Source organism: Diorhabda sublineata, chromosome 9, assembly GCF_026230105.1.
Source record: "Diorhabda sublineata isolate icDioSubl1.1 chromosome 9, icDioSubl1.1, whole genome shotgun sequence".
NCBI lineage: Eukaryota > Metazoa > Arthropoda > Insecta > Coleoptera > Chrysomelidae > Diorhabda > Diorhabda sublineata.
In genome coordinates this window covers 23320114-24450668 of record NC_079482.1, presented here as the reverse complement: position 1 = coordinate 24450668, position 1130555 = coordinate 23320114, and the positions used below count along the sequence as shown (strand labels likewise).

Genomic DNA, 1130555 nt, shown 5'->3' with positions numbered 1-1130555 from the left:
TATTTTTAATGGTATATACGAAAATATTTATCATATTAGGTTTATTATTCAAGGTACTGTTATTTTTATTTAACTTTGTAAACGTGCGGTTATGCGGCTACTTTTCACTTCGTTAATTCCCTTGAAAAATATTTTTTTGTAAGGTCAGTAACATCGAATGTGCCTTTTATAGATAAGCAATGGGATTATATTTTGTTGATGGAATATTACGATTTTATTTTTAACAAAAATTCACGTACTATTGACTGTTTTATTAATATTTACAATTTTTTATTTACGCAAGGTTATTAAACGCTTTCAATTGAATAATTTTCACTGTTTCTTAAAACTTTAATATTCAAAGATAAAATATTCAATTCAAATTATCTCAGCACACAATATCTGTTGCGGTGTTAACAAAAAAAAAGGATAATTTAATAGAAAATTCATTTATAGAAGAAAAAAAAGATGAATTAAGTAACAGGACACGAATTTTATCGATGGGGATCTGAAATTTACGTAATTGAAAAGATTATAGTTCGGAAAAAATGGGACAACCCCGAACAATATTGTTTAAACCGAAATAATTTAAACAATTGCAAGGAATTATTATATATTATATATAAAAGGTCCTATGACTTGGCGCGATAAGGTTAATATTTTTTATTTAATTCAATTCATACAATAGTTAATAATGTAGTAAAAAGTACACTAAACCTCCATAATTCAAACAGACACACAACAAGACTTTCCGCCTGGATCGACCCCTCTTTGAAGCAGGTTCTGGTAATTTCAACACTGATTTTTCATATTCGGGTTATTCAGATAAATGCAAGAATCCTTCTACAGGACAAATAGCTATTTACATACATCTACTGTCGTTAATTCGTCTGGCAATATTCGATAAGTTTTATATGGCGAAGGTTTTGGTAGGTTGCTTCCCTTGTAACCTCAATATTCCACACAGTTGGACCACCTAAGGAAAAATCAATAAACCACGTAGCTCATCTAAGAAGGGAGAAGGGAGTTCAAGAAAAAAATGTTTTCATTTGGCACTCAAAACATTGTTAATTGTTAATAGATGGTATTTTATGGATGATTTATCACTTATTACTAAATATATATCAAGTAGTACAGTTAAAAAATTGTTGATTAATAAAAATGTGATAGAAAACGTAACATATTGTGAAACACAACCACGTAGCTTCGGGAGGACGAGAAAACACTACGTGCAGAGAGGTAAGGGTTCCAAAAGAACTACAATATGATCACGTGGCTTAAGCTTAAGCGCGAACGAACTTCAAGCGACCACTATTAAAACCCTTAAACCAACGCTATGACGTTTCTTCATTAATTGTGTCTTCCTCAACAGTTTCATCAGCTGCGTTAAATATTAAACAACACTCCAATAAAGAAAAAAAGAAATTGAAGCATTTGTACTTTTGATACAATTAGAGACTAGTTTTAACAAGTTACGACGTGTTTAACTCGAGTCCTTGCAATTATTGTATACGAAAATCGAAATTATTTATTACCATGTTCGGTTTTACCAATAAGTAAATTGGTTCTATTTTAGACGACCTATTTTTAGATGATGGTTTGGTTTGATGGAAAATGATAGTTTTTTGAGTTTTTATTTATTCAATTTTTAGTTAAATCCATACTTTAACTTAAGCCGATAACACAGGAAAACGTGAATGCGTGTAAATCTTGCATCCAGTTTAAAAAACCAAAACCTAAACCTTGATCATGATTAATTATAGATAAAAAACATATAATGTCCGACTCGAATAGCTCTGCAAATGCAAAGCTCATTCTGAGATGTTATAAAGACACTCAATAAGCATCTCTTGTTACCTAACCATAGAGAATTTCTCGACAACTTGGTCAAGCTTACAGCAATATGTCTGCAATCATTTCAAAACAACCAAGAAACTGCAGCTAATTTAATATATATTTAAAGTACTACAGGAGTTTAATGCTCATGATTTATTTTTCTTTTTCTACGATTCTACTCATGCTGCGATACTGTACTTGGTCTAATTCTTGTATCTCTTTCCTCTTCTTCAATGGTTCTTTTTGCAAATCTTTTTCACGGCATTCTGTTAGTATCTAACAACTATCTTACTATTTGGGCTTTAATGTATCTTGTTATCGATGGGTATTCATCTAAACCTTCAGTTCTGGTTGGTTCTCCGTCTCCATAGTTCTTCACTTGTTTTTATTCAAATTTTCCTCAACACCTTCCTTTCCCATATAACCTGATTTGTTTCGTCAACATTCGTTAAAAACCAGAATTTACTTCTGTATATACTTTTAGTCTTGGTATCCTATACTTTGTTTTCTTTTGGTTTATTCCGGAGGATCTTCTAAGTTAAAGTAATAGGAGGAAAATATTCTGATATGTGTTAAGGGTCCGATGATATTTGACGACTGGGTCTATGGTGTATAAAAAAAATTTGATATTTATGAAGTTAAACTTTAAACACTTTTTATACACACCCTGTATAAAATAAAAAATTTTTCAACGTAAATTCAAATAGGTGTGATTTTACTAAAAGCAACCAAACAGAAACCATTTTCAAATTTTTAATGGTATTCTCGTAAAAAAATAATTTATAAGGGTCTGCAACTGTCAAATTTTTTACAAAAAAATTAATAACTCGAAAAGTATGGATATTTTGAAAAAAGTTGTTAGACAAAAGTATACTTAAATTTTACGTAGATTTCAAAAATGTATTAATATACAGGGTGTTCTATTTAAAATACCAAAGTTATAGTCGACCCCCTATAGAACCGGAAGTCGGCCATCTTTGAAAATATTTCAGTTAAAAAGATCGTATTCGAAAACCCAAACGTAGAAATTTTCATGATTTTACTAAAAGTATTTTGCCATATACAAATAGTTTTAACTCGTCGTGGGACACCCTGTATAGATAGATATATTTTGTTTAAACTGTTTCAGTTTTTGGATACCTCTGTATATGATAAAAGTTATGAAACAAAATGTTTAACCATTTATTTTAATTGGAATAGATATTAACGTAATGGGAAATAAATTAGGGTCTAAAAGCAGGGCCGGATTAAGTTAGAGGCCCCAGGTCCAAGAGGGCCCCATCATTTGAAAATCATATTTTTTGATGTGTTGATACCACAAATCTAACGTATTGATATTATTTTGTGAATTTTTCCGGGTTTCCGAATTCCTTAAGTGGGCCCCGTCATTATTTTAGCCCCGGGCCTTATAAATCTTAATCCGGCCCTGTCTAAAAGTATATAATCTCTAACTAAACAACTTTCATTAGCTATTGTGTAGAATTTGCAGGTAATCGATGTTCAATTACTATTATTTCAAATCCGTCTAGTTGATGCTCTTAACTTCCCAATTGCAACGTACAACAAGACCCTTAATAAATATATAAATAATAGCTTGATGCTTCGTCGAACTCCCTCTCCGTTATAAAACCCTTTTTTCCAATCCCCTTTGTAATTTCTTCTCATAAATTCATTTTGACGTCGTATTTTTTTCTCTTAATGCAAATTTGTTGCTCGGTATGAATATTTGACGTTGTTTTAAATGCAGTATAAAATTACTATTATTTTCTATCGCGAAATCTGGCAACATCGCTACGTTTCACTTACTCTGACCCTGGTAACGTCAGCGAATAAACACCGACGACGCAACGACGTCATCCTCGTTAACTGCCGCCTTGATTACACGTGCCACCTTCGAACAATATTAATTGAGCAATTGTAATTTAAACTACTTTTAAAATATCCAAGGTAGCGTGCTGTTTCCTTGTTAAACCATCTGCACAATTTTTACAGTTTTATTTTTTGGTTAATGGTCTATTACTGAATATATTTCAATGTAATTGGTTTTACAGTTGTAAGGTCTTAAGATAAATATGAATATTCAAGAATTGACGGCTTATAAGGACAAACAAATACGGAAATTTATTGAATCTAATTTCGAATAATGAACGTTAAAATTGAATATTACTACATAAACATGATAAAGAAATCCAGATTTAAATTCACTATTTTTTTATAAAGAATAATTCATGATTTAGAGAAAATAAACTTTGAGTTATGACGGAGTCGATATATTTGATTTAAACGACTCAAATTAATTACAAAATTCGTCTTTAACATTATGTAGCATAGGTTAGGTTAGGTACAGCGATCTGCATATTCTCTTTAATCCAACTTTTAGATTAACGTGATTTGTTCAGGTGCGGCTTCAGCTAATGTGCCAAGAATTTCTTGAACCAATTTCCAATAATAAACGTATATAAAGAAACATAAATTCATTGTTAACTAAATGAATAATATAATGAAAGGAATCCAAATTATAATTTACTATTTTTTATAAAGAATAATTCATGATTTAGAGAAAATAAACTTTGAGTTATGACGGAGTCGATATATTTGATTTAAACGACTCAAATTAATTACAAAATTCGTCTTTAACATTATGTAGCATAGGTTAGGTTAGGTACAGCGATCTGCATATTCTCTTTAATCCAACTTTTAGATTAACGTGATTTGTTCAGGTGCGGCTTCAGCTAATGTGCCAAGAATTTCTTGATACAATTTCCAATAATAAACGTATATAAAGAAACATAAATTCAATGTTAACTAAATGAATAGTATAATGAAAGGAATCCAAATTATAATTTACTATTTTTTCATAAACAATAATTCATAATTTAGAGAAAATAACTTTGAGTTATGACGGAGTCGATATATTTGATTTAAACGACTCAAATTAATTACAAAATTCGTCTTTAACATTATGTAGCATAGGTTAGGTTAGGTACTGCGATCTGCATATTCTCTTTAATCCAACTTTTAGATTAACGTGATTTGTTCAGGTGCGGCTTCAGCCAATGTGCCAAGAATTTCTTGATACAATTTCCAATAATAAACGTATAGAAAGAAATATAAATTCATTGTTAACTAAATGAATAGTATAATGAAAGGAATCCAAATTATAATTTACTATTTTTTCATAAACAATAATTCATAATTTAGAGAAAATAAACTTTGAGTTATGACGGAGTCGATATATTTGATTTAAACGACTCAAATTAATTACAAAATTCGTCTTTAACATTATGTAGCATAGGTTAGGTTAGGTACTGCGATCTGCATATTCTCTTTAATCCAACTTTTAGATTAACGTGATTTGTTCAGGTGCGGCTTCAGCTAATGTGCCAAGAATTTCTTGATACAATTTCCAATAATAAACGTATAGAAAGAAATATAAATTCATTGTTAACTAAATGAATAGTATAATGAAAGGAATCCAAATTATAATTTACTATTTTTTCATAAACAATAATTCATAATTTAGAGAAAATAAACTTTGAGTTATGACGGAGTCGATATATTTGATTTAAACGACTCAAATTAATTACAACTTCGTCTTTAACATTATGTAGCATAGGTTAGGTTAGGTACTGCGATCTGCATATTCTCTTTAATCCAACTTTTAGATTAACGTGATTTGTTCAGGTGCGGCTTCAGCTAATGTGCCAAGAATTTCTTGATACAATTTCCAATAATAAACGTATAGAAAGAAATATAAATTCATTGTTAACTAAATGAATAGTATAATGAAAGGAATCCAAATTATAATTTACTATTTTTTCATAAACAATAATTCATAATTTAGAGAAAATAAACTTTGAGTTATGACGGAGTCGATATATTTGATTTAAACGACTCAAATTAATTACAAAATTCGTCTTTAACATTATGTAGCATAGGTTAGGTTAGGTACAGCGATCTGCATATTCTCTTTAATCCAACTTTTAGATTAACGTGATTTGTTCAGGTGCGGCTTCAGCTAATGTGCCAAGAATTTCTTGATACAATTTCCAATAATAAACGTATAGAAAGAAACATAAATTCATTGTTAACTAAATGAATAGTATAATGAAAGGAATCCAAATTATAATTTACTATTTTTTCATAAACAATAATTCATAATTTAGAGAAAATAAACTTTGAGTTATGACGGAGTCGATATATTTGATTTAAACGACTCAAATTAATTACAAAATTCGTCTTTAACATTATGTAGCATAGGTTAGGTTAGGTACTGCGATCTGCATATTCTCTTTAATCCAACTTTTAGATTAACGTGATTTGTTCAGGTGCGGCTTCAGCTAATGTGCCAAGAATTTCTTGATACAATTTCCAATAATAAACGTATAGAAAGAAACATAAATTCATTGTTAACTAAATGAATAATATAATGAAAAGAATCCATAATTTACTATTATTTCATGATAACCTTTAACTGATGAAATCAGCAAGAAATTTTTATCAAAAAACGCCTTGTTTTATAATAAATTTGTTTTTAATATTTATCTATATTATTAGATATGTTAAGGGTTATATTTAGATAAAGAGGCGCAGGAATCTACCCCTGCTTAAGCAGGGAACCCCAAGTGTTTAGGAAGGGGTCATGTCTGGACCAATACTGGTCAGCCTAGAGTCGGCGTAGTGCTCTAGGGAGATGAATTTTTGAGATTTGATAACACTGAAAGTAAGTAAACACCATTCCGCTATTGAGCTTGAGTAAAATACACTTTAGAACCCTGTCAAAGGCGTTAAAGAAGTAAATTATTTTTATAGTAAATGAACCACTGTTATTATTACTTAATCAGTTCGCGAATACTTCCAAGTTGGTATCAGATAAAAATTTTATTCTATAGCAAATTTTCTTTGTTGCACTATCTTATTCGATTATTATCTCTGACGATTTACTTCAATTAACGCTGTCTCCAAGCGTTATAGAGACGTGGATATGATTTACAGGCAATAATTCACTTAACAACAATTCAATAAAATTCAAAAATATACTGAGTACCCAAAGTAAAACTATACATTTACGTAGACACAAATTGGGAGGTAACTGTAACTGTAACTACTTCAGAAAACGTTAAATTGGTGAAAGAAATTGTTCGAAGTGACCAAGGCCTAAAAAGAAAAGAAATTACATCAAATGACAATGCTCCAGTTTTCATTCCTCCGTTTTCCAAGACTGTCCACGAATGTCGCTCCACAGAGATTCGACACCCACCAAATAGCCCTTATCTGGCCCCATTCGACTATTTTTTGTTTGCAACTACAACAGAAATTGCACTGCAACAAAATATTAGTCGATTGTAGAACAGTTTTTAACGCACCCGTTGAGGCATTGTGATGAAAAGCCAAGTGTAATATTTTTCTCGGGAAAATCCCCACTAGATTTGAAAAAAACACTCCCAGCGGTCTAAAAAAAAATTAAAGTTTGAGTCCTGCTGTGGTCCTTATTTCTTTCGTGGAAATTTAACAGCCGAACGCTTCTGTACTTAATCGCGGCTTTTCCGGATCCAATTATTAGGGAAAACTGTGATCCCATTATTTACTTGGTGCACCAACATCTTATGGACTCAATCTTCGAAGTTTTCCGGATAACCAATTTGGAGAAAGGTGAATTGGAAGACGCGGATCAATCAAGTGGCCACCTAGATCATCTGATCTTAATTTTCTCTGTATAATAAATATTAGAATGGTAAATGCACACTGTATAACAACTACAACTTTTGCGCTTTTTTGCTTGACATGCGTTCATGAAAAAATATGTAAAAGTAGAAATTCTACAAAATTAACATCGACAAATGTCATAATAAATTTTTCCGAATGTCTCATTACAAGCGTGCCCCAATTTCTCAATTTTAAAGTAGAATCAACTTAGCAACAATGTAATAAACAGCAGCAATTAATAAAAGATAGTTACGTAAACGTTAACGTTGAAAATTGCTGTAATTTTTAACACTGCAGATGATTGAAGATGAAAGTTTTGAATTACATTCACTTCTCGAGAATAGAGATGGCAGCCCATGTAACTGTTGGTTGATTCATGCAATTAGAAAAATTGGGCTTCGGGGAAAACCACTCGACAATATATTAAGTACAAAGGATAACCGATGTCATAGGAACATTACTAGAAGAGAAGAAGGTCTGCTCTTCTGTTTTCTTAGACGTAGTTTAGCAGTTTGGCATGAAGAGGTTCTTGTTAGAGTCGTACATTAAAGATCGAGCCTTCATTGTAAACGCTGGTGTACCACAAGGTAGTGTTCTTACCTCTTGCGCACAATTGATATAAGATAATGGATAATAAGCTTGAACAAAAAATGTAGAGTAGAGGAAGAAAAACAAAACAGAGTTTAAAGAGAACAAATTTAACGGCTTGAACTACTTTGGAATTTGGACAATTTTCAACGTTTTGGCTCCCACTTAGAAGCCATTATCAAAAGCGGATAAGAAGTCTTAATCTGTCTACTCCACGCAACGAATCACCTCTTTTTTTGATTGATTCCGAGGCCCCAATTTGCCTACTCTTTGGAATTCCAACCTGAAAATGGAAAGCATCAAGAATACTGTTGACAGTAAAACACTCACTGCTGGTCTTGAGCTAACTGGAGAACTTGTCGCCTGGATCTGGGTTTTGCCTTTCTGGCGTGTGTGGGAAGTATATTTTTGACGAGAGGGGTAATGAATAAGTGGAGTTCGACTTCTCTGGAGGTTTTAGAAGAGTTGTTATTGTTGGCACTAGATCCGGCCGATGTGGCATCGGAAACAAGTGGATGAACAAGTTGAATGTAATCTCTGGCTATCATCAACCGTGATTGTAAAATTGAACTTGAAGAATCCCAGTTTCAGAACTATTGGGGAAAATATCGGAATTATGTTAGTTTATCTACCCAACGTTTTGATTTCATTCCATGCACGTTGTTTATTGGATATTTTATCTTTGACTGATCTGATTAGGTTTGTGATTGGGTTTGAGTTTGCGGAAACTTTAAGCCCACAGGTATTCGCACAAAATTTTGTCTGATCCCAATGTTTGCACCTTCTAAAACCGAGAATTTTTACCCAAGAAACAGTAGACTGGTAAGAAAGGCAAAAGACGTAATATAATTAACACGCATACAAAGATGCTGTGGTCAGAGTCATGGACGATGAAAACTACTTCACACTTGCCAATTCGGGAATCAAAGTTTTTATACGAACGATATAGAAGGTGCCCTGATATATTTTCAGATAAAGTTCTGGTCTGGTATGCGATTTCGACAAGAGAGATATTCAGAGCTTATGTGGATCGAGTAAGGAGGAAAACTGTAGATTCTGGGAGGTATATTAACACTGAAGTAATTGATTTTGTTAGTCAACATCACGTTGGAGACGTTAAAATGTTTTATCCTGCCATTATGAGAGGGCTACATGAAAAAAACAAATTTTATAGGTTATATTAGTCCCTTCTCTGTTAGTTCCATATTTCATCATCTCTAGAGTTCCGCTAAAGAGCGAGATGGTAATAAAAAGAGAGAGTTACATTACAGGACCTTGCGAATTATGCTTGGAATTTCATAAGTGTGTCAGTATGAAGTTTTAGTTTCTAATTTATAAAGAGGTACAACTAGTATTCTGCATTCTTAATTATTACAAGACTTTGAAGTATTTCACTTCGAAAGACCTTCGATTCAAGCGAGTGAAAGCATTTATAAATTATGGTATTACGAATTGGATTTGTTATAGAGTTTTTTATGGCGTCAAAAATTTGATTTTTAGGTATCTGATTCGTTATTTACATTCTTTGATTCACGTTGCTTCGTTGGTAATGGATCATAAATTTCGCGACACAATTTGAACACCTCAAATCTATTACAAACTCGAAACATTTTCTCAAATACAATTTTCGTACCTAATGTTCTATTGGTACCCAAAAATCCAAATTTAGCCACAATAATTAATTAAGAGAAGCACGTGGGAAGTTCTAAAGTTTTCCACTACCTAATTTCAGTGCAAAATTCATCGTATGGTTCCGTTCGCTTTTTAGGATATTCCAAATGGAAGTTTGACACTGCTTTCTGACATTCTTGCCTAATTTGTCCCACAAAAACTCAATCGGGTTGATGTCGGGCGATTATGACGACCAAATCATTACTTTCAGTACATTATTCTTCTTTAATTCATTCAAATACTCTTTGCATATCTTCGAGGAATGCTTGGTATGGCCAGAACATACTAGTAGATACTCTAGGCTGGTTCTGGAACGGAAGTGACGCTCCCTCTATTTTTAATATTAGTTTTATGTTAATGTTTCAAATTGTGTAATTGCAAACTCGGATTTTTTCGAGTACAAGCTAATTAACTTGTACTTGTAAAGTTTTGATTTTGATAACCAAATAAACAAGTTTAATCATCCTTTAAGATATCTAAAAATTCTGCAAATATTATTTTTATCACCTATTTTTCACATCAACATCACCGTTGCATTCCTATTTTATGAATAAAAACGATATTATTTAAACTGACATGAATTTACGGAATATTTCGTGACTTTCAATTTCGAAACTAATTCATTGCGCATTTTTTATTACTTAATACATAAGCGTTAGAATGATATAAATTTTTAAACTGATTCAACGATTATAACAACAAAAAAAATTAAGAAAACACAATAAAACGGTGAACGAATAAATTGTTAAACTATTAAATGATATACAGAAAAAATTATACAAGTGGCAACGTCCTAATACCTACCTAACAATTTGACCTCTATCCCCACGCTCTCGCCAATAGCTCTAACTAGGTCATTCGTTCCTACCAATTGCTTAGCTGCGATTCCGTCACGTGCATTTGTTGTTATCATCAGCTGGGTCCGGGCTTGTTCGAGTATATACAGCGACTTACTGTTCATTTACCGTCTCGCTCTAAATCTCAATGTAGAGGGAGACGAATGCGAAAGTTAACTCGCTTTAATCAGCTGTTGTTAGTCCGCTCACTGTAGCCGGCCGGCTGGTGTAGTTAGTTGTTCTATAACTGTTTGTGGTAGCGCAAGGCTCAGCGTGTCAATTTTATTCTCTAATAAGTATGTGCATTACTGATTATAACAAAATATCAGTTATAGATGGATATGTAAAGTGTTTTAAATATCATCAACAATCGGTGCACAAATTGTTAGTTAGGAGACAGTATTTTACTGATGACGTTGTATTGTGAAAAATTTTAAAAGGACTTGTAGTTAAAGTTTTTTTAATTGTATCGTCGTTTTTGTTAAAATTCGTGAAAATGTCGACGGGAAAGCGTTTAGCAAAGCGTTCTATTATCGGAACTCGCGTTTGTGCTCCAGGAGAAGACGGAAAATATTATTCGGGAGTAATTCAAGCCGTCAAAACACCGGCAAATTTTTTAGAAAACAACAATTGCATTAATTTAACACCGAACACGCGTTATACGGTCCGTTTCGATTCACGACAAGGCAATTTGGGTAGAACAAGTTGCGAATTCCACGAAAGCGAACTTATCGGACCCGGCTTCCAATCGGTACTCGGGTTAGAATTGGTACCGGGACAAAAATGTTTCGTCACTTATAACGGCAGAGAAAATTCTGGTGAAGTGCTTCAACATCATGCCGAAACTGATGATGTTATTATTAGAATTCAACCACCAGGCACAGAGGTAAGATTAAACTAGTGAATATTCTGACGTCACCGATTTAACCACGGCTATTTCGTTTAACCGGCTAATTAATACTTGTCGGAATTGAAATATTCAATTTTTTTTTTAATTATTAAATAATGTTATAAAACTTTGTTTATATTCGTACTAATAAGAACAAATGAATATAAAAAGTTTACGATCCTTCTTAGTTTTACACAATATTATTTTTTTACTAAATCGCCTACAGTTTGGCTGGCGTTATCGAGATATCCAATGTTGCCGGTGCTGAAACGTCCGATAAAATCCTTAGATATTTCAAAATATCGAACCTTCTTGCATTAAATACAAATCTTGGTAAATATTTTTAAAATAAAATAAAAAGAATAAGAAGAAATGTTTTCAAGTATAAATTTTATTTTTAAATCTGATAGTCAAGCACTTTTTTGTTACTATTATATTTCGTACGAATCCAATTACTAAAAATATAAATTTGAATATTAGAAACGATGTTAAACGTTTAATTTAATATAAATATATAAGTATAAATTGAATTGATTTCAAACAAAGGAATTCGCGTATGGAGTGATATGATTATCGATCTGGCAACACGGCTACAGATTTGTGTTGTGTAGGTCTGATCGTGCGCAGATACGGAACCTCTACCTTCCTAATTGGTAATTGCATCCTTGTGACGTCATTCGTATAAACAAAACAGAATACCGTTCAGGGTCGATTTTTTGGTGTTACCTACTTTTGTTTGGTTATATGAATATGTAGATGTGATATTGATTAAAATATTACCTACTATTTGTATTTAGTTAATTTTCGTTAGTGCAAATTGGGTTTTAGTTTTTGTCTTATCGTTTTGACTTTCTTTAATTACCGACGCAACGATTGTAGATTTACAAACAAAAGTTTTCGATTATCAGTAATTTATGCTGTATTGATCAATTGCCTACTTACCCAATAAACGGTTTCTACTGGTTTAAGGTCAAATAGCATCGCGTGCGGGTGCACACTATTTTGAAATCAGTATTTGGAAATTTCCAAGAATATTTTCTTAATGACAATAAATATAAATATTATTTGATTTAGTTTTATGAAAAATATATACCGGGTGATATTATGTTCAAAAATACGTAATAATTGACGTCGGTTTTTATCAAAATATGACTTTACATATATAGAGGTGGAAACGTTAATTTTTACACGTTATTTGGAACTAATTTCCATAGACCAAAATCCAGACAAATTATCACGAAAAAAATAAACAATAATATTAGAAATTCTCGAAATAGATAATTTTTTTTAATTTAAGTTCATCGATAGAACAATAGAAAAATTTGGTTATGAAATTTTTGACTATAAAAGGATTAACGTCAACTAAAATCAAATACAAAATGGACGGTGTTTACGGCAGCGTTGTGAGTGATTTTTATGGCGGTTACACGAGTGCTCTCGTCCAAGAGGCTCATCCACGAGCTCCACGTTACCATTAGAGAGTCCTTCTGTACATCCACAGGGAATTCAATATCCAACTATTCGGCTACCTCGCTAGACATGTGGCTAGACATATTTTGGGACTTGGAAGGTCCATACTTTACTCATCTTCACATAGTTTCATTTATACGATTAAGAAAATGGCTGCTGCATAAATATATTTCCCAACTTTATTAATATGTGCGGATATCTTCAGGTCGAAGTCGGAAACTTTTCAAACAACCATCGTATGTACTGTTGACACATTGTACAAATTTAATACAAATCAAAATTAATTTACATCGTCGAAATTCAAAGGCAAAATCAATAAAATTTATCTTGTCGTTTGTGTTGGTTGCCAGAAGACGAAAAACAACGTTTGTATATATATCTAAACTGTTACAACAAATTAATTTCTTGACTTGATATCGCGGTCATCAAAACACGATTTGACACAAATTCCTGTTAAATATGTTGACCCGACGTAACGACAACGCCGCGCCTGCTCAACGCCTACTCCATCAATAAACATTCGAAAATATTTTATGTAAACGTTCTTCCTGATAACAGTCTCATCTAATTGGTAATTGAAATTGAAAGTTATAAATTAAATACATTGTATCTTAATAGTAGGAAGTCGAGTTTATATTAATCGTACGTCTTGTTGATGGATATAAATTGAGTATTTTCTTGGTTCCATTTTCGATATCTTGATATATTTCACGTTGAATAAAGGCCGTGCATTATTCGGTATCGTAAATGACTGAACCCTCTAAGACCTGTCGACCAGTGTTGCCACAATTTAAAAGCTGAATGTAAAAATTGAACTAGAAAATGTACTAGATTGTACCAACTTCAAACAAATTTAATAAAATTATAGAAAGATGTATAAACATAAGTTTAAATTAATTTTTTTTTCCAAAAATGTTATAGATTGTGTATAAAATACACAAATGTACTAAAATGTACTAAAATTGTACAATTGTACTAGCTCTGGCAACACTGCCTGTCGACCTGTGTGAAGTTCGTATATATTTGAACAGGTCCGTATTTTGATTTAAGTTTAGTGTGCACAGCTTTAAAAATGATATTTTTTTTTAATAGCACTACATAATTTTATAGTTTCTACAGTTATAAAATGGCAACGTTGTAATACAAGAAAATCGGAAGAAAAACGTTGATACTATCATTGAAAAAATACAACAGCTTCTTCGTGATCAAACAGAGCGAGTTATATAACGTGAAGTTTATTCTAAACATAAAAAAATTTCTATAGAAAGGCGAAAAATTAAGGAAAATTCATGAAAATACATCATATGCTATGATTTTTTGGATATTTTCAACTATTATGTGAAAAAATTCGAAAATTTAAAAAAAAAAATTTGACGTGCTTGTATAAAAAATTCTATATTTCCGAAGCCATTTGAGTTATCCATTTATTTTTCACATGAATCAATTGAGAAAACGAGTGTCTAAGTATCTTCTTTTATTAAATATTTTAATTCCATATTTATGTGAAATATACAGGGTTGAACTTGGAGTACATTGGTTGTTGAAAAATAGGCCTATATATATATATATATTCATAGTTTCTACAGTTGTGAAATGGCAACGTTGTAATACAAGAAAATCGAAAGAAAAGCGTTGATACTATCATTGAAAAAATACAACAGCTTTTCCGTGATTATACAAAGTGAGTTACATAAAATAATATTCAGAAGTTTTGAAATAAAATTTCAGATTTCAAAGGGGACTTCTTTGTTCTAAATACAAAAAAAAAATTGTATCAAATTCTGCTACATTTCTGTAGAAAGGTTTTTTTTGATACGAGTAGTTCGAAGAAGGTATCAGATGTTCGGAGAGAAAATTATAATAGGCGGAAAATTAAGGAAAATTTACGAAAATTGGTTTTCTGGAAAACTATATGTGTGATCCTAAAACTAACAAGATTTTTAGATTTTTTGGACAAAAATACATAATATCCTACGATTTTTTGCTTATTTTCGCAATAAAGGTATATTTTCAACTATTTTCAAAAATTCAAAAAAAATTTGACATGCTTGTATAAACAATTTTATATTTCCGAAACCATTTGAGATATCGATTTATTTTTCACATGAATCAATTGAGAAAACGAGTGTCTAAGTATCTTCTTTTATTAAATATTTTAATTCCATATTTATGTGAAATATACAGGGTTGAACTTGGAGTACATTGGTTGTTGAAAAATAGGCCTATATATATATATTCATAGTTTCTACAGTTGTGAAATGGCAACGTTGTAATACAAGAAAATCGAAAGAAAAGCGTTGATACTATCATTGAAAAAATACAACAGCTTTTCCGTGATTATACAAAGTGAGTTACATAAAATAATATTCAGAAGTTTTGAAATAAAATTTCAGATTTCAAAGGGGACTTCTTTGTTCTAAATACAAAAAAAAATTGTATCAAATTCTGCTACATTTCTGTAGAAAGGGTTTTTTTGATACGAGTAGTTCGAAGAAGGTATCAGATGTTCGGAGAGAAAATTATAATAGGCGGAAAATTAAGGAAAATTCACGAAATTTGGTTTTCTGGAAAACTATATGTGTGATCCTAAAACTAACAAGATTTTTAGATTTTTTGGACAAAAATACATAATATCCTACGATTTTTTGCTTATTTTCGCAATAAAGGTATATTTTCAACTATTTTCAAAAATTCAAAAAAAATTTGACATGCTTGTATAAACAATTTTATATTTCCGAAACCATTTGAGATATCGATTTATTTTTCACATGAATCAATTGAGAAAACGAGTATCTAAGTGACTCCTTTTTTTAAATTCCTTCATTTCATATTTATGTGAAATATACAGGGTTGAACTTGGAGTAAGTTGGTTTTTGAAAAATATCACTATACAAATTTGTAGTACGGATAAAAATTATTATAGACGGAAAATTCGTGAAAATAGGATTTTTTGGAAAACTTAACATTTGATGCGGAAACTAACAAATTCTTCTTTTTTAAAATAAGCGAGCTATATAAGTTATAGTTAGAAGTTATGATTTCACTGGTGCCATCTGTTTGATATGAAAAAATAGCAGCTGTACTCTTCTGAGCATAACGGGCACGATCGTAGAATATTCAGCATCATTTTTTTTACATAATCTATCCTCTGAAACAAAAAAAAACCATAAAGGAGCTCAAATGGGAGATGACTAAACTAGGGAAAGCACTACGGAAAATTTGAACACTATCCATGACACCTGGACTAAAAATTATAAAATTCTACCATCAGTGAAGGACATAGCTTTTCAATATTTCCAGAATTTGATACGGAAAAGCACGAGCTGCAGCAATAAGTTTTTTTTTTATATAATCGAGGTGCTAAATTATCTTAAGTTAGACCTGCGTGAATTGCAAAGTTGATATATAACTGGACAGGTGTCTAATTTGATTTTTGTAGTAGTTTTTTGAACTCAAAAAGTAAAAAAAAATATTTAATTATTACAACAAAAAATTGTCATGTAAATATTTTTTACAACGTAGAAAAATACGCGTGTAGATATAGATTTGAAAAAATGTTTCAGACACCCACGGACTTAAGCGCATTGTTTGGACTTTGAAAAAAAAATTTCACGAGAATTTTTTGTTAATAGGTTCCTCATTAAGTATCCTTCGCAATAGTGAAAGAAAATTCGAAAAAATATCGGGGTTTCGATGTCAAAACGAACGATGCGTGTCAGCGTTCACACGTTAAAATTTATTTTTTGGATCTTGGGTTCAGAACCGTGTATCACTTTTTATTGAATCGTAATATTAAAGAAGATTAAAAAGTAGGTAAAGTTAATAGTAAGAATTAACCGTTTACGTATTCGTTTATATAAGAGAGGTACTCAGGACACTTTTAAGACATTAGATACTTGAAAATGCAAGTAAATCGAGATTAATTCGCTCGTCCCACTTAAATATAGGTTATGTATCCGTAGCGTATAGTGAACGTTGTGATAACATTGTGAAACAAACGTACTTATACTTAAATATACACACTCAACCTGCTCTGAGGTCGATTGTATCTGTACATTGCCTTTCTCTCGACGCCATTAGTGAAGCCGAAGCTGTATAATAATCAGTGACATGCACGTAGGGGCTTCAAGTTTGTTGCTTAAATAAATAAACAAATTAAACGATTGGGGGATATTAGAAAGTAGTTTATTTATTATGGAGACGTTACAGCTTGTATTTGTTTATCGATGGCATACAGGGTGCTAATTATTTTCTAAATAACGATAAACTTTGACCTCTAACTGTCCTCTAACATTTTGAACAACTTCTTCACATGCGGGTGTTATTTTGTTTATTTCGAGGTTATATCACAATCGATTTTAGTTGGGAATTCGCTGCTAGTGTACGATTTTACCACGTTAAAAAATAATCGATACTCATCGATATTTTGTAAGAATAATTAAAATTTATGAAGCCTCCTGGTGCACAGACGGTTCTAGGATGGATAGCTTGGTCATAGCAGACTTCTGCGAATGACACTTCACAATAAGCGGATTTTTCTTGTTTAGGAAACATACTATAGTCTCTAAAGCAAAGACAAAACGGCTGAAATAATATACATTGGGCTTGTGCTAAAATCTGTAACGAGTCCTACAAGAATTGGTGAGTTTGGGTGCCAGGTCACTCGGACAACAACGATAACAACGAAGTGGACGCGCTCGCCAGATTGGGATTAGTAAATCCACAAATATCCCCTTGATTTAGTCTTAAGTGTGGCTATTACATCTCTCAAAGATCTGATTGAGAGGGAGGTTCTGCGGAGATAAGACAGACTCGGTTATCAAACAACTGTCCTATATAATTCGATTGGTGACAGACCTTTTAACCGGTTAGGGTCATCTTAGACGCCATCTCGACACTATGGACGTCACGGAAGACTCAGAATGTCGCTGGAGCTGCAGACCACGTCATCTGTAAGAGGTTCAAACACTTGGGCAAGTCTCACAGTTTGCCATGTGACATCAAAAGGTTCAAGCCTGATCAGTTTTCGAAAGGACATTGTAATTGTCCTTTCAATCTGTTTTGCTTTGTTAGGCTACTGCAACTCCTTTGGAAAACGTTATTTTTGGTGGCGTTTATGACTATTTTGGTGTTTTGTTCCCATTTAGGGGCAAAGCTCCATGCTTCTAACAGTTTCTTCCTCAAATCATATTCAAAAAGGTAAATTCTGAATGCTTATCAAAAAGGAGAAGTCATTGGGAGCCGAAGGGTGAGAAGGTGCGGTGTTCTCATGGACATATGACTAAATTTTCATCCGAAATGCGTAATTCTTCAAAAACTGTGGTTGTCCTAATGCGACTCAATCCCATGACTCTCCTGAAAAACTATCATCACTTTTCCAACCTACGAAACCTTTTTCAGAGCTAATTTGCCTTTAGTAATCTACTAACTTGGTGTATTTCCGTTTCAGAAGTGTGATAGTGAACCTAGGTTTCATCTAAATGAATCGACTTGAAAAATCCGATTGACTCCTTAAGTTTTTCACTAAACTTCACTAAATTCAATGTAAATGTATATAATTGATCAGCTCGTCAATACTGTTGAAGCCTTTTATGAAAACGGGCGTTGAAATCAAATAATTCTGCATAAAACATTGCTAGATATTGCTTCCGATAGTGAGGTAGAACAGCCGCCAACCTTCACCCAATAACACTGAGAAGAATTTTGAATAAAGACGCTTAGAAGGTTAATAAACTGACATTTACCGACCTTTATTTGGTTAAACCTTACGGAGAAAATCATCTGCAGTGATATCGTATTAGATAATTAGCAGAATTGCACCATGGACATCCACGAATGATTGAAAAGCTACCAGCAGCAACTGATTGATGCCAGGTGACATAACTTATTCAAAGATGAGGTCGATCAAGCATATGGGATTGATGATAACTATTTTTTGTGGCAAGAAATTGAGGATATACAGCTGGAAACTATTTGGTTCGAACAGGACGATGTCACTTGTCACACAGCCAAAGAAAAAAATTATTTTGCGGGAAATTTGATAGCCTTGATATATCGTGTCATAGTGATATAAATTGGCAGCCATAATCACGTGATTTGATACAGTTTGACTTATTTTTTGGGGGGATATTCAAAAGAAAAAGTTTACTTCAGGAACCCTGGAACTGTACAAGATCTAAAAGATTGTTTCATTAACATTATATACCTTAGCGGTAAGCATTTTGTTTCAATTTCAATTCATAAATTTTATTCTTATATAAGGTAATAAACTAACTGTACTACAACGTTTACACATTTTGGTTTATTAAACAACGAGAGGTGGGCCGCATTTTTTTCGAGATTTTTCGAATAAATCTAACGATTTTCTAATTTATATATGTACGTATAAACAGTCAATCAAAATACGTGGCTGTAACATTACTAGCGTTGAATTGGCTGTATTAAGTATTTGTTTCCGACTGCGTCTTTATAGTACTATGGGTGTGTTAAATTACATTCTTCTGCGTAAGTGCGCAAGGCTAAATCGAGTATTAAGGTCAAAAGTTGATAGTTATACAGGAAATTGAAAATTTTATCTTGCGAGCCACGATAGAATAATAAGGTCACTAATAGCGGTTGAGCCCATTTTTAAATTTGAATTAGCGATTGCGTGAACAGCATAAATATTCAACGTTCTTTGTTAAAAGAACAGTTTAGGAAAATTTAATTATATACTTGGTGCAAAAATATCAAAAGTCTTGTATCTCCCTCAGTATTGTTAAATAAATTTTAAAAATACTACAAAAAGGGATTTTATTTATGAAAAAAAGGCTTAGGAGATTAATTAAATGCTGAAATTCAATATGTTATGTTTAATAAAATACTTTTTTTATAATAACTTCACCAATCAAATCGGACAGATGGCAGGGGGTGAGTCAAGAGGAGAAAATAGAATTTTCACGAAAACCATTGCTCAAACTCAAAAACTGACGTGATTTTCGGAATCTCCATGAGAAAATACATGATACTACGCGTTTTTCTCGATACTTTCCTATTTTTCCTATTAAGTGGCATCACCTCCCAGCCAAGCTCCAATAGTTTTCCACGAGTGTTCCCCAAATATGTGTGAGGCTTTGCATTTCCGATTCGACAATTCTGACCGTTTTTCTTTGTTTACTTCATCCAATTTTATTAATTATTGATCAGAATTGATCGTTTGCTTCCTTGGAAGCAGCTCAAAATACGAAACACGTTTGTAATCCGGATAGGACCAGCTCTATATAAAAATTTGAAATTACAAAAACTTTATCATTAAATATCTCCGGAAATATTGATTTAACCGACTTGGTGTTGAGGACTTTTTTCGTAGAAAATTGAATATTCTACAAGTTTGTTGTTCACTTTTTTTTTGTAGTTCTTGTCATTCAAGAAATAAACGCGACAAAACGTAAATTTGATGAAAAAATCAAATGTAGAGCCCTATACTACCTCGCCAGTTCGAGTGCAGCATTGAATTGTGAAAAAAAACCGTCCATGGTCGCTAATGAGATATAGACATTTAAAACTGAACGATCAGAGCTGCTCTGTTTTTTTTTTAAGAATTTGTTTTCGGTACTTGCAACAAAATTTAACGATGAAACGGAAAAAACGAACCATATGATCTGTACAATTAAAATATCTGGGAACCGTTTGTTTTACCATCTTCAGCTCTAAAGAATGAAATACCGAAGGGACTGAACTTCCCATCTACGAGGTCTGGCTATTAAATAACGAGACTGCGCGCCAAGAGGGCGTTGGGTATCTAGATATCTTGTCCACGCACGTCCCAAAACACGTTTCCGTCACTATTATAATATTTGAGCAGTAGCTGTTTGAAACGAACGTGTTTTTTCTCGTGCCATTTATAACGAAAATCATTAGCAACGTATCAATCTCAAGTTTCTCGTTAAATTGAAAAAAACTCCGCCAGAGTGCTATAAATTCTTGCCAGAAGCCTATGGGGACAATTTTATCTCTCGTGCGCGTGTTTTTGAGTCTGTGAAGCTCGAACACCCACCGTACTCACCAGATTTGGGACCGTGCGACTTTTTCTTGTTTCCGAAGATAAAATCTGCTTTGAATGGACTCGATTTGAGTCGATGGAAGCGGTAAACCCGAGCTCCTAAAGGCACTCGCCAAAGAAGACTTCCAGAAGTGCTTCGAGCAATGGAAAAAACGTATGGAAAGGTGTATGGCGAAGGTAGGGGATTATATTGAAAGGGAGCATTCGAATGTAGAATAATTTTTATAATAAAACCATTTTTCGTAACCAGTCTCGTTATTTATTACCCAGACCTCGTATACAACTTATTTTGTTGTTGTTATCAGAGAAGTGTCGAAAATTCAGTAAATATTTCAGTAAAATTTGAAATTTTACTGATGGAAACAAAAAAAATTCACTTCAAAATGTATAAAAACAAACGTTTGTATTTCGTAATTTGTGTTTAAATGATGTTATAGGGTCAAGTTGACGTGAATCGTTATTTTTAAATTGCCAGTTTCATTTTATTTAGCAAGAAATCTCTCAACCGACCTCACGATTCTTGTCGCACCAACTGACATTTTGCAAATAGAATTAAAAGCCATTTAAATATTATTAACATGTCGTCTCTAAAGCGTACATCAAATCCGGACGAATGATGCTGCAATCACTTATTCTAGGTTGGCGTTTAGAAAATAAAATTTATGTAACTGAAATACATTACACAATCTAGAAGGTTAGCGATGTTATGGCGTAGGTGAGGACGAGTAAACAATAAGCGAGAGTGAATCGCTTTTTCCATCGAATAGGTATTTAACTAATTAAACTTAATTAGTTTTAATCAAATAAGAACGACGACATGCTATAAGTGAAATTCGGTGAGATTGAGGTTAAGTTTATTCGGAAATTAGCATAAAATTGAAATTATACGAATTGTAAAACGCAGTAACATGTGAATATTATACGAGGATGGTCTCAGAAGTACCTGGCCCAACAGAAAAAAACCCAAAAAGTTTTTTCCCAACGATGTTCAATATGGCCGACGATAGGGAATAATGCAGCTGCACCTTATTTAAATTAAAAATAAACGAAAAAACAAATAAAAGCACAAAAAAAATTCAAAATATATCCCCAAACCGAGAAGAACCGTTTTTACTTAACTCGTCCTCTTCTGGCCTTTGGTTGATGGCTTTTCGTCCTTTTCAGCTAGAATAGTACAACTCCAGCCATCCAGAGGAGCAATTCCTATATCGGGGCTAACTGCAACACATCTTTCTCAAAAAAAAAGTCTCTTATCCTACCTATAAATCATCCAACGATTTATTTGCCGACATCACCTCTTCATTATTGAAAAATCTTTGACCAAAGGGTCTATTTTTTCAAGTCTGCGAACAGAAAATAATCCGATGGTGCTAAATATGGCGAATAGGGTGTATTCGAACTTAAATTTCTTAATTTTGGCCATTGCATTAACTGATGTGTAAGCTGGTGCAACGATTTGATGAAACAAAACCGGTTTTGTTTGATTTTTTCGCTCAAACATTGCAATAAGTTCGCATAATACTCGTCGTTGATAGTTTTTACTTTTTCAAGATGGTCAAAATGAAAATTATCTCGCGCGCATCCCAAAAAACCGACGTTATGACCTTGCCTTCAGATGAAACGGTCTCTGCCTTATAAAATGGTTAGGAGAATAGAAAAAAAGGCTAAAAAATATGAAAGAAACTCGTAAATGTTTCATTAATTTACGAACTTGTCAAATTAATGTCAACAATTCTCCATTTTGTGTCGAAACTACGCTATTTATTACAACTTTGAACGAATTAATGACGTTTCTACATATTGAATTTTTGACAACTCCCATCAAATATTTTTCACAATAAATCAAATTGTCTCAGTGCGCACATTAGCGGAATTTCGATTTTACGTTGGATTTACGTTAGGGAAAAACGACGCATCTTTGAAATGGGTCGCCCTAGAAACCCGGGGCGAAGCGTGTGCGACCTCATTTTCGATATCGATCAGTGACCTACTTTTTTGGGCAACACGTGCTCTTGGAACTGCATCGCACATCGGCCGTTTCGGAGTTTCCAACTAATGGAAACGACTAGGGAGTTCATTTAAACAGTTCCTACATGATTTGATTTATTGCATGCGATAGTTCGGGTCCATAGCCGGTTTGTAAAGATTTTTCAGTGAAATAGTTTTAATTATCATCTTATATATTCGGTAAGACGAAAATATTTTTTCTCTATCATTTTATTTGTTGACGCGAAAACTTTTGGTGTTTAAAGCGAGTTTAAAATGGAAAATTTAAATAATCTGCTGGTTCTTCTATCATATAATTAGTGCTGTAATATTCAATTCTATTATCGCTTTTTCAGGATTAAATTTTTCCTAATTGATTGTATTAAAAATTTTTATGCATCTAAATGTTTTTGATTTCAGGTCTCTTCTGTTTTAAAATTAGTTTTTGTTGATAGTTTTTAAAAGGAACATAAATTTTGACGTTTCAAATTTTCTTTAAGTCTATCAAAATTCATGCGAACCACAAATTAGTAAACATTTAAATATAGTACTCAACTTGAACGATAGTCAGCACATATAGAAGCTCTAATTTATCACATTCAAATTAAAAATATTCATACTGAACACACTGTTTACACCAACACTCAAAATTACAGTGTCTGTCGTGCGTTTCGATAACCAAGTTATCGTCTTCAGAGACTGAAGGTAAACTCCAAAGTCTCTGAAGACGATAACTTGGTTATCAAAACGCGCGTTAGACACTATATTCTTGAATGTTGGTGTAAACAGTGTGTTCAGTATGAATATTACCAGAAATTCCAACTTGGTAAAAATATGCAGATTTTTTTATATTCTGAAACTTTCATTAATCAGAATCACTATGATAAATTTTCAAATTAACAGTTTCCTAAGATATACCACAGTGAAAAATCACATTCTATAGATACACTGTGATGTGTTATCTTCATTTTCCTTAATTTTAATTAAATCTAAGTGTTGAAAACATGTTTATTTACTTTGTTATATAAAGTATTTCGTACCGACATTTTGGTTCCCTCAGATCCATCTTATGTTTTTAGTTTTAATCGAGATGTCCGGGTGGATTATTTCCGTTCATTTTTTCAACGCAACATACCGTTTTTACAGATTTTTCCAGCACATTTGCTACTCTCTAATATAAAATAAAAATGCCCTCAAATAGATGTGATGTTTTCCATCTCCAAATTTTTAAAAAAAATTAATAACAAACTCTTGTGATCGTAAAAACGAGCGAAAAAGCGTGGAAAAACCTATATTATATCGTAACAAAGTTAATCAATCAAAAACTGGAAGATTTAATTGATAGACCGATGGAATACCACCAATCGTATTAAAAAAATGCGCAGTTAAACTGACAAGTCCGCTATTCAAACTCTTTTTCCTATCATATAAAAGAAGTCTCTTTCTTCTAGACTGGAAACTTGCTGGGATTCAACCCATACCAAAAAAAAAAAAGGAAAAAAGACGGTTCCCAAAAACTACCATCTGACTGTTTTAGTCCTAGCTATTGCCAAGGTTATGAAGAAAGGCGTTAACCAACAAATTTTGAGTCTGCTAATATGATCAGCGACCATGAATATGGTTTTCGTAAACTTAGATCAACCGAGGATCTCTTGAACTACATCTCCGGTTTATGCATGAACCTATAGAAAAATATGGTAAACTTAACTGGACATTTCGAAGGCTTTTAACATAGTTTGGCATGCCAACCTTCCAAATAAATTAAGATCATACGGCTCGTGTTCCTTAAGGAAGCGTCTTGAAACCTACTGTCTTTTTACTGTATACCAAGGATCTACTCGAGAGCTTCTAATCTTCTACAAGGCCCAGATTCGCCCATATTTCGAGTATTATTAGCACATTTGGAGTTCGGCTCCCAAGCGTACCCTGAAGATGCTTGATTCCAAGCAGACGAGAGCAATTATAAGCGATCCAGAGTTTACCAGAAACTTGAACAGCTTAGAAGAAAGGTAGATGCTCTTCCGAGCTGATGAACTTACCACCTATGTGGTGATGTATTTGCAAGACTTACTCGACAAGCAGATGTGGCTCATGAGCACGCGTGCAGGCCCGAAAACGTCAACCTTCTTTGGAGAAGTGCAAGCTTGTGGAATCAGCTACCAAGACACGTCTTTCCCGAGCGTTACAACCTACAGAAGTTCAAGATTAATATCCACAGGAACCTCCACGTGGCTAGGTACCACTCGAACTACTAATATATTATAGGGTTTACCTTCTTATGCTTGCTTTTTACATAAAGAACGACCACAACAAGTCCAATTAGTCTAATGAAGTAGTACATTTTGGTGCAAAGGGGGTTTAGTGGGTATAAATAGAAATATGCAATTCCAGCAGCCTTTTACCCCTTCACAAGTTAAATTATTAGAGGGTAACAGTTCCTAAACAACTTTCATTGACATTCCTGTATTTATATGTTTTATCATCATTAGTATCTTTAGAATGTTCGATTTAAATCATTCTAAATCTTCAAAAATAAACATTAGCTAACAGTATACGTCATATATTTCAAATTCTCCTCGTATATTTTTTACGGTCAGTAAAATCTAATCTTCGTCGTTGGTATTCCTTCCTTTTAATGGAATGAGTTCCTCTATTTGACCCACTAACACGATTTCATTAATTAGATAATCGAAAATGACATTTTCTTTAACGAATTATTGAATTTTAGTCACGTGGGTGGACTTGTATATTATTTAGACCAACACGTTCTGATTCCGTTAAAATAAGGTCGGTATTTATAATAGTTTCCAAAAATTCCTTTCAACGAAAACAAATAACAATTTCGTAATTGTCCTATTAAAAATGATTAAATCGAACGAAAATTTCTTACGAATAAATAATTATATTGTTTTAGGACCCAAAATTTGTCGAGATAACTTGTAAATCATTCTCTTAGATCGTCTTACATCTCTGAACTGTTGAACCTCGTCCTGAAGATGTCACAACTTAACAGTATATTAGCCACTTTCCAATATCATTATCAAATTAGTTCTATCAAAATTTCATTCTTATTAAACAAGAAAAGCTTCTCTCGCCTGAAGAATTTGTCGCTTGTGTAGTCCATTGGTTCCCAAACTTTATTGTTTCTTAGATCACACAATTTTGCTGAAACCTGTGGATCCCAGCAGCTACATTACTACCAATTTCCAAATCTCTGAGTTTTAATGACGAATTAATAGTTTTCGAAAAAAAGTTGAGTTAACATTTTAGTTCTTCACTATCGAAACTAAATAAATTTTCATGGACCCCCGCTTATGATTGTGGACCCCCATTTTCTGCCAGACTACCGTAGATTCTCACGTGGAACTCTGGTGTACCGCCTAGATAACTTAAGAAGTCAAGTCCTGGGTGGATAATTTTTGAAATAAAAAAAAAATCGAGTAGGATGAAACTCGTTGCAAAATAAGGAGCCTGCTGCTGGTAAAACACTGGGTAAAATAATAAACATCGTTTCTTGATAACGTTAATAACAATTACAATAAAATAAAAATTTCGGTAATTGTTACTCAATAACCCACCGTAGTCAACAGATCTCGCTCCCAGTAACTTTTTTCTGTTTCCAAATCTCAAATATTCACTTACAGAAAAAGGATTTTTATCAGACGCAAACTCCTAATTTGAGGTATTGATGAGCAAATGTAAGACCAAGACCGGCTTTTCTTTTCTTTCAAGCTCGATCCTGGTCTTTCAGGCTCGATCTTGGTCTTGGTCTTTCAGGCTCGGACTTGGTCTTGGTCTTTCAGGCTCGGTTTGATCTTTCAGACTCGATCTTGGTCTTGGTCTTTCAGACTCGATCCTGGTCTTGGTTTTTCAGGCTCGGAGTTGGTCTTTCAGGCTCGGTATTGATCTTTCAGACTCGATCTTGGTCTCTCAGGCTCGGTATTGATCTCTCAGGCTCGATCTTGGTCTTGGTCTTTCAGGCTCGATCTTGAATTTGGTCTTTCAGGCTCGATCTTGGTCTTGGTCTTTCAGACTCGATCTTGGTCTTGGTCTTTCAGGCTCGGTTTGATCTTTCAGGCTCGATCTTGGTCTTGGTCTTTCAGGCTCGATCTTGGTCTTGGTCTTTCAGACTCGATCTTGGTCTTGGTCTTTCAGACTCGATCTTGGTCTTGGTCTTTCAGGCTTGGACTTGGTCTTTCAAGCTCGGTATTGATCTTTCAGGCTCGATCTTAGTCTTGGTCTTTCATACTTGATCTTGGTCTGGGTCTGGCAAAAAATGCCAGACCAAAACCACTATCGTTCATCACTAATTTGAGGAGAAAGACAACAATTATTAGTTTTTAAAAATTATCAGTTTTGTCACAACATGATATAATCTGGAGTCGAAACTAAATCATTTGTTAGAGTCTGTTCGATTACAAATTTTTGAAAATATTTTTCTCACTTGTTTCAGGTAAATATCAACCGAAATAAACATGATAAGTAACAACAGTAAAAGGTACGTAACCTCATAAAAAATTATGATTATCCACTATCTTCGAGTTGGTGACTGGTATAATTTTATTCTGGATAATCTGCAGTATTACTTGTAATGTCACAATTATTGTCCTACGTATAAAATCTTTAGTAGCTTCATCAACTTATTTCAGTTTTTTTTTACATGTTTTTCGCTTCTGTAAATGATCCAAAGTAACCCCAAATGGAAAATTTATTAATTCAGCAAAAACTTGCTGTGTTTGTATATCTAAATCTTTATAATTAAATTCATACCTGTCATTATTCTCACTACACTGTGCAATTTCATTGTCTTGCCATTCGCTCATGATCTAAAGAACGTCATATTTCTATTTATTTAAAGAAATTTATTAAATAAATCTAACCTGGCCACGCCACTGCTTATCGCAGACTGACTAGCAAGAATCTTTCAAATAAATTGTGTACACATGCCTTCCGACAGCTTCGGCCAATGGAAAAGTATTTATGTTTACGATTCGATGTTTTCATTGGTAAACAGTGAAGATGATGAGTCCACGTGGACTGACGGCTTGTTAGATGTTTACCGAATTTTATACAGGGAGTAAACATTCTGCAAGAACTATAACGACATTTTTTTACGACGAACAGCTCGTGCAATAATAAAAATGTATATAGTTAGATAACCGTTACAGTTGTAACTCTCCACCTCTATACAATCACTTTTTTAATCAATAGACTGATTTTATCCGTGAAAGTGAGAGGGAAAGTGTACGTGAAAGTCTTGTTGTTGCATACATGTTGTTTTCTAACAGGTGAACATAATTCGTGGTTAACCTCATTCAGTAATTGTTAGTAAAAGTAAACAATCGTAGAAATTAATAATAAAGCCACCATCTTGGTTACCGTCCATTCGTCCATTGTTTAGTTAGTCGGTAATTAGGATGTTAGAAACGATTTCTACATTCCTACATGCCATAACTAATAATTCTAATGATTTACAGTGTTTCTCATTAATTTGGACCACAACGCAACTCAGTCATTATTATTTTTTAGTATTTTTTTATTAAAAAAAAAAAAAAAATAGTACGGTGCTTGTTCTAATTCCTATAGTCTATTTGTATGAATGAGACAGTATTAAAATAATAAAGCATTCGTAATCTATAGGATCTCGAATATTAACAATTCAAGTACGGAGATGAGAAACGGCTCAAAAAACTAACTTTTCTCTGCGATATCACTCCAAAACTTAACGACTTGAACCAAAATTGAAGAAAATAATGTTAACAGACTTTATGAGCGCGATTTTAACTTTCAAAGAAACGATGAAAAAGTATGCGTTTCAATTAAGAAAACAAGCATTGAGAAACTTCAAAAACAAGGTTTTCTAAAGCAATTTTTTTGGATCTCCCAAGTTCAATTTGATCGAAAAGGATTTTCCTACACCAATTTTGCCAAAAAAAAACGAATTTTTCTACTTAACTTCAGTGAAAAGAATGAGTTTTCCAAATCATATTCTGACAAGAAATGATTTTCTCGTCAAAATCCCACTCTTAATTTAATTTGATCAAAAAAAGGCTTTTCAAAGTCTAATGTTACCAAAAAAGGAATTTCTGAATCCATTTTAGCCAAAAAACAAATTTTCCTAGTTAAATTTAGTAGGAAAAATGAATTTTCAAAATCCTATTTTGACGTGAAATTTTTTTTCCAGTACAAGTATTTTTTTGTCACGGAAATCATTTTCCTATTATTGATTTGATTAAAAAAAAGCTTTTCCAAGCCGAATTTGAACAAAAAAGGAACCTCCAAGTTCATTTTAGTCAAGAAACAAATTTTCCTACTTGAATTTGACAAGAAAAATGAGTTTTCCAATTTCGACGTAAAACCCTTTCCTCGATCCAACTATTTTTGTGTCACGAAAGTCACTTTTTAATTCTGAATTTGAGGGAAAATGGATTTTTCCAACTCATATACTAGTAAATTAAACTTTTTCAAGTCCAAGTTTGTCCAAAACTGTCTTCTAAATGATTAATTTTATCAAAAGATGGAGTGCATCCGTAATCCAAACCGAGACTACGAAGATTTCATCGAAGACTTGAATGTTTTGTTTGAAGAATTCGAAATAAGATTCGATGACTTAATTAGACTCAATTTTATATTTCCATCTAATGAAAATGTCAACATTGATGAAGTATTTGTAAAAATAGTCAATTTTTGATATATGAATGAAGAAATTATAATTTGAATCGACCATAAACGTCTTAAAAACCAAACATCGGTCGCGTTTGACAAATGAAAATTTCATTTCGTGTGTACGTCGTACCATCCTCGCAATATTGTCCAATTTCTAAATTTTCTCTTCTTCAATCGTATCAGTTTTTGAGTTTCATATCATTTACAGCCTCCAAAAACAATTAGTTTGATAAAAATTTTTTAAACTCTGCTATTTATCTCTGCCCTAACCCAGTTTATTCGGATGTATATCTCTTTATGTCCACTTGCTTGTGTGCAATTTTTAAAGACATCAACATTCGTCTGAATAAACCAACTTAAACCCACAGTCGTTCACTATCATTTTGTGAACTTTTTCCATGATGTCAATACAGTTTTTGGTCGCCCCAAACGATCGTTGTTATTCAACCAGAAGCTTAAATGAAGATGCAGATTGCACTGTATTCAGACAACCCTCCTTTGTACTTTCAGGTTGTCCACAAAGTATATTAGTGTTGAATTTTTCCTTCATTCCTACTTTTGTTGCCTTTTTTCCTCCTTAGATAGTTTAGACCAGAAATAACACACACGTAGCAGTCAAATTCTAAATGTCGATACTTCAAATAAACTTCTGAATAAACACAACATAAAGATTGATTTTGATCCAATTAGATTTTATAAAATTAAAGTTTTTCGAACTCCTCCGAAACGGCTTGAGCGATTGTCATGAAATTTTGTGTCCATATATAATAATTATATTACGAAAAATTCTTATTTATAATTTCAATCTCCTTTTTGTATCCATCTAAGCAGTGACTGTTATACGTATCTTTTTAATTTTTCCGTGCAATTTTCATGTTAATTTTACTCTCATCGTAAATTTATCATTAAGTTCCAGTGCAATAATTATCTATTAATAACTAAAAAGACAATTTTTACTCTCATGTAAATAAACACGTGTTGTGAACTCCCGCTAACAACGGCCATTACCGTACCTGTACATATTGTACTTAACATTTTTTGTAAATAGTTTTAAATTAAAACAGAAACGTGTTTAATAAATATAAGAATACAATATTGAGTCACATTTTCTCACAACAGAGACGATTAGAACAAAGAGAAACGCACAGATTCCTAGTAAACAGCGTAGAAGGATTGACCAACAATGTCAACAAGTCCAGTATGAGTCTGATGTAGAACATTTCAAAGTGGTTATTGGATAACTATGAAATATGAATAAATATTTTTGATGTCTAGACAGCTATCAAGAATTTTAATTCGAAATATATTCGTTACTTTAATAAAGTAAAAGTCCATCCCTATACACTTGTAGTAAGTTAGTTATTTTAGAAAAATATTTTGTAAATATATAGTTTATATGGCAGAACAACGTTTGCCGGGTCAGCTAGTATGATATTAAATAAAGATCAGAACAGTAAAAAAAAGTTTTTGGTATTTAATCCCGTTATTTTTGCATGCCTCACCCTAATCCTTTGTTTATCCTCGGTCAACGCTGACCTAGTTCTATATGACCTAATTCCGAAAATCCAGGCACTCTTTTCTAGTCCAATCTATCGGCGGAACGCGCTTTTCATCGCTTTCATTACATACTATATAATGTCTTATGTCAACACTATATAAAATTTATATTTGGAACGATTTTCCATGTTTATATTTAATTTCCGTAATAATAAATGAATCTGTTACTTTTTATCGTCTATAAATGTCACCAATTAATTAAAAAATTGTATCTTTTGAAAGTTCAAATCAAAGAAGCGTCAATTCTCTTTTAGTTTGTTCATAGTCCCCAATTTTCCTTAAGACCCACTTTGTATACGAAGCTATTTTGGTCTATGGATCGGTGACTAGCTAGTCAATTCAAAATTCAAACAAATATAAAAGAATACGTCTGTAAAGTTAGAAAGATTAAGTCGCTTATTTTATAGATCAAAATTTACTGCTATTTGGTGCTATGATAGGTAGACCTTATCAGGTTTTCCAATATTTTCTTAATTCAGAATTCATGAAACCAGTTATGGTTGAAGATAAACAAATAAATACGCTGCTCAATTAATAAATATCCTTGGTAGTTCGTCTGGACACACCGACGAGTGAGATTGAAGGTCTTATTGGGTACATGGCTCTGGACCAGAAGCCTTCTCCATCGATATTGAAATAAAGATTCATTATGCAGAAATTACATAGTCCCAGATACTGTGTCCTCCAGTTGATAGACATGAAATTTCCAAATTCAGGTCGAACAATTATCACTAATAACTGTAACTTCAGTTGATGTAGCAAATTGATTATTAGATAGGAAAACTCATCTTCTGGGTACGCTCCGCTCCAACAGAAAAGTTAATCCCGAAAAGGATACAACGAAAAAATTGAAGATTGGTGAAAGTTTGGCCAGATAAATGGATAGAGGAATTGAGGTATTGAAATGGAAAGACAAACGAGATGTGCTAATGATTCCAACAAAATATAGTACAAAATCTGCGAATGTGCAACTCAAAAACGACCAAAAACCTCAAAGGTCGTAGTATTCATATAGTTTGTTGAAAAATGTACTTAGCTCAATCTAGAGAGGAACTATCGCAATCAGAAGATCATCATCCTGTCCAATCAATTAGAGCTCTAAGCTCCAATATCATATAATGAAAATTCGTTTGGAATTGCTTAGAAACATCAAACGGCTAAGCAAGAAAAATAAAATTGGATTCCGGGAGACACCGGAGAGGAGTGAAATAAAATAGCTAATAAGCTTGCTAAAGCTTGGAACCCAAATCCTTCTATGGTATCAGCTACAGAAGAATAGAAAAAGCACTGGACAACCTACAGAAGTTGATACAAGCAAAGATTCTTCTGGGAAACTATAACCAGAAAAATCCACGAATACTAACACGAGTTTTATCGCCTCAACACACACCTGAAGACGCTAGGACTAGCAGATAATGCGGCGTGCAGGTTTTGTTGAAACCTCTATCCGTATTATCTGGAAACGTGACACTTTGGAGTGGATGAAATAGAAGACGAAGATCTCTGGCATCCTAGCCGTTTTAGAAGGAGTGGGATTGATGGATCTGCTGTAAACACTTGCTGTATCATAGCAAGAAAGGGGTAGATCCTTTGGGTCACAGTGTATACGAGACCCCAAATCTATATAAGAACCGTAGCTCTCGTTATAATTTGATTTTACAACGAAGTATGACTGAATTAATTGTGCACTAGCAGGCTCATACGGTTGTTAAAGTGTTAAAAGAGACCTAAAATAAAAACAATTTATGAATTAGTTAAACTCAAGATTGACGAGTAAGAAAATAACGAAAAATATCGTAAATATATTGGAGTTTGGAGAAAACAAGCGTAAAATATTGCACTAACCTTAACGCGATGTTTACAGGAAACAATGTAATATATAGAAAATTTTTTATATCGAAAGGTATTCTTATCAAAACTTATTAAAATATCTAGAAACTAATTTATTTATAATCAACATAAATAATATCTTTCTTAATTACGTATACATCTCTTATCACTTGTATGGTTTCCGTTCGGTTTGGAAATTTGCGAAGGCAAACCGTGTGTTTATGATTCATAAAAAAATAAACGAGAATGAACAGTTAGAGTCAAGTTACAGGTGCCGTTACACAGAAGTCACTTCATAATTGGGTCGCAACGGTAAGCGTTAAGACGTAAAAGCCAAGGCAAGTAAATAATAGTCAAGGTACGTGATTCAAAAAACAAATGTAAACCGGACTATTACAAATTTACTTAACACAAAAATTGTTCAAAATAAATATTGATTAGTCCAGCTATTTTTTTTTATTTCATCTAAGATAAACGCTTTTGTCGTTCAATCAACGATAATCTAAATCTGGATGCCTCTTGAGAAGTTTCGACACTCAATCTATAGAAAAAGATTATGTGGGACTAGTTGGATCCAGATGTGATTTATTGATTGTTAGATAAAGTATCATCTTTTGAACTGAAGAGTGCCAAAAGGATGCGTGTAGATCGTAAGAAAGCACAATTTTCATCTAACGTAATATATCTTAATGTTCAACAATTTCACTCTAAAACTGGACACTTCTTGAGACTTTAGGTCTCAAGAAACATATTTTCAACTAATCGATCAATAGAAAATTTAATTTAATTTACGCACAGATCGTAACTACAATTTTCCTCCAACGTAACATACTTTGATATACAATAATGTCACTCTGAACCTGGATGTCTCTTGAGACTTTTGGACTCAAGAACCAGATTTTTAAGACCTCAAAATGATCGAATGACACATGTCGGATGCAGATGTGATCTTTAGACCGCTAGATATCGTATAAACAAAGTCAATTTGAATTTGGATCTCTCTGGACGCTTTTGGACACAAGAAATATGATTTTAGAAACTCAATCAATAGAAAATGATCGGATGAGACTTGTTGGATCCAGAAGATTATCTTTTTTTGCTCGATAAAGTTCCTGAGCTGCCTTCGTATCATAGTTTTAATTTACGCAGAGATCGTAACTACAATTTTCCTCCAACGTAACATACTTTGATATACAATAATGTCACTCTGGACCTGGATGTCTCTTGAGACTTTTGGACTCAAGAACCAGATTTTTAAGACCTCAAAATGATCGAATGACACATGTCGGATGCAGATGTGATCTTTAGATCGCTAGATATCGTATAAACAAAGTCAATTTGAATTTGGATCTCTCTGGACGCTTTTGGACACAAGAAATATGATTTTAGAAACTCAATCAATAGAAAATGATCGGATGAGACTTGTTGGATCCAGAAGATTATCTTTTTTTGCTCGATAAAGTTCCTGAGCTGCCTTCGTATCATAGTTTTAATTTACGCAGAGATCGTAACTACAATTTTCCTCCAACGTAACATACTTTGATATACAATAATGTCACTCTGGACCTGGATGTCTCTTGAGACTTTTGGACTCAAGAACCAGATTTTTAAGACCTCAAAATGATCGAATGACACATGTCGGATGCAGATGTGATCTTTAGATCGCTAGATATCGTATAAACAAAGTCAATTTGAATTTGGATCTCTCTGGACGCTTTTGGACACAAGAAATATGATTTTAGAAACTCAATCAATAGAAAATGATCGGATGAGACTTGTTGGATCCAGAAGATTATCTTTTTTTGCTCGATAAAGTTCCTGAGCTGCCTTCGTATCATAGTTTTAATTTACGCAGAGATCGTAACTACAATTTTCCTCCAACGTAACATACTTTGATATACAATAATGTCACTCTGAACCTGGATGTCTCTTGAGACTTTTGGACTCAAGAACCAGATTTTTAAGACCTCAAAATGATCGAATGACACATGTCGGATGCAGATGTGATCTTTAGATCGCTAGATATCGTATAAACAAAGTCAATTTGAATTTGGATCTCTCTGGACGCTTTTGGACACAAGAAATATGATTTTAGAAACTCAATCAATAGAAAATGATCGGATGAGACTTGTTGGATCCAGAAGATTATCTTTTTTTTGCTCGATAAAGTTCCTGAGCTGCCTTCGTATCATAGTTTTAATTTACGCAGAGATCGTAACTACAATTTTCCTCCAACGTAACATACTTTGATATACAATAATGTCACTCTGGACCTGGATGTCTCTTGAGACTTTTGGACTCAAGAACCAGATTTTTAAGACCTCAAAATGATCGAATGACACATGTCGGATGCAGATGTGATCTTTAGATCGCTAGATATCGTATAAACAAAGTCAATTTGAATTTGGATCTCTCTGGACGCTTTTGGACACAAGAAATATGATTTTAGAAACTCAATCAATAGAAAATGATCGGATGAGACTTGTTGGATCCAGAAGATTATCTTTTTTTGCTCGATAAAGTTCCTGAGCTGCCTTCGTATCATAGTTTTAATTTACGCAGAGATCGTAACTACAATTTTCCTCCAACGTAACATACTTTGATATACAATAATGTCACTCTGGACCTGGATGTCTCTTGAGACTTTTGGACTCAAGAACCAGATTTTTAAGACCTCAAAATGATCGAATGACACATGTCGGATGCAGATGTGATCTTTAGATCGCTAGATATCGTCAATTTGAATTTGGATCACTCTGGACACTTTTGGACACAAGTTTTAAGAACTCAAGCAGTAGGAAATGATCGGATGATACTTGTTGGATCCAGAAGATTATCTTTTTTTGCTCGATAAAGTTCCTGAGCTGCCTTCGTATCATAGTTTTAATTTACGCAGAGATCGTAACTACAATTTTCCTCCAACGTAACATACTTTGATATACAATAATGTCACTCTGAACCTGGATGTCTCTTGAGACTTTTGGACTCAAGAACCAGATTTTTAAGACCTCAAAATGATCGAATGACACATGTCGGATGCAGATGTGATCTTTAGATCGCTAGATATCGTATAAACAAAGTCAATTTGAATTTGGATCTCTCTGGACGCTTTTGGACACAAGAAATATGATTTTAGAAACTCAATCAATAGAAAATGATCGGATGAGACTTGTTGGATCCAGAAGATTATCTTTTTTTGCTCGATAAAGTTCCTGAGCTGCCTTCGTATCATAGTTTTAATTTACGCAGAGATCGTAACTACAATTTTCCTCCAACGTAACATACTTTGATATACAATAATGTCACTCTGGACCTGGATGTCTCTTGAGACTTTTGGACTCAAGAACCAGATTTTTAAGACCTCAAAATGATCGAATGACACATGTCGGATGCAGATGTGATCTTTAGATCGCTAGATATCGTCAATTTGAATTTGGATCACTCTGGACACTTTTGGACACAAGTTTTAAGAACTCAAGCAGTAGGAAATGATCGGATGATACTTGTTGGATCCAGAAGATTATCTTTTTATTGCTAGATGAAGTCATGAGCTGGCGTTTGAACTTGAGCATAGATCGTACCCACAATTTTTCACTTATGTAACATACTTTGATGTTCAACAATGTCACTCTGAACCTGGACGTCTCTCGAGATGATGAGACGTGTTGGACGTAGATTTGATATTTTGATCGTCAGTTAAAGTCTCATGGACTGTGTTCGTATCATCGTTTGAACTTAAGAGTGTCAATCTACAATTTTTATCTAACCTAAACGCATGGTAATGTTCAATCAACGTTCTATAAACAAGAACAATACTTTGAAGACTTCAATCAATAGTAAAAGATTGGAAGAGAGGTATTGGATCCAGATGTGATGGGTTGATCGCTAGATCGTTTGATCACGGGATGCGTGGAGATCGTGGAAAACCACAATGCAACAATAGGGCGAAATTTGTTATGGTTTGAATTATTGGGTAGATATAATTACCAGATTTGATTTGCCTCGTTTTAAGATATTTTTTCCTGGTCTATAAATGCTAGAGAGATGAAATGAACGAAAGAGAAGGCATGGTTGTAACGTCATTTATTGCAATGACCGAATTTCGGAGTAATTGAAGGAAAACGTACAATTGCTTATTGACGGAATGTGTAATTGCTAGTCATTTAAGAAGATAAAAAAAATTTCATTGCTTAGTGGTTTTGGATTTCGTAACAAAATCAAATTAAGAAGTCGAAGGAAAAAATTAATTGAAAATTATATTCTTACTTATGATATGAAATGGAATTTCTCAAATTGCCTTTTATCTACAACCCAATATTTATATTTTAGTTATGCAATTGATTGTCACAAAAATTGCGATGACTAAAAAAACCCACCAAATGGTATTGGACGACTAGCAAGTTGAAGAAATAGATTTGGTTCTAGTTACAGTGACGATATAGATAAAAAAATATGATCCCACGATAATAAAGTGCGTTGTATATTTGCCAACATCGAATTAACAAACTTGGTGGTCGGTTTGAGTCCCAAACCTAGTAGATCTATAGCACCAAATTTTGCAATAGAAATTAAAAAAATTAACGATGAAAAACGTTTAGCGAAAACTTGACAAGACATGATGTTAGACAACGTGTAAGAAAATGCTTGCAATTTCTTGCGAGAGCAAAATAGTCACTGGTGGATTGTAGAACTCTGCTACAGAATAAAAAAATCGTTCAAGCAAAGGTAGCTGATTGAATAATCTTCTGGCACAGAAGATAATAGCATTTTTTACAAGAACAGACATGGGTATATTTAAGTAAATGTCCAAATTATTTTTTCTAGTAGGCTAGTAGCTATGAATGATTCTCTCAGTTGAGTTGTGAATTGCGAACCAAACAAACGGATTCTAAAATGGAAAGCGCCTAAACAAAAAACGAATAATTTAAAGATAGATTCGAAAAGGTGCAAACTACAAGACTCAATTCAAACAACGAGTAGTAAGTTGCTAAAACATTTAATAGCAAAATAAGCAGGGGATAATTGTGTCTCTTGCCATTGCATCATGGTTGCCACTTCCATAAATAGAAGTTTGCATCACTAGCTATAATTATATCTCCTGTTGGCTTGCTTTTGGAGCCTGGTGGACAGAAAAGAGCACCCAGACGATGTAAGGCTAGATAGGACAAAGGGAAACATGAGTTGAGCTGATAAAACATACAAAAATGAAATTCCCAAGGAAAATAAAACATAAGATAACTTATAAATCCTTGACGAGGGACGTAATATCAGCAAATCAGCTGCGGATGCTTTTGATCAAGAAATATGTTGTCTTAAAGAATTGAAATAGTGGATATCAATTTGGAAAAAATAATTGAGGAAAAACATTTAAAGGAAATTAACACGGAATGCGGTTAGCTTTAAACAAAATGGCAGTTTGGAGTTGCGACGTTTCCTATTTAGATTTTTAAATTGTGACGGATTTTTTTGAGCCTTTACGAGTTTTTGATATTAATTTTGATTACGTGGTTTGCTAATTAAGCCGCTGATTCTAATACTTCACGAAAACGAAGCTCAGTTTATGAATAAAACGCAACAAACTATGCGGAAAAGAAAATTTTACCGAGGAAGAGAATGATGAAGAATGGAACAGGCGTAGAAATACCAAAATTTGTGCGTGGTATTACGAACAAAAAGGTTGTAATAGTTAAACAATTGATTAAACGTATAACTTGAAGAATATTATTAGGAAAGAAGAAACAAATGAAAGAAGTAATATTGAAAGATGTCAAAACACATATCAGGAACTTAAAAAGTCTAGCAAAGAATATAGAAAAATTGATCTGCGAACTGCTTTTACGTATTTAATTAATTACTTTCTGAAAAATATAATTTTTTTGATGAATGTGATATTAATTTTCCATATTCAATTTCCAATCACAGCTACGAGTTATTCGATATTAAAGTTATTTATTTCGTGAAAATTATGTACAGCCAAACAAAATTTCAATTAAATTATCGTAAAAAATATGAAATAATATGGGTAAAGGTGAAACTCTTTTTGATTCTGGTCATAAAAATGATTCCAAGGAATCGTAATAAACTTAATAGGTCAGCATGACCTCAAAACAAAGTTAACAAGGTGCTATAATTGTCAAAACAAACAAATAAAACTTCTTTTTTCATAATTTTGTCGGATGGAACTTTTATTGTTATAATAAACAACAAAATCATTGAAAATACATTTTTCTTACAAAGAAACAATGCAAAACTATGTAGTTTGCACATTTATTCAAAACGAATAATTAATTTTTTCACAGTTTATATATGTATTTATTTATTGAATAAATTTGGACGAAATCTCAATTTATTCACATATTTTTATTCAGTTATTTATTTAAAACAATCAAAATTTCAATTCAATTTAGACCACTCGGTCATATTTAAAGCTTCGTCATAAACCCCGATATTAGAAAAACTATTTGGTTTATTTGTTTTTTCTATCAATTAAATGCAGCTACATACCAACTTCTATTTTAAATAGTTTTTTATTCTTACAATTATTCAAATTAAGTGCTTTCATAATTTAGCCCCCATAATTGCCCCTCAGCCTCCTTCGAATTTTACTGAATATCTCCTAAAATATTGACTTCAAAGAAAAAATTTCTAGCACAAAATGAAGCTCATAAAAAGCTCAACAAAAAAGTCCCAAACGAATAGGTTTACGTAAAAAATGCATACAAACATTTTTGTGTTTTATTATAATTTTTGTTGGAAACTTTTTTTTTATAAAATCAATATTTTTGGAAGTATTCAGTGAAATTGCTGTAACTTGGAAAGCGGCTAGGGGGGCAAACGAAACTTGTAGTTAATTATCACACAATTATTTGGTTTTAATTTGTACAATTAGATAATTTATTTTCATTTTATTTAAACATTTATTCAAACCCCCAGATCAACATTCAATTGATCTATACATTAATTTAAACTATATGAATTCGAAGTTTCGGTTTATTTGGACATTTTTTGAAATCTTCAGAACCTCATTTTAGTTAAATTCAATTATTTTTTAGATGTTTTCAAATTACTCTTTATCTACATATTTATTTAAACCAAATACACTAATTTACATATTTATTTAAAACGATCGTAATTAATTTTTGTTTAATTTATAATTTTCGAAAGTTTTTTACCTAAAAATTCTAAGCACTTGGTGGAACTATCAATTCATTTGAAACAGAGGAAATTATTTTCTTAAAAAAATGGAGAAATGCGCCAAGGGTGACGTATAGGTATCTACCCTAAACATCCACTTCTTTAAAAATTATAAATTACAGGGAGAATGATGGAATGATACTTTTTTTGAAACATCTGTGTTAATATGGCTACTTTTAAAAGCAGAAAACTATGTACAAATCATTATATGGGAATGGGAAATATTTACTTTACTTTTCCTCGGTTTCTTTAATTATTTTTTATTCTTTTTGTTCAGTCTGCACGTAACTAGTAGAATTGAATGTTTTTCAAACTTGTGAATAACATATTTGCGCCAACTAAGGTCAGTAATGATAATTATAATTTTTTTTAAATATTTATATTTTTTATAATGGAATTTCTATTATATCTATTACGTTAGGTATTTTCTTCGTAAAACCACTTGCATTTAAAAACGTTGTTTGCTTATTTATGCATAAAGTAGATTGTTGTATCGACCTACCTACATTTTCGAGGTCAAGGTCAAGCTGCTGTTCAATATTATACATTACCTGACGTTTTACAAACATTATTACATCACATACAGGAAGAGTTTTGTTAAGACTGTACAAATCGTAATATTTCTCATTGTAATTTTATTCTTTCCCAGTTCCCTCGTTTTTTGGCTCTAGAAAATCGGAAAATCATACGATTTTTTTGAAAAATCTTCGTTTTCACGACGAATTTACGTGAAAAAATATGGGAAATATCTTACTCAAAGATTTTATATGGTTTTATGACTTTAAACGCTCAAGAAAGTCGGAAAATCACACGATTTTCATGATTTTTTTGAAAAATCTTCGTTTTCACGACGCATTTATGTGGGAAACTGCAGAAAATATCTCCTTTGAAGATTTTGTATGGTTCGTGACTTTAAATTTGATCATAAACACGAAAATTTATGAAAAAAAAATTGGAAAATGTTTGTTTATTCATATATGATCTCTATCAATCAACCTTAGTAATATACCATTTTTTAAATGGTGAAAATTTTCAATTTTCCAAAGTTAACTTTTACTCGTAACACACACACACACAAAATGAACGTTGCCTTTGCGACCTTGTACAAGATTGCTTAAAGTGGGCGTCATTTAAGGGTAATTTCATTTTCGCGTCGAATCGAACAATGAATTTTCCACCTACACAGACAAACTCCTTTCGTAATATGATTTCAGTCAGACGTATATGAGTGCGACAGTTTTGTATTATTTTAGTTGACGAAAAATCAATAAACAACCTACGAGATAACTTACGGGTCAAAATTATTATCAGGTTTGTTAGCGCGATCGACGAGGGTTGTATGAAAAGTTTCCGACATCAAACTTGTAGATGACAGCACTTATCAAGTTAGTTATTGCACGGAATTGCACTTCGAATTGGTTAATTACCCACCGTATTAACTTGATCTGACCCTTACAGAATTTTTCCTATTTCCTAACCTTCAAAAGTCACAATTGCAGTAAAGATATTTTTCTAAGTCAAGGACGTTATCGCATAATTTTTAAAAATTGTTTTCATATTATAATTAGTTCATAATTACCAAATAACTATCCAGGGATTAGTACATTTTGAAAATTGTATTTTGTTTTTGAATTTTTGATACTATAGACAAGCTACAAAGTAAATTGAATATTTTCAACATTTTTAATTCATTGTACGTATCATAATATTCAACTTTGAAATTGTTATACAACAATATTGATCATTTTACATTGACGTCATACAAACACCCACTTAAAGTGCGTCTTCTTCTACATCTAAGGCCGGCCACACACGTTGAAGTTAAAACTGATCGATCGAAATCACTGTTAAGTACAAATCCTTCATTTTTTTCAATGGAATCGAAAGACTAATATGATTTCACACATCTAGATATTAGAGAAACCCTTTTTTTGTCTTGATCTTGTATGAAATCAAATCAAATGCTATCTGTTATGCTCTAGACTTTTTTCACTTACTTGGCATATGCACCATCCGTCTAAGTATAGTCTAACCAAACCATTCTTATGCAAAGAACAAAATTGATGATTTGTTTAGATCGCGAATCTAGGTACGATTAAGACTTAATAGATAATCACACAACTTCCATCGACTCAATCGATGGGCGTCCACGATTACAGCTCGACTCAACTTTTAAGTTGTGTAGGATGCGCATAAAAACATAGTCGATATTAGTCCTCATTCCTTATTAATAGTACAGAATGATTAATCGAAGAGCTCTGGCCAGTGCCCAGATTACTAAATGGGACATTCCTCGTGATACTTGTAAGAATTGACCTGAAAAAAATTTCTCAGCGTTTGCAGAAGTTTCAATGAAACAATTTCGACATCATCTATGAAGGCTCTTCGAGAACACCCAAGAATGTTAAAACACAACTTAAATTGCGCCCGCAATACAAATTGAGAGCTTGATCGATCATTAATAATTGTCCCAACTTTTAATTCAAAAGCGAATCGATAAAGTTTTTTAACTTTTTTGTCCAGCAACTATCGAGTTGACGCTTTAAAATATTCTTTTGAACAGATGGTACACAACAAAACAGTTGTTCAACTAAAAGCTTTATGTATGCGTAAGTTGGTAACATTTCGCGATGTTGTCAAATTTACGTTATAGACATACTTGTCATTGTCAAAAAATTGTTACAACTTGCAGACGAAAGTTTGTAATGTCTGTATAAATTTATCTATTGACGTTTATTTCGTTAAATCGTTTAATTATTATTTGGTGGTTTGTATATTTTATTCAATTTTTATTTCTAACCATGAGACTTGATTGGTCACCATTTCCTTTTGGAAGATGAACGAGGTATGACAGTTTTCGACTTTTAACTGTTGTCAAAAATTCATGGACTAAATTTGCCCTGTTTGACGATGCTTCAAGTCATCAACCATCGGAAATATATAAAGCTGACAAGCTGGATAAAAAATATAGACATAAAATACTTCAGCTTATCGCCTTTTCAATCCTTCGGAGTCTTATTGAAAAGTATTATAAATAAACACAGAGCAATACTCGCGCTTGTTGAAAAAATGGTTGCCAAACTTCTCGGAAAGTACAAAATCTACGATATCTATGATTCGATGAAAGATCAACCTTAAAGATTTCAGATTTGCCAGCACACGAACTAAAATTGAAAAAACGTTTTTTCCCGTTAGATTTGCCATGACTGTCCACAAATCTCATGGGAACACTTTCGAATACGTTGGAGTTGACTTTAAGTCAAGCCAATGTTATTTTGGGGCATTTTCTACTTGAAAAGTTTATCTTCCAAATGAAAATCCTCGACATAAACGCAATATAGTATACACGACAACCAAATTTACTGATTTTTGTCACTAATTCTACTCAGAATTGTACACGCACAATAATTAGTTAAACTACGAAACTCAAATTTCATTCATTGATTTGAATGTTTGGAATTGAACGCGTGTGGTCGGCCTAACGCGAACTACCCCAATCACATCCATCAAAGTCGAAAATTTAGAAGGTATTGAATATTTCATATCGAGCACTTACCAGCTATAGTTTGCACAAGGTGATGGTGGTTTCTTTGGTGAGTTTATATCAGATTAAAATATTTTTCTATTCGCATCAATACTTTGTCAGTCGGACGAATTAGATATACCGGTAAATTAAATAACTGAGAAACGTGAATAGTGATTTGTTTCAAATTAACTTTATCCATAATAAAAAAGAGATTTCTAATAAAAAAAAAGGTACGTTTAGAATTCTAATAAGTCAACTGTAACATTCAACTTTTAGTCGATTTATTTTTTCCATTTATAGAAATTTCAACGACTTCTTCGTGAAGTGTTTTTCATATTCTGATAATTTTGCTGTGTGTAAATTAACTATGGAATGGAAATAATGTTTTGGTGAAAAAATGCAAGGGAAAATATTAGTTTTATGAACAATGATCGATCTAAATAAGAGGACGCTTAGACTAATGAACCAAAATACAGATAGGAACAAAATGAGACGTAATGAAGCAAGAAAATAGTTAAAAACAGAATGTCGAATAAGAAATTGAAGAACTTGGAGCAATAATAGAAAACTGTGTGAATAAATAAATCAAAATGACTAGAACACAAAGTAGTAGCGATCAACTAATTAAAAATATGGATCAAAGTGTTGGTCATGGTAATAAGTACCAATTTATAACCAGAAATTGTGTGAAGATTTAGGTCTTCAAAACCTGAGTTTCTTTCGAGATAAACAATAAAACAAAAGATCAAATCCCACGGATTACAGACTTGGAACAAGGCAAAAATTCGGCAGGTCTACGGTAACGTGATTTTTCAGTGGTTTAAGAGAGATCAAGAAAAGATTTTGAGATGCTGTGCGTCACTTTAAGATAATAATATACAGTAGTTTCAATAAACAAGTTTTTTTCTTGTGATACTAATTATATGGCTTTTGTACGATCCGAGTCCTTGTGTTTTTTTCTTGTTCTCGAAAATAAAACATAACCTGTTACTAGAAATGGAAAAATCTTCTTCAGGGTTTTTTGGTTTCCTGGTAACGTTATTTTCAAGGAAACTAGATGATTAACTGAAGGTTATTTCACAATCGGATATCCAGTACTGATATTAGAAATGAAAAAATCGTCTTTAGAACTAATTGCTTTTATGAAAAACTTATTTTGGGTGGGACTATTAAATGTGACTGACTTTAACCTCATAATAAATGCTTAAATTATGATTCTTCTTCCCTAATTTGGATGATAATTTTACTGTTTCAAAAATTATATTAATGACGAGTGTATTTGATGTTTAAAATTTTTAATATCTGTGTTATTTGTTGTGGCATCATAAATGATACTAAAACCATTTCGCAATTTTCTAAATTGATAAGAGGCCACGTGCATTAGGAAGTTAAGCAGACACAACAACAGCTTGTAGATTATTCGGTCGTTTTTATCAGAAATATGTTCAAAATGTAAATGTGTTTCATAAAAACGTAATCTAACAAAAAAAACATGAAATTATTTTTAAATAAAATTCTCATTCCAGAACAATGTAGTAATAACCCATGACGTTATTGACACAGAGTTGTAAATGGAATTTTTCTCTTTTCGCCATTCAAATCAAAATTTGTTAATTTTTCTCCTTTGTCGTTTCCACCTTTCGAAACTTCGACGTCAAGCAGATCCAATCACAATAGAGCAAAGAAAGATAGAGAGTGGTAAACCGATGTTATTTCTCTCTCTACCAGCAGTTCAGGCCGAAGCCCTCATACGTCGCCCTCTAACTTCTATGGTTATGGTTTGGGTATTTCCGAATAATTTGACTTGGAATGAAAAGTATATATTTGCGCAAAAAATATTATACCTTACACCCATAATTACACCGTCTGACTCGATTTTAGTTGTGTTGGTGTCGTGGTAATGTAAATAAAATGTTCATTATGAATATCACCAACGGTTCCACAAATTCCAACACAGTCGTGCTTAATTCAATTAATTATTGTGGCGAAAGACATTCTTTCTTGATAGAATATCACGAAGAAGTTTCAAAAAGTGTTCAAGTTTGAAAAGGAGAACAAACAACGAAAGAAAATGAAGAAAACACTAAAAATATTAGTTTTTTAGCTATTTTTAATAAAGTAATTAATGACGAGGTACTTATTTACCAGAAGGAAGTTTGTAAAGCAACGATTCAAAACGTTTTGCGTCTCTTTTTCTGGAAATTAAAGCATTTCTCCTTGAGAATTCTCATTTTTTTTAAACTTAGTTTTTTCTATATTAAAAGAAGTGATAAAATTCAAATCCAAATTATCTATTTTAGCCCAGGAACATTTTTTTATAAACACCATTCGAAAATGAGTTGAAATTTTGTAATTGACACGGCTGCTTCGAAATACAATTGCTGGATTTAAAAAACAAGGAGATATGGCGAAATTGGAAAGTCTTTGTGTTGAATTGAAAATATTGGAGAAGAAGAAATATGATTTTAGTTCACAACACAAGTGGTTTGCTTTCAAAGGAAGACATTTTCAACGGTTGACTCTTGCGATTAGCTGAGAAAGTTTGCGTTTGTTGTTCTTTCCGATTTCTGTTATATGGAACATTCTTTTTCAAGTATAATATTCATATTTGGCTATTTGGCTAAAAAGTTTGCCCAACACTGCATTAACTAATGTCTGTGCTGTCTACGTTTAAAATTATAAAACTGAAAACGAATTATCTCGAAGAAAACTACTACAAAAAAACCAGTCTCCTTGTATTTATAAACCAAAAACGAGATAAAAAAAAGACAATAAAATAACATTTGATTACCAATATTAATATAAATTCACGTAACATGTCGTACTAGTCTGCTTGGCGACAGTCTCTATTCGACCTTTGCCCAAACATAATAATGCTAGTAAAAATTATGGTTGAATGCATTTTGTGATAACGTACTCGATTGCACAATTATTCATTAATAAATAAAAATCACTCCTAGGATTTTTTTTCAACTATATAACGAAGCACGTTTAGTCTATGTACATTAATTAATCCTCGATTTCTATTGTTGAATTTAATCCACTAAAGTTATTTATAAAGTTAATATACTAGATTCAGATTATCGAAATGAATTTTCTCAAATGGATTCTATTGGTTGGTAAGTTGTTGATTTTCGCTCTACGCTCTTTAATTGTCCCAGCAAGCCACTCCTATCGATTGAGCCACAACGACAACACCATGATATACATGTGAAGTTTGGCAGGCAGCTCGACCACAAGCAGGCATAAGCTAGAATCAAGGATCAATACACCAAAAGAGTAAAGTTACTTATGAAAACCGAATCAAATGCAGGCAACTTTAGTCCTGGCATTCAACGCCTATGCCACAACGTTTTAACCCCGAAAAGAGAGTGGAAGATGCTTGATTGACCTTCTTAACCTGCACTCTCTACAGTTAATGAAACTACGTGAATTCTTTCATACTAAATCGGAAATCTCAACTCTGCACCGAAGCTGGAACAGTGGTCACGAAAGGTACTACACGGTAGACATCATCTCGACCTTAACCAACCGCATTTTGACAAGGAAGCTTCAAACAGATGGCTTACTAGCGACAATCTCTTTCCAGAGACCGAAGGCTTCATGATGGCTATCCAGGATCAAGTTATTAACACGAATAACTACAAGAAAAATATTATGGATCCGGACACTCAATCTGATAAAGTGTCAACAAACATCAGAGACCATCCAACATATAACATCTGCTTGTAGTGTGTTAGCTAGTACCGAATATCTACACCGGAATAACCAAGTGTGCAACATCATTCACCAGAAACTGGCCAACAAGTTCGGCCGTACTACTCCATTATCACCGATAGACTGGTGATGAATAACGGACCTGACTTCGTGGTAGTTGATAGAAGAGTAAATTCAGTATTTCTTGTCGATGTAGCTATACCGAACACTCATAACGTTCTCAACTAACACCAGGATAATTGAGATTAAACAGATGTTGTACAGCGAAAATCTGTCAATAATCCCAGTTATTATGTCAGTAAGTGGCGTCGTGCCCAAGACCCTGCACGATAGGTGAATGATACCATCTCCAAGCTGAATAGTGCATAAGTCTTTCACATAATAATCTATTATAATGTATCTGTCTTCGTACCTTAAACATAAACTAATTTTTTGTGTTCAATCAGACGTGATACCTGCTCAAAACATGAGCTGTGTTAGAATTAGATACGAAGATGACTATAGAAGTACCTAATTTGACCTAGAGATAGCGGTAGTTGCTTGAAAAATATCACTGTATTAGAAAGTACACAGTATACGTTTCGCGAAAGAATTAGGTTTTATTTTTATTACCAAACACTCGATGGAAACGTCTTTACGACGCTGTTTTTGTTCCATTGTGAGCGAACGCAGCACCCATCTTGCGCACAGCTAACTCATGTCCAAATTTCCAATTAATAGGCGATGTACTGCACTTTTTTAAATGCCTACTATGTCTGCTAGCTGGTGCTGGTGTAGAGTCTCGTTTAAACTGTGATACCCAATATTTTCCTATTTATAACGCAGTATCACCCAGAGTAGAATCTTGGTCAGCTAATATATTGTTTGGGCTAAGACCATTTGGCTGTCAAACAAATACCAAACAACTTGAAACATATGCTGTGTGCTTTCTAATACAGTCTAGATCAGGTCAGGTACTTCTGGAACCATCCTCGTACAATGCATCATCATGTAGTCAATATCCATTTTGCGAAGTTGCTCTGCGTTGGCGTAAAAAATAAAATCGTATGTGATAGTGTTTTGCGCAATGTTAATTAAATCAAGTACCAGTTGATAAAATGTTAGTTTAATTGTAGATTCAGTAGCAAATTGTTGATTATTATTTTAAACGAAAACCGCGCAATTATTATTTATCCTGTGGCAGTGAACTATTAAAACTATTCGATAGACAGTGAGTAAATTTTTTCGAAGTCTGTGACGTTATTAACGTAACATTAACTGGGTATTTTTGAGATATTGTTTTGAATTTGCATACAATATGTTATTGACAACACGAAAATTATATCTACCATTTAATGAATCGCATTAACCATCAAAGTTGTGACGCGGGAAAAAAACCGGTACGAAAAACAAGTAAACATATTAACATTTACTTAAACCCGATCATACGACGAGACTGGAAATTAAGCGTGAATTTAATGGAGGAATATGTTGGATGAGACAACGACGCATGTCTCACTCATCTTTCCAACAAATACTATGACTTATGCCACCACATGTTGACCGTTGTCTTCCAGATGCATCATACAAATTTCCCGAATTATTGTCTTATAAAATTGATTCTTATTCGGACAGAATGAAAAGGTTGTTATTCTCTTTATTTAGATTCGATTCATTTTAAAAAAATGATATTTGTTCTAGTCGAAATTGGCTTCGGAGACTGCTATTGTTGAGGTATAAATCAGAAAGAGCCAAATCTAGCCATAGTGTGAGTAATCATGATGAAAATTTATGTCAGTCTCTGAATTTGTGGGCTGGCATCGGATTCCAACATGATGTTTTGGCCAAACACAAACGAGAGTCTTCGCTTATCTACCGTGTGACATTTTCCTCTTTACGAAACTCAAAAAATATCTACGAGCAACGCGCTATGAGTCTATTGAAGCCATTCGTTTGAGGTATTGAAAATTGAGTTTATTTCGGACGTAATAAGAAAGATTTACATAAATATGTTGTACCTTTTGGACATTACACGTGAAATTTGATCACACGGTATAACCGCTAATGATCGAATTGTTTTTTTAGAAGGAAAAATTCCTTTTTGGTCTTGTTTGCCGTTAACGGTTGATGCAGAAACATACAACACACATTTCTTTGTTTCCCAAGTGTATTTTGATAACTAACTGTTGGTGTCAAAGTGGACCTTAAGAGGTAAAACCACTACCCACGCATCACAATAACGCACTCCTTCGGTAAAGAATATCGTAAATTTGTTTGTTAATCGTTTGTTTTGTTAAATTTACCGTTAGTTTCGGAACATCCACCCACCGTTGTTTATATCAAATCCAAGAAAAAGTACTGTTAATTATTTTTATTTAAAAATATATAAATCTTCAAAAATCAATACCTAGAATAGATGTGCAAGCAAAAATTACTGAGTTTCGATTGTTTACTCCTTTTATTTCTCCAGGACGTCTCGCTGAAACTTCTATTCAATTATAGAAATACGATTTATTTTTAGAGTCAAATTTTTCGTACCGGGGCTAGATCAGGGCTATTTGGTGGATGTTCAATCTCTTTAAGGCCACATTCGTGTACAGTAGCATTGGAAGGAAAAAAAGTGTGGACTGTAGCATTGTAATTAAGCAAGTAGATAATCACGCATCTTTTTCGATAATTTTTTGATGCACTGCAATAGTAATAAGCTACGTTCACTGTTGTATTCGATTCCTTGAAGTTTATCACTGTTTTGGTGCTTTTCGAGACATTTTCTTTTTTTTAGCACGGGCTCTCCTTTCCGATGGAATCTCTTTTGGACGTCGGATCATAGTAAACCACCATAGTTTCATCGCCCGTTACAGTTTATCGGTTTACACTTTCTTGGTCCTGGCGACAAAGCTCAAAATATCGCTCAAAATATTCTGTTCGATGGATCCTTCATGTAGAATACTTAGAACGCTTGATGCTGCTCTGCGTTGCAATTCCTTTTGATTTTAGGCGTCGATCACTTAAACCAATTTCTTCTACTAATTTAATATTTTCTGGAGATGGACAGAAATCACCATAAACAGCATTCTGTTCTTGATTTTGTTGTTGTGTATCTTTCTTGAATAAAAAATGTTGTAATTTAATTAATTTGAAACATTTACCAAAACAACTCGACTGAATCTACTCTACATACAAATGGATCGAAGCAGCAAGTTCAAACTTGTCACTGACGCGTGCGTGAGGATTTTTGTCTACTCATTACATAACCATGGAACGCACTACGTATTTTGTTAAAGATACAAGTTGATAAATTCTGGATATTTCGAGCAATTTCTTCAAGGTCTGATATCATCTGGTTCTTTCTGTAATATTTCTGAAACTATTTGGTATATTTGGATACTTACAATTACAAATAAGATGAAAGCTACTATTTAATTAACTTTGTTTCAGCTGTCTTTTGAAGTCCATAAGCGTTTAGAAGAGGTTCGCCTCTTGGAATCCCGAAAATCGGCCAGATTAGCTGATCAAGATACTGATTTCGCCCGACTCGCTGATATGGCTGGCGATAGAAAAAGAACTGCCTCACATACCATAGATGTTCCTGCTCCTTCGTACCATCAAGGGTAAGCCTAATAAATGTTTTATTTACTATTTGGTGTATTGAAGCTCAAATTATTCTGTTATAAACTCTCATGATTCATTAACAAATCTTCTGGAACTCGTAAATTCAATGTTGATTTAGAGGACCACCAAAGAAAAAAAATATCGCACGTAATAGCATCAGAAATTTTGATAATCCAGTGAATAATGGTAAAAATATGGTATCGCCTCAGAATTCCATCAAGACGCAGGGATTTGCTTGAAATTATGGAATTAAGTTCTACTAACCCTCCACTCCAAAATGTACCTCATGTCGATATGTGCAAATTATTATAAGGGGTAAAACTGCCCGTTATTGTCAAAATTCGATAAAATAAAAGTTGAAGAATGCGGAAAGTGGAAAAAAACATTTGTAGGATTAAAATAAAAATCGCGTGGTGTTTCAGGATATTATTTATGTTTTTGAACCCTTCAATTTTGATTAAGAATATGTAGAGGCAGTATTTTGTGGAAACCTATGTGAAGAGACGACATAATTCGTTCAATATATTTACATCCAACTCTTATTAGAAATTTGCCACTAATATTATCATAGGTTTTGTTTACAGTGCTCTATTTGCAACTGTAATCTGTAGAAACACTTTCGGTCGATATTTAACGGCCTAGATTTAGTCGGGGAAGACTGCAAACAGATATTTGAGGTTTAGCGACAAGAAAAATCGTATTTTAAATTAAATATTTGACTATAATTTGTTCATGATTGACCTCTCACTTCTACCTGTCGTGTCCTCTCCATTCAGCACAAATAGAAAGGACCCTTTGGTTTAACGACGAATCCGAACGTCTAGTTCCTATTAATTAAAATAAACTGGCCTTGTTAAAGAAACTAATGGTATACATTTCAGAAATTGTATTACATAAAACTAGGAAGTTTTAACAATAATTTTTCCATTGCGACAAAGAGAACCTTGATACGTGGGTGGTAATTTATACGAGATTGAAAGGCAAATCAAATCACTTTGTAACCTTTCTCCAACGCTACTTTCACTCGCATTGAAATTACAAGGGATGAATGAAAAGTTTTTGACCCGACAAAGAAATTTATTATCATAATCATTTCTAATTTTCAACTACCCCTTCAAGCCCCTTTTAGCGAAACCTCTAACTTCCTGTAAGTGCATTTTTAAAGTTTGGAAACAGGGAAAAGTCGCTGGGGGTGAGATCTGATAAATATGGTGGATGGTCAACCTATTCAAAGTGTAATTCGTGGATTTTAGCGATGATTTATAAACCAGTGTTATGGATCTCTAAGTAAAATTGTAATGTAATGATTCCTATCATTTTTTTAGATAAGTTTGCCTAGTCTTTTAGTTTGGAGTCATCTATAAATTACGTCACACGAATTTCATGATTTTTTGCACCTCCTCTCGTCCTAGTCATGGTCCAAGATATTTAAAGATATAATCGTAAATCCGTAGATTTTGAATCCACTCCTTTAAATTATGTATAATTGGCATAGCAGCCATTTTGTTCTCGTTTGGGTTATTGTCCGGTGTGTTCAGGAAAGAAGAAGCAAATGTAAAGGTTCACTGAAAACAACTGCCTCATCAGTGTATTCCAGATGTACCTGATCTAACCTAACCTTCACTTCGGTAGATCGAATTTTCTTATGTGCCTGTACACGAAAAAGTATTTCGCCGTTTTACAAAGGGGAAAACAACTACTTTCCTGGCTAATGCCTCGACGAATATTGAATTACAACTCCTCTGAAAAGCGTGATGTAAATCGACCTTTTTGTCGATATTAACATCCCCAATGGTTCGCAATTGCAAGGAGAGGGTGTAATTACTGTAATTACAGCCAAATTTGTAAAATTTTCTTATGAAAATAAAGCTTCTATATCTCATTGTTAAATTATAACACTGACACTGTTTTATTTGCAATTTATAAATATCAGAAAATAGTTTCGGTTTGCAGATAATAAATCAAAATGTTCTGGAGTTGATGAATTTGATTTATCTTAATGAATAAAATTTTTATCGTGTACACAGTACGTTTTAGCCGAATCCTCTCGATGTACCTACAATTTATTTTGTTTATTTATATTGTGACCGATTCTGGTTTTGCAAAAACGTGAATGAATCATACAATTTGGCTCGACGGTTCAAAATTTTCGCCTACGACTCTGATTATTTTAACTGTTTCGTTACATAACCCAATTTTAATACAGTTGCAATGTAAATAAATATCTAGAAACAGATGGTTCAACTCGTTTTATCTTTAGTCAAAAATAAATTATCAAAATATCGTTGGTTATAAATTAATGTTCAATATAAATTATGATTATAATTTCCATGTAATTACCACTGAAAATGATGTCTTTTGCTTCTAATTTTCTACAAAATATACGAGGATAAACTGAAGAGTTTCCAACAGTGACATAAGACGTAATCATTCGACTTTTCAAATAATAGTCTTCCTCCTTAAAAAAATGTGTTTACGTCGCATGAATTTTAGAAAGAAAAGTATCAAACAAAAAAAATAAGCTCATTAAAAGCTTTACAAAAAAAGTTATATACGCATTTTCACGTACCTAGCTCTGTTATGACGTTAAATATCTCAGCAGAAGTCAAATTGACTAACCTAACTTGACCTAACCGAATCTCCTCCAAGTCTGTAACCTGTCGAGATATTTTGCTTACGTAGAGCTTTTCATGATTTCCAATTTTCAATTTGAAACGTTTTTCTCTAAAATAGAACCTCAAGCACAACTACTATCTACTAAAAGGGGATGTCCACAAGGGGTAGTCGCACCCCCACTTATGTGGAGCTTATTAGTAAACCAGCTAGATCTTTGAGAACACATTCTGTGACATAGTTGACGACTCAACTATACAAAAAGATCAACCCGAATTAGATCTATCTAATTTCCTTCAGCCTGACGCCTTTCAAACTAAACGGGTGAATAATTGAGTGGAAAACAGAAGGAACTATCTGGGATTCACATTAAACATTCACAATAATGGCTAGAGCCGCAAAAATCCTGATGGTGTACAGAAACTTCGCAGGTGGGAATTGGGTTTACAACCCAAAGATTCTGAATACAACGAAGAAACTTATGTGCAACCGGAGACACGAAAACATGTCCAATCATGCCTCACTATGCCAAATTTTCCACATCTTCACATAGTATTGGAAAGCGTGGCAGAAAAAACATCATTTAGAATGTTTAGAGACGGAACCACCCAAGAAAAACCGTTCGTAAATAATGACCAAACCTGGGACATGCTTCGGGATGATGCATGAAGAAAGTTCAGCTTCAATTATAACTAGATAAGATCTGCTGAAGGTATCAGCCTAAGTAAGAACAATCTGCGATTACTCACAGGAGTCCTATCGGGATCCCTGAAGACGCTAGACTTGGCGGCGTGCAGATTTTGTTTCACAAAGGGAGAAATATCTATCCACATTTTCTGGAAGTGTGATATCTCCAGAGTACTACACCTGCGTTTGAAATAGAAGACGAAGATCTCTGGTAATTGAAGCTATCCAACATTCTAGACGTTTTAGAAGGAGTGGGATTGATGGATCAGCTGTAAGCACTGGGTTCTCCAGTATCACAACAAGAGGACACAATCGATCTTTTGGGTCGCAGTGTATATGATACCCTAATATTTACATTTCCAAAATTTGTATTATTATTTCTACGCATTATTAAAATTTCCACAAACAATTATTGATGATTTAAAAATATAAATATTGATAATACGTTGACCTCAGTTGAGTATTTTAAAAAGTTCGAGGAACCGATTTTTTTCTTTCCAAATCAAACAATATCCGTCTACTTGACTGTGTTTTCAAAATTACCTGCCGGGTCAATATTCTAGATTAATATGAAATTCCAGACTTGTTTAAAAATACATTAACGATAAGTATTTTATGATATTGGGTTTTAATCTCTATTCTGTTATCGAGAATTACAACTAAACCTAAACACGACAATTCCATTTCAAAATAGTTTTTAAAATGAGTTTACAATGATATTTTATAGTCCGCCATTAAATACTATTCAGCGTGCATTTTAAATCTTCTCCTTCAATCCGAAAACGGTTCGGTTCTAACAATCTGAACAACTATAGGTTTGCTCCAACCTGCTAATCTGGAACGGTTTCTAGATGCGTTTAAATGATATTTTCTGCGCAATCTCCGACTGTGCACGGTTCTTCTTATGATTATTAAAACAAAATTAGATAACATTGCAAAAGATTTAGGTGCAAATAATGTCGCCGAGATTAAAAGAAAGATTGAAACTCTTCTGGTGCAATATAGACGAGAGAAAAAGTTGTTAGCAAGAAATTGTAAGACCGGGATTGGGCCCGCAGAAAAAAGAAGTCTTATTTTAATTTTTTGGTTGATAAATCAACACCCCGGTAAACGTTTTCCGGCGTTGTATCAGTCCAATTGGAAAATAGAGACAGTCAAGTGGGATCGCAATCCACACTATACTGTGTTGACCTTTGTAGTTAAAAAACTTTGACCCGCTGTTTTCTGGTGATTGCAATACAATATACTTACCATACATTAATCGAACTGCCATATGTTTTTGTAGCCCGCAGCAACTAACTCCCATTCTTTGGGTGTTGAAGGTGTCTTTACGAACTCTTTCAAAAAGTTGCGGTGCAAACATCCGGAACAATTTTTAAAATGGTTTATTTTGGATACTTTAAATAAATGATAGGAATCACCAGAAGTCAAAAACCTGAGTGTTATAGCCAGACGCTGATTGCTTGGCGAAAATTTAAAATTTCATTTCGGAAATCATCACCACTATATTCGTAACGCCGTAAAAACAATTGTTTCTGCCACCATCGACGATAACGAAGTTCTTCCATTAAAATATAAGCTGCTGCAATGCAGGCCAGACGACGGCGGCGGTTCAAATCACCCATTCTTCGACAAAACCTAACTGACTAATTTTTCATGTCGAATCGCAATTGTTTGGTGAAAATGTTTGTCAAAGAATTGTTTTTTGAAATGAGAAATGTTTGTGAAAACTGCACTTTAATCAACGTGTTTGACAAACTTGTTTTTGTTTCCCCATTGTTTGTTCAATGGAGACGCACCTTTACAGTATTCGATACCAAATATCCAAAAGACCGTCACGGTTCACAAATGTCGGTTGGAACACTTTATCTATTCCTTTCTATTGGGAAGAATCACCATCGTACCAAAGATGTTTTTTTTGATGAAACGGAACGAACCTTATATATATTTAGAAGAAAGATTCGTTGGGTATGTTTTGGGTGGGATAAGGACATTTTTGTATAGTCAGGATTCATTGGAATTGGAATTAATGTGGGTGTTGCTCCTTTGCAGGGCTGAGGGTCGTGGTTTTTGGTTGTGATTGCACTGTCTTAGGTTGAACAAAAGGAAAATGAAGCTGGGCTTAGTTAGACCTACTGATTTGGAGGAAAATTGGTGAAAAGGTAACTTAGAACCAGGAGATCGGATACTTTTTATTTTATTTCAATGCTACACGTAATGTTATGATTGATATTTCCTAATCGTTCAAAGTGGCTAAATTGGATAAAGATTTTGTTGTATTTTAAATATTGCAGTGGTACGAAAATTTTATGTTTTGAAGTTGGGGAAATCGACCTCAACTTATAACCCGTCTTGTTTTCGGAAGGTGAAGTGATATTAGTCTTCATTTTTAGTGAAAGCTTGTTCACCTACGACCTTTCAACTAATGTACCATCATCATTTTTATTATTTCTTTAACGACCTTCTAAAATTTAATTATATATTAAAAATTAATATAGTAAATGACCGTGGTTTTGAAACCATTAACAAAACTTTTACTTAATAATTCCAACATTGTAAAAAACTATTTAATTTTAAATTTCCATTTTTAAATGTCATTGTAATATTTATTTCAGATCTCGTAAACGCCGACCAGGATACCAGGACGATTGTCCAAAAGACAGTCAGATGGACGAATGCAGCGCTGCTTTAGTACTAATGAGTTTGTCTTGTTCACCACATTCGCCTAATTTAAATGGTGAGTATGTTAAAAAAATTACCCAAGCCGTACAAGTCTTTGTTTTTCTCGATTTCCGAATAGCCTTTGACAGTTTTGACGCTCTTAATATCTCATTATCTAACACCTAACACACGTGAACCAATAGACTATTTTAAGAAGATACCACCTAGTAGACTAATATAAAATCCTTTCCATTAAAAACCTCCTGTTCCATGGAAATTCTTGACGTTGACAATCATAGTCGGATCGTCACACGGTGCAAATAGGAATTGAACAATCCTTGTCCATCAAGGGATTATAGGAGATATTAATCCATCATTCTATGTTATCGTTAGACCCAGTTACGGACTCCCTCATTAAATCCAACGCCTGGTTTTTGGTATTAAGAAATATTTAGTTGCAGTCCCGTGTTATATCTTATTTTCAACTAAAGTGCTCAAAGTATAATTTTCGCAAATATCATTTTTTCTCCTTGTTGTCTGAAAATTCATACAAGAACATTTTTGGTTTGAAATATAGTTCAAGCATTCATTTTATCACAAAATGTAGTACATTTATTAGAAGGGTTACTTAAAGCAGCAATCTCAATAGCTTCTGCTTGGAACTAATCAAAACGTTCAGTTTTATCGTTCAACTGGGTCTACTATTCACAAAATTTGATTTCAGACTATCCTTTAAAGATTTTTTTTTGTTTTTATGAAGCATTATGCTCACTGTTGTGCATTTGGAACACAAATCTTGTTCTTAAACAAACCACCATGTGCACTTTTGCACACTTTTCCAAAATATTCTCCGATAAGACCAAATTTTCACCAGTCCGATTGAGGTACCTTCACAAGAAATGATTTGAACGCTTCAACAACTTCTTTGGGTGTAGAAAAACGTTTACCTCGCAATTTCTTTTTCAACTGCGAAAACTAATGACCAAGTATGTCTTTTTCTCTCAGAATGTCACATGACGATCTTGCAATATCAGTTTATGCACAGCTTCGATGTTTTCTGGTATAACAGCCGATTTTGGAAGACCTCCTGTAGCGAAGTGCGACCAAAACCAGCATATACGATGACTCTAAATGGTGCTGGTTCACCAAAATTCGAAGCTAGTTAATCGGCAAACTATTGTTGGTTCCATCTACGTCGAAAGTCTTGAGTACGTTCTCTAATAAGAATGTCAAACTTCATGCTAATGTCAGATTTGACATATTCACATCAGTGTTGCCATATCTCAAAACTAAAGTAGCAACCCTCGTAGTACTCAAAGATGTATTTTTTGTTGTGGTTTTTCGTTGTCATTCAATCGTGTTTGGCATGCTATCAAGTCATCGTTTATGTACTAGAGAATCAAACGGTTTCGGATCTAATTGAAATAAGGGTGGATATGCAAAAAAAAACTCGTTGTCGGGGTAGGTAATCGAATTAACCTTTTAGAAATCTGCGATATTTCAAGATATGAAAAATGAAGAAAATATGATGAACGTTAATCACCAATAATCGTGATTACAGCGTGGTGAAGTCTTTTAGTTAAATTAGGGTGATTTATTCGAAAGGTTCTTTTTAAGAAAAAAAACTATCAACATGAATTAGTTCATAATAAAATGGTTCGCTGAGAATTATTGTTATGAAGGACGAAATTTCCTAACTAACTTTACACCATTGTAGATATTGCGAAAGTGTAATTTTTGATGATGAAATGGTCAAGAAAAAAAAAACAATAAGGTAGTAAAACTTGTCAATGTACCTTAATCTCAATAGAAAAATCGACTTTTCCTCTCGACGTTCATTGTTGGCGAAATAAAATCTCGCCGATTGCAATCTTAAAATGAAAGTGAAAAAAGTGACGTTAACCTAGACACACTTTTGAGATCTAGTTTTCTCCAAGTGCTAACTCGCTACTCAAGAAGTTACGATATACAATTTTTTCATCACTCGTTATCTAACTTGATATTTTGATGATGATATTTTGGTTTTTGTTTTCTGGGAAGTACAAAAAGTCGGGTTCTTCCTTTTCAGTCCATTGTTTTGACTGTTCTTTTGTTTCGGGTGTAAAATGATGGACTCATCTTCACAATGTTCCATTTTGAACAAACGCACAGCTTTCTCATATCCAAATTTTCAATTAATATGAGATGTACCGCATTTTTTGAGTCTTCTAACACGCGCACTTTCAGTCGACGATCATCCAGTGGATTTTCTTCAACAATTCTGGAGTCGTCACCTCATTTGGTCGATCACTGCGATGCTGATCCTACAGACCTCGTTTAAACTGCTACCCAATATTTTACTGTTGAAAATGAAGGTGCAGTCTAATCCAGAGTAGAATCTAGTTCAGCTTTTATATTGGCTGGGATAAGGCCTTCCAAATAAAAGTATTGTATCACATAACCAAATTTTTCTATGTTTACAAATTCACTGAAAACGTTCATTACTGACTAGCTTTTACCCGCGGCTTCGCTCGCATCGAATCCACTAAATAAGTATCTGAAATCATGATAATAAAAAAGAACGAACTCTGTAGCTATATTAGAACCTGAGATATAAATCTTTGAATGTAGAAAAATTGCCAAAAACCTACAAAAATCCATAACTCCACATTGAATGACCGCGCCTAGCTCCTCTTCAACTCAACCGATTTAAGTGTTCAAAAACTCAAAAGAAAGAGGATATTTCAGCGAGTGTTCTTAAGCTAAAACGAACTCTGTAGCTATATTAGAACCTGAGATATAGATCTTTGAATGTAGAAAAATTGCCAAAAACCTACAAAAATCCATAACTCCACATTGAATGACCGCGCCTAGCTCCTCTTCAACTCAACCGATTTAAGTGTTCAAAAACTCAAAAGAAAGAGGATATTTTAGCGAGTGTTCTTAAGCTAAAACGAACTCTGTAGCTATATTAGAACCTGAGATATAGATCTTTGAATGTAGAAAAATTGCCAAAAACCTACAAAAATCCATAACTCCACATTGAATGACCGCGCCTAGCTCCTCTTCAACTCAACCGATTCAAGTGTTCAAAAACTCAAAAGAAAGAGGATATTTCAGCGAGTGTTCTTAAGCTAAAACGAACTCTGTAGCTATATTAGAACCTGAGATATAAATCTTTGAATGTAGAAAAATTGCCAAAAACCTACAAAAATCCATAACTCCACATTGAATGACCGCGCCTAGCTCCTCTTCAACTCAATCGATTTAAGTGTTCAAACACTCAAAAGAAAGAAGGTGTGTCAGCGAGTGTTCTTAAACCAAAACGAAATTTCTATCTTGGATAGAACCTGAGATATTGAGGATAGAAAGTGTGTATGTGAAAAACTCCCATAAGTAATGTGCAGGGGGAAATCGCATTTGAGTATAACTTGAGAATGGTGAAAAGTAGATGAATTCCGATGGTTGATGGCTGATCTGTGCATCAATACCTTTCATTGAAAAAAAAATTAAGCAAATCGGTTGGGTAGAACGCCTGAACGGACTTGGAATGGAAATCATCAATTTTTTTAATATATAAGATGGTTGTTAAACAAATACTAAACTACGTGGCGTCTTCAAATTTGAATTATATTCTTATAGATTGTATCAGTGGTATTTCTCAAGCAATTTTTGCCATATTTAGGTCAGGCCAAGTACTTTTGAAATCATCTTCATCAGTTTTCTTCTTCATTTAGTTTTCGTATAACAAAATCAAAATCAACCTAAACAAAAGGGGTCGATTTTAGACTTGATATGAATAATATACAGTGTGGGCAAACCATATATCAGGAACGGATTATATTGCAGCTGGAGGGAGAAAGAAAATTATAACAAAAGTGTCTTCGAGTGCTTATTTAAAAGTATGAAATTCAAAAAGCAAATCCACCCAATTAAGTGGCACTTTATATAGAGTCAAATTCTTTAACAAATTCTGCCTATTATCCATTTCAAAATGTTTAATCTATCCCTTCAAATAACAGTGTAAACCTTGAACAAATCAACAACATATAATCCCATTGATTATCTATAAAAGGCACATTAAATGTAGCAGCATATTTGGCTGCGAGACTATTGGTGTAATAAAATAAGAACAAAAGTTAGGTCTGGAGATCTAGGAGGCCAAATAAATAAACCTCCACGTCCTATCCACCTGTCAGGATATGTTTGATCTGAAAAGTGGTGATCATAATAGAAAACCTCTTTGCTCTGAGTACCGTAACATCCAAAAAAAATCTAGCCTGAAATAATTCATATTAAGGGGCATAACTTTGATTCAACGGGGATATAATTTCCTTAGCCATATTGTTCCACAAAATTCATGAATAGCAAAAAGTTCGTATGACAATTTGAAAAACATTTAGCATTGTTTTGAATGCCATTACTCGATACCAAACTTTTTGCGTAAGTCCCAGACAGATTACTAAGATACGTAATTGCATTCAAAAAATGATAATTTATGTTTTATTGTTTCAATAGAGGTTATTGTAATGAACTTGACTGTCGGTGAGTTAACGCAAATACTCAAATAATTTGTCAATGTCAATGATTCACATAATATAATAATCCATCGTTAAAATTATATATAGATCTGTATATAATACGTAAAGTGATTAATTGAGCTGAATTATTTAGAGAAATATTGAATCTTTGATAACCGACTACATGATAAAGTCTACCAGAATTTTTGACTCTCTACTTAGCTGCAGTATTTTCGCCTCCAAACTTCACCTAAGAAGACTTTGGCTTGTCTGGTTGTCTTCATACGAACGGATCCAAGTTCCTTTGTTTTAACCTGTAGGTTCGGAGCTCAAGCTTTGTCATGTTCTCGGCAATTTCTTAGCGACTTCTCACCAGGTATGCGACGAACTTAACCAGTTTCTAGGTCTTCTTGTTTGTTGAAAACTGAGTTTGATCAGTGCAGAATTGTCCTTTTTCAAGTGATGTACTGATGTAGCTTGTTATGACAGAACTGGACCATATTCTTGTAGACCTGTATTATCAATTACATTATTTAGATTGAGCAAAATTTTTCACAAATATATTTTATATTTAAATCGGTTTATGTAATGTTTGGCCTTGGGTTTGAATTTATTTTTCTTTGAGGTTGTTTATACTTCGCAAATGTTTGCCAAGTCATCTTATTATTAATATTTTCGTTTTAGTTCATAAATTGTTATTGTTAGTATTAAATAAACAAGTTATTATATAAAAACATGAAAAAATCTAGAGTCCGTCCTTTATACTATTTTTAATTAAATTAATCTCTTTTATTATTTAGTTAGGAGGCACTATTTTCATTTTAATACTATTATAGAAGCCGGAATTCAGAAAAGGGGATGAAAATTTTCACGAATTTTTCAGGAAAATCATGATAAATTTGATTCCTTAAACTAAAGAACAAATTTACAAAAAAAGTATTGAAAAGCTTAGAATAAAATGTTTGGGAAATTGGATGAAAAATTCTTGAGATTGAGATAAAAGGTTTTTTCGAAAAATTAATCAAATAATTGAAAAAGTGCAGATTAGAGAAGAATTTTTGAAAATTAATTCTTAGATTATAGAAGAAATTTCCGAAAAAAAAAGTAACAAAACATCGAGGACGTTTCTAGACAAAATAATGATGATATAGAAAAAGACAATAAAAGGTTTTTTCGAAAAATTAATCAAATAATTGAAAAAGTGCAGATTAGAGGAGAATTTTTGGAAATTAATTCTTAGATTATAGAAGAAATTTCCAAAACAAAGGAACAAAACATCGAGGACGTTTGTAGACAAAAGAATGATGATATAGAAAAAGATAATAAAAGGTTTTTTCGAAAAATTAATCAAATAATTGAAAAAGTGCAGATTAGAGGAGAATTTTTGAAAATTAATTTTTAGATTATAGAAGAAATTTCCAAAAAAAAAGTTACAAAACATCGAGGACGTTACTAGATAAAATAATGATGATATAGAAAAAGACAATAAAAGGCTTTTACGAAAAATTAATCAAAAATTGATCTTCTAAACAACTTTCTTTAAATAATTTTTGTGCCAAGTTTCAAAAAAATTTGCCTAAACCAATTCCCTTCCTTCCAGGACACCCTCGAATACTTCAGGGGTACTTCTAAGGGGTTTGGGAGGTTTTGGCGTTTCGAGCCCAAGGAGATCATCGTACTTCAAGCTATTATTTTGCCAAATTTCAGAAAAACTGCCAGAAATCCCTTCTCTTATAGTACTCTTCAATTCTTCAGTGGTTTTTTGGGTAGATTGGGAGGCTTATGGAGCTTAGTACCCATTGAGGCTTTTAATCAGCTTGCCTTGAGCTAACATTAGGTCAAGGTTCCGAACAATTAACCACAATCAGTTCTTAGATCATAGAAAACATTTTAATAGTGAGAATTTATTTAAAAAATGGATTTTTTCGACTAATAAAAGATTTGAATATGTGCAGACTATGGAGGAATTCCCATAAAAAGTACAAAGAAATTGTCCGAAACTATCTACAAACTCCTAAAAACGATGTTTGTTGAAAAATTTTATTTCACACGTTTTATCGACTTGTTAATTTTGTTGAAACACATATTTTTTCAAAACGCCTCATTTGCAGAAAGTGTAATAATTAAAAAAAATTAACGTCACACATTGCGGTAAATTATATCACACTATGCAGGCACAAGAACGATAAATAATAATTCTATTTAAAAAAAAGCATACAACGTAACTAATTGCATGCTAAAACTACCACCTGGTCATTTGAGTTTTAACTATTAAATTACTATTATTATACCTTGCGCCTTGACAAGTGTTGGCTGGTAGGTTTTTCTGTTGCACGTGTGTGTATGTATCTCTTATGACATTGGTAGGTCGCACACGATATTTCGGTTTATTAATATGATAAAAATAGTGTTCAAATAGACTGTTTCTAACTGCTACAAACATTTAACACGACGCGGCGTCCTACTCGTGTTTGTCATTAACAAATTTTTTATTGCATATTCAGCACATTTAAAAAAAATATTTCCCCTATACTTGAGTGATGAAAATAAATAAACTTTGTTTTGCTGTATATTTCTTTAGTATCTCAGCAAATTAGGTGGACAAAAAAAAGGCATAACATACCAAAGTAGATTAGTAGAATAAATTATATAAGACGGCTCCAATTATAATCAAAACTCGAAACTGTTTGAGACATTTTTAGGTATAGATGCAAAAAATTGTTCCACAACATCTGTGGATTCAAAATCTTTCCCGCGCAAAAATTTCTGGATCTGAATAAATAGTAATCAAACGATGCAAGGTCCGTACCAAATGCTGCATGTGGTAGGTGTTCAATACCACCAAGTTCCGCAGTACGAGGTTCAACATTGTCTCAACCCACATTCGGTTAACCAAACCTGGATATACTACGATAAAACCTCAAACATTCGCAACAGATAACCTTCATATACTTAGTATTGATGGATCAACCATCTGGAATGATTTCTAGTTACATTAAACTCATAATTCCACTCGAAAAATTCTTTCTTTGCGACGTGTTCTGGTAATTATCCTTTGTTTTTGATTTTCCATGTTCCAGTTCTTAATCCACATTTAATGAAGACTTATTCTTTGTCTTTATACCACTTATTTCGAGTTTATCCAACCATGAGGTAGTTTTTACCAAATTCATACCAAATCTATACGTCTTCTTAAAAAACCCTCTAAGATGGTTAACAAAATCATGGTAAATGTCTTTTTGTTGGCTCTTGCGCAGTTGGAAAACGTGTTGCGAGGTGGTTTACCAAATTTGCAGTACTACCGTAGCCTGAAGCATTTTGGAAAAAATTACTTTGTAATCTGACTTCCTATTAAAGACAGAGTTTCGTTGGGTTTCTCGTGGATGAGATCAGGACATTATTCATGTGAGAGAAGGGATTTATTAGGCCCTGGGCTTGGTTGTGATGGATGGTAGAGCGAGGCGAAAGAAAAACAACAAAAAAAACGTTACATATCACCACAAATTTACTAAAATTCACTTTGATTTAAACACATGAGTGTAGATAGAGAGAGGACGATTTAGCATACATTCCGAGGTTTTATTGCATTTATCGGATAGGGTGGTCGGTCTATAACAAACTCGAATGTTGGAATTAAAATAGAAATGACACAATAAATGAACCAAAAAATTAGTTTTACTTTAATTAAACAGAAATATTTTATATTTAAATAACTAGATCACCTCGTATTCTAGCTATAAAATAACAAAACTACTTTGTTCTACTTACGCATCAATTTCCGTGTAATAAACAATGACAAATAAATAGTGTCGTTCTAAATAAGGCGAAGCGATTTCAACAGTGGACAAAGACTTATCTCGTTTTATCTAATTTGGGTTAGGTTATTTATGTTTTACCCATGACTCAGGTTAGTCTTTCAAAGAAAACAAAGGAAGTATTGGGGGAATGTCATTTTTTTAACTATAACTGCATTTGTAATAATTGAAAAATTGAAAAAACACTTTTACTTTGCCATCTAAGTGTTCCTTCAGCTTGCGTTAGAAGTAATAATCGCTGTCCAGGCTGTACGAGGGATGTGGCATGTGAGTCCGCTCAAATTTCTTCAAAAGCTCCATGTTTGACAAGCGATGTGGGGTCGAGCTTTGTAGTATCCAATCCAACAGTCGTCCTCTTCAGCATTTTGCAATGAAATGAAACAACCCTTCACATTGTTGAAGGAACTTTCATCTGGACAACACAACCCTTGCGATAACCCAACATTTCTGTTATAAGCTTCAGGAATGCAGTCACTTCCCGATTTGAGCAGCTCATTGGTGATCTTTTGGACAAACGCACAATGTGAATTTGCGTGTGACCCTCAGAAAAGCCTTGAATCATTTAGACGTGCTGAACGATACTTCACCATAATAGTCAGTCGCCGATGAATTATCGTAATTAATTTCCACAAAAATCTTCACAACTGGTCACTTATACGATTGTCAAACTGAAACTTAGCGTCCAAAATGGCAAAAAATCCATCAACGCATGCATATTTTCCATATTGATATTGGTTATAATTTCAGTTCGAGGTCGAAAACTTTTAAGACAACCCTCGTACTAGCACAGTTTAAATAATTGGTAATTTTCGAGTCTTTTGGTTTAAATAGAAATACTTAATCGAACATTTCCATATTTTCTTTTAAAAGCTTTTTCTATCATGGAATTGAAAAATATTTAATACCTTTATGTTATGGAAATGTAAGTAACGTTTTCACGAATAAATATTCATACGTCACAAATTGTTTTCGTGACGTAATCCTTTTGTTATCTATTATTTCATTTAATGACTATCAGAAAGTAAAGTAAAACATGTGTTATATGGCGTTCTTCGCAATTGAAAGTAATCTATTTGACCTAGTATTCGTCATAAATTTCGTTGCCATAAAAGACATGCATTGTTCAATTCAACGTTCATTCATTCACAAAAAAGGTGACTCGGAATGTTTCGTTTACACAAAGAGAAGAATTAATTCTTGAACTCTTACAGTGTGTCATAACTTTCACTATTTCTATCAATATTATTTTTTAAGTTGAACAATTCAAAGTTATTTATTTTTTGAAATATAGAAAGTAGGTTTATTTTTAAAATTACCACTCTGTAACTTTTTCAGCGTTTTCATACCCAGGCACATCTCCGTGTAGTAGCAGCAGCAGCTCCGCGTCTTATAGATCTACCCCTTCACCACCACCGATCGTTTATTCACCGCATGGTACGCCATTATCAACGAGCTCCATTTCCGATGAAGGAATTGTCTTGGATTATTTCCCCGATGAATTACCGAGAAAGAAAAAGGTAAGAACTGAAAAATACCGGCATGAACACACTACACCAACACTCACAATTACACTGTCTGACGCAAGTTTCTATAACCAAATTATCGTCTTCAGAAATTAAAGGTAAACTTTACCTTCTATAACCAAGTTATCGTCTTCAGAGACTGAATGTATACAGTTAACACCAACACTCACAATTACACTGTCTGACGCATGTTTCTATAACCAAGTTATCGTCTTCAGAAATTGAAGGTAAACTTTACCTTCTATAACCAAGTTATCGTCTTCGGAGACTGAAGGTAAACAGTTAACACCAACACTCACAATTACACTGTCTGACGCATGTTTCTATAACCAAGTTATCGTCTTCAGAAATTGAATGTAAACAGTTAACACCAACACTCACAATTACACTGTCTGACGCAAGTTTCTATAACCAGGTTATCGTCTTCAGAAATTGAAGGTAAACTTTACCTTCTATAACCAAGTTATCGTCTTCAGAGGCTGAATGTAAATAGTTAACACCAACACTCACAATTACACTGTCCGACGCAAGTTTCTATAACCAAGTTATCGTCTTCAGAAATTGAAGGTAAACAGTTAACACCAACACTCACAATTACACTGTCTGACGCAAGTTTCTATAACCAAGTTATCGTCTTCAGAAATTGAAGGTAAACTTTACCTTCTATAACCAAGTTATCGTCTTCAGAGGCTGAATGTAAATAGTTAACACCAACACTCACAATTACACTGTCCGACGCAAGTTTCTATAACCAAGTTATCGTCTTCAGAAATTGAAGGTAAACAGTTAACACCAACACTCACAATTACACTGTCTGACGCAAGTTTCTATAACCAAGTTATCGTCTTCAGAAATTGAAGGTAAACTTTACCTTCTATAACCAAGTTATCGTCTTCAGAGGCTGAATGTAAATAGTTAACACCAACACTCACAATTACACTGTCCGACGCAAGTTTCTATAACCAAGTTATCGTCTTCAGAAATTGAAGGTAAACAGTTAACACCAACACTCACAATTACACTGTCTGACGCAAGTTTCTATAACCAAGTTATCGTCTTCAGAAATTGAAGGTAAACTTTACCTTCTATAACCAAGTTATCGTCTTCGGAGACTGAATGTAAACAGTTAACACCAACACTCACAATTACACTGTCCGACGCAAGTTTCTATAACCAAGTTATCGTCTTCAGAAATTAAAGGTAAACTTTACCTTCTATAACCAAGTTATCGTCTTCGGAGACTGAAGGTAAACAGTTAACACCAACACTCACAATTACACTGTCTGACGCAAGTTTCTATAACCAAGGTATCGTCTTCAGAAATTGAAGGTAAACTTTACCTTCTATAACCACGTTATCGTCTTCAGAGGCTGAATGTAAATAGTTAACACCAACACTCACAATTACACTGTCCGACGCAAGTTTCTATAACCAAGTTGTCGTCTTCAGAAATTAAAGGTAAACTTTACCTTCTATAACCAAGTTATCGTCTTCGGAGACTGAAGGTAAACAGTTAACACCAACACTCACAATTACACTGTCTGACGCAAATTTCTATAACCAAGTTATCGTCTTCAGAAATTGAAGGTAAACTTTACCTTCTATAACCAAGTTATCGTCTTCGGAGACTGAAGGTAAACAGTTAACACCAACACTCACAATTACACTGTCTGACGCATGTTCTTCGGAGACTGAAGGTAAATAGTTTTCCCTCAGTCTCTGAAGAGTGTCCTCCCTCAACTACTTTGAAATATCCTGGAGAACAAGTGGAACTAAATAGGCGACGATTATTTGTGAAAATTGTTGGAGAATTCACAAAATTTTGCACCGTAATAATAAAAAAAGTAAGAGGGGGTTACATCAATGAATCAAAACTTTAACTCGATCGTATTGTTTTTATTTGTTGTGTATTACGTGAACTATAGGATGGGTAAAAACTCCTGACCGGTAGTGGATGTTGTAACCAGGAAACTAAAGTCACTGATGTCAATTCTAAAATGAGAAAATTGTAGACGAATTGTAGTCGACATCGTACTCGAATGAGTGGATACGGATTTCTGCTAAAATATGTAGATAATATTATTAAAAAAACCACAAAAAATTTTTAATAGAAATCATTTGCTCACAAAAAATATGGGTATACCTCGCCTTACGAAAGTTTTGAGTAAATACAATCGTCCGCTGTCGAAAGTATTTGTAAAATAATTAGAGCCCTTCTAGGTGTTAAGTCTTCCTTTTTATTAACACTCACGTGTATTTAACTATATAAAAAAGTCTAATTATAACGATCTGACCACATTTAGTTAGTGCTTATTGACCCGAAAGCGACCGCAGAAATCTTTTTACTTTTGAATATACCTATAAACCAATTTTTATTATTATAAACTTCGATTTCAACTAGTCATTTTGAAACCGTAATTTTATTCTCATTAAAATTTTGAAATTAGTTACTCGCAGTAACGTCTCGCATGTTTTATAATAAGGGAAACTATTAGAATAATCATTTACATCACCAAAGTTTTAATACCCGCCGTAAATTTTTTTGTGTTGGGCTCATACTTCTTGAACCGTCCTCGTAACTAATTTGGAATTTTTAAATAACATTTACATTTTACTGAAGTTTAAATTGCGCGTTAGTGAAACTCGAGATTCCCTGTGTGTTCTCATCATTATATCAATAATGAGGTTTGAGTTAATTTATCGAAATTGCCATGTTCCGTGGTGTACGCCTATGAAGAAAAAAAAAACGCAAATTGAACCGAGATTATAAGTATGTATATATAATAGATCCAAAACTAGGTTACATTGTACCTGGTCTTTATAATCAACTTCAATCAACTTGTTATTTTCTCGCTGAAAAAAATGCACTTCTTCACTTTTAATTATGGGATTGAACATGGACTCGATTTCCTGTTACATATTAGAAAAAACATAAATTGTGATTGCTTTTCATTACGTATTAATTGCAATCTGGTAGAAAAATACTAACAAAGTAAATAAACAATCTGTTAATGCACTTAAATGTTCTTGATTTTAGTTCTCTTTTGTTTTAAAATTAGTTTTTTTGACAATTTTTGGAAGATGTTTCGAATTTTCTAAAATATATGCACAAGCCTGACATTCCCCCTCGACCGATTATTTCAAATATTCAAACTCCTCTTACCCCATTATCTAATTATTTGAAAAATATTTTGAAAAAAATTTTATACCAAAACAAATACTATATCAGAAACACATGGGATTTCAAATAAAAATATAAAAATTCCTAACGAATATGTATTTATTTCGTTAGATGTGGTTTCTTTTATAAACAAATATTCCAATTACCTTTGTGAAAAATATATTTTAATGAAAAAATGGGACAAAATTAAAGAATATACAGAAATACTTCGAAACGAATTTATAAAAGCTATAGAGATCATATTTTGATAAAGTCGAAACATCAAATTTTATCGTTCTTTCAACAATTATTAAAAAAACTAAGTTTAAAATAGAACAGATCTAAAATTTAGAAACATAAACATATTAAAAGGTCTAAAAAAAATAAGAAATTTATATAATCTGTTTGAGTATTGAGGAAAATCTAAGTAAAAATGGAAAATCCCAGTTACCAAACTGCATTTTCCATTCAACCCCATCCTTAGGGGCGCGCTACAACTCGTAACGATTTTTAATCCGTTGATATAAAGATGCGCGGTGATATTCCAGGTAAACGAAAAGGTAGTCCGAGGACATAAAACGATTTGAGACGGATTCATTAAGTTTTTTTTTCAATTTTTCTCAATAAATTTGGAAAGGAAACGAAAAAAATCCCGAAAATATATTATTTTTTATGTTTTAAAGTCATTTTTTTGTAGAAAACTATAAAAGATTGTGAAAGTCATCATATATTATTTTCGGTTGAACCTTAACTGAGTTGACTTAGCGAAAAATTATTACAGACGTTTTTTGTAGGCCGTTTAATTTCCTTCAAAAATATCTGTTTGTTTTTACTACACAATAATCCGTTGAAATATATTAAAATTTCAAAATTCCGTGTAATTTTAATCGGAAATCAAAAATCACGACAGTAAAAACATCAATTCTCAAAATGAAACACTGTACCGAACAGAAACTGATAAGAAACAAAACAAAAATTAAAATAATGGATATTTTTGTTCCACTAACGCTGATTTTGTAAGCAATGTTGCCATTTTTATAAGTGATGCGAAACTTTTTTGGCGAAGTGCATAGGTTCGTTCCAACCCATCAAAAACCCGTCGTTGGTACGGTGACGATTCTGCGCAATAGAGATTACGTATTCCAACTTTTATACGAACGATTCTGTTTTGTATTCCAACCGATTTAGATACCGTTTGTGAACCGTTCCCGGGACGGTACTTGGTTGATAGAAAGAACCTGGAATAGTCGGAGATTGCGCAGAAAATATCATTTAAACGCTTCCAATAACCGTTCCAAGAACGGTCCAAACTAGCAAGTTGTAACAAACCTTATATTATATGGATTAAACTGAACCCGATGTAACATATGAGTTACAGTGTTGCAAGGCAATCTAATAACCATGTCGACATTTTTTCATGCACAATCACTAACACACTTTTGATTAAAAGATGTCAGTGAAAGTTTATATGATTTTTCGGCTCGCTGCCTTGAATCGAAGATTTTTGTTATTATCTTGCATTATACTGCTAAATTATTGAAGCGTTTAATAGAAAATTTTCGATGTAATCATTCGAATTAAGAAACTAGAGCAAAATAATAAAAACTGGCTATGTTGCCGTTTATTATAATAATACTACCATCTCCTTTTAGCTCCATACACTTCTCCAAAAGTTTTTGTAATAAGAATCGCCAAGCTCCTCAAAATCTAATCGAAAATAACGAAAATTTTGAAAATATTATCGGTTCGAACAATAGCAGTAAATCTGGAAATAATTAAAGGCATATGATTTCCAAAGAGTCAAATTTTGATTACATATAAGTAATCATGTAAAAGTGTTGTGGATTCAACACCAAAAGTTGCTCCAATCCCTTAAAGTCATATATGGAGGGTAGAGATAAGAATTTATAAAAAAAGTGTCAGTTGAAATGTGATAGACACCGAATTAGCATCAGTTATCATTTAAAAAAAAAAAAAACGCCAAATATTTAAACAATTCTTCACATTTTCGTACAACAAGTTGTTGAAATTTCCAATTATAAACTATGTTATTAAAGCCATTCTGGAACGTTTTTGAACTGGGCACATTTTTAACTTTAAAGGTTCAGGTCTCCAATTGAAACTCTCCTACGATTCCATGGATTTTTCTGTCAGAAAACGGTTTCCAACTACTATAATTTGTTCCGAGAACGCCTGACTATTTATCATCAGTGAGAAATTTTAGTTCTGAGAACGTCAAAAGACAGAAACAAAACTATGGCCAGATCTAACCTCTATATTTTAATTAATCCATTAATCACATGAATTATGAACACGATTAATGTAATTAATCTAAAAAATTACCTTATTGGCTTATTTTTCAACAGAAATACATTCTCAGTATGACAGGTTATTAAACGAAAATATACAGGACAGTTTTCTAATGGTATCGATTACGAGATTACGTCACTATATAGGAAGGTTAATTATCTATCACTGTTTGTCTAATTTTCATTGTCTTTTATAGATTAACTAAGTGTTAATAGAAATATTCTTCGTATTTATTATCGTTTTTAATGTTTCTTGCTGTTTACTTCCTGTTATATCGAACTAGCTTCTAAATTATCTCTCTCGTCGCGTCGCTTTTTTTTGATAAGCGTACCCAGACATACACAGCATTCCATTTGTTTCAAATTTATTATTTTTACTTTGTTTCTTTTCGTAATGTTAATATTTTCTTTAATTTAGTTTTATTTTTGTTCATTATCTGTGATGTAACTTTATATTCATTTCGGCTCGTTTCCCGATGTTGTCAAAAGTACTAAATCATCCGCGAGCATCACTAATTGAGTCCTTTCTCTTCAATATATTTCCCTACCCTCGCCACGCACCTTCCCATACGTTTTTTCCGTTAATCGAAGCAGTGCTGGAAGTCTTCTTTGGTGAGCGCCTTTAGGAGCTCTGGTTTATCGCTTCCATCGACTCAAATCGGGTCCTTTTCAAAGCAGATCTTTTTCTAACCTTTCAAGTAAATCTGAGGCAAGAGCTTTTGGTCAGGAGTCAGATTTTTTGGCACCAGCTTCGCACAGACTTTTGTTATATGCCTCGGCAATCATCCGGATGCTCATTGGACGATCTGCACGTCCAATTTGGCTAATTTTGGTCACTGTTTTCAGAGTTGAAACAGCCACGGGGCGACCTGGGCGCTGGTCATCTTCAGTGCTCTCTCGGCCCTCACTTAATCGTTCACACCACTCAAAAACACACCCGCGAGATAGAGAATTGTCCGCATAAACTTCTTGCAATAATTTATAGTAGTCAGTCGGAGTTTTTTTCAATTTAACGACAAATTTGAGATTTGAGACACGTTCGTTTTGAAAAGCTACTGCACAAATACTATAATAGTGACTAAAACGTGTTTTAGGACGTGAATAGACATGTTATCTAGATACCCAACGCACTATTCGTTTTCTACCCCACTCGTCTAGGGCGCCCTCTAGGCGCGCAGTCTCGTTATTTAATAGCCAGACCTCGTATGTTTAGTTTGACTATATTAATTCAAAATTATCTTTAAACGATTTTATACATACTAATTTTAAAATTAACTCGGAATTAGTTAAGATTTACGGATTTCTCATTTGGTAACAGTAGTTCATAGTAGATATATCTATGTTTTATAAGAACCTTAAAATCGATGTAATAAATTTCGTGTTTCAAAATTTTATGTCTTTGGGGAAAGCTGTACGTGAATAATTCAAAAATTTGCATGCTCGTTTAATGAAGTTTGGTAACAGAGAAAGGCTGACGTGTAGAAATCGACATTTTAAAAATGTTACATAAAAGCCAGTGGACCGAGACAGAAACGTGAAATTTTAATAAATTTCATCAGTTGTGTATTTCGTATAATTCACCACTTTCACTACGTTGCAGAAAGAGTTGATATTTGATTATAAACAAATTATTAAAATCACGACCAGAGATTTTTTCTATAAAGTCATTAATTGATTAAACAAATAGTTATCAATAGTTTTTGGCAAGCAATTCTTTCGTACAGCAAAGACAATCATGAAATTATAAATCTTATCTTCACAAAAAGAGACGTCCCACTGCGAACTAACCAGAAAGAATCAGTGAATCGTTTGAAAGTATAGATAAACAACGTTACACGATTACACAGATTAATCCCTTGGAATCCCCAGATAAAACCGGTTACTTAAATCCAATAATACTGAGCAAATAATGAACGTAAATATTTTTTCTATAATCATCAGGTAAGTACATCTAGTAGGGTCTATTCGAAGTTAAATTATTCTTAAATAAAAGTTTGGTGAATATTAAAGTATATGGCAACCGCGTTTTCATGATCAGTGATTTTAATTTTTTTTAAAAGAGATTTTAGTCGAGAAATATCCAGAAGAAACAACTTTTTGACAATTCTTCTCAGACTAAAATCTCTAAAATTCCAAAGCAAGGCGTGACAATGGTACGGAATATTTCAGAAAATATTTTAAAAATCAAACCCGATGGGTTAACTCCAATATTCAAAACAATGATCAAGGGGAAATTGGAGGTACATTTGAAAGTGATCTTACACAGGGATGACAATAATATTTCGAAAATTTTTCGGTTTTATGCCAAAATTATGAAAATATATGGTGAAAGTACGTAAAAAATAATCAGATATCTTGTATTCGTCGCCGAAGATTTTGAAAATCATATCAGTTTTTGATTCGGACAAGTGGTTTACCCGAAAATCCAATTTTTTTTATGAAAACTGTCAACTGTTATGGAATCCTCATATCATTTGGCCCCCATATGCAAAATTTGGTGAAAATCGTAGACAAAATCTTTTTCTTCCATTTTCATTCCACAGGGGCCTTTGGAATGTGGAATTTTGTTCCAAAAGCTCAAATTCAAAGCCAAAAATTTGTCTCAACTTTCACCCTGTATAATACGCGTATGTATGGATTTGAAGAAATGCAATGAGACTTTTTAATAAGTTGGAGGCTTTATTAATTGATTGAGGCCATGATGGCAACGATATCTTTCTTAGTATTGGATTTATTCAATTTTATACACAAGGATGACAATAACTTTTTGAAAATTTTTCGGTTTTGTGCCAAAATATTGAAAAGTACGTAAAAAATAATCAGATATCGTGTATTCGTCGCCGAAGATTTTGAAAATCATATCAGTTTTTGAATCGGACATGTGGTTTGTTTAAAATCGGAGACAAAAGTTTTTTCGTCCATTTGCACACCACAGGGGCCTTTGAAATGTTGAATCTTGTCCCAAAAACTCAAATTCAAAGCTTCATATAATGTGATCTTGCTCAAAGTGAAACATTTTCGCTTCTTCACTTTTGCTTCCTTGCTTCTTTTGATAGATAGTTAATTTCGTATGAAATAACATCCCTTTAATTAAAATTGCAGATTTCCCAACATCAAACTACTACTACTAACTGTTTCATCCACACTGTTATATAAATATTTGTCTGTAAATGATATAAAACAATTAACTGTTGTAAAGAACCGCTTTTTAGGCATAATTTAGCCTTTCCAAATTATCCACAATCACATTAGAATTCACAATAGACCCCACACTGCACTTGCACATGCAAGTTGCATCTAGACTAACCTATACACAAATTGTACCTCTTTACTTTATGGAAAACCCTATAATCATATTTTCATTGAAATTTATTGAAAAGAGATTCTTGAAATTGAAATAAAACAAAATTTGTAACCTATAAAGGCAAATAGTTATGCAATCTTTTGGTCTGTCCAAACCTTTTTTTTTTTTGATTTTGTACCAAGTTTTGAATTAGAAATTATTACTTTATCGTACATAAAAAAACTACGGTTGTGGACTGAGAATTTTCTCGAAACTATTGTTGTCCGCAACTGTACTATTTTTGATATATATCCGGAGGCATACCGATTTGGTTATCCGATACCAACGAAACTAGGTATAAGCAAATCTATTGATTCGATACGGTATCCTAGTATTGGAATCGATTGCATCGAGGCACGGCTTGTAATTTGCATTTGCCTCTCAAAGTTCACATTGGCACGTGTAAACGTGCGTCAAGGTCGTCACTATGTCTAAGGTTTATTCAATAACTCGAATAGAAAACAAGCAAACAATTAAATATCTATTTAATAACGAAAATGTATATCGTTTCTTTGATTAATATTACCGCTACGTAGTGAATTTTCCAAGGATTTCTCAGATAATTATTGTGTAAATTCCGAGAGAGGATATTTGTTTACATCGTTGTGTAGAAACTGGTTTTGATGTAATTATAGGTGCCTAACTCGTTTCTTGATACGTCGGTATTCGAGATTATCCTAGAAAGTACGTTTCTCTTTGGAAACCGGAATTTTTGCACAATTTCGTAATAATATACAAGGATAACTCGCCATTTAAATAATCTAGAACGATTTTCTCATAATATTGTTGAAAAATCAAGACAATTCTTATCAGAAATAGTTTCGCAGACACAATCGATAAATCCGACTTATTTAACCATAAGAAATATTTAAAATTTAATATGGCTTTATTGTTATTCAAAATATTCACCATCAAAACACTTTTGCATGCTTTAGAACCAATTGTCGAAGCTTTTTTCCATTCCGATTGATATACTTCCAAATCATGTCAATCGAACGTATCAACCACTTCTTCAGATGTAGAGAAACGTCGATTTCACAATTTATTTTCGATCTACGATAATAAGAAGAAATCATTGGATGCCATTCGATCACTTCCGGCAAACAATTGTTGGTGTCTCATACAAAATTGACGACCACGATTGAATTCGGAAAACCAGCTAACCACGGTGGTGTTTCATCGCCCAAAGTCGAAGGGAGTTGATCCACACATTCCACAAACCACTTTTTTAACAAGATGCATGTTTCAAGTATCTGTTGTATAACCACTCAAATACCACTCGTATGACAACACGTTCAATGTACGTTCACCATTAAAAGTAAAGTTGATTAAGAACTTTGCTTTTCGTTGCGTAATATCATTGTTGATTTGCTATTAACGAAAGATCGGTTTCAATATAAAAACCCGTTGATAAATTTACCTTTAGGGGTTGAATGACGGCGACAAATGTTTCTTATCTATACAAATATCAAATTAATTTTTACAGCGAAGAATCAAGTTCACTACTTAAAAATATTGTAAAGGATCAAAGAAAAATGTGGAATAGTTACTTACTACGAACTTTAGATCCCCAAAAAAATATAGAAATATAGAAAAAAAAGTCTAAAATTTCTTTAAACTGTTCACATAAAGAGGTAGAATAATTATACGTTCTTCATCTGATAATAACACAGAAGTTTCCCACCGGTTATGTCTTCTAATAGCTGTACGTACCGAAAATAAATATTTACACGCGAGGCGTTAGGTGAATAAATTTGTTTCCAAAGGTGATCGAGAATCAAGAAATTTCGAGAGTTTCGAAATCTAGACCAGAAAACTGTCGAAGAAATTATCAAAACAAGACCACATCTCAATTTGAATTTCAAGAGTACGAAAAAATCTCGGACAGATCTATAAACGAAGATATGTGTCCTTTAAATACGAAGTATGTTTATTAAATAACGAAAATGGTTTTATTATGAAAATTATTCTACATTCGAATGCTCTCATTCAATATAATCCCTTCCCTTCGCCACATACCTTTCCATACGTTTTTTCCATTGATCTGGAAGTCTTCTTTGGTTAGTGCCTTCAAGAGCTCTGGTTTACCGCTTCCATCGACTCAAATCGGGTCCTTTTCGAAGCAAATATTTTTCTAATCTTTCAAGAAAACCTGAGCAGACACGTCAGGAGTCAGATTTTTTGGCACCAGCTTCGCACAGACTTTGGTCATGATTTACAGCTTCGGCAATCATACGGATGCTCAATCGAAGATCTGCACGTCCAATTCGGTTGATTTTGGTCACGGTTTCCGGAGTTGAAACATTCACAGGGCGTTGGTGATCTTCAGTGCTCTCTCAGCCTTCACTAAAGCGCTGACAACATTCTAAGGCGCCCTATAGGGCTAGACCTCGCGTATATTCCATAAATTTATGTCAAAACCCAACGGTCCACTTTGTTGAACTGGGAAATTCAAGGAAATTTGTATTAAGAAACCAATACGAATGTAGATGAAAATAATAAGACGACAAAAGAGATTAAAAGAGTCAAGTCAAGGGATATGGGATATTTTGATTATCTAGGAAGTAGATTAATTTAAAGAACAATGAATAATAAACTTTGTTAGAACTAGAGGAAAATCACAATCAAAAAAATTAAATAAGAAATGAAGGAAATAATCATATGAGACCAGTTAGATCACTATTTAGTTCTTTGATAAAAGACAATGAGATGAAAGTACGTATATATAAATATCCAACTTGGAATGGGAGAAAAGATGCAGAGAACCTGGAAGAAATTATCGTATGATCAAAAGTACGAAGAATTGAAAGAGAAAATAAATTCAATGTTATAGAGATAAAGATAAAAAGGAAAATTATGAATGGGTGTGTTTCTAGTTCGTATCAATACATGAATTATAATACAAAGAAAATAATTTCAAAAGATAATACTAATAATAATTAGTTGTATGTTAAACGTCAGTCATTTATACGAATTCGTTTAAAATCGATGAGAGAAAAAATTTAAAAAAAATTGACGAGTTTCAGGATTTTCTATAATTATTGTAAATAATAAATTAATTTGATTCGGTCTTCCCACACTGTACGATTTGTAATATTTATAATTTGTAAATTATGTTATTAAAATATTAATAAAATAAAGTTTGCTATAATTTTTTTTTGTTTTTATAAGAGATAATCCCTCATGTTAAATCTTAATTTTTCTATGCTTAAGAGAGTTTGAAACATTTTTGATAGATGGCAGTAGCTACGCCGTATGCATTAATGCTTGAGCATCACATACTGATAATATTAATTATAACACATCATTCTTGTATCCTAAAACTCAGAGCAAATTTATGGAATTTTATTCATTCTATTAATAAATACCGAAAATAGGCAATCTTCATTAAAGCCAAGGACATTGGTTAACTTAATGTCATAGATACATAACGTCCTATTAATATTAATAGATTATTTGCAAAATCCTTGTAAATTTCACTTAAGCCTAATGCAACTTTATTTTATATTCATTCGTTGAAAATATTTAGAACTTCTGTTATAATGATTAATAATAATAATCAAATTCTGCCGGCCGGCGTAGTAGATATCAGGCTAACGCTCCATAGATTCCAGAAACGAGCTAGAGGTGGAACATGGCGGTAATAATTATTTTTTTAGATGACGCCATCTGAAAGTTGTTCGTTCTGTATTCATTTACATACCGAAAGTTGCGTTTTGAGTGTTCCATGTAGTGAAAGTGACAGCAAAACACTTTCGGGACGCTCTGGAGTGACTCTAGCCACTTCGATGTTGACAGTTGACAGTTTCACTTGGATGATTTTGCATAACCTTAAATTTTTAATTTCTGAAATTGTTTAATTTATCTGAAGTTTTGTCTAAATCAATGAATAACAATGAATGATGATGAAAAAGAAAACATTAGCGATGAAGAGTTACTCGGCCGCAATATTATTTATTTTCTTTCCTCAGTGTAATTGAAAAAGTTTTGGATCTTATGTGTCGTTTAAAAAATGTTGGAAAGTAGCACTTTCAGCCCTTGCCATACAAATAACTATCGTATGATGATTAATTTTTGTTAAAATGTTTTTGTTCATTTACGGTTTCGCTACAATTATTAAAGTGTTAGTTTCCGCCATTTCTTTGATGTTATAGAGAATATTCATTTTCAAAGTTGTAGCCATTTTACAAATACATCTAAGCAAATTTGAGTTCCCTAATAAATACCAGCTCAAACTTTTATTTCCTTTGAAAAAGTTTCCCCATCGTATGAAGCTGCGACTGCACTGAATACGTGAAAGATCAACAAGGTTGTGGAAAATAATTTTCTTCGTGAAATTCTCGAAGTATTCGGAATCAAATCGATTTTTTTGAAATTGTTTATTTAAATTTACTATCGTTGATTAAAAAATGATTTGGTGTTGCTTTCTCTTTGATTTTGTGGATTTGTGACCAGCAGTCTCAACTATATATTATATTTATATTATTTATAACACAACAACACAAACAGTTGTTGCAAAGTTCTGGAAATCCCAAAGTAACAGATGCCATTAAATATTTTTACTTGGCTCGTTAATATCCTGGAGAATCCTAGAAGAAAGAAGTATCCGCAATGCCAAGTGCCAAACTAATGACGAGGGTCCATATTCTTTCAGCAACACCAAGACATCATTACAAGATGTTTGAGACTATTATAGGCGATATTGTGATCTATTAACAAAGTCAGCTCCCAGAAATTGTCTCAAACGTCTTTTAATTTGAAAAAAAAATGACTTAGTGTCGGTGAATGAAGTTGAAACCGCTCTATTATCTAAGTGAACAGTAAATTCGAATTTTTCGCGAAGGTACAATTACGGTTTGGGCAGAAATTTCTTTAATGACCTTAATAAGTTGATTAGATTGGATCAGAATGTAATAGAAGAGGTATATAGGGATCAAGTGGTGGCCAACACACGAGGACGAACTTCTTCCGTGTTCAAATGGTTTTTTTAGGGACATTGTGGGGATAGTTACATCCTTTGCCATAACTTTTTGTAGTAGAATGTAGTGTGAGTGGAAATGATCCTTTAAAACATTAAATTTGTTGATTATTATATTGTTCTGGGCTGAGTAAGCTTCCCGTTGTAAATAACAATTTTTGCCATCGAGCTGCGGTGGTTAATCCCATGAGATCCATTACAAACAGCCATTGATGATCACAATCTAGTAAATTACTTGGTTAAAAACATACAATTTTACTGTGATACTTGCAAATGTGGGCACACAGAATATTAGTTGTTGTTTAAACATTCTTTTTTATTGAATTCGTTTTTGGCATTCAACAGTTAACTCTCTTAAGAAATCCCATTTAATTTGTTCTAGATTTTACAATTGAAACAAATCAATATCAATTTTTAAACAGCTGTTTCTCCAAAAAAAAAACATTGTTTTGAGTCCATTTAAATAAATTTTGCTTTCCACATTTTTTTTCACTTGAATTTATAAAAGCTTCCATAACTTTATCTCACTTTATATCACCGGAAGTGTTATTTAAAGCTTTTTGTTGAAAAGCACTTTGATTTGAAACGTATTCAATTTATATCTCAATCCACTTCAATATCTTTACGTAATGGGTGTCCCAAAATTAACGAAAGATTTGAATTAAATACAAAACACAGGTTATAGTTTCATGAGTATATTATTTTTACTAAATCATAAAGTACATATGCTTATTTATGGAATAACACATCGGACAAACGCCCTCCAAGGTTTTGCATAAGTTTGTGGAAATTTTCCAATCTGCATAAATGTGGTCTTCAATGCACGCGTGGTTGTGGACTTGTCGACGTAAACCTGTGATTCCAAATAACCTCATAAACATAAATCTAATGGTGTTAAATCACACGATGTAGGAGGCCAAATCTAATCAAGAGATAGTACACTATGTAAAATGTCTCATGCAGTAATTGGACTGTATGGCATTTAGCACCGTCTTGTTGAAACTACATATTATATCATCAAATATCATCCAATTTCAGCCCGTTTTCGGGATTCCATCTTTGAATATTTATTCATCAAATACGTGCTCCTTTTTTATTGTTTATAAAAAAGTTAATTGTATATTAAAAAGAAAATTAAAACAGTAATTGGGAACTTTCGCGGACCTCTCGTTTTTTGGCTCTTGAAAATCGAAAAATCATCCAATTTCGATGAATTTTTTTTAAGGTAATAAAAAAATGGAAATTTATATTGGTTTCACGGCTTTAAATGTTTATGAAAATTCATTTATTCACGTATAATTGTGTATATCTATTTTCCAAATAATCAAATGAGGTTGTTATATTTTTTTCATAATCTACACAAAAAAACGAACTAATTGAGAAGAAATTTATACAAAAATGTTGATTTTTTCGAAGAGATCATGAGTAATTGATTTTTTTTAATATAATACCCAGTTAATTTCCTTCATTTTTGTCATTTTAAAATCATTCATTGAAAATTTTATCTATCATCAGTTGTACATTAATTTTTTTTGTAAATACTCATTTTTTTTTGTGTAGACCAAAGAAATAAGTATAATTTGACTTTGTACATAAATTTTATGTACTATTATTAACGATAAAAGTTGATATTATAGAAAATTAATAAATAAATATTATTATGTGATTTTTATTTTTCAAGTGAACGTTTTTTTTTAGATTAACAAAAAAAATATATGACCACATTTAAACTTATAAAAATATATAAAATCTTTAAGTGAAACATTTCCTGCAGATTTTCACATAGATTCGCTGTAAAAACGAAGATTTTTCAAAAAAATCATGAAAATTGTATGATTTTTCCATTTTCTTGAGCGTTTATAACATTTAAAGTCATAAAACCATATAAAATATTCGAATGAGATATTTCCTGCAGATTTTCACATAGATTCGCTGTAAAAACGAAGATTTTTCAAAAAAATCATGAAAATTGTATGATTTTTCCATTTTCTTGAGCGTTTATAACATTTAAAGTCATAAAACCATATAAAATATTCGAATGAGATATTTCCTGCAGATTTTCACATAGATTCGCTGTAAAAACGAAGATTTTTCAAAAAAATCATGAAAATTGTATGATTTTTCCATTTTCTTGAGCGTTTATAACATTTAAAGTCATAAAACCATATAAAATATTCGAATGAGATATTTCCTGCAGATTTTCACATAGATTCGCTGTAAAAACGAAGATTTTTCAAAAAAATCATGAAAATTGTATGATTTTTCCATTTTCTTGAGCGTTTATAACATTTAAAGTCATAAAACCATATGAAATCTTCAAGTGAGATATTTCCTGCAGTTTTCCACATAAATTCGCTGTAAAAACGAAGATTTTCCAAAAAAATCATGAAAATCGAATGATTTTTCGATTTTCTTGAGCGTTTATTACATTTAAAGTCATAAAACCATATGAAATCTTCAAGTGAGATATTTCCTGCAGTTTTCCACATAAATTCGTTGTAAAAACGAAGATTTTTAGAAAAAATCATGAAAATCGAATGATTTTTCGATTTTCTTGAGCGTTTATTACATTTAAAGTCATAAAACCATATGAAATCTTCAAGTGAGATATTTCCTGCAGTTTTCCACATAAATTCGTTGTAAAAACGAAGATTTTAAAAAAAAATCATGAAAATCGAATGATTTTTCGATTTTTATGAGCGTTTATAACATTTAAAGTCATAAAACTATGTAAAATCTTCAAGGGAGATATTTCCTGCAGTTTTCCACATAAATTCGTTGTAAAAACGAAGATTTTAAAAAAAAATCATGAAAATCAAATGATTTTTCGATTTTTATGAGCGTTTATAACATTTAAAGTCATAAAACTATGTAAAATCTTCAAGGGAGATATTTCCTGCAGTTTTCCACATAAATTCGTTGTAAAAACGAAGATTTTAAAAAAAAATCATGAAAATCGAATGATTTTTCGATTTTTATGAGCGTTTATAACATTTAAAGTCATAAAACCATATAAAATATTCGAATGAGATATTTCCTGCAGATTTTCACATAGACTCGCTGTAAAAACGAAGATTTTTCAAAAAAATCATGAAAATTGTATGATTTTTCCATTTTCTTGAGCGTTTATTACATTTAAAGTCATAAAACCATATGAAATCTTCAAGTGAGATATTTCCTGCAGTTTTCCACATAAATTCGTTGTAAAAACGAAGATTTTTAGAAAAAATCATGAAAATCGAATGATTTTTCGATTTTCTTGAGCGTTTATTACATTTAAAGTCATAAAACCATATGAAATCTTCAAGTGAGATATTTCCTGCAGTTTTCCACATAAATTCGCTGTAAAAACGAAGATTTTCCAAAAAAATCATGAAAATCGTATGATTTTTCCATTTTCTTGAGCGTTTATAACATTTAAAGTCATAAAACCATATGAAATCTTCAAGTGAGATATTTCCTGCAGTTTTCCACATAAATTCGCTGTAAAAACGAAGATTTTCCAAAAAAAATCATGAAAATCGAATGATTTTTCGATTTTCTTGAGCGTTTATTACATTTAAAGTCATAAAACCATATGAAATCTTCAAGTGAGATATTTCCTGCAGTTTTCCACATAAATTCGCTGTAAAAACGAAGATTTTCCAAAAAAATCATGAAAATCGAATGATTTTTCGATTTTCTTGAGCGTTTATTACATTTAAAGTCATAAAACCATATGAAATCTTCAAGTGAGATATTCCCTGCAGTTTTCCACATAAATTCGCTGTAAAAACGAAGATTTTCCAAAAAAATCATGAAAATCGAATGATTTTTCGATTTTCTTGAGCGTTTATTACATTTAAAGTCATAAAACCATATGAAATCTTCAAGTGAGATATTTCCTGCAGTTTTCCACATAAATTCGCTGTAAAAACGAAGATTTTCCAAAAAAATCATGAAAATCGAATGATTTTTCGATTTTCTTGAGCGTTTATTACATTTAAAGTCATAAAACCATATGAAATCTTCAAGTGAGATATTTCCTGCAGTTTTCCACATAAATTCGCTGTAAAAACGAAGATTTTCCAAAAAAATCATGAAAATCGAATGATTTTTCGATTTTCTTGAGCGTTTATTACATTTAAAGTCATAAAACCATATGAAATCCTCAAGTGAGATATTTCCTGCAGTTTTCCACATAAATTCGCTGTAAAAACGAAGATTTTCCAAAAAAATCATGAAAATCGAATGATTTTTCGATTTTCTTGAGCGTTTATTACATTTAAAGTCATAAAACCATATGAAATCTTCAAGTGAGATATTCCCTGCAGTTTTCCACATAAATTCGCTGTAAAAACGAAGATTTTCCAAAAAAATCATGAAAATCGAATGATTTTTCGATTTTCTTGAGCGTTTATTACATTTAAAGTCATAAAACCATATGAAATCTTCAAGTGAGATATTTCCTGCAGTTTTCCACATAAATTCGCTGTAAAAACGAAGATTTTCCAAAAAAATCATGAAAATCGAATGATTTTTCGATTTTCTTGAGCGTTTATTACATTTAAAGTCATAAAACCATATGAAATCTTCAAGTGAGATATTTCCTGCAGTTTTCCACATAAATTCGCTGTAAAAACGAAGATTTTCCAAAAAAATCATGAAAATCGAATGATTTTTCGATTTTCTTGAGCGTTTATTACATTTAAAGTCATAAAACCATATGAAATCCTCAAGTGAGATATTTCCTGCAGTTTTCCACATAAATTCGCTGTAAAAACGAAGATTTTCCAAAAAAATCATGAAAATCGTATGATTTTTCCATTTTCTTGAGCGTTTATAACATTTAAAGTCAGAAAACCATATGAACTCTTAAAGTGAGATAAAAAAATGACACTTTTTTTCCAAAATGTTAGATTTTCGTGTATGAACTTCGTTTGACGCTTGACACAAAAGTTATGAACGATTATATCTCAAGAAGTGCGTTTGGGAACACATTTAAAGTCATAAAACTATACGAAATCTCGAGGTGAGATATTTCCCATATTTTTTCCATAAATCCGTCGTAAAAACGAAGATTTCAAAAAAAAATTCATCGAAATCGGATGTTTTTTTTCAATTTCCTATAACCAAAAAACGAGGGGACCGCGAAAAGTATAAAATTACCCATTAAATTTATATTTATTTAGGACCTAAACTTGAAAAAGTAAAAAAAAACGTTTCAATGACCTTCCACGTCTTATATCTTTTGTTAAATTTAAAAACGCCGGTAAGTCATTAGCATTGTCCTCGATTACGTTTTGATGTTTACAGCGCCACACTCGACTTGTTACCGGTTTAAATTTAACGGTAACATCATCATTCGATTTAATCCATCTCTATGGTTGTGACGAGATCTCGTTTAAACGTAACGTACACACCAACGAACGAAGTAAACAACTGAGCAAGGTCACACACGCTATTTACGTTTTCATTATCCAAGGATTTTTTTGTGATAGCTGGGGAATACGCTGATTTTTTCCTCCATAACTTATATATCAATATCGCGTTTTTTTTTATCTTAGTTTTAATTTAATTAAACTCATTTTTTTTTTAAATTATCTTTCGCGTGAAGAATTCGACTCGATTTAGAATATTTAGACTTTAGAAAATGATTTAATTGAACCTTTAAGTATCTTGCAATTTTTAATAATTCGGTTTACGTCATATTTCTACTTGGTAAACATAATTTAGACACGTGTCGAAACAAAACAATAAAATTTCACTTTTTATCATCAATTTACCGATATTTAAATAATACAAAGAACAAATAAACAATTTTGTTTAAACTTGTAGCTTAAAATATCTTAATTATTCATTTTGTACCACACTTACAATGTTTATTTGTTTAAATGGAATTTTCTAATCAAATTTACACTAAATTTTAATTAACGTATTGACTTTGAATTTCGCACACTTTCTCGCTACAAATTAATAAAATATTTAATAATATCACGCGACGTAATTTACTTAATTTTTTATGTAATAAAAAGAAAATTTAAGAACTTTTAAATTAAACTTTCACTAATAGATAGCGCCACAAAAAGCTAAGAAGATTCATCATTTCCACCAATAGATGGTTAGATAAATTTGATCGCACTCATAATACATAATTATTTTCTGCATAAACAGGGCCCTGACTGATCGATCCATGACCCAGAGAATTTCAAGTTACCTCCTCTTGAAAATTTCTTTAATAACCTTCTTAATGTCCTAATAGCATGCGATTAAGTTGATCTCGTATATACACGTTTTAGGAAAAACCACCACATTTACACGAACCCTCGAATGTCTAAATCTAACCTAACCCAACTACGAAGCTCCTAGAGTTTCGGCACGCGCGGCTAAGGTGGTTTTCCGTTTTGTATGTATTGTTTTGTTAATGTATATACGGTGGGTTTGGGTGGTTATCGAACTTTGTTTATTGTGCTGCATCTTCACCATCCTCGGCTCTAATTTTGATTAGTTATTGCAAAATCCAAAATACAATTTTTTCGACAGTTTAAGAATTTCTTATTTCATAGCAAAATTCGTGGCAAAGGTAGCAATAGCAAGATTTTTTTGACCTGTTTATTCAACTTCCAGTAGTTCAAGACTGGTTTCTATTTTGCTAATCTTGATCAGGCGATTTCCTCGGTAAATGAATGCTATCTCTACTAGTTTCATAACATATCTAATGATAATCGTATAAATGAATTAAGTTCCAGGAGGTGGAAAGTACTGTGGAAAACAGCCAACTAAAATATTTGACGTTTTGGTCAAAATATCTCATTTCCTGTTTTCCAAATTTTGTTTTGGTGTCAAGATAATTTTGGGCTTGTCTCTATCTGTGGCTTCAGGCTGTAAATTGAAAATTTTCCAAGGAAGGCTTACAAATTTGATCATCATCTATGTCAAAATCCGAATTCTCCGAAAAAATCGACAACTTTGTTTTCCAGAAAGCCAGAAAAGTTAGTTTGTATTTTTCCATTATTATAACCTGGTTGTCTAAAAAATAGGCCTTTGGTTTTCAAATTTCAATTGCAATTGTATCAATTTTTAATGTTTTCGAGTCGAATATCAGTCTAAATGAAAATGGTAGTAGCATCAGTTTTGTTCTAGTCGTACTCCACATTCAAAACCACATCGCGGGCCGAATTGACTAGCCCGAAGATCCGCACTTAGCCCGCGGGTCGTAATTTCCCCATGACTGATCTAAATGATCATTATTGAGTTCCATATTTTTGAAAATTACTATGGCACTCCTCCAAATTTTAGAGAATGGTTTCTTTACATTGTGGTCGCTGAGTAAATTTGATATTTTAAAACTGCCAATGAAGATTTTTTTCTAACTGTAATATCGCGCTGGAAATGCCAAGTTTTTAAGACAAGTGGTAACATTCTTTCAATACGTCTGGTTCACTTTCAAGGTCAAACGACGCAACCAAATTTTCTTTTCGAAACGATTTATGTGACAATTCGCCTTTGCGTATATTCTCTTCTGTAATATCGTTAGTCACGTTAATTAATAATCACAACCAGGGCCGGATTAAGATTTATAAGGCCCGGGGCTAAAATAATGACGGGGCCCCCTTAAGGAATTCGAAAACCCGGAAAAATTCACAAAATAATATCAATTCGTTAGATTTGTGGTATCAACACATCAAAAAATACAGAATGACCTGGGGCCCGGGACTATAGCCCCCCAAAGCCCCTAGCTTAATCCGGCCCTGATCACAACACAACAACAAAGGAATCAAAGTTTTGGAACGGAAAAAAAATTAACGAAACATCGAGTTTATCACATTTTTAATATAGGATTGTAAAAATTTTGATTTTATGTATAAATTTTGAAGGTAGACTCAGGATTTTTTAATTTTCGCTATCATTTTTATCAATTTTCATATTATTGTCATTTTATTAAATAATTTAGCAGATTTTTGAAAGGATAAAGCACTCGACCTACCCTTTTGAATAGATGTTTTTTCCTTATTAAAAAAGACTCTGATCAAACAACTGAGTACATAAATTTGAGCTACCTCGTATATATTTATCACGTTGTAATTTCCTACGCTATCAACCGATTTCTTTTTCTGACTGAGAAAAAGTTCGTCCGGCGCTTATACATAGAAATTCTCTTCTTATTCTGTATTGATGTCGTCTAAAGCTAAAGCTCGGCGGTCGGTGACTCCGCGTGGATTCATCCCATCGAGTCTGCCCGTGGGTTGATGACCTGGAATAGTAGGCTGTGGTGGCCAAGGGTAACTTTGTTTTGTTCTGTTTTAGATAAATTCATCGCAGAATGTATATAAACACGTACGCCAGTATAATTGTTGTAGATGTATAAATACTAAGTAGAGGTTAATAAAATCGACTGCATTCGACCTTCACTTTATTTAAGTGCATAAATGATAAACCAGCTGATTTGCGCGATATACGTAGGAAGGTGGGAAAGTCTGTTGTCGTCCTAACGAAACGAAAGTATTTTGTATTAATTTTAACTTTTCCTGTGGGCAGTTAGGTCGAAAAATACCTAAAAACAAAAAAAAAGTGAAGGTTGGTTTTGAAATCATCATTTTTGTTTAGTTACTCTATCTGGGGTATCGGTGTCGAATCTTTTTTCGTTATTTACCACAAATATACACAGTGACTCATATTTTCAACGTAGACCTTTTAAAATCCAAGCGAGAACCTAACCAAAAACAAAATAAAATTTGAACAACTTCACATTCTTCCTAATCTATGACATTCATTCATTGAAATGGATATTTCTATTAGAAAGCCAATCTGCGATCTATTGAATTGGTTGTCGGGGGTATTTGGGGTCGCTGATTACGAAATAGGCAATAGTTTTCCGAACAACAAAATGACGGATCCAATATGGCGACCATAATTACGAAACTGTTCTTCGTTTGCAACGAAAATTGTTTATATGGGGTTCTCGAAGTCGCTGACTACGACTCTTATCTCTAGTGGCGAAGAAACATCCCTATGGGTAAAATGGATTTATCCAAACAACTCCAACATGGAAAAACTCGTCTATTCGAACGGAAGGTCCGAGGAATGGTTTTTCCAAGGTCTCAAAGAACTTGCTGAACTATTTATTGAAAATAACTTTATCCCTCTGTATTATTATTTGCGTCAAAAATGGATTTTTTGTACTAGATTGAAAATGACATAAAGAATAAAGTCTACGTTATTGCGAAAATGTTGTTATTATAAGATGACGTGGATACTTATTTATTCATTCGTATTCGTATCAAGATTTGCACATTTTAATTAACACACAATGACATATGTAAATCTTGAGTATTATGATATAAATGGCTAGTGGTTGATTTATTATTGATAAACAAGTCTTTGTTCATTCGGTTATTATATGTTTCAAATGTTATTATTGTACTTTTCCAACTAAAAAAATGATATACGAGGTGTGATTAACAACAACGTTTTATTTCAAAGCGGAAAGTATCAAAAAAGCTCATCGATTATTAAAATTTGTCTATAGTGATAATGTAGTAACTGTCCACATGTGGTATGAGCAATTTTAAACTTAATACTTACCCAAAAAACGTTCGTGACTTCCTTTGTCTTCAAATACAAATGAAATAACTAATTCATTCAAATAAATAACTATTCGAGATCTTACTGAAAAACTTGTAATTTCTAATGGGTTAAAAAGAGATCTAAAAATTTGTGTTCGCGATTTTTTGGACACTGATTGTCTTCTTACATCCTTATTATTCACCAGATTTAGTACAATGAAGTTTCTAGCTATCCGAAAAAATACCTTTGCAATTTTCTTATAGAAAATTTTTGTATCTACTTTATCGTATTTTAGTTCTTAGAAACAGCCACTTTTCTTGACGAATTTCTGTACCATGTTTTATTTAGACTATTCTGAACTTTTACTTAGACTTTTTGATTGATTTCTGTATCCCTCTTCACTTTTGACGGCAAATTTTCGGATGATCCAAACAGTTTTATCCACATCCAAATTATTTTCCTAATAAGTCATCATAGCTGGTCTCTATCGGAGAATCACGAAGCTAACCAACCATTTACGATTGCACAAAATAAACAGAGCAAGTATTTGTGTGTACCATAAATAAATTCGTCCGATTCATCACTTGAAACGAAAGTTACATAACCATTTTTGCATGTCTTCATCACTGGAGACTAAAAATTGGCAGTAGCTCTTGTTAAATTAAGTACTGCGAAGCAAATGTGTTCAAACTTGAACAAACTATTGATGCAGATCTTTATTGTGAATAATTTGATCGAAAGGATTCCGGAGATTGTCCTTTTCTGACACAGGTCTGAGCATAACGCAACTAGCAGTTTCCACGCCATATCCATACAGATTTTTGAGAAGTAATAATGTCTTGTTATGTAAGTGGAAATGTCGGTACCAAAGACTCTTCCATTAGGAACAGAACGGTCTACTTCCTTTAACCTAACACAATTCAATTATGTGACGTCGCAAATTATAGCAAATCTGTAGTCATCGTCTTGGTGACATCGTCAAGAAGCTTGTCTGTCATTTGGTTCTCCAACCTTTCTGTTTCCTTGTGCATAAGAGTGTATTCATCATGTTTTTTGAGTCTAATCCAGTTATAATTATACATCGTATTATAGGTTTCAACCTAACAATCAGCAAGCTCTTTGAGACCTTGTTAAAACCATTTTTAGAGCTTCGATGCAATAAATTGTCCATAGTTTCAACCCAACGTTCAACAAGCTCTTTGAGACCTTGGTAAAACTATTCTTAGAGTTTCGATGCAATAAATTGTCTACAGTTTCAACCCAACGTTCAACAAGCTCTTTGAGACCTTTGTAAAACTACTCTTAGAACTTCGATGCAATAAATTGTCCATAGTTTCAACCCAACGTTCAACAAGCTCTTTGAGACCTTGGTAAAACTACTCTTAGAGCTTTGATGCAATAAATTTTCTATGGTGTCAAACCAACGTTCAACAAGCTCTTTGACACCTTGGTAAAACCATTTTTAGAGCTTCGATGCAATAAATTGTCCATAGTTTCAACCCAACGTTCAACAAGCTCTACGAGACCTTGGTAAAACTATTCTTAGAGCTTTGATGCTATAAATTGTCTATGGTGTCAATCCAACCTTCAACAAGCTCTTTGAGACCTTTGTAAAACCATTTTTAGAGCTTCGATGCAATAAATTGTCCATAGTTTCAACCCAACGTCCAGCAAGCTCTTTGAGATCTTGGTAAAACCATTTTTAGAGCTTCGATGCAATAAATTGTCCATAGTTTCAACCCAACGTCCAGCAAGCTCTTTGAGATCTTGGTAAAACCATTTTTAGAGCTTCGATGCAATAAATTGTCCATAGTTTCAACCCAACGTCCAGCAAGCTCTTTGAGACCTTGTTAAAACCATTTTTAGAGCTTCGATGCAATAAATTTTCTATGGTGTCAAACCAACGTTCAACAAGCTCTTTGAGACCTTGGTAAAACCATTTTTAGAGCTTCGATGCAATAAATTGTCCATAGTTTCAACCCAACGTTCAACAAGCTCTACGAGACCTTGGTAAAACTATTCTTAGAGCTTTGATGCTATAAATTGTCTATGGTGTCAATCCAACCTTCAACAAGCTCTTTGAGACCTTTGTAAAACCATTTTTAGAGCTTCGATGCAATAAATTGTCCATAGTTTCAACCCAACGTCCAGCAAGCTCTTTGAGATCTTGGTAAAACCATTTTTAGAGCTTCGATGCAATAAATTGTCCATAGTTTCAACCCAACGTTCAACAAGCTCTACGAGACCTTGGTAAAACTATTCTTAGAGCTTTGATGCTATAAATTGTCTATGGTGTCAATCCAACCTTCAACAAGCTCTTTGAGACCTTTGTAAAACCATTTTTAGAGCTTCGATGCAATAAATTGTCCATAGTTTCAACCCAACGTCCAGCAAGCTCTTTGAGATCTTGGTAAAACCATTTTTAGAGCTTCGATGCAATAAATTGTCCATAGTTTCAACCCAACGTCCAGCAAGCTCTTTGAGATCTTGGTAAAACCATTTTTAGAGCTTCGATGCAATAAATTGTCCATAGTTTCAACCCAACGTCCAGCAAGCTCTTTGAGATCTTGGTAAAACCATTTTTAGAGCTTCGATGCAATAAATTGTCCATAGTTTCAACCCAACGTCCAGCAAGCTCTTTGAGATCTTGGTAAAACCATTTTTAGAGCTTCGATGCAATAAATTGTCCATAGTTTCAACCCAACGTCCAGCAAGCTCTTTGAGATCTTGGTAAAACCATTTTTAGAGCTTCGATGCAATAAATTGTCCATAGTTTCAACTCAACGTCCAGCAACCTCTTTGAGACCTTGTTAAAACCATGCGTGCTGCGTGTGCAGCTTTAAGAGATAGTGGTAGAAGAAAGAGAGATGATTTCTCAGGATAATGTAGTTGACCTCAACAAAATATTATATGGAAGCAATCATTTGAGCTAGATTGAGAATCTCCAAATAAAATCATTACACAAAAACATTAATATTGTTGATAAAACAAATTTAGCAGTTGAAAAAAGCATTGAATCTGTTTTAGAATTGTATACAGCACGGGTTTTATAGAGACCTTGGTAAAAATTTCGCCATGGATCGGAATAAACAATAATCTGACGGTACAAGGTCCAGACTAAATGCTGGATATGATGAGGAGTTCAATACCAGTTCTTCGATCACTTTATGTGGTTGAACATTGTCTTTAGTTAACTTTTCAAATCCAAAATGACACTGCAAAACTTGTATTCTCCAATTTATTATTAAAAACTTCATTTTGGTTTTTACTCTAAGTACGAATCGCCCAACCTTTATTTTTAATGCCAGAGACATCAATTTTTCATAATAAAAAATAGAAGTTTTTATCATGTTGTGCAAAATTACTCAAAAGTTTTGCTTTGATAGTCTTCAATATTATTTATTTGTCGTATTTGTAAAGTACGTCAATGGGTTTAAATGATATGGGTACCATAGATGTGAATAATAGTTTGGAGTGTAAACACATTCTTTTGTCTGATCTATTTTTGCCCCGATCTTTTTACCGAATAAAAACCGTGCATTAATTCGGTTCGTTCGTTGACTCTGGTTTATATTCAGTATTCCACGACACTCCTTTCGGTTTATTGTCAAATGGAAATTTGAATGACATAATATTATCAGAATACAATTATTTAATAAACCATAGCAATAAAACATAATTAAATAGAAAAAAAAATGTTAATGAAAGTACAATAATCATAATCATGCGTACGTTTATAGTTTTATTTCTGATAACAGAATATGAAGTACATTTTCGTGAGATAAAATTATTGAAAATAACGCAAATTTTCATATATTGTCACATAAACAATGCGTGATATAAAGATTCGCGTGTGAATTTTTTTAGATAACTACGTAATCATCTTTCATTGATAGTGACGGATATTTGTAGATAGGAATATCAGTGGCGGCTCGTAGTAAAATATTTTATCTTCGGCCTAACTCGCCATGTATTACGCATTGGGCCGGACTGAAGGTAGCATACTCTCAAGTTAAATCGTCGAAAGAGCGCGCAGAACACGCTCTATTTCCCAGATAAATAAATTCCGATTTTCGGTTAAATTCGTTACAATTATAGCCATTAATTCAAACAATATCGTGATGGTCTTGAACGAAAATTTATTTATAGCGATGATGAAGAATATAAATTTGACGGAGCATACCAAAAAACGCAGATTTTGGGGATATTTTGGTTAAAAAACAAGATCTATAAAAGGTGAATATCGTTTATCTCATATGTTGGACAAGATAATTTTTAAAGGCTGCATTGATGAGAAAAATAATCAGCGACACGCATCCTACGATACAAAGAATATACAGGGTGCCTTACGACTAAAATATTTTAAAAAATTGCCGATTTCCTGTTCCACCGCACTATAAATTTGCTATTTTAAATAGAACACTCTGTATATTAATATATTTTTGAAATCGATGTAAAATTTTAGTATATTTTTGTCTAAAAGTTTTGTTCGTAAAATGCATACTTTTCGAGTTAATAATTTTTTTGTAAAAAATTTGACTGTTGTAGACCCTTATAAATTATTTTTTTACGACGATACCCTAAAAGATATGAAAATGGTTTCTATTTGGTTGCTTTTAACAAGTTCAGACGTATTTGAATCTATGTTGAAAAATTTTTCATTTTATACAGGGTGTGTATAAAAAGTGTTCAATATATAACTTCATAAATATCAAATTTCTTTATTTTGTTAAATAGAACCACCTGGTTTTTTCTATTTTAATGCATTCAGGGGTAAAAAATAAGGCAAATTCATGTATACAAATTGTTGAGGATTCTTCTAACAGTATTTTGCCATATACAGATAGTTTTAACTCGTCGTGGGACATTCTTTATAACATAATCGATATTATTCTCTAAATTATATACCATCATCATTTTTCCTTTTGAAAGCACTTTACCAGTATAAATTATCTAATGTAACCGTCCTAGGCGGTGTTTCAATCTTGAATCTTCTCTAATTTTTTACAAAACGTTATGTGTAGACATAGCTGACACCTCTTTTTTCGTTTCTTGTTCTTTACCTCTTATTATTGTGGAATCGGCATACTGTCGGGTTTCTTTTTATATGTGGGAAAAAGAAAAAGGCACACGGGACCAGATCAGGCAAGTAAAGTGCGTGGAGCGGCGTAACCAAGGCAGCTCTAGCCCAAAATGATTAAAAGGAGGCTTTATATAGTTTGATATAACATGAGGACATCCTTCGGTGCTCCTTCATACTTTTTTCATTTGTGGGAATTAGAAAAAGTCGCACGAAGCCAGATCAGGCAAGTAAAGTACGTAGAGCCAAGTTGGCACATTGCTGATGTGGCGCAATTTGATTAAAACTTTCATATAAAAGGTTCCATTGAAGCCCTGAGTTGGGGTAACAAGCCTGCATAAATCAGCATTATTTTCAAGTTTGATTTGATATGACAACATTCTTTTGAACGGGCTGACGATGGCGTCTTACATCGACCATGATTTATTATCAGTTATGACAGAAAATCTGGATCAATATTGATCTTTCAAAGCATATTTGATTGTTAGTAACAATTGCAGCAACATTTCTCATCCCCAAATCGTTTCAATTTTCTTAACAGAGCTCATAGGTAACCCACTACTCAATTTCAATCGATAAATTCTCATTCGACGGTCTGTGACTACATGATTTCGAATTTTTCTAAAAAATTTTTGTCGATTTTGACAGTTAATGAGCATCCAGGTTTGTCTTCATCATTTTTGCCGAGTAGACCACAAAATTTTACAACTGGACATCACTGTGATCAAGCCTTTATCTTTATTAAGCATTATATTTGTATTGAAGAAATAATTACTTCATTCATATCAATTAAATGTATGTAAATATATGTAACAATAATCATTACAGCATAATTGGAATTATAGTGAATTAATTTATAAATATTTTGATATTTATATTGCACAATTTTCCACTGCGTTTCACAATTTTCCGATTTTTTATGAATTAAATGTTAAAAGTTATTTATTATATGTAAATGTGGGCCTCGGTTATTTATGTACATAATGCAATTATCAGTGGAAATCATTGAAGTGTAAATTTTCATGACGAATTCATATTCACATTCCGAATGTATCATAGAAATGAGGTCAATGAAAGTAAGTTTTTTTTTTCGATATTTTTAATAAACTTACTGGTATTACATTGTGCGGAAACCCAGGATTTATATGTTCCTATACAGAGTGTTGCAATGTATTTACTATTAAGGTTGTTTGACATGATGCAATACAACGTGCAATGCAATTCAAGACGCAATATTTCTTGATCAAAAGCAAACGCTGATGAAGTTCATCTGATTTTTTCGTGCAAGATCTTGACATTATTGGTTTTTGCCGTTTTTTATTGCGTGCAAGTTGTAATCTAGTTACTTCCGGCATAACAGATCATCTGACTTTCGTAAAACTAGGCCGCGCGAGCTAAGTCTCTAGAAACGGCGTATCTTCTCGCCCCTCGAGATCCTAATCGCTACGTGGTCTCGAGACCGATGAATTACTCCACGCCTCGATTGGGTTCGTTTGGAATATTTCGGGGGATTAATTTAATTGTATGGGTCAGTTAGATGTGGACGGATTATCGTTTTTATTGAGGGAATTTGATCGGAAAAATCTCCACTTGTATTGAGTATTTTCAAATCATCATACAAACTCAAACTTGCACCTTGGTTTTATGTCAATTTGGGCGAGCGGTATTTGATAAATTGCTTAACGGTTGCCCGGTTCTAAATTTGGGATATTTGTTCATCCAGAAGGTCGCTGAGGTCGAATAGTACTAATCGAGATTCAAGCGAAATCAGTGGTTAGATAAAAGAAAATTCGTCGCAAAGAGAGATCGATTCGAGCGAAAAGACACACGGATGTGTATCGTGTGGAATTATGAAGGTTTTATCGGAGAAATACCCAGGTTTAGTCAACCAAAAGCGGGATGTCTTACAACAAGACAATGATAAACGACATACTGCTAAAATTCCGTGGAAAAACGACTCGAAGAATAGGTATTGACCTTCCACCAAGTCCAGCGCAAGTTGAGACGCAGTCAACACGTGCAGGACAGCACTGCGCCGGACGTCGAGCAGTGAATGTTACACAGAAACTGCGTCACACTTGCCCAATTGAACTGGTGCGAAACCACCCAGCGTTATATAACACAAGTCACGCGAACTATATGAAAATTAAATTGGAACAAGATAATTGGATAATTTTCATTCGAGAATTCTTTCGTCAGCGCAAATTCCCCGCGAGTATTTTTTTCATAAATTCACTTCTGGATCGCTTCGTACTTGACTTCTGGTAAAGTAGAAGTATTGTTAAGAATTCGTTGTCAGAATTCGACTCAGGGCTCAAATTTAAGTGATCCATGTCGGGAAAAATTTAAAGAAGAGAAAACTGTGCGAAGGCAAATGCGCCACACAGTTTTCTTCCTTGCGCTGCACGTTTTCACTGCGTCTCAACTTGAGCCCGTCCTTAATCCGGACCTTGCACCGTTTGACAACTATCCTGTGTTTAGTTGCTCATGTTTTTACACTTGAGTGCCACGTATTTAACGGACGTAGTATTTTATTTGAATACACAATGGTAAAAACAAAAATTTAACTTTGATTTTTAATATAGATTTAAAAAATAATTGGATACATAAATCTCCCAGGATCCCATTCGAGATTGCACGTGCTTCTCTCTTCGAGGCCAGTGATCTTAAAACCAACTGCGTAGTTTTTCCGCCATCTTTATAATATTCGACTTTTCCCTTTCGTATTATTAACGTGAAATCCCTACAGCGATTTGTCTTAAACGGCATTTCAATTTTGATAAATGTAACGCATCATCATAACAGTCTAACAAGTGAGAAAGCAACCGACAACGCACAAAATGTGACGTCGTCATATCCACAAAGAATATCTGTATGTTCCTCGTAAGGGGAACGGTCTCGGGGTATACCGGCTACATCTACAGGTCGTTGACCCTAATGTTTACATCGCGCCAAACAGGAGGACCGATCGTAGTCGTTTTTCCTTCTCTCTCTAAGCGTGAGTCAAACGAGGAGATTCGAAAAAACACAAACAATGAATGCAGTTGCACCGAATTCATTTCGCAGGTAGTAAGTTTCGAAATAGTATATGGGGAGTTATTTTCAGCTGTAATATCCTGGTTTAAAGCACCGGCAGGCACTATTTAGAACGATTCATTTATTGTTTATTGTAATACTCACGAAATTTATAGCTTTCCTTCCAAAGAAATGTAAATAAATACGGGATTAAGTATAATACCAAGAAAACATTTAATCAATTCCGTTTTAACATTGTATTGCACACGAGTTTCACAAGTTGTATTACTCAAAATTATTTCAAAATTGCAATTTTATTAAAGATAAATATGCAGGCTGATTGATTAGTGTGATCAAGTTCAGCGCCTCCTCCTCCAAAATTTTAAGGATTATAACAATCGTTAGTCTTCACATTTTAAAAGTATTTACGATCTTATTACCATATCAAAGTTACATTTTTTTAAATGACTCACGACCAAAGCGTTCGAATAGTGGTAAAAATTATGAAAAACTATTTAATTCGTTTAATATTCAGGTTGAATCAAATTGCTAATATATTATTTTCTCGGTTTATTCAAATAAATCACTCTGTATTATGAGCTGAAGAACTGCGGGCTGAATATTGGTACACATACGACTTCAGGAGGAAGAAGATTCAGTTCTTCTGGGTACCCGGTAACTAGGGCAACGATGAGGCGGAATCACTCGCTAGTCTGGGATCGATGAACTCACCGATGGTCTCAGAACCCATCATGGTGTAGCTAAAAGTGTTGCTATCGCGTCTTTCCAAGTAGAGTTCGATAGAGATGGATAGAGACACCTGGCATGAGACAAGCAAATAAACATATCTATAAATGGACTTTGTGCGTTTCATACCAAACAAATGCTCCAACTAAACAAGCGCGACTAGTCACCAGACTTTTAACATGACGCCATCTTCAAACCATGAATATCATGGACGATCCGGAGTGCCGTTGGTGCATGGAGGAGAACGAAACTGCAGACGACGTCTTTGAATTCAAACCAAAGCGGCTTATCGGGTCGGAAACCCTTATTCGTGTCTATTGCACTTTTCGCCAGTCTTTTTGCTGTTTCTCGGGTAAAAATTCTCGGTTTTCCACTATTTGGGTGGTTCAGACATGGTATTCCTTCTTCACATTCGATTACTAGTACGGTGAATGTTTTTGCGTGAAATATTTTGGTTTTGAAAAATGTGAATTATGTCTTAGGCTTAGGGAACCTTCCAACCAAATTATATATAATCTTTCTCTTATTCCCAACATTTTTTTTAATTGACTTAAAAAAGGATTTTTCTAACTAATCTAAAGAAAATAAACAAAAAAATAAAATGAATAAATTTTCTGCTAAAAGTATTGCGACATCGTTTTTAGAAAATTTGGGAAAATTATTGGAGTCTATATATTTTGATAAGGACTGAAAGAAGAGACCCAAAATAAAGAACATTTAGATGCATTAATATATTTTCAACTAGGGACCAAAAAAATTCAGTTTTCGATCTTACTTTCCCGGACTATATATATTAAAAACAAGTAAGTCTAGACCTCTGCATGCTAGAAATTAGATTTGTTATCTGGTCTAGCACCCGCAGAGTAGATAGTATAAAAAATATCTGTATCACCACAAATTTATTTGAACCTTTTCATTATTTTTCCCCCGGAATGTGGTAAAAAGAAAACGACTCAAATAGAATCGAACTGAAGTGAGTGACTTGATTTATTAAGATATTGTTAGTGGCTACTCAACCTACTGTCAATATATTTCTTTCCTATAGTTTCTTACCGATTTTGTTTGTTTTCCAATCTAGTTAACAAATTTTTTGAAAAAGCGACATGTTAATATTAAGTTACATAGTTTTCTATGTGTTGTTGACTTAACAAAGCGGTAATTATGAAATGTTTTTAGGTTAGTTTACTTTCTCGAAACTTTTTGATGTTTCAATACAAATATTTTCTCATGCTAAACATAAACAACACTGAACTTTCTTTCAATAACCAAAATTTTTGTGAAAATGGAGTGTTTGAAATACTATAAAATGATAAATCAAATAAAAGTGAAAATATAACAACATACAGTGTCAGGAAAAACGTGCAGTAAACACACAAAGTTGTAGTTTCATTATAAATTTTGTGAAAGTTCGCCACAAATAACTTTTTTTTTATATACTATCTAATGATGTTTGTAGATTCTCTAATTTTATCTAAATATTTTTGATGAATCACCTTGTCGATAGTTTGTATCAAATCACATTTACCTCCAGTTTGCTCCAAATGGTTGAATTGGTCTTTTTTTCTCGTATCCACGATAGATTTTTGCCACCTATCCATCTTCTGTTATGAATCTTTCCCTGAACGATTCCCGAAGGATTTGGTGTCTATTCAGTTGTCTGAGTATTTTATCCTTACTGTTATGTGTAGTCCACAAGAGCTTGAGGATTCTACGATAGTACCACATCTCAAATACTACTATTTAATTCATGATATTAACTTTAAACGTCCATACGCATCCGTACAAAAAACTCCATCGTGGTCCCACTTCGCTACAGGATGAATTTAGTGAAGACCGTCCAAAATCAGCTGATATTCCATAAAATAGCGATGCTATGCGTAAAATGATATTGCAAAATCATCATTTGACGTACCGTGAGATTGAGGCATTAGTACCACTCGCATACTTTCAATATTGCATCAACATTTGGTTGTCAAAAAGATTTATTCGCGTTTGGTGCGAAGAAATGCTGGATCGTGGCGCTTCAAAAGGCATTTATAAGATCGTGATAGGCGACGAATCATGTATCCTATGGATATGAACCCAAAAAACAAACTCAATCCAACAAAAGTTGTTCGCGCAAAGCAAATGATTGTCTGTTTTTATTTGACTAGATAAGAGTAATGTAGAACGGTCAATTCTGAATTACTGTTTGCCAGAAGAAACCATTCTCCACCACGTTACTGCGGGCTCTCATACACCAATTCAAACAAAAATGATTTTGAACAATTAAAACATCGTATTGATAGGTCATCCGCAGTCATTTTCTCATTTCCGCAGATCAACAGCTAAACAAGCGGTTAATGCGTTCGAATCACATGTTTTGGAGGTACTTCAATCTCAAAATTTAAAAGTAGCAACCCTCGTAATAGATCAAAATATCTTATGTTTACATCGACATGTTACAGTCTGGAAGAAATGAAGATTTTCGAAACCAAAAAAAAAATTAGAGAAGCAGGTGTTCTTTATACGAATAAAAACATCATTCTCTCCCTATTTGAAACTTTTCTGAGTACACTGAACCCCTCTGAGTTTCAACAGGTAGTCTTCCACTATGCAGTACTCTGTGTTTAATAGAAACTTTATTTGTTACTGTCTGCGTCGTAGTCACCGCGACAAGAATCAAAAGAATCAAGAACAAAAGAGAAAAGTTTTTATTTGTCGTGTTTATTTAATCCCAGGTATTTGTTATTTCTTCTACACAACGAATATGTTAACAAAATATTCTTCATTGTGTTTTGGTACGAATAAATACAAGATAAAGACCAATGAAAGGTAGATCAAGAATGAGATGGGAAGACGTTAAGAAATTGATTATTCAAGAGGTTAGTCATAAGATGAAACATTGGAGATAATGGACCACAGTAACAGAAGAATCTAGAGGCCCTAAAAAGTTACCAATACAACCTCGAGATCGACACGTGCTTAGTAGTAATAGTGACGACGATCTTCAAACAGTACGAAACGTTGTTTGTAATTATTGAAGACGAAAGGACTGCGGCGTTGGGACTTAGTGATAAATCTTAAAACCTTCACACCTAGTATATGTCTGATGTCTCAATTATCACACCAATTCTCTTTTTTTGTTATCAACCTAATTAGTACAAGTTTTGTTGGATGAAGACAACTTATAAGATTTGGCAACGTTTTTTCAAACAACGCTTCAGTCCGATTTGGAATTCGTACATTTCCGTTATTGTTCACAGTCTTAGGATCGCGAAGAGACACAAAAATCAACGCTCGAGAGGAATCGTTCGAAATGCATCCGGTACAATGGTCGGCGGACAATTTAATCGTCAACCTTTTGGGTACGTGTAAGAAATAAAAGGAAGTCTCGTCAAACAGTATGAGAGGTAGAGGTTTGTCCTGAAACGTACTACCAGGTATACCACAGAGGATTAGGTTAATTGAATTTCGTTAGGCAGTTAAGAAGGTTGTAAAATAAAGATAATTTGGAATTTCCAACAAAAAGCAACTTGAAATTTTATAAATCAGGCGGATAAACTTTGATAACGTTGTACGATTCGCTCTGAACGCCGAAGCTCTTGTTGCTTTTGATGAGGTTGTGTTGCAGAGAAATCCACGAATGTGCTGTTCACTTCGTTAGTAGATAGTTTTCTTTTCCGAGGACTACGATGAAAGTTTTTCATGCTTCGGTCAGATCTTGAAAGACCATCGATATATATGTGCCATGTCGCTGGATGTGTGTTGATCGTAGGAGGTTGAAATGTGAATAAAAGTGTCCTGTATTGTGTGTTTTTAAATACGTCCACGTCATAATAGTATTTGTAGTGTAAAAGTTGCAAATCTTGTGATTATACGTATTATAGTATGTGAAAAACCACAAGGAAAAAGATTTTTTTATTGTTTCAACTGTTAAAATTTAAACTATTGATAAAAAATCAGAATTTATTATAAACAAACGTGATCTTGAGACAGAAAAACGTATACTGTGCCCCAGAAAAGGTAAAATTATAAATTTTCAATTTGAATTTCCACTTTTTAGAGTCAAATCGTCGCAATTTTAAAAAAATCGATTTTTCTCCTACAGTAAATGTCGTTTTCTATGTTGTTTTGAACTGATTTTCTAGATCTAAAATCGATACAACTTTTAAAAAGCAAAACTACTTTATTAGATTTACACTGTTTTTAAATACACTGTTGAAAATAGAGGAGAATTTATATAAATCAGTGTTATGAAACCCGCTACAAACAAATCGATATGTTTATTGCTTTGTTCAGTGAAAGATATCCAAAAACTGCTTGGTGTTCAATCAAGAGATTTCTTAAAATAACAAGCCATCATTATAAGAGAAAAGATTCGAAATCCTATACAGATATTTTAGTTGCTTTAAAATCAGCAGCTACATATTCTAAAATGTAAAATATTCGAAGATGTAAAAATTTTTCACTTTAGAAGGTGACAAAATTAAATGAGTTCAAAGATGTTTTTAAAAAATTCTTTTGGTGGCTTTACTCTTCATATGTCTCGATAAAATTGGTTTTCAAAATCATGCATTGTTAGGTTTTTGCCGCAATTTGGAATCCCCATCAACCTAGTTCTATCAGAGGAATCCATTTAATTTATCCGAATGAGAATAATCAAATGTTGGATTTTATTTATTAGTAAGTTTTACCCCCTCAAACTTGAGGTTGGCTCTAACTTTTCACCTATGTTGCTGTGTATAGCTCCAAGTATAATCCTGAAAGAAGAGTTTTTGATTGTTACTGCTCGGTTGATGATGGTTTTGTTTACTGAGTCATACGCTGTAGAACTACAATCAAATATTGATCTGATAAGAGATTTATATATCAAAATTACAGGTGGTGATTCAGCCCCCAATTCTGGTGAGCTACCATTTTCAAAACACCCAATCTCTTTCGACATTCCACAGCTAGATTTTTCATGTGTGTGTCTCCAAGTTAATTTAATGCATTTATTTCATTTTTCTTGCAAAATTGAATGTCAGATTTTGTAATAATTTTGATTTGTACTTTGTATTACAACAAAGGTCGTCAGCTGATATTTTTGTTTTGAAAGGTGCACGTAAAATCCTTATTTATTTTTATAGACCTACATAACATCGCATCGCATCGCATCGATATTGTGTGTTGGTATCTGAGTTGTTCTAACTGTTCTTAAAAAATTTTTCTTCTCATTTTTTAAATCCATCATCTCAGTGAAAATCCTGCATACTTTTTTTATTCATAATTTACCAAAATATGAATAGTTTCATCTACATTTTGTCATCTACTGTACACAGAGTACGAAAGAGGGTACTGAACCAGACATGCACCGAAGATACCGAGGGGTTGGTTCGCTATAAAAACAAGCTGAATGGTTCGATGGAATTTATGTGACAAGTCTTCGTTGATGTAAATAAAAGGGGGTGTTTTTCTATGCGTGTGGTGGGGTTGTTCAATCAAAGGATGAGACGTTTTAGCTTTTATTTAGTCAGAAAAAAAATTATGGGTAATATATTGCGGTATGGCAACGGTGTTTTTCTTTGTTATTGTATATTTTTTTTTATATTTGTACGAATACACAATGCTTTTTGATAAATATTATATAAAACTGCTTTCGCTAAATTAGATTTCCCGATATGTCCGGGCCTATGGGCACATGCTTCCGAGGTTTGCATAGGTTTTAAAAGCATTCGGTACTTTTCTGAGCCCCATTTTAATACCACAATTCTCTCTTCAGGCCTGAGGATCGGTATGATTGGCCCTTAATATATTGCTTTGCGAATATAATCTAGATGCAGTATCAAATACTGTACTGAATTCATTTTGGTGGACCTAAAATTTGAAATCGCTGCCACAGCAACGATCCCACGTATATCAGCTCACTATTTAAGACATTGAATTGCTAAAAGTGTTTTAAGACGACATTTTATTAAGCCCAGAACGGAGTAAAATGCTCAAAAAACTTGTAATAATACAATTGCATCGTGGAGTGGTGTTTAGCAATTAACATATAGGCCTGATATGATTTTTTGAGAAAGGTTTTTAGGAAAGTAATTGCAATCAGATTAGGGAATGGAAAAAAATTTGATGCTAGGACGCCAAAATGTTAAATCCGGCCCTGATTATCGAGGAAGTAGTTTTGGTTTCCTAGTTGCTCTGCAAAATACGTAGATTTTTCTAAGAGAAGATATTTTGTATCATTTTTTACGTCTATCCGTATAGTTTGTTCGTAAAATCAGCAGTTGTCATCTTCTGCATCTTAAAGTTGTATTTGACCTTCTGGACTGATATGGTTATGAATCTTTTCGATTGTTTCTACATCTAATCGTTTAGATACAAACTATGGAATCTTTGTAATGCTGTCTGCTTTCCGATTACCTACCTGGTATACTCTGGTATTAGCTAATGGTTTTAGAGTTGGTTTACATTCACACGCAAGATTGGACGTGCAATCAATAGCCTTCGAAGCAGCTTGACTATCGGAGACAATGTAAATGTGCCTTCTAACTAATCAATTCTGCTAACAAATAATTGGTGCATTTCCTAGTGGTATGGTTTGATCCAAAAATGCCTGATCCAGCTCTTTACGCTAGCCTCAAATCATCTGTATTCCAAAGATTGACAAACATCTTTATTCACCCATAATTGCCTCTTATTAATAACAAAAATATAATATTTCCTTCAGCACATAAAGGCTGTAACAGCAGAAATTTTCAAGGATGAGATTTATTACTCTAGAGAAGAAGCACCCAAATTTGTTGTCTTTACGATATAACTGATTTCAGTAGACCTCCAGCTTCTAAATTTTGCCATATTTTCAAAATTCGTTGGGTAATCTTTAACCAAGGAAATTTATGTCGAGTCCACTGTATACCCCCGGGGCTCACCTGGACCTTCTTTGGGAATCACTGCTCTAGAGGCTTGTTTCATTGTTTAACCTTACGATTGACCATTTTAATTGTTTGAAGGTTTGGAATATACTTTCATCAAAAAATATACGATATACGATACGAGGATTGTTTAAAAATATCCGTCACTTTTTCTTAAAATGTTTTCACCTTTTTTTGAGGTTAAGTATGACATTTTTTCATTCTTCGACTATATCTGCTCCCTACGGGGAACCACATTTGGAGAATATTGTGAGATTAGTAAATCCAAAGTACTTTCCGACAATTTTCCAATTAGATTGTTATTTGGAAATTCTATATTTAGTTTATTAATTTTATTAATAATTCAATTAAATTAATTTCTCCAAATTTATTTAAAAAGTTTCGCCTCTTCAATGTTAAGCTCGTAAAAGATGAAAACAATGTCCTTAATTAGATTAGAATATATTTAAAACACGATCGGGAATATATTGATTCTTTATCAGCACCTTGTATATATATTTCTGTTATCTCACTTAATATTCTTTTGTTTTTTCAACTTGATGTAAACATTAGTCACCTAGTTGTATCGGCATTACACACATCATATTATATTCCCTGGAATAATTTAATAATTCAGGCGAACATTTCAAACAAAGGAATCAGTTCTGCAACAGACAAGAGAGAAATGGAAGCTCATTGTGTTGGTGTTGTCTCACTTATAGATTAAATCGAGTGACGTTATCATCATGGCGCATAGGTCGATACGCTTATAGACAGCGAAGCGGTGTTGTCAAGTGTAAACGTATTTTCCGAAGTATACCTGATATTTATTCACTATAGATTTTAATATTGTTTTCCTTGAAAAGAAATCAATTGATTTAGAAAATAATTTTGGATTTAAAAAAAGCTATTAGGATTCGTTAAATTACTTGAAATAACCATAAACAAATCCAATCCACGATTGCACACAGTCGAAAAGTTAAAATGCCACAAAGGATACCTGATTGGATGCAATGATACGGCAACTATTGAACAAAACTCGAAAATTCAGACTGCAAAGTTTTGAAATGGACGAAATCAACGAACCATCAATTGGAACGGCCGAAAAAATCAATGATTCTGATGTCTTTGCTAACTTCTACAGTAAAAAGGAGATTGAGAAAAACTGGATGGGAATGCAGACGTCAAAATAAAATTATGGATGTTAGATCCATGTGTAATCCTGACTGTAAAAGACGACAGACTGTCGTTGATGGTTTGGTGATGTTTTGGAGGAAGGACAACTGGAGACTTGGTGAAAATTGAAGGTATTTTGAAGGAGGCTATAAAAATATTATATGTTCTGGCCAGCGCCTGATGAAAATTTATCTTCCAGCATGACAACGACCCCAAGTATTCCTCGAGGCCTGTGCAAAGGGTATTTAAAATAATTGGAAAAGAAGAATGTACTGAACGTAATGATTTAGTCTTCACAGTGGTCCGACCTCAACCCACTCAATGTGGTGAGGTTGTGGGACAAATTACACAGGGAAGTCAGAAAACAGTGTCGTATTTCCACTCCAAATCCTGAAAAACGGAATCGAACTAAATAGTCGACGATTATATATCGTAATTGTTGGAGATTACAAACAATTTTGACGGTGGTGAATGTATGAATGAAGAAAGCGGTTTAGAGAAGGTCTTCAATCGATAAAAGATGATGAGTAGCTTGAACCACCAACAGTTTTTTGCAGTAACCTAGATCTGATTCTCGTGGATTTCTGTTATTAGACGACGGTGGTCTTGTAGAGACGCAATGGGGCTCTTCGGGGTAGTGAAAATGGAGGAATGACAGCTAAAAACGTACCCCTTCCTGTAAATACAACATTTTTGACCAAATTTTTGATATTTATTTGGCAGGAAATATGTAATAGATCAATTTTATTTTTAATTTGTTAGATCATAGCATGTTTCGGTAATTCCTTTAGGTCCATGAAAGCTTTTCAGACTTGAGAAATCCTCCAGGCGTTGCTGGAGTTGAAGCAACTGAAACTGAAGTAGTTCAGCCGTCCACTATTAGAGGCTTGTCTCACCTTTGAAGGCTTTGGCTTCTATAGCCATGTTTTGTTTTCCTTCCTTTTAGCTTGAGGTGTATTAAGGTTTACAGCATTTGTTGACTACTTATTGACAATACCTTCTTCTTCGGCAGTCTTTGATCCCTTTTTTGCCCAGAATGTAGGACATTTTTATACCCCAGTCTGAATGGGAAACCTATGCAAAATTACTGGTGTCCAATCTTTGAACACGGTACTTTAAATTATCTCCTTGCACACGATCATAATGGATTTCTACGAGATCGTAACTTTGAGTTAACAACTGGGCGATCTTCCTTTTACTTCCGGTTAATGCACATTTGTTACCAATTAGTTGTTGTTGTTGTTGTTAGTAATAAACTAAAGTCGTAATTTAATTGTTCCTTACGTCCAAGGATTCAGATCATTTTTGATTGTTAGTTTACCGAATTAAAAGGCAGTTTTTTTACCCTGGAAAAGCTTTACCAAGCGAAAGACGTTGCGTATTGACTTGAACAGTGTAAATCACATTGTTTATGTATTATTGTATATTCTTTTAGAATGTAATTACTCATAAATTTTATTCCATTTAATTGGAATGAACTGAAACTTTTTATCGAACATGCCCTTTACATCCAACTCCTTTCTGTTTGGAGGAAAATCCTTATGGCATGAAAATTTTCTCGATCGACATTGACCTAGTTGGCAACACTGCAAAGTTCAAGCCACGTGCTGCCAGGCTAAATGTAACAAAGGACTGTAAACGAAGGACGAGAATGGAACAAATCCTTTGTCCTTTACGACACGATATTTTTACAGAATGTGTCCTGTATACCAATGCATTTTTTATAACTCGATTGTAAAACTATTAGAATATAGGAGAAAAGAAATTTACCGCTGAATTATGGTTTAGGGTTTTATGTTTTATGTGTTTATGCATTCAATTGATTACGAGTGTGAAATATGCGAATTTGTTTTGCAATATGAAATTTATAGATCTTTCTGTTCAAATCATATTATATACAAGGTCAGATTTTGCAATTATCTACAATATTGAAACGCCTCAATTCATTTCGAGATCTTACACTTGGAGGAATAAATTGTACGAGGGTTTTTTGAAAAGGTCCACAGTTAACAAAGAAACAAGACACTTTTCACACAATATTTTTTCAAAAATTTACGAAGGAGAGTTAACGGAAATGTTTCGTTTTACAGTAAATCATTCAAACAAGGAAAATGTGGCAATTTTTAGTTTAAATTGAGCCTAATTTTAATATTATTCGAGTTTTGTTAGATGAAATATGAAATACTTTGTCAATGACTTTGTTTATGACGTTTGTTTTCATTTGTTACAGAATTTGACGCGAATTGTGTTCCAATGTACCTGGCCAAGTTGCTTAAAAATAACAAGTACCTGCGAAGCAATAGAAGCTCATGTACGCAATGAACATTTAAAGTAAGTAATCATGTTGAACCTTATTAACATCTCATAAACAAAACCCTCGATCTCTAGTCCAGATTTCGCTTTTTTCATCCAATGCAACCTTTCTGTGGTAGATGGAATACTTGGAAGTCTTCTGACGTGTAAATTCACTTCATGTAATGTCTTCTCACAGTTTGGACACATATTGAAATGTTAGGAGCATAGCAGTTGAAGAAGCACCACTCTGTATCATTCTTTAACATCATCAGCATCAGGATTTACATTTTCGAAACCTTTGAGATGAATTTGAGACTTTACTAATGTTTATTTTAAAGATTATGTAGAAATCCTGTTATTGTTAGGAAAAAATACCGTTGACCATTAATGTCTAGTCTAGTTTACGTCTTTTTTATCCCAATACAATCTTTTTGTGTCAAGTTATAGATGTGGAAGTCTTTTGACATGTAAATTGCAAACGTCTACTCACAGTTTGGACACCTATTGAAATGTTAGGCTGGGAAATCAGAAATCAAAAATCTCTGTCAGAATCTGGGTCATTAAAGCAAATATTTGTGCACTAACACGATTTCTGAGAATAATTTGATACTTCAAACCTCGAAAAACAATACAAAATAGAAAGCTACTGAGGGTGGTAAGCGCCCAAAGACTCAGGTCGGTAGTTAAGGATTAAATGTTTTCATTCCGTGGTTAATTAAAGTTTATTACACAATAAAATTTGCTAAATCATGCGATTTTTTCACTATTTCAGCTTTTTATTAAAAATTTCATCGACTGGTACAGTATTCTGTCTAATTTACTATATACAAAATAAAACCAGAGATATCGATAAACAAATAAATTGTATAATATTTATTGAAATATCACTGTTGATTTGGATGATTGAGATGTGTTGTTCAGTTCCCAAATTTGGAATATTTGTTGTTGTCATTACTGTAAATTAATACTAAATTTTTGTAGTATTTGAAAAATAAATATTGGAATATACAGTAGATTGTACATTCGAGTCAAAACAGAAATCGAACCCAAATAAACGAATTTCCTTGGCAAGTAAAGTCGAGCTGGATTTCATTAATAAATCACGAAATGTTCAGTACACAAAATTTTACATTTACTGCCAATGTTGCTTCGTATAAATATATTTAAACCTACACGTGCGATGACGTTTTAATTTAACTACCATTAGATCGAAATAATAGTACAGGCAAATTAGACATTTTTGAGATAAAACTCAAATTAAATTGGGCGGTTTTCGTTTTCTAGATTCTGGGAGGTTTTGGGTTACTGCAAAAGTCTAGCAACTGTTGACAAAATTACGGGCAAGGTTTTTAGGGATTTGAAAAAAATTTTGAAACGCAAATAACTCGAAAACTATGGGAAATTCGATAAAAACTGCTGTAACATAAAATGTAGAGTACAAAATTCTCTACAAAAAAGTATTCCAGGTATTTGTTCGTAACCTCAAGAGTTTCACCTTTATATACTCAAAAATATTTTGAATCGCGAAAACTACGAGGAATTCGAGCCGGAGCTTCAAGTTTATTTTTTTAACCTTAAAATTTTCATCGTAAAATGGGTTCATGTACACAAAAACATTTTGAATTGCGGAGGATTTCGACACAAAATGCCGGGACAAAATTGTGGAGCACAATATTCTATACAAAAATAGTTTCAATTTTTTCCTACTCCTACACTTCTAAACACGTCGTGTGCGTATGCGCGTGGTTGTCGGCTGAAGATGGAAAGATTATTCATAAGAAATATTTCGTTTTCTAAAATCAAATAACTGAATACAATGTCACGACTCGCAATCGATTCTGTATAACGCGCTTTCACAAATAAAACTTTTCGAATAAACTTAATCTTGGATATTTAAGGACATATTTACGGAAAACGGGACATTTTGAACTTGCATATTCAAAATTGTAAGAATAAGGATACATCGTCCCGAGAATGTTTTTGTATAAACTTGAGATTCTAAGCTTCAAAATGAGTAACATTTTTGTGAAAGAAAATCTGTTAAGAAGTCTGCGATTATTGAAATAAAAATCAATCGAGAACGAATATAGTGTCCATCATCGCGTTTTTTAAAAGTTAGTTCATTTTTGTTATATACATGAACGTATTGATGATAACTCGAACGACAAATCTCGTTGGAATTGCTTGTTTATATATAATATAATCTAGCAAATACTTTCGTTGGTTTGCGGTTGACTTTTTGCGATTCAGTTGGTTTTAGTTTGTGCCTTAAAATTCTTGGTTTTCCCGTAACAACTAACGTAGCTATACCTGTGACAGTCATGTTTTCATTAAAAGGAATAATTTTGACACGTTTAGCACATGAATTTGTCCCAGGAACAAAAATCCAGCAGAAACCATTATCTTCAAAAAAACTTGGTAAAGTACGACCGCATTTATTAAAAGAGTTTAGTTCCATGATGACAATTGTTGCAGAAAATACGTTGGACTGATTGTGTAGATTCAAAAGGAGATTATGTTGAAAAACTAGCCTTGATTCGAAAAACGTTGTTAGATTCCTCTTGTTTGAATGATTTACTGCGTATCGAAATTCAACTAATGATCCGACGTTGTGTGCGAGCGACGCTATCGGTCTTGACATTTTTTCTGTTTGACCCAGTTTTCTTGGATCGATATCTATTTTTGGTTGCGTTTGTAACCTCCAAATGTGTATATCCTCTCCCACTAGTTATAGACGACTAGACATGGCATAAAATCAACTTTTATCACTCAATTATTTATAACTATTAATTATAATGAGTTCAGTTAAATATTTGAATTTTCTGTAAATTATGTTAAACAAATGATATTTTTTTAATGGTGATTGTAATTACACATCAATACAATGGATAAAGGTTCGAGATATATACTACTAAAAAAATCTATGATGAACAATAATATAAGTGAAAGAAATAGAAAAAATAATGATTAGATTTTGAAATCCAATAGAGAAACGTGAAAAAATATGTTTATGTTTTGCCAAAAAAAGGGCCCCATCATTTGGAAAACATTCTGTATTTTTGATGTTTCGATACCACAAATCTAACGTATTGATATTATTTTTAAAATATTATATTATTGAAAGTGCCTATTACTTTTATTACTCTTGTTTTTCCGAGCTTCCGAATTCCTTAAGGGGGCCCCGTCACTATTTTAGCCCCGGGCCTCAAAAATCTTAATCCGGCCCTGTTTTTGTTAGTAGAACCACATCATTATTTCGAAAATTCCGCTGAAGCTTGTGAAGCAGCTTGTAAACACTGCTTAAGGCACTTTCACCCTCATATCTCTTTCATTTTTGTTCGTACAAAAAAAATTGTAGACATTACATTCCTAGCAAATATTTTTTTGGAGCCTCTACAATTTTAGAAAGTTGGTTGCATTGCTATTCGCTTAGGAACGCGAATCGCCACTTCACGTTCAGAATTAGTTAACGGCTCAATGTTTTACAACACAAAAAAAATGCACAATCACTTGCCAACTGAAATCAAATCCGTGTCTTCTATTCTGTAAACAACTCTAACAATAATATTTGATACCGGACATGCTGTATACTTGTTTAATTTTTGCTATGGACTAATATACTAATTATTACGTATAATTTTTCTACTCATTGTGGTTTTCTTCTGTATATTGAAATTTTTTTTTATTTGCATCTTTTTTTTCGTTTGTTTCGAAGTTTTTTTGACTTATAACTTCTAAAACTTAGAAATTTGTTTATTTTTGTGGTAAGTATAGCAAAAATAATAAAATCAGACTGATATTATATGGAAATACTAGCAGATATAAAAAGGATGTATAGTGTGTAGTCTAAGAAAATTCATCACATTAAAGTGTGGCGCCATCTATGAGGTGTAAAGGACAAAATTTCACAGTTCTTTGTAAAGAAATTCGCTTAAGGCGCCATCTGTTCCAGACTTATGGGAACTACGATTAATAACAACAATCAACGTTGATGATCAGTTTATTATTAATTATTGAGACCATTAATTTAAATAATAACTTTCTTGTTGGACTAAATTATATATTGTATATGCCAACTTTCATGAATATCAGTTGATTCCTATTTGAGTTTATTCGGAACATACACACGGACACTGAATTTTTATATATTAATATGGAGAAAATGTTTCTAAAAAAGTTGATTTTTTCAAATTTTGTTAATTCAAATTGGTGCCCATGTAAATTGAATTTGAAAATACTCGATTTTAATGGTCTATTAGTGGTCTATGTAGTTATTAAACTATTTTTTGGTGAAGAAAAAACATCAACCGAAAAGAAAGCTTAAACAGTTAAGAAAATACATACAACTCAAATTTACTTGAAATAAACCTTATAATATTTAATGTTCTCGCTTACAATCGCTTTTTAATTGATCAAATTTTTTTCCTCGATCTTGTTTTATGCTCTATTACTTTCTCGCTCTATGTAAGCGCCATTTTGAGATCCGACTTCGTCGGGCATTGTCCTATATTAGGATAAAATTTCCCATGGGGTTAAAAAGGGAAATATATTTGCCTATAACATTTTAAGGGGCCATTTCCTGTCAAAAACTCGGGCTCTAAAAATATCTGTATCACTAAATCGAATAAAATGATTGTTTCTTTGTAAATTTTTCAAAAAACCCTCGTATGCAGCTGGTAGTTAAACTTGATTTAATTGAACGAACCTTTCCTAATTCAAACCGCAAGTTTTATTAGTTTTGCATATTAATTGATTAAACGAAATAACAAATAAATATATCGGAATTAGGACAAACATTACCAAATTAATACCAATTTATAAAGAGCATCGTGTGAAATCCAAGGTAAAATGACGTATGTTTGGCAGTGGTATACATATGTAACCTTCATATTAGATTGAATACATAAATAGCACGTGTACCGCATGCTGTACATAAAAAAAATATTTTTCTGCATAGATGAGATGAGAACGAGATAGAAAATAGCATTCAAATCGAATGTACGGTAGCAAATTTCAAGGTTGCGATTATCTAATGTAACGTAGGCGTGCATGCATTCATCCTTGTACTAATGTATCTATGACATAACCTACTGATGTACCTATTGAAAATTAGACAACGCATTTGATTGTCGAAACGATTTCAAGGTACTCGGAGATGCGTTTAAAATCTTTTGTTGCATACATAATCCAATAAAATGTTGATCCAAATTGCCATCCGAATAATAAGCCGCCATTTTTAAATATAACCTGCAATTTCATTCATCTGATTAAAGCTTCCATGCCAATAAAAATGCATCTTTAGAGTAGTTGAAATGTTTAATTTCATCGCCGAACTTCACTATTGCGATTAAAAAATAGTCGAACGGTGCCAGATCGGTGTTATTTGATGGAGGTTCATTATCTGTGTAGCCACTTTCGAATAGCCTTGGAAAGGGAAGCCGCTTGGACTGGAGTAATGTCATTAAGTGATACGCCTATGGATTACGAATGCTTAATCATTTTATTACTCTCTCATACATAAAAATACACTATAAATTATGATAAATCGTTCGTTTTTATATGTACTTTGACAAAAATTTAAAGGACAGTTTTTGGAGACAATGGTAATTATTTAGTTTAGGTTGCATACGCCCGATTTCCTTGAAATTTTAGTATGTTGTGGAGAAAATAATGCTGATTAATTTAATGTATATTTATAGGGCGCGGAAATTATTCCTTCATATACTTTTTCGAGGTTGAAAATTTAAATAGGTTAGGTTAGGTCAGGTTAGGTTAAGTTAGGTTAGGATAGGTTAGGCTAAGTTTTATTTATTTACAATTTTAGAGTAGGATAAGTTTAGGTTAGGCAATTATTTTAGAGCATTATGTGTGCATTGTGTTGTTCATTTTATCTATATTGTTTCGTCCGGTATGTGGTTTATGCTTGTACATTTATTTATTTATATATATAATTTATAGTTTTAGAGTTTATTTTTAAGGAAAAGAAGAAAGAAAACGGAGTAAGGAGCAAAGCCGGCTAAAGTTCGCTAAAAATGGTTTCACATGCGTCGGTGGAGAAGAGGGTGGGTTTTTAGCTGGTAGGAGTCCGGTTAGCGGACGAATCCAGCACACCTGGGACACCTTCCCAGGCGTCTTTCAAAGATTTTCCCACCCACACCAAAAAAAAAGGTTAGGTTAGGTCAGGTTAGGTCAGGTTAGGTTAGGTTAGGTTAGGTTAGGTTAGGCTCATACTCAAAATATTGGCGAGATATTCATGATAACATATCTCATTATGGAAGAATTTGATCTCATTATCGTGAGTATTTTGGGGAATTTCTCTTTAAAAGACATTATTCATATTCAAAAAGAATTGAAGCATTTATTGAAGAAATGCCACGAATGTATCTATTAGAAATTGATGATTATTTGTACGTGTGAATAAATGATTATTGTTAGAAATTGATTTGTGTCATTACATTAATCGTAACTAACTTTAATTAATGTTGGAGAGGATGTTCAATAGACCCCCCCTGCCAATAATCCTCTCCAACATCAAGTATATGAAAAATATCAACTATTCAAGATAATGTACATTTTCCAATGTACATAACCTTAAAAACTATATGAAGGAATGTTTTCCGCACTCAACATATACATGTATTCTTTTTCAGTATAAAAAATTGTACAACATACTAAAATTTCAAGGAAATCGTGTGTACGCAACCTAAACTAAATAATTACCGAGACAATTTATGATTTTTGAATTTTTTATTGACCAAAAAGTGTTTAAAATTTTGGTTTGTATTGACATGAACGGTGTTGCTCGACCTCCTGGACGACCACGTATAAGGTGGTATGAAAGCTGGTCCTCAACATCCCAACTACTCCTGGCAAACTCTTGATGAAAATACAGGACCTAGTCCTAACGTAAGAAGAAGAATAAGAAGAAGAAGGTGTTGCTAGGGCTGAATCTACACTTGTATTGGTAGTACCTGAGAATGGACGCTCGCTGGTCAGGAGATATTCGGCTTAAGTGCCGAAGACTTTTGCTCTATATTCGATAATGGGGCGTTTGACCCGTTTCCGTACTCTGTTCAGAGTGTCCAAATAAAATCATAAATAAATGCATTTAAAATATTATCAGATGACGTCGTATCTTAAAAAACGGGACATAAACAGAAAACATTAACCATTACGTAAGATACGAAATGTACTACAAGCAATAATTTTACCCGACCGTGTATAATTACCACTGTAATATCTATTATATTTGTTCTAAAAACTAATTCAAACTAGTATTACATAAACTTTAATATCCACTATAAAAAAAATTCTAATTTTTATGATTACAAATATTTTATGTATACAGTGAGTATAAATATTCGTCGATATCAAAAGGATAGATGTAAAGTAGAGGCTTGAAACGGTGACCTTGGACAGTTACCGAATCCGTTTACATCGTTTTCTTTAGCAACACGAACGTACATACCTTCATTAATGTACGTAAACACGAAATTGATCTTCCGTTAGCTTTGGTTGAAATTTAGTATATAGGCGTGTCGAAGACTCTTATAACGGTTTGTTGGGTTTGTTGCGGCTTATTTCGAAATAGTTTTGTGGTAGAATTGATATTTTATTTACCTTTTTTGGAGAAAGTACTTTGCTCGAATTGAGTACAGTCGTTATCCACGGGATTGGTTTCATAATTTGTCTTAATAATAATAAATAGCAAATGAATAACAGGTGATCTGACACTTTTTTATGATATAAATTTGATTTAATTCCCTTCGAAAGCGATACAACAATAAATGAGGTTATAAAATGTTTCAGTACCATTTTTATAGTACAATTTGTCTTTTGTCCTTAAATTTTGGCGATAATCTCTTCATCGGACGACAATTTCTAGACAACCAGCATCCTATTGAGGTCTGAGAACAGGAAAAAATCGTTGGGAACTAAATCTGGAAAATACGGCGGAAACAAACACCTGATTTAGCACAACTCAGATGAAGTCGAATAGACGTTCTTCGTGTGTAACCCCTTGACGGATTTGAGAGAGGAACTGCTGGAAACTTAATTCCTGATAATGTCGTCTGGGTGTTACTGCAGATCGTTGGGAACTAGATCTGGAAAATACAACGGAACCAGAAGCAATTCATCAAATTTTTCCAATCTTATCCATTGATTTGTGACATTGTCTTAATGAAACTTGTAAAGTACAAACACCTGATTTAGCACAACTCAGATGAAGTCGAATAGACGTTCTTCGTGTGTAACCCCTTGACGGATTTGAGAGAGGAACTGTTGAAAACTTAATTCCTGATAATGTCGTCTAGGTGTTACTGCAGATCGTTGGGAACTAGATCTGGAAAATACAACGGAAGCAGAAGCAATTCATCAAATTTTTCCAATCTTATCCATTGATTTGTGACATTGTCTTAATGAAACTTGTAAAGTACAAACACCTGATTTAGCACAACTCAGATGAAGTCGAATAGACGTTCTTCGTGTGTAACCCCTTGACGGATTTGAGAGAGGAACTGCTGGAAACTTAATTCCTGATAATGTCGTCTAGGTGTTACTGCAGATCGTTTGGAACTAGATCTGGAAAATACAACGGTAGCAGAAGCAATTCATCAAATTTTTCCAATCTTATCCATTGATTTGTGACATTGTCTTAATGAAACTTGTAAAGTACAAACACCTGATTTAGCACAACTCAGATGAAGTCGAATAGACGTTCTTCGTGTGTAACCCCTTGACGGATTTGAGAGAGGAACTGCTGGAAACTTAATTCCTGATAATGTCGTCTAGGTGTTACTGCAGATCGTTGGGAACTAGATCTGGAAAATACAACGGAAGCAGAAGCAATTCATCAAATTTTTCCAATCTTATCCATTGATTTGTGACATTGTCTTAATGAAACTTGTAAAGTACAAACACCTGATTTAGCACAACTCAGATGAAGTCGAATAGACGTTCTTCGTGTGTAACCCCTTGACGGATTTGAGAGAGGAACTGCTGGAAACTTAATTCCTGATAATATCGTCTGGGTGTTACTGCAGATCGTTGGGAACTAGATCTGGAAAATACAACGGAACCAGAAGCAATTCATCAAATTTTTCCAATCTTATCCATTGATTTGTGACATTGTCTTAATGAAACTTGTAAAGTACAAACACCTGATTTAGCACAACCCAGATGAAGTCGAATAGACGTTCTTCGTGTGTAACCCCTTGACGGATTTGAGAGAGGAACTGCTGGAAACTTAATTCCTGATAATGTCGTCTAGGTGTTACTGCAGATCGTTTGGAACTAGATCTGGAAAATACAACGGTAGCAGAAGCAATTCATCAAATTTTTCCAATCTTATCCATTGATTTGTGACATTGTCTTAATGAAACTTGTAAAGTACAAACACCTGATTTAGCACAACTCAGATGAAGTCGAATAGACGTTCTTCGTGTGTAACCCCTTGACGGATTTGAGAGAGGAACTGCTGGAAACTTAATTCCTGATAATGTCGTCTGGGTGTTACTGCAGATCGTTGGGAACTAGATCTGGAAAATACAACGGTAGCAGAAGCAATTCATCAAATTTTTCCAATCTTATCCATTGATTTGTGACATTGTCTTAATGAAACTTGTAAAGTACAAACACCTGATTTAGCACAACTCAGATGAAGTCGAATAGACGTTCTTCGTGTGTAACCCCTATAACTGCTGGAAACCTAACTCCTGATAATGCCGTCTAGGAGTTACTGCAGACAGTAACAATTCTTAGACGAAAGAATGTAGACGGCTTGTTGAAATGATGACAATGACAACGACAACGACAACGACAGATTTCCCAACTAGAAGTAATATCGCGGGTAAGCACATATCCATGAGCTCTCTTAGTGGAATGTTGGATTCTGTATCTTCTCAACGGAAAAATAAATGCTGAATACATAAGATCGGGATCTTAATAATAAAATTTAAAACGCAAACAGATTAAATGACGCTTTCTTCTCATTTCTCTATCTTTTTCATTTTTCCTTTAATCAGAATCCCAATTTTTATATGTAGAGTTATCTCTAGATTGAAATTTTGCATAAATTTACCTCAACTTAGGTGTAACTTACACTTATATTCGTGTCTTACGTTTACTGCTCTAATTTTTATGTTTTGGTTCTGCATATTCGCGAAATCGTATCAATTTTTATTAATTCCGATATTTACTTTTCAGAGATAAAATATGTGAGGATTCCGAAGAAGAATTTTATTACACGGAAGTAGAAATGGGTCTTACAAGTCCTCCGCCGACTCTGTCTCATCGTGACATGGCCAGACCCTTCCACGAAGATCCAGATTACCAAAGACTTCTAGTTGGCAATATGCGCCAATCTATTTTGAATCAACAGCATCAGGTCCCTCCATCTCCTCACAAACTTCTCAAATTGTCACCGCGTCCTCATAGTCCCAAAATTCCAGTATCTCCAAGGAGAATTCGTGGCGAAAATAAAAAATGCCGAAAAGTCTACGGAATGGAACATCGAGAACAATGGTGCACGCAATGCAAATGGAAAAAAGCTTGCTCTAGATTCGGGGACTGATACGCGCCATCAAAACGTTAGAGACGCTTCTCGGAAGTGCCCCGAAATGTGTTCTACTATGGACAGAAAGGGTGCGGACTACCCTGATCTCAACACTTGATGGAAGTACAACTAATAAGATATTTCTTTAGTGATGATCAAAGATCAATCAAATCAAGCTGTATCTGTGTTCTTTATAAAATATTTACTCAATATACTGCTGGTATATACTTCCTTGGAGGCTACGCTACAGATCTAACTTTTCTAAGGAATTTATGAAAGTTTCGTTACAAACCTATTTATATATTACCTATTTTCTACAAAAAAACCGTCCCTTTGGTAATAATTCGGATATTTTATTCCTAACTACATCCCTATTGATATTCTAACCTCAAAAATTAGTTTTAAGTTGTATAATTGATGTTTTTCCCATGGATTCCCAAGGGTAAAATACTTTCTGTCTTCTTGTCTTGTCTGTCAAAATACCTAATAACCTATTAAGGTTAAAACAGAGTCGTTAGAATTTAGAAAAAATTCGTGCCGTTTCGAGATGGCATAATCCTTTAGATTGCGACATATTCAAAGTCCTGTACCAATTTTAGAGGTTATGTAACCTTTTAAATTTATACACGAATTCCCATCAAGTGTTTTTCCAACCCAAAGCAAAATCAGTTCCAAAATTCAATCATCAAAAGCAAATTTCGAAGACCCAAATACCCAAGAAAACAACAATATATCATATTTTGGCAAAATAAGATTTTCTGAGTTTATAAAATGGTTTTGACGAATCAAAAGGTCGTTTTGAGAAGGAATAACTCGTCTAGATACGAGACACAATGAAAAACATGTTTATTGGCGTTGAATAATAAATATTTGGAAAACTTAGACTTCTCTATATTATCGATATAATCGTCGTTTAGATCAATGCATTCTTGCATCCTCATCATTCTGCTTCTCTTCGGTAGTGAAATGCGACCCACCAAGTTTTTCCTTAATTCAGGGAATACACTTTCAGTTGCGAATGTATGTCCACCAGAAAAAACGAATCACAGAACTTAATTCGCACCTGGAGTGGAAATCAAATAGAAGTTTAATTTTTCACGACGACCAAAATAAGAATTAACGTTGTAGACAGCTCGACGGGGCGGGAACTGGGAAAAACGGATCCAAACTACACGTCAGTATCGCCAAAACTGGTGTAACGGCGTTCCTAGCGTCCGCAGATCGTTGGAAACCTTATTTTATGGATGACCCTCGTATTTTAGGTACTGTACCAATTTTATTGGGTACGTACTGGAATTAGAATTTCTGGTTAGTTTTATTTGATACTACACGTTCAAAAATGGTAGTTTATTCATGTTAACAACTTTTTCCAACCCAAAGCAAAATCAATTCAAAAATTCAATCACCAAAAACAAATTTTGACGACTCAATTACCCAAGGAAAGATCAATAAATTATACAAGACACGTATTTCAATCAAACAATATTTTTATTCATTTACTTATTTTGTTTTATGTGTCGTTTATTTATGTAATCAAGTTTATTTTAATATTCTAATTAATTTTGAGTTTAAAACATATTCATTTAGCCCCCTTCTAATGACAGTTAAAACCACAAATTTCCCATTCAATCGTCATATATCACAAGTTTATACTTTTCACAATCAAAAAAGTTGGGGGTTGTACCTATCTTATGAAAGTTGAAGATAGGATTGTACAATAAACAAATTTTTGTTTTTTCCACACTGTATATAATCAATGATATTTTTTTTGGACGGCACTCTCATCTATTCTGAAGTTAATTTAGATCTGTAAGTTTATAAGACTGCACATTTAGAGTAGTCAGCCCACAATTTCGAGACATCTTTACAGTTATCGTTTTAAAGGTAACTAGACTGATAAAAGTGGGTTAAATTGCTCTTCATACCGACTATTTTTAATTGAGCCTCCCAGTATTACCGATATTTAGAGTCTAGTGATGTAGGGACAGATTCACACTTTATATCTCGTGGTGTTAATCCGGACTGCATTTTTTTATTCAGCATCGTATTTAATTTACATAATGATTGTTTTATTACCACTATCGTCACTATTAAATTGAAATTATTAATAGTGAAAAATGTACATTAGTTTCGGGACATTACAAAAAAAAAAACACTAACTACAGTGGTTATTTTCCTTAAGCATTATTTTAATATTTTTTAACGGCTTCTTTCAAAGTTCTACTTAAAAATTCATATTAATTTAATTTTTAAATGAAAATAAACTAAATTTAACTTTTTCTATGAAGGTCAATACAATTATCTATTTTTTAATAATATTTGAAATGATGATAAGGTTACTTTATACATAACACTAAAGAAAAATGTGGAAAATTAATTTTTTTCATCATAAATAGCAACATTTTGAAATAGATCACGTTTTTTCAAAATCAGTTTTGAAGCAATAAGGAAACGCCACTGATTATAATGAAAATGCTATAAAATAATATAACAAAATCAACTTTGGAACGTCAATGATACGCCACTGAGTGTATCATGAAAATGCTATAAAAGAATATAACAAGTGAATTGAATAAAAATTTTGAAGTAATTATCATTATAATAATGATAAAATACTGTTGGATTTCCCATTCACTTTAACTAATTGAGAATAAAGAAAAATTTAACAAGACATTGAAAGACATTTTCCAAATTTTTCATTAGTGAACGATGGAATTTTTGCATTATAACCTCAAATAAAATTCGCAATGGGAACATTGATGCCTGTCGTAAAGCGTGGAGGCGGTCATTTTTTAACAAAATTAGGTTATGTGGATATTTTATATGAAAATATTTACATGACTGTAAATTCTAATTTTAGTAAATATTGTCTAGTTCACGATCCAATTCGACATACTTAAACTAAAATTATTTGGATTAGCTCATTATATCCCGAATTTTATCTAGAATATTGTTCATAAAAAGTTAATTAGCCTATAAAAACTTACAGTTATGAACAATTAAACACCTTCAAAAATTGTTTTCTAGAATTATTAAAGAATAAATATTTTCGAATTTTTCAAGAAAGATACTCAAAGAAGAGGAAATTTCGGCAACTGCACATTCATTATTTATAATTTTCATTTCAATTTTCATATTTTCCGAAATATTGGAAAATGGCAGATGCTGTCAGAAACGTCAAGCAGTAAAAGTTTTAGGAAGAATGTGTCACTTGTCATATTATCAGAAGTATGTGATAATGACAGATGATGTAGGAACCGTCAAATCATAAACATTTTAGGAAGAATCCATTTGTCATATTTCCCAAAGTATTGGATAATGACAGTTGATGTGAGAAACGTCAAACAATAAGGTTTTTAAGAAGAATTTGTCATCTGTAACATTTCCTCAAGTATTTAATAACAACAGATGATGTAAGAAGCATAAAACAAACGTTTTATCATATTTTCTAGAGTTTGATATTGACAGATGACAGGTTGACAGAATAATATACCTTTCAGGAAGAATCTGTCATTTGTCAAATTTTCAAAAGTATTGAGCAAACAATTGATATACCCGCATGTACCCTTGTTAGCTTTTTTTCGTTTTTCCCGTATCGTGGGTTATTTTGTTTCAAGGTGCTAAGAGGACTCCATAAATACAAATACAATACAAATTTTTAGGAAGAATGTGTCATCTGTCACATATTCTAAAATGATAGATGATGTGGGAAACGTCAAATAATAAAGAATGCATTTGTCATCTGTCATATATTCTGAAGTATTTGATAACGACAGTTTTAGAAAAAATGCCTTCGTCATCTGTCTTCTACCATATTTTCTGAAGTATTTTATAATGATAGATGACATTTTAAGAAGAATCCATCTGTCATATGTCTTCTGTCTAATTTTTTGAAGTATTCGATAATGACAAACAATATTTTGAATAGAATCTTGAAACTTTCTAGTGATATCAAATTATCTATAACTTATTTTATATCGAAATAGAATATATTTCAAAGAGAAGTCGATAAAAAATTAGAGCAGAGCTTCATTAAGTAACTATGAACTCAATTGAACAAACAAAAATATTGAATGAGTTAACAGCCAATTCCTCAATGTTAATGTAACTACTACAGTCCTCTAAATTATTGTAAATTGTTTTTGTTCTATTTTGTATAATATCTAGATAATAATATTGGATAATTGTTAAGTCCATGACAATATATCACTAGATGATTACATGAGCTTACATTCCTAACAAATATATCTATAAACACACACACACACACACATACAAATATATCTAAATTTACTTTATGAATATATTTTAAGCGAAAAAGTAAATGTAAGGACTGTAAAGTTAAAAAAAAAGTAAGTATATAACCAACGCTTGTTTATTGAGTAAAAAAATTGGATGGACAAATCCAAACTGAAGCAATCATCTGTTTTTTTTTTATATATAATATACGTATATTATTCGCGTAGAACGGGCAGTTGAATATTTTTAAATTTAAGATAATATCATTACAGATTTATGGTAAATACTTTTTTAACGCAAAGATTTCGTAACATTGATAATTGGTGAAGTGGAAAAATGTTTGTTGAAACTTTTCCTATTCAATTAAACGCAGTAAAATATATTAATAATGAAATAACAATTGCGATACATTTAATTAACCTGTACATTAATATTTTTCGACCCCGTACTTGAATATCGGTAAAAACAAGTAGTCGATGTCTGATTCTTTACTGTTGAATAATCTATGAAGCAATTTCTTCTAGGAATCAAACCGGCAAAACATTAACATCAGTTCAATTTCTTTTTGCAACTTAAGTTTAGACAAACATCCTCTGACCAACAGTTTGCAAAAAAATCGTTTGTTAGTAGATATTAAAATAATTGATTTGGTCAAAACATTCTTTTACTGTTACTTCAACATGATTCATCATAAACTTAACTACAATTTTTTAAAACCATCAATTCTCAATTTGTAACTCCTTATAAGCTTCGAATATAATCGATTCTGTTATGAATAAAGAGACGTAATCAGTTCTAATATCACAAGAACTTTCAAATTAATCGATTCGTCTACGGCTAACGGTAATCAGTTATGATATCAAAAGCGCTTCAAAAATAATCGATACTTTTACAGTTTTATTATGAGAGCTTCGAAAATAATCGATTATATTGCGAATAAAGGGACGTAATCGGCTTTAATATCAAAGATTTTCGAAAGTAATCGATTTTTCTACGGCTTACGGTAATCAGTTATGATATCAAAAGCGCCTCAAAAATAATCGATACTTTTACAGTTTTATTATGAGAGCTTCGAAAATAATCGATTATTTTGCGAATAAAGGGACGTAATCGGCTTTAATATCAAAGAATTTCGAAAGTAATCGATTTTTCACGGCTTACGGTAATCAGTTATGATACCAAAAGATACTTTTACAGTTTTATTATAAGAGCTTGGCAAATAATCGATTATTTTGCGAATAAAGAGACGTAATCGGTTTTAATATCAAAGATTTTCGAAAGTAATCGATTTTTCTACGGCTAACGGTAATCAGTTATGATATCAAAAGCGCCTCAAAAATAATCGATACTTTTACAGTTTTATTATGAGAGCTTCGAAAATAATCGATTATTTTGCGAATAAAGGGACGTAATCGGCTTTAATATCAAAGAATTTCGAAAGTAATCGATTTTTCACGGCTTACGGTAATCAGTTATGATACCAAAAGATACTTTTACAGTTTTATTATAAGAGCTTGGCAAATAATCGATTATTTTGCGAATAAAGAGACGTAATCGGTTTTAATATCAAAGATTTTCGAAAGTAATCGATTTTTCTACGGCTAACGGTAATCAGTTATGATATCAAAAGCGCCTCAAAAATAATCGATACTTTTACAGTTTTATTATGAGAGCTTCGAAAATAATCGATTATTTTGCGAATAAAGAGACGTAATCGGTTTTAATATCGAAATATTTTCGAAAGTAATCGATTTTTCACGGCTTACGGTAATCAGTTATGATATCAAAAGATACTTTTACAGTTTTATTATAAGAGCTTGGCAAATAATCGATTATTTTGCCAATAAAGAGACGTAATCGGTTTTAATATCAAAGATTTTCGAAAGTAATCGATTTTTCTACGGCTAACGGTAATCAGTTATGATATCAAAAGCGCCTCAAAAATAATCGATACTTTTACAGTTTTATTATGAGAGCTTCGAAAATAATCGATTATATTGCGAATAAAGGGACGTAATCGGTTTTAATATCAAAGATTTTCGAAAGTAATCGATTTTTCTACGGCTAACGGTAATCAGTTATGATATCAAAAGCGCCTCAAAAATAATCGATACTTTTACAGTTTTATTATGAGAGCTTCGAAAATAATCGATTATTTTGCGAATAAAGGGACGTAATCGGCTTTAATATCAAAGAATTTCGAAAGTAATCGATTTTTCACGGCTTACGGTAATCAGTTATGATACCAAAAGATACTTTTACAGTTTTATTATAAGAGCTTGGCAAATAATCGATTATTTTGCGAATAAAGAGACGTAATCGGTTTTAATATCAAAGATTTTCGAAAGTAATCGATTTTTCTACGGCTAACGGTAATCAGTTATGATATCAAAAGCGCCTCAAAAATAATCGATACTTTTACAGTTTTATTATGAGAGCTTCGAAAATAATCGATTATTTTGCGAATAAAGAGACGTAATCGGTTTTAATATCGAAATATTTTCGAAAGTAATCGATTTTTCACGGCTTACGGTAATCAGTTATGATATCAAAAGATACTTTTACAGTTTTATTATAAGAGCTTGGCAAATAATCGATTATTTTGCGAATAAAGAGACGTAATCGGTTTTAATATCAAAGATTTTCGAAAGTAATCGATTTTTTTCTACGGCTAACGGTAATCAGTTATGATATCAAAAGCACCTCAAAAATAATCGATACTTTTACAGTTTTACTATGAGAGCTTCGAAAATAATCGATTATATTACGAATAAAGGGACGTAATCGGTTTTAATATCAAAGATTTTCGAAAGTAATCGATTCTATAAGGAGTAACGAGATGTAATCGGTTCTTATATATAAAGAGCTTTTAAAATAATCGTTTATTTAACGACTAACAAAACGTAATTTGCAAAAAACGTGTTTCTAGTGGATTTTAAAGAATTACATCGAGTCTTGAATGAGAAATAAGAATTGATTATTTTCGTTTGATGTAAATATTTTGATTTGCTTGTCAAATTAATTTTGATGCAAACTTTTTCTGCTTCACCATTAGAATGACAAAATCTAGTGCAGATTATTAAAAAAGTATTTTCTGTTTAATATATACTTATATAGATGGCGTATTTGTTCGTTAGTCCAAGCGTTTAATGTAACTGTTGCCTAAGATGAGATTAGTTTTACAAAATATATAAGAGTATATAGAGTGAGTAAATTTCGGGGAAATGGTTCTTCAAATTTAATCTCAATGTTACTATTTTTAAAACTAATAAAGAAAAATAAAGGATCTCGAAGCCAAAGTGCAGAAAAAATTGTAGTTTAACGCGCTACCTTACCTTGAATAACGTAACTGAATTTTTTTAGTTGCGTATTTTTTCAGCCATATTGTAGTTTTTCTATATATTTTTTCTTCGATCGTTAAAGATTTTTCTTTGTTGCTTCTTTCACCTCTTGTCTGGGCAATCTAGGATAGTAGGAGAATAAGAAAACGTTCTTCTGCCATATTTGATGTTATGTAGTTCGATTTTGGCATAGTTTTTTTGAGAAACAACAACAGTCTTAAGTGTACAACTATTGTTTCCATGTTCACTATTTTCGAAGTTTTATTTCATAACACTTGAGAATTGCTAGTTGTTTATAACAAATAATTAAAATCGTACAAATTTGGAACATGAAAACAATTTCCTAATCACTCATTACAACATAACCTCAATATTTTTCCAAATTTTGTTATTTTCTTTATTCTATCATATGAAACATTCTCTTCTTATAATGTTATTTTAAATACAATCATAAAAAACACATTTAATAGTACCTTTCTTATTTATTCAAGAAATTCAACGTTTTTCGAAAATTTATTTTGAATTATTTAATCATTACGTAACAATATTGGTGATATCCCATCGCTATTTTTATCAAAATCATAATTCATCTAGAAAAATTGAAAATTGTTTTTGAATTCCTCTCCATTTTCGAATCATAAAAACAGGAATCGTGCAAAATCAAAAATAAAGTAAAAATACGCCGAAATTTTTTTTACGCAGTTCATAGGATTTCCCGCAATTGTTGATAATATTATTCTCAAAGTGAGAAGCATCAAATCGAGTGTTTTCATTAGGAATTCGTATCATCTTAAGATGCCAGGCATCATCCAATCATTAGTTGCTACTTAATCACTGTTTCTATCACATGTAGTAACAGTTAAAAATCACATCTAGTTTCAAAAAAATCACAGATGTATTTCTGTTGTGCAAATGTTGATTTGATGTGATTCAACAGTTTCTAGGCTCGTTTTTATTAAATTTGGCAAAAATACAATTGGCAAAATGTTCAAAGTCTTAAAGAAATTATGGAATCAGAAAAGACAACTTTCATTGATCTAGTCACCTATTTTGAAAATAAGTATTAGTCAGCATTGGATTGTAGAGTTTGCTGCTTCACTCAAGGTTCAAGATATGAATCTGGTCAGCTGGAAAAACCTGTAGATAAACTTTTGCTAGGTCTAATCAAAACAATAGCTAAAGCCATCAACCTTTTTTTATCTGTTGGTAGCAGCTTTGTTTCAATCAGTGGAATCAAGGCAAATTTTAAATGTAAATCATTGTTTTAATCATTCAAAATATACTTTTTTGAAGGTTAATTAGTATATCGAATCAATATAATAATTTTGAGGTTAAGTTGTTTTGGTTTTGAAGGTTTTCAACTTAATATAAATGTGTATGGAAAAATTCTGTATTTTTTATTTGATTACCTCAAACTAGATAATTAAATAAAATGTTAACTGCAATCTTGTATACTTCATATTAAAACTGATTTGGTATCCGAACCCATTAACATTTAGTGAAGTACCCAACTGCACTCAAGGTGTTAAGATTTAAAATTTTATATGTAAATTATTATTTTTTAACCAAATTTTTATTTAAATTTTATTTACTTACCAATATAAATTAGATTTGTTAGGTTTACAAATAGCAAGCTATTCATTTTATACAGTGTGACAAAATTTTAAATGTGTTTTCATGCTTAATGCATAACACTGTATATGTTAAAGGAACTGTCTGTTCTGAACAGGTTCTTCTAATTTCACAACTCGTTATTTTATCAATATTCACACAATATTTGTAAACAGATCCTGAAGTATGTCCTATAATTGAACTGCCATCTCATATCAAAAATATTTTTAAAAAAGTATCTGTTTACCAAATTGTTTTGAATCAATGTAAATATATTTTATTGGTTTTATTTATGTAAAAAACTATATTTTGTTAATCTATTAGGTACAATACAGTAATAGAATTTTTTTCACTGCGGACTGTATCGAAGACTACTCTAAAAACTTCTGCTTATAATTCATTGTCGAGTCAATAATTTCAAATGAAAGTGTGTATATATGTATAAGATGCAATGTTTTGTTTTATTTTCAACAATAATTGCAATTTTTGAATGTGCTAAGATTATAATTGAGATAATCAAAATGTTAAATTAACCAAATTCATTATCCATTGACAAAATGTTAATTATATAATTGCAAATTATTTTTTTATTGAACATAACCTATAATTAAACATTTGCAAGTTAAGCGGTGAACAGAATGAACGCGAACATGACGCTGGTTCGCTAGTAAACATAACCTTAAAAGTGCATGTATATTAAGAAATTTGAACGGTGATCAACGATTTTGAATTATTTTTAATGTATTATATACTTATATTTGACACGGCATTAGTGTATGAGAACCCTCAATTTGAATAGAAATATTTTAAAATCATTGAAATAGATCCAGACGAAATTTAAGCAGAGACTTAACAAAATATTCAATAAGAAAACCTGATTGTCGATTAGATCAGGAAGTTAATCACCAGTTCTTATCAAAAATAAAATTACATTTTGTATATTGTCATATTGGGTTGTGCATATATGTTATACTCTTATATGAACAGTTGGTATAAGAAAAAACGTTACGGTGCCGACGATATTCATTTTCTCTCTAGTTCGAGACACATTATCTATACTGCGCATGCTACATGCGCGTAAAAGATGCGCAGAACTAACTGAAGCGCTCGGAGGAGAGAGACAACGATACACCATTTGTTTCACTTAGTCGGAACACCTTCCACTTATAGGAACTGTCTATATAGAAGTATTACATATGTGGGGTTGTGATTATTATATAATTTTTTCATTCGACTATGTCATAAAATGACGTATCTTGGTATTATTGAATTATAAGGAAAAAAAAGGGTATTTAACATTTTGATGTTGTTCTGATTACCAAAAATTTGAAAAGATTGAAATTTCATCAGATATATCATTCTTAATCGTCCAGCAGATTTGAAGGTATAAGAAATATGAATGACTTTAGGTGAAAATGAACTCAAAAAGAATATGTTAAAAAGTTTAATGGTGTAAAAAAATCATTTTTTTTTCAACCCTATTGTAAATATTGTAAAAAATTTCACTTGACTATCATGTATTCTAATGGACGTATCAAAATGGAATATTCGAGTTGAATATTTATGTTTATACTGAATTGAATCTGTTATTGTTCATTCTCTTAACTGACGAAGCAAATAACTCGACAGAAAGCAAACTTCCACATGTTTTTTATAGCTTTCTACCAATTTCTTTGGTAATTATCCTAATAAAGTATTTTTTTTATTGTGACAAGCTAGAAATCCTTTCATATCACATGATTGATACCGATGTACAGTAAATCGAAGTCCTTTGGCAATCACATCAATAGTACTGCTTCGTTGAATGAATGGATTATAAATTTTTACATTTCTCCGATTATAAATAACAAATATATGTGATTACAAACTTTTTTGTAATAATAGGCCAGTAATAAATTAACACTTATCTTTTGACCTTACTTCAACTTACCAAAATGAATATTTTATTTTTCTAACTTAAGTACTATTCGTTATTATTATACATTTTTGTAGGTATAACTCTAAACATGAATATTTTAATTTAAAGCTACAGTTTATTGTTTTTGGCATAGACATGGATTTCTCTTAAAGTTAAAAAACTTTGTTTGATAGTTTTTTGATAAGTTTTTTGTTTCTCTGGATTGTTTAAAATTGTTATGGACAAAATAACAAGTTCCCAAAGGTCTGACAAGCTGCATCGTGTCCGGTGTGTATCTGTACTTTTGAAAGAATAAGAAGAAGACTTTTGATTTTTGACTAAAACGAAAAGAAATTTAAGATGTAGTTGATTGGGTTATAAACAAAAGAAAAGGAGGATCATTTAGTAAGATACAAATAAATATCATTATTAATTATTATCAAATTCTCATTTTAACACACTGTAGCTTAAAATCTACATTTTGAAACGTCTTGTCTACTCATTTTCATTACCTCTAAGTCTTTCATGTGAGTTTTTATTTACTATTTAGATACATTATGTTATATATATTATAGATATAAATATATATTATATTTTTCAGAGTATTCATATACATTTCTGTATTTTCAATTTTTAAGTTTACAATTTAGTATCATGGCATATGTAGTTTTAAGATATATATTTTAGGATGAAATATTAAAGACGTACATAGTATAAATATATATATATATATATATATATATATATATATATATATATATATATATATATATATAATGTGATAATTGAAAGTTTCTTTCCATACTACTATGTTAATATTGTTATACATAAACTTGTAAAATTTTCAAAAACCGAATATTAGTAGTTATAACCTTATTTTATAATTTTGATGTATGACAAGTTTATGTATAACCATTCTAAAGATATTAGAGTGGAAATGACTTTTGAATAACACTGTATATGCAGGCTCTCTGAAATTGTAATCGTTAACATTGATATGTGAGATAGTCTTAAAGAAACCACTTTGATAAAAATAGAACTCATATTTTAGACCAAATTTGTGTGATTATCTACTTTGCTAATTATAAAGTTACTTTACGAAAATATTCTTTAAAAATCGAAAAGTAACGATTTTTTATATAAATACAAACTATATAATACCGAAAACATGAACATCAGCCTACCAGTTTGAGACAGCCTGTATAATAAATTTTATATATAAGAATATGTATATAGCAAGAGATTCAAAATATTTTCATTTCAAATTACAATGTCGGATGCAAATATCATATTAATAAATACCTAAATTATTATCAAAATATCTTTTTCATTTCACACCATACTTATAAAAAAAATTCCAAATTGGTGGACGTTTCACTATTAATTTAAAAATAAACTCTCCAAGTCTTGATGAGCAATCTGATCCTAATACAAAGAATGAACCCTTTCTGTTATTGTTTATAACTGATTTAAAAGCTTGATAACAACATTTGTTTTCATAATAGAAATTTTGAGTTAAAAAAATTAAATCACTTAACCCTTAACAACTGGTTTGGAAGAAAATTAAAGTTAATAAATGTTTACCAACTAAAAAAATCGACCAATATACAAAAAGTTTTAATTGATATACAGAAAAAAAAAATATGTTGTATAACTTATTCTGAAGCGTAAGACCATACAAGAACTAAAATGAATGCAGTTTACTATAGTACTGGTAATACCATTCAATAAACTTTTTATTAACCCTACTCTATAGGCAGCACGTATTACGAATTTTATTTGAAACTATTGAGAAATAAAACGGAGCCACTTTAAAATCAAAATTAACTATGAACTATGAACTGATTTTGTTCTTGCTTTATAATATTATAGATCAATGGGGTTACTAAGGTTTTAGTGGAAATGTGTATGAAAGTAATGAATAATGGTTGTTGCTATTCATACGATTATCGTGTGAATAATACTACTCATTTGAATAGTCATTGATTAAAAAAATTGATTTTGCACAATTGGAAAATGAAGTCACAATAATGAAAATTGATTGTCATGATTAAATTATTTACTTTTATTCAAATATACAAAAAGGAACAGAAACTTTCAATTGATTTTCGATTTTTTTTTTATTAAATACTAGATATACTTAATAAAATGTCGAGAACAATGATTGTTGTATCATTTTTTTGATAGTTTATTTACTTTACGATATCTATCTATAGTTTTTAATTAAAAATTCAACATATCAAAAAAGGATTAAAATGCACCGATTGATTTTCTTTATACTATGATTTATTAAAATTTCGGTCCAAATCAACGTGTAAAATATTATTCTACATTGAAATATGACCTAAAATTAGTTATTTGTAATAACTTTAAATCTTACTATAAGAGACTGTCTCAAAATAAAATGGTCTTTTCATCTGATTACTTTTGAAGTTTAAGAAAACAAATGACAGCTGGTTATTTAAGTAATACTAAATTTCAGAAAAAAATTTAAATATGTTTTTGATAATTCATAGACTAAAAAATGCATTTTACGAATAAAAAATTATTCATTTATTAAAATAATTGACAGTAACTTCGTATGAATAGACACAACCATAAATAATTCATTCATAAATAGTGACATTGACGTTTGATATTTGACATTGACGTATATAACGTATATCGTGAAAATAATTTTTAAAACTTGGCATGTTTATATAGTATCGATTTAAAATTTAGTTTTTATATGAAAATAGAGATCGCTGTTAAAATGTTAGATGTTATATTTTGGAAATAGTTTCTATTTTCTATTATGTCGATAAATGTTCACGTTTCTGGAAATCCTATTAGTATAAAAAGAGGCAAAATGGTAACAGCAGATTTAGATCACAGCAAAAAAGAATTTGAAAAACGTCGTCTTATGCGATTAGAACAAGTAAGACAACAATCGAAGCATATAGCTGAGGATGTAAGAAATAAAGTTAAACGAGAAAAAATAATACAAATGAAACAAATAGAAGAAGAAGGTAAATAAATTATCTTCTTGAATGTAGTCGTCCTATGATTCAAAGGTTTTTATATTATTTTTTAAGGTAAACAGAAACTGAAAAACTGGCAGAATAGGAAGTTATTAGAGCTTCAAACACAGTACAAACAAGCCCTAAAAGAATTGGGAACAGGTCATAAAGAAGCCAAAATTTCGGAAGATGAAGAAACTTTAAGACAAGAACAGATGATTCTAAATCAAGAACTTTCAGCTAAAAGGGGTCACAAAGCTGCATGTAAACTACATTCCCAAATGAAAAAAACAGAAAGTGACAAGAACGCTATTAAGAATCGTAAAAAAATTGTTCGCGAAATAGAAGATACAAGAGCTGCAATGTTGACAGGTTTCACACAACCCGCGCACAGTGAACCTCGTGTGAAGAAAAAGAAACATAGGGAAGAGAATAATGAACTGAGAATCAGTATACCAGACTCTGATTCTGATTTCCAAGGAAGTTCTAACTCATTATCAGATATTATAGAAGGTGATGAGGAATCGACTAGTTGCACATGCGATCTAGAAGATTCCGGTCCTTCAGATAACAAAATTGAAGGTAAATTTTTATAAATATATGATAAATAAATTAGATTTATGAAATATAGAAAAACCTCGCATATATACTAGTCAACCGCCTTTTTACAATTCAATTCAAGTTAAGATAAGCGGGTCAATTTTACTTTTATCTCAATATAAAATTAAACTAAAAATGAGTTTTCAAGTGTTTACAGCTGATCTGTTTATTCCACTTCTTTTAAAAATTTCCTAAGAGAGAGAGACCTAAGAGACTAAGAGAGAGGAATTCAGGACTAGAAAATGGAAGCAAAATAAACATAGAAAAGAATGTTCATAGTTAATTGTGGATGGCCAAGGAACCGTTGAGTACATAGGCCATGAGATAGGTCTGCCATGCTTCACTTGACCTTACCAAAGGCCGATGTAATGTAATGAAATCCATAATAAAGGACATTGAAAATGCTGTAAAATGTCACCATTGTCGGGTCTATATCTCAAATAGAGTTTCTACATCAATTTAAATGAATGGGGTTAAATTAAAAGTATAAATAATAGAGGAAAAATTTTAGAGTTTGTAATTTTTTTCCCTGCTCAAAGGCATATACATTTTTGTAGATACCATTCAGGATTGGATGAGCTATCGCACTTATTTTTAAGACTCTATTGTTCTCTATTTTAGAAGCCTATCCAAGTTTATATCCTTTTGTTTGCTGGCATATATCAATGATAAATCAATTTTTTAGGTACAAAATCCGATTCTATGAATATAGAAACTTTGGAAGTTCCTACAAACCCAGCGATGATATCTACTCAGAATTTTTCAGAAAATACAAAACCTAAAGTAAATTTACCATCACGTTATACACAAACAGTACCTCTTATTGATTCAGCTTCTCAGCAACATATTTCTTCAATTACTGAACAACAAGCACTCTCAGTTGATGAACCACATGCCTCAAGTTCTTTATTCAAATGTATTCCTTGTGATACTAGAATCTCTGATAGGATAAAACGTAGGGAACTGTTTTCCCATGAACAGAAATCAGCAATGCCCAAAGAACAAAGTAGCACTGCCATTAGGGACTATATACAGTCAAGAACTTGTTGTATAAACTGCACGTGTGGTTGTTCAATGAAAGAGGTGCAATTGAAAGATGTTGATGCAGAAGAAAGGACAAATAGGTACAAGGATTTTGAAAAATTCGGTGGTACAGAGAAGAAATCTGAATATTTAGATGAAATAGAAGATAATAATATTCACAGTAAATCTGATCAATTAACTAAAGATGATGAAATTCCTCCAAAACCATTTATTAAAGTGAAAACATCATCAACTGCGCCTCCTTCTTCTGCACCAACTAAGTCATCCGGAAGTAAGGTTAAATCAAACAAATTTCCTTCTAAAACTACTTCGAAAAGTGTAACACATCCAGAGAATTTATCAACAAAAACTACAAGTTTTGAAGAACTAATGAAAACCGGTAGTGGTAGACACCATCCTGTTCAAATGTATGATCATCCAAACAGATTTGGTTATGAAAAAAGTATACCTTCTTCATCTTATGTCGAAAAAATACCAATAGAAAGCTTAGAAGTAATCCCAGATCCAGATATGCAAGAAGATTGGAAAGAGGTACAAAGAAAAAGGCAAAAAGATGCACAAATTAGAGGAAAACAAGCTTTGGAAAAAGAGAAATTGAAAAAAGATTATGAGGAAATGATGAGGCGATTACCTCTCCTTCAGAAAAAGGAGAGAGTACTGGAAATTTTTAATGACAAACCGGAATATCATATGACAGAGGAACGGTTGAAAGAAAAAGAGAGATTAAAACAAAATAAATTAGAAAACGTTTACAATAAAGCATTTCCTAACCTCAAACCAGCTCTTGTAACACTTCCTAAGATTAATCAAGCCGAGACTCCTGATACTGATACTAATTATGCAAATTGGGACGTCGATTACCCAGTATCGCAAATGTTTACACCAAAAGAAGTGCGAGATATTCTCAAAAGTTTCACTAGACAAAATCCGGAAAACAGACGAACAAAATTGAAAGAATTATTAAAAAAATTGAAATTACAAAAAGAAGAATTGCTTAAGGAAATTTCTGCATTACCCAAAGACGACAGTGTAGATGAAATTATAAATGATTTAAGATCATTTGATACCGACGAGGTGGAAGATCGTACTAAATCGAAACATAAAAAGAAAACTCCGAGGAAACGATGTAGAAAGGAAAATGAAACCGATAGTAGTATTGATGGTTCTTCTTCGGAGCAGTATAACAGTGGAAATAAAGAAGGTATGTATTGTACTGGGTGTTTGATTTGTAACATTGACATTACAGCTCGGTGTGATTCTCTCACATTCATTGTTTTTAAGTCTGATAAAGTGTATGCTTCTTTTTCTACTTCTGTATTTTTTGGCATTCGTAATTCTAATTTTTTATCAATATAATAATCCTGAGTTTGATTAAATCGATAGCATATTCTACAGTTATGATAGGAGCTTAATTACTTGAGATATTAACCAAAAAGTTAACAAAAAAAATTTTTTTTCATTACCTAAATACCTAAAAAAGTATGAAATGCAAAAATTAACTCTACGTTCACGGTTTGTGACATTTTTTTCTAAATTTATATGCCCTTTCAAATAAATTGTTGAAAAATATAGTACCACATTTAAAAACTAAAAAAAAAAAAATAACAATAATGCACACAACTCCTCCTATTGATTGTTACAAACAATTGAAATGATTTGATTCAGCATTAATTTTCTCTTCAAATGATCTAAGTTTGTAGGACTCCTCACAAAAAGTGTTATTTTATTGAATCAAATTTCCCACTTACTCCTACTAATTCCTTTACTAAACAGAGGACAATAGTACGGTAGCACACTTACTTAAAACGATCAAAAGATTTTGATGCATTTTGTGGTAACATCATTATACATATCCAACAGAAAAATTAGGTTTTCGTTTGTCTTTTTTTTAATACAATATTTGATTCAGCATTAATTTTCATTCAAATGATACTAAGTTTGGAGGAATCCATACATCCTCACAAAAAGTGTTAATATTTTATTGAATCAAATTTCCCACTTACTCCTACTAATTCCTTCACTAAACAGAGGACAATAGTACGGGAGAAAACTTACTCAAAACGATCAAATGATTTTGATGCATTTTGTGGTAACATCATTATACATTTCCAATAGAAAAATTAGGTTTTCGTTTGTCTTTCTTCTGATACAATATTTGATTCATCATTAATTTTCGGTTCAAATGATACTAAGTTTGTAGGAATCCATACATCCTCACAAAAAGTGTTAATATTTTATTGAATTAAATTTCCCACTTACTCCTACTAATTCCTTTACTAAACAGAGGACATAGTACGGGAGAAAACTTACTTAAAACGATCAAAATATTTTGTTGCATTTTGTGGTAACATCATTATACATATCCAACAGAAAAATTAGGTTTTCGTTTGTCTTTCTTCTGATACAATATTTGATTCATCATTAATTTTCGGTTCAAATGATACTAAGTATGTAGGAATCCATACATCCTCACAAAAAGTGTTAATATTTTATTGAATCAAATTTCCCACTTACTCCTACTAATTCCTTTACTAAACTGAGGACAATAGTACGGGAGCAAACTTACCTAGAACGATAAGAATATTTAAATGCATTTTGTGGTACCATAACTAAACTAGTGATGGAGTAGAACATTTCAGCAGTTTAAATTTATTCTAAAAATTGCAATAGATTGTTTCTGAGAAACAGATGATCAAAATATTTGAAAATGTTTTTCTTTCCTATTAACTCTTAAACTATAAGACTGTTAAAAAATTGTGTATAATATAAAATTGGAAGGTTGTTTTCTTCTCTATTCTCACGTGTTTTTGTGAATCCAATCAAAGAGCTTATTTTCGAGTTATTGCAAATTTTGTATTCCAAAAATAAGTTGAATAAGTTCAGTAACTATGTATTCAAATTGACTTGACTCAAGCATGGGTGATAAATGCACTAAAATATATCTGTCACCTTTTGATCATGTTACATAAGTTTGCTCCATTACTAATTTTTGTATTTACGTTGTAATTTAATTTGTAGGGGCGAGTGGGAAAGCTTAATCTTTTGTACCAATACATGGATTTCCTTAATCTCCTAAAATAGGCCCTCCAAAAGGACCTTTCGTTTAATTAACGATCCTAGTTTAAAAAGCCGGAAATCAACGAATTCTAATATTGGTAGAACCGGAAATTTTCGACATTTGGGAGTTCTATAAATGGATTCTGCGATAAGAAAACGCCAAATTAGAGCGTGTTTTTTATAATTCTAAACCGGTCAGATACGGAAGTGTTTTAGACATTGAGAAAATTTTCGTTTTTCAAAAATCTATTCATTAATTTCGATTTTATGTAAAATTAAGTGGCATCTTTTCATTTTTTAAGTTTAAATTTTCCCTTATCCCAAATTTATTAACAAAAAATGTCTCCATTGTCTCCATCATTTGTCGATCCCAACGGCTTTTGTATCGATCCTTTACTCAAACCTCGTAGTTTTTCGTCAGTACTTTGAATTATTGTGATTAAAACTTTTCCAAATTGTTCATATTTCATAATTTTTTCAGTTGTTGGTAAATCACCGAGAAAAAGAGCGAAGATTAAACAAAAAATTATAATATTACAAAACACTAGTACTCAAACTACTCCCAAATTATCTCCAACACAAGATACATCAGTTCAAGTAAGCACTACTGGATCTCCTTTAGAAAAACCATCAGTTCCCGTTCAAACAACTCAAACATCCCCGGTATTTTGCAAAAAAATCCACGTACCTTGTGATTGCGATAAAGAAAATGAAGCACCAAAAGATAATATGTGCCACATTTTCATCAAACTGAAGGACGATGAAGAACCAGACGTAGTTGTTAAATCCACAGATGAACCTCTCAAACCAGTCGAAGTTAAAAACGTTCGTGTACAGATACCAAACAAAAAATCTGTCAAAACTCAATCGATTTCAGTCGATACCACATGGAAAGAACAATTCAGTAAAAATTCAACGTCGACCACGAGTACTTCCTATCTAAGTCCACCGGATTTTAAAAAAAAATCCCGTCAGGATTATTTCAAAAAACCGCAACAAAAAGAATTGTCTTCGATTTATTCGGAATACCAAGAAACGTCCGGCGATCCGAAAATACCAACTTACGTTAAAAAACTTTTGAGCATGACCAGAGTGAGCGTGGAAAATTTGAGCGTGTCATCAAGTACCGTGGAAACTCCCAGTCAAAGTGTCATAGAAATCGACAGCAACAACCGGAACCCCTCGCAGTACGTTCAAGTACCATTAAATACGAGCTGCAGTTGTTCGGATACAGTACCGGAAAAAGACTATTCCGGATGTAGTACGAAATCGAGGGAGAACATATTAGCGCAATATACCGAAATTACGGACAATTGCAGTAAAAGAATCGAAGCTTTAGCCGCGATGATACGAAAATTAAGAGAAGATAAAATCAAAATGTTGTCTACGAATATTTCAAAAAGTCCAGATAAAGATTTATCCACTACGTATATGGATTTGCCTGATAATAAAATCGAATCTAAGGAAAGTAGCAAACGATCGAGTTCCAGTTTAGACGAAGAAGAAATTTACAAGAAGTTGATGGAAATCAATCACGAATTCGATGGAGAAGTGAAAAAATTGAAGGAATCAACTAAGGGCGCGCGGATAATTGCATCTGAAGCGCCCAATGATGATACTTCAATCAACGGTAAGTTATTATAATACTTGTTTGTGTTCATATTATTTATATAAGCCAAAGATGGATATAGGTGATCCGGCTCGAAGGACCAAGTTCCACTCCTTAGCTTCTTTCCAAACTTGTGAAATAGCCAGTTACTTTAATATATTTAGGATTATACTACAGGGATCCAATAATAACCTGAATAGCATTGAGGATCTTGTTTCGGTTTTTATGATGCCAACAGGCATTGAAATTTCGTTCTTTACTCGATAAAAATGCTCCACTGGTACTGTTTTAACACTCACATTATTGTACGGCTTAAAAACGGAGATATGTCAATTGATGGCAAACTTCGATCGAATCCGAATCGAAGAAAATGTTGAAGAAAGCCTTTTATTTGAAATTGTAATGAAGATTGTCCAAAGCTCAATTAAAAAAGACCAGATTTGTGGTAGACAAAGGACAAAGGTGCTTTCATCATGATTATGCCTATACAGCCATTTTTGCTCAACTGTTTATAGTTTTAAAATGGCGTGGTTATGTTGCCCCAAGCACTTTACTCGCCTGACCTGGTTCTGTGAGACTTTTTCTTATTTCCACGCATGGAAAGAGGCATAGAAAGACAGCAATTCTGAAATATTGAAGAAGGGAAGGAAAAAAATGAGGAAGGAGCAGCTATTTCTACAAATGAGAACAAACAATGGAAGTACCAGTGGGGCAGACGAGTATTTTGAAAGTGAATATATATTTTCCGTTTATTTTATATAACGTATTCTGTTAAAATTTTTCTTAATGTTTGTTCCAGCACCATTGGGTAGCGAAGACGTATCTTCATCAAATAACACAAATCAAGAATTCCTCGATAGAATTCATCGACTCCAAGAACGACCAAATAATCAGAATCAACAATTTGAACCGTTCTTATCAGACATTCCCAGATTACCTAAATTCGAACCGCAGGAAAACAATACGAGTTCGAATCACAAACGTCCTCCATTGTCGAAAGGTTTGACGTCCATTAAAAAAATTAATGGAAACGTGACTTTAGTGCCTCACGAATTATCCACGATAGTCGAAGCCGATAGTCAAATTTCCACGAAGTTACCGAGTCCGGAAACTTCAAGAGATTCTTTTAACTTCAATGCCAACCAACATCTTTTACCAATCCAAGAAGTGGTTTCTTCGACGTCAAAGTCTAACGAGAGCCTATCTAAAAAGTCTTCAGGAGATGTAACAAAAGAAAGTATCAGTACTAATGTTAATAAATCAGAAGATCTTCCAAATTGTAGTAAATACAAAGAATCTTGTAATGACAAAACTTGTCCGGATGGTAGTCAAAAAATGTTATCGTCATCGTCGAGCGACGATATGGAGAGCATCGAGAATATGTTGAGAAGCATCGGTATGGAGTGGGCGATTCCAACTTTACATAAAACTCAAGAGGCGTTAGCTCTAACTTCCAGCTCGAGTTCTTTGGATTTAAGTAGAAAGAAACCGAAGACATCTCCTATCGATATCAGTGGTAGTGAAATAAGTTTGAGGGAATTTTTGAAGAAGCAAATTTTAAAAATTTCGTCGAGTACAATGCTCAGCGAGGAGTCCATTGGTAGTTTCCTAGGAGAAAGTTCCGAGTTATCGGGAATACAGAAAAATACGAATTCTACTCGGGATAAAAGTAGACAGAGGACTTCAACTCCGCTCGGTAGCAGTAAATTTATGAGTTCTAGTAAATCGAACGTTGGATTTTCAGATTCGGAATTGTCGTCCATAAAGCAGGAATATACGAAATCAAAAAAAGACGAAAAAAAGTGAAAATGGAACAACAACGCAATAGATGGATTTGTTGATGTTTAATTTATTGACTTGTTCTGCTATTTTATTATGTGTAATTTAATTAAATTGATTATTTTTATTTATTTTTCTGTTTTATTTTGAAGTTTTTCTAATCCCTCTTTTTACAGCCGATCCTTTTCTCCATGGTTTATTTTTAAAACACAGTCAGAACAATCTAGAACATTCGCTAGACTAACAGTATAACGTTGACATTGTTAACACGTGGCACAAACTTTTATATTATTTATGAGCAAAACAAAACTTTCTACTTCACTTTTTGACGTTTTTCTAAAATCACGTTTGTCAATTTCTTCTCTTTTTTCTCCCAAATAATCTCGTACGTTATTCAATTGTGACCAGTCCAGTCTACGACACTCCAGAATGATCGGTTACTCGAGAAAGAAGAATAACCTAAATTGAAATTTTGACATCTGTCTAAAATTACGTTTGTCAATTTCTTCTCTTTTTGTAGCCGAACAGTTATTCTCCCAAATATTCTCGTACGTTATTCAATTGTGACCAGAACAGTCTACGACACTCCAGAATGTTCGATAATAACGTAATAGTATAAGTAAAGGCCAAGTTACACGAGAAAGAAGAATAATCTAATTTAAAATTTTGACTTCTGTCTAAAATTTCGTCTGTCAATTTATTCTCTTTCTGTAGAACGGTTCTCTTTCAAATATTGTTGTACATTTTTCAATTGGTACCAGAATAGTCTATTGACACTCCAAAATGTTCGATAATATCGTAATCGTATAGATAAAGGCCAAGTTACTCGAAAAAGAAGAATAACCTAAATTGAAATTTTGACATCTGTCTAAAATTACGTTTGTCAATTTCTTCCCTTTTTGTAGACGAACAGTTTTCCTCCCAAATATTCTCGTACGTTATTCAATTGTGACCAGAACAGTCTACGACACTCCAGAATGTTCGATAATAACGTAATCGTATAAGTAAAGGCCAAATTACACGAGAAAGAAGAATAATCTTACTTCAAATTTTGACATCTGTCTAAAATTTCGTCTGTCAATTTCTTCTCTTTCTGTAGAGCGGTTTCTCTTTCAAATATTGTACGTTCGCCAATTGGTACCAGAATAGTCTATTGACACTCCAGAATGTTCGATAATAACGTAATCGTATAAGTAAAAGCCAAATTACACGAGAAAGAAGAATAATCTTACTTCAAATTTTGACATCTGTCTAAAATTTCGTCTGTCAATTTCTTCTCTTTCTGTAGAACGGTTTCTCTTTCAAATATTTTTGTACGTTCGTCAATTGGGAGCAGAATAGTCTATTGACACTCCAGAATGTTCGATAATATCGTAATCGTATAGATAAAGGCCAAGTTACGCGAGAAAGAAGAATAATCTAAATTGAAATTTTGACATCTGTCTAAAATTACGTTTGTCAATTTCTTCTCTTTATGTAGAACGGTTTCTCTTTCAAATATTTTTGTACGTTCGTCAATTGGGACCAGAATAGTCTATTGACACTCCAGAATGTTCGATAATATCGTAATCGTTGAGATAAAAGCCAAATTACACGAGAAAGAAGAATAACCTAACTTGAAATTTAGACGATAGTTTAACATGTTTATTAAAAAAAACACTGAATTAGTTTTTAACAATAAAAACTTTTTGCCACGTTTCGATTTCATCGGATGGTGTGCTGTATCAAAGTTTGCACAAATGTTTTCAAAAATATGTTCTCACAGGAACAAAGATAAATTTTTTTAAAGATCTAGAACTTGATTTTATCAAAATTGTTTCAGATGAAAAATAGCTTTGATTGTATGTGCATTCCTGAACTGATTCTTTTCCCAAATCACTTCTTGTTTTTTTTTTATTAGAACCGATGCTAACAACTCACTCAATTTTTGAACAGAACTTGCAGCACCTTGAAATTTGCCTCCCAACACTACAGCCTACTGAGCCTGTTGGTAAATCCAACACTGGGCTCTTTTCTATTCTTTTTAACATGAACTTCCCATCTAAGTTTGGTATCTAAGGTAATGCCCGAGTTTGAGTGTGGGAAAATTTAATTCTATAACTCTTTTTCATGATCCGCTTTAATTGCGACATTTTATGCTTTTATTATTAATTGGAATTTCAAAACCTTTTGTTTTTCTTTGTAAAGTACTGTGAAAGAATTAACCAGAAATTTTTTACGGCAATTAAATGATTGTTTTATTCCTAGTACAAATATTTATCCTTCATTTGAAATAACCGTTTTCCTTTGAAAATTAACGTGTAATCAAATATTTGCTCTAATATTTAATTTATTTCCTCAAAGGGCGCAAGCCCAAGACAACCAGTCGATATCATTTTCTTTTAACCTTCAATTTCGTGTTGTTTATTCCGGTGAAAATTCTGTAATCAAATTTTTGTTTGAATTCATCATTTGTTGATTTTTTTGTTCAGTTGGTGAGTATCCACAAACATTTTTTCGAAAATCGGCATGCCAACGATTGTTCATATAAAAAGTTAAATCAACAACACGTGACAGTTTCCATTTAATGATTTTATATACATTGTTACGACTTTTTTTATAACAACTTTTGATATTCCTCGGTTCCAGAATACAAGGTGACTAAAAATTCGAAAGTTTTCAACCGCGTCATTAAATTTGATAACGAATACATCAATTTTTTTATAGATAACCTCTCCATCTCGAGGTATTCGCAAATGAAGAAATCCATTATCTAACCTAAAAAAACGGACAACATTCACACTGGATTCATAAAATCTTTTCGAAAACTACAACTTGGGTTAAGATAGATCACTTATCAGCTGATTCCGGATCTACCCCAGACCGAGATTTAAAGCCGATTCATAAACTTGATTTTCCGTTTGCAGCGGGTGACGTTTGCCTTTTTGACGTGTGTACTGCTTTTTGTTGATGTTATTTTTAATTTTGTAACATCAAACGAAAAGTCAAATTTATGAATCGGCCATTAGATCACAGTTTCCCAACGTTGCGTTCAATTTTCGGTGGAAATTTCAGATTTAAAACATAATCATCAAAAACTTTTGATTCTTATTCTTTTTTTGCGTTAATTCTTCCATGATATTAATGATTATACAACCAAAATTGAAAATTACAATTGAATTAACAAACTAAATTACTAAAACATTATAAAATTTGCGTTAATATGAATATTACAATCACTGTCTATCTGATCTGTCTTCGTACCTTTTGTTGATTTTAGTAAAAAGCTTAACAATGTTATGTTATTAGAATTGCCCCGTAATTATTTTTTCTCCCTTCTTCATGTACCTATAGGTACGGATATGTCCCAACTTCCATTCGTACTGTACCATCTAAGGTATCTTTAGTTTTTCTTCTCCATATTTGCTAAATTCCCAACTGTTTCTATTTTTTAGCACTTTCTTTTTGTAACATTTTATCTCTTGAGGTATGTCTTTGGAAAACTACAATAAGAAATATTCAGAAATAGAGTCATTGAAAGGGGAATGGCAGCAAAGAGCAGAAGAGGAATTAAATGAAAATCCAGAAGTTTTTCAAAGAGAATTAGCTGCTCTTAGACGAATGGTAGGAAGTAAGTAAAAACAGAAAAATTGAAAGCAATAAAATGAGTCGCGAGGTTTATTAGATTGAACTAAATAATATATTTTTGTATCTCATTCTTATAATATTAAATAACAGGATACAAAATTGAAGAAAATAATGAAATTAATATATTTCACTATTTGCTTAAACATTTCTTTGAACTTAAAAATAATAATACTAAACTTCCACGTTTGGGAGTTGATACTAACACGAATTTTGAAAGTTTTATTTATTAATTTAGAAAAAAAAATATATTTCATACAACAGAAGTATACCCCAGCTAGGGAGACTTGTTTCCACTTCCGTGTTGTCTTTGATATTTATTTTTGAAAGCTAATAAAACTCATGACCCCATTTCAATTACTGCTAACAAGGGATGTCCACAAGGATGGTCACTTTCCCAATTATGTGGAACTTAGGGTGCAAGAGGATGCTTTCAGAATACACTCTTCACTAGGAAGATAAAACTAAATCTCAAGCCCATCAAACTAGACGGGCATGTCAGCTGTGTCTAAATACCAAGAGGAACAATCTGTCGAAGATACTGCTTGCGTCCATGTAACCAGAACCATGAAATAATGTCCAAAAGTTGCACTAGGAGTGATTCTAAATCTCCCACCTCTCCAGATAGTTCTGGAAAGCGTGACAGATGAAATATCACTTAAAATGACCAAACCTACATGCCTCGTAATCGTGCATCGGAAAAGTTTAGCTTTGAAAAAAAAATTACGAATTTATCTCGTCAACTACGAAGTATATATATTTTTCGATGCTAAATTCAACCAGTACGAAGTTTTTAATTTTGATTTCAAAAAAAAAACCATCCCTCTTTCTACGAGATTTGTTTGAAAACTTTAGGTCTTTAATCTAAAAATATCACCACTCAATGTAAGCTGGAAAATATATTTACGCCTGAATATGTCGCCCATTTTGGACGCTCAGTTCTTATTTAACAATTGTATGAGTGGAATTGGGCAAAAAAAGATTCATTTCTGAAAGGCAATAAGCTTACGCAAGAGGATTTAATCTCTGGGTACGGAAATTCTGCATTATCCTTTACAACCGTGAAAATTTGGGAGTTGAACGTGAACGTATAACTTCGGAACGGCCAAAAACTGCGAAAATCAGCGAAACCATGAAAAAAATTCACCAATTGGTAAAGGATGACCGTCGGATTAAGCATTCACAAGCTATCCGTGCGTTTGTTCTTTTTGGACCAACAAAGCGTTCGAAAGAACATTTTTCAGTTCTTATTGACACGATTTAAGCAAAATAAAATGTTTTTGCGATTCTTAATTGTAGATGCAACGTAGATCCACCACTACAATCCTAAAACAAGTGAAATTGATAAAGTGAAGGGAAAAATTGCATGTGAATAAAAAGACAAATTTACGAATTACATATTGAATTGGTTCATCACCAATCATATTTACCAAATCTAGTTTCTAGAGACATTTTTTTGTTACCTAACCTTAAAATTTCACTTGCAGTAGAAAGATTTCAATCAAAATTAAACGTTATCGTCTACATAAACCCAAGAAACTATTATAATTATAAGTGGAAATGATTATTGAAACAAAAATAAATAAACCAACAGTGAAGGAAAATATGTGTGATCAAGTATTTGTAAATAACAAAATGTTTTCAAATAAGTGATAAAAAAACACGTAATCGCCGTTTTATTTCCGAAAAATTGTTAGGATAAAAGGTACCGTAATGAATCTTCTAGAAATACAAATAATCAAAAATGCTATTCACCTGTAACATCCCCAAATGTTAGTTTCAAATGGAGTCATAGTCTTTCTGATTTGGGATCAAGTCTCCCTAGACATCAAATCATCAGCCTCTACCCTAAATGAGAAACTGTAAAAGTTGTTTTCAGATGATTCCAATTTAGCAGTACCGAACACAGATGAGTTCTTGGTGAGATTCCTTAGAGCAAGAAAATTTGATAGTACTAAAGCTTTCCATATGGTAAGAGGAAATTTTTATTTTCCATTATGTCACAGTGGTTGTTTAAATATCAAAATATAATTCGAAATTGCTATTTTTTATAATTATATTATTCAATAGAATCGAAAACTATTTTCAACCACTCTAAATGATTTTCTATTTCAAGTTATTACATCTTAGCAATAAATAGCAACATTCAATTGAATTGTTCATAGTTACATTGAAATTTATAAAATATAAATATTTAATTAAATTGTTTGGGAATTTTTTATCATTGACAGCTTTCTCGTTCCTAGAATTTTTATAATATAATTTATGTTTGTTGTATTGTTAATGCACTTTTATTTCATTTATTGTATTGGTGACTTTTTAATCCATTTTCCAAACATTGATATGTTTGTCCTATGTAAATAGCATCACAGTCATTACAAAATACGGCTCGTGGAACTTAAAATTGAGATCAAGAATGATTAAATGTTATATTCGATCTGAGCTGTTATAAGGAGCTGAAGTCTAGACAATGGAGGCTACCACAAACAACCGTGGTTGCTAATAATACAAGAAGGAAAAAAACATTAACAAATCAAACTTGTTTCAGCTTCAGAGGTATTTCTTAATGAAAATAAAGTGCCCTGAGCTATTCCAGTGTCCTTTGCCATCAGAATGTGGTTCGATGTTTGAACTTCAAGCTCAAACTATGCTTACGCAAAGAGACCAACTAGGTAGAAGAGTTTATATTATAAGAGTCGGTGCGTTACGATTTATTTAGAATTGAATATTTAATTTGTTCTATAATTTCAGATAATTTTGATTCGACAAAAGTAACTATCGACGATGTTTTCCGGACAAACGTTTTAGCATTAGAACAAATAGTACGAGAACCAGAAACTCAAGTAGCTGGTATTGTGGTAATTTTAGATATGGCAGGGCTCAGTCTACAACACGCAAAATTTTTCACGCCGTATTATGCTAAAAAAATGGTCGAACTGGTCCAAGAGACGTTTCCTTTGAGATTTAAAGGATTCCATATTATTAACGAGCCTTTCTATTTTGACGCTGTGGTAGCTGTACTCAAGCCTTTTCTAAAAGAAAAAATAAGAAAACGTGTAAGTTAACTAGTCATCATCATCTGATAGGTTTAAATGAGAAAATGATCCTTTATATTGGTAGGGAGGGTGAGAATGTTTGAAACATGGAATGGTTTGGGAAAACCTGATGTTATTGAACAACCTAGCCTTTATTTGAAGATTTTTAGCAAGCCCAAAAGCCCAAAAATCTGGTACACATATGGTTCAAATACTGAACCAAAACTATTTTCCAGGCAGTTACTAGCAATAAATGTATTTGTTCAGGTGTGCTTGGATAGAAACCTCGCTACAAAGTATATTTACATTGTCTCCGATATCCCAGAGGACCTTATATGACCTGAAAGCTATCAAGTGCACGTCTGAGCTAGCTGAGAGTGTGAACAAACTTTAAAAGCATTATATATTACAAATTAAGTAACATTATTATAGCCACCAGGATATACAAGGCAATGAGAATGCATACAACTTCAAATTTTGACCAGAACCTCAGTTGAACAGTTGAACAGTTGGCTGTGTTAATAGATGGAATAAGCAATCCAGGCATAAAACTATCAAAAAGAATCTTAACCATAACAGCTAAGTCGGAGCAACTATTTAGAAACGATATTAAACTCATGGTTGATGTTCTGATAGGTCACTGCTCAGTCAAATACCAACTTACGTCGATAGACATGGCCGATACTGCGAGTAAACTATTAAGACAGATGCCCTGCAAAAGGCTTTGGTACTTTGAAGGAGGAATGTCAATACCTTGGGAAGTGGAACAAGAAATTTCTGAAGAATCATTCTCCTTTGTGGGATGTCTACGTATTTTTGGGTTGTAGAGGATGAATTGTATCACTTAGTATACACTTGTTTAGAATTTTCAAATCTTCCCGTCTATTTTTGCTTTTTATTTGTTCCGTTCTCTTCCAATAACTTAGTGTGTTGTACAGCGTAATTCTTTTTGTACCGTAAACAGTACACTCAGTATTTATAGAGAAAAGAAATATTAAATTTGATTTCATAGAACAAAGTTTCTTTCGTTTTCAGATTATTTTACATGGTAGTGATTTATCTTCTCTACATGCCTTCATTTCCACTGAAATTCTTCCTACTGAATATGGTGGAAATGCAGGTAACTTCGACAACAGAACTTGGTATTTGGAATTGTTGGCGGATGAAGAATATTTCATGAATATAAGAACATTTGGTTATAAGGTTGATGATGTCGATGATTCAAATGACGAAAACGACGATCAAAACGATCAGTGAAAAACAAAGTAAAGTCTTGACTATTTGACTTTACTTATTAGTTTGAGTTTTGATAGCTTTTATTTTGGACCATAAATACCAAAAAAATTAGGAATAAGAGGTCACATGTATGTATATGGCTTCCTTTTCTGTTTACTGTCATACACATATTCATCATATTCATGGAAAAGTCTTGTGATGAATTATTAGCACAAAAGGAAATGTTACATACCAAATTTGATTCGAAGACATTTATATTTAACAACGATAGCAAATGCTGCCAATGTTTGAAACTGTTATGCATAAAGCATTTATTAAAAATATGTCATAGAAAATTTTTGCAAATCTTGCATATTGAAGTGATTAATTTCCTACAATATCTTTGGAAGCACACTGTACTTAATATTCTATCCAATTTTGACTTTCTCTCAACTTTCAATTAGACCATTTAACTCTTGAGCTTCTTTGATCGATCCAGTAGGAAGATATCCTTTTCAAATCGTCCGTCGGCTGTCGTTTCCTGTTTCTTTATGCTTCATTCCTGGGACGCCATTCTAGTATTCTCTTCGTCGATCTGACTGCTCAGTTTCATTTTGAACGTGCATCCTTATGTTTTCTACGCAGTTTAGTTTGGATTTTATCTCGTATTCTCATTTTATTTACAGTTTTTGTTGTGTCAATTTTAATGTTACTCAGTCATAAGTCAATACTGGGACGACGCATTCGTCAAACACCTTTCGTTTCGATGCAGGCTCCTATCAAACATGTAGATACAATTCATGGTTGAAAATTTGATTGAAGACACCTATCCTATTCCAATTTTTCGAAAAAATTTACGGGTTGCGATTGATAAGAATTTCTAACGTTGGTTTTGGTTGATTCAGCATGGCCCTGATATAGGATTCGTCTCCTCTGCAGATATTTGAGTTGGGACGTTTTTTAGTAGAGGTGTTTCGCTTATCAAGTTTCGTGGTGATCTTGTTGAGTTTGGTCACAATGACTCGCTGGAACGATCATATTTAGAATAGATTGAAGCAGTTATGCATCATCATCAGTCAGTAATTGTGGTTTTTGTGTTGCTTTTATCATTTTGATGCTTTCTCTCAATATCGTCGGACCATCTCGTTGGTGGACGTCTCCTACTACGTTGTGCGTCTTTACGAGGTTTTCACTCCAGACTGATGACTTGATTAAAGGAAAACCGCAGAAAATTTTTGAAACAAAGAACCAGGAGATATGCAGTATAAATTGGATTTTTTTTTCCATTGGAACCAACAAGTAGATAAAAAAAGAACGCAGTGGGTAAGATTTGCATTAATTTGCAATATATTCATATAATTTTGAAATATGTAATGTTCATTTATTTGCAGATATAAATAAATAAATATTGTTGAGCCTCTTTTTTAATTTTTACCCTTTCCTCCTCAAGTAGATTGGTTCTATTAAAAACGAAAATGTTTTTGAAACCAGAAATTACCAATATTTCCTTAATTTTATAAATTGAAAGTACAATTATATGTTTATGTTCAAGGATGTATTCGAACATCAAATGCGGATACATTGTATTCTATCTAAAATAGATATAGCATCAAATGTAATGAGTGCCATATTTCCGTTTTTCAAATCACGAACAAATCTTCAGAAATGACAAATTTCCACTAAAACGACATTTCGCTATCCTATTGACCGCGCCAATTTTATTTTAGTGTCTAGTTCAATTCACGTATAAACGTTCAAATACGACGGGTTTTAACTGGAAACGTTAAATTGGTTGTATGATAAGATTAAACTCTATTTGTGCGAGACCAAGCACTTAATTCTCTTCATAAAATTTGAGTCGGAATTCAAATGTCTTCTTATTCATCTTCTGGCATTAGATTAACGAGAGTAGCTTTGTTTATTCATTAAAATTCGTTATTCTTTTCATCTAAAAGAAGAACTGTATTGAAAAGTCTATGGTTTCACCTAAAACCCACAGGAACGTCTTTCAAACGTCATCTGTCAAAGTTTTGGTTTCTAGAAAGCATTAAAACTTTTTTACGATTATTATTGGAAAACAACTACTACCGCATGTGATATATTCATCAGATGTGGCAAAAGATTCATTCTCCAATCACAGAGGGTGTTTCATAATTTTACTTTACTATCTTTTAATCATTCTCTCTTTGTTTATCAAGGAAGCAGTTATATATAGTATGTAGGGCGATAAATATGAGATTCCTGTACTGTTAAGACATTTCAACTTGTTAGCAGCTATCGACGATTATTGGACCTTCTAAAGATGTCTTAAATAGTTATTTAGAATTATTTCCACTACACCAACATTCGCAATTACCCTGTCTGACGCGCGTTTCTGAAGGTAAACTTCAGTCTCCGAAGATGATAACTTGGTTATCATATTTTATCAAAAAGAAGAGGAAGTTGGTTGACGATACCTTTTCGTGGTTGCTCTTCAGTATATATTTGTCCTTCTGGTAATTCTATAACTGCCAAAATTTATAAAAAAGAGTGTGTTAAAGCATTTTGAAGGAAATTTTGTGCTTTGGTCAGATATCACAACTACTCATTATGGATAGGACGTTGGGGAAGTTGTTGCAGAGTTGATTATATCGTTTATTGAAAAATCTGGAAATGTCTTTTTCTTGTTTTAAGACAGAATAGTGCGTGGATATTAATTTACCAGTTTTTTGTAATTTCTTCTCCGATGTTGAGGATTTGTCTTCTCTAAACCGTTCAGACTACTAAAAAATTCACACTATTCCTTCAGACTTCATCTAACCATGAATAAGTTTCTGCGACAGATACTCTTGTTAAATTAAAATTCCAATAAGATTAATTAATAATGAACATTTTTTAAATCTTTAACAACATTCATGATTTTTGTTTTTTTTTTTGTATTTGTATGAGTTTTCTTTTCGATTGAGCTAAAATAATTTATCATCTTAATCTAAATGTTTAAACCGCTGCTTTTGATGCTTGTAATAAATCCAATAATATGTCCCGTAACTGAAAGCCTCTTTTCTAGTTTTAAAGCAAACCCTCCACCATGGCGCAGACGTGGAATTGCTCCCGCTCAATTTCAACGGAATGCTCCGGGATAGACTCTAAACTCCGGGTAGCAGTAGAGCTTTCTCCGGTCGTCGAAAACATCGGGCGCTATACAAAAAATTGATTTTAATCGATATGTGTCCGAGTGCTAGGTTATGTGCCGTTATTTCACGTGAGGATCAGTGATGTGACTTTTTACTTTTTGTTTTCAGAGGTATTATCAAAAAAATTGTTATAAACGATTCTAAACAGAGTTTTCATTTTTTCATAATGAAAAAATTATAATGAAAATTGAAAAATATGAAATTATTTTGTTATTGTTTTGAAGTATATTGATAGAAACATCGAAAAAATATTTACGCTTTTTTTGGTTTCTATTATTCATATTTTTGAAAGTACGTTACAAATTTGATTGAATCGATTACTAATTATTTAAAATTATATTAGGGTTCTGATATTTATCTACTTTTAACTCAACACTACCCAGCATTATACTCCGGTTCTTTCTTTCACTTTCACTTATACTAACTCAAAAGGCTTCTCGCTTTTCAGTCTTCTTGCTAAATCATTGTTGTCCAAGAGCTGGATAGCCTCAACGTTCACGTGTTGATAAAGTCTTTTAAATCTATTCAGCAGTGTCCATTTTTGAATTCTAATGATTGTTACCATTTCTGTAGTACCAATATCTTCATCAATACTGTATTCGAAAGTCTCCACATTATAAGAAAGTTACCTTGGTCTAGGAATGGCCCTGATATAGAAAAACTTTTTCTCTACAGCGCTGAGATTATTGTGGTTTATCTGAAGGTTTTTTTAAGCGTGTGTTTCCCGTGATGGATAGAAAAAGTAAACAGTAAAAAATTAAGGCTTACTCTGTTAAGAGTATCATTCATATTAACCCTCCAATAGATATTTTCCCCAAAGTCTTGATTAAAAATTTCGTGGTATAAGTCTCTTGTTCATGGTTTGGGTTTTCTGAGAGTCATTTCTACCCTAATCTGAGAGATGTTGAGATCAGGCGTTAAAAGCGTGTGTCCGCATATAATTGGACCGTTCTTAAGTGGTGTCGAGGACTATCATCATACATATAAATGATGTATAGTCGGAAGGGAGTTAGTTTGGGGCTTTGAGGAACCCCAGACAAGGAAGTGAATTATTAAGATAAAACAGTAACCGATATAAACACTCGATGAAATTGTCAGTGATATATAAATATATGAGTTTATCATCGGACAATGCAGTTGGATACTAAGAAGCTTCGAGTGTGTCATACTTAATCGAAAGCTTCCTAGATATCCATGAAATCAGCGGCAGCGCAGTTTCTTCGGATAATTAAAGTTATGATAGTATAAATATTGATTGGGGAAATTTTTTTTAAGAGTTTTCAACTGGTGATTATAAAAGTTTCTGTTTATTTACTGCTGCGTGGAATAATTGAGTTGCGTTCTGGGGGTATTTTCTCGTTAATTAAAATATATAGGTATTCGATTTTCTGGTTTATTTTCATATTAATATTTTTTTTAGTCGAATAAATCACCTTAATGGAAAAATATTACTGCAACTTTTGAGCTTTGGATATATGAAAATTTTGTGACTAATACTACTAATTCAATGTTATAAATCATGTACGCTCGATGTGTTGATACATTTGATTGATTTTCGTGGTTGATTATGCATGTAATTGTGGATAATTATAATATATACATATTATCCGCAAATCTAATGAATAATGGATTCCGATTTAGTGTGATGTTCCACAAATTTGCACGCAATTTCTAACGTAATGTGACAATATTTGAATATTTGATGCTAACAACGTGATTCATTAATTATTCCTTAAAATGTCCATTGTACCGATTATTTTCTAAATAGCAATAAGTATATTGTAAACAACGTATTTTGAAAGACGTCAGGAACAATTACCAAAAATGTATTGGTTGCCTTACACGTGTACCTTATTTACGTAAAATTACGTATTTTTTATTTGATCAATGATATCAAACAATAATTTATAAAAATTGAGTAATATTGGGAGTGGGAACCTTGTTTTGTAGAAATTTCTTTATCTGAGGTTTCAATTTCTTCAATTTCTTACTTAACACAGAAATCTTTTTCTTAAATTTTCTCTCACACCAGTTTTCAAATTCTAAATCGCTTAATTTATGTGTTATTTTTTTGTAAAGTTCGTATGTTTTTATTCCAAGAATACTTCGTTTTTTGTAGAGATATTTGATTACTAGATCCAGCCATTTCTTTCTGGCACACTCACGAAATCTATTAGAAACTATATTCTTGATTGTAACAACTTTGATAAAACCTGGAAGAAAATACTTAACCTACGAAATGATTTGAGAAACTAAATCATTGAAATAATATTTTCAATTTTCCTTTATACAAAATATGCTTTTTTTTTAATCAAAATTTCAAATTTAGTATTTTATTCTAGAGTTAAAAAATCTAAATTACAATTTTATCACATTATTCGAGTTTTGTATATACAATTTCTATCCATTCTTTTTAACTGTCTACCATCTGCTTTTTAACTACTTTCGAGGTGTGTTTATTATGTTTCTCGAAACTTTTTATATTTCTTTTCCGACTAAAGTTTATGCGGGTGTCTCACTGACTATATCCATTAAAAGGCAAAGGTGATAGCAACCTTTTTTCGAAATTGTTTTCTACCATACGATCTTTTCCCACGGGAAAACATTGTTTACAAATGACACAAACCGTCAAGTACGAAAAACTCAATTATTTATTGACGTACTTACAAAAAATGATTTCTTTTACTACGTTACTAGGAAACGAAAAATTATCATTTTTCTACCGCGAGGGAAAAATTTTTCTTCATATTTCGGTCGAGTATTTTCGGTTAAATAGCAGAGGCTGAAGTTGAACTCTCACTCCTTGTAAAGTAATATACTAAAGGGTTTTCCAATAAGAGGTGTTATTTTGATATTCAAAGAAAAATGCCATTTTTTGAGATAAATGTTTATTTCATTATAAAGAGGAAGGTATGCCGTTAATAATGGAACACAACATCAGCCAAATGGCCGCCACGACTGCGCTTACAGGACCATATCCTTTTCATGAAATTTTCCGTAACCAAATTGCAAAGCGACTGCCCTATGTCCTCGATAGCCTCACAAATTCCATCTTCGAGGTCTTGAATCGATGCTGGACTGTTGGCGTAGACCTTATCTTTCACGTGGCCCCAAAGGAAAAAGTCGCAAGGTGTTAAATCACAAGATCTCGGTGGCCAATTGAGATAACACGGTCCGGAAATTTTTCCCGTAAAAGATCGAGATGGTTTCGTTGCTTGTGTGGCACGTAGATTGTTGTACCATCAAATTCCGGCCATAAAAAATCATCCGTAACTGTTGCTCCAGCCTCATTTTCGAAAAAGAAAGGTCCAATGATACCGCCAGACCATAAACCGCACCAAACAGTCACGCGTTGAGGATGGAGAGGATTGTCAACAATAACTCTTGGGTTTTCCGAGCCCCAGATTCGACAATTTTGTTTATTGACGTAACCACCAAGGTGGAAATGGGCCTCATCAGTTAAGATGATTTTTCGATGAAATTCCGGATCATTTTCATGCATTTCAAGGACCCAATCAGCAAAGACACGACGTTGTTGATGATCGGCCGGCTTGAGTTCTTGTGTTAACTGAACTTTATAGGCCTAGAGACCCTAGTTTTTATGCAAAATACGGTGTAATGACGTTTGTGGAATGGCCAATTCCAAAGAACGACGAGGAATGGACAAACCTGGGCTTTTTTCAACACTTTGGGCTACAGCAGCGATATTCTCAGTTGTTCTTGAGCGACGTGCACGGGTTTTATTCTTCACATCACTAACTTGTCTCAACAGTCAAATTTTTCCACCAATTTCTGTACTGCGGTCCGAGAAGGTGCTTCACGTCGACCCAAAAATGTTTTGGTTTTACGAACCGTCTCTACCAAACTTTCACCATTTTTATAGTGAATTTTAATAATTTCAATGCGTCGTTGAAGCGTGTATCGTTCCATTTTCATTAATGGCGTAGTTTCTACTTGTCAAATGTCAAAAAATGACAGCTTCAAAAGTGACATTTACCGAAATAGCGGGCTGTTCAAAATAACACCTCTTATTGGAAAACCCTTTATTTCACCCCTCCTTATTAAAATCATGTTTGAAAAACATCACATTTGATTTTTTAGGAAGAATATTCAATGCCACAAACTTACTCTTTTCAGTTAGATCTTTTGATATGTCATCTTTGGCTTCGATTGAACTAATATCATTATACCAAGCTTAACCTTACATAACATATTTTTTTTAGTTTCTTATTTCCTATACCCTTTTATAAGTTTTGATTTAAAGTCTCTTTTGATTCAAATTTAGTTCTCAATACAGGTAAAAAGTAGAAGTTCAGATATATTTAGACCAATATCAAAATATGACATTAAATATCCACTTGGGGCTTCATAAGTTTCACAACATTCTTATTAAGATGTAGTAAAAAAATCTAAACTTGCGTGCATAGAAATAGTCCCACTTTGGGCTCATTGAAAGACAATTTAATATGAGTATAAATTTGAACCGACTCAAGTTATTCCTTTAATAGATTTGGTCAGAGAGCTATTACTAAACAATCGGTTATGACCCGCGTAGTGATTTCGAAGAGTTTACCAGCGTTATAAGCAGATTGGATCCTTTCCTAGACGACCTGGAAACGATCGTTAATACCTTGATGCCTTTCAAGTGCAACCAAACCTCCAGCTCATCGGCAAGCACGCTGCGTTTTGCACAGGATCATCTGAATTGAACGCTGGAACAATGGGGATCTGTTCTGTTCTCAGATGAGACCAGAATATGCCTTCATGGTGTCGAATCTGGTGTGAAATTTCTCACGGAAGAAGAGGTTGATATATCGAGAAAATCTTAGCAATTCATGTGGCAATTGGGCGTTGGACAATGTCGTAGGACATTTCAAACACGAATTAATATACATATATTTCTATACTAACTGAGAGATCTGAATATTTCGAGTCGAATCGTTTGAAATATATTTGTACTCGAGAGCTACTGTTTCGAATTCCGTTTTCGATTGAATAATGTATAATACCAATAACGATGTTTTCCTCTTAATTTAATCCGGCAATATTTGCACTGTGAACATTTTGAATAACATTTTATAACGAAAGAACTGTGAGTGAAGTCGCTGGTATGCGGCAATATAAATAAATCATGAGATATTATTTACAATAAAAGATCGAAGAAACAAAAAATAGACAGTTAGATTTTAGTAGATACGATAGCTTTCCTTAAAAACTGGAAAAATAATAAATGAAACTGAGAAGAGACACAATGAACTAAATCATTTAGCTTTCGAAACGAATACGCTATTTATTGATTATATTCGATATAGTCTAATCGGGATAATGGATATATAGATAATAATTGGGAAATTGGAAAATTTCTGTTAATACGTCTCTATCATCATCATCATCATCATTATCTTTAGTAGTAATAGCGTCGTCGTAAGTCGTTTCTTTCCAAAGAAACAGTAATTTGAAATTGGCATCATCAAATATTACTTTCTAATTTGTATTTATTCCTAACCTGGAACTTCTGGAACCGTTATTGATATTAACCAAATTATCGTCTTCAGATAGTGGAGGTAAAATAGTAAACCTTCAGTCTCAGTATCGAAAACACGTAAGACAGTGTAATTGTGAGTGTTTACTTTGTATTTGTTTGAAATATACAAAAAATTTCGTCCATTTGTTTATGAAATATATAGAGGCACGCAAACAGGGTGTTTCGGCTCATGGTTTCAGTATTTTCTTTATATTGTTATCTCAATGTTCTTTACTAAATTCCCCATTTTGAACTTTTCCTGTACCTCTTCTTCTTATCTGTCTATAACAGACTTTCTTAAATCTGCCTCCAACTCGTCTGTCGATGTAATCTTTGGTCTTTCTTTTTTCTTTTTCCGTCTTCTCTGCTCTTAGTAACTTCTTCGGTATTTTTTAATTTTTATTCAGGACACGTGCCTCATCTATAATCTATTCTCTGCCAACGAGAGAGTAATAAAACCTACTAACTAATCCCAAATTTAGTACGATAAAAAAGCCAAATACAATAAAAGTTGTTCATGGTAACCAATCGCAGAAGACGGATCATTCCCCACTACGACAACTCGAGATCTTAAATACCAGTTGAAACATCGAATCGCAAGATCAAAAATAAATTGCGAGGTCGAAATTTTTCTAAACCTTCTTGTTACGATTCGGGATAATGAGGATTATCCTGAACTGAGTCTAAGTATACTAAGGAAAGTTTTAAAAGGAATTGGTTTTCGATAAAAGAAGCATTCCAGAGAATCTATTTTAATAGAAAAAGAAATGAGAAACCAAAGAAGAAATATATTTTATTAAGATGAAACATGGATCAACGAGGAACATACATCAAATAAATTTTGCCAAAATGGAACAGTATCAATTCAAGATATGATAGAAGCGCAAACTTGGTATTTCAAACAATTTTTTCGTTTTTTAACTTTTGAATTTATTCGTTGCGCTGACTACCATGAGGACAAGAATGCAAATTTTTTTAAATATTGATTCGAACAAATGATAAATTATCTCTCTCAGAACTGTAGCCTTTTCCAGTAGCGTTTTCGTAGTGGGATTGTGGCAAAATTAAACACCAAAGAGTACTGACTATAATATATTTCCCAGCTTGAAATTATCGTTAGATGTAATATAAAAATATGTTTAAAAGTATAAGAATAATAAAAATTACTCACATTAACGTTTGAAAACCTAAAAAATTTAATGTCATGTATAATAACAAGGAATAATATAAGAAATCACTCAAAACGCCGTCCTTAATATGTATCCGACATCTGATTTAAAGGATATGTACGGTAATGTGCATAATATCTTGTTAAAAGCTATGGAATGGCAATTTGGTATATTTTAGAAGGGGAAATAATGCTTCAGGAGTGAATTTGAAGATCTCTCATTTGATATATTGCGAAGGTATGACTATCACGTGGAGAAAGGACACGCAAAGTTCTAAACTTTTGTTATAGCACGCTATAATCATATCGATAATCCGTCCGTCTTATAATCTCAAAATAGAAAAGTCAATATTTCATTGAATGTTTGTATTTTTATTATTAACTCATTTTGATTCCATCATACGTTGAAATGTGATCATTTCTAATCTTAGATGAAAAGTTCATTTCATTGATTGAAGTTCAACAGATTTATGTCTTTGAAGTATTTTACAATAGAAGGAAAATCTTCTATCCAGTCGGGAGATAACAGGAAAGGAATTGGTACTAATTGAATGGTTTTTTTATTACGTTTTCTAAAAGAGCCGACAATTGTCTTTTCAATTTTCTTGCGAGAAATTTAGAAAGAACGATCCGGATTCTCTATGAATCGTTTGATTTCGTTCTTTTTTTAGTATCTGCGCAGTAATTACTTCATCGTGAGATAAAGTTGTGAGAAGATAGCAAGTTTTTCAATTACTTTTCCATTATTTCAACGACCATCATTCCGCAACAAAAATTATATCAATATAATACTGCAAATATGAAGTATTTTGATATCAGAATTATTTGTTGTTGTTGATGTTCAAATCATTTTATATTTCTTCAATAACTACTTCTTCCAATCACTCATGGAAAACTTATTGAGGATGATCATCTATCCAAGACACTACAAAAATTCAATGGGATCATCTTTTGTATGTGTTATGTCGATGGTAAATTCTACAAGTTTAATCTAGACTTTCAAAATTGCAAGAAAATTCTTCATTCAAACTTTATACTTTGAAACGGTTACTTTATGATTAAAATTGTAGTAGTTGTATCTAAATATGTAAATCTTCACAAAATAAGCATTTTTTTGTGATATTGTCATATAATACTGATACTGGGCTTCTTCTGATTCTTTTTTGAATTTATTTTGTATGTCAAACCCAGATATTGGTCATTCTTATGCATAAATGTTTGATCTTCATTATTCTAGAAACTTCTTGGCTTACTAAAATTAAACTTTCATTCAACAAGGGATGAAATATTTCCGCAGACGTTTTCGATCTTACACCTAAAGTTTCTAGAGCTCATAAAGGTATCATTGACTCTATTTTATCATAAATTGTATCCTTTGTTTTGTACATTGTTAAATACCTTATTAGTTCTTGAGCAAAAGACTGGTACAAGCAAACTTGTATTTCTAATTCTAGTTTTCATATTTTCAGTTACTTTAGGATAATTTTCTTTCGTGGAAAGATAAATTTCTACTATTGGGTTGCTTGTATCAACTTTATCGTTATCTAATTTTGTATCATCACGAATTTTACTTCAGTCTCTTGAGTCTCCTCGAAATTTTTAAGCTTCTGTAGTTCGCGGCTTAACTCTACTTTTTGTAGTATCTATTGAGCTGTTGCTATTTCGAGGTCCTACCAGATTTCGTCAATCATGATCGCACTTCGCTACAACTCGCTCAAAACTTAAATAGCAATCCTAGTATAGATTAATGTGCAGAGCTGGAGTTGTAGTGGATGGTAGAGTGGTATGCACTGCAATAGACTGAAAGGGAAAAGAGAAAAAGAAGAAGAAAAGAAAAAGAAAAAAATTAGATCAGATCTAGATTAGAGCAGCTGCAAATTGAGCTCGATGTTACACTGCAACGTACCCTATTTTTCATTTATATATCCCAAATAAGCTCAACTGGATTAACATATGGAAACTATGGTGGAAAATCCATAATATTTTCTATACTCTTATTTATATGGAGGAAAGTCTTTTCCAACAAAACGATCTAGCAGCATACATACGCAATCAAGGCATCATCGATCATAAATGATTGGAAAATTGAGCTAATTTTCAAGAAAAGCCAACGACAAACTTGATTTTTTGTAAACTTATATATTCTTTAATCAGTTTGTGGTTGCCAATTTCATTATTTATAGGTCGAAACGTTGAATTTTTACCTATTATTTCGAACTGATTTTTTATCAAAACAAACCTTAAATCCAGAAGAATCATTACGCAAAATAAGATCTAAGAAGTAAAAGTTATAAATAACTTTATCTAAATAAGGGTTTGTGAAATTCCTTAAAAGAACTGTTTGTAGTCTGTTTTAACGAATCGTTGTTATATAAATATGAAATATACTAGTGGTGGAATGGAGATTTCATCCGCCTACGTAGAATAACGTAGAACAAATATTAATAAATGGGAATTCAAATAATGATTCTGCAGTGTTTTTAATTCTACTTAACGTCAAAAAAGAACAAAATATTCAGTACTCTCATTTAATAATTTCGAATCGAGAAATAACGGAATGAAAATTGGAAAGTTTCCATCAAAATTCCACCATTTACGTTTTATACAATGGACGGGGATTAGAGAGGCATTGCTTTCTGCATTTCAGCTAAAAGTGTTTAATACAACTTATATTTTATTAAACTCAGAGCTCCACAAGCTTTTATGTAAAGTTGAAATGCAAATTTTCAACTTTATAAAATTTAATGTACTGTCTGTGTTCAGATATTTTTTTGTTGATACAAATTCAGACCATAAAAGCGAATGAAATGAGATAAATTTGAATAAATTGTGAATTGTTTATTCAGTGATTGAAATGCGGAATCATATAAATTACTAACGCGTTAGGTCAATTCGGGATTATATTTGGAATTTGAATTATGCAACACCGAAAGACATAACTGTAAATCAAAATCGTGAAAACGATTGCCGTGTTTGTCATTGTCAAATACGAAAATGAGCTAGTCTTGACAACGCCGCTTTAAATTTTAGAATCCGATAAACTACGATAATTTTTTATTTTATTGAATAAATACTTTGTGTTTACCAATCTCTATGTAACTAAATTTACATTTTACTTCGAAACTTGGATCAATATGAAATTTTTACGATCATTAGGATAATAAGATGATAATACAATAATTTCATAAATTCGTACAAATTACCTTGTCAGGTTCATCAAGACTCGAAAATTATTCAATTTAATAACTTTGTTCCTTGTTCCTTGTTCCTTGTTCCTTGTTCCTTATTCCTAGTTCCTTGTTCCTTATTCCTAGTTCCTTGTTCCTTGTTCCTTGTTCCTTGTTCCTAGTTCCTTGTTCCTTGTTCCTAGTTCCTTGTTCCTTGTTCCTTGTTCCTTGTTCCTAGTTCCTTGTTCCTAGTTCCTTGTTCCTTATTCCTAGTTCCTTGTTCCTTGTTCCTTGTTCCTTGTTCCTAGTTCCTTGTTCCTTGTTCCTAGTTCCTTGTTCCTTGTTCCTTGTTCCTTGTTCCTAGTTCCTTGTTCCTTGTTCCTTGTTCCTTGTTCCTTGTTCCTTGTTCCTTGTTCCTAGTTCCTTGTTCCTTGTTCCTTGTTCCTTGTTCCTTGTTCCTTGTTCCTTGTTCCTTGTTCCTTGTTCCTTGTTCCTTGTTCCTTGTTCCTTGTTCCTTGTTCCTTGTTCCTTGTTCCTTGTTCCTTGTTCCTTGTTCCTTGTTCCTTGTTCCTTGTTCCTTGTTCCTTGTTCCTTGTTCCTTGTTCCTTGTTCCTTGTTCCTTGTTCCTTGTTCCTTGTTCCTTGTTCCTTGTTCCTTGTTCCTTGTTCCTTGTTCCTTGTTCCTTGTTCCTTGTTCCTTGTTCCTTGTTCCTTGTTCCTTGTTCCTTGTTTCTTGTTTCTTGTTTCTTGTTCCTTGTTCCTTGTTCCTTGTTCCTTGTTCCTTGTTCCTTGTTCCTTGTTCCTTGTTCCTTGTTCCTTGTTCCTTGTTCCTTGTTCCTTGGTAATTTTATATTTTGGCGGACCTCTCGTTTTTTGGCTCTGGAAAATCGAAAAATCATCCGATTTCGATTAATTATTTTTAAAATCTTCGTTTTTACGGCGGATTTATGAGAAAAATATCGCACCTGAAGATTTCATACAGTTTTATGACTTAACAAACGCACTTCTTCGTATATAATCGTTCATAACTTTTTTACAAAGCATCAAACGCAGTTTTTGTTAATCTATACAAAAAATGAACATTTTGGAAATAAAAATTGAAAAATTTTCCAAAGTTAACTTTTAATATTGCACACTCGATTATAATAAGTGATTTTAAGAATGTTTTTATACACATAACTTTAATGATAAATTGATAAAAAAGATATAAACGATTATATGTGAGAAAATATCAATTTTTAGAGAAATTGTTATTATTTTCAATTGTAAAAACATTATAAATCAATATTTTTGTATGAATTTTTTCTCAATTTGTTCGTTTTTTTGTGTAGTTTTTGAAAACAAATATCGCAACTTCATTTGATTATTTGGAAAAAAGTTATAAACAATTATACGTGAATGAGTGGATTTTCATGAACATTTAAAGCTTTAAAACCAATATGAGTTTTCATTTTTTTATTCCCATAATTTTTTTCGTAAATCCGCCGTAAAAACGAAGATTTTAAAAGAAAATTCATCGAAATCGGAGAATTTTTCGATTTTCTAGAGTCAAAAAACGAGGGGACCGCGAAAAAATATAATTACCCAGATATTTCTTTATAATAAGATTGTTTTTTGTTCTGTTTTTTTTAATTCAAATTATAATTTATTAATTCCATTGATTATATTTTGCAATACGGGGGCTTCTATTTAAGTTTCGAGATTTGGCAACACTGATGTGAATATGTCAAATTTGACATTGCCTTCATAAAGTTTGACATTCTTAATGGCGAACATACTCAAAACATGTTGTCGTACTATTTGAGTTAGACTTTTGGTGATGATTTCGTAAAATTAGTCCAAAATCGTCTATTGAGCCGGAAAACATCGACGCAGTTCTAAAACTGATATTGCAGGATCGTCGTGAAATTGAGGCATCCATTAGAGCAATGTAGAACGGTCAATTCGAAATGGTAATCAAGGTAACCAGTCGCAGAAGACGAATCATTATCTACCACGACAATGCGCCACCCTATAACCATAGACCGAAGTTAAGTAGAGATATTGCAAACTTATTTGTATTCAGTTACAATTATTTATTATTATTCATGATGATCTGATTATCAAATCTATTTAGTAGAGAAATATAAACTTTACGTTTCCGTTTTAATGTCTTTTGATTCGTTTAGTCGAATGTCGTTAAAATTGAATGTAATTTTCCTCTTACTGTTCATACAAATTTATGATCATGCTACAAGACGATGATTAATAAAGTTACTATTCCATCCTTTCACCATAAACTGCCAAGAACTGGAAGATTGCATGCCACAACACATTGCGTGTTCTATTACCACAAAATTTTCTGTAAATATAAAGAAATCATCAGGGACGTACAGTAAATTTGTATTCCATTCGAAAATGAAAGGAATGAATTGTGTTCTCACTGTTTCATTATATCAAATGAAAAGATGGTAATATAGATATTTGAAGTTGAAGGCGTTTAAAGTATCAGTAAAAAAAGGATGTAGAAGCAGAAGCAACTAAGAGAAGCTAGAAATGGGAAGAAATAAAAAGGTTAGGTTAGGATAACGAGAAATAAATAATAATAATTACTAGAACGCCCCTTTTATTCACCAAGATTTGGCTCCGTACGACTATCATCTCTTTCCTCAACTGAAAAAGTTTAAAAAGTCGTAAATTTTCTTCCAACAAGGAGGTAATAAAAGCTGTGGAGGTCTAGAGACGTTGCAGGTTCGCTGTAATAAATGTATCGAATTAAGAGGAAAATATGTTGAGTAATAAAATATTTTGACTTCAAAATTTTGTTTGGTTCTATAGTAGGCTAAGAATTTTTCAATATATCCTCGTAATATGTGTTGGATAAACCGTAGATTGAATCTCCATCGTTACTACTAGAGACATTTTAGTTTATTTAAAAGTTATTTTCAAAATTAATTCAGTATTTTTATCAATTTTTCCATTTTTGTTTCTAAATCTTCTTTATTTTAGGTTTTTTCTGTTTCAAAATTAGTTTTTTTAAAACAATTTTCGAGTTTTTTTTTCAGTCTTTATCATACTTTGATGAAGACTTAAAGAAAAGTTGAAACATCAATTTTAACTATTTTAAGTATCAATTTTGATACAGTAGAGACTTGGTATTAAGAAGATTTGCATATCAAAACGTTTAAAAAATAAGAAATTAAAGAAATTTTCTCGTTTTTAGTGTGTATTTCTTAATAATGCAGAAGAGAAAAATTTCTCAAATAATGTCAGAAAAAGTTAACGTCCTATTTAAAGAAAATATTGATGGTGTCATAACTTTCACAAATTTGATTTATAATTTTTTTGATTAATGTCAAAGACGCGGATAAGAATAAATTGTTTGAAGTGTTATTACTTTTTTTTCAAATGAGAATTTTATGTTTTATGAATTCAATACATTATACATAATCATATTTTCCTATTTTTGCTAAATCCCTTTTCCTATGTTCATAATTTTTTTCCATATGAATATGTTTTCACAATTGAAATAATTGAATTGGATGAAAATTCGACTAACGATAATCAATCAATAAAAATTTTTACACATTCTAATTGAATTGTATTTATCTTTAGGGTTGATACAAATATTGTTCAACGAAACCAAAAAATAGCGTTAATATTTTCGTCAACAAATCCATATAAAATCTGTTAGTTTCAATTAATAACAAATTTTTTGGTACAGACTCAGCTGGAAGTCGAAAAAAAATGTGTGTCAAAAATTTAACGGTTTTAAGTGAAAAATTGCTACGGAGCTGTCGGTTTTATATGATATAATAGGTAGGAGATTATAATGATGGAGGAGCAGAAATCATCTGGCAAAATGAAAGAAACTTGTTATGTGTTTAACACATTTACGGATCCATCCTTGGAAAAACTTTATCAGAGTTTCAGCATCAAGCAAAAACGAGCGGGACTCGAATGTTTCTTGTTAACAGCCATTCTATTCGATTTGTACATGCTAGTGGTAAGTAAAATGTTTGTTTTAACATAAAATTTATGTAAATATCAACATTCAACCGTTAAAAATACGATAAATTCCTTTAAAAAATAAACATGATAGTTACTTTCTAGTTGTGAATAGCTGACATATTTTGATTTATCGGAATGAGAAGTATTAGCTAGGATTTGAGTCCTATCTCCATACCTTTCGATTTCAAGCAATCCACTCCACTCTCCTAACTCCCTTATTAGGTTAGGTTCAGCAGGGAAAGCCTACTACAAAAATAAACTTAATTGGACATTATATTATGAATCCTCAACCTCGCTTTCAACTGAAACCCTCAACATTACCAACTTACGTTACTCAATACAATAAAAATTTAAACAGAAAAATATACTCTAAAATTGAATTGAAATCCTCTATAATCCCCGATTCTCTTGCATTCTTTCCTTGCCTGGCTCACACTCTCATTCATACCTGTAGATCTCACATCTTTCTATATCCATTCCACAGTACTTTTCGTTTTCTTCCAAAACCAATACGATGTTAGTTAGTAACCGATAAAATTGCTATATCCTGTTGCATGGTGCATATCCTGTTTGGATAGGTGAATCTTCCCAACTCCACCCTCCTAAACACTCCATATCGCGTCCTACCTTTTGTAGATTCATCCCGACCCTTCTGCCATTTCATCTGTACTTCTCCTATCGCGTTTCGTATCTTCTTACACCTAGCTCTCGACTCAAGATGAGCCTATATGTTTCCAATCTCATCACCCCATCATATTGATCTATGATTAATTGAACCATATCACATAGCGACTTCCGAAGGGACAGCGGAGGCTGTAGTACCAATAACTGGGTTGTTTACTGACAGGCTGATCTAACGACATTAATAGGATTGTTCTCAATTACTACCGAGCCCAGTAGCAAAGATTAAAACAGCTGTGGATACGACTAGCCGTCTGATTATGATGATCTTATTCCTCGTTTTTCTTTTGCCAGCTTTATCCTTTCCTACTACACCTCATTTATATTTTTCTCCTTTTTCTAAGTTCGTGCAGCTTCTGTGTTAATCGTTCTCTTTTGACAGGACCAAATCATTTCAATTGTCTATCCTCGTTTCGGTTCAAAGTCCAAATTTACTTATATAATGTTATTCCTTATTGTGTCGTATCTCATTTTTTTACTGTATGTTTTTGTTGTTTTATGTTTATGTTTCTTTTTCATTGTATTTAATAATCTTCTAGCCTCATTTTTGTCTTATTCCATGCACCTACCTTGTGTTTACTTTGATCCTGCTCTATCTTTATTTCTTCTGGTTCTATTTTATGTGTCTTCTCCTTCCGGTTTATTATCATCGATTCAGTCTTGTATATTTTCATATTCATTATTTGTTGACTATCATTGCTCTTTTCAATAATGATATTATATTATCCATCATCTATGATTTCCTGAGTGTCCCACTCAACTCACTGTCCATCAATATTTTCCTTGTCTTTATCTAGAAATTTTCTCATCTTCACCTTGTCTGATATTGTTTCATCGGTGTACGTCATTATCGGCGTTATTATATTCATTGTTTCATTTTGGTTGTTTGTTCTGCTATTCTACTGGTTTTGTTTGTATCTTCTCTCTCCATATTCTATTATAATACAGTTTTTAGATGTTGATATTTTCATATTGAGTTGCTTCTCAAGAGCCTCTCTATTGGTTCACTTTGTTGAACCATTCTGGGTAATATTGAGATAAGATTAATTGCATCGAATTAAAAATCAAAATAATTTTTACTAGAATATCACGCATTGCATATTGGTTACTCTATTTTAATTAAAATCTATGCTTTTATAAAAAAATGTATATACGTGATATCAATTTTTCCTTTTCCCATTTGAAAAAGTGAAAGGAATGAAATAATGTGAGATGTTTTAAGCGGCTTATCGTATTTGAAACCTTGTTAACGGGATAATTAAAAATCTCCGCTTTGTTCATTAAAAATTTAAGTTGATGGATTCTTCGTCCATCTGTTTTATCGAACGAGTTTTGTGTACCATAAGAATTTTTAAATATTAATTTATAATTCTAGCTTTTAACCATGATTAAATAGATTATTTACTCTCGCCTTTTGAAATTTTATTTGATCATTTCACTCACTCTGTTGACTGCTTTCTTTTCTTCCCGGACTTGATTTACTGTTAATTCTCGAGTTGGCACAAAATATTTGCTGTTCAATCTCTTGGATTATGGTTAGCGCTTTGTGGGCCCTCAAAGTTCTTTATTAGGGTGTTTTTTTGTCACAGTTCTTTGTTGATCCTGCATTTTGCCTTCCAGTCTAGTATTTCAAGGATTCTGGTATCTTCTTCAATTTGTTCCCACCAGGTATTTCTTGCTTTGCCTCTGCCTCTTGGCCATAGAGGTCTATTCGTCCAAACGGAAATTGAAAATCGTATCCTGGATGGAAATTTCTTTTATTGGCCTAGCTGCAGTAATTTTGTGCTGGGAAATCATCATGTTGTAAAAATATGTGCTAGATGCCGTTATCCACATGAAACGCTAGATTTACCAGCACCAAACAGCAGTTCCAATTTCTGCCATTGAAATATTGCCTGTCGTAATTGTCGTGGGTCTACAGGTGTGAATGCAAAGCAAGTTAAGCCTTGAAATCTGGGTGACCAAATAAATAAACTTCCATGTCCAATCCACCTAATAGGATTCGGTTGATCGAAAATTTATGAAATTTTGTGCTGGAAAATCATCATGTTGTAAAAACCTGTGTAGACGAATGGCTAAGAATATATCTTCATTAGTCCACTAGATTTTTGAAAAAAAAACTTCTATTCTATATAAAAGCAATCGAGTAGGACTAACTTTTCCATCATTCTTTGCTTTTCCACTTTTCTTAATAAGTTCAAAATGACTCTCGATGAACGATGATGTTTCTCGGTGGTTTTCTCATATAGAATTAATAATGTTGTACGTATCTCTAGATCTGGGTATTTTATAGTTGTTTCAAACTATGATTTCTTATCTACATGATATTTACAAAGGTTATTATTTAGTTTAAACTTACAACTACAGGTTTCATATAAACTCCAGATTTTCAAAGATCGTCGTTTTTCCATGAAGTATAAAATAGCACATGGAAAAACTACGTTTTCCGCTTTAGTTTCTGGAAATTCAATTTCTAACAATCTAAAAAGAAAAATATTTAACAAACACTCTAGATTTCTGGTTGTGTCAAAGATATTCCTCGAAAAATATTCATCAAATTCAATAGTTGAAAAGAAAAATCTCTACAAAGTACATTCCATGACTAAAAGATATGATTAAAATTTGAAATGAATCGAAGATATTCTTTTGATTGAATTTTCTAGTTTTCAACTGTTTATTTGTGACAATTCGTTATATATAAACGATAACAGTGTAAATAAGAACTTACGAAACGATCAATAAACTTCCAGATCTACAAAAAGCGGTCGTGATATTCTCCGTTATAATTTTCACATTGCAAATAGTCATACCGTAAAATTTATCACTTATGAGAGCTCAAGCTGTTTACCAAGCTCACATACCTCAAAAATATAACGTCGAATATTTTAAAGTGGTTAATAATACAAAATATTGACTGCATTGCACCTTTGGAATTGGAATAGTTTCGAAAACGGGACAATACGTTCTACTTTATCGATTTTCTACGTTATAACTCAGACGAGAGAATTTCATCGTCGACAAAAAATAGAGAACATCAAATATCTGATCACAATGGGCTTTGAAAAACTTTCCGTCTGATTATTTCGACAACCCGATAAGAGACTGTATCATAAAACGATTGGAGTTTCCAGTCATTGTCAGATTTCTATTATGGTTATTCACTATCGTCTTTTTTCTCCACCGAAAGGATCCCATTAATGAATTTCTTATTTATCAACTTTCATAATCAAACTTTTACTCGTTTATTTTTGTCCACATTAAAAAGAAACGTGAAGAGGTTGATATTAAATATAAAACGTTCTACAATACACCCTGTGTACAATTACTAGAAACTAGAAGATATTTTCTCATTTTATTTTATTATTTTTCGACATTTTGTCGATTTAGAGCAACAGATACAGAAGTATTTTGTGGTGATAAAAGAGAAAAAGAAATCGTTAACAACATTTTTACTGACTTTTGTCTATTTCATAAATAAGCACGACACTCGTACTAAATTAAGAAATAAAATATAATGTTTACTCCCCGTATAAAATTCGGTAAACATCTAACAAACCATCAGTCCACGTGGACTCATCTCCACAGATTGTCTTATGAATACTGTAAGCACAAAATTCTTTCTGCTGGTTTGAATTTAATGAGAAAGTCAAGTTTTTTGACAGGGAACAACAGCAATCAAAAGATATATCAACTATAGAAATACCAAACAATTTCCGGACAATCTTCTTTATGGCTATACATTCATATTACTGTTTATATTGATTTAGTTCGGTGTAGCCTACATTTACTACCGAAGAATGTGATGTATTGTCAATATGGCAACAGCAAATCAAATATTTACCTCATTTTGATTAATATATATATAAGAGTTTGTTGATTACAGAATGTCTTTATACATTGAGAGCTCCGATAATACTGAAAAGAGTAAAATTAATATCACCCCCGAACTTTGAGGGCTGAATTTTTATTGTAAGATATGATTGTATATAATTTTTCATTCGCATTCTATACACTTTTTTAGCGTTTATCAATTAAGACAGAAATTGATTCCATTCTTTATAATTGAAGCATTGTTTCGAATATTTACACGCGCTATTCACTTTTTGAGGACTTTTCATGATAGCATTCAATATTCTACAGCGGCAGACGGCATTTTATATTATTTTTTAACCTCAACTCAAACTTCTTCACAGTTTTTATAGCGTTCATCATTTTTCATGCATTATTTCATATATTTGCAAATGCCAGATAGTTTTCTGTATACTTTTCACAATATTTATCAACGTTCCAAATTGTTTTAAAAGGGTAAAACATAATTTTTGACGTTTCGGCTACCTCTTTGGTGCTATTTTCAAGAGAAATCTGTCTACTTCACGGCATGAAGTATTTAGTTGATTCCAAGGCCTTAATCTGGCTATTCTTTGCAAAGAGATTACAATATAAATTATTATTATAGAGAATACCGTGGACACTACAAGTGCTGGTCTTGACCCAACTGGTGAGCTAACCGCTTAGCCTTGTAAGAAACCTATTGGCGGGTTTTGTCTTTTTGATATACTATATGTGAAGTTTGAGTATTTTGGATGAGATTGAGTAGAATGGAACCTAAATGATCTCTTCCATGGGACCAGATAACGAAAGTGTCCTCATAATTTCGTAAGCAACAGCTTGGTCGTAGATGAAAGGATAGTTTTACACATAAATCGAGCCTTGTATATTAGTAACGACCACTGATGCGATGAAAATAAATAAAAAGGGAATTTTTCTTATTTATATTTATTAAAATCGGACGGTTTGAAATCCCAATAAGTTAGATTGAGTTGTGCTTGTTTTTTGCCATCCTTATCACCTCTAAGTCCTTGCAAAAATGCCAATGGAGTCGGAGTATTTGTATAATTTTCCTTATTGGTAACGATTTCTTTATCTCTCTCTTCGTAAGTTTGTGTATTCATACTGTTCTTGAAGAATGTTTTGTCCGTCATGGTACTTACGGTTTTAGTTTTGGAAAGTGATGCCTAAAATTAATTTGAAGTTAGTATCAAATGAAGGATTTTTAATATTCTGAAAAACTAAGAAAAGTAAGTCGAAGCAACTGAAAGAATTTAATGATTAGGTGATTAAGAAGAACCACTGAAGGTATTCAAACAAACAAGATTTGGGGAATGGAAAAATAATAGAATGTTATCTGCGTGTTAGGGGATGGCTACAAGACGGATAAAAAATCCATCACGAAGTTTGAATATGAAGAGGTTATTAGAAATAAAAACTATTTATTTGAAATAGTAAGTGGCTCAACGAAAATGCTTCAATCTTTCTCAACTGTAAGCTTTAGTGGTTTTTGAAATTTGGAAAGATAACTATTATTTTATTAACAGACAAGTACTAGAACCACTTTGAAAGGTTTTCAAGACCGTTATCTTTAATCTTCAACATTCATCTCCACTTCCTTCAGTCTTTGAGATGCTTTTCTCTTCTTCCAAAACTATACTCACGATACTCTACTATGGGATTCCTGCAATGTATCTGAACCATCTTACCCTTCATGCTTTTACTTTTTGGATTAGTTTCAGCTTCATTATTTGTCGATAAGTCTTCCCCAGATATACATGCTGCTTAACTGATTCCCATCATACGTTTTTCCTTCTACTCTACTGCGGGATTCTTGCAATGTGTCTTAATCATCTTGTCCTTCATGATTTTACTTTTGGTGTTAGTTTCAGCTTCATTATTTGTCGATAAGTCTTCCACAGATATAGATTCTGTCTGTCTAGCACCCGTCATACATTTTTCTTTCTCATGTTACCATATTATTCTTATCTTCCTTTGTCATTGCTCATATTTCTGATGCATATAGATCTGCTGGTCTTACAATTGTTCCATTAGCTTGTATTTAAATGATTTTTTGCTCTACGTATTTCTAATAGTGATCCCACTGCTCCGTTACCTTTCTGAATTATCTTTTGTATATCGTTTTCTTCTAGAGTTGTAGATCTTACAGATACTTCTAGATAATCCAATTGATTAAGAATCCGGTTGATGTAACCTCAACTAGTAGCATGGGAGGTTTATGTATTGTGGAGAGGACCACGAGACTAGCTGGTGCTGCAGCTACAGGAATGGTTCTATGATGTTATAGATCTTTTTATACGACTCAGCATTCTACCGTAAAGATATAATTGCTTACCTGTCTGTATTACTCTGACTGGAGCCTTTTTGTTGATATGGATTTAGCTAAACACTAAGCAACAGTTGATTTAAGCTTGCATTACAATATGGTACTTCAAGAACATACAAGAGAAGCTGATTGTAACAAAATGTGGCAGTACAAAATATTAATAATAATTCTATTCGATTTGTGTTGGTTTATTATACTTTTATACACAAATAAATCTGTTTTTAAAGCAAAATTTTGTTTATATGATCCTAATAATACAATTTTATAAATAAAAAAATAATAACAATGTCCCTAACCGATATAATTTGACTACCTACTGTAAATTATTCAACTTAACCGAGTTACAATGAAAAGCAGCAAATAGTTTTATTTTTCATAATTATAGAATTAAATTTATTTACCATACGTAAAGCGTCATTTTTATATTCCCATAAACTGGAGTGATATTTGCGATCAATCCAACTTTCTCCTTGCCATTCGACTTGACATGCAACTTCTGCGTTGATTACTCCAGAATCTCCTGCATCAGTCTCTACCAAACTAAAAATTGTTACTTTTCACACAAGGTTGGAAAAAAGGATTATCTGCTTTTTATATACGCATCCTGAATAATAGGAAAAACCATCAAAGTCGCACTAATATTTTAGAACCTTTATTATATTCATATGCAGTTATATTTTTTTTTACATAATTCTCTTCACTTTGCTTTGTTGTTTGTGAAGAAGCGGGTGATTACAAAAATGAAAATTTGAATCAAGAGCTTTTGAAGCTTCTACAAGATATGTTCCACCCAACCTCTTGGCCTCAATCCTTAGGTATGCTTCAGTGACAAGTCTCAACAAGTTTCAACTTTGATAAATATCAAGTTGTTTTGAAAAATTCAATTTCGGAACGGAAGCTGTTAGAAACTGATCTAAATTGTACTGTTGGTTATGAGAATCACGAGAAGATGATCTGTGATGAAACCAAGACAGTTGCGTTAAAAAATTAGTTCAAGTGTGCTCCAATCCGAACTGTTCAGCTTTTCGCTATTGTACACGAATGTGGCTTTTAAATTGAAGACCCACCATGTAGCCCTGATCTACCTCCTTAAGACTATTTTTTATGCGTCAAGCTAAAGATCGAGTTGAGGGGTGAAATATTTAACAACGACGATGAAATTCAACAGGCGTAGAAGCTTTATTCAGACGTTTTGAAAATTCTGTGTGGAAATAAAAGGAAATTATATTGAAAAATGATAACAGCTTGTTTTATATACGACCTTCTTTCTATATTAGGCTTAAAAATCATGGAACGCACCACGTATATGTCATATGTTTGAGAATTATTTACGTTGAGGCGAATTTAACTGACTGACTTACAGAAATTTATTAATTGTGGTGTTATTTAACATCCGTTTGTATCTTTAACATCTTCTGGAATTATTGACAGTTTAATAAAATTAAAATAGATAAAAAAATTATATTCAAACCTTGTTCTATGTTGAACATAGGTCAAATCTTCGTTTAATTTGAAAAAGTGAATAAAACCGGGTCTAGTTCGTGCCATTTGAAGTACATGATCGATGAAACTGCAAAAAAAAGGATTTTTTTGTGAAAATTATAGTTAACACGAAACGACCTAAAAAACAATAGTATTGAGTAAATAATGAGGGAAAGTTTTTATCACAAATATTGTTAAAAAATATTGAAAAAATTACTGCATTATAGGGCAGATTTAAAACCGTAGAAGCACTGCACAAAAAGCGGAACATTTATCTTCAAAGCGAGGCTACTTGCGAATAGAATAATAAGTAGTATTTCTCGGAGTAGTTCCTTGTTCTAATTTGTTATTTATGTTGTCGTCGACTCGTGCCTATATGATTTCGATTAGAGGCAGTTCTCAGTGTTAATGCCGATGTATATTACCTAGACAGCACCCAAGAAGTAACTGTATTCAAGCAACAAGATCTTCATTTTCTACCAGACTGTGATAGACGAGAGACTTCATATGCTCCCAAAGAAAAAATCAAGGGGAGTAAGATCCGGATACCTAGGCGGCCAACCAATTTGCCCACCTCGACCTATTCAGTTCTATCCATGAATGACATTTAAATGGAGTCGTAAATTTACTGAAAAATGTACAGAAGCTCCATCATGCTTACATATCATATTTTGTCGGGTATAAAGAGGAACTTCTTCTAGAAGTTCTGGTAATATGTTCCTTAAATTTCTCCGTTTAAGATTTGAGGAAAACTTGTAGTTTAACAAACAAATATTTTTCAGGACAACATTAACCATCGATATAAGTTGATTCGGAAGAAAATGTTTTGTATTTTTCTAAATAATAACAAGAGGGGTCACAAAATAATGTTTTTCTCGGAAACTTCTAATTTCAGCGTAGTCAAATGTTATCACATTTTATCAAATGGTGGAGAATTCAGAGGTGAAAACGGGGTTCTTGATTCCTACTGCACTCCTTTGAAAAAAACTAGAAAATATCATCTATTCATGTTTATCAACCTGATAATCGACAAAGAATCGTTTTATTTTTAAAACTTCATCAGCCAGTATCTTGGAAAGGATGCGATTGTAAACATAAGTTCCATGTCCCGAAAGGCACAATTTCTATGACTGAATTAAGTCCAGTATTTTATAGAAACATCGGCATTTATTACGTAAACTTTGACATAAATTCAAGCCTATCACCATATACAAAACTTCCCATTAAGATTATTTTATGACAAAAAACGATATAAGTAATTTTTGGAAAAACAAATTGCTATCAAAAATTTGTACAGGAGACTTAAAAAATTTTATCGGAAATATTGAACTATCTTACTATGTTGGATTGCAGGTGAAACATTTCAATGCTAAAGTTGATGAAAATAAATAGTATCTTCCATTGAATCTCACAACACCATATTTTGGATCCCCTTTAACCAACAGTCCATGAGTCATTACCAACGTCCAGCTGCAGTGTTCTTCATACTTAAAAATATAAAAAATATAAAATATTGAAATTTTACAGATACAGGCTACAGGTATTTAATAGTATTAACCTCTTTCCCAACTGAATATTACCTACTTCGGTCTTCAACAGTATATTTTGATCGAAGTAAATCGAAACGTCATATTTTCACCCGTTTTTAAGAAAAAAATTTTTAATCAGAAGAGAACTAAAATCAAGACGATTTACGAACAGGAGGAAAAAGTTTGAGAAGTAAAAAATTAAAGAGAAAACCCAAAAATACCTTACCTAATCAAAAAAACATTGATTTGTAATAATATTAATTTATACGTGCAAGTTGACAGCAATTCCTTTAGTAAAAAAACAACCTTTATGCACATACATAATTTTTTTCAACAGCCCTATACAAGAAAAATTGATTTAAATGGAAATTCGGGATATTTTAATTAAGCTCTTTCGATAAATTACTTCACAATGTGAATATCCAAAACGCGTTGTTGGTTTGACTTATATGAATTTTCGATCCAGTCATCCAGTATTTGTTTTTTTACCAGATAAAGCTTCATTTAAACGGTGAATGTTTGTGGCAGTCTCTTGATTCTCATGTAATATGGAAGGTTTGTTCAAAAAACTGCTGGTATTAGTTCCTTGTAAAATTCGTAAGGGCACAATTTATTTTTGTGTTGAAAAAATTGGTCACATAGCCTTCGGCAACAGCAGTGGATTTCCATCCTCCTTGTTGTTTCAATTGAAGAATCTTTCCGATCGAATCAATTAGAAGCGATGCCGGAGAACGTCAAAACGTACGACCTGTATATTCAACTGAATGCGGTAAACTTAAATATTGCGCAACAACGAGTGGTTATTGATAAAAATGTATTAAATTCATGTTTGAACTGGTTTATCCAATAACTATAAAACGCCGAGTTGTATGCGTTTTTGAATCTGGAATCGTGATGAGTAGTATTTTCAAAGTCATCAATTTTAATTTTATACAATTCTTCTCGTCGACAACCTCCAACAGTTCGCTAAATAAATTTCAACATCTGTTACAATGTGCCAACTCGTGATCGTGGTTCTCATGAAGATTAGACAACTCGATTAGAGTCAGCTCGGAATTCTAATTATGAATTGAAAACTAACCTAAACTAAACTAACCAATCGCAAGTGTTCATTATTATATAAGGAATCTTATATATTTCGGATTACACAAATTCATTTTTCTATTGAATATTGTTTAGTATTTATCTAATGTTGAAATGCAATTTAAAACAATTAGAAATTCTTATTTCTAGACTTTTCATCTTTACAAAGTGGATGAGGCACTAAGTTCTAGGTAATATTCTTAATGAATCTGCCACGTTGTAGTATTATGTACTCGAACTACCTTTTCGTTTACCTGAAATATCCCCATCCCAAGATGGCGCTTCCGTATCTAATCGGATTAAAAATCGTCACGAATTCTAGCGTGTCCTCGAGAGAATGTATCAGATTTTTTAGGTTTGTACCCAACCGATTTTCAGTATGTTAAATTCTTTTAGTTTTCTTTGGATTCTACTAGCAACAAATTTACTGTGGCCACATTTGCTTTTTCTATGATTTAATCAAGAGGACGAGTTTCAAACTCGGAATGTTCACTTTTCATCTTAACAATAATAATAATAATAATAATGAAATCCGTAACTTAATAAAGAAAATTACTGATTAAAATCAAATCAGTTCATGTGCTGTTATGTCACAATCAAAGGATATTTTTTTCCAATAAAGGTGTAGACGCTAATCAACTATGTAAGCTTATAGAAAGCTTGAAATTAAGTTCACATTTTGAAATTTTTTTACGCTTTTTTTGCACTCTTACCATAAACAATCCCTTGAAGTGTTAATAACCTATGAAATACAATGTACTTTAAAGAAAAAGCGTTGAAAAATAAAATTATAAGGAATCTATTTAACACAAATGAAAATAAATCTTTAGTCTAGGAAAATACTCATAATTTATACCTGAAATACAATTTTTGTCGATTTTGTTTTCAGATCTTCTAGTTTATATACTTCACATCTCGAATCTGGATCGTCTAATATCCTTTGCAAACCCAAGTCTTCTTCATGGTACGTTTCTCTTCGTGGGAACACATTGAAGTAATATCTGACTAGATTATTGTAGAATTTCAATGATTTCACCATTTTGTCAATATTTTGTACAACCTGCCTAATTACGTTCACCAGAAATATCATATCTTGATAATTTGTCCAAATATCGCTAAGTTTTTGGAAGCAGGGCTATGAAAGTTATTATGAATTCGAGTTATTTAATGTCTCGATTTATTTGCAATAAATTTTTAATAAAACTACTCACAAAAACCAAGCTGACATGAACGTGAAAATTCGGGACTACTGTGGCCTGTAGGTGTTCTATAGTTTCTTGGAAATCATTTTCAGCTTTCTTGAAAATTCGTTCCAAAGAAATGACTTCTTCAATCAGGAATCTAAAAGTATTATAATTATATAGAACAATCCAATTTCCAGAAATCCTTAAATTAAATATTTCTGAATGGGAATGGAAATCGAACCAAATAATTTAACCATCTCTAGCGCTCATTAATGTTGGAGGTAACTAAAAGAGGCCATCGTTCGGCCCTTTTTACAATCACAACAGAAAACACTTTAAGCTCCTGCCATAAATATTTGAAACCAATTTGATAAAAGCCAAAGAATGCTGCAGCAACGTTCTTACATCAATGTAATGATGTTCAAATCTGTATTAAGTAAAAAGTCATTATTATTTTCTATTTCTCGCAATTATAATAAACAAAAAGTCTTAAGAAGTGACAAGAGATGATTATTTAAGAATCATAATAGAGATTAATTCATGTTTTGTCAATATAGACACCTAACAGAAGCAAATAGAGATGGTTATGAATTTTTTCTAGGCAAAACACAGAAATTCTTATTTTTTCAATAAAGACTTGAAAAACCATAAGCCAAGAATACTACAACTATTTCCATTACTACACTACTTCACTGATTTGCCGTTTCTAATGATGATAATGGACAGAAATCCATGTTTTTAAAAAAAAAACACATCGAAAACAATCTTAAGTGCGCCAGAGAACGTAGCAATCATCCTAAGTGTCCTGCAACAACTTTAACATCCATCTAATGTGATTCTAAACCATTTTAAATAAAGACAGTTGATTATTTCGCATTTCTAATGATGTAGCAAACAAAATCTCACGTTTTTTCTTAATATAAAATTTTGGAACAAATCTGAACAAGCCAAAACATGCTGTTATCATCGTCAGTGTCCATCTAATGTAAATCAAAGTCATATTGACCAAAGAGTTTTTATATTTTTCCAATAAAGAAACAAAAAACTAATCTAATAGAATCATCCAAAATGTAGAGAGCTAATAATTTGCCATTTCTAATCGTGATAATATATAGGAATTCATGTTTCCAATAAAGAGACTAAAAAAAAAAATGAAACAAAAGGAAGAGAATGCTGAATATTCATGTTTTCACAATATAGAATCTAAAAAACAAACTTATAGGAGCCAAAGAATGATGCAACTATCGTCAGTACTCAATTGGTGAAGTTCAAAGAAATATAAAAACTGCTGCAATTGGCTTCAATGTAGTCACAAACCATTTGAAGTGGAGAGAGCAAATTTTCTGTCATTTTAGACAAAAATTCAAATCTCTGTGGTATAGAGACTAGGAACTAATCATGTAGTAGCATTTCTATATACAGTGCTTTTCAGATAAAAGTATCCACCTTTAATAACTTTTGTAATACTGGTATTTAGAAAAAATCCAAAAACACGTCAATTTATGTTGGAAGGGGCAAGCATTATGGCTTATTTAAACTTACTGGAAAAGCCACCCCCTCACCCCTAGCAGCATCCCCTTTACTTTTTTAAATTACTTTTCATATTTTTTATGTAAAATTTGGATACTCCTCTTTGAGCTGATTTCAAAAATGTATAATACTTGTAGGTTAAAGTGGTTAGTTTATGAGATAAACAATTTTTCTTTTAAGAGCACAAATTTTACTTATTATTTACTTTCACCTTATATGCCTGTACTAAAATGGGTTGTACAACAGTTCAAACTCTTTAATCTTTTAAACCGTGCAATTTATTCTACTTAAAAAATCCAAACAACAAAAAACTCTACTTTTTATTAAAGTTTGACATTGTCAACTAGAATTTGTAGTCACTATTGATAGTGTAATTTGATGATACATTATTTATTTTGTTTCTCTGAAATGGTTTACTCTTTGCAAGAAAGAATTGAAATTGTAGGTTTATACTACCAAAATAATAATTGTGCAAGAGCTGCTGCTAGAATATTTAACGAATTACATGACGGAAGACATGCAACTCATAAGTATGTAATTCAACTGATGGAGAAATTTACCACAACAGGGTCTGTTTGCAATAAAGTGCATAAGCGAGAGGGACTCGTAAATAACGAAGCAATCCATGTGGCAATTTTAGGGCAAGTCAGCTTAGAGGCTCAACAACCCCAATCGTTGTCAACAATAAGTAGAGCGATCGGTGTTTCATCTTCTACAGTTTTCCGAGTTCTACATAAATTCAAGTACCACCCATACAAAGTTAAGTTGGTGCACGAGTTGAATGAAGATAATTTTGATCGTCGTCTAGAGTTTTGCGAATCAATGACGCAAATTATCAATAACAATCCACAATTGTTAAACAATATTTGCTTTTCTGATGAATGCTCATGGTCATTAAATGGCTTAGTAAGTAGGCATAATTGTAGATATTGGGCTGAAAGTGATCCACATATTATGCACGAATTCCATACACAACATCCCCAAAAGTTAAACGTTTGGTGTGGTATCCTAGGTGACCACATTGTCGGACCTGTCTTCATCAACGGAAATTTAAATGGTGAATCATATCTTGGGTTACTCAGGGAAGGGGTTGACCCAAGTATTACAACAATAATAGAAAATGATGATAACCTTTCCGAAGATTTACTGGTATTTCAACAAGACGGAGCTCCCCCACACTATGCTATGCCTGTCCGACAATTTTTAAACGAAACATTCCCCGCTCGTTGGATAGGTAGAAGGGGGCAGATGATGGAGTGGCCACCTAGGTCACCGGATTTAACACCCCTAGACTTCTTTTTGTGGGGGTATTTAAAAACAAAAGTTTATGCTACCCAACCAGAATCTCTGGATGATTTACGAGAGAGGATAGAAAATGAATGTCGACAATTAAATCCAGCCGTATTAAGCAATGTCAGAGAGGCATTTCAAAATAGATTATACCATTGTATGGAAGTGAATGGTACTCATTTTGAACACTTATTGTAACTTCATAATAAATAGCACAGTTAAAAAGATTAAAGAGTTTGAACTGTTGTACAACCCATTTTAGTACAGGCAAATAAGGTGAAAGTAAATAATAAGTAAAATTTGTGCTCTTAAAAGAAAAATTGTTTATCTCATAAACTAACCACTTTAACCTACAAGTATTATACATTTTTGAAATCAGCTCAAAGAGGAGTATCCAAATTTTACATAAAAAATATGAAAAGTAATTTAAAAAAATAAAGGGGATGCTGCTGGGGGTGACGGGGTGGCTTTTCCAGTAAGTTTAAATAAGCCATAATGCTTACCCCTTCCAACATAAATTGACGTGTTTTTGGATTTTTTCTAAATACCAGTATTACAAAAATTATTAAAGGTGGATACTTTTATCTGAAAAGCACTGTATATATATTAAAACGTTCTTCGCCGTCTTCCGATTCCCAGTTTCCATTTTTCTCGATCTTCCCAAAGATCTTCTTTCAATCCTCTCTCTCGAATATCCTTCTCGATACCTTCTCTCCAACTTAATCTTGGTCTTCCTCTCTTTCTTCTTCCTTGTGATGCCCAATTTAAAATTTGTTTGGGTATGCGGTCTTCAGGCATTCTTTGGACATGTCCGTACCATCTTAACTGATTCACTCTAATGTCTTCCGTAATCGTGTGTTGCACCTTTATGATCTCCCTGATTCTGTCGTTTCTTATTTTTTCCTGTCTTGATATTCCTGCCGTGCGTCTCCAATAATCCATTTCTGTGGCTTCAAGCATTTTGACTGTTTTTTCTTTTAGAGGCCAGACTTCGCTACTATATGTTGTTATACTTTTTATTATGCTATTGTATATTCGATGTTTGTTTTCCTTGGATATTTGTTTGTCCCACAATACACTATTTAGTTGTCTTATTGCTTGTCTTCCTTGGTTATTTCTTTGTGCTATTGCTTCATCTAATCTTCCATCATTAGTGATGATCATGCCTAGGTATTTGTATTTTGTACAATGACTTATTTTTTGTTGTGTTTCTTCAAGTATTAAATTTTGTTGTTCTCCTCCAATGCACATATATTCCGTTTTACTAAAATTTACTTCTAGACCCTATTTCCTGTATTCCTCTACTAGCTTTCTTGTCATATATTCTAAGTCTTCGTAGTCCTGTGCCAAGATTATTTGGTCATCTGCAAAACACAGGGTATATAGTGTGGAATCGATTAGTGGAATGCCCATGTTCTTACATTTCCTTTTCCAGTGTGCTAGTGCATTTCTACCAAACTAAAATGGAATACCACGGTAGTCAAATAATGTTGCAACTATCTTTGGCATCTAGTTTAATAATAGAGCTGGTTACATACTATTTCCAACAATAATAACAACCAGAAATCTATGTTGTTTCAATATATGAACTAGAAACAAATCCTATAGAAGCAAAGAAGGATCAACCATCCTCAGAAGTCATTTAATGTTGGTCAAAACTACTGAAGTGTGAATGGAGATGATCTTTCACACCATTTTTAACAATTATAACAGAAGAAATCCATATTGTCCAATGTATAAACTAAAAAACCACGTGATAGAAGCCGAATATGATTATCAAAAATTGGAATGTATGTTTAATGGAAAGAGAAAATTGGTAGCCAGGACTCACTTAATATTGTAGATTGATGCAACTTCATCTAAAATCATCTCTAATATGTAGAAATCAACCAGATTATAAGGATACAGTTTATCAGCAATGCCGATGCTAAATGTTTTCGCAATTTCTACTATCAGATATTTCGCAGTTATTTAAATCACTTACCGAATAGTTACGAATAAAAAATTTGAAAAAAAATGAAGAGAAAATTGTATAGAACATAAGAAAAATCCAAGTGAATAATTGATAAGTTGAAATGGAAAAATGCCTGAACAGGACGCCCGGAAAAGTTGGCGAATTAATGAGATTTTTTTCGTTATTAATGTAAAAAGTTCTCTCTCCCAGATATCTCTAATCGTATACGAGTTTTTTGGGAAATAGAAAATCTGTCACAAAAATGAAGCGCTCGTTTTATGATAGGTTAGGTTAGTAAGGGCAATTTCGATTTAGATTTGTCGTGGTTCACTCGGAGGTCTATATTTTCCAAAATTTGTAATAATATCAAGAAATTTTATTATTTAGAAATAGAAAAACAACGTTTTTAGTATACTATTACGACGAGGTTTTTCAGATATACTATATTCAGTTCCAAATTGATACTTACTGAATCACTTCTTGGAATTGTTTATAAACCAACATGAGATGTTGGCTGTATTCTATGTCTTCATCGAAAAGACATTCGTTTTCTGGCAGATTCAATTTGAGGTAAACTTGGTGTTTCCACACCAGTGGTATATAACAATTAGTTAACGCATCGGTCAGAATTTCTATTTTTTCATTGGTTTCGTAAAATAAATATAACAAGAAATCATTCAATCCATCTAGTGAAGTGGAAAGTAGCCTTGGCACTGAAACACAAGCAGAAACAATTTGATAAGGATATGAAACAAGAAATAGGATGTAATTGATGTTTTTAGTTAATAGTTAATTACTAAAAAATTACTAGATTTTAGTTTGAGGTTGTATTGCAGCTTTATTGCAGTATTTTCAATATTATAAAGTGAAAAATGTCTTATTTCGAACTTTATTTAACTCCACCGGAATTAGAAGAAGTAGCCAAAGTAGCGTCATAAAAAGTATTGCCAGTTAAATCGAGGGAAATTTACGAAACCGCGTATTCAAGATTCATGAAATGGAAGATGAAAGAAACACGCAGCTCTTTCTCGGAGACGGTATTATTGACTTATTTTTCGAAATTTCCTTTCCACTGTAGTTTTATATTTTATTATGACGCAGATTACTAGAATAAATATTAAGCAAAATGGAAAATTGTTGAAAGAACCTTTATGGTGGCTTGTGATATGAATAGATAAATAACATAAAATACATTACAGTCAGGTACTCCTTCGCCACCTTTTTCACAATATTTATTATATATTCTGATTCCCATATAAACTTTTAGCATCGTATCAAATTCATAAAGTCGGATAACGTACGGCAAATTGAGAAATTCTCGAAGTTCATCCATATTTAAGATACTTTTTAAAACTAAACTGCTTTGCTTATACACCTACAAATAATGATTAGAAAAAAATCTAATTTTTTCCAATAGATTTACCTCGGGCTCTAATGGATTTCCCATACCACTCAACAATATAAAATATACAGCAATTCTATGGAAAACGTTAGTGAGTTCCCCGGTTGTGGTGTCTTGCTCTAAAATAGCCAGTTTCAATGGAACCAATTTTTTCACTGTATTTTGCTTTCTGCTTTCCAATATTTCATATCTTCGTTGGAAAGTATTGAATAGACAATTTTGAATGTTTATTGTAATCATATCCGGTTGTTTTCGATTACGGAAATCATTCACTACACGATTTATAAGTTTCTGAATCTTTTCTCGGACGAGCAGAACGTGACCATCAATATGCCATTTTGGATCATATAATAGAAGCTTCACCTGCAAGGAATATCTAGTGTTTCATTCAAATATATGAAAATCCCAAAAGGAAAAGAAAAGAGGAGGAAATCAGAGTAAGACCCCAGCGTATTTCATCAACTGGACTCAAAAGAACTCTTATCAAGCAAATACGAATCGAGGAGAGTTATTGGTTTGATTACTGGCCATTTTCTTGAGAACTATCACTTGAAGAATACCAGAGAAACCTCTGATAGCACCTCCTCTGTAAGGGCTAGGATAACCATCATCGAATGCTACTGCACTTATGGTAATTGTAATGATATATAGGAATACGGATAATTCTTACAAAAGTAAAGAAAAATAGAGATGATAGAATGAGAAAAGCCCACCAGGAGGTAGACGGAGATTATACCCGACACCACTAGGACCATCTGTGCAGAGATAGTCTGGTAGAAGCTAGTGATTCTCAGCGCAGCTTTTTTCTGTACCATCGTCATCGCCTTGCAGTATTTCTTTATTCTCAGAGCGTCTGATAATACAGATTTCCGTACCATACACGATAATTGAGTCGTCGTTATCAGCAGCCATCGTTTTCCCGGAAGTGGGCCGTTAATATTTGCCATTAAGCGGCTCAAAGATGCTGTTTTCTCGGCCGCCGTTTGAACTGTCTTCTGTATGCTAGATCAAAAAGACATCTTCGTATCTAAGGTCACTCCCAAAGACTTTACATCGCATCTAGAGTCGATTTTGTCTGTCAAAATGTCAATGGGCAGTCTTGTCTGTATTCGTATCCAGCGAGTTAAAGTCCTAGATTTTGCAAGCCTGGGACTGCGCGCTAACTTACGTTAGCTCTATCTTCTTTATTATTATTTATTGCATCATCGTCAGTGTTTTACAAGTTCGCTCAAAGTAGACCAAAAAGTTATTTACAAACATATAAACATGCTCAACCTTTATATGTGAATTGATCTTTCTGTAATCAATTATTTGACTTTTTTTATTGTATACTTTGTTTCTCCTAGTTTTAGTGGATCATTTTGGAATACTTTTTCCCAATACGTTAAGAAAACATTGCTGCAACATAACCGATCTGCTGGATATACATTTACCCCTAATTGATAAATTATTGCAGTATATTGCAGATCAGAATCGATGTAATATGTCAAAGATAAGTTCTACTGAATATTTACTTAAATACTTTGATATAATACATGGAGAAATCGATATTAATCCCACGTTTATATACTTACATAAAATGTAATTAGAGTATCATCTGCTTGTTCAAGATGAAGTCTTTTGAATTCTCTTCTGATTTCCCTCACGATATTTTTTATAGTTTGACTTAGTTCTGAATCTTCCTTCGCTACAGACATATTACGATACCTGGTTTTATTCATTGTTAGAAGTTTTTTCTTTCCTTTAATTTACCAAACAAAAAAATTATCAATATGCCTAATGTTATTCAGTTTGACACTCTTAATTAGAAAGTCACATTGAAGTTTGGAATATTTATAATTTCAGTGGTAGCTGTGTTTCAATGGAATTTATTATACCTCAACAACTTACTCAATAGTGGAAATATTGAATGATCAAAACATTTAGCTCTAGTTTTTTTGGATTGAATCTACTTTTCTAGAAATTCACAAAAAGAATTTTAAAGGTAAACCAAATTATACCGAACCTCGAAGCGTCTCCCATCCCAAGTACATGTCAACGTCAACCCAAGAGTACTAACACCAGAGTGTTATCAATGAGGTATCATGAGAACTGGTTGTCTTAATAATTACATTCATCTAATTTATAAGATGTTTTAATGATATAGTCAAGAAAAAATTGAAAATATACATAATATCCATAAACAAAACTGATTGAAATATACTATAGGTCAAAAGTTTATGTGATATACAAGAAATAAAAATATTACGATCGATTTTGATATTTGAATATTGAAGACCTAATTCCCTGTCCAATTTGTCTCACAACAGCTCGATTGGGTTGAGGTCGGACGACTGTGTCGAACAAATTATTACCTCCAGTACATTCTTTTTTTCCCATTCTTCCAAATACTCTTTGCACAGCTTCGAGGAATGCTTTGGATGGAAATTATGCTTGAAGATAAATTTCTTACCGATCAGGAGCTGCAAAAACTATTTTTTCTAGCTTTCTTTCTTCATTTCTTTCAATTTTTATCAGGTCTACAGTCGATCATCACCGAGTCAAAACATTGCTGTTATCTAAAAGAACAGCTTCAAGACCTTCTTTTGAAGAGACGATAAAAAGTTACCAGTCAGAAGGTGCGCACTCCGGAGCTACAAGACGATTAACTAGATCAGCAGTTACTTGAGAAATTACAAGTAGTCCGCTCGTGCGAAATATTTCACAAATGAACCTCAGGAAATTTATACCAAGGAAAGGTAGTGATTTGCTTAAACTTAGACGTCAGTAATTAAAAAAAGGTCGTTAGGAAATCCCAAATCTCTTGCTGACTCATTCAGTCCGGCTTGTGAAGATAATTGTGGCTGGTTCAGACCCGAAGTTGATGGTTCCTAATCACTATCCATTACATGTAGGGAACCAGAAGCTGAACAGCTTTCAGTATCTTCTTTTAGTAATTTCCTTTCATCGAGCTGAATATGAATGAGTGTCCGCAGCGCAAGCAAAAACATTGCTGTTATCTAAAAGAACATCTTCAAAGTTACCAGTCAGAAGGTGCCTACTCCGGAGCTACAAGGCGATTAACTACCAAGGAAAGGAAGTTTTTTAATTGCAGGGAACCGAAAGTTGAGCAGCTGTGAGGAACTTATATGAATTGATATTGTTTGGGTACAACATACGTTTTAAAGTTTTTCTGTTATGTGCTTTAATATCATCCGAACAAAAGTAACGGATTTCTCCAGACCAGTCGTACTCCAAAGGGAAGGTTTTTTCTATTCCCTTTGGCCCAATGTCTTACAACCTCTTCACGTACCTTGCAGACAACGTGTGGTGCCCAATATTTATCTTGATCTCTTAATTTGACTTTTAAATAAACATAATATGCATTTATTTTGTTGTCCTATTAAATTTCGTGCAATCATGCGTCATTTTTGTTCAATAATATTTAACTTCGTAGCTCCTTCCATGAAATGATTTGTAGGAAATTCTAGATCAAGAACTCAGCTTACTATGTAATCTAGTGGAGTTTTGTTTCAATATAAAAGTCATATTTCAAAATTTATCATTATAACAATAAGTTGCGTCTTGGAACTTATAGTACAGTGAATGAAGGACAAAACTTTGCATGAAATTTCTTAGAGGGCGCATTTAAGTTTTAATCAGTACATTCTGACTATAACTTTAAAAATTGAGCATATTTTGTTGAAAATAGAGCGGGTAGGGGCCTGAAAAATGACCCATTGTTAAGATAATTCGTTTTCCCTCAATATCTTCAGCTATTATATATTTTATTTCGAGTCTAATTTTGATAGATTATCATTATTTATTTATTTCCAGATTCCGAGCGGCCAAGATATATGGATTTTCGGTTTCATGAGTCTCTTCCTCACGATTAACAGCTGCATCTTAGTCTGGTGTAAAAGATCATATGAAAATAAATTTATTTGGGCTGGTATACCGCATCTCTGTTGGCACGTCGCTAATGCACAGATACTGGTAGCACTTTTTCTTAAAAAAAATGAAGTAACTTCCAGAGATAGTCTAGGATGGGTATTACTATTGGACTATCTCATTTACGTCACTTTACCAATGAGGTTACGATACATTGTTATTTTGAGTTTGGGAACTTGCGCATCGTACATCGCTGCTCTTATAGGACTCTCAAAATCAGATTTGCATTTCTATCAACAGGTGAGTCGCGAAGTTGATTATTTTTGTACCAAATTTTTGTTATAACATCTCTTAACTTATTAATTACTCATTTCTGATATTTTTGTTGGTAAATCTCATTCATTATAGGTAGAAATTGTGTCGAAACCAGAGATTATCTTTCAAAAAACGAATTACAATTAAAGAAAATTGAAAATCAAAACCATTTATCAACACAACCATACTACAACTTTCAATATAATCAGATAAATTCTAAAGATAGATTTTAGAGGGAAAGTTACGCTAATTTTCAGTATATCAGTTACTGAAGAAATTTCAGCAACCATTAAATAAAATTCATCGGGAGCATTATTTAAAAAATCACTAATTTGTGTCTCGCAACAGTTCCATAACTCCAAACTTTTCCTCTGTATAATAAATACTATAAATATTTTTTATTTTATTAAAACATTGATTTGAATTAATTGAAAACTGAGGAAATAGTATGAAAATAAAAAACTTTTCCATAATTAATTGATTAATTATTCATTATTTTCATAAGTAATCTGTCTCTTGATTTGATCCTCCGATTGCGTATCTGTGACAAATAATAATGAAAATTTTTTTTGCTATTTTTAATCTGCCGACTTTAATAAATCCCAAAATTCCCGCTTGATGTGAATTTTAGATAAAAATACCAAAAAGTTTCTAAATCTAAAGATATAATGTTAGTTTGGTTATAAAAAATCTAATAAACATATATTTCCCGTTATTAAACATGAATTTAGAAGTGGCCGAAGGCTTGTAAATCTGTTTACCAAGATTGATGAAAATGTAAATCCAATTTCAAATCCGATACGACCTCTAGCTGCAGGAACCCACGTGTACATATATCAACAACACAAATATTTAGAATATTTTAAATAGAATTTGTGGAATCGACAGATTGAAATAAATTCGATAATTCTTTAATTGTACAATTGATATTGCATTTTTTGTAGTAATAGTTGATGCTCAAATATACTAGAAACACCTATTGACTTTTATTTAGTGTATCCGCGTCCAGATTATGGTTCATTTGAAATATAAGCTTGTATAGAGAGTCTCTTTTAATTAAAGTCGATTTCAAATGCTTCAATTGTATAAAACACAAAAAGAAAATCTTAATATTCGAAGTATAGTCTATTATATATTCAACCCAACGTTCAGCAAGCACTTTGGTAAAACTATTCATTGGGGTTAGTTGCACGTAAAATTTCACCGTTAATTTGAATAAATAGTTATTTAACGTAGCAAGGTCTGGACTGAATGCTGGATGTGGTAGCTGTTCAATACCACCAAGTGCTTCGTTGTTATTCCCAGCTTTCGGTTAACTACATTTGGATATTTTTCAAATAAAACTGCATATAAAAGCATCAGCTGTCCACTATATACTTCGGCATTGGTAGATCAACCATCTAGAATGATTTTGAAGTACACTGAACTTTCACAATTCGACTAGACACTAAACAAGACTTCTCTCTCGAATCGATACCTCTTTGCAACGGATTCTAGTAATTTTCCTTTGTCTAACCACTTATCTTTCGGTAGGTCAAGTAGAGATGAGTAAACGGCTTGTTTACTCATCCCTACTCGACATTTCGTTCGAATCTTGGTTAGTTTGTGTGACTTTCTATTCAATTTTATATATTTTCCTTGCTACTAGGGTTGCTTTAGATTTCAAACTGAACAAAATCGCGTCAATTGGACCCCCCATTTCCCACTTGATCATAAAAATTTGATTTAATTATTTTTTTCATAAGTGGTTACCATGAATAGATGAATAGTTAGTCCCCTGAACGATTTCGCAAAATTTGAATTTTAACAATTCTTTTACAATGAAAATTTTGAGTATTTTTCATTGAAAAATGAATGGAAAATTCGTTAACTGTAAATTAACGAAATTATTAGGATTTATTGTTCAATACCTGTATTTTAATGAAACATTAATGTCTTAGAATTATTTGTTTATTTCCATATTGTCAATTAACTTTTATTTAAAATATTATTATTATTCAATATATTTTATTGTTATTATTATCAAATAAATGTATTTAAAGTATATTTCTTACATATTTCAATCTTTTAAACAATGTTATGAATGACTCAAGCAATAAAATATTATATTTATTATAATCCTAAATAATAAAAATTCATAACTTTTCAATTATAAATTTTATGAAAAAAATAAAAAATTTTCGTCAATTTCATTACTATAACCCATCGGATGACCTATTACTGAAATATAAGCTCGTTTTAGATAATGAGAAAGTTTTTATTAACAAAGTTTTTGAAAAAAAATAAGGACAATTAGTGTCTATAAAATATTATTTTTAATTATTAGTTCGTTTGCCTGTTTTTACTCACTAATAAAAAAAATAATGTATTAATCATAAGATTTAAATATATTTGATTATAATAATCAAAAAATATATAATAAATAATAATATTTTTGTATGTAAATATGTAAAATTAACATTCGTTTCGTTAATTAATCAAAAATACTCAAATTTTTGATTGTAAAAAAATTATTGTTAAAATCAAAATTTTACAAAATCGTTAGGGGGATTAACTATTCATGGCAACTACTTAAAAATGGGGGGGTTCATAAAACAATTCTTCATAGATTTAAATTAGAAAATGGTTCCTAACAAGTTACATGTTTAATTTGAATCGTAGGACTTTTCATATATGAAAACCAACCCTCTGTATTTACTTTTAAAATTAAAAAAAGCAGATACTGACGAATTGAGCGTTAGTTCGTGTAATTTTTCACGCCAACTGTAATTTTCAGACTATTCGGAATCGCATAAATTTGAACGGAAACTTCCGTTATTCCTTTTTTAACATTGCAGATTTTATAATGAAAGCTTTCCACAGACCTTTATCGATTTTCCCGTTCTGCAAAAGTATGTACTCAGGATGACACTATATTGAATTTTATTTTTAGTCAAGGTCGAGGTGAAACTTAGATCTTTATATTGATTCTCATTGTTTATCCCAGAACTCTTGTGGCTTTTGATTCGATGTTTCTAATTACGTAATTTGTTAAGAAAACATAATATCGTCCAAGATTGGATAAGAAGTTGATGCATCATTTCAATTATAAAATGGACGTCCAGTTATACAAATTTTTCACAAATTGAAATCTTGTTATGTAATAAGAAGAAAACGCTTAGATCAAAGTCTGCGAGAACACATTACAGTCAAAAGGTAGTTAATAGTATACCAAGCTGAATAGAAGTAGTAATCAGCCGAAGAGGCGATAAACAGAAAACTTTTATGACTGCCAATCTTGCCTTTCATCTGTTTCATCTTCATCATCACTCTGGTGTATTAACTCGATGATAAAAACGATACCAAAAAGTGTATCAAGTCAGTTAAAACATTTTTACATCCGAAATAAAACTTTTGCATAAAATAATTGACTTGCCCAACGTTCTAGATAGACAAAGCTCTTCACAGAACTCTCAAACTAGAGAAACGTGTGTTACGTAAGGAAAAAATTCATGAAGTACACATAACTTTCAAAAAGAATAACTGTCATAAGATATAGTAACAAACCTAGATGATCCCTTAATTATAAAAGACTCTAAAGAAGGTCGAAAGTTCACGAAATATTGATTAAAGTGCCAGTTGGGACACTAAATCTTTCTCAAAGATATTTACGAGTATCTACGAGGGTAGGTGACTTTATGGTCGGGTTTTCGTCTATAAAATATCAATTCAGCAATACTCAGAATCATATATGTAAATAATAATGATTCAATACATCAGGTATCCATCAATGTCAATGTTGAGTCGATATTATTATATTAAAATTGAAAACACACATGCCAAATTTAAATTTCTTAGATTTGTTGATGTTTCGACCTATTTCTGTCTTTAGAATTTTAGAAATTATCTTTTTCATTTTTTTATTCATCACAACTACATTTTGAATTTTCATAATTAAATTTTGTTTATATTTTATGATTTGTTAATACAGTTTTATTTTTCATCGTATTGATGATATTTTAATCTATTTTCTGAATATTTAGATGTTTATCCTATGTAAGCAGGTAAACATAATCATTGGTATATCAAAACACACTGAAAATTAATCCTGGATCCACAATACGTTTTATATTTGTTTAAAGGCAAATATATTGTTTATTCACAAACTAAATAACCATTTTAGATACGTACTTTGAATTGGCACTAAGCAGAACAAGGTTATATTCTTTTTTCTACTCACGCCATTTATCCATTCAAATTTCCCGCGTTTATTAATATTGAAAGCATGATTTAATGATAATTTAACCACATCGAGCGCTGTGATCGATTCAGTTGTCCCTACTATACAGAGTATTCCGGGACTTGGATGCAAAAAATTCGAGAGTTAGTAGATGAAGTGGAAATAATGCTGTGACATGAAAAAATTTCCTCATACTCCTCCTTTCTGAGTTATAGGATGTTGATGTTACGAAATCAGAATTTATATTCAAGTATATTTTCTAAATTATACATTCGAACATTATGAATTGTTAATTAATAATTAATTAAGTACATGTAATGTTTTTGATAGAATACTTAATTCTAAACTACTATCTGAAGGCCAGGGGCGGTTCACGCCCAATGGTTAACGATATGTAACTTATATAAGAACCAATTTATTCAATCTAAAAATGACAAAAAGTGTTTTACATGCCAAGAAAACCGTTCGCGATAAATATAACTATTATAAACGGTTTTTCATTCAATTTTCACACATATTAATATTAAAAGCACGATTTGACGATAATTTAACCACATCGAGCGCTGTGATCGATTCAGTACTATATACTCCGCTTCCTGGAGACAGATAAAATCTTGACGTTTTGACCCATTGCGGTTTTTAGCATACAACATACAATTTCTGTAGATAAAAACCGCAATAGGCTGAAAGGTCAAGATTTTATCTGTTTTTAAACGAAGTTTCAATTAAAGGAGACCTGAAATAAACACGATCCCTCAACAAAACCATATAAACAAGATCTAAGAAGTATTTAACGAAAGATATCATTAGGAGTAGATAAGAGGTTTTAAATAATTTCATATTCTATAATCAGATTTTTTTATTTGTAAATTATGAATATTTCCCAACTTTTTTATCAAGAATTAAGCTAAAATTGGAATTATGATAAACATCTTGGTGAAGTTCAGAATACCCTGAGAGTTTTTTCTAACGTTTTCCTTCCAATGGAATTAATATTAGTAAAGGATCAATGTACACATTCCAAAATTTCAATGTTTGTTTTCCATCATTCAGTTTAATATTAATTCGACAGAGAAATGGGAGGATTAGTTGAGGAAGATGGGGAAACAAATAGAAATGAAAAGCTTGCTTTTGTACATCTCTCACTGAAAGTACCATTCAGAATAATTCAATAGGATCATCGCTTTATGGTTATTATAAATTTCCATAGCGGATTCATTAGAAATTATATAATAATAATTGTCCATATGTCTGAAATTTTGCGTTAATAATATGTGCAGAATTTGATTTTGTTTCCGGATGGAATTATTATACTCTAATATACATAACCTCACTTTTCCGACTGGAGATTCTTCCTCAGTAAGTGGTTTTCGGCTTTAGTTAAAGTATATAATTACTATTAAATCGGACGCTTTTTAACGAATGAAACAATTTTTGAATTAAATTGATAAAAATTAAACAAAGAAGGCACGAGTAGGTAGAACAGATTTGAATAAAAAGGAGCTTATGCCCTAACATATAAAATAACATATAACTGAATCCATATTTTTTTAAAATATAACCAAACAGGAATCCGTTCTACTTTATTAGTTCTGTTCCCTAAATAAATAGAAAATTTACATGAAAATTATTTTACAAAATTTGCTTAAAGCTAATGGAGGCAATATATAAAAAGCAGCGTTAAACAATATGAGGAAAACTTAGATTGAAGATAGCTAGAGGACGATTTAGCAACGAAACTTATTGAGTTTTTCGAATGGAGTGGGAGGTCGATAACAAATTTCTTAATAGCTAGAATTAAAAAAGAAGTGACTATTTGAGAGGTCTAAACTTATTATCGTAAGGGGGTGGAGAGATAATACGTTTATTTCTATTTTTGTTACATGCCCGATTTCTAAACAAAAAAGTGTCGCGTGACATTATTTTTTGGCAGTTATTAATAGACTGCAACCTTGATGTATATATGGACGTTTTTATCACTATGCTCAATTTTTCTCAAATATTCTGTAGTAAAAAAATCAACGTGATGAATGAGTAGAGGGAGGGTTAGTCTGAAACTTCACCAACACCAATAGTATCAGTTCCAATGTTACTATTTTCTGAAGTTAATTTTATAACTTGTTCTGAGTAAACAAAAAGGATAATTTCCAATCCTAATATTAGTTGACTGGTTGTAATAGAGGTGGTGTATTATTCGGATAAGCTAAAGTTAATAAATCAGAGTTATAAATCACGGCATCGCTGAAACAAGAGCTGGATTGCAAATAAGGTTATATTATATTTGCGTTATATAACCTATAAATTTATAAATCATTGTTACTTATTCAAATATTTTTTTGCAGCACCTCTGTAATTGCATCCTACTGGCGACAGCAAATTTATTGGGACTTTCATCCTTTCTCGTTGAGGATAAGCAACAACGAAGAGCTTTTCTTGAAACAAGACAATCTCTGGAGGTGAAACTAGTTATTGAGGAACAAAGTGCTGAGCAGGTACCTATCTATACCAATATCTATACCATTCAATTTTGAATGGTATAGATATTCAGTTTGCTGGTTGAAAACCAGTCATACACCATATTAATTGTACTAAGTCAACTCAGAAGTGAACTCATAGGAATTTGAACGATCTAAACTGATAATTAAATGATACTCAAGAAATCGGAACCAGTACGAACAGTACAACAGTCAACATTAAAAAATAAGACGAAAATATGGTGAAATGAAGATGGATGCATGAAAATGGCAACACTGCGTAGAAACTGAATTTTTTAATCATAAAGTCATAAATTCAGAATAAGTCAAAAGTCTTTGTTGGTGTGGATATTAAGGATGATGGCGATGAAATAGAGAATGTAAGTGGGCTGGAGTTCAAACAAAAATGGCAAGATTATTGAACAAGTAGGAAGATTAGGTGAAATCAAATAAAGTATAGTATACAAAAGTGTTGTAAAATAAAGGCAAAATATAAAAAAGAGTCGAAGAAAATCATTATGAATCCCTCCATTGGTAGATAAATTTGATACTATGACTCTCAACAAGTATCTTGGTTCACCATAAACGCTCAAATGGATCCAGACGAGAAAATCAAGATCAGAATTGAAATGGCAATGTTTACAAACAGAAATCTAAACCTCCACGTCAAAATAGGATTCATGGAATGTTATGTGTGGTCAGTACTGATGTACGGAGTGGAAACTTGGACCTTGATAGCTCAAATGATCAAAAAACTTGAGGATGTGGCTCTATGGACTGACTAAATCACCAACGACGAAGTACTAAGACGCTTTGGTCGCAAAAGAAAGCTGGTGACAATTATTAAGATAAGAAAAACATCTTACATAGGAGACATCTTACGCAACGACCAATACCTACTGCTACAAACCATAGTTCACAGCAGAGTAGAGGGAGAGAAAGGCATCGGCAAGAAGAAGAAATCCTGGCACGAGAAGAAGAAGAAGATCACTCTCAAGCCTCATTTTGGCTACAAATGAATTTCCGTTAAACCAGATGTCTACGCATTCAAAGTGATCCGCTCTTTTGCTTGGAATTATGATCTAATGGATACATTGTCGTGAAAGCTGCTCACTGGAATAGCATCAAGAAACAACTGTACAGCAGAAAAAAACAAAAGGAAAAAGGAAAACTAATAAGAGAGTGTTGTAAACTCTGCTAGGATGGCCTTTTATACCGTTCACTTTTCAAAGCTTCACTGGGCTCAAGACGCGTTTCATGAAGCGGATTTTTGAGTTTTGAAAATTCACAAGAAGCCAAATCTAGCTAATACGGTGATTGAGCGATTACGTTCGTAGCTGACGCGCGTTTCGACAACCAAGTTATCGTCTTCAGAGACTGAAGACCTACAGTCTTTGAAGACGACAACAGAAAATGCAATTGTGAGTGTTGGTGCACTGGTAGTGTAAACAGTGTGTATCATCAACAGTTAAAAAACTCCAACTTATAATTTGAGCACACTATGTAAAAGAAACAATAGTAGAAGTGAGACTATCTAAGATAAATGACGACAAGAAAGAACTTGATTACAGGAAAGACAAAAAAATGAAATGAGGACAGTAGCTTGGAAAATGAACGAGAAAATGCTTATGGAAAGGAAGTAGATTACAAAAAAATATCAGTGGCGTTGCATAGAAAGATAGTGGAGCGAATGTACAATGATACACCACAACCTAGGCACATCAAGACCGTTATGCGGATCCCTGGATAGATAACTGGAAGCCGCTAAAAAATTAGCACACAGTGTTGTTCTTTCAAACTCTAAAATTCATGAGTCAAATTGCTAATATTGATAAAGCAAATAGACAGTACGATAATTATGGGAAAGTTAAAATGAATTTTCAGAGTTCAAACATTAAGTTTCCACTTTATCAGTGTGTATAATCAACGAACAGTGAATTAAACTAACTCATAGTTTTCTTCGAGCTAATGACCTAATATTAGTGTATTCGTTAGATATAATGTGCCGTAATGAACGTATTTTTGAAAATTATGATTTTCTGGCCAATTTAACAGGAAAGTAAGTCCCATCTAACATCTTTAAGTATAAAGGAACTGAAATCTGACGATAACAGAGAATCAAATTAGTAGTTAAGAGACCCTTCCAATTTAGGCTAAAATGGAATCCACAATTCCACTTAACATCATTATTAGGAAATCATTTTATATAGTCCAGTGAGAGATAAAAAAATTCTAAAACGATTTCACTTCCTTCGAAAATTTGTGAATATTTTCAGAACTAGTTTATAACTTACCAGAGAATATAAAGGCACTTTTAGGAGGTTGGGTAAAAATATTTCTGACTATCTATACAGTACTTCCAAATTAATGAAATTCTGTCTTTTCATTTCATTAGTATATTCTCCAAACAGTGTAAAAATTACCGTTTTTTCATATCGTTAAACTGGAAATTATTCTGTATGAAATTTCCAGGCCCCACACTGTTGAATTAACACAGGAATTGTGATAGCCCGGATTTGGTATATATTGACTTTTTCCTAGTTCCGAGATCGAAGAGCAGAAACCCGAAAATGAATTGAAAGAATCCTTAAATAGACATGGTGGTTAAGTAAAAAAACACGATCTAATTTTCTTTCGTATATTTTTGTTGATAAATCGTTATCATCTTAGGTTTCTTCTGATTGACAAATAATTTTTCGAAGCAGGAAATATTGAGCTTTCCACCTATTTTGGTCTCCTCCAATTAAAGCGATTTATCAACAAAAACATACTGAGAGGTCTAAGAAATGAAAGAAGTTGAAGAAATTTATTTCCTTATTGCGTATTACGTAGCTGTATTTCTGTTTTTTTTTACAGGAGCGCTTGTTACTTTCGGTTCTGCCTGAGCACGTTGCAGTTCAAATGAGACAGGATTTAGATTCGGCAGACAGTCAATTCAAAAAAATATACATGAGCCGACACGAAAATGTAAGGTAATGATCCTTAAACTTGATTTCATTGTATCAATTCAATACGGTCTAAATTAATTCATCCCATCCATAAATCATCTATTTTATAAACGGTTTACGGAAGTGGTTTCAGGTAAAGATAGTTCTTTATTTTCAATTTAGTGCGTTAGATGGATCTGCCACCATAAATAGACATTAATTTGATAGAAATGAATAGTTGATAGATTGTTGTTGATTCTTCTTTTGGTTGTTACTTCAGTACATAGGCTTCTGAACCTAGGAGTCTTCCTCCCAATCGACCTTTATTCTACAATTTTTCCCTAAATTATGAGCTGTAGGATCTATTTATTTTGAACTTCTTCTGATGTGGCCAAGATATTTGGGTTTTCTTTACACATTCTTCCAAATAATACGTATACTATGGAAAGGCCATATTTCGAAGGCTTCTAGTCTTTTCCGTAATATGGGTTGAGGGCCCAAGCTTCTACATCTTACTAGACTGGGAATATATAGCCTTGGGTATCCGTGTTTTCAGCTCCGAGCTTAGGTGGTTACTGAGAAGCTTCGTGATCTTTTTCAATTCGTCGAATAGCCATCAATAAAGAAATAATTCGTAAAGTGCCAAATTTCATTTCAATCAGGTTTTTAAACCTTTCTAAATTCCAGCAAAATTAAGGATATATTTTGCTATATCCATATACACATGGGAAATTTGTAGGGTGTTTAAAATCTTTTTATTGGTAGAATATTTTGTATCAGTTCAATTCAAGATTTTATAACAATTACGTATATTTAGATGCCTTTCAAGAGCCCTGTTAAATTCATCCAATTTCCTGAAACTATTGCTCTTTATTAAAACACAATAGTCTGCGGGCCAACGTTATGTAATTCTTTTTCATTATTTCCTGTCAAGAAACTTTCCTGATTGTTTTTGAAATTAGCGGCATTTCGTGAAATATTCTTGCTCATATTTTAATATTTTCTTTACAAATCTTATTTTTCAAGCGATTTTTCTGCCTCTAGTTCCCGTTGTAGTACAACCAGAAGCCTGGGCGAGATTTTGAAGTTATACTAGAAAAGGTGAAGGTTTTAATGGAATAACCGTTCATTAAAAAATTAACAGGTTTGATCAAATTTGACGCGAACTGATGAGTTGCATGGTGAATTGAATCGCAGACAAAATACGGAATCTTTTGCAATAAAAACACCGAGTAGAGTTCGGGAAAAAGCATTTATCAAACGTAACATTACTGGTGACAAAATGTGGGCTCATTGGAATAATCATCGTTTTATTCGTGGTGTGATCAAACATGGATTTGTTCCAATGGTTCAAAAGGTCAATAAGGAACACTATTTGGCTATTTTGAAACCCCTTTTTGAAGCTATTCTTCGTGTGATTGATTTTTTGGCCAAACATGAAACTAGAATTGTCGTTAAGCCAGTATCTGAGCTAGATTTTGCTCCCTGTAACTTTTCCTCTGTACAAACCTTAAACTTTTGGCTACTTACCATGATTTGATTGGAACGTTTTGTATGGAAAATTGTATTGATCGGAAATAGCTTATTTTGCAGGCGATTATAAATATTTGTTTGAATTCTATTCTCGATTGACAAAGACACAAGTTTCGGATTACTCATTCCATTGAAATATTGAATGAATAATTAAAATTTTTGAAAGTTGGTCATTTATCTTGTCACTAGAATTTTCAAAATTAACGTAACAAACAAAAAGGTTTGGACACAACGTTGCCAGATCGCTGTTACTGTCGTGAATCTTATCACTTTTCACACGCACCTAGAATGAGCTAAAATATGTGTTTATGGTTTTCATCACATAAAAGTGGTTTTATATGGTTTCAATTGATTAAAATCCTGTATAATATTATATTTTTACAGTATTTTGTATGCAGACATCGTTGGTTTCACCGCCATTTCTTCAACGTATTCAGCTCAAGAATTGGTTAAAATGCTCAACGAGCTTTTCGCAAGATTTGACAAATTATCTGAAGTAAGTAGATTTCCAAAGTTAATTAAAGAACTATAATTCGTAGCACGTGTGTTCAAATTGATGTTGTAATTTGTATATTTTCAATATTAGAACGTTATAAATGTTATGAATCACGTAATTAGACACGTGTATTCTTGAAGTATAGTATTTTTAAATTCAATATATTCCGATCCATAACATGTTCATTGTATGAATAATTTGCTCAATTCCACTTCTATTTATTGTGGTAGACGATAATTTATTGAAAAATTACGAAGATTTGAGGTCAATATCAACAAAAAAATCGTTCCAGGGAGCAGTCAATCATAAACTAAAAATTAAGTGAGATAATTTTTGCACTTTAGAAAATGAAACAGATACTGATGATAACAGAGTTGTTAAATTATATTATGAGCATATATAGGTACAGAAATGTAGTGGAAAGTTGATCAAATAGGATCTATTAGTTTTAAGTATTTAATTCATCCTTGAAGGCCAGATAATCACGGAAAATGTGCACATTCATGAAAGATGTCCGATTCAATGTCAAGACATCGTTGAAGAATGGAGTTTAAGTCCAACAAGAGCTCATAGAAACGCAAGGAGTGGCTATGAGTAGCTAGACAGTCAGAAGAAAACTCAAGGCAAGTTAGCCTTTGGCCGAAAGTCCAGTTACTGGCCCGAATTGAGCGACAACCCATCTAAGATTTACCAAAGATCACGGTAATTATATTGAACAATGGGAATCCGTTTTCTTCTCAGATAGAAGAATATAAACCTACCGAAGACCTGGAGAAAGATTTTTGGAGACTTTTGGAGAAGATTCCCGAAAGGTTTGAGTGGGAATTTCAATGTATACATAAACCGAGTTAGTTTTTATTGAAACTGGCGGAGAAATTAAAGGCGAATCGATACTTAGAAGACATTTTAGGGGATTACGTCGTTTCGTCCCGTCCACATACTGCTGGTTCGTTCGACAGTATTTAAATTGTCACTATGGACTTGAATCTTATCAAGCATTCATAGGATGAACATAAGAGAATAGTTTGGGTTATAAATCTTGTACTAGCCACGAAATTGGACCTCAAAACGGCGCTTAACTAAAAATGGGATAGCATCGAAAAAGATCGAGTAAAGAAACTTATTCAAAGCACTAAATATTGATTGATTGAGTTTTTTACCGTGAGCGTTCGATTTGAGTCGATTTTTTTTGCTCACGAGTGTATTATTTTGCTAAGTGCTGCTATGCTAAGTGTGTAGATTCAAAAAGAGACAATATTTAAAAATCTAAATTATTATGGAAAACAAATAACTTCCCTTGTCAGATCTTCCAAGACAATCCTCGTATCTTTTTCAATCTTGTGGAAGTCTTTTAATGATTTAGATACCAGAAACAAGTAAATTTGAAAACTTCTCTTGTTCAAAGTTCAAATTACTAGTATTCAAAGCGTTTCAAAGAAAAAATCTTCGATCAGTTCGGGTTAAATCGTAAAATCATCTAAAATTTTGAATGTTTCAGAAATATCAACAGATAAGGATAAAAATTCTTGGAGACTGTTATTATTGTATAAGTGGAGCACCGAAAGAAAGCCCTGATCATGCCGTTTTATCCGTTCATATGGGTTTATCCATGGTTAAAGCGATCAAGTAAGTATTCTAACCACGTACTTTTTAAAGAAATTGCTATTTGAATTATTTAGTTACCGGCGACGCCTACAAGCTCAGCTCGGGTCTATTTTAGAAAAACCAAATGAGAAAAAAAACTTAAAAGTTTATGTTTGAATAGTTTTTGAACTCAATATAAAGACAAAATGAAAGAAAGCTGCTAGATATACCAGGTGAGAATATTAAGTACTAAGACTAACGTAGCGTTAGAAAAAACAGTCGCGGAAATATGACCCCCGGGAACAATTGAATCCAAGTCACATCACCGTTCATTATATTTTAACCAATAAATTGTAGTTAAGACACATCTGGTTGGAAATAGATCCTTCAAACCTTTCACAGCAATAAAAGAACATCAATAATCGATGAAAAATGATTCAGTGTTTCGAAAAATATCATAATTGGTTTGTAGACAACCTGGACACAAAACACCATGGCATGAATTAGCTCAAATGTTAGTTTGAATGCATGTTGATATATTCTTCGATCATCGGGGAATCATCCCACAAAGTACGTGCGGTTTAAAGTCAAATGACAAATCAACAATTTTACCGCGAAGTTTTTGAAAGAGCAAAATAATTGAGCCTCACATCATTTCCTCACAAAGACATTTCAATATAGAAATTTTTAAGTTCATCAAAATATTCCCTTGCTTCTTAACTTCGTTACTTATTTGACATGAGTCATCTGAAATTCACAACTCATATGAAGGGAAACCATTTTTGGTCATTAGAAACCGTTCAAACTGATCAGATAAAGGCTATTCCAGTAAACGTGCTCTGACGCTACTAGTGAAAGAGCTGTCACTAATGCTGCGTGGCTTTCCAAGGGATTACTGTGAAGAAGGCAACATTTAATTCCCACTCCCTGTATGACATTTTAAGTCATCTAACCACGTAGTTTCTGATTGGAAATAAAGACGAAGATCGTAGATGTCTTTTCAGAAATTTGTGTATGTTTCGCATAACTGGTTCGTGTTAAGTCAAATAATTTAACCCCTTTGATGGGCAGATCGGTTTAGAGAAAGTCGTGAGGCGATGAAAGATGGCGAGAGGCGTTGTGTCCAAATGTTACAGTGACTAGTGCCTTCTACGACAGAGCTACGAGAACGTGAACCTAACCAAATATGCCAGATTTGGCTTCGAAGGATTAAGTACGAGTAGATTGGTTCCAATCACCAGCAGAATCCCTTCGGTAGACTTCCAGGGCTGCTACCAGTAGTGGATGGTACAATGGATTGAGTTTGTTGCACTCCTTGGGTACTATGAAGAGGTGACTGCCAAAAATTTACTACTTTTTGTACATACAACCTTTATAACCAAATTCTAATTGATGCATACAAGTTTTGATATCCAGCTTATCTATTGGTGATGAGTATTTAAGTTTCTGGAATTGTTTATGCTAAAAAACTTGAAATTTTTGTTGGAATAGATTGGGAGAGATATGTTATTGAAGTTTTTCATTCTCTGCCGTAACGAATTTTCGTTTGTCCATTAAGATCATTTGAAATTCCAGTTGTGGAATATATAAATTATATAAATGAATATTGAACTGCATAAAATCTACTATCTATTCATTATTAACACATCCAGGATTGATTTTACTTGAGTGGAAAATATTTTTAAAAGCTCTGCAAGTTTTTAATTGTCGGTGTAGTTCATTGAATGTCGCAGAGAGGTAAAAAAAGAACCTGCACAAAACATAATGCAAACAACTTCACTAATTAACGCCGTTGGCTATAAAAACTGCAGTTTTGTTCGTATTTTCTCATAAAATTTTCATCTAGATATTTTATTTAAATCTTACTACATACGACTACATCCTGTGGAAAATTAGAGAAAGAATTCAACAATTAAAAGAAATATAGAAAGAGAAATAAAAATGCACATGATAATAATCGGAACAGTGATACAGAGAATACACAGAAATAAATAAATAGAAGCTACTGAAATGAAATAAAGAAAGGAAAAGACATTTGATGAAGAACGTAAAAAAATTCAAGACAGAATAAACACACACGAAGACGTACATGAGAAAGAAAGTCGGTTTAAGAAATATGATTAAAATGGTAAAATAATACAAGAAAGGAAAAGAAAGTCAATATTAATACCGACTGTAATTAATGTGGAAAATATTGAATTGCAAGGCCACAAAACACGAATCAATCAAGTGAAATTAACTAGATTGCGGACAGAAATGGAAAAACAAAAAGAGATCAAAAGAAAACGTATAGGAAGCGATAGGAAGAAATATACAAGGAACAAAAACAGTGTGAATAATTTATTCAAATAATATTGGAAATATTGAGTTCCATAGCCACAAAACTCGAAGTAATGGAGAAAGATAAACCAGATTGGTAAGAGGAAAAATGGAGGTGAACTTATTGGGAAAAGGAAACCAATATAAATAACAAAAATGAATAATATTAACTTCCAAGGTCACGAAATACAAATAAAATAAGCGAGATTAACCAAGATGCGGACAGAAACAGAGAAAAACAAAAAGAGATCAGACAGGAAGCAAAAAAGGAGCGTAAAGACAAAGTCACCCAAAACAGGCGAATATATACGGTGAAATATAGAAAAAAACAAAGAAAGATCAAAATGGCAGCGAATTGAAAGTGATGGGGAGAGAATAAATAATAATATAGAAAATATTAAACTTCGAAGCTATAAAACACTAATAAATGAAGGGAATTTAACTAGATTGGAGATAAAAACAAAAAAAAACATAAGGAGATCAGGAAAAAACCGTACAAGTAAAAAAACAAGTGTCAATAACGAATACAAAGAAAAGAGAAAAATTTGAGTTACATAATCACAAAACCCGAACAAGTGGAGAAAGATGAACCTAATTGGGGAGGGAAATAAAGAAAAAGTGATGAGGGATCAAAATGAGAGAAAGCTGCAAGTGATAATACATAAGTAGAAAGGAAAAAGCTTACGGGGAAATAAAGCCAGCGTAAATAATAAATGTAGTCAATATGAAAAATCTTATATTCCAATTCCAAAAAAAAAAACACGCAGAAATGACGTTGGATTGCTACATTGGGGACACAAATGAAAAAATTCAAAAAGATACGTTAAGGAACTAGAAAGAGATTGATGAAAAAGCTAAGTAAGAGAGAAAAGAAAAAAGAGAAAAGAGAAGCTTGTCTAAGGAAAAAAATTGTGATGGAAATGAATAAAAAGTGAGAAGAAGACGTAGAAGGAAAAGGAAGAAAATTATTGAGACTAATTTCAGATCCTCACGATCTATACAATGAATCTGCAATAAAGAAAATAATCCAATCATATTGAAGTAATTGAGATATTCATAGAATAGAACAAAAACACAGTGTGAAAAATGAAGAAAAAAATAGAAGGATATTTTTCGAAATATGTTGAAATTCTTCTTACCAGAATTATTTTCCGAGTTTGCAATGCATTAAATTAATTTCCACACTAATTGGTTTTATATGAACCATTATTTTCTAATAATTACCTCAGAAATTTGATTAAAGTTAGAATTGATTATCACGGATAGTAACGTGAAGTAATGAAGTTGAAAGAATCAATGAATGTAGTAGTGAAAAAAATGAAGTGTCATTTCACTTTTTTGCTACTCTCAAGGTTCTACAAAGGTAATGCAATTACAAAAATTAGAATAAGTAGAAAAACCTTGGTTAAATGAGATATAAAACGACTAATTAATTTCAAGATTTATAAACAACTAATTTAGAAATCAAGCTTTATTTATCGTAAACAACACACGAAATAAATTAGTATTTCCGAGTGAAATAAATCCTATCGAGTTGATTTTATTAAAAAGGATGTTTACCTTTGCAGTGCTTAATTCATTTTCTAACGAAGGATTTATTTAATCGCGTAGATTCGAACATTTCATTCACAACATCTAAACAAACGTAAATAAAGATTTTATCATTGGAATTATTATTCCATTCCACTGATGAGATTCTAAAGCGAATTCAACAAATAATAATAAAATTTATTACCACCTGATAATTTATTGGAATAGTAAAGAATGAAACTCACTCTGACAATTATTAGTAATACATTCTGAAAAATAATTTATCCACATTGATTTTTATAGTTACGTAAAAACGAAATAATATTTTCAGAGACTGTTCACTACTAAAACATTGATGAATGTTTGTCGGTTTCATAAACTGTATAAAACTCTATGCCTATATTGATGGGAGATATTGATCAATATCTTCTTGTGGTACTTTGATCCCAGTAACTTCGACGTCATGGATTAACTGTACCAGCATCTGTGGAGGGAGTCAAAACTTGTATAGTTTTTCTCTATAAAATCTCGCCCATTGTAGATGGGATTGCAATATTGTGAGAAAGGATGCTTTATGAAAAAAGTTCAAAGATCCACGTGCAGTTTCAATTAGTATTCAATTTTAATAACTAGCTGAAAAATGTTAGTTTTAGTAATTTAAAAAAAATATTTTACAAATTTCAATATTTTTAAAGACTTTAGACTTTTGAAAACCTTTTTTGAACACACAGGACATTGAAATGCCTTTTTTGTTCACATTAAACGTCGAAAAGTTTTTTTTGATCACATTAGATGTTGAAAACCCATTAGAAAAACACTTTTTTTGAACAAAACAAAAGGTTTACGAAATTAAAGTATCTTAGTTCAATCATTACTGGATGATGTGGATTGAAGATTTTCTCAAATCTCCCAGTACTGGGAAATATCATTGAAATAATCGCAAATATCATTTGAATACTGACAAATTTCATTTAGATGTTGGCAAAAGCCGTTTTTTACCAAATTCAGCTTAGAAAAACCATCTTGTGATAGAATTAGCCATTAAGAAGACAGTATTTGACAAACTTGGATTTTTTGCTAGCAATAGAGTTGGAAAAACCCTCCTTCCATCATATTCAGAATTGAAAAGTGACTTTTGTGAGAAAATAGTTGGACTAGGAAAAGGATTTCACGTTGAAATTGGAAAACTCAATTTTCTTACCAAATTCAAGTAGGAAAATTTGTTTTTTGACTACAATGAGCTTAGAAATTCCTTTTTTGTTCAAATTCGACTTAGGAAAGCTTTTTTCAATCAAATGAAGCAAAGGAAAATGATTTCTGTGACAAAAAAATAGTTGGACTAGAAAAAAGTCAAAATAGGATTTGGAAAACTCATTTTTTGTACTAAATTCTATTAAGAAAAATTGTTTTTTGACAAAAATGGATTCAGAAATTCCTTTTTTGGTAACATTAGACTTTAAAAAAACTTTTTTTGATCAAATTAAAAGTGGGAGTTTGACGAGAAGGTCATTTTTTGTCAGAATATGATTCGAAAAACTCATTCTTCTCCCTGAAGTTTAGTAGAAAATTCGTTTTTTTGGCAAAATTGGTGTAGGAAAAGCCTTTTTGATCTAATTGAACTTGAAATTTTGGCAAATTTGAATCTAAAAATCTTTCTTTTGCATCAAAAATTTCAATGGATTTCCAACAAAATTAAACCTCAAAGATATTTGGCAAAATTAATCTCTTAAGCTTATTTTTAGACAAAATTAACTCCTTTTCGATCAAATTTAGAAACCCATTTCTGTTGACGGATGAGACTTGACTTGGACTTTTTCTTTTGACGAAATTTGATTCGAAAAAACGTATTTTGGCGACAATAAATATTGATTAGCCTTGTATGAGAACATTGGACTTGTAAAACTTATTCAAATAACTTAATTGGGCTTAAGAAAACTAAAATTACCTTTGGACTTATAAAAAATCATTTTTTAACGAATTGAATTGAATATTACATTTTTTCTTTGATAAAATTAGACATGGAGAAGCCTATGTTAACCAAGTTTGTGTCAGAAAATTAATTTCATCCACCAATTTATACTTTTTTAATTGCATTAGCTGTAAAAAATTAATTTTTTTGACAAATTGACCTCTGAAAAAACCTTTTTTTCGTTAAATTTGATTCTAAAAAATTTTCGACTAAATCAGACCAAAAAGACATTTGAAAGGAGTGTGACATAGAAAATCTTCGATGGTACAGTAAGTTTACATTTAGCAATATAGATAAACCATAATTTTATTATATTCAAGTCTAATAAATGATGAAACAATCCAACCAGCCATTTTGTGGTATTCCATAATGCTTAGTAAGGTCTAGGTTACCCATCTGCAACAATTTTTAAACGATGAATTATTATAGAAAAACCTAAAATCCTACTTTTGTTGAAATGTGTTGCGAAGAGAATCTTGGAAATGAGATAGAACAAAACTTTCACCATTATTTGCAAAAAATATTGAAAACAAAATTATGTGACGTACGTAATCTTCAATATACAGGGCTTTTGACTTGTCCAACCTTTTTTTTATTGTTTAATTATACAAATTATAGGAAATATTTCGATTATTCTGTAATAATATTCAAACTTCAATAACACTAAAACTCTTAATTTAGATGTAGAGTTATGATATAACAGGTATATAATTATACAATTATTCACGTAAAATAAAAATTGGAATATTGTTTTTAATCGTATTAACTGGAACTAATTTATCCCATATGAAATATAAAATTCCATATAGAGTGCCTGGCAACAAGTTTTCGAAACTACATTGTGATATTACCGATGACAATAATTGTATAAATTTGCTTGGTATTGAATTCATTTTGAATTTGGCACGAACATTCCTATCGATTCCAATATTTCTCTTGGACCCTAGAATACAAATTATTTTGATTTCAATTTGCACTTAATATCGGTAAATTAACGATAAAATATATATAGCTATGCAATTATTTATTGCCTTACACCAGTTGGCAGTATTGACAATGTTAATAGAGGTACGAAAATTGTTTAATCGACGAAGTATATTTTAGATATTTGAAAAAAATAGTTTATTTTCAAATGTGATATATCAAAAATGCAAGCAACTTGATTCGATGAATTGAATCAAGCATCGGGTTCGTAGAAGGCTCGGAATTGGAGTTATTGACATAAACGTTGTTGCTGGTGCTAAATAGGAATTTGTATCGATACTACCTAGGAATTAACTGTTCGGAAGACAAGAGTCTTTTTAGAAGTTAGTTAAATAGGGTGCGGTAAGCGTTTGCTCTATATTCGATTGGAGAACGGATCCATTCCAAATAAACGGATCTTGAGACGTTCTCCCAAACGAATCACGTGGTTGAAGTCTTCAATTCAATCTTCAACTAACAGAGAATCACTTAATTGAGCGACCTCCTCCTGATTTCCAGTATGATACGTGTTTTACCTAAAATATATTATATAGAATATTAAGTTATATACCAATAGATCAAATTTGTTTGGTTGAGGATTATCCCAGGTCTGACCAAAAGATAGGGGTAGTTATGCGAAAACTGGAACAAAAATAGCGTCGTAGACATGTTTCCTTCGAGTGTTTGGCATTGTTTCACAAAAATAAAAGATGAAACATTCAAAAGAATGGGAGAGCCGGCTTCAAAGAAGGTAAAGACCGTTTCTCCTGCAGACAAGGTCATAAAGTTTGTTTTTTTCCATAATTTCCGAATTGACTATGTTGTAAAACGGAAAAACTATCAACGGCGGGTATTATACGAACTTATCGCAACGTTTGAGCGAAGAAATCAAGTAAAAGGGCGCATCTGGTTAAGAAGAAAGTATTGTTTCATTAAGACAATGCACCAGCTCACACATCCTTAATTGCGATGGTCAAAATGAATGAATTAAAGTTTGAATTCCTACCTCATGTACACTATTCACCAGATTGAGCCCCCTCGTATTATCTTCTGTTCCCAGACTTGGTGGTCCAAGAGATTACGTTGAAACATAAATATACTCTTCTCCAAAAGTTTTATTTGCTCCACAATCAGTTGTCCAGTTTTGAAAACAGAAATAACATTTTTTTTTGTTATTCAATTGATTTTATTCTGTTGAAAATTCATTTTGTTTGGATATTCTCTCTTTTTAATACAAAATAAAAGGATAATCGAAGCTAAAAAGCTCGGCTCGAAACTAATTTTTCGCTTGAGAAAGCTCATATTGTTTTGGCGTTGCGAAATGTTTGTTTTTCGTAATTTTTTTTCTTATTAAACGTTGCATGAAACGACGTTTTAATAAATAATTTTACGGCACGCTTATGGAATTAAAAAATTTATTGCCGTATTTAAAGGAAAACACTAATTCTAATATACTAACGATAAATTGTATATTATCTGTTTGTTTCTATTTCCACTAATTATCAAACGATAATTACAAGTGAATAGAGCGTTTCCTATATTGTAACAATGATTTTCTTATCTCTCTCTCTTGAATTTATAATACCCAAGGAGAAAGAGGACTGGGAAATCATTGTAGTGTTAAGTAATTTATCCTAAAGGAAAGTTATAACTCTCTTGTGAAGCACGTGTGATAGATTAATAGTCTAATTGGATATATATACAAGCTATTTTCACAGTTAATGTAGAATAAAGTTGAAGATACATAGAAGAGCCTTTCTACTATGTTAGTTTCAAGATTTCCACATTTTCTATCATCTGACTACAATGACAAAGAGCCAAATTGAAAAAATTGATTTCCTTCCAGAAGTTTACCAGATATCAAACTGATAAATTACATACCTACATTAAAAAAATCAATGCGAATGTAGTTTTGAGTGGAAAATCTCAAAACATTCTGGTCATCATCAATATCAATATCGAATTTCATGTTCACTTGAAACGAAACCAAAAAATCATAATCTTTGAGCGAGATTTAAGCCAACGTCGTATTTGGTTTTGATCAGTTTCTAATGAACTTGATATTAACGTGAAACAAACTGACCAACTCGAGCTATTGATCAGCATTGAGCACTCACCTTGAATGTAACTCTAAGTACAAGGACACGTACTCCAGGATCTTCTACGTGAACAGTGGAGTACCACAGGGATCAGTACTGGGCCCATCTCTCTGGAACATCTTGCTTTTTAGCATAGAGATCACAAGGAGTTACCGTAGATGGTTAGACACGAAACTCAGCTTGAAAAAACACGTAGAAAAGTCAATAGAAAAATCAGAGAAAACTCTTTCAGATCTAGCGAGTGTAATCCCAAGCATTGGCGGTTCTAGTGCATCGTTCCAAGCGTGGTCCATAGCTACATGGTACAGCGCACCAATATGGCATACTTTAGATGAAAGAAAAAAATTTTTGTCGCAAAGCTGACACAACTACAGAGGTAGATGAAAAGACAGGTACAATGGACTGTGGAAGGTTAGGTCCTAGAACAAATCTTCCTATTATCAAAATCTGGGTGAACAGGAGGCACTGACTACTTCTTGACACAAGCACTCACAGCCCATGGATGCTTTCGCGGGTACATATCTACCAGGCGGAGCTCAGACACTCCTAAATGCACCTTCTGCAGTGAGGAAGACGATGTCGCGAATACACTCTTCCATTGCTTCAGATGGGAAAAAGTGAGATACGTGGACGAAGTTTATAGTATAATAGAAACCAAAGAGATAGATGGTAGGAGCTAGATATTACGAAAGACAGCTTTTGCGAGAGCAGATACCATTGAATAATGCGGGAGCTCAATGGTGGTTCTAGTCCGATACTACTCGACGATGACGGCGGGGGTCTAAGAGGGCTTCCCCTCCTACAGGAAGTATAAAGGCATATATTTTATTGACTATTTTTGAAGAAGTTACAGTAAAGGATGGTCCTGGACGCTGATGACTCTACGTGTTGGTATGGGCACTTGTGAAAGCAGAGAATTATCTACAAATCATTTCTTAAGACCGACTACTATCTTGCTAATAGTTACGTGACTTTTTAACGATTTATTTCATTATCCATTCAAGTGAAAAATAATTTTTAGTTGGTTAACATCGGAACCATGGCGAAACTCAATCTTTCGTCATACTGCTATTGTATAGTGTTGCCTTTACTGATTCTTAGTAATCCATCAATTTCACAGTGAGGTTTATGAGATAAATCATCAAAATGCTTGTAAAATCCTGGTCTACTCGGACCTTTTTACAGATTATCTATAATCAGGTATTTTGAATTTCGTTCTCGAAGCTTTTAAAACAAAGAAACGTCAAAAGCACAAAAATTTATCACTTCGTTAGCGTTGTGGGTTAGATAGGAGAACGGAGATAGATCGTCCTATTATTTGTTCATTCTCCACTCGCGTAAAGGAAAGTTGAGGTCAAAAATATCATGAAAAAACTTATTTCTTAGAAAAATAATTGTTAAGTAGGGAAATACTGACATACAATAGAAGCTCCCAAACTTTTTTCCGCGTAAACAACTTTCAAAATACTTATTACTAGTTTTACATCTACACCCTAGTACTAATTAACCAGAAAATCAGATCAGATGGAAATTCAAGTACACTCTTGTTGTAGAGCTTGTCGTAGACATCTGGGGGTGCACCTGGTGCACTTTGCGAATCACTGACGTCGAGAATATTTGGAAGGTTTGCTTGGGAATGGTTTTTATCTGCTGTGTAACGGCTTTCAATACGTATGGTGTTAAATCTAGAGAATAAAGTGAATGTGGATAGTATATTAACGACAAGAAACTCACAAATCAAAAAAGTGCCTCGTTGTAATGATGACAAAGAAAGCTAAGATGGAATTTCTGGAATCGCTGTCGATATTTATACTGAACACACTGTATTTACATCAACCTAACCTAACCTAACCTTCAGTCTCTGTAGACGATAACTTGGTAATCTTTAGTTTACCTCCAGTGTCTGAAGACGATAAATTGGTTATCGAAACACGCGTCAGACAGTGTAATTGTAAGTTTTGATGTAGTAGTTGTTTAAACAGTGTAATCACAAAGATTTCCAATCGTTTTTTTTTTAATAAATTTGAATGACCTCAATTCTATTTTAGATCGAACTATTTGTCAATCTTTCACACATTCTTCTCTAATTGATATCGAAGGATATCCCGAGTGCTCCTCATCCTTAACCTACATTCTGAGTTACATTTGTTCCAACTTATAAAAATTGTATTAGTTCGTCATAGCTATTTCGCTTTGATTCTAAGCTACCTTTGTAACAACAAAGCCTCCATATATTTACATATTCAATTGAATTTTCACTGAAAATAGTCTCGCCAAAATCCCAAATATCTGTCTACATCTGCTACCGAGTGAATTCAAAATAGAGCAACAACTAAAGCCAAATACGAACGTGGTGAATTCATTTTCTGGCTTGAGCTCAACAAATCCTTTATTAAATCGAAATTCTATTTCAGATACGTCCAACAAACGGCAAATTCTCCGGTAGACATGAGGGTTGGCATTCATACGGGGGCTGTGCTTGCGGGTGTGTTGGGACAACGGCAATGGCAATTCGATGTTTACTCTAAGGATGTGGAATTAGCAAATAAAATGGAGAGTAGCGGATTAGCGGGGTAAGAATTCTCTAATTATTTTTAGGATATGGAATATATACTTGCTATAGGGTTGATTTTATACAGATAAGCACGTAAATGGAAACCGAAAACATTGTTCTTTTCTTTAGCAATGATTCTATGTTTAAAAATTAATCTTAATTATTCCAAGTTAACGTTTTAATTTATTATTAAACTTAAACATTATTATCAACAGTTCTTTGGTTGGTTCAATTGGTTATTTTTGCATAAACTTTTGTAGCGTTTTCTAAACCAGATTGTTTTTATTTCCATTGTTGTGGTAGTCTGATATAAGTAATTGATTTTATCATATCAAAATATACCTAAAAACGGGTATATGCACTTTTAGAAAACTTTTAATTGATTGTTGCAGAAATTTTAAATACTTATGGTTTGTCCAACACGCCAATTTTTGTTATTGAACTGACGAGAATGTGTAAAGTGTCCACCGCTCAAGTTGAGCGAAAGTTAGTCATCACAAATGTGCAGACGCAATTATAAGAAATATAAAAAGCCTGGATCAGTTTTTTCCTTTCTTCTTGACCTTATTTAGTATGATGGCACGTTTCTGTGCTGGCATAGATTCTTTGTAATTGCTGTTGTTTGTGCTAATGGTAGGGCAAATTAATCAAACTTAACAGATTTTCTAAATCTGTGCTTGACATTCTTAAGAAGTCTTAAAACTTGATCGAAGTTCGCCTCCGATACTTATATCATCTTCTTCGAGATCTTGTAATAGTTTAAAAGCCACATATCTTATTTTTTGTCGTAAAAAACCGAAGTTCACTTTTGTTCTTCTCCATCATGAGAAATGTAATTCCTACTAAAATAATTTCTCTTTGTCTTTTATTGATTTCTGTTTATGATTGGTGCGAAAATTTTGGAACCCCTACTGTATTGAAACACTTTCAAAACAAAACTGTTCGAAATTTCTGATCAAATAGACAATTCGTTTTTGTCCTGTTCGTTTTCTCGGACTTCATCACATACAATATCCAATATTTGTGCCAGGATTCAATTAACGTTCCCAAATAATTCTATTTCAGTTAAACAGTTATAAATAAATTCCTCATACTCATATTTTATGAAGTTATGTAGTTATATAAGTTATATAAGTTGAGAGAAACATTCAACATTCTTAACACCGTATTTAATTTTCGTTTGGGAATTCATTAACGAACTTTTCCCATTATAATGGTTCCACGATTTTCCGATCGGTTTTATTTTTTGATAACAATGAAGGTCTGTGTTCCACAAACAACATTCCATTGTTGTTTTACTATTAATAAATCGATACATGTATAAACAAATATTTGCTTCAATTTCTAATGTATTCGTTGTACAAATCGTATATTTCTACTTTAATATTCCATATAAATGGAAATGTCGATTTGAAAAATTAGGGAAAGTGATCAACAACATTCAAATTGGGAAGAATTGAATAGTTATTACAAAATAAATCGATAAGGAATTAGACAATGTAACGGAAAAATTAGTGTACAAGATGAATGATGATTTTTTCTTCAAAATTGTATGTTTAACAATTACTAATCCGTTAATTATGTTTCATTAAAGATATTTATGAACCAAATTTATGGTTGCATATACGTTAAAGCCGATACAAATTTCAATCACATCTCTAAATGTCCCCGTTGAATTTTGCATAAAAACTGGGCTTGTGTGTCTGATTTTTTCATACCTACCTCCATTGAACCATGAAATTTTCACGTCTTGGAGATTTATATAAATTTGTTTCATTATTTAAATTAATCTCTTATAAAAATAACTTTTTACGAGATCAAATTGAAGTTTTATCAACAATATATTGTGCATTCTGTTTCAAGAGACAATCTATATGAGAAATAGAACGGAAAGCAGAATTAACCGTGCGAGAAAAACTAAATGTGGTGGATGCGGTTAGAAAACTGGGTCGTATTTGTTAAAATGAGTATTTCAAGAGTGGAAAATTACTAACAGGCGAGAACATCGGTGTGAATTGTACGACTTTCGTTCCCTAGCATCAGTCGAGTGGCTACGATATATTCTAATAATAAAAAAAGAACAGCCAGTGGCAAATCAAAAAATTAATCATTATTTATCTAGTGTTTTATATAAAAAAATTGAGGGTGAAATATTCAATGAATGAGAGATAAATAACCTAATAACAGATATAAAGAACCTGTATGAAAAAAAAACATAAAGACAATTAATGACTCGAGGAATAGATTATATTTGCGAAGCGAAAAAATCTTTTTTTGATTACAAATTTTTCACATTTATACTCATGGAATATTTTCCAATCCCACGAAAACTGTATTATAAATTTAGCTATTTAATATTTTGAAAATTATCCTTTTTTTCAGGAGAGTACATATATCTGATAAAACTCTGTCGTTTCTTAATGGAGAATTTGAAGTTGAACCTGGCTATGGGGAAAAACGAGATGAATCGTTAAGGGCGGCTGGACTGAAAACATATTTTATAGTGAAAGTAAATAAACCTGTAAGTCAATGAACAACTACATCCTATATACAGTAAAAGCTCATTATACCCGCTTCGGATTCCGTACATATTAATAAAAAGTATTCCACTAGGTATACAACCCAATATATTTTATAAATGCGTCTTCAAATGGACTAATATAAAAGCTAAAATCGATTGACTGCATACATAAACCAAATTTGGATTAGAATAGGACGATATGGTTTGATTTGACTGAAACCCATTGAGGAAGAGGCTTCAAAAAGCACTTTAAGCGTGACATTTCATTTGGAAAATCTTAGAGAAGGTTTCTTCATAGAAATTTATCTATCTATGGAACGAGGTCTTTTTTTTAGAGGCAAATTGCTAATGCGATTGCTGCGTATCTGTCTGAATTGAAAGAGCTGTCTGAAGATAATATGTAATTAATCAATGGGGTCATATCCCTATATAAATTCGCGGAAAATTGAAGGAAAATATACCCCTCGAGTAAAGAGCTTTCACTGTATCATATTCATCTCCATTTGTGATTTTGTTATTTGTAATCAGATATTGAGTCAAAAAAACTGATATTCAACTATTGCTAGTCATAGAAGTCATGTTCTTATTAACCACTAGTCAATAATGCACACATTCGCAATTTATTTGATTTTTAACACCCTAATAAGCATCAAGCATTACGAATCATGCTCGTTTTGAGGTTAGGTTAGTTAGATTACAACGTAGTTAGCCTAAGAAGATACGTCATCCTAGTTACTATTTTTTTCAAAATGTTCATCAGAATTTTGTGGAATCTTCTGTAGTGATATTCGTGTGCAGAAATCTCGTCAAAAAAATCCCCTTTTGGTCTCTTCCAATTTAAAATTATGTTTTTTTAATAATTTTTTAAACACATATAATAATTTGACGTTTCTACCTGTTGCGGTCTTTATCAAAACCTTGAATAATTGGAGTTCTTAACTAATTAATTCCCAGACGATGAATATATATTCGAAAGCTCGGAAATATATTAGAGTTAGTACACTTTGGTGTTTAATTTTATCACAATCCCACTACGAATACTTTCATAATCTAGCTGGCAAAGACTAATTGATAATTATTTATTATAATATATAATTTATTGAAAAATATATAAATTGTTGCGTTTATTTTTTTCTCTGCTGCTATTGGTTTTGGAAAAAAGCATTAAGTATAAAAAATATTCCCAAATTTCACCCTCGTATAATGTAACAGGATTATTGAAAAAATATCCGTGGTTAGTCCTTTGCGGAAAAAAAATGAAAGCTCAATTTGAATCACCACCTGGTCTGAGGAAATTTTGTTATAGTAAAGATCCAACTTAATTTCATACGAACGGATGTATAACGGATTTGGACGGGGCTTCGAAAGACGACGTATAAACTAGCCGTCCCGGTCTCCAGGTAGCTCGTAGGTAATGGTCGCCGCGATAGAACTTAGGTTTTTGCCTTTTTTGTGCTTTATTTCATCGATTAACTAAGTAAAACTAATTTTGTGTTAACCTCGCCATCTTCACGTCTTCATAAAATAAAACAAAGCTAGTTTTTTGATAAAACGCGCTACTAGGAATATCGGGATAAAGATTAGCAACTCAGTATTCTATAAGTAGTAACTTATTTTTACAGTTTCAATCAAAAACTCAAGAAGTACAAAATGGCGGTAGTATTCTTCCAGAAGAAGATAGCTGTGTCATATCAGAAGCTGCCCTAGATACAAAAGAAGAAGAAGCGAACGTAAGTCATCATAATTATGTAAATCCATGATTATTTTACATTCTCCATTTTTTCTGTTATCATCCTTTCTCTTCAATTTTGATACCTTAAGTCAAATTGGTTACAAATTTGATTACGAAACCATATTTGAGAAGGAGGACATACTTTCTTTTCTACCTGATATATTCCACATAAGTTGGGAATAAAAATACGGGGGTATCAAAGACCTACGACCTCAACATCTTTTATTTGAATATACCGCACATAGGACAAAATAATCATCATCAATACAAATCCAAATCTTATTCTACTTCTCGTGAAGCTCTCTTTTGGTTCCAGGACCACTAAGCAATCCAATCATCATTATAATAATTGAATGTTCAAACTTTTTATTTCAATCAGTAGCTGTCGAAGTATTTGATACGAAAACCAAAGAATTTCCGGGACTATTATCTTGCTGAAAATATGCGAAATTTCAAATCAATAAGTATAATAAGTTCTAACTAAGCAGATGAAGCCAATTATCTTCACGCTGGAAGGAGTTACCCCAGCTTCCACAAATATTATTGAATAACTAAGAATCTTAGGGGACTAAGCTTCAGAAAACATATCGAGTATATGGCACACGAGGCAGAGGAGAAGATGTCGAAACTAATAAGAATCCACCGAACGTTGGTGGACCAAACATCTTCAAAATAGTTGTCATTTGCAGCGCCCTCCACAACACGAAAAATGCTGTCGTCACCATAAGAACTGAGATAATACTGATTCGATTCCGAATCTACTTTTGCGAGTAGCGTCAGCCTTCAGAACAGCCTCGGGAATGGCGTGTAATTATAGGCATAACACCATGGACCTAGTGATTTCCGAAAGAAGATAATACATGCGAGCAACAAATAAAACATAAGAAAAAGCAAAACCAAAGAAAAAACTCTAAGAACGTGGCAAAAAAAAGAGAAAGAACTCTATGAACGTGGCAAGAAAGATAGGTAAACAAATGGACAAAATGTCTGGAAGGTAGTATCCGTGAATGGGTAGACTAGGAACACCGCACAACTGACTACTTCCTAAGTTTTGTCAGGACATGGGGTGTTACCAGTTGATTCAAAAAGATCTGGAAAAAGCGACGAAGAGAAAATTAAATGTATTGGCGGGAACCAAATTGCGATTTAACACCTGATAACCTTATAGAAACAATGGTTGAAGGCAACAACGATGGGATGTAGATGATAAAAAACATCATGTCTAAGAAGAAGAAAGATTATTGATTGAAAAGTGCCACTTGACTAATACTACTTACTAACACGTCGTTAAACTACTACTTTATTAAGAGTTAACAATATTTTGAATTCTGTAGAGTTATTAGATTATTTTGAATTTTCAGGAAACTAGTTTAGGTAGGCCAAGTCAAGATTCCGCCGATTTCAAAGTAAGGTTACGTAAAGAGCTGGTTAACAGAGACGGTCACAGGTGAATGATATTTTTATGTTATGTCTAAAGAAATCATAATTTTTTCTTGCAGGGAACTGTCTAAAAATACAAAATTGTTCAATTTAGCATTTATAGATCCACAAAAAGAGAAATCGTACAATTTACACATAGAAGCGTCTCCCAATTTAACATTGCTCATGTTTTTGATAGTGCGAACTGCATTAGTTTTAACCACAGCTACAATTCTACCAAGGTGAGTACAATTTTTACAAATAAGTTATCAAGACAATATTTTTACGATTCTTCTAGCGCAGTGGTCGGCAAAATTATTAGTCATTACATTACAAGAATTTTAAAAAAATGGGGGCAAAATTTGCTTGTTTAGTCAAATTCATTACACTAAATAAAACTAAATTTAAGTTTGAGTAAGTGGCATGATTGCAAGTTCTCATCAATAACACCATTTTTCAGTCTACTCTTGGTAATGTTTATGATTGAAAAATATTGTTCGCATATTTATATAAAATCGAGAGTCGGATATATGATTTCAAGCGATGAAAATGATCATGTCTTCCTTTTTAAGCAGACCACTTGTGTTGTGAACTAAGATCACATTTTTCCTTCTCCAATATTTCCACTTCAACTCAAAGATATACGTATTTAGATTGCAATATTTCCTAAAATCCACCAATTTCGAAATAAGAAAATTTCAACTTGGTTGTTGTAGCATTTAGAGTATTTTTGACAAATACTAAAGTTGCTTTGCCGTTTTCAAATTCCTAGAACCTGTTGGGAAATGCTTCCCACATATTTTAAAATTATTGTTTTAAAATTGTGTTTAACAATAGAGAAATTATTTTCTTGGGGATGAAAATCCTGAGCAAACCTGGGTAATTTCTTCTCGAATGTCATTACTTCTTCTAGCATCGAAAAAATTAAGTTTGCTTTTCCAACCTATCTTTTATCTTGAATTTATAGGAATTTCAATTTATCAAAATAAGATGTGATTTTGTTCTCAGTAATTTTTTTTCAATGAAAGTATTATTGCACCTTACGTAGATATTTGTGCCAGAGCCAAAGATCCACGTGCGGCTCTGGAGCCGCACTTTGCCGACCACTGTTCTAGCGTGTCATGATGCCTTTTATATACTATTTGATTGTAAATTATTCCCACTACCTATTAATTATTGTGAATACTACTTACCTCATGATAGAATCATTTTTGAACTTAGTTTCAAGCATTTCTTGTACTAATATACTAACTCGATTAATTATTAACACAAATAAAAACTTTTTAACGTGATTTTCGTTTTTTCAGTTACCTGTCTTTAAGTATCAGTTACAATATAGAAAATGTTTTGATTGGGGTGTTGGTATTATTAGCGTTAACTGAAGATCTTCTTAATTTGGTAAGTTCATTCGTGTACTCAATTTCTGACATGAAATTCGTCACTACACAACCAAATCCACAAATTTTCCAACAAGCTGCAGTGAAATATTCTCCAGTCGTGTACTTTGTAGAGGAAACGATAAAATGAAATAGTTTTACATAATAGTAAGAAGGTTGACCAATGGTTTGGAGTGTAAGGTAGACTTGATGATCTGTCGATTAACTAGGACCTAAATGTTAAGCTCCTTCCTTCCCGATCTTTTGATACATCTATCCAGTATAATTCCATCTGTCGAACCTACAGAACCCACAGGCGGATTTTTGCTCATTCGTCAGCTATCTCACTTTCTTTTATTCCAGTATGATCTGGTATTTAGAATGGAGTTTCTAGGTAGTAGTAGTAGTATTCACAAATCATTTTGGATTTGACTACAGAAGATTTTATTTTATGGCGTTCTGTTTTCTATTGATAATCCTGTTTGAAATATGCTTGGAGTTTTCCTAAGCTTTCAGATTGTTTTACTACAGACCCATATGTATCTATTCTACTTAATTTCCTATCTATCAATAATATTTTAATTCCATATTTTTTCATCACTGTATTCTGTACAAGCCTCAATTTCCCCCATTTAATCCTGTAACATATTTCAGGATTTGAGAGTTTTTCGTACAAAATTCCCTAGTTATTATTTTTCAATGCATTTTTGAAATTAAGCAAGTAATCGTTCCAAAATGATGATAAACTATCCGCACATCTTATCATCAGATTCGTGTTTAGAAACTAATGTAAATGGCCATCCAAAATCCCCTTTCAGCATATTCGCATACGCTACTCAAGTTTTGAGATATGGCAACATTGATATGAATATGTCAAATTTGTCATTGCCATCTTGAAGTTTGACATTTTTAAAGATGAACATACTTGTGCCAAAAAATCAGGAAAAGGAATCGTTCTCCATTACGACAATGCGTAGTCTCACTCATCAGTTCAAACAAAAACTTTCTGGACAGCCAAAACATCAAATTGATGGGTCATCCGCCATACAGTCCTTGTTTAGCATCCAATGATTCGTTGTTATTTTCGCGGCATGTTTTGGAAGTACCTAGCATTAATAATTGGCCATGTCACAATCAATATTTTCCATTTTCATTTCAATTGATCACTTCATCTTACTTGTAATTTAATTGTAGACGAAGTGCTGGAATTTCTTCAAGGAAACTATATTCATAAGAAGACTGCTATCAACGACGTGCATACTATTAATGGGCACTGTCAATATAGTGGATTCGGTAAGTAATTTACATAATCATCTAGAAGGAGTTAGTGGGAAGATCACTCGGATAAACTATCATCGATGGGCTGATTCCTCTGTATCAGTTCCTGGGAGGTGGACTTCCAGCTGTCCATCCATCTCTTAGGTGGTCGTCTGGGTTCTCTTTTCCCTATTGGTTTCTCTTCATGAAGATGCGTGGCAGTCTACTCTCTTCCATTTTCCTCACGTGGGCGTATCAGTATCTTTTTATTTGTCTCTCCCATCCCACGATGTCTTGCAACCCACGTTGTTCCCTGATGTCAGTGTTCCTGATTCGATTTACTCTTGTTTTACTCACTACAATCCTGAGCGTTTTCATTTCGTTGCCTTATTTTCGTTTTGTTGGTTTCCTCTCTGGTTTCTATTCCGTATGTCATGATTGGCCTGATACAAGTCTTATAGATTGTTGTTCTGGCTTCTCAGGTCCTTCACTGGGTCGTGATAACTCTACAGGTCCATACCCAGGTATTTAAATTGTGAAACTTGTTCGATGATTTTGTCCTGAACTACCAGCTTTAGCAAAGGTTATGCTTTTCGTTTTTTCTCTGGATATTCATCGCTTGGCTGACCTGGCAGAATTTGTGTAGTTGTCTTCGTAGTAAGTAATATAAGTCAAATAATTTCACATTAATGTACATTAGACTTGTACAAAAAACAAACCATCAACAGTACTGTGAAACTTTTAATCACGATGAATATTAAACTTCGATATTCAAATTGAAATAACTGACGGTTTTTCCCATCAATATCATCTTTTATGTAAAGGTCGTAAATGATTTGAAAAATTTCCTGCTCGTGCTAGAGTACCAAAAAGTGCTATATGAACTGTTGAGTGCTGGTTCATGATTCGCTCGGCAGAGTAGGATTAGTGCGTGCACCAGTGAGTCCAAAACCTATTTTGGTTATAGCTTTCCGAGAAATATCACACGTAGATTAACTTTCTGCTTATATTATCAATCAACTACTCCTAACCGTATATCTTCCTGCTATATCCATCTCGGACGATCTAGGATGCCGTTAGCCAACGAATTATACATCATGAAAGCATCCATTGGTCTCTGGATTATTTGTACCTTATGCGTATTTAAACCACGATCACTTTACCAGCTCTGAACTGTTAACTTCGAAGACTATACCCTTGGTAATTAAACCCAAAGCATAGGCGAACTAGGATTCTTCTTAACGACTATGATTGATAAACACAAAGAAGCTTTGAGATCAAGGTGTGTAACGTGATGTTTCTTACATGTGATAGCCATGGATCTAATAAATCCGTCAAGCTTCGGAGGTTTCCTTGTAAATTTCTCTCCGACGAATGTACCTTGTGTAACCATTTTCTTGTAGATTTACCAGATTTTAAATTTTAAGCATTTGGGCGTCGGCTTGTCCTCTAACTTTTGGAATTGGTACATCCTATCCACCATCTCTTTTATTTTATCATATCTTTATTTCAGATTGTTCATTTCAGATATTTTTCAGTTGTTTCTCTTTCATTTCCACGTTCTTTATTGAATCTCTTTGCTTTTATACCGTGAAGACTATGAGTCACTTGTGATCTCTCCTTTGGCTTTCTAGTCTCCTTTGTTTTTTTTCTTTCAATAGTCGTTTTTACATTAGATTTTAGTAAAGTTTAGTGCGTGTAAATTTTGATGTATTGAAATGAAAGGTATTGATGAATTTTCCAACTATGAAACAGTTTGATACTCATTAAATTGAATCTAGTATTAGTTTTTATTAATGTTCCAGGTGTCTTGCGTTCAAATAAAGCCGGCAGAGAATTGTTCGACTATCTTGGACTTGGACACCACTTGCCTTTATCCATCTTACTTCAGTTATTACACTGTCCTCAATTTAATAGCCACGTCGTTGCCAGCGTGCTTGTCTTATTTATGGAAGAGTTTCTTCATGTTACTCATCGCTATAGCGCAATGTTCGGTTAATATTTTAATACTTGGTTCGGCAATTGATTGTGAAGAAAGGATGAAACACTGGATGAGGTATATGAATCTTTCATTATTTATAACTCAAGCGCAATCATTATATTCGTAATTTGCCACGCGTTCACTTTCTAAAAAAGCATATATTTTGTATTCTTTTCTTTTGTATCAAATCATAGGATTTGTAGGATTCTGGATGAGGGTAATTTTGGATAAAACGCATTTTGATTCAAATAATATTTTGAAGATTCAATCCTTAGAGTTTGGTGAAGTTTGGTGGAAGTTTATGCGGAACTGATGGCGGTTGTATGTTTGGGTGAAAAATTTGTTCGAAAATTCATCCCCCCTCCAATAAAATGTCACATATTTTCATTATAATTATGAACAATAGAGAAAATTGCAGATAAAACGTTTTAGTGCATGAATTTTGGTTCAATTCATATTTGAAAGTGTAAGAAAATGTGTATCGTTGTATGGAGGTCAGCGTAGGTCATTTCGAGAAGTCATTTTTCTGAATTTTATCAATTTTTTTTGGAGATTTTGAGGTTTATTCGGAGCTGCACAGGTTTTCAACTTTTGACTGATGATTAATCCTACTTTCAATAAAACTTATTTTATATTCATTTGTATAAAAATTGGGTTTCGGCAATGGAAATCTTTGGTAACAAAAAGTTATTCTGGTTCGAATGGTCATGACTAGTCACAAACATTGAAACGCGCAACAACATCAACAGAAATTCTTCTATGGCTTCATACAATCATTTATAATCACATTCAAAGCGGAAATAGTCATTTTATTTGAAATCGTAAGATAACAACTGACGAAATGTTTCGAAATCAAAACTTTAATCACGCTGGAGGAAAGACTTGCGGTCTGAATGGTGATTTAGTGATACAATCGTTTCCAAAGAGTCGAGATTTCATAAATTAAGCAAACGATCAATTCTCAGTAGTCCGGTCAAATTAGACCAAAAAATAAGAGTGAAGCTAAATAAATTCTCAACAAGCTGAAAATCAGTAATAGTGTTTAACCAATTGAATATTCCGTATATGGAAAAGGTTAAAGGTAAAAAAATGAGTTTTTCTTGATTATCAGCAAAATGGTGAATTTTATCATAAAAATACTTCAGACAAAAATTGTAGATCGTAAAATTATCTACAAAAAATGTATTGATACTTTTTTTTCTACGACTTACCGCTTCTGAGATATAACGATTCAAAAAGTTATAATGTTTCAGATTTACTGTCGTATTTAATGGCTATAATGATTGCATCTCCGTCAATTGATGACCTTATGACAGTTTCCATCGGTCAAAAGAAATTTCTTACAAGTCTCGGTTCATTTCAATGTTGTAAGAAAAGTTTACTGTTGAAAATGGTGAAACCATTAAATACGACAGCTTTTACAACTTTTTGAATCATAATATCTCAGAAACGGTAGGTCGTAGAAAAAAAGTACTCATACGTTTTTTGTAGATAATTTTATGATCTACAATTTTTGTCTGAGGTATTTTTATGATAAAACTCACCGTTTTGGTGAAAATTGCGAAAAACTCATTTTTTCGATCTTTGACCTTGAATACAATTTTTTCCATACACGGAAATGATGGGGAACATTCAAATTCTATGTTCAATTATATTCTACTGATTTTGAGCTTGATGGGAATTTATGTAACTTCGAATGTCTAAATTGACCGGATTACAGACTGTTTAGTAAGAAACACAAAACGAGCACAGTCGATATCAAAAAGAAAGTAGTCGATTTTCAGAAAAGAGGCATGGATTTCCTACAAAACAACATATAGGAGACAAGTTGAAAAAGTAAACAACAGTTTGAAAACCTTCCAAAATGGCAGACGAAGGGTATGGTATGAATGTTGAAAAGTTTTTTATTAGAAATTTCAACAACTTGATAGTGAAAAATTCTCCAAAGCGTCAGCGCTAATTGACACATTTCGACGGTCATTTTTCATATACACAGATTGTCCATCTTTCTGTCTTCCATATATATAATGTCAGTCAGCGTCAAGGCCAAAGAGACGATCTCAACACGCAATAGTATGGAAACCGTGATTCGGGATAGATACGGGATCTTGTTAGTCCAATTTACGCAGCAACCCTCGTAGACTTTTGAAGCAACTATTTGGAATCATTAAAGTTATCTTTACCAACTAGCTCTTCGTCTGATTGAACGCATCTCTCAATTTTGTTTAGCTTATCGTCTGATTTCAGTGATTCCAATTTCGAGACGTAACACAAAAAGCTGTTTATTCATTTCCAATTAATTACCCTCGAATTTTGCATATATATATTTGAAAAGATCAAAAAAATTAATCGTGCATCGTGACAAAAATCAAAATAGTGGCTATAGAAAACTTTAAATGGTAAGTAAAATTTATGTTGATTGTTTCAGTCTAATTCAGGGAAAGTATACATTATCCGGCCTTCTTTTAACATCCGCTATAGCTCTAGCTTTCCTAGCTAGGCACGTAAGTATTCTAACATTAATTTTTGATTATTATTCCGTTATAGATAGATTTTCTTCGAGAATTCAGCATTTCATAAAAGCTTTTGGATTTTTCTGGGGTCATTAACCATTCCCACTTTCTCGGCTAACGTAGCATTCGATTTAACTGTTTGGTCTAAGGTAAACCGCGATTTATCACTATCAGACTTTCATCTTTTCGGAAACTGTCACTGACAGGTTCAATTGATTGATTTACAACTTCTTTGGTGTGAAGTTGATTATAGTTTATAATACAATTTATGTTAATAACAAAATTTTCGTTTACTTCTATATAAGAACGATTTTATATTCAATTGTTCTCAACTTTGATTCCAAATTTTTCACGATTTAAGTTTCTAGATGAAAACAAGAATTCCACGAAAATATATCCAATAATATAAAAGTCGAAGGGAGTTTATTTATCGGTAAAGGGAAAAGTTTATACTCTGTTATATTAGATCGGACCGAATATACAAATGACAATGATTTAATTAAACTTTTAGATGGAGAAGGTATCTAGAGTTCTCTTTTTATGGAGAAGTGAGGTAGAAGAGCAAAGAGACTGTGCGGAAGATATGAGAAGACGTAATGAAGCGTTAGTTTATAATATTTTACCACCGCATGTTGCTGCTCATTTTATGGGAAACAGGAAAAGACAACACGATGAATTATATTCACAAAGTTATGCCGAAGTTGGAGTTTTGTTTGCTTCGATGCCAAATTTTTCAGGTAGTTATATCTATCATGTTTATTGTATACGTAATTAATCCTTAAGCAATGACTTTTTTTCATATTTTCGTACAGATATCCGCAGCAAAAGTATTAAAATGAAAAAATCCACGTATGCTTACAACAAAAATTTGGAAAGACATTGCTGTTTGTGTTTTAGTTATCTTTATAGTCTTCGGCTACATTATGGGGGACCCAAACTACTGCTCTGCTTATTTATCTAATCCGCTAATTATATTCTTGAATGGTAGACCAAGGTTGGTCGAGGATGTTTGAATTATCTGATATGGATTTGCTTCCAATTTATAGAATTGTCTAATCTTCTTCTTCTTGTAGTAGGACGAGGTCCTGTCAGGTCTGTCATCTGCCCTCTTGTGACGCCGATTTCCAGCTATCGTACCAGCGTTTTGGGGGCCTACCGATTGGGCGTCTTGTGTCTGGTTTCTGTGTTTTGGCCCATTTGGCAATCCGTTCTGGAGCCATTCGTTCTACATGGTCTCTCCATTGTCGGCGTCTTGCTCTTACCCATCTAACGACATCTTTTACTCCCAGTACTCTTAAGGTATCTGTGTTGGGTATTCTATCGTGGAGTGTGGTACCCTTTATTGTCTAATGTTGGTATATAGGAAAATCAGTTACCAAATTTAAACTTGCAAAATCTTCTTTAGCATTTAAGATATCATTTGATGACAACTACATTAGGAAACTCAATCGCCCAAGCTATACATGGAATGTGGAAAATATAAAGCGCTGGAAGTATTTCCCTGTCGTAACTTCGAATTGATCAGTCACTGTATCATGAATGTTTTCATTAGTTGCAAAATAACGTCCTTTTAAGACTTGGTAGTTGGACCTTACTTTGAGGATATACCTTGTTTGCAGTCGCTGGTCTGACATGTGCAAGATTCCTTTATTGTTAAAATAGAATCAGCGTTTTCTGAATCTTTGATTTGCTTGTTCAATCTTTTTTCGGACAAATATATGATGAAATGTGTCATTATGTTTCAGAATAATATTTAAATATACCGGATTCTTTCGTCCTTTTTATAATGGATTGATTCATTTTATTATAATGCTAAAATTCAGTAAAGTATAAAAAGATTGAATGGAAATCAACACCATATATAATTTTTTATTTCAGATTTTTATTCTGAGGAGACTGTGAATAATCAAGGACTTGAATGTCTTAGATTTTTGAATGAGGTGATATCAGATTTTGACGCGGTAAGTTTTTAACTTGCTTAATAATAAAATTTGCTTATATTTAAATTTCTGTGAAGTTTACACGGAAATGTTAACTCATACATCGCATCAGATAATGCAGGTCATCCACATGAGACGATTCGAAATATACAGGATGTATTATAACTCCAAAATAATCTTGGAAAGAAAAACTATCGGCTTAACAAAGAAACAAAATATTCTTCTTCACTAAAAAATAAAAATACAGAGCTGATAGATAGAATAGTTGCATCGGAGACGATGTAACTGAGGAAAATAGTAGAAAAAACGGTGATGGATAGGATAAAAAATCTAAAAAAGCCCATCAGGAACCAATAGAAAAAAAATAGCTGGAAGATGTTTAAACTGATACGGGAAAAAAAGAAAGGAAGGCCCAGAAATGGCTAAAACAAGTAAAACGAAGAGGGAAAACAATGGAAAACGATGAAAAACAATATAAACAATATAAACAAAGTAGCAAAAGATGGAAAGAGTGGAAGAATGGATGGAATGATGAAATATATAATCTAGGAGGGAAAATATAGATAGAATAGTTACAAGATGTTTAAAATGGAACCGTAAGAAGGGGAGGAGGACCCAAAGAAACTTGGCTACGACTATTAGGACATAAAGGGCGAAGACAAAAGAAAACAACCCAGAAGATGAATGAAGTAACAAATGATGGAGTCTAAGAATCCCAATACTCTGAGGCTCCAAAGGGCATAAAGAGTTCTAAAGAAGAAGAAGATAATTTCTTGATTATGTTGTTTTCATAGTCATTTTCTTTGCTATAGGCAGTAAATTCTTTTTGTATAATAAGAATAGAATTTTTCCGTAACTATTTTAATTTGTATTGTTTAATAGTTGATTTTTTTTATTTACTTTTTAAAGATATTATCCAATTTCCTCTATTTAAGTGTTATATTGATACATTAAATCACTTTTCTCGGGTTTATTGGCTATTATTATCGAAAATATTGCCAATAATTCCAACGTTAATATTTGTACAATATTTAGACCATTTATGCTATTAGCTATTTTCAAAATTGCTCCTTATTGACTTAATAACTTTTCGCATTATTTGATACAATTTTCAGCTTCAGAATTGAGATTTTCCATACTATATCAAACTAAATATATTTTGTTTTTTTTTAAATAACCGTTTTGCCTGCTTGAAAACATCCGAATTGTAATAGAATTTAGTATTTTAACGTTTTATTATGAAAAATGGGAGAATTTACCTTACTATAACATGTATTAAACGAAAACTCGACCAAGCAAAAATCCGGTATGGATCTTGTTGTTAAGGAATAACACGATGATAGAAGAAATGAAAATTTCAAATACAAATTAACAGAAATGCATTACATGGAAGCCACTCTTCCATGGAGCAATTTGTTTCTCATAAAAGTCATTAAAAATAATTTTATTATGTCTTTTTGACTGGTTATTTCTATCCTGTACTATTGTAGATACAGAGGCCGAGGAAGGCGATTCTGATCTTACTTTTACTTAGAGATTATTTGTACCCAAAGCAAAATTGTTTAATTCATTCTACACAATGACTGAAGAAAGAAACCTGTATACTAATTTCTTTCGTGAAATATTTCCTGTGAAATGAATAATTATTCAAAGAAACTTGTCTACTAACTGGACAGATTAGACCTTCAAGCTTCGTTCATTCACTTTTTTAAATATCGTAGCAAATGAAAAGAAAAACTGACTGTCAGTGGTTGCTTGGTCGAGGGACCTTAGCGACAGAATTATTTTCTTTCTATAATTCCTAATCGAATCATTTATTCATTGTAGCTTTTAGAGTTGCCTCATTTCCAAGATGTTATTAAAATTAAAACTATAGGATCGACGTACATGGCTGCTAGTGGTCTCAACCCCTCTAGGCAAATGAAGGTAAGAGCAAACATTTTGGTCAACGTAACGTTTATGATATACGTTTAAAAAAGCTCGAACGACAATGAGTCAAGTTGTTTTGAAAAATGTCTCAAATTTATTTCTGCGTTCTTGTAAAAATTTTTACTACAAATCAAAACAGAATGGTGGCTAAATACCATGATTTGTGTCCATCAATAATTAAAAATCGATATAAACATTTGAATGTGACAAAAATTAGTGCAAAGGTACAAGGAGTTGCATAAAGTTGGATCGGAAAGGAATGGACGTACCAAAATTAAAATCATCAGGAAAATTAACAAAATAGTGATGGCTATATTAATTTGAGACTGCGAGTGTATCCTTTTGATTGATTACAGGACATCAGATACAACCGTGAAATTAGTATATTACTCTGACTTACTAGGATGGTTGCATGAAAAAATTATTGAAAAAAAGTGCGGCAAAATCAGCTAAGGTGTGCGTTTGCTTCACGAAAATGTTCCAGTCCACACTTTTTCGATTTCCAAAAGGTACAAGAATGTAGCTGGACAGAGATTAAACACCCACCGCATAGCCCTGATCTGGCATCGTCTGACCATTCTGCTGGACGAGCTAAATATTGAAATATTTAACAGCGACGATGAAATTAAATAGAAGGTGTACGATCATTTTGACTCATATTTTTATAGTGGCATAAAAGATTACGAAGTGTGTTAGGCTATGAATTTATGGACCGCACTACGTATATGGTTCATTATACATAATTTCAGAATATGTGACATAACCTATAAAGTTAAATATACCTAATTTGCTTCAAACTTATCTTATCTTCCCGTGGAAATTGTTTTTAAGTAGATTGCACTAATTTAGAAGCAATATGGTTGAAACTTATCTTTCTATGAACATTATTTCAAGCAACTTATACTAACAAATTCATGAGATTTATCAGCAACAAACGTAACAAAATTTTATCTATAGCAATGTTGCCAGTAGTTTCTGCAAAATCGTAAAAAATGTGTATATGTTTTTCAACGCTTTTTCTCTTGAATGCGGATAGAGATATGAAGATTTAGTAAGCAAACCCCAATCTTTTTTTAGTTCTTCACCTATGCTAAAGACCTTTTTTGGTGACCCCGAATACCAAGTACGCAATTCTACACAATCATCATGAAACATTTTTTCAGTGGAACATTTTTATACCGTTTTTTCTGATAATATTCCGTATAATGTCTTTCCAATCGTGCACATTTTTAATATTTTCATATTTTTTAGCCTGAAGATCCTACTTCAGTTAGATGGGCACATTTAGCAATCTTAGTAGAGTTTGCTTTGGAACTGAAAAAAGCCCTACAGAGCATTAACGAACAATCATTCAATCATTTTGTATTGAAGTTAGGAATCAATCATGGACCTATAACAGCTGGTGTGATTGGGGCGAGAAAGCCCCATTATGACATTTGGGGTAATACCGTTAACGTAGCATCTAGGATGGAAAGTACTGGAAAAGCTGGATGTATTCAGGTAAACTGAATTCTAAAAAAATAACTCAATGTTTATACTACCACTATACCAACTTTCACAATTACACTGGGACTATGATTTGACCGTCGAAAAAGGTGGGTGGTCTAATATTGAGATCTTTTACTTGGCTCTTGATGGAAAATGCGGAATGAAGCACCAGTTTTGTACACACTTTTAGTATTTTTATGCAAAATTTGTCGCACACATTCTTCTAGGCCATTTTGAAAACGGTTGAACCTTCAAAAGCACGTGGACGCGATAAAAGAAGGTTACGGCTATACTGGTTTGCCAACAGACTACTTTTTCTGCAGCAGCGTTAGTCTCGTATTTTGCAATAAGCATTTATTGATAGCTATTGAGATATGATGTATGGAAATTACTACAAGACGAGTGTTTTGATAGCCATCAAATACGAGTTGCATATACTATTTTTTCTACGATCCATTATAATAATGGGAAACAATCATTTTGTTTTCAAAGCTTATTAAACTTATAATTGAATGGTGAATTGAAATTGAAAAATTATTTATGTAAACTATGGAAGCTACAAAATAAAAATTTTGGTAAAATTAGTTTCTTCTTGTGCAATTATGCCTTCTACAAACTCCTATAATATTAAAAATACATGCCACCAACGAAAATGATTCTATTTTATTTATAATATTTACATTTCCAATAAATTTCCGTGTTTCATTTGAGGAAAAAGTTTTTTTTTGCTTTTTTGGGCTCATATCCATAAGATATCTTTTTAAGGTAAGGCTTGTAATTTGGGATATTTGAATATATCCATTTTATGTTTAATAGTATAGATTTTGGAATTGAATAATGTGCTCGTAGACTTGAGGGTTCGAATTTATCAGAAAACTCGTCAAAATAATCCATTTCTTGTCCATTCAATCCATAAATTGTGAGTGAAATTTGTCAATTTGTCGTATACTTTTACTGATTTTACTGACAATAAATTATTTGTGGCTCTTGTGGTTTGATCTATAATATGTAGTGGAATTATATTCTTTATATCATTTTCACCATCGAACATTTTCACAGATTGATATATCAATATCTGTCGACATATATCAAGCAATTTAATTTGTTGGTGATGTTTTTCAGGTAACGGAAGAGACCTGCGAAATTCTTCAACATTTCGGTTACCAGTTCGAACAGCGCGGTCTCGTGGCTGTTAAAGGAAAGGGCCAGCTTATGACGTACTATCTTCTTGGGAAAACTGGAAAAACTACACCGCCAACAGCGCCAGTATCTCCAGTGATCGGTGTAGGAACCATGGAAACGGTCAACGAAGAAGATGAGTCTCACGATAGCCCCACATCAAAATCCGAAGAAAAAACTGTTATCGAATGTTCTGAAAAAATAGATGATGATGTTTTCATATCAGATTCAGGTTGTGAGGAGTCCAGAGAGTCGACAGAAGCTTCATTGTTATTAAGTTAAAACTATTGTGATAAAACTATATTGTTTCCAATTTTGTTTATATGTAAGATTTTGCTGTTTTGTTGTTACGTTTTTAATAAGAGAAATTCGTACGGAATCGTTTACATGTGGGAAATTATTTTGAATTTGGTTCAAATACAATCGAAAATTGGTGTGTTTCGAGAAATAAGATTTTGATACAAACCAAAGTGGAACAGAAGAAATCATATAGCTCAAGTCACTTCCTCAATTCAAACTCTGCTTATCTAAAATTATTGTTTGATATCTCTTGAAAAGGAAACTTGTATATAAATCAGAGAAAAATAATAAATATTAAATAAGCGTATATTCTAGTTGTACAAATGTGAGAAGAATTATTGTAAATAAAAAATTAGATGGTGATTATTACAATGATAATGATCGTATCTAAATTTAATATTAAATAATAAAGAATATTTAATAATTTTTGAACCCCTAATAGAAAAATCTTTTGGAATCTCAGCTTCACTACAAGTGCAATCGATGTGCAGCCTTAAGTGAACTCTTTGAAAAATATTATTCTCAATCAAATTATCTGTACTAGAAGAAACATAATTTGTAGAATGGATCTTAATCTACGATTCACACAAATATTTATGCCCGGTGGTTAGTAATTCGTAAATTCAACATAGACAATCTGTACAATGCCTGAAAAAATAAATTATGCTGGAAACTATCGAGGAATATCCAGTATAAATATTATTTTTACGGAAGAATCGTGCTTAGGAAGACAAAGTCAAATAAGAAACGGAAACGGAGAGCACATACGAGGTGGTCCTCGGAGTACCTGGTCAAACAAAAAATATATTTATTTATCTACATCAAGCTCTTCAAAATAGCCATTAGCTGTCGACATCATCTATTTATTCTTGGAAAAGCTTTGACCAGCAATTTTTCCAAATCTGGGAATAGAAAATAATCCAAGGGGGCTAAATCTGGCCGATTCAATAACGGATGCGTGAGCTATTGCATTGTCTCGATGAAACAACACTTTCTACTTAGTCAAACGCGACCGTTTCTACTTGATTTCTTTGTTCAAACGATGCAATAAGTTGACATAATATTCGCTGTTGATAGTTTTTTCTTTTTCAAGATATTCAATAGAAATTACCACACGTGCATCCCGAAAAACCGACACCACGACCTTGTCTGCAGATGGAACGGTCTTTGCTTTCTTTGGAGCTGTTTATCACTTTCAGTTCATTATTTCGATTGTTCTTTTATTTCGGGTGTGAAGGGATGCTTTGTTCAATATATTGAACATCTCTATTCTATATTACGACGAAATTTGGTAGGGCCTAAATATGACACAATAATTAATAAATGGCAATCTTAGACCAAAAACTTACATGGACCGTCACTTCTCCTATTCTCCTTAGCAAAAGAAAATTTATTAGGACTAATTGGAAATTTTTAATACGCTGTCTGGAAAGATCATTATGCGGTAGCCATTTTAGATGTTTTGCAATTTCAGTCAGTCCATGTAAATATAGTCTAAGATGGCGATGTTAAAATTAGTAAAAATGTAGAAGTACGAATCTTTTTCTTTTATAATTGAATATTATCTAACTTGGGGCAGCTTTGAGTGAAATGAATCAAAAATCATTTTCAGATTTACAACTTTTACAAGCTGACCCTGAAATGCATTTCTTACAACTCAGATGTTGCTCTCCCCATCAACAAAGCTTTGATTTGCCTTAGACATGGATGTGGTGCGAAAGTTTCCTAATCCACAAGGAAACCATATGGAAGCTTGTGGCTGGCAGGACCAAGTGCATTGCTAAAAATGGAGATTATATCAAAATATAGTGTTTTTGTTGCACTACAATTTATTTAGTCTTGTATATAACTTTAGCTAAAGGAATAAGACAAGATATTATATGGACTGCAACGAACTACCAAAGGGAGGCTGTAAACTCAAATAGTCCACTCATTAAGGTCAAAATTAATGATCGGAATGCGGGTTAATAAGCTGGGAACACACTTAGACCTTCATTGTCGTTAGTATAATAGGCAACATTGACTCAATCAGAGCGATATCGAGAAGGAGAAGGATACAAGATCTTAAAAGATTTGGAAACTAATATCCTCGACGAAAATAATGATAATTAATCGCAAATTTCGGAAGAACTGAAATTATTTGTAGCTCTGCTAATCATAATCTCACACCACTGGGGAATAGTCAATAGTGGGAATAGTGATAAGAAAAAGTCTGCTAATTGATTGATGAGACTGACATTTAGGCCTCACTTATTACTCTGAATGAACGAAACTACAGCTACCACAAGTTTGTTAGATCTATCGCTCTACGACTTCTTTTCTATTTCCAAAAATCAAACACGTCGGCAGTGGAACGCTTTTTGAATCGATGGAGGACATCCAAACAACTATGGCGAAGGTACTAGAGGAGATTTTAGTCAAAGACTTCTAGCTTTAATACAGCGTCTAGAAAATTCGCCACACTTGGTGGTATGAGTGCGGAAAGCAATTATTTTGAAGGTAATTATTTTATAATTAATACTTTTTACAGTATCATTATATTTTGGAGAGGAAAGAACGATTTGGCTTTTGGGTCTCGTATAAACCAAAGGATCTATTCTTGCTGCGATACTGGAGGACTCAGTGCTTACAGCTGATCCATCAATCCCACTCCTTTTAAAAACTCTAGAATGTGGGATGTCTTCAATTACCAGAGATCTTAGTAATTTATTTCAAGCGCTCCCAGGTGTAGTGCTCTGAAGTTTATTAGTGTTTCACACTTCGAGAGAATATGGACAGAGGTTTCATTCCCTAGCGTTTGATTAGGTTGATCTACTTTGGTTATAGTTTCCCAGAAGATTCTTTGCCTGTCTCAGTGCCTGTAGTTTGTCCCATTAATTGGTTTGATTTCTATCTACCTTCATCTCCAGTGCTTTTTCCATTGTTCTGCAGCTGATACCACAGAAGGTTTCGGGTTCCAGGAAGGGCTTGTCTGTTCCTACTTTAGCGAGCTTATCAGCTCTCTATAAGCTAAATGTTGCGCTTTATCTGCTCTTTATCAAAAAACCAATTAATTTAGATAGACACAGGAAGATATTTACAAAAAATCGTTTGCTGTAACTATTGATATTGAATATCCTTTACTAGAAGGTTGAAATGAAGATTTATTCACATTTTCAGCTTAGTAACTCTAATTCCGAGGTTAAATAATAGAGTTTTGATTTATTCAAACTCAAAAAATAAATCCCAAGTTAGGTAATTCTTCTGAGACTATGATATGTTCAATTCGCATCTATAATTAAGTGTTAGATATCTGTAGATTCTATTGACGAATAAATATGATGAAAATAAAGCAAAAAATCATTTTTTTTGTATTTCTTTCATATCTAAGGTACCTCTCCTTTTTCTAGTGAAATATTATAATCAAAGATCGGATATATATCCGAATTTATATCCTTTTGAAGAAATGTGCTCAAAATAAGCACAGAAATTTTGAAAAAAAATCGCACATTTGGTATATTTACATTATGATAAAAAGTCTGTTGAGGTTCCGAGACTGATCGACAAACGAGAAGAAATTGTGGCCAAGTTCATCTCAAAATCAAAATCATTCTGGAAGGATCTGAATAGCAAAACCAGGCTACTATCTACCTCCTTGGATTCACCTATTGAATTTGGAATTACAAATACAAGATTTTCCAATTTCGAAAAGTCCACATTGGATTCGGAAATCTCTAGTATATAGACAAACAGTTTGCGCCGATTAACCACAACAACTTCGTTATACATGGTCTAGCAGAAGAGAAGAATCAGGATATAAATCAGAAAATGTTGTTAAAACAAAAAGTGAATGTTGACAAGGTGAGAAACGATTATTATTTTAATCTTAAAATATTTTGGGCTAATTAAGAAGCTTGATATTTGAGTACCTCACAAATTGAAAGAAATTCATTTAACATAAAGAATCAAGAAATAAAACTTGAAAAGAATCATCACTGGTGATGAAAAATAGGTCCTGTGTAGTAACATAGTTCATGGAGCAAACACAATGAACTAGCACAAACCACATCGAAAACTGAAAAACAACAAAAAAGCCCATGCTGTCATTTTGGTGGATTGCAAATATATTGTGATTTTCAAACTGCTTCCAAGGAACCAGAAGATCAATTCTGATGTTCACTGTCCACAATTAATGAAACTGGATGAAGTGATCAAAGAAAAATGACCAGAATTGTCAAATTGGGAAGGTTTGGGAAACTATTTGAGCTTGGCTGAGAAGTGATACCACATTCACCAAAGAGTCCTGATCTGGCACCATCTGATTACTATTTATTTTAAAGTTTGCAGAATTCTCTGATTGGTGAAATATCCACAAATGACGATGACCTTCAATCGCACCTGGTTTTTTGCTGATAAGGACCAGAAATTTTATGAGTACGGCATCATTAAGCTGAAAGAAAGATGCCGAAAGGTGATTGAGCAAAATGGAAAATATATAGTTAGAATGGTTTCATTTTATACAACAATCCCGAAATTACTCAGTCTACAACCATAATATAATAATTGCATATTTGGATTTATCCAATTTCTAATAATTATCTGCTGCCTACATTATGTGAGTTGTTTGTTTTTCCATTTTTTTTGGGAGAACTACTTATACTATGGTATGTACAAATCATATGTTTAAATAGTGAAGCCTCCCATATCTTAATTCGTATGTTTTTCAGTTTCTTTGTTGTCGTTAACGTTTTTAAATTTTGCGATTAATTACAACTATTTTTTTATCAGAATGAAATTTTGATGATGCTACGAGTTTTGCATTCATTGAATTACGTGACTTTCACAAGAAACTCTGAAAATAGAAAAAGAAAAACGAGAAAAAACTAACTTAAAATGTACGATTTCAAGTTAGTTGTTTGTTCCAATTCATTTGATCACAAACATTAATGTCTTAATGTTAGCTGCACTAGAATCCCCAGAACTATCATAACTAGAAGAAACCGGAAGTGCAATAATGGATGGTGACGTTCCATATTCTGAGTTGTTAGAGGTTGGGACAATTATTTGTTATGCAAGGAAGGTAATTAAAGCAATTGAAGTATTTGTGTTAATCGACTTTATTGTTAACAATAAATACTTAGAAATAGTATATTTATAACAATATTGATGAGATATTTTATAAATTAATTTTTGCCACTGTCAGTCAAAAACAGATCAAGGCAGCAGCTTTGGTTCTTTTATTATATAAAGTTAGATATATCAATGCGAAAGTTACCGCATATTATGTAAAAAAGTATCGAACACTTCATTAAAATATAATTTATTATCGGAAATATATCGAAACATAAAATTCTCATCCATAGTCTGTAATTTGACATAAATCAATAATTCTAATTTGTCAATTGATACTTCCAATGCTGATTGTGATATATACAGGATGTTTCAATTTAGAGATAAATCGCCATTTTCGTGTGTATGTGAAGTAATATTATAAAAAACAAGTAATCATATCATTGGATCTAGCACAGCATCAATATACAATCACGAAATTGACTGAGAATTATTTTTATTGAAATTAGATGTCTTTATGCGTAGCTCAAACATATACAAGGTGGGAAATAAATTATCGTACTCATTCTATTTGAAAAACTTCCAAATATTGTACTTCATCAAAGAGTTTTAAACCTTTTATTTGATTTTCAACAATTTCTAGTAGAATATTCATTTTTCTTGAGAGTTGAAAAGGTCTTCATTTATTCAGCGTGGATTCTGATTTATCCTTTATATTTAATATAGTAGATCAATCAGGAAACAGGATGTTTTCTATAAGAATGTTTTTTGGATTCTAACTACTCACCTAATCCTTAAGATTATGATTTCAGGTGTAAATCATGCTGAAGTTGAGTCATTATATGAGCTCCCTTTCCCATTATTTTCATTCCTTTTTTGTCGTGTCTTGATTTATTCTAAATTTCCAGTAATTTTCAGAAGAGTGTGTAAGAATGAGAAAAATGGTATTTGAATTATTGAATTCATTTCAAATTACAGATTAGCTTTAAAAACTTTTTAGTAATCAAGTTTAGAAGTTGATAGTAGTATTCACAATACTGGTACGAAATTACATACTTGTGTTGGCCTGGAAGCCGCCCATCGCTGATAAAACATTTAGAAGGTTGAAACTTTGGTATATTTTCCAACCAACATAATCATATAATGATCAATTTGGTACAAATAGAAACCAAATATTCTTAATTAGTTTATCTTCAAAAAACAGAAGACAGCAGATATTCGATAAAATCCCAAAGGGATTTATATTAATATATACATTATAAACATTTTCTGTACCCGAACCTAGCAACCGCAAAAATTCCTCAATAATATATATTATTTAGTCCTATTCCGACAAATATGGTAACGTTTCATATCGTTCTTTATTTAAAAGTAATGATTCGAAATTTTATGTGATTTCCGGAAAATTTTTCAATGAGTCACTGGAATTTCTTAAGGTGAAGCTGCCTTGTCTAGCCCCCCCAGGAGCTAGAAGCAATCCTCACGTCCTCACAAATTTATAAACGACAGCAAACACTAACACACTCACTAAAACCAATACCATAGCTGTCACTAACTTCGCAAATGTGTTTAATCCGCTTTCATCCGGATTTAAAGGTCTCCTCGAGTGATTCTGTTGAGATCGTCTTCTTTTACCGGCTAAACCTCGTGCCAAAGCTGGAAAAGCAAGACTTTGAGTAAAGGTTAGCTTATGTAAACTTTCACTGAGCGAATAAGGTCCTACACTTCCTCTCGCAGCTGCTCTAAGTAGAGCATATTCGAGATCTAACGCGTCAAAAATTGAGTATCTAGCTGTCATTATGGAAGATCTTCTTCTACTGTCTGAACTATCACTTGCTCTTGATGTGTTATTAGCTGCAACGGCAGCTGCTATCGATGTTAACGACGAAGTAGTTGAAGACGAAGGTGATACAACGGGATTGCTACAATTCGTATTAACATCTGACAGATCTTCTACCGAGCTTTGGGGTGGAGATATGATTGGATACAACCTTAATAGCCTAGCATGATCCGGATGAAGTAAAGAACTACTCGGACGTCTCAAACTTGGAGTTGGGGATTGCAAAGGAGTGGTGGAGGTTCCAGCTGTTGATGGTAGAGGTGAAACCTGCAAAAATATTATCAAAAAATTATGGAAAATATGATAATTTATTACGACAAACAATATAAGTCATCATCTATTAAAAATTAAATATTTGCGTATAAATTAGAAACGAGGGGTCGTACGAGAAACTTTTTTCAATGTCACAGCATTATTTTCACGTTATCTGAATTTTTGCATCAATTCTCGGAACATCCTGTATAATACAAGTCTAGTTATTCAATAGACCCAAACTTTGTATCATTTTATAGTTTTTAGTTTTTCGATTATAGCTCGTCAAGTACGAGTATCTGAAGTTTTACTTTTACTAAAACTAAGTTTGGATTTCTGGGTCCGTACCTTCGTTATTAATTATTTTAATTTAACTCTGAAAATAGCGCTACGTTCCAATTTTATATACGGAGCAAATTATCGGCAACGTATTTTAAATTATTATGGAGTTATAACCTGATTGGAATCAATTCCAGAATCGTTGTGTATTGCGTTGTCGATACAAGTTGAATTGTGTGACGACGCGTCTTCCGCGCAAACCGGAAAAACGAAACTTTGTCCATCCGCTTCGCCTCTTGGGGAATCTGAACTTGGCCATACCTAAAAAAGTTACATTTGAAAATGAATACAGAAGATTTCATCGAGAAAATATATGAATTGATGCCATAAAATTTAGAAGGTATGAAATTAATTCCTATAACAAAATTCTCTCAGCCAACCCCTTTCCAAGATATCAATCTTAAAAGGTGGTGATTAAAATGAAGTTAGGTAATGCTAGAAAATCTATAATTTCCGTGCTCTAGCAAACGACTAATTAATGGTATTTTTTTCAATTTTCGTGTTACATTATATAAGGGTGAAATTAGCAGTCCTTACTACATCAAAACTTTTTTTCAAGATAAGGTCTTGTAATAAAATCATAACTTAGCATCCTTCTCTTATTTAAAAATTATTTTTTATTCTTAAATTGTACCAAAAAAGCAAAAAATAAACACCATAATTTATAAGTTTTTCAATAAATTGAATGGAAAACAGTGAAGATGTGAAATATAATATGATTCACCCCTGTATAATGTAAAAGAAATATTGAAAAAATTAGTCTTGCATGAAAATTCCAGACATTCAAGTTTGTAGTTTTACTAAAATTTTAGAAGAAAAAAAAATAAAAACTCAATTTCAGTAATTTTTTGAGGGTAATACCTCGGAAAGAGGTGGGCTGAAGAAATTGTTGTCGGAAAGGCCCATCTTAATTTCACACTGCTTTAATTTTGTCACACACTGTAAATCCAAACTTAACCTCCTTAATAATTATAAATAAATGAGAAATCTAGCGATTTAGATTTAAATTTTTTCGGTTATTGTACATAAAAAGGTTGTCTGGAAAGCTTTTTACTTAATAAAGCAATAAATAATTTTTATTCTCAATAATATTCTTGTTCTGAATCTATACAGTTTTCTATGCGATGGTCTAAGCTTTCAAAACACAAATTCTTCGAATTCCTTCTCAAAATAGGCGTTTGCGTTTACATCTGATGGAAATTTCTCTCCTGCGAGTGAAACTTCAAGGTTAGGTAATGGAAAAGTCATAAGGACCCAAATCTTGTGAGAACGGTGGGTAATTAACAAATTTGTAATTCAATTCATCAATTTCAGTCATAGAAATCATCTGTTGTCCTCATGGAAGTTGTAAAGCCTCTACACAGTTTCTCAAATCTCATTAATTTCCATTGGCGTATTGCCTCAAATGTTTAATGATGGTTCGATACTCATTTTTTTCCTTCTTCATAAAAATCTTCACAACGACTCAGGTACGTAATCAAACAAATCAAAATTAGTTTTGATATCTTCGTATTAAGATTGAAAACAAATTGGACTAACAAAATGTTAATTTGAGAATTTTTCTACACAAGTAAGTTATAGTCAAGGTAAGTTGTAATACCCAATTCTTTCAATAATAGTAAGTAGTAAGAATATGAAATTATATCTGAAAATGTGAAATACCTACCTGAAGTAACGGCAATGAACAATGTGGTGGTTTAGTTTCTTCATTGGGGGAATCTTCGGGTCCAACGTCGCATTGAGACCCTGAGCTGCTATTGGAAGATTTTACAGCAGACCAGAAGCGCTTCAAGCCTAACTCTCGTCGTTGTTTCTGTAATGAATGGGGAACATCATCAAAACAATCAAAGTTTTATTTTAACCTGCTGAATAGTGAATTTTAAGACCCAATTTTTGATATGAAAACTTTGCGTAGTGATTTGTTTAGATTCAAATTGAACGAATCTGATAATAGTTCAGTAGTTAAGAGGCTGGCAGTTGGAAAACCAAATGAATGAAGATAAAGGAAACTGTATATTATTGAAGAAGATACCAGAAACAAAAAAAATTCAGTAACAATACGAAGAAGTTAAGCGAAAGGTGAAAAAAATTATCAGGAAAATGGAAAGAGCATGGAACGTGGATTTCCAATGGAAGATTATCTCGTAAAGTTGAATATGAAATAAAAAAAAAGCCTAAGGATACATGAGAATAAAATCTCATTATAGTAACAGTAGTAATACATAGTATAAATAATAAAGTGAAATCAACCAAAGTTTTTAGGTAACAATTAGTGCCCTTAACTATCAAGAATTGATGATCTTTTGGCATTGCTTTAACCCTTGACACCCAGTTTGTCTATTTTTGGGAGAAAAGATATTGAGTATTTCTATAGGTGCAATTTGACAACTGAAAAGTCTCTTAAAATTGAGCAGAAAATAACAGAAGCTATGAAGGAAGAATACTGCATCAAATCACAAGCATTATCATTACTTTGAGAAAAACTTGATCTCAATTCTAAGCTGGAGAAGTAAGTGATGAAAACACCATACAATAAATGAACAGAAATGTCATTAAATGGTATACGGACGGATCTGATTCAGCAGACAGAACTGGAATAGGAATGTACGGGCATAGAACCAAACACTCTGAAAGCACCAAGCATTTTTCAAGCAAAAGTTTATGCAATCGAAAAATGTTTCTAGTTCAATCTATAAAGGAATTATCGCAAACAGAAGATCATCATTCTGGCTTATAGCTAAGTAGATATTAGAGCTTAAACTCGAATTTGCTTGAGATCTCCTATAAAAATTAAACTAACTAGGCAAAAAAAAAAATAAAATTACCCTACAATGGATTCCGAGACACATCGGAGGAAAGGGAAAAAAAATAGTTAAGCTCGCAAAAGCGAGGACAGACAAGCCCTTCATGGGACCTAAACCCATCTGTGGTATCTGCTACAAAACAATAGGAAAAACATTAGAAAAGAAAGTGGATAGCAGCAAAACCAATTATCGGGACAACCTTCAGGGGTTGAGACAGGCAAAGATTCTTCTGGTAAAGTACGAAATTCCAGAGAACTACACTTGGGAACGTATGAAATAGAAGACGAAGTGAAACAGGATCGAAAGGTATCATATATGCCCTACATATACACATATAACCATTTTGATTTTAATCTGCTCGTATTTTTTGGTAATTAAATTCTCGATTGGTTTGGGAAACATTCAAATAGATTAATCTATGCATCAACCCGACCAAATAAGTTCTTAAGACGTTATTATGCTTTATCCAGATTACGATATTCAATGAAACAAATTGTTAAAACAGTTGGGATGCAAAATGATGAACAAGATGCAGAGACGCATCCATTTCTGACAGTGATGCTACTTCTAGAAAAGAAAATTACCTCAATTAAGAAGAAGATGTTGAATATTGGTATAATATATTAACCATATTTCTAGTTATGGACATAAAATACTTTAACAATCAATTTTAGATGTAGCTACCAACTAGGGGTTGAAATAAAATTATAGGGACAATATAAACAAACGCATATTGATGCAAATTCAATTATAATAGTGCTTGGGGAGGTAATTTCCTTTGTTTATCTTCAAGAGCAGCGACGGACTCGATTCTGGGAAACATATTTTCTTGTCCGATTATCAACTTATTGATTCTTTCTATTTCATTTTTGTAAGTGATTTTTCTCTTTATTCAATTTCCCGTAAACACCGTAAACATTTCTCATTCTTTTTCTAAATTAGCGTGCTGGTTTTATGTATTGTTTTTCAACTGCTTACTACTCTTTTTCTGTTTGTGTCATATCCGTAATCGGATGTAGAGTGCAATGTCATTGCTACCCATATATTGGTCTCCATTTACCACAGATACAAAAACTACAGTTCAATGATTGATCCTAGCTTCATCTTGGTGTTTCGGTGTTTTTTTAATATCTTCGGATAGATGGCACGGCAAATAATAATTTTTTTATATTGCCTAATCGCGTTTGATCGCAAGAAGACTTGGTTAGAAGACACAGTAACTTTCCACTATAATATGAAGATCAAAACAGACAATTTCATCACATAAAGCAGATATTAATATCATAGTTTCCATCTTCTGGAAATAAATTTACTTTTGGTATCTCGGAGGAACTAAAATGAAAGAAAAGGTTTAACGGGAGACAGGAAAGATTAAAGCATTGGGTTAATGAGAAATCAGAATCGTTCTTTACCATTTAAAAAGGTTGAAAGAGAAAAGAAGTGATTTTTTCCCGAATATTTTGATATATGAACCACTTTTAACTGTTAATTCTGAAGATTCTGATGATTTTATCATTTCTTTTTCCATATTTCATTATCTTTGTTCTATTACCGACATTTATAAATTTGAAGGTTGAAAACAAAATAAATAAAAGATGTGATTAAGATTTTAGTTTATTCCTGCGCTGCGCTGTAGTTGAAATCTTCGGCTAACATTAAAATTCAATAAGGATAATAATCTATGAAGACAGATGAATTCAAAGGGCATTGTGTGAGGATTTTATATAATAAGGAAAAACGACAATAACCCCATTATACTACAGATTTGAGATAGACTATATACAACAAGAACAAAGGAAAACATCGTCTTCGAATCTCCTCATTCATGCAAATTATGGCGTAGAGAAAAGATAAATGATTACAATCAACTAGATAGCAATGAATATTCATTTATAAACTGTCATTATCAACAAATAACGAACTTATAAAATATAATTGTCACGTTTCTACTAGAAAACTTGAAATGTCTATGCAGTGAGTTGCTTGTGGTGACAAATCAATTATTTTCAAGGTCACAACTTGAATTGCCGAATCTTCATTAACTTATTTCGATGTAGAAGAGAAGCGAATTCGTTAACGAGTATTATAAAATAGGGCTGGTAGGCGAAAGAGCAGCAACGGACATAATAAAGTCAAAGATATAAAATTGAGGAAGGGCTGAACAAGCATGGAGCTGGAACGGTCCGAGGATCTAATGAGAATCATCAAAGACAATGAGGCATGACTCCAATCATATGTGAGACAAACCTTTAGGAAATAAGTGATAGGAATACCGAGTAATTGTGGAGGTCTGGAGGAAAAAACATCGTAAGCTTCGACCTGGAGGAAGAATCTTGGTTCAAAGCGGCCTTCAGAAAATTTTAAGCTAGGACGAGGGCGCTCAACTTTTATAAAGACTAGGCACACAACTAGGACTGACGTTCTTAGTATTAGTACTAGAAAATAGCACTAGTTCAGTTTTTATATTTACCAATGCATAATTTTTGTAGTGTAACTTTCGTTAAGCATACAAATATTTTTACGAAAAGTAAATCAAATTTAATAATACGTCGATAATACGTCGCTTGATTAATACACTGCGTTTAACCTTTAGATTTATGATTTTAATTCGTTGAATAAGAAAGATTGTGCAATTTTTCCTAAGGTGATTTTTAATTGCTTCTGTAATTGTAAATTCGATGATTGAAGGAACATAAAAATATTATTTGAACCTTAAATTTCTATAGATATCTACTTGATGATGCCTCAACAAAAAATCAATATTTGTTTGGTTCATATCAGAGTTGAGATCCGAATAATCACAATATGGAGAAAAATACTTTCTGGAATAGGAATGATTCATATCCAAACAACTGAACGGAAAACAAAAAGCGATAATAGCCTATATAAACACATCTTATGGTATTGGTAGCATATGAACTTTCTTAAGAAGGTTTTTTCTTTGTTATCCCTAAGACTGAGGCTTATTTTCCAATTTTTATGAAAGAAACCGTATCTATTTGGTATTTTTTCAGTATACTTACACTAGGTTATTATATTTTTAATACACATTTCGAAGGACCAATGGCTTTCTGAGTACAATTAAGTTTTTTCTAGTATTAACGATACCACATGACATAAATAATTTGCAATTATTTTTTTGTCTTTCATTTGCATTCATATGGAATGTCATTTCTGAATCAGTCAAAAGCGTGAGAAATGTACAGTATCGCTTCATTTTTTCACGATTTTTCGTTAAATAAATAAATAAACTTCTATTTCTTGATATTCGTTCAAAAAAATCCGTTTTGTGTCTGATTAAAAGGAGTGTAGTATTATTATTAGTGATGGAGAGTCATAGTGAAGAAAGTTCTAGCTGCACATCAGAAGATGTTGTTGAATAGGCAACTGCAACGACTATGAATCTTCTCCCTGAGAAATCCAGGGAACAGAATTTAATAGAATACAATTCTTTTACGGAGTGGCGTACTAAAAAACGCATAAACACCTTACTTTGAAAGTAAATCCATAATGTGGAAGTCCTCGACACTTTGGTCGACTTATTCGAATCTGAAAGGCACCCTAATGGTAAATAACGATGTAGACATCATTTGGCTACAGACCCTTAAAATCTGAAACATTTGCCCGTGAAGAAATTAATAAGTTTCTGTTGCAAGCTCCAGAGGATCATTATCTCATGCATAAGGTATGACAGCAAAAAAATTTAATGTGAGCTTAGATATCATTTGTAACAGGCTGCTTTAATATTAGGAATTGCAGGAGCTCTGCGGAGGGAGGAATTATATAAAATGAAGTCTAACGATATTAATAATACCGGAAATGTTTTAATTATCACAATACCTGATACAAAAAGTCATGTTCGACGTCGATTTACTGCTAAACTTAGTAAACGTTTATAAAAAATATAAAAACCAACGAGCCACAAATGTCTTTTTGCAGTATAGAAATGGAAAATGCAAAACCCAAGCTGTAGGTATCAATACCTTTTCAAAAATTCCCCCGCTTATCGCAACATTGAATTTACCTAATCCAAAAACTACACTGGGCATACATTTCGGCGCTTTTCAGCGTTTCTATTAGTGGAATCCGGTGGTGATATAATTCAAATAAAGAAGCACGGTGGGTGGAAATCCAACACAGTTGCGGAGGGTTACTTAGACGACTCAATAAAAAAAATTGATTTCTCTGTGAAAATTTTAACGGGAACAACTAGTTCGACTTCAAGCAATATTATAAATGTTCACGATCCTACCAGCAATCCAATAAGTACTACTACAACTATAGACGATGTTATTTCTTTGAACTCGTTAAATGTTTCCAATTCAAATATCAATACTAATGCAACTTAGTCTTCTCTTCAACTTAATAATACTCACAGTTGTACTTTAGTTTTGTCGATTTTCTTTAAGTCTACGGACGTAGAAAAAAGTTTATATCAAACTCGCGAATAAAGTAGGTTAGTCCTACTCACTTGTTGCATAAATAACTTTTATTTCATCAAGATTAGTAAAGATTGAATATCGCGATGTGTCACATGGTTACGAAAAACTTGGCAGTTATAGTGTGCGAGGAAACAAGTTTCCGCGAATATTTACTAGTGTAAGCATTTTTATATCTTAATTTGAATTTCGCGCTCTAGAAAGGGAGTTGAGAGGTTAGGTTGGTAATACCGATCGAGACTTGCGTCAGATGGATGTAAACACAATAAAAACAAAGATCATTTAGAAAAGTTTTTTTTGAATTTATTCTGGCCACCCAAGAAAGAAGTTTCCACTAGTTGCACTCATTCTAGACTTTTCTGGAAAGTTCAGCGCCTGAGTTGAAAGATTGTTAGTGAAACATCAGACATTTGTGTATATTTTTATGGATATGGAAGCATTGCGCATCCAATACCTCCATATCCATGAAAATCTGTAGCTGTAGGTAATATATGCACCATCGATATTAGAAACTGTATCAGGAAATCACGAAAAACAAAGTGACGCTTTGGAATTTGTTTCTCTATTCATTCCCCTGAATATAAGTATATCTAGAACGATATTGTGAAAATTAATACTCTGTAATGTAACCTTGAATTTTCAATTTTCCGACCCTTTTAGGAGCCTTGACTTGATATATTATTTAATACAGTTTCGTATAGAATTCCCCATGTAATAAATTTTGTTTATCAATCGAAGTATATTGAATAAACAAAATTTACAGTCTTTACTTTCTCTTGAATTTCGCAAATATAAATTTGGTTGACATATTGTGTATCAAATTTTCTAGATAAACCGCATTGGCACCAACAAATTGATTTACTTAATAGTTAACAATTTTTTCTATTCTATCTATGAGGATTCCTTTCAATAACCTTATACTCAGTTTCTAGACTCTGCTTAGTATATTGACTATAATTTACGACAATACGAATAGCAATAGCAAAGAAAATCGAAAAGAGAAACAAGCAGAAGGGGCATTACAACTAAAATGTGCACCAAAAACAAAAGTGCAAACAAAAGCAACAACAATCAATATCAACAGACGAGAATATAATTATGAATAAAGAAGACAAAATCAGACACTGGAAAGCATACTTTGAAAAACTATTTGAAGAATAAAGACATAACTTTGATATAGGGGAAGCAATTGAAGAACCAGAAATCTTACAGTAAGAAGTCAAAACAGCAGTAATGCAATCAAAACAAGGCAAGGTAGTTTGCCCTGATAACGTCCAAATCACGAAACTGCTTGATACCAAAATGATAGCCCTAATAATGAAGATGTTCAATAGCATATTTACAAAGTTATCTGCAAGAGAATTCACAAATTATGTGAGAACCAAATATCCTCCAGCTACTTCAGGTTTATATATGCTTGTAAGAGGAAAACATTGTTCTAAGTATAGATCCTGATGCTAAGATACAGAGATGTAAAAATACAGCATGGAAAAATGAGTGAGATTCTTAGAAAAACAGGAATTAACAACAAGAACCTGACAATAATCGGGAACCTTTAAGGGAGCCCAGCAATAAACCTTAGAATTGGAGGAAAACACAAAGAAAAAGTGAAAAAATTGAGGATTCTTCAAAGCCGCATATTATTTCCTTTCATCTCTAACTTGTACTCACAGTGGATATGAGAAAGGAATAGGTATTCTGCTACATATATACAGGCGAAACAATATCAGATATGGAGATGACACCATTGCATTTGGTGATAATATAGAATATTTACCAAAGCCTGATAGATACTATTACTTGTCAAAATCAGCCGTACGGTCTGAATATCAATTTCAAAGAGACAAAACTCATCATTATAAAGAAAAATGAGATCAAAAGAAGTCATATCTATATCGAGTATTTGACCAACAACCAGGAAAAATACCAGATATATATTGCTTCAAGCCATCTTGTAAGGCAAACTATTTGGAGAAAGAATTCCAGGAAGCATTGCTGATGCTGATGGACTAAAGATTTCCTTGATGATAGCCAGCATGCGTCATTGATAGGCAGCACAAGAAGAAACATATTGACTGTGTGTAATAATTTTTTTGGGGCGAATTGGAGCAATGGGTTCACCTTAAATTTTGTGTTTCTAATGTGATTAAGTCCTTCAAAATGTAGCAAAAGCAAATGTTGGGAAGTATTTGTGGCATAATGTAGTAACCTATTCGCCTATTAACGATGGTAACATTAAAAAATATGGAGAAGTGGTGCTTGAAAATCATTTTGTCGGAGCCCAAGAGATAACAGTTACTCAAAAATCTCTTACAGTTCGCCTTAACATGTCTTCAAACGTATCTTTATTGGTGAAGAGACGTGGATTTATGAATATGATGTAGAAATTATCTAACAATCTAACGAAAGGTGCTCAAAAAATGAGCCGAATTTGAAATAACCACGTCAATGTAAATACTCAACCTACGCTTTGATTTCCATGATGTAGTTCACCATAAAGTCGTTCCAGGGGGTTGAACGGTCTATTAGTAGTATGGATGACAATGTATGACTAAATAATTGAACTGAGAGATCATTTATAGCAATTTTAAGACCGATTTAGGACACTTTTTCAAATAGATGGTATTAAAACATTCCATTCATAGCATAGTGTCCAATGAGTATAATTAGACCCCTAGCTATCAAAACCCACGATTGAAACTGTATTTGGAGATCGTAAAGAGACAAAATTCATTTTCAAAATAGGCCTGTGTTTCACTATCCAAAATAGATTAATCTCCTAATCTGTTTCATTTTGACTCTAAATTTTTAATCGATAAACTTTTTGTTCTATTCTATCTCATAATTTTGATATGAAATTTTCGTTTTTTAAAAGGTATTATTGGGGTTACTACATGAAGGTAAACGAATGCGGTAACAGCTTGTATTAATAAATGAAATAGAGAATGCGGAGAATGCAGTGGTCAAAAAAAAAATCGTTTCCGTTATGAAATATTGCGTGATATTGCAGCGGATTAATTTATACATTATTATAGAATATTTTTGAAATATGGAAGCATATAGACCATGAGAGACATGTACGACAAGGCGAATGAGAGAATTGGAAAGTACTCTCAGATAAATAAAATAATCGTGAGATATGAACGTGCTTTCTACGAAAGTGTACTGATCTGACATCACTTTAGAAAGCGTTATAACTTTTGGTGAAATATCTTGATTTATATTCGTATTCATTACTCTTATTCTGTGGTTCTTATCTCTGTCTACTTTTTGATATTGTGGACATCCTCGTTCTGTCCCTTCATCAATCTATATTTCCTTCTATCAACAGTTGAAGCCAATGGTACATCTCGCTCCGTATCACACGTTCCAGGTATGCTGTTTTCCTACGGTTTATCGTGCCCAACCATACATATATTTCCTCTGGTAGTAGCAGTTCTGAACCAGTACTTGTACTGCAGCTAGTACCGAGACCCCCTTCTAAATCCAAATTGAGACGAACCAAATCTGCTCACTTGTCGTCGTCATAGTCCATGTCTCGAATTGTAAGCTTTGACCTTTTAGAAAGCCCTCTCTGGGCTGCCCAGAAGCATCTGTTTCCAGCAGCAACTTTTGTCTATCACGTCATTACCTTCAGTTATCAAACCCCCGGGATATTTGAATTTGAAACGTGGTTTGAGAGGACGGGGTTAACCTTGAGGTTCTCATGTACACATGTTTTCTGTTCATTAATTTTGAGTCCTCTTGTTTCGGCTGCTCGCTCCTGAAAAAGCCGAAGTGGTTTGTGCCATAATATCAACATCATTCGAATAGGCGAGGTGCTGTGTGAGCTTATTGCAAATAGTTCCTCCGGGATTCGTTCCAGTGAGAAATTAAACAGTGGGTCTCCCTAACGCAAGCCTGTGTTCCTAATAAAAACTGTGCCTAGAGACCTTGATACTTTAACTCTGTCAGAGGCGTTCATCATCGTCATTCTAACCGTACGCACCAGCTTCTTTAGGACCCCACCAGATCCTCATACAGCTGGTCTCTGAGGATACTGTCTTTAGCCTGGCGAAAGTCAATGGCAATTTGATCAATTTCATACATCAATTTTCACCAAAAACTTTTTTCTAATAGAATTGAAATGGAACTGAATATTCTTTGAATTCTGTAAATGTTTTTTAAGTACATAATAACAATTACCTATAATTAATTAAGTTGTTTCATTTGAACAGGAACCTTATAGAATTTACATAGGTTTACAGCAGATTATCCAGTTGATGTAAGACTTTAATCTTTAACCAGATAATCTGCAGAATATCTTGTTAATCTGCAAACTAATTGGTTTACACAAACTACTGGTAACATATTCATTATTATGCCACGGCAATTTTTACACAAGGCTTTGTAGTTTATCTTTTTTTTTTGTAGTTCGTGAGTCCTAATAATAAACCGAACTAAAGCGAAGGCGGTTTAGGTATACGGTACACAAGAACGCGTGTGCCGGGCCTAAGTTAAATAGAAATTCACAATAAACCTCTTGAATAATTCAACTGGCATTCAGTATAGTGTTCACAGATTGTTTTCACAGTTGTTTAAACAACGATTATAATCAGTAATTATAATGAGTGAATATTCATCAAAGACAAAAGTAAATCAATAATTTGTCCACAAGAACATTAGCCACACTAATAAAATATGTAGCGTGTGCGACAGTAAATGCAGCGTAAGGGAAAATATCAAGGCCATAGATACGCTCGACCTAAACTGCCCTTGACTTTCCAAGGTAAAATTATCAGGTCAATGCTGAAGTTTCGTGGTTACATAGCGATAATAGATAGATAACGTTATTTCACTAGAGTTGGACCAAGAGTTATTATCCTTTAATATACCGGAAGGTCCCTACTATCATAAAAAATAAAGAAATTCCATGAAATCAATAATGATTTAGATTACCGGCATTAAAAGAAGTCGCCTACTAAAATAAATGAGAAAAATGGATATTCCAAAAAAAAAATATTCAAACTAACAAAATGACAATGGCAAATTCAACAATCGGAGGAAATCGGCTTATAGATACACTTCAGAGGTATCTGCTTATACTTCAAAACTGCAAACCCGATATATAGCATTGCAGTCGCCACTGGTGTCAGCTACTCCTATAAACTTAGCTGTTTGTATAATAAAAGCTGGCACTAGAGCTCAGGATTTGGTCCTGTCTGGACATAAAATATCACTATCACCGCAAATTGGCTAGTTGGTTATTGAGTTTGGAAGACGTATGTCCTAATATACCCACGTGGCTGAATTAGCTAAGGCACCTTCACAAAACCTCCTCTCTTTCAAGAACAGAAAGCTTTAAACTCCGCAATAGCTTCTAATCTTTTACAGGGGGCAGATTCGTCTATCCTTAGACGACCTAGAGCTGTCCACCTAGAGGGTACTTGCACAATCTACTCGACAGACAGACATTGCTCATGAAGACTGGGTTTGCGTGCAAACGCCCATAAACTTATAGAGAATTCTTTTTTTGGAAAAGTGCAAGCCTGAGTAATCAGCTATCAAGGCACCTCTGTCCCGAACACCTCAACCTACAGAAGTTCAAGATTAATATCTACAGAACCTCCACATAGCAAACACGCTCGAACTATTCGAATGTAGTGTCCACTAATTAATAATTACAGATTTATTCTTTGTTTCTTCCAGGAAACTTCAGGAAGTTGTTGAGTGAGAGTGTTGAGAGAAAAGGGATTCGACAATCATAAATACCAAGTCTTATAGAAAGTTACAAAAATATACGTTCACAATATATAAGCAGCATTAGGTTGTTCATAATTTAATATGTGTGATTATTTCGAAAATTTCAATCTAATTTAATTATAAAATGGTATTTTAATTATACTTATTTTCATGCACATTCTGTAGTTTTTCTCCAAACCGTTTGAAATGTTATTTTTCTCCATCAAAATGATGTATTAGGTTTGTATTCTGGAATGAAAGCGATGTCATCCGGCATATCCATAATTCACAAATATCTACCCGTTTTTTTGTTTGAGCATCCGAGGGAAAATAATGTGTACCTTACACGTTAAAACGATAAAAACCAAACAGCGTTTATACGGCACAAAATTTACCCCAGCATCAATACAAACAACCTCTCGTTCAGTCAATTGAAAACATAAATTGTATTGAAAAATTCAGTTATTCATATCTGAAACGTTACATAAAAAACCGATTCGGCAAAAAACGTGGAAATTACTAAATCGACTTAGATATATCATATAGAAATAAAGAGGAAATAGAAGACATCCAACATAATTAGTAATAGTAAGAGCAGTTGTTTTTTGGGAAAATCATAAACAAGATCAAAAATGCAAAGACTTTTCCGAGCTGTCTAGTATACAGTTTTTGCAAGACATACTCGACTGGTAGACGTAAAAATTAAGTCCAGCATTCCGCGCCAAAGATTCATTTCCATGCGAAAAATTTCTTCATTGTTGTTTCTTATCAATCGATTTAAATGAAGTGTATAGTGCAAAATTTAGACCGAGCTTCGAGAATATCATTTTCTTCGTTTCATAAATGTTGAAGAATGTCAATTTTTATTTCATCATCGCAATGTAGAACTTATTGATAAATGCTTTGATTTATTTGAAAAAATTACTCCAAAAATATAATGGATAACGACATTATCACTATAACTGATTGAATTATAATTACATCATGAATTTTTCTCTTGTACTTACATTTGAAATAGTTTTCTTAATGACTAAATACATAGTACGGATATAAATAATTTTGAAATATGTTGAGTAACAATTCCCAAATGAATGCAACTGTTGTAGAAATAATTCACTTGATCTTGTGATAGATTTTTAAATATTTTAATCAAGTCGAAAACCCCTAAATAAATCCAAATATGTACGAATAACGAATAGCTACATGTATATTCATTCTTTTAGAATGTATCCATGTTTTTCACATTCAAACATTGTCTCCACTTCCTCAGTTTAAATTGATATATTCCATTGAAAACCTTCCATATCATTTGGCAAAACACAACGCTTCAATTTATCAGTTTTGAAGTGGAATTCAACTGAATTATAGCGTAGCAAGTGGTAATACAAAACACTAGTGTTTGAATAAAGTTACGGTTTCCAAGAATTATTTGGATGTGAAAATTAGATTGAACTGAACTACAAAACTTCACCTTTAAAGTATTTTAGAAACAATTTGTTTCGACAGCATTTCCTATATTTTTATTCAATAAAATTTTTAGGAATTGGAACGACGTAACCAATATTTTAACTGGTCATTGTGACGAAGAAATTTCTTTCAATGAGTCCATTCTATAAGATGATGCTGATGGTTCCAATCAAAACTCGAAGAAAGTTATATGTAACGATGTTTTTTTAGAAACATAAAATAATCAGAGGGGGCTAAATCTGGCGAATAGGATGCATTAGGTAGCAAATCAAATATTATTTCATTAATTTTGGCTTTGACGCTTGAAGATCATTCGCGTTCAGGTCTTCCGCCTGCTTGGGATATTGACGTTATAATTGACAAAGAATGGTCTCAAAGAATTTGCTAACATTGGGTTGAAAACCGTAGAATGGATTTTTGAATGATTATTTTATAAGCAAAGTGAATATTGGAAACCGACATTATTTACCAGACACCCTTTATATATATCACGGATATTCCAGAAATTATCTATTTCTCTCTAGAGTTTCATGCAATTTATTTGTAAATCAGCCTTTAAACTGTATTCTTTCATTTCTGTATATTCTTCATAAGTGAAATTATAGAAAGTTCCACGTCTTTAAATATTGACATCTTGTATAAACTTCATGTATACTACAAAATAATACGTGATTCCATATAAGTTGGATGCGTTAGCAGGTAAGACCTTGGAAGATTTTGGAAATATAATCTCCTCAATAATTAATTAGCAAGAGACTTATTACAACAATGATACGACCTTAAATACGTGATTGTCTGTTACATTGTTGAACAGCCTCAGTTTCAACCCACATCCACCGTTATTATTAACAAACCAGAAGAAAATGAATAACAAATAAATTATTTCATGTTGATGAGATGTGATTTCAATTTTGATATACTAGAAACCGAATTTGAATACGGAATACAAATTATATCAAACGATAAAGGGTTTTTAGGGCATTACAGACATTACATTACTCATATTATACAGAGCAGCCTATTAAAAACCTGGTAGTACATCTAATCATGAAGAAGGAAAAATTTCCGGTAGATAAATGTGTCTAAAGACGACAAAAATCATCTTAAGCTTGTCAGAAGTCAGGAAACAAATATCGAAGATGCTGATCCAAATAAAAATTCTTTTGACTGTCTGTTTCTGATTTTCTTAAAATAATACTTTATAGTCAAAAAATTGTTGTAATTTGTTGACAAAAGCTTGTAATGACTAAAAAAACATATAAATTTCGAGTTATAGAAGGAAATCACAATGAATAACAAAATTATAGGTAATAATTAGAATATAAATTCATAGCAAAACTAAACCAGTATGCCCTGAATTGAATATTATTTTTAGAATAGAAGTCGTCTGCAAATTGGAAGGCATTTTCCAGAAAGTATACCTTGAAATTATTGCGAAATTCGCGAAAAGAGAATATCGATTTGATTTCAAATGATTGTGCATTTTTTGCATTGTAAAATATTGAGTCTTAACTAATTCTGAACGTGGAGTAGCTAGGTAGGGGTCGTAGATAGCTGTTCTTGAAGTAATCTAATCATTTTACGTTTCCCCTTTGTTCTTAAATACAAGTAAAATTTCCTATTTAATCATTTTTATTTTCAATCTACTCCTACAAAATATCCATATTAATTGTTTATTTTAATATTGATCGTTCCTGCTTTATCACTTTGCAGAACACCAAATTAAAAATTTAATTTGATCCTTATAGGTTTATTAGATTTACTAAAAAATTCAACCACTAAATCCTTATAATTATTAGTATTGGATCCATTATCAGTTTACCTAGGAGCTGCTAATTCTAAAGACACCCAAGTTCTAATCCATTCAGTTAACCTCAATTTATAAAAGAAGACAGTTTATAGGCTGATTTTCAATTAAATTGCATGGAACTGCTTCTCATAATCTCTTCCGTATTTTATCAAAAAAAAATTTCAAAGATTCTAGCACCGCTGTCTAACAACTGGGATATTCTCTTTGGTGGTGTCCACTTTGAATCTTCTAGATTTATAAGAACACTACGTAGTCTAGCGTTCAATTTTTTTCCACTATAACCACAAATTCTCGGGCTGTGTCTTCTTCCAAAATTATAAGATTATAAAAGTAAAGAAAGTAAAGAAATCAGCCTGTACTTCACATTAAATCATCATACCACGTTAATAAACATTTCGTTTTTCAAAAACCACATTTCCAAATTGTCTTAAGACAGAATAATGATACCTTTGCATAAATAAGGTAAGGATCCAGCATCAAACTATGACCCAATCGCATTCCTTCCCACGTTATCTGAGATCATTGAAAGATTGGTCGAAAAAAGATTATGAACTTCTCTAACAGTTTATTATGCCCTTTTTGAGACGCATCTCGGATGTGCTCTTCCTTCTGGGGTTCATGTTGTGCAACTCAATTTGAGCGGAACCGCAAGAAAAGAGAGTGGGTCTTTCTGCATGGACTCTTTTATAAGATACCTCAAAAAAAATTCCACTGGATAAATTAAGGAGAAAGGAAGTTATCGATTATTTAAGATTTCTTTGAACCACTTTATTTTGTGAATCAAATATTGTTGTGTCTCTTTTCAAAATCGAATTTGAATTATGATTAATAAGTAACTGATGACTTATTATTTGAATGTGAATGTACTTGAACTATAAGTTTAATTAAAAATAACATCGACTCCAGTTTTTGTATCGTGAAACCTTAATTCTCGATAAGTGACCTAGATAAATGCCTCCAATGTGCCAAAAATAAAATTTATATTACTGGATTAGAGACTGGATTGTTGCCAAATTTAAATTATCGATTTTGAGCTTTTTCACATAATTTTACCATAAACGGTCAATTTGTCCGACTTTTTGTTGTATTGAATTGGCTTCGCAACGACCACGAATCATTCATATTTCAGTTTGAATGTTTTTAAAGGAAAACCAATGAGTCGACTCTTATAAAAGAATTGTCTGACATTGTTCGTATTTCAACAAAATCTTTGTATTCATATTGTTGTCAATAATACTTTCTACATGAATAGATTACGCAAAAGGGTTTCAAAAAAAGTGACCTTGTGTAACATTATATTCGGTTTGGTCGGTTTTCCTTCAAATATTTCCTCTATTCCGTTGTTTTCTTAATTTTTAGTATAGTTTCCTTGATATAATTTCACCCAAATTATTTTGAACAAATTTTGTATGATCATTTCCCTATAAATTCATAATTTCTAAATTTGGGAATAGAATATAGACTTAGCTCTTGTATAAGCTCCTTTTTATTCCAATCTGTTCTACCTACTTGTTCCTTCTTTAATAGTTTCCAACTATATTTCCGTTTCCTCCATAAATTTTCTCTTTTCTGCAGTTCTAGAGCTGCCAGGTTGGAGTTAAGCTGCAATCAAGGACCCAACCGGTGAACCACTACAAAATAATCATGTCCAATCATTTGAGGGCTGCAATCATCTCGCCTTTCCGTAGATGAGTCTCGATTATTAACTTTGATATATTTGAAAGACTTATGGTAGGTGTAAACTTAATAAAAAGATAGAATATTAAAAACTTCTAGTTAGGTCCTAAAATTCCAGATATTGGTTCGAGTGATAGATTTAATGATGATCTTTCTGCATTAAAAGATGGATACTCTAGGATTATGCGTTTTATAGTCAATTTGCAAACTGTAGTTTCAGGTTTAGCATGAAATAAGTATGTCGTCAATGGCCTAGATGGAAAAGCGCTAAAAGCACATCTCTAAAAATTTCACGGAAACTTCCACTTCACGAAGCTTTGTCGTGTGAATTTTTGAAGAGCTTGGGTTGAGCTAAGGGAGTTTGTGAGTATGAGGTGATTAGGTATGTCTGATGAAGCGATGTGTGTTGCTAGAGATATTGCATATAATTTAACAGAGAAAGTGGATGGATATTTCGAAGGGCCCGAAGTTTCTTTTGATTAGCACATGGTTGGTGTCATGTTTGTCGATGCTTTTTGTTGTCAAAAGATTGGAGAATTTCTTGTAGAGGCAATTGTGGAGGGTAGGATTGGATTTTACTTTGGCATACTTTTTTAAATACACTCGTTTAAGTAGAATGTTTTCGTTGCACTGTTATTTAATGAATTTTTTCATGGAATAACACATTCGTTTTCGTTTAGTAAATTGTTTTCTTTGCTACAAGTGCTGAGTTTCTATTCGAAAATATTACGATCACCATTAATCTTAAAAAATTGTTTCGAACGACACACGATTAATGTGTCTGGATGCTAGTTGTATAAAGCAATCTTTAAAATAACTTGGTGTAGGGTATATGTCACTACTATGTTTTAAATTTATGAGAATTAACACAAAAAATAGTTTTTTTGTCAGTATTCAACGCTGTACATACAGATTGGATTCGATAAGATCAAATCTTTAATCATACAAATCTCACATCAAAATCATTTTTTGCGATGTATACCTTAACTAGCTTATCCGGGGTCTCTTCCTGTAGCTCGAAGGATCTACATTTGACAATTGCTGCTAGATATTTACAATTAGATTCTTCCTGTAAGAAATCCAACAAAATATGTGATATATGTTTGATAACATCCAGATATTTCTTCCCATAGTTTCATCCATGAATTGAAAACTCTATTTTGACAAGATTAATAGCCTCCGAATAACCTTGACATTTATTATTATCCGAAATAATGGGGGCAACAATTTATGGTATTTAAACGGAAGTCACGTCTTTACAATGTCCACATTTTTAACAATTTCAATGCCATTGAGTACTGAAAACCTGGCTATTATATTATTGTATTATACTATATTATTATAGAAATCGCTTACTGCAACAATTTTTTAACAGATGTTTCAAAAATTACGACTAGAGCTGATACTGCACTACCGCTTGGTGTACTGTACGTACACCTATCAGGAAGAGATACTTTTCATTGAGATTTATGAAATCTAAACAAAAATTACGATAATCAGGTGCTAACAAAGCATTGAACAACATTCAACTCGATGATTTTTACTAGAAGACCAGATCAGCTTCGAATCGATAACTATCAGAATGCGACATTTCTTTTCAGATTCATCACTATTTACGTCTTAATGACAAGTGTTTTTACTTGCAATGCCCTCGTATAGGAGTTCAGCGGTAGTGAATATCTGGTGCTAGCTCCTAATACTGCAGCGTCAGCTTTTATTGTGGTTTTTGAACCATTTGTTTGAAGTTTGTTGTACTTTACGTGGTGAAAGTCTTTTCCGTTCCTCACACGATCCAATTGCATTCATACGACGCTGCATTATCGTGTATAACCGTCTTTAAGGTATTTTTATATATACATACATATTGCACAGACATTCCTTTCTTATTTAGGATGAAGCTGTAACACAGTTACTTCCAAGTTAATATTACAATGAAAAGCTTTTAATATATTTTCAAGGTGAAAACTTTATATCCCTTTTTTCTTCATTTAATATAGTAAATGAACTTGGGAGAGCAAACATTCCTAGACCCATTCAGGGTCCAACAAAAAAGAGTCGTTTTATACCGCAACGGATGTAGCATAATTGATTACAAACAGTGCCGTTCTAATAAAATATAAACGTCGTAGAGACTTTTGTACATTATTAACGAATTTCCGACTCATTCCATTCCAATAATTTCTATGTTCAAAATCTTCAATATTTGTCGTTGGTCGTAAACTGTTTTGTTTGTAACTATTATTTCTATTTTAGTAAGGAGCCTGTCATAGGACTCCAGCTACTTTCAAGACATCGTCGACTACGTCTTTGTGTGTATAAATTAAGGGATTGCGCAATGGAATTTTCACGGATCGCTTGATGGTCGGGAGCGAGTTTGGAGACAATTTCAGAACGCGTATGATGGTGTAGGCGGGAATTTTTAAGGAAGGCCAAGATTTATTCTTTGTTTGAAATAGCTCCTCTAATGGCCATTTATATATAGAAGATATTCTCTAGAAAGTCGTTGTTTCCATAAAAGATAACTTCATATTAATGCACGATAATTCGTAATCGCACGAGGCACGATCATTTCATCAGTCCTTATGAAAATCAACCTCATTTCTTATTATTTGTAGTTATTATTGTATACGATAAGATTTAGTATTTAAGGCAGTCTGTAGATTGATAGTGAGTAATTAGTAGTTTGATATTCTTTGAGTACTGTAGTCACATTATTGAAACCAACTTTATTCATTCAATAATTCAATAAATTTTCGTCATTTAATTCGTATGTTTAAACGGATTTTTGGTTGAGTTTGCATTCCTAATCTAGCAATAGCTTTCTGGTCACCTCTAGATCGCCTATAAGTCGAACTACACTCCTCTATATTGAGTAGGAAGAGCATCTTCAGGGTGTGCTTGAGAGCTGAACTTCAAATGAGCGAGTAATATTTTGAAAATAGACGAATCTGGGTCTTGTTGAGTATTAGAAGTAGTTGCGGGGTATATAGCTTTTTGGTGTTGACGAGGATTCCATGTTTTTGTGAAGCCACTTTGGCTAAATCGGCAACGTCACTATTTTTCCAGCCTCAACACTCAACCAGTGAATTTGCACTGATGGTAATATTTTATGTCCAGAACAGACCAAATGATGTACAGGTGAAAGAGAGTGTGAAAAGGGGGTGAAAAGATCCATCCCCGGGAAACACCTGACCTTGACCTCAAACCTTTCTGAGGTGTGTCCATTGATAGCGACCTAGATGGATCTGTTTTTGGGAATTCTACTAAACTAGCCGATAAGTTATTTAGAAGGTTGTCAACAGCCTTCGATACGTCAATTGCGATTGATCTGACTTCCCCATATTTCTTTATACTTTCCTTTATAGGCGAGGAGGTTAAGATTTGATGTTTATGGAATCCGTATTGATGGTCGCTGAAGATGTTAGCAGACTCAAGACACCTCAAGATTTGCTGGTTAACGTGTTTCTCCATGACCTTTGCAGCAATAACTGGAACTAAAGAAATCGGACGATTTTTATTGAAGAACTATAGGCAGGTTGGGTGGTGGTTTTCCCCTCGAATCAAGAGTTGAATTTGAAAACTGTTTTTAAAGGAATAAAATACTACAAATATTCTGTTGAAATCACAAGGTGACCCTAATTTTATGCTTGATAGTGTATGTCCCATGGGTTAAAAATATCAAACTAGAAAAAAACATTCTTCGAGGATAAGAATTAATAATGCCCTACTCTTGAATTATTGAAGAGGTTGGGTCAATGTTAAAACTTATTTTTTGTATATTAAATCCATTCTCCTATTATTAATCTTGGAAAAAATTCACCGGGGTAGAGAAAAACGGGTTTTTTTTCTATTGTTCGAACCATAAATTCGTTCAATCAATCTTCTGACAGAATACTTTTTAGAAAACTTTAATGCGTTGATATTTTTTTACGACGAATTTTTAGATTTTCATTGCATTGTGTCCTTCGTTCAACATAGACGTAATAGTGAATAAATATAATGGAAATGTGGAAATTTTCTTTTTATAACGGTTCGGCTACCATTTGTCTTACTAACACTAAAATAGGAATAAGAAAATTGTATCCCTAGTCCACCGGAGAATGGCATGTGGCAAATGTAATCGAAATTGAACTGTTGGAATATAATTTTGATCTATGTATCCAGTTATAACTTCACATTATCCTAATATATTTTTTATTTATTAATCATTTCGAAGATTTAGTTGACTCATCTTGGAGTTAAGGCTACACATATACGATTCAGGTTTTCCGTTTTCCTACAGTTTAACTTTCTCTGGGTATAGATTAAATTTAAATTGAAAATTCTTTGAAGTACAGATGATTCTGTTTGCAAAAACAAGAAGCATCACTTCAAAGAAATATCTTTGCTCCTTTGTAAACCCGATTTATCATTGCAACAGAAACGAGCTCGGGAAATTATATTATCATTTGATTTTCGTTTTCCATCTATTTTCTAAAACTGAAAAAGCTATTTGTGTTTACCTGATATTAGTCATGAGAAATTGTGATTAATCAGAAGTATTCAATTTCAAATTAGTTATCTCAGGAATATTCACCTTTAATCTCTGAAGGTGATAACTATATTTCCGAAACATGCGATGTAAATGATAGTGTTGATAATATTTTTTGCAATTTTCCAATATAAAATGAATTAGAGTTTGATAAAAATACGCTTTTGGAAATAACCAAACTAAAAATTACAAATTATTGCCATAAAAATAAAAATATTAATGTCATTATTATAAGCGAGGGGTGTTTCCTATGACAGTTTGCAGCTAATTTTTTGTTTTCTAATATACTTGGTCCAGTAAAACCAATCGCAGCAGACGAATCATTCTCCACCATGACAATGCGAGCTTCCACACATTAATTCAAACAGTCCAAACATCGAAATGATGAGTCATCTGCCATACAGTCCTTGTTTGGCACCTAATTATTCCTTCTTATTTTCGCAGATTAAAAATAAATTGCGAGGTCAACGTTTTTCTACTCCTCAAGAAGCGGTTGAAGCATTCAAATCACACATTTTGGATGTACCTCAATTGGAATTGAAAAAACAATAAACCCTTATCCAATTTTGGATATTTGTCGATCTCAAAACTTAGTATCAACCCTCGTATTAAAGCAGAACTCAATTTGTGATACTTGAACAGTATTTTTATTTCGAAATTCGAAAATGGCTGAGTTTCTCATCAATCCAATCGAACAAATTTCATGCTCTAATTATTTTCAGAATTAGATGTACCTATAATATCAAACCAACTTACCTGCATGACAATTTGAAAGCATTCCTCAACTTGTTTCTGATTCCTGTTACGTAATTTCACACTTTTGATGTATTGGGAATTCCTCACGTTTTTAATAACGATCCAAGGATTCGAAGAAAGATATTTAAGGACCTGAAAAAAATTTATTAATTTCAGTTAATTGTGTATATCAAAAAGCGATGATGTATACAAGCGAGAAATATTATTGGAATACTACATTATTTTTACAGAGTGTCTCGAAAGTTTTCCTCTATAAATTCTAACAGTAACGTAGTTCTTGTGTCCCTAAGGGTTCTCTGTCTCATCGTAAATTGTTACTAATAGAGCAAAGGGCAGTTGTAGATGTTTCAGTAAAATTATGGTAGTTTTTCATTTTGAATGTAGCCTATTTCCATTTTAAGTTTATCTCTCGCAATTTTTTGTATACTTCTGCCTGTTTTTCTTTTGTGTGTTGGGCCGAAAAAATTCGCAGATAACTCGTAGTCATCTGCTGAGAAACATTTGAATTACGGTCCCGTATACATGAGCAGAATTTTAATTGGTCTGAAATAGTTTTAATTTTTCTCGAGATACTTGTTGAAGACTATATTTTATACAGTAAATTCAAAGCATTTTGCACCAGGCCTATTGTTTTTTCTTTGTCATTCCCATAAATACATTTCTGGATCTGTTTTTCTATGTCGTAATATCTTTTTTTGCTGCTTATATCCAACTGATTCTGAGTTATTTTGAACTCTGTTAGTTTTTACATATATATCCGCGAATTGAAGATCCTCAAATAGGTTACAGTTACTTCCTGAACTTTTATTCTCTATTTTCGTCATTATACAATGTAAAACAGGGCTATTGGTTCATTATTTTTTCAGGGAATCTCCACAGAAAACGAATTTACAAAGTCTTTATACTTTCAGAAAAGGAGCTGAATAACATCGTTATCCACTTTGTAACTATCAAAACATTTTGCCATTCCAAAACATTTAACTAGTAACATGTTTACGTCGATCTCTGAAGAAGATAACTTGGTTATAGAAACGCGCAAAAGTTATACAAAAATATATAGCAGGAGAACTATCATAAATTTGTAATAGAGTATATGGACACCTTTTTATAATTTAACATTTAAAAGAACGTTCATATAAATAACGATCACCTCAATGCACTTAAATATTTCACCAACTACCCTTAATTTCATTACATATTTAAAACGATATCGATTTTCTTTCATACGCTAGTACTTGAGATATTTTCAAGGGGAACGCGATTTTTATTTCCCTTCAGGTTAACTACACACTTTGCTCAGGAAACGCTAGGAGATATTTTACTTGGCAACTTTCCTACGCGAACATGAGACTGAGCAACAAGTGGAAAGGGGTTTCGTTTAGAAACAGGTATAACGTTCTTTATAAGGAGTATATTTTTCATAAATATCATGTATACTGTAGAAGATTCATCGTATTTTTATTTCCACACTTTAGCAAATGATACACTACGATCATTAATTCAAAAAAATACAGCATAGATTGAATTTGAGTCTAAATAAGTTGAATTAAGGTATGAGGATGATCCCAGAATTAATAAAACAAAAATTTTTGAAAAAAATATATTTATTTTTCAATGTAATCTTCTCTTAGCTCTATAAACTTTTCCCAGCAATGTTTAATGAGTTTGATACCTTGAGCTAACAATTCAAATCTCAATTCATTAATTTTGGTCATAGTTATAACGGATGTGCGAACTGGTGCATTCTTTTGGTGAATCAACATTTCTTAGCCGTTTTTGCTTGATTTCTTCGCTTAAACGTTGCAATAAGTTCATGTAATACTCGCCGTTGATAGAGTTTTACTTTTTGAAGATACTCAATGGAAATTATCCCATGCCGACGCCATGACCTTGCCAGCAGATGGAACGGTTTTTGTCTTCTTTGAAGTTTCTCCTTTTCAGTCCATTGTTTTGATTGTTCTTTTGATTTGGGTGTGAAGTGATGGATCCGCATTTTATCTACGATTATTTCTGTGAAACATTATCAAAAACTCGATGCAAACATCTTTACGACGCTACTTTTGTTTTATTGTAAGCAAACCCGGCACCTATCTTGCACACTTTTTGGAAATACCTACTATATCTACTTTCTCGCACACTTTTAGTTGAAGATCATCCAGATGTAGTAAATTTTCTTCAATATTTCTGGAGCCTTCACCTCATTTGATCCACCACTGCGATTCTGATCTTCGCAGGTCGTTTAAACTCTGCTACTCAATATTTTACTGATGATAACGAAGAAACAGTCTCACCCACAGTAGAATCTAGTTCAGTTTCTCATGCAAAATACTCTTCTTTTGTAGATCTGGCATTCAAAGCGGAATAAACGCTTCAATCATTGCTACATCGCAATTACTAAATTAATAAATATTTTGAATCAAGAAGGGAGGAAGGCTTGTATGATATGTGTGTTCAATTATACCAATCCCATGGCGGTTTGCTTTCAAGGGGCACAATTGGTTCGGATTCGGATCAGAAGTATGTATGATATATGTGACCCAACTTAAGTGAAGATAAATTGTGAACAAAGTAACCAAATTCTATATTGCAATCAAGCTTAAACTGATGCGGTGTCATTGAGACATTTATAAATGGAAATGTACGATTCCATAAGTTGATTGTTTACATAGCATCACAAGTTTGTTATTTCTATTTTAGAAAATTTTGATATTCGATAATTTCTTTTCTATTCCTTCTATCTAAACGTTGAAAACATCGTAGCTAATGCTTTGCCTCGTTGTTACAATTTTGAGAGACTTAATTACCTCAAATCATCTTCAAACTTAGTCAAAATCGAAATCTTTTGTTCAATTTTGATTATAAAAACTCCCTTCAATCAGAATTATCAAATAATCACTGTATTTTCCACGTGAAAATAAATACTTTTTGCTCAAATATATATCTATGTACTGAAAAGTGGGATTTTCAAAAATTTATTTTAATATGGTTCTAGTTTCTCTAGTTAGGAAAATAGTTTCTAATGTGAAATGTGGAGCTCGATACACCTGGTACAATGATAGTCTTATCAACAAATCTAATGCTACTATTCGCGTGGTCCAAAACAATTATATGAAAAAAAATTACCCATCGACTCATGGAAAAATATACAAAATTCATTATTGAACAAAGAGTCATTAATATAATTCAATCAACCTTGACCTACAAGTAAGGACAAATCAAGAGGCCAAATTAACTCTAAACTAATGAGAGTTACATTATTTAGATTCGATTCTGATGTAGTGAGTAATAATAATTTGTTTTATGTATGATATTTGTTGAAATAGCAGTTGTGGTTATTCCGTATTCCGTAATTCCGTTTCCTCAATCCATTTTGCAGACTCAATGAATATTTTACTGAGTCTAATCTTCTTTCAGCTACATACACAGATCGAGAATTGCAATCTACAGTTTCAAGTGAACCTCAATTCCCTACATTGTACTGCTTCGACCTTCCAAAGATTTTTCTTAGTATTCTGCCAGGTGCACTAGTCCATCAAAGTCACCATCAACAATTTGGGACGCAATAGATAAATTCTGGTTCTTATCTTACAATTGCTTTTATCCGTTCGTGCTTTCTTGTCATAAAAGAAACTTCATTGTAGATTTTTTGAAACTTTCCAAAGGATAAATTTTTCAAAACTAGAATTAGTTTAGAATCTAGTCTTCAACCAAGCAGACTAGACTCAAAAAAGTGAAAATTTGAATCGAGAATCATTTACGGGGAAAATATAAATGAGACGTTCGAAATAAGTTTCTGTTTCTTCCTAAACTTGTAGTTACAACCCTCAAGTTGATTTACTTTATATTTACTTTACTTTATAAACGTTTGCGCCCGCGCTAACGCTCTTGTTTGATTTACGTTCGAGCTAGAACTCGTTGGAAAGTAAAATTTTTCTTTGGCTCCATTTGCACCAAAACCGCAAAATATTTCAACACATTTCATTTGCATGGTAAAAGGAAAAGTATCAACAATTTTTAGACATGTTAATGCTGTCTCTATTCTATAGTCCGGTCAAATTAGAAGAAAAAATATGAATGAAGCTACCATAAATCAATTTATAACAACTTTTTGAATCAATACATTTCATAAACAGTGGCTCATGAGAAAAAAACTATTGATACGGTTTTTGTAGATAATTTTATGATCTACAATTTTCGTCTTGAGTAGTTTTTTGATAAAACTTACCGTTTTGCTGAAAATCGCGAAAAACTCATTTTTTTGACATTTGACCTTGAATAAAATGAGGGGAAAACACACGGGAATGATGAGGAATTTTCTAAATTTTATATTTAATTATATTTCAGACAATTCTACTAATTTTCAGTTTTGTGGGAATGAGTCATAGCGAAATTACTGGAAAAAATCTTGATACCGGCTTTAGAAGAGATGTGACGAACTATTATTTAAACTAATGGGACTATTTAAAATAAAATGTCAATCTTTATTTCGGCAAATATATGCAAAGCCACGTTTCCCTTATTTTTTAGCCTAGTTTTCAACTAAATTACATCAACCCTAGCGGAGGCGGACTCAATCCCTGAAATATTAAGAAAAAACGGGATTGACTGAAATCTCATTCTAGAAGCCGCTTAATTATATTTCCGAAAATACCGGGCTAAAAATCTTGTGGAAACTATAAACCAGTTTTATATATTAAAAAAGTTTTGTGGTATTTTAATATAATAGAAACATATTCTGATAAACTAATTACGTTACTTTTTGGAAATTTTCCTGTGTACAATACAATTACAAAATGACTTCTTATTGTCTTCAAAATCGTATTCCACTGCAAGATTTTTTTACTAATTTCATCAATTTAATCATGAAATGATCTCAATCTGATTGTGAATCTTTTTGAACTGACTAAAGGCAAATCCAAAAAGATTAAACGGGGCTGATCTTAGTGATGGTCAAAACTAAAAGTAGTTTTTTAGCGTTATAGATACAGCCTCTCATCTATCTTCTTGCTCGTTGGACATCGTCCATCCATCAAGAACAAATTTCTCAATTTGAAATTTTTAATTAATTACCACTCATGTTTTATCATTGGAAGTTATTAAGCGTGCAAAATTTCAAGTTGATTGGTTAAAGGGAAGTGAATTAAATATTGATTACAAAATTTGTATTATACAAACATTGTGACTTGATTGAGTGTGGTTAAAATAAGCTTTGAATGATCGAAACGTTGCACAAGCAATTTTATATAATCGAAAACTGCTGCAGAAGGTACAGCTATATTTTTTTTTTGGTTAGAATCTATTTGTAAATTCGTGAGTATCATAGTAACCAAATCCAAAATACGTATTATAAGTATTATAAATCAATTTCAAACTTCCTCTATTAAATCTTGCGTTGATTACGAGTAGATTACGATAATTCAAATAATTACAATTCAAAATATTCTATGACAAAAACTATAATAATCGATGTCTACTTATATTTTTTGAGTTGAATCCTCATTTCTACCAATTAAAACTACGTCCTAACTATTTATATATACCCTGTATTCACAAAGCTGGATTATTATAAAGAAGTTTCAACTATAGAGATATTATCTATTCCAATGAAATCATTTTACTATTCGAGCAATGTGCAATGGCATTTAAAGTTTCGGTGAGAGTTTATACAAATTCCATTTGTTCATTTTTTGTATTATTGTTTGCAGCTACGTTATTTTCAGAAAATCAAGTGAAACCGTGGTATTTTTGAAACTAGAATTCGATTTTGGTTTTGAATAATTTTCAGCAAAACCTCAAGCAACTTTATTATTAATCTGGTAAGCTAGAAGATTAATAGTTTCTTGTGACATTCCACTAAATCATCTTCAAATCGTCTAACTATTCATTTATAACCAGCCGGGTTTAGGTAAAACAATAATATCTATTTCACTATTCTATCGTTCATTAAGAAGTTATTTTCGAAAATTTATATTAATAACTGATGAAAAATGAAAGCCGCAAATGACGATTGAGGAACTCAATTATGAAGATACGAAAAATTTTACTCTAGAGGAAGCTGTGCACCAAAAAGACTTCGAAGACGTTAACTGCAGTTGACAAAAAGGTAAAAATTTACGCTTCAATTCAAAATTCAATTCAAAAATAGATATAAAACTAATTTTTTCTCTCGAAAGTATATAAAATACGACTAAAAATTTCATTCAAAGCATTTCTTAAAAGATGCAAAGAAATTGGAAAATAATAATGCCATACCCCTAAAATATATGGTGAACCAAGATAGTGAAAGCCTGAAATATGTCCACAATCAATTATTCAACTCCTCTTGTCCCATACTATAGTTATTTGAACAATATTTTGAAAACAAATCATATATTACTTTGAACGATAGGATGAATTTAACACAGTGTTTCTTACTCACTTATTTATTACTTTACACTAACACTAAATATATTCAACTACTCACTATTCACTAAATCACTAAGAACTATTCACTAACTTTACTGACTACTACGCCTGGCTTGTTTCTATACATTATAATTGTATTTAGAGTATTCGAATTATCTTATTCGCCGTTAACAAATGAAAAGGCTTTTTTAGAAGTAATTTCTATACAACAATATAAATAATTGCCGCTGCCATAGATAATGTAAATAGTTCTATAGGGAATTGTACCCGGCACATTCGCCAAAGTTTAGATTCTATTAACGCAATTAAACAGGATCGACTTCACGTTCTATGTTAGTAGACGAGTTCGTAAGACATAAAAGACATAATACATTATCAAAATATTTCAGTATATTAACATCTGGAACACCCAATAACGAAAGAAGTAATATAGAAATAATATAGATTAAAATCGTTAATACGATAAAGAAACTGCGTTAATAAGCCATGAAATTATTGAAAAAACATACATTAATGATGTCTGAAAGAATAAAAAAGGAAATTTTTAGACATGGTTACGTAGATAGGAAGGAATTATCAATAATATGAAAGATATAAAAAACTCAAACAATTTGAGTCAAATTTAGAATTGTATTAATGTAAAATATTAATGAAATTATAGAATCAAACATTCCAAAAAATATAGTTTACAGTAAATAAAAATGTAAGGAAAGTATTTATGAACTTTCGCTATGATAGCAAGTATGGAAATTGAACAGCTGAATTTGATTTTAAAGGATTGGTCTGTGAAAATGAGAAGAAAAGACGGTACAGAGTTTGTAAAAACTACGATCAAATCCATGTGGAACCCAAATTGTTGCTTATTTGATTGCTTTTTTCGTATAGAATCAAATTTCATCAATCGAGTTGAACATAACCTTCAAGAATTTGTACTAAAAGTAAATTTTTAATAGAAAACAGAACAGAAAAGAATAAAGAATCAGATGAAAAAAGTCAATACAGAGCAACATATATAACGAAATTTCTTGATTTTAATTTCGTTTGAAAATACTCAAATCTTAATTAAGTTTCAATTTATTTTTAAACGTAATTTGATGTGGAAAAGACCTAAAATCAAGACTAATCATCACGAAAATGATAAGTTGAAGAAAGCTATAAATATCTATGGGCAATAATAGAATGCTGAAAAGAGCGGGAAATAAATGAAAATATAGAAAAAGTGGGTAAACTATTGAATTCGATACAATGAAAGTGTAATACAAAATACGTACCAAAAACCATAACGTTGAAATTCTAAAAAAAAGTAGTGAAGTCTACCATGCTGAATAATTTTAGGACATTAAATCAAAATCAAATGGACTGCAATGGAAATTAGATTCCTCGGAAAAATAGAAAATCGAACCAAAAAAATTGAATCAAAAATTAAACACATAGACAAGTACTGAAGATGAAACCAAAGTACAATTGAGATCTCCCGAATAGAGAATACCAAAAAAAAACATTTGAATCCAAAATTGCAAGTAAAAATTATGACAAAGAAAAACATGTATTGAAAATATGAAAGAAACTGCTGAGGTAAAAGGGATGAAATTGGAATGAGGAAACGAAATATATTGAGAAAAAAAGTATATGTCCTGACCCCGGAGTAGAATTAAATAAAAGAAGAAATAACTAATGAATTATTTTTTTATCGTTAAAACAGATTTCTATTTCTATATTTACGTTGTGGGTGATCTATTAATTTATATAATTATACAATTCGAAAATGTCACGTCATATTTTGGGACAGACCAAAATAAGCGAAACGTCAGTTATTACCTGTGTTTTAAAACTAATTTTTAATCAAACGAGACCTAAAATCTAGATGATGTATTGAGAAAAAGTTGAAGAAATATAAACAATATTTGTATTATAGTTATACGGAATTAGGATCGGGAAAAATATAAAAAAATACTGAAAGTGGTCGAAACGTCAAAATTTAAAAAAAAAATCGAGGCGATTTAAAAACAAAGACATATATAAAAGGTCTAAGAACTGAGAAATTGAAAAAAAAATATTTAAAGTGATTTGATTTACGAAAATATTAATATTTATCAATATTGTTAAATCCTGTACAAACTTTTGAATAAACACGTACATTCACAATTTAACGTGAAATTATGGAATCAATACAAAAACAACACTCACGCGTTAAAACAAACTCAACCACCCTACTAAATACTGAAAATAATATTCTAATGAAAAATATAATTAGTTCGAAACTCGCGAACGAGTGAATTCGCGCCCTGCGTGTACTTGAGAGCCCTTCGCGATTTTAAGGTTGCCCTCTAAACAAGAAAGCAACAGTTGCACTATCCCTACAATGCGGCGCTGATGATGTTGAACGTCGCGACTTCGGGTTTAGAAGATGTGCGCATATGGTTTGACCCTCTCTGAATAGGTCAAGGTCCAATGGTAATGTCGTCACATGACCACCAAGGATGCATTTTGCATGGGTTTATTTATTTATTGTTCAATAGAGTCCGCAGTTGAATTGATGTTTTTACCGTATAGGGGCCATAATTCAATTTAATCCAATTTTATTTTTGTTCAAAGTTTTTTTTTTTACAAATACTAATAATATTTCTATACACTACAAAAATTGTACACTGTAATAATAATATGAATAATATCATAAGAGGAAATATAGAAATAGATGAAAAATTGTATGAAAGCAAACAGAATTTGGTTAGGTTAGGTTAGGTTAGGTTAGGTTAGGTTAGATTAGGTTAGGTTAGATTAGGTTAGGTTAGGTTAGGTTAGATTAGGTTAGGTTAGATTAGGTGATATAATATACCTACTTTTATGAAGGTTTCTAATACAATTTTTGGTTTTTGACGCATTTAGTCACCCCTTAGTTTCGAAAGTCGGTTATAAAATATTTCATATTTATATAATAAATTTTTGAGAATGAAATGGTGAAAAATGTTAACAAAGGATGTGAGAAATAGTTGTAATTGCTAGAACAGATTATAAAAACATTTAAAAACTACACCAAGTGATATATTAATATCTGATATTTCTCACTGCAAGGAAAATTTTCAGTTTTCATCGTATGGAAGCGATGAGAAAAAAAAACGTCGGAAGCATTGAAAGATGGTGTTTACTAAGGAATATAGTCCTATCAGAAAAATTTTGAAATCGTACTTATGGTAAATGTTGTCGAAATTATATGGAAATAAATGAAAAAACGTGTACGAAACTGTGGGCAAAGTGAAAATCCTAAACCTACGGGAAGGGGGCTAGGAAATTTAAAATCTACGTCGAATTATGATTGTGAGGTTATATTTTTGGAATATAGAAAAAAGTTTAAAGTATGTTTCAAAAGTAGGTTATATGATGTTTCAATTTCAATAGAAATGGTAAGAGAAGACAAAAATTTTAAATTATTCTGGTTCAAATAAAAAAATCTTAATTTTTTTGTGTGTGTTATCATTAATTATATTTTACTAAGTAGTTTCAGATGTTCAACAGGAATATTTCATAGTAATGATAAGAAAATTCAAATCTAGTTTGAACTTTCCATCAAAAAACCGAAAATTTTCATTTGGTCTTATAATTTTTATTAATATTATCAATTTATATTAAGAATTGGTTAATTTATTGGTTATTTCAACCAAATCTGCCAAAAATGAATAATTTTTATTGATTTTTTACCGAAAAAATACAAAATAAAGAAAAAATTATGAATTAACTCATTTAAAAAAACGTTATTCTTTATTTTTATCACGTTTTCTAACAATTTTTGTGCCATTCTTCTCGAAGAGCAATCTGCAGCTGATTTAAGTCACTACAAGGACACGACACTTCCCTAAATTATCCCACAAATTCTCTATGGGATTCATATCGGAAGATCATGCAGGCCAGTCCAAAACTGTGATTACCACTTGCTCCTAGTATTCAATAACATTTCTGGCGGTATGTGGACGAGCCTTATCCTGCATGAAAATGAATTGCTCATCAATAAATGAAGCAAATGGGAGGACTTCCTCGATGTACCTCCGAGCAGTCAGAGCTCCATTATTCATGAAAGTCAGTTAAGTGCAGCCGTGAAAATTACTTCCACCCCAAATGATGATTGATCTCCTTTCCAAAGGCCGTCACACTCTGTCTCGATCGTCTGAGTGGTATGGACCAAATCGAGACCCATCCGTGAAATTCCTTTTCTCTTCGATGTTTTTCCAGTAGTTGTGGCCCTGTCGCGGATCTCCTTGATCTTTCAATACCGACAGCGTAATAAATAGATCGTTTATTGCCGTTGTTGCCCTTGGTCGCCCACTATCGGCCCTCCTATCGTAGCTACCAGTCTCCCGGAGACGCCGGAGTGGATCGTGATTGGAAGACTTCGCTACCCAAAGCGTTTCGGCAATGTACCGGCCTTCTCTGGCTAAGGCATCATCTCCGGGTATATCAATATTTGAAAGAACTATTTTCTAGACCAAAATAAAAAGAAATATGTCTATCAATCACAGAAAAGGCTTGGTTAATGAATTAAAGATGTTCAAATGTGCGTAAAACTACTCACAATTTAGAATAGGTCTGACAGGTAAATCAATTTCAAGACAAATAAATCAAATCTGAGTTTTATCTAATTGTTTACTGATCCTGAAGGGATTAGTTCAATGCATTTAGATCCTACATTCTATATAATAACTAGAATACCCACAAAAACAAACAAATTGCTGAAAATTAGCTTCTAATAAGAAAAATATGAAGTTTCCGGGTTTTTTTTGCTGTTGAGTGTATATATAACGTCTCGTAGTATTAACGAGAAACTTTGAAGCGTGAAAGTCTATTTTAATGTCTTATTGAAACTGGTTATGATAGAACAATGCATTTATTAGTTTTGGCCATTCATCATCCTTAATTGTACCTAATTACCTACGGTGTTCCAACAAACACTGAGAATGAACATGAACTTCACCTAATTACTGTTTTGTATATATCTCTAATGTAGATTAATAGATGTAGTTAGTTATCAACAATTGATTGATGATTTAGCATACTTTATTTCAACGGAAAGTGTGGTTAAACAATTCCTGAAAATATTGTGTTCGATTTACCGTACTATAATAGAATTTGACATAAACGTAGTGCGGTCCATAAATTATTTGCCTCATATAGTGAATAGAGAAATATGGACAAGTTTCAATATACAATTTATACTATTAACAGCATCGACATCATAAAAGTAAATCAAAAATTAATCGCCTCACCTATTCCGAATCACGTGTCCCGAAATTCAATAATGGAACCTAAGTTCCTTGAATTCCTTCAATTATCTCAGAAAATTTAATCCACTTGCACCTGGTTTTTTAATTAAACGTTTATAGGTTCAATTTAATTTAACTTAACTACCTGTCTATTGATCTTGGTAACTGCTCAAGCTCAAATTAGATCCTTTGCGTTTTATTGTGAGAATTGTTTGTATTCTGAATTTTTTTTTTATTCCATTTCTTGTTGGTAGAATTTTTATGGAAAAAAGCAGCAATCAGTTATGTGAACAAGAATAGCAATTGCATAGAAAATTTTTGAATGAAATTAAGATGGGTTTTTCCTATAAGAAAATTTTCTAAGCCCGCCCCTTTCATAGATATCACCCTTAAAATGTGGTGGCTAAATTAAAGTGCTTATTTTTCTTATAAAATTCAAGTAATTTTAGAAAATAATACAGGAGTGAAATTATTCCTACAGTGCAAGAAAACTAGAGAATATCAAGTTCCTAACATTACTTGAATTTTAGAAAAACAAAACTCAATTCAAGTCACTTTCTTTTAAGGGTGATAGATATCTAGAAAAAGGGTGGTCTGAGAAAATTTTGTTATAGAAAAGACCCACCTTAATTTCATATTAATTAATTTGTTTGGGTGTTTATAAACACTCTGTATATCGTAGTATTTATATCTATGAATTAAATGAAAAGTTCAATAATGAAATGTTTTCTTAATTTATTTAAACTGTTTTCTAACGGTGGAGTGAATTTCACTCTGACTTGGAATTATCTCGTGACTCAAATCAAAACAAACTATTATTTATACCCAAAAAGAATTTCTCAATAATTCAAGAAAATAAACAAACAAATATAAAGAAATTCCTTGAAACTGGTTGAAAAAAAAACATAAACAAATCGCCGATATGTTAAAAATATGTACAAAAACAAACGAGTTTTGCAATTGGACGTATTTGCCAAATTTCACATTATTACCGAACAGGACTGACTTCACGACCCATATCGGGGACGAATTCGTAATAACAAGAAGGGTTTTTTGTGCTGGTTAATTGAAAAATGAGTTGCAAGAGACAAATTATTAATTTTAATAATGTCAATACAGTAATTGCTACTAATTTTGTTTTTGGGAGCTGCAAACTTCAAAATAGCTCTCGAGAGGAACCTTTTTATCTTACAATGGTTTAAGGGCCCTTAAATAAGTGAATCTTTCAATTATTCCCTCAGCAAGACATTTACATACATATTTTATTCACTTAAACATCAGAAACAGTGGTCGATATACACGCAGACTGAGTAGGCTGTATCCTGGAGCAATAGGTTTCTATGTACTGGTAATTTTGTTCAGAAATTTCTTATTTCGATATACCAAATTTATTTCTTCCTTAAGAAAGCTGATAACATTCTGAATTAAAGAAGATACGTGACTCCCTTTTTCTTCCAATGGGTTAATGTTTCTAAAAGATAGATAATATGCAATAAAAAACTAGGATGAGTGTTTATGTTGAGGACGTCAAGTTACATCATCAGGAAGTTTCTACTATCATTTACCAGTTGTCCTAGGAATTAATTAATCTGCCGGTGTGTTTAGCGCTTCAATGAATGAATATTTTACTAAAACAACAAGTCTTCCTCAACGTTACAACCACAAGTAATTCCCTTAGATCTAAGAGCTTGTCTTCCTCCAAGTTATTTCATACTTACATCACGATAATTGCAACTTGTGGGTTATTTTTGACGTCTGCAGATTCATGCTGTAAAGTCATTAACACCAAGGAATATTATTTCAAAGTAATAAGCAATGTTGGACTTATAGCTGAACAGTTATTCAGTTTTTATTATAAATCATTTTTTATTGCATTTCTATGACCAAGAATTTGTTCAACAATTTAAAGCAGCTTAAAATAGGATTTGTACATTTATCAATTTCTGATATATATCTAAGTACAAATTATTATCCTAATCTCAGAGAAATCATTATATTAACGTTACTCGATGGTGTCATCATTGACCACATATTTTTCAGTGCATCCGCCATAATATTTGTTGATGCATCCACCACATTCAAAATTTCTCACAAAACCTTTTATCCTGCAATTTGCGCAAACTAACTCATAAACTTCAACTTGTTCTAAACGATTACCATCGAAAATACAAAATTTGGAAGTTATTCGTAGGTTCAAAAACATACTTTTTTACCTTTAGTCTAAAACTTTAAAATCTTCATTGTTTCTATGCCGAATTTCATAAGAATCACTTATTTGTTTATATCAGTTAGAAGAATTTATGGATGGTGTCAGTGTGGTTGAAGCTGAAGCTGAAATTGTTTGGAAATATGACGGTATTCAAAATACTTTCGTCCCGGGCTTTGTCACAATGCGGATTTTCGTTGACAGTGCCATCGATGGTACATGGCAGAACTAAAATATTTTCGCGGTTCGTTTGAATTTACAACACACAGTATCTACTTTATTCTATGTTATTCATTTCAACTCAGTTCTGATTTCGCAGTTGAATGTCCTTGGCTTATTATACAGTCATGAACGTTGGCATAACTGATCTTCATGAATGGAAGTAAAATAATTTTCCAGAAAATTGTCACACAAGCTATAATTTAATGTTGAAAATTGAGTTTTTCAAACAAAGCGTTTGGTAAATTGGAAGGATGTTTATTTTGACAAATGACATTAACAGTAATGTCACATTTTTATTACACTAGCGCCACTATTGGTAATTGGCACAACTGAATTTGTGTCGTCGAAATTTACATGCAAGTTGACCTTCTTATTGGGTATTTTTCGTTTTGTTCATCGGTATGGCTGAACAGCAAACGACATTCACTTGGACATGAAACGTGTATACCCAAGTGGTGGTGCGAAAAAACACAAAACATAGGAAAAGCAAATCGAAATTCCTTCTATCGTAGCCACATTTTTTTTGTTTTGTGTTATGTAGTGAGCTTGTCAAATGCAAGTTTTTACATAAAGATTTTAATGCAACAAGTCAATAGTTACAAACAGTTGCGAAAGCAAAAGGGGACTCAAACTCAAGATCTCTATGTATGCTAGATACTGTCAGAGAACCAGAGTGGCAACCTGTTAAAACGAGGATCTTTCTTGATCACGGAGAAGCTACAGACAACGAAAAGTACACATTTTTCATAAACAGTCATTGTAATTGCAGGATGAGATTGTAAAATTCCTTTCCTATTCATCAAGTGATCACTTTCGTCCTAAAAAACATTCCTTATTGTTTCACAAAGATATTTTCAAGGATATTCCACAGAAAAATATGTCATATATTTATTATTTTCCACTAAACGATACACCAATTTCGGATCTTTTCCAGAACAACAATAATTCCTTTCCTCGTTTCTCTGTTACCCACAAAAGCTTCGTTCTGATTGATATTTATCGTGTTTTTGACCTAGATAAAATCACTGGACTAACGTGTGTTCTTGGAAACTTGATGGAAATCAAATTGAGTTCGGAATACATGGACAAAAATTGGAAATTGATCAATGATATTGAAACGCAACGAATAATAGTGTCCTCGAGTTATTTTGGTTTATATCGATACTACAGGAATTATAGAAAAATTCTGACATAACTTGGAAGACAGAATTTTTGTCTATTTTAGTTTTTTCGTTTAATTAATTTCAATATAGAGCCACAAATATCCACAATATATTTCCCACCTACCTCTATTTAAAGTATACATTTCCAGGTCTCATTTTATGGAGCAAAGTCCCACATTCCCTCCCTAGAAAGGGGAAAATCCTCTCCTGCAAAACAGATCAGACACTATCATATGTCTGCAATACAGCAGGAAAATTTATCAACCAAATGGTTGGAAAAAATACTATTGCCGAGATTCCTAAAAGAATTTTTAAAACTGCCTCATGCCATACATTATACAAGGCATAATTGCAGGTTACTTGCAAATTCTGGAGAAGACATTCTTGCTTTAAGGCAACTCATACGATTATCGCTGAAAGATACGTGCATCAATCTCTGCGAAAAATTATGAGCCACTAAAGTTAATGAAATTGATCAACCAAGTACGAGAATTTCCAGGGGATAAGTACTAGCTAGTTTTGTTAATGAAAATATTAGGAAAACTGCGTTGGCTCCAGCTCTCACTTCTACTGGTGTATGAATAATTACTCTGCCACAAATTGAAAATATGTGGCAATCGAAATATTCAGTTCTAAATCCCTGGGACTTTGAAATATAGTTCATCACATTCTATGGCTTCAACCCAATGTTCACCAACCTCTTTGAGCCTTTGGTGAAATCATTCATTGGGGTTGGATGCAAAAAAGTGTCTCAAGAGCTCCGTCATGGATCTGAATAAATGAAAATCTGATAGTCCGGAGTAAATCCACAATGTATTCGCAACAGTTGTCAACTATATACCTTGGCATTGAGAGCTCGACCATCTGAAATGATTTTGAAATACACTGAACCTTCAAAAAGACTTTCCGGTCTAATCTAACTCTCTTTGCTACAGGTCCTGGTCCTGGTACTTTGTCTGACCACATCACTGAGATACCTTTTGTAATTTACTCTAAATGGTCTGATCTTTTTTGTTATTTATTGCTTTCTCTGCATTTTCATGTTACAGAAAGAATCACTTCGACCGAGTGCATGCAATTTTTCGAGTCCTACATACCCCGCAGTGAGAGGACTTAAGTTTCTCAATAGAAAAGGTACTTCACATGTGTCTCTGCCATTTCCTCTCCATTTAAGTTTGGGAACAGCAGACGCATAGTCGTAACCTCAGAAAACCCTTTTCTCCAACAAATAAGGCCAGTTTTGTAGCAAAATATGTCACCAAATCAGCATAATATTCGTCAGTATCGTTTTTAATTTTCCTAAATAAACAATGGATAATATTCATGTAACTTCTCGTCGATTTTTTCTATTATTTTGCCACGTAACTCTTCCTTATATGGGTATTAAAACTGATTTCACTGTCAGATTCACTTAAAATTTAACTGTGACTTCAGAAATATTATGAAAAACTAACAATATTTTCAACGTAGCTGAATTTTTGTCAAGTTTTCACAATTGTATCGAGCTGCCCTCGTAGCAGTTTTTCATTCATGTAATAACCTCAGTTAAGCAGAGATAATATGGAAAAAACTTGATATTTACATGGTACAAATACAATTTTGAAAATTTATTGAGCCATTTCCAAGCAATTTCCAAGAAAGAACAAATAGAATTTTGTAATATTCGCAATATGTTTCTTTAAAACCTCACGGAATTCTGACGATAAGGTTATCTTTACATCAAAATCATGCTGTTAAGACATGCAACTAGGCGGTTGGAGAATGGACTTACTGTAAAGTTGAATATAATTAAATTTAGTTCTGTTTGTTCAGGAAAATGACCATTTTAACATACGAAGGACAATTTTCAATTTGTTTCGCATATTGTAGGGAATATAGTGATTTTTATCATATGTATGAACAAATATTCAAATATATCTTAATCCTGCGAATTACCATATCGGTGATAAATAACAAAATCCTTCTTCTGAATTCGATACAGTAAAGTAAGCCTCTGCTGTACACTATAATACGGAAGAAAATAGACTTGGAATCAGAGCCAGACATCAGGATATATGGTCAAACAGAAATAATCACATGATATCCAGAGCGATCAAAAAGAGAAAAAAATTTGATAAGATTCACAGAATATCCAACCTAGAAGACTTTTCAGATATTCACTGTATATTATACTGTCGGTACAAGACACAATAAATGATGTTGTATCTTCTGGATCCAACGGGAATTTGTTTCTGGTCAGTTGAGGATATTATGGAGATTTACTCTACCATCTGTCCAGTATTTTTAGAATCGCCGTGTATTATATTTGATAGCCCAGCTGCAATAAACTAGCCTGACATTAAAATTTTGAAATTTGAGACTCTGTAATAGGGTGACCAGTATAGTATAAATAGTAACGGCAAGAAGTCCTTCGTTGACGTGTTCGAAGGACAATTCCCGTCCTTCACACATATCACCTATAATATTAATCTATTATAATATGGCAACGGCCGTTTTTAGTTGCCCACCCCGTACATATAGGCCAAACATCACAATTTCATTCCTCAACAATTACTATACAAATGTCGGTATAACTCAGGCAACGCTTTGTAAAAATCGACATATGTCTTGCAACGCTGTCGAAAAAGATTAAACCAAATCATGTTCCTGCTTCAGACAGTATCTGCATATGAACTCGGATTACAAAACTATGTTTACCGAATTATAACAACAATTTCCAAATAGTCAACAGTGTGGAAAACGTCCTAGAAATTATTAAAAAGAGGCTCTGTTGTCGACGCGCAGCTTTCTGTAGGCCAGGTATCTGAATAGCTGAACCAAGTGCGACTCTAGGAAGAAACACATGCACTATCAAGTTTACTGTCAACGCACTTTAAAAGGATGATTTCGATCGCAGATTGGAGTGATACCTCGGACGCAGTCAGGATTATCCGCAATTCCAATGTTCCATTTTGTGGTCAATCATGCACTGGAACGACCAGAATGTCCCCTTCTTCATTAAGAGGAATTAAACCTCGTGTGCCCTTTTTGAGGGTCACGTGACGGGTTAAAGTTATTTGGAAATGCTTTACACGGGGAAATGTACAACTCGCAAAAACATCGATCATTTAATGTAGGATGGAGCTTCGTATCATTAAGCGTTTTGTGTACCACGATGTTCATTTTGGAGAATGGAGAAGCTGACGAAATTCGTTGAGTGGCTTTCTCCAGTATCGCGTTTTTACAAGATTACAACGCACCTAATCGAATTGAGTTTGAAGAAGAATTCGAAAGTCTCCGCGGACAGCTTGACTTGCTTCGAAGGACCTGCCTTTTCGTTGAGAAACGATGATCAAGATGGGCATCAATATTAATCCTTTTTCGAATGCCTTCTGTAATTTCTTTTAATGAAATTATTTTGACGTTGCATTGAAAACTACAGTAGCTCAAAAAACTATTTAAACTCAGAATTATCAAAATAATTTTGAAGTTTTTGCTAATTTAAATAATTAATTCATCAACATACATCAACAAAAATAAAATAGAATAACACTTAAGATATCTTACATATCGTGATGTGTACAAAATAAGAAAATTTTCACACGTCCTTATGAATCTCTGGTGCGCCAGTATATAGCGTAAAATACAGAAAAAGGAGAACTGAATAAAAGGAAAAAAAACGCTTTCATAAATTCAGAAGATTTATTTTTCTGAGACAGTTTTCTGGTCCGTTCCATAGTTTCCGCTAGAGGAAAATTTATGAAGAGCTGCGATTTGCGTCTAACTCCATTTATAAAATTATTGAATATGATGGATGATACATTACGTTGAAGTGTTTTTCATCAAAAAGCAGAAATTTGTTGAAAACTCGAATATTATAGTGGATTATCTCATTCTTTTAAAGCAATTTTGCACTCATCTATTTCTATATATTCTCCATTACTTGAATCTTTTATTCTTAATCGTCTCATATCGCAAATATCAAATGTGTGCTTTTCAATGTATCCTCAATTTGTTATACTTTCAATAGATTTTTTATATTCCTAATATACAGTGCACTTTAGTTGTTATTGTCACTGTTTTCTCTCATTTTCTATTTATATTTTTCCAATCTATTTAAATATATATATTGTGCTACAGCTCTCGAGACTTTCTCAAATTAGTGAAGGCCTACACCAAAAAATAGGAATTAAAAAAATTAATTACTACACAACTTACATCCCTCTTACATTGTCACAGTATTATTCTTGTTAATTTGGGATACACAAACGTGTTCTACGAGCTCTTTCCATGATTTAAGATATCCACGTTATAGTCCCGACAGTTTAAAATAGTTTCATGTTCAAAGCGCAGAAGTATTCAATCCAACGCTACGATGAATAAGATGAGTAGTTTTTTGCGACTTTCTGGACTGTCTCGTTTTTGAGAACGTTTGTGTGTATGATTTTTTACAGTGTGAAAGTTAATTGTGCAGTACAACAGTACCATATACAGTTAAGTCAACAATTAGATTTATGGGCATCATATTGTTGTACCTGTTTACTTATTGGTAGCGATAAAGCTTGTAGGATGGGAAATATGCTAGTGGAGATATTAATAGCCAGATTCTACTTAAGCTTGGAGGATAATATCCAATTACATGGAAGGAGTAACCAATATTATAACAAATTTGAAGTTTGCTATTTCGTTAAATATACAGATACATTAATTATTAATTATATTGAGTTTTGTGGAGAATTTGATTTGGTTTCCAGCGGAGATGATGAAAGCAAAAAACCATTGTTTAGTGACCATCTCCCAACATGGTTAAGCTATTGAAGATATGGATTTGTTTTTAAGTTGTTTGGGATATTTTTGGACAATGGAACGTTGCGAATTTTCTTTAAAGACATTGAAAGTAAACTATACAGAAGACCTCAGTAAATACGTAAGGTATTGCGTGGATAAAATCACAAAGATGATAAAACTTTTTCAATGTACGTTTTCTTTTGAGGATTCTTACACAAAACCTAAAAATTTTTACCGTTATCCGCCACTACGTATTTCAAATTTAAATAAAATGGAATTATTAGAATTCCTATTATCAAAAAATATCGATGTAAAACGTACGCATGTTCAAAAAATCATATCTACCAAAATAATTGTAGCTTTGAGTTGAAATTATAGAAAAGTCTTAATAAAGATATGATGTAACTGGAAAAAATTCAAAATGTCCGTAAGTCATCCATAATCGAAATTACGTATCAACAAATATCGATGTAAAACATACGCATGTTCAAAAAATCATATCTACCAAAATAATTGTAGGTTATAGTTGAAATTATAGAAAAGTCTTAATAAAGATATGATGTAACTGGAAAAAATTCAAAATGTCCGTAAGTCATCCATAATCGAAAATACGTAACAACAAATATCGATGTAAAACATACGCATGTTCAAAAAATCATGTCTACCAAAATAATTGTAGCTTTGAGTTGAAATTATAGAAAAGTCTTAATAAAGATATGATGTAACTGGAGAAAATTCAAAATGTCCGTAAGTCATCCATAATCGAAATTACGTATCAACAAATATCGATGTAAAACATACGCATGTTCAAAAAATCATATCTACCAAAATAATTGTAGGTTATAGTTGAAATTATAGAGAAGTCTTAATAAAGATATGATGTAACTGGAAAAAATTCAAAATGTCCGTAAGTCATCCATAATCGAAATTACGTATCAACAAATATCGATGTAAAACATACGCATGTTCAAAAAATCATATCTACCAAAATAATTGTAGGTTATAGTTGAAATTATAGAGAAGTCTTAATAAAGATATGATGTAACTGGAAAAAATTCAAAATGTCCGTAAGTCATCCATAATCGAAATTACGTATCAACAAATATCGATGTAAAACATACGCATGTTCAAAAAATCATATCTACCAAAATAATTGTAGGTTATAGTTGAAATTATAGAGAAGTCTTAATAAAGATATGATGTAACTGGGAAAAATTCAGGATGTCGCTTTATCAACCATAATAGATAATATTCAATAATCATCATTCCCTGTGATAAAAGTTTATGTTATAAGATTTATTTGGGGCTAATAACACTAGCTTGACGACAAAGTTTTAGTGGAAATTGACTGTCAAAGACATGTTCATTCCTTTGTTCGACTTTTATAAATGTAAATTGAAACAGTGCAAAAATTCGGCTTTACGTTGCCAAACAATCGATGGAAACATCTTCACGTCATTGTTTTTGTTCCATTGTGAGCAAACACAGCACCCATCTGGCGCACAGCTATCTCATAACCAAATTTTTAGTTAATATACGATGTTTGAAATGCCTAGTATGTCTGCTAGCTCGCACTATCACCTAGTACCGATTTGTGGATCTTCTTAAAGTTGTGCTAACTGAAAACGTTCTCTATTGATAGCTGCTAAAATACTAAACAACGTGGTGTCTTCAAACTTGGAACTTATGCTGTATAGATTGTGTACTTTCTAATACAACTACCACCATCTCTAGGTCGGGCTAGGTACTTCTAGTACCATCCTCGTATTTTCAATAATGATATAAGATAGAGAATAATTCATCGTTCTGTTATAGTATTTTTGGTTGCATACCATATAGTACCTTAATCGCTTGTATTATTTTATTTGCTTACAAATTTAATATATAATGGATACGTCGTTACAAATTGCTTCCTATTAGTTATTTACTGTCTAGATATAATGAAGAGAAAGTTTCATACAATTGCTTGCGATTAAACATCCACGATTGTCTCCTAATGACAATTTTGGACTATAAAGATATTTGAATCAATCAGATAATGCTGAATTAGTATTAATGGTTATGAACAAAACACAACTACTTTTGTTTCTAAAATTAGTTTGGGGAAAGATGCTAGATATAGGAAATATTAATAGCCAGACTTTAATTAAGGCCTTAAAATAAATCAATGTCCGACGACTTCAATATAAAGAGAAAAAATACAAACTAATCATTTACATTCATTTAGACATTTAATATTCATAATTTATAATCAGTAATTTTCGTTTTAGTAACAATATATAAAACGCGTTAGAAAAATCCGTATCTAGTGATTATGGAATGAATTTTTCTCCTGAACTTCCATTCCGTCTATTCTCCTTTGATGTCGATTCACGGGACCAATTGGATCAGATTTTGGTTAATTTAATTAACTTTTGCCTAATAATGCCCAAAATTTCTTTCGCTTCGGTACATGTACAGCTTTACAGAAATGAAATGTAAAAAAATTGAACTCGCTACATGATTTCTCGCTACTACAGACTGTTATTGATATACTTGAATTCGAATGTTGTGATGAATTAAACCGTCAGTGGATTTTGACGAAGAAAGTTCGGAGTCGAAACCAGGGAAATATATATTTTTTTATTCTTATAGGATTTCTATTTTTATAACATTATTTGTTCTTCGTTTTCTTTTTTAATAATGCACCCACTAAAAATTAAAGTAAACCATAATAGGATGAAACGACTGACATTTAAAAACATGTCCAGTTATTGTTTTACTGCAGATTAATTGAGGAAAAAAAATTGAGGAAATATTGTTTTCAAAATCACTGGAAACAACCACCAAGGCTATTGATATATTGTCTATACAATTTTTTAGTGGTGAATAAACTTCCATAGGAGAAAGTTATTGGGATATGCACTGATGGGGCTCAAGCTCAAGGATGCCGATCAGGATTTACTGAGTTAGCCAAGAAAAAAAAAATCCCAATATTATAGGCTCTCATTGTATCATACACAGACAAGCTTTGACTCTTCCAGAAGCATTGAATTCTACCGATTAAAGTTGTAAACCAGGTAAAATCCAGTGCTTTGAATACCAGACTTTATTTCAAGAATTGAATCGTGACCAAGAAACTCAACTGTTTCACACTGAGGTTCCGTGGCTGTCAAATAATTGTACTCCAAGTTTATAAATGAAAATTTGTTTTTTTGGCATACTTATCAAATTTCTTTGTTTTCCTTAACTTTTAAACCAAAAGCTCCAAGATCAGAAAAACATTCTTAAGACGTATGATGCAGTCAAGGCCTTCAGTGAAAAGATTTCTCTTTGGCAACGTCGACTTCAGGGTACAGAGTCAATTATATTAATACGAGAGTGGTTGATAGAATTTTTACCTACCAACTACTTAATATCAATTTATATGTACCATGTATGGATATTTTATTTTTAAAAGTTTTATTTTATTTCATTTATATTCAATAAACAAAATATTCAAAATGAAGTTCCATGTTTTTTTTCTATTCCAACACGTTTCTTACTTAGCTGATGTATGAGCTTAATATGGTGGGTGGATGTCGGCTGGGGGTCGTGAGAAAAATTCAGAATTCTAAGGGAAGGGGGGCGTGGAGCAAAAAAGGTTGAGAACCCCTGTATCAAAAGACAATTTTTCTTCATGAATTGTCATTTCCATATCTCCATAATAGATTTTTTTACACATTTCATAAAATTTTGGGAACTTACTACCAATTTTCCTCAATGATTAGTTCATTCTATTGAAAACCTAATCAAGAAAAACTAGAGATGGAAAACAAATGTTACTAATATTGATTTTTTAGTAGTAATCATTACAGATATGTGGTGTAGCAAAATTAGCTGCACTGGATGCTAGACTTGTCTGTTACGAAGCGTAAAAAAACAACCCGGACTCCATAACTTCACTTTTTAATGTGCCTACAGTTACAATACATCATTATTCTTCTAAGAGGTTAGGAATTGGTAGCAAACTTGCCACGCAATACTGCAAAATTTTATCCAGATATACTACACCAAAATTTTGAGCAGAAATTCACCCGCTGGAAAGTTTGCACGCGTCCTTTGCAGCAGTATGAAGAGGAAGGATATAATTTATTACACCGAAAAAAGAGAATTGAGTTACGAAACGCTGGAACGCCCTTCTTATAGCCCCGATTTGTCACCAAGCGATTCAATTATTCATTTAGTCCATTGATAATAGTATTTGGAGGGTTGCATTTCGAAACTAATGCGGAGAAAGTGCTTGAATGTATACGTGATTACCGAGAGATTTTATTTAGCAAAATTCCGGTTTATATTTGAACCAACCTGGTACAAACTCGCTGTATTTGTGTAACCGCCATCGTACATTAGAAAATTGTGAGCTATTGAAACGTACGCAATATAAGATGTTATTACTATTTTGCGGAAAACCTCCAAAAATTTTTTCACGACCATCCTCTATTAGCGAATCTTGCAGGTGAAGTGACGTACGTCAGGGGGGGCTCCAAGTAGGCCGAGTATAAAAGCAAGAAATCAGTGGTGTGGATCGACTGTAAATAGTGGTCCTGTGCGTCCGGTACTTTCAGTTGTTAAAGTGTCATGGCGTACTTCGTCACGTCGATTTTCTTGGTTGCGCTGCTAGCCTCAAGCGGTAAGTGCGGTATATAGGGTGATTCCCGAATTTAAAAAAAATATATATAATTGCTCCATGTTTTTGAATTGATATTGCGAGTCATGGAATTGAATTATTTGATTTGTGTTTATCATATTTTATCATTTTATTTTATCATTATTATCAAAATAGTGTTTCGTGAACGGAAAGTGTCTATTAGAATGTTTTAATGCTAAATGTGAAAGTATGTTAATTGGTGTAAATGGATATTCATTCTACAAAATTATCATCATGAATTAATTGGATTTTTTGTTGTTAATAATGTTAAGCACCTCTACAATATAATTAATTAGTTATTGTTATGTAATGAGTAATTTTTGGAACTCAATCTCATGTCAAGAGATATTTCTCAATATAAAATGATCTATAAACACGTTTTCCAGTCATTGATTATATATTCTCTTAACCACGGCTTCTAGCTTTTTTTTTAAATAAGAATTATATCGCATTTTATTTCAATATAATGAGCTGATTTATCGTTATCGTTTTTTCCATATAAATCTCTGATAATTTGTCGTCAAGAACTATGTATATTGAATTGAACCAACTCTTCCAATATCGTACACAAACTATTAATAATTATTGTTATAACAATCGTAATATCATACAATATCAAATTTCTACAATGCTTAAAACAAAAAAAATATGATTTCAATGAAAGGTATGTACTTGAGGGACAGTAATTATCGATTCTTGGCTCCCCGTTCAGTGATATTCCTTTTCTTGATAAGTTTGGAACGGTACTAAAACTTTTTTCAACAAGATAGGATAAGGAAAACTCGATCAGAAGCTTTTGGACAGTTCCACATAGTCCAAAATTTCTGATACCCTCTCTTAAACGTCACTTTAAGCTCTCGCATATCATCGAATGGATTTATGATTCACGGTGATATTTCAAACAAGTTTATGCAAAATTTCAAGCACAGGTCGTAATAATTTGAGCGTCTGAACAAGCGTTGCGGACGGGACGACGGCCGGCGCGGCAACGGCAAGTTTCGACGCGTTGTATTGAATAAGAAATGCTAATTTTTAGTTACTAACAGTCGCTGAGTTTCTGTCTATATTGATAGGAGGAGTTGAACCAACATTTTAGTTATTCACTATCGAAACCAAATAAATTTTCATGGACGCTTACGATCCAATTTATAATCTTGTTTCAAGGTATGATTTAAATTCTTAAGGAAACTCGTTGAATTCATGTACCTCTCAAGTTTTTTTAAGTATTGGTCTTATATTTTGATATTTCGTTCTTTTCAATGCCTTAAGAAATCTCAAAACAATATTTCAGTAATTTTTATCTCTTGATTTCTTTCACTTCCTTCTTCAAGATTTTCCTTTGAAGTTAATTCCAAAAAAGCGGAAACTCGGGAGCAAAAAGTTTCTATGATAATATTAGAGATAAAATGAGGAATATTTATTGTTACAAGGACAACAGATTCATTATAGATCATTCTTTGTTTCCTAAATAGTTTCTGAGTTACTTATTTATAGGAAAATATTCCACATTATTGATTGGTAAATCTTGTATATTAAAAGTGAATTCAAAATCAATTAAATAATGATAGATATTGAATAGAATTCATTGAAAATCCATAATTGCAAACAAATTTGGAAGAAATACCGGGGTCAGAAACAAAACCACAATAATGAAAAGATAATTTGCCAGTACCAATCCACAAGAGAAGAGAACAAATACCTTTAACTATCTAGGAATAACATTGAGATAAACAACTAGAGACAGGATAAAGGAAAGGGTTCAAAAAGGCTATCAAAATTATGGAAAAAACCTATTAAAAAAACATAAGCAAACAAAGCAGTTATCACGATAATCAATAAAAAGGAAGAAGAGCTTAAAAGAACAAAGAGAAAGATAATGAGAGATATTACGGAAGGGAGAAAGGAAAGCAAAGAAGAATTAAGAAATAGAGAAAGAAAATATAGTGAGATGCATAAAAGCACAAAGACTGAAACTGAAATGATTAATATAATAATAACGCAATGGATGCCATTGTGGCCAAGGAGAAGAGGCAAGCCGAGAAAGACTTGGAAAAACGAAATTGAGGTAGACATAAGAGCACTTAATATAGAGAACTGGATGGCGAAATTCCGGAACCGAAAGGAATAAAAATTAATAACAAAATCAGTCAATACAAACGATAAACTATAAAGAATAACAAAAATGGAAAACGAGGAGTAATCCACGCCAAAAAAGAATAACAACGAGCTAAATGCGATAGCCATAATCCAAAGGATTGAAAGGCTTGATAATGATGATGAATAAGGAAAACTAAGTAGATAAGAAACTGTAAGAAAAATAAGCAGCATTCGGAAAATAGTAGGAATATTATAAAAAGATGTGAGGAAAAAGGAAAATCACTACACTCAATGTTCATACATCTGAGAGCAGCATTTGACTCAATCCAAAGAAATAACATGTGGAAGATTTGACACAAATTGGAAATACTGAAAAAAATGATAACTATCACGTATATAAAAGAGTGAAAGAGAATGTACAACTGAATGGACAAACTTCAGAAGACTTAATGATGGAAAAAAGGATAAAACAAGGCTACTATTGGTCATATTTACAATTGATTAAATACTAAAAAATATATAGAGACATATGGACCATCTAGAAAGAACCATGATCTCAATAAACCTAGAAGACTTGCTATAAGCAGATGACATCGTAATTATGGTAGAAAATGACAGTAAATTGGAAGCACCAATAATTGATATAATAGATATAGATAAATGGATAATAAATATATTTTCGACGCCCTAGAGAGGACAAAAGGAAAATTGAGAGGAAAAATACGAATATACAGAGTGGCCACTTCGTATGAAGAACTTTTAACTTTCCATTGAAAGATATAATATCATTTTGATTCACAATTGTATCCCATCAATCAACATCCTTAAATTAATTAAATAAGTTAATCAAAATGTGTCACGTAATTGTATGAAGAACAAAGAAGAGGTCAAATTTCTAGTTCTGCCAGAAAGGGTGGAAGTTGTTGGAAGGGATCGTACGGAATTTAGAGGGAAATCAAAGTATGAGCTATGGAAAAAATCAATTATTGAGCCACTAAAGACATAGATAAGGAAATGATTGAGGGAAAAAACCATGACTGTTTTACTAATAGAAAATTACTAAGTATTATATAAATTTACAGAATAAGTATCGGTTTCAGCTGAAAGCAATCAACATCTTGACATAATAAATGATAATGCAAGTTTCTTGACCACATTTCCCAAATTCTTATCACCCGAAAATAGATCGAGGCATTCTATCGATCAAAATATTTGAATTATTGGTGGGTGTTTGTATTCATATTTATTTTAATGGATGAAATTTGTCAAGTTAATGATATTCGTGGCTTGAATCACCTTGTACAAGAATGAGTAGCAATATGTGTTTGAATGTGAATGTGAAAGTTGATTACCTTGCAGTTTTCTCTAAGTTTATACAAGAGACGCGTTCGTATTGTTAAAAATTCCAGGAATTTTTAATCTCTGTGATTAAATTATCATTTATATTCATATTAATTTTACGTAAAATGTTTTAGTTAATTAGAAATATACGATGTCCGTCTAATTGAATAGAGACTTTGCCTTGAACAATTTATGTCTTATTTATTCCAAAATATTTCAAAATATCTTGAGAAGTTCATAATGCCATTTAGACCGACTTCCAGAATAATATTTATGTTACTCCTCTTCAGTTTCTGAATTTGTTTGTTCAATTCAAAAATGATACGACGAAGCTCTTTATTCTTTTTCCTCATATTTATCCAATAATGGCAGCGGTTCTCATTATGTGAGATTTAGATCTGATGATGATTTCAGATATTAGAAACATGGCAATAACTTTGATCGCGTGATTTTCATTCGCGATTAGCTTTGTTCAAAATGTTCAGTAATAAAAGGGTGGTTCAGAATTTCATTATTAGATTTTTGTAGTCTTGTCAGACCCGCGTATTCAAGGAGAAACAACTATATCAATCACATAATCAAAATAGTTAATAAATCCTTCATGATATGATTTGTATTAACTAACATCCTTTGTATTAGCCTGAACTATCACCATTTGGTTATATTCGGAGAGATTTATTACGTTTCTAAGAAGTTATAACCACTGACTCGAGTATCTAATGTAGTCACGTGGTAGGAATTAGACTAAAGCTGAGAACTTTTTCATTATTAACGGATGTTCGTGCTAGTTTAAGCCGTGCTGTAGTCGAAATTGTCTTTGACAACTTTTTTCTACATAATTGATAACCGATCGATCAAAATTCTTCAAAATGAATTACATAGCTGTTTCAGATGGTGTTATGAACCAATTGGTCCACATGATCGCTTTCAATCGACAATTTTAAATAAATCATTTTGATTCAGATCGATTTCTTTTAAATAACCAGATGTTCCATACACTTTCTTCCACTTTTTCACAATTCAAAGATAATTTGATGTTTGGACTCTCCCTGTAAATCAAGTTTCCCACAACGACATTACTAACAATCCTTAACAACATGTTTTATTAATATTCTACACACCCAAATTACTCAAATAACCTCAACTATCTCGCCTATATAGTCAATAACAAATTCAAATCTCAACCTTGATTACAACGTCAGTACGAGTGAAATCTTCGGAATCAATAAAATTAACGATTAATTTAATTATTATAACAGCAGGTTTTTTTATGCTTCAGCGGTAATAAGCGAGGTTAATAGGGTCGTTTTTACTTACCTCGGTTCAAATATCTTAGTTGAGATATGAAATAAATGATTATTGATAAGATCTTGATGGTTCTGTATAATGTTTTGAAGAATTCCAATCCAACATCATCTCTAGTTTCAATAATAGAATTGTTAAGAAAAAGACGTTTCTCAAAAACTGAAAATATGCCAGTTAGTTCTGAAAAACATTGCTTTCCAAATGAAGTTTCAAAAGGAAACACTAATTCAACTTCAAAATTTCAATCCACGTTAATTTTTTTATCAAGATTATTCCACAAATCCGTGATTACATCAATTTTATTAAATCTCTTTGAGAAATTTGAAATTTTCCGCTTTCTATTTCTCTTTCTAAACCACTTAGGGGTAGGTTGTGATTCTATCTAAAATTATAGCAGTTGAGAAATCAGGATAATGTCTACTGAACTAATAATCAAAATTACCTTAACTGACGCACGTTTCGATAACCAAGTTATCGTCTTTAGAGACCGAAGATAAACTTACTTGACCCATTTATTCATACAAAATTGTCCCAACAATGAACTTCATCCCACTATAAAAAACCATCCCAACAAGTAAACCAATCTTCTTACATTCTTCAATCTCAATGCTTCTAAATGCATCCAACGGTTTTTTTAACAAGCTTTCATTATTTATATTTGTTTAATGATCATGACTGACTGCGTGCTAGGCAATACGTTAATTTTTTTTGAACTGAAGTGCTCTTTAATCTGCTCATCAATAAATTTCTTAATTTGTCCAATGTACTCCTCGTCACAATCTTCACAACTTCTTATAAAACTCCAATCAAAATATGTTTAATTAGCATTCCCAGTTTGGATTCTCAGTCTGGGAAATAACTAAATCCCTCAAAATATTCCTAGTTCTTTCCGTCTGATTTGCTGCAGCTTTTGGACTTTAGTAATCGCTTACAATCAGGGATGTACGTTGAAATCGCTCTCTGGTGGTACTCGTTAATACCATGAATCTCATGATATACTAAAATTGTTTATAGATTGGGGAAATAGACAAACATCTTCTCTATGAATTTAAGGCTGCGGTATTAGCTAGCCTTGCAATACATCATTAGATCAAATTGTTAGTTGATTCTCGTGCTTTACTCCCTAGCTAATCTAATCTAATCTAAAATATTACTTAGACTGATCAATCGCTAGTTGTCTCTAGATACTTTTTGACTCTTGTAAATAATCATTTGTTTTCTTTTTACTTCTCATGTGTAATTGAAACTTTTTTTAAACAGTAAATCTTCCAAATAAATCCAGATATTGTTGATAAATTTGCAATTAGATGAATTTTTCGATTGTCTCGACGTAATCCTACATCCATTTATGGTTTTAACTAAATTGTAGCCTATCCCAATCTTACGAATTTGAATAGGAAAATTGTTTCGTGTAGAAACGAAATGATGCAATAGATCCACAGCATTAAGCTGTTTTTTTTTGTCACTTATGCAATCCGTACAATTATTTATCAATTGAATGAGGATATTCTGATTCCAAAGATTATATTGAAAAAGAGAAAGTTTCTTAGTTGTTTTGAGCAAAACTACTTAAATTATTATTATTATACAATATAAATTTAATAAAAAAACAATATTTGTATATTATATTTGGATAATAGTTATATATTTATTAGAAAACTTGTTTTTCGTGTAATCTTCTTCATTCTATTATGGAAATTCATTCCACGTGCAGTGAGTGAATTGTATAAGAAAATCTTTCTTTGAAAACACCACATTCACAGTCCTACAGAGTCACCATTCCAGAAAGGAATTATATAAATTATACCCTAAAAAAAATTCTCCCAAACTCTCCCAAATAACAATATCCCATCAAGTATCTCTCACTTCAGGTTCCAGGTTTCTGAAGATGTCAACTTCTCGAGTTAAGAAACGGATAATTGTCGAATAGCCCAAATACTATTGAAATAATCATGAAAGACTAAGGCTTCGGTCTTCTATTAAATGATATATACAGGGTGAACGCTTTGATCGACTTCTTGACGCCAGGCGCAAAGTCAACGGTCAATACATCTCATACGTGAACGACGACGTCTCGTTCACAACAGTAGTCGACAAACAGTGATATAAATTCGACACTTTTGGCAGCACTTGTGTTACTTGAAGAGAAGACACAAGATGATTGCATTCGAAGAAAAATCTGAGAACTTGTGCAGGAATATATAATAAAACTGCCATCAAAAAGAAATCTCAATTACCCAAAGAAAAAGTTGCTTGACACTTTGATTGTATAGTGCACAATAACGTTGGATTAATTCAATAATTTGACTTTTTCTTCATCGAATTTCGATATTTTCTGTTGACGCTAGATACGATGTTTACGCTGCAATGGTTCGAAATAACTAGAGACGCGGCGTAAAGCGTTTGATTGGCACCTACGGCGTGACGCTGTACGCGGCCGACGGCGTGTATAGGAAATCATAGTCTAATTTTTCCTGGTTTTTGAATTTTTTAACTTTACTCTTCAATCCTAGACAGAATTACATTTTCTTGTATTTTGAGATTAAAATTTCACGATTCTTTACAACTCTGTCAATATTAGGTTTTTCCACATATTGTAGAGTTTCACTAATATTAATGTATCCCCTAAGCAATAAAAATCGTTCCACGGGCATACTAAACAATCAGTCTGGAGTGTTATTTTATATTAAATCTAAAAATCTTTCGTAATTTATTCAATTTCATCATTAGTGATACACCTTAAAATTGTTTCTGATAAATTTGCCTGTATCTTGCAAAAGATAATTGAACTTTTCTATTAACCTTTTGTGTTATTGGCAAACTAACCTTTACTATTATTAAACATATTTTTATTATTGTATAAACTTATATTTCAACAAAATATTCATAAATAACGCTGCAAATAACCTCTAAAAATCGTATAATTGCTTCGATGGCACATTTGATTCATCTTCTTTATATTACTTTCCTCACCTTCGATTAGAAAACTTTCTCTTAAGTTCTAATCAATTCTCAGTTTCTGTTTATTTTTCATTAAGCTGTGCTTCACTTTAATAAAAAATATTCAAATTTTCTATAGATGCTGATGTAACATACCATGAGGAATTTGATGTAGCTCTCAACACTTTTTTGAAATCGCTGCAGTATTTCTAGGTTGGAATTGCTTGCAGTACCCCTGAATGCCGTACGTCCAAATTGGTCTAAATATAGCCTTGTACAACAACAGTTTGTTGTTGTACAACAGATTTACGGCCAATCGTCCAATACTTTTGTTTAAATTTAAGGCCAAGTTGTCTCCTTTTCATAAATATATTTTTTTGCCAAATTAAACGTCAATTTTAAAATCATAATTGAGGTTGAATACTGGTGGTCTTATATATGGAAATTATTAGTTTCAAGGGTATAATTATTGAGTGCCAAACCAGGACTGTATAGTGGATCAATCGATGTTTTGAATTTTCAAATGTGAGAGCTCGCATTGTCGTGGTGGAGAATGATTCGTCTTCTGCAAATAGTTTCCCTGATTCTGTCAAACATTTTTGACAAATAAATGGGTGGTTCTAGCGCGAACAAGCTTCGTTGGATTTGGTTCGTCTTGAAAAACTCATACAGTCGATTGTTATTTCGGTTTAGATGTATAGATCCATGATTCGTTGGCTGGACGACGATCTTATAGACGTGACTGCACCGCATATCTTTGTACCAACCGCCACGAGCTTTTTTTGAGGGATTGTTAAATTACGCGAATCAAATCTTCTTGACAGCCAAGTGTTCATGCAATATCGAATGTATACAACTGGAACTCATCCCCAACTATGCCCAAATCTTTGATTTGATTCCATTTTGTGATCAAGATGGACGTTTCAAGTGTCTGTAACAAGTCTTAAAGCACTCGTACGACTGTATGTTTATCATTAAAAATGTTAAACTTTATGAAGGCATTATCAGATTTGACGTATCCTCATCAACGTTGCCATATTTCGAAACTTTAGTAACAACTCTCGTAGAAGGTTCCTCGTATCTATGTATCTATCTTACATAGACCAGGTATCACAAGATTTTAAAAATAGATTAATAAGTCATCAATGTGATAAAAAACTGCATTATCTATGATCTAGGAAAAAACATGAAATCCTTGGAATAGACTTGAATAAAAAAGGAAGGAAATTTGTAGAAACAGTTCATTTACATAAAAATGTAAATTTAGATAGAGTTTATGATTATCCTTGAAGGCAATGCAAGTATATATAATTTATATTAATAGTCACAATTTTTTTGGAGTTAGGGATAAAAAATCTTTGTATAGTTAATCATAATAGAAGTTTCAATAAAAGGTTAAATTTCAATGAAGACCAAAATGAGATAATAAGAAACCTTAAATTTTATTTATTGAATAAGACTTATAATCAAGGTTACGTATTATCGAAAATAATAGAATCCTAGTTATATTAGCAATAATTTCTCAATATTTGACACGTTCCAAAGGTGGTTTTCTATAGAAATACCATACAAAACAATTCAGTAGAAACTACTTGACTCTTTGACATTATTCTCAAATGTCAAGGCTTTTATATTATTCTCAACACCAATTGAATAAAATTATTACGAGTTTCTTCCTTACGATTTATTCAGTTAATAAATTCACATTATTCGAATTGTAGTAATTCTCACATTTTTCGGAAATAAATTTTTGTAAATAATATGAGGAATACAAATATGGGAATTTGTAATAGCTCAACAATAAATATTAATGATTTTGTCAATAGTGTGCCTGTCAAATGAAAAAAATTAAAAATCAAATTATTCATATTCACATAACTAATTACACCTTATAAATAATAAACTTTAGATTATAACTTAATTGCTTCAAATCCACCTTGAAGGCGATCATTAAGCTATTGAACAGAAAAGAAAAAATTCAGTTTTACATACTATTTTCTCAAAAGAAACGAGCATTCGTAAAAGTTTCAAAAAAGTCTTGAATTAATGAACTTTTTTAGGCTCTTACTAAGAAATTCTTCCAAACAAAACAAACCAAATATGGATTGAAAAAATTAGAAATCGTGTTGATTGTTTTGTATTAATAGAGATTCATTACTGGAGAAAATAAGAAAATAAAAAATTCCTGGAATCTTCGTTAGATATTAAAAAAAATTATGAGTTATTCAGGATTACCAAAGCAATACGTTAATAGTAAGATATTTCGTATGCAGTACAATCTTTTCCAACTTTCAACCTTGTTCAAATGACGTAAATTTTCCTTTTATGGCTGAACGCCAAAATACAAGGAATTTATTTTTGTGCTAAATAATTCCACCAACCTAACCTAACCAAACCTTTCTCATCTGCTTGGACTATTCCTGAATCCACAGTTCCAATATTTCAAAAGCATACAACAATTCCTGATTACTTAATACAATTTTATACTTATTGTTTGATTAATAGTTTTTTCAATGATCTAAGTGTCCTTTAAACCGGACATCAACATTATCTCTTTGTTTGTCCAATATACTTTCTGTCATAATCATAACAATTGCAGTGTAACTTCCTTAAAACTTACGTAATAAGTGGAAAGGGATAAGATTTATTGTACCTTACCAATATCCGTTTTATGCGTCTAAGCTTGACGACAAGAATATCAAAAAGGTTCAAAACCAGAGATTTTATCAAGAGAAATGAAATAGTGCGTTTTCTGAAATAGAATTTCGAAGAATGGAATGAAGCCTAATGGATATTTTACTTCTCGAACTTTTTTCTTCCTCCTCTTCTATTTTTTTAACTTCCTCTTTCACAATTTGCCTTCTCCCCTTTTCCTGTTTTTTTATGATGAGTTTTTCCATTCCATTCCCACTAGTGGGAATAAATGAATGTCCAGCGAGGCAGTACGTCCTTACCTTGTTAAGTCATAATACTCTGGGAGGTCATCAGGAATCCCAGAGATACCGTTTGAGGCTGACTAACGCGCTGTCATTCATCCCTAAGCCACGGTTGTTAAGAACTTATGATTATGGATTCTTTTATCGACATTTACTTCTTCTTTGTTATCTTTGTTATCTGCAGGCGATTATTGGGAAGCACATTTTTTCCTTATACATCACCTATCTGATTGGTTCGTCGGTTGTGTTTCCTCTTAAAAACTGGAGAGAACCAAGAACGAACACTGCTTCCGAAAAAATCCTATCAGTCATTGGGATGCGCTGTGTCGGGTAGATCAATTCCCCAGAGACTCGCTTCGAGGATTTGGGATGAATCACTTCCGTCTTCTATCTGACCCTCTTGGGCGCTATTTAGAAACTAAAAACGCATTCGAATGAGCATCTTCCAGACTCTATTTACCATGTTCAGGATTTGTATCCACCAATACACTCCTTGAACGAAAAAATAGTCCAGAAAGGGCGAACCTACTTTAAAAAAGTCAAGACGGTTTCATCGGTGGGAAAAATGATGTCAAAAAATCGACCGAATTTGCAGAAAGATGAAAGTGATTTTCTATCAGGACAATGCACCTTCTTAAACTCCGGTTATCATGAAAGCTAGAATGGATAAGCTGCATCGTGTATATGTAGATCTAGCGTACAAGTTTTTCTTTATTCCTAATCTTAAAGTTTGATACAAGCCTAAATAAGATTAAGCTTCTGGTGGTTAAAGAAGCCATTTGGTTTTAGTGAACTATATGTTCTAATATTTTGTTATAACTGACATCAAAAGTTTATGAAGAGGTCAACGTTCCATTTTCTTGTTCAGTGATTTTACTCTGTATATTTAACAATATAAAGAATGAAAATTGTTGAAGAATGTATGGAATTATCTATATATTCAAAAAAAGGTGCAATTCTATTGTTTATACTATTACAAAATGCTTATAATTCAAATTCTAATTAACAGTCACGACTCGCAGTATCCAATCTACAAAATATTCAATAAATATTGCGAAATATTAATTTTCTTTTGTCTTTTGTTAAGGTTTGGCACAGCAAACAAGTGAAGAGCCGAAAAAAGAGGAGAGTTTCGAGTCTGAAATTTGTAAAGATAAAGACGCCGGTGAATGGTTCCGTTTAGTAAGCGGAGAAGGTGATACTTGTCGAGATGTTATACAGTGTACGTCATCGGTAAGTATCTATAAACTTCTTTCGAAAAAATTATACAGTAAAATACGATTAAAGAAATAATGTTGTCAATTTTATATATATATATATATATATATAAATATATATATATATATATATACGTTTGTAAAGAAGTTTTCATTACAAAGAGTGTTCCTGAGAAGTTGTATGACCTCATAGTGGGGAGGAAACTTCACGAGATTCAGTAGTAAAAAAATGTAGCGAGTAATATATTTTATTGAACCTAAACTTTCTTTTCTCGTAAACCACTTTCAAAATACTAGTTTTTGATACATTTACCATATTACCAAATTCGAGTACACTCCTGCTGTAGAGCTTCGCATGAGCTCCTGGGGGCGCATTTGAACTACTTTGGGAATCATTGCCTTAGACAATGATAGATGGAAAAACGAGTAGTTAAATAAATAAAAGATCGAATTGAAGGATCGCACTTTATACAAAATTATTCGTACTAAAACTCGCTGATCAAAAATAATTTCAAGCTTAACTATCATCTTTTGACTTTAAAAAATTGAGGAATGATTAAAGCATGTATACACAAGTGTGTGGACACTTTAAATATTAACACAAGTACTTCTTTATACGTTTATTTCATTTCTACTTCATCATAGTCGTCGTTTATATCATACATTCTCTCAAATAAATAGACGAGACGAACTGGAAGCGAAGTGAGTGAACTAGTCTCTTATATTCAATGAATATCTCTGTAATGACGAAACTATTCACTTGTTGCCCTACATTCTTGTTCATGCAGCTTCCAAGATTGCGGACATTGTTATCCTGAACGATTTTCGCATTACGTAACTGTAGACAGTTTCATGAAAAGAGTTCACAATGAAAATTGTTGAAAATCATGTCTTCATATGTTGCTCGTGCACGTGTTAAATTGAAAACAAAAAAATATTAAATTGCAACTATTCGTTAGTTACAATTTTATTAGGTGTAGTTTCATAGATTCAAAATATTGCTCAAGATTTAGGCAATTATTCTATTGTCATTAGTCTTTAGTGAGGATACAAAATTTCAAATGAATCCAACTTTTCTCAACAAATAAAATCATATCCAAAGATACCACTACATCGATAAATAGTACAAACATTTAAGAAAATCAACGAAGATAATACTGATCAGACTATACTATTCACAGATTTTAAACAAGTTTTCGATAATATAAAACGAGAAAGGAAGGAAATTTGTAAAGTATTGGCGAACCTAATCAAATGAGATGGATAATTCATATAATGATGGAGTAATATACAGTAAAAAAAGAGAATTGATCGATTACAAACTTTCTTGGGTACAACCCACACCAAAAAAACGAAAAAATACGGTTTCCAATAACTACAACTACAAATTTCCTTGCTGGGCGTTGAGGATGTGAACAATATATCCTGTCAAATTCACGTGGTCCAATTAGTTAAAGCAACTCCAGAAAAACTAGAAGCTTCTACAATGCCCAGATTCGTCCATCTTTGGAGCATGTCTCGCAACAATTCAACGTAAAGGCGATCCAGCGTTAACCAGAAACTTGGATAGCTTAGAACATAGAAGGAAGGTCGCTGAGCTGACACTGTTTTACCCATACTACCAAGGTTGATGCTGCTCCGATCTGTTTAATACAATCTCACCTAGAACAGAATTTGCTTGACCTACTGGAATTAGTAACGTCTATCCCGAACACTGCAGCCTACATAAGTTGAATATCAATATCCACGGGCATCCTACGCGGTAGGAATCACTCGAACTACTCAAGTGTAACAGAGTTCACCCCCTTGTACTTGCTTCCTACATACAAAAAATCAACTATAATATTAAAGTAGACAAGAATTTCACCTTATGAAAACGATATAGCCTTAGTATTAAGATGTGTGAAAAAGCTAAAAGATTGGAATGAGGAAAAAATAAAGCAATGTTCACATCCAGAAACTCAGTTCAACCAATCCAAATTAAGGGAAAAAAATACAAGAGTAGTGACAACTTTTGAGTACTTAAGTGTCTTTGTGAAAGAAGATGACGATAAAACATTAAAAACTGATTAGAGAAAGCATTTAGGGCACACACACGAACACAAAAATGGAAATGTATGAAGCAGCGATAAAAATAACTGAAGAATGTTCGTGGACAGACTTTTCAGAATAATTTGGTGTCCAGGAGACAAAGGAATGGGAGAAAACAATGTAGAAGAATCAAAGCCCAAAAACTAGGATTGTGCGGATACATTCACAGAACAAGTGGAAAGGATACAATGAGGATAATGGAATGGAAATCAGATCTAAACAAAACAATATAAAAGCTAAAAATAAGATGGTTGTTCGAATTCAAAGGATGAATATCATGGAGAAAGAAGAAGAAAGTACAAGGCAAACAATTTAGAAGGAAAATAGTAGAAAGAAATGAAACACTAGGCAGCTTTTAGATGAGAATACAATAAACTGATTTCTTGCATATGACTATCATTTCCATTGGAATGTATCCAGCTAAAATAACTTGTATACAAAGTACTTCTAAAATTGATTCAAAAGTATTGGGAAGATTTGTTACTCACAGCATGTCCTTCACCATTATTGCTTCCAAACCATTGTTATAGACTCCTCGAAACCTTGGTGGTACCATTTTTTGAGCATAGATCTGAATGAGTTCAATACCAATAGGTTCTTAGATCACTGTATTTGGTTTAGCATTGTTTTGTTGTAAGAGAACCGGATTTTGATTAACTAAACCTATGTAACCTCATACATTCACATCGACCATATGGAAAGATTTCGAAGAAGACTAAACCTTCATAATTTCACAAAACATACAACAGGACTTGAAGTGACTCCTCTGACCGCTTATTTTCAATTTTCTTTCGGCATGGTACTCTACTTGACTTTCGTTTGAATCTCGGTTAATTCGTATAGCATTATTGGACAACTTTTATGTAGTTATTTTTAATGGAGATTTATGGTATCTTTAGAAGATTCAACGGAATTCGATAAAAGAGGCGAGCTGGTTTTCTACAACTTCCTTTGAACTTCAATAAAGTAGATGATTTTCAAGCGTCAAATCTCTACAATTAAAACGATTAAACCAACGCTGTGCCGTTCGAGAATTCACTGTGTCTTCACCTCCAATTCCACATTGCCTCTGCTACGGCTGCTTCAAGCTTTTCTTTCCAATAATTCTTATTAATCTACAAACTCTACTATTTATTGCACTTCATACTATTTATCATAAAAACGTACTGGGTCATCAATAGAAAAAGAGATTGATTGAAAAAAAGAAATTTTCATATATGAAACTTATAAAAAACTTTCCAGCCGATAATTGGAGAAAATTTTTGAAAATTTTGGTTAAAGCGTACTTTAAACCTTACATATAATACTTTCTTTATTTACCTATATTGATAACTAGTTTTCGTGCTCCAAGAAACCACTTAAACGAACATTTTATAGCTTCGAGCCTAAGGGTTAACCTTGTCCTATATATTCCGACTTTGCTCACCGTAATACCGGGAGAAAATAAAGGATCTGCACGGTACTTGTTTATTATTTCATTTCGTTTCAACCCAAGTCTATTTTGAACTCAGTTGTACGTTTTCCCTTCTGATAAATTGATAATGAACAAGGTTTGTAAATGTAACACCCAAATAATTTGTGAGAAGTTAATTTTTAAACGTTAACTTTATCATCCTGTCGTTTCGATCGCTGAAATTATTAATTCGTGCATCCCTGATGGATAAACAATTCGGTTACAGGGTCTACAAGCTATTCGTTGTCCTGCCGGTCTTTACTTCGACATTGAAAAGCAGACTTGCGATTGGAAGGATTCCGTTAAAAATTGTAAGCTGAAGAACAAAGAGAGGCGTGTGAAACCTATGCTTTTCACTGAAAAACCTGTTTGTAATGAGGGTGAGCTCGCCTGCGGAGACGGTCAATGTATCGAAAGGGGTCTTTTCTGTAACGGTGAAAAGGATTGTCAAGATGGATCCGATGAGACTACTTGTGGTAAGTACAATTATATTTATTTGGAATTCTCTTCTTAAAATATTTATATAAAAGCTATTTACTTCATATATATTATATAACGTATGTTTGAATACGACGAGTGTTTATACTATTGACGACGTTATATAATCCTCAAGTGTTCAATATGTAATACTTGTTTTAGCGAATTCTCGGAAACAAAAATTTCTGCCTTTCATTTCGATTGACTGAGATCCCTCTTTATGTTCGTTCCAATAAATTCAATGGAGTCTAAACTCACAATTGCAATTGTATTCAGCTATATCTCTTTCGGTTGCATCTTCAATGTCAACTCTTGAATATCAATACGGTTCTGTACACGATTTGAAGTTTCTCAAAACACCGTAAAGGCAGGAAATATTAGAGCTTCCGCTGCCGTTAATAATCTGAACGTTACAACCCACTCAACGTACTTCAAATGCACCAATTTTGTATTCGAATGCAAAATATTAACTTTTTCACTTCTTAGGATTCAATATAAAACCTCCAAAAACACGACAAAGTTTGAATTTGAGTCAAAAATTATGAAATAACTTGATGATTCCATTTGTTGTTACTCACAAACTACTAATACTTCTCTACCTTTACAGATGTTTCTAATCTTTTAAATCCTGCATTCCTTGTTTTTCGATGCTACCCTTATTTGTTCTGCTCGGGGCCTTCTCCGTCTTCCTTTCTTGCTGCACACATTTTCCGTATTAGTCTTTCTTCTCCTATCCTCATGAAGTTATCCATCCATCTTGTTGTCTTTTCTTAATTTGTTTTGATTTAGTTCTAAGCTCGAATTTTCTCTGATATTGTTATTCTTTGCTATGTCGTATCTTGTTTTATTCTTCATTTTTCTTCGACATCTCGGTTCTTTATTTTTGCTATTTCTGTTTCTGTATACGAGTACATGTTTCTGATCCAAAAGTCAATATGGATATGGCTAATTTTTCAATGATTTCTGCTTTCATTAGTTTTGGTGTTTCCTCTTTGTTTCGAAACTGTCTCTTTAAGCTTAATCCAATCTATCATCTTCTGACTTTGCAGAATCCTTTGCCAATATTAATGAAACACAGTTGTATCTCTTCTTCTGCTCTTATTGCATTTTCAGCTTTACGAAGATGGTACCAGGAGTACCTGGCCCAACAAAAAACATCGTCAAGCTTCCTAAAATAGCCATTAACTGCCGACATCCGCAGCCATTTTTAAAGTTTGGGAACAGAAAATAATAATCCGAGGAGGCTAAATCTGGCGAATAGGGTGCATGAGATAGTGATTCAAACATTAATTCATTTATTTTGGTCATTTCAATAACGATTGTTTGAGCTGGTGAATTGTCTTAATAAAACAACAATTTCTTTTTAGCCAAATGCGGCTGTTATTACTCGATTTCTTCGCTCATAATTCGTATAATATTTGCCGTTGATAATTACTCCTTTTTCATGATATTTAATGAAAATTAATCTACGCGCACCATGACTTTGCTTGCAGATGGAACAGTCTTCGTCTTCTTTAGAGCCGGTTTTCGCTTTTCAGTCCATTGTTTTAATTGTTTTTTTGGGTGTAAAGTGACATTTCATCCATGGTTATGGAACGGCGCGAAGATTCGACCAAACATTTGATGGAAACGTTTTTGTTCAGCAAACGCGGCACCCATTTTGCGTACAGTTTTGTCGTCTTAAAATTTGCGATGTAACACACTTTTTGAAATGTCTATTATGTCTGCTAGCTCGCGCACTTTCAGTCGACGATCATCCAGTAGCGCTTTGTGGATTGTCTTCAACATTTCTAGAGACGTCACCTCATTTGGTCGACCACTGCGATGCCAATCTTTGTGGGTCGTACAGTCTCGTTTAAACTCTTCTTTACTGTCTCACCCAGAGTAGCATTATTTGTTCGGAAAAACAGTCTCCTTTGGGAGAAAATCTTGTAGAAAATATCTAGGTGCAAAAATCCCAAGCGATCTACATTCAATTCCAATTTTTACTACACGTTCTGCGTAAGATCTACAGTTTAAACATTTATATCGTTCCAAACGCCTATTGCGTTAAAATATCTATACAAGAACGTTATTTTTGTTATCACAGCTTCAAAATATAATTTCATCGAAACATACACGTAATGAGTGTCTTGGTTTTAAAATGTATTCTTGTCAATCATCTAGAATTTATGGCTGATATTTCGCTCACACTTGTTTTGGCTTACATAATACACAATGATGTTTCTTATTTTCAATAAAAAAAATCTAGTTGCAACTTAACGCACGACATGTTACTTATTTTAATAGCTTCTGGTACGTAACGCATTAGCAATATACACTCGAAAATTTCATCTCTTGAATAAGTGATTTGTCTAAAATTATTCCGCATTCTAAACGACAGGCGAAAGCGAAAGTAAACTTGCAAGTCATCGTTCTTACATGATTATTATACGTGCAACATATACAACAACCAGCATATATACAACTGATTATGACATTCTCCATCTGATATCTCCTAGTAATTACTAGTTACCACCTATTATAAATTTGAGATGAGCAGTCGTATGATTAATAACTCGTCTAGCTGATTTTCTAATTTCTCTTGATTACGTTTTTATTAACGGCGAGGTATATAACGTTATTATTGTTGTATGAAACTTATTCTTCATAAGTAAAAGTTTAGTAACTCATACTTCACCTTTATGTGGGTTTGTTTGTTTGCGAGCTTGTTTGTTTTTAACTCTCCTTTGAACTAAAACCGGGTCCACATCTCACATAACTTCTTGTATTGCGTAGCTTTCGGCAAAAATTTTTGCGACGCACATGATTTATACCAAGTGTAGACGTAGTGAATTTCATTTCATCATTTGTTTCCCGCTAGCTTTTCAGCTCTATTTTTGTCAACACCTTCATCAGCTGTATCCGTGTAACAAACAAACATACACATTTATTACTCAATTTAAGTTTTTTGGGACAATCTGTATATGTATCAACTTAATAGATATTTCTGGTTTCTTATCATGGGCAAAAAAATGTGGAATCAAAAATGCTCGGGTAAAACATTTCTGTTTTGGAGAATGCAAATTGTGTTGTGGTGAATGGCACGATCAGGTTAATTTTTGGTCAAACTGAAAGCTTTGGTGGTGACTCTATCATGGTTTGGGAAGGGTCGCACAGAGTTGGTACCAGTGAATGATGGAAGACTAAATGTTGACAGGTACATAACCAATATCCTAGAACCCCATGTAGTGCCCTATATGCCTCATTTCGGTGACAAATCTGTGCTAATGCACGATAATGCTCGTCCACACGCTGCTAGTACAGAAGAGGTCGAGATACCCACCCTGAATTGGTCTGCACGTAGCCCGGACCTTAACCCGATAGAGCATGTCTGAGACCATCTAGGATGGCAAATTAAGCAACATCCGGCACCAATAAGAACACTAGATGATCTTCAAAATGTTTTGTTTAACTTCCGGGAAAATATGCCGCAAGGATACGTTCAGAATCTGTTTAAAAGTCTTCCAAGACGAATGGAAGCTGTTAAACTAAAACGATAGTAATAGATAATAATAATGAAATTCGAAAAACAGGCAACACATTTAAAATATTTAAAAAATAATGAGTGAAGCGATAATTTTTGTGGGATGTTTATAAACAATCTCACTTCAGTACGATGATACGATCCCGTCCCTGTACTACACCTGATCTAGCGGCTTCTGCGGCGATGCGGCGCTCGAACTCCCACGCAGCTTTTTATTTGTACTGTATAATGGTGCCGTTGATTTAGACAAATAACGATTGTTTCTGCGATAAACAGACTCTAGATGTAGTACTTTGCCTTAACATTAATATAAATTATATAAAACTACAATATATATTTCCTACGAAGTACCAATTTTAAAATTGAACAATGTTTTCTATTCATAATATATCAAATTAGAAACGACATCAACTGAAATTTAATATTGGCGAAAATATTTTGATTCGATAAATATCGTGTATCTCCTTGTACGAAAGGCCACGTAACTCGATTAGTTACACAAAAATAAACGAAAGTCGTACCAACCGGCTCCTGATCCGACCGACGACGACATACCTTCAGGTGTAAAAGTAAGAGTGGTTCTTTCTGTTTGTTGGTATCTGTATCGCGTGACGTATTTATGTTTACGCGGTACCAGAAGATTTGATTTGCATAAATATATACAAAGGCGAGATCCAAAAAAGTGAAACTTATCCGAGGAGAGATATTTGGAGGGTAGTACAAACTACCAAACTATCAGTAGCGTACCATCTACTTCTGTAATGATTCTATCAAGGGTACATTGTGGTTTTATCGCTAATTTAAATACGTATTGTGGCACATTAGTCACTTCGGATCTATTTATTCTAACGAGCTTTCGAAAAATTAATTTGTTATCGACCTTCCACTCCATTCGAAGAATTTAATGAAATTTCAGCGCCGATTCCAAAACCTCCCCTATCTATAATGCTCACTTAAGATTGAAATCAAAGTAAATAGTTAACAGGTTGGAGTTTAGCCCAAATAGCGTGAGAACGCGTTTCCGAGCATCTAATTTTCACAAAGTTTCTGGGAAAGGAACCCCAGGCCCCCACTGAGGGCATTCCATACCGCTACATCCCACGGTAGAGGTTTTAGTAGCCCCAAATGGTCCCAATCTGACCTTGATAATAATTGTATTAAATATTGGATGGAGCCAGGGTTTCAGCTCGGTTTGTTTTTGTTAGCAAACAGAATACCATTTCCCTACCATAACTACCACTTCACTAATTTATTATAAAAGGTTAGCTAACAAACGACTGGTATTCAAAAAATTAATTTGTAATAAGAGGACAAGAAGATAATAATAAATCTCAATGAATGATATTAATGAAACAATTTCCTATTAAAAAAGGGATGGTCCATGTGTCGCCACTGCTGGTTTTTGACATATTTCATAAGAAGCGGCTAAGTAGTTTTATATTTGATAGTTAAATGAGGCGAGCTACATTCCTAAGATGGAAAGTGGACCGGCGTGCCACGGCCGCTACACTTCTGATCATTGTTGTAATCCAAGGACGATGGAAACGATTATTCGTTACTTTTTGTTATTTTCAAACTTATCACTTTCTTCTCTTATAAATAATAATTGATGAATACGAGGGTTGCTACCTAAATTTTCAGATAGGCAAAAATAAAAACATTTATTTATAATTTGATAGTTCTTCATTAATTTTTAAGCATGTGTTTGAACCAATTATCAACTGCTTCTTCAGGTGTAGGAAAACGCAATTTATTTTTGAGTTCCGAATTGTCAAATTTGACAGCCAAATATTCATGCATTATCGTATGTATGCGAGTGCAACTGAGTATGCCAGAAACTCACAGATCTTGCAATATCAGTTTACGCACAACCGATTTTGAACGACCTTCACGAAATTCATTCTGTAGCAAAGTTCGACTACGATTGAATTCAGAAAAACATCGGAATAGGGTGGCTCTCGATGGTGCTCACCACCGAAAGTCGAAGCGAGTCGATCAGCACATTACTGTTGGTTTAATCAACATCGAAAGTCTTAAAAAATCATCGCAAGCGATTAAATTCCATTTTTTGATCCAGATGGTTGTTTCAACTATCTGTAAACGCCTCAAATAGCACTAGTACTCGTATGACAACACGTTCTGAGTGTGTTCCGATTTGACATATCATATCTTGAGTAGCAGACCCCGTATAATAAAGTTCTTGTAATTTTCTTAGTTCAAATGTATTATTCATAAACTAGACAACAATTTCAATATTATTTCTGTATATATCATGTTCATTCGTTCGTTATTAAACTTTTAATATAATATTACACAATTGTTGTGTTGAAATATAGTGTGTAATTGAAATGAGTACACTAATTCTTATTGGTAAGATTTCGAATTTACAGTCTCGCCATTTAACGCTTTCAAATTCACATGCTTGGAGAAATAATTAATATTTTTACTAAAAACAAAGAAGTATCAAGCGAGTTATCACACAAAGTTAATTTTTTTAACTGTGAATCGTGCCAAAATCAACTGTATTGTAATTAAAAGATCTCAATCCCAAAAGTGTTAGTTTAATTCATACTACACCACAAAAAGCCTCCAAAATTATTGCTTCAAATGTAAACGGACTTGGTCAGGTAGCTGTTGCTAGCTAATTGGATATGACCCACGTACATTCCAAAAAGTTTGCCAGCGTTATGAGGAGACTGTACCCTTTCATAGGCGACCTGGAACAGAACAACATTAAGAAATCGTCACCTTAATAATGTTCAAATGCAACTACAGCTCCATCAGTCAATAAATAGTAAAACGAAGACTGCAGGAAAATAACTTACTCCAGCTAATCGGCAAGAACGTCTAGGTTTTGTACAAGATCATCTGGGATCTATTCTGTTCTCATATGAGACCAGAATATGCCTCCATGGTAGCTATCGTAGAAGGAAGCATAAGAGTGATTTGCAGATTGCTGCATCGAAGAGCGGAGTGCTTATAGAAGAGATCCAGGGTGCAATGTCTATAGGAGCACGAACCAAAACTGTGTTCCTTCGTAGGGGCGACCGTGTTCACGTAAGAAGAGGTTCAACGGTTGATAGATATATCGAGGAGATTTTAGGAATTCATGTGGTACCTGAGGACGAATTTAGTGCTCACCCCGCCTAAATAGTGCAAGATTATATTGCAGAAGTCGTTTTTCGGGTTATGGAATGGTCTGCATGCAGTCCAGACCTAAATTCGTTAGAACATTCATGAGATGAGCTTATTAGAAGAATTTAAGTTAGATTTTCTACTTCAAACTCGATCCCAGAGCTTATTGTTGCAGAAAGAACAAGAAACAATAGCTAACGTGATTAAATCTATGCCTAATCGTATGATAGATGTTATTAGGGCAAGAGGAGGTCATACCCATTATTAAGAAATCAAATGCTGCGTTTTAAATTGTTTATAAACCTATTTATGTTAATAATAAAAAAGCTTAATTTGCTTAATTAATTTCACCAATGTCATTTGTAGTTCGACATCAAAGATCCGCAATCTTTAAACATGCATTCTTACTGATATTCCTGATACGTACTTCACTGAAAGAAACACGATAATAAAATTCTTGGAACTGTTTTTACGGATACGTTTGAGAACACGAACAAGTTATATTTTAGCAGAGACACGCGAAATTCATGATTTTGTAGTAACATTTCTTATACTGAATATTGTGCAAATATTAAAATAACTATTGCCTCGAATATCGTGCGTAATGAGAATGCACAGTTGCTTCATTACTAATATTATATAAGAACAAAAAAAAAATGTGGTCTGACCATATCGTAACCGGCACGTGCGAAAAATATTAACCGCAGCATGAACCTCGACGATGTTTTCAACATTTTGTCGATTTCCAAAAAAATATGCGTTCAAAAATGAGAAATTTATTAATTTATCTAAATATTACCAACCACACTTAACTAATTTATAATAATTCACTTATCACTATCACTTAACTAACTCGAATCATTTATTTTAATTCTCGATTACTTCGCTAATTCGTTTTGTTAACTGCGACTATTTATTATAAACCGCGCTACATAAACTCCGTATATATATAAAAATAATTCTCCAAAGATCTAGAAACAAAATAAATAAATAAATAGACCTTGCTAGCATTATTCAAATGTAAATAAACCGCTTGCTATAAAGAGTTATATAAAAAAAGATCAAACGAATTCCGGGTATTTAATCAAAAACGGCGCCTTCGTCGAATTTTAGAATCATACTATATCCAAGCAGGACCGGCTCCAGGACGGATATCTGTTGGTATAAAAGTTGTTCTCAATAACGAGATTTTTAAATTATTACCGAATATAACAGAAATACCAAAAGCTTCAATGTTTTGTTTTGTGCAGATTATTATTTCGAATTTTTTACGTACAATAAGGGCTCAGAAAAAATTGAGAAAAAAAAATGAGATCTGGGGATCTTATAAGTCGATTATACGTTTCATTTCACCCACTAAAATATCTCATTTCGATACAGATATCAAATACAGAGTTTTATCTATTAAAAACAACAATAATTGTTCGAAAATTCGAAACATCCAGTGTAGCGACACTAAATTCCGGTTTATATTTGAATCACCGTTGTATAAATACTACCCAGCAGTATTTTTTCATGAAGCAGGACTTCACAAAATTTATTGGAAGTTGTAAGAGCGTCTGGTAGATGACACTGCCATTTTGACTTGTTTCCAGATCGTTGACAGTATTTACAAACATACCCTGAACTTGAGAAAGTTGGAATTGATCAATACAAAGGAGACAAATAGCTTACTGACTACCCGAAAGAAATTGAATTAATTTCAGTAGACATAATCAGATTCTCACCATATTATCCTTATTAAGTAGCAAACTAAAATAATTACTGAATACTTTTAACTTGTTTTATACTGTTTATGTAATTCTCTGTTAAAAATTTGAATTAACACACTTTTCCACAACCAATCGGACACTTCTATCCCTGAAAAAACTACACAGGTTGTCAACTCAGTTTTTTCTCTAACCGAAAAAGGAAAAGTCACGGTCGTACTAAATACCTCTTTCTCACTATTAAACTAACCCAACTTCTGGCTAAACATTTTGCTGAAACTCTCCAGCCAATTTTAAATAATTACTACGAAATTCTCGCAAAGTCTTAAGACAGTAGATTAGAATTCATAGGTCTTAAGAGCCTATAAAAATTGTTGTATGTTGAAAATCATGTAGCACGGAAAAACACACAAATAACGGGTACCATAAATGAAGTTTGAGATGGATAAGTACCTTGAAATGCTTTTGCTCTTAACCCGTTTCGTTCAACAACGATTTTAGAAAAAATACTAAGGGACTTATAAAATTCCCAACTTATGTATATCAGATGGCATCTTAACTATTCCTTCTTGACCAAATTGTGACATATTTATGTAAAAATGTTTGTCTTAGGACTAGAAATATTCAACATTAACACGAAATGCTTCTTATTAGTTAGTTTCAATAAATAATCTTCACAATTATTATTTAGAATTCAATAACAAACATTGTTTTTTGTTGCAGATATCGACAGTGATCCCAACAGTGCACCGTCATGTGATCCAGCTGTTTGCGTTCTTCCTGACTGTTTCTGTTCGGAAGATGGTACCGCGATACCTAACGACTTACCGGCCAAAGACGTACCTCAAATGATCACAGTTACTTTCGACGACGCTATCAATAATAACAACATCGGATTGTATAAAAATATTTTCAACGGCGAGCGGAAAAATCCGAACGGTTGTCACATCAAGGCCACATTCTTTGTATCCCACAAGTATACTAACTACTCGGCTGTTCAAGAAATGCACAGAAAAGGTCACGAAATAGCTGTACACTCAATATCGTGAGTACATTATAACATTAACTCTTTATTTAAATATTAATCGATTACTTTTTTGTTGCATTATCATTTTACCGGAATTTTCATAACAAAAATGAAATTCTTACTGCAAGATTTTGATTAGAGATTGTGTATCATGTGATACTTATATATACGAGGTCGATTTGATGGAAGATTAACTTTTCAGTGAATACTTTGCTGTGAAAAGAAAGTTTTTCATACTTCTAGATCTATACACTTAGTATAGTTTTGACGTATTCATCCATCTTTTGATAGTTATGTTTGCAATCACCTCTTCATTCATTTCGAAGTCGGTTTCCATCGAGCTATAGTACAAAAAGTAATTGGAAGGAGCCGAAGAAGGTGGATATGGTAATAAATCGTGAAGCAGGCTAATTTACCTAGAAAAAATTGCAAACAAATATGCAGGCATATAGTCATTATGGTACAAAACTTCATTCTTCAACAAATGCAGTCGTTTGAGCATCTACATGTATCAAAAAATCAGCTTGATATTAACCTGTCATTGGTTTTCATTTCTCGAAATAATCAATGAAAACTAATAAACGTTTTCTGCAGTTTTCCTGCAAGCGGTTATCACCCAAATGACCATTTTTATACGATGGTTGTTGATAAAGATTCCGATCTCAACAAGTTAAGAAGATATCTGCGCTTAAGTTAATATATTCTCACTAACTTTACAGCTGTTTTGGAAGCCAAATTGCTGTTTGGAAATCATAAAAACTTGTCGTTTGTAGAAATGGAAAATGAATGTTTTTTCAAATGCAATTAACCTACAAAAATGAAGAAGCTGAACACTGTGTACTACAAACAAAACAGATGATTGCAAAGAGGAAACCTGCTACGATAATGCAAAAAAAGTTTCATCCATCGGAAAAGATTTATTCGCGCTTCTTTCTTGAAGTACTTAGTCGAGTTTTTATTCGCACTACGCGTAAAATTCGCGACCGCACGAATCCCACTGACTGCGCCAATTATATATTTAACTTTTGAAAATTTATTATTAAAAAACACAAATTAAAATTATTAATTTTACAAATATAGAATGAATCTAATCAATCTCAATGATTGAATTAACTAAAATTCATTGGAAAGTGCTTACAACGATCCTATTTTATTTTTAGAATATTCTAGATTTTTCTTTTTTTATTTTACAGTCACAATGATGACGAAAGATTCTGGTCTAACGCAAGCGTGAACGATTGGGTAAAGGAAATGGGAGGTATGAGAATAATCACTGAGAAATATGCAAATATTACTGATAACAGCGTGGTAGGAGTAAGAGCTCCTTACCTTAGAGTAGGTGGTAATAACCAATTTACGATGATGGAAGAAGAAGCGTTTTTGTACGATTCTACTATCACTGCACCATTGAACAATCCACCTCTATGGCCGTATACCATGTACTTCAGAATGCCTCATAGATGTCACGGTAACTTACAAAGTTGCCCAACTAGATCTCACGCTGTTTGGGAAATGGTCTTGAACGAATTGGATAGAAGAGAAGATCCTGAAAATGACGAGTACCTACCAGGATGTGCTATGGTTGATTCCTGTTCGAATATACTAACGGGAGATCAATTCTATAATTTCCTAAATCATAATTTCGACAGGCATTATAATGAGAACAGAGCACCGTTGGGTCTTTATTTCCACGCTGCATGGTTGAAGAACAATCCGGAATTTTTAGATGCTTTCCTTTACTGGATCGATGAAATTTTAGCTAATCACAATGACGTCTATTTTGTAACGATGACTCAAGTTATCCAGTGGATTCAGAATCCAAGAACTATCTCAGAAGCCAAAAATTTCGAACCATGGAGGGAAAAGTGTGTAGTTGAAGGCAATCCCGCTTGTTGGGTACCTCACAGCTGCAAGCTCACCTCCTCTGAAGTTCCCGGGGAAACTATCAACCTCCAAACTTGTGTAAGGTGTCCAAATAATTACCCATGGCTCAACGACCCGACAGGTGATGGTATCTTCTAAGTCAGCTCTAGTTAAATTTGTAGGGTAGTATTGAAACAGTGGTGTCCATGGAAGATGGGCAACTAGTGATCAAACGTTCTCGTATTTATTATCTTAGCAATGACTGGTATGCGTGATTTTTGTTGTTATAATGGAAACTAGGAATTAGACTGTTTAACAAATGCTGAAAGCATGGTGAATCTCACAATTTATGTAATATACACTCCTACTAGGTACTTTTGTAAAAAACATGTTTTTTATAAGTTTTATAGGAACGAAATAAAAATTTTTTCAACAGTTGTATTATTGTTTTATTATGAAATCCCATTTTCTACCACATTGACTTGTATTAGCTGTGGAATAATGAGGTAAGTATCTCTAATATTATAAAAAAGTTGTAATGAATTCGATTCGAAAAAATAGATAAATTTAAGAATATTCTAAATATTTTTTTTGGATTAGAAAAGGAAATGTGTGGATATTAAAATGACATTGAATAAGAATTAGAATTTACATATTATATCTTTGAAAATAGTGTTGAAAACAAAATATTAATTTTTTGTACATTATTCATAGAAATATTAACATAAAAGCTAACATTTCAAAAGAAATTAATCGTATAACGTTTATTTTAAGCAAAACCACTTTAGAATTAATGGAAAACGAAATTTACTTGAATTTGAATTTATGAAAAAACCAACATGATAAAAAAAATTGATATCCACAAATACCGAGAATGAACATCTGTTTTCATAAAACAACTCTTTTTCTGTATCAATCTTACGGTTTGCGACCAATTCTCATGGTTTCGGTGATGGCCTTCGAAATCCTGAAGAATTATGTGCTTAGTTCAACGAAACGTGGTTTGGAAAACCTCCAATTACCTCTAATTAATGGCTCCTTCAACCAAAAAACCAATCAGCAATCTCATGATGGCAGGATATTGTGATGGCCTTCGAAATCCTGATGAAGTATGTACTTCATTCAACGAAACGCAGTTTGGAAAACTTTCAATTACCTCTAATTAATGGCTCCTTCAACCAAAAAACCAATCAGCAATCTCATGATGGCAGGATATTGTAATGGCCTTCGAAATCCTGATGAAGTATGTACTTCATTCAACGAAACGCAGTTTGGAAAACCTTCAATTACCTCTAATTAATGGCTCCTTCAACCAAAAAACCAATCAGCAATCTCATGATGGCAGGATATTGTGATGGCCTTCGAAATCCTGATGAAGTATGTACTTCATTCAACGAAACGCAGTTTGGAAAACCTTCAATTACCTCTAATTAATGGCTCCTTCAACCAAAAAACCAATCAGCAATCTCATGATGGCAGGATATTGTGATGGCCTTCGAAATCCTGATGAAGTATGTACTTCATTCAACGAAACGCAGTTTGGAAAACCTTCAATTACCTCTAATTAATGGCTCCTTCAACCAAAAAACCAATCAGCAATCTCATGATGGCAGGATATTGTAATGGCCTTCGAAATCCTGATGAAGTATGTACTTCATTCAACGAAACGCAGTTTGGAAAACCTTCAATTACCTCTAATTAATGGCTCCTTCAACCAAAAAACCAATCAGCAATCTCATGATGGCAGGATATTGTAATGGCCTTCGAAATCCTGATGAAGTATGTACTTCATTCAACGAAACGCAGTTTGGAAAACCTTCAATTACCTCTAATTAATGGCTCCTTCAACCAAAAAACCAATCAGCAATCTCATGATGGCAGGATATTGTGATGGCCTTCGAAATCCTGATGAAGTATGTACTTCATTCAACGAAACGCAGTTTGGAAAACTTTCAATTACCTCTAATTAATGGCTCCTTCAACCAAAAAACCAATCAGCAATCTCATGATGGCAGGATATTGTAATGGCCTTCGAAATCCTGATGAAGTATGTACTTCATTCAACGAAACGCAGTTTGGAAAACCTTCAATTACCTCTAATTAATGGCTCCTTCAACCAAAAAACCAATCAGCAATCTCATGATGGCAGGATATTGTGATGGCCTTCGAAATCCTGATGAAGTATGTACTTCATTCAACGAAACGCAGTTTGGAAAACCTTCAATTACCTCTAATTAATGGCTCCTTCAACCAAAAAACCAATCAGCAATCTCATGATGGCAGGATATTGTGATGGCCTTCGAAATCCTGATGAAGTATGTACTTCATTCAACGAAACGCAGTTTGGAAAACCTTCAATTACCTCTAATTAATGGCTCCTTCAACCAAAAAACCAATCAGCAATCTCATGATGGCAGGATATTGTAATGGCCTTCGAAATCCTGATGAAGTATGTACTTCATTCAACGAAACGCAGTTTGGAAAACCTTCAATTACCTCTAATTAATGGCTCCTTCAACCAAAAAACCAATCAGCAATCTCATGATGGCAGGATATTGTAATGGCCTTCGAAATCCTGATGAAGTATGTACTTCATTCAACGAAACGCAGTTTGGAAAACCTTCAATTACCTCTAATTAATGGCTCCTTCAACCAAAAAACCAATCAGCAATCTCATGATGGCAGGATATTGTAATGGCCTTCGAAATCCTGATGAAGTATGTACTTCATTCAACGAAACGTAGTTTGGAAAACCTTCAATTACCTTTAATTAATGGCTCTTTCAACCAAAAAAAACAAAAAAAGAAAAGATGAAGATCTCAGGATGGTAGGATATTGTGATAGTATTCGAGGTCATGGAAAATCATCTTTATTTATCGGAACACGCTTTGAACGACCTTCAACTACCTCCAATTCATGACGCCTTCAACTAAAAAGAAAAGATAGGACTTCTCATGATGTTAGATTACGTTGATAGCCTTCTAAGTGATGAATAAGCGTGTGCTTTTTTCATCGAAACTCAGTTTAAAAGTCTTTACTGGAAGTAAAAAAAAAATGATGATTTGGAAGTCTGAGGGGTCCTTCAAAATCTGGGAGGCCAGGAATAAGAGATGATGGAAACTAAGATGTTTTGCTGTCATTAGATAGCAGCCCTTGCGTAATTACAACAGAAATTCCCTCAAAAAAAATGTTAATCAGTCGTTTGTAGTGTGAAGTTTTTGAGAAAAGAAAAATTGCACCCTTACAAAGTTCAACATGTTTTTAAACTCTCAGGAGATTGTGAAATATTTATGAGACAATGTAATGAAAAATCAAATTTTATTAATAGTGTATTATTTTCGGTTGAGGCAACGTTTTGTGCAATAAATCGACACAATTATTGATACTGGGCTCGGAAAAATCCTAACTGGATTCAGACAAAACACACTTAGTGCCCTTAAAGAAGTTTTGTTTGTATGAGAATCATCAGGGAAAGACCTATTAGTTCTTATTTATTTCGCAGGAGTTTAATAGCTGTGCAATATTTGGAACATCGTCGTATGGCAGTGAATCCGGACTGATCCAAATAATAGAGAGAGCTTAGATCTAGTACTTAGATCCAAAGTGATATTCAAAGTTTCCTGTATAACCAGTTTTAAAGGAAAGTGCATTGAAATCGCTACTTAGACATTTAAAAAGTCGGGTCCACGCTAACCGACCAAACAATTTAAAAGACTTGATAGATGAACAGTGTGAAACAATATCCTAAGGTAATAAAGGCCCACTTTTTCTAAACAACACGAAAGTCTATTAAGCAGATATAGTCTCAGAATTCTGAGTTGATCAGTTGTAATTATATAACGAAGTTTAATTGTTTTTCTTTAATGGTGAAGATTCGTGAATTTTACAAAGCTATGTCGTACCACGTAAAGAAATTAATTTATGAAGAAGAGTAGGAAACGAAACTGTGAAGTCTTTATCCAAAAATAACTACCAGAAACTTGTACACAACTATCCTAATGTTCAACAAGTCAAAGTATAGCCGGTTCCTAAGAATCTTGTAGGTGTGATCAAAGGCAGTACTCCAGTGTGACTTTTCCTTTGAGGTCTGTCTGACATGGTTGACTGTAGAGCAGAAGCTCAAGCTCCTTCCACTTGGAGTCGACACTTTGTATGTTATCGTGAAGCAGGCAGTTTTCTTATTGATGAACTTATTTAGTCATTGTTTTTTTGCCATCCAAGAATTGGATTAGTTGAAAAAGACGGTGAGCGTCACTTTGTCTGCAGAAGAAAGTGTTGACGTATTCAATTGATACATTTTTAGGCTTTGGAATGTTTTGTAGTATACATCACAGTTAATGGTTTTTCCACAATCAAAGAATTCGATGGGATTGCAGCTTTCCCGCTTTTTCTACGGTTTCAAGTGATCTCAACAGCTATCGTTATGACATCTAGTGAAGCTTCTCGGCTTTGCCCCATTTTAGTAGGTCTAGACGAATGTTCTGTGCTTAAATCGAGGCAGATTTTCAGCTGCAACTGATTAAAATAATACCATAAACGCATTCTAATGGAATTTAGAAATTATCCATAAAGTAATACTAGCAGTAAAAAGGTTGAAAGTAAAATTAATCCAGTGAAACACTCAAGTTTATTATAATTTATAGCGACGTTTTACTATTACTATGTTTCACACCTAATATACGTTAGTTATGTTTACTTTTGTATGAAATTAATATTTCATTAGATTTCGTCGTTTGGAATTTGTTTCGTAGATAAAAACACGATCAGTAACAAGTCTTTCTGGTATTATCTTCTTTATTTTCCAGCAACGAATTGCATAAATGTATCGCTAAATATGGGAATGAGTTTCTTTAGAATATCAAGGTTATTCAGTTTTTTCATAAACAAGTATTTATTTCAAAAAACCGGTTCGACATTATACATAATGTGAAATCAATTCGATTCGGTATTTTTTTCTTACAATATTTGATCTTGAGAAAAATTGTATTGACTAATTTCACTAGAATACAATGAATCGGTCTACAAAATCGAAGTAATCAACTAAATCAGAATAAAATCAAGGTTTTTGCCGGGTATAATATTTTCCAAGAAAATCGTAGTAACAAGCTTAAACATTGAAACTTTGTACATACGAAGTGAGTTGAAAAAATGGTACTTTTCAGATTTCTATTCGATTAAGGTTATCCGCATTAGATGATTAGAAGCTAGCAAAATTCTACAAATTATTTTTTTATCAACAAAGTGAGTACTACAGTGCTTTCAGGAGAAGGTATTTCAATATATTAATATTGTGGACACCTACAGGCAAACTCACTGTACGTGAGCCACGACTATCTGTCGATTAGGTCTTGACAATCGTGATCTATGTGAGATTATATTGGACAGATCGTATGAGCATCCGTCATGGTAGTATCGATAAAATCAGCGACCTTTCATCTATAATCTACGCTATCAGTTTCTGGTAAATTTTGAATCACTCGAGTCGAATTGCTCCGTTTTTTCGCGGCAATATGCTTGAGAGCAACGCTCTAGATGTGTGAGCAATACACCTAGTATCGACGAATCTGAATCTTGTAGAGGATTCGAAGCTGTTGCGGAATATACAGCTTTTAGGTCTTAATTAGAACTTCAAGATTCTGCGCGGTTACCTCGGCTATTTCAGCCACACGACTAACCGAACCTCAACCCCGTCCAGACCAATTGTTTCCATATCATTCCAGAATATTTTCATGACAGTATCATCTATTGTTGTCTACCAGTTCAAAATTACAGTTATTGAAAAAATTTTTATGCCAAAATCGTTTCTTTTGATGAGAGGTTATGGTGACCGTGAAAGAAGTTGTGTTAGCTCATGTCTTTGATCAGTCTTGCAATCAAATTACCAAAACTACAATATAGAGGATTGTGAAATTTATTCAAAACTGGTCGAATAATGATGGAAATTCCTTATGAAAAGTTTTGTAGGAAATTCGTCAATTTGCACACCTGCGCACATATACCTAATATTCGATTATTTGATCGTGAACAAGTCAAAATAGCTTGAAGATATCTTTGAATCGACTTCCAAGGACACAATGGGCTGACAAAGGATGATTAAATGTCGACTGGTCCCCATAATATAACGAAGGTAGTTTAGTTAAACAGTAGGATTGGAAGAAGAGGCCTTCAGATTATGTCTGAGAGACTAAAACTATTAATACTAATAATTACGTAATCATTTATTGGGAAAAAAAGAAAGAGTCACCGAAGAGCTGGAAAACCCCGCAAGAAATGAAGCAAAGCATGTCATTATAAAGTTTTACAAAAAATGGATTCAGTTGGATTGACATTTTATTATCTTTAAGTTTAGAATCGATCGAAATTTTTGTTGAGTTTGTGAATTGATTTTTTGAATATTGTCATTTTAGATCTGATTCGTTTACTCAAGTTTTATAATTCCAAATAGCTTAATTCATAAATAACCAACCAATTTTTAAACGTGAATCACTTTCCGCCTTGTTTTGCTTTAATCCTAGAATATTTTTAAACCTTTAAATCATCCTTCAAGTTTGTCCTTCTTTCTTGATAATTATGGTACCGTTAATTTTTTTGTTATAACATTCTTGGTATAGTTTCTAGATCCTTTCGTGCACATTCTACAATAATATTTTTGTAATATAAATTTTTCACAATTAAAACGAGATTTTCCCCAATTATTCAATTAAAAATTATCCTTATCCATTAATAACATAATTTCCCCGATAAAATTGTACAAAAACAAGCACTAAAATTATTATTCCACCTTCGTATCGAGTATAATCAAATGTGGAAATCTATAAATGTCGATTAATGGGATTCGGCGAGGAAGGAACAACATTGAAGTTGAATTTTTACACGTTACAAAAAAGCAAGTAGGTTTTATTTTTCAGACCCACCCAAGGTTCGAATGCCGTTACCCTTGTCAACCTTTGGAATGAAATTCTAAATACTAACCACACCTAAAATTATTGTTGTTGAGAATCTTATACCTACATATAAATATCGCCAACGGAAAATATGAATTGTGGATACATTTAGAGTCTTATTAAAATTTAGAGAAAGTATTTGTGATTTACGGAACAATACAAAAAAAAACACAAAAATTCTGGAAAGAAATATGTTTATTTTTCAGATATAACAATCGACAAATGACACTAAACATATGACAGCTGACAGATAACTTTTAACGTTAATTTTGACATTCGATACGGCGCATACCCGCCACTCCTTATTACGTACTTCCGTTTGAAAACCGGCATCGATGATCTACTAGGTTTCAATAGACAGTTTCATACTTCATTATATGAGAATATTTCGAAAATTCAAGTTTTGTATGGTCTAGACACAATTCATTTAATTTCATTATTATTCTGGCGAAAAGTGAAAATGTAAATATAATAAAATGTCTTGTTTACATAAAGTGAAAGGCTCACACAGAAGAATCAACCAGTTTTTACAATCTAACATTTTGATAATGGCTCACTCTATAGCATTTAAATAAGGTACAGCTCATGACATGGCATTGAACTTTCATTGCTATGCACATTCAAAAGACACGAAGACTTTCGTTTTCCTAAAAGAGATTCATTCGTCAGTCGTGATTCAATAATTTTTATTCTTAATTCGATTTTTATCACGCTAGTTTCTAGTCAATATTTCGTATTAACATATTTTTATCGCTTCAGACAGTCAAATTGTCAACTAATAGCTAAAGGGTTTATTTATATTAACTTTCACGCTAGCCAATATTTTTAGCAAATGAAAAAAGAAAAATTGAATTTCTATTTAATACACTCCGTCAAAAAAGTATCAATTTTTAGACAGTAATAAACGAGAAAACTTTGGATGTTATTAAGTTCAGTTTTTTAAAAAAATCAAGTATTTTGATGATTTTTTTGACCAGGTATTTTGTTGTATATATAAATTGAAGCACAAGAACTAATAACTCGGATATTTGGTGAATATATAATTGACCATGGGAAAATTCAGACTAGATTCAGACCAAAAACTTGTTATTTGTTAATGGTCATGGTTAATGCAAGTGGTTTAAACTCAAACAGCAAATTCTTTGGGATCCTCGCAATGAGAACTTTCTCAACTTCGAAATTTCATCACTTTACTTACCACCAAACGCATTCCATCGTACAGTTTCGGTTGGTTTATGCTCCGGAACATGATTCCTACAGAGCCAGCCTTCCATCTTAAATTATGCGCTGTTAATCCTTGAATGTCGCATGAATTTCTCTTCCTTCAATTAGCTAATTTAGAAACAACCATTGTATTTTTGAGAGTTTGCTAGAAAATTTGTTCATCAGATTGTTTCGCCACGAAGCGAAACCAAGCGGAAAACACAATAAACGCTGCTCGATACAAATCAGTACTTCGAAAATTATCTAGTTGTTTATCTCTAAGACTGGCTCGACCATTTTGCATTACCAACCGAGACGTTTCGTGGGCTGCTTGGGTTTGCTCTTGTGATCGATAACCACGAAGTCTAACCATTCTAACGCCGCGCTCTTCACTTGCAATTTCTTGTTCTTCTGCAGTCCTTTCATTCGCAATATTTCGAATCTTAATTGCATTACGTCTTCGTCGGGAAAGTCTTGGTCACGGCCTTGTTGAAGATAATGGTATTATATACTGTACGTTATGATTTATTCCAGATGTTTCTGCAATTGCAAATACAGTTGACATATTTGAGGATATTAAATATTGGATACTTGAATGCTCCATGTATGGACAAAAAATCGATTCGGTTCACTCTAGGTGGTGATGTTTTCTAAGAAACTAAAGCACGTACAAATCTTCAGCTTGTATCAATTTAGATCGGAGCTAGGTCTCATTTTTAATAGAAAGGATTAGTTATTATATAACATTGATTACCAAATTGAATGAAGAATGTTGTATTTGCTTCTAATTTCCTGAACTCAGAAGGGATCACAATCATCCAAGCAGTTATGTGTAATTTAGACCTATGCTGGATATATAATGCCGACAAGTTCTCGAATCAAACGGGGTAGTCTCTAGACGTTCTAGTGTCTTCAACGTCCTGATGTCTTATCAAAAGTTTGATGGACAGACAGGGTCTTGTGACTGATAAATGAATTGTATGTAACGTAACGAAAAAGAAGGAAGAAAAACAGCCGAAAATAAAAATTGGAAGAACAAATAAGGAAATAGGATAAATACGTAGGCAGAATTATTAATAATCAACAAAATTCATTGATTGAATTCGATAATTGATAATCAAAAACTAACTAATTCAGTTTTTCGATTTAAAATTCTAAAGTACAGGAGTAAATTTTACGACATTCTGTAGGTATTGGGAGAGATTCTGAGTGGGTTAAGTGGGTATCAAATACTCAAAAGCCTCAATATAAAAAATCTGCCGGGCGGTTTGAGTATATGAAAGAATATATTCAGAACAGATCTGTCAATATCGAAACGAAAAACGAAAAACTTCTGTATATATTACCCTTAAGTTTATTACATTTTCAATCCTACTTTAAATCATTTTTATAAGCATGGATTTTTGGAATTTCCATACTCAAAAATAATCCTTTCGCAATGGTTATAGTCACGTTCTCTCTTTTGGATTATAATCAGCAGATCGACCCAACTGTGACACTTTGAAAATCCAATTTAAATATTCACAAAAGCATGAAACATAATTCTTGGGTTTTGAGGATTACAAAATGGAAATGTTTTTGCTTGTACATAATAAATAAATGTTTAGTTTGGTACATCAAATTGCGACGATGGTTAACAAAAAAATATTTTTCTATTATACTTTTTAATATACGAGGACGGGAGATTAACTTTTCAATGGAAAAAAAACATTTTATTTATTGAACAATATAATGTACTTAATTATATTTGCAATATCAATTTATATATGTATATATGTATACCTATACTAGATGTTGATGTGTTTGTGTCGTCGAAGTGAAACTGTCAACTGTCAACATTGAAGTTGTCTACTCCAGTGCGCCCCGAAAGTGTTTTGCTGTCACTTTCACTACATGGAACACTCAAAACGCAACTTTCGGTATATAAATGAATACGGAACGAACAACTCTAAGATGGCGTCGTCTAAAAAAAATTATTTACAACAATATATTCGCTGTCTACTAAATCTCCAAGTGAATATGGAGGCTGCGGCAATTAATTAATTATAAACGAATGGGAAAGCGCGTTGCAGTTATAGAACGGCAACCAAACTGGTGAGTATCCATGCGTTTTCCAATCAACCCGAAAAAGCTGGAAGATCCACGTTGAAGAATTGAACATTTCAAAGATAAGTACTTTGAGGTGGTACGATAAGCTATTTTCAATAATCCGTTTTAAATAGATTTTGAAATAATACTTTTTTTGTGATGGATTGTATGAACGTAAATGTATGAAGCCTCCTAAATTGAGAAAGGAGTGGTACAACTGATTTACGTGACTGCTGCTTTCGTCGGCTCTGGAGAGGCTTTGATCAGTCTTTCTTCTCGACGTACACGCTCTTATCGAAAGATAGATAGATAACTTTTTTTCCAACAACTCCCTCCACTATTCTAAACAAAGTGCCAAGTGTTATTTACACAAAACAGATGCTACGTTATATATCCCCAACATATATATCAACACTCCCCTGTTTCCCCTACGATTGGCCAGTTATTGTGTCCCCCCTTTTCTACATAATCATCAAAAATTATACTTTTGGAATCAGAAAATTAAGATCAGAAGATGATTCCAGAAGTACCTAGTCCAGCAAAGAAAATAGCCTTTAACTGCCGATATCACCTCTTCTTTATTGGAAAATCTTTGACCACGGAGCCATTTCTTCAAGTCTGCGAACAGAAAATAATCCGAGGGAGCTAAATCGAGCAAATAGGGTGCGTGAGGTAGCAATTCATACTATAAATCATCAAGTTTGACCATATTTGTGAGCTGGTGCATGGTCTTGATGAAACAGCACTTTCTTATTAGTCCAATGTGGCCGATTTTGTTTGATTTTTTAGCTTAAACGTTGCAATAAGTTCGCATAATACTCGACGATGATAGTTTTTCGTTTTTCAAGATGTTCCGTAAAAATTATCTTGAATTAAGTTGCAATCTGGAGCGATTCTGAAAAATATACAGTTAATGAAAATATACCCGACGTCCATAAGACTATTTTTGAAAGCACAGTATCATTTAAAATACAGTCCGTGCCACGGATTACTTTAGGATAATATTTACTAAATTTTTCCTTGTTTTTGTTAGTATAAAAATCGCCAGATTGATTTATAATAAATGACATAAGAAACAAGTAAAAAATGAAACATCTTTTTCTTCGAACCACCCTCGTATTTTCTCATAACTCCCATTGGAATGTTTGGATTAAGTGGGAGATAATCTTTTAGAATACATCATCGCGACAGCTCATCATTATGAAATATCTCTTGGAAGAAAGGTGATATTTTGAAAGCGGAATTTTTGCGAAATATTGTGTAATGAATTACTAATGTTTTAGCAAAATTAGCATCGTGAAATTTTTATTCATTTCAAACATTCTGTGAAATAAAAAAATCAATATCATATATCAAATAAAGATTTTCCTCGCTCAAACCACAAAATATGCCATTTAACTGTTAAATTTAAACAACAAAATCCACGTTATTAGATTGATAAATAAACCTGTTGTAGATTTTCACTAGGATATAGTTTGTTCCAAAATTTTATTCCTGAATCGTCGGGGAACTGTTTGGATCGATTTTATGCTTATACTTTAACAATGTACGCTGCCAGTGCCCTACAAAAACCAGAAGAAGTTGGAATGGATTTTGAACCCGTTAAATTTCTTATCTTATACATAACAATAAATTTGGTAAGTGCAAAGATACAAAAATTCGCACCCAATTTAAAACAGTTACTAGTGGATCAAAGGTCACAAAAACGGGACATTTAGAACTACATCCCTTTCTACAGCTGCAAACAAAAACAATTTTCCGGTGCAGGTCGGAGTAAAATCTGCATTGGTTCTAATGTATTGTTTGAACCGAAAATTAAAAGAAATGTTAGTTGGATTTTGGTTCTTCATGTTTTGTTCGGCATAGATCGAGAAGATGCAGACGATTTGAATTTAATAAAGGTGCAAATTGTTAGAATTATTGATGTTATTGAAGACAGGTGTAGTCAGAAGTTGCCAATATACTGGAAATTTCAACTATGTCCCGAATAATTGGAAGATATAGAACGCCATTGCAAGGTCGGCGACTACATCTGCAGACAGAAAGCTTTACGAAGAAGAGGAGTAACGGCAAGACAGTTTAAACAAGAGTTATCTGAAGCTCGAAATATAAGAGTAACTTCACAAATCTAGAAAAATGTTTTAGTAAATTCTGGAATTAGAGCCAAAGTAGTTTGCACTGCTCCTCAACTGACCTGGGAACATCATGCACTAGAACATGCGAGCTGTAATGCAAAGATTGCGATAATGCACTTTTTACGAACGAGTCCAGATTCTGCTTAAAACCTAGATCCACAGATTTGCTACCAGCTAACCATCAATAACTGATTGAGTGAGAAAATTTGAAACAAAATTACTTGGAGAACTCGATCAGAAGTATGCCAAGTCATTAACGTGTATACAATTGTTTTAAACTAAAAAAACATTTGAAACTATCTTAAAACATTCATATATATGTTAATAGTTCTCATTTATGTCGTGAAGATGATTTACATGATGCCCTTTTAGGAAGAAATGAGTAACATAATAATGAATCGACAACGGACGATCTAGTCCTTCCTATGAACCAACGTTACGAAAAGAATTCTTTGTAAAGTAAACTAAAATATTATTGAGAAAAAATAAAAATTACAAATTTATTATAAGTAATTTAATAAAAGAAATTGGTGTTTGTCAAAATTAGATCCAATTTACATCATTTTTTAATGCTTTTAAAAGTAATATTAACGTGATTAATTTTAATGGAGAAAGGAACCTTCCTTATTGAAAACTATTTGTTATTCATCAATCAAATATTCGTTGAAATGGATTTTTAATTAACTCACATTTTTTAAAATTCATTTCACTATTATTCCAATCGTTAATTTCATTGTTTTTGTCATTTTAACAATTTTTGTTCAGTGCTTTTTCATATTAAGTATTGGAAAGTTTTTATAAGAAACAGTTTTCTCAGCTTTGCCGTTGGAAAAAGTTTTCTCACTATTTGGGTTTTCATATACACTGCGACCCAATGGATCTTTTGAGTCCCCTTTTCTTGCTGCGATCCTGGAGGACTTGGTGCTTGCAGATGATCCATCAATCCAACTCCTTTTAAAAGGCATGTCCCTTGGTTAGTAATTATTTAGGAACGGGTTTTCTTTGATCATTCTGTCTTAGAACATTTTATATCTTCATTTTTTTCACTTCGTTTTCAACCGACAGTTTATCTAGCCCAAAGACAGAGATAGCCAATTCTATAAATCTTTTCTTACCACTTAGTTGCCTGTTCCATGTTTCATCTAGTCCAAAGTTTGGTTCTGTACAACTTATGGTTATGAATCACCAAAATGGATTATGTTTAGTACGAAAATTGGTGAATCAGACCATCAAACCTTTTGAATGAGGAAAAAGTTCACAAAATTCCAAAACTAAATAAACAGTGGCATAAATAATACAGTTGTATTCAAGAATGTTATTTAAAATGTAGAAATATTCAAATCAACCATTAATATTTCCATAACGTATATTTAAATAACTTCCTCGTAACTTGGATTGACTCTTGGATTACCTTGTATCTACAAATTATTTATTATGAATTGTAAATTCAAATCATTTAAGTAATATGAAAAAAAAATCATTATTTGAACGATAAATAACGGATTATGTTAAAAAATTAGTCAAGTTGTTTGTCAAAGAATTCAAAATACACAAGATTTATTAGTCCCATAACGATATGTCGTAAGGAACCATAATTCACAGTTTTTAACGAGACACGTTGTTACAAATAACTATCGATCGCCTTTTTTTTCACTTCAATTTTCTTTAATTCAAAATAAGAAATATATAATGGGCAATTCATAGGTAAAAACGACCATCTAAAGCTGTAGTCCATTCTGTATTAATAATTTTATTTATACGTCAAGGCTGTTATTAAATGAACTAAAAATGTAAGAATTTCATTTTAATTACAACCTGGAATTTCATCAATAGGTGCGTAAAGGCCAATATAAACAAATAATCTCACCGTGTCCTTAATCAGTCGTAGTTTCATATCAATGATTTTCGAATTTATTACATAAAGGGAGTGAAATTGCTGGATTGGCGAATCTTAAGTCAATAAACGTTAATTTATGTCTAACAAACTAAAAATGAAATTAGTCGACTCCATTATTGATGTGAACAATATCATAAATTCATCCCAACAACTTCGAATGAAACAGAGGGTGACAAAATCCACTATACATCATTTATACAAGGGTTGTTGATTAAGTTTTGACATATGGCAACATTGATGTGAATATGTCAAATTTGATATATGCATCATAAAGTTTGACATGTTTAATAGGGAGCGCGGATGATACTGGACTAATCGCTTCCGCATCAGACCTAGACTCTCTCAATATCCGATCCCAAAACTTCCTAACTCAATTCTTGGATTGGTATAGGATATGGAGGGTAGCTCTCAATTTTCAAACAACCGTCGTCGTCGTCATCAGTCAACCGGGAGCGTATGACTTCCACTACGTGATTCCCACTTAATGCTGAGAGGATAGCGTGTCTCAGTCCTCGTTTTTCTTAGTACATCCTCGTTCCTCATTCTATCTGTCCACGGTATACGCAACATTCTTCGAAGGGTCCCCATTTCGGAAGCTCTAGTTTATTGATGGACAGCATGTCCGGCGTGTTCAATGCGGCATTTAATTTCCTGCTGAGGATCCCATTTCTCATTTATAGTTATCCTTAGATATTTAAACGTCTTCACTTGCTTGGTTCTCAGTTCCTGGAAAATCACTTTTTTTCAAAGAAGGTAGAACCTAAGGAGATCTTCCGGAAAGTAACTTTGACAATAAATCTGCATATTTGCTTCCAGATACAAATATTTTCGGAACTTACTCCTTGATAATGCAGTTTCACATTGAAGCCCACTATACTAAGAAATCCAACGTAATACGTTTTTATAATTAATCGTTGTAATGACAACATTAATTATTCAATATTTGAAATACAAGCATAATATATTTATGAATTTTAATGAAGCATTGCTAAAATTCTTGAAAACAAAATGCAATCCTACATAATCTTAGTCATTCACATCTCCCATGTAAGATTGCTACATTCATTGAGAAACAAAATCATTTCAATTTGACTCATTCTATATATCAATTGACAAATAACTTTTATTATATGAGGGTTGTTTGAAAAGTGACGAGACATTTTTTAAGCTGGTATCGGGTTAATTAACATCTAAAACCTCCTACATACCAACACTCAAAGTTCGTCAAGATAACTTCCCAATTACATAGATATAATCTCAAGAAGAAGTTTATTTCATCCAGTTCAGTTCTTTCATACCAACACTCTGAAGCTCTACACACTATTATTCTAATTCTTCTTTCTCAAGTCAAGTAAATGAGGCACGTGCTCCATGCACCAACAGAATTCCATATCCTCTGTTATATCTACAGTATCAAATCTCGTGCCAAGTGTTTCCATCTACCTCAGTAGATGTCTGTCTCACGACTACTCAGACCTATTCTTTTGGTAACAACCAGAATGGATTCTGAGCTCACTAGTAGTTTAGCTGATCCCACTCAATTAAGTAAATCAACTTCGGTATTGTCAAATATCACAAAGTTAAATTATCTTCATCGTTGTTGACATTATCTTCTACCAGTTTTATGTTTCAGTATTTTTAGCCTTTAATGACATTACGTAATCACCAAATGCATTCGAAGTTTATAGAATTACAATTTTGTGCATCTTTTCAACTATTTTTTCTTTGTTAGCTTCATACTTTTATAAATTATTAAGTATTGAGAGCAACAGTTGTGCTGATTAAATTTTTTTCCTACGTTTAGCTGAATAAAAAATGTTCCGTTCATAATGAATTTGAGGTTATTTTCATCCTAATTAGCTAGTGTTATTGACATTAAGCAGTTAATTTCAAATGTGAAGATATTCAATTTCAAACTAGTAATGTTCTTGTATAATTAAAATTCTATCAAGCAGAATTAGAAGTAAAAGTCGTAGATGCATGTGAGTTCAGTGAAATCTCAACTGTAATTTTCGTATACACCGAGTGTCATCAACATCGTTCACACCTTGACACACTTTTATCACTTTCTTCCTCGCGTGATCATTATATTGAATCGATTTTTGATAATAAAAGAAAAGGTAGATCCTGAATTTGATTAATTCGTTTGTTTACATGAAATTCATTGGATGGGCCGGTAATTATTTCAAATAGAGATGGATAGAGATCCCCAACAATAACTTATTTTTTTCTTTAGTTCAAACGACACCTGCCAAGTTTTGATTTCATTTGCTGGAACTTACTGGCTTATGTCACCAAGCTATAGAACAATATGGGGATTACGGAGCAATCGCTTTCGACATATTGAAGGTTTTTGACGGGGTTTGGCATGACAACCTTCTAAATAAACTTAGATCGTACGGTTTGTCGTCCTCACTTATAACTATCTTAGTAGCTACTTCAAAGATCGATCCATCCAGGTTGCTGTTGATGGACACACCTAAGAAAGGTTTGAGGGCAACTCAGGTGCTCCCCAAGCTCCTCATCAACGATCTACTTGATAAAACTGCAAACCTGCTCTATAGCTTTAGTTATGTAACTAATAAATAACGTATGGTGCGTAATTGAGCAAAATTTTGAAATACGTATAGCTTTGGCAGGTATTTAAAGACAAAAACAATTTTATAAATCTGCTACTCTGAAGCGATTACCAAGATATAAGTAGTCCCAGTCCCTGAGCTCTTTGGACGGACTGCATAGGGTGTAGATCAATTTGTGTCGGGTCTCATTTATTTTGGGCTGATAAAAATGATTTGTACTTTGTATTGTTTTATCAATTTTTGTTAGTATAATGACTAAACTTATTTCTACGTCAGTATGAATTGAAGCCATACAAAAAATTACGTGTGGAGTGTACTCTTCTGCATGCGTTAAAATCGTGAGAGTAAATTTTTTGATCATTTTGTTAGATGCAACACCGTACATAAAAGAGGCGGGGGAAAATTGGAGAGAGCACGTGACTTATCTTGCCCTTGCTCTAAATAGGGTTGCTGAAGAGATTAGGAAACATTTTCGTTATGTAAATAACTTCTTTTTACCGTCTATAAGGATTTCGTTCTATGGAGAAAAATTATCGAATACTCCACCTCCATCTATTATTATTACACGGAGCATTTGGCTGGAAGCAGTTTTTTAATACCAGAATCTTTATTAACCTAAAGATTCAATGTCAGAATTATCTGACAATTTTTTAATCCGTTATTGATGGAAATCAATTATAGCTTAGAACAATAACCCAAATCCCATCAATCCGAAGTGTGAAACGAATAAAACAATCTAAGGAAGCTTTTCAAAATGTCACAGGTAAAACAGAAGGCATAGTTTTTTCAAAAATTCAGAAATTTTATTACAAACATTTGTGGATTTCAACTTTTGATACAAGTAGCTAGCATTTTAGAAAGAAAATTTTCTAAACACCTTGATTTGGATACTGCAATAATCATCAATTATGAAAACGCCCCTATTACATCATTTGAAGTGGTAAGAAGTTTTACCATTTATAAATTTATAAATTTTTATAAATGTTCAACTAAGAAAAACTCTACTACTTTTATAACTAAAGACAATTTGCTTTTCAAACCATTTGGTCTTATTTTAATGGAAAGATTTTCATTTATTTTCAACGATAATTTTCTCATTTGATTGACACACATGTGATACACTCACAAGCTCTATTTTGGGCTGAAATTACTAAAGTAAAAGGACTTGATTCTCTCATGTATTTTTTCTAATCCAGTATTGTCAAGGAGTTGAATGGCCTCGTGTCTTTCTTCATGACTTTTGGTTGATTTCTTGATGCTCTGGTCACTAGTGTTGATTCCCAGGTCCCTATTCAGATCACTATTGTAAATGTAGCAAAAGAATATTTACTATGTTCATTATTTCTTTCTTTTGGAATCTTTGGATGATTACTGAGTTGTTTTCTTGGGTGTAACCCCAAAAAAATTCGTAAAAAAGCGAATAAATTCGTTGTTCAACAAACAATATGTTAATCGTACATTTTGAAAAAGATTCACAATAAAATTTTGTTCTTTTATTTCCGTTTCGATTCTGTGAAGTTGATTGCAACTGAAATTTCATAAATAGTCCAGTCAATGGATATTATGTAGGGGGGGCTAGAAACGCTTAAGTTCAAATTGCCAGAGAGATCGTAATTATTGTCGAAAATAAAAAATAAAAAAACGAATTTGAAGCTCTTAATACGCTCTACAAGTTTCATACAGGATATTTTTCGATATCTTTCACGAGAAAAAAGGAAATAGCGAAAAACAATTTTTTCTCCCCAAATTTATGGTTTTTTTATCGATATCTCGATAACGATGATCGGTACGTGAAAAATGTATAGGAGCTTAATTGTACATCGTACAAAAAACAACAAAAAAGTTAGTATAAAAATTTTCGTATCTCAACGGGAAACCGAGTTATAATGAAAAAACTGAATTCAACCCTTTTTTCACGATAGCGGTAAACCCATATCAAAAATTTGGTTTCCTCGGTTCAGTTGCATTTCTAACCCAATTTTTCCGACGTAATGACTGGACAAAATAATTGAACAAACTTAATTTCAATGACAAATTTTTTCAACAATACTATCCCAGAAATATAAATAATGGAATATGTTTAAAATGTTACGATGTACTTGTACGTAAATTTCAAATAGGCACACCCGCAGACTGATAGCAGGAAATATTAGTTTGTATTCAATGGGTAATTCATTACTTCGAAGTTAAGAGTCGCTGAAGGTGAACCTGTTGCTATTTAATTATCAAGAATTTCTTTTATTATTGTTTGGATCATTGTTTCTTTCAGAAAATATGTACCTGGTACGTACGTACCTAGCGGAATATAGTGACTCATATTTTATTATACAAAAATCAACTCTCACAAGCAATAGAAATAATTTGATAAAAGGTCGATAGATAAAACGACGCATTTTTTCTAATCAAAAGGTACTAACTAAATACTAAAATTCATTCTAGAGTAATTTGGTAAAAGTAGCTTCCGACATCACTTTTGACTTGACTATGAAACTCGAATCGAATTTATCATTTACTAACAGCATTTCCAACATCTATTTGCAGTAAATTTTGTTTTAATTGAAGGAAAAAATCTTCAAAAGACTTCTCAGTTGCTGGAATTGCGAAGATATATAAAATCACCCTTATATTACATATTCTCTTACGTATTTGTTGATTTTTTGTATATTGTCAGTTTTTCTGAATTGAATTTACTATCCCAGTCAGCCTTAGGTCAATATTTCAACGTCCACAAATTACATTTTTTCCCATATGTTTGATGTATTCCATTTCGGTCTTCTTCCACAATTTCTACCTAATGATGTCTTGGTAAATCCCTCTCTGACGTAGAACATTTCTCAATATCTCTTATTTTATCCAATAAACTTCACATGCCAGAATATTTTTGTTATCCCGTCAATATTTCTGAAATTCAACTAAAGATCATTCTACTTTGTTTTTTTTTTCTTGAGATATTATTGCAATAAAAATTAATGGTGAATGTTATGAATAAAGCTCGGTTTCAAATGCTAAGAAATTAGTTGAAATATTATCTCGAAATAAACAACAATATAAGCAAAACTTGTTTCAATTTATTCACATGATATATATTTAGATAGACGTTATTTTTGGTACTACTAAATACAATTTCGCTACTGCTTTCAACTACATGTTTCTCCAAATTTTCGACAGTAAAAAATTGATTCATTCCATTGAGTATAAATTTGACGATGACCGAACTAACCACCACATATTTTTAGGCTGACGGACACAGAGGTTCAATATTTATGTCTGCTAGAATTTCTTCGCCAGCTCTGGCTTTGAGGATACTCAGTATCTATGAATCTCACTTCTTTTAACAATTTTTAAATGCTGGATGGCTCCCAAACAATTTTACTACATGATCAGTTACTACATGTTTGATTGTTTATAAATATACTATTTAGAAATTATTATTTAGAGCTTGAAAAATATTTTTGAGAATGAGCAATTCTTAAGCAAATAGTTAAGTGTACTTCAGTGTACAATATCTTACTTACAATTTTTCCCAGTGTTTTATGAATTATTGGGGCCTCAAACATTTGAATTATAATAAAGGGTGTCATGATTGAACAATATTTTAAAATTAATGAAAACTTGGCGAACGCAAGTCGAAAATTTCGGAATAGCGTTTCAACTACATCAACTGAAATCTGAAATAAACATTTGATTACAAATCTTTCTCTATGACCCAAAATGTTTGGTTCTGGGCCTGTACACTATCTACCATTTTGGATCTATCCTTGTACCATTTGATGGCATTTCTTTTGATCCCTTCCATTTCTAGTTTTGGTATACATTTTTCTCAAATCCACGATCATTTCGCTGTGATTATTTGATTTAACAAAAAAAATACTCAGTCGTTTTAAATCATATGTTGATCTAAAATGTTTAATTGATAAATTTACTTTATTATTCAAGCTCGGATGAATTGATTAAGGGTGTTGTTCTACAGGTTTTAAATATGCAATATCTATATATTATATAATCAGTAATTACATTCAACACTGAGTGTCAGTTTTCTAATGTCTTTTGTTAGTTGATTCGTAATTACATACATCACGAGATAAAAGTTCATCATTCACAATCTTTCGATAAGTTATCAATTACGGATTACGTAGTTTTATTTATTATTATTCAATAGACAGCTCTCACTTTTCTTCTAATAATAAATAATTTTATTCATTAGAAATATAATACTGAAGACCTTTTCTTAAATATCACTTGTTCTTATTACATGAAAGTCTTCATTCTTCGATCGGTAGTCAGAAAATCTTCACTTTTATAATTCCTATCTCGGTTGAAATATGTGATTACAAAATTAGTGAAATTATTAGTATACAGGGTCTGTTAGCGATACTACAAATTGCTTGAACAATTTTCAATAAGAAGATGATAAGAATCATCAATCTCCTCAAAATGCAATGACGACATCAGATTTTCACTGTTGGAGAATCGCCCTTTGCAGTTTCTTTGATCACCTTCACCTTAGTCTTTGGAGGATCTGCGAAAGAAGAGAATCCTCCAGGCATCCCTGACTTCATAGCCAGGCTCGTCCTCTTGGCCAAATCTTCCGTACTTTTCCAGTCTAATAGATCTGTTTCACATAGAAGTTTGAGTATTTTCCTGTACGTTCAACTTCTGTCAATGTTTGAGTGGCTCCTAGCTGGGCCAATTCGTCGGCAGTCTAATTACCAAGAATTTAGAGCTGCTTTAAGTATCTTTCACAAGCAACATTCTAGAATCGGCTTGGATTCATACTTCACAAATATACTAGTACAGTTGCAGTTTCTGAGCATATTTGACAATAATATTTGAAGCGAAAAGTATAACTAAAATATTACAAAGTAAAATAGAAACCAAATAATCCAATTTACGTATTTCTATCTCAGAAACAAAGCCATTTCTCATTTAAGTGGTTCAGCTTCAAATATTTATATATCTAATTTTTTCATTTCAAAATTACGATTATTATTATTCATATTAAGTATAATTTGGTTGGACAAATACTTTCAATTCAGCTGTATAACCACGATTGCAGTGTTAGATTTAATGACAATCGATAAAAACCTCTTCATTTCTTGTTAATAAGTGGGTAATCACATATCCGGTTCAATGACTTTATCAATCTTCATTAGTATGTTCGACTGTGTTTCTTAGACGCACACAGAACGGAAAAAGTAAAAGGTACTTCAAGAATACAGTCCTTTTTCACATATTTTTTTGAGAATTTCAGTACTACTCTGATTACTGTCATATTATACAGGGCTAGAAAATTATATACATCACGATTTGTGTCAGTATATCTCGATCAACTTTGATGCAATTACGAGTGACGGTGTTAGAACAAAAATCATAAAGAAAAATTATAAAGAACTTAACAATTAAATTTGCGTTGAATGCGATTGTTTTTTATTGTTTCTCGTAATTTGGCAGTTGTCAAATATGCCATTACGTCCCTGATAGGAATTTGGTTTCAAATATGGAAAAACTAAGTAGAAATCCAATGAAACCAATTAATTTGAAGTCATCTGATTGAAGACAACCAATCAGTATACATACATTGTACTAGAAACAGATCCCATGGGCTGTTTTCCTTTTAATACTTTGATTTATTTCGAATATTTATTGTCACGATTTAGTTGTAATACTGACGAAAATATTAATGAAATTATAAAACCAAACAGTAAAAAATTTGTATCTAAATAATTAACTGAATCTTGCAATGATGGAAAGTACCAATTAGATGAAGATGGAACTGCGTTGATTTTAAAGAATTCTGTAACCGATCTAGAAAAACGTCCTGAACTAAATTTTGTTTTTGATGAAATATGACAACTGCTCATTATGCAAAGGACGAATTGGATATTCAGTTTATTGAGAAGTCAAAGAATGTTCTACTGTGCCTCAACCAATTAAACAGGTTGAACAGGTTGAGGGACAACACATGAAGAATTAAAAAAGAGCAAATTTCGACAAACTCCAGATTCAGTATTCATAATTAAATTTAAAACATTTAAAAATAAAAATTAGGAAAGCTAACCAAGTGGGTGCTGATTCAGTATGTGATTATAATGTATTAACCATTGTTTTATAGAGTAAAGTGAAAATAATTAAATTAAAACAATCAGTTCATTCGGATTTTTTTACTCTACACCCACATATACATATCGATAAAATCTCATGTTTGTTTCTCGAATCCTTTTGTCGATTTCATCATTTTCTTTCCTAAACTGTCGAATGATTTTTCGGAAATATAATTAATCAAATGCTGGCGCCTAATACTTCGTTTCTTATTATATAAGGAAACGAAAATAATGGAAAGAAACATTTTGTGAAGTGAATCTTTGAGAGATGAGACACTTTCGTTTCCACCTCTTTCATTAGCTTTATAAATAGCTCCGGACTCAGTATTCTCTTCTGTCTTAATCTTTCATTTATATTGAAATCCTTAGATTTATTATTTGTCTCAGCCTGATGTCTCATTGTTTAAAAATAATATTCTGTGAAGTGAATCTTTGAGAAACAAGAATCTTCATGAATCCACAAATGTTGTTCCATCTTTTCTAGACGTTTCCATTTAATATTCATTTAGTTTTGCCATGTCGAAAGCCTATGAACTTATCCATATTTATTGTGAGAATTTTTTCTTGTTTACTTGTGAATATGAATTTTGTGATTGCAGATCTATAATAAATATAAAATTTTATAAAACTACTATTTAATTGGCAATTTAAAACTTTCAAATTCAATAAATAAACTATAGATGGTTACGAAAACTAATAGGCAAACATTTTTCACTCTCATACAAAACATTGGAAACAGGATGTGATGCATGAAAGTACATATCATTTGAGATGATTTTGTATAAAATAAATAGTCTTAATAGACATTATTTCGATAAAAAAGGTAAGAATGAAAAGCAGATAAACTCTAAACAAGGAATACCGTAAAGGGGAGCTGCTGGCTAGATATTTTTAGACGAGGTTCAAAAATTATATTCGCAAAACTAGTGTCCAATCGCTGTAATGCATGCAGTTCATCTTAACAAGCATGTCATAATATAGTGGAACACATTATTTATCTCTTTTCAACATAAATTTTTGAAAAAAGATACGGGAATCCGCGAATACAGAAAAACACAAGATTTTTTCAAAAAAATTGATGAATTTTGGGAATTGGTAGAAATACTGTGCAAATTAGAGCTTTTAAAATCGCAAATTTCCCATTTCTATGACATGGAAACAACGTGGTTTTGGAATTTTGAATTCTATAACTCGGGCACAAGATTTTTGAAATGACCGAGGAGTATTTTTGTAAAAAAAAATAACGTTCTACAATTATTCGTGAATTATTGAATTTGGATTCGTATTAAAATTCAATTTTTTGGCAACTTTGTCACCGAAGGAAACGCTTAAAAAGTCAAATTTTATTATTTTCCTTTAAATAAATGGTTAAAAAAACCACTATATCCTTTACCTTTTTTCGTATAAATTTGAATAGCAATTTTTAAGGGCGTCGTATAAATTCCCCCCATGGCGTTGGTGATGCTAAAGCCGGTACTGTACAACCCTGTAATATTCCTTTTCGGTTAGTAAACATCCTCCAGCAAGATTCAGAAGCCACAATCTTACGTTTTATATTCATTCGTCTCATACATATAGAGTCACCTATCGACAGGTCTTCCAGTTGTGCTAAGAAGGTGAAAGTTAACATAAGCGAAGAGTAGTACTGTACGACAGAGCAAGCGCAGTGCAAAAAAAAGCACTCGTATAAATAAAACGAAAGTCCGCGATCACTTCTTGGCTAGTGCTTGAAATTTCAGCATGGTTGACAAAAGATTATGGCTGTGTTGTTTGTTGATACTTTCAATTGGTAAGTACAGATATTTTTATTTAGAAATAATCTCAAATTAAAATGAATAATTTTATATTTCATTTCGAATTATCAATTCTACTTTCTCTTTGAATATATTTATTATACAGGGTGACCTATACAATATAATTAAGAAGTTGCTGTATAAAAAAAAAGTCTAATCGAAAATTTATTGGATTGAAATTATTTTAAAAGTATTTTTTATAATGTTTCTATTGATTTCTGATAAACCAGCTTTTGAACCTCGTTAAAGTTCACCAGATCCTAACTATTTATACTATTTTTCAATTAATTTATAGAAGGGATTTCAGAATTGAGCTTGCGCATTTTCGATAGCTAATTTCATCAATTCTATTATGAATATCGTTCAAATTTCCAAAACATTAAGGTCCAGACAAAAGTGAAATGCAATAATATCAAAGATTAAACCAAAATTCAATTCAATAATGGATATAATAAACATTAATTGTGAAAAAATACAAATTTTGTACCAAATAATGATTTACTTTCACTAATTACCTTTCTCCGTTTCCATTTCTAAATAAGTATCAATTAATTGTCAATTCAATACCTTATTTTGTCAACAGAAAGTTCCTAGGATCAATTTTCACCTAATATAAAAATTTGGGCTAGATTCTTTTAGATTATTTGTTATATTTCAATCTTTTTCGAATATTCAGTGGTGTGGAGATAATTTAATTCATTGAACAATCCTACAGATGTTTGTAAAAGCGAATTCAACTAATTGAACGTCTCGTTAACTCACCTCAATACGTCATATTCAACAACTTACTCAATAAAAGAGAAATTTCTCCTCTCTCGTGTCTTTTTTCTTGCATTACAGTTATGGAAGACCGTTACTTTATGATCACAAACCGATAAATATAATTCAAGGTTTGATCGTTGATTTTGCAAAACGCAATTCTCGTTCTACATTTGATATTTATTAAAATAAGTGAATTGAAATAGTCATGGGATTGTTGTGTCATTAAAGTAAACATCAACAGGAGAGTATTTGCTTGATAAGGCATTTTAACAAAAGTGCTTTTCTATAAGAACAACTTTTTGGTGATAGTCATGACTAATTTTCACGAATTACGCTGCAAATTGGTTGACCTCCCACGGTATTCTCCAGATAAAAATAAAAAATATCATAAATTTTTCTAATAAAATGAAATTTAGTTTTTATAAACAAATTTGTATCAAACATCGCCATCTAGCAGTGACTAGCTTTAGCCAATTATTTCTGCTTGGCCTTTTAAATAAAATTCTTCATCTAATCGGTGTTGACGAAACAAGAATCAAGGGTCAAGGTAGGTTATATTAAAAATTCCAGTCCACTTCTTAAATATAGCTTCTGATACCATACAACTTCCAAATTATTTCACGTTCTAAATAAACAACTAGTTGAGGATCCTTCTCGATCACCTATTGACATTTAAACGCATCAGTCTTACATTTCCTACTTAAAACCAGTAGAATAAGTTTCAAGTTTAAAATTAACATAGATAAAACCATAGTAACAGAAACAAATATACGTGACATCAAAATAAAAAAATAGACAAGTAGGAGACTCCGAATACCTCGGCTCAATTACAACAGGAATTTGAAAATTAGACAAAGAAATAACATAAAGAATAGCAAAGCCAGGAAAATTATTCAACGCTACAAAAGGAATTGAAACAATGAAAAATACAAGGAAATCAGCAGATAAGGTACAACCAATGGAAAATAGAAAACAAGTTTCGATTAAGCGACATCGGAAACGAAATCAAATAAGATTGTTCGGATATGTTATTCGGAACCAGAAGAACAGAAGAAGACCTGGATGGACGAAACCAACAAAGAAACTACACGAGGTACTTTCACAGAAAAGAAGGGTTGAGATTTCAAAGATACACTCGACTTAACTCTTACATAACTAAGGGTAGATAGACATAAAGATTAATTAAATAAATTATATTCTTACTTGCAGAAGCAGAATAAACTGTAAGCCTTAAAAATATCAAACTTTTCCACCGTATTCAGTGTAATTAAATTGTATCATAATAAACAATGTTGAAATAGACTTTTTATATGGAAATTATATGTATTCTCAAAAATTACTGTACGAATTCGTCCACTGATAGTTACCGTGAAGCAGATCCTGTTAATCGATGCTTAAGTTTGGTGAATGCGCCGGTAACACAACGGCAATCTCTTTATATTGTTCTTATAACATGTTTACATTATTTTGTGGACATTCTATGTAGAAAAAGCCTTTTCATTTGCTTAAAGTAATGATATCGAACAATCCTACGACTTGTCACTGCCAGCGGTCGCAACCAAACTAAATATTCCATTTAATGTAACAAATTTTTGAAGAAATCAGCTGGCTTTTTGATCAATGGTTCAAGGGACACGTGTTTTTACCAACACTTTGATTTCTTACAAGGGTTGGTAATAATAAAAACTAGTGAAATTCACTACTTCTGTGTCACTAAATAAGTCGTGTGATTGACACACAGATGGCGCTGTCATTGTCAAATTCATGTGACGTTTATATGAAGTACCAACTTTAAAAAGACTATTTCGTTTAGTCAGAGAAAAATGACAAGCATTTTAGTGAAGCTATTTTTGTTATTTTCAAAAAAATTGATTTAAAAAACTTTCGTGTGTTAACTTATCTTTGCTTCTTGATGAAAACAAATACTGCACAAGGCCAGCAATGGCTTCAAAAGTGTTAAACGCACCGTGCTCCATCGAAAAGAATCATTTGTTATGGGTTTGCTGAATGTGAACGAGGTCCAATACCTCAAAACGATCATCATCCGAGTGTATTGCAGCCGGAGAACCACGTCCGAAGCCTCTAAAGGCAGTCAGTTTATGGCTTCAGTATTGGTTGCAAAATAATTACCTTGTGAAAACACCGGAAAACAGTGTTCTAGTAATAGACGAAAACACCTTCAGATCGAACGAATGAAAGAAATATCTAATGAGCCGTTGTTTGAACAAACGTAAAAATTATTTTCAATTTGATTCGTTAGAAAATTGTAACATTTCGCTCTTACTGAATTAAAAATTTCATAATCCCTTAATATATCTACTATGTTTAGTAACTGACTACTAAAAATGATCATTATGATATTAAAAAATAATTCCGAAGATTATTAAATAATTTATAAGGTATATAAATTATATAATATATTCGAATTTTGTCATATTCAAATAATAATAATCTTTTTAATAATTGAAAAGACGATTGCGTGCTGTATAAAGTTAATGGAGACCTCTCCCTGTATAACCTTGCCAAGCCTCTGAATATCTTAGTAACATTTCTCTTTCTCTCTCAGTCTTAAGTATATCTCAACACAGATCCGCATAATAATGCTCGAAAGGTCAAGCCTATCTGAAAATTACAACACTTGGAGTATCCCATTTTATAATTGAATTTTAAATTAAATGGCATGTTAAGGATGTGAAAAAGATTCGTTAACAAGCATAAAAAATGTGATGAAAACAATGATTTAGTTTATTGAAAACAAAGTAAGAGAATAACATGAAATTTGAATTAATCGGTACTTAATTAGCATACCCAGGAGACGCTATTTATTTAAAGATTAGGATGTCGTCCTAGGCGATGAACTTCCAGTTTATCTGCTGTCATTTTACATAAAGAAACTCCCGTTCTCAAGAGATTGAGAGAGTGGCACGGTGAAAAAGGCATCTCATATCCCGCCATCAGCCTTCTTTAAGTCAAGTACATACAGGCGTCCCCATAGGTTAACCCATTCAATACGGCAGTCATTTTGACAGATTATCTCTGAGTACGGGAAAGGTTTTGATACAAATTATTTGATCTAACAATAATTTTAAATAAAAAAATGATTAGAAAAATCCCAAGGTCCTATTTCCGATAATTAAGCGGGTGCGTCTCGGCACGCCCTCCGTCAGTCGTGAAGGGATCAGTTCACCAGTGTAGCGGGTAGCCTAACTTAGTGACTTACCTTGTAACTAATTCGTTGTTGGTTCCAACATCGAGAAATGAAACTAACAATAAAAAAATCAAAAACGACATTTTCAAAAATGTAATTAGGTATATTATGAGACGGTGGGTCTTTGATGCGACGGAGATGGGGCAGTGGAACATAAGAGGCTTATTCGGGGAGCCAAGTGCCGAAGTGCTGGATGTTGGACATACATCATATATTTCTAAGGTATAGATTCCAGGGTGCAGAAAAGTCTAGATACAAGATCTGTCACAATGGATGTCAAGGAAACGACGACGACCCCCCACTGTGTCTCTGGTCATTTTACATAAAAATCTTTCTTTCTCGAGCCATTGAGGAAGGAGTATTAAGAGAAAGACACGCCATTTCCTCTTATTTAGGTTCAGGTTATGTGGAATACATGATGCTCTCCAGGTTAGGAGACAGTAGGTCTTTGATGCGACGAGGACGGGGCAGTGGAACATAGAAAGCTTTTTCGGTAAACCAAAAGCTGGGCTATGCATGACAGATTTCCTATTATCCCGCTATTTCGTCTCCTCAGTAGCAGTAGATCTTTGATCGGATTAATTTGTGCTACACTGGAACAACTGAGAAGCAACAACCGACGTTGTAATTCGATGAATGGCCAATGTGATACCGGTTAGCTTTCGTAATATGCAACAACAACAATATATGAAATGCTTGGAGAACTTTCTGGCTTATTAATCATTGTTGTAGACATTGAGAAAGATGAGAGTTAGTACTGCTTCTAGGGCAGACCGTTTTGTTGCTTCCGCCACGCATTATAACATTAAACCAAGGTAAGGAATTCTGGAAATGGCTTTCATGGGGTCATAAATCGCGTGTTTCAAAATCAAAGCGATTATTGATAGAATCTCGAATCACAGGCTTCAAAGCTTTATTCATAGTATGTTTCAATCACACCTCGTATGTTTTCATATTCTGAGAATATAATTTTTATGTATTTTATACAAGTAACCTTGAAAAATGATTAAGGAATGAGTAATGTCTTTCACAAAGTGTTTGTTAGATCGAGAAGCTCAATTTAAAAGAAATTAATAATTAGATACTAGCTGTTCTTTAATTGATTATAAATAATGCAATTATGAGTTTATAATTAACCTTATACCTTTATTTCTTATTAAGTTTTATATCATAAAGAGCGAGAAGGGGTGGAAACATTATTTGATGACAATGAAAGAGGCATTAAAAATACAAATACAAATACAAAAGTAGGATAATAAATTTATTTGCCACCATAATAAATATTTGTCATCTAGAGATTATGAAATTTAACATCCCAGAAAGTAATTTTTATCTTATATTCATATAATTATCTCAAATATTCATCATAAACGCAACTTAATTCCTATCATTGTCTTAATTCTATCCAGAGTTATCTGATGTACAGCTTTCCTTGGTAGCTGATAGGCTTGCGCTTCTCCAAAGAAATGAATCCCGATAAATCAAAGTTCTGGGTGTCTACAAGGAAATGACAGTTGCATGTTATGCATTTGAATGGTGGAACAGGCAGAAGGCTGAGTGCTTTATCTTATCTTATACCAGATGCTTCTATATATCTTTCTAGTTTGTTCAGCGAGCAGACTACTGAGAAATGTAATAGCAGCTGGAACCATTGGGGAATTTGGTGACCCCAATCGAGGCAACCCTCTGTAGTGCCCCCGTTGTTAACGTTAATAGCATATATCTGTGAAAAAAAATAAACTACCTCAACCACTGCAGGTTTGCTTAGAATTTTTATATTCTATATAAAGTGTTTAGTTTTTATCCTGATAAATATTTGTGTTTGAATACCTATTATAATTCAAAACGCATTTTTCTCGACTTGCTGGCCTAAACACGTGACCCAAATTAAAAAAAAAATAATACCGTTATCTCGATTACTACTTGTGGATACTAAATATTATCAACTAACTGCATATCTTATGTAACTGTTCAATGCTGGCCGACCTAAACTTTAATTATAAGAATGTAATAAATTTTTATATAAACAAAAATATTAAGTAGTTCAACATTTTGTCTATTTATAATAGTTAGATATATTCATATAGTAATTAAATTCTCAATCTATTTCTTCAAATATTCTAATTATCATTTTGCAAACCATATACATACAAATATAACCTAACTTTCAGCAAGAAGTATGAAGTACGCTTGGTAAATGCATGCCTATTACTAGAAAATATTTTTTGAAATTAGCTTTAGACTCGAAAAGTAAATTAGCATGGCCCAAAAAGTGCTAATGAGGAATTTTTCTTTAAAAATACAAGAGTTGGAAGTTATTAAGTAGTTGTTTCCTTGATCAATTTAGGAAAGAAAATTGCAAAAAAACGCTACTACTAAACATTGCAGGCTACTCCATTTTTGAACAGTATTTTCAGAAAATTCACTTTCAGTACAACACCTGCCACTCATGTTCAGTTCTAACTGTTTAAATAAGTAGTACACAAAGTTTTTATAATTGATTCAAGGAAAGAGGGTAACTTCGTCGATTTGAAATTGAGGTCCTTAAATTATTTATCTCATTCATCACAGACTCGTTTATAACATTTTTTTTGTGGAGGGGAAAACCTTCGCAAGACATTTCGGCATGCTTCTCAAGATACAGTATAACGGAAACACCAGAAGGTATTACTTCATCATACTGCTTGGACTTATTTTGATCAATTTACTAAATCTTTCTTTAATTTGGATTTATTATTTTTGTCACCAAATAAGATAGGGTTTTCCAAACACCCGCTAGCTGTCATTTTATTAATAATAGCTTCCGATTTTTTGTATTTTCAGTTTAAGTTCCTCCTGCCATCTTTAACATGGTTTGCAGTATCTTCCCTTTCAGAATAATAAGGACAAATTGGTGATTCTCTAAATTTAAAACGGTAAAAATAAAATATGACACATCCATATCCTGTGAGTAGTTGTACCAGGTGATAATTTACACACTTGTGGGCAAGGTACATTTTGCGAGGCTCTCTGATGGTTCAAGAAGAAAGGAAGATAAGATAAAAAAATCACTTATTCACGGAAAAATCAAACATTCAATTTAATATATTGATACACACCTCAAAAATAAAATGTTCATTTGAACTGTCAGATAAAACTGAACGTGTGTCAACAAAGCTGGAAATTACCACCACATTCCATTAACACTAACGAACATATCTTATGTAAACCGCATCTACTAGCTACTAGAAACCTGTTATAGTCACTTTCGTTTCGACCTAGTTTTCTCATTTACAACAAATAATGTTTTTTTATTCAGCTTGCTATCGCCGACAATTGAATAGGTAAAAAAAGTTAATAATCTATAATAAAATAATTAAACTAGAATTAAACGGCGATTGAATGAAGAAATATCAGTTAACGTACAAAGGATATGATAATGTGCAATTGATTTGTAATAATTTTATCAGTTCTTTGTACACTTATTGTGAAAAACTACTTATAAACAATCAGTTATTCTTCTTCTTTTAAAGGTTAGAAAGGCCTCAGCTGCTTGAGTTATTCGGCCTTAAATTCACACGTAGTTTTTATCTTTTTTTGATTCATAACTAATCAAATATCAAGGAAAATATTATATTTCCAATAATGTATTAATGTATATTCACATCAATGTTGCCATATCTCAAAACTTAAGTAGCAACTTTCGTATTATTATTTGCTTTGTTATGATTTTAAATACATATATTCTACGAATTCCACCACACATTATACGTTACTGAAATAATAATTGCATATACTCTCGAATTAGAAACCTTGAATTTAAAATTTAAGATATTTCAAAACATTCGTGAATAGATTTTTATATCAGCAATTATTTACACTGGATTACTTTCAACTTGTATTTCTTATACCCTCATGTACGAGGTGTGGTAATGAAGTTTCGTATCGATAAAAAACAAGTGCACAAAGTTTCACACAAAATTTTATCATCGACTCATATTTGTAACAGTTTTTTGCCGAACCTCGTCATATGAAGTGTCAAGTGGAGCTCCTTTAAGTGAACCGTTCTTCTTTAAAACATTTAGTCTATACAATTTTTGACATAACCTGACTTGGCATAGCGTTAACTCAAAATAGAGAAGTAGAACAAGAAATAAACGACTGGAGAAATATTCTACGCAATTAAGACATAATTTCTAGCGAAAATAGGAAAGTAGACATGATCATATTGTTGTAAGAAATAACATTTGCACTTGAGACAAATTCGGAACAAAATAGATTGAGGACAACTAATATGGTTTGTCCGTAACATAACAAAGAGAGAACAACTATAGAACAACAATACTTACACCTGAATAGATAGAAATGCTTCAGGATTAAGTGTCTGCATGCCAACCAAATAACAGTAAACAGTGCAGTCCCCGCATCAATTTTCAATTCGGTTCTGTCTGTCTATCTAGATGATTTGAGCTCACGAACTTTTAAAATTTGTTTTTGGTAATTATAATATAGCTTTGAAGACTTTATCTCGATAGTATGAGCTTTTGAAGAGTGGAATTGAGTCAATTACGGACGACGAACGGTTAGAATTCCGAGTTGTACATTTGCGAAAATATATACGAAGAAATTGCTCTGCAACACGTGTCAAGCTTTCTTCTTTATCGTGACAACAGATCAAGTGACAAATTTTGGTCACAAAAATGCTTCTTATATACTTCCACTCGCTTTAATCATCATATTTAACACTATATGTCTTCTGACTATTGTCAAAAATTAAAAATGTGTCTAAAAGGAAAATAATCCTGAACTATTAGTGTTTATTAAGAAAACATTATGTAAAGATCTATTTTGCTTTCAGCTTATGCACAAGATGATGAAGAAGACGAAGGAAATGAACCATCAATAGAAAAACTTTGTGAAAATAGACCAGCTGACGAATATTTTCGAAGAAGTACTGACGGAGACTGCAGAGAAGTTGTAAGGTACATATGCATATTGTGATATTTGAATATTTTGTTTTTCTAATAAATTTTATTAAAAAAAACGATTGTTTCAAAGAATTTCGTGATTTATTGCTATTTCAATTAACAAATATTATATTTCCAGATAAATATCAAATTATTTTTTATTATAAGTTCTAAAACACCTGTAAAACATAAATAGATCAAGGAAAATTTGTTTTTTTCTCGACATTTTCGTATTTATTAATTTATCATTAATATTGTTTTTGAAATAATTTAGGTGTGATTTCAATTCAGACATTAGGGGTCGTACTAGACTAGCAGCTGTAAAATGTCCGATCGGACTAGCTTTCGATCTTGATCGACAGACTTGTGACTGGAAAGTCAATGTCAAAAATTGTGATAATCTAGAAAGTAAGTCGTAACAGAAGGAATGGTGACTTTTATCAACTCTGAATAATAATCAAATAAATTCATGAACCTTTTTAAAAACACGGGTTTTATTAGAAATATTCGTCTCAATAAAAAATATTTTCCAACTTTACTAAATAATTCCTGTTAATAGAATGTTGAAATGTAATTAAACATGCGATATATTCACACAAGGACAAAAATGTTATGTTGGTTTCCAATTTCCATTTCATTTATTATATGATCCTAGAAAAAGAAAGCCTCAGTTTGTTACAATAAGATCTTTGAGACTTTGGGAAAACTAGTCATTGGGTTTCGATGTAAAAAATTGTCGTACTGTATTTTCAACATCTCCTTTTGATATAAATGTTTTCCACGCAAAAATTCTACTATATATCGGAATAAATAGTAATATGACGGTGCAAGATTTGTATTAAACACTGGATATGGTAGTACTTCAATTCTACCAAGTTCTTCGATTGTAACTTTCGTAGTATGTGGTTTAGTTAGTAGTTTTGTTGTAAGAGAATCTGGTTTCGGTTATTTAAACCTATATTCCAAATAAAAAGAATTGAAACGTGCCGAATAGGTTATAAGTTGACATATCAGACAGGTACGCTCATCGATAAAGTGTTTTTAATTAAATTAGTGCCATCTGTTGATAAAAGAAGGCATCGGCTTTGACATTGAAATCGCATTGATGGTTCTTCTTTTTTTTTAATTGATGGTTAGCTACTTATATGATCACAGTGTTTTCAGAAATGAATACAAAAGAATATTTCAGATTTTGAAAGAATGACTTTTTCTTGAATGAATATTAATATTGACATTTTACAACTAAAAAAATGTGTGGAAGTAAATTTATATTATAAAAAACTGGAGAAACTGGGTCTTTTCTTATACATGATTGTGTAATTTTTATATAAAATTTCATAATAAAAGATCGGGGTTTTAAATGAAACTATGCGTGTGCGTGTCAAGTATTTTGAGAATTATTAAATTAAATTCGTTAGTATGGAAACTAATAAAATAATAGAAACAAAACTTTTCTACTCAGTTTTGCTGAAAAAACTGATATATTGCTTATCGTAAAGTTGGAAACGATCTTTTTATAATTAACTTCAAGTGAATTTCACGCAGCTTAAGAGAACCATTTTCAAAGATATAAATAAAAACAAAAAAATATTGAGAATAGTTACATATTTTTGTAAATAAAAAATGACAAAAAATATTCATAAGTAAATTAAATAAGTTCAAAAATATAACTGAATTTTTTTTGTTTCTGTAGAATTTTTAAATAATTATTTATAATAAACAATTAGTTTTTGAATTGATTCGGTAACAGAATTAAATTGTCAAAATCCCAATCGTAGGATTTTCGGGACATTGTCATCAATAAGCCTAAAATTAAAAAGTTCATAAATAAACCGATAAACAGTCCATGAGTTTTTAACCCAACATATTGAGAAAGAACATAAATAAAAAAAACTGATCATTTTTCTATATATTCTCCCTTTTTTTCCACACATTTTGCAGAATGTCTGATTAAAGCTTTCCAGTCAAAATATCTCACCCCTTAGCCTTAACCTGGAGCTAAATCAGACCAAAATGGTGGCTGCTCAATCTCTGTACATTCGTGTACAGTAGCTTTGGAAAGCGAAGTAGTTTGGAGTGGAACACCTCGGTTGGTTTTGAGGCACCTTTTTTCGATAATTTTTCCACACAACTGAATTAGTGATATGACACGTTCGTGGTAGTATTTGATTCTTTAAACTCAATCACAGTTCCAAAATATTATAGCCATCACTTTTTAATTATTAAAAATTATGAACACACTCCACCTCTATTCTGTTTTTGATGTGTATTGGGATTAATCCTTCTTTAGTCAACAGCTCTAAACTCCATTTTGAAAACAACTTGATTAGTTGGTCGATCGAAGCAGCAAATTGAAACTTTTGTTGATATTTTTCACTTATGCATGATTTTTGCGAGCGCACTTATTTTCACGTGCATATTTTGTTATGTTACAAAATATGCGTTAATTCGGTGAAATTCTGAATATGAATATAAAATTCTAGTGCTTCTACGTAATATTGGAAGTACAGTAGCAATCGCATTACATCGTGTGACTATTACAAAATAATAAATTTGATAAACGCTTATATCAAAGAAAATAAATTTTTGAATCAAGATTGGGTTAAAGGTCACTATTTCTTGAAAACTATTTTTGTATTAAAATTCATTTTGACGTACAGGTGTACAAAATCTGGTCTAAAACAAATCACTTGTCCCAGTGGATTGGCGTTTGACATCGATAAACAGACTTGTGACTGGAAAGGAAAGGTCACAACTTGCGATAAACTTGAGAGTAAGCCAATGACAGAAATATAAAAAGCTAAAAGGAAGCTGAGTATTTGGGTGCCAGTTTGATGAGGTTTTCAATATATTTTATATAATCATTAGTCAGTCGATAGATACAACAAAATATTAAGCATTATATAATGAAATATATATATATAAATTGATGTATTATTGGAAAAACGATTCGAAAATGATATTTTATACCAATTTTCTATCAAAATAACTTCTGTATATCATTGTTTGTCTTTTTTACCACTTACTTTTCAATTAGCAATCCCATCTCACCCAATTTAACGTTGTGTTTTTCCGTTATGATTTTCTGGTATAATTCTACCTCTTTTAAACATTTTGGACATTCACTATCATCGCGGTATGTTCAATACGACGATTGCCTTTCAAGTTTTTACAAAAGATAAAACAAAAACAACAAACAAGTTCGAATATTCGCCCTTTATATGTTCAAACAAATATTTTTCTAGCTATGAAGCTGATACCGAATTATATGGTTTTGAAAGTCTTCAACAGCTTTTTGAAATGATGAAAATCGCTGTTCGCGTATCTTTTGTTTGATAGTGAGACATTAATTCGATTTTTGTTCCCTTTCAAACATTCAGTTATTTATTTTTGCGGAATTCATCTGGAACATATCTTTCCCACCATCAAATCTGCATGTAAAATCGATTGTTTGGCAGTCTGCGATTCCTAAGAGACGCGCCTATCTGTCTTAACATCGATGTTTCTCGAAATGACAATCGATTTTGACCGACCTTCTCGATATTCCTCATTGACATACCCACGATCATAACGAAATTCTGCAAATCAGTTTTCTCTGATGGTGCTTCTTAACCAAAGGCTGCATTATTTATTAAAATTATAAAAAACCATCCAACGTAAACTTAACGAAATTTCCATTTTTTCAAAAACTTTCCATCCTTTAATTATTGACTATCAAAAACGTATTCAGTCAGTTTCTAAATTGCCGTTGGCTTCGCAATAACAAAAGGCAATTCTCGTACAAATAATTGTTCGTGAACACTTTCCATAAAGATTTTTTGTAACCAATAAAACGTAGATAAACAAATAATATGAAAATTGTCTATTTGAAACGACTGACTAATGACTAACCTATGTAAAATTTATTTTGAAAGCCTCTAATGAGAACCAGGCATTTAGTAGTGCTATAAAAAAGATTTTGCTGGTTTGGGTGACACAAAAATCAATGAAAATATTAAAAGGATACAAATATACAGCGTCCGTCTATGAATAGAAAATAGTTAATTTTCTTATTTATCAGACATTCTGTATATTTAAGAAAGTAGTCGCAATAATGGTTTCAACGCTTTCACGTAATAACATTTCTTTTCTATTACACGAGCTTAACTTTACACTGCCTATTATTAACACTTTTTGTTCAATTATACATATTTTGTGTTTGCATGCTTCAAATAACCCACTTGAATAGCACCGATCTTTTTAACAGTAACACTGCAAGAAATTAGAATAAATAAAAACGATCAAAATAAAGTTCTATATTTAATATATTACACAATATTTTCAAAAAAACAAATAAAAAGTAAATGATTCTAATCGAAGAAATAAACTCTTCATAAATTTTATGTTTGTGCGTTCATCTTTTTCGGTAAATCACTCCGCTTCGAGTTTTATTTGTTTATTCTCCAGCCTGTTCCATACTTGTTGTTCCAGGCGTGCTTTGGTTCGACCTCTTGGCCGTTCTATGTTTTGCTTTCAGATCTCTTCTTCTTAATATATCCAAACCATTCAAACCTTTGGATCCTTATCACTGTCGGTATCCTCTTGCACCTCGTTCTCGATCTCGTGATTATTTAACTTTCTTATGTATCCTCCATCGATCTTGACAGGTACCAGTATCTTCCTTAAGATCTTTCTCTTCGAAATTTGAAGATCTTTTTCGTCCTTCTTCGATGGACACATGGTTTCTTCTCCATATGTAATGAATGGTATAATTGCTCTGTAAATTTTCAACTTTGTGTTCGTGTGTAGCTTTTCACTTGTCAGAAACTTCACATACCTCCAATACACTATGTTTACCGTTTTTTGGAACTTACATCCTCCCAGAATTATCTCCCTCTCTTCATTTGTCGTCTTGGCATACGTCGATCGGAGTCATTTAAGAAACTATCCAACTATGGGTGTTTGGTATGGTAGTGCGTACAGCTGAGTTCGTCAAATAAAATCCACGACAAAAACATTGTTCGAGTGATAGTTCAGATCATGTCTTCAAATGTACAACTGCTTTTCTTAGTACATGTCATTACATGTCTTCTATAGGTTTCGTAGGGTTTTATTGATTAATGCTTATTCTAGAAACTGTCAATGGAATTCATAGTTGCCTTTGTCAATAACCCTCTTTGGTTCCTTGAATATTTTGAGGGTTCTAATGTTTTTTAAACATTAATTTATACGAAAAAATCTCTTTGTTCATGTCGGGGATCCTCATTCTTAGCTACCGATATTAACATAGCTGTTCAACGCTGTATATACAGATAATGTTTACAGCCTGGTGTCCTACAGTTATTTAGGGTTAGTACGTTTAATTATTATAATCAACTTATTCTAATTTCTTGCTAAAAATTATAATATATTTATAATTTTAAAAACTGTATTTATTTGTAATATTATCGTAGGCATGTTCATAACTATCCACCATTTTATGTTATCTTTATCTGAGTGTTAACTTTTATTTTCTATTCATTTGTTTCTAAAGTTTCTGTATGTTAATTATGTCTTGTCTAATTCTTTAGTTCTTGCATAAAAAAGCATGTTGATTCTCTTCTTTATGTTTAGAAATTTAGATAGAACGTTCTGTTGGTAATTATTATTGGACAAAATCACTTTCTCAAATTTATTAAAATATAAATTTGAATGTAGTGGTTTGATGAGAATGTGAAACGTTTTTACTAAACTGACCTAGAGACTGGTGAAGTCATTTTTTACTGAAAGCCATCTAATAAATATATTTAAATAAAAGTGGCGGCGATGATTCAATTTTTCAGTAGTTGTAAATTTGAACAACATAACTTATCATACGGTTATGTATCCTTCAATACACAGAATTTTTGGCCTGTCCAAACCTTTTTCCATTGTTCAGGACGGTCATAAGAGACCGAAAACTTGTATTAGTTCAGGTGCAATTATGAAAATTTAAATCATAGCTGAAGCCCGTCGGAAGTAGTCTCTAGATGCACATAATATCGGATTAAATTGATCGCACTTCGTAACTGTCCGTTAACTCAATTTTGCATCATACAAGTCGAGCGAAATTAGGTTAGAAAGCACACAACTAGTAGTTAGTAACAATTTACTTCGGCTCGATCCATACAACTGATTGCATTTGTTTACGGGACCTGTATACAGCATTTTCTTTAGTATTATATTACAAGTATAAGATTTTTTCACAACAAAAAACTATTAATATATAAATATTGCCAACGGAACTTAAAGCCCAGTTCACTTTTTCCCAATACAGCGCTGGAATGCAACTAAAATAATGGGAACCAGCACTGGAAAGTACCATTCTAGTGATGAATCTATGGAGTATTCCATTACAAATTACAAACAGTGAACACGTATTTCGTTTTTTTTTTGTACAATTCTTTAGGTGATTCCCAACAATAAAATTACCTGAAAACCAAATTCTTCATTTTGTTTCTTTTACAGAAAACATGTATCACATAGAAGTTTTATAAATACAAAGACATGCGCCGTTTTGAGCCTCTTTATTCTATTCTTTCGCTTATCCAACTTCTCCCAAATCCGCTACCACTACATCATTCACTGTTAACTATTTCAAAATAATTACTAAACTTCTTTTTTGAAAGTATTTTCACTATAATTTTACCGATACAGCCTTTGAATGTGGACGATTGAGTCCAGCACTTGAATTACTGGACTGGAAAAATGTGAACCGGGCTTAAAGCTAAAAATAGCTACTAGAATGTTTCCTATAATTTTTTTTAAGAGAACGTTATATGCCTACTTTCTGTTTATGATCTTGTGTTGTAATTAAAAACGACTGTATATATTGTACAAAACAAAAAACGCCAATCAACAAACAACCTGTACAGATAAAAATTAACAATACCGTTTATTTATAAAAGGGCCACATAATTTTGATTATAAACAATTTTAGAACCAAGAAAAGTTCTTCCGATTTTTAAAACAGACGAACCACGATGCCCCGAAGGAAAACTTATGTGTGGTAATGAAGAATGTATTGATAAAGAGCTTTTCTGCAATGGAAAAGCTGAATGTAAAGATGAGTCTGACGAGAACGCATGTGGTAAGTTTTTATTTTCTACAAATCTTGAAAATCTGTAATAAATATACACAAATAAACAAAAATTCAATCTACTTATATTATTTGATATCATTTTCTTCTGATTGTTTAGTACAAGTCTGTAGTTTGAAATAAATGTAGGATAAGTATGTGACAAATAACTTTAAGCAAGATATTTATTCGGAATTGGCTATTTTAAAAGACGTATTTCGAGACTTTTTGAGACCTAAATCGCTAAACTTAATTCTACGGTAAATATAATCACGAGACTTGTCCCAGGAAGCAGAGAAGAGAGAGAAAAAGAAAATTTTGGAAAAAAATATATTTATTTTTTAACGTAATTCAACTCTAAGCTCCATACACTTTTCCCAGCGATATTCAATAAGTTTGATACCTTTTTTATAATTAGAATCGTCAAGCTCCTCAAAATTGCCATCAACTGCCGACATCTCCTCTTCATTTTTGGAAAATCTTTGACCTCCGAGCCATTTATTGAAGATTGGAACAGAAGATAATCCGATGAGACTAAATCTAACGATTAGGGTGGATGAACTGGCAATTCAAACTTTAACTCATTCATTTTGGCTATTGTATTAACAGGGGTGTGATCTGGATCATGGTCTTGACGAAACAACATTTTCTTCTTAGTCATTGCGCTTGATATCTTTTCTCAAACGTTGCAATAAGTTCGTATAATGATCGCCGTTGATAGTTTTTCATTTTTTAAGATAATCAATGAGAATTATCCCACGCACATCCAAACAATCCGATGCCATATCCTTGCCTGCAGTTGGAACGATCTTTGCCTCCCTTGGAGTCGGTTCTCCCTTTTCAATCAATTTTTTTATTGTTCTTTTGTTTCGGTTGTGAAGTGATAGACCCACGTTTCATCCATGGCTATGAAACGGCGCAAAAATTCAGCTTCATTTTTGTGGAACATTACCAAACACTCGATGGAAGCATCTTCATGGCGTTGTTTTTGTCCCATTGTCAGCAAACGCGGCACCCATCTGGCGCACAACTTCCTCATGACCAAAAGTTCAGTTAATATGCGATGTACCGCACTTTTTGAAATGTCTTCTATGTCTCTCATTTTCAGTCGACGATCATCCAGTACCGCTTTGTGGGTTTTCTTCAACTTTTCTAGAGTCGTCACCCCATTTGGTCGACCACTGGTCTTCGCAGGTCGTACGGCGTCGTTTAAACTCTGCTACACAATATTTTACTGTTGATAACGAAGGAGCAATCTCATTCAGAGTAGAATCTAGTATAGCTTCAATATTGATTGGGCCAAGACTTTTTAAATAAAAGAATTGTATCACATAACGATGACTATCTTTTTCCCTGTTTACAAATTTAACGAAAACGTTCAATATTTATAGCTGTCATCAAAGAAATACTTAAACATCGTGGCGTTTTCAAACTTGGAATATATTCTGTATAGATTGTAAACTTTCCAATACAGTGTTAATATTGATTATTCTCTAATAACTGTTAATATTTTTCAGATGTTGATACTGATCCGAATCGTGCACCAGATTGCGATCCAACCCAATGTGCTCTACCGGATTGTTTCTGTTCAGCTGACGGTACAAGAATTCCAGGTGCATTAGAACCTTCCAACGTACCACAAATGATTACGTTATCATTCAACGGTGCAGTTAACGTAGATAATATTGATCTTTACGAAGAAATCTTCTCCGGTACCAGACTCAATCCAAACGGTTGCCAAATTAAAGGAAACTTCTTCGTTTCTCACAAATATACTAACTACTCAGCAGTACAGGATCTTCACAGACGCGGTCACGAGATCGCAGTCTTTTCTTTAACACATAAAGAAGACCCAAACTACTGGTCGCAAGGTTCTTACGATGATTGGCTTGCTGAAATGGCAGGAGCTAGATTAATCATTGAAAGATTCGCTAACATCACCGATGGATCAATAATTGGTGTTCGCGCTCCTTATCTAAGAGTAGGAGGAAATAAACAATTCGAAATGATGACAGATCAATTTTTCATCTACGATGCCTCAATTACAGCTTCACTCGGACGCGTACCAATATGGCCTTACACTCTCTACTTCAGAATGCCACATAAATGTAATGGTAACGCTCATAACTGTCCTAGTAGAAGTCATCCAGTTTGGGAAATAGTCATGAACGAACTGGATAGACGTGATGACCCTACCTTCGACGAATCACTCCCAGGTTGTCACATGGTCGACTCTTGTTCTAACATCCAAACCGGAGATCAATTCGCTAGACTCTTGAGACACAACTTCAACAGACATTTCAATTCAAACAGAGCTCCTTTGGGACTGAACTTCCACGCTTCGTGGTTGAAAAGCAAAAAGGAATTCAGGGAAGAATTGATCAAGTTCATTGAAGAAATGTTGGCACGTAATGATGTTTACTTTGTAACAAACAGTCAAATCATCCAATGGATACAGAATCCAACTGAAATCAACTCATTAAGAGATTTCTCCGAATGGAAGGAGAAGTGCGACATCAAGGGTCAACCATACTGCTCCTTACCCAATTCATGTCCCTTGACTACCAGAGAATTGCCAGGGGAAACACTGCGACTTTTCACTTGTATGGAATGCCCAAATAATTATCCTTGGATATTAGATCCTACCGGAGACGGTTTCTCAGTTTAGTAAACTATTTATTTAGTCATTTTAAAAATTAAACCGTCTACTTTTATTACAAAAAGACAACAATAAGTTCAATGAACTAATTCACTTTAAAAGACTTTTGTATATAGCTGTAGTCTATTTTCTATTTCAAGTAGGTACTTACCTTGCCAACATCTTTTCCTGTATTTATATTTCGACATAAATTTGGACAATGTTATGATAAGTAATATTTGTTGAATAAAAATATATTAAAACCTCGATTTTTTGTGTTTTTTTTATTTTGTTTGGAAAGTCTAATACTATATTGCGTGGAAATGGAATAAGTAAATGAATGATGGCGCTTTGGGGAAAACGCGGAAAAAAAAATCATACAGTAACCAATACCAACTTTTTGACCTGAACTGCAAAATTTTTATTGTTATAACCAAAGAACAAAGTTCCAGCAGGACAAAACAACTTTACACACGTCCAATACTAATTTTTTTTGAGCAAATTTATCTCCAGGAGAGGGTTATGTTAACAAACTGACTTTCCTGGAACAATTGAAAGGAAATATACGTCACGAAATATCCGCCATCACAGATAATACCCGCCTAGTTGTAATCGAGACTTCTTGTATATTGTGAATGATGGAGCCTACAAGAATTCGAAACGTAGGATGTCACTGAACAATATTAGCCAGTTATTGCTACCTTTGTTTGGGAATTGGGCACTTTGGAGTTCCTTTAAGGTTGACAATGAGGACAAAGGTGTAGTTGTAGAGTATGGAACTTTATTTGAAATCCACTCGTTTTAGTGTCTTTGTCGATAAATTGAGGATGGTAAGGTTCGAAAAAGAAACATTTATAAATTTGACATATTGGTTTATTAACTCTACTATACTCAAGAAAATGAGAGGCTTGAAACCTCTTTGTATGATCTACTGATCATCATCACATCATTAGTTTATTCTTATATTTAATTAATAAACAATAATATATCAATCGACTTCATTATGTCCATGAGACATAACGTGAACATTACAACTTGACAAAATGTTTGACTATTTTAATACACAGTGGAGAAAAAAAATTTTGAACGATAATTAAATATAAAGAGTACTGGAATGAGACACATCATTCGATAGTGTATGGCACAAGTTAAAAATTATCAAAACACAACTCATTGGTGAAAAAAATAGTATCAAAAAGGCAAGGATAATCGGCGAAATCCTTAAAACTAATCACACACTTTATCAAATTTGTTCACTCAAACCGAACGACAGGCATGTAGAATGTATCCCAAACAAACCCTTAAATTTTTATACAATATTACAAGAATAAACAACTTTCAATATCAACGCTTTACTTTAACAAATAAATGAAATGTGATATTTCCTCCAAGATGGCCCCCGAAGACAAAATAAATCCCCTTTGTCCTATATGCCTGTCGTAAATTCAACAATAAGGAGAAAATTTGTCCAATATCATATGTATTTGTCCAAAATATCATGCATACACTCTTAATATTTTACATTTAATGATCATTACATAAATATCAATATTATACATTATATTTATATTTTTCAAAAAATAATCTGTCAATTTTTATGCCACGTGTTCTTCTCCTTACTTCTGAATAACCTCGCCCTCTTACAGGATTATTGTGAGTAAATTCCTAATAGTAACACCGACTTACCCGACATTTCGATTTTCCTTCTAGTTTCATCATCTCGAAACATAATACGAAAAAATCACTTCCTAATTCCGAAGTGAATAATTTAAAAAAAAAAAAAGAAAAGAAAATTAGAAATGTTAGGCAATCGGTATATTTAACCTAACCATAAGAGCGCAGTAACCGCAACACGGACGCTTACTTGAACCCCCAGGTTACCGTTTTTAGAGAACTGCAAGAAAACAACTGCCTCAGCAAATATAAAGAGCTGAGCTTTTGTCTTCCCTCAGAGCTACTGCAAACAACTAACGTTTGCTTATCTGTGATGTGACTTTTAAATAACAATCATTACTAAAAATATCACAAAATTGTTGTTGATAAACGAAAAGAAAAAAAAATAATCATGAGCCACCGTAAATATATACAAAGTAATCGTTAAAAGTAACGTCATGGTAAATTTTTTATTATACACTATATAGATTTTATCGAGAAAAATAATTTTAAAAAATCGATGAAAAGTATTGTAAATATTAATCATTAAATTCTCCATAGTGTAAAATTTAACTTTCGCCATCACTACTGGAAAATTTTAAAAGTTCATTTAATCCGTGGCTCACTTTACCGACAATCACACTTCAATTACATTAATTTCAGGTAATTTTATCGGTAGACCTTCAAAAATACAGGATTAACAACTATTCGGATCTAAAGGACAGACACTTTTTCACGCTTACTATCAATATCTTATACAGGATTATTTTATAACAATATTCGACAAAAAAATGATTCATTATCATACCACATATACACCTGAGAACTATTAATTGTCGATACATTGAGAGATTTCTATATTTTCATGGGAAATAATGTGGTAAATAATTTTATATTGTATTGCCTTCTATGCGGGACATTTTTCTCACTTACCAATATTACAAATTTTCTATTCTTTCTCATCTATACACTAATTATTGGATAGGTACTTTATATTATTCATATATGCCAGGAAAAATGTACATAAAAAGTACATAATACATTTTCCAAATATTTCACTAAATTAAAATCCAAAACATCAAAAAACGAAAGAAGTAATATTATATATTAAGAGGCTTATACTAATTATCACGCTGTGTACATAGGGCAGACATCTCAGTATTTAGAAAATAGACTAACGAACCATGAAATATCAAAAAAAAACATAAATTCAGTAATAAAGATTCAAAAATTCTCTAAACGGAATCTAATACACGAAAAAAAGAATTTTTAGAAATGGTTCACATTCATAAGAACGAAAAAGCAATACATGGTAAACAAGATTTAAATAATTCAAGTTTATAGCTCTATTTTGTAAATTTGTCTGTATAATATTTTTCTATCCTCTCTTCCACCTCTGTTTTTTCTTTCAGATATTTTCTGCATCTTAAAACGATTTTCTTTTTATGAATAAAGGCATTATTCCTTTTTGATTCCTGAAATTAATCGAAGTACGAGATAGAATACGTCTTGACACGTCTTAACAAAAAAAGTTTTCTTGTATGGTTATGTTTGTATAAAATATTTTTTTTTAAATTGTCCTATGATGAAACATTGAAAACCATTTTCTCCAAAATATTGAAAGTGTAATTATTTCTTTTGAATTTGTCTTCTTTTTCATCATCGTACGTCAAGTCTTAGTTCTATGTTTGCATCAATGGTTGCCTAACTGCAGATGGGATAATGAAGACCAGCTTTCATACCATCTTGTACGTTGTCATTCTGGTGGTCGGGATGTATTCGGTTTTTCTTCCTTTGCAATATTTGCCAACTTATCATTCTTTCCACGTGGTCTCTCCATTCCCTTCGCCGATTTCTCGTCCATATCACTACATCCTGGATGTCACATACCTCCATAATTTCTCTTGTGGTCGAATAATGTGTGTGCTTATTTATCTTAGTCTCTGCTCTGGTCTCTATTGCATATCTCCCATGGGTCTTGTACATTCTGACTTTGCTCCTGGTAGTCTGCCTTTGATTGCCCTATTTGGACTGAGTATCCCAATGCTTTCATAGCCGGTCTCAAGACCGGATAAAAGAGGAGGGTTCCAAGTGAAACCAGCGACTTGCTTGCGTAAAAATTGAACAATTGCTAGAAAAAACTGTTTTTAAAATAATATCTACCACGATATTCCCAATTTTCTTAAATTTGAATTTATACAAAGTCATCTATTATATAAGATTGAGTTAGTAAGCAAAAAAAGTTATCTTCCCATAAACCTAAATCTAGGTCACTGATTAAAGAGTAAGAAAAACCACACAATGTAACTATTATTGTCAGTTACCCAACAACAAACAAAACTTTAACAAAAAAAATACATAAATATATAAAAAAATATAGTGAATTTTTTTTTTCGAAAAAAAAAAACTATGAATAAAAGAAACAATAAGGCAACTGACGGGCCTTAGAAATACTTATACAACAATAACTAAGCAAAAGATTGTTAGTTCTGAAATTTATGTCAGCGGAGGCTAAGGCATTTATGCAATAGCTGGCGAAGCTGAGCAATATATTCTTTTGGAAAGCTGCAATGGTGCTTTTAACGGGTCACTGTCATTTCATCAAAAACAAAACTACAGTATACCAAAACAAAAGTATATACCAAGAACAGTAAGAAAAAATTGAAAGAAATCATAAATAATTTTATATATGATTATTTCGTTAGATAATATTTCAGTCATCAATTCCTGAAACCATTATCACTAACCAGAATGTGATGTAAATTCCACAGTATAACCAATAACTTGCTTCCGTTTGAAGAAAACAACAAATTCATTTTGTCACTTGGGAAAAAAATGAAAAAAATCATTTATCAATGGAATTTCTTGAGTGAAAAAATGTTTTAAAGCAAAATGTGTTCCAGTTCAGGATTGTATCTTTATCTAAAGTCTAGAAAAATAAAAATTAAATCAATCATAATCGTGATAGGTTGTGAAATGTTTGGTTAATTCATCCTAAAACCATAGAAGGTTCGTAATTGAAATAAGAGGACGATTAATAAATTATTATTGTACGGATGTTGTCTTTACATCCCATTCAGCTATTTATTTTGAAATTAGTAAAATTTTATAACTTTACATGTCTCAATAATAGTATAAACTTTATTGTATGTAATCTTAAAACTTGTCCTGCTCCTAACCTACTATTTCTAATGGGGTAATAAACACGTGAGTTCGAATGACTCATTTATTTTGTCTAGTTGTACTCAACAGTGCATTTTATTATTTGCTTTGGAACTGAATAAAATTTTTCTGAGAAGTCTTTCCACTATTAGTTATTTGGAAGCTTCCACTCATGCAGGGCCTTTCAATTACCTATATTTGCTTCTTGTTTTTCTTCTTATTTTTGTGTTATTCTATCTATGACTTCAGAAATGTGTTTATTATCCATTTACTCATTTCTTGCATCATTTCCTCTCCTGTGCCAGTATAATCATTTGATTTACTGTGTGTTGTCTTTGTTCTCCAATATCTGCTGTCTATATTACTACATGTATATATGGTTTTGTATAAATTCAAACAACTAATTGTACAATTACCAATCATAACCTAAGAAATAGTCCCTTGGGAAAGTTTTCTATCAATCCAATACAAATTTTTCCACATTTGTCCACATGGCTCATCTGCATCTTATCCACACTATTTTGAGTGCGGTTTCCTATGGAAGGTAAATTAAAAAAATATATTTGAACGTATATGCCGAATGAAAAATATCTACCATTCTCTATTACTTTTCAGATTCTTCTTCTTTTTTGATTGTTCACCAATATTTATATTTTTGTATAATCATCTGTTTTCAATTTCATGATCAATACTAAACTCGGTACAGTTCTTTTTGAGTCATCAACTTTTGTTGAGCGATTGTCCTCAATTTACCTTACAAAGTAGAAATGGTTCTACAGTCGACGTAATTATTAATTTTAATCTGTGTAACGGAACTCATTTTAATGTACTAGTTAACAGTATTGTGTGTTGCCTGGCTATAAAGTTCGGTTATACGTTTCATTCTGTAAGGACTCGTCCACAAAAAATAAAAGTATCTACCTCCACCCTACATGAATTCTGACGTCACAAATTACACAACATTACCTCACTTTATAGTAAAATATAATAATAAATATATCAACTAGACTTAATATGACCATTGTTCTTGTCAATGTCCTAGTTGTCCTATTCCTTGTGATAGAGTCCTTGTTTGTACTCCACATGAAGCCAAATAGTAGAAGAATTAGAATTGGCTGTTAAAAGGAACAGATTTTTCGAAAAAAATGATTCCTTCCCAAAATTTCGCAGTTGATATGGTTAATATATCAAAAATTTGTTTAATTGAGTTACATTATAATTTAAAAAACAAACTTCAATTTGTTTTTGATGAATTCACAGTGACTATTAACAGTGTGTTGCAAAGCTGGCCGTCTTAATATTGTGACTAAAGCCTGTCTCCCACTAGAAACGGAAAACTGTCGGAATGAATTCGTAAGGCGATTTAAAAACGTCACTCGATTGGAGACTATGTTGTTACTTTCCGTTTTCGATCGAACAGAAACAAATTCATATGTAAAATAAGTGAAATGGTAACCATAATCGATTTGAAAATGATACCACCGATAAAAATCACGTGATTTGTTTCGTTTCTCATATATTTTTCATCTTTTTGATATTGCTATTGACGTGGATTAATCGTAATCGGCGAATACGTAGGCATTCGTACGATTTTGTACGAATGGCGTTCGGCTGAATTGGTCGATTCGTATCTTTCCGCTCCAAGTGGATATAGAGAAAATAGAGATCTTGAAGAAACTTATGTCACAATCGTTAGATGACGGTAGCAGATAAAAAAGCCATAGTTTTGATAAAATATAGTAAAATTACCGAAAGTTGTAAATAAAACGTTATATATGTTTATATATATATATATCAACAACAACCGTAAAACGAAACTAAACAACGCAAAGGCAATCAGAGGAAAACAGTTTTTTTTATTAGATAAAAAATGGAAGCCAAAATATTCTTTTACATATCTTCCTCTTCCATTCCCTTTATTCAATTTACCTAACAAAAAATCTTATAAACAAAAAATCAAGCAAAAGCAAATAATTAGGTATAAAAAAGCATGATGAGGGTCTTTGAAAATAAAAAAAATGCTAAGAAACAGCTAAACTACATCTATGTTAAGTATAGAGTAAGTGAACGTTCATCCTAGGGACATGCAATAATAATATTATATGTTAGGAAAAATTATTCTAAGTTAAGCTATTTATGGACTAATAATAATATAGCAGTGGGTATATTAACATGAACCACCTTCTAACTTGTATTTCTTACAGATCGTCCAGCCGCCATTGTACCTTAAAACTTACAACAGGAAACAAAAATCCAGTTTAACAATAAATTTAACAACTTCTAAACCCATTTATACCATTAGAGAAAGAGCAAACTATGTTTACGTTTGATCGTACAAGACATTACAAAAAAACTTTAGGAAATTCTGAAAATGACACATTGAAAAACTAGACTTTTTCCATGAGGTACTCACTGTACGTTCTGCAAGTAATGCAAGTTCAGTATAAACTGCAAGAGGGTACGCGATTTCACAGGTATCCAAAGAAAAGTGGAAACTTCCAAATGGATGCCGTTCACAATCCATTTTCTTCTTCTGTGAATACCAATGAACGATTTGTACAACCCAACAGAAGAGCTAATCTAGCAACCGATGCAAATGCACTATAAGCAAAGCAGAGACCCTTGCTCTGATAATGTGGAAGCTCTCACTCTATTTCTTGGTATTAAAGGGAAAGACTCTAGGGAAACATTGGTCCAAGCCATTCATACAATACATCTAAAAAAAAAAAAACTTTTAGATATCCTTGTTTTCCGACGAAATAATCCAAATCACTAGCATTAGGAATTAGATAGAAAGTTTGCGTTGTACATCATAGGGCGAAATGTCAAATATTTCGCGTATATCGTGCATTATATCGTTACATTTGTTAATTTAGAATAATACATTTCATATTTCAAGCTAGGAAGTATTTAGTTTCTTATATTGGATCTCAAAACTGGGCATCTTCTACGTAAATTAGACAACTGGTTAATAATTTTGACATTTGAAATGACAATTGTAGCCACTGAACGAAATCTAAGTATCCAATGTAAAGATAAAGTAATTGCCTATGCTTTTGGAGAAATTATATTTCAAACGTTGGCAACCATATGGTATTGATACGTTGTGGAATTTATTGTTGACAAAATCAGGTGATCGAGTCAGAATCTTATTATTTTTATATTTTCATAATATATAATTAGTTATTATGATTATTATATATTAGACAAGAATTATTCAAAATGTGTGCCAATGAAAGAAAACAATATACAACGTGACAACAATGTCAAATATATATTATAAGTATTTGCCCAATTATCGTATTACCCTTATAGCAATAATCATCAAAAACTTTTATAAATGACCCTGTATATTGATTTCAGTATTAATTCAGTTATATAATTGTAGAAAAAAGATTATAAATTAACTGGTAAATATCAACTGCATTCACAAAATACTTTAAAATGAGATCGTTGTTATATCTTTGAATATTATTTGTAAATACCAGATTTTGTTGATTTTCTTGGAGTTGATCAATTTTTGTTTAAAATCATCCATTTTAAACGGTATATTTGGTAATAGTAACGTTTTGTAAATAAATAAATAGATAAATAATATTTCTAGTTGAATATATGTCAATATTAGTAATCTGTTGACATTTGAAGTTGACGTGAACGACTTTATTATTAAAAAGAAGAAAAAGTATGAAAGATAAAGTTTTAAAAAATTAGTATAAATTTACTTTCACTATATATCAAAAGGGAAATAAAACTAAAAAGATGAAATCGATGACTAAAAAAACGGAAAAATGGTATCCGTAAAGCCGGTTTCACACATATACGTTCAATTGTATCAATTAATTAGAACAATCGAAAAGTATTCCATTATATAGTTCGAATCGATTTCTGTGAATCGTAATGATAAGATGAAACGTGTAAGTCATTTATTTGCTGAGATTTGACTGATTTTGTAAGGACGTTCACTAGGAGGGTATCAAACTAGATAGCAGATTCCGTTTTAGGTTATACCCAACCCATGTAATCATTTTACAATATTATTCGAGTAAATTCTTCAAAAAGCACCGGTAGTTCCAATCCTCATTTTTTCTAACTCTCTTAATCTCAAGATTTTCAATTTAATGTAATGATAAATTGTACAAATCACATCGTCACGATTTATCGTCGCGTGTAAATCGAGCTTAATAACCCTTCTCTTGAACTAATATATTGTATCTTTTACAATCAATTAAGTAATTGAATACTACCAAAATAGATTACGAAATGTGTTTAAAAGTGAAATTTTATAAAATCATATTGTTTGAATTACTTGGACCAATGCTCAATATTATATTATTAACAAATTCTTTTTTAAAGTTTATACCTAATAATTTTTGAACGCTATCAATAAGACGAATAAATTTAACTCTGTATGCGAGTTTGTTTTTTGTTTATAACCTAAAAACTATTTACAATATATAATATTACATAACACCATTCTATACACAAATTAATTCTAAATGTCAATTCGATTTAAATTAAATATTTATATTGATACCTGAATCAATACAAATAGTTAAGCCAGGTTCCCACCCGTTGTGTAGAATTCCTTATGCGCATTTCACACGTTTCCCTTTATCAGAATTGTCTTTTACAGTGATTCTAATTAATTATGAATGAGAAAAGAATAGTGATTTGGAATTACGGACAAATTTGGAGAAAAAATTAATCAAATTGACATCAGAGTTTTTTTTATCGTACCACCCGATCTCACAATCGGTACAACATCTCGCCCTTTAATACCAGACCGTATCGCATGTAAGTTTACAATATTAAATGCTTTTTATTTTGTCCAAGGAACATTATCTTGTTAGTTTTAATATTTTTTTTTTTTTAGTTATAACCGTTGTGATAGTGGCACTTGATTGGGAGATATCGAGTTAATCGTTCAGACTCACACAACGATTTTTGACTAGACCAATCTATATCATTAGCCCATGGTTCACGATGTCATTGCTCCTGTCAAAAAACCATGTAGGCAGAGCTGAACACGTTCTTATAACTCCAGATATATTTTTATATCAACAAACGGATTTGAAATATTACATTTTTGTATATTAGCTTGACATTTTTTTATAGTTATTTGTTAAAATTACATTTTACGACATTAATATCCACAATACTGACAAAATCTCGAAACTGTACATTTTTGAAGTTTTTGATACATTATAACTAAAAGTTTCATATTCATATTAAATTTTGATAAGTACAATAAAAATAAATTACTTAACATTCTGGATTAAACGTTTCAAATTTACCGCGTTCCAATTTGTTCAATACGGATATAGGAAAACAAAATGGTTTGCTAGCCGTTGTCAAATAAATGTCATGTCAATGTCAACATGTCAATACTGTCACATGACAAATTTTTTGCTTGTAAAAAGAATCTACAGCATCCATTGGTATTTGAAGGTTATATTATGGTTAATTTCGGTAAATAATAACTTTTATTTGTTTTATATTAATTTGAGCGATTTATAGTACTAGAAAGCAGTACTAATAAATTTTATCTATCTGTTCTATATCCTATGATCCTCTAAACTGTCAATTGTCATCTATTATGGTACGTTTTCAAAACAGGATATAGGTTTTTATTTCTAAATTTTCAATGGTTCCAAACAATAAAATATAATCCTATTACTTGTTCAGTACCAGTAAATATACAGTGTAAATACAACGAATTTATATAATTCATGAATATGGGCTTTCTAATTTCAACAAGAAGAAGAAAATTTGACAAGTAGTGATATGAAACTATCGATAGTCGGTACTATCGATATTTATCGATAGTACAAATATTTGTTACCTAATTTTTTTCTGTTGCTTCACTAAATATTTAAATCTCATCTGCATTCAATGGAGGAGATGCATTTTTAAGTTTAGACAGTTTTATTGTGGACAAAACATGGTATATGCCTTTTTTATAACAAGATGTATTATTTGACACTATGAAGGATACCTTTCTTTCGCTTCTTCCTTGAACTGCTGGAAGTAATGTTTAGGAATTTGTTCATGGCATTTGTAACAAAGAAAGATCTTGATGCCTGATGATTTGTCTATTATCTAAGACCTAAAAGTGACGAAAATTCTTAAATAGATTGAGAGTCACTTGGTCATTAGTACCATACGTACCACTATGATGTGGTGGTGACGCAAATAACACAAAAATTGTTTTACCATGGTAATAGCTAAACGTAGTATTTGTATTTATTTTAGTTTCGTTTTTTTGAACAAGAATTTGATATAAGTAGGTTTAAGTTGTTCCTTCTTATTCGATTTAGAAGGCGAATTCTGATATTTGTGTGAAGAAAAAGTAGCTTCAATTAAAAATGTGGGCCAATGTTCTTAACATTAGCATCTGGTTTACTTGTATTAATCCATAACTTATTTCCAAAAATATAACTGATATATGATATTAATATTTTTTTATCATTTAGTATTAGCAATATTATATTATTTTGATAACATTAATGTAGCAATCCGTTTTGTTTCTCTACATCCCCATATCAGAAACATCAGAAAATATTTTCAACAAGACAAGTTTATTAATATTTGATATTTCATGTTTAAGAAAATTACTTATATCTTTTCTCATTTATAAGAACGCATTCAGAAATAAAGTGCGATTCAATATAATTAAATATACTAGTTGCAGCAGCACATTTTTCCAAAACGAGTTTTCCAAAGCTTTAATTCCATATAAATTGGAGTGTTTTAATGTTTAGTTTAAATATTAAAATATTCTGAATGCATTTACTGGTAAAATATAGTTTTAAATTAAACTGAGTTTATACCACTAATTGTAGAGGAAATTATGCTGATTTTTAGTAGAAACAAATTTGTAAAACTCCTACAATGTAAGTCTAATTTAACTCTGAGTATTTAACCATATTGAAGGGCACTTAAATTACTTAGAATACTAGAGCCCTTATGTATTAAACCAACCATATATAAAACACTTTTCAAGTATCAGTCTTCATTGAATATTGAAGAAATATATTTTTTGTGTCATATGGACATTTCGTTGTGAACAATGTTGAACTTTGGATGATAAATTACGATTCGATATACAGGATGGGGTAATTATTGTGCTTATTAAGGTGTGATTTAATAACCATAAGGGAGTTTTACCCATAATATAAATTGTTAATATTTTAGAATATATATCATCCAACACCATTAAAAATCACAGCAAATATACAAAAAATTAAACAAAGTTTACTTAATAACACAGTGATAACAATCACATTGGAATAAATGAAGATACTCCGCATATCTCCCTGTTCGACAATATTTTCCACTACCCTAGAGTATATTCTACTTACTGGTTCCTAAATTATTTTCTACAAATATTTTTGGTATATTTCAACCAGACTACTGTACTAGAAACACACTTTTTCAAAATCCATTTGATATACTCGGCAATTTCTATGCATTCAATATATAAATTACTTAAAGTGGTTTCTAAACGGTATTTATTATGTCAACTTTCAACGAGATTGTCTTTTTTTAAACATCGTATCAAACCAATCTATAAAAAAATTGATCTTTAACATTTTATGTAATATATACATACATTCTTTCATGAAATAATACGAGGTATATTCGTAAAGTAGGCATCTATTATCCTTTGTGACAGAAGTCACTCTGCATCAAGCTCGATGTTGGATGAGTTGATACAGAATCTCACCTCTTGTGCAATTCAATCTGTTTTTGTGTATGGAAAAACTGTTAAAAGATGAATTTGACATTTCCAAGAAGGACTTAATGCAATTCGCAATTCCACAAGTTTCACTGTAATTTGTGGTATCTTAATTCTTATCTGAAAATCTTAAACATTTCCAAAAAAGAACTTAATAAAACGATGAAGGAATTTCCACATATATAGAGTGTCTCAACTTTTTTCTGATCAGCACAAAACATAACAGATGGGTTGAATCGTTTGAACATGGCACGAGCTTCTGCTAGGACATTTAGAACCTTCCTTCGTACTGTCTCGACCTCAATCCTAGGAACTATTATTTTTTTTTTTGGTATCTGAAGTCTATGTCTAGCAAGTGTTTAAGAAAGGTGGATAATAAATTTCTGGTGTATCTGTACGAACATCCCTCGTATATTAAACAAGAGTTTTATTTTTATGAAATGGACATTCTTTTATCTCACAGAAATTTCGAAATGTTTGGTTTTAAAAAAATATTTTACACATAGCAAAACTTAACAGCAATAGTGTACTCTTAGAAGTTAGTAATCGATAACAATCCGTTTGTTTATTAAAAAAAAAATTAATACATATGTGTATTCGAGGAAAAAACTCTTTTACTATAACCTATAAGTTATAATGATAAAAACATTTATAATGCCTCTTGTAGGCCAGTGAGTCTGGTCGAGATAAACGTCCAACAGAGAAAAATCAGAATTATAAAATATCACTCACTCACTCATCCATGTATAATTTCATTGAATTTTTTTTTGTATTACTATTCTAAAGTTTTGAAAACCAAAAAATAAAAACGAAACAATAACATAAAAATTATTTTTTTGTCATTACATGACTTTGTTTTAGATATATAATATTGGTAATAAAAAGTTTCTATATAAACATTGTGATAAATAAGGAATCGTTTCGTCGTTGTTAGTGCTGCAGATAAGAGGCCAGGGCGGCCATGACAGGTGCAGGTGGCAGCGCTATAGGGATGTGGTAGTATTTACAGGCGGACCGACAGCACTGTCCCTTTGCAGCGTCACGGCATACAGCCACTCGCTGATCTATGACTTCCACACCCTCTCCTGTTGAAATCAAAAACATTATTGTCAAAATATTAAAACGAAACTCATCTTTATTAAGTTCATTGTCACTTCAAACATTGAATTGAGAATCTGTAATGAAATTACAGTTTGGTAAATACAGCAGTGAATGTCGAGAAACGTACGAGAAGCACGAAGTTAAAATGAGAATGTGCTCTTCTAACAGACACAATAGAACTGACAATAGTAGTCAAGTATATCTGCTTGAGGGATCGTACTAATCCCTACTACCATCATCTAGGATCGTCAAAGTGTACTTATATCATAGGATCAAAATCTTTTTATTTATGATTTTTTTATTGTACTAAAAATGTACTGTGAATAATTTTTAAATATACTTATACATAATTATATATATATATATATATATATATATATATATATATATATATATATATATATATATATATATGATATACTTTTTATAATTTTATATTTATAGTCCCAAAGATGGCGCCAACGTATGAATAATATTTAACAACAAAAACTTGGTGTGTGACAATGTTAGAAATTAAACTTTCCATCACATAAATAAAGTAAAAGAAGAAGAATTCGTTATACGCTTGAAGTTAGGTTGTAACGAATTAGACAATCTAATAGAACAGCTGATCTACGTTAAAATGACGGCCGTGGGATAAACAATCGACTTTTTCTTATGTATGCGTGCTAGCATTTCTTGATTTTTTCGGGTAGATCGGTTGCTCTTTTATTGTTTTTTTGTTTTATTATGTTAAGAAATAAATATAGAGGATAAGCAATTCACAAAATTTAGAATACTTAGTGTTTCGGAAATTAATTTCCGCTGTTGCGTTCAAGTTTAGCAAACATTCGTAAGTCCATATTTACCGTTTACCTACGCTGCATAGTCGAAAAACAAAGGAAATTTCACTTTTTTTAGTAAGAACTCTTCAAGAAGCTATTTTCCAATAAATCTGGAAGTAATAAAGTCTAAAATCCAACACCTTACTTCACAAACCATACAAAAACTTACAGCGATAGCACTTGTTTAACCTCGGCGGTCATTTTAAATTGGGTATAATTTGATTTTGACAAATCGTTAGATTGTTCAATTGTACAATGCCCATGTAGAACAAATACACTCTCGTGAGCAAAAAAATCGACTCAAGTAGCACGCTCGCGGTCAAAAATTTCTAGCAAAAAATCTGTAGCTTCCGTTATATTCAGCATTCCAAAGCGATTAGTCTTAGCTTTATAATGAGTGGTCTATGTTGATATTGAGTAAGGAAAAATTATCAAACGAAAAGGAATCTTGAACAATAAAACAATAACCTGTTCTACTTCAGGTCGATAGAATTCAAGTCTGGACTATGCGCTGGCCAATTCACAGCGGCAATTTCGACATGTACCTGTAGTATGTAGACGGGCATTTGTCCTGCATTAGGACAAAGTTTTCGCGGATGAAATTGACGTAGGAAGAAACAACGTGATCCGTTAGAATTTATTGGTTTGTAACCGAAAAAACATAGGAGGATATGAAGTACAAAAATTTGCACATAATGAAGTTGATACTTTTATTCATGGAACTACAAAGTTTGCTAAGAATTTATAAATTTCAGAAATCCAATGAAAAATTCTACGTATTAGCACGTTTTCGTAATATCTAAGTTATCATTATTGTATCATTATATTTTTCTGCTTTTTTGATTGATTTTTTTTGTTATATCCAAAGCTTTGTAAAATATAGTTTTTATTCTATTTTTGTCTAAACTGGATTGTGGATTGAATAAATGGGAAATAATACAGTAAATATCGGAGAAAAATAGTTTATATTAAATTATATTCGTACCTTCCTGAAGATGTACAAATTTGCAGGCAGGCCGGTTGCAAAAACCACGATTAAAATCTTGGCACACCGGGAGGGTGTCCAGTAACTGAAAAATTTTAAATATCATCAATAACATCATCATAACAACCGAGATATTATTAAATGTTTTAATACATCAATGTGAATATTAATAAGAAATCGATTTGTGTGCATATGTATGCACAAGAATATAGGAATAAGAAAATGTTTCTATAAAAGCGGGCATACATAGGCACTACTAATTAAACCATAACATTGTTTCGAAAATTTAGATTGATGCACATGCCAATTAATAAAGGTAATTTGTTATGGTCAGTTAAATCGTTAAGAATGTAGATACTTCAATCATTCTGCACAAAAATAAACAAATATGTTCTCGAACTAACTTTAGAAACAGAACTACTTCAATTGTGGTTTCATATAAACTTACAAATACAATTTTCTTTTATATAAATAGACAGTAGTAAATGTAGTAATTACTCCATACATTAAATTGTACAATAGAACCGGAATTGTTTTGTTGAGAAGTTTCTATAAATTTAACATATTTTTGTTACAGCTTTGTAAGTAGAAAGCAACAAGTTTTATATTTTCATAACTGATCGTATTAGTTGTGCTTTAAGCATAAATCGGTTAGATGATTCGCACTGTAGTTCTCAAGATATCGTAGACCACAATTAGAAGAATAAAATAGGCCCTGTAAAATCAATCCGTGAACATTATTCAAGACTACACAATCTTTAATCACAAACTATATTTGCCAATAGCCAATTCGATTAGTATAAATAAATAAATTAATTAATTACGAATTACCAAATGTTTATAAGCTGTGGCGGCGAAGGCCTAAACCAAAAAAGCAAATAATGTTAGGCACGATCATAAAGTCAACATGCAGAATGTTTGAAAATCTTCATTTCAGTAAAAGCAAATAACATGTCACCGAAAGGGCGACACACAGCACAGAAACTACTAGGGGTTTTATTTCTACTTATATATTTAGTTGCAGTCATGTTGTGGTCTATTAGTTATTAGTTGAAAAAACTCACAATATGCTTGCAAACATTCATGATGACGAGTTACAGTGTTTTCATAGTGTAGTATCAAACAAAAATTAAGATCTAAGAACAAAGCTGCATTGGTGAAATTGCAAAATTCACAACAATAAGCAAAACTCAAAAATTAGGTTACATAAGTTATTGATTAACAATGAGCTCCTTAAACACCATTTATAACTAAAAAAAAATATCTATGCGAAAACTTTAAACATATCGTGCAATTGCAGCACCATCAATACCGATCTTAGAAACATGTCGGAAGCAATATGATTGAATCTAATGCAGCAAACACCAGGTTGTTATTTTGATATAGAAGGTTGGCACTGCAGCTCAGGATTTGGTCCTGAAAGCAATTTGTCCTGGAATCCTCTTAAAACCCAAAAAGCTATATACTCTGCAAGAGTTTTTAGTCCTCTACAAGGTCCAGATTCATTCATCTTTAGAATATTTCTCGCACATTTGGAGCTTGGTTCCCAAGCATACCTTAAAGATGTTCGACTTCATGGAGAAGAAAGCAGATCGAGTCATAGGCGATCCAGATTTGACCAAAAACATGGACAGCTTAGAACATAGAAGGAATACCTGTTTTACTTAATACTTAACAAGGGAATGTAAAAATATGTGGGTTCAAACACAGTGCGATTCTTTATTAATAATAAAATGGCAAAAAGAAGATAAAAATAACTGTGACAAAGTGAAAATAAAAAACCATGGAATGAAAAATAGATGAAATTGGCATGAAAATTTATGGAGTAAATATCAGAGTAAACAAAAATAATTAATATTAACTAATAAGAAGAAAAAGTTGGAGGATGAGTACAACATATAAATAAAATGAAGACTATCAATGGAAGAAGTTGAAGACAGAAACTGATTAATTCAGTTACAAAGGCATGATAGTCAGGAATAGCTACTAAAAACAAAAAAAAAAAAAGATTAACTGGCAAACATAGAGTAATAAGACAAAATGTAACGAATTGAGAAGATGTTAGACTAGTGGAAGTTTGCAGTATAGAATTTTCTTGGACCATATAATCAATTGCAACTATACAAAACCTGAAATTATAGAAGAATCAGTAGCGATCGTTTTGAATAATCAATTAATGCCCATCTATTTTTTTCTTGTTGTGTCATTGTATAAATCAAAATTTAGGCGAGGAAATAGAGCACAATAAACTGAAGTCTCAGAAAATCTAACTTCCACTTTCTAAGATTATTTAAAACAAATTTATTGTATCATGTTTTCTAACAAAATTGATTTCACGTAATGCAAAATGCTTTGGAAAGAATATAATACTATTCTTCAGGTATCCAGGGAGTGGTCGCTAATGCCAGATTAATAGAAAAGCACCGAAAAATTCGTCTACTTCGATTTTCGGTTTAAGTTTACTCTTGGAGTTGGAGGGTTCTAGTACAACAAATACCTGGGGGTGGTAGTCCCTAGATTTCGAAGTCCCGATTGGAAAATCTTTTATTTGAGTTTCAAGAAGATTTTCGTCAGAAATTCTAAGATACAGGTAAACAAATTATAGTCTTAAAGTTTATATTCATAAATAGCGACCACTTCAAATCTAATTTGAGTCTATTGTAGCTAATACAAAGTGGATGTTTCAAGTAATTAAAAAAATTGTGAATATGTTTATTAAAAGTAGTCGATCCAAGTAGTAGTAGAAACAATAATCAAAAATTTATTACCAAATTGTGATTCAAAACATTTTTATTCCATCAAATAACTTTCCATTGTAAAGCTGCAAATGGAAATGTCTTCTTAATTGAGCTCAAGACGTAGAATGTACATAGTCTTGGTATTATTTGAGAAAATGAGTTTGTCTGGAAAAAGCCATAATTCAACATCTATTTATGGTTTGAGAAGTAAACTATATTTAATTTCTTAACGGAACAATTACGAAATTGTAATCATAATTCGAAAATAAACTGTAATAATAATAATTGTTCAATAAAATCCACATATTTGCAAATATTTTATATTTTGTTTTTGAATAAAATTAAAGGGATCGGCTTCTAAGAAATAAAAATGAAGCTCTTCATGTGTGAGACTGTAATATGGAAATTTTTCTAATAATCATATCAATCGAAATTTTTATGAAGTAATTTTGAATCAATTTTCAATTTCAAATAGCTTTGGATCCAAGCTTCAAGATCGAATTGACATTTTCTTGGTTCTACATACTATAAAAATGTTTTTTGTGCAACTTAGAAAAACATGAGAACCAATAATTAGTTTAGTTTAGATAGGATTCAAAGAAAACGTGAAAAAACTGAATACAATAATTGGAAACGAGCTTATAAAGCCTATTGTATACCGACGATGAATATAATTCGAAAGCTAATCTACAAAGGAGAAGACCAAGAACTAAAGTAATACGAGGATAGTGCCAGAAGTACCTGACAATAAGACTGTATTAGAAAGTAAACAATCTCCACAGCATATGTTTCCAGTTTGAAGACGCCACGTTCTTTAGTGTTTGTTTGGCAGTCATCAATAGTGGACGCAGACTTAGTAGGAATTTCAAAAAGTGCATCTTAACTGAAAATTTGGACATCGTAAAGCTGTGCGCAAGATGGGTGCCGCGTTTGCTCACAATGGAACAAAAACAGCGACGTGGATCCATCACTTCACGCCCCAAACAAAATAAGAATCAAAACAATGGACTGAAAAGGGAGAAACGGCTCCAAAGAAGGCAAAATCAGTTCCACCTGCAGGCAAGGACATGGCGTTGGTTTTTTGAAATGCGAGTAGGATAATTTTCGAACTACTTGCAACGTTTGAGCGAAGAAATCAAGCAGGATGTGTGGATACCGAGAAAAAGAAGTTTAGTGAAAAATTGAAGAAAAATTAAGACAGTGAAAAGGGACTAGACCCCTTATTTGATATCTGAAAATAAAGAATATGGAAAAAGAAAAGATTCGGTAGTTATTTTTAGACAACTACTAATTTTTATAGCTTGAATAATCTGGTTAAAAACAAAGCGACAAAAATCAAAAATATATGTTGAATTATAGCTGTGACATTAATTTTTATTTCGTAACTTCTCTACAAGGACAGACTTCTTTAAAAACAAATTTAAGGTTAAGTGAGGTTCCATGGACCTAGTTTAAGACAAAAAAAAAATGTTTTTTTATTTTGTAAAACCTTTTCTTTCATTCAAATTGGCAGTGGTTCTAAATGGTATTTGAAGAGATGTATTATTAAGCAATTGATACTACCATTAAACACCGTAACCGGTCAATGTTTATTAATTCATGAAAGCTGTGCCACAACAATTAAAGATTGTATAAATATTATTAATATAAAGTGAGTGTACCAAACATATCTGGTCTAGCAAAACTGCAGTACAGCTAACATGACGTAAACAAGTTGAATACCTGTCCTTGATCATCAGTGTAGATCACAAAAGGGGCATTGGAAGGCGCACCATTGTCTATGGCGATCATGCAGTATATTTGTGCAGCAGAAAAGCCAAAAAAGTCATCGCAGCCAAAAAAATTGAGCAATGCGACAACAGATTACAGCCATTACGTGTATACCCACCAGACACCGAATATGTGAAAAGTTACGCAACGTTTGTTTGAGGTTAAATGTTTTTTCGTCGAAGTGTTGAGTGTTGACGAGACACAAATATAGCGAATGGAAATATATGTGTGGCGTGTGTGTGTGTTTGTGTTAAACAGAGGTGGGTGTTGGTGGGCGGAGGGTCCCAAAAAACCGTCGGTAAATAACAACACAGTCCATTTCAGCAAGTCGGGATTTGGGTTGCAAAATAAAATTAATAGAAATAAAAATTTTTGACACAACATAATTAGATGGTCGGCAGTGAAAAACCATAAGAATGGATGCATGAAACAGAAAGCAAAAGAAAGTAAATTAGATATTTGTTAAAAATAGTAAAATAAATCAGTAAACACTTCCGGAAAATATTAATATAATTAAGCAACGTTTACTTTATAAATTCACATAAGTTTGAAAAATTTTTGAAATATATTTTAAGAGCAATATTTACTTATTCTTATCTTTTATTATCATTTTGAATTGTAGTGAAAAGGTATTGAAAAAATATTAAAATGACCAAGTAACCAAACATAACAAAAGTATATTCCTCATCAGCTTATTGTACTGTAAAAAATGACTCATGAAACTTTTTTAATTGCCAGTACTCTGTATTTTAGTAAATCCGACTTTACTTGTTTTTTTCTTATAATAAAGTCGAGTTTAAAATTGAAGTTTTCGGATTATTATCGCATTCTAACCTCAAATTTTGTCTTTTTTATAAAATGGTGATAGTTAATTTTTTTATTACTCGATATATCAAAATAGATTACCTACCAAAAGATCATTGTTCCCAATAGACAAATCTAACGTATTTTTTTTTTATAAAATACCCTATTATTGTAAAGTAACAATTATTCAAATATCCAAATTGTTTTAGATTACCTACCAATCATAAGGGCTTGACTGTAGATTTATTAGACACGATATTATTTTGTATTTTTTGTACTTTTACAAACTTATGAGTCATATAGGCAATTAGCCATCGATTGAAAGAAAAGAACCATAAAGCCGATTTCAATAAAGTTAATGTCTTTCTTTATTAACTTGTGCGCGTGCGTGCCTGTCAGATATGTCACATATAAAGTCGATTTTATCAAAATTGTCGTTCCGATCATTCCCTAATATCTACCCGATAATTCTATTTAAAATTGTTGTTAACTGAATTTGATCAAAACATTTTTAACAATATTAATTCGTAAGATGACTTCATAGATGGCGCTGATTTGACAGATGTCGTAGAAAGACTCAAAAGGTTATGGCACCATATTGGTAGTCATATAGAATTTTTTATGTAATGATCTACACCACGACTCAAAGAATCTATTTTGTCACCTTTTTTTTTTAGAAAGTTTAGGTGGTGGAATGTTTTTAGCTGCTAAAAATCTTCTTTCTTACACTCCCAGGTGTTATATTCCTTAATATCTCCCACTTCGAGAGTATGTAGATGAGGTTTTATCCTCTACGTAACAAAATCTGTTTAACCCAGAGTCTTCAGATGTCCATCAAGACTGTAAATACTTGAGTTGATTTTTAACTTTATTCTTTGTTAGTTCAGTCATTACCAAATTAGACATTACCGTTTGGAGCTCTAATAGCTGCTTGGTTATCGGATAAGATGTTAATCTGTTGTTTGATATGATTCCTTTCCAAATTGATCTGGACGTATTGACAGTATTGACATCTAAAAAAATCGAAGATGATCTCATATTTCAAATTGGGACACCCTATTTATATTATTATATGTAAAAAATCGCGATTAGACGTGATAATCCACGGTATCGAGAATTTATTTCAGCCGATGAATTTATTATTAGATGTCATCTTAAAAACGCAAATATAATGAAAAAAAAAAAATAAGTAATTATTGCTATTTTTTATTATATTTACACTTTAAATTGTTTTTTTGTGGATTCGAAACTATTAGAAATCGAGAGACTAAAAGATTTTCATTCAATATTAACCAGTGAAAAAAAAAATGTTGTTATTATTGATATTCATATTTCCGGATGTGATTTCACATATTCCTTGGTAAATACGAAAAAAAAACTACCTAGAAGCTTAAAAAAATACTATAAGAATCAAATTATTGTGCTGGATCGACTTTAGTGGCATTTTTTTTTATCTTTAATGTAGTAAAATAATAAACTAAAATAATGCAAAAAAAAGAATGTTACTTACAAGTAAGTAGGTAGTATGAAGCAAATAAGCATAGTAGTACACTAGTTAGGATGATATAGTTGTCCAATCTGTTAGTATTTTGTTAAAAACTATGATATATACTTAAATATAAGTTATCAAAACTTACAAACTCTTTATAACTTAAATTGGATAAATTTGTTATAAGGAAAAAGTCAGTCCAAAATATCTTCTTAATGTATCCTCGTCAACTTTTTTAGGAATTAATTTGTGAATAATAAAATACTGTAGGGTAGAATGTATATTGGTTATTCAACAAAATTATTAACAGAAAGGTTTCCAGCATCACCCCAATAAATAATAAGGTATGAATTAAAAAAGCTGTTACGTGTAGAACAAATCGATGCTACAATTAGTCTATGCGGCTGGATTCTGCAAACATAACATATTAAATATGGCGTTGTAAATCATAATAAAATATTAAAATTCATATAAATAAATGTTAAGAAATTTCATTGTAAAAAATATGATTCAAATTACCTACGTATCACATTTTTACTTACTACAAAGCTACAAAGATTTTAGCAAAATGAGAAAATGTGGAAATCATTCGTAATAATTATACAAAGCTTCTCTAAATTTCACTCATGGCAAACACTACGATAGTATAGTTGGAACACTGCGCTTGCGTAAATATCACTTGTTAGTCATTTGGTTGTTGTCCAAAGCTTGTTCGAAGGTACCCACATCTTAATGATTATGTGCAAATATTTGACACGCGACAATTAGAAATAAAAATAATCGAACGTGTTCAATACTCATAAAAAATTCGTTTTCAAATACAAATTCTTACGTTAGTTAATTTTTAATACGTTCAAAGTAATCCCAAATAGAGAATTTTTTGGAATCATCCTGCAGGGTAGAGGTGAGAACCTTTAGAAAAATTGTTTAGCTTTGGAATTATGGAGAAAGGATCGAAGGAAATAAACACGTAATCAATGTTTTAATTTTACACTAAAATAGTCCTCTGTCACTAGAAGATGATAAAGACAGATTTAAAAAAAAAATAAAACGCGATAAAAAATTGTAATTTTAACAAAAAATGTTGATAGCATACTGAGATTTATAATATTTACACTTCAACCAATACAAAACAACAGTTACGAACAAAATGTGAAACTATATGAAGCACTCGAAAAAGTAAAAATCTCGAAAAATTCATTAAAATGACACTATCCGATACAACCAGTAGAATTTCTATGGAAAACCAAATTCTCTCTATACGAATCTATTAATCATTTTATTAGAAGTAGTAATAAACAAACAACAGATCCCATATTACACCATAAAGTGCTTTGCATACACCAAACACATAATGTTACCAACATCGAAAAAAGAAATGGAAAAGGTTTTCAATACATTTGTGGTTGAAGCAAAGAAGTTTGGCTCACAGATAAATGAAAAAGAAACGAAAATACATGGAGACGTGCTCTGAAGTCACAGATGAAAGCAAAAATACGAAATGGGTAACAACTCGAAAAGATTAGAGAAAGCTAATCAATTAGATTATCTAGGAGTTTTATCAAGAATATTGGGAGTAAAAAACTTCCAGAGCAGTTGATTAACCAATTGCAAGACCAGCAGAAACATCGCGTTGTCGCGTGATCGATTTTAGAACATTAGCGGTCTCAATCATTCATTGAAATAGAATGATATTTTGAATTACCATAACTGAAAGATCATAAAAAAGCTCTTGTATTTGAGCAAAAAATTACATGAAGAATTTAGTTACTTTGTAAAATTTGCAAGGTTTAATTTGAAATAGTGAATATAGAGATTCGACTGGTGAGAAATGTGCTCAAAGAAAATTTAGATCGCAATATACGATATGAAACATTTTATATATAACATTATTTGGCGAAGAATGAATTGAAATACAAATAGTTGTTTCCTCCAACTCAACTCGAATTGTACAAATTTATCAAGAAGATGTTCAAATCAACACTATAAAGCAGCCAGCGCGAAGTCCAGATATTAATCCTATTGAGCATATTTGTAACATGTTTGGTAGACGACGAAGGAATCTCCCACATCAATCTAATGATGAGAATATAGGAAGAAATGAATCAGAATGATATGAGATGAGTCGAGAGCTCATTCTATGAGTAGCTAAAAGTTTGGCTATCACATATCTGAGAAGTGTGCTTGCAAGACAGTCTCTATAAATGGAAACATTTGGTAATTAACAATCTAAGACACACGAAGATGTTGTCTACCTTACCAATCAACTTCTACGCTTAAACAGACTCGAAATACGATTGGTGGAAGGTTTTTCACCTGGACATGGTCATTAAAGACGTCATTATAGTACTATAGGTATCGGAATGCTGCTGGTTTGTCAAGAAGAAGGAAACAGATGGGAAAGCCTAATGATATTTTAAATATTTTTATATATTTGCTATTGGTGCATTGATTATTTGGAGCTGTGTATTTAAGTTCCTAGGAATTTCAAGTTGTTCCGCCAGACCATTTGACCTCTAGCGAGCTTAGTATGTGGAAGCGACCATCGGGAATTGTTAGGTTTGAAATGTATGTGCTAGGAGGAGCATTCATTCAATTATTCAACATCCACAATTCGGATGTTGGGGAACAATTTAATCCCGGTGAAAATTAATGAGGATAAGAATATTATTATGCCAAGAAAACTGATCAAACCAATTATTTGATTTCCACAATTGAATATATTTAACAACTGATATTTATAATCAAATATGATTTTTAATTTGCATCACAATTCTATAACTAAAACAATCGTAATATCATCTATTCAATTAACAAATTTAATGTAGAAATTCTGTTTCTATTTTAATTATCAAATAAAAACAATATCAAATATACTAATTAATTAAAAATTGAATTGAACCAACATGTCGAATATTTCACATAATGTTACTCATCCAAAAAGAGACGTATGTGGGCCCTTTTCCGCTATTTTTTCCAATAACTTTGTGCAATGTGCATGTTTATATAATTGGAAGAGAAAGTGCACTATTATAAAGATTTGAAGACAGTAAATGAAGTCAAAACACCATGATAGACGTATATATCTCAGCTGTCAGCACATTACACAAGCATATAAATCTGCTAGATGATTTTTTTAACGACAAATCAAGCTTTAATCTTCTATACTTTGTTTATTGTTCCATTTTTGAATGTACAGGAGGTAGAAGGAAACTTGCCCATTTTATTTTTTGTGTTTTATAGATATATAATAAAATTAGTCAAAAATAAAAAAAAAATATTTGTAGTTACTTTAAATCACTTTCATCGCATCTGATTTAATCAATTATATTTCGTAGGACTAATAAAGTTTATTATTCTATGTCAAAAATGTTCTGAACAAGGTTAAGTCAGAAAACCACCCATCAAATCCTCCAGATCCAGCACATCTTGATCATTATTCGTTTATACATAATGTTTACATAATACAAATAAAGTTTCAGCTGAAAAGAAGTTGTCAGACAACCTTATAAGAAGAAATATGACTAGAAAGCATAAAATTTTGGTTAGGTTTCTTTAACAATTTGATTCATATTGACGTTCAAATGATTTTTAATGACCAAAACCTTCAACTAACCCAGTCTTTTAACCTTTTTTTCCAGTTAAAATACAACCAAATTTCTCGAACTGTTGCCTCCAAACTTTGAGATTTCGTTCAATAATGAAAACGCAGCTGCAAGCTTAGGACTTTTAAAATAAAAGAAAAATAAAAAACACAGAAGTGGATGAATGAAAAAGAAGCGCAATTAGATGAACATGAATGACTTAGGTCTTTGATACGAGGGTTGTTTGTGAGTCTGTAAAGATATAAAAGAGGCTATCGTCCATTTGAAAGAACGCATTGGTCGTATACTGGATTCAACAGTCAAAATGGTAGATCGCAAATGGTGAACCTACATCAAAAAAGGCAAAGACTGTTTCATCGGCCAAAAAAATGAAAAAAAAAACCGTTTTTTGAGATAGTAATTGGATTGTATTGTTAAAAAATAACAGAAGAATGCTTCTCCATCACGGCAAAGCCCCCATTGACTTTTTTTCCAACCCTAAAGTTTCATCAAACGACGATATTATCGCATGTTTTTGAGGAAAAAAACAATAACTATTATTTGAAAGGGTGAAAGTGTATAGACTTGAAAGGAAACTATGTTGAAATAAAGACACCCCTCGTAGAAACATAAAATGGAGTTGATTGTGAATAGAAACAGATATTTCTGCCTAAATAGAACAAGAAGAAGAACCTTCTCCTCATTTTATGAGACCAGAAGTACCACTATATTAGACACAAAGTTGTTTGGCAGCCATAAATAGTGAACGTTTTCAGTGAATTTGTAAACATGGTAATCGTTTTTTGAAATTTTGGACGTGAGAAAGCTGTGCAGAAGATGGGTGCCGCGTTCGCTACCCATGGAACAAATACATCGTCTTGAAGATGTTTCCATCGAGTGTATGGCAATGTTTCATAGAATTCTTGAGCAGTTTCATAACCATGGTTGGAACGTGGGTCCATGACTACACACCCGAAACAAAAGAGCAATCAAAAAATGGACTGACAAGGGAAAACCGGCTCCAAAGAAAGAAAGTCGAGCTAAAACGGTCGCATTTAGCTAAGAATCAAGTGTTGTTTTATCAAGAAAATACACCAGCGCATACGTCAGATACTGCAATGGCCAAAATTAATTAATTAAAGTTTGAATTACTACCTCATGCACCCTCGGATTATTTTCTGTTCCCAGTCATGAAAAAATGTCTCGGTGGTCAAAGATTTTCCAATAATGAAGAGATGACATCAGCAGTTAATGACTATTTTTAGCACCTTGACGATTCTTATTATAAAAAAGGAACCATCGCTGGAAAAAGTGAGTGGAGCTAAAAGGAGAGTAAGTTTTTGTTTTCTTTGTTACGACGAACCTCGTATACTCATACAAGTTCAGCACATTTATTTCCAAAGTCAATATAGAATTTACAATCTGTTTATATTGTGTAATAGTGACTAATTAATTTCATAATATAAACTAGTCATACGAAATGTTTATTATCCAGCTTTATCTAAAGTTAAATACTAAGTTAATGACATGTCCTATTTCATTTGAAGTATTCGTACACCTCATCAAGGGCCTCTAGAAACCCAATATTAGATCATAATAACAACAGGTCAGGAGTCACAGGATATTCCCAGTAAGAATTTCTGATGAGCCTGATAGGATAAATCAATTTAAACTAGAAAATATAAAAAGCAAAAGAAACGGTACTGTTCATAATGAAAGATTGTCAAATAATTATTCCTCTTTTTTTTTCATAAAACTCGTACATGTAAGTGGAAAGTTTGTCATTAATTGTGCCTTTATTCAGATTAAAGTATTTATCGGTTCCGTACGAGTTCTGCGAACCAGAGTTTATTAATTTATCGCCATTATTCATTAAGTTCTTAAAGAGGACTCAAAATTTCATTAGGATTCGACGAAATACTTTAGTCAATCCCATTAAAACGGCGAATTGTTATCAAAGATCTCCACCAACAACTTTACAAGCCTTTTCGACACGACGCGACAAAAATGCTGTCCACGGTTTCTTTTGATCGACATTTCAACAGCAAAGTTTTAACAACGCTTGTTGAGGGGCAGGTTTGCGGGAAGACGTTGAAAATAAAAAAATATTTGAGACAGAGGTATTTATAAATGAAATTTAAACACGACCCCCACTTTGAATTATCCTCTATGGTTTGATTTAAAGTAGGAAAACGCTTAAACCTATGATGGCGTATTATGATTCGTAACCTGGTCGTACACCATTCAACTGAGAGGTCAAGTACATTTATTTTTATTTTAACCGAAATGGAAAGGATGAAAATTCTAACGACGGTGGACTGAAGCATTTGCTTCATTTAACGAAACGAAACACGTTCAGTAACCAGAATTATTGTAGGTGAGGGATGTTCAAGAATCTGGAAGACCAGAACTTAGCGACGATGCAAACTTAGATGTTTTGCTGTCATTAGAAGACGACCTTCACGCAACTACGAGGATGGTCCTGACCTAGAGACGACGGTACGACTTGCCAAGACCAGTACTGCAGTCGTCGACTAATTGAGGTGACGATTCCAGGAATGTTGAAGTAAATCCACAAAGGGTACTGGCCAAAATTAATGGATTGAAGCTTAAATTGCTACCTCATGCACTCTTTAGAACAACTGCACCCACACATAGTTTAACTTTTATGAAAGAAATAGTATTTTTAGACGAGTCAACGTTTTGTTTAACACATTGAGCCCCAAACAAATTTGTTGTGTTTCTACACTCTATAAGGGATGTGGATCTAAGGAAACTCGAAGTAAAATTCGAAATAAAAAGTTTACCACTAATACTTTCCCCGGGGTCCAGAGCCGTCCTATGGACCGTATACAAAAAACATCATATTTTGCACTTTTCACTCGAAATAGATATTTTTTTGAATTTAGGTTAGGTATGCAGTATGGAGAAACAAAATTTTATTTGCTTTTTTATCCTTTGAAAGATGTTTTTATGTAAAATGCACCAAAATGTGCGATGTGTTTTAAGAAATATTATATGAGATCAAGGTATTAACGTAAAGGTGGCACAAAAGAAAAATTTCACTCAAATATTATTCGAATTATGTTGAAGAAAACCCAAGACGGTAAAACTGTAAAACACATTTAAATATGGTGCCTTGAGCTATGGTGGTTTGAAATGAGATAGTCGGGCAATCCATAGGACCGCTTTGGGCTGTGGACTGCACCGGGACTCAATGTATAGTAAATCGACACAATTTTCATAACTGGGCTTGGGCAAACCGAAAAAAAATATATTTTGGTAGGAGTTGTCAGGGGATAATTTATTGGTCCTTATTCCTTTCGTGCGCGATATTTGAAACATCTTCATATAGCAATGCTTCTAATTGCGGCATTGCCCTATTCACATAACATGGTAAACTTTATCTAATCATCTACAAAAGATTGTACCATATCGTGGACAGGTACCAATTTTTCTTTTTTTCTTTTCTGGTGTAAATGTTATCAAATCACAAGAAATTCGTTTCTCCAATAGTTGATAACGAGATGAAACCGTTTCACTCCATACCCGTTTCAATTTCTTCAAGGATTGTCGATCACTTCTTAGTATCTTGTAAAGTAACATCTCTAACTCAAAGGGATCAGTTGAGAAGGTAGCCGGAGGCTGCACTCACTCTCTATTGAAACTTGGTAGTCCAAAACATATTCTACTTATCTCATGGATTAAATGCGCCTGACGGATGGTTAAGCGTGGCCAAGTGTAAAGAACTCACAACACACGCAAGTGTACAAAAGTGATTTAAAAGCTACAGTGTGAGAATTAATTTACCTTATATTAAATCTAGAGACTATTCCTAACTTTAGATGGTGTTAATTTCGAAACTATTATTGCGTTGTTGCCATTACAACGAATAGTTTATCTTTGTTGAATATTTTTTGAGTTAATCAAGTTTGATGATAATTTGCGTGAGAATATCTTGTTGATACTGACCAATTATTATGTTTCGATGCTATAATAATATAACTGCGTTTATATTCATGTAATATTAAGCAATTAGTGTTAGTTTTTTTGATGAAAAGCAACAATGTAAGGATGAATATTTCACATACAAAAACACAAAAAATAACGTGATTGGCAAGCGTCGAGGGAATATGTTTTATTGCCTGTACAGTCTTTCATGTTGATCAAAAAAAAAGCCAAGAGGCACTCAATGAAAGGGTCACGGGTATTTGAAAATAAAAATTTTGGATAATTTTGGAAAAAATAAAAAAATAATAAGCAATGATTAATAAAACAAATATCATGCATTTTCAAGCATTATTATTACAAATAGTAGCGGTGATATTACATACACCTCGGGATTAGAACAGTACAGTACACAGTAAATCATATAAATTATATGGAGAAAAAAAAGGATCTTTAACACTAAAAAAAAGGCTATTGTGACCCACACCTTCAGCAAAGCGTGATCAGCAGCCTAAAGGCACTACGTTATTGTAAAATCTATAGCCTAGCCAAGCCGCTAACTCCTTTTTATAATATTCATGATTCGATCATTTCTTGGCTAGACCATCGTATGTAAATTATGATCAAAGATTGCTGGCAGCTGATTACGCGCAGTAACCTAGCACCAACCAGACACTGCCAGTCAGTACCGGGAAACTAGGCCTGTTACCAAAACTACTGTAGCAAATACAGCGCAAGTACCAAACTTAATAACGTCATCTTCAAACATTTTTCACAATAACTCCAAACTTTTGCTTCTAAATATTTCAATTATACAAACAAGTTTTCTAATACGACAATTTTTCTTTCGGTTCTCATGCTAAATATTAATCTACATATAGAAAAAAAAGTCTCACCAAGTTTGAGCTCTTAATATCAATTTGAAGTTTTACTATTTAAAATGCATGTAAAAAATATATTTTTTTTAAATTTCTAATATTTACTCACTTTTTACAATAATTCAAATCGTTTTATTGGTCCTTGTTGGGAATTTTATGGTCTTCGAAATCGCTTTAGAATTTTTGCTTCACCAATAGGAGTCGTTTAAGCAAGGTTTTTGAAAAAAATTGTTCCTTCTATTGTTGAGTGTGAGTTCTTGAAAAAACTCCCCACGAGGTCCATCAAACTGGTTTACATTATTGTAAAAAGTATTAGAAATTTGAAAAAAAAACATTTTACGTGCAATTTAACAAACTTGAGAATTTATTTTTCTATATGTAGATTAATACATTGCCTGAGCACCGGAAAAAAAAATTATTTTTTTCGGAAATGAATCACGCTAAACAACTATTGCTTGTTGTGTATTTACCTTTAATTTTCAACAGATATACACAATTATATTCAAATTTGTTCTCAATGAAAACAGTGTCAGATCCCAACTATAACCTGCGGTCAAAGTAGATAAAGACGCAACGGCACCGTATCCATACCGCAAGTCGTTCATTTGTCGGTGAGAGTGATGGGAAACCACACTTGTTCGCATTAGATCTATCTGAAGGCAGTGCAACTTGTAAACACGCTATTCACTTTGATGTAGAATTTCGCGTGGGGTGACAAGATACAAAGTTTACCGAACGGGACTTTAATTAGATAGAAAGGAATTGAGAGGGACTTTCATAGTTTTGGACAAGCGATATAAAATAATTGGGTGGTACAATATATGTCAAAACGGAATTGAAAACAAAATGGTAGTTGTTTAAATTGAATGATAAATCATTTTCGTAAAAAATGGTATTAGCAAAATAAATAAAATGAAGTAACTTAATCTAGGTGAACAAACCTTCCATTCATAGAAATTCCAGATATAAATGCAAAACTTTGAGTTAACAGAGGAAACATTTGATGGAATCATAGGCATGGAACATAATCATATAAAGTTATATATGATATTATATAACCAACATTTGGTGAATGGTCGCTGGCGAAGTTGGAGGGAGATCCACTTTTTTATCGAAAAATTGTGTTCAGCGACGAAGGCAAAATTGCCGCATCTGGAGTGAAAACCAGTCATAAGCAATGCAAGAGCTACCAATGCATCCTTAAAAAGTCACTGTTTGGTGTGGATTATGGGCCGATGGGCATAATCTTCAAAAGCGACGATATCCGGAACGTTACTGTGAATGACGAGCGCTACCTTGTGATGATTGACGATTTTTTTTACCCAAAATTGAAGAATTGGACATACCAGATACGTGGTTTTAACAAGACGGTGCCACATGCCACACGGCACGCAAAACAATAAGGAAATTGAGAGCCGTCTTCGGTGAACGTTTGGGGCCCAACAATTGGCCTCCTAGATCGTGTGATTTAACGTCTTTGGACCATTTCTTCTGGGGCCATGTTAATGCTAATGTCTACAGAGATAAACCAGCAATGATTGACGCCAATATTGGAGCGTTCATTCGTGAAATACCGGCCAATATGTTGGAGGGAGTGTGTCGGAATTAAATCTTGCGAATGGGCTATCTAAAGCGGAGTCGCGGCAAACATTGCATGAAATCATCTTCAAACATTAAATTATACTGATCTTACTATCGATTCCAATAAAAATTTCATCAATTTTTTCAAATTTTTTGTGTTTTTTTTTTAAATCAAATCCTATACCTCTTAAAAATCACTGATTAGATAACTTTTTGCATCTTTTATTGTATTTGCTGGTCTTGGTTGTAAAATAAGAGCAACAAAAATGAAAAGTTGATAAAATTGAAGATATGGATATTGAAATTTGAAAATAAAAAGATTAATACTGAAAAGAATTAAAACAAAACGAAGAAATAATATAACAAAACTGAATTGGAAAAGAGATCAAGGACTAAATAAAAAAATGGATATGGAATAGTGGAATCTTCGTATAAATATGTGTTATAGTATTTCATATTTAGTTTGATGGAAAAAATTATGGTAGACAATTAAGACCTCTATAAAAATGGTATCATTTAAAAGTTAAAGCCAGAAATTTTTCGACAAAATTTTTGCTTATAAATTTAATACATTATCAGCTAATGAAAATTATGAAATAGACAATACAAATTTTCGTAAAATGAAAATTATTTTTTCGATCAAATTAAAAGCATTTCAAAGATATCATCATCAAACTTTGATTGATGAATGATTCATAAAATTTTAATTTTTTCTATATATTTCGGAGAAATTCGTGCAGATTTCACTTTTTGTCACTTGATCTTGAATGTACTTTAACCAGTGATGTTATTCATTCCCTCTCTAAAGTGAAAAACTGGAAAACTGGAAAATTCTCTGCGCGATATGAAATTCGCGAGCAAAAATAATTATGTAAACATTTAAATGGTTAGATATACCAAAAAAAAAATGTAAAGGACTTTTTTGGTAAAGCGCTAAATTACCTAAAAAACATTAATAATGCGAAGGATCTTTCTACCTACATAAAAGCACATATTTGGTAAACATTTTCTTTTTAAATCTGCCAAGCAAACGATTTTTTTTTGACCCCACGTATATTGAAATAAAAATTGATTTCGAAAACGCATCAAAATGAATGCGAAATAAAAAATATATTTACTTTATCCTTGCAAAGCCCGTTTTAAATTGTTAAAATTTGACAGGATTTGTATTGGAAAGAAAAGTTATTAAGTTTGACACGTGCGGTGAGTCCTAAATAGAGCCTCTTCGTTTTAATTCTGCTCTTCAACCTTCAGTTACACATTAATCCTACTTAAAAATGCAAATTCTTTATAAATGGTATATATATATATATATAGTACTAGTTCAAATAAACAGTTACTTATTTCGTTAATTTTACATGCATCATAATAACGTGTACGTACTCTTTTTAAAAGTACAAAGTGAAAACTTCTCATTTTTAAATGCTACGTATAATAAGACACATTTTCTGCAAATATAGGTATCAATAAGGACTATCACTAATAATACATCACAATACTAAATCTAACCCTATATCTTACAATAAATTCATATATCCTCCTTGAAAACAGGACAAATATTTAGCTTCTGGAAACTATTTCGTTGATATTAGTAGAATTCCACTAGAAAATTGCAAACTTCGAAGTTTGACTAGAAAGATATCCTAAAGAATATGCATTTTTTTTTTAAATTAAATTTAAAAATAAATAATAATAAGATAATATCAGGTGAAGCACTGTATTTTTGAATATCACTTAACTTTATATTTACCAACAAAACGTATAAAGAAATGAAACTATTCACATTAACTACAAACTTAAATTTTTATAGTCCATTCGTTAAATTCGTTGAAGGTCTTGGTAAAATATGCAGAGTAGTACACATGTTTAACAAGAAAGAGCTGGTGGTAGCGCATCGAGGGCTACGGGATCAGTCAGTTGATAGATATTGTTCGAAATGGAAGAAATTCTTGATAGAGCAGCGCGATTTCTTGAAAATACTCGGTTCCCGAGGGAAAAATACGATAGAATATCCAATTAAATTAGTAGAAGCTCTTAGGAATAATGCCTTATCATACTTAACACGGTAAATAGGAAAGTTTCAGCAATGACGTCCGTCAAGAAGTGATGTTCGGAACGAAGAACCGACAGGGCGTATGCCATCATCGAGCAAGGGTGAAGACAAACTCTAACGAGAGGACATTACTAAAGCTGTGCTCCAATTAACAAACCGATTCACACATGCTGCAGCAAATGCTTAGGTATTGAGCGTTCCCACATCGTTGGAAGCGAACTTTGACAATCTTTAGTTCGAGGTTTGTCCTTTTAACATATCCTGTATACTAATATAATAAATTAATATCCACACATGTAGTTAACACCATATTAGGTATCAGGATACCAGTATAAAATATTTCCTATAATTACTGGTAAAGTTTACGTGAATTCGATCAGAATTGTTGAAAAGAAACGCAAACGAAATGACAATCTTCTATATAGATAAAAAAATTTTTGGCGGGATTATTTTAAAAGGTTTATTAATGATATTGAAGAATCTAATTGAAAGGAAATCAACTAAAACTGGATGATAGTGATGAATACGGTTACGGAATCATATTTCTTGTTTGGTCAGCAAAAAAAACCCGATTCAACGGTTTTTCAAAAAAGAGAAACTCGATTTCGATACAAATATAAAAATTAATGCTATCATAGCAAAATTTTGGACGTAGAATTTGAAAATACGTTAGAAAATTTGGAAACAACAATGGACGTCCTTGATGATTAAGTCATTTAGAGTTAGCATGTTTCATTACAGAAAATGGACACTACATGTATATTGAATTCACCCAGTTACTATTTCTTTATTCGCCACAGACAAAATGCTCAAGATTTTATTTGAAAAACTGAAAAACCATGTACATTCAAAATTTATTTGATACTAATGGAACTACCGAACTTTTAAAAAAAGTTTCGCACTCTCAGAAGTGTTTATTAACTTTACATAATTTAAAAAAGATAGAAAAAATGTATGTTCGTGATGTTTATATGCTGCTATAACGATAACAAATTCATCTTCAGGAGCTTACGCGGTAAGATGATAAATATGGACAAGCGAAGATTGATGATGTATCTGATAATGATTAGAAAGTATAGAAACTAGAGAAAATAATACAAGATACTGAAGAAACTCAATCAAATAGAAATGAGAATCGTGAATTATACAAGAAAGTCGAAAATTAATTTCTTTAACTACCAATATTCAGTGTGCTAACTTGAGTCGTACCCAGATACCTCGCGGAAATATTATTAGCATTATTTGGGAATATTAAAGTTTGATACTGATTAAAGAAAGGTTTTTATTTTAACTTCGTGAACTGAGGTTTAACGACAGAAGGACTCGAAATGAAATTAGTATGATAAACTTGAATATTTCGATATGTTTAATCAAAACTGTATCAGAATTTGACCCCATAGGGTTCTGTTACTTTGGCAGATACGTGTATGTTACGAAGCATCTGCAGAGTAATAGCCATTACGACTGCTTTTAGAAGCTTTCTCAAAGACCGATCCATCCAGGTCGCTATGGATGGACACTCCTCAGAGAGGTTTGAGCTAGTGTTCATCAGTCATCTACCCTCTTTCCCCCAATTCCGATCCTGAAAATATTCTGAAGTGGGGTGGAAGCAATATGATTGAATTCAATGCAGGAAAGACCCACGCAGCTATTTTAACTGGATTTTTGAATTTGGACGAACTTAGTTTACCAATTTATATAAGAATAAACAAGGTTTTTTTAGGGTTTTCTAGTATGCATCAAGACATCATCTCCAAAGGTACAAATGAGCCAGAAATTATATTAGTATCAAAGTCGTGGTAGGCACCGTGGACGAAGTAGATATATAATATGAAGAAATAATAGAAGATGGTCAATGGTGCTTTTCTAATCATCTCTCAACGCAGTTATAATAAATGCTTTCGTTGTATTTAATGCAAACAACAAAGAGTAAAGACGCAAAGGCGGGAACTTTGAAAAAAAAAATGAGAATTGATTTAATGGAACCCCATATTACAAAACGCGCTATGTCACAAATATCATTAGAGCTATAAAGATGAGGATCAAAAAAATTTAAGGACCTAACGAGGAAGACAAAATTTGGGATTTGAAATATATTTCTATTACAAAAAAAACCTTGAAAAACATGTTCAAAGTCGTTTAGACAGTTACCTCTAAAAATTTGGCAGGTTAAAACCTTTGTTTGTTGGTTTGTAGTTATTTGATTAACGGTAAAATAAACTAGCAATAACCAAAATGTATTTCGAAAGGTTTCTTAGTTCAGAAAGTTTAAGTGTTTGTTTTAATTGGATTCATTCCTCATTTAAGAAACGATTTGTTCAAGTATAAATGCATTAGTTCGATTAAAAATTAGTGATTCGATTTTGCATTTGGAATCGCTATAAAACTACCTATTTTTCTTTAAGAATGTTTTGTATGCGATAAGAAATATTAAAGTGATTAAACTATGTACAGTGTTTCACCTGATATGGGGAAGTCTACTAAAATTGCACTATATAAACAAGCCTAAATATTTGTTCTACATCAAGATGACTACAATGATTGAGAGAAAAAGAAATGAGACACGCAGTATACAGGGCAAGGCAAATTTAGGTAAAATAAAGATAATCTTTCAATTCCTTATTATGTTTAATTCACACTGTTTTTATTATCAAAAAAAAAACGGATATAACTTGGAACTTTATTTTGATGTTTGAATCAATCTCAAGACATTATATTTATAATAGAATTTGACCCGCCCTGTACACGTATAAAACTACATTTGTGCTTCGAGATCAAAATACAGGAAGACAAAAATAACTGCCTTTGAGGCAACTGCATGTCTTTATCAAATTACAAGAATATATGTATGTTTATTTGAAGGAACAAAGTTTCGTAAATGTATACAAAAATGTGTGAGTTCAGTTCACCTAAGACATTATGATGTGGCAAGAAAAGGAAATACATAGAATATGTACGTGGTTTGACAAAGAAAGACTCCAACCCAAAAAGAAAGCCAAGGATAGTTTTTTTTTTTTTGAAAAAATAAACGGACATGCAACATTTTTAATTTCTATATAACGAAACCCATGCACTGGTATTCGGTAAAATATTTAATAACTTACTTATTCTCCAATATATATAACGTATTTTCAATTTTAATTTTAATTAAGAATGAAATAAAATTTAATATCAGTAGACCATCAGAAATGAAATAGAAGAAGATTCGAATGAATTGGACCCAAAAAAGAAAGGAGAAATCATGTAAAAAACACCAGGAGAAGATTCAACAACTAAAACGCTCTCCCCATAATCCAGTTGAGAGACTATACACCAAAGAGGACTAATCTCGATTAGAAGGTAGTTGGATTATCCATTAGAGAGCCTGCTAATCCGAGAAGATTGCAGGATCTGTAGTATGGACAGAAAAATGAAGTACAGCTCAACACTTTCATGGAAGAAAAGATAAAAGTTAGCAGCCAGCAAAAATGACAATCCCATGAGATTGAATTGAGGAAGGATATTAGTAAAGTCTTCTGGGAATAAAACGTCTTTTGAAGATTGCATCATAACATCCAGAAAAACCTAACAACGTTTTCTGAAAGTTCAATAAATATGGACAAGTATTAGATCGAAATAATTGAAAAAGAAGACACGTAGTGTAAAGAAAAGTACAAAAAGGCTTAAAAGCAACTCTCTATCGATCTAGAAATTGTAGGTACTTCACCGCTAGATTGTGTAAGAAACCTGCGGGAATTATAAAAAAACAAGCTTTCATAAAAAATGTTTTTATGGAGAAACTTACCCCACAACAATTGAATTTTAAGAATTCATGAGATTTTTTTCACAATAATATATTCAAATACCTACTTGAGATGGGAATAGTATCAGTAAAAAAGGGTAGAAATGTGAGAGATTGGATTAGTTTAAGTTTACAGAATTGCACTCAGTAACTTGCATAATTTATGGTCAAATTTCTCTAGGAAGAAGACAAGAAATTAAACCGATGGGGTTAGTAAATTTGCAGCTTGAACGTAGTTGAAGTTAAACAGAAGTGCAATCATTCTAATTTTTTGATTTCGATCATTGAATGTATTTTCTACATCTAATTAGATCTAGAAAAGAGGAAGCAAAGATTTTTTTTTACTAAATCAGTTGATACTGGTATAACTTTCGACAGGTTTTAGAAACAGGAATCAACATCTAACCCAAGCTATGTTGGAACTTCAACGTTTTAAACATTGTATGGTACAGGGAAAATTTGTATACTTAAAGAGACGTTAAGCCCCAATTACTTGAATGATCTCGAGAAACAATCAAGTAAAATAACTTGGAAGGAATTTGGTATCAATTTACACCGATTTAATCAAATGGTTAATTGTACTGACATATTATTATCAATTGGATGGTATACCACACATTCTGCCAAAAAATAATTTATCTTATATGTATATATTACTGAATTTCAGTACATTGATTTCATTGCATAATCAAAACGTTTTATTTATAGCAACAGTTAATAGATAAAAACCAGTTTCAACAAGTCATAGGCCAAGCAAATGAGTAGACATGCCATTTGTGTTTAAAATTCTAATAGAAAGCCAGTGGCATCATTTAAAAGTCCGATATATTTTGGATACGCAAATATTATTCGATAATTTTGTATCAAATTCAAAGCGAAAACGTTATAGTTTGAAATCACGTCAAGTTACTAAGATCAAAATGCATTGGTGATTTTTTGCAAGTATCTGGATGCTTCATATATTGTCCGATTCAAAATTTTAAAGCAATTTTTAAAGTTATGGATATATAGCAACAAAACGTATATTTTAGATTTGTAATAAAATGATGCCGAGTCGATCAAAACGACAAAAACATTGCCGAAAATGAATTGAAGTAGCGTCAACATAAAGGAGATCCGTACTATGTACAAAAGAGGACGTATGTACAAGTTCATTATGTCAAATAATCAAATTCTGCAGCTGTTCTCTTGTGTACAAGACAATTATCGATTCACCTCGAGGTTTCTCGCACCCGTGTCGTGGATTTCGCCATATTATGCGAGGAATGTCACGCAAAAGCAAGAAAATAAATGAGAGCACTAATGATAAATCTCGAAATACCTTAAGGTGCCTCCGTACAATTTTTTGCTTGGCGTAGCGGTACTTTGAACTTTTTTCAAGAAACAAAATGTATATTTTCAATTAGTTGGCCAAAGATGGCAGGGCTCAAGACTTCAACTTGTGCTGCATTATTTAAACAGGCATACAATAAAGTGGAAAGTGATTTATCTGGCAGAGGATCCAAATGGAAATCCTAATCTGAAGCTGGTTGTAGTTTCTCAAGTAAGTACTCTCGTGGAGTCTTGACGAACGGTCGTGCTGAAAAGGCCTATCCACGACGCTACCATGTACATTTTAGTCTTTTCATTTGCTTTTGTGCGGTTAGATATGACTGATTCCGAAACATAAACCGATATGGAAGCAAGACACCTCGAGATATCTCCAGATGAGTCTCACACAAATATTACAGCCGCTAAACATTTTCCTTGACTTGAAAACGTTTTATAACAAATATGTTTTGTTGCTCTACATTTAATTTTTAAAACAGTCTCAAAATTTGAGATAAGAAAGGGAATAAAGCATTCAGGCATATTGCAAAATACCACTCCTGGTAGGTACAATGTCTGCTCTTTCTAACTAAGGATAAAACAAAGATTTCTTTTGTACGGAGATTAAAAATGGTGTTTTCAAAAATGTAACTCATTTTCTGGGTTTTCCGAACTAATTCGAATGATTCGACCACTTTGTTTGACCTCTTATTTTGTGTGTACTCTCAAATCAAAGATATATTAATTGTTCTATTAATGAATCAGTCATTTGAGAAGCATCTAATGTCTATTTTTGATCAAAATTGAGTTAGACATATTAAATTTTTCACTTATTGAATCTTTTGATATGTTTTTTTGATAAATTGTATTGATTTTGATAGAAATTCGGTACCCATAAAACAACTCCATAGTATGTTGCTACTAAGGACAGTTTCCTGGTGGAAATAGTGGAAAATGGAAAAGTTAAGTATTTGAAATTATGCCCAAGCAAGGAGCATTCCAAACGAAAACGAAATAAAATTCAATATTTCAACTTTCAACACGTAGGACAAGTTAAAGTATAAAAATTTATTGGTTGGCTCAAAGAAAAAACTTTTTACTTTAAAAATCCGGTAATTAATTTACTAGAGCTCCCAAAAATCAGTTTTTACCTCTAAAATCAATGAGACCCAAGAAAATCGGAGTCTATATACAAGGTGTTTAAATTTAAAATTGCTCGTATTAAATTAAGACAAATCTTTCCTATAATGAAAATTCCTTAAAAGCTTGTGACTAAAATTGATTTTTTATTTTTTTTCCTGAAAGCTGTAAACTTGAAATTCTGTAATTTTCGTGCACTCGCTAAAAACCAACCACGAGTTTATTTTCAATTTTCCTGTTACATTATACGGGGGTGAAATTAACAACCCTTACTTTAGTTCATATCAGAACTTTAATCAAAGAAGTTTTAAGAAATGAAATGAGTTTTTTTTCCAATAGTTTATAATTTTTTTAATAAGTGGAAAATAGTAAATTCATAAAATGTAATTGAGAAAATACACGTGGCGAGTGCACGAAACTTACAGAATTTTAAGTTTCTAGTTTTACTGAAATTTCAAAAAAAAAAAATTTCAATTTCAGTCACCACCTTTCAAATGTGATATATCGAAATGGAGTGCGCAAATTTTCTTATAGGAAAGACCCATATTAATTTGATATAAGCAATCACCTACTGAATTTTGTCGCATGAATTTAGAAACACCCTGTAACTGCAGATATTGTCGATGAATTCCACGATTGGTCAATTATCGATAATTGCTTCACCCTTCATACTTCATAGCAAATCATTTAATCAATAATTTCATCCCTAACGTTCACAATTATTTTTAAGTATCTAAATAATAATAAAATTTTATTTCGGTGGAAGTAACTAACTAAATAAACGTATAAAAAAATTGACTTAAATGACCGATGTCTTTTATAGGGTGATATAATTTTCCCTACAATATCTACCCTTTGCCTGACCTATGATTGATTTGAAAAACGTTCGAACAATAAAACTTTTGGATATTTGACGTTTGTTCTAAGCTCTAGACGTGAAAGTATTCAACTACAACCGAAGACATTTATTTTGACCTGTTGTGAAACAGTTCAATTAAGAAACTAGTCATTATGAACGTCTGGCACAGATAAATATCCACAACAACCATAATTTTCAAAACCAAGATGATATTTGAAAAAATGCGTGACTAGATTTTGAAGTTTATTAGAATGAAAGCAATTAAGGACTTAGAGAGAAAATTTATATGTACAAACCTGGCGTCTTTTTGGGTCAGTAACATACTACTTCTGAATGGCACTTTCTATCAAATACAACGCATATGTCTACCATGCGATACAATTAGGCTTTTAAAAATTATCGAGTATATCGAAATAATTATGTCATGCAGAATTTTCTATATATAAACATCTCCAACTTTTAGGAAATGGCAAAATAGTGTATCTAGTCTTTACCACCAAAAATATTAATTAATTCCTAATTTACAATTAGAGCGATACTGGGGGTAGGTAATTAGGGCATGGGGAAGGATGTTAATATAGCGGTGCAATCAGCAGGTGTGAGAGGTATCACAGTAATGAGGCACTCGCTTGGTCCGGGTAGCTTAGAGCATTGCCCAGTTTTTTTTTTTGTCTTTCGATAACATTTACCTTTATCTGACTAGACGAAATTTGAAAACAAAAATGCTTTTGAGAATAACGAAAATAATATACAAAAGTTAGTATTAATATTTACCAAACACACGAACACCTATATCCTAAACACGACCGTGTTTTTTCGAGGTGTAATAATTCTTGTAAATAACAACAAACACGTAAGTGTCAAAAATGGTGCGTTCTATCACATTGTTTCATTGAATAAAACGTTTGGAAATGCTTATACCCGCATTTCGAGTAACTACAAATGCAACTATTAAAATTAAAAGAAACGGTAAGAAATACAGCAATAACAAATATTTGTATTTCAATAAGGAACTACTACTACTACTCCTACATCAATAATTCCATTGTCTGATGTTCGTTTCTATAACCAAGTCATCGTCACCATAGAGGTAAACATTTAACTTCACTCTCTGAAGACGATAACTTGGTTATCGAAACGACCATCAGACAGTTTAATGATAGACCAAATATTCCAACTTGGACGAATGGAAAATGTGTATAGCGAAGATGATGGAAATTATAACAGCAATAATGAAAATAAAAAATAATCCTCCACGATAATTTAGTAATTTCTTATTATAAAGACAAGTTTTGTTGTAAAGATTGAGAAACGGATTGAATAAGATTGAAAAAAGTGTTCAAATTAGATGAACACGTTGTTTTAGAAGAATCTTGTACAAAACTAGGAGTGGATTTAACTGGTTAAGACAATCGATGATGAGAATTTGAATGGACAAAAGTCTCAATCATATTCTAGACAAAGAAGATGAATTATATGAAAAACAGGATAAAAATATGGATTGACGGATCTTGGCAGAATAACGAATAATGAGATACCTAGAAAGATGAATATGAGTCAGAGTTCTGATGAATATATTGAGCAAAAGCTAAGGTTATGGTAAGGCCAAGTAAGAACATCAAAAAATACGGGATGGATTAAAACAGCTATCAACTAGAGTCCCTTGGAAAGCCCCAGAAAATCGCTAGAGTTCTCCATTCGACTCTAACCATGTAGGTTACAGTCCTAACAGCAGATCGATACGAAAAATCAGCAGATTTCCTTTACGCATGAGCAGTGAATATCTCCATTTGATTTGCACGAGAATTTTCTTGATATAAGTCGGTTGGTTAACCATGACATTGCCATCACTTTGAGTGATATCAAGCTCAAGAAAGAAAGAAACATATATACAAGCAAATATCCTCTTGTTTTGTTGGAATCCCTTACCGGTCTTCAAAAGTCTTACTCCATTAGAGTGGAGTCTGCTTTAGACCATATAAACTTCATTTAAGAGAGAAAACACGTTCTGTTCCATCCGCATACTCTTCGGGTTGTTTCATCAAGATTTTTTCTTCAACATAACCGTATCAGAATGTAGTCGAGACATCAAACTACCGCAGAACCATCTCCTCAACGTTTGCTATTGACATTGATTACTCTCTTTTTCGAAAAAATTCGGAAAATTTCCATTCATCGTTTTGTGCATAGATTTGATTTCAGTATCTATTGTGGTTTCTAATTCGCTACTATCCTCATACTGAATAGCTTCATTGAAAGTCTTCAGCAAAGAGGGAAGTCATACGGCAGAAGCTTTCTTTTCCCGAAGCGACGATCTCGGTAACTTGTACGAGCTTTCAGAGTCAGTAAATCAGTTTTATGATTAAATGATGTTAATATAAGTAAGTACATTAAATATTAACATCTGGCCTATTTTATAATAAGAAATTAAGGAATTATTGTGGAGTCTATTGTGGTGTGATAGCAGAAACAGAGATAAAATTGGAGATGAAAAAATCAAAAAAAGAAAACATAACAAAGGTAATGTCTAACGTACATTTCCAGTGGGGTATAAAACATTGTTCGTTCCTGTACCATTAGTTCACTTACAGTAATAACTATATTACGATACTAAAGGAACAAAAAAATTACACGAGAAATTAACGCAACATCAATTTTCAAATTAAAATCAAACAAAAACACTAACCATTAAAATACAATTGATAAAAGTTGATTTTATTTTCGAAAATGTGATCAGGTATCATAAAATATTACACAGAACTAACAAAAAGTGAATTAACAACAAATTAAAATATATCCTATTAGTTCGTTTTCAGTTTCTTGTACGGTTGGAGCGGTACGTTATTGTTGTTATTTTGTGCCGCCGCTACAGCCATATTCGTCTGAGGAGCGGTGTTATTTATGATCGGAGCTGCTGAGACTGTCACTGGATATTGTGCACTTAGAAAATTATTAGCGTAAAGCGGATTCGCAGCAGCACCCGCAGCCGCCGCAGTATACGGTTGTCTAATAAACGAATAAGGATTGAATTGCACTGGTGGTGGACGGCTCAAATTAAGCAAATTCTGTTGCGCGATTGCCTGGTAAGGATTAGCCAGACCTAAATTAACTGTCGTTGCGTTGAATTGGAACGGCAAGGCAGTCGAGTATCGCGGAATCGAAGCTGCGGCAGCCGCGGCGGCGGCAGCAGCGGCGGCGGCTGAAGGTTGCGGCACTGCCGTCAACGCCTGCTTATTCAAAGAAACTCCGGTGTAATTTAACGGATTCAAAGTTGTGAATTGAGAAGCTGCTATACTTTGATTGACAGCAGCTAATTTGATAGCTTTAGCATAGTTTTGCTGGGCAACCTCTTTAGCAAGCGTTGCGGGATCTGTGATATGGGGTTGGGGAGGCAAGGCGACTGGCATTGTAGCAGTGGTTGTTATAAGGGTAACATCGGATTCTTTAGATTGCGGTAATGGTGGTTGTGGTGGTGGTGGTTGTGGAGGTGGTTGTTGTTGTTGTTGTTGATGATGAAGCGGCATTTGAGAAGCTTGAGATATAGGAGAGGAAGCTATCGGTTGGGACGACATATCGGGAATTGAGGGCGAAGCACAAGAAGTAGTAGGAGGAGCCGGGGAGATGGAATACTCACATGACACGGGCACGAAAGGCTGCTGCAACTGCATAAGTTGTTGGTACGTAGTTGCGTTTGGTTGGTACACAGGTACGCCGGATTTATCTGCCGCTGGTCGCTTGTAAGGTACCATTCCTGCTGGAAAGGCCTGTGGGTACATAAAGTAAATTAGTCAAAGAACAAAAACTTGAAATTTCGAACTGCTTGTTACAAAAGAAGTAAAACATTTGTTACCTCTAGGTTTAGATCAAAAGATACTAAAATATCCACGGGTTACAAATCTTAAATTAAACATACAATAAAGCTTATTCAAGTCTAAATAATTCGAGCATTTATGAATGTTGACATTTCGGAAAAAGACTTACAATTTGTAAGTCAATTGTCAAAGAATATAGTTTTAACTAATAATCCAATATATTCATAGTACTTACGAAATTTTCGTAGTAAAACGATCCAACAGATTTCATGTCCATCTGGAATAAAGAACAAACGAACCAGTCAATATTATATCCATGAAATTTTTTCAAAGTTTCAAAACATTTTAGAAAAAACATATTAGATCTCGTATTGTACCTGCCTAATTAAAGTTAAACCATATATTTAAACCATTTTTAGCAAGTAAAATTTGATAATAAAATATTTGCAATAAGCTTGCTCAAAAATGGACCTTATAAAAGCAAGCAAAATACGAATATTCGGTTTACAAACGTTAATTAAAGGAAAAAAAATCGCTGTAATTGAGTTGCTAGAATGTTGCGAGTTCAAAATTGTTTTTAATACTCACATATACTAAATTTCAAAGCAATTTTCAACATGCATTCGCCGTATAAAAAGCGCGTGAAGCCAAGAAATGCGAAGCATATACAAAATATTTCGCTGCAGATATATTCCTCATTTAAAGACGCAGTAGTGGTGTGATTTCGAACTTGGTTTTCTTAATTTCTGAATATTGGATTAAACTGAACGAATTAATTTACATACGAGACTTGCTTTCCAAGTTTTTACAATCGACCAATAGATGGCGTTAATGAGTTTTGGCATAACTGTATTTGTTAACATTAACGAATATTGCATTAGATCTTCTCCGAAGAGAATGATGTCAATCGACTTTTTTATCGATATTGGCTAGCAATTGCAAGGAAAAGTTTGTAACCACTGACTAGTTTCGACGTTATTACGTCTCATCAGAGCGGTATAACAACTCTCGTTCGGGCCTGAGGAACTGAAGATAACGTCAAAGAGCGTCGCTATTTGGTTCATGTAGTCAAACATTTCACAGCGAACGCTAACTGGCGCATTCCTCACTTCCATCTCCGAACCTTGGGTCAGGTAGAAATCTAGCGTAGTTGCCGATAATTTTGATCAATTTAATATTACCTTAAACCGTCTCTGTTCGAAGAATATACGATTGTTTGGTTGTTTGATTAGAATAAATTCAATAAGGAGAGTCCAGTGCTGTTTAGAAGAGATTGCTGGCCATTTTGAACACGTAATTGATTATAAATCAAATTAAATGTTGCGTTCTCATGAAATATTCAGAACAATTACATTTTGTGACGTTAAACATAGTTACGGTGTGAAACAGAGGCGGTTTCAGGAGATAGATATATGAATAAATGTGCGAACTTCATTTAGCATTTCACGAATGTTCATACATGGTTCAATAACTGTGATTCTACCGATAGATGATACTGATGACCACAAAGCAACACGGATCATGTAGAGCAACTATTAAAGAATTATCGATCATTAAGTACGAAGAAATTCAAGGTTATATCCTCTATTCTGACCCCAGCATACATATGTCACGAATCCCAAAGTCTAATACTCCAGAAGAATTGTATATTATTGTTTGAATTAAAGGGCATATTGTACCTATTCAAATTATACAGAAAAAGGAATAGCTTCACGCAAGAGTTTTTTGAAAAAATGTTTATTATCTTGTGAAATAAACGTACTTATTTATCTGTATTCGATTGACTTACAACTCACGACACATACCAAACTTTTAACTTTGGACTCGGAAAAATTTTTGGCAAAGGTTTTGATTAAGATACGTTTTCAAAGGATAAGCATCGTCTACAAGCATCTACTACGATTCCTTCTATGGGTGATCTTGGCAGTGAATTGATGATGTACCTACTCTAAGGCACAAAAAATTTTTTTTGACTTTATTTACGAATATAGCACAATTTTGGTAATAAAAACCCACAAGAAGACACCCCCCTACTCTTCATAAGTGAGTGCCGCGTTATACATCGGGGAAAGCTCTAAAAAAGGCGAAGGACCTCTCGGACGAGACCTTATCTCACTGAAAGAGATAGGAAAGGGTTTACTCGAAGTAGTGAAAACTCACACACATTAAGACTTCCAGACAACCAAGAAGACAAGAGATTATAGCCAAGAGGCTAACTCTTAATGAAACTGAAGACCTCCAGAATCTCCCATAGAGCTCAGGAGAAAGGAGGGAGTCTAAGCGTGAAACTGCGACGCGGAAGACGATAAGGACCTTCCGAAATGGCAGGGGGTGGTGGAATGTCCTTATTCGGATCCATCCCGGGTGTGGATATTTAGAGAGACGAGTTTTCTAACGTACGCGCGCTCGTGTTTGTGTGGGTAATAAAACACTGGTTCCTGTTTTCGGAATCAGAAGATTTATTCAGCAGATGCTTCACTTCGTACAGTGGAAACATCCCCAGAGTTTTGTTCCTTGTAACCTTTTTTTATCGTCCTCGTAATTATTCTGAAATATTATGTTGAACTTTTTAGACATTCTTATTTTGATTCAGTTAAAGTTTGGTATTGGAATATTCTAATTAACTAGTTTTGCCAATTACAACGAAATTTCTTATGTAAAAATGCAGTTAGTAATAATTGAATGTTGCACTTCATTGTAAATTAGTACGTTCAACTTGAAACAGTGATTTTCCTAATATTTTGTCATAAATATTAAAACGTTACCTTACGATATCAATTCGAAAACTTTACATGCTTGATATCGATTTTTCAGTAAATAATATTAGAAACATAAAAAACGGGTCATTGTTATTTACAAAAAGGGATGATTATTCGTAGTATTTCCTAGCCTCTTACCTCTTTAAGATTTTACAAATATTCAGAAGTAGCCTCATTGAAAATAAATTTATATAAATGTATTGAGGGTGTGATTTCTTACATTTCGTATACACATCGGTTATAACGAAAATCTAGTACAATATAGAAAAATTGAAGGATATTATATTAGAAAACCAACTTCGCACATTCCAATATGCCGTTAAAACAAATCTTTTATTAAAAAAATCTGGTTTAGTCGCAAAGCGGTATAGATACAGCCCTCACAACATGCTAACAACTGAAAAACAGGTAGCAGTTCGCTCTATCAAACACGCAGCATTTTTTATTAAAAAACTTCCCTGAAAAGTTCAAGTTTAATGTGCGGTGATTATTGTAGACCAGCATTCTGAACACCGCAAATTTCACTATATAAAATGTTACACAGAGCGGAATTGTACCGGTAGGTCACATTTTATATTTCTATTTTGAAAGTGAAAGTCTCTCTAATTCTCTCTTCAATTATCATAAAGTTTATTGATTTAGTTTCATTTTGAAGCTTATAATGTATATTATTTAATTACTTAAAAAAATCTTTGGATAAAATACTCAATAGATGCGAGAATACAACCAGATCACAGAAAGAAGTATGGAATTTGTTTGATGCAAGATATCTAGAAAGACACATAACTGTCAATGAAATTTAATTAGCATATTGAACAGATTTCAAATGTTGAACGTCCCGAAACTGATGAAACAATAATGCTCCTTAGGGCTGTGTTGCAATAGAAAAATTTTTTCCACTAATTTAATGTCTTCTGGAGCAGTCACCAGGACCTCCCGCACGTGGGTTATCTTCTAATGATTATCGTCCCCTGCGAAGCAATTTCCAATTATTGAAAGTTAGGGACATAAGTCATCGTAAACAGCTTCCATCCAGTTTTAAATCCATGTTGGTATTAATCATACTTTAGCCAAAATTACATTTCTCAAAACAACTTGATTGAGTGGTCGTTCGAGCTCTACTATAATAAAATGGACCGAAGCTTTGTGTTAACCTTGTTGAGACTTGTCACTGACTCATGCAAATCGCACTCTATTTACTATATGAGACCAAGAACTCATAGACCGCACTATTTATCTCGAAATAGCGAATACTGAAGTCTGGATTTGCAAAGGTCGAATGCAATTAACTGAGAAGTGAATTGATTCATATTTTTCTTGGAAGAAAATCTAATAGAAAGCGTTATTTAGCTTTGGAAATTGACTAATAATCAAATTAACTCAATGACTTTGTAGTTCGGATTCGGCAAATCGTTTGCGTGATGGTGAATCAATATACGAAGTTATACAATAATGATTTGTTTTTGGTTAAGGAAGAATGAAACAAATAGTTCATCAAGAACATATTTTGAATAATATTGAGATTTAAGAAAATTTAATAACTCGTACAATTCGATCGATTTATAGAAAGTATAGGCAGCTCCTAAAAAGATTTTGATTAATTACTTATGAGCCAAGTATGCAATTCCTTATTATAATAAACAATCTTTTCCCAATTTCATATTTTACTCTTTAAGAGAATAGATTTTTTTTGAAAATTCCGAAGCAAACTTGATTTTTCCAAACTTGAATCCAGTTACGAGATTTGTTTCACCCATCTGGGGACACATTATATACAGGATGTAGTGCTAAACTAAATCATGTTTATTTACAGTAATGGTGCACTTCGAATACTTCAAATCGACTAATGTAAGTACGGAGAAGGATTAAAAGTTTATTCTATCGTAATTGAGACACGTTTCACATTATAGTTACTTTTCCATAATTCAAAATAGAAAAATTCCTCTCCCTTGGTTTATATAACCAAACATTTAACACAATAAAAATTGTGGTGATTGGAGGAGACCAATTCTCCAATTAATTAAATTAAGTACTTCAGCACAATAAATATGTTCCCGTTTTAGAAGAAGTAATGTGCAATTTACTAAAACAAAAAGCCACGATCACAAAAATACGTCAAAAGCTTTAGTACCTTTGAAATGGTATAGAAGCCTAATGCCAATAAGCGATGAAAGAAATTTCGTTTTTAGGCCTTAATGTGTCTAAATTAAAAAGCAATATTTACAAAAGTTTCCTGAAAATATATCTCCTAAAAATTTCCGTTCAGGATGTATATTTTCAGGATGTATAACTTTTACATAGGAAATTTTTGAATAAATATATGCTACGGGGTGTGAAAGCAATGCGAAAAAGTAACAGAAGCACTATCTTCTGGATTATGTGTGACCGCTTGATTTTCCAAATTGTTTTTTTTTTCTGAAAAAAAAAATAAATAAAATATAGATGCAAACCACTACCGGATGTGTGTTTTATGGTGAAACGTGATTAGTGTAACTGTACATTGGTAAATTATACAAACTGAACATTAACGGATTCTGATTCAATGTTAATCAAGCAAATTAAAATTAATCTTTTACCAAGGATGATATCATCCTTGCAGAAATAATTTCTAAAACAAACGTTAACCAACATAAAATTCCCCTATCCACTGCAACAAACTTCTCTCTTTAAAGACAGTTTCCATACATTTTCTTCATCGATGTACTAAGACTCGAAATATTGTTCAACCTCTGGAAACCACTGATTGATGATCAATAAATTCGAAGTCGGCCTGAATTACTGCATTCTTCCTGTGAATCATCACCCTAATGCTAGAGGACACCTCCCCCGGCATTTTTCTTTTGTCGCCTCGCGTAATTTTCGTATTCAATTGATATAAGAAGCGACCAAAATATGATTGGGAAGATTCAACATTCTGAAGATTGTATTTTGAATTATTTTTAGTAGTGGTCAATCTCAATGTTTCCAGTCACATAATTTACATCTTAGTAATTTATCCTATTGCTACCAATGTTGCAAGAGTAATTTCTTTGTCTTATCAATACTGCATCAACGTGGTAGCGTTTGTGCTCCACAGCTGATTCCCCCCGATGTATCCATCGAATCTTGTGAATTCACGTTAAAAGCGACTCTTTCAAATACTGAGATGTGAATCAATCAAATTGGGACTTTAACTGTAGGGACGATCTGACAATTTCAGGGTGAGTTAAATTGACCACAAGCTTGAACAGTTTATATATATTAGTAATGAGCTATGTCCATGTGGTTTGTTGAAGAATATCTGGCAACATCTGGTCTTACATGATATAACACCGAGCTGTTGTCTAATCTTACTTATCAATTAGCACCCCAAAATGGGGTGTACATAGCATTTATAAACAAATTGAGGATATAGTCACCTTCTTACTCCAACGTGTATTCTCGATTTTCTTTCTACACCAATGCAGATGGTTACAAGCAGACTCAACAGTGAGAGACATCACCCAGACCAAAACTTTGCATTCGACAATATTCTAAATGCAAATCAATCATCGTACCAAGCTTTTTAAACCACTGGTTTGTACCAGAATGTTGCTTAAACGGTCTCTAAGAACCAAAATCTCGATGGTTGGTTCTATTAGAATCTCTTTCAAAATAACTTAACTCGCGAATTCTAAGCACTCAAGGTAATTCGATTCATTCTAACAGAGCTTTGTAATAAAATTTAGAAAAATTAGAATGTTAGTGATGCCCTAATAGTTATTTATACTGAAAGGGATGTGAGTAACATGACAATATACGACACGATATTTAAAAATGTTCAGTGTGCACAATATGAGAGGATAAAAATTATAGTGTCATGCAAAGCAAGCGGATTGGTACCAGTAATAGATCTGTGTCGGCGGTGCTAGGCTCGCGGGGTCTCTTCTTGCCTATCTCGAGAACGGCGGCAGCCGATGTGGGGGCCTGGGGGGCCAGCAAAGGCGAAATGGCAGCGGGCTATTAGTAGAGCAGCGAATTTTCAAGGCCAAGCACATCCGCACCAATGGGAAAAATAAAACAAACCAGCACTAAATTATTTTCTGTTTTTTGCATAAATATACGCGTATTTATATATATAATGAAAAAAAAAACTATGAAATTTAGCTTTTTTAGATCTATACAGCGAAACTATTCAATGTAAGTATATTACAGAATTATATGCGTAGATTATTTCAAAATACAATTTTTCAATCAATTTGATTCACGTACCACTTAATTATATTTATTTTTTCAATTTTTTAGTAGTTTTAGTAGCGTAAGATTCAAAAAACATTTGCTTTGTGGAATGTCTTCAGGGTTTTACTTGATTTTTCTAAAAGTACTACAAGAAAAATCAAGTGATCGGTATTTTTCAGAAAGATAAAGTTCTTTGATTCAATGTAACGATGAAACAACTTTCCTAAAAGATTTTAAGGATTATGAATTTTGAAAATTTAATAAGCGTGTTGTCGCTTTCCATAATTTTTCATTTTCTCTAAGGACCAAAATAAAATAGGTAGTACGTCTTCAAATTGAAACCGTTTATTTATACAGTTTGTCTTGTAATTAGAGTTATCATTACCGGCACTAGCAGATTTATATACATGTGAAATAATACAACCTATACTATATAGAGCTGCAGCTTTTTTTCCCGTTGAACGAGATCAAGTGTGAAAATGAAGTCAAAGAAAAGAAAATGTAAAATATTTATCCGAGATTCAATAGGGATACCATTTACCTAACTAAACCACGATTCTACACAATCAAAGGTATAAAAACATAATAAAAGGACGCATTAAAAAATTCGAGAAGTACTTTTAAGTGTACTTACAACTATGAAGGAGAAAGATGTACCAGTGGCTGTTGCGCAACGTAACATTATTTGTTTTCTGTAAAGGATCATATAAAATGCGCGACAATTTATAGAAAACTGCTCAAAAATATTCGAGGATGGGTACCTCTTCAAGACCAGGTAAATGAATAGTGTTCTGCTTTCCGAAAAGGCTAAGAAATTACCGATGAAAACGTCAGCACTGTAGAAAAACTCATTTTGGGAAATTGACGCAGTCTGTAACCGATTTGGCTAAATCGCAATCGCATCAGCGTAGGTATTATTGAGTATATAATTTATGAACGGCTAGATAAATAAAAGATCCAGTATTAAACTTTTGGTACGTTTAGTCATATCTGACCGGCGTCCAATGATTCGTTTTTATTTACCTTAAACAAAAACTAAAGCGAAAAGAATTATTTGTGCCTCATTCATCAACAGTACGTATTTACTAGAGATCAAACCCAGATATATAAGTGTGACCTCGAGCACTTAAAACAAAATCATAAATAAATAGAAAGGTGGAGACAACGTGAAGAGTTACTAAGACGTGTTGACAAATTAGAGAAATGTTTACAATTATTAAAAAAAGGAAAACGGCAACTGAGAGCAAGATCAAAGGCTGGAGAGGAATCGGAAGAAGGAAAATGTCTTGGCTCACATGATATAGAATCGTTAAAACACCTCGAAAGGAATAAGGAAATAATAGAAAATATTATCGCACACATCTATGATTGGATTATCTGTGAAAATTAACTAAATACTTTATTTTCGCTTTCAAAGTAAATAGATTAATAATTAATTCTGACAAAAAAAATCTCGGAATTTGTGGAATGTTGATTTCAGTTTAATATTCCGATTGAATGTAAGATATAAGAGATATTAGAAATTCCACGTTTCGAAGTGTATAAGATTTAAATCAAAAATATTATCAAGAGACGGATTACAAAAGATGTAACTTCATGTGTGAGCTGCATACCGAATGCCTTAAGCTAAATTGGATTGCGTCCCATACAACAAAGTGAATTCTAAATGTAAACGGGTCTTAAAGTACATGTTTTGTGTACTGCGATCAAAGCATCGGTAATAGTACCGGGATTTTCAACATTTTCAACTTTGCTACAGAAACAGATAAATGGAAATGTTTTATATCCACTCAACTGCATCTTGTTCCGCAATGTTTTCGTATGAAACTTTTAAATGCGCTCACATACAAAACCTCATAATTTTTTTTTTTCGGTTCTCTTGTATTGTTCTTCATAAAAAATGAAAGTACAGAGGATGTTTTATAAGTTATATCGGTTTTAATATGTTTTATGAAAAGTACAACAAACCTAGCACCAGCATTTACCGATTATTGGACTTCCTTGGACCTTCTAAAGATACCATACATCGCTATTTGGAATCTTTAGTTAGTTTATGAAATTTATCGAATATTGCCACATTTATTAACCGAGATTCAAGCGAAACGTCGACTGAATGTCTTTGTCCTGTCGAATGATAACCGAACTTGGAAAATCAGTGATTAGACCAAGGACAAGTCGCAAAAAGAAGTCGATTCGAGGCTTAGAATACTTAGGAATCATTCCAGCTGGTCGAAGAAGATTGAAGAGCTTGGTGGTAGCAGTAATTTTTGTTAATATTAATCAAATTCAGTTCTTACAGGTTGAATTATTTCACGATGCCAGTGGGTATATACATTCACAGCATCATACACATTTTGTATTTGAATATATGTTGAAGGAAGTGAATGATACGGTATTGAATCTGATTTATCGTTATCTATAGATAGATATTATACTGAATCCAGTGAAAGTAGCTGTAAATACTAAAAAAAAGCATTTTTCTTTATAATAACGAACATTGTATAAAATCCTACAACAGATCAAGCATGCAATGCCACACCAAATCAACACCGAAAGCTGTTGAAAATAAATATAATGGAATACGGAGACATGAGATCAATTCAATTACAGCTGAAATAAAAAAATTTTTAGTAGTAGCTGTTTGGGTAACTGCACCTGAAAAATCTACAAAAATCTTCCTGAACGCAATGAAATACGAATAACTCTGCTAACAAGCCCATTTGAAACAATTCTTATATTTATTATATCGTTAGTAATAACACTAATTTCATCTGAATGTTGTGTGTACGTGTTTAAGGTGTGACGTAAATTGTGTGTAGAACTAAAAACTTGGTGTGCAAATTAGCTATATACAACAGCACCATCACCAATAATGGTATTAAGTGTATTTAACTAATAAGGAGTGGGTGGAACTAGTTGAAGCAAACGCTATGCTATAATCTTATTAATTCTTATCTATCACTTCATAGGCAATCAACTTCAAAAGAAGCAATTACAATATGTTCGGCATAATAGTGGAAAAACTCGATCATGTAAACTCCCCTTTCAGACATTGTTAGGGGTTGTTTGTTTGGATATAACAGCAAATATACCTCAATAAAATTACTAAATAAGAAGAGCTGTAGCTTATAATATGATACACTCCCTACAACATAGTGAGTAGAATTGAGTTTTCGTTTATCCTTTCTCATAGAGCTAGGAGCTTATCTATAATCACCTACGATTAAATAAAAACCTGGTTTGGTCTGGTCAAAAAAAGGATTTCTAAAACTTAATTTTAAAGATCTTGAAAAATTCAGCTGCAATCTGATAATCCAAAGTTTTTTCGTATCAGAAGAATAAATGAAAATAAGTCTTGGCATTTCGGTCATTATTTCTGTAACGATAGCGAACGAATCAAAACGTTTACATTTTTGAAATGTCCAAAACCGTGACCTTGAGTGCCGAAAAACGGTTTTTTAGATTTATTAGATGTAGTATTTTACTCATATTTCATATACTGTATCATATCGACGGAAAAATTCACTTGGATTATGTTAGATATCCAAACAATGGTTTGAACTTTGAATTCGAGCGATCTTTTCATCAGCAATAAGTAATTTTGGCACGTAGTTTCCGGAATAGTTACAGTAAACGGTTCTGGACCTTCATCATCATCACTGTTCAAATGGCCACTATTTTCCACGTAAAGAATATTTAATTAACACTTGACAATCACTCAGGCTTCTTATGAAAAAGACTAAATAAGTAAGATTATTATACAAAGTGTTTATTTTCTATACATTATATTCTTTCATATTCCATTTCCATGTGTATATCATTTATATTAATTACCAATAAAGTAGCCCTCACAACAAACATCGATAGCTGTAGATAGCGATAAGCTGGAAGTTTAAATAATTGAAATAAATATATAATTAGATGTAGGACGTATTGGCAGGGCTTGTTTATACAGAGGGCAGCTATACATGCTGCTCAATAAAAAATTTACCGACATCCTCTATAGAAGGTTTTGTACAGATAGTGCTTTTACAATTACAAGGTGTGTTCTAATGAATATTAGGATTAAAATACTAAAATTGGTTTTAATTTAAGAAGAAAGTTAATTTAATAATTACTAATTTCATAAAATGAACCACTAAAAACGCTTTCTTACGAATAAAATAAGACAAAATGTACTGTATAGTCTTAGTTTTCATAGTTCTCGTCTCTTGTTTATCAGTAAGCGAAGTAAAGTTCGAAATTGTAGGTTACATCTAAAATCGCTGTTTTCGAGTAACTAAAGCCGGATTTTCATTCAGCTTATCTTAACGCGCTGTCCACTGTGAAATTAAAAAAATTTATTACAGAGAAATATTAAGAGTCGACTGCTACCCTGTCGTAGACTGTATCGTAGAATCGATCGTTGAAACCAAACATAATATTTAGAAAGTGGACGTTGATTCGAATATCAATAAAAGTTTATTTTATTCAATAACGAATATTTCAAAATCTTGTTGATAAAGTAAAAAGAGGTCTCTAATAAAAATAGATTTATTTCGAAAAACATGTAGAAAAGCTTTAGAAGACACAGGGATTTCCAGAAATTTGAGTTTAAGAGACGAATGGACTACTAAAGGAAGTTTCTTGTCCAATATAATATAGATTCAAACGACAAGCCTGAATTTTTGATAATTTGAACATATATTCGAAGAATGTACATTGAATGTTCTCTAGCGTAGAAAATTTTGGAAATTACCTCTAAAATCGCTTTCTTGGTGTTAGTGAATCTTCGTAAATCCACACACGGTTCTCCTGGAGGATAGGAATATCATAAAATGACCTTGACGTTTCATCCCCTGTAACTATTCCCGCTATAAAACGATGTTCACCACTATCTAACATTTCGAACGTTTCCCTCGCGTTTATTAGCACCAATTTTTTGTGTAAAACATATTTTACTATTGCGGATGCGACACCAAGAGTTATCTGACAGAAACGGACCAATAGATGCATCAACATCAAGCGATATACTTTCTCATTCAGTTCATAATGAAGGGCTTTTTGGGCATTGCAGTCGTTTAGGACTGTTCCTATTTACTTTGTGATAGCAGCGTCTCAAATCTCAAATATACACAGTGGCCGTCGTATCTTCGAATTTAATACTGTATCATCCAACTATCGATAACTTTTTTTACTTAGAAAAGTGTAGATATTAATATCGTTACTTTATAAATAAAAAAATAACCTCGAAATTGTATTTTTCTTATAAAATATAAACCTTGAAGCTAATTTCGTAGCTTCGAAATGATATAAAATATTGTGATGTTCCTTGTTCTCATAGTCCAACAATATGTTATGATTGGTAACCACCCTTTTTATGCTCGTTAAAAATAGTACTAATTAGGGGTAACTGAACCTTATCAAAAGTTATCTACCAAACCAATCACTATCAGTTAGCCATGAAACGTCAACCGATACACATCTCCGTTAACATTAAACAAGAATTATACTTGAAAATGGACACAACAAGTGATGAGCTGGCCCTCCAACAAGAGAAACGCGAGGAATCAGAAGAAGAATTAAGGCAGCTAACCTGGTGCCAAAAAGGCCAGCTACTGACTCCAAATTAACCCCAGCCCAACTAGCATCCCGTCTACGATTTACCAGAAAACACATTAATCGGACTGACGAACAATGAAGTTCCGTTCCCTTTTCAGACGAAAGCAGAGGGTACCTGCATGGTAGCGAAAAAAGATGACGAGTCTACAAATGACCTGGAGATTTCCATTGGTTGGTTTTTATTGAAATTGCCGGTGGAGCGAGGGATTACGTCGTTCGCGAAAACTCCATCCCAATACCCGTCCACATACTGCAGGTTCCGAACGGCAGTATGTACAGAATGTGGAAATTGGGGCTATGGATTGGCCAGCGCGTAAGGGGATGAGCTGAAGAGAAAAATACAGGTTAGAAATACTGCACAAGCCACGACATACTTATGCCATTCATGAAAAAGCGATGGGAAACCGTTATAAAGACCAGGGAAGGGGACATTAAATATTGATAGTTGTAGAGCTTGTATTTTCTATACTGTTATAACCCTTTTTAACTGTTTAAGATTCGTTTTCGTTTCATATTTTTTCTTTGCCAAATAAATAAATCAATTAGAACATACACCACTCATTATAAAGCCAAGAATAAAGGCGTGTAGATGCTAAAATCAAAAAAAGAATGGCAGCTTAAAATTTTTTGCTAGAGACTTTTGACTGCGAGTGTGTGATTTTTTTGCTCACGAATGTACATACCTGGCTATAATACTCTAGAATCTAAACTACTATAGTTTTTATAATAAACAATATTTCGTCAGTATCCAAATCAATTGAAAATCAATTTTACCAGTACTTTCCATCTTATTTTTCCATGTTGAATTAAAAGTACTCATCCGAATTTGATTGATAGTTCAGTTAAAATTTGCTATATTTTCAAAATTTGTGATATTTAGTTTTATGAGTTGTTCTTATTGTACATTTATATAAATTTTCGAAAATTAATACCAATTTTAGCAAGTTCTAATAAGAATTTTAACTAGTATCTATTCGTAGGTGTAGGTGAGGGATTGATCTAATCTACTATATATTTTTTTTGTAATTTTTCTCGCCTATACACTAGATAATTTATCAAGAATAGTAGTACTATAGGGGGATGTATTCTAGCACCATTTAGCGAAGAGTATAGCTGCTTTCATTCATTGCATTAGGAGCCAAACCACAACTAATAGCTTAACATAGTACAATAAACTTGTCCGAAAGAGCATCACGTGATATTTGATATAGTGAAGCGCTTAGGGACAAGTTCTAATAAAAAAAAATCAAAACCACAAAAATATCCATCGGCTACTAAAAAATTGGTAGACGTAGAAATGGACAAAAAATTATTAGTTACAGGAACACAAGAACAATACAACACAGGTTAGCTTTTAGCTTGCAAAATAAAAGAAAATAAATTGATAGTTTTCAAGTACCAGGTAGAAAGTTTCACTTTATATCAGACTAAAATCATTCTTGTATCAAATTTCTAGAAACTAATTCAATTTGTTAATAATTTTTGAAACCAATTTCAGCTTTATTATTAAATTTATAGCAGATTTTAATCGAAAAAATTTGACTATAAGTGCTAGTAACTTCGCTAACCTCACAATGCTAGGAAGCTAGTATATTAGCAATGAAAATTGTGCAATCGTTATAATCAAAATGATAGTTGTTCAAGTATTTTTCCTTTTTGAAAAACAATCAATTCAAATTGAATGATTCGAGGATCAAATAGGGTGTATATTTCGAATGCCAGTTTTAGTGCTTCATCATCATTCTTCATGAATCTAACTTTAGTCCGATGCGTTTCATTCCCAACTATTTCATCTTCTTCTAGCAGTGTTTCTAACCTCATTCTTTCATTCTACAAATAAACTTTCGCTCTGTTTCTGAAGCGAACTCAGGTGCAGGCCAAAACGCTCAATTTGTAGACATAATAATCTGTAAACTGGAGTATTACCCCTTAGTGATGTATCAAATTAGAGCCACAAACCACTAATAAGTGGAAAAACTTTTTTACATAAATTTTAATTCAATATACGTACATGGGAAGTGTTTGATATCAAAAGCAGTAAATTTTGAATCGTTTTCTTAATTTTTTCAATTTAGATCGAATTTCAACTAAAGTTTTTTTATTTTTTTTAAGACCAAACGTCATTTTTAATCGAAACTAGCTTCTCATTATATCGATACAAGTTAGCAGAAAGCACTTCTTCAAGAACATAAAGTATTTTTTCATAATATATTGAAAGCTGTTGAAGTTATTAATAACAAATTAAAGTAATCAGAGCATTGTATTTGTTCGTTCAAAATATCTTCTACCTAGATACTGGGTTCCAAAAACTAAATAAACCAACGGTCAAATAAGGTTTGGAAACGAAAAACACGATTTTTCCAAAAACAAAAAAGGAAAAAAAAATAGCTGGCGTGCGCAGCACTAAGATTGCGTAGCATACCGCGCTAGCCCGGGACTGTGCGGCCTTGATTTGGGCTTGGAGGTGCAGAGGGGGATGGAAATAGCGGCAGGGGTCGCGATTACAGCGGCCCTTGACTGCATCCATGCAGACAGTGACAGTACCGTCCTCGTTAGCAGTCACAGAGTCGGCGGGATGCGCAAAGCGACATTCCGACTCGGCGCGCTTGCACGCCCCGCGCTGGAACTCACGGCACACCTACAGCAGATTTACCCCGGCATAAAATTCAGCGCAAGCTGCCGCTGCGAGTTTTATTTTTATTGGATAACAGCGTCCGATATCCAAAAACACAAAAGAATCATTGTATTCGTTCCTAAATCGAGACCTAGTAACACATTAGTAAATAAAAAATATGGTTACATATTGGACGATTTAAGAACGAATTCTTTTGAGTTTTTGAACCCCATCACAAATTTTAAGAAGAGTTCATATCATTATATGCATTAAATTTAATTTTTAAGATCCACATGGTTATCAATATCTTCATAAACATAATTTGTGTTATTAATCTCCGATATAGAAATCAAATAAGTTAAAAGTAAAATGAAAGCATCCTCCTAGTCCTTGTCAATTGAACCAGACCTCGATGGAGGCTTCCACGTCACTGTCTGAAATCCATAAGTATGACATCTTCATTCAATATATAGTGTGGATAACTTCTACTGGGTGCCGAACCGCCGAATCAATTATTGCGTTTCCTCATGCAGGAAAATAACACCTGCTGGATAAATTCGATTTCGAAAACAGTCACTGGAGGTTCAATATGGTAACTTTACACTTCCTTCAGCAGTGGGATAATAATCAAGATTCCAGATTACGATTTCCACAACTTTATAAACAGAAAGTGTCGTTGGTGGTTGTAGGTGTTTCCACTCGCTAGTTGTTTTTTCGATTGTAATAAGTTTCATCACCATAAACTATAAATGGCAGTTGCTGCCACCAAAAATTTTCTACGCGTCTTGTAATTTCATTAGTCCTGAATTATTTGGAAAGATTCAGTATACAGTTCCACACACCAGTTGTCAATTTTAACAAACTTTCCCGGTTTCTACATATACTTCTTCAGCTTTCATGAAAAGTTTGAGTATGTTTCCATCCAACAGGATTTTTTATTTGCCGTTTGAAAGGTAACTTTTATTCATTAATTTGAAGTTTGAAACTAGTGTAGAGATGGAGATTTTTACTAACATCTTCCCCACTTTTGGAAAAATAAATCCTTGAAGCCAAATTTTGATAAAAAATCTAACGAATAAATTGTGTTTTTTTATTAAACAATTGATAAATTACATTGAATACTTTAAATTGGATAAATGGGACGTGGATTTTAACGATATGTACTCATCTTAAAACGTCGTTCATCTCCATCCAACCGAATACGCAGAATTTATTAAATTATTTACAAAGTATCAATCATTTGGTAATTCAGGATTGAATCTATGAAGATTATATTTCAAAATCTTTTCGTGAATTATTTTTGTCACGCACGCAACACTTGATTGATTGTCATTCCTAATGGATCAAGATTTTGTCAAATATACCTCTAGTTCTTCGTGATCTAAGAACGTATTATATAGGGTGATTCGTAACTATTCGTAACTTGAAATAATTGCGGGTTATTTAGATCCTAACATCAAATGTACCTGGATACAATTGTACGTTAGAATTAGATATATACATGAAATTTTATATTTTTTCATGTGATTCATTCTTATTGACTAAATTGAGCGATGGCTTCTTCTAATGAAACTTTTTAGTAATTTTCCAGCCCCAAAAAATGTTTCTAAAATATAAATGAAGAAGAGAAAATACGTACAACTACTACCAAACGAAAACTACGAAAACCTGCAAAAAATATATAAATAACTACAAAAGATAAACTCAACAGCGGAAGAAGCTTCAGAAATAGCTAAAAACAGAAGAAAATTGAAAGCTCTCGTCAACAAAATTGGATGGAATCCACAAAACTACGTGTCTTCAATGTAGTCGACGTAAGCTACCACATGAATCTCTTCGATATATCAGCCGGTAAACGTCAACTTCCGTGAACCTCGTCGCCTTTACAAATGTACAGAAGATCGGTACGTGCTCCTATAGAAATTGCATCCTAGATCATGCAGGCAACACCTCCATAACCACTCCTCTTTTTAAAGCACCAATCTGCAAAACGTAGGTGTACTTGCCGATGAGATGGAGTATGTTTTGGACCAATTCCAGATGTCTTAGGGGTCAGGTTATGTTTTTGAAGTCTTTGTCTTACTGTCCACTGACTAATAATCACTTTTCGCACCTCACGGAGCTGCCCCTGCACTTGAACGACATTGAGGAGACGTTTTTTTAAGGTTGTTGACAAAATAAAACGATCTAGCTGATCAAGTCCATTTTCCATTAAAGCAATAACTTTTTGTGGTGAAGTATGCATTAAACTAACACATTTGAACATTTGACAAATACCTTTCTTCTTTCTTTCTTTCTCATTATTATTGTATTGAATATAGTTTGATCCTAGCGCAGAATGTTTGTCCAAATAAACCTGCATTTAGTCCATGTTATGAATAGTCTCGAATTACCATGTTTGAGTGAGACATCTACGTAAAATAAAGAGAATTTTTCCAAAAGTTTAAAATATTCTGTTATTAAAAGATGGAAATTTACCGTTTTAGCATTTTAGAAACGTCTAAATTAGATTTGTAGGATGGTAGAGTTAAGACCAATGTCTAGACGATATAGTACAGTCAAATTATTCCAAGATTAATGTCTAGTCATTTAGTAAAGTACTCATTTTATTAAAAGGAGAGTTTACTAAGAAACTCGCAGTAAGTTTCAAAATAATAGATACGTACAGTGTCTTTGGGTACTAAAATATTAACTTAAAACCAGAAATAGCAATATATGTATGATATTAATATTGCCAAGTGATAAATTTGATTTTTTACGTTGTTTAAAAATAGGAGTAATAATTATCAAGTGACAAATGTTTAAATAAAACGTCGAATTAGACCCGAAGCTACAACATGAAACAATATATTATAACCGATATGAATTTGATAGGTAAATATATTCGTAAAATAGAAAGCTTTGGAAAACTTTTTCCTTTAAAAGAGAAAAATGGACGGTATAATATATTCCTTCATAAATAATTCAACGAAATTCTTCTGAACGTATTCTTTTAGCTTGGGATGGTCAACAATGTGAGACGCTGCGTTAACAAACCTAAGGATAAGAGCCTATGCTATTGAATGATCATTTAATTTTTGTTTGTATTATTGAACTCGGCCATTTTTGATAACAACAAACAAGATTAAGTTTTTATAGCAAACTATGTGAATTTTCCCGAAAAAATTAGAAATAAAACCTTTCATATGAAGAGAGATGTTAATATCTATAAAATATAAAAAAATAATTCATTTACTTCGATATCAAGAGGGGTTATTATCATCCTATATTTACAGGGTGTTGCAAAAAAGGTGACCCCGTCTTTAGAATAGGTAGAGAGTTGAAAATTAATTTCTTGACAAAAAAACGCCGCGAAGAAATTTATACAGATTTTTGCCAAAACTACTGGCAACCTTGTAAAGAAATTTCATAAGAATGCTTTTGAATGAATTTTTTTTATATTCAACTCCCATAGAGGTGATTACACGAACTAAGTAGTACTAAACTTTTTTGAGATTAGATTTATTAATCAAAATTTCGAGTGAACTTGAGGAAATACACCAAATCGCAAATTCTAATATGTTTACGACGATTCTACGAAGTGCTATAAATTTTTCACTACTAATTTGATTTGCTGAGATACTGAGAGTGGCGGTAGAGACAAAAACAGCAGCGTCTACACAACCAATTACAGTAGAAAAAGTTGGTAGTTGGTAGTGTCTATTTAACCAGATACACTAATGGCATTTATGACATATTATAAATTTCATATCACATACATTTTTTTATTATAAATAATAAGAACTAACATCTTCCCTCATCAATTGTTAATCTGTTTTTAATCTTTAAACTTCTAAATTTAAATTGATCCTTTTCACTTTCGTTGAAAATAGAAATAAAGAAAAATGTTTTGTTGTACAGATTGACAACTTAATTTTATTTGAATCTGATACATGTATTAACTAAAAAATCAACCCTCAATGATGAAACTAGCTTAAGAGAAGGGTCAGTGCCACAAGTCAGTCTTCAGAAATCTCAGGTATCACTTAAGAGAGCCTCAAAACATTACTAAGGTCTTATGGAAACTGCCATAAGGCCACGTGGTGACTATACAAGCTAATGAGTTCTATTTAGTAATTTAATGATGTTCCATTGATGAATTGAGCTCATCTAACAGATTTTGTCTTTAGTAAGAATATCTATTTATTTATACCCTCTCAAAGCACAAGGGTCAATTAAATGGTGTCGAGTGTTTGGTAATGTTTTAAAGAATTTTTACACCGTTTCATAACCAAGAGAGAACTGGTTCGAAGGATGCAAAGACCATTCCATGAGCGGAAAAGGTCATGGAGTGGGTTTTTTGGGATAATTTTCATTTTGAGAAAAGAAATCAAGCACGAAACGGTCACATTTGGCTAAGAAGAAAGTGTTGTTTCATCAAAACAATGCAACAACTCACATATCCGTTATTGAAATGGCCAAAATTGATTAATTAAAATTTGAATTGCTATCTTATGTACCTTATTAGCCAGATTTAGGCCCTCGGGTTATTTTCTGTTCCCAGACTTGAAAAAATGGATCGATGGTCAAAGAAGAGATGATGTTGACGATTATTATAATAATAATAAAGGTATCGAATTTATTGAACATCGCTGGGAAAAGTATATGAAGCTAAAAGTTGATGACGTTCATAAATAAATATATTTTTTTACATAATTTTTTTGTTTTCTTTGTCGGGCCAAATACTTCTAAAACTATCCTCATATAATGTCCTTGCAGCTCTTTTGTTTTTATTGTTTTTCACGGAATTTCTTAGCTTCTGCGTTAATAATTTGAAACTCTTAAAAATGAAATTGAATTTCAAAAATAAGAGGGGCATCCAATTATTCAATATAACAGCTGTAATGATGGCAAACTAGTTGAAGCAAATATTGATTCTCTATAAAAATATATTAATAAATTAGAATCATCTTAGTTGATCTAGAATTTATAAAAATACTTTCAAGTTTGGTATAATATCGTCGGACAATCCATAATTTTCCGGAATTTAAGGATACAAATCTTTGAAAGATTTTCTTTATAACTAACAAGTTTATTTGTTACAAGTGACATGGAAACTGTTCAAAATTTATAAAAATGTCACAGATTATCTTTATAAATGTAATGGATATTTGAAACTTTTAATGAAATATCAGCTCCCCCAATTATATTTGTTAATTGAGCCATCATGTCAGGGTGGATGTCGTTTCAATATCAAAATTGCAATATGAATAGCATATATGTAATTTTTTCAAAATGAAAAACTCAAACCAAGATTTCTAACAGGTACATTCAAGAGTTGTATTTATTATATCTCTTATAAATATTAATTAATTGAAATATCAATTTCTTTTGTATGCCATCGGAGAAATAGCCACTACCATAATTTGAGGGTAAGTTTAGGAAGAGTGACAGGTAAAAGGGGAAGTGAATAATGATGAATGGCCAAGAAGGGTGCGTAACAGCAAGTTAGGGAAGCGCGGAAAAAATAAAATAAAAACTAAATGATCATCCAACAAATCAATGATAACCTTCTATCGAAAAAAAGCGAGAGACACAAGATTACTTGCGACTGTAAAAAATATAAAAAAAGGGACTAATTCTACACAGAATTTGATAGGTAGGTAAAAAAGAGCACACCGTGCAGTCAAAGTCAGTCGATAGAAAGTTACAAGTGCTCAAAAAAGTAATAATAATAATAATAATAATAATAATAATAATAATAATAATAATAATAAAAACGAAACTAATATTTTATCAACTGTATATACAGCTTGAAATATTACAGGAGAATAAAAACTAATATATTTTGTAATGGCATTTCATTGACAGCTTTACAAAAGTAGTACGAAGTTCAGAATTTTTCGAATTTTGAGTAAAAACACAACAAATTTTTAATTGAATAAATCTGTGTACACAATTTGTTTTGTTGCTAATTTCGGATTTCTATTGTTGTTTAGATTAACGCAACATGAGATATTTTACGTGCTAGTGCAATAATACTGAATTTAAGAAGACCTGGACGAGGAAGCCGCAAATAAAATTACCGAAATATTAGTGGATCAATGTACTGTTTAGTGATTAAACCAGGGCTAAATAAAGTCTTTGGAAAATTAAGAAAAATCTACAAAAATAGAAAAAAAAATATTTATGGGCAATCTGATAAAACTATGAGACTTAAGATAAAAAGTTAAATGGTCAAGTTGTAGGTGATTAAACATTCTACAGTTCAAAATTTATGTGAACAATTCCAATAATTAAGTTTTTCGGTTTTTTCATTATTTTCTACGAAATTCCATGGAAATTTACCTTCTTATATGCCAAACACGCTGCAGTTTTTTTATTCAAAATATTTATTTTTTTACTTCATTTCGACTTAATATTAAAAAATATTTTTTAATTGATTTTTACGAATCAAAATACTATTATCGCATTCAAGAAGAAGTTGCCTGGTTTTTTAGGAGTTTAGGAGAAACTTGCGCTTTATATACGTGTGGTACCGAAAATATCTACTTCGTATATTATGAGATGTAGTCGTTTGTAGAAGCTGTCAAATTTTTCTAAAATATGTAATAGTTTTAATTCTCCTATATTGTGTAAACAAAGGTATACCTATGGGAACAACAAAAACTTATGTACACAAGGGACATATTGAACTACATCTATATTTGCTAGGTGGATTCGAACATGTGTAAGAGTGTTAGTGTTTTTGTGTTATTTACCTTAGAACTATACAGTTCCAAGCTATATTAAATCCAATAACCTGCGAAAATAAGAATAAAAACAAATAAAAGAAAAATAAAAATGAAATGAAAAAACTATAATGCAAATAAAAAGAAAAAAAAAACAATATATTGAAATCAAATAATAATAGTAGAGTTAGTATTGAAGTAGATACAATTTTAAATATTAACGATGAAATACATGATACTACAACTAAAAATAAAAACGAACTAAAAGTGATATAAGAAGCAAATAAAAATAAGAAATTTTTCGATACAGTTCCCATTTTGTTGATGTGGTAAATTGCTCTTTCAGACATAACTACAAAAATTACAAAAAAAATTTAGTGTTTTCCAAAATTCTGATAGAGCAAACAAAAATAGAGATACCTGTCAAAAATTAACAATTCATTTAAAATAGATCAATGAAATATGTCACAGGTATATTAACCAAAATAGGATTCCATACCTCTAATCTATCAGAACGGGGCATCTTCTGTTGTGTCACCACAGTTTGGGGTACCACTCCTAAAGGAGACCCAACGCCCGTTGGATCCGGACCCATTATCGTCGGCATAATGGGACCTGGTGCGAAATACGGACTGTACGTACTTCCGACTTGGGGCATACCGGTGAGGTAAGGATTAGCAGCCTAAAAAAAGTCAAAAATCAAACATTTCTACTCAAGTATGTAATTTATTTTAAGACGAACTTACAATTAAATACAGTGAGATTATGCGGCTTTGTTCAAAACAAACACAGTCTGATTATATATTTTTCAATTTGTTTCAAAAATATTAGGATTAGATTCATTTATACCAGGTGATCAGAAACTTATTGCCAATACAGAACAATTACTATGAAAAATTACTATTTTCGTTCTACAACTGGTACGTTGACACGTCTATGGTTACGTACGGGGAATTGAATCAAGATTATGACAGCTAGAACACAAAAAGCGAGGTACAGTGCATTAGCCAACAAATTGGAAGCCAGCGATACCAAACAACGCTGTGGTTCACCCTCAAAGAATATTTTGTTGATGCTCTTCCTAATTTACGTCAAGCCCTTCCAATTGAAGATATTTGGGCACTTTTACCTCGAAAAGTATATAATGAAGAAAAAATTACTGCGCACAATTTATAGAAAAATACGCGAAAAAGACGTTCAATTTTTGGTTTAAGCTTGCCGTAAACTTCCATTGCACCGTCGCGATAATCCAAATGTTGGGCTTTGAAACCATGGAACGTCCTTCCTACAACACAGATCTGGCTCCCTTATACTTTTATTTTTTTTGGAACACTTTGAGAGCTCGTTGATTCCCTTAGATATGGATGTTCGAGATGGATTAGTTTACTCCTTATAAATCAGATCTTGCTCGAGAACACTTTGAAAGATTGTTGAATTGCCTCAGACATAGATGTTCAGAATGGGGTAGCTTCCTCTTTACAACTCAGATCTCTCTCTCCAGGTCAATATATCTTTGGAATGTTCGAATAAGTTTTTAGACGTGTCGATTAGTCTAGAACATGGACGTCCGGGGTCCGATGCCTTGATCAATCAAAAACCTTCTACCAGAAAAGTATATAGAAGCTTGTGCCGAACTATTTTTTTCTCCTCATAAAGAAGTAGTGGGTCACAAGCTAAGCATGTATTAAGGTCTTTCCATAATTCTTAAATTTTAATCTCTGATTTTTTTATTTGATTAGACCAGTAGTCACTTAATGAACCTTTCAAATGTCAACTATTACTTAAAACATAGTTTAAATATCAAAAAAAAAAATGAAACATTCTATTGAGGATGTTTTGACAGGAATACCAATTTCTAAAGCTGCCAAAACAAGTGACGAACTCCGAACCAAACTTTTATACAAAACAAAAAGAAAACAATCTTAGTCCACCGGATTAAAAGATTGACCGAAGCTTGAGAATAGAAACTTTGTAATACTGTTCAATTCAGTAATTAATTTAATTGAATTGTGCCATTGAAAGATCAGGAAAAACCTGGCATAAGAGTTTTTGAAAAGCAATCCTCACTAATAGATTAAAAAAATAAAAAAGTGTAAGAAATAAAGAGGGAAAGAAAGAACTGGAAAATGAAAAAAGCAGTTTTATGTGAATTGTTCTATTTCAAATGCTATTCGAGAAGGTATTATATCTAAACTGTTTTTTCGAGGAAAAAATTATATGCGTTGCTTCCAGAAATTACAGGTTCAAAATTTGGTAATCAGCACAACCTTAAGGACAATAATGTAAGTATTTTAAAATAAATATTTTGGTTAGTAGAGAAGCACTAGATTATGAATTTAAGAGTCTCCTAGAAAATTTTTTCGTTAATAACAACAACTTGAAACAATTTTTTACGTCATAATCGTCAGTGCGTATAAGTATAAATTACTTTCAACTAGAAAGATGAAGAATCCAGCAACTGAAAATTGAATAATTTAGTAAATTTAGAGTTAATTACAAAAAAAAAAGAAAAACGAGTGAATATAATCAGTCTCAGTTACAAAACTGTGTTTATTTTGCAAGTTACATACGTTAATGACAAAATAAGCGTATTTGTTTAATTCATACTAAAAAATTCTATACTCTACCTCAACTAGTATTGTTTAATTGATAAATATCAAGTGAGTGAATTGGTGGATAAATCTAATATATACGATGTGTGCAATGCAAATGACCTTTTATTTAAAAAAAAAACAGTCTCCGAATGGGAAATGGCTTAAATTAATTATGAATATACTAATTTGATTTGTTCTTTTTGACTAACATTTTTTTTTTAATAATATCCCGACAATTCGGTGTTTATGACGAAATTGGAGAAATATATATATATATATATATATATATATATATATATATATATATATATATATATAAAGGGTTGTTAAAGAAGTTATTGAGCTGTAAAAAAAGTAATGTCGTTTTTTTATGTTTTTCTAACCGAATTTATTGAGAAAAAATCCAAATCCTAATGAATTATTCCAAGAGAATGGATCCTCAAATACTAATTAAGGGTAGGTTCCTGAATTTTTTATATAGATTACTTTGATGTGGCCGAAATATATATTTTAAGAATTCTTTTAAATCATTAGGGTGAAAAACATTATAATAAACTGTTTTTACTCAATTTTGGAAAATGGTGAAATTTTGAAAAAAAACTCTAGATTAGAGATGAAGATTTTCAATTTCAGACAAAAAAGTCCTTTGGAGTTTTATTGATATTATTGATAGTTACAAAGTTATGGTGGCTAGAGTTTAAGCGATGATAATTTGATTTATTGATTTATCTTATGGGAAATGTTTTTAATGCTGATTGTATAATTCATAAAAATTATTTTATATTGGGTAAAAAAGTGAAAATTTCATTTGGTGAATATCTTCAATACAAAAAATTCATAATTGTTGAAACATGTTTGAAAATCGAAATCTTTAGGGTAGTTAAGATTTGTTCAAACTCTTACACACTAGCCACCCCAACATTCTAAACATCAGTAATAGAAAAATACCTCAAACGTCCACGTTTGTATGAAATTTGAGGATCTACAGCTTTGATTTAAAGTTTTTTTTTCACTAACTTTTACCGTTTTGTCAAAATTCAATAAACACTTTTCATTATTTTTTTTTACATCTACCAGAGGATGATTTCATTTTCTTGGACTATAGTGATATAGATGCCTTACTGATTGAAGACTTCTTTTTTTTTGTAAATCGTCAATAACGTCGCTATAGATCTTCTGAAATTTTTCTACGAAAAACTGAAACAATTAATTTTCACAATCATCTTTTAGAACCTGATTTACAATATTGGGAAAATATTTCTAAAGAATAAAATCCAATTTCTCTCAATTTTTGACTAGTTACTGAAGATACGAGTAGAGCTTCCGATACTTTGATAATGAGCAACAGGCCCAAACGTCAAATTTTTACCCGTCTTTAAAAATAAAAAAAAACTAATTTTTAATCATAAGACACCAAAAATCAAGACGATTTAGAAACATGAACTTATCAAAAGGTCTAATAATTAAGAAAATATTTTACAAATTAAATCAAGAAGGAAAACTACTATTTTTTCTTTATCAGGCTGGTCAAATTGGACTAAAAAATAGTGGTTAAATAACAAAAATTCCACAGAGCTGAATTATGGTGGACACTTTGAGTTTATCATTAGAAATAAGTTCCCAGAAGAGCCCATTGATAACATGTTGGGTAAAAAATTTACTCAAAGTAAAATCATAGATCATAAAATCTTCACCTATACACCTATGGTAGAAAAGCTAGCGGATAAGTAAACTAAATTTATCTACAAAGTCTTATCATCGTTAAGAATTACCATTTTGTAGATATCGCGATGATAAAGTTATAACACGAACATGGTATATATTATCTACAATTTTTCATAGTAAGTAAGTTCATAAAACTTACTGTTTTAAGATCTTGGATAATTTTTTTAAGCACAAAAAATGACTTCAGGAAAATTGTTTCTAACGGTAAAAATTAAAGTTTCCTCAAAAATTCAGCTCAAGAGAAGTTTTTATTTGGGATATCTAATTTGACCAGACTATTATTTTTTGTAATAACTTCTAGTTGAGGTTAGACTATGATACTAAGCGAATTTCACCAATATTAAACAATGGAGATATGTAATGCGGCCAACTACAGATCAAAATGATAAAAATGTCGAAATACATATTGGTAAAACACACTGTATATTAAAAAGCGACAAAGCAAGGATTCAAGGGTTATTTTTACCATAAGTGCATACTGCTCTTCAATTGTCATTGACAACTGGGGGAAGAAGGTCAGGGGAAGGCAGTCTAGTGGCGCATCCACCTCAAATAACAAAACCAAAATTAGTACCAACACCAAAATTATAAAAAAAAATTGTAAACAAGGCCGACAATGGCAAAATAGCGAACATGCAGCTCAAATACTTAGAATTATATCATTTATTAATATAAAAACTACCAAACGACCGTGCTTACGTGCATAATGGATAAATGAGAAAATTGGTTGGTTGTTACGGAAAATAAATAACATATTATTGTAATATCAATATGAAGTGTACAGATAAATGTTCGTGCTTCAGAAAGTTGCTTCTGTTAAATTTTGTGAGTGGTATTCAACCTTAAAGCTGAACGGTTCGATCAATCGGCAGAAATGTTTGTAATGGAACGACCAGAATCTTCCCTTCTTCATTGATTAAACTTGCCTGGGGTCTCGTGGATCCGTACTTTTTCGAAGGTCAAGTGGCGGGCCAAAGTTATCTGGCAATGCTCGAAGATGTACGTGGGCAAATAGACATCAATCCAATGTGACCTGACATCCTGTGATTTTTTCCTGTAGATTCTTTCCATGGACTGCATTTTTGCACCCTTTCTGACCTCCGAACTGGGGCTAGGAGCATCCCAATTTTCTCTCTTTCAGTGATAATCTTGTATACCCAGATACCAAGACGGAGTTTCAATATTGTCTAACACTACCCGACAAGGTCGCTAGGTTTTCATGAAGATTTCCCCTCCCGCAGAAAAAAATCTTCTAGAGAATGGTTTTTTAATATTTGATCCACTTATTTCTTGGACCTGGTATATAAAATTGAGCAACAAAATCCATTATGTCGATAAGAACATTTTCTTAAAAGAATTTCCATTAGTACATTGAAAGATTTCGTGACCAAATTTGAAACAATAGACTTTTTTGGGTATATTGATTGTCCTATATTAATTTAGAGTGATATTTGTCGTCAGCAAATGAAACAATATAAATTTTTTTTAGTTGATAATAGTATGGAAAAATAAATTTTGACACCTTAGAAGAATTGGTGATCGAAACTTTTTGCTCCAATCTTAGATGATTTTTTCCACGACCTTAATAATACCCATTAATCACGGCAGTCACATGCTTCGTTGATTCATAATTTTGTATTGAACAAAAATATATGGTTTTCAAAATGCGTAAACCACTTATTATTCTCAATTCAGTTCTGTACACATAAAAAAATTTGAAAAGTGGATTTTCCTAGACCAGAATCAAACCTGGGACCCGTAATTAGGAGGCTCAAATCAACGATTTGCAATGTGCATATCGTATTTGAAACAATTTCTAAATCTAAGTAGCTTTTAAAACGTAATAAGTTTGATTCAAATCTAACAATCTAAAAATCTGTTGAAAAATCAACTAAAAACGAATTTAGAAACTGAAAATAGCTTTTCTTTAACACTACCAAAAATTAGAGAATCTGTTGAAGGCTTCTTATTAAATTTATTGCCGGAAAAGTCGAGGAAAGTATATATCAATCTTTTTTGAACTAGTAAAAGGAAAAGGTAATCGACTTTGTTAGTATATTTTACTGAATTATCCTCAAAATATAAAACTTCACCTCTACGGACGTATTAGTCAATACAATCATCCTAAATCAAGGTATAAAATCGGAAAATTATAAAAAATTACTGTTTTCAGCACAAATAAGCAATAACCTTTCAACTAAAGCAGTACCTAGCAACAAAAATTAATTACTTTAATAAAGAGGTAAATGCGTGCATTTAGAAGTTTCAATAGAAATATTTGGTAGTCGTGGATAAAGTAAAGTATTATCCTCGCGTATAATGAGTTATTATTCAACACAATTTTCTCATTTCTCGTAATGATTAGATTAATAACAATACAAATGTAAAAAAGAACAAGCACATTAATACAAATTTTGTACTTACTACTGCTTGAACTTGACCAGGAACTAAGGCTTGACCAGGAGTCAGACCCATTTGTTGCATAAGGGCGTTCTTAAGAGCTAAATGATTCCTTCCATTTATTAACAATTGATCCTTGAGGTGTTGTGGAGGATGAAAATATTTGCATGGAGGTTTCTCTCTATTACATCGACCCTGCAACGAAAAAATATACACATAAGTATTTATGATACATGAAGTTGTAGATATTAGAAGTTTCAAAGTTTAATGTGAACAATAAAATCGATTCATACTAATAAAATTGGAAAATTAAGCAAAACAGTTTAAATCTCAACTGAAATCAAGTTTCAATTTTGGTTTTGCTGCATATTGTAAAAAAAGAGCTTGTGACTTAGAATGAATTCAATAGTTCAAACAAATTTTCTTTTTTTGAAAATTCGATCAATATTTCCAATCGCCATATAATCACAATGTATACAGAGTGTCCCAATTTGAGATATGAGGTCATCTCGAATGTTTTATTCAATTGCGACACATTTTGATGGCCACTTTTATATGGTGTATAAAGTTGTACGTAACATAATAAAAATGCAAAAACAAATATGAGAGTGTATAGAAAAATTCTCAGGTTAGTGTAATTTTGACATATTTTAGTGAATTTAGCACTAATTATGAAGCATCGTCTCTGTGGAATTTCAACTCCGTGCTAATAAAGAACACTCAACATAAATAATGGATCGACTAAGTTTATTCTTCACTCTCTAACTAATAACTTGTAACTAAAAATGCAAAAACTTTTACGCTAGAATAATTTTATAAGCGAGGCGACAAAGGTAGTGGATTTTACAACAATTTAATCGTTTTCCTCATATACAAAGCATTGTTTTTGCTACTCGTTGGGGACTTTATCAGTAGATGCAGAAGGAGGTATAACAGCACTGAATGGAGATCAACTATTATGGCTGAGGGATACATATATGATTACAAAAAAATAGGACTTTGGCATCAATAAAAGATAAATCATTTCCGTAAACAAGGCCAAATTAAGAGCTAGATTGCGGTCAGTACCAGGGTCGATCTAGTAGTGCTGTATCTACAACTGATGATGTCAACGAGCAGTCTAAAACTTTCATTCTTGTCTTGTTATTCGTGACAGATGAAACTTGCGAATTACGTTTTTTGTTAACAAAAAACGTTCTTTCAGTGGACATTCATTCCCAATTGACTGAGGAGTATGGGGAAAAGTGTATGATATTGCAACATGTTCGGAGCTGGTGCAACAAATTTAAAAACGGGCGTACAGACGTTTTCAGATGAGGTGACTGCTAAAGCTGAAGAAGCAATACTATAAAACGGTTTGAAACCTCAGCGAGATCAGCAATTTCAGCATTCACAACATTGTGAGAAATCGCTTAGGTTATACTAAGGTTCGTGCAAAGTAGTTCCCGAAAATGCTACCGGATGATAACAAATGGCAACGTGTGAAAGCGACCCCCAGTGATAACAATCTCTTCCTTGAAGTAAAGAAATTTTTTGAAGGGATGCAGTTCAGAACCGACACAGACCTGAAAGAAGAGGTATTAAGCTATCTTCACATGCAAAATACATTGATCTCAACCACGATTATGTCGAAAACTAGAGGAAATTCGAAGCTTTCCAAACATGTATTATTTAATACCAATAACATGTTTTTAATAGTGAAAATTCGTTGGGAAGCTTATTTTATGGACAAGCCTCGTACCTAGGGATTATGATAACGGTTTTTACCTCGAAATTTAGATTGATAATGACACTGAAATAACAAATCTTTTATCGTATTTTCCATAATAATTATATCCGGACATTTTCGTTCGTTACATATTTGCTTTAACGTGTTTTTATTTTCTTTTGAACGAGTAAAAAATCCAGCCACTCTGTTATCTCCCGCTTTATATTTTTATCCCGTTGTATAGCAAAGCTGTGCGGATTAGCCTTTCCATCCACTTTATACACTGAACAGCGAATTCATCGAATGCATACACCACCCTTTCGATAACAACGAAACCAAAATGGCGCAATCTAATGTGCTCTAACAAAACTTTCAAAAGCTATCATCGGCATCCCGTTGCTCGCTTGTCCGGTCTCGTATTCTACATCATTTCTTATTTTGCGAAGGGTAGAACGGTTCGGAAAAGTTATCGGCCGCTGGAATTTGGTCTTTATGGCTCCGGGTTTTCTTTATAAGCGAGAACTTTGGCTGTCATCTTCGCGAATTCGAGATTCGTTATCCGCTAGGGATACCGGGAACATGTATCGGATTTATGTTGTACAGACTGACAAATGATGCTCGAGTTAACTCTGGGGAAGTTTCGACTGAGCACACATTTAGTGTGATGATATTAAGAAAGTTTTAGAGCGGTCGGAGTCAGCTTGAAATAAAAGTAATGGCACTTTACGGAAAATAAGAATTACTTCTGGAAATCATCGTCGACGCTCTACTCTATACTCCTCGACGAATACTTAAAATAAAAAAAAACGATCGCTTCTCTAGAATAGATAGAAACCTACATAATAATTGTTTTTCACTACGCTATAATAGAGGACGCTAGTTACACGGTTCGTACCAAGTAATACTGAACATTCAATGTACCAGATGGACAATTAAAAGAAAATTATAACAGAAGTAGGTTCGGGAAAAACGTAGAAATTATTTTCAGAATCCTATGTCGAAGACTAGAGGGCGTATTTGTAAATATATATAATTTAAAAAGCAAAATTTTTGAAAATTTACCCAATTATGTGTCATTTTATATATGATAGTCGAATTATTTAAGAAATTTTGATCTATATAATTATTCAAATGAAATAATACCTGTAAGTGCGGTACTGCTAAGTCGTTTTTTATAAACTTGATGTTATTTCAAAAGAGATTTTGTCCAGCAATACAAAATATATATAAATTCTAAGTGAACAATATTATAAACAAGATTATAAAACAAATAGTGAAATATTAGAGAGTTCCAGACAGGTAAAGAAGAATTAGGAAATCCCAGAAGGAAACTTATATCCAAAAAGCCATGAATCAGTTAAAAACTTGAAGCTAACAATTTCTACAAAATTATAAATAATTAATTCATAAAATTATACATTGATTCTAATCAGGATCATTGAAAAAAGCTTGAGAGTAAGGAATTTCAAGACTCTATGTTTAAACGCACTTCCAGATATAGAATATGAACGTTTTTCACATTCTGAATAACCCTCGTATTTTAAAAATGACTAAAAAACAAAGTCGCGTTCGGTACATCGCAATTTGATAAAAAAAATCTAGTAAAAAATCCCATTTAATTCTGTCGAATTTATTAAGAATCATGCGACACTTAGTTTCGTAAGTGCGCTGCTCACATGATGTACGAGCCCGCATCAATCCTGTTTCTCGTGCCGCCCTAACGACCCAAAACATCTCGAGACTTCGAGAAAACTTATTTAACTCACGCCTGGAAGACTTCCGTTGATGGATGGCGCCACCAAATCATAAACACAGGTGAAATTGTTAAAGTCGCTTCACGCATTGTTTTCATCGGGAGACCAATTATGGGATTACTTATATATTAACAAGATGAAAATAGAATATTTATGACAATGAAAGCTACAATAACAGAAGATAATTATAAATAATTCTCAGAGGTTGAGAATTGCAAGAACTCTACTCGATCTTAATATAGAAAAATTGAAATAAGCCGAAAAGCAACAAGTAAAGAAATTAATAACATTAGAATATAGAGGTTTACCTCTTTGTCTAACGGTTAAAGACACTGGATTTGAAGGTATTAGGTAGAAGATACGCTTCCTATAAATTCTGGTGGGATGTGTGTAGTGGACAAAGCAGAGTCGGCAGATTATATTATTGAATATAAAGGAAAAGGTTGCTAATCGATTCACATTGACAATATAGAAAATGGTAATGTTGAGAACAAAGATATAAATTTAAAAGAATATTTGAAAAAAAATTGTGTGTGTCAGCTCCGACGCACGACTGGAGTTTACTCCTTAAGTTCGATAGTCTAACCAGACGCAAAAAGATTTATACTGTATAAAAGGGTAAATTTGTTAATTAATGAAAATAATATACATATATAAATATATATTTATTCAATTTATTCATTTCATATACATTTATTATAACTAATCGACGAAATATTTTACATTAAACTTTTTACAATAGTCAATTTCAGATGTGCATAAATATATCATTAGGAATGTTGATAAATTATGTAATTATTATTATCAGACAACCAGTAACGAGGTCATTCATCGATAGATTTTACTCCTCACATTTTTCTCATACCGGGCCCTTTATATATGCAAATAGATCCTTAAGGAGTAAACTCCAAAAACCTAGATATTTACTTCCTTTAAGTAACATAGCAAATAATATATTGGAGATATTGCTGCTTCAATTGAAAAAATAGCCAAAACTGTTTATAAAGATATGGAGTTAGATATTGGAAAAAATAAATTGGATTTCGAAATTCCATAATATCAGTTTGAACATCCGAACTTCAATGTCGATGAATTCATTTCACAATCACATTTGTTTATATAATTAACAGCTCTGTCAACTTCCAAAATATCATAGTACTGTACTGTAGTCTGCCTCTTGTAAACCATATGCCAAAAAAGGGATGATATTACTAATTTTTATTTATTTTTCCAAAATTTCAGATTATTTCTTCAGACTATTGGATAATAGTGACAAAACGCTCCTAACTTTGACTGTTTTGGTAGTCGTTTTCAACATTTTCGAAATATCTATCCATCGTGAAAGTTAACAGCGCTGTTAGAGATAAAATTTTTGTACAGAATAAGTGCATTAATTCCAAATTGGAGTGACAAAACTTGATATAACTAAAAAAGATTTTTCATCTGAAATTTTTGACTGTTTTGGTAGTCATTTTGAACATTTTCGAAATATCTATCCATCGTGAAAGTTAACAGCGCTGTTAGAGATAAAATTTTTGTACAGAATAAGTGCATTAATTCGAAATTGGAGTCACAAAACTTGATATAACTAAAAAATATTTTTCATGTGGAATTTTTGACTGTTTTGGTAGTCATTTTGAACATTTTCGAAATATCTATCCATCGTGAAAGTTAACAGCGCTGTTAGAGATAAAATTTTTGTACAGAATAAGTGCATTAATTCCAAATTGGAGTGACAAAACTTGATATAACTAAAAAAGATTTTTCATCTGAAATTTTTGACTGTTTTGGTAGTCATTTTGAACATTTTCGAAATATCTATCCATCGTGAAAGTTAACAGCGCTGTTAGAGATAAAATTTTTGTACAGAATAAGTGCATTAATTCGAAATTGGAGTCACAAAACTTGATATAACTAAAAAATATTTTTCATGTGGAATTTTTGACTGTTTTGGTAGTCATTTTGAACATTTTCGAAATATCTATCCATCGTGAAAGTTAACAGCGCTGTTAGAGATAAAATTTTTGTACAGAATAAGTGCATTAATTCCAAATTGGAGTGACAAAACTTGATATAACTAAAAAAGATTTTTCATCTGAAATTTTTGACTGTTTTGGTAGTCATTTTGAACATTTTCGAAATATCTATCCATCGTGAAAGTTAACAGCGCTGTTAGAGATAAAATTTTTGTACAGAATAAGTGCATTAATTCGAAATTGGAGTCACAAGACTTGATATAACTAAAAAATATTTTTCATGTGGAATTTTTTCCTTACTAAGCTTGTACGAGTATTATTTAATAGTTGTAGCGTAAAAAATCTTATTCCGAAGGGTTTATATTTTCAATAAACACTTGAAAGAAATTGGAAAAATTGATGGACGCCCGAGAAACGAAAGGGTTATATCGAAACATACACAACGTCAATCAGTTAAAGCGTAATAACCTTTTGCAACAAAATAAAAGAGTCGAAAGTGTCCTTCCGCGTGTTGTGCGATAATACCAATAACTTAGGCTTTATCGAAAATTGCTTTCCCTTTGGTTTTCAATCCATTCCGACAGTGGAATTTTCGTAAGCATGGCCGAATCGGAATTTATTTAGGTCTTTCCATGAGTAGGATCATCATTTTTTGTGTGATACATCGACCTACGATCCGTGGATTGGCATTCTATAAAAACAGGGATATAGGTAGTGTGAAAAATCTGCACCTATCTACTGAAACCATTCACATCACGGCGATATCAATCTCTCGGAGCTTTCAGCTTTTTGTAACGGCATTGATTCTTTTTGAATAATCTCCGTGTTGTACCTTCGGAAAAATCTTTTAAGCTACCACAAATCACTTAGAACGTTATCCTTCTAGAGCGCTTTGTCTAAACCGGTTTCTCGCAATTTTCTCTTCGACTGTTTCCGAATTTTTCTATTACCGAAAATGCTATTAAAGAAAACGATAATACGTCGAATCCTATTTGCAAATTGATTTGCGAAATTTATTATTACCAAATAAACCTTTTATTTCATTACATCAAATATTAGTTCACGTCGTAGCTCTATCGCGAAACTGAGGGTATTTCAATTCAGTTCGGAGTTTATAGAATTGCAAAATAAACAGTAATATTCCAGCACGTTTAAAGGGATTATGCAGTTAATTATTTTAGGACAAATTGAAAGGGTCACCATGCCTCGTTCGACGTAACATGAAATGTATTGTGATCATTATACCCGGACACTCAACTAACATGATGAATATCCTCTGTTTCACTGATTGCTTTTGTAATTTTTTTCTACATAGGCGTATGCGAATGACACAAATCGATTCTCATATTATTCTTTTGTATCAACAATGTTTTCAATCTAATTTCAAATAACAATCACTCAATAAAGTTTGAAAAAATATCGTCGATAATTGTTAAAACCAAAAAATAGTGGTACCAGAAAAAACATTTCCTCCTCAGCATCTTCAAATGTCAGACACTTTTCGACGTCGGCTATTCGTGAACTGCCATTAAAATCCAAACCCGTGTTACTCGTGTCACGCTATCTCACACGTGCTAAACGTGTCCTAATTTCACGACACACAGAAATCATGGTTCGCTTTATATAGAGCGGCTAGAGGTAAAAAGCTAGTCCCCTCCATGTGGCTGCAATGTCGCACGACTCTACAGCTAATCTAGAGATCAATTCTCCTTAATACGCCATCGATACAACGTATGTAGAGTTCAAATTCTACTACTCGTACTTTCTTCTTCGCAATCTTTCTCGTATGCTCAACGAGCTGGTCGTGCCGATTTAACCTTCGTCAATGTGCGCACAGGACACTTTTCAAGCACATGACTAAGTGATTAGTTACTATCCCATCCGATATTTTCTTTCGTGTAGCGGATTAGATGGGAAGTTCCACCATTATCAATAGAGCGGAGTGTTGTTGACCCAGCTGTCACTTTCCTTTACCTTCCAGGTTATCCACCTTTTGACCATCTGTTGACAACGCTGTCTTCTGTCCACATCAATAGTTTTTCATTTAATCTGACGCTGTAAGGCAAGCGATTGTCAAATTATCCAAATAAATAACAGCCAAATATTCATGCAATATTTAACGAGTAGAACTAATGCCCAAGTACGCCTCAATCTTTCAATGTTTTCTGGCACGGCGGCAGATTTCCAACGATATTCGAGATATTCATTCTGTAAAGGTGGCTCTAGTTGGTGCTCCATCACCAAAATGTTGATCGACGCACTGCTCTCGGTTTGAACCACGTGGAAAGTGATAGAAAATCTAAACAAGAAAATTTTTTGACCAAGATGAATGTTTCAAGTATCTATAAACAACTCAAACAGCACTCGTATTACAACACGTTTTGAGTACGTTCATTATTGTACTGTATGTGCTCAGTTTTATTCAATATTTGCAAGCATTGCTTTGAATTTTTCTGTGCTAATTTCTTCTGTCAGTTTTTCTATCTCTTGTATGCAAATTTTTTTTAGCAGACGAGAGATTTAGACAACCTAATTTAAATAATGAATGTATTTCAGAATTTGGAAAAATATTTAATAATTAAGACAGCAATCCTGACAAGAATCTAGTCACTAGATTAAAACCTTGAATTCGTTCTAGTTGTACTTTAGCTTTTTGTTGGAAAGTTGTATCGCTTAATTATGTTAACGATTTAATTATAATTCATCTTTCTCAAGTTTCGTTTAATATAAAATCGAATCCTTAATATTTTAACTCGTAATAGTTAGTTGTGCTAACCAGGATTGCCGAAACGATTATTTTTTTCATTTTTAATTTTGTTTAAGTTAACACTCCCATAACTAACCAAATTTCTTTTCACTTTCGGTTTGATTTAGGTGGCAGAAGCAACAAGCAACGTATTTTTTAATGTTAGTTGAAAAGTAAAGTCGAGTTTTATAGAAGAACGTTCTTCAAAAGTTTTCCCAGTCATTCAGAAGACGCTAATATTTTTTTTGCTTCCGTCCGCTAACTCAAGTTATTAAGTCGAACGTTGAAGCGAAAGAAATTAAGAAGTTAACCGCTACTTCCCGTTTTCGGATTAAAAATATCTTCCAGAATATCTTTCTTGATTCAAAACGACTGAAAGAGAGTTTAGTTTTATAGCTGAAGAGGATTAAAAATGAGATTAATTATATCTAATGGGGAATTTAAAATAAGATAAAGAAAATTTATTTTCTTAACGAAAGCAATCATATTCTATCCTTGGTCGAGAGGGAAGTAATCGAATCGAATTCTGTTCATGAATGACTTCAATCGAAAAAAAAAATCCTTGAATTGTTGAAACTGCGTCCTGTTTTCAGCAATATAGGAGGAATATAGCTATAACAAATTTTTTAATTGGCAACATTTTCGTCAGTTATCACTATTATTGAGTATTTATAAAAGACTGGATTGAATCACTGGTAGGAATCACTCCTAGGCATCTTTTTTGTTTCTTCTTTTGCTTTTCAACTAACTTTAAACAAGTTTTACCTGCTATTAATGCTGAAGCCTACTTTTTTGGTCTTAAACATCACGAAGGCAGTAGAGCTAAAACGACATGCAAGAGAATCTCAAAGTACCGCCGGAATAACCTGATAACAGACCGATGGTTGTGATGAAGAGATAATTTTAAGAAAGATCTGAGTAATTAGGAGTAATTAGTGATTTTTTACGAATATACATTCTATCTCTTTATTCAAATAGTACTGAACATTCAAGAATTCTCATTATCGCGATAAACAAAACAATTTAACATTGAATTATTATTCTACGATGATTTAATCGTGTTTCAGTGAGTTTGTGTCGTCAAGATCGATACTAACGTGGAAATAATTTATTAGTGGGGTAAGCTCGATATCCACCATATGCCAAAATGTAAATATACATTCGAAATCGATGCAATATCGCCGATTCAGCTAGCTTTGCTTTCCAAGAATGATGCCATTCAGTTCACGACCCTATTATGAATTGATAAAGTCAGAAATTGGTGATTTAACCAGTGGTGTATCATCCCCTGCTCATTTGTCACTTTATAGCTTATAAGATATCATTTTCGCGTTTTGCTTTCATTCAGTTTCCCTTCAAATAACGAACATCATTCAAGATTACACTCTCTCGAAAATTTTGTAATGTATTTTCGACCTCATTTGTGATAAACTCATTTATACGGTTTGTTCATAAAGTAACAAACCTTGCTAATATTTCGATTTTTCTTAGATTTCCAACACATTATTTTTTAGATTTTTCTAGTAAAAACAGTTTTAAGGCGGTAAATTCTGGCTGCAACCCTTCTTATAATCTATTTGTCTTGTAAAAGTTCATAATCAAACAGCAACATCTTCCCAATAAAATCCATATAATAGAAATGCAGCAACTATTTGATTTATTTCTTCTTCTTCCTCTTCATCATCTTCTTTTTCTTATTCTTGTTCTTGGTTCGTTTAAATGGTCTGAGTTTGTTTTCACCAACGGTAATGAAAGACGAGTTTCAATAAAAGCGAAATCAAAACTGATTATATGGGAAAATGGGATATTACGGAAAATCTATCGAGGAAAAAACAAATGGAAGGGTTTGGAGAAGAATAGCTAACGAAGAACTGAAGAATCTAAAACAGGCATCAGTAAAAAGATTCATAAAAGAGTGAAATGGTTAAGGCATACCGAAAGGTTGCAGGAAAATAGATTTGAACAACAGGCTACTGAAGAAAACGAATGAGGTAAAAAAAGAATAAAAAATCATATCAAAAATTGGAAGCGGCTTTAGAAGGTGTAAGAAAGTTAGAGCCGAAATGGAGTGCAGAAATCCAGAATAACAACTTGTGGAGAAGAATAAAAGCAGTTAATGACCGATGAGAAATTTCTTCAATTTTGTACTTCTTAGACCTTTTTTTATGTATTTCTGTTGATAAATCGTCTTGATATTTTGATAAAGACTCAAATAAGTCGAAAATTTCTATTTGTTTAAAAACCATTTTTCATTTATGTCAATAATTTCAGTCCGCGATGATGAATATAAAATTGCCACAATCCCACAACAATAAAGTACTTTATAAACACACTTTATACATTCCCAATCTGCTACAGACTATTGTTAATTTTTTGTTTGATATCTATAAATATTAGATTAATCGTATTTTGTGAAATACACGGTTCAGTTTAAAATTATCCAATCATTTTTCAGGAACTTGTACTTCACTAAATTTTTTTCATTCAGTGTGAAATAGATTGCGTGGATAATATGAAAATATATAGAGTCCATTTTATTAAGAGAACTAAAAATAAATCGCGTGTCAACTATCTACACGACGAAATAATTAGAATTTATATGGGCAGGTGCGGTATCGTTAATGTTTTTATTTTTGATGCCAAATTGATAATGACTGAAGTTACTTAGTTTATTTCAATTCAAACACTACTTTTCTGTGTTCAAGTCATCCGAGCAGCCAATTTAACAGATTTCTTCATCATTTAAAAACGAAAAGTTTCATAGTCAAGAAATATATGAAGCGTAAGATCTTTTTGAGGTTATTCTGATAAGTTGAGAATGAAAAATAGAAGAGGTTCATTTAAATAAACTGTGAAATGAAAGGTGAAACACAAAATTGTATTAGGCAATGTAAACAGAAGACTAGAAAAGAAATCGGGCTGAATTCAAATAGCGGACAGACTAAATATATGAAGATGCAATAGCAAAGAGAGATTTAGAAGAAAAACTAGAAAAGAATTTGACGAAATAACTAAAAAATCGGCAATAACCAAAGCAACAAGGATATGATTTTAGAAAACGATAATTAGACCTACTGAATCATGGGTTCTAATCCCGAAGATTGCTCAAAAAATAGAAATGTGAGAATGAAGATTGCTCCCAAGAATACTGGAGGTGGAAAGGTGAAGTCAAGAGAGTAGAGAATAAAAGAAAATTCGTATATACTTGAAATATATTTTGAAATTTACATTTGTAAAAATCTAGCCATGGCCCTTTAAGACCTGACGTGCTGAAATAAATTTCGTTATACAAAATATTGCTGAGAGTTAAATTATTAAGTGAAAGTATTTATTAATTTAACTTTTTCCAGAATGTAACTATTCATGATAAAAATATTTTTTTGTTTGTTATAATTACAAAAACCGAAATATTTGACGAAAATGCATCAATTTATGGAAAGCACTTCATTTGAAATCCCGAAAAATCAAGTACACATTTTTTTTAATCTACCAGTTATAAACAATTTTCAACAACGTATTATGAATATAAAATGGAATTACATTCGTTATTCATAGTTTTGGAATAAGCTACCATATGATACCAAAAGAGATTATGAAACTAATAAAAATAACACTGGAACCGAAAAAAATAAAAATTTAACAAATCTGAGACAGAATGATACACTTACTAATAGTAGTTTTTTGTGAAGTGATGGAGTAAATAGTAAAAAACAGTGTAATATTGGCAACAAGGACTTTATCTAATTATAATCCATATTTCTAATATTAGCATATGACTATTTATAACAATAAGAAACAGTAATAAAGATTTTTTTATGCTCGTACATTAATTACTTTTTTATTTATATTTCATTTTAACATTTCCCTTATCTTCTTCTTCTCCTATCCATTAATGGATGTTTGCGATCACTTCTGACCATTTCATCCCGTCTCTGGTCGTATGAATTAATTCTCCTGTGGTTCCGATCCCAGTCTAAAATTTACTAATGTGAAGCCACGACATCATCTTTCTACTCAATCCCCTTATTTCCTATATCCTTTTTTCTATCAAAAGTTGATCCGTATCATGTTGTTTTTTTTGCCGTCCATTAAATCCTTAAAATTCTTCGGTAGATCCACACCTCAAACGCTTCCAATATGTTCATGGTGTTAACTTTCAGTCTCCAGCCTTCCAAACAGTAAAATAGACCGGATCATTTTGTGAATCTGATTTTGAGGTTGAGGTCAACGTAAAAGCATCACTTCTAGTAAACCTGGAACAATAAAACTCCCAGCATATAATGTGGTAACCCCGTTCTATCTATACATAGTTTTTCCAGTAACTTGCGATTATTAGTTCCCTTTCAGAGGCCATCAAATGTACAAAATTAGGCGAAAGTTGCGGTGAAGTATTAAAGAGTATTTAGTGTTACGATACTGTGAGCAGTTTACAAGTATTTTGTTGGCATAAAATGTTAAATAAGTGCCGTGAAACTGTGGAAAGTAGAAGGAAACCAGTCGAAACGCAAACTGACACGAAAACTTCAGCGGGTACGTGCCCTAATTCAAAATCGTCCGTTAACCGTTCCGTGAGGTAGAGTTTAACTCAAGGTCGCGCAATGATGTTGCTCTATACAAGAAAAGCAAAAACATCATCGAATGGAGGCTGTTTGGGAGTTGTAGAAAGCGTTACTACGGGTGAAACAAGATTTTTTCAGTAAGACCCCGACATGAAGCACCCTGGCTATCACCAAACCATCTAATACTTCTTTGACTACCGTTAATGATTCATCGCGGGTTGAATATTTTTTCGCCACGTAGTTTTTAGAAAAAAGTTAACAAAGTTCGCTCAGACTTCGCGAGATAGACGCTAGACATTGTGCTACACAGATAATCAAAGAAAGTTAAGGTACAAATGGCAAACCAAAACGGGAGAATGAACTACAAGGCCTGTTTCAAAAACGGTAATTTACGTAAAGTTGAATCAAAGCATATCCCAGCAAAAATAACGTATTAATTCTAGTACGCCAATGTACATAACAACGTCCGGATTACTACAGTAACCTACAGACTCGAAGTTTGGCCAGACCGGAAATTATGAACAGTTTCATACAATATACTGAGTCATGAATACAAGTTTACCAGCCAATCAAACCCTGCCTTTCCAAAGTTTATCTATTAACTTCAATAACGATATTAGATTGTTATTTAATAGCTGATAAAAGTCAACTTGATTAAATGAATCAATTATTTGTTTTGAATTGAATTTGTGTTGTATTAATTAGTAGTATGGTGTTTGGTCATGGTGTTTTTCCACCTATCAAATCTTGAATTAAGTGAATTAACTTATGAAGACTTATTAGACTAAAAAGGTGAAGGTCAAGAAGTTTAAAGAGGAAGACCTGAAGAGGATCTAGATCAAAGTGTCGAGGAGGACTTGAGGAGAATTGAAATCAATCCATAGAAAAAAAGATTGAAGACAGTACCGCATGAAAAATCGTTAGAGACAAAGTGGAATAAATGGACAATGGGGACAAGGGTGTAAAGCAATTAGAAATTTGTTTCCCTACCTTATATAAACTAACGTCCTGAATAGAAATATCTAGTTCCAATAAAATAGTGCTGTTTATAAGCAAAGTTAAGAATTTTCGCCTTGAGTCAGTGTATATATTGTTCTATCCATAACCCCGAGCAAATTTTTGGATTAATAAACATCGGATTGTTGAATATACTGAAAAGTCGAAAATTCAAACTATATAAATAAGTCTCTATTCTGGTTTTCGCATACAATGGCAAAAACAAAAACAGGTTCTCCGTGTTTATTTTAATCCGGTAATGGAGTCCAACACATTCAACCTTCGGGTGTATCGTAATGTAATGGAACTCCTAAATGACTTGAGCGATTTAACAATGAACGCACTGCTTCCATTTTCTGATAAATTTCATCGATAGTCTCCCAATTTGAATATCCGTAAAAGCATCGATACAAAAATGTATCTACACAATGAATACTGCATTTATTTACTTTCGATATCGAATTTATGGAAGCTGTTGCTTTTATTTTCTCACTTTGTACAGAAGTATCCGAGAAAAATAAAGACGAGAAAAGATCTTTAATGGATTATATTGTAAAACACACCAAAGAAATTATGTATGTGATTCAAAAGACGGTAATATCATTATCTAACGGAGACTTTAGATTTTTCCCGCACTGAATCGATCTTTTACTCAACTTTGCAGAAAGTAATATATTTAAACAAAAAAAGAGTCAACGAAGAGTCAAAATCAAAAAAAAAATATGTTAAGTAACCACAATACTTTTCTTTTTCGTACATTTCCATTTCTTTCTACGTCTACAACGTGATCTGTTTTCCCAACTCTATTTTATCTATTCATCTCTCCTACGTACATACAACTACGGAGCTTTTGGCGATTTAATAATAAAAAATGTACAAGTATTCGAAATTTTTTGCTAAAGAACCTACGAGGGTTGTCCATAAAATAATATTCCAAAGTTGTGGTCGCTAGGATCGCTGTTAAGCAGCTTGGCTCCCTTCCTCCCTGTTTCCGGCCCGGCGAATTATCTACAACGTTAATTCTTGTCTTCATAGCTTTGAAAGATGAAGCTTTCATTTCATTCCCACGCCCAGATGCCCAGAATTCAAAGACGGGCCTATAAATTTGGATAGAATACTATCTCGCACCCCTCTTGCAGCTCAGACTTGGCATCCAGTGATTACCATCTGTACCCTGAAGTAAAGAAACACTTGGGAGGGACAAAGAGGTACTAAACTAATTTTTCACCGCGGTGGCGGACTTCTAAGACTCAGGCATTAAGAATATGTTACACAGCATTTATTTCAACATCGATTATGTCGAAAAATAGAAAGAAGTCCAAATTTTTCAAATATGTATGCCAATAAACATGTTTTTATTGTGAAAACTCGTTGGAAACAAGCAGCAAAATGCTCATTGCTAACAACCTTTATATCAAAATGAATATCTCTTTGTCCTTTCCTATATTGCAACAAAATATTTGTCAATTATTACTTCTAATACCAATTTTATATCTCTATTCTGAATCCGTTCAGATAGATTTTGTTTAATAAATGAAATTGGTGATTCCAGTTGAATCGAGAGTCGACAGTCATACCGAGGATTTGATTTACAACAAGTAAATGACAGTTATTATAGTTAATAAAGCCATCATCAACGTTTCCCCATAAGGAATATTATGTCTCTTATCGAAAATATATGGACCCACGATCATTTTCCTAAATTCTCTAAAACATTCCGCTAGAGTTTACGCTAGGGAATGTCGTTGAGTCTTTTAAGTTGATAACTCCCTCATTTTTAGTCGTAGACATCTAAAATTTATGCACTATGACATTATGTCTGTAGATTTCCAAAAAATGACAAAAATTTTTGAGGTGAAGAATTATCTTTCAGCAGATTTCTACCAGTTTGTATTTTTATTAAGAAACCTAATCTAAAACTACAGAATGATCTAAATATTTCCTGAAATTCGTCCTGATCTAAGCTAATACGAATTTTCGGGCTTTTGTGACCACATACTGTACAGAACAGTAGAAAAAGTGCGGATTTTAGTAAAAAATTTGTTTTATTTTGATCCCAAAAAACTCTTTTCAACAAATTTCAACGAAAATACGATTTTAGGTTTTTCCATATAGTAAAGGGGTCCACGTTGTGTATTCTAAATAGTTTAGTTTAGTTGAAAGGTACAGGGCGCTATTTCTTATGAATTCTGGTGTGATTTTGAAAAATTTGAAAGTGGTAAAAATCGATCTTTGAACAGTCGATAAATAAACATTAATATTCAATTGTTTTTTATCATTTACAGACATACATTTATGTAAAAGTGTAAATCGCAGAATTATTAAAGAAGAGGAATTCAAACAGCACGTGAATTTCCTGGAAAACCAAAATTTCTGATAGAAAATCCTTTTTAAGATAATAATTTCCGGCTGTAGACAAAGTTCTTGTCACGGATTGAGATGATAAGAACTAGATTTTCACTGAAAAAAGCTTTCCAGAAAGTCTATTTTAACAGAAAGAAACGATATTATAGTGTCGAAGAAATTTAGATGAAATATGGATTAATGTAGTACGTACATAAAATATACATTTCGATAATTAATTCTGAGATTGATAAAGCGGTATTGAAAGAGGAGTCGATTAATATTTTTTTCAGTATCAAACTACCATATAATATGATCATTTTCGAAAACCATTCCTATTACCCTTAATCCTCGAAAATATAATGCCGAACGAACTCAAAGTTTTAATAGGGGATTATTTGCTTTCGGGATGAATTATTATACTGCTGTTATAATTGAATCGCATCAGATTTTCAACATATGTTCGAAATTCGATTCATAATTAATATATACGATATAACAAATTAATCCGCTCTACTATACTAAAACAAACCAAATTCAAATCGTTAATAATAAAAAAAGTGTGTGAACTAATCAACTAATTGCTGTGAACTAATCGAATAGGGTGACAGCTGAATAACTAATTTGATCGACAACGTTTAAACCTTTCGACAAAATCCATTGTTATGTTAAATGGATTTAGAAATTTATCAGATTGTGATTTTTTCACCTGTCGAAATCATTTCCAACACTACAGATTCTATATCTCGATAGCTTATTGTAGAAAGTAATTTCTTCACGCTGTTCTATCTTCTACAATAAAACAAATTGAAATCATGATTAAATATAATCATATATAGAGAAAGCCATAAAGTATAATAATGCTTTGTTTACCTAACCAAAGCTTTCAACAGGGTAAAATTAAAGTTGTTATATGCAATTTAAAGAAAGAACGAGTCAACTGAAGAGTGATACCAATAGTCAAGGAGCTTAACTCACTAAACCGTACAAGGGTCTAAATCCAATGCTTTTAAACATTGTCCAGGATAACAGAGTCAAAATTGAGGATACACGATAGGAAGTAGCTAGTTCCGAAAAATATACTACGCAGATTTCCCCATTTCAATAACGATTGCTTTTTAGTTTAAACGAAATGATAGAATAGTTCAATATGAAGATATCTATCCCCAAAGCAAAGTCTATGACAATGAATATAGATCCAGTACGCTGTAAATTAGCGATACTGGATGAAACAACAACAATTATCGAACAACTATAACATCAAGCAACCAGTTTTGATAAAAAAGTTGTGTTTTTATTGTTCAGTTGATGAAGATTCACAAATTACAACTAAATCATCTCATTCATACGTATTTGATAATTGTAGACGTTGTTAATTACAAATTGAATGTTAAAGTCATCTACAAACTACTTAAATGCTAGATGAGAGTTTCGAGCTTTGAAGCTCGTAAACAAGAGGCATTAATTCACAACAGTATCGAATAATTCGTCACTCAAGCTTATTAAGTAAATGAAATTATGAAGCGGGAAAGTAAACAGGGTCACGTATATACGCACCTTAATTATTAAAGTGGTTTAGAATTACCTCGCAAACGAATAAGGATTAAATTGCCAGAAGCGTGTATAGATAAAGGACGATAAATTTCTGGTGTGATAAAACATTTCGTTGATGGTTATTGCTTTGCAATTGGTTTCATATTTGGTATGGTTGTTTCTCAAAAACAGAGGGGAAATATCTAGGACTCGCACTAAATAGTAAACTTCTCTGGAACAAATATCAAAAAGAGATAGTCACCAAAGCCACAAAAGCTCTGATGGTGTGCAGAAACTTTGCAGGGAGGAATTGGGGTTGTAACCCAAAGATCCTAAAGTAGATGTACATGGCAATTGTGATACCAATCATCACATATGGGGCAGTGGTTTGTAGTACTAGAAATAGTCTGAATATTACGAAGAACAATCTCTCAAAGGTACAAAGACTGGCTTGTTTACGTGCATGGAAAATCTCCCACATCTCTACGTAGTACTGGAAAACGTGGCAGAGAAAACATCGCTTGTTTAAAGACGGAATCACCAAAGAAAAACCGTCTCTAAATAATTGTCAAACTTGGGACATGCCTTAGGATGATGCAGCGAGCTCTGAGATAAGATTTATCTCAATTCGAAGTTGTAAAAGTGGAATCAAAACATCATACAAGAAATGAACAGAATTACAATTAAGCAGACGGAATTAGAATACGAGTTACAGGCCCAAAACCAAACACTCTGAAAGCCTGTGCAGCGCACTTTTTGCATTTTCAAGCAGAAACTATCGCAAATAAGAGATCATCATCCTGTCCGACAATCAAGCAGCCATTAGCTCATCATAAAATCCAAACTCATTTGGGATTGCCTTTTACTTGAGCTGCGTGTTCAATTTTTGATGTGTTCTGATATTTTCAGATCAAATGAAATCTAAATTTGTCAAAGTTTGAAAGACAATCAACAAAAAACTATAAAATCAGATATTAAATAGAATCTACTGAGCAAATACATAAAGAAAGAATATTAATTTCACTATGATAAAAGCGTGGGACTTTCTATATAAATTATTTTTTGTTTCATTCCTCAACTTCGTTGAGTTCGAGTGATGAAGGGCGTTTGCAGTATAACTAATTTCATTCTTACATCAAGAATTATTTTTGACTTTTGAGTCGAATCAACTTCTTTTTTATTTACTTTTTCCAAATTAAATTTTTGTATCCGTCTCAAATACTTCTTTGATATTCTTGTTTTTCGTAGTCAGTTTTCGATCATATAGGAGCAACAGCAACACAAATAAGTGTTGTACAAATTCTTGGCTACAATTTATGTAATAACGGTATGAAATATGTTCATTAACATTAATTATACAGTTAACAATCTCAACAGTATAGTGATATTAATCAGATTTTTATCAAGTTCTCTCATTCTATCATATTTTCTGAACCGAGCTACTTTCCGACTTAATTTTAATGGAATATAGTGTTCCTCGGTTGTCCATTAAACATTTGTTCTCCTACTGCTTTTAATTGGCCACTCCGGCTCACAGCTTGAAACTCCCTGGTCATTTTTATTCTTAACGGTATTAGGTATTAGTACATTTATGGTAGGAGCTTGCTTCTAATGTGCAATATAAGAACCATTAAGTCTCAGACGACAATCTGGACGGTGTACGTGACGCCATTTTGGTAAAGCTCCCGCAACGCGGTTTCGAGAGTCTTCTAATTTTCTTCTTAAATGTAATGCCGAAAGTACTTTCCGACTATATTTTCTCTTAAATAAAGAGCCAAGCTAGAGACAAGATATGACTACTAATGCCCAAAGTGTTGCAGTTTCTAAATTCAAATCATACAAGCAAATGACTTTTCAGAGTTTGACCACACTTGAATTATGGATGAGGGGACACAAAATTCTTACAAACTATTTGTTTCAATTTAATATGTTATCAGTATCAATCAGTAACCAGTAGTTTCGCTTTTATAATTGTTCTTTTCAAATGTTTTTTTCTTTTTCAATTCTTCATCTGTAGTTGCTTTCGAACGTTCGGAATATACGTTTCGTTTCAAATTTCGCCAAAAACGTTCAATTGGCCTCATCTCCCTCAACGTTCTTTGCGTAATGAGCCGTTGTTGTCATATCTGGCAAAACACAAAATTTCCTTCAGCATGCCTTTTCTCTATGAACCGCATCAATTCAAATCTAACACTCTTTTTTATATATTTTGGTTGTTACAGAATTTCTAGAAGGACAAATGTGTGCTGAAAAACGACCATAACCAAAACAGCACTTTCGAAATACACTTCTGAATTTAGTTCTTCGCCTTTCTGACAATAATAAGTCTTATCATTTGCCAAAAGTAAAAGATGACTCGTAGTAGCCACTTTTAGTGGAAGAAATCTCGTTGTCACCAAGTTTTGATGTTTGTTCTATTTGTTGCTTCTCAGAATATTTGGAATATTTTAATAACAGTCCGTTCTTTCAAAATTTCTCACCCATTTTGAATTTGAAGCCCTATTTTCGCAAACTGACTCCCACTTTTCCGTAAACCGCTTTAACCAAAGCTTCTCTCTTTTTTTGGCATATTTTGCTTTTCTGCCTAATCCCAAGTTTCTTTCAAGCAAAATATCTGTTTCTACTCGCCGACAGATGTCGTAAATTGTTTCCATTCCTATGGATTTTCAACACCAAGCCAATCAAGAATCGATGGATGAAAGTCTGTGTGCCAAAAATTTCCAGATAGTCTTGATAGAGTAAGGTGCTGACCTAGAGAACAAATTTCTGATTTTCTATACGAATGAACTATTTAGGAGTGATTGAAAAATGTTCTAGATTTTTTTAAGGCACATGCAAAGCTTATTGCTATTTCTATGATTGTAGAATTCTATCTGGAAAACTTTATTCGAATAACTTGATACAGTTTACGCTACTCATAAGGGGATACCCTCATTTTTATGTACGATAATTTGTGAGGATTTTTCAAATAAAATCATCATGCGGATCGTAGAAAGGTTACCAAACAACTCTAGCATATATTATATCAATATAGCACCTTCGAGACGTTCTAAAAAGAAAATATGAATATACCGTATCTGCATCATTATAAAAATTTACTAACTTGGAATTTACAAGTTCCAGGTGCTCAAAATCAATACTTACGGAATTACCATTTATATGAATTCGTTAATTTCCAGTTTGGTTTTTTGAACTGGAACCTAACGTAACAAAAAAATGAATCCGTTCTTCGGTTTGCTTAATAACATCAAGGAGACAGTTTCCAATTAAAATTGAATAAATGAAAACTTAAACAACAATTTTATTCGACTTTTTTGTCTTCTATTTATGAATCCAGTTCAAATAACTGAACCGAAAGCCAACCAATTGCAGTTATTCGTTTAACCGGGAACACTAGGAGTTCGATAAATGGATTCAACGACATCGAAAACGCTAAACTATCAAGTCAAATTCATATTTCACGTTATTGTAGATAATTAACAGGAGGAACAAATTGAACTGTATAATATACAATCAGTTTTTCAATCCGGAAACTTGATGTTGGTTGTAGATGTATCAAATTGTAGTTTTGAGTTTTAGTTTTGATACCAAATGGTAGCAAACGTTTTAAGCAGATGTCGACGATTCGATTTATTTGATTTCGATATAAATTTTTTGATCCACTGATAAGTTGATCAATCTTATCCCTTTTGAGAAGGCACGTCAAATATCGTTATTATGATTACAAATTATTACACAAATCGATTACAAATTCTCTGAAGTGTTACTAATTAAAATCAAACAAGATATTAGAGCGAAATATTCACGACCAGATCGTAATCTTCTTTATTACCCATTTCTAATCGCTCTATATAGGCTGCAATTTGAACGTCTATTTTGGGAAATGTACAGCAGTTAATTCTGTGACAGGAAGCATCGTTGCTGCGCATATATAGGGGTAGATATGTGACAATGCCATAACAGGAGGATATTTCTGGCATGGAATGTTGATAATCTCTGTGTATGTTACCCTCTATTCCACCTGCACGACATTCCGGGATGACCTAGAAGCCATCTTGACCCCTCATATAGTCGACCTTTTCCACTTTTCCGTACGCTTTATTGCGTAACGCACATCTAGACTCCATTTCGACGCTTCACTCATTTAATTTTATTCACGCAGATTGACCGCAGAATGTTAGAAGTTTTCTGGCCTTTGTACGACGGGAAATCTAATTTTCTTCGATGCCGCCTCAACTCTCTCTACTAATGACCGAGGGAGAATCAAAAATCGATCATATTACTCGAGTTATCTTGAAATAATTTTCTATGGAAAGGGAGAAAATGAAAATAATGAAAAGACGGAAATATTATGTGTTTTTTATCGGTTTTGGTTTTTTTTATTCATATATTCTTACAGGCGCCTTAGAAATTGAAAAAATAAAAAGATTAAAGAAAAAAACAAAACTATCCAGCTCAATATCTTATGTCATTACCCAATGAAGAGTTAGTTTCAATTTTTACTAGGTGCTTCAGGATTAAACTGGATCGAATTATTTGAGAAAAAGCCAGATCAAAAAAGCGACTGCCATATGGGGCTGCTTAAGGCAGACAATATGGGCGAACGAATACGTGCGAAAGGATAGCAAGGTTAGGATCTAGAAGACTTGTATCAGGCCAATCATGACATACGGAATAGAAACCAGAGAGGAAACCAACAAAACGAAAAGAATGCAACGAAATGACTGTAGTGGGAAAAACAAGAGTAGATCGAATCAGGAACAATGACATCAGGGGATGTGGGATGTGAGATGCAAGACATCGTAAGATGGGGGAGACAAAGAAAAAGATACTGATACGCCCAAAAATGGAAGAAAGTAGACTACCACGCATCGTACTTGAAGGGAAACCAATAGGGGAATAGAGCCCGGACGACCACCTAAGAGATGGATGGACAGCTGGCAGTCCACCTCCCAGAAACTGATACAGAGGAACCTGCAAAACTAACAGATCATGAGATCTTAAAAATGAATAAGAAGAAGAAGAATTATTTTGGGTGTTTTTTAGGATTTGCATACGTTCTGTACCTATACGTGAAAAGATATTTTGTGTATATCTCCCAAAGAAGACCCACTTTCCAAGGTATTGCCACTAGGGTTTGTTTGACCATTAGTTTGTGTTTCTGCACATTTCGAGAAGTACCGCAGACTCCTCAGTTGATTGTTATGATGCTTTCGAATTGTCTTAGACCTGGAATATTTTTCCAATATGACTCTATCTGATCCTCAAGCAATCCATTCAGTTGAAAACATTGTTTATACTACCACTACACCAAAACTCACAATTACCCTGTGTGACGAGCGTTCCTATAACGAAGTTACCGTCTTCAGAGACTGAAGGTAAACTGCTTACGTTAGTGTAGTGCTAGTGTAAACAGTATGTTCAGTATGAATATTACCAACGGTTCGCAACATTTCAACTTAATCCGTTCTTTGTTGTCGCTTTTTTTGGCGAAGCTGTCTGCTTCTTTGTTGTTTGATATACCCTAGTGGAGTTATGGTATTCAGTTTCTATTAACTAATGCATTTAGAGTTTCTTTATTTCCCACGTTAGCTTCTACAGCATCATTATCTACATTTATTTCTTGAGCTCATCGTAAGTACATTATTTTTTTAAGATTGCATAATAACGGAAATACAACTGTCTAAAGGCTCGAATTGGTTAGGTCCTCGATATAAATTCAATTTCACGTTGATTCTGTGAAGTTTCTTCATAACTATTGGGACTATTTTTTCTGCCAATCTTGAAGATCTAGCCAAACATAAGAATATACGGTCAAACAGAAGTGATGGCACAATATTGCCATAGATTAATGAAGGGAAGACAAAAAAGATAATGGAATTCACGAAAAATTCCACGTTCAAGTATTTGCATGCACGACCATAACAACAGACAATACACCAATACACAAGAAAGGAAAATATTGAGGAAATGAGTAAATTGAAAAAAATGCAACGCACATGTAATCCTCAAAAGCCCTCCTGTATTTATATTGAATATCTTATAAATTCCATAATATAAATTTCGCACTCAGAACAGTTTGGAGAATATTTGAAAAAATCACATCTTTCAACAGTTGTTGGTGTAAATTACCTATATACAAATTATTTTGATCTCTCTGTGGAAATAATTAATAATCTTAAGATGTAATCGTGTTATTGAAATCTATTAATTCTCTTGTGTAGTTTGTAATTTTGATGCTTTTTGGCTCAATGGGGGAAAGTAGGATTAATAAAGTGTATTCTGAATAATTACCATGACTCCTCGATATTTTGTAAATATTTTAGACACTTATTCAAGTATAAACACCGAAATTATTAACATTATTTGCATGCCACAATCACACCTCAATATTTTGCGTACATTTTCAACTTAAATCAAACGAGGTTCCAATTTACTTTCGTACCTTTTTTTGTAGTTCATCATACCATTTATAGTAAGTCGTAAAAAAATTTGTGTAATACTTAAATAAGATTTTATCATACCAGTGTGTAAATCTATAGTATTTCTTCACTTAATAGAACAATTTATTTTCGAAGGTTTTGTTGTTTATTACATTGGTTCATTGACCGTTCTGTGTAGCAAAAAAAAAGATACTCATGGAATGGAAGACAAATCTAGCAGAGAAATTAATTCTCATACATTCAGCGAGCCTCATATCTATCCATGAAAATTGCCGGTATGACCATTTTTGCGCAAAACAAGCTGCAATGCAATTTGCACTAGAGCCAGATAAAATTAGTTAAAGTTTAATTGGCGCCTAGGGATCTATATATAATGAACAAAAGCGTCCCGGCTCGATGAACTGAAGGGCCAAATCCTCGATTGAACCGTTGGGAATTTATTAAATATCATGACACATTTTATACTCTAAAACCGTCGTCAGATATTTTTAATGAACCACTTTTTTCTTTATTGGCATGCGAATATATAAATAGATAAAAATTATATTTTAAAAAGCCTAATTCGGAAGTATAATTTGAGAAGGTTGTAGAAAATCGTTTATTACATAGTAGAAAATCCGATATTAAATCGACCTTCACTTGATAATGAGACGAAAAAAATTTTATACTGTACAAAGTATAAAACATAGAATGTGAATTATATACCTGGACGAACTTTTGAGTTGCCAGGTATAAACAGGTAGGTAGATATCAGTTACTTTCACTTAACGGCATAATAAAAAATTGTTTATCAGCATAAGCGCTGTTTTATTGGGATATAGGGTTGTCCGCAAATAATTCAGTGCTAACAGCAAAAAAAGTTCAAGTTATTAATATTTTCAATATCGTTAATTTATACAATTTATTTATATATGAATTTCTTTAATTTCTTAAACCTTTTGATACATTTATGCTTCTAAATATTCTTCATTCTAGGTCGCGTCTGATTTGAAATTAGTTTCTTTTATAATTTTTTAAAGAAAGATGGAAATGTTTCGTTTCTTTTAGTCTTTTCAAAATATGATAAAGGGAAGGAAAATTGCAAAACATCTTTCAAGAATAAAGTCAATCATTGAGGATTTTCTAATCGCTTTTTTAAAGTAATACATTTTCCCAAAAATTGTTCCCCATTCTTTTTGGTTTTAAGTTATATTAAAAGAGAACCGAAACTTTTCTTTTTTGTAAGGACTAAGTAACAATCGATCTCGTTGCATTGGAAGAAATAAAATGATTATTCCAAAATAAATCAATTTTTGTGAAAGAATTCGAATCATAAAGCACTTTTTGATTCATTTTTGTTCCGCCAAGGATATATATAAAATTGTGCAACATTTTATACCAAGAAAATTAACTTAATATGGAGAATTTCCGTCAAAAAAAACGATTTGGAACCCATTGAACTTCTTTAGTTCTCCTTATTTCCCATCAACATACAACCTCCGTAATGCGATGCACTTTTCAGAAATTATTATCGTGTTAAGTCGATCATTATCTGAAAGTTCAGAAGCACGTTCACTGTTGTTCAGAAACTGACCAGTGGATAAATGTAATCAGCTGATGGGTTCTTTACTTTGTCTCTGGTTTATTGAACTTGAAAAATTATTTATTCCTCTTCCTCCTCTGTTCTCATGAACAGCCTAATTGATAGACGGCATTTAAGCATAAAAATCTGCTAGGAGAGTGACGGCTGTTGTAGGAAGATCGGCTGTTTAAAAAATTCCTAATTCGCTGCTTTGGTACAATACCAGCCGTTTGATCTGTTAACAAGACAATCCTTGTTAATTAAATGTTTGTAACGATTTAACAAAATAGACAATAGAAAATAACATGAACAAAGAACGCACAAGATAAAACATTCGACTTACAGGTAAAATCTTCTCCGGTGGCTTAAGACAGCTTTTGTCGAATCTTTTCTTAATTTTCCGGCTAGCTGGAGCATGCAGTATATATCTAGCGGTCACATCAGAAATTGCGAGCTATTTCTACAACGTCGTCGTTCTTCCGAACTATCTCTCCGAATAAAATGTAAATATCTGTTCAGCAGATCGTTCCCGATAAAATTGTATATCGAATATTGAGTTAGCAAAAAGTTTAAATATGTATTGTCCGGAAAGTAATGGAGTTTATTATACAGGGTATGTGGTAGAGAGTTGAACACAAACCAAAAATTAAAGGCAGGTATTTCCAATTTCATTTTTTTGTATACAGTTTTCGTGGAAAATATTTTTAATTAAATGTGAATCAATTTTTGGAATGTTTCATTTTGAAATATGTCATAAAAAGGATGCTTCGAATAAAAAAAAGAGTAGAAACTTTGAAATGCGTTCGAAAACAAGAGATTTTCTAGTTTAAATGGTATTAAATAATCGAAATGCTGAACTTAATATGAAATACGAGGTATAATCAATAAAAGTCCAACAGCAATGTTATGGTCATTGTTTTCTTCCATTCATTATAAAGAAGTTACTTTTAATTCAAGAATTTGTGGCTTCTAAAAATCTTCCAGTTTCCCCACATCAATAATAAATTGTACCATTTCCATCGAAATATTGTACTTGGCAAAAGAATAATTCATATTTTTGATCAGATCTAGTATTTATAAATAAAGTTCACAACGAATTTCCACAAATAGAAACAAGCTTATTGGCATTAAATACTACATCTATGGAAAGCTTAGACTATTTTTTGACAAAATCGTCGCTTAGATGAATGCATATTCCATCCAAAACTGTACATCCGTCTTTAAATTCTTAAAATATGTTAATCCCACGTACACCTCACACAGTTGGGGTTGAATGTCCACCGGAGTACAAAAAACTAATTACAAATGGACGCTGCATCATTCAAGGCTACCAAGACGAGAATGAACATTGTAGAAATTCGCCGGGGTGGAAACTGAGAGAAAGGGAGACACATACATCAGTCTCGTCAAATTCGGCCTAACAGCGTTCTTAGCTGCTTGGGAACCTTATTTTATGGACAACACTCGTATGTCGAGAGTGCTACAAAATGTGCGTTTCAGTTGGGTCACTTTGCATGCTAGAATATGGTGTATTTTCTGCAGTATCAGCCATATTAAATATACGGCCTTCAAATCATAGGTTTTGGATTTACTAAAATGAAAATTCGACGTTATCTTAATGGAGATTATTTTGAAAAACAATATATCCAATTATAAACATTTGTTTTTATTTGTCAATCTCAAAACTTAAGTAACAACCCTCGTACGATCATTTTTTGTTAATTTTATGAAAATTCTTGGTTTCTATAGCATATTTTGATACAGGATCCGTCTGATGCTACAAGCTACTTTATTTAATGATAAAACAAACGAGTTTCAATGATATAGGATGTTGCAAAATTTAACTATAATTCCTAGAATAAAAGAAATTTCTGACGAAATTTTAAAAGTTATAATGAAAATGTTCAAAACTGATTTGGCTAGTAAAAAACCCACCGATATTTACTTTCAATACAATCTTGACGTCAAGGATGATCTTGATACAGAGCGTTAACAGTTCAAAGTAAAGATTTTTCTCGTGGAAACACGATGTTATTCCGATTGAAAGGGTTCTTAGCGGGCGTTAAGATTCGAGCTCCCTCTTCACAGGAAGACGTTTAGGCGTCACAGCCTTAATCCGGACTTGATGGTATCGCCGAAGCATGCATAGATCAATCCGCATGGGAACTCTATGGCTCTGAATACAGACAAGTTTAAATGAGATTGAAGGTTAGATCCGAATGCCGGCACCGGAAAAAGGAGATAAATGACGATACTATGTGGAAATATTCAGTAGAACATTCCTAAAAAGGGATCTCCGCGTAAAGATGGAGTTTTTCCATCTCATTATGTTCGGAATAACGCTAGACAAGAATCGCTTTTCGATATTGGACGATTTTTCTACATATCAAATTCTCTTGGCGAACATTAACGGTGAATTCTGTTATTTTGGAATTTTACGAAAGGGGACTTTATTCATGTTTATTAAAGAGGCTGTTACGGGTTTTAAATATTTTCAAGGCTACTACAATACGAGGTGTATGAAAAAAGTAATGGGATATGTGAGAGGCCGGTTTCTTTTATCTTTCACTTCCACAGTCCTAATTTCTCAATTAGGAAAGTTTCTTATTAACAGCTCACGTTTCCCGTTAACACAAATCAGTTTTGAAACGCGTTAAAAAGAAACTCACAGAACGGAAGAATCAACACTTTCAAATTTTGACGGGAGATTTGTTTGAAAATGCTGTTGGAAATTCCCACAACCGAACCGAAGAAATAATGTAGAAACTTGTCTCAAAAGGAACTCGAGGTGACTACTTTGAATGGGATAAAAATATTTGAGCTTTGAAACAATCCTTCTCGAAATTTTCTTTATACACCTCGTATGATAAACTCAACGCAATTTATCATAATTTGGACAGCAATACAGTCAAGTAAATGTAATAAAGAAAATAATAAAAATAATAGGAACATCTTATTATTTGGTTTCAAATTATGTACTTGAAAAATTGATCGAATAGCAAATGTAATTCAAATAATATAGAATTCAAGGGTTGATACTCAAGTTTTGAGATAGAGAAATAAAGAAAAATATTTATAATTGGATATGACTTCATTCAACATTAAGATCAATAAACTTTTGCATGCGTTTCAACCAATTTTCGAAGCATTTTTTCTATTCCCAAAACACGTAATTTGAACCCATCAACCGCTTCCTCATGTGTGGGGAAACTTTGATCTGGTAATTTAATTTTGATCTGCGGGAATAAGAATAATAAGAATATATCATTGGGTGCCAAAAAAAACTGTATGACCTATCAATATCAATGTTTTGATTATTCAAAAAGTTTTTGTTTGAATTGATATGTGAAAGCTCGGTGGAGAATGATGGTTCGTCTTCTGCGATTAGTTTCCTGGTTTTTTCGAACACTAGTAGCAAAAAAATGATGGTTTATCATTGAGAATTTAATCTCACGATCTGACACATGACGATCTTGCAATATCAGAACACAGCGTCGATGTTTTTTGGCACCACAATCGATTTTAGACGATAATCACTAAATTTATCCTGTAGTGAAGTACGACGTCGAAAGTCTTGGAAAATTACTGCACTATTTTGACCAAGTATATGTAAACCTCACTCAAATAGCATTGAATATGTCAAATGTCAGATTTAATATGAGATGGGCCTTTTTTGCTCTTTTAAAGTTGCCTTTAGAAAAAATAATAAAACAAATATTATTTGAAATATAGTATATAACATGGTGTGACCGCCATATCACCACCAGCATTCTATAAACCTTGCCCTTTCAAAAACTTTTCTACACAGTTCCTGGTATGTTACTCCTTTTTTGACTAATGTCCTTTTTTAATAGATAAAATTATTATTCTTTATTTATATTCCCGAGAAATCTATTGGATAAGGTCTGAACTCCTCTGCGGAACATCAATTTCGTTTGAGAACGTTTTCTTAAACAAGGGTAAACTTTCGTTGTATGTTGCGCCATCTTGCTGCGTCAATGCTCTACTATATTACCTCGAAAATTATTCAATTATGGTTGGAGATGATCTTGTAACATTTAAATTATTCTGGAGCATGATCAGTTACTGCATCACTACGTGCGTGTTCAAAAAAAACTCCTTTGAAGTGTCAATTTTAAGGAATGTAAAGATCTTTGTTATTTAGATCTACGGTTTCCTTTACAACTTTATTCAATGGCGTCCGTTTAAGTGGACTTAGTCCGAGTAGAACAAGTTATTGAAGTTGCCCAAACGCTCTAACATCGTCTCTGTTCAATCTGTCAATTATCGCACTAGCTCTATATTAAGGAAAGCAATTTTCAGTCTAATTTCAATATTCGACTCAAAGTTGTTCAGGATATCGTCAAAAAATTTGAATAATTCCGCATAAACAACATTGAATCGTCCATCACTGAGTCGTTTACTTGCGCCACAGTTTCTTCGCTTTTCCATCTTTTTTTCTTATTAACAGTCATGCCTATTACTTTGTAGGTTTGAAGGTTTCAACTCATGATTTAATTAAATTCACACGAGTTCACTGTAATTGTGTAATTGGTAATAGACGGTGAGTAATGATGTAAGAATCATTACTTTTGTACGCGCGTTGCTCTTCCGTGAAATACAATTAAGACCAAATATCAATAAGCGTGATACCAACCCTCACCTAGCTTCCCACGCGCTTCCTACGATCACAAAAGTGCAAAAATACATGGTCCACCCTGTATTCACTCATATAAAGAAAATGGTGGATTATGTCCTCGTACTTTATTCAATAAAACCTTATTTATATATTTTTAAAAACTTATATAATATAAATCAATTACAATCCTCATACAGGGCGTTTCAAATAAGGCGTCCGTGTCGAAACAAATAGCCTTTTGCACAATCGATGTAAGGGGCATTAGATATGGTGATCTTTGAGGCTGTTATATCTTTCAAACACAACAAACAAGATATTTGTGATTTTATATATCAATATTATGGAATAGGTTTGTAATAAAGTTTAATTTGAAACCAAAAAACTAGTGCGCTTCATCGAGTAGTGATGTCATTAAAAATAATTCGTGTAATGAAATGCCTAGTTGCGGTCGATCGTCCATAGTGCTTTCAATTTCGTACGTGTTCTGAGCTCTCTATATAAAATAACCCTCGAGGTGACGGAATCGTCTCCGAAGAGGTTTCGAAATCCCATCGATGTCGAATTGTCCATTCGTTTCCCGTCTTCAATCCCCGCGGACTATACGCCGTTACGGAATGAGCTTTTCCGAGTTAATTAACGTGGAGCACCACGGCCGGGATCATATCCACGACCAGCTGCGTCAATTTGATATCATTGCAGAGATAACATTTTAGTAGACAAAGAGTGTTTCGGCCATATCAATGGAGTTGCTATCAAGATAACTTTTTATGGGTTTTCATTATTTAAAACGAGCGTGATAACTATATTATGATAGTGATGTAGTGTAGTGTGTAGTTTACTATTAGGTGACATTTTTCATCTACTTACATCTCGAAAAATGAAATGAAATATATAATTAAAGAAAGACTAGTAAACAGTAGCGAGAATTTCATATAATCCGTTCACAAAAAGGACAAATTCATCATTTCCGCCGCAGAATTTTCCTCCCCAACGATACATTTCTCGTAGTCCGGGCACGCAGTTGTCGACATTAAAGAGAATAGTTAAATGCATGCGAAAAGCCCTGGGACTTCGTCTTTTTATAAAGCTTCTGAAAAGCCTCATAGTACGCTACATAATGAAGAGTGATGCCACAAAATGGGACAAGATGTTCTCACATTATCCGAGAAATCTTTGCTTTTCCGCAAAGAAAAACGGAATTTTATTTTTGAATATCGTGTACGGATTCAAAATTTTCACTTGACATTTTTTCAAACAAAATATATTTTTTCGTTATATATGTTAATAAAATTTTTGCACGATACAATACTGGCAGAACTAAAAAGTCAATACTCCAAATAAATATCAGGAAAAGTAAGAAGAAGAACTAAAAATTATATAAAGGACCATTGTCAGTGAAAAGGTTGGGTACAAAAATACTTTTGAAAATATTAACAAATATTTGTTTGAAGATGAAACTACTGAAAATGTTTTCAACTGTTTTTAAATTAAAATTTCCAAAAAATCACAAAGAACTTTTTAACAGCCTTATGTTTAATATTTCTAAGCGAATCCTAGCAACTTCTGGTACTATCTACGAAACCTGAATAAGATTTAAAAAATTACTAGCTTGGTCTATAAGTACGAACCTCTAATTTTGACAATAGCGATTCAAATATAAGAATCAGGTTTCAGTTTGCTCCCAGTCTCTGAAGAAGATAGCATGATTATCGAAACACGTGTATTACGATTGTTGGTTTAGTGGTAGTATGTTCAGTATGTCGTTTATACAGATTTTTGAAGGTATAATCGCTTGTATCGTGGTATTATTCTCATTAAGCTATCCAACATTGACTCGGCTTATTCATTTACTAATTTTTTTATGTCATCCATGAAGGATACATTTTCCCGAGAACGTTAATCGCTTGGATTATGGTATTCTTCTCATTATTTTTTGCCACGCTTAAAAGATAATATTCAAAATTACTCATCATGGTTTTAGCTCTATAGGGTTCAATTATCATTTTTGATTATCATGAGTGACATTGTCAAGATATTTTGTTCTTCCTCTTAATACTTCAGAATAAAAAACTCTTGACCCTTGACAGCAAATTGTTAAGTGTATTTTTATTAGCCTTGGTGGAGCATTTACAACACTCAGTTTCGTAATGAGAAACTCTGGACAGTTCATCGAAGCTGAAACCGCATCTTTACTTTTTAATAAATCTAATAATTCAAATAAAAATATCAGTGGAATGACTAGACATTTTTGATATATGTAATATATCATTATCAATATTTTCCAGTCTAATAAAATCGCTAAACCTGATACCCAATTTTATATTGCTATCTTATCATATGTAATTATTTTTTGTATGGTAACATTTAAAAATAAATTCCTTAAAGATCACAATCCTATTTGGGTATCAAATCGAGTTCCTTGAAGGTCATAATCCTATTTGGGTGTCAAATTAGGTTCCTCGAAGGCTATAATTCTATTTGGGTATCAAATCAAGTTTCTTGAAGGTCATAATCCTATTTGAGTGTCAAATTAGGTTCCTCGAAGGCTATAATTCTATTTGGGTATCAAATCAAGTTCCTTGAAGGTCATAATCCTATTTAAGTGTCAAATCAAGTTCCTTGAAGGTCATAATCCTATTTGGGTGTCAAATTAGGTTCCTTGTAGGCTATAATTCTATTTGGGTATCAAATCAAGTTCCTTGAAGGTCATAATCCTATTTGAGTGTCAAATCAAGTTCCTTGAAGGTCATAATCCTATTTGGGTGTCAAATTACGTTCCTTGTAGGCTATAATTCTATTTGAGTATCAAATCAAGTTCCTTGAAGGTCATAATCCTATTTGAGTGTCAAATCAAGTTCCTTGAAGGTCATAATCCTATTTGGGTGTCAAATTACGTTCCTTGTAGGCTATAATTCTATTTGAGTATCAAATCAAGTTCCTTGAAGGTCATAATCCTATTTGAGTGTCAAATCAAGTTCCTTGAAGGTCATAATCCTATTTGGGTGTCAAATCAAGTTCCTTGAAGGTCATAATCCTATTTGGGTGTCAAATTACGTTCCTTGTAGGCTATAATTCTATTTGAGTATCAAATCAAGTTCCTTGAAGGTCATAATCCTATTTGAGTGTCAAATCAAGTTCCTTGAAGGTCATAATCCTATTTGGGTGTCAAATTACGTTCCTTGTAGGCTATAATTCTATTTGAGTATCAAATCAAGTTCCTTGAAGGTCATAATCCTATTTGAGTATCAAATCCAGTTCCTTGAAGGTCATAATCCTATTTGGGTGTCAAATTACGTTCCTTGTAGGCTATAATTCTATTTGAGTATCAAATCAAGTTCCTTGAAGGTCATAATCCTATTTGAGTGTCAAATCAAGTTCCTTGAAGGTCATAATCCTATTTGGGTGTCAAATTACGTTCCTTGTAGGCTATAATTCTATTTGAGTATCAAATCAAGTTCCTTGAAGGTCATAATCCTATTTGGGTGTCAAATTAGGTTCCTTGTAGGCTATAATTCTATTTGGGTATCAAATCAAGTTCCTTGAACGTCATAATCCTATTTGGGTGTCAAATTAGGTTCCTTGAAGGCTATAATTCTATTTGAGTATCAAATCAAGTTCCTTGGAGGTCATAATTCTATTTGAGTATCAAATCAAGTCCGTTCTTGAAACTTTTTTAGGCAAATTCGAATATATAAATGTAGAATTTGAATGAGCCCGTGCCGGATCTGTCTTTTAAAGTTTTACTTTTACTGCTTGCGTGTTTTACTGTTTTTGCTCTTTTACTTGGAAAACATAACTCGATTCGCCAGTTTCAAAGGAACTGTCGGGAAATTGTGTCTCTTCAATTTGGTTTTTTAATGTTAATGATGAAAATAAAAATGGAAGAAAAATATCAAGAATTCTAGTAGAAAGTAGGTATATCTAATATAAAAGATTTCTGACATGGGTAATGTATATGACGCATAAAATATATATTAAGGTGTAAAAAACAGAAAAAACAGAATTTGTTTTTTTGTAATATATAGAAATCCAAATCAAAAGAAGAACTTCACGTAAAGAACGAAATTGAAGTTATAACATGATTCGATAATTGTTTAGAGAGGGGAATAGAAAAGAATATGAAAGCTTTATCTATATGTTCGATCTTAATCATCAGTTATTAATCCCGAAACTAGGTACAAGGAAACTACCAACAGACATGTTTATATATTTTTCTATTTAGGTAGCAGAATTTAATTTCAAATTATCATGTTACTCCTGCAATTCCCGTGGTTTTATTTTATTACATTCGCTGCTCAACAACTGCTAGTCCATACCACTGATCATCGCTAGATCAGAACTGAACGCTGCAAAGTTTAAAGATTTCAGTCCTGTAATCTGCAGATTTCTCTCGATAAATTCCCGTACCTCATAAATATATTCTGCTAAATTTTTTCAGTAATTCGTATGAATTTGGAGGAACGTATTAGGGGGCAGTTTGAGATAACGTTAGTTCTTAAGATGTATCATGCTTTCCCATGTTTTTCTTACTTTCTAATTTTTGTCTTCTTGTGTCGTTTTATTTCATTTTAAGTATCCAATCCTACTGTCTATGAGTATATTCCAATTAAAACGTAATACCACTTTCTGAAAAAGAATCTGCAGACAGATAAGGTTGACATAGCTTTTACAGTAGTTGATCTTTTAACACAAACTGGATTGTGCATATTCACACGTTTGGTTAGATTATATGAATTAGCTTGAATGTAATTAGCGTAGCCTTTGTCTATGAACATCTTCGGACTCGCAGAGGAAGTGTTCGGCGGTTTTCTTTGGTTCCAATTAGAAACGAGAAGATCCCGCAGATTTATAAGCAGTTGATAGACTACTGAATACCATAATAGTTGCAATAAACAACCACCTTTTGGGCATCTGTTTTGCAATTATTGCTTTATCCTCCAGAATGATATTGATAATGCGACTATCCATGGTTGCCATAATTTAAGCCACGATGCTCGGTTCCACTCCTCTTCTTAACAGTGGTTGTTACATTTTGATATATTTCATACAAAATAACCAGTTCGTTGATTTGACCTTCTTCATTATATTTCCTTTAAATACATATAACTAATTATTATATAATAAGAAGTTATAATTTTGGGATTTGAGACTATTTGAGCATCAAAATGAAGTTGAGTACTTTGACATGAAACTAGAAAAACTATGCAGCGTGTCCAAGTGAAGATTTGATAACCTTCTAGTACCTCTTCAGAGAAATAAATCTGCAATGCATGATACTCTTCACAAAAAAGTCTGAAATAATTTTTTTATCCACCAAAAAGTTGATGAAATAAATATATTTTCATGTAAATTTCGTTGATGAAGTTGTTACTTAGATATCGAAAGACATCTACAAATTACAACGTAATCAAAATGCATTCAAGATCTTTTTCATTAATTCTTTTGGTGACTTCAACCATTTTTACTAAGAAATATAAAAGTGGCGCAGTCAGTAGGATCCGCGCGAGTTATAACGAACTATCCATTTGTGTTGTGAGTTTTCTGTAGATCAACTTTTGGTCGTTTCAAGAATTTAAGTTCAGAATCGAATATTTTTTCCATTCAAACAGCTATAAAACCCTTTCCTTGGTGTACCAGAAGCAGCTTAAGAATCAATTTTGGGAGCAGCCGTTTCGTGAATGCCAAATTCTTCATTTTTTAGCCTCAAAAGAATATCAAATAAATTATGTAGAAAATAAAAATTAAGAGAGAAGAGTAGTGTTTACGGTAGGCCATATAAAAGGAATGAATAGTTGGAATGAAATAAAAGAAACACGATTCAAGATACAGTTAGACCTCATCCACACTCCAAGATCTTAAACCGAATCAAAACAAAAAAAAATTTAATAAAAAAAAAATATAAAAGTGACGTTATGTTATTAGGGTTTTTTTACATTGTTTCGTGATAAAGTATCGATCAATTGACAAATGTATGAATTATATTAAGCAGAAATTGTTGAATTTTCGATTATAATAAATTAAGTGATTAAGCTAATGAATGTAAAAGAAGACAAATAAGCAATTAAATAGAAATTGTATAAGGAAAGTTCCAAAAGAATTTCGCAAATTATACTGACAATAAGAATCTTAAAGTTTAACGTCGAAGATGATATGAAGTATATAAAAAAAACTGAAGAATATGTAACAGATATCAAACAAACTTCAATAAAAATTAGTACATTTGGTAGGATAAAGTACCTCAAACATTAACAATTAATAAAAAAACAAGATTTTTTTCCCAATCACGATAAATTAAGCCATTACATTGATAAACGAATGAATATAACAACAAAGTAACGACAACAAAAAAAGGAGCCTACTCTCAAAAGCGTCAAGTTGCGATCCGAAGAGACCAATTAAATTCCGAATCGGAAAAACAAACGACAAACGAAGGGTCGTCCATTATGCCGGTCAATTATCGTTCACATCAAGGTCGAAAGAAGGACAGAGAAGGGTAGAGGACACACGGTACGTAAGGTCTTATGTGACACACCGCGCAAAACGAAATAAACAACGTCGACAAGATACTATTTTAAATGGGTTTCATGCTGTCCGGACATATCGGACTGGATTCCATTACGAGGATGCCTTATCCATTGAAATGTATCGGAGAAACGTTGGGGCATAAATCACTAGATACATTTACAAGCAGCCAAAGAATATTGCTGCATGCCACATAGAGAAAAATGTCCCGGATTGTTACAAGAAAATTGTGAGATTTATACCAGGAGATGGAATATTCCCTTCTTGGGATATAATAATAAAAATCCGTAAAATCAATAAACCACTGTAGTATTTACACAGGGTGTTATAAAGGTACACAGACATGAATTTGAATTTTGTTACTTTGTAGAAATATGCTTCTCGTATGAATAAGTAGCTCGAAATATAGGGAGGACGATAGTGCCCTCGCCAACTGGAACCATCCTTTTCTCGACGCAGTTCAGGCCATTTTCGACCCCCTATAACTTTGCGGATTAAATTACTATTAACCTAGCAAGCATTGTATAAATACTGTATATATCAAATTTCATTCAATTTGAATCAGTAGTTTAATTATGACTAGTCAAAGTTCTTTTTTCACTCACGGACTGACCGACCATCAAAACTCTAAAGGCCGCTTGATATGATGCAATACAACGTGCAATGCAATGCAACACGCAGATGAAGTATAATTGATTGTTCTATGCAAGATCTCGCAAAATTTCTCGCAATTTCAATCCAGTTATTTCTAGATACACCAACTGATCATAAACTTGTACAAGTTACAAGTCTAGACGGGTTACAGATAATTAATGTCGACTTTGGAAGTACAATAGACTGAGAAGCATTCACCGTCCAGACTTGTCAAAAATCAAAGCAGAAAAACCCGTAGAAACAGGGAGTGGGCTTTGAGAAAAACTGAAGCTGAAGCTCAAAAAGTAGTACCGGAACAGACCACCTACAAAAATAAGAGAAGCTCGTAAGACTGAGAGTCAGGATTCAGTGCTGGTATTTAAGAAGTAGAGAGTATTGGGAAGGAAAAAAGGAGATCTATCTTCAATAAAAATGGGACGCAATCAAAGAAACAAACTCTCGCATCTCGGCAGTGCGATTTCGCAATTGCAATAAACAATCTTATTTACTATAATATTTATTGCTTGTTATTTCATGTTTTTTATTTAAATATAAAGGATTTTTAATATTAATGAGGTCACTATAAGATGTTGTTAGATTAACCAATCGCATAATAACTTAAGAAGAACTGAGTTGCGATACTTTTTTTTTCTTCACAAGTTTTGTTATTGATGGCATTTATATATATACACCTTACTCTTGAAATGATACAAAATATTTTCACATATACATTATTATGATCGGGAAATCGTATTTAACTACCATTCATTTTGATATTCATTATCTACTCGACTGAAAAAAAAACCATTAAACCTTGCATAATGTAACTTGAAATGGAAAACAAAGTTTAAATTAGTAGCACACTGTCTGGATGAAATATTTGAATGAAAGTTGAACACTGCATGCCAGAGATTGCCTCTATCTAACCGTAAGGATTTAGTTTATTAATTAAATGCCGCGGCGAGATTATTTTGACTAGTGGAGATACTTTCTGAAAGGTAATCAGAAAAAATACTTATTAGACTTCGAGTGATGAACATATTGAAAATCTATCACGTTTATTGATCATAAGTTTGTTCCTGATTCAAATTTAGGAGTCGCGAGTTATTGAGAATCCGCATAAATCCAAGCATTAGCACTTTCTCTGTAAGAAAACAATGTAATTATATAAGCCTCGACTTATATTACTAGTTAATTACGTTTAATCTCAATTACTTGATGTTACATCCAGTTTCATGAATAATAAATGGTTAGCATCACATAATCCACTATAGAGAAAGGTTCAAAGTCTGAACTTTGTTGTTTTGGGTTTGATAAAACAATTTACTAGGACAATGTTTGTGTAAGGTTACATTGGAATTTTACCAAGAATCGAGTTACCTTTTTCAATAATAGGTAGGACAAGCTTTCAAATAATTTATTTTCGTTTCTCTGTACCTAATTTAAGATGAGTTCTTGTAAATTGTTTTTAGTCCGAGGAACATAGGAAAACCAAATTTTTTCCGGTTGTACCGCAAGTGTGGCCAACCGGTCGATTGCTGCTGTTAGTCCAGTCGATCGTGGCAAAATAAAAAAATCATTTTTCAATGGCCGTTCCTTCGCGTTCTTTTTCTTCTCTTTAACGTGGTATAGCTCCTAAGCAGGGAGTGTGTGAGTCGCAAGTGCGTGGAGGGTGTCACGGTTTGCGGCTGTCTCAAAATACTGTGATATGCGCGATAATTAAAAACAAACGAACAGGTACAAAAAGGTATCGTCCGTGAATCGCTTTTTCGCTACAACTTTCGCTACTACGACGTGTCAACATATATAACTGGCTATATAACGGCTTGTTACGTTTTTCTGCAAACATTTTTAATATTCCTCTGTTCACGTATTGTAGCAGAGTAGTCACTTCAGATTTATTTAGAAAAGAACCTCGGAATGTACTCGAAATCGTCCTCTATCTATTTACGTTCCAGTTTCGAATTCGAAGTAAATTTGTGGTGATATTGTGATATTTTGCTTTTTTATTGTAGCGCTAACAAAAATTCCAGTTATCTTTATCAATTTTCTTTTGTTTTAAACAAATTTTGTATAATAGTTTCCGTGTAAAATCGTATTTTCCATTTATCTGGAGAACATAATAGATTTTTGTTTGGTTATATTTTGAAAAGGTATAAAATCAGTTATTTCATAGCATAAGCTCCTTTTTATTCAAATCTATTCATCCTACTCGTTCCTCCTTTAGTAATTTCCATCTCTGTTTACTTCCTCATTCTTTTTTTCGCAGTTCTACAGCTGCCAGGTTGGGAGTCCAACAAATGATTCAACCGGTACACCATAACAAACTCCATCATCGGGGAATCCAGTTGAGGGCTCCAACCATAGATAAATCCCAGTCTTTTCTTTTATATATATGAATCTGAGTTGTTTTTAATTTAGTACTGTTTTTTTATTAGTTTTACTCGTGTTTCGTGTTTCAATTCTACATATTCGTAATACAAACATGATTATGCCAATCTAGAGGAAGAAGTTCAGACTTAATGCTCAAACTAGTATAAATAAGTAGTTACTAAGAATAATTTTCAGTTTTATATTCTCCCCATTCTCCCTTAACAATGTTTCAAGAGGTATGAAATTGGTAGATCGAATAGGGTTACGTCAGTAAAGGGTAGATGTTTGGTTTAATTAAATAAGCCACCCCAGTTATAAAGTATAAAATTTTCTGCAATTTTATTGCCTACATTTTTTTTGTAAGAGCAAAAATGGGAGAGATAACGTAAAAAACTATAACATCAAATGCCATAAGCTGTGCTTGCACGTTGGGTCGTAAACTTCAGTGCAATTTATTAGAAAATGATTGAAGGATGATAGAGTTTCAATTAATAATATTCCGTCTTCGTAAAAATTTATGTGAAATCATGTTTCGACATAATTTTCTCATACTACTTCGTATTTTTCTCATATCTATGTACATGGAGGAAGCGGGGGGTAATCCGGGGAAGTAAAGTCAAAAAATCAACTTTTTCCCATAGGAAGTCAATTTTCTAATGGAATATTTGACAAAATGGAAGTTTGGTTTGGTTAGGTTAGGTTAGAAACTGGAACTGGAAGTTTGGGGGTTAAAAAATATGTGAATAAAAATTTCAAAAATTATAGTACAACTTTCATTTTGTCAATTGTAGCAAACTGCATGTCAAAACTGTTAATGTTCATGAAAAGCGATTTGAAAAAAAAAATATATAAAGTCAGTTTACGGAATTTATAAGAAAATTTACGAAAATGACCGTGATTTCATAATATTTTTGATTAGGGGCATAATATTTCTTATGGTGAAAAGTTGAAGATGGTTCTCTGGTTTTCCCGGACTGTTTGGAGGGCTTCATTATTAAAAAAATATATGAAAACGTTTGTCAAACTTTACTTTACAAGAAGCGTTTTCACACTTTGTAGATTTAAAGCGTAAAGTACGTAAAGGAAAATAGTATAAACAATTTTTGCGATTATATGAATAAAAATAAACTTTTCTGCAGTCCTATAAATATAATGTTTCATATTTTACTATTTAAATTAGTTGAAATATATTTTACAACGAAAAAACCAAATAATCCAGTTAATTTCTTTCTATAAACAGACTTATTTGTGATTTTAGTTTAAACACTCCGTTACTAGTGGGAAGCTACTGTTTTTTTGATGTGACGAGGACATTTTGTGCCTTATCGCGTCAGTTATCCGGATCTGAAGGAGTGTAAGTGATAAGGAAGTGACTGGCGTGCTAAAACCGGATTTACTTGGTCACGAAAAGGGAAATGACGCTCTTTGGACATCCAACTGGAAGACGCTGTGCGCCGATACTATCATTTATACAGTGACGTATCTATTAATAATAAAAGTACCTAAATTTAATATAATATGAAGTATGGAACAAGACATGCACTGAATAAATAGAAATTTCTATGGTTTAGAATCATCAAACTATTCCAAACAAAACATTTGAAATCAATGTTACGGTGAAAATATAAGACAACCAAAAGAAGTAGTTTTTTATCGGGAACGCGGCGAGGAAACACCAAAGTGTTTCGAAATTGGAAATCGGTGCTCTGTGAAGTGTCGAACGGGCGTTTTGGCTAAATTACTGAGAGTGCGGCTCAACCAGATTCCATTTCTAAGAATCGAGAAAAAAATAATGGTCCAAATAAACGAAATTGGAATGAAGCTTTTATGATATAAAAGCATTAATGGAGATATACGGAGAACGATAAAGAAAAAACCAAAGATAAGACAAATACGGAATAGAATAGAATAGAAAAGTAGCGAAATAAAAAAAACGAAAAGAGAAATATTCGAAATAAATTGTAATAGGTAGAGTATGAATTGAAAGTTGCTACTTATCTATCTATTTTTTTATTTATAAGATGAATCTTTAGTTACATGATACTTGGATCCAATTTCCTTTTCAGATCATATCTGAACATCTTACTGGCCAGCACCTATTTTTGGGAGCTTCCTGTGTTGGTATAATTCATTCATCGACCGTTATTCTGACAATAAGTTAATGTTAGTCCAATTAAAGTGTTTTGATCAAGTATGGAGTTTTTTCAGTCCTTTACGCTATCATATTATGGTATTGAATATCTGGTCTTTTGTGAATATATCTACCATTTAGAGAAGAGCTACTTAAAGTTACTGATATGACACAAGCAAATAAGTAGATCCAGTTATCTACCAAATGCTGCCCATTTTCCTATTTTTCTCTGGATCTTGCGCAACTTTAAAGCGTTACTACATACTGATCATCAGCATCATCAGCGTCTCAGTACCATATAACTCCCAGTGGAACAGAGGGCATTTGTCGGTGTAGTGAAACGATGAGGTAAAAATGGGTTCCGTCCAATTTTTTTGCCGAGGACTCTGCATTTCTGCAAAGCAGCCACTGGAATATAGAATGGTGCATAGTCGTGCTAGATCGTTTAGATCTTAGTCCTTTTGCCACTTTCTTGATCAAAGTACCAGTATGGTCCAAGCAAGCAACAAGTTGTCGTAACCAATAGTTACTTCAAGCTCCAGATACTATAGATTTCCATCAGACATTAGACCTTTCAAAGAGTTTATAATATGCTCGTAAAAAAGCTTCCAAGTTACGTTTTGCATTTTTATATTGATATGAATGTCAACTGAGATTTTGAATATTTTAAAAATCCAAAATTTATCGATATCGAATAGCTCCAAACAGTTGACGCATGATTTGAATTGAATACATACATTAAAATCCACGTCCTACGACGCTGTTTAATCCAGAAGTGACCCTTATATTACGTTATAATCTGGAGAGGGCAATTTGTGGTTGATGGAACTTTGTAGAGTGTGGATACTAATGCCGACCAGAATTTACATGAAAGTTAACTAACTTTTGGATGCGACTAATAGGATTTCTAACAACACTGGACATTTTGGACAACTACACTTCACTCTAGCCCCTTGTATTTCAAAACTGTTGTTCTATCACCATTAAAATAATTATATCGTAACCTAAACTTCTCAAAATTGTAATCCGTTCGAAATGTTTCGTTTAACGTAATTTAAGACTTTTTAATAGTCACAAAGAATAAATAGTTTAGATCCCAACTAGAACGAAATACTGGTCAAGGTATAGATATTTCAATTTTGCAACAATAATTAACTTACTTCGTTTTATTCATTACACCATGATCGGACAACATACCTGAAACAAAAAAATATCTATTAGTTAAAAATTTATAGAAATTAGAGCAAGCGAGGTTTTTGTGATACTTGCGAAATATTTTGCGAAATCTGTAACCAACTGATATTGGAAATTTCTCAAAATTTTCACATTGTATATTGAAACCTGAACAGTTACTTTGGTGTAGCTCAGTGTAGGTCAGTAACTACAAGATACTTCAACATTTGTTTTGATTAATCACGCACTTTTCCCTAGATGTCGTTCCCTATATACTACGAGGTATATCCATAAAGTGAATCAACAGTTATTGTACAAAAATCTACAACTAATTCTTCCACACAGCTTCCTTAATTTTACAGGAACAAATTTTTGTATGCTCCGTTCATAGAAGGTTGTCGCCTGTATTTTCAATCATGTTTTTTCAGCTCGTCATCATCGTTGATATGTTGACAACGAAGGAAGTTTCTGTTTATCAGTCTCTGATCCCTCTTGGTTCAACTTCCTTTGCATGTATTACAGATCTGATTACGCAAGCGGCGGTTTTTCAATTGAGGCATCATAAAGAAACACCACAAAGGACATTTCGGCGGCAAATATCTGAAAATGACGAACATTTCTTCTGCTTGATCGCAGCGTTCTCTTACAAACTTACATTGTGGATTTACAAGATGGTTTCTTCTACATCATCTTGTATAACTGAGCAATGCGTGTCGAACTAGTACATAGATGTAATAAATGTCGACAGTATGAAAGAAAATATGCAAATCCAATCGAATTTCGAAAAAAGCTACTGTCAATAATACTACTTCAAGTAAAACTGAACAGTTTCAAGCACAGCAAAAACAATTCAGAACATATTGAGCAAAGCAAGGAATAATCTAATCAAATAGAAAAAATGGCGATTGGATTAGTTATAATCTTGATTTCGTAGAAATTATATGGGCAAAAATTATAATAGTCTTGATAGCAGAAAAAAACAGAACCTTTTATACCTGGTTGTACAAATTTATTACACTACAAGAATCAAAAGTTGGTTTAGGTGACGCGCAGGACCAAGATTTCAAATTTTGCCCCGAATAGTATAAATGACTTTTATCAAAACCAGTCGAAAGTACCTACCTTCGATCGAGGTATGAAGAAAACATCTTTTCCCAAGCATAAAAGCTTTAAAATGATGTTGTGTATCCCATATCTTGTTTCACGAGATGATATATCAGTTCATAAGAAAGATTATAACGGTCATAACACATTTTGCATCGTGAAAAACGGATGTTAACACCTTAATTCCTTAATTACTAATCTAAATAACTATCGGAAAATACTTGGGGGATTGCCAAAGCTGTTAGAAGGATTGATTTTGTACTGTTCCCATTTCGTCTGCTGTTTTGGAGCCATGTTTTGCTTCCATTCACTTCTACAGATTTTATTTGAGGTGAAATTTTATCTTGAAGCTAAACTTTTTTGGTATTTCGTCATTAAGCGTCATTAAGATTGATCCCAAAGTTGAATATTTCCAATAGAAAATGAAGTTTAAGTATCAACTAAAAAAACTATCGATCTTTGCATCAAATATTATTTTCAGTTTTTAATTATTTCATAATTATTGTTAACTGATATGAAAATCGGTTAATGTCCACCGACTGAACCAATAATAATTGAGTAAAAATAGAAACAACAAACAACGATCACGATCCCTCATTCCCCAATCAATAGAGTGAAACTATTAGAAACGGGCGCATTTCATTACATCCATTATAAGAAGAAAAATTTCAAATGTTTAGCCGAAATTTCAAAAGTATGTCTCTATCTACAATGATGACGGTACAATTGATGTCATTTTTCCTGGACAACCTGTTGCCGATGTTTCCCAGAATTTATAACTCTCCGTTAGATAAACACAAAACAAGCGTTTTTCACCACTTTAGTTTCTCACAGTCAGTAAATGTATTTCCGTGAAAACTCTGTTATTTCCTCGTATGACGGCCGGGAAAATGCCAGGACGCAACAAAAAGCATGGCTTGACGGATTTCAAACTGAATCCCGCCTGAAAATGTAATGAAAATGAAAAAAAAAATGATTATTTCGCAGTATCATGGGTACCCAGATGAACTAGATTTATTCTGTAGATATTAAGCATTAGATGAACGTACAATGGACGGATATATAAGAATTGGAAACGTTTGTCATCAATTTTTTTTATATTTATTGTGAATTTGATTTTGAAAAAACTAATTTTAAAATCATATAGTTGGATTAAACGACATTAAATACACACATCAACATAGAAATATATTTAAAAACAAATTATGAGAGGACAATTTTTGGTTAGATTTTTTTTATTTGATCCACTATTAAAACGTCCTTCCTCTAGAATTATTACGAACTCCACATCTTCTCCCCATACTTAAATCAATTTGATCAAGAGCTTCCCATTCTCCCCAAAGACTGTAAATAAGCTGATCCAGGTTATAAAACATTTTAATACGAAATTTTTGTTGGTAGCAAGTTTGGGCAAGAAAATCCAGTGCTTAAATTCTAAAAAATGTGGCAACATGGAGAAGCATTGCATCGAAACAAAACTGACCGACATGAGATGTTCAAGTGAAACTCTCAGCATCTCTTGTAAATAAATGACTTCAGTTCGTTCATCTGTACTGATTCCTCTCCGTCCACTTCCTGAGCAGTTTGCAGACCTGGCTGGATACCTCAAAAAACATAATAATCAAATTTCCTTTATTTTTCGAGGGAGCTCAGTGAATCACAATATTTTTTAATCACTTTTGAAAACGTCCTTGATATGTTTTGTACTCTGATTAAATTTTGATCAAGTTCTCTTGGTATCATACTTACCATATGTACAAGGACGTCATCAACAAGGAAATTTCGATAAATTTGATATTTTATGTATATATGTAGTTGTGTGTATATATATAGCGATACCTAAAGGATCTATTTTATTTCTCGATGATGGAATCCTAGTGTTTACAGCTCATCTATTAGTCCCACTCCTCTAAGAGAATGTGGGATGGCTGGAACTGCCGGAGATGTTCGTTCGTCATCTATTTTCATTGCACGGGAATTCCGTAGTGCCCCAAAAGTCGAGAAAATGTGGATAGAGATCTAGCATCTTTAGGTGTTCATTAGAGCGACAGTACCCAGACAGGACTCCATGCTTTTACTTATGCTGATAGTTCAGCTGGTTAAAGTTTTCCAGAAAAGTCTTTGCCTGTTCCAACCCTTGTAAATTATCCTAGTAACTGGTTTTATCACTATCTAAAGGTTCTCTAATGTTCTCTAACAGATACCACAGAAGGGTTTGTCCGCCCCTACTTTAGCAAGTATTTTGTTGCTTAGCTCCTTTAACTCGAGCACGCTAAATTTGGTATTAGAATAAGTCATAAAGGAAATGATCCACATTATCACACTATTTCATTAAACTAGAATTTGAAACACCAAAAAATAAAAGCTGTTTACATAGGACAAATATCTCAATATTTCGAAAATAGATTCGAAGATCATAAAAAAATAAAACTCTTGACAAACCATGATATATAATACATTTGATTGTAGAAATTCAAAAATACTTGCAACCTAATGAAATCTAAATTCAACTTTTGTTCAAACAATTTCTATTTATCTTTATTAAGTTGAAGGGAGGAAAATTTATAGTGGTATACAATGATTAGAATATAATATGATATTCTAAATCTGAATTTATTTTTTTTTTGTTTAATCTTCAACTTTACAAATCCAAAATTATTCTAATTTTCTCGCAAGAAAATCCATTCATAAAACCGAGACATTCGCAGTTAAAAGCGTTTAATGGGGTGTGGTGTCTTTTTGATTACTTTGAGGAAAAATATATCTCCTCATCTCTCTAATCGGTCGTTTTTCTCGGCGTGAAATGACGTTTACTGAACTTCATTGTTGATGGCGAGTTTCGGTGAACTTGTTTAACATTTTTATCTGTATTCATTGACGTTTTTCTCTACATTTTATTCAAATCAATTAGCTTTTCTCGGTGATGAATTATATTCTGATTTTTGAGAGTTTTTCAGCTATATGGAATTCTAGTGATTTAGTTTATTTCATGTCAAACGAACTTATCGCTTCTGTTTTCGTAAAAAAATTACATAAGACCCTTTTTTCCAATGTTTTCTTTTCTACTATCAAAAAAATATCTTTTGAAACTTGCTATCTCTGGTATAATCTCTAAAGACGTTGTCGTATCGTATTTTCTATGGTTCTTTATCAAAATTTGTTACCAAATAATCAGAATATCAGCCAGTTATCCAAATAATCGATGAAGAATATACTTTTCATTGCCGAAACACTGTGGACATGATTGAAAAACCGGAGTTTCAGTTACTGTCACAAATAACGGAGAAATTCATTTGGATTAGGTCCCTGAGACCGAATAATGTTTACGTAACTTTTATTCCGTTTCTTTATTTGTATTTTCGCGAATAATTTGTTTCATTAACACATTTCTCCTTATCTACCCACAACAATGATAAAGAGTTTTCTACATACACGTATATCTGATAGATGTATGGAAAATTGTGAAAAATGACATAGCAAATCCACATTTTTTTTCTATCTCTTCTTTACTTATTCAAAGTTCCAGTCGTTTCATCTTCTGTAAAAATAGAAATAACACGAATCAACAAAAATCTGTTAATGTTTCCACGCGCATAGGTGTCATATAATGGACGGGTTGTTACCTTGACAACGGGTGCCTTATACTTTATTAGAAAATGGTGGTTTTATCAGGGAAAAGGGTCTGTATTCTTAAGCGTTCGACGATTCATAATAACCAACACTCCAGTCACTTTATTCCCACACGTGAGTGCACTCTGAGTGAGGCGAAAAGATTATTGGGGGGTTGGGGCTAATAGCGTTACATTCATGCGTGAAAACTTTTGTATTGTGTACGTATGCCTAAAAGAATATTTTAACGAAATAAGTGTGAAATGAGACATGAACGATTTGATATTACAACAAACTTTCCACATTAATTCGTCTTAAGAATGTTTTAAAAAAGTATCGATAACTTTTTCAATAGAATCAATTAAATCAAGGGACTACTAAAAATGCCTAAATCAGTATGATGCGGATCAATCGTTTATAGTTTAACTCTTTCACCAAGTAACGGGTGTGACAATAATAGTACAATCAAGTATCTACAGTAGTTTGTTTTCACAATTTTATAATTTAGATAACAAGAATGATAAAATTACTGAATCTACTGTGATTCTATCGATCGGAGCAATTTCAGAAGAAGTCCAGGAAAGAGCGTCAAAGTGGAAATATTTCAAAAGATAATTCAGTTGTTGATTTCATCAGATCACTTGTTGAACTCAATGGTAGAAGCAAAAATGTCTCGAGTCCATAATTTTTTTCTGGAATCGATAAGATTGTTGGGAACCCTTCGACGCCAAGCGCAAAAAGTTTATTTAATTTTGAAGATTAGTTTGTATATTTTTCTAAAAATAATTATATACGTGTTTTTGAAAATTTCTTTTTATTTCATGGCATTCTAAAACCCATATTTATTATATCTTGCTTTTTCTCAAAATGCATCTTTTTAAAAAAAAAAAAACAATTTTCAGCGTTTTACACACATCTATTTATTTCGTTGCAATTTAATATATTTAAGAATAATTTAGAAATGCTAATAAGTCAAAAATTCTAAGTAGATATTGAATGAATTGTTTAGAATTTCTTGAAACGATGTAAATCGTAGGTGTAAGTTGGTCGGTGGCCAGTTTTAAATTTGGAACAGATTGTGTGTGGCGAACTGACAAACAGCTACAGGATTTTTTTTATTTTATATTTATTGGACATGAGTTTCGCATTACGACATTCATTAGCGCGTGTTTTCGCACTCTTCGTGACAGGTGTAATTTATATATTAGAGCTTTTAATTTTCTTAAGAAATATAGATTTTTTTACTCATAATTTCAGCAGTTTAATACAAAATTGGAAGCAAAAAATATGATGCTCATTTACTGTTTTTCAACATCTTATATAAACACAAAATTCACTTCCTTATTCTGAAATTATTAAAAGATACAACATGAACTATGAGATACTGATTATGATTCAACTTAATAGCTTTGGAAACTTCCCTTTCAATTGCGATTTTTCTTATTTAATTTTCGCTAAAAGAAAGATAAAATTTCTAGAGAGAATGCTACTTAAGTTTTGAGATATGGCAGCACTGATGTGGATATGTCAAATCTGACATTGTCATCATAAAGTTTGACATTTATTAATTGTGAATGTATTCAGAACGCGTTGTCATACGAATGCTTTTTGACATTTTACAAAAACTTGGGACATCATCGTCTATGTTTTCCGACATGGATATCAGGGCCAGGCGATTCCAGTAAATTAGACATTTCAATTTATTTAATCAATGCAATAATCATTCAGATAACCGAACTGAAAATTTGCCACTCAACCACTCAAGAATTATTTCTATTTGCTAGATTATCTCGAATAATATAGAATTAAAATTAAATCTGTGCGTAAATACTGTTTATTATTATGTAGATATAGATTGGGGCTTATTTTTGACACCGGGTGGATTTTAATATGAAATATCAGAATTATTAACTTTCAAGTAAAAGACAATGTACTGGAATTATGTAAGAACGTGTAATGTATAATCTAGAACCATATTATAATGAAATAATCTCTGTTGAGAGTAAAAAAATCAAGAATATCGAAGTGCTCATACGAGGTTTACTATATCTGACATTGCCATCAGAAAGATTGGCATTTTTAATAGTGAATGTATTCAGAACTTCTTGGTGAAAAAAAGAAATTCAATCGCGAACATTTTCAAGTGTATGACTTTCCACGTGGATTAAACCAACAGCAATGTGCCGATCGACTTTTGGACTTTTGGAGATGAAGCATAAACTTGAACCACCGTGTTTCATTTGTTTTCCGAATTCAATCTTAGTCGTACTTCGCTACAGGGTGAATTTCGTAAATATCGTCCACACTCAGCTGTTGTACCAGAAAACATCGATTGCAAGATATTCATGTGACATACTCTCAGATTGAGGTATAAATTTCATACGTTAAATATTCCATGAACATGAACAAATATTTGTTCGCGTTGGATACCGCACAATTTGAGAATCGCTCAAAACGAAGCTGGCGCAAAAAATTCATTCAAAGAAATTCAATCGCGCTGCTTCAAAGACGTCTATCAGATCGTTATAAGCGAAGAATCATAGACCTATGCATATGAGACTGAAACTCAACTACAATTGACTGTATAGGAGTCAAAACGAACCAAATCCAACAAAAGTTGTTCGCGCTCGGAGCACTTCGAGGCAAATTGCAAGATTAACGTTTTGCTGCACCTGAAGAAGCGCTTGATGCGTCAAATCACATGGTAAGGAAGTACCTCAATCGGAATGAAATTGATTCAATCACATGCAAAAGTGTTTTTATCTTAATGGAGAATATTTTGAAAAACAACATGTCCAATTATAAATTTTTGTTTTCATTTGTCTATTTCAAAACTTAAGTAGCAACTTTCGTACAATTTTTATAGTTATTATCAAATAGAGAACGATGATGAATATAGCGTCGTATTTCTAAAAATCAAATTTTGTATATTTAATAGAATTTCAACCCAAAACAAATTTCTATCAATCTATAACTGATGTGAGTTTGTAGTGACGATTTAAATTTAGAGACGAAAACTACGAGACAGGAAACCTCCGACAATTAAAATCCAGTGAGAGAAATCTAGTAATTTAAGCCAATAGATATTAATATAACAGTTGAATTAATGAGGAAATTAAAATTTAGCGCTTTTACACGACTTTGGACATTATTTAAAAAATAACAGCTCGACAATTATTCAGTAAAACGCTCGAGTGGCTGACGATGGCCTCTTGACAAATGGCACTTCATTAAGCCAACCCTTCATCCGCGAATAAACTTTTTTCCAGTGGAAATATTCTCAGGAGGCGTACACAAACTCGGGACAGGTGAAACGGTTCAAAAAGTTGATAAAAATTACGACGACAATGACGACAGTCATAATTTTCACGAATAAGATAATTCGAAAGTTTGATTTAGTCATTTTGATGCAAAAAAATTGACTAAAAAAGTGCGAGTCGGATTCGCCCAACGTGGATTTCGTACAAATTTGTACATACATACTATTCACTTTCGGATACCCATAATTACTTACGGGAAATTGTGTCCAAATGCTGTTTTTCCATATTTTTGGAAAAATAAGTATTCGTAAATTTACAATAAAGTACTTTTTATTTGGAAATGTCTGAAAGTTATTGAGATGAGTTTTTTGGAATCAACATTCAGATCCTTCAAAATTTTCAATTTTTTATGGTTCTATCACAAATCAAAAACTAATATTTGTAATTAAGAAAAACAAAGTTATATATAAATAATATTATTATGTCGCAACGAGAAAGTTCAAGTAGTTCGGTATTATGGAATCAGCACCAACAATATTGACATAAATAATTACTATTCTGTCATAAACAAACTTTATTCAAAATTAATTAATGATGATAAGCAAAAAATTAAAAAGTTCTAGATTGTACGCGCCCAATTTATTGATCGGTCGTAATGGTTTTTAACTGTCCGGCAAAATTCGTAATTACTAATTATTTTTGTAACGATTAATCGATTTCCAATTTAATATAATCCACATTATGTTGTACAATATAAAATTTATACGGAGTGTCCCAAATCAATATTTGTAGCTTCGTATTTGTTAGCCGTGTGATTTCTAAATTATCATTTCGACTATTTGGTGATATTATTGATACTAAAGGAACATAAAAAGTTGATTTCGAACGTATTTGATTCAACAATTCGGGTGATGTAAGAAAGCGCGTTCACATTTTCAAAAATTTAATAAGAGCATATGGAAATGTTGAAGATTATGTAGATGAAGATAATTTGGTAATTCTGTCGTGATCATCATAAAAAAGTACATCAAACTGCCGTTGGAGTGACAGATAAGAGCTCTAAAAGATATCCGGATCAAGAAACTTCCGTGAGGAAAGTAGACAATTTTGGAGAATATCAGATTGTTATTCAGACGTTTCAAGATGTTATCGCAGTCATGCTATTCCAAAATATGACGTTTATTTGAAGGAATTATCTGAATCTACTATTTAAAATAGTTTAATCGTCACTATTTTTTTTTATTTCCAATACAAATTGCTCTAACATCCCGCACTTATTGACGAGTGTATCAATATTAAACTTTCCAACCAACAGAATTGAATTATACAATAATTTAAAAATGTTTTTCAAAAACAGAAGACGAGTCATGGGAAGAACACTGAACCATAATCCTCCCTATACCTTTAATCTTGAGGAAGACAAGTCGTATCCAGAAACTGGACAATTTATCGATGTTTCAGTGAAAAGTACATTCTGAGCGTCAATTAGGATATTTTTTGACGGTGATGAAATGTCCACGAAGTACCTAAATGTTTGTTAAATAAGGACCTCATCCTAATCTTTATTCCTGCTGTCCCATTCAGAGAAAAATTTAGATATTTTAGATATTCTCGCACTGAAATTTATCCAAAAGGAAAACCATGCTTCCAAAAGTTAATTGCATATGTGGAGATAGTAGATGGATGAATATTAACAATGTGTAGCAGTACTGCTTTTGAACAAATCTCACTTAGGTTCATCGAAGTCCTTGCATATATCTATAATGCTGTAGTATTTAATTCGGTTCTTGATATAAGAAATAGGTAAGATCAGTATCTAAAACCAACAAGATTATATACTGATGCTTAAAAGAGTTGACACTACAATAAATCTGCAGTATCATATGACATGGAGAAAAGGTGATGTTATGGTCATGGTACTAGTACAAAAAATCCTGCAAAAGTATACCAAATTACGTGATGCAATTGAAGAAAAACACTAGAGAAAATTACGCAAAATCTATTGTTGATAACGCACCAGGTCACGCATCGGCTACCACAACGACCCAGATTTGGTACCCAGCGATTACCTATTGTTCATCATATCATAATTACCTTGCATCGATATTTTGTTAAAGTAGCGTAATATATTTATGAGAAAGACAGTCTCAATTTATTGAAAACTATCTAAAGTACTTATTTATTTTTGATTTCTAGGTTGATTTCTATTCCGGAGAGTTCGCCGAGAAAAGTTTACCCTGTTGTCTTTCTCTCTGAACATTTTAAACGGAACTTATTGCTCGAGAAAGTCAGAAACAGTAAGACTTTATGCTGCCACCCGTCCATGAATAACAATACCGTCAGGTCTAACTGGATCACGAAACGTGCCCTTGCAAAATATCATTTTCGTATCGTATAGATTTCGAAACGATTCTTAGGTACAATAAATTTATACTCTTGCTGCTTTTGCCGTATCCTGCTGCGAGTTATTATGCTGGAAACATATATCGTACGCCTATCTGAGATCTTTTTTTACGAGATGTGAAATTATAATGTAATTTTCGGTTATAGGTAATTTTTTTTCTCTTGATATGTTCATAAATTTTGTGTTTGTGAAACAACGAAACATGCGTTTCGATTGTCGGGTCGCGGATTTTATTGTCAGTCGTTGCAGAATTATTTATCGTAAAACACGGACGAGGAATTTTTAAATGATAAATGAAACGTACACAGTAGTAGATCGAAAAGATACACGAACTGAAATAATAAAGTCCATCTACTATTCTCTTAAGAAAAAGGAAAATCGCAAACATATTTTAGACCTTATGCGAACCAGAAGGGATAATCGATTTAAGAATCGATTCCAATTTCTAGATTCCTATTCTAAAGAATTCGATTTTTTTAGAGCTATTAGAAACAACCAAAGGAATACAGAGTCTTCCAAATTTTCGGCAAAACAGCAAGATATTTATTGTATGGTCTAAATTTTAAGCTGAAGGAAAGTTTAAATAAGATCTGCAAATCAAAATAAACTAATTTTCATAGAATCATCAGTTCGGAATATAAACGAACACTGTCCACTTCTTGTTTCTGTAGTAAATGTATTCTATTGCAAAATTTACTATTTTTTTTTATATTGGAAACAATCTAGTTTTTAGTTGTGACATCCATGATTTCATCAACTCTTCCGAGCTTAGTTAGCTTAGAAGATTTTTGCAAAAATCAATCAATTGCTGAATTTATTGTGAAAAATTTGTGGAGATGTAAAGGTAATTCAATTGAGTACACTTTTACTTCAAGTGAACTCAAGTTAATTATTCAATTATCTGTCACTGACAAGGACAGTGACATTCGGTAGGAGCTTTGATTTACGCAGGCAAAATGTAACTGTAATCTTTTTCAGTGAACAGAAGTATACAAGAGAAAAATTATCTGTAATTTTCTATTTCTGAATGTGTACTTTTGGTATATTTTCAACAGTTATCGAACACTATCGACCTAATAGATGTAAGGTACTATCAGTATAAAATTTGAATTATTTCTACCATTGTGACGTCTGAGGAACCTGGCCAGACCTAGAGGTAGTTGCATGAAAAATACCACTGCACTACACACTCTATACAGCATTAATTTCAAGTTTTAAGTCAACCATAAATAATGAACGTTTTCCGTGAATTTGTAAACATGGAAAAAATTAGGCATCGTTATATGATACTTTATTTGAAAGGCATTTTCCCAACCAATATCAAAGGTTAACTAGATTTTGAGTAGGAGTTTAAACGAAGCCGTACGATCATCGTAGTGGTCGACCAAATGAAGTGATGATTCCAGAAATGTTGAAAAAATCCACAAAGCGGTATTGCATTATCGTCAACTTATTTCCAAAAGTGCGCTACATCGCATATAAATTGAAAATTTGGACATGAGAAAGCTGTGCGCAAGATGGGTGCAACGTTTGCACACAAACAACAGAAATAAAGCCGAATTTTTACACCCTTTCATAACCATCGATGAAACCTTAAGCGAAAGAGTTATCAAAACAATAGACTGAAAATGGAGAACCAGCTTCAGAGAACTGTCCATCTGTAGGCAAGGAGAAAGGAAAAATTATTAACGGCAAGTATTTTGCGAAATTTTTCAACGTTTGAGCGAAGAAACAAATAAAAAAAGGTTGCATTTGGCTAATAAGAAAGTGTTGTTTCATCAAGATAATGCACCAGCTCAAATATCCGTTATTACAACGGCCAAAATTGATGAATTAAAGTTTGAATTGCTTCTTCATGTACCCTATTCACCAGATTTAACCCCCACGGATTATTTTCAATTTCCAGACTTGAAAAAATGATCAAAGATTCCCAACAATGAAGAAGGGATGTCGGCAGTTAATGGCTAGGAGATCACATTGAATAATAAGAAAGATTTTAAAAATTTCCTTGTTGGGCCAGTTACTTCTTATATATGTACTAAAAATACCAATAAATGTAATGAAAAAAAAAAAAAATAAAATAAAATTTCGTTTTTTACGCATCTAGCTACCACATAGTAGCTTTGTATTTCAAAGAAGTACATTTTTATTGGAGTCCTAAATGGGAATTATATATATATTTGATTTTTCCAATTTTATTCATTCAATAAAAACGGGAAGTTTATATAACGTGAGTGCATTACCACTAAAAGTAATTTCCAAAACGTGATTCCGTATAGCGCCTTGGGGCACTACACAACCTCTCTTTTTTAGGATATAAACATGCAAGTAACCTTTAGTTCATGGATATGGCCCCGACGATAAAACGTAATGGCTGTTTGTAAGTATCGAGAAAGAAAAATTTAATCTGGATATTGGCTCATGACATTAACCTAAAATTTCGGATCAGTTTTATAATTCAACACGTATGTTGAACTTGTTCTGCACGTATAAAAATAATATCTATAATAATCATTTACCTAACAATAAAATAGAATGAATAAACTTATATTTTTTGACCACGTTTCCTATAATTGATCTTCAGCAGTAACTGTTCAGTTGTGAGTTTTATATAAAATACAGATTGTTTTTAGAGTACTAGGAAATAGACGATTACGAATCCTTTTCCAAAAAGAAAAAAGAGATAAACCACCACCATTCTTCTAGAGAACCCAGATCTTTTCTATATTTTGGTGTAGGACTTCAACTGTATTACCCAAAACATCATCCAGAGTATACCTGGTTATTTTCGAACAAAAGTATTCCTTACTAGATTGAACGTTTTTTTTTTAATTCTAATAAAAATAAAAACAAAAACATTGACTCCTGGGCGATATACAGAGGTCGAAACGTTCTCGAAAAATCGGCATAGGTCCGTCAACGCACATAAGTCTGGCAACGCTGGACGTTCAGAAATTCCTAAGAACGGCCCCGTAGTTTACCGTCCGCATCCTTTTCACGCACTTGGCGATTATTTCGATCGCAGATTTGAGTGATACCTCGGATGCAGTGATGATGATCCGCAGTTCCAGCATTCCATTTTGTGATCGGATGGAGCAACCTTCAATCTAAACGGTACAATTAATCGGCAGAACTGCATGTACTAGAACGATCAGGATCCTCACGTCTTCACTGAAGAAGAATTAAACCTGCCTGGGTTGTGTGTATGAGCAGGTATCCATGTGGTAGGTCTTGTGGGTCCGTACTTTTTTGAGAGTCACTTGACGAGGACAAGTTATCTGGAATTGCTCGAGGATTTATGTGGGCAAATAGCTAACGATCCAACATTCGCGAACAACTGTCAATTTTTGCGGGATGGAGCTTCATTGCCTTACGTTTCTGGGAGTACCTTAATTGTTGATTTTGGAGGATGACCATGACTTCATCATCAATCTTCACAGGTGGCGATTCTGGATATTTGTACTCAAATTAATTTCTCTCTTTCCACACTATATCTAACTTTTTTTAGGTCTACCTCTTTTTCTTTTACCTTCTCCTCTTTCATCAATGATCCTCTCTCCATACCTATTATCCTACATCCTTTTAGTATGCTCCAACCAGGCTTAAGTATATGCTTATTATGTAGAGACAGAAAATGTCACAAAATTCGATAATTAATCAACATTTAATGTAATATTCATATTTTTCGAATATATTTTGAGAAAAACTTTATTTAAATTAAGTTGTATACTGTTCTGCTCGTAATTCTGATTTTTTTAAAGATAAATAGAAGTGAACTTCTCTATTTATTTACCTTTATCCGCCTGGTTTGTGAACCGAATCCCAGTTCTGAATGTATATGTTATGGTAGTGCGTAAAGTCGTTAGCTGGCCTTGTGTAAATCCAGCCGAAACTGTGGCGTCACCGCCGCGCGTCGACCTCCTGAATTTATCGTTATATCCGTCGACGATAGTTTCGTCTAGAGACCCAAGGGACGAGTCAGTTAGGTACGTGTGTGTCCCGGCATTATCCCCAGAGACCCGTTTACCTGCCCGCCGACTGATTGGAAGCCACCGACGTCCATACGTCCAGCTGACGTCGGCGTTCCGACGTCTGTCCGTGTTGCGATACTTGGCCTACACGAGTGCCCTCGGGCATCCACTTTGATCGAACGAGTACATCTATAACCCAGTTGGCAACCCATTATCAGGAAATGCAGAGGCATGCTAATGGATATCGACACTCGCAAACCTCACGAATTTTTATTTGGGTTAAACTACACTTCGAGAACTGGAAAGGGCATAAGTTTCGAAGTAATTTAACTTCAGGACTCCAGAATGTTTTCACCACCGATTAAAATCTACATAACTTTCGATATGTTTAGTGTAAATTATTCAATTTTCGAACTAAACGAGCTAAACTTTATTTCAAATTTTATCTGTTCGTGTTATACCAAGCATTATACATTGTAGATGAAAGAAATACTTCTTACAGTTTTTGTACTGACCACTATTCTAATCTAATTTTCATTACATTATCACTATTTCGTGTATTTTTGTTATCTGCAGAAAATTTTTATTATATGACATCTTTTCTTTTGGAAATTGGACAAAACTTTGGAACATATGGAGAAGGAGAAAATCATTATTTTGTAAGTATTCAACGAGCTAAGAAACGCAGAATATCTTCTAAAAACCATACATTTCAGTGTTCACTTCATAAGTTGCAAATTAAAGGGACTTGATTGAAAATACAGCAAAGTAAGTGACCCGTTCAATTAAAACCTAAGGGCCCTGTTACACTACGTTGACAAACCATAGCTTGCGACTGACACGTCGCTGGCTACGTCGCCGATCACCTAGCTTCATACGTGGATGTTTTCAGTTTGCTAATTTTAAAAATGCCATAGAACAATGTGAAACAGTACACTTCCACAACGCCGGGCACCCACAGCATTGTTGAGAACTGCCTCCGTGTCCAACCCGAGCAAGGAAAAAAGGTCCTCGGCAAAACCCTACTGGTGGAGCCTAGAAATAGAGAATGCCCGTGAAGATCCAAGAGCTAACATCAAAAATATTAGAAGCCAAGAAAACCAGCTGGAAAAACCTTATAACTGATCTGAAGAATGACATCTGGGGCTTGGGGTATAATATTGCAACTGGCAAAATAGCTAAAACCAGACAACGGCCAAACCACAACTACGAGGACATGGATAATAAAGAACGAGTTTCACCGTGGACCACAGAAGTCCACAGTGAAACTAAACCTGCAGAAATCCTGGAATATCTGATTACACTTTTAGCAGAGGGAAGGTTCCCAGAAGAATGGAAAAAGGCGAGGGTGGTGCTTATACCTGATAGAAGGCAAGGACATTAACGAAAACTCGAGCATCAGACCAATATACTTAATTTACACGTTTGGTAAGTTATTGGAACGTTTGATTGCGAAGCGCTTGGTACAAGAATTGGAAGACAATCATCTTATATCGCCCACCACCATGGACCCCACACTAATTATTCTACGATCAGTGCAATTAGCGATCTCCAGGGAAAAGTAAAGGACTGCAATAATAAATGGGGGATAGCCGTCAACAAAATTATTAACTACATGCTTCAAAAGAGTTAGATTTAGTAATCTCTGTCTGCAGTTTATAGTAAATAGCGATACAGAGGATTTGCCATCGAAATTTAAATATGTTCAGAAAAAAAGTGCAAGCTATGATGCACCATGAATCTACGATGAAAGTTCTTCAAGAGAAGATGACAGATATTTCTTTCAAATTACTGTTGAAAATATTTAGCGAATGTCTAATCGAACAAGATCCAAGAAGCATCAAAAAACGATTGGTATTGGATACACTTCATTTGAAAAAAATTGTTACTTGCTGGGTGTCACATAAGCTTGAGACGATTTCCAAAAGACAAAGCTGGTGTGGAGACTTTTTTAAAGCACTGGAAAAAATGATTGGCTTTGAGCTATTAATAATACGATCATTGTCCTACAAGACTTGTAGTTTATAACATCGACTATATATTAACAGATAATTTTGTTAGTTATTTAAAAATTTTATCTTGATGTATACGAAAATCAAATTCGTTTTGAAAACAAATTAAATTGTCTGCAATGCAATTTATGAATGTCGGAGAGCTGGTTAAAAACCACTATTGGAGGGACGTTCTTTACAATATGACCGAGGATTTACAAATGAATCGATTCGATAAAACCCAATTATATTAGGGGAAATGCGTGAACATAATCTGTATAATATTCACAAATTCATCGGTTCGTTTTTATACGAATAACATATCGATTTATCCAACACAATCTTTTACTAAAAGCTTTTCAATCAGGTACGATATCAATTCAGCTTTTCAAACTAAATGGAGAGCACCCAAACATTGATCTAAAAATAACAGAGCCATTCTGGACTCAGAATAGAAGTAACTGAACGAATCCACCTGTAATAAATAGTCTCTTGAAATCTGTAAGTTGAACGAATCCTTTCACGGATCGTTAGGGAGATAAGTTCTCGTTTTTTGTTTCAAGCTTGAATTGTGTTGTTCAAAAACGCTACAAGACTCGAAATAACCTCGGCGCTTGGCAAATATCTCAAATATATACATTACATCTCTGTTAAAAATTTAGTTTCCAGTATGGAAAATCTAAAAGAAGAAGGACGAAGTAAAATAATTGCCAATTCTATCAAGATCTGAGGAAATCATTTCCAACACGACCAGTTGCTTTGATCCTCCAGTTTCTCAATAGAAGCCCTGGACAAATCAAATGATCCTGACGTGCTCATGATCAATTATCACATAGTTACAAAAGGTAGCTCCAACACATCACAGAAACTGACCAAGGAAAGGATGAAAATTCTTACGAGATCATAAAGGATAATGGAATCTGAATCTGCACTGATGGCTCTTACAAACTGAAAACTGGATAAAATACCCTTCAAGTGGAAAACTACGCAACACGGACTGTTGGTGGAATATTAAGGGAAAGTGGTGGCAATAAGCTACCAAGCGGCAATCTCCTGGATTCAAGAAACTATGTTGGGTACCTGGAGGGATCTCTTTGAGCAAATAGGTTTGCTAAAAGTGGAATTACAGAAGAGGATGCCGAAGAGACAGTTTACTGATGAAATTGTCTGAAAAGATGCTATTAATACAGGAATCAGAATCAAACATCAGTATATATGGTCGAACAGAAGTGATTGCACGATAACCGGAGCTATTTAGCCAAGGATCAATGAAAATATAATAGAAGATAATAAGATTCAATCTAGAATACGTATGGAGTGATCACTGGACTTGTAGTATCGGCAAAAGACTCCAGTAATGGGGAGTGACAACGAACATATATTATTACATAGATAAAGACGGAGGAGGAAAAAATATTGAAACAAAAGATTGTGTAAAATAAAGGGTTACACAATGGGCCGAGGCTTCCTAGCGAACGACGACGAGTTTAGGTCGAGGTTAATCACTTTGTAAGAATGGGAATAGCCAGACAAATAATTTATGATATCTGCCAACGTATCGAGACAGGTATTATTCAGTATTTATTCAACTATCTGCGGTATTTACTCTGAAAAATCACGCCATTATCACAAAATTTAAGTAACAAATAACCTCATGTAACCAGAAATATTCATTCATCACTACATAATAGATGGAAACTGTAATGTAGCTAAGCATACAATAGAAATTTGCGAAACTTTGTAGAGATCAGCTATTTGAGTAAATTAGTTCTGGAATATGGGAGAAATAGCTTCAACGTTTTACGTATTGATGGAGAAACTTTAACGATAGGACAATATTAAACTATACAATATAACATTGAACTTATAATGTGAAAATGTGGGGTTCCAGAACTTTTAGGTTGAGTTAAGCTTGTATGATAATTGTTAGAGTAACACTGAAGTCGGGAACTTCAATTCCATTTCCGGAATCTACTTACAGTATATGCAAAAACTGATGGATGTAGAAAAAAATCCAAAAACAAATTTAACAGGTTAACGGAGTTTGTATGCTTCTTATTTACAATTCAATTCGAAGTTAAAGAAATGTCACTCCATCTGATAATAATGAAGTTGGAAGAGTCCAACGTCAAAGTTTCGGTAGATAATAAAAATACAAATGACGTCAAAAATTATATAACGCCAAGTTTTTATTTTCCTCCAATTAAATAGAAACTTTATTTGGTATGTTAAACGTACTACGTTTTTTAAAATTTTGGAAATAAAGATCTTTTCTAAGGTATAAGGTAAAGGTATAAGTTAGCGCAGGTAAATACGACACAAAAGGCAGAAAAATAAATTTACACCCGCGGCAATGATTATTATCAAAGTTTAATACGAAATAAATACCAGGTATACCGGATTATACAGTGTGTCCACGGAAATTGGCGACATATGGGAAACTTTTTTATTATTAATTTTACGAAAAAAAGTTATTCTTTATAAAAAGTTCTGCATGTTCCAAAACCTAAAATTCAATCATCAGATATTAAGTTTTTTCAGTCGTATACGATGTTTGTCAAAAAATGTGATTTTTGCTCTAGAGTTAAGTATATTTCTTTTCGACAATATCGAAAATTGTTATAAAGAAAAAATGTTTAGAATTAAAAATAGCCTTCAAATATTCAAGATTGTTTATTTACATTAAAAAAATAGAATGTTACAAACTAGTGATTAAGCAACTTAAAGGTTTTCAGTGTTCGATAAAAATTAAGAGATAATTGTTTTTAAAAGTTTATTTAGAATTATTCAATCAAATTTATAATTAATAAATGCAATGCATTAATGTGCAAACTTAAATTTTCAACGTAATCGTAGAGAAAATTTAGAATTTTTTTTACTGTAAATAAACAATTTGAAAGCTATTTTTAATTCTAAGCATCTTTTCTTTATAACAATTTTCGATATAGTCAAAAAGAAAGGTAGCTACTTTAATCTAGAGCAAAAATTACATTTTTTGACAAACCTCTTATACGACTGAAAATCTGATGATTGAATTTTAGGTTTTGGATCATGCAGAACTTTTTATAAAGAATAACTTTTTTTCGTAAAATTAATAATAAAAAAGTTTCCCATATGCCGTCAACTTACGTGGACAAACTGTATATGTTGCTAATAAAATTGCTTAGAATCTAGATATTTTGTATTCCCACTCTTCTACATCTCTTATTTGAAGAAATAGACTAAACCTTGTAAAATGTAAAATGCACAAAATTCTATTGTCGCATATGAAGTGCCCCTTAAGTGTGTTTATCTTATAAAATTATCACGTGTCTCTCAAAAATTGGTCATCGTTATTTGAAAGGCTTTAGCCCAACAAATATACAAGCTGAACTAGATCCTACTCTGAGTTACACTGGTCTTTCGTTATCAACAGTAAAATATTAGGGAGAGGAGTTTAAACGATGCCGTATGGGCTTCAGAGACCAGCATTGCAGTGGTCGACCAACTGAGATGACGACTCCAGAAATGTTTAAGAAAATCCACAAAGCGGTACTGGATGTTCGTTAACTGAAAGTGCGCAAGCTTTCTGACAAAATTTGGACATGAAAAAGCTGTGCGCAAGATGGGTGAAGATGTTTCCATCGAGTGTTTGGCGAAGTTTTACAGAAATGAAACTGAATTTTTGCTTCATACCCAAAAGAACAATCAAAACAATGGACTCAAAAAGATGAACCAGTTTCAGAGAAGGCAAAGATCCATCTGAAAGTCAAGGAGTCGGTTTTTTCAGATACGCGTGGGATAATTACTACTATTAACACCGACTAATATTGCAACGTTTGAGCGAAGAAATCAAGCAAAAACGACTGCATTTGACCAAGAAGACATCCATTATTCCAATGGCCAAAATTAATGAATTAAAATTTCAATTGCTACCTCATACCTCAAGTTAATGGAGCTAAAGGAGTATTGAACTTATTGAATATCGCTAAAAAGAGATTACGTTGAAATATAAACATATTTTTTCCCAAAATGTTTGTGTTTTCCTTGGTGAGCCACGTATTTCTGAGACTATCCAAATTACTTTCTTGCTTCTAAGCATTGAATCTCTCTCGAAAAACGGTTAAAACTCAATCAAAATGTAATTTTTAAAACAAACTGTCAATAAATCTCCAGCATCTCACTCAAAATTGTTTCAATAACTTTTGAGATGAATAGCCATCTAGTTAGACGAAGTAGATTCGGCGTTGTTAATTCAACAACAGATTGGACGAGGGATGAAGCTTAGAATTATATTGTTATATCAGCAACGTTGTTTCGTTACCTGTTGGGAAAGATATGACTCTTTTTATGACCTGCCTTATTTTACGCTGGGTTTTCTTCTCTTTTTATTATACCCGTTTTGCGATCTCTCAACCTTAATAACGTCAAGCAGAGCTTCTCAAATTGCTCTACAAACACATTCGACCAAGGAACGGCGGTCAAATTCCTCGGATATACGCTATGGAGTAATTGAAATATAAAACTTACCGTATTTTGATGCGTACTCGACTCAAGGTGAGCTTACCTGCAAATAAAAACGATGTTGTTAATAAAATTTCGACGTCAAATGCGTTTTATGGAGTATTAATAATAAAAAAAAAAACGGTGGGTTACAACGGAACTGGTCATAGATGCATTTTTTGAGATTTCAAGAGATTATACGACCCGGATATAAAATTTCGCCATCCCATCCGCCGGATACTATTATTCAATATTCTTTAGAATATACTCGGATATATTTTACGAGAAAAGCATTCTATAACTTTCAATTCTTACAATATTTCAAGTCGAATCGAAACGGTTTTGTAAATCTTAACATTTTTTTGTCAAAAAAAAAAATAGTTTTTACATTTTACATTCAATGTTAAAAGTGGCCAACGAACATTTTAACTTTAGAGCACTATAACTATCACATATACTCTATGAATATTGACACTCTTGTCAATTGAATGTATAATTAAATGAAATAATTTTCGATCGTCATACCAAAAGATATTGGAAAATCTAATCAATAATTATTAAACGCATAATAATTTTATAATAATCAATAGTTTGATTTACTAACAGAAGCAACCGACGATAAAACCAAACTAAACAAATCAAAGGAACCTCATTTTTGTCAAATTTGTCTTTCACTTGCTCTATACTCTATAATATTAATCATTTTCGCTCCTTTCGGTGTTTAAATTTGTATCAGGATCAATATTTGAATTTAAAATAAACTCTTCATCAATCATTGATTTACTTTTCATTAATTTCTCCTCCAGACATTCCACGCGATCACATCGCTTTTTCCACTTCTCAACAGTGAATTGAGTGAAAAATTCATCGTTCTTTGCTGCCCTTACTAATTTAATTGTTTTCACATCGAGATGGTAAAAGCATCAATTTCATCAGCCTTGTACTTTCTGGTTAACATATTTCTTCGTCAAATGTTTTCGGGACCTTAACCGTTCCTGCAAAATGGTTTTTCCCATTGCAGGTTGTGATAGGACACATTATCAATAACAGCGACACTTCCGGTAGGAAATCAGGTATTAATTTTTTCAGTCATCCTTCGTTTGTAAATATCAGTAAGGTGTGCTGGAAAATTAGTTGGCAGACACGTAGATGGCGCTACCACTATCAAATCTGTTCTGTTAATTTATGAGTTAGAATATTTTGATTAAAGCTCCTTATGTTAGTTTGAATTTCGTGTATAGTGACAAAATATTATTGAAGTCAAGGCTTGGTTTGATAAACATTATAACGACGAAGTGGTTTGCTAAGTTTGCACTAGAGGACATGAGCACTGAGGACGATGCACGCACTGGACATGTCACCGACGAAAACATGGAAAAATTCGGAAAATATATCCAGATATCGGTAACCTGGGCAGATTGAGATATCTGATGGCAAAATTGCATGAATTAGGCTTCGCATCGCTGCCAAGTGGTAGTCTCCATATTTGGCGACGTTTTTTGTTCTTAGACCTCTTTGGATGGATAGAAGTTTGCACTCATGAAGAGGTTATTCAATTTCTATGCTTTTCAGATCGCCTGTTGTATGAAGAAATTTAAAACAAGACAGCGAAGCAGCAGTGCTTGAAATTGAACATCAAAAAACATTTCGGACATTATTTTTGAAAATGGTAGCCAATGGCAGAATTTTTAGCTCTTGTAGAAGATGTGAATTATGTTACTCCAAATTCGAGAGTCGACTGTTTCCGACAATGATGGTATTAGTCTTGTAAATTTAAAATTACAAACTGAAGTACACTAATCAAGTGTTTATTCTCATCAACACTTTAAAATAACTTATTGCATTGAAGGTGTGTTTTTTTTTTGTTTGAAAAAAAAAGATTCAGCTTCAATTCATTTAGTAGCTTTTGAAAGTCGACGGCGCATATTGTCGAAGTTCGACTCGATTTCGCCGCTTTTATGCCATTCAAACGACAATAAAGCCTTACGAATCGCTGGTGACAAATGGTTTTGGGGCTGACTAACAACCATGTTCTGCCAAAACGTTTTGCAATCGACACACGAATTGTACATATCGATAAAGATAGAGATGCGAATTACTCAGTACAGTTACATTTACAAAGATATCATACAGTGTATTCCATTAAACATAACATTGTTATTAAGAAAGTTTCTTACGACAGTTATTTGTAAACATCTTAAAAGCAAACGCGTAGTTATTTTTTTATTATATAAAAAATTGCATTCTATAAATGAAGAGTTGTTCTATATAAAATAAATATTTGTTTATTTGTACCTATTGAAACAAAAATAAATTCAATAATTTATACAAGAATTTTTAATTTATTCTATAGTAGATGCTCTAGGCTGATTCTGGAGCGGAAGTGAGGTTTACGGACTACTTAGTAGTATTCTTATCGCCATGTCGAACCGCAGATTGCGATAACTACAAAATTCACGGTGTTATAACGGCCGACGTACGTACGTTGAGTTGAAAGCAAATTATCAACGTTTGCTTTGAGTTTTGTAAGGAATAATATTCAATCTGCTCATTTTTTTTAATAATAAGTTTGTAACGGAACTAAAGCTATTTTCGACAAGATTTGACGAGAGAAATGCGATCAGAAACGTCACTATCGAAACCAAATGAGTTTTCATGGACCCCCCGTTTACAACTTTTGGCACGCTCAACGCAGACCTCCGTCGAGTCTCCCGTGGAACCCTGGTGGTCTTTGGGAATCACGGATCTAAGTGATGCGAAGAAAAATTAATAGATGAATGCTATTTAATATAAGAGAAGATGTGAAACATTAGCTAGTTTTGTTACGAATACTTTATCTGTACGAATATGGTGATATTTCTATTATTCAGTTTAACCCCTTCCGAAACAACCCTTTTATTTGTTGACGAAATTCATTTTAGCAAAGTACTCTTTGTTTAGATACTTATGCTGATAGGAATATTCAAGAAAATTGCGAGAGTCGCTCTGATAATATCGCGAATCTCAGTATAACGTAGCGTCTCTAGCTTCCACTGTTTACATGATACTTCAAAGGGTGTGCAGAATTCACACTTCATACATCTGAGTTATGCAAACACTAAGGAAACTTGATCTTGGGGATATATTGATTCAAGTTGTTTCAAGTCAATGATTTTGAAATTGTTCAACTCGACTCAATTGATTTTTATATAATTTTCATTCAATAATTTTTCAAATATTCCAAGTTTACGCACTGAAATAAAACAAAGTTTGTTCTCGTGAATTATAATCGAATTTACTTATTCTAGAATCACTATAAGGGGTAGAACACGCGATTAATAACGTATAGATAGATTGAGAAGAAATATTAATATACCGTAATAAATAATAAATAAGATCCTAGTGTAAAGATACGGACAAGATTGACCAAGTTTTGTGAGAATATTTATACGTCATCATCTCACTATAAACTTCACTTCACCTCACTACACTTCACTTCCCTTCACTTCACTTCACTACTACAATACTGGCTAGGAAAAGCATAACATCGTGGTTAAATCTTCGTTAATAGTTCGGAAAATCAACATCAGCATTGAATAAAGCAATGATAGTCAATATGATACTCAACAAGGATCTTTACGGTCACGGCGCGAAGAAGAAGAGACGAAATTGAAACTCATTATGGTTGAATGATGAGCTTTACTGTATGATTTATCTGATTAATCATCTTCATACATATTTTCCACTTCTTTTTTCTAGCAAAAGAGATATAATGAATCCCAAACTCTTATTGCATTGATTGAAATGATTTTATAGATGTATGAAGATGAATTGGAAGAGGTTGAAGACGCGATGGTCCATGAAAAATCATCAGCGTTTTCAGAACAACGTATCGAACAAGGAAAAGATGTCCAGACCGGAACATTATAGTTAAATGAAATTAAATTCTTGATAGATATGTTTTTTCAAGTATTTCTTGCTTTTTCTTTCTCTTTTTCGTTTTTTCCATTATTTCTTTTCCGCTCAGTATTACTCACTATTTTCTTCCACTTCTTGGTTTCATCCTTTCATTTTCTGCTCATTTTGGAATTTTTTCGTATTTTCTTCTACTCCTAGTCTTCGTTATTCATTATGTGATCTCTGTTCGGCCTTTCTTGGTAGTTTCTATCTCTTCTTGGTCTTCTTTTTACGTTTTTTACTGAGTTCAGAATTTTTTCGTATTTTCTCTCAAGTATTCTTCATTAATTATGTTATATCTTTTCATTTTCTCCTATGTTCAGCATTTCTTGGTATTTTTTTCCTGTTCTTGTATTTATCTCCATAATATAAATTTTGTTTGTCCATTACTTGAATTTCAAACTGTTACGGTGCCAATTTGGTACCATATTTTTGCGGCAACGTACTGCATTCGATACTTATCATCTTCATTAATCTATTGTACCAATAATTTTTGTGACACGAATCTTAATGACATATTTTTAACTTTTATTCTCAACAGTATAATAAATCTTGATTTATATATTTATGAAATGGATTTCTAGAACTAGCTCCAAAGAATATCGACAGTTTGAGAATTTAACTGACGTTTGTATCGCTAAAAAAAAATAATAAAGGAAATACGTTTCGGGTAACATATGGAGTTTGCAGCAGTTATCCTCCCTGTAATATCCGTGTTTTCGTGACGATAAGAGGCGTGAAAGAAGCGAAAAGCACGATCCGGGGGGATTTGGTATCGTGAAAAGCTTACATTCACCGTTCCGCTGATTAGCGACTCTACTGGAGATTAGTCGCTCAATTTTCATCCCACGAATATTGTATTACAGATATTTCAAAATACGAAATACATCAGATGAGTTTGAAGTAAATTCAGATCATTGAAAATAGTTTTAAAACTTGAATGTTTCTGAATAATCTACTTCTTATACCATCATACAATTTGAAAGAAAAGTAACGTCCGTAATTTCCTACATATTGGGTGCTCTGTATTTTTTTCCCTCCTCCAATTTATCGTCTTCAGGAACCGAACATTCTACAGTGAGTGTTGGTGCAATAATAGTAAGCATTGAGATAAAAAGTTATTGGGAATATCAGATATTAAAAAATATACAGACGCTTCAGTTGCATAGTTTGAAACAGGAACTCAAAGACGGATTTTCACGCAATTTGCACCAATCAATAAGTGAATCGAGAGGAATATTTTGGTGTAGGATAAGTCGAAGTTTTGTGGAGATTAGTGGAAATAATTACATATCGTAAAGCAAAGATCTATGCTGCTTTTGTGGTTTTGTATATTCGTGCTCAACTAAAAAACTACTGAGCGGATTTTCACGCAATTTGCACCAATTGATACAGTGATTCAAGAGGAATATTTTGGTGTAGGATAAGTCGAAGTTTTGTGGAGATTAGTGGAAATAATTACATATCGTAAAGCAAAGATCTATGCTGCTTTTGTGGTTTTGAATATTCGTGCTCAACTAAAAAACTACTGAGCGGATTTTCACGCAATTTGCACCAATTGATACAGTGATTCAAGAGGAATATTTTGGTGTAGGATAAGTCGAAGTTTTGTGGAAATTAGTGGAAATAATTACAAATCGTAAAGCAAAGATCTATGCTGCTTCTGTGGTTTTGAATATTCGTGCTCAACTAAAAAACTACTGAGCGGATTTTCACGCAATTTGCACCAATTGATACAGTGATTCAAGAGGAATATTTTGGTGTAGGATAAGTCGAAGTTTTGTGGAGATTAGTGGAAATAATTACATATCGTAAAGCAAAGATCTATGCTGCTTTTGTGGTTTTGTATATTCGTGCTCAACTAAAAAACTACTGAGCGGATTTTCACGCAATTTGCACCAATTGATACAGTGATTCAAGAGGAATATTTTGGTGTAGGATAAGTCGAAGTTTTGTGGAGATTAGTGGAAATAATTACATATCGTAAAGCAAAGATCTATGCTGCTTTTGTGGTTTTGTATATTCGTGCTCAACTAAAAAACTACTGAGCGGATTTTCACGCAATTTGCACCAATTGATACAGTGATTCAAGAGGAATATTTTGGTGTAGGATAAGTCGAAGTTTTGTGGAGATTAGTGGAAATAATTACATATCGTAAAGCAAAGATCTATGCTGCTTCTGTGGTTTTGAATATTCGTGCTAAACTATAAAACTACTGAGCGGATTTTCACGCAATTTGCGCCAATTGATACAGTGATTCAAGAGGAATATTTTGGTGTAGGATAAGTCGAAAATTTGTGGAGATTAGTGGAAATAATTACATATCGTAAAGCAAAGATCTATGCTGCTTTTGTGGTTTTGTATATTCGTGCTCAACTAAAAATCTACTGAGCGGATTTTCACGCAATTTGCACCAATTGATACAGTGATTCAAGAGGAATATTTTGGTGTAGGATAAGTCGAAGTTTTGTGGAAATTAGTGGAAATAATTACAAATCGTAAAGCAAAGATCTATGCTGCTTTTGTGGTTTTGTATATTCGTGCTCAACTAAAAAACTACTGAGCGGATTTTCACGCAATTTGCACCAATTGATACAGTGATTCAAGAGGAATATTTTGGTGTAGGATAAGTCGAAGTTTTGTGGAGATTAGTGGAAATAATTACATATCGTAAAGCAAAGATCTATGCTGCTTCTGTGGTTTTGAATATTCGTGCTAAACTATAAAACTACTGAGCGGATTTTCACGCAATTTGCACCAATTGATACAGTGATTCAAGAGGAATATTTTGGTGTAGGATAAGTCGAAGTTTTGTGGAGATTAGTGGAAATAATTACATATCGTAAAGCAAAGATCTATGCTGCTTTTGTGGTTTTGTATATTCGTTCTCAACTCAAAAACTGCTGAACGGATTTTCGCGCAATTTGGACCAATCAATAAGTGATACGAGAGGATTATTTTGGTGTATCGTTGAGGTTTCGCAAAATTTAGTGGAAGTAACCACATAGTATGGAACAAAGATCTATTGGTAAATTGGTACAACCTTGTTTGATGTTCGTATAAAGTTTGAGCGCCATAAACCAATTATTGTGTATTTTTTTGGACGAAATCATTGAAAACGTTACAGATGTGTTTTTGGAAGTCTACTTCATTCCGAACGCAAGTTTTTGAGTAGCGTAAAACATTTATTGAAAGTCGTGATGCCGTCGAAAATTGCCTTATGTGAGTCGTCCGTTCACGTTTGTTGACGACGATAACATCAAACAAATCATCGTGCCAAAAACAACAGAGGCTCTTAACAACTTTTATGGATCGACGCAAAATGTTTTGCTCAATATTTTGTGTATGAAACGTGTCTATAATAGAATCAAAGTCATGTAATTTTCATCGTTTTCTTCTATTACCGTGGTGTGGTTAAGCACTACTACTTGTCCGTTTTGATACGTCTACGTAAAATAATTCTTCGTGGATTTTCCACCACGATAAAACTTTTCTACATTCCAATGAGGTTATGACTGATTTTCTGGCTAAATACGAAACGAGAGTCATCGCCGAGCCACCGTATTCGGCAGATTTGGCTACTTGTGTTTTTTTTAACAGGATATGCACCACGAGTTCATTAATGTCATAACATAACAAGTGAATCACTTGAGACACTGAAAGCCATCCCAGACGAAGATTAATACAGTACAATGGAATCAAATCAGGACCTATCTGAGGCCAATGAAACTTTGTTACTGCGTTTTACAATGGTTGCTATATTCTGTAATAGCATCTCTTGTAATGATCCGGATTATTCTAGCTGCATTGGAGTGCTTCATATCAAGTTAGATAATTGATTATTTATTGTAAATTTTTCTAAAATCACAATCAACTTAAAAGTGAATATTTTATACAAAGTACTATGATAAATTTTTATATTAATATACTTCCTTTTTATAAAAGGTTCGTCCCTAATTTAAATCTTGAAATTCGTTCTAACAAGATACCGTTTAATTTGCATTTCATTAAGGGCTGTTTATTTGCATTTCTTCTTCTCCTTCTAGCTCATCAGTATTACCTTATTTTTTTCTGTTTAATAGGAACTCCTTGATAAATTGAAAGGATTCAAAATTAACTTTAAAGCTTTCCGTGTTGATACGGTTAGTTACAGCCAAAAAGATGAGTTGCCAGATGTTTGGCTGTTACTTGTAAAGTTGCTGGATATTATCATCAAAAAGGAATTTTGAAGGTAAACTCTACCAAGCTGTAGAGTAATCACCTTTAAAGGGAGGGCAATCGTAATTTTTGCTATAAATGAATTTTTTTAATCGATTTTATTAAAATTGTTTTCATAATTGAAATTATTTTATGTTAATAAAATATGAGTATGAGTATGAACAAAATAATTATTCATGTTAATTAATAATTTACTGATTTTCAAATAATTTTAGATGCAGTAATTATTGATATTTATCCATTACACGTGAGAATTGATAAACACTTATTGAAATTAGTCGAGTTACAGCACTACATTGTGATTTTAGCATTTTTCTACGGTTGGCACAATAAATTTTTGACGAAAGAAAATAAATTCTTATTTGTGTAGCATACAAATATATTCACGTTATTATCACGCAAGAAATTAATTTGTCGTCGATATTCCATTCTATTCGAAAAGTTTGATAAAACTACAGTGTTGATTCTGAAACGTCCTCTACGTATAACGCTTACAAAAGGTTAAAGTCAAAGTTTTTCTAATATATTCTCAACATTGCTTTTCATATTTTTCCATAGAAGAGTCGCAATCCTTATCTGTAATATATATTTGACTGATTTGTATTTTTTATCCTCTTTGATACGCAGTTAATGCGAATTTTATCACTTTTTGAATAAATTTAGTGTCGTCAAATAGCTGGTGGCGTCTAATTCAATATTAATTGTTGACACCATCTGAGTATCAGTTATTTATTTTCTTTAGATGAGGCCGAATACAACTTTCTGAGGTTTTTACCAGCCGGTAAAATTAAGGCTACATTTGAAAAAAAAATCCAGTAATTGAAACAAAGACTTCAGTTGAGGGTGGCACCCATCCCTGATAAGTCTGACTTATTATCTTTAATATATAGATATCTAAGTTGTTTTTACTTTATAACAGCTTTTTATTCGTTGTGCCCTTTTGGATTAGCACTTGATGCGAATTCGTTATTTGCTTAATTTTTTTTTATTATTCTAAGCGATAATATTGATTTGGAGAATTTCGTCCGGGGATAGTTTTTATTAATTTCATTCATAAGATTTTCCAGCTTTTTGTATTCACTTTTGACTTAGTTTGAGCTGAATGTTCATCTCGAGAGTTTCGAGCCGGTGAAGTAAAGGCTACATTTGAAAAAGAAAATGTCCAGTTATTGAGGTAAAGTTTTTGGTCATATTCATTCATAGGAACAAAATGAAAAATTAGAAATTTTCTGTATTTCCAATTACTCTTTAAATATTCAACGGCTTAGCTACTTAATAATAGACGTCTGACATGCGAGTACGAAACTAATAGGGCGATAATTTGTGATGAACGATCCGACGTCGACTATAAACCAGTTGTAACGTAATAATCGATATCATATACGCTTTGTTCCAAATTGTATATAAATTTGGATTTATTAGAAATTTTGATTGGCTGAAATATGATGCGAAATGACGTGGAAACATTTTAAACATGTACGAAGAGTTGTTTTATTTGTTTTTCACATTATATGTGACTATAGGTATGTTTACAATTCGTATTTTATTGCCGCATGTTACGCTATTGAATTCTTTGGTTATTTGCAAACAGTTTATGATTTCGGTTTTCCTGTTAATGGAATTTGTTATTGATATACTAAATATTTTATTATATTTTCAGCGGTTAGGTTATTTTGTGATAAATTATCGATTCAAATTGAAAATTACACAAATTAGGAGGAGATTGAAACATTTGTCGTACCTGTGGACAAGCTTTTTAACACCCTCTTCAAAGAAAGTTGCCGCAAATTTAGCCTAACCGTTCAGTATCAATAGAGTACAACACAGTCCTTGAAATTTCTAGATATTCCCTAGACAGAGCAGTAATGGTAAATCCGCGGTTTTATTTAACCTTTCTGTCAACTCGCTGAACCAGGTCATCTAAAACGACAGATTTGCGTCTTTGGCCCCCTTCATCATCAGTACTGCCAACTTTAAACTTTCGACACCATTCACGCACAACACCATCACAAGTTTTCCCCACGACTCATTCTCCGATAGATTTCTGCAGCACTATGACATTCAGCCTGTACAAAACGAATCACACTTCCGTGGTCCCCTTCATCATGGACACTTCGCAATTCACACTTGGCGGAAGCATTAATAATGTTTACGTGGCTGTAGCACAACGCCGACTGACGCCTGAATTTCACAATGGCGGAGTGTGTAGTGCGAGAGCTAAGCAGTCGCTTAAAGCTACTATTATATTAGTTTGACCTAAGAAATTAGAGATTATGATCACAGGGGGGTTCATAGTGGATTTAAAAGGTAGTTTGCGCTATTATAGAGGTAATATACATACCACATGATCTAGTAACATTGCCAATATTGAACAGAAGATGAAAAAAAATTTATTATTTCATTAGATGAATGCATCAATGTTTTGAAACCATATGGTACTGGAATATGGGATGTGGAGGTGAACGACTGGCAAACGGCTACTCTTATGTAGTCCGAAGCCACCAGGGTACTGGCATTTCGTATTAAATCCAAGTAAAAGATTTATTTTGTGAAGAATATTGAAACGTAACGTTATAATTCGTGGAGAGCAAGCTCATGGTTCCAATTTTGGGAGGTAGAAGGTAATCAATAATTAAGTTCCAGTGCTATCGGTAATCGGAACGTAGCAGAATGTAAGAAAACTTGATAACGCTTCTGCACTTTTAAAATGTCATTTTGGAAAGAGTTAGCAATGTTTAGAGATTCTGCAATATAATGTTTATATATATTAATCGGGTTAGAACGTTCTTCGCCGCCTTCCGATTCCTAGTTTCCATCTTTCTCGATCTTCCCAAAGAAGAAATATCCTTCTCGATACCTCACCTCCAACTTAATCTTTCTTCTTCCTCGTGGTGTCCAATTTAAAATTTGTTTGGTCTTGCGGTCTTCAGGCATTCTTTGAACATGTCCGAACCATCTTAGCTGATTCACCCTAACGTCTTCTGTAATCGTATTATGCTATTGTATATTCGCTGTTTGTTTTCCTTGGATATTTATTTGTCCATTAATACATTATTTAGTTGTCTTATTCCTTGATTATTTCTTTGTGCGATTGCTTCATCTAATCTTTCATCATGCCTGGGTATTTGTATTTTGTACAACGACTTAGTCTTTGTTGTGTTTCTTCAAGTATTAAATTTTGTTGTTCTCCTCCAATACACATTTACTCCGTTTTACTCAAATTTACTTCTAGATCCCATTTCCTGTATTCCTCTACTAGCTTTCTTATCATATATTCTAAGTCTTCGTAGTCCTATGCCAAGATAATTTGGTCTTCTGCAAAACACAGGGTATCTAGTGTGAAATCAATTAGTGGAATGCCCATGTTCTTACATTTTCTTTTCCAGTGTCCTAGTGCGTGTTCTAAGTATATTTTGAAAAGTGTGGGCGACAAACAGCATCCTTATTTTAACCCCTTATTGATGGAAAATCCTTGTGAGACCTTGTTTCCTATTTTTACTTGGTACCTATTGTTTTCAATAGAATGTTTAGGACCCAAAAATACAGAGGAAGAATTGGTATGTGGAAGAGTTGAAGTAAAAGAAAATGTAGGTCAGATTTTTACTTTATAGTTGCTTTTTTTATAACGTTTGTATGAAGAAATAAAGCAAAAAAGGGCGCATTTGGCTAAGAAGAAGGTGTTGTTTCATCAAGACAATGCACCAACTCACATATCCGTTATTGCGATTGCCAAAATTAGTGAATTAAAATTAGAATCGCTACTTCATGCACCCTATTTGCCAGATTCAGCACTCTCAGATTATTTTTTGTTGCCAGATTTGAAAAAATGGCTCAGTGGTCGAAGATTTGCCAATAATGAAGAGGTGATGTCAGCAGTCGATTGCTAAATTGAAGAGGGTATTGAACATTGCTGGGAAAAGTGTATGGAGCTAAAAGGAGATTACGTTTCAAAATTTTTATGTTTTCTTTGTGAGGTCAGGTACTTCTATTTAAGTAAAAATCATCATTTCAAGTTTTTAATGAGCAATTCCCGAAAACTTTCCGTTAAAACGTTCATTCATACAATATGTTCATGACATGTGTCTTATCATTAGATCCAATCCAATCAAAATACCAAAGAGGATATGTTTTGATGTCGCCAAAAACGATAATTACGAAATAATCGATTCTGACTTTTGCTTTCGCCATAAAAAAACTACAAGGTTAATAATTGGAAGTCGTCCAGTCTTCTACGGATAGACAAATATTCTTTTATACTACATACAATGTTGCAATAACTTTATACATATAATCTTTAGAAGCGACATATTTCTGCTTGTTGACGATAGTTTTTTAATTAAATTTGAAGCGAGCGCAAGTGGAGCCTTAGAAAAATATTAACAGAGAACAAGAATTGTCAAAGAAAATCCAAGTTCGCCACAAACAATTTTAATATAACCGCAGTGAAAACTTATTTATGCGTAACGTTCCTTTTCTCCTTTTCGAAATGTGAATTTTCTGGAAAAACTTTTGAAGTCTGAAAGAAATGTCAAGTTATTATGATATCATTGATGTGAACTGTTTATAAATAAAAAAGTTTTAAACTTAAACTGCTTCGGAAGTAAATATAATAAAACGGTGTGATAAAAACCGAGAACAAACACTGGAATTTAAATTGGAAAACATTCCGAACAATATTCCGTGAATAAGGCTAAGTGGAACACTGAAATTAATTAGAATAATAAAAATGTGAAAACCATGGAGAATATATCTTAAAATTATGCAACATGCGATACTTTTATCTATTATATTAACCTTGTGTATGAAGGGAATAAACATTAATGGTGGAATACGAGATTATCAATACTTTTCGGCATTACCCCGTATAATTTGGACACGGTTTACACCTTTATAACCGAGTAGACATTTCTAATGTTATAAAAATGAAAAATAATCGTTAAATATATAATTAATACACTTGTAATTGAAAAATTTACGGAATTTGAATCAAAAACTTTTTTCCTCGTAATTATTTCGGTCAAAGTACTTTTTTGTTGTCAAAACACTTAACGTCCTTTGGATATACTTCAAATCAGGTCTTCTCTAGTTCAATATTATGTAAAACAATTAGAGAAATTAAGGAAAAGTTACGTAATTATTATCCTGAGAATAATCCAACATCCATCCCTAATCTGAGGAAAAATACTATTTGGTTATAAAATTATTGCCACAAAATTTTGAGATTTCAAAAGTTGATTGATTATTGAAAAAAAAAAACAATAACTGGCGAATAGTATGCTAATTCACGTTTTGCTGCCGAGACCTAACCTAACCTAACCAGAATTTTGTTCCTTCCCTGTATCCATTGTTGCAGAAATAACTTCCTCATCCACCATATGCAACTGATTCAGGTATATTTGATTAGTATGCATTTTAGAAACATTTAATTCTTCTCAAGTATTAAAAACTGTAATGATTTCACATAATATACGTACTTTTCTTTAATACAATATTGCATGATCCGATAAAAGTAACACCCTCAAGAAATTTCGTCGTTGTCGAAAAAAAAATGTTCGCGTAAAAAATTATGACATTGCCATAAAAGACCTGTTAAAAGCATCAGTACCGATATTACTTATTCTTTCTAGAAAAAAATCTAAAAGCAAAACTTTCCGCAACTTGATTTGCTTCATCAATTTAAACGTCTTGCGGTTAGTTACGTTTAAGTTCGAAAATGGTTACGATGAAAAATTGTTCGGGCAATAAGTTGCGCCATTAACGTTTTGGAGTTCGTCCAATGATGTAGGAAATTCGCCAATTATAGGATTTTACCAGTTCACTTAACCTTTTATGCGATAGAATTTTTTTAAAATACTCCATATGAAACACGTTATATTCATAATCATGAAATTTCAAATGAATATAAGTGTAGTGATATAAAAATAAATAAAATACTGAAATAAATAAGCTCTAGTTTTGAAATTAGTCAATTTAACGTTTATTGGAATTGGATTTAGACCCATACCGAGGTGCTCAGTAACTCAACTATTGTGCCCGAACAATAAGAGTTGGACTAACCAAAGAATCAATGCGTTTTCCCGAGCTTCGTTCCAGAATGTTTTCTCAAACACGTCGGTTGAACAATATCTAGTTTTTATCTTGAACATCGTGATGTTCATCGTCTTTAGATGCTTAACCGTATACCAGTGACCAGTAATCAACCAGATGATTGGACTTAGTTGATTTCTCTCGAACTGGATGATGTTCTGAAGAGAGTTTTGGTATATCGCATGTCGGTGCTTTTCGGTCACTTCTGTTTACATCTCTTTCCTCCATTATATTTTGATAAAACCATCGGATAGGAGAATTACGAAGAAAGGTAGCGTTCTTGTGACAGCAGTTTTGTTTTTGCTAACCCATCATTTCCTCGGACACCAGAATATTGAGGAACCCACACAGTTTATAGTTGTGTCTTTGACCCATCTGCATCTAATTACCAATATTGGAATAAATCTCCCGAATTCAACAAATTTAAGTAACTGTTCAACTGAAACCAGTTTATTTCTTCATAATTTTAATCCAGAAAACCAAATATTTCACGTTTAAGAAGTATATATGTCTCGGATTGTTTTTGCCTAAGTAAATAGCTACATACTTATCTGCATTAAGAGGCAACATCCAGTCTGAGCACCACTTAGAGATCGAATCCAAGTCTTCTTGAATATTTATATGAAGAGATGAATCAGCGAATATTTTCGAACCGTCGGCATAGAAAACTTTATTGCATTAAATATGAAATTGGAGGTCTCTTGCGTATATTATAAATAAGAGAGGACCCAGACCGATCCCTGCGGAACACCGCTTAATACGGGTTTTAATTTCTTAAAAAAACTCAGTTTAATCAGGTTAAAATGATTTTAGAAAGAAAAACTTATTTCTCTCTCATAATTGCTGAGTACTTGGTTGAGGATTTATTGAGGAATAGAAATATGATCTGTATAAAAGTTCAGTGACTTCTTCGTATTCTATTTTGACATACTAAACAAGCAGCAGGACGTGAATCATTTTTTTTGTGCGAATTAATCATATTCACTTTCTTTGATATTCGAATTATCGCGAATTTAATTAAAAAAAAGTGACTTTAACCAAAAAATATGTAACAATTGAAAAAATTTAATTGTGTATGTATGTTAAATGAAAGCAAGGTCGTTTGACGACCGACCGACTGGCGCCTCGAACGACGTCGGCGTCGAATCGATAGACGCCGTCGTTATAGCAATGACGCTAGGACGCCACGCGGTCTTCATCTAGCAAGTGGCGCCATCTCCGACAATTATTAGCAGTCGTAGAATTTTAAAATTATGGTTATTTGTCGATTTCATGTCGTACAGTTGTTAACTTCGGTTATAGTTTCGCGAAACTCATAATAATAATTTTTAATATCCAAGCACGTACCTTTATGTACTATGGACAAATTTCGTAAAATTTTATTACGATATAAAGAAATATGACATTAATGTTGTTTTGGAAACAACTAAATAGTTTGTCTTATTTTTGCCAACGAAATTGATGAGGATGTGAATAAAATCTTCTGAAGAAATTAATTTTTTTAACAAACACACCAACCAAGAAAGAAAAATATTGCGGAGAATGGTTGGACCAGAAGATTTCATAAGCTACAAATAAGCACCCACATGTAGGATGCGAACGTTTAAACACATAAACTAAGATAATACACATACACAAAAAGAAAATTCTTGTCAAAAACTAGTAACGAATTGAGAGGTAATCTAACTATTTTATAAGAGACGCAGAAAGTAAGAAGAAACCAGAAAAAAGTTGTATCTACCATCATAGAGAAGAGCTCAACAAGAGGAATCGATAATTCTTCCAAAATTCAACTGTGTAAGTCAAAACTTATCTACATGTGTCGTTCTACAACTATGTTAAACTAAAATAAGTGTACAACATTAATTTTAAGTATATTAACACCTTTAGAAATGCACATAGTCCAGCAAGGTACAATCTTTATTGTAGAAGGTTTTCTAAGATGAGTCGACGACGTCCCAAAGCTTTTTTGAGCGGCCCAAAGGAAACAAAATCTGAAGGAGCGAGATCCGTACTGTAGACAGGGTCTCAAACTACAACTTATTGATGGTTTAAATTTTATGATTGGTCTTGTAAGGCCTGGCAACGTTGTGTAACAACAAAATCTTCTTCGAGAATAGACCACGAGGTTTGTTACGAATCATTTGCTAAAAAATTAATATTTACATTAGATTAAGGTTCAAATTGTCGTCTAGTATGGGATATTTTTGTCCCAAACCAACCACGATGAGAAGGAATCCTCAATTATTCCATAATGTTGTTTGGGTTGGTTTCCATGAGCATTATCTGCATCTTTACTGAAGTGATCAAATGAACGTCGTAATCACCGCACATACACTTTACTGAGCTCGCCTAGATACCGTAACTATCTGTTGAACTAGTCGACGTCAACGGACGCCCATCTTCCTCTTTTCAGGTTATGTCTATTCGAAAATCGATTGTATGGTTCTTTCAATATGAGCCAAATCCAACAAAAGTTATTCGCGGACGAAGTAAATGTTTTTCAAAAATCAAAAATAAATTGGACGTCATCGTTTTTCTATACCTGAAGAAGCAGTTGATGCATTCAAATTACATGTTTTGGAGGTACTTCAATTGGAATTGAAAAAACTCAAAACTTAAATAGCAATTCTCGTACTATAGTAAAATCAGTTAATCTTATTTATAAACATCCAGTTTTTTGTTACTTAAATGTCGACCTCTTTTTATTGTTTTATAGTTTAGAAAAATAAAAGTTTCCAAAGTAAATTGCGTGAGTGCAAAATTATCGACTGATAAGAGCCTTGTTAAATAACAAAATCTGGTATTGTATATAAAAATTGTAAAACAAACCCAATGAAACCCAATTTGACGGGCAACTCAATAACGTATAGCCATAGGAAGTGTACGAAATGATATTAATTTGAATTGAAGCTGATTTATTTAAAGCTAACGGGCAAATTAAAAAATATAATGTAGGAGGTATTGAAGTATATAATTTTCAGGTTTGAAATTTCCAATTGATTCCACTTGAAAAACGGTTCATTTATAGTTGATGTATTGGTATAAAAAAATGCACAAAAAAGTGTATTTGAAATTTAATTAAATAAATAAATTTTTTAAATTACTTCACTTACCCACGTTTATTATAAATATTAGAACCATTTGGTTCAAATACTGCACAAACTGGTTCAAAGTACAGCATTTACTCGAATGTTGTTTGAAACGTCGCCTTACAAGAATCAACAGATGTTCATTATGACTAGAGGTATTTTCCGGATAATAAAATGATTTACTTTTTCTCGAAATACTACAAAATGTATCTACATCGGTCACATTCATATTTTCTTCTACAAACACATTCCTTTCATGGGATAGTAATTTATAGTAAATTACTCACAATTCACAAAATGTAAAGATGGATAAGTTCTTTCAAAACATCGGTTTAAAAATATTTACGCTGAAAAATATATTTTTCTACGTATGCTATGGAATTTTCCACTTTTCTTATCGTTTCCAAATGTTTAAAACGGAGAATTTCTCACGCGTTTTCCACAACAACACCACCAAAACATTGCGCAATTATTATTTTACTTTTGTTTTTATACTAAAAGAGTTTAGTCTTGTTGAATATTGATCATAATAGAATACTTCAGATTTTGAAAATAAACCTTCAAATATTGTTGTAAGACAAAAATATTAAATCGCTTATATATATCGTCAGAGCATGGTGGATTATTTTTTTTTTTTAATTTTGAAAATTATGGAGAAAATTGAAACCATTAACATTACCGTTCCACTGTTCCATGCTGAGGAGTACCATTATTAGACAAAACTGTATTGATACATCAACCTTCGGTTTTGAAACGAAAAAAAAAAACCTCAACAATAAAAATGGCATGGTCCTTCCAATAAAATTATCTGAAACCAAAGTTTTTAGACATTTCCCAGTCACAGAAGAATTCCACCAAAGCTTTGACCATGCACGGACGAGACACTGTTTTCGAAGGTACTTTGCGACTATTTTAGTTAATGCAGAAGCAGATATTTTTAACTCTAAAGCTCAGTGTAGATTGGAAATCTAGCATTGTTGCATAAACTAATAACTCCATGGCTAAGAAAATTGAAATGTCATTAAATGTAGTGGAACAATTCAGCCTCCAATGCCATTAGAAGCTGAATACAACAAAGTTGTGGAAGCTCAGAACGCTTTCCCATTAAATTCGACCTTCCAATTACTTTTTTTACTTTTATCTAATTTCTTAGATCCTTTTATATGTTTTTGTTGGTAAATAGTTTTTTTATTGCATAATTGTTTAATACAGTCGAATGTTTTATCGTATTAATGACCTTGTAATCTATTTTCTAAATACTGGGATGTATGTCCTATATACTGCTTCTTTTGTTTTTAGGTGTTTAAGGTTTAGAGATCTATTTCGATAAAGTATAATCCTTAATGACTTGCACAAATATCAAATTTATTGAAATAACTAGGATAATTATTTTTTCTTAGACAGTTTTTGTTAAATATCTAAATCAAAATCTTGTAGTTGGATAGTACAGAGTAAACTGTACGGGCTAGAAAATATTTTTCTCTTTATTTGCAATCTAAGAATATAAAATTTTTCTCACACTTTGTACACTACAGCATTTTCTTCAACAAATTCCGAATTCATAAGAGAATCGAGTATGAAATATGAAATGCGAAAACTATGTGACACTTTGACAAAATATTTATACTTCGAAGCTGCATAAATGCATTAAAAATATTTCCGGTAACTGATAAAACGTCAAAATTTTTACTACATCCATGGAATGAACGTTAATTGACATATTTGTGATAGATCACGTTTCACCATTTTCAAAATATTAGTACACACCGATCGATGTGTTATTTCGTATAGGAATAGTCATTATAAAAAGTAGGATGGGATTAAAAGAATTAGAAGACGTGAAACAATGATAAATATATAATTAACATACATCTAGACACATTTTACCAAAATGGCAGTACGGAATACCTTATATAACATGTATGAACAAAGTATATAAAATACCATCTCATGTTTTTAACTTTTCGTTTAGTCATATTAGACTTTAAATAAAATTAAGGAAAATTAGGATTACACATTATCGATACAATGTGATTTTTCAGCAATTGCTTATAATGTCGTATCTGAATTTCCCAGCAAACTGATAATAAGTAATGTAAGTAATAATTCATGTCTAAACTGACAAAAAAAATCGAATATATTCGAAAATATAATATATTTAGTTGTACAGATTATGTACCAGGTTGAAATTTCTGGAACCGTTGGTCATATTCATACTGAATAAACTGTGTACACCACCACTACACCAACGCTCAAAATTACACTGTCTGACGCGCGTTTCTATAACCAAGTTATCATCTTGGAAGACTGAAGATAAACTGAACCTAATAACTTGACTTATAGCCCTCTCTAGGGCTTGACTAGTTTAGTAGTCAAGGAATAAATATGAAGATTCCCGTGACTGGAATTAATTTTCACGGGAGAAGGTTCATTGGTAAGAAAATTTAGTAAAAATCGGGTAAGTCAAGTTAATTTAGTTTACCTTCAAACTCTGAAGACGATAACTTGGTCAGGAAATGTTGCTGTAATACGTATTAAGTAGATAAAACCTTTTCCTATTTTAAGGAAACATATCACTGTTAAAACCATAAATGACAAAATGAAAAATAAGAAAATTCTTTCTAATGGTAATACTTTATCAGTGTTATTGAAACAGACGGAATGATCTTTGGTATGTTAAAAGAGGCACTGGAAAATTGTAGTGCAAATGAGATAATTATGATCGAGAACGAAATTTGGTGAATATAGATTGATAATTATTACAGGTGAAGACAAATCTATAGGAATATTTTCAGCTGTAATTCCACAGTCTCAGTCAAATATCCTGTTATCAAGGATAGACGAATGTGAATCTACTAACGATCCTTATATAAATCCTTTGAGTAATTTTAATTTTAATCAAGAGGACATCCGGTTTGTAGACTAAATATTAAGTCACTTTTGTGAACCACATAAATATTAATTTTAAATTTTCCAACTTATTTACCCAGTAAATCGATTATTTCATCAAACTAAATGAAGTAGTAGAGTACAAAAATTTTGATTTGATATGTTTGAAAATTAGGATTAGATGAAAAAATCGTCAGCTCACGATTTAACTGAAAATAACGTTATAAATCATCGGAATCCGATTGATTTTAAATTCAATAGTTGATAAAATTCAAAACCTGATCGTGCTTTTGCACCTTACACGGAAAAATAATCAAATTGTAACATTTTTTGTTGTGAAATAATTGCCATTTCATTACATTTTTATTGCGCCATGTTCATAACGCATATTGAAAACGTTAGCGACTGATTGCATGCACAGGTGGACAAATTTTTAATGAAATATAGTGTCATAAACAGATATCCGCAGGTCAAAGGTCGTAATTGATTTACTAAACAATAGCTTTGTCATTTGCCTTACATAAAGTCTAACAAACTAAAAATGAAATTGATCGGTTACGTTATCGGTTGATAATAAGTTTCCGACGTAACAAGATTGTTCCATAATCATTTTTATTTCTAGTCCAGCAATGTTTCAGCCCTTCCAACCTCTGCAAATAATAGATGCAGTCATTATCCTCAAAATAAGCATTTACGTATGTGTGCAAGTAATAATTTAAGGTTAGGAAACAAGAAATAGTCGCTGGGATGCAGATCTGGTGAATATTGTGTGTAATCCACCAATACGAAGTGCAATACGCGATGGAAAAGCACTTTCTTTATCTTCAAATGTGATTTCAACTTGGTACCCCAAAATTGGTGTATGATTAGGGTACCATATGATTGTTACCCCAAAAAATCGGGACAAGAGACAAAAAATAATCTACTAGCGCTACAAAGAATTGAATTAATAATTATAAGTTTGTTTACAAACTACGATAAACCACTGACTATATTTAATTGAAATTTTGAATAATTCGGATATCGATTTGCTTGCTAGTATATACCGGAAACGTAAATTTCCTTCCTCTTTAGTATAAGAAGTTTCGTAGGTGGAGCAAAACATGAGGACGCTAATAGAGCGATAAATAGCTGAATAAGGTGCAACACAGGGGGTGGAACGGTAGCAGTAAATTAGTAGCTGTCTAAAGAGATTACTGTCTTCTGTGTAATTTAGTGACAAAGCAAGGGTACAATGTTGGAATCTTAACACGTATTATATAAGTGAAATGCGCGCACCGTTTTCTACAAACATAAATTTACATAGTCATTCTATGTGAAAATCGATAGTCAATATCCAAATAGTGCGTATTTATATTTTGACGTCTTCAGTTTTAGTAGCAAAATGAAATCTTTTACTTGGTACCTACTCATGGAAAAATCTGCGAAGTTACCAGATTTAAGAAATTTAAACAAAAAACGCAGTTTTGTATAAGATCAATGTTGATATTTAACAGAGCTAAAATATTGAAAAAAGTTTTATCTACGCCCGTTATGATATTCACATTTTTCTTCATTCATTTCCATTTACAAAGAAAGTAATTTCTGAAATGATCAAAAAGAGTGAAAAAACGTATCGTACCGTCATTTTTTAACGTCATTATAAAATTGTTTTTTCTTGATATTCGTTCAAGAAAATCCGTTTTGTGTCTAATTAAAACGAGTGTAGTAATTATTATTAGTGATGGAGAATAATAGTGAAGTAAGTTTAAACTGTCCACAAGAAGATGTTGTTGAATCGGCAACTGCAGCGACTGTGAAACTATGGGGATGTACGTTAGAAAAATTGTAGAAAATCCGTTACATATATTTAACTTTCCCACTTCAAGCACAATAGTTTACTTACAACTTTTGTTACATAATATACTATAACGGATATATATGCATCATAACATAATTTAATCTATATGATGATAATAAAAAAAAATTTTATACTTCTTTTCTTATAGAAACCGAAAAAAAAAAAATAATTGGTACCATCGAACACCGGCTACATAAATATAGTGCCACTGATAACGAGCCATCAGCTCGACCAGATTACATGCGTTGATAAAAGCTCATAAATAAAAAATTCCAATCCCCTTTTGATCATCACGAATCGGATAAAAATTCTGCTTCAGAGAACATAATGCCCCAGATTTGCGTTCATACTATTATCCAATAATATTGCATTCTCGATTAATCGTTTTTACAACAGCGAGCCCTAAAATTTCTACGAATGATTTTTAATCGAAACACCAACAACATAGATGGGAAAACAGTCGTTCAATACCATCGTCATATTATTCGGAAAATTGTTTAAAACGGAAACAATAAACTTTTTAATACAGTTTGTTATTACGGAATACAAAAAATAAATACGATACCGTATGACATCTGATAGTCGCTTTTACATTACTGAACATATTTCTTGGTTCTGTTAAGAACTCTTCCACGACATGGACCGTGAAGCCGGTCTAAATTTTTGTAATGGTTGTTGTCTACATGTTTTTATCACAACGGTGATTTGTTTATATTGTTTTTTGGTACCAATTTCCAGGTAGGCCTTGTTATTTACTTACTTGTTTGTTTTGGGAACTTCTTATGGATATAAATACTTGCTTATTTATCAGCGTTAAGTCAGTAAATAATTCAAAGTCATATTTTAATTATGTATCACAATATATTATAATATTTCTTGTTAATTGAAAGTTTAACAAACCGCAGCTTGCAATTTCTGTTCTTGTCCACATCATCAGCGAGTGAAAAGTTTAAGTTCGGTTTAGAATTGTTCCTCTTCGACTAGATTGAAATTTTTCTCGTTGCGTGTTAAAAAGACATACAAAAAGATTCAAAAAAACATAAACATACACTTTTCGCGGGTATTGCAAATCAAGAGCTTTTTATATGGGTTGGTTATAAAAAGTTTTGTTCGACCGGACGTTACTCAACCGGAACTTACTGCTGAAAAATTTGCGTTGACTGCACTGAGAGTTCAGTTTTAACCAATGAAATTCGAGTAAATTGACAGTGTGTCAGTCAAAGGTCGAAGCCTAATTTTGTTTGAAGTTTCCACGCATAATTTCAATATTATATAAACTTAAAAAAGAGTTAATTTAGTCAGATATTAGTTACAAGGATATTGTAGAGTACAAAAAAAACTGATGCATCACTTGGAAGCAAATTTTAATTTACTTTCATATAATCATTACTACTAGCTTCTTAAAGTGGCCTGTTTCTTAAAATTTTTGGGAGAAGATGACGGTGACATCGTTCAAATGCTCGATTAATTTAAAATAATATAAATAAACAAAAATTGAGATTAGAAAGTACCTTTCAACTCTCGGTTGTGACTTCAAACTGAATTTTCGTGACCCATCCGTTCGATCCTTGTTTATAATAGGTAAACTAGGCATCAACCAACGGTTGAATTTCAACTTTCGGTCAACCGGACTTTATAATACCGGCCCTAAGTGGTAGATATTGATTACCAGACTTGTATTTCGATGAACAACCTAAGGGTATTTTGTGCATCGTCCAAACGTAATATCTTTATTGATACAATACTAAATTGAATAGCTATGTAACAATATTGAACAAGCTTTTGTTACAACATCTACCTCAAAAATGTTCGTGGAAATTGAGAAATTAATACCAAAATTATTTTTAATATTCGATAACTAAAGATAAATGGAAAAAGTACTTAGCTTCATTAATCGATAACTCAGGAATTTTGGCTATAAATAATGATTTCTAAAAACTACTCTACATGTAATAGTCGCCGTTGTCAATGAAATAATAAGATCAAAATATCTGATAATCTCGATTAGATACATATCCTGCGTATGCTTTGCATAAGAGTAAGAAAACTACGTAAGCACGCAATCTCAGACTTACAAAATAGAGATGCAAACATCAACACATCTGCACGTATTAAAAACTGGTTTAAAATAGAAAATTGGCTAAAAATACAATTTCAAAACATTAAAATATACGGTAATAATAAAAAATTTAAAAAAAATAGTAAAATAATCTAATTGAAAAGCAAAAAGTTACTAACAGGAAAGTTTATGTCACTAATATGAAAGCGTGCTTTCTATGACATTTGTAACGTTAGGTAAATGAGGAAGACCTCGGTGAAGTCTTCTTCTTCTTTCACGTGCTCTCTCCAGTCTCCCTGACATAGGCCAACATCACGGGAAAAGTTTTACGGTCCTCTGGGTGCACCAGCCGTTTTCATGCCGGCCCAGGCGAAGATGTCTTAGCCACGGATGTTACTTTCTATCAACTTCACGGCTCCCCTGAATTTATTTTTGACTCAGATAATCCCCGACTATGACTAAGACGCATTGGTTACAAAACTCCAAGTTAGTTACTTTTTAGTTTGATTATCGCTAAAAGCGTATTTTTTTAACTATAACTTATATATCGTATTACTTCTTTCGATAGATTGATTTTCCAAATTTCCATTTTACTTTGGACTTAATAAACTTGTTCCTGATAAATATCATAGCAAAGAAAATAAATTGCCTTTCGGCTCGCGTATCGCAATAAGAAATCTGACACCGTCACGCTGTAGGTATCTTGGGGACAAAAGTTATTGTGAACATAGTAGAAATGAGACTAGAGAATAAGTTATGAACGCTACATAATATTATAAGTAAGCTCACATACACCGGTTCCCTACACTTTATCAACAAGAACTTTGAATCACCTGAACAGGACAGGATTTTGAATAATTTGTCAACTTTAAAAGCAACATCGGAAACCAAAACTTCAAACTACACTATGGGAACTGTAAATGCCGTAGATGCCAGTGCCACAATAGTTGACACTATCGGATAATTTCTTTAGATGAGATAAAGATCGAATGTTCTTTGCAGATATACGTAACCCTTTAGTGGACCAGGGAAAAAAGAAGTAAATGCCATACTAGTTAGTGTTTTTATGAATCTAGTCTACATCACCAGAGTGAATGAATATCCCAGTCAGTTGTTTGGCAACGGTGCTTGGAGTTTTGAAAACTTTTTTCCTAAAAGAATTTTGTTAACTCTGCTTCATGATAGGAGAAATCTGATTAAAGACAGTACAGTCGGTGGATACTGAATCATACGATGACCCGAAATAGACTATAGTACTAGAATTGGTCTTAGTTATTCTGGTTCAATCAAAATTTGATTGGAGCCATTCTTGACCAGCACACACACTGGAATAATCAATATTGAGATCGCCACATACAATTAGTTTGCTTTTTAGAGGTAAGGATTCCAGTAAGGTCATTAGTTTGTGGCAGAAAGTATGCACGTCAGCGTCAGGTGTTCTGTACATAGATATATTTCATTTCCAAGTCTATTGCATAATATTCAAGATATTCATATAAATATAAAGATAATAAACATATTTTAGTATTCCATAGAAACTTTTTTAATTTTAGTTGATAGCTTCAAGAAGAGACGGCTAAAGGAAAAATCTAGCGGCTAGTATCCTCGGGGTTTCATCTGAGGTTTTCAATAATCAAAGAAGCCATTTGTGGATTATTTACACCAATAAACGTGAGGACGAGCTTCTCAAAGGCGATGTTTCAGATAAACCAACCGAACGGATATTGCGATATTTTTCTCGCGTTTCATGGCCCATCTGATTTTCGGACTTTCGTGTACAATCGAAAAGGAAAGAAAAGGACGGGTATACCGAAGCAGCCAATTACTCTTGAGTGCAAAGTTTCATCTGATTCCTTTCCTCCAAAACACGTAAGCCTCCAACGACATCGACTTGATATAACGACAAATAGTAATGCGGCTTCTCGATCAAAATAAAATTTCGAAATCGAATATCTAGTCTTTAAAACAATCAAATTTAAAATATTCTTGTTCTCATAGAGAATATATAACTGACTAGAGGAAGATTAATGGAAAACAGAATGGAGGCTGTTTACGGTGACTGTCCATCATTTCCAATAATTAACAATTGGTTCAAGTTATCAGGCTGTGGACGAGAATCATTAGAAGTTCGGGAGGTGACTACTCTAGAAAATATTACATAAATTAGTGAAAGAAATTGTTCTGGTCGGCGCCTAAAAACAAAAGAAACTGCAACACAGACAGGCATTTCCAAAATAAAGTGTTCTATAGATCCTAATCGAGGATTTAAATATTAGTGCAAGAAGGATAACTTGAATTTTCAGCGCAGTGCAAAAGCAAAGTCAAGTAGAATGTTGTACAACTTTTTGGGACTGCAAGAGTATCCTATCGATTGACTTTGAAGAAACAAATAAAACCGTAAACGCAGCAAAATCAACTGAGGTGTGCGCTTGCGTCATGGCAATATTCTAAGTGCATACTGTTGAGCTTTTCAAAGTTACTTTACACGAATGTGGCTTCAAAGAGATTGAACACCCACCATATAACCCTGATTTGGACCTGCTCGACGTTTTTTGTTAGCAAAACCTAACGCTGTGTTGAAAGATAACAGATTTAACGGCGACGATGGAATGAAATAAGCGGTGTACCGAAATTTTGCATGCACCTTTTCTAATGGGATAGAAGCTTTAGTCAGACGTTTCCAAAAGTATGTGGAAATAAATGGAGAATGCTTTGGTAGTAATATTTAACAAAGCACCAAACGTCACCGGCCTCTGTATGGGCTCGTTTATCGTATATCAACAATGACACTCAAAGGACACCAAATCTAAGACTAATAGAAACGTGAAAACACCGCGACTACATTGAAAAGATCGACGGAGATAATTTTGGAACAAATAAGTTTACATCATGATCTATATTTATACTCAGTGAAACAATCCGCTCGACTATCAAACCTGTATCCTTGTCGACTGATAAAATTTCCTTTTCCACTGATTCGTTGACGTTACTTCCAGCCATTACAATCAATAAACTGGCAACTTGTCAGTGTAACGTATTATATAGAGTTAGTTTATCGGATAATAATGCAAAGAACGTTTGAAGGTCATAGATTTCCATAAAAAATAATCAATATAATGTAATCAGAAACTGGATTAACAAAATTTATTTTAATGATATAATATTTTTATTCAATTATAATTTGTCGAAAACTTGTTTGTATCTGCTAATTGATTTCTGATAGAATGTAACGAACAATCTAGAACATTCGAGAAACTTCTGAAAGTTAACGAATATGGTATGAATTGGATATAATCGAAAAGTCTCATTTAAAACGTCGAATTTCAACCAAAATCGATTCAAGACCGTTTTTTCAATATGAGGTAGATTTCAAAGAAAAATGCGATACGTTTTTTGTATCCGGTCTATAAGTCACCTACGGGTCCGGAGGATAGAGAAGCGATTAGGAGTGATTGTGGAGCCTCAAGACTTGATCGACGCTAATAAAAGTAGATCGAAAAATAAATCGTCCGCAGTTGTTTGAGATCAAATGGTAAATTATAAAAAAAAGGTTTAAGAAAGTTACCATAGAGTTGTTGCAACTATGCACGCATAACCTAAGAGATATAACAAAAATTACTAATTTCAAATAACTTTTACAAAAGATGCACCAAAAATATGTTGTAAAAATAAGTTCATGTTTAACGATCGGGTAGGTCTCGATCTCAGAAACTTAGTTGAGCCTGCTTTCTACTTTTATAGTAAAAAAATAGGTACAAGGGTTAAACATCCAGAGTCAAGAATCGCACTAACTGACTAAATGATACGTCTCCAGAGTTTGTGGAAGGAATCCACAAGGCAGATTTGGAAAAATTTTAAACTGTGGTCAAGATCTACTCAAGTTGAAACAGTGTTGATGTTTCAGTTGCAGAATTTTAGATGAAAAATATCTTACGAAACAGTAGACGGAAAAAGTAGACCCGGCTCCACAGAAAGCGAAGACTTTTGTATCTGCAGACAAATCAAGCCGTTAGTTTTTTTGGGGGATTCGGTTTTGACGAATTTATTCTAAAGTTTCAACGAAGGAATCAAGGAAAAATTATGCAATTTGGCTATAAAGAAAACGTTATAAGCGCTCGCAAATTCGTTATTTCAATGGTCGGAATGCAAATTATCCGCCAGGATTATTTCATGTTCCCATCTGGAAAACATTGCTCGATAGTCAAAAATGAAGATATCGGTAAATAATGGCTATTTAAGGAAGCAATATTGTTCTTATTAAAAAAAAAAAGAAAATTGTATATGTTTGAAGGTTGCAAAATATATGTTAATGTTTTTTTCGCTACATCTAGGATCCCAAGACCACGGTTTTTGAGCCTTTTGCACTAATTTTTCCAAATATTGCTTGAAAGTTTCTGGGCTGTTATTTTGTCGTCCAAAAAAACTATTTGTACTTGACATTTCGCCAAATTATGCGGATAGCATCTTCAGAAGTTACCTGTTGCTCTATTTGATTTCAGATGAGCTTTCCGCGAGAGAGAGGCATGTTGGTGGAGTTGTTTGTGATTTGAATTGGGACATTATTCATGTGGGGTGAGGGATATATTAGGTTTGGTCCTGATATAGGAAAGATTCCTCTGCAGCAGGGCTGGAGTTGTGGTGGATTTAGGATGATAGATTGATGTGGATTGTAATAGATTTAAAAAAGCAAAAGAAAGAAAGAACAGATTTTTGCATCACGTAAAATCGCTATCCAAGAAAAAGTTGTTTTTGTGTTTTTAAATTCCAATAGTGCGATAAGTTGGTGAGCCTCGATTGTTAATTTATTCACTTGTCCCAGACGGCAATTGGCTTTGTGTTCTTCAATTCTTGTATTTATGAACCGTTTTGTAGTGCCGACGTAAACCTTCCCATATGATTACGGAATGCAGTAGACTCCAGTGTTAGAAAGAGGATCCCGTTTGTTTTTGTTGTCTAAGGATAAAATATAAATAGAGCTTAAGGTTGCTTATTTTTTTTCATTTGCATTTTTCTTGCCTTACCCTTTTACGCAATTAATCGTTTCATTGTCGTTTTTTTTTAATCATAGACATCTAGATAAAAATATTTACAATTAAACACCATAATGAGATGTTTAAAAAATCATTAAGCCATTTTAAAATTTCTTGTTTCACGTAAAATAAACAGAAAGACATCCAATCTGGCGTACATTATAGTCAGTACGGTCGTTCTTAATAAGGTTATACATGTTGTGTCAGTGTTTGTCTTCTTAATGAGAATCTCGTCGGTAATTGCATATTCAGTCGTATAATAAAGATGATCGTTAAAACGACAATGCCGAAGAGAAGGGCGCCCTCTTTGGGAATTATTTTGAAAATTTATGTTGTTCGCGCCTGAAAACAAAGGCCCAATTAAAGGAAGTAAAAGTCGAAAATGTTATTGCACGGTATGTATGAACGCGTTTTGATTCGTTTTATAGCAGTGTTTCATCTTTAACGATAATGGTTAATGCCTTGAATAGCACTTAAGCAGCAGTTCATTGTAATTGACTCTAACGCTCTGTGTGCATTGTTATGATGAGCGCTACGAGGGATTCTCGTCATTTCAATAGGGGAGTTGATATTACATGTCAAACAACACTTGATTGGTATAAAAAAAACACACTTTAATTCTTTTAAACATATATCATTAAATCGTTAATTTACACACTTAATTTCTGCATGTTCAATAATACAGATGTCATTAAAATATAAAAAGATATCATTCAAAAATGGAGTATTGAATCAGTTCTAGTTTGTATAATCTTTAACTCCATCGCTATCTTCTGTAATTTCATGATTTCACTACATTTTGCGATCACGTTTAAAGCCAAAGCAAGATGTTTTAAACGCTTTTGCCGATTGAGCGAAACACTTATCAAGCTATTGATCCGCTAACATATTATATTTTCTCTCAAAAAAATAAATACCTATACACAAAATATTAAAAACTGGATTTTAAATTAACATTTTCGTCAGATATAATAAAGTCATTGATAACATAACACACTGTAAATTCATGTTGAATAAATTGAATTTTCCATCAACATTTACGAAAACGGAATATTTTTATCAAATCCCAACCATGACGGTCTAGCCAACGCAACGCTGGCAATCGTAAATCTAAAAATAAATTTATGTATTTGAGGCACTAAATAGGTCAAGAGAAAACAATTTCTTTTCGCGTCGCGATGTACTAAAGTTCTCTGTCGACATATCTGGTTTGTAGCAATGTTGCATATAGTCGATTTTGTCGCCAGAGCGTCAGAAACTCAACAGCACTGTGATTGGCGTGATAACGTCTCATGGCGCCGTCAACTGATATCATCGATGTCGTTGTCTGTACCCGAACATTCTATAAACACAATCATTGGGATTTTTATGGGTTTTTAATGGACACACCCCTTATGTTGTGGAAATCTACTTTATACGATATATATATATATCAACAAATTAGAGTAATTTACGTAATGAGAAAAATACATACAATCGAAAGATTATAAATTTCTTCGATTAAAACGTTGCTTGTAGTACGTTCCAAGATATACAAAAATTCGTTTCAATTTTTAATAGGTCTTTTTGATCAACATTAAACAAGCGCGGCAATTATCTTGCAAATAGCTTTTTCATATTTAACCTTCGGTAGAAGTATTTACTTCTTTAGTACAATGTTTAGTTCAATAACAATTTCTAGAGTAATATTCTTATGGCCACTTTTAAAAGTGAAGGAACATTTATAAATTGGAACGAGGCACTTATTATATTATATAATATTTATATAACTTTCCTCAATTTCTAGTTTCTTAGAACTTTAAACCCATAATCAGATATCAGAAACTAGACATTAATTATGTTAAAAACAAAGTAAAATCACATACTACTTGGCTATAGACAAGACTATAGATATATTTCAACATTTCCTGCTCATTTTTCAACTCAAAATCAACAGATGAGGATGTGAGTCATAATAGTTGAAATAGATGTAGATAAGCAATTGCTTCTAGCAAAACTTCATCATTCCTTCTGTATTTACTCTTTACATCCCTTGTATTTACTGGTTTTTGACGTTTGCATGTGTACTGATCTCGTTTTTGTACTCTCGATGGAAGGTATTTACACACTACTTTTTTTAGGAATAGTATATTCAAATTTGAATATTATTGTAACTAAAAAAAGTGTGACCAATTCCTATTTACTCATATAGTTTTAGTTCAATACAACGATTCACAGGAACGTGCTTTTTCACGAAGAGTAACTTAGTGAATAAGCCTGTAATTCCGCAGATACTCTCTTTGTTAGTAATACCATATTGTCCACTTCAATTCAAATATTGGTCTCGTTAAAATTATCCAGTATTCAGTTAACTACTTTCCAAAGGACTCTTCATTTACCGTCAATAGTTTATTCGCTCAAACCCTCGCTCTAATTGTTTCCAAACAGTTTGCAGTTATCTGAAATGGAATTGTGGGTCGATTCGGTTTGGACCGTTCGGAGAACCTTTGACAAAAATATTTAGTATGTACATAGGGTGTTCCATGGAAATATAGCTGAAATAATTATTCAGACAGTGGCGTATATTTTGATTGTTTAAAAGGAAGTATCCATCCCTACAGGACGCGTTTGATATTAGAGAAAAACTTTCTAGAGTATCCTAAAATGAACTATTACATTACTCAGTAAGTCGTGTGACTGACACACAGATGGCGCTGCCATTGTCACATCCATATGAAGTTTATGAAGTACCAACTTTCAAAATACTGTATGTAAAATTTCATGACAATTCGATTAGTCAGAAAAAAGTAATAACCATTTAAGTGGAGACACTTGTGTTATTTTCAAAACAATGGATCTAAAACAATTTCGTTTGTTAATTTATCATTGCTTCTTGATTTAACACCTATGAGCTGGTCGACCATTTGAGGTTGTTTGGTCATGTTTATACGTAATAAATCAGATTTTTTGCATCGATATGTGACAAGGGATGAAACGTGGATCCATATCACTTCACTTTGGATTCAAAACAATCATCATCTGAATGAACTTCAGCCGGTCAGTCAGCTGGCAAGGTTATGGCTTCAGTATTTTGGGAATATTTTTCATCAACTATCTCCAAAAGGGAGAGACAATCAATAGCGAATACTACATAGAGTTGTTGGATTGTTTAAATGCAAAAATCAATGAAAAACGGCATTATATGTCGAAGAAAAAATCACTGTTATACCAAGACAATGCTCCGATGTTAAATTGAACGAATTACAACTCTAATTGTTCCCTCATCCATCATATAATTCAGATTTGACCCCCAGTGACTACTGGCTATTCGCTGATGATCAAAAAATGCTCGTCGGTTAGAAATCCAGCTCAAATGAACAAGAAATTATTGAAACTGAATCTTGTTTACATTACATTGATGAATAAAAACGATTTTTTGAAAAAATGTGATTTTATTAGTTAATCACACTACAAATAAGAAAGGAAGAATATTTAATTTAATCAAATTATTATGTTTCTCTAATATGGACATTTCTTAATTAACGATCCTGTGTATAGAACAAAAAATGTCGTTGAAATGACTCAAATATCTTTCGGATGAATCAATTACATCGTTTTTCATTTCTTTCAACTAAAGTGGACAAAACACGAAATGATCTTTTTCTAATTACCGTTTCTAGGATTAGAAAAACTTTATTGTGAGAAGTATTAATCAGCACAATCAATTTTATACCAACTCTCAACTATACAATCTGTCTTTTTTCTTATCTACGGAAGACAATATATCGATTGATATTTTTATATTCAAATATAAAAAGTTATTTAATTAGTGTCGGTGAAGGTACTTGTGCGATCGATCCAACTAGGTGGCATTCGAGGTTATTAAGTTCTGTAGAAAGTTTGAAAATGATTGAAATTTCTGAAGCAATCCGCTATGTGATGGATTTTACTATTGAAAAAACATCACAAACATACAGGGTAACTTGTCCTGTTTACGGTAAAGATGCTGTAACCAATTCTACCATGGATTATTGGTTTGAAGTTTCCGTGGTAAAAATTTGGTTTACGTCGCTTCCGCTGGTCTGACAAATTTTTTGCTGATGCACTGGACACTACAAGTCATCTTAGACTTGTCCTTTCTTAACGGGTTTATAAGAAGTGGAAATTGACAATAAAATAATACATAGAACATCGAATAAATTAGGCATATCATCCTTCTAAGTGGACAGGTCTGAAATAAAAGACCCTTCCATTGAGAGAAGAAGAGATAAGAAGAGCTAATGTTTACTGGAATTTGTCCAGTGATATACCAGCAGATGAACATGGGAAAGACAAATGGGTTCTCTTGTCGTTTCTGCAAAAAACAAAAGAAAACAGCCGCGTACCTTCTCTGTGAATACGAGGCTGTCCATCGACAAAGGCTACGCTTCTTAGAAGTAAACTGCAGAGCCTCTAGACAGATAATGTACGATATGGAAAGTCGCTGGTACGTGATTGGTTCACAATAGAGTTAAAGTGAGGTCAATTCACCGCCTTCATTCATTAGTTTAAAAGATGGCGATGAAATACGATAACGTTAAAGTGACAGAGAGTATTTGAAAGCCTATAAGGCTTGAAAATTTTTTGTAGAAAGAGCGTTGTTATTCACTACGATGACTCCTGTCCACACACACCTTTGAAGATTCGTATAAAATGGACAGAACTTGGTTGGGAAGTTTGATTAAGGTGGGCCCTAATATTGTACCATCAGACTCTCATTTGGTTCGTCCTTCAGAAAACATTTTTAGTGAGAAAAAAATCTTCCAAAAACATTTTTTTTCCAAAGAAAATTTATGTAAACGACCCTATATTGGAAAAATTCTAGTTATACAAAATTTCGTATTAAATGAATTTCGAAATAAACGTTATTTCTTGAAAGCAGAGTATATTTGCCACAATCGAGCAAAGTTGCGTATCTTCGTTTCAAAGAAGGATTAAAGAAGCTTTGGAAATCCTTTGACTGACGAAAAAATATGAAAAAAGACCAGGTGGAGGATAATATATTTTATTCCATTTTCGTAATCACCCAAATAATAACGACCGAATTATTGTCGAATTTTTTCTTCTCATTTCCAGTTTAAAGGTGAAGGACATAATGGAAGAAAGTCTCAATTAAAATAACCGGAAATTAATATAAAAAATCTTTGCATTTATACGATGTGTTTTAAAATTAAATTGTATTCTGCTATTCAACAAAATCCAAATTGACAGAAGAGGAATTTTCTTTCTTGGATGTTATTGCCTAAGCTATCTCATAAGCGCGCTGCTAGGGAATTTCATGAAGCAGATAAAGTAATTATTTGTAATATTGGAAAGCACTTTTACGTTTACTTTTTACGGCTTGTGAGTAATTTAGTCTCAATAAAATTTGGTGACATTCAATAAATGAGAGTGGAAACGCACTATTCGAAAAGCAGGGATGGGTTGAAGGGCCTTCGAATCAGGAAAAAAATATATTAATTTCTGAAATGACTTTCCCTGGAATTAGCTCTGAAAATATCTGGAAGTCGAACAATGCTTGGAAAGATTGAAGATTAAAAGTTAAAAAATAAACAATCATTGTTTGTAGAAGATTTAAAAGCCTCATCTGGAAACGCTTTATTATTAAAATTTCATTCAACTGTAAACTACGTTAAAAAATCTCGTTGGCTCGAACCATCTAATGTCATCGGCCAAACTATGAGGCTTGTGTTTGTACTTCGCACATATGCACGATCCGGAAGAGTTTGGCGAATGCAGCAATAATTGTTTTGGAAAAAAACTGAAGAAAGTTTGAGATGCTTGACACACGATTAGTACTGAACTACCTAAATTACCAGAAAAACACGAAATCGCCTATAGTTTTTGAAGATATGCATTCACGTTATTGAGATTACAAACTGAGCTGTTACATGTCGGTAAGGAGGAAGTTATGGTTGAATTTCTGAAAAATTTATCGCAGAAAGAACAATTCAAGTTAATTAACAACATCAATCAAGTCTCAACCGTAATTGGTGGCAGTTTTTTAGAAAGGTCTAGAGTAAGAAAGACTATATACATCCACCTACCTGTTACATTTCCATGTAGTAGGAGGTTGATAGCTACACTTGAAAAATACACATAAGACGCCAATTTTTGCTCTCTTGGGTACCGTTTCTTCAGATCATTTGGAAATAATATCCCAATATTTGTTTCTATTTTCCATTTCATTTGATAGAATGATTAGTTTTCCACTTTTTCGCCACTAACGCAAATTGGTGTTGAACTAGCACTTTATTTATTCAGCTTTTGTAGTCTTTATAGGTTAGAAGTCCAATCATTAGTCGTATTTCGCCAAAGCCCATCTATATACGTCTCAGCTTTTGTCTTGCGCTAGATGAATTCATCCATTCATACAGGTCATAAATCAAAAAAAAAGAAAAGGTATTGAAATTATGTTACTGAGTATAATTGTGTTGGTTGACCTATGTGGATCTTGTATTAAACTTTTTTGTGGTGGCCTTCAACTTAACAACTGCAGAGCATCCCAAAGGGAGGGAAAAAGTTTTCACAAAAAAAAAGAAAAGCACAGATATTAAAGAATATAAAAACATCGATCTAGTATTATCACTTAAAATAAATGCTCTCCAAAGCTGTTCTAGCCTTTTTTAAGAGATGTTTGGCCTCTATAAACGAATAGGTACAAATTCAAAAGCATAGAGGTCCTTAGATAAGTTTTAATTTGAAATAACTCTTTCCAACTGTTGTGGCTGTAACTGGAAGATTCAGAAATAGAAAACTTGCTGTTATATTTCTGAAAAACTTGATGTAAGGCTATTGAGTATAATCCCGTGGGTTCCTTAATAAAATAATTTTTTTTAATTTCGTATATTTTCGCTTTCTTTGATTGGTTTATAATAAATATCATTAATATCAATTTAAAAGTCTCTCTCCGCCTAATTCCCGATTCATCAAGAAAATATCTTTGTAAGGCGCTTGCTTCATGAACTTTGGTTGCTTCCTAATTTTTTTTAGATGGGTTACTGCCAGATACGCATGGCCAACTATAGGTTAAATTAGTTTTTAGATTTATTTCTAAACCGTTTTGGTAAGATAGGTTTAATTTGTTTGACAAATGTACAAAATTGACTTTTCATCTCATTTTAACAGTGTAAACTGATAAAAGGTTGATATATTTATTGAGATTGGCGTTATTAAAACCGAGGCGCTACCTTCACTTTTCTATCCGATCGCAACACAGTCAAAATTGGTTACTTCCGCTCTATTATCTATGCTTCATAAATTCGATTCGAAGGGTATTGCTAATCATTTTTAATGAAGTCAGAGAAGCGTAAGTGCCGCTCCACTTTCATTTCGTTCGGAGTAAAACGTTTCCGAAGAAAAAAGAAATAATTCAAAGTGAACGAAGATCGATGGCCGTTTTAAATATTAAATATTTTGGCTAATTTGAAATGACAATTCGTTATGTAAAAAAAGAAACAAAAAGATTGAAGTAATTTGGGAAATTTCATAAAACTTTGAAATTAAAAAGCAAAATATTCGCTATCTTATAGATAGCTCCTTCTATAGGAACCGGTCAAATTTCTGAAAGAAGAGATATGTGTCACTCAATATTTATTCTTCTTGATTGAAGGTATGATAACCTTTTTTTGCTTTTAGGTGCCTCCAGGCTTGAATGAATGGGCTTAGCCTCGCCCAACGCCGGGAAACCAGCCCTTGGCAAACCAATAATGACCCAAGCCTGGCTGAACTCTGGGTAACTCGATCTCGGCCATCCTCTAGTCAGCCAGGCTTGGCAGATTTCTGAATAACTATATAAAGTTTTGTTCTAATATTTTATCCATAATAGATCTCTTAACATTGAAAGTAATAATTTTTTATGAATATAATTCTTTTATGCATAAAAGACAATAAAAAATAGAATTATAAAAATCTCTTCTTTACATGTTTAATTATTTAACTAACTAGATCTGGTCCAGGCTTGCAAACATTGTTATCATCCCAGATTCCCACCAAGTTTGGGCCAATAACGGCTTGCAAGTTAGGGTCAGAGTTGCACATACTTGGCCCAAGTCTAGGCGTATACTGAGCCCATCGTAAAATCCTATATGGGTGTATATTTACCGCAGATATAACAAGGCAGGATTAAAGCATTTTTTAACGATTCAGTTGTAAAATAACTACCAAATATGGAAACGATTTTAGACAATTGAAATTATCTCAGTACATCGTCGTAAACAACTTTTGTTTTAGTCGTAGCATTTGCAGAATATTAAATTAATTGCATAATGTCACGTCAATATTAATCCCAGCGTTCTTATCCAAACGCAAACGGTTAAGTTTACCATACCTGCTCTAATCTCGAACTTTATTCAACTCTAAAGTTTAATATAACAACGGAACCGGAGTTGTTTATAGTCGTGAGTAAAACAAATTTTCGCTAACTTTCCCGGGAACCGAAGAAGTTCAAATAAAAAGGTGTCGATCTGATTATACTCGAAGGGAAACTGCCTGAGTATATTATAATAACTGGATTATGTTTTTTAGCTGCGGGCAGTTCAGTTTGTCGAAACTCAGTCACCCTTTCTCTTTCGTATTCGCTTTCATCTGTTTGCTTTTTTATATTCATTTTTTCTTTCTACGGAACAATTCTGAATTTATCAAGTCAAGTTTGCCGTGTGTTCTTTAACTTTGTAAACGTAATGTGATTTATAAGTTTAACTTTTTATTCAGTTGACAGCAGACAATTTCATATTCACTATTAAGAAGTTCCCCAACAACAAAGAGCGTCTACCTCAAATACTGTTCATACTTGAATAAATATATTCACTAACCAACTCGTCGTCTAATGGTTTTCATGTTTATTAATAAAGTTTGCATATTTGCTATTCATCTAAGAACTTAATTAATTACTTACTTAATGTTCACATATGGTAGCGCTCATTTGAGTAAGAAGTTTCTAATAATCAGATATGTTTAAAAAAAAAACAGAACATTTGTTTACAAACAAGTGTATAGTAGTTTTGGTAAACCATCCGAATACTCCGTTGGGACAACTGGATCTACAGTTCATCCTAAATTCTTCATTCTATAATCGCTTCATGCGATACTTGAACTAGGTACTACAAAGAGAAACTTTTCGTTCCATTTTGATTGATGTTTGGGGGTTGATAACGACTAGTAGTGCTTACAGAATCTATACAAAGTGATATATGAGGTAGAACAAACTAAAATGAATGATAAAGGTGAGAAAAGAACGAGAACGTCAAGGAAAAATAGATCAAAAATAAATTTCGAAGTAACCAGATTTGGCTGCAGCTTATATTATCTTCTATCTATTAATCTTCGAAGTGATGCAATTGATTCTTAGATCTCTATAGGTTTAAACTGGGAAATAATGCACGTTTCCTGAGGAATCTTTATTTGAATGAATAAAATTCTATCCAAATTACGAAAAAATTAGAGAATCTAGGAGATTTAATTGAGGATTAATCGATGAATACTTATTTTGACGGAGAAGATTCAAAGTAATACATAAAAAGAAAGCCAGTTCGCTTCGGATATCCAAGTTTCTAGCGTATATTGCGGTATAAAGAAAAAGAAGGAATTGAAGAAATTAACGACAATAATAAATGTCACGTTGGAAGGTCTACTGCATGAAACTTGCGATTTCCTTTATACAATGAGCGTGAATCTAACTTAAAAGTTAAAAGATATGAATGACACTGTTAGACGAAGAGATAGAAAAGGAGAGAGCTTACTAACTAACATAAGATGAAAGAATAACGCATCAAGAAGGTTCGATGTTATTCAATAGTAAAAAATATAGTGAAGCAATTAAAAAATAACAGACAACAGTCAACACAATGAATAACTGGACTAAAAACGGAATATGAGACTAAATGAAACGAAATCTATGGATGTCAATGTTACCAATCCAATATGTCAATATCTACCAGCAAATATTGATAATACCGTAGTACCATATCCAAATATTAGGCTTTATGGGAAGCTAATGTTAGAAAGAAAAGAATGAACTTGGAATTGGATATAGAAAATGTATTCCCTCAATCTGTCTCTACATAATGAGTTTCTGCTATAGAAGCCAATATTGAATATGAACATATCGATCCCAAAATAATGTATCCTGGTGCTTTCGGAAGTGATCTTCATAGGGACCTAGAGATGGTAACTGTTGTAGAAGCTATTATCAATTTAGCTAAAACACGCGAGAAAAGGCTTCATCACCTTGAGAAAGTTTGAGCAACTAAGCTGCTAGACAATACAGGAAAAGAAAAAAGAATCAAAAGGACCATTATTTGATTTAGTAGAGTGAAAATGTTTAGCGTTGTGCATAGTGCATTTTTATAAGTTAAGTTAAGTGGAATTCCAGTAATTCAGAGTATACCTGAGCTTACAATTTAACATCGAATAAATTTTTTAAAATAAAAATGATCATTGGTATATTTCCAAAGTTATAGATACCCCAAAATAAACTTGAAATCAGGTTTTATTTGAAATAAAAATGCCAAATGGGTTTTGAATATAGATAAGACCGGAAATGATTAGAAATTTCCTCAGCCCCAAAGTTTTCTTAAGCAATTACTTCTAATTTTAATATAAGGAAGATGTCGACATTAAAATCCGCTCTAGCAAATGAATTTTGAGTCAAGAAAACTTCATAATACGTGAAGAACTGTCAAATGTGTGCATCATCATATGGCGACGAATATTATAAATGATACAGATACAGTTTGTTATAATGTAATAAAGTATGAAATTTTTAAATGAAAATATTAAAATAGAGATTATATAATCGAACAAAGGCCGTGCCACATCATCCGTAAACCGATAACATCACTATACCTACTTCAATTGGGAACTAATCACCGAGATTAATTGGCCAAGACGATCGTTGTTCTAATAGAGATAACTATCCGTTGTCTATTAACAAGAGCTGTCTGTGATAGACATAGAGCTATTATCTCTTTACCCTATTTGGTTATGCACGTTCTCTCTACCTACCACACAACGTGTTATCTAAAAAGAAATGATTATTAGCGGGTATGTTAGTGTTCTTAACAACGCTAGATTGATATTGGCGAACTGAACATACCAGTTTTATGTTTATAAGGAACAATAGACGAAGTTACTTTTTTTGACGAGGTTGGTATGAATTAGACAGAATCGTTTTGGTATGATTGATTAGAGGCAATTTTTTAAAATTTAAATTAACACCTGATTAATGTGTATTCCCTTCAATTTCATTTATATGCAAAAGGTTTTTTTTCCGGTAGACTGTGAAGGTAGAATATACGGGGTGTTTCATAAAAAGGTGATGACGGCATCATATAGAAGCCAATTTGAATATGGATATATCGATCCTAAAATAATGTATTGACAATGTATTCTGTTGTTTTCGGAAGTGATCTTCATAGGGACCTAGAGATGGTAACTGTTGTAGAAGCTATTAACAATTTAGCTAAGAAAAGGCTTCATCACCTTGAGAAGGTTTGAGCAACTAAGCTGCTAGACAATACAGGAAAAGAAAAAAGAATCAAAAGAACCATTATTTGAGTTATTGGAGTGAAAATGTTTAGCGTAGTGCATAGTGCATTTTAATGAGTTAAGTTAAGTGTTAAGGTTTTTTTTCCGGTAGACTGTGAAGGTAGAATATACGGGGTGTTTCATAAAAAGGTGATGCCGTTTCTAGAATAGATTTGGGGTTGAAGAAAAAACAATTATACACATTTTTTACGGTTTTGCCGCAACTACTGATAAGATTCTATTGAAATTCTATACGAATATGTTTTGGAAATTACGTGATAGTCTTGTTTCAAGGTAATCGATGAATATTATACCATGCGCAAACCAAAATACTGATGCCACAACCTTTCCAGACGATTTTTGGGTCTTTCCCTGTTTCAGAATTGGTTCATCACGTGCAGTCCACTCGCCTGACTATTCATTGGATTCCGGTGTAAAATAATACAGCCAAGTTCCATCCATTGTCACGTATCGAAGTAAAACTTTGGTTTTATCACGAATTTGAGACGTCCACTGTCTGTACCGTCCTCAGTGATCATTTTGCTTTATTTGAACTTCTCGGCCGTTGATTTTCCTCGAGCAAAGTTCGAATAATGTTTATCAAGTCAAGCCTTGGTTTCAATAGTAGTTTTACCAAAAAGCAATGTTTATTAACATTCTTACACGTGTGTTTTGATTAGTAGCGCCTTATTGTACCCTTAATACGTTTATTTCGACGACTATGACTATAGTACATATTTGGTAAATAATTTAACGATATCTTTGTAAATTTCGTGAGAGAAATTTCGAGTAAATTCAATAAACTTCTGACCCGAAGCCAATCAACGCTACCGACCAACAGATAATATACACTAGAAAAAAAAACGAATAAAAACAAACCCAGTATTGTGTAAATTCGATGGAATTGAATTTCAAGATGGTCGTAGCGGTTGACTTAAATCAGTTAACGAAATCTGAACGCAACTGTCGCCATTGTTCCTCTCTAACAGAATTCCAGGATTGATTTATCAAATACAAAAGTTCTTTATTAGTTTCGTGATTGTGTTTCGAGTTTATCAGGGGAGTTTTCGGTCGACGACATGTGGCGATCTTCTGCCGGTAATCAAGGACCAGATAGATACGGAGAAGGTCGTAGCTTTTTCATAAGGGAAAACGAAAACCGAAACTGCTTTTGGAAATATGACCGGCCGCTTAGTTTCGAAATGAGAACGTTAGAAAGTTTTGCGGCACTACGGCAACAACACATGTCGGGGGAGAAACATATTAACTGCACCGGCACTGGCACGTTGCGAAACTTTCACGAACCGAATTATAACAGCCATAGATTGAGCTATATCGGGAGAAACATAAGCTTTATAAGAGGCAATTGGTAAATAGTTGCCGGCAACTGAAACGGGCTATAAACTTTCCAATAGGATAACGGGATGAAAACAAGCAAGACACACATGCCGATGACGATTAATGTGGATGATACATAATGGAGTATGGACAATAGAGGTTGTTTATTTTGTTAATAAATTTCATCGTGATTGACAGATACTCACTAATTTCCGCTTTAAACTATTATTAGAATGCGAATATAGAAATAAAGGTCGCTTGCATCTTCATTTGCAATCAAGTAAAATCAGTACACGAAAAATATAATGTATTATTATAATATAATATATTTATATTATAATGGTTTCAGTCTGTACACGAATTTACGAGGATGGTCCCAGATGTACCTGGCCTGACCTAGAGATAGGGGTAGTTCCTTGAAAAGTACAAATGTATTAGAAAGTACACGGATTATCACGTAGCCAATTGTCTCTTCCAAAGGATTAAGCAAATAATAGTCGCATGGTGACAAATCGGGAATATAAGGAGGGTATTCGAGTGTTTCCCAGCCTAATGTTTTTAACAAAAAGCAAGAGATAAGATACAAGCAGCGAATGGAGCATTTTAGAGATGGATTCGAAAAATGGGGGTGAGAAATTGGAAAAATAACAGATATAGGTGCAAGAAGATAGAGACTGAACCTCCCTCTAAAAAGCTCTGTAAAGCTAGAAAGACCGTCAAAGCTTTAAGTTGTGTAAATTACATATAAAATATCCATCAATAATCGTTTTTCTTTTTTCTAAATAATTTGAGAACAACTTTCATATTATTAGGATAGTATTATTCTCAGATTTTGTATAGTTTGCAAGAGATTTGCTGCCGAATCAAATCGCTTTCTGTGCAATACAATTTCGTCCGTCTGGAATAGTCTCTGAACAAACCTTTCGATTCTTGGAGTTTTCTTTGTCAAAATTTTTTTGTAAATCCAAATTTGCGTTAGGGGTCTATTAAATTTATATTTATTTAGGCTAATATCAAATAATACAGGAAATTATTTAAAATGTGAGAAAGTAAAAATCTAGTGACTATTGTTACTTTGTCGTGTGCGAGAACTACCCTGTTTCGTGGCTTATTCAGCTGGAAAATGTACTAAAATAATTCTGTTTACTATTTGAGGTTGATTTACGTTAATACAGTAGCTGACGCCAGTCTCATTTGACACCGGTGCTGGATCAGCACGCCTTTATCTAAAACTGTACGTTCGGTTTGATTCTAAATGTCGGCAAGTAAAATATTATGTTTTTAATAAAAATTCTACTGTTCTGAACATGTTATTTCCGCATATCCGGAACATATCCATAGAAACTTCTAGCGCTTATGAAAGTCCAATATAGAAATAGTAGAGTTTTGCATAAAGTTTCTAGATACATTGTATCTTTCAGTACATCTCTAAACTCGGTTAAATTTGTTGCAATGAAAGTAACAAAAGTTGTCCGCTAAGCACTTTTGTTTTCTTTTGTGTCTCAAATGCGACGTCTTCGTCGTCGTCGTCGTCGTCGTCGTCGTCGTCGAGAATTTTCAAGAGACGCAACAACGAAACTACGAAATACGGTTTCGATCGTTCGAACAAAAATGTGGCAGGCACATCCATAGCAATGCAATAACTCCATTACTTTAGAATCGACGTGCAGAAAGTGCATTCAAAGAGTTCGTTGAGTATTCGAAGGTTGTCGCTTTCGTCCTGCTCGGAATCACTGGCCAATTTTGGACGTGTACGAAATTTTTGATCTTTTCGTTGTAATTTAACGACAAATATTGGACATCACGTTTTAACCGTTTACGGGGAAGGGAAAAGGAAATGGTGCAACGGCAATAACGGAGATATAAAATTTTAATTTTGTCATATCGCGTATTAACGATTAAATTTGAAAAACTGTAGCAGAATTTGTATAAAGCAGTTTTTTTTAGCTAATTCGTCATCAGAAAAACAAGTAAATGTTTGAAAGTGGGGTCCAATTCACCGATTTGTTTCTGAAAATTGTACTTAAAAATCTTTTCATAAAAATGTCTTTTTTTTTTGTTTTCGAAAATCACGTACAAAAACAAATAATTTGAAAACAATACGATTGAGTATTATAATTGAAACAATTTATTATATATTTTGCTTATTACTTTTGTTAACAGGAAACAAATAATACATTAGCTAACTAAGGTTAGGTTAGGATTCTTTTTCTTTCTGCTACATGTTTTTTATATCACGGTTAGAACGAAAAATTTCGAAAAAAACCTAATTTCGACTGACATATATAACAAATAGTAGGATAAAAACATTTCAATATGATTTTAATATTAGTAAATGAAACATAAACAGTGTCGTGATACGGGGCTCGTCTATCGGCGCTAAAAACACGGTTAGTATTCATCGATTCATGACTCCTTGATGTCGAGTTGTGACACGGCCATTAAAATAAACAAGCTTTCTATAAAGAGAGCTTTAGCTCGGATAACGGCTGAAGATCGTTCATTACCATATTTATCGACAACGGTATGTCGAAAAGTTGTGTAAAAACTTTCCAAACGGCGTGATCCGTCCAATCTAGTAAATTCCCGTTAATGTACATCGAAAATCCCGGAGTACGGAACTTTTGGAACAGCTCAATCTACGGCCTTATGCGGTACGTGAAACTTTGATGGAGATATTGGTAGTTAAAGAACGCTTAGCGAAAAAGTATACGACTTTACCGGAGCATATATATCGCATGTGACCCAAAAGTTTATTTATTGCCTTGTCAAAATCAGCATTACTAAATTGGAACACTCTACAGTGATGTTTCATGGGAAAATAGAAAAACTAATTTCATTTCAGTAACAATTCAACGATAGATTGGAATATTTTAAATCCTCAAATTTTATTTTTGTCTGTTAATTTATGAGATACAGGCTGATGTAAGGTTTACTACTAATATTTGAAAATTTATATACCATTAAGAACATTTTCTCAAAGTCCACTCACAACTACACATCAAATGGGATTGATTTAAAATTTGGCACACTTGTCAAAAACCCAATATATCATCATTTCATAAATTTGTATCATTATCCTTGCCGGGAAATCTAGGAGAGCGTGTTACGAAATCTTTGTAATCTATTTTTGCTCAAATAAATAATCATTTAATAATATTTTTCTTAGCCTTTATCGAGATTATCAGCTTTAAAAATTGATTCAGAAGGCATGAGAAAAACAGTCTACTAGATATAGAGCTGGACAAGCTTATGTAGTAGCATACAGTCCTTTTAATTAACAAAGTAAGCTCCAAATAACAGATTGCTGTTATGAAACATGTTGGCATTGTCGTTTTGGTCGTAAGCTCACAATTCCTCACAATTCCAGAGAAATAAGTACTTCTGAAAATTAGTTTTGGAAGGATTTGCTACAGTACAAATACTAAGCAACGTAGCGTCTTCAAACTTGAAACATATGCTATATAGATTGTGTACTTCTAGTTCAATCCTCGTAAAATAAATACGAGGGCCCTTTTTCCCAACCCCCGATCGCTACACATATTGTTGATATTCAAGCGTCAGTCGGCGTTATGCTACAGCCACGTAAACATTATTGATGCTTCCGCCAAGTGTGAATTGCGAAGTGTCCATGATGAAGGGGACCATGGACGAAAATTTGTCGTTTAAGATGACCTGGTTCAACGAGTTGACAAAAGAATTAAAGAAAACCGCAGATTCATCATTACTGCTTTGTGGAATGGAATGTCTAGAAGTTCCTAGGTCTGTGTTGTACTACTTGGATTCATTGGCGGCAACTTTCTTTGAAGGGGATATTGAAAAGCTTCTCCACAGATATGAAAAATTTAATTAGTGTATCAATTTTGGTAATAAAATTGTTGTTTTATATGAGCTTGTCTTTTATTTATAGGTTATCGAATTAAGAAAACAAACCGCCCACGTATTATGAACGACTGACATTATAATTAAAAAGCCGAGTGAATAATTGAAATAAATTGAATGAAGAAAATAAGGATTGAGACTAGTGCTACCTTGTTTGTTTGTTAGATATTTACAATCTAATAAAGGACTTGAAAAGATAAAATGTAGCTCATACAAACCAGGAATTTTTAAAACGAAACATATTACGCTATAGCGTTCCGTTATGAAAAGTTCCCATAGAAGCTCACCAGCATTTTCTGAAGTTGCATTGTCGGATTATGTAAATTCTAAAGAATAAATTAAAATGCAATACTTCAATATTAGCTTTTTATATTTCCGAGCTTAAAATATTATATTACTGAATTTATGGAATTTTCCGTGTTCTTGGTGGTTGTTTTACGGATTAAAATCAAGAGTGTAATTTCACAAAATTGAAATGAAACAAGTAAAAACTCAATAATTCGCTATATTGAATATTTCAAACGAAAATTAGGGTCAATCGTTATGTCAAGTTAATTGTATCATTCAGGAAGTGTGTTTACAAATTTTACACTACATTAAAGAATTGTTCAAGGTTGCAGTAAGATATTAAGACCATGAATCAGTACTCATAATTACCACACTCAACATTAAAACAAAAAATCTTTGTTTAACTAATATGACAATTTCTTTATTTTTCTTGTACCATCAACGGCATCAATTTTGATCAAGAGTCGATACCATTATAATGGAAGATTGGAAAACCCGAATAGGCAAAGACGAAAGATTGGGTCTAAGATACATCAGACCAAAATGAGAAGAAATAATAAACAGGAATGGTAGCAGTGTGATTGAATTTTGTATTAACAATGAAATGATAATAGGAAATTCATACGAAAAGCAAAAGCTATAAATAATTTATATTCATAGCAGAAGGAAAAGGAACAGAAATTATAATAGATTATATAACTTACAGAAAGAAGATAAAGGTAAAGATAATTGGGAAGATAGTAATAATACCAGAAGCAGAAATATGCTCGAACCACAGACTGGTGATAGAGGGAGATAAAGGGAGAAGAAAGGAAACAAGAGAACAAAGAAGTTCTAAACAAAAGTTGCGACCAAAAGAAGTTAGAGAAGAAAATACCGAACAGCAACGAATAGAAAATTCGGTGATCTAGAACAAAAGGGAACATTAGAGGAAGCATGGAAGTTATTCAAAGAAATAACGTTTGGAAAAGCGGAGATAATTTGTGGTGAAATGATGAAGAAAAGAATGGAAATAAGGAAAACAGTTGAGCTGAAATAGACAATATAAGAAATAAAAGTGGAGAAAATAAAGAAGTAGAGAGAAGTAAACAAAACATGGAAACAATAGACGAAATCACGAAAGAGAAATTGGAAGAAGCGATAAGGAGAATCTAAATAGAAAAAGCGAGTGAAGGTGAATATTTTACAGCGTATTAGCATTCAGATTTTTTCGAATTTTAGTGTTACTATGAGAAATTAACAAATAAAATTCAGTTTTGAAGATGACTTACCGGTAAAGACATAATAGTATACAGCAGGATCTTACCTGAAATAAAATATTTACAATTAACATATGCGATCACTTATTAATTAATCATTTTTTTATTGTGAATAAGATAAAACTACTTCACACCGAAATCGTCTTACCTAAAGACAATTTGAAATTCAAAATAATTCACGAATGTGCGACTATAACAGAAGACAACTTCCGTATATATATAACATATATAGTTTGTTAAATCGTGAAGAGATGATCGGATTTTCTACTGCTAACACCACGTACCACGTGAAAATCTTTCTACATCTAAGTAGTCAAGTGTTCCATTCTCAAAGAGGATTTCCAGTAGCGAGATCGGTTTGAACATCGTCATGTTCTCTTTTCTGGGAAACTACTTTGAAATTTAAAACAAACAAGCACTAAGTTACTTTGAAAGTAATGAAGGATGGTATTACCGCGTGGAATAATCATTTTCCATACACATGTTAGAACATAATTTTTCATCATATTCAAATATTGTTACAAAGTCACATACTTGTACAAGTCCTTAAAGCCGCCTCTGTCTAATGGAATTTGTGGCGAATGCAAATAAAATAAATTAGTGGTTAAAATATGAATTAGTTACGTGTAGTAAATTGGGATAAAGTAAAACACCATCTTTCTGAATATAATAGAAAACACTACACATTTTTTTAATCCTTGTTGGGACATGATCTAACTCTTGGCGTGCGAATTTATGTCTATAAAGTAATACAGGAAAATAATTCCAATCACTGTACTGTAATGGTTTGACTTTAAAAAGAAGTGCTCTGTACTTTTCAAGCAGAGTCCCGCTCTATAAGGGTTCAATTTCGAGGCATCAGCGTAGGAAGTAGAAAATCGTGTTTTATGATGAAAGTCCGAGAATGATAGTTCTGAAGACTGCGCCAATTAGTGACCAATTCTGGTGTGCTGAGCTAGATTAGGTTAAGTTAGTCGATGAGTTTTTTGAGTGAGACTTTCGACGGCAATCTGGCAGAACACCAGAAATTAATCACGGAGCTCCCAGTTCCCGAATGAAGTCATACTTAACTTAGCAATGCACCTAGAAAAAACGATAAAATCAATATCGTGACACTGCGATGATTTTTTGAAGCGATACTGATAGCATTCGATGGCACTCTACATCACATAATAATTGATTACTACCAGACACAGTTTTAAAAACTATTCACCATGAAATGCGATTTTCCACTTCAATGCCTCAAAAATAAGCCCTTATAGTGAAGCACTCTGCTTAAAAAGTACTTACTACTTCTTTTTAAGGCCATAACTTTATAGCAGGTTGCTGTCAACTATTTTCTCGTGATCCTAGAATTCAAATCCTTAAAAAAATTATGAGAATGCGGATAGTTTTCTTTGATTATGAAGGTGTCATGCACTGGGAATATGTTCAGATGTTGGAAAGATTGCACCAAATCCTACAACTTAATTAACTTCCGATATTGCTCCTTTCTGGAATAAAACCTACGAACATCGTTTCAATGCCAAAGAAACGGTTCAAACTAACTTCCAGAACTGCTTTAGGTAATGTAAACATGAATGTGAACGCGTAGTTCAAAAGGAAGGGAAACTAGTTGAAACATTATCACTTGCTTGATGTTAAAAATTTGGAATGTACTTCGTATGTATGTAATTTTGAGGAAAAATTCCGTATAAATGTTGGCCGAATGTTGTCTGATTCATTAGAGGTTGATTAAAACTTTATTTTACTTTTTGACGGTTTCGGCGCGTTTCTCATCGGCACGTACGAACTTGGCAACAATCACGTAGCCGAGTCGTAAAGTTCATCACGCTCTTGTCTTTATATTTTATAGTGTTAATATGTTTGTCATTTCGAGTAGTAGATGTGGAATGAAAGAATAAAACGATAGCAGCGTTGGAAACTTTATATTATTATTTTAACTTACGTGACGCGTATGAAAAAGTATCTGTAGATTAATAAAAAAATATTTTAAATAAACAAATCCCACTAAAAATTATACATTTGGTTGTGAAATAATCTTAAATTGCCAGCAGAAGGTTTCGAAACGGAATATTCAATACAAAGAAAAAGGTAAATTATCAAATGATTCCCAATGAGTAAAAATGTTTCATTGACTCCTTTCGTCTCATTAACGTCGGCTTTAAGGTAAGTTAAGAAATGGATGTCGCAGAATAAGAAGAAAAATGAAGATATCGAAGAAGGTTTATCACTTACCATATAGGTATATCAATCAATACTGGAAATCAGTACATTGAAAATTGAAATCTCAATTTTACAACAAAAAAAAACTGCCTGTTCTTGGTTCTTCTGTAGAGATTACTTCTTCACACTGCTGCTAGTTTTGGAGATGGTAGATGCTTTGATTTCCTGCTGATACTAAACTGAATATGAAACTATTTTCGTGAAAAACGGAGCGTATTGGAAATTTGCAAAAGCTGCCAATAAAATCAATATAATTTCAATTCAGACAAACATTATTTGATCTGAAAGCTTTTCAGTTGCAGAAATATATTTGAATGTATTTCGATAAACCATCTTTCAAAGTCTCGCTTGCGATTAATCCCAATAGCAAGATTACTGATAATTGCCTTCCATTCAGTTCTGATATCGAATTAAGATTACTAACATCACGTACTAAGAGAGTAGGTTAGTTAGGTCCTTTGTTGGTAGTAGCTAATTTCCAGTGAACAAAGAATGTTTTGATATGTGTGAAATTTCGGATTCGATGCATCAAATAAAATCATAAAATCAAATAATGCTTCATGAACTTTGTAGGTAAATTACTTTCGATAGTTAGATTTTAATCGATTTTCCACTGGCTCTCTCTGCTTTTCTTTTCTTGAATTTTCATTTCTTCTTTTGTTTTATCATTATTTATATAAATCTCACATTCTCTTATATTTCTCGATCACTTTTTCTCCTCATTTTCCAAATTTTATTAAAATCCAACTCCACAGTCTGAATGAATCTTAGCGTTTGTTTCTAAATTTTGTTTTATGAAACTTGTGATCCTTTTTTTGAATGTATCTGGATCGTTTTTGTTCATAGGTAATCCCTGTAGAATAATGTTGTTAGTTTCGTTTTCTTTTTTTAGTTATTCTATTCTAATCTTTTTTCAGATTTTGCACCATGCTTATCATCAATTTATATTACATCTTCAGTTTCTCTTCCGCGCTTCTTGTTGATATCATCCGAGGTGTCCACACTATACTGTTGAGTGTCAAAGAATAAACGCTTGTTTGATATTTCTTCCAACTCAGATTTATCGTCATCAACGGCCCACGATTCGCTCTAAGTGGAGGATAATTAATTGTCAATCTGATTAGTCGCAGTTCTCAAATATTTGAAGCAAAGCTCCACCACAGCAACATATCAAAAGAAATCTAACGTCAATCAAATTAAAACTACCGCAGAAACAATATTATCTAAAGGAATTCGTGGGGCATGACTAGTGTTGACCAGTGTAACCATTTCCATAGAATTATACAATCATTTTTATCATTTATGTCTATGATTTCTATAAAGTTTGCTAAAAATATCTTGTGAATAATATAAAAATATGTTTGATATAAAATTACGGAAATTAAAACAGATTTTAATTGTGTTTACATTAATTTTAGATAAATATTTATTTGTATAAACGCATTTTGAATAAATGATTAAAAACAATTCTTATTTTTATCAAATTATAACAAAAACGATACTTTATACTCTATTCTTTCCCTTGTATTTCTTCCAAATTTGTGTCACTTATGGTTGTTAACTTTCATTACTGAATCTCGACCTTCCCTACCTTCGAGTCGTCTTTTTTGAAACGTTCCACGTGTTCTATCTATCTTCATCTTTGCAAAATACGTTATATTCCTCAAACCGTCCATATATTCCAGTTGCTTACTGATTCTTTTCTTCATCAATCTTCTGTGTACACCATGTCATATATTTTTCTCAGAATTTTCTTTACCCATCTGCTGTTTTCTTTCCAATTCTGAATCACCCACTTCAGATGTTCTTTTTTTGATCTTTTTTGTTTGCTCAACGCATTTACAACATAAACATTAAACGTTTTATATCAATATATTTCCTAAAATAAGTTTCTAAACTAGTTGTAGAAGATTTTCATTTCCTTGAACGAGATAAATACAAAAAAAATCTGTTCCATTTTCTCGTTTACCTACAGATCCACAACGACAAAACAAGAGTTCGATGGGACTGCAATTTGGCCAAATACTAAGCAGAATTTCAGAAAGCAAATAACACAGAGCTGAAAAGCTCGTTTAAAGTCATCGTTAGGATGCCTAATTAACGTGTTCAAATATCATAGTTCCCCGCTTTTTCTTTTTCGGAGTTCCGTCTCAATATTTCTGGTTATTCTCAAGAGAATTACTTCCTTTTATGGTAATCTCAAGAATTCCCCGAAAGCCAATTAAAAAATCATGTAATTAAAATTAAAAGCTTTTTAAGTTTAATTAATTATTATCTCCAAGATGCGGTGGAAAGGATTATTGGTATAATCAAATTAAAAGTTTCCACTTCACATAAAACCAAATGTAGGTAAAATTATTAGAGAATCCAACTCATTGTTTGATCGGTGGAACAAAAGGAGTTTTAGAATTACATAAAAAAATTATCATTTATAACAATAAAGTGGGAAACGGAAATAAAAATAGTAGAAAATACTTCATTAACTCTACCGTGTGCTACAGCATAAGAATGAGGAGAATTTGCTATGTCAGAATACCAACTTTTTGAACTAGACCATTAAATAAATTATTTGGTGCATAATTTGAATACAATTTTGTGATGAAAAGTGTATGCGCTAAGAACTGCCTCGTAGGAAAAACTATTAGCAAATGTAGAAAAAAAACTCTTATCAAATTTAAACTTTCCACGAGGTTATACGAGGGAAGGTAAATGAAAGAGTTTGGACAAAGCGCCCGCTAAGCTGCGATGTTTGGTATATCATTTTGTGGTACTTTACAGAATTTGTTGATTTTCTTAAGTATCCACCCATCAAGTGCGGGTAAGTTAAAATCAATAGAAATAAAGTTTTTTTTCACTAAACTCAAGTTTATTCATTGCTTGGTACAAACCCTTCTTTAAATTACTTAACATATAAGCAAAATATTTAAATAGTCATAGAAATTATTCGGCGAGTCTGTTCAGCAATAAATAACAGATTTTGAAAGTTTTCTCCATTTTGTAATTGACCCAGGAACTCTTGGATTAGGTTTAAAGCGCGCTCAGCAGCGTCATTCACAACTCTGAAGTTTGCGAAGTACGATTGTGCTTCCATGAAAGTCGGACTCCGGTCCCACTGAACGCAGTCCTCACTATTGCACACTAACAAAGTTTTCCATGCCCATTTTCAGGAAATCGTCCTTATGAGAGGTGTAGAGCAATAACTTCTTGTAACCCATCGAGAAGGGGTGCGGCAGAGGCAAAGCTTCTACCATTTCATGTTTCACGGCAAGTGGAACACTCTCGTCGAGCAATGCCAAGGATACCGATTCAGGCGTGAGGTACCAAAGGTGACCACAGACCCGGCATTCGTCTCCCGGTTATGCCGGCACATTTTTTCTCATTTCTCAAGTTCAGGAGACATGTTTTCGCTGTACTGTGACGGGTAGAGCCGATATAATAGTGGTACAAAACACGGGAGACGAAAGGATAAAGTTCTATATTATAAGTATCCTGAGACAGGATTTACTGACCTCGCAAGCAATCGAAATTTTGTACACAACATCCTTAGCCACTAGGGAAAGAAGTGTATCAAACTTTATCTCGAAAAAAATAATTTTTCTAACGCAATCGCAATTATTTGGTGAAAATGTTTGTCAAGCTTGTTTCCCCATTGTTTATTCAATGGAGAGGCACCTTAAGAAACGTATTGCAAGTTGATTCAAGTGCTTGCCGTGTAGATGTTGAACTTTATGGTACGCTCCTACAAATCGACTGCGTATTTTTTTAAATATGATGATCGAGAATTAAGTTTGGACTCGTATCTATACATAGAAAATTCTATGTACAACAACAGACATTATTTTGAAAAAATAGCTAATTTAATAAATATTTTTTTTCCGAAATAATTATTTTTATTCTGAATCTCAACTGTAAATCTTCCTAATTTTTTTCTACGTTATCATCTTGAATTTTATTCATTAAATTGCCAAATAGCGGTAATTTTTGATTATATTTTCAATATTTATTTATTAAAATGAATCCACATAAATTGCAAGTCATTAAAAAGTTTCCATAGTCATTAGTCATAAATTACGAATCATCCAAACACGAATTTCTCCAAGAAACATTTAATATCGTCTCTCCATACCGACATACCGCTTTTCTTGAAAGACAGTAAGTACAATTTGGCATTTACTTCATTTATTTTCTTCTATATTTCGTGACTCATCTATTTTCACTTTTCCCTTTCAAAAGCAATTTCTTTATGTGTTTTAGCTTTCCTTGTGATTAATTACATCCTTGATTTATATTTACCAAACTTAATACAAGGAATTGCTACTGAAATTATTAAAAAATTATTTGTGTTATTTTTTATTTGAATACGAATACCAATTACGATAAGAGCTACGAACAAAATAAAAACGCATAGAAACAAAAACAAAACTAATAGAAAATAATAAAACAAAGGATTCAATTTACAAATCGCAATACCAGCAGATGAAAAAGTTAGTATAAATAAATTAGGCAACGTGTTTAAACAAATTGCAGAACATATATTTAATTATATTTTCTAAATTATACATTCGAACATTATGAATTTGTAATGGATGATTACGAATATCCATGCAGTGTGTTTGATGGAATAAATAATTCTACACTACTATCTATAGACCACTGGCGGCTCACACCCAATGGTTAACAATCTGTAATCTTCACAGGAACAATCTATACAATCTGAAGATAGCAAAAATATGTTTTTCCGTCGATTTTCAAACAAAAAAGTATTGTTTGTTCAACTCCATAAAATTCATGGTTTAGGAGATATGTAGATTTTGAGATCGTTATACCGTTCGCCATAAAGAGATATTCTGAAGAAAATGATCATAAATACTTACTCAATACTTAAAGAGGGATTGAAACACAATCAAACATTTCTTGGAGAACTTGTACAACATACTTTCAAGAAGTGTCCAACCAAAAAAAGGTGGCGAAGATCACGAACTATACGAACACCAGCTTTAGAGCAAAATGCATTAGATGGCAGTTGATGCTGATCCCAATACCAACGTACGCCAAATGTGTCAACGACAACTATTCATAGTATTCTCCAGGAACAACTTTTTTACCCCTTTCACATCCAGAAAGTGGAAATAGAGAACTAGCCTACGCTAGTTGACTTCTAGATAAACATGAGACGGTTTTATTGATTTCCAATTAGCCCCCAGCATGCGAATATACGATTGTGGTGGTGAATCTCGATATTTCTACTTCTTACTTTGCATTTTGGTTTCGAAATCGTAGTCATGAGTCTACAGGAGGGAATGCGAGTCCGAGAGTGTGGACGGTACACTCATTTTCACTCACCGCGCCTCTGTGCCGCTCTGCACCATGTCAGTTTTTTGAGAAAGATTCGAATACAATAAATCGAAATTGTGGGTAGCTGGTGCCTCATTTTGCCAACACTCGTATCGAGAACCTCTAGAAGGCGCCTAGCGAGTTACTAGATCAGGCGTAACGGATTCAGTCTTGACAGTTTTTATCGTGAGGCTGGAATATGAAGAGTTGATGATTACTAAATAGATCAGTCTAGGTAATAAAAATAAATATTTGAAAAGAAATCTTCTCGTCTCTACTAAAATAAAAATTACCCTGTAAAATGTTCATTTTTTAATAGGAATGAGAAACAAAGCAAAAAAAAATGACTATACAGAACTAAGTATTTTATTTTTACCCAATCTTTCCATTCAAAGTATAGTTCTCAATCTAATGAATAGTCAGTTCGAGCATTTGTTTGATTTTAGAGCTCGAATAGAGCTATTCGGAAAATTTTGCTATTGACGTTCAATTATGAACGTTCAATTCAAATAAGAAAATTGCGTTCTGTCAGAAAAAAAAAAAGAAATTAATTTCACCATCTTTATAGCCGGAAGTCTTACTACAACAGCATTTATCAAAATGTTGAAAAGATTTGTTTACATATAATTATCCGGAATAATTAATTCATTCTTTTTCAATAAGAAGTTTGATAAATCTTCAATAATATTGATTACATTTTATTCTCATTTATAAAAATTGCATAATCGAAACTGAATAATTTATTGCAGTTTCGAAACATTTATGACGTTTTATTACTTAAACTGCTTTTAGATTTATACTGTCAAGTGAGATGCTAAATTTTCTGATGCAACTTCTATTACACTTGATTTTCTGGCTTATATACCAAAAATAATGTTAAATTACCTCTTCAGTACTGGAGGAATTTTGCAATACGGACTGAAGACTCTCCATGTTGGAATGGGCGACTCTTCAGACTCTTTTGTCCCAAGTGGACAAAATTTTAGAGTAATACGTTACTTTGAACTGGGTTCCCACTTCTTTATGTTTGTTTTGATAATCTTCAATAGTGAAAAGGGTCAATAATAATCGAAATTGAGCTAAATTGGCGTTTCTACGAAAAAATACATTTCATCTAAATCAGATAAATAAATACTCAACCAATATTACGGTTTTCTAGGGGGTACATTTCCGGTATGGTGCAGGAATCTGGCGTTTCGCACACATATCGAACAATTTCCTCTTCACAAATGGATCTTGATATAAATATCAGAGATTTTAATACGTTTCATTTGATAAATTTCCAGTAGAAATAATCCGAAACAGTATATGTGTCAAATCAAGAGTTAACCCATTTTCTGACGGGACTTTTTTCAATCGAAATCGATAGCTAGATTTCGATATGTGGTGACCTGTCTGTATTTCAAGTTTTTAGATTTCATTCAATTTCTTCCGCTTTGTTATTCATTTTATGGTATGGAATTAAGAAACATGCGAATATTTAAAATCGAATTGGGCTAGTCATGTCGCAAGATTGTCAGATAATAGATGGACGAAAAATGGGCGTCCCAGAGATAAAGCAAACAGACGATTTTAAAAAGGACATCGTCCAATTGGATCCAAAATACTGAACAGAATGGTATAGGTAAAAGGAGGCTTGTCTCCAGCAAGTGGACGAGATATGCTGCTAAATTATGAATTGTTTGAACAGTCATAGACAATAAAATTTACCCAAATCTTGCTAGGTTTACTACTTTTTCTTCTTCGCTCTAAAAGCAACAGAGGAACGCTTCTTATGCCAAATTAATGCAGTTATAAACTTTACCAACTTACCAACTCAAAATCACAATGCACGTTGTCAATATCAAATTGGGTTGGTTAAGGATATATGTTTCAAACTCAGGGGTCGTTCAGAGGCAAGGTACAACCATCGCATAAGTTTGAATGTCCAAATTTGAGAATATCAGTATTGGCTCGAAATTTCTGGTTCTAATTGTGTATATCTTGTTGGTTTGTTGTTGCAATATTCGTACCAAAACTACTTCCACTCTTTTTTCAACTTAATTTTTGTTTGATTCATACATTGCTCCACAGTTATTTTATTATTTATTGGTAGTGCGTATCCGATGGCTTCTTTTGTTAGATTGTTAGAAGATTTTTTCTTGAAGATTTGGTGAAAATATATCAAAATAATAAAGCACAGCTATTTGAGGTAATACTATAGAGGTTTCTCTAGGGTTTGTAAGTAAATTGTTCCAATAACCTTTACGTAAATAGTTTACATACTACATTACGAATTATTGTTGGTATTGAAAAACGCTTGAGAGTGATTATATTGGCGAAAAAAGTCCCTTTTTAACTGATCCTGGTTGAGGTTATCAAACTATTCTCATTAAATAAAAGTTCTATTAGAAATATTTGCTTCAAAATAGTTTCCCATATGGTTAATATCATTTAAGTGTTTATTAATTTTTTTATTTTACTTCTCAAATTCTTATACGTTCGACATAACAAACAAATAAATATTGATACGATTTAATCTTTGATAATCTTTTCCATGTTTGTATACAAATTATAAAATAACAATTATCGTGTTCATATGTTTGTATAAATACGGTAAAATATTCATCGAGGAACACAGTTCAGCAACAATCGCAAACTAAGAATAATCAAGCATGAAATACATAATCGCACTTTTTTGTATTGTTGCTTTCGTTTCGGGAAGTGCAGTAGAGTTACAAAGTAAGAAATCTTCAATATCGGAATGAATTTTTTTCAAAATTGTATTTATTTTTAGGTACCCAGGTAGTATGCGCATGCCGAGGTTTATTAAACAAAATGTTGAAAACAATAGAACAACAAGAAGGTGCCATAAAACAAACGAACCAAGACTTAGACGCCGTTGAAAAACAAATTGATGAATTAGATGGAAAAGTAGACAATCAAGGCGATCGATTGGTGGACGCTGAATCACAATTACAAGTTTTATTGTTACTCCAAAACCATACACTCAGTGCGCTCGATGAACAAAATGATACTTTCTCAAATATAGTATCAGTACTTGGTGATCTCTACAAAAATATGGATGGCGCGCTCCAAGGCGCCGAAGAACAAGCCAGTATAATGGAATCGCTTCTAGAAGTTGCAGCTAATGCCGACGATTGTACTAATGGACAATGTAAACGCCAGTAATAATATTTAATCATGTATCTTCCAGATAAAAATACTGTTTGACATTGTTGTGAACTCTTTCGGAATAAGTAATAAAATAATAATTCAACAAAGACTTTTTGTATTAACATTAAGAAAAATCCAAACATTCTTAACTTCAGAGAGGATAAAATTCTTTATAATAAGAATTTATTGGATGTTTAGAAATATATTGAGACATTCTAGAACTTTTATACCATTTTTACTAGAATCCTTTTCGTTTTCTTGAGACGCTTGATCTATAACAAGACAACTATTAATGCATGAAGCATTAATCTATTGATCAAAATCATGTGCAGTTGTGTACGAGCCTCTTCCAGGTTATTGAGACGCATTTGACATGAAAATCCAATCCGAAAGTCCGTCTGTTATCAAAGCATTTAGATCATATCAAAGTGGGTAACGAGAAGGCCAATATTCATGCCCAAAATGAAACGGAGGTTTTCTTTGATATGATAAAAGTGGACCTAAAAGAGTTAAGAGCCGAGAGATTGAAGAATATAATACAGAATTACTATGACGGAAGCTGCTGGAACTGAACCACTACGAAAATAAGCAGAAACCTCAGATCATTTGGTTGCAGAGTATTAGAAGCCAACGCAGCAATTGCTTTGGAAAGAGAATTTGCAGGAGTGACTGTAAACTGACAACCCATATTCTTGAGTTCATAAATACTCTGGAATAGGAAAGACAGCTGTAAATTGTCTTCGATAAAAGCGACTCTAATCTACAATCTATATTCTGGGACGAAATCTAGTTACTTTCGAAATAACAATCGACCAAATATCTTTCAGATAGGTAATTCGATTGTAGCTCGTTGTGAAATTGAGATTTTCAACTTTTGTGATAAATCTAAGTTAAATGGTTGACAGCCATACAGAGAAAAGTTTTAATTAGTGACAACTTTGAGAAACTTTGATGAAATCTTATATAATGTGAAGCAATTTTTATTATAAGTATTAATTTTATTTTTTCGCTCCTACCCTATATTATCCTTTTCCACATTTCATGATTCCATTTCGAGCTAAAGGTACTTTATGATTATGATAATTGCTAAGAATTGATACGAATCAAAACATTTCTATGACTTACAAGTCAACGAATGAAAATTCTATCATTATCATCTAAAAAGTTACCAATGATGCTATTGCTAGCAAATAAAGTTTAATTATATACATTATATAATGGAAAATAGATCTAATCTTTAAGAACGTCATCAAAATATGGTTTTTTTATGGGATTTCAAGGTACTAAATAACCTTAGTTACGGAATGAACCAAATAACCAACTACTAGCAAAACAGGAAAATATAATGTCAAAAACCAACAAATTTTGAAACCAAATTAAAAGCTAGTTCTCATTGTATCTAAATTCTCTTAACATCTTCATGGATAGCTGGTATTTTGCGGTTGCAATGGAACAAAATGAAGGGTAAACTAAAAACATGAGACATTACCAAGTCTCTACATTGAAGAGCAATGAAGCAGGCTTTCTTTGGTAATAAATTAGATCGTGCAGGATATCCAGCACATAGCATATACGAAATGAAGATATACGACGAAGAACAACTCGAGTATATAGGACTTCAGAGAGAATACAAACTAAACAATTGCTTTGGTTCTGACATGTGATGAGGATGGAGCAGAAGCAGTGGTCGAGGAAAGCATTGATGTATCAACTACAGAACAGAATAAGACGAAGAAGACCTTCAAGGAACTAGAAGGAAGGGATTGAACATACCATGGAAGACCGAACTATCCAGAAAAACGGGTTAGAACAGTTTAAATATTCATGAATCATAGAGAATATGATAGGCGAATAAATTTGTAGTCTAAATAACTTTCAAGAATAAACTACAGACGAAAATGAGATTAGTTTTTGAAATGTTATTTGATAGTTTATAAAAGATATAGATAGAAGTTTCGAAACCGAAACGATCTAATTAAATTTATTAGAAGTGGATGAATCGTAAATCTAGTAATTCAGTATTTTCAAATACCTCCAGTTATTCACGGATGTAACACCAAAAAGCTTCTGGCGTACCAATCTCCAATTTATTGTTGATTCTAAATGAATGTGAGTATACAAGCTTGAAAGTATTTTCCGATACCAGCAGTGGATGGTGTTTGTGGTAGTTGAGCCACCTTAAAACACGGCTGACATTTAAGGTTGCAGTTCTGTTAGTATTTCTGTAATAAACTGAAATTTCTGAAGAAATACGCTATGTGGTTCTTGCTCTTAAAGAAGACGCTGAAATGCATCACAAAAACGCAGAAAAAGTTGTGGTGTTCACAGTGAGGATGCTGTATTTGACCGATATTGGTTTGATTGTTTTTGGGGTGGAAATTTGCCTGACTTCAGCAGGGTTCTCACTGAAGGAGCTGATGAATCTGAGCTTTCAAGACAACGCTAATGATTAAGTATCAACGATCAAATAATTTGGAAATTTGGAATCATTTAGTTTAGAAAAAACTTGGGTTATGAGTTATCTTCACAAAACTCAAAGACCCGATCCAAATCTGCTATACTTTGTTAAACCTGAAATATTTCGAAAAAGATAAATACTGAACGATGATTTACTGTCGAAATTTCATAACTGTAAGTCAGTTTCTGCAACGTATATTATATACAAAAGGGCACCCTATACTGTTGACTTGTCAAACATTGACTGAGTTTGGTATTAATTGGTACCCATAAAGTCCGGATATCATACTTTTCAATTTTTCCAAAACTTAATGGAAAAGGATTTTGTCATAAAGAAGACGGTGAAAAAGGTAGCCGGTATCCTCCAGAGGTTCAAAATTGATGGAATTTTGGAGCTGCCTCGAAAATGACCGAAGATCGTGGATTATAATGACATATATACGAGGGTTATTTGACCTAAACCTGAACATTTTAGCACTTATGTAAGTTGGGGAATATATTCCTCAGACATTAAGATATTTTCCTTGAAATTTCTGGACGGCCAAAACCTGAAGAATAATATATGCTTTCGATGCCGCGTTTTCTTACTATGGGTCAAAAACTTATTCAAATGCATTCCAGACGTTATTAACGTTGTTTAAATAAAATGAGTCGATTTCAGTACTGTAGATATAACTTGGATCTACTACTAAACTTTGCATTGAGATATCAGTCAAGACAGTGAATTGTAATGGGAAATATTCTTCGCAAAAGGCCGGAAAAGTGATGGCGACCATTTTTTGGGATACTCATAAGATTGTATTCATTTACTATCTTCAAAAATGTAAACAAATAAAGAGTATCACACATCATTGGTTGAGTACCAATCGTATTAACCAGATCTGGCCCCTAGCGATTTTTCCTATTTACAAACTTTAATGTTTCATAAGAGTTTCATTTAAGTACGAAAGTAAAGATACATTTCCCGAATTTGATATTAGAATGAGTCAACTACTAGTTTTATTTCAATGGTCAAAAATAGGGGTTATTTTTTCAAGCTAAAAAATAATTTAATAACATTTTCCGTAAATATTGATTACTGTTTTGTACCCGGAAAGATTAACATATTATTAATTATAAGATTTACTTTATTGGGATCGTAAACATACGAATAAATAAACAAAATAATCATATTCAAATAAAAATTTTAATATAAATAAGAATGAAAATGAAAGCGAATACACAGTTCACCAACAATACCGACAATGAAGTACTTGACCTGCTACTTTTTCATTTGCACCATCGGCTACATTTCTGCCACAGCAGTCAATCTTCAAGGTTGGTACTAACTATTCGAAAACTATTTATAACGAGATCTAATCCAATTTTTTCCTTTCCAGACCTTTTAGGTAGCAGTAACGCTGATTCTTGCGCATGCAGAGCTTCTCTACAAGAGATGTATAGACAAGCTTCTAATAATCTACAATCTTTAAAAGATATCGAAAATGTATTAGTAAACGTTGACGCAACTTTCGATAACATTAACGAAACTATAAGCAATCAAGTTGATTCACTTAGTAAATTGGAAGACGATTTATCTGTCATTATTGATAACGAAAACAGTACTTCAACCGACTTGAACAAACAGACCGTCGATCTGCAAGAAGTTTTCGACGATCTATGTGACGTTTGTGAAAACACTGAATGCATTGAAGAAATCGCTGAACAACAAACCTGCATTTTAGAAAGTTTACAAAGAGTTGCTGAAGCTTCCTTGGAGGATTGTAATGGAGCAAACTGTCAAGCACAAATAGGATTACCGAAACCTTAATTCGTGTTAATTTTTTTTTGAAATCATTGTAATTGTAACCAATAAACATTAAGAAAATCAATTTTAAATTCTTATTACTATGGAAATAATACATAGTTTGTTATATACTTACCTTGAAATGCATTACCCCAATTAGATATGTTTTACATACTGGTATTTGGAGTTTTCTATTACTTTATCTCATTTTTTAATTAATTCACTTTTACAGTTTACCTTTCTTAAAATTTCTTACTATTCATAGATACGAGCAACAGCAAATTATTGGCGCAGTCAGAAGGATATATTTAGAGTTTAATATATAATACGTAAAAGTTTGGTTTCCACGAGTTTCCGGAAAATCTAAACTTTTGACCGGTTTTATTCGAGTGAATATTTAACTTTGATCTACTTATCATGTATATATGGAATATTTCCAGTTAGTTCTAAGCCGATCGACCGTCTACTTCAAAGAAAAGAGGAACAAATATTACATATTTTATGTTTGATCTGAAAACGTAAGAAATATAGTTACATGTAATATGTGGAAGAAATTCCCACAAAATTTTCCATTATTTCTTAGAAACAGCACGTGGTTTATACATGACGGAGCAATTCCTCATTTTACATTGTGTACACACCTATAAGAAATAATAATAATCGAATTGGTAAAGGAGAGGAATATCAAATTGTGAATTAAGAATCACGCCATTCTATTTTTGTTTCTAGGCACCGAATTATTGTAGAAAGATAGTTAGAAACACAAATTACTGAAGATGATCAAAATCATTTCAAAACGTGACATATTACATACAACACCAAACAACAATCAATTTTTTGAAACTTGAGACGATTTCGGATAGAGATAAATTGGGTTAGGTCAACTTATTTCATGGCTGTAGTCAGTTAAGTAAATTTAAGACCAAACTTCAATTTACCAAACACTTATGTATCCTTATGTAATTTAGAATAATACAATCCCATAGAGTTATTGGTCGAATTTGATCCTGCGGAAACTGCAAATAGCGGAAATACGGGGAATTTAGGACGTTTTTTTAGCTCTATCCGAATTCGTAAAACGAGATGACAGCACCTCCAAGGTCTAGGAACAATATGTAAACGGCGCACACCCGCACGTTTGGATTCAGGATAAGTTAATGTGATGATGGCCCGTTGGTCCGTTGTCAGTTTTTCAAAGTACTTAACTAGGATTTTGCCGTGTTATATTAAGTTAGAAGAGCATGAGAAGACGACTGCCGAACATAAGAGGACCTAGCTATGCAAGAAGCCACGTATCATGCACAATCTTGGATAGAGAGTAACTGTACGCGATCGCAAATTGGAGAACCGTTTTCAAAGCCCAAAAGTCTCGAAACAAACTCATAAATATCTAACGCAAGGGACTGTTCAAAGTAATTGTAGCGTACAGAACTGTTTCTGCTGACGCGGCATTAGTTATTGCGGGTTCTCCACCTAGAAAACAAAATAATGTCAAGGAAAAAGACGTTTGAGAGATGGCAACAGCGCTGGAACATCCACCTGCCGGACTGGATAAAGTGTCAGTACATACTATGGGAAAATAATTCTTAGAATCTTAAATAATAGCTGACTAACAATAGGAAAAGTTAGAATAATTGATAGCACCCGTCTCAACAACTAAATAATAGAAATGAAATTATTGTACACGTGTGATTTTTTATTTATTTCATTATTTTGTTGCACGAAAAAGCTTTTAATTTATGATAAAAATTCGAGGAGCTTTTTCTTTTTCGCCACTTTTGATGTAAAGTTTCTTTTTCTAAACATAAAATTGTTCAGCAAATTTTAACGATTTGGTAATATTGTTCAGGCAGTTTTACAAACTGTTATAAAGTTTGAAATTGATTTACATTCTTCAAGAAAGAATAGGAATGATTTCAATTTTTTGAACGTTTGTAAAGTGTGCACAAAAGGCAGCGTTTAATTTTAATAAAAGACCAAATTCCAAACGAATATCATCGGCATGTACAAGATTTGTAATTACAAATATGTTCCAAATAATTATAGGATCGATAAGAAAAAGTTATTGGTTGAGATGGTATTATTAGCTTTCAGTCTTCCACCTCTCCATTCGAAAATGATTAAATAGATTAGAGAAGTAGTTGAATAGACGTCAAGATCACCAGTCTTGATTTCAACTTCTTTTAGTCTTTTGATTACTTACCTCATAGTCAGTAATATTTTTATCGTATTTGGCAAGATGAACAACTGAGTACTTAAGAGATGTTGCTATTGAAGAACGAGATACTTCTTCTATCACTACAAGGCTTCATGTGAACCTTCTCTTGTTCAAAAGAGTTCTAGATGTTTTCTTTTTTCAACTCTTTAAGGGCTCATGCAAAAGGTCTACCAAGCAAGAACAATTTACCAATATATTAATAGAAGCTTTGTCCTGAAGACGCTATAGTATTAGCAAATTCTGCGGCGTAGAAAACGAAACGTGTATCCACTATGAGAGAATTTCAAAGCATTAGGGTCGTATGAAATGGATCTTAGACAGCTTCAGCAATACTATCATTCTGATTAATAGATCATCTTCAACATTAAGAATCTCCAATGGTACAGAAAGAAACGGAAACGCGTACCGCTTTCTTTTTCATAGCTTTAATAGAATGAAATTCCTTTTTTTTTAACCTAAGTAACCGCATGGCATAAAATCTGGTCAGTGAAGAGAATTTTTAGCTTTAGAATACTGAACTTATCATGAAACCGTTTGACAAAAAACATTTTTTTTATATACAGTGGAGCTACACAATGCCTTTTAGACTAAACAAATAGCCCATGTTAGCTGATTCATCTGTGGTTCTTCTATTACAAAGATTGGCGTCTCGTTTCAGGATCAGGATACGTCATTATCACATTTTCTGTTAGTTTAGTGGCATTAAAAGGATCAATACAAAATTATAACGAGTTCTTTGTTGTTCAAGTATTAAAATATTAAACAACAGTTTGGTACACAGCTTTAGTAATAGTACAAATAACAAAACGAATTTTTTTTAGATATTATGATCCATTTTTGACGTGAAATATCGATAACCTAGAACTTTTTCTAAAAGGCTGTCACACACTCAATTCAATGAATTCCAGTTCCATTCCAGTCGCTGCTATCCCAAATTTTTCAACAAGTCCGAAACAAATTAAGACAACGGCTATACTGATTGGTATACAGTAACTTAGCTTCGTTATTCTAGATAGCGTTTTTCTACAATCACATATTTGATTAATACTAAAAGAAATAGTAATTAGTATAAATAATGCCCCTAAACAAACTCAAACGTTCGAGAATGTGACTATCCAACCATTCAAACTGATCATTTTGTAACAAAATACGCGGAATGCATCGAAAACATATTTAAAAAAATGTGAATAAATTCGTTGTTATGTTTCATAATCCACTGTTAATCACACAAACATTACATTTTGTTCCCACAACAACCAGTACAGTAACACATTACTGAATAAATATTTTGTGGTACACATTCCGAAAAACAATATAAAATCCAATTTAAACAAAGGTTTCATATAAATACTTTTAAAAATAATATTCGATCTACAGTCAACGATCATCTCATCTACAATAAAAAAAAAAAATTAATAATGAAGTACTTTATTGCCGTCTCTTGTATTATTGCCTACGTAGCCGCTACGGCCATTAATTTGGAAGGTGAGTTTATTATATATTTAGAAAAAATGTGATTTCACAACTAACGAAAAACTAATAAGAATTTACAAAATATTTATTCCACTTCTGGTTTTCTAGAGATAATTTCATTCTATTCGATTTTTTAGTCCCTTTTGTTCAAGTGTGATAGTTTTCCACACAATTCTCATTCATTTTTATCCGCAAACTATTTTTTCTTCTCCATTTAGTTCTATTATTCGCTTCCTGTTTATTCTGTCTCCAATTGAGTCTTCATCCTTGTGTAATCCACTTCTTTCTGAGTGATACCAAATTCGCACTATATGTTCAAACCATATCAACTATTGTTCGATTTTTTTGCATCGTACTCTCCACCGTTAATTCGTGTCTAATTGTGCCATTATTTATTTTATCTACTTCCTTTACCGCTATATCTCTAAGTATCTTCATTCCACACGTTATTATCTGCTTCAAATTGTTAATTAAAACCTATGATCCACAACCATAGATCAGCAAGAGTTTCAGTAGTTCAAATAAGAAGCAAAGTGAAGTAAAGAGTTTCTATCCCCAATATTTATTTTATAAATTGAATAGGAAATATAAATTTTTTAAACAAACGCAGTATTCAAATATCACTTATCAAATTGTAGCCAAAAATTTCACTAGCAGACCGTTAAAAGTAAGGTTATGTTAACACTAAATAATTACAAGATTGCGTACATCCAGCAGTTGAAATAAAATAAACAAAAAACTCAGATATAACCAATTCAATTTTCTAAAGTAGAATTAATGATAGATTTTTATGTCTTTCAGTACCAAAATCCGATCCGTGCGCATGTTTATCTTCCCTACAAGATGTATTAAGACAAGTTTCAAATCAAGTTCAATCGTTCAAAGATATCAGAAACGGATTGAATAATGTAGACGAAACAGTTAAGAACGTTGACCAAACTGTTAACAATCAAACTGATTCTCTAACCAGTGTCACAGATGAATTGAGTAACATTATAGATAACGAAAATAGCACTAACGGCGAATCGAACCAACAGACGACTGATTTACAAGACATTTTCGATGAACTTTGCGAAGTATGTGAAGCTACTGAGTGTATCGAAGAGATTACTGAACAACAAGGCTGCATTTTAGAGAGTTTAGAAAGAGTTGCTTCGGCTGCTTTGGAAGACTGTAATGGATTAACTTGTGAAAGGGAAATAGGATCAGTTAGATTGTAAATTTGGGATTAAATAACGTTTTTTTGATAACTTACTTGTCGATGTTGTTGGAAAAATAAGCAATAAAATATCGAGTAATACGTAATGTTTTTTAATTAAAATTTGTCACCAAATGGCGAGGGTCTTATAGAAATGGAATGAAAAACGATACTAAACTTTCAACTTGCACATAGATTGGAGAAAACGAAGTAATAACACATTTTTTTGACACAGGAGGTGAATCACGATGTACCATTATACAGAGTGTTCTATATAAGATCAGACACAGAGCGGATGCGTATAGGGAAGTTCAAAATATGACGGTTGAGGGCAATTTATCAAGTTTTATCTCTGATAAGTCATATACCAAATTTGGTACATTGTACGAAACTGTTAAGGTGAGGAGAAGGTGTTGAAACCATTCTGGAGGGTTAATTAGGGCAGAACTAATCTTAAAAGTTCACAGATGTTTCCATCTGTCAGTTAATTTAAAAGAAACTCATTTTCATACCATGGATAATTCTAAAACTTTATTTACTATTGTAATTTTTCATTTTCAATGAAAAGTCAAATAATCAGAGACTTTTTTTTAACAATGTTATTTAAAAAAGTCAAGAGTTGGTTATGAATTGATACAACAAATTTGACAATTTCTAATTGAGTTCTTGTAGAAGTAATCGCTTCACCTAGAAAATTGACGTAAATTCTAGCCTGCATTTGTCTGTAATGCGATTTCATATTCGATATAAATAAATAAATACAGACTTCCCTCAAATACTACCATGAATAAACCAATGTTTCAATCTCAATGATAACAACAAATCGTCCAATAAATCCAGAAGATAAAATTTGGTAAAATAACTGGTCCAATCAAATAATCCCGTATTGGGCGCTTCACCAGGTTAAGATCGAGTAAAGCCTCCCAGATATGGATTGTACCGAGGAAATGAAATACTCGGGGCGGACTAAAACACAAAAAGCGTCTACACAGGGTAAACAACATCTAACCACATGTTAGGAGCGCGAAACCACTGAAGTAACCTATCCCAAGAAAATTAAATGAATGTAGGTGTGAAGAAATGAATAGCTTATTTGGGTCACATACTCAGAGGCCCAACTTCTTCAACTCATAGTTGAGGGTAAGACGGTCGGAATATATCAAATATCTTGGTTGAAGAACATAAGAGTGTGGACAGAGAAGCCTACGAAAATGTAATCGCCAAAATCCAATAATAGTGGATAGGTCGCGAAAAAAGAAGAAATCAAATAATGATCGATAAGACCTACCCAAACATTTATCTTAAACTAACGTTAGACATGTCAAAGAATGGGTTTTTATCTGAATACTCATGATAGTTATGCATATCTGTAATACACCTACGAGTAAAGCAGCCGACAAAAAGAATTTTCTTTTGAATGTGAATATCTTGACATAAAATAAATAGACAGAAATTCATTCAAAGAGCCAAGTCTTGGAGTAACAACTCTTACACGTTGTGGACATGATATGGATGGAGAAAACTACGTCTAATAATTCAGTGTGTAGATGATCTTGATCCTTCTGTACGGAATGGTAGCAGCTACTTTAAACGAAGCAATAATGAAAAAACTGGAAGACTTTGAAATGTGTATATTGAAAAAAATACTACGAATATCATATAGACAGATAGAATGGCAAATGAAGAAGTTTCACGCAACACAAAGAGAATTATTGACCTGCAAATTAGAGTTCTTTGATTATGTAATGAGGGGACAACGACATGAATACTAGAGATTGATTATACAGGGAAAGATAGAGGGAAAGTGAGGTTTGGGACGAGTGATTTAATTGCACATCAAACCTATTGTTTAGCGCAGCCTCTTCGTCCTATCTTCGTCTTTCCTGTTTGTTAAGCCCGTCTTTGAACATTAGAAAATGTTTCTTTGTGAAAAACCAAGCGGTTAAGAAACTTCACCCATCATCTACAGCTTTCTTCACAAAAACCTAACCTCAATAAAATATCCATTTGAAATAAATTATAACACTTTAATTACTAGCAGAATTGGATTGCAAATTGTTGAATTTGATGTATTAATTTATAGCGAACTCTTGAGTTAACTTTTTAAATAAATTGTCTTTATTTAAAAAGTTATCTTTAGTTATTTGTTTCACCCTGTACGCGTTCGAATGGTACGTGAATTAGTATTTGATCCATTTTAATCATGCCAAATTACAGCCTCATTTTCTATACAGAAAATATATTCGAGGACAGTCTTATCAGAATAATATTTGTTATATGAACCGTAGCAAACAAAACCAAGCAACTTTTATGTTCTTCAACTGAATCAAACTCGTTATGGTATTGGTAGTAAAGCTATCCACTGGCTACATTCCACATAATCTAGAGAATCGTGATTTACACACCAATAACGAAATGTATTGCACTTATGAGACCTTCTTGAAACATGATGATGTCCCCAAAGGGTCTTGAAAACGTTTTTATTATAATGGCCACAAGAAAAAAAGTTAAAGTAGGCGGTTCGAAGGACACGTACGAGTCCTATGATAAATTTGAGAAACGAAATGGGAGTTGTTTTATTTGCTACACCTGAAATGGGAAAAAGTGTCCCTTGATTCAGAAAAGTTTTATCCGTACTGGAAAAAGTTTGATTTGAAATGGTTCATAACATTCACGTATAAAAAAATTGATGATATGAAAGTATTTCTATTTGTTTTCATTCCGACATACATAATAAATGAAAAGCAATTGAGTTATCGTGTCCACAACGCTGAGACATGTCAAATTCGATCGAGAATTAGTGTCAGAAAATCAAAGAGAAGTGAAGATGTAAGTGATCAATTGAAAGTTGTTGAAAATGTTTTTGTTTCGATTGCGAAATGACGAGAATAAGTCTGTAGAAGACATAAAACTAAATAATTTTCTTGTCTTCTCTTTACCCTCGATGACAACGCCTAATAAAAATTATTCTCTAGATTTTCGGAACAAATCAAAAGTAAATATTTAGAGATCAAGAATTCTTGTTGAAAATATCTTGCAAATAATTTTCAGAAGAAAAAGTTATTTCCAAAGAAAGTTACGAATTCTTAAAATTAAACCAAACATAATTATAAAACTAAATAAATGAACATTGTTTTTGCTTTCAAATTTGTAATAATTGAATTGTAATTGGTAAGGAATTTATAGTCCAATTAAATTAGTCATCCACCTCGGAATAAAATCTAATGTTTCATTTCAATTTTGCGATCCTCTTAGCTGTTAAGCATCAAATTAAATTAATGATATGTAATGAAATATTATCATAATTCGATGACAGCAGATAATCGCGTGTATGTTTGTTGCAACCCATTCGAAGTCTTCCCATTGCCGAATAAAAAAGTTGATATCGGATGAATGGATGCTATGAACTGCTGTTATACCGTTGTTTCATAAATCGCGCCAAAAACATTGCTAGAATTTTTTTAAATTGAGCTTGACATCATTTACAAGATCCTTGGTATGGACATCTGCATTCAAGTTTCCACTAATTCCAATGTATGACGAAATTTTTTAAGTGGAGCTTGATATTATTTTCGGCATGGTGACCTGCAGTTCTATATCTGGTCATTCCAGTTGGAGATTGAAGGCTAATAAGATAGACTGCTTGTAAACTACGAGCAAGGTCCTAGAATAGGAAAACACAAAAGTTTTGAAAAAAAAATATACTTATTTTTCAACTTTATCTTCTTTTAGCTCCATACACTTTTTACGGCGATGTTCAATAAGTTCCCTTTTTATAATAAGAATCGTCAAGTTCCTCAATTCCGACATCACCTCTCTTCATTGTTGGAAAATCTTTGACCACCTAGCAATTTTTTCAAGTCTGAGAACAGAAAATAATTCGAAAGGTTAAATCTGGTGCATGAGGTAGCAATTCAAACTTTAATTCATTGAATTTGGCCATTGCAATAACAAATGTATGAGCTAGTCCATTTTCTTCTTTTCTTTTTTTTATACGAATGCGACTGTTTTTGCTTGGTTCCTTCGCTCAAACCTTGCAATAAATTCCCTTAACACTCGACGTCGCACTTTCAGTCGTCGTTCAACCGGTACCAGTGAATTTTCCTCAATATTTCTGGAGACCACTGCGATGCTAGTCTTCGCAGGTTGTAAGGTCCCATTTAAACCCAATATTTGGTTGATAACGAAGTAGTAGCCTCACCCAGAGTAGTATCTAGTACAGCTTTTACATCAGTTAGGCCTTTCAAATGACAGTATTATTTACAAATTCACTAAAAACATCCACTCTTGATAACTGTGTACTTTCTAATACAGTGGTATTTTTCAATCAATTACCGCCATCTCTAGGTAAGGCCAGATACTTCTGGGACCATAATCGTCTTGAGTAGTTGATGGGAATAATTTCAGTTGACCTCAATTTCCCAAAAATTTTTTGAGAAAATTCGTTTTTTATTATTTATCTTGTTAAATACAAGATGATCATGAAACAAATATGTCAACCAGATTTATGTAACACCAAAGATTGTAATTTTCTCACTATTGTACTTTCCCGAATAAATTTTCTTTTACTGGTATGTATATATTTGCAAGAGTGTTGTGTAGAGTCGTGAAGCTTTCTAATAGATTTTGTAACGAATAGTGAGTTAGACACCCATTCCAACATCACTTTTCGGCGGTGGATGTCGCGTGGGAAAAGTCCCACAATAAAAGAATATTACCTAATACAAGACGAAATTCGACAAGAAATCGTAAAAAAGAACCGCTTTGCATTTAAAAGGATTCCGGGATACAATTTCATGTTTACATTTTCTTGAATGTGACGCGGAGGAACAGTATCCGGAAAGAGTAAGGAGCGTGTGCGTGTAGAATCCATTCATTTTTATAAGTCGTTCGAAAAAAAAACTGTATACTGCAAGTAGGTGTTGAATATTTGATTTAACGCCGCCCAAGGCGCAATTGCTGTGCGGGGATGATCTGAATATTTCATTTTTCTACATTCCTTATTGTGTTTTCCTCATCTCTTGCAACACAAACTTCTCAATTATTCATTTGGTTTTCCTCCAAGTATACGAATATGTTTCTAGCTATAAAGAGGAGGAAACAACTGTTTTGGACAGTAAAATATATAGATATTTGTTTCGCTCGAGCAGATTCAAACAAATTATTTTTCTATCTAGTACGAGAAACAGTATAATCAATTGATACACTTGTTTTATTTTCAAACATTACAACAATTTTTATAAAATATTGTATAGAACGCAAGGTATAAAATTTCAATGATTACACCTTTGCACGCATGATCATTCCACGAAATCAATTTACGTATTCATAAATAAGAAATCCAAAAAGCATTTGATAGCGTTCGAAGAAACCAAATATTAAATAGTTTTCGACAAAGAGAAGTTAGAGTCAAATCGAGGAACAATATCAAAAATATATATGAAACAACAAAAAAAGAGGTTAGGAAAATAATGACCAAGACAGGAGAGAACTCTAGAGTCGAATTTATAATGACAATTGATGGTGTATTGAAAGAAGTGAAAGATACAAGTAGGATACAGAAACATGGAAATAGTTGGAATCTCTGATGAGTTTTTGCCGACGATTTAGTATTCTTCCTTCCTAACACAATTTATAAACGTGGGCACAAGCATTGAAATCGACAAACATGAATATCAATATAGACCTCAAACATCTAAGCGTGGACATACAGAGCGATGGAAATCAAGAAGAAGATGTGAATGAAAGAATCAACTTTATAATGCGTTGGGGAAGAAAAGAAATAACAAAAAACCTTAAAATGAACGTGTACAAATCAAGCTAGCTACTTACAAACTCATTCAAGAGAAGACATGAATGTAGAACCTGTGATTAAGACAATTGAATAGCAATAGCTAGATGGATAGGACACCTTTGTGGCATGGAGAATAATAGATCGACATAAAGTATTTGGAAAGCTAGAGAGGTGCTAAATTTTCCTAACATTTATGATGTTCATCCATTTAGATCCAACATGTTTGTTTAGGTCATCAAATCTTCTAATTTGGGATCTTTCGCTTCCTCTTTTATCCTTTCAACGTCATAGTTTCCTCCAACATTGTAATTTTATTTCATTGTTATACAATTTGTTAATTAATAATTTAAAACTATTCAAATCGTTGTAAGTAAAATTTATTGGAAATTATAAACTTCCTTGCAATTTCTTAATGAAAAAGTTGAAAAAAAAAATAGAAACAAAAGTAAGTGGCGACAACCAACTAATCATCAAGTTCCAGAAACTACCATTGTATCTAATTTGGCGAAAAATGAGGAAGACAGAACGGCTCATTAATTTCAAAATTCGATTTGAATTCCTACCGAGTTCATCTTTCACGTGGAGAGATAATGAGAGAATTCCGGCAAGAGAGAAATGTATTACCTAATATAAGGATATTGTCTTTTGGGGAAAATTTAATTGTAGGATTCCGAGCAAGCCGGAATGAATAAGTGATTAGAAAGTGCACAGATGTTGCCGGAGCCAGCATTGACTTTATACAAACTCATCTACTTGTTATAAAACAATCAATACAATTCAAACAAATAAGGAAAGCAACTTATTATATAAATCGAAAAATAACAAACCTTGACTTTCTCATAAGCAGCCAATATAAAAAAGGCAAATGATTAAAGGAGTTGTATAAAGGATAACATCTCTTCATTGCTCTAAAACACAAGGACTTCCTATTAATAAGAGTGAGCTAAATACTCACAAAAAATATGTAGGTTTAGGAAAAAAATTGTGCGTTGGAGACTTTTTCGACAAAGTTTCTAAAAATGTTGGATTTTCAATTGAAAGCACACACATCTCAGTTTAATGTTAAAAGGCACTTCTTGCTTATTAACTTTCATGCGGTTCATGCAAGTCTCTTATATAAAAGTTTGAATCAGCTTTTCTTATACCGAAGTTGACAATGATACATTTCCCCTATCCAAAAGTTTTCCATATTTGATTCGAATATCAATTCCGTAGAAAATAAATATTTTTTCAGAATTGAAAAATCGACTCTTGCAAGAACTTTTAAAGTAAATTCCTACAATTTTCTTTTTGAAATTTTATATACAGAATGGGTCACAGGAATCGATATTTAAACCGATATTTATTAGAGTTTATATCGATTCACGTCAATTTTTGTGCAAAAGAGACTGTCATTTAGTCGAAGTATTCAGACAACACGATGGTTCAGTTTCGATACTCAAAGTCTTGCAATGGAACGCAACGGTTTGATAATTTTTGTGTCATATCAAAAGTAAATTACTACAAATATTACAAAAAAATAATAATAAGAAATCAGGGCGACATTGTTGATAATTCATTTTGATATTTTGTGATTACTTCCAAAATAAATTATTCTATTGCAAAACGACGTGACGTTCTTCCTTTATGTTTCAATTTTAGGTTGATATCAAATTTTAAATCCAAAATATTATAAAGTAACGGTGTAAAGATATTCAAGGCCCAAATTCAAACCATACTTCAAGTATTACGTGTTTATTTACTATGCGAAAAAACAGTTGATCAATGGTGTGTTTGAAATGAAAATATGGCTGAAGAATAGTTGAAAATATCGCCGAAGTGTTCTAGGGAAACTACTTCTACGCGAACAGAAATATTTGAGTTGCACAAAGTATTCAGTGAAGGTCGTGAAGTCCTAGAAAGCTTGCCTCATGCGAGTCGCCGATTTAACTCTGTTAATGACGAAAACAACAAAAAAAATGAATAAATGATGTTCGAAAATCGTCAATCAGCACCCGAGATATAGAAGAGGCAATAACATTTATCACAAGTACGGTAGCTTGTTCTGCCTTCCGATGGTGCAAGTCCAGCTGAAATTTTGCGCTTTCCAGGTCCTCTAAATATTCTTTAAAAACTTTTCTGTAGAACTTAATTGACACCAAACTGTAATGATATTTCTGTGGGTATACTTCATTCAAGACGATTTGTATTCAAATCTGGATTAATAGACTTGTTCTTTTGGGGAGAAAATAACGAGACTACTCTCGGAATATACTATTTGTACTCTATAATAAGTTTCTTATCAACCTGTGTGAATTTCTTAACGGCCGTGCAAGTCCACATATCTTTATAAACTACAATTGTCTTCTTTTGAATAATGGTCTCCAAATGTTTTTTGTCAAATCAAAACATTACCCTCTCCGTTCATTGCGACGTCCTGAATTCATTTTGAGGTTTCTTATAGTATATTTTGAACGAAATGCATGTAGCAATACTATGACAATTGAGACGTTTGATGTAATAGAAAGCGCCATCTATCTGTGTGATGTTGGAATGTATGTGAAGTCCTGGGACTGTGCCCGTTTGATAGAATATAGTTGATGGTAAATAGAACCTTAATTTACAAAAAGGTTATGTTTGTATGATTTCGGAATCATAGCACTACATCATACTCATTTTCTAGGATTCAACAATTAACTTCTTTGATGTAACAGAAAGCGCCATCTATCTGCATGATTTATGATTGCATTTGAGAACTTGACAACGTTTCATCGAAAAAATTTCAACTAAAAAGTTTCATTATTTTATCGTTACGATTCTAAAGAATACACGCGAATATCAACGAAAGTTCTGTGAATAGAGTAAACGTTGTTTCAAAATACAATACGAATCACAAAGGTTTCTCGATAATATTCGTCACCCATACATATATACACTCGAACTTTTCCAAGTAGTTACTTACTTTTCCAGATTTCCGAACGCGCCGAGAAAATTTAAAATCACCATAGCCGAACTATTGAAAGTTCGTTTCTTATCGTACCTATAACAACGACCCCACAAAAGAACTTTCAAACAGTATTGAAGTTTCAGAAAAGAGATCAGTGTGGAAAATGTAGACAGGGAAAATCTCCTCCAATAAATCTCAGTCTCTAACGATCAACAAAGAATCGGGTCTCGAACCGATATTAGCAAAGAAAGAAGAGAATGAAGGGACTAGTGTATAATTGCAGTATTAATCATCTTCTATAATAACCTGAGATCCAGACACGTAACGCGTCTTGTAATTACGTCACTACATTATAATTAGGAGGCACGGTGGCGCGGCATTTCTCTCGAGCGTCGCCGTTTTACCCCGTGACATCGCAATCGGAATTCCGCAGTGGCGAGGTGAATGCCTTTTTCCATAAGGTCAAAATACGTAAACCTACAGCAAAGTGACCTCATTCTCATTCAAGATAAGAAGATGTGTTACATCAGACAATACGTTAACGTGTGTACTACACTTTATATCTAGAGTACGAGGTCTGGTTATTAAATAACGAAACTGGTTACGTAAAAAGGGTTTTTTATTATAAAAATTATTCTACATTCGAGAAAGCTCCCCTTCAATATACTCTGAGTGCCTTAGGAGCTCTTCCATCGACTCAAATCGGGAACCGCACAAAGCAGATCTTTTCCTAACCTTTCAAGGAAATCTGAGCAGACCCGTTGAGGCAAGGGCTTTTGGTCAGGAGTCAGATTTTTTAGCACCAGCTTCGCAAAGACTTTTGTCAAGTGTAATTATCGGCAATTATCCGGATACTAATTCGACGATCTGCACGCACAATTTGGTTGATTTTGGTCATTGTTTCCGGATTTGAAACAGTCACAGGGCGACCTGGGCGCTGGGCATTTTCAGTTCCCTCACCAAAGCGCTTACATCACTCAAAAACACGAGCACGAGATAGAGAATTGTCCCCATAGGCCTCTTGAAACAATTTATAGCACTCAGTCGGAGTTTTTTATCAATTTCAACGTGTTTTGGCACGTGCATATACAAGATATCTAGATGCCCAACGCACTATTATGAATAACGTGTGATTTTTCATAATTGATCATAAACAGAAAAAAGGGACTTGTACGAAGTGATCAATAATCTGTAATAATCTGTGTGTTGAAGTGATGTATATAATCCGACAACTGTATAAGTTGTTTTAACATTATAAAGTTTACCCCTAGTAAAAAAGCGAAAGAACCCGAGCATAAATTACAGAGAATCAGAATTCTTATTGCTAATAGGACGGTAAACACATACTGTATCTAGTGTCTGTATTTGTAGCTATAAGATCGAGCATCTGTCAAATGTCATCAGTTCTTAGCAAATGAACGACTTGGTTCAAGTATTACTGGCTAATGTCATGTCACGAGTTAAAACAAAATTTTTTTAAGATTGTTTTTTTTTCTCAAATTAAATTACGTAGTTGCTGGAACCGCGAAGTGTGTTTACGGTGTAAATGATGGCGTGGCAGATTTGCTGAAGTTCGGACCGACGTTAAGTTTACTGCCACTGCAAGTTTAGTTGACCGAATTAAGAGGCACGAGACGAAAGTTTAGTAAACTTCAAAAAAATGTACAGAAAATTCACAGAATAGTAACTGCTTGGATGCTTGATCCTAACTGGTAATTCTGGTAATTAGTCCCTTATATGAAGGACTTGAATTTGAAAAACAATGTTATTTATAAATTTATACTATTTGATGATTATTATAAAGCATTATTCAAAATATTCCGAATGAATATCTCGGGTATTTTCGTTCTTATATTGCATCTAAAATTGTTATCCCCTTTTATCCCTTATTTTTGCAATAATACATAATTAATCAAATGTATGATTGTAATGTACAATACAATGTATTCTAAGTTGCAATAATTTACCTGGCAATCGATATTTACGGTGCAATTTTCTGTTCGCTTTGCAAATTTAATGCTCGTAAATGAATGTAGGAACCGCCCATGGCGTTAGAAAGTTCAGACCTTGCACGCTACCAAAGCCCTTTAATATCCCGCCAAGTTTTATGTTCCCTATAAAGAACTGAAATTTGAGTGGGAGATTCCAGTGTATGTTTGTAATATATTACTCTGGCAGTTTCTTGTCTTAAGGATAAGTTTTCCAAAATTATACATTCATGTCTGCTATGAAGTTGGAACATCATACTTTATAATCATGACGTTGAAGTGACTCAGACGTTCCCAGTTCATACGCGTCGAAAATTTTTAATTCAGAATATAACATCAGTATGACAAATATATAGAAAAGCTTCTGCCGGATGATGACAAGACGGAATGAAAATGGCATTAGCATCTTCCCCTTTTCACCTTTTGAGGTTGAATGTGTGAAGACTTGAAATTGAATTTTAATTGCAATATGAAATATGTAAAAGATGTGGCCGCGTAATAATGAATTTTAATGAGAATTATTTTCATGGGAGTCAGGAGATACTTGAATTTGCGGTCACGATGATGATTTACCATCGTCTAGCTATACTGTTTGCTCTACATTCCCTTCTTACCGGAAAAATACTTTCAAACTGTGATCTTATTTATTTTATTCATTGTATACTTCCATAATTTGACGATCTGCTTCTTTTTGACATATATAATGATGGAATTTTATCAATTTATTTGACTTATTATGATGTCTAATTATAAAATTTAATAACAGTAACAATTTTGTCCATCATCAAGTAAATCAGTGTGAGACGATATTGATTATATTTGAAATTATTAACAACTTTCTACATTCCATTTATCTTTAGATTTCCCAACTAGGTAGGTAGGTAGGAGGTCTGGCTTTTAAATAACGAAACTGCTTACGTAAAAGGGTTTTTTATTATAAAAATTATTCTACATACACACACCTTTCCATACGTTTTTTCCATTGATCGAAGCAGTGCTGGAAGTCTTCTTTAGTGAGTGTCTTTAGGAGCTCTGCCGTTTTTTGCTTTACCGCTTCCATCGAATCAAATCGGGTGCCTTTCCAAACAGATCTTTTTCTAACATTTCTAGAAAACCTGAGCAGACTAAAGCAGACGCAAGAGCTTTTGGTTAGGAGTAGCCGTATCTTTATCGGCTTTTACAGCCTCGACAATTATCCGGATGCTCATTCGACAATCTGCACGCACAATTTGGTTGATTGTGGTCACTGTTTCCGGAGTTGAAACAGTCACAGGGCGACCTGGGCGCTGGGCATCTTCAGTGCCCTCACCAAAGCGCTTACACCATTCAAAAACCCGCGCAGGAGATAGAAAATTGTCCGTATAAGCTTCTTGCTACAATTTATAACACTCAGTCGGAGTTTTCTTCAATTTTACGGGAAATTTGAGATTGATACGTTCGTTTCAAACCGCTACTGTACAAATACTATAATAGTGACGAAAACATGACAAGATATCTAGACACCCAAAGCACTACTCGTTTTTTACCCCACCCGTATAGGACGCCTTTTAGGCGCGCAGTCTCGTTATTCAATCGCCAGACCTGGTATACCATAGAAATCCAAAAATATAAAATAAATATTTATGTAACAACTGGGTGAAGTAGCCTTTTTTTAACGAAAGCGACCAGTCTAAAAAAGGTCTTAACATTCGAATTGCAGACAATATTTTTTCTACTACCGAAAGTTTTATCAAAATACAAAAGTTTAATAGCAATTTCCTTTACGCACTGGTGCGTAAAGTATGTTTAATTTTTCTTCAGAAGAAACTATAACGCGTTTATTAATATTGAACATTTTAATCAAAATTAGCACAATTTGAGAAAACAACAGATGATTTCAATTATTAACCATACTGATAATAAAGGTGCTCTTTGTGCAATTATTAAATTTTATCTTCGATTTTTAGTTTTGTGAGTCTCTCACTCTTAGTCATTAAGCTATGGAGATCTTAATAAAAATTTTTCACGCCCTAGTTTGTAAAATATGTTTCTTTACGCAATCGAAGGTGTATCTAAAGAACTTACTCTGCGCAAGGTAGTAAAAAGACCAAAAAAATTTTAGAAAGTAGCGGTTTATTTTTCAATTTAGTTTCCTTTTAATTCGATACATTTGACATAGCGATGCTCCAACTTTTTCAATCTGGAAAAGACATTTTAATGACTTCTTTTAAGTAGACCTCTGTGGCAACGATAACTTCCTAGTGCGATTCATATTTCTACCCGGCAAATTATTTTTTCAAATTTTTAAACAAAATGAAATCGCACGGGGCCATATCTGGAGATAACTAACGTTGGGATATCAGTTTGCGCTACTCAATTCGACCAATTTAGCCGTAGCGATGACATAAGTGTGAATTTGTGCCAAACAGGACCAATTTTTTTCTGTCATTTTTTGCCTCGAGATATTCATCATCTTAAGTGCACTATTTCAACAAATCCGTGGTCTCTAGTGTATCTATGTTTCGTCGACTGTCTCGAAATGACGAATGTAGCTTCAAATACTACTCTGAAGTGGTTTTAGGTTTCGTTTATTGTCTGGAGCAAGCAAACGCGACACCCATCCTGCAAGCAGGATATAACCCACGTGATTCTTAAATTTCCACAGTTTTAACTCTCTCGGCACATCTAACCGGCGGTCTGCCAATACGGACTCATGGATTTTTGTCACATTACCTTCCATATCGGTTTCGTGGCAACGGAAATCGACGTGCTAATGCGATAAATATTCATGAAATTCCTATTGATATAGTCTTAATTTCGAAAAGTTGGTATTTATTACATAAAACCAAATCTCTTGGTATAAATCATATATACAGCAACTCAATAGCAATATAAAGAAATACTATTGGTTAAGAGTCCCGGAATTTTCCCATATATTACTCCGGCCACCCTTCGATGTCGCTACAGTTTATTTATTAAATGGATTCTTCCTTTGACAGCCATTTTTCATTTTTTTTTTTCATTTTTATAATGTCTCTCCGTTTATTTTCTATTACGTCCGAGTGTATATAATAAAGCCATACAAATATACATAACGATTCATCTTCACAAGACCGTGAAATAGAGTCAACAAGAAATTGGAGTTTGTTTCTTTCGTGGTCTCTTATATAGAGTGTTTTGCTAGTAGGTTGGATAATTAAAATATTGTCATACAGGCAAATATTAAGAATTTGTCCAAACAGGAAATTAGAGGTCCTTAATTGGATGATGAAGATGGATGGACTTAGATGAGAAGAAACCTGAGATATCTCTACTTTACTGACAATTATTTATTAGTCCAATTATTTTCTTTGGTACGTCATTTACAACAAGATCAAATATTTCATTATTGCTAACTTGAGCCATAATCATTTGACGATATATGTATAATATAGAGGCCCCGTTGACAATTATGATTAAAGAATAAAGTGAAACTAAAAAAAGTTATGAGAAAAATCAATGGAATGAATAATCAATGAAGAAGGAGATGGAGAAGGGCTTGGATAAGATTTAAATAAAAGTCAAATGCATGTATGATCTTAGCTCCTTCTTGATTGAAGGAAGGGTTTAAGATATGATCAATTGTAGTGTTGGTTTTGAAAGTCCTCGAGGTTTTTGACTTTTTCCCATAATCTATAAAGATGATATCGCGCGATATTTTTGATCAGTCCACATCAAATACTTAAACCGCCAGTTGAAACCACACGCTGTTATTGTCTATATCATCCAATTCAGGATAAAACAAAGTGATTACTAGCGTCCTCTAGCGGTAGGAATCGAATTTAATGGCCTGGTCAACGTCTTTCTAAAAGAAATATGAGTCGGACGAAACTGAACACCGACAAGTGACTTTTTCAATTTTATTATTTATTTATAATTCGTTTGTGTTGACATGTGTATTGATCCACAAAAATGCCACAACGCTGATGATGATTTTTATATGCAAATTGGTGTCATTTGCCAGCGATCACATGATGGCAGTAAACTTTTATTTGAAATTCCTTTATCAATTATTATCTTCCCATTTCAATATCCCTGTAAACTTACAAAACGTGAAATTAGTTTAAGAGATTACCATCTTTGTGTTTTTCGTTCCCGAAACGAGTAGTTACGATTTGAAAATACAGAATATTAAGTTCCCTGTCGGCGTTTTAAACTCATATATTAAATCTCCTCCATTGAAAAATTCCATTCTCTCCCGCAACATCATCTCTTTTATCCTTTTCCAGGACGAATTGGTCCATAAAGTGAAGAATGCGGCTTAGGTATTGTACGGACCGTAGTATATCCGTTCAGAAACAGACAATGAATTAGGAAACGGAGGGCGACGGCCGACGGCAACCATATTGGCACGATGCAAATCTATGCTAATGAGACTGGCCTGATTGTGTAGCCTGCGGAGGTCATTGTTTATGTAATAGAAGCACATTGTCACCCGTTTACCATTACTTGTTTTCGGCTTTTTGGATAATTTGTTGCTGATTGTGTTAATTGGAAAATAAAATTAGTGTGCCTGCGAAATAACTTCAATTCGTTTTATTATCGAGATTCCCCCTATCGAGCGACAGTTTTTTATGTAGAAAAACAAACAACCGTGCCTGAAAAACAGAGATGATGTGAACGGAAACACTGATATTGTTCGCAATCACCTCATAAACTGAGGTATTCTTTTCAACTTGGTGAAGTTTCAACATCAATAGTTGGTAAGAAATACTTCTAGATCACAATGATTTTCATTCCATATGTTAAATCCAGTTTCGTTCATACGTCAATCATCGTGTGTTTGATATGTTCAATCCTGATATGTTTTAACTATTAATAATATGGATCCGAGTTGAATCCTTAGTAAACTGTGTAATGGAAAAGCTTCATAACTTTCTAGTTTCAGTTTTCGTTAGCAAAATTGTTACTGGAGATTGTAGTTGTGCCTAAGGCAATAAGAGAAATCCTAAATCACGTCAAATGAATTTGAATATGAAAATCGTTGTCGGTTGCGAGGAAATTTGTCCAAAGGCTTTCTTGATCGTAAAGACAAGACGTTGTTGCACAAATCGCTTTTGCTTCGTGGGTTTTTGACCGCAAAATGTCTTGTCTGTCTTTCCACATCCACCTTTATTACTAGTTTTAGTACTTCTTCTTCTTCCTTCTTGTATGGTAGGTTTAAAACCTGTTTCCTCTTCAGTTTCATCCTCCTGGATCCAGATTGTCACACCATCTCTGTTTAAAAGTTTTTTTCCCGCTATTTTTCTGAGTACTCGGTGCTTCAAAAAACGTCTACAAGATCGTGATGGGGAAAGAATCATAGATCTTTTCGTATAAACCCTAAACTAAACAACAATGGGTCTTTCTAGATGAGTCAAATCCAAAAAAAGTTGTTCGCGCTTGAAGTACTTCCAAGCAAATTGTCGCCTGAATAACTGGACATGTAGCCACGGTAGAATGGTCAATTATGAATTGAACAACAGCATTTGTTCGCCAGAAGTCTTCGAAAAATCAGGGATACCAATCTTATTTCTTCTTATTCCCGTCTAGATTTGACTAAGCGATTGATGCGTTGAAATGTTTTGGAGGTACCTCTAACGGAATGGAAAATATGCATCCAAAGTGTATTGATCTTAATGAAGAATTGAAATACAATAAAGCCATAACTAATTATAAATATTTGTCTACCTCAGAACCCTCGTATTTTAGTGAATAAAATGAAATACAAAGATAAATTATCTTCTCGACTAAAACTTTATATAATACTTATTGGCTCAGAGTTGAGTATTAGTCTTTCGAAATACCTTCTTTCACAATCGCGCTCTCAGCGACCCTGGTATGCAACCCTTCGTACTTAAGGGTATAAGAGGTTGTATAATTAGAAATAAGTGTTCCCAAGTGGGGTATTACAAGTAAATTTACGTTTGCGATGTTATGTGATGCTCTGTAACTGAAGACTTTTATAAAAACTTTCCGACTTGGCGGAAAATGAATGTTTGTTGCTTACCGGATGCTCAAAATTTTTAATTTTGATAAGTTGAAGGGTTAATGTAGTTCGAGGGACGTTTATTTTAATAACAGCAGCATAATTTAATAAGTAAAAAAAGTTGAACAAGCGTTTCATTATCATCTTTATATACTTTTTTTCTTTAGACAAAACACAAAAATAAAAATGAAACTTTGAATGGATGTACAAATCACTTTACTGACACTGCAGTTACCGACAATAGATGAATACCAAAAACTATCAACAATCTTATTTATTCCATCTGCAAACCTGCATCCATCAAATAGAAATTAACAAATTATTCTAAAGCTTACCACATACGATTTTAAGGATGTATCTACTCAAGCAATATTGAAATCATACAAAGATTCTACAGAAGTATCGTGAAGTATTATCAATGTCTTGGTATGTAGAAAACAGCGACTTCTTTAGTGACTTGCAAGAGAAAGTACAATAAGGCACAACCCCCAGAATGTAATAAAATCCAGCCGTTGGACTAGACTGAAATATTAAGAAGACCCAAAAGAAGTAAATTAGTGAGCTAGTGTCGAGATTAAAAGTAGAAGACAGTTGGTGTTGTGTAGTGTAGTCCAGACAGAACAGGTTCTTCAGAGTCAAGATTTGGGAAGAAATGCCTTCGATTTCAATTGTAGTGGAATATATAAATAATGCCGGATTATAATGTTCACTGTATCTATTAAATAATCATGCAAAAAGAAAGCCTTGATAATCGAATTCTATTGTTTCAAACTACAATTTAGTCATGGTAAAACAATTTTTGTGGTTTAGATGCAAAAAAATTGTCGAACCGCATCTTCATCATCTCTTTCGCAATGGATTTGAATGAATAGTAATCTGACAGGGCAAGGTCCGGACTAAATGTTGGATGTGGTAGGCAATTCAATACCATCAAGTTCTTCAATCTTATTCTGCGTAACGTTCGCAGTATGTGGTTTAGCATTGTCTTGTTGTAAGAGCCCGCTTTTGTTTAAGTGAACCCTGACATTCCTTTGTTAAATTTTTCACTATATACCTCAGCATTGAGAGCTCGACCACCTGGAGTTATTTCCAAGTACATTAATTTTTTTGATTGTTCTGGTAATTGTTCTTTGTCTAAATACTGATTTCCAATATTCGGATTGTTGATATGAATCCATTCTTCATCGCAAATAACAATGCGTCTAATAAAATCATCCTTTGGTAGGACTAGGAGGTGTTTCCCACGTTTTTTGCTCGAATTCTCGATTCCAAAAATTCAAATTTGTTTATTTTTGTTTCTGTTCCCTTTTGCAAGCAGCAGTAGAAAGTGAAAATTTCAAGAATATTGGTAAAAGGATAAGGATTCGACAAGGCATATGCACATTTTTCCTTGTGATAACGTAGATTTATAAGTGTAAATCCGATTGAATTCGAAAAACCAGCGAACCACGGTTGCTCGAGATGTTGACATATTGACATCGGTGTTGCCATATCTCAAACTTAAGTAGCAACCCTCATATGAATGGGTTGTTTCGTCAGAATTATGTTATCAATTTTTTTCTTCACATTTTTCAAATAGGAATTTTGATATTCATGTTATTTAGTAAGTATTTGTAGATTTTATATGATATAATTGTCATTTATTTGGATCTTATTGTTAGTAGAAAAATTCCTTCGTTATTTTTCATGTTCCGTTCTGTTTCATTACCGTATAGAAGGTCAATGTTATGGTAGGTAGTCATTATTTCATCCACACCAATATAAATATCTTTTTCACATTTTATTTATTTTGATAAATATCGAAAAAGGACGAAACGTCAATTTTTTTGTTATCTAGGACCAATTTTCTATCAACAGCGACCTAAAATGGAGACGATTTATCAATAAAAACATATAAAAAGGTGTTAAAAGTGAATAAAAAGGTCTTAAAAGTGAAAAGTTGGTACGAGGTTTCATCAGGGATGCATTTTCTAAATAATAAATTGCCATAGAAACTTTTGCGTTCTTAGTCCTATCCACTCTGTAAGTGGTACTCAAAAAATGAAATGAATATAATGTGAGAACAATTTTTATAAAAATGTATACGAATAATAAATTATTTACTAAAATAGGTAGTAAATTCAATAGGTAACTGTTATATTAACAAATAACAAACGTATTCAAATCTAAAAATAATCTTTTGTAAACCAACAATATTTACCTTGATATAATATTTTCAAAAAAAAATCATGAGAAAATATTTACAAAGCAAATTCTTGTTTATAGAGCGATTAGAGGGATAGAAAACATACTCAAACGCGAATTCTGACGAAGTTTCCAAAAACAATTTAAATAAACCCGCAGGTGGAGGTGAAATATATTTTTTTTTTAGAATTTTGAATAAACTGCACAGGTAAGTATTTTCTCACGTTACCGGTAAAACTTACCAAATGTAGATTCACCGAAATACGTACCTGAAACAAAAAAATTATATTAAATAACACGTCGGTTACCTAAATTGACACGTTGACTGTCAAGGCAACTGTCAGAATTTGATTTAATCGTATTAAATCATTAAAACAGTAATTTATGTACTGAAAGGCATAGAATTTCCTAGTTGACTAGGAAGTTAATTACGAGTTATTTGGCGTAGTTAGCAATTAATTTATTAATTTTCACAGTTAGAAAATTTGTTGATTCTGTATTATCAATTGTACAAACAAAATTAACGTACAAGTCGATAACCTCGTGTCCAAACTGAAATATCATACAGTTAGTATACAATTTCACACAATTTAAATGCTCATTATATTTAAAAATTATCAGTCTCTTCGTTATTGACAACTGCCGATGCATCTTATCTCGAACGGATCAGTAATGTGAAATATTATGAAACGTTTTGATTGGTGTTAATTAGAAACTAAATTTAACTTCAATAATAACGACCAAAAATATTTGAATTGGCAACATTTTTGAAAATACCGCGTGATTTTTCTATCAACTTTGCATGCTTTGGAATCGTCTGTACCACATATATAAACAATGTCATATTTTCAATGACTGGTCAGAAAAGGTACGACTCCATTAAGTCATTGTATTTTCAAGATTCTGACAGGCACTTTTCATCACGCGATACTGCCTAAAGGTCGCCTTTTCATCGCCGTACGCGTTAACATTCTGAAAGTTTGATAACGGCTTATATCGTGACGTACTGAATACACATAATTTAACGCTACGGGGTGAAAACAAATCTTCTGTATCCCAATAGAACAAAAACATTTTGTATTACAAAAATATCATGCATATAGGTTAGGTTTGTGTGGGCGACCTCGATTTAAATTGATCGAGGTTTACTCGGAGGTCTGAGGCCCTTTATTATCCATAATTTGGAAACTTAATCCAATACATAACTATCGTTCTGCATTTTTTCTTTTTATTACCTATTTTTGAGCATTTTCCACCCAAAATGACGTTTTTTACTTGTTCTGTGTCTAATTCTGCTGTTTCTTTGAGGCAATCTGCTATGCCGCTTCCTAGCATTTGACGTCGTCGCTCGTTCTTCTTCTCTGGGATATTCTGTGTTATCCGTTCCCATGTCTGAAGTCTTCTGCCAACAGTACAATGTTTAGTAATGACTCCAATACTTTCCTGGATTGATTTATTCGCTAATTTATTTAGTTCTATCTTCCTTGATCTCGAACCAAATCGATTTGGTTCATTGCTTGGATTTTAACTATCTCTTCGGCATCCATTACACTCGTCATTCTTATTGCATCCCTTCCATTTTATATTGACCATGTGACCAGCTTATTACCACTTTTGGTTTTGTTGTTGATACCACTGTTTTCAAAACTTCCTGGCTATCTATGTATATTGTTGTGTTTTTGTTTGATTCACCACTTTCCTTCAACAGCCTAGCAGCCTCGAATAATGCATGAACTTTCATTTTCAATTCCGTACGATTTTTGAATGTTCAGTTCCTTTTAAAATACACAGGCCCATTTGTGAAGATGGATGATGCATTTTTCATCCAATTCTTCTCTTGTACGGAAAAAATTCTTTCCTTGAAGTCCGTTTTTGTGAATATATAGCTGAGTTTATAAATCCTTTATTATTTTTACTCCTATTTCACCAAATGCCTGAAGGATTGTTGTATGTCCATAATTCTTTTGTCCCGAAGATTCTCTCTTTCAACTGGAAAGCGCCTTTTGAGGCCACACTTTTTATTTACAATTCTATAAGCTGGAGGCATAGGATTACTTCTAGTGTTGCTTGTCTCATGTCCCCGGTGCTGCTATCTTCTGCACTTTTGTAAAATTATTTTTGTTTGTTTATTTTTTCATTTACTTATACGTAGATTCTGATAAAATTGTGATTGCTGTATACAACCTCAGATTGTCATCCCTATTTGTTACCAAACATTTTCCTCCAGGTGTAGAAAGCATTGATTCCTGTTATTATTCTTTCCTTCACAATCCTTTTCCACGAAAGCTTGTAGTATAACATCAATCCTAAGCATTTAGTTTAATTTAAATTGTTGTTTATTAAAAAAGTCAATATTTCATAACTTTGTCAGTTTTTAGAATTTCATTAAACACTCGTGTAACTATGATAAGGGATACATCACTGATCCTTGTGGTATTCCTCTAGTGTTCTTTTCCTAGTTTCGTCCTAGAGATGAAGGAATGTTTAAAATACTGAAAGTTAGTGAGATACTGAGTCAAAAATAACAAAAATACACATTTTATGATAGAGAAATGTGATTATGTTTATATCCAATCATTATTTTAAAATTAATTTTTTACGTGAGAGGAACTTTAAAGTTCCGTATGAAATTGGAAAATGTGATGAATATCTATCTCGGATTTAACTTTAAAGTAAACTGACTAAAGCCCAATGCAATTATTAAAATTATTTAGTTGCATTCAGGATGTTAATAATTGAACACCAAACATGTTAAACTGAATATTGTGGTATTTCATCAGGAACACTCAACATTATTAAATACGTCCATCACCACATTCTACGCATTCATGTTAAATATGAAAATGCATTTACCAAATTCCATATTTGATAAACACCGAAATTTACAGCAGAATTGATGATAGCAAACCTATGTGTAAAAAAATCAGAAATGTTTTTGATTCGTTCTCTCTATCTTTCCGTTGCCGAATCAAAATTCTATTATTGTACCAAAAAGTAAACTCATGGTATTGTAGAAATAGTGGCAACCTTCTGTTACAAATGTAGAACCTTTCGCTATTGCTGATAAATCAGTTTAGTCGTCTCAATTCGGCTTCTAAGCTCTGCGTTGATGTGTTCTCTGATGAACTACATACTAGTTTCAGATTGTATATGTTCAAGCAATATTGAAATAATACAAAGATTCCAGAAAAGTATCGTCAAGTATTATGAACGTGTTGATATGAAAAAAAAAAATGCGACTTGTTTAGTGATTTGAAAAAGAAAGTGTAATAAGGCACACTATCCTTTTCTTTTGCTTGTAAACTCTTTGTGTTGATTCATTTTCAACGTTTTCCTCTTGTCTAATTTTTTTTCAATATGTTTCCGGTTTATATTAAACGACCCTATTTTCAAGTTTTTTTTGACTATGTGTTCGTTCCGTTGATCCTTTCTTGACTACGTCCATACTTCCTAGACTCTTTTTTTGACAATGTACATGATTCCTAGACACTTTTTGATTACAGCTTCGCTTTTTAGACTGTTTTTGACTAAATATATACTTTATCGACTCTTTTCCGATTTTTTACTACGTTTTCACAACCTAGACTCTTGTTTGACTATGTCTCCGCTTCCTAGACAACAAACACGTTTTGTTTTAATCACTTATATACTACCTAGATTCTTTTTAGACTAAATTTTCACATCTAAGATCCGTTTCCACTCTCTCCAAGAATAAAATTTAATGAAATTACCAAAACGCTAGTATATCGTATCGACGAAAATTTTACTTTCTTCGCTTCTCCAGCTCTGTTTTCTTTCTGTTTGTTTTTTATAAATAGTCTTGTCTGTTAGTCCAAAGTTTTCAATTAATAATTAAATCAGATTCAATAATAACGTAAACATTTGTTTTTGTGGAATTTTTATAGCCAAAACAATCGTTATTCTCCTCGATTCATTGTGACTAGTTTTCCAAGAAACAAGGAACCGCGCAAAGGCTGCCATGATACCTCCCCGCGTGATTATTGACGGTTACAGAAGTGTAAAATGTAAAGCCACTCTGTATAAGAGAACATGACTAAAGCTACAATTATAAATTTTTCACAGTAAGTTACTTTGACACCATTACCTACCACTAAAAAAAGTTTTGGGATTTTTTCCTTTTTTGAGGTTAAATAGGAGATTTGCATGTTCAAATTAGCATTCTCTAATTTTTTGTCTCATAATTATTACTTTTAACATTTTCACCCCCTAAGAGATGGCGGATTGAATCACAGAGTATCGACGGTTCACCAAAAATAGTCCGGTCAAATTAGACCAAAAAATTAGTGAAGCTACATAAGTTCCCAACAAGCTAAAAATCAGTAAATTTGTTTAAAATATAATTGAAAATGAAATTTGAATGTTCCCCATCATTTCAGGGTATGGAAATAATTTTATTCAAGCTTAAAGTTCAAAAAAATGAGTTTTTCGCGATTATCAACAAAACGGTAAGTTTTATAATGAAAATACCTTAGACAAAAATTGTAGATCATAAAATTATCTACGAAAAACGTATGAATAATTTTTTCCAACGGACTACCGTTTCTGAGATATAACGATTCAAAAAGTTGTAAAAGTTTTAATGTTTCAGATTTACTGTCGTATTTAATGACTATAATGATTACAGAACAACATCGTCGAACTTTAGGAGCAATTCGTCAATTAATAATTTATTTGATGAACTTATGACAGTTCCAGCCAGTCAACAGAAATTTCTTACAAGTCTCGGTTCATTTCAATGTTGTAAGAAACATTTACTGCTGAAAATGGGGAATCCATTAAATACGACAACTTTTACAGCTTTTTGAATCTTTATATCTCAGAAACAGTGACTTCTGGAAAAAAAGTATTCATACGTTTTTTGTAGACAATTTTATGATCTACAATTTTCGTCTGAGGTATTTTTATCATAAAACTCACCGTTTTGATGAAAATTGCTGATTTTACTGATTTTCAGCATGATGTGAATTTATGTAACTTCGAATGTCTAAATTGACCGGACTAAAGCCACAAAAAGAAATAAATAGATAGTGTAGTACGATATGGGTGTTTGAAAAAATAATTGTGATATTTCGAATCAACCATTTTCCAAATTTATCGTTATGAAATACACGTCCCATACTGCTAATGGTACTTGAAATTTGTTTACACTTCTCGCCAGATTAGTACAATCAAGTTTTGTGATATTATTGTGTGTTGTATGTCTTAGATAGAGGGTTGAAAACCCTTATTTAAAAATAAGCGTTAATTAGCTTTGCACATATAGGGGATGGAACCTTATTTGAATTGTCACCTTGCAACTAACATCCTGTAAATAAAAATAAATAGATTCTAAGCACTAATAAAGTGCTTGTTAAACAGAAAAATATTGTTAGTTCTCCTTTTACAGTTAGAAAATAAATATCTTTGTTATCCGCTCCGCCTTAACGATGCGATTCATTTCTTTGAAACCGATACTTGAAAGAGAATAATAATGGAATGTATCTCATTACTGTAATACCGAAATAATCCTTGGAATATTTATGAGAACATAAAAATTCTCAATAATTCGTCGCCCATATTTTGAATTAATCTACCGTGTTTATTTTTCAGTGGATGCACACCAAGTTTACTCGAGATGAAAAAAAAACTCCGACTGAGTGCTATAAATTGTTGCAAGAGGCCCACGGAGATAATTCTCTATCTCGTGCGCGTGTTTTTGAGTATTGTAAGTATTGAAAATTGTAAGTATTAACGCCCAGGTCGCCCTGTGACTGTTTCAACTCTGGAAGCAGTGACCAAAATCAACCAAATTGTGTACAGATCGTCGAATGAGCATCCGGATGATTGCCGAGGCTGTTAACGCCGATAAAGAAACGGTTAGAGAAATTTTACAGAAGGAATTACAAATGACAAAAGTCTGTGCGAAGTTGATGCCAAAAAATCTGACTCCTGACCAAAAGCTGCTGCGTCAACGGGTCTGCTCAGATTTCCTTGAAAGGTTAGAAGGGCGAGAAAAAGATTTGCTTTGAAAGGGACCCGATTTGAGTCGATGGAAGCGATAAAGCAAAAAACGGCAGAGCTCCTAAAGGCACTTGCCAAAAAAGCCAGATGTTGATCAACGATCAACCGATTCACAGTCTATAAAACTTAGCATCTTAAAATCCATCAATTTAGTCATTTTATGCCACAACTACTAAGAATTTGAACAGACAATAAACATTAAAAAAAATAGGTAATGAAAATATAAATAAAAAAATTAGGCTCTAATCTAGTTGCTTCAAGTGAAATATAACTTTAAGTTTAAGTTAACAAGAAAGAGACTGAGAGAGTTTCGTGAACGAGAACATATCAAAAGAAAGAGTTTAGAAGACGAGGAAGAAGAGAAAAACGGATCTTACCTGTTTAAATATAGTCAAAATTGAAGCAAAGTGATCAAAACAGAACGAAATCAAAAATATAATCTGACAAAAAATCTAAAAACAGTCTAGGAAGTTAGAGAAATAATTTTAGAAGTGTAGTCAAAAAATAGTCTAGAAAGCGATGATCTAGCAAAAAGCAAAAAAGTATATAGGAATCACGTACATTGCCAAAAAAGTGTTCTATGAAGTGAGAACAGTCAAAAAAGTGTTGGAAAACGAAAACGTGTCAAAAGAAAAAATTATAGAACAACCAAAAATTGGAGAACATATTAATTTCAACCTTAACGGTGATATTTGATGTCCAAATAGTAATTCAGTATTCAGTACAATATGTGAAAATGTTACAAAATTTCTTTCAACTAGAGTTGTGGCTTACAAAAAGTTACGACAAAGTTTACTATGTTTCCAAATACATTGATCTCGCGCAGATGAGATATTTAATGACCCCGCTGTAGTCCAGAACTAGATTCCTTTCTCTTAAAAATCGGAACTAGCTGAATAAACCAAGAACATTACTCCAATTGAAAGAGATTGTTCGTCAATAAACAAGTAAAATACCCGGCACTATATGTCGAACAGTTTTCTAAAATGTACCGACCAGGTGTCTGAAATGCCGGAGGCGATATGGACAATATTCATTTGAAAATAAATTTTCAATTTCAGTCTTAACTTTACATAAACATTTGTTTGAATATACTCTGTATTTTTAGGAGAATGTTATAATTATAAAATGAAAAAGTCAATTTTTCTTTGAACTAATTATTTCCACTTAAGTGGAAAACCAATGAGAAAATTTAAAAAAAAATGCTTATTCCACAAAATGTAATGAGTCAAATATTTTTCTATCATCAAATAACAATTTTTTGCAAACAAATTGTTAAATTTACTCTCAATTATTTTTCTAATTTTTTTTAATTCATTTGTTTACACAGGAAAGCTTCCGTACCATCTCTCTTTGAACGAAAGCAATCAAGCTTCCCTCGGTTTTCCTTACATTTCTTCTTCTTTTTTTTTTCGTTTTTGTTTTAAAGCGCTGGCGGGTCGAAACACTTGAATGCTCTTAGATTTAAAGGATTATACGTATTTACTTACTTTACTATTTTGTTAAAATTGAACTAAATGTCATTACCAACTTTTAATCACGAATTGTTTTTTTTTTCTCAAAACGTAGAACAATTACGAATTAAAAGAAATTATGATCAACGCAGATTATGCATCTTCATAATCTGAAGATTCGAAATATTTGATTAGTTTTAATTGACTGAAATTCCACTACCACTAATTTATTTACCAGAAATATAAAAGCGATTTGTTTCAATATTTTGTTGAAAATTTTTGAAATTGAAAACAATTATTTTTGTCATATTACAAACCTCAGTATACTAGATGAAGAACTCTTTTAAAAAAATTTACTGTTGATTGTTAACTTGCAGTAAGTTAAAGTATTTGCTGTCAATTCAATATTTTTAAAATGGAAACATCAGGTCGCAAAATAATTAATTTAGGGACCACGGAGATAGAAAGCAAGATCCAAAACTATCTGGACTTCCAGGTAGGTCTGGTAAAAGTAATTGAATAATGTTCAATCTAAACCGAATGCTTTGGCAATTCTACGAAGATAAGTATCCAAAATTTAGCATTATTTTAGCAGTAAAATTAGAGGTATAACAAAACATTTTTAGTACACTCGGTATGTACAACGTACAAAGGTATTAGTTCTACGTTCTTTAATTGATACCAAATATCACTTCCTGAGAAAAACTTTGCATCCGAGGATGTACGATTATACTAAGTGAGTTTTATGTATGGAACGCCTCAATGTGTGGGATTCACGCATCCAACGAGGATTGTTACGTGACTAGTATCTACAATTAGACCGAGTTACGTTTCCATTAATACAAAAAGTAGCCTCATCGCAAAACATAAAACTACTTAAAGAATTTGGATCGTTTTGATTGTAAAATTTTTCCATCATTAGGTCCGCAAACTCTTCTATCAAAATCGTCTTCTGACAACTCTTGAACAAAAATTTTCATTAAATAATATCAAGTTTCCTGGATATTTGTCTAGTAGTCAAGTGTGGATTGTTTTCTAACAAGACAAAAACATCTAAAGATTTGTTTTCAGTTGATTTGGATAAATCTTTTACTGAACCAAATTCGTTAAACTTTTTTACTAATTGACTGACAGTAGGAATTCGGTTAGGATATAAATTATTAAAGATATTACACGTTTCTTGTTGACTTCAAATTATTGAAACGTCAAATTTCTTATTGTAGCAGTCATAGCCAGTCATAGTATTATTTTAACGCAAATTTACAATTTACAAGCCGTTTCCGAAATAACTGAGGCGTTCCATACATAAAACTCACTCTGTACTTTAAGTACTTTTAAATGCCAACATACTGCCCGAGTTTGGTACTGAATGATTTACAGTTTGCTTATTTTATTATTGGATGATGCATATTATTTTAAGAAAAGTTTTTTCAGCATAGAGAAAATGAGTAATTTCATGTATACACTATGTATAATGGAATAGTTTAAATTAGGTGCAAAAATTGGGTCAACACATTTTTCTATCGATATATTACGGGCGAGTCCTAGGTTGGGGAGATACACGAAGGCCTATAAACAGCTTGCGTGTAACGGATATTAGTCACGCGAACAGTCGGTCTATAAGTTAACTTCAGTAATCAAAACAGCAGAGGTCGGTTCGTTAAACTGATTGTGAAAATAATCAAACATTATACCATACGATGTAGACGACAAAAGTTTCAAACAACTTTTTTACAACAAATATAACACATTTCAAAAAAAGGTCAATTATAGTTTAAGGATAACCTTCATATCTACGAATAAATTTTACGACTTTCAGTCAGTACTTTATAGAAAACCATTTTTCATAACTAATATATTTGCAAACTCAACTGTAGTTTGAATGTAAGTAATCTACAATTGGCACAATGTGTGTATGGAAAAAAATATTTGTATTTCCATTTTTAACTACGTTTCAATACGTTACGTGACTTAGTAATAATATTCTGAATCTCTGGACGAATGATGGTATATAGATTTGGTGCTATACTTTATCTATTCTTACTTAACCCTGGAGTAGTCGCGTTAGTTCTGACAGAATCTGCGTTCCGGGATTTATCGGCCATTGACTTAGCTTCTGGGTTTGCGGCCTAGTTGAATAAATTAGGTGTTTGTGAACGGTTGTGCAAGTCGTTTTTTGTCTAATGTTATCTGGAGTCAACCAGACCTCGACCAGTTGTGTTGTATTTTTGATATTTATAGCGCCCAGACTTTGAAATTAGTTGTTTATAGACAAAAATGGACTGTGACAAGGAACAGCAAAGATCAATGCTCCTATGTGAGGAACATGATTTTAACAAGGTGATAATGAATCAGATGTAGAATATTATATCGTAGAATCATAATAGCGATAATGAATAACTTTTTATTCCGATGACTATGACCTCACTACAAAACCAGCTAAATATCAGCTTTTCACATCGGTAAAGACGAAAAAACATTGTGATTTTGTTCTTTTAATTGAATATCGCTTTACTGAATGTTTCCAATCGCCCCGATCCAAGAAATGATTTCCACAATGGTTCATGTCATTCCCTTCTATTTCCTCTCCATACGAATTCAAGCGAGATATTTTGGATCCAAATGTTAAGGACTTACTCCTTCACGGAGCTGCGAAACAGACTCTAGTGGAGCTACGCTGCCCCTTGAGGTTAAGCACGAACGGAACATATCAACTTAGTTTAGTTTTACGTTTTGTACCATAAGACTAACGCCCATAGAAGTCGACTTGTCAGTATCTTGAAGATATAATTACACGCACAAAACAAATGGTAGAAAATATTAATAACGAAATTAATAAAAAGATTGATGAACCCTTGAAATTTTGTACTACCATAATAGATATTATTTTATTTTTTTCGTTTCCTATATATGAATGTTCAGAATAAGTTTTTGCGTGAAATTTCAGCAAATTAATCCTGATAGGAATTCGAGAATTCCCAATTAGTTCATTTATAATATTTTTTTCACTATTTTCTCTAACGATCCACAGCAGGGTGCACCAGACCAAGTGATAAGTGACGTCCTAGCGAAGTGATAGCAAATAACGAGCAGTTATAATAGATGACTCCCCGGACGTTCTCTTTAGTTTTTATATACGAGGCAAGCTCCATGAATTTCCCATTTAGATAACCGAAGCTTGATATGAAAATTTGTACAGTACGGGGAGATGATTCGATATTTTTTGAATTATGAAAAATATTGTAAGAAGGTCTAGAAATACATGTCTATTTGGTTGTATAACATGTATATTTGTGTATTTTCTGATAAAAAATATCATTCATCTTGTTGAACCAGCTCGCCTTTATTTAATTTGATCCACTTTGTACGTTACAGGCTTGGCCGACCGGAAATATACACCATCTTCGGTTCTATTAATTTTCTTCCCTCAATATAATCCAAAGCTGGGACATTTGAGAGCTCGCTAAAGCCATTTTACTCTATAAACTAGATTAACATTTAGTGACCTCATTTTTTCCCTCTTATTGACTTTTGTCGTCATGATATACTGTTGGCTTTTCATAGACTAGAAAAAATGAAATAAAATGGAAAACTAGGAACATTGTTTTCTTAGGAACGGTTTCAGTGTTATTTATGGATATTATCATTGCTAAAGGTCAAGAAATTCTAAAAATAAAATTAATTGTTACGATATTCTCCGCCCGATTTCGTCAAAGTTGATGATACATCATTATTTTATTAGTGTAAGCAGCTTTTAGCGGATTAGTTTAAACTTTATGTGTACAGACAGCGAAAGAATTATCTCGAGTTCATGTTAAATATACTTGGAACACTAGACATACATTATAAGAAATAACATTCAAAAGCTCATGATGAAATTGATAATATCGAACTAGTCCATTGATAGACACCGTGAAGACGGTCCTGTTCAAATATGTTGTCGAAGTTAAAGTTTGGTGGACGCACCGGTGATTTGTATTTACATAATGAGTATCGAGCCATTATCTAGTACCTGTATTTAAAAGGGTTAAGAGGTAAGCAGATTTACGAAGATATGCTTAATACCCTTAATGATCAATGTCCTTCGTATGCGACCATGAAAAATTGGACTGCAAGCTTCAAAAGAGGTGAATTTTCGATTGAAGATGATGACCGATCGAGAAGACCAGTTTCTGTGTCAGTCCCCGAAAATATCGATGCAGTTCATGACATGATTTTATCGGATCGTCGAATTGGGCTAAAACGGATATTTGAAGAACTGAATATTTCATACGAACGCGTTCATCATATAGTTCACGTTAATTTGGACATGAAAATAATTGCTGCAAAATGGATCCCCAAATGTTTGAATGTTGACCAAAAGCGTGCAAGGGTAGAAGCATCGGGTTCGATCTTTGCTTCTTAAGCCAAATTGTTACTTTGGATAAGACTTGGATGCATTTCTAAGATCCAGAAACAAAGCAACAATCGATGGAATGGCGACACTCTGGTTCTCCAAGATCTAAGAAGTTTCGTCTCCAAAAATCTACTGGGAAAGTTCTTGCTTCAGATTGTTGGGATTGCCATAGGGTATAATCATGATTGATTTTCTAGATAAGGGTAGAACAATAACTGGAGATTACTATTCAACATTACTGACCACTCTATGGGAAAACATTAAAGAGAAAAGATGCGGAAAGCTATCCAAAGGTGTTTTGTTTTTACAGGACAACGCCCCTGCACACAAATCTCATGTTGCCATGCAAAAAATTGAATTAATAGAACACCCCATTTATTCACCAGATTTGGCTCCGTCCGACTATCATTTCTTTTCGCAACTGAAAAAAAGTTTAAAAGGTCGTGAATTTTCTTCCGACGAGGAGGTAATAAAAGCTGTGGAAGCCTGGTTTGCAATTCAGAAGAGAATATGTTGAGTAATAAAATATTTCGACATTGACATTTTTTTTGTTGGTTCTATAGTAAGTTAAGAATTTTTCAATATATCCTCGTACAACTAGAACGTATAATTATTTGAAACGAGTGTATGGCAATGAATATTTGTTGCGTCCAAGTGTATTTGAATTGTTTAAAAGCTTTCAAGATGACTGAGAAGATGTTGAAGAAGAAACGGATAAGAATATGTTCGATCTAAACGTTGAGTCGGTTAAATATTAGTGCGATTACTGAATCTATACGAATTGACAAAGAATATTTGAGCAAAAATATTTATAATGACACTTTGAATGCGATTGAAAATAACTCAAACTTGTTAGAAAAAGAAATAACATGAGGCGAATCAAATCTGAGTTAACAGAAACGAGTCTGTTGAAACTGTGAAAGAAAAAGCGACGCGCGTCCTGAAGAAAGTGACTGTAAAAGTTTCCCTGTACTGTTTAGAACAATGGAAGATTCGCATGGAGAGATGTAGTAATAGAGAAGAAGTATTTATTGAAAGTGATGGTGATAGATTAAAATAAAATAAGTCCTATCACCTGTCTCGTTATTTGACAGCTACACCTCGTACTTGTAACTATTATACTTTTACAATAACGTCAATGAATAATATGACAATTAAAATGTCAAAATCAAACATTATACAAGATATTATCAAAGAAATGTTTAATCTGTTGTTCTACTTTACGTTCCAAATAACGAAATAACTATATGAAGTGGCATTATCTAACCTATACCACTCAAATACATTTTAAGAATGTACCAGAATGGATTGAAATAACTAAGAGACTAATAAGTTTTCTGTTCGACTCTACTGACTCACAAAAACTACACCGTCAGGTTTATTAACTCGTTCGCTACTCGAGAACAATCCATTTTCGGTGATATTTCATCCGAACGTTGTACGGTCTCTATAAATGCGGTTCATGTTGTATTGTCTCATAGATTTTGAATGGCTCTCATTCCGATTTTAATGCTCTTCTGGAAGCGCAAGCGTTCGAATTATTACTTTTGCACATACTTTTCCAGTCAGCTGATTTTATTACTTGGGGTTTAGCCGATGTAATGATATTTCTCGGCTACAATACGGAAACTTTAATAGTTAAATTGAAATATTGTCCATCTATTATAACAGATATTTATCAACATGTTATTAGTTACACAGAAAAACGTTCTTTCGAGTTTGCTTTTACGTATTTGGAAGTTTATAGTTTTTCGTTGATAAAACTGTTTCGATCTTGAGTTTTTTGGGATCATTGGTCCGTCAAATGTTAGTTTTGTTGTAGTTGTTTTCATCATATTTCTATGAACTTGTAAAAATTTATCAAATAAATATAAATTACAAGACTTGTAATCTTTCACAATCATTAACAAAACTTTGATAACTGCATCTATTCTCCCGGACGTTGTAAATCCATGCTCTACTTCTCCAAGTTTAGCTTCCAATTCTCCCACTGATCTTACAGGATATAAATTCATGTTTTTTGTCATTCGGGCTGCTTAAGATTAATTCTTATGGTAGAAGATTGTTCTAATGAAATCTTTTTAACGTTGCAGCACTCAGTTCGGTTTTACTCGAATGTATAATCCTTCAACGACTTTGAAATTTCTTCCATCTCAATAATGTATATATATATTGGTATTATTTATAAAATAGATTCCCTTAAGACCATAACGAGGGTGGAAAATTTTCATTGAAAATCAATACGTAAATCGATAAATTGATTTATTCTGAGAAACTTTTGTTCTATGAAGTTTTTTTCTAGTTTGGATTTTTTGACAAAAAAACACGTTTTCGGGCAGTTTTCCGCGAATAACATTCGATAGAAAAATCTGTAAAGAGCAGAATTATAGTTCATGAATAAACAAAAAAAATCGTGTACTTACGATATTTGCAGAACTAATACAAACGGAACTATTGCTTATTAAAAGTTGAGTGGTTTGTTCAAACGCCAAAATAGGATATTAAAATTATTGATTTATTTTTCCCAGAAGGCATTAATACTACAAAATTCACGACGAAGCTATAAGATTTAATAATTTAATTCGAAATAAACATTTCAGAAAGTTTATCAATGGGTTTAAAAACACTAATCGAGGTATTAGAGGTTAAGTTCACCACGAAAAACCTGAACAATGAAGTTATTTGGCAGCCATGTCCTCAACCGTCTAAAAGAAATGGGTAATAGTAAGTAATGACCATCTCCAGTGTTCCAGTCCTTAAGGTTTCAGTGTACATCCCCCAAAAGTTCCTTAGAATTGTCCTATTGAAAAGTTTTGGGCGATATTGAGTAGAAAAACGTATGATAAGGATTGGGAAGCCGAAAATGAACAACAGTTTTGACGTAGAATATTTAAGAACTCGCGGAATTGACATCCATAACGCATGATGCAATGCGTTAAGCAAAAATTACACGCAATTGAAAAAATTGGCTCTATTCTTGTTAACTATATGTTGAGAAAAAAGTGCTGAATAAATCAAGTATCGAAAACACCGTTCCTGAACACGTTGGAACACGTAATCTCTATTGCGAAGAATCGTCACCGTAGCAAGGACGGTTTTTTGATGGGTTGGAACAAACCTATTATTTCGTTGTTTCAAAACTGCATTACAAAAAACTCTTGTTACATACGTTTATTGAATCAGTGGTAACTATGAAAAAATTTAATTCTCTGTACGAATATGTTGAAATAAATACATTTCCAACTACAACCATTGAATAATTAGATATTGTGCTTATATAAAATAGGAGGTGTTGAAACACTACCCTTATAAAACTACCTGTAGTCAAGGATAATGATGAATCAGTTGATTTTGGTTCTTTATATTTATAATAATAATAGAATAATAGACAACTTTTTACAAACAAGTACCTGTCGCGTGGTTGCTACTACCCTATAGTAATAATGCCCTTACGCCGACTTCACAGGGGTCCCGCACGGAGATACACGTGCCAAGAAGACAACCTTTCACCGACCTATAATCTCATACATAACAAAAAAAGTGTCGGTGTCAAAGGTTGTCTAAAATTACGGTCGGTTCAAGAATGTTAAACATTCTTATTACCTACAATCATAAAGAATGTTATTGTTGATTAAAATAATCGGAATTGGCGTTGCACGGAATATTTTTGAAGGGTTTGATATACTAAATATTAAGAAATAGAAAGAAAAACATATTGATAGGATATATGAATCGAAACTGGAATCAAGTATACCTAATATAAAGAAAATAAAAAAGTTTTTGAGAGGTATAATTTCCGCTAAAAGAAATAAAAGATTTCGAGGTCGATAAATACGCTTAAATCAGTTTCAAAATTACAATTAGATGTGAAAACATGTCACTATCATCTAATTTGCATTTCGGTCGTTTTAGATACGCTCCTGGCTACCAATTTAGAAGTTTAATTCGACTGACCTCATCGTTACACCTACCCGAATCAAGGAAATTAGAATAAAAAAACACTTTTCGAGTGATGATAATTTTTTAACAAAACTGAATAAAATTCCGTAAATGGAACAATGTCCAAATAAATACGAGGTGTGATCAAAAAATATAGTTTCATAGTAGTAATTACTAGCTTTTACCCGCAGCTTTGCTCGCATCGAATCCATTAAATAAGTATCAGAAATGATTATAATAGAAAAGAACGAACTCTGTAGCTATATCAGAACCTGAGATATAGATCTTTGAATGTAGAAAAATTGCCAAAAACCTACAAAAATCCATAACTCCACGTGAATATCCGCGCCTAGCTCCTCCCCAACTCAACCGATTTAAGTGTTCAAAAACTCAAAAGAAAGAAGGTGTTTCAGCGAGTGTTCTTAAACCAAAACGAAGTTTCTATCTTGAATAGAACCTGAGATATTGCGGATAGAAGGTGTGTATGTGAAAAACTCCCATAAGTAATGTACAGGAGGAAATCGCATTTGAGTATAACTTGAGAATGGTGGAAATTAGATGAAATCCGATGGTTGATGTGTGATCTGTGCATCAATACCTTTCATTGAAAAAAAAATTAAGCAAATCGGTTGGGTAGAACGCTTGAACGGACTCGGAATGGAAATCATCAATTTTTTTAATATATAAGATTTACAAGGCTATGAAATTCAGTACAATGGAAACCAGTGACTCATGTGACACTATTATGCGATCAAATTTAGTTCTAAGTATACCAAATGTGAACCCTGAAAGGGTAGTCGAACAATTTCGCAACGACACCAAGACTGTGCTTGTGTGCATCCGCCTTGATTATCAAATTATGCACGATTGCTTTTCCTATAATAAAAAACTGCTTGTATTGACAATTGACAGATTCAATTATCTTGTGATCTTAATTGTGAAATTATTAACTATTGTCATGAAGAAAACTATGCAAGAAGTGCAGAAAAAGTGCGAGATATCATTTTTTCTTTGTTTAAAAGGTAATGATTTTTCACAATCAAACATCAAATGAGGTGAGGATGAATTTGTCACCCAAAAAACTTTTCGAAAAGAGTTTTCCAAAATTATTGATATAGTGGCTAACCTTAGAACGTGCTTCATTGCACTAAAAGAAACGACACTATATAACTTGAAAACTATAAATGAATCAGTCCACTCAGATATGCCATTAAAACCACCGAAGCTCCAGATTCTTAGTCTTTAGGATCATTTAGTATTTTTTTTTTTATGTTAAAAACAAGCACAAGAGGGTGAACCTTTTTGAATTAGAGATGTCTGTGGAAATTGATCTTGAACTTCTGTTGGTTGCACTGCTTCGGTAGTTGATTCCAAAGGAAAGATCCAGATAAATTGAAGTTCTCGAAGTCTGCGGTCGAACTTGCGAAAACTGCTCTAGGCGGGATAAAGTTAGACAGGTCGGAAGAGCATTTGCCTTGGTAGTATCCATGCTCTAAGTTATCCAAGTTTCTTAGCAATTCTGGATCGCCTATAAGTCTAACTGTACTCTTCTATATTGAGTCGAGCATCTTCAGGATATGCTTGGGAGCCGAACTCCAAATGAGCGAGCAATAAAGATATTAGAGGTAGAGGATTAGAAGCTGTTGCGGAGTTTATAGCTTTTTGGTCTTAAGGAGGGTTCCAATTTTAGCTAATTCGCCGCAAGCGAGTTTGCGTTGATGGTGATATTTTAAGTCCAGACAGACTCTATACTGAGCTGCAGTGCCAGCTTTCATTGTAAAAATAGTAGCCTATGTTTTAAAGTAAATCAAGAAACAATCATCAGATACGGGACTATTGCTATTGCCCCGAAACATCATTTCTAACAAATTTAAATATATGTAATATTCATTTAGGTAATCGTATTTTAGATATCTGAATTTGTTCATAGCAGAATAATTCAATACCTTAAAAAATGTTGATCAAATTATTGATATAATAACAAAAGTAACTAATAATTTTGAATATATATATATATATATATATATATATATAAAAATAAAATCTCTGGTACTATCTACGACATTTATACACAGAAAATCGATGTCATAATTGACCAGTTCAAGCTAGCTTCTATTCTATTATTCTGTTTATGAGTCTACTTTAAAAATATTGATCTACAGTTATAAAAAACCTCCCTAGATGACTTATAACATGTTAATCAATATCTATTATGTTTGTTAATCGTAAATTGCGATGAGAACGAGCGTTATTACATTATATGATGGAGTCAAACTTTGATAAGAACGATAAATGCAAACACATAAACTTCAATAGTACAAACCAAATAAAAGCAGCTGTCTTTGATCTTAGCAATAATCTAAAAGTTAATCACAGTATTCATCGTAGCTTTAGTATATATTTAGTATATAGTCAAACATTTACGTTTAAAAATTTATTATCTGGAAAAAAATACGTGGTTATAGTTAAACACGACAAATAACTTCAGTTTTATAGCAACTTATTATAAACGTGTAGCCTGAAGCAACTATTGATTTGGATTCTCCAAGCTTTACGTTGTAGTTTGGAAAATTTAATATTGATTTGTCGAGCATCGGCTGAGTAACTTATTGATAACAGTATTAAAGAAGTAAAAAGAATTTTTAATCACGAATTTACTCAATAGATGATATAAAAGAGAAGACAAAAGCGCAGAAATTATTAAAGCTGATTTATTATTTGGTTAAAATATTAGAGTAACTTCAAAGTGAACAAATTTGAAGACATAAACTAATACTATTATGGAATAATTAGAAAGCCAAAATTTTATCAAGAAATCAAAGAATTTTTAAAGCTTATTACCAGAAGACGGTAATACACACCTGTAACGTAAATAGGGACATTCGGTGCGTTATATATAAACAAAAAGACTTGCATACAAACTTAGAGCATTTAAGCTCCCATAATACCCAATCCTTCTATCGCAGCGATCCATATTTTTTGTTTTTAATGTTTGACAAACCAGAGAACCTGCCCGGAAAACGGACTACATATATCCAAGATTCAGACCCCCTCAAAATCATGAGAACAATTTGCGTCCTGCAGACATCTCGGAATTGAAAATTCGCAGCCTTTATGGGTTTCCTGACAAGATACAACGAGTTATCTCAGCCCTCTTGTAGGCTTACAAAGTTTGACATTGCATGGTCACAGAAACCCTCCACAGCTCACTTTCTGAATAAATAAGATAGTGAAGATTGATTTTGGATGACCACGGATACACTTAGATAGTGAATATTCAGAAAGTAACAAACTCAAACCAACATATCCTGACTCTTAGTGGTGAAATTTGAATGATACACCCACCAAACATAAGTAACAAAATCTCAGCCATCCAATTGGTATACATAGAATAACATTGCATGAACAAGGATACCCTCCACAGCATAGTTTCTGAATCAAGTTGTAAATATCCTTCAAAGCGAGATATCCTATTCTAGTGGTCCGATTTGAATGACACCTCCACCAATCCAAACTAGCAGAATCTTAGTTAGATATTAGATCATCTTGGATAACCCCTATACCCGCAGAACAAATGATCGTTTTAATTCCTTAAACCTTTCGTTTAGCTATAAAATATCTGATATCCTGATACAAGGAAATGCGATGTATAAAAAGACTAAAACCGACTGGTCTGCGGAACTTGACAAAAGAGGCGTGCGCCGTCTCGTGATTTTAATACCCGCCACAAAATTTTAACTTTGTTACAATGTGCCAATTCGTGATCGTGGTTGTCATGAAGATTAGACAACTCGTGACGTAAGATTATGCAGATCAAGATTTCAATTATAGAAAAAATAAATTGGACAATATTTGAAAGTGTAAAATACAGTTCAAATTTATTTCCAAATATAATTATTTGATAGGTAAACATTGTTAATTATTTAATATCATACTAATAATAAAAAAAGATTCTCCTCAGTTTTTGAAAGATCTGTATTAATTATTAAATTGTGAAAATAAGGAGAAATTCTAGGTTTTAATTTATAGATTACTTTACAACTTTACAAATTGGATTAGGTAGATAATAAATCCGTCACGAGATGTATTATGTACTCGGTCTACCTTTCCGTTTACCTGAAATATCCCAGTCCATTGTTGGCGTATTCTAATCTCAACGAAATAAAAAACTTGAGTTTTGTAACGCAATAATTCAAAATTGGGAAAAGATTTGGGCTCGTGAAGAAAATATCGAAAATAAATAGATGAAAAGATAGTATAAATAAAATGATAATAGCGAGAGCAAATATAAAGACGACTTGGGTTGTCAACCATTGTATAATTATAAACATATTTATGAATTTGCCTTGAGGTCAACTCTTTTGATCGCAAGTATTCAATCATCGCGCATTGTTTGCCTCGAACCATTTACGAGATTCCTTTAAAGAACCGCATATAAGTGGCCGTAAGAATTTGCCAGCCAATAAAAATATAATATTTCTATTGCTACAATATTAGCAGTTGAATGTTTGTTCTAGTGTATACAAGAATTAGAAAAACAGTTCAATAAATTTCAGTGGGCCATAAAAATGCTGCAAGATGTTTAAATTATGATCTTTGGCACACTCCCAAATATTACATTGACCGAAATAGCTTTCATTTCATCAGCAACTCGGGAATTTTGTTTCTATCGTCAAAACATTCATAAGTTATACTTGAGTTCAGTTATTGAATCAAATTTTATTATACAAGATGTAACATAAAAGTATATCACAAAATAAACCCTATATTTATTACAGAGAGCGGTGAAAACTAACTTCACGAAAAACTAGTCTGTTCATATAGTAGAAACTAGAATATTTGAAGGATTTTGGAAACTGTCTAGACATTTCATACAGAAGGTATGTCAAGCGCTATACCATTTTTTGTTAGTACCAAGCTTTCAAAACATACTTGTTGACTTTTTTACATTTCGTTCAACCTGGATCGAAATATTAAAAGTAAACCACTGTTTTTTTTTAGTAAAAAGTTCGGTAGAAAAAAAGCAGGAGCTTGGTGTTCCTACCTCAGCGAAAACAGCGCTTTAAATGTCATATTATTTTAATACTGACGAAGTCTCCAGTTGTTTTGCAATAAATTGGAAATATCTAAGAATTTTTTTTAATGACTACAAATTAAAGTTGCGTGAGATAGCGGTGGAGTTGGAGACATCAAACACATGAATATTTACCCAAAAAAGTCTCTAGGTAATTGGTAATGTTCGAATTTTTGTGTCGATATGTGTAAACAGATAAGTTTATTTCTAGAAGTCTGTCAGTTTTTTAGAAAGCGGCAAAAAACTCAAACAATGGCCTATTTTGATTCATGCAAGTTACTTTGTCTATAAACTGACTAGACAGAAGTTGAAGTATTTTGGATTACGGAATTAAAGAAAACAATGCCATCAAAAAATATTATGAAGTCAATTCACATAACAAAACTGATTAAATTTGACTATTTTTTAGACCACCCGGTGTATTATTTATATTTGCTCCCCAGTGATTATTGACTCTTTGTAGACCTTAAAGAAATGCTTCAAAGAAAAGCTTTAGTGATTGCCAAAACTATTTTCATTGGTTAATAAAGAATATAATTACTCTCCCAACGGAATGTACAGTTTCCTAAAAAATATATATTGTCTAGTTGGGTTCTGAAACGGTGGCTCTTTACTCCTCAGGGGATTATCCATTCCTATGAATAGTTGGAATAAGTTTATCCCTTCTTAATAACTATAGTTCCCTTTAGAGTTCTACTTGGTTACCCTTGAGAAGCAACTGAAAATGGGGTTTCTGAAAACTACTTACACCGTGGATTGTTCAACAAAAAATTCTACTATCTCTATATGAATAACCGAGATGTGACAGTAATTTTTAACCTAAAAATTCCGAGAAATAAGAGAGAATATATTGTACAATAAAATTATTATATATATTTTTAAATTGAATCTATTGATCCTTCACTAATTTTGATCAGAGTTGCAGTTAAAGTACGACAATGGTTCCAGAAGTACCTGGCCTGACTTAGAGATGGCGGTAGTTGCTTGAAAAATACTCATTGTATTAGAAAGTACACAATCTATAATTCAATTCTGAAGACGCCGCGTCGTAAGATGTTTTCATCAAGTGTTTGACAAAAAAAAAAGCCGAATTTTTGCTTCGTTTCATAACCATGGATGGAACTTTAGACCCAAAATATAAAGACAATGAAACCAATGGACTGAAAATGGAGAATCGGTTCCAAAAAGGACAAGACAGTTCCATGTGCTTGCAAGTTCATGGTGTCGGTTTTTTGGGAAGCGTTTGGGATAATTGTCATATATCAATAACTTATTATCGACAGATAGCTGTGATTTTCCGCCAATTACCCAATACAGTTGTCCAAGTTCAATTATAAGCCGATTTCCTTTAGTTAAGAGGTGTTCCTTCGAAGAAAGACTCATATACAAATGGATTCCATCCTCCCAATCGCTTGGATACTTTTCGAAACAAATTCAATTTGGCCAAATTCAGTGACCAATAAGAAATTTCACATTCTTAGACCTTTTTTATGAACTCGTTTTTTTGATTATTTTATAAAGGTCTTATGAAAGGATAAATCTCTTGGCGTGTCAACCTTATTTATAAATTTTATTATAAATTTTGGTTAACCGAAAAGGTAAATGAACGAAATAAGAAAATATGAGAATGCGTTCAGTTGAACAAAATTGTAGTTTATCATATTTATTCAATCAAAAAGGGGGGCGAATCTAAGATTAATAAAAGACCATCACCAAGCATCATTATGAGATTTAATTTAAACTAGTACGAAGGTGAAGGGCATGAATAAAGAAAGAAAAGTAAAAAGAGGGAGGTGTGAAGGAACATCTGTTCTTTAAAAAACGATCGCTATACATAATTCAGGCTTACAAGTGTTATATATACCAAGAAGTATATTTAGATGCTAATAAGAGAGCGGCGAATTGTGGTTTTATTCTTTTACCCAGATGTGCCTGTTCTTAAAATTGTCACGTTCCACATGGCTAGGGTTCCATCTAAAATATACGAAATTCAACATTTTCAAAACGCGGAAATATAATAAATTGATAGTAGAAAATTCTAATATTTTTCATCCAACAACTTTAGTTGCCGGAAGAGGATACTTGCACACATATATAAATGTTTCGTTTCCAAAGCATATGCGAAAAAATCAACAAGGTTGACTTGTTTTGACAACAGCAACTGATGTTTTTAAGACAATAATTGCATTGCGCTGATTGACGCTGCTTCAATTCAGCAAACGTAACTTTTCCTATTGATCTGGCTTTTCTCTCATATCAATGCTAAGAAGCAATAACCAAATTCGGCGTAAAGAATATAGAAAGTATAAATTTCACAGGAAGATATACAGTTGACCAGAAACTTGGACAGCGTAGAGCTGACCTGACCCTGATACTACCGATATTACCACAGCAAATGCTCTTCCGACCTGTTCAACATAATCCCAGCCAGAGCAGTATTTGCAAGACCACCTCGACATGCAGACGTTGCTCTTAAAACCGATTTCGCCTCAAAAAGTCAATTCTTTCTTTGGAGAAATGCAAGTCTGTAGAATCAGCTACCAAGGCACGTACTCAACACTACAAACTACAGAACCTAATCTACTTCTCTCCATACATTTCTCTCCTCAGTTAGTCCCACTTTTCTTAAATCTTAAATATTACCTTCCCTACCCATTTCTTGTCTATTTTCCTTTCAATTTTCTCTCCTTTTATCTCGGTGATTGTACTTGTAATCATTTTGAGCTCTGACTACTTGTATAATATTAGACTCAATATTTTTCATTACAGTCGTCTTGCTCATAGATTTCAACAATCGTACATTCACTGCTGTTGATTTCTGAATTTTAATTAGAGATCCTATTTCTGTGCTATCAGGCAGTTTCAAATAAAATTTTTTTAAAATTATAGTTTCAGCTCGACTATAACTTAAATATTATATATACACTAAATGAGTGTCCGAGAATGAGAGCATCTACGCAGAGAAAATCATTCTCTTTCTAACATAGCTATTTTCGGAAGGAACATCTAAATCAGAATAATTTTCAACGCGGGAACCGTTATACTTCTGCAAAGTTTTAGAAATGCTACTGCCGAGAGGCGATATTTCTAGAAGAAAACGGTGGAACTGTAATTGGTCTACTTCGTAACGTTGTAGAATATAAGAAAAGTGTTTTTGTTCCATTTGGAAATAAGCCAAAATTATTGATAATTTCCAGTCTTCATACACGTATTCCATTAAATCAAATAGATGCGTCAAATAACACGTAATGAATGATTAGATCTATAAACCAAAGATCAATTTTCTTATGCGTTGGAAATTTATATAAATGAACGTCAAAAATCAATGAACATTGCAAATAGGTGGTACTAGAATACAGTCAATTGGTACTCCCGTGTTTGTCTGATTTTGATTAAGTCAGTCTAGCGAATGATTTCTACTAATATTTTGTACGATAAATAGATAACACTGAATATTATCAAAACAACTGAAGGTATGTAGAACGGGTCCTAGAAAACAACTCCCAAATTTTGCTAGTATCAGGCTTGGTTTTTTATAATAATCCTTCTACACTCGCAACTTCCAGGTATCGTAGAAAAGCGTTTGGATGGTATTATCAATATGTTCACGATTTTTTGATATTTACACCGAATATGCCACAAAAGTGTTGATTAATTTGATGTATAAACATCTAATAAAAATAAAATTCCACGCCTACAATTTACTAATATATTTCATAGGTTGGTAAACTGCTTTTATGCATAAAACCAGTCATCAAACAGCGAAATATTATTACAGATGTTTTCATTTTGTTAAATCATTATCGACTTACAAACATAGATAACAAACACATCAATAAGAATTGTACAGAGTTGTACTTAATATAACAAGCAAAGATAATTTCAGTAAAATTAAATATGAAGATGTAGCTTTAAAGTTTTTTAACTTGGAAATTAGTGTAAAAGCACTTTTTGATGATATACCAAAAAATTTTTGGCATCACATTCATCTTCCTCAGAATCACTGTCACTTAAATGAATTACAACTCTACTTAAAACTGGTACCTTTCGCATATATTGGTTTTCAACTCTTTTTACATGATTTATGGCATTTCTCCAATTATCGGTCCCACAAAGGAGATAGATTTTTTGTGTGATGTGTTTATTAGTTCTTGTCTATCCATATTAATTCTATTGGATTCGAAGTCCAGTAGTACGTGGCCATTTCGTCTATAGTATATTTATATTATTTGAAAATTATTTCTGTTTCTAAAACCTCTAGCTGCTTGTTTGTTCAATGCTCTTTGAAATACAAATCTTGTTCAGGAAAATGAAAAGTGAGGACACAAATTTTGAAAAAAAAATATATTTACTTTTCAACTTAATCTCCTTTTTATAATAAGAATCGTCAAGCTTCTCAAAATACCCATTAATTGCAGACACCATCTCTTCATGGTTCGAAAATCTTTGACCACCGAGTCATCTTTTCAAGTCTGGGAACAAAAAATAATCCGAGGAGACTAAATCTGGTGATTAGAATCCATGAAGTAGCAATTCAAACTTTAAATTGTTAATTTTGTCCATTGGATTAACGGATGTGTGAACTGGTGTATTGGCTTGATGAAATAACACTTTTTTCTTAGGTAAATTCGGTCATATTGCTGGATTTCTCCGTTCAAACGCGTAATACTCGCCGATGATAGTTTTTCCTTTTTTACAACGCCATGACCTTGTTTGCAGAACAGCCATAGCCGCCTTTTTTGGAGCGGGTTCTCTATTTTTAGTCCATTGTTTTGATTTTTCTTTTATATCGGGTGTAAAGTAATGAACCCACGTTTCACCCATGGTTATGTGATGTTCCATTGTAAGCGAATACGGCATAGCTTTCCCACGTCCAAATTCTCAATTAATATGTGATGTACAGCACTTTTTGAAATGACTTCTACGTCTGCTAGCTCACGCACTTTCAGTCGACGATCATCCAGTACCGCTATGTGAGTTTTCTTCAACTTTTCTAGAGTCGTCACAGCAATACCAAATAACGTGGTGTCTTCAAACATGTACTCTATAGATTGTGTAGTGCAGTGGTATTTTTCAAACAACTACCGGCATCTCTATGTAAGATCTAAGTACATCTGGAACCATCTTCGTATGAATCAAATTGGTATTCAATACCTTTGAAAATAATTTTCAATCATAATATTATTAACTATCACATTGTATATCGAGTAGAGATGTTCCGTAATTCAGTAGTCTAGAAAAGTGCATTTCGCTGTTGTTATATGAGCGTCTCGGGTGCTCCTAGACGCATAACTTAGTATTCCCCCAGTCTCTGGCGGCATATTTATGTCCAGTAATTCCCAACAATCTAATATTTTTATTTTTCCATGCCTCATTAAAAATTTCCTAGATAATTTACTACGTTTCGGAGCATTGTCGGCTTTTTATCGCCTTACTGTCTGAAGAAAATTCGGAATAAACCGAGAAATAAACTCAACTTTAAATAGAAATAATGTATGGGATTTCTGGAATTGAATTGCCAAAGCTCCAAATGTTTCCTCTCTTAATACAAAGAATCAATAAGGGACTATGGAGAGTCGGATATTTTTGACCTTACCAAAAAATATAATTCACCGTTCTTTTCTTTTTATTTATTTCTAACATCGCGTATAAATTGTCCCCTAGACGAAACTAGTTATATATATTTTCAATATTTATTATAATCGTTCATTCGTACGATGAACAATTTTGGATTCTCATTAACTCATTTTAATTCGATCAAATACACAGAGAGTTTCTTTTCAACACAATAGAAAAAAAAATTACAAAAACATTAGAAATCTCAAGATGTATCTTGAATATAAGTCAATCAACAAAATTAGAATTTTTTCTACTGAATAATGCTGGTTGTCGCACTAAAACACTAGATGCAATAAACATTAATAACTACGAGGGTAGTCTGAAAAGTTTCTGTACTTAATTTGAAGATATTGGCACAGATTTTGTTGGGATTATGGATTGGGTAACGGTAAATATTTGAAAAATATTAAACACTCATTAATCACTAATTAAACACTCAAATAATTGAAAAATTGTTTTTTATTTAAATTAGAGTTTCGAAAGTACGTCTTTAAAATATTAAAAGGATCGGAGAGAACTAACTACTTACAATAATTTTTCTATAATTGTCGTTTAACTTAATTTTTTAGGTTTGTATGATCTATTCTATATTTAAAATTATACCTGATTTAATGATTTGCCTATACAGGGTGTTCCGGGATATGATGCAAAAAACTCGAGAGTAGATGACGTGAAAATAATTCAGGAGGTGATTGCCCGTATAAAATTAAGGTTCTTCCCCATAAAAAAATTATCTCGGCCGATCCCTTAAAAGGTGATGAATAAAATTTTTTTTACTAAAATTTAATTGAAGCTAGAAATTCTCTTATTTGTGTGCACTCGCTAAAGATATTATTTCAATATTCATATTGAATTATACGTGGTAAAATTAGAAAAAAATATATTTAAAATTATTTATATTATATAATATTGATTCTAATTATGAGTCACTACTTTTCATACAAATGTTCCAACTAATATTTGCACCTCATTGTATATTGCGACAAATATTTATATAGAAATACAAACAATTTGAAATACGCAAGCTATTGAATCAATATCTATTTCAATTTATCTATAGGAACTAAAACAACGTATCATTTCATTATATCTAGAATAGAACGGATGGTAAGGACTCCATTATTATAATAAGCACAAGTAGTCACGCAACGCTACAGATTCCAATAAGTCATTCTGTTATGTAGTTGGAAATTCGTGATTTAAGACTAGAAGCGCTTTCAACTTCAAAACCAAAGTTGATAAAGAAATAATGTGTCAACTTATAATACATATTAATGGCAGTTACCTTCATATTAATTTTTGACTCTACAAATAACTAATTTTATGTGCCAGCTTACGCTGGCAATGAGCAAGCTGATCACTCATGGGAACATAGCTACAAGAACATAGAACATAGCTACTAAGTAGCCAAAAAGTCCTTTCATCAGCCACAGTTGCTGCTATGCTTATTGGGCACTGTTCGGTGAATTACTATCGGGAAAACTCCCAGTCCAGTACGTACATCTTCTGTAAAAGTGAAGCTATTGAGTGACAAATACGGTACTTACTTTGATCATTTTTAAAACTAGAAAAGGTGAAACGTTTAGCCTCCAGACAGATTTGCTACCTGACTGGTGAACACTCCGGGGTACATATCAATAGATCAAAATTTTTGCAAAGTCATTTTATGCTATTGAATCCTTAGCTCATCTAACCCAATCCTTATTCAAACTATTACATAAGTTGCTGAAGATTTGTCTTAATGTTTGACAAATTTTAGTTTATCTAGGAACTAAACGTTTGCCGCCTGTGGGGATAATCTGCTTTTTGCACCTCGTTATCTGTGGTGAAACACTTGTTGACGACAATTAGTTTTTAGTAGAGGTAAACATCATTTGGCGTTAAGTCCTTTACGTTCCCATCTAAAAGATCTGATCAAATTTTGTATGTAAATTAAGTCTGGTATCATAATTTTAGTTAGAGTAATGCGGTAAGGGGTCGCATCTTGTTGCTACATTAATTTGATAAACGAGATGCCAAAACACGGTTACCAGACTTTGGCCTGTTAAGACTGTCTTCTTCTTTCTGTTCTATCCTGTACGTTTGGATCTTCCTGAGAAGCTGAAGTCCAGCTCTCGTACCGCCTCTTTGGTGGTCCGCCTACAGGTCTGCGAGTGTTAGGTCTCTGAGTTTTAGCCCATCTGTCTTCTGGCATTCTTTCTACGTGATCCCTGCAGAATCCTTGCGTGTTGAGACGTTGACGTTTGGACGGTGATGAAAATACATGAAAATCTCAAAAAATTAATCATCTTCTTAATGAAACAGATTCGAAAAATCAATAAAACCTTATGATAAATCATTACAGTTATTTCAATTTGAACCAATACACCAATTATGAATAACCATATAATTTCACGTATATAATAAATGTCCGTATTCCTGTCAGGTCTAATGAATTAATCACGTGACTACCAAATAGTAGCAGCTTTTAGCTAACGTAGACAATATCAATTATTATGTACGCGAAGGGTTCATTGGAGACATAAATGACTATACAAAACATGAGAGAGAGAGATAGAGCGAGGAAGGCAATGAATATTTGAACTAGATCGGTTTCAGAATTTGATGGAAGTACATAAAGGTGCCGTTTATTATTGTCTGATATTACACTAGCTATAAACGGAATTATATTTCCATTTCATATTGGTTGATGTTGGTATTGGTATTGTATAAAAATACACTGTTGAAGTATTTCACCAGATTATTTAGCTAATCAATTCAACTGAGGTTATCCACATAGTGGAGCAGCGTTATTAACCAAATTACAGTAGATCAGTTAGATATGCGATGTCATATGTAATGGAATACGTTGGTTTTAGTTACTATTTTAACCTAGAGCAATTTTCCAAAGTATAACTTTCGATAATAACCAATTATTCCATTCATAGTATCAGCTAAAGCTAAAAACTATAGTTTCATAACATAATTTCAATGACAGATTGTTGTTGGAAACTTTTTTCTGTGGAGAAGAGTGTAAAACGTGGGTAAATGTGAACTTCACCAAATTATAAGAGGAAACTCCTATGTACCTTCAGAATATCCTAGCCAAAACTCGTAGCAAAGATTTGAAAACAGTGATATTAAAATATGTACTCTCTTTATTATACCATGTGGCCCTTCAGACCTATGCGGGTCTTGATCTCTTCGGCAATGGATTTCTGGAATATTTTCTTGACCACCATCCTGTAATTCGCACAGATCACATATCAGGCGTGATATTGTCTCATTCTTCTTTTCGAATTGAACGTTTTGATATTAAGACCTTTTTTTAGCGTTCGCGACTCTTCCGTACGTTGAATAAATTTAAATCACTGGATTTTTCAAGCTTTGATGGAACGAAAACAATGTCTTAGTTTTGTAGGATGTCGCTGTCAGCGTCCATGTTTTACCACTGTGTGAGACCACTGGGCGAATAAGAGCTTTGTAGATCGGTATTTTGGCGGTATAGTAGATGATGATGTTCTTCATTAAACTCATATTTGCATATCAGGCCCTGAATACAGCTTGAAGGATGTATTTTATAATCACCCCTATCATTGGATGTATTTTATAATCACCCCTATCATATTACGTTGTAGTTGAAACGCAGACTTCCTCAATTGTTTTCAGAACATCCTAGTTAGCTCAAATACTTTCTGAAAAACTATTAAATTCTTGAAAAATGAACTGTAAACCACGGATACAGTCTACTGTCTCTTTTATAAATGCCTAGTGACTTCCACATAGACCTGCCATTTTTCGCGATCTGAAGACGGAAAATGGTCTAAAGGTGAAAAACCTGAAAACCAGGACCATGTGCATAAGCAGATACGAAAGTGTGATTCAAATCCACACTGCCGAAATAACATTTACATTTCAAATTTCTCCCGTATCTATTCTATTCTGCAAATTTGGCCCCGATGTTTTCTAGGTGCTGTTAGATCTGAGAAAACGGCTACTGGTGATATTTGTCTTTATTGATTACGGAAACTGCTTTAAGGCAAAACATCATGCTAATAGAAAAAAGTATATTATTTTTTATTTCAACAAAAAAGTGAGAAAAAGCTGAAGAAAAAAGCGTTTGAGGCACCAGCTTTCATAAATCTGTTCATAAAAATTTCATTCCGAATCGGAATTTATCTTGGAGTTTAGTAAAACAGCTTTTTTAAGATTAAGTGAACCTCATCCAGACTTTTGATGGTGTCCAATTAACTGATCATTAACACATTTGTAAAAACATCAAAACAAAAATAACAAATATCATATTGGATAAAATAATGAATGATGTGAAGCAAACTCAAAGAAGAAACGAATTGGAGGGCAAAGTTATTGAAGTATTCGTTTTATGATATGCTGACGAATGCGAAGAGGTTTTTGGTTAAAGTTTCAGTCAACGTTGTAAAAATTCGAAGATGCAAATTCTTTATCTTGCCCTGCCGAAATGCCGAATGTTTGTTGCGATGAAAAATTGATTTATCTGTATAACCTGATCACATGGAAAATCAGTGGTTAGACATTACTGGAATCAGTCGCAAAGAGAAGTCGATCCGAGCGGAAAGTTTTGTTGGGTGACTAATGGTCTATCAATATCGAAGTATATTGTGGACAGCATCCAGTCCGGACCTTGCACCGTCAGGTAACTATTTATTAAGATCCATGAAAAGTTGCAAGTGCCGCGCGACATCTAATGATGGTTTTACCAAGGTCTCACAACAATATTTGAATGATGAAAAAATATGGAAACTTTGTTCTGTTTTGAATATTTATAACTAATTTTATTTTATAATTATGTATAATTTTATCAATATCTTTTGAAGTATTAAATGTAAGTAGAATAATCCACTTATTATAAAAATAGAATGAACTTGAGAATGAATTTCTAATAGAAATGCAAACAACATCGATTTTCCCTACATATACGGAAATTACAAAATAATTGCTACAATAAGGGTTCTCCTTGATACATAAAGGACCGATGTGCGTTACCTATACTTAGTGGGATTAAGATTCCGTTATTTCAGTATTGTACAACTACACCTGCCTTTGTAATCTGGCTGTAATGGCCGTCCAAAGTTCCACATTTGGAAACAATGACGCCCATATGTCGCATTAGGCTTTTGTTGGTCAGTGGAATCAGTGATTAGGAGGACTAGGTTTGGATCCATTAGTATATCTCTCATTTTGTTCTCGAATAGAGGGATACGGGAGTGTTTATCTTGATGAACACTATTTTACGCTTTATTGTGCGCCGTAGAGTTACCGGAATACATTGACATGTTTTCAAACAACATAGGGCTGGTATATCTTTGTGATTTCTATTTGAATTTAGATTTTAGTAAGTGAAATTTTTTTCATATAACAATAGGCATCTGATATCTTTCCATGAATGTGGAATGAAAGATCGGAGGATTGAAATGACAATAGTCTGAAAGTACTTTGAAAAATGAACTATTAATAATTAATTTCTAATGCTGCTTTAGACCGGATATTAATAGTATATTATTCACGAAGAAGTTTACTGTCACTTCATGATAGAAGAAATGAAGAGGAAATATAGGGAAGATAAAGAAAAAAATGAGCAAGTAGACATGTGATAGGTGTAATGGGAGATGCGCTGATGACATGACAGTATTTGTCTTTCCGGCGTACATCACTCCGATGGTGTTCGAAGGTGATTTAGGGGGTTGAAAGTCCCATTCGAACTGACAGTACAGCACAGCCCGTTGTATGGAACGTATTAGCTTTCTTTCCCCCTCATAGGGCAGAAAAAGCAGGATCGGGAGATCCTGCTTGCCATTACATCAATCCGCGCCTTCTTATTTATCTATTTGGAAAAATTTGGTTCACTTACTGTAGGACATTGATTCGGTAATAGGGCGGTGATCCATCTTGCTGAAACCATATTATGCGCAAGTTTGCTGGATCAGAATATAGCAATTGCAGATTATAAAAACCTGAAAATTTTGTTTAAACTACCTATCATTTTATAAATTTATTATTTTTATAAAGACTTTTAAAAAGATGTACTTAATTGTAGTCTACTACTACTTGGAACTAAATTGTTTGGTTTAAACAGGGTACCAGACGTGAACTGAGCCCTTTTTGTACCCCATCCGGCATCCATCCGTTTTTTCATTTGAAAAACGAAATTTCAAAGCAAAAACCATAAAGGTGAATTAATTTTTTGCAAATAATTAGAATTAGAGTCATTATTCGATTGAATTATAAAGGGTTGTAAAGAAGGTTGACACCACATAATCATTTTCTTCTTTGACATCATTATCAAAACAGTTTTTCCAAAGCTCTTGTTGGTTTGCTACTAGAACTTTCTTCGCGAGTTCTACAACCTAACCTTTACTCAGTTCTTGACGCAATGTTTCTAAACTGGTATATTTGTATTTTGGATAATTTGCTACCTTTTGCTGTATTACTTCTAATGTCGCAACCCTATTCTCCTCATATAAACTATAAATTGTCCTACGCATAAAATATTGAGTAGACTTGTCAACTGATTCGTGACTACTCGATAAAAGGAAAATTAATTTTCTCTAGTTAATTCAGCAATTCTTATTATGATTGCATTATCAGATTGCTGAATAATTTCCTCTTTCAAACATTCGAATATATTTAAAATAACTTGCTGTGTTTGCATATCTAAATCTTCATTATAAAATTCATACCCGACTTTATTCTCACTACACTGTGCAATTTCATCGTCTTGTCAACGGTCTAAAGAACGTCATCTTTCTATTTTTTTAAATAAAATTTGTTAATTAAATTACGATTCGATGTTTTCATTAGTAAACAGTGGAGATGAGAGTCCACGTGGACTGATGGTTTGTTAGATATTTACTGAATTTTTACAATGTGAACAATTTGGTATGAGTGCCGTGCGTATTTATGAATTATGAATAACTGTCTACTGCAATTGATATTGGAAGAACTATACCACAAATGGAAAAAGGAACTTACGATATTTCCAATATTCCGTATGTTTACGATTCTCTTCAAACTAATCCTGACAATTTCGATGATTAACGTGACCGTGAAATAGTTGAAGATAGGACATTGTACATGAATTATGTCTAGAATTTTCTGAAAAATCCAGAAAATAAATGATATACAGGGAGTTGTATTAAAAATAAGAAAGTTTGCTATTGATCTCTCTGTCACATGACACACCCTTATAACACACCATTATAAAAATTCAAATTGATTGATTTCCAAGCGTTTTTCTCAATACGCCCTCATTTATTTATTGAAAAATTTATTCCATTTGTCAGTTCCATACTGTATTCCTTAATATTCCTTTTTTGAATTTTTATTCTGGCTTCAACGTACTGACCCCTGGAGTATTTTATTTTCTTCACTGACGCTGTCCGGAGCAAGTGCAGCATGCCACGATGAAAAACTGGCGCCCGAGGCAACCCGATGTTTTAGATTTGGCGTCAAACCGTCTCGTAGCGACGAAAGAACGTTACAATATTTAAGGGTAGGAAATGCGCCACCCCCTTGTTCTATATTACAAGAATTTTGAACAGGCACATCCACAATCATCAAGTATAACCATAATTTGACTCATAAGTGACTCATATTGTTTGTTTATAGATAGAATTCTTTGCTCAAAAGCAATTCAATAATTAATACATAAATGAATAGAAAATAAACAATTAAAAGTCTAATGACAATTCATCCTAATAATTTCATTCGTGAAGAACGAAAGATTCTGAAGCTTTTTTATATTCACTTAAATCTCTAATCGGATTTTTATTTTTAGAGCTTGTCGCAACCTTATCGTGGAATGAGAGGTTGAAGTAGAGTTTCAACTTGAGGAGAAGCGATTATTGATTTCAATTATGGAAGTTTTAGTATTACAAAGAGAATCAATTTCACGTTTTTTTTTTCCGAATCTAGTATTAACGTTAGAATTTTTCAATTTTCGATATTAAAAATGATATTTTCATCATTTTATATTTAACGGCAAAATCACCGAAAAAATAACGAACCATTTGGTCCTCATAGGAGAGCTTAAAAATTTATATTTCTCCGTATACCGCTATTCTGTGTTAAAATAATTATTTATTTTTATTTTTCAAAATGTACTTATTGATATTAAACTGAATGCAATCTCTGAATCATATCATACAAAACATACCTTAAATTTTGAAAACACGCAGATTTTGCAACCCCATGATTAATTGTATAATATTCCACAATCTTGCCTTAACCGATACGGAGCAAAAAATATATTATTTACATGAAAAATACTGGAAAAAGGCATTTTCGTCGAATATAGAGAGAATGTAGAAGCTAATATTGAATATTAATACACGTTAATGGATTTTTGATATATTATCACAAAAAAGCCCATTGACATTGTTTCTATTCAAGTGGCAAATAAGCAAATTCAAACGGAAAGCACAGGCAAAATTCTTGGAATAACTATCTATAGTAAGCTGAACTTCTAGAAGCAGATTCGTCTTGCAACTCAACAGATTTATAGTCGGTGCACCGGAGGCAAGTAAGAGACGATTGCTGATGAGCTCCGTCCAGTTGCTGAGAATACAGAAGTATCAAAAAAGACTTATACAGCTGCGCAGAAGAACGGCATTGAGAGTCGCTTCAGCTTATTTATCTCAGAGGTGATTGCGGAGGTATTCCGGTGAAATTTCTTACTTCCGAGGTATTCGGAAAGAGATAAACATTCTAGTGAGCAAAAACAAAGAAGAAAGTGGACTTGCAACCTTGGATAGAAAGGCACCATGACAAAGGTGGGTTTTACCTGACACAATTTCTATCCGAACATGGATATTTCGCGCGCTACTTGCACATTTTAGATACTTGACCTAGAGAATTCCAAGTTGTCTTCTTTTGGGAATTACAATTCACATTTCTTCTATAACCTTGTTAATGTCGCAACACAACTCAATCAACTTAATTGTCTTGGATATACCTGGTAGCACGTTTTAGGAAAAACCAAAATATCTCTTCCTTTTACATTGACCCGTTAGTATTTCCTTAGTGGAGCGAGCAGATCTCTAGCGGAGCTACATTGCTTCTAGAGATTAGGAACGTGCAACAAAGTTGAATGAATGTATATTCAAGTTAGTTATAGAACTTTGATTATTGTGCTATCTCTTCGTCATCTTTAACCATAAGACTAGCGCCCATGATAGAAAGGTTTAAAATCCTTTAAGACTAACATCAAATGTGTAGACATAAATCTACCGTGAGAGAAAAATAAAAAATGTTTATCGTAATAAAAAAACTGCAATGATTTGATCCTAATATCGTTACCACAGAAAAATAAACAAAATTTTCAGTTGAGTGCTATATAAAATTCAATGTAGGTATATATCCCTTTTTTGTTTTAAGGGTTTATTTATTTCCGGTTCAGAGATTACCCAGTGCTTTTTCATTTCTCTCGTTTTTCACTTCAATGAGGTTAGTCGTCCGCCGAATATGAGCGAGAATATTGCTCAGACATATACGAGATGCAGCATCCCCTCTTATAATATGTTTTAAGAAGAAATGTTTGCGTTTGCCGCAGCTTCGTCGTCCGTCCGCACGACGTATTTCATATAAATATATAAGACAGATTTATAAGTATAGAGGGTTTTATACCTAAAGCGCACGAACGAATAAATTTCCACATCAAAAAAAGCCCCTCTAAGCCTGAAGAATGTATATTATATGTGTATAGAGGAATATCAAAGAACAGGCAAATTATATACCGAGATGATAAAATTTTATCATCTACAGTATTCTGACGGTACAACTAGGATATTTTTATAAATTGTACACGTTTCTTACATTTCGTAAAGTCGTTTGGAATTCTAATATATGAATTATTTGTTTAGCTTTTTGTCTTTTGTCTTAAAAGCAACTATAATTGAAATAGGGTCATGTACAAAACGTACATTTATGTAAAAAATATATAAACAAGTCAAATAGTTTATTTAAAAAAACATGTCAAATATTTCAAAGTTATATTTTGTTTTCCTGCATTCAAAAAAAAAATGAATTAAATAAGGGTGATATAATAATAACTTAACTCTAGTAACAACTTTCAAATTGACTATTAAACCAAAACTATTACAGAAATTGTCAAAACTATGTCAATATCTAACATGCCAAAATAATAGTACACCTCATTGATAATTAAATTCAAGACCATCGCGAAGTTATATCAAGTCTTTTAAATTGTCTGTTTTCCATAGGAAAAAATGGAGACGCATAAGATCATATGACCTAGGTAACCACTCCATTGATCCACGTCTTCCAATCCACCAGAAACCTTCGAACAATCAGACCATAATGCGGTGCTGCACCAAAATTTGGATTTTCATCACAATGTCTCATGAAGATTTCGTAAAACGTCTCTCCAGGTCATCTGATGAACTTTATGCAGGTGCAGGTTTTCTTTTTTTTTTTTTTTTTTGAAAACTTCACTACAAATACATGTTTCTCGATGACTTCGAAGTCTATAGCCGAAAACTACCATCATTAGAATTTATTTATTTCGGTTAAAAGCCCCATAAGAATCGATTATTGTACGATCTAATGAACATTACAACAGAATGGTTGGTACTGTCAAATTTAGCGGAATCGGAATTTCGAGATCTAGAAATACACGTTATGTCATGATAATTTGTGATAAATTAATCTCTCAGTGATCGCCAAACTACGGGCGAATAATTATGTTAAGATCTTAATGAATCAAAGAAATATTGTCCCGCATCTCTTCTAACTGATTATTTTTAAAAAATTCACGACAGTTGTAGTTTGTTGGTTCTAATAACAACAATTTATTAATATAATCATTTATACTTTATCAGTTGAATACTCTAAATGAGATTTTGATAGATGAGAAGTTTGACTCTTACTTCAAAACCTGAACCTGGATAGTCTCGATTGACCAAGAGATTTTGTTTATACAGTGAAAGCCCGATAATGATGTATAAAAGATCGAAAAGATGTCCATGAGGAAAGTAGTCTGATGAACAAATCTGCTGACCGCGATTAACCTAGTGATTCAGAAGGTCCGAAGGTTTAAAAATAGTGAACAAAATTTCCAAATGATTCGCGGTCTGTGGTATAAAAAATTATTACTGAGAAATCATTGTTGTTGAGCGTGAGCTACAGAATGAAACGAATAGCATCAGCTCTAACGTTTCTCATTAGAAATAACATTGAAGGAAACTGTTTCTTGACGACTATTATTACTAGACTTTGGTTCCGAATAACTACGTTGGTTGGGAATGAAAACTCGTTGATATCATGAAATATCATTCTTATGTTATAGAAATATTGTCGTTGCGAAAGATATTTTTCTTATCTTAATAATTGTCAACAGCTTCTTTTGCGACATATGCGTCACCTCAAAGGCCTCAAGTTTTTTGATCATTTGACATCATATAAAGTTCACAGTGAGATATTTCGATTTCATGATGCCAAAATTTTATGCGGGATGTCTTTGACTATCCACCTTACTGTCCTGATCCAGCGCTCAGTGACAATCACATCTTTCGCGAAGTAAAAGCGTAGTTAGGTGGACAATGTTTCTTCATCAGTGAAGAAGTTCACTTCAACTCACTGACAACAGACTTGTTCAGTTAGAAAAAATAATCTCTCATTATAATTAAGTCTTCATTCTTCATACGTAGATAAATTAGTGTATCTGTATAAATTTGTTACTAACAAAATCGATGCGTCTCTTATTTATGACCTAAGAGGTCTTAAAGGCAAAACATACCTCGTGAATTTACTTATTGTCTTTCTATTTTAGGTTTATTAAAATTTATATCAAAGAACTCCAATTTCATAATTCTCAAATGTCTTATTCCAGTGAATAGATTTTATATTAATCTTGTCAACATATTGACATTTAATACTAACTTCTCTTGCAACCATTTTAAACTGACATTTGAAACAAACAATTCACTTTCTGTCTGCGTTTTATAATAGCTACAATAAAGAAACATTTTTTTCATATAAATGCATTCAAAGATGCATATCATCGGACATGACTAGCTTGGCAATTCACATCAACTCGAAAATATTGCGTCGATAAATAGGAATAAATGTCGTGTTGGTATTTAACAATCGAGAATCGATATTGCCGTTTTTTGTCATAATTCTAATTGCTTTGTCATATTCTAGGGAATATGATGAATCGTATTTATTGTGATTATTCAAAAGGTTGTCCTGTAGACTTCAAATCTAGTCTGTCACGATCCTCAATTGCAGTGGCGTCCTTTGCTCGCTCAGTTTAGATCCTTGACTTCCAAAGTGGTTCACGTGGACCTCCAGGGGTCGACGGGAGACTTAACGAGTGTCTACGTTGAGAGTGATTAAAAAATGGGGGTCCATGGAAATTTATTTGGTTGCGATCATGAACAGGCAGATAATATCTTAAGAAGCTTAGCAACTGTAATGTATTGTAAGAAATTGGTAGTCTTTTAGATTCACAAATCAGCCCGCCCGGCAGATGGCGCTGCAATCGGTATCTAGGTTCTTCAAGTAAGAAAATGGAAAATTATACAAATTAACTAAATAGAACGTTTGCCCACTACCACAGATCGAGGCTAAAAATTCTCTTCAATGTGCCACGAAAACACGAATACACAAAATACAAACATCATATTTTGTTCATCTTTGAATGTGAATTTACATAGACTGAAATATTTAAAAAAATAACAAAGATAGTTTGAATAAAAAAATTGATATTCCTAGCACAATATTGAATTGTCCATCTTCTTTCTGATCAGCATGGACAATTCACGTTGGAAATAATTGTTCAAACTTTACTACCAATATTCCGATAAACGAAATTGTTTTATGACGAATAAACTATTAATAATTGACTCCCCGAAAAGTAATAATTCATGTTAAAATGATCGAAATCTGCGAAATCCACCCTGAATTCATGTTTATTTTATGAACTATTTTGTAAATTAACATTTACGCATTAATGAAGATACAGAAATATTTTTTAGACGGTTGTACAAGAAAATAATTCTAAATTCTAAAGAAATTCTAAAGAAACAATTTTATCAAACTATAACATTGTAAATCCATATCGGTATATTTCGGCTTAAAAATTACAAAATATATAAATTTCGCTTTAAGTCTCAAATTAATATCAAGTTCTTAAGTAGTTGGTAAAATATTTCCCGGTAAATTACATCGGATCTTATTTCTCCACTACTACCATCACGGCCATAATATAAATCCGAACAAATTTGCTAGCTTGTACAGCTTAAATTTCAAAACTAAATGAACCAAGCTGAAATTACAATTTAACTTATAAACATCTGCTCCGAGCTGATATAATATCTCGAACAATGCTTTTCCTAAATTCACGAGCTAAAGTTGTAGTAATATGCAGTCGCTGGGAAAGAGCGAGAAAGTGATAAGGAAGTCGGCCCCTAGAACTACGTTATTAATGAAATTTAGTAATACAAGAAATTAGGACACGTTATGTGAACGATACGATCCACCGAGAAACGCGTTTTCATTATTTACTGTAACCACCAAGTGACGGATTTCTTTTTGTCCAACAATCTTATCATTCACTCCCTTGAATTCATCAATACCTAAACACCAAAATCAATGATAAGGAAACTTCGCTATTGAGGGGTTACACACAAAACGAATGTCATTGGTCAAAATCAGATTCAAACGATTCAATGTACAGGTAGCCAAGCACTTCGTGAATATGATCATAATATGTAGGAGATTACAGGATTTATGTTGACAAGGATCTATATTACCTTCAAATCAAACTGAAATTTATTGTTCACTTTGTATTTTCATCAGACAATGTACGAATCCAAGGTGAATTCATGCAGCTCAATATCCCCGAAGTCATTTAAATTTTGCTTCAAGGTTTGCACTGGTTAAACCAGTGAAATAGTTTTGGACATTATATTTCTCAAGATGAAAATCATTGTTAAAAAGCACTCGAGAAAGCGGTCGCTTATATTCACATTCGATTTTTTGAGTACTATCGTCACTCTTTGCTTCTAAACCTCTCATCACTAATCATATTCTAAATCTACAAATTAGTTTGAAGTACTAATTAATAGAAATGCTGAAACGGGTAAGTTAAAAAAAGAAATTGAATAAGCAAACAAGTAGGAAACCTAAGTGTTGAATTGCATTGCGAGGAGTTCATTTCTAGTTATTGCAATAGTTCGATAGTTTACAGTCTATAGAAGATTTTACAGTTCAAAGTCATACAAACATTACTTTTGACAATGGGTTTCTGCAGCGCAAACTGATTGAAACCTGTACCATTGTGATAAGAGCTTGAATATATTTCAGTATCATAATTGAATGCTCGATTTCGTTCGGGAAATTTCTAGTTCAAAGTTGAATCTTGCACTAATCCATGAAAGGTTTGATGAAATTTTTCATAAAATCGAAATAGACCAACAGTTTTGTACCATTTACGTGAAACTACGTACCAAAAGGATTAACGAACCTACTGAAACGAAACCAAATAAGAAGTGGTTCACGTATGACAACAATATGCAACAAATATCTTGGTCCTGAGACAAAAAAGCCAACTACGAAGCCATTATTGAGAGAAAGGAAAATGGTGTTTGGTGCGGTCATCTGAAAACAACAGCAGCAATAGATCAATAAGAAAGGCGTTTCTTCTAGTACGACAAAGATAGGCGACACATGTTTTTGACTAGTCAAAAATTTATGCGGCCGTCGTACACAACTTTCCCTTTCATACCAGCATTTATCGTGGCCTCTTAAAGATGTAGAAGCTGCCTTCAAAAGAACCTTGTTTAAATCAGTGTTTCTCTAATAAATTTTAAAATACCTACCGTATTTTGGTTTCACTCTTCGAGATTATTAATCAAATATTAACTACGTTTCCATCTCCGTCCACCAAGTGGCATTAAAATTTAATTTCTAACTAAGAAGTCGATATATTTGAACCTTCATTTACCAATCAATTTGCTACTTATGTAACCCAAATAATTTATTCAAAATAGAAAAATTATTGAATACGAATAACAGTTATAATATTTCTCATTTCTGTGGTAAATACGAATTCCCAATAACAAAAGATCTATTCTAGTCCCTCGAAACATTTCAAGCCCTTAAAATATCCACTTAATTTATCTGAAAAGCCTTCATTGTTACAATGATACGTTTCACGCTTGAAATCTGCGAGTTCAACCCTGAATTTAAACTTGAAATTCAGAACGAGATTCTTCTGTATTCGTCTCTTTCTGTCGCTTTCATTATTTCCGCATCTATCAAACAGCTTGTTAGCATCTGTTCGTGAGGCATTCATAATCATATACACAGTCAGTTTCATGCAAAATGTTATTGGGTTTTGATGAATACGGATCTAGATGAATAAGGATGTTTTTAGATGCGGGAATGCTTCATTTGATTACCCTAGAAAATGTGAAAAGGAAGTTGTTATCCAGGATGTATCAAAAGCGATGAATCGCACTTTAAAATGTCAAAATAAAATACGAACCGACACAACATTTTCAGCAGAGATAAACCGATAAAAGGATTCACATTACATTAAAAATATAAAATGTTTTGATTACGTGAAGATTAATTTATCATTGAGAATATAAGACTGACGTATGATGGTTGGGTACAAAACTTACAACTATGTATGTACCTTTAAAAATTGCAGAAGATATAGATACTACCAATATCAATTTTACAACAAATTACAACATTCGGCATAGATATCTATCCCAAAACATATTTCACTCGTATTAAGGAAAAAACGCCAAAAAATTGCACAAAAATTCAAACTAAGAAAGAGGTAGCAAATAAGCAGAATGCTAGAAGACAGATCACAGCTAAATAGAACCAAGTTGAAAATGGTGTTGTCACACGAGTGCTATTTGAGCTTTGTTTTGATTTTCTATGACTTTCGACGTGGATTAAATCAACTCGCTTCGAGTATTCGTCATGGATCACCATCTAGAGTCACCGTGTTTCCAAATTCAATCCTGGTTGCACTTCGCTATAAGATTTTGTGAAAGGTTGTTCAACATCGATGCTGTGCGTAAATTGATATTGCAAGATCGTCATATGACGTACCGTAAGATTGAGGCATATTTGAGCATTATTTCAACTCGCAAACATTTAAAATTGCATGAACATTCGGCTGTCTATAAGATTTGTTCGCGTTGGATACCGCGTAATTTGGCAATCGCAAAAAAGCTATTGGCGCAAAGCAATGCTGGGGAAATTTGATCAAAGTTTCTTCGAAAGACATCGTCAGGCGATGAATCATGGATCTGTGCATATGAATTCAAAACCAAACAACAAGTCAAATCCAACAAAATTTGTTAGAGTACGAGCAACCATTCGAGCAACATATAACGGTCAAGTCTGAATGGTACACCAGAATTTCTTCGCCAGAAGTGTTCGGAAAAATCAGGGAATTGCAGAAGACGAATCATCCATCAGTTCAAATAAAAACGTTTTTGAACAGTCACAACATCGAATTGATGGGTTATCCGCCGTACACTCCTTATTTGACACCTAAAGATTCGCTCTTTTTCTCGCAGATCAAAAATACATTGGAGTTCAAGGTTTCTCTACACTACTACTTCTACTACTTAAAATTAAAAATAATCTGTAAACAAATATCTTATCGAGTTGACAGCCACAATTTACTTTTTATGGATAGCTACAAAAAAATCAAGTCAGTGTCAACTGCATATTCCAATCCCATGAGATAAATACTTCACCAAATGGATATTCCACTCAAGACTGTTGAATTTTTTGAAATATAACATATAATGAAAAACGCTAATTCAAGAAAAGTCCTCGCATCGATTTCATAACAAGAAGAATCCTGAAAGGATTAAAAGTTAAAGCTACAAAAGTCCTTCAATAAATAATTAATACTGTACTATGAATAAATTACTTTCCATAAAAAATTAGTCAAGGGGTTATTATTTTATGGACAGTAAACTCAAAAAATTTATTGTGATCAAAGTACAAATTTAAAATGAACGAGTGTATATATTTTGGTTCTTAGAGAAAATTATGTAAAGCCATGTCACACTTATTTTCAAGGGAATTAGTATGTAAGCTGGTTTTCAAATAAATTCATCAACCCTCTAGCGAGAGCGGAACCCCTAAAATCGTAAATGCAAAGGGGCTCAACTGATACTTTATTTTAAATATCGTCAACTATTTATAAAAAAAAAAGTTTTAGGTTCAGAAGTACTTTGAAATATTATTTGAATGAAAGAAATTGTAGTCGTCTTCTACTAAACGAAAATGTTTTTCTTTTCAAAATCTTCTAAATGGTGTTTACAGCTGTCTGCCTATAGACGTCAATCTTTTTTTATCACATCTTCGCTGAAAGCTAAAGACCTGTTACAATATTTTCCGTCATGTTTGCCTTTCAATACACATTTTCTAATCGCCCTCAAACTTTATTTGTTAAATGTGTGCAGGAATTCATGAAATTCAATTTGACAGTAAATTTCCAATAACCGATCGACAATGTTTTTAAGATTTACAACAGTTCGTTAAACTTGATATTTGTCTTCAAGTTTAAATAATTTATACACTATTTCAGTCTTGATATTATTAGTTAATTTTAGTTTATTAAAATTTTATTACAGTTAAATGTGTAATCAACAGTAAAAAATTGGGTAGCAGAGTTTGAACGGTGCGACCCGCGATCGCAATGGTCGACCAAATGAGGTTAAGACTTCAGAAATGTTGAAGAAAATCCACAAAACGGTACTGGATGATCGTCTTTATGCAAGATGGATACCACGTTTGATTATAATAGAAAAACAGCGTCGTGAAAATGTTTCCATCGAGTGTTTTGGAATTTTTCACAGAAATAAAGCCGAATTTCAAATTTTTATTTGAATATTTCAAAAACGTAAATAAGGATAATAAAAATGGAAAAGAAGAAATAATAGCTATTAATTTAATGTATATTTTAGTAACTTTAGCATCCTTTAATCCTGACTGTTTTCTACTTACTTTAATATTACGAAAAAACTACCCGATGTACATACCTGAAACAAAAAAAAAATAATATATTAATTCAAATTTACAAAAAATATCAACGAATAAATAAAATCTTTTGTACATTTCCACATTTTAAAGATGGTATTTACAATTCTAGCTTCTTCCCAGTGAAATTTCTAACCTTTGCAAGGTATGCATAATTTAGTCTGGATTGGAACTACCAATCTTCACCAACCAGCCATATAACCAAAAGCTGATCTTGGCTGTCTGAAAATACCAAACGAATAATGCAAAGAAAAAAACGATGACCTGAGAAAACGACAAAGCGAATAATTCGGTAAAAAGGGCGTCCAGTCTATTTTATCCGGACTAGAATCGTTCACAGTTCCCCGTGAGAAACTACTTTGCAAAAAAACTGAAGAAAATATTAAACGCCTTCGAGCAATAATAAAAATGTTCTCAGTTTTAGACATTTGACGGTTTCTCTGAAAAATCTAGAAAAAAACATCGAACCTACGCATTCTTACAGGGTTTCTGATGAGACAATACACATAAATGGATACCATGAGAGAACAAACACTAAGACAGCAAGCAAATGTGCTCGAGTAAAGTGGAAAACAAGCCATCTCAAAATAATCAAAGCTTTGTTAGTGTACGAAGAGTCCAACCTAGTTCTAATGAAAGACACAATAGATGTTTTAGTACCAGTACACGTATTTTTTAATGTTTATTATCCTTATTCACCAATTTTCACATCAAGAATTATGTATTTGTATTCACGACAAGGTTTGTCTCGTAGCAGTTTCGAAAGTAACGGTATTCAAACGCTCATCAATACCATTTATATAATTCTCATTTCCAAATACGTATGAACATTCAATTATACAAATAAATCATCGTTAAAATCAGATAGAATCACTTCTTAATACGGTAAAGTAGTTTGAAGAACACATTTTCGTTCATATCATTTTAGCCTAGTCCCGACATATGCAAATCCGTCTAGTTACCAAATAAAGCATAACAAGTTTGGCAATGAAAGTCTGTTTCATTTAAAGAGAACAATGGTAATTTGATGATGAGAAATCGGGTTGAATATACGGATAAATGCGAAATATTCCCTTAAAGCGATTAGATAGATATATTTTTTTAATGAATCAAACTCGAATTTCGGTTTTGATTGACTCATTTCATTTAGCTCTGTCTAATTGATAAAAGAAAATGGAAATTTGTATTGATGGACCTTATTTTTCGCTGTTAATTTTTAACCTTCACAAATTGGCAGAAATAGGATCTAGTCCAACCGAAACGAGTATGAAACTATGGAAGAAATTTTCACTGATCACATAATTTTTTGTGATCTTTATTGACTTCCATGTACGGCAGAACCGAAGCCATTAAATTTTTGTAGTCACTTGAAATTCGAATTTCCAGATTTCAAAACGTGAAAAAATTGTTACAGGATAAAAATTATACACAATATTAAAGAAATGTGATTATCGAGGCACGACGGCGCCATCTTCCCAATACTCAAATTGGGTTCTTTATTTAGTATCTTGATGTTTATAAAAATTTTTAGTCATTGAAATCAACTTGACACGTATATTAATTGTCGGAAAACATTATCGACAAAGTAAGATAAGCGAGAACAAGACTAAATTGAAAACGAAATAAAACTCGTCTTTGATTTGTAACCTTGTTGATTACTGTTTGATCTAAATAAAATTCATTTTTTCTTTGGTATCTCATTTCTTTTATAATTCTTAGGTAATTTATTCTCGCTTCTTTGCATGAAAATAGTCTTTATGGAATGCTTTCTCTAGCGAAAAACTGTTTGAAAGTTTCCGTAATGTGCTTGGACTTATTTTAGGGTAATCCTTATCATCTCGCACCGTGACAAGAAGTTTGTCTACTGTCGAAAATTATTTTCTAAAGAGGAACTTCTGCACTTTCCTTTCTTTCAAATGATTTTCTATTGGAAATTTTGGTCTTTCTGGAGCTTTACGTGCTATTTGAAACTCAATCTCTCAATACCAAGCATCCTACTAACTAATTTCACCGTGTCATTTCCAAATTTTCCATAATCACATTAGAATTCACAATAGACAGCACACTGTACCTTATAAGTTGCAACTTTATTGGCATATAGATCCTTTTTGAAAAAATATCATGATACGGCTATGTAATCTTTAATAAACATGGCTTTTGACCAGACCAAACGTTTTTCTATTGTTCTATACAACTCGTGGTTATTAAAGACCAATAAAATACCAAAAACTTGTATTATAGCTCAAGTACATTTACGAAAATTTCAAAAAATATTTAGATAATAATAATATAAAGGAATCGTACCAAGTTTCGCATTAGAAATTAGGTTTTATTAGTTAGTAATGGCAAATTTCTTAGATCGTTCATTTTTGCGTAGGTACCAATTTTCTTGGGAGATAATAACGTATATAAAAAAATGTTATTGGAAACAAAACGTCGATATCTCTATAAAATAAACTACCTTTTTATGGGCAATACACGTTGAATGGTTCATATTAACACTAGAAATATTTATATGCCTCTCACGTATAAAATGCATTTGCAATGCATCGGACCGTATCGAATCGACCCTATTTTCGGTTATTTCCAGTTGCTTGCATTGTTCGACGTGGTCCGCTATTAAAAAGGTTTGCCACGTACAACCTATATGCTGATGCGGTGTTAATTAAAGCTTGTTTATTTTGTCCCTAAATCGCGATAGGAATATTAAAAGACTTCCATCGATCGAAGCGGGTTTATTTGATGTGGGTATACATGGTACAGATACACAAGAGAAATCGGATCTTTCGAATTGAAAGTTTCGATATTTTGATGAAGATATTGATAGTTTTCTGGTGAATTGATACTTCGTTTCCATCATTTTGCCGAATAAAATCGTTTCCCTCTTGGTTAAATATTCTGTATGTCTCATAACCTCATGAATGGAGGCAAGCTATGACAAATGCGGTTACTGCAGCCGTTTATCCTCAAAAATTTTGAATATTCCTTTATTTATGTATTCTAGAACAGTAGTCACTAATCACTGATTTATTTTATCTAACTTTCGAGCTTTTGAGGAAATCAATTTGTTATCGATCTCCAACTTCATACGAGAAATTCAATAAAACCTCGGAATGTATGCTAAATCGTCCTCTATCTATCTTTAGTAAATTTTTGGTGATTTTATTCTTCATATGCGCTGGTAAGTTTTTTTTACTTTGTTCACAAAAAGTCCGGTTATCTTTTGTTTGAAGCAAATTTTGTATGATAATTTTCATATAGATTCGTATTTTTTATTTATTTGTGAAACATAACAATAGAATTCCTGTTTGGTTATATTTTAAAAAATATAAATTTAGTTTTATAATATGCTAGAGCATAAGCTGCTACTTTCATTTAAATCTGTTCTTTCTACTCGTTCCTTCTAAAGTAATTTCCATCCAGGGCCGGATTAAGCTAGGGGCTTGGGGGGGGGGGCTATAGCCCCGGGCCCCAGGTCCAAGTGGGCCCCATCATTTGGAAATCATTCTGTATTTTTTGATGTGTTGATACCACAAATCTAACGTATTGATATTATTTTGTGAATTTTTCCGGGTTTTCGAATTCCTTAAGGGGGCCCCGTCATTATTTTAGCCCCGGGCCTGATAAATCTTAATCCGGCCCTGTTTCCATCTATTTTCCAGTTTCTTTTCCTCATTTTATTTTTACCTGCAGTTCTACAAGTTGGGAGTTTCAAAGGACTCTACCGGTACATCACAAACAAACAAATTGAACTCAACTCTAACATTTGGCAATTCAGTTGAGGGCTGCACATTTCCATAGGTAAGTCCCAGTATTAAATTTTTTCGTTGTGCTTTTTTGGAGACGCAGTTAATGCGATTTCATTATTTTTTCAATAAATTTATTTGTCGCTGAAACTTCTTTTATCGTTCTTAGTAATAAATATTAATTGGGATAATCGTGTTTGGGGATAGTTTTGGTATAATTTTCATTTTTAATTCAATCTGGTATATCTAATAAATTATTCCACGGGTAATGATTGACATAGAAAAAACGGACACGAACTAATATGAAACAAAATTTCGAACTAATAAGTCTTGTACCGACAAAATTAGTCGCAAACTTTTTCAATATATCGGTGTGTCTACTTCATCAACGAAGAAAAACGAAAACGATGTTAGAAAAGAACTATAAACAACTTTCCTTGTGGCGCTTTTCAGATAAAGTTTCCGTCTCCTGATGCAAAAAATGGAGAAATATATCTGATGTAAAATAGAATATAAATATAAAGAGGAAAATTTGCAATATCTTTTCAATAGATAATCGACATCCCATATAATTTTCTTCTTAGAATCCAAGGTCTAGTCTACCAAGATCCCGAAGTTATTCTAATTTTTTATGAGTGCGTTCTTAATAAAACAGCTTAGATTATTGCGAAAGAAAAATTTTATATTTCGATAATTTTTTGCAATTTTCTTGTTGTAACCAAACATAATTCTGCGTCCTTTATCCTGAAGAGATCCAGATGGTGATAGCTGGAGTTCGGCAACCCTACAATTGATCCATTCTACCTAGATGGCCATACTATTAAACATCCGCTAGCAACTAAAAAAGTTCGTTTTCGTGCAGATCATTTTCAAATTCATTTATTGAATTAGGTCAATTAACCAGTCCAAGTAATCACCATTAGACATATTCCCATCAATCAATAGCGAAAATAACGTGGTCGCGCAGTTTTTGAAGGGGTTTTTGTATAATTTTTTTGGAAATTTGTTGTTTGTTGTTCAACAAAGAAAGAAGTGTTGTAGACTAAAGCTGCATTATCTGCGTTCATTTCCTGAATCACTATCATTTTCGATGGAAAAAATTTACGTTTTTCTTGATAAAACAGCGGTTTTCCAAAAATGATTCCCTTTTACCTATTAAAAGATCATTTGACCAAATCATTCTTATTTACAATAAACTGTTTTAGACATATATTAACTAAGTTATTAATTAGATAAAAAAACGTGAACGAATTTTAGTTTTTATCACTATAAAACGAAATTCTTGTTATTTTAAAATATAAAAATTAACACTATTATAGATAAGAATATTTATCACTTTTTATATAACAAAAGTTTTGAACGAGAATGTTTAGAATTGATAATTTCAAAAATCCTAACAATACTGAAAGGGTTTCAAGATAATGTATGACTTTCAAGGGGTAGTACGCTAGTACCATAAAAATTCAATTTGAAGGTGTAAATTTCAGTTGAATCACTCAATATATGTATCGAACATTTACGTACATCATTACACGTAACCTTAAAATTACGATGAAAATTTCTGTATAATGATAAATCGGTTCCAGAAATTTATTATCAGATAATTTTCACAGCGGATAATTTGTACTGATGCTTCATAGTTTAAGGAGGAGTTACTCGTAGACGCTGTAATCTTGTCCTCAATTTAGCTGATTAACAGAAAAGTTTATCAATTACTGATGAGATGTACTAGCACAGAAATTCGGTCTACAGAAATGCAATTTTCCTTTTAATTACTTAAAAAAGAATGATTGCAATAAAACAAAGAGCCATACCATCCTTTGTTGCTTGGAAAAAGAAGGTTTTAACTCTTTAATAAAGTAAGTTATTCATTTGCTTATCCCAAATAAATTTTATGATATAAATGAACAAAAAACTTTTCTCGACTTCTTATTAGTATTGCTGGATAAATATTCCGAATTGATTTAGTTTGGTTATCCGTTACCCTTTAAATTAAACCAAACGGTTAAAAAAACCTGCATACAAATCTACAAAAATTTCACGCTCTACATGTCACCCCTCCTGCTTTATTACCATTAATGTCGACGACAATATTTCGCGAATTAAAATTTCAGATCACAACAAAAAGAACCATCACAAAGAGTTCATTCGGAGGCCATGAATATAAATGCGGCTTATTACCGGGAGTCTCTCCAACTGACGGACTAACCGGTCAGGTTGACATAGAAACGCAAAACTGAAGGAAAACGTGCATTTCGCTTACACAACAGACTACGTAGTCGTTTGCTGAATTTTAAGTAATACAATTATGACGAGATTGATAGTATCACAATAAAACAAATGTTGTCTATCATCGTTAAATGATACTTCATCTTATATTTAGACAGTATTCACAACAAAAATTTACCCCCAGAAACTATAAATCAAATTCTTGTTGTTTATTTTTTCACCTCCCTATATATATTTTGATATACTGTTTTGAAGGACGTAAGTTACAATTACTAAAAAAGTATCGATTGCTCTTGGTTGTAAGTCAAAAAGTCATGATTCTAACTTATGCCTTTACCTAAAAATCACCCTATATTCATCAAGCTCAAGTTACAAACAAAGTAATTACATTAAAAAAGGTTTATTATTTTCTAAATTTAGGATACTTGGAAATATCCGTTTTCTGGAATATACTGAAAATTTACTTATTATGTTTAGTTAACAATTTTTTGTAAAACATATCAATCGATTGTCTTAATTAAACAATTCAATTATTTGATAATAAAAATTATGTATATGTTACTTAGAGAGGGCATAAGAGTTTTAGAAGGGTCTAGGTGGGGTATGGCACAAAAAATTTATTCAATTCTTATCATCCCCCAATGAATTGAAAATACAATACCCTATCTTTTGATAATACCTCGTATAATCAATAATTGTATTATGTACTATCAAGTTATCGAAAATCGATTGAAAACACGATTTTATTCACACACCTATTTACTTGAAACTTTCGGCGTTAAATGGCAGTAATCTTTTTCGGAAATGCCAAGGTTTTTCCGTCACCTTTTTAAACTTTTAAACGTAGTGGTAAACAATTTTATTATCACAAAAACAGCTAGACATATAAGAATTAATATTAGTTTATGTGGTAATTCTAAAAATAATATTTCCAACACCCACAAATTGATATAAATTTGCATTTGTGTGTATTCGTTTCTGTACTGAAGGCGTATCGGACGTGGGCGTTCATGGCGTGCAATCTAAGAAACAAATGAACCATAAAAATTGTCTATTATCTACGTAGTCAGACACATTTAAAACTTGTAACTGTCGGGAGACTTTTATTGAACTTATGGTATGATTATGTAACAGGGGACGTATTATCTGAATTGCAAAATTCTATAGGTATTTTTTATTATTAAAAATTTTGATTCAATTTGACAAAAAATTGACAAATTGACAAAAAAATGTTGGTATCGTGGTTAAGCCGATACTACACGATACGTCCAACATTCGCGTTCCAACGTTAACTAAGGTGTGTGCGAGTTGCCGCAAACAAAAATGGCAAAAAAATTCAAAAATACACAGACACGTGTAAAGACAGTTTTGTTGAAGACATTGACTTACATTTGTGGAAGGAAAGATCAAAGTGATGATTATGTTATTAAGAAAACTTAACAGATATTCCATTCTTTATACAACGGCAACTCGGTCCTCTAGATTTTAAATTTCAACTCATGTCGTCGTATCTCTCAGTGATTATTAAAACAGATCTTGAATGTTAAAATGTGAAAACAAATCTTCTTATTACAAGTTCAAAGACATTCTCCACAGTTTCATCAACGCAATCTTACATTAGTCTATTATCTAAAACACCAAGAAATAAGTGATGTTATATGATTTATGAGAATCTTTGTAATTAACGTGATTCTGTTTACATAGGAACGACATCTCAAAATTTAGAAAAGAGATTAAGAAGTCATCATAAAATAGCAAGAAAACATACACTAATTCCTGAAATAAAATAGATTCATTTTGGGAATGGTAGAGAAATTTTTGAATAAAGTTAAATAATTTGGATGAATATTTCCTTTTTTTCGTCGACTTTTATTTTGTTAAACAAAATGTATTTTGATATTCATGTGATAGATAATCTATCAATTCATATATCAGAGTTGTAGTCTTGGATAATATTGTGATAAAAACCGAAATTAGGTCTATCAAAATATACCTAAAATCGAAAGAAACCGAAAAATTGTATGTGGAAATTAGAAATTTCAGAGAAACTACAGCACAATCAATTTACAAGAGATCCAACATGTTCAGCGATCCGAACAATAATTTCGATTGCTAATTTCATATCAAAATAATATCGATTCAGATTTAGATTGCCATGTCAAAGTCCACTTGGCTGGAGTTGCACAAAGTTCCTTTACAGAGACATGATTGAAGTCATATCGTTGAATTTATACAATGGAATTATATAATTCCATCAGTTTGATATTGTTATTTGGAAAGTGCATTGTTGGGTATTTGCCGACGTTATTGAAAAGCGCTAGGATTATTCGTTGCGATGATTTTTTCGTTTTTACTTGGTTACGAATTGTAGAATCATTTTTAACAAGAGGATACAATTTTCGTGGGCATGTAAACGTAGAATTCCACATATATTCATTTTAAATTCCAATAAATCCAATGGTTTTGACAAATCGAAAAAAATACTTTCGTATTTATATGCTAATTTGGCGATTTCAAGGTTGCAACGTCCATTTATCCAATCCAATTATTGGATTGGTTCGGTTTTATCAACTAGATTTCCAAATTACACATAAAGGCAGTTCCTGAAAACATATCAATTTTATAGAAAAATTATTTTTCTCGAATTATCGGTCAATTAAGATAACCTAATCGAAGCTAAAGTGAATATAGCCTAACCAAAAAAATGGATCCGTACTTCGGTCTACTCAACAACAAGCAGTTCTCAATTCCTATGTGAATAAAATAAATCTAAACCATTATTTCCTTTTCCAGCCAAGCCAAGCGTAAAAATGAACCTCCAAAAATAAAAACTTTCATTTAATTCATAAATCCAGTTCAAAAACTGCACTGGAGCCAACCAATCCAATTTTTAATATAAACAGAAGTACTCGGAACTCGAAAAATGGATTTTACGACTTTGAAAACGCTAAACTAATATGTATTTTCATTATTATCCTAGAGAACCTAGTAAGGAGGCAGAAAAAAATGTACAAACGATAAGTTATCAAAACCAAATTTATAATAAATAATGTGAAATGTGTGAGGTTAAAAATAATGAAATTAATTCAATTGTAAAAAAATACAGTGGTTTTCATATTTTCAAAAAAATTAGATGAAAAGTTTCCGATGGTAGACAATTACGAATTGTATCAGTCTGCCTCTTCTCTACGTCTCAAAAGCAATTTAGATACATCGACATTTCAGCCAACTACCTACTCAATAATATCAATTGATTATATCAGTATTAGCACTAACAGTATAGACCGGTATTATCGTAATACCCAGAATTTATACCCTACCAATTCATTAATTAGTCATAATCTTAACCTGAATCAGCGGTCTCATCAATTCCATTTATAGATCTAGAAGATTATCACTATAAACTAATTAATTCTACAAAGAAAGATATATCTTTCTATGAAATAGTAAAGTGAAAAACGTTGACATTGTATTGGTTTGAAACGAAAATTTTTTGCACTAAAACGAGGATTCGCGAAAATCTGCGGATACTGGGAACGCTATTAGGTGAAATATCGCAATAATTACGTGTATCTTTGCCCCTTTTCCCCCAATTACCGCCCCGACGAAGTATCTACAGCCTTCATTCTTGTCTTGGTAGCCTTGAAAGATGAAGGTTCTCACCCCAGGTGCGAATTACGCTCGGTGATTTTTGTGGATATTCAGTCTCAACTCAACTCAAGTGTATGACTGTCCAACATCCCCCTTATAGCCCAGATTTGGACCCCACTGATTACCATCTTTTCCCTGAATTTAAGAATCACTTGGAAGGGACGCATTACACAAACAACGAAGAGCTGAGATTAAAGGATTTAAGTTATCTTCGCGGCGCACCGGCAGACTTTCATTCCAAAATTGCAATGATTTGAGCGGCGGTTATGTCGAAAAATAAACGGAAATCTAAGCTATCCAAACATGCAGCGCTACTCCGGAATCGAAACGATCATCATCTGAGTGGACTGCAGCCGGCGAACCACGTCCGAAGCGTCCAACGGCACAACAGTCAGCTGGGAAGGTTATGGTTTTGGTATTTTGAGATGCAATGTTTCACCAAGATAATGCACCGATTCACAAATCAATGGTAATGCTTATAGTCCAGATCTGGCCACCAGTGGCTACTGGCTATTCGCTGATAAGAAATTCAGCTCAAATGAAGAAGCAATTGCTGAAACTGAAACCTATTTGAAAGGAAGCATTCTACAAGCAGGGTATCCAAGTTAGAAAAGCATTGGAATGATTGTATTGCTCTTGAAGGAGATTATGAGATGAATAAAATGTATTTTTGGCAAAAAATGTGTTTTTCTTAGTTAGTCATACGACTTATTGAGTGATATGTTTCAAGTGAATCAAATAATAATGTTTCTTGATTAAAATATTTCTTGGTAACACTGACTAGTGTTTGCGCAACCTCTTAAATCAAATCTGTTCAAGGTCGGGTAATCTTTGTGAGTCTCTCAAGGCGCCATTATGTTTCATATCAATGTTTATGTTGGTTGTATAGATAACGTTTATCGCCATGTCAGGTTATGATGATGGATTATTCATGATAATTATAGTCCCCAATTTTTAGGACTTTCTGCCGATAAATCCTGAGAGGTCCCATGAAACTTTTTATAGTAGTATCGAATGATCCAGTAAACAGCACCGATTCAGTATCATCAGACTGACAAATATTATCAAAATTTAAAGAATTTCTTAGTGGAAAGCGTTTGAAAAAGTGGAAAATAACCGATTCAATAGTCAGGTGGAATTGTTTTTCGATGATATGATTCAAAGACATATACTTTCCTCCTACTTCTTTTATAAAACGTTCTTCACTTAAAAAAACAACCCCCGTATTATTATTTAATATTTCTACTATGTATTCATGACAATAGTTGTTATAAAATTTTACAGAACAAAAAATATAAATACAATATTTACAACCGACATTAATATCAGCTCACCGTACCACATGTTACTGATTTATAGACAGACGTTATCCAGCAAAACCTACGAACACTATCTCAGGAAAATACAGCTCGGTAACTCTATAACTTCGGAGTACTTCATCTCAGTTTGTTGCGCTTACGGTATAGCAGGGTCGGTGTCTCTAACAAATAAAATTTACGTATAAGAGAAGCGAAAAGTAGAATAATTACAAACAAACAATATGATTTATTTTACCACCGAAACGAGGTAAAAACTTCATTATTCCGTTCTAACCATTTTTTTCTCCATTAGAATTTCTTAATTTCTTTTAAAATTTCAAATTATTTCTCACTTATTATTGAAGTAATTCGATTGTAAAAGAGAAACAATGAAAAATAAAATTGTCACACGTTTTGTACAAATCAAAATTGAAATCTAACGATAAATATAACTATAACCGATCCTGATTCATCGACTCTCTCCGAGATCAGTCCTTTTCCTTATTTGCCGCAGATGACATTTATTAATGAGTATCGCAGAGGGTTTGCGCTGACTTGCGAGCTGTTCTAACCTCAACATCATAAATTAATCTTTGAGAAAGGGGCCACTCTTACTCTTGAATTTCACTTGCGCGCCCGTGTCACGACTCATGTTTAATTGATTGTATGAGGTAGGCGTGTAGGCCCTTTTCAAATAGGAACCCGTTCAAGGAATTTTCACTGTTTGTTTTATTCGTGTTACATTTACAATTAAAAGGTTAAATTGTCAGTTTGATTTCATGTGAAATATCATTTAAATTATATCATGGATTCATAATTTACCATTCAAATACATATATAATGTTAGAAACTTTACACTCTAAACTACTATTGAACTCTTAAATTCTTAGAGAGAATCTGATTTACTAATGGAATTAGTGGGATTGAAGTTGGCAAAACATCAATGGAATTGATAATAATCTGCACTCGATATTTTCCAAAATCGCTACATAAACCAACTTGATAATTTTTAAGAGCAATTTTTAGACTCGAAATGAGGTTATCAGCACACCAAATTTCAAAAAATAGAAATACTTATCAAAGATAACGTGTTTTCACATAATAATTTTGTATTCAAAATTAGGCAAAATTGTACAAATGTAACCCAGACACAGATACCACTTTTTTGAGTTACCACGGTTGATAGTTAGATTTTGAGAATGAAAATTTCGGTTCATTAAAATAAAAAGTAGTTTTACTGGAAATAAAATGGTCAACCATCATTAATTAGACCGAAGATACATTAGATAACGAGTCTAAAATAGAAAATGTGTCATTACTCATTTCTTAAATTACATTATGATAAAGATTTGGAAATATTCAGATTATGAATACTATTTTTGATAAAGGAGAAGTCTGAAACTGAAGAGTTATAATGACTCCGAAACTAGTAAATAATTTAGACAATAAGGAGTAGTTATATTAATTGAAAGAAAAAATATATTGTCTACACGGTAAAACCTCACCTGCCCAAAAAAATAATCGGAATTATTTTTTAAAAACTATTTAATTTCAAGTCTTTGTCTTCTAAAAACTCTCCATCACATTCGCTTAAAATGTTTGCCTCATCTATGGAAATAGTTAACAGATCCTGTCTCGTTTACAGATCCTGTCTCGTTTTTTTTTTTTTCGACCTCTTCAATGTTATCGGTGTCACAATGTCACAAATGGAGAAATCGGGCGAAGAAGATGGATGTAAACATGCCATTTTCAGCAAAAAACTTTTAAACGGATATGGCTGTGTCCAGGTGCACTATGGCGGTAGAAGAACCATTTCTGCCTTTCTGCCCCGAAAATGGGCTACCACTACTTACTGGTAGTACATTAAATGTCATTCCAAGATTTCGAGAGTTGATGGGCGTCCACAACGAGTTTTATCATCAATAAACAAATCGTCATTTTGAAATAGTACATCATGGTACAGGAGATTTACGATTAGGTAGGTATGTAAGTAATTCAAAAAAAGATTCATTGACGGCTTTTGAAATATCTTATTTCAATAATAAACTGTATTGGGATTTGTTTTTTGATAAGTATTCTATCAAATTAAGCATTCAATTTCTATTAATTTCGTCATCGCTTTAAATACCAACCAAAGTCAAAACACGGAAAGCTGCAAATACGAAAATAAATAATAATAAAAGAAGACTTGATTGAAAAGTTGAATTACTACTGAAATTGTTATTATGCAGAAAAAACTTGATGATTCTGGGCTGCTTTCATCGTAACTAATACTAAAAACTACTGAAGCAAATTCCCTACAAGTTGATGTAACTGAATATGTTTGAGATTAAAATTATGATAATAATAACCAATTGTTGACTTTTGACACCGATGATGGTTTCGATTATAAATATCAATATAAACATTCCTATTTCAAGTTTGAGTATAATACTTACTTTTTATTTCATAGACCACTCTCAAAATTTTGCCGGATCCGGTGGACCTCTTGCAGCTACATTACAACCAATTTCCAAATCTCGGAAAAAACGTGAGGATTAGATCTATCTATGGAAACTTGCGTTTTAACGACTAATTAACAGTTTTCGAAAAAAAAAAAAAGAATTGATTGCTTCATAGGGTTGATAATAAATTCAAATAAGCAAATTTTCAATTAAATTTTAGTTGATTGTGCTGTGAATGTATATAAAAAAGCACAGAGCTCAAGAACCAATCAGTTCTCACAAATTTTAATCAAACAACTTCCCAAACAGAGTGGTAAAAAGAAATACAGTTTATTTTTTAGTAATGTAGGTATTTATCCAAGTATATAATTTATTACTCACCAATTATTATTGTTATAACAGTTGTACTATGGTCAAAATTAAACACTTAAAACGTAATGTAACTTTTACAATGGTAAATTTTCATGGATTCCCGTCGAGTCTCCCGTAAACCCTTGGTTGTCCACCTGGACCAATTTGTGAAACATAATCTTATATTTTATTAATGTGTCCAAGAAGTAATATATTTGATTTAGTTATACAATGCGGTACCATGAACTTATATAAAGGGGATTAGATTTATTCTAAAGAATCATTTGGTGGTTATTTGCGATGATCAAGCATCAATACACCTAAGAAGTTTTTCGCTAAATTCTACCAAATCAATTTTACCAATACACTCACTATAAGGAAATATCGAATATCCACGATCAAACAAGTAATAATGTAAATATTTGATCATACGCAAACTTACCCTTTGGAAAACAAACCCCAAGTTGTTATACTTCTGGCCTTTATGCTAACCTGAAGCAGATAGCAAACATTTTATCAGAAACAGTTCAAATATTTAGTGTTTGAATCTCTTCTTGGGCCTCGGGTGATTTGTTATTACTATTAATGTTATGTTTGTCTAAGTAGGTATATGTGGAAAAGACAGAGCTTCCAAGTTTATTGCATATTTGCATAAGTACCTGTTTTGGAATTTCTAAATTGTTACAGAATGATCTGAGAAACCTTTGGAGTATGTAACTCGCGTTTAACGAAACTTTCTACAACAATATTTGAAAAAAGATTTGTTTCTGTTCCCTTGAACAACAGACAAAGGTTATAATTGAAGGTTTTGGTTGAATTTGAGTCATTTTTGAATGTGAAAAGAATAAAACAATATGGGTCAACCCAATGAAGATTTAAAGTTTAGAAATATGGAAGCTACTTTGAAAAAACCACGAGAAATTATATTCTGGTTAATTAGGTTTGAGACGTCGAAAAGATGAAAATAGAAGGAATCATGTGCTTTGCCGATACGAAAAAGGCTTCCGACAGCGTGCGATTGAATGATGAAACACAAGAATAAGACAAAGAAATTCACTCATTCCCTTCATATTTAATTTGATAATGGATGAAATATTAGAACCTCCAAAGGCTGATGGAAAACAACTGAACATGTTCATCAACACCGAGAAGACCAAATTCCTAGTGACGTCGAAAGAACCGGTACGATGTAAATTGGAAGTCGACTCAAAAATTCTCGAACAAGTGATTCATTTTAAATACATGGGTGCCGAAATGATAATTCTTTTTAACGAAGTAAGAAAGCGGTTCGAATTTCGGGATGCCTGAAAGATAGAGTTTGGAAAAACAAATATTTAAATTCCGAAAATAAAATCAACAATGTGAAAATTATCATTAGAATTAAACAAGACCAGATAAAGTTGTTGAGAACAGTCGAAATGAAAATACTAAGAAGTATACAAGGAAAAACTCTACACGACAGGACATAGGAAGATGGGTGAGATATAAAAAAATGGAAGATAGTAGACTTGTTAAGAACAGAACAAAAAAAAAACAACCCAGAAGATAGAAGATCACAAAAACGATAGCGAGAATGCTGGACTCTTACGGAAAAGATTTGTTGGTAATGAACAGGCCTACTAATATGATTATCCATGTTAGAAAGAAGAAGAAACTAAAGAGAAATCTATAAATTCACTTGACAAATTTGGAAGTTCCAGTGAAAATGTCACTAAAACTTTTAAATAATTAGTTAATATCTGGAAAGTAATAAGTTTTTCTCTTCATCTGTTAAACCACCATTCACTAAATTTTTCGATGCTATGACAAATATTTAAATTTCTCCCCTTTATTTCATCAATTTATAGTCTTCTTTAACCTTGGACAACTATCAAATTTTCAAACATTCTTGTATATCTGATAGAAACTGTGGTGTATGAATCGGGTTAGGTCGAGAGAAAATTGGAAACCGCGAAAAGTTTAACTTCGGATTACCAGTAAAGTTGGTTGGAAAGTAAGTTGCTCATTCGGCAGATTCACTCTTTTCAAAACAATCCCATCAAGAGTTTGTTTAATTAATCGACTATTTTCGACTATTTCCACGCGATACTACTTCGAGTTTAAATTAATTCGATGCGAAAGTAACTCTGACAATGAAAACAATGTGCTTGTTTCACGAGTCGCAACATTTTTTATACAACTAATGTTTCTAAGCGTATGATAACAAACGAAGTTGAGCTTTCCCTCGATTTCCATAATACTTTGATTATATTTTCCCCTGTTTTCTTTGAGATTTTTGTTTGTAACACAGTTACGAAATTTCATCTGTTGCGAATCAGAATGTCACAATTTGTTTAGTTAAAAATTGCTACTATAAAAAGCGATTGAAAATTTCCCTATTAATGAAAGAAAACAAAAATTTAGTACCATACGAGGGTTGTTTCAAAATATTCCGATCTCAACCGGAAGATGGCAGCACATATCAATATAAGTTGGAAAATATATATGCGCGTGGGTTAGATCATTCTCGATAATATTTCAGCCATTTTTATGAAAATAGGAAAAATTGAGTATATATTTATGTTTGAAAGGCAATAATTCGACGTAAAAGAAATGGAATGCAACGGAAAACTACTTCTATCACCAAAAACTTGATATTCCTGGAATTTCCTGGAATCCTCAAGGCGGTACTGGTCGATCGTCGATGTGTGCCCGAACTAACAGTTGCCGAAAAGGAAAAATTATCAACGGCGAGTGAAAAAGCAAAGCAAAAACAGCCGCGTTTTACTAAGAAGAAACTGTTGTTTCACTTGCAGGAGAGATTTATAATATATGAATTTGGTAAAAGGTTAAAATGTTTTGTATCATTGTTAGGTCGTGAACTTTTCAGACAACCCTCTTAAACTGAACTGAATTTTCTTATTTAAATAAATTGAAATATATGAAATGTTGGAATATTTGGAGCATACAGAAGTATCATAGAATGCTGGTTGAAATAATGTCACTTCAACCTGATTCTTACAACACAAATTTCTTAGTTCCAACAAACCAAAGAGCACTGTAAGGCATTACTGCCACAGATAAAACTTTCCAAGTTGCTTGAAATATAGGTCGCAGTGTGTTTTATTTCCCTAAAGAGTTGACCTTTTCCTCATACGAAATGTTTTATCGGATTTGGCTCACTCAAACAAAACTTTTGTCATTTAAATTCGGCAATACGGCAACCAAGGCGCCTTTCGACCTTTCAACCTACGTCGTATTATGTATTCTATTTACTTTATATCATCGATATTTTCTTATAAGTATTCATTTTATGAGATTCGACATGAGCGTACACAAAAAAATTACATTCAATCGAAAGCAGTCATTAAAATTTGGAAAAAACACTTTATAACTATTTTCATATTCGGTATTATACCCACTCTTGAACAAAATCTTACATTACATTCTTCCAATTTTTGATCACTGCCATTTTTTCAAATCTGGAAACAGAAAATAATCCGAGGGGGCTAAATATGACATGAAGTAGCAATTGAAACTTTAATTCATCAACTTTGGACATCGCAATAACGGATGTGTGACCTGGTGTATTGTCTTGATGAAACAACACTTTCTTCTTAGTCGAATGCCGCCGTTTTTGCTTGATTTCTTCGCTTAAACGTTCCAATAAACGTTGATAGTTTTGATCTTTTTCAAGATGGTCAATGAAAAATAGCCCAAAAAAACCGACGCCACGTCCTTGCCTACAGATGAAACGATCTATCTTTGTCTCCTTTGGAGCCGGACTCCTCTACTAAATATTTTACTAATGATAACAAAGGAGCAGTCTCACATAAAGTAGAATCTAGTTCAACTTTTTTTTTCCTTAAGCTAAGGCTCTTCCAAATTTCTAGAGTCTTCAGTTGACAAAAAGTGTCTTCAATATATCTAGCTGATCTTCCATCGATTTTTTTTTCTAGTTTTCTGTAAATCAGTTTCACGTTTGGACTAAAACCATGTCGAGTTTTAAGACCATGCGCGATATCTACGGGCTCTATCGATCTAGTTCAATTTGCTTCATTCAATTTAACCCCTCTTATTGATTCCTGATACTCTATACCCATCAGATTTACCTATACACTCACCGTTTTATTATACATGCTACTATCCTACTATTATCAATAACTTTCCTCCTGTTTTAATCATTTTACTAACGTCTACAGCTTTAGTAAATTATATCCGAAATAATAGAATTTTTTTCAATATTTTCAAAGCGGAAATATCGACTCCGTTTATATATGTATTAAGCTAGATACTATTGAATTTATATGATAATCAACAAATTTATGGTTAAAACGGAGCTATAAAGAATTATGACCTTGTATAAAAAAAGTGATGAAACGCCTTTCGATGATGACCTAGTGGCATGGGAAATAGAGGCGCTCCACCTCGGCGTCCTAGAGTCTAGACGCTTGACGTCGCCAGCGTCGTTTACAATATCATATATAAATGTATTTAGCATTGCCCACGAACACGCGATCGATCCACTCTACCCCGTAGAATTACTGTACTGATTATCAAATTGGATTTTCGACCCCTGTTTACACTGATAAAAATTGATTCGGACAATTCATAATTGAATTAAAAAGTTTCTGGCGTCCAGTTCGTACGATAAAAGTTTATCCTGGAAAAGTTTTCACGCTCGAGTTGAATTAGTATGAAAGTAATTAAATAAAGTTTAAATTGTATGACTCAATTGTTTTCCTATTATTTGCGAATTCGTTTAGATTGGCAATATTCGGCTTCAACAAGTAAAAAGAAGATTTTGTTGATGGTCTGATTAAATTTGAATTAAGAAAAATCGAATTTAATGAGAATTAATTATATAAAAAAGTACCACAACATCGAAACTCATTAATCAGAATCTGATAGATGAGGACCGGGAACTGATATCGTACAGAGATGGTTGTACTAACCAAAACAAAAACAAGACAACCAACAATTCAATTTACGTAAGATAAATGCATTCTGTATATTCGTACCAACCTTCATAAGTTATAATTATATACCTGTAATGTATCTTCGTGCTAACTATGGTCATTCGAGTCATATCGATACAAATAAAGTACGTAATTTGATACCATAATGGTCCAAGAGTCATCCGGAATCAATCATCTATGATATGGGTCTCCATTAAGATCGTGTACCATAAATCTTAATGAATACAAAAAACCTCAAATTTAAGTAGCTAAATTTATGATTCTTCACATTTAATATGAGACAGAAATTTGGAAATCCGGAAAGATACGTTAAAAATAAGGAACGTTATTATATCTTTCAACTAAATGACCCACAGGTCCCAATGGTTCGCACCGGGGGTGAGTTAAATTACACAGAAGAAGTTGTAGATTACATTTGTGCAATGTTTGTGAATTTAAATAATTTTAAACGGGAATTTATTATATCTAAACAAAACCTAACCTAACCTAATACCTATTTAAAAAGTAATATGAAGAAGATGCAATTTCTCAAATTTTGAAATATACTAAATAACATTTGAATTGCTAATAAAAGGGAAATAAAATGATACATTACATCAAGATGTAAAAAATTAAATCGCTCAAAAACCTCTTCAGAATATTAAGAATCTCCATTGCAGTAGTCATTATTAGACGAAAAACACATTTCGCCAACATTCGTGCCGATAGTGATGGTGTGGTATGATGTGGGTATAAGTGATGGTTATCTAAAGATCGTTACCGGTGACTGTAGAACGAGCGAAGGCATTGGAAGATGCAATTTAAAAGGGCCCTATCTAAAATGTACAATCGCTAACCAGTAGCGTGGAATTTTTACTTTAATACGTGTTGAAATATAAATAAGACAATTATAGATTTTTTAGAATAATTTAAATAAAAAGTTCAAATGTATTTATCGACGTTTGTATTTAGAACCATTATGCTTTTATAGGTTATACATTCATCTTGAGCTTTGATTTCAATAAAACACCGATGTCTCTTTGAATCCGCCCATTTTACAGTTGTGTTGGTGAGCTTTCTCTATATCTACATCTATCTGAATTTACTTCCTTAACATCTCTTCTCTAGATAGTTATCATATTTGATTAATTAATCTCAACATACCAAGACTATGATCCATGTTTCAACCCCATATAGAAAAAGCCTTCGACCGATAGTACGCTAAACTTATTGATAAAATACAGGGAATTGAATGATGTACGATGTAGAGACGTAAACTTAAAGTTCAGGACGATGAACCAACCAATACATCGTATTTTATGGACATAACATTATACTAACGAAAATGTAATACGAAAAGCAAATGTCGAAAGACATCACATTTTGATATCAATGATTACAGCTTATACTGAAGAGCAAGATAAAGAGGCGCTGTGTAGTTCGAAGAAAGCAACGGTAGTGGCTCAAAATTATTCGAGACTTGACCTGCAAAAGAAGAGCTGGTGAACTTTTTCTCTTGTCAGAGTTGTCGTATAGCTTCTGCCAAGGTGATCGGTAACGTCTAGGAGATCGAACAAGGAACATAGAAGAAAGATGTGTACACTCTAGTGTACACATCTGTTGAGACAATCCAGCGACAGAAATAGCACTGTAAAGTATGACAATATTCTGACTGGTGGAACAACAACTGCTCTAGATCTTTAGACAAAGAGGACACAGACACACCAAAGTTTATATCTTGTGAACTAATGTCAGGACCTTAACCTGCAATCGAAATCGCACACACGCGGATTTAGAGTGGACTAACACTATGTGACAATGGTTATTCTCCTTTTGGCATAGCTTCCTAGTGGATCTAATCTAATCAGAGGAGCGCGAAAGTCTGTTGTGTGTTGAAACTACGATATATATTTTCTGCAACTCAATTCCCGAAGAAAAATCCTATGATGTGACCTAGTAGACGTATGGTGGATTCTTAAAGTCGGGATGAGGACGATCAAGTAATTAGGAGCGACAAACTTCCCATTCTTGAACCGAATAAAATCATTTCTAATTGCGTTTTTCGTTACGCATTACCACTTGATTGCGATGATGTTATTGACCAGGAAAAAAGCTGATTTATTATCTGTTATAGTAGTCGGAGCGACTATAATACTAAAAGGGATTTAAATATTTTTATATAAATCGAAACTTTTTTATTCTTATAGAGAAAAAGCAAGAAAGTTTCGGTATAATGGATAGTCTTCCTCGGTCGAAAGGATCCGACAATTTATGTAAAAGATTTGATACGGATAATTTCATCACTTTCAACGTTTTTTTTTTAAATAAAATCAACAGTCCCTGTCCCATTATTATAATAAAGACTCTAGTAGATAGGCTGAAAATTTTTCAAATTTCGCTAGCTGCTTGATTATAACTCAAATAAAAGTTTCATTGTTTTAGTCACATAACCAAAAAGATATTTATATCAAACGATTGCGTAATGCTAATAATTGTGGTAATTGTTGATGACAACGATGAGTGTTTCTTCTTATTTGCGCCCTTTTTGGAACGTTTGCTAATATTTTTTTACTTTTATTTTTATTTGTTGTCAGTTAATTGTATAAATTCTATATTTATCTATTTATTGAAATAATTCTCGTTTGATTTTTTTAATGAGCGACGCAATGAAAATCTTGTTTTTCTACGCAAATATTCACATTGGTCAAGGAACACCAAAAATATAATCCAATAAACAACCCTTAAACCTAACACTCTAATGTTGAGTGTAAGAATAAGTTTTTTGTTTAATTGTTTCCCAATTGTAAAAATAGACTTCGAATCAGTAAACATGATATAGAATGTAATGTTAGTTCTCTATTTTCATTAAAAAATATTGAGCTTCTAAAATATTTATTGGATTATTTTTTTTTCCTATATAATTCAGAAATTTGAATGTCGAGCCTCTGCGTGTATGGATGCCTGCCTGCATTGCGCTTTAGAGCTTCAACCGCGCGAACCATGACGTCTCTGCGGGCTTATGGTAATAGACAACGGTGTCGAGATGTTTGACGATCCCAGTGTACGGTAACGATAGCGCATAAAATATAATAATTCTTGAATTTGAATAACCCTAAATGTAAATCACTACTATTACATATCATAATAATTTTTATTTCTGTTTCAATCGCTATATATTTTTTTTTATTCAGTTTCTCATTTTCCCGGTGAAATTCCAAGGAGTAAGCAGATTGAGGCTTTGGAATAAACCAAAAAAGGGGTGATTCGTTGCGAGGAATAGGCAGATTGAGACCACGGAATCGAATCACTTTACCAATGAACGAATAACTACCCTATCACCACTTTCCTTGATAACGGTTCAAAGTGGGAGTCGAAACGTCGAGAATTTTCAAAATTCCAACGCGGTTCAACACGTGAACCTAATTTTGAATCTATAAGAGAAATTTTGCGTATATATGTGCTCTCAAAAATGTTCAAAATAAGTAATGGCATCTGCAAGAAATCCGAGGAGGAGACAGAGTAACTAACAAAGTGTTACCAAAAGAGATCCTGTCATCACCACAATAGGAAGAAGTCCAAATGTATTTACTTGCATAGTGATTGGAACATGATCATATTACTCAAAGTGTACAATGACCTTAAAGTGAAAAAAATCAATGTTCATAACATGTTTAGTATTTTGAGTTAAATATTGGCTTTAAATCCCTTCACCAGACACTTGTAGTTTTTGTAACAGAATCAATATTCAGTTGAAAAATTTGAAAGTTGTCGATGAAAACAACGCTGCTATGATTAAAGAGTTAATACTGAAAAACTACGAGTAGAAGCATTTTATTAGCTCATGAAAGAACGACGGGAAAATTCTTACACAATTTGCATAAAACCCCCATTCAAGAGTCATTTTATTAAAGACATTTTGTATTACTAATGTATCAACCAAACATCCAGTGCGTAAAAAAATACAAATTAATACATGTTCATATTGAAAATCAAAAAACTTAAAAACCAACCAAAAATTATTACTAAGATCTGAATAAAAGTTTTCGATTTTGTCCTTAGAATTACCAAAATCTTGATTACTATGAATTATATCTTTTACGAAAATAACTGAAGAAAAAATTAATGTTACTATCATAAAAGCATGGGGTGTTTAGAACGATATTTTCAAACCAACTCGAATGATTAAAGACGAATTTTGAGAAACTGGCGCCTTCACTCACAGATTGAGCGATAGTGATTCAAGTAGCAGTTACGGATAACCGGTTCTATTTTCAAATGTTATCGACACTCCGGGTCTGTACCATACTAAATCTTCACAAATTCGCAAACTCTACACAACCTTCAGCACGTCCCCTGTAGCTCCGATTTCTCTTCAGTGCTAAAGCAAATGCCCTATACTCTTTTCGACCCCATTGTATATGTATATAACCATCCAACATTTCTTTCTCTCAATGCCTATAATCAATCAACTATTCTGCAGGATAATTTAGAATTTATGAGTCATAAAAAGAAGTTTGAGAAATTTAGGATCTACTTTTGTAGATGATATTAATAAAAAGTTGTGCAAAATTATAGAAAGGATTTTCGTTTCCTCTACTCACAGGGAAAGAAAAACGTTTTCGTCTAATTTTCCGGTTCATAATATTATTTTTTAATTTAGCTCAAAAAGTTGTTCAAAGTAAGAGCTTATCGCTGCCGCGAATACTTTATAAACCATCATAGTGAATATTCAGGGGTGACCTGTTGGAAAATTCAAGAGCCGTTAATTTATAGAAGGTTTTTATCATGACCCCAAAGTGCTCGCGTATTAAACCACCACATGAATATCACATCAAGCGGTCCTCGACTCTGCATTGCCCTTCCGCCTCCTTCTCTTCTCTCCCGCCATTCCTTTATGAATCAATTATTTCCTACGTTTCCGGAGTCACCTTTCACCAAGTATATTGAATTTAAAAAAAAGTCTAATTGCTCCAATTTTAAAATTATCAACTTTTTAATTGCCGCTTTGTTAGTACCAGTTTTGTAACTAATACATTGATGAAGCCCACGAAGATAAAAAAAATTAGATCTCATCTGAATGTTTCAAAATATATAAAAATGTCCAAACAAAAATTATTATGAATCCATCAACAAAAATGAAGAATGAAGACTACGGAGAAGTTGAGATAAACGAATTAATAAAGGCGAAATGGCCGTTCATGATTTGTTGAGAGATTTCGATATCCCAAAGGCCCGTCAGTATCCAGTTTCAGCTCTTCGGCTCTCTTGATAGCGGTTTTATTCACTCGTAATTATCCTTCTATTAACGTTATCCTCCTGAGAACAGGACAACAAAAAACTAAACCTAGAATGTATTTATCTGAGGGGAAACGTAAATATTTACTGAAGAAAACGTCCATTAGAGAAACCAGCTGCTCCTAGCAGGACGAGATTGAGAATACTCCTTGGCCGAGCGGTCTGGTAACTCATGCTAGGGATTGGAGCTTGCATGAAGATGGAAAAAAAATTGTTAACGATGGAGTAGTTGTTGAAAAGTACTCTCAAATTGATTGTTACAGAGACGGAAGGTGCTGCATGCAATGCTTCTCGATACTATAAACATATCAGTATAGCAGTAGTCCCTTGAATGTTTTATTTTTGTTTCGCAAACAAAAATTTAACGGATTATTGTGAAATTGGAAAACTGTAACTTATAATTAATTGGAAGTAATGTATGGCGGTGATAGTTTAATTATGTGATTGGTTTGAGCGATTTGGAGATTGCCGAGAAGATAGTATTTCATCTGACTCGATCTAACTGTCATATGATTTGTTAAACTGTGGTAATTGATGTAGAATCTGTATGATAAATTAGAAATAACAATTTTAACGTGCAAAGTAATGCTTTTAATTCTCACGTTCATAAAAAAATTTAGTATCTCAGTTTTGAAACCTCCTCTATCGGTTTTCCTATGTAAAATATCATTACTAGAAACAATATTTGAGTTTCTCGAAACTGTTGAAGAGAAACATCACGCGTCAAGAAAAAGTTGATAGAAAAGGTTTGCAGATTGTTAATAGATTTGAGGTACGGAATATTGAAGGATGATATGAATATCACGAAGCGTGAATATTCTCAATAGTCAAAGCGCGTACGTCCTATCAAAAGGAATAAACTTTTCGTATTATATTTGGATTAATCTTGAAACCCCGTTTATGAATTGTGTTATCAAACAAGTATAGTTCGATTAGTAACTTAATTTATTTTCTCCTTACTATTCTACTTATTTTATTTCCTCGAACCTCTAAATTTATTTCCATCCGCAATAAATTACGAACACACCACACATAGAACAAGCGTTACCTCAAATGAAAATAATCTCAACACCAAAAAATCAACTTAAACCGAGACTTACAGAGGAAAATTTTTTTACAAAACCAAAATCCACATCAAACTTCTCTAATCGGTCGGTTCTAGAGGCGCTTTTGAAGATACTGAAATAATTTTTTAAAGTAGTTTACGTTTGTTGTTCTAATTTTTTAGGTAAACATTTTTTATATGGATTCTTTTCATTTTAATTTTGTTTGTCAGAATTACGAACTAAAAAAAACTGTCCATAATTCAATTATTTAACCAAAATTGTACATTTAAAACAAAATATAGAGAATAGAGAGCTAAATTTCCCTCTAACTGACAAACATCTATATTTGTATTAATGAAAACAATTCACCATTTCGAGATTCCAAGATTCAGTATGTTAGTTTTAACGGCGTATATATATCATCTGCCTTACAGGCTTCAATTATTCAAAAAGCTGAATTATGATAGGTGATTTTCAGGTATTATATGTGCTTGTTATTACTCCAATTACTCCGTGAGTTATATCATGTCAACATAAAATATACGGGATATAGATTATGTTAGAATAATGGCATTAAATATCAACTGGAATATAATGATAATTCTCACATAATATTTATAATAATTTTATGACTGAAATATAATCGACTTAATAAAAATATAATGCAACAATAATTAAAAATTGAATTTTTTTTTTAATGTTTATATTCAACACAACTAATGTTACCTCACAATAATTCGATTTTAAATTATAATTATTGTAAAATCTTTATTACAAATTATTTATAAGAGATGGTTCGATATTAGAGGAATAAAATTAGATGCAAACATAAATTTTATACATTTCCTAAGTTGAATGCCAAATTTAGCTAATTATATCCTGGGAAAATCGATATTAGGCCTCGTTTTAATCTCATTATGTTACGTTCTTGTTTTAATAATAATATTGAAGACACAATGTGGCGTGTGTTAGATGAGAATGCGAAATTAGAAGTTAATTAAAATCAGAATGTCATGGAAACGAAGTTTGAAATTCTATTCTTGTATAAACCGTATCCAAAAAAGATCTAACATATTTTAGGAGACATATGTGGTAATGAAACTGCCGATAATCAAGCAAAACGTCCAGGAAACTCAATAGAAGAAGATTGAAGAGTATACGAAACGTTTTTAGGTTCATAGACAAAATAAAAAAAACACGATCTTCGGGTCTGAATAAGTCCTGATTGCTTTATGGGGAAAGGAGATGAACCAAAGACGTCAAATGAAAAAAATTGAATATTTATTAATAAATTATTATTGACACAAAAGCTTCTAGTTAGTAAGTAAGTAAGGCCCAATACACACGGAAGAACTGTGAAGAAACTGAACTGAAAAGTGACTGGAGTCACTTAATGGTTGCCAATCGATTAGTGACATATTTTTGCTTACACAGTAGGCTCAATTTTAACATAAACCTGACTCAAAAGGAAACAATCGAAATTTTCAACAATTTAGAACTTTTTTTTAATAAATATTGAATAATTGTATTAGAGCAACATAATTATTTCCTCATTTTAACAAAGATTCTACATCCCCTTTTCAAGCTTAACTAAAGAAAAAATTAAACACCTCAGAGTCGAACCAAACAATCCAGTCCAAACTTCTTTTGCAAATGTACAAACTAACTTGCAATATTGCTCGCAAATTTAGAGCTAGGCTCCCTATCTACCCTCAGGATGCATGACTCAGAAGACAACAATTCGACTTATAGGCGATCCAGAGTTGACCAGATACTTAGATCATAGAAGAAAAGTCGTTAACCAGACTCTATTTTACCGATACTACCACTGCAGGTGCTCTTCCAAGCTGTCCCACATAATCCCACCTAGAGCAGTATAAGCAAGACCTACTCGATTGACTGACATAGTTTTTGAAGGTTCCGAAGGTCAATTTATCGGGATTCCTTCATATGGAGAAGTACAAGCCTGCGGAATCATCTACCAAGGCACGTCTTTCACGAATAATACGACCTAAAAAAGATCAACGTCCACAGACATCTCTAAACGGCAGTCACCACTCGAACTACTCGAGTGTAATAGGGTTTACTCGCTTGTGCTTGCTTTTTATAAGCAAGACCTACTCGATTGCCTGACATGGTTCATGAACGCAGAGTTCACAAATTTTTTTACAATATATCTTTTAAATAGTTTCTAGGAAAGTCTATTTATTTATTTGTTGTGTTTCTTCTTATTCTAGAATTTTGTAGAATTTTATATGGTATATAAATGAGTTAGTTTTAAATAAATAATCGTATTGACAAAAACGAATTAGTGAAAGTAACCGCAGAAATTATTCAAGTGATATTTATAAGTAAATTATTGTCGAGTTAAGTGTATTGTATAGTGTGTAAATAATTAAGAACGTAAGAGACAGTGTTTTTTAATTCACCCCAAGAATAGAAAGAGTTTAAATAAATACGAAAAACGTTACAGTATATATATGAAAAAACTCGTTAACTTTAAAAGTATTTGGTTAAATATAATATAATATAATCTTTGATGTTTGTAATTATTAGCGAAAGCATAAATATCGAAAAACACATTGTTTCATTTTATCCGTCGTTCTTCTCATATAATGACTTTTCAACTTAACTTAATGAGTTTTTAAAAAACTTACTCGACTTTCTCCATTTTCCCATTATATTTCTGTGATACTTAATTTAAAGTACACATTTTGCAGGTGTTTCCGAAGAGGAGCACGAGTGGATTTACATTGTTAGTTAAATAATGGAGCATTTTAATTCATACCGTAACTTTTTACGAAATGAAAACTCCTGAACTTTTCAAGTATGCATTGTGACGAACGGCAACATGAAAATTATTCATTTGCATTTGATTGCTGCAATTTGCATAGCGAAGAATGGATTTGGAAAACAGCAAACAAAACATATTCATAAAAAAATTTACTAAATTTTATTGTGAAAGATAAATAAAACATCATTTTTGTTAGACTGGTCGGGATATGGAAAGAAAATAAATAAGATAAATCTGTAAACGTTACTTCGAAAATTATTGCCCATAATTTGTACTTATCTGATAGGGTACCGTTTTGGGTCATATTCTTAATATTATGAGATATTTGAGACAACTATTTTGAGTAGTGAGACGGCTTTTTCTCTAAAGATTAACCCTGAGAGATCTTTTCGAGTTAGTAGACTCAATATATGAAAATACTAAAGTTTTTAAGTTCACAACCGTAACCAAAATGAAGAAATATTTTTTTCAAGGTGGTTAAGAGTTGTACGTAGTGCCTAACATAAAAAGAAAAGTCATAAATTTAAAAAAAAACTACGATTATTTTCAATATAATTCTCCTACATTCTCACACACTTTTTTAAACGCCTGACTAAAGCTTCTATACCATAAAAATATAATTCTACTTAGAGCCTAAATGCTGGTACTCCGCCTGTTTAATTTCATCATCGCTGTTAAATATTTTACCCCAAATCAGGGCTATATGGTGGATGTACAATCTCTGAGAAGCTACATTCGCGAACAGTGTGAACTTGAGCATTGTCATGAAGCAAGCGCACACCTCGGCTAATTTTGTTGCACCTTTTAATTTGTATTTGATCCTTAGATGTCAATCAAAAGGATCAAAAAGATCACGATCTTTGTGATGTTTTTGGTACGGGCTTTCCTTTCCAATGCCACTCCATGGAATCCCTTTTGGATATCGGAACTCAATGTTATCTATCAGTCATATAATAGGACCTCTTGTACGTGGGTAATGATCTAATGACTCTTGTTCTCTCAGAAAAACCAATTTTTAATTATAGAAAATGATGAACATCATTCACCTGAAACAACCTCCTATTTAGCCTAAAATTTTATAACATCGCGACACTCAATTTAAAACATAAAATCCATAAAATGGATCTAAGCTGAATTTCTACACTCTGATGTTCACGCCCGTGCTGACGCTCTCGTTACGTGACGTTGGTCAGGCGTCGGAACGCCAGCGCGAGCGCGAGCACGAGCATTTGTGTTTACAAACAACACTTCGTAATCTGTTGAATTTAACTTGTTTATAAATAGACCTTAGAGCTTGTTGAGACTGACGCACGCACTCTATTTATTATATTAGGCCCAAAACTCATGAACCGCACTGCGTATAACATTTTATAGAAAAAATTTCATTCAATATTTGTGTTCGTGAATTTGTCAACTTTCTTTTCATAAACATTTTAACCAAAACGATTCTTTAGTACTTAATTATCAACATAATCAGCTATTTCAGTCATTTATGTATCAAGGGCACTAACTACTTAGATGATTATGCCCGAGGGCGCGATGCTATTTATATCAACCACTTTCGATTAAAAATGGGAATTGTCTAAGCGGAATAATAGAAATAAAACAAAACAGAACCCAAATGACACATAATCTATAGCGCTAAATATATTTATAAGAAAAATATTTAACAAGTAGGTAGATTCCTCATTAGATCACATTCGTATTTAATCAACATCTTCTAATTAGGTAACAGTATACTACTGAAGGAGCACTAAAAGAAAAATGTGTCTTATTTGATTTTCACTTCGAAATTAAACGTACTTTGCCAGTTAGTTAAAAGCACGTCAGACATTTTATTTCTACTACTCTACAACGTTCTATCGTGGATAATTGTTTTCTTTTCCAACGGAAATATACACATTTACATCAACTGCAATCTTGATACCAAGAGAGTTTACTCACAAAGTATAGCAAAACTTAATCGGTGAAGTTTTCCTATTAAAACTAAATGGCCCGGAGTTACATGTAGTTCTGTGATTAGGTGGAGAGAAAATTTAGTGAGCACTTTGGTAACGGTTTTTAATTTTATTTCCAATCCGAGGATTACGGCTGAATACTATGTAACATACATTTACCTAATAAATGTCGTGCAATAACATAACAGATGAATGTTGTTAGGAAACTAAATTTACCATTTAAATAACAGTCAGTAACAATAATTTCGGTTATATACATCAGATGGACTAGACAATGAGCAAAAAGGGCGAAATAATCAAGTAGGATGTCAGAAGGTTTATAAAAAGAGTACTAAAAGGTTGTCAAGGTGGAAAAAATAGGAAGACCAAAGAAAAAATGATTACAAGAGGTTAGAAGAGATTTGAGATCAGTACCAGTGAGGAAATAGCAAAACGAAGCAAAAACCAGAAAAAATGCAAAGAGAAATTAAAGAGATTGAAACCGAAAGTCAGATAGGCCCGTAAACCTAGAAGGAAATATTTGCCATCCAGTTTACGAACGTTATGAAACACCAACATGGACTAAAATTATGGTCGAAAATATATAAACATTGTATACATACGTACAAAAGTATGGAAAAGTTGATAATTACTTATTAATTCATCGAGAACTGCGATATTACAAATTTTTTTGGGAATATTGAAATCATCTGATCCAAAAAAACAACCTTCAATGTGATAATATTAGAGATTTATGGATTATCGCTGCTATTCTTTTGTTTTTTGAAATTGAAATCCATCCAATTAAATGTTAAGTTACACCTTTGATGATTTTAACGTAAAAAATTGGGTCTAATAAGGATTTTATTAATAATGCATTTACATTGATCTCTAAGATCTAACAAGAATTTTCAACTGACAAGTACTGGCAGTTTTGTTTATTGACAGTATCAAGGCGTGCCCAGAAATTTGCTCGGGGGGGGGGGGACATAAGTCCACGAAATATCTGGAAGGTATGGAGGTTCACAAAAATTTCATATAATACTATCTGTAGCTTCACAAAAATTAATTCACTACGTAATTCTTGGACTCAAAATTATTTAAAAGATATCAGACTCCAGAGTTATTTCTTGCAAGATATAAATTATTTCATTTTTTTATAGAAAATATATAAATACAATTTTTTATATCTTTATTTACATTATCCGGTAGACCAGCCAAATGGTCGATGGTAGGAGAAGAAGAAAGAAAAAAATTGAAATAAAAAAGACGAAAAACCAAACAGAAAACAAAATAACTCAAAAAATACATGGAAGAAACCGTTTTTTTTTCTTTTTTCTTCTTATATAAACCTAGGCCAGGTCGTTTTTTTTTCGACCTGAAGCCGAAGAATCACAAACAAAAAATAAAACCCCAGCCCTGCAGAGGAGCTTTCCTCATCATAATAAATTTTCCCTATCTCACCCAAAACGTAACAAACGAATCTTTATGTCTTTATCTCTAATTACTAACATTATTTTGACTGATTTGACTTTCCAATGCAACAAGCCTTAAAAGAGGTTTGACCATAGGCGAAAAATTATTTGTTTTTGTTCACTACAGAGTTGCAGTGACGGTACAAATAGAAATTGCTCTAATCATTTCCAAGAAAGAAGAACCCTAAGTCATAAGCTTAGATCTTAGATACCAAAATTAAAAAGGAACCTATAATTTATTGTATGTTTAAATGTCATTTTAAAGAGAATGTTGATAGGATAAAAACCATTTAGATTTTCAAATTACATAACATTTTAGTATTATTTATACAGAAGGGGCGACAAACAACAGTTCACAACGATTTTTTGCAGTATTCATTAGATTTTAAGAAAATGCCGAGACACAAGGTGTATTCCCTTTACGAAAATAAAAAATTAGAGAAGTCTGTATCGTAAAATGATTACTGCCGAATATCCATGTTGACTTTTATGTAGTCCACTCTGTAGAAATGAATAAAAGTATAAATATTATATTATTTCGAAAAATTTATGTAAAATTCTAGTATAAAAAGATAAAAGACAGGCAAATTCGCAAAAAATATTTTTATTAAATCAGTAGTAAGAACCTAGCTCCACACAACATAACTTAAAGCCACTATTGAAAATGTAATTTAAATAATTAGGCATTTAATAAAAACCATGACGCGAATTTTGAAACTTCATTAATCAGATGGTTATAAAATGGTCACCTCAAGCACCAAAACTACTGAAGGGTTACAAAACCAATTCGTCGAGGGTTCGACCAAGCAGGGGTAAGTATCTTGGTGACAGACCGGCGGCGGCACCGATATCGGGTTTGAGAGCTCATTGTAACGGACCGAAGCAACGATTTGATTAAGCTAATAAGATCAATACTCCGGCATCGGGATGTTAGTTGAACTAATCGCGTTTTCCCAATCTGCACACTTGCGGCCGACGAACCATTTACGAAGAACGAGCGTTATATGCTGAATTTAGATCCGCCATTCGCTTAGATAATACGAATTCGCATCGCCCATCACATGAAACGATGGACCATTTCGATAGAAACAATTCAAAAAATTCATATATTGTATTCATTCAATCATCAACTCGAAGAAACTCAAGTTAATATAAGTGGTAACGATAAAATTATAATGAAATGTGGAATCGAACACTTTGTGACGAGGTTCAGATATCACAGACACATTTACGAGGTCAAAAATTGATAAATTTGATATGTATTCACAAGAGGAGAACTGGCACTAAGAACAAAATCATTGCTACAGTCAAAGATAGCGTAACAATTCCCAACATGAAACCTTGCGATTCCACAAAGGGATTGAAGGGAAAAATAATTGACAAAACTACCCCTTACGGAGACAAATTTGAAGAATTTGTTAAATTTATGGACAGGTACACACCTGAAGGATATAATTATTGCTCCCCATAAATATTTCCGTTGATATCTCAAAAGTAAATATGTTATTGGAAAAAAATAATTGATTAGTATGAAAGTCTCCTATAATTGTATTGGTTCCAGGTCCAAATCTGAAGAAATTGGAGAAAATAACATTTGAAAAAACATTATTATAAACAAAATAACCAGTATTCTACACGGAGAATAGGTTGATCTACTTTCATAAGCCCTACACAATCCACTTTTGTGAAGTCACAAATTACAGCAGTGTAGCCAACCTATGAAAGCTGCCATCTTGTTGACGTTGACATTGACATTGACATTGACAGATGTATATAATAGACAATTGATGTGGATGTATGAGGTTTTATCGGAGAAATATCCAGCGAAATATCTTATAACAAGACAATGCCTAACCGCATCTAAGCCCAAAGAAGTTATTTTAGAATCATAGAATACGTTGGGCTATATTTCAGAGATTTTAAATGAATATTTAATAAACAAAATGAATATTGGAAACCGAGATTATTTATAAGACGCGCTCTATAATATTGTCTAGTAGTTATCTTGGAAATGTTGTGAAAAATGATATTCACCATCGTATCGGTAGAATAAGATATTATAGCATACAAACGATTTTCACAAATTAATGGTTTCATTGTGGTTTCAAGCAAGAAAAGCTCCTTGATGTTCTTTCATCATTTTACTTCAATTCGACGAGGGAATACGACCTGAAGCCGACTTTTTGTGTTCAACACGACGGGGAAAATACCCTAAAGCCCGGTTTTTCATGCAAACAATTATGTAACAAAAGAAATTGAATAGAATGTTAGAAAATGACACGGATCATGTTTGTTCAAACAATGTATAGAAGAAGGAAATAATCAAATTGTCATTGTTTTTGAATTTTTAGTTATGATAATATAGTTAACAGATATTCTGAAAGGCTGGGCTTTCAATATTGAGAAGAAAGTTCTTCTGCGGAAAAAATATTTTCAGAGTTTTGGACGAAAAACAAACCGTTTTCGTCGTCATTTTTAAAAAAAAGTCATGTGTTCAACGCGCACATTTGAACATAAGTTTTTATTCATATAAGAAGATCTGAAATAAACGAAAAAATTGAAAAATTAGTACATATTTATGTTTATAGGTATTTCAAACTTCCATACTACTGGATAATACAGCGGAAAATAAGAAAAATGGAGATATAATATTTCGAAGTAGACAACAAAAATTTTACGAGCAAAGGATTTCCAAGTAATTTGCACCAGATTTTATTTTCTTCCTGCAAACGAGGTCGTTATACAGCTCGGTTTGTCTCGAACTTACAAGTTGTCCTGTATTCATGGCCTGATTAACATTCATAAACGGTTAAATATGCACGCGTACTAGTCGGTATAACCCCCATAAATATTTCATACAACCCTCGGAAAATTCCATTAAAAAATAAGTGAGATAAAGAGTTAACTAATCAAGTAAGACTTTTAAGAAACGAACAATTTGTAATATATAAGTCCGTTACAGATAAATGAATATTGATTAATTTAATTGCAATGTATTGCAATCTATTATTCTACTCTCAACAGTAAGGTATTTATCTTAGAATATACTTGAAAGAGTAATATTTTGAAAAACATAGTTGAGCGTGAAAACCTAGACATTTCTTTCTATTTGGTTTTCATCAATCAAGCTTCCGTTAAAATAAATTACCTTTTTGGAATCCTGAAATTGACGAAAACGGAGTTAGAAGGTATTCAGAGGTTAACACGAACAATGATGATGAAAACAACAATCACCACCATAAAAAAGTGTGGAAGAGGCTTTATTGACGTGGACAAACTACACAGGTAATGAAACTACGTGAATTCTTTTACAGAAAATCAAAAACTTCATTCCTACATCGGATTATATCCAAGGCGATTAAGGATTACTCACTTCTGAACCTCGCCTAGTCAGAAGAATACCATCCAGAAGCTGGAAGAATCGTCATAAAAGACTTTAGGCGGTGGGCATCACCACGACCTCAACTAGCTCCTTATTGTAAAAGAATTCTCCAATTACTAGTGGAAAATACTTGCCAAAGACCGAAGGCTTCATGAACACACTATTTAAACTACACCAACACCCACAATTACACTGTATGACGAGCGTTTCGATAGTCAATTTATCATCTTCAGAGACTGATGGTAAAATAAACCCTATTAACTTTACTGTCAATCAAGAGAAATTTTCATATCAAAAGGTATAAATGGAAAAAGTTGAAGAAAATTTAAATGATTTACATCTATTTCATGATTTTAACTGACAACGGATCAAAAACCGAGACAACTGGGCGAATTTGGTAGTTCTGGATTTTGGCGGTGTGGTTCAGAAGATTGTTCTTCTTCAGTACAGAGATTTGCATAGTAGACTATTTAGCAGAATTTGCTGTCATCTTACAATAAGGATCAGAATATCGTGTTTGTGATGATTCCTCGTTTACCAAAGATACCAGTAGATTTTCCATTGGATTTTAACAATTTCCCGCACATTTCGTACCACGAATACCTAAATCACAAAGCCAATCGTAGGTAGTTTGCAGAATTCACTTGCAAACATGTTTTGCAAACAAGAATCGTTGATGTTCTCGTTTTGTACAATGTCAATTCTACTTAATAATATTTCTAACGTTCTTACAAGGTGAAGAAATCTTTCTGCTAATCATAGTATAAATAAAAAATGGGGAGACATTGTTCGAGAATTAGAAAGGAACTTTTTGTATTCGATATATTACATCTAACCATGACTAGACGTAACATAATAAAGCATTCACGGACTATCTAACAATTTATACAGCTGGTTAGATACTAAAAAAAAAAACCCGAAACACATTCATTTAATAATCAAGATTCGAACTCAGATAATGCAAAATCAAAGTGTTAATTGAGATTGTGTCAGTAGGACAAGTTACAATAGAGTTAATTTGTTTTTAATAATAGCTACAGGGTGTTCTCAATTAAGTTTAAATTAATAATTGAGTATGAGAGCGATTTGAAAGGTGAAGTTTCATATTTTCGATTGAATCACAGCTTAATATCATTTTTTTCCATTTTCATAAAAATATTCTCAGAGATTCACTCATACAATTATCAAGTATTAGCTAAATGTCTAACATTTAATTGAAAATCCCTCACTACTAACATTTAGTGAGTTAGGTTTTTCATTTTAGCGAGAGTGCCAAATTCGGACACGAGCACCTAGCGCGAGTACCCGAAGGAACGATTTTCTCTGTTTTGGCTTGTATCCACATTATTTATTCATAAAAGAATTGTTAAAAATATACATTAGGGAAATTACACTGTAGCGTAGGTGGTCGATTGGTACGAATGATTCATGTTTGACAGTTGACGTTGGAAATATCATTTTAAATCAAAAGTTTGCTTGAGTCGGAAAAAATTCATACTGTAAGCAGAATGACAAGTGAAGAACTTGCTACACATAATAATTTCAATATATTAAACCATCCATTCATTTTACGGTTAGGTCTTTTCAAGAAATTTCCAAGAAATATCATCATACCACCCTCACACATGACCGAATAATACATCGTTCTGTCAACTGTCAAAATAGAACTGTTATCTAGAGGTACCAACCCACTACAAAGAATTACCAGAAATTGTTTAGGGATGGAAAATTCGTGCGATAATAATAATAATAACGCAACAGATAAATATATTTCTCAACTAAAAAGCCATTTTCGGGTAGATATCGGAAACGTTTTTGCCTATTTATCTATTGTGTATTCCGAACCGTTACCCAATCAGCTATCTGACAGATAGTTTAGTGATAAAACTCTGCCAGATGGTTGTCGTGATTGTTTAATGCTGATCAAAAGCTTTCTCGTATCGAAACTTCATTGAAACGTTCAAATATAATCAAAAGTAATCTATATGTAATTTTTTTCTTTCGATATAACACATTAGATTAAAGTTGGGTTAACTATTTTCCCCAAAAACAAAATACTGTCGAAAGAATCGACTTCATCCGAGGAACGCATTGTTTTAGAATTCCAAAGGTGTAGCCGTTGTTTCGCTGACATGTTTTGATGCCCAATTATTGCAGACAAATTTCTGATCCCGAACTCAAAAAAATCATTTGGTAGTTCTCTACTTTAACCTAATTAATTCAGGTCTCGAGGAACGTATTTTGATAATACTAAGAACCCATTGAGGTCCTTAAGAAATAAAAAATTACACTACTATTGATATATTTTTGAATACTAATTTCATTGATTAATTTTTTGATAGAATCATCGACAACTTCTTAGATTCGTTGGAAAAGGGAAATCAAATTATAAACAACTAATTAATTAATTGTGATAAGTTGGATGCAGTTTTTTTTTTGTTTCCACAAAGGCTTCCGATTAACAGGAAACGTAAATGTCGGTATAAACAGAGAAGTAATTATAAAGGAAGTTTGAAAATGTGCTAGAGAACAAAATGAAGTACGTTTTTGAACGGGGGTGGTAAATCTTGTAGTCGACAGTATAAACTCGCAATTAAAATGACGGGATGCAATAAAGTGAGGCGAAACGTTGTTTCAAGGGGAGAAGAGATTTGTAAGTGGCACATTCAGAAAGGAAAGTATCAAATTAATGAAACGAAATTAACGAGATTGCTTCTAGCTGAAAGAAAAATCGTTCTGATAATCGTTTACCCAATTTCGTGAAGGGTTTGAGGACGGAAATCACATTTTCACGGTGAACACTGTTTATAATTCAAATTTTTACAATTACTCGCACGCGGGTGGGTAACCTAAGCTAACCTAACCTTCAGCTAGTCTGAAATATCTCACATCTAGTTTCCATTACAGACCGGAATTATTCGGAACGACACTGCAGATCACCACGCTAAAGAAGTCTATGATTATACTCCGAACTATTTCAAGCTTCATTCTCATATCTCTTTGAAATTATTCACGGTTACATGAAGTCTTCAGAGAGTTTGCTACTATGACCATCAAATACTTACCGACTGCAGTCGATTTTCTACCATGTAACAATTTCATCTGTCCAATTACGAATTATAATTTTCTATTGTGACAGTTTTGTGATAATTCTTTATATAATTTTCATTCCTGTCATAACTGGTATTTGTTTTTTAGACGATTTTATCAAATTTATTTCCACGTAGCCATTTTTTAAGGTTTCCAAACAAGAAATAATCACTCGATGCTAAATCCGGAGTATACAGTTGATGGGAAAATAATTCGTAGCCTAATTATTGACTGTATTTACTGTATATGCTTATAACTTTAAGTTGTCGATGCAATAAACCTTCGGTTTAATTTCGAATTTCCCAAACACGACTTTATAGGATGAAAATTCTAAGTTGACGTCAATTGGCAACAAGAAATCTAGAAATCACTAATCCAGGTGAGGTAGTTATGGCTTCCACAATTTTTGATACTTAAAATTTCGTTCGGCAAGTACCAAATCGTTTTTCGATATAAAGACATCGACTGGACATTAAAAACTTTGAGCATCTTCTGTTTCAAGAAGCCGCAACCAATTTCAATACAATTCACGCGTACTTTTGACAGAAGAACTAACTTTGATCTTCATGTTAATAGATGAGGAATTTGAATAAACTTTTATCATAATCGTAAAACTATTTACTTTTTATAGTATCCATAATTTCTGAACTCTATTAGCATCAGTTTGTTTATAAAGAAATGATTTTATTTGGACAGAAGATCCACTATTTGAATGTATATTTCCATATATTCTCAATACAAAGCATTTATGAACAACTGCTTCATTCAAATTCCATCAATCACGTTTTTCTAAAACTTCGCTAACAAAAGGTAAACATTGCCATTTCGATTTCCGGTAGTGGTCCTGTAGTCAATATGTCAGTGTCAACGTTTAAGATATTCACGGAACTAGTAGCGACCGACACCAATGAAATGTATAAAGACAGTGGTTGAGGTTATATCAACATAAATCACTGTTATCCAGGGTTTCGGACTTCCCTCGCAATTATTTCGTATTGTTTGCTCTTCCGAGAGATTTATGGATAGTTCTGTAATAAGCAGCATCAGCAACCGAATAGAAATACAATGATTATGGAAGCAAAAAATTTAAATTCATTTATCATGTTTTGAAAGCCGAATTTTGGTTTGACTTGTCTTTGCGATGTAAATACCTTACCTAACAGTCGATCAACGAAAGCAACATACCTGTAACAAAAGAAATAATAAAATTAAATCACTATAAAGACATAACAAATAACAAAGAAGAGCAAAAAAGTCATCACCTTATCAGGTGAAAATTAATGGTAGTTCTGCTTAGATTTCTGATTCAACACGAGTTCTCAAAAACTTAAAGTGTTGACAACTATTAGCCATTGACAACTTTTCATCAGATATAAGCTACGATTTAAGCGTTCCAGATTTCTTTTTATAGAGTCAGAAGTTTTTGTTAACTAACCTCATATAATAAAGAGAATATCCAATCCAATAATTTCGCCAAATATTATGGAGTTAGTGTGAAGAAAACTAGAGATTGATACTTTTTTGTTTTTGGAATATGTTTGGGCAGATCTTTATATGAATACAACACATAATTTGGGTCATCGAAGTATATTATAATTTCATAAACATTCTGAAAGCTTCCAACACCCCGAAAATTTTAAATGAAAAAGGGGGTCGTGTGGCACCTTGTTGAAAAGGGATTTTAGTCATTTGTTCACGAATATAAAGTTTTTTAAATTTGGTATAATCATAACTAAGAAAATCAAGTTTTAAGATGTAAAATCACACACAAAATATACAACAATTCACTTCTTAAGAATAACCAAGACAATTTTGGAATTCTCTTCATATTGCTGAACAGAGGAGTAAAATCCCTTTCCATCAAGGCGTCACACGACCCCCTTTCTTATTTAATATTTTCATATTGTAAATTATCAATTTAATAATGAAACTCGACCTATTTCAATTTGTTTACATAGTATATATTAGCACTTAATTTGAGTCTATTCCATACATCGTATAATTAATTTCCCTGTTTTTTTTTTGAAAAGTTAATTCCTTTGTTCGGAAAAAATAACGTTAATTCTACCTGCAATCTACGGATTAACTAAGGCATTTCAAATTTAGTTAGAGAAAAGTTTTTACCGCATTTCGTGTAACGTTAGCGTGCGACGCCATGTGGTCTCCGGATCTGGAAATGCAGGCACCATGCCATTGGATTTTTACGAATTCCAGCTTTCCACTATGTCGGTGAAATACGCCAACGAGGGTTTTCGATAATAAAATAAAGACAAACGCTAAAAATCTACTTACAAAGCGCAATAATTTTCACTAACGAGGTGGTTTCAATATAAACTTTATAGAAAAACTCAGTTGAGTTATTTACTATGGCATGGAAAAAAAACTTTAATAGAAATATAACCTGGAGATTGTGACTCTAACCAAAAAATTATCAAGCCAAAAGTAACGAGGAAGATAATGCAAGAATGCAGCGGATATGGGCCTGCCATAAAACGAGGAAAATCCTTAGCAGGTATCTTAACGCAGAAAATAGCTGGACCATGACTAGCTGTAGATACAAATATCTCAAAAGGAATAAAGAAAGAAGAATCTCGGGGAGGATCAGCTTTAATAAGTGCATCCAATCTTCAAGAAAGTATCCCTTCTAGAAAATTCGAAGAGTACATACCAGAAACGATAAAAAACGAAGAAGAAAAGATGAGGATAGTCGGACACTTAAGCCCTAGAAAGTAGGAAGAAGAACGAGCAGCAGAGAAGACTGAAGATACCATAGGACGAGAAGAGGGCGTGGAATGAAGCTTTTACTTGTTTGGACTATGTGCGCAAGACATTCCTGGTTTTAATACACTCAAAAACAGTTCAATTGGCGAAGAAAAATGTATCTGTTCTTTAATAAAATAATAAAAATGATTTGTTTGGTTGAACGCACTCATCTCAAGAAACAATGTGAAAAAATTGAAAATCTAAGTAGAACATTGAAAGTGTAGTATATAGACGTTAACGTTTAGTGTTTAAGATAGCATCTTAAAGTTCCGTTTGACGTTTACGGATATGATCCCAAATTTAATTAGGTTAATCATTGAGTTTAGTTTGTGATAACTTCCTGATAATACGCACTCGACTACTCAAGTTGAATCCAGCGATAGATTTAGGTGAAACTTTGGTAATTAATAACGAAGAATTTGTAGTTCACTTTGCATAACAACAATCTTGCAACCGAAGTCTGACACAAAGCTTTTGTGTTCGATATAGTGAACAATCTATTAAATAAGAGTTTTCGGCAACCATATTCCGTTAAGTGTAACGTAATCGAAATTAAAACAGTTTTGCAGCTACTTGATCACGCATACATTTACACCGTTGTCATATTTTCGAAATCACAGTGTACAGTTATTAGGACAGTCCAGTTGTAGATTCGCCGAGGTGTTTTTGGTCATGTGTTCGATAATTTGTATGTGTCTGATTCTTTGAAAAGTTACAGAGAGTTATCAAGACGTATTTTTTCATTTTTGTCGGTTTTATGGAAATAAAGAGCTATTAGATATTAACATGAAAATTTAAAACTTCTGTTTGTTGGTTACTAAAATAAAACAAACAATTATTACAGTGTATATTACAAAAGATAATTTTTCGAGGTTAAATCAACAAACCCTCGTTTTATTGTTTAGGTCAAAACAATAAGGCATTTGCCGTACAAAAAGGATCTAGATTGCAATCATTAAAATGTTTTTGAAGAGGGAATTCCGATATTTCTTTGAGAAAATCAGAAGGGGTGTCATATGTTATTCAAGGGATGAATAAAACAGAAATAAGCTCCAATTTTCAAATTCTTAAAAGGGCTCTCAGTGACAATGACTTAATAAATAAACCTGGCAATATCTACAACATGAACGAGTCTGGGTTGCAATTAACCAGGTCAGGTTCAGGCTGCAAAAGGTTCTAAAACTGTAGGTTTGTCAACCTCTACAGAATAAGGAGAAACAATGACAGTAATTGGTTGTTGTAATGCTGAAGGTAATTTACTGCTAGTAAAGGAGTTAAGAGATTTTAAGGCCCTCTCTCCCAAACCAATATGGCCATAACTGGGAGATATAGCCAATCCTAATTTTTCAAAAGGTGTTTTAATTCATAAATGTGATTTATCGTTGATTTTTGATCAGAGTTTAATTTTCTATCTATATATTGTCATTTTATCCAATAAAATTCCTTTCCAGTAGAGTCTCAAAGTTATTAGGGCCCTGGAATTATTTTTTTAATTATATCGATGACCTTTTAATCTATTTTTCAAATACTGAGATGTCTGTCGCACGTAAATAGCGTCAATATATTTTCAAGCAAAATATTATCAGGTTAATACAAAGCTTGTTATTTGACCTTTATCGAAATTGTATCCACTTTATTTTAACACTTATTTCAAAATCAGAATTAAGTGAAATCTCTCTAACTGAGCTTGGAAGTGAAAATAAATTATTTTTGAAAAGTTTGAAGAAAGATACTATTACAATAATTATTTTCAAGCAAGGATTAAATATCCCAGATTATGTACAACCCACTTTACACTGCCGACCAATCTAATACTTAATTTACATGATGATATTACGGATAACAAACATCACATTATAATTTTGTTGTTTAATGATGTCGATAAATAATATCAGCAGCGACCCTGTTTTCGCCGGCACTCGTTCACCACAGTACATTTGACAGGAGAAGCACATAATAATTTGCAGGGTCCTTCGTATCTTGACGACCTTACTTTTCCTACTTCGGGAAATGTTATTGGGGTGAATTACCCAGAAAATAATACTTAGGGCCTTATTATGCTTTATATAATGGGTGGAGACCTCGACGGCTGATAATCCAACCGACAAGATGTTACCAAATGAAGTTACAAAGTGACGGCACGAAATGGTATTATGGAGATGGAAATTCGGTTTTGGAAACGTCTCCTTCAGGGTTAATTATCAGTATTTGTCGCATTAATACTATTTAATAGAAAACTTTAATTTTTTTTTATTATTTAGGTACAAAAATTATTTATAGATTTACTACTTCATCAACTAGCAGCGATATAACAATATATTTAACAAAATTAACTTACATTTAAAGTATGCCGTTAAAACTCACTTTTATTTGTTTGAATGTTCATTATTCTCAATCCATTTTCTCGTCGGATTCCAAATATGCGCAAAAAAAAGTCAATTATGTTGTCACGGCAAGAATTCCAGGGTCGATTTGGCTTAAGGAAGCGTGTACCTGCTCGCCGATTGTCAAAGAAGCTTCAATTAAATTCGTGTCTTACTGCTAAGGAAGGTAAATCAAATTGAATTACATTTCTGTGATACCCTCAAGTAAATATTGGGATTTGTCTTTGAACATTCCAACATTATTTGAATAACAATGTTAGGGAATACCAACATAAATAAAATTAGCTTTCATTTTCCAACATCTATGTATTAATTTATGCATATCGAAATCAATTTTTTTACTGGTTATGACTTGATACAAGTCCATATTCTAAATCATGTATCAACCGTTTTCTATTGAGCATTTTAAAAACATAGACAAAAAGATACACGACTACACAAATTTCACTTATAGTACAGTCCAATTAGGTTCTAGTTTTATTTTTATCCAATTAATTATTGGATAAAGTAGTCAGTTGGACTTTATTTTTTGTGGCATAAATAAATGTACAAAATCTATATTTTTACAACAGAAAATAAACTACAAATATAAACTACACCCTGGGATGTTTCATATTAGTTGATTTTCAGCAGCTAACACTGTAGGTATGAACCGTACAACACCATGGACGTTAAGTAAATGAAACACTTCTGGACACTCTATGTTTGTAACGTCATTTCCATCAATTGTAGTTTCTTAGGCATTTTATGTTTATGATCTCTTCAGAAATATATGTAACTATTGAATTAATTCACCCGAATTACGATAATTTCGTATTTAATCGCTATAAGCACAGATGGGTCCTTCCAATTAGTAGCTTTGTCTTTGCTAAATGTGATGGTATATTATTGCCCGTCTATTTAACCAAATCCCATGTCAATATGTCTATAACAAAGCTATGAAGTGTGATCAATATAAAGGTAAAAGTAAACGACCAAAATATTTTTAAAAACCAATTCAAAATTTACATTTAATGAAAAAAAGTTATATCTACATCTAGAGATTGGATAAAATCTGTCAACTTGTAAACCTGTCACTGACAACCATGTAAGTAAATCATCGATTTTGCATGAAGATCTAAACAATTGGCGCAAAAATTAGACAAATATGGTCCTGATGAATTCTTGGAATTCAAGATGAATACGACAGATGGAGTTCATAAACAAAATTGTATTTTCGGAAGCAGCGATTGATTTAAACTCGAAGGTAAACAGAGTTATAGATATCTAGGTTAATCACAAACTAAGTTTCGAATTGGATTGCGCGAACATTGAAGTGCGAAACGTGCCAACTTCCAACATGCTTTGTTCTTGAAAAGACGCAATTTGCATTGGTATTATTCGAGTATCCTAATTTCTTCAAATAATGGAAATAATCGATCAGTCCGATGACGGTAGGTGCGATTAGGAGCAACAAAAGTGCGTAGAGCCTTTCCAGAATGTTTTCATGACTAACTCTAGCTGCCTAATAACGAACACAAACTAAGAAGAGCACGTCCGTTATTGAAAATGGCCAAAATTATTGAATCGAAGTTTAAATTGTTAACTCATACACGCTATTCGACAGATTTAGCTCCCTCGGATTGTTTTCTGTTCTCAGACTTGAAAAAATTATTTGATGGTCAAAGATTTTCCAACAATGAAGAGGTGATGTCTGCAGTTGATGATTATTTCGAGAGACTTGACGATTCTTATTATAAAAAGGTATCGAACTTATTGAAAATCGCTGGTAGAGCGGAAAGAGATCAAGCACGTAGAAAAATAAATATTTTGTTTTCCAAAATATTTGTGTTTTCTTTGTTTCTCTAGGTTCTTCTGGAACAAACCTCGAATATATTCTCAATCAAATATACATGCACATAAATTTGTCATAAACTATAAATGTATTTTACATCCGATGAATTAATCATCAGATAGATTCGGCAATGATCTCGCAAAATTATTACCAATTTGACTATCGATTTTAGTTAAAGGACTAACAATAACAGTAGATAGTAGATAGAAGGTGTCGGTAAACAAACATTAAAATATAGAGAGGAGCGTAATCAGGACTAGAAGTAAACATTTAACGTGGTGAATAATACTATGATCCGATATTATCCACCATTACGTAACCATTACCTTGTATTCATCCACGTATTTTGAATTCATGCATACGAATTAATTTGGAAAATAATTCAAAAGCGTGGTACTGAAGCTAAACATAAATTTGAATGTAATTTCTAATTAATTCGAAAACGTACCACCCTCTATATTTCGGCTAATATAGAAAATTCGAAAATATGTTTTTTTCAACTGAATTGAATTAGGAGCGGGGACAGACACAACCCCTAATGTATAAAACAGATATTGTTGACAGTCGTTCGTCTACCTTAGTATGAAAATATATGAAAAAAAATTACATTTGCAACAATAAATATGAAATTACAAATAACAATTATTTTCAGAAAAATTGACGAAAAAGAACCAGTGGCAGTTATGCGATAAAACATCGATGCTGTTCGTACACTGATATTTCAAGATCGTTATTTGACAAACCGTGAGATTGAGGCATACTTGGACATTAATTTACACGCATAAATTCATTAACGCATCAACATTTGGGTGTCAAAATGATCGCGTTGATTACCGCATAATTTGACAATCGCTCAACAAAACGCTCGTGTCGATTAGCATAAAGAAATACTGAAAAAATTCAATATCGGTGCTTCAAAAGACGTCTACGAAGCAAATAGTCGTTCGAAAAAAATCAGGATAACTAATCGCAGAAGACGAATTATTCTCCAGCAGTTCAGTTTATGAACAGTTAAAACCTAACCTAATTCAACTTAACCAAATTGATGGGTTCTCTTTCCATTAAATTGCGGTTGATTCGCTCAAATCACATGTCATTATAAATCATTAAATTAGAAATAATTTAACTTTTCTCTAGAACATTCTCCAAGTCTTGATTTAGGTCTTCTATTACCACACTTGATGTTTTGTTTTGTACCAAATCCTCATCTTTTCATATATCTTCTGGATCTACCTAGATCTCATCACGTGTTGGTATGTCTTAGATAATGTTTTGCAATCCTCATGAAGGATGCCTTCAGTTTTAGATTTCGGCCTAGCATTTTCGTTTCGATTCTTTTGTGTGTTTTACATTAGAGCTCATGTAACGGATGTTGTTGTTTCTATTTGAACAGAAGTTGGTGCTATTTAGACAAAATGACGAGCATGTAAATTTGGAAACAATCGAGACACTCTGTTCTTATCATCCAGATCCATTATCATCCATCTATTTGGTATGAACTCAGTCATATCAAATTCTGTGTGTGTGTGTGATGGATCCTAATAAAAAAATTTCTGCTTGTTGATTTATGCAGTGTTTCTTGTAGGTAAGAGACCTGTCTAGCGTGACTCCTGGGTGTTTTGGAATGCAGCTTCGTTCCAATTCAACTCCAACAATAGAAAACTAAACTCAAATTTGGCTTCCTTATGTCTACTACTAGTGTTTTTTGATTGTTGAGGTTTGAGATGGTTTGTAGTTTGGTACCTTGAAGAGCAAGAATAATACATTGCATCGTCTGGTCGAAATTTTACGTCAACGTAAGTTTGAATACACTTGAATCGACGAAGAATGACAGTGAATTTGATTAGACTCAGATCATATCAACTTAGCTAATAGTAGCTGATGATTGTCAATCTCATATGAATATGAATATGAAAATGAATATGCTGAGTAAGATTAATCAGTTGTCCAGTATAGCTTTTACCAGGACAAAATCAAACTTTTTGTGCAGAAGGGATAAAAGATAATTCAAGATTAATTTTTCTAATAATTTGTAGAAATGACACAGAGCAATTGGCCCACTGCTCATACCACAAGAATCAACATACTAGCCCTTTTCCAAGATAAATTTATATCATGAAAGAGGAAATTAAAGAAAATAACTAGAAATTTGTCAAAACGTAGATGATTTTCGAGCATTTAAAAACCCAGATTAATTTGAAAAATTTCGCAATTATCAAGGAACGATAACAATAAACCCATAAATTACTTCCATTATCCTTGCCAGAATCAACAGGATAGTATTCCAACTTAGAATAAAGTATAATAGAAAAAATTTAAGTTTGCCATTCATTAAGTCATTATTATATAGAGGTTATTTATAATAAAATAAAAGCAAAAGCATTTTTTAGTTTTCTAGTAAATGCGCCGCAAACTTCTCATCAATTTTTCCATATTTTAGAATGAAATTTCATCAAGTATTATTAACGCAGCTATATTCCACTAACCAACATTTATTTCAGCATAAAAAATAAATACTCGTACCATACGCCTTTGATCTTTTCCATTTGTGAATTAGTTTCAGCGTTTTCGAAATATTAGTAATTTATTTCATCGTTTAATACCGCTTATATTCAAATTATTTTCCGGGAGAGGAGCGTCAGTTTGCAACCCTCCTCAGTTCAATTAGTTTGCCTCGTTTAATTGAATCTTATCTCGATTCTCGTGTTTGTTTTAGAAGCTTGTAGACTCGACACACGATTGAAACCGAATGAGACATAAGACAAGACATTTTCAATTATTTTGAATCGTATAACTTGTGATGTAATTATTGGCTTGTGATATCATGAATCCAAGTACTTCAAAAATCATCACTGGAGCTGGAACAGGAGTACGTGAGGCCTGGTTCTCTAACCAATCATTACTAGGCTCCTGTATCATCTTACAAGTAGAAATTCTGTAGGAACATGCATGGAAATACGATTCAAGACTCCCTACTCCTTACTTCTTACGTCATAAAAGAATCAAAGGACATAAACTGACCAAGAGAAGAGCATCAATGTCCTTTATCAACTCCGCGTATTTGGCTGCTGCTCTTATAAAAAAGAGTTCAAGAAGAGTGCCGGCTAAAAAGTACTCTGGATCGCTCCAAAACCAAAATCTATTTGAATTAGATACGATTGCTCTCTAGTATTGTTCACAATACCACCTCTGGATGCGCCTGATTCTAAAAGTCTAACATAAACTAACTAGTACAGTTTTTAAAAGGAACAGGAAGAAACTACAGTTCATTCAATTCTAGAATGCATCCCCATAGCAATGAAATGCGAGGGATAGTTGGGATAAGAAAACTGTGGAAAACGAGCTGCAATTATTGCAAACAGTTTTGATAATTTGTATGACAAATCTTGATATAGCAGCGCATTGAACCCCTAATTGTTAAATGCCAATACCATTACAAAATAGGATTATCGGAATCATCCGTGTGGTCGAATTACCACTCTGAAAGTTCTTCGAATTGGGCAGAGCACACGTTTAAAATTTACGATATAAATGAGAATTATCTTTTCAATTTAGCAATTTAACGACCAAACGCCATTCAGATCAACAAAAAAGCTCTTTCAATAAACCGATTTTATCGTTAAAGTGTTAGATAATAAACTTAATATTTAGCTTCCACTAATAATAGGCGTGTCCGATGCTTGCCAATGCTGTGAATTTGGAAAACAGTTATTGGGGCTGACGCAATTGCAGACCTGTGACTTGGTTACCCGTTACCCTGATGCTGAAGAAACTAACTTTATGCAACCTCAATCGTCGTTGTCCTTTTCATTTCGAAATTTTGGTTGAATAATAAGCACTTGTCAGTACGCTTCGCTTTTCTAGGTAATCTTCTAAAATTACGCTTCCAGCATTCCACACCCCACCTGCGTATTCGACTTCAGGAGCAAAGAGTTAACCACGTGATTCCCGAAAAATATCACAACTTTTAGTGGGGTATACAACATGATTTTATCGTATCTTTTGATAAATATTCAACTATTCATATTACGATATTCATTTTGTTCTAAATACCAGATACTGTTTTTATTAATTCATTTCCTATTTCTATATTTTGCATTATTACATCAAGTCTACATGATCTGTCTAGTTACTCATATTTAATGTAATTCGGATTTAATACGTTTCGAGTTGGGAAAACTCCTTCCCAACTATATTAAAGATTTTAATTTATTGCGAAAGTCGGTGGATGCTTCTTATCGCAAATAATATAAAAGTTGCATTGAAAATCGTTAGTCGGTACACCATGTAAGTTTGGCTAAGAACTTGCAGAGTTATTTTGACGAGATAACTTTTTGCAGAGGAGCCACGGCGAGGTTATAATGTAGCTACTTGATTAAATCTCCACCAAACATCTTGTAAAACTTTCCGAACTTGTTCAATTATACCCATTCCAACACTTAATAAAGCTCAAGCACTCCAATATACACAAACTTTCGGATATAAAAGAAATTTTGAATTCGAGGTTAACTTTAACTCACACCGTTTCATTGGCCTTTTTTAAACAGCAAATTGATGTTAAGGAGACAACAAGAATATGAAAGTAATTATCGATCAATTTCGTTACTGCAAAAAGCGTTGTCTGTAGCAGTAAATATTTAAAAGAGAACGCCATTTTCTAGAGCAAAAAATTATCGAGCGAACCTCGTAATTAAAAATGTACGAGTTCATTTTTTTTTATCCGAATAAACTCATTGTTCTTTCTAAATTAATGCAGCTTCCATAATAAGGATTTGCAATAAAAACTGGACAAAATATAAAATTTTATTCATTACGTTTTTGTCATTCACGGCCGAAGGAAGCCGTGAATATATTAACGTTGGCAGTATTGTAGGAATTCGAAAAGGGAATCGCAGGACCAAAAATAGAAGAAATAAAGCAGATACGAAATAAGAAGAGAGTGTACGAGTGGTATGGCGAGTGGGCTACGTGGTCGTAGACAATGAAGTTAATTCGCAAACGAGGGTTTGGAACAAAGAAAGAAATCCAATTAAACGGTAGTAGGAGGCAACGGGTTTGGTAGGAAGGATGAGGCATGCCGAGGGGTGGGGTATAGGGCTTGACGTGCTGGCACTGATGGGCATACAAATGCAGAACAGCGCACTGCGGATACAACTTCTTCGACATGTATGAAGACAAGTTTCAGGGTTGGTTAGAACGGTAAATGTCCTTGCAAACATTTCATTGCACAATAAAGAAATTAGTAAGACGATTATATCATAAGTTGAATAATAAATAATATTTACAAAAAATATATTAGATGTCTTCCATTAGAATAACAAATAATATCTTTTTCAAACTAATTTGACAACAGATGCGGGCTCTTGCTATTAAACAAAGACACAATAAGGCTTCCCAAGTAAGTAATAAGAAGGAAATAAATAGCTCAAAGGGTTTCTCTTTTCTATCTTAAAGGAAACCTCGTCGGGTTAATGAACAATGTGAAACGAAAATCATTTTTAAATGCCCTCACAGAAGATAACTTCCAGCAATGCTTTGATCAAAAAATAGAAGGAAGGGAATGTGGTGAAAGGAAAGAAGCAATCGACCGTAGATTATCTTCCAAATAGAACTTTTCCATCAGCAAACAGACCTCGTATACCGCATTTGGACCAACTTGATGTTCGTGGAGCGTTTTGATATCGCCATGATCATCTCTTCCTGCTTCGGGCCAAAGTTGAGATCAGTTATAACAGCTAACAAGTAGGTTCTGAATTTATTTCTGCAAATAAAGTCCTCGTAAATGAAGATAGTGGGTTACAACTCTTCATAGATGACGATGTTGATACTGAGTCTGTTTATAAGTAGCAATCAATGTCTCTCTTTTTCATTTTAGTTCGACAATTGCATACTGATTGTTCGCGCCATTGCTGTTTCTGTGTTAAAAATTTCGGGGGTTCCACAGAATCGATTCTGCTTGATACAGTTCCAGGAATTACAAAACTAATTCGTTTATCCAACACGAGGCCATTTTTACAAATATTTCAATTTACATCAAATGTGAGGTCGGGCAAGACAAACGACAAGACAAGTCTTTTTGATCTTCTTCAAAAAACCCGTCCACAATGTGTGGATTCGGCGTAACAGGAATTATTATCGTCAACTAGTCCTAGATATCAGAGTAAATGGCAAGAATCATATTGTGTAACATAATCAAGAGTTTATGGGCTGATATTACGAGGATTACTCCAAAAGTACTGGAAGCAACAAAGAAAACATAATTTTTCTGTTAGCTCTAGTTACCATCGGAAAATCTGATATCTGAGCTATTTTTAATAACAAAAAGATGTGATAAAATATAGTTACATTCATTTATTTTGGCCATTGAAATGATGAGTATGTGAGTCAGATACTCTCTTTTTTTTTCAAGACAATCAATGGAAATTATTCCAAAGAACCGTCGCCTACACCTTTCCTGTAGATAAAACGATCTTCACTTTCCTTGGTTCTCGGTTCTCCTTTTTACAGTATATTGTTTTGATTCCTCTTTTATCCCATAGGTAGACTGTTGAGTCTCATGCTTCATCTATAGTTATATGCTTTGCTGCAGAATCCATTTTACACAGAGTTTCTGTGTAACTGGCATACTTTCAGTCAACGATCATCTAGTATCGCTTCACCATTTCTGAAATCGTCGCTCCATTTGATATCATACGAATCGTCGCTCCATTTGATCGAACACTGCGATGCTTCTGTTATGAACATACAATAATTGATGATATCAAAACCAAATAACTATCTGGTATCGTCATAATCGAATAATGTCATACAGTAGTTCCTTAGTGGACACCATTAGGTAAAAGGAGAATAGAAAGACCACCAAGAAGGTAAAGAGAAGGTATAAATAAGGAAATGTAGGAGATACAACTGAGTAATAGAAGATACTGATGACGAATTTAGTCAATTTCCTCATACGTTTTATAAATTGTGTCTTAAACAACTACTGCCATGTCTTCAGGCCAGAATCAGTCTAGTAGATGAATTAGTAATAGATTTTAATAGGAAACGAAAATTAGATCACACCAGTTCCTGCGTCTTAACTAGATAATATCAGTCTTGTTTTAATTAAAAATGAGAGATGTATATTTATCAAATGATATTTCCCTATACCTTATAAATAATAATCGAATGTCACAAACAGACAGACTTTCCCCGCTGGCGAAAGCAACTCATAAAACGTCACAGAGAACAAAGGTTCTAAAAAAATATAAATTCCTTTTTAGTCCACGGGCTAATTTGGAGAAAAGTAGTTCCATAAACGCTTTAGAATTACGTAGAAATTGTTCTACCTTGTAAATAACCACTACTGGTAATATCTCCAGAAATACTGATATAATGAAGTCATGGAAAATGTTCTTGGCAATCTAGAGTACACAAGAATGTCAGTCTTTTACTCTTATTTGAGAATTACGAATACCAGGATGGTTCACCTGTGAAAAAGTTCGTGGTTAGAGCCCGGAGAAGCTTCTCCCACAGTTACCATACATGAAACATTGTGGTACTTAAGATTTGGTGGTATCGTAAAGATATGTGTTGCTCGAATCTAGCCAAAATATTAAGTCGACTATCCACTGTCAACAATTGGTGCGAATAAGCTGATGTTCGAAAAAGAAGTGGCCAGAATTGATCTATAGGTCGGACGTTGCTTTAATGCCTACCTCTGACATTCCACCAATCTGGTATCCAAGGGAGGCTTGTGAAATTCACTTTTCGCTCAGTTTTCCGCCCAGAAACAATAAAACTTCTATAGTTAAGATGTTTTACAAGTAAAGTAGTAAAAGGGCATTTATCGTTTGATATTTATATTGATTCCAAAGTTACTACGAGAAACATATTGAAATAACTTTATCTGTCACCCGATGTAATTGTACAATAGATGGATATTGGTTACGGGCCAGCTTCTGGACTAAAGAAACCACCAACCACCCCCGAGATTCAATTAAGAGAAGACCTAATTGGATGACGCCTGAAATGACACCAACTCCTCTAGAAAATAATTTGAATATGAGCATTATTAAATATGGAAACATTTAGTTGAAAATAAGGAAGAGAAAACCCGACGAAAATTGTGTACATAGAGGGACGGAATTTTATATAACTATTATTATGTCAACATTCTTATATTAAAGGGAATGGTTTACGGGACAGTAGTTTTCTTAGTGTTTCACAACCAGTACGCCATAGCAATTTAAATAAATAACTGAACTTGTTAATAAGATAGGGAAGCTGCGATGGGTTTTTCTCTTTTTAAAAAGAAAAACTGTCAATAAACATGAAATATGAAATCAGAAGGTTGTATTTGGTAACCGCATTTTAATTGGATTTGAATCGAGATAATGAACGATGTGTAAGAATTGACGAATATTAAACTTATGTCACTATTCCTGCTTAGAGCTTTAGATATGAGACCGGTAGGTTGACACATTAAGAAATATTTGGTTCGGTGTATATGGAAGAAGTCAAAATAGAGTTATTTTGAATTTTTTTGTGTGGGGTGCTTCCTTAATGAAATTTATTATAGTATCTAAAATGAGTTTATTTGTGTTTTGCAAGAGAGGGCTATAACTTTTTTGGAGAGGGAAATTATTTATTTATTAGTCGCCTTATTTTGCTGTGTATTTTGAGTTTGCAAGAATACGGAAAAAAGAATAAATTCGTGATGTATAAGGTTACTTTCACGTACCTCAGATAAAAAGCAATTTACTCACAGAATCCCTGTTCCGAAAAATAAAAAAGAATTTTTGTTCATCGGACACAAAAGACATTAGGAAAATTCTAACGAATTGAAAAGTTTTCAGCAAACTTTTCACATCATTCTGGAAGTTCGACGTATTAACATATGAAAGAACCACTTTGCCCTTATATAAGACAAAAACGGGAATGGGGTTTATTTATTTAGACATTTATTGGAAAAACTTTTTCAATAGAAATATTCAAGCATACAAATGACTGATATACAACGGAATTTTGATAATAATCCCGACAGATATGTCACTAAATCACACGATATTTTGAAGGAATCCAAAAAAATATACTTCTATCATCTGGAAAGAAAAATAAATCATATTAGAAAAATAATAAGCTTTGAATATTTTGTCTCGAATTTAACGAAAATTATATATAGATGAGCGATTCAATGTAAATTGATGTGGTTTAATTACTTAAGTTTTTCGATGAGGCCCACAATATATGTTTCTCAAAAAGGTAAATAACGTCTTAAAACCGTTATGAGTCGGTTCGTAGAAGCGTGAAGTTTACAAATAAGCGAAGCCTCTAAACATGCTTGTCCATAGCTCCAAATCTGGATTGGTAATAAAACTGTCCAATGAATATTAACCAACTCAGTGAATCGACATGTCAAGGCGCGTCTAGTATTTGGATTACTATCAAAAAAAAAAAAAAAAATAAAAATAATTCCAATCGCTCCTCCGTTGTCAGCAATTTGACAAAATCTATAACCAACTCACAGTTTTTCAAATAAATGGTCAATCTTCAAGAGAGTGTCTCAAGCCATACCTAGCAAAGTATTGAACATAATCTTAACTCATTTTATTCGTGGGGTGAATTAGTAAGCACTGACTATTACTTTCTTAATTTATTTTCACACTATACACTATTTATATCACTTTACTAATTAATTCTATTCACTACGACTATTTATTTAAAACTGAACTACCTTTACAAAAATCATTTATATACGTAAATAAAATTCTACAACGTTCTATAGCAAAAAGAAACAAAAGAAATAACTAAATATTCCTTTCTAGAAATTATTTAGAAGAAATACAGTAAATAAACCACCTGCTACTGAAAAAAGTATGAATAAATAAACATCAAACGAGTTCTGTCCGAAAAGCGCAGAGTAGCTGGATATTATTTTTATAATACGATTTTTCTTAAGCGTCAAAATAAGTTTTGATAATAAACTCTTCATAGGCGCAAAATGTTTCTCCAGCGAGCACTGAGAACAGGAAAAAGTCACTGGAAGCCAGATCTGTATGATAGAATTGATGTTGAAGCAATTCGAAATCAAATTCATCTATTGTCAGTACTTTCTTCCTCTTTTAATAAGATCGGTTTTGTCCTTCAAACGCTCAAATGACGCAATATATCATACCATGCGTATACCAAAAGACTAATGTCATAACCTTACTTTTGCATTGCTGTCCACTCGATTGACTCCAGTGTGAGATAATTTCTATTCGTTATCACATATCGACGCAACAATTTGGTTTGATCATTATTAAACAGCTCCAAACACCGATCAGAATTATCAATTCGTTTTTGCGCGGCACCTATTTTGAACAGAGCTTTCGTATAAACAAATATTCATTCACGATATGTCCAACACGTTCCTTAGCTATCTTTGACGTCTCAGTCTTCTCAATAAGCTACATATTACGTTTATCCGGAGATTTTTTTAAGTTTCCGTCTTTGACGGTATCTTAGAGGCATCATTCTTGCTACTCATTTCACCACTTATTATTTTTGAGAGGCGGAGGTTTGGCTTCAATGTTTCCAAAATAGAAGTTGCTTCACTCAAAATGCTATAAAGTACAAACTAATAGTACGACAACTGTCAAATTTATACACTTGTCTTTTGAAAGTTATTGCTAACTGAAATGAAATATAAATGTTTATAAATACATTTATTCACCCACAGTATATGGTTATCACGTGGTTAACATAGATTATCGGTTTTAATGTCATCGGTTCGATTCTTTCACTGTCCTGTCTGCATTTCGACTCCATCCATGTGTCAGTTTACGAACTTTTAAACATGCCTAATATAGCAACACCGCTCGAGCAATCGAAGATAATCGATTATTATTTTTCACTCATGAAATTATCGAAATTCTAGTGATTGCAATTATGGAAAAAATTGAACTGGAAACAAATAACAACATTCCCACACTGGTAGCACGAAAAAGGCATTTTACATCGAGCAGAATTGAATTATTTTTCATCTAATTCACTCTAAGCACGGTAAAAGAATTACGACAGCGATTCTTCTTTTCATAAAGTATAAACAAAAAAAAAGCCTCGTATTCGTACTAATGAAAGAATTATGAAAGAATTTTTAATTTCGTCCCGAGAATTCCCATGATTTATGGATGTCTTAATTAATCGTGGCAACATCTGCTATACCAGACTTTCAGAGTAACACGGGAAGAAAGAAAAAGAAATAAAGCGAGAAGAATAAGCGAGATTAGTCAATAAAAATGGATAAATTACCATATCAATTTTTACTTAGCGAAATACAAGAGGAGTATGATGTGTTTGGCATTCGATTACAACCACTCAAGGAGGGTCTGGACGATCAATCATTTTTATCGAAAGTTCGAGTCAGTCGATGGTATCAAGCGTGATTGACCGTTTAGAAACTCCTTCAAGTAAGTAATGACGGTGACTACACTAACCAAATCGTGCTTCCCACAACTTCTTCCATCGATGAAGAAATTATAATCACTGCATCACCGCATTTGATCAAGAAGATAGATAGTCGATGGCCTTCTTTACAAAAAATTTCATATGGATAGAAATAGTTGATTTTTTTTTGTCAAGCCCTCGTAAATATTATATAACGCACTGTTTTTATAGCAAATCTAATATTTTGAGAAATGAAAAATAATGAAAAAGTCATTTTCATCGGGTTGATATTCATAGTCCGTACCGACTTTTTTCCCATTCCCACCAGCGCAACGTAGAACGAACAGCGGCATATAAGTCTTCATTTCTAAAAAGCTCCGGCAATAAGATATTCAGGACACATCCTTCGGCCCCCATGCAGAAGCCCAATTACTCCCTACAGTGGATCTAATTCTTTTCTGGTGTTACCAACCTATAGTCAAAGACGTATCTTTGGGGTTCGTGTTGAATTAGAGAACTAACTGAAATTAATTTTTCTTTTAACAGATTTTTTCAATTTATTTATTTGACAGTAATTTATTTTGATAGGCCTTTCCTCCAAATAGAATAAAACAACAAACAGAATATATATCCAAAAAAAAAGAGGACGACAAGTTATAGAATTAATTGTCAGGTAGCGTAGTATATAGTGGAGAAAACTGAATCGTTTACAGCTAAGGACGTGGTCAAATTATCGTTAAATCGTCCTCTTAATATAAATAAAACGTGAAATTTTAATGGAGGATGGTTCATAATAGTTATTGTTTTGTTGAGTGCATAAATACAGTGTTCATATTTCACAAAGCCTAGTTAAAATCAGTGGAGGAGAAATAACTGACGACTCAGCAGCGGAAATGGAAAAAAAAACATTGAAATTCAACGAGTTACGTTGTTGGACCATGTGTAAAGGGGAGGACCAATATCTGTGCTAGAATAAAATGGTTAAAAGAGATGGAAGACGACCTAAGCAGAGTATGAGTTAGGAATTGACAAGAAAAGACCTGAAACAGAAAATTGTGGTGGAAAATAAGCGAAAAAGTGTAGAGATGGATCATGGGAACTGATCCATCTTAATAAGAGGTTGTATAGAGCGGTTTTGCGGCGTAATACCATTAAAGATGTCAAGTCAATATTATTTATTATTATATCACGAAAATTACTGGTTTCTATTTGTATTCCACTTGACACTATGAAGGTTAAAAACTGCATTTCAATAAATTGATATCCAGTTATCAATTTGATGAACCGTTTTGTAGGAATAAACAACGTTACCATGTTATTTGAACTACTTGTGAGCAATAAATTACTCAACCGATTACATTGTAACCACGGTTGATTTATCGAAAAAATAATTAAATTAACGAGGCATATACATCGCATGTAAACAATTTATGCGAAGTATAAACTAAATATTATAAAAAAAAATGGGGTTTTGATACAACATATATTCAAAATAATATATTAAGACGTGTTTGAAAACGTAACAATGGAATAGATTCAATGAAATTAATAACGTACAAATATTTTATAAGAAACTAAAGAATAGTATCCATTTTCAAAAGTTTGAAATTTATTGAAATAGTTCGTAATACAACTTGAAAAACTGTTATACTATTTCCTTAGGACAAACATCATAATCATTGGCAAATAGATTCAAAAACCATCAATAGGATACGAGCAATAAAATATTGATTATAAATAATAGAAAAATACATCGAGGGTATCAAAAAAAAGGTATTTTTGTTGTACCAAGGATTATTCTATAAAACTGAAGACAATAGCCACTAATCTGCGTTATTATTCTCCCTTTTAGATCAAGACATACAGTCTAGAGGTATCGGAAGCATATCAAAGTTCAAGGTAGGATACAGTAGCTTCACCAGGAAAATTGGTACGAAAAAATTCGAAGTAGACTTACCACAACATCCAGTTGTTCATTACACTCACCATTCACACTAAACAACTTCCAGCAGATGAGATTTTATGAAAATTTATAACAAACAAAGAAAAAGAACTAATTATGGAAAGATGCTATCGAGAGACAATATGCATCCACTAGTTTAAGGTAGTTTTCAATCGTAATAAGTCGAGTACATATTTTCTTTATCTATAGACAGAGATAGAACGCGCATTAACGAAAAAGATGAAAATTTTGATAAAAAGATTAAAGTGCATGGTAAGTAAAAGTGTAGCTGATACTTCCATAGAACATAGAAAAGAGATTGGACTTGATATTCGTAATCTGAGAGGATAGATTTGCAGTCACATTATCTAGAAATATTGATGATGGTACCCACATATTTTTACCCACAATATCTCGTGTATAAATTATAACTTGCTATCCACCTATTATTAATTACTTAAATAAAATGAGCCTCTACTTCTTAATAAAGAAAAAAGGAATGTCCTTGTGCATATTGCGGTTTGGTAATAAAACAGAAACGAAGGCAGTACGATACATAACTACGACGGCAACTTCTATTACTCTCCGCCTAAGAATCCCCGACTAATTGATGAACTGCTCACCCTACTTGATTAGCACTTAAACAAGGAGAAAATCCAAGTTTGCTCTTCGCCGCAGATTATATTAACTCTATAGACTCTGAACAGGATTACGGGATTACATGACCCATTTTGTAATTAGTTTACAAATAAACAACACCAAAGAAACGTGCTCCATAAAATTTCCAACAGCGTGTTCCGGACATTCGGGCAGAAGGAATGAAATATTAATTACTTCATACAATAGTGTCTTTAGGTGAGTCTGAATGCTGGAAGATTCCATTTTGAACTTGAGCCTACTATAACCAATTTAGCGATATAGTTCAGGGATCTTGAACAGCGCATTAACATTTAGTTTTGTTGCTCAAAATAGACCAGGAGGGATTGGACCAAAGTTCGTCAGCGATTTTCTAATTCATGCTCTTTGGCCTTCTTAAAGAGTATAGGAAATACTCACATTTCCTGGAAAAATCCTTGGGTTTCTTTCTTTTTTTGGGAAAATGCGACAAACTGGATCTTGCAGCGATTTTCTGGTTCCTGTTGTGTTCATAGAATGATAGTTTATCATCGATTTTATTATAAAACAATCTTTGATTGAAAATATTCAAACGTCTTCTAGGATGTAACTGGATAAACATGGAGTGGATGTAAGTAGATAAACAGTTAGAAGACTAACCTTGAGCCAAAAAGATCAGCTACTGGCCCCAAATAAATCCCATGTCACCGAGCATCCCGTCTACGGTTTCCCAGGGAGCACGTTAATTTGTCTAACGAACAATGCGGCTACAGAAGACTTAGAGAAAGATTCGCCTAGTGATGCATAAAAGAAAACGTGGCCTCTGGAGGAGGTTCCTGGATGGTTTGGCCGGACGTTCCAATTGAAGAAAAAATCGAGTGGGTTTTTATTGAAACTGGCGGTGGAGCGAGGAAATTAACGGCGAATCAATACGTAGAAGAAATCATAAAAGAGATCACATCGTGCCCACCTGTCCACATACTGCAGTTCCCGCGCAGCAGTATTTACAGGATGTCGAAATTGCCGCTATAGATTGGCCATTACGCAGACCAGATTTAAATCCTATCTAGCATGGGGTGAACTTAAGAGGAAAGTTTGGACTAAAATTTAAGCTTGTATTGTATTTTTCTTTACTGTTAATTATAACCCTCACTAACATAACTTAAAAAAGAAATGGAAGCTAAAGATTTTTTGGCCGCGATCGTCGATTGTTTTGCTCACGAGTGTAAATTAATGTAAACCAGCAACTAAAATAATACCCAATAATGTTTGATAATAGTTGATATTTTCTGCCAAAAATATTATCAAATCAATTTTTAAATTGAAACCACCCTGAAATGCTTCAATTAAAATGACTCATTTTCTCCGGAATGTAATTAGTTTGTATAGCATATAATTACGTTTTTATTAATTAAATGATAGTACTCGTTTGTATTATCTTCTTCGGACTTTCTAATGACTAAATCTCCTCAATACAACTACTCAAGACCATTCCGAGAATTACTTACATCTCTTCGTAATACGTCATAAATCTTATGAAAAACTTCATCAACATCCATAGACAGACAATCAATTCGATTGGCCTTAATGTGCTTGCCCGCAGAAACGATACAGTTGTAAAAATAGTTTGTATGAGCAGAGATGTAATAAGGCAATAGAAAAAGTGATTAGCTTTCATGAACACCACGTTCTGTTAATGAGATTGTTGAAAGACTGTGAAAAAACTTCTATTCAAACTATAGTATAAATTTAAAACATGTTTCTTTCAATAACTATTAACTTCCCTAATTACATTGGAATAGTGTTTATATGAGGTTGTAGCCCCAGCATGAAGTATGATGTTTGAGTGTTATTTTTATAGTATATCCATTAGAAATAATATTCCGTAGCATTATTAGTTGGTTTTGTCCATATACGTCATCAGTGTTATAATATTTGTTTTTTGCTAACAAAAATAAAAACGAAAGCAAAAAAAGAGGTTACGTGCACAGCACTTCTTTGAAGATAAGAAGACGATAGCCGGCACATTTACTAAACCCATGGAAGTAAATTATTTCCGGGATGCAGACGAAATTAACAAAAATACATAAAATGTTTTATTGAACGACGAATCTCGAACTAAATAAAAAGTAGCTTGCCTATTTAATGAGAAATTTCCATTTTTGGTTATATCCCGAGTACGACATTAGATTGAGTTTGAAGAAAACAGCCATAAAAAGGAAAGTGAAGCATCCATTCGATGTCAGCTATATTAAAAAATTGAATGCGTTCCCATAAACTGAGACCACCGCAAAAACGATTTTGATAAGTTACGTAGTGCGGTCCATGAGTTGGTAGCCTAACAGAAAGGTCATAAATACAAAAAAAAAGCTGTGACTATATTTCAAAATATTCTCCACAAACTTTTCAGAACGTCTGACTAAAGCTTCAATGACACTATAATAGCCGGTGTTTATAATATTTTATCTCAACTTTACGAACAAAAAATAGTCTGCTCGGGCCAGATTAGGACTATATGGTGGGTGTTCAATCTCTGTGAAGCCACATTCTGATACAGTAGCCTTTAAAAGCGAAGCTGTGTGGATCGGAGCATCGTCACGAAGAAATCGCACTCCTCGGATGATTTTGACGTGCCTTAGTAAGTTAAATTGGTATGCCTCGTTCACTGTTGTATTTGATACCCTCGAGTCTAAAAATTTTGTAGTCATCACTTGTTTAGTGCTTTTCGGGACTGTCCTTTCCGATGCCACTCCGTAAATTTGGGATCATATCATCCTTTTGTTTGTAAGCGCCAGTCACTTAAAACAACATTTTCTGGACTAGTCAGCGACACAGGACGTTCCACACCAGGGTTAGATTTTAATAGTTCACGTCCCCAGTGAAACCACTTTTTTAATTGTTGAAAATGAGGGACACAAGTCACCGTGAACAGCCTCCAATCTGTTTTTGATTTGTGTTTGTATTGATTCTTTTTTGTCCAAAATTTTTTTTCATTTTTCGAAATACCTTGACTGAGTGGTCGTTCGAGCTCTACACCAAATAAAAATAGATAGAAACAGCAAGTTGAAAGTTTGTGTAAAACTTGTTAAAACTTGTTTCCGACGCGTACTTAAAGATTTTGCGAACGCACCCTATTTATTATATATGTGAAGCCATGTTAATTTATAATGAAAACGTTATTTTTGTTTATGAAATATATTTATTCAAGGTTACAATCGCCGTTCGTAAAATACATTGATCTAAATTTCGATTTTTTCGTTTTATAGATTAAATCTGTGATTACGGTCCTGTCTGTGTAACATAAGTGTGACAAGTAACCATTACCTAGGTATGTTGCGCAATAAAAACTGCAAACAAGGTGATAATTTTCTAATGCTTTCAATTGACACAATAACATACCTACTAGTAAACTGGAGACGCATTCACCCAATAAGGTAACCGGCCTCCAGACAAGTCTTGTTACATAGCGTTAAGAAAATAGTACAACGAAACTGATGCATCATACTAGAAAATTACGACGATGAAGAATATAAACGAGAAAAAAAATGTGACCTTTTCTGCCAAAAGCGTATTGGAAAAATTAATCTCTGAATATTTGACTGAAGATGGAACAGATAATGGCTCTGACTATGATGATGTTGATTCTGATGAGTCAGAAGATAATGAACACGTCCCAGAAATTGTTTCTGACAGCGAGCGGGATATTTTGGAATCAGAGTACCATAATGAAACTCAATCTAATATCGGCACTGCGATTATCAACAAAGTCGGCACCACCATTTGGTCTAAATATATTCCCAGACGTGGAAGAATACGGAAAGAAAATCTTATCAAACATTTATCCCGCCAGTAAAAACACCAATCAACACATACAATGAAACAGGAAAATTATCAAAGAGAAAGTGATGCCAAAAACATCATCATCATCATAATCTTGATCTTTATGAACAACTGGAACAAATATACCAGTAAAATTTGAGAAACTAGGTGGAAATACAACCAAAACATTTCCAGTGCGTCAATTTATTTGGTGAATCTTTAAGAAGAATTGTGATAAGTCCATCAGCAGGAACCTTGCACTAATGCCAATGGGCGGAATTGTGCAAATTGTGCAAAGAGAATTGAAAAATTATGATGAAGTCAAGAACCGAAAAAAGATGTTACCGATATGCATATAAGATTGGAATATCTTCCACACAAAACATCAAAAAATTCAAATTTCTTGCTTATAAATTGATATGAAATTTGAGATATGAAAAGTGTCAAAAAAGGAATTTACTAGTTAAAAATAATAAAATAAATGAATTTCAATTCGTGAAATCGGTTGCTTGATTCTCGATTCTGTGCTGTGCAAGTAATTTGTTGTGTAGTTTTCAATGTTAAGTCTTCAGTTACCATTTCATTCGTTATTTCCAAATCATTGTTTTTTCATAAAATTTTTGGAAATATAAGTTTACATTTAGCTATTTTCATTACTCAACAATGTTTTTTTTTTTTTGATTGCAGAATATCAAACTGAAATCTGAATAGTTTACATAGAGAAATATTGTATCCCTATTTTTTGTGGGAGAATTTACCACACCAAAAGGTCATCTACCTGCTATTTGGCCGAATATATCGCCGTCACACAGGTTTAAAAGCCTCATGTCTTTTTTTGGATTCGCAGAGACATACGTTAAAAATATGAATCACTCTATACATTTGTGATATCTTCATTAATCTAAATACAAACGCATGATGAGATTTAAAAAAAAAATTTTCTAATTGTAAGTGATCAGATATTTTTTTTTTTTTTCGATTCTGATTTGATTGTGACATACATAAATGTCGAATTGGTAAATATGTAGACCAAATTTTAGACAAATTAACGATACCAAACAACTAAAATTATAGAAGCAAATGAAATACATTTGTTTTTCGAAATATATACAACACAATCAAATCGTCGTCACCAAAACAAGTAATTCGTGATAAAAATAATACTAAGAAATTCATAGATATGAGATGATTCGATTTTTTTAGTCATTCAGTATATAAATAACAGTTGGTCTATATTACAAATAACAAACTAGATTGCACTAAGTAAAAATTCAATAATAACAACTTTCTAAGAAATATATAATATCGATTCGTAATATAATATACAGTGAAGTTTTTGGTTTCGAAGGAATAATATAAATAACATGATTCTTTTTCGACCACACCTGTCAATGAAATATTACCTGTATTACTATTCAACTTCATATGTCGATTTAAAAATATAATCTCACTTCAATGACAAATTATTGAAGGTGTGACTTGACATTAGCTTTGTTAATAGTCTTAATTGACTAATTGGAGAGGGTCTCAAATAATTTTCATTTGAAATGTTCACTTTATTTATTAAATAATCATACAAAAAGCAAATCCAAACATTTTTCATCACAAGTAACAATGAGTCTAATAAAACTATCGAACGTGTGCTGGTACTAGTTTGGTTTTCCACTGCTCCCCTTGTAACCATCTTCAAATCTACACTATCAACACCATCAAACCAATACTGGACTCGCACTCCACACTATTCATTATAAAAATATACTGCTTCGTCAAAAAACAAAGAGAAGTGAAAAATCGTACTTGTAATCGTAATCGTACTTCCTCTTCAACATCACGTACTTTCGTCGCTTCCACGGTTGTTTTTAACTTTTTTTTCCAATAATGTCTTAACAATATGTTACAACATATTACGACAATACTTATGAGACACCCCTAAAATATTATATTATGATTAGTAAGTCATAATATGCTTTTAAAAGTGGTCAAATGAACACGGACTTTATTTAACGTCTTACAGCTTTCTTGTCTTTCATGTTTTGTTCCTTGTCCAGGTCCTTGAAGGTCTTTCTCGTCATCTTCTCAGTTGATACAACAATGCTTTATTCGGCCATCCTCATAACATGTTAGAACCAAAGCAATTGTTTAGTTTGTAATCTCTATGAAGTCGTGTCTACTCGACCCATATCTTGCACGATCTTCTTCAGTAGTCCATTTCCACAGCCTCTATATTTTTATTTTATGTATCTGTTGCGATTCATCCATTCTCATCAAAAGCTCTCTCGCAGTAAATATTCAAATGAATGTTTGGAGGTAATCCAAATCGATATACCATAGTAATGGAGCTAGAGTTAACCATTCTATCCCAGAAACAAAAATACAGTGGAAACAGTATATTTAATCACACAAACGTGCTTAACAGAAAGCAAAAACTGTTTTTTCAACAAAGTCTCATCCACATTGTTTTGGATTTTTGGTGAGAAAAGCTCCATCGTCTATTATTGTTTCAGAAAAATGTGCCGAATTGCAATACAATTTAGTGTTTCATCCACTATATCTACATGATCTTGTACCGACCGATTATTTTCTGTTTCCCAATTGTAAAAAGTGGCTTGGTGGAAGGCAGATAAAGATGCGTAAACATCGGAACTAAATGTGTACGGATATAATAAGATTATGTTCAAGAATAAAATATAATAATCGTTATATTTCGTCATCGATTTAACATTTTTTTACTTATCTTTCAGGATAGTTCAAATACTGTTCCTGGGACTGTGGAGTAAATGTGAAATACACTAGGCATGTCTACACACTACCAAAACGTCAGTTGTGTATCCAACGCTCTGGAACTCAGAAAGAAAAATTCGAAGGTGACGAAATTCTCATTGCGAGGATGCCAATGATCCCAATCGATTTGCCATTTGACTTTGAATTTCCTTTAATGAACTTTAACTTTAATTTCTGAACTGTCTTGCATAAACCTTCACCATTAATGAATCAAAAGACTTATCTTTGAATTAGTGGTCGTCTGAATGTAGAAGTCTAGAAAATCCATTTTTTTCTCATTATTTTTCACAATAAATGTGTTAAGGATGCAGATGCACATTGAATTTTAGTGATAATCGTTATATTTCGTCTTCGATTCAACATTTTTTTACTTATTATGTCTATCGTCTGTCGAAATTGTCCAAATACATGCTCTCAGGATGGTTCAAATACTGTTCCTGGGACTGTGGAATAAATGTGAAATAAACTAGATATGTCTACACACTACCAAAACTTCAGTTGTGTATCCAACGCTCTGGAGCTCAAAGAAAAATTCGAAGGTGAGGATGCCAATGATCCCAATCGATTTGCCATCTGAGTTTGAACGACTTTAATTTCCTGTCTTGCATAAACCTTCACCATTAATAAATCAAAAGACCTATCTTTGAATTAGTGGTCCGAATGTAGAAGTCCATGTTTTTGTCGTGGTCAGTTATAAGTGGCAGGTTCACGGGTTGGAAGACCATCTGCGTTGTTTGTTCTTGCAAATGATAATCAAACATAAAATGTCATCTATCACAAGTTGCTTTAATGAAGAGCGCAGCCTATTCACCTAAATACCTGACCAAAAAAAATTTTTTTATTTATATCTATTATCAGAATAAAAAATTGAACTCCATAAACTCCAAAATCTGCTCGTTTATGGCTTCTAAGGTGGAATAAAGAAAGTTCGCCGGGTTACCTAGTTTGATATAAATTGTAGATAAATATAGTTTCCCATAACTATATATTTATTTCCCATGCATTTACGAGGGTTGAATTATAAAGAATATTCTCGCTAGATTACTAACAGGGAATGTAATGTCAACCGTATTATGTCCATTAGAAATGGAATAACATCGATGGATAACACATTTAGTCTTACGACAAGTGAAAAAAGTTTATTTCTGCTTCTCGGGTACAAATTTGGGATCTTCACGTATATTTATAACCAAGAAATTGAAATATAGCCCTCAAAACGAATACATAAAGGCTTTTGTTGGTAAAATAAGTTTTTATATTATCCCAAACGGGTTGTGGATTATTTTATTTTGGTTTCATTATAAGACTTGTCATTTCAGTTTAGTTAGAAGAGAAGGGATTCCTTTAAAAATGAAGGAAATGAGTTTCGTTGTTCAGATAATGATTTAGAAGTGTGATTCTGAAAATGTTATAAAGACTTGTAGGCATCCTGCTGGTTGTAGGTCGTTAATCGTTAAAGTAGTTTTTAGCTTAACCAATAATGAAAGTCATTTTACTTTAACCCACTTACACTTCATTTGACTAAAACATCGAGTCACGAACTTGAAATAATTATTCATACTATGACTCACCTAACCAGTGTTTATCAACCGTAGCATCAACTTACCTGCAAAATAAAAAAAAACACAATTAAATCAATCTAGTTTGAAAGGTCTACATGCGTATCTTACACATTATGTTATAACAATAATTAATAATTTTTCCGTGATAATTTGTCTTGATTCTAAGTCTTTTTTTCTATAAAAATCAGTCCAAAATTACAGATAAAGGCCGACGTAGATCGTAACGTCAAATTTTCACCTGTTATTTTGAACCGATTTTCATAAAAAAAGAGACCTAAAATAAAGATGAATATCACATATAAAAAGGTCTGAAAAGTAAAAATAATTAATAACAAAATTCAAAGATATTAATTTGATACAACTTGATTAAAAGTTTGAATTTTGTTTTTAATTCGTATTGAATAGATGGAATACAAACAGGGTGAGTAAATAAATAGAAAGAAAAGTCCACTAACGCCATCTTGTATGTGACAAGTCCCTTCATATACATTCCCGTTTTATTTAATCATTCAAAATAATAGATTTACTTATACCAAGGATATAAGTAAATGATTACACCACGAGGGTGACAATCTTTTGTAATAATAAATATTTTTTTCGAATTTGATTAGACTTACTCTGGTTATAGTTTACCAGAAGAGTCTACCTGTCTCAGCCCCCGTAGATTGTCCCAATCTACCTATCTACCCAGAGCTTTTTCCATAGTTCTGATACCACAGAAGGGTCGTGTCCCATGAAGAGCTGGTCTGCCCCCGTTATGGCGACCTTATTATCTATTTAATTTCCCTTCGCTCCGGTGGGTCCCGGAATCCTTTGTAAGGTTATTTTATTTTTTTTGCCTAGCTCGTTTAATTTTTCTAGGTAATCCCAACCGATTTTGGATTATATGATATTGGAGCTTTCGAGTTTTAATGGCTACTTGACTATCTGACTGAACTGAACACATTTTTCAAATAAATAGATTTCTGCTTGGAAAATGCTCTGCCCAGTCAAATTTTTATCCCAATTCCTTAAGCATTAGTACCACTATTTCGAGTTAACAAGCCTTTTGCTCAAATATAATAGACATTCACAAACTAAGTGCTCTGCTGTCTCTATGACTTGCAGATTCTACAGTTGTTGTCCTCTTCCGTACCTATCGTCTTGATATTCAACGTGGCAATGACTTGTCATAAGACCTACCACCAGGTTAATGTCCAATTTAATAGTAAATAATAATATTATTTGTAATTTTCTCGAATTATTTACGGAGTTATCTCGAGATAATAAAATTTATTCACCAAATGAATAAGGTCGCATTATTATTTGATATATTTGAATAAGTACAAGTAACAGAAACCAAAACTATTATTAACCAAAATTGAAAAGAATTTAAAACTTTTAACCTACAGTCAAGGCAGCTGTAATGTTCAACCCGTTGGAAAAAACGTATTTGGAAAATTTTCCTGTTCTATTACAACATATTTGGGTTTAAATAACCTCGAAAATATACTGGTTGTTTATGTCGAACTTCGGCAACACTTTCAGCAGAAACTGCAGCAAGTATGACTACGCAGTAACGTCATGGTAGAGTACCATAGTTGTCGAAGGATATTTAGAGGACAGCATATCCTCAAAAAATGAGGTTTCAAACATTTTGGTAGGCGTATCATTTTAATCTTGCTTTTCGTCACAAAAACTAAAGAAAGAGAAAAAGTCCACCTTTATTGCAGGAAAATTAGCTATTAGCGGATCCTTCCAAAATTGTCAAGCTAATTCATAAAGAATGGCAATCGCATCATTTGTCATTTCATTGAAAACTTTTCCAAAAATAAGAATATTAGGTACCACATAAATCGGTACTATTCATTTATATGAACTTGTTATACCTTTAGCCAGTTTCATTGTTTTAAACGGTATATATGTCGATATTACTGAACAATTAATTGATTTTTTTTCTTCAATATTGAATATTAAGTACAGACTTCCCATCATGAAAATTGTTTTGCATAAATGTTGATAATGAAAAAGTATTTTTGAGCAAAGTCTTGGATTTACATAATTTCCACATATTGTTTGCTGAACAAAGTTGAATAATAAGAATCGAAATGCTGTATGCTTTCAATTAAAAAAATGTATTTTCAGTTTATTACTTTTTTCTATAAATACTTTATTCCTATCTTAAATCTGAATAATCCTTTCGTCAAGTTTAAACTGTTCAGAAACTCTAAAATCTTATGATTTTATCGTCGGAAATCTCGACAAGGATTTGATTTGGCATTTTGTTTGATTGACTTGGAATTGTCGATGTATTGAATAAACAAAGTGAGTGTTTCAAGGAGAAAATTGTGTTTGGGTGGCTGCAAACCCCGAACGAACACCGACCGAAAGGGATTTTCTATTTACTTGTTCGGGACGTTTTACCGAGAATTTACTTTATGGTCATCAAGATTGAAACGAATTGTTTCGAAAGCTACGATTGAACGTATCTATTTCTCTAAATTGTGAACTATCATTATTGGATAGTTTATAAAATACTTGCGGATAGCGAATACTGTACTGATATGTTTCAGGAAAAAAACCTGAAATACGTTAAATAAGTGTTGAAATAAATAAACGCCACATATCAATGAATAAAAAATTAATTGAGACTCCATTGGGTGTTTTGGAATTGAAAATACACTTTTCCAAAAAAATAGGAATTCCTCCAAAAACACATTCAACAAGTTGAGATTATAAAATCTGCACAATGCCATTCAAAAGTAGGTATATATAAAGTCGTCTGTTTATCAAATCTCTTCATTGTTGAAATTCGGTCATTTTTAAACTTATTTTTTGAACATAATCAACGTACATCATCATTCAATAAGTCGTATGACTGAGACACAGATGGTGCTGTGATTGGCGAATCAATATGACGTTTATGAAGTACCAACTTCATAAAAAGACTCTGCTCCATCGAAAATAATCATTTGTTATTGGTTTGATGAATTTAAACGTGGTCGTACAGACACCGACAATGGTGAACGTTCTGGTTGTTCAATCGAAGTGGTTACTAGAGAAAATATCAAAAATTGGTTGTATCTAATCGTAAATTGTAATTGCATGAGATAGCTAATGCCATTAGATATCAGAAGGCAGTGTGTTTACAATTATGAATGAACATTTGACCATGAGAAAGCTGTGGGTGCCGCGTATACTCACAGTCGATCAAAAACAACAACGTGTTGATGATTCAGAGTAATTTTTGGCCATGTTTACGCGTAATATATCAGATTTTTGGCGTCGATATGTGACAATGGATGAAACGTGGATCCATCACTTCACTCCGGAATCAAAACGATTATCATCTGATTGCAGCCAGTGAACCGCCAAAGACACAAAAGTCAGTTAGGCATACGCTTGGAATATGGTTCATCGACTGTCTCCAAAGGGGAGAGACAATCAATAGCGAAGATTACATAGAGTTGTTGGATCGTTTGAACGCAAAAATCAAGGAAAAACGGCATCATATGTCGAAGGAAAAACCACTGTTTCACCAAGACAATGCTCCGAATCACAAGTAGATGGCAACGATGGTAAAATTAAACGAATTATACTCCGAAACGCTTCTTCTTCCACCGTAAAGACCAGATATGTCTCTAAGTACCTACTGGATATTTTCTAGTAAGAAATTCGGCTGAAATGAAGGAGCAATTGCTGAAATTAAAGCCTATTTTGATGAAAAAGAGAAATCCTTCTGCAAGTACGGCATAGAGAAGTTAGAGTTTCTTAGTTAGCCACACGGCTTGGGTAATGATTTAATAATTTTCTATGAACTTGGGGAATCTTAAGTTTTAGGTTATTTGTCAACAAAAATCGTATCAAAGACATCGATTGTAGCCCATTTTCTAAATAAGAATTTCAGAAAGGTTGGACTACGTTGAAATGTTTCCATTGTGAAGACTGCAAGACGTGTACGCAGGTTCCAAAATATACATTTCCGCGACAGACTCAAACAATTATTACTTTCTAAATAGCACTCGTATATATTATACATTTTTGTTATTCGGGAATATGAGATGTGTTGTTGAAGGTATTTGTATCAATAATCTACTCCGGAAACTTTCAATTCTGTTGCTAGGTATTATCGAAAATTCTCCCGTTGTTTACTTTTCTTTCGTTGGTAAATATTCCGGTTTAACTGATATTAGGTCCCCATATCTAAACGTATTTGGTTCATTCGTTACGTGATAATAAACAACCAACCGATATTTATGTGTCTGAGACGTAGTCATAAAAATTTTTGTTAAGCTGTTTGGCCGGAAAACTACGAGTTATACCTAGCGGGAAACTAACAGTGTTATCCTTTCAAATGACCGTAATAAATGTTGACGGGAAAAAGTCCCTAGAACGGGTCATTTTCACAACGACTGTTTTATTTCTCTTCCCCATTAGTTTGTTCGTGCTGCTCGAAAATGGTTGATTAATTATTTTCAAATATTAGCCTTGTATATTGGATCTATTTTTACTTTCTCCTATAAAAACGGGTTATTGATTTTTTACTGTCGAATAGAAACGTGCGACACGAAAGTATTCACGGTTTAACGTGAATAACAATAAATGTTTTTTCATATAATTTTCGGTATTACCATGAAACTCACATATAAATAAACTATACTCTTTTATTATATTATTTCACAAACCTTGGCAATTGACAAGATAACAATGTACAAAAGGGTTTTTTATTCACCTCAATCGATCAAAAATCCAAGAAATTATTTACGAGGGACAAAAAAATAATGTCGTGTCTGCGCATGTCGATATTGATTGTCATTTGTTAAGGGGGTCCTCTAGTTTCTCGGGTAGAAAAAATCGATTTTTCGTTTCATAAATCACATCTACAACATGTCTAGAAAATGTGTGTCAAAAGACTTCGACATTCCAAGTGATTCATATGTTACGGAGCTGGTATACCAAGCGTGCGCTAAATCTAACTGCTACCTGAACCTTTTGTGCATTAGGTCCAAGTAAAGGGGAGCCCAGACCGTTTGACAGACGTTCCAACTAAGACTTTGTGATGCGTCGGTCGGTACAGTTTTGCTGTGGCAGTTACGAAGCGTGCCACAGCAAAATACATTTATTTTTCGCGAAATAATGACCACGATATTTCAGGAACTACTGGACTGATTTTGATCAAATTTATACAGCATTTTTAATAAGATATAAACCAGCGATTGAATCAGGATTATCATGATTGCTTCGATAGTTTCTTTTCTATGAGCGAAAAATTGAGTAAAAAATAGAATGTAATTTACAAAAGTATATAAAAAAGCTTGCTTGCAATGCTTCTAACTTAGAGTTCACTCTAGTTCAATCGCTAGTCAAAAATATGAATATTGAAATGCCTTTTGGTTTTTTGATTTCGGATAAGCAGAACAGGCGCAATTTTGGTCAACGTCAAGCACCTCTTCTACTTGTCTACTTGATGTCTTCCACTGTCGGCCACTATAACTTTTATTCTATTATATATTTTGACATCAAAAATTAGGTAAAGCTTATTTAAATGTTAATAAAGGTTATGCAAAAAAAATGAGATTGATTAATTCAATGGTTCGACCTTAAAAAATTTTCGAAAAAGCCGTAAAAACCATCCGAAAAACTAAAGGATCCCTTTAAATCAAGTCAAAGATTTCTTAATTGAATTATAGATAAGAATGTCTTTAGCAATTTGACAAGTACCTGGACCAACAGAGAAAGCATAAAAATATTAGGACAAAATATATTAATTTTTCAACGTAATCTCCTTTTCTAGATGTTCTAGAATTTCGATACCCTTCTTATATTAAGAAACGTCAAGCTCCTCAATATAAGAAGCCATTTTTTCAAGCTTTGGAACAGACAATAATCCCAGGGGGCTAAATCTGGCGAATAGGGTGCATGAGGTAATAATTTCAAACTTTAATCCATCAATTTTAGCCATTGCAATAACGGATCTGTGAGCTGGTGCATTATCCTGATGAAACAACACTTTCTTCTTAACCAGATGCCGCCGTTTCTACTTGATTTCTTCCTTAAATGCTGCAATAAGTTCGCATTAAACTCGCTGCTGATAGTTTTTCTTTTTTCATAATAGTCTTTGCCTTCTTTGGCAAGTTGAAGCTTCTTTGCTTTCTTCAGTTCATTGTTATAATTTGTCTTTTGTTTTGGTTGTAAAGTGATTGACAAACGTTTTATCCAAAAATGCAAAATGCAAAATGCAAAAATTCATCTTCATTTCTGTAAAACATTGCCAATCACTCGATGGAAACATCTTCATTCTCGATTCTGTTTTTGTTCCATTGTGAGCAAACGCTTGTGTACTGCTTTCTTATGCCCAAATTTCCAGTAAATAGTTTTTGAAATACCCACTATGTCTACTAGCTCGCGCACTCTCCGTCGATGATCATCCAGTACCTCTTTGTGGATTTTCATCAACATTTTTGGAGTCGTCACCTCATTTGGTCGACCACTGGTCTTCGCAGGTCGTACTCTACTGCTCAATATTTAACTGTTCCAGTTTATCTTTTATATTCGACAGTTAAGGCTGCTGTTGTTTAGATTGGGTACTTTCTACTAATAATACAGTGGTAATATTCAAGCCAGGTACTTGTGTGACCATTTTGTTTATTGACAGTATCACTGATAATTGACATATTCATTCATCGTATAGAGAACGAAGAAAAATCATAAATTTTATCAATGAGAGTATTCAACGTATATATCCAGAAAGTATACATTTTCTGGATTACTTTGAAATGAAATCGAACCAATACCCTTTCGAATTCGATGTAATATAGTTCCGCAATGCCATCGGAATGGCTGAACTAAACGAACACGGCTAATACCCAAACATATAAAACTTAGCTTGCATTTTAGTATTATAAAATCTAATTCTGTTAATGCAAAATAATAAAACGACCACTTAGTTAAGTAGTTTAGTATAGCTACACGTGTATATTTCACTGGAATTGAGTATACCTCAATAAAATCTGGTATTAACTGCATATAATCCCTCCAAATACGTGCCTCTACTATTCATTCTAGGATCGAGCAGTGCCTACTGTAGCATTAATATGCATGTACAGACTAACGTAAATTGTAATTAAAAAACTTTATAATCGGAATCAAGGAATTCAACACAAGGTAGTAAAAAAGATTGAGGACCATTGAAAATGGTACAAAGTTTCATAAAAATTGTGGCAAATAACTAAATAGAAACTAAAATATGTGTGGATACCGAATGTCGATTCATTTTTTCAAATATTTCAATTGGAGCATCATTCCCAACAAAAATGACGGAATCATCAAACAATATTTCAAATATTCGACAAATCTTTTTCAAGCTTGTTGCCTCCTAGTGCTCCTTAGAAAAATCAATTTTTATTCGTGATATTTCTTTGTTTTTTTGTTACAAAAAGTTTTAAGTAGATTTGAAGGGAGAGCATATAACAACCGTTTCACAGTCATTCGATGAAGGCTGTTCTAGAAAATAAATTAGTTTTATGAACACATCAATTAAACATTTCTCGCCATTCCAAATAAAAGTAGGTGCCGCTAAAGTAATTTTCGTTTATTACAGATAATAGTATAGTGAAGTATAAAGAATTAAGCGCGATTTTTAATTTAATTTAATCATTTAAAAAAGAAAGAAAATATGCAAATAAGAACTAATAATTGAATGGTTGAATGCGAAAAATAATTTGCAATCTGTCACATAAGATGAATTTATTGTTTTCGCATTTGTTTTTGATTTGTGTTTCGTTTCAAAATGAATTCCGATTTTGATTATTTAAAAGTAAAGCTGAATCATGATTAATACACCGAAAATCAGAACTTGCATATAAAAAAGAATTCGATAAGTTAATTCAAAATTGGGAGATGTGTTGAGAATAGACACAGGTATCAAATTTTATGCATTCACATGTTTTTGAAAAGTCAATATATCGAATTGATGGGTCATCCACCGTACAGTTCTTGTTTGACATCATATGCTTTCTTCTTATTGTTCTTACTTCAATCGGAATGGAAAAAATGCTTCGACAATTGGTTTAAGCACATGGAAAAATAAATTGATATTAATGGAAAATACTTTCAAAAACAATAAAGCCATATCCAATTATAAATATTTGTTTTTATTCGTCTATCGCCAAACTTAAGTAGCAATCCTCGTAATTATCGCCATTCAAATTGCCCTCAATAAAAAACGATCAATTATATATTTTTTTTCTTCCTTCTTCCATAGTAGGTCATTCCACCTCTTTCTTGATCGACCTTTACTTGGGGTCCCAATTGAACACTTATTTATTTTTACCAGCTTATCGACGGTCATTCGTTTGTTTTTTATTTTACCCATTCGTCAATGTTATCTTTCGCTTCTTTCTCAGTCTTATAGTGTTTTTCCCTAGATCCGCCTGATAGTTTTTATTTCTGTGGTCTTCAAGAGTTGTTTCGTTTTTGATCTGGTCTTGTTTCTTATGTATAGGTCCGATAATTATTTGAAAATTTCGTGCCTTTGTTTCTCATCTTAGATATTTTTTCCGCCTTACTATCTTTTGAAAACATCCCTTGACCTTATTTGATCTTATCTCATCTTCTACGTCTCCATAACTGGTTATGTCAATTCCAAGATACTTGTATTTCATTCTGCTGTATAATATGACTTTCTAGTTCTAATTGCATCTAAAAGATATTTGATAACCTTCGAAGATGATCTTCATATCATATCATGGCGTCATCGGCATAGCACAGGATTTTGATTCCACTTCACCTATTTCCTAACCGCACCTTTTTTATCATTTCATCCATTATTATGTTAAGTAACGTGGGACTGATCGAGTCTCATCGTCTGATTGCGATTGCGAACTTGATTGCCTGAGTATGTTTTCGATGGTCTAGATTATATTGATAACTATATTTCAATTGTACAATAAAGGCTTTTGTGAGATCAACGAATCATAGGGATGCTGGTTTGTTATATTCAAATGATTTCTAAACCAGTTGTCGTAGGATAAATCTATTCCTGATTTGAATCCTTGCTGCCAATCATATTATTTCCAAATATTCATCTCTCAAAGATATTGTTTGTATTCTTCTTTCATCCAGTGAGAATTTTCCGTTGACAATTCAATCAATTTTCTAATTTATAAGTAGTTTATTAAGTTATTCTAAATTGTAGCTTATCCACTTAAAAAAAAATAAAAGGATATCCGATATATATCTTGAATATCGTTTTATCGAAAAACTTGTTTAGATAATTTTGAAATTATTAAATTACCAATCGCGTTTAATTATAATTAACTTCTAGATACTATTCTATTATAAATAATATTAAACTTTGAATAAACGGCTTTTGGTATCTAGTACATCATTGTGGTAATAATTAAATTAAATATGGAAATTGTAATCAATGTAATTAAATTTTCGACTGTTACATCCCCTATACGATTGCGAATAACTGATAATAATATGAAAATATCCTTTGTATAGCAAGGCGTGGACACGTCCCATATTGTGTTTGTCGAATTAGTGCCTAATCTAGCTTTAAAACAAATCACAACAATAAAATAATTTGATTTGATTTGACATATTTCGTCGATATGTTTGCTTTCGTTCGTTGATTTTTCATTCCACATTCGCTAAATATTCGCGGGATGTGATGATTTCTAATTTCCTCGTACAACATCATAATTCTTCGTTAGGTTGGTTATTGTGTTAGTAATTTATCATAATTAGAGATTGAAAGGAATAATTTCAAACTTTTTGTAATAATAATAGGTCCAAGCATGACACAGTAGAGTTTCGAATAGGACGAATCTATATATAGGGTGTTCCGGAACTAATGAGAACGTATAGTATGAACCAAAATAATGTTAATACTTCATATAAACTTTTTGAATACTCAGATATGTATTTATGGAGACCAGAAGGATTTATGCTGAACAATTTTTAAACAGAGCACTGTCATATGAAAGTATTGATTTGAGGTTACGGGAAACGGGTATGAATAGGTAAATGTTGGCGTGTCCATCGCGTCCCAACTACTATTGTATCCTTTTCTCATACAAAAAATACTTATTAAAACAGTGATATACTATCCTGCACGACTTGAGTGAAGTCAGTAGTTTCAGCGGCAAAACCAAGCTCCAATAAATTTATGATTAATCCATGATAAGATCCTTCCTTATTTCAGTTTAGATGTAGGACAACATTCGAACTAAAGGTTTCTTAATAGATAGATTGGTTGGGGAGGTTCTTTTCAATGGCCACCGCGATCACGAGACGTCAATCCTATTTTTTTGGTTGTATAAAATAAAAACTGTAGGCAACACCTGGACAAACAGGGCGAGATTTGATAGATAGAATTGTGTTACATCGCAATTCTATATTATGTGATAAATATGGGATTATTAAGTAACAACTTTCATTTGAAAATAAGTGGAAGTGGGAGGGGCTCATATTATACCATACATAGTTAGAAAAATAATATAAACAATTCAACTATAGCCTAGAATAGGAGCTTTAAGTAGACGAAATGGAAAATAATTAAAAAAACAACAAAAATAACCAGGTCTAATGAAAAATTATCATTTTATTACTTGAAATGGAAAATAGATTTATCTAAATAACCTAAACATGGAAAATCAGTGGTTAAACAAAGAAAAATGTCCAGAACCCGTCGCAAAGAAAGGTCGATTAGAGCGGAAAGTCATGTAGTATAATTGATAATTGCGAAATCATTCCAGATGGTCGAGCAATCTATGTAGAGGTATATAGTAGACAGCTAATACAAATATATAAGATTTTATCGAGAAAATCCAGGTTTAGTTAACATTACAACAAGATAATATTAAACCACATACTGCGGAATGAGATTAAAGAGCTTGAACTCCTACTACACCCAGTATTTAGTCCTGACCTTGTACAGTCAGATGATTATTTATTCAGATCCATGGCGAAATTGTTGCGTGGGAAAAACTTGAATCCAAAAGAGATGGTGAAATTGCAGTGCAGTACAATTTTATGAATCTAAGCCCATTGAAAGGTTTTACCATGGACTCAAAGAACTTGTTGAACGTTGGGTTAAAACTTAAGGCTTTTCGCTTGAAAGATTTTAATAAACAAAATAACATTGGAAACCTATATTACAAATTAATTGCTTGGCGATGAAGTGTAGTGAAGGTAAAAATATAATACGTACGTATAGTGTTTCAATAAAAGCTGGGAACGAAGAAATGGGTCTATAAACGAAAACAAAGAGGCACTAATATATTGGACAATGGCTCTCGAAAAGTTCGGTGAGGATTATGCAGGTGTTCATCAATCATCTCTCAGTCTTCCAAGCTAAAATTTTGAAGAATAATGCCAGTACTGGGACGTATTCAAGAAATGGTGATTAATTTATGTAAGACTTCAACTTTATTGTGGATTGGGAAAAAACAACTTGCAAGAAGCCGCGAAAAATTAGATGGGCATAAAGAAAAGGCATCATTCTTTTTGAAGGTGGATAATAAGATATTCACAAACCTAATATTGCTAAGCCATAACAGGATGAGGATGAGAGAAACTCATCATAAGGTGACAATCACTTCCGCATAGGAATGTGGATATTGAATGTCCAACAACTTAGCTTCTACTAGAGTTTTGAAATCTTTCGACAAATATAATGGATGTTCTGGATCAATGTTAGAAGACGAAGTCTAACTTTACATATTCGCACAAAGTTTGGTTTATTTCCATTGTGGAATATAGCAACAATAAATAATTTAGATATGTCTGAAACCCTTTTCGTTTGAATCGCTAAATTAATCTAAATTTCCATCAAGCTGAGTAAGTTACTTCAGATTCGACATCCTCTCATATTATATTGAATGTAAACACATCAAACGAAGCGCGCGTATTTGGCCAAATTATCAATAGCAGAAGACTAATAGTCCGATTAACTGAATACATAGAACACATTAGTCGGCGAGTAACATCATTTTCGATTTTGGGTGCTAATGTTTCGGTTTGGATAGCAATCGACCGAGTATAATTAAACATATAAATGGCAACCGTCAATGTAACGTATAGCGCTAACACCAATCACTTTATGTTGCGAATTTGTTTAGATTCGCGCTCCATTTAATATTGTACAGGAAATTAAGGTCCGTTTGTTAACACTATATTATGGATATGGTGAGATTTTCTTTCGATTTCAATATTAAATAAACGCGTTGCGAATCTAATCAATACCTTACGGGGGAGCGAAATAAGAGTTGCTTGGCATATTGTCTTGTTACCAAAGAAAAATCGCTTGTAAAAACGAGACATTTGATGCAATCAGGTTCAGCGTCTTAGTCATTAACAAAACTTAAATGATTGTTTAATTAATGGTCCCAGAAGTGCCTGGCCTGACCTAGAGATGGTGGTAGATGCTTGAAGCATACCTTTATAAGAGCTGAACTAGATTTTATTCTGGGTCATCAGTTATCATCAGTGAAATATTGGGTAATAGAGATCGTACGAATAAAATCTACTAAACAGTACTGGATAATCTTCGACTGAAGATGTGCGAATTAGCAGAAAAAGTAGTCATTTCAAAAAGTGCGGTATATCGCTTATTAACTGAAAATTTGGACTTGAGAAAGCTGAGCGTAAGTTGAATGCCGGGTTTTCTCACAATGGAACAAAACCAGTGTGGTGCAGATGTTTCCATCGAGTGTTTGGGAATGTTTTACAGAAATAAGGCCAAATTTTTGCGCCGTTTCATAACCATAGATGAAACGAAACAAAAGAATAATCAAAACAATGTACTGAAAAGAGAGAACCGATTCCACTGAAAGCAAAGTCCGTTCTAACTGCAGACGTAGCTTTTTTGGAATACGCGTGCGATAATTTTGATTGACTATCTTGAAAAAGGAAAAACTATCAACGGCGAGTGATATGCGAACTTATTGAACAAAGAAATCGAACGAAAACGGCCATATTTTATCAAGAGATAGTACCAGCTGACACATCCGCTATTGCAGTAACCAAAATTAAAGAATTAAAGTTTGAGATTGAGCTATTCGCCAGATATAACTCCCTCAGATTATTTTCTCTCCCAGAAATGAAAGAATGGCAGTGTGGTCAAAGATTCTTATTATAAAAAGGTTATCGAACTTATTGAACATCGGTGGGAGCTAAATGGAGAATACCTCGTAATTTTTCGTCGTCAAAATTGCCAAAAAAGTAACTGCTGCTTTTTATTTCATATTTGTTGACAATTTCGCCGCTCTTGGTACGTAGAGTTTATATTTCCGCAGTTTTACTGGTTTAGAATCATAATAAAACACTTAGAGGTGAGAGTTTTCCAAATAGTAGAGTCCATTTATATATCCAGAAGTCGGAAATAATTGTTATTCACGTTTTTCCTTATTCAATTTTCATTTGCAATCGAGCATTTCCATCTAGGTAAAGTTAGGTTAAGTTAGGATAGGTTAGGTTGCGTTTACTTTATCTTAGATTAGGTTATCTTAATTGGCCGGAAAAAGATATATTTTGATGAAATGCGATATGTTTTTGTAATCAAGAGGAACTACCTTTTCCCTCTATGTAGACGTTGTTTAGATAAAATTTTGCAGCTGCTTGAATTTTCGTTTTTTTTTTCTTTTGATATACTATGATTGTGAATTCAAAACCATCGAAAAACTTCTGGGTTCTAATTAAATAATAACGTCGAGAAAATCGCCTTAGGAATTGATGACGAATAAATCTCATCAGAGTTTTGGGGGATTGTTATAAGTTTTGTTTTTGTAGTATTTCTTGTGAATCAAATGAAATATTTTGGAAAAGTAAAATAGTAGATTTTATACATCACAAACTATTTAAATAAGTCTTGATATTGAAATTAATGTCTATAATTTCGATTCGGCGTGTTGCAGAATCCATTTATCTATAACCCAAACGTGGGAACGCAGTATCTTTGAACTGCGTATTCATGAGCTGGATTTAGAGTAAAAGTTTTGATTCGAAGAGCATATTTTCAGGATTTCTCAAAATTTTTGAAGCCGAATAAAGAAAAAGTGGAAAAAAGATAAACCTTGTCAAATCATGCATTTAAATGGTGTTTAAATCAATCCAATTTTTTTCAGAATTTAGAATTGCGTCATTGCGGTGGAACAGCGTATGGGATGCATTTCTGATATTCGCATTCTACACAATTTTGTATTTACGTTATTTACGATTTCCAGGATGCCAATTTATCGCACTCATTCTATTGGAGAAATGCAAGTCTGTGGAATCAACTGCCAAAGCACGTATTTCCCCAACAATACGACCTACAAAAATGCAAGATTGTAGTAGGGTTCATCCTTTTGTGCTTGCTTTTTTCATAAGAAAATGAATCCAATATATAAATAAGAAATCACATATATCGTGAAGAAGTTATAACGTGATCAATTTTACAACAGTAGAATAGTCAAATGTCAAGCATCAAAGTTATCGAAATGAAAGATTGGTTAAATTCGAGTTCTAACTCAAAAATGAATATTAATAAAGTAAAACGACCCAAATTCCACTTAAAAAAAAGGAGCTCAAGAAAAAGTATTTCCGACCTAATCAACAAGATAAATAAATTTATACTTTAACTTGATAATAATTCCAACTTCATGTCACTGCCGTCCTGAACTGAACCGAACAGTTGGAATCTAATCATTTCGGGTGACCCTTTCAATCTTTTATTGCCCTCCGAGGTCCATTATGGCATCCCCTTTTTTTCTTATTTCTTTCTACATTTCCCATTCTATTTACAGAGTTGACCATCATCAATGGAAAAATTTTTATGATCTTTTAGTATTTAAATTGGTGTCAATATACAATTAAATTGAATGTCATCTCATTTTACATGATGAATTTGTAGAGTATTGAAGCTCATAAACGTTCCAATCACTCACCAAGACATAAAGAACGATTTCGAACTATCGTTAGAAGGGGGAATATATGTATGTAAAGACGTGAATCTTGGCAAACTGCTTTGTAGTTAAAATTGTCTAAAATTATTGTCCTCGTCCTTCAAACTCACATTAGGCATTATTCCAACACTATTAAAATATTAATCACCATAACAGCGATCGTTACATGGATGTGTGAAAATGAATATCAAATTATGTGGAGGGTAATTCAACGTTGGCACAAAATCCAACTATTAAACTGCTTTCATCGTTTGAAAAATAAGATTTTCAAAAAAGCCGGTCCGTGCCCTAATCTGCACAAATTTAAACTAAAACCTTATCATTTGACTACTTACATCGACAACAGTTAACAAGATTAAACATGTCTACCGCTGCCGCCAATACGCGTAAAAAGGAATAAGGAAAATACACCAGGGAACTGAAAATAATAAACCAACACCATAAACAAGTACCTGGGCTATTATTGGGTAGTGGTTGAATACAAAAACATACTTGTAAATGAATGTGTATTACTTTACTGACCACTTATTCAAAGTACAGGAAGTAAATCTACTTAATAGTACTTCTTGTGTACTTCAAGTAAGTCTAGTTTAATAATTTTGGATGAGTAAAGTACTCTGGAGGTACAAATATTTAGAACCTACAATCTGAACTACTTAAAGTTAAAAAGTAATGAATCAGTTTACTTTCAGAAGGAAACCTGGTTATCGAAACGCGACTCAGACAATTATGTTGATGTAGTGGTAGTGTGTTCAGACGTTAATATAAGAAAATAATTAATAATGTCAATAGTATATTGTTGGACAAATCATTTTCACACTGTGCTTTTCCTGCGGATGCGTTGTTTCTCACAAATACGCGAGGAGTGGCTGTGAGCAGTTGGACAGTCAGAAGAAGACAGCTAATCTTAAGCCAAAGAGGGCCTCGATTAACTCCAGCCCACCGAGCTACGAGTCTACGATTTGCCAGAGAACACGTTAATTGGACTGATGTACAACAGGACTTAGTTCACTTCTTAGACGAAAAGACAGTGTGCCTGCATGGTAGCGATAGAAGAGGACGAGGCTAAAGAAAGATTAGCGCAGCGTCCAAGTATTGTGGGTTCCGTACGGCAGTGTTTACATGATGTCGAAATTGAGGCTATAACTTCGCGCGTAGCCCGGATTTAAATCCTATCGATCATCTATAGAATGAATTTGAAAGAAGAGCTCGGGCTAGAAATTTTGCACCAGCCAAGAAATCGGACCATAAAATGGCGCTTAAAGAACAAGATCAAGTTAAGAAACTTAAAGAAATTGGAAGTTGTTATTAGAGCCAGAGGAGGAAACACTGACCATTGATTAGTCAATTTCAGATAAATTATCATTTTGACAAATTTAAATTTGTATTTTCTTTGATGTTAATTATAACTCTTCTTCATTGTTCGAGATTCCTTTTCGCTTGATATTTTTTTAACAAAAAAAAAATAAATTAATATCAACATAGAGCACTTATTACAAAGCTAAAACTAATAGCTTTGAGAAGCTAAAATGAGAAAAATAAAGGAAGGTACAGATTTTTCGCTAGAGACTTTTGAACGAGAGCGTGTGCGACAGTTTGAAAACATTATAAACTTTGAGTGTACTACAGGGACGTTTCCCTAGTTTAAGAAAGAGTTGAGAATATATCGAAATTGGATAGAAATTCTTAAAGATGATTAAAATGAGAGATGTCAAGATGCTAATCGAATAATTATCACACATTATGCCACTTGAATATGACTTAGTTTCTCTTTTTGTTTTGCACTTTGTACAGTAAAAATTGCTCCTGAGAAATCAGAGATGAGAATTTGTTTCGATACAGTAGTAAAAAATTAAAAGCTTGGATATATTAAAATCGAATCTCTTTTATACGAGATTAATCATCGGACAAAAACGTGATGAATCTTTCTATTTTCTCTTTATTAACCCCAAATATATCGTTAGGGGTAGATAACCACTCGTTCTGAAATAAATAGAAGTGCGCTTTCCTCTCTTTCTATAGCTAATATGTCATCTTAACAAACGAGCCTATTAATTTTCATGGACTGGGCAATGTGTCTTCATAATTGCTCACGAGTAAAGTGTGCCTTGTAAGGGTTTTTGCCGCATTGCACGAGATGCAGCTTTGAGCTTGCACACAGTGAAATATGACTTTCATAAAAGGGTATGAAGGAAGACACGTTCGTGTTTGTCGTGGTTAAACACTACCAGGTAAAACAATGTAATATTGTTGTTAGGTATAAGCTCAAGACATGTTTAATTAGGATATGTTAACCTAACATTGACATTGAATGATAATTCATAATATATCGCACAATATCTACATATCTCCTATTATCTCATGTAAAAACAGTATTTCATGATATTGAGTAATCAGTCATTTGACAATTTTTTGAACAAAAACATCGAATAAACAAAACGGGAATTAAGAAGTTGCAACAGTTATACTGCCAACGCTGTACCTATTCATTTGTTGAAACATTAACGACTTATGAATCTGCTACTGCAGCTGCTTGCCAAAGATGCTCGCAGATTGGCGCAGTCAGTAGGATACACAAGGGTTTCGTGAACAGTTTCGAATTGTATCAGAAGTGATATTTGGAACCTTGAAGTTTCTGCACTTCAAGTGCATAATACGTACTTATAAACTCTCGAATTAGTGGCAACAAGATTTGTGAGTCACAAAAGAGGACCAAAAGAGAACAGCGTTCGACCAGTATGCACTCAAGTTTGGTTGTCAAATAATAAATCAATTTTATAATTGTTATACACATGTTAATTATCAAAGTCGAAATCGTTAAATTATATTAATCCTTCCTAATATAATCAGATATTCCTATTTTGAACAAAAATGTTGAATCATCTAATCATTAATAGGAAATGGATATTTCTGCATCGAAGACCAATATTCTTTAACGACAACTGCAACCTGTAGCTTATCGAAAATACATCGATAAGGATTTGCCAAAAATAAAGTTGAAATTAGAGCAATAAACACTTACTGAACAAATTACACAAGACGAAATCATTATTATTTCAACGAAATCAGAAAATGTTTTTGCTAAATATCACACGTATCAATACATAGTGAAAAAGCCTACACTGAATATCAAAGTTAACACAGAAATGTCTTCCAAAACGTCAAACTACAACAAGGAACACCACTACATCATTATAGAATATCGTATGGATACATGCAGAAGATTTTAAGAAATTATTTGCAAATTAAATACCGCTAAATTTTTTTTTTCTCTCTCCAGACACATATTTAATCGTCAGATTAGGTACCACGCATTTTCTAGCTCTTCCAAGAAATGGAGAAGTACCATGAGGGAAATGTTTTGATGCCATTGAGGAGATCACGATTGAGCAGATGAGAGCCGTTCCGACAGAAGCTTTCCAGAAATACTCTTGCGAATCAGATACTCATTCGCCAGATTAAGTACCACGCATCTTCTAGCTCTTCCCCAAATCTCACATGGGTGAAAAATTGTATACAGTATACAGTCCAACTGTATACGACAAATAATAGTGGATGAATTGAAGGAAGACTTGAAAGATTGCAGTTTTTGTAAAATTTATGCCGATGCTCATGTGGCGCCACCCTTATTTAACAAATTCCATATAAAAATATTCCTATCAATTCAATGAAATAAATCGCCATATTCTCATTACACCTCGTGTATGTCAAAATATAGAAATAATCGTCAACTACCATCTTTATTCGTATCGATACTTCTTCTATGTTGCTACCACACAATTTATATTTTTCCAAGATTGTTTCGAGATTAAATAATATAAAAAAAAACTTTCAATTTTTATTTTATTTACTACCCCATGCTATTCGAAGTAGGACGACGTCGCGACATAGACATCGGCCTGAAAGCGTTCGTTTCTCCAGATATGAGCAGTTCAGTTCGTTCTTTATTCGAACGACGTTTCGCTGGAGGCATTCTCAATTTTAATTGGAGTTTTCGGTCGATTGAACACGAGATACCGATGCTGTGATGGCAGACGTCGAAACAGATCTACCTATAGTACGGCCGCTTCGGATTTACATCGAAATTTGAAAACGAAATAGTTATTTAACAAACAAAAATGATTACCAAGAAGCCATAAACCGAATTGATGTATCCTAGACTTGTACTTGAGTGCTAAAAAGTCGTACATAAAATTCTGTAAGTTGCCGATCACTCATAGATTGATATAAAAATGGAATCAGCAGCACCAGTAGGCTCAGAGCTCTTTCTGGGTGTACCTACCACCGCACCTACTACCAAGTCTTTTTGAGTTCTAACGCATCTAGGATGCCATCTCCATGATGAAAGCAGTACGGATGTTAGGAGTGTGTCGCTGGTGCTAGGTTAAAATACAGAAAAAGCCTCATAGTTTTATTAAAAGGTACAAAGTGTCTGATTGACCTTTCCAGCATTATTATCTTTTTAGTTGGGAACTATCAGGAGGCCAATGCGGTTCATGACCTCATAACTATCAGCTATCAAAATCAATTATGGTTTTCATTCCTTCGAATTTTTGGTAATAAAAAAACAAAATTAGATCCATTAGATCGATTGGCTCAAATTGAAATTTTATCTATATCAAATGTGTATTGTGCTTGCAGAATTCTTTTAGGGCTATCAACTACTACGAAAAATATGACATCTACGATAAAAAAAATCGATTTCCTTTTAGTTTATAATAACTTGGTTGTAAGAGGTCTTTCAGTTTGAGTTGAATGAATCCTTTATCACGATTTTCTTGAATCGTAAATCAAATATAATTCTGTTATCTATAATAGTATTTCACTTAAATTGTAAATAATAGTCCCTCCGACTATATGAAATAAGAAAGATTGAGATAAAGGAAGAAAATATCAGTAAAAGGAGAGCATCCCACTCTCTAACAGTGTAGTTCATGCGTAAGCATCTCACCCAATTCTCCTCTTAACTCTCTCGACTCGGATCAAAATTCAGTAATGAACCGAAATCTGTGAGCTGCATCAGATAAACATGGTGGTGTTTATTTATTACCGAATATAATGAATTTCGTTAGCAGAAAGAAAATAACACGATTTGAGAGAATAATATTTCCGTTCTGCTACCCATAAATGAGCAGATTAACTTTTGCTACGATCAAACAGAAAGGAAATTTTCACGTTTGTGTTGTGTTTTTGATGAGTTGAGGATTATCTTTGTTTGCAGAAATACGGAATTATTTTGATATATTACTCCTTTTCTTTACTACAAAATTTTTTTATACGCGTGATTACAAAAATTGTTTCATAAATGGATACGAAACTCAAACTTGATTAAAATTCAAAATTATTTATTGGATTTTAGCACACTGTTAACGAATAGAAAGACCAAACTGCTTAAGCCTTTGAATGAATAAAATCAAAATGATAATGAGGTAATTTAATATTATTTTCAAAGATGAAAAAAATTTGAATTACGACGAAGCATTCCATCATTCTTTTACGTAGGTATTCAAATTATAAAATAATCATATTTTACAAAATATAACTTTATACAAAGCAGTAAGATCCATAAGAATGTTTAAAACAATGACAATGACAACAACTCAATCGGGTTGAAATCAGGCAACTGTGAAGGCCAAATCTTCCTTTTAAATTCTTTCAAATACTCCCTTCAATTTTGATCTGCGCACAAACACTCTTCTTTTCGATCCAAAAAACCTCAAAATATGACTCCATAAAATTCTCTCCCACTCTTCATACGTTCTTTTTTCATGCCCACTGCAACTTCTTGATTATATTTTGACGTCTTAAAAGAGATTCTTCCAGCAGCTTCCCTCAATCTCCTGCTACCTGTAGAAGTACTCAAAGTAGAACCCTAAGTTCATTGATCTGAGCTGCTATCTCTGGGATGGTGATCACGTTTCGAGGCAACGGTACGTTTAATTTTGCCTAGACTATGAAGATTTGTGATTAAAGCATAAATTTACAACATGATCTTGCGTCTCACGTGGTTAAACTAAAATCATAAACAAGCAATAAATAATCCACAGTTGAAAAATAATAAACGAATCAGCTGGTGCTAGCTAGTTTTAACTTGTCGCGATCACCGACAAAATCTAAACATACCCTCGTATAAATTGAACAAATTATGAATTTTTTTTTGGAATTAATGAATGGATTATGGGGTGGTCAAAAACTGTTGATCGGTAGCGTATCATGTAAGAGCTGGTTCTGGAGGATGGATTCTGGATAAGGATGCAGATAGAGACAAGAATAATAAATAGAAACTTATAGTCATAACCTAAAACCAAATTCATTACAAAATAAAATTTAATGATCAAAAAAATTTATTAATCTATAAAGATTGGGAATGATTCAAGTCATTGAATGGATAAAGAAGTGCTCTAATCATCAAGACGAAGACATGTTGGTTATTTGGATTGTTGGTGAAATAGCGTGCTGAAATTTATGAAAAATTGGTGTTAGTATATAACCCATTTTAAATGAAAAACCAAAAACCAAAACAGCTAATTCTTTCGCTAGATATTACTAAACGAACATGAGACTATCTAATTCAATGGCAATTACCAACTGTAATATCATATATGGTTGTAAACCCCTTAAATTTGTTACCCCTTTTTACTGAGCGAACCAATCTCCACTCCCTGTGCATATCATTCTGCCTCTAATTATTATCCATGCGGTCCTGATTTCCATTCTAATCAGTTTCCCCAATACTTCTTTGAATCAATTTGATTTTGGCCTTCCTTCTTCTACTTTTTGTTTGTTTCTATATTTCCTTTTTGAATTCGTTATCATCAATCTTGATCGATCCCAATATCGATCTTATTGTCTTTCTCTCATTTAAAATCTTAACCAAGCAAGACTGAGCTGTTACAAATGGGAATTCAAATCGAGCATTTTGTATCTTTCACTGGGGGGGGGGGGGGCACAGTGTGTATGAATTTTTGTTTTTAATATATAGAAATGTCTTATTTTGAATCAGTTTCACAAATATTGGAATAAGCATTATAAATGATAATGATTTGGGTAGGAAATAATCATTCAATGATTAATACAGTCAACGATCTACAAGCAAATGAAGAAGAAACTCCATATAAATCAACAAATACTTATTAAAGCTACTACGTAAAATTATTATAATTATTTTGAAAATGTCGTGGATTCGAAGAAATAAATATCGAATTACCGTTGAAGAGGAAAACATAATAACAATTTTTCCTCGATCAAAATAAAGGTTTTCCGTTTATTGCCTCCAGTAATTATTGACGTGCGGCTACAGGAATCTTTTAAAGATTTATAACATGGTATTTCGGTCCTAAACCGATAAATATTATCCCGAACGACGCTCTTATTCAATATATAACCTATAGAAATATTGAATAAAAGATGAAGGGCGCTCGAAGCGTATAGATATTGGTGTCACGATATGGCAACTCAAAGTTTCTTTGGGAAACTCTTTGGTAAAAAGCGAGCGGCTTCGGCTGCTTCTACGATGGAAGGAGCCGTCAAAGTATACACGTCTGCCGCCTCCGGGCACCTGTTCACTTCCGTCTACTCCGAGCATTGTAGCGATATATAAATATACAGACCGCTTTCATATTTTCCTCACCCTTATATCTTGTACCCTTTTCGAATATTACAAATCAATTCTGCATCTTACATAATTATAAATAAATACCTATTTATAAAGGGTTTCTTTTAATTTAATTTGAGAAGAGAAACTTCTTTTAAACTACGAAGCGCGCACAATTACTGAACTTTCCTAATTCAGTATTTATCCGTGCTCTTCCATTTTAAACTGTTTGATGTTCTCCAATTAAGATGAGCATACAAACAGAAAGTCTGCTCTGTTAGAATCCGACATATTAACCCTTGTACGTTCAGTTATAGTCCATTCATTTGAAAGATGAGGCACGTTACCTACCTGGAAGGCGACCCAAGGAATATATGTCAAAAACAAATACACGAGGTCTGTTGGGTATCTAGATATCTTGTATACGCACGTTCCAAAACACGTTCCCGTAAATTGACAAAAACTCCGACTGAATGCTATAAATTGTTGCAAGAGTCCTATGGGGACAATTATCTATCTCGTACGAGAGTTTTTGAGTGGTGTAAGCGCTTTAGTGAATGCCAAATCAAGGCAATGTTGATCGTTCTTTTCGACATTAACGATATCTGAGATATCTCAGACTGTCAACCAGACTTACTATTTGTCAGTTTTGACAATAGTGCCAGAACGGCCCGCTTTGTGGAAGAGCAACTCGTGGATTTTGCACCAGGACAACGTACCTGCCCATAACGCACTATCTGTGAAGCAGTATTTGACCAGTTAACGATTTCTTCGGATCTTATTTTGTTCATAAAACTATTTTACGTAGTTCGTTGCCTTTTAGATTTTGTATACTTGAAACTAACCTTTTTCGGATTTTTTTGTCTCCACATACTTACTAATCACAAGCGCGCTAGTATTAAAAATGGAGGGAATGTTTGAATATCTTTGGACCTAATTCAAGTGGAATTAAAACTGTTTAAATATATTTTTTACAATAATGTAACTTTTTCATTGGAAAGTCACAACTTGAGAAATCTAATCGAAACTATTATAAAAAAAAATGAAACGATAAAAACATGTTTATATTGCATATAATAAAAGACTATAATTTCCCTTAGCAAATAAAATTCCAATTCAGTTTTTAAATTAAATTTCCAAGTGCCGTTTTCTCGAGACTACCTCCGATTCCATCTTCACTAATTTCGCATAATGCAATCCAAATATCCTTCTAACTGCACCACTTCACTTTTCTCTTTATTTTTTTTTTAACTTTAGTAATTATGTGCTCGACTGTCGTCGCCACCTCTACGATATCGTTATCGTAACAGCAAACGACGTACGTGATGGTTACTACCACCGCTTTTCAGAGAGCAAAACCCTCCCGTCTCCGTCAACAAAAAAAAGAACAGATAATTACGTGATTTTAGTTTGCAAGCTTTCTTCATAACGAGAAGTGCAACAGCAAAGTAATGGGGTCTCTATAATTTAAATTTTAATGCCGTTTCGCCAGGATATTCAAATTTTTAAAACATCTGCAAGTTTGCTCTCACTTTGCCAAACATTATTCTGAAACTTAGATAATTAGGAATGGAAAGATTCCCTCATACCTTAACGCGCCAAAAACAACCCTGCCAGAAATTTTATTACTCAGGTAAATTTATGCAAATATCTCCAAGTATTAAATTTACGTTTTCGGCAACACATAAGAAGAGCGAGTTGAAACTAGTTCGCGTTGGAGTATGAGGCAAAGAGGAAAACAGATAAAGTTATCTTAATACTGCAGCAAATCAAAGTTTGAGAAAAGCATATAGGATATCCAAGTTTCGGAAAGGCTTACTACGACTTCCGAAGCTCTCTGCATGTCTATCGTCTTTCTTGATGCGACTATAAGATAACTTGTTTTTTTTTTTTAAAAAAAAACCCATATTCTATTTAGGGTTATTCCACCTTTCTATTTACAGAACTGAGTTCTTTTTGATGTTTTCAATTAAAAATACAGAATAAGTTGAGGTGAAACAAAAGGTGTTCGATCAAAAACGTATTAGAAAACATCAAATACAATTCGAGGAATGATTAAAATTGAATAATAGCAGTAAGAAGATAAAATTGACATTTATATTATACAAATACGGAAACATTTCCAAATTGATGTCTAAGACCGACCGCCCAGGATATTTTGAAACGAAGGTGGCAATCCAGTTGATCTTGCAAAGGTTTGGCAACCTCGGAAACGTATAACAACGAGCAGCCGGTGACTCAAGTGAAACTAGTTTGCAATCGGTTGGATGACCATGTTTCCGCGGTCGCAGTTGCTTTGTAGATGTTGTTTCATTTGATTATCACATATAATTTTTTTCAAAATAAGTAATCAACTAACTAAACCTCAACATTGTAGGAGGAGACATTCGATAAAAACCTATAAACGTTTTACCTATCTAAGACAGTTTTTGTGCTGCTACGAACAGTCTAGAGTTCACATTTTGACTTAGGTGTGGATGGATCCAATATTCTCTCTGTACCTTGCGTTGTCTGCGGTATTGATAATAATCAATGACGTCTTCCTCATTGCCGCACCAACTGATTCAATATTGATTACGAGTCGTATCCGTGTGCGCTAAAAAATTTTATTTTCATTCCAAAACTGTTCCAAGATCAACTGGTTTGTTTCATAACATTCGATTCTGTTCGAAACCATCTATTCTTGAGATGAAAAACAATCGAGTGACTAACAAAAAAGCAGTACTTTTCTACCAGAGATTTATGTGGATAGCAATATGTACAGCAGTCATCACATCGGGAAAATAGTTGAAAAATCGAATAGAACAATTGAAAATAATCACGCAGTTATTGCCAACCATCGGAGGACGGTGAAATTCCTTAGTTATCTTATGTTTCATTTTAATATTTCTTCATCCAATCTCAAATATAATTTTTCCCTTTGATCTATCTAGACAAGGTTCGACCCACCATCGTCTGGGTGCTTTTCTATCTCTCAGATTCCGAAAGCAAGGCAGCAGCTGACCACTTTATCTAGCTTTGTTGTTTTCATTTTTAAACCGACCACACGACACACTTTTTCTTAAGGAATTTTGCTTAGTAGTAGGCAACGTGCAAATTCGTTTATGCGACATTTTGATCAAACAATTTATTACACATTGTCTACGAGGGAATGTGTCAAATGAAATACCAATTTAGTGAATTTTGAAAGAGGCATTCTAATCAATAACCAGTACTAAGTTTATCTGTTAAAATTTTTTCTTTTTTTTTTTTAATTACCGTTATGTGTTTCCAAATGTGATTTATTTTTAATGTTTGGAATATGAATCAACAACAATTTGTATTGCGGCTGAAAATTAGGGTCAACAGTCAACCTAATTGTGCGTTATTCCTTCTTCTGGGTCGATCGAAACAGCTGCTTGAACATTTAATGGTTTCCCATTCGCCGGATCGGACACGAAAGTCGGAGCCTAATGAAAATTTACAATTTCGCGTTTTCACTTTGAGCTGCCTAATAGGAAATTATTAAGGTTCATCGTACGAGAGACACCAACCTAACGGTATGGAAAGATTCTAATTAATATATACTACGAGAGAGCGTCTATTTCCAAAACGACTATCTATTTCATTTAAATTGATTGAGCTGATAAAAATTTGCATCGGGGAAAAACAACAAGGGTGTATATTTTAACTTGAAAAATGTGTCAAGTCGATCCATAAATCTTTTTTCGGTACGGAACCAGAAAGACGCGATAATTAAAAAGGATTTGCTATTATCCATACGAGGTGTCAACAAAAAATAAGGTCCAAACATTATTACTTAGCTCCATGATAGAAAGGTCATAAATAAAAAAACAAACTGCGATCATTTTCACTATATTCTTCATTTGTTTTCACTCATTTGCCAGGAAGTCTGACGTCTACAAAAATATGATGCATCTTTGAGAAAGAGAAATGCTTTATTGTCAAAAAATTGTTACAATTTGTAGACAAAAGCATGTAAAAACTAAAAAACAAACATTAAAATAACTAAATAAAGATACGAATAAAATAGAATTTCAATGTATGTAGGTGTATAAGGTGGATGTTCAATCAAAAGTACCCCAGGAAGAATACCAGGTTCTGTGCAGACAACGTGTTCTTATTAAAGAAATTGATAGAGAAGAAACAAGAAGAAATAGACTAGACTAGAATATCTAAATTATGGGAAACTCGTTGGATTGGCAAAGGTCAAAAATTGGTACATCGGTGTCTAATGAATCAAGTCCAAATTCTGCGAAAACTATTTCTATAGAGGATAACGTGACCAAAATCTCCGGTTTAGTATTAGCAGATCGCCGATTGGAAATGCACGAGATATTTGAGACAGTAGACATTGCAAAAAATCACGTACAAGAAGTTTTGCCACGTTTGCTCATTCCCGATAACAAACGCAATCGTAAGACCACTTCTGAGTGGTTTTGACAAAGTTTAAATACAATTCGAAGAAGATTTTACGTCGGTTCTTGACAGTAGATGAAACTGGTAAAAGCCAGAGATCAAAAAATAGTCGATACGCAAATCGCAAGCGAATGCTGTAATTCAGAAATGAACTTTGACCATTACCGCAAGTTGCATACAATAATTTATATAGGAATACAACAAAAAATAAATACAAATATAGTGAAACTTATAGAACTCTACTTTTCATTTGCAGTATCCATCTTATTTTGTTTCTTCTAAAATGATGCAAACAATACTCTGTGAATAATATTTTCCATTTTGTAATCGTAAGACGAAGATTAAAATTTTTCTATTGTATCAAATTTTTTCTGTGTTTTGTTTTTTGACTTTATCATTTCTGGTTTTCCCTAACATTGAGCCGACTGATCTTTAAACGAATATTCAAGAATTCAAAGCCAAAATGAAACGTTCAACCCAGACGATGACGAAGACTATAAATGAGAATATTCTGATACAGAGCAATGAAGATACTGAAGAACCAAGTCCATTGAATGCATCATAATTTACACCAACATGTAAAGAAAAGAATTTGTGTGTATTGTATTGATAATTATGAATGAAAAATTCTTGTTTTTTCTTTATATCTAACAATACATTTTTGTATTTATTATATATGCGTCGGGTAACCCATTTGCTCATTTTGGAGCAAAAGCACATTCGAATGAACACATCCCAGGCCTTATTGAAGTGGTCAGAGACTGCGATAACCAGAAATATCATCGAAAAATTATACCAAATGGTACTGTAAGAACGTCGGATGAAGTTTAGACAAATAGAAGAGATTATCGATGCATTGGAATGCATAATTGTAGATGAAACATGGACGCAGAAATAGACAAGATAACGGCAAAGGATAGCAAAGGGGGAGTTTGCCCTATAAGAACAATTGGCCGGTAAAGTTATGGCTACCAATAAATTTCAAGAAAGCAACCGCATTTGAAGAATAACAAAGTAGTTTTTCATCATTAGAACGCACCTTCTCACTTCACATTTTCATCATCGGAAGCATAGACTTGAAATAAAAATGATTATGAAAAAAAAAAAATATTTTATTTCTTTGTCTTTGTCTTTGTTCTGTTTTTTTTTTCTATTATAGATGATCTAATTATCAGAATCAACCGAAGTAGTGCCCAGTGTGTGTTATATGGTACCAACCTATTTTGAAGAATTCAAAATACGAAAATATTCATAATAATCTTGAAAAGCTGATCACTTCCTGGTACTGTGCAACATCAGACGCTTTGAAACGATTCCGGCTTTATGGTCACCGTCTCTTCCGTATATTATGGAACACAGAATCTGTAATAAACATTGCGAAGGGAAGAGAAAAAGAAAGAAATTGTAAACATTATAGTGTATACAATTTTATTAGAGAAACTTCGATGGATTCGCAGGTGTGTTTGAAAGTGCATTTTATAGAAAATCAAACTATCGTGGATCGTCGTTCCGTCCAGTCATTTGAGCATAATATAATTCGAAACAGGACTTACCAAAAATTGATTTTTCCACATACCTGAAACAAACAAATATATGATAGTAAAGAAAAATTAAACTAATAAACAAAACCATAATTAAAAAAATTATTGATATTTATAAATAAGTGCCGCATGTCTGGATACATTGGGTAAGATTCAGTGTCTCAAGGGAATCAAAGCAGCAATTACAATCACCTCCAACTTTGTTAGATGTTTATCGACCTTTCGGTTTCGGTTTCGATCATATAAATCGTAAGCTGTCTTCGTAGGTACTAAACTCTTTCTGGTACTCTTTCCGCTCAGATCTCAACGCTAAATTTGTAAAAACTGGTCTTTAATTCTATGAAGGGTAGAATTGCTTAATCACTCTTGGTTTAACAACAACGTAAATGGTATAAAGTGGGATAAATAGGAATTTTGAGTATTGTTATATTGAGAATATAGATTTGAAGCAGCCGTGACAACAAGGAGAATATGTGGAATTGAAGAGGAAGACACATAATAAGCGAAAGGAGAAATTATGTTCATTGCGGGTTTTATCCAATTTTCTCAAAACATTTTACTGAATAAATTCACTTAAGCCTGCATATTTTGGTTCAAGTTACGTAATAGGAATGTGTTAAGTCATATTGTATGTATATTAATTCCCGAGAAAAAGAAAATAATATTTGTAACAAGAAAATCTATACTTAGCTATTATGTAGAAATAAAAACAGAATTCTCGTATTTCTCACTTGTAAACAATAATCCATGAAATACGACACTTAATGTCATTTTTACGATGTTCATTCGTTAACTTGGTTGAGTAAAATTATTACTAAAAGTGGGAAGGGCAACAGGCAAATTGTATTTACGAAATTAACCAATTTACGGTCGAAAACGATACTATTGAGAAAATATTTATTTTATCGACGTTGCTGGTTGATTAGCAAATAAAAACCACCCTGGTAGTTTGAAAATAATTGTCTGTAAAAGAAGCCAAAGAAAAATTATGTATAAATTCCGGACAAAAATGACAGAATACTGTAGGAAAAATAAGAAATTGCTCTATGGATCACTAAAGCAATTAAGAAAGAAAAAAATAATATAATGAGTATAAAAGACAAAAAAGGAAACATAATCACGAAAGAAGATGAAGTAATAAAGAGATGGAGGGGGTATTATCAGCTTACAAGTGCAGGAATTAAGGATGAGACGAAAGAAATTAGCAGTAATGAAGTTTTTGAAAAGATAAGGAATTAAGAAGCTAAAAAAAGTATCCACAATAAACTATATGGATGAAAATGAAATAAATGGATTGAAAGAATTACTAAACGAGATAATGCTGCAGGAAAAAATACTTGAACCTAGGATATGTAATAAATTACAAATGTACCAGCAAAGATAATGGAGAAAAAATAAAATATAAGGTCGAAGACACTTTGGAGGACTCAAAATGTGGCTGAAGCACAAACGACTCAATATTTACAATTAAACAACTAATTATTAAGTTATAAAGAAAAGTAAATTCATTTGTTTCATAGATTTGGGGTAAGTTTTTGATTAAATAAGGGGAGATATACTTAAAAACCGCAATAAAGATCAGATGTACAAAAATAAATGAGGTACGAACAAACACCGAGGAATCTGGAAAATTTACCACAAAGGTATGTGTTGAACAAGGATATGTCCTAAGCCCAGTACTTTCCACAATAATATCTAGTGGATGAAACAATAAAAGCAACAAAGAAAGAATTTAATGTAGGGACTTGGAGGATGGCACCAACATATCTAACGGAATTGATATCCGTAGATGATTTGTTATTATTAGAGGATCTACGATATAATCTCAGCGAATTATATCCATTTCTATGGAACCGCAATGATGCTCTACGCTAGAGAAGCCATCACGTATTGAGAAAGTTAGAAATGTTTAAGATGGATACATCATGAGTGTCGGAATGGAGCGGAAATGGGTCAGAGCCTTAAGAGATGTATAAACATTGGTGAGGACCTGCAGTCATTCCTGTAAACTTGATTAAAAAGTAGACAGTAAAATGGAAGAGAGCAGAAGATTAATGATTCCGTCCTTATTTGGAAAATTTACTTTTGTCTATAAGAACTATTTTCTTATGAATTTGTGTCCGAATTGTTGGTTATCTAATCAGGCAATCTACTTTGAAGTTAGTACGTCGATTCTTCAAAAATACTTCTCTTTTATATCTTTTATCAACGATTTTATAAGTGACATTGATGGGTTAAATATTATTATAACATTTGAGTTGAACACGGAAGTAAAAATATGATAAAATTTAATAAAATCTCATTTATAGGGAAGGATTTTCGAGGATCATTATGTTTACAACTGTTTTATCCTCCGCTGATGAAAATTCTGAATAGAACGTTATATTTATGGTGTACCTTTACACGCAAACCCAATTTACCTCGTTATAATATGACTCCTTTTGCTAAACGGGCCCCAAATATTGCTATATGAGGCAAAAACTGAATATATTTTTCATGTAATGACTAGATTATTATAGTTAATAGGATTAACTCACTCGAGCTGAAAATAACGAGAATGTTGTTTTTTTATTTTATTCATCGAACTGCCCAAAGACGAAAACGTTCAGAAACTCGACATCATTATCCTTACAAGGCAAAAAATCCGTACAAACTGATTTAGTCCAGGACCTGTTAATATAAAAAGTACCCTCATACCGTACATGTATTTGTTCTTTAAGAAAATTGATAGTTCACAACTGCGTGGATTTGCAAAGCCGGAAAAATTTTTAAGAAAATCGATGGATGCTTCTCTCTCATGGTTTGAATGGTTTACCTAGAGTGTATTCGATAGAAAATTTACGCAAACCAACTTTGTTGGCCGAGAGACTTTTTTTAAATTGTGTGATGAGGGAGGATGAAATTTCTCCCTCATTACGTAACATGATTTTTTTATTTGGTTCATTTTAATGTCTACTACAAGATTTTCTTGGTTTTCGGTCTCAGAAACGGACGAAAGTATTCAGCAATCAACTGTGAAATATCACAAAATAATTAATTCTCATTCAACGCATACTTTACTTAATAATCTGTCAAAAAATGTAGGGATTTATTGCCCCCACACCCTTTCTACTCAACTTACCTCCTATATAAAAATTTTATTCGATATATTTCGAGTTATTCATCATTAACACATACGTAATAATAAACTGATGAAAATATGAAAATTTCGGCATTCGTTTTGATAACGAAAATAAAATGCTGTTTCGGCAATAACACGTACAATTTCTGATCGAAATAAAAGGTGTCGATGGAAAAATAATAAAACCCAAACGGTGTATGAATAAAAAGCTTTTTGTAACACATTTTGTTAAGGGTTCGTCAAGCTCATCTGTTACGTGGTCTGCCTCAATTAAATTTACTCTTCGGGATAATTTTCACGCTTTCAATTTTCAATTAGGCGGTATACTCATTCGCAAATAAATATATTCGTGACTGACCTGAGAATGTTCTCATTTTCTATGGAACGAATATAGTATATGATGATTTTATGTTTCCCGTATGAGGTGTTGTATATTGATATTCTGAAAAGGATACGGAAACGAACTCATCGACAATGAAGTGGCTAATTGGGGAAAATAACCTGATAATATCAATTTATAAAAAAAAACTAGACAAACTGATTATATACATTAGAATTTTGGGAAAAAGTATAGTAGAAAACAGGCAGCATCAGATTGGAGAACGAGAAGTGCGGCATGATACACTTTGCGAGATGAAAGTTCTCAAATGGACAGGCCTGAGGTAAATCTTATTTTAGTAGCAAATACTAGTAGTGGTCCTTGTATAATGGTAGGACGCTTAGCCTGACCAGAACAATATATGATGTTGACGTACAAAATCAATTAATTAACTAATTTAGTGAGAGAGTTGTTCATATACCTTCCAGAATCTACAATTTTCCCCTAACACATGATCTGGATATCCTTCTTGTCGAAATCGCAATAACCAGATCAGAACTTCATCAGCGAAATCATCCTTTCCTTTGATTTCCGATTTGGCAAGTGCGAGGTATTTTTCATTGCCCATATCAATCCATAACAAGTCGCAAAATGTATCTGTCTTAAGCTGGTACTACACGATGCTTCCAACGTTCTCGTCAACATTCACCTCCCAACGTTGGCTGGAAATTGGTCTTACTTAACGCAATGAAAACCTTGCAAAGTAGTGATGAACAGCATACAACAGATATTATTTTTTTTACAATAAACTGGTTAATACAGGCAGCTTTGGTTTTTCATCCAAAACACGTAGCATTAAAGTGCAAGAAAACAAAAAATTTGAGTAGTTGTACCACGAGTGACGCGGGTCAAACAAACCAACTTTCCAAGGTCAACGTTCCAATGCCAACAGGATGCGTCCAATCATACTAGCGTCCAACGGACACATCGTGAAATGAAGCTTGAACATTGAAAAATTAAAAGAAAGAATAAATTTAATTGTGTATGGACGAAATGGAAACAACAACTCTATATCAAATGAGAAGATTAGCAGGATACAGAAAATAATGGATAAAATATGTCAAATGGTAAACGGTAAACGTACTCCACTCATTCGAGTGGTATTGGAGTTGTTTTTACATACTTAAAACATTCATTTTGGTCAAAAAATGGATTCAAATCACGAACATTTTCATGCGAAGAATTTCTATGACTTTCGAAGTGGATTAAATCAAAAGCAGGATGAAATTCGTAATCGGTTGTTGTGCCAGAAAACGTCGATGCAAGATCATCTTGAGACATAAATATTTGGCTAACAAAAATGTTTGTACACGTTGAAAAAATCAGGGGAACATTCTCAAAATACGAATCATTCTCCACCAGAAAAATGCGATCCTTGTCCTTGTTTGGCACCCAATAATTTCTTCTTAGTCCCGTAGATCAAAAATAAATTGTGAGTTAAACGTCTTTCTAGACCTAAAAAAACGGTTAAGACGTTCAAATCAAGTTTTGGAGATACGTCAATCGGAACGGACAATTGATTCGAAAGCTTGCAGTATATTGATCTTTACAGGGAATATTTTGAAAAATAATACAAATATACAATTACAAATATTAATTTTTATATGTCAATCCCAAAACTTGGGTACCAATCGCCGTATTCTTAAAATAGAAACGATTGATTACTATGAAGTTTGAGAGAAAACAGTTGCAAACATTTTAAAACGTTACGCATACCCTTGAACTTTATTACATCGTAACTGTACTTGTGGTTTAAAATAAATGTGACCTTTCTAATAACGATTGCTCTTCGTTTCCTAACCGTTACTAGTATGTGAATAAAAGTGAGGGTATTGTTTTTCCGACCTTCGAGTTTATCCAAAAGTATAGAAGAGCCATTTACTCAAGCCGGGACGCAGTAATCAGAGCAAAGCACGGAAAATTTAAAAAGCAAATACCACCGCACCGGAAAATATCCGTATCCGCCGTTCTAGAATAGAAAAAGATATTTAGGGAAAAATAGGGGTATGTAACCTTTCTGCGAAGGTGATGGTAAAGCATTTTAATACGATTTTTTTGAGCTCCGCGAATTTCCCCAGGGTAGATGGAGCATTGACGGAGAGTTGAAGAAAAATGTATTGTTAGAATTTTCTATATTCTCCTCAAAATAAATTCAATCCTTTCACTTTCATCTTTCGAATACTCCATAGCTTTCTAGTTGAATCATGGGACAATGCGAAAGTAATCAAAAGTCAAAGTATTGACCATCAACTAGGTCATATTTGTTTCTTATAAGCAAAAGATACTCAAAAAGTTTATTCATAACCAAATTCATTTGTGAGTAGGAACGAAAAAAAATGAACTGTCGTTTTTGAGGTGCTAAATCCAAATCCAAATTTGTCGGACCAAAAGTTTGTCTCACAGATGCAGTTTTTGATATTTTTAATAAAACTCAACATGAGCGAGACACAGTGGTGGAATAATGAATCATTTATGCAAAAGTTCTGACTTAATTGAAAAATGGAATTAATTAATCGTTCCTAGCTCAATTTTAGATTGAAATTTAAGATAAAAATATCTTTCCAACTTCTTCTCCCAACGTAAGGTTTCAATATTTTCACGGTTTCAATTTCAATCATCAAGATTTTATTTGAATATATCAAATTTACTCAAATTATACTTATATAAATATTTCTCCAAAGCCGAGACGCGAAAGTGGTGTAGTGAAAGTTCCTAGAGGGTTCAGGAAGATTCTTTTGTAGGAGTGCAAAGCGTGATTCCATTTTTTGTGCCCGCGTCTGTAATTTACAATCAAATCGTGAAAGTTTATTGTGAAAAAGCAATGAGCGGACAGCATTCAACTAATTGGTGTCGTTCTTGTCAATCAAGAAGAGACGGTCACAACCACACGGCTGCTTGAGTTGATTCAATATAACTTTCATTAAAGCTTTTCGTTTAGCTAAATCTCCAAAAATAACGTTAAAGAAACATATCGACAATTTTCGTTCGTACTCGAACCAATAACTAAAAGTAATTGCAACAATTACAACGAAAATGAAACGACTAACCTAGATAATCAACAGCTGACATAAAATCTAGTACATCGATCATGTATTGGGGGTGCGCCTATGGTGGATATCGAATTTCGTAATACGGCCAAGGTGACTGCGACGAAGGGGTTTCTATTCAAACAAAGAAAACTGGAAAAAGGAACGAAAGAATCGTTCTCTAATGAAAACGAATGGAAGTCTTGGCGTTAGTTTCAAAAACAATATTGCCACTGGGAAGTTAATATCTCCATAGCTTCGCTGTTTTTGAAGGATAAAAATGAAAATGTGGTACTAACTGAACAATGAATTAAAAGAGTTTGGTGTATGAGTAGTAGGAAAATAGTTAACACCCAGAGTTATACAGGAAGAACAAAATTATAAACAACTATTTGTTTAAATACAATATGAAGTGATTTTCGAGTTAAACATAAAATGTAACTCTGATAATTCGTCAGCACAAGAGGATTCTGATTTAACAGGCATATTAATACAACTACCCCGAGTCACTATCTGTTTGGTAACTTTGAAGAACCGTCAAAGTTTGTAACTGACTTGAATCTTGAATCTTGTAATTAAAATCGACCGTCTAGAGAAAGAAGAATGTAGAAATTGAATGATACATTGTAAGAGAGAACTTTTGACGAAAGAACGACTTGTCTATTTCTGTCTAAAATCATTTTCCTACAAGCCATTTTTCCAAAGAACAGATGGGATATGATAATAAATCGTAACGAAGTTTAAATAATTTGTGTGCAAGCAAAGCTTACGACTCACAACAAATGTGGTTGTCAGATGAAGATTTCAAGAGCTAAAGACACATCCAGATATCCAATTGAGGGAACTGTCGACTCACCAGGTATCTAAGATCGAAAAACAGCTGGAACACGACCAGTAGTGAACGAGAATGAAGAGGAACCACTTATTAAAGATCCTGGTCTATTTAAGGTCATCAACAATTTGCTCCTGGTAAATGCTATGATTACTGCACTCAAACGCTTGAATAGAAAGAGAAAACGGAGTAAAATGATTCGCACTATCAGAATATAATCATTCGACTGAATTTATTGAAATAGTGAGAAGTAAATTTAGTAAAGAAGGTTGATGATACGTGAGTAGTATACAGCATGTTTGCCGTTACTCTAAAATGAGAAGAAATCGGGAAATATTTTCCAGAACGATATAAAACGGAAAAATTTTTTTAAAATTTGAAAATTACAAAATTTCCCGGATGAATCTACATTTTCTATACACAGAAAGAAATACCTGAGAATTTTAGTAGACTATTTCCGTTACTAAGTGTTAGCTGTTGGGAGATTTGATCCCTCTTGTTTATAATAATCAAATTACTACATTTGAATTTTTTTTTCTATCTTGGGCTCATTTAAAATAAAATGTTCATAAACACGGCTTTGAAAAAGCTCCAATTTTCCTATTAAGTGTATTTAATATTGACAAAAACTTCACAATTGAGCTATCTAACAAATTATTAAAATCAACTGATGCCCATTTAAAACTGGCCGCCGTGGGGTAAGCGAATGCTTTTGCCGTAAGTTTCTATATGTTGCGGAAGTTGTTTAGATCTTATTATTGAAAAATGACTCCATAGAGCGTTCCTACTTAAAAAAATGCGAAATTTCCTACCGGATATAAATTATGGATAGACACCTCCGATGTCAAAAATGCATCCCGTTCTGGAAGGACAGATGAAGCTAATGAAGACTCAATAAACTGATTGATTGATGCGAATAAAAACTCTTTGGATCGATAAGAGAGTAATTTCATTTAATTCAAACGTTTTCCATCAATTGAAACAATAACGAAGCTTTTACGTTGACATGCGAACAAATCTGATGTTGACGTAATTTGTTTGTCAAACGTCAAGAGACACATTTCGCAGAATGTGAAAAATGTAACTAATAGTTATTCACAAAAAATGGTTTAATGGAACTAGCGGTATAATGTTATTAGGTGAATTAATTCATTTATACACGTAAACAAAGTATATCAATACAAAAATTATGTTCAAATGATGATCGTAGGATCCAAGCTGGCAACTTTCCATTGATTTTTTGTTTCACTTTTTACTATACGTCAAAGTGTAGTAGCTTAATCCAAATAGTTCTCTTGTAAGAGAAAATTAAAACTTTTCGACATAAGATCCGGAATAATCTTCAAACCCAATATATTGACTTGGTGCATTGAGAATCGCAGTAATAGGAAACGTTGTATGTAAACACAGCAGCACCGATAGCAATAGCAGTGATATACTGTAGTAAAAGTTGATGTACATAACATCTTACACCATAGATAGATGCTTGGTTGATCCTAGACGAGATCAACTACTCTGGATATGGTTGCTTCCGAGCGTTGCTACCAACAAGAGGATTTTTCCGGTGTATCATTCCTGGGTCAAGATTCCTGATGATACAGAGCGTGTGGTCTATGCACGTACCCATTTTAGCTTGCTACGCAAGTTGTAGTCTTATCAAAGAATCTTCTTTCCACACATAGGAAAAAATAACAGAAAGATGCTTCACGTTGAATTCCACCGAGATATTTCGTATTGGAGTGCGACATACCAGGTCGGAAAGAGTTGAAGTACATTATTTTCTTTTTGATACCGTGATAAAGTAAGTTCAAATCTACGTGGAGGTTGAGCTTTGATATACCAAGAAGCTTAATATTCAAGATCTGGTCAATTGCAAATTTCTCTATAATAAATATCATTCCAGCTGTATTTAATCAATAAATGTTAATTAAATATTCACGCTTGAATAAATTCTACACTATTCACATAATGTGCTAATTTAAAATAGATATATTTGAATATTTGAATAGTTTGGATACCCGTATATGGGCGAATATGGACAATAGGATACTTACTGATATATTCCGATTTGAAATATGCAAAAATGTTCATTTATAACAACAAACATTTTCAGTTTTTGATAGCGTACTTGAATAGTTGTGGCAGATGGATCACGATGATCCTATTCATACATTTGATTTAATTTCTGCGTTGCTCATTTAATTATTCATCATTTGTTTGAGATATTGATTAGTTGGACACTTTCCAATGTATATTATTATCAAATTTTTTAGTTTAGTTTTAGTCGAGCGAAATAACACGTCAATTCTAATGAATGGCGTCCTATAATTATATCAAATAAGATTGATTAAAAACTGTTACGCAACTACGATGTATTTCAAACATAACATTTAATTGAAATCTTTCGATTTGATCGTCTTATTTTCATTCTAAAAATTTGAAAATATTATATGTTAATGTCTTAACAAGACTAAAACGGTTATTTTCCTTTCCTGTTTACCTTAACTTTTGCTTATATGACCTTGGAATAGCAGTAGTGGTTATAAAATGAAGCGAAGATGTTACCTCTTGATTCTAATGGTCGAATATAAGGATAATAAACACGACTGTTTAAGGAACTGTAATAATGAGAAAGAATAAGGTAAATCAATTATATAAAACATTTATTTGAGAAGGGTTCGGTTCTAGTTCTAGCAAGTCAGGTGAAGATGCAGCTGGAAGGCGATAGAGATATGAAGCTACCCAAGCTGATATTTGCCGACATGCCTCGTGAAAATGCAGCTTGCGAGACCTTCATGTCGGACACCTGCGAAGGTCCTATTTGGTAGTGAGAAGAGGCACAGCGAATTTGGTATTTGGATGCAGCTATAGAGGTATGAAGATCAGATAAACATTCAGTATTAAGTGTACGTGGCATTTGGCTACTTTTGGTTGAGAACACCGTAAAGAGAATTCCGAGATGATCACTAGTAGAGACGAGTGACAGCAAAGGGTTTGGAACAGTCTTGTCTAGAGTTAAATGATGATTATAGAAGTTATTTTATTCCCCCTGTAACATAGCCTTTGTCTACACTACCAAGCAGTAATCGGATATTTTGGAAATATTTTAAAAAACTTTCTAGTGCTTCGGAATCATTATAAAAGCAGCGCACTATCAAAGAGACGTAGTCGTTGATTAGCAAAACGTCAAATTTTGACGGCGAAAATTTTCAGTTCATGATAATCATTGATTTTGGGAACAAATCATTGAAAAATTGTACTACAATATATATATATATATATATATATATATATATATATATATATATGTGTGGTGAAACTAACTCTTTTTGAACCTAAAAGACCTGGGATTTGGTCTTAACTCATTTCTATTGGTTCTAATATTTGCTATTCTATTTATGTTGATAGTTTTTGCGTTTTTTATCTTTCTATGGATAAGTTTTAACCATTTTTATGTTATTTTACAATTCTGAAGAGATTTATGAATTTTTGTTTCGGTTAATATTTCTTAACACATCAACATTTCTATATTTGATTACGTGTTGCAAGAACCTAGATGGACCATTGTTGTGCTAATTCACCTTATTTGAAGGTACTCAAGTTGTTTGGATTATATTTAAAGTATGGGACGCTAATATGAAAATATTTCCTCATAAATCGTGGAATAGTGGAATTCAAAGATCGCCTGGCTACAAACCATTGAAAGTTTGCAATAAACTTTGTAATTGAAAGTTGTACCATGCGCGTCTTGTCTAAATTTATCATTATTTATTCTTCATTAAATATTTGTATGTATAGATGTATTTTGAAGCAATAATGTGATATTATTTTCATTTGAAATTCAGAGAAAAACCGATGAATATAGCCCGATGTTTTCGATATTAACCGATGTAATTTCAGTTCCTCAATATTTTTGTATGAAACACCAATCTTAATAGGAAATATTTGAATTTAGATGAAGTCTTGCCCGTTAAAATCGAGAAGAGAACGCTTGCGCGTCTATATGCGACTTTACGGTATCTTTTATGTGAGTTTAATGAATCGTAACCAAAAGAAAAAAATAAATGCAGACGGTGAATCAGCTATCCAGCCACTGATGGCGGAATAATGGACTCCAATATCTATTCAAATTAGACGAAGAACTAGGGAATACATTGAAGAAAAGATGTTACTTGCTTTATAAAAATTCATATCTGTTTTATAGTCGGAAAAAAGTCATGGCAAACACGGATTTCAATAAATATATTCAATAGTAAGAATATGCTGCGAAAACTGCGAAAAGTCATTTTGTCGTGACGTCCAACAATAGGGAAAAAAATTTTTATATCATTGAACAACGTAGCATTCAATTATGGAAGCATTCTACTTCAATAATCTATCGATTTTGCACATTTAACTTTTTCCTAAAGTTAGCTGAACAGCCAATTTCTCAAAAACTATCACAGCGGAAAATTTCGTCATAAAGAACTTCATTAGCACTTAATTTTTCGTTTATCGTTTTTTCTGTCTGTTCGTTCATATTGCTCTGCTTGCTTTAGTGACATTATAGTAAATCCCAACAGGAGGCAAACAGTTGAAAAATTCGTTTCGATGTAAATAGAAAATTTCCAGTGATCATTTCTAAAAAATAAATTTTTTAACCTGATTTGAGCCCACGACTGGAGAGTCCGGAGGTTGACGCCTTAATCCGCGCGACTAACGGAAGCAATTAAAGTGGTGGGATATACTAACAGTAAGATGCCACGTGCTCTTAGAGTTACAAACAAACCCACATATAGGTGAAGCTAATAAAGTGTTAAAAAGACGAAACTATTTACTAAACCGTAAAACGTTTCATAAATAAATTCCTTGAATTAATATCAAAAGAAACTTTGTATTCTTGGAGTAAAATAACTATTAAATTTATATACGGTTATACCAGTTTGTTAATCTCGTATATAACAACCCCTTTAGTCACTTGTCAGTTATTATCAGATTATGCTTGGGATGATATATACTTGGTTGCAACACGTACATCATTTATTAAAATTTATACTGAGACCAATATAAATAGAGGGATAATATACATGTAGAGTGATGTGCACAAGGACAAAGGAATCGTTCTAGGTGCCGTGAATGATTTTAGTAAAAATACAGATCTCTTATAACACAAATTACAATACTAGAAATATTATAAAAACTAATTAAGGTATTTCACAAGTTCAAGTTGGAAACACACAACATTTACAAAAGTAATTTAACATCTGGTTTGACATTATGGATAGGCTCACTCTAGAGCACGCCTCAAAGTAGTTGGATTTTCTAATTAATAAACTTATCTTAATCGGACCACGTTTACTCTTACAGATTATGTTCATCCCCCGAGATGGTGAGTATTGAGAAAAATCCGAATCAATCGAATCGTCTGGAATCTGCACACATTGACATTGAATTATCGGTCCAAATATCATTGGGTCGAAGCCTATTTTTAATTGAATAAAAGAAATTTGTCTTATTTGATGTGAGTATAATCCACAAACTATTCGCGAAGCACCATTCCATCCACAAAATTCCCTTAAAGCATTTTATGAGCTACAAAAAAACGCACAAACACAAAAACGCGCACTACAATTTATTCACCCAAAAAGACTTTTGATAAAAAAAAATCTCACGCAATAGTCTAATTAGTTGGCCACCAAGATTGTCCGATTTAACCCCATCCGATTATTTCTTGGGGTAAGTTGGAATTTCTGGAACCGTTGGTGATATTCATACTACACTACCACTGCACCAACACTCACAATTACACTTTAGTCTCTGAAGACGATAACTTGGTTATCGAAACGCGCGTCAGAAAGTGTAATTATGAGTGTTGTGTAGTGGTGGTGTAAACAGTGTATTCAGTATTTCTTTTGAGGTTATGTTTAATTACTTTCTCATCTACATCGATAAACCATAGACAACTGAAAATTTGAATATCAACATTTGAAGAATTATTGTTTAGTGTTAAGTCCCAGTTTCAATTAAAAAACAATTTTTTATTTTCTATTCATCGAATCGATCTCCAAAAATGCTTCGAATATCAGTTTTATCGGCAATATCGAAATGACACATAATTTTAATTGAAATTGAATAGAAAATGTCAAAAATTATTCTACTTTTATTATCTGAAAACAACTCAAAATTCATATAAATGTAAACAAATATTTTCATTACGGTAATAACTTGAAACAAATAAAATGCGTTACAAATTATAATATCGAATGTGATTTTAAATAAACATTTTATGTACTTTTGATGGTTTGAATGGTAATAGAATTTTACATGATTGTCGTTACTTTGATCATTTATGATATCATATCATCTTCTGAAAAATATGGAATTTTGCTTATAACTGTTCAAACATTCCAAAAAATATGTTTATAATCGTAATAAAAGCAAATATGCGTTGCGTCTCATGACAACCTTCACGTGGCAGCGAAAACGCAACATAAAATGAGTAATTTTTCAGATAAATTAATTTTACTATAATTAAAAGTTTCAATGGCCGCAGTACTTTTAAATTAGATTCGATTAGATGGCGATGAAGATACGCTTGACCTGAAAATCTATCGTCGAACTGTCTGGACATTTTAAAATTACAAAGCAGTCTCACTGAGTTGATAATTCACGTGGCAATGTTCCATAAGTATATCCGTCGATTGTTTAGTTCAGCGAAGTCCAGAGTATTCTCTAATTCTGGATAGAACAACAGAGGGTACTGTAATTAGGACCAATTGGATCTCCCCATTCTTCTTAGTCTTAGTATTAGCGTCACCAATTTACCGTGTAATAGAGATTTTTTATCCTCTTTTTGAAGTAGGAAAGTAATATATTCGATTATTTGCCAGGATCTAAGGTCCCCCTTTTCTTTTTTATTTACTTTTTGGTCAACAAAGCCTGTAGACGCCGATTTCATTTCTTTTTCTCATATTTGTTTAATAAAAAGGGCATCTAAAGCCGAAATTCTCTACATTTTCCGGGGACCTAGGTAAATTTTCAAAATTAGATCTTATCTTCACATTTTTTTAACAAATTTTGAAAATATTATAAAAATTTATATCGAAATATGAACAAAAGATTTCTGATGAACAGTAATGCAGTTTCTATATACCAACTTTTTAAAAAATCAACTTTCACTCGTTCCTCCTACAGCAAAACGTGTTGTTAAGACGGCCACGTAAGATGAGAAAAAAAATTGAATTTCTTTTGCATTTGTTAAGCGTTGGCGAATGATCTTGTTGCTAAGGGCCTCTCTTCGACTTCAGCTTGTTCGGGATCATCCATTGTATATGTTTGCAGTCAGACCGGTATGCAAAACCTCTACTCGAACCACTCAATGGCGTATTTCAATGTTATTTTTAAAGGTAAATAAATCTCTCTCTGTTGATTTGAGAGGTTCATGTTTTTCAATTAAACACACTTTTTTCAATTCCGAAAAGAAAATTAACAGCTGTGTTTTCTCAAGACTCGTGTAAAATAAGTTAGAACACGCTTTATCCATCTACACGTTTAAAGTTAGTTTCAAAATTAAAATAGGAAGTTCACGTCAAACTTTGAACTATTATTGGCTCGGACGATAGCTTCGTTCAAGTCATTCCGTGACATATCAATTAACGTTTCAACATATTATGATGATTTAATCCTTGTCTTGTGTCGACAGTTGTAAAACCTCGACGTATACTTTTCGATTAATTAAACTTAATTTTGAATATATTTTTACATATATATATATATATATTGAAATATCTTTTCGATACTCGTCAGAATTGATGCCTTTACAAAAGTATGATTCAATATTGATAATTTTAATATGAGGTTCAACACAAAACATAATCTGCAATAATTCCAGTTGCTTAAGTCTTTTTTATCATTAATAACCATTTATTTCCTCACTACTATTACTTTTTATTAATGACTAATTAATCTATTTTCTAAATTATGTGATGTTTGTCCTAAGTAAATGATAACAAAATTATTACATGGAGTTCTACATATAATATGAATTGTTTTCTTTTTCGGCTTTTTTGAATTATTATTTCTTCCTTTCATTTTTATTCTATATTCTATAAATTATTATTTTTTTTGTTTAAGTTTAACGTGCCTGGACAGCGCTGGTCAAAGTTAAATAAAATACTGTTACAAAATCTATTACAATACGTAAATTATTTATAATTTCTCATACAGCTTGGTGGCTTTAAGAAACTATGATTTTCTTCATTTCCGTTGGTCAGTTAAGTGTCTCCTTGAACTGCTGGTATGCGGTAGAGAAACCTCTGCAGTCGGTGAGGATGTGCTTAACAGACAAAGGAACGTGACAGCTTTGGAAGACAGGATGACTTTCTCTCGACATCAAATAGCCGTGAGTAAGTTTTGTGTAGTTAATGCGAAGTATTCTTATTGTCACAGCTTCTTTCCTACTCAAAAAGTTCAAGGAAAGGTGATACATAGATAGGTGGATGATATGTAATGCTGTAGCACTTTTGCTCCATATATCGCTACAAGATTTTTGAATGAGGTTTTTGAAGTTAGTCTTCGGATCATTGACAAGCTGAACTGAGATTTCAGAAGAATTTTTTGCGGTTTCTTTGGCATGGCGATCTGCAGATTCGTTTCCAGCAATTCCAGTATGCGATGAAAGCCAGATGAAAGAGACTGTTATATCAAAAGCAACGAGAGTTTGGTAGAATGTTTTGGACTATTGGATGGTCGATGAATATTGATTGTAATTGACTGTATGGATGTAAGAGAGTCAGTACATATGGCGATATATTTATGGGGGGAGAGATAAATTTGAAAGCTTGAAGGATACTGTTTCACCAGTGTGACAGTGTGATAGCAATAGTAACTAAAATCAAAATGTTGGGGATTAGATTTGTTATGAACTTTTTCGTTCGTAATTTCTCACCCACTTTTCTTGGAGGTGAGCCTCTTCCATGATTGCTTATCGCTCCTAGTTTATTCTTTGTAATCTAAATCGACTTCTATTTGTTTCTCGTGGTCTCTACCGAAGTTACCGAAATCTCAATCTCCCCGAGTTCAGTATCACATCACTTTTAACTTTTCTGTGCTCTGTAGTATAATCAATGTCACTGTTCATGTCATTGCAAAATCTTTTAACTACTTTCGTCGTTTCGGCTTTTGTCACCAGGGTGAGGTCATGTCACATATAGAGGGATATGTTCTAACTATTTATTAAGATGCTAGGACCGATGTTAGATTTCTGGATTTTTTTGTGACTGGTGTAGTTCAACTGAAAGGAATATAATCAGCAAAATGTAGGTGATCAAGGAAGGAACGATCCAGTTTCAAGGTAAAGCTAGAGAGTCATCATAGTGAAAACGAAAGTATTAACATAAGTCCGTACAGTAGGAAATGATAATCTCAGAGCATCTCAGAGCATCAATCGATTTTAAGAACATGAGGATCATAGAAGGTGTGATATTTCGCCAGAAAGAAGTTGTGCCTGTTGTCGTTTCGTTGTTAATGGCTGACACTGACTAAGTAGGTGTTTCACAGAAAGTATATCCTTGCAGTTGCTGCCATTTTTGTTTAAGATCACAAGAACACAGCCCAAATCTTTGTTCACTTTTTCACTTCGTTTAATTTAGATGTCGCACTTTTCCACCAGTTTTTCACGGAGTTTTATAGTGGATTCCATATCCACACTCACTCACATGTAACAGTTTCCTTTATTTCACTTTTAGCGTATTTATCTACTTTTTCGATCCCAAAGATTTCTATATTGGGCGGTATCCATATGAAAGCAACAGTCTTGCAGTGATTTTAAGCAAAATAAAGTTTTTGTCTGATTTCAGAAATGGGATGGTCCGGTCAGATGGTTCGTATTGTTTTTATGGCAAAGACGGTATCCAAAAGATTGAGGTGATTATGTATGTCAAATGCATTTAAGAGCATTGAGACTTGATACAGTGCATACAGTTCTGCAGACTAAATAGACCTAAAGCATGAAAGCTTCAACATAACGGTCGAAGTTGTTATGTTGACCCGAAATGTGCGAATGGAATATGGAGATCCAAATATCTACGATATAAGAAAATTAGATCTCGGAGTAGATTGACTGCGACTGGCATAGTGAGAACGAACAAAGAATGCTGATAACGGTATTTAAATCCAGTTTTAAAGGGCGTGGCCCAATTGGATAAAGTGGAAGAAAGAAACGTAATCAGTCTTATAGTGATACACAATTAGAGGGCGGCACTGGGAAGGGACAACTGGGAAAGAGAACGCTTTGGATAGAAACTAACAACAGACGTACTTTAGAACTAACGTGAATAATTTTGAAAAGGTTTTGTATACCATACATCTTGTGAAATTTCGGCTTAATGATTTAAATTTCGTTTTTCTCATATAACTAAGGTTCAACAAATCCGTCTTGAATTTGGTACTTTTCAAAAAAATTGCGACGCTAAAGTCGTTCTGTGACGAGAAAAAAAAAGTTGAAAATAAAACGATGACGAGGCAAATGAAACGATTACAATAGTTCGCTCTTTCAACCATAAATGAAACGTTGAACTTCTGATACAAACAATTTTGCAGCGATAAGTTTTTTAATTTCCAATCGATAAATGTGTTCTTTCGATACGCTCATGGTGTCACGGCTATCAAACGGGAAATGTGGTCGTGATTCGCGACGACACGACATGCACAGAACAGAACAGAAGAAGAAGAAGTAAAAGACGAAGAATTATGTATCGCGAGAACTTATAAAAGTGGATAATGATCAGTACACGAGTTTAAATAAATCATTGTTAATGGTTCTCGAATCAGAAAAGTGACGTAATAGCTTGTAAAGCTTTTAAACGTAACTATGGCAACCCACAATCAAGATAAGTCTTTATAATATTCTGGTTTTTCATGTCACTCCGGATGAGTGCGCCGAACATTATCCTTGTTTTTACGATGCGATAAGCAAATCAATGCTACAATAACGTTAATCCGCGAAACACTACAAAATCCATGAATTGTTATTACAGGAAAAAACATCAAATTGCTTTTAATTATACCACATAAATAACTTTAAAGGTTTTATATGAAAGTGTTAATTTTGGGTTTGGAAATTAACTTTTCTGAATCTCATGAAATGAGAATGAATAGCATAAAAGAATTGTCTGCCGTCAGCCAACAAGCGGAGCGGACACATGAAAAGCTTTTTGGAATATTAAGTATTCATTAGTGGAACAATATATTTCATTCAAAATAATATATTTCCCAAAAATTGTCACTCTGTTCAAGTATCTACTTAAACGATGAGAAGCGATAAATTCCAAAAACATTTATACAAGTTGATCCATTTAGAATAGAGAATTAGAGATAATATAATTTTTATTTCTCAATACAGTTCAATACACGCCATTAATACCTTCGCTTTTCCTTTGAAATACCCGCCCAAACTACCAGAAATCTCCTCCAAAAGTTACGTTTCCTTTTAAGCAACACTGCGCGAATCTTTTTCTTCTGAATCTTTTGTAAACTCTGCTTTAATCTGAGAAGAGAACGGAGCCCCATTATTCATTTGTCCAATTCTCTGGCAAGTCGTAGACGGAATTCTCGGTGAGCTGAGGTTAATTTGGAGCCAGTAGTTGGCCTTTATGGTTCAAGATAAGCTACATCAAGTATTTTTCTTACTATCCAGCTACTTATAGTTAATCCTCGCGTTTCTTCGAGCTTTTATTGGACTTAAACACCTCATTTCTCAGGTGAAAATGAGTCGGTCATCTCTCTCGGATATGCACCGTTTTCTTCTACCTAAGTTACCAGTCTCTTGGTAACGATAGTAAACAGCGAACGGAATCATGTCAAGCGCCCTTGTTGTGTCCATTTTCATATAGAATTCTTGTTCGTTATTAACGGAGATGTGTATCGGTTGACGTTTAATAGTTAACTGATAGTGGTGGGTCAGATAGATAACCTTTTATAAGCTTTAGGTTCCCCCAATTGGCACTATTGTAAAATAGTATAATAAGGGTGGCCAATTAGTTCCAAGTCTTGGGTGCATTATCCTGATGGAAGAGAATATCTTTGTGCCGTTTCCCCGGTGTTTCTCTTATAAATTGGCATAATGCGCACCTGAAATTTTAGCACCATTTTGCAGATAAATTAGTAAAATTAAGCTCCACTTCTTATTCTGTGTTTTCGTGTCTGGATGGATTACACATTCATTGTTACTAATTTCTATAAATAAATATATTATATCGACCACCTTCCATGCTGCCATATGTTAATACAGGTTCATCTAATGTATCTGTTAAATTTGTATGAATTTACGTTAAAGTCAACTCGTTTAAACGCAAGCATTTAATCACCACGCGTTGCTCGACACGATTCGTTTGGATACTGAGATTTGACCCTCACAAAGACATTTTATTTTTTCCGATCTCTCTCTTTCCTTCAATTTTACCTTCGATCAGTAGGTGCAACAATTGATATTTGTTGTTTCGCATAACGTGCCCTAGGTACGCAGTTTTAATTAGTTGAAATAATTCACGTTAATGATTCTGCGGTGCAGCCACATCTCGAACGCCTCCAACTTTTTAATCGCAATCGTATGTCCAGCCTTCCGTGGCGTAGAGAAGCACCGACTAAACTTAGCAATTCACGAACCTCAGTCGTTGGTTAAGATCAAAATCGGTCATCGCTACTTCAGTCAATTCTCTTTAATTAGACTTGTAGAGATAAACACCGTTTCATTAACTGATCACTAATATATCTATCAGTTGATCATGGATAGTTTTGTATGGCTTTTTCAGAAAAGATCTTGGTATCCACATACATCCACTTAAACAGAATGCTTCGAGATATGATAAAAGAGACGATGATTTACAATTCCGTTGTTAATTAAGTTTTGAATAGATGTGGTGGTGTCTTTTTGTATAAGGAAGCCGACTCTACAATGTTACTAGGTCGCCTAAATTCTTAGCCTAAAAAGGAAGACGAAGCATTGAAACGTTTGAGCACTTCTTCTCTAGAGAATATATAGTCTCTACAACAAAAATAAAAGCATAAGCTGGAACTAAATTTTAGAATATTCATGTTCCGAAAAGGTGAATCGCACTCATACTTTCCAATTAGTCATTTCATATTTTAAATAGAAAAAGTTCATATCCTCTAAAATAAAACGGGGCAATTTAATTTTCTACTCCAATAATTTAACATTGCAGCTACAGTGAATTCCGTTTCTGTCGAAACATTTTATTCCTGAACGATAAAATGAAGGAGGCCGACGTAACATCTCTTCCATTTCGGATGGGCCTCCCTCAGTATCAAGCTACTATTCCTAAAGGTAAAATATTCGTAGGAGTTGGTGGCATACCCAAGAGGATTGAGATAGGAATGTATCTGGGATACACGAGTTCTATCTCACCGATTAGTGGTACAATTGTACGATATAAATTTTCTACCTCACCTTAATTGCGAAATGTATTCATAAAATTGGGATTCTCTTGTGAAAAGAACAAACGTATTACTGCTTTCGGCTGTAACAGGGTTGGTGTTACCGAAAAAATAACAAACGTGGAATGTTATCGGACATGGATCATCGATAATCAAAATATACTTTCCTTTATTTGAAATTTCAATGAATTTACTAATTTTCAACTAATAAATTAAATTTCTATATATATATATATATTAATATTTAAATATAATTAAGTTTGAATATAGAGTGTTCGTAAAGTGAAGTAACTCGCTAATTCGATTTTTGTTAGGATAATAAATCAAAAGTTTTTAAAATTGCCACCTGCATGAATCGATTAAAGTATATTGGACAAGTTCTTAAATTACGAGAGCGTATAAATCTAACTCTAATAATCCTACAGTTTTCGCGAAAAATAATATTCTAACAAAGATAATTGATTTGGTTTCAGCAGGACGAGGCAGAAACCAGATCTCTGGATATATCGCCTATTGCGGGATATAGAAAAAATATAGTATACAACTCAGCCCGATTATCAGATATAAAAAATATTGATAACAATCCTTCAAGTATCAAATCCGCAATTGCGGATTTGTCCAAGAGCATAATTCTATAATTCCGAATAGGAAAATGAAAACAGTTTCAACATTTAATCTTCAAATTATTTTTTAACAAAAATCGGAGAATTACCAAGTTATGTTACTTTATGAACACACTATATATATTTGAAAACCCCATAAAATAGATGCGATGCAGAGATTCGTATAAAATAAAATCAACTTTGAAACAAAAACGTCAAAATAGTAGAAGTAAATGTCTTAGTTTGGTTATATCATATAGAGTAGGCTACAGAAAACAATCCAGCCTGACATTAGACCTTAATATTCTAATGATAAAACCGAGATTTCAACAATATAATGTCCAATTGACCAATTTTATTAAATCAATCGAAAAAATATTTTTGTACAAATCTCTCGGCTTGTCGCGTAACCAAATTCCTCCAACTATCTACGCTGATGACCAATTCTTCAGTTATATCACGTACAGTACTGCATCGGTCTCCCAAAATGAGTATTTCTTGCAATCACATTTCGACTTTTTCCACAAAACACTTTACATATACCTGAGTCTTGAAGAGGCACTCATCATCGAATTTTGAATAATTTTCTATAAATGTGCATTTGACATTATCCTTTTGCTAAATATGTTTTTTTGAGTTAATTAGTAAAGGATATTGACGATCTGGACGAAACGTTATACATCATCTTCTCGCATCTTTCTTGTTTTTATTATTTGTGATATTCATGCACGATAAATAATTTTTCCGAATGTCAAACGTGTGTCAAATAAAGTTTTCGATTTATTACATCTTACCAATTGACAACTGGATATTGCACTTGCCAGTTTGGAACTTTATAGTTCTCGAAATAAAAGAGACTGATCGACATATACATACATATTTGAGATTTGCTGAAAAATGAATAGCCAAAAATTGAAAGAAAATGAGAGTTTGTAAATATTTCATTCATCTTTATTGGTATTTAGTGTAAGATAATAAAACTATGAATGTTATATAAGATATTCAAAATGACTTCTTCATCCCCAATTAAAACAAGATTGCCTGATCCATCTTCATATCTAGTCCAAGTCTCTGGCTGTCACTAAACTTCCTTCCAATACGTTCAATACACCAAAAAGTAAATTTTCACACGAGAAATTTTCACAATTGCATCGTCTATTCGGTCAACGTGCCCGATCCATTCGATATCTCTAATTTGTATCCAGGTATCCATACATTTAGATCATTCATCCTACACGTTTTTCTAATTATCTTGTTTCCTTCGCTTCCTGTCTATCAAGATGTCCCAATGATTATCTTTAGCAACGGTATCTGTAACGTCATTAACGCCTTTCTTATAATATTTTCTGTTCGGATGTGTTTCGCCAAATAGAATTTTTGAGTCATGCTTTTTCAATATTTTTCCCATACCTACACTACAGCTCTCAACTTTAGACTTTTTGTCTTTGTTGTGCACTTGGTTTTAAATGTTAATAACACCAAATCAATTGATTAGGCTTCCTAATTCAAATATTTTAATATCCTCTGCGTAACATGGAATCTACATATCTCTATCCATAGATTTAACAAAATATTCGCTCAGGAAATTTTGGATCATTTTATGCGTTGGTGCAATTCCAACTCTGTTCTCAATGTATATGAATAAAGGAGAAAATTCCGAAAGAAGGTGTGAAATTTCCTCCCTTAACTTGTATTTCGCTTCTCACTTTCTACTTCCTCGGAAAGGAACGTTAGTATTTAATAGAGTTTTATTCAGCATCGTATTTTTGTTAAATGCGAAGGAAACGAAAGGTATACTATATTTCAACCTGTGGAATTTTAGACGTACATTTTCCTACCCCAGAATTAAATTATATGATGCATCAAACAAACTAAGCTTGACTCTCCGGCTCAGCAGGATGTTAATGGATATGACCTGCAGAATGAACTGAATCTCGAATGGGAAAATATGAGAAAAACTAATATATTATTGAAGAAATTTACTTACTGTATTACAAAACAGTGAAATAATTATATATAAACTATTTTTTATTGATTAAATGCCTCAAGTGATTTGAGGTTAATTATAAAGTGATAAAACCTCGATCAGAGAGCCATAGAATTCTCAAAGGTAGGAAAAATTACTAATGATGACTATTCAGTTAAAGATCTAGTCAGTTATTTTTTATTACTTTCGACAGGATCATGAAAACAGTACATCAATGATATTGTATCTGGGTAAAAGGAAATATTTTAGGTTATGTATTACGTGCTAAGGTTTCTTAATATATAAAATTCAAGTTCAAGTTAAACTCAATTGATTCCCAATAATGTCCACGGGATACTCGACGGGGGTCCACGTTGGACATGACAAAAAATGAAAGTTCACAATCGTAAGCGGGGATTCATGAACATTTATTTGGTTTCGGTAGTGAAAAACTTAAAATGCATATTCCATATTAAGTATAATGCGTCGGGACTTGCCGTTACCGCGCTGGCCACCGTCCGGTCCGCAACGTTTCTTCAGACGTGCAAATTAATACGACTTGTGGAATATGTGCTTGCAATCTTGCATGAACTTGTTTGGTTCTTCACCAATATAAATACGAATGTCAAGGATAAACGTTACTCATTTGTTTCCGGAATTTCAAGAAGAAAAATGAGTCGTTATTAGTATTGGCCAGTGACGGAATTTGTTTCCAAGACTTTTGAAAGAAAACTAGTGATTTCCAGGGTCGGAAAACTAAGTACCTCACTGCCTATTTGTTATATGCATTTTGATATCAAAATATTGTTTAAAAGTTTCTATAAAATTTATATCACATTTAAATAAGTTTTAAAATATTGGTCGACCCGAATTTTTACAGTTTGAAAACTCGCGGGTATAATCCCTTGATAAAGATATTCAGGAGGAGCTTCTCGAGAGGAATGAGGAGCTGGAAGTGACTTTTAAAGGAGGTTATCAAAAATTTTGGCTCAGGTAGAAATACCCGGAAAATATCCTGGAAAGTGGGGAATCGTGCAAAAGCATCTGATAGCGTTTCCTTTCGTCGAAAAAAAATTTTCTAACTAAAATTGATGTTGTTGAAGTTGATTTTATTATAAAATAATCAAACCTATCAATCAATTTAAACTTTTCTGTTAATTCTTCGTTGATACTCAGCCACGACGCAAGTTTCCATAGATATACCTAATCTTCACTTTTTTTCGAAATTTAGAAAGTTGAAATAATATCGACAGGATCTAGCGAAATTTGTTTAGGTAACAAAAAAGTTTGGGAACTAATGATGTACAAGGAGAAAGAACGAATGGAAGATCCCAGAGTCGGTCCAACGAGATTCCTTCGAATTGTCACCATAACTAAAATTCTAGAAAGTACTTCTCGTATTAGCTGTAGAATTTCCAACCGTAATTTTCAAATTTTCGATACTATAACAGAAATACTGAACACACCCTTCATACTACACAACACTCATAATTACACTGGTTGATACCAAGTTATCGTCTTCGGAGACGTAAACAGTTTAACTTGAATGAAATTATTGAAAAGGAAGCTGAAGCCTTTAGAAATTCTACGTTTTCACATCGTCGCCGATTTCAAAATCACCATATTTGTGTCTATCTATCGTTGCAGGTGTGAGATGTGGGATGGGGTTTGTTATCTCATAGAACAATTCTTTTAAAGTCTAAGTGTAGTTTCTTTCCTTTGTTCAGTCCAGGTATTCCTTGGACTTTACTGCAATAAATACTTTTTCTGCGTTTACTGTTCTTTCTGATATTTCTTTGTCTAATTCTCCTACCACAATCAAGTTACCGAGGTATTTGAAGTGTTCTATTTGTGTATTACCTATTTTAATCTCTTATGTCTTTGTTTTTGAATTTGTGATTATCATCTTGGTTTAATCTTTTATTTAGGATTCCTTCGTCCTCTGCAATATCTTTCAGGTCAGTAAATTTGCCAAAAAGTGCACAGTAACTGTTCAATACACGAAAGTTTGACAAATGGTATTACTTATAGCGAAAATGAAACTTTCCCTAGACCGTGGTAAGAACCATTTTATTTAATACTCATAATATTACACGCGAGTCATGTCCGCGCATCCATAAATATTAAATTGTCAACTGATGTAAATAAGTCTTTAGAATATAAATCTAAACTACATTCAAAATACAATTAGGGAAATTGAGGAAACAGACGAAAGGGGAAAATACTCGCCTCAACTCTCCGTCTCGATAGGGATATTTGAGTGTATTGTCAAGTTTCCATGGAAAACAGAGCGTATTAGGAACATAATAGAGCAATTTACAAAGATGGGTGATTCATATAAATTATGTTTGTTTACTTCTTTGGAATTTTAGTTTTCAATTGGTTGGAACAATTGTTTCTCTGATGAGAATCTGACCAATTTTCTCGGGGCCCGAAACTTTGAGATATCTGGAAACGAATTGTTAACAACTCGACAAAATATCTTGATTATGGTTTTTGAATGAGATGGGTATAAGGAAAACGATTTTTTTTGTCGGATTTACATTCGCAGTAAACTTTTAAATATAATATATTTCATGTAATTTCAATTAATTCATTTCAATATCCGTCGCAAATATTTTTCTGTTGCCAATATTCATTATAGCGATAAATAGAGCAAATACCAATTTTTCCGCGTCAGTCGCCGTTCCTACGATGACAGTTTCTTAATTCCTGTTAATTGAAATCGAATATCACACTGAGTGAAAGCTCTGTTTGCACATTGTTCATCGATAAAAATTACTGACGTTTAAGTAATTCGATATGGATCGAAAATAGATTTTGATGTGTTTTTCATGTTTCGATTCATTGTATAATTTTAAACGTAATTCATTCCAGCTAAATTTAACCAAATGATAAAATAATTTCTCTCGATTGAAACGACTGAAATATTTTGAAATTTGATTTTGAGTTCTTCGTGGTAAAATTACCAGTTTGGTAGAAATGGCATGGAATAGCATATTATAACACAAAGCTTTTTATTACAGCAAGAGTTCCAAAAGAAAGGAATGCTGGAATGGACTACTATTACGAGTGTTTCATACTATTTTCTCTGTTTCGACTTGTATTCATATTATTTATTTATAGAAAATTTGTCGAAAATATACATTAGGGAAAATATACCGGCACATATGGGCAGTGGGGGCCTTAGGGGGTGGCGAACAGGGCAATCGTCCAGGGCCTCGCTCTTACAGGGGCCTCGCGCATCAACCCAAGCAAATTTTAAAAAAATATAAAAATTTCTAACTATTTTTTTATATATTGGCGGGGACAGTTCAAAGAAGTCAGAAGACGACGTAAAAAAGGCATTTTCATTATGAATGGGGAGATGAAGTTGATGAATTGAAAGCGGAAGAAATTTTCAAAATAACCTATTTTTATGTCATTGTCTACAATGTGCGCGCAAGCTATTATCCTAGGTTTGTGGCTCTTAAACATCATGAAAGCATATTTGGTTTCATGTATAATATAAAAAAATTAAAGGAAATTAATTATAGTGATTGATTGGACATGAATTGTACGAAAAACTGAAAATGTTCATCCGTATGAAGGAAACGATGACATTATCTTTGTACTAAAATACATAATAGAAAAAAGATTAACTGAAGTTTACCCCAATACGAAATAGAATTATTGCTACCACACCTATTACAGTTGCGTCTGTTGAAAGGCTTAAAATTAATAAAACATATTTGAGGGATTCGATGACACAAGATCGGCTTTTAGCCCTTGCTATTCTTTTAATCGAAAATGACGTAGCTTATTCGTTAGTTTATTGTACTTTAATGTAAAGATTTTAGTCTTAGGAAAAGCCGCATACATCAATTTTAATATTTATCAACTCTGTATTTGTTGATTTTGTAAAATCTTTTAAAACTCAAATTTGATTTATTTGTATAATATTAGCATTAAACATGACAACTATCTAAACCAAACAACCAGACCTACTTTCACATCACGTACTTTTCACGAAAGAGAAAGGGCCTCGCAAAGACCTGCCGCCCGGAGCCTCGCAATGGGTAAGGCCGCCTCTGCGTATGGGTCATTGATTGATGTTTGACAGTTGACTATGGCAATATTTGAATTTAAAAGTTTGCTTAAAGCTGCTCTCCATTTACATTCACGTGAACTTAGACACGCAATTATGTGAATAACTTAAATGCAAATATTAAAGTCACTGCTCCATCGAAAATAACCATTTGTTATTGATTTGTTGAGCTTAAACGTAGTCGTACAAACACCGATGATGATGAACGTTCTGGTTTTCCAATTGAGATGGTTAAACATGAAAAAAGTCCTCAAATCTGGTTATATCTAATCGTAAAATGAAATTACGTAAGATAACTGAGGCCATGAAGATATAAGAAGGCAGTGTGTTTGGAATTATGTATGAACATTTGACTTTTTCCAAAGTGGTTGTCGCGTTTACTCAAACTCGATCAAAAACTACAAGGTGTTGATGATTCGGAGCAGTATATTAGGCCATATTTACCCGTAATAAATCAGACGGATCAAACATGGATTCATCCAAAGGCAGAGAGACAATCAATAGCGAATACTACATAGAGTTGTTGAATCGTTTGAATGCAAAAATCAAGTTAAAAACGTCCTCATATATCGACTGTTTCGCCAAGACAATGCACCGATTCACAAGTCAATGGCAACGATGATTAAATTTAACGAATTACATCTTCTTCCGCCATAAAGTTCAGATCTGACCCTCTATGACTACTGGCTATTCGCTGCTTTCAAAAAATGCTCGCTGGTGACAAATTCAGCTCAAATGAAGAGAAGCAATTGCTGAAATTGAAGCATATTTTGAGACAACGGAGATATAAGTACGGCATCGAGAAGTTTGAAAAGCATTGGAATGATTGTATTGCTCTTAAAGGAGATAACATTGATAAAATCGATTACCAAAAAAAAGTTTTATCGAATGATATTTTTAATAAAAATACATTTGGTGGATATCAAAGTTAGTAGATAATATAAATTTGCATCGGTAGGTTTGCACGTTCGTCGGATGCATTTAGTTTTCGAAAAAAATAAAATATATCTTCGGGAAACAGCGAATATATTCCATAAAGTTTATTTATAGTGCAATATTTCGCAACAAGAAGACAAAATAATGCACGTACTATGCATACATGTGAGAAAAGAGCGAACGCATCAAATTCAAATTGTTCGTTTCGGTATTCGCCTCACACGCTTGATCAGAAACTAGGGAGCCAAAAGAGAGTAAAGATAGAAAGAAACGGCGAGATAGATAGAATGAGAAACCCGAAGAGTTATTCAAATGGTGAAAATACAATTTTTCACATGTAAATTCTCGATGGTATCTCGACACGCATCGATATATCAAAAGGCGCTGGCTGCTGCGTGCTCTATTATGCAAGCCAACGGATGAAAAGTCGCTCAATGTTGTGTTACTTACATATATAGAACTCTAATGCAAAGATTTACTGAAAAATGTAAGAATGAGATTGCTATAAGTTAGAAACGAAATAGATTTTAAAAAAAAAACCGCAACAAGTCACGTACAAAAATTGTATTTTGTATGGGGAATATATGATATGAATAACCAGTTACATTGCATGAAATCGTTTCAAAATAATTTCTAATACACAACTCGATCTTATTCAAACGTCAGTGAAAAATAACAATATTCAACCCATTCATTTATCCACCTTGGCTTGTCAGTGGAAAGGAATCCTCTTACGAGATGGGATAATATAGCTTCTATTGAATCTAAACACCATTACACGAGAAGAAAAAGTACCATTAAACTTTGCGTAGTTGGGAAGATTCGGAACTAAACACCATAAAAACTCCAAGCACATTCACGCATGATAGTTTGATATCAATATTGTATATAGAACCCAGATAATACATATTAGGTAGGAAAGCCCATCATCTATTCAAGATGAGTCCTTCTCTACCCAATTTCAGAATGGGAATGTTAATGTGTGTAGTAGAGTAAAAGAATGGGGTCCCAAATACCTTTATAGCTACTTCGATCGTTTTATGGAATTAGCACCAGATTAAATTGAAGAAAATTAAAAAATTGGACTACATAGTAGAGTTAAGATCACTGAAGATTACTAATAAACTACTAGGAGATTTAAAGAATGCATTAGTCATGCATTGATAGCTTAGACATAAGTTTAAACAGGAACGTTGACACCTGTATGGACCCATCAAGGAAACATCTACATATATACTTGCCTTAAGCATCTTAGACGGGTGTCATATATTTTTTAAAGGATCAGAAATAGCGGTTTCAGGAGATAGTGCTCGAAAACTGAATGGATAGAACTTCGATTCTCAAAAAATAGTCACTACCTCAAGCATGTATAAAATCCTTTCAAATAAAATGGATTTTGAAAAAACGACGATTCTTTTCTGATAACTCTGTATATAGTAACATTCATTTAACATTCTCGAATATTATTGAAAACGAATCAACCAATTCTAATTCATCCATAGTTATGTTAGAATTCAAAGTTCTTGTGAAATTTGTGTTTCCTGATCCACCCTTCTAGTCCCTTTCGTCCTGAAATTCCTATCTATTGGACACGCTCAACGTAAATCCAAACAGTTTGGAGTTAGGCACGAATTGGGGTTTACGTAATGTCCTCATAGTTGAGATCAAAGTACGAAGTAGAAAGCCTTGAGAGGCTCAAGGGGCAGCCAGTCAATTCTCTTGGCTATAAGGATGTATAGATTGATTTTGTTACTTTATTATGCAAAGTATTTGAGATTCGCAAATTTAATAATTTGTTAGTCCAACATTATCTGCATATACTTTATTCAAAAATACCGGTCGCTTCAAACGGAAAATCGGAAAATTATTCTCAATTCAGGTTCAGATTATATGGATACAGATGGAAGAATAATCAACAAAAATGACACTTGTGGTCATGCGAGCAATAGATTCTGAGTAATTAAGATCATTACGGTATAATCAGTTGTATACAGGGCTTATTCTCAACATCGTAACGTCGAAATGTTGTCAGAAGAAATGCAATTGACGTCTCTTTCAACGTTCATAAAAAACATATTGAAAACAGCTTAAAAGAAGGTGAAAGCTTACTAAGATTATAACTTTTTTACCTTTTTTAAGAAGGCTCGACATTTTCTAATTGATTTCTTCTATAAAATAAACGTGTGTAGAGAATAAAGCTCACCATTTAAAAAACCTTATGGAAATACAACAGAAATAGGGGGCGAGGAAGTAGACAACGAGAAGCGATTACGATGAGGTTCTGTTTGGAATGAAAATCCAGGGGCGGATTCTTAACATGACGTGTGCCGTAACATTTATCATGATGAGAAATTTGCCGAAAAATGACTGCAAACATCTCACAACACGAAGATTCAGTTTAGTTCAGGATGTTTTGCTTATAAAGTTGTACATTATTTTGCCATATTCTAGGATAGAAGGATAATTCTGAGGAAGGAACTGCCAAAAGTTCGATAGGAAAAATCGCCTGTTATTTATATACATAGACCATGATTTTTTTTTCTAAAGATGAGCCCTTTCCTATTGTTAGTGTTTGTAAATCTGACCTTCAAAAACAGCTTTCCCGCTACTTGTTATGGTCGTGCCAACCATATGTTCAGAATTGATCGACTCATTTTATTTTTATTTTGTTTAATCGAGGAAACCAAACATGGTAAGGGGAATGTTGCGTCGAAGTCTTCATAAAACGAATTAATAAAAAATATGAGCTAAAAACGTCGTAGTTATAGATTTCAATCAACCCATGATATTTTCTAAATATGTTTTGGATGTTCTTAGTATACCCGATACCCTAAAATACATTTCAATCAACAACTTGCTCGTAAAAGTGCCTTATTTGATATTTGAAAACTCTATTTTATACGACAATAAAACCACCCAACCGCAGTTTTATTGTTTACGTTGTAAACTCTCGTCAAATTTTCGTCTTAATAATGTTGAATAAGTTTATTTATATCTTATCAATATACGAGGGTTGTCTGAAATATTTCCGACCAATATCATTTTTTTTTCTCAATTTTTAAGTCTGTGCAGCGATGCATCAACCTTTTTAAGGTTAATCGTTTGATCAACTGCCAGTTATTTAAAGCCTCTAAAAACAACTGTTAACATCACTCATCTTGAATGATGTTTTCTTCCTTTATCTGTTTAGTTCGCAATGAAATGGTGGAGATCTAGCATGATTTTCTGTGATTTTCATTAATTTCATCATTTTTGAATTTCTGTCTATAAAGAATACACTTATTTTGTCACAAAATAGAGATGGAGCTTAATATTCTTTGTAATCAGTCTTTTCCGTAAATCTTTTTTCGTGTGCGCCAAAATGAAATATGATTCTTCTTGGATTACTCATTTCTTTTGTAGTCCTTTTCCTTGTATGTATGTAGATATATACTACGACCCAAAGGATCTGTTGTGTCCTTTTTTCTTCCTGCGATACTGGGGAACCCGGTGTTTATAGCTGATCTGTTAATCCCACTCATTCACTACAATATAATTTTTTTCTATTAGAATAGATTTTGTGGAATGTTTTTCCCAGTGAAAACATATGTATTTTGAAAGTTTCCTCAGTGTGCTACGGAAAAATCTTTTCTAAAAAAGAATAGATGTACTTTCCTTGGAAATCTTTCTTTGAAATAATTTTTAAATCGCGATTTATCCTGAAACTTTACGTGCCGTTTCAAACTCGTCACTTTTATTTTCATTGATAACTTTGTGAATCGTAGATTTCCCAACACCAAGCGTACTACTAATTAAATCCACTGTATCATCAAAACTTTCGGTCCTTCCAAATTTTCCATTATCACACTAGAGTTCAAAATAGATTACAAACTGTACCTTGCAAGTTGCAACTAAACTAAATAGATCTTGGACTATATAGAAAAACCTAAAATTGTATTTTCGGTGAAATTTATCGGAAAGAGATTCTTGAAATTGGAATAAAACGAAATTTCTAGCTTTTATTAGCAAACAAGTACTAATAGATCTTATGATACGGGTATATAATCTTCAACACAAAAGACTTTTGACCAATCCAAACCGTTCTTTATTGTTTTGTACGGCTTATTTGTATAAAAAGCCAATAAAATCCGGAAAACTTGTTTTGGCTCAGGCGCTATAGATAAGGTATTATGTAATATTATTTAAAATGACCGTACTAAGTTTTGGATTAGTGAGTAGGTTTTATTACTCTCCACGAATATAAAAATTCACTAAGTAATATCTGAAAAGCTTCAATTTTGGATTTTTTCTGGAAGAGAACGCCCCATATATCAGCAAGTGTTGATAAAAAATAGACGCAAACATTTTTCTTTTTCAATAACTTTTCATGGGTACTGTAATTTCTCCGATCACGTGTTTCCAATTGTACTGGTTCCGAATGAAATACTAAGTGGAGAATGTCAACTGGTTTATTCGACGTACAGAAAAGGAATAAATTACAACGTGCTTACCTACACATGTACGTACCAGAAGAAGTAATAAACTAAATTAATGACATATATTGATATTAATGAGGCAATATTCAAAAAATATTCAGTAGTATTCTATTTTTGTGACTTATACCGATAGAATTATTATATTATTTACTGAAGCTTCCCTAAACTAGAAATAAATCAGTAATCAACCAATTAGTTGGAACCCATCTCAAAATTACCAATAAACAGTTCAAATATACCAAAACGCCGAATCAATAAAAGTTTCTAAAAACACATTTCTGAGAAGTATTTAAGACGACATTAACGAGCTCCCAGTACAACTAAAATTGCTAAAAACACAGTCGTTGACAGACTAAAGAAATATTTTTACGACTTCATTTATGCCAAAAACGGCCGTTAAGATACAACTGAAAATTGGGTGCTGAAATTAAGGCATAGATTAAAAACCGAAATGAGGGGTTCCCGTAAATAGATGTTCCTCGCTAGAGGAACACCGAACGAAAGACAGAAAAATAATTGAACTTAAGAACGTATTTTCTTTACTAAAAATACACCAGGACCGAATTTAACATATTGTGTCAATGAATAAATACAAAAGTAAAACCATTACGAACTAACATATAGAAAATTTTCATAGATTTCATGATATTGTTAAAGTTATGCTGAAAGATTGGGCTAAGCGCGGGGAATACTAATAAATAGAGAAAGAACAATAAATTGTATGAAATTACAAAACTCAATTCATCATTCGAAAAGAAAATCAATTCACGAACACACTACCAGAATTAAAATTATAATCGATGCAAGATTGTAAGATGGATTGAAACTGACAATTGGACTGTCTGTCACACGTTTCAGAAACCAAGTAACCGTCTTCAGAGAATGAAAATAAACTGTTTGCCTCTCTGAGTGTTGGTGTAGTGGTAGTGTGTTCAGTATAAATATCATATAGATTAATATGACGAATATGGAATACAAGAATTCTAGAAATTCTTAGGGCTTGTTGTGGACAAGTGCTTGAAATGCGAGTTACATAAAAAATTAAGTTCCTTCAGGTTTACGCTGAAATCAGTTTTCAAAAAACTGAACTTATCCACCTTCTTAACAGTCTACTATATCCTCCCTTTTGAGATACGTGTGGTGCGACTCAATTTGAGCGAATCTTCAAACTACAGAAGATATTTACTCGGCAGGGCTCACTGCCACGACTTCTTTGAAATATTAATAATTCGTTTCTTATTCATCTTTGAATCCTTTTGCCTAATTCGTGAGCACGCTATCCACTTAGGAACGCGGAACACGACCTTTATCTACCTACTCCACATTCAGAATTAGTTAACGGCTCAATATTTTACAATGCAAAAAAAGGAAAATCACTTCCCAAATGAAATCAAATCGGTACCACCTTTTTCTGCATATTTTTATTTTCACAAGCTTTTGTCTACAACTTGTAATAATTTTTCGACAATAAATCATTTCTCTCTATTTTCAATTAGTAAATTATTACGATTTATATATAAAGCATTAATTCCTCAAATAAAACTGATTTTGAGCTTATTTTTTTTTTTTGAACGAACGATATTTTAAGAAAGTGAAACATTACGATCCTGCGATAGGCGACCATCTCGTCGGCATTTGAAATGTAGCCGAAGAAGGAGTTTTAATATAAGCTCGGCGCTCACTCGCGAAACAAATTAGGTACAATTTAATCGGCCATTTAAGAAAATTGGCCGAATTTAGCTTTAATAAATTCAAGACTTTACCTCTTATCTTAACGCCTTGCGGCCTACCCGAAACGACGAAGCGGCAGGATTCCCTGCCCCATTTCTAATCCGAAAACTTACCTGAAATAAAACAAAATGTTTAATTAAAAACAATAAAATCCATCTGAACTTCATAGACAATTATAAATAATTAAATTGTAATATTACACATAGCACAGCTAAATTATGTAAAAAAATTTTTATGAATTCACTTAAAATTCGTTTTTAATATCGATAATGACGACTTTGTCAACGGTGATGATGTTTTGAAGCTGAAATGAAAAGTCAGAAGCTGAAAAATACGCTGCACAATAGATCAGGGGAAAAATTAGATTTGAGGTAAAAAATAGTAACTACGAAACAAAATGGAAAACAAATATCAAACCTAAACCTACACTGATCCATACCGCTAGATGACTGCTTCGTATGTAGGGAGAGCTTTGAAGATTTGGAAAGTTTGGAATTGAACTTGTAGATTCAGTATGCTAACTATTGTTATAATAATCATAATAACATTATCAATAGTGAAGATGATAAACTAAAAAAATGGGAGAAAAAACGAGAATGGACAAGGAAATAATGACTTATAGGAAAGGAGCCATGAAGCAAAAAAATAGTTAAAATATGTTTGAATTGTTATGGTCACAATAAAAACGATAATAGCAAATAGGCATAAGAAAAGAAGAAAAGGAAGAATCAGGAAAACTTGGATACAACAAGTAACAGTGGAAGGATGAAGATTCGGGAAAAGCAATACGATAAATGAATAGAATAGCAAAGGTCCGGAAATAGGAGAAAAAAACTAAGAAACAGTTCTAGAGAAGATTTCGTTCTCTTCCTTTCAAATTCAGAATTTAATTATTAGAATAAAAGATTTGACATAAGCCGGTTTTATTTGGAAACCCAGACATACAAATGGTGACAATTTTTGCCTGTTTTCTACTTGATGATGTCGTTAATGTCGATGTTTTCAAACTACCAATATCAATTTTGGGTGTTTTCGTGATACGAATTTTGAGTGATTTGATTATTTCAATGTGGATAACGATAAATTGATAAGTCGCAAGTGTTTATGAAACTTATAAGGCAAAATATATCATAACAGAGATATATAAAGATGAAAGGTTCGCTGTAGAATACTACCAGTGGTTATTTTATGTGGTTTACCTTATAAATAATTAAAATCAATATAAGATATTCTAAATTCACACTCCTAGTAACCTTAGCCTTTAGTAGATCATAAAAATATTACATTACATTTATACTAAACTAGTTCTTTTTTTATGTGTTTTGGTTTTATTGATGACAATAAATTTTTCTAATTTTTAATCATAATAACTGTTTATTTCCAACGGCGTCCCTGTTCAAATTGTATTTGTATTTTGCTTTTTTTATCTCATAGTATTATGGATATTCGGATGTTTATACTAACCTATATGTATTGAAGAAATGATAAATTAAATTTGTTCTTTCGGAAACAATCGGCTGCTACCTGAGTCTACGTCTGATGGAGGTGAATACATAAATGTTTAATAGGGGCTAAATCTGTTTCTTAATCATTCAGTAAGGGCGATTTTCTTTCAAATGAGGTAATTTTCTTTTAATGGATAAGTTAAATATGTACAAAAGATGTTGCTTAATGTTTTTTGTTGTTGTAAAAGCGAAAAAGGTGTTATACGATACTATCCAGATTCATTTCAATACATTTGAGACTTATGACATAAAATGTAACGAAAAGGACCATTAGCTATAGTCTAACGGACTCAAATGAGATTAGACAGCTAATTTAACAAATTAAAACAATTTAGTCCGCTTCTGTTGACACGAAAGTATTATTACACTGTTTTTGTCATAGGAATGAAGATTAGTGTTTATGTACCCTCATCAAGAATATATAATAATTTTGTTGCAATTACGTCCAGTGTTTTTTTTTTGAATAACTTCATTTAGACAACTTACTTTCTATATACGTTTGTTATTTCGTAAAGATGCCACTAGAGTATTCTAATAACACCGAAAGTTAGGTTAGGTGTGTGGAGAATCAAATTTTATATCTCAGCTATTAAGTTAGGATAAATAAGAACCCAGACATATTGCCATTTGCTGTAACAATGATTTGGACCGAACCGAAAGAGTTTTTTTCACTCGAACAAAAGGTATTGCAACAAAGTCCAAGTACACTATACAGTATCCAAACATGACTTTGGATTAACAGATTCATCGTGTATAATAACGGACGGTTTGTGCCAAAACCTCGGAATAGATCAAAAAGTCAGGATTCTACACTGAAACTTGTTCTAAGTCAGGACGATAAGAAGATAGTGGCATAAGTTATGAACCAATCAAAAGTGATTTAAACGATTCAGAACGTGCGGTGCATCTGTCTAAAAAATAGGCTGAACTTTTGAAGGGTTTAAATTAAACAACTAGAATTCACTTTTTCGTGATACTCAATTTCTTATTTTCGACATCGTGACGATAAAAAACTTTCTATACCAGGTGATTTAGCAGAGTGTAATGACGTTCCTACGTTGAGGAATTTATAAAAGCCTTCTCAACAATCGACTGCCAATCATTTCTGTCCTGAACATGGTGCCTCAATCTACGAACTCCTAACTGGATCAGGTCCGCCTCAACGTCCTCAAATACATGGCTCTGCGCGGGTATCGATCTGAAGGCATCCTCTCCACGTATACCAACCAACTCAGACGCATCCCCCGGACGAACTCCACCAAATCCGGTTCGTATTCCTCCGGATCCTCCACCACGCACCGTTTTCGCAAACAGGGCCAAAAATCTTACGTTTCCCGGCAGTTCAAAATCTTTTCATTTGTCGTCGTCATAGTTCATGCCTCGAAAAGATTACTGGACATATTATTATCTTGTAAATTGTGAGCTTTGACATTCGTGAGAGCCCTCTAAACATGAGATATTGAGTTAAAGATGTTAAAAATTATCATTATTGAACCCTGATGATATTCTAGTCCACTTTTGCACATGAAGCTCGGCCTGGGGTAAAATTTTGTTTAAGCTATTCCTAAATGTGACAGTGAATTTGTATATATGAAAGAGAAATTCCCTAAATTCAGCGTGGCAAAATTGAAGAGGGAGTATTTGTAGGTCCACACATATGACAACTGATTAACGACAGGAGATTTGAAGAAAAACTGAATGATCAGGAAAAATGTTTTGTTAACTTTGTCCAAAATTTTGTAAGAAACTTATAATTTACCTGTCAAGGTACTATTTAGGAAAATATAAGTATTGATATTAGAAGGAAACCTGACGAGTTGATATATTCTCATTCGCACACGATTTTTCATTATTCAAAGCGTTATTAGTTTATATTCAACTATAGCGTGGCCGCACGTCATCTATCGGTGCTAGTTATAAATTATTATACTGTGACGAGTACACAGCCGTACGCGATCAGACGACACCGGTTATAATTTTAGTTATTTCGTTTCCATTAACTCAGATTTAATTTCACGACATCAAATCCCTTTCTATTATAATATTCAGATAATAGCGATTTAATTCGTAAGTTGTGAGTAAGTGGATGACTTTTTTCAATTTCGTTATACTTCGACTTCAAATAATAATAAAGCTTTGGAAAAACGTAACACGCTGTATTTATGTAATTGTAATTCCAGAATGTTTTATAGGATCGAGGACCTGTACTAGGGCTATATTATCTCATTCTTATTCTAAAAATGTTTCTTACAGTCGTTTGGACCAGCAGCCGGATTTGAGATGGCTTATACTTTTTTCCAAAGAATACTTCTCTCTCTACGCGGCTTGTTCGAGTGATAGATGCCCGGCGTTGTGTGTGCAAAATTGCTAAAATGCACACCATATTTGGAAAATGATCGGAACAAATTGTGACAGTCACGGAACGTAAAAATTCAAGACGCAAAGTCGAGCAGAATTAATTTTCACTTTTCTATAACTTTATTATTAAATATATTGATAACCAAGAAATTGAACAGAAAAAATAGAAGAAGCATGTGATCGACAAATCATAACTGATGACTACTACTTCTGCATATTATGAGCGATCTACAAGGATTTTCCATTTGAATATGGAATTCTCAAGCTTTTCCTTTCTCGTAAAAACTACTTTATTAACTTTCCATTATATTTTATCTTTTATATTAGAGCTGATCCGACAAACGTTGTCCATATGAATAATCAGAAAAGTTGAACGTAAGTATAAATCTAAACTTGAAACTGCAGCTGCTGTATCGAGCTGTTTATCTCAAGTACCACGAAAATGAACTCAGCTAACTAGCCCTTGATTAAATTGAAAATATACGAGGTTTAATGTGTTTGGTATGAGGATCCATTGTTCGATGAAAACCAAACGATAATTCTTTCGTTAATATTTCTTCAGCAGCCGTATTTCATCCACTCCAGGACAAGTCTCTCTTTTGCAACATCAAAATGCCTGCCTGTCCTTTTTTTGATATCCTGAATTCACTGTTGCTGGGGTCTTCCTACTTATCTTCTGGTTTCGCTTGGTTGCCATCTCGTGTTTTTTATGATCCATCTTTACCTAGTCTTTAAACATGACCTAACCACTATCATTTCAACTTAGCTATAAGTCTTCGGATTTTCTCGTTATGGATCCCATCTCTTGTTGAAGTTGAACCAATTCTTCTGTTTATTTCATCAATAAATAATGATTAAACCATTTGAATGTGAGGTGAGGAGATAAGGGTGTCATATTTTCATATCTAACACAAAGAATAACCGCCAAGTAGATTTTTATATACTTAGATTCTTGCAGTTACTTTCAATTAAAAATTATCTGCTCAACAAGCGCATATGGGTTGGCTCTTTTTAGTATTCTATTCAGTATTTCCTAAATTTATATCCCAAGTGGCATAAGAAGTTTTTGTTGTTACAAACTCGTTCAATGACGTGGACCGTGAAGCCTGTACGATTCCCAGGAGGGACATTTACATTAAATTTTTTTATATATCGCGGAAATTTCTTCATATTGTTTTTATAACTTCATATTTACAGTATGTTGTGGCCGTTTTTATAAAGCGATTAGTAATAAGTTAGTGAATAGTGAAGTGGATCAATAAATTAAGTGAGTAAGTAAGTAAGAAAGCTCTCAGTGTTAAAAACTGTTTAAATATATGAGAAAAAGATGTCAGTGAATTATTATTAATAATTATCGTATAATTTTATGATCAAATCAGTTGAAATAACCAATAGTGGGAAAACCCGCCTTCAGTTTCTTATGGGATACCTACTCATACATTTTTCGATTGACTTTTATGGTAGTTTTCTGAAAATATTTTCTGAAGGAAACGAGTAACAGTTGGTAGAAAGTCACAGAAGTTAACATTTATGCCCACTTCAACATGTACCGCTTAATATAATTCTGACCGAACCGCTATCGTTAATAAATTTAAATCGGAAACGTAAGCGATATCCATAAAACCTCATCCCCATAAACCCCAAATGTTTCAGGATATCCAAGGAATGTGGTTACGTGGGATAACATCTTAATCTATTTGAAAGCTACAGTTGAAAAAATAGGAATATTGAGTTTATATAGATTTACTCTAAAAGAGTTGTTCTCTTGTTTAGATTTTGCTTGGTATGGAATAAAAACTGGATCCCCTACATTACGTCATAAAATGTTTATTTAGGGTTTAGCTGACTATATACATAAAGGAAAATTTCGATTAAATGACATTAAAATATTTGGTTGCTTTAGTTTACATTCAAGCATAAATTTTGCTTCAATAGAAATTGATGAAATTATCGCGTTATGAATCTAATGATCGTTATTTTTATTTACAAACTGAAAAGCTTTGTTCTTAAAATTGATTATTCGAATTATTACTATTTGTATCTATTAACCGCATCCACGAATCTTTGTGAATGTTTTCCAGTTTAGTTATTTTACTGCCGGCAGCGGCAAATTTTGAGCATTTTTTTTTTATAACTTCTCCTGATACATCTTAATTAGATACTTCAACGACTCACAAATTGCAATTTAAGAAACTTTTATTGAAGATTTGCGAAGATTATACTGAACCAAACTGTACATACACATACATACAACAAGGATGCGTTTGTCGATTGAACAAATTTAACTTTGGTGAATAATTTTAAACATTTGAAATTTAAGTTTGAGTTATCCATACTATAATAAATTTTATATATTAAAAATACAGAGGGTGTTTTATAAGTAATGTTTGATCAGTCTAAACTAGTTTGGCAACATGGTATTGACATTATTTGAATGATGACGAGTTTTTATATTAAATTTTTACATCAATTAACAATATTTTTCGAATGCATGAAACATTAACGTAATACATACACAAATCTCTCTAAATTATTCACCATTTCACTTAACAATTATTCAAGTATTCTATAGTTCATTTGTTATTTCGGTTTAAACAAAAGTTACTAGCAAATATTGTTTGGTCAATTCGCGTTTATCAACGGTCGCTTATTCGCAAATTACTGCCTCTGGCGCTGACCGGAGCTGCTTCATTGTTTCCAAACTGAAACATTGGAATTTATCACTATCATGTAGTCAAGCTGTATCGCATTAAAATCTATACACAGTGGACACACAAAATTTTTGTTTTTTGAAATTTGATTCATCCGTGGAGTGGAGGTAGTCATCATCAACTTTTTTAAATTGTAGATTCGTTATATTGCCGTGCTTCATCAATTAATGGTTCCAATTAATTGAAGTACGTAGTAGCAACACAATTGGAAATAGTTAGTTTTGCCACATGAAGGATGCTACTGGGAAAAGTAGATCTTACTAAATATGTTCAAAATTGAAGAGAATCTTGTTATTGGAGCTGGATGAATAGCTAGTTTTCAAGTTGTCAAACTATTAATCTCTTTTAAATTATGTCAAAAAGCACCTATATAATTTGTAAAAACCGCTTAAGCTCAATAAAGACGATCCTGATCGTAGAGTAAAGTTTTGTGAACGACTTTTAGCTTCCAACGATAAATTGCTGATTTTATTCTCTTCAAAAAACGAACATCTGCGAACAGAATTGGACATATTAGGGTGAACATAATATAATTCGTTTTTTTATTGAGATAAATGTTTTTGGCCAAACAATAGTCAACGCTCATCCACCCTATTCGCTTGATTTGGCTTCCCGTGAGTTTTTCCTCTTTTCGAAAGTCAAAAATTATATTTGGGGAACGCGCCATGAGTCCATCGAAGTCATGAAAAGTAATTCGTTTAAGATGCTGAAAGCAAGGTTTAAAACACCGTTGGCGTGCTTTTATTAGCTCAAAAAGGGCTTTTTGAGGTAATAAGTATTTGTATTAAAAAACGTAAAAATGTTTTTTGTCTGAACGGGTCAAATTTGATGATATGTAAATAATGTCATGTTTGGATACTTTGATAAAGCAAAAGACAACTTCCATTTCTATGTATCTAATTGTTCATTGTGGGAGATAAGTCGGGATTATTTATTCCATGAATATTAATGTACTAAAAGATGTTTTCAACCACAAAATATCTTAAACATCGAATAAATAAAAATGCATAATTTGCGAAAAAATAATTTCAGAAATAAGTGTAGGTATGACTCAGTAGTTTGCATTTGTTTGATTAGTTTCAATAGTCTTCAATTGAAGTTTCAGTGACATTTTTAATTTGGGAAAAAGTCGAAAGTAGCAAAGACATTTTGAATGTACGGAAACTCTACGACTTCAAAATTAAAGAAAACAAGCTTTCTGGTGCTTTCATTGTGAAGACTGTTTCTAGATCACATCCGTAAACTACGCTAGTTTTACCAACATCTAATAATGATATTTTTTTAGAGAAAAATGAGGAAAACTTAAAAAAAACACTGTAAGCGACGTTCACGAGCTAACACATCAAAATCGGCAATCGGGCACATGACCAGAAGACTTACTAATGACATCCATACCCCACAGAGGTAGATTGGTAGTTTTAGCGCGGATATATGATGGTAGTCTGTACATTTTTGAGAAAAATTCGTTAGAATCGATCGCTCGTAGATATTTTAGTATCTTCTTCATTTTTTCCCTTATACCTTGTGGTTTTCTGCCTATCCACCAACTGTTTCAGTTCTATTGTCTTTATTTTCCTTTGATTCTTCTAATTTTGAGTCTTCGGTCTCTTGATATACTTTTTATTTGTATTCATCTAACTAAAGAAATCAAGGATCTTTTTTATTGTGTTTTCTCTGTCACGAGGACTATCGTCAATATGTCAAATCCTTTTATTTTGTCATTCTATTTTATTAAAAAGAAACCACCAGTTATAAATCACGTTTCTAACAATATAAACATTTGTTATATTTATTTACTTTGACCTATGACTTTGAATATAATTATGTATTACATCGAACAGCTTTTATCAAAAATTCATCGCATTTTTTCCATTTGTTTCCCTTTTCCCATCTCGTACCTAAATATTTCTCTTCGCCCGCCCGAACAAGCGTGACATCTAAAACAATTTTGAGAAATTTAGTTATAAACTTTCCCGTCCTCCTTCCGACTGAATCGCAGTTAATTGATGGGACAAAATTGTTTTGAATTTAATTATTTAGCGAGAGATAATTGGAAACCGTAATTTTTGGCCATTGTCAAAATTAACGAGCAAGAGAGCGTTACAAATTCAATTGTTTTCGGACGACGCGGTTTTTTTCTCGTTTGGATGATTACACGACAACAGGTGATAAGATTCTTTTTTTGATTGAAATAAACAAAAAAAAAATGATGAATCGGAAATAAAATAATGAAGACAATAATCACCGTTCACAACTGACAGTTGAGTTGTTTATTTATGGCGTTTTGATCGCACATATTCTGTCATTTCCATATGTGCCACTAATTACCCGAATCTCTAGCTATTATTAGGGTAGTTTCATAATTCCATTCAAAAAATCACTAACCATCAAACGTTTAAAACTTTTAACAAAGGCAAAGGCACGAGGCATCCGACACGAGTCTTGGCGACTAGCTATCCACACTCTCGTTATACATTTTGTTTTTATAGTTCTCTCGTGTTTATCGTTTAATCTGGTGGAGTGTCTGGATCGGGCTTTTAAAATTTCTCCACATAAATCACCACTACCTATGATTGAGAAGTACTAATTGATGTAAGAAGGCGAATCAAAAAGGTCTGTGATTTTCACACTACGTCCAACATTTCTTCCCTAGAGATGATTTCATTGTTTGTGCAATAGAATCTCTTCCTTCTTAGTCAGTTCTTTTGGTTTGAAAAGAATAAATAGTCGCCTAGAGCTAAAACTTAATAATACATATTTCATGAATTTTTCACCATGGAAATTACAGGTAAAGACGAACCGTTTTTTGATGAAATGGTTCAAATAGTCATCAAATCCTTACTTTTGAAATTAGGCAATGTGGATTATCAGCAGTCAAAGCTTGGTATTCTTTAATGCCGAATGACTTCATGGAACCAAAGGTTTCATTTGCTGTTTGGTCTCTGGTGGGTATCGAGAGGATACAAGTTTCCTTTGCGTTTAAGAAAAACACCAAATACTCATTTGAAGAGAAATTATCACACGATAGCGTTTGTTTGTTTGTTTTTCTTTGATTTCGAAAAGTTCTACACAATTATGGTCCATTTCATTACAAATCTTTTGGTTTTTAACGTGAAGCCAGTTCCTCTATCGTCTGTTAGAATTTGATCAAAATACATTTTATTTTATTTTTAAAACAAGAACACCGGTTTGTTCCACATTGTTTACCTAACCTAACCTAACCAGTCTGAGCATGAGCTTCTAAAATTTTCTCATAATAATCTTCTACGAGTACACAGTAAATAACAGCATCTGTTTGTTTCTTTCTTTTTACGATTACGTGACATTCATTTTCGATTTGCGATAGTTCATAGCTAGTCACATAATGATAGTAAATATTGCAAGCTTTGGGTCTGGAAGACCAGCGAGTAAAATTTGCTTTACTTTGTCTAACTGTTCTTTATCCCATATATCGCGATTACCTTTCTGACTATTAAACAATTTGGCCGATTTTTAGCTAATGTCCCAGGAGAATAGACAAACGCTTCGTCATTTTTCGACGAATAGTCTATTGTCCGGCATTTAGCTAATTTTCCGGGAGAACAGGCATACGTGGCGCGCCATCAGCCTATTATCCTGGATTATTAGCTAAAATCCCAACTCGTCTATAGACCTACGATGTATATATAGAAACAGATGGTACTTCTAGCAGTTATTTTTACAGTATGAATATAATAGAGATTTGACAGATGGTCACGAAGCAAAACAAACAGTTCGTTTTGTTTTAAGCGGAGTTATTCTAAGAAAAGAGACATTTTCATGAATTAATGTATTCGGACGTAATTACTTTTATTACCTATGGTGCTTAATTTCAAAGCTGTCGATAAAGGAGAGAGAGAATATCCACGAAAAAGCCACAAGAGTCATTGTTCACAAAAAATTTTTGCTTGGCTAAAATAATCACATGAGTGACAGACGATATGGGAAAATATGTGTGACATTTTAGTTTCCTAGATACCCAAACCTTACAATAATGGAGTTTTTCGTATAATGAGGAAAATGAATATAGATAATTATAGGAAAATACTTGCTTTTCTTGAACATCAATTATAGAATCGTACAGTTGAAAACGCAAATACTTTTACGCTACAACAACTTAATAATTTCGTAAGCAAAGCTCCCGATGGAAAATATCTGGCGACAAAGGTGGTAGATTTCACAATAATTCGATCATTATTTTCATCTAGTACCAAATAAATAGTTAAAAATAGTTAATGGTCAAAAAAATGTATCGGATTAGTAAAAATTAACATTTTGACGTAATCAAGTTTCCTTGGGAAATGTCATCGGTACAAAGCGCAACATTTATACCAAATTCAACGAAATTTTCAATTCGTGTGGAAAAGAAAAGCAATTAAGAATAGTTATGTGGTTAAACGTATTTATTATCTGTTTAGAGTTAGTTAAAACAAAAACCAAATTAGATTAAAAGTTATCAAGTGACGGTTTGTTCAAAGGATTTGTTCTTTTTTCACATTAACCCCAAAACAAACATAAAATTTCGCCCTACGGCGTATAATGGCAACTTCAGAACCATCCACTTTGAAACTTTACGAGCAATTTTCGACAAGGAAAACCGCAACATGATTTTCAATAGAGAAAAGATTTACGGCCATATTTTATGCATGAAGTAAACGTGTACGATATGAAATATTAATACGCACTCACTCTCATAACATACGCATTATTGCTTTTCGCATATCTATTTGTAAAGACGCGAATAAAAAACAATGACTAATGTTATTTTACTCCACTATAATTTGTTGGCTACATCATTGATGTTGTTTACGATCTTGTATTGAACCCTCATTCATTTTTGGTAAAAAGGGAGAGGATCATAAGGGAACAAAAAGAAAAGTCATTAATTCTATATGCAAATTACATTGTTGGCTCGTAAAATTCACTTTTTATGATCGATGGTAGCTGATTTATTGGAAAAGTGTATATAATAAACTCCCTTTACAAATGTACTCAATCGTTTGAAGGAAAAATGAATTGAAAAAATTTCATTTCTTATACATCGAATTGAGACGCGTTGTAATTTCGCGAACTCGGCTGACAAAAATGACAACATTTGGCCAGGTTGTCAATATTTTTTATTATAATGAAAGCGGCGTATAGCGAAAGTAAAGGAAAAAAAGAAGTCATCGGGTGCTAGGAACGTGACTTTCTCAATATCGTTACCGTCGCGTCGTTTTCTTGTTGGCGAAATGTCGGCAATATTTGCAACAACAAATCACCATTTCGACTGAAGAGGCAGGTGTTTTCGACATCAGCGAACTGTATCGAAACATGCAAAATGAAAATTTCCACCGAAATAGACACGGCACGTTCCTTGTAACAATTCACATTTATGGCCCCATTAAAATTTTTCCCTCGGTGTAAATTGGCAACGTTCTAAGCTCGGGAATATATTACGAGTTGCGGGATCTAAAGAAGCTACTTCCAACAATACCACAAATATTCATTCTTTTGTGCGTCGTTTTTTTACTGAAAAAAAAATCTATCGATCGTTATTGTCAACAAAGCTATTTTGATATATCCTCACTCCTAAAAATAAAAAATTGAGCAATTCCAAGAATAATTGGTAAAGCTGCTTAGCTTCGTTACGCTGTCCATCTTAGGATCATTCCTCCTGGAGCTACTGTATACAACAGAACTTTTACCACTCATCTATTTCCATATCAAACTCATTGCACTGACTTACTCAGTTGATTCCCACTGATGGCTTCTTATCAAGGAAACAATTGCCTCCAGCAGCATTGTCATCTGGTTTGCTGGCACAATCTGTTTATCTATATTCATAAATTTGAAGCAGATATATGATTCAGTTCAAAGATAAAATTATAACAGACTATAGAGGAACTGGCTTCACATTAAAAACCAAAAGATATGTAATGATATAGACCATCATTGTGTAGAACTTTTCGAAATCAAAGAAAAACAAACAAACAAACGCTATCGTGTGATAATTTCTCATGACTATTTGGTGTTTTTCTTAAACGCAAAGGAAACTTGTATCTTCTCGGTACACACCAGAGACCAAACAGCAAATGAAATCTTTGGTTCCATGAAGTCATTCGGCATTGAAGAATCCCAAGTCTTGACTGCTGATAATCCACATTGCCTATTTTCAAAAGTAAGGAACAATCAAATGCGATTGTTTTACCATCTTATTTTGGTGATTTGATGACAATTTGAAGTTCCTTGAAGTCTTTGTAAATGTCCAACATCACACTTACAACCTGCAAATATTTTTCTCTGTTTTTCTGTATCGAAACTAACGTTTTAGATGAGACGAAATCAAATTTATCATTTTGAGAATTTATGGTGAGGAACTTCTGTCATTTTGTTCTCTCGTATGTATACATTTTATTTTTGTCTGTAAATCTTCCGGTTGACGTTACGAGTACAAGTACATAGGCGGTGCATACTATCGGTACATTTCAACAAGAAACAAACAATATTATTTTAATTTTGGGGATTCTAGTAGAAAGAACTGGATTTGGAAACCTGATTAGTCAAATAAAAACAAAAGTTTGTAAGCGCAGATGGAATCAAAGTATATGTCTTAGAAAAACTTAAATAAGAATATGTAAATCGTTAAAAAAATGTTAGATAGATGGATAAAAATGCTAAAAGGAAATAACACGAAAAAGCGCTAGAAAACACGAACTAATAAGGGATAGGAAGTTACAGAAAACCTAAATTATAATAATAATCACACTTTGAAAGAAAAAGTGGATAAAAAAGATTGTTTATAATAAATATTTGAACTAACGCTTGGTCCAACAAGAATACGAGGTTTTTCAAGAACGCTAGAAACGCTGTTAGGCTGGATTTGGCGAGATTAGCTCCCTGTTTCCCAGTTTCCACCCCTGTGACCTGTCTACAACGTTCATTCTTATCTTGGTAGCAATGAAACATGGAGTTTCCAATTGATACTTACGCCAAATGCGAATTACGTTTTTTGTGTGTAAAAAACGTTCCTCCGGTGAACATTCATACCCAGCCGTGTATGGGGAAAAGTGTATGAGCGTGCAACATGTGCGCAATGACGTCCATGAGGAAAAACTATGTGGTCGGCCATCGGTTTCCGACGAAATATTTGCGAAAAAGGAAAAAACAATGCTAATAGATGGAAGGGTGTTGGTTCCGGACCTCACCGAGATGGTTCATCATGCCAGCAAGTCCGGCATTTACATTTTGAGAGACCGGATATGCCTAGATGGATGACAAAAAACCGGAACGTGATTACCATCTCTTTCCTGAATTAAAGAAACTCTTGGAAGGTACGCATTTCACAACAGACCAAAAGCTAAAAAAAGACTCTTTCACAATTCTTTCGTTGGTGAAAATGATCGTGAAGACAGGACAAATATCCTTGATGAAGAAAAATCTGATCGACCAAGTTTCATGAATGAAGACATACAAAGTTGATGGCTTGACGAGTTTTTACGACAGTTTAAAGATAAGTAGTTCAACATATTTTTATTCACAACATTTAGGAATATTCATTGTCCTTTCTGGAGATGTGTCACAAGAATAATGAGTTTATACGTCAAATTGTAACTTATGATGAAACGTGGTTCGTTTCGCTTCGACAGTTCAATTCGAAAACTAATAACCCGGAACCGGATATCAATTCCACTTTTTGGTCAAAAGGTAGTAAATGCTGGAGAGAACTCGATGGTATAAAAAAGTTTTTTACTCAAAATTATATTGTAATAAGAAAAATGAATCATAAAAGAACAAAACAATTAATAAGTCAAAAGTAAGCATGGAATGTCTGGACCTAGTTATCTGTAATCAGAGGAGATGTAGAAAAAACGTGAAAAATGGAAAAAGCTGAAGATTGTAGGGCAGATTTATACATATATGGCTAAAATTGTAAATAAGTGGTAAAACTAACAGATTAAGATACAAATTGCAACTCTCTAGTGATAATATTGTATATAAAAACTATTTTAGCGTATACAAAGCTTTGACCAGAGAATATCTTAATAACCAATTGATCATGAGACTCATAATACTACAAAGCACCTGCATATAATGAGAATTATTATGTTGAATGAGCGTGTGATTCTACATTTTAGTGTTAAAAAGACACTCTATTATAATTTATTTTTCTTCGTATAATACTGAATCATCAAGCCATTAGTACCAACTATTTTCGAAACAAAAAAGTTGTTGCCGCCACTTGACTAACGTTAATAAAGACGATTTCGAAAAGTCATAGTTTTTGAACAATTTAAAATCATGTTCAATTCATCTTCCACTTCATTAAATGATGGTTATTACTTGAAAAATGCCGATTCCCGTATTTCTGGTAGTTCTATTATCAGGTTTGAGGATTTATATATTAAAACCAACAAAGAATGAAAAAAAAAAGAATAAATTCATATGATATTCTCTTTGTTGCCGCCTATGGAGTTGGATTTAACATTTTGGACGGATTTTTGATGCCGAAGGCTCGTAAGAGAGTAAAAGTTCTAAGGATATAAATCAATGTCATACGTTAGGGCTCAAAGTTTCAATTTCCTGGAAATGTGGAACGCCACAGCGAGATTCAAAAGTTTTGTAAACTATACAATATTTGCGGATAATGCGGATCAAGGAGGACAGACAATTTATTATTAAAATTCATCTTATCAAAAAAAAAACATACAAGTTACTTACGATAGTGAAGCACAGATTTAGAACGTGAAAGAATAGGGTATATGAAAAATTTCGAGTGATTTAAATGATATATAATAATGAAGTTTTTAAATTATCAGTGCTGAAACGCTTATTACCATTCACAGACGACAGTTCATGGTAAGCTTGTAAACATTTAACGGCATTGTGTTTTTTTATACTAAAATGTATTTTGAATGGTGTAAAACTTCTTTGAAATCACCGTAAAAACTTTTTATTTACAAGCTTTAACAATAATGCAATGAACAAAGTGGTTATGAAGACATCTACAGACTCTATCGACTACATCTTCAATTTCTATCTGTGAAGATGTAAATATAGATTTTCATTTTCATTTTTCTAGATTTATAATTGATATTTCGTAAGTAAAAGAAAATGAAACTACCGGTACACTCATAGTCAAAACAGAAAATTGAATAGTTCACTATTTATCGCTTGTTTTAGCAATTTTATGACGTATTAACGTTATTTTCTACCACTGTCAATCAACAATGTTGAATATCCGACAAATGGAAAGAAATTAATATGTAACATGATTATAGAATAACATTTCGATTGAATAAGATAAAATTTGTTGGAACTGATTTTATTAATATAAGCTTTATATCCTCTAAATATTTTCTACTAAGTTTTCTCGTTTATATTATGAAAAAATATAACTACAACTCACCGGTTATCACCATTAAGAAATCTTCTTTACATACCTGTAAGAAAAATTGATTTATTAATATAAATACATACAAAACAACCAAATATTTTTTAAATAAGTAAATAATAATCAACTAACAAATTAAATAACTTAATGAAGGATTTCATGATCCTCAACTAAGTATAGTTTTTTGAGAACATCTCTCATTGGGTTTTGGACGACTTGAATATCTATTTCGCGTATTTTTCTGTAATTGTTTCTTATTTTCTTCTGGCTACCCTCTAACATACACTTTGCGAGATAAAACTACCCATAAACATTCAATTGGATGGGCCTGAGGTAAATTAGGAGGTTCATTTTGTTTTGATACCGTTTTGTTTTGAGTTCCCTTTCATAGTGGTATGATACTGAGTCATTCCATAATATTATATCCTCTACAACGTGAAGTTGACGTACAACATCAACTAATTTAGTGAAACAGTTGTTGATATACCTTCAACTCGATCCACTGGATATCTCTTATCAAAATCACACATCAGAGCAGAACTTTAACAGCGAATTTTCCAAACTGTGAAAAGTATTTTGCATCTTTTATTATTATTATTTTATTGGTTTAGGGTATATTCAAGACACTTTAGGTATTTATAAACCATTTCTTACTAATTCCTGTGATATGGTACTTTTTGAAGTATGGTATTTACCCGCCAACTTTCTTACGGAAACCCCGAGTCTGTCTTCTGCGTTTCTTATTAGTTTTTCTGCTCTTTCTCAGATATTACGACATACGTTATCATAACAAAAATAATATAAAGTACATCCGTTGATGTTTTCAAACAATTTCAATATTTCTATTATCTAATATTTACCAAATACCTTGAGTAAAAATATGTGGGACAGTTATGTCATTTATCATAATGTTATTTCTATTTTGAATCGTTATACTCACTGATAATATACTAGAAAACAACCATTAAATCAAAGGTAAACATAGTTATAATTGCGATTTATATCAGTATAATACCAACATCTACGTAGTTGCATAATATTGATAAAAGGAAAAGCGTCAAAGTTTAAAAGACACATAAACATAAAAAATAATTTACAATTCCTATCGTCCATATTAAGAAGAAACAAAAATTGTGTACTTGTCGCATTAGGGCTATTCTATAAAAGCGAAAAAACGTGACCGTTTAATCACCCAAACGGGCGCCGTTAGCTAGCGAGTGTAATATCATAAACTATAATCACAACCCCTCAGATTTGCTATGGATTGTGTTCAAGTTGGATGTGTTGTTGTTATATCTCACTTTCCTAGAACAAGGGAGGCATAATTAAAAATTTTTTCCAGTACTATGGGATGACAGTAGTCCATTCGACGATCTTTTGGGATTAGTCTACCTACACATATCAAAAGCACATTTATGAGAAAAAGTGTAGAACCAGTAGTGACATCCATTTAAATTATGAGCCTATGCGCCAACTAATGCGTCCATACGTAACCGGAAAGGAACGCACGTTTAGAATGCTCAATTTAAACAAACCAGTTTTACTCGCCGGCACGTTTTTGTCGCTCGTGTAGAATGGTCCTTAGAAGTGCGAGACAAACGCGATACGAAAATATAAAGTTTGTACCAATTCAAGCTTATCAGTTTGTAGTGAAGAAAAAAAGGAATATTATATCTCCAACCGAAAACACATCGATCCACGATTATTTTGCTAAATTATCTATAGGGCACTTGACATGGTGCAAGAAATTGCGTGTAATGTCTTGCACCATATCAAGATATTGCATAGAGGATATTGGAAGTCACGTGTCTCTCGGTGAATTAAGCAATTACCTAAAATTTGAGTCATTATTTCGTGACCGGTTTGACAATAATGATAACGAAACTAAATGAGTAAGTAACGAAGTGAAAAAGTGGTCAGCGGATTACTGTCAATAATTATATCTACTACTGCTGCCTCGGTTTTGGAGCCTGATGAATAGGTTTCCCTAGCTTGCACGCAATAAAAATGGCACAGAACCGATGATGTTGCAAGTGCGATATTTTGAATGAAACAATCTGCTGAACTTCAAATGCGCATGCTTTTTATCAAGAAATATCACGCCTTGCATTGTATTGCATCATGTCAAGCGACCTTAATAAATTCTTCTGGAAGTACAGCACTAGAAAATCGAGTATTTTACGCTGATAACTCTTTTATTTTCGTTCTAAGAGACATCAAAATTATACAAAATCTCATGCCTCATAACAATAATATAAGTAGATTTTAAGGAAAATCTTAATTGTGAAACAACTTGTTTATTGTATGTACCTAAAAAATAGTGTTTTCCCCTTTTGAAAATTCGAAATGGCGACCGAGTAAATTTTTTCAATCGCTGGCCACTTCAACTTCAATAACAATAACAAGTTGTTTGCTGCAGATTTCCCAGATTTACGTTAGAAAATATGTCGACTTAAATTGTGAATTATAAATAGACAAATTGATTCCTTTTACTCCTTTCAAACTCTTTTTATTTGACCCTTAAAGTATTTTTCTATGACACTTTTTCTTGTTATATTGAAGGATTCAATGGAGGATATAATATAAAACATTCAAACTACGCCAGTGGAATAATTAATGCAGTGCTATGTATAAAAGTCAGCTGCTTTCAAATTACTAAGCTATAAATCTTTTTGGTTGTCATAAGATCCAAAATTATACTTTTCATAAAAGTGAATCTTGGCCTTTGACGTTACACTAACCATAAATTTTTTTTTTTCTAAATTCGCAAGGACGAATTTTTATATAGGATTGAGTGTTCAATTTACATATTCGTTTTGCCAACATCGTTGTTGCTGTTCAGTAAAATAGTAGAGGCCAGATGTTCGCTATCTGCCTAAATTAAATACAATATTTTTCGTCGGAGAATTATTTACGGTTCTAATATTGTTCATGGCCCTGATACGAAACACCAGCTTGGATAACTGTATCAAAAATTTCGAATATTTACCAAAAATTCGTTGTTAATTTCGTTATTTGAATCAGGTTTTATATCGACGGTGAAATGTGCAATAAAACAATTGATCGATGCAGAGATCTTAATGTTCAAGTGTTTATTTCTTTCATAACATATTCAGTTGTGTGAAAACGCTTTTCATCAAACCATTTTTTTCAATTTTGGGAATAAAAAGTACTGCAACCATTCGATTAGTTTCTGAATCGTTTTACGTGAGTTAAAACGTTGAAAACTAAATATACGTAACTGTCGTAATAAGGATGAGAACAGAATTATTTCAAAGTTCCTTAAGGAGAAGCAGCATCGTACGAGAATTGTCTGAAAAGAAGCAATACTTTTTTTAATTTCAACATTGCCTTCTAAAACAGACTTTTTACGTATGCGATTATGTCCTAGTCTTTCCTTTAAGTAAAAAGTTGAGGTTAGGAAACGAAAAAAATCGATGGAGGCAAAACCTGATGAATACGGTGGATGGTCGACCAATTCGAAAAACAAATCGTAAATTTTTGCTATGGTTTGAGGAGGTAGGTTAATCTGATGGGAAAGCACATTCTTTTTATTCAAATTCAGTCGCTTCCCTGTTCTCATGACTATCTGAGAAAACCGTCTCTGCTATTTTCTCCTTTACTATCCAGTTTCTTGACTATTTTTTCGTTTCAGGAGTGTAGTGTCGAATTCAGATATGAGTCGACGCAATAAATCCGATTTATTTTAATTGAACAATGTAAATAAGATGTAAGAAATGTTGATTCGAGTGCGTTTTTGGTCCAAAGTGAGCAAACGAGGCACTCAATGAGAAGATATTTTAGGCAAGCATAATTCTTCAGGCAGTTATGGCAAATACGTGCTTTTGATATGCCGAAAGTCTCTTCTATGTCTCGGATCTCAATTCGACCACAACCATTTTGTCGTCAGTAATACTGATAAGACCACGTTTTAATCCAGCTACTCCAAATTTTACGACCGTAAATGATGTTAAGTAGTCTCCGTTCTTGGTGAATTACTTTTCTTTCATTTGCGTAGACGTATTGTTTTTAAAAAACATTTTTATTCATAATCTGAAATTTTTTTACATCGACTCACATATAAGATTGTCAAACGGAAGCTAAGCGTCTAAAACGGTTGAAATTTTAATGGAAAATCTATATTGTAAGAGTTGACAGTTTCAGGTCGAGATCGGAAACTTTTTAAACAACCCTCTTGCATGAGCACTAATAGGAAACAAAGAAATAGTTGAGTGGTATTTGAAAAAACACGAAAATTAATTACACGGAATTTACAAAATTTCTATTTTGTGTTCGCTTAAATTAGAGAAAAAAAATTCAATCAATCAGATTGATATCTTTTATTCGGTTAATCACCAAATCTCGAATTTTGTTGCGTTATTTTAGAAACATTCATATTTCAATTGAAACTGAATAAATCACATGTCGAGGTTAACCCCATCTGACGACAATTTCAGACTTAAAACCCTCTCGACATCGTTGGCGTCCCTTTACGTCAATAATATGTGACTATACATGTACGAAATGTGTTGGTAAAACAATTAAGAACCTCCGTTAGGTTCATCTGGAGGAGTTAACTGCTTACGGCACACGGCGTATTGCCTTTACAGTCTGGACTAGACCAAAATTGAAGTTTTGAAGGATCTACGAACTTATATGATTCAATAATCGTTAGAAATATATTAATAGCGTTATTGTTCATGTCGTATATTGAAACGTTGGAATCGCCTATTTTACAATTGAAGTTTAAACCTTAAATGCCAGTTTAAACCACAAGTACCGCGTATTTCACATTTTATAAATGGTGTTTACCGAATAAACAAACGGTTTAAACGTTACCAGAGGTCATCAAGGTTGTTTAAATTTTAGTTTGTCGTAAAATTGAGAACACCAACACGGAGACCGGTGTATTAGTCTCAACGGAAAGGCAGGTCCTGCGGAGCATGTCCCCGAAGACTTTCAAATTTTCTTCAATTGCAGTTCGGATGTCAGAAAGAGTACGTGGTCCTCTTGCAAAACGTGGTCCTTGAGAAAGCCAGACAGGAAGAAATCACAGGGTATCAGGGTGGACGATCTGAACGATTAAATCGATTAAACCAACGCTGTGCCGTTTCATATTTATCGCACTCGATACTGTACATTATAAAAATGTACTGCTACGTCAATAATCCAAGATAGAACAATTAAAAAGAGATAGATGATAAAATTTGAAATATGTTTAAATTGAGGCGTAGGAATTATGAGACACAAATTTATCCGGATAACCTCAAATCAGCAACAGCTTTCATGTTGAGCTATTTCTAAACAAAAAAAACAGTTTTTGGCAAACCGTTTCAAAATATTGTTCGCATTTTTGCACCTCAAGTGTTAGCGAGTTAACCGAATTGAAAAATTACGTAAACCGATTTCAAAAGAAATAACTTGCACCGATCAAGAAGTTCGGTGAAACCAAATTGAAATCGATTTGGAATGGAAAAAAGATTTTTTTCATTCGGGTCATAAAGTGAACTTTAGCGATACCCCTCGTACGTGTATATTAGTTGAAAATAGAAATCGATTATTCCGATATACAAAAACATTTTTAAGGAAATTGGAAGAGATGTAGGCATTAGTTGCGCTCTAAGGATGAAGGATAAATTCAATATTAAATCTGTCATTATAAATCGATAAACTGTCATTTTAATAAAAAAATGAGATGATGGCGGATGTTTAAACATAGTATCCCATTACTAGCTATTACATCAACTGCCCTTAATCAAGATGGATAACCAGAAAAAACGATTAAAGATTGATTTTTGTTCAATTTTAGTAATTTATAAACTAGAATATGAAATCTTGGAATATTTACATAATTGTGTATTCAAGAAAACCCACAACTCCAGTATCTCTCATTTTTTCTTAGAAATAAAAGTTGTAATATAGATTTTCTGGTAGTTGAGATTTTCCCAGTATCAAATCAAGTGCGAAATTACAAACTTAAGGCTAAAGATACTGCTTTGTTTCGTAGTAGAAGCTACATATATATATCTAAACAATAGAAATGAAAACAGAAATTTTTCTCGATTCGTCTCCGTCCTCGCCCTTTTTATTGTATACTCTTCCTCTTACTTTTGCTCATAGAACACAAATATGACGGGCCAATCTGCTGGAAAGGCCCTATCCAATTTTTGTAGTTCGTATTATATAAAGAGATTCAAGTTTATTGCCTTGTTTTGTTTTCTGGAAGGTCGTGCTCGTTTTTTCTTTTCATTCGTTGCATCTTGTATTCGTATTTCCTAACGCATGACTTGGTTCCGGTATTAATCTTTCCTCTTTCAGTTGGGGATTTTTTTTTTGTTTTTTATTAAAGCACCGGATGGATGAATAAACTTGAAATGGGGATTTTTCTAGTTGTCTTCTCTAAATATATCACGATATTTCTAGGAATGAAAATAATTTCGAATTTGATTTGTCCCAATTGGTAATACAGCTAAACAAGGATAGCTGTTTAGTTCGATCAATTGGAAACAATAAAAAAAATAACAATCATAATAAAATCGAGTTTGTAGATTGTCATTTCCATCATAAAGTTTGAAATATTTAATGGTGAACGTACTCAGGACTCAGAGTGCTATTTGACTTTCGACGTGGATTAAACCAACAGCAAGCAGTACGTCGATCAACCCGCTTCGAATTCGAATTCGAAACATCGAATTGATGGGTCCTCTGCCTTTTTTGACGCCCAATGGTTTTTTCTTATTCCCGCAGATCAAAAATAAATTGCGAGGTCAACGTTTTTCTACACCTGATGCATTTAAATCACATATTTTGGAGGTAGCTCAATCGGAATCGAAAAACTGCTTCGACAATTAGTTCAAACGCATGTACAAATGCATTGATCTTGAAGGATAATATTTTGAAAACCAACAAATAATTATAAATATTGTTTTTTATTTGTCGATAAATATAGTTTTGGCCGCAAAAGTCATATTTTCCAATGACACTTTTAAAATGTGCTCATTTAATATTCAAAATGGATATCTGGTTAGCGGTTGTCGCCAGAATGAATGACAATACGAATCAATTTATGGCATTTTCTATCACTCAGATAACAGTCGGAGGCTTGTTGATATCTGACTCTACAGAAAGTTTACAGTACATATTTGGATTTGGATTACAATCAATCTTAAACCTTTTATGTCACTAGGCAAACTAAAAGGCTTGCCAAAGTGTTGGATCTTCGTATCCATCAACATTCCAGATCATCAGTGATGCCTATAATATGGAAATAGCGTCTTAAATGACCGCGTCCCGTTAAAAGAACATTCATTGATTGAATATCACCTTCACATCATATTTTCAAGTAGAGCAGTTCATTGACAAGGTCCATATATGTGCGCTTTACTTTGACTCATGTAAAATGTTTCCATCCATCCCCTTACAACTGAGAGATGTAATAACCACACTTTTGGTTACACCAAGAACGTGTCCCGGATCTGCTGATTATAGTTTAGCGAGCGACTCGGCCTCGTTGTTACCCGAGTGACCCTACTGGACCTTACAGCCATCACCCACCAGTATTTGTTTGACTTCTTTATACTCCGGCGCAATTCTAAAACAAACTGTTTCAGTCAAATTACCTGCTGTTTGTATACCAGGTGGTTCCATTATTTAGTATTGCCGCGTAAACTGTCAGTCATATGCTTCTCTAAACTCGTGTTATTAACGATCACAGGCGCCATTTGGTCACTACAAAAAGGAATATATGACGTTTAAGACGGACGATCTTGTTGCCCGGTGCTAATCACTAAAACCACATATTAAGAGACTAGGAAATGCAGAACTCATAATTTCGGTGTATTTACTTGATCATTCATTCTCTCCAATCCTAATTCATCCGGTTAAGGTGGGAGAAAGAAGTGAAGATTTAAGCATTTTTTTATATACAAATGCTAAATGACGCTTCCAGCATAAAAACAGTATCAAACAGAGGTTTTGAGCAGGTGTAATGGCTCTGTGTTTCGAGACATATTGTTCACCATACAAGCATATGAAAAAAAAACGACAAAAAGTTTTGCATTCTATGCAAAACTTCGAAAAGAACCATTTCTAAGAGAAAAATGGAATGAATTAAAGTTATAATTATTATTATTATTATATCAACCAAATCATTTATTCTTTTTGGTATAAAGAGGATTATCATTCGTTAGTGAAGCATCCTATCTGGTACAAGTGTTCATCCTTTTTCTATATTATCAGAAAATCCTCATAAGTGGAATGGTGGAATAAAGTATCCAACAGATACCCCTTCCAATGATCCAAAAAAAAACCGTACTAAAAATTAACATATCTGCGAGATAAGGGTCCATGCGAAAAGCTTATAAAAAGTGATTTATATTCGCTAATTGCTAGAAAGGCTTTACTGTACACGAGATCGTTTTTAGCGAAGCTTTCGGCGAAAAGCACAGATTACGTTTTTCGACTGCTTTCAAAATGTTGCTAATTAGATGTTTTGATGATTTTATTCCAAAATTTCGAATTCGACGAGACCGAATAATGTAATGATGTACATTATTAACAAAATATTCGAATGAATGTATATTATAATCAACAACTGTAGTAATTTTTATATACACAACTGCCATTTTTTTTATTTATAACATCATCAATACAGAAAATGGCTCCGGCATCTAGAATACTTGAATTATTCTACAGTTCTCGGACAAATCACATCAATAAATAGTATCCAAGTGTAATTTTAGTTGTCTTATGAACAAAATTGGAATTTCTAGAAATGTTGGTTATCTGACGCATGTCAGAGACTGAAGGTAAACAGTTTGCTTTCAGTCTCTGAAGACGATAACTTGGTTATCGAAACGCATACCAGATAGTTTATTTGTAAATGTTGGTTCAGGATGAAGACACAAACGTTTCCAAATATTCCAAATGTTATGTTTTGGTGTACGGTACGAAGATCGTACTAGCTGTATTCTTGTTGATAGAGGTCGTTTTAGATAAGCACGTGGTTCCTTTTTTGCATTTTATAGGGCCCAATTTGATTATATAGACGTCATCACGGTGCTAGGATCGTCGATGAATATTGAGAAGTCGGAATTGGCCAGGTTCTAGCATAAACCTAAATTTAATTATGAAACATAGTGGAGAAAGATTGATTCGAATTGGGTACGGCAATATGGGATAAATTGGACACAATACCTTGTTCAGAATTTGGTTATGATGATGAAACGTATGAAGGCTGTTAAAAGGAATTTAAGGGGTGATATTAGATATTGGTACCAAATAGTATAAACATCATTTTGTTATCACTCTTTGTCATTATGTTTTGTGTTCTTTCACTGATTTTTTTATTTTTTGAGTACAACATTTTATAAGTATAGTTTCATACGTTCACGGATCTACTACTTAAGATGATGTATCAGATATTATTCTTTCGAATAATTCAAATAAAAAATATATGAATTTATTACTTATTTTCATCTTACACTTACACTTCGAAGTAAGCCAACGCCGTCAATAAGATATAACGTTACGAAAGTTAAACAACCGGCGATTGTAATGCTAGCCACGACCCCATAAAAGAAAGTTCTCATGTGATTTTTGCCTTTTACTAAGTATAATTCGTTTAAATCTTTTCGATGTACCCGACTTTTTCTGCTTCTTCTAGTCCGCTTTTCTAGAGCCCAATGGGCAATAAGTTTTAATTAAGAATTGGAGGGGTAGAAACGTCAAGCCAATAAGAAGTTGTGACTTTTGGATGGAAATTTTTATCCAACAAGTTCATTTTCATGATACCTGAAGCCGTTTACTTCTTTTGATGCTCACAGAAACTTCGTATAACGAACAGACAAGAAAAATTATATTTGACGAATCGGAAATCATTACTTTGGGAAAACAGAAAGAAATATTTTTAACAAGATATAGTAATCCTGGAGAGATCATACTGGATGTGTGAGACTAATGGAAAAAAGGCCCGGAAGTTATAGTATAAGTCAAAATAATGTACTCCAATACACTCGTTTTTGAATTATAGGTCTTCAAAGCTTGCGTTTTTATTTCGGTTTTTATATTCGTTTCCCGTGTTGTTTAATTGATTTTAATAAAAATTTTAGCATGTATGTGCATGATTTACAGTATGGCCAGGGTCGAAGCACTCGTAAGATTATTAGTTAAAAATTTTAAACTAACAAAAATGTTCTATTGCAGGAATTTGATAAAATGAGCCTTTTTGCTAATATTTTCCATTTTATTAATGCACTTCCTACAAATTTACCTTTATACTGAACATTTTCCAAAGCAATACCAGACAGAAAATATTAGAACGCATTGATTTTAGGTTACGAGGAAGGTAAATGTAACTTAGCATGTTGTATGAAACAAAATTTGAAATTTTGGAGTTTTCTGCCAAAAAAATCTCCACCATAAATTGTAGTATCGCAATGTTTGGCTATATTTTTTGTTTAAATTGTTTTTATTAATATTCAAAATTCCTTGAATCCATGATTAAGATTAGTCAATACAACAAAAGTTATTTTTTTAATAAAATATAATCGTCAAAGGTTAATAAAGTATAAAGAAGCGTTTTAGTAATAGAATTGTGATAAAATTAAACACCAGAGTGTACTAATTCTAATATATTTCCGAATTTTCGAATACTTATGCAATCATAGTCTTGAAATTAATTCATTAATTGAATTTTCTTAGGAAAAACATTAATTTCACAGATTTCTAAAAGCAATATCATGGATATTGATTACTTTTTCTATTAGGTAGTAAAAATATTTTTTCCCCTTTTTTGGGGAAATCACATAAACCAAAAATGTAAACTAATTTGGGAATTTTCAGAAGAGTTATTTTTTTGATGATGTATAAAATATCGAACTTTCACTAGCATTTATTGTAAAAGACCAAATTGAATTGATCACTGCACATATTATTATTTTAATAATATGGCACCGATTGAATGGATTCGTCGTTTTTATAAATACATTTCTAGATTTTTGTTTTAATCATTGTTCTAGTTCTACAAATAATCTATTACAGAAGTGCAATGGAGCGTTGTATACCCAAGAGAAAGTTGTACTAAATATCGATTAAAAAATAACAAGTGATTATTATCGATTACATTCCCATGTTACAGCGTAATTACGACTTTTTTTAACGTAATATGATTATAGTTTTCAAACCAAGATGGAAACAGTATTTAATTTTTGGTTCTAAGGAATATTGTCTCGATGTTGGCATTCATTTTTCAACTCTTTGGTTTTTGAATCTTGTTTCTTTCTCGATGGAAAGCAGAGCACGAATTACTCATTTTTTTTTCGACTCAAGAACATTGCATTTATCTTTAATAACAAGTATTGTCGAGCTATGAATATGAACTATCTAACATCTATTTATTTCGAATTAATTCGTAGGAAGGTCTATTTATTTATTTGTTTTGTTTCTTTATTTTCTAGAACTATTGAGAATTTCGTTTTGGATATATAAACGAGTTCGTTTAGCGCAGAAAGTTAGTTTATAATAAATAGTCATAGTGAACAAAACAAAATAGAAAAATAAGTTGATTATTATAAGTTAGTTGAGTGTAGTATTCAGTATTTAAATAAATGATAAACGTAAGATAAAGTGTTTAGTACACTTTCTCGTAATACTTCGGACTCGGCATATAATGAAAAGGAAAGTACCGAGAAGATAAAAGAAGACGAAGAAAAAGATAACGACCATAGTCAGGACACATTGCAAGATGTAAAATAAAGAAGAAGAGGATGATTCACCTCAATTAATGTATGAAAACTCAATGCTTTAGTATCAATAAGATCAATTTGATATAAGAAAATAAAGAGAGGTGTAAAATAATTTTTAGGTACGAAATATAAATATAATTTATTTCCTCGCGAGATTTTTCACATAATATTATCCAAAACTTATCCGTAGCGTAGTTTCCGCATTCTTCAAGCGTTTCGACTACCTCTTAAATTTTAAAACAAATAAAATTTGTAAGCTGAATACTTGAGCCGATAACGCTACACTGGAGCGATATTATGTGTGCCAGGCAACACCTTAAAGTTTAAATGCGAAAAGTAAATGTCATATTTTCTACTTTACATGTCTGGTGTGAGAAAATAGAGGTAGCAGATATACGTATCCGAAAAATCGTTATAAAACTGTGTGTAAATAAAAAGGTCGAGACTTGACGCGATGGAAAAACCCAAGGGTTTTCAGAGGGGTTGGTTGACGGACGTTCTGAATAACAATCTAGATTAGAAGAATATCTTTTTCTCGGTTGTCAACTTCTACGTGTCACATGAACGATAATCATATTATACATTGAAGTATATTAGTTTCTAATATGTAGTATGAAACTGTGCAACTTCAATCAAAATTTATTGTTATAGTAACATTAATAGAAATATATTGGTGTTTGATTGATAATGTGACGCATTTTCTACAAATGTTTCTCTTAATTGTTTCATATCGGATTAAAGTTCAAAGAACTCGACGTTTTATGACCATCATTGAATGTAGTTATTCTGAAATCAATTTCAACAATAGAATGTAAATATTCTGTCTATCCAAGCTACGATATATTCGAAATTATTTTCACGCATTGTACCAAAAAATTCCAAGTGTCTAGAGTGTTTTTATTGAATAGTATACGGGTGGTTATAAAAAATGTAGGCTACTTATTCCAACACAAAAAAATCCACCAAAGTTACGGACCTGAATATTGCCAAGCTTTTATAAAATAATCAATATTTTCATTGTATTTTTTGTTCAGTGTAATATTTTGTGTTAGATCTTTTAATAAAATTTGTTAATTGTTTCTAAATATTGGATTTTATCGAGAAAAGAATAATTCCAAACGGTAATTTTATACTTTCGCGGTCCCCTTGTTTTCTGGCTTTAGAATTTTTTTAATTCTCCGTTTTTACGGCGGATTTACGAAACAAATTATGGGAATAAAAAAAGTGAAAACATATATTGGTTTCAGGGCTTTAAATGTTATATTTTTTTCATAATCTACACAAAAAAACGAACAAATTGAAAAAAACCTTACAAAAATGTTGATTTATCATGTTTTTACAATTAAAAATAACAATTTCTCTTAAAAGTGCCTTTTTCTCGCATATAATCGTTTGTACGTTTTTTATTAAGTAATCATTAAAGTTATATGAACAAAAACATTCTCAAAATCACTTATTGCAAGCAAATGTACAAATATTGACAATTTTTACCATTAGAAAAATTGTTACAGATAAAAATGAATAAACAAACATTTTACAATTGTTTTCCCGAAAAATTCGTTTTTTTTGTGTAGATTAACAAAAAAATATATGGTTTGATGCTTTGTAAAAAAGTTATGAACGATTATATACGAAAGAAGTGCGTTTATGATCACATTTAAAGTCACAAAACTCCAGGTGAGATACTTCCTATAATTTTTAGCATGAATCCGCCGTAAAAACGAAGATTTAAAAAAAATTCATGGAAATCGGATAATTTTTCGATTTTCTAAAAATAAAAAACAAGGGGACCGCGAAAGTATAAACCTAACCTAACCAAACTTTTTTTCAAACGAACTAGAGAAAAATAACAAAAAAGAATAACGAGTAGTATTACGAGAAATATCCAAGTTACAAATTAAATGAATAAATAACAAATAATTTCATATAATTTCGGAAAAAGTTGTTCTTTTCTAAGTTTTTTGTCTGTTTAAATTAATTTTCCATTTTAATTTTTATTTACATTTCATTTGATTACCAAAAAAACTAACATTCAGGTCATTTCAATCAGAATTTGAAAAACTGTTAATGGCAGAAAAATCTTTTAGGATTTTTTTAGGAATTATTTAACAATTTGATGGTTATTTTCGTTATGAAATAGTTAGAAACCTTCATAGTGACGTATCCTGGCAGATGAATATAATCTACGTGGAAAATCGAATGATTTTCTTCGAAAATTACAGGATAACTACGAGCAAAGAAAACGGCCTTTTCAGGCTTTCATTTTTAGTTTATTTGGTTAGTGAAAAATCAAAATTCGAATCATCTCAGCCAGAATTTGAAGAATTATTAATAGTACAATTATCCTCAAGTTGAATTTTATCTTTCAGTTGACTTGTACGTTACTGCCGATGGTTCGTTCCACCAGTTCGTTCATCAACACCCAACCGAACTTTCTTACATTTTCCTGGGTACATCCCTGTCATAGAACAATTCTAAACAACTACTATAGAAAAAGTTGATTAATATTATATATAAATATCTCAAAAATATATTTGACGATAAGCCTTTTCTCAAATATTTATTACTTCAAATTAATCATCAAATGTATCACTCAGAACTTCAACTTTCAAAAATTTATGCTAAAAAAAGTTATATATAAAAGAGGTATACGGATTGAAGTTTTCAAAACTTGATTATCCCTATAGAGACAGCAGGATTATAACTGATTACACCTGTTGAAACTTTATTAATTCAATATTATTTTTAAGTTGGATTACGTCGCTGCGTGTCAAGATTTTCCGTCACTAGTAAGGAATAATTTGAAACCTAATTTTAGTTACAGTGAATGAATATACCGCATCGAGAATCTACATTATCGCGTTTTAAGTTTCTAGACATTTCCTTCACTTAATTTATTCCATCTGAAATTAAATCCCGTCGAATTTAAATTTGTTCATGTTAATGTCAACAAGATCTGATCAACACGAAAATATTATTAGATACATTCACAAAGACGGTAGGCGATATACAAAAAAAAAACATTCTGAAGTAGAACGCTATTTACAACAAAAATTAATATATAACATTATATTTATTATTAACTTTTATTTCCCTGAAGTTTTGCGCACTTGCTTCAGTTCGTATTTATGGATTTCATCACTGAAAATCGTTTCCCCGCATGAATTTTTTGAAATTTTAGAAGTAAGAGGGAGTCAAATTTTGACGGATAGGGTAGATGTTGCACCGGTGTTAGTAGAGGCTTTAATTCTATGAAAAATAACTTCTTCTTTAGGTTTTTTTTAACCAATTTTCACAGTTGATCCCCAAAATTACAATTAAAAATTGCGTTTATAAATTCATCGCAAAAAAGTATGTCTTTTACACCACTCCTCAGAATCTTATTTGCTTCGGAATCATAGTGGTAGTCCGAAGTTTCATCTACAATTATGCACAAAATCCTTTTATCCTTTCGAAAACTTGTTGTTGAATAAGTTGCATACTAATTATTGTTAGTGGTATTGGCAAATGCGACAGTCATTCTGTACAAATGATTCTGTAACCCAAGACTTTAGCCAAAATCTTCCTTCAACCCCTAAATGAGATGCTTAAGGCTTTTCCTAAACGTGTATGGATAGGGTGTCATGTACAACTATTGTGATCCAATGGATCTATTGTGTCCTTTTTGCTATATGTAGTACTGGAGATCCTCAATTTTTACAAATGATCTATTATAGAGTTCAGATTGTGAAATGGATCTAGTTACTTCAGATCTTCGTCTTCTATTGCATATTCCCCCAGGTATAATGCTTTGGAGTTCTGTACACTTCCAACAATGTAAATAGAAGTTTATTCCTACACGTAACAGAATCTGCTAAACGTAGTATCATCAGGAGTTCATTGAGGAAGCAATGCTTCATTTTTTGAAGATTATTCCTGCCACCCCTATTTCCCTTATTTTCCATTTGTTTATCCATTATTCTGTAGCTGTTACCACAAAATATTTCAGGTTCATCGACGATTTTATACTTTTATTATCTATTTTTGATATGTTTTTTATATCATGTATGTTCTTTATGGATGTAATTCATATATATGATCACTTTAAAACGTAGCAAAACCCATCTTATCACTTTTTGAATTGAATATCAAAAGTACTTGTACACTGTACATGAAAATTCACACCATAGTGTAGCCAAAATGCGTAAATGGACAAATTTTTTTGAATTATCTTCATCCACTTTCGAATTACAACGATTTGACCGATTTAACATTATTTTTTAAATTCCCCATAAAATTTAGTAACAAAACTTAAATTTAGTAAATACGATAATAGCTTCTAACACGTGTTGACTAATTTAAGTAAAAAATTGACGATTTATTTTCTTCTGGCTTGAACACCCACTTTCATTTAGCTTTTTATGAACTCGACAGCGGTGACATATTATGATAAGGCGTATAAAGTCCCATCTTTTATAAGAAAATCACCCAAACGACGCGTTTTCCATCGCGGGAGCTTTATTTAGTAAATACAGAGTTTAATAAAATAAGGAGGCGAATTACATGCATCTGGTCGTTTCTAGAGGGAATAAAACAGACAAGTACAAGTCAGACCTTTATTTCTACAATTAGAAATCACATTCCGTGTATTAAAATCAAATAAATTATACTTGTGAATAGAGGTTTTTGAATTGTCTTGATTTCAAGTCTCTTCTGTTATAAAATTATTTTTTTATCAATAATTTTTTCTGTACATCATAAACAGAATACGTTAACTGTAAGATATTGGTCTTGGAAAAGGGAAACCTGAATACTGTATAGAATATCTCCAAAAATTAACATTTGGATTGAAACTACTTCATCCCTTGTACCACCACTGTTGTATTGAAGATTTTCAAAGTTTAAAAACTACCATTCTTTCCAATTATCATTCGGGCCATAATCTACCTCTTTAATAATTTATAATAATTATCAAACAAAAAAAAATGAAACTGTTGTTTTTGTTTTCCTCACTGATCAAATGGATATAATTATTAACAATTATATTGTTTAATATTCAAAATATGCAAATTAGATGCGAAGCTACGAAGGAAAGAACACATTAAGAAGAAAAAGAAAGAGCTAAATGCAATGATGATACACTTAAAGCCTGTGAGGACATGCATATGCTAGTTCTTGTTCTTGTTTGGTGCAATTAACTTTATTACTACTACAATTAATAGAAGACCTAAAGGTGTATCTTCAAATTGAATAGCTTCATTAAAACTTACAAAACTTCTGCTTTTATTATCTTGTACTTGCAGGTGAAATTACTATACTATTTACTGATAAAAATTTGAATACACCATTTTTTGACCTTGTATATATCAATTCTACCATGATTTCGTTCAATTTTTCACATTGTTAGACAAAAAAGAGAAAGCAAAAACATTAGAAATAGAAAGTGACAAAGCCCTGACCTAACTAAAGAGATAAGACGTTTTGTAAGAAACCACGAGACGCCAAATTAATCCACCTGCTGAACTAACCTGGCATAGTGAAAAGACTCAATTTTTGAGCTAGCGTATTGAATGAGAAAGCAAAGCACAAAACTTTTTGTATAGTAATATAATAACCAGTAAAAAGAATATTCCAAGATAGCCAACTTCTTATACTCTCTTCAAATTCTCGCAAGGCGCATCCTGGAAACTCTCGACATGAATCTTAGCGAGTGCAAGAGTGCTAGTCGTGCACACTCTCGATTTATTCAGTTGCTCGCTACGTTTATTACGAGATAGAAGGTGAATTAAGTGACCTTTATACAGAATTAATTAAATATTTTTTATTTCCCAGATGCCTTTTGAAAGTAGCCATGATTTTTTTTAATTTCCTCTGTACAGGAAGACGCATTCCCTCGTGTAGCCTCTTGGAGAGTAGCTTTCAAATGCTTGAATTTTTTTACAAATAAAATAAAAATAAGGTAATTTTAGCCTCTGCAATCGAAATACGGTACAGGAAAAATTGTTGATACGAATACGAGTTTCGTTATAAACCATTTAAAGGGTTGTAGGGAAAAGCTTTTCCCAACATTTGAAGAAAGAAAAACGTATTGAAATAGATCCCGTCAGAAGATGTCAAGTCAAATTAAGAAGCGCACGAATATTAAGAGACTAGAAAATGAAATTTGATCTTGAGTTCATTGACCAACAGTTTTTCTATTTGAGAAACCTACAAAAAATGACAGAACTGTTTAGCAAGTAAATGGGTAGTAAATAGTAATTATGCTTTAGAATAAACAAATATTTTTTCATACTGATAATTAAGCACCAGTCAAACGTATTGTTTAAATAATTCAACATTTAATAGTTATATTAACGTTGAGATTCGAATCATCGTTTCCGCCACACGGATACACTAATTAATATCCCGACAAAAATGCACAATGAGTTCAATAACACAACTACAGAATTTTTTTAATCGCGACAATAGTCCTGTACTCACATTAAATAGTTCAAAAATTGTACAATAAAAATTTTTCATCAAACAAAAAAGATTCTAGTTGCCAGAGGGTCAAGATCATTAGCCTTCGCCCCCTCACGATCGTTTTTTTTTTACATTCGCATCCAAGATTCGTTCCTACGACTCGCTAGTCGATTTAGTCTCATGAATAAACATAAACTTTATTCATCTATAACATAAATAACTACAGAATTGGACTGGAGACTTTTTCTTCATCGTTTCTTAAACGTGAAATAAAAAAATAAAGCAGCCAAATTATATATTTTATAAGGAATTTCTAATTCCAAAATAATTTTGTGACGTGAAAATATCATCGATAAATTTAAGGTATGTTATACTTCATTCCATTTTCTTTTCGGCTGTGGTTCCATCTTCTATTATAGAAATTTACAAGAAAAAAACATCCAAATTACTTCTATCGTTAATTATTGTTTGATCAACTGTCAGAAGTCAGCTAAATGACTCGAATACTCCAATAGTATCGAATATGACAGTTCGGGTGTAGATGATCTCTTTCCGCAGAACAACGACTTCCTATCTGAGAGATTTTAAGTAGGTACTGAACACATTATCTGCTGTACCATCCTGTATACCCGAGGTGATTTCAAAATTGAATTCGTAATAGACAGCCTGAAATTTCAGGTTTGTTCTTTTGCTTGCTTGTTTCTATAGTTGTTTTGTCGGGTGGCATATCTCATTAGAAGAAACGTCAAATTTTTCATATCCCAGATATTAAAGGAAAAGTTTTAACACTGGAGATTAGTTCATTTCTACTAGATTTGAAAACAATGGAAAACTTTATTATTTTGATTATCTAGATAGTAAATAGAAGATACAAATAACTGGAATATCTATCACAACAAAACGTACTTAATGATAATTTTGAGAAAGAAACTTTGCATCAGCTACAAAATTAACAAGACGAAGAAGTCCACGATTCTTTGAAAAACATACAGCGGATAACTTCGTAAATTAAATGAAGATTTTCATGCAGAACCCTGATTGTTTGTACTTTCTCTAACAAAAAAGAATTCTGTCATTCTAACCACGATTTTTTTTATGTTAAAAAAATAAATTTCTTCAAAATAAGCATACGGGCAAATCCGTATCTGAATAATGAACTGAATCTGTAGGAGTTTTTATCCAATGAACAATGGACTTCATCCATCACAAATATATAAATATTGAAAATATGCAAATTGAATTCCGTTTTTTTTTGTTACTCACTTATGACATCAAATTAATTAGGTGATTTTAAATATTTGTAACTTTTGTTACTATGATGGTCAGATCGAATAAATTTAAATCGAATGATTCATTGTCATCCTCACTTAAATTCAAGAACAAAAATTGATACATAAATTTACTCGACAACGTGATATTTCGGATTTCTTGAGAAAACGTTAATATAAGAACGATCCGTCATAATTTCGGGACAACCAACTCTTGAAATGTTTTCCATATAGTCAGAAACGGGTATACAGTTCGTTTTGTGTAAATCTATTTATTTACAGTTTATTACATCTTTCTACAGTTGATAATTTCCCTTCATTTCTCTCTGTTCCACCTTTTTTATTAAATTTTATTAAATGTTTATCCTCACTGTCCCATAAAAGAGGTCGTTTACATCCCAGTAACATCGCAATCAAATTTTTGAAGACAAGAATACAAATGAAAAATAATTGTATTTTTGAAAAAATTGGAAAAAAAACTAAGCTAACTGAAATCTTTATCCTGTTGAAAAATGAATCCAGGAACAATAATGTTCAGTCCATTGTATAAAACTGAATCCTGAATAATTTTCTTGTTCTGTTATACTCGAAATATTGCCCGTTATTGCTTGCCAACACCCATTAAATAATGCTAATGCCACCATTATGTTTGTCAGTGGATGTATGTGTTTCTAAAGGCCTACGGACCTCGTGTATTGAATCTCAAAATCTGCTACTTTGATTCGTCACTTCAAAAAAGGCTTTATCATTGTCGACCGGTCCAGTCTTTACAAAATTGTAGTCGTTCTAAAGTGATTTCCAATTGTTTATTCATGACTTATTCTTCACCTCAATTATTGCAGAAGAAATATTTTGAATGAACCACAGAATCATTAAAAGTAATTCATTTCTCTGAAATAATTATACCGATGAATGGCTCCTTATTTGAAATTTTACATCTAAATGAGCTCCTAGGTTATTTTCCAAAACCTATTCATTTACCAGATTTTATAATTACAATTAATAGTTTCAATTTCGACCAAAACCGAAAGCAATTGTAAACACACTCTTTTGGTTGAAGGAAGATGTTTGGAAAAACATCAAATTCTTTCATTTAAATAGGATGAATGTGAAAATTGATAATTTAGTTGATGGAATTTAATTCCTTCCTTTGATTTCAGAGAAAATTCAAAAGACTGGGTACCAAATGAATATACGAAAATTTGTAGTAACCATAATAATGAAAAATCAGAGCATCCGTTTGATCCATCTTATGTTCGTTCGATTTTTCCTGGACATGAAAATGTGAAAAGGAGTTTCCAATCCTTGGCAAGTTTCGAACGAGTCGGTGCAACAAAAACAGTCCACATCAATATCAATACGAGAATGGTTCCAGAAATACCTGGTCTGACCTATAGAAAGTTTCAAGTTTGAAGACGCCACGTTGTAAAATATTTGTTTGGCAACCATCCATTGTACGAAACTTTTATTTGAAATGCCTTAGCCCAACCAATATAAAAGTTTAACTAGATTCTACTCAGGGTGAGATCGCTCCTTCTTTTTCAACAGTGTTCGATCAAATGAGGTGACGACTCCAGAAATATTGAAGAAAATCCACAACACGGTACTGTATGATCATCCACTGAAAGTGCGTGATCTAGGAGACATAGTAAGCCTGTAGGTGCAGTACATCGCATATTAACTGAAAATTTGAACATGAGAAAGCTATGCGCAAGTGGAGTTCCGCGTTTGTTCACAATGGAACAAAAACAGTGCCATGAAGATGTTTCCATCAAAGGTTTGGCAATGTTTTACAGAAATGTTTGTGATAGATAAAACAATGGACTGAAACAGGTCTGCTGGCAAGGTCATGGCGTCGGTTTTTAGAATGGGAGCTAAAACTGAGATAGTCACAAATGGAGTTTATGAAGATTTGGCATATTTTTCTTAATCTTAACTATCATAACGATTTAAGCACGGCAGCAGTACAGGTAAATATTCCAATAAAAGAAGCACAACATAAAATTTGTCAAGCTTAAATACCAATTATAAAAAAAGTTCAAGATTCTAGTGGTGATCCAATATACATAGCACTTGGTAAAACTTGTCAAGGGGTTCATGGACTCTCTTCAATTACTACCGACGAGGCAATGAGCAGTTCAACATTACCAATTTTTTCATATAACATTATCAACTACAGGATTAAATCCATTCCATTATTCTAGCCATTGTTAAAATTATTTTTGATGTTATTAAATTTTTGTTTTGATCCCCTTTTATTCACCAATGGAACACCACGCTAGCTCCGACAGTGGTGCCACCTCTATATTCCACGCACTTGGATTCGAAAAAATTAGAAGCACGAAATGGTTTCTATGAGTAAAAAAAGTGTGTTCAATGTAAAATTTAAAAAAAAACATGAATAAAAATTGAAATAAAAACAGTATCCAAAAAAACCTAACATGAAAACGGACCATCTATTTCATTAAAAATTGAGATAACACCACAAAAAAATTAACTTTTGAGTAGTCGGTCTTTGTGTGTCAAATGTAAAAGGCTCAATATCAAATCTCAACAGTACGTATTTGCGTAAAAAATATTCATTTCCATCTGGAAATTTTAATGCTTATTTAATTAATTATCGAGGCTAAAAAGTGGGGTTTTATAATCACATTGGAAGTTATAAAACATCCATTTTAAGTAAGTTTAAAAATTATGTAGACCTTCGAATACCTCAAAATTCAAATCAAAATTTGTGTCGCGAAATTGCGGATTTATCCATAAACAAACAACGAAGCAAATAAAAGAAAAGAACGCGAATAGTACCGCGTTATACGATGTTTGATGTCGATACAAATAAAAGTAATATACCTGTTTGAAAAAACATTTAAGCTTTAAGGGAAAAAACATCGAATAAATCAATAAATAATCACTTTTAATTTGTAATTATAATAAGTGTCACCTTCAGACCGGTTCGGTTGTATCACAAGTACAGGGTACAGAATCATTGCCCTGAATATCTGATGATTCGTACACACGACCACGTTTTTTCGTATTAGTCCAGTCGTTTTAGGTTAAAACACCGATAGATACGCCTTTTGCAACATTTATTTTATATCAGTTTAATCTACAGAAGACAAAGAGTTTGATTTAAAAAAACATAGAAAATATCAAAATTGTACAAAAAAAAAATGAACGGTGCTTAAACTAAAACCAGCAAATGAATTTCTAATAGCGTGTGTTGCCGCCCCTCGCTCTAATTACAGCATCCATTCGTCTTGGAAGACTACTAAACAGGTTCTGGACGTATCCTTGCGGCATGTTTTCCAGAAGTTGAAAAGAAAATTTTGAAGATCTTCTAGTGTTCTTATCGGTAACGGATGTTGCTGAATTTGCCATCCTAGATGGTCCCAGACATGCTCTATTGGGTTAAGGTCCGGGCTACGTATCTCGACCTAAGTACTGCCGAACCACTCTAGCAACGTGTGGACGAGCATTAGCACAGAGTTGTCACCGATATGAGGCATACATGGCACTACATGGGTTTCTAGGATATTGGTTATGTACCTGTCAGCATTTGGTCTTCCATCATTCACTGGTACTAACTCTGTGCGACCCTTCTCAAACCATGATAGAGCCACCATCAAAGCTTTCAGTTTGACCAAAAATTAACCTGATCGTGCCGTTCACCACGTCGCGTCGCCTTTATACTGGTACACGTCTATCTGATGAATACAGACAAAATCTTGATTCATCCGTGGATAAAATATTGGACCAATCTTGCATATTCCAATTTGCGTGTTCTCGAGCAAATTCCAAATTTGCTACTCGATGTTCTCTGGTAAGATGTGGACCTCTAGCTGGCACTCTGATTCGTATACTTGCTTCTCTCAGCCTATTTCGAACTGTTTTATTCGGACATTACGAGCAGCCAACAGGTCTGTTTGCAGCCTTCGAGCGGTGGTATGCCTAATTCTTAACGCCGTTAACCTCAAATAACGAAGTTACCCTTGTTCGGATCTTCTGGTTAGCTGCCAGGTTTCTTGGTAGCGAATAACAACTCTGGATATGGCGCTTTGTTGAACTCCAATTACCCCGGCGACGTATCTTTGACTGCGGCCATCTTATATGAGCGCGATGATTCTAGCGGCTTCTTCATTCGTCACATGTGTTGTTAAACGTTGAGGCACATCCATTATTAACAAAATAAATTTAAATTTTCACTATATAATAACAAAATTTGCTTAGAAAGTTCTAGATCTCAATGCAATGCATTCTCCAAAACAGAAACGTTTTACTCGAGCATTTTTACTTCCAAAAAAATTTGTATGATAAGAGAAAAGAAATATCTATTAAGTGGTAGATGCACCCCCCCCCCAATTTTTTTCGAGAAATAATCCATTTTTATCGAGGCAATAATAGGTATTCAATTTATAAATAGTCAAATTTTCAAAACAAACTGTTAACTGACGTAGAGTTCTCAAAGAATGTTATAGATACAGAAGCGTTTTTTCTACGCGTTTCTCTATCTAATTGGCACGCAAAACTCGCAAAATATGTTGGCAAAAAGTGCCGACAATCAGCCATCTCTGTTCAACTTTAAAAATAAAAAAGTTAAGTATGCAAATCGAAATGCATCCTCTCCGGGCGTACCAACATAAATCTCTTTCATTGTCATTAAATCCAAAAAAAGTTGATATCTGGGAGAAAGACCGAGGGAAAGCAAACAACAAGAACCTATATATAAAATCGTGTAATATATTTAGAACCGGCCTTTTCTGCTTTCATAATCCGTTGAGTGGGAGGAGAAAGTTCAATGACGGCGCATTAAAAACATGTTTTAGCAAATAATATAATTCTTGAAATGAAAAAGACGAACAGAAAATCTTCCTAAATAATACAAAAGAAATATTCGGATCTTTTTTGAAAAAAAAAATCTAAAATTCACATTTCACAAGATGAAAACGTGAAACGAACTATTTACAACGTGGTTATTTATTTCAATGTACATTCGTGTGAATTGAGACATTTAGTTATATGAGTATTTCACGTAATGTTATCAAGATTATTTATATCAATGACTTATTTGCTAATTTTGATGACAAAACCTAACCACGGATGTCTTCAACTTCACTTTCAATCTGAGTTCGCAAAACTCACTAAAGTATACGGTCTCAAGCTTGTGTAGATTGCGTGTGAAAACTCAGTTAGGTCTCACTTATCAGACTGAATAGAACGAGCATTGAACTGAGTTGGGACATCCCAGGTGAGAATAATCTGATGTTTGATATAAATGGTAAGCAGATATTGAAACAACCTTTTCGACCGATACAAACCAGCAAAATATCGATACGTGGCGTACGGTTTTCCGAAGCTTCTGGTAAATACCAGAGGAAGATAAAAGCAATTTATAAATTGAGGATGTGTAGGAGTTTGTGAAGCGTCTTAAGAAAAAAATGAGTTATGAGAATAAATTAGTTTGAGCTCTTAACATCAATTTGAAGTACTTACAAAAACTTCTAATACTTACTTTTTACAATAATGCAAATTCGTTTGATGGACCTTGCCGGGAATTTTATGCTCGTTCCTTTTTTGTTTAATTCGCACTGGTTCATAAACATGAAATAGTATTTTTCTTGGTAAAATCTTAAAGTTAATATGAATATTCATATACAGATACAAAATATTGTGGCATTACTTGATTTCATAGTCCACCAATATGTTATAAAGGTAACTACCCTTTCTACGCTTTTTTACATGCCCTGAACATGAGTCAGTCTGCTGTTTTCAGAATTTAGAAGAGTTACCAAGAGACTGGTAGCTTTCATGGTACACAGATGACCGATTCGTTGTCAGCACATTGCTGGGAAATCACTGGTGTTGAGCTCCAACAAGAAATCAGATAAACGCGAGGAGTAGCTATGTGTGCCACTAATTAACGCCAGCTCACCGAACTTACCGTCCAAGATTTGCCAGAGAACGCGTTAATTGGACTGAAGAAAAATGATTTGCGCAGTGTTGTATAAAGGAAAATGTGTTGAGCGGGAGGATTCACGAAGAATTTCATCCTAATGCAATACAATTACCCGTTCTCATCCTGCAGGTTCCGCACGGCAGGAAGTCGAAAGCGCCGCTATGGATTGGCTGGACTAGGATAGGGAACACTAAATAGTCATAGATTAATTTGAAATGAATCGTTACTTTAATTAATTTAAGCTTATATTTTCTTCACTGTCATATTTTCTTCAATTGTAACCATTTTTCTTTGTTTTTTCCACCATGAAAGTGAACATATTTTATAGAATCAAGAAAAAAACACAACTACTACAGCATTAACAATTCCAAAATCGGAAACCCAACGTTTTACAATCATTCGGCAAGGTTAGGTCAGGAAATTAGGAAATACGATGTTTATAAGAAAAGTGATGACTATTTGGTAACGTCAAGTCCACCGGTCCGTGACAGACCGGTTTGGTTATACTTTTCAGTTCTTCAATTCGAATTTGAACCTAACCTATTGTTTTTAAGAGTCCCATAATTGACTAACAATTCTTTTTTGATCATGGTCTCTGAGTATGATCCTGGAAGATCATGATTTGTTTTTTTTTTGTTACAATCAGTGCATATATCGTGCACAAATTTATTCACCCCCATTTCTTTCAATAAATTTTCTCCTCGAAGGGTATTTATCTCATTCTTTAACGTCGCTATTTGCCTGATTTGAATTCTTGTGACTTTTCTTTTTTTCAAAATTGAATACTGTAATCTACCACTAGAAAACTCGAAACTGCAAATAAAAGACCAAAAGCTCTTTGGTGATCATTACCATTTCAGTATGATCATGATTTTTTTGCGACAAAAAGTGGATGCCATGATAATATCCATCGAAATACACGGTCATTTCTGTCAGTAAATTAGCCCCCTGAAAGGGATTTCTCTTGTCTTCAGCCTCACTACTCACCTGATTTGACTTCTTACGAATTTTCCTTGTTTAAAAATTGAATGCTGCAACCTACTAGTTGAAAGATAAAAGTAGGCTGAGAAATTATCGGTTTTAGAAAACTCGAAACTTCAGAAAACTGGTGGATATTTAGAAGCCAAGTAGAAAAGAAGTGAAATATAAAAAAAAGACTGACGATACTATCGATGATGTGATGAGGGTTGTAGAAAGTGCTTCACAGAATGTATCGTATTTTGAAGGGTGCTTTTTAAAAGGAGTAAGGGTGAGTTTGTAGAGAAAACGATTTCATCGGTGTAGTTGCCGAAGAAAACAACTTTGAAGGAGATAACATTATTAAAAAAACACTTTGTACGTGTTGGAAGTCTCTAATCACATTTAATTTGGAAGAATCTATCAATTATTGGTACAGCTAATTAACAAATAAACATAGAGCATGTTGAAAATTGATTTTAGTTGAAGAAAAAGATTTGTAAAATATCTTTCTGTAAGGAGATAATGGAAATATCATTTAAACGCGTAAGTAGTTGTTATATAATCCATTACCGATGATTTTAAGTTTTGACAATATTTTTTCAATTATTTTAATTGAAAAATTAAACAAAGTAAAATAGTTGTTTTAACGATCTTTTGAAATACGTTTGTTTTCAAAATATATAGAATTTAACGGATAGTTTTCTATGTCAAGTTATACAAATGATAAAAATTTGTATTCTACGGCGCTACTGGAATAGAACAACGAGTAGAAAAGCGAGAAAAAAATAATAAAACCGAACGCCGTTATCGTGAAGAATGTAGAGGCAGACTTAATGCGGTGTTGAAATATGTATGAGTCTAATTTCTGTCTATGTGGTGTGTATATACGAGGCTAGAAAAGGACTTAGAAATGTAATGAACAAATGGAGTACTTCCTTAATCTTCTTAAACGAATGAATATGTCGCAGTCGAAATGTAAGTATAGACGAAACTGAACACAATCCATTCTAGTTACTAACTACGCGTCTTAGCGTTTATTTTCGTTCCATATACGAGTTGTGATAAGAAACTGCAATATTATCATATTAAAAACATGAAATACATTCATCCCATTATACCTTTCTGGTTTCTTTAATAATAGATAAACAGAATAAAACAGAAATCGCTTGTTTTTAATATCTACTGAGTATGTCGTTCATCATATTTAACTGATTCAAATTCAAACAACCACTAATACCAAATTGACAACATTATCACTTCAATCTTGTCACTGGTTGTCTAAGTAGTTAAAACTTTTTTATGTTATATCAAAATAGACCCCACCGGTCCTGCTATTCTCCTAGATGACAATGTCTGTTGCATTTTATGTAACTTGTATCGGTGTTGATGAATTTTAGAACACATTAGACAAATAGATGGACGTACTTCTAGATTACTTGATTAACATTGAAGAAGAATCGATACCTGACGAAAATGCAGCATCAATTCATCAATTTCGGACAAAAACAAATTCGGAATTAAGCGCTGCAGAAAGTGAAAACAACATATAGAAGATAGAAACAATTATAGAGATTATTTTACATGGCAAAAACCATAGAGTTGGTATTAAAGATAGACACGGAGCAGGTAAGTGGAATTGTACTATAGGAAGATAAAGAAAGAGCATCAGTTTACTTTTTTCTATATTTTTCTACTCGCCGTTAAAATCGAAGATAATAGAGAGAGGCACGTCGATGGTTTTTCTCTCAGAAGTTGGGACCCACTTGACGAAGCTATCGTCAATATTAAGTCTATGTATATCAGTTTCAAAACTAAAAAAAACAAAATTGGGTTGTGTATCTTCACAATTTGGAGGAATCTACTTTGTTGAACAATCCAAGTACTCCTTTAGAAGCACAGAATTAAAGGTTTTTTTAGTAACTTGACTTTTCAAATCTACCCATGAAGAAGGTGACTCTCTTTTGCCAATGATGCGTCAAGAAGACTAATATTTAGAGCTACTATCTTAATTTCGAGTTCATATTTGTTGATAGTTATTTTTTAGGTTGTTAAATACATATTTTGATTCTTTTTCTTTGTATTCTTACATTTACTATTTATCATGTGTTATGATTGATGAAAATTACATACTTAATAAATATTTCTATGTAGTAGAATGATTACTATTACTATTCATACAATTGTATCATTTTTTCAATATTTTTGATCATAATTCGTACAGTATTAATAAAAACTATTAACAGTAGTGATACATACAAATTTCATGATAATGAATATTTAAAATAAAACAAAAATGTTTACAATTTGGTCAACGCTAGCGCTGATATTTTACATGAAATGACTTTTTGCCTTGAGGGTACTTTTCGAATATGTACATCGATTTTATCTTTTTTGTTACAAAAATCAAACAGGTGCTTCAAATCTATCTTCCCTTGAGGTTATAAAATATCAAACGATCCATTTTCCCGATACAAATAATATTGTTTCAAGTAGAAGACAAGAAAAAATTATTTTTCTGACTGCATTTCACTTTAGGGGATATTTATTGCTTTTTCATTCATTCATCTAATTGACAAACGTTGTATTCTTTTTATAGGAAAAATATAAATACTATAGTTTTAACAAAAAAAAAGGTTATATTCATCGTCTTTTATTACTTGGTCTTCTAGTTTGACATTTGGTTTAACAAGATTTTTGCTATGATCGAAGAAGTTTTGTCGATTTTTTAAAGAGTTAGTCCAGAAATTTGCAAAAAAATTTAGACATTGATGTATATCCACACTTGGGTTTGATCGATCAATCTGTCTTACACGCTCACACACGTAATATTAAAAGTGTACAACTATCAAACTATTAACAACATGATTTAAAGGTCAAATAGGACACGGAGCTTTCTGCTTAAAAGGTAAAATAAGTGTTCATACATTTTTTATAGTGAGTTTAAAGTTTAGAAAATTTACTGTCGTTTTGTTCAAATCTTCATTTTCATTTTACATTTCAAACACCGGATAACATAAAATAAGAAATTTATCTAAATGATTGCAGAAACGGGCAACTTAATACTCATAATTGCTTCTAGAATATGAAAGTTTGTTACCATATTATGGACATTTTTTTCATAATTTGATGCTCTACGATTACCTAGGGAATTTTCTAATACCAACACAACTTTTTTCTATGCTTCAACACTCGTAATTTTGATGAAATCTGCATGTTTCATCTATTGTCGTAAATTTTCCTTATTCCATATTACGAAATGTTCTATAGATTTAATTCAAACAATCACCTTCTTTGTCCAATATTTTGACAAATTTCTTTCTTATGCAAAGGTAAAAGTATGATTTTTGTCTCTGCTTTCCAATGGCCAAGACTTTTGAATTTTGAGCAGAAATTCACACGCTGTGTACAGTCTTTTGAGACACGAGAGGAATTATTGCGATTGATTTTCTCACTGAACAGCGAACTGTGAACGCGCAGTATTATAGTAACCTCCTAAAAACACTGTGAAACCTGTCTACGATCAGATCGACGCTATTTTCCAATCCGTAGTGCGATACTGCAACAAGACAACGTCAGACTGCATACAGCTCGGCTTACGTTGAACGAAGTGGGTTAGGAAACATTCTAAACGTTGGTCGTGCGCCAACTCTTGATCGTGGTTGTCATGAAGATTAGACAACTCGTGACGGAAGATTACGCAGTTCGATTTTTTAATTATGGAATGGAAAACAGAAATAAAATATATATTTACAGAGTATTTTCCAACTTTAGAAAGTCGATTAGGTATTAAATTCCAGGTAATACTCTTAATGAATCCGTCACGAGTTGTTTTATGTTCTTGGACTACCTTTTCGTTTACTTGAAACATTCCCATCTTGAGTTGGCGGGCCTCAACGGATTAAAAATCGTCACGAGTTGTAGCCCATCCACTGGAACACCCTCCTTATAACCCCGATTTATCGCCATGTGACTATTAACTATTTGGTCCATAAAAAGAGGCACTTAGCGGACTGCGATTTGAAAGCAAAGCGTGTATGAATAGTTAAATAACAAGCCGAGAAACTTCGAAAAGCTATTTAGAAATACTCTAGTTTATATTTGAACAACCCTTGTATTAGAAGTAATTCTAGGTAGAAAATTGTTTTTAAAAAAAAGAAACCTTTATAAAAATTTTTTTGATCCATTGCCATAAAAAAATTTCGTTCGAAAATCTAAATCTGTTTTGTAGATATGATGTAGTTGACAATATTGCATAAAGTCATAATAAAAAAATATATTTCAGAACAGCAGCGAGAAAATAAATATCGTGAGATATTTTGGCATGAAATTATACTGTGCTATATTATATTGAGGTTATAAATGACGCCATAAAACTAAAATAACTGATGCATAAGTGATTGCAGAAATAAAAAACTCGTTCCACCTACAAGTTGTGACAATATTTTTTCGCACAAATCGAATAAAATCTACGCTAAACTATAAAAAATCTAACCAATTATTTGGTATATAATTTATCAATGATTTGTCATATCGATACCTGAAAGCAAAAATGTCCATTTAATAAATAAATCAAAAACAGGTTCCGGAATGAGAAAAGTTTTTTTATCATTACTAAAGTTATACAAGTATCAAAACTTATTATTTCCAAAAATAGGCCGAAGCACAATAGTACATTTGTTTTCTAAGATATGAGACAGACTTTATAGAAGAAATAGATAGAGACTAATCATTTTTTTGCAATAATGTTCCCGCAGGAACGACTCGTAATAATATGAAGAGACGGCATCCCGAATAAAGTAAGGCATACACGCTACGGTCCTCCGGAAAGGTTACCTAAACAGATTTGTCTTTGCCGATGAACTAAACGATGGTTTTAACATCTTGAAGCCTTTAGTCTTCGCTTCATAACAAGTGGTATATGTTGTGAGTTCTTTTTTTCGGAAATTAGAACATATCAAACGAAAAAATTAAACTATCAATATTTAATTTTCCCTCCCATTTTCCTCTCCAATCGAATAAGTTACTTAACTCGATCTTGCTATTCCATTCTTCGCCGTTTTGAGATCCCATAGATAGGATTTAAGTTCGGGCTAAGTGTTGGCCAATTCATAGTAACCTTCAGTATATATACGTGAATTGTGCTGTATTAGGATGAAGTTTAGGATAGGTTTAGTGTAGGAAATGAAGTGGTCCTCGAAAATTTCCTCTATGTATCCTTCCTCTCCACCGCCAGTTTCAATAAAAACTAACTTTTCCTTCCATTGACTTGCCCAAACCATCCAGTCACGTTTTCTTTTATGCAACACTGCGTAAATTTGTCTCCAGGTCTTCTGTAGACTCGTAGTCTCCTATCGTTACCATGCAGGCACACTGATCTCGTCTGAGAAGCCAACAGAGCCCCATTGTTCGACATGTTTGGTGAGCTGGGGTTAATTTGGGGTCAGTAGCTGGTATTTTGCGCACAACATTAGCTGCTTTAAGTCTTCTTCCGACTTCTTCAGCAACTCACAGTCATTTCTCTATTTTGTCTGACCTTTTGTTAGACTGTTAGGGCCCGATTTCTCAGCGATGTGATGACAATGAATCGATCATCCTTCGCGGATGTACACCTCTGGTGTGGGTGACTTAATCCCTTGTTGTAGGGGTAAAATTTTTGTTTGTTGAAAAGGGAGATGTGTAACGGTTGAAGTTTGATAGAGAATTGGAAGTGGTTGATCAGTGTCAGTTACCCCTAATTAACACCACTATAAACAAGTACAAAAAGATTAGTAGCCGATCATAACATATTCTTGCACTAAAATATTTAATATCATTTTGAAGCTAATACCATTAGTTTTAATATTTAACTATGAAAAAAAAGTTTTTTTACCAGTCACCTGCGATTGCGAGGGAGTCGATTTTTTGCTCACGAAGTGTATATTGATAAATTTTAGTTTTCTTCCAAAATTAAAAGGTTACAATATTTTTATTTTAAAATCAAATACATCGCAGTCAATATCGATAATGATTCACCTCGTATGATGAAGAAACAAAGTAACGGTTATTAATGAAACTTTCTCTAGGATTAATAATATAATATGTATAGAGACGAGACAAATATCTTCCTCGGCGAATTGCTTTGTTCACATTTCACAGTTGTGACGACTACATTCTCTAATTATAATGAATCAAACTTCAAGTGTGTGAATCACTTGACAGTATGCATCCCACTTGCCAAATAAATAATTACGTGGAAGATTAACCAGCAGTTAATACATAGAAAACAGATATTTTGTTTTGCCTTTTACCTACGCGCTCTCGTAAAATGAAATTTATCGATAAATTATCATTGTTACGTGTTAAAATGACCGTACCAAGTTTTTAATTTGAAATTATCTTATATTATTCTCTCTCGCACAAATTACATGGCGTGAAAAAGCTCAAAAAATTGACTGTTGACTAGAGATAATGCTGAGTTGAGCCAATCATTAAATGTTGTCGGAAATCTGAATGTTTATCGATAGGTTTTCAAAAATAGTAGATTCATATAAAGTAGTACGTCTTTGTTTACCATGAGGACGCAGATTGCTCTAAACTGTCGTTCAGTTACATCCTGCAATCCTGATCCATTCATTATTATAATGGATGGAACGTATTCTCACTTCAAATAACCGAAAAACTGAAAATCAACGTGTCGTACGATAATGTTGCAATTAAAGAAAAGTTAATATAACAGCATCGAACCAGTTATATCAAATAGGTTGTTGAAATGGCACAGAGACGTGGTATTATAGTTTTGCGACCGCCACAGAATCATCCAAGCTGGATCCTATAGAACTTATTTGAACACATATAGAAATTTGAAAGGTGAAGCGTTTACTACGTACTATAATAAATGAAGTTACTTTATCAACATGGAAGATTACTAGGTTCAAAAAGTGAAAATTGGATTTGGAACAGTTAAAAACACCAACAATAATGAATCATACAAAGTGAAATCTTCCCGCCACTGACTTGAAAGTTTTTACGTACCGATAATACGGCTGATTAATTTCATTTTTAGCTTTTTAGACAGATAATGATAATAAAGGTCAATAATCGAGGATTGAGTAATGGAGAGAACAGCGGTAGCAGGAATACACTTCCAGGTCTTCTGGACATAGAAAACGATACCAAAAGGAAAAAAAAATTATTTTTTTAGAAGATATCACTCTTATAGTCACCTCCTGGACAGAAACATCGATAACAACACAAAGCCGAAGAAATAAAAAAAAATTGTAGTTAATGAATTAGAAAAAGGGCATCCAAGATAGTTATAAGAATGGGAGAAGGCCAAATTATTGGAAAGAAACGATAGTTCATGAAAAACATGGAATGAGGGAGTTAAGATAGGGCTAAAAAAAAAAAAAAGAATTGAATGAGAGAAGACGTAAATTAATGGAGAAAAAAGGATGAAGATGTAAATACTAAATATAAAGTTTAGGACCATGATTCAGGTGGACCACAAGAGGTCCACGGGAAACTCGGTGGAGTAACAAAGATTAGGTCCCACAATCGTAAGCGAGGGTCCATGAAAATATATTTTGTTGTCTTGAGTTGTCCTATTTATAAAACCAATTAGTGTAATTTAAGAAAATTTTTAATGGTAAATTGAAATTTATGAAGGAAAATATTGGTTGGCGCGACTTTTCACAGTTTTAGAACTTGCCGCAAGATATTCAGTCTTACGTTCAAAATTTGATTGCCCTGCATGATGATTTTAAAATCAGATAGTCTGTAAATGGGAATACTACGATGGATTATAAATTTAATAAAACGGAAGTGGAGAATGTGATATTACGGCTACTTAGTACTAATGAGGAGCTGAAAGTGATTTTTAAAAGAGAGTATCAAATATAATGCAAAAGATTTTAAATCACAGAACAGGAAATTTGCGGTTTATCCTCAAGTTGTCAATCCATCAAGTACATCCCTCTCATTAAAATTACACATATTTCTTTGTAATTTAAATAAATTTCTGCAACACAAGAAGATTTTTTTACAACTCCGAATGGGGAGTTTTCTAAATAAAATTGGTTTAGTTTAATTGATTTCATTATCAATTAATTAACCGTAATAAGCAATCAATTCTAACCTATTTTGTCGAAAATTGTTGATTAATCGTTGAAACTTTTTGTAATAACGTAGCCACCGGATCCAGCAAACTTTTGAAACAAAAAAGTTTGGAACCAATGGTTTGGAATTACGTAAATAAGTAGACACACATTTATCTACGAGTATACTACCAATTATTTATATGATCTTTGACTTTACTTCTATATATTTTAAATCTAAACTTTACTGGTGTTCCAACGATTTGGGAAATCGGCATTTTGTTTCCACCGTATGTTGTATGCGTTAATAGATTTCTCTATTCTTCCGAATTCACGGCAATCTGTCTGCAGCATTAAGCCCTTTGTTTAGCTTACATTGACCAGTATAGTTGAATTCCATAGATTAACATGAAACTCGTTCACCTTTTTTTGATCGTTTTATTACTAAGCCGTAGAATATATTTCCGAAAAAAATTGGAATCGCGTTCTCCAAATTTGCATTGTGGTACTCCGCAATGGTTTTATGAAAAGAAAAAATTAAATCCATCTCTTGATGTTTTATTTTATTGATTAATTTTGGGAACGCCATTTATTCGTAAACCCAAGTGGAAGTTATATATATTTTTTATACGTACATGTAAAAAAATACTTTATTGAACTATTTTTAGTGATAAAACTAAGGCTCTAGTGGAATAAAAATGACATTGCGTTCAACTTATATTCAATTACATCGAGAGGAACATCAACATTTAAGTAGAAGTTATATTTGGTACTTTTTTTTGAAAACCTATCACTAAAAAAAAAACATTTTATTCAGAATGACTTTAAAAACGTGAATAAATGCGTTTACAGCAACTACAATTTTGATTAAGGGACTTGTAGTACAGTAAATTTTAAATTTTAAAATGAGAAATATTATCGCAATAATGAAAGATAGTGATGAATCAAAATTAGTTGAGACCTCGCTAGAAATCAGTGGATTCACAAATACCACGTCATTAAATTTCTTATCTAGTACGTAGCGCGGTCCATGAGTTTTTATCCTCATATAGTTAGTTGAAAGCGTTCGCAAAAATCGCACCACCTCCGCTCAAATAGTGTCATAACTCGAAAATATCTTTTCTTGTACTATTGGTACTACAAAAACATAATAATAATTGCGGCAACTTTATCAGTTTTTGAGTTATCCATTTCATTATAGTAGAGATCGAAGGACCAATCAGTTATTTTGAAAAATGTCTCAAATGTCAACTAATCGAAAGTGCGCAAGCGATTTCGGCCCAAAGTGAGCAAATACACGCATAATTCTGCAGTCGATAGCCTTTTTTATATCTTCCAAACAAAATCTCTACAACGACTCTCTCATACGATTGTCAAACAGAATCTAAGCATACGCTCCGTCAGATTAAGATCGAAAACTTTTCAAACAACCCTTGTATTAAATATGTTCCTATTAAATTATAATTTTAATTTTTTTCTACTTAAATAGTTAGTACCTAAAATGAAACATTGTACGAACGTAGAAAAAATATTGTATGCCATTCCTGCAGCAATAAGATTTCATTATACCTAACGTGTTGTTTAATTTAACAAGATTCGATTCATAAATAATTCAAACCACCATAATATATTTTGAAGGTGTTATTAATTGAACTAACCAAAAAACTTTTCGACTCCGAATGAAAACCCTGCTACACGAAATAAACTTCTGTTAGTTAGCGACGTGTGGTCTCAAGATGTTATTAAAAAGATAAATTAAGACGGATGACTTAGAAAAGTCGTTTCCGAAAATGAAAAGACAAAACCAACTTTTTAAACAAGTTTCCTGGAGTTTTCCTTGATAGAAGAGCAGCCGATGTTCAGTTCTCGTGAATATTCCCATCAGGTAAAATTATCCACTACGTTGAAACAATGGTGATTCAAACAGTCTCGTTGGAAACTTTAATAAAAAAAAGGAAACTACATCAATATCGTCATCAGGAATTAGTTAGCTACGAAATAAGGATAAATCTTATTAGAGTATTTTTTGAATGTAACTATATAGTCGAATATTTAAATCGTCAATTGAATGAAATGAAAATTTCGTGTTAGAGATGCGGTGATATGAACAAAGTGTGTTTTATCGATTTCTCCAGGGCTTTCGATAACGTCAAACTCTAAAAGACGTATCGACGTTCTTAAAAACACTGGTATTGACGAAGAAGTATATATAAATATACTGGAATCAAACTGCAAAAATAAAAGTTCACTCCGAAGAAATATTTGGAAAAGCACTGGTGAAAGTATCAGATGGTATCAAAATAAATGGATAAGCAAACAACAACATTAGATATACCGACGATATAGTAATTGTAATAATTAGAGCTACAAAATATTATGCAGAAAATATACGCAGAAAGTGAAGAATATGGACTCTCCTTGAATATATTAGAAACAAAACGTGAACATTCTCCAGTACGCTTAACGATAAACGGTCAAGACATAAATCGGTAGAAATGGAAGCTCAGTAAACGCGGAATGGGACCAGGTATCAGAAATACGATCACGAATAGAAAAAGCTCGAGCTCATAAAACAACATGAAGAAACTAGATACTAGCAAAGATATTTCTTTACAACTAAAATTAAAACTAGTCAGATTGCTACATATTTTCTGTTATATGGTGAAGCGGTATGAGCAACAACCGAGGCTGGAATCTTTACCTTAAAAACGGAAACTGGAGTATCTCGACCACATACTAAGACATAAAAAATACCGTTTATTGCAACTGATTGTCCAAGTCAAAGTGGATAGTAAGAGGAGACCAAGAAGAAGACGGCATTCGTGGTTGCACAAACTATGCCAGTGGTTTAGAATATCACCTGTTGATCTGTTTAGAAACGCTTTAAACAATATAAGAATAGCCTTGTTACCAACGTTCGCAATATATATAGCAATGAAAGATGAAGAAGAATCCGACTAATCGACCTTGGCAGTAACCATTGTAGCATAAGCAGTAAGAAGCAGAAGAAGTAAATTGCTGAATTGCTACTACACGTCCTGGATTTGTTCAAAGCCATTTTCTTTCTTCATCTTCTTAATTGTATGAAGGGTTTTCATCTATATATTACTCTACAGACACCAGAGTTGATAACTTCATGAAATAATAAATACTGCTATAGCCAAAACGGTTCTATTTCGAATATTCTCTTTGAGCACCGTCAATCTACAATAGCACATTTGAATACATCCGATTCGAAGACTTTTGAACCGTTAATCTCGTCCAACTGCTTTTAGCTATCTTACTACCGAACAAAGTTTCCAGATGCAACCTCACTGAATTTTTTTCACTTCTAATATCTTATTTAGCATTGTCGCTGCTCCTTAAAAACAACCCTATATACGTAACATTCATTCCAGGGTTCACACATCCCTCAAAGAAGGTTGTATTCCTGAAAGAGCTTAAATCCCCCTCCCCCCCAAATATTTTTTCGCCTTCTTATTTTTATAGGCTCAGTAGAAGTAACTCTTCTTCATTGTATGTACTTTATTTCTTGAATTTTGTTCTGGAGCTCACTTTGAGCATGTTTTCTAATAGTTGATACTTATTACGAGTACAAACGACCTTAAAAAGTGTTCAAAATGTCCCCATTCGAGATCCTTTGACTTACAAGATCCCTAATAGGTGGTCCCTTCCCTTTCTTCTTTGTTTTCTTCTTCTATTTGTATTCAAAACTGGCTGTGGTCCAGCTGTTTGAATAGCTGTCTACCGAGGTTTCGTAAAACTTGTAATTTATATAATTCGACGCTTATCTATATTTATCAAAAACTTATTGTTGTGTTCTGCTTTTATAATTAATCCTATTCTATCCAGATTTTTCAAAGACCTTCAGAACAAGTAAGAAAACAGTTATAAGTGAGAAAAAATAGCTCTATTAATAGTGAGTAGTTGTTTTCGAAAAATACATTTGAAATATGTTATTGTCTGATTTTTGCTGTAAAATTTTGATTGATGTTTGTTGTTGGGTCCTGTGTGATTAAGGACGCTTTTATTGGATTAACAAAAATTATTCTATTTCAAATAGAAAAGTTTCAAAATTTAAAGCAAATTCGTTTAATCAAAAATAGAAACCAAGAGAGACTCAAACGTCTATAAATACTTTAATTATTTGCGTTCGTTTCAATGAAATCGCAGTCCGTGCATTTATAATAATTCAATAGCAAATTGACCTATTTAAATTAACAAGTTTCGGTTTTTTTTCATGCATATAATAAACCTAAGACGCTTTTATGTCCCTTGAATGAATATTAAACTTAAGGTCACGCTGATTCGTTCGATTTTTCTACTTTTTTTTTTAGGTAGGGTGCTTGAATTCACAATAATAAAACGCGCGGCGTGTTCCTACAATTCGAAAAGAATAATGGAAGAAAATACGCTGTTAGTTAACTGCGTCGCAAACCTTTTTTTTTTTTTTTCATAAACCGGATGTCTCCTTGTATTTCTACACTTGTCGTAAGATTAACTAAAAGATAGATGTAGAAGTTTTTTAATAACATACTAGAATAATCGTTTATACTCTCCATACTAGTTTTTGTCAGTAACTATTAACCGAAAGTTACAACAAGATACGGGTGGTATTGAACTCCAACTACACCCAGCATTTAGTTCCGACTGACCAAATGCGATATTGAAAATGCAGCGCGAAAATTGTTTGCATCTAAGCCCAAATAATTGTTTTGCAAAGGTCTCAAAGAAAACGTAGATTCAAAACCAAAGAATACGATGGTCTATACTTACTCTTTCTTTTTGTTTGATTATTAAATAAGCAAAGTGGATATTGAAAATCGAGATTTATGAGATCCATATACGTAGAAAAAAAGTTACAATCATATCTACATTAACTATTGGTAAATTTCTAGAGTCTGCTTTGATAAACCTAACCTCCCTTAAGGTCTAACATGAGTTACTGAGTGAACGCTGGTTGGTGTTTTGAAATACGTTTTGAAATCGTAATTTTTGTTAAAAATCAACGTTATGTAAAATGAGAACATTGCAGTGGAAATTTTTTTGACACATTATATTTGCATCTTTCCTAATTTATAATCCTTCACCAAGTAGCAAGTAGCTGGTGTCCGTCTACTTTAGAACCGGGAAAAGATCCTGGAGCCACCGGCAATATTACCACCAGTCTCCGATTAATTACTGTATATTGAAAGTGGTACAAGGAGCACGTGTAGAAAATTGTAAAATTGACAAACTTTCTACGTTTGAATTGTGTGGAATAAATTCTAGAAGAAACAATTCAAGCAAATGATGACGACGACGATGAAATAGAAGTTTCTGAAATGAAGATGAAAGCAATGAGACGAAACGAATGTAAATTGTTAATAATGTTAAGCTGTTGAGTAGTTCTTTCTGAAATTCTTGTAAAATAAATTTATACAATCGAATGTTTTGACTTAACCAACTCCCAACCTAACTTGATCATCATACTATTCCATTTGCATTGGTATTGTTGTAGTAGAGTGTAATGATTGAAACAATCGATTAGCTTGTTGTTTGTTAGAAATTGCCAGTGATCCGATTTTGGTAATAAATATCAGTTTTGAAATAGCCTCTTGTCACTACATCATAACATATTATTATCTATAATAGAGAGGAGTTTGAACCACCCTTGAGGTACGTATCAATAAAAGATGCCAAGCATACAGAGAAGCATTATTTAACTGCATTCCATCATCCTTAACGAATGATTGTAATTTGAATTTTATATTACCTTATTAGACAACATCTGTTCATAGAATGTTCAAACTGTGTTTTAATGTGTAAGTTAAACTCTTGCTGTAAATTGTATATGTTTACGAAGCAATAAAATGCATCATAATTATTATTATAGTGTCCTCAAGCTTTTTACGTCCGTCGCATTAAAAGTTACTCATACAATTTTTTCGATTCTTGATATTCTATTCAATTTTATGTCGACAAAAATGTAAAATACAATCTTTCACCGCATCTCTTAGTTAGTTGGTTGGCCCGAGTAGTTGAACCTTATGCAACACCTAGACCGCGCACTGTTACGATGTTGCGGTTTTTTTTACAATTTTGATGTGTTCAAATACTATTCTTAATTCTATGGTCTGGGTCTAGGATCTAGAGTCGAAATATCAAGAAAAAACGTTTATTAAAAGTTGATTTCAAACATGAAATCTGACAAACAATCATACAAACACGCAAACATCACTTTAATTATTTTGGGTCTAAAAAAACTCTATATAAGACATTTTACCTGCATCTGCTTTCATTTCTCATGATATTTATACCAACAACAATTAATTCCTTATTTTTTAATCCTATTTAATTTCAAATGTTCTTCTTTCTTTCATAGTAAGTCTACCACCTAATCCTTTTCGATATATTTCTTCATCCTTGTCATTCGACTTAAACGTTGATTCCATGACCATCTGATGCTTTCGCTTATTTCCATGTCCAGTAGTGTTTTTCCCAAGATCCGCCTGAGATGTTCATTTCTATGGTCTCCAAAAGTTGTTTCGTTTTTGATGGTTCTGCTATATAGGTTATTATAAGTCTGTTTGTTGCTTTGAAAATTCGTGCTTTTGTTTCTTGTCTTGGGTGTTTGTACGTTCTGAATTCATACCTCGAGCTTATTCGCTACTTGTTTTCTTACATCTTGTTGTTATGTCAATTTGAAGGTATGAAAAGTTGCCTTCAATGTAAATCTACCAAAAAACGATAAGAATTGCAAGAGTCTTGGTACAAGACCAAGGCTGGTCGCTGTCAAGACAATTATTAACTTAGAAGCGACTTCTTACTTTGAATTCTCGCTTGTCTCGCCGAAACAGTAATTTTCCCTTTCCCGTATTGTAAATCTGATGTAACTGTATGTGGTTGCGCATTGAAACGTGCGACTCTCCACTAAAAAACTGGCTTATAGAATAACATATTGTTTTAGCAACTCCCCATATGAAATTCCGTCATAAGCAGACAACAAACCTTCTCCAAAAGGTACTTGATCTTCAATACCATCGTTCTAATCTCTGCATCCATCATTTTTATCAAGATTAATTGAACGCTCATCCGAGTCTCCATTGTTCTAGTGTCCAATCAACTTGAAGATGAGCGCGGAGCAAATTTAGCAAGAATCCATAAATTGGTTATTTCCCTTTGAAGTAGTCGGATTTCTTTTTTAATTCTTGATCAAATGAAGAGTTTGGTTTCGACGTGATAACTCAAACTAGCTATGACTATGAATCACTAAATTGATGAGAATAACCAATTTTTTTAAAAACAATAATCCAAAGAAATATGCCAATTTTATCAAAAACATATGAAGTATATGAAATACACTTTTGTGTTTCTGAGGTCTAAGGGGTAGGATTTCATTGTTTATGCAGTCTAAGGGGTGGGATTTCATTGCTAAGCGTCAATACTTTAGACGTTAGTCTTTAAATTAGCAATACCTACCTTTCACCCTTTCATATTAAGTTTCAATCACTATCAAACTTCCTAAAAGGTATTATTATTTTGGAACTTCCTCTTAACGTCCATTACGTCCAACTGTCATTCGTTTGACCCCACTGTAATCCGAGTAAAAAATTTAACGTATAATGTATCGCTGGAAGGAAATACAAACAATACAAAAGGGGACAACATGAAAAACGTTAAGATCGATAATTAAATCATCATCGTTTATGAACAGCTTTTCTATGAAAGTCGTCATCAAAAGTATTTGTTTTATTAATACACAGGTTTATACAATGCATCGCGAGGGATTAAGTAATTTTGTTGAGGATTGAGATTTTCTAAAGAACAATATGATTACCGATGAGTTATATTGTCTCATATTGAGTCACAGCTCATTCTTATCGGGTTATAAATTGTCTAATACTCTTAGAATGTAATGTCTGTTATGGAGCTTTCTCTTTCTCTAATAACTCATCATCATCATCAATTTCGTCGTACAGCTCCCAGTGGAGCAGAGGGCACATGTTTCAGCAACTGTAGTGAAAAGATAATTTCGTTAACCAATTTTGTTGACGAGAGCTTTTAATTTCCTTCTATTTTTGGCATATCTCTGTAGCCACTTTCCATGTTAAGTTTATCTGTTTATCTAGATAAGACGTTTCCCTCATCCTCGCTCCCACACCTAAATATTGTCCCTTTGTATCCTTCAGCTGATAAATGGTTCTCTGCAAATTGTAGATTTCTTTTAAAACCCGTTTACACTTGAAAGTTGTGCTACAAATAAGAAATTCAAAAGTCAATCGTTTGCTATGTGTGTTTCCATAAGAACATTCATAGTTGCCGTTTGACGTTGCCGCCTGCCGTTGGTGACTTTCAACATAAACGAATTTTCTTCTTTCCCGTCGACCTTTCGTAGAAATTGAAACCAGCCACTGACATTCGTTTGCGTCTATCACGTGATTTTGACGTATGACGTTAGAGCGTCATGGAGTAGTTTATTTTTCTGTTGTTTATGGTGGTCTGTCGACATGTTTTCTCTTCTTTATTTTTCATAAATAACGGATTACAAACAAAAACACAATAATATCAATAAAACATGTTGTTAAATGTTAATAAACAATAAGTATTATTAGATTGACTTTATTAATAATACATAAATGAAGCACAATAATACATGAATAAAAGTATGCACGTAACGCAGTATATAAAATGCACTTGAAAAAGTCTTTCGTTTAATTATAAATGAATGGACTGTAAAAAAACACTTTTGTATAAACACTGATAACTGGATGTGAACTGCTGAATGCGACTGGCTGTCGCGTGGGCTGGTGGCGGACTGACCGTGGTGGGTCATCCTTCGGGGCTCTTCAGACGGAAGGGGAAGAGCAATAAAATTTGGCTCTCTTGGTTTCCCGTCTACCTGGCATTTTCAATTCGCACAGGCACAATTATATTTAGTGTGCGCATCGTTGCTATACTCCAACAAAACAAAAAGAGAAAGACAAAATTTTTAGGTTAACGGCAGCAACGTCAAGTTTATTAATTAACCTCAAGGCGTAGGCTGCTTCAGTCACACTGATCATCCAGTTGGCTTGTCTAACAAGCTTAAGGTGAAAGAAGGACCATCAGATATAGTCATAGCACCATAAGTGAAATTAGTTAAGCTACAGCTCGTTTTATAGCTACACTTTACCTAACCATAATGGGTTAAAAAAAGAGAGATATTTCAAAAATTGTTTCATATTTCTAATATCTAATGTTCTATTTTCTTTCTCTGATAATTTTTTTATGTGTAACCTCTTTAAAATATCTATTAAACGTGTTTTCATATTTCAGGGAAAATGTTTTACAAACAAAAGTCATGACTTTTTCCATTCAACAATAATAACAGAAAAAAAATTAGTTGGATCGTTCTTTTCAATCATACTGGTATATCGAGAGGGCGAAAGTTTACTCCTCGTTCTAGTAACGATGCCGGGGGCGGTTTTGAGAACCTAGATGACGACTAGAGGGAGAAGAGAAACAGGGGCCAAGGGCAATCGCACCGCTAACCACGATTCATCAAATTCTAGGAAAAGGAGAATGAGAGATACAAAGATAAAGTAAAGAGGAGACTGACACTGACAAGTATTGTTGTATGATGTCATCGTAGTCGTACATAGATTGCGATTCCAGTGTTCCTGCAATTGCCGGCTTTTCCTTTAACGGGCCTGTTCCTGCGATTCACATGATGTTTCCTGTCACTTTAAAGATAATTATAAGTCTAATACAAGGTTTAGAACTGTATAAGTAAAATACGGTATACAGTCATTTCAGATACACATTTAAAACTTACTATAGCATTGTCTTCTAATTTGAATCATTAATTGTATCAACTTAATGTCGTAAGCAGTTTCGTTGATTTCTTTAGGGTTGGTAATTGTTTTTATTGTTGAAAACATGTTTAATCGTATGCAAGTTTTATGGACATAACAAATAATCGTGCTGGTTCGGGATATTTTTTACATTTCAAAGAACAATTAAGTTGGAATACGATTTGAAACAAAAAAGTTTATCAATGATACTACAGGTGCCAGACTGATTTAAAGAAAATTTAGAATATGTTTGGAGACGACGTGGCTGCTATAGAATCCTGCACATATCTAAGGATCAGCTTATTCCAAGCAACTTTAACTTTATAGATTAACTGCGGAAGAAATTATGACGAGAGGTGCGAATTGAATAGTTTCTTCCTCATCATATTCCATACAATTTCGATAGGGTTACTGCAAGCCCGGACTGGGACCATTCAGGGCACTCAACTGAAACATGTGAAGGGGCCCTTTATCATGAAGTCTGAGGGGATGGATTACAACCAGCAAAGTGACGGTTCGGGGTTTTTGTACTGCAACTTAGATATTAGAAAACGAGTTTTTGCGCTATTTTGGCAGTTATAAAGAAGAAGATGGAACTGCCAATAATTCAAACGAATTTCAAAATATAGTGTATTTTAACAAACCGTAGATTGCAACAAGTATATAAGTTCAGTTTATCCGGTCGTGATTTGAAAACGGCAACTTTTTTAGAAACTTGTCGCTTTAACAAAATATTTTTTGTATCTGGTTATATCACGTCGTAAAAGTTTTAAATTTCGAGTACCTCAAGCTGTGCTTGCAAGCTTCAGCGGAATTTGTTTAAAAATTCCGTAAAATGATTGGAGATCGATATAGTAGTAGTAGCAAAATTTTCTCACATAAATGTATGTCTAAATTTTTATTTTATACTCTCAGTTAATACATTCCTCGATACAATTTTCTCATATAACTTATATCGTATCTATTTTTGATCCTAAGAGATTAAGCGCGATGTTCCTCTTATAAATATTCTTCCAGGACACCTAAACACATCATTTAAATCCTGATATTATTAATGGATGTTTTGAGACATATTAGGTAAATAAATTCGTTTTAATAAGTTCCGAATGAATTATTTGTATGAACCACACCATGAATTACTCGCTAGTGCATCCACATACCAATATAAAACCGGTTTAGTTTTTATGTAGCGTATTACATGCCTTCGGGCTTTTGCGGACATCCTAACCCATCACGAGACGTCAAGGCTATACCTATATACACCCGCATCGACAGTGTTGTCAGATCTAACTACAATCATCATACAATTTTCAAATACGTATTTTTGTGTCCTTAGTTGGTCCATCTTTAGTCTTGTTTTGCTTCTGTTTCCAATTCTTATTTTGCTTTTCTCATTACGTTCTCTAAAATAATATTAAACAGGGTTGGAGACATCGAAACGTCTTGTTTGAATCCTTCGTTTATTTCTATTTCTTCTGTTAGTGTTTCCACATGTCTTACGTTGTAATAAAACTTTCAATTTCCTGGGTGATTCTAAATGTTCTATCATTTTTTGTCTATCAATTAAGACAAACGCGCTTTGAAAATTTATTATGTGTAGCTCTTTATTGTATTTACATGTTTTTTTCTGGATTATTTTGGTTTATTGAGTGAGTTGCGTTGATTGTGGATCCGTCCCGGTCTGAACCCGATTCGGTAGTTCCCCAGTATGCTTTCTGAGGATTATTTGAATTTTCTATTTATCAAATTGACGAGTTTTATTTTTAAGAAGCGTATAGTTTTCACATTCCTCTTTATAACCTATCATTTATTTCTTCTTATAGAATATAACAAAAACAATCAGAACGATATGAAAGCATTAACGAATATTAAATGGAGGGTGATTGAATAAAATAATTTGGTTAGAATAAAAATAATAAAAGTCCCGTTAACGGTTTTAGATTCAAAGAAAGCGTAATGAAACATTTAACAATATTTGTTGCGGGATATATTAGCCCAACTGCGTATATTTTTATTTCACAGTGACCGAAACAACCTTTCTCTACTACCTACTAGATGGTATAGCAAACATACTTAGGTCGCATTGGGATTTTAATACTTTTTGATAGGGAAACATGACCCAAGTGGTAGTTGGGTTTTTTTTTCGGAAACGTTGTCGTATCTACGTCCTACTTTCATTCGTTTTTCAGTTGTTTTCAAGGGCTTTTTATAATATCTAAACATTTGCAGATTTATGTAACGGTTTGAATTGAAAGTATTCATCTTCAAAAATTATAATCTAAAATTCTTTTTATGGATTCATATTGCTAATCAAAGCGGTGTGTCAAAATACTCCATATTCCTAAAGGCCACTTGACATGATGCAATGCAATGCAATGAAACAAGCAAAATTTTTGAGCAGATCAAGTTCAGCTGGTTGTTTCCTACAAAACCTAGCACTTGCAACATTATCGTTTTCATGCTATTTTTATTGGTCGCAAGCTGAAATTCTAGAGAAAAATCTAGTTAATTTTCGCGTACCAAACCAGCCTGTTCTTCAGGCTGCGGCAGATATCACTATTGCCAATTATTCACTGACCACTTTTTTCTTGACCATTAGCACTTAGCTTTGTTATTTTCATTTTTAAACCTGTCACAAAATATTAAATAAAATTTGACGTTAGGAATTTTTGTTATTGGTGGTAATGTCAAACGACATACAATATTAATTTACGAAATATTTTGACTTTTGAAAGTTGCCTTAAAAACGTCGACTGCAAATGATACAATTGCTTAATTAATTTGAGTTATTTCTTTGAGCTTCAAAATGTCTTTTTCTGATACACCAAGTACTATTTTTAATAGGAACTATAAATTTTATTGTCGAAACCAAATAATTGTTCAATCTAAACAAAATATTACAAAGAATCAAACATTGCAACATCTTGTCGGTGGATCGGCAACATGGTAAAACGTGATTGTTAAGCGTTCTTGTTGGGCTGGTTTTTCGCCGGCCGGTAACAGACCAACCGGTAATCAATGTTCTCGAAGCCAGACGGTCATTTTCCAGAAATAAAAATAGTGGTAATACATATAACAAATGATAAGTAGAATGAAATGAATGTCGATCGAGAAGCGCTGTCGTGTCTCTCCGCTTAATATCTATAAATAGACAATTTCTTCGCCGTTGCATGCGGAAGTTGTTAGTTATTACCAGACATTTTATTATTAGAATTTATGGATGCAGTCCTATATATTATTACCACCTTGAGCCGCTTTTCTTGAAAGCAGTCTGAATAATGGACACATTTTTTGACAGTTATATTCAAAATTTCTTATATATGTTGAAATATAGACACAAAAAGGTACATTGAAATAGTTTTCCCAAAACGAGTAAAATACGATTGGCGAATATTTCAACAGCTAAAGTTTCCAGAATAGGACACGAACACATAACATTAGATTTAAGTGAAAATTGCGAATTATCATCAACCGAAATTCTTTCGCGTAATGTGTATGTATGTGATATTTTCGTAATTAATTAACAAATAAATGAATACAGGAAGAAATTGATTAAAATACAGAGCGCTACGGGGCTACGGATCTACATATTGACGGTATAATTCTAGACAACTATCTGAAGGCCAAGGACGACTCATGTCCAATGGTTAGCGCTTAAAACTTTTACAGGGACAACCTGTACAATCTAAAAATAGCGATCAATCGATTTTTTAACAAGATACTCTTTGTTTAACTCGATAAAATTCATGATTTTCGAGATATATCGATTTTTAAATTACTGTACAAGCCAAGTAAACCGTTCGCCATAAAGAGAAATCCTGAAGAAAATTATCATAAATTGAAATTATTTATTGAAACAAAATAGAAAATTTCTAATTGAAGGAGGAATAATTATCGGGTTTGCAGATGATTTAACCGATTAAATAAGAACCACAAACGAAAACCTTGAAATGATCGGCATATGGATGAACGAAAACCGATGGTTGTTAGCAAGAGAGAACAGGTAGTGATCATAACACAAAGAATCGGTTCAGAAATCGTGCCGAAGGAAAACAAACATCTCGGAGCTTTCTTTCACAAATGAAATAAGATTGGTGAAAACAAAATGTTACATAACGAATTGGTGTACTAAACAGCAATGGAGAGCGGTACTGTGTAAAGAAGTGACGCATCTATACGAGCAGTCGCCATTAGAGAAAACGCAATGAAAGACGCTAATTAGACTGAGGGCTATAATCAAAAAGATCCCCTACAATTCATTACTGGGTCAGTTCAAATAGAGTAGAAGATAGATAAGTGATAAATGAAAAAGATGAAGATGTGACAGTAGCAGAGATAAATATGAGAAAAATAACTAGAGGAATGGAATTGAATCACGGACAATGAACTTTTGATTCCAGAGATGAGTGAGTGGTTGAACTTATGACTTCCAGGACATCATCCAGAATATATAAGACCATGGCATATTCAGTAACATATGCAAAAAGATTCAATAAGACGAAAACGTTTTTATGCTAAAAGTGGAGAGAGTTAAGAGACCGGAATAGGAGGAACGATTCTTCTTGAGGCTATGTCCAATAAAAAAACGGTTCATATTCTGACTACCAGCTGAATTACCAGCTAGGAGCGATTAACAATATGTAGCCAAAGATAGCCAGCTGAAATCAGTCGTTTCCAACTTTGGGCCAACATACTAAAGAGATAAAGAAACCATCGTCTTTCATTTTCTTCAAGCAACAGTTATTTCATTGAGAATTTATGAAATTGTGGAAACTTTTTTTTCATAATCATTTTCCTTTCAAGTCCAGTGATGTTCTAAATTTTTCAACCTTTCCAAAAGTCCCCTTCTGATAAAAATTTCTCACTTGCAAGTGTAACTTCAAAGTTAAAAGGTGCGTTGTCTTTATGGAAGAGTATTTTGTCTTCATACGCGTCAACTTTTTTGTTATTTTTCTTTTTACCTGATCATCCAATGATAATCACATCCCAAATACCGATCGCGATTACTTTTCCGACCGATGAGATCGTATTTGCTTTTTTAGGTCAGGTCTTCTCTTGTATTGATTGATTTTTCGTTTCACAGGTGTGGTGATGGATCTAGGTTTCATCTATAATTATAAAGTGACACAAAAAATCCAACGAATTTTCATTAAACGATGTAAGAAGTTGAATAAAGATTGACCTTATTGAATAGTGGCCACATATCAATTTCGAAAAAAAAAAATAATTTAAAAACAGTTCAATTAAATTAACAGGGGGCGGTTAGATTTAAATAAAATTGCAGTCTGGAGTTGTGAAGTTTTCTATTTAGACTTAAAAATTGTGAAGGACTTTTTAAGCCTTCACGAGTTTTTGAATTTGTGCTAGATGCGTTCAGAAATAATCTAATGGTACCAAAATGTTGATATAGGAAAGAAACGTGGTTTGCTAATTAAGTCGAGATTGTTATTTAACTGAGATATAAAACTTATTGAAGGATCAGTCTTCGGAAACTCAATGGAGGATGGGTTGTAAGACATTTCTTCTAACATACGTACATATTCCAATTTTTTATTTAGATGAAGGCAAGACAAATGTTTTTCAATCTTCTTTATAGCAATGCTATTGCGATGATTTACAACTGATGAAAAGTTCAGTTCATCTAATCATTTATATAATTTCATTTCATGTTCATAAATTCGTAAAACTTGTTATGAACGCGACGTGGTTTTTGCTATTTTAACGGCATACGTTTAACTTGACACAAAATGAAATCCAGTGCAATTTAATATATCATGCCGGTCTCTATGTTTAGTGCAATAACGTCCAGACAAACCGCTTCGCTTCCAACTTGTCCAATAACAAACATCGAGTTACACAAATCCAGATGTACAGCATCCCCTTAACTACCGCCGCGAGCGTGAAATTAACAAAACTACTAGTTTACCTGAAATAATTTATATATTTATATATCTCGTGTTGGTGCACATATTGGCATCAGTAGAGAATAATGTACATATTTTAGTCCAATTATCAACGGTTTTTGGCTGGCAATTCTTTAAGAGATCACCGATTATCAGGAAATTCGGCATTGTAGTAGTAAAGACATCCAGGTGTTAATTCCCTTCTCAGACAATACCTTTTTAGCTATTAACGATTAAACCTGCTGAGTTTACGACAACAAATGCATGCTTTTGAACATTATTTTAATAAAAACTGAAAATTTAGTTACTTAAGCTAGGGAACAGTTTGGTTTATCTAATTTTTTTATAGCCCAAATATTGCAAACGACCAAATACCGAAGTGATATAATTTTTCGCTTTGTGGCCGACCAAGTCGACATGATGATGGAAGATCGATGGGCTACGTGAACAAATGATGAAAAAGCAGCTTCAAATAGACCTTCCGGCCAATCTACCAAGTTGAACATCTACTTCTCAAGACTCTGATTGGTAGAAGACACAAGACGAAGTCTTAAGAAAAAAAAAAGAAGAAGAAATGGACAATGCTTAAACAGCCACGACGCGTTCTGAATGATTTAGAGGGCTCATAAATGGATCTTTCTTGTTTAGAGTTGTTAGCGTGTTTCCGACTGGCTTCGAGTGAAGTTTTGTCTATATTATTGAATGAAGTCGCTTCTATTTTATCTATAAATAATATTGTTGATAACCTCAATGATGGGAATGATTATTTTAAGAACGAACGGTATAAATAAATGCTTGGAAAAGTGAAAGAAACGAGCCGCTTGAAAGAGAGCAAAATGGCCTTGTTATCCAACCAATATTCAGTATTGTAAATAAAGTTTCATGTAGAAATAATCCTGCAATAAAGATTTTGAAATTTTCAGTTATTTCTGTAAATTTACACAACATATTGAAATCGTGGTCGGTTTATGAGCTCTCTAAAGGACGCGTCCTGGCCCTTTGAGCATTGTCCACGACGCGCCGCGGTCTACAAAAACAGACAAAAGCGAAAAATACTTATTAATATGAAGACGACAATATGACAAAATCTTTTTTTTTTGTGCCTTTATCCGTAATTCCACGGTTGTCCAGTACCATTTGGTGAACTTTTTCGTCCCGAGCTCTCGTCGTCAGTGAAGCTGATACGGTCACGTTTGAATTCATATTTTACGGTTGTATTGATGGTCTTCTAAGGGTTATAATTTTCCGATGTAATGCGCAATATTTGGATTTGATGTATATGGGAAACACATATTGTGAACCACGGTTTGAAATATCACATGAATCAAACACGCATCTTGTACGGATAAACTTTGGAATATGTAAATTTTTTTATTGTACAGAAAATGTTTTGAATAATGAACCGATGTAATCATGTTATAAAAATATCTCATCTTTTATATTACAGTTTCACAATTATTGGTTAATTTCCTCACAATTTATTGAATAATTAAATTTATGGGTAATCAACTTAATACTGCTCGGTAAACCTCATTAAAAAACTTCCTAAATGAGTCAATATACTATAAATATTTTCCATGAATAGTACAGACAAATCAGGCGATTTTGAGCTAAAGACTTAAATTAAATTGGGCGGTTTTGATTTTTTAGATTCTGGGAGGTTCTGGGCTACTAAATAAGTCTAGCAACAAAATTACAGGCAAAAATTTTCGACATTTTGGTACTTGGAACTCAAAAACAATTTGAAACGCGTAAAACTCAAAAGCTACAAGGAAGTCGATAAAAAGGGCTGAAGCAAAAAATGTACAGCATAGAATTCTCTACAGATAGGCCTTCAAGCATTTTTTCTTAACCTCAAAATTTGCACCGTAAAATGGTTTCGTGTATTCAAAAATATTTTGAATTGCGGATAACTCGAAAACTATGAGCATTTCGACACAAACTGCTGGGACAAAAAATGTGTAGCACAACATTCTGTACAAAAAAGGTTTAAATTTTTTACTAACCTAAAAATTTCCATTATAAAATAGGTTGGAACGCTCAAAAATATTTTGAATCGCGAATAATTCGAAAACTACGTACATTTTTGTGAAAAGAAGTATGTGAATATCGAAATAATAATCAACCGAGAACAAAGATGGTGTTCAGTGTTCATGATTGGATTTTTTAAAAGTTAGTTCACTTGAAACCAAGAAGTGTGTCATGAAAATATTGATAATAACACGAACGACAAATCTCTCGTTGGATTTGCTTGCTTATATGGCGAGTGAGAAATATATCCATTGAAACTTCAAGTGGCCAATATACCTCTTCATCTCGCAAGATTTTCGAAAATTTCCCAAGTCGAAAATAGATATCTTAAATATCATGATGTATTTTGATTTTTTGAAAACAAAGTAGTTTTCCAAGAGTTAGAGCGGATACTCCTGCGTTGAAAGAGATTTACTCGGAAATAGTGGCTCCAATAAAAAAATGACTGGAAACCTTTTTTGTAGAAAACTTTATGCTCTACATTTTTTGTTCGGGAACAACATTTTTTTCTAACTCCTCTTAGTTTTCGAGTTATTCGCGTTCCAAACTTTTTTTCAGTTACAAGCCCCAAAATTTCGAAAACCTGAAAATTTAGGCAAATTTAGACAAGCGCCCAATTTAATTTCGGGTTTAATCCTATTTTACCTGTACTAGAATTCATGTTTCAAGAGTGTGGCATTCAACTGCATTTAATTTCAAACATGACTACAGTTTCGAGCAAACAAACAGTTTTGCAATATGACAAAAAATTAATGTTTTTGTTACCGGGCCAAGGTGAAATATAATTGAAATCAAATTATGACTACTATTGTTCAGAGTAAATAACCGGAAATTTAACGTTTGTCAAGCAAATGATTTACACCTTGAGAAGATTTCTATGAAACTAGCAGCTGAGGAAATTTTGAAAATCCATTTTGGTATTAGTTCCAAGAAATTGAAGCTTCAATAAGGTTTCCACAATGGATTAAACATAACCATACAAATTTTAACAATGTAATAGGTTAAGTTTTGCAAATTGTTCAAACAATAATAAATTTTTGTTATAGAAAATAAATTGTTTATTTGAAAATAAGTAAATTTAAGAAAAAGTTTATCGCGTTGTGGAATTCTTGTGAAAAATATTGTAATTAAAGAGCAATCCTGTGATATTTCAACATTTACTATTTAAATCGATTTTGCATTCATGTACCTGAAGTTCGAAACGTTTTTTTCAAAACGAAAATCTAAATAAGAACTTTACTTATTTTTTTATCAAATCGGTTAAAAAGTACATACAAGTACCACTGATGATGTATACAGCAAGAACCAGAAGATTGGGGGTAAAACAACCCTAAAGTCACCCTTGGAATGCAATCTGAAATTCTCGGGAATCACCGAGGGGGCTATAAAAACGGTCGAGACGATACTTTCCCCTGAACATTCCCTAATCATCCCCCCACTTACGCAGCTGTTAGCAAACAATTAAAAAAAATTGACCAAAGCCGAAAATCAATCTGAAATTTTCAGGATTTACTAACAAGGCCATAAAAAAGGTAAAAAACAAATATCGAGACTATATCACCATCGGAACATCCCCTAATCATCTCGCCACTCACGGAGCTGTTAACCAATTTCTAAACATTGTTTCTGATTTTTTTTATAAATTATATTGATTAAGAATCATAAGAAATCCCGTTTTGAGGTTACTACGAAAAGATGTTGTTTTTGACATACATTTAAATTTAAAAAAAAAAACTTACCTTAATACTATCGTAACAAGCTATAACACGACCGTTCTGGACTTCGACGTTGGTGGCTGGATGTGCAAATTTGCACTCTGAATCCGGCCTGGAGCACTTATTTCTCTGGAACTCCCTACATACTTCCAATTGCAACCATCTGGAGTCTTTTCCATTCAAAAGATTATTCATGTTGACCATAGCCATTTTGACGATATTTGTTTATTATTTTTTAAATTTAAAATGGAAAAAGTTCAACTTATCACACGCAAAATTACTTTGTTCACCGAAGTGCGGACGCGATAATGGACGTAGCGCGACTAAAATTCAATAGGTTTCAGATCAGGTAGATTTATTGTCCATTGTTCCGTATAAAAAAATAAACACTTCCTATTTTTCTGCGACGCTAGATATTCGTTATATAAATGTTATTTTACTGGACTAGATTTTTACTTCTCTTGCACAAGCGGGTAGCCGAAAGCAAAGCGATTGTCGACAACGATTTGTTTATGTAGAGAAGAAGTTCTAGCGCATGGTATCAAGTCTACTGTGTGTTTGAAGATGCTGCGACGACGACTGGACTACTGTCTTCGAATTCTGCAAAGCAAAAGCAACAATTAGTATACGAGTTCTAGCGCCCCTCTTACAATTACTCTACGGCGTTGCCAAATATAAATATACTTATATATATCCGTTTCCGGATACAAATATATCACGAAAATTTTTTGATAATCTTTATTAAATCTTAAATTTATTTTATAAATAAAAATGTGAATGAACATTTCTATGTAGAATTTGAAAATAAAATATACAACTGACTTAAATATGAATCAAAAACATTATCGAAAAACGAAACTAAAAAAAGTGCATGCAAATTCTACAGATTTTACTCGCTTACTACATTTCCCTAAATTAACTATTGAAAAATATAATACGAGATGTCATAAAAAGATTTGTTTATATAAAGTGTCAAAAAGTCTCACTGAAAATAAAAATTCGTTCATTTTTATAATGTAATTACTTCGAGAACTGTTAACAAGTCAGTTAGGAATGAGAAACAATCAGAATGTCTTTTTTATGTAAATTATTAATTTATTTTTTACCCTTTAGTTCTCATGAGAAGTGTGATTTGTAGACTTGGGGTTTTTCTACTTTTAGACATTTCAAAATAACAATATTTTATTGTAACTTTAGTTAAAATCCCAGTGAATGGGTAAATCGTTGATAACTGCTCAATCAAAATTATTAAACACCTAGAATCTTTTACAAAACGCAATAAAGTTTTGAAGCTTTTCAAAATTATGCAACGTAGTAAACGCGGTTACTCGAGACGGTGTTCTATCACCAAAAATCGAACTGTGTTTGAACGGCACAATGCTATTGGTCTCGAAGTCATAGAAAATGTTTCCAAGTATCTGTGAACAAGTCAAAGAGTACTCGTATGACAATACGTTCTGAGTAGTTAACCATTAACAGTGTCTTTATGATAGTAATGTCAAATTTGACATATCTGAGAACATTAAAAAGCCATCAATGTGATGAAAAAATGAAATGTCAAAAAAAAAACATACATTCGTTTATAGATAATCAAAAAACGGAATCGGAAACAAGAAAATTAAAATTGTTAATAATGGTTCATACATATAATGCTGTCATAAAGCTGACATTCGATTCACTATTTTTGAATGAAATTTTTGAAACCTCCTTGGCGGGAATTCTTGACTATTAAACTATAGAGTGGGCTATGAACAATTCGACGTTAGTCCTGGCCCATTCCTTACAGTCCACTCTCTAGTTCAGTAGTCAAGAAATGAATGTGAAGATTCCCGCCAAGGAAGTTTTCCCGCTGGGGTAAATTTTCGGAAGAGAAAGTTTAGTATAAAAGAGGTTAAGATTTTTTAGTTTAAATTCTCCGAAAATGATAACTTGTTTATCGAAACGCGCGTCAGTCTAAACAGTGTGTTCAGTATGAATATCCCCAACGGTTCTAGAAATTCCCACTTGGTTATTTTAATAAAGATCAAAATAAGTCGATTATTAATCAATCAAGACGATTTATCAAGATTGTTAATACCAGCACAAAAAGGCTTGAAGGGCTTTTATTTATCGAGATATTGAAGTCTATTAAGGTATACATTATTCGAGGCGGTTTATAATAATACCTTTAACGATACTTTAATAGACTGGCCGTTGACTGTTCACATAATCGAGCATACAAACCAAACAAATACAAGTTTTCATTGCAAAAGAATGTTTCTGAGCTTAGAGTATTCAGTTCTCCTAAGTCGCAGCTCTAATAATATAAGAGTGGCAAAAAGCAAACTTGAAGAAAATTAAAGTAAATATTAGTGCGAAATATGATTTGAGGCAATAAAGCTTCTGGTTCCAAAGACACGTCTTTGTTGATTGGATCAATTTCCCATTTAATAGTTTTTGTATATAATGAAAAAATGTGAGAATCTTCATAAAAATTGCTATGTAACACCAACTAAATTACTAAATCGGTTATTTTATCAAAATAAAAAGTTGAATTACATATTTTTTTATCAACGAAATAGTTAATTAAACCTCAGTTATTATGATATTGATAGAAAACGTCAGTCATTGAACTAAAAACATTTTAGAGTCCATTTTTAAACTTCAAAAAAGCGTAGTCGTTCTATTCTAACTTGAAGGAGCAAAAAATTTTAAGATAGAAAAAAATTACAAAGGATCCTGTCGTGTACAGCGGCGCCATGTTGTTAAAGTAACAAGTTGTATTATTGCACTAATAGATTTTTTACATTGAGATGAAAAGATTTCGAGTTTTTATCAATTAATATTAATATTTTTTCATCAACATAGGAGATACACAATTCAAACGATTCGCAATCCCATTTAATTTGACGCATTACTGAAATTATCAAGAATAATTATTATTGACGTTGCGGGTGGTAAAAACGTATATACATTTTCTTCTATTACGTTTTTTTTTGCCATAAGTCAATGTTAAATTCCGCCAAAAGTAACTCTTAATGATTTATCTCCTTAAAGCCCCAATAAAAATCCCATAAATTAATCACAATCACTAGGGATTCCCCATAAAAAATTTTTTATAAAATAAATAATTAAATACTATTAAATAATAAAATATTATCAAACAAATAATAAATTTCAAAAATCAATAAATAATTTCATTGGGCAACATCAGTTTTTTAAATTCTTTAAAGTATCGAAAATAATTTTTTTCAAATTCTGATTTTTCAAAATCATACATATTGACATTGAATAATTTCAACATATTCTGCTACGTAACTTTCTCTTTACATATTTGAATTTATAAAAGTCCCCAAAAACCAGATAACCCTAAAAACATCACATCCCCTAAGTTGGGAACCCTGCGATTTTATTTACGTTGGGTAACCCAACGCAGGACGCAACCAACTTGGGTTAGGTCCTTTCAATGAACTACAAACCATTTTCATCAAGGATTAAACACAGAATAATATAGAGACAGTCCAGGTATTTGGCAAATTTTTCAAATTGGAACTTCTCATAATTTGAATCAATCTTTCAATTTTCATAATTTTTCATATTTTTTCAATTGGACATTTTGTGTAATATTTTGGAATGATATCCATAATAATGTCTGAATTTGGTGAACGATGAACCATATTTTAATATTTGGTCTTAAAATTGAATCGTTTTTTGTAAATACGCCTGTATGGGTCTTTCGACAAAATCCAACAAGAGTTGTTAACGCACGGAATAACTGGACATGTTGCAATATTTTGGTTAGAGCAACGTAGAACGGTTAATTCTGAATGATACACCAGCATTTTTGTCAGAAGTGTTCGAAAAAATCGTTGAAGACGTTCTCACATATCACTTCAAACAAAAACGTTTTTGAACAGTCACAATATCGAATTGATGGGCCATTCGCCGTACAGTCCTCGTTTGGCATCCAATGATTTCTTCTTATTTCCGCAGATCAAAAATAAATTGCGAGGTCAACGTTTTTCTATACATGAAGAAGCGGTTGATGTCCATAATTTGTTTATAATAAAAACTACTCTTTCTACTGAGGCATTCGTAGCTGGCAAACTTAAAATATAATTAATTTAAATAGTAAAGTTTTCATGCCGAATATTGTTGGAGTAATTAATTAATTAATTCGTCAAAAACGTATCTTCATTACAGTCAATTATTGCAGAATACAATGGATTTGGGGTCAACCCCGAAAAGACCGTACTGATTTTGTTCACTAGGAGATACAAGACAGCTAATTTTCGGCTACCAAAACTGAAGGGGCAAACTCTGACCCTCTCACTGGAGGCGAAATATCTGGGATTAATCCTAGACTCAAAGCTTTCCTGGAAAAGGAATGTGGATGAAAAAGGGAATCAACGCTTTCTACATATGTAGGAAGATGTTTGGAAGAACATGGGGACTACAACCAAAGCTTATACACTGGATGTGTAAGACACATTATAACTTCCGAGCCGTAGTGTGGTGGGAGGCCATGAATAAGAAGACATATGCGGAATAACTCGCCAAGGTGCAAAGGCTAGCAGCCAGAGGCATAACGGGAGCACAAAGAAGCATGCCCCAGGCCGCACTGGATGTGCTGACGAATCTGAAACCATTGGATCTGCACATAAAGGATTAGCAGCTAAAAGTGCCCTCAGACTGATGGAAACTGGGCTGTGGAAACAATCCAACTATGGGCACACCAGTATATTAAGGGAGATAGAGAATATGGCGGATACAGTAGACAAAGGTTTGTTGAAACAACGCACCGACTACACTACCGCCAGACTGACTTTTGATATAGACCCAAACATCCTTATACCAACGAGAGAGGACTGAGAAGAGAACCCAGGAACAGTAAGTAACCTTAAATCTGCTCATTGGAATATCTCCATTTCTTTGGTAAGAAAGCAAGTCCACTGCTCCAGATATTCGCGGCTTGTTTTATAAAATTCTTTTCACAAAATCTTGATCGATATCAGTACCATTATCTTACAAATTCAACATTAATTGACGGACCATATATATATGAAACTGATTGGTCTGTTTTTGAATTAAATTGTCTTATAATTTATTGATTTCATCATTTGCAGCTTCAACTGGCCGTCCGCTATTAACATTTTCACGTGGTTTCTGAAAACGGCACAATTTTGCGTCACAGAATTCATTTCGAGGACACCGGGACTCGTAATTATTAAAAGGTACAATTTATTTCAAAACGGGACGCCTGGTAAAGTATTAGTTCTTTTATTTTTGAGTGTTATAGATTTCAGTATAGTTTTTAATTCATCAAGAAAACTAATAATAAGATATATGCAATCTTCTTACTACATAAAACCTTATTTGATTTTTTTTGAATACCGCCATCATCATATTGCATACAGTAATTATACTTACAATATAAATTACTTTCTAACTTCCAAGTAAGAACAACTGTCATACATAAATTTATAGATATGAAGATATGAAAATTAATATTTCGAGAAATCATTCAAAAAATTCAGTGAGAAACTTTTCAATAAAATTTCAAATTTATAGATATTAGTAGAAATAATTTTTGGACCAGTTATGAAATTTTTTAACAGCATATCCTTCAAATATATACCCAAATGAGCTCACTTTCATAAATTCTGGTTCGTCTTTTGGACGCCCATTTTAAAAATCAATTTTATTGGTTTAGAAAAACATATAAAAAATTATTTAGAAGGAAAAATGATAGTATATAAACCAGTATCTATTACTGATTATTATTAAAAATTGCTGGAAAATACTATAATTTCGTGGCGGAATTCATAACCTGTTTTAACATAAGTTCAACTGATTCGATTTATATCGCTATGAATAAAGTAAAAGCAGTTTGTATGAAAACTAGGCTACAGCAAGCAACAAAAGAAACAGGAAGAAAGGAAAAAACGACAAAAGAATGATGAATAAGAGGAGAATAAAAACTGAAGCCTCATTACATCTAGAGAAAATTCATTTTTCTTTAAAAAACGATTTGGTATAAAAACCTCATTGTTCGTAATTTGTTATGTCTAATTTTATTAATATATTCAAAATACCTGAAATTCGTCACAAAACTTATCAACTTTAATTAATTATAAACAATTAACAATAAAAAAAAAACTGTTACTACTCGGTATTGTACAACTCAATAACTTCACGAGATCTACACTGACCGAAGAAATCGAGAAAAGGGTTGATGATTAAGAGAAGGCGACAGATGCGAGACTGCTGGACCGGTCAAGATTCGATTCCAACCCTTCCTTGACCAACGGTCAAACAAACCCTTTAAAAAGTATGAGTAATAAGAAAATTTGAATTGTAAATAACTAAATAACTTGATTTATATAAGATTCAAGACAAAATTTTCACTAGTAAAGTTTAATTTATGCGTAAGTAACCCCGAAAGTATTCAATCGAAGGGTTTTTAGCTGAGAAAGTATATTTACAATAAAAATATTACGTACAGCTGCTTATCTGTTACTATAACAATAAGAAATTGATCAAAAATCGAAGGAATTTCTAGTTTTAATAAATAGGGGGATGGCAAAAGTTTTTCGAATATACAATTTTTTTTCTAGCGGTATCGTTAGACAAATTCACGTCGCGTACAATAAACACTCACTTTTTAAACTTTTTGCATAAATAACTATCAATATAAAAGTTTGAAATGTCAGAATATGAAAATTTAATAGTAAGCAGCTACGGAATCAAATATTAAACTTGGATAACGACATTTATAACGTAGTAGAAAAGAGTCATTCTACAAATAGGAAAACCGAAATAAATGAGAAACTTTATAACAAAAATATTTATAGAAAAAGTATCTAAATGTTCTTGATTTAAAGTCTTCCAAAATTTATTAGAAAAACTAATTTTAAAACAGAAGAGACCTAAAATCAACAACATTTGGATGCATCAAAAATATAATATAGTATGAAATGAAGCTGGAGATGGAAAAACTAGAATCATGAGGATCGAAACGTTTCGAACTGGAATGAGACAACATGGTTCTAGTGAACATACAACCGAAACTAAGAAAAAAAAGGGAAGATCACACAGAAGTTGATATAATGGAGGCGATAATGTTAATCGTTTTCAAGATATTTTACGAAATGAAATACGTTGGGTAATTATCACTATCCATTAGGTTTTATTAAATATTTTCGACTATGCTGCCGTATTTGTCCTTAGGATTATAATAAAACACATTATTTTAGCGTTTTATAGATGGAATCCATTTATCGAGATGTCGGAGATTACCAATAATTGGATTACTTACCGGTCCAGCTAAAAATTAACCGAAAATTTTATTTTTAGAAGTTAATTCTCATGTTGGAAAATGGAAAAACGTACAGTAATTTCAAAAATGATTCAATTATTAGTAGAGAACCGGGAACCTGATAAAGGGATTGTGCCACCTTGGAAATGCCCAGTTGACGTATAGATACGGAAGTATTTCTTTACTTTTTATGTTATAGAAGCAGTGATTTTTGTTAGAACCACTATGTATAAAATCAACTGTACAGGAAACACGTCACGATCCGAGTTAAGAATATTCGTAGTAGCTATTTACTAGTAAAAGGAATCGTCCACCAATGTTCCGGTGAATCTTCCAAAAATAGATCGAAAAATGACTAAGCGGCAACAATAAAATGCATGTGGGCGCGACAAGAATTAATTTCACAAATAAATACACTGGAAATGGGCATGTTGGTGTTAATTTTCTCTCAATTCAAATCACAGTTTGTTAATGCTTTGAAAGGCTGGTCACATTGTTAACTTTGTTAAATAACATCCAATAAAAAGGTAACCAAAACCAAATCTAGTATCATGAGGATGTAGAAACAGCCCTTGACCACAACAAATCCAACAATTTTTCCAACAAAGACCTACGCTAGGAGTGGATGTAATATTCCTATCGCATATAGAAATTGAAGACGACGAATTAGCTGATACAGCTGCTCATAAAGCAACATTATCAGATATTTATAGATCCACTACCATTAACATCCAGACGGCTAGAAGAAATTAAAATATCAAGATTCAAATTCGGTTATCCTCATAGAATATCCAAAGACCCTCCTGAATGTGACAAGTGTGATTGAGATTGATCGTTGAACATATATGTTCGTGGACTATCCAGAAATAAGAGAAGACATAAAAAACAATATCTCATACAATAAGTGAATAAAAATACAATAACTCATGAACAAATATAAAAAAAACTAATACAATATCTAGAAGACACAAAGTGTACGAAGATGGTCCCAGGAATACCTGACCTAGAGATGGCTGTAGTTACTTGAAACATACCCATTGTATTAGAAAGTATATATTTCAAGTTTGAAGACACCTCGTTGTTTAATATTTGTTTGGCAGTCAACAAGATACATACTGTTGGAATTACAGTGAGTTTTCAGAAAGTAAGCGACAAATCCGAAGTCTTCAATGTTAATCAAAAGGAATCCTTTCTCAGTATTCGAGTGAGGCATGACGGGTCCTCTACAAAATGAAAGGGAAAAGAGAAAAGAGAAAAGAAATTTACTAAACAGCGATCGGAAAGAGAGAAAATTTCTTTTAAAGGTTTCTAATGAGAAATCGAAGAACATGAGTACTGCAAGAAGAAGTAATATCAAGCATGATGAACATCCACTACACATCGGGTATCCCAAAACGGGGAGCAAGAACCACATCGTAGTTAGAACAAAATTCATGAAACCTCACGAAAATACTTCAAAAGAAAGGAAAGATAGAAATGATTAACGAAAAAATCCAAATGGTCCTCTACAAGAAATAATAAAAATAGTCTGAAACTAATAAAATAAGTTCAGACTCACAATTACACTATATGACTCGAGTAAACTGTTTTTTTTTCAGTATCTGAAGACGATAACTTGGTTATCGAAACGCGCGTCAGAATGATCGTGAGTGTCCTGAATGTTCGACTACTCTCGCATTGTGGCAACGTTGTAACCACATACTACGCGAAGCGAATCAATTTTTATACTACATGAACTGTAGAAGTGAATCATGTTTAATGAGTTGGTCACATTTTGACACAAACAAAGTACTCGTATGCAAAATGATACATATAAATCTTAAAAGTAAAATCCAGGTGAATATTATTTATTAGATACACTACCACCGATAGACACCTGTTATTAACTATTATTAACTAAAAACAAAATCAACGTTAACAGATAAATGTGGTTACCATATTTCTGAAGGGCAACGAATGATTATTTTCATATTCGTACGAATTTTAGTCGCGAACGATTGATGCGAACACTACTAAATGTTGGCGTTCGCATTCGGGTTGTGCCTAATGTACCACAAATTTTGCTAGTCCATTGCGTTGTAAACGGCGACCTGTCAATAACTAGCGAAATTTGATGCGATAATCTCAGTTTTCAATTATTGAAATTTTTTTTTTTTCCACTGGCGATTCTAAATTTCCGCGAACTTTATTCTGATAACGTTTAAAAATACTGTTGATAAATTTGATTGTTGTTGGGCTGCGGCAAAAAAATATTGAAGTGTAATTTTTTTAATATTCATCTCAAACTTTCAAATAACTTTATATATTCATCATCAACCAGTGAAAATAAACTTAAAAATACAGAGTTGTCGGGAAATGTTTCTGCCAAAATTTTGACAACAAATGGAGGAACAGATGAATTCTTGTCATGATATTAATTTGTAAAACTTTCCACGAAAACAAAACACGTTTATGAGATTATCAATTTTAAAATAATAATTGACTGTTGGATCTCCATTAAATATATAACATTTCGTTATTTTTCTGCAAGGTTGGCAGCCAAAATAACTACTCCATAATCATTTGACTGTCGAACGAACAGAAGCATTTTTAAAGATATAGAAAACTTGAAAAATCGACTTGTTTTTTTCTAATACAGATTAAGGGCTGGAATTTTCTGAAAAACTTCTAGACTGTATAATTTATAGTGATGGATAATTAAAAACTTTATCAACTTTCTCATTTCAATGTGTGAAGTCATAATACTATGAAAAAATTTTTCAAAATTTCCCGCTCGGTCGGAAAATGCTTCGGAAATTTCGGACAGCTTTTGATAATTTACAAAATAGTTTAAGAATATGCTATTTTCATAAAAAAATATTGACTTTTCGCGAGTTGAACGCAAAAAATGACAACTCAATTTTTATCGAAAACTTTTTTTTAAAATTCGATTTGGACAAGGTTCCCCCAAATTTAATTAAAAACAAACTTCATAATCGGATGCACTGACTTGGAAAGCATATGGATCGACCATTATTAGCCATTAGCCTGTCTGTATCAGTTCATTTCGAGCCATGAAACAGTGTGTATTATAAAGTAGTTTTAAACCGATATAGCATAAATTAAAGTCTAGTGTACGTATTCACAACAATATATAACCGTGTGATCGAGTTGATAAAAATGCAAGTTAAAAATATAACCGCTGAAAATTGGAGAAACTGTACTTATTAAACACGTGAAAAACTGAACTAATACGTTCTGCCATCAGTTATCATATATACTTCAAACTTTTCTCTAAGGTTCCTTTCTTTCATATTTTCTTGGATGTATGTCTATGATGAAGTTAAAGATATTGATCATCATTATTGGCTAGACGTATTCATTCAGACACCTTTTCCATATCAATAAATTTTCTTCTAAATGATAATTTCCTTCTTGAGGTACGACTATATCCATGCCGATAAATGATTCCTTTCGGATAAACACTCCTAATGTCACCGAATCGGTCGAAATTACAAAAAAATACAGACTCGTAAGCGTTTCGGAGAAAGAAACGATCGTCAACGAGTGGATTGAAATTTTTTTCGATTCCAAAACAACAAAAACAGTTGCTTGAAAGAGTATATAAGTGTACAAATAAAAAGATAAATGGAATTAAAACCATCCATTAAGTTGCTTCCACTTGGATACGGTAATGGATATTGTTTTCAACTAAACATGGAATGTCTGAGTGGTGGCATCTTGTCTGTTTGTAAATAACGAAGAACAATTAGAAAAGAAACAAGTAACGATTTGCTTTGTGAGCATAACCCCGGGGAATCTAAATTGCAAATTGACGGTTTTAAAATTTCAAGGATCTCAAAAGACGACACCATGACCATACATATTTATGCGCCACGCTCGGAGTCGGTTTAAGTACAGAAAGGCTGATCGCTATCTGGGGGCTTCTATCCACGATACGGAATATCAATTAATTAATTGTTGTTAAAACGAATAATTTTCAACATTTTTCATTCAATAATTACCTCTATGAAAATAATTTTAGTCTAATATTGACAGGAGAAGACACACGAATATGTCAGCCAAAAAAACATTTGACGTATTCAATAAGCAACTCATCTGAAAAAATTAAATAATAATTTAATAATTGTTTATGCGTAAATTGTTTACTGAAAAGTCCACACTTGTTAAGACATCGTTTGTATGTACAATTCAGTTAGATAGTAAATTTTTAAAATAATTCAATAGGAATTTAATCAAATATTTCAAATTTATATCAATACAATTGTCGCTTCGACAGGTAATAGCTGACTGAACCGGGAAAAAAGACCATTCATATTATCGATACATGTCGTAACAAGTTAGATCTCGCTCAGACAAAAGACTGATCGCGACTGGAATAGTATTCACACACCGATATCGGACCGCGAACGAACCGTAATCGATCTTATGGTGTGGACTCAGCCTAAGAGTGTAATTTTGCGTTAGTCACGTGTAACAGCTAGATAACGCCGTGGCATAAATATCGGTGGTAAATTCTGTGAAAGAATTTTTATTATGGAATTTGAATCGTTTATTTAGCATATGATTTCAAAAGTTAAAAGTAGATTTCAGAACAAAATGGCCACAATATTTTGAAATAACCAACTTATTGCAACGTTCTTGATCCCATTGAACTTGTTTGGGTGTATTCTATAGAGGTAAATGTGTGAATTTTTCGACAATCTTGCAGTATGGCTATTAAGTAACGAAATTAGCGCTGCTTCAGAAAAAGTAAGCATGCGCCAAGGGTTAGCGATTGTCTGCTGTTCAGCCGGAAGCCTACTCTTTCGAATGCGATGTCTAGCGTATCTGCAGACAAACCAGTATAGTCGTCGCCTCGGAAAAACAACAACTGAAATTTATGATTTATTGAAACAAATGTATCCTTCGAAAAAATATCGAAAAAGTCGGTAATCTTGTTTGATCTGTCTACCGGCTAAGTATTCGTGCGATTGCTCAATCTATAGGAACTGACGAAGAATGTGTGCGATAGATTTTAAACGAGAATATCAGAATGAAAAACTGGTATCTCATTTTGCACTATACGTCAAGACGTTTCTAGCCAAGTACAACACTCCAGTGTTAGCCAACCTATCTTATTCGTCAGATCTTGCACCGTGCGACTTCTACCTCTTTCCTAGAGTCAAATCTGCATTAAAAGGTACGAGAATTGAGTTGTGTTAAAAAGGAGCGCGCGTTCTGAAGGAACTGACACATAAAAAGACTTCCTGCCTTGTTTCGAACAATGAAAAATTGACAAAATAAAATATTTTATATCATCAGTTTCGTTAATCAATAGCCACATCTTGTAGATCAAATTAATATTAAGGATGGGATTTCTGACAAATTTCTCCATAGTTTACTTTCAATTTAAACACCTAAGTCTCTTTCCACCTTCGCATGTCTAATGGATGTTTCCCATTTGATCGTCCTCTACGTCTTCTCCCTGGAGACTTCAGTTCCAGTATTCATTTTGGCTACTTATGTTCTGGTACTTTTACAATACTCTGTTTTCAAGCTTCCTAGTTAATGGGCATCCTATATTTTTGCAGTTCTTATTATGTCGGTTCTAGTGACCTTCAGGTATCTTCTGTATTTATAAGATATATTTAATGATGTTTTTAAAGATTCGTTTTTTGTTGTCTTTAGTCAAGAATTCATGGAGTGTTTTTGTACTTTCTTTTCTATGTGCTATTTTTGTCTCTATGTCTCTTACGGTGCGATGTTTGTAGTAATTCGCCGTTGGTTATGTTTGTTGCTTCTTTAGTAGAATTGAAATAATAGATAGCTTGTTAGGCAACCGAAAGTGTATTTTAATTTAAATCCCTAAGTACGGATACATACACTAGGTGCATCGTCGATGCTAAATACTCAAAAGCTGCTATTGATAGTTTCCTCAAAGCTCAATCTGCATGGATGTTGTCCAATACATAAATATTCAGTTCGGATATAGAAAAATCGTTGATTCGTATGTGTTTTTGAGCCTGTTTGAGAAGCCACTTGTGTTCCAATATCATCCTCTGTACGAATCCATGCCAATTGAATTATATTATTGTTTTCTAATACATAATTTTCATTATTTTAATTTTGAGTAATCTAGTAAATCTGTTTATTAGGATTCGACGGCTATTCTATTTTCCAAGACACGTTTTCCACCTACACACGGTTTTAAACGAACTCAATGTCGTCCTAAGATTGCGCAAAAACGAATGAAAGAATCAATTAGAATTTCATGTAAATCTATTACACGTATTCCCTTAAAATGACAAAATTAATGAGTAATTCTGTAATAAAAGAAATATTGTTGAAAGGTTTAGGTAGTTTGTGCTGAATGAAAAAGTTCCCACGTTACATGCTTATGAACCGAAGCTTATTTTAGCGAAATACCGCATCAAGATGTACAAGATAAAAAAGGAAGAGACAAAACATGAACACCGACTTTTACAGCTTCCCCGATGATGCACGAAAGCCGGCAAAAGGAACCGGTGATTGTATCGGGAAAGCTTTAATTTAGCATAATAGGTGTTTTTATAGCGGGAATATTTCTTTTGTGAGCGTTTCATTTTCGAGTTAATCTCGGGAAAGGAGATTGTGTAATTGCGGAGGTGTACGCATGGAAATTCAGCTGGAAAACGAAGAAATAGCTGTTGCATTGGGACTCTTATTACTTGACGAGTGTATTGGGATGAAAAAAAAACACTATAGATCGGATTTTAAATATACATATAATTATAAACGGTACAGCAGGTAGGTAATGCATTCAACCGCATAATTCTCTTGCCTTCTGTTCTATAAATTCCACGTATGAGTGAAATTATGAATAATTGAAATTGTTACAACATTTTTTCCATCGTAAATTAGAACATTAGAACAAGAATTTTTACGGTTAAAAAGCAAATAGTGCATAGATTTGAAATATTGTTAATATTAAATAATATTTTGATGGAGGCACGGCACGACACGGACAAATGTGAACACGTAATAAATTTATCAATTTTGAATAATTTCCTGATTTTTTAGGCTTCAAAACTATAAGACCGACTACCGTAACTAAAAGCTGCCATGAAAAGTAATTACCGAACGTGACAAAGCACTTTCGTAAAATGGTTCTACTGGACATCAGATGAAAGCGTTTTATTTCAAGAGGTAATTATATTTTTTTAACCATGAATAATATTGTAAAACATTTGTAATTATGCAATAATAAATATATTTAAACTGAGCTACGTTTAGTTTGATTTCGAAGGTACCAAAATATTAATTAATGGTAAAATTTTGTGTCACTCCCAAGAAAAACTCTTTCTGTTTGGGTTGGCGACAAACATTGAAACATGAAACATTTTTTTTTAACAAACTATAGTTTTTAATAAAAATTACAGCGAAAAACTGAACCAGGTTCGATTGAAAATCATCGTCATTTGTGAAAGTTTGATCATTCAAAGAATTTTGCAAATTTCGAAATAAATAGTAATCAAATGATGCCAGATCAGGGCTGTATCGGAGATGTGGCATCAATTCCCAGCCGATTTGACAATTCTTTGATTGCTTCATGCAATTTCATCAAGACCAGGTCACAAATCTATGAAATCGATGACAAAATTGTTTCCGCATCCACCGTATTTTCCAGATCTGCCCTCGGCGACGGGGGACAATTTGTATGAATATAAACAATGACTGTTAGTTTACCTACGTCTTTGTTAATTTTCACGTTTGTTCATTTACAAAAAAAAAAACTTAAGCTAAGATTATATTAGATCAGTTTCTGCACCATGTATATACTGAAAAACGGATCGTTAAATTGATGTTTTCAGTTGTAGCAATTTACAACTCTAGCTATTGTTTCGTTTTATATTACGGGTCACACTGTTTTAGTTTAGATATATTTTATAAACCCCAAATGACCAAAAAGGGACTTGAGATAATTAAGCCAACCGGACTTGCGTTGCATAATTAATGTAGGTTCTTTACTCGATTCGAAAGCGACAATTACTGCATTTCAATATTCCAACACGGGGGTCGTCAAATTAATATATTGTCCTATTTCGCCTACACATTATCGTATCGATAAATACAATGTTTGTATATAATTAGGATAATTATTATATTTAGAATGCCACTCGCAAATAACCGACTACGAAACTGAACGGAGTCAACAACCTTGCCGATAGTGAAACAAATCTTGTATGCTTACCTGCTTTGTTCTGTTTACAAAAAAAAATGTGTTGTTTGGTAACCGTCGAAATATTATGTTTAAACGCAGGAAATTGAGCCCGTGGATATTTTTAGTGAGAGAAAAGTCGAAATATTTGGGTCGAGTTGCAACCTCATACAGATTAGACGTTAAAGTTGGAATTTGTTTGTCGTAGATTTGTCATAGTTAATATCTTAATTTCTATCTAAACGTTTGAATAAGTATCCCAGCTTTTCAAATGAAAAAATGATTTTTATAAAAGCCAAAACGAAATTTCATTATCATTATATAAAATGCCCGACATAGAGATGACGGTAGTTGCTTCAAAAATTTCACTATATTGGAAAGTACACAATGTATAAAGCCAAATGTTTCAAGTTTGAAGACTTAACGTTGTTCAGTATTTGTTTGGCAGTCAACAAAAGTTTTCATTGAATCAGTAAATAGGGAAAAATTGGTCATACTTTTATTTGAAAGGTATCAGTCCAATCAATATAAAAGCGGAACTAGATTCTACTCTTTGGACAAGATGTTTCCATCGAGTGTTTCACAGAAATAAAACCGAATTTTTGCGCAGTTCTACTACCACGGATAGAACGTGGAACCATCATTTCACATCCGAAACAAAAGAACAATCAAAGCAATGGACTGAAAAGGAAGGACCGGCTTCAAAGAAGGAAGTGATCGTTTCATCTACAGGCAAGGTCATGGCAAAGGAAAAACTATCAACGGTGAGTGTTTTACGAACTTATTTTAACGTTTGAGCGAAAAACTCAAACAAAAACGGCTGGATTTGGCTAAGAAGAAAGTGTTGTTTCATCAACACCATGCACCAGCTTACACATCCGTTATTGAAGTTGACAAAATTAATGAATTGAAGTTTGCATTGCTACTACATCGAACCTATTCGCTAGATTTAGTTTTCTCGGATCATTTTCTGTTCCCAGACATGAAAAAGGGCTCGGTGGTCAAAGGTTTTTCAACAATGAAGAGAGATGATATTGAGAAACGATTTTTATCCTCAATCCGACGGTTGTCCAATACTATTTAGAAACCTTTTTTTGCGCCGACTCCGACATTGGGGAAGTTTCTGCTTTTTGTATAATTTGAAGTAATAATGTTAAAATTATCATTTTAATATTATTAGATGCATTATTAGATAAGATAAAAACATCCGTATAATTTCAAATAATGGATCATTTTTTTTTTTGGTAACAAATCTTCGATGTTCAACATTATAATTAATTAATAGTTCCGCATATAGTTGATTCTTTGTTATTATATAATATACAGTCTACCAGAAATCCTTAATAAATCTTACTTCAGTATTAACCTTGACTTTTTATTAATTTCGATATTTAGTAGTTCAATGCCCAAGGTTGTCGGATTAAGTCTACCATGAATTATTTTTCGGTAAGTGTAACAAAAAATGTTGAGTCGATTTCTTTATCAGTGGTATCGTATAAATATACAATTACTAATTATGTTGATTACATTGATGTTAAAAATAAGAAGTCATCTACGAGGTTTGACGGGAAAAACAAAAAGTAGCCGCATACTTGGCGCGAGAGACTATAGCAGAAGTTCCCAAACTTTTTTCATCATTCAAAATACTTATTACTAGTTTTAGTTCACACATTAGTCAAAAAATCATATGTTGCTTCCCGTGGACTCTTGGAGGTGCACCTAGACCATTGGACTGTAGCGTTAGCAATCAGTAAATATTAACAAAAATATCAATAATTATTCTTCGGAATGGATGTTAGATCCATGTGTAAGAAATCGGAGAGTTGCGGAGGATCGGTTATGGTTTGCATGATTTGGCCGTCACAGTCCCCCGACCTGGACTCGATTGAATTGTTGAATTGATAAGTTAGAAATCATTGTCCTACTTCCACTTCACATTCCTGGAATATCGAATGGAACCAAATAGATGTATCAAAATTGTTACAGAGAATGTCAAAATTTTGCACCTAAATAATAAGAGCAAAGGGGGATTACATTAAGGAATAAAAAACAGTTGCAAACTGTTTTTTTAAATATACATATCACAGTCGATTGTATCCACCGTAAGCTATGGGGTGGGCAAAAACTTTTGACCGGTAGTGTACTTTAATTAATTCAATTCGATACTTTTCGCATGAAATTATAGACAGCTTTGACCGATATCTATATATTTATTATCATTTATTTATATAATAAACAAATTGATATGAAAGAATCAGCAATTAACACTGGTATGGCGCTGTTGCCATATTCATATGACTATGAGAAAAAAATTTGAAAGCTGTCACTGTTTTCCCGCTGGAGATCGTATAAATTTAAGTGACTCACATTGTATATTGATCTATAACAAATAAATAATGAATATAAATTCTTTCTTCAATTATCGTTATTATGAATTATAAATTTCAACACTATACAAAACGAGAAAAATTTACATAAAAAATTCAACGTAACTGATATTGATCTACAGTGATTGATAGCTAATATTTCGAAAATATCAGATTTGCTCACAATCACACATATTACAAATATGTACCTGCCAGTTAGAGCTTGTTCAACCCACATTGTATTCGCAGAAAAAGTTTAATTGACTGTTGACATTTAAAGTATTGAATACAAATTCATTATTAATCAATGAACTTGGGAGAAAATAGTGTATGGTTTTATTAGAAGTGAAAGTGATACTTCTGGCGACGAATCTGTAGTAAAATAAAATTAACGCAACGAATTTCCTATTCTTATCGCAAAATTAGTGCTACGATGGTTGACTTTTTTTCTCAAAATGCGATGGTTTTTCTCTCAATTCTTCTCTTCACCTTATCAAGCAATGATCCGAATCAAAAAAAAAAAAATTCCAGCCAACCAAACCGACGTTTTCGACAAGATTCTCCCTTTGCAATCCATTGTCTTGGCTAGTTTTCAGAAATGTAATGGTGAATCCAGATTTCATCAACAGTTATAAACCGACGTTAAAAATCCCACAGGCTTAACCTTTCGCCCCACAGGGATTTTCGTTATTATTAAGAAATTGAAATTTCTGCAGACTTTATGTCTTCAAGTACCTGATATTCATCCCCTACAATAAAAGAGTGGAAGTAAATCTCAGTCATTCAATAAACAGTTAACATTGAAGTGAAAGATGTCAACTGCCGACCGAAGTACCTACAGACAAGTGGTGTCCAAGTGTCGCCTTGGTTCAGATTCTTTTAGCAAAAAAAATTCCATTCCTGGACACCCCGAGGAAAAATACATCGGATATCCATCAAGAATTTTTGCCAGTTCACAATTCGGCTTCCAAAAAGAGTTGCCAATGGTTTCATACGCAATGAACATAAATAAGTGTGTAGTTTAGATTTAAACTATGCTTAATAATGATGAAATCAACAAGCACCAAGAAGCTAGAAATGATTATGGTTCAAAATACAATCGAAGGAATTGACACTGTCAACAAATTATGCGACCGGTTAATCGGCGAAAAGAGTAACAAAAATATGACTGATTACCAGTAGAAGCTCTTGATCGAAGAAATATTTTTCTCAAAAATCTGGCTCAAGATTTAATGAAAGATTAATTGTATGCCAGATCAGACATAAATAGATGTGAAGCCTTCATTATCAGAAAATGGCAGTTGAAGTCTTCGAAGAGAAAAATGAAACACTGTAAAATTGTGTGAAGAGTGTTCAGAATTCATAGAAGGTGTTTGCGAACGCGTTTATTTTTTTAAAGCAAATTAAATCATCATTAAGAGTAAATTGGGAAGTGAAATGAAATAAAAGTTGCCGACCAGAATACGGCTAGCACCTGGTGGATGCGTCAGAAAAGTCCGGGAAACGTACTTTTGGTTCAAATTGAACAAACGTGACAACTAACTCATAATTTTTCAATCAGTATGAGGCAAATGATCTCTTTTGGTATGCGGATAGCCTCTTATAAATCTCTAACCTAAATCCAATGCTGTCCCGAACACAGTCAAGCTGATACGGCCATGTTTCGATTCGGCTACCAAAAATAAGTTCAGGTTGAGGTTAAAAAGTTTTCAGACAACACTCGTTTGTCTTCTCACGATTTATCTTCTTTTTTATTGAAGACTTCCAGCAAGGACGATTAACTACAAACAGGCCCAGCTAGAACTTTGCTTTATCTATGTTTATATTTATCAATGGAGCTCATGGAACAAATAATGCAATATAATTCTGCTTTTGCCTAATCTATTTTTATCCATAAATCTATGGTTTTTGGATTCAGCATCCAAAAAAGTATACAAGCAAGAAAAGATCAAAAATTGCCTTGAAACTAATCTACCATGAATACTGTACTACAAGCACAATTTTGATACAATTGAATCAGATATCAAGTAACATAAATTTATTATTTCTCACAAGATAATAATAAAAAAACCGATGAACGTTTAGATTAAATTGAAACAAAAATTAGAAAGTCTAACTTTTTACGTAACTAATTTAATATAATGATTAACAATACAAAGTATCTGTCATGGACACTGGTTTTATCATAATTGAATCTTTCGACACATTATCATTGAGTAGATTACATAAAAGCGTTTCGAACCAATAATCTTTTTATTGTAGACAAATACTTCAATAATATCATCGCGTGCTTAAAAACGTTCACGTTGACCGCCCGTTGGTTTTTTAACTACAAAGGATTTTGAGAAAATACAAACATGCATTACACAGAAACCGAACGAAAGTATTTTCATTTTATTTGAAGAGCAATAAAAGCAATAATACTAAGAGTCATTTTCCAATAGTCATAATGGTGTGATTATTTGATACAATGATGATGCAAATTCCAAAAGCAAACTTGCAAGTTGATTTCAACGTACCTTTTAGCCCCTTCTAACGTGGGCGATGGAAAGCGACGCTTTGGCAGCGTGCGTTGCGATCGTACTTTTGAATTTCAAATAATTTTGTATCTTGCCCCTGTTGTCGCTCTTAAAGTGCAACTGTGGCCGGTGGTGTCGCTAGCGTCGCTCACATAGTGCTGCTGGACTTTTGATCAGCATCACTCCAGTGTAAATATTTTCCGCCGTTATTATAAACAGAATAATACGCATCTCGGCAAATATTTCAAGGCCCGTTAAGCACATAGGCTCCTAGTGCCCCATTTGACATTACCAAAAGCTGATGTCACTTGGAAAGCTGATCAGGCGCTTAACTTCAACATTTTGACTTCGAGTGTTTGAACCGTGCCCGTGTGATTACTGGGCACTCACAAATACGGTGATTTACAGATTCTTTCTCTTCATTCACCAGTGGCACTCCGATGGTCATAATGTGGTAATGGCGTCGATACAGTGCCCGGTTAAAAAATCTGTCGCTCTCGAATCTCGCGCCTATTTAAACGTACCAGTTGTTTTGTAAGAGAGGCAGAAAGGCATCTATTTGTGTTTCAGTTTGTTTACTTTGCGAGTAGACTGCTGAGGAATATAATAACATAAATAACACTTTTAGATACAGCAAGAATGAGTTCTGGTACCAATGATCGATTTGCCGATCCCAATATGGCAAGCGAGTTCACTTCGTAGTTGCCCATGTTGCCCGAATGCAATTGCACGAGCTGGATCTTGCAACCATCACTCATCACTTCTTGTAGGACACCATTTCGTCCGTTATTGGTTGTATGGCAGCTCTGCTTCGTGATTGACAGTTCGCCAGAAGTCTAGAGATTCCCCATCCCTCTAGCAATGTTTATTTTGACAGTTATAACCAGGAACAATGATCAAGATTGTTCTAAACAAAAATTCCAGATGAGACGATTACCCTGTATGAAGCTGTGAAGTAACGGACACGGTTTTAACCATACTATCCTGATTCCAGAGCGAGGATTTGATTTGACAGCGATACAGATTAAAAGTGAAGAAAAAGTTGTCCATATTAGTGCGTATATATCGGTAAAAATAAAATATCAGAAATGTGCAATTTTATATTTTGTCGTTGAATATTTTGCGACATAAATAGTTTTATTTCATTTTTTGTTGTATTTTTAATAAAGTTTGTGAAAAAATTTACAGACTGAGATTCATTATCAACATTATAAAATCTTCGCTACAACAAAATATTGTGATAATTAACAATATGTAAAGCAAAGCGGGTATTAATGATCCAAACGCCATGTATATTTCCAATCAATTGGACAAGGTAAGAAGATCAAGTTGAAATTAATCAGACACCTGACCCGATGAATAAATAATTCGACCCTCATGGAAAATTTTTGTTTTTATATAATGCCCATGAAAAGATAAATGAACTAAATATGAGACATGATTATTTATTGCGAAGCACCGACATCGAATCCGCATGTTACATTTTACTGATTGACGTTTCTGAAAGGAAATCTCTCTCTGCATTTAGTTTCGCGTTTTGAAATGGAATATATGGCAATTGTGGTCGTTAGTCAATGATAGAATGGTAGTTGTTTATTTCGTAGACAGAAAATATAATAGTTGATGCTTCAAAAATACATTCAACGTTTGTCAAGCAATGACAACTTCGATAAACGAGTTCAGTTCATACAGTTTTGTTTTTAATGCGGACATGCGATGTCAAAACTAGACAATCCGACAGTTTGACTTTTAATTTTACGGTTAACTTTAATTTTCTATTGTTCAACTTTTTTATACAACACAAATTTCTAACTAACTGGAGGCTATTTATCAATCGAACCAAAACAAATAAATATTTATCTGAATTATCTGAAGAAAAAGATGTAGCAATCGTGTAGTCAAAATTAGCAGCAAAAGACAAACGATTATTTCCATTTTTTTAAAATCAAACTTTGGATAACGAGAATATAATTGGCGCAGTCTGTAGGTTAGAGTCTTTTTAGTGGAAACTGGCTATTTTCAAACTTTTAATGGAAATTAAAGAAAATGAGATAAAAAACTTATAAAAAACTATTTTTGGAAAGACAGTTCACCATTCAGATTTTTCTATTGATCTTCCTAGACAATATTTAAAGTTCCATCCTACTAACTGCGCCAATTTTGTTTCCGTTTTTCTCAAGAAAATTTTTAAACGAATTTATTTTAATAGAAACTGAGAATCAACAATAAAATGATTCTAAGCTCTAGATCAGATTCTACAATACTGTATTTATATACAATATTTCACAATAAAAGTGCATATTCTGCAAATTCAGTGTCGCTGCAGGAATAGTATGATTTTCTCGGGAAAATTGTTACTTCTCTTACTGCTGGAGCAATGACGAATGCAATTTTGGTTCAACCTGAATTTCGGTAATAAAACTATTTGTATCAAATGCTACTAAACTGTTGTTGCGTTGTCTCAAAGTGTAAAAAAAATCGGGGTGTAGTCACCAAGCGAAAGTTGGATATCGCTTTTTATATTTCTTCTATTCGCAAATGCAGAAGCTGTTTATATAAAGAGAAATCAAAACTTGATGAAAAATCATTTTTTTATATTTAAAAATAGCGACTTCATTGAAAAGTGCCAAAATGCAAAATCTTTGGTTAGGTTAAACGCATTGGATTTGTCGAGTGGTGTATCAAATCTGAAATATTTTTACAGTTGAAAACTTCTAATGTCATAGAAGGTGAAAGGTGTACCGAATAAAATATATTTTTATAGTTTTTAATCAATTATATATTTTCCATTTTGCTCAATGACCTATGGCCATCTTTCTTTCAGCTTAATAATGCCGTCCTCATAAAATTTCTGGTCCTTATCAACGAAAAATTGAACCAGGTGCGGTTGAAAATCATCGTCATTTGTAAAAGTTTGATCATGCAAAGAATTTTGAAAACTTTGAAAACAATTGGGTTGCCGAAGATGTGTAAGGCCTTGCATTATCGTATTATCATAAACCTTTCCGATTTGACAATTTTGGCCGTTTTTCTTTGATTCCTTTATCCAGTTTCTTGGATCGTTGACAGTAAACATAGTTTGGTGCCTTGGAAGCAGCTCAAAATATCCAACATCTTTGTAATCCCACTATAATGACAGCAGCAGCTTCTTTCGTTCTGTTTGAGCTTTCGATGTGGTTTGTGCTGGTTCATCGTGTTTGTTGCATGATAGTTGTCGAACTATGTTACTGTACAGGACCCATTTTTCATCATCAGTGATGATTCTTTTCAATAAAGGGTCAGTTTTATTCCGTTCAAGGTACATATCGCAAATTGTTGATTCTTTGTGTTAAATGAATTTCTTTCCATTTGTGATATACTCAAATATCAAGCATCTTAACTAACTCAAGACATTTTCGCTTATTGTGTACGATACATGGAGCCTATTCGCAACAGCTTTAAGACGATCCTCTTCAATTACGATTTTGATTTGGTCATCATTAACTTCAGTAGGCCGACCAGAACGTTGATCATCTTTGATGGAAAAATCTCCAGGACGGAATATTTTATACCAATTCTGACACATGCGCTCTGATCAGCAATCGGCACCAAACATATTTCATGTTCGTTTAAAATTAACCCACAACTAATGGCTTCAATAAAAATCATTTTATTTGTTAGATTATTAGAAATCCACACTGTACGACGTAGCCTGTAAATAAATATAAAATGTCTAATTAAAACTAAAAATTATTTTATTAATGACGACGTTTTCTATTTCAGTCAAAACTAAATCAAAACATTCTGCTATAGCAAATAGTTTTACCGATTGTGACATCGTTAATCAAAACAAAATTTTTTTTCTGTAATCTTTTCACGTCAGTTTAATTCGCAAATGGCAAACAGAATAAATGGAGTACGTTATTACTCGACAATTTAATTAATTTAATTCGTTGGAATTTAATTGACGATCATTCAATTCCAACTCGAATATAATCAAAAACATCAACCTCTCGAATAACTCATCATCCCTCCAAATAACGGTTAAATATAACTTCCATTTCCGCTTCCTCTTTTAAGGGATATTACACAAATCAGGTTTTGAATATTTACCGTGACAGACTATCATAAAGTAGACGGTTCGATGTAGATGTAGACGCCATTTTTCGTCGATAGGGAGTTTATAGTCTATTTTTGCATTTTATTGGACTATATTCACAAAAACTATTACATAATAAGGATTTGATTTTTAATAGTAACACTGCATAGGAAAGTGAGAATTTACAAAACTTGTGTGGGACCTGTCAAAATAGCAGTTACAAAACGCCTACCTCGATCAATTGATACGAGATAGTATAGGCAATAATAGGCCGTACTCTAGTTTACCTAATATAATGTAATACTCTAGTTTCTGCTTCTTTCCTTTGGCTTTTTCCGATCTTTTCTTGTATCTCGCACCAACACTAGGTCGTCCGCTTATTCTTTTATTTGTTTTTTACTTTTTGCGTTTGTTTTATCAATTCCTGTACTTCGTGTCACTGTTTTTATTGTTATTGTCGAAAATATGTCTTCTTAGCTGACTCCTCTTTCTAGGTTAATTATATTCTCAGGAACATCAGTAGTACTAGCAAACGAAACTCACACATCTCCACATAATAACCTCCACACTAGAGAACTACATGAGCTTCGTCCATACCACTCAAATACTATTTCTCAAACATCCACTAGATCCCCTCATTAAAACTGAATTACACCTTAGCCATTAATCCAAAGCAAACGTATCAATTACTTGAGTCCCATCACACACCGGGATCCCAGAAAACGAAAAAGCAGATAAAGGTGTCAAAGAAACAGCAGATAGCAACGAAGCAGCAAATATACGCGAAGTGATGATAGCCAACGACAATCAGAATAAAAGTTTAGTGCAATTGGCAAAGTGAGTGGAACAGATCGCAGTCGATATTCAAATCTTAAAACCATCAGTTCAATTATGAAAAAACAGTTCGGACAAAATAAAAACCGAGAAGACAATCAATTGCATCGCAAATTGTGAGCTGATATATCACCAATAACTTTCTATTAGAAACGTCAAATTAGCAGAAAAAAAAAAATAAAGAATTACGGTTCAATAGATAATTCGATAGATTAGAATTTGAATACCTGGGAGTGGCGGTAACAAGTTTAAAGAATTCGACAAGAGATTGGCAAGAAGTAATAAAAGTTGGACCTCTATGAAACCTTCTAAGGTCCAAAGATATCTCAAGAACTAAGAATTTACAGGACGGAAGAAAGAGGAAAACAGGCTAATTGCATTGGAGGGATACGAGTTGAATAAGATGAATGAAGAAGAAAAAAAAATGCAGAGATTAGAAGGTTATATGATCAGCAGGAATCGGACACATAGTAAGGGCAAAAAAACTGCATTGGCGGGGACATATAACAGGAATGGAAGCAAACAAGTGGATGAAAAGAGTGGATAAGGCGCGTAAAGAAGAAAGGGGCGTCCACGTAGGAAATGATAAGGAAGACTTACAGAAGTTGGAGAAAAAAAGTAAAGAGAATATATAAAACCAGCTGTGCAGAAAAGCGTGGTTAAAATCAAAATTAAACTGGCTCAATTATACTATATTAGGTCCTAGAATATACAGTTTGGACAATCTTATTTATTCATTGATTAATATAATAAATTTGTTAATGAAGTTACCTCGACGATGTATTATGAATATGATGTTGAACAAGAAAAAGTAAAATAGTGAAAACTCTGTATTTTTGTGTCGACTTTTTATTGTAGCAGTAAAGAAGAAGATAAAAAGGAATAGGCGTCAAAGAAACTCCATTAATCACTTCCTTATACTGAAAGAAGAAATTAAATTCTCCAATATTGGCTTTTATTCCTTTGTTTTACTTTTTACCTAAAAGTCATTAAGCAGAAGGATGCTATAATGCCAGCTGAAAATTTCCCTCGAATTACAACCTGCATATTGGAGTCAAGGGTTGAGGATATATAAACTTGTTCTTTACCTTAAACTTTTAAGTAGGATAAAACTGTTGATTGCCTTTTTGTTACCCGGTGTACAATAAGAATAGAAAAACTTACGGAAAACAAACTGGAGCGGTTTTAGAATGAACGGACCCATTTTTTATTATGAATTGACAACGATATTATAGCGTGAACCAGAACCTACAAAACAACAAGATTTTCAATAGTACGTAACAGAGTGTACGTTTCACTTATTTATTCATACTTTCCATCGATGAAGTGAATTTATAATAACTGTATTTTACTTATTCAATTTATTTAAACACTTACACTAGATTTAAGTAACTTATATAATAATCAACTTATCTCTCCTAATTTATTTAAATTCACTGGTAAATCTTCTATTTCGTTCTGTTCACTATGACTTTTTAATCAAAACTGTCGCTGTTAAACAAGCTCTAAAATATATGAGTTTAGACATTTCTAGAAATCTAGAGTGTGATCAAAAAAAACAAATAAAGAAACCTTTCTAGAAATTACTTTTAAAAAAATCAACATAAAAAACTCGCCTTTGTTTATAAAAAGACATACATCAAAGGCAATATTACTGCCGGGATTGCTTTAAAAGATTAAAAATATGAACTCTTCCTCTCTTATTCATCATTGAATCCGTTTGCATAATTCGTAAGCACGCTTTTCCAATTTTTGAAAGATCGTTGCACAGTTACCTAAGAAGGAACGCGGAGTTAGTTAAGGGCTCGATACTTTACCATGCAAAAAATGCAGAATCATTTGAAATCAAATCGATATTCTCTCTTCCCGCATTTCGCAATAACTTGAAGGCATTTCTGAAAAGTACCTTCTACTCTGTTAACGACTTTTATTCTAATAATAATATTCAAATCTAATAATCTAATAATTGTTTTTGATTTTTAATATAAATTATTATCTATTTTAGCCGTATAATTTATTTTTATCTTACATTTTCTAAGGTAATTTTGTTATTAATTGTAGTTTTTCATTTGTCTTTATTTAGTTTTTTGTATGTTTGTTTTTAATTTTTTTACCAGCTGTTGTCAACAAATAGCAAACAATTTTTTGTATAGCATTCTCCCCTCTCTCTCAGTCTTAAAGGCGCCGACAAACATCAAAAGATTCGTCGTTGTGGACGAATTTATAAAAATTGTAAGAAGGCTACGAAGAAAAACGTGAAAAGTACTAACAAGGCTAATAAATTTAGTTCAACTACATTTTCGTTATTTTTCTCGGGAATTTTTCAATGTTTTACTTATTTTTTGAAGAATATCTCTTCCTAACACGCTTATAATATTATTTTCGGGATCGATGACTATATAATTATTTCATAAATTCGTGACATGATTATCATCAGCTAGTGATTCTTGCCAACTACTCAGAGAAATGCTCATTAGAGAAAAATGAGGTACTTTTAGAAAGAGAGGTTAAGAACCACTCATCTTATCAAAGGAAGATTCAATTGTTCAATTTTATTTATAAACTTTATGGACGGACATTTTGATTCGAGTTTTAAAATGGATATTTAATAGTGATGGGCTAGAATTTGATATATTTAGGAAAAACATCACTACAAGTAGTTACATCCCAGCTGATCCTTTCCATTGCCAACCAACATGAGGTGGTCAGTTTCCATTTCCCGGTACATGACCCGGTACTTGACATACAATAAGGAAAGGACTTGAAATCTCTGTGAAATCACTTATTTTTCAAAATCAAAATGAAAACCTAGGAAAATTTGCTCTGGTACTTTCCTATACTATTTATACAAGAGGATTGGTACGGTTATTATATACAGTAGGATTATTCTAAAGATGAAATACCAGATTTAGTAAATAGTGGTATCCATAGACTTAGCTGTAGTTAATGTGACAGGAAGTATGTCGGACAGACTAAGAGATCCATTAATGTACGGTTTAAAGAGCACGACGGATCGAAAAAACCGTTTATAATCATGAAATAAATAAAAATTCAGTACTTGAAATGAGCGTGGGGTGCTTTTCTAAGATAATTTTATGACATTTCTACTTTTATCTATCAACGTAAAATATTTAAAATAATAGACAAGAAGCATCCCACGCTTTTTTACAATGAAATGATATTTTTAACCTCAATTGAAATGTTAGAAACTTTATTTTAAAATTTTGGTTCACCATCAAAGCGTATTTTCTAGTTTGCGTCATTTTAAAGAAATTATTATTCGCATTAGATAAATTTCTATCGAACTTGATCCATTTTAAAACTTTTTTGATAAATTAGTTACTGTTTGAGATATTTTCACCATTTTTTGTACGACCGTGGTATAATAAAAGCGTGTTAACTAAGAAAGTATCTGGAAAATATGAAAATGATTTTGATATCGTGTTTTGGGTAACCACTAAACTAAGTAGCTTTTGTTGTTACTATGGATACGGCCGGAAATATATTTTTGTAGCACGTGTATCAGAAAAATGAAAATAATTCAGATATATAAGAGACCTAGGGTCTTAAGTAATTCCTGGAAAATCCAGAGAACGTTACGTAATATTTTAAAAAAGAGGCTTAAAAGGTATTATGAAAGAACTTGAATGAATGGTTCTTGTCGGTGTATTTGGTACTAAAGAAACAAAAGTTAATATCCTCTGGTAGTTGGGAAAGATAAAGATAAAGCGACATATAATTCTAAATCGAAACTCTGTTTATATTTATCTGTCTCTCAATATATAAGTTCCAATTTTTTTTATTCTATATTTAAACAGAAATTGGACAAAATGCGTTGTTTATAAAAAATAAATTCATTCCAAATAATACAATTGAGATTTAGTAAAAATGTTCAAAACTGTCATTTCATTTTCATATCAAATCGTTTTGATACAACCTTTTCAAAATAATATTTTAATGAAAAATGTATAACAAAACAAGAAAGATATGGCTTGGTGATTGGACACGTGTAGGTGGGCCCCGTACTTCAGTTACTATTGAAAACATTGTGAAAATTAGATCCAAGATGCATCTATCAAACGATTGAGATTATTATTCAACAATAAAATCAATTTTGTTGTTAGTTACGTGCCACACAAGCTTTACGCCAAATCGCAGAACGAGTAAAAATGGTGCAGGAAACGTTAGAAATGAAGAGACAGAAAATGGAGGAGAGCCGTGAAGGTCTCTTGGGAAAGTAAGCGGTTTTCTTTCTTGAAATAGGGAAGACCAAAATACAGTACAAAAAACTGGTAAATCACTAAACGTTTACATCATAATAGACAGTTAAGGTTTTATGTGGAAATAATGTAGCAGTGATTTAATATCCAACCCTATTACCAGATAAATCCATGTGTGATATTTAGTTATCTTTCAATCCAACATAATCCGTAATCCCATCTAGAGTTTCTGCAAGATCTACTCGACAGGCAGACGTGGTTCATGAACACCGAGTTTGTCTGCAGACGCCCAAAATCTTAATATATCGGAACTCCTTTCTTTGAAGAAGAGAAAGCTTTTTTTAATCACTCTAAGTTACTACTAACAAAAATTCTTAGTTTTATCTGTACTTCACACCATTTGTAGGGTTGTGTTAGATATAGATTTTTATATTCTTTTTGCGAGGTGGATGAATCCTCATTATCTGTATTCATTTTGATTTGAAGAAACATTTACGTGGTCGGAAAATGAGATAAATGATGTAGTCGAAGAAAAAAAGGCAAAACTAAAGAATTGATGAACAGTAAAACGGATAAAGCTGTAAATAAGCGCATTCGATGCGGAAGAGCCTCAGGAAACTATTTGAACAAAAACTATGGATAAGTAACAAAAATTGCAATTGTGCAGGGGAAAACTGAATTATTAGAAAATAAAAAAATTATAGCTCTGGAAATAATCCCGAAAATTAATTCAATTTTACTAGTCGGTAGTTTTCGAGGTCGTAGAACAAGATTATCACGATAGAAAGAATGTACGAGGTTCCCATTATTGAAGAGTACAGGTATAACTCTAAGTAACTAGTTAATTTTCATTTATTTTCAATGAAAAATAGTAAATAATAATTCAACTTTCATTTTCTTCGTCTTCAGTTTATTTGACAAAATTCTTATATAATATTGGTAGAACTAACGCCTGCAGTGTAAACAATGCTTCTTGCATCCACATGCATTGCCACGGGAATGATACGATTCCATTCCCTTCCAAATGATGTCTGGTTTCAAGCTTTGGAAGGTTTGGTTAAAGTTTGAATTGCTACCTCATGTACCCTATTCGCCAGATGCAGCCCCCTTTGGGTTATTTTGTGTTCCCAGACTTGAAAAAATGGCTCGGTGGTCAAAGAGGTGTTGTCAGCAGTTAATGGCTATTTTGAGGAGTTTATCGATTATGAAAGATTACGTTGAAAAATTTTTGTGATTTCTTCGTTATATCTTTTATTTATTTTCTTAAACTATTATTTTAAGTCACACAATTATTGTTAACAAGATACCACGCTGTGGAACATCATTTATTACCATAAGGTCTTTAAATATGTTCAATTTCTGTCTAAATATTATTTCGATTTATGGAAAATTATAGACCGCAAATTGATTGAAATGAAAAAAAATTGATTTACCGTAAACCAACAGTCTTTCGAATATTATTACTGTAAAGACTATGTAAGTGTATTGTTAATTGCAGAGAATAGCGGGTATACGATAAAGTAGCAATTTGAAAAAAAAGCGAAACAGAAAATTATATGTTTGTAATTCTGCAGTGCAATGTATGGCATTAATTTGGATACATTAGCTTATCCTGATGTTAGATAATTATAATGTAATCGTTGTTTCGTATTAATGAATCAAATTAACTACCTAATCTTTTTTGAAACAGGATATCCGAAAAATAAAAAGAAAATATATTTAAAATAAGGAAATAACTTAGTGTTGAAATAACAGAAATATTTTCACAGAATAACAATTGTGCGTACAATGAAGGTACAATTTTCGTTTAACGACTTTGGTATTTGAGTTGATGATTAAATTATTTGAAGAGCCGAAAGTAGCTGCTCAATTTATGAAGGTAATTTGATTAATTACCTACATTTTTAAGGGTTAAAAATAAACAACAAATGGAGGGTGAAAGCAATGTAATGAGAAAAACAGAAGAGTATGGGATAATACCATAGAATATAGAAAATAATAGAACTGGTAATTATTGGTAAAAAACGAAATTACCTAGTTTGAGATCTATGTTCAAATAATAGGTTGTGAAAACAAAACATCATGGTCCTTGAGGTATAGGGCTTATTTATTTGTACTACAAGATTTCGCACTTTTCTCATCAAATCTACGAATCTCTCAGGCACTAAGAAATATCCGTCATTCTGTGAGAAATAATTTATTATAATAACACAAGTCATCAAGAATTGTTACATGTTACATTAATACGGTATACGTCAATCTCCTTTTGGCACCATAAATGTTTCCCAGAGATGTCCAATAAGTTCGATACCCTTTTTATAATATGAATCGTCAAGCTCTTCAAAATAGCAATTAACTGCCGACATCTCCTCTTCATTATTGGAAAATATTTAACAAACGAGGAATTTTTCCGAGTACGGGAACAGAAAAGAATCCGAGGGAACTAAATCCAGCGAATAGGATGCATAAGGTAGCAATTCAAATATTAATTCATCAATTTTGGCCATTACAATAACGGATCTGTGAGCTGGTGCATTATCTTGATGAAACAACACTATCTTGTTAGCCAAATGCGGTCGTTTTTGCTTGATTCCTTCGATCAAACGATGCAATAAGTTTGCATAATATTCACCGTTGACGGTTTTTCCTTTTTTTTAAATAGTTAATGAAAATTACCCTACGCGCATCCCAAAAAACCGACGCCATAACCTTGATTGCAGGTGGAACGGTCTTTGCCTTCTTTGGAGCCGGTACTCCCTTTCCAATCTATTGTTATGATTTTTTCTTTTTTTGTTTCGGATGTGAAGTGTTGGACGTTCCATCCATGGTTATGAAACATTGCCATTCCATTGTAAATAAACGCAGCACCCATCTTGCGCACTAATCATTGTTTTGGTTTACTATTTTTCTTCGATAAATAGACTTTAGTTATTTTCATTCTATTTGTTTAAATTCTAAAATGCTCACTTCCTCGACTCGTATTTTTCAGGAAGTATGTACCTAAAAGTTCTTTTTAGGCTCAAGAGGTAACAACTACCTTGTATAATCCTCGACGCTCTAATTTAGTCAAGTAATGCAGATGTCAAATATTCAAACGTTATTATTTAATTTTTCTCCTTCTCAATAATATGTAAATAACATTGCCGCAATCTTTCATACTAATTCATATTCTCAAAAGAAGGTCACTACTTTCTCTGTAATATCACAATATGTCAATATAATTTGATTATTATTCTGAACACGTCTACAATAATTAATATTAAACGTTCAACACCTGTGCGGTATATCATCATCGAAAGACACTAGTGGCACGCACGTTTGGGTCAAAACCTGACTCTCGAGCACTTTAGGCACTCAAGCACTACATTCGCGTGATTTTGAGGTTGAATTCCTAGCGTCGTAATCATCTCCATTGAGTGCCAAACTGTCGAGAATAACATACGGCGCCAACAAATGTATTTACATTTCATGGTTTTTTTTTTAATAAATTAGTAGGTATCGACATTTTTTATTGGGAAAATCTCAATGGTACAATGATCATACACTATTATTAAAGTTAACACATAAATTTACGGGTAAATAATATATTTAAATATTTATGATTCTAAATGTTCTTGATTTTAGGTCCCTTCAAAATTAGTTTTGTGTTTTTTTTGATATTTCATCATTGGTTGATGCAGTTCTATTTTTTTTATCGTATTGATGACCTCTTAGTCTATTTTCTAAATATTGACATGTCTGCCCTACTGATTGATATCAATACGCAAATTGTCAGTGTCAATATCATATTTTGATAAGGACTGAAGTCGAAACGTTTAACTTTTAAAAATTATTCAAAAAACCCAATTTTGAAAAAGAAGAAACCTAAAATTAGGAACATTTAGAAGCATTAATATATGAAAAGGTCTAAGAAAAGAGAAATTGAAGAAATTTAAATATTTATCGAGTATAGGTATATCTCGAAACGTTGAATGAGATATTATAATTGGTACATACGAGGTTCCATCAAATGTAAACGAGATTTAGTGGATAGGAGTGGAAAAGGGTATTTGAGCGTGATTGAACATTTGTGGATTTCAGATGAGAATGCGTAGAGTAGGAAAACCACGGCTTATCCATTAATTTACCCTTACAAATAGTGAGTGTGCCCGTCTCTGTTGAGCAACGCGTGAAAACATAAAACTGGCCGAAACCAGTTCGTGGAAGGTACCTTTTAATAATCAAGAGTGTGGGAGGAAATTGAAGCAAATCCGTTGCGAATCAAGCAACGGATGTGACTAATAAAAACACTGTAGATTGTTGTAAGTTTATCAAACGGGATAAACACTTCACAATGCATCAAACTTAGAGTCAGCTATGGAAATATTCAATCAATCATCAGAAAGCAATTGGGAGTCAAGGTTGCTGAATGGAGTTCGTATTTCTCAATTGGGGAAAATTTTTGCATAAAATTGTCATCTTTGGATGCTATTGTGCAAGAATTGAGTAGAAAAAGAAAATTATGAAAGCGACAGTTAGCGAGGAAAATTTTAACCGCGATTTTTGGAGATTGATGATGTGTACTGCTGGTAGATTTTTTATTTAAACATCAAACCATTAAGGCAACATTCTTTTAGATCGAATAGAGCGCAATTAACAAGATAATCCCACCCGCTAGATGTTGCTTCTCCCAGACAACGCCAGGTCCAACATAACAACTGCAATTCAGCAGAAACTTACAGAAATGTGGATGTTTAACATTTTTGGAGTCGTCACCTTATTTGGTCGACTACCGTGACGCGGGTCGTCGCACGGCCTTGTTTAAAGTCAACTGAAAAGTGATTGATAGCTTCCAAATAAATAATAAATAACGTGACGTCTTCAAATTTAAAACATATGCTATATATATATTGCGTACTTTATTTACAAGCAGCTGTCGCCATCTCCAAGTCAGGTTAGGTACTTCTGGGACCATCGTCGAGTATTGGATTTTTGAAGATAAAAATCGATTGTTCAGCTTATGTTCCCTTAACAGATCCAACACATTCAAAATCGTTCATTTTCCAAACCTCCAAATATAAAACTATCAGACCAAACAATTTTTTTAAATAACCAATATAACATGTTGCAGTCATCTCTTCTGTCGTTTCATTCACCCCCTCGCAATATAAACACCAAACTCTAATCAACAGCGACCCGTGTAGGGCAATCGATCAATTAAATGACAACACAATCAACTCCTCCTAGCCCAGCCTCGCTCCCTACCCTCCGTTAAAGTTATACGGATCGACGTTAGTTCATCTATACAACACAGGAATAATTATAAACAGACGGAAGAACAATAATCATAATCAAACATATAATAGGAGATAACTACTCGATGATTGAAACAAGATGCTAAGATAAATATGATAAAAAATGGGGTAAACAATATTAGATTACAACTCGGAAACGATAAAAAAGAAAAAATCCATAACAATTATTAACACACTAACATTCGTTAAAACCTACTAATTTTGTCGTGTGGAATATGCTTTTTGAGTCTACTTTAAACTGTTGGTTGCACCATCAAGTTAGACACCATAACTTATGGAAAGTTTGGCATAAACCATGGAGCATCTACGATAATTCGTAGGACCTCCGATTGGAATCGATTTAGAATTTCAATATTGGTTGGTTGGTGATCCCCATAGAACTCTATAGGTCCATATGGGCTTGAGGATTGTTTTGTCCCGATAATGGAAATTTTCTTTGATGTGTTTCCTCCAGGTTAATCGCTTGTATAAATAGTAAAAAGTTTTGGCTCTGATGATAAATTTTGAAATACACGGTGGTGAAACTTCATAGATAAACATGCGTTGTCTTGCTGAAGAATGAGTCACGGACGGCTTTTTCACCAAAATACTCAGCTGCTTCCAAATGATAAATTAGTGGATTATCTGCCATAGCCCCCTAACATTCTTGTGTACATGTTTTCCAAGGCGACGTTTCACTCTTCTGAATACTTTCTGTCTACAAAAACTGTCATTATCTGCACTAACCCAATAGTATGGAATGAGATCTAAGGCTCTAAGGTTCAAATAATTAGAGATCAATCTGACGTGTAGTAGCAAAACGATTCCTCTAACCAACATCTCCATGAGTTAAATTCTACTCCAGCGAAAACAGTTCATACGGTAATAATTTGAAATTTTAGTTATTTTGTTGTTACGGTTAATACAAGTCGATTGATGATGATCGCCATAAGTAACAAAATCTGTAATATAATAAAATGTATTTTTGTAAATACGTTTAAAATGGTTCCTTTCGTGTCTCTTTATAGTGTGCGCGAAAAACTTAGATTTAAACAATCTTATAAGTAAGTCACATAGAGAAACAAAATCTATTGATCAAAACTGAAGACGACGACAAAAAATTAGATGTCATTATGAAATTGTTTTATATTCCCACTCTCCCTTTCTCCACTTAAGAAATATACATTTATGCGTACTTCACTATTGTGGCAACTAATTGAGTTATAACTGTCACTTTTCATACAAGTTCAAAAGGCTTGGTGCGTTTGAGCCTGCGGACTGTGTCTTGATTATCGAGAAGTTCCAGCATTTCGTTATTTATGTGGTTAAAAAGTCGTTCTTCGTGACCTCCAGCAATCTTTTGTATCTCTTCTATGACAGTTTTTATATGACACCACGAGGCGTTAAATATATTTTTAGTTGTAAACCATGAGTCCATACCGGTTTGAGTGCCTCTGTTTTCTTCTAGATATGTTCTCGCAACTTTAGTTTCGTATCCAGATGGAGTCTTAGATATTTGACAGTTTTCTTGTATGGGATAATCTTATCGTTTATGATGATTGAATAATTTTTTTGTTTATGTTTCGACATACTAGTTGCAAGTACACCTTTAGAGCGAAAAACTATACAAAATTATATATTTTTGTGCAACAAATCCAATTTTCGTGAATTTTCCTCAAGTTTCCACCTATAATGTTTCTATCTGAGCAGCTAATATCGTTTTCGAACTGTTTATATCAAAAAATCCTCTCTACAGACTTTCGACAGAATCTGTCTACTTTCAGAGCAAAGCCCCCTTTGAAATCTGAAATTTTGTTTCATAACTTCTAACCTTATGTTATATAACTCGATCTATATGATCACGAAAAAGCTGTTATATATTTTTCTGAGTTTCGAGGTTCTCTTTTCGATTTTCTTGCATTACGTTACCATTTTACAAATGTAGATACTATAAATACTGTTATCTTTAACCCTGTATATTTTTCACAAATATGTAACTGAAGGAATCCAATATACACAGTCACTTAGACACATGTTTTCTCAATTAAATAATGTAAAAAATAAATCGATATATTGAATAGATTCGGAGATACAGAATTTTTTATAAAAGCATGTCAAATTTCTGGATTTTTGTTATAATAGTTGACGCTGATTTCAATAACCTTCCTTATATCAATTTTATATTCTTCGACATCTAAAACCTCTTTGTATACTTGAAGAATTATTATTGACTGCCAAGTTCATTATTACAACTCGTTAAATTCAAATTAGATTGAGTTCTTTCGACGACATGCAACACTACGTACTCATAAAATCGAAAAAAAATCTATTGTACGAATTTGACCCCGTGCCACCGCGGGTATCTTCTATTTTTATTTTTTGTTCAATGTGGAACAGACAAAATGAACGTTCACAACAATATATCAAACAAAGCAAAATCCTTTTACGGTAAGAGAACAAAACAGCACAAAGCTATTAACGTCTACAGTAAAAAAAGTGAGTGGAAATCATTAAGAGGCGGGTATTCGATTTCAGAGTTGTGTATATACATAATGATTCATAACAATTGGTTTATAGGCTAAGGGCGGATTATTCGGACCACATATATCTCAATAAGGGAAACACCACTTTTTAAAAGAAATATTTTTCTATAATATGCGCACCCCGTATGAAATAATAGTCCTTGTTCGAAACTATACAAGAACGGTCCCAGAAGTACCTTGCCTGATCTAGAGATGGCGGAAATTGTTTGAATAATACCACTGTATTATGTTTGAAGTTTGAAGACATTACGTTTTCAGAACATAGAAAAAAGTGGTTAAGTCATACAATACTTTTATTAACCCAACCAATGAAAAACCTGAACTACATTCCACACTTGGTGACACAGCTCCTTCATTATCAACAGTAAAATATTGGGTAGCAGAGTTTAAACGAGGTCGTACGACTTGCGTAAACCAGCATCGCAGAGGTGACGACTCTAGAAATGTTGAAGACAATCCACAAACTGGTACTGGATGATCGTCGACAGAAAGTGGGCGAGCTAGCAAACATACTAGGTGTTTCAAAATATCCGATACATCGTGTATTAACTGAAAATTTGGACATGAGAAAGCTGTGAGCCAGATTGGTGCCGAGTTTGCTCATAATGGAACAAAAACGCGATCATGAAAGTGTTTCACAGAAATAAAGCCAAATTTCTGTGTCGTTTCATAATCATGGATGAAACGGTGTCCGAAACAACACGAAACAAAAAAAAACGATGAAAACAATGGACTGAAAAGAGAGTACCGGCTCTAAAGAAGACGAAGACCGTTCCATCTGCAGGCAAGATCATGGTGTCGGTTTTTTGGGTTGCGCGTAGGATAATTTTCATTAACTAAAACTCTATCAACGGCGAGTATTATGCGAACTTATTGCAATGTTTGAGCGAAGAAATCAACAAAAAACGGTCGTATTTGGCTAAGAAGAAAGTGTTGTTTTTGGAAAATTAAGAGGCCGACGTTTTAGCCAAAGAAGGATTGACAAAACCCTTAATAGGTGTAGAGATGTCGTTGCCATAGCGAAAAGCTTTTCCTGGAGCATCTATTGAAAGCTGGATGGACAGCTAACCTAACGTAACCAAATTTAGTAGAGTCAAATAGTAGTCAAAGATCCTCATCAAAGTTTACACTAGACTTATGAGCCAGAACTGTAAAGTTAGAAAGATAATAATAGGTCAACTTTTCTCCAAAAGAATGAACCTTAATTTTTGTACTTATAGTAATTGTAGTAGTAATTTATAGCTAGGAAGAGGAAATACAAACACAAATGAAAACTGAAATCTATAAAAAACCAGCCGTACCCATATTGACACAGTAATCAGAGACTGAAATAAAGAATAAAGAAATGAAATTTCTAAGAAAAATGGAGAATATAACATAATAAACAATAACATTATAGAGAAAATTTGAGTTTAAGTGGAATTCCAAGCAAAATCGAGGAACGAAAATTAATAACGATTGGCCATATCATGAAAATGGAGAAAAATCCAGAGTTGACCAGAAACTTGGGACAGTTTAGAGCATAGCTGACTCTGTTTTACCAATAGTACCAGGGCAAATGCACTTCCGAGCTGTCTAATATAATCCCACCTAGAGAAAACCTATTCCGACAGACAGACGTGGCTGACGAACACCGACTTCGCCTGCAGACGCCCAGAACTTTAATTTATCGAGACTCAATTCTTTGGAGAAGTGCAAACCTGACGAATCAGCTCGCCTTGAGCACTACAATCTACTAAAGTTCAAATTCTACAGACACCACTCGAACTACTCGAGTGTAATAGAGTTTACCCTGATGTGCTTGCTTTTCACATAAAAAAATTGTATAAAAACGTGATAAAGTCTGCAGGTTTTAAAACGCAAACATTTTAACAGAATTAATAGTTGAAGTGACTTACCAGAAGGTGATTAATCGGATCGAAGTTAAAATTAACGTTTAAAATCATTGAACGTTTAAAAAAAATTGAATCTGATTTTGCAGTGATTCCAGTGAATTAAAAATCCCGGCAAAGCTTCTGAAACGGCAAAATGTTACGTATATCACTGCAGAAATGGTAATGTTGAAAACAAATTACAGTAATAATTTCCAATGCAGCATTTTCATTACTAATTTTGGAGCGTTGCGTGTTTGTAGACTTTTCCTACTATTGCCACTATAGTTGCACGAAACAAATGAAGGTTGTTAACAGAAATTGTCCAGCCAATGAAATGCTATTAATAAAAGAACGTTTACTAGTGTAATCTCAATTAAAAACTCAATAATGCAGAAGCAGAAACTTTGTTATTTAGTTGTTATTTCTTGCCAAAGTAGATTATATTTGAAATAGTTTATTCCATGCAGAACAACTATACATTCATAATGTCTACATAGGGCAGACATCTCAATATTTAGAAAATGGACTAAAAGATCATAAATACGTTAAAAAATAAAAATGCATTAATGAACCACGAAATATCAAAAAAACAAATTCAATTATAAAGATTCTAAAGAAGAAAAATCTAACACACGGAAAAGAGAATTTTTACAAATGGTTCACAATGGTTCAAATGGTGAAATTGTCAGTGTCAATATCATATTTTGATAAAGACTTAAATAAAGGGAAACGTCAATAAAATTTTCATCTATCTTCCAAAAAATACTATATTTATAACAGAAGAGACCTAAAATCCAGACGATTTAGAAACATAGACTTATAAAAAGGTCTAAGATATAACAAATTGAAGAAATGTTTACCTTCATAATATTAGTTCGGCCAAGAAATTAACTTCTTTCGGTCAAAATCAACAAGAACATTGCTCTAAATAGAAACCTCATGATGAACTTCACAATAGGGACCATTAATTGCCGAGGTTTAGCTAAGAAGCGTCATATATTGAAGACTCTATTAAGCTTCAAAGAATATTCAAATTTTGTCTATCACTCACAACCTCCCAACTAGCCTCCAAAATTCATTGACCACACCACTTTCCACTTGGACAGGATCTATCATGGCAAACGGACTTCTCGTCCGTAACGAACTCCCCTCGCCACCCCACCCATACCCTCCATTTTTGTCTACCTCGATTGCATAGCCACGATATCTCATCGAATAACGAAAAAATCATCTTCATCTCCTATTACAAACACCCTAACCAAACACTTTCTATCGGCCTCTACAAATATGTATCCAGTCTCCATGATCTATCATAATTGGTGACTTCTACTCCAGGAATTCTCCCATATCCATCAGATGGAACCTTTCCACACACTTCGTCGATCGCCGGTGTAACCTGGTGAATTGGATCACTAGCCAAATAGCCGACGATAGGGAATAATGCAGTCGCAGCTCAAAAAATTTTTTTCCAAAAAACAAAAAAAAGCCCAAATTAACTTCACAACTCCAGCCTTGCAGAGGAGCAACTCCCATATCAGAGCCAACTCTCCAACAAACCCATTTCCTATACCAAATTTCCCTTACCTACAAAAATATTTTTCCAACAAATCTCTCTCTAAATCTCACGTTTTATAGTATATAAAGTATTGTGGATATTTTTAGATTGGTGTAGTGACTGGGCCTAAAATGGAAGCAATATGCCAGTTAGTATGTTTAGAGAAACAGGGAAATCTTTGGTTCATGGAAAAATGAAATTTGATAATTTCACAAAGCTTTACAAGTTTTAGCTACCTCACGACCACCAATAGTCTATGTATAGAGTTTCATGATGTGGGGTGGCTTATCATACTTGTACCCAAATGTTATAAAAGTTTTGTAGTTTTTAGAACTATAAATTATACAATTATAATTTCAAAATTTTAAATACGTAATTTACTATACATCATAAAACGATTGAAATATTTCGATTCTGTCCTAAAAATTTGTTCGTTTCAAGAGTCCCCTCAAAAACGGAAACAGTCGATTCTGAGCGAATCAAGTTTTCAGTATATACCAGCGACTCGAGTTGGCTATAGATTTCCAAATCTTTGTTGTGTGAAATTGGATTTGTAATTTTAATTATAAACTTTATCTGTTACGTATGGTCTCTTAATTAACCGTTTTGATTTATGGTTAAAAGTTTATTGTGTACGATTAGATTACAAATACGGTGGGTATTCCTAAAGTGCTCTGATTGCACCAATTTGTCACTTTGCTCAATTTGACAAGGTAATTCTCGCCGATTTGAATCTAATATAAAGATTGTAATGAACAACAATCACTTCAAATATTTAAGTTTTATATAGTTTGAGTACCCTTCTTATTAACGAAATCTAAAACGAGGGGTTGTTCGTTTAGTTTAGTTTAGTTTAACGACAATAAATTAAAAGATTATTCAAAATAAATCATTTAGTTTGTTAATATTTGTAGCTCTTTTGAAACATTTTGTTCTGAACAAAACCCCAAAGGAAAAAATTTAGGAGGTCTCTGGATTGATCGATTCAAAGAAATAATATTATTTGAAGTTTTTTCAATAAAATCTGGAACCCAACGTTTATTGGGAGTAGAACGTACACTTTTCTGGAAACAAATATCCTCTATGTGATAAAACTGTAGTAGTATACAAACAAAATATTTATTTCCGTTCAATTTTCGTATTGGAATTTAAGGGTTAACTTCTCAGGCGCATCTCCTAGGGACATGAGTCCAATTAATAAATACCAGGGGTATTGAGCATTTCCAAATAATAGTTCCCGACTTTCTCCTCAAAATAGGCGTTTACGTATACGAGGTTTGAGGTTACGAAACAGAAAAAGTCGCAGGGGGTGTCAAACCTGGTGAATATAGTGGGTGATCAAACCGGAAGTGCATGTTCTTCTTCTTCGAATGTTGTCACTGCTTTCCCAAGAAATGATGCGAAATACTCTCCTGTTATTTTGTTTTTCTGAAGATAGTCGACGAGCACAATCGTTTGACTATTCTAGAAAACTATCTCCACAGTTTTTTCGTTTCAAAAGTGTAGTAATGGATCCAGGTTAACAGTTGTGACAATGCAAAGAATACGATTGATTTTGCTTGAACCAATCGAAAGTGAATAAACGCGCTTCTCAACGCGATGATAGTTTCAGCAAACATAATTTTTTGTATATATATATATAGCAAGGGGGTCTTTTCATATGCATATTGCCTCTTTTATCTCTCTACCAATCCAACGGTCTTCCAGTACCAACTTTTTCGATCATATCGCTGGTTGTTACAAACTTTTGGTCGTCCCGAACTCTTGTCGTCAATTGAGCCAATACGTATAAATTCAGATGCCCAAAATTTTAGTCATTTATGATGGTATAGAGCAGGGATGGGGAAACTACGGCCCGCGGGCCGTCTCCAGCCCGCAATGCGTTGAAATCCGGCCCGCGACCATCAAACAAAAACCAAGTACAGCTTTCTTATTATCAGAAATTACATTATTATGAATTGGCAGTAATGGCAGTGCACGTCGCACACGTCGTCTGTCGTCGAACGCACTCCATTTGAAGCAACTATTTTTGAACACCAGCAAATTGCAATTTTATAAGTCTTTTTATCTAAGACACAATACCCAAATATAGTTGCCCACGCCCAGAAAATACTGGCTATGTTTCGTACAAGCTATTTGTGCGTAGAAACTTTTTCAATAATTAAAAAATTGTCTTCGTAATAGGCTTTCGGATGACCTCCTTTTTTCATTGTTAAGAATTTCAGCGTCACAAATGGAGCCGGCTTATGATGAAGTCATGCAGAAACAAAAACAGTTCCACATGTCACATGTTCCCACAAAGACCAGTGCTCCTCAACCTTTTATTTCGCAACTAACTAGAGTTCAATTAATTGCAATTAAAAATGTTATTTTTTAATACTGCACATTAAATTAGTGTTTCAGAAAAATTAAAACAATATTTCAATTGATTAAAAATATGGCCTTCTAGAAACAAATATTTTTTAATGACAGCAGGATTTTTTTTTCATTTTCAGTAAAATCTTCACGACTCACTTATACGATTGTTAAACAGATTGTTAAAAACACCAATAAAAGCGATTTTACTCCTACAATTCCCTGTACAATATGGTAAAGTGTAGTGAGATTCCACTGGAACAGTTAAGTTTTGAGATATGGGAACACTGATATAAATATGTCAAATTGGACATTGCCACCATAAAGTTTGACATTTTTTAACAATGAACGTACTCAGAACGTTTTGTTAAACGAGTTCTCATTGAGTTGTTTACAGATACTTGAAACATTCATGTTCGACGTGGATTAAACAAACAACACTGCGTCGATCAACTCGCCTCGACTTTTGGTGATGAAGCACCATTTCGAGCCACCCGGTTTCGCAGGAATAGCCGTCGCAGTAATTCAAAATAAACATAAAGGACTCGATATAATGATACAATTAACTAAGAAAAAAGTAATACTTGCCTTATATTTCACAGAAATAGCGTTCCTGCATAAAATAATCGATAAAATAATTAAGTATCACACCCTGTATGTTTGCTAAGCATTTACGTAACGTCTGTATAAACAGCAGATCGATATAAATAAACTACGAATATTTACTTGATGTACTTGTATGTTAACTGTAAATTCAGTAATTGAATTCTACAATGTCGTTCATTGAAGAAATAATATCTTTAGTTGAATTTGCAAAACCACAAATTAATGAAAGAAAAACACCAATTTTTTTAATGTCAAATCAATACCGAGCGAAACACATCTGCGGTATGTATGTAACTGGTTAAAAAAAAAAGAAAAATAATCTTATCTTTCGCTAAACCGATATTATAATCTTTTAAAGAACCTTGACGAATTCAACGCAATGATTATTTTTCAAAGTCAAAAAGTTTTATTAACACGAATCGAATATTTATTACTTATGTGTACCAATTAATAATATATAATATATAAAACTATATTCAAATCTAAAATGCTACTTTATCTGAAGAAAATAGACACTCAGGACCAAGATTACTAAGAAACTCCAGATTGCGCAAAGGACAATGGACCGCAACATGCTAGATATAACAAAAAAGGATCGTAACGGAATGATTAAGGAAAAAGACCCACAGGTAATAGACGTCATCCCCAGGAACAAATCTCTTAAATGGCAATAAGTAGGACACTTGGCAAGAAGGACTGATATTGACCACAAAAATTACAACATGGTAACCACGAGACATCGAAAGAACCAGGAGAAGACCTAACCTAAGATGAGACCATGATATAAAGGAAAAAGAAGGAACAACTTGGGCCCAACGATAGACATGAATGAGCTCAAATGAAGAACCAATAAATAAACATGTAAAGGAGGTCGTTACGTGAAAAATTGTAGAAAAATGCTGCATATGATGATGATGATGATGATAAATATAATGTACGCAATAAGTCGTCGATTTCTAGCGTGTTTTTTCTATCATGTAGAGCCAGGGTGCTCAACCCCAGGCCCGCGGGCCACAGGAATTTTAAGTGGCCCCAGTAGTACGCTGTGTGAATTACATACGTGCAAAAGCTCTTAACAGACGTATTGTTTGAAGAAGAAATCAGATAATATGGAGAGTTACAACTGTATTGTGCTGTGGAATGGCTTTCAAGGGGCAGCATTTGAAACATTTCTTCAGCATGCGAGAACAGGTGTCGCAATCTTTAGAGTAGAAAGGGGCTTTACCATTCGAATTTGATTTACTGAAGAATACATCCTAGTTGAGTGATTTTGCATTTCTTGTTGACATTACGAATTGCCTCGATATTTTGAATCTCAAATTACATGGTAAAAAGTGTTAACTTCCGACTATGTTTCATTTGATAAGCTGATTCAAAGCAAAATTGAATCTCTTTTCAATTAGTTCTCTTCCCCACACTTAAACATTTGAAAGAGGACCTCAATATTGTTTCTGTTAATTACTCTAAATACCAATCTAAAATTAAATGCTCATCACAGTCATTTGAGAGGAGATTTCGAGAGTAAAAAACAAAATGTACAAATTTTTATAAATCCCTTCATAATAAGTTTGGCTGAAATAGTTACTTATCCTGCCAATATTCAATTAGAACTTGTTGAACTGCAAAATCATGATACGTTGAAAAACCTTTTTGCTAACAAATTGTCTTCGAAAGCACAAAATTCTTCAGAAGATTTTGTAGATTTCTGGAAATTGGTACCAAATAACTGACCTGGCGTTACAGTTTTTGAGTAATTTTGGATCAACATATGTATGCAAAAAGGTTTTTTTCAGATCTTAATTATGTAAAAAATGAATACCGCATATCCTTAACAGAGCAAATATTTGTGACTTGTTGTTACTGTCAACGTCGGATTTGTCGCCAAACATAAGTAAATTATTAAAAGACAAATCACATTGATTGTATAAACAAATTACCCTAGATTTCAATTTTCAATTTTGTTTCTTTATTTAGATTTTAGAATAAGATACAATTTGTTCCTAATAAACAATAATTCAATTTTATTTTCTTAATAATTAAGTTTTTATTGCGCTGGTACTGAGAGTACTTGAAACAGGAAATGTAAGTGGCCAGTCGTTAACGAATAAATCCACCGTTTGGCCCGACTCTTCAAAAGGTTGAGTAGCCTTGATCTAGAGCATCACGCAGTTTGTGGATATTTCAGTGGGTCAGAAATTGGGGAAATTGAATCATGAGGTTTGTTCCAACCTGCTAGTACCTATTATTAATCAAGTATCGAAAACATCGTCGGTTGGATCAGAATCGTTCGTATAACGGTAACTGTCCATTTGGAACACGTAATCTATATTGGGCAGCATCGTCACCATATCAATGACGGTTTTTTCAAGGGTTGAAACGAACCTTATACAATTTATTCCGGGTATCACCTCAAGTTTTGGTATTATCAAAAATAGAATAGCAAATTTTGGTTTCATAGTATTTCTATCTTGGAACTTTCACGACTTTAGTCTATTTTTATTCACGAGAGAGTAATAAAACATAATTTTTAATGCAAAACCTGGTAATTCTAAATAATATTTGAGAATAATATAAATATTTTCGAGAATTTTCATAAATGAACCTTATCTTTTACAACCGTAAGCTGTTTAGAACAATAGAAAAAAATTTGGACAGGCCAAAAACCCTGTGTATTAAAGCTTACATAGTCGAATTATAAGATTTTTGCCAATAAAAGTTATTTATGTAACAAGTGTGTAATTGCATACAATATTTTTTCTACTATCGAAATTAATGTTAATTTTTCTTATAAAATATATCATATACTTATTACAAAATAATTTGTGCAATTATTAGGTTCGACAAGGCATTAGCGCGATTTAAACCTGGGACCTCTCACGTGGGAGCCTCGTATTATAGCCACTACACTACAGAGACCTTAATAATACGTTTTTTACGGACTAGTGCGTAAAGTTTTATACACAGAAAAGTGTGTCTAAAATACGTATTTTACGCACAGCAGTAGAAACATTTTGTTTTATTTCAATTCAAAGGAGATTCGCTAAAGTTAAAATTACTATGAAACTATTAAATGAACAATAAACAATCTCCACCGATTTTTAATTCTTAGACCTTTTTACAATTTGACGTTTCGGTATTTATCACAATTACATCAAATCAAAAAAACTAATGTTCAATTAGAGACCTAAAATCAAGTCAATTTAGCAACGAAAAAAAAAATAATTATAAAGAATGAATTTTTCAGTTTTATGAGTGAAGTTTTGTAAATATGAGGTACACAGTGAGGTGCCGTTTTAAATTTACACAACCTCGAGCTAATTGTTCATAAAACCGAAAGATTATCGTGTTCTTATTATGGTTTCAAACCAGGAAAATCCGAAAATATTTTCCTAGCTTGTCAGAGTCATCTTAAATATGGACAGATGATATTAAAAACCATATAATCACAGAAAGTGCCTCTCAGAAGTCTCCCTTCAGTTGAATTGCCCCCGTCACGTCACAATATTCGGGACTTCTCTATAATAAACGAAGTTTATAAACCAATTACGTATTTTATCAGATTTTGTGTAAATATCCCTTTGATAATAATTCGAGCCAAATGCCAAATTTAAATACTTCAGTAATTTCTGCGAAAGATACGAAACGAATTTTAATTCGACTGTCGCTTCGTACGACACTGTAGGGTATATTATCGAATATTTACGTAAAACAAATCGGGTTAGAGTCAGTATCAAATAATTTGAAACTACTTAGGAGCAGAAGGGGAGAGAAAGAGCGAGAGTGGTATTGAATAATGAAGCCACAAAATATAGGTAAACCACCGGAAGCTTTACAAGGTTTTCCTTGGTGTTCGCCTGGCATTCTCTGCACCATTCTATACCTATATTTGTGACTACCTCAAAAGGGACGATTTAATTGTTTTGTGTTCTAAAGGTAATTAAATTATTATAACACGGAATGTTGAATTTATATCCGTACAATTTACAATTGGTACAAAGGTACACATACACAATACTATGTTATATATTAATTCCGAAGGAAATATCTTGCGTCGGTCGTGTTAAATTTTAAAATAGGTATTCGTATATATTAATTTCCATGTCGGTAAAAAAAATCTGACATCGCTGGGCCGCTGTTCTTAAATCCTACAGCACACAATCAGAATTAACTGATCAACTGATCAACACTTGGAAGCGTATTTTTGTCGACCGATTTTTGTTGAAATTTTTGAGGTTTTTAAAGGAACTAGCATTAGAGAAGGTTTGAGGAAACTTTCGATGAGCTACGGTGGACTGTTTAAACCAGTGTTTTAGTGGTGTTCATGGTACGTATGTGTGATTTTTAATTTTTGAAATTTGAAATTTGATAAAAACCGAAACGTCAATATTTTTACCTTCTTCCAAAAACCAATCTTCAATCAGAAGAGACCTAAAACCGAGACAATTTGGCAACAACAATTGAGATTGAGTTTTTCAATCTTATCAGTGAATATTTTTTGTACATATGAGGTATATTCTTTCAGGTAAGGTTTTATAATTACCACAACACCTCGGTGGTTATTTAGGCAAAGAACAGCGTAAATACATCTGTTGAATAGCTATAGACGCCATCACGGAACCATCCTATCAAGTCTATATCTGTCAAATCAATGATGTTTACCGTGGAAACAGTTTGAGTTCTAAACGAACGCTGACGTAGAGCGAACTCTGAATTTTGCAGTTATTACCGATGACTTTATTCAAAAAGTATACAGAAAAGTAAAAAAAACTTGATCCATAAGTTCGGCATATCCAAATTTTCAAATTATCGTAATTTTGTACTCTTCACAGTTTTGGTAGAGTACAGGCGTAATCGAAGTAGCAATCAATGGAATTGGGGTATCATCATCCCTAGGAAAGGTTAATATAACTAAGTCTAAATAGGTGGTCATAACTAAATAACAAAACATACGAGAGGAAGAAGATAAAAAGATTAAAATAGATGAAGTGGAAAAATTAACATACCGGGGAACCGTAATAAACAATAAATGGGATATTAGCGTGGAGATAATAGCAAAATTAGCCGCCAAAGTGAAAGCATAAAAGATCAATTGCGAGGTCAACGCTCGGAATGGAAAAAATGGAGAATATTTTGGAAAACATCCATAATCTTAAACTTAAATAGCAACCATTTTGATTTGATCAAAACAGTTGTTTGATTACGTTGGGAAAAAACCGTCCTCCAACTAGATCAAATTAGATCGAGCCTTACAACGAAATCCTTAACAAGGCGTTGAGGTTTTTACTCACGAAAAGAACAGGCTGCAATCGATTATGGACACCCTATATGTACGTAATCATAAATATTCGGAAAAATAAAATTAGGATCATAGTAAAACATATTTCGTTGATATCTTTTATTGACAAACACATTTACTTTTAAAGATAAGAACTTTACGATGTTGAATACCCACTTAAATACATCGATATATCAAATAAGAATGCAAGTCCTTTTATTGATAAAGTATGTAGTTGCGTATTAAAGAATCTGCTATATTTCAAAAATAACTTTACTAAATATAAATTGCATACGATGAGATAAAATGAAATGATAAAATATAATTCTGGAACCGTTGGAGGGTTTGAATGCGAAAAATTTTTACTAAATATCCAAAGACGTGTGACATTTGTTCTGCGATCTATTTTTAAAGAGGAATTTTCAAGATCTTTATGAACGTTGTTCAAAGTTTCTTACGTACCTTCGATGGCGATTAATTTGAATGCCAATCAAGGTAATTTATTTGTAGGAAAGTTCCAACTTAAGTTTTGAGATACATAAATTGAAACAACTATTGATAATTGGATATGGCTTCGTTGTTTTTCTAAATAATCTCTTCATTGAAATAGATGAAATCTTGTCATTTGAATTAGAGAAACACCAAACAATGAACTGAATTATATTTTCTTTTAAATCTACTCTATAACTTAGTTTTAATAATTTGTTTTGGTCATAAATCAACTAACAGTTAATAATGACCGAAACCTTCATCGCAATTTTTAGTATTTCGTTTGGCTTTTATTCATTAATTACAAAATGTCGGAGAATCCAAGATGGCCGGTGCTTTAAACGGCACAGGGTGATATACCCCGGTGACATTTAAAAATGATATGAGCTCGTTCAGTGACATGATGGAAGCAGATAGTAGAGACTAGATGGACGGATGGACGTGCCGACGCACCGGCTGACATCGTCGTCGCGATTCTGCTACCCCGGATGCACAAATCTAATTACTTTCCGTTTTCGAGGGACGATTATTCAAAACGAGTCATACAGTATATACTTCACTCGATTTATCTTTCGAAATATTCGACGCAAGGGGAATTTTTATTGATATACGGTCTTACAACAAGACGCTTGGTTTAATGAAAAAAAAATATATATATCTTAACCTCAATAAGGAGAATGAGTTGATCTGTTCGAAGTACCTTGTTGTTATTATTGAACAAACAAATTCTAACCGTTCCTCGAAGTAAGAAACTTTTGTATTCTTTTCGATTCATAATTCCAGTGCATCATTTCCTGAAAAATAACCTTTTCCTTTTTCTTCTACGAAATCTTCCATTTTTTCAAATACTCAAGTCATGGCATTATCTTTGACTACCTCAGTTATTGTTTCCATTACAAGGTTACTACTTAAGTTTTGAGATTTGGCAACACTGATGTGAATATGTCAAATTTGACATTGCCACCATAACGTTTTACATTTTTAATGGTGAACGTAATCAGAACGTGTTGTCGTACAAGTGCTGTTTGAGTTGTTTACATTTTGATTAAAAAATGGAATTAAATCGTGACATTTTCGTTTGTTGAGCTTCTATGACGTGAATTAAACCAGTACGGTATGCACATGAAGCATTCTCTAGATTCACCCCGTGTTTTGTTGGATGAATTTCGTGGTGGTCGTCCAAAATCAGAAAACATTGATGCTGCGGCTAAAAATGATTCTTTCGCGTTGGATACTAGGCATAAATACCCGGAATTAAACAAAATTGGAATGTATGAATCTTTCAAGACTTTCCATATTCAACAAGAGTTTTTCGCGCACGAAACACTTCAAGCAAATGGTCGCCTGTTTTTTCTAAATAATCGGACATATTGCAACAGTCCCATTAGAGCATCGTAAAACGGTCAGTTTTGTTTCTTTACCAAAAGTATTGGAAAATATCAAGGAAACCAATGGCAGAAGATGAATCATCTCTCACAGTTCAAACAATAACGTTTTTGAACAGTCAGAACATTGAATTGATGGGTTATCCGCCGTACAGTCAACATTTACCAAGATGAATGTTTCAAATATATATAAACAACTCAAATAGTTCGTTCTGAGCACGTTCACTATTGAAAATGTCAAACTTTACGAAGGAAATGTCAAATTTGACATATTCTCATCAGTGTTGCCATATTTCGAAAATCAAGTATCTTCTGTTTAAATTTTCTTAATTGCACGTATTTATTCGAATTAAATATTAATACGAATGAATATATTTGCTTCATAGATAAATGCGATAAATATTTCGATAGAAATTTGACATTCTGAAATGGTTTAGAATGTCAACAATTACTGTATTAACAATAGAGAAATTTCATGTGTAGGACTGAATTCAAAATAATTTATACAACTACACACTCCGCTGTTATATTAATAGTAATATCAAGATATCGGACTTTTCCTGAAGGAAATTATAGACAACTATGTGTAAAAAGTGATTTTTGTAATAATTCCTTATAAATATTGTATTTAACCACGACAGACATAGTATTGTTAATGTGTACAAAGATCAGATCAGATATAATTTATCCCGCTTTCGCTAATTTAACGCGTTGAATAAATTAAATTTGCGATTGTTGGGAAACCATTGAAAATGCGGTATCGGGTAAATACTAATACGAACCTCGCTGAAGAGAATCGCCCTTTGTAAGCAAATATTTTGTCAGAAATAGCTGGCACGAAGCTTACGTTGAAATCGCATGCGAAAATCGCATTTGATATTAATTATGCATTTTGGGAATGATACTTCGTAGGGACCAAGGGGAAACATACCGCAGTGCATATATTTTTCAAAATAATTGCGAAACACGCGAAATGCATGCACGTGATGACATGGCTCAAAATTAGCCATTACTACTATTAGTATGAATCACCAGCGGAAGTATTGAAATGGTAACCCTAACGGTTTTTAGAATTATCAGAAGGACAGTATTTATAGACAAGGGGAGAAGACTTGAAAAAGATAAAAAATGAATAAAAAAAAAATAAGAGAAAATATAATTTACGAGCGATCTGAGATCGAGATGAGGAAGGGGGTGAGTTTAAAAGGGTAAAAAACGGTTTATCTTGATTCCCGGCGAAACTATAGATTTCCTATAGAAAAAAGTTAATAGGTAAAAAAGAGATCTACAACTTTTGTGTTTATACTTTTTTCACATAACCCCAAAATTTATGAGAAAAATTTTTTGGATTTTCATTTTTCTTTTACAAAAACATTATTTTTATACGAAATTTGATGGAAACTTAGCTTCAAGTCATTTGATTTGAAGTATTTATTTTTCCACCTAATTTTGACTATTTGAATATCTAAAAAAGCACCCAAAATTTCAAACGAAAATTCTCTAGTCAAAATATCAGCTTTTTTCAAAATAGACGGTGAGTTTTTTGTTCGTGAAATCGCTACTTTCTGATTTTATCATCACCATGATAAATTTATTAGAAAAGGCAAAAAAAAAACGATTAAAAATTGAAATCCGGAGATTTTCTTCAATCACAATGTAAAATTTTTAGGTATTTATTAAAATTTAGAACAAAAATCTTTTGACAGTAAAAATAAAATGAAAAATATAAATATTGCCAAATAAATGAATTACACTGTATTTTGGACATAAAAAGGTAGGTTTTCACCAAATTTACCAAAAAAAAAAAAAAAATACAATATTAGTATTAGATTTTTAGCATATTTCCACGATTAGTATAGGCTGCGACAGACAATCCTGCATTTTCGAAATGACTGGGAAACACAAACGGAAGCATTTTTCAAGATTTTATTGTTATAATCTGATTGTTTATTAAAAAGCATAGACTAAAGGTAAGCCTAATAAATCGACGTTTAAAAATAACACCGGATAGATAGCGCCCTTTCCAATTAATACATTCTTGCAGGCGATTTCTGAAATTGTCCTTCACGTCATGAAATCTGTACCTAAGTTGTGTTCGTTCACAAATTCCGAAAGATGAAAATGCGCCACGTCATTTATCCAGAGGTCCTCATTTTCCTTAACGTTTGGCAGAATTTCCTCAGGGCAGCAAAATCGTTGTTTTCGTTAAAAGACTGAATAACTTTGTGAGGGTTCTTAGGAGTTTGAACGGATCACGTACTGCTTGTTTTTTCACCGATATTTTAAAAATTTATCTGTACTGAATTTACATTAGACACTGGCTGATTGCGATTAACAACAAAATGAATACAGTTACTGATTTTTCAGCAAATTTCGGTGTTGTTTTGACTACTTTTTGTGTATTCTCAGCCATTCCAAACGTGCCGTACAGATTGACTGACGCATTCTGTACATATACTTATTTGTAAACTCGGAACACCAGAGTTGAGCTTTTACAAAAAAAATTCCTGCTACATTAATTCACACACATTGAAGAAAACTGTTCCAGCGAGACGATTTTCGTAAAAAATTGTTCGATATCATATTTATATTATATAAAACGTATTTTATTCATAATCAATATAAGGTTGTAATGCAATTGCTTAACGCTTTTTATAGAGGTCTATAAAACTTTGGTGTTTTATAACTCATAAAACACGCCATACAACACTTAAGGCATCATTCATTAGATTCAATATTCACAAACAATCTAAAAATCGAAACAGCAACAGAACCAATAGTTAATGGGAAATTTTAATGATTATAATTTAAAAAAAAATTTTCTTGTTCCGTAGTTTTTGATCAATGGGATCAATGGAATTACAAAATTTACAAATTGAAGATAAATTACTTTAAATCTTATAAAGGAAACCTCAGATATCGCAGAAAAGAGACAAAGATATTATTTATTTTAATTATTACAAAAACATTAACGATTAGTTAATAATTTGCTATCGACGTTAGAAATGCACCCTATGTATAGCGGAGTCACCCCACAGAAATATTACATCACGTGTTTTATCGCAATTTTTTTAGCGATAATTTCGATCGAGTTACACGCGACACTGCTCCCAGATAAAGGGTAAATAACACACGTTGAGGGTAAATTTGCAGATATTGCTAGGGAAATTGGAACTATGATAATATCTATCATATATGTCAATATTCATGAACTTTTGTTTTCAAAGCAATATCGTGTGGATGCACGCAATGATAATACAGTTCAATTATACAGCCGGATTTCATATTTTCATTTAATATTTTTCAAATGACAAATCGTATAATCTATATGTTGCTGAATTGTCTTGATTTTAGGTTTCTTCTAAATTAAAATTAATTTTTAAAACACGTTAACGATTTATCTATTTCGGTCTTTATTAATATATGACTTGTTGATAACTTGCATAATTATATTAATCAATACATCGCCTACAACATGAATATCAAAATAAAAATCTATTTTAACCACAGAAAGTAATTTTACCTCACTTGTTTTATTTCAAAAATATGTAGCAAATGTACGTTTTTTTGATATTTCATGTTTTGTTAATGCGGTTTTATTATTTTTATCGTAGTGGTGACTTTTTAGACTATTTTCTATAAACTGAGATGTCTGTCCTATGTAAACAGCGTTACAAACATTATACGAGTGATGCCACTTAAGTTTTGAGATATGGTAACACTGATATGAATATGTCAAATATGACATTGCCATCATAAAGGTTGACATTATTAATGGTGAACGTACTCAAAACGTGTTGTTAAACGAGTTGTTCGCATATACTTGAAACATTCATGTTCGACGTGGATTAAACAAACAACACTGCGCCGAACAATTCGCTTCGACTTTTGGTGATGAAGCACCATCTCGAGCAACCGTGTTTTCCGAATTCAATATTGGTCTTACTACGCTACAGGATTAATTTCGTGAAGGGCGTCCAAAATCGGCTGTTGTGCCAGAAAACATCGATGCTGTGCGTAAACTGATATTGCAAGATCTTCATGTGACATAATGTGAGATTGTTGCATACTTGGGCATTAGTTTCACTTGAAATATAACATCGTATAATTTGACAATCTGTCAAAAAAAGCTCGTGTCAATTGGTGCAAAGAAATAAGGAAACAATTCAATCGCGGTGCTTCAAAAGTTCATGGTCATGGCGCCACCGTAGAACGGTCAAATTTGAATGGTACACCAAAACTGGTCAAAAAAACGGTTAAATCAATCGTTCTTTATCACTCAATTCAAATAAAAACGTTTTGGTCAAAGTCAAAACATCGAATCGATGAGTTATCAGCCGTACAGTCCTCGTTTGGCACCAAATGATTTTTCTCATTCCTGCAGGTTGAAAACAAATTGCGAGATGAACTTTTTTCTACACCCGAAGAAGCTGGAGATACGTTCAAACGCATTTTTGGTAGTACCTCAATCGGAATGGAAAAAATTTTCATATTTGATCTGGTTTTCAATTTTGAACAATACGTGGTCTGATCTTTCTTAGAAAAACTACTTTTCTGAATAATGTCGCGACGAATCATGAATTAATAAATTCTTTTTGAAACACGTGATTCTTTTTTCCATTTTTTTTTTTAAATTTTATATTCAATACTAACAAGAGAAGATATCCTCAATAATAACCATTTAATTCGTGGTTTTCCTTCAATCATTATATCTCATACTCTAATTTTTATTACCCAACATATGCATTAAAATATTTCAAAAAATTTAATCATATAGTGAGGAAAAACTTAATTATAGACGCTTACGGTGTGCATTTTAAAGATGCTGCAACTGATGAATTGATTTAAAAAACAGCAATATCGAATTACAAATTAGAAATTATTTAGTCAAGGCTACAAAAACAAGTTCCATATGTAATTGAATTAAGCGGGTATAATAATTAATGGATAAACGATGCGATTTTAGAATCATCAGTTGATTAATTATAACGATCTTAGTCTAAATGAGATTAGTAATATGTTGTACATATTGATTACAATAATTTATTAGAAAAATTATAATACGTATTTTGAGTTGTAATATTAATAGTTGTATACCAAATTAATTGGAATACAAAAATTTATATATAGACAAATGTGCCTTTAAAATTCTGAAACTTAACCTAACAATTTCAATTAGATTATTATTGAGTGATAAATATTCAACAGTAGTTTCCGAGTACCAATGACCAAATTGACGTTGTCTACAAAATAATATTTGAGGCGTAAACAATTGAGAACAAGTGATTTTGAAGTACCTCTTGGACATATTCCGAATGTATATCTTCTGGACGTGTCAGATGCGCATGTTTCGTTCAGAATTTGTTCTGAACATAAATTTATCCACGAACGATTTATGAACTTATAAAATTTGAAATAACTAGGAGAATAAGATGTATTAATTAATCGGCCGGAGGTTAATTCTTGATATTTTTAAGTATAAAGTCAACTACCACATTTTTTTAGATACAATTAAGTAGAAGACAATATAGGTTAGAGGTTATTTCGTGGTAAATATCACAAAAAGGATGAATGCACATGCTCTAGATTTAAAATCCTTACCAATCTCAGAGGATACGTTGGACGTATTCAGAACACGTTCGGAATTAGCGCATGAATCTGGTGAGAGAACATGTTCATGGAATGTTAAAGTGGAACAAGGAGTTCCACTAGATCGAGATATATCTGTTTAATGAATATCAGAAAGAGAATCAGACCAACAATTAAGTTTTCAGGAAAACCACTACTGATACTACAAAATGTGGTACAAACCACAATAATATCTTACTAAATCAAATATAGCAGTTGACAAAAATAAAGTATCTAACAGGGTTGTGCCAATAGTATAGTTTCCAAAGAGCTCTCGAGGTAATTTACTAAACTAAATGCGCGTCCACGATTCGCTACATCAGTTAGTGTTCGCTTGGCAACTGTCAAAGATAGAAATATTGATCGTCGTTTGCGCCAAATGCGAGATTCTAGCCGCTATCTCCACGAAAGAAACTTACCGCCCATGGAGATTCATAGACAACTGACTGAGGTTTATGAAGAAGAGTACATGTTCATTCAGCACGTTCACAAATAGTGTAAAGCTCACCATGCACTGGAAGATCGCCGGTTTCGGATGTTTTTGTAAATGATCTGCTCAAAGATCGGAGGGACACTGTCCGTGAATGAACTTGTTGAACGCTTTCCTGAAGTCTTCCATGACAGAACTCAAAGAACAGAAACGTTTGGTTAACGCAAGGTAAGTGCTCGTTGGTTCCCCCAGATCCCAGATGCTGACAGACAAGAAACAAAACAAAAATCTCCCAAGGTTCACAGTCAGCCAAGATATTCAAACAAGCGTAGTCTATAGAAAAGGTTATGGGACTGTGTTTGGGATCATCTAGTTTATGGTACCTGGGTCGACAATAAACTCACAAACAAATATTGTGAAACATTGACCAAAACATTCCAGAATCGGCGGAAAAGATGATCGACGACTTGTGCTTGTCATCATAAAAAGCGAGAAACTGTAGGTTGATTGGAAGTTTGACTAGAAGTAAACATAGTAAGTGTGGTAAAACAACCCCAGCCGACGTTATAGTATGAGAAATAAATTTTTCCAACTAATTTCGATAACACGCACACTATCGAACGATTATATAATTGATAAACATTGCTCAGACTATGAATTGATACAATCGAATTAAGGTTATGAACTAGAAGATGAATCACCAATTAGCATTATTTGTATTCTGGTGGCAACCAAGGTCGGATCTATGATGTAATTAGATAAATCGTTCTCGGCTAAATTTACAGCCACTGTCGCCATTTTGTGAAAAAAAAAATCACCACTATAAATAGACCTATACGTCGACGCGCAATATTAACTTATTTAATTACATAATAAACCCAATTTGTTGCCTTTTAACGAGTCGCCGAGTCTTTATAACATAATGTAATTATTTTATGTTTAAATCCATATTGAATTTCTAAATGTGAAATATTCTTTTTGTATTTAGGAACTAATCGTTATGTAGAGACACGTTTTTGAATAGAGAATAACCCGCGTCGATTAAATTATTAATGACATTGACTTTCAATTCATTTTCTATCATTTTTATAACAAATAGAAAAAGACAAATAGAAGAAGATGCAAGGGAAATGAAAAAAAGTGAGGGTATGGCGGTAGTATGCTTGAAAAACACCACCGTATTAGAAAGAAGCAGAGGCCGTACCACCTTCATCACAGTGATCGACCAAATGAGGTGACGACTCTAGAAATGTTGAAGACAATCCACAAAGCGGTACTGAATGATCGTCGAGTGAAAGTGCGCGTGCTAGAAGACTCAAAAAGTGCAGTACATCGCATATTAAATGAAAATTTGGACATGAGAAGACTGTGCGCAAAATGGTTGCCGTGTTTGCTCACAATGGAACAAAAACAGCCCCATGGAGATGTTTCCGTCGAGTGTTTGGCAATGTTTGACAGAAATAAGACAGTTCGCACCCGAAACAAAACAACCATGAACTTAAAAAGAGAGCACCGGCTCCAAAGAAGTGGAACAAATTTTAAAAAAGTGGAAATGAATATTGTTTGTTTGTTTCCAAATGAAATTCTTACCAAATCTAAAAACAGGCTTAACTTTCTCGCTTCAGTTATAAAAACTTACCTGAAAAAAATAAGAAAGTATTATTCATCAGAAAATGGAAATAATTAGTTGAATAACAAGTTGGGTTATATGAGGTCATACGTTATAGGAGTGGTAATGTCAAAGGCAAACCGGTTAAATATTTCGATTGTTATTGGTGGCGCCAAGAAACTACCTAGTCGTTATGTAAATATTTCTTGATTTATTTACTGATATATAATAATTTAATTTTTTATCATCAATTGAATACATTGAAGTCTATCGTAAAATGCTGGGAGAAAAAATATTAAAACATTTGTACGGAAATAGATATAGATAACGATCTAGATTTAATTTAACAATGGCAAATACATCGAAAAGCAAATAGAGTGGACAACCTTCGCTCAAGTAAGGAAAAACGGAACGCCTTGGCGTGGCTTACCGAACAGTTTGTTCTGCCCTTGATCAATTTTTAAATCGAAACATTGTAACCTATTATGTACAGACTAACACTAGACACTGATAAATCTGAACCCGTTGAAACGGAACGTGTCAAGCAACGTGCGGTGATTAAATACCTGCATTTAAAAGATTTGTCGCATACAAAAATTCTCGAAGATCATATGACATACTGGAAAGATGGTATCTTATGTACGAGGTCACCATTAGGTGGCCCTGTGTAGAGAAAATGAAAACTAAAATGCGTTGGTTTAATACACGTCGAAAATGTTTGATGATTTAAGTCCAATTTTTGACAAAGATGAAAGTCCCAATTATCTGAAAACTATTTTATGATAGCAGTGTCAGATTTGACGTATTCACATCAGTGTTGCCATACAATAAATTTTCTCATTTTATCATATATTTTAGTTTTATCAATTTCTCCATGGATCTTGATGGACCATGTAAAGTTGATTAATTGAATTGAATTGAATAAAAATGTATCCCGTAATTCTCTTTGATATTTTTTCTTGTTGTGAGGCCGCTTCGTATTTGAATAATTGAAAATGTTTGTTTTAAAGCATTTTTTATTTACTCTCGTTCACTGTCAAGTTTTTGAATACAGTATAAACAACTGGGATTCCAGTGTGGTTATAAATAGATGGAATCAAACAACATTCAGACGAATTCGGAAAAACGAACGGGCGATTGAAATTTTTCATCGCCCGTTTTAAAAATATTTTTAAAATAAACTAGAAAATTTGATGCAACATCTCAAGACACGACGCTGTATTGATTCAAGGATGTTCATTTAAAATAAAAAAAAATTACTCAGTCCGACGAATAGATTTGGTGAGTCCAACTGTGTTCAATTACTAATTTGACCTTGTAAAATGAGACGCATCAAATGACATGAATAACAGAATAATGTAAAGGATAGAAAATATTGAGCAAAACCCACTATTCTGATTTAATTCATTCAAATGATTATTAAAAATGAGTGGGTGGAGGCATTACACATTATAATCAAACATAGTACCGTACATCTCGCCTATAGAGTCTTCTATCTTATTCTTTATATTAGAACCATTCCCTTCACAGTATAATAGTTTTGTTGCGTTAGCAAATTGGTTTACATCAGAGATGCGGCGAAGACAATCTTTTGTACGGACAGTTTACCATTCCAGTACCAAGGTCTCAATAAATATAACTACCTTCCTCGTTGCTATTATCATCGGTGTTGCAGGTTTTCTGCGGTTTCAAACCGACTACTCACCTTTCTTTTCTTCATGTTTCTTTTTTCGCTCTTTTCATTCTATTCTTTACATAGCTCAACCATCCTAAATGCAATATAACGAGGAATTAAATATAATACATCCTTCATCCCAAATAAACAATGTGTCCCCATCCAAATCGAAAACAACCCGAGGATCTTCTTTCTCCTTTGCAACTGTCTTAGTACCTTCTTAGCAGAAGCGACAGGTATCATTAGGAACCATGTCCACAGATGATCAATGTTCCGTTAGTAAGTCTATTTGGGAGATAGAGTATTTTTGGTCCAGTTCGCCGACTATGAGAAGAATGACAACTTCCACATTTGCTGCTATTCCTCAACTGGTTTAGAAACCGCTGTAATGATGGTAGTTATTTCTCAACCTCTTGTCAGTTGATCTGCCGATTCATTATCATGCACTGCATTTTTCTTTTTGAAACAATGATGGATAGAAGTTCTGTGGTAGGGTCAACTGGACTAAAAGACCATATACATACTCTCCTACATTAGCCCTTAGTTTCTGAATCATCATTGTAAAACACCAAGCACGGAAAACCACATCTATGATCTATGCTAAATTAACATGTGTAGTCTTAAGTTTTCAGTACCCTATCACCACCCTACACTCTATCTGACAGTCTCGCATTCCAGTAATAATTCTAGCAGATATGGATCCATGAGGACCTATATGACAGGTTCATATAAACCTTATATGACGGCGAGATGCTTTTCTTCTATGAACAGACATGCTACTAAGCTCTAAATCCCGATTCACACTTTCCACGAGGTTATACGAGAAAAGGCGACGTTGATTGATTGAAAATTGAGTATAGATACAATTTTTTTACTTCTTATAAAGTGGAATAAATAATTTTCTTGTTGTATTATATTGTAAGTCCTCAGGAGTTCAGATCTAAGAAAATTCATAGTTGGCGACATTTAGAGAGCACCTGAGAACGAGAAAGCTTCAATTAAATTCGTTTCCGGTATAAACAGTCACTTCAATCACGTCCATTTTGTAGTAGAGCAATTGAACGAATCGAAATTGTGGTTGGGTAGCATTCCTGTCGCCTACACTCGTATCGAGAGCCTCTAGGAAGCGTCCCGCTAGAGTATCGATCGGGTATAATGATTTGGCTTTCGGGTTCTAGATGAAAATCCAGTTAATTAGTTCCAAATATTTTCGAACATACTTTGGAATGCCAAAAGACATTTTTAACTGTTACCAATTACAACCTGGAAATGTAAGTTCCAGTAACTTAAGATAAATATGGTTAAGTTAATTTTTGTTGAAAAAGTAACAAAAAATTAACTTTTTTAAAAGTAGGGTTCATAGATTTAATTTAGAATTCGAGTATCGTCATGAAAAGCACTAAAGTCTGAAATTTGTCAGTCCTGCATATTAAAAATTAACGTTTCAAAAATTTCCCGTGGAATTTGTAAAACGTAAATAGATAAATGCTTTCAGCTGAATATTTCAACGAATAGGTATATTTATAGCAAACATAAATATTTTAGCATGTTGCTTTAGGAGTATAAACAATCTTTATAGAAACTCGGTATCCATTTGGTTGAACGACTTTCATTAACTTGACTTGTATGCGACAATGTAACGGAATTTCCTAAATTTAGTATCACACACATGAAAAAAATTAAAATTGTAACATTTTGACCAGGAGCAACACGACGAAAGGTGAATGTTTAATTTTAAAACAAACTTTTCTATTTATACTACCCGTCAACTTTATAGTATTAACGACAACTAGTTGGATAGTTTTACAGAGGTTGTCTCATAAATAATGTCGGTTTTCATTTGTGAAAAATTTGTTTATTGACGAAGCAGTACGGAGTACGATAAATATAAAATTTCTGTATTGTTCTAACATACTAGAAACAAAAGTTGCTGCAAGGGAAATATGTGAAATTGAAGAGGAAGACGCAGTTGAAGAGTAAACGGCACAGCTCTGAAGCTTGAAGATTGTTCGCGCTCAGTTCGTCCACCTGCGTCAATGGTTGAAAATATATATGAGGGTTGCTATGAGATATGGCAACACTGAATGAATATGTCAAATCTGATATTGCAATCATAAAGTTTGACATTTTCAATGGTGAACGTACTCAGAACGTGTTGTCATACGAGTGCTATTTGAATTGTTTACAGATTATTGAAACATTAATCTTGGTCAAAAAATGGATTTAAACCACGAATATTTTCATACGATGACTTTCGACGTGGATTAAACCTACAGAGCACCATCTCGAGCTACCGTGTAAACTGATATAGAGAGATTGAAACATACAGTATGACAATGCAAGCTCTCAGTTTAAACAAAAACTTTTTCTTACAGTCAAAGTATCGATTTGATTAGTCCATGATTTCTTCTTATTCCTTCAGCTCAAAATTACACCTGAAGAAGCGGTTGATGCGATCAACTCACATGTTTTGGGGGTACCTCAATAGACAACTACGAGGAGGTACCCAAAAGTAACCGGAATAGCATTGCCATGGGTGGAGCTGTTGTAGTACTGATTTCTGCCGCTAAAGCCTACCTAGCGCAACTCGTCGTCGTTTTTGCTAGTGCTGTTTCACTGCTGCTGTGAAATTCTGTTTTCTACTCGGTAAAAACGCTGCTGAAACTGTTTTAACGTTGAAAACTGCTTACAAAGATGATGCTATGGGGAAAACTCAAGCGTATGAGTGGTTTTCTCGATTTAAAAATGGCGACATGTCGATTGATGACAAACCTCGCTCTGGACGTCCATCAACTGCCCGAATCGATGAAAATGTTGAAAGAATTCGAGAGCTTGTGCGCACAGACAATTGATCAACTGTCTGGAATCAGTGGAATACCTTGGAGATCGGTTCAGCAAACAGGTGACTGGTTCTTTCACCATGACAACGCACCTGTACACTCGCCTGACCTGGATCCGTGCGACTTTTTATTGTTTCGACGTATGAAAAGGGGCAAGAAAGTACGGCAATTTAAAAACATCGAAGACATCAAGAAAAGAACGAGACAGGAGCTTGCAGTCATCTCTAAAGATGAGTTCAAATAATGTTTCGAACAGTGGAAGCACTGCTGGGCCAAATGTATTACTTGTAATGGAGAGTAAAGTTGTTTTGTAAATATATAGCATTTAAAAAATAATTCCGGTTATTTTTGGGTACCCCCTTGTATATACAATTTTTTATTTGCCTATCTTAAAACTTAAGTAGCATCCTCGTATGAAGAATACTTTGAAGTCAAGGGCCGGCGCGGCCTATATGCGTTGTTTAATATGAATATATTAATGTTTCTAGATGTTCTTGATTTTTGGTCTCTTCTGTTTTAAAATTAGTTTTTCTTTAATAATTTTTGAAAGATTGATAAAAAATTTACGTTTCGACTTCAGTCTTTATCAAAATATGATATTGACAATGACAATTTGCGTATTTATCAAATTAAAATAGAAATTTGTTCTAATAAGAAAAATTTGTTTTTTCTTAGTCCTTACATCTCAAATATATATCAGCACGTAATCAATCAAATTATTTGTAGTTTTATTAGAATTTACAAAATAGAGCTATAAATTTTATTTAAATTATTTAGGTCTTTTCTATCATTTATAGCTTTTTCGTTCTTATGAATTTCGTTTAAAGAATTTTTGAATCTTTATAATTGAATTTATGTTTTTTTGATATTCCATGGTTCGTTTATTTTTTTTTCCTATTGATGACCTCTTAGTCTATTTTTTAAATACTGAGATGTCTGTCCTATGTAGACAGCGTCACAATGAGTACAATGAGGCACTCGATATATAATATTACTTTGTCTTTTGGTGTTTCAAATTTTAATTTAGTAAAATATTTGGATAATGTATAATGCGCTTTATGACTTATAATAAGATATTTATTAAAATAATTTGATAGTCGTTGGGAAAGTCATTGTACATATGGTAAGGAAAAATGTTTTATGTTTTGATGTTTCGTTTCTGTTTTTCTGTTTTCTGTTTGAATATGTTATTTATCATTTTTTCTGGATAATTAATTTCTTTTAATGCAGTTTTTGGTTTTTGAATAGCTAAACGTCTAAATTCACAATCTAATAGTTGGATAGATACCCAAACAGAAATTTTAAAACAGAAGAGACCTAAAATCAAGAACATTTAGAAGCATTAATATATGAAAAGGTCTAAGAAATAAGAAATTGAAAAAATTTAAATCCTATTTCAATTTTCATCAATTGTGGAGGACTATTAACCGTAAAGTGTTTTTAGCCGAATATCGAAACACCTTATTTCATACCTACTTAATTTTCTTAATAATACGTTCACTAAGTAGGAGTAAGACTTTTATAAGTATTAATAATTTATATGAAACACAATAAATTACACATTTTATTGACATTATACGTAATACGTAAACTTATCACTTATCTTGATCTCAGACAAGTCGTTTTTATGATTATTTTGGTTTGGTTTGATAATAGATGTACTTTCCATGAAGTAATTTTTTCTAAATAAATTATTGTTATCAATTTATATTTATTTTGTACATTAATATAAACGTCGAAATAAACGTTAAATACAAAATTTAATCCGTAATGAACGATTAGAATTATGAGAAAGTACTGGCCTCATTATGTTCTCGCTAGATAACAGCGGTAATCGAAAATTACAACACAAATTTATAACGTTGACGCAAAAATGTTTAAAAAAAATGTTTAATCGTTGAACCTACTCCCCTTTTTATTGTAAATCTAAACAAATTCAATTTTTTAGTGCATTTTTTATTATCGCTATCACTAATGTTTTGTAGGTTCGTCCGTCCGTCTGTGGCAGCTCACAGGAAGTTTGTAGCAATCTCAGGTTTTTTGCAATCAATTCCTATACAGGGTGTCCCACGACGAGTTAAAACTATCTGTATATATGGCAAAATACTTATAGTAAAATCATGCGTCCAATGTTTCCAACGTTGGGCGCTGATATGATTGGACGCATTGTGTGGTCGTAGTCATTCGATGAATGTTTTGCTTCGTTGGAACCTTGACTATGGAAAGTCGATTTTTTGACCCGCATCAAAGGAGTACCTAATATTGGTACGAAGTTGTAACCAACGCTTGTTGTACAACCACACACATTTGCGCGTGAATGATTTTTTATATCTGTCTTCAATTCTTTAGGTAAGTTTAAGTGAGGTTTCAGCCTTCGTCCAAAATGTTCAGCCAACGTTGGAAGATAAATGTTGTCGCAAACATCGTGTAGTTGCAGCATTATACTCTGAGTGCTAATTGAAGGATACAAAATGACGAACGAGACAATTTACTTTTTGAGAGAGAAAGAGAAATGCTTTATTATCGAAAAATTGTTACAATTTGTATACAAAAGCTTTTCAAAACTAAAAAAAACACACATAAAGGCACTTTCCAGTAAATATGCCTTAAAATTATTGCGGAATGCGGGAAATATGATATCAATTTGATTTCAATTGGCAAGTGATTGTACATTTTTTTACATTGTAAAATATTGAGCCCTCAATCAAATCCAATCGTGGAGTAGGTAGGTAAAGGTTGTGCTTTAACTTTAGACGATCTGATAGCGATGAAGCTAAAAGAGTTTTACAAAAACAAAAGAAACATATAACAAGTAATTCAATGCATCTCAAAATTACGGAAATGATCATATTACATAATTATAGAAATATATAAAGTAGATTTTGTTAGAAAATATGTAATAAGATACGACAAAGATATATCTAGTGAAATATGTAAAGAGGTCCACTCTCACATAGTAAGGAAGGTCATAAACAATCACAAACACTTTTCAGGACGTCTGACTAAAGTTTCCAATGTTTAACCTTATCTAGGCTTTCAGTTTTGCGAACAAAAATTAGTCGGACGTGGCTGGATCAGGGTTATATGGTGGGTGCCCATCTCTGTGCAGCCTCTACACTGTTTTTTATTTGTAATGGTGTTTATCCTTGTTTGTAAAACCGCAATACATTTTTGAACAACAATTTGATTGAGAACTCTGATAAAATGGATCGAAGCAGCCAGTTGAAACTTTATGTAAAGCTTGTTGAGACTGCGAGAATTCCAATTACAAATCAGGATATATGAATCAATAAGCTGGTCTATCACAAAACAAAACGCATTCCTTTTAAAACGTTTCTAGCCGAAATTACTGAGGAATAAAGCACGGATAAATGTATCATCTTTAGTATACGGCAAAGGAGATTTAATCTCATGCCGAGTGAAAATTTGTAAAATCCATATACCCAGGATTTGAGAATAGGTGTGATGACGACGAACGAGAAAAAAAACCCACGAATGAATATAAAGCTACACAGATTTTATTCGAAATTAACTACATTGTAGACGTTGAATAATGCAAATGGAAATCATAAATGTGCTGTGACTATAAATACCATAAATATGACCTCATAAAATATAAATAGTCGCATCGTTGTCTCGTTTATTTATCTTCTTGTCTCGCTTTCATTCATAATTAAATACAAAGTTGAAATCACTGTTATGGATACTTGTCGGTAGTACTTATTTGGTAGTACTCTCTAAATAATTGTAGGAAATTTTCTGAAATAATACTTAGAATTGTGACATATACAGGGTTGCCAGATAAAATTACAAAGTGCTGTATTTTTGAACTAGTAATCGTGGATGTAATAAAATGTTTCGCTGAAGTGACCAAAAGAACACCATGTGAAATATTTTAAAACCGCCAATAATTAGAGATTTAAACCACCACTGAATTAGTTAAGGTAGTTGTCCTGCTATGGACAGAGGGAATAAAATTATATTTGGTCACCTTTCATCATCATATTGGCCAGATCTCAATCCAATAGAAAAGTTCTACAGACTTGGCCTATAATGGACTCCCATATAGGTTATTGAGGTAAAAAAAATCAGAAGTTCTCATCACAAAATTGTGCCAAGAAGGTCGTATTGGAGTGGCAGCATCATAGTGCGGGCTGATTTTAAAAAAAGAGGAAATTACTAATTATATATTCGGCAAAATGAATATTGTAGTTCATTATTTTGTTGGAAGTAGAGCCAATCATTTATCGGTAGAATAACGCATCGAATCATACCGTACGCTGTACTAAACAATCGTTCAAAGATATCGGAATCAATATTTTTAATGGCCAGATCTCAATCCAATAGATAAATGGTGGGAAATTATGGCAAGGGACCTCCAGATCCAGATCCAGACCCAGATCCAAAATGTTGATGAGTTCAAAAAGAAGCACTTTAATTCAGTAAGATAATGTTGGAGATGACAAAATCAATACCAGAAGTTCTCATTATTGAAGTAAATTTACAATTTGGGGGATGGGGATCTGATAAAACGTTACGATTCGTAAAAGAGGGGCGAGGGGGGTTGGAACAACGCGTTACGTATCATCGATTTTTTATTTAAATATGAAAACTAGGAAAATAAAGTCTTCCAAGTTGTCAAGCTTTTTCCTCAATGTTTTACGGAGATTTTCTCGACTGTATTGTCGTAATTTTTATTTTTCGTATTACGCTTATAAAAGATAAATCTGTCTTGGACCGATCCGTTCTTTGGAGCAAAATTGGGCCGGAAACGGATCGGATTGGTGTATGACAAGTGAGTCCTGGCATTAAGAAGAGGGCTAAGTCAGGAAAACGGCGTAATTGAATGATAGATAAGTTAAAAAAGTTTATTAGGACTTTGAGCCCATTTTATAACATAATTTAAACTCAAGAAAATATTTGTTACATCATATGTGATTGTTTATTATTAAATCCAATTAGAAATATCTTGTTCGATTTAATATTACTGCAAAGTTATTTTAGCAACTTTTAGGTGCTTCGACGGGTTACATGGGGGGGCGGAGAGGTGAAAAAATATTCAAAAAATGCGTTACTTAATACTTGAGAGACCCCTAACGAAACTGAAAATTTTTGAGTTAATACTTATTCGCAGATTTTTTTGTTATTTTGTACTAAACGGAACCAATCTAAACAATATCAAAATATTTAGAAAAATTGTAACTCATTGTTTAATTAATATCTTTTTATCATGGAAATTCTTTTTTTTTATATTTTTTCACAGAACAATACATAAGAGCAAAGACAGAAGACAGATTGATAATAGAGACATTTTGAAGATACTTACATTTCGCAAAACTATGAGTGAAAACCGATAAATAACCGATAATGAATTAATACTCTTTTTATGGTTGTTAAATAAAACTTGTTAATCATTGCACTTACGGCGAATACCTACCAGTTAAAATAATTTAGAATGTAAACAACGCAAATGACGTAATAAACAATTATTCATATACGTGCTTATTTATACACATAATTTCCAAACTCTTTTGATAAATTGTTTATAAGTGTTATTCTTCAATAATTTAAGGTAATAAAAAGTGCTACTAGCAAGTTGCATTGTTATTTTAAGAAACATGATTACACTTCACAATATTACACAAACAATTAACAACCGAATTAAATATGACATTTCTATTAAAAAAAATCTGCTACCTAACTTTTGAGATATGGCAACACTGATGTGAATCTGTCAAATCTGACATCACCATCATAAAGTTTGACATTTGACATAATGGTGAACGTACTCTGACTCACATACATTCAATACTGCATGTACATTTGGCTGTGAGAAAGATTTAGTCGCGTTGGAGACTACATAATTTGAGAATCGTCCATTGTTGGAATGAAATGCTGAAAAAATCAATCGATTTGCTTCAAAACAAGTCTATATGATCTTGACAGGTGAGAATCATGAACCCGAAACTGAATAACAATCGACTGTATGGGTCTTTCAAAACGAGCCAAATCTAACAGAAGTTTTTAGAACTGGTCGCGTGTTTTTACATGTCTCATTAGAGCAACGTATGTCAATTTTTGTTTTTGTTTGCCAGAAGTGTTCGGCAAACCAATCGAAGAAAACGAATCATTCTCTAAGTTAAGTTAAAACAAAACCAGTAGTCAGAACATCGAATTGATGTGTTATCCGCTGTACAGTCTTTGTATGATTTTTCTCATTCCCGCAGGTTGAAAATAAATTGGAAGATCAACGTTTTTCTACACTCGAAGAAGCAGTTGATGCGTTTGGAGGTACCTCAATCGAAATGGGAAAAATGCTTCGATACTTGATTGAAACGCACGATAAATTGTATTGATACCATCTCAAAATATAAGTAGCAGCCCTCGTATCAGGATATGAGATTATTTAGAGAAAATAAAAATTGATTTGACAAGAACATGGCAAAATTAACGCTCTAATGAATTTTCTGTTTTTAGCTTCTCCTACATTGGATGAAAACTTCATAAAGGAATTTCCGCATCTGCCTATTTTGATTTTTTTATATAATACCAAGAGGTGCTCGAATTTTACGTAGATTCAACTTACTTTTATAGAATAAGATCAATCGAGTTTCAATTAAATATTTGTTGTTGAAAGTCAATATGGGCAGCTGAATTTAAAAGAATACCAGCAACCAGAGTTATCAATGAAAAATTTTTTTACAATAAAGCGACTCCCTCGTTCTCTATTCCGGAATGTTTACAAATGAAATTAGTATTTTCTTCAAAACTTGCTGTTGTTCTTTTCATGTCTAAGTGGGATTGTACTGACATTTAATGTCAAATCTATTTAACGCTGCCACTTGTACATTTCATTATTTGAATGCATCTCAAGGGAATATTAAAAGAGGCAGTGAGTGCTTCGGCTTGTTTGATATGAAATTTAACGTCAAGTGATTCAAAATAGTACGCCGTCAATTTTTAATTGTTCGGAAATTGATATAACGCGAGATTTTAATTCATTCAATTGGTTGTTAAGTAAGTCTCTTCTACGTAGATTAAGCTTCGGTTTTCTGATCTATTTATTTTTTCGAGATGCTCTAAACAAAAGGATGTTGATCATTAGTTTGGTTAATAGATCTAGTAGATCCTGAAATAAGATTTATACATGCCCAACTGCGGTCCACTTTGAAATTTATTAGAAACAATTCCAAAATGAAAATAGTTCCCAAATAACAAATAAATTCGAAATAACGTTAAATAGACAAATGATGAAATTAAAACTGGTAATAAACTACAAGACTATAAGGTATGCTGCTTAATAATCAGTTAACATGGAAAGGCGAGAAAAAAATATGCCAAATACTGAGAAAAATTCTTACGATCGATGAAACTGAAAGAAAAATGAATATATAACACATGAATTACGAAATAAGGAACCAGATAGAAGGAGAAGACATGATAAAGTATCTGAAATCACGGATATGAAGATGATTAAGACTTATAGAGAAAAAAATCAGTGAAGACCAATAGAGTATACGCCTAGAAGAAGGGCGAAATGCAAATGGGAATACCAAATATATGAAGACATGAAAAAGTATGAAGGGCCGCGAGTTAAAAGGAAATAGTGAAAGAAATAAAAGAGTGGAGAATAATGATACACAACGTGGAAAGCCGCGCCATTCTAAAAAAGCAAATTTGGATGAACTAGTTAAAAATAATAAACTGCTTCGAAGGAAAATAATTTTCTAGGATGAATTATGAATAAATTTCAAAAAAAGGATGGTAAATATTGAAATCAATTAACAAACAAAACAGATCACACACATGAAAGTATAAAACAACTTTCCTAACCATATATACAATGATTTTCTTAATAACTAGCAAATTTTTCAAATAAATATGAAATTGGAATAAGTCACAAACGATATCGGTAGTCTAAAATATGAAACAAAAAGTAATAGAAGTAAAATAATGTATATGAGATTGCTTGTGATAATTTCCATGCTTTTTACGTAGGACAGATAACTCGATACTTAGAAAATAGACCAAGAAGTCATCAATATAATAAAAAAAAAAATAAAACAAAAACGTACACAATTATAGAAGTTTGTTAGAACGACTAAATACAAAAAAAATGGAATTGTTATAAATCATTGACATATAGTGAAACCGGAAAATTTATTAAATAGTCCAGTGAACAATGGTTTTTACCTCAGATTTCCATCAAGACGCATCGATTTCCTTGAAATTTTAACAGTGGATAGTAAATACCTTAAAAAGCAAAGTCTACCCTATTCCGATATGTGCTTTTACTCCGTGGATTAATACCACCCCAACTGGAAAATTACTCTGGAGTTTTTTTCGAAATATCAATACTTTTTGACTTATTCGTGATTGAAATTTTGTAACAAAAAGCATATTTTCAATCGATTTTTCACAAATAACTCAAAAACTTTGTACGTAGCTTTTGTTTTTTTTTTTTGTTATAGAACTAATACAAACCGAGTTATGATTAAATGTGTGTGTGTACATACACATAGTGAAAAAACCGATATGGCACCAAGGGTAAGGAGAAATTGACGAATAGTTGAAATAGCCATATTGACAAATTTCAAAATTAGGTAAATAAAATTCTCCCTCAGTGGTGTATTCAAGTAACAGTTGTGAAATCCTATGATTTATTTCTTTTTTAAATGCATTTACCGGCTGTGATACAACATCATTATAATAAGGGCAAAAGAAAGTTTTTTCAATTAATGGAAAAAAGGCAAGATTTAGGAGAACAGGCAGACACATTTCACAGAAATACTGTCGAAATAGAAGAAATTTTAGAAGCTGGTAGATACGTTATATGATACTGTTAAAGAACGTAAAAAAACAAACAACAAAACATTCAAGACCTGCAAATATTATTAAATGGTATCTGGCATTCAAAAAAAGATGCGGTGCCAGAAAATTGGACTTTTTTGTAACTCAACTTGCAATGGATGTTGTGGTAAATTGTTTCAACAAATAATTGTTTCAACAGTTCTCCAATAACTGATGAAGAAGAGGACGAAGATGAAAAAACTGATAGTGATAATGATGATTTTTTATATTTTGTACATGAATTTGTTAATTTATTTAAAGTGTCACAAAATACAATATATTACATTAAATACGTGAAAAAACTATATTAAAATATTCTTTTCAAACCACACTCTTCACAATTTTTAAAATTTTGTTTTCTACATCAGTGGTAGTGTTAAGGGATGAAAATATGCAAAATAATCATCAAGCACTAAAAAAGATCAGAATATTACTTACGTTAAATTGATAAGGAATGAATTTTAAGGGTGGACATTTTGTGAAAAAGAAAAATTTGAGTTGAAAACAATAAAAACAACACTTTGATATCAATTAAAAAAGTTGACGTACTATAGTTGTTTTTTTTTTAATTTTATCATAAGAGGGGTTGGTTTTACGGGCTGAAATACATTGATTAAGGGTTGAAAAGATCAATAGTATCATACGGTCTTTATTTTGATCTTCCAAATATTTTTTCAACTTTCTACATGATTTAACTTTTATTTTAATGAATTTTGACAATAAGGGGTAGTTTTCACCGCTTACAATAATATGCACATATTGGCATAGGGTAGATTTAGAATTTAAGGATAATTAAAACTCAATTTTAAAATTATACGCAAATCCACGCGTCCTGATTGGATTCTAAGATTTTTATAGTTGTTCACTGGACTAATTGATGCCGATACGAGTGCAATTTAAAAAGTTCTTAGAATTTGAAATTAAAAATTTTCCTGTACGATTGCAACACATTTTTTTATGATAAATATGAAGTAAATAATATCATATATCTATATATCGATGTCATATTATATTCGAAGACCGAAATTAGTCAATAATCTTTTCTTTAAAAAATATATTATTAAGTTCTATACATAAAATAGTGTAAAAATGAATGAATAGAAGAAATTCATATTTATTTATATATCTTTGGAAATTAATAAAGTAAAGGTCACATAACTGTATTATTTAAACTTGAATAAAATTAAAATATAATCAATTTTTCCATCATTTCAGTACTTTACAATTATTAATTTGGGCATAAATTGAAATTGATGGTACATGAAGTACTTTTTGATTCATTAATTAATTGAGATTCTACAAGAAAATAGCATGTAAAATATAGAGAAAAACTAAGATTGAAATCGTAAAAGAAGGGCATACACCTCACGGTAATCTGGCTACAATTTTTTATTTGCCATATTTTATAAGAATTTTTCAATCAAATAAGAAACAAATAAACGAAAAATCAAGAATTCAACCATAGCAAAATTGTGGTTTTCGCTCATACACATACAAAATGATTTCGATTTGATTTTATAAAGGGAAATAAACACGATTAATTTATTTCGTCACCATATCCGGTATTTTATGTTTTTTGTTGCTATCTGCATATTCAACAAATTCCGCTAAAATTGAATTGAAATAGGTCAACATTTAATCGGAGAAATATAAATATAATAAACGTGTTTTGGTTTCGAAGCCGGCAAGGAAAAGTTGAAAATTTCATGTACGTATACACATATTCAATGGTTATAATATCGAAGAGGATTTTGATTAAAAGAATGATTTACTCACTTCTGAATTATATCCTGAAATAGTAGTTTATGGTTACAAACCCAGAAACGATCCAAACAAAGTCACAAAAGCACAGTCAATCTCACAGATTTCCAAAAACGTGGATAAATTCGAGAAAACGATTAGTCAAAAAATGTGCGTGTCGCGTCGTCCAATTTTTTTTTTTTTTGTATACCTAAGTATAATAAAATAAAATATGTATTTAAACACTTCGGTTCGATGAAACTGTTATTTTAGGCCTTATTCAACAACAATATAAGTAAGAAGTAATAATAATAGATTTTAAAGAGAGTGCATAAACATATATATAATATATATACAATATGTATTATATCTATACAATGTACGCCTCGGAACACAGTACACACTGATTCTGAGAAGCTTTTCGGCGGCAAGCTAAGCGATCAGGCAACAGCGAGGGACTGTCGTCGGATCGCGAAACTAAGCCGATTCGCGGTGTTGCGCCGCGCGCAGGTTAGTTGCTCGTCGGCGGCGGCGTCGTCGTCGTCAGTTGCGCAATTTCCCCTCGTGCTCCACCGACCCCACTATTTTTCCGATTCCCTCTCTTATACGCGTACAGTGTTTTACCGGTTTCCGTTCTCTCCTCAGGTTCAAGCCCCCTCTTTGGCGATGTTTTGGCGTTTCGCTAGTGCAAGATGAAGCGCGAGTTCGGGGTTTCATCTAATTACGTAAAGCCCTAGCCGGTCCGTCTCTTCTTTCGATATCTCGCATCGGCAACGGCCTCGAGACTCGCGATACACGCAACCGGAATTTCCTCTTAGTAGTCCTTCAAGTCTCATAGATACATCGCGTACAACTTTCTTCACGAATTCAATAATTTATTTAGCAAATACGATACTCGTCGACAAATTTTTAAACTTGCTTTACTGCTTCTCAAAATATGTGTACAATAATAAAAATTAATTATTCGTTCACACAGAAAAACTCGAGTTATTGTTACGACGTGATTCATTTACAGTTTTGCAAAGGTTTTTTTTACACACCACCTCTTATATTATTTCGAATTTTTATAATTCAAAGGAGAAAACAACTACTTTCCTGGCTAATACCACGACAAATATTGAATTACATCCTCTGAAAGTAGTCGAAACACAAATTTTTTATCTGTTTTCCAAAAATTATGAATATAAATCTAATTTTATAACAGAAGAGACCTGAAATCAAGACGATTTGGAAATGTAAACATATTTTTGAAATATTAAATGTACTTTGTATTTGACACATATTCATTTAACTGCGGTTAAATTTTAATTGACTAATGGTTCGCAGTTGGAAGGGGAATGTTCAACTACAGGAACCAAATACGGTAGTTTGTTATACCACTCTGATAAGACGTAATAACGTCGAAACCAGTCAGTGGTTACAACCCCTTACTTGCAATTCCGAGCCATTAGGGATGTTGATATCGACAAAAAAGTCGATGAACATCACGTTCTTCATATGGGATGTAATTCAATATTCGTCATGGTAATGCCAGGAAAGCAGTTGTTTTCTTCTTCGAAGAAACCTAAATCCTAGACGATTTGGAAACATATATGTTGAGCAAATTTCTTTTTTATGAAAATCCTGCAACAGTATTATACTTAGCAGGTCTGGCAAAGGTAGGGGTTAATAAAGCTTAACAAAGAAAAAAGGAAAACATGTTGCGCTAAGAAAAACGGTAAATCCAAATATATAAAATAAAATTCCCGGTTATAGGGCCAAATTTCAGGATTTTTCCAGAAGGCGTACGAGTCCTGAATTAGTTAAAAATTCTGCTATTGAATCAAGTTGAAATTAGCTCGACGATAAGTTATACTCAGAATATTTTCGTTTTTTTTTTTGTAATAACCAAATCAACCGATCTCTAAAATGATTATTATCATAATAGAGATAAGCACGACAACGCCGTTCATCACTCGAATAGTACTTTGCCTACGTCAAAAAGAATATTAAAATTCAAGATGTCGTTCGGATTTAAAACTTTAATTGTATAGAATTTACTCTGATGATATTTAACGATAATATAATTTGGGTATTAAAAAGATTCCAATTTAATTAAAAATATAATTGAAATATCGAAATTCTCAGTCGAGACTTAATGTTAGAAATGAAAAATTGGATTTCTAAGATGATATTTGACTTTGAAAATAAACGAATTCGTTTATCACTGCAGTATATTTTCAGTTTTAAAACTTCCAAGTTTTCCAATGGAATTAGGATTCAAAGAAATTATATTTATATATTAATGCACACTATCACATGTCACATATAAGTAGATTTTTTGATCAATTACATGAGTTTTTTATCGAACCGTTTTGAATAATTTACAGAAGTTAGTAAAGAAACAAAACATTAAAATGAAAGATGAAAAATCGTGAAACCAAAGTGAGAATCATGAATTATAAACGATATATCGAAATAATGCAATGCAAAAAAGAGTAGCAGTATTTGAATATACGAGGGGTGGCTATTAAATAATCGCTCCATTATTGGAAACGGTACATGAAGTCTTTTACTGTCAGTTCATTTAGGACTCGCCCCTTATTCCTTTCCGAGCTCCAGCAGACTCAAATCTTGTTGCTTTTAATGCAGATGCGACCTTAGGAAAGAGGTAGAAGGCAAACGGTGCAAGATCCGGCGAATAAGACTGGTCTAACCTCTTGACGGAAAGTATGGATTGAGCTGGCGCATTGTCTTCATGAGTAGTAGTTTTGTTATGAGTTTTCGGTTAGGATATGAATTATTAAAGATATTCTTGTTACATATTAGCGTATCCTAGTGCATTTCATTTTTTTTTTTTTCAGAAAAATGATCAAATGTAACTTTAATGACCAACGATCATAGTTGAAGTCTGATTCAGGCGGAAAATATAGAACCCACCAAGTTACGAAATCTATTACCAGATTAACTCATACTTTTAGATTCAAGTATACGGTTATTTTGGATTATTCTGGAGCTGTTCTGAATATATTTCGGAAATATACGAGAAAATCGTTACAGTGATTATGAAAATGTCAAAATTTGCAGTAGAAAGTTTCATAAATTTCTAATTCTGTTGATACTGTAACTAGACAAAATAAGATTTAATTTTTTCTCTTTATAACTTCGTCTTTGACTTTATAAGTATGCAGGTATCGAATATTCTGGATTTTTTCTGACTGCGATACGAGATTATTCGAGGAAATCAATGATTAATTAGGAAGACGTCGAAATTTTTAGTGAATAATTTCATAACTATCGAATTCCGTTAATTATGAAGTTATCGAATGTTCTTGCACTCAGCAGAATATTTTAATGTCTCAACAATTTGAATAATTACTTTATTTTTTAAATAGAGTACATCCAATTTTTACCAATTATTTTATTTTGTCAAATTTGGAAATATAATAATAACAAATGAAATTTGTTTGGAAATTTTCTTGATAAAAATGATAGTATCATACGTGAATCATTTATCTCAGTGTATATTTTTAATAAATAATGTGTAAGATGGAATTAAGGTCCAGGAAGGTTTCATTCGTGTTGGCCGGTAGGCCCAATGGTGGAATTTTATGGTGTAGGTCGTAAAACTTTACGAGACTGAGATGGTTTTTCTTATTTTTGCAGTAGGGGGCGGATCTCATGTCAATACCCCTCCCGAGGGATAGTTGACGCCACAGCCTCTGCTATGAACACGAAAAATTTCGTGTGACTAAAAGGCATCAACCTGCTTGAACTCCTAAATAATTCCTATCAAATTAGTCGGGTCTTTAAGACCTTCCTGAAAAAAATATGAGGGGGAATATGTGATAAGGAAATAAAAAGGGTGGAAGTCATTAATTTAATCTTATTTTCAAGGGCGGATACGAACACGTAAAAAGAAGTTTAAATATCAATAAAATATTTTAGAATTTAATTGAAAAATTAATGACGAATCGAATATAGTAAGAAAGACGTAAAAAAGACGAATTGTGTCTGAAGGGTTGAAGATACATTTAAAACGACTAGGTATTAAAGATACATTATTTATCAAAAAACATCGAGGCGGAAACCCAAAAACAAAAACGATTTAAATTGACAAAAGTGACATGCGACTTCCACCAGTCATCCAACTTAAAACGAGATATGTTTTTACGATAACATACAATTTCCATACATGTAAATTATTTGGCGGACTTGAAGATAAGGCATATTTATACAGGAAAACGGCAGAGGTTCGTTCTTGATAAGAAAAACCGACCGATTTAAAGCCTACAATATTCAATTCTTAGAACAAATTGTAGACAACCATGATACTGTTTACCATATTTTCTGTATTTTGTTTTCTTATCGTCTACCAAATTAATGATTACGGCGATAGCAGAAAGCCATATTATTATCATATTTTATAGAAAAAGAACGACTGCGGGAGTTTGATGTATCTAATAGCGAACTGAATATATAGAATGGAACAGAAAATTTACGTTACAACTCATTTTCCGTCGGGAACCGGGACTATTGTGATGGTGAAACCACGTAATGGAAATTATTGAAAACCGTGTGATTCAGATATGCGAAAGCGGAAAATCTTAATAAGAAAAATTCATCTTGATACAATTGGTCCTTAAGAATGATGTGGAACAGCCAAATGGAATAAATTCACTAATACACTTCGATTTATATTTTTTGTAGATTTTTTCTTTTTCAAAAATAATTTGGAACATTCTTCTATAATTATTGGAAGTTTCTGTAATTGGGAATATATCCGAATCAATTTCTTCAAGATATTCCTGTTGCTTTCTGAACTCCAGAGTTGTATTAAATATGACCATACAGGTTTTATTATTGTTTTGAGGCTACTACGCCATGTGCCCTCGCATTTCAAAATACTTCAAGTCATTTAATCCTCTCCGATATATCTAGTATACGTTTTATAAAAAACCAACATAACTGCATTTCTCTACCTTCTAATTGTTTCCTATTTTCACACATGTGAAACGTTTTAATATCGAAGAAAAGTTCATTTTCTCTCGGGACAGCGAAGCGAGCAGTTCTCGATCGCCTAGGTCCTGCGGATCTACGGTGCTACTTGAGATTTCGGCACGCGCGACTATAGTTTACGCTTTGTTTATATTTTTGTGCATATTTTTTTGTTGGTATATATATATATAGTAAGTTTAAGTTGTCTTCATTCGCGCCTTGTAAATTTTCCTGTAAGTTGTTATCTCTTCTGTCTTATCTGTTCACTCAATATAGATACGGAGATATTTTGTATATCCTTTTTTAAGTAATAAACTATTATCTCTCTTAAGGGTGAATGTCATATTGACAGATTTTAGGGTAATTACTCTGATGCGCTAAGTCTTCATCCTTGTATCAGTTTTATCGAGGTGGTACTGCAGACGTCTGAAGTGTCAGCGTTTTTGTATGAGGCTATAATCACTGTATTATTTGCAAAAGTTGCTAGGGCGAAAACTATAGTAAAAAAATTCGCAAAGCTTTACAACTATCAAAAAATTCAAAGGCAGCAGGACCCGAGAACATTCCCATTGAGTTAGTGAAACGTAAACCGAAAATTTCAACAAATCTATTCAATAGGTGCCTGTTGAATGGGGTCGCAATCCCAGAAGATTGAAATATAGAATTTGAAGAATAGAAATAGAAAAAACAGAACGGATTTACTGCGGAACGCTCATGTATTGATGATTTGCTTTTACAGCAAATACTAGAAAAACGTAAAGTCAGGAATTTAGCCACTCACCTCGTATTTGTCGATCTCGAAAAAGCTTACGACACGGTACCGTCGGAAAGTACCATATCTAAACTCATTCTCACAATCGAAAGGTTTGAGTCAAATGTGCAGTTTATCACATTATTTAAAATATACATTCAGGAAGCTGTGAATAGTTGAGAGAACTAAAATGGGAATTGAGATAGAGGATAAGTGCCTAACAGCTTTATTCTTTGCAGACGACCAAGTTGTTATGGCTTGAGACGAGAACGACGCAGATCATATGCTGAGGAAATTGGAAATTTGGAAAATGGGATTTGATGTCAAAAAGAGAATATCTGCTGGTAGGATGCACACAAGGAGATCCTAAACTGCAAATAATTAGCCTAGGACCGAAGATGGAACAACAAAAGAAGAAATAGAGTGCAACAAGGGAAAAAGAAGCTACAGAAGCACTGAATTCATTGCTTTGGTCAGAAAATTTAATCTAAACACAAAAATGACAATAGAAGAAGACGAGAAAGACCCTCAAGAACCTGGAAGGTAGGGATTGAACAGACCATGAAAGACAGAGCTATCCATGAAAATAAGTGGATAGATAGAAATGTGGGATGCGGCCAGATTTTATCGGTACCAAATGTGAATGTGATCACTTATATTTCACTTGAAAGTGTCTGTGCAGTTTTTTTTTGTACAAACCTTGTCGAAGGCTTGAGTAAAATCAACAAAAGCTGCAGATAAGGCTTCAATATAAAGCCGTTGGTGTCGGAAGCCATACAAATGGTTGGAAATGAGCTGGTATTGGTTTCAGTCTCCGAAGGTATATGAATGTAAATATAATCATTCATATTTTTAGATAATATAACTTTTATTGGATAATCCTGTCTAAATTAACCAATTAATCGAACGCAATAATATCAAAACAATTAAATGATTAATGGTTTTACACAGAAAGGTAACAAATTGCCTTGATGGAGTTTGAGTTTTATTAATGCCTCCGGATTTAACCGGACCGGCACTCTGTTATTCACTCATTTAATTATCGAAATCATTTATTCGAGAGAACTTCATATTAATGGAGTATCAATTTTGTAAAGTTTCAAGAGAGATTATATTGTGGATATGTGCCGAACCGACATCGCCAGGTGTATTAAATATTCATCGAATTGTTCGGAAGTACGGAATACCGAAAGCAAATTTAAGCTCACAGTAACATTTTTTTGTGTAAACTTTTTAGCTTCTATTTCTACAATGGACTAGAATCTCAATAATTAAACTTCCAGGTAAGTCAAACGAGGATGCAACAAAAATAATCCGTGGAAAATAACTATAATTCCATATTTGTTTTGCAAATTTTTTATTTTTTTACATAATTTATTTTAGAAAAACTTTGGAAATCAATGATTCATAATTATAGTGCCGGCAAAACAAAAAGAAATGCAATATATATGGACGCATGCGTAGAGAGATTCTCGCTAAAATTTCAGCCAGTTTGGAGGCTCAGTTTCCGTATTACATACATATAAGTGACTCTCTCATTAAATATTTATTTTTAAAATGTGATTCATCTAAGCAAATGAAACAGAAGTTATGTACAGAAACGCTGCACCATCATTTACGACTAAAAACTGCAATATCAACGAATAAAATTCACCAAATGCTACTGGAAGACCGTCAGATTATGGTTCGAGAGATAAAAGAGGTTATAGAATTTTCAAAAGAATGCATTACCATGAATACACTGATAATCATGAGTGAGAAAGCAATTTAAACTCAAACGAACATTCCCAGGCATGGATTCATAATTAATTATTAAACCTAACCAATTTCATACTGAAAAAGTTTAAATTGTATCCTGTTCATTGTCTGACATAGGTCAAGATGATGGTAGATCTTATTTACAGAGTTTCTGATCATCTATGGAATCAAACGAGTCATTTCAGGTCTAATTTGTTCCATTAGAGTCCGCTCTATTGTCTGGTCGCTTAACGTAGGCTCCACTCTTTAAATGACTACAGAAAAATATCAAAGGGAGTAAGAAACGATGACCTAAGTGGTCACTTCATTGATCCACGTCTAACCTTGGAACATAAGGACCATAATATGGTGTTGAATCATCTTGTTGGAACCAAATACTGCAATCTAAGTTTTCCCTGGAGCCAAGATGTTCCGAATATACCGCAAAACAAATAGGACCAACAAATCTATTCCTGGATGTGTTTTATTGACATTCAGTGGGGATATTCCCGACCTCAGTATTGACAATTGTGTCGATTTACTGTACCACAACAAAGAAAAGTTGAATGTGAATTTTCATCATGAAGATTTTACAAAAACGTCCTGTCTATGCTAATAAATGACAATGTCAACATAATGAATAAAAATTTTAACACAACATTACCTGTACTTTCACAATAACCGTCTTACCACCCAGACTTAAATCCAGTTGAGTTGGTACAGACATTTTTGATACCTTTTTTGACGAATTCAATGTTGCGGCACGAAGGAAACGTTGTAATGATGAGATTAAATGAGAAAAAACTGCAATAACAAGCATTTATTTGGATTTAAAATCGAATCAAATATAATCCAAGTGAGTTTTTCATTTGAAATGCTACAGTCGAAATGAGGGACAATTATGGCCAGAGTGTTTCGTAATCTTTATTAATTATTGACAAATAAGGATAATGACATCTAGTCAATACTATCTTAATTTGCTGTCACGTTTTGCTGACGAATTGCCCAAATGGGTTAAGATTTATCGCCTCATCCACCATACTCAAACGATCTGATTAGAAATAAAATACTTGGTCGGAAGCGATTCGTATTTGCTAAAAATGCCTTTTTGGTCGGTTTGAAAAAAATGTAAAGGATAAAGAACCTAACCAATTGCATTCGAACTAAATAAGCAAATGACTATATCATAGATGAAATGAGTGGGCACAAAATGAGCTCATGGACAGCGGAACTTTTTAACAACATTAAACGATTATTTTAATTCTATGAATCCGCATCTCGTATGAATTATTTTCATCGTAACTGTTTGTGGGTGAACGTAATTAGTCGAAAATTTTTGCAAGTAACGTATATTGGGAGCAAGAAAGGTGTCAATATTATTTTTCAGGTTCACTGAACTTCTACCCAGTTACTGTAAAATTAGAATGTGGGTTCAGAGAAAGAAATTGCCTCTATATATTTTTGAACGGTTATGCTAGTTATTACTTTTCAGGTAGATCGGTTAATTAGTCGGTCGGACCACGATTTAGGATTAATCTGTTGAAAAAAAGTCGAAATTTTTCACACTCAATATTTCACTTCTGTTTATACAGTGTGGCTGTTCAATATGGACCGCCTCATTTACTACATTCAGTCTATTGGCACGGGATTCGTTGTGTCAACTGTAGGTACATGGTTGTCAGATCTTCTGATTTTCTAGAAAACTATATTAATTTAAATTATTGTTCATTTTTCTAATATTCTTTAACAACTTTGATGTTTGAATAAAAGATTTTTATTGGTGTATACTGGAGAAAAGCTTTTACTACTACCGCCGAAAAACAGGTCCTTTAACGATTAATAGACAAGCATTAATATTTAATTGTTTTAAATTAATTACAGACAAACATTTCCAGAGTTAATGAAGAAGAGAGATGTGACGAGATTCAAACAGCACGTAAAGTTGTAGGAAAATAAAAATTCCAAGTAAAAAATCATTACAAAGAAAGTACATGCGTTTTTCTGTAAAAAGAAATAGGATATCGCTGGAAAAAGCATCCCGAAGCGAAATTGTAATATGGAAAATAATTTACCTGAGGATTATAAAAGAAATGAGAAACCAAATGTATGTACGTATGGTTTTGGGGTCTCGTATACACTGTTATGCCCCCCTTTTTTGCTGTGATGCTGGACAACCCAGTATTCACAGCTGATCCATCAATCCTCCTCCTTTTAAAAAGTCTAGTCCCGGAGGGAAGGAAATTCCGTATACCATTTTGAATTGATACTACTCCTGAGGCATTTCTGATGGTTGGTTATCATTTAGGAACGGGTTTTATTTGATGATTCCGTCTCTGAACATTCTGAGTGATGTTTTCTCTGACACTCATTCCAGAACCATGAAGAGAGGTGAAAGATTTAGAATCACTTGTAGTGCAGCTAGATTTCATGGCACTGGTTGAACATAAGCCAGTCTTTGTACCTTTGAGAGATTTTCCGTCGTGGTATTTAAACTGAGAAATATTTTATTTAGATGAAACATGGATAAATGAGGGACATAAATCAAATGTACTGGTTTGAATCCACTCCTTCCAGTGACAACCATGAAAAAATCTGACCCTACATCGAAAAATTCAACTTAACTGTAACTTTTTATGAAGTGTCATAGATATATTCACTTTTGAACTTAAACAAACTTCTCCAATTTGTAATCACTACTCGAAATTCGCGATTTCTGGGATTCATTTAAATAGAAATTCGAATAATCTAATGTTAATCTATGAATGTATCGCAATATATAAGAATATTAGTGTTTCTTTTCATGAGGTTTCTCGATGATCTGACTATCGTTATCGTTAAGCAACGAACCGATTTGAAAGCATACAACCACGTTGGTCGTATCACTAGCAAGATAATTCATATATGAAATACATCGCTGGTGCCAAATTGGGTATAAACCGAAACGTTCATAAATAACAACCCCAAAAGCCGACTAATTTTCCTCTAGGAGGAAATACGGACATAAGCGACGAAGTGGCGTCCATAAATTTGGCGAAATGGTGGGATTAAAAATAGTCAACAAAAAAAAATTAATCGACCAATCGGTACGACGTTATACAAAATGAATTATTAGTTAAATTAGGGAGGAATTCTTCTGTTCACTTAATGACATTAGAGAAATTTATAATCTTAAACATGAACCGTAATCATTCAAAAAATAGAATTATTTTTGGTTTTATATTGCCAAGATGTATAATTTCAAAGAAATTAAATTTAGATGTCGTCCTGTAATACAGATACCATTCCAGTATCACTATTTATATATGTACCTCGCATTCATACATATCTAAACAACCTGCAAGCCTTATACGCGTTTCAATCTATCAAAATACACCCTTCTCACCCTCTGGAGGCACCTTTCTTCGAGACCCAAGAGTAAACTTCCCTATCTCCTTCTTCGGTTACTAGCAACGGACTACCAACAACTTCTCTAAAGTTTCCTAGCCTTTCTTGACCATTCGCCTATCGCCTGGTTTTTTGTAACTTGTCGTTCATAAGCCAACAGATAACCACTTTCTGAGGTTTCTCAAAAAGCCACAAAATGTCTTAAAATCGCAAAGAATCGTTTCGGAAGAGCCTCAAATTTAGAATCAATCCAAGTATTCGAATCCTTGAGGCTGAAAGTACAGAAATGCGTTCGGAAGCAGTTTTTCAAATTCTGTGAAATTTCATTATATAATTATTAAGAAAACCATTATTTTTGTCGTAACGAGACGTAATCCTTGAACAAACCATTTGAGCTACGCTCTCGTGATTATTATAATGTGTTCCGATCCCAAAACTCAGCCTAATAGCAGTTTTAAGCGCTATATTTTCTGTATAAAAATTCACGTTTAGGATATCCCCAACTTATGGAGTAGTTTTAATTGCCCCTGCTTAGATGTTCGTATATAATAGATCCATCTAAGGGTTGAAAATCCTATGTTTAACCATGCTTATTGATGTGATCTCTCTAGGTAAGCTGTTTATCTAATGACACTAGATAGAGAAATTAAATTGTTAAAGATCGAGGCAGCAGGCTTTCAAACCAAAAAAACTTTTCGCTAGTAACAAAAAAAGTTATTTTGTATTCAATTAGTACAATTTTTGCAATAGATGCTTGCGTGCTCGAGGCATAAAAACACGGAAAACGCTTCACAAACATATCTAGTTTTTCTGTCACGTGAATGTGGGAATTCGGAGCATCTTCCCTGTTGAATAGGACTTGTCTTTTTGGTAGGTGGCTCAGGATTTTCACCAAAAATGTTTCTAATATTGCCGAGCAATCTTGGGATTAGACAGCCTTTATATCTGGTGGTCTTTGATCAATTCCATACTTAATGTTTGTTTCCATAAAAATTATGGATTTCAACCGGGTCTGCGACATTTTGTTGGCAGTCGACCTCCTCAATTTCTGCGTTTTCTTCTTCGGCATCATGTTCTAAGTCAGGGTAATCACTACACACGCAGACATTTTCTATTTCGTCGTCTTCTTCGGAATCATCCTCATCAATAAAGTTTTCGTCATTTTCTGCATCTTGCCATAGTCTTTTGGAGACGTCTCTGCTCTTCTTCGTAATCTCTCATTAATACACGAGCTAATACGAGCGATCATTTACAAATAATAACCATAGTAGAATAAAGAGCCTACCTGTAGAAACGATGTCACAAACACAAAACAAAGTTTTGACAGGTGGGGTGTGAGAAACCCCAAGCAACTTTGAAACGTTTTGTATTCGCACTTTGTCTATGCTGGAACTATACTTTCAACAACCACGTATAGAGGAATACTTAGTTTGAAGGTACTGAGGCGCTAGCGTCGTTTGGCGGTCAATTTGAATATTTTTTCTGTATTCTTCAAGCGCTGGGGTTTGTCATACCCCACCTGTCTAATACCGGGTTAACAAGAGGCTGATCATCTTCACCTTCTGAACTAGAAGTATAAACAGTCTCATAAAATCTCTTTGTAGGAGTTCTTATTATGTTGGTTATATCAGCCAGTGGTCCTTTTAAATCTGAGGTTGAACTGTAGTTAACTTTCATCCCACGTTCAGGTAATGGGCGATAAGTCTTCAGATTGTAATTTTTAAAGTTTTGGTTACATTATGTATAAGTTATATATAGATATATACTTATACCGAATTTTATGGTAATCTGTGTTGATCGAAAAAATTGCTAGCAAAAAACATTATTGACTGGACTATAGAATTCAACTCCAAAATTTCCATAAATAATGAATATAATGAATTATTTACAATATTTATTTTATTTGAATCCAGATAAAATCGTTTTTAATTTATTTATATCATTTATCTATATTATTGTACCAACACACTTCGTCAAACTGACTTGTCCCTAACGCAAACCGTACAAAATGATTGGTAACTTAATGACTTTGGGGAATAGGTAAATATAATATAGTGTGGTACAGGCGATTGATTATAATTTGAAACATTACACAACTACCATAAATAAATACGTCCATGTTAATTTTATTAGGAGAATAAAATGTTGTTTAGATAATAACTAATTCAAAATGTTCATCGGGTAACGAAGAAACTGTGCTGCATCGTTCTTAGACATCACGCAGGCATTTGACAAGGTTTGTCCTGATGGCCGTATCTATCTTCCCTTTTATAGCAATATCTTATTAGTAGTCAAATTTGCGGACGTCATCGCCACATTAGCATCAAATACGCTACATTTTCATTGAAGTTTGGTCAGGTAACTTCCACCTGCCGTAAAGGAAAATGTCCAGAAGTTTACTCTAACTAATCAAAGTTCTTGGTATTCTTGGCAAACACGGAGATGGAAGCTTAACCTGGAGGAAACACATCTTTACCAATCCCAAATTGAAACTAAGAGATTTATACTCAAATCCTCAAACCTATTTTGATATACAGCATCTCACTGTGCTATTTAACAGCTAAGTACTAGGAATTGTTGTAGGTGGTGCCAAATTTATAGCCCGTGATCTTCAAGTGGAACCACCAAAGGGAAAATATAACTCTTATCCATAAGCTATAAAAATAGATTAAGATATCATCTAAATATAATGACTAACTAACCTCGTGGTACAACTAACAGCCCAAGGTAGTCTTAAACTACATGTTCTAAACGACCTAATTAATAAAATAATAAAAACCAATTAATCTACTGAGGTGTAAATATTACGTAACGAAATTAGCGCTGCTACAGAAAAAGTTGCCATACACCAATGGTTAGCAAATATTAACTGTTTGGCATAAATCCTACTCTTTCGAAAGAGATGCATATCGTGTCCGTAGATAAACCAGTGTAGCCGTTGTCTTTGTTTGTATTGGACTGTTTTGTTTTTATTTTCCCGTACAAATTGAAAATAGAGCAACGGATTGTAAACAAGTAGAAATCACTACTTTGTAGTCTCTTTTAAATATTTAGAACTTATACTAGATAGTAATAAGGCACGAAAGCCCTGAAAACATGCAGAAACATCGCATTAGGTGAAATGACCCAACCCAAAGATCCTACTGTGGATGTCCAAGGCAATCGTCGAAACCAATTATCACCTATTGGGCACGATAACCAGTCAGAACACCACAATATCTCAAAGGTACAAAGATTGGTATGCATATATGCAACTGGAGCACTAGAAGTGATTCTAAATCTGCCAAATATTCATAGTATTCAGTGATGGAGCTAACACGGAAAAACCGTCCTTAAAACATGACCAAACTTCAGGACGAAATACCGAAAAAGTTAATCTTCATTCATTACCATCAAATTGTACACGGAGATAGAACTGGAATAGGAGTGTACGGGCCTAAAACCAAACACTCTGAAAGCCTGGACAACACTCCAAGTATTTTTCAAGCAGAAACATACGCCCAGGCACACCGGAGTGGAGGGAGACTTGCTAAAGTAGGGGTAGACAATCCCTTCATAGGACCTGTAGTATAAGGCACAGAAAAATAAAAGAAACATTGAAGAAGAAAGTAGATAAGGATAAAACCAATTTCTGAGATAATGTATGGTGTGGTGCTGAGGCAGGCGAAAACTCTCGTGGGAAACTACAACCAGAGGAGATCTGCTGAATGGGACACAGTCGCCTTAAACGTCTACCCACATCCACACCTGGAAGCCTATGAAATAGAAAGCGAAGTTTTTTAGCAGCTTTAGCCATCCAACGTTCTGGAATTTTCAAAAGAATTAATGAGGGAGATACAATAGATCCTTTGAGATGCGGTATATATATATATATATATATATATATATATATATATATATATATATATATATATATATATATAGATACTTACATACTTGGAATTTTTAATAAAATTATATTAATAAATGAATCAATTAAAACTGAAAGTTGGTGTGGCAGTCAACGTGTTAAATTTTGTTAAATTTATTTTTCGAATAACCATGGTGCTTGAAATAGAGTGGTAGTTGGAGAAGAGTAGTAGTAAGAACGGTGCAAATAATCTAAATGTAGTGGATAATTAACTTCACGATAGTTCAGATTAGTTTTTAGATACTTATATTATCTTACGAAAAGTTTTTTTTTATTTTCAAGTCAATTAATATGCTCAAATTTCAAGATTCGTTGAAATAATGCATACAAACTTTCCAGATGTCCTTGTTACACGTAATTTTTCGCGAGCAAAGGCAATGAACGGGATAAAGTACATTTTACATCGTTTTAATCCAAAAAAAAAGAACAAACACCTCGCGAATAATGAATCGGTAAACTTTCACAATAATAAGAATTTATACTTGGAAGAACGATGGAAACAGGCAGAGAATAAGACTTTCTCGAGATCTGCGAGATAAAGAAACTTTGTCTTTAAATTTATAACAATTTAAAAAATGGTGATGTAATTTTTGACTGTTCATTATTGCTCCTGTCAAATGATTAACAACCAATAAATTGAAGCAAAAAATAACAACATGTGAAATGAAGATACCGAGAAAAATAGTTGGGGCGAAGACACTCGATAAAATAAGAAACGAATTACCTGGTTAGGTACCTACATCTCTTGTGTATGCACTGACGCTATTACAATCTGATTCTTCATTATGTACGTTGTTTACTGAGCGTTTAAGATGCCTCCGACAATCGTGAGTCCCGCCGATTGTGAAGTACGGGCTGTTATACGATTTTTTAGTGCTAAAGGCGTAAAACCGATATTCATCGTAAGATCTGTGAAGTTTACGGACAAAACATTATGAGTGATGGAATTGTAAGGAAATGTGCATGATGAAGAACGGAGTGGGCGTCCTCCGGTCGTTAATGAAAATTTGGTGCAGAAAGTGGACGAAAAGGTGAAAGAAAACAAACGCTTTACAATTTCATCATTGTGCGACTACTTTCCTCAATATTCTCGTAGTGTGTTCACGATGGGTTCCAAAAATGTTGACGGATTTGCACATAACCCAACGTTTAAGCAGTGCGTTGACTTTCCTTGAGAGGTACCACAATGAAAGTGAAGATTTTTTAAACCAAACTGTTACTGGTGACGAAACATGGGTGGCCTACGTCACACCAGAATCGAAACAACAGTCCAAGGAATGGCGACATTCATCATCACCCAAAAAAGTGAAGTTTAAGCAAACAATTTCTGCCCGGAAAATCATGTGCGCAAAAAAGGAGTATTGCTAGTGGAGTTTCGGCCTCGTAATGAGACAATCAATGCAGCGTCTTATTGTGAGACATTGAACAATCTGTGTCGTGCAATCCAGAACAAAAGACGTGGCAAGTTCAGTAAGGGTATCGTTTTGCTGCATGTGGCTAATCGAACCAAAGATCTCATCAAATCTTTTCAATGGGAAACTCTAGATCATCCTCCCTGCAGCCCTGATCTGGCGCCCAGCGACTACCATTTGTTCCTGCATTTGAAGAAACATCTGGGCGGTCAGAGTCTTCAAGACGATAACGAAGTCAAAACAGTACAGTAGTTAACAAGTCAGGCGGCAGAATTTTATGAGGAGGGTATTCAAAAACTGGTGCCACGTTATGACAAGTGCCTCAATTATGTAGAAAAGTAAATTAAGGTACAGGCTTTCATCTAAAAATAAAATTATTGCGATATCTTCGCACTTCTTTTATTAATTCCAAAACGGTACTTACTTAAAAAAATACGCCTCGTATTTGGGAAAAAATTTTCTATGTTTACTTGAATTTGGAATTTTTTTTGAATAGAAATTATTTTAAAAACAACTTTTTCAATAAAACTAACAGATACTGTTTTATCTTTAATTGAGTAATTTCATTCTAGATTTAGAATAAAACCATATTGGGGACGAATTAAATTAATTAGTAATTTGGAGTCTTTACTTTCAACGGAAATACACAGGCTATTACATTAAAAGACCTTATCCAAGCTATTAAAGTTAACTACTTTCAAATATAAAAATGCTCATTTTGTAAGAGTTACACGTAGATCTTACCCTTCTTTAATATCATCGGCCGTTACCAAAATCTGTGCAATACTTAATTTTTAAGTTAAAATTTAAAATCGGACATTAATATTCTGCTCGTGTTAGTATCTGAAAAAATATATTTTTTCAGTCAGTAGCGTAACTTTTCATAAAAATATTTCAAAATAAAAACAGTAACAAACACGAAAAAAATTAACTTCATTAAGATTTTTCCGCGTGCGCGTCACAATTTCTTATTCAAGCCAGCACGGAAAAATCCATTTCTGGACGTTTAATGAACGATACTTTTTATTAGAATTAAATTTAGAACATTGTATTATACCAACTTTTCTTTGACCTGCCTACTTCCTTTGCCTTCATCCCCTCCTTGGACCAAAAAATTCCCATAGTAGATACCTCATTTATCATTTACAATAAACATGAATCCCCTAGTGTCCTTGTAGAGAAAGCATTCCTAGAAATTCTGCATAAAAAACCTTTCGACCTAACTCTCTATACGGATACCTCCAAAGCTGAATCCGGTGTTGGTTGCGCAGTTACCTTCGACGTGTTGTTACACTGATGAATTATACAGTATCCTTCAAGTTTTCAAATTTATCTCTCCTCCCCATATGTACTGACTCTCTTACAGTCAATTAAAACCGTATTGTTCTGGCTTCCATCGCACACTGGAATAATTGGAAACGAATCTGCAGATCACCATGCTAAAGAAGCCGTAAAGAATCCTCTTGAAATACCAGTTCAGCTTGCCAATGATCTAAGGAATAACTCAAGAGTTGTGATAATAAGAAGACTCCGCATCAACCACACAAAACTTACTCACGCTATTCGATGCCTTTAGAAACTCGTCGTGTCTGCTAAAGTTGTCACCTTCCTGAGTCTGTTGAGCACATCCACACTGACTGCAGAGGATTCTCTACCGCATACCAGCAGTTCAAGGAGACAGTTAACTGCCAGATAGAAATGAATAAAATCCTAGAGTTTCTTAAAGCCTTTATTTAACTTATACAGTTAAATATCGTAAATCCGGAGTTCTAAAACGCGGAATATCTAAAATCCGGACTGATTCGTTCGTATAGAAATGTTTAGCTTCTGTATATGAAACTAGAAGGCGATACCATACATAACGATAGCATGAAGAATATGTTTTAGAGTAGAGTATTCAATCTTTTTATTATTATTATTTAAAAAACGTATTTTTGTGAAGTATTAATCGCTTTTTTATTATATTTTATCCATACCTCTCTCTCTGTTTATATTATTATGTAATGCGATATGACTTCTCGTTAGCGCGATAGATGGCGTCACTATAAAAGCATCAAATGTTCTTCTTCTTCTTCTTCTTCTTCTTATTTTAAGACTATGTCTTGTGTTTTCAAAGAGGCAGCCTAAGTTGTGACTCCGAGGACCAGCTCTCATACCAGCGCTTTGGTGGTCTTCCAGGTGGTCTACTTGTATTGGGTCTCTCTTCCTTTGCGATTTTCGCCAGTCGATCGTCGTTCATTCTATTGACATGATCTCTCCATGCTTTTCTTCTAGTTTTGGCCCATCTCACTATATCCGAAACGTCACACATTCTTCTGATTTCATTGCTCCTTATTCTGTCTCTTAGTGTTTTCCCTGTGATTGAGCGTAATGTCTTCATCTCGGTCGTTCTAAGAGTCCGCTAGGTAGTTGCAGTCTCCGCCCTAGTTTCTATGGCGTATGTCATTACTGGTCTGACACAAGTTTTATATATCCGTGTTTTGCTTTCGATACTTAAAAATTTATTCCTCCACATCACGGTTCGAAGGAATCCTGATATCCTAGATGTTGCTGTTGTTTGCGTTTTGACTCCTTGTTTCAAGTTCCTATTGCTCGTGATGTTAACCCCTAAATATTTAAAAGACATAACCTGCTCTACCCTTTTATTATAAATTGCCAGTCTTCTTGGTTCTCTCGCTATTGTCAAGGATTGTGTCTTGTTCGAATGATCTAAAATCCGGAACCAATCCTTTCACAGCGATTCCGGATTTACGATGTTGTACTGTATATCATTTGCTTGTTTTTATGTGCCAATGACCAGCGCTTTTGAGGCACGTTAAATTGAAAAAAAAATCTGTCAGTTTAATTCATGTTAATTTTGAAAAATGTATTCGGAAGAAAATCCCTATATTTCTAAAAATATAGTAGAGCTAGCGGCACAGGCCAGTGCTGATTTGTTAATAGTGAAATCCAGATCGAGTATCAACCTTTTACCTCAAAAAAGTTAAAAGTGTAAGTAATTTCATTTTTTCGTAAAAACCAAGAGTATGGAATCTTCCAGATTATGAATTCGGTTCTAAATAATTATTTAGATATAAAAGAAATTACCGGTAAAGCAAAATATCCAAAAAAGTCTGGGATACCAACGGCAAAACCAAATTGTTAAGCCAAGCTTCAGATGAACTATTTCTACTGGCAAAAGTAATTTGAGTGTTTGGTGTCTTTGGCGGATGATAATGATTAGTAGATAAAGGGCACTTTATTGTTAAACGTTTTTGAAAGTCAAAACAATGAATTGATGGGTAATTTGACGTACAGTTTTTGTTTAGTACCCAATTATTTTTCATCGTTTTTCTACACCCGAAGAAGCGGTTGATGCGTTCGAATCACATGGTTTGGAAGTACCGCATCGGAATGGAAAAACAGCTTCGAACGCATGCAAAAATTTTGAAAAACATTAAACACATATCCAATTAGAAATATTTGTTTTTATTTGTGTATTATGTAGCATCGCTCATATAAGTAAGTAATAAGTAAATTTTACAATGAAATTAGAAAAATAATTTATAGTCATCGGGACTTAATACGGCACTTATACAAATTAATGTTTACTCGTGGCATTCAAAAAAAGGCGTAATATCATATCAAGTTTCGAGAAAAGCCATGTCCCAATAATATTTTACCCAAAAAATGACACTTTCATCAAGTTTGCAGAATCCATAATATGAGGCAGCAACCAAAAAAAATTCTTTTTCTTTTATACCGCGTCCACTAAGGAATATTAAAATCCACCATATTTTTATAAGAACCACTCGTTTCTCCTCTTTCTCGATCAAGAAAATGCCTCATGAATTTTCATGGCTCGTTTTTTCTATATTACATAGGAAAACTTTCTAATTTTGACGTGGCTGCGTATCGTCATTTGATTTTAAACCAAAAGCGAAAGATTCGAAAATGAACAGTGGCGTTTATATCACTTCCAAATAAATTGTTGATAAATTTTTTATTCAAAATTATTATAATGTAAATAAACAAAATTTTTACCAATACGTTATTGAAATATTCATACAAGGAAAATAGAAATTTAACAATGTAAAGATAGAGAAACTCCGACTGCATTGCTCGTTGGATGGATCGAGAGTTTAGCGAGAAATTATGCCCGAAGAAATAAGAAAAGTTTGAAGACGAGGATAACAACCTTTTAGAAAAACATACACCCTTCAAAGAACCCTCGAAAACGGTACAGGAAACGAGACGACGAGGAAAAGGGGCTAAATATTCGGAATTGAAAAAACAGGGTCCTATTAAAAGCAAAAGAAAAGAAAGCGATTCAAATTAAAATTCTCCTACTGGAACCAAAAGTTTAAGGACAGAAAATAATACGATGAGGCTAAATCTGGCGAATAGTGTGGACGATATGCAGTCGGAATTCTTTAATACTGTTCATAGTCTTTCAAATAACAATAGATAGAATTTAAACGATCATCATTAGTCAAATCAATCTAAAATCAATCAATTATACAGGGTATAGCAAACAGTAAAGCGTGTGATTGCCACACGCATACATTACGCAGAAGATATCGAAGCATTTTCTAGACAAAGGAAAAAGAAACAGAAAAAAAGAACCAAGAGACTTTTTAAATAGAAGAAGAACAAAAAGGATCCATCACACCTATATCTTATCACTTAGAACACAATATGAAAACTAGTCTTAATGAATAAAACTGTTCTTGGGGAATAAATTTGAAATTACGTAAAAAATTAGCGATATAATAATAAAATTAGATAAATGTATGGAAAAGGAACGGGAAATTGATTCGTTTTGGACAGAAGAAGTACGAAAACGATACAAAAACTGGTCTCCGTCTATCACTTAAAACACAGTATGAAATTTGGATTTCATCCTTTCAAACGTTCTTAGGGAATAAAGTTGAAACGATGTTAAAAATCGACGATAAAGTTAGGATGTATGAGGAAAAGAGCTGAGAAAATTTTTGGGCAGAAGAAGAACAAAAAGGATCCAACACACCTAAAACATGGTATAAAAACTGTTGTCCACGTCTCAAAAATTGAAGATTTGCAGTTAGTTGAAATTATGTTAAAAATTGAAGATTTCATAATTAAATTAGAAAAATATATGAAATAAAAAAGCGGCTAAGAAACTTTTTGGACAGAAGAACACACCTACCTCATCAACTACAACATGGTATAAGAACTGGTTGGCATACTAAAAACACCCTATAATAAAGTAGACCTTTGAACGAGCACAACCAAATTTCATTATTTCCAAAATACTTACGGACGTCAAATTTAAAAGGGGTTCCGTATAAAAATATTTTGTCAAGTAAGATGTTTGAATTTCCTTAGAGAATAAAAACACAACCACCAACCGCCTTATAAATATAGATCTGAATAATAGCATGGGCAAATCGTTTTACATAGTAAGTCCCTGCTGATTTCCGTTCTAAAAAATCTAATAAAAAATCAAGGTCCTAACAAACCAAATATGCCTACGGACTTTACCATATGGCCGTATCAAAGAGAGTCGCTTTTCTTTTTCAAAGATGATGCAAATATATGTTCGTTTTCCCAGAGAAACGCAAAAGACATTGAAAGGGGACCCGGAATATTTACGTCGAATGTCCTCGGGGATCGGTCAGGGCGTTAATGAAAAACTTGTTTGTTTATAATGGACTTTTTGATGGAGATCTCTTTTGGAATAATTTTCAATTTGTAAATTTCAACTATTCTTTAGAATCACAACTAAACAGAATCTTGCGGGACTTGATTCCAAAATTCTAGAGTGAATAGATGAAATTTTTAATGGATGATCACGTAAGGCCAAAGCCGGCTCATGTCAACTCTCGGTTAGATTAGGTTAGGACGATTTTTGAGCACCATTTCCTCAACTTTTTTAATATTAACTTGGTTAACAAAAGACTCGAATGAGGCAAATTTCTGTCGACTTTACGGTCTCTAATGAATGCTTTGTGCCGTTCATATACTTGCACTGACGATGGAGTATACTTGTCAAAACATTTCTACAGCTTTTTGAACGATTCCTTAACCATAGAGAGAAAGAGAGAGGGGGAGAGAGAGAGAAATGCGATTTGATTTCAATTTGCAAGTGATTGTGCATTTTTTGCATTGTAAAATGTTGAGCCCTTTAATCAATTCTGATCGTGGGATTTAAAGATGAATAAGAAACGAATTTTTAATCTTTTAAAGAAGTCCCTTCAGTGAACCCTGCTGTTTATTCCGAGTAAATATCTAACAGCTCTCTTTTGTAGCTTAAAGATTCGCTCAAATTGAGTCGCATTACACGTACCCCATAAGGGAAGGACAAATCGGAGATGCGACTCAATAAGGGCATAATAGACTGTTAAGGAGGTGGTAATTTGATGAAAAGACTGCAATGTATGTTTATATGAAAAAATTTTTATATGATAAAATGATAAAATTCATATAGATGAATTTTCCTTATTTTTCACCCTTGAATGTATTAAAATATAAAAAAACTGGGTGATTCTATTTAAAAAAAATAAAGAAACTTGATATTTATGAAGTTAAATTTTGAGCACTTTTTATACACATCCTGTATAAAATGAAAAATTTTTCAACAAAAATTCTAATCCCTCCGACCTTGCTAAAAGCAACCGAGCAGAAATTATTTTCATATCTTTAAGGGTATTCTCGTGAAAAAATAATTTATAAGGGTCTGCAATGATCAAATTTTTTACAAAAAAATATGCATTTTTCGGAAAAAGTTTTTAGACAATAATATACTAAAATTTTACGTAGATTTTAAAAATGTATACAGGATATTCCATTTAAAATAACAAAGTTATCATCAACTTCCGGTAGAATCGGAAATCGGCTAACTTTGAAAGTATTTTAGTTAAAAATATCGTATTCGAAAACCCAGTATTTTGCCATATATACAGATAGTTTCAACTCGTCGTAGGACACACTGTATAGTTATTTCAATCTAATTTTTTTCCAATTATGCACAATTAACAATCAACAAACAGTAGTAGTATTAAACAGTAGAGTGTGCAGATAACATGAAAATAATTAAATCAGTAAATACGAAAAGCAATATCTACGACAAATCTGATTAAGATCTCGGTCTACCATAATCTGAATCGATAGCTTAAGTCTAAAGGGAAATTATCGGAGTCCCAGAAGAAAACGACTCAATATCACCTCCGCACTTATTCGGTCAGATATTTTCTAGCTGTACAGCTATAGTTTCATTCTCATTATACGTACAGTCCGTGGGACTAATAAGCAAAAATTAGATTGAGGCAATTGATGGATGATACTACGCATCAGTTACATTATACGGGACGCCACGAAAAATTTATATCACATAAATTCCCCATGGATGAAACTGCAAATTTTTTAAAAATATTTTCATTTCATTTTCAAATTTTGCATTTTTACTATTAGTTACAAAAAACAAATGAATAATAAAATGAAATTCTTTTTCTTTATTTTTCTACGATGACTATGATCTTACGTTAGATGTGTTCCAACTACCTGTCGCCAGCACTTTCGACTCAAACATCTCAAAAATGAAGGGCATAAAATAGTCAAAGCTTTGTAGAACTTGAAATTGCTCATAAAATAAAATTTTTAATGGTTCTGACAGCACACTAATAATAATATATTACATAAACGCAAATAGATCAAATGTACGGGAGTTGCTACACTTGATCTGCGGAAATAAGAAGAAATCATTGGGTGCCAAACGAGGACTGTACGGAGGATGACCCATCAATTCGATTCTTTGAATGTTCACAAACGTTTTTATTTATCTGATGAATGATTCGTCTTCTGCAAACATTTTTGACAAACAAATGCTGGTGTACCATTCAGAATTGACCGTTCTACGTTGCTGTAATGGAACGGTGGCGACATCTTCAGTTATTTCGAAAAAACTTCGAAGTGCTTCGAGCGCGAACAACTTTCGTTGGATTTGGCTCGTCTTAAAACACCCAAGTATGTATGTATGGATATTGGGATCTATTGTGTCCCCCCATTAATCGCATTCCTTTAAAAAAGTCTAGAATGTGGGATGGTTTTAATTGCCAGAAATCGTCGTTTTCTATTTCATAAGCTACCAGGTGTAGTGCTCTGGAGCACAGAAGGTTCAAGTTCCATAAAAGGCTTGTCTAGCCGGAATCCATTCGAGTTTGGATTCTATGGATATTGGAGCTTAGAGTTCTAATGGCTGCTTGACTATCGGTCAAGATGATGATCTCCTGTTTTCAATAATTCCTCTATATATTGAACTTGAGACGTTTTACAATCGCTTAGATTCCTAATTGAAAACTGTTTACCTTCAATCTCTGGAAACGATAACTTCAAAATTAATAAAATCAAAATAGAAATCTGTTTTGACAAGAAGAAATATACTTTCCTTGGTTTTTATATCTTAAAAATTATCTTTTTGGTGTATTTGATTCCGTTTCAAGAAATATTGTATTTTTTTTTTATATTTCGTGATTCCTTTTATTTCATTACGTATTGATGATCGTTTAAACCATTTTCTAAATACTGCGATGTCTGCCCTATGTAAAAAGCGTCACAATCATCAGAAGGTACTTGATGTATACTATTCCTCCTTTGGTTTTTTTTTATATTTAATGTATTAAGTTCTTTATGTCTTATACTAATAACATATTCATTAAAATAATTCGTTAGTTGTCTTTATTTGATAGACAAACCTTGTACTTTGGTTCAATGAACGAATAATAATTCAAATGTGAATCAAGTCTGTGCTATCTGATATGATTAGTATTATATTGTCCTGTCAATCATTTTAATCAAAACAAGAAACGATCATACAAACGGTTCATCCCAACTGCAAACGATCAAGATATTTTTCCACTATTTTTGTGCCGAATTCAGCCTGCGTTATAACAAAGGGGAGGGTAATCATTGGAGAAATTAAAATTTTTGAAAGTCGTCTCTCTTAAAATAAAATAATATCATCTCAACGCTAGCAGACCAATCAAACTGCTCCTCTTCAAATGAGTATTTTGTGGTAGATAGAAATCAAACAAATTCATATACAACAAAAAAAAACATAAAAAAAGGCTCTGCTACATGCGTAAAGCCGTCGTGGGCAGAAATGAAATAATAACGTCCAAAAAGGGAAGGATTAAATAGGTAATTATGTTATAAAGATCAATATGTTTACGTTTAACGAACCTTCCCTTAAAAAAGTTTTCAAAACTACTTGGTATGAACCGTGTAACTAGCGTCCTCTATGAGAGACAGATAAACAAACAAATCTATAGAATATATCAGCTTCAAAAACATATTGAATTTCATTTTAACGTTGCTACTAGCGTTACGAAAATTTTTTGACATCGATTTTGTTACATATCCTAGAAACACTCTTTTCATTAAATAGCGGATTATTAATAAACAAAATTATTGTACTAAAATGAATAAATTAAAAACAAACTCGGTATCCAAGACTGACAATGTTATTTTATATTCATGTAACTGTTACACTTTTTATAGATATAAGAATAGAAGACAAAACAGATGAAAAACAATCCGCGAAGAAGTATTATATTGCATTGCATTGAAAGCAAAAAATTTCTTATTCGTAGCGATCTAAATACAATACGCAGCTAACAAAATTGCGTTTTTGAAGGAATCGTAAAAAATTTTACGACAAATTTTATTCATATCCCGTTGAGTAACTTATTGCTTTAGATATAACAATTCTAGGTTTGATAATGAAGTAATAAGTCTGTCTGGTGTATTTATACCAAAATAGAGAACCACATTTGGTCGACTACTGCGATGCAGGTCGTACGGCCTCGTTTAAACTGCTACTCAATATTTAACTGTTGATAACTGAGGAGTAGTCCCATCCAGAGTAAAATCTAGTTCAACCTTTATATTGGTTGGGCTAATGCCTTTCAAATAACGTTCACTATTGAAACAAATACTAAACAACGTGGCTGGTCAGGCCAGGTACTTCTGGTAGCAGCTTCAGTCTCATTATTCAATTTTCAGACCTTGGAAGCTCCCAAATTCCCAATAACAACATGTAGTATCCGCTAAGATAATATTTGGATTTCCTAGCAATTCATTTCTTCAAGAATATAAGAACGTTTTTTGAAATATCTGCTCTTCAAGTACTTCAACAAGAAAAAATCAAACACAGTAAAGTAGAGTGAACGTATAAGTAGCTACGTTCCGGAAAAAATGCTTTGAGAAAATTAATGCTAACACGGACCGTTTGGTTTATGACTTCTTCTTGTGGTAGTGCCTCTACAATTCGGATGTTGGTAACTATCATGTCTATTCTATCATCTTGGGTGGCTGCATAGAGTAATTATGTGATAGTTAAGTCAAACCATTACTTAAAACTTCTTGTTGAGATAAACTTCAACATACAGTTCGTGTTCGTGGGAACGAGGAAAGTTTGCAAAATATTTCCTAGTAGCACCTTGCACAGCTTGTTGTATTTCAGTTTCAAAGCTTAATTTTTATATTCAAATCTTGTCGCCACGTGCCAAAACTTCTTCCACAGAATTTTAAGAATTGTAAACAAACAAATAAGTTGTTTTTATATAAAGTCCTGAATATTTTTCTTATTAAAATTGTAAGAGTTAGATACTGATTTTTGTGTACATTGACAGGTACACCAACACTTAACTAACAGAATATTTTTTCAACTTTAGACTTAAACATTTCTCAACAAAGAACCCAAACTCACTGAAAATAATAACAGTTGTATATCCCAGCTCTTTGAGACCTTGGTAAAACCATTCTATGACCTTCGATCCAAAAAATTGTCGCACTGCATTCTCAACAGTTCCTTTGGAATATACTTCATGTGGTAAAAGTTGAATATCACTAAGTAAAGATGGCTAACAAAAAAAAAACAGGGAACGACTGTAATTCTTCACTGCTCTGTCACTTTCCATTTTTTCCAAAGTTAATCAATAGATTCAATTTGATATCCAGGTAGGGCCATAAATTGTTACACTAAATTCAATCATTAAGTTGACTAAATCTTCGTATATCAAGAAAATTTACACTAAAATTATACAGAGTGTTTCAAATCGAGCGATCGCGTGTTTAGTCGCTGGAGGAGGAAGAAATGGTAGACCAGGTCATCTGTGACTTCTCAGCACTCACACGGTTCAAGCACTAAGTTAATGCTAAGGACGTCAAAAGGTTTTAGAGAAGTTTCTTGATTGGTTTTTCAGAGGAAAATATTTAAAGGAATGAGATATTTGTAGCTATTTCGATATCTACAATATTCGATAACATTATTTTTTTGATAATTCTCATGAAATAGGTCTGTCACAGTAAAAAAATTTAAAATCCTCGATGTTGATTGCCAATTATTTACAATGCGAATTCAATGTCCCCTCGTACGTACACGAAAAGCGGAAGGCCATCCAAAGATCGTGCACAAACGCTAAAAACTGGTTTAACGACTTTTAAAGAAGGGAAAGAAGAATAGCGAATTCGGCGAAACAAAACGTTTGCAATTTCATTGTACCGTGACGGGAATAGATTGTGGATTTGCAGCTAGTTGCTTATTTAGCATACCGGTCTAAGAAAAGAAAAAATGATTAGTTGGACAAGCATAAACTGCCAAAGTATCGAACCACAAAAGCTTCATTAGTATTCTGTTGTGCTGAGGCAGATATATATATAAAATATACAAAAAAGTGACCATAAAAGGAAAAAAATTAAAATAGTCGTACAAATATAGATACTTCAGTGTTGCTTCTATATAAGGACGGTCTAAATCAATGGAGGTTTATATAAAAGTTAATAGCAAGCACTTAAATTCAATTTAAAAAAAAAGATCAATCAACTTTGATAGTACAGTTAATGAATGATGAAATTCTGGAATGAAACACCGATGAATAATAAGAACCATTTTTGAGTTAAGTTTGACTTATAGAAAATTTTTTGTTCGGTCATATGATTGAAGACATCCAGTACAACAATATAATGAAAACAGATCTCATGGGCTGTTTTCACTTTACCACGTTCCGATGCATCATATATGTAATACTCCTCTATGGACAATATATATATATATACAGGGTGTTTATATTCGATCGACAACGCTCTACCACACAGAGATCTTAATAAACGCTAAAAAGGAAGATAAAAGTTACAATTAACTCTAACAGCGCGCCACTGGTTAAACTTTTCCAAAGATTGTTCAGGTCAAAATATTATTTTATTGAGGAACTTATTGGTGACCATATTTGAAAAAAAAATTCAAAGGCGTTCTTGATTTATGGCAAATTTTGTATTTAAAATTTTGAACACCCTATATCTTATCAACTAGGTCCCGTATTCCTATATCAAATTTATTGAGATCTATCTGTGGTAGAGCGTTATCGGATATAGAAACACCCTGTATAAGTATTACGTATATGACGATGAATACATATTGAATTATTTCGATTTTGACGTTTCCAAAATTTATTATTTCAAAATGTCACAATACTTACGAGAATATTAATGAAATTATAGAATCAAACGTCCCAGAAAGTACCGTTTATAGTGAAAAATTTGTATGGAAATCATTTATGATCTTTCGCAATGGTGGAAAGTATCAATTAGATGAAAAGAATTGTCTTTAATTTTAAAGAATTGAGTTGTAAACATCACAAAAAAAGATCAGAACCATGCGAAACATAACAAGTAAATAAAATAAAATATTACAAAGAAATGAAAATTATTATTGACCAATTCTAAAGTGTTGTATTTCAATAAGCGTGAGCTGCCCGCGATTCTACACGACGAAAACTCCAATCAGATAAAAGGATACAAAGTTCGACAGCATCAAGTTCCGTAGAAATAACGAAAATGATAAATTTATGGAATGAAAATAACCCCAAAGGGCTGCAACGGAAATTCTATCACATAACCGCGGTTGAATTAATTTGGCGAGGTAGGGAAGCTGCTGCTTACTCGATTTTTTTTGTATCGAAACAAACATCAATGGTTCCCAAAACAAATCGAGTTGAATATAACCCTGTAATCAGAAAGACGTGCCAAGACGGTTCAATAATGTGTACTGAAAGCAAATTTTTAATAAAAAACAACATCAACGTTTGTCCTGTCAGATTATTTAAAAACGTTATGTCAAAAAGGGGTCTAAATATTAAAATCAGAAGAAATACGATTCAAAATTGACAATATCGTATGTCGAAGCGATTGACTTGATTACCAAGGAAAAAAAATTACTGATCACTCCAATAGATGGACCGATTTATAGTCGCTTTACCAAAAGTGGAGAGATTCTTTGGATAAAATGTGGTGGGATAAAGAAAATTTTAATAGGAGGGTTTGTTGGAGTGAGCCCTGATATAGGAATTGCTCCTCTGCAGGGCTGGGGTTGCCAAAAGTGGTGTACAATAGCAAGAGTTTGTGAAAATTACGGGTCGCAACATTAACGTAAAACATCATAATAAAATTATTATTAGCATACGTATTGGAATTACATGAATTAACTTTTCTAATTGTTCTTTTGTTAATAGCATCTTCGAATAAATTGTTTTTGCTCAGTATTTTTCTCATAATTAGCTAAAAAATTCTATCCGAATAACCCTGGAACATTGAAAATGCTCAAAAAGTTTATAACAATTTTCTCAAGCTTTCCGCTTGGAACAAGCTTTCGAAATCTACTAAAACATTTTTTGGAACAATTATTAATGCTCTTGGGATGTAACTACTGATAATAAGCTTTGTTCACCCAGTTTTGTATGACATATACCTTATACACCTAAATTCCGGATAGGTAAGAAATACTGTTTAATTAAAATCAAGGAAATAATAATTTTATTAGTATTAATCATTATATATATATATATATATATATATATTATCGTTTTTTAATTCTATTTATAGGAAAAAAGGTGTCCACAACCGTTTTAATACATTAGGCAACCAACTTTACAATTAGACAGCTCTGTGTTTTGAGGTTGGATAGTGCAATGATCTGTTTTATTCTGTGAAAAATGAGTGACAGTTGACAGTTGACATTTTGACATCGAACCGGATTTTGACATACTTTGATGGTTCTGCGAACATGTTTATATAATTCAAGGCCCAAACAAATAGTTTCGGAATAAAATTTCCTTATAAACCGGTGAAAATGATGAACAAGAGCGATTTTAACGAAGAATTTCGTTCATAATAACTTTATGAAAAACATGACTATACAGTAAATCAAGCTAAACAGCCGCATCTGCAGTACGTATATTTTTTTTGCTCGAGTTTTTTTTATTGTCGACCTATTTGTATGTTGTCTGTTTGTGAGTATTACAATGTAATCGTTTTCTGGTGCATTTGTCGCAGCTGAGCACCGTCGTCCCCGTCATTGACGTCCTAGGCATTATTCCACCACCGCCGGCCGTGCCGATGCCGAGAGCGTCCAGACGCCAGCCATCCAGACGCCGCATGCCTCCTCGATCGGATTTATCCTTATCGTTTCAGTTTTATGTACGCCCTTTTATTCTCTATTAACGACCTTAAGCCAACCTTGTCTATTATTGTGTTTCATTACTGAATCATAAATTCCGCCATCTTGGCTAGTCATCAGCAATTATATTTTACGCAATTTATTCATTGGATTGGAATTTTGAATTTGTAACAAGTGCAGACACATTGTCTCCGATTTATCAACAGGAATGATTGAATAATAAAATTGAAAACAGGTCAACATTGTTATGTTCCTCGGTTAGGTTCGGGACATAGATTATTCAATGAGCGAGTTAGTATAGAATTATGAACCGAAAAAGGGTCATCATTTCATGTTTTCCAATGAAAAATATTTTATTTTGATCTTTTGGTATGTACCAAAATTCTTACAAAAAGAAAAAAGACTATTTGTAGAGGTTGTCTGAAACTGTCAGTTGAACATTTTCCAAATTTTAAATACAGTATTACAAAGAATACGAGGTCTGGTTACGTAAAAAAGGTTTTTTATTATAAAAACTATTTATTCTACATTCGAATGCTCCCCTTCAATATACTCCCCTCCCCTCGCCACACATTGATTTTCCATTGATCGAAGCACTCCTGGAAGTCTTCTTTGATTAAAGTCTTTAGGAGCTCTGCCTATTTTTGCTTTACCGCTTCCATCGACTCAAATCGGATCCGTTTCCAACCAGATCTCTTTTAAGAGCTTTTGGTCAGATTTTTTAGCACCAGCTTCGCAAAGACTTTTGTCAAGTGTAATTTCTCATGTAAAATTTTTCTTTATCGGCGTTTACAGCCTCGGCAACCATCGGAATGCTCATTCGACGATCTGTACGCACAATTTGGTTGATTTTGGTCACTATTTCCGGCCCTCTAAGCCCTCACATCACTCAAAAACACGCGCAAGTGATAGAGATTTGTCCCCGTAGGCCTCTTGCAACAATTTATAGAATTTAGTCGAAGTTTTTTTCAAATGTGTTATTTAATAAAAAAAAACTGAACATTGGAAACAGACATTCTTTATGAGACACCCTCGTAAGTTCAGTGAATTTACTGGCGTGTCCCTGTTAAGACCCGAGGTTCCTACATTGAAAGTTTTGTTTTGTGTAATTAGTTTTTGATATTTTAATACGAAAAAAATTGTAATTTCCTTATAAGAATAATAATACTATATTTAAAATGAAAAACTATTTATGGAAGCAATAGGATCGAACATATTGTCAGCTTTTTTGTTTCTAACTTTCCTTTGTTACTTATTACTGTTAGTATATCCTACCACTTTAATTGCGTTTATTAGCCGAGCGAACTAAGGCGTCAACCTAGGGATTCGCTGGACGTGGGTTCGAATCCCTTCCTCGCTATAAATAAATTTTCTCTTTACATCGAAACAAATTTTACAACTGTCTTTTACTATACCTCCTGCATCAGTATTATTTATTCAACACCTTAGATATTATTAATGTGTTTCGGGAAGAACTTTTCATCCGTGCTCCCTCTGTTGGAGATGTGCAAAACTAATGACTAGAACTTGAAGAAAAATTTTATATTTGACAATAAATCGAATTGAAAAGTGGAAATTAAATGTGATTTATGGGTTAATGTAGAAAACTAGCTTTGAAATCACATGAAACTAAAAAGTTGAAAATATTTTTTTTAAATAAGCGCAAAACAATAAATATTGGAAAATACTAGTTTCATTGTGAAAAAAAAACCTGGGGCGCTTTGTTCCATATTTCTCGTTCATCGAAATCCAACGTAGTTTTAAATTTTTTAGTTTTCTACCCCTAAAATCAAATTGACTGTCGAATGCTAAAGTTATAGTATATTTAAAACAAGTTTTAACAAGTTTGATTTATTACGCTACGTACTTTCCGAATGAAGCAAAATTTTGATTCTATTGATGAAATGATTCAACAATGTCAATAAATTCTTTCATATCATATACATATTAACGTAAAATTATAAAATGGACGCTTATGAAACGCTCTTGTCCCGAGAGGGATGGTATTAGGAATTCCCAAGCCGCTGGTAAGCCCTGTCACACTAGTGACCAAATAGTCTTTGTCCAATCGGAATATACCGCTCTTTGTCTAATCCAATTACTGTAACTTTACAATGCAGTACAGTAATGCGTAGATCCTCACTCTAGGCTACAATAGTTGTGTTGGTATTTGGAATGTTAACATGTCGTATGCTCTCACCTGGATACACGAAAGGACATATTTCACGTAATTAGGGAAATGAAGGAATCATAATAATTGCCGACTAATGTTATCTGTATCTGTTGGTATTTCAGAATAGTCCTGTACAAATTCAATATAAAAGGAAAGTTGTCTATATCCACTTTCGATTATAGTTAATTTGGAAAAAAAAAATACTTTTATGGCAATACTTTACCATAAATCGGTAATATTCAATGAGATATGTAGTGCGGTCCATAAATTCTGATCCACCCTTTTTTCTTCCTATTTCTGTCTTTTCTCTCCATATTAAAACTCCTACTCTGCTTACGTCATCTTCCACTTATTTTAACCATTTTGTCCTAAGCTTACGGCGACTGTTTTTCATTTCGCATACTCATTTGAATAAGACGTTTTCTATTAACACTAACAAACTTTTCTGTTTCTCAATCCTTTCTATAAACATTTGAAAACGTTTCTCTGTTAGAAACCACGCGATTAGGAACTCGTCCACGACATGGAAAGTGAAGTCGGCTCTGTTTGGTTATAATGACGAATACGCCGGTTCGTTTAATGTTTGTGTATACACATATTTTTTATCATGGCGGCGTCTTTGATATGTTTTAGACTTCCACGCTTCTTCTAGAGTTTCCTTTACAAAAACTAAAATTGCGCAGATATAGAATATATTAGGGGGATTAGTTGAGCAAATCATTCAATTTGAGGTTTTTAACTTACCTTTATTCAATTACCACTAATTAGTATCAACTCAGTGATAATAATTTCAAAGTTTTGTATAGTTGATACTAAACAACTTTCCCAATAATTTTTTTTTCATATTTGCCGCATAAAAGACAGTTCACTTATGTTTTTTGGAAAATTCCCGAGGCATACTTGATTTTACTAAAGTTAAATGTTAGAAATTAGTCTTTTGTTGTGAAGCAGGGCTAAAGTTGAATTTATAAACTGTTACGTCGCGACCGCGCTGGCGCTCTCGTTGGCGTTAAGTTCGACTTCACGTTGGAACGCAGGCGCGGACGTTTGTGTTTATAAATCTGTTTAATTTATGTTGAAAGCGAACAAGAATTTTTTTTATTCCTTACAAAAGTCGTTTAACCTATCCGGGAGCACATTTTATAACAAACTTTCAAACTCGATTACAATATTTTTGTAAGTTCTCAACATGAGTTTCAGTAGCACTGCAGATATTTGGCGACAAGTTGAAATCTTGTCCTTTTAATAAACACTTCTTAAAAAAAAGGTAGAAAAAAATGTTTTTAGATAAATAGATTTTGTATTATTAGTATTTTTTTTATTATTCCCGTATATTTAAAAAAAAGTTATACCCATCTGTTACCCAGAAATCTAATTTTCTAAATAGTTACGTAAAAACGCCATTAATTCTCTTTTACTGCAGACTTCAAAAATCGAATTAGTCGAACCAGGTGCTATCGACTGATGTTTAATTTTGATCGAATGTACGCCACTGACTGCAATGCCGAAAAGCGTTCGAGAAAGAACGTGACCTCCCTTAGGGGCCGCATAACTTCAACAAAAGCTTTAACTATGTTTCTGCCAATTTGGCAGCAGGCGATCTTTTTCTGTTATGGAATTTGAATGACGTATCAAGCAAATTCTTCGACAAACTATTAAATTTTGTGTTTTGTGCCAAAAAACCATTACATTAAAATGGATTCGCAATTAACATTTACAAAATATTTCATCAGGAATTTGCACTTTTTTTTTAAATAAATAATCGATTGTGCAATTTCAAAATTAGATATTTTACTAAGTATTATACAACAGATGAGACAAAGACACAACTGAAAGCAGGAACAACTTTTGTAGCAACAGGTCGAGAACGGAGGATACTCTAAAGCGCGTCCGCGTAGCCACAATCTTTCAGAGTCTTTTCTGCACACTTAATCAACCACGAACATAGAAACAAACGCATCTATTTCTACTACGACAGTCGACTCGAAACCCTCGAAACAATTGGGGTGGTACGAGGAAGTTTATATAAAAAGTATAACAAAAAAGAAAAAGTTCGCATCAAAGCGTTTTACTGCTTTTCGAAATATTCGCCCTTAAGGTCTATACATTTTTGCTTACGTTCAAATCAATTTTGCAAACATAAGTTTCACTTTGAAGCTGATATCTTAGAAACATGGTTTTGGAAGTCTTCAACAGGTTTTTGAGGTGATGAAAAACTTTTGTTTGACAGTGGGGAACAAGAAAAATTCACTATGAGATTCACAGCAATGAGATATTCATTCGATGTTTTTCTCCTACAAATATTTATTTGTTTGACATAGTTTATGGGTCCTGGCATACAGAATCCATTGGGAACACATATTTCTTACACACGAAATCGATTTTATTGCAATTTGCAACATCCTAAAACACGCCTTTATCTATCTGTAAGTCCCATGGCGATCTTCTTTAATCACATCGAAGTTTCCCGCGATTTTGGCCGACCTTATCGACATTCATCACTGACGGACGTACGACCATGACGAAAGCCTGTAAACCAGTCTTCTTTGATGGTGCTTCATTACCAAAAGCTACTCGAAACGATTATATACATTGTTGTTGAATTGAAGTGCTGTTTTTATCTCATAAACAACAATCATCCAACTCAAGTCTTCACAGGTGATTTACATTTTTGTATAAACTTGCTTCTTTTAAACATTCACCAGCAAAAACTTAAACAATTTCTGAATATTGTTCGATTGTAAAAACGGTAACCTTCCTACAAATAAATATCGAGTGGTTTCAAAAGCTGTCAAAGATTAACTATGTCAAACTTGTGTTGTTGTTGACTGATACGCGTGAACTGTTATCCCTTAGCACACCTCCGGTCACCCCAATTTCCGTATTCTATAGTTTCAATCAAAGTCTAACGGATAAGAGAGCAGGACATGTGGATGGAAACCTCCAGTATGCGACAAGCTACAACATTCTCATGAGGTATTAGACAAAAGTCTAAACCCTAAAGAAATCGAAGAGAGCTGGTCGCCGGTTTGATTGCTGATCACTGGGATACGGCATCACGTCCAAGATGAAAAGGTGTAGAACTGCGCTTCCCTCAGAGGTGTTCCAGAGGGCATTCCAGTAAGGAGAACTGAAGAATATATTTCTGGTCTTCCATCACGTGACACAATCTACGATAGATAACCTTTTATAAGGGTCAGTTACCTCCAATTAGCACTATTGTGATCGAACATAAAAAGTGTCATAGTTATTTACGTAACTAGTTAAGAAAAGAGCGATAATGTTGAACAATATCGCTTTTTTCATAACGTATATACTAACAGCTTCAATTTCAATGAAAACATATTAATGTGGAATCAAATGCTTCTAGAAATATTGTTACTATAAAAGCAAACAACGATTTTTCAAAATAAGTCAAAACAAGTCAGAAGTAATTACTTGAAATGTATTCAGTTAGCTAATCGGATATTCCATTTGAAGTAAGAGAGTCCGCAAATGCTGGGTTGGACCAACCAAAAGTTATTACTTGCTAATTTGAAAAATTTAATAACATTAAAGACGTCGACTTTGAAGACTACATATTTAATGACATAAAAATGTCGATATCCAGAAGTACACTATGCTTTTAGATTGGCTGAAGAGATGGTCAGCAGGATACCATACAAAAAAATCTGTTCCTTGGGTAGTAATGATAGTAGGGATTGCGGGAGCCTGCAGGAAGGCTGAACTGACGTTCCTAGTAGAAGAAGACGTATTTGATGAAGGTACCTTTTTCAAAATTACAATTCCAGAAAGTAAAACACGCGTTAATCGAATTAGTGGTCACTGTTGGAAATATTACTGGTGTCAATCTTGTTGACCTCCTCAAAAAATTTAGAAATATTAGACTACAGATGTTTTGAACGATATTATAATGGAAAATGTGGCATACAACCCGTGGGAATTACTGGAAAATTACCATCAAAGATTGTTCAGTACTTGGGTCTACCCAATGTTAAAGGATACACAGGACATTGTTTCAGACTCAGAAGCGGACATTCTGAAAGTAAAGCGACACGGAGAATGGAAATCCAACAGAATAGCCAAAAAAAGTTCATTAGAAAATAAGAGAAAAATTTCAGACAACATTATAGGGCCAAGCGCATGGCATATATGTAGATATCACAGCTTCAAATGAAATTACCATTAGGCAAGTTGAAGAGAATATTCACCTAGAAAATAGACTTACTCTAAATAACTGTTTCTATTTATTGAGTTAAAATAATGAATTAATTGTCAGTTTGTACAGTAATTAATAAATTATTATTTGAAACTTATACAATTACGTATAGTTGAAAAACTAATTTTCATAACTGTTATGTGAAGATTATGAAAAATTGAATACGATTCGGTAAAACATATTGAAAACATTTTGATTTATTTGACGTTTCTAATCGTGGCTTTCGGTTTTATTACTGAAAAAAATTCGGTATATTATCGTAGGTAGGGCATCATCCATGACTTATATAAATATGGGTAGGATTAAATAAGAGTTTAAAAATAGCACACGAAATTAAATATACACGCAAGCTAAAGCGTTTTACGAGTAATTCCCCGTTCCGTAAGAGTCAATTTCTTAACTTTATGGTTATCTTATTATTTACTTCTGCGGCGTACGAGAGCGAACGATTCTCCCACGAAACTTCAACTTACCAAACATTATTTGGCAATTTTCTATGATTAAGTGATACGAATAGTCAAATATTTACTGAAATTCTCATTCAACAGAACCTCAATCAATTATAAGCAATATTTGGCCGAACTTTTACAGGTAACGTCGATATTTTTGAAATTCCCGCGCAAGGTAGAAAATCATTTCGTGCGCAGGTAAGTAGGAGCCGATATATCCGCCATTTTGCTTAGGTTAGGTCCGGTGCGTTTACTATCGTATTTCTATTTTTCTTTCCGCGACACGAATTTTGATATTTTACATTCCACACGCATAAAACTTAACCTAATCTCGCCACTTACTTAGCTTAAAATCTACTTCTAATGCCTTTTATAACTTAACTTTTAATTTGATTAAGGGTGATGGAAATATTGTGTGTACAATTTTATCTAATTGCAAGTATGCATTATCATGGAATTTTACAAATTACGGGTATCCGCAAATTTTAAAAATTCACTTCTCTATTGTATATTATTTAGTACGTGCCTAATGTTAAAATGTTTTAAAAATTCTATGTTTCAATTTTTGGATTTTTCAACTTTACAAAGTGGATTAGGTAATACTCTTAATGATTCCGTCACGAGTTGTATTATGTACTCGGACTACAATTTTGTTAACCCGTCCCAAGTTGACGCATTCTTATCTCATCGAATTATAAATCGTCTTGAGTTGTAACGTACCCTTCCAATGAATGGCTCGATCATCCATTGTGAAGTTCCAACTTTCAAAAGACTATGTGTAAAATTTCATGACATTTCGATTAGAAATAAGTGATACCCATTTAAGTGAAGCTACTTTTGTTATTTTCAACAGTGGGTTCAAAACAATTTGTGTTTGTTAATTCATCATTGCATCTTGATGAAAAAAATATTGTGCAAACTCAGCAAAGGCTTAAAAAGTGTTATCTGGAATCTACTCCATCAAAAAACACCATTTGTTATAGATTTGCTGAATTTAAACGTGGTCGTACCGATGACGGTAAACTTTCTTATCGTCCAATCGAGGTGATTACTTCAGAAAAACATAAAGAAAATCCACAAATTGCTTATATCTAATGGTAAATTAAAATTGCGTGAGATAGCTGAGGCCGTAAAGATATCAGAAGGGGTTGCGTTTACAATTATGCATAAACATTTGACCATGAAAAAGCTTTTTTCAAAGTGGGTGTAACTTTTACTCATAGTCGATCAAAAACTGTTGATGATTCAGAGCAGTGTTTGGCCATGTTTACACGAAATAAATCAAATTTTCTGCGTCGATATCTAACATTGGATGAAACGTGGATCCATCACTTCACTCCGGAATCAAAACGATCATCATCTGAGTGGACTGCAGCCGGTGAACCACGTTCGAAGCGTCCAAAGGCACAACAGTCAGCTGGGAAGTTTATGGCTTCAGTATTTGGGGATGCCCATGGAATATTGTTCATCGACAATCGGTAGCGAATACTACATAGATTTTTTGAATCGTTTGTATGCAAAAATCAAGGAAAAACGGCCGCATATATCGAAGAAAAAACCACGATTTCACCAAAACAATGCACCGATTCACAAGTCCATGGTAACGATGGTTAAATTGAACGAATTGCCCTCTCATCCACTGTATAGTCCACATTTGGCCCCCAGTGACTACTAGCTATTCTCTGATCTCAAAAAAATACTTAGCGGTGAGTAATTCAGCTCAAATGAAGAAGCAAAGGACAAATCCTTCTACAAAATTAATGCCGAAAACTTATAAAAGCGTTGTAATGTTTGTAATGCTCTTGAAGGAGATTATGAGATGAATAAAAGCGATTTTTGATAAAAAAAAGTGTGTTTCTTAGTTAGTCACGCGACTATAACATTCATTAAATAGAAACGTCACTATTGAGTCCAAACTAGATCTTTTATTTAGCAATTAATGTCCTTTGAAATAATCAGCCAAATTTGTTAATATGAACACTTTGAAAAGTATGTGTTTTTTAGCGACAATTTGATATCTTACCACTGAGTGGGTATTGTAAGCGATTCTTCAAAACTTTTGGTCACTATTTGATACCTTTGACAGACCACCGTCAAGTAAAAATAGATAAGGTATACATCTACAGATATTATCCATGTTACAAATACGATGAATAAACAATGATACAACGAAAACAAACAATAGTTGAATAATAAATAACATTAATTCACTCAACGCAACGTTATGTTTGTTATAAAATACCTTTTATTGGTATTAAATCAGCACAGGTGATTGAGAATGTTTATCAACGAAAACTTCATTGTTAAGATTCCACAGCTACAAAAAGTTGTCGCCCCCGTATGTCATCGCAAATTTTTACGTTTTCAAGTGTCCAGATTACGAATATAATAATGAATGTTCTCAAAGTGTCCGTATTTTCATGATTTTTGTTTATATTTTGAACAATTATCGGCCTATTAAAAATAAAATTTTATTGTCCAGTCATGATTATGCTTCAGCGCAAGTTTTTACGCAGTTTACAATACAGATGAGATGTCAGGTATTTGACAATATTGAAGGAATTAAATCTGGACAATAAGTTGCCTGTCAAGAGAATTATTTGAATATTTCAAAATGGACTAAGTAGGTAAAACATGGGTTCCTAATAAAGTTCGTAAGTCCTACACAGGATTTACGGTTACAGACAAAAGGAGAACGTTCTGGATTAGATTTTGGTATTCGTAGGATCTACAAGGAGCCTGCAACGTCATTAGACTTTTAAAAAAAATGTTTCTTCTTGCTCTGCAAACCAGACCTCTACAGCTTTTATCACCTCTTTGCTGGAAAAGAAAATTTACGACCTTTTAAACTTTTTTTCAGTTGAGGAAAGAGATGATAGTCGGACGAAGCCAAATCAGGTGAATAAGGGGGGTGTTCTAGTAATTCAAACCGTGAATAACGAATTTTTTGCATGGCAACATGGGATTTGTGTGCAGGGGCGTTGTCATGTAAAAACAAAACACTTTTGGATAGCTTTCCTCTTCTTATTTCTTCTATATTTTCCCGTAGAGTGGTTAGAAATGTCCAAAAATCTCAAGCAAGAACTTTTCCATCAGATTTTTGGACACGAAACTTCTTAGGTCTTGGAGAAACAGAGTGTCGCCATTCCATCGATTGTTGCTTTGTTTCTGGATCGTAGAAATGTACCAAAGTACCAATTCGGTTTAAGAAGTCTACATCGTTTTCAAATGGAGCACAAATCGAACGCGATGCTTCTACCCTTGCACGCTTTTGGTCGACATTCAAACTTATGGGGATCTATTCTGCAACTATTTTTTTCATGTGCAAATTGATGTTAACTATATGATAAACGCGTTCATATGAAATATTCAGTGCTTCAGACATTCGTTTTAGCCCAATTCGACAGTCTGATAAAATCATGTCATGAACTGCATCGATATTTTCGGGGAGTGACACCGATCGGTCATGTTCAATGGAAAATTTACCTCTTTTGAAGCTTGCAGTCCAATTTTTCACGGTAACATACGAAGGACATTGATTACCAAGAGTATTAAGCATATTTTCGTAAAACTGCTTATCTCTTAACTCTTTTAAATACAGGTACTTGATGATAGCTCGATACTCCAGTTTTTCACAATTTCGGTGGACATCTTTTTTCTTTTAATTTATTGCGTAACTCTGGTTCACTTTTTTGACGTCAAACTTTACACTGACACTTCTAATAAGTTATTGTTCGTTAATTTCTTTCTCGTTTTTTTTTATTTTTGTAATGTAAGATGAAAATAAAGATTAAAAAATCAGAACAAATCTTACAAAATTGTTAATAATAAATTAATGAAAATAATCTTTTCAACTATTTTGTTATTAATTTCAATTAAAGAGTTCGTTAGCACAAATCATGCATACGATGAGCAATAGGCAAAAATTATCATAAATAATCTTTAGCTAGACTTTCTACATTTACATTAATCTATTGCGTATTTTATCTTCAATGAAATGGATGTAGCAATTTGCTGATTTTTTTGCATTCGAATCATTTTTTTGGACAAGTAGCAAGTGAGATTGTGAAAGTCTTAAAGAACACGGATATTCGAATGCAAGAAATACAAAAATACAGGTTGCCCGGGAAGTTATTGAAACACAAAAATGAGTTGACAAAATCAAAATTTCATCATTACAAATCGTACTTTTTAAGTCATACCTAAAATTTAAAAATAAAAACGAATATTCAAGTATATTACCTGAAGTATATAGTATTTTCAACTTTTAATGGTGAATTGAGTACACTCGGGAGCCAAAAAATCTACTCAGTCAACATCGAAAGTCACTGGCAAAAAAACTGAACACGAAATTGTAATTTTCTTATTAAAATCGTAAAGCTATGCTAATATACTAATATTAGTATCAAAATGATATGAAATATGTTTCTTGCTCTCACAGTCCAATTATATAAAGTATCTACCTGACCTACAACTATCAATTACCCATCAAATGTCAACCGATGCACAAATTCTACCTGAATAAGGACACAACAAGTGATAAAGACCAACACGCCGTTCCAAAAGACTAAGGTGTACATTCGAGAAGAAATGACCGATTCGATGTCAATACATCGCTAAGAAATTGAGCTGGTGTTCAACTCCAGCAAGACCTCAGAGAATCGCAAGGAATATGATAGTCAGAAAAAGACTCAAGGCAGCTGACCTTGAAAGGCCAGCTACTGACCCCAACTCAACCATGGGCGATTTGTCAGAGAACAGAGTGTACCTGCATGGATAGCGATAAATAAGGATCATTTTACAGAAGACCACGCAGTGTTGGGTTTTGAGGAGGAGTTTCCTGGAAGTTCCAGTACGTCGAAGAAAATTTGGGGCTAGAAATCCTGCACTAGCTACGAAATCGAACTTTAAAACCTCAGTGAAAAATGGGAGAGCATCGAATAAGATCAAGTAAACACTTACTGTGATTGAACATACTTAGAAGGGAGGAAGTATCAATTTTATAGTTATTTTTTGTCGTCAATATCATGTTATTCATCTACATATTCATTTCGAAATTTCACTATCTACATTAAATACGGACCTGGATTATCTAAATTTTCATTAAGGTTCTTATAAATTTTTTTAAATTCGAGCATTTATTGTGAATCTGTTATTATGAAGCTGCTTATATTATTTATTACAATCAAAAATTGTCATTAGCAAACTTTCCTACAAGATAAAGTTTTCTACAATACCGATAGTTTTTAGTATAAATTGATTTTAACTAGTACTGGATCAAATGTACAAAACCCTAACAAACTTTCGACTCAAAAAGATCATTGGAAACGTTTCCGAAATAATTGGGGCGTTCAGTACTTGAAACTTCTTATTCTGGTAGTATAATTAATTAATATACCAACAAATTGATTGTGAAATTATTTCCTAATGATTTGCTTTCGCCATACACAATCCAGAAGCTAAATCTATTATTTATAATTTTAATATTTTCATTTACAAAGGCACAATCAACTATTACCACCTTTATAATAGCATAAAATGGATCACAAACTTATTAGAAATTTAAATTACTCTACTACTACAACTCAAGCATAAAATACAAAAATTATAAACCCGTGGTCCAACGAGTTCATAATTCGAATCAAGTAGCTGTGGGAAAATTAGGAAAAAAGAGTGTTAAGTATCGCTTTTCTTTATTGTAGCCCGAAGGGAAAGAAAGTAATGAAATTTAATAAAACCTGAACGAACATATTTAATTTATATTCCTGGACAACTAAAGTTTTAAATAATAAATCAAATATAATCGGTAATATTAAGTCTATTCAGATACATAATTAGAGGTATATTAAATATTACCCTCTATTCCAAAGTTTTTTTCCTATCCCTTAATAAACCGTACCTACATCGAAACCGCCAATATGAATGGTATTGAAATCAACTTTTATTTAAATTCAACCTGATATCAATCGGAAGTCGAATCGTCTATTCTCGTGCTTCCGACGCATAGGATAGGATCCCCGATTATAAACAGACAAAACGACAAAACATGAATCACTTTACACATGATCACAATGTATTTAAAATGCCACGTGCAATATTATACCTGTTTCCAATAACACAAAACAGACAATAGGGATTCCGTCAGGGTATATTAACCCCGAATAGACATAACCTGCTTACGGTAGACATTCAATATTTGTTGGGACTTACCTTTAACTAATATACAACTGGGACATCGAGGACTAGAAACAGCACAATACAAGTACAATTAGTTTAAAATTACACAACACACACTTCGCAAGACACATAAACAAATCAAAATTTCAAACTTAAAGTTTACTAAGCAAGCACAAAGTTGCACGGCTGTTGAAGCAAGCAGCTGACAGAAATTTATACAACATCGTTGCCAACTTTCATTATAAATATTTTGTGTAACCATACAAACAGTGAGTGGCACGGAAAATTATGCAAAGCTGATAGGGTAACCTATAGACGTAGGTGAGGGGGATTTCAAAAATACTCGTGAACATATAATTATTATAAAAATTTATATTCGAGGAATTTCTCTTTTCAATAAGAAAATTAATTAAACAAATAATTTATTTTTATTAGATGCCAAGAACAATAAATATTTTTGCACACTAAAAACTTTCCGCTACTATCATCATATTTTTATTTTATGTGTACAGGACCGTTCACAGTGATTATTTATATTGATTTAGAGTAATGTATAATTAGAATATGAAAATCTACTTATAAATAGGGCAAGATACATTTAATAAGCATCTTATTCAATCGATCTCATTTCAATTAAACCCATTTGATACTTCATTAATCATTATTAATATTATAATTAACCTCAATGTAGATTGTTAAAAATCTTATAATCTGTTGAAAATTATTGAGAGTAACATTTTCAAACATCCTCGTATTTCGTATATTAAACTTATTATATTAAGTTATCATTAAATGATATTTTATTTTTAAATATTAATTAGAAAAAATAAATAAAAACATTCAGATGTATTTTTGTTTACCAAATAGTTTTCAACGTGGCAACGCTGCCGTTTAATATGCACTCCGTTATCGTGAACGTTCGGATACGTTCGTGTGTTGGAGTTTAGTTAGCGGCAGGCGGGGTATTTGAACACAGTGAATTATTGATCATGGAAAAATAGACAGAGTGAGCTAATTGTTAAGGTTGATTACTTTTGTCTAGAATTCCCCTCAGCGTATTTACTCCTAGTTTGAAAAGTTAGTTCTTACTGCATGGCTTTCAAGATTGAAAACAATGCAGAAAAGGAGATTTAAGTTAGTGGTTTGTTTACTTTTCGTAGGTTATCGCTTAGAATAGTCACTTGTTCCGAACCTGTTGTAAACTTTATGACGTTTAATTTATTGAATAGGTATAAAAGGTGATTCATAGGTAAGGCATCAATAATGTAAAGTGTGTTTACCTATGCCTGTTTAGAATCTCGCAGTGGTAGAGGTTTTAAGGGAATAGAAAATTTGTTTGTAATATTTTAACTTTTTCGATGTTACACAATTATACGGTTTGGAATAGCCAAATGGAATAAATAGATATAAATAAATAAGGACTTGCTGAGAAAAACGCTTGGTTACGTCGATTTATATTTATCAATGAGCATTTGATAAAAATAATACAGGGTGTCTCATATCACAGTGATCAATACCAACTTTCTAATAATTATAGGGTAATAAGTTGACTTGTCAAGGGTAATCGATAACTTATAGTTACTCACTTTGGGGGGTTTTCAAAAGCATTGTAATGAAAAATGATAATCAGCTACCTACCAGCCAGAGTGGGCTTCAATTTTCGGCGAACACCTATAACATATCTAATTGTACGCTAAATGAGAATTTTCCACTTAATTGGAAAAAAAATTAAAACAATTAAATTACCAGAAGAACTGAATAAATAAAATATAAAAACATGTCTTCTACTTTTCCTTAAAAATGACAAAGTTTCACGAAAAAGTACAAGAGAAAAAAAGTTTTCAGAATTAAATTATCCATGGTATGAAAATAAAATTTTTAATATCAACTAATGAATAAAAAACTTAAATTTTAAGGTTAGGTTACCCCTATTTAATCCCCCAGTAGGGTTCGATCGCCTTATCGTAACTTATTGCCCTTGACAGTCTCATACAGTGTACCAGCTTTGGTATTTTAGTTTGTTTTCAAAGAAATTAATTTTTTTCAAAATTTTGGGTACTAGTTTGAAACGCTATAACTCTTCAAGGATACAAATTGGTATATAGGTAATTTGGCACCCTGCTTTGTTTCGCTTCTTATGCAAGACGCACTGTATATTAGTCTCCTAAGATACCCATATGGTTAAACATTTGTAACCAACACTAATAGCCTAAACAATATTCTGTATACAGTATGTAGGTATTATGAATTCATTAAGAATATTACCAACGGTTCTGAAATTTTCAACATAATAATGCCACGTTTGGATGATAATGCAAATTTATTCTATACAAATGGTTATGACATGACAGATCGAAAGTTGACAGTTGACAGTTAGCGAACATTTACGTTTAGACTAATTAACACATACAAATAAAAAAAAACTAAACAAAAACCCTAGAATAAGATTTAGATTGAATTTAGAGTTATAATAATTCTCGACAAGTTATTTATCCGTTCATATCAAACGCTTATTGCCTATTAGACAGATTTCAGCTATTCTGAAATCTTTGAAGCAATGAACACGGTTTCTGTATTAAGTACCACAAGCACGAAATTTTTATTTCAGTAGAACAAATCAAAAATGATCATTCACACAACGTCAAATCACATACACGACATAATAATTCATTTCATAAATACGATGTTTCAAAGGTGATATTCATATGTATTGAATTGTCTACAAAAAAACTATACATACTCTCACTTATACTATGCAACCAACAATACATTATCCTTCTACGGTTTGTCCAATTTTTAAAGATTTACATCAAAGAAAAGAAGCTGACATGCTGAAAATTTATTGTAAAATACAGTATATTCATTTCTCATGTAGTATGTAGTTCCATTATCAGCACAGTTGCCATTATGTGGTTGTACAATGACCAAACGGATGTCGTTTAATCTACATGTCAATACGCTCACTGCATTTCAGGATAACTGAACTATTATGGAATAGTAATTTCAGGATTCTAGCAAGTCAAGTGGAAGTGATAATTATTTTGAAAGTACTACTTACTTTCAAGTATACCCGCACTAACAATAAATAAAATTTCTACTAATATATGAAACTATTAATGAACTGAGATTTACTTGTCAAAAATTCATTATTATTTCTTATCCAATTTATAATAAAGCCAGTTAATGGGTCATTTTTACTAAAAATATAGGTTTGTCTTGTATGTTCAAAATTTGACTGATTTCTTTTAAATATTCATTTAAAAATAATTGGCATATTTAATTAGTACCAGCAGCGCCACCTCTCAACCAGGGGTCAAATCGATAAAAAGAATTGATATAGTGACCGTTATGTGTTTATGCATTCTATCATGAACAGCTGAGAAACTTGTTGATTTGAGCATGTCTGACTTTAACTAATTATTACTCTAAACCCTTTGGGAAAATGACTGTATGAAACATTCGCGAAAGTATATTAAATTACAGTAATCAATTACTTTTCGGAAATACGAGCGAATTCGATGTTTTGAAAATAATTTCATAAGATGTGGGCGACATCTGTTAATTTTCTTTCAAACTTCAATAGAGGTGAGAAACAAAACCAGAATACGAACTAATTTTGTTGTTTTATAAACAATACAAAATGTTATTTGAAATTTTAGTCTGAATAATAAAATAATATACCTGTTTAAAGTGTTTTTTTGAGATAATACCAACCACACATCCATAAGGTACACTTTGAAAATAACAATAAAAAGTTTCAGTGTTACATATGTTACATAGTCTAGTGCCCAATAAAACTCTTGTGCAGTTTTTTTGATTGCTTCTGTAGATATTCAAGTCGCTTCCTGCCGTACTTACATGAACAACTACATAATTGTTAAGTCATGAGGTTTCGAAGTTAGACCTGACGTCTGTACACACAAACTATAGAAACCAAATTCAGCGCCATCTAGTGACCCGTGATTTCCGCCAATAATCTAAATAATATAGAAATCTGGAGTTTTCAGTACATGTCAAAAATATAAAAAAGGATTTTACGACATAGTTTTTAAAAACAGAAACTTTGGTTTTTGAAAAATTCATCGCTTTGTTCTAATACACCGCCGTCGTGTAGTCTTGTAATGAATGAATGAAGTTCAGTATCAATCGACAGTTTATTTTTGTGATGTGCAAGTAATTATGTAAATGATTATTATACTGACGTGGCGGTTTTTATATTGTGAAACTTACATACCCATTATAAAGATTATATTTAATCGTAAAGGTGACGAAGATATTCATGTTACTGACGACTCTATTTCTGATCTAGAGGCATCTGAATTCAGTGAGCATCAAACGGTTTCTGAGCAAGAAGCGGCAGAAACATAATAACAGGTCGAGGTAAATGAAAATTCCATAGAAGATTATATTACTATGGCAAAGATGGAACCAAATGACTAATACATACACGTACTTAGACATCGATTAGGTCATTCGATGGGACAATCAATAGCGACAGCCATGTTTATATGAATTCAACTCAACAAGAAATGGCCTGTTGGAATCACCGGTAATAGAGCGTTTGAGAGATAGTCACCAACTACGCACACCAATCACCTGCTGCATTATTCCTGACTGTACCTTGAGCTTGGCCTGGACTCGTACTTGATACGTCCTTATAGTCCTGATTCGTAGGTATGTTGAATTGGTGCCATGCTTGTGGATCGTGCTGGATTCTTACGCATTTGTATTTCCAGCAGTGGTTAAGCTAGTTATTCCATTATAATGTGTTTGGTTTGAACTGAATTTTTAACCGTTACTTTAGTTATTAACTTCAACCTAATACATCATAAGTCGTGTGGCTGACAGACAGATGGCGCTATCATTGTCAAATCCATATGACGTTTATGTGAAGTACCAACTTTCAAAAGACTGTGTGTCAAATTTCATGACATTTCGGTTAGTTAGAAAAAAGTGACAGTCATTTAAGTGAAGCTAGTTTTGTTATTTTGAAGGCAATTTCGTGTGTTAATTTATCAATGCGTCTTTATGAAAAAAAAAAAAAATACTGTATAAGATCAGCAATGGCTTTAAAAGTGTTATTTGGACTTTACTCTATCGAAAAGAACCATTTAGTGAATTTAAACGTGGTCATACAGACATCGATGATGATTTAATTCCAATTGAGGTGGTTCCTCCAAAAAACATCAAAACAGTCCACAAATTAGTTATATCTAATAGTAAATCGATCGAAGATCGACCAAGATTATTTATATTCATTCTAAAAACAATAATAAGTGGTTATATGAATAAATACGACGCCATTATTTTAATCCGAACGGCACTGTACTTTCCAAAACCAATAATTGATTGAGAGTAATATTTATTGGATATGGAACATCAATCGTACGAATGTCTTTGATATTTAAATTTTAATTTCGTTATGGAAATATACCAATATACTTTTTTCCTTTTTAGATCGAACGAATGCATATCCTTTGGGAAACACAACTCAGGATTCATTGGAATTCTCTTTAGAATGAAATTCCAATACTTCATTACCCGTGAAAAGTTCATTATGAAAGAATGGTATGAAATAGGGAGAGTTTTATCACCTTTTTTGGGATGCGCACTAAAGGCCTTTTTGCACTTCACGGTTATTGTCAAGTTCATACAGTGTGTTTATAAAAAAACTTCCTAATATTTCCCTAATCGATATATTTTGAGTTTTTCTTTTCTATTATATTACAAATAGAATCGGAAAAACAATATAATTTCACTAAAATATCCAAGAAATGGATAATCAATTAAGGAATAAAATAGAAACATAGGACAGACATCTTAGTATTTAGATAATAGATTAAAAAGTCATCAATACAAAAAAAATAAAACTTCATTTAAAAACTATGAAATATTAAAAAACGTACATTCAAATTGTGGTTCAAACAATTTTTTATTTTGATATTCATGATGTAGGTGATCTGCTGAATGCAAATTGTCAAAATCAAGTCAAATTTCTACATATTTTTGTAACTAAACTTCTATTAGAATAGACCTAAGATCAAGACGATTTATCAAAAAAACAAAATAGTAGGTACAGTGGAATTGAGGAGCCATCGCTAGAAGACAGGATAATGTATCTAAATCTAGGATGTGCAACTAAAACAACTTGCTCCAAAAACCTAGAACTCCCAAACCATTTTATGCAATTTACAATGTAACGAAAGTGGCAGTTTGAAGCTTTTAAAAAAGTGAGAGACCAAAAATCACCATAAAACTTTTGACAACGTTCATAAAGCTTCTGAAAACTGTTAGGAAATTCTTGTCTTGACGTCCATCTTTTTAGCTTTCCATTTTTCGATGTCTCTACTACACTGCAGCGTTTACGCACTAGGTCTCTTCTATAAAAGACTCAATAAAGTTTGTAATTAAATAGTAATACTTCTGTAATGTTTTTTAAACAGTTTTTCTAGTCTTCTACCAAAGCAAATCGCTTCTTAAGAAAGTGTCAAGTTTATTAAATATATAGATAAGAATTTGTTGGCCTGAAAAATTTGGAAGCTGTCATGTGTAAATAACCTTTTATTAGTTTCAGAATTATTCGTTACGCTTCATTCTGCTTTAAAGAACATGATTTATGCTTAAATATTTCTGGTATTTTTGAAGTGCGAAAGGGCTTCGTGGGCCAATAAACTTGATTAAAAGCGTAAATGATGAAATTTGTCGCCATGGATTAAATTTAAATACGAGTTTGAGATTATATTTGATCGTGGTTCACTAAAAAGTAATTATTTTACTGTTTTACGTCGATTCATAAAGTTTATTAATGAAAATTTTAATAAGAAATAAGTTTATTGGTAGTAAAGTGTAGTTAAGAAGGTTACTTTCAAAAGTTGAGTTTAAAAATTAGTCTATAAACCAACCACGTCTCTCTATTGGAAGTGAAACTTTAAGGTTATGAAACGGGAAAAGTCGCTGGTGGCAGATGTGGTGTATACGGTGGATTATTAGCCAATTTTAGCCATGGTGATCACTGTTAGATGGTACATTTTTTTAAGGATAAAAACTTTTCCATATACCTCATAAACAATGATGTGTATTATTGTAACCTTTGCAATTTTTGACTGTTATTCCGTAGTATTTAATTCAGTGGTACTCAGTTTTATATAAAGTAGTGTTATCGGTTGATTTACATGATGATTTATTTTGATTTTAGGTTTTTATAAAAATATTCTGATATCGTAGTTCGAAAGGTCAATTTGTATATGTTATTTGAAACTGATTTTCGTAGCAAAGAGGTCTAAAATACAATTAAATCATCCCGTAAAACATATAGAAAGGTGTAAGAAGAGCAAAATAGAATATTAATTTTAAAGCAAAATTATTGTAGATACAGCTAATGCTAAGGATTCACAAAACTTTCCTGGCGGGCTTTGCTACGGATCACATTGACTAGTCTAGTTAAAATCTCTTAAGAGAGTTATTTTTCGAACATTTCCCCGAAGCAGTTCTAGTGATCTGATGTGAATAAAAACGATAGAACTTCAATTTTATCCAGGAGCTTATCAAATCTTCATCTTCTTACTCCATCTGATTTGAATAGTCTCCTTTGGGATTTGGGACTCTTCAAATCTAATAATCAAGTCCTCGGATCAAAATTAAAACAATGAAATTAGTTAAATGGTAATACAAGCATCTCGTATTTTGGTAATCGACTAGAAGACATCATGATTTACTTCACTAAAGAGATTTGGTATTTCGTAGTCATGGTAAAATAAATATCCACCGCACTTTGATAGAAAGTATGGTATTTGGTTGTGTAACCATTTTCCGAATCTAATGCTTGGTGCAGAAGCTTAACTTGAGTAAAAAGTTCATGCTACAGAGGTAAATTCACTTCGAGAATTGGAAGACAGAATCAAACGTCTCCTTGATCCCCAAAAGTTTAGAAGAACAATGAATTCTCTGGAAAAAAGGATAGACTGTATTCGTGAATCAATTCTAGTTCTTGGGATTATGTGTTTTATATTCAGTTTGCAATTGCAGTGGTCACATTTAGGTTCAAGTTTAGCATCGAAGTCGCGTATTGCCTAGACACAGAACATCATCTCTATGTTCTCCCATTCAATGAGCACTTTAAGTCTTAGGGTTGATTTGATGTCGATTCTAGTTAACGCACTCCACTCTATCACTTTTTACAGCTTCCTTAGCGACCAGGTCTGCCTATTCATTTCCTTTTATTCCTGTATGTGAGGAGATGCAACAAAATGCATTTTTTTTGTTGTTATCTGGTATATAGTGCAGTTGCTGCTCATTTTTGAGTTTATGGTGTGAACTTTTTGAAAAGTTTTGATTGATTTAAAGGAATCTGTGATTATGATGTGTTTAGGTGGATCTGATAAAGCAGCGATGTATGTAGCTCAATATATTGCATATAAATCAACAGAGAAAGTGGATGATGCTGGAGGAAAGGTACCCGGAACATCTTAAGATGTCCATGCGTCTGTATAAATGTTTTTTAATCTAGTATGTCCTTTGATTAGCGTATGGTTGGTGTGATGGTTATCGAATGATGCTTTTTATTGTCCATGGTGAAGCTTGAGAATATTTAACAGAAAGGCATTCAGAAAGGAAGAAATCAAATTTATTTTTATGTGAATTAAGATTTGGGAATTTCTTAAAGATGTAATTTTGGAGTTTGAGATTAAAAGGATTGGATCTTTCTTTGGCGGTATACGTGAGGCTGAAATATATTCTAAGGATGGTTCAACTGATTCGCAGTACGGACTCTCCTCTGGTTTAAATAGGTTATTTCCAATACTGCTTGTTATGAACCGTGTAACTAACGCCCTCTATGAGAGTCGGATAGAAAAACGAATTCAAGTAATGTATCAGCTTTCAAAGTATAAAAATTCGCAAAAAATATTTACTAAAATTTTTTACTAATGACACCGCAATTAATTTTCAGTTTCCTACTTATTTTAGAAACGGGGTCACTTTATAAATGTCCCGACGTCGCATTTCCTTATAGATGGAAAAAATTCATATCAACAGTTTCAATCTGATCCAGTTTTTTATTAATAAAAAGCATAAATTACTGTAGTTACTTTAAAAAAGCTTATTAAAATCATCAAATCAGTATGCATAAAGATGTCTCGAGTAGTATTAGAATAACCTAATCCCGCGGAAAAAATGAACACCGACAAAATGAAGTAATAACAAGGCAAACGAATTTCTGTTATTTCCACCCCTGATTTCGTCCGCGTCGAGGCACTAGGAGAGAGCGTCGGTCCTCTAAATAATTTAGTGAACCAAAGCTCTCTAATAAGGCATATCATAGTAGGAGGAGAGGCTGCGAATGGGCGGCGTGAGCGGCCCCACATTGCCGGGGCGCCACGGAACACCAATTTCCGTAAATTACACATAGCTTTGTTTTCAGCCGTGTGCACAAATCTTCCTCGAAAGCAATTTCGGTGCCCAGAAAACGGGAATAGTTACGTTTCTTAGGCGATAAAGATTCATTACTGGCTGTTCCGAAGAATACACTTCGTGAAAATTCATTTCTCAGGGGTTATTTTCACCTCTCCTGCCCTAATTTTCGCCCTATTAGACATTCCTATTGTTTTCGGAAGAAAAATTTAGTTGAGATTTTTGCGGGAAGCGGACTTTAGTTTTTAATACTGATTTTTTTTTCTATTTATATTCATTTTCCAAAAAAAAAACCCATTTGTGTCACTAAGCATAATACAATATGCGTCAGTTTAGTTTATCGGGAGGCAAAATATGAATCGTTTTGAAAATCACTTTTACAAAAAATTCAAAAGTATACAAACAAAATAACAATATTAAAAGTTTTGTAATATAATATATATAATATTTCATTCAAATTTTCTTTTGACTTTGTCAAGTTAGCAAAGACCTCGTTCGATATAATTTGTTTATTAATAAAGAGATTCTGATATATTCTGTTCAGTCCATCTCCAAGAAGTTCATAACTGGCACGTTTACCTCATCAACCTTCTAAAAATTACTAAAATACAAAAAAAAACGACACAGAGCAAATATGTGTAAGGGAGACTGAAATTTACTTCTATCGCAAGCTGCATCCCCGAGGAATTATACAAATCCATTACTGGACAAAATTTTCGAAAAAAATTGATTTATTTGCAACCCTTTACCTTACAAATACCAAATTTGGTACACTACATAAGACTGGGGTTATTAAGAGTGACCTAAATGTTCACAGAAGATTTTAATTTCTACTGTGAGTTAAATTGTAATAATTTTATTACCTAATTAGTAATTTTTATTTAGAACGCAATTGTATTCATTTAAAAAGCATTTGTTATTTGTAGCAGTGTTGTTTACAAATGTTATTGTAGAAGACGCTGATTGTTTAAGTTTAGCAGTTTTCAATATATCACTCAATAAGTAGTCTGACTGACACATAGATAGCCCTGCTATTGTCAAATAGGTATGGCGTTTATGAAGTACCAACTTTCAAAATACTGTGTGTCAAATTTCATGACATTTCGATTAATCAGAAATAAGTGACAGCCATTTAAGTGAGGTTACTTTTGTTATTTTAAAGACAATTTCGTCTGTTAATTTATCTTTACTTCTTGATGAAAAGAAATACTGTATTAACTCAGCAATGGTTACAACAATGTTATCCGGAAACTACTCCATCGAAAAGAAGCATTGGTTGTTGGTTTGCTGAATTTAAACGTTGTTGTACAGACATCGAAGATGGTGAAAGTTCAGGTCGTCCAATCGAGGCGGTTCCTCCAAAAAACATAAACAATGTCCGCAAAGTGGTTGAGACCGTAAAGATATCAAAAGGCAGTATGTGGATATTTGACCATGAGAAAGCTTTTTCAAGATGGGTGCCACGTTTACTCACAGTCGATCAAAAAATCAATGTTTATGATGATTAAGAGATTAAGAGTTTGCATCGATTTCTAACATTTGATGAAACGTGGATCCATCACTTCATTCCAGAATCGAAACGATCATAATCCGAGTGGACTACAGCCGGTGAATCACGTCCGAAGCATCCAAAGGCCCAACAGTCAGCTGGGAAGTTTATGGCTTCAGTATTTGGAGATGCCCTTGGAATAATGTTCATCGACAATCAGTAGCGAATAAAACATAGAGTTGTTGAATCGTTTGAATGAAACTATCAAGGAAAAACGGCTTCATAGGTCGAAGATAATACAACTGTTTCACCTAGATAGTGCACCGATTTACAAGGTGGTTAAATTGAACGAATTACATTTCGAATTGCTTGCTTATCCATTGTATAGTCCATATCTGGCCCCCAGTGATTACTGGCTGTCTGCTAATCTTAAAAAATGGTCTCCGGTAAGAAATTCAGCTCAAATGAACAAGCAATTTCTGACACTGAGGCCTATTTTGAGGCAAACACGGCTAGAGGAGCGTTGGAAAGATTGTATTTCTCTTGGAGGAGATTACATCGTTGAATAAAATCAATTTTTAGCAAAAAAATGTGTTTTTCTCAGTTAATCGTACGACTTATTTAGTGGGAATAAGGAAAGTCGAGTTCGAAGTAGAATCAGAGTAAAATGAATTTGATAGAATCCGCAGTTTATATTATTTCACTTTTAAATGAATTTGTGTTTAGAAAAAGAAATATTTTTCCGTCAATGTTCTAAATAAGACAGGATTACAAAAATTACTTTATAATGTTCTTTTTTATCGTGGCAGATCTACGCGTGGTTGAATTGAGATCACTCATAATAAAATAATTTAAACCTCAAAATTATCTCTGAGAGCGAGTGCGTATTGGGTGTACAAACCCCTTAAAGCTTGTTAACATAAAAAGTTGTCGGCTATAAAAGTTTATATTAACCGGCCCTGGAGAAAAACTCGTTAAAACAGTCATTTGCCACAATGAAACGAGAGAAAATTATATTTCTGTGGTATATTGACTGCTATAAAACTCAACAACAACTTGCCGCTCTTATATACTATAATTGAATCATACAAATCTTGAAATGTTTATTACTTTTCAAAGTTTTGCTGTGGTAGCCGACGTTAAGCGTCTGTTTTGTAGAAAACTGCAATCCAGCGTTAAACTTTGAAATAAAAATGATCATACATTAAAGGAAAAATCAGTTTTACATTTACGCGTTCGTTGGCTTCTCGATAGCTATAATGTAAAAACTTGTCGTTATATAATGTAATTCAAAAATATGTCTAGCAACCAAAAAAAAAATCCTTTCTCTCATCTTTTATATGACATTGCAATGCAAATGAAACTGCTAAAAATAAAGTTCAAATATAACGAAATAACATAAAGGAAAGAACGAAATCAAGAAACTAACACAAGAGAGGAAGAAGATACAGGGTAAAAAATAAATGAAAATAGAACGAAAACTATGAAGTAAGGGAAGCACTTCAAGAAGGGAACAATAAAAATAAGTAATTATGAAGTGCAAAACTTCAAATATCTAAGAATAACGTTTAACAGTAGAGAGAAAAGACGATAAGAAATAGAAGAAAAATAGTAGGAACTAATATCATGCAAATAAGGAGATACTGAAAAGTAAAATACTAAATAAGAAGATCAAAATGAATATTTATACGACAATAATAAGACAGATACTAAAATATGGCGAAGCAATAATGACAATGACGAAAAGAGAAGAAAAGAAGCTTGTAGAAAGCAAGCACAAGAGAACAAACCCTTTTTCAACGTATTGTAAGCCTCAGGCCTGTAGTTTTCAGCTTGTCATTCTTGAGATGTTGATGTCCATGAATCCATACATCTTGTTGGAGGTCTTCCTAAAGGTCGTCGTGTACCTGGTTTACCGTCTCGTGCGATCTTTCTCTGTCCATCCTGTCCACGTGTTCGTTCCAAGCTCTTCTACGTTTACGTCCCCATCTAACTATGTCTTCCACCTAACATTCGTTTTTTATGTTTCTCTTTCTGTCTCTTAGTATGTATCCGCATATGTTTCTGAGTATTTTCATTTCTGTTGTTCGAATGATGTTTTTACTTCTTTTGTTGTCCGCTCTATAGCACATGTCAATATGGGTCTAGCGCAGGTTTTGTGTATTTTGCTTTGTTTGCTTGTCTTTTTACTTCATTTATTCTGTTCTGGTCTGCGCTGATTTGTGTGCCTAGGTAGTCAAATGACATTACCTGTTTCATTTTCTAGGGCGAGATTGCACCTCATTGGTTCTAGGGTTTTAGTTTTTGCGATAGATATTTGCACGTTAAAGGTTTTAGCTTTACGTAGAATGAATATAGGAACTGCTGTAAGTCGTCTTCATAACAGATTATTTTTATAGCGCCCGTTGTAAGCGAATATCCTTTTGCTGTATTTTTGACATGATTTATTATTTTGTCCATTATCAAGTTGAACAGTTCTCCCTGTCGGATACCCATTGGTGTTTGTATTTCCTCTGTTAGGTTTTGGTTAACTAATATGTGAGTCGATGCCCGAGGATGTTGATCTTTTCTAGGTGGTAGTGCTCTGGAAAGACATGCCTTGGTACTTGATTCCTAAAGCTCTCTCCTGTCCAAAGAAAGGAGTTTCGATATATTAACGTTCTGAGCGTCTGCAGACAAACTCGGTGTTTATCAGCCACGTCTGCCTGTCGAGTAAGTCTTGTAAATATTGCTCTAGGTGGGATTATGTTGAACAGATCTGGAGAGCATCTGTCTTTCTTCTATGGTCTAAGCTGTCCAAGTTTCTGGTCAACTCTGAGTTATCTATAAGTCGAATTTCTCTATTCTATACTGAGGATTCCTTGGGAATGCCCCAAATGTGCCAGCAATACTCTAAGGATACGAATCTGGGCGTTGTAGAGGTAATATTTCATGTTTATTTTGGTAGTAAAAAAAAGTTTTACGCATAATAGCGATGCTGAAATGTACAGTTGTGCAAAAGCATTTTTTACTTGGAAAACTAAAAAAAAAAGAGAGTATCGCCACCAATGTCAAGTTTAGTTTAAATTAGATTGGTAGATTTTGGTGTAACGATAGCTTTGGTGTGAAAACTGAGATTGGCTGTCGGTCTCAGCCTCATTACGTATTCAACCAACGATTTCTTGTGGTATTGTAACAAAACTCATCAAATTTGAAGCGTGTTGACAATATGGATTATACTCAACCTGTGTGGCGTTGATAATCTCATCTTAAGGATACGGAAATTCCAGAGAGAACTTTGATCATCTTACGAATTATGAGGATGTACGGAATATAAAATACTCCGTGTCTGATATGCCGCGCGTTCCTCGATTATTTCCACAAGCTGATCTCGTCTGAATTCGAATTCGACTACTGCGTATATATGCAGAAATTTTGATTAGTTTCCAACTATACTTAATTACGGCATGTCTTAATATATATATATATATATATAACGAAATACATCCCAGGCCATTTCGTGTGATGTTTACACAACAATATCAACATCTTTTATTTGTAAAATAGGTTTTGAAGACAGGAGTTGAATATATAAGATTTCTGAGGTTATATCTATGTACATAATCGCAATAAAAAAAGTAAGAAACGCGCATGACTAGGCCAATAGGCACGTGCAAGTGAAGCCTGTAATATATTTGAAACGAGAGCTGCTATTTAAGTTTTGACATATGGCAACACTGATTTGAATATATCCAATTTGACACTATTATAAAAGTACTTAGAACGAGATGTCCTACGAGTGCTATTCGAGTTATTCACAGATACTTGAAACGTTCATCGTAGTCAAAAAATGGAAACATTTTCGTGCGATGCTTTTCTATGACTTTCGACGTGGATTAAACCAACAGAATTATGCTAATCAATTCGCTTCGACTTTTGGCCATGAAGCACCATCTTTGCTACAGAATGAATTTCGTGACATACCGTGAGATTGCGGCATACTTGGGCATTAGTTCCACTCGTATACATTCAATGTTACATGAAAATTTAGTTGTCAAAAATATTTATTCGCGCAATTGGTACTTTGTTAAATTAACTTTTTCCGACCAACCTTTACCCACAACATGTGATAATAAAAGATAAAAAGACCGGCCACTGCAGATTTTATAGCGATGAGATTGAACCACTGACTTTTGTAAATCGTAAGCCGGTTCCACATCTCACACGTGTAGACGTAGGGACGCGGACATTACCTATGAAAAAACTTTTGTCACACACGATGTACGCTATACAGAAGTTGCAGGTTTTTTCAACGAACGCCAAAGGATGTATATGTGGATGTACTAACTACCATCACGCTAATTCGTAAAGGAAATTTACTATTTGTATCGGATGAGATTTTCAAGTTTGGACTTTCATGCTCTATTTTGTACTCCTTTTTGTGTTTTCAGTACTACATGAATTAGAATTAATGAGAAACTGTGCTGTTTTCATCATTATAAATCACTTCATTATCATAAGGAAGGCTAAACAAAGGAGACGTTGTTGGATGAAGAATCTGTATGTAAATCGAAATGAATATGTTGAAAACCATTTACTAAATATATTGTTACGAACGCGTCTCCACCCTGGAGTCGGCCCTGTTTGGATTTAGTGGAATTCTAAAACCTTTGATGCTTATTTTTTTATATAACTTTTTATTATAGCAGACCATTTATTTGTTTATTTGTTTTGTTTCTTTATTTTCTAGAACGTTTAGAATTCATTTGGGATATATATAAGGAGTTTCAGTAATGCAATTTAGTTGGTTTATGATAAATTTATTATAAATAGTCTTAGTTAGATAGAAAGTAATCGAAAAATTTAAATAAATAATTTAATGGTTAGTGATAAGTGAATTATATACATTAGTTAAGTGAATAGTGTGTAAATAAGAGACAGTGTCTATTAATTCATCCCACGATTAGAAATATTGCAATATAATCCCTGGATGAGAGTACTGGTCATTTTCTAAATTTCTTGTGCATGTATTTTACGGACTTTGCGGCGATAGTAAATTTTGATTGCGCCAAAAATTGCGAAACAAGACACATACTTCAACAAAATCACAATAATGTTATCAATTAGAAATTCGACGTACAGACAGAACATCAATGCACTTCTAGGTATTTGGGTTAAGAGAAATGGAAAGTGGAGAATTAGCTGTGTCAAATAATCAACGCTTTGGAGCTGTGAAGAAGCCTGATTCTAGTGAAGGAACGTCTTCAGCTAGTAGTTCATGTACGAAACGTCTAGTAGAACGATTATAAAAATATTTTTCAATGAAAACCCAAGTACATTGGACATATAAATCAGCAAACAAATTTCTTTCGATGTTTGTTTCAGGATACCATGTAATCAATTGTTTGCTTGACCATAAATAATTTGTATACTACTGAGTAGGTTATATCCAAACTCGGGAACTGAATTGTCTTTGTTTATTAACTTGAAATAATGGGAAAAATAAATGCTGGCTATCAACTCAATCTCTTACCAACGAGACGAAAAAAAAAAAAAAATTTAAGCAATAAACGACTTAACTTTTTGTTTCAATAAATCTCTCTAAATGTATATTTATGACCGTTTTCAGTACCTTAATTACGTTTAAGCTAGCTGTAACTTGAGTCATGACCTTTTTTAATGGCTAAATTAAGATTGACTGCAATTTCATTTACAACTTTTTCTTTCGCACTAAACTTGAGTTACTATTGTGTACACGTTGGGATCATTTCAACTTTATTATCTATATAAAGGTCATTCTTGGATACTTAACGGAATTTTCTGTTTTCAACTATTTGTAATGGAATAAATAAACTTTATCCAATGTTTTTCTTTCCATATATGTTTGAAATTTGTTAATTTAATACCATATCTCATAAAAATTTCAAACGATTTCAAAGTAAATAAATTATACTTTTAAAAAATTGACAAAACACGTTTTTAGTAATACTTAAACTAGAAAGTACAAATTTATTCCTGACAAAAGCAGGAAACTACTGGAGAAAAAAAAATAATGTCACTATTATAAAAACGTGAAGTACTTTGTATAACATTTTTGTACTAACTTTTTGTAACTTTTGTAACTATTGGATCTAAGTACGAGAAATGCCTGATTGATTTTTTTCAATCTTCCTCCATTTTATTCATAATCTCGAGTTGATATGTTACTATAACATAAACGGTAGCATTTTTCAGTGGATGTATTATGTAGGTGACTGAAAAATAGATGCGTTGTAATGCTGGCCATAAAAAAAACAAAAATCTTATCTCTACATAAAGAAATAAAACGCATTACAATATTTAGTTTTCAGAATCAGTGAATCATTTAAAAGTATAGATAAACAACAAAATTATACAAAAAATTGATCCCTTTTAAATAAAACCACTCACTAAGAGATTCTTTTTCTTCTTCCTGCCAATGCCTTTCTTTCCCTCAACTCTGCCCTGCATTATGTTCTCTAGCAGTAGGTACTTGTCGTTGCGTAAGATGTGTCCTATGTAAGATGTTTTTCTTATCTTTCTATCTTTCTTTTGCGACCAATGCGTCTTAGTTCTTCGTCGTTGGTGATTTTGTTAGTCCAGGATGTTTCTATAGAGCTACATCTCAAATGCCTCAAGTTTTTTTTATCATTTGAGCTTTCAAGGTTGAAGTTTCCACTCAGTACTGACCACACATAACATTCCATGAATCCTATTCTGACGTGGAGGTTTAGATTTCTGTTTGGAAACATTGAGGAGTACTTATCTTTATAGATTTTAAAAACGCGTTTATTTCTATGAATGAACAGAAATGATAGAAGATCTAGAAAGACTAAAGGTGCCCAGAAAGGTAACAGCAAACTTTTTTTATCTACCAGTGTTATGATATAGTTTCTTGCTAAATGACTTGAGGCGGGCACCGTCCACCGATGGGTCTCCGTAGATCATTCTATGAGATCTTCTGGTCAGCGTCTTTTCAATTTTCTATGTTCCATTGGATCGGTGTAAAGCTTGGATATTAGTGGACTTTGGTGGTTTTTGTTTCTTATCACTGATGTCTGATTAGCTTCATTGATGGTTGGAATGCCGAGGTCCGTATGCAAAGTGCGTATTTTAGATTGAAAAGTTTGCAGTATCTTGGTGTTCGATGGTTTACTGCAACCCCGTAGCTCTATGTCATACGTCCATATTGGTTTTAGGATGATTTTGTACATAAGTATCTTATTTTCCATTGCGATCGTCTGCCGATTAGCCAGTTCAATTTTTTGTTTTATTTTTAGCTTTAGTTGAGTTTTTTTAGCTTGTATGTACTTCTTCCAAGTTAACGTTTGGTCTAAGTGTAGTCCAAGGTTTTTGATTTATTTGGTTCTTATTAAAATTTCCATATCGTTAATGGTCACTTGCGGACAGACACCTCATTTTGTGGTGAACGTGATTTATGTGGATTTGTCAGTGTTAGGTGGAATGGTAGCTTTTTTGATGCTCTTGTGGTGCTGTATCTGAAGACATTATTGCAGTATAATCTGCGAAGGTAGCGATTCGAGTATCTTCGGTAGTATTTAAGGTACAGATAAAGGCCAAGGACACTTCCTTTGGGAACACCTGATTTTATGGGTTGATAATTGGATAAGGACGTTTGGACTTTGACTTGTATATATCTATAACTAGGTAATATTATGAAGATATGACTAACAGTAGTCTTTGGTGCCATACTTTGTCGAAAGCTTGTTGGATGTCTAAAAATGCTGAAGCAAATGATTCCTTTTGTTTTAGAGCTTGCTTGATATTGTTCACTAATCTATGACACTGTTGGATTGTCGAGTATTGTTCTCTGAATCCAAATGGGTGTGTTGGAAACGGTTCTTCTTTAGGTAAAATTTCGATAATTCTATGTAGAAGAATTTAGAGTTTAGATAGTTGTGGTAGTAAACTAATTGGCTTGTATGAGCTGGCATACTTCCATTGTATTGGATAATGAATAATTTGTAGTATTTTATTGAATATTGTGGTGGTTAGTACGATGGCTTTCCTTGGAAGAAGTTTCAATACTTTCCCGGTGATGAGATGAGATTTATAAATTAATGTAAAAAAATGACAAGTATAACACATCATCAAAATATTTTACTACAATCAGATAAAAAATTTATTTAGTTCCCAGATTTATTCTAAAAATTGTAACAATGTTTATATAAGGAAAGGTAATAGATTAAAAGAAAAATAACATTGAAAAGTTTGTTTTTCTCTACAATAAATTAGGATATTAACAAAAACAAAGATTTCATTTGAAACAGATTTAACCAAAACACTTTCATTGAAGAGTAAATAAATAAAGTAAAAGTTGAAATGACAAAGTTTATCTCTTAAGTAATTTAATATTTAATATTATAATCTTTAGTGAAGTTTTTTTACTTATTCGGGTATGTTGAAAATATTTATCTTTTGATAGTTTGTTTGTACTGTGTCCGGCACAAGGACGTAACGAAATTTGCTCTTCAAAGAGATGCTTTATTTACTAAGGACAAATTTCACAAAGTATGGGTTGATAACATGAGAAAATTTGAAATTTGTATATTTATTTTCTCTAACAGGGTTAACTCATACAATTTTATCGTGGTCTCACATTAATAGAACTTAAATTTTATGATACGAGACGAAACGAATTAAGATCTTTGATATATACATTAGAATACGTATTATAAAGTTTGGTTTTCATATAAAATTCCATATAACTAAGTCAGATATAAAATCTGGTTCACAAGTCCAATTTGCATCTAGAAAAAACTATCAAAATTTCAAGAGAGGCTGAAAAAAATGCAACAGTTAAAAACAATTAAGTAAAATGAAAAATAACGGTTTGGTTTCTTTTTGAAATATTTAAAAAACTATTTGAAATAATCGAAATTTGAAGAAAGGTTCTTAAATAGCAAAGAATTTCCTAAAAAATCTCCCGGAGCTGTACCGACAACGCTTATAATTTTAATTTAACCGTGAAAATAAGGGTAAAAACGTGTATCGCCCAAATCTGACACATGAACTAAAAAAAACTATTTTTACTAATTAAATATTAATGTTAAGGAATAAAAAGATTTGGGTACTAAGTAGACATATCAATAAACAATAATCCGTCAAGAAAAAAATTTATTATCAATTATTCTTTTGTAAATTAGTTAATTTTCACAATTTGAATGTTAACATGATTATTTCAAAACTAGACACTTAGCAATTTTTATGGTTTAGAAAATATGCCCATAGGATTAATTTCGATTTATCATACGGATTCAAAAATTATACATATAAATAAAACTTATTTTCCAATGTTTTGTTTTCTTATTGATGAAAGCCATTTAGCAATAATTTTTTTTTAATTTTTAACAAACATTATTTTATTTCTTTATATTTCAGTTAAAATAAATTCATGTGCCAGATTGGGGGCGATACACGCGGCAGCCGAATCACACGTTTTTACCCTTATTTTGAAAATTTGTTCTAGATGCTGTTCCGAATAGAATGAGGCCAAAATTATAATTTTTTGTGGTTAGGTTAGGTTAACAAACGTCTCAGATCAATTCCAAATATTTTCGCAAATATTTTTGATTTAGAAAAAAAATATAATATGAAACATGGCGGTACTAGATTCTGTTTTTGTCTGGTTAGTTGCCGAGGCGTTTAAGTGAGGCAACTAACCATCAGTCTCAGTATGACTTTAGTGCCTTGATACATAAATAACTATTGTTTGATTTTTGATCTGACAAATTTCCCTGAAGTTTCCCGCATTTTCGATTATTTGTTTAAAACGTATAATTTTAATTTGACATTTGAATCAAATATCAAAAGTATATTTGAATATAGGGTTCAGAATTAGTTCCGAGTTGCGTTCATTTGACTTAGTGCGCATGATCTTATTGATCAGTTACAATTCATGTTATTAGTTTTGTTTAGGAGCAACGACAACGTTGCAGCTTCGTCGCTTTTTTGTAATTTACTTGATTTTCTTTGAATGACATCATTTTGAAACCTATTGTGAATGTGATTGAAATGGAATGAATATTTTTTGCAGTTACTTAATAATCAAATTTCACATTAACAATAATAGTTATATTTGGTTGAGTTACTAATATTTTTGTTTAATTTTTAACACTAATTATCATTGTTAATAAACTATAAAGTACATTAGTGACATTATTTCGTATTTACTTCATTAAGACTTATAACTATAATGGTCTACAAGTGATGTTATGCTCACTGGGAAAACTTGAATAATTATTATTTCACATAGAACGTACTTCCTGGGAGTCAGGAATTGAAGCCTTCTAGAGAGAACTGGAGAGTCCTCGATGTAAAGTTATTCTCGTGACCAAGTGATTGTGTTTGCAGTTTGTTCAATCCAAATAATGTGTAGCGACATGTCTATGTTTGATAGTTTGTTTTTCAATTAATCTCAATTAATTATGGTGAATTTTTGACTTTTTCAATTACGTATTTAAAACTTCGTGGTTTCCTTTTAAAAGTAATTCTCTATCATGGAAATTCTTCTTCTTCTTTCTTGACCATTAGTATAATCAATTATTAATACATTCTTAATTTCTCTCTAAAGTATTTTCCAAATTTAATTCAATCAAATTGCATTTGATACATAACCAAAATAAGCTATTTATTAATCTACAGTGACTGAAATCATAGTCGAAATATGATGAGAGAATATGTATACGAGGTTTTCCGGAAAATACGTATAAAAGTTGAATAATAACTTTATTTAAGAGGTTGAACGCGTCGCAAAACGCTGCTTTAGCCAATCCCATCAAGTTCGAGTCAGAGCGCTCTGCGGGTTAGTAGGATTGAGCGGTTGCTTGTTGAAAGTGGCGTGGAGCTCAATTGCAAGCCTTTGGGGATATTGATATCGACTTCTTCTTCTTCTTCAGAGGAGGAGATGTAATTCAATATTCGTGGAGGTATTAGCCAGGAAAGTAGTTGTTTTCTCCTTCGAAGATAAGCAGGATATATTTTTAAGAGGTGAATAGTAGTAATCATATATTTTGAAAAATTGATTATTCATTAGTGTTTTTACACCTCAAAAATATGTAGCAGCTATCTATCACATTGTTCGTTTTATGAAAGCGGATCATGAGAAGAAGTTATAGAATTCGTTAAATTTTTGGCTACATTCACAAAATAATTATTAAGGTTATCAGGTGACATAGAGATTATGCTCGAGAGTTAGCAATTATAATATCCTTGATGGATATTATCCTTTGGACGTAAACTTTTAGTGGACCAGAGAAAAAAGAAGTAAATGAGAGAGAATATCCCAGTCAGTTGTTTGGCAACGGTTCTTGAAGTTTTGACAATAAATATCGCAAACTGTAACTTCGTTTTATTTTTATGTGTTTCAATTGATTGTTTTCAAAAAATGGTATTTAGGAAATTGCTACAGTTTTCTAATAAAACCATTGCATCAACGTCGGTCAGACTAGGGAAAATATACACAATTTAATAGTAAATTTTTCGAAATTTAATCCTGTAAAGTATGACAAAATGTTTTATATTTAGAGATGTCTTTTAAATATTTGTTTTTTCACAAAATAATGCGTTTTCACTATATTCACTATCATCTATTCTCTAGAATTTCGATTATGCATTGAAATTTATATGTTCCATTCTGATTAAATAATCATATAATAACATGTACCATCCAATTCGAGCAACAAGCATCCACCTTCACATGATGATGAGGAAACTCCAGGTAAATTTATTCAAATGTAAGGCTCAAAGGAGCACCGTCACTCAAAACTAAACGAGTTAGATGTTTCTCCGAGCCACGTGTTACCACTTCCTCTTCCTTCGAATAACCAAAGTAAGAAATAGACAGGGCAGGAGTAATAAATTTTATTTTAAAACATATAAAAATAAAAGGCAGTATTTCAACACATTTAAATAACAATTTAACAACCTTTTTTGTTTTTTTGTCAATTGTTTATTTATGACTTTATTTTATATTAAGTTTTTGTTATATTTAGTGATGATGTGGTCGGACTTTGTCTCGTTCCATTACGATGAATGCGTGTGTCCACATAAAAATGGTACATTATAATTCAAAACCGTATTTAAAAGAATCATTCATGCGGCTTCAATTCATTTTCTTCTTTCACTTAAACGAATTCAATCATTTTTCTTCGAACAAAGGTCACAAATTAACGTTTGATCACAAAACTCAGTTGATTTAGAAATTTCAATTCGATTAGCAGTACATAGTACAAATTAAAAGCATTCCGAAACATGGCATCCGTTCCAGATGTTTCCGCTAGTTTTATAACGGTTGCTCAAAGGTTTCATCTACTGAATGCGACCATTATCAAACATTTTTAGTCCAATTGCAATGGTGAATCAAAGAAACGTGACAGCTTTGATTCATAAATTCGATTGGAAGAATTAGATGTGTACTACGCTTTTTCCACCTAATCAATTTTTCGAAACCTATTGAGATACTAGAAAATATAGTAGCTGATATTTGAAAAATACAAGAATGTTCCCAGAAGTGCCTGGATGTGAGACCTGGTGTATTGTCTTGATGAAACAACATTCTTTTCTCAGCCAAATGCAGCCGTTTTTGCTTGATTTCTTTGCTCAAACTTTGCATGGTACTCGCCTTTGATAGTTTTTCATTTTTCAAGATATTCATTAAGAATTATCCCACGCGCTTCTTAAAAAACTGACGCTATGACCTTGCCTGCAAATGGAACGGTCTTTGCCTTCTTTGGAGTCGGTTCTCTATTTTCAATCCATCGTTTTTATTGTTCTGTGAAACATCTTGCGTACAGCTTTCTCGTGTCTAAATTTTCAGTTAATATGCAATGTAGCACACTTTTTAAAATGTCTATTATGTCTACTAGGTCACGCGCTTTCAATCGACGATCATCCAGTACTGTTTTGTGGATTGTCTTCAACATTTCTGGAGTCGACACCTCATTTTGTCAACAACTATGATGCTGGTTTTCGATGGATTTTATTTGAGTAACCAGACACTCAAATAGGCTGAATGTTACCACCAGAGTGTAGCAAATTACCCAAGCAAAAACATTCACTTATTATGGGTGTAGCAGATGGCTCTAGTATTTGATATTTCGAGGTTAGGGCCATCAACTGTTCTCGGGCAGTGATGTGTGTTTCCAAGCTCATCAAAATGAATGGATATTGACCTTCAGCCTGCATCCAGATTTTCGCATGATCAGTTGCTCTATCCTACACTCAGTTCTCATTTGTATTTTTTGCTCTTAAATATTTGATCTTAAAAACTTCTCAAGAAGACGCAATTTCTTGTGGAAACTAGAAATCTTTATGAAGGAAAACAACATTTGAAATTTGAGAAAAAAATAACCAATCCTACCAATCTAGACGTTGAGAATTGATTCTAACTTTTCTATTATCGAGAGTTGGCTCGTGTTTAGTTGATCTACAGACTCCTATCAGGATCATCTTCTAGTGATTCCTGGAGGATTGTAGGTTTGTAAGATTGCAATTTAATACCTTTCCGAATTCGTCGTCATTTTTGAATCATAAAATTTACTAGATATTATGCAAAAGTTTTATCATAATCATAATATTAATTATTCATTTCCCATTTGGAACAAGTATGTTTTATTAGGTATATACAGCACACAAATTATTTTCCTTGCAGCAATATCGGTGAGAGTTTATGACAATTCCGTAGTCGTATTTTATTTAGGGTTCGTATCGGAAGGTCCCCGTTAATATTCATGGGGAAGTTTATTTTTCTTTTATTGGCAACTCAAGGTTATTTTTATGAGAGTTGTACCAGACGGAGAATTGATACTTTAAGTAATGTAATTTGACGGCGCTCTCGATTCTATCAACAATTTTCTTTTATAATTTCTCATAAATATTTTATGGGGATATACTACATTTAATGCCATTTTTTAGAGGCATAAACATGCAATCAATTTATTAATAACGCGTGAAATACACGAAGTTTCAGTTTTTAATCAATTACTTTGGCAAGTATACGTTTAAATTTCATGAAGAAGGTGCTTCCAGTGTTGAAAACAACATTTATAGTGAAATTTATTGAGTTATTAGACTTATTGTTTTGCAAAGTAGTCTTAGTAATTTTTATACACGGACAAAAGACTTTCCACTTCCTTTCATATCGCCTTTATCTGGTTTTAGTTTTAGTTCTGGAACAGACTTGTCAACATTGAGAAACGTGGCATCAGTATGTTAAGGCCCGCCGCATATTGAGCCCATCCTACGGCCAGCTCCGACCCAACATAGTTCGTGTGGTATCGAGTTGTACTTGCAACATAGTTTCGTGGTCGTGGATAGCTACTTTTAAATAAACCATCTATTATTAAACAGTGAAATGAAAATGAAAAAATTAATCGAAATTGTGAGATCCTTTCCTTTACTGAAGGATGATTTGTTTTACTTCTTTTTCTTTTTTTTTTTGACGTACTAAAAGTACGTCAAAACTCAAAAAATGCTATGTAGGAGTCAAATGACCTAAAAAAGATTGCTACACAGAGAAAAATGACATAAATATATAAATATAACGAAACTAAAAAAACAAAGATATATTAGTTAAAATGACCCAAAATTTGTTTTTTCCAACTGAAACCAAATCAAAATTCAAAATCAACAATATGCAGTTGAAACGACCCAAAAATTTGTTTTTTTTTTAATTAAAACACCATTTAAGTACTAAAAATCAATATATAGTAGTTCAAATGACCCAAAAATTTGCTTTATTCCAATTAAAACACTATTTAAGTTCGAAAAATCTATTTATAGTAGATCAAAAGAACCAAAAATTTGCTTTTTGAAACCAGAACAATATTTAAGTTGGAAAAAATCAATATATAGTAGTTGAAATGGCCCAAAAGGTTCCTTTTTCTAACTGAAACCAAATCAAAATTCGCAAATTCGACATATAGTAGTTCAAACGACCCAAAAATTTGCTTTATTCCAATTAAAACACTATTTAAGTTCGAAAAATCTATTTATAGTAGATCAAAAGACTCAAAAATTTGCTTTTTTTTAATTATAACAATATTTAAGTTGGAAAAATCAATATATAGTAGTTAAAATGATCCAAAAATTGCTTTTCCCAATTGAAACAATATTATTTGATATTTGATCTAGATCATAGTTTCCGAAAAGCTTCTTTGTATCCCTCTCATCTCTTAAAATACTTTAAATTGCTCCACCCTTGACTTTGTAATTTTATTTCACCATTACACTAAGGAATTAGAATGAGATCGAACGAATTTTGAATAATTGATCACTTTATATTTTCCAATAAGTAGGTATCGTGTTTTTCAATATAAATTGAACCCACTTTAACTTCATTATAAATGAATAATTAATGAAAATGTTTTATACAAAAGTTACACGAAATCGACAAATTTTTTTTTAAATAATTTAACGACACTTATAGAAGTATAGAAGTTTCTGTATGTAAAAACTCTTAGCCTTCTAAACGTTTGTAACAGTTTTTATTTACAGCTATTACATAATCCAAGTATTACTGACTGATTAGTAAATAACATGTAACGACAATGCTTACAAGTCTTTCTTACTGTGGGCTTTCTAGTCGATGTTAAAAAATACTTTAAAACGCTATTTCGCATGCCATTGGTTAAAAAAACCAAAACTTTCATGACAGAGGAGCTGAACAAATATGTTGATTTATTTCTAACCAAAATAAGTCATCAAAAATGCACAGGATGTATTAATCGAAATGACATAATCTATATATTCCTTGATCTCAATCTTCTCATTCTAGGCAACGTTTTATCCATTTTTTTTTGGTTGATATCAGATTTCTAACCTCCATCTATATATATCATGCAATAGATCTTTTGTTAGTTCTTTCTTCTGCATTCTCTTATCTACCCCCTTTCTCCAGCTTCATTGTAGTCTTCCTCGTCTCCTTTTCGTTTGTGGTGTCCACTTCGTTGTTTATTGGCTTTTTATATTGTTTAGTCTCATCATATATCTGTATATTATGATATTTGAGTTTTAGAGTTACTTTAATTCGATTTTCAGTGATTAGTGTTAAGTAACGTAAGGTTAGATTGAGGTGCGCGTACCTGATCTCTAGGAGCAGCGTAGCTCCTCTAGAGGCGGCTAAACACTTGAAAAATGCTTGGTGCCCCGTTCCGAAAAAGTGTGTCCTCCACACTTCAATCAAAAACATCTCGTCTGGCTTCGTAAGGAATAGAAGGAGATGTGGAAGGTAGAAAAATGTAAATATGTTGGTTTTTTCTGAGATGTGCTACCAGGTACAACGGAGAAGTTTCAGTTAATTGGATGCTGTTAGGCCACTAAGAATGATATGAAAGAAAGGTGACTTGGAATTCCCTAAAGAAAGTATCGGTCAGTCAGGGGTCGAAGGATTATTGTTTTATTGAAGACGTTGTTCAAATCGAAGGGTGGAAAATGTCTTGAAATAATCATATTTGTATATTTTTGAATGTAAAGGCATTTGACGTGGCGTGGAATTATAGTTAATAACTGATTCCAAAAGTTGGTATAAGGGCCTAGATATTGGTTATAAATAATTTCTAATTTTTTTTCACAGACCTGAAAGACACAGAAAATAGATTTTTTGGAAAAATTTCTTAGTCATACTTGATTTTGGAAAATTAAGTTAAAAGGAAAAAATTGGAATCGACAATTTTTTCTCTTACAAGTCATTTAACCAATCCAAGGATACGCTGTAAACTCGGTCTATATATCTCGAAATTGAAGCACCGACCAGCTAAGTCGATATTGTGGGTGAAATTCAGTGAGTATAGAGGATAAATGGGTCTATTATGCAGAAGCATTTGTCATGAATTCAGTAGCAAACGCCAAGCAATTTCAATTTGTCTGACTTGTAATTTCAACCTACTCGTTTGTTTCCTTATATTAAATTTTATCGACTGTATTTCAGACAAGAATACGTTCGGATATCTATTCAATACACAGTGAAAATAAGAAATTGTTTTCTTATCAATCATACTGTTCTATATTCTAACTTTTCATAGAATCTATTTCGAATTCTTATAGTACTAAACCCTTAAATAACCCTTCTACCAAAATATTTTCAGCGCAACTTTATCTGAACGAAAATCTATTTGAGATTTCTATAGGTGAAATAATGAAAAAAACAAGCCAACAAGTCAACAAGTTGTTGCATAATATTTCTCACCCTACTTCAGCTACCAATATCCACATGATTTTTGTTTTTTTTTTATAAATGATGGCAATAAAAACCTTTTAGATTGTATGTGACCCTTTTTCATATAATTCGAAAAAATGCGTCATTGGTAGTGTTAATGTATAATATTATAAAAATAATATAATTTCATATCAAATTTGATTTGGTACCATCCTGTGTCTCCTTTTACTTTGTGTTTATACCAAATTTTCTTATATAAAGAGAAAATGGGAAGAAAAGAGAGAAGAAATAAAGAATGAAGAGAAAATTGATAGAAGAAGTGAAGACGGATCACTTTTTCTATCCATTTTCTCTTTATTTCTTCTTTCTTCTCTTTATTATACTTTCCTTCTCTCTTTTCACGTCTTCTGCTTTTAATAACCTTTTTTCGTATTTTATAATGATTCTTACAAATCTTCAGATAAATTTTCTTTACAAATTTGGTCCTGTCCTGTGTCTCCTCTTCCTATCTTTATGGAACAAATTTTCTTATACCTGTCTTCACTTCTTGCATCCATTTTCTCTTTATTGTTCTTTTCTTCTCACCTCTGTTTCCATTTTCTCTTATTTCTTATTTCAATTTTCCACGTCTTCTGCACCTAATAACCTTTTTTCATATTTTATAATTATCCTATCTTTCTATACCAAAATCTTTTATGCCTGCCTCCACTTCTACCCATTTTCTTTTTATTCTTCTTTGCTTTTCTTTTCATTTTCTCTCTATACTTTATTTTTTCTCTTTTACACGTCATCTGTTCCTAATAACCTTTTTTTGTATTTCATAATTATGTTATCTTTCTATACCAAATTTTCTTATACCTGCCTTCATTTCTTTTACCCATTTTTAATTTACTCTTCTTTTCTTCTCTCTACTCTTTCCATTTCCTCTTTATTCTACCTTCCCTTTCTCTTTTCCACGTCTTCTGCTCCTAATAACCTTTTTTCGTATTTTAAAATTCTTCTTTTCTAAATTTCTCCATTGTCCTGTCTTTCTATTACAAATTTTCTTATATCTTATTCTTTCTTATTTCTAATTATCATCCACCTCTTCCATCAATTTTTTCTTCGGTCTTCCTTTTTTTCTCTTTTCCTCCACGTGCTCTCGATAACCTTATTTCGTATTTTAAACTTATTTATTTGGAGACACAATCGACCTCAATTGGCTTCAATCGATGTAAATCGAATATATCTGACACAAGTAAACGCCAAACATCCAAATATATAAGAATTGATGTGATTCGATTTCAATCGGCTTCAATAGAAATAGAAACATAAAGTTAATACCTGGGTAATTATTGATAGACAGTAATCGATTATTATTTCTTTATTTGTTCCTCTTATCCAGAAACTTTACTAGATTGAATTCCTCCAGTATTTTTTCCTCACACTTATTTACCAGTTCTTTTGGGTAGTATTCATAGTACGGAGTACTAAAACTCAGTAGAGTGCTTAATTGTTTTTCAAACTCTAGTTTTTACTGATCGTAACAGTACTTTTATGGTTACTGCTGTCTTATTTCCCTTTCCAATTCTTTTCTCCACTTCTTGAATATACGTATTTTTGTATTTTCGTCCCAAATATTTACATTGAGTGACAGTATTCTTTATTTGTTCATTTTTTATTGATAAGTTTCTTTCTTGTTCTTTCTGAGTGCCCTTCCATATCATAGTCGTTTAGGTAGGATATTTAGTATTTACTTTTTAATCTGGTTCTGTATCATCCACGTGGTTTTGTCGATAAATTTGTCTCTGTATTATTAATATACCTCAAAAGTATATGTTTGTTTTAAGATGTTTAAAGCAACAAATTACGAGGTAAAGTGATTGTAATAAAAAAGATCAATTTTGATATTTAGTTTCTAATTAGAGAGATTCATACGGTTTACCGCGGAATGGAATATTAAAAGTCCCTCTTTAGAATCTGTGAAATGAGAGAAATCTGTTGCTAATGAATTCGGTCGAAGGGTCAATTCCGATTTTCCCGTTTCGACTGCTTTGAAAATACATTTCCACTTTGATCTCGTTTCAAAAACACTCGCATGCCATGCCGGCTCGTCTTCTTTTCGACATTGCAAAGTATAAAAGAGAATGTTTACTCGTTGTAAAGAATATAAATAAAGAGAATTACATCTATAATTTGTGAATGAATGTGATAAATGACAGATCAAAATTATACAGAAGATAAAAATTGCCATTTTTAAAAAATCTGGAGAAAATACATACCAATTTACAAAAATTCACTTGTCTGTTGCGATTAAAGCCGCTATTTTTGGTGGCCTCCACTAAAGACAACTTAATACTGAATTTACATATTCTATAGCTGAGTTATAACAAAAAGCTTCGACAGCTTAAGTCTCTGATATGCAGAATATTCTTGAAAATAAGAAATCTGAAAATTATATGGAACTTGTAGTACTTCTGCTACACTTTCCTCATAGTCCCTAGGACATGATCCCATAAAGTTTAGAAGATATGAGCGTGGAGTCATTTTCCCAAGAACTAGAAAAAAATACAATCATTCCAACGCTTCTCTAATCGCTTCTCGAAGGATTTGTCTTCAATACGCTTCAGTTTTAGCAATTGCTTCTTAATTTGAGCCGAATTTTTTAGCGGAGAGCATTTTTTGAGATCAGCGAATAGCCAGTAGCTGTCTTGGTGAAAGAGTAGTTTTTTCTTTGTTATATGAAGCCCTTTTTCCTTTTAAACATTCAATATACTGAAGACATAACCTTCCCAGTTGACTGTTGTGCCATTGTGGCTCACCGGCTGCAGTCCACTCAGATAATGATCGTTTTAATTTCGGAGTAATGTGATGGATCCACGTTTTATCCAATATTAGATATCGACGCCAAAAAACTGATTTATTTCGTGTAAACATGGCCAAACACTGCTCTGAATCATCATCACGTTATTGTATTTGATCGACTGTAAGTAAACGCGGCGCCCACTTTGAAAAAAGCTTTCTCATGGTCAAATGTTTGAGTATAATTGTAAACACGCTGCCTTCTGATATCTTTACGGCCTCAGCTATCTCACGCAATTTCACTTTATGGACATTTTTGATGTTTTCTGATGTAACCATCTCAATTGGACAACCAGAAACTTCACCATCATCAGTATCTGTACGACCAATAACAAATCGTTCTTTTCGATAGAGCGGATAACACTTTTGAAGCCATTGCTGAGCTTGTACAACAGTAAAGTTGTACAGTTTTGAAAGATGGTACTCCATAAACGTCGTATTTTTTAAATTTTAAATTTACTTGTTAAGAATTTATATCTATGTCGCCAAAACTTCACATATTGCAAATTCAATGTACCAGATGAATCTGGTATCTGAAAGCTTTGGAATAAACATTTTTACATTGTGTATTGATAAAATCACCGATTCTAGGACACTCAGCTAAAATGACACCTAATTTCTTCTAAAGAGTTAGAAAAGTAAATGCAATGACAGTGGTCAGATTTGTATGCCTGTCCCTGGAGATGATTTTTTGCTAAATCTATCAGATGCAACATCATACATAAAAAAGACTGGACAAAATTTGAAAATCTTTTACCCCAACTTTTTATTATTGATTATCGAAGAGATTAGGAAACATAATTTAATTTGAGACATGAAAAAAAATCTTCCTTAAAGCGCCTATAAGGGTTCAGTTCTATAAAGATATTTTCAATATTTTTGTGCATATTTTGATTTAATGATTTGGGTTTCTTTATGTTTTACGATTAGAGACCGTAACTTTTGTTTAGCAATTTTTCGTACATTTTAACAGTGTACTACTAGTACATTGCAAACTGTGGTTAAATGGATGAATATAGAAAGGACGAGTTCTGAGTTCTTGTTAACATGTACATCATCTTTGCATGATAATAATCTTTGGATGCATCGGTATTCTGATGATTTGGGGATCACACAAAACTAGACTAGCAATAAAGGAATTGTATACTTATAATAAACATTCGAAACGTCTCGGGAAGCTGAGTGGTATTTAGATGTATACTAATATCAGGAGAATCGTAAGTTAGTCTAATTGGCATATAACATGCACATGCTCTTAAAATGAAACGTATAAATTACGTGCTCTATGAAGAGAAAAGGAAGATAATATACATATATATATTTCGGGAACAGAAAGGATCATTCGAATGAAGCAGATTATAGAAAGTGGACAACTTATCTGAGGATCTGAGGTAGCAGATATTAGCAGAATGTTTCACGAAATCAAAAACATCAAACCATACGAAATTCCAATAATATCAACCCAAAATAAATTTTCGTAAAAGCAGGAACAAAGATTTCACAGATGAAAAAAACAAAATTGAAAGGTAAGCTCAGTACTTTGATGAGCTACTGTATAAGGGATATGCAACTACTGTGGACAAAAATATAAATAAGGATAGTGTCAAATAATATAGATTCTGAAGTTTCAAATAAATAAAACAGTGGAAAATCACCAAGAAAAGAATCAGAGTTACTAAAATATGAAGGGAAAGCCTTACAAGAATGTCCAACGATCTTTAGAATACTGTGAGGAACTAGGAGTCAATGCTGAATTAATGGAAACCGTGGGAAAGTCTGGAGCGAATCTATTCAGCAACAGGGGTCCAATAAATCTGGTGGTAAACTATGAGACAAGGATTTATCATCGCACAAACAAAGATGAAACGGAAATTGCAAGAAATAAGTGAGAGAAAACAGAATAAACTCTCCGAAGGTGGTGCGATGGACCCATATACTAATCAGATGCATGAAGGACCTCGCAGAAAGAAAGGTGACGGAAACTATTACCCGACGAAATTCCTATGGAGATTTTCGGTGCTTTTTGAAGAAGATGTGAAAGGAGAAGGAAGACTCTGGATAATACACTTTATTTTGGTGTGCAAAGTAGGCGCTACTTCTGGAAAATCTCGCAAAACGGGTGAGGGACTTACCTCTGAGAAAATAATCGGAAAAATGAACACGTGTTAAAATTCAAGGAAGTCAACAGATAATGGGAAGGAAAAGATTAGATAACTCCCATGAAAATATGAGTAAATGATACCGAAACCTAGCAAGGCATGTCCAGGACTAGGAAAAGCGGGAAGACTATAAAGAAGGTCCGTATTGAAGAGATACTAAATCAGGAGTATTAAGAGGCTTTCAATGAGTTATGAGGTAGGTCTGGTTTTGTGGTATTCACCAGTCCAACAGTGTTCTGTCTACACCTTTCAGTTCTTGCATGAACATGTCACCCTTCATTGCCACATTGCAACGTTAAACCCTTTTAAACTGTTTCGCCGACTAGAATTTTTTGATTTTTCTAATAATAAGATCAGGAATCGATTTTTATAAATAAAATATTTAAATCGAAGACAAATTGGCGAGTAAGTAATTTATAGGAATTTTATTTATATACATTTGAGGAAGTAGAATTTTATGGTAATATTTAGTATGTTAAGAATTTTATTACGTTGTTCAGAAAGTAATATACTTTTTTTATGGGAATAAAATACAAATAGAAGACGATTTTCTTATAGCAACTAAATTTTTTTATTGAATTTAATATAATTTATTCTATTGGCATCTTTCTGGTTGCAATATAATCCTTCACTCATAAAAGTTTTTCTATGTTTTACGTAATTTTTGATCTTTTTATTTGTAGTATTTAGTATAGTTTATTTGAAAATGAATGATAGCACAGTTTTTATGACCCAGGGGGTGAACTCAGTAACAGAGAATTTGTAAATTTGTCTATCAAAATGATATTATAAGAAATTTGTAAGGTCGAGAGGTATTTAATGGATTGACGAATCCAATTGCGTTTCTCCTTCCCATCACGATGAATAAACGTTTCAGAACCATATTTTTGCACTCTAAGAACAGTTTCTTCTCATACGATGTAGACGAATGGTTTAAAACATGATAAAACAAAATAGAAATAAACAGCGGAAACAGTTAATTCCTATTCTACAAGAGAAGAACAATCCACCCACCGTGCCACATAAAAATCAACGACGAAAAAATCTAGTGGGGATAAAAAAGGCCAAATACTAAGCGTACCGTTGGACCAAGCTCTCAGGATAGAAAAGCTTAAAACAAAATCGAGGGAGGTACTAAAGAGATTCACGAAATGCAACAGTGAGGACTGCAGGAAACATGGAAGACCGAGGAGGCAATTGGATCAATGGATTAAGTTAGGTTAGTAAAATATGAAATATTTAAAGAACCTAGGAGTCGAGTTAACCCTTAAGAGGGTATCCACGACACGTTCACCCAAGGCAGCGAAACACATACACATTACCACGAGCGAAGATAAGGTGTATAGCTACCGGAGCTGATCCTTAGCAAGAAAAAAAGTCCTTCTGGAATATACCATAGCGATAGAGAGAGAAAGGAGACTACATGCGAAATCGCAAATCCTGAATGATTAACATCATTAATTCTGGTAAACAGACCTGTTTTAACTGGAAAAAAATCAAACAAGTCGCTATCCCAACCATTATCGGAAATACGTATCAACAAATATCGATATGAAACATACTAATAATCAAAAAATCATATCTACCAAACCAATGATGGGATTGAGTTGAAATTCTAGAGGAGTCTTACAGATTTTTCAAAAATGTATTATTAGATAGCCTTCCATATTGATATGATATAGAATACATCTATAGAGATAAACGCCATCAAGACGGACATGAACTTTTTTGCTCAAATTCGTGGTCGTGGACCCAATGAATATCTTTGTCCATTGGAAGCTACCGGGTACGAAAAATAATTCAAGAAAAAAATCCAGGAATATTAGAGGCAGAAATGAATACTGAAGAATCTACCAAATGTTAAAACTCATAATTCTTTCAATATTCCGTATTAAGTTTGTAGTTATCTTTTGGTAGTATTATACAAATTTGGATGGCCAGAGTAAATTCAAATAAAAAACTTTTTTTAAATGATCTTTATTTTTATTGTGTTTACATCTGTCAGACGCCAGTCTCGATCCGTGTTACCAACCTAACCTCTCTAAATTCCCTTTCTAGAGCGGGAAATTCGAATTAAAATGTAAAAATGCTTACAAATTCGAATTAATTATAATAACTCCCAGGTTCAATATGAAAAAAAAAAATTACACAGAAAATTCGCATGCTAAAAAAACTGAAATAAATATCAATCATTGAAGGATTTTATTTTATAAAGAAATAAAGAATTGGAAAGTATAAGTTAAATATTATCATAAATAAATTGAATTTTATCAACGAATAATTAAAATATTTTATTGATATTGATACTACACATACAATTCAAATGAATAACGTCGGCCATCTCGGCTAAAACATCGTGCTTGCTGAGCTATCCTCTTGTGTATTGTCTATCAACACACTTTTTCTAAAAAATTATCTCACTCCAATTTTTTTGCCTACAATTAATTCAGAATATAAAGTTCCGTGATCTGTTACTGTTGCTGTTGTGTTATTAATAATGATAAACTATTTTGTCGTTATTTTTCAACGTCAACCGCAACTTGAATTATATCGAGGACGTTATATATCGGAGAGCGTGAAATTTGAAATTTATAAACTTGGCGTAATATTCCGGCTTATACATAGGGCCGTAGACGGTCAGAGGTAGACCTCAAACCACGAGTTGCTCATGTAGAGCCGTTGATAAATGGACGGTGTTAGAAAATCCGACCACCAGATAGAATGCCACTTTAATCTTCTCTTTAATTGTAATAGCGTTCAGAGAAAGGACCGTTTCCTTAATTGCATTTCTCACTTTTACAAGTAATTAGAAAAGTTTCGAGAACTTCAAGAACGAAACACAACTGTGCTCTTTTCAAAAACGGTTAGATGAACATAAATTGTGGCATCTGCTTATAATTTCAAGAGTTTTTGAATTTAACGTTTAACCGAAACAAATTATACACACAAACATTCGAACAATCTAATCTATTAAGAGTGCTTAGAGACAGTACAAAGTATCTTAATAAAGATGCAAGAGTCTGACTTTGATGTTCGTAGCTCAAGAAACCTCTCGAATTAGTATACTTCTGATCAAATAATGAAGCTAAGAAGATATCATTTGGTGAATCTTCCATGTGATATTTTCTTTCGAAATTTAGTGAAAGTTTCATAATAAAACTGTTTTAACATATTTAAAATTCCCCAAGACTTGAAGTACATCGAGCTTCCAACCATTCATTGCTAAATTATAGCACAAATACTAGTTTTTTGTATGTAACATCTTTGATCACTTGAACTTTCCATTTCATTTTCCAAAATGTGCCAAAAAAACTGTCTTCTTGTCTCTTTTTAAAATTGCTGTAGTAGGATTAGTCTTTCATTCATCTTTTAAATACCTTTTTGTTTAATTATTCTTTTCAAATCCAATAATGTCAGCCCATTCTCCTGTAATCTTATTTTTGCTTTTTACTATGACCAAGTGCTCTTAATCATGATGTTTACGGATGTAGTGTCAAACTTATTTCTTTTTTCACATAAGAAGAATAAATCGATAAGAGGCGGCTCATACTTCGAGGTAAAACGTCAATATTTGTTAGTAAACTGGAAATCGTTTTAATTTTCTCTCAATAACTTTTTAAACAATAAGCGTATTCAGTTATGGTAATTATATATATTGACATAGATATCGAAGTGTTAGTTATAATTATAAAGACAGAGATCGAACCAGAAAAAGACAACGTGCAAAGTTGTTACATTGAATTGCCATAACCCTGCCACATTCTGTCATGTTTTAGCCACGTAGGTGATACGTGGCTATATCGTTTCGGAATAAGTTCCTAAAACGTGACTGGAACGTAGTAGCCACCTAAAAAGGGTTACCCATTTTCGTAGTACCTATGTAGGTATTCCGTGGTAAACACGCGGCAACCATACAACTTTTTCCATTGGTGATATCCACATGGGTTCAACTAAAGGTGTTACTTGGTGTCGATGTTCCAATCAACTCCCCCAATATTCTAGACAAAACTCTCACAACGGAGCAGTAGTTTTCAGCAATAGATACCTTGTGTTTGTAAACTTACATTTAATACAGAAAAACTATTTGTAAGCTTTTATATCAAAAAAATGTTTACGAATTCAAATACATAATTTTCCTTCTTTGTATATATGTACTTCCTTATGACTCCCTTATACTGTTACAAGGATGATTCAATTGTACTTATACACCCGTTGTACATACCAACATTTTTTAAACGATTCCCCTGACGGTTACTTCTTTTTCTCCCTAGTTCTATTGAAAAAAGCCATATTAGAATGTTAAGCCTGTCGCAAAAGTTAGAATTAGATAAGAGGGATGGAAGAAATGTTCTTTACAAAGTATAAAGTTAAACAGAAAAAGTCTTTTCTCAATAAACATAGGCGTGCCGGACTGAATTTATAAAAAGTAGAAAAATTTTTTCCAAACTAATTGTTGATTTAAAATATCAATATTTATTTATGATGTGATTGTTAGAAACGATGTTTTATTTTTCCAACTGGTTTTCACGCTTTCCTCTGCCTCGATTGGGTTAATGTTGTTTTTATCGTTTAACCTTTCTTGGTAGAGTCTCCTGGTGGAAGGTTCACATAGCAGTTCGATATTGGCTTTCCGTTCTTATTTTTTCCCGTAGTGAACTTATGTTCACTACCCACGTTGGCCGAAGTTCTTATGTCCAGTATTTATGTCGAGTGCATATTTCTATTTCTTACTACGAAGACATATAGAAAAATTCTTAGCCCACTATAGAACGAAACAAAATTCTTTCCTCTTAATTGGATACATTTATTACAGCAAACCTGCAACGTCTCTAGACCTTTCAAAAAAAGTGTTTCGTCTTGATCTGTAAACCAGACCTCCACAGCTTTTATTACCTCCGCGTCGGAAGAAAATTCACGTCTTTTTACACTTTTTTTCAGTAGAGGAAAGAGTTAGTTGGACGAAGTCAAATCTGGTGAATAAAGGGGGTGTTCTAGTAAATCAAACCGTAAATCACGAATTATTGAGATTTGTATACAGGGCGTTGTCCTTTGGATAGTTTTCCGCGTCTTTTTTCTTTAATTTTTTCCCGTAGTAGTGTCGAATAGTAATCTCCGGTTATTGTTCTACCCTTATCCAAAAAATCAATCATGATTATACTCCAAGGCAATCCCCAAAATCTGAAACAAGAACTTTTCCAGCAGATTTTTGGACACGAAACTTCTTAGATCTTGGAGACCCAGAGTGTCGCCATACCATCGATTGTTGCTTTGTTTTTGGATCGTAGAAATGTACCCAAGTCTTATCCATAGTAAAAATTCTGTTTAAGAAGTCTACATCGTTTTCAAATCGAAGCGCTGATCGAACGCGGTGTTTCCACCCTTGCACGCCTTTGGTCAACATTTAAACATTTGGGGATATATTTTGCAGCAAATTTTCTCACGTCCAAATTAACGTGAGTTATATGATCAACGCGTTTGTATGGAATATTCAGTGCTTCAGAAATCCGTTTTAGCCCAATTCGACGGTCTAATAAAATCACGTGCCAATACGTGCATTAAAGTCACCGAGGATTATTGTTGGTTCATTGTGCGCCAGTGATTCAATGATGTCCTGGAGTCCTCTCAGTCACGTTTTGGTTTGTTATCTTCCGGTACATTTATGGATAGTATGTTCACTTTCTGTTTTCCTGGACCTACAACCAAAAGAATTATGGAAACAGCAGAGATGAAAGTACTACGCCGGATAGCAGGAAAAACCCTACTGGACAGGGAAAGGAGTGAGAACATTAGAAGATGGTGTACGTCAACGAATGGGTTCTATCAAGAAAAAAAGAATGGAATAAGCACATAAATCGTATGGACGACAACAGACTGGTTAAGATAGCGAGCGATAAATCCCCATTAGACCGAAAGAGTACCGGCCGACCCAGAAAAACTGGAGCGACAACCTTGAAGCAGGATAGGAGGCAAGGATGTCGAAGATAAAACAGTCGACTACTCCTAATACACGGAAGAACAAGATGTTTTATTTTGTGAGTGAAAACGAACACAATGAACTCACTTTTAAAACAAATGTCTTACAATATGTTTTGTAATACTTTGATAATAAATATACGAATTTTGAATAACCTTGAACTCCAAAATGCATTCTAATATTCAAATAATCACAAGGTTATTGTGAATGGCAAACGATATCAACATTATGATTACTAAAAAATGTTTGTTTACAAATAAAGAAGACGGCGTCATTAAAATTGCGCTTGTCATAGGTTCATGACCGTTCAATGTGTTTTTCGATAGTGAAGTAAGTAATAAAAGTGTTGATTTGGTTGTTCGTATTGATATAGAAGAGTCTGCAAGAAACTTTGGAACTTCTACTTAAAGAAATCAACTCAGAAGGCAACTCTGGTCTGGTGTAAAATGCAAAAAGTAGAAGGGAACTGTTTCGTTAACATACTTCCAGGAAAAATAAAAAATATGGAACTCATCAGCTTTAGGAAGCAGATTTTCGATGTTCAAGTCAAGAGCCCTTGTTAAAAATGGTTTTTATGTTAGAAAATATTTTAAGGTGATGGCATATTTAAGAAGGAAAAGTGAAGGATATTATCACCCATGAACAATTGTAAACGAGGTATCAAATGAGAAATACTTGATGGTTCATCAATAAGTCGCGTGACTAATTGAGAAAAACCGATTTTTGGAAAAAAATCGGTTTTATTTATCAATGTAATCTCATTCAAGAGCAATACAATAAATCCAACAGTTCTCTAACTTTTCGATGCCGTACTTGTAGAAGAATATCTCTTTTGGACTCAAAATGGGCTTCACTTTGAGTTACATTTTTACCGGAGAGTTTTGAAGAATCGCTTCAACACATTTTTTGGCAAAATTCGATTTTATTGATCAATGTAATCTCCTTACAGAGCAATACAATCATTACAACGCTTCTCTAACTTACGATATTAAACTTGTAGAAAGATTTGTCTTTTGCTTTTTCATTAGAGCTGAATTTCTTACCGGAGAGCAGTAGTCGCTGGAGGCCAGATCTAGACTATACTATGGTGGAGGAAACAATTCAATTTAATGATAGTTTCCATCGACTTGTGAATCGGTATATTGTCTTGGTATTATCTTCGACATATGAAGCCGTTTTTTTACATTCAAACGATCCAAATACTCTATGTGGCATTCGCTATTTATTGTCTCTCACTTTTGGGGATAGTCGATGACCAAGATTCCATAACCTTCCCAGTTGTTTGTTGTGTCTTTGTGGTTCACCGGCTTCAATCCACTCAGATGATGATCATTTTAATCCGGAGTGAAATGATGGATCCATGATTCGTCCATTGTCACATATGGATGAAAAAAATCTGATTTATTACGCGCAAACATTGCCAAATACTGCTCTGAATAATCAACACATTGTCGGTTTTTATCCACTGTGAGTAAAAGCGGCGTCCACTTTGAAAAAAGCTTTCTCATGGTTAAATTTTTGAGCATAATTGTGAACAAACTGCCTTCTGATATCTTTATGGTCTCAACTATCTCACGTAATTTCAATTTACTATTAGATATAACTAATTTGTGGACTGTTTTGATGTTTTCTGGAAGAACCACCTCAATTGGAAGTCCAGATCGTTTACCGTCATCGGTGTCTGTGCGACCACGTTTTTTTCGATGGAACAGAGTCCGAATAACACTTTTGAATTCATTGCTGAGCTTGTACAGCATTTTTTTCTCATCAAGAAGTAAAGATAAATTAACACACGAAATTGTTTCGAAAATAACAAAAGTATCTCTACTTAAATGACTGTCACTTTTATCTGACTAATCGAAATGTTATGAAATTCGACACACAGTCTTTTGAAAGTTGGTACTTCATAAACGTCGTATGGATTTGACAATGGCAGCGCCATCTGTGTGTCAGTCATACGACTTATGCGCCCTCATAATTCTTAGCCTGGTATATCATGAAAATAGTTTTCACAGATTAAATGTTGGTTCAAAATTATAATTCCACTATTATCAAAACTTTGCTATAAATCTTTTCATTTATTATTGTCGGTTTATACACGAAATAATATATCTCCTAACTATACGATCGTAAATTTCAAATGAAAATAATCAACTGTCAACAAAGACTATCCCAATGTAGGGATTATTCCAACGAAATGAGTATTGGTCTATGTCCCCGTGGGACTGCACTGTTTACGGAAAATGCCGTAACTTCTTCTAAAGTTTTAGTTTTTTGTTGTTCTTTTTGATTTAAAGTATGTTCTTGTTTCAAGAACTAAGTGAATGTATGTGTGTGTGACTTGAATCACCTGTAATTTTCTAGATTAAAATAAAAGTAATATAACTACTTCTTCATGTTATTAGAAGTGAATTTCCCTATTTAGAATTCTGTTATCAGTAATAATAACCCTAGGACGTGGTTAATTGTTCGAAAGAATTTCATAACAGATTTTGAAAGCTTGTTACTTGGAAACTGACCGTATGATTCGGACGTGTTAGTTTTTATAATTGATGAAAATGTATGTTAATAATTTGATTATGTTCTTTTAGTAAATTAATTCCAGAGTAGTAGTTGTTGGCAACGGTTTTCTGATGCAAGATAGTCCCCTCTTTGGATGACAAAGTTTCTGTACTAATAGTACTTCATAATTGTATTCTACTTTCATCTCTTATTCATTAGGAATTTATCAAAATGTATGGATATATGAATTCAATTATGACGAACACCCTACCCAATTCAATCCCTCGCCCTTGTTACATCTTTCTCACTTACTTTACTCAATTACCTATTTGTTAAATGACTTTAATTTCTATAGTTTGCTAATAAATTAATATTATCACTCAATTTATATAATCGCAAACTGCACTTACGTTATAAGTTCTTTCACAAAGTGTTTAATTGAGATTTACGCCAATTAAACATAATTAAGTGTTGTCTGTTGTTATAAATTTAGTTGAAGATAATTTTTGTCTCCGTCAAGTAAAGTGTGTTGTTTGCAAAGAAAATTTGATTGTTAATCAATTAGGAATAATTTGAGGTGGATTATATAAATTTTTTATGTAAAAAACAAATAATTAAAATGTTCAATTTTTAAAGTAATTTGAAAAATTCTTTCGGAAGTACCGCAAAATACGCGTTTGACTTTTCATTAGTACCAATCCATTTTTTGTCGGGAATAGAAAATGAGAGGGAGCCGGAAAATTAATCCTAGGACGTAGTCGAATTGTTTAACCCTAGAAATATAAGTGTACAACCCTCCAAAAAATTGTTACATATTTTTTATTATGAATCGTAGTGCGTTGGTTGTTTAAACCAACTCAATAGACAGTCGAAGCTCATGTGAAACGGTTGTATCGCCGTGGTAAGTATTCATAGTAACCAGTTACAGCTATGTTAAGGCGGATTCACACCGACGGGCACAGTCAGATCAGGTCACGGTCAGAGACAGTCGAGTCAAAATCGCTGTCTCGGGATCTCAATGCCCGCCAGTGAGAACACTCTCTTTAACATGATGAACTTAGCCGCTATAAATTCATATATATATAAGGTTTGATTACATGTGTGAATTGTCGGACAAACTGACTGATGCTTGGTTGAGAAAAAGAAGGGATCTACCTGGACAACACCGAAGTGTCAAGGATAGGATTGACGCAGCAATCGGACCTACAACTTCAGTTCCTCGGGTAGCACCTGCAGCAGAAACACAAGATAAAAAACGACGCATCTGCTCTAAATGCGACTACAAATCCCGAAGAATGACAAAAACGTCTTGTAGGAGTTGTTCCTTAGCAATATGCGGCGAACACCAAGTGATATTTTGTAAAAATTATTTCGAAGAAAGGTAATAAATGTGAATTGAAAAAGATATTGACTTTTATATAATTTTTGTGTTCTCTAAGCTATTTTTATATGAATTTTTTATGTAACAGTTTGTGTAAGCATTTATTTACATATTTACTTTTGTAATATTCGGCACAAAATATGAATATTTTTAATATCCCATCAATTAAAATGTTAAATGGATAATTATTTGTTCTTCTTGTTTCCTTTACAACTCTCTTAATTAATTTTTAGATACTGTTGGTCACAATAACGAAGGTTTAGTAATAAGGTACCTAAATTGAGGTTTAGTACTCCAGGGTTAAGTAGACACACTGTATAAAAAATGAGGCAATATTAACGTATAACGTTATGGGAAAATATTAAATGAATAGAAAATAAAGAATACACAATACGATAAGATTTAACATGCATTTTTTCTCGGTACCGTGCCAGCATTAGTTTAAAAAACATTTATATCAACAAATAATGTATATTTACTGTAAACATCTGATATAATAATAATAAACAAACAATATGAATGTAAATAAAACAAGTTTTTATTTTTGAATGTGACGACCTTCTTTATCAACAAACTTTCAGCTTTATCTAGTGCGCAAAGTTTCAATGTGGGATCGATAAGAAATAATCAGTTTTTGAGTAAAATATCTGATGGCATTTTGAACATCATCCAAATGTTCACAAGGAAGATCTGCATAAAGTGGTTTTACTACTCCTCTAAATACACAGATGCGATCTCAGTACTTCGTGGTGATGGGGCCTTTGAAACAATACGTTTTCTTCAGATAGATAGATTAAATTTTTATTTTTTCTAAATACGTTGAAAAAAATGCTAATTCAATATTACTAATTTAGTACTTGCCCTAACTATAAATTTCACTCCGGAAACACTTTTTTCTTTGTTATTACATTTACAAGTTTACAAGTTAAAATTTACATGATTGAACTAACTTAAATCAATTATTGAATCAAATAAGTCCTTTGGAATGATACTTCGCAACTTGTATTTATATTAAAATTAATGCTGAATAAGTGTCGGGATTTTTCTATATCATTACAATGATTTTCTGAAAAATAACTGACCCTAACCCGAAGAGGTCAGCACTCATCAATATAAGCTGCGAAATATATTTGGACACACGTTGGGATATTCCCAAGTATCAGTTATTTTGGACGATTAGTGGAGATTTTTCTGGAAATGGAAAAAAAGTATCGAACTGTCTTTAAATATTTGTTTTTAAATGCTAAACGCCTGGTAAAATGAAGAACTTAGATGCTGGGTATGGAGACTCGACACTACCTCAGAAAATTTGGAATATCTTAATTCAAACGTGACTATATTAGCTTGGCTGACGAACGAGCGCTCAGGACGCCCACAAGCAGCGAAAACCAGGGATATCGTCGAAAAAATCCATCAAACGATACTGGAAGGCATTTGGATTTAGGTTAAAGAGATAGAAGTGACCATCGGTATATGAAAAGAAAGGATTTGCCTACATTGACTGAAAAATTATGCATACTGAAGCTATCGGTACGTTGGGTGCCGAGTTTATCCCCTTTAGAACAAAAGCGCATTCGAATGAACATTTCCCAGGCCTTATTGACTCGTTTTAAGCAACAGGAGTTGAATTTTTTGGGTCGAGTTATAACTGTAGGTAAAACGTGGATCCACCATTTTAATTCTGATATAAAACACAGTCAGGACATAAGCAAATTCATTTGCGTCGGTGCTTACTATGGCTATAATTTATTTCAAATTAGCTGGCCGCCCACGGTATTTACCAGTTCTGACCCCAGTAACCTTCCTTGTTTCTTAACCTTGAAGTTTACCTGCAATACAGCGATTTTCATCATACAAAATGGTTAAAAAGTTTAGAGTATCGGTGGGGAAAATGTATAGACTTAAAAGTATGTTGTAATATAAAAATTATCCTGGAAGGAAATGTTTTATTTCTTTGTTGGATTGGAAACCCTCATATATGAACGTAGAGAGAAGTATCTGTTTCGATTGGGTATCATATTAACTAACAATAATAATAAATAATCTGATTCGGTAATAATTGATATTTGTAACTATTGAATTCAACCAATACAGTGTTGAATAGTCAAAAAATTCAGCTCCTAAAGTCAATTTCTGTTTCTATTACCAAAAAATTAATATAAAAAACTAATCTATTGAAATATTTTTATTACTATTCCATTCCCGTATTTTTCTCCCTAATTAACTGGCATAAATCACAATACATTTCATTTTTGAATTAAAATGCAAATATTCATCTAAAATTCTTTTAAATGTCGACTTTGCTTTATTTAATATTCTTTTGAGAGACCGAAAAGAAACGTTATTAAACTTTTTGACGAATATTGCACCCATATTAGAAAAGTTTGGGAACATTACTAGTGATTTTATAATATCATAGCCATACCGCATAACTTACCAAAAGGGAGTTAATTTTCTTATATCAACGAATCGCTCATTCGTCTTTCTGAATAATGAATCATTCGATTATTTGAACACACTACGAGATCTAGCTATTAAATAACGAGACTGGTTACGAAAAATGGTTTTATTATAAAAATTATTCTACATTCGATTGCTTCCCTTCAATATATTCCCTCCCCTCCCTTCGCCATGTACCTTTCCATACGTTTTTTCCATTAATCGAAACAGTGCTGGAAGTCTTCTTTGGTGAGGGTCTTTAGGATCTCTGCCGTTTTTCGCTTTACCGCTTCCATCGACTCAAATCGGATCCCTTTCAAACCAGATCTTTTTCTAACCTTTCAAGAAAATCTGAGTAGACCCGTTGACGCAAGAGGTTTTGGTCAGGAGTCAGATTTTTTGACACCAACTTCGCACAGACTTTTGTGTAACTCCTCGAGTAAAAGTTTTTCTAACCTTTTCTTTATCGGCTCTTACAGCCTCGGCAATCATCCGGATGCTCGTTCGACGATCTCCACGCACCATTTGTTTGATTTTGGTCACTGTTTCCGAAGCTGAAACAGTAACAGGGCGTCCTGGTTCTGGTCATCTTCAGTGCCCTCGCTAAAACGCTTACACCACTCAAAAACACGCGCACGAAATAGAGAATTGTCCCCATAGGCTTCTCGCAACAATTTATAGTACTGGGTCGGAGCTTTTTTCAATTTAACGAGAAATTTGACATTGATACGTTGTTCCTGTTGTTCGTCACACGTGGATTTCGGCACGAGAAAAAAACACATTCGATTTAAACCGCTAGGGCGCTTTCTAGGGGCGCAGTTTCGTTATTTAATAGCCAGACCTCGTATATCGTCTAGAAGCATTCGAAAAGGAATCTGAAAACAGAGATCAGTGAAATGGATATACAAAATTTAGGTGTATCCATTTTTATAGATGATGAAAATATGGAGTTGTTTCTGTCAATACAAGAGGTCACAAATGAATTATATGAATCCAGGAGGTAAAAAGGATTCTATAAAATACTATTCACAACCCATTAAGATTCTGATTTCTTCCAAGCTCGATAGGAATCAAATTGATTTTGTGTTGAGTCTAATTTGCAATAAAGAAAAATTGGTACTGACTTCAAGGTAAGAAACAAACCATTATGGCATTGATATTTGGTGGGGCTTTTCGAGGTGCAGCCGTTTCAAAAGTTGCTTGAACATTGGTGATTAGAGTCAATATCTAGATTTCATCTTGTGATATTATTTAAGGAGTCAGTTTTCTATTGACAAAGCAATGCTACTCATAAACTCTTTCTTCTGATTTGTCAACTGCTTCAGGAGATCCATGCGTTAGTTTGATCGCTCTTCCAGATGAAGTAGTGAGTCTACTCTTCTGGAAGTCGGATTTCGCGAGTGTCTATATCATGCAGCTATGGATAGTTTTCCATTGCCTCCCGACTAGTGACGCGCTAGATTTTCCTTTTCGATGTTATCCGAATTCAGATTTGATCTCGGATCTTCTTGATTAGGAAATATAACATTTATTTTAGTTATGATTATACAAATTATTGGTATAAGGTTTGAAAAGGAACATATTGATAAAATTTCGAATTTCAATTATGATTTACTCTCGTCAATTTATAACCTGAAGGTCTCAAGCCAAAAAATCTTTCATGATATTATCAATATATATCTTTCCAATATTAATATTGAAATGAACTAATTATAAAATATCTGTATTGATGGAAAAGTGATTTTACAAATTTTCTGGACTCATAATTCACTCATCGAGGTTTACGAACGCATGGATTGAAAAGTCTATCAATTTAAAATGATGATGGCAATAAAATATTGCTTAGTGGAGTTAATCCTGGCTAACTCTGGGCTCAACGAACCCCGCAAATATCCAAATACCTCCGGCCCTGTATCGACTAAATGATGAATGTTACCGGCATTAGCATATGCCGAATGATGTATGACTTTCAACGGAATCAACACTAGCGAATATGCTTCGATTTTCAATCTATAAATCTAACTGTTACTCATATCGCATTATTCAATTTGCCATTATCGGTGATTTAAATTGAGTGTACAACAGAAAAGAATCAAACTACTACGAATTAACCTCTTCTGATTAGACCTAAATGCAGCTGAACCGATCACTTCATATAGATTTATTTTCATTTGGTTGAAAACGAGGTAGTTCAGTTAAAAAGATATTTTCTCGAAATTTCGAAAAACGGAAATATTATAAGCTTCAAAGAAGTCTCCATTTGATTGAGTAATACTTCTCATCGATGTTTCCACTTCCTGAAGCAATCCTGGAAGTTTTTATGAATTTAATTCGCATTGTTTTTAACCATTCTTTGTTGATATCCATTGAGCGATATTTTGAATATAAGAAGATATTAAAGTCGCTGCGATAAAGCTCTACGACTTGGTTTTTTGTTGAATATTACTGCACAACGTTCTATGAATCCATAATGAAGCAGTCAATTATTAATTAAAACCTGTGGACATTTTTATCTGACAGGATCATGCACTATTTCCAATATTTCAACGTAGTATGCCATCTTGGATCATATTCATGGTGCATAATTTCTTTATGATAAGAGAAAACTGATAACGTAGTTTTCACATTTTTCTAACTGTGACGTGTTTTTGTAGTCGTGGCGATGCAGAATGGTTCAACTGTGGAGTTTGTCGTTTTTTCTGTTAATAAATTGATTTTTTTCGGCACAGATCGAGAAAATACAACCTGTGTTTTATTGGACAATTTTAAATTGACTATGGAAGAGCGTGTAAACAGAAATTTAAATTTACCAAGGGAGCAACTACACCCGCAGTCGATAGATTTTCGAGACTACAAGCTTCACCAAGAAGACATTTAACGACATAGCAGCTTCATCAAGAGTTAGCTGAAGCTCGAAATGTGTGCGAAATCGACTGGCGGCAACTACACCCGCAGTCGATAGATTTTCGAGACTACAAGCTTCACGAAGAAGACATTTAACAGTATTACAGCTTCATCAAGAGTTAGCTGAAGCTCGAAATGTGAGCTGAATCGACTGGCGGCAACTACACCCGCAGTTGATAGATTTTTGAGACTACAAGCTTCATCAAGAAGACATTTAACGACATAACAGCTTCATCAAGAGTTAGCTGAAGCTCGAAATGTGTGCGAAATCGACTGGCGGCAACTACACCCGCAGTCGATAGATTTTCGAGATTACAAGCTTCACCAAGAAGACATTTAACAGCATTACAGCTTCATCAAGAGTTAGCTGAAGCTCGAAATGTGAGCGGAATCGACTGGCGGCAACTACACCAGCAGTCGATAGATTTTCGAGACTACAAGCTTCACGAAGAAGACATTTAACAGCATTACAGCTTTATCAAGAGTTAGCTGAAGCTCGAAATGTGAGCGGAATCGACTGGCGGTAACTACACCCGCAGTCGATAGATTTTCGAGACTACAAGCTTCACGAAGAAGACATTTAACAGCATTACAGCTTTATCAAGAGTTAGCTGAAGTTCGAAATGTGTGCGAAATCGACTGGCGGCAACTACACCCGCAGTCGATAGATTTTCGAGACTACAAGCTTCACGAAGAAGACATTTAACAGCATTACAGCTTCATCAAGAGTTAGCTGAAGCTCGAAATGTGAGCTGAATCGACTGGCGGCAACTACACCCGCAGTTGATAGATTTTCGAGACTGCAAGCTTCACCAAGAAGACATTTAACGACATAACAGCTTCATCAAGAGTTAGCTGAAGCTCGAAATGTGTGCGAAATCGACTGGCGGCAACTACACCCGCAATCGATAGATTTTCGAGACTACAAGCTTCACCAAGAAGACATTTAACAGCATTACAGCTTTATCAAGAGTTAGCTGAAGCTCGAAATGTGAGCGGAATCGACTGGCGGCAACTACACCCGCAGTCGATAGATTTTCGAGACTACAAGCTTCATCAAGAAGACATTTAACAGCATTACAGCTTCATCAAGAGTTAGCTGAAGCTCGAAATGTGAGCGGAATCGACTGGCGGCAACTACACCAGCAGTCGATAGATTTTCGAGACTACAAGCTTCACGAAGAAGACATTTAACAGCATTACAGCTTTATCAAGAGTTAGCTGAAGCTCGAAATGTGAGCGGAATCGACTGGCGGTAACTACACCCGCAGTCGATAGATTTTCGAGACTACAAGCTTCACGAAGAAGACATTTAACAGCATTACAGCTTTATCAAGAGTTAGCTGAAGTTCGAAATGTGTGCGAAATCGACTGGCGGCAACTACACCCGCAGTCGATAGATTTTCGAGACTACAAGCTTCACGAAGAAGACATTTAACAGCATTACAGCTTCATCAAGAGTTAGCTGAAGCTCGAAATGTGAGCTGAATCGACTGGCGGCAACTACACCCGCAGTTGATAGATTTTCGAGACTGCAAGCTTCACCAAGAAGACATTTAACGACATAACAGCTTCATCAAGAGTTAGCTGAAGCTCGAAATGTGTGCGAAATCGACTGGCGGCAACTACACCCGCAATCGATAGATTTTCGAGACTACAAGCTTCACCAAGAAGACATTTAACAGCATTACAGCTTTATCAAGAGTTAGCTGAAGCTCGAAATGTGAGCGGAATCGACTGGCGGCAACTACACCCGCAGTCGATAGATTTTCGAGACTACAAGCTTCATCAAGAAGACATTTAACAGCATTACAGCTTCATCAAGAGTTAGCTGAAGCTCGAAATGTGAGCGGAATCGACTGGCGGCAACTACACCCGCAGTCGATAGATTTTCGAGACTACAAGCTTCATCAAGAAGACATTTAACAGCATTACAGCTTCATCAAGAGTTAGCTGAAGCTCGAAATGTGAGCTGAATCGACTGGCGGCAACTACACCCGCAGTTGATAGATTTTCGAGACTGCAAGCTTCACCAAGAAGACATTTAACGACATAACAGCTTCATCAAGAGTTAGCTGAAGCTCGAAATGTGTGCGAAATCGACTGGCGGCAACTACACCCGCAATCGATAGATTTTCGAGATTACAAGCTTCACCAAGAAGACATTTAACAGCATTACAGCTTTATCAAGAGTTAGCTGAAGCTCGAAATGTGAGCGGAATCGACTGGCGGCAACTACACCCGCAGTCGATAGATTTTCGAGACTACAAGCTTCACGAAGAAGACATTTAACAGCATTACAGCTTCATCAAGAGTTAGCTGAAGCTCGAAATGTGTGCGGAATCGACTGGCGGCAACTACACCCGCAGTCGATAGATTTTCGAGACTACAAGCTTCATCAAGAAGACATTTAACAGCATTACAGCTTCATCAAGAGTTAGCTGAAGCTCGAAATGTGAGCGGAATCGACTGGCGGCAACTACACCCGCAGTCGATAGATTTTCGAGACTACAAGCTTCACGAAGAAGACATTTAACGACATAACAGCTTCATCAAGAGTTAGCTGAAGCTCGAAATGTGTGCGAAATCGACTGGCGGCAACTACACCCGCAGTCGATAGATTTTCGAGACTACAAGCTTCATCAAGAAGACATTTAACAGCATTACAGCTTCATCAAGAGTTAGCTGAAGCTCGAAATGTGAGCGGAATCGACTGGCGGCAACTACACCCGCAGTCGATAGATTTTCGAGACTACAAGCTTCATCAAGAAGACATTTAACAGCATTACAGCTTCATCAAGAGTTAGCTGAAGCTCGAAATGTGAGCTGAATCGACTGGCGGCAACTACACCCGCAGTTGATAGATTTTCGAGACTGCAAGCTTCACCAAGAAGACATTTAACGACATAACAGCTTCATCAAGAGTTAGCTGAAGCTCGAAATGTGTGCGAAATCGACTGGCGGCAACTACACCCGCAGTCGATAGATTTTCGAGACTGCAAGCTTCACCAAGAAGACATTTAACGACATAACAGCTTCATCAAGAGTTAGCTGAAGCTGGAAATGTGTGCGAAATCGACTGGCGGCAACTAGATCTGCAGTCGATAGATTTTAGAAACTGCAAGCTTCATGAAGAAGACATTTAACAGCATTACAGCTTCATCAAGAGTTAGCTGAAGCTCGAAATGTTAAGAGTAACTTCACAAACCGTGAGAAATGTTTTAAGGAATGTTGAAATTGGAGCCATAGAAGCTAATTTTGTTTCACAACTGACTAGGGAATATCTTGCAGCTAGGTTAAGATTCAAACGAGAACGTTTCTCTTCATCATCCCTTTTTTTTATTGGTACAATTATTCCAGTTTCCACTCCTCTGGGATCTAGTCGAGTAAATAAAAACAAATTTAATGATAGAATCTCTATTTAAATAAAGTTTGTTATTACAAAACGTTCCTTGTTACTTATTTAAGCTGCAGCTTCACAAATTGTGTACTCGCCTCACATCTTTAAAGCAATTTTGATCAGTTCAATGTCGACGACGTCGAAATAAAGACGCCATAGTCGGTGTTAATGAAAAAATATCGGTTTAGTCAATACGCCTTTCGGCATAAGTTCATCGTATGAGAAAGAGTGCATGGCCATATTTCACGAATGAGCGATGATGTTCCGAGAATGACATCTCGGAGGAACGTTATTGAATTTTCTAACAAATGGCTCAAGTTGGAAAGTTGGCAAAAAATTCCCCGTGACATATCCAACTTGAATTTTCTGGTCACGTTCACGGGTATAGGAACGAAATGAAAATTAAGAATCATTATTCTTTTCAGCTTTGTCGACCGGTCTCTACTTTAATACCTTACTCCTTCTTAAAACATTCGCGAAGGGGAATAAAAATGCACAACGATGGTGACGCTGAGGACGAGAAGACGTCGCGTCGCGCTGAAATAGCCAAACATCCAAAAATTCTGTTCTCGATAGACTGAACTGTTTATTTCAAGCTTTGAAAATATCTAACTACTGTTTCCAATGTTTCCATTGATGTATTTATTGATTAATGCGAATAATTGGAATTACGAAAAACCTTTAATAATACATCATCGTTTACACTACCACTATAGTAACCGATTAGATTATCGAACGCACATTGGTAACTATCCACCAGGAGGTGGTTGGTACTTGTGTAGAAAAGGAGAAGTAAAAAATATATTGAATGCGTTCCAATCCAATCCAATTATGAATATTTGTTATTTGTCTATCTCAAAATTTAAGTAGCAACCCTCGTATATAGTGAAAATTTAAATATTGGGGAACAGAAAAGCTCTATTAAAGAATATTCATATATTACTGGAAATCCAGAGGTCAAAACGGCTTTTCTTTTTATGAAATGTTTAGTATTTGTGTCAGGTATTTTTTAAGGAACGCCGACGCTTTTAGTGTCCTTGGCCAACCGTACATTTACATATACTTTCACAAGGAATTTCTCGGCTGTATTTTCCTAAAGTTACTACACTGGTACAGGTTGATTTTTATTCTAGTCAAGAATTCCTCGAAAGTAAGAGACGCAGATGCGATATCCAATACCGAGATGGAGACACAGCAAAGACAACGTCAAGGCCGCCCTCAAAAGAGAAGAAGCGGGAAAACCCCATTAAAGGAACGTCGGATTATTTGAAAAGTATAAAAATGGTAAATTCTCTCTGTAGAATTTATAATAGAGGCATTTCAATAACCAAAAAAGTATTGATATGATAGTGAACGAATTCGAATATCATAAATTGAAATAAGGTCTAAATGCATCTTAGGAAAGGGCGTTTACTTGGATGATATTGAGGTTAACGGGAAGTGCTTTTCATCTAAGCAATGCCATTCGATTTGAACGTGGGAGAAAGTTAATCACGAACGGGAATAGTTTTTCTGTAATTATTATTATCTTCCGTTTGGGTTTCTTGAATAGAAAAATACTTTTTCTGGAGTCCTTCATTTCCCACGCCAAAGACATTTATTTTCAACCTGTCCATTTCTTTTAATAAATTATCCAATTTTCTAGCTTTATATACATTGTGCCATTTGCCAAGTTCCATCTAATTCCGTAAATTCACTTCTTTGTTTTTATAATTTAACACTGTTTCCCTTGGAAACTCGATTGTGGAACTATTTTGGAAACTATTTGGGCGCTATATATCATACACTATTCTTGAAAAAGATAAAATTTAAGCGCCCACATTTTTGGTTTCGTAATAATGAATACATCATATTTATGGGATATCCTTTCCTAATATATAAGCAAATTCTCGAAAATGAATTTAAAGAGTAATATTTCATCCGAACCCTATTTCTGTAACGTCGGCGTGAACACTCGACTTCCATTTCTAATGAAGGACAAATGGCTCTTCAATCCCGAACATCCGAAAATTAGCAAAGAAATTGGACGATTCCACGGTACAGGAAATCGAACAAATTGCCCGAAAAGTGTGAATTGAGTCGTCATCAGAATTGTAAGCGGCGCTACGTTAGTATTCATCGGTGTGTGTCGGGACGGTAGCCCGATCCGGAGTGGGAACGGGTACCGGTGTGAGACGCAGCGTCATCCTCATCTAATGTGCTTACATCAATGAAATGATTAGGTGCTTTCGACGTCCTTTTATTTTTATAGCTGGTAATTCAGTAGATGAGATGTTAGTTTTGTTGGAATCTCATGGGTTTCATCGATGAGACAAGACGATAAAAACATAGATTAAGCAGAGACGTAGACAAAATATATTTATCTACAATTATCGCGTAATGTTTCTACGATTATCAATTGAATGATATTATTAACTTTCATGTCATTATCGGTGAGAAAATTGGGTGTTTCCTAAGCTCAAAGGGAAAAAACTAGGAGGGCGTACATTATGGTCACTTTTAAAAGCAGTTTCTTTTTTGTTTTTTGAAATTAAATGTTGAATTAACCTCTTGCGCTTATGGGATTATTTTAGTCAGATGCAACAGTCAAATGTTGAAAATCTTGCGCCAGACTTAAAGGAAAATTTGCAAGCACAGAATATTCATATCTAGATCTACTGGCCTGACTCTAGTAGGGCGTCGTTAACTTTGAACTGTAAATTCTTTAGTCTAGAGCATTACCCACTTCATTCATATTTGATGTTTAATATACACTGTGTACAAAATAAAGACACCATGAAATCTTGCAAGTTAAATTTAATCCACTTCCCGGTTTGTTTCAGATTGAGCTGAAATTTTGCATGCATGTATAAATCTGGATTACTTGTCATCTTCCCGCTAACTCGTACCACGTTCTTTGTTTTCTCACATATATTCTTAACTAGGTTTATAGATTGTTTACCAACTTTCCTATTCCTCTTTATTTTCCCACATCTTTTCTGTTTTTAACGCCTAAATCAATTGCAGTAACATAAATCCCATTATCTATGTCTGCTACTTTTTTCTGTTATTGTTCTCGAAGTAAATATCCAAACTTTTGTTGATCTATTGGTTATAAATGCTGCCTGTGTTCAATATGTTGTCTCCCTCCTGCTTTGTCAACCTTCAATTATACATTCAAAGAGCTTGTATGTAGTACAGAGTAGAGATATTCCTCTACAGCATTTCCGTCTTTATTTCATCTATTTTCGATACTTTCTCTATGTTTAGTTTTTGATTTTTCTATTGCCTTGCTCTTGTTATATATCCGTCTTATCTTTCTGTTTCTTCTTCGTCTCTTTCTGCTTCTGTATCTCCTGCTTTTAGTAACTCTTCAGATTGTTCCTTACATCAGTCTAATACAGAGATTTCAACCATATTCCCAAAACTCTTCACCAACTGTGAAGATTCAAAAATAGAATTTATCTGGGCTACTTTACGAGAAATTTGTGTAGACCCTTGTCGATCCTTCCATAGACCTTTGGGCTTCACCTGAACCACCATAACTATGTCCCACAATATGTGAAATCGAAGAGCTAGATCTGAGAATACTCCATTTATAGTGTAGGTTCGGTGTGCTGTTAAGTCGCTGCTGTCACACAGTGAATAGTGGTCCATACGATTTGCCATCGAATTACAAATAAAACCATTTTGTTTCACTGCTTCCTTAATTTAAATACATACGAGGAGGTACCCAAAAGTAATCGGAATAGCATTGCCATGGGTGGAGCTTTTGTAGTACTGATTTCTGCCTCTAGGGCCTGCTAGGGCCTGTTCAGTGCCGCTCAGGCCGATGATCTACCACCCTCTGTTCGTCACTAGTGCTGTGTCACTGCTGCTTCGTTTTTTATTATGAAAAATTTAAGTGACAACGTGCCGCTGCGAAATTTTGTTTTGTACTCGGTAAAAACGCTGCTGAAACTGTTTTAACGTTGAAAATTGCTTACAAAGATGATACTATGGGAAAAACTCGAGTGTATGAGTGGTTATCTCGATTTAAAAATGGCAATATGTCGATTGATGACAAACCTCGCTCTGGACGTCTATCAACCTGGCCGAATCGATGAAAATGTTGAAAAAATTGTGCGCGCAGACCATCGACAGACAATTGATCAACTGTCTGAAATCAGTGGAATATCTTGGAGCTCTGTTCAGCAAACAGGTGACAGGTTCTTCCACCATAACAACGCACCTGCACACTGTCATCACTGTTAGCCAGTTTTTTGTTAAAAATAACATGGTTCCGCTGCCTAACGCACCTTACTGGCCTGACCTGGCTCCCTGTGACTTTTTCGTGTTTCCGCGCATGAAAAGGTGCATGAAAGGAAGTCGATTTGAAAACATTGAAGACATCAAGAAAATAATGAGACGGGAGCTTGCAATCATCTCTAAAGATGAGTTTAAACAATGTTTCGAAAAGTGGAAGCACCGCTGGGACAAATGTATTACTTGTAATGGAGAGTATTTTGAAGGGGATAAAGTTGTTTTGTAAATATATAGCATTTAAAAAATAATTCCGGTTATTTTTGGGTTATTTGCTTACCGATTTAAAGGACATCGATAACAGTAAATAAAATTAGGTAAAATGGAACCAGTAATCCTAGTATAAAACTGTAAAGGAAATCTCTACGAACATCTAGGCTTCTATAATAATTTTGAAATTATTCCCGTTCGGTTTATCCGAAATAAAATTTTTCCTTATAAATGACATTTTCTGTTACGTCTTGAATAAAAACTAACGAGAACACTATAATTTTGAATTTGGCAGAGCTCCATAAAAGCTAAAAGAATGTTTTTGAAATAATGTCGCGACTTGTAATTTTTGTTTTTCTCGTTCTTATAATAAAAAAGGAATCTTTTCACTGCATCATTTATTTCTTTATATTTCGATTGCCTACGAGAGCAGCTTTCGAAATTTCTGAACAAATAATAATATCACAAAAAATCATCTTTTCATAGCAACATTCGACTCATAACCTCATTATTATACCTCCAAATACAAGATGCTATAAAAGATTACGATTTATTACGAGGGTTGCTACTAATGTCAATAATGTCATCATTAAGTTTGACATTTTGACGTGAATTGAATAAACAACAGTGTGTCGATCAATTCTCTTCGACTTTTGGTGATTGCTTCTTCAAACCATTGCAGCAATTTGTACGTAGCAGACAGACAATTGAAGCCTGAAACACCTTTCTTGACTTGACTCCCATACATTCGATATTCCATGAAAATTTGGCTGTTAAAAAGATTTGTTCGCGTTGGATGACGCATAATTTTACAATTGCTCAAAACTCGTGTCGATTGGTACAAAGAAATGTCAAAAAAATTCAATCGCGCTGCTTAATAAGACGTTTATAAGACCGTGACAAAACATGGATCTATGCTGTATGGGTTTTTCAAGATAAGCCAAATCCAACACCCTGTAATCCGAGAGGAAACTGACATTGAGTTATTTGGAAAACGATTTAGCTTGCTCTGAGGTCAAAAAAACTTATTATCAGGAAATGGCAGACACAATCAATGGTAATATCAAAAAATTCTATTTGATGCAAATTGGCAGTCGATAGCGGAATAGTACAGCAGGTATCAAGATTCAATTACCTGGGAGTGAATATATCTAGTGAAAGAAACCTGACAGAGGAGGCACGAACACAAGCGATGAAAACATCAAAAGTCAGCGGCTGTCTGAGTGATATAGAGTGGAGAAACAAAGCTGTGAGCTCATAGAGCAAGACCAGAATCTAAAAAAGTATGTGAGACCTATTCTCACATACGCCTCAGAAACTAGAGCCGAGACATCAACAACAAAAAGAATAACGAGAACTACAAAGATGGAAATACTGCAAACCATCAAGGGAGCCACCCTCAGAGACCGAATAAGGAGTGATGATATAAGAGAAGAATTGGGCGTACAGGATGTGGTGAGATGGGTCAGGGTACGAAAAAGATTCTGGAATGATCACGTAGAAAGAATGCCAGAACACACGCAGACCTGTAAGCAAACCACCAAAGAGGTGGTACGAGAGCTGGAGTTCAGCTTCTCAGGAAGATTCAGGAAGAGGGCCAAACGTACAGGATTGAACAGGACCTGGTCCTATTGAAAGAGGAAGAAGAAAAAGAAGAAAATAGCAGCAAGTTCTGACTGATTCACTTCATTCACTGTAATAAACTGCACACTGCATGAACGTGTATGTTCAATCAACTTCGAAGATTTGCGAAGGGTTCTTTAATTCCTACTTGACTATCCACTCCTGGCCCAGTTATCTTCAAAAACAGGTGAGGCGAAACAAATATGAACCACTTGTAGAAGAGGTTGAGCTTTTAGAAGCTAATTCTGACTATGCACACGATCGACTACCGAATGTTAATGAGGCTACTGTTTGATCATGACAAATAGACCCAGATACGTGATAATGGAACAAAAATCAACAACAAGGCTTGGAAGAGGAATACCAATGTATATTTCCATCAGATCCTTATCAAGAGGTATTGTATTGCCAGTCCCTTCCAACAGTAATGATTAGTTTCTTCATCGATCTCTGCTTCAGTAGTCATTCAGAGCTGTGTTTGCACTAACAACTACATTTAAAGATAAAGTAGTAGAAGTTACAAAAAAGAAAATTACTAGGGATGAATATCTTATATGTATTGATACATTTATTATTAGTTACTTCAGGTCAGGTATATCCTTTATGTCAGTAGTTAGTTTTTAGTTTATACTTTTTCCGAGGTTGTTTATTACACACAGTAAATTAACTCACACTGGAATCATTGAGGGTGTAGTCAAATTAATTGAATGCTCGTCATCTTAGTCACTAATTTGTTATTGATTACTCAACATTTCTTAAAATTTTTTGACCAAAGCAAATTGAATAATGACTCTTATTGTTAGATTGATTAATAATTAATTCTTTATCTTTCATTTTCTAGATATTATCATATCTTTTCAATTTGTGTTAATAATATACCTAAACATACCTAAAGCTGCATTTAGAAGATACGAAATATTCGGGGCAAACCTTAATATATAATTTAAATTAAAAGATTTTGCTCTCTTTTAACTCTCTTTTCACACCTTGGGCTTATATCCATTTATCAAAAATTCTATTTCCGCTCTTTTACCATAAACATGCGAAAGCAGCTCTTTAAAAAGTAAGTTTTTATGCGGGTTTTCTTAAATGCGTTCTTATCTTTGAACGTTACCCTCTTCCTAGTGCCAAATAGCGAAAATTTGCTAATGAACGCTTTCTCTCATGATATTTATTCAAAGGTAACGTTTTCGCTTTACAATTACGTCAGATTTTATTGCAAGTGTAATTTTCCACCCTATATTTGCGGTTTTTTCAGATAAAAGTAGAAAACCCTTATTGAGAAATCCACAAATTTCTCTAATCTACCCTTAAGATACGGTGAAGTTTATTGGAAGGTATACTAATCCTAATGGATTACAATCTTCAGCTAATTTGAAACGTTTTATAATAATATTAAAGTTTACAAACAATATAATTTTCCAATAATACAGGGGGTAGTATATAGTACAACATGACTGTCATCGACAAAAACATCAGAAAAGGGCAAAACACTTTTAAATAACTGCAGGGCCGGATTAAGATTTAGAAGGTCCGGGGCTAAAATAATGACGGGGCCCCCTCAAGGAATTCGAAAACCCGGAAAAATTCACAAAATAATATCAATACGTTAGATTTGTGGTAGCAACACATCAAAATATACAGAATGATTTCCAAATGATGGGGCCCTCTTAGACCTGGTGTCCGGGGCTATAACCCCCCCAAGCCCCCAGCTTAATCCGGCCTTGAATAACTGTAAAGTGAAGCCGATTGAGATAACTGAGACCCTAAATATCGAGATTTGCGACAACTGTTCAAAGTGGCTTCCACGTGAGCTCACAATCGATCAGAAACAACAATGAATTGATAATTCTGAGCAGTGTTTGGATCTTTTCAATCACATTGACCTGAAACAAGGTGTTTGATATGGCATCTACGCTGCTAATGGTATATCAATGGGTTGTATTGTGTTAACCTACGAAATAAAATGGAAAAAGAAGTCTGCAGCATGGACACTGAGGATATCATATTGTTGAGTTGAGAAATCACCGGCGATATGGAATTCCAGATGCGACGACAGTATGGGAATCGATTTGGATTGCGCCAGCTCAGCATCAGACCTAGACTTTTTAGTTTATTTGGTTATTTACTCATTTTTTCACCTTGAATTTTTTTAGTTCTTTGTATGTGTGCTTGTATCAAAAATAAACTAAATAATTTTCCATATGCTATTCCCTGATGACGTTTGTGACAAATCCTTAAAATTATTTGGTATATATGAAATTTCTCAAATGTTATTTGGTATCTGGTGGTCATTTTCAAAATTTTTCTAATACATTGATGCCAGTCAGCTTTTACACACCTGAGGAATGACAGCATAGTTTATACTTTGAACCAAAGTTCGTCAAATAGATCTTTAGCTTCTCGGAGATCATCGTACAAGGTGTGATGCAAACATTTGCTTGCTTGATAAAGAAGATGAGTGTGAATTAAAAATTTCTCCGTTTTTATTCTAATTTTTTTCGTAAAAACATGAAGATCATCAAAGTCCACCTGTATGAAATGTAAGGTGAGAACTACTGCTCTATTTCGCCATGAAACGCCAACGAAATGTGTGGAATTCCACTTGGATGCGCTGGTAAGCGATTAGTAGTTGTGCCCGCTAAGAAGCGACTCGTGCTGCTCGGCGGTGCTGCTGTGAATCGCTGCTGAAACACTCGTGAGACAGTACCCCAAAATTCCATTACAATGTTGCCAGTAGTTTCGACAAAAAAAACATTTTTCGATTTTCGACCTAATCTCGAAATAGATTCACCTTTTTTTGAAAGACCTTTTATGAGAAACAAATTATTTCATATTTCAGCGTTACTATTGCAAAAAATGCCAAAAGTATTTTTAAATACAAAAAAAAACATTGGAAGCTGAATGAAGCATGTTGCTACTTCTCATATTAGGAAAAGAAGTGAGAACGATGCATTATTTACTTAGTACATTAACCCCCTGAAAGTTTAAGAAAAAAATCTCTTTAGATGGAAAAATAAAAAAGCAAAATCCTGTAATCATGCTTTCGACAAAGTGACATTTCGTGCTCTAAACTCTTGAACACGAAAACCCTCGACACGTGCCGTAGAAAAATGCAAGATTTCTGGTAAATATGAAAACTCCTTATTTGTGGGGTCAGTGTCAGTGGGTGTAAGACGGAGGGGGGTAAAGGGTGAATCAATTGCGGATACGTAGAGCGACCGAAGCACTCACGCAAACACATAAAGCACACGTCGTACGTCACTTGGGAGAAATTAGAGGTCGCTGGAGTCGTAAGGAAGACCGAATTTACGATGGGATATGCCGTATACTACGCTAGAATGCCGCCTTTTGCTTACCTCAGTCACCCCTCCACCCTTGAACCCCTTTAATATCTAGAGATGAGCGCGGGTGGAAAGATAACACTGATTAGTTGCACCGTTAAAACAAATTTTGTGAATTTTGGTATACTTTCAACTTTGAAGCTCAAAATATATACATCGATTAATAATTTTACGTAACATCCCATGTAGGATTCCCCAGACTTGAACGACGGGCCTTAGCTCGGGCCAACGCTGGGAAACTTGGCCTTGGCAAACCAATAAGCCTGGTTGAAGTCTAAGTAGCCTTACCTCGGCCATTCCATATTCACCCAAGCTTGGATGAACTCTAAATAACTATAGAAAGTTTGGTTCTAATATTTAATCCATAATTGATATCTTGACATTAATTTTTTATAAATACAATTCTTTTATACATAATAATAGAATCATCTAATCAATAGAAATTTGTCATGAAACTATATTGAACAATATATTGAAAATCTATTTTTAAAAGCAACTAGCCTGGTCCACGGTTGCAGACCAATCTTAGGTTTATCTAGGTAACCAAGTCTGGTCCAGGCTTGCATACCAAGCTAGGGACATTGTTAACAACCCAGAGTCCCACCAAGCCTGGACCAATAATGGCTTCCAAGCTAGGGCCAGAGTTGTACATACTTGGCCCAAGTCTGGGCCTATACTGGGCCCATCGTGGTGATGACTAAGAACCCATGTGAAATCATTTCATCCGTACTAATACTTGTAAAGGATGGAAAGAGGAAGATATAGAGAATAAAATTATACTAAATATATACAGAGGTCGACATAAATCGACATTGTTTGTCCGTGTTAATCTTCCAATTATTATAGCTCCTTTAGAATAAAGAGAAAGGATAGAAATCCGAATGGAATATGCTTTATTCAACGAAGCACATTTGGTAGCCCGAGGAACGCTTCAAAAACTAGGAATAAGCGATAGATGTTTTGCTGTTATCAGAAGACATTCCTCACGCAACTACAACAGAAATTGCCCTACAACAAACTGTTGTTTATAGTAAAATAGAAAAATAAAAACTGCACTCAAACAAAATACAACTTGTTCACGTTCTGTATGGAATTTTCTTAATAGTGTTGTATTTTCAGGGAAAGCAACGCTTTGTGTAGTGATAAAATGAATCGACATAATTGTCTCTACTGGACTTTGAAAAATCCCCACTGTATTTAAACAACAAGATACACACAGTGCCTCCAAAATGTTAATTTTTGATTAGGAATCGTCATGGGAAGATTTATTAGTCCTTATTTTGTCGCGGGAATTCAAAAGCTGCGTTATATTTGAAACATTTTGTACGGTAGAGTTTCCGATGCTAATTGCGGCATTTCCTGATCCAAATAATACGAAAGCTTGGATACCAGTATTTGGATCTAACAAAATGATGCACCACCATATTATAGTCTTAATGTTCGAAGGTTTCTGAATAAGGAAGGTGGATTGGAAGACGTGGATTACCTAATCTTTGTCCCTTCGGTTTTTTTCTGTAGGGACATTCAAAAAGTCTAATCATACAATTTAGAAGACTTAATGGAACGAATTAGACATGAAATGACTAGTATGAATGCCATTATCTTGGTCTTTGTCAGATAATGGAGAGGATACGAGAATATAGGATATATATTTGCTCAGAATATGTTAAGAAATTGATATTTGCAAAAACGAAAAGGTAGTGGAATATTTTTCTCTTCAAGTTGTTTAAATTGCTTAAAAACAGCTTATTGATGTTGAAAATAACCCATAAGTATTAATATGTATTTGTACTTTTAAGTAAGAGACAGAACTTAGTTCTATTTGGTATCTTACAAACTATTCAAGGCCCCAAGATATTATTCTGATAACCGTTACTCGATATCAATATGTAAATCTATTATTTATTCCCAACTCTAGTAAAAACGCCTTGTTTACAGCAAGTCGCTGTCTATCTAACCTTCTTCACTGTATGAGCATTCTTTCAGGCTAAATACATTATGGAGGTGTCGTATTTTGAGGGAGCAGCAGACGGAGATACACACTTATCTTATAGGGTCACTAATAATGTTATTACTGCAAACTTTAATCATTTAGATGATTAAAGTCGTTATAAAATCAATTAAGGATATGTGTAGAACGAGAAAATATTTTTCCATCTACGACCACCATTAAAATGAATTATTAAAAAATAAATATAAATACGTAAAATTACATATTATATATACGTTTGAAAACGTGCGATAAAATAAAAATGCTTTTTAAATGGGACAATCATTATAACACTCTTTGTATATTTATCTAGTTACCTTTAATACTTTTGTGTTGTGTGTTCTGTTCAATGTTGTGTAATTGTAATAATCTTTTGCTGTGTCTTTAAGAAGTGTGAAACATGGAAGAAAAATCTGATAGCACATAAATTGCGTGCAATGTAACTCAAAACCTGCTTCTGGGAAAGTCGAGAAACGTATACATGAACTCATAAAGCGATTTTTGGGAATGGCTTAGCACTAAAAAAATCAAAAATTATACGGAAAATGTTCTTAATGCGTATTTTTCTGAAAAGTCAAGCCAATGTCAATGTAAATCGTGGAAGTTATGGTCCCATTATCCAATGTAGAAAACTACCATAAATTTAATTTAAAATTTTTTTAAGAGGTATTGCATTTGATTTTGAAAAAATTTGGAAAAAAATTGAATATCAGAATAATTTAATGTTTGAAGATGATTTCATGCAAATGTTGGCCGCGGCTCCGCTTTAGATAGCCCATGTCCAATTTTGGCACACTCCCTCCAACATATCGGCCGATATTTCACGAATAAATGCTTCAATATTGGCTTCGGGTGCGTCAATCGTTATCCCTGTAGACATTAGCCTTAACATGGCCCTACAAGAAATAGTCCAAAGGCGTTAAATCACACGATCTAGGAGGCCAATTGACAAGCCCCAAACGTGAGATGAACTGTTCTCCGAAGGGGGCTCTCAATTTCGACATTGTGTGGCATGTAGCACCGTCTTGTTAAAACCATACATCAGGCATGTCCAATTCCTCAATTTTGGACAAAAAAAATCGTCAATCGTCACTTGGTAGCGCTCGACATTCACAGTAGATAACGTTCCGGCCATCGTCGCTTTTGAAGATGATGTCACCGGCCCATAACCCACACCAAACAGTGACTTTTTCGGGATGCAATATTAGCTTTTGCAATGCTTCTGGCTGGTCTTCACACGTATCTATTCAATCAGAAGAGAGCTTCTTCGCTGAATACAATTTTTCGATAAAAACATGGATCTCCCTCCAACTTTTCCAGCATCCTTTCACCAAATGTTAGACGTTATGAGAGAGTTCGTTCGTAAGTAGATTCATGATTAAATTATTTTTGACAAGTTTGACAACGACACAAGACACGATTCGCGCGTGGTCTGTCAAAAACAGTGTTGCCAAAACTCGTTCAACAATAAAAAATAGTCGGCCAAAAAAACTTTAATGTCGAAAGCCAAGAATTTGAAGATATGCCGAGAGCAGAAACTTCTGCACTGGAGGAGCCATCACAATTTGTGAGTGGCGAGGTTTCAGTGAAAGAAGGAATCGGTACACTGTGCCTTAGATGTTCCAGAAGAGCCGTTATTATCTCCATGATTCCCCAACGACGCTGAAACTACTGATAAGTCTGCATTGGGAGCAGCAGGTTTCATGGCATATTGTAAATTTGGTTATTCGACCTCACGTTTGTTTTATTTAAAATAACCTTCTTTGTCTTACAAAAATTGCAATCATGAAAGTGATTGGTGAATTCTCGCCATACCTGCGAACAAAAAAGAACATATTAAAAAAGGGATTATGCATAGTTTCTCCATTATTTGGAAGGTATTAGCATCAAAAAATAATTGTTTTAACTGTGTTACACAAATCGTATGAACCAGTCTAATGATGAATTCAAATTTAGTAATTTCCTTTTCCAAAAGAGGTTATGCCATCAAAGTAAAAAGTGATCTGCACAATTGATAAACTCACACAAATAAATAGATTTAAATTTCAATTATTCCATTCTATTGTATACTTTAGTGACATTGTTATTAAAAATACATCATGCCAATACCAGGCTTACATCCTTTTTGCCTGCTTTACATTTTTGAACTGATGCATCAGTGCCTTTTTGAGCCATCATGTTATAATAACATTTCAATCAGAAACCGCGCCGAAGGACATCAAATGTATCAATAAAACCAATACCAAACGATGAAGTCAAATAATATCAGCAATATGGTTAGAAATATGAAAGGAGACGTGGGGTTAACGTCTAAATCAAGGGCGTATCTATTCAATTTTATTTTTATACTATAACTGTTGCAGATTGATGTCTCCTCTGGTAGTAATAGACATTTGTTTTCTGTTGTTGTGTCATTATATCGAGCCCTATATTCCATGCTCTTCATTTGATGGGTAATTAAATTATTGGAATAGTATAATGGCGCAGTCAGTAGGATCTTTGCATAGCATCATGACGGAATTATCACCGATCAAAGTTCCACAAGACACTCAAGCAAAGTTTGGAAATCCTTCGATCTAGATTGTATGATATAGTTTTATTTGGTTGTGTCACCATATGACTGATGCTGCAATGGTGTTTTCCTAGCCTAGAAGCAAGATATATTTTATTTAAGAATGTCGATGCTCGCAAGATTTCCTCCAAAGACAAATTACTTTATTTTTAGGCGTCAAAAGGGGATATGTCGAGGGATGGAAAAGGAAATTACTAAATTTGAATTGTGTAACACAATTCAAACAATTATTTTTTGGTGTTAGTATCTTTCAAGTAATGAAGAAACTATGCATAAATCCTTTTTCAATGTTGCCATTTTTGTTTGACAAAGACAAGGTTATTTCAAATAAAACAAACGTAAGGTCGAATAACCAAATTTACAATCTGCCATGAGACCTGGTGCTCCCAATGCAGACTTATCAGTAGTTTCAGCGTAGTTGGGGAATCATGGAGATAATAACGACTCTTCTGGAACATTCCTTCTTTCACTGAAACCTCAATACTCAAAAATTGTGACGTTATAGCTTAAATTTTTGATGTTGAAGGCGGCCCGGTATCGAGAAAATTGACATATGTCGATTTGGGCTCTGGCTCCTCCAGTGCGGAAGTTTCTGCTCTCGGCATATCTTCAAATTCTTGGCCTTCGACATTAAAATTTTTTTGATCGTCTCTGATTTTGATTTCCACCTACAAAAGCAGACGAAGGCCTAAAACAATGACTTGTAGTCCTTGGGGTTGAACAAATTGTGCTATAATGGATGGAATCTTCCCAATCTAGTTAATACTTGCGATATGTTAAAAAAACGTTTATTATATACTTCCAAAGGTCGCAAAGACACATATGTTTAGTAAATATCTAGGAAACTTGGTTTATGAATCAAACGCCCTTATATTGAAGTCAATCACAATTAGAATAAAATGTAATATATAAATTTTATTCTCGTGAAAATCATTTGAAGGTTTTGGTGTAACACGAAGTTTCCAACGAATTAATATCTGACAATTTAAATCGAATAAAACTATAGTTTCCGTGGATTGTGAAACACTTTTCAATTTAATTGATATTTTGAAGGGCACTCGAAAAATATCGATATAACCACGAATCAATTTGAATCGCAATCTAAAATTCAAGGCCGAATGTATATTTCGGAACTGAATACAATTTCTATTGTGTGTGTGATTAACCATATTAAGGGAATATTGTGCATACCTTGCAAATATATTCGGTGTCCGGTTGCCATAGAAACGGGAGTTCAGCAATAACTATCCGGTCATGGTATATACCTCAATTAACTGAATTGACATATTGTTTACCAATAAAATTCCACCACGAATAATTAACCTTAATATACCTATAGACCTGTACACGGATTATATAAAAAAAGCTGATCCTCCTGATACGAATGATAATAAAAATAACTATTTTTAAACTCACCATTGGCGGATCGTGAAAATAATGTTTTTGTACATTTGTACATACATTTTTTTATATGTGAAACTTTATCCTGACTACGCTGTTTACACCAGCACTCACAATTACACTGTTTGACGCGCGCTTCGATAACCAAGTTATCGTCCTCAGAGACTGACAGTTTACCTTCGATCTCTGAGGACGATAATTTAGTTATCGAAACGTGCGTCAGACAGTGTAATTGTGAGTGTTGGTGTTAACAGTGTAGTCAGTATGAATATTGTCAATTGTTCCAAAAAATTCCAGCTTAGTTTTGAGACTTTTTTGTCAAAATTCTGATTAAACTAATTAACTGATTGAATTTATTTTTTTCATAAGATCGCTAACGTTTGTGATAGTTTTTCTGACGTTTCGGATTTGATCTACTGTGAGTATACGCGGCACCCACAGCTTTCTCATGGTCAAATCTACACGCATAATTGCAAAAACACTGCCTTTTGATATCTGGCTTGAGCTATCTAACGTTATTTCAATTAATGATTAGATATAACTTATTTGTGGAAGTTTTACCACCTCAATTGGACGACCAGAAGGTTTAACATCATCGGAGTCTTACGACGACGGCTAAGTTCAGCAAACCAACAACAAATAGTTCTTTTCGATGGAGCAGAGTCCGGATAACACTTTTGAAGCCATTGCTGAGCTTTTACAGTATTTCTTTTCATCAAGAACCAATTATAAATTAACAAACTAAATTTTCTGGCTAATCGAAATGTCATGAAAATTTACACACAGACTTTTGAAAGTTGGAAGTGGAGACCACAAGACCCAATGAAACACATTTATCTACTATTACTGTTTTCTATTACAGAGACATTAAAATACCCAGAAAAAGAGTATAACTATTGTAACACCAACATAAAGTGCTTCAAAAACACTGCGAAGCCACTTATCGAATGGAAAGAAAAACTCGTCCTTGTAGTAGCGGGTGTGCCTAAACTTACAAGTGTCTTAAATAGTTTGCTTATAAATATGTGAATGTAATGCGTATTTTCCAGAATCTTTTCGAAAAAAATCTAGAACGACTAGTAAAAAATGAGTTGGACTATTTTTGAAGAGATATCACTCGTAGCCTCAACGTAAACGAAAATGATGATATCGATTTGATTTCAATTGGCAAGTGATTGTGCATATTTTTCGCATTGTAAATATTGAGCCTTAACTAATTCTGAACGACAGAAATCGAGACAGAAAGGGAAATAACATAGACACTAAAAATCAAGCAGACACAAGAAACTGTAACAATTATAGAGAAATCACTTAACAAAGCACAGTCAGCAATATAAATACGAGAATGATAGACAACAGACTAAGAGACAATCTAGAACGAACCATAGAGGATTCAGAAGGATTTAGAACAGATATACACCTATGTTTTATACATCTTGAAAAAGCATTCGACAGTGGCAATAAGACTAAAATCCTAGAATATAGAGGTTTAGAAGAAAAACTAATAAACAGAGTAAAGGATTGTAAACTATATCAGAGTTAGGCAAAAGGGATTAAATAGGCTAGAAACAATAAAGGGAGTGAAACAAGATAAACTGAGCCCGTCATTATTTACTATAGTGTTATATGAAGAAATAAGTAGAACAAAAAGACAAATTAAACAGGAAATGGAAGACATTGAAATATAGGAGATACTATACGAGGATGATATGATAATAATGATAGAAGAACTAATAAAACTAGAATGATAAATATGGAAATGGACGAACGCAAAACTAAGTCGATGATAATAAGCCGAAAAGAGAAGAGACACATAAAATAAAATTAGGAGAATCAAATATAGAGCAGGTCAAAAATTTCAAATACCATGGCTAATAGAAGATGGAAGATTTGAACAAGAGATAAACGAGAGAACTGGAGCAGGTGGAAGATTATTCAATGCAATTTAGACCAAAAAGGAAATAATAAACAAATGAAAACAGAAATATATGATGAAAGTATTGATATACGGATCAAAGACGTGGACATTCACTCAGAATCAAAAAAGAAAAGTACCAAAATATGATTTCTAAAAAAAATACAAAATAAATCTAGATACGACAGAATAATGAATAACATTCTAACAGTAAACATGAATTTAAAATCAATTGGAATGGGAGAAGAACGATTAGTACAAAAAAGCACGAACACGGAAGACCGAAAAGGAACTGGATAGAAGAAATTAAAATGGGATTGGATGATCGAGGATTAGATATAGAAATAAAACAAAAGGTACAAGATAGGAAAGAATGGAATCTGCCTACATAATGACTCAACTTCATCATATCTTACACCCGAAAAGGTAGAAAGGCTTCAGGATTAAATAAAGTAAGTAAATTTTGTCCAAATGGATTTGTCCAAAAGTTTTTTCAACATTTATCTAAGATTTCATTCACCTATAAAAAACCGCGTCTAAATGTACCTTTTCCCATTACATTTTTGTGATATTCCCAATTGAAATTCAACCCATTTTACTATACATGTATGCTAAAATCAACTTATATCGAAAAATGCATACTTGCCTCATTTTATCGGAAAATTATGCTTCATATGCTTAAAGTAATGAAAATACAAATACGATTTTATTATATTTTAATGTATTTTATTAAAACATAAACGGACGAACACACAAAAATCGATGTAAATGCAAATATCGTACAAATAACATAAAAATGACTATACTATAACAAACAAAATATAAAATTAATCAGCTACAATATCGATACATGAAATCAAACTTATTTATTACGAGGTTGATCCCTGAACCACCAGGCCTGACCTAGAGATGACGTTAGTTGCTTTAAAAATATAACTGTATTAGAAAGTAAACAATCTGTAGAGCGTATGTTTCAAGTCTGAAAACGCCAACGTTCTTTAGTATTTATTTGGCAGCCATATAGCTGAACTAGTTTCTACTTCAGGTGAGACTTTCTTCTTCTTTTCAGTGCCGTCTTCTACCGAAGGTTGCCGACCATTATTTGATAGACTTGTTTATTTTGCGCTGCATGAATTATATTAGAAGCTTCGGGTATTTAGAACCATTCGCATAGGTTTTGCGCCAAGGTATTCTAAATCTTTAGCCGTTCTTCTCAGTACCTTCGTATTGGTTACTCTATTAGGTATTCTTAAAATGAGCTTCTAATTTTTGCATTGTTGCCACTTTTAGTGTACACCCTTTCACACCGTAAAGCACCATGGAGAGTACGTAACATTTCTTGTATCGGGTATCAATGCTCATGTGGTCGACCAAATGAGGTGACGACTTTAGAAAATCCACAAAGTGCGATGATGAGGATATTGATGAAAGAGTAAGTAGTGAAGACCAAGAAAAAATAATGCTTACTGTACCTAAAGAGGTAATTCATTAGACGATCTAATAAAAGGAAAATTACAGCCTTTACCAAGAAAAACCATTATGAAACAGACGAATTAGTGCAGTATTCATGCTCGGATACGTATCAATAAAGTGGAAAATAATTGAAGTAATTATGATACTCAAAATTTGGCAACCAGTGCATAAAGTAGAAGCCTACAAACCGATATCATTATTACCAATTATTCGGACTTGGTCTTGCTGGTCTAAAGCTGGTCATCGTCACGGTGCTGCTTCTTCTGCTAGATCAAGACTTCAAGACTACTTATCTTCTCACAAGTACCGTGGAAAAAGTTTCCTTCTTTTATAATCTTTATGTTAGCTAGTGTATTCAGACTAACTTAATTGAAGACATGTGCTTGTTATACTGCAGAAAGATATACTGTATATCAGAAAACAATATTCCAATTTCAAACTGAATATCCAGTAGCTCAAAACAAATAACGATCCGGAATTACAAACCCGTTTCCAAGAAATTTGAAATAGTTTGGTAGTAACAAAAAGGGGAACTAGTTAGTGATTCGCGTCGGTTTCAAATGAGTAAATACGTGTGTAGAAGGAATTATTTGATACTTTGCCAAAACTAATAAAGGCAGAACTCCTGTGCTTCCAATTTGAATGTTTTAATTTACTGATACTGTAGCTGATTGAATCAAATTTTAGATTGTTACACATTTTAACAACAGATCATAAAATTTGTGATTATAACAAAACATTACAATTGCATACAAAAAATTCTTGGAACATTCAGTATTCAGAGATGGATATTTTAGTTTGCACCTTTGGTAGTTCTAAACATTGCTCAAAATTATTAAAAAAATAACAACTAATCAATTATTTGGTCAACTCAGTGTGCTAAAACCTCACACGTATCGATGTTTAAACCTTCCATATGACTAAAATCAGTAATAACGTCTAAATTTGTACCAAAAGAAGCTATACATCCCTCGAAATTATGTGTGAAAACGCCGTCGGTTTCAGTAATCAAATTAGTGACATTCGGAATTCCACCGATGAAAAAATTTCCACTTGGATAAAATTGGGAGTATCTAGGTGCTTTCCGAATTGCGATTACTTTGTCGTCGATTGTTAAATTCAGAAGATCGATATTTAGATCGAGTTTATGCCAAAGACCGTCAGTTACTTTAGTATAAGAAGGAACTTCGAGGATGTTTTGTTTCATTTTCTCAGAAGCGATAACAACTTTCAAAAAACCATTTTCTAAGCCTAGACCCAAATGATCGCCACCCTGTAAATACATAAATAACCTTAATAATAATACAATTTTTTATGATACTTAGAATTTTTGGAAAATTGTTTTGGAAGTTCTAAAAAATTTGATTTCTTTGAATTTCGTATTTAAAACTCGCGCCAAAATTATTATACTTCAGATAACCCGCTTTCGTTTAACAGTAAACATCATATTAAAAATAGACATTGAACTGTATAATTGGTCCCATAGGATGATAATACAGTAAAAAATTATTTATGAATGTTTCACTCAACAAAACATCGAACATCTAATTTTCTATATTCGACCATTAAAATCGTTTCGATTTGATAAAGAAATAATCGATTGGAAGAAATGAAAATTCATTTCCATTGTGTGATAAATTCCAAGGTTTCGATTTTTCAATCAAAAACTGCCGTTAAATGGAAACACAGGATATTCACCAAATAAATCCAAGGAACTATTTCATCTTCTCAATAATAAATTTTTCTACTGTATCACAATTACAATTAGATTGAAGATGAAGCAAAATTAGGATATTCGATGGTTTTCATATATTTACCTTCGGCAGGATTATAGTAAAATTGGCGCAAAATATGAAGGAATGTCATATTGTCATCTCTACGTCTTTACAGGACAACAAGAAAATTCGAGCAGGACATGTCACGATATTAGACGGGTTCTCCTAGTTTGAACTTCAGCAAGATAACTGTGAGATTGAAACAGAATATGAATCTAGATCAGGATATTCTTCACATTTCGCATTTTTACCTTTAGCAGGATTTGGAGCAGAGCTATTGGAGTATATTATTGAGCAAAGCCAGGATATTCAATAGAAGATGGAGCAAGTTAAGGAAATTCTATGTTTTTGCATGATCTTAATAATATTTCGGCAGAAGATAAAGCAAGATCAGGATGTTAGATAGTTCTCCATCTTCACATTTAATAGGATTATAGTGAACTTGACGCAGAATATAAAGGAATATCAGGATACCCAATGGATTTTTGTATTTTCACCTTTACGTCTTTGGCAGGACTACAAGGAAATCTAAGCAGAAGATTATTCGATAATCGACGAATTTTTACCTTCAGCAGGATAATAGTGAGTTGAAGCAACATCAGGACATTTTTGTATTTTCACATTCACGTTTTTGACAGGACTACAGGAAAATTTGAGCAGAGGATTTAGACATGTCACGATATTTGATGGATTCTGCTAGTTTAAACTTGAGCAGGATAACAGATTGGAAAAAGAGATGAAGCGTTCAGGATATTCGATTTCCGCATTTTTAACTTTAGCAAGATTGTAGCAGAAGTTGAAACTAGTTTTTTTTCGTAGTCGCCATCATCAGAATGTTTAAATATTTTTTTCTTAAGACCTGTAAGAGTTATCAAAAACCTTCAATCACAAGAGCTCTTTGTATTTAAAGGAATTTTCAGATTATTGACTTTTGTATTATACAGGGTGTCCCAATTCTTCAGTAGCGACATCAACTTTGGAATTTTAAATGGGACACTCTATATTTTGTCGCGTTATCTGCTTCAAATGTTTAAAAATAAAAGAAACTTTCATAAGATCGACCTATTTGATTTCCGCACGGGTCAAGAAATTCCTTTAAATATAAGAGTTTATGTTTGACATTTTGTACAATAAATTATCATATTTTGGCATAATTGCAACGAATGATCCAATTTCAAATTATTTAAATTGTAAAAAACACACGGAAACGGCTAATTTTCAATAAAATTTCGTTAAACAATTTACCTTACACCCCAATATACCCACCTTTTTATTCCAAAATAGTAAACCGTTAGGATTAACAGTTGTAAAATTCAAAAATATCCTTCGAACGCCTTCTTTCAACTCCCTTTTTCTATCACCAACTTTTCTCATTATAAGATAGCTGCGTCCGTTGAATTTTGGGTTATTAACTGCGATTTCGTATTCGCAAAACGCTCCAGACCAACCCACTTGACAAGTACATCTGTTATTTATACATATTCCTCTATTTTTGCACGTCCTCTCGTTGCACACTTTCACATTTTCGCATTTTTCTCCGTAATAAGGAACCGGACAAGAGCAATGCGGATTCATGAAAGAATCTAACCAACAAGTACCGCCGTTGTAACAAGCTTCGCCGCCACAAGGTGTTCCATCGCAATCTATCAAATTTCTCGATTGGCGAACGTTATCGGCGGTTAATGGTACTGCTGTGGTATCAATGGAAAGATGTCGAATGCATCCTTTGAAATGTACTGGTACGCCGGATGCAGCGAACAGTGGTAAATGTGACATATCTGGTAAACCGCCTATGTATATGGTTTCTTTATTGAAATTTGGGGTATAGATGGTATCTAGAACGCCAGTGTTGACGGTTTTATCTACTGATAAATATACTTTTTTGCCGAATCTTCCAAATTGTATTTTGTGCCATACTCCTTTTATAAGAAGTATCGAACTGCGTATAACAATGCCTGTTGAGCTAATCTTACTACTACCTACAACATACAAATATTTATTTAAAAATTTGATCATACTTATAACAATATAGAAATAGAAGCTCCGCATAAGTCCCTGATAAAGAAGTTAAAAAGGAAATTGGTGTTTTCGTCGTTATTTATCATAATATGGCATATTGTGTGCTTGGGAATTGCTATTTATGTTTTGACAAATAAAAATGAATATTTATAATTCGAGATTGCTTCATTGTTTTCCTAAATATTTTTCCTTTCCTTTAAGATCAAAATCACCAAAAAACTTGAGGCATTTGAAATGTGGCTCTATAGTCGCAGATACCTTGGACTAACAGAATCACCAACGATAGAGTACTAAGACGCTTTGGTCGCAAAAGAAAAGCTGTTGACAACTATTAAGATAAGAAAAACATCGCAGGAAGAAGAAATCTTGGCTCCGTAACTTAAGAGAATGGACAAATCTTGCAATATTGGATGTATGATAGCGAAACTACTACCCAAATCACACGATGATCTTGAAATATCAATTTACGATGTTTTCTGGTACAACAGCCGATTTGGCACGACCTTCAAGGATTTCATCCTGTAGCGAAGAACGGCCACAGTTGAATTTTGGAAACCAGCGAAAAATGGTGCTTCATCACCTAAAGTCGAAGCGTGTTGTTCGACATATTGTTGTTGGTTTAATCGACGTCAAAAGTCATATGATGGCAATGTCAGATTTGACATATTCACATCAGTGTTGCCACATCTCAAAACTGAAGTAGCAATCCTCGTATTGATAGGTTCTTTGTACCAAGACTTGGCATAAATGGCACTATTATATGTAAAATTCAAGTTTACAGTTTCAGAATTACAAACAGATTAAATGGAAAACTACACCTTAAAAGGGGTTGTTTTGTTGAGGGTGTTGGTTGATTTTCCTCGTTTTCCATAGTTCGAAATATCTCCAAAATAATCATGTTACAATAGTTAATATTATGAATAGTAGAAGTCCGGGAATATTCCAAATTGTGGGGTGTACTGTTTGATTTTGAATTTGTCTTGTTAATTCAGCTTGAAGTTTCAAATTCTTGATTGATTGAAAGGATTGTTTCTAATTTAATGAGTTGTTTTGTAGATTTGTTCGCTCCAGTGAATTCCCAATCATATTTTGAAAGTATCAAAGGATATTTCTTGAGTATTATTGAATGTATTATTTCTTGTACTGACCTCAGATCGTGTAGGGATTTTGATTAGAGTATTTCGCTTAATAATAATACGCTTGCTGCATTTTAATTCTTCTGATGAGTTCACTTTTTGGTATATTTATTTGATAATAGGCAATTTCGTACATTTAGGCTTAAAAATTAAAACGCCGCTAATTTTTTTTGTTCAAGATAAGTCAATCAACCGGAATCGTGGAGGAAGTTAAAATGATGAATGATGATAAATGTGAAGCTCCATCTATTTACTGGTCGAAGAAAGAAAATATTGAAAAATCCCTGAAAAGCTGACCGTCATACAACCCCCTTAATACAATGAATTTTCAATTCATATAATTCTATATGAATTCTGTTACAATTCCAAAAATCGTACAACTTCACTCACCTGTTTGTATTTTAAATTCTAGTAAACCATTTTGCAAAGATAAACAAATAAATCTGACATCCTTCGTTCCCATAAAGATAACAATCCCGTGGTCTTTTAGAATCCTAATCTCGAATTCAATATGAAACTTATTGCCTTCAATTTCCATCGGATTAAGCTTGATGAAAGACCTAATTCCAGTTAGACTCACATCAGTTATATTTTCAACTGAAAATAATCATGATTGGTATCGATAAAAACCACACTGATCACACTGTTTATCACACCAACACAAACAATTACACTGTCTGGTCCTTCGAGCCGAATATAAATGTATAATAGGCTCGAAAGTATAGATAAACCAAATAAACATTCTCTCTAATCATTTTGAAACGTTTTTCCAATACATACTTTTTTCACAGGTTGTTCCAACTCTGCCAAAGGGACAATCACATTCAGAATGTGACAATAAAGGTACACACCTAGAATTCTCCGAGCATTTTGTAATATTACCATCGCACAGATTGAATCTAGATGAACATAATGGTCCGAACCACTCATCTTGACACAAACACCTACATATAAAATCAATTTAATAATGAAAAATGATATTTCGACGTTATTGTATTACATAAAAGTACTTCCGTGATGTAGGCATGCTCCACCGTTTTGGCAACTTCTCTCGTGACATTCACTAGTACCACATTGACCGACTGCCCTGCCAAATGCCTTCATGGAACCCTGGAACGGTATAACTACACTCCCGGATTTCATTTCAATGTCGTAAATACATCCGGAGAAACCCGTATGTAATGGTAGGTCGTGAGGAAGCGTAGAAAAATTTCTCACATCAAATCCTCCTAAAAAAATATTAAACGAAGTGATTTCAAAATTGATGTTAAAAACAAGAAGGTATGAGCTTATAACTATGATATTTAAAAATTAAAATAAGCAGTAAAACTTGTATTACCTACGTAAAGAAGTGGTACTACATCTAGTTGTACCAAATTTCCAGGTGATCTTCCCGTAACATTTCCCAAATGCTCTACATATAACCATGCCCTCCGACCAGTATGACCCAATTTCACTAGATAATCAGTAGCTCCTGGTTTTATCGACTGTGACGTAAAAATTCTCCTGGGACCTGAATCAAAATCAACTATTGAAACCATGAGTGTTTACTACCACTAAACAAATCTGGTACTTCGAGCCGGATTTGAATCATTGACATATACACGGCTCGAAGAACTAAACAACGTAGTTGAAAAAGTTCGTATAGTGGTTTGTTTGATTATTTTTTTCAGAAAACCCAATAGAAAGTATTTCAATTTAAATTAGATTAAAAAAAGGTGTCAGTAACTAGATTATCACGATACAGACATCTTTGGGCATATATTAAACTATACCACCGAAACAAAGAGAAATACAGAAGATATCGAGAGAATTAGAAGTACCAAAAAACGTCAGAAAGATAGAAACAAAAAGAGACGAATGCTAAGTTGGAATTTCTGGAGCCGTTGATGATATTCATACTAAACACACCAACAATCATAATACACTGTCTGACGTGTTTCGATAGCCAAGTTATCGTCTTCAGAGACTGAAGGTGAACTGTTTACCTCTGAAGACGATAACTTGGTTATCAAAGCTCGCATTCAACTGTGTAATAGTTGAAAACTTTCAACACCTAGAAACTAGATGGTATTAGATGAAATAATCAACGTTTATTTACAAAAAAAGATGGCGCTGATGAATTTATTACTATTTTATACAATTATTTCATTTTTACATGGATATTAATAGTAAACTTACCAGATCCCAAATTCCATGTGAGCATAATATAACCTCTAACGAAACTCACTGCGATATGGTCCGAATAAAAATCATGGTGCCCGGCCTGTCCTATAAATAATAGTATGGAAATCTGTTCCATGGTTGTTGGAGCAAATCGAAATTTAATTTCCATTGTCTTTGATATACCATCCGGAAATGGATAAGCTACGAAAGACGATAAACCGTGGACAGACGACGAGAAATATGGCTGCGTTATCTTGATATCTGGAAAAAAGTGATTTCAAAAAGAAGATATTATTTTTTATGTGTTTCTCTCCAAATATGCGTTTTCATTTTATTCCTTCCATACAATTTCAAGCTCCAGGCTTCTCGTAGAGTTCTTATTTATTGCTTGTAATTCTGTAACCAGAACAATTGACTTCAGACCATTTAATTCTATTCCTTTTGCTGCTGTCATCATGGAGTCTGCAATTATCTAGATAAAGATACTCAAATACGGTTCCTTTCAATGCAGATTTGATTCGATACACGTTAATACCTTTTCTAGTAAGTTTCAGAGATTTTCAATCGCATTCAAAGTTTCAAGTTTCTTGTGGTTCAAATTCGAAGATTCCAGGCACCAGTTTATTTGTCAATTCCAATAGATTCATCAGCCCTATAAATACTTATATGACAATCAGATTGAACAATATTACGGACTTTTCCGGTCACTTCTGGGTCAATCAAAAACACGTGGACGCGACGAACATTATAAATTTCTGTTGCTACAACAATTCGTTGTTCTATTTGTACATCGATGATTTATATGACAAAACAAAAAACAGCTACTATACAAACGGCTACACTGGTTTGTTTACAGACACCACTGGTTTGTCTGTAGACTCGGCGCATGTAGATTTTTTTTCAACAGCGCTAGACTCGTACATTTACATCAGTGATACTAGCAGCAAGATTTTCACTCAAAATTGAAAAGAGAAAACTTTGTAGGGAATTGTTTTAGAGGATAGAATATTTTAAGGGTATTTTTAAGAATGAATGGTCTGCCATTTTTATTTTCCAATATATTTTCAAATTTCAAAACGTGGTCGTGAAAACTCAGACTTATTTGTATAGTCCTTTTGGATCGTTCTGATATTAGTCTGTACTGCCTAGTTTGTACAGACAAAATTCTACATGAGTTTGTTGACATAGAAGTTTATCAACAGTCTCTTTATCTAGTTTATGATCTAATTTTGTTTCATCTTATTTATTTAAACATTCTTCAATAAAGGGGAGGTTTATAACTATAATTCACAAATTTATATAAACTTACCGTTTTCACAAAAATGACCATGTTTTCCATACGGACACAAACAAATATAGCCACTATTCGTGAAAGGAATGCAAGTACCGCCAAAAAGACATGGATTATCATCACAAATAGATACTTCACACGATTTTCCTAAGTAACTGAAACAAAAAGAAGAATTCAGGGCAACAATCTTCAAACGAACTTCAACGTCTAACCCGTTCCTACAATGACACTGCCATTCATCGCCAACTGAACTGCAAAACGCGTCGTTCCTACATGGGTTCGACAGGCAAGCCAATGAAGAACATTCTGTAACTTCGTAACCGTCTTCTGCATCATCGTAGATCTTCACCGTTCTATTTCCAATCTATAAAACAATCTGTATCTGTAACTTTTTGTTTCTACTGGTATTACTTGAATAAAAAAAATAAATAGATTGAAAAAAAATGTTATCAAACGTTAATCAGGTCGGTAATTTATAATGGGGTCAATTCATCTGTCATATTTTTCGCCAAATATCTATTTCGTTACATATTGTGGTTAAGTAGTCTCTCCAAAACCTAACAAATACGTCAATTCTCCCTTCCTTTCAATTCTTTCAAATTAGCTGGAATTCATTTTCTCATCTATCTCCTAATAGACCAACCAATAGGTAAACTACCGTTAGATTCCCACTAAATCACATCTGTCACTGTTACAAACCGCTAAATCACCAATAAATTACTACTAAAACACTGCCAGATCACTGTTAAATTACCATTGAATCACATATCCTAGAGAGATTACTTTTTATGTACAAATGTGTATACAAGTTTTTGGACAAATCCGGGTCGCCTATAAGTCGAATTGCTCTATTCTATGTTAAGTCCAGCATCTTCAGGGTATACTTGGAAGCCGAGCTCCAAATGTGCGAGCAATACTCCAAAGATGGATGAATCTGGCCCTTGTAGAGGGTTAGAAGCTGTTGCGGAGTATATAGATTTTTGATCTTCAAGTTTTTGTGAAGCTGCCTTAGCTAAATCGGCCACGTGATTATACCAAGATATATTGCTCACAACCTCAACTCCCAACAGGCGAATTTGCAAGGTTGGTGATATTTTATGTCCAGACAGAACCAAATTCTGTGCTGCAAAGACAGTCTTCTTTGTAAAAACAACAGCTTATATATTTGCTGCATCAAACTCAATCAGATTCCTTCAATCCCACTCCAGTTTATTATTGAATGACTATTAAATCATCACTGAATAAGCTCATCACTAAATCCACGGTAGATTACTGTTAAATCACCGATTAATCACAGCTAAATCAATTTGAATCATCAAACAATCACAGTTAAATCACATCAAAATCTCAGCCCTCCGAGAAAGATCAGGTGGGTGACTGTTGGATCACTAATTAATCACAAGTATAGTATTTCAAGATTACCACTGAGCCACAACTTGATCGCCGATATAAATCGATATAAATTTTGAATCACAACAAAAAACACAGCTAAATCATCGCTAAATCATAGCTAAATCTCCGCTGAAACTCAGCTAGTTCACTGTTAGATCACCGTTAAATCAAGACTAGATGACTGAAAAATCACCTAAGATAGATCAGAGCTGTAGATTTTTTTTAAATGTATTAATTTGAGAGATTATTTTGAAAATTTTTAATAAATTCCATTCCTTTATGAGGTATCCGTCTTACTAATTCTCAGAATTTATATACAATATATACAGTGGACGTTATTGGAGAACTACAATAACCTATCAAAAATCTAATTCATAAATTTGCAAAAATGCATAACAATTTACTACAATTTGATTGTTCCAAACCCTATAATATATCATTTATATTAGACTTTTAACCTTTAAATTAGCCATACAGCCAACAAAGCCTCCCACTGGAAGCCCAATTTCCATAGCCAAATATTGCGGTAAACCTCCAACGTGTAGCCAAGCCGAACCTTTCGGAAAATCAATTATTTTAGCTATTTGATCACCTGTCATCGATAAACTGTCATTAATTTTTATTGATGCATTACAATGTTTCAAATCTTCACGGAAATCTAGCCTAAAAAATAATAAATACGACATTGTATTTACAACAAAAAAAAAACTGAACGTTACCCAGCTTTAATATTCATATTATATCCATTATTCACCGGTACTTTCAGTTCGCTCAGTAACATGGTTTGGTACCCACAGGAAAAAATGAATTTCAAAAATCCATTTTTCATATATAAAACCATGTGTGGGGAATTGACGTTAGCGAAAAATATGATACCATCGTTAGCCATCGTTTTCGCTTCAAATTCGATTACTATATGGTAAGATGTTACGTGGAGTCGATGAGAGAGAAACGAGTTTCCACCAAATGCTGCCCTTTTAACTCCTAATTTCGATTCGCAGAATTCTCCCTCGTAATCAAAGTTGCAAATGCACTGCAATTGAAAAAATATTTGAAAAAACCTTCGGAATCACTTTTCAATTGAATTTTGTATTTGGCGCGCTTAGAACTATGCATATGCGGGTTCAGTCATAGATAGCGCTAGTATAGTGAAGTTTATTGTGAAAAAACACACAAATTAGTTGAATGTCAAATAGAAAGTCAGTTTGTCAGTTTTTCTTGAATAAATATTCAACTGGAGCCTTTGTATATAATTTTTCATACAAATTAACAAAAAATTGAACCGAAAATTATAATGAGACATCTAATTAAGCATAAAACATGTCTAATTTCGATTATATTGATGTTGATAACCCAAACCTTTATGGTGATCAAGTTATACATGGAAATTATGAATGAAATATGACATTAAGCAAATTTCCACATTTCATAGTTCATAGTTATGTGCTATAAACCCGTTGTGCTCCACCAAAAATCAATGTCCTAGGAGTAGCTAATCAGAATCTTACCAACTTCCTAGGAGTAGCTAATCAGAACCTTTTAACGTCTTTGAACAATCCAAGGCTGGCTCAGGTGTTCAAACCTCAAACGTGCCAATACACCAGCGATATTCCTGATCATCCATGATTCGTGTTTCACTCCTGTCGATAGTAAGACAAACAAAAGGTCTATCTATGTGTTCCTTAACTTGTCTCATGCCAGGTATTGCCATCCATATTTCGAACACGTTTCTAAGAAGTAGCTACAAATTTTGCTACACCCATAATGGGCTATGAGCCCACTGGAGGGTTTTCGGATCCTAGTCTGACGAGCGAATCGGCTTCGACCGTGATATAGTGTCCAGCTCTCACTCTATATTTTGTAAAGGACTTTTTGGCACTACAACACACGCTAGTTAGGCTGTTAAAGCTTCTATACCAGCTGTGTTATAAAAACAAATCGAAATTAAGTCGCAGCTAATTCTTTGACTTGGAAGATGGTAGGATGTTTCCCAAGCATACAAAAACTCTGCTCTGTAAGGGAGAGTGGGAGAATTGTGCGCAGCGGGCAATTTTGCGCATTGTAAACCTCGTTTTAATATTAAATATTAAGGAATCTAAGTAGTGTTACCTAGATGTATCGAGTACACATATACTCAAAATCGATTTAGCTATTTTGAGAACGTTTCTGGTTGAACGCGCATGTTGGTGTTCAATTATAAATTTGGATTTAAATGATTTTCAAATGTAAGCTATCTGCTTAATAAAGTTTTAGCATGTGTGGTCATAATTAGTAAAGTTTTAGGTTGTTTAAACGTAAATTACATTATGAAGGACCGATTTTTTGTTTCTGTTTTGAGAAGTTGTTGCAAATGACGCTCTGCTTCTGATAGATACCGATACAGATACAGATACCAGAAAAGAAATACAGAAAGGAATTTCTGTGATCCAGAATATTTGAAGGAAACTTAGGAAGAAATTAGATAATTGGACCGGAGTCAACACTGGCTAAGCTTTTTTATGGTTTGACGCTCACAGAACTTCGTGAGTTAGCATTTAAATATGTTAAATACCATGGACATGCTTTCTCATTCTCATTTGGGCTTTTTAATTACCAATTCGTAAAAGGCTGACCTTTGGAATATTAGTCATAACGATTATTTCTACTGAGTTGACATAAATTTTGATTTGATTCATATGAATGTTATTGCTGTCGTATGGAAGACCTCCGTCGTTTCTACTTTAAATATTCTTCAATTTGCTATAAGTATCAACATAATAAGAACAATTGTCTAGTCATGGAAACACATCTTGCTTAGGTGTGCACAATATTTCCACTCTCCATTATAAATTGAAACCTGAAATAAAATAGTTTCCATACCTTATAATTTCCGTCGACGTAAATACAGGTACCTCCGTTCAAACATCTCGTCTCACTATTCGTACAATCTATAGAAACGAAAGTAGTAGTTTCCTGGGTACTAGATAACATAGTACTCGCAACAGTACTGCTTGTAGTGATACCAGTACTCGTTTCGAATTTTATATTAGGTTCAGTAGTGAGAAATGTTGTTGTAGTAGGTTCCGCAGTAAGAAATGTGGTTGTATATGTGGTCGTTTCTTCGGATATGCTTCTATTACTAGGTTGATATTTGAGCGTGGTACTTAAGGTACTACCGGAGTCAAGCTCAGTAGTATATTCTGTAGTTGATAACATCGGGGCGCTACTAACTTCAGCTGGAAAGGTACTAGAATAGGTTATATTCGAATATATAGTTGATGATGATGTTTCAAATTGAAATTCCGTGGAATATACCGGATATTCAATACTCGAGGATGTAGTACTTTCGTATATAGTTGTTAATTCTGTAAAATATGTAACGGCGGCACTTAAAGTACTAACTTCGGTAGTACTAGTGAAGAAATCTGTTGTAGATATTGGGTATGTCGAAGAAAAAGTTGTACTTAAATTAGTCTCATTATCCGTGGCAGTAGACGAAGGAATATTTGTACTTGAGGTACTAACAATACCTATAGAAGTATTTGGAAAAACAGTCATAATTGTCGTTTCGGTAATTGGCACTTCAGTTGTAGTACTAGTAACACTAGTAGACGATATCGTTAAGTTGTAATAAGAAGTTGTTGTTGTGGGATAAGCACTTGGTTCTGGGCTGACGTAGTCGCAATCTAAACTTCCGTTGGATAATATTAAACATTCACAAAGTACTCCGGTTAAATTTGGAGGGCAGGAACATGTGAAATTATCCACACCATCGATACAACTACCGGCGTTCATGCACCTCAAACAAAACAAAAGAATTAAATTCATGCAAAACTATACGTACCGTCAAATTTCGAGCAATAAGTACTTTTGAAAAAAAAACAAAAAGCATGAATAGAAATCCATGAGATGGCGAAAAGCGCCAGGATAAAATACTTTGGGATTTGGAAGGTCCACACTGCTTCGCTTTCCAAGGCTACTGTCCTCGAATGTGGCTACGGTCTTTGCCATCTTTGGAGCTGGTTCTCCCTTTTCAGTCCCTGGTATTGATTGTTATTTTGTTTCCGGTGTGAAGTGATAAACCCACGTTTCATTTATGGCTATGAAACGGCGCTAAAATTTGGCTTTATTCCTTTGAAACATTACACTTTTATTATTTTGACATGAACAAGTTTAATAATAATTAAAAAAAAAGTTTCTTACCTCGGACCTAATTGGCATTCATCGTATTGAAATTGGCAAAGGTCTCCATGAAAATCAGGAACGCAATAACAAATAGGTTGATCGTTTTCATAAATACATAAAGCGCCATTTTTACACGGACTTTCGTCACAAATTTGCATGGTTTCCTCGCAATTTCTGCCAGCAAAACCTTTGAAAAAATATTAGAAATTTGTATCTTAGAATTTTATTTTCTTACTTACCAAACAAACAGGCACATGAATAATCGGCATGTAGATCTATGCAAATTGCTCCATTTTGACATGGTGCAGAAACACATTCGTCTATTTCCCAATCGCATAGAAAACCACCCCAACCTAAAATCAATTCAATATCAGAATTATTTGATCTTATGATTCATATTTTGTTATAAAAGCTATAAACCTAGTTTGTGTTAATACACATCTGCTTACTTAGCGTCTAGTAACTTATATCCTTGATACACGATGCGATATACCAGGATGATCCCAACAAAGAAAACACAAAAATTTTGAAGAAAAATATATTAATTTTATAAAGTAATCTCCTTTTAGTTCCACACATTCTTTCCAGAGATTTTCATTAAGTTCGATACCTTTTTTATAATAAGAATCATCAAGTTTCTCAATTCCGACATCACCACTCTTCATTATTGGAAAATCTTTGACCACCGAGCCATTTTTTCAAGTCTGGGAACAGAAAATAATCCGGGAGACTAAATCTGGCGAATAGGATGCATGAGGTAGCAATTCAAACTTTAAATCATCAATTTTAGCGATTGCAATAACGGATGTATAGGATGGTGCTTTTTTCTTAGCCAAATGCAGCCGTTTTTGCTTGATTTCTTCGCTCAAATGTTGCAATAAGTTCGCATAATACTTTCCGCTGATAGTTTTTCCTTTTTTAAGAAAATTATCCCACATGCGTCCAAAAAAACCGACGCCATGACCTTGCCTGCAGATGGAACGGTCTTTGCTTTCTTTATAGCCGGTTCTCCTAGTCTATTATTTTGATTGTTCTTCTATTTTGGTTGTAAAGTTATGAAACTGTGCAAAAATTCGGCTTTATTTCTATGATGGAAACATCTTCACGATGCTGTTGGGCAAACGTAGCACCACAACTGCAAATGTTTAGTTAATATGGGATGTACCACACTTTTGAAACGCCTACTATGTCTCCTAGATCACGCAAGTACTATTTTGTAGTTTTTCTTCAACATATCTGGTGTTGTCACCCCATTTGGTCGACCACTGCGATGCTGGTCTTCGCAAGTCGTACGGCGTCGTTTAAACTTTAGCTTTACCCAAATTTCTTAAACTTGGTATTTTTTGATCTTCCTTGATAGGTTACTAGCCAAAGACACTAACTGCATAATCACCAAGTGAAAATATTGTCACACTCTGAAAAACCATTTTCGTCAATCATCCCTTACTTTAAACTGTGCAATATTTGAAACTAGTACTAGAATTATTCATTTTTTCTCCACCTGCTTTCAGCTGACATTCCACTAACTAACAAATTAAGCAAACTGTATTCTTTCAGAGATAAATACAGTGCGGAAATGAAAATCAGTCAAATAAATGAGTATGAGCATACTTACCTTTTTGACATTTACAGGTGAAGGTTTCTCCCGGACCTTCTTCGCATACACCTCCATTTGCACAACGAGTTTCTCCTGTTGCGTTACAAACTGCAACATCTATTTCACAATACGTTCCCGAATAGCCAGCAAGACAGTTGCAAGTATAACCATTTCGTTCGTCCAAGCAAGTACCATTATTTTGACAAGGGTTACTTTCGCATTCGTTAATGTCGTCTTCACAGAGTTTACCTTTTGAATTATGAAATTCTAAAGTAAATCATTAAGACGAGATTCGCAAAAAGGCATTGAATGATTAGGGAGTATCCTTACTTTGAGTTTTTATTTTAATACAAAGATCTTTTTATGAGGCCAAGTTGAATTAATCTCACTTGTAGCTGTTGGTACGATGATTAGATCACTAAATCTACACCTCGATTAAGAACTCGTTGGGGACATCATAGTTTTGAGGAAGACAATGAAGAGGAAGACGTTGAAGAGGTTGCCCACCTAATTCTTTGGTAGGATCATAATTCGAACAGCTTGGATAGGTCTTAGCATAGATTAGAGACTAGCCTACTATTTATTCACTTATCATAGACTACAGAACCCTGATCGGTAATTAAATTTTGGTCATCTGTCGTAGATATTATGAAAATTGCCAAATTTCAAAGGCCGACAAAATAGCTGGACCACGATCAGTAGTGAAAGATTAATAGAGTACCTTCCAATCCGTGAAGATTGCCATGATCTCTGTTTCTTATTGAAGCTCAGAAAGATCTGTTTTGTGTAATATGAGAGATTTTTGATCGTTTCCACTTACCTGAATATCCTGGTGGACATGAACAGTTAAACATTGCAATACCATCAATGCAAACTCCACCATTCCGACACGGCGAAGACCAGCATTCGTTCCAATTTGTTTGACACTGAATACCCGTATAACCGTCTATGCAATAGCAAAAATACGTAGAATTTAAATCGTCTAAGCAAACTCCGTGAACACATGGGTTGCTCAAACAAGCGAACCCGTTTTGAACTTCGTGGTGTTGAATAAGAAGGACGGTTAACATTAACAGCCATTTATGGCTACCGATTTGGTGCATATTGCATTATTTGGTTACCTTTAACATTAAAAACAATTCGTATAAAAATATATATAGTTGAAACTAGAAATTATACAGAGTGACTCATAATAGAGAGCGATTTTATAGGCCAACCAAATTAGACGTTTTTTCCTGGTGGGTTCAATCTTTTATTAAAGTTACAAAAATCTTTTTCTTTTACTCATTCTCCAAAGACTATATGCTTAAGTAGTTTCATAAAAATTGTATACAACTCATTTATTTGTTTGTTATCCACTTCCCGAACAGGTTTTTGTTGGTTTTACTGATTTAAATTTCAAATGTTTAAAGCCATGAAGGATACGATGCAAAATGAAACGTTGTCAGAGTCCTCGCGAATAGATTTCTATTGATAAAGCAAAATCGAATAAAAATATGATTGGGAAACATGTTTTCTATTTAAAATGATAAATTTCAGTTAAACAAACAAAGTTTGATCCATATAAAGCTTATCGATCGATAAATGCATACCAGTCGAATTTGAAACAAGTTGAAATGGATTTAAACCTTGTGAACGGTAATCAGTCAAGTTTTGTTTAATTTTGAGGCTCCGGTGTGCTTCGATTTATAACTCCATATGCCTTTATTGTTTTTCAAAATATTCTCCATTAATATTAATACAATTTTGTATGCGTTACATGTTATTTGAATCAACCGCTTCTTCAAAATTTGAAAAACTATGAACTCGCAATTTAGTTATCATCTGCAGAGATAAAGAAAAATCATCGGGTGCTAAACAAGGACTGTAGCGTGGATGACCCATTAATTCGATGTTTTGACTCTTCAAAAACGTTTTTGTTTGAACTGATGTGTGAGAGCTCGCATTTTCGTGGTGGAGAATGATTCGTCTCCTGCGATTGTTTTCCGTATCACTTTTGGCAAACAGAAAATGCTGATATACCATTCAAAATTGACCGTTCTACGTTGATCTAATGGAACGTTGGCGTCATATCACAGACTACCATTTGCTTCAAAATGCTTTGTGCCCAAACAACTTTTGTTGGATTTGGCCCGTCTTAAAAGACCCATGGCAATGTCAGGTGTGACATATTCACATCAATGTTGCCATACCTCACGATCACGCATTGGATTGAAACTAGTGTGTTACATTTTTTGGATTTATATCAAAAACATGACTGTTTATGGAATACCCAGAAAGTTAACGAAACAGGGATGTTCGAGGCAACGCTTCAGTCAACATCATTGAAGAAATACAGAGGGTAACAGTAAATATAACTGTTGCAGATAGTGGAAATAAGATAAAAACCATTAGAACTATATACAAGAAAAAACTTGGTTTTATAATTATCTCTGCTCTGGATATACAAGCCAAAGATTTTCTGGTTTGAGAAAGCTGATTCATTATTATTATTATTAGCTAAAATATTTTCCTATCTCCATGAACCTGGTGCAATGGATCTGGTAGTAAAATGACACAGATATTTATCGTTTACAAATTCACAATATTGAGGTTGAATCTCCAAAACATATTTTCTAATATATAACCTATTATTCATTCCGTTTCCGTACCTGTATGTAAAATACAGGGTGTGGCTATTAAGTCTTCGATTGCGATGTCTGCCGTGTCTGTAGACAAACCAGTGTAGCCGTTACCGTTTGTATAGAGGGTGTTCTTTAGATTTGCCGTGAAAATGATCAAAAATTAAACTTGGAAAACTTACAACTGAAACTTATATTTCATTGAAACAAGTGTATGGCAATGAACGTTTGTAGCGGTCATGTGTTTTTGAACGGTTTAAAAGCTTTTAATATGACCGAGAAGATGATTCACGTTCGGGATGCCCTTTTACGTTAAAAACGGATAAAAATATCGAAAAAGTCAGTAAGAAGTTTCTAGCGTGTTAGAACAAAAACCTTATTCGCCTGATCTTGCACCGTGCGATTTCTACCTCTTTTCTAAAGTGAAATCTGGATTCAAAGAAACAAGATTCGCGCATTCTGAAGAAACTTAAAAGAAAAGACTTCCTGCACTGTTTCGAAGAATGAAATATTCCCAATGTAGCAATAGATGAGGGGTATATATTGAAGGTGATAATAAATAAATATACATAATTTCAAAATATCGGCATCTATTATTTAAATCATTTGTAAAATCTAATTGTAACAAAATTCTGGCCAACGCAATTAAAAAAAAAAAGGGTGATTTACGAATATTTTATTTTTATTTTAAAGTATATGGAAATTTGTTTTTATTTATTTATTTATTACATTTTATTTTTTCAGAAACTTAATTAAATTGACAGTTATAGTCTATTTCAGAAAGTTATAGAGTAATAAAATGGGAAATTCCCTCCAGTTCGGCACAATTTCAGTATCGGCCATAGGTGTAGTATTGTTTGTCATATCAAAATTTCAAATAAATGCGTAAGAGAATTAGGAAAAGTATGTTTTCTGGCCTGAAGTGTCAATATCGAAATATTGTGTAGGGATTACTTAGGAAGTAGATTATACAGTTACGGTTTGCGTTTAACAGGTACCGTTTAACCTTCTATTGGTGCCTCTGCTTATTTCCAGCCCTATTTCATATTCTGCCTTCCTTTTTACGAGTCTTTTAACGACACGCCTTTGGTACACTATTTTCAGTGTTCGTGAATGGATAACAATAGGCAAAAACCATATATTGACCCCAACCCGGCTGGTACTACCTGCACTTGATAAAAAGAAAGAATTTTACAATGAAATCAATGCCAAACTATGAAAGTGGTTCAAATATTCGTTGGGTCACTCTGTGGTCCCCTTGTGAGGTTTTATTACTCTATACATTTCTGAAATAAACTGTAGTATGTTTTTTGCTTTCACATCTTTGGTATCTTATTTTTTTTTCATTGATTTATATTTCTTGGTAAATAATAGAAATGGATCAAGCGATTTCCTACTCGAACAGCTTTTTCTCTCTTTTTCTTTTTCGTGTTCGTATAACTTTACCATGTTGTAAATATTTCAATTTTATTGTATTATAACCTGTGGGAACCTTATTAAAAGAACGACTGTCTTAATTTACAATTAACATACAAAAAATCGTATTTAGCAGAAAACATTAACCCGATAAATTACAAATTCAGTGCAATATTACAGTCATCTCTGTTTATCGATTTTCGTCAACCTAATTTATGATCCCACTTTTAAAAAAAAATCTACATTTTTCCAAAATAATACACGAGTATAATCAATTCAGTAATAGTATTCTGAAACCTACCTTGAAAAAATAATCCTTCGATGTCACTCTAACTTTCGTCACCACTAACCCCAATTTTTTCGATCCCTCTCAAAGACCAACGTAACCACAAGGTAACCATAGTAACCGGTAAACAAAAACACACAGTATATTAAACTATTCCGGAAAGTTGTTTGACCGCTGATACCTTGTGGTATCAGTTATCAAATAATACAGTGTTGTCGATAATCCCACGTCCTCGGATTATTCAGGAAAAATTAAATGGAAATTATAATTTTGTTTGGAAAAGGTCTTTTTTGTTGTTTTTTTTCCATAATACCTTTCGAGGTAATTTTATACTTTCGCGGTCCCCTCGTTTTTTGACTCTAGAAAATTGAAAAATCATCCGATTTTGATGATTTTTTTTAAATCTTCGTTTTTACGGTGGGTGTACGAAAAAAAATATGTACTCAATCACGTATAATTGTTGATAACTTTTTCCAAATAATCAAATGAAGTTGCGGTATTTTTTTTTCATAATCTACACAAAAAAAAACGAACAAATTGAAAAAATTATACAAAAATGTTGATTTATCATGTGTTTACTAGTAAAAATAAAAACAATTTCTCTTAAAATTGACCTTTTATTTATTATTTTTCAAAATATTTTCGTAAATTAATAAAAAAAAAGCATATGAAATGATGCTTGGCACAAAAGTTGTGAACGATTATATCTCGAGAAGTGCATTTAAGACCACATTTAACGTCATAAAACTATATAAAATTTCCTATATTTTTTCACATAAATTTGCCGTGAAAGCGAAAAAAAGCTTATCGAAATCGGATGATTTTTCGTTTTTTCGTTTATAATAATATTTGAAATCAGAAAACCATATGAAATCTGTAAGTGAGATAAAAAATAGATAAACAAACATTTTTCAATTTTTTATTTTCCAAAAAGTTTCGTTTTTTGTGTAGTACGTTTATTATTACATTTAAAGTCATAAAACCATATGAAATTTCCAGGTGAGATATTTCCTGCCGTAAAAACGAAGATTTTTAAAAAAATTCATCGAAATCGGATGATTTTTCGATTTTCTAGAGTTAAAAAACGAGGAGACCACAAAAGTATTAAATTACACCTTTCGAAAAACGTTCATATGTATAAAATGAGATTTTCGACATCCAAATTAATTTTTTTCAAACAACGTTATCACGAGCTCAATCAATAATCTATAAAGTCAATCCGGTCCTGTTCTAATATATTAAATGAAGCTAAGGTTTGGTGGATGCACCGGTTAACCGTTTTTTTTTTATGACTGTTTCTATTTTTCGCCACCTATTAACACGTTTATGTTTCTGTAACCTGGTTTTATAGAGACGATTTCTAAGAAGACTCTAGAACGTGATGTTAGTATATAAAACGAACCTCTAGTAGCCAGAGAGAGAAAAAAACTGGATATCATACTGAACACACTGTTAACACTACACCTGCACTCACAATTACACTGTCTGACGCGCGTTTTTATAGCCAAGTTAACTGAGTTTACCTTCAGTGTCTGAAGACGATAACTTGGTTATCGAAACGCGCGTCAGACAGTGTAATTGTGAATGTTGGTGTAGTGGTGGTTTAAACAGTATGAATATCGCCAACGGTTTCAGAAATTCCAACTTAATTGGATGTCATAATGAACGCATCGGGATAGTGACAAGTGAAATAAAAAGTGTATTTAAATAAATTAGAAGTTATGTATTAGTAAATAGTTTAGTGTGTAGTGCTAATGAATAGTTAGTGTTTAAGTAATTTACGAAAGATACAACGTGGGTATAAACTCTTCCCACCGTTTTTTGATTAAAAACATTACAATAGCAATGCACTGGCCGTGGAAACGTTACGATTAGAAGTTACTAGAATACATATCATACGCATAAATCCAGAAAATCACTTGTGAGCATAATTATTGCTAAATGACGGTCTAAATTTACTGGAACCTTCACATATTCAACGTTTTAATCAGTTTTTAAACTTGAATGTCTTGGTTGATCTCGCCTTCGGTCTTCTAAATATGATGTAGACCAGCTTTTGATGAGCAAATTTCAGGTATTTGGGAACGAGCCTAAATTGCGATAATTCATTTTTGTAATATGCAACAAAAATATAACTTCACTGACAAGACTAAAGCGGGAGGAATATCTTCTAATATTTAGTAACCTAACCTAACAAATCGGTCTAGCAGAGACCTGTTACCAGATCGCGTGCAGTGTTGCCAGACTCATTACTTTTTTCACGTGCATAATACGTTCATATATTTTGAAATTAGATTACTTTGGGCAGTCTTATATATACAGAAACTGTTTAAAAAGTTCCTCTATGGTCAGGAGAAATTTAAACGCTTAATCTTTGTAAGGATAACGTAATTATCAAAAGGAATTTATTTGTATTTCGATTCAATTACTAGTTTAAACTATTTTTGTGGATCAGGATAACAAACCATCAAAGTATAACCAACTGTATGGTGTTAGCCGATGTAAAAACTTCAAAAAACTGTTTTTTTTTAAATAATAGAAGATATTAGAAAAATCTAGTAGTTTCGTGGTCGCTTATCTCAAGAATAATGCAGAAGCTTTACACATAGTTATTCAGAAAACACCCACTATGACTTGAATCTATTCTTCTATAACATATAATTAATTATAGGTAGAGACATCGCAATAAAAATATATCTGTACGTCACTCTTTAGGGGTAAGGTCATTTATAGAAACAAAAAATAGAAAAATAAACTTTTATTCAACAAGTAATTATATCATATAAATTTTATAATAAATCTATAAAGTTATAAATGAATTCTAACAATAACATAAATAATATAAATAAAGTAGGAATGATAAATGGCCATAAGGCAGAATAATTGTTAGTTATTAACCGGTTTTGGCCGATTTAACCTCATCAGTTAACGTAATTAGAAAGACTTCGATACAGTTCATTTAATACTATTAAAGCGAAATCGTACAATTGTAGAAGAATTGTTTAATTGTACTATATATTTCCGTATATACTCGATTCAGGATCATAATACACGTTAGTTTAGCGTTTTCGAAGGTCGCAAATGTCGGAAATCAATATTTTCGGTTTTAATAATAATAAATTTGTTTGAATTGAATTTGTTAACTGTTAGATAGGGTTAAATGAATTTGTTACTTGATTTAAACAAGAGGACTCAGTTTGAAGATGCTATTTTTAAGGAACTCGGGAGGGAAACGAAATACAGTGAAAACCAAGTCAAAAATAATTGTTGTTCACGTTTTTATATACTTTTTTTACATTCAAATTGGAATGTTATTAAGCAGACCCAGGAATGAATACATTTATTGATCTTTCTCCTTCCTCCAAAAGAACTCCACAGGTACATTAACAGTTGCAACATCCTTCACTCCATTACTGAATATCTTCCCGAGGGGCCTCTAACGTCTGTGAGGTTTTCAAAGTATTTCCAAGTTAGTTAAGATTAGATTAGGTTTACTTTAGCCTCGACTAGGTTAGGTTTATATTAGCTTAGGTTAAGTGGCTTATAACTTTTCAAAAAATATATTTTTCTATGGAATTTCGTACAATTCAAAAATCCAGTACAAAAAACGGAACCAGAAGACAATTATTTCGATGATTGGTAATACTGTAATTAACTAATGGATTCTGCGACTTCAAAAACGACAAATTAGCATATTTTTATTATGATTCTAAACCTGGCATGTATGAAAATGTTTTAATTTTTGTTTCTGCAATATTTTAACTTATTTTACAACTGTAGAGATGTATATACGAGGCGTACTCATGCATATTACGATTACAACTTTTTAAATCATTATATCTCAAAAACGGTGGCTCGTATGAAAAGAAGTTTCGACACGTTTGTTGAAGATAATTTTATGATCCACAATTTTTGTCTGGGGTATTTTTATGATAAAACTCACTTTTTTATGAAAATCACAAAAAAACTCATTTTTTTGATTTTTGACCTTGAATTAAATTTTTTCCCTATACGGAAATGATGACAAACTTTCAAATATTATTTTTTATTATATTTTAAACAATTTCACTGATTTTAACCAAATTTATGTAACTTCGTATGTCTAAAATGACCAGTATATAATTTCAAATAACACTCTCTGTCTACTATCAGATGAAATCTTTTTGTATATACTGTATAATTTGCAAAAGTAAAAAATGTACAGTAGTAAAATAAAAGGTTCAATTTTACTCATATACTTGATGAAAAACCATAGGCAGAAATGTCAATTTTGTGGCTAAAAAACTTACAAAAAGTGTAGAAAATGTTACGACAAAGGTTAGTTTTTATTTTGATACTAAACATTTGTTTATGCAAGTGATTTTTTTTAATTTTCGTTTTTTTAGTAAATTTTATCCCCAAATAAAGCCTAAACAAACCGCCAAATATTTTTTTTCATTCTTTTCATAATTCATGCATTAGAGCAGGGGTCCGATCGGGGTGGGATTTAGCCCTTTTGCTTACTTTATCCGGGCTGTTGATTGCAATTTTTTCAATTTCTTATTATAAGCGATTTTAATATAATCAACAATAATTTCGAATAACTACAATTATCCCTATTTTAATGTATGCAACATACTCTCATAAAACAGGTAATCAGCTTAATATTATATTCTGTATTTTGAGAATATAATAAATTATTATTTAATAATATAAATAATTATAATAGTAATAATGAATTGTCCACTTTTTTAATGTATTATAATTAATATTAAATTGAAACAGTGGACAATTCATTATCACTAGTACCTATTATCAACTATAAAATTTCTATGGCCAAATGCTTTAAAATGATTATAGTGTTTCTGTTCACCCAAAATATTTGCTTGTGAGGTATGGTCTTCCGGCTCAGGTGTCATTTCGAATATGTCACGCCCTTAAAAGTATTTGCCCACCCTTGCAATAGAGGGTTAGTTAAAACAAACAATTTCTAAAACATATCTCAGTTTTTACTGTTCCTATGGACATAAATGCCGTGTTTCAACCTCCTATAAACCGATATATATTTTCCTGCAGAGCTAGTTCTGGGAATGATAAATTTTTCACAAAAATTAGTTTTGCTTTTAGCGGCCAAACTCAAAGACGAATAACCCAAATTTACTAAAAATGTCAAAACAAACGTGAAACAATTATGAGTATCCTCTCTGTATAATTCGGGTGACCAACATTTCTGATAACAAATTTTCATGAGAACATTGTCCCAATGTTCTCTCCAAGATCCATGTACTTGTTCTAATAGGAGACATTGATTCCATTGCGTGCTTCTGTGGCATCTGAGTCCGTGCCTATCGAATTCTACTATTTTCCCATCAGATGTAGTGACTCCAATATGTAGATCTTTGGAATTATGGTAATCACTAAAAGAAAAGAGAATTATAATATAATTTTAATGCAAATAATACAGGAAGTGAAGATGTTAACAAGTGTTTGTTAAAATAAACTTACTTCAAAAAATCTCCTGTCGTTGGTTTGATAACAACTGCGCAATGATACTGAGATGCTTTTACAAAAGGATAAGGAACTCTAGAAAAACATGAAAATATTTATATTGGGCAGTGAGACATTGGTAATAAGACAATTTGCTAAGAGATTAGGACTAATTCTAGATGTGGAGTTGAGGTTTAAAGAACATTTAAAGATACTTTTGCAGAAATGCTATGCTAAGATGAAACTCTTGTATATGAACAGATCTATTTTTAATTTCAAGATTATCATTATTTCAAATAAACAAGTTGATTTAAACCAATATTTCTTTTATTTATTATTATATTTTAATAATTTTCTAAAATGTGGTTAAAAAATTTATATTAATTATATTAATACGTTTTGAAGGTTATTTTTTAGATTGTCCTGTAGTAAAGAACCAAGTGTTTGGATACTTAATAACATTATTCTTGTAGTTGTGGTAAAATTTTAATTTGAAGTATGCCGCCAAAAGCAGAAAGGGAACTGTTGTTTCATGTACGTTAAGTAGTGCTCCTGAACCAAGAGATGGCGCTGAAACGAGAACTCGAGTTGGCTACCTATAGGATGTATTTCATCTAAGGACATTGTTGAATATAAGCTCGCTTGGTTCAGTTCACAAAGTCTTATTATCAGTTTACAACAATTGGATCAATATTGAAACCTAAATGTACAAATCAAAGTTTATAACTCACCTGAAAGGCAAGAGAGAAAAATTTTCCATTTCCAAGTCTTTTTGACATGATGGACAATTTTCAGGTAACGCAAAACAAAATATTTTTGGACCGCAGTGCTGGAAACATATAATTCCTGGATCCATGTTATTCACAACACCTACAAATACAATAAGTGGTTCATTATTGTTAGTATTGTTCACATTTTCATACCTTATAAATCCTAAGTATCACTCTAATTATTAAAATTAAACTATGAGGGCTAGTTATCCAAAATTAATTTTTAGGGACTGTCTAAATAAACACCCAAAAGTTGATTTTATCAATTGGGATTCAATAAAACGTTATTATTGAACTTTTTGAAGAAAGAATTAGCATCATATTTACAAACTAACTAACGCTAGTCCAATCATCTTAGATGCCTTCCCTAAATTGTAGAGAATTCACTTAACGTATTAATAAAAACCTTCTCATGACACTAATACAAGATGGGAGATTGCAACAAGAGATGAACGAGAGAACTGGAGCAGCTGGAAGATTTTTCAATACAATTAAGACTGTTTCTAAAAAAATACCAAAACAAACAAAAAACAAAAATTTATGGGCACACACAGAAACAAATAAGCGAAATACAAAATGCGGAATCGAGATTTATACGAAAAATAGAGAATTAATGAAGATAGGACAAAATAAGGAATAACGCTATGAGAGAAAATTTAAAAACAATTCGAAACAAAAAAGAAGAATAGCAATTAAATTTATTTGACCATGTTATGAAGCAAGAAAAAAAAAAAAAAGAAAGGAAGACCAAGGAGGAGCTGGACAAAAGAAATTAAGATGGAATGGGAAAACTAAGGAATAAGATGGCAGAAAAGTAAAAAAACACAGGATAGGAAAGAATGGAATCTGCTATGGGAAAGTGAGCTCACATAATGACTCAATTTCAGCATCCCTTTCACCTGAAAAGGTAGAAAGACTTCAGGATTAAGTAAGTGATTTACAAATGTTTCTAGAACTCTACACAGTACCAGATTTTATATGTATATAAATATGCCACAACAATTGTTTTCAGTACACAAGTACTTAAATTTATAAACAAAATAAGGGATCACTAGTTACACAAAATGTATAAATCGAGATGCCATTTTTACTGAAATGGACATTCATAGATACAAATAGATAAAAATAATAGAAAAACAGTTACAAGAACTACTGTATGTTAGATATAGTTTGATAAAAATCGAAAAAAAAGATGTTGAGAAAAATATCCCGAATAAATTGACTTCTATTCATTTATAACCTCACCTAATTAATTATCAGTAGTGTACAATAATGTTTTGTAGATATTTGTAGCCTGATAATTTTTCAATACGCAATTATTATTGTTAACAAATAACAACAAATCAATTCAAATATTATATTCCCTTTATCATTTTGTTAATGAAAAATTAATTTCTATGCCATGTTTGTTTACCTTATCAAAATCTTTATTCACTATTGTCATCATAATTTCCGCGAAAATGATCTAATCCTTTTCAAATAATAGTTATTAACTTATTGCTTGTTCATTAAATTAATATCATCTTCTCAATTTATGTCTTTATCAGCTTCAATATATTATCAGCACAACACTACCTAAACAAAGGTTATAAATGAACTAAATAACTAAATTGGTGTAGGATACTTTCATTTGTATTGCGATGTTGCCGGAATAGAAAGCATTGTTTCCGCAAAACAAAGGTATGAAAAGTATGTCATATTTATTAGTTCACAGCTAGAACAATGAAGATAGTGTGAAACAAGACAATACAAATTTCTCTGAAGATTTTACACAATTAAAAATATGATATAAAGATAATTATACTCTTATTTTAGGGACTTGTAAATATGTGTAACGCAAAATAGAAAACCGTTAAATCAAATAAGAAAACAGAAAAATTATTAATTTCGATTCAGAACACAATTTACAGGATATTTTGTTTCGAATGATTATAGTTCCTTAGTTCTCTACTCAGATTATGCACGGTTCTTGTAATAGTACTTGGTATCAACAAAGTACCGAAAAGACCGTAACATAGGGACGTGTTTTCCCATACCAACTGTCCATATAAAAGTATTACATATATGGTTTTGAACTTTTCCAAAATATGACTATAATTTTTCACTAGCTGAATATAAAAAAAAACAATTAGATCATTATACCAAAACTGTTTGTATGTGATAGTTAAAATTCTCTATCCAAGTTCGTGGCTCCCGAAAAACCTTGAACTATATAGCGTAAAATGAAAAATTTGGCAACGGCTAGAATGTACATGATATTGAAATCTGCTAATTCATTTAAAAAAATACATTAAATTAAAGTAAACAAATTTCATTTATATAAATTTTATTATTAGAAATTAAAAATATTTATACAATTTATATAATATATTTGTTATAACTTTCAAAATATTATTCTAGTAGAAATACTAATAAATAATTATACGCCAGTAGTAACTTCACATTGACATTCTTAAATGTACGTGGTTCAAATTAAACAAACTTTGTTTACAATTTAGTTATTAGAGGAAAATGTATCTCTTGTTATTAAACAAAGTTGAATAAACTTGTTGTGTACATCAGTTTATTATTAACAATGAGAGACCGCTGAAAGCGACAGAATCCCCTGTAATTTTTTCATTTGTTCGGGAAAAATTTCATCAAATGGTAATGGAATACCGTCAGATTAAGGTTAGAAAGATATATGGGGCCATGTGTATATAATCTTTGTATTAGGCCTTGATGTAAAGACTACAAGGTGTGTTCTTACCGAAGACCAATTTACGACCTCTACTGCGCAGTCCCACTTTCCGCCATATTGGCTGTCACCAGCTGACTGATTTATATTTATTTACATTGAGTAGTTTTTGAAATTGAAATGTCTTCTTATTCTGTACTTTCATGCACAAATAACTGTACGAATTGTAGAGGTGAAGATATTAGTTTCCATAGGTTTCCTACAAAAGATATTAAATTACTCAACGGGTGGAAAAAATACAACTTAACCTTCAACATGGTATTTACAAGTTTATCCTATAGTTTTTTGTTTTAAAACAAGTAGCTACGTGCAAAAGCTCGAGCACTTGATTGTTAGAGGAGATACAAATATTTATATGTCATTCAAAGTTGCAGTCCCAACTGAGAATCTATCTACCAGTAAAAATTCAACGTGAGTGTAAAAAAATAGCAGAAATGCTGTATCACTATAAAATATTTGTAAGTAGTTCCATAATTACAATTTGTTTTATTAATAAATTGTTAAAACACACACGATGCACTTTATTTATTATCTAATTCTCCTTGTTAAAGTAAAAAATTTATAATATAGGTACATTCTTTACATGGCGAAAAGTCTTTTAATCTATTTAAAATTATTGAATTCACATTAATTTAAGAATTGTTTTTATTGAAATAACTTTCAACCGAGCCCAATTTACCATATGGTGAATTATTTTTTCATAGTTTTGTATCACAAACGAAAAAATTCAAATTCCCGCATTGAATTGATTTGCCGGCTGAACAATATGGCCGATAGTGGGAAAAGTCTCTCATTGGCTGTGGCTATCCGGCTGTGCAAGTACACACATTGTAGTCGTTACATCACGAATGAGGCTAACGGTATATCAAAATAACGCATTTGCCATATAGCAACTGTAGAATTATGCTTGCGTAAGCTATCGGCGATTTGGAAGCCACGTTCCTTCACTTTAGACGAAAAGCGCATTCGAATAATTAATTCCCAGGCCTCATTGAAGCGCTTCAAATAAAATGAGTCGAATTATTTGCCTCGATTCATAACTGCATATGAAACCTGGATGCTCCCACCTTGATATAACAAGTCGAAAGGGAACATTGACTCTTGACTGACTTGCACTGTATCTCTGATCAAGATAGGATTTGAACGAATCAACCGCTTCTTCAGGTGTACGAAAACGTTGACCTCGCAATTCATTTTTGATCTGCGAGAATAAGTAGGTGCCAAACAAGGTCTGTCGTGGTAGAGAATGATTCGTTTTCTGCGATTGGTTTCCCGAACACTTTTGGCGAACAGAAAATTGACCGTTCAACTTTTATTGGATTTGGCTCGCCTTGAAAGAACCATGCAGTCACTTTCCACGATCTTATAGTCGTTTTTGGAAGCATCGCGATTGAATTTTTTCAGCATTTCTTTGCACCAAACGACACGATATTGTCAAATATGCTTCAAACTCAGGGTATGTCACATCGATGTTTTCTGGCAAAACAGTCGATTTTGGAGGACGACCTTCACGAGATTCATCTTAAAGTGAAGTAGGACCACGAATGAATTCAGAAAACTAGCGAAACACGGTAGCTCAAGATGGTGCTTCATCAGATCGAAGCGAGTTGATCAGCATAATGTTGTTGGTTTAATCAATACCACTCGTATGACAAGACATTCTGATTACCACTAAATGTCAATGTCAAATTTCATGATGGCAATGTCAAATTTGACATATTAATATCAGTGTTGCTATATTTCAAAACCTAAGTAGGAACGCTCGTACCTCAATAGGTAATGACCGTTTACCCGTTAGCGTCGAGTCCGACTGAAAAAAAAAAGAAGAAAAAGATAATCTCTAAATGTCAGCTTATATACTATATATTCAAACTACATCGTTGTAAAAGATACAAAACAGGTTGTTGAAATATATTCGAATTTGTTGATAAATACTATTGTTAAAAATAGAATAGATACAATAATCGAAGTTTATATAATCTTGACATTGAATAAAAAGGTGTTCTTGCTCTCTAAAAAATAGTTTTAAATTGTTTTTTGTATAAGAAAATAAATATAGCGAACGTATTGAAATGGAAAATATTTGTAATAAATCTTGACCCGTTCACTGTTCACTTTATGCGGTAGAAAAATTTCATACAATTTACTTTTACGAGTAAGAGTCAATTGACCCCCTAATTAATTGAAGCAACATCATTATAAATAGTTATAATGTGAAAAATGGGATTTTAGTTCAAATTGTCTCTTAGATATGTACTCTTTTGTTAATTTATAAACAACTTAATCAGAACTGACACTTTGTCTTGACATTTTTGTTCCTAGTTAATTATAATTCTATGGAATGTCTTTATTTATAGTGATATTTTACAGTATACCAACCAATGTAGTTTTTAAATTAGATAACAAAAACTATCGACAGTATACATGGATTCATCTCAGTTATCCCTTAAGTTGCACCCAAAACCAATAAACATATTTTATGTGTGGTACCCCGAATTATGTCGCCGTATGAATTGCATACCTGCAAGAGTCATAAAACTGTCAAAGCCTAAATGTCGAACTATACTCGAATTTAATGGGGATCGCTTGAAGATAGATGAATGGATTCCAATAGTGAACGCCCTCCGTACTGATACAAGTCTTCATGCTATCTGCATCAAAAGTAGGTTAAGTAATTGTCCCGTTTTACATGATATTGAGACTGAGGAAAAGGCAAAAAACATGAAAAGACGATACGGGTCGCTGTATACTGCGTTTGTATTAAGCCAACTTGTTAAATCAATTTCATCTTCAATAAAACGAACGGACGTTCTTACATTTTTAGAACTGGACGGTCTACCGATGCTCCCACAATATTTGGAGCCTCTAATGCAAGCTTTAAAGAAAAATAAATCGGTGAGACATCTTTCATTTGCTAATTGCGCTCTTAGAGATTCCGGATGTGACATGGTGTGTCAATATTTACGATATATACCTAATATTGAAGTTATTAATCTTTCCGGATGCAATTTATGTTCAAAAAGTGGTGAATATTTGTCGAAATTTATTAAGTACCAACAAATCAACAGATATTGTGAAAGTTGGCACAATTCACTGAGATATGAGAACCCACAAAAAAATAATATGAAAGGAATTAAGCGAATAACTATTAATTGCAATGATGATTTTGGAGATAAAGGTTGTCAGTACATTTTGGATGAACTAGAGGATGACTTATGGATCAAAGCTTTAGATCTACAACGCTGTGGAATAACCGAAGATTTAGCTATCAAAATTATCGACATTGTTCGTTGCAGCAAATCGCTAGAAATTTTCGATTTGCGTCAAAACGATCAAATAAATATTAAGACAATTGAAAAAATTCGACAGGTGTTGGAAGAAAAACAAGAATTTGGATATCAACCAGAATTTCAGTGGTGTAGTTCATCGTTAAGTTTAACTCCTAGTGCTTCTACTATTTCGAAATTGTCTGTTTCAACTCCAGTTCATAAAACAAAATCCGCTCCAATCAAAATGAACTGCAGACAAATGAATGGTATACAATTGGATATGGTACCAAGGAAATCGAAAACATTGGAGACCGTTTCGAAGCGAGAAGTCGGCGCAACCATTATTTCAGATTTAAATTTGAAAATACAATCTGAAATTCAAAAAAGAAAGTTGTTAGAAAAGAAAAACGAAGAACTTCAACAACAATTAAATAAATTACAATCAACTATTAAATTTGCACCGCAACAAGGAAAATGTCCGAAAAAACCACTCAAAATTGTGGTGGAATCCGTAGATAGAAAAGCCAAAAATTCAAAACCACTAACGAAATCTGCAGTTCAAAAAGAAGTTAGGGACAAAAAAAATGAGATAGTACCTCTTAATAATAACACAAAGAGAGGCTTTATCAAAAATAATGAATATAGAACAGAATGTGTCAAAAATGGATACAAACATGAAAATGTGCCCAACGGATGTTCTTCAGAAGTTATCAATAACGCTTCGAAAATTTTCCAAAATATGTTAATGAGCGATAGCTTCGTCGATTCTTCCAATGATTCTACGGATTTATTGGAATATATAACCAACGATAAATCTCTTAAAAATGAAACTGGTAATGTAAGTGAAGTGTCGACAGAAAGTCTGCAGACTATTTACCAATTCATTGCAGAATTAGAAAATAACTCTGGTAAATACAAGACGAAAGAAAGACAACAAAACATAGGAAAGAAATAAACTTTTTCATAGATAAATTAAAATGTAATATTTATTAGTATATCAAAATGGGTGCCTTATAATATTATATATTTTTTATATATATATATATATATAATTATACAAAAATTAGTTTGTAGTTCATGTTTCTTATTTAAATCAAAACGTGGTACGTACGTACATATATCTTAGATTAGAAATGTTGATGTTACCTCGAGTAAATTTAACCACGAAAATATTCGATCGAATTCAAATGTATTACTCAGTAAATTAAACTTGTGAAGATTTACCATTTAGACCACCAAATATTAACAAGACAAGACACTCTATACAAAGTGTTTCCCAATTTCATTGTTAAGGGGGTAATTCTAAAATGACGAGTGGATAAATGTCAAACGTGTCCGTTCCTCCTTGCTCGCTTTGCGCATGCTCTAGAACGTAACGTCTTCTGCGCGGTCAACGCTCGTCAAATGTCAAACACCACAGGTAGAAACTTTGTACTTGATTTTTTTCTTAATCATCAAACAATTTGCGTTAATATTTACGTGTAAATATATTTTGTGTTGATAGGTAAATCACTGAAGTAAGTAAAATGTGTAATATCTTCATATACGTTTATTACTTAACTAAAATAATAATTTTTATAACCTCAAAGTAGATTATGGAGAGTAATAATAAAGAACTGAATTATTTATTATGGAAAGTAAAAATGAAGAATTGAAGACTGGATTATTTAATTGTTAAATGTTATACGTACTTTTCTACGTATTACAGATTTCTATGTACATATAATTACAAATTCAATATCTAATTAATAAATACACATTTTCCAAATCTATTTTCTTGGTTAATGTTGAGTTATGTGAAAATATTTTGTATTCCAATATTTTTGTATGTAAGTTTTCATTCATTGGCTATACTACTTTAATGATAGTCTGGAAAAATAGTTACTTTAAGGAAAAGTTACTTATTGTAACAATTTATACATTTTGAAATAAAAAAATAAATTTATTGTATGGGAATGTTGTCAATGTATTAGTAATATAAAAAGAGAACAATTTGAATTAATTTTAGAAAAAAATAGTGAATAGAACAAAAGTCCATCAACATTTTATCGGAAAAATTTTCTGAACAAATATCAATTTTTGGTTTTTAATGAAATAAAACTAAACACTAACTAATTCAAATCCAATTTTCTGAAGTTTCTTGTAATCGAAGTATGTTATAATATATAATAAATAATATGCAAAAAATAGATTAGAACAAAGCTCAATTTGAACTTTTTTCAAGTAAATTTCAATTTCACGAAAATGTTTTACACTTTGAATGAACACTCTATCGACATGAAATTAATTCATCAATAATAATAATATTCTACCAATCTTTATATTTAATACATTAAGGTTTTTTCGTCTCAGCTAACTCCTCCTAGACTATTGACATTAGAAAGTCAAGTGGGGGTATCGTTGGAAAGGGTTAAGTCTCAGGGGTGGCCAGAAGCAATTTTTTTTGATATCTTCAGTGGTTCTCGAGATATGAGGGGTCAAAGGGGAGAAAATGGTACATTCTAAAACCCCACGTCGCTTCGTAGAGAAAAGTGCATAAATATATCGATTGTTTTCATTTGCTGGGGTGAGAACAATTCTTTTGTAAATTAAAATAAGCATTTACTTGTTCATATGGTCCTACTTTTCTTTCGTTTCTTTGTAAGCATTTTTATATTTTAATTCGAATTTCGCGCTCTAGAAAGGGAATTTTGAGAGGTTAGGTTGGTAACGCTGATCCAGACTGGCGTCAGACAGATGTAAACGCAATATAAAAAAAGATCATTTAGAAAATTTTTTTTTTGAATTTATTCTGGCCATCCAAGAAAGAAGTTTATATCTTAAACTCTTTTAGTACGAAAAAGAATGTTTTCTCGATTTTTTTTTCCATATTAACCCAACAACGATAACAGTTTTTTCTATATGAATATCAAAATTATTCCATCTGACAAATATTTGAAAAATTTTGACAGATGACATGTGAAAACTAATAATATAACCAATGTAACTGTGAAAAGTCACATTTTTGTAGATGCAGATAAAAATTAATTCACACATTTTGATCATATCTCGTACTTGGTCTCGGTATAGGTGTCGTTTTAGAAAACGAGACCATAAAGTTGTCGGCTTTGGATGAATCTCTAGAATTATATGATGACACATTTTGCCGCTTAAAGTCAACGATTTTTTGAAAATATAGTTGACATTGAGCTGAGTAGAATGTAATTTCAATTCGTGCTATAATTCAATCGCAATCATCTACTTACTGAAATCAAGAGAGAAATGAAACTGTCAAAAAACTATTACTACCTGAAATTTCGCCAACTTGTGCGTCTGGTATCTCCAGAAGTTGCTTGCTTCTCTGACGGATTTTGACTTCTGAAGATGCCCAGATGCAAACGAGAATACAGCTCTGAAGACGGTTACATCGTGTTCGAAACGCACGTTAGACAGAGTGTGATTGTTGGTTTAGTGGTAGTGTATGAATAGTGTAATTCAGTATGAATGTCACCAACATATACAAATTCCCCAAGATATATAATTGTCAATATCTTTATCAAGAAAGCCCATTTCCAATCACGTAATAGTAATTCAATTACATCAACATTTTCCAGTTTCTTTGTTTTTTTCGTTACGTTATCATAGAATAAAAAAAAACAATATAATATTGGTCAATGCGGATATTGTTGTCGATAGTTGATTTTAATGTCATCGTGCTTTTTTTCAAAACAAACGGTATCAAGTTCAAATATTTATTTAATAAACATATTCACGTTTGATTAAGAATGATCAACGATTACGAAATATATAAAAGTAACAATTTCGTCATGTAATTCTGCATTCCAATCTAAGAAAGGTGAAATGGCATATTTAAAATATTCCTTGGTTGTCTTAGTCTTGCTTCTTGCTGTATCAGCCGTAAGTATATTACTTAACTAAAACTAAAAGCTTTTTCAATATTTTTCTCTACTTACATGCAAGGAAAAATCATCATCATCATATTTTTCATCGTTGGTTAGAACTATTTATTAATTATTTTAAGAACTTGAGTTTACATCTGTACTGTAGGTATAAAATAGATAAGAACATGTATTTACTAAGAAAAAATTAGAATTAGACTTAGGAAATTGATGTATCGGCGACCAGCAATAGTCATACATCATATTCGTATCCCAGAAACCCCCTTGGTATCGCTTTTTCGTAAGGCGTAAGTCCTGACTCATAAGCTATCCCTGCTCTTCGCTAATATCTCCAATTATTCCGGAAACCTGTCCAGGTGATTATGGAGGAAGTGGAGTTTCATGGTCCTCACAGTTCTTCATTGTAAAACAAAGTCTTCTACAACTTCAATATACTTTTCTAAATGGAGTATCTTGCGTAAATTGTTTAATTTAGGAGCCATAACAAATGAGGAATAGACATCTAGTGTACAAGTTTTTATTTAAAACCCTAGGATTTAACCTGGAGTAGAAGGGAAATACCAAGAGATTAACTTGGCAACCAGGACCGACGATGCCTACCTATTCTTGGTGGTTGTAAATGTATTTATTATTTCTAACGATAATTCGTATATATTATTGTCCATTCGTTTACCAGGTGAAGCAATTTACGTGAAGGTATTAACAATAAATGTATCCTAGCATATTACATTGATTTATGGTACTTTAGTTTGACCATCTTGTATCTTCATGATTCGATTACTTTTGGGTACCATAACACCATTAAATATAAATTAAACTTTTTATTTTGAAAGTTATATTTTAGTGCGAAATATTCCATCATTTTAATAGTTTGAAGTTTTGATGTTTCAAAATTATATAGAAATAGAAAAGTTCATAGAAATGAATCAAACATTTACCCAACATATTGACGTTTAAAATTGATTAGCCGAAATTAACCGATTTTTATATTCAAACAAAATAGTTTAAAATGCGAAATATCTACCTTCTTTCTTTATTTTTTCGTATCAATTTCTCTTACCTTAGACCAAGTGTAATATATTTTCACCCTGAAACCTCTGACGACTTTCTTCACACATTTTGAAGTCTTGTTGAAACTCAAATTATGGTTATGTGCAAAAAAATTCAAATGTGGAAGCAAAAAATGAATCTTCATTGACTGTTAAAATTTCAGTCAGTCATAACAACTCCCTAATCTCCAATTTTTTGTTTCACAAAAACTTTTTGAAAGACACCCAAGCCGATTTTTCATCGCTGTTTTTTCAAATTGTGAATATTTTATTACTTCAAGGATCTTTCAGTTTCATCTCTGTAATATTTGGAATCAATCTCTTTCCGAATAGTCCATTCCTGTTGGTATAGATGTTTTCTCATTCCCGTAGAATAAAACAGTTTTTAGACTGCATTTCGAAGAATCAACGAATAAAGGCCATTCTATTTTATTATAGTTTTGATTCGATTTGAAAAGTTTTGGGATATTACTACCATAATACTGTATCTCTTCTTCTTCTGCAAAAATCACGGGTAAACCTTACTTCTGTTTCTGGTTTCGGAGGTTTACTGAGCCTCTAGGTCTATGAAGATGATAACTTGGTTAAGGAAATGTGCGTCACAAAGTATAATTATGAGTATTGGTGTGTTGGTAGCAGAAAATAGCATGTACAGTATCAGATTTTCTCTTGTACACAATTTATTTGTCCAGAAAAAATTAGTATAAAGGCGATAGATTGGGGCATCAGAATGGTCTCACTGTTGCTACTCTTCTTTCAATTCATATTTCTTTAAAAATTTCATTTAAGTAACGAAGAGCATCAGGTACCGACCTACTTAAAGCAAACAACGTTTCTTTTAGCAGGAACTATTTTATTTCACAAAAAATATGAATATTTTTTACCTTTTGACCTTTTTATCTTCAAGTATTTTCTAAATATTTTTGATATTTGTTATTTACGGTTTTTTTGGTAATAATAATGAGAAATTTTTATTTTCAGCATTGTTTACCATGTGGAGATCCCTGTGCTACTCTTTTGGACCCATGTGGGCTACCCCCAATCAACATTCAATTGACACCATTACTTACCAAACTTGGACTTTTAGCTAAATTAAAGGACAAACTTTGCGCAAAGTTTTGCGGAGGCGGATGCGGAGGGGGATGCGGATGTGGAGGCGGACTCGGACTGAATGGGTGCGGACTAGGCCTCAATCCCTGCGGTTTGCCTAAATCGGGATGTGGATTATTGGGCCCATTACTTGACAAACTTTTCTAATAAAACACTACATAAATAAACTTTTATTTGTATACAAATCGTTTAATTTTTAATGGATTGCAATGAAATTATATGAAATATGCAGCATAATGGATGTTTGACATTATTATAGTGTCTATTTCAAAGAGAAAGTACCGGTTTTGAAATAATTGTCAAAGCTTTCACAGTCATCATCCAATATATGTGTTGTAAACACAGTTGTAAACAGTAGTTCCCTTGTAGTAAAACTGATCACAGCTTCTGAAGATGCCAACCTTGTGAGTTGGTAAAACCAAGGTTACTAGAATAATAGAAGGTTAGTGACATGCGCATGTTTTTGAAAACAAACGATCAGCTGCTAGAACACCAGCTACGTCATTATGTTTACATTTTTGTTTTGTTTATATTTTTTTGTCAAACAGAACCTCACCAACATTATGTTCGAGTTATGAGTGTGTTATCTCTTGCTGATCTGTCTCTACAAACGAATATATTTCAAACTAACGAATTTATTGAGACTCACGGCTGTGAAGAACCGGTGACGTCACTTGTTTACTGCGCATCTTGTCATTGTCATAAACCTTCAGTTATTTTAGTAACCTTGGGTAAAATGTCAAGAATCAAAGACAAACGACGACGGCCAAACAACCCAATAGCTCGTAATAGTATAATTTATAATAAGCATATAATAGCCATTATGTGCAAGACTATACTATAGACTATGTTATAATCTATAGAAACCTACCAAGAAAAATATCCACACAATCACAATTTGAACACAGTGATGAAGCTTTACTAGACTCTAAAATCAAATATAGAATACAGTATTATTCTAGAATCCTAGATCATTGAATAACTTCTTTATAGGATAGAGTCATATTTGAATTGGCTCACCGCGGACATGAGAACAGCGATACTTCCGTTAATTATTGTGGCATAATTCTTCAGCTTTGTTCGCGTTAGATATCCTGAACATGTTCTGTCACCAGATTCATGCGCAGATCGAAATTGTGCGTTCGCGGTGTTAATAAAGCATGTTCAGGATTCAAAATTCCGTATTGATCCTTTTTATGATATTTACCACGAAATAACCTCTAACCTATGAGGTTCTACGTAATTGTATTTCGTGGTAGTTGACTTTATACTTACAATTTTAGATATTCATATATCGTTCGTGGAGGAAATGTATACTGTGAACATATTCTGAACAAAACATGCGCGTTTGACACGTCCAAAAAATATCAGAATACATTAGGAATGTGTCCAAATTATCTACCGCGAACAAAGCTTATGTCTATGGTAGCTATTTTTTTAGTTACTGTTGGCAATACTGATGTATATGCCTATGACTTTTGACATAATTATGATAAGTAGATAAGCAGTTGTTTGTTGGTAAAGCAAAGTGTATTCATTCTGTCGTATTTCGTCAATAATAAGATCTTCGTCTAAAAATTGAAACGTCGTTCAATACTACTACGTTATATTTAATTCTAATTTATAACTAATAAAGTGCAATCATTTTCCGTTTATAAATAACAATGGGAGCTGTTCTGGGCCTTTGTTCAGCAGCGCAGGTAATAAAAAATGTCTATGCTTATTTTAAATATACGTTTTATTTGTGGTAAGTAGTATTTTTCCATGTAAAACAACCAAGTTCAAATAGTATTTTCTCGGATAAAAAAGTGTAAAATCAAAGACAAAAAAAATTTTAATTGTTGAGCATCGTAAATTTATATGGCAGGTTTATACCTATATTATCGATATAATTTAGTCTTCAAAAGCTTAGTAAGTTAAATAACTTAGTAAATTAATAACTAAAATAAATGTTTGATAATTAATAATTGTTGTTTTTCAAAAACACTTGTACCAGGAATACTTATTCATTATAATTTAAAGTCTGTAAAAATACTAATCAGTTGTAAAAAAAGATGATTCATCTGTGGCAACAAATATGTCAATAAAGACAAAAATCTGGACAAACAATATATCAATTAAAATATAATTCAAAATTTGATACAAAATGATGTGTTTTTTCCCCTTTTGTCAGTTCAAAAAATATTTATTATAATATACTTCCCTTGCATCTTCTCTAATTTAAATCCATGCATATAAACAATAATTATGAAGATTTAAGTGAAATTTATTTCTTTTTGAGAACTACTTAGATTTATAAATTATTTCAAAAAACATGGTATCTTAAGAAACAAATGTATGACTCCCACATTTCAAGTCGTAATGGCTGATGCTCCGTGCATTCCAACTCTGAGTCCCAGGCTCAAATTTGGTCAAGAAAAATTCACGTTTTAAAATTTGTTATGAGTGTGAACTGAAATGAAAATATTCAGTGGTATACAAATTTTGAAAACCAATTTTTTGTAGCAAAACAAAACAATATTATAGTTAAATCAACTAAGCATCTGACTGCAGTGATTAATGGATTCATTAATCACTGCCATTTAATGGGTACATTATATAACAATCATGCATAAAATAATTGTTTTAATAATTTTTTGTTTTCAATCCAACTACCTTTTATGGTAGTTATGACAACTATAAGAAATAATTGAAACAGTATCAATAATTCCATCCTTTGTATTTGATTCTATAATTTTTAAGATTTTTTAGTATACTTTTTCGTGCTAAATGGAAATTTTAAATTGACCCTCAAAATATGAATTGAGGAGGTTAATGTTTTATACACTGTTTCTTATTTCTTTATTATATTGGTTTTTCTAGTTGGCGTGTTGTTGTACAAGTACAGCATGTTCTCTTTGTTGTTCTGCTTGTCCATCTTGCAGAAATTCCACTTCATCTCGCATAATGTATGCTCTAATGTTATTAGTGGCTACAATAGCTGCATGCATAACATTAGCTCCTGGTCTACAAAATGCTTTAACAAAGGTAAGTCCATCATTTTCATTTACAAAAATTTCATATTAATTATTACAATATTATATATTTGTTAATTCTTTTGTTGAAATATCTTATGTAATTTGCTTATATCTACATATGTTTTAACACTAGAACTTCTGATGGGGCTCAATTGACCCTTTCCTTTTCTGACTTTTAATAATTTGGAGAGAGGTAAGTTTCTCGGAAGTTTAACATTGAAACAAATTATTTCGTATCAATACAATGCTTGATAGGGAAATGCTGAATAGTCTTGGGATTATTCTTTTTCTATACCTAGTCAAATGTAACAGGGTTTATCCTATTGTGCTTGCTTTTTTACCATTGGTAGAACTGTACGAATTTATTTTTTGTATATTTTACTTATAGACATGGAATTTAGAAGCAAAACTTGAGTCAAATAAGACTGGCTGTACTTGAGAGTGCGTAGTTATGCCAAAGATGACGATTTCTATTGATTACTATGTTTTCTACTTTGTTTCAACTTTCAGTTAGTTGTGTTTTATGCATAGTTATCAATGATTTTTCATTTGTGAGATGTAATTTTACAGTTAGAGTCACAAAATAACCAATTTTAAAAAAATGGAGTAAAACAAAAATCCTACCATTTTTTTACTGTGTAACCCCCTACCACAATACCCTTATAACTACAATTTTGGAAACGATTTAAATTACTTAAAATAATTTGAACTAACGATTCTGAATGAAGAGGTAGTTTAGATCTAAGTCTGGGAGCTAAGTGAAGTACACGGGTCAATTGACCTCTCGCAGGAGTTCACTTGAAGCTCTAGTGTTAATTTCTTCACTTTGATAGAAGTTATTGTATTTGCTAGTAGTGCTGGTCTAGAATGAGGTCTTTGAAATGTTTTGTCAAATTTCACCGTTTGTTTGGGTGTTTTAAGGCTTACAGTATTGCAAAATACCTACTCGATTAAGTATGGCAGAACTTTGGTAGATGGTATACAGATAAACCACTACTTTAACAGAGTTTGTCTCACAGAAATTTGTGTCCTTCATTTTTAACAAATCAGAACACTTTGGCATGTTTAATATTTTCTTCAATTTCAAATTTGAAATTGTTGAAAATTATTAAAATGCAAACTTTTCATACATTATTTTAGGTACCGTTTTGTACAAACAGTTCCTCCGTCATTCCTACTTCTATAGGGATAGATTGTTCTCAAATCGTTGGTTATCTCTCAGTATATCGAATATATTTCATTTTAACATTATTCTTCGTTTTAATGGCACTCATGATGATTGGAGTAAAAAGTTCGAAAGATCCAAGAGCTGGTATACAAAATGGGTAAGTTTAAAAAATGTCTTAGATTATTTTTTAAAAATTGTCATAATTTTATATGAAAATTGATAAAAGATTCATTTTCAGTTGAGGAAACACTTAAAAATATCTTCACCAAATTATCTAAACCACCTTCAGTGTAAAACTAATTATTACCACCTGTGGGAATTTTGTTTAAACCAGATTTTGATTTTTTTTCATTGAAAACATTGTTAGGGGTCTTAAAATAGACTACAACTACAGCCCCATTAAAATAAACAGAAAAATATTTGAATTTTCCATATTTTTAGATTTTGGGGTATAAAGTTTCTTCTAGTAATAGGCGGTATAATTGGTGCCTTCTTTATTCCTGAAGGATCTTTTGGCACAACCTGGATGTATTTTGGTATGATTGGTGGTTTCCTGTTTATAATAATACAGTTGATTTTGATAATTGATTTTGCTCATTCATGGGCAGAAGCATGGGTTGGTAATTACGAAGAAACAGAATCAAAGGGTTGGTATGCGGCATTAATAGGAATGACATTATTGAATTATGCCTTAACTATTACTTGGGTCGTCCTTCTCTATGTATTTTATACAAAGGTAAGCTCTATTATAGTGAAATTTTTTTATATTACAATTAATAATTCATTTTCAACGTAATTATTTTGTCAATCATTAATTCTATATTGGGTCATATGGAGTAACTTGTTATTTAAGTCTAGTATGGTTAAAAAATAGATTTTTAAGTGTACTCTGATTAAAAATTGGCTTATCTTAGCCCAGTTTAGTGAAAAATAAAAATGGACTTTTTCGGATTAGGTTAGGTGTTTATAAACTCTGTAGGTTAACATTTTATGTTTTCAAAATATACTTGTTTATTTAATAAATAAACTGTATTTAAATTGTTTGTATATTTTAGTCAAGCGGATGTGATTTAAACAAATTTTTGATTTCAATCAATTTGATTCTTTCTGTGATTGTAAGCATAATATCTATTTTGCCCGCCGTTCAAGATAAATTGCCTAGATCTGGATTATTACAATCATCCGTAGTTTCATTGTATGTTACTTATCTTACATGGTCAGCCGTATCCAATTCAGAACGTAAGTATCATGAACTCTTAAAATTCATTTTCAAATGACATATTGATCAAAAACTTGTTTCTGCATTACCGTAAAATGGGATCACTTTTCCAAAAATTTTAGGTTTTTTCAATATAAATATTTTCTTGATTCTACTAATTGTTTCGCACTTAAAGTATGTCAAATTTTAACCGTATACCTGTCAGAATATATATATTTTTTTTAATTTCAAAATTTGGCAATCTCACTTTTATTCTGGGGTGAGTTTGTTAATGCATTTTAAATATATTTGTTTATGAGGGTCAATTTGCTATTGAAATAGTATTTTTAAAAACTTTTGATAGTTATCAGTCCAAATTTATAAAAAAATCTATTTAAAATTAGAAGATACACAAATATTTAATTGACATAGGGTATAACGCCTTTAAAACAACGTTTTAAAATAAATCTGCCAGAAATGAACAAAAATACGTTCAAAATAAAATAAATTTTATTAAAACCATAGACTAACTTTTCACTCGAAACCATTTTTCCTTCTTTGTTTTCATAAAAATGTTCCTTGAAGAGGAAAAGTGATGCACTTTCTAGTAATTTCGTAATCGAGTACATGATAAATATGATTAATAATAAAATAAAATCCGAAATTTTTTTAAGCATATTACAATCATCTCACAAAACAAGGACTAAATATTCATCACTCTGTACTATAATGACAGATGAGTGCAATAAAGATCCACTTTTTCCAGTAAATAAAATTGTGTTTATTGCACTAAAATGTAGGGTGATTTTGCCATCGATGATTATTTAAAATATTTGAAACATGGCAGATACGATAACTTCAGAAGACATAATCATAGAAAAATACTGCTTGTGATTATAAGGCATGTTACCTTAATAACACCCTATTATTCAAGTACTATTTTATAGAAAAACCTTTATGTAACTCTTTGTTAACCCCTATGATACAAGTTTATGAACTCTTACAGTGTAAACATTCCAAATTTTGCAAACTCACTTACCCAGATAAAGTGACCTCATTTCACGGTATTGATCTTTATGTAACAGCAGTTATTTCTCTATTTTAGAAGAATGTAACCCTGGTATGTGGGGTATCTTTGGAAAACATACTACTTCGAAAGGCAGCAGTGGATTCGATATTATCGGTTTGATTATTTGGATGTGTTGTGTTCTATATTCTTCACTTCGTTCCGCAAGTAAATCCTCCAAGATTACAATGTCAGAAAGTATGTTAGCTAAAGATACCGGAGCAGGTAATTATATTTATATAATATTTTTGATCCTAATATGATTTTTTTATATATTTATTTAAGTATGAAATATTCGTCATGGCAGCTGATCTAAAAGTAGTAACTCTGTATTTGCCAAGTATACGAGTCGTTTGAATTCGATTTAAGAACTTACTACTAAGTAACAGATGTGTAAAGAATCATTTTTTTAATGGTGACTATGAGTGATGCTTTTGAGTACTATACTCAAAAAAAAATGTACCCGATATAGGCAAACATTTGTAAGTCAAAGCCACCAAACATGAGAAATTAGTTGACATTGACAAGAAACAGACTTATTGTGTTTGTTATAGATCAAGAGCCAGTGACCAATTTCAGGTGGTCATATCAAAAGTCACTTTCTACAGCAAATCCTCTATACCTACTAGAGATGAAAAACTACTTCTGAAAGCCCTGTGTGGTAAACTACCCTAAAATTTTAAGAAGGGTAAGAAAAAAGATTTATTTTGTTGATAAAAAAATCCATTTTTGTCATTTCATCAGTCTTCAAATTATAATTGAATAAATAAAATAAATAAACAATTAATAAAATGCAATGCCGGAAGGAAATTCCATCACCAACAGTCTGCCAGAGCTAAAAACGTGGACACAAGTAGGTTAAGCCACCCCACAACGATCATCTTGAAATATTACTTCCGGTGATACCGGAAGTGGCCATTATCTCAGGAAGATATTGAACCATGGATCACTTTGTTCGATAGATCTCAACAAGATCTATCTGTGTGAAAAGTCATGATGATTGACGAATGCGCAGAAGAGTTTGTGTAAAAAGTATGCAAATGCATTATTTACACGAAAAATCAATAGATAAAATGAAAATTAGGTTAGATTGTGTTAGAGATTGAAATAAAGGTGAACAAAAATAATTTTTTCAACCAAATATTCTAATTGGACTAGAATCTATAATTTTTACATTTGAAAATCTATTGAACAAATCCAATTAAAATATTTGATTGAAGAAAATTATTTTTCTTTAACTTTATTTCAGTCTCTAATCTAACCTTACAAAAATTACTAAATTTTCATTTTATCTATTGATTTTTCATGAAAATAATGCATTTGCATACTTATTTCACAGAAACTCTTCAAGATGATCGTTGTGGGGTGGCTTATCATACTTGTGCCCGCGTTTTTGGCAATGGCAGACTGTTAGTGATGGAATTTCCTTCTGGCATTGCATATTACTCATTGTTTATTTATTCTGTAAAAAGAAGAAATGACAAAAATGGATTTTTTTTCAAAATATTCATAGCAACAATTAAGAGAGATGGCAAAAATTCCATGAAAAGAAAATACTGTCGAAAGTACTGCTTTGGGATCAGCTGCTATTCCGAAAATTTTGCTTCATACTCTTAAATTCGATTGGCCATGCTTGTAGCTTGTTTTCTTAGTGAATGGTTATCCTTGGCATTGTGTAGTGATTAATGTGATGCTTACTTTTTAATTTATTCGAATATATATTTATATGTATTCTAATTTCGATTTATCTTTTTTGTTATCCAGTAAATTACGGAACTGACAGTTTAGTTGAAAATGAAGGTAGGATAATTTTTCAATTTTTCAAAGACTTTCGGAAACAGTGAATGTTGCAATCAATTATTTACAAATTATTAAGAAAAAACAAATATTATTCAATAAATGATGCTACCATCAAGTATAGAGATTCAATACAAAGAGTAAATCAAATTATTGCAACGCTTTTAGCTACGCATCTTGCTTTCTTCAAATTCGAAAATGCTATCAATTATTTTTCTTTAGATTTGACAATAACTAATAAAAACACAAGTTACTTTTTTTATGTGATTGCACTTCTACAAAGAAAGGAGACCGTTATGTCCATAATGTGGAGATGACATTACCAAATGCCGATGTCCTTTAAGATGCCGATCAGGCGCTTTGGCTTGAATCTTTTGATATCGTTATGAAAAATGTGAGGCTTGCCTAAGTGTTTGAAATGCGCATGTGTCATTGATGCCGATAGTGTAGAGATAACGTAACAATTGTTTGGCCAGAAAGGCAGAATGCCCCTCTATGTGTGTCTTAGCTTGTCTCTATCCATATCCACCGAGCTTGCTTTGAGAGTAGACAGTTGAGGCCACACTTTTGGTTACATCTAGATGAGTTCTGGGCCCATTGGTGAATTTACCGATCCCAGTCTGGTGATCGAGGCCGCTTCATCCTTACCCGAATGACCGGATCTGAATTTCGTTGCCATCTCTCAGCATTTCGGCTTGGGAGACGGTAGCGTGTTCCCCAAGCGAAAATTATTCACTTATTTCGAGGTGTTCTCCGCAGAAGCTGCTGCAACCAAGCCATTGAATTTACACTGAGTGATCGACAATTAGACTGTTTTGTTTAATTTAATTTTTAAATGCTTTTCCTTCTTTAATGTTGTTATTTTTGTTATTTATTCCTTAGTCTAGGCCTTCGACTCTAACTTTGCTATTATCCATCAAAATATTAATGTTCATTAATTGATTAGTAGTTTAAATTATAATAATATATGGTAATTGGGATTCATTCCACTTTGGGTTAGTTTAGGGGTATCCAAATTCGGTCCGCCAGTGTCATCGATCCGTCCTGCGACACCTTAAGACTAATGTCATCAATCTAGCTCACGACAGCCAATGTTTTACTGTTATTACTATTGCTGTGATAAATTGAATGGAAGAGAACAAAAACAAAGAATGATAATTACTCAGTTCTCTTTATTTGCAAGGTAAAACTTTGATGACTCAGAAAATTGAACTAAAATTTCTAAGCCTAAGCATATTTATAACACAAATATGAAATCAATCCCAACTAATAAAACAAAAACAAAAAACTTTTCAAATTGTACCAGTGGAAGACTCCGGAGCCAGGGTTTAAATGTTACAATAAAAAGGATTTTGAAAAAGCTTAATTCCATTCGCCATTACATCAGTGTGAGAAACAATTTTCGAAATAGTATTATTTTCTGCCTGAACGATTTGATATTGGTGTGAAGCTGATTTTCTTCTCGCAACCTCAAATTCGGTTCGTTTATATGAATTGTCAAATCGACGTAGAATGCTAATTTCCACAGCCATTCACTATTACGTAAATCGGCACAAGGGCGATGCTTCTCATTCAAAAAAATTTCGATCTCTGCTCGAATTTGAAAAAAGCCCTTGAGGACTTTTCCGCAACTCATATGGCAAATCATTTTCTCCAATCTCTTCAATAAACTAGAGGGTTATTTAGCCCCGTGGATCTGATTTTACTGATTTTAGAACTTCAGACAAACCCAAACATTTTCCTTACAAGGGTTTTTGAACAACAGCATTTGACACAAGTGTGACCACTCTATTTTTGCTTCTTGGTGATCAAAATTTTCCATCGAAGGTTCTTTTTATTAATTCCATTTTCAACTCCTTTAAAAATATCTACAGAAAAATTAAAATTGTTTTGGCCCTTGGAACATACCAAAAAAATTGTTTTGGCCCAAAGGCTTCAAAGTTTGAAGACCTTTGGGTTAATTAATCGAAGAACACGAGATGTGAATCAATCTCTTCATGTTGTTTTGTATGATTCTCGAAGACTTCTATTAATTAATTATATTAGTATTCAATATATACCGAAAGTTTTATAACCTCTAAAAATTTCTATAATTTCCTTATTTTTCCATGTACATGTTCTACAACTTTTAATGCTTTTGCTATTACCATTAGCCAGAGCTTTCCCAGTTGAAACCTTTAATTAATTTTTAACAAATTACAACATTCACTGTTAATAGTATGAAACAAATGAAACAATTTTAATTGTTTGCTACAATTTCTGCTACTTTAAACAGGATTTTACCAAAGTAATCTAAAAGTTCTTATAAACATGATTTCTGTTGTTAATAAATCAAAAGGTCATAAATGGAATTTATTTTGTCCATAATTCGTCTCTAATTACACTACAAGTTTCCCTTTAATAATAAGAAGTATGTTTATTTTAAATGACCTTTGAAGTATTAATCATTACTATGTCACACCTAAAAACTTATGTAAACACTTTCAGCATTTATTGGGTGTCAGTGGATATTTGTATTTTAGCTGGAGGTTGCACATTTTGAACATTTGTTTTCAAATGTACTTTTTTTTACCTTTTTCTTCTTTAACCGTCGCTATGGTCTTTTGAGAACTAGTGTCATCTCAACAATCGACTCCTTGCTTGTGTTTAATTTCTTGAGTCTAGCTTCATTACTTATGTTCAAATTGATGCCCATCTTGATCAATGCATTTACGGCAACGTTTCTCAACGGTGAACAATTTCAAACCTCTGGATTGGAACCACCCTCATATTAAATAAATGAAAATTTCTCATTATTAATGGAAAAGCAACTTTTGTGAATGAAAATGGAAATGGGGTACTTGCATTTTTTAAAAAGTATTTTTTTATTTATTTCACAAGTTCTTGATATGAAAGTAAAATATTTAATTGAAAGTGTTTATTTTATACCTATGATGTCACGCAATATGGCAGCCTTACTGAAATGTTTAAACTACTTAAAAAATTTTTGAATTTAAAAAAAAATTTTCCCTATAAATATTGATCATACAAATAAAAAATTATAATAAAAATTGTATAAAACAATTTTAACTGATTAATCTATTTGTACCTACAATTATCATAATGCCTTGGGCCATCCACTATAAATGTTTCATTTGTTTAGTTCATTATTTTTTTTCTTTTCTTGCTATTTAAAAAAAATGAGAAGAACCCTATGCTCCTATCGCAGGTAATGATGGTGGCGAGAGTGGCGACAAAAAAGTTTGGGATAACGAGGAAGAAACGGTTGCTTACAGTTGGAGTTTCTTTCACGTCATGTTTGCTTTGGCCACTCTGTATGTAATGATGACTCTTACTAATTGGTTCAAGTAAGTACCTCAATTGTTAATAATAATCATACTATTGTCTAACAAAATAAAAATGAAATTAATCAGTCACTATATTACATTAAAAGTCAGTGGTAGTGGTTAAGGAAACTCCACTATTAAAGTGTGTTTTGAACTAGCGATTTGTTTATAATTTTTTGGTATTTTGTATTTTTTAGCGAAACCGTCAAGTTTGTGAAGAAATAAAAACAAAAATTATATTTATTTTATAATTGAAAAAAAAGTAATAGCAATTGCATTATTTGTGGGCCTGTCCAATAAAGATGGGGGCCGGTACAAGCAGTAACGATAAAAATTCATTTAAATCTTCCAAAAAGTATAGAATAGTATGTCAAAAATAACTTTCTGTTGAGATTTTGATACCACCGAAATATTGAAGAGATTAACAAGACATGGACGATAGAAAATAACATGCATTCTAATAAAGACATTCTGACTTTCAATAAGGTATTTGCTGCACTTAAAGACGATGATTAAATTCCCAACGTACCTTGGTACCTTATACGAACTGAACTAATAGGAAACACAGGAAACGATAATTTGTCAACCCTTGTCAAATGGTAAAATTTCACAAACAAAATTGAACAATTCACCATCAAAGATTTGCTGGACATATAGTTGAAAAAGTATAGAAATAATTATCACAAGCAGTCGGAAGTTTATTGACAGGTTTTCAAGCACCACTAAGCAAAAGACTACATTATTTTAATCGTATCACATACTAACACTTCTCGAAGGACCACTCTAGTACACAACTCTATTCTTAAGAATCGTCCTTATTGTTGAAGTTGCCAAATTCAATGCAGCACAATCAACAGCTTGCTTCCAACAAAAACTTTGCTTTAATAAGCACTTTTTAAGGAAATGTTATAGTCTAAAATGAGGTTTAATACTAATTACTGTCAAAACAAGATTATGTGATACTATAGTTAACTTATATAACAACTGTCGCTATCAAACAAGGACCATGGTCCATACTTGTTCAGTAAGATATCAATAAATAAAGAATATCGTGAAAAATATGAATGATGCGTTAATTTTGTCCAGGAGTTTATTTTATATATGACATAGAACTATTATAGTGCACTACAGGCTATAAGAACACATATAGACTTCGAGGATAGAACATATACTTGAAAAAACGCAAACAAATCAATCTTTGTTTGAATACAGGAACTATACTGGCTACTCATCACGAAATCCAAACTACACTTGGAAATCAAGCTTCCACTTTACAAAATCATCCTTAAAACCATTTGGATTTATCGCTGATGCGCCTTGGTATGTGACAAACACTTTACATTTATCTCAAAGTTCCATCAGGAAGAAATCCTACACCAAATTATATACCACGTCATTAATTCTCTTCATGGAGCCCAAAAACACAAAAACACTGGTCTAAGAAATAGTTGAAAAGGATTCTTCCCTGGAAGAGACCTTAGTACACCTGATAGGTGTACAGGAAACTGCTCTAGAACCAACACATCAACTTATAGATTGTTTCGATAATCGATACAGATCGAATTTAATTATTTAGCAATTATTATTAGTTTTTATAACTATGTTAACTTGAATTGTGTTTTTTTTTTATATTGCAGTCCGAATTCAAGCCTGGAAAATCTTCATTATAATGCAGCTTCCATGTGGGTAAAGACGATTTCCAGCTGGCTTTGCTTATTGCTATATGGGTGGACATTGATTGCACCAGTGGTACTAAGCGATCGTGAATTTTAATTTCATGATAAAAATAATATTATAAAACACGATCCAATAAATTTAACTGTTGTATTTTTATTGTACTATAAAATATAATCAACAAATTTAGACGTAAAAATAATTTTAAGTAGTACCGACACGTGATATAACCATAAATGTAGTAAGTGTAAATACTTATATTTTTAACGTTGTTCGATATTAGAAGTACTTTAAATGATTTGTTTATTTCAAATAAATAAAAATTTTATCATGTAACAGTGAATATTTTATTTACAAGTAACAAGTATAAGAATAGTTCAACAACTCATGCAACGAATATTTATAAACTCAGAAACTTCAGAAACCAATGGGACTAATTTCTGTATTACTTCTCTTAATTTTATGGTGTCTACCCAATCACACAAAATGTATCTTAGAGAGAGATTTTCGAAATCACTTAAGAGCTGTTGTTACAGTCCCTGTAATATGTAATCATGAACAAAAAAACTAAACTTTATATATTATTTATATATCATATTAAAGAAGGAATTCTTGTATTGTAATAATGTAATTATTATATATTATTATAATAATATAGGCAGATGGTTTAATGTATTTTTTATAAAGAAAAAACAAACAGCATATATATTTTTTATTGGCACCAATATTTTTAACATTATATAATTTTCATTGAAAATAGCTTAAAGCTGCCTTAAAATTATTCAATATTTACATTAGGTTTAATCATATTGTTGGTAATTATCTCATTTTTGTTTTAATTTTCAAAGCAAAATTGATCGGTATAGTTATTCCCAAAATTTTTATAACATATATCACAGTTATTCATTCCTTTATGAACATCACCAAATTTTTAAAGTTTAGAGCAACACCAAAATCGTTTTTACATTCTTTGTGTGTCTTAAAAACAATAATTATTTTCCACTGCATTTGATAATGAACTGAAAAAAGTAAAATAAGTAGAACGGTTAATTGAGGATAAAATACACATGACTGAGAAATTATTGGGGCATAAATAAGAAACGAAGTAGCATGAGATAAAAAATATTGCAAAGATAGATAATATTGACAAAATTACAACCACCACCAGGAACCTAAATCGGAAAAAGAACTACAACCACAAGTTGGTTGGTTTTTCCTCTTATGTAATTAGGTGTGTCAATTGCACATGTAGAACAGGTCCTCGTACCGTAACATGCTAGCAATGATCTGAAAGGGAATCTGTTATTCCTTCTCGAGTGATCTTCGGTAGGTGATAAGACATTGCGACGTGCAAAACAAAAAGCGTTTAATGTGTTGTGCTCGATACACAGCAGCCGTTTTAACAAAATATGGATTGAAGTTATTTAATCATCCATCCTACAACCATGATCTTGCTCTCGGCGATTTTCACGTCTTATTCCACCTTAAGAAATTCTTATCATGTAGAGAGGGTTTTGGAAAAGTTATCTGTCACATGCTGGTTCCATTCACAGTCGACAGAAGGATAAAAAAGTTGATATACTTCAATTCTGGTGGAGGTATGTTGAAAAATTCTGAAGGTGTGGGGCTTTTTTAATAGGGAAACTCACTATCTGGATGTACTATAAAACATAAATTTGGAATTACTTTCTAATGAGGTGCCGCCAAAATTTTTTTTATTTTTGAAAATAGTCACACTCCAAATTGGTAATGAATTCAGTCAATATTAATGGTTCATTTTGTTATCATCATGGCTGCCTCCAACAAAAATTCCATAAGTAATTTAAACAAATACCTAACGGCAAATTTCATTTAATATTTTGTGACCGGTATAAAAATGAAAACAACAAAGCTAAGTGGAATGAACAAAAAAAAGTGGTCAGTGAATACCTGACAATAATTATACGAGGACGGTCCCTGAAGTACCCGACCCGATCTATAGATGGCGGTAGTTGCTTGTATTAGAAAGTACACAATCTATACAGCATATGTTCAAGTTAGAAGACGTCACGTTGTTTAATATTTGTTTGGCAGCCATCAATAGTGAACGTTTTCAGTGAAATTGGTTATCGTTATGTGATACAATACTTTTATTTGAAATGCTTTAGCCCAATCAATATGAAATCTGAACTAGATTCTTCTCTGGGTGAGACTGCTACTTCGTTATCAACAGTAAAATATTTTGCTCACAATGGAACAATAACAGCGTCGTAAAAATGTTTCCACCGAATGTTTGACAATTTTTTACGGAAATAAAATCGAATTTTTGCGTCGTTTCTTAATCATGGAAGAAACGTGGGTCCATCACTTTACACACGAAACAAAACAATGGACTGAAAAGGGAAAAACCGACTCCAAAGAAGGCAAAGACCGTTACATTTGTAGGCAAGGTCATGGTGTCGATTTTTAGGGAAGGGCGTGGTATAATTTTCATTGACTAACTTGAGAAAGGAAAAACTATCGACGACTAGTATTATGCGAATTTATTGCAACGTTTGAGCGAAGAAATCAATCAAAAACGGCTGCATTTGGTAAATAATGAAATGTTTCATAAAGACAACTCCAGCTCACACATCTGTTATTGCAATTGCCAAAATTAATGAATTGAAGTTTGATTTGCTACCTCATGCACCCTATTCGCCAAATTTAGTCTCTTCGGATTATTTTCTGTTCCCAGACTCGGTGATCAAACATCTTCCACCAATGAAGAGGTGATGTACGCAGTTAATGGTTATTTTGAGGAGATTGACGATTTTTATTATAAAAAAATAAATATATGTTTCCAAAAATTTTTGTGTTTTCTTCGTTAGGATGGGTACTTTTGGGATCATCCTCGTACTTGACAATTTCGATTAAAAAAGTTGACTAGAACTGGAAACTACCCATATCATACATAATAGGAAAATTAGTGACAAATAGAATCAAATGTTCGATATCATTTTGCAATTTTAGTCCTGATCATTCTTTTATAGCCGTTTTGATTTTGTTAACCTTAATAATTCTTTATCTTTGAGTAAAATTCATTTTACGAACGAAAAAAATTATTCCCAACGATTTTACAGCATTTTTTAACCTTAAAATGCATATAAAAAAGTTTCCTATGCGGTACCAATTCAGTAGGACGATTGATTGCATCACTGCTATCTTTTTAATAAAAAATGAACACTGCATGAACTATATACCAACACCTTGTACAAAATCTGTTATGAAACCAAATTATACTAATATCCTTCTATCAAAATAATCAATTTTAATTAGTGACCTTTTTTTACATATACACAATGGTAAACTTTAATGTTGGAACACAAAAGGATTAACAATATGCAACAGTTTTGACTAACCCAGTTAGTAAATTCTTTACAGGATAAATCAAATTCTCTTCAATTAAGTTTTCAGAAAAAATAGAAACCGGAAATATCAAATTGAAAAGTGAATATTCTAGAAAATATTTTTTCAATTTTAATCAACCAGTTGTCCCTATACAAGGGTTATCTGAAAAGTTTATGGATTGTTATCGAGTTTATTATTCCAATTTTTACAGAATCATATTGAAATTCAGTTAAAGCCTTGTCGTTTTTACTCATTTTCGGCTTTCAGATTTAGAATATTGTCAAGTCTTTCAAGTTAAGGTCTATTTAATCGATATTTGATTAATAAACACAATCTCATTTGGTTTTAAACCACAGCTTAATTTCAAGTTATTCACTTAGATTCACTAGGTTTCTTTTTACAGTCTATTATTATTTCATCTCCATTACGAATATTATAACTGTATAATCGCTTGTTGGGAAATTTCATCAACTCCGGCCCCTGAAACAAAAATTGTTGTATCATATAAAAACACCAATATAATAATTAAGGATAGTGTAATTAAACGACATTGAATTAATATTTGTGTGTATGTAGATATTTAGGTGTCATATACACTTCGACCCAAAGGATCTATTGCGTCCCCCCAACAAGAGTCCTCATAGAAACGCGAGGAGTAGCTGTGGGTGGCTATCTAGTCAAATGAAGACTCGAGGCAGTTAACCTTGAGCCAAAAAGGACAGTTACTGTTTCCAATTTTAACCCAGCGCACCGAGCTTGAAACGACTTTAATTGGACAATGGAGCTCTGTTTTCTTCTCAGAGTCTACAGGGTCTTCTTCAACATGACAAAGTTCTGCATCCCAAGTTGCTTTTTAGTCGCTTAAAGCCTATCAATATCCGACTTTCTTACCAGATTTAAACCCCATGCGAGTTTAGCTTTAAAAAAAAATAAAAAAAATGTGCAAAAGTTTATCGTTTTGATGCCATTTATAACATTAAGAAGACAACGTTACGTTCGAGTTATGAATTTAACTAATTTGAAGAATATCAATTCAAATTAAAATAATTCATCGTATTTTTTATATACCTGTATATCTCGCAAATCCTGGTCGACATAAAAAAGTCTCATTTTAGAAGCGGAAAATCCAGCGAATCCTTCTAATTTCACCTTCAAGTCCCATACGGTTCTAAATAGATCCAATGATCTCATTTCGCTTACATCACCACATATAAAATTGACTTTGACTCTTTTTTCCGGTTTCAAGTCGACATTCACCAAAGGATCCAATTTACCGTGGATTTGAATGAGTTCGAAGTATCTGGATAAAAGAAAAAGATGTAAATATAGTCTTCGTTAACATCTTAGACTGAAATAATTAGAAATAAAAAAACAATTAACATATATAACTAAACTTTTATTCTTATTTTTGAATGTTAACAGTAATGGTGCAACTACTGTCACCAGAAACATTTATTGGAGGAATTACCGGATCTACTTTTTTATTGTACAAAAGTTTCACCCTCTTGTATCATTCTTGTTATTTTCTTTTTGCTCTCGACGGATTCTTCCACATATTTTTCAGCCTCTCATGAACTCTTCATCCACCATCAACCACGCCGTTTTAAAACATCGATATCAGCCTCAGCGTGAGTCAACAGCGTCCTTTTGAAGCAATGTCCGTTGTACTTTTCTGGATGCTCAAGATTGAGTAATTTTTTTAGGTGCCCCGTCAACAGTGTGTATTCCAGCATTTTGACCTATGCATTTTCCTTGTCTGTAGTCTACCAAAAGTGCTTTTAGTGAAAGGTGTTTTCGCAAATTTTTATATTTTCTTTTACACATCCAAATATTGCACTGCATTGCAGTTGATCACATTAAAAACCTGTCGAACATGTGTTTTTGGGTGATTAATACGAACCAATAACTCAGAACCGGTATCCTCAACATCGTCTACTTTTAAATTGTAAATGTCTTCCCTTCGATAACCTCCGACAATGCCAATTAATGCGATAATTTTCACCAGTAAATAGTTTTTGACTGGGCCGTTTCAATTGTTTCAACTTCTTATACTTATACGTCCGTGAAAGTTATTATTACGATACTCGATTAGGTATTCTTGACTCGGCTCCCTCGTCGCCTCGTCCATAAACATCTATTTCGTACCGTACTGAATCACTTCCCGGACTTGTGAACGTAAATAGCTATTAAACCTCTAAAAAACTTTAAAAACAAACACGTCCAAAATCTTGGAAAGCCTAATTTTGTCATATTTTCATAATGTAGTGTAAATATCATTCAAAATTACAACAGTTTTCCCAAAAATCGATACCGAGACAAACCAGTTCGTCAGTTGTCATTGCGAATTAATATACCGACTAACTCAGCAACCATTTGGGTTTTTTGTTTTGTCATTGTCTTCTTTGGTGAGTGTCTTTAGGAGCCCTTCTGTTTTTTTGTTTCACCACTTCCATCGACTAAAATCGGGTCCCTTTCAAAGCATGTTTTATCTTCGGAAACAAAAAAGTCGTACGGTGATAAATTTGGTGAGTACGACGGGTGTTTGAACAATGGAGTACACGCTTACTGGCCAAATACTACTTCACAGATAGCGCGTTATGGACAGGTGCGTTGTCCTAGAGCAAAATCGGGACGTTTTTTCGAACTCGTTCTCGCAGTGTTGCCAACACTGACAAATAGTAAGTCTGGTTGATAGTCTGTCTTACAGGGCTTACACCGGTCAAAACACGCGCAGGAGATAGAGAATTGTCCTTATAGGCCTTTTGCAACAATTTATAGCATTCAGTCGGAGACACGTTCGATTCAAACCGTTACTACACAAATACTAAAATAGTGACAGAAACGTGTTTTGGGAGATGCATAGACAAGATATCTAAAGACCCAACGCACTACTCGTTTTTTATCCCGCCCGTCTAGGGCGCCCTCTAGACGCACAGTTATTCAATAGCTAAAAATCTCCACAATATATCATTTCGGTGAAAGAAGTCGAAAAACAATTTCATGATTCATTGTCTGGGGTTCGTTGACCATGGATTTATTATTTTTGTTATCGTTTCGCTAGATTGATTGTCTGGCATCGTAAAAAGGAATTATGAAACTGCGGGGCCCCATTATCAGTTTTTGACGGCAGTTTCGACTGATAAATGTCGATCTAATATTTCCAATGATTGATTTGGATGCTTTACAATTCATTTGGAAGACTTTATATATTTATTAAAATAAATCCAGCCTCCAAAAAGTCATAATTGTTGAATGTTTTGAATAAAAGTTTACCTTTCAGGTTGATCGCTTTCGGGTTTGTCCATATAGTATCGAATAAATGCCCTTTCGGCATCTTCCCTTTCTTCAGCAGTGATTTTTCCACCGCCATTCAACATTTTTACGTTTGGAAGCCTTGCGATAAGTAATTGTCTCCGTTCATGTTCAGTGTATTCATTGCTTTCCCATAACGGACAAGCCTAAAAAATAATTTTCAGTAATTAGTTAGAAGTAAAATTTGTATAAATTTTACGAGGGTTGCTACTTAAGTTTCAAAATACACAAATAAAAACAAATATTTATTATTTTTCTAAATATTCTCCATTGAAATCGACACACTTTTGCATGCGTTTGAACCAATAGTCGAAGCGTTTTTCCATTTTCCATTACTGGAATAAGAAGAAATCTTTGGTTGCCACACTGTACATATTATACGGAGGATTAACCATCAATTCAAAAAAGTTTTTGTTTGAAATGATGGTTTCCTAATTTTATAAATTCTTCTCGACATACAAATGCTGATGTACCATTCGGAATTGACCATTCTACGTTGCACTAATGGAACGGTGGTAACGTGTCCAGTTACTCCGAAAAAACCTTTTGCTTCCAGGTGATTCGTGCGCCAACAACTTTTGTTGAATTTAAGTCATCATGACAGACCCCATACAGTCGGTTCTGTTTAGTTTCGGGTTCATATATATGGATCCATTATTCGTCGTCAGTCATGATCTTATTGACGTCTTTTGAAACACCACGATAAAACATTTCTTTGCATCAATAGACACGAGCTTTTTTGAGCGATGGTCAAGTTATGCGGTATCCAACTCGAAAAAATCTTTGTGCCAACCAAATGTTCGTGCCAAATTGAATGTATGCCAGTGGAACTAATGCCCAAATATACCTCAATCTGATGGTATGCCACATTCGGGAACAACAGACGATTTCGGATGATCCTCACGAAATTTATCCTGTAGCGAAGTGCGACCACGATTGAATTCGGAAAACCAGCGAAATACAGTTGATCGATATGATGCTTCATCACTAAAAGTCGTTTGATTGGCACACTGCTCTTGGTTTTATCCACGTCGCAAGTCATAGAAATTCATCGCACGAAATGTGATCCAATTCCATTTTTTGACCACCACGAATGTTTCAAGTATGTGTTAACAACTCAAAGAGCACTCGTTTAACAAAACGTCCTGAGTACGTTCATTGTTAAAAAATGTCAAACTTTATGGAGGCAATGTCAGATTTGATATCTGAAAACTTAACTAACAACCCTCGTATAAACTCATAAGGGTGGTTTGACTATGGCTACTATAAGTTTCCTTCATATTTCTTATGTAACTTTTCAAAATTTTATATAAATCTGATAGTTGAATTAGATTTAATAATAAAAGTAAATATAGAAACCAAGGAATTTACAGTGTTATTAAAGAAAACGATGAAAAGTTATGTAAATATTATTGTGATCATCTTTTGTCTATGTGGATAGCTATAGAACAATATTCTTACAAAACAATATAATAAAGGTGATAGATAAACGCATACTAAAATGATGAGGAATTTGTAGAATCACATTTTTCAATCTGAATTGATCCCGCGACCATTCAACTTCAAAGCGACGACCTAACCACACGACCGTCAACAAGCCACAATAGATATTTCGGACAGAAAATCTTTGAAATCAGTGATGGTGAGAAAAGCTCGGAAGTTTCCACGTTGAGGATAGGCATGTAAACGTGTCTTTTATAAACCCCCTTAAAAAATCAAAAACAGTAAAGTTCGATAGATGCCAGTAATTTAACGCGTTATCATTAGGTCCAGTACCGCCGATCCATCTCTGAGGAAGTCTACCATTTGAAAACTCGTACACACAAAGATTTCAGTCTGGTGTACCGTCCTGGTGATATATGAGGTTATTTGAATCTGTTTTCACCGAATGGAAGACATAGTTTTCTAACATATCGTAATAAATTAGTTCCGTAGTCCCAAACAAAAACGACCATTGTGTTGGATTGAACAAAGAACTTGGAGAATCTTGAGGACACACGGAGACGATCTGATGATTTGCCTATACACATACAATCTATATGAGCAATTCTGGCACTCTGTACAGGTCGGATATAAAAATGCCAGTCGGTTTTCCCGGGCGAAAAAATGGGCTGGAAAACCTCATATGGTACACGAGTGAAAACTGTTGGATCGTGGGGTCCGAACCTCCAATAAGAACGCCGTAATAAAGCCAGAAGTTTTCGAGATTGGAAAAGCCTCACCAAAAGTGACTGAAACTTCCGGAAAATTCTTCCGAAAAACCCGATATGGTACACGAGTGAAACCTTGTGGAATGTAAAGTCGGACTCTCAACTAGTAGCAGTGTAATAGTGCCAGAAGTTTTGCAGGTCGGGAAATTCATCCGAAAAACTTCACGTGGTACACTGGCAGCAGCGGAGTGGTACAGCATCTGCGCTCTCTCTCTCTCTCTCTCTCTCTTCGCGGTCAGATGGTAAGGCCCATGTCAAAAATTTTGACCTGCTCGGATAAAAATTTTTAGGGTGGATCGTACAGCGAGGGTAATTTACTACCTGTGAAAGGCTACGTCAATTAAAAGTTTTCGCTCATAGCCTTAGTTTCTTTGCGAATCAATAATGGATTCTTTGTTCTAATCACAGCATTTTGAATTTGCTATCTAGGAAATTTTATTTAATTATATATTGTTTAAACAGCTCAAATGGAAACCTTTTATTATTATATTGCGTGGAAAAAATGCCGTAATGAATTAAAAACTTTCTTTCCAACTCAACCTTTCAATGTTTCTTGGGGCACCATGAGCCGATAAACATTATTGAAGGACTTTTTGCAAAGATACAACTGTCCCCATACATTTTAAAAAATAGTTCATGAAAATCGGTAATAATTAGCGCTGTAAATGAATTTACAAAAAAAAAGTTAGAAACCCAAAAAGATTGTATTTCAGCGAGTTTTCATCGTTTCCTGATGACTTTTTTTTCAATTTTGGATAGCGCAAACAAATAGTTTCAATGAAGCCAACAAAAATAATTTTCATTTGAGCCGAAATCGAAAAGTTTTCATTTTCACAAGTACGTCGATTTTCCTTTTTTTCGGAGGTTTTCCGACCTGTAAAACTTCTGGCGTTATTACACCATTCTTAGTTAAGACCCCAAAAGTCAAGTAAAAAAGTTCGACGCGTGTCCCACATGAGGTTTTTCGGATGAATTTTCCGACACTTTAGGTCAATTGTGGCGAGACTTTTTCGAAACTTCTGGCGTTATTACAGCGTTCTTATTTGAGGTTAGGACCCTACGATCCAAGAGTTTTCATTCGTGTACCCGGGAAAACCGGCGGGTATTTTCATGTCCGACCTGTACAGTGCCAGAAATGCCGTTTGGTGATGTACTAATTACGGGCCCCCAATTTCCAAGTTCAAACGTCTTGTACCTTATCGATGCTGTTTTATGTAGCCAACTCTGGGACTATAAGGGAATCAACACCATAATAACTAATTCGTATCTAGCTTAACATATAAAACACAACACTTTCTGTAGTACGGACGCCATTTTGGCAATAGATGAGCTGGGAATTGACAAAATGGCTGATATGTTAGTCAGAATCTCTCAACGCATATGCGAATCTCGTATATATGAACATATTAAAAAGAATTTTATTTTTTGAACCCTGTTCTATTTCTATGTCAATTTGTAAACCCAAGTGACTTACCTGAATTCGAACACATTCTAAAGCAGGAAATTTCGCCAGCCTCTCAACATCGTCCCACGTCGATATATTGGTGGCATTCATATTAATAATTCTTAAATTTCTAAAACTATCGTGTGGTGAATCTCTATCAGTACACGATTCACATTTACTCTCCGATCTATCGTAGTTCATATTTGAACCAACGATTTCCTCCCCATTTATATCCAAATTTTTAATGGGACAATCTGCTAGTACTAATGTCTCTAAATTAGGAAAAGCGTATCCGAGTTTGGTTACCTCTTTCCATTCTTCAATTGGATTCCCATTGAAATGGAGCACCTTCAATTTAGAATGTTTGTGCTTTAATTTGTAGCTAATACATGAGCACTGTGCATCATCTTGTGACTCATTATCGTTTTTAGTAGTATCACAGTTTTTCGACTCCTTTTCGTGGAGACGAACGTCGTTATATTCATTTAGGCTTAAATGTAGTTCCTCTAAGCTGGGTAAATGGTCTAAAATATCTTGTACGCTCTCCCAACTTATGTACGTTGAATTCAAAACTAAATTTTTGAGTTGCTGCCATTTTGTTTCTTTATTCAGTTCTACTTCTGAACGGAGAGGTGTTGACAAGACGTTGAAACTTAGATTTACGAATTTAAGGCGGGGCATTTGCTCTAAGATACCGAAAACCTGAAATACAAAAATCTCCAATAACCATCTTAGAAGATTAAATATTCTTTTCCCTATCACGGTCTAGCACTATCAGGAACATAGTTGAAAAAAGAAGCATGAGACTATCCTCAAATCAACACATAGGCTTACAAGGAGTTTTGTCGAATATGTATTTATATTTAATTTAACCATGTAAAACATTGGATAGGTTATGTTTGAATTATAAGCAGACCCAGGGGTCTTTAAGATTAAAAAAAGGCTTATGGCATAAATGTTACATTCAAACTCATCCAAAGATGAAAAATATATCGACATAGAAAAAACAACTTGGATTGTTTTAAACGATTTCGAGCTCATTTATTATGAAATCAAATTCGGGACAAATAGAATAGCCAATTTCCTGTTAACAATAAGTGCAATCGATTGCACCTCAATTTTGATACAATCGACAAAGACCTAGAAATTTTTACCAACCGAAAAGGCTTTTTTGCATTAAACGTAAACTGTATCCAATGTTTGGCTTCGGATTCGTAACATTAGGTTCGTTCCATCCATCCGATCAATAACAGGACATAAGTTACTGGATCGGAAGAAAAATGAAGAAATAAGGGACATGTGCGATATTCAGGATGTAGTAAGATGGGCAAGGAGCCGCAGAAGAGAATGGAGAGACCATGTTGACAGAATGCCAAATGAACGGTTAGTAAAAATTGCAAAGGAAAAGACACAACTCGACCTCCTGGACGACCACCCATAAGGTGGTATGAAAGCTGGTCCTCAGCATCCCAACTACTCCTAGCAAACCCTTGATGAAAATACAGGACCTAGTCCTAACGTAAGAAGAAGAAGAAGAAGGTTCGTTCCAACCCATCAAAAAACCGTCTTTGACACAGTGTAAGTATAAAGACACTTCCCTTAAAACTATGCTTTAAGTTTCAATGACCTTGCGGTTACTCAGTATCGTTTGTGAACCGTTTCCGGGACGGTCTTTTCGATACTTTGATACTGTTACAAGAACCGTGCATAGTCGGATATTGCGCAAAAAAACGCTTCCGATAACCGTTCCAAGAACAGTCCCGACGAACAAACTTATTGTAGTTCGTGGACTAGTTTCCGTTTACGACCACCAACAGAGCTTTGAGAAGACAGTTGAGGAAGGACACTTTGGAAGACATCTTTCAATGGGCGACAACGGATACACAAAATCGAAAACGGAAACGCTAAAAATTTATAAAATGAATCTATTTTAAAAACAAAGAACGTCGTAGAAATAAATATAAAAACATGCAATATTTACGATTAAAAATGATAAAAATTATTATTCGATAAATCGAGATAATTGAATTGAAGAATTAAATTGGCGAAAACAAAATACAACAGCACGCCACCAAAGAACAAGCCAAAGAAACACGTATTGGAAAAGGACAGAGTGTGACAAATCGATTATGGGACAAGTTAAACTAAGTTAAAGATCCTTTATCCTAAAGGAGCCTTTAATTAAAGTGCTGGTGGTGGAATTATGAAACCAGCCCAAAGCGTTGGTTAAAAAAGGATGAGTACGAATTTAGAAATAGAAGGTGAAATCTTTCAATTGCTCACGACCAAACCCTAGCTGCAAACTACGTTCTGAGATAAATTCCAAGAAGATTACGAAACATGGAAACTTAGTATGAGTAAGTTGATATGGTATTCGGAGAAAAAACCAAAGGATGCTAGAGAATCAACACCGTAGCTGTAAATATTTGGGGATAGGATTATCATTAAACGCAAAAAGTAAAACCAACATGATCAAGAAAGAAATCAGGCTGCAAAATCAATTTTCGATAAACAAAGAGTGGTATCTATCCTGGGTGTTGCAGTCATCTGCAAAACAGAAACTTTATTATGGGAATCATCGATAATATTCTAAACAATGTAAGTGAATTCGTCTAATCATCTTGTCAGAAAGAAATAGATCGTTGGATAGAAGAAATTTGGTAATGACACGTAAATAGGAGTTGAGCTACCATGGTTTAAATGAGCGAAATTGATAAAATAGGATTTTGTAGACGTCTCGAAGATATATCAGAAACTTCCAGCTTCAAAAGTAAACTCTTAGGTGCAAAAATCCTTCGTGGATTGTAAAACCTCATCTTTTATTTATTTAAAGGAAATACTAGTATAGAAAATAATAACGAATGTGTATTATACCTCGGGCCATTCTTGTAATTTATTTTTAGCCAAATCGAGTTCTTCAACTCCCGCACATTTGGCAACCAAGGCATCTTTTTCTCCGGCAGTGGCAATATCGCAGTCGTTAAGGACTAAAAGAGCTGGAACTATAGCACGTGGAGATTTGCAAGGCACGAATATGGACACTGATATGCCTTCGTCCTCAGAACCATCGGAATCTGTTGAACTTTCACCATACTTCTGTTCAAGGGCTTCTAACAAGGACGGCATGGTAAGGGAACCTGAAAAAAAGTATTGGACTACAATAGGAATATATATGTGTGATTACTTGATACTTTTATATTGAGATATTTATTACCATTTTAAATTTTTTGCATGTAGTAGCTAATATTCACTGAAAATTTGGATGCGTCTGACATGTTGTTGTCAAAAATCTTATTATCTTATCGGTTAAATTAAAGTTATAATGAAGTTTCTTCGACAAGCAATGGAATGTGTCAAAAATGACATCCTATTTGGTGTAATTTTACTTTAAAGCATGTAGTCCTATCAACTAAGGTCTGAATTCCAATTGCTCATTGTTTTTGATTGATTTTGCATTACAAACGAATACGGACGTATGCGGATGGGTTTTATTTTCGAAATTCAGTGTTGTACTGTAGTGAAACATTTGTCGGGTTAGGTTGATAGTAATAAAATATGTCGACAAAAACGTAGGTTATAATTTAACCCATATACGAGATAATCTAAGCAAATAGCTAATCGACGTCAAAATGACGGCCGTGGGATAAGCACAATCGACTTTTTCATATGTACCCGTGTTAATTTTTTTTGTTTATTCCTGCAGTTCGGTTGTTTTGATTTATGATGTTAATAGATACTTTTAGATCTATTTCATTGAAATTAATACAACGAGAACTAAGTATTTTTGTTTATTTAGTCGGTTTGCAAGTAAGCTTTCAAGAAATACACAAAATTTACAACACTTAAATTTTTTATTGTGTTCAAGTTTATCAAACATTAGTGAGTACTTTTTAAGGTTATAACCTGGTGGCAGCTGACAAATAAAAGGACAAATTTAAAGCTTTAGGTGGAGTTAACCTCTTTTCATCAGTTGAATAGAACTTTGGTCAGCATCTGCTATAATTACACTACATAGTCGACAAAAAAAAACAACTAAGCCACGTTTCCGGGAGAAAGTTTGGCACTTCTTTAAATACGACTGTTTAAAAAGCCATTTCGAAATAAAATTGGTATAAAATCCAACAAATAACTTCACGAACCATACGGAAACTAACGGTAAAAGCATTCGTTTACCCTACGACGGCCATTTTTTAAATGAACATCAACTGATTTTGACGATTCCTTGATTGCTCAACTCTGAAGCCAAAGAAGCGAAGAAGAAGGTTATAATTTTGACAGAAACTGTCAAAGGTCTACTGGAACGAACTGGAGTATTCAGATTTATAGAGAAATCAAATAGCTGGTGTCACATCACTTGAACTAAGTTTTCCAACGCAGTTATATTAGAAGAAGAGTCACATTAAAGTAACCGACGATTTTTTAACGTATTTTTTCGTAGGATATCTGAAGAATATTATTTTCACGAAAAAACTGCGTAATTCCATATCAAACTTGGATACTTTCCAATAGAAGAAAACAATGTTTCATAAACTTCACAGAAATGGAAATATTAGCGTGGAGATCGTTCCATCTGCAGCAGTCAAGGTTATGGCGTCTGTTTTTTGGGTTGCGCATGGGATTATGTTCAATGAATATCTTGGAAAAGAAAAAACTGTCAACGAACTTATTGCAACGTTTGTATGAAGAAATAAAGCAAAAACGGCCGCATCTGGCTAAGAAGAAACTGTTGTGTCATTGAGACAATGCACCAGCTCACACATCTGTTATTGCGATGGCCAAAATCAATGAATTAAAGTTTGAATTGCTACTTCATGCACTGTAATCGGCAGATTTAGTCCCCTCGGATTATTTTCTATTCCGAGACTTGAAAAAATGGCTCGTTGGTCAAAGATTTTCCAACAATGAAGGAATTATGATGATGAGGTATAGAACTTATTGAACATCGCTGGGAAAAGTGTATGGATAAAAAAGGAGATTACGTTGAAAAATAAATACATTTTTTTCAAAAATTTTTGTGTAGGCCAGGTACTTTCGACCGTAGTACGATGAAAAAATAATACCACGCAAGTTTCAAACTACGTCGGAAATTTCTGATGTTTCGAGAGGGACCCGAAAACTAAAATTCCAATTATGTAAAAAACATTTACAATAGTTTAGAAAAAAAATTGTTTTGTTATATTGGACACGAGTTTGTCGTGTATTGGATTGTTACGTTAACCAATTGTTTCTCTTATAATAAAATGTTTATACACAATAGAGAATATTTCATAACAAAAAATAATGTATTTGTAAACACCATATTTTGATAAAGACTATAAAAAATCGAAACGTCAAATTTTCATCTGTCTTTAAAAAATTATCAAAAGAAACTAATTTTAAATCAGAAGGGACCTAAAATCGAGAACATTTAGAAGCATAAATAAATCGAAAGGTCGAAGAAATAAGAAATTACATACATATAAGCGGTTTCTTATTGGGAACGTGGCAATGAAACACCAAAGTGGACTAACTTTAATATATTTTCCCAGCTTCCGAATAGTTATGTATTTATCGTCTGGGAAATAATAAATTTAGATTTTCGGTGGTTTTGAATTGTATTAATTCTTGTAAAAATTTTAAATTCATAGGTTTCAAAATCAATAGTCAAATTGACGTTGATAGAAATATTGATTAATTATTTCCCAGACGATGAATACATAACTAATCGAAAGCTCGGAAAATATATTAAAGTTAGTCCATTTTGGTGTTTCATTGCCACGTTCCCAATAAGAAACCGCTCATAATATATTTGGCAAAGACTTCTGTACAATTTATATATATAATAATAATTTTATAATATTGCGTACGTTGCCAAATGTTGTTGCTACTTTATTAAAACGTCATTATATTGGCTAACGAAAATAAATGTAATCATAGCAAATTGGTTATAGATAAAAAGTAGATTGCGAACATATATTATTGACCTCTTTTTGCAATAGTAGTAGGGGATATTTTTGGATCTGTGGGCTGACATTTTGCAACATTTAGAAACTATTTGTTTTTAACCCAGCATCGTAGGCTGAAAATATAGAAGCACGTTCGTTGCATTTTTTCAGAGATTATATAATAACAGGACCGTATTTATAGTGAAAAATACTAAGAACAGCCTTCAATTTTTGCTAATTCTATTATAAAAAATTGTTTATATAGCTCCGTTCGCGGTATATACTTTGGACACATTCTGAATGTATTCTGGACATTTCAAATGCGCATACTTCGTTGAGAATATGTTCTGAACATACACTTCTCCACGGACGATTTATGAACATCTAAAATTATAATTTGAATTCATAACTAGCACGTTTTCAAAACACGTTCGTAATTAGAAATCTGTGTTTATTAGCACCGCGAACGCACAATTTCAAACTCCGCATGAATCTACGAAACACAAAAAAATTGCAAATCAAAAGTGACGTACACGCTAAGACAACGTAAAACTACCCTGCCCAAAATAATCAATCATTTGTTTTTTATAACTTGCGTTACTTTTTATCATCTTGTAATTGGCGAGGAATAAACATTTGATATACGTGGCAGTTATGTATCTACAACATTAAATTCACTATGAAAACAGCTATGAAAATGATAATGTTAACACTTTAAAAATTAACAGTGGTTTTATACGAGGGTTTCCATAAAATAAGGTTTCCAAAGAGCTGCGGGCGCTAGGAACACTGTTAAGCGGGAATTGGCGTGTGTAGCCGGGCACATTTTCTTACCGTTCTCGCGCCATCGAGCTGTCAAGAACATTAATTCTTGTCTTGGTAGCTGTAAAAGATGGAGCTCCCAACATGTGCGTCAATAGTGGACAGAATTCAAAGACTGACCTACATTTTTGGATGGAATAGTATCTCACACCTCCCTTACATCCCTGACTTAACCCCCAGTGATTACCATCTCTTTCCTGAATTAAAAAAAACACTTGGGAGGGAGATGGTATACCGCATGCAAAAATCCATTGATCTAAACGGGAAAATAGAGTCTAAGCTTTCCAAATATTAATTATTCAATATCAATAAACATGTTCATTTTGAACTATCGTTGTGAATCTTATTTTATTGACAAACCTCGTATCTCTAAATTGAGACGATCTAAATACGTTAACTTTTTTCATATTTTTATTTAAACGTATTTCAGTTTATTTATTCTATATTACTATTGATATTTCTAGTTCCGGACCTGCTAATGAATCAGTTCAGTGACTAAAAATATAGTGTAGGACATTAAATAATATATTTTTTAATTGGGACAACGTGGATGTTTTTATTATCACTGAATAAACCATGTGTTTGAATAGGTCAATCAGATGTAAACAATAAATTTCAAATTTACGCGATGTTTTACAAATTTTGCTTATTTTTTCCTTAAACTTTATTTTGATACTGAGATGGGTTTTTATGGAATTCGATCTTATAACATATGAAAGCTTCAACAGGTTGAGATTAGTTAGTTTTTGGCGATGGTCTATACTTGATATGTTGAAATGGAAAATGATGATAAATAATTGTTTTGCACTTTTGCAGTCAAAGCTTTCCAATTTAAAACCTTGAAGCCAGCATTGGCGTCGGGAGGAAGAAAAGAGCAAGTCAATTTGGATTACAGAAACCAAATTCTATCTACTATTTCTTGGTATTGGTCCGCGTAACCACGAACCGCGAAGAAATTATTTTCACCCCTTATTTACATATTCAATTCCTCCTAGATAACTATACAAGATATGTATATCCAGAAGGATTCGATCCATTTTATTATTATCTAGTCGAGGAAATAAAACTTGGAATTTCTGAGCAGTAAGACGAATCAAAGTGCATTAGATTGAGAAGAACCTCTAAGGAAACTTTGAGAACAAAAATTATGAATAAGAAACAAGGGCTCCACGGGGCTCCAAGAAACATCTTATAAACTAGCCACCCCGACACCAGGTACCTCGCAGGTAATCGCCGTCGTGATATTCGTGTTGAAACATCTTCAAAACCCCCAAGATGTACATATTCGGTCAATTTCATAAATAGTATCCACGGAGCTCCAAGAAACATCTTATAAACTAGCCACCCCGGCACTAGGTAACTCGCAGGTAATCGCCGTCGTGATATTCGTGTTGAAACATCTTCAAAACCCCCAAGATGTACATATTCGGTCAATTTCATAAATAGTATCAACGGAGCTCCAAGAAACACCTTATAAACTAGCCACCTCGGCACCAGGTACCTCGCAGGTAATCGCCGTCGTATTATTCGTATTCAAACATCTTGAAAAACCCCCAGGATGTACATATTCGGTCAATTTCATAAAGACTATCAACGGAGCTCCAAGAAACACCTTATAAACTAGCCACCCCGGCACCAGGTACTTCGCAGGTAATCGCCGTCGTATTATTCGTATTCAAACATCTTGAAAACCCCCAGGATGTACATATTCGGTCAATTTCATAAAGACTATCAACGGAGCTCCAAGAAATACCTTATAAACTAGCCACCTCGGCACCAGGTACTTTGCAGGTAATCGCCGTCGTGATATTCGTGTTCAAACATCTTCAAAACCCCCAAGATGTACAAATTCGGTCAATTTCATAAGTAGTATCCACGGGGCTCCAAGAAACACCTTATAAACTAGCCACCCCGGCACCAGGTACCTCGCAGGTAATCGCCGTCGTATTATTCGTATTCAAACATCTTGAAAACCCCCAGGATGTACATATTCGGTCAATTTCATAAAGACTATCAACGGAGCTCCAAGAAACACCTTATAAACTAGCCACCTAGGCATCAGGTACCTCGCAGGTAATCGCCGTCGTGATATTAGTGTTCAAACATCTTGAAAACCCCCAAGATGTACAAATTCGGTCAATTTCATAAAGAGTATCCACGGGGCTCCAAGAAACACCTTATAAACTAGCCACCCCGGCACCAGGTACTTCGCAGGTAATCGCCGTCGTATTATTCGTATTCAAACATCTTGAAAACCCCCAGGATGTACATATTCGGTCAATTTCATAAAGACTATCAACGGAGCTCCAAGAAACACCTTATAAACTAGCCACCTCGGCACCAGGTACTTTGCAGGTAATTGCTGTCGTGATATTCGTGTTCAAACATCTTCAAAACCCCCAAGATGTACAAATTCGGTCAATTTCATAAATAGTATCCACGGGGCTCCAAGAAACACCTTATAAACTAGGCACCTCGGCACCAGGTACGTCGCAGGTAATCGCCGTCGTGATATTAGTGTTCAAACATCTTGAAAACTTCAGGATGTACATATTCGGTCAATTTCATAAAGAGTATCCACGGGGCTCCAAGAAACACCTTATAAACTAGCCACCCCGGCACCAGGTACTTCGCAGGTAATCGCCGTCGTATTATTCGTATTCAAACATCTTGAAAACCCACAGGATGTACATATTCGGTCAATTTCATAAAGACTATCAACGGAGCTCCAAGAAACACCTTATAAAATAGCCACCCCGGCACCAGGTACCTCTCAGGTAATCGCCGTCGTGATGTTCGTGTTCAAACATCTTGAATACCACCAGGATGTACATATTTGGTCAATTTCATATAGAGTATCCACGGGGCTCCAAGAAACACCTTATAAACTAGCCACCCCGGCACCAGGTACCTCGCAGGTCATTTTAACAGTAACTGCGGATCACGAAACGATATCCATCATCTTTTACATTATACCAGCAAAAGATTTTCATCACCAAATGCGAATTGCAGCCATTCAAGACTTTGTGTTTAATTTATTTAAAAATGAGGGTTTCAATTGGTGTAGCTATGTAAATATTGAAATCCGAAAATAGTTGAAATCTGAAAGTGTATTATGTATTATAATTTTTTAAGTAGATCAACTACTTGTAGATTTATTTACCAAATTATTAGTTGTATTCAGAACTTTCTATAAATTATGTAAACATAAATGAAATTTCATAATAATTTCAATACCTCTAATAATAATAGAAAATAAAAAATGTTATGGTTGGAAAACAATCAGTTGCGCATATATTCCATTTGATCACAATTAAAAATTTTGTTTCTTGTTTTAAACGTTCCGCAGATAAAAAAGGAGCATCATCACTTTCACATTAGTATGAAAAAATGTTGGACGGAGATAAATAACTATAGATTATGGCATAAAACTGCAAATTCGCCGTCCGGTTGAAAAGTTTCATTTTAGAAATTACATTCCGACATACTAAAAACTTTCGAAAGCATTAATTGAAGTCTATCTATCGGAGAAAAATAATGATCAGTACGTGATCGGCACGTGAACATCCCGAGCGAAACGTGGCACGGAATCTTTATTGGTACCAATCGGAGGCACCAGAATATGCCACAAAAGCCGCGCCACATCGCTCCGTAAGCCACTAGAATGTTGTGGTGAAGGGACTGCATTGTATTTGTCTGAAGCTATACTCCGCCTAAGAAGAGAAATAAAAAAACTTCATTTGATCGCTAGCGAAAAACAAATAATTGCGAATATTTATAAAAATGGAATGCAACATAATAGTGACGAGACTGTTGATGACGTTATTTCCAAAACGGCAAATATTTCGGGAGTATCTTCTTCAAGAGTCTACCGAATCCTTTGTGAGCACAGAGCTAATCATGCAGTGCCCGACCCAAAAGAGTATCCATCAAGGAAAAAATTAACAATTCAATCGATGATTTCGATGGGAGATACAAAAAGAATTCTACCAAAAAAATTTTTTTGCAGGTTTGTGTGATTGAAAAATATTTTATTAAATTCTATACACAACACAAACAATTACACAAAAACACGTGTGTTTACATAGAACTACCATAAAAATATTATTTATGTTTCGACATTTCTAATCGCGCAGATTCTTGTTCAAGGCCATTTGACAATAAGAAAAGTAAAAAATTATTTAATATTCTTCGCATTTTTGAACTAACAAGAGGTTATAGTAGATTTTTTGTAAGAGAAAAAGTTGAGAACGTCTCATAAAAATAAATCTACTAATCGAAAAAGAGATTATGAAATTGACCCTGCATCCCGGACCACGAAAACAATTTAAAAATGACACGTAGTACAGACGGAAAATTTTACATTTGAACAATTCAGTAGTAGCGTTTGTAATAATAAAAACCGGACATCATAACAAAAAATAAATTGGGTTCAAGGATTATCAAAATACGAGTAGGTTTCTACGTTTTTATTTCGCGAGTAATTAATCGATTTATTGTTATTAAAATTAGGGTTGCCGCCCGTATTTTACGAGAACTTTTATTTAAATTTTGAGATATGTCAACAATGATGTGAAGACGTCAAATCTGATGGATTAAACAACAGTGTGCCGATGAACCCGCTTCGACTTTTGGTGATTAAACACCATCTGTTTTGTACCAGAAAATATCGATGCTGTACATAAACTGATATTACAAGATCGTCATTTGATATACCGAATGATTGAGGCGTTAGTTCCACTCGCATACATTCAATATTGCATAAAATTTGGCTGGCAATAAGATGTTTTCGCCTTGGTATCGCATAATTTGATAATTGCTCTAAAAAATAGTGTCGATTGTTCAAAGAAATGCTGAAAAAAATTAATCGCGCTGCTCCAAAAGACGTCTATAAGATGTAGAATGTTCCAGCTAGTCAATTAGTAATGTCATCATCATGGTTCGCTCTTATATAGAGCGGCTAGAGGTAAAGAGCTAGTCCCCTCCATGTGGCTGCAATGTCGCACGACTCTACAGCTAATCTAGAGATCAATTCTCCTTAATACGCCATCGATACAACGTATGTAGAGTTCAAATTCTACTACACGTACTTTCTTCTTCGCAATCTTTCTCGTATGCTCAACGAGCTGGTCGTGCCGACTTAACCTTTGTCAATGTACCTCAGGACACTTTTGAAGCACATGACTAAGTGATTAGTTACTATCCTATCCTACTTTTTCTTTCATGTAGATGGGAAGTTGTACCCTTACCAATAGAGCGGAGGGTTGTTGACCCAGCTTTCCCTTTCCATCAACTTGATGGAGACTATTTCCGAAGTATCCACCTTCCAGTTTCTTGACTCTTGGCAACGCTGTCTTCTGTCCACATCAATAGTTTTTCATTTAATCTGACGCTGTAAGGCAAGCGATTGTCAAATTATTCGGTATCCAAATAAATAACAGCCAAACAGCCAAGTACGCCTCAATCTTTCGATGTTTTTTGGCACAGCAGCAGATTTCCAACGATATTCGAGATATTCATTCTGTAAAGGTGGCTCTAGTTGGTGCTCCATCACCAAATTGTCGAAGCGAGTTGATCGACGCACTGCTCTTGGTTTGAACCACGTCTAAAGTGATAGAAAATCTAATTTTTTGACCAAGATGAATGTTTCAAGTATCTATAAAAAAACTCAAACAGCACTCGTATTACAACACGTTTTGAGTACGTTCATTATTGTACTGTATGTGCTCAGTTTTATTCAATATTTGCATGCATTGTTTTGAATTTTTCTATGATAATTTCTTCTGCCAGTTTTTCTATCTCATCATATTAGATGTGAATTTTCGTAGCAAATACCGAATGTACCTTTATCTCCCTAATCAGTGAGGACTAGCATTTCGTAGAAATTAAGGATTTATTGTAAAAAAAGCATCATTTGAAAATCTACTAACCTTTATCAAAGTTTATAACAATTTTGTAGTAAAATTTAGAAAAACGGAAAATGTCTGCGATAGAATCCGTTAAAGTTGTTTTTAAAGAAAACATTTTAAGAGTTTAAGGTAAAATTGGTTAATTCAGTGAATAAAAAATGTTTTAGAAAAAAGCAGGGGCTTCAAAATCCTCGAGAAAATTTACGTAATTTTGAATTAAAACGTAGGAATACAATTTTCAAATTTAAGTCACTTTAAATATGCTCCAGTAAACTCAGTAGATGTGGAAAGGAACTTTTCGAATTATAAATATATATTGTCAGATATAAGGCCAAATTTCCGGATAAATAACATAGAAAAATACCTCGCCATAAATTATAATATAGTTTTTTAAAATAATGTACAAATTCCCCATTTGTAGGTATGTGCAGCTTTCTAAATAAATTGTCCTTAGAAGAAAATTAAAAATATTCAAAATGTGCTGATTTTTAGAACATTTCGTTATTTTTTCAGTATAATTCAGCAAAATATTTCGAATATAAGCCCGCTCTTTATTAATAATTAATAAATATTAAATCGAATTAATACAATAAGAAATTTTCGGCAACCAATGATTTTTATTTGGTTTGGAAAATGAAAAGATAGCGGCATTTATCCAATAATATTTGTGATCTTTGTTGATTAAATCCAGTTGAAATTAATGACCTCTAGGAATTTTTTACGATATTTAGAAAATAAAAGCGGAGAGAGACGATCGAGGAAACATTGTACGTTAAAAACAAGTTACCATATACGTCGAATCCTGCTAGGAGCCTTTCCTAATGACCTTCACATTTGCAACCTTGCTATAAGTAAGAATTTATATTAATTTGTTTTAAAATCGATAAAAGTAATAACTGATAAATAACTTTAATAATTACTACAAATTCTTTCATTCCATCACACCACCACAATGGAAATTTTCAAACTTTGTTGACAAAACATTAAGAAAATATCATCCATTAGGCAAGAGAGAAAAAGAATATTTCTAATGCATGAAACACATAATCGTCACTTTTCGTAAAATGTAAAAACATGCCAAAAATAGTATTGAATGTTTAAAAAAGAGATTTCAAAGGCAAAAACCAAATAGATCCAAACTTGTTTAGCAGCTGTAGGCCCCTTCTCAAAAAATATCAACTCAATATTTTTAAATCGATAACCTTTAAAGTTGAACATCGAACTGCAGGATCGCATGTATTCAAATTTGAATTATCTAGTTCCTAGTAGAATCGTGCCCCATTTGAAATTACCGAAGGTCGATATCTTTTAACTAACAAACCAAGCGCTGTGGCTAAAACCTTTTAACGAATTAGAATATGATTCTTAAACAGCCGAAAAGGGAAAAACTGCGGTTGCTTGGTTCCTGGTTCCTTGGTGCAGTTTTACAGCTTTTGGAAATAACTCGCTGTTCGATAGCCTGGAACCTGGAACTCCCGGATTGGAAAACCCTGGGTGGAGGAGGGTTGAATGTCAAGACAACCTTCAAACCATGAGTCGTCTCGATAGCCTTGTCCTTCATTCCCCTTTTTTTCTCCGCGCCACTAATATTGCTGGCCTAGCAAAAGCACCAGTCATAGCTTCGACATCGTTAGAAACCGATGCTTTGTGGGTATTATGTTTCATGATTTCTATTTGCTCGGAGCCCATGGGAGAAAGAGGAGGATTTTCTCTTGCATTTTCACTAAGTTTCTCGCAGTGATTGTTCGTAAAACCTGCTCAGGCATCAATAATAGTTGGGCACGATAGCTTCCATTTTAGAATGAGCCTTACTTTGTACCCTTCTCAAGCCTATGTAAGCGCGTACGAGAAGGGCGATCCAATGGCTCCTTGAAGGTGTTGAACTACTTAATACAACCTGTAAGTCAGAGCAGCCTCATTTGAATTGTTTTGGTTTAAATATCTACGCTTCTACTAGTTGAATCACCCCATAGTAAATTTAATGTACGTCCGTTGAAAAAATAAATGATATTTCAAGTTCACGAGTATGTTGTCTGGTAAAACGAGAGAACAATCATTCAAATACGTCCACCCACACAGGATGAGTGAAGTGAATTTAATTATGTGAAGGATCTCATAAAAACGACCGTTGAATATTGTCCATTAATATATGAGACCGTTATTTTTAACAAAGAGTTTATAGCAAAAAATAATGATCTTTTCGTTAATAAAACAATGTGTTAAAATTTTCTTACTGTTGATTATTTAGATATTCTTGAAACCTCTTTATCAGTTTGAAAATCATATACAGAAATTCTGAGATGGTTGGATTGGTTGGGTTAGGTTAGTTTAGGAAATTTTTCATATTGAAGATGTGATTTATTGGCTTTGGACCTGATATAGAAATTGCTCATCTGCGGGGCTGAAATTGTGTTAAGTTAAATAGTTTAAAGGAGGAAACAACTACTTTCCTGGCTAATGCATCGACGAATATTGAATTAGATCTCCTCTGAAGAGCGTGATGACAATCAACCTTTTTCCGAATATTAACATCCCCAATGGCTCACACTATATGAACCAAATTGTTTTCAGTTCGGGTTTCAAGCCTGAACGGGGGTTGTTAAACAGCTCTGATGAGACGTAATAACGTCGAAACTAGTCAGTACTTACAGCCTCTCCTTGCATTGGGAATTTTTTTTATCCTCATATTTTCTTACCTAAATATTTGAGTGGTATTTGACTCTCCAAATTAACTATGGTACATTTGTAAACAAATTTTTTCCCAAAAAAAATGATATATTTCAATAAACAAAAAAAAATATTAACCACTAACGTAAAAAGGAGAAAGGACGAATAATTTCGAGATGAATCACTAACAGGTAGATCAGTCTGGAGGTACTACAAGTTCGATTGTCTCAACTTTATTTTCAAGGTTCAAATTTTACGTTTTGCTTTGTTACTAAGCTCGAGACGAATGTTGACATTCACGAAATGAATATTATGATGTTGTTTTGTGATATAATGTGATTATACTGATAACAAAAAAATACCGTGCTGTCAGTTCATACAACTTGTTGCCTCTTAACTAAGAATGACCCTTAAATCATCCCCAAACACAAATGTACCAAGATTCACACTAAAAATTCGAATTTTCATTATAAATTAAGTTTGGTTCAAAAAAAATCATTCTCCATCAATTTTTTATGGTTTGGTAAAATTAATGTTTTCCAAATTATTCAGAACTTTCAGATTGAAATGATTCTTGTATATACTACCTCCAATATTTTTTTGTATAAATATAATGATTGGAGAAATACGAAGAGCACTGAACCGTTGAAACTAATTTTGTTTTTAAACGGAAATTGAAATTCTGGTAAAATTAGGATAATTTACGTAATTTACAAAAATACATTATACAGTCTACTGTATATAAAGTTAATTGCACTTTAAATTATCCAGCAACTCCGTCGAAATGTTTTAATCACATCAATACGGAACGCCACGTGTAGATTTAGGCGCATCCCAAGGATGAATAAATAAATACGTACTAAAAATAATACGCAAAATATTTCTTAGTTTTTAGATTTCATATGAAGGTCGCATTTTGCTAATTTGTTTTTTATAATATAAATGTAGGCTACTGTTAAAAAGAATCTATTTAGAAGTCGATATTCACTTCGTCCACTTCGGTTATTCCAAGCCTGATTGACAGAAGATTGACTTCTCGAGGAGAAACCAAAACTTCATCATAGAAATTATTTTATTTTCTAACACAAATAAGTTGACAAACCGTTCAAAAAATAATCTACCTTCTACAACCTCTTCATTTGTCGGACATCTCGACACCACGTGATATTATTGACAAAGAAAATGGTTTTTCCTTTCCTGGGAGTACCTTCCTCGATTGAAGTCCATTATTTCCACTGTATTTTTGTTTCTGGGGTATAACGATGTAATCTACTTTCCTATACTGCTACGTACTTAAATTACGTTTGAATGTTTGATACGAGCGAGCTTTTGCTCAGCATTAAGCAATCGCGGCACCCACCTTGCTGTTCCATATGTAGTTTCTCGTTTTGAAAAATATGAACAAAAGATTGATTCCTATATTAGAACAGAGCTGTTTACCATGGACTGTTTCTGTTCTACATAGTCTATCCAGAAAACTGGAGAAAGGTGCTTTCATAGATATTTAAGGTGCGCTTTCCACCATGCAAAGATATTCCTTTCATCGGGCACTTAAGTTTAAGTTACGAACTTGCAAATTTAGAAGACGAATGCACATAAAGGGGCTGCCTGTCGCCAGTACTATGGTCGTTAGTGGGAATAATAACTAGCCTTTAAGTCAGATAATAAATATCTTATGATGATGACCTTGAACCCGGGACTAATCTGGAGTAAGCACCTACAATCAATCAAGTCATGTACCACGGAAGGACTACAACTCATCTTAAACTTGCTTCCTTTGAAGGCATTTATTATTTAGAAAATGAAGCATACAAGGATCACAAAATTCTAATTATAAACAATTTCATTTTGTATAAAAAATGGATAAACAGATTCTTATATTGTTATTTTGCTCTTGGTACATTATAAAATATGAAATTTCTGTCTTAAATCATTTCAATACACCAACTATAATAGACCCTACTATTAATAATGTAGTTTCTCAAAATGGTGAATAATTATGGAACAAACAAATGACTTGAATTTAAGTTAAGGAGTAATTACAAATATTACACAATACCCTAATTATAATGGTCAGTTAGAAGGTGCAGAAATGAAAGTACGACATGAACTAAATTGATATTTGCGTCAAGACCCAATAGCATAATGCAATAAGTTATTGCAATAATACTACAAAGAAATAATACTATCAATTCCTGTAGTACAGGCGACGTTGCCATGTTTAATGGTATAGGAAAAATAGAAATAAAACAACTAAACTTAAAACATCATAGTATAATTATTTGGAGGTAATTACACGAAAAACAGAAAGAACAATCAAGAGAAAAAAATATGATATGAAAAATAACTGAATACGTTTTTGATTGTTTTTCATTTTTAATATACAAAAAATTATATGTAGTGATTGTTTTGATTTTTTAAATAAAAATTACGATATATTTTGATAAAGACCGAATTAGGTCAAAACGTTTAACTGTTTCTGAACGAAATTTCAATTTAAGGAAATTCAATAAATGTCAAGAAAAGGATCTAAAAACATTCCAATGGGAGATTTACACTGCCAACGATCGCTCTGTATAACTGAAATAATAGTTCCAAAATATCAACAACAAATTTCCATTTTTTACTAATTATATCAAATTTCTCAAATAATCCCAAAAACACCTCATTGAAAATATCCAATCTTATTTTTAATATCGAAAATTGTATGCTTAAAAACAGTGTATATGTAACAAAAACATGAAAACAATGTATATAAATCGTACCGAAGTCCAACGCCTGACCTTGAGATGATAAACATGTGTATAAAATTCGCCTAACAGCATGTTTACAGATAAAAGTATATCAGTTGGCAACGTCGCGGTAACGATTACCTCGAGACTGTATTAGTAATATAGTTTACATAACAAACCGATAACGGCCGGGAGTTCCCGACAGTGCTCACCTTACCTGTTTCTATTAACAAAGGAAAAAACGTCAATAAGTTTACAAACAACGAGGAATAGTTTTGGTGTACTTGGCATCACTTTCCAGGTACACAGAAATCACGTAACACTACGTTATTCCCGAAGAAACTGTCAGTATCAACAGGAGAATTTATCCAAAATAACATATAAGCGAAAGACGCCACAGCTACTCTGACGCGCAACGAAACCAGTCAGCTAGCCGCGAACTCACTGGGAAACGATATCGTTTGTTTTTATGATCAGCTGGCAGCGATTCGGGGAACAGCTGATCTTGCTCGATTTCTATTGCTAGCTTCCTCCCACCGCGCATTGTAGAAACAAAATTTTATAAACAAAACTATGCGTTTTCATGAAAAATTGTATTTCGGTATCATGTTTGTATTTTTTTAAAATCAATATCTACTTGTACGTTTTGTTTTTATCTTTTCAAAATGCGATTTGAAAACAACACTCAGAATTTTTGTTTTGTTTGAAAGCATCTATTTAAAACAAATTCTGTAGTTCGATTAGAAAAAATGGCTTAGATAGGTGTTTAAAGCCAGAAAATAAATCCTCAATATTACGAGGTAGGATCAGAAATTAAAGTGAATTAGTTTTTATTGGGTTTTATTGAGAACTCTGACAGAGGCTGACTGAAAATTTCCTCTAGCGCCAAAAATATGAACTGGAGTCAGTAGGTCACTTTGCATTACGCATATAAACAAACGTAGATAGTATCTAAAAAATGTTTTATTAAAATATATTTCTTTTTTTGGCTTTTTGTTTACAAACATATTAAAGGCTAAGGCGCAAAGCATAAGTGTGGATTCGATTCGCATATTCTCCGTGGATTAGTGGTTTGTTCCCCGAAAATTTGGAAAACCAGCGAAACATGTGGGCTCCAGATGGTGCTTCATCACTAAAAGTCGAAGCGAATTGATCGGGAGACTGCTGCTGGTTTAATCAAAGTCGACAGTCATAGGAAAATGTTTGCGATTTTTTGACCAAGATTAATGCTTTGAGTATCTGTAAATAACTCAAAAAAGCACTGTCTGAGTGCGTTCACTATTAAAATGGGAATTTTAGATTTGATATATTCATATCAGTGTTGCCATATCTCAAAATTTAAGTATTAAACCTCGTAGATTTACTGAAATCTATTTTTAAATACAGTAAAAACTCAATTCTTGTATATTCCTATTAGAAATCTTGTATCTTTTTTGAATACTTTTCTATAATTTTTCCTTTCAATTATTGTTTTCGTAGAACAAAGAGGTGGAATACGTTAACTTTCATTTCATGGTTTGGTGGTTATGCAACCAATATTACGAGACACTCAGCTGTTACGATGCAAACATTTGACTGCGACAGTACCGGCCTAAGGGTAGGGACCTCCGCCTAGTTGTAAATAAAAATCGAATTCTAAGAAAACTGAATTATTTTTTTTACATAACTATGGGAATATATAAAAACAACATTTACAAATTATATTCTTCAATTCCTATTTTTATTTTTTGAGGATTAATTATCGGAAATATACCAGATGACGAAAAAAGTTGTCAACAATAATTTTCAATTTTCATTAATTGGTAATAATTAAATATGTTAAAACCTCAGATTAAATTTAAGAATTGACCAATCCTCATCGTATATTTGCGCTTTTCTCTATACGTTTTCAAAATGATTGAAAAACTGTAATTGATTGAACTGCGCGAATTATTGTGTTTTTTGAATCTTATTATCATCAGGATGCATTCTCGACAAATTATTTTACCTTTCCCCTTACAAACAATAGCCATTATTGTCAGTGGATTTAGCAGGACATCATTACATACATTCATTATCTAAATCCATCAAGTAGAAGGTTGAGGGGCGCTGGTCTTTGTGGGAAAATGTGACATGTGAAACTGTTTTTGTTTCTGCATGACTTCATCGTAAGCCGGCTCCATTTGTGACGTTGAAATTTTTAACAATGAAAAAAGGAGGTCAACCGAAAGCCTATTACGAAGACAATTTTTTAATTATTGAAAACGTTTGTTCGCACAAATAGCTTGTACCAAACATAGCCATATTTGGGTATTAGGCCCTAGATAAAGACTTATAAAATTCCAATTTGCTGGTGTTCAAAAATAGTTGCCTCAAATGGGTAGTGCGTTCGACGACAGTCGCGGGCCGTATTTCAACGCTTTGCGGGAGTGAGATGGCCCACGGGCCGTAGTTTCCCCATCCCTGGCATATTTGGTATCAGCTTTACTTCCCCATTACAATAATATAAAATTGTGATTTGTTCGAAGGAGTATTTGAAAAGTTGTTAAGTTAGGCCAGGTACTTCTGGGACCTCGTATAATTAATATTGTCAGTTATTCACTGACCAAGTTATATACGAGATAAATATTTGATAATTTATATAACAACGCTGCATAGTAAATCGTGTATCGTGTAGCGATCGTCTAGATAAGTTGAATTACGCAGTAAAAAAAATTTCCAGTTTTACGTTGATTCGACGTATCATTTGGATGATAGTAGAAATTTGCAATTGATAATTTATATTATAAAGGTTTGACTTTGCTCAAGAGCACTTTAGATTTATTGATAAGTTCACAATACTGGTATTCACGCGCATTAAATTTTCATTAGACCCTTCCTTTTTATTAAATAGCCATAAAATGTGTTAAATATAAATAAACACAAAACGCATTTTTACAATTACGGGTACATGATAAAAATCGTATTCTATTTGAGTTTATTTGTATTATTACACATAATAAATGCGTCATTCATATAAATACTTGACTTGGGGGCGGTCAAGGACCGTTGCGCACGTACACACCGCACACCGATTGAAACTACCAATGGCGATCTGGTTGGGAGAGAGAATTTACAAGTTAGCTTAGCTTCAATCTTTTAAAGAAAAATTGTGAACCTTGCCCAAGTGTTTGAACCTCCCACAAGTTGGCCCGATGACGTGGTCTGCGGTTTCTTCCTCCTCCATGCATCAGCTACATTCCGGATGCCCATAGTGTAGATATGGCGTCTTATATGGCCCTGTTCGGGTAAAATACCGGTCAAAAGTCGATGTGTGCGTTAGCATGTCTTATGCCAACCATCTCCGTAGAATATGATTTGCAAGCAAACTGCTGAAAGATGTAATAGTAACACTTCCAGCCGCACCAATAGTGAGTTCCGTGCGAGCTAGTTAGCCTCATGGATGCCTTTCTTGTCAAGTCCCCAAACAAGCTGGACCTGGTTCACAAGATCTTGTAATGATATCACAAATTGCGTCTCCTGCTCAGAGAAACAAGAGATTTAAATCAGTATTATAACATGCGATGTTTTTGAGGAACCGTTTCAGCAAATATACAGTTTTTGGCTCAAATCACAACTGTATGATTTCTTCGATGAACAACATATACTCAATGTTCAAAAAACAATATTTATAATCAAAAATTATACTTCAATAAAAGAAAATTATTTTGAAATAAGAATATTGAATCAAAATTAATGATATCCATTTTATTAAAAAGGGCGGCGCATCCAACAGGGCTTAGGGCCTAAAGGGTCTAAATCTGTCACTGCTGCTAGATTTATGAAGAAGATATGTAACGGCAAGACAGCTTTAAAAACGGTTAGCTAAAGCTCAAAATGTAACAGTTGCTTCACAAACTCTGAGTAATGTTTTAAAGAATACTGGAATTAGAGCTAGAGAAGTTGGCACCAAGTAACACAGAGATTGGAGTAATGCACTTTTCTCGGAAGATTTCGGTTTTTTTTTTATCAATTTAACCTCGAAATTTTAGCACAAGACGAATAAGACAATCAACACAACAAATACTTGGGTTAAAATCTATTATTGAAACACCTAATTTTTGTGTTAAACCATTTTCTATTATCCTCAGCGCTTCTTCAACAATAGGATGTAAAAATGAATGGAAATTTTCCATATTCGTAAAATATTTCAATCATTTTGAATAATTGCATATGATGGGCCAAAACTCTTGTTTTGAACAAAGCTAATCCATCAAAATTGATAATTAGAATTTCGATTTAGATTTAGACCAATTTTCGTCAGCTTCCCAATGGTAATGTGAGAAGATTTTGATACTATTTAATAGTTTGTAGCATTTACCTTTGATTTTCATGATATTCAGTTTTACAGTTATCCACAACGCGAAGGGGGATATCAATAAAGACTCTGGGGACATTGTTGACGGCCGTCTGCTACATTTGATAAATTCGGATTTTGTTACGGATATGGTTAGTCCTAAGAGGCTTGTATTTTTGTTTATAATATTTATTGGTGACTGAATTAGACTAGTACTAGAGATGCAAGAGCCACGGTTTATAATTATTAGAGCGCCATACAGAAAATTAACAGTAAATTTAAATTTTGTGAGGTTATGAGCACAGAATACTTTTGGTCAGCCAGTATTGGTGGTACTGCTTTGTTTACAATATCTTTGTTCTTTGGTTATGAAAATATTATTCGCGCTATTGGTGTTTCAGGAGGTTTCAACATTTGTACGACAACAAAGATCCATACAAGGTATTTCTATTGGTTTACCAGTAATAATTATCCTTAATTTACTATATAAACCATAAGATGACCAAGTTTAGTTTAATGTTAATTTTAATTTAGTTTTAAATTTGGTTGCATATACAAGCTTGAGCTGTTCCTGTTGGACACGCAAAAACTGAAGTTGAAAATACGCGTTAGTTATAATGAATCGCACTGTATATCTACTAGCTTCCTTCAGTATGTCCAAGCTTTGAAATTAGATGTTGTCGAGGTCTAATACCAAACTTTTCTATTAATTATTGTGTGAATTATTATTTTTTATCCAGCTTATCAATAAACGTGGGAATTACTACTTAAGATATCGAAAGCCCTCTCCAATTTTTATCAAATTAATCTTAAGAATATTGCATATCATTTTATTTTATCACTTTCATTTAAATTAGAAATTGAAATCAATAATAAGTACGGTCAATCATTATACATTCAATTACTATAAGAAACACCAAACAAGACAACGAATTTGTAAATAATTTTTTAAATATGTTCAAGTGCAAGCATACTTCATTATTGATAGTCGCTGCAGGTAAGGAACGTTTATCTTTCCCTTTTTTTGCTTACGAAAGTGAAAAGAAAAAACAATTAACCTTGCCTGACATTGTGTTAATATTACGATCTGATCTTGAGATCAATCAGCAATTTCATTACATCTAATTTAAATTACTACTGTGTAACTAGCTAAGATCTTACTCAACAGCATTCTTAGATTTCTAATACATTTTGTACACTAATTAACGTTCACTTGGACACACAATACTCTGATTTATACAAATTCACTTCACCAACTTGAAAGGTTTAATCCTTTCTACTCCTTCGAAGTCAAGGATCTGGATTACTTCAGTACTGGTGTGGTGATGAAGTCGTAGCTCATGACTAGTAGCAAATTTCACTATAGTTTGGTTAACAGTGTCCATATCCTGATCCTTGTGAAGACTACTGTTTCGAACGTAGCAATGATTTGTGGAGGACTTTGGTCCGATCATCCAATACATTTTTTTATATTTAATTGGAAGTTTTTCCCTTTTCTTTTCAATATAAGCTCTCCAGCAAAGTTTGGCATCCAGAGAGTTTTTGTCCATTCGTCTATTTTATTGATTGATACCTGTAATTTTTTGCCGCTTCTTCGTGGCTATTTTCTACTGCTAGTATCGTCTGTAAAGGTAGCTAGAGTGTCATTTTCTAATTGAGGCATGTCATTCGTGTACAAGAGGTGTAGCAGAGGTCCCAAAACACCGCCCAATGGCACTTCTGCATTGATTTTCTAAGTTCAGAGTTCGGTGTTTTAAAATAAAGTTTTTTTTCAAAAACACGAGTAAATATTAATTTTACAACGAAATAAGAACAAAGATAAAATGATTTGAGTATTGAACGGATGTGTTTTCTTCAAGTATTTGGAATATTTTTTATTAAACTTCTTGAGCTCGTTAATGTTTTTCATTTTATTATTTCCTGACATTTCGCTTTTTATCATAAGCTTTTTCAAAACATAAATTGAATGTAGTTAATCAACGATGAAAGAAATGTTAATAGTCCAGTCAAAAAGACTGTTTCGGTTAATATGGATGAAATTATATGGAAATTATCAAAAAAATGCGTACCAAACTGTGGTCAAATTAAAAAAGTTTTCATACCTCGGGAAGATACTAGAAAAAATCACCTCGAAATACGATTTTTAGATCAAAATTTGAGAATATAAGAAAAGTTTAAAAAAAAGTTGTAGAGGATAAAATTTTAGGTCTACCTCAGTTATAGTTTTTATCCACGAGAGAGTAATGAAACTTACTTACTAATATAAAACTTAGTATGCGTTTTTTAAATATAACCTAAATATTTCTTAAAATTTTCATAAATGTACTTGAGCTAATACAAGTTACTAGGCTTTTATTGAACAGAACACTAGAAAACGGTTTGGAGTGGTCAAAAGCCCTAAGTATTAAAAATTACATAGCCGTACAAATTCCCTTCTGCTATTTTAGTTCCCTCTGGTAAACCCTGTAATTTCAGCGACGTTACCACTTTCTGAAATATATGATATAACTAGAAATGTCTTTAAATAGATGTTAATTGTAGTATAATACCAACTGAACAGACGAAAAAGGTTGAAAAGATCTCAAAATATTCAAGAAAATTTATAACCAACTCATATTATAAAATGACAATAGTTTAAAATTTGATTATGTTATAAGAATTCAAATTAGTTCTTAAAAGAACTGATTTTGACAATAAATACACGTTCATATCAATAACTCCCTTAAAACAACGCAGTAAACAAAGCTCACGTCAATTTCAACGTTTAGTCCGGTCAGTTATTCACGTTGTGCCAATTATATCGTTGCCTATTTTTACGATTACTACCATCAATTTGAAGAAACTGTTAAGTATGTCTTGTAAAGAAGACAATCGATTTGAGGTTATCGTGTTTGATTTCTGTTGACTTCCATAGATACGACTTTAGGATTACAGGCTTTTCCATGTAGTAAGGAGGTCCAGGTTATGTATTTTTAAAGCCGCGTCTCCACTGGATAAACAATGGACAAACATTTGTCAAACACTTCGACAAACTTTTTTGTTTGACAAACAATGTTCTCCGGTGTTTTTGCTGTGGACGCTATCCCAACAAACATTTCATGTATGGAAGTAAAAGGGGACGCCATTTTTGTTTGTCTAGAATGTTCTCGTCCTAGATCGAACATTGTTTGTCGGTGACTTCCCCTACCACCTGTTTGGCTTAGTGTATTTTGAAGTGGTTTTCCGGCGTAATTTTTGGATATAAACATTATTATTTGTATTTTTTTATTGAAAATATTCATTAGAAAAGTGTGTGTGTGTGGTTTTTTCGCAAATCGAGTAAAGAGTTTTGGAGCCAGGAGAATTTGATAAGGTTAATTAACGTTTACGAAGGTAAACCTTTATTGTGGGACCCTAATAATAATGATTCTAAAAACAAAATCCAAAGAAAAGATGCATTAGATGACATTGCAAATGATTTAGGTGTAAATAATGTCGCCGAGATTAAAAGAAAGATTGAAACTCTTCTACTGCAACATAGACGAGAGGAAAAGTACTTACCATCAAGGGCTCCTAGACATTGAACGAACTGCCATATGTTTTTGTAGCCCGCAGCAACTAACTATCATTCTTTGGGTGTTGAAGGTGTTTTTACGTACTCTTTCAAACAGTTTACAATTGCGGTGCAAACCTGCGCAACAATTTTTGAGGTATCACCAGAAGCCAAAAACCTGAGTGTTATAGCCAGACGATCTTGAACGCTGATGGCTTGGCGAAAATTAGTATTTTGTTTACTTATCACTGGTCCTATCATTGATATTAACAATTCAAAATCATCACCACTATATTCAAAACACCGTAAAAACAATTGTCTCTACCACCATCGACGAGAACGAAGTTCTTCCATTAAAATATAAGCTGTTGCAGTGCAGACCAGACGACGGCGGCGGTTCAAATCACCCATTCTTCGACAAAACTTAACTGACTAATGTTTCATGCCGAATCGCAATTGTTTGGTGAAAATGTTTGTTAAAACTGCACTTTAATCAACGTGTTTGACATACTTGTTACCCCATTGTTTGTTCAGTGTAGACGCACCTTAACAGTTTAGTTTAGTTGCAAGTGTACTGTACAATCTATTGTGAATTCTAATGTGCGCTTAAACGTTGAAAAATCGTTCCACTACCAGTTAATGAAAAAAAATTAATATTCAATTGCTTTAAATCATTAACATACATACATTTATGTAAAAATGTTGATAACACAGTGGAATTAGTTGGTAGTACTCTTGGTGACGGTTAATTTCACAGAGATATTAAAGAAGAGAAATATAGAGCACCAGTAAAACCAAAAGTTCGAATAGAAAACCATTTGAAGGAAAGATTTCGAAAAAAATTACATGTAGAAAAGAATTTCCGACAGTTGACAAAGTTATTTTCGCAATTCGAGATGATTACCCTGAACTGAGTTGGAGCATACTATAGAAACTTTCAAAAGAAAAAGCTTTTCGCTGGAAAAAGCATTTCGGAAAGTCTATTTCAATAAAAAGGAATGATATTGTAGTATGGAGAAGAAATTACCAAAGAAATGAGAAGCATGGATCAATGAGGGAAACAAATTTTGGCTGAAAAGATGAAACTATTGGGCAGGCTTAAATCCACGAATAGAAAAAGAGGGCAGATTGATGTTAGTCAGTTCAAACAGTTTTGTTAAAGATGGTTTATTGACTTTCGAATCTACTCGTACCGGTGACTACCATTAGGACATGAATGCTGATGTTTTTGAAGAATAGATCTTTCCTCATAATAATGGATAATGGAAATCATCACTCGAGACTTTTAGAAAAATTGCTCACAACCAAGTGGTTAAAAAAAGATTCCAAACCAAACTTATGGTGGTGTAAGGTATTTTTGTTGCAACATAAGACCTTTAACAAATTCTGTAGAAGGGTTTATCATGTGGTGGAGCGGATGTATGATAACGCACGTCCCCATGTCACTAGAATAACTAGTCTCTGCACGCAACCCCATTGTGCATGTGTAGGACAATATTTACATAAACATTTGATATCAGCTAAGCCTCAACAACAGCAAGAGTTGTTAATGTCTAAGAGGAAAAATTTGGAGCAAAATTACTTGTAAAAGTTGATCGGAAGTATGCCGTTGCGTGGTTAGAGCTCGAGGAGATAACACACGTTACTAAATTTCATTTTTAAAGTTGCAAAAATCCATCTGATGCGAAACTTTTTTGACGGAGTGTTGCTTGAAGTTGACGCGAACACCAGAAAGTGTATCAACGCCAAATATACAGGATATGATTAACTGAGAGAGATTTAGTGAAAAAATGAAACGAAATCACACTTTCTCAACAACAATTGGACATTATGGACATAGTTTCATAACCATACTTTGATCTACCACTATAATTCGAATATAGATTTTGCTCTCTTTAATTTTTGGATCTTTTCACATCTCAAATAATAGTTGAAACCAAACTGAAAATAGAAATAATACATTATGAGCTAAGTAGTTTCTATTTTTTCTATTTTTGTTACAGTGAATCTCCTGGCAACCACGGGCGATATAACAACGTCATGGCCGTCTCCGGTGTTTCCAAAACTATACTCGAACGATACAAGAATAAACCCTCTGCCAAAGCCAATGACAAGAACCGAAGAATCAATTATTGGATCTATTCTCAGTATAGGAGCATGTATCGGACCGATTTTTCTCAATTTGATCATCCATCCGTTCGGATATAAGAAAACTTTATTGTCTTTAGCCGTTCCGCATTTTGTGTCATTTTTATTGTTGGGCTTTACCAAACGGATTTATTATTTTTACATAGCTAGATTTTTAGCGGGGTTGTCAGTTGGTGCTGGTTATTCACTCTTTTCCGTCTACGTGGGAGATATAGCTGATGATGAAAAAAGAGGAAGAATGGTACTTGTTACTAACATATTTTGGTCGGCTGGAAGCCTTATACCACTCGCTATCGGACCTTATACATCCATATCAAATTTCAATCTGATTTTATCCTACTTACCAATTCTATATTTCATATTATTTTTGATAGTGGGTGCAGAGAGTCCCTACTATTTGATGCGAATGAAAAAAGAAGAAGAGGCCGAAGCTACGTTGATGTATATAAAAGGATGTGATAAAAAAGATGTTGCGGCAGAATTGCAAAAAATTTCCGATTTTATAGAATCAAGTAAAGACGCTAAATTGAGTGATATATTAACGGATAAGGTTTTGAGGAAAAATTTGTTACTTTGTTGTACGTTAATAGCAACACAAGAGCTCGGAGGATATTCGTCGATTTTGTATCATTTAGAATTGATTTTTCGATATGCCGAATCGAATATACCGGCAGATAAAGCAGCTCTGATAGTCGGTTTTGTTTTATTCACATCGAGTTTCGTTGCTCCTTTTTTGGTAGACGTCGTTGGAAGAAGGCCGTTACTTATTACTTCGTGTATTGGTATGGGAACCTCTTTAGCATTGTTAGGATTCTTTTTTCATTATCATAATACTCATGCTCATGTTCACGTTATTAGATTCGTACCTCTATTGAGTTTGGTATCATATATTATAAGTTTCAATGTAGGTATTAATACCGTTCCGTGGACTTTGGTTTCCGAATTATTTCCTAGCAAAAATAAACAAGCTGCTTCTTCCATAGCGACCTCGTTTTCATGGTGTATTACGGCTATCGTTACATTCAGTTATAATTATTTAGTTACCAGATTAAGTATATTCGGAACATTCTGGCTTTTTGCTGGGTGGTGTTTTGTCAGTTGTTTTTTCTGTTTTTTCTTCGTGCCTGAAACTAAAGGTAAAAGTTTTACCGAAGTTCAAAGAATGTTATATAAGGATTCCTCTGTACCTAAACAAGAAGTATTCTAAGTTGTTCTTAAAATATTTCAAACAAATTCGAATATTTACGTACATTTTATTGTTCAAGGAATACCTTGTTGAAGTCTTCTAAGGTAGACTACAGCATTCTAAATAATACAGGCGGAAATATAAACAAAAACCGTCATTCTTCACGGGGCCAGTTGACGTGTCTTTTTAATTTTTTAGTTCATTGTGCTATTCTAGTCTGTAAACTCAAGCACATTATATGATAGAAATTGTTGTAATATGAAGACTGATCATTTAATAAATCGTATTCACGCGCTGAGTAACTAACATCCCCTTCTTCGACGTTAATTGCCCTCCCCTTTCCACGCGATGCTTCTGATTGACCGATTTACCTTGAAGAAAAATCTGCCTAATGCCGGCCGATGATTCAACCCCTTTCAAAGCCTGTGAATTGACAAAACTCCAAGCTCTTGATATTCTATTATTTAATTTAGCAATTGCGATGCTAAATAATTGAAATTTAGGGTATTGCGTTTCAGAACTATTCGTAATAACTGGATAGATAATATGATGTTATAAATATTTATTATTATATAAATAAATAAATTATGAATAAATTGTGTTAGAATATTTGCACCAATATTAAACCCTACAATGATATTGATATCGATACCTAACCTAATCTAAGTTAACCAAACAAAAAATAAATTAATTCGATTTTCAGTGATTCGCGATGGTTTTATTTTTAACACGTTGACGGACAGTAGGAACAAGCGAAGTTCGAAAATTGACACTATATGTTTTTGTGATTTTTAGAATGTTAGAAGTATAGTTTTACTCTTTCTGCTTAAATAAACTTAATTTTGATTAATTTAGTACCTTTAATTAGGTTGCGGCTATAACCGTCATGGCGCCAGCGGACTCTATACACTAAGTGATAGGACGATGGCGGCTATAACAGCAAAAATTTAAAAACGTAAATGACAGGTTTAATGGTTCAAACAAGCAATTTTTGTATGCAACAAAGTATTTTTGGGAGTTTTACACGAAATGTTAGTTCTTAATCAAACAAAAATAAATAAATGACAAAAAAATTTATTATAATTTTATAATTATTATACATTATTTTCGGTATGCCATGTTTCAAAGCATGGTGCAGGACACAGTGCAGGTTTTGACATGCAATTCTTGCAGCAATATGATGTTTCCTTCCTTATTCCCTGTTTATAACATTGTTTACAACGCTGAAAATATGTTTTTCGCTGATAATTTTCAGTAGGTGAAATTTTCTCAGGAAAATGCTGTGTTCCATTGTTGTTGATTTCATTGGTTTGGATTTGTGCACGTTTAAATTGAACCAAAGTTCTTCCATCCCGTTTATTGTCTATACCAGTTAGAGATCGTATGATTGCTTCCCTGTACTCTATATACTTCATTTGAGAACCTGTCTTTTCTTTAAAGACGTAGAAAGAATTCCATACTGCTACATCCAGTAGATGAAAGATTACCTTTTTATACCATCTAATTGTCTTCCGTGGACAGGAATAATAGGACATCATCTGATCTGCTCTGTCTACACCTGACATATTCTGATTATAATTCACTATTTCAATTGGTTTTCTCTTTTCCTGTTGTTGCCGGTTAGCTGTGTTTATCATGCTTGGGTGGTAAGCTGTTGTTAGACATAGCACATCCCGTTTATCTTTCCATTTGGACACATAAGTCTGATTTTGGCGTCGCCATACATGTTCTCCTTTTCTAAGCTTACGACGTGTTATTTCTTGTGGCAGACCCTTCCTATTTACACGAAGAGTTCCTGTCACATGTGTCTTTTTGCTAAGTAATTTGTTAGACAATGGTAGACTGTTGTAATAATTATCCATGAACAAATGATGGCCTTTGTTTAAGTATGACTGCATCAATCGCATCACAAGACTTTCAATAGTTGTCATGTTTTCATCGTTTTCTCGATGGCCTTTGTATACTTCTATATTCAAAACGTAACCTTGGGCTGAACAAAGTTCATAGAATTTAATTCCGTATTTTGCCTTTTTGCCTTTCATGTACGTGCGAAAATAAAGCCTTCCTCGAAATAATAACAACGATTCATCTAATGATAATGCTTCATTTGGTGCATATGCATTCGCAAACTTTTGTATGAGCAAATCAAGAAATATTTTTATTTTCCTCAAAGGGTCGTTTGAATTTTCTTCCTCAACACAAAAACACCTCAATATTTGCTCAAACCTCCTTCCAGACATTTGTGACGGAAATGCTGGGTGGTAATGTAATGCATCAATGGAAAAGAGTTTTCTAATGCTAGAGAATTTTAGCTGGGACTGAAGCAAACACAAACCTAAAAACTTTCTCATTTCGATCATATCAGTATTTTTGAAATTTGCCTTTCTACTATGCCTTGTATGTGGCCGTGCTTGATTGCAAAGTTTTATGCCGTAATCATTCGTAGATTTTATAATCATTTCCATTACTTGGTCATCCCATATTTTTTCAAAAACCTGAATTGGAGAAACATTTTCTTCTATATCCAAAAGAATCCCAGCGGCATCTGCATCAAAAGAAAAGTTTCTTATAGATGTTGTATTGGTATGCCATGTCTCATCATTTTCTGGTTCTTCTGGTGCTTCATATTCCTCATCTGTAGTTGATTCATCATCTTCACTATCCGAATTGTTATTTTCAGCACTGTCAGCATCAGATTCAGACTCACTGTTGCTTGATCCACTATTCATTTCCTCAACAATCTTCAGCAGCCTAGCCTGATCTTTTTCCCAACTGTCCATTTTCTGTAAATATTGAATAAAACATTTTATTTTGTATTATTATTTATTGTATATAATATATATTTATCATTTACATTATCATTATTTATTTATATTTCAAATGTAAAACCAAAAAAATAAAAAAGTAAACAGTATAACCTATAGTATCGTTAACCTAACCTAAAATGCTAAATTTTGTTTTTTTATTTCTGTTTAAAGTATAAAATGAATAATAAACAAATACATACCAGTATAGTTATATAAATAATAATAAATATCGTTAAACGTATCAATAAGAACTATAAATTCAATAGAAAACACGATCGCACTACTCCCTTCACAACCACGTGCATACTGAATCTGCAACTCGTATAACAGGTGAAATATGAACTTCAACCTAAAAAGATGTTTTCAAAACACGACACTATGCTTCTACGTATACGCCAGTAAGTGCACATTTGTGCTGCTATAGCCATAGTGTCTAAAAACGACCGTTTCGTTTTGGACGGCTATAGCAGTCATGCCACATTGTGAACTTCGCTTTGACGGCTATAGCCGCAATTGTCCGTCAACGTGTTAAGAAAGAAAAATGTATATCTCTTTGCACTGCCTGTATAATTTCTACTAGCGGAGTTTTGGAGAAATTTAATGGGAATTATTATCTTCTAGTATCTTTTCTTTATCCAAATTCGTTGGAAAGATTTGTTTAACTATTCTTAGTTAGTCGCTATATTCATTTGAAAAATTCTATGCAATGAATTATTTCCAGCCCATTTGATTTCTCATTGTTATTAAACTACATTTTTTTGTTTTATTTTCGAGGATAAAATAAGAAAAACATTTTTTCTTATTCAGACAATCATCATTAAGCTTCCGTATTCTGTATATTTTCACATTAATATTCCATAGACGTGGAACATACAATTTTTCGAGGGATATATTTTACAAAAAATTTGAATAAAACTCAAATATTATGGATATTGTGATGGAAAAATTGGAATATGACGTATTTTTATACGAGTTTTTCAATTTTCGAGACATTTTGCCAAAATTGTCAAAGTTAAGAATGATTTGATTTTATAGCGGGCTATATATAAAATTATATTAGTATTAATCCACAAAAATAGTAAAAAATCATTTTAAACTCAATTAATTTTTTATTATAAAATCAATTTTGGTGTATTAATTGATTATTTCACTATTTAGTCATTTAGTAAGATATTTATTTCTCAACTAGATCACTAAACTTGTAATAGTAGAGAAAAAATTCAATTATTAGTTTTAGTGATTCGGAGGTATAACCCAATCCACAACATCTTGTAGCGGACACTCTAGAGGTCTAGGGCATGGATTAGAAACCTATTTTTTGCGAGCTACATACAGCATTCACAAATATTATTGATTTTATCAAAAAAAAATACTCAAAAATTGTTCTAAATCTATTGGGCATCGATTGTATTTCGCCTTTTATCGCCTCCTCTCCGTGACACTCATCAGGGATTGCTTCATACGTGCATCTGAAGAACTATTTCAGGATTTTGGAATCAAACTAGAAATCAATCAATCAAAGATTTGTCATTATCTGCTAAAACAAACAAAGAAACGCCACCATAAGAATCCATGGAGAGATCATTGAACAAGTGTCATCTCTAAAACACCTCGTCAACCAGCAAAACGACCCAAAACTCGAAATCAGATCAAGAATGGAGCAAGCGCGGAAAACTCTTCACAACATGAAGACACTTCTGGCACACTACAACCTTATTCTGGAACTCCGGACCAGAATACTTCGCTGTTAGATCTTCTTCTGAACGGATGCGAAAGTTGGCCCATGGATGCGGCAACAGAAAAGAAAATTGACGCGTTCGAAATGTATACCTACAGTGTATAAGACAAACATAGAGGTCCTACAGCAAATGGGTAACTTCTCATGACAATCAAGGAAAGAAAGTTGCATTACCTAGGACATATAATGAGGGGCGAACGATATGGAATAATAGAAGGGAAGATCGAAGGAAAACGGTCGGTCGGCCGTAGACAAAATTCGTGGTAGATGGCTCGGACAGACGTCTAAAGAAGCTTAAATGTCTTAACATATTTGGAGATGGAAAATATACAACTTTCTTCTGCTTTATAACTTGCTATCGAGGCGACCTAAAAGATATAGCACTAGTTGCACTCTTTGTCAGATATATGTCTTTCCAAAGTCCAAAAGAAGAACTTTTAGGATTGCTATCACTCTAGGGACAAACTAGAGGGGAAGATATAGTGAATGCTGTGCAAAAATGTCTTGAAGACAATGGGATAAATTGAATAAAATCGTTTCAATAGCAAATGATGGAGCCAGAAGTATGACAGGAAAAAATGATGGGACAACAACGATTCTTCAGAGCAAAATAAATCGTAAAATTCTAAAGTTTCACTGCATAATGCAACAAGAAGAGCTTTGTTGAGGTTATGAATTTGGTAACCAAAATTGTTAATAGCTAATTAATGTTAATAGCTAGTTTTAAGAAATATTGAACAAAATGGAGCTTCTTTATATTAAAGTGAGATGGTTTCTAATGTTAGGTACCCGAATTTCACTTTATGGTGGATACCACAGCGAATTTAATGGAACTGAATCTAAAAATGCGAAAAAGAGGAAACTCATCCTATGTTTTGGTAGAAGAATTGGTTTGTTTTGAAGGAAAACTAATTCTTTTAGCGGAAGATTATCAGAGCGGCAAATAACTTCATTTTCAATATTTAAAGCAATATCGTGATGAAACCTGCGTAACTGTTGATAAGAATTATTTCAGATTCAAAACCAACAAAACTAACCATTCCAAATAAATCCTCTTAACACAAATAGTACCGAAATATACATTGAGACATATCAAATTGAAATTGAATTGAAAATAAAGTTTTATAGAGTAGAAAATTTACAGAGTTGAAAAGCCAAGCTCTGATTTGGATATGTAGCGGATACAAGAATAGCGAATGGAGTGGATACCAAAGAAAGGAAGACATTGGAATTGATAGAAGAAATAGATGAATGAATGGAGTATGAGGAGTTGAAGGTGCAGATTCGAATGATACGGAGTGCAGTAGTTTAGGCATCGAAGGACGTAGAGCTGATTTACATACTTAGTTAAAAAATAACTTATTTATTATAAGATATTTTTTGATATCTCGACACAATGTTGGGTTTTACGTAAGTAGTAATTAATAAAGAAAAAACGGCTTCTAAATACGAACATTTCAATTATCTATCTTCGCTTTATATTTACTTGATTTATTTGAGTTAAAATGACAATTTTTATCACGATTTTGTCTTAGTATTTGTGTATATCGATCTAAATTTGTTGATATATAACTAAGAAAAACTGTCAAAAAATATTTATTCCCATTCCATTTATTCATTAGATCCTCAGCGTGATATTATAAAAATTGATTATTCCACTTGTATTGTTCGAAACATAATCCAAATGAAAGAAGATAAATATTTACAATCTACCTATAATGAAAAAAAAACACTCAGATACTACGTACATATGCACTGAATGTTCATATCTTCTTCATGTACAACTTTATCAACTACTTTGAATAATTTTCAAAATATAAACAACGTTAGACAATTCAAATGAAACAATCAAACACATCAATCAAAACTGAAATGGAACGTCGATTCTCGATCGTGTACATAGATATTTAAAATAGTTTTCCATTTAACAAAACCCAAAACTTTCCGTTCTTCATCAAGCAGTTTATGTTTAAGTTTCGTTCTAATTGGAATTTTAATATATTCCTCGAACCGCTCTGCTTTTACTTTTTATTTTGCTGTCGAAAAAACAACACAAAAAAGTTTATTATCCCAGTGCAGTCCATTAGTTCTTGTCCTCATATAGTTTTCCCATTGTACATTACATTAGTTTAGCATAAAACTGTAATTAAGACCGGTATTTAGAAGACTTGAAATGATCTGATTAAATATTTTTCATTGGCATTAACCAATATTTATAAAACTGGATGGTTTTATCAATTCTTACAAACGTAGCCGTGACATGCAACCATCCCGATTTCCATTCGCTTGTCCTGTGTCCTGATTTTTCTGCCTCCGCGACACGGTTTGAGAATCAAGCAGTAATAATATAACTGGAGCATTGATGCTTTGCTAGTAAATCAAAATCACTTTCAATATCTGCCCTCTGAAGGGAAAGTTCGAAAAGGTGCGTAAAGGAAGCCGAAATACAATGGGAAGAGCGTGTCGAATATCTACCAACTAGGTGGTTGTCATTAGAGTTAAAACAACTGCTGGATTTAGAAGATTTGGACCAAGATCAACAAGAAATATTTGATCTATCAAAATCGCTGTATATCTCCTGAAATAAGTCTTTTGAAGGCTGTTTAGAAGCTCCTAGTGCATTGGGCAATGAGAAAAAATCCCCGTAGATAATCGATTCGATCATCATTCTACTATGAAATCAGTTTTTTCTCAAGTTAGCAAGCGTGCAACTTTGACAGTTCAGGAAAAATGGGGTCGGGTAGTTCAAATGGACGAAGTGCAGAAACTACTGTAGCGTTGATTTCATAAGAGCCTAACTTCTTATAACTTTAAAATTAGAGATGAGATGCAATGATTTTTTGTCTAGTTCTAAGCAAAATAAGGGCTTGATAAATGCTGCACGTAGCCAAAAAAAATCTTTGTGGAAAGAATGAAACATTGAGAATCAAACAAATACTGCACTTCATCCAGTTTTTCATAAAAGTTTCGCAAAATTGTAATGAATTAGTAGTAACAGGATACTTTTGATTCGGCTCTACAAAAAATGATACAAATAATGGGGCTGAATTTAAATACAAACACATTAGCAACCGTTCGAAATATTTTATCTGGTCCAGTAGTTTTAATCTTATCTTTGGTTTCTAACATAAACCTTTCATGTCTAGTAGGAGTTATTACGGAGAAATCTTCTAACAATTGATGTTTAATGTTTCATTGGAAATAATCAAGTTGATAAGATAAAAAGCTTCTACTTAACTTTACTAAGATTAAACGCCTTTTGTCAGGTTAATTAATTAAATGATACCTGTATTCTGTAAATTATGATTATTAAGAAAAGATATGAAAATCAATTGCTAAAAAATCCCAAAAACCAACAGTTGCAAGATGTTTTAATTAAAGAGTGCACTAATTATTTCATGAATTACATAATAGAAAAACTCAACAAATAAAAAAGTCGGCGCACTCTCAGCGCGAGATGCTTTTCCGTTAGCAATCAATAAATATTAATAAAAATATTAATTTAGAAAATGAAAATTTGACGTATCGACCTGTTGTGGTTTTTATCAAAATATTACTTGACATTAACAACTTGCAAAATTCAGAAACAGTAATTCTAGATTGCTGAATATATATAACAGTCCAGTATCTTTATACATCACAGCATGCGTCAAATCTGAATTTTTTGTAGACTTATTTATGATGTTAGCCTAATGAATAATCCAAATTTGTGACCTCGAATGCCGAACGCAACTTTTTCGGTTTTTTCTTTCAAATTTTGACGATTAAAACTTTTCCCGTATTAAATTTCCTACATATGATACTAGAACTGTCCCCGTACCCTTATCGTATATCCTCTCGTATGATTTCAGCAGCTGCTTTCAACACACGTAATCTTTCTGCTTGAGCATCTGAACTTTGACTGTTATACCATGTACTGGTAAGACTGTTGTGATCTGGGATTTTACAACAAACAATCGTGTGTTTCCCCATACTTTGCCAACAAGCGAGTTTTGACTGTTTTGACTCCAACTCAACCGATTTAAGTGTTCAAAAACTCAAAATAAATAACGTGTTTCAGCGAGTGTTTTTAAACCAAAACGAACTCTGTAGCTATATTAGAACCTGAGATATAGATCTTTGAATGTAGAAAAATTGCCAAAAACCTACAAAAATCCATAACTCCACATTGAATGTCCGCGCCTAGCGCCTCTCCAACTCAACCGATTTAAGTGTTCAAAAACTCAAAAGAAAGAAGGTGTTTCAGCGAGTGTTCTTAAGCTAAAACGAACTCTGTAGCTATATTAGAACCTGAGATATAGATCTTTGAATGTAGAAAAATTGCCAAAAACCTACAAAAATCCATAACTCCACATTGAATGTCCGCGCCTAGCTCCTCTCCAACTCAACCGATTTAAGTGTTCAAGGGCTCAAAAGAAAGAAGATGTTTCAGCGAGTGTTCTTAAGCTAAAACGAACTCTGTAGCTATATTAGAACCTGAGATGTAGGTCTTTGAATGTAGAAAAATTGCCAAAAACCTACAAAAATCCATAAGTCCACATTGAATGTCCGCGCCTAGCTCCTCTCCAACTCAACCGATTTAAGTGTACAAAAACTCAAAAGAGAGAAGGTGTTTCAGCGACTGTTCTTAAGCTAAAACGAACTCTGTAGCTATATTAGAACCTGAGATATAGATCTTTGAATGTAGAAAAATTGCCAAAAACCTACAAAAATCCAAAACTCCACATGGAATGTCCGCGCCTAGCTCCTCTCCAACTCAACCGATTTAAGTGTTCAAGAGCTCAAAAGAAAGAATATGTTTCAGCGAGTGTTCTTAAATCAAAACGAAGTCTCTACCTTGAATAGCACCTGAGATATAGATCTCTGAATGTAGAAGAATTGCCAAAAACGTACAAAAATCCATAACTCCACATTGAATGTCCACGCCTAGCTCCTGTCCAACTCAACCGATTTAAGTGTTAAAAAACTCAAAAGAGAGAAGGTGTTTCAGCGAGTGTTCCTAAGCTAAAACGAACTCTGTAGCTATATTAGAACCTGAGATATAGATCTTTGAATGTAGAAAAATTGCCAAAAACCTACAAAAATCCATAACTCCACATTGAATGTCCGCGCCTAGCTCCTCTCCAACTCAACTGATTTAAGTGTTCAAGAGCTCAAAAGAAAGAAGATGTTTCAGCGAGTGTTCTTAAATCAAAACGAAGTCTCTACCTTCAATAGCACCTGAGATATAGATCTCTGAATGTAGAAAAATTGCCAAAAACGTACAAAAATCCATAACTCCACATTGAATGTCCACGCCTAGCTCCTGTCCAACTCAACCGATTTAAGTGTTAAAAAACTCAAAAGAGAGAAGGTGTTTCAGCGAGTGTTCCTAAGCTAAAACGAACTCTGTAGCTATATTAGAACCTGAGATATAGATCTTTGAATGTAGAAAAATTGCCAAAAACCTACAAAAATCCATAACTCCACATTGAATGTCCGCGGTTAGCTCCTCTCCAACTCAACCGATTCAAGTGTTCAAATACTCAAAAGAAAGAAGGTGTTTCAGCGAGTGTTCTTAAGCTAAAACGAACTCTGTAGCTATATTAGAACCTGAGATATAGATCTTTGAATGTAGAAAAATTGCCAAAAACCTACAAAAATCCATAACTCCACATTGAATGTCCGCGCCTAGCTCCTCTCCAACTCAACCGATTTAAGTGTTCAAGAGCTCAAAAGAAAGAAGATGTTTCAGCGAGTGTTTTTAAGCTAAAACGAAGTCTCTATCTTGAATAGAACCTGAGATATTGAGGATAGAACGTGTGTATGTGAAAAACTCCCATAAGTAATGTACAGGGGGAAATCGCATTTGAGTATAACTAGAGAATGGTGAAAATTAGATGAAATCCGATGGTTGATGGCTGATTTGTGTATCAATACCTTTCATTGGAAAAAAAATTAAGCAAATCGGTTGTGTAGAACGCCTGAACGGACTCGGAATGGAAATCATCAATTTTTTTAATATATAAGATAATGCGTTCTACAGTAGCTTGATAATGACAGTGAGAGTGTCCGCCATGTTTAGCCTAAACTTAGTTGATTTAGCGGTGTTCTTAATACTTAATAAAAAACTTTTCAAGAGCTCAAAAATATGAACATAAATTCTTTAATATTTTGATTTAGTTATAGAGATAGATCACTTTCAAAGTAGATGAACGGGCTACCAGGCATTTCACAGACAAAAGCCAAGGCAACGTTTTCATTTTTACTATAACGTAATATAATTAAGCATCGTTATTCGACCGTAAAATATAGGGCAATGAGCCAATGATAGTGAAACTGTTATAGGTCAAGAAAACACAGTTTTAACAAAGATGCTATTTTTATATCGCGAAATTTCAACAAAATGTGGATAATTTTGTGGAACTGGGTCAAATCGGACAGGTTATATAAGATATTTCAACATAACAACATGAAAACTTTCTATATTAGGGGTGCCAAAATAATTTATCAATTTAAAAATGTGTATCGATAACTAAAAGCATTCACAATTTAGCTACGATATTGTAAGTATGTGCTTAACTACTGTGAGTGGTATTTTGCAATGCTGACAGTTGGGAGAGTCAGAAACGGTCATTAAATGTCGAATCGAGTATACCCGATACCTAGTCTGGGGTAAAAATGGCAATATTGTATAAATTAACAAACATTTCTATCGTTCTATCTACTAAACAGTTTGTCATCAATAAAAAAATCATTTATTTGTTTCCAATTTACCTCAATTCTTATTTTTGAGGTCTTCCATAACCCGGTTATCTTCTCCTTGATCTTCTCTACTCTTTTACGGTTTTTTCTGCGACTGCCGAATCATTTTTAGACGTTCAATTTTTAACAGTCTCGCAACATTTCCCAACCAACTAATTCGTTACCTCTCAATAAATATATAAAAATAGTTTTTTCGTTCTTCCAAATCACTATTAGTTCTTATTCCTTGACACCAGGCGCGGTTTCAGCTTCTCAGTTACTGGGGAGGGGTCAAGAATTAAAATAAAAAAAAATGATATTAGAACTTTCTATAGGCGACTGCTTAGTTATTTTCCTTTAGTTTCGACACTTCGCTCAAACTGTACCTCAGTTTTGATACTTTCCTAAAATTTTTCCCGAAAGACGTGGCCGTGACCTCCCCTTGAAGCCGCGTCTGCTGGACAGGAACTTTGAGTTTATTAGTGCTATTATACTTTCAACGTTTGAGTTTATTTCGTTATTCTGGCTTTCAATTGTGCTTTTCGATATTTAGAAACGTAGAGGTGATGTAATTTTTTCATTATTTTTCACATACCTCAAGGGATGGACTCTTCCAGAATCCATAGTGTAATACTAGGGCGACAGATGTAATAATCGCGCCAAATACCTAACCTTACGAAATATAATTTATCTAAGCGAAAAAGTAACTCAGCTAGAATAAATGACATTTATAATTAAAATTACGACTAAACATCAAAATAATTACTGTACTTAATAAAGCCAATATTAGTTTATTAGACTGCACTCATATACACAAAAATATGTAATTATCTACATAGATCTATAGATTACAAAATATTTTTTTGTTTATAATATAGAATGTGATTATTAAACTATACACTAGTGCTATCTATAGGTAGATACATAAGTTATTACCAAATGATGACATATTTCTTTGAAAAGGTTATACACCTTTAAACGTGTTCAGCTACTAATCAGAAGATGGCGGTGGGCGTAATAAAATTAATATTAATATGAAATTTCGTGTTTTTTACATTTCAATATATATTACAAGTGTTTATAGAATAAATAATTTAAATAAAAAAATTTACCAATCGGGTTTTAATCAATGTTTTATTTTAATTTATAACAATTGATAATAACCTACCTAACCTAAAATTCATCATTTGACAATATTGTTATAATGTGATTGTTGCAAATTTCCCAATACTTGTTTTTCTACCAGTTTTTGTTTCCTTTCTGTATTTCGCGTGTTTCTTCTTACGAAGATCCCGTAAAATACAATAATGACCTTGATGATAACATAATTGTCTCATCGAAATCTTGTTTTCTCAATATCAATTAGTTGCAATACTCAATTTTATAAGTGGATACGTACTTACGTTTGACCAATATAGAAACTGAGATTTGTGTTAGTGAATCACAATGTTCGAAGTTGGAAAAAATGTATTTTTAATGTTGAGACAATCATCACTGTTTTCCAGTCACGTAAGATATATTAGTGCATCAAGTAACTTTATTTTTAGACAGGTGAGATTAAAAAGTTTACATTGTTTACCTATTTTTAATTAGTTTGTTTTGATTGTAGTTATTTGACAATATCAGTAGCACGTATACATATTTATTAGGAGATGCCGACAGTAAAGAATGCATTATTATCGACCCGGTTTTGGAACGAGTTAAGCGGGATTTTCAATTAACAAAAGATTTGAATTTGAACCTGATTTTTGTGGGTGAGGAGATTGTTCACTTCTATAATAAAACATTGTCATGATTAGAGGTGTTGTAAAAGTGATTAATACATACTTATCACTGAGATTGATTTTTAATAACAATTAATTAAATTATTATATTAATATAGGGCAGCTATAGAAAGTTAGAAGTAGCTACCAGTGAATAAAGTTATTTATAAATAAAACATTATAGTAATTATAGGAATGATATATAATTTATTATACAGGGTTCTCCTGGGCTTGATACAAAAAATTCGAGAGTGAGTAGATGACGTGAAAAAAATTTTAATGGATCATTACGTATGTGCATGTAGTATGGTTGACGGTATAAATAATTATACACTACTGTCTGGGGGCCAGGGGCGGCTCATGCCCAATGGTGAACAATCCGTAATTTTTACAGTTGTGCCATAAATAGATAGATTAGTGGACTTAACACATACGGATATTACAAACACACTAAATGTGCTCCAAGGTATTAGGACTCTTGCCAAAAGCGAAGAACGATTCATAGTAATAACTGATATTAATAATTGTTACCTGGGACTTGGTCTCGTTAAAATCTTCGTAATATCTGCAGAACCGTGGAAAAAAGACTTATTGGTGCAAATTTAAGAAGGGACAGTAAACGAAAATGAATGTGTATAAATCAATTAATGCCCTTGCATTCAACCCTTTCGAGGAGGTCAGGTTTTAATTGCTGTACTATGTTGATTGTATTGGATGAAAATATGACTGGACAGGTAGAGAGAGAGAGAAATGCTTCATTGTCAAATATTTTTTACAATTCTTAGACAAAAGCTTGTAAGAAACTAAGAAACAAACATCGATCATCATCATTATTATGCCGTTAAATCTCTTGGATTATGGCTAGCGCTTTGGGCTCCAACATATTCCTCTCTTGAGGTGGATTACTCACCTTGTTCTTTTGTTTTATTTTTTGGGTTTGGCGTTAAATGGTGGTCAATAGACTGACACATGTTCATGCCTCCTTTGGCCCCATGATAATAATGCTAGTCCTCTTCGAGCTGCGACGATTTTAGAAGAAATAGAAAATCAAGGTTTTCTTCATCTTCCATCTAGATCGTCTGATCTGAATCCCATAGAGTTGGCACCAGACACCATAAAAAGTTGGTTGAAAGCATGCCAAGAAGATGGGACATGAAAACGTAGGTCATACGAAATATTAGGAGTACTTCAAACATTCTTTTCTTATTAAATTCATCGATAAATTATTTTGTGTTATTTTGTACACACATCTTACTAAAATAGATTATTTTGAAATCCAGAAACTGAAGAGGTGGCATGGTGCTGTATCTGGTTAGTAAGAGGACGGAAAGACTCTTAACGACCAAAGACATTATGGCGCGTTGTCACAATGAAAAAAAATCGTTTGTCTAATTTTTTAGGAAGGAAATCGATCCAGTACACTTTTGTAAGACGAATTCGTCCATTTCCTGTACATTCTCGTCTTTTTTCGAGATCGAAGGACGTCCCGGACGTTCTTCGTCTTTAACTGATTCATTTCTACTTACACATATAATGCTCATACCATTTGTTAACAACAAATAAGCTGAAATAAGCCCTTCTAAATGCTACGTCGCTGGTTCGTTTAGATTCAGTCGCTTGTAAAAATTATTGATCATTTTCCAGAAATCGGTTTCTTTCTTCCAAACTATTTATCTGCCATTTCAAAGAGGAAATTATAACAGAAATTTGAAAACTTAACGCTTATCTTGACATAATTCTGTAAATTTTAGTGTTGAAGTTATTTTTTCTAACATTCGAGTTAAGGATTTAATTTCCAAATTTCTTTGTAACGTTTGTTGTATACATTTTTTATAAACTCGATATCGATTATCATACTCATAGTGTTTTTATATCGATCAATCTCCACATTGTTGAGTTAGTAGTAATAAAACCCCGACTCTTAATTCTCCAATATTTCAGAGGTTATAAATTGCAGTTATCCCGAGGAATCTCTCATAAAACTTTTTATATTTTAGTCAATACTCATATGCATGCCGATCACATCACCGGATCAGGATATCTGAAATGCCTAGCAGGATGTAAAAGTATTATTTCGAGGACTAGCGGGGCACAGGCGGATATATATGTTGACGAAGGAGACTATATACGATTTGGTTCACATAAAATTAAAGTTCTGAGTACTCCTGGCCATACAAATGGATGCTGTTCATTTTACTGCCAGGAGCAGGTGAGTTTCAAATGCTGATTTTCGATTTTTAGGAGTTTTACGATAAATTTAGTAACAAAGAATAAAGAGTATTCAAAGTAAAACACCGTTGAGTAATTTGATCTATTTAGCACGTAAAAATATTATTTTAACACGTTATTTATGGAGTACTCGGAGAATATTAACAAACAATGAAAATTTTTACTTTTTTCAATTGAATAATATTGACAATTCGGTGGAACATGGACATTTGGTTTTATAAACACTAATTATACTAATTAAGTTGAAATTTCTGGAACTCTTAGCGATATTCATACTGAATTCAATGTTTACTGCTATCACTACACCAACACTCACAATTACAATGTCTGCGCACGTTTCGATAACCAAATTTTCGTCTTCAGAGACCGAAGATAAAATGTCTGTCTCTGAAGACGATAACTTGGTTATCGAAACGTGCGTCGGACAGTGTAATTGTGAGTGTTGGTGTAGTGGTGATGTAAACAGTGTATTCGGTATTAATTGTGTATGTAAAAACGTGAAAAAATAAATATTTCAAATCAAATAAATTACAGTGTATATGAAACATAGAAAGGTAACTTGAAAAAAATGTAAAAGATGAAAATAAAACTCGTTTTTTTTTAATTCTTCACATAAATTTTGAGGTAAAAGTGAGAATACCAAAGTTGTAGATCTTTTTGTTACCTACAACTTTATTATTTGATTTTTTTTTGATTTGACTTGTAGTTTTGGCGAGATAAACCGTTTTTTACTCCTAAAAACTAACTCACTTTCATTCTTTTTCGACCTCGTATCGCCCGCAAATTAATTTCCTTTTAATTTTTTTCATATTCTCTTCCTTTTCCGAATATTTTCGTCCTACTATTATAATTTTTTTTCCAAATTTTCGAGCCTGGTCTACTAAGGAAAAACTGATGTGTATGAACGGTTTGTTCACTTCTCAAATGAGAAAAACATCAATCGATGAAAAACTTGTTGTAGACGAAATTCTGAGCTTACATACTTTGATTGATCAACTGACAGAACGTGGTTGGTGAAAAAAGACTGACAAATATCTACACACCGCCTTCTCCATTTAACAGTTTTTGGTTAAAAATGACATAGTTACATCACCCCACGTTCGCTTATTCGCCAGACTTGACCCTGTGTAACGTTTTCCGATTGCCACGCATGACACCGGTTCCACAACATTGAAGGGCCAAGAAAAATTGTAATGAAGTGTATTTAGATGTGGATGGAGTTGATTTGAGGAGAAAATTACAATTAAATATTTCTTTAGAAATAATTGCCTCTATTATAGTTTCTTTCTTTTTCAATTACGTCAAGTTTTAAACGGTTTTATGTACTTGTTAGTACCTCGTATATTATTCTCAGGGATCCCATTTCCCGAATAAATTACTCCAACCGTAAAGTTAAATTAGAATACCAAACGATTATCCTCTCATTTGTAAATCGAAACGTATGCGATTCCTTAATCCTCAACGGGTCAAATATCCAACTATAACTAGAACTTTTATTACCTCTTAGGCCTCGTGCTTTAAGAGATCGTGTTGGAGATCGCATAAAATTAGAGTCAACGCAGGAAACTGCTTTTAGCGAACCCTAAAGGAGCTTTAACTCCATGTCCTGTATAGTTTTTGTATGAGTAAGGTGATGCAAGGATTGATAAACTCCGAATGAATAGAATCGTATATATAAACTTTGCACAGATAATGGGAAGACAAAATTAGGTTTGTAATAATAATCGATCGTGTACCGATGAAATTTTCAGTTCAAGAGGAATCTAAATCACGTATATATGAATATAAAATAGCATCACATATTCTTTTTATTGAGTTCAAGGAACTTTTTGATAAAATAGATCGCAGAAACGCCATGAAAAAGCTGAAAATACAAACAATGATAAGAATTATGACAGGGACAGTGAATTTACCCAATTCGGACTTGATTGTTTTCCTCATTAGACACAATAACACCGTTAGTATGCTTCAAATGTTTAGTAAAACGTCTGTTGTCATCTTTGATGCCCTAGTGGCTTCATCAGTGTAAAACTCGGCAACATCAGATCGGATATAATTAAGCAGTTTGTTTGAGAAGAACGACGAAGCTTGCGGAGATAGTGACGAACTAAAAAAGAAAAAATAAAATACCGAAACTCTGGAGACAGGATAAAATTCTAACAACTGGGATAAACTGGTAGGTTAACTCAGGTAAAGGTAAACTCTTCGAAGACGATAACTTGGTTGTTATCGAAACTCGCGTCAGACAGTGTTGGTGTAGTGGTAGTGTAAACAGTGTGTTCAGTATGAATATCACCATCACCATAACATCCAATTAAAGATGTGAATGTTCTTTTTACATATGCTTCTATTTTCTATATAACATATTCATCTTAATTTCCCTCCTTTCCCTTGATGATTATCTTTTTTTCTTTAGATTCCCTTCTAATTGTTCTAATCTGTGATTTGTTTCCCTCAATTCCGCTTCTAATATCCCATTTTTCTGTCTTAATTCTTTGTGTTCGTTCTTAAATTGAACCTTAACGCCCTATTATAATGATTATGTCTCTAAAAGTACTAATTAAAACTTGTAAGCTCGAATTGGTTGAACAATCGAGAATCCTCATTAACCGTTTTATAATTCGAAGGCATAAAAATATTCTAGTTATAGGTCGTTTCTAAGAAGAGCATCACTGACATACTTTTTCTCTCTTTCGAGATTATCACAAGTAGCTCTATTCTATCCCGTATAAGAGAGCCACTAGAGCAGAAAAGTTTCGGAGATTTACTCTAAATCCCTCATCGAGAGTCGGTGTTGAAAGCTGCCAAATTGGCAAGCTCAATGGCTACTTCGAAACTTACATTCTATGGTCTAAATATTTCTGCCACGCTGAGTTATTAAGTCTTTCAAAGAAGAAATTATCCGTTTTCTGCGTTGACAATGGAAAAGGTCGATTAAATTTTACATTAAGAATATATAAGGCGACTCAAAATTACCGCGGATTCTAACTGTAACGAATTAATATTGAAGTAAATAAAATTTTACGATTCGTTTTTGGTTGTTGAGATATTGATCAATTTTTATTATTCCATTTCATCATTTGGGTAAAATCAAGTCAGTTCGTAATAAAAGTTCGTTAAGATGTTTCCATCGAGTGGTTAGCAATGTTTTATAGAAATTTTTGCGCCGTTTCAACGTTTCATAACCGTGGATGAAACGTGGGTCCATCAATTCACAAGGAAGGCAAAGACCGTTCCATCTGCAGTCGGTTTTTTCAGAATTTTCATTCACTATCTTAAAAAACGGAAAAGACAATCAAGATAATGCACCAGCTCACAGATCCGTTATTGTAATGGCCAAAATTAATGAATAAAAGCATGAATTTCTATCTCATGCACCCTATTCGCCCGATTTAGCCTCTTCGGATTATTTTCTGTTCCCAGACTTGAAAAAATAAGAGCTTCACGATTCTTATTATAAAAAGAGTGTCGAACTTCTTAAACATCATCGGAAAATGTGTATGGAGCTTAAAGGAGATTACGTTGAAAAGTAAATATATTTTTTTTCAACATTTTTGTGTTTTCTTTGTTGGGCCAGATTCTTCTGTTACCAACCTGGTATGTTCTGGTGACAAATAATGCGAACCAGTGGTTTCTAATTGACGAGACAGTCATTACTTGGGATTGTTATTGAAGATGTTGTTTCGCAGGAGTTCAAATTGAGTAGAATATAATTCCAAAATGTAGTTTTCCTTTTTTAAATCGTGACTATTTCTATTTCTCTGTTAAAAAGTATGTTCTATAGATTCGAGGTTGAAACAATGCCGTGGCAGTCGTAAAATTGTAAAACCTTGAGATGTGGTTTCCTGTCTAGGGTGTTCGAGCTATAATGTACCAACGTTCGGTGTGAATACATCCTGTTCACCTCGAGCCGCTAAAGTGTAGTTTACAGAAACACACTCCATCTCAGATTACCCTGAATTTCATTACGATTTTGGTCAGATGCGTTGTTTCGTCGTTTGCCATATATATAAATGAATTGCAGTTCGTTAGTCTCGCTAAAACTCGAAAACGGCTGGACCGATTTAGCTAATTTTGGTCTTGAATTATTTTTGGAAGTCTTGGAATCTTGGAATTAAATAAAAATAACAATTTCGTTTTTCCTTGATGTTTTATCACAAATTAAATTTCTGAACGCAACCATAATATATGAGATTTGACAACCAACTAATATGTCGATCCATACCTCAGACAAAGAGTGCTTCCTTCTATCTTTGTGATCCTTTATGATAGTGAGATTTCAAATTATGTGTTTTTTTTGTTGATCTTTCGTGATAGTGACACTTTACTGCTAAGTGCGCAAAAATTTAGGTCGTCGCAGTTAATCAAATCTACGAAGAGCTTTCTCGCTAATTGCACTGATGACCAGAGAGAGACAGATCAAGAAAATACTCGTATTGATAATTCAGAATTTCGAACAATCATAAAGGGAAAACACAAAGGAGGGTATGTCTTGATCCCGCGTATATCGATGATTCCAAGGGATTTACCATTCGATTTTAAACGTTTACAATTTCCAGTATGTCTGGCCATTGTAATGACCATAAATAAATCGCGAGGCCAGTCGCTGGAAATTTGCAGAATCAACTTGGAGTTTCCCTTTTTGCGCATAGACAATTATACGTCGTGTGGTCGCGCGTCGGAAAATTATCATCTTTTTTTTACTCACAACAAAACGCAACAAAAAAATAGTTTGTCAGAAAGCTTTAAACTGACTAACTGTATCATAATTGTGTATATATATAAAATAATAATAAAATTTGAATCATACCAAGAATTTTTTTTATTTGTTTGTTTTATGTTCATTTTATACAAAAGTTTAGGTTTTTTGTTTATCGATTTAATCAGTAAGAAGTCTGCCGGGTGAGCCAGAGTTAAGTAATCCTTTTTCACAGCGCATCATCATCAATTACTTATTTATTATTATGAGCTCTAACCTCATTATGTTATCGTTACCATAAATTGTTTGTGTTTAGTATTTGTGTCAGTTTTATAGATTCAACTTCAACCTCTCTAAGGTATCGTCTTCAATTATTTATTATTTAATTATTATCAATGTGACTATAATGAATTATGAATATATTTATCTAATTATTATTGTATAAGATAAGAACTAAAAGTATAAAGAAGTCTGTAAACTTAATACTGGGTTCATTCAATTTGATATTCGTCTAGTAAGTTGGTGAATTGAGTTATTTGATTCTAGTAATGCAAACTTGTTCCATTTTTTACCAAGTTAGTCAACATCCGGCACTATTTTTTCCGCTTAATTAGCCATCTTTATAATTGATGTTGATAAAGCAAATTGTAGCACTGTTCGTTTTGATGGAACTTGTATCAGCTAAGTGAAATTTTAGCTGTGCATGATCTGATAACATAATAATAAATGGAGACGTTTTTGTAAATAATCACAAATCATATATAATAATCGTTTTTCTTTGTCAGGTATGAAGATTAATTTTCCTTTCACTTTGGGTTTTTTCTTAGAAAAGAAAGGCGATAATCAGCACGAAACCCCGATTATTTTGATATAAATAGTGAAAATTCCTACAAATTTGGCTTATTTAATAAGCTTTGTTTCCATTCTTAGTATTGCATGTTGTAAAAGTATATAGAACATTCTATGAAATGTGTATAATCATGATCAAATTACTCGTGGGTCTTGTAGAACTGGAAATTTCTCATTTTTTTTAAAGAAATTACGCAAAATTAGGTTAAAAACGTATTTAGTACAGTCACCAACGTCAAACGTAGGATTTTCCTTGGTATTAAGGCATTTGGCATTAAACTTATCTTACCCTTTTCATCCAATTTTCATTTTGACGGAAACTCTGTTGGTTCAAGGTTTTATTTTTTCTTCAGAACATAAAAATAATCACTTTTCATTCATCATATTTCTGTTAATTTTTATTTAGAAGACTTACTTAAGCTTTTTAAAAACTTTCTATAAATTTTCTTTTGAAAATGTATCGTTTTGCCTTTATTTAACCTTGAAACTGCGAATTGATATTTTTTTAAGGAGGCATAATTTAAATATAGTAGCTTTTCAGTTATTTTTAAGAAATGGTTCAAAAACATTGGTCGAAAATAGGCTTAATCGTGAATAGGCTAAAAGAGTATTGACTTGAAAAAAAATACACAAAAAATTTTTTAGTTTAAATTGACTCATACTGGACTAATACACGAAATATCCATAAGAGGTTTGTCCTAAAAATATCCTTCAAATTATTTGATTATAATGGAGCTACGTCGAGACTGTATTGTGGATGTACGAATAGATTTTTTGTTAAATATTTCTGAAGCATTGTCGTGGTGAACCATCCAATTACCTGGATGCTTCACTGGATTTTCTCTATACTTCAATTTAGTAATCATTAGTGATCGTGTGGCCTCTGGCAATATCACTATCGTGCACATCTTCATTGCTAAAGAGAATAGTCGACATTTTGTCCCAACTTTGATAATATATGCTTTGTTATGCTTCGGAATGTGATTACTGTTGCTTCTGGATCATAATCATAGTCTTTCTAGCCAATGTTTCCAATTTTGAAGCACAATTTTATGTGAAATCGTTAATCTAATTTTTCCTCTCATAAACTGAAACGACCTAAGCAATACATTGTGAAGAAAAGCAACTGCAGTCTCCAACAAATACGTGAAGACTTACTGGTGACATAAACTACTGAATTAAGTTATCCAGTTAGCCAATTAAATGGACTACGATTGGCAATGTGACCAATGTACCATCTCTTCATACGAAACGAGTTAAAAAATGGATCGCCACGAAACTAGAAGTGCTAGAATAAGCAACACTACATTTTCAAATACCACCAACCCTGACCAGCGTATATCACTGGTGATGAGGCACTTGTTGGTAGACATATCCAAGTTACACCTGACAAGCGATTATCGCAATTCTTGGTGTTGGATCCGCAGCATAAATTGTTACTCTTTGGGTGCCCCAAAATCTTATTGATTACCAAAGGACAGGATTAGTCAAAGCCAGGAAGTTTGAAGATCAACGAAAGTTACAGCAAACTGATACACCACAAAATGTTTACCTGTAGCTTTTGACCCAGTCAGTATTCGAAGGTATACGCCTGATTTGGCCATGTGTCATTTCTGGTTATTCTTTGACCTAAAGACACATTTAAGTAATAGAAGTTCCACTATGAAGGATGAGATAAATGAAGCATTACATCAACTTGTTGAGAGCATTCCAAAAAATGAGTGACTTCAAGCTTTTAATTTGTGGAAGCTTGTAGTTATGTTTATAGATTTTAAGAGGGCCGATGACATGGTAGAATAGAATGTATATTTCATTTAATCTACTAGGATTCCTGGAAAATAGTGGAGCTAATCAGATTAGATTAGACAACTAAAACAGTAGAATCGGGAATGACGAGGATGTATCAGAGAAATTTAGGGTTCAAAAGGAATTAAAACAAGAGATCCAATATCTGCAAGAGTCTGCAAAAAATTTTGGACTAAGAATAAACAAAGTATATGGTGCCAAGACTAAATTCGATAGAAAGGAATACGTAGAGACAAAAGCGGAAAGGAATAGAAAATTATAAAATAGAAGTTTGTGAAAACGTGTATCTGGGAGCAAGACTATCAAATAAAAATGAATATTGGATTGAAATAAATAAAAGCATAGCCAAAGGGAGTTCATAAGTTCATAAGATCACAGATGTTATCTACAGCAGCCAAAATTAGAAATTACCCAACAATAAAATCTCCACGGAATTGAAACATTGGTTCTAATGAAGGTTGATGAAACAAAACTGTTTATATGTGGGAGGAAGGCGTTGTGGATAAGAAGAACCAGTCAACAACTTTGTGCATACTAAAAGGATACCGATACCGGGAGATATATTTGTAAAAAGGATATTTGAAGAAGGGAAAGGAGGAAAATGCCAAAAAAATGGTTGGATGAATTGTTGGAAGATATTAGAGATGTAGAACCGAATTAGAATGCAAAAAGTTAGAATTGCAGCCTATGGAATCGATGAGAACAGAAAGGCTGTAAAGGTATGTAGTACTGTAAAATATAATTGCTTTAGGAGATTGTCTGCTACTAGATCAGTTTATACAGAAGTTGTTATGCTACTTTTGAAGAAATTTAAAGGCTGGTTAATGTTCTACAGCTGCAGAGAGTTATAGGAACCACTATCAATTTTCATTTTTTGCTGAACCACTAATTAATAAAGCACAAACGGATTTCTATTAACAACTATTATAACAAAGTTCAAAGAAATCCGATAGATGAAAACAGACGGTCGTAGAAAACGTATGAAAGTAAAGGTTGACATTTATCTTTTGATCATATTTGACTGACACACTCTGTAGATATTCCTATGTGGTTGCTTTGTTCCAGGAAATCGCTTTTACAGGAGACGCTCTCTTAATTAGAGGATGTGGCAGGACCGACTTCCAAGAAGGTAACCCGGTAACCCTCTACCACAGCGTACATAATAAGATATTTTCTCTACCACTGAATACGTTGCTATATCCGGCGCACGACTATAACGGCATGACAGTGACTTCGGTGCAAGAGGAGAAACAATTCAACCCTCGCCTGGGGAAAACTTTGGAGGAGTTTGTCCATATTATGAATAATCTGAATCTGAATTATCCC

At 32.8% G+C, this 1130555-nt stretch overlaps 17 protein-coding genes and 2 long non-coding RNA genes across 48 annotated transcripts in view; 12 read left to right on the top strand and 7 right to left on the bottom strand.

The window, feature by feature from the left end:
* Window positions 1-10663: 10663 nt before the first annotated feature.
* LOC130449067 (zinc finger protein 395) lies at window positions 10664-132349 on the top strand. The gene is made up of 6 exons (XM_056786720.1): window positions 10664-11502; window positions 50910-51082; window positions 56999-57120; window positions 66694-66875; window positions 109341-109441; window positions 119612-132349. Exons 1-6 carry the CDS (start codon window positions 11113-11115, stop codon window positions 119976-119978), a joined length of 1335 nt encoding a protein of 444 aa, XP_056642698.1. The 5' UTR covers window positions 10664-11112; the 3' UTR covers window positions 119979-132349.
* Window positions 18307-33613, top strand: LOC130449068 (uncharacterized). The gene is made up of 3 exons (XR_008910410.1): window positions 18307-23203; window positions 27456-27500; window positions 30788-33613. It is a non-coding gene; the product is annotated as an uncharacterized LOC130449068 (long non-coding RNA).
* Window positions 132350-133666: 1317 nt separating the features above from the next.
* On the top strand, window positions 133667-142267 carry LOC130448788 (uncharacterized). Its single transcript, XM_056786298.1, has 5 exons — window positions 133667-134056; window positions 134123-134629; window positions 135333-136892; window positions 139230-140378; window positions 141157-142267. Exons 1-5 carry the CDS (start codon window positions 133843-133845, stop codon window positions 142161-142163), a joined length of 4437 nt encoding a protein of 1478 aa, XP_056642276.1. The 5' UTR covers window positions 133667-133842; the 3' UTR covers window positions 142164-142267.
* A 2223-nt stretch (window positions 142268-144490) lies between these two features.
* On the top strand, window positions 144491-151425 carry LOC130448688 (alpha-tocopherol transfer protein-like). 2 transcript variants are annotated; one of them, XM_056786161.1, is made up of 6 exons: window positions 144491-144610; window positions 145603-145746; window positions 147640-147731; window positions 148309-148459; window positions 148512-148816; window positions 149831-151425. In XM_056786161.1, the coding sequence occupies exons 2-6, from the start codon at window positions 145605-145607 to the stop codon at window positions 150050-150052; spliced, it is 912 nt and encodes a 303-aa protein (XP_056642139.1). In that variant the 5' UTR covers window positions 144491-144610; window positions 145603-145604; the 3' UTR covers window positions 150053-151425. The 2 variants fall into 2 exon arrangements, with proteins under 2 accessions (XP_056642139.1, XP_056642138.1); XM_056786160.1 differs by having other exon boundaries at window positions 145571-145746; window positions 149831-151419.
* A 1712-nt stretch (window positions 151426-153137) lies between these two features.
* Window positions 153138-237167, top strand: LOC130448902 (adenylate cyclase type 3). 2 transcript variants are annotated; one of them, XM_056786491.1, is made up of 21 exons: window positions 153138-153293; window positions 166745-167026; window positions 189158-189511; window positions 196088-196237; window positions 199076-199191; window positions 201064-201175; window positions 202674-202801; window positions 214054-214212; window positions 216576-216714; window positions 218337-218444; window positions 219808-219893; window positions 219946-220107; window positions 221173-221263; window positions 222436-222534; window positions 224304-224554; window positions 226908-226983; window positions 227504-227729; window positions 228871-228953; window positions 230760-230858; window positions 232113-232361; window positions 233472-237167. In XM_056786491.1, the coding sequence occupies exons 2-21, from the start codon at window positions 166853-166855 to the stop codon at window positions 233808-233810; spliced, it is 3201 nt and encodes a 1066-aa protein (XP_056642469.1). In that variant the 5' UTR covers window positions 153138-153293; window positions 166745-166852; the 3' UTR covers window positions 233811-237167. The 2 variants fall into 2 exon arrangements, with proteins under 2 accessions (XP_056642469.1, XP_056642470.1); XM_056786492.1 differs by lacking the exon at window positions 153138-153293 and adding an exon at window positions 178871-178945 and having other exon boundaries at window positions 166966-167026.
* A 1739-nt stretch (window positions 237168-238906) lies between these two features.
* On the bottom strand, window positions 238907-273271 carry LOC130448744 (uncharacterized). The gene is made up of 5 exons (XM_056786240.1): window positions 273056-273271; window positions 264514-264645; window positions 242975-243121; window positions 241426-241569; window positions 238907-240984 (listed from the first exon to the last, which is right to left on the bottom strand). Exons 2-5 carry the CDS (start codon window positions 264517-264519, stop codon window positions 240358-240360), a joined length of 924 nt encoding a protein of 307 aa, XP_056642218.1. The 5' UTR covers window positions 264520-264645; window positions 273056-273271; the 3' UTR covers window positions 238907-240357.
* A 15788-nt stretch (window positions 273272-289059) lies between these two features.
* LOC130448735 (chitin deacetylase 1) lies at window positions 289060-316754 on the top strand. The gene is made up of 5 exons (XM_056786231.1): window positions 289060-289179; window positions 300904-301049; window positions 304804-305053; window positions 314148-314469; window positions 315645-316754. Exons 1-5 carry the CDS (start codon window positions 289128-289130, stop codon window positions 316471-316473), a joined length of 1599 nt encoding a protein of 532 aa, XP_056642209.1. The 5' UTR covers window positions 289060-289127; the 3' UTR covers window positions 316474-316754.
* A 24089-nt stretch (window positions 316755-340843) lies between these two features.
* LOC130448900 (chitin deacetylase 1) lies at window positions 340844-359956 on the top strand. 2 transcript variants are annotated; one of them, XM_056786488.1, is made up of 5 exons: window positions 340844-341050; window positions 349862-349985; window positions 350245-350378; window positions 356908-357057; window positions 358563-359956. In XM_056786488.1, exons 1-5 carry the CDS (start codon window positions 341002-341004, stop codon window positions 359711-359713), a joined length of 1608 nt encoding a protein of 535 aa, XP_056642466.1. In that variant the 5' UTR covers window positions 340844-341001; the 3' UTR covers window positions 359714-359956. The 2 variants fall into 2 exon arrangements, with proteins under 2 accessions (XP_056642466.1, XP_056642468.1); XM_056786490.1 differs by lacking the exon at window positions 350245-350378 and adding an exon at window positions 352631-352743 and having other exon boundaries at window positions 358563-359952.
* LOC130448901 (uncharacterized) lies at window positions 346273-348507 on the bottom strand. The gene is made up of 2 exons (XR_008910397.1): window positions 348123-348507; window positions 346273-346747 (listed from the first exon to the last, which is right to left on the bottom strand). It is a non-coding gene; the product is annotated as an uncharacterized LOC130448901 (long non-coding RNA).
* A 578-nt stretch (window positions 359957-360534) lies between the features above and the next one.
* LOC130448898 (protein muscleblind) lies at window positions 360535-945400 on the bottom strand. 21 transcript variants are annotated; one of them, XR_008910389.1, is made up of 10 exons: window positions 945191-945351; window positions 827903-828478; window positions 433516-433686; window positions 431558-431638; window positions 427272-427454; window positions 419871-420086; window positions 405127-405168; window positions 404714-404843; window positions 375147-375231; window positions 360535-373321 (listed from the first exon to the last, which is right to left on the bottom strand). XR_008910389.1 is itself a non-coding variant. In XM_056786474.1 (9 exons), exons 2-9 carry the CDS (start codon window positions 828086-828088, stop codon window positions 403881-403883), a joined length of 1959 nt encoding a protein of 652 aa, XP_056642452.1. In that variant the 5' UTR covers window positions 828089-828478; window positions 901535-901961; the 3' UTR covers window positions 388984-403880. The 21 variants fall into 21 exon arrangements, 14 of the variants coding, with proteins under 14 accessions (XP_056642457.1, XP_056642452.1, XP_056642453.1 ...); XR_008910391.1 differs by lacking the exon at window positions 431558-431638 and having other exon boundaries at window positions 945191-945364; XR_008910392.1 differs by lacking the exons at window positions 419871-420086; window positions 431558-431638 and adding an exon at window positions 411512-411628 and having other exon boundaries at window positions 945191-945364.
* A 71107-nt stretch (window positions 945401-1016507) lies between these two features.
* LOC130448556 (protein eyes shut) lies at window positions 1016508-1032279 on the bottom strand. The gene is made up of 16 exons (XM_056785970.1): window positions 1031997-1032279; window positions 1031195-1031425; window positions 1029819-1029932; window positions 1029598-1029766; window positions 1028275-1029193; window positions 1026135-1026448; window positions 1025874-1026078; window positions 1024236-1024387; window positions 1024042-1024178; window positions 1022748-1022993; window positions 1021906-1022079; window positions 1021567-1021795; window positions 1021347-1021510; window positions 1020957-1021163; window positions 1018678-1019390; window positions 1016508-1016909 (listed from the first exon to the last, which is right to left on the bottom strand). Exons 1-16 carry the CDS (start codon window positions 1032277-1032279, stop codon window positions 1016508-1016510), a joined length of 4659 nt encoding a protein of 1552 aa, XP_056641948.1.
* Window positions 1032280-1038242: 5963 nt separating this feature from the next.
* On the bottom strand, window positions 1038243-1051238 carry LOC130448798 (MKRN2 opposite strand protein). Of its 4 annotated transcripts, none has more exons than XM_056786322.1 (5): window positions 1051030-1051238; window positions 1043150-1046282; window positions 1041697-1041835; window positions 1040984-1041061; window positions 1038243-1040895 (listed from the first exon to the last, which is right to left on the bottom strand). In XM_056786322.1, the coding sequence occupies exons 3-5, from the start codon at window positions 1041819-1041821 to the stop codon at window positions 1040481-1040483; spliced, it is 618 nt and encodes a 205-aa protein (XP_056642300.1). In that variant the 5' UTR covers window positions 1041822-1041835; window positions 1043150-1046282; window positions 1051030-1051238; the 3' UTR covers window positions 1038243-1040480. The 4 variants fall into 4 exon arrangements, with proteins under 4 accessions (XP_056642300.1, XP_056642298.1, XP_056642297.1 ...); XM_056786320.1 differs by having other exon boundaries at window positions 1043150-1044671; XM_056786319.1 differs by having other exon boundaries at window positions 1044485-1044671.
* LOC130448797 (centrosomal protein of 78 kDa-like) lies at window positions 1046897-1051021 on the top strand. Its single transcript, XM_056786318.1, has one exon. It carries the CDS (start codon window positions 1046897-1046899, stop codon window positions 1048694-1048696), a length of 1800 nt encoding a protein of 599 aa, XP_056642296.1. The 3' UTR covers window positions 1048697-1051021.
* A 253-nt stretch (window positions 1051239-1051491) lies between the features above and the next one.
* On the top strand, window positions 1051492-1053978 carry LOC130448799 (uncharacterized). The gene is made up of 2 exons (XM_056786323.1): window positions 1051492-1051638; window positions 1053671-1053978. Exons 1-2 carry the CDS (start codon window positions 1051582-1051584, stop codon window positions 1053944-1053946), a joined length of 333 nt encoding a protein of 110 aa, XP_056642301.1. The 5' UTR covers window positions 1051492-1051581; the 3' UTR covers window positions 1053947-1053978.
* A 707-nt stretch (window positions 1053979-1054685) lies between these two features.
* LOC130448796 (probable serine incorporator) lies at window positions 1054686-1067510 on the top strand. 4 transcript variants are annotated; one of them, XM_056786313.1, is made up of 9 exons: window positions 1055155-1055499; window positions 1056662-1056826; window positions 1057957-1058141; window positions 1058426-1058720; window positions 1059040-1059223; window positions 1060288-1060473; window positions 1062013-1062048; window positions 1065254-1065392; window positions 1067009-1067510. In XM_056786313.1, the coding sequence occupies exons 1-9, from the start codon at window positions 1055464-1055466 to the stop codon at window positions 1067142-1067144; spliced, it is 1362 nt and encodes a 453-aa protein (XP_056642291.1). In that variant the 5' UTR covers window positions 1055155-1055463; the 3' UTR covers window positions 1067145-1067510. The 4 variants fall into 4 exon arrangements, with proteins under 4 accessions (XP_056642294.1, XP_056642291.1, XP_056642293.1 ...); XM_056786316.1 differs by lacking the exon at window positions 1062013-1062048 and having other exon boundaries at window positions 1054686-1055499; window positions 1067009-1067404; XM_056786315.1 differs by lacking the exon at window positions 1062013-1062048 and having other exon boundaries at window positions 1055244-1055499; window positions 1065233-1065392; window positions 1067009-1067404.
* A 234-nt stretch (window positions 1067511-1067744) lies between these two features.
* On the bottom strand, window positions 1067745-1096667 carry LOC130448682 (tubulin-specific chaperone cofactor E-like protein). The gene is made up of 6 exons (XM_056786153.1): window positions 1095652-1096667; window positions 1080255-1080517; window positions 1077411-1078082; window positions 1073688-1073872; window positions 1071483-1071714; window positions 1067745-1070894 (listed from the first exon to the last, which is right to left on the bottom strand). Exons 2-6 carry the CDS (start codon window positions 1080504-1080506, stop codon window positions 1070787-1070789), a joined length of 1449 nt encoding a protein of 482 aa, XP_056642131.1. The 5' UTR covers window positions 1080507-1080517; window positions 1095652-1096667; the 3' UTR covers window positions 1067745-1070786.
* Window positions 1096668-1100085: 3418 nt separating this feature from the next.
* LOC130448681 (facilitated trehalose transporter Tret1-like) lies at window positions 1100086-1107211 on the top strand. The gene is made up of 2 exons (XM_056786152.1): window positions 1100086-1100746; window positions 1105285-1107211. The coding sequence occupies exons 1-2, from the start codon at window positions 1100704-1100706 to the stop codon at window positions 1106634-1106636; spliced, it is 1395 nt and encodes a 464-aa protein (XP_056642130.1). The 5' UTR covers window positions 1100086-1100703; the 3' UTR covers window positions 1106637-1107211.
* A 498-nt stretch (window positions 1107212-1107709) lies between these two features.
* LOC130448555 (piggyBac transposable element-derived protein 4-like) lies at window positions 1107710-1109395 on the bottom strand. The gene has a single exon (XM_056785969.1). The coding sequence runs from the start codon at window positions 1109393-1109395 to the stop codon at window positions 1107710-1107712; it is 1686 nt and encodes a 561-aa protein (XP_056641947.1).
* Window positions 1109396-1119004: 9609 nt separating this feature from the next.
* The window catches only part of LOC130448680 (persulfide dioxygenase ETHE1, mitochondrial), a 25886-nt gene continuing 14335 nt past the window's right edge, over window positions 1119005-1130555 (top strand). The window contains exons 1-4 of the mRNA XM_056786151.1: window positions 1119005-1119434; window positions 1119493-1119637; window positions 1121644-1121855; window positions 1130295-1130555. The exon at window positions 1130295-1130555 is cut by the window's right edge and continues 10 nt beyond it. Of these exons, the coding sequence (XP_056642129.1) occupies window positions 1119330-1119434; window positions 1119493-1119637; window positions 1121644-1121855; window positions 1130295-1130555 (723 nt within the window). The 5' untranslated portion in view covers window positions 1119005-1119329. The remainder of the gene's footprint in view (window positions 1119435-1119492; window positions 1119638-1121643; window positions 1121856-1130294) is intronic.

What these genes read in the sequence shown, in the direction of transcription:
- LOC130448682 (XM_056786153.1), bottom strand. Translation starts at nt 1,080,506, where the DNA reads ATGCCGTCCTTGTTAGAAGCCCTTGAACAGAAGTATGGTGAAAGTTCA. An exon ending in AATTACAAGAATGGCCCGAG is followed by an intron (nt 1,078,083 to 1,080,254) that starts GTATAATACACA and finishes TTTGTATTTCAG; the next exon opens with GTTTTCGGTATCTTAGAGCA. An exon ending in AGGATTTGCGAGATATACAG is followed by an intron (nt 1,070,895 to 1,071,482) that starts GTATATAAAAAA and finishes TTTTTGTTTCAG; the next exon opens with GGGCCGGAGTTGATGAAATT.
- LOC130448796 (XM_056786313.1), top strand. Translation starts at nt 1,055,464, where the DNA reads ATGGGAGCTGTTCTGGGCCTTTGTTCAGCAGCGCAG. An exon ending in TACAAAATGCTTTAACAAAG is followed by an intron (nt 1,056,827 to 1,057,956) that starts GTAAGTCCATCA and finishes ACATTATTTTAG; the next exon opens with GTACCGTTTTGTACAAACAG. An exon ending in TCTATGTATTTTATACAAAG is followed by an intron (nt 1,058,721 to 1,059,039) that starts GTAAGCTCTATT and finishes TGTATATTTTAG; the next exon opens with TCAAGCGGATGTGATTTAAA.
- LOC130448898 (XM_056786474.1), bottom strand. Translation starts at nt 828,088, where the DNA reads ATGGCTATGGTCAACATGAATAATCTTTTGAATGGAAAAGACTCCAGA. An exon ending in CTTGTTACGATAGTATTAAG is followed by an intron (nt 433,687 to 827,902) that starts GTAAGTTTTTTT and finishes TTTTCGTTGCAG; the next exon opens with GGTCGATGTAATAGAGAGAA. An exon ending in CACAGTCCCGGGCTAGCGCG is followed by an intron (nt 411,629 to 419,870) that starts GTATGCTACGCA and finishes CTCTACTAATAG; the next exon opens with CCCGCTGCCATTTCGCCTTT.
- LOC130448744 (XM_056786240.1), bottom strand. An exon ending in GTTCATTGCCGTTACTTCAG is followed by an intron (nt 241,570 to 242,974) that starts GTAGGTATTTCA and finishes TAACTTTTTTAG; the next exon opens with GTATGGCCAAGTTCAGATTC. An exon ending in CTGGAATTGATTCCAATCAG is followed by an intron (nt 240,985 to 241,425) that starts GTTATAACTCCA and finishes ATATTTTTGCAG; the next exon opens with GTTTCACCTCTACCATCAAC.
- LOC130448798 (XM_056786322.1), bottom strand. Translation starts at nt 1,041,821, where the DNA reads ATGGATCCAGGAATTATATGTTTCCAGCACTGCGGTCCAAAAATATTT. An exon ending in TTTTCTCTCTTGCCTTTCAG is followed by an intron (nt 1,041,062 to 1,041,696) that starts GTGAGTTATAAA and finishes ATGTTTTTCTAG; the next exon opens with AGTTCCTTATCCTTTTGTAA. An exon ending in ACGACAGGAGATTTTTTGAA is followed by an intron (nt 1,040,896 to 1,040,983) that starts GTAAGTTTATTT and finishes CTTTTCTTTTAG; the next exon opens with TGATTACCATAATTCCAAAG.
- LOC130448902 (XM_056786491.1), top strand. Translation starts at nt 166,853, where the DNA reads ATGATGGAGGAGCAGAAATCATCTGGCAAAATGAAAGAAACTTGTTAT. An exon ending in GATTTGACAAATTATCTGAA is followed by an intron (nt 201,176 to 202,673) that starts GTAAGTAGATTT and finishes TGAATGTTTCAG; the next exon opens with AAATATCAACAGATAAGGAT. An exon ending in CAAAAGAAGAAGAAGCGAAC is followed by an intron (nt 218,445 to 219,807) that starts GTAAGTCATCAT and finishes TTGAATTTTCAG; the next exon opens with GAAACTAGTTTAGGTAGGCC.
- LOC130448688 (XM_056786161.1), top strand. Translation starts at nt 145,605, where the DNA reads ATGTCTTTGGAAAACTACAATAAGAAATATTCAGAAATAGAGTCATTG. An exon ending in GTACTAAAGCTTTCCATATG is followed by an intron (nt 147,732 to 148,308) that starts GTAAGAGGAAAT and finishes AACTTGTTTCAG; the next exon opens with CTTCAGAGGTATTTCTTAAT. An exon ending in AAGAAAAAATAAGAAAACGT is followed by an intron (nt 148,817 to 149,830) that starts GTAAGTTAACTA and finishes TTTCGTTTTCAG; the next exon opens with ATTATTTTACATGGTAGTGA.
- LOC130448900 (XM_056786488.1), top strand. Translation starts at nt 341,002, where the DNA reads ATGGTTGACAAAAGATTATGGCTGTGTTGTTTGTTGATACTTTCAATT. An exon ending in GACTGCAGAGAAGTTGTAAG is followed by an intron (nt 349,986 to 350,244) that starts GTACATATGCAT and finishes GAAATAATTTAG; the next exon opens with GTGTGATTTCAATTCAGACA. An exon ending in GTCTGACGAGAACGCATGTG is followed by an intron (nt 357,058 to 358,562) that starts GTAAGTTTTTAT and finishes AATATTTTTCAG; the next exon opens with ATGTTGATACTGATCCGAAT.
- LOC130448681 (XM_056786152.1), top strand. Translation starts at nt 1,100,704, where the DNA reads ATGTTCAAGTGCAAGCATACTTCATTATTGATAGTCGCTGCAG. An exon ending in ATTATTGATAGTCGCTGCAG is followed by an intron (nt 1,100,747 to 1,105,284) that starts GTAAGGAACGTT and finishes TTTTTGTTACAG; the next exon opens with TGAATCTCCTGGCAACCACG.
- LOC130448797 (XM_056786318.1), top strand. Translation starts at nt 1,046,897, where the DNA reads ATGGATTCATCTCAGTTATCCCTTAAGTTGCACCCAAAACCAATAAAC.
- LOC130448555 (XM_056785969.1), bottom strand. Translation starts at nt 1,109,395, where the DNA reads ATGGACAGTTGGGAAAAAGATCAGGCTAGGCTGCTGAAGATTGTTGAG.
- LOC130448556 (XM_056785970.1), bottom strand. Translation starts at nt 1,032,279, where the DNA reads ATGCACCAAATCGGTAGCCATAAATGGCTGTTAATGTTAACCGTCCTT. An exon ending in GAATGCCAATTAGGTCCGAG is followed by an intron (nt 1,029,194 to 1,029,597) that starts GTAAGAAACTTT and finishes GTTTTGTTTGAG; the next exon opens with GTGCATGAACGCCGGTAGTT. An exon ending in AGAATTTAAAATACAAACAG is followed by an intron (nt 1,019,391 to 1,020,956) that starts GTGAGTGAAGTT and finishes TGTATGTTGTAG; the next exon opens with GTAGTAGTAAGATTAGCTCA.
- LOC130448788 (XM_056786298.1), top strand. Translation starts at nt 133,843, where the DNA reads ATGTCGATAAATGTTCACGTTTCTGGAAATCCTATTAGTATAAAAAGA. An exon ending in TTCAGATAACAAAATTGAAG is followed by an intron (nt 134,630 to 135,332) that starts GTAAATTTTTAT and finishes TCAATTTTTTAG; the next exon opens with GTACAAAATCCGATTCTATG. An exon ending in TGATGATACTTCAATCAACG is followed by an intron (nt 140,379 to 141,156) that starts GTAAGTTATTAT and finishes TGTTTGTTCCAG; the next exon opens with CACCATTGGGTAGCGAAGAC.
- LOC130449067 (XM_056786720.1), top strand. Translation starts at nt 11,113, where the DNA reads ATGTCGACGGGAAAGCGTTTAGCAAAGCGTTCTATTATCGGAACTCGC. An exon ending in GCTCCTTCGTACCATCAAGG is followed by an intron (nt 51,083 to 56,998) that starts GTAAGCCTAATA and finishes TATTTATTTCAG; the next exon opens with ATCTCGTAAACGCCGACCAG. An exon ending in ACATTCGCCTAATTTAAATG is followed by an intron (nt 57,121 to 66,693) that starts GTGAGTATGTTA and finishes TAACTTTTTCAG; the next exon opens with CGTTTTCATACCCAGGCACA.
- LOC130448735 (XM_056786231.1), top strand. Translation starts at nt 289,128, where the DNA reads ATGGCGTACTTCGTCACGTCGATTTTCTTGGTTGCGCTGCTAGCCTCA. An exon ending in ATCCGATGAGACTACTTGTG is followed by an intron (nt 305,054 to 314,147) that starts GTAAGTACAATT and finishes TTTTTGTTGCAG; the next exon opens with ATATCGACAGTGATCCCAAC. An exon ending in ATAGCTGTACACTCAATATC is followed by an intron (nt 314,470 to 315,644) that starts GTGAGTACATTA and finishes TTTATTTTACAG; the next exon opens with TCACAATGATGACGAAAGAT.
- LOC130448799 (XM_056786323.1), top strand. Translation starts at nt 1,051,582, where the DNA reads ATGGCATATTTAAAATATTCCTTGGTTGTCTTAGTCTTGCTTCTTGCT. An exon ending in TGCTTCTTGCTGTATCAGCC is followed by an intron (nt 1,051,639 to 1,053,670) that starts GTAAGTATATTA and finishes TTTTATTTTCAG; the next exon opens with CATTGTTTACCATGTGGAGA.